Source organism: Sus scrofa, chromosome 5 (genome assembly GCF_000003025.6).
Source record: "Sus scrofa isolate TJ Tabasco breed Duroc chromosome 5, Sscrofa11.1, whole genome shotgun sequence".
In the NCBI taxonomy this organism is placed as follows: domain Eukaryota; kingdom Metazoa; phylum Chordata; class Mammalia; order Artiodactyla; family Suidae; genus Sus; species Sus scrofa.
The window spans coordinates 95,414,270-96,381,474 of record NC_010447.5 but is presented as its reverse complement, the minus strand read 5'-3'; the positions used below and the strand labels follow the sequence as shown (position 1 = coordinate 96,381,474).

The following is a 967,205-nucleotide window of genomic DNA, read 5'->3' as shown; positions in this document are numbered from 1 at the left end:
TTATTAACATTTGAGTTATTCAACCAAATCAAGCCCAAAATGGTTAGTAAAATTACCAAATAAAATATAATTGTTAATAGCTCTAGTGTGAAACATATTTGGGCCTTGTCCCTGGTTCCTGACACAGGAATCCCTGAAACCGGTGAAATTCCCTGAATATTGGGAATGTCTTTTGTTATTCTTTAGAACCCCATTTGATTACACTTGAGCTTATGCTAATGAGGTGACTTAGGGTGGGGTCAATAGAGAACACCGAGGTGAGGCTTGTCATTTGAGTAAGTAACCAGAGGGCTGGAACTTTCAATTCCCCTAACCTCCAGGAAATGAGGTGAGGGGCTGGAGATTAAGCTCTATAAAAGCTCTTAAACAACAGCATTTGATGAGCTTCCAAATTGCTGGCTCCTGGAGTTCCTGTGTGGCACCGCGGAAACAAATCCGGCTAGTAACCTTGAGGTTGCAGGTTTGACCCCTGGCCTCACTCAGTGGGTTAAGGATCCAGTGTTGTGGTGAGCTGTGGTATAGGTCACAGACGTGGCTTGGATCCTTCCTGCATTGCTGTGGTTCTGGTGTAGGCTGGCAGCTGTAGCTCCAATTCGACCCGTAGCCTGGAAACCTCCATATGTTGCAGGTGCAGCCCTAAAAAGCAAAACAAACAAATTACTGGCTCCTGTACTGGGGATCCCTCCAGACTCTGCCCTGTATACCTCTTTATCCATCTATTCATCCGTATCCTTTAAAATAAACCAGTAAGTGTAAAGTGTCTTTCTGACTTCTTTGAGCTCTTCTAGCAAATTACTGAACCTTGGAATGGAGTTGTGGTAACTCCCTATTTATCATGGACTTATAGCAGGGCCAAGACTTGTGACGGGCATCTGAAGTGGGGAACTGAACCCTTAAGCTGAGCCAGAATTGAATGGAATTGTTAAACACCCAGCTAGTACCAGGCAAATCAGAAGATTGGTTGTTGATATAGGAACAATAGCCTTAAAATTTTTAAAGAAAAAGTGACTATTAAAAGGAGAGTGGACATTTTAGATAAGATAAACATAATCAAAGCAACATATTTTATCTAATATCATACTATTAAAGTTAACATACTATTTAAAATTGTTAATACACTATTTAAAATGTATTTATCATAGAATACGGATATTAGTACATATTTAAAATGATAGGAGTTCCGGCCGTGGCGCAGTGGTTAACGAATCCGACTAGGAACCATGAGGTTGCGGGTTCGATCCCTGCCTTGCTCAGTGGGTTGAGGATCCGGCGTTGCCAGGGGCTGTGGTGTAGGTTGCAGATGCTGCTCGGATCCTGCGTTGCTGTGGCTCTGGCGTAGGCCAGTGGCTACAGCTCCGATTGGACCCCTAGCTTGGGAACCTCCATATGCCGCAGGTGCAGCCCTAGAAAAGGCCAAAAGACAAAAAAAATAAATAAATAAATAAAATGAGAAACACTGCCACAAGAAAACAAAATTTTTAAAAAATCTATAAGCTGAAGTCGTGGTGGGAAGGATAGTGAAACATCAGGTATCAAAATCTCAGCTTTCGTAGTGGGTGGTCAGTAGATATAAAAAGTTGAAATAATGGATAGAAGTATAACATTTAAAGTGGTATGGGCACCTGTCAAAATAACAACAGCAGAAACTGCCTCCTTTTTAAGAGCAATAGCCTCTACGGAGTTGTGTCATCAGAGAGATCATTTTCTTCTGCTCAACATTCTAATGTCCTTCTTTGGTCTGTATCACTTCTATAACTTAAGTGCTTAATTTGAAACATCCTATAAACTGCAAAAGACAAAAATAATAGACAATTTAGAGAACATCTGAATCTTAAGATGTTGTGATTATGCTTCATAAAATGCACATATCTGAAAATAAAAGATATAGCCTTATATTTTTTAATTCCTTTACACTATATATGCAGTAAATTTTACACCTATTACATCTTATAGAGCTCTCTGTTAACTTATTGTTAAAGTAATACCTACCTATTTCAAGTTTATAGATAGACGTTTGACCTACTTTTTCAAATATAGAAAAGGAGCAGATAACATTTATTAAAAATCCTTTCTTTTCAGTTCTGTCCTAACTCACACAAATGCTTTGCTTGGATTCTAGAATTATTCACAGAATATTATGTAGTATAATGCTATCAATTATCGAAATATTTCTCTTTTGTAATTCTGTAATTAAGGAGGTTTTTTTTAAGTTTTTTGAATTTCTTAAAATTGTAGTTTTGGGAGAGTTACCCAGTGTGTGATTAAATTAATTACAGGTCATCACTGTGCTAACAGTGAGGTACTGAATATGAGATCTTCAAAAACTACTTAGAACTTGATTAATTTTGATTTATAGTGCTTCTCGAACAGAGTAACTAAAGCAGTAACTGTCATGACTAAAATATGGAAAATTTAGGGGAATAAGGTTGCCAAGTACTTTGCAAACATGTTCCCATTCATGCTTGAACTTTTTGTGATATTTGTGCTCTGTTCATGTGGGCGCCCGCTTTCAAACTGCAGTTTCCCTTTTTGTGAGCGCTAAGAAGCAGTTAGGGGTACAAAGAAACTGCATCCAACCCAGATTTATGAGGATGGTCTCACTTGGTTTCAGAAGTTGCTCTTCTACAAAGGAATCTTTGTTTCCTAGACCAACGTGTCTGGAAAAACAGTAACTAAATGTATAAATACATTTAAATGGAACCAATCATACACATGAATGATAGCGGTACGTTTACTTAGGCTGATTGTTTATATATCATTGGCAATAGTTCATTGATCTGAGGCTAAGTATTCATACAAGATTTTTGTAATATTAGTTTTCTCAGGTAAATTGCAAAAGTCTTATAGATTGCCTTTGCAACTTATTCAGTTTCCGTTTATCTTAAAATTTGGATTTGCATCTCACCACTTCTGTCTTTCTCTTTAAATGCATTACCACAGGTCATTCTTTTCCTCTTTTGTACAATTCCAAGTTGACTGAGCCCTCCATGGTCTGTTATTACTATAGCTTTCCCACCGCACCCCCCCATCCCTGGCAAATAGCTTTCTCTTTTTCTGTTCAGTCATACTTGCGCTACTGTCATTTCCTAGGGCTAGATGACCACTTCACATCTGCTTTTGAAATTTTATTTCTGGCTCCTAAGAGTATATTCTTGGAAGGTTTTGTTTATTTCCTGTAGGAAACCCTCTATGTAAACGGCTGCCCGATCAGCCAATGGTCAAGATCCCACTGCCATCACAGAACACAACTGGCATATAAAATTCTCTCAGTGCTGCTTCCTGGCTTCCTCCCTTCAAAACATTCGCTAACAGAACTAAGAAGTAGTCAACCCTTTGACCCCCAACTAGAGTAAAACCTTTGTACTCTCTCTGTTCAGTATATATGGGCTACATCTCCATAAGCGATCTTGCTTAAAAGATAGGACGAGTTACATTTTCTCTCTTTGTACTTCAGTTTCTATATCTTCAAAAATGGTAACAATAGGGCTTACTTTTGTAGTTTATTTAAGGATTAAATAAAATAGACACAAGGTCTGATAAAGGAGGTTCCTTTAGGGATCTTGAAGACCACTGCCTAATAATTGTTTACCAAGAGCCTTTTTTTCTGTTTTAATTCTGAAAAAGGAGATTAGTGAGTTGCTAAACAATCTTTGAATGCTTTCTTAGTTTACTTTATTTGAAGCTGAAATATATGAAATGGTATATGATACTGCTATAATCACCTGCTAGAAAAAATAATCAAAAACAGTAAAGTGAAAAATGCTTCCTAGGATCTTCTCGATGATCTTGGTTGATCAAGCATGACTGAAATGATGTGATCTAAATGCAATAGCTGTTTCTATTGGGTTTGGAGGGTGGCCTACAACTGTCAATACTGGCATACATGTACACATGCCTTTTGAATTATAACTTTTACATGACTTGGTTTGAAAAGTATAGCCATAAAAAAATTCAGCAGAAATAAACTTAGCCAGAGGTCTAAGTTATACCTATGGCAAAATAAATAAAATAATTTTTTAACTCAGCTGCTTGATTTTCCAGTGTAGTGTGGGTTTTTATACCCCATGTACAGCAATAGAGAAAGACCAGAGGTGGAGAAATAGAAGTATATGCTCTGTTAAGGTTTTTATACCATACCATTAAATTTCATCGAACCTCATCTTGATGAAAACATATCTGTACAAAACTTACACATGAATGCTCATAGCATTTATCTGTAATAGTCAATAACTGAAAACCACTAAAAGTCTTTCAGCAGGTGAATCAATAAGAACATTGTGCTATATTCATACAATGAATACTACTCAGCAAAAAAGAAATTATTGATACACTAATAAATATGATTAGTTCCCAAAATATTTATGCTGATTGAAAGAAATCAGGCCCGAAAGAGAGCATATCATATAAATTCATTTTCATTTTATTTATATAAAATCCCATGTAGTGTAAATTAATCAATAGTGACGAAATAGATCATTGGTTGCTTGATGATAGGGTGGGAAGAGCATGACAAGGGGCAGAGTGGAGGAGTTATAATGGAGCATAAATTTTGCAGGAGTATGAATATGAGCCTTTTCTTGTCTGTGCTGATGATTACAGGGGTGTATACATGTGTCAAAGCTTATCAAATGTACACCTGAAATATGTGCCATTTATTACATACAAATTGTTCCTCAACTAAGATGTTAATTAAAAAATATCTTGTTATCTCCCCCAAGAGATAAAATAAATTTTAAAAAATCAGTAACTGGAAGCTCTACAACAATTCAAGTGGAAAAGGCACACTTATGCCATCTTTATAAATATATATCATATATGCATATCATATATCATATGTTTATAAATATATGATATATTCATATTACTATAGATCTCTCTGTGTATCATATATACTTATACATCTCTAAGTCTATATCTCTATATATCACATTACCTTGTGAAATTATCTAACAGTCTTAGTGCTAGGTCAGGGCTAAAATTACATATTTGAAAATCATCTTCTTAGCATACTGAAATTTGGATTCACCAAAGTTACGATTCTAAAAAGAGAAGATCTTGAGGAAAAAGAATAAAGCTGGAGGCATCACACACCCTGATTTCAAACTATATTGCAAAGCTATAGTAGTCAAACAGAGTAGTGTTGGCATACAAACAGATAGAATCGAGCCCAGAAATGAACCCACATCCTAATGGTTAATTAATCTACCACAAAAGACAGCAAGAATACAAAGTAGGGAAAGGATAGTCTTTTAAATAGTTTTGGGAAATCTGATGTTAAAAGATAATCTGAAGTAGGAGTTCCCATTGCTCAGCAGATTAAGAACCAGGCATAGTTTCTTTGAGGATGAGTGTTCAATCCCTGGCCTAGCTCAGTGAGTTAAGGATCTGGCATTGCCACAAGCTGCGGCATAGGTCGCAGATGCAGCTCCAGTACAGCATTGCTGTGGCGGTGATGTAGCCCAGCAGCTGCAGCTCCCATTCAACTCCTAGCCCGAGAACTTCCATAAGTCACTGGTGCAGCCATTAAAAAAAAAAATTATCTGAGGTATATTAAAATTTAAGGGTTGCCGAGACCAGCTCAGCAGGATGGGGCTGAAGAACAGGTGCTATGGAACTTAAGGAAAAAAAGTTAACATAAACAAGACACAGAGACATTTATCTTAAGTAAAGGCGGGAACTGGGGGACTCAAGTTCTCAGGGACCAAGAGCCCTGCCTCAAGAAACCACACTGCTTTTATTGTGCTCTTGAAGATTATGTCAAGTGAGAAGGGGTTGTAGGTGCAGGATATAGGGTCTTTTTTATTATTATTTTATAAGTTGTCTTATTATTTTAAAAGTCACTTAGCTGGTAGATGGTTAAGCTTTTACTCTAAACTTTAGGCATTTAAGAATCATTAGCATCTGAGTTAGCTATCTATGCATAGCATTTCAGAGAATCCTCACTGTGCTTCCCCAAAGGGCATGCCTGTTTGTGGCAACCCTGTGTGCCTAGGTTTGCACCTTGGTTCTCTTTGCTAATGCATATTCTGCTAACGACCCCTCATAAACCACTTGGCCATGAGGTTCCTCTTTCTCTTATTCTTTAGAGGACGTATCATGCTTGTGCAAATGGCGTTGCAATCTGCACAGGTCCAGCTGCCTAGACCGTTGTATTATGACCCCGCGAATAACCCATGCCTTTAGGTCTTTGTTCTTAAGTCATTTATCATCACCGTGACTATTTCTCAAGCAGGAAGACGGGACAAAGTAAGGAAGGACAAGATGGAGTTTTCAGCAAAGAGGCTAAGAAAATATCATAAAAACATGTCTCGCAACAGAGGGTTTTTTTGAACAAAAATCCATTGGAAATATTTACAGAAGCATTTCACAATCAGGGCTTGGAGAGAGATTTTTTTAGAAGGAAAAGACAGAAGGAAAGTAAGGAAATTACCGATTGGCTATTGCTTAAAGCCCAGTTGACTATTGGTGAGTAGTTGATCTTCGGTTTTGATTTCATAATTTTGAGGCATCTACAGGCTTATATTTTCATTTGTTGCCATGGCATTAGAACCATCTCAGTTTAATGGCCTCTTTGTTTAATTAATTTATCACTGAATGACCATGTGCAAATAAATGAAACCAGACCCCTATCTTATACCATACACAAAAATTAACTCAAAATGGACAAAAGAATTAAATGTAAGACCTGAGAGCATAAAAGAAAAGATATCCACAGGCTCGTATGCATTGCAGTATTGTTTACAATAACCAAAACATGGAAACAATCTAAATATCCAGCAGTAGATGAATAAAGAAGATGTGGTATATATGTACACAGTGGAATATTCTTCAGCCATAAAAGTAAGGAAATTCTGCCATTTGTGACAAGGATAGACCAGGAGGGCACTACGTGAAGTGAAATAAACCAAACAAATACAAATACCGTACGATCCCATTTACATGTGGAACCTTAAACAAATATATCATAGAATTAGGAAAGCAGAGAAACTGCTCTCCTACTGTGTTTACCAAGCAATCACTTAGCTGATTTCAGTCACTATAAATTAGTTTGTATTTTCTATAATTATTACATAAATGACATTCTACAAAATGTACCCTTTTTTGGCCTGGTTTATTTCATTCAGCACAATTATTGTGATACCCTTAAGTTATATATTATGCATCAATAGTTCATTCCTTTTTATTGCCGAGTACTGCTTCATTGTACGGATATACAGTGATTTACCCATTCACCTGTTAATCAGCAGTTAGATTGTTGCCCATTTCAGGGCCATTACAAGTAAAGCTGCTATGAACATTCACATATAAGTCCTTATATAGTCATATGCTTTCACCTCTTTTGGATAAATATCTAAGAGTGGAAAATCTGGATCATACGGCAGGTAAATGTTTAACTTTTTAAGAAACTGCCAAACCATTTTCCATTTTGTATTCTATCATCATTGTATGGAAGTTCCAGTTCCTTTGCATCCTTGATTTGTGTGTCTGGTTTGTGTGTGTGTGTGTGTGTGTGTGTGTGTATTTGTTTTAAGTTGAGCTCTTCTCATGAGTGTGTAATTGAATCTCACTGTGATTTTAATTTGCATTTTCCTAATGAGTAATGATGTTGACCATTTTTTTCATATAGTTCTTTAAAAAATTTGTCTTCTTTGATGCAGTGTCTGTCAATGCTTTTAGTTTGTTTCTTAGTTGGTATGTAAAATAGCAGTTTTAAAATTCCTCTCAGGTACTTGAGGAGGATTTTTTTAACTTGGCATTTTCTTAGTTTCTTAGTTGGTATGTAAAATAGCGATTTTAAAATTCCTCTCAAGTACTTGAGGAGGATTTTTTTTTAACTTGGCGTTTTCATTCCCAATAGTGACTTAAAAATTAGTGTGTTTATGTTTCATCAAGATGACAATCTATAACAAAAATCTGTCAAGCAATTTAAACGCCTACATTTCCATTGGTGCGTAAAAAGCTTATCCAGAGATATTGAGAAGCAAAGAGTTGCTTTTTTAATAATCAAATATTTGTACTGAATAATTTATAGCAAGTAATTCACATCACATTACTGCTTTTACTCTCTGGAATCTTAAGATCTTTTTAATCATTTTTTCTCTAAGCAATTCATATCTTATAAGCAAATCGATTTGGATATTCTAGATTTTTTCTAGATTCTTTCTGTTTTAACATCTTCCATTATGCTTACCTCAACAAGAACAACAAAAGACTTCAGCACTGCATTTCTTCTGCTTTATGATCAAGGAGCATGTACTATTTGCCACATTCCTCCCATTTATTTTTGTCTTTTTAATATAGAAGTACAAAATTATTAACTTGAAAAAGGACTGCTGTTTATGTACCAACCCCTTTTTTTTCTTTCTCTACGTCAGTATTGGTGCATGTCATTTAAAATTTTCAATATCACCCTTCAGCTTACAGGTGTTGAGGTAAAGGAAGGAGAGGTGAGAAAAGCATGGTAGCCAATTTCTCTCTTTACCTTATAGCAAAATGCAGACTCTCAAATAAGATGTATATCTGTGTAATAAAATTGTAAAAAGATAAAAACAAAGTATCGGCTTTTCTTTTTACTTTTAAATTTTAGATGAATCATGGTCCAATAAAAATAATCACTGTATATTTAAAAGTATGATGGAAAAATCATTTGGTTTTTCATTCAGACAATAATAAATTCCATTGGAGTAAAACAAATTACTGGTTTGTAATAGTTTACTTAGTATTTATAGAGCATTTTTAACATTCTTGGATATTAAGACAGCCATAAGGCAAAAATAGGCTCCACTTAAAATTTTCTTTGAAAATAATTTTAGAAAATGGTAGTAACACATTTATTCATTAGACATCTTTCTTAAGGCTTCACAAAATGCTAATTTGGAAAAGACAATTGTACGGTGAAATATTTCATTAGAGATTTTTTAATGTATCAAATTAGTATGGTACATTTAGTGGTGAATGAAAATTAATTTTATCCTATTTTTTATTTTCAAGAGCACTTAAAATTCTAAATTGCTACATTACGTAAATTACTTTCTTAATAAAAATGAATCACTTTCTCCTCTTACCAAGATGATAAAAGAGCTGTCGTTCGTCAGTGTTACCTGTGTTATGACAATGATGCTGCCTGAAATGCTCGACTGATTTAACGTGGTGCTTTATTCTTTGCAAAATTAAAATAAAATCCAAAAATTTTATACGCTATCTCAGAAAGTGAAGGCTTTTCATACCGCCTTTACAAAGTTAGAACACTTTTTTTGTTTGATCAGTTTATTATGTGTATCATGAGTCTTTCAACAGGTAATTATGACGAAGAACAATTTAGTAAAAGCATCTTAATTACAGATTGGAAAGTTAAATTTAAAATAATCTTTGGAAATATTTTTAAAAGGCAGTGAATCATTATTGAAACTTTTATATGTTTATTTCACTAAAACATCTATTGTACAAAAATAATCAGTAAGACTTTTTATCAGTGTTCAAAATTACCATTTATCATGGTAGCATCAACATGTCTTCTTATCAAGTAATTTTCAGCTTTTTCTTCCTTCCTCACACTGACCGAAGTCTATGATGATTATATTTCTGATTTGAGACAGGACAAAAATGCAGTTCAGAAGTGAAATTGATGGAAACATGTTAATCATAGGATGAGGGCAAACAAGAAGAGAAGGAGACTCTTAAAAATCATTTTAACTTATTCATCCATTCATTTCATTTCACAATTACGTATTTAACATTAGGTGCTGGGCTACATGGTGGCCCAAAGATGAAAGAAGATACAGGTCTTGCCTCCGCAGATCTTTTACAACATGCATGCGTATCAGATATGTGTAAAATAAGTTTTCCAGGCTACGTGCTTTTGTAGATGAACTGACTGTGACCAGATGACTCCCCTGTTTTGGCTAATCAAGGAGAGAATGGTGAAGAGTCATCTTTCCTCTGAGACGAAAGATGGAATTTTGATTACAGATTTAGAGTCCACCAAGAATTTCAACCACACTTAAAAACAATGAAGAAGTGTCAAATTAATTGATTAAGATCACGCATTTATTTTCAGTGACAGAATTTTACTCTACCTCTCATGATGCAATACTGGAATAGTTTCCTATGTCAGGGCATAAAAGAATGGACTTAGCTGGAATTACATCATCATTTATATATACATCTTTTATTTTCTTACATTTTTTTTTAAAAAGAAGGAACAAAAACGTGTTTTGTTATATTTATGCAATCAAGGGTTGCTAAATAATTATTTTTGGTATGACTTCATAAGTATTCTTCTCTCTCCTCTGCTTTCCATTTGTTTCTTTATCTTAAAAACTAAGACTATTTGATTTTCCAATAATAAAGCCCTTGGACACAATAATCTCTCTACAATTAAAAAATTTAACTAGCAATATTTAAGGTATCTTCCACATTATTTGTAACTTTTACTAAATCGTGTATATGTCATTCATAATAGAAATTTAATTTCTTTGATTTTATTACTAACAAATTGTTTACTTTTAGTTACTTTTATTTGTATTATTTTTTTAAGTTTAATTTGTTACGCTTTCCAGTTTTTTTGACTTTGTTATCTTATTTATACTTAAATTCACAAGCTACTTCAGACAAAATGAACCAACATGCCATGGCCTCTGTTTAATTTTAAAAAGTGTATCCTAATGCAACCCATATGCCTCTGACATTTGTTCAAAGAATTGAAGGATGCCTTATCCTTATGACTTCATTCTGCCCTATATTTCTGCAGTCATTACCACCCACTCCTTGATTCAACATGTTGCTTAACTTCCCCCTTTACAGCTGCCTTTATGTTCTTTGCCACATCAATTTAATTCCCAGAATACTATCCCTTTCTCATAGTAACCATTTTCTTTTTCAAATCAGATAAATTGTTATTTCTAATGATTTTTTTAATTCCATCCAAATATTGATGGAAATTGTTATGAAACCAAACATGTTTTTGGAAAGTATACTACTTTGTAAAGCTACCCTAACATATATCAGATATGCTGTGTCATAATGAAAAGTGGCTGTTTTGTAAAAAATAAATAAATATAAAAACCACATATTGCAGAAATGTATTAAATTTTTTAATTTTTTGGAAAGTTTACTAATAGAGTGTATCAAATTGATATGCAACATTTATAGAAAGGAGGTAAAACGTAAGCAGACTGTGATCATTTTATCAAAGAAAGTAAGAACTCTGTATACCAGACATCATAACACATTATAACCATTTTTAATGATAGAAAAAAATGTACTAGTTCCTTTCACGTCGCAACCTTTATCTAGAAAATTTCACTATAGGACTTCTAAATAGAGTTTTTAAACTTTATTCAGTTTCATAATATTAACTCCTTTCCAAGCTACTTTCCATTGTTGAACTATTCTGCTCTCTGGGTGCCTTTATTGTATAATGCTTAACGTTCCTTAAGTACTTTTTTATGATTTCATACATAGTTCATCAAAACTAGGTTAGGTAATTGGATGTCATTTTATTTCTTTCTCACATAAATCTAGGTCTAATTTTGCTACCAGGTTGAGATCTGCCTCAGCATTTTTCAATAACAATATAAATTATGACTAAGAGAAATGTATTTTCATATGATTTTCATACTTGATAAGATCCTGGGCCAAGAACATGGAATTAGGGATAAGAACAGAAAGAGGAGTCAAGCATGACTATGGTTTAAGCTTTGGCAATTAAGTCCCATATGTTTAGAGATTAGAGAAGGGGCAAAAGTAGGCAATGCGAGAAACACAGAAGGAATAATAGATTTATAGGTGCAGGTAAGGAGAGTAGATCTGGCTTGTTAAGCTTCAGGTGCTGGTGTTACTCTTAGGTGCTAAAGACTAATAAGTAGTAGAAAATGGAAGTAATGTAGCAACAGGCTGATGAAGTGGTTTTGGTAAAACCTAATTATTTGAAGCAAGTAGATTGGATGAAATCCCCTGGGAAACTGCTAAAAAAAAAAAAAAAACAGTAAGAAATAGGAAGGAAAGCAGGAAGGAAGAGATAGAGAGGGAGAGAGAGGGAGGAAAGAACAAAAGAAAATAGCTCCGGAATCTGACTGTAAGACTAGCAGTCAGTTATTCTAAAGCCAGATGAGTAGGTATGAGCCTTAAGGAGGTCATAAAATGACATGTCATCCATGACTAAAAGAAAAAAAGGCAGTGCATGCGTGATTTACAGTTTGTGAACGGAGCCTGAGATTCAAAATTTCTCTCTAGAAATGTAGGAGGAGCTATTCACATATGTTCTCTGCTGGAATCATCAAGCTTATCTTCAACAATTGCTGATGGCCTATATGAAAAATTTTGAATTCAGGATTCAAGAGTTCCACCTATTGAATGCAGTTGGGTAGGAGACAGAAAACTCAGTCAAGATGAGCTTAACAATAGGGGATATTAAAACAATTGCCATAAAAGTAGAGGTTCATGTACATCGATTGGTTAAGAAGAAACTCTGGTTGTAAATGTTGAGTAAAAACCCAGCAGAAGTGCCTATAAAACCACTGTATAGTCTCAATATTTTTCCTTGTGTCTGGTGTTGGGGTCTTTAAAGCACAGGAAAATATAGTTGGCTTTTCAGCTGACATCTGTAGAAGTGGGAAACTGGGTCTATTTCTTCAAACACAGACTCCCCCAAAAGGGAAAGAGCACACCAGGAAGGCAGACTTAAAGATTGGGTGTAGGATCTCAGGCTCAGTTCCTTTCTGGGTCTCCAGTCAGGTTAGTCCCTGTTCTTCCATAGGTAGGACTGAACGGCAAAGAGGAACTCCACAGGGAAATTTCTTCCACTTGGAAACATGGGAATTAAGGATAAACACATTCTCCCCTAATAGAACACTCTCTCTCCTCCCCCTCTCACGCCTTCTCTCTGTCTTTCACACACACACACTCTTTCTCTCTCTTTCCCCCTCCCGCCCTTTACTACTAATCTATGTAGTAGAACAAAGATTTCTCGCTTTTTTGGCTTTGTTCTAGAGTCAAGTGCTTGCTGTCTTCCACACTAGAGCGAAGATCAGACCGAGGCAGTTAAGATTTTGATGAGTAAAAGGCTAAATCTTGCTATCCTACCCTAGTATTTCACTAGAGTACACCCAAATTTAGCATGAGCAAGAGCATTGCTCATCCCATAGTTGGTTCATTTTGATAGTAGAACAGGATTGTTCCTTGTCTCCATCATTGCCTCTCAGTCATAAAATCTGAGAAAGACTGGTAAATTTTCCTCAACTCAGTGGAGGAGGAAGTGGGGTATATGCAGACAACCAAGGGTCTGCCTCAGAGAAGGTGTGAGCTGGGGATTTCAGACTTTCTAAACTTCTTGGAGTATAGTTAGGTTGTTTGTATCTACATCTGCAACATCTACTCTCACCATCTCCCCCCAAAGATGTTGTCCATTTCCTATCCTATAATAATGGTTTTTGATTCTAAATTTTTTATTGAGACACTACTGTAGCCTTTTGGCTGGTATAGAGCTCTTCCTACCTAGAGCTTTGGGTGGATGCATCTCACTGTGTTGGAGATATTAGGCATTTATCCTATTTTTTTTTCTCTTTTTTTTTTTTTTTTTAGTTCCTTCAGAAGTCTTCTCAGCAGCTGTGTTCACTTTATTTATTTAATTTGTCTTTTTAGGGTTGCACCCATGGAATATGGAGGTTCCCAGGCTAGGGGTCGAATTGGAGCTGTAGCCACTCAGATCCTAAGTAACGTGGGATCTGAGCCACTTCTATGCCACAGCTCACAGCAACGCCAGATCCTTAACCCACTGAGCAAGGCCAGGAATTGAACCTGCGTCCTCATGGATGCTAGTCAGGTTCGTTAACCACTGAGCCACGATGGGAACTCCTGTGTTCACTTTAAATTGTATCAGGAAAATTAAAGAGAATATATTTTAAACATATAAATCATTGTGAAGAGATTTTGAAAAATAAATTTATTGGATTTCAGCCCAATGTTCTTTAATTATTTTTTGTTTCCATGTGTAATATTTTATTCAGAAGACTGATAAACTAAATTACATAGGCTGTTAATAACTCTAGAGATTATATCAGAAGCCTGAGACATTTTCTTCTGCCACATTTTGCTATAATTGGTCCTCTATCGGCTTCATAATTTGTGATTATTATTTTTACAGAGTCTTAAATTTTTCCTTTAGAAAGTTGATTTCCTTTTTCGTAAACTTAGATTTTTCTCTTTACTTTTAAATATGTAATTTTCTTTTTGTGTTGTGGAATGACTTCATACCACCCGAGAGTATCATATTAGGCAAGAAGATAAAAATTACATTTTATTGTAAGTCAATGAAAAAGTTCATAAGCAAATGGAAATGATCAGATATTCACCATTTTTTGACTATGAAATGTAAATGCTACATTACAAAGGAGATAATGGATATAAACGGTGATTAACTTCTAAAGAATTAAATGAACCAAAAAATATGTAAAATTTTAGATTATCTTTTATTCCACTCAAATACGATGGTATTAAACATATCCGTCATTTTTCACCAAACTCCAGTGCTTTGCAATGATTGCCTTTGTTATTTTGATGTTACATTATTGCCTGTGGCATTCAGAATTTTGTTTATGTATCAGGTCTGGCCACAGTGGCGAAAACAAAAAGGAGTTATTTTTTTCAAGTAACAAGGGTCAGGAAATACAGGCAGCTGAGGTCAGTGCAGCTGCTTGTGGAAATTGTCAAAGACCAAGATTCACACTCGCTTCCTGGTCTACCATCCTTAGCATATAGTTTTTGCCACCGCTCACTTCCAGGGAATTTGATCATCTTTCAGGCAGAAAAGACGGGCAGAAAGGAAGGGCAGCTCAGACCGTCCTGCCAAAGGACTCCCGCTTATAACTTTGGCTAGAACACAGCAGCCCTTCTGCGACTGCTTTTAACTCTGTGTCTGAACCAATCAAAAGCAGGGCTCTCTTAGTAGGAAAGTAACGTATCTGCCGTTGTATTATTGCCTTTTGACAGAAAGAGGTTGCAAGACTTCATAACGATTGCAGACGATTTCAAAATGAGAATATGCTTAAGATTCATCAGGAAAGTTTACCAGAGGTAGATTTCCCGTCCTCAAAAGAAAAGATTCAGTCTGTAGGGAGGAGTCATCTCCATGAATTCGGACACAAACTGTTGACAGAACAGTTTGTGAGATGCAGGTAGATGCTCTGATGTTCATTGAAAATCCTCTCCATTACGATGAGCGGAATTGAAAGACGATTTATGTTGTAATTTATTTGAATACTTCATCTTCCTGTGATTGTATTCTATTACATCCTCCTAATATTTTCCATCTGCTTTTTCTTTCTTTCTTTGTGTATGTGAGACTATTTGACTCATTGCAAACCTTGCTGTTTCCAAAAATAATAATGATTAAGTGAACTTAATTTTTCTCTCTTCATTGATTCTTAAAACACCAATCGGTCTGGAGGCTATTACATACTTTGGGAAATAAACTCTAGCTCCATTACTTAAGGTAAATTTTTAGGAGTTCCTGCTGTGGCTCAGTGGGTAACAAACCCAGCTAGCAACCATGAGGATGCAGGTTGGATCCCTGGACTCGCTAAACGGGTTAAGGATCTGGTGTTGCGGTGAGCTGTGGTGTAGGTCGCAGGCACGGCTCAGATCCAGCGTTGCTGTGCCTGTGGTGTAGGTGGGCGGCTACAGCTCTGATTCGTCCCCTCGCTGGGAACCTCCATATGCTGCAGGTGTGGCCCTAGAAACACAAAAAAAATGAAAAAAAAATTTAGACATATTTAAAAGTGGCAACATATTGAAAAATTTTCAAGCTTGAGAGTGTACAAGCATAAAGTCCTCAGAACCGCTGGTGGACAAAACTCCTTTTCCATCTCCTCCCTTTGATTCTGGTACTGATTTTAGAAAATAGCTTTTGGCCATGCATCGAATAGAATGTTGTCTGCCCACCTTGAAGGAAGCAAAGGGCTTAGTCGTTGTAAATTACCGCGCAGTTGCACCCTCCTTGCCAATGGTGATGGTTAGAGCAGGCTAGAGTCAAGTGTAAACATCTATTCCCAACTACATGTTTAGTGACTTCAGGTTGGTGGTTTGAAATTGCCTTCATGGATATATTCTACGCCACAGAAATCAGCAAGTGCCGCAAATCAGGCTTTTTTTGTTTGGCTCTATTTTTACTAGAACATTATTGCTTGTAAATTTACACAGCTTTCCTCATCTTCAGCCCCTTAGAAATCTGAGTCTTGTTTTGACTAGCTAAGAGGTGGGGCTGAAGGGAGAAAGAAAAGAAAAAAAAAAAAAGGGATCAAAAAGGAAGGAGTGGAGTTCCTGCTGTGGCTCAGCAGAAACGAACCTGACTGGTATCCCTGAGGATGCAGGTCCGATCCCTGGTCTCCCACAGCGAGTTAAGGATCCAGCATTGCCGTGAGCTGTGGTGTAGGTCGCAGACGCAGCTGGGATCTGGCATTGCTGTGGCTGTGGTGTAGGCCAGCAGCCACAGCTCTGATTGGACCCCTAATCTGGGAATCTCCATAAGCTGCGGGTACAACCCTAAAAATACAAAAAAAAAAAAAAAAAAAAAAAAAACAGGAAAGAAAGAAAATGAAAGGAGTGAAAGTGGGCGAAAGGAAGGAAGGAGGGGAAAGAGAGAGACTTGATGAAATCAGTCAAAATCTGGACCAGCCTAGTTTTCAATTTCATTCAAAGTTTAAAAAAAAACAGGAGTTCCCTGATGGCTCAGTGGGTTAAGGACCTGGTGCTGTCACTGCTGTGGCACGGGTTCAGTCCCTGATCCAGGAATTTCTACATGCCACTGGTGAAGCCAAAAAAACCAATCTTTTTAAACAAAAACAAAACAAAACAAAACATGAATTGGGAGTCTGAGGATCTGGAGTAGAATCCTTCTTAGTAAAACAACATTTAAAACATTTTTTCAATATCAGTAACTAGTTTCTACTGGAAAATTCTTGGTTATGTTAAAGTCATTTTACTCATCCTTCTCTAGAGGAAGTGTCAAGGCATTTTTGAAGGGTAAGATGAGAAAAGTGGTTGTGGAATAGCTCTAGAACAAAGTGAGTCATATAAATGATTTGCTGTGTTCTATAGGAGACAGATCACGCGTTGCTGAGATCATCACAACAGAAAATATTGATTTGTTTATAAGAAAGTAGAAAGCCACAACTGAGTCAACTCTCACAGAACAATACAGAATGATGCCCTATAAAATTCCACAAAGACAAGCTACATTGTTAGGCAACCTCCACACAGCCTGGTTTTGCAAGGTGCCCTTAATGCAGACATAGAGTCAGCTCTCCTTAAATCAACACAGTATGTTAGTAGTGAAGAAATAATTTTGTTACTGCTTTTGTTTGTGACAGTTCTATGGAATCCTCAAGGCACATTGCATACTTTCAAATGGGATGAACTATTCAGTTAGCCCTCCAAAAACAACAGTCCCGTAGGTCATTGATAAATGACACACAATACACACACTCTCGTTAAAAGTTTGTATTTTGCAAGTCAATCTAAATAAGTATGATATGCCATGTAATAGCCTTAAAAAAAAAACAACAGTTCTCAACTAAGGATACAAATTTTGGGAAGACATATATGTCAAGACACAGAGGTTTTCACATATTGTGAAAAATGCAGTCACCATCCCTTCCAAAATAATCCCACATTCTCAATCATTGAAGGTTATTCTCCTTAGAAGGTCCACATGGGTTCGCGGCAATGTTAGTAAAAAGCTTTGGAAAGAGCTAAGACTGAAAGAGATATTTTATGAGCAGACAAGGAAGTTATATAGGCATATACTAGCTGTGTGTGTGTGTGTGTGTGTGTGTGTGTGTGTGTGTGTGTGTATAAAATGATCTTATTTTGATTCGAATTCTTGTGTAAATCTTTCTCTGTATCTCTCTGGTTCCATTCACTTTGATCTCTACCCACCTTGAAAGACACTTGTCTTACTGGTATTAGTATGATTAATATTATCAAATGTTCTTCTTAAGAATCATATAGAATCAAACTAAAAGTGGAGAATTAAGTCAATTCAGCCTCATATGCATTAAACATTCACTTGGCAGAAACTTAACTCAAGGTAGAGAAATATTTTTAAAAGGCCAGTTGGGCACTAGCTGAGAAGGGCAGGTGTGGAGGTGACAGAGGAATACGAGTGGATCCTGGGCTCACATACTGTCCTTAGAAGTCTTTCCACCCGCTCACCCAGCTTCTCTCTCTGTCTTGGCCATACGCTCCGTTAATATGGTCAGACTTCCTCCATGTGACGGGCGAAATGGGCAATGCTAGCCCACTTAGTTATACTTGCTGTACAGTGAATCCAGAAGCGAGAGAGGAACTTTTAACACTCCTAACGAAGAATGTCCCAGTCTAGTTGAAATTATGTGCTTTTCTTTGAAACCCGTCACTGTGGACAGGACAATGAGTCGGTCAGAAATCCTAGAATGAGAACCTAAATCATACACACCTTCTCCTAAATCTGGGAATAGTTGGGATTCATATGAATTCCTTCCCATTCTTTTGAGCTTCCCCACAGAAGTAAGCAGAAGTTTAAGTCTTTTTTCCAATTCATATGGGAACAGATGATAGATACACATAACAATTTTCAGCTTACAAAGCAAGCGTTTCTTCACAGATATCATGACATTTGTTTTAGGGAGTTTGAATAGGTTTTTGTCACTTGTTGCTGAGGAACCTAATTCACACGGTTTTGCAGACTTAGTTTTCTACCTTGAATTCAATGCATTACAATTATAATGATTCCAAATGAAAACACCTAGATTTAGAGATGTTTTTCAAGTACCCAAGGTGAATAAAAATTTTCAGAAATTCAGACCCAATTCGTGCTTTTTGTTTTTGTCTTAAAATTTTGAATGAAACTGAAAACAAAGCAGGTCTAGCTATTGATGCATTTTTCACCGGATTGATGAATTGATTTTAAATTTCTGTACTATCCTTAGCCTGCCTTTTGAGGGCAACCATGTCTCAAAGCAACAAGAATGGGTGCTTTCAACTCAGTGAACATTTATAAATTACTTTTTGATGAAGAAACAATGACTCCTCTTACACTACAGTAGTCCTTGTTCCTCATTAAATCCCAAATTATCAATAGAAACGGAAAGTCACCTTGGTTCTTACCACACTGTGAGGTGTACACATTGCTCAATTTTCTGTCATTTTGTGGAAGAACCACCGAGCACCACTAGCCTAATACTTTATTCAAAAATGCTGGGAACAAAACTGTTCACGATGAACATGGTCACAAAGAAACGAAGGAAGAATTTAACAGAGCTTTAGCAAGAGAGGTTATACCCAATTGAGCTAATTTTGGAAAGAGTTGTTCAAAATCAGTTGTGGGAAGAGGGAGCGATTGCTCTGCAGATAAGGAGGTATTTGATGATCCGTTTGGCTTTGTCAAGACTTAGGAGGAGGAAGAGTTAGGGATTAAGGTCCTGTGTGAGTAGGATGGGAAGAAAGAGCTGCGGAAGCCAATGGCCTTCTCGGTGGAAACCGACAGTCTCTCTAGCTCCATTGCAGTTCTGTGCTAGTTGATGGAGGACAGCCTCGTTTTTCCTCATTTATGATGAGGTAACTTTGTCTCTCTGTTCTGCCTATCATTAGAACTAGATGAATGCATCTCCTTATTTATTTGCAAGATCTAGCTTTTTGGATTCCTTTTTGAATACGTCGTTTGTGGGGGAGGTGTGAGGGACCGGGGTGAACTGGGAATTTAGGGTTAGTAGATGCAAATGATTCCATTTAGAAAGGATAAACAGCAAGATCTCTATGTAGTCTCCTGGGATAGGCCGTGAAGAAGATACTGTAAGAAAGAGAATGTGCATATATGTATAACAGAGTCACTTGGCTTTACAGCAGAAATTGGCAGAACAGTATAAACCAACTGTATTTTAACAAAAATTAATTAAGAGAGTTTTACTTAACCTAATCAAAACCCCAAACCAAACCACACCAACCCCCCCAAAACACACCTAACACTCCTTCACGCACCGCAACATTTTTTTTTAAAAATATTAACCTTATGGGAGTTCCCGTCATGGTGCAACAGAAATGAATCCATCTAGTATCCACAAGGATGTGAACTCAAACCCTGGCCTCACTCAGTGGGTTAAGGTTCTGGTGTTGCCAGGAACTGTGGGGTAGGTTGCACACTCTGCTTGGATCCCACGTTGCTGTTGGCTGTGGTGTAGGCTGGCAGCTGCAGCTCTGATTCAACCCCTAGCCTGGGAACTTCCATATGTCATGGGTGTGGCCCTAAAAAAGCACAAAATTAATTATTAATTAATTAATATTAACCCGATAGCTTTGCTCTGCATTCCAAAGTTATCTATAATTGGATGATAAGTAGGAAGGGCTTGCTTAGTCTATGAATATAATATTATAATTTAATAAAATAGTTAAAAGTACTAATGAATATGTCTTAATGTAGGCTAAATCATTTGAAATCTATGTTACCTTAAATAAATTACGTGGAAAATAGCATCAGTAATTCTATCCACTGAAAACCATGTAATAGGGGCCTGAAAAATGTATGAGAGCTGATTAACAGTCATTTTGGAGATTCATTTTCTAATAACACATCAGTGCAGCCCTGCACATCCTATTATATGCTCACCTGATTTACAGTGGACCTTCTTGTGTCATAGTTAGCATTATAAATAATTAATTCAGTATATCAGCTTCATGCAAAACAACGGATTGCTTTATTGAACAATGTAATTAAAATATGTCCAATCTGTTGGGTATTTAAATGCCTTAACATGGTGACAAAATGGGTTTAACCAACATTTAAAGGTTCCCAGCCACCCCACAAAAATAACATGGAGGGAAAAACAAAGAAACTGAGAGGTACCTGTTTATACACATGTGTTTTCATTGGACCCACTATATCTTTGGTTTTGAAGACAGAATGTTTGTATAAATAATAAACTCAGTCACCATAATAGAGAATATCTCTCATGACAATAACAAAAATATTAAAATATATCAGTTGCTTCATTTGTCCCACAACACTGCAGTAAGCTGGGAAGCACAAATGTTTCACTTTATCAATATTTCATTGTCAATACATATTTTATTTTAGTATTATTATTTTCTTTTCTTTTTTTTTTTTTTTTTTTTTTTTTTGCTTTTTAGGGCTGTACCTGAAGCATATGGAGGTTCCCAGGCTAAGGGTCTAATCAGGTTACACCTGCCGGCCTACGCCAGAGCCACAGCAATGCCAGATCTGAGCTGCGTCTGCGACCTACACCACAGCTCATGGCAACGCCGGATCCCCAATCCACTGAGGGAGGCCAGGGATCGAACCCACAACCTCAGGGTTCCTAGTCGGATTTGTTTCCGCTGTGCCACAATGGGAACTCCTGTCAATACATATTTTAAACAAATATTGATATAATACATAGTGGCATTGTACCTATAATGCATAAGAAGCCATTTCCGCAATTACAATAACTAAGATTACTGAATTCCAACTGTCTACCCTTGGATTAAACTGAAAATGTACAGCCCAAACTATCGGAAGTAGGAAGCTTGAGACCAAATAGTCCATTTCTTCTAAAAGTAAATTTAATGTCACTTCTTCCCTGGCTGAGCTCTAGAAATAAATACAACAGGTAATATTAACTGCCTCTTGCTAAAATAAAGTTTGCAGTGTTTCAAAGCTGCTGGACACCTTAGCCCACAGCCTTCCCACTCCTGTGGAAACACAGTGATATTAAAGTCTCTGGCCTGTCTGAGAGGTCGCATTCCCTAGGAATTAAACATAGTCCTTCTAGATACAGCTACTTGGGTTCATGCCTAACTCCCCCACTTATTGCCTTTAGGTCGGACACATCACTTAAAATATCTACCTTAGTGTACTTAACTTTTCAAATGAAAGAACTAAGAAATAAACACCTATTTCACAGCACTTCTGTGATTGTTACATGGTTGGTTTTACATGGTTTTCAAGTGCAAAAAACTTGAAAACAGTGCCCGGGTCTTTGTGCCACCCGTGTAAATGGGAGTTTATACTCTTGTTTACCCCACCCCTGCTGAGGTGCCAAGAGTGTCTTTCTGTGGGACAAAGCCTTTAAATACAGTTTAAGGCATAAGTCTGGGAGGGACATAGACTTTGGGTGACTAATGACTAATTTAAGGATCCTGGGGACCTGGACTCAGTAAGGCGCGGGATAACTCCCATTAAATTTCAGCCTTCAGGAGTAAGGAAGTAAGGCTCAGAATTTTATATTCTGGCCCTTTTTTTCTCTTCCCCAGTCTTTTCTTAGAGCCGAATACCAGGGGTCCACTTTCAGTGTAATTTTGTTTTCCACCTGTCTCCAAGAAATGACTAAGAAAATGTTCAAATTTCGAAGGTAATTCTAGTTATCATTTTACAGATAAAATGACTCAATTTAAAAATGATTACTTGATCTTTCTTAGGTAACACAGGTAATCATAACAGTTAATCCCATGCCGGAATCAACCAGTCAGGTATCTAGGAAAACTCAGAGACTGAAATATTTCCATTTGGAATCTCACTTACATCAAACCCATCAAGGATAAATTAAGTAAAAATAATGAAATATGGGTGAACTATAGAAAAATGACAGCTTTATTCTCTGCCTGGTCTAGTGGCTAGGATTCCTGGTTTTCATCCAGGCTGCCCAGGTTAATTTCCTGAGCAGAGAATTAAGATCTCACTTCAAGCCATCAAAGCTGCTGTCTCTTCAAAATCACATGTGCTTTGAGGCAGCCAAAAAAAAAAAAAGAAAGAAAAAAGAAAGAAAGAAAAATGAGAGCTTTTAGCATGACAACTGCCCATGCTCTCCAAGTTGAAATCAAAGGCAAGACTTGTAATCCAGATGCCTAAGAAAATTTTATATTTCGAAGTCATCAAAAAGTGTGTTTTCCTAAGTCAGTTTTGAGTGTTCCTCTGATATTCTCTCTAAGGTATTACTGGTACCATTCTGTTAATGGGAATAGCAATCTGGTGCTCCATCCTAGAATTTACCTTCTCTCTTGCCCCTATTTCTTTGCAAAATGTCCAATTATTATACCGCAATATTCCTCTTTGTCTCCTTTCTAGCTGCTCTTCTTCCACGTCTCTGCCTCACTTCAAGCTCTTCCCAGATTTGCCTGGATTGTCTCTTGGCCTCCATTCGCAATAATCTTCCAACAAAGACAGAGAATTTCAAAACCTTAGCATTAAATATAAAGGCCCTCTGTGTTGAGACCCTACCCACATTTTGAGCCCTATTTCTCACTGTCCCCTAGCAGCGCCCCCCACATCCTTCACCTGTAGCCCTGCACAACTGTTTGCTGTACTCGACGCGTGTTAATATGTGCTCATGTTTCCATGCCTTTAATGCCTTTTTCTTCCTCCTCCCCTTTCCTCCTTAAGATGAGAATCAAATAGTTCGTGCTCTGAATTTCCATATTCTGGGTTGGCCACTGGAAAACTTCAGACTCCTTGTCTTGTCTCTCACAAAAGTAGGAGGGCAGATGGCCCCAGCTTGGCTAGGCACAATATCCTCACTCCAGGGACAAGTTACTGATCTAGCATGGATTTAGCCTGTCTGATCAGAGTCTCTTTCTGAAGTTTTTCTGATGGCACTAACAAGAAAACTCTGTTCTCCCAGGCACATGGAACAGGAAACATGGGATCATTAAACATAATGAAATAATCTTAAATACAGAGGAAAGAGAGGTAGGACTAGAGAAAGGATATGTAGAAAAATAGTATTGGCAGAGCTGAATTCCTCTTCGAAACCCTGAAATTTCCAGATATGCCATGGTTGCTATAGAACCTCCTTAAATTGGGAAAGAATCTTATTATCTTTACATCATAGCTCCTTTTTTGTATCAGCAACTTTGTTGGGTTTCGGTCACTCACAACCTCAGAGTGCTAACTATAAAAATACGCAACCTGGACCACGTGCTGTCAGTGCTCTGACAGTCTCATTTTCTATTGATTTATATTTGGGTATTTTACTCCCCAAATAAGACTGAAAATTTAAGGGATGAGAGGAGAGAGTGGTGTTACATATATGACTATGCAAATACTAGCAAAATAAATAATACGTAATTGTTAAATAACGCTGTTAACAGATTACTTATTTAGCAAAGCTTTGAAAATCAAGCAAATTTAAGATCATATACAATTATGAATGTTGAAATAATTTTTATAAATCAATTTTCAACTGTTTTCATAATAAAATTATAAATTATAATATTTGACCACAGTAGTCTAGTGCCCAAAGTTATCATTTTGCTGATGAAAGATTTAGGCTCCACGCAGCAGAAATGAATTTGACTGGGAACCATGAGGTTGCAGGTTCAATCCCTGGCCTCACTCAGTGGGTTAAGGATCCTGCGTTGCCCTGAGCTGTGGTGTAGAACACAGATAAGCGGCTCAGATCCTGCATTGCTGTGGCCATGGTATAGGCTGGCAGCAGTAGCTCTGATTGGACCCCTAGCCTGGGAACTTTGATATGCTGTGGGTGCAGCCCTAAAAAGCAAAAAAAAAAAAAAAAAAAAAAAAAAGGTTTTAAAGCATTTGCTAAGAATAAATATCTAAGCAAAAGTAATACAATGAGTTAAATTAGATAACATTAGTCAACTTTATTATTGTCATTGCTTTCCAAGGAAAAATCCTCCTTTATTTAAATTTATTGTTTCTGCTTTTAACAGTGTTTCCTAGGAATTAAAATTATAGTCACTATAAAAAATAGATTTCTTTCTTTTTTATGTGTTTGTTTGTCCAGCAGAGAGTAAATCCATAGTAAAGAAGAAAGTGAGTCTGTCAATAGGACTCTCCAGGACACGTAATTGATTCTTAAGCTTTTGACATTTGCCCTAAGTATATACTGTGAGCATCATCCATTAAAACTTTTTTAAGCCTTTTTTTTTCTTTATTAGACATAAACAGTGAAAGTTGATGTGAATCTGCCTTAAAAAGTTTCTCCGAAATAGGCTTCTCATGGAGTACTTAGTGAGAAATGAAAGATTTCAGAAATCCTCATAAATATTTTAGTGTTAAAGTCATAAAGAATTCTAAATTGGATAAAGAGGGTGTGAAATTTAAAAAGACAAAATTCTATGTTTTTTCAGTAAAAAATATTACTTCCTTTAAGAAACCTATTATAAGCAGTGTATAAGAAAATTGTATCAGTAACATTAGGGATTCATTCTATCTGTTTAACTGAGTATCCACGGAAATATACAACTCCTTTGTTTTACTTACACACCACATCTAATTTTTCAGTAGAAAGCTGAAGCAACCCCACATCTGGTCACTCCTCACCACCTCCCTTGTTGTCACTTCCATTCAAGCCAATATTTCCTACCTGAATTGTTTCAGTAGATTTTTCCTGTCTTGTCTATCCCTTCTCCAGCGTTATGTTCTGCATGCAATATCCGCAGCTTTGATTTTTCCCTCCTATGTCTCTCCAGCTTCCTCCGTGAAATGGTAGCCTGTGTGATGATTTACTAGGGCCACACGATCCAGCAGTTTCCTCTCAGATCTCCCCTTATGGAATCTTCCTCATCATGCTTCCGACTCTGCTCCCTTCCTTTCTGCTCTGTGGACACATCATGCATGCACACAGTTCAGGTGATACCCTTCTCTCCTTTCGGAAGTATTCTACACCTTGTCATATATATATGCCTTGCTTATTTCCTACCTTCAAGCATCTGCAGGAGTGTCACCTGTTCAGAAAAAGCTGGACTGACCATTGTACATAAAATTAGCCATATGTTTCTGTAACATGATTTGCTTTCTCATAGTAACTATCACCAACTAATATGCTGAATTTTTATTTTCTATCTTCAGTTACAATAAAAGCTGAGTAAAGGGCAGGGACTCGTTTCATTCATGGACATATCCTCAGAAAAAAAGTGGAGGTTCAAAAATATTAACTTAATGAAAGAATAAATAAAGGAAGAATGAATTAATGGAATAGCAACATCCAAAATCTATACTGAGGCATTTAAGAATATTTTAATATTCTTTATATTATATATTAGAATATTATAATTATTCTCAAATAATTGTTTCTAAGCATCATCACTCATCATTTTCATTTCAAAGCTGTGGGTTTTACTCTAAATAATTTCAACAGATTCTATAGATGGAGTTAGATGTGTGATTTTTAAGATGAATATGACTTGCATTTTTTCCAGGTTCATGCTTGAGAGCATCTCCTTCTCAATATGAGCTTTCAGATGAGACCTACTTCATTTCAATCTTTTGTGAGCTTCTCACAGAGAGGACCTAGCTCACTGTTTCTAGGCTGCCAACCCACAGAAACTGTGAAATAATAAACTTTTTATTTTTTAGGCTGCTAAGTTTTGAGATAATTTGTTATGCAGCAAATTAGATGGCTAATCAGATTAGGTAATTTTGCATAAATTTATCTGTGCATAGAACTTTATAAATATTTTTTTCTGATATTTCCTAGAGATGTGTATTCTTCTCTTGGCGGTAGAGCAAGTTATCATTTGAAAATTATAGTTTCTTGGGAGTTCCCTTCGTGGCTCAGTGGTTAACGAATCCGAGTAGGAACCTTGAGGTTGTGGGTTCGATCCCTGGCCTTGCTCAGTGGGTTAAGGATCCGGCGTTGCTGTGAGCTGTGGTGTAGGTTGCAGACACAGCTTGGATCCCGTGTTGCTGTGGCTGTGGTGTAGGCTGGCAACAATAGCTCCAATTTGATCCCTAACCTGGGAACCTCCATATGCTGCGGGAGTGGCCCAAGAAATGGCAAAAAGACAAAAAAAAGTATAATTTCTTTATCACCCAGGCATCATCACTGAGATCTAAGAATAATCAAAACTGCTTTTTTTTTTTTTAATTTTTTTGGTTTGTTTTTTTAGGGCCACACCCACAGCACATGGAGGTTCCCAGGCTAGGGGTTGAATCACAGTTACAGCAGCTGGCTCATGCCACAGCCACAGCAATACAGGATTCAAGCCGTGTCTGTGACAGCTCATGGCAATGCCAGATCCTTAACCCTCTGAGCAAGGCCAGAGATTGAACCCGCAACCTCATGGTTCCTAGTCGATTCGTTTCCACTGCACCACTATAAGAACTTCCAGAATAATCAAAACGTCTTAAAAGCTTTTTCATTTTTTTAGTATAAAGAAGACATTAAAGAAATTATTCCATCATATAGGTAAAGGTTAAATATACTCTGAGTTACTTATTATGCTTTGAGTCCTATTGTTTCTAAGAAAAGTTACTTTCTGTGGATCTTTCCATTTCCTCTCTCTTCCAGAGACTTTTTGATTGTTCAATCTGTTTTTGTTTTTGGCGTATCTCTGAGATTATTCTTCGCCCATATAATCTCTCACCTAATTTTATGACCAATTTTTTTCTTTTTGACTCACCACTGTTTTCTTTTGATTTACTAGATTATTTTTTCCTCTCACAGTGGTATATCAATATTTCTTCCTTTACTTTATGTAATTAAGAACTTGTATGCAACCAGATAAAACAAAACAATGACTAAAGCAAACAGACACACCACAAAGACCCCCAAGGCTTTAGGCGTTATGATTCTACTTCAACAAAATCACCTGAGCACATTTGTACTATAACACATTAGTAGATCATTTGTAAAAACAAGAAACTCAAGAACAGTCTTTTTTTTTTTTTTTTTTTTAAGGGCAAATAGTTGGATGTAGCAAAGGTTCATTTAGAAGTCACAAAAGCGCATCATTCACCTAGAATTTCTGCCTTGAAACCTTCATGAAAAAAGTAGGCAGTCGGTATCTTCACTAGGAAGAGAATCATGGGATCAAATAAATATGTCCAGTTTTCAACAGATGAGGATTGAAAGCAGAGAGAATCTTAATGTTTTAAGAGAGTTTCAACCTAGAGAGAAAGCAGTTACTGCGCCCTTTTCCACTATTGGTGAGTTACATCTCCATGAATTAAATATTTACTGTTTCCTGGCCTCTACCCGTTATCTCATTAAGATTCCTGAAAGAAAACTACTGTGTCCCATCCCCACCCTCGCTCCCTTCGTAACATATATCTCCATGTAGAACTACAACCTGCAGCTTAATTATGTGTTCTAAATATAATGCCAATCAAACTAATAATTATTTGCCCTTGGAAGTCCTAACATCAGATATAAGGAAAGAAGAGAAGGAAAACAACAGAATTTTAGTCTTAAACTACAAAAAGTCCTTGCCTTCTTTTCTCAGGTTACTTTCCGCACAGCAACTAGCCCTCGATTAATTTACATTCTACTGCAAATGATTAACGTCCTGAATACGTGCATGTTCAGTGTTGGTTTGAGCCACATGAAATTGCAGATTTCTTACGTGAAAAATGGCTTCACTGCAGTAACTTTACCCTGCTCGATCTCGCAGGATACCTGAGTTCCAATTCTTCTTTTAAGAAATGTTAACCTACGTTTGGGTGATTGTTCACATGAAAAGAGTATTTGTCTCCCCCACGGTTTTTAAAATCCATTGAACAACCTTTGCCTGTGAGATGTGATCTGCTTCAGGTTCATTTATAATCATATTTTTCGGCATATGTCCAAACTTGAGACAACATAATAATATGTAACACCACCCAGATTACCTCTCGACTTAGGTGTGGACCTGAGTTGATACAGGCTTACATTTGGGTTTCGGTTGTCTGTAATTTTCTTTGAGAACATAAATCAGCCTTTTATAGCCAGCCAAAACTGAACTTCTCTTGTGAGCAGTGGAATATCTGGTCAAGCTGATATTTCTTTTTTTAATTGCAGATGTATCATACAGTCTCTGTGAAAGAAAACAAAACAAAACTTAGAATATTAAAAAAGGAATTTCTACATAGAATATCTAAGCTACAAATGAAATGGCAGATTTCTTAAGTGAAAAATGTTCTATATTCAGAAAATATCTATTCTGACAGATGTTCTAGATTCTTTTCCCTATATTACAGTTACATACATCAATATACACGTATTTGCATCATATATTTTATGTGCATGTATGTTGATGCAGTTGCTTCAAGAATGTGATATATGGCTGATGGACCCGTTTGAATTCTTGTTACTGTGGTACCTCCTGTTCCTCTGCACCTATGAACAGTTTGAAGCAAGCACCAGACTGTTAATAATCCTCTCATAGTATTTTAGAAAATGAGTATTTGCCGATTCTTTTAATTCCAGTATATAAATGTATGCTTCCATTTACATAAAATCGAACATAATAGAGAGTTCCCATAGTGGCGCAGCGGAAATGAATCCGACTAGGAACCATGAGGTAGCGGGTTTGATCCCTGGCCTCGCTCAGTGGGTTAAGGATCAGGCGTTGTCGTGAGCTGTGGTGTAGGCTGCAGACGAGGCTCGGATCTGGCGTTGCTGTGGTTCTGCAATAGGCCGGCAGCTGTAGCTCTGATTACACCCCTAGACTGGGAACCTCCATGTGCCACAGGTGCAGCCCTAAAAAGACAAAAGACAAAACAAACAAACAAACAGCTTCTTTAGTGGCTCTTTAATAAGTGTCACAGAAAAAAAAGGAGTTTGGTAACCAAGTGATTTTGGACACATTCGGTTGTCTTAAGTGAAGTAGGTTATCGGTTACTGTCATTGTTTGTTATTTTGTATCTTATTCTTAACACATTCTCATATCTTTTAATATGCTAATATACATTACAAATGTACAATAATAGAAATTCAAAATATTTCCCCATATTATAATAAAATTATAATAATAGAAAGATACAATATTTCCCAAAATTTCAGCCATGGAACTCCTCCACTCCTTTCACTTAAAGGACCCAACAAGTGTTTCAATGAACATGTCCTAACAAACATTTGTGTAAAAATATCAGAAACTATTTTCCTTGAATGTTTAGCATAGTTTCTTTTAGTAGCTTCTACTCAGTGGTCTGTGTAGACTAGACTCTAAGCCTTATGCAAATTTTCTAGCATGATAGCCCCACGTGCCTGTAAGCGCTAAATTTGGTGATCCTTACTCTTCTGACTCTTTCGTCCCCAGTGTCTTTGGACTTTAATTTCCATGGCTCAGTCTTAAACTCTGAAATGTTTCTCTTTTTATCACCTCCTCTAATCTACTGCTTTCAGGTCTTTACTTGACTGAGCAAATTCCCAATTGCTCGCCCTCACAGTCGGTATTCCAATGCACTCTTTCTTCTTTCCCTCACTTAGCTTTTATTTATTTATTTATTTTTTGTCTTTTTTGTCTTTTGTTGTTGTTGTTGTTGCTATTTCTTGGGCCGCTCCCGCGGCATATGGAGGTTCCCAGGCTAGGGGTGTAATCGGAGCTGTAGCCACCGGCCTACACCAGAGCCACAGCAATGCGGGATCCGAGCCGCGTCTGCAACCTACACCACAGCTCACGGCAACGCCGGATCGTTAACCCACTGAGCAAGGGCAGGGACCGAACCCGAAACCTCATGGTTCCTAGTCGGATTCCTTAACCACTGTGCCATGACGGGAACTCCTCACTTAGCTTTTATCAGTATAACCAGTCAAAGCTCTTCTTAAAGTCACAAGGAAGGAACACATATCTCAAGGCAACTACTCTGCGAATTTTCTCCTAGTTAAGGCAACTAATTTTTCATGTCTAGCAGTACCTCAAAATCAGCAAATCGGAATCTTTAATTTTTTTATCTATTCTTGATTCCATTACGTTCCAGTCGATTTTATATGCTTTTATCTCCTTCCTCAATCATAACCCCAAATTTCAAACACTTTTCTGTAGTTAATATTGCTAAGTATCTTCCCTGTCTTTCTCTCCATAGTCCCAATGGCAGCCACCCTTGAGAACCTCCTTCCCTCCTACCTGCACTTTTGCAATAGTGTCTATTCAGTGTCCTTCTAAAATTAGAGTGTCAAAAAAGTTCGATCACGTTATTGTCAATTTATTGACTCATTTAAATTAAATAGAAGCAAATGCAAGATTTGTTTATCACTTTTCCCAAGTCCATTTCCTTTAGCCAGACTAGACTACTCAGCTCTCTTGCTCATTCTTTAATCTTTATATTCTTTTGCTTATGCTTTTGCTGTCTACCTACAGCTTTCCAAGTCCTTTGTGGTTCGAAATAAGATCTTGGACATCATACGCTGAGTTTCAAATCTTACTTTGTTATCATGAGAAATTTCCCTATCCTCTATTCGCGTCAGTTTTGTTTTGTTTTTTTAGTCTATATGGTTGAAATGATAATATCTGTCTGTCTCAGCCTTGCGAAATTGAAATGAGATGATTGCAAAATTCTTAGCTAAATATAGATTCTCAAAAATGTTAGGCTCCTTTCCTAACTGATTTTTCCTTCAATATAGGCTTTATTTAAAATTCTGTCATGTTATTATTAGTATTATTATTATTTTATTTATTTATTCACTTTTTTTTTTTTTTGGTCTTTTTGCCATTTCTTGGGCCGCTCCTGTGGCATATGGAGGTTCCCAGGCTAGGGGTCAAATCGGAGCTGTAGCCGCTGGTCTATGCCAGAGCCACAGCATCTTGGGATCCGAGCCGAGTCTGCAACCTACACCACAGCTCACGGCAACACCAGATCCTTAACCCACTGAGCAAGGCCAGGGATCGAACCCGCAACCTCACGGTTCCTAGTCGGATTGGTTCACCACTGTGCCACGACGGGAACTCCAGTCTTGTCATTTTTCTTATGAGTATCACTCTACTCTTGTATGGCTGTATGTCTTGCTTCCTCAGTAAGCCCTTGGAGACTGCACCCATCTTAAATCGCACTTCTGTGTCTCCACTAGAGTACTTAATATGTATTAGATGCATTGTTAGGACCATTGAGTATTAATTGAATGAATTTTCCTAAATAAGCTATAAAATCTTCTATTGAAGTACAAATTAAAATCTTAAAAATTTAAATTACGAAGGACTTTGTGTTGAGCTTCTAATTGTAGATGAGACAAAAAGCCATCTACTTTTTGGTATTTTAAAAAGAAAATGCAACAGGGAGGAAGGAAGCCTGGGAGAAGGAAAGAGGGAGGAGGGCAGGGGACGGGAGATGAGAGGGGAACGAAGAGAGAAACGAACAACTAAAATCTGGTTTTTGAAAAGCAAAGTGTGTATGCAGTTCAAGTTGAGCTACTGATATGAGAGCCAGAAAGTGAGTTTTATTCTCTGCCTACAACACTAATGATAGGGTAATGCTTGGAGGCATGTACCCGGATGTCTCTTTGTTTCAGCTTCTCTAAAATAAAGATGAAGTCACATTTAACTCTCTTTCATATGAGTTATGATGGCGTGACAATGTCATATATGGAAATATTTTGAGGCGTTTGGAAAAATGCAAAGAACTGCTATATATAAAGTGAGATCATCATTGTGTGTCCTGTAAATACTGTGGTACTCCCAGATTTACAGCATTAATTAATTCTCATAATTTCTCCTTTCAGTCATGATTTCGTGTTTACATAGCATTCATTACACATGATATGATCTGCTTTTCCTCCCCTGCCTCTCTTACTGGAAATGCTGCCTGAAGTTTAGGCCTATCCAAGGTCAGCTTCTTCACCCACCCCTCAAGGTTGTATGCATTAAGGTTCACACTGAAAGACTAAAACTCAAGATGCCTCTCAGTTATCAGTGCCTCTCAGTTATCAGTGATGCTGGGTTGCCGGGAGAGCCTCTCTAAACAGGTGGGTTTGGAGATTTGTCACCATGAGGAAACGCTCTCATGCCCTGGGAGTGGCAATGCCCTGGGAGTGGCAGAGAGGGATGGGTGAGAGACATAGGCAGGATGGCTCCTCACAATGACTGACGCTTTAGAGGGTAGCTTAAGATACCTTCTGGAATGTCCCTGTGTCACTCCCAACCTCAAGGATGAAAGGACAGCCAAAACTGAGAGCCTCTAGCAACAAAGGTTTGTTGAGGAAATGAAGGAGCAAGAGGATTTACGTGGTGTGGCTCCAGCAGAGGAGAGGTCTCTTCTTTTATGGCTCCCAAGAGTTCGGAGGAAATAAATGCATTCACTGAAGAAAGGCTGTGGTGGTGCCCACTCTTGACTCAGGAAGCTAGACTTCCTTGGGAGACATTCCTGTCAGATGTTCTGTAAAATATCTTCACTGCAATAAAACAACAAACAACAATGAAATATTTTAAAAGCAATGCTAAATATGGACTAGTATGTTTTAAAAGATTGCCCAATATTTATGACCTTCAGAAACAATAATTCGTTTGCTCTTGTGGAAACTACTGCTCATTTTCCTGTGGCAGATACACAGAAAAATGTAAACTATTGAAATAGGTGAGAAGATACGTGTCTTCTGATTGTACAACCAGTTGTCAAGTGACTGAGGTAATTTGAATTCAACCAGTGTTCATGATGGACTTGGCAGTTCTAGGCATTTTCTAGTGATTAAGGATGCAAAGGTAAACAAGTTATTATGTGTGTCCATGTGTTGCTTCTGTGGACATGTGGTGTGAGTTACAGAAGGCTTTGATCCAACTCTTCCAGGGCTGTATGACTTTTTTCTCTCAGTTCTGCTATTTTCTTTTTTCCAAAGAAGTAAATGACGCTAAGGAAAATATTCTTTGAATATTAGAATTGGGATAATAGGTGTTACATAAAGACAGAAACTACAAGTCATCCACTTTCCTAGAGGCAATAGGTGGAAAGAGAGCAAAGAGAGCTCTTTCGGGAATTCAAAGGTCTGGATCTCAGCTAACTAATTCTACCATTAACTATGTTTTAGCCGTCTGAGACTCTGTAATACGAGAGATTTGGACTACATGAACTCTTAAATTTATCTAAGACCCTAACTGCAATAAGATCATAATAAAAGGAAGAAGGGATTTTTTAGAAATACATGGATGACAAAAAGCAATGAGGCATTGAATAGGAGGATTTGGTAAAGTGTAAAAAGTCTAAGGATATTCTGAGGATTCCAATGTGGATAACCTATGTCTGGGTAAAAGTTTTAGAGAGGTTAGTTAATTGTTAACTCCTTTAAAAAAAAAAAAAGGAAAAATGAGGAGAAAACAACAGTCAGGGTGATTCATATATTTGACAATTGTGTACTGATTACCTAAGAAAGCTGTAATCAATCTTTTTTTTTTTTCATCCTTTCTCTGACTTGTGTGTTCTTGTTCTACTCATCTAGAAAAAATTTACCTGGCATATGCATAAAAACTCATTACTCATTTAGCATGGAGAAAGCATACACTCTTCAAGCCTCATTTAATTTGTATCTGCAAGGAATGATGAATGCTAAGCATGGGCTCTAATTATGATTTAAGATAGTGGGGTAAAGCATAAAGTAGTGACCACCCATGATCCCAGATAATGGTGGGATTAAGTACAATAAGGTGGAGACAGAGACTTACAGAGCCAGTTTATTCGGGCTTCCATGGTGACTGAGGCCTACACAAAGTGCTTGTAAATGTCTATTTGGAATGACACGTCACTGCGTCAAGGCTTCATAGCATTTAACTCGCATCTCATCCTCCAATCCCATTATATATGGAAAGTTGCTTACTGATGTGTTTGTGTATATATGAAAAGTTGAAAGATTTTAAGTTCATAGTAATGCGGGGATTCTTTATTCTCAATCACTGTAATTGATTTAATTTTGATTATAAGAGCCATGTAGTGTTTTCCAATGGTATTTTTATCACTTGTATCCCCAAAATAATAATTGCTTATCTTTTTAAAAATTGTAACACTGAAAGAGTTCCTGCTGTGGTGCAGTGGGTTAATGATCTGACTTGTCTCTGTGGACATGCCAATTCCATCCCTGGCCTGGCTCAGTGGATTAAGGATACAGCATTGCTGCAACTGTGGCATAGTTCACAGCTTTGGTTTGGATTTGATCCCTAGTTCAGGAACTTCCATATGACATGGGGGGGGTGGGTGGCAGCCCAAAACAACAATAAAACCATAATACTTTTGGATAGCTATTATTCTTAATATAAAAGACTTCTTATTGGTCTACTTGAGGAAAAGCATATAAGATACATCAAAAAATATTTTCAGTACTTATATGGCAATAGTCGTCCCCACAATAGTCTAGTTTCTTCTATCACTTGTATCTCAGATGAAGCACTACTTAGAAATGAGACAATAAAGCTTCTATCCTTGGGTATCTTCTGTCTCTGGGGCTGCCTCTTAACAAGCTTTTGTTTCCAGATTGCCTTTGGCTTCCAACCCTAGAACCATCCATGTCTTTCCCAAGCCAATAACCTCTCTTGGTCATCTTGAAATGCTTGCTTTTCACATCCTTTCCTTTTAGCTTGGTAAAGCCTTCATTTACTCGCCAGCTCTTTTTAGAATTAATAAACCCCAACGGAATGACATTGCTTTAGAAACATTTGGGTAGCAGCTATTTACAAACGCAAAAGTTGGGGCCACAATCTAGACCTCCTCAGTCAAATTCTCCAGGGTGAGGTTCAGGAATCTCTATTTTTAACAAGCTCTCTTTGTGATTCTGTTGTGGAGACAGGTTTGGGAATTGCTACAGAAGGGCTTATGGCTCAAAATGGCCTAAAATATTCAGTGTTCAATCCTGGGTGTGTTCCTCCCCTGGCCTACTTTTGAATTAAATATCTCAGGTAGTATTACCACCCTTCCTCCTCGGGGAAATTGCTGCTCCTCTCAGTGGCTGACATTGTCATTTTATAATCCTTTGGAAGATGACCTCAGGAGGGGGTGGGAGCTAAAAAAGGGACATACAGCCTCCTTGTCGTCTTTGGGCTCTTTCTCCTTAAGGTAATTTAGCTTTTCTGTCAATACTTGAAAAACAGAAAAATTATTGACCATCCCTATGTCAAATACCTGTACTTACTAGTGGAGTGACTCATGAAACTCATGTACTTAAAATGTAATGCTAAGAAGCATTTCAAAAGCTTAGTTTCACTTCTGAAATGATATAAAACTTTCTCCACTCTCCCCTCTGAGATAGGACAAATTCTACTTGGAGTGAAAAAAAATAAACTTTAAAGAGGATTCAGAATGGGAAGACTTTATCTTGAATGTACATCTGTATAAGTGCTAGTATATTTGCACTGATGCAATCTTTCTAAGATACTTCAATTATAATAGGAAAATGAATTATTTTACAGGAAGGGACAGAGGTAGTGTTCATTTCAAATATAGGCTAGAAGCCTGTTTTGCTGAAAGATAGAAGTTTCACTTATTTTTCATTACCTACAGGAGTAATAGTTAACACTTAGAGAATAACTTATATTCCAGGAGCTCTGCTAGCTCCCCTAGTTACAAATCAGATTTTACTAAAATATTTATTAGTGAGTAGTAGGTGCTGATCTCTGAGACTAGAGCAAATATAAAAATAAATAATACAGAGCAGTTTCCTCTTCACCTTTATTTCTAGCAAAGTTTTTCTGTTTTGGAAACACAAATGATGTTCTTTTTTCCTAGCCACATATTGTTCAGTTAATGTAACCATGACTCTTTTGTCTATCAAGGCCCAAACTAACAACGCTACAGCCCTGCCCTAACTAATTTGGAAAGAAATGAGATAAGAGTGAAAATGTTGGGAGAGGAAGAATTTTGAGTTTGAACTCTCTCTTTTGTCAGTTACTGGGCTACTTTAATTTAATATTATGTGGACTTAGCCAGAGATAAAACAAAGGGAATAGAGCCAAGAGCAATAAGTATATATCTAACACTTGTTGCACATGTACCAAATGCTTTGAATGCATTACCTTATTTAACCAAGCTTAAGAGAACCTTAAGGCTCATCTAATTTGTTCTTTTAATTTTTAAAAAAATATTTTATAGGTAAAAATCTGTCATCCTGGGACTCATATGGCTTGCTTACAGTATTCAGGCTTTCTGTTTTCCGTTGGTTGTCACCAGCTCATCACTTTCTAGCTGTTTGATGGTCATGAAAGTCTTTGAAAAAAAAACCTTAGCAAAGAAGTAAGAGATTTGTGGGGTTTCCACTGTGGCTCAGTGGGTTAAGAACCTGACATAGTCACTGTGAGAATGCAGGTTCAATCTCTGGCCCAGCTCAGTGCGTTTAGGATCTGGCATTGCCACAAGGTGAGGCATAGGTCACAGATGTCTCAGATACAGTGTTGATGTGGCTATGGCGCAGGCCAGCAGCTGCAACTCTGATTCCACCCCAGCCTGGGATCTCTCATATGCCACAGAAGTGTCTCTAAAAAGGAAAATAAATGAAAGAAGTAAGAGATTCAGAGGGATATTTTAGTATATTTCAATTATAATATATATATATGTATGTATATATAAAAGAAGCATATTGCTCCCCAAATTAGTGGTTTAATACAAAAATGCTTAGCAGAAATTATCTGCCTCCATTCTCCTGTGCATTTGCTTTTTGGTATGCATGGAGTCTTTTTACAGTGTTGGTCTATATACATTTTTAAATTTCCCCCTTTTAAACTAGATTTCACTGTTGTATGGTCTTTAAAACATCAGTGTTAATATTTACAAATTTCTTAGACACATAATACCTCAGAACTTACTTAATAACTCCTCTATTGTGGGGCTTTGAATTTGCTTTTATCCATATGTATTTGGTGTTGTAGGATAACTGGTAACTACCAAAAAAAATTGTTTCCTTACCCTTTAAACTTTGTAACAAAATAAATTTCAGATAGTTCAAATGTTTAGAAGTAAAATATAAAACATACTAGAAAGAAGGCATGATAGCAGTTTATTTTCAAAATTACTTATCATGCAATGGAAAAGCCTTTACAAGCATGACCGAAAAAACCTCATGCCTTGTTAAAGAGAAAAATCCATAAATTCAATTTTTTTTAAATTTTGCATTCAAATAAGAAAGACAAATAGCAGCACTATGAGAGGGAGGAGTATATTTCCAGCTCGATTCATAAAGAGTTCATTTCTGTAAAGAATAATCAGCAATGTTTATTAAATTAAAAAAATCCATTTCTCACTCTTTGACACAGCATTTCTACATCTAGCAATCTAGCCTCACAGAAATGCCTTCATGTGATAATATTGTTTACGATACTAAATGACTGGGAAATACCTAATTGCTCATCAGCAGAGGACTGATGAACTAAAATTATGATAATTGATACAGTGGAATTCTCTGCTGCCATCCAACAGAATAAGGAACATCTATATGAATAAGATAAGTATATATGCATATGGAACTATACATCTATCTATATATATATAAACACATACACACACATATATATATATATCTGTATATGCATAGATTATCTCTAGAAAAATTCCTAAATAACAGTGGTATTTCCAAGGAGGATATTTGGGTAGTTAGGCCCTGGAGTAGAAGGGAGACTTACTTTTCATGGAGTACATTTTTTGAGTAATTTGAGCTATAGTAGTAATAATAATAATTTGAATATCATGTGTATATTTTACTTGAAAATAAACAATGGTATTACATGTACATTATACATATGTACATAAGTAGGGAGAGATTGAGTAGTCTTCTGTAAAAAGGTGTTTGATATTTCTATTTTGGAAAAACATTTAAGTTTTTTTTAATATGGACATAGTATCTATTTTTCACTTTCTGATGAAACTATTATGGAATTTACAAATTGCAACAATTCCAACAAATGTTGGAAACACAAATTAATTCTAGATTTAACAAAATGATAGGAGTTCCCCAGTGGCCTGGCTTGTTAAGGATCTGGTATTGTCATCGCTGTGGCTCTTGTCACTGCTGTGGGGTGAGTTCTATCCCTGGCCCAAGAACTTCCACATGCCTTGGGCATGGACCAAAAAAAAAAAAAAATGAAATTAAAAAAAAATAGATTAACAAAATGACTATTATGGAGTTCCCATCTTGGCTCAGCAGTTAATGAACCAGACTAGTATCTGTGAGGACACAGGTTCAATCCCTGGCCTTGCTTAGTGGGTTAAGCATCTGGCGTTGCCGTGAGCTGTGGTGTAGGTTCTGCAAAGGTTCAGAAATGAAATTATCTGTCTAGTCCTGTTTCTTATCCCCCATTGCTGTGGCTGTGGTGTAGGCTGGCAGCTGCAGCTCCGATTTGACCCCTAGCCTGCGAACCTCCATATGCCATGGGTGCAGCCCTAAAAAGACAAAAAAAAAAAAAAAAAATCATTCTTCATTTCATGCAGTCTGCTAAAATGTATGTTTATGTATAAAATGCACAAGCATCATTTACCATATATGGACATTTTTTTAAAGGTTATGATCCTCTAAAATTTAGCAATTACATTCCAAAAATGAGCAAGGGGAAAGAGGTTGATTGAAGGGAGTGAGGGTAACGTGATACAAGAGAAGGTAACGAGACAATAAAAATACTTTGGGGGAGAGAGGTTAGAGAAGTACACAAATCAATATAAGCTAAGCCAGAATACAAATGCTCCTCCATGAAAACTACATCTAAAATATGTGTGTTTCAGAGATAAGTTATTACAAGTGGTTGAATGGACAATATGTTTCATAGAGATAACCTGTTAAGAAACCTGAAATGGGGGGATTTCAGGTGGAATAATCAATAGACAGTCCATGTGGGAGGATGAACGAGGCTCAGTCTATGAAAATCAAAGTCTTTGTTACAGGAAAGAAGAACATCCAGCTGTGTTTGCTATTTCCAGCTGCATGTGGCAATTTCATGGTTAGCCTGTCAGGTTACTCAAAAATTTATAAACTTTTTATTTTAAACCTTCCATAAATAAGTAAAACATTAAGGTTTCTATCAAGATCTACATTTGTAATATAAATTCACACTTAACTTGATAAAAAACAACTCGGTACCCAGAGATGAGGCCACCGTATTTTAATATTTTTATTTGCATTCATATATTACTCTGCATTAGAGATTCACCTCTATAACTGATTTCATATTATAATGCATCAAAAGCACAAATACATTTGTATAACTAAAGAATATAAATTCTAGGAGTTCCCATTGTGGCTCAGCAGATTACAAAACCGACTAGTATCTGTGAGGAAGCAGGTTTGATCCCCGGCCTCACTCAGTGGGTTAAGGATCGAGTGTTGCCATGAGCTGTGGTACAGGTCGCAGACATGGTTGGGATCCCACGTTGCTGTGGCTGTGGTGTAGGCAGGCAGCTGCACAGAAATTCCAATGTGAATTTAAAACTCAGTGGTCTTGCTTTCTGACAAAAGTTTTTAATGTCATTTACTATAAAGATGTAGAACTGGCCGTAGAATGCATCACTGTGCTTAACTGTATAAGAGCAGACATTAATGCAAAGGTTCAGAAATGAAATTATCTGTCTAGTCCAGTTTCTTATCCGCACTTTTTGGAATTCAGATCATCACATTATATGGCAGATAACAATGTTCTTTTCATTATTGTCTTGCTAAGGAGTAATCCAAAGAGATTACTTTTCACTTTAGAAAAACCACAATACAATTGGTTTATCATTTATTATGATCTTCTGAATTTAATCCTCAGTAGTGAACAATAAATGTGTCCATAGCTTACCATAGTGCTGAATGACTTAACAGGATATTAAGCAAATAAACTTCCCTTTTTCAGAGGAGTATTCAATTCCCTTCTTACTTCTTTTTAATTAAAATCATGTTAGCATTATTATTTACTCTTCATCACTATACCTTCCCTGGAATGGAAATTCCTACTTTTTTTTTTAACATCTAACTTCAAATAAGGCCTTCAGGAGTATCTTGGTATAAAAATAGTATTTCACTTTTAAGGAACATCTAATGTTAAGAAGGTTCTAAATATCTTCCCAAAGATTGGTGAAAAGTCTAGGGGACAGAGAAATAAAAAAAAAAAAAAATAGATTAAGAAACCGAGTTAAGGAGTTCCCGGTCGTGGCTCAGTGGTTAATGAATCTGACTAGGAACCATGAGGTTGGGGGTTTGATCTCTGGCCTCCATCAGTGGGTTAAGGATCTGACCTTGCCATGGGCTGTGGTGTAGGTTGCAGATGCCTCTCTGGTCCCGAGTTGCTGTGGCTGTGGCGAAGGCTGGTGGCTGCAGCTCCAATTGGACTCCTAGCCTAGCAACCTTCATATGCCATGCATGCAGCCCTAGAAAAGAAAAAAAGACAAAAAAAAAAAAAAAAGAAACCGAGTTAAAACATACACTACAGTAAACAAAGAATAAAAGGGAAGAAATGAGAAATACTGGGTATCTTAACCAATATCCACATACTGAAACTAGGCAAAATAGTATTTCTATATACATGTGCACTGACATATAGGAACGATGTCAGCTAAAGAAAAATAAACTGTAGTTCTGTTCATTTAATGATATAATAAAACAAATCAATTGTTTTCAATATAGTTATGTCATGTGGTCAATATTGAAAAAAGAAGAAAGGGAAAGAAAAAGGGGAGAGGAGAGAGAAGAAGGAAGAAAGGGACTTCCTAACTAAAAACCAGGCAAAACAAGCCTAGTTTGGCACTAACATGATTCAGTCAAGGTAGGATCTAAATAATCTTGTTAAGTATTTATGGTCATGCTTACGAATGGGGTAGAGAGTAGAGCTAGCACTTTGTTTCTATTTAGATTAAGTACTACAAAGACCATCTGAATTATAGCAGAATAAAGAGTTTTGTCCATGAGTTCCTCTCTGTATTTTCAGAGACAAAAATGCTAATAATATTCATAGTACATAGAGCTCTATTTTAGCTCCAGGAAGAACCCCAAGTTACATCCCTTCAAATGTTGTAGCGAGGACATAATTAAACAGGACTCTGACCTGTGATTTTCTCTGTAACCCACACCACATCTCAAAGAATAAATATGCACAGACCATGGGTGTCATCCAGAGTTTTGCATGTCGGATAGAAAAAGCACATACAGAGTTCTTAATAATTTTAGGCTTCTTTGGAAAACTTGCTGTCGAACGCAAGCAGCAATGGCCCTTCCTCAGCTCTACTCTGTCTGATCCACTGCTGGTATCTGTACATGTCCCAGTTGCAACCCTTCCTGCTTCCTGTTACCTAGGCCTAAACAGGAAGAGGGTTTCAGGAAGTAACAGAAATTATATACATTCCACATATCAAGGAGAAGAGCCAAGGTCTGAGTTATTAAAGTTACAATATAGTAGCTGTCATGTACTCTACAGATTATAAAATCCCAGTGATATAGTGTTGAAAACTATATTACAGCGCATTTTAATTTTTCTTGTTCATATGTACAGTTTCAATATATTGACTACATAATATCAAGAATTAGTTTGAAGAAATCATTTCTCATAGAAGCTGTGGGAGATTATAATTCCATCAAATTATTTCTGTTATACACCTGCAAGCTATTTGTGCTGCATGCCTAACAAACAGTCCATTGTTTGAACTTAAAATAATTAGGTCAGGTTGGAAATCTTACATCAAAAACAAGGTTACAGATTTCTCTACTTTTTATTAACTCCTGAATACTTTAATGTGATTTACATTTTTCCCAGGATGTAATATTTAAAATAAGGTTTCCTATTACACAAACAACATTAAAGTAGGTCAGAAAGAAGCCTTTCAAATTATGGTGACCACAGCACTGCATCGCCTCCAGTTGCTTCTGAGTCTTGACTGTGGTTGGAGCTAATACCAGTGTCTGAGTCTGTGTCATTTGTGTGCGTGTTAAATACTTTCTGAGTAAAAGGAGGAACCTCCCCGCTGATGGTAGTGACCTCAGATTCCTTCCCTCTGTTGTCCTTTTGCTGGCATTCGTCTTTGCTGCTGATATGAAGTGAAGTGAACTCCTTGGCCAGGAGCTCATACTCTTTAGCTTTCATCTGAAGCAATGAGTCACTGTATTTAATCTCTTTCTGGATGCCACTCAAGTGAGAGTGGATTGTTAAACCAGCTTTCATGCTTTTCTCCAAATCACACTTAACACTTTCTAAATTAGAGCTTTCAAGTTCACTTGCAGCTGCCCCTTCTGCATCTTCATTTATCTCAGTGCCAACACTTCTCACCTCTTTTTCTATTTCGGCCGAGAGCTTATCAATGAGCTTTCTGTAATATGTTAGTCGTTCCTCCAGCTGTAGAATTCCATCACTTTCACTCAGGTCCTCCAGAATCTGGTTTTCATCATACTCCAAGCCTAGCTTTTGCTCAACTTCACTGAAATTGGGCATTAAGTATGCGTCCTGGACATAATTTTCTCCATCATTTTCTACCCGGTCAAGGTGGAATTTTGCTTCACACTTTTCAATTTCCAGATCCAGCTCTTTCATTCTCTTGACTTGCTGATGAATAGTATGATCCTGGGAAATAATCAGATGAACTAATGTTTCCATGCTGTCTCGATCCTGGGAAACTGAGTCCTGCTTAATTTTAGCCAGTTTCCTGAAAGTTTTTCTGACTATCCTTTTTTGTTTATCTGGTGGTAACGTCTTCATGTAATTTGCTGGGCTGAGCTCCCATAGTTTTTCTGTGTTTTGCACTAATTTGGCTTCAGCTGTCCGCCACAAAGGAACTGGAAGAAAAGCATCTGCTTTAACCAAAACAAACTGCATATTAGGCTGCTCATCTCCCCATGCTTTCCAGAGCTTCAGGATTCTAGTTAGTGGAGGAAGAACCCTTTCAGAACCTCTCCATTTCTCTATGATGCAGTAATCACTGGGCTTCCCCAAAAGAAATCGTTTCTCTCCAAATGTAGTCTCATGTTCTTCAAGCAAAGCCTGGATGACATCAGCAGAGGTGGTGCGTCTGGTTAGCCCACAGACCGTCTTCTCTTCTTGGCAAACCCAAACCACAATTTCCTTCTCTTCTGAATCCACGTCTTTAGTTGGAGATCTGAAAGAAAAACAAAGTACATTATATTTCTGTCATCACCTTTGTAAACTCAGAAAGCGGGTTTAATTTTAATACCCTTTCTAGATTTTCCTCTGAATAAGAGATGCTTTTTGAGCTTGAGACTACATAAGAATCAGATGTTTCATGGCAGAAAAATTAAAACCATGATAAATATCTTAATTTCCTTTTGAATTTCTAGTAGACTCCAGTAAGAACAAATTGTCATCCAAGACAATGGAGGCTCTTTAATTTCTCTTTAGAAGTCAGCCCCAATATAACTACAGTTAGAACCGTCAGAGTTAAAATGATAATCCAAGATAAAATAATAATCCAAGCAGAGATGAATAGGAAGAGATAAATTAAGACTATTTTTGCTGGTGCCTTAGGACTAGGGAATAACCATGGAAACTTAAGTAGGACTGGTAGGACGATAATAAACTCATGGTGCTGAAAATAGTCCACTATTGAAGTAGATCATTGTCTCATTCAACAAATGTTTATTTATGTCAACAATGTGCCAGACAATGTCTGAAGATGCTAAAAATATAGCAATAAGCAAAGGAGACCAGGACACAGACACAAATGTGTGATTAATATAATATCAGATAGTAGTAAATGCTAGGAAGAAAATTACACTGGATGAAGGGATATGGAATGACTTGGAAGCAAGGGAGGTCTGCTTTATTGAGAGACATGAGAGACTTCTCTAAGAAGGCGACACTTGAATAGGAATATAAAGTTACACAGTTGGTAGTGACATAGAGAAGATTCAACCCAAGCGAGGAAGCTGGCTCCAGAGTGTACGTTTAACCATCACATTATATATAAAAAAAAAGTTTACAAATTTGATTAGACATGTAGATTAAATTGGAAAAAAATCAGAAACTACTTTTTGCTTTTTGGCTTTTGGCTTTCTAGGGCCGCACGCACGGCACATGGAGGTTCCCAGGCTAGGGGTCTAATTGGAGCTGTTGCTGCCAACCCACGACAGAGCCAAGCCATGTCTGCGACCTACACCACAGCTCATGGCAATGCCAGATCCTTAACCCACTAAGCGAGGCCAGGGACCGAACCTGCAACCTCCTGGTTCCTAGTCGGATTTGCTTCTGCTACACCATGACAGGAACTCCCATAAACCACTTTTTAAAGAGGAACTTTATCATATAAATTAGCCTTTGGGAGCAGTGGAACCATAGTTCCCCATGAGAGCACTCAACTGGTCGTGGAAGGACTCTTCTCCACAGCTAGCCACGGAGTAAAGCATGTGCAACTCTGTTGCCTTCTTCTTGTGGAACCTGTTCCCGCGTTGATGCGGTGATGAAACGTTTCTGACTGGCCTGGATGACTCCCTTAGCTGGCAAAACGCTAATGTATAGAAAATCCCTCATTTCGGTCTATGGGAGTCGTCCCTCCTGCCTGTTCTACTTGCCGACTGGAAAACTTCGGTTCTGGGTCTGTAGCTAAGGATGACACATGACTTCGAAACTCTCCAGCCCTAACTCGCAACTGTGCAGGACTGGGCGCCAGGGACTCCTCATGCTGTTAGACTAGTGGGGAGGAGGAGGATGTGCGTGAGAATTTCCCTAACACCTCCACGATCCGGACGCCAACTGCAAGTCTCCTGTGTTGAAAGGAGTCAATTGTTCCAGGCAGTGGCTCCCACCAGAGACCTGCTCCCTGTGAGTTCCTGTGGATGATGTAACACGGATAGTCATCATGCACAATCAAGAAAGATACTGTTTCCACATTACGTAGGAGAAAATAAGTGCTTTTATGCTAGCCTCACAGTCCAACCAGTTACAGCTGCCGACGCCCTTAATAACGTCTCATTTAAACATCTTGGGTCAGTTATTTTCTACGTATTTTGAGGAATTTTTACAACATTCATTAACACCAGATATTTTTCAAAAATTATGCCACTTGACTGAGCATGTTTAAAAGTAATCACCATTCTTTATTGAATTTAGGCACTAAATCTTCTGTGTCTTGTATAAGCTTTATCATGTTTAATTCTACCTTGTAGCAGGCTTAGGGTTTTGAAAACTGTGTGGATTTTAAAATATGGTTCCAATCGAGCTTCTCTGCATTCATTCATTTGACAAATATTTGCGGAGCACTCCTTCTGTGGTTGACGCTGTCATGGAAATGTGGCTGATTAAACGACATGTGTGATTTACAAGTATCCCTGGCTTGCAGTGGGGAACAAGTACTAGGGTTGGGAAGAGAATACGTTTGCGTCAATTCTAGCGCTAAGCTTCTTATTACAGCAGCAGTTTCCAAATGGTGTTGGACTGATGAAATCTGCATCCTTTGACTACACTTGTTTTTAAATATAGAAAAGATGTGGAGTTCCCATAGTGGAAATGAATCTGACTAGCATCCATGAGGATGCAGTTTGATTCCTGGCCTCCCTCAGTGGGTTAAGGATCTGGCATTACCATGAGCTGTGGTGCAGGTCGCAGATGCAGCTCGGATCTGGTATTGCTGAGGCTGGGGTGCAGGCCAGCAGCTGCAGCTCCACTTTGACCCCTAGCCTGGGAACCTCCATATGCTGCAGGTGCAGCCCTAAAAAGACAAAAAAGAAAAGAAAATATGCTAAACTAATACCAAAATTAAACCAATTTAGGAACCTTGTAGAATCACTACTTTTTAGAAATAGTTGGTTTTCATTTGGTCACAGATCCATATAAACCTAGTTATCTGATATAAATAAATAATTTAACAGTAGGACTGGAACTAAATGTTGCTATCTAGTATAATTCACTTATAACTAGCTATAATTAATGCCATCTAGCATAACTAATTTATAACTAGTATAATTAATGCCATCTACAAATACCTATTTAACAAAGGTTGAAAATACAAACTCACACCAGATAATTTGGTTTGTTATGTGATATAATGTAACAAACTTCTTACCTAATGATTCAAATTTCGCAGTTGAGACATATACCTTCTAATTCTAATGCAAGAAAATAAAAATAAACACATTAATTGCATGACTAAGTGTTTATATTTTTCTGCTTTGCTGCTATGTATGTTTATTGGCAGGAAGGGATAAAAGTTTTTACTGGACCATAAATTTCCCAGAGAACATACTATAACTTCATAAAAGCTGAAAAACCATAAAACTTTAATTTATAAAATTGTCCTAATAATTTACTTATATTTTCTATTTTTATCACAGTTTTAGTTCCATTTATCAACAACCTCATTGTCTGATCTGATTAATGCAGCCTTTTTGCTTTTATTTAGGTATGTGGTAGATATTATGTACTAATATCATCCACATTTTACAGATAAGGTAACCGAGACAGAGAGGGTAAGTAACTTGCCTAAAGTCACAAAGCTAGAAAGCAGAAGTGGTCCTTCCAACTCTGGCTTTAGATGTTAATCCCTAAACATTACAATAGCCATTATGACTGCCCACTCACAAGTATTTCCCAATATTTGAATGGATTACATTTTCCTAATATTTGAATGGATTATATTTCTAATGTGAATTTTAAATTGCTTGCTTGAAACTGAGCACATTTTTCCCTATATGACTAATATTCCACCTCATATCATCAATCTAATTCCTGGTTTGAAGGCTTTTAGGTAAATTATAAATTTTGTTGCTTCGATTCTGTTATTCTTTATTTGAACACCCAGTGTAAAGGCAAGGATTGAGAGAGTCCCATGTATCTGATCCTATTAAAGGAGCAGAGACAAAAATACCCTCAGCAGATGTAAGTAACATACAGGAGATTATAGGGGTGGTTCTCTCTAGACACTCTTGAAGAAAGTAACAACAGGTGGACATTGAGATAGGCGGCCATATAGAAATACCATAGCTATTTGCAGTTATAGGCTATTTATAGTTCATTGGCCATAAACTGGGAAATTGTTGGATTATGGGAATCCACTTTTATAACTTCTGTGTTGCTTTATACAGTAAAAGCATTCACCTAAAAAATACTCTATTTATAAGAATAAAGTAACTACCAAAGCTACCACACTCAAATTTAATTCACACCAATTTAAATTTGGAATTTTATATTAATTTGATAAATGTCATACATACAATTAGAAAGTAGATATGAAAATGCATAAGCCAGAATTTAATCAGGTTATGGATTCATATAGCAAGGGTATTTATTTAAAGGTATCCACTTTAGGGAGGAAAAAACAATGAATAAATATTTTTCTTTTTAGGGGCACACCCATGGCATATGGAAGTTCCCAGAATAGGAGTCGAATCAGAGATGCAGCTGCTGGGCCTACGCCACAGCAATACCAGATCCAAGCCGTGTCTGTGACCTATACCACAGCTACATGGCAATGCCAGGTCCTTAACCTGCTGAGGGAGGCCAGGGATAGAACCCACATCCTCCTGGATACCAGTTGGGTTTGTAACACACTGAGCCACAACAGGAATTCCCAAATAAAATGTTTTCCAATGCCTTGCATAATGTAACATAGGGTATCTCAAATTTTGCTTACGATTAAAACAAAAAAAAATCAAGCTTAAGAAATTTTACAAGATATAATATTGAAAAATTGAATAATACTATGTTTTGACTTGATTCAAACTAGATTATTTCAAGAACGGTTCATAACAGAAAATGTTCTTGATACCTAAACCATGAATCCCACCAACACATAACTGTTTCACACAATCATCTTTAACTGTGTTTTACTCATTGGAAACTGAATTAAGAGTAACTTTGAGGAGTTCCCGTCGTGGTGCAGTGCTCAGTGAATCTGACTAGGAACCATGAGGTTGCGGGTTCGATCCCTGCCCTTGTTCAGTGGGTTGAGGATCCGGCATTGCTGTGAGCTGTGGTGTGGGTTGCAGACACAGCTTGGATCCCGTGTTGCTATGGCTCTGGTGTAGGCCGGCAGCTAGAGCTCCAATTAGACCCCTAGCCTGGGAACCTCCATATGCCACTGGTGCGGCCCTAGAAAAGGCAAAAAGACAAAAAAAAAAAAAAAAAAAAAAAAAAAGAGTAACTTGAAACAGTATTCATGAGATTTTACTACACATGCTAAATATATATTATACTACATTTATAATTACTTAGTATATATTTGATGTTTCTCGTATACATATATTTAAAAATTTTATGTAATTTAATACTTAATATTGTTTTGCTGCTTACCATGTTCTGTTTAATTTATTTATCTATTTATTTATTTATTTGGTCTTTTTGCCTTTTCTGAGGCCACTCCTGTGGCATATGGAGGTTCCCAGGCTAGGGGTCTAATTGGAGCTATAGACGCTGGCCTCCACCAGAGCCACAGCAATGCGGGATCCAAGCCGCATCTGAGACCTACACCACAGCTCACGGCAATGCCGGATCCTTAACCCACAACCTCATGGTTCCTAGTCAGATTCGTTAACCACTGAGCTACGACGGGAACTCCTGTTTAATTTATTTTTAAAATAGTTAATAACCACAAAATGTGTTTGGGGAGACAGGATTAAGATGGCAGAATAGAAGTACTGGAACTCCCTTCTCTCGTAAAAACAACAAAATTACAACTAAATGCTGAACAAACTTCAATCAAAAGGATTGCACAGTTTCAAAAAAGATAGATATACTACTCCAGAAGACAAAGAGGAGGCTATATCAAGATGGTGGGAGGGGCAATTACTCCATATAAGCAACCCCATATCCACTGGGTGGATAGCCCACAGACTGGAGAATAACTATACAATAGAGACTCACCTATAGCAGTGACAGTTCTTAGCCAGAGACTCACCTATAGCAGTGACAGTTCTTAGCCCCACATCAGGTACCCATGCCTGTGAATGTAGAATTGGGAGGAGCCCCTGGAGCATCTGGCATTGAAGGCCAGTGGGGATTGTGCACAGGCGCTCCACAGAAATGGGGGAAATGAAGACCCCATTCTTGAAAGGCACAGACAGACGTTCACGTGCACTGGGTCCCAGGGCAAAGCAGAGACTCCATAGCAATCTGGGTCACACCTCACTGCAGTTCTTGGAGGATCTCCTGAGAAAATCGGGGGTGACCGTGGCTCCTTCTGGGAGAAGGATACTGGAGGCAAAGGTCTTTGGAATATTCATCAGTGTGTGTTCCTCTCGAGATGGCCATTTTGGGAAAATCTGGCCCCACCAATCAGTGCTGATCAGCCCCATGCAAAAAAAAAATCCAGGTGGGATCACAGCCATACCCAACAGTAAACAGGTTGCCTAAAGAGCTCCCAGGTACAGAGATGCCTGTATTCCACCCAGAGCAAAGCCCCACCCACCAGATGGACAGGAATCAGCCCCACTTACCAGTCAGTGATCGGGCACCAGTCCCTGCCATTAGGAAATCTACAGCAAGCCCCCATACCAACTTTAGCCACAAAGGGGGCAGACACCAGAAGTAAGAGAGGCTACAACTCTATCCTCTGCAAAAAGGAGACCACACCATTAAAAACAATAAAGATGAAAAGGCAGAGAACTCAGATAAGGGAACAAGAAAAAAACTCAGAAAAACAGTTAGTGATCAGGAGATTCTCAGCCTCCAGGAAAAAAGACTTTAGATTGTTGATGCTGAAGATGATGCCAGACATTGAAAATAAACTGGAGGCAAAGATGGATAATTTACAGGAAACACTGAGCAAAGAAATACAAGATACAACATTTAAGCAAGAAGAGAAGCAAAATACAATAACTGAAGTAAAAAAATAATTAGAAGCAACCAACAGCAGAATACAGGAGGCAGAAGGACGAATAAGTGAGTTGGAGGACACTAGTGGAAATCACTGATGCAAAAGAGAAAAGAGAAAAAAGATTGAAAAGAAATGAAGAGAGTCTCAGAGAAACCTGGGAAAAGGTTAAACACACCGATATCTGTATTACAGGGGTGCCAGAAGGAGAAGAGAGAGAGAGGGACAGAAAAAATATTCAAAGAGATAATAGCCAAAAATTTCCCTAACATTGGAAAGGAATTACTCACTCAAATCCAGGAAGCACAAGTACCATATAAAAAAAACCCAAGGAGGAATACCCTGAAACACATATTGATCAAACTGACCAAAATTAAAGCAAAGAGAAAATATTGAAAGCAACTAGGGAAAAGAAAAAATTACAACAGAACCCTGATAAGGTTATCAGCAGATTTTTTCAGCAGAAACTCTACAGGTCAGAAGGGAGTGGCACAATATGCTTACAGTGATGAAAGGAAAACACCTCCAACCAAGATTACTTTACCCAGCAATGCTTTCATTCAGATCTGAAGGATAAATCACAAGCTTTACAGGCAAAAAAGCAAAAAGAATTCAGCCACACTAAACCAGCTTTACAACAAATAGTAAAGGAACTTCTCTAGGAAGAAAAGAAAAGGCCACAACTAGAAACAAAAATACCACAAATGACACAGAATACCAGTAAAGGCATATATACAATAAAGGTAGGAAATCATCCATGCACAAATATGCTACCAAAATCAGAAATTGTGAGAAGAGGGTACAAATGCAGGACAAAGGAGATTACCTTGAAATTAAGAGACCACCAACTTAAAACAGTCATGTATATATATATATATATGTACACTTCTATATGAAAACTTCAGGGTAACTGCAAACCAAGAATCTTCAATAGATACACAAAGAACAAAAATCAATTCAAATACAACACTGAAGATAGTCATCAAACCACAAGAGGAGAAAACAAGACAAGAAGGGAAGAAAAAATGAGCAACAAAAACAAACCCTAAGCAGTAAATAAAATGGCAACAAGAACATACACATCAATAATTACCTTAAATACAAATGGACTAAATGCCCCAACCAAAAGACATAGACTGGCTGAATGGATACAAAAGCCAGACCCATATATATGCTGTCTTCAAGAGATCCACTTCACTTCTAGGGACACATAGAAATTCAAAGTGAGAGAATGGAAGAAAATATTCCATGAAAAAGGGAATAAAAAGAAATCTGGAGTAGCAATACTCATATCAGACAAAAGAGACCTTAAAATAAAGAATATTATAAAAGACAAGGAAGGACATTATATAATGATCAAAGGATCAATCCAAGAAGACATAACAATCATAGGATCACCTCAATATATAAGGCAACTGCTAACAACCTTAAAAGGAGAAACTGACAATAACCCAATACTAGCAGGGGACTTTAACACCCCACTTACAGCAATGGACAGATCACCTACACAGAAAAGCAACAAGGAAACATAGGCCCTACATGAAATATCAGACCAGATGGACTTAATAGATATTTATAGGACATTCCATCCAAAATGGAATACACATTCTTCTCACAAATCAAGCCTCAGTAACTTTAAGAAAATTGAAATCATATCAAACATCTTTCCAGACCACAAAGCTATATGACAGGAAATCAACAACAAGAAAACAACTGCAAAAAAGAAACAAACAAACAAAAAAACACAAACACGTGGAGAATAAACAACATGCTACTCAACAACCAATGGATCACTGAAGAAATCAAAGAGGAAATTAGAAAATACCTAGAAGCAAATGACAACAAAGATACAACACTCCAAAACCTATGGGATTCAGCAAAAGCATTTTGAAGAGGGAAGCTTATAGCAATACAAGCAGACCTCAGGGAACAAGAAAAAGGTCAAATAAACAACCTAACTTTACATCTAAGGCAGCTAGGAGAGATGAACAGACAAGACCTAAAGTTAGCAGAAGGAAAGAAATCATAACAATCAGAGCAGAAATCAATGAAATAGAAATGGAGAAAACCATAGAAAAGATCAATGAAACTAAAAACTGGTGCTTTGAAAAGATAAACAAAATTGATAAACCCTTAGCCAGATTTATCAAGGACAAAAAAATGACTCAAATCAATAAAATTAGAAATGAAAAAGAAGAGACAACACACATCAAAGAAATATGAAGACTACCATGTGCAACTATATGCCAATAAAATTCAAAACCTAGAAGAAATGGACAAATTCTCAGAAAAGTACAGTCTTCCAAGTGCAAACCCCAAGATGAATAGAAAAGATGAATGGACCAATCACAAGTACTGAAATTGAAACTGTGATTAAAAAAACTTCCAACAAATAAAACTTCAGGACCTGATGGTTTCACAGGTGAATTATATCAAACATTTAGAGAAAAGCTAACACATATCCTTCTGAAACTTTTCCAAAATATTGCAGAGGAAGGAACACTCCCCAACTCATTCTGTGAGGCCATCATCACCCTGATACCAAAACCAGACAAAAATACCACAAAAACAGAAGAGAAAGCCCAGAATTAAACCCATGCACCTAGAGTCAGCTAATGTATATAACAAAGGAGGAAAGAATGTACAATGGAGAAAAGACAGCCCCTTCAATAAGTGGTGCTGGGAACACTGGACAGCCACATGTAAAACAATGAAATTAGAACACCTCCTGACACCATACACAAAAATAAACTCGAAATGGATTAAAGTTCTCCATATAAGACCAGATACCATAAAACTCTTAGAGGAAAACATAGGCCAAACACTCTCTGACATAAACCACAGCAACATCTTCTTAGATCCACCTCCTAGAGTAATGACAATAAAAACAATAATAAACAAATTAACTTAATTTAACTTAAACATTTCTTCACAGCAAAGGAAACCCTAAATAAGACAAAGAGACAGCCCACAGAATGGGACAAAATATTTGCAAATGAATTGAATGACAAGTGATTAATCTCCAAAATTTATAACTACCTCTTGCAGCTCAATACCAAAAACAAACAAACAACTCCATCAAAAAATGGGCAGGAGATCTAAACAGACAATTCTCCAAAGAAGACGTACAGATGGCCAAAAAACACATGAAAAGATGTTCAGCATCACTCATTATTAGAGAAATGCAAATCAAAACCACTATGAGGTATCACCTTAAAGCAGGCACAATGGCCATCATCAGAAAGTCTACAAACAATAAAGGCTGGAGAGGGTGTGGAGAAAAGGGAACCCTCTTACACTGTTGGTGGGATTGTAAATTGGTGCAATCACTGTGGAAAACAGTATGGAGATTCCTCAGAAAACTAAACATAGAACTACCATTTGATTCAGCAATCCCACTCTATCCAGAGAAAACCATGACTCGAAAAGACATATGTACCCCAATGTTCATTGCAGCACTATTTGCAATAGCCAAGACATGGAAACAACCTGTATGTCCATTGACAGAGTAGTGGATAAAGAAGATGGGGTATATATACACAATGGAATATTAGCCATTAAAAGGAAAGAAATTATAGCATTTTCAGTGACATGGATGGACCTAGAAATTATCATGCTAAGTGAAATCAGTCAGACATTGAAACACCAACATCACATGCTATCACTTACATTTGGAATCTAAAAAAAGGACACAATGAACTTCTTTGCAGAACAGATACTGACTCACAGACTTTGAAAAACTTATGGTTTCCAAATGAGACAGGATGGGGGGTAGGTGGAAGCACTGGGTGTTTGGGTTGTGATGATTTTTGTACAACTATAAATACAATAAAAATCATTAAGTAATTTTTAATTGGGTTGTGATGATTTTTGTACAACTATAAATACAATAAAAATCATTAATTTTTAAAAAATAATTTTTAAATAATAAAATTAAAGAACCCCCAAAACCCCTGTGTTTGAAAATTTGTATATGCACAAAGAAAATATTCACAGTGCTACAGTACCCATTTTTATCTAATGCTTTAAATTCTTTTTTCCCTCTGAGACACTGACAAGCTCTATTTGTGAGGATTCACAAAAAAACGGTACAGTGGGAACAATACTTGAAATTTTAAATTTCTGATTTCACCTTAAATATCACTCATTTCGGATCTGATAAATAATTTTTTTCCAATCCTCTGTACACTGTGCTGTTAACACTGCAAAGTATATATATCTGACTCACATTTCTCACAAGATTGCTTCAAATATCAGATAAGAGAAGTAATAAGAGTGCTTTGAAAATTTTGAAAAGCGTACTGGGTAAATATGTGCTGTTAACGCCAATAGTAAAATTACTGTTATTATTATTTAATGCAGAGAAGGGTTTAGAGTTTTTAATATTATTATTCAGTAACTATTGAACTTGTTACTGTCGTTAACAGCATTATTTAAAAATTTTTTTCCACCTGTCCTTCAATATTTTTTCACCTGTTTCAACTAATCAGTGTTTTTGCACGTACACTTTCAATAGAACACATTTGCTTAATTAATGAGATGTTTAAAATGGTCATTAATACAATATTTGGATCACGGAGGAGCCAAGGATGCTTTTAATCTTTCTCTCATTTATAACCCTCTGATTTTGATTAAGATTGTATTAATGAAATACATTAAACAAAAATACACATATTTGTGTGTATATATATATATATACATGATTGGTCTACAACTATTCCATTATTTTTCGTCTTTTTATAATATTTTCATCAGACTAAGAAAATGTATATGCTAAATGAAATTCTTCAGCAATATATGTCAGCCTCACTTATAGGTACTTTCCCACATTTACTCTGAAATAGAATGAAAATTAAGTATTGAGACTTTGTGCATTTACTCTATTATCAATCAGGAACTATGCATATTTCTCCATGGATAATTAGTTTTAATACCACAGAAACACAGAATTAAGATGAGGTGGCTTGTAATTACAAATGCAGCACTCATACAATTAAATAATTCTTCAACAAATTTCCACTGAACAACTATGGTGCATAAATCACTAGGGAATAAATCAACTATTTAAGTCTAGAAATCTTAAAACAATTGTTAAATAGGATATTGCAATGCCAAATTCAAGATTTCCACAGGATATATATTTACAGAAAAAAGAATAATTCTGAATGCAGTGAAAAACAAAGATAAATGTATAATATCTAGCTGTCTTTTTTCAGTTACCCAGAAAAAGAAAAAGGGCTTTGAAGCTGGGACCCGGGAGAATAACATAAAAAACAACATTTCTTCCTAACATACAGTAGACATTAAAGTTTAATTGATATTTTATGTATAAAACTTATCAGGATAAACATTTCATATTGGGCCCTACCTTCAAAACAATGAGTCATTAAATTATTGACTACAATAAATTTATAATATAATTAAATTATTGACTATAATACTATGTTAATATTATACATTATTAAGAATAAATGACATTATGAAATACTCTTCTAAGGCCCAGTATAAGAAAACCAGCAATCTATAGATATTTATGGAAAATATTGGGACATCCAAATGCATTTTTCCATAGAAGTTATGTTATAATTCTTTATATCTGAGGTCAACCTGGAAAGTATGATACTAGCACAGTTTAGCTGCCATATATATGAGTAATTCTAAGTGATCTCTCTTTTTGCTTGACTCTCTGCAAAATCATAGTCCAGGCGTGCAAATCAAGAATTAGAACCTTTTCAGTTCCAAGCCATTGTGTCTGAATATCGTGATGGAAGGCTCCAACAGGTTAAAGACCCGGGAAGCTTCAGGGGTATATTGCGGACGTATCTGAGATTTGGCCCACTGCCCAAAGACTACTCTTTCTTTTTTATTACCTTTACTTATTTTTTAAACTGAAGACACTTCTTCTAAACCAGTGGTTTTCTACCAAGGGTGATTTTGCACCCCCTCCCCCGTCCCCCAGGAGATATCTGGCAATGTGTGGAGACATTTCTGCTTTTCATATTAGGAACTGGGGGTGCCACTAGCATCTAGTGGATAGAGCAAAGAATGATCCAGCCCAAAATATCTGCATTGGTGCTACTGGCGAATCCTTTTCCAGATTTACAACAAAATATACTTTCATTGAAGCTCGTCTTTACACTTTTATATTTTGGGGGGACTCTAACAGTAAATATATGAAAACAAAAATAACAGAGGAGACATTTCCAATCTCAAGTAATCTAAAATAAATGATGCAAGTTGGCATTCTACTTAATGGAACTTTTCTCCTTTCACCCAATAGCCCATCTTGATGCTTATTATTGTGAATCCTGTCCAACCGACCCTCCGTTAATCCCAGAGCTGGTCCTAAGGAATACTGATACTTAAGATGCTACAGAAACACCAACATTCAAATTGGGTTAATTTTAGTTCAAGAAAAAACTTCAATTCACAGACTAGTAAATCTTCCTTCTCCATTAAGAAATAGTATTTGAAGGGAGTTTCCATTGTGGCACAGTGGAAAGGAATCCAAAGACTCCGAGGATGCGGGTTCGATCCCTGGCCTCGCTCAGTGGGTCAGGGATCTGGCATTGCCCTGAGCCACAGTGTAGGTCACAGACACAGCTCAGATCTAGCGTTGATGTGGCTATGGCATAGGCTGGCAGCTGTAGCTCTGATTTGACCCCTAGCCTGGGAACTTCCATATGCTGAGGGTGCAGCCCTAAAACACAGAAGAAAAAAAAATAGTATTTGAGGAGTTCCCATTGTGGCTCAACAGGTTAAGAACCCAATATAGCATCCATGGGGATGTGGGTTCCATTCCTGGTCTCACACAGTGGGTTAAGGATCTGGTGTTGCTGTGAGCTGTGGCATAGGCCAGCAGCTGCAGCTCCAATTCGACCCTTAGCCTGGGAACTTCCATATGCCACATGTGTGGCCATAAAAAGAAAAAAGAGAAGTCAATAGTGTTTGAGTATCTGGCCATCAATTATTGGGAATGGACAGTGGGGATGAAATGACATGATAGGAAATGTATGTGGTTGAAATGACATAACAGCAATGGTCAAAGGGACCAGTGCAGTGTCAGGGGTTAGAAGTCTGCAGAGTTTCATTGTATTTCTCCCTTACTCCTTCTTTGCAGTCTATTCTGCTCTGGACAGCGTGGAGACAAACAAAGACCAGAATTAGGAATGAAGGTTTCAAGACACCTTAAGTTTGGGGAAAGAGGTCAAGACAACTCCTGCCATCTTCACAGGACCAGAGGGAAATTCCCAGAGATATGGTGGGAAATGACGGAGAAAAATCTTGGCTATCACTTAGTTAAGGCTGGAGGCATTGCAGGATGGAAGATACCTAGATAAGACAGCCTTTAAAAATACCTTAGCAGGATATCCTGTTGTGGCGCAGCGGAAATGAATCTGACTCATGAGGATGAGGTTCGATCCCTGGCCTTGCTCTGTGGGTTAAGGATCCGGCATTGCTGTGAGCTGGTGTAGGTAGCAGATGCAGCTTGAATCTGGCGTTGCTGTGGCTGTGATGTAGGCGGGCAGCTGCAGCTCTGATTCTACCCCTAGCTTGGGAACTTCAATATGCCATGCGTGGGTGCAAATGTAAAAAGCAAAAACAAAAAAACAAAAAACATGAGCAATAAAACTATACTGACTATAACACTGCCTTGCTTTGGTTATTCAGAAGATGCTCTGAAATCTAATACTGTCTTGAAGTCACCATTGTTCAAATGAATTGGCCTGCAACACTGTATTTTTAAAAATCTAGTTATTTGTGATTTCCGATTGCTGAATGCAAAACAAGAGTTGCTATTATTCCATATCTTATCATTATTCATTATCTTAGCCTTTGGGCCTAAGATAATGTTACAGTATTTTTTTCATGCAGTTGAAATTAAATTAATGCTTTTCAGTCAAACTTCTCATTCCATAGGGAAGTGAGAATTGCCTCTTTAATATTTTGTTAACACATAATACAATTAACACCATTTTAAATTTTGATTAAACCACAAAACATATTTATACTCTTCAAAAGAGCGACTGTTTATTTTACCCTGATATCATCATGATTCAAAGCTATAGAAGGAGCACAACCAGAATTAATATAGCATATGTTTTTCATTTATGTGTCCTGTATTCTGCTAAGTGCAATACCAAATAACAATACAGAGGAAAAAATACATTCTACATACAGATTCTGATCCAACAGGAAACAGATTTTAATGCCTCATAATAGATTTTTCATGAAAAGCATAGATTCTGTGAAATTATAAAAATCCTTCCTAGTCAGTCCTTCTTCAAACTATCTTACCCAAATAAGTTAACACAGGGAATGAGATCCAGTCTCTAGCCCTTCAATGTATAACCCAGTCTATGTGGCACTCATCTTAAAAACATGTCAGTTAATTATACCTGGCGAGAGAAGAACTCAGGAATGAAAGCCTCAGAAACAATGATTGGAATAGGAGCTATAAAACAGTAAGAGGCAAAGAAATTTGATTTCAGTATATTTATCTCAGGCTTAAATCTGACAGTGCCTTGTGTAAATTCCCAATACTTTTAATAAAAGGATAGAATAAAGACAAGAAAAGTTTAATAAATCACATTCCCTATCAAAGGTTATAAACTGGTATTGGAATTTACAAACCCAGATGTATACAAATTATGAAGTTTAAAATGCTGAGGATGCCATAAATAATTAGTTTGGAGGGTGAAGGATTAAATTATGTATCATCCCTATTTTTGATATAAAGGTCAAACTTCCAAATTAAATAGCATATTTTCCTAATAATAAAAATTATAGTACTACTATAATGAATTGAGCTAATCAATTACTTAGCTTACATAATAAATTACTTTTTAAAGAAATACTATATTTTGTATACTATAATTGGGTGGTTTTGCGGTAAGAGAAATGGATTAACAAAAACAAACAGATATTTCAAAACAGAATTTGTTAACAATAAATGCTTAAATGTACTATTGGAAAAAAAAGTTTTATGTAAATCAAATGAATCATTCTAAGTTAGTTAACCCCCAAATAAATGGCCCATTTTGAATTACGGCATATGAGTTTTATAACTTGATTCAATGCTCATTTCTTAACAGAACTACAGATTTAGTAAATGAGAATAAATGCTGGGGGTAAAATGACGTAGAAGATAAGGTGATCTTTATGTTCGGGAATGTGTCAGATAGCTAGGAAGAAGCAAAGGTATGTTTAGAGAGAAAGATTTTGAAAATTCAGCACCATCTGGAGTTCCTGCCGTGGTGCAGCAGGTTAAGGATCTGGTGTTTCTCCAAGGTGTTGTGGCTTCAATCCCTGACCCAGTGCAATAGCTAAGCATCTGGTGTTATGGCAGCGGAGGCATAGGTCACAGCTGCAGCTTGGATTTGATCCCTGATCCAGAAACTTCCACATGCCACAACTGCAGCAGAGAAAAAAGAAAGAAAAAAGAAAATTCCATACCATCTTAAGCGTTACTGGAAATCAGGAGATACATTCTATATAAATATACATCAAAATTTTCAAAAGAAAAACAATAATCAAAATTAAGTAATAATTAATAATAAGACATAGGAGTTGATCACAACATCTTCAATTCATGTTCAATTCCCTAAACCCTTTGAAGAAAGCCAGATTAGGTAAAAGAGCCTTAAGAAACATCATTTGAGTTAAGATACTGATTTGGGTCTTGTCTGTAAGGAAGACTCTTTCAGAGTATTACTTAACATGATTATGTTTGGGCCTGGTCGTTGAGGAAAGGTACTTAAAAAATAGAAAGACGACTACAGAGAACAGTGGGGTATATGTAAAAGATACACTGGAAAATAATGGCTCACATTTATTGAATGGTTAATATATGCCAGGCATTGTTCTAAGTGCTTTACACATATTAACTCATAATTTTTGTCACAGCCCTATCAGGTCTGTAATCAAATCTGTTTTACAGATTAAAAAAATGAGGCACAAGATATTAAGGATTTGTTCAATACTGCCCTCAGCTAATAAGTGGGGGAATAGAAAGATCATATGGAAATCAGGAAAATAAGAATAATTTGGATAAATGAGTTAGAATTGAATCCACACTGATGAACTCCCTATTGCCTAATACAATAATCAACATATTTTATTGTTCCCTCTGAAAACAGGATACCAAATATGAGTCAGATGTACTAACCTATTGAGAAAAAGGATTTTTTGGCATTCTAAAAATATGTATTTTTTCATTATTTATTAGCTACTTCCATCCATTGTTAATACATACAGGATCATCTATCAATGAAAAATTTAATGATTGATGTTCTTGGAAATCTGGGGGGCATGTCATTACACAGACTCCTAATTCCTTTACTTGTTGAAGAAGCAAATATAAAATTACTTTGCAGTTTCTCTGGTAAACCTCTGGATACAATATTGAATTGTCCATTCAATTCAGATTTTTAAAAGTATTTTATTCATCCCATCGCCTAGAGGTAGTTACCATTTATAATTTGTCTACATATAAACTTTATTTTTAGTAAATTCTAAAGCATGGTATGGTTCCCTACTCATTTAAAAGCTACATGGACCTTTTAAACCTACACTGACCTTTTAAATCTATTTTAAGTTTGTTTTGACAATTTTCTGTACTTAAAAATAGATCAATGTCACTGTCACTTCCCAGGACCCTGTGCAGCACCTCCTGTGTGGGCTAAGTGGGACAGGGTGCTTCTAGCATGGTCTACAGGTGGCAGGGGCAAACCACCACAGTAATCACTGACTCTAGAGGTGGGCATGGCCTGCTACCAGTAGGGGTAACTGAACAGGCACAACTTATGGCCCCAATAACCTCAGAGGAGGGTACTGTGATCAAATACTACCTGTTTTGCTCTCACTCCTCTGGGAACTCACAAACCCTACTGCTGCCACTGCCAAATGCTCTGGGCACCTGGTAAATCTACATAAGGCTTATAACCACTTCCCAGGGCCCTGCAACTAGGAGTAGCCTGTGCCATCTTCCTGCAGGAAATTGCTGCTGTTAAGAGCCCAGTAAATAGGCACTGACTACTAGCCCTACCCATTGCCTCCTTCTCACTGAAAACACACTGAGCATCCTGGGGATAATAGCCTGCTCACACCAAAGAAAGAGACAGCAAACATCCAAACTCCCATGCCAAAAATAAATAGTAAACCCCCACAAAATATAAAGGGGTGCTCTTGCGTGGAAGTAGCCCTCCAAGACTACAGTTTGGCTTCCCTAAATGCACAGAAAAACATAAGCAAGATGAAGAAACTCAGGAAACATTTCCAGTTAAAACCACAAGAGAATTCACCTGAAGCAGCAAACAATGAAACATCTCTGCAGTCTGAAGATGCTGAGTTCAAAAGGGAGATAGTGAAAATACTGAAGGAATTAAGACTGAATATCAAGGAATTAAGAGCAGATATGAACAGTAATGAAGATTCCTTTAGAAAGGAACTGGAAAATATAAGGAGGAACACAAAAATTATAAAATTCATTTGCAGAGAAGCAAAGTGAGCTAAAGGCACTAAAGAGCAGAATGAATAATGCAGAGGAATGAATTAGTGACTTGGAAGATAGAATAATGGAAATCACCCAATCAGGACAGTGGACAGAAAACCAAATGAAAGAACAGGAGAGCAATATGAGATCTATAGGATAATATAAATTGGGACAATCTATGCATAATAGGAATTCCAGGAGAAGAAAAAGGGATTGAAAATATATTTGAAGAAATTACATCTGAAAACTTTCCTAATCTAAAGGAAACTGATATCAAGATACAGGAAGTACAGAGGGCCCCAATAAGTTGAACCCAAACAGGCTCACACTAAGACATGTTACAATAAAATTGGCAAAAGTTAAAGAAAGGATTCTAAAGGCAGAAAGAGAAACACAAAGCTTTAATTATAAGGGAACCTCCATAAGGCTATCAGCTGATTTCTCTACAGAAACACTACAGGCCAGAAAAGAGTGGTAAGATATATTCAAAATTATGAAAGGAAAAAATTTGCAGCCTAGAATACTTTATCCAGCAAGAATATAATTTAAAATAGAAGGGGAAATAAAGAATTTCTCCAACAAATAAAAGTTAAAAGAGTATGGCAATACTAAACGCATTCTAAAAGAAATACTGAAAGGGATTCTCTAAATAAAAAAAGAAGTAAGAAATAGGAAATCATAGAATGTGGGGAAGGAAAGTAAGAAAATCTAGACTTTTTTTTTTTTTAATAATGTCTTTCAGCCTATATGACTATCAGGCTAAAGCAAGCAGATACAGCAAGGGATTAACACACTTAAAAAACAGGGAAACTACAAATCAAAACCAAACAATACATTCACAAAAACTAAAAAAAAAAAGTACACAAGCATAAAATTAATGGAAATCATCCAGCCAAAAAAGAAAGGAAGAAAGGAGAAACATAGAATCAACTGGAAAACAAGGTTTAAAATGGCAATAAATACATATTCATCAATAATTACCTTAAATGTCAATGGACTGAATGCTCTGATCAAAAGACATAGAGTGGCAGCCTGAATAAAAAAGCAAAAACTTGTAATCTGCTATCTATAAGAAACTCACCTTAGGGCAAAGGACACATATAGATTGAAAGTGAGGGGATGGGAAAAGATATTTCATGCCAATGGACAAGACAGGAAAGCGGGAGTTGCAATACTCATATCAGACAAAATAGACTTTAAAATGAAGGCCATAAAGAAAGACAAAGAAGGACACTATTTAATGGTTAAAGGACCCATTCAAGAAGAGGCTATTACAATTGTCCATACATATGCACCTAATATAGGAGCACCCAGATGCACATAACAAATACTAACAGACATAAAAGAAGAAATTGATGGGAATACAATCATAGTAGGAGACTTTAACACCCCACTCACATTAATGGACAGAGCCTCTAGAGAGAAAATCAATAAGGCAACAGAGATCTGAAATGGCACAATAGAGAAGTTAGACTTAATCGACATTTTCAGGACATTACATCCAAAAAAATCAGAATATACATTCTTCTCAAGTGCACATGGAATATTCTCAAGGATCAAACACATACTGGGACACAAAACTAACCTCAACAAATTTCAGAGTATAGAAATTATATCAAGTATCTTCTCTGACCACAATGGCATGAAAGTAGAAGTCAACCACAGGAAAAGAAATGAGAAAAAACTAACTATATGGAGACTAAACAACATGCTACTAAAAAACCAATGGGTCAATGAGGAAATCAAGAAGAAAATTAAAAAATACCTTGAGACAAATGATAATGAAGACACAACTGTTCAAAATCTATGGGATGCCACAAAAGCAGTGCTCAGAGGGAAATTCCTAGTGATACAGGCTTTCCTCAAAAAAGAAGAAAAATCTCAAATAGATAACTTAACCCACCACCTAAATGAATTAGAAAAAGTAGAACAAACAAAACTTAGAGTTAGCAGAAGGAAGGAAATTATAAAGATCAAAGAGGAAATCAATAAAATAGAGATTCAAAAAACAATAGAAAAAAAATCAATAAAGCCAAGAGCTGGTTCTTTGATAAGATAAAGAAAACTGGCAAACCTCTGGCCAGACTCACTAAAAAGAGGAGAAAAAAACCCAAATAAACAAAGCAAGAAGTGAAAAAGGAGAAATCACAATGGATACTGCAGAAATAAAAAAAAAAAACAAAACAAACAACAACAAAAAACTATGAGAGTACTATGAACAATTTTGTTCCAACAAATTTGACAACCTAGAAGAAATAGACAACTTTCTAGAGACTTATAGCCTGCCAAAACTGAATCAAGAAGAAATAGATCAATTGAACAGACCAATCACTAGAAATTAAATTGACTATGTAATAAAAAACACTCCCTACGAATAAAGGTCCAGGACCAGATGGCTTCACAGGCAAATTCTACCACACATACAAAGAGGAATTTATACCATATTCCTTAAACTTTTCCAAAAGGTTGAAGAAGAAGGAATACTCCCAAAGACATTCTATGACGCCAACATCACCCTAATTCCAAACCAGACAAGGATACCACAAAAAGAGAAAACTATAGGCCAGTATCATTGATGAATATAGACGCATAATTTCTCAACAAAATTTTAGTCAACCGAATCCAACAACATATAAAAAAGATCATACACCAGGACCACATTTGATTCATCCCAGGTTCATAAGGATGATTCGACATATGCAAATCAATCAACATCATATATCCACATTAAGAAAAGAAAGGTCAAAAACCACAAGACCATCTCAATAGACGCAGAAAAAGCATTTGACAGAGTCCAACATCCATTCATAATAAAAACTCTTACCAAAGTGGGTATAGAGCAAACAGACCTTAACATAACAAAAGCCATTCAGCAAATATAATACTCAATAGAGAAAAGCTGAAAGCCTTCCCACTAAAATCTGGAACAAGACAAGGATGCCCACACTCACCACTTTTATTCAACATAGTGTTGGAAGTCCTAGCCACAGCAATCAGACAAACAAAAAAATAAAAGATATCCAAATTGGAAGAGAAGAGGTAAAATTGTCACTGCATGCAGATGGCATGATACTAAATGTAGAAAAACCTTAGGACTCAACCCAAAAACAATTCAAACTGATCAACGAATTCAGCAAAGTAGCAGGATACAAGATTAACATTCAGAAACTAGTCGCATTTCTGTATACTAACAATGAAACATTAGAAAAGGAATACAAAAATACAATACCTTTTATAATTGCACCCCCAAAAAATCAGATACCTGGGAATACACTTGACCAAGAAGGTGAAAGACTTATATGCTGAGAACTATAAAATATTAGTCAAGGAAATTAAAGAGCATTCACAGAAATGGAAACCTATTCCATGCTCCTGGGTTGGAAAAATTAATATTGTAAAAATGGTCATACTACCCAAAGCAATCTACAGATTCAATGCAATCCTTATCAAATTACCCATGACATTTTTCACAGAACTAGAACAAACCATCCAAAAATTTATATGGTACCACAAAATACTCAGAATTGCCAAAACAATCCTGAGGAACAAAAATCGGGCAGAAGGCATAACGCTCCCAGACTTCAGGCAATATTACAAAGCCACAGTTAAAAAGATAGTGTGGTACTGGTACCAAAACAGACATACCAATCAATGGAACAGAATAGAGAACCCAGAAATAAACCCAGACACCTACAGTCAATTAATCTTTGACAAAGGAGGCAAGAACATAAAATGGGAAAAAGACAGTCTTTTCAGCATGTGGTACTGGGAAAAGTTGACAACTGCATGTAAACCAATGTAAATGGAACACACTCTCATACCATGCACAAAAATAAACTCGAAATGGTTTGAAGACTTAAACATAAGACAAGACACCATCAAACTCCTAGAAGAGAACATAGGGAAAACATTCTCTGACATCAACCTTACAAATGTTTTCTCAGGTCTGTCTCCCAAGGCAACAGAAATAAAAGCAAAAATAAACCAATGAGACCTAATCAAATTGACAAGCTTTTTCACAGTAAAGGAAACCATTAAAAAAACCCAAACAGACAACTTATAGAATGGGAGAAAATAGTCTCAAATGATGCAACTGACAAGGGCTTAATCTCTAAAATACACAAACAACTTATAGAACTCAGTGGCAAAAAAGCCAATAATCCAATTGAAAAATGGGCAAAATACCTGAACAGACACTCCTCCAAAGAAAATATACAAATGGTCAACAAACACATGAAAAAATGCTCAACATCACTGATTATTAGAGAAATGAGAATCAAAACTACTATGAGGTAACACCTCACACCAGTCAGAATGCCCATCATTAATAAGTCCACAAATAACAAATGTTAGAGTGGGTGGAGAAAAGGGAACCCTCCCACACTGTTGGTGGGACTGTAAATTGGTACAACCACTATGGAAAACAGTATGGAGGTACCTCAGAAAACTAAATATAGAACTACCATATGACCCAGCAATCCCACTCTTGGGCATACATCCGGACAAAACTTTCCTTGAAAAAGATACATGCACCTGCATGTTCACTGCAGCTCTATTCACAATAGCCAAGACATGGAAATAACCTAAATGTCCATCAACAGATGAATGGATTAAGAAGATCTACACAATGAATACTACTCAGCCATAAAAAAAGAACACAATAATGCCATTTGCAGCAACATGGATGCACCTAGAAACTCTCATACTGAGTGAAGAAAATCAGAAAGAGAAAACAAATACCATATGATATCACATATCTGGAATCTAATATATGACACAAAGGAACCTTTCCATAGAAAAGAAAGTCAGGGACATGGAGACCAGACTTGTGGTTGCCAAGATGGCAGGGGAGGTTGTAGGATGGCCTGCGAATTTGGGTTAATAAATGCTAACTATTGCCTTTGGAATGGATAAGCAATGAGATCCTGCTGTATAGCACTGGGAACTATATGTAGTCACTTATGGAGCCTGATAATGTGAGAAAAAAGAATGTATATATTTATGTGTGACTGGGTCCCTTTGCTGTACAGTAGAAAATTGACAGAACATTGTAAACCAACTATAATGGAAAAAAAATAAAAATCATTTAAAAAAAACAAAAATAAAAATAGATCAATGGAGTTTCTACATGATTCAGCAGGTTAAGGATCCAGCATTGTCACGTCAATGCTGGATCCTTAGCTTGGGTCACTGCTGTGGCACAGGTTTGATCCCTAGCCCAGGAACTTCCACATGCAACAGGGATGGCCAAAAAAGAAAAAAAAAAAAATCAATCACCTTAGGCACCCTGAAGGTATTTGAATAAAGCAATATACTGTTGATGGGATTCAGGACCTGATAACTCCAAAAAGTGGCACCTTGGTATATTGAATACTTTCAGCTGAAGATGGTTTAGAAAATGGGATAATCAAGAAGTTCACTCGGACTTTCCACCCATGCCTCTCCCCTGAAGCAAGTCCTAACACCCTCATGTAAGAGATGCCCTTCCCATACCCAGAAGTAGAGAGCATCTTTATCTCCGAAGACAAAGAGATGGGAAGATTCCAAACATGCCCTGCTAAATTCCTCCCAGTTTACTGCACTTACACTCTATCCTTTGGCCTGTCTACAGAGCTTCTCCACGGCTGTCTTCTCTTCATGAAACCTACCATACGACTCAGATTAACCATTAAGCTTAAGAAGGCTTCTGTGTCACATAAAATTTATATTAAAAAAATTCAGTGCCTTTCTTGTGTTAATCGCTCTCAGTTTAATTTTCAGACCCAGGCAGGGACCTTATGAGGGTCGAAGAAAACGTTTTATTCCCTTATGCTATATATAAAATTCTAAAAGTATACCTTAAATGACAATTCAGATTATTTCTATCAAGTATACAGACACACACAAAATAAAATCTAAGAAAAATTAGAATTAATGAAGCAGGCAAATAGTTAGGCAACTCTCTGGCCCACAAGCTAACTCTGACTATTTTACCCAAAGTATGACAAATGCCCTCTGAAGTAACATCTTATGGACATCACTGTACTGCAGTCTCAGGAAGAGATAATCACAGGTCTATCAGCCAAAAATAATGCTAGCTTTTTCTTAGGTTGCTATGCAAATTTAGATCACTGATTTGGTAGATGAAGCATGAAAATAGTGCTATCAAATAGTTTTCACGAAACACCAACTATTAACATTTTATTTATTTATTTATTTGTCTTTTTGCCATTTCTTGGGCTGCTCCTGCAGCATATGGAGGTTCCCAGGCTAGGGGTCAAATCAAGCTGTAGCCACCAGCCTACACCAGAGTCACAGCAATGCGGGATCCAAGCCACGTCTGTGACCTACACCACAGCTCACGGCAACACAGGATCCTCAACCCACTGAACAAGGGCAGGGATCGAACCCGCAACCTCATGGTTCCTAGTCAGATTCGTTAACCACTGCGCCACGATGGGAACTCCAGCTTTTATTAAAATAGTCCTAATATTGGAGTCCTTTGGAAAATTAATTGTTCTACGAAAAATCGGGACAGTCAAAAAATAAAATTACTTGAAAACTAAAATTTTATATGTGTAAGCAAATTTTAAAAATCACTAGTTTTATGCTCTACTAATGCCAGTTTAATTTTCTGGGGAGTAATAATACAGCTGGTCATGCAGGATAAGAAAAACTCTAGGCATTCCATAACTGCAGAGTAGCTATAATAGACTACCCAATTCCCATAAACAGAGAAAAGGGAAGGGAATGTGTAAAGAATGAGTAGTGGAAACCACTGGGGGTTAAGTAAACCAAGCTCATAGTTCAGATTCCAGAAATTGATTATCCTCAAAACGTAAATATTTAACATGCGGTATTTATCAGATTAAATGCTGAGAAAATACCAAATCTCATAGGAAATTCTAGGGCTTACTTCCAAGTGTTACCTGCACCTGGCAAATACATAAAGTTTTCCTTACTGGCTTGTACTTTGCAAAGAAATATTTCACAACAACAAAGCATATTTATTAAAGGAAAGTTACCAAGCCTGAAGACTTAGGGTAATGATAGCTGTAGCTATGTCAACATTTGTTTTCCTTTTGGCAGCTAAGTCCATAATTGGTTTTGCCTTCTTGGTGGAAGTCATTTCCTAATGCTGGTGATTTTCAGCTTGTATCTGCCTGCAGCCACCCACCCTTTTCCCTTGAAATGTGTTCTGAGATATGCGGGCATATTTGAATGGCACTGGAAATAAGTAAGAATTTTTTTTTTTTTTTTTTTTTTTGTCTTTTTGCTATTTCTTGGGCCGCTCCTGCGGCATATGGAGTTCCCAGGCTAAGGGTCCAATCGGAGCTGCAGCCACCGGCCTACACCAGAGCCACATCAACGTGGGATCTGAGCCACGTCTGCGACCTACACCACAGCTCACGGCCACGCCGGATCATTAACCCACTGAGCAAGGGCAGGGACCGAACCCGCAACCTCATGGTTCCTAGTCGGATTCGTTAACCACTGCGCCACGACGGGAACTCCGGAAATAAGTAAGAATTTGAATTATCCTGCAGGATAGCTGAAAACACGAGATGAGCTCCTTTATCCCTGATTTCCATGTTCTAGGCAACATAGTGTTTATCATGCAGAAAACTGTGATTTCCGTTTGGAAGCTTCATCTACAATAGTCAGCTCTTCCCATTAGCCACAAATCAATCACCTATAAAGCAACAACAAATCAATAACTTGTAGAAACAGGAATATACCAGGGCCTGTCAGGACTTTTTGTTAAGGAAAAGGAAGATAACTGAAAACATCACTGATAAGAGAAAAACACTGGTCATCTATATCAAAAATATCTGAAGTCCATTTATCTTCCCAAGGGTTTTAACTCCAATATGCTCTGAATTTCACTACCTCCACCTCCTCTAGGATTGTGCTTCACAATTTATCCCTTTTTAAACTCTTTTGTTTTCCTTCTACCTTTACTTCTGGGCCTTCGTCCCATTAGGTCACGTTATAAAATCTTCATTTGACCACATACACACCTCAACCATCTTGCCTTCACAAACTCAAATAGTGATCCACAGTCACTTTCACTTTCTCCGTTTCATCACTTTCCAGCAACGACCGCAACCATTATGGGATTCCTATCCCTACCTACCCCCAGCACACACGTTTCTTCTTAGGCTTAGCAGAGCTCTAACCTCCAAACCCGGTAGCCGTTTTTGGAACTGATCTGATTGGACCTCTTTGGAATATTACGCACCGTGACCCTTCCCTCCCATTTTTGCAGCAATCTATTCCTTGGCTTTTTGATTTCATCCTCCATGGTTCTTCCTTTCCCTTTCTAGCTTCTTCTTAGTTCTTGCACAAGCCTTGCTTCCTCTCCATATTTAGTCAATATAGCTATCACGCAAGGGTGGCCACAAAGTTTCGGCAGCTCCTGCCCTCGAGAGATGGAGTCTCTTTCTTTTTCCTGGAATAAATCTTGGGACTAAGTAAGGTCAAAAGAATGTGGTGAAAACCATGTGTTCTAGAGTCCAAGCTTCTAGAAGTCTGGAAGCTTCTGCCTTCTTCCTCCTGGAATGCCATCCTAAGACTGCTGTTTGATGAAAAAGCCTGAGAAGAAAGATCTTATGGAGAGAGAGAGATAGACCTTGCCATGGCCAACCTATTGCCCATGAGAGAGCCAGGTAAAAGCCAAAAGAACCACCTCAGTTTGCCCAAAGAATCAGGACAAATAATAAATTGTTTTTAACTAATTTTAGGACGTTTGACCATCAGTAAGTGATAACTAAGAAAATAGGCACCCCCCCAGGTTTCTATGACTCATTTCTTATCTCACTATGTATACATCTTACCAGTGTAATACCAGGTACAACTCTATCAACTAATTGTGTGATGACAGTTCCCAAATCTACTTATGTTTCCCTCGAGCTCTAGAACATTATTCCCAATTTCCACTTTGCATGTTTACCTGATGTTTATATTACCAAAGGCACCTCAAATCTGACCCATCAAAACTAATGCACCATCCTCTCCCGGCAAATCTCAAACTCGTCTATCTCTTGATTTCCCACCTTATTGAATGTCGTCACTGTCTGCCCCCCCCTTTCTCTCAAGCTTGAAAACTGAGAATCTTCCAAGATTCTGTCTCCTCCCACTTCAACAGCCAGTCACGATGTTTTATCCTTTCCCCCAAATATGTGCCTTCATATCTATCACCACTATGACAATTCAGACAACTGTCGTTTTAACCTTTAAATGGGAGTTCCCATCATGGCTTTCTATTGTTAAGAAACCAACATAGTGTCTAAGATAGGGGTTCAATCTCTAGCTTCGTTCAGTGGGTTAAGGATCAGGCATTGCCACAAGCTGCACCGCAGGTCACCGGCGCTGCTCCAGTCTGGTACTCTCCTGGCTGTGGCATAGGCCAGCAGTGGCAGCCCCGATGCAATCCCTGGCCCAGGAACTTCCATGTGCCGCAGGTACAGCCGTAAAAAGGAGGAAAAAAAAAAAAAAAAAAAAACTTAAAATCTTTAATGGATTCCAAGCCTATTTATTTATTTATTTTATTTTATTTTTTCTTTTTTAGGGCTGCATCTGCCCTAAACCCAGCTAAGGGTTGAATCAGAGCTGCCGCTGTCAGCCTATATCATAGCCACAGCAATGCCAGATCCAAGCCTCATCTGTGAAATTCACCACAGCTCATGGCAACACTGGATTCTTAACCCACTGAGCGGGGCCAGGGATCAAACCTGCATCCTCATGGATACTACTCAGGTGTACTACCTTAGCACTGAGCCACAACGGGAACTTCACATTTTTATTTTCTTTACCTTTCTTCCTCTCCCTTCTTATACCCTCCTCTCTCTCTCTGTCTCTTTCTCACTATCTCTTCTGTTCATCATTTCTCTCCTGAGTGTGCCTAGAATTACTTACAGGATACGATTCCTCCAACTCACAGCCAAGCACTCTTCAATATACAAGGTGAGTCTGCGATTCCCAACATCTTGCTGATCTCCGACAGATCTAATATGAGGCAACTGAGTGTCACTGTCACATCTATCACCCCGTGAATTGCTAAGATTGCATGAACTGTATGTGCCATACTTTCATTTTTCACTCTGGGCTTTTCCGAAAACTGCTTTCTTGGCCTGAAACCCGTTTTCCCCCTTTCTTCATCTAACTCTTAATCTGCTTCATATGTTGCTTCCTCAATTTTCTTACTGTTTCTGAATAGCCCCACTCTCAACACCCCACATGGAAATGGGTGCCCATTCTTGATGCACCTTTAGAATTCAGTGTTCACTATGTGATAACATTTTCTGCTTTTCTTTTTAGCTGGTTTGCCAGGCAGGTCCCAGGCTGACCCTTTCATCTTTGAAGCCTAAGAGCCTAAGATACTAGAGTTAAATGTTCTTTTATTTTTTTAGAGCATGAGAGGTGGAAGGAGGTTAGAGGAGGTAAATAAAGGGAATATTTTCGTCAACTAGACTACAATGATCCCACCATTCATTTTTGTGAATATGTTTGTTGAAATACAGTCATGTCCATTTAATTACGTCTGTTTTCACACTACACTGACAGAGGTGAGTGGCTGAGATTGTGACATCAGGGCCCCCAAAACCCTAAATATTTATCATGTGGTCTTTTATACAAAAAGTCTGTCAACTCCTGACCTAGTGAGTTACCAGCCGCAAATATTTAGATTTTGTTCTAGATTCTCTAGGGGATAAAAAACATTGAAAATAATGTGTTCTTTAAACAGAAGAAATATGTAATCTCATGGAAGTGAGGGCCATGTTTGGAAAGAATCAAGGAAAGGCAGTGATTGAAGGATCATCCCAGGAGGTCTATGAAAGGCTTCAGGGAGACTGAGTGGGTTCAACGTAGGATGAGTCAGCTCAAAGGCCTTGGCTGGGAAACCAACAAGAGTCCTGCCTTTAAAGACCCATTCCAGGTGCAGTATGTTCCCTACTCATCAGTCCCGTATGGATGTCAGAGGGATGGGAGTAGGATGGATGAAAGGCTGCTTTCACGGTGCCTTGTGTCCAAACACCAGGTGTTTGGAGGTGCAGTATTTGGAAACATTCAAATGACGCCATGAATTTTTCACTCTTCACCCTGAAGTTCTTTGCTCCCCAAAATTACCCTTGCCATTTTGTCTGTTCTTTATGATGATTCAACTATATTCCCATTTACACAGACCCAAAATTGTAATGAGCACGGATTCCCTTTTTCCCAACCTAATACTTTCTCCTGCCACCATCCACTTAATTTAGAACTCTAAAAATTCTGCCTCCTTAGTGACTCTTATAAACAGTAGGTTTTTTTTTTTTTTTCTTTTCTTTTTAGGGCCACACCTGTGGCATATGGAAGTTCCCAGGCTAGGGGTCGAATCAGAACTACAGCTGCTGGCCTACACCACAACCACAGCAAGGCGGGATCCGAGCCACATCTGTGACCTACACCACAGCTCATGGCAACGCTGCATCCTCAACCCACTGATTGAGACCAGGGATCGAACCTGCATCTTCATGGATCTTAGTTGAGCTTGTTACCTCTGAGCCACAATGGGAACTTCTTAACAGTACCCTTTATCTGAAATTTCTTAATCATTTACTGTGTGTGTATTGGCTGTCTGTTCACCACTGTATTAAAAGCTCAATGAGCACAGAGACCTAGACTATCTTTCCACTGTTTTAACCTCAGCACCTAGAACACTACGTGGCACACGTTATAAAGCAAATAACTATTTTTTTGTCAAATATATAGATTTCATTATGATACTTTAAAATGTCTGCATTGTATTTTATATGTGTCTACTAATCAACAAATTCCTTAAAAATGTGATCTGATTTATCTTTTTTTTTTTTTTTTTTTTTGCTTTTTTAGGGCCACATCCATGGCATATGGAGGTTCCCAGGCTATGGGTTGAATAGGAGCTACAGCTGCCAGCCTACACCATAGCACTGCCAGATCCAAGCCCTATCTGTGACCTACACCACAGCTTAGAGCAACGCCAGATCCTTGACCCACTGAGCGAAGCCAGGGATCAAACCCACAACCTTGGGGTTCCTAGTCAGATTTGCTTCACTGTGCCGCAGAGAGAACTCCTGATCTGATTTATCTTTAATCTTTCATAATTCTCCTTAAAATGTGGGACTCATTTGATATTTCTGGATTTTTAAAAATCATCAAATAATTATCTTGAGATCCAACGAGGGAAATACATGCAGGTAGATGTCAAATATGATAGAGTGAGATAGTTTATGACTATTTTGGTTTTAGATGCTAAGGAAGAGGAGAAAGCAATACTATAATATGCTCGGACTATGTAAAAACACTATGTAGCACAAGCAGCTATTGTATCTCCTTCTCTAAACTGGGGTTACAGAAAGTCCTCCTAACTAAAAGTAGAACCACTACAAATGATCATTTAAAAAATAATGTAGTCTAAGCCTCATGCCGGTTATTAAGTCTGAGGAAAAATTATTTTGCTTTCAGTACTAGAGTAGAAGAACATTCAAGAAATTAAAGCTAATACATTATGGTCCACTTCTGTCAAGTACCTGACTTCCTGCACTGTTAAAAAAGGTGGAATCTCAAAGGTCCACTATAGCTTCATAAGAACTTTTTCTAATTGTGTACAACTCTTCTTCATATGAGATTTTAATTACTATCTATATACCCATGGAAACATCTGTGGTTTTTCAATAGCATCTCTCATAGCTTCCAGACAATGTAATTATGTACAGAGCTAAAAATAGGTATCCTTGGGTTCTACTATGGGAGACTCGTCCTCCCCCAAACTAATGCGCTGCTACTAGATCTTAAGTATCTTCAGTTAAACATAACTGCAGGGAATTCCACAAGGATTGACCAAGGTCAGCGTAAATGAGGAGCAATGGAGTAACCAAAGGGATTTGAGGTGGCCATACAATGTCTTGGTCCTTGGTTGAGAACAACAAGCATACACTGTGCAGCACATCAATAAACCTCAGACACGAAATTCCTACCAATTATACACCATGAGAAGTGAGAATGAACATTTTTTCAGATCGGACCACTATCTACATTAATGGAATTAAAATAATTCAATTTTATAAGATGATAAACTGCCAGTTTAATATGATTATTAGAACAAACATCAGTCATCTGTAGTTTTTTTTTTTTTTTTTTTTTTTTTTTAAAAGGGCCTACGCCATAGCAACATGGGATCCAAGCTGCATCTGTGACCTATACCACAGCTCACGGTGATGCGGAATCCTTAACCCACTGAGCAGGGCCAGGGGTTGAACCTGTGTCCTCATGGATATATTAGTTGGGTTCATTACCTCTGAGACACAACTGGAACTCCCAACATTTCTGTCACCATAAAGCACTATTTTCTACTAACCCAAGCAAGATTCTGGATTCTTACCAAACTGACCATATTTCTGCCTACTTCCTGAATTCTTGTCTTTTGATTATCCTGAGTCATTCTTAGCTTTGTGTGATTCAGCCCCTCCTACATATTTTTGTACATCTTCTTGTGTTCCCTTCTCTTGTCCAAGCCTGTCATCTGCTGTGGGAGTTTAATAAATGTTGTCTAATTATGATGATGCATCTTTTATTTTCATTTATCTCCATTTATTCCTCCCTTACATACTTCTACTTAGAGACAATCAAAAATATTTAGTGAGCACCTACTCTACAGAGGAAGAGGCTTCCTCAACTTCGAGAGATCATATTCTCATTTTCTCAACTGTATTGTGAAGATTATGATTTTATTTACCCTGTCAATGACAGTTTCCCATGGAAGAGTGATTTTTTTAAAAAAGTTCATGCATGAGATATTTAACCATAATGCTGTTTTCTCAATTAGGAGTTTAATCCCTTAGGAATGAGGTTGTGTCTTTGCATGTTTAGTACAATACAAAATACAGAGTTTTCTAGACCTAAAGGAATAAAATAAAAAGATAGCTACTCCTAACATTCATATGTTTGTATTACTAAACTTAAAATTGTGCCTTGCAAATAGTAAACACTCAGTAATTCTTAGATATTATAATTTATAAACTGTTCACATTTTTTTCTTTTTTAAAAACAGCTTATTGACATCTATTCCACAAAGGGTGAAATTCACCCATTTGGAGTACACAGTTCGGCCTTTTCTAGTACATTCAAAGAAATGCATCTATTTATAATTGGAAATAACACAGTTGTCTTATCATAATACTACCTCTTGTGATGATGTTTAGGTAAAATGAAATTTAAAAAAAATCCTTCTTGTAATTCTATGTCTTAAAGTTTTCTTGAAAACCTTAAAAAAAGAAGAAGCAGGACAAGAGAAGTAAATTCTGCTCTGCAGAGGGTATTTTTAAATGACAAAAGCTTAGTCAAGAAAGAGATCTTTTGTATCCAATTCAACCTCTCAATATTAAACAAACATAAAATATTTAAATAAGGTAGCTTTGTTTTTATCCAAACTTCGCAAAGACACAGGAGGAAAAATCTTGAACTATGCTATGCATTGCAAAATCATTAATAGTCTCATAATTGGGCTCAGATGAGTTGTGAGGATTAAACATAATAGCCTGTCAGAATTGAACTATTTTATCAAGATCCAAAGATAGTATTTGCACAACATTTATAGACTCATTTCTAATTATATTCAGTAATTTATGATGTACCTTTTCGTATCTAAGGAGGAAAAGAGATCCGTGGTGATACAGAAATTCCAATAAGTTTGAGGCTTCAAAGCCAAAAATATCATGTTTAGGTATTAAAAACTTAGATATGCTTGATAACATATTTAATCCAACAGGCTGGAACAAGGAGTGAATATTTATTGAACTTTTATTATGCTCTAGTGCTGTGCTAAACTTTTTTATATAATCAGATTTAATCCTTGCACTTAATGGTTTAGGATTACCTCTGTTTTAGAGGCGAGGAAAGCTAAATACCAAATAGGCCATAGAGAGCCATGGTTAAGAGCATGGATTCAAATCCTGTCTCTGCCACTGATGAATTGTTACACTGCTCTGGGTCTTGAATGGCCCATATGTGAAATAGGGAAAAGAGTGGTTCTTCACAGCATGATTTTAAGTATTAGGTAAACCACTTAGAACACTGCGTGGCACATGGTGTGAGAAGAAGTGTTGGCAGAGGTGGATTTACCCTGAAGAGAACAAACCGTAAGCATAAGGGCTGCCTCATTTGCACAGTCACATTCCAAGGCCCCAGAATGATCTTAGTAATATTATTATTCATAAATGTGTGTTCCTTTACTCAACGAGCAACCCCTCCAATTGTCAAACTTAAAATTGCCTTCACATATTGTCACTGTTGTATTAGAAAGATGAAATATTTGCATCAGGGCACACAACTAATAATGGCGTATCCAGATGACCTCAAGTCTGTGTGACTCAAGAGCTGGAGTCCTTAACCAAGATACTTTCTGCCTATTTCTCGCATTTTCCCTTTGTCTCATAAACTGTAATTACCTTACACAAAGAGATTAAATCCTCCTTTCACATGAGAAAACGAGTCTTTTCCAATCTTATTTCCCTCTATCTCAAAAGAAGGAGGAAAATGACCATTTTCAACAGTGGGGTCTATGGTAACCAAGCAACACCATCCACCAGACCTCACTCATATACATACATGGCTACATGCATGGAGTGTGAAGGAAGGGAGAGCAGTCCTAGAGCAGGATAAATTACCCTGCTCCTTGGTTCGTTTTCTACCAGAAGCCTGGCCAAGTCTCTTACAGCATCTGTTTCTCAGATACAGCCCCTAACCATGCGGAAGCAAGGAGACGTTGACCCTAGAAGCAAAGACGAGGAGAGGTCAATTTTTAATGTGTGCATGCCGTCTTTAAGTTATCCATGAATCCATTCACCACAAATGTGCTGATCCACTGCTCTGATCCAAGTACTTTATGGGACCAGCTACATTTGGAGAGTGTATAGTTTGCTTTTATTCAACCAACAAATATTTATTGGGCACTTAATCCAGTGTTTAACTAGAAAGGAACAAGAGAGGTAAGGTCCCTGATCTCACTGAGCCTATACCAATGATAATTTTTTAATAACTATCTTTTAAGACACTTTATTTATAAGAAGAGAAGACATTTTAACCTGCAGATACAAACCTTTGAGGATAACTTGCCTTGTTTTTCAGTATTCTGAAATATCTTACTTATCACAGCCAGTGCTAAATATCTCCCCCAAAGCTCTATTCAATTCATATAACTGAAATATGAATTTTAATTTTTATTCTTGAAATATCTTACTCATCACCGCCAGTGCTAAATATCTCATCAAGGCTCTATTAAATTCATATAAGTAATCACTTTGCATTGGGTGACTGTTCCCGCTAGTAAATTACAATAAAAAAATACGCAGACTTTCTCTAGTGTAGCCTTACGACAGACTCCACAATAACTGAATCTCAATCTATTTTAAAAAACAAACAAACAACTAACTGACTCTTAAGAAATCCGTGTTGCATGTATTCAGTGCATTTTGCCAAAGGGATCATTTTAAAACTCCTAAGCAAGTATACACTAAAGAGATTAGAACACAGAAATATGCGGAACTTTTTCCTTTCACATGTATACAGTGCAGATGGCACGAAGCCTTGTTTTAGAAAACCAATACGCTAGGGACAAAAAGATGGCTTGTCAAGAGCTAGTATCCACATTCACCTGGAAGAAGTAAACTCCTGCTCCTACCTCAACTTTCTTCCATTTTAAAACTAAAATCAAAGAAGAGAGTCACACTTTTGTCAATTACTTAGAGCTACTATCAGACTTCCCAATCCACATACCAAATAACATTGAAACTTTCTAAGTTATACATCCAGCCAATAAAGAGGTTACGTAAATAAAATTGTTAACCAGCTATAAACCTTTAAAAACCTAGAAAAAAATCCTTAAGATTTTCACCTTGACATGTTTCACAAGTCGATATGGTACATAATAAAACATCTCATGTAGTGGATTTGAAGTTGGCTTATAGGTTTTTGCATAACAATTCGGGACTTAACCCAGAGCTCAATTTACCTGCTGCCAGTGTTGTCAGGACATTTTTGCCAGGGACAGAGCATTCCAATCATTGCTTCTAATGGGCTGTCTGCTGCCAAGTAATAACTACTTAAGTTACCAGGTATCATCAGGGGAAATCTCTTTCAGGAACACCTGGGAACTGAAAAGATGTTCGTACTCAAATAGCTGACATTTCTCAACCCCCATTTGTGGAGGCATTTCAAGTATTTACTAGAGGTTAGACAAAATAGTACATGATAATTTCCTGTTCTGCAGAATTCAGAAGTTACCATACTTCTAACTACCAAGAGAAAACATCAGTGTTGCCAGCAACTTTTACCATAACCACAAAACTCAGTCCTTCCAACAGAGTAAGTATGTGCAGCATGAGGTGCTTAAAGGAGCAATATGAGGCACCTGCTTTTTAAAAACTTGGTTAGATTTATTCTAATTCATTCAAAAACAAATTTTAATGCAAATACTCTGTGTCCATTATGAAAGAGTAGAGCTGCATTATTTAGTTCCAACAATTTTATTACAAACCTATTTTTTGGAGACTTTCAATTTTAGGTTGGTATTAGAACAATGTTTGTTACCACCTGTGGCATATAGATGTGAGAAAAGCCAAGGCAAAGCCAAAGGCTGACTGAATAGTACTGATCAATAATTATAAAAGCCTGGGAGTTCCCGTCGTGGCGCAGTGGTTAACGAATCCGACTAGGAACCATGAGGTTGCGGGTTCGGTCCCTGCCCTCGCTCAGTGGGTTAAGGATCCGGCGTTGCCGTGAGCTGTGGTGTAGGTTGCAGACACGGCTCGGATCCCACGTTGCTGTGGCTCTGGCGTAGGCCGGTGGCTACAGCTCCGATTCAACCCCTAGCCTGGGAACCTCCATATGCCACGGGAGCGGCCCAAGAAATAGCAACAACAACAACAAAAGAAAAAAAAAAGACAAAAAAAAAAATTATACAAGCCTTATTCACTAAATTAGATCCTTTCATATTCATTGTTAATGTTCAATGAATCACATGAAAGAACTCTAATTTTATATTTCCAACAACCATGAAAATACCGCTTTACTATGATAACTTTCTGCTTCTAGCAAGGTCTGGTAAAAAGTTCAACCAATTCTGTGCCCCCAAATTCTATTAACTAAAATACCAAGGAATCATAACTCACAATCAAGTATCCCAAAAAGCTTCATAGTGACATTCCACTTTCAGAATTTTTTGAAAAAGTTGCTGTGTGCTATTAAGAAGCATTAGCTTTTAAAACAATCACTGTCTTGAAAATAGAACTTAATATAAAGATAATCACACCAATAGATAAGAACTTATGTGAATACCTGAATATGCTAATCTAAATATTAGTTAATGTCCATATGAATATCAAGTGAATTCATGCTTCATTATTTGGATCTTTGGGTTTTCTATGAGAAAGAAAAGCTGCCTACTGACTTTTAGAAAATATTTTCAGAGACTTCAATAGTTTATTGAAAATAAACTGCCTCAACTCGCCACTATTTTTATTCTTCATTTATGTAAGAAGATAATTATCAGTTTTGGGATTCAGTCACAGAACATTCTATTATTAGGGAAAAGTAAACAACCCATTTCCTGAAACCAAAAGTCCTTCTGAAAATTATACTCCTCCTACTAAATGTTATGGCAATTAGAAAACTCTTACAAATTAATTCTTAATGTAAGCATAAAGATTTTAGATCGGCTCCATTTCTTTTATTTACCCAAAAGTTAGAAATGAAAGGCACAAAATGTTTCTTTGTCCAAATAAAATCATTTTACGGCCATGTATTATCCTCAAATTTGCTTAAGACTGCTTTCAGAATTTTTGGATTGCTTCTTAAAAGTTAGAAAGTATGTTCCAGTAGTTTAGGATTAGCTTGGTGTCCAGATCCATGTAATTATTTGTCCATCCTCCTGGGTTTTGGATTATATCAGATGTCATCAACTCCTTTATAAAATATTCACTTTTATAAAATGCCAGCTGATATGGAGGAGGATTAGAGAATGAAGTTATTATGTTTTTGCTCAGACTACAGATTATAACTTTAGTTTACAAAATTATATAAACAACTGTATTATATAGGTCCATAATACGCCAAGTACTGTCTTAGCCACAGGAATACTTGGGTGACTAGACAGATATGGCCCTGCCCTCTTCAAGCTTTAGTTTGTACCTTCTAAAAGTTTTTATGCCTCATACTTTCAAGTTCCATTTGTTTTCCATCTATCTCTGAAACTCTCAATTAGCCATGCATTATAAGGCTGTTTACAGAACTACCTTACGAGGTTCAATCTTGGATGATTACATATCATTCTAAGAGTGAAAAAAATGAAAAATGACAGAAAAGGATGCAGAGAAGCTCAATAAACAAACTTTCTCAAAATGTCATGACCTCAAAATCCTAATATTTCTTCTACTAGTCCTCATTTTTTCCTTCTCACAAAGTTGCAATTATGTTCAAGTTATTCTTTCCACTCTATAAATTTTACATCACAAGATACATTTATGTATATGGTTCAAATGCTTCCTTTACATTCTACAAGGAATTTTATACTGTATATTTGAGGAATTCATTGATTGTTATCAGATAACCACTTTATCATAAGCCAAGGGATGAATCAAAGGATGACTCCATCAAAGGATGAATCACTTGTCATTTAAGGAAAGTTATTTTGTTTCTATCTTTGGAGGAGAATTATTTAAATCATTATGGACCCCATTATTTAAATAAGTAATGATTATTTAGGTCATTATTGCCCCTTTTTAAAGGTGAAAAAAACAAAACAAGAACTATCTCATTTATACCAAAACTAAACACTGAAAACAAATATACATCAATTCTATTTCAACACACCACATGGTTTATTTACTGCTTAGTTGGAAATACACATATTTTTATGTCCCTCACCACTGCTGTGGTTTCAGTGTTCCTTAAGGATGGGAAAAATACAAATCTTTAAAGGGAAGCGCTGTTATTACAGCAACTTACACATAACCTCACTGTTGCCATTTTCACCAAAACGTGTTGATAATAAAGCATCATCTTCGGGAGTAGCATTCTATTTTCTCAGAGAAACATGAAATACTATTAAACTCCCCATCTTTTATTGTTTTCTTCTACTTTTTTCCATAATTTTGTATAGAAAATGTCATATTAAAAAATGCTTGTGTATTCACCTCCTTGAATGAAAGTTACTGAGGGGAACTCACAGGGTGCATGTAGTTTGAATTAATTAAAACACACACCCACAAATACCCAACGACCCTGAACTACCAGGGTATTCAAAGATCACTATGCCAAAAACATAACTTGTTTTGTAATACCATGAACTTCCCCAAAGTAAGTTCTTATATTTTTTATAGCATTTAAACAAACACACTTCAAAAAAGATGCTACTGAATAATCTTTAAAAAGTAGTGACGGTTTTCTTTTGGCCAGAAGAGTCAGCTGGACTGTTTTAACACATCGACAACACTAAAATACAGCCCTACTTTTTTTTTTTTTTTACAACCCTCTGTGAATATCCATCACTAACTTATTTTTTAAGAACACTCAGACATATTTCTTTATTTTAACATATAGACATTTCACTCATTATCAGAAATACCATATTTGTGACACAGTACCAAATTACTAGCAAATAAAATGGGTTTAGAAAGTTTGACAGCATTGATTATTGCTGCTGTCATTTCTTTAGGTAACTGAGTCAACGCAATCATGAAGACACAGAGTAAGGTAATATCAGAATTCTTCAGGTAGGCATTCATGCACAAAATAGTCTGGAGATTTAAAGTTGTACCACTCTATATTGTCATTGCAGACACTTTAAAATAACGTTATCATTTCCTACCATGTAATTGTATGCTTTTAAATGTACAGTAAGTGAATTATGACAAGTACAAACAGGCATGATTGAGAGAAGAGTTGTGGAAAAGCCCTGATGCCAAAATAAATGTATTAAAAAAGTACAGCCCATGTCTAAAGTTATCCTCATATTATTTAGGCCTGGAAATGTAACATTCGACTTAATACAATAGGATTGAACACACATACTCAAGAAACATCTGTGTGTGTGTGTGTGTGTGTGTGTGAGAGAGAGAGAGAGAGAAACATTTATACTGCTGGCATTGCAGGCTTAAAATAGCAAATCAAACTAAAAGAGTAATAAGGATTAAGGAGGGCAGCCATTTGAAGCTCTTTTTTTTTAAGTGCCTAAAACCAGTTCAAGTTCTCAAAGATTTTCAAAAGAATGATGCGTTCACAAGAAGTTTCTGGACAAAGTGTTTTCACTTTGGGAACTTTCCAGGTTTCAGGCATGCCCTGCTCTAAGGGGAGCCAAAGCACTATCTCGGAACTGTAACAGCAGCTGTGTTTTTCATTCGAATTAGTGGCTAATAAATTCTCCTTCTGTCTTCATCCAAACTGTAACTCTTGCTAGCATACACTGAGATTCTGTCTGGAGCCGAATAAAACTCGCCCTCCCACTCCTCTCAACTAGGCAGGGCCACACAGAGAGAGATCTGGATGATTGTGGAACCAGAAGGGGCCAAAGGGAGAAAAAGGGAGTCAAAATGAGCATCCCTTATTTTCAGAGATCTTTGAACTGGCTTCTGTAACCCTTGTTACTGGAACGAGACCTCACCAGGGAGTATAAACACAAGCGCTAACCCCCTAGGGCTTTGTCCCCTAAGAGCAGTTTTCATCAGAATGTAACTGCCACCAAACACACACATTCACAGCTAAGGTCTCCAGGACACACGCGCTAGACTTTACCTGTTTTTATGTCGAGTCTTCAGCAAGTTTCTTCCAAAGGGAGCCATGGTCCGTTAGGCAAGGGAACACCAACCACTGGAACTCCAAGTTATCTGAAGGTGGGGGCTGGGAATATCTGGATTTCCAGGGTGGAGGGTGGAGAACTAGAAGCTTCCTCTTCACCTCCTTAGATGTTTCTGGCTTTCAGCTCATTAGCAGCCTGTTAAGAGAGTTGCTGGAAGTTGTGCAACTGCTGCTTAACTTTGAACTGCGGGATTGTTGTGGCTGCTGTACCTTTGGAGACCTGCCCAGCTTCAGCCTCGGAGAAGGCATTTGGAGGCACGAAAAGGAAAAAAAAAAGAGAGAGAGAGAGAGGGAGAGAGAGGAAGGGAGGGGGCCTCTATTGTGTTCTATGGTTATTTGCAGACGTGCTCAACTTTAAGCCCTGCCAACCCCACGGGCATGGTAATACCCACGGAATAGGAATTTCACTCCATTTGGAAACCCCCCTGCCCTGCTTTCCACTCCCAACCGCACAGGGTGAACTGAACACACAGAAAAGATTGAAAAGGAAATACCCCGGCCTGCCAGCCAGCTCCAGTCTGTGAAAAGTAATCTGACCGTGGCAAGCAGGAGTGAGGGCCAAGCATTCTTTGCCTACAGACTCAACACAAAAATCCCCTGCCTGAGGTGTCAGAGCTCTAAAGGACCAGGCAGGAGGTCGGATCCAGGCGCACTCAGATCACACGGGAATCGGAGCTCCCAAGTTCATGACGAGTTTCCCCCAGCTTCATCCCTCCGCTCTTCAGGGTCCCCTTCCAAAAGCTGGAGGACCTGAAGAACGAGAGGGCTCCAAGGCTGAATGATCACAGAGTTGGCAGAGGAACCAGCCAGGTTCGGGGTCCCGATCCTGGCCCATCTTTGGCAGTTACAGGACCGTCTGGACCACGGGGATCTGAAGGGAGAGCCAACTGTTCCCTCTCGCCCCTCAACTGGTAAATCGAGAAGGGACGAGCCCGGAGCACCGGAAGCAACCGAAGAGTGCAGTAAACGTCGAGGTGTGTGTGAGCATCACTGAGTCACACGTGAGCTCGAACCCACAACCTGTGCGGCTCAGGAAGAGCTGGGCGAGCGGATGCGGGTGCTGGCGGCCAGGAGCAGTAGGGTCGGAGCTTCCCTGCGCCCGCGATGCTTTGGAAAAGCGCTGCCCAGGAGCGAGGCCCTGCAGAATTTCCCAGAACGTTGTTCCTAGGATTTCGTTTCCACCCCCGCCGGGCTCCAACTCCCCTCCCCTGCAGTCCTCCCCATCCGCCCGCCCCTGGCCCCTGGCCCCTGGCCCCGCTGCCCTCTCTTTGGCTTCCGCAGCAGTGGGAGGGAGGAAAAAGAAATCAAAGGACTGTGGCTTCCCTCTGAACAGCACTTCAGGCTAGTGGAGCTCTAGCCCTTAGTAAAGAACACGAAAGGCTCACACTTTCTTCGGGAGCACTCCCCGCCCCCCCACAACAAAAGCAAACCAAAAAAGGGATCTCAGGGGCTTGTATGATTTTTATGTGCAGATTTATGCAGGACTCTATAAAAGTGAAAAAATCATTTTTCCAAAATTTACTCTCATAATGCTTCTCTAGTCCTCTGTACTGTACATAATCATAGTTACATATGTATATATGCACATATATGTATTTTGTGTAACATTATTAAGTGTTGTTTATTGTTTGTAATTGTATGAAAATATATGATATATATATATATATATATATATATATATCCCTAATTGCTATAAATTGGGAAACATTACAGTTAGCCAGTGCTTTCATTCAGTTACCTTTTTTCTATTCCTGGAAGACAGGATAATTTTAAAAAATACAGTCATCTCCTAAATGGATCTGTGGTACTGATACAAGAGAAACCATTTACAGCAGTGAAAATATTAAGTAGTAATGGTATATTTTGTTATATATACATATGTCATATAATCATGCATTTTTTTTGCGTTTTTAGGGCCACACCTTCTGCATATGGAGGTTCCCAGGCTAGGGGTCGAATTGGAGCTGTAGCTGCCATCCTACACCACAGCAACCAGGGATCTGAGCTACGTCTGTGACCTACAGCACAGGTCAAGGCAATGCTAGATCCTTAACCCACTAAGCAAGGCCAGGAATCCGACCCTAGTCCACATGGATGCTGGTTGGGTTCCTTAACCAATGAGCCACTCCAGGAACTCCCACATACACTCTTTACATGCAACATAAGCAACACAATCTTTAGTTTTCTCCATTTTCAGTTCTTGACTTATTTTACCAGCACATCACAAAAAAAAAAAAAAAAATGATTTAAACTCTCATGGAAAACTGCTATTATTCTAGGTTGTTGAAAATAGAATCCCCTAAAGCTATACTGCTTGTTTATTAATATAATGACTGCAGCCAATTGGCAAAGAATTTTACTTTTACAAATATCCCTGTGTTTCCTGTCGTTTCAGTCCTCCACCCTTCTTAACATTTGTATATGTAGTTTTCATATAAAACAAATTTTTAATAGAGGAGTTTTAATGGAACAAGAGGGAACAACTATTATTATTAGCATAGTGTTGAGTGTCAAGTTAGCACAAATGAACCTCATTTAGGATGTTATCATTCCTCACCTAAAACATTCTATTGATACTATTTAGACAAGCTCTTTTATGTCTAAGAATTAAACACAAAGGGTTAATGTCCCTCTGATAGTAAAAGCTGAAAGGAATTAAAAACATGGGCACTAATATTTAAATAGAAAAGTAAGCAAGTGTAACAATTTGAAAATAACAAACCATGCTTTAAAAAATCAACTAGTAACCAGATGGTATATACGTACATTGAAGTGAGATTTTAATATGCATCTACCAAATTGCCTAATTTTTAACGCAATGATGCTCAACTCTGTCAGTACGATGGTTAGAGCCTTCTACTGTATAGGAGTGGTACAGAATGTCAAATGCCTTATAAAAATGAATTTGGCTGTGTGCATCAATAACTTTCAAAATATGCAAAATATGCAAAATATGCATATCCATGTTCGTTCTCATAAGAATTTTTCAAAAGGAGATAATCAGAGTTTCATGAAAAGGTTTACGCTTGTTAATGATCATTTGAAATCTAAATGAAATACTGCACACCAAGTTTTAACACGTAGATTGAGACAAGGTGCTATTTAAAAAAAAAAAAAAAAAAAAAAAAAAACAGGGTAGGGAGTAGTATAAAGAGTATCTCAACTTGAAAACAAGGCAAGCTAATGACTGTATGTCCTTCCAGTGATGTAATCTAACAAAGATTATCCAGTCCCTGCCAGAATATAATGTTTTAAACTTACTATTTACTAGGCCCAGACTCTGTGAAATTATGGTTTACGTTGTAACAAAAAAAATAAATAAATAAAAAAGAAAAAAGGAAAGTTGCAACTAGAAAGGTAACTCCAAAGGTTATAATTGTATTGCCCTATAATACATGAACCAATTTGACATCTCAGTTTTATTTCAGCAGTCTTTCTTTAAGTCATTCACTATATGTAGCAGTCTTTCCTATCCTCCTTGGACCAGCTTTACAATTTGGCTGAATTCCTCATTAATAAGTCAGTCTTTGCCATTTGCCCACTATATATTTGTATGAGATTCTTACATTTCTGCTTTTTGAAAACTGCACTTTGAAAACCTCTGGGCATGCATCTGTCCTTTTCAGAACCAATAGGAAGTCTTCATAGGGGAAAGATGGTTGCTTATTTATACTATCCCTATCTTAAAAGATAAAATCTGTAAAATGTGATTTGATGGTAGAAAATACCTAAAAATATTCTTTCAATCATCGATAAGTATGAGGCTCAGCCAAAATATACAGCACAAATGAACCTTTCCACAGAAAAGAAAATCATGGACTTGGAGAACAGACTTGGGGTTGCCAAGGGGGAGGGGAAGGGAGTGGGATGGACAGGGAATCTGGGGTTAATAGATGCCAACTATTGCCTTTGAGATGGATAAGCAATGAGATCCTGCTGTGTAGCACTGGGAACTATGTCTGGTCACTTATGATGGAGCATGATAATGTGAGAAAAAAGAATGTATATATGTATGTGTAACTGGGTCACCTTGCTGTACAGTAGAAAATTGACAGAACACTGTAAACCAGCTATAATGGAAAAATATTATAAATAAAAAAGATATATTTCCTTACATATTTAAATTAACATGAAAAATCAACCTGGAAGATGATATATTACACTTGATAATAGAAGAATCAATGAATATTCCTCTCAATCAAATGAAGATTATTTAATCTGTGGTTAAGTTGATATCAGAAGCCAAACAGTATTAAAACATGTATTCTCACAGAAAACCTTGTTTTTGGAGAAGGCACAACAGGATTAATGCATCAATTTTTGGTCTAGTTCATCCCATAGACTCAGCCTCTTTTCATATTAGCAAGTCTGTTTTTAATTTATTTTTCCAGTTTTCTTGAGTTATAATTGACACTGTATGAGTTTATGATGCGCAGCATAATCACTTGACGTGCATATATTGTGAAATGACTACTGCAATAAGTTTAGCGAACATCTATCACTTGACAGAGGTACAGTAAAAAGAGGAAGCAAAAAAGTAGAAAGAAATGCTTTCCTGTGACGAGAACTCTCAGGACTTGCTCTCTTAATGTTGGTATTTATTATACATCAGTGTCAGCTATGTATAATAAATGTGGCACATTACATCCCTAGGTGCTGATTTAGCTTGGAACTGCAAGTTTGGACCACCTTCCTGCAATTCCCCCTCCCCTCATCCCTACGCCCCGGCCACATTCAAGGCCTTTTATTATATGAACTTTTCTAACTTTTTAAATTTTGTTTGCTTGTTTGTTGTCTTTTTGTCTTTTCTAGGGCCGCATCCACAGCATATGTTGGTTCCCAGGCTAGGGGTCTAATCAGAGCTGTAGCCACCAGCCTACGCCAGAGCCACAGCAATGTGGGATCCGAGCCGCATCTGCAACCTATACCACAGCTCACAGCAATGCCTGATCCTTAACCCACTGAGCAAGGCCAGGGATCAAACCCGCTACTTCATGGTTTCTAGTCAGATTCGTTAACCAGTGAGCCACGACGGGAACGCCCTTTTTAAATTTAAAATTTGGGGGGGGGGGCTGCACCCAGGGTATATGGAAGTTCCTGGGCTAGGGGTCGACTTGGAGCTGAAGCTGCCGGCCTATACCACAGCCACGGGAATGTGGAATCCGAGCCGCATCTGCAACCTACACTGCACCTCACAGCATCTCTGGATCCTTAACCCACTGGGTGGGTCCAGGGATTGAACCCGCACCCTCACGGATAACTAGTTGGGTTCATTAGCACTTAACCGCAATGGGAACTCACAAACTTTTCTAAGTTTTAGCGTTAGCACATATGACTTCACTCAAAGGAGAGAAGGTGTAAGCGTAGGGCTAAGAGCCTGAGTTTTGCAGCCACACAGAGATCCACATCATACTCAAGACCCCAGCACTTGCTAGTAAAGATCTTGGATAGATTACTTAACCTGTCTGAGCCTCAGATTTCTGATCTGCAAAATGGAAAGAAAAATACCAATGCAGTCTCATTTTCCATTAAGTAAGTTTGTAAGAGGTTTTAATCTTAAAAAAAAAAAAAACTTGTACAGCTGTGTTGTACTCTTATTACTACTAGAAATTTACTCTTCGAATTTTAATGATAAAATTAGCTTACTGGTGTAATTATCATACACATCTGGGCTGAGCCAATTTTCCCCAGGGCCTGCCGGAACAAAACATGGGAGCTGCAGTTCTAGAGCTTGGATTACACATGCATACTTCCCTTTGAGCCCATTTGCCACCACTTATGTGGTCATGTGTGAGGAAATAAAATACTATACAGTTTGTTATTAGCAATCAGTTTGTCTGATTTACTCAAAACCCCATTTTCAATTATGGGAAAAAAACGGTAAAATCGCAATCCTGTTTTGTTTGGACAACAAAGACCTCAGAAGTAATTAAAACTAGCCAGAAAAGTGGGCTCAGACTTGAGGGAGAAGGTGTGGCACAAGTGTACCTACCATGCAGAACAGAGCTATTTATAGCAAGCGGTAGAAAATCCCAAAGTTAGCAGAGAATAAATGGCTAAGCTGAGCTGCAGAGCTAAGAGTATTACTACTGTTATTATTCCAAGGAGTGTCTGCCTTCTACAGTTCTTTCCTAAGGTTGCTCATAGAAATAGCAATCGTGTCTGAACATTGGAGTGGATATGTTTTTTCTCATAGACTCTTTTACATAATAGATGTAGGTCTCATGAATTGTGAAAGAACCTCTCTAAAAGTTCTGAGCAAGGAAGAAAGAACAATCTTGAATGGTTGAGGAAAAGCCCAGAAGCAGAGATTCCATTTAAGCTCCAGGATTCTGTGCTGGCAATGTTCTTGTGAGTCTCCAAAAAAAAAAAAAGTTTAGAATGAGGATTCCTAAGCTGTTGTTAGATTTATATAGTCATATCTAATTAGTCATCCAGCTTCAACAGGTGGCTCCAAGCTTTCAAATAATTAAACAGTATTTGAATAGCTGACTGGCTGGGTGTTGGCCAGATACCTGTGTCCTAAATAAAAGGCCAAATTTCTCCACTCAGTAGCCATGGCCATTACTAACTCTTAATGAGATAAAGTGACAAATCCATATGAGGGAGGCTGCTACTGGAAATTGCTCAACTTCAAAGAAAGAGTTGGGCAACCCTGATACTTTAGTAAAATGAAATGAGTGCATATGAATATATTAACACCCTCAAATACACCTTCGCCTGCTACAGTAAATCAGAGAATCATAATATGTCTTAGTGCTTTACACAAAGCATTTTTATGTAATGCTACCTCATTTGATCCCAGTATGTTTGGCAAAAGAGAAAATATTTCAATTTCATGAATAAGGAAACCAAGATTTAGAGCCATGGGATGATTTAACTATTACTCAAGACCAAGGAAAAAACTGGAATCAAAGATGATTTTAGGGAGTTCCCGTCGTGGCGCAGTGGTTAACGAATCCGACTAGGAACCATGAGGTTGCGGGTTCGGTCCCTGCCCTTGCTCAGTGGGTTAAGGATCTGGCGTGGCCGTGAGCTGTGGTGTAGGTTGCAGACTCGGCTGGGATCCCTCGTTGCTGTGGCTCTGGCGTAGGCCGGTGGCTACAGCTCCGATTCGACCCCTAGCCTGGGAACCTTCATATGCCGCGGAAGCGGCCCAAGAAATAGCAAAAAGACAAAAAAAAAAAAAAAAAGATGATTTTAGGGCAGGTTAAAAGCATACATACCCTCTATTTCAAACTCTCATTATATAAATGAAGAAGATAGTGCTCAGTGATAAATCCACTTGCTCAAAAACATGTTAGCTTAATGTAGAACCAAGAACAGACCTTATCAACTAATTAATAACTCAGATACAGTCTTCAATTAACATCAAAGTAGAACAAAATAAAAATCCAGAGCTTAAAATTAACCTTTGAATCTATCCATGCAAGTGCTCAGTTTACTGCTAAGGATTTTGAGTGCAAAAGAAAATAAATTAACTTCCAAACTTAACACATTCATAGGCTTGAAACACAATTCTCTTAATTCATTATTTTAAAAATTATATTACTGTATGTGCTTAATCTATTTGCAAGAATTTAAATGTCTTGGATTCAAGTCTCACAGGCCTAAACAACTTTTGTTGCATAGTTTATTAAGGGAAAAAAAAATAGTTTTAATCCAGTGACAACAATTTTCATGAACTCATGAAGCACTAGCAGAGTTTTTCTTGAAAAAATAGTAAGTCACGGAGATATGTGATATGCTTATTACTAGAAATGTACTCTTTAACTTTTAATGTGTCACAGGCTGATAATTTTCATATTGAAAACTCTCCTTCAGTAAATATGAAATGGAATATATAAGAAAAGGTGATGCCGTATGTTTCCAGTGAGGATACTCGACACCACTTTAGGGAGCCCAAGCCAATGGAGGTTAAACACAGGGAACTGGTTACCAGGGTGTCGGAAAGAATGGAGAAAAAAAAGCAGAGGGCCAAAAAGCTGCTACCATGATTTTGCTGGAACTCATGAGCCAGAGACGGCTGCTCAGCTGCCGGCGAAATTTCTTTGACTCCGGTGAGAACTTTTCCTGCTGAAAACCCTGAAGTGTGCATTCCAACAGTGCTCGGTCAATATTTGCAAATCTCTTAGCTCCTCCCACTTTCCAAACTTCTGCCCTTATTTCTCAATCTTAGAACTTAAGAGAAAGTTGGCACTGAATCCACTAGTTTGGCAGAGCATCTCAAAAATACATAGTTTGCAGGCTTCTAACCCTGTCAAGACAGGGGTAAGTAGAAAATGATGTGGACTTGAGAACAAGATAGGGAGTTGCCCACAGTTTGACATTTGGTAAATAATTTTTCAATATGGAGCTACCTGGAAGATTACAGAGACAAAAGACATGCTTTCTGTGTATAAACTAAATGGGATAACAGAGAATGCAAGAACACGGTACGTATGTCTCTGGGAGAGAGGCTGAGTAAACAGTCAAGCTGGAGTTCCTGCTGTGGCTCAGCAGTAACGAACCTGACTAGTATCCGTGAGGATGCAGGTTCAATCCCTGGCCTCGTTCAGTGGGTTAAGGATCAGGCATTGGCCTGAGCTGCAGTGTAGGTTGCAGAAATATTCTGAATACATTTTAGTAAGAGAATATTGAAATAAATAATGCACTCCCATTACAGACATACCTATGATGATTAAAAGTCATAAAGGAGGTCGATATACAACTTGATGAAATATTACAAATTATTTTCCTTCAAGTTAAACAACACCTCAAGGATTGCTAATGAAAATGCCCGAAGTTGGTAGCAGGTGATGCTAATGAATACAGGGACCTGGAACCACGTGGATTGCAACGATGTGGAACATGGGTCCATTAATTAAAAATTTTCTGACGCATTTCAAGAAAATCCACAAAACTTTGATTTTTTAGATGTGATAACTTACCATATTACATATACAACAAGTTAATTTTTTTTAAATACCAAAGCCGTATATAACATTTTTGAATACAGACACCATTTACCGTGTTCCAGACTGAGATCACGTTACGGGTTAACGATCATGGATTAAGGAGATGAAACCCACCTGACACACATCACTGAAACGGGACTGAATTCATCATCGTGTGTAAAGAAATAATGTCACAGTCAAAGAGACACTAGCCAGCCACCGAAACATAGAAAAGTAGAAAGAAATGATGTATCCAAGTGATCTCAGGACAACACTGCCCATCCCCCAAATCAACATACACATCCTGATATATTGCCCAGCAGCAGAGCCACTGAGAACCTGACTCCATGTGTTTGCATCCCAGCTTTACCACTTACTAGGTACTGAAGCTCTCTGTGACACAGCATCTCTATAAAAGAAGGATTATAATTATATGCACCACCTTGAAATGCTGTGAGAAAGTAATGGCTGAATAAATATTAGCTATTATTACTGTGGAGGTGAAGCATTAGATTACCAGAGCCTGGTGCCAGAAACCATTCTTATCATGTAACAATATTTGGACGGAGTCCATTCTCACAAAACAATTCCTGATTATAACAGACTTGTGTAAAAATGAAAGAATGCCATGGGCCAAGGGTGTGAGAGCAAACACTGTGGTGGGTAGAGATCGTACTATAAATTAAGGAATTGCTATTTTGAGTAAGGTGCTTTACTCTCCAGTGAGTTCAGTCAACATGAATTAAATTGCCTAAGGTTTGGTCTCATCAAGAATCAAAGCATGAGCATTTTTCTGGATCCTGAACCATGGTGAATTCACCAAGACAGACACCAACCAGAAAGAACTCCTGGCATCTACGCAGTTGGAAGGTTCTTTTCTCCACTGTGAGACTTTTCTTTCAGACTTTCTCTCTCAAAAAATGTAATAAAAGAATTGTCTCTCTTACTCATTGTTTAATACCCAGTGTTGACCCAGTGCTTGACAAAAAGTCAGTGTTCAAGATATATAAATGGAATGAATGAATTAAAAATGAATAAACAAGGAGTTCTCTTATGGCTCAGCAGGTTAAGGATCTGGTGTTGTCACTGCAGTGGCTTGGCCACTGCTTTGGTGCCAGTTTGATCTCTGGGCAGGGAACTTCCCCATGCCATGAATATGGCCAAAAAAATAAACAAACAAATTGAAAAACAGATTTCTTAGTATCAGGTTGTCTGCTGAATCAATCAAATTGTTAAGTGGAAAATTATTTCTGGGGAGTTCCCGTCATGGCGCAGAGGAAACGAATCGATGAACCATGAGGTTGCGGGTTCGATCCCTGGTCTTGCTCAGTGGGTTGAGGATCCAGTGCTGCCGTGAGCTGTGGTATAGGTCGCAGACACAGCTGGAATTGCTGTGGCTCTGGCGTAGGCCGGCAGCAAGAGCTCCAATTTGACCCCTAGCCTGGGAACCTCCATGTGCCATGGGTGTGGCCCTAAAAAAAAAAATTATTTCTGGTTCATTGATGTCCCCTTTTAGTTGAGTTCCAAGTACTGAATATTTTGCTCTACCTTTTACAACTGGAACAGAAATTGGAAAGTGGAAAATGAGAAGTGGAGGAAAGGAAAAGTAACTAGTTATTTGAAAAAACATTTCATTCATTTGAAGGTAAGTGGTTGCAATAATGATGTATATACCCAGCCAGCTCTGGCCACAATGGAGTAATGCATATCAGGTTTATCTTCCTGCCATAAAAATAAACAAAATAGGATAAAATATATGAAACAATTCTTTACAGCCTTTGGAAAAAACACAGCATATAACTACAATTCCTGAAAGAAGGATAACACTTGAGCTGAGTCCCACATTCAACTTGGTTTTCTGCCTGGGTACTTAAACTGCTGCCTGAGGATGAACAGCCCCCAACGAAGGCAGCAAACCTACTGGGCAAAGAAAATGGCAATTCCATTTTGGAGCCATTAAGGCTGATGTATGCTACAGGGTAGCAGAGTTGAGGGAATTTCACAGAGAAGAAATCTCACAAGTCTGCATTGTGGTCCCTCCAGATAGATTACTAAATAAGCCCAAAGCAGTGCTATGCAAGGCTTGACTCTACATACCAGAAACAGAATAGTTGTTGAATGAGAGCAGAATAGAGATTCTTGAAGCAGCCAGGTGTTGGAAGAAGTTGGATTTCCATACTGCTGACGAAGAATCTTTGCCATCCCTTGTGAATCAGTAACATGCCTGAGAGAAGTGGTCCCTCCAGTCTGGTCCTCAGAACAACAGCCTTAGCGTCACATGGAAATTGTGTTTCATGTGCAAATTTTCTGACCCCCAAAGTGATCTAGGGAATCAGGTCAAGAATGGGATCCAGCACTGAACTGATATCAGTTCTAAGAGAGAAGTTTATAGAAATACAAGCCTACCTCAGGAAACAAGAAAAAGCTCAAATAAACATTCCAACATTACGCCTAAAGCAGCTAGAGAGAGAAGAACAGACAAGACCTAAAGTTAGCAGAAGGAAAGAAACCATAACAATCAGAGCAGAAATCAATGAAATAGAAATGAAGAAAACCATAGAAAAGATCAATGAAACGAAAAGCTGGTGCTTTGAAAAGATCAACAAAATTGATAAACCCTTAGCCAGACTTACCAAGAAAAAAAGAGAGAGGACTCAAATCAATAAAATTAGAAATGAAAAAGGAGAAGTTAGACTGGACATCAAAGAAATACAAAGGATATTAAGAGACTACTATGTGCAACTATCTGCCAGTAAAATGGAAAACCTAGAAGAATTGAACAAATTCTTGGGAAAGTACAATCTTCCAAGACTGAACCAAGAAGAAATAGAAAAGATGAAAGGACCAATCACAAGTACTGAAATTGAAACTGTGATTAAAAAAACCTCCAACAAACAAAAGGCCAGGACCAGATGGCTTCTATCAAACATTTAGAGAAAAGCTAACACCTATTCTTCTGAAACTATTCCAAAAAATTGCAGAGGAAGGGATACTCCCAAACTTATTTTATGAGGCCACCATCTCCCAGATACCAAAACCAGACAAAGATACCACAAAAAAAGAAAGTTACAGGCCAATTTCACTGATGAACATAGATGCACAAATCCTCAACAAAATCCTAGCAAACCGCATCCAACAATACATTAAAAGGATTGTACATCATGATTAAGTGAGATTTGTCCCAGGGAGGCAAGGGTTCTTCAATATCCGCAAATCAATCAGTGTGTACACCACGTTAACAAACTGAAGCATAAAAACCATACCACCCTCTCAATAGATGCAGAAAAAGCCTTTGACAAAATCCAACACCCATTTCTGATCAAAACCCTTCAGAAAATGGGCATAGAGGGAACCTACCTCAGCGTTATTAAAGCCACATATGACAAGCCAAGAGCTAACACAGAAAGTTTTCATTTTCTTTTCAATCATGCAAAGGTGAAAGAATTCCCACTGAGATCATGAACAAGACGAGGATGTCTGCTCTCGCCACTACGAATCAACATAGTTTTGGAAGTCCTAGCCAGAGCAATCAGAGAATTAAAGAAATAAAGGAATACAAATTGGAAAGGAAGAAGTAAAATTTTCACTTTTTACTGATGACATGATACTATACCTAGCAAATCCTTAAGACGCTACCAGAAAACTGTTAGAGCTCATCAATGAATTTGGCAAAATCACAGGATACAAAATTAATACACAGAAATCAATGGCATTTCTATATACTAACAATGAAAGATCAGAAAGAGAAATTAGGCTAACGATCCCATTTACCATTTCATCAAAAAGAATAAAACACTTAGGAAAAAACTTACCTAAAGAGTCAAAACACCTGTACTCTGAAATGTGTTAAGACACTGATGAAAGAAGTTATGATGACACAAACGGATGTAAAGACATATCATCCCAGACATGGAAACAACTTAAATGTCCATCAACAGAGGAGTGGATAAAGAAGATGGGGTATATATACACAATGGAATATTACTCAGCCATTAAAAGGAAACAAATGATGGCATTTGCAGCAACATGGATGGACCTAGAAATTATCACGCTAAGTGAAATTAGACAGTGAAACACCAACATCATATGCTATCACTTACATGTGGAATCTTAAAAAAGGACACAATGAACTTCTTTGCAGAACAGATGCTGACTCACCGACTTTGAAAAACGTATGGCTTCCAAAGGAGACAAGATGGCAGGTGGGGGCTTGGGCTAGGGGTTTGGGATGGAAATGCTATACAATTTGGTTATGATGATCGCTGTGCAACTATAAATGTAATAAAATTCAATGGATAATTAAAAAAGATTGTATTAAGGAATAGTAGACACTCACCAAAAAGTGCATAATGTTTAATTTCATTTATATAAAGATTTAAAAAAGGCAAAATTCAGTTTTTGCCTGTGATGTCAGTGAAATTCACTGGGAATGTGTACAAGAAATTTTCTGGTGTGAAGGAATGATCTTCATCTTTATTGGGTTTTGAATTAGACAAATTCAAACTTTTGCCAAAACTCATCAAACTTTTCTCTTAAGATCTATGCTTTATACCATATGTATATCATATCTTAATTGAAACAACAAAAGTTATGTATCTGACTACCTTTAAAACAAAGGAGGCAAAGAACTGGAATGATTTCTTCAAAGACTGAGCTGTGTGAATGTAAAGCAGAAAGATAGAAGACAGGGGAAATTTAAGAAGAAAAAAGAGTGTGTGTAGCTTATAATCAGATCCACAAGCTAAGATTTAATGAGTGCCTGTTATACACACATTTTGATATATGCATACTATCTTTTAGAGTAATTGCTATTTTTGAGATGATGATGGAGGCCCAGAGAATTAAAGTCTAAAGCTACAAGGTGGAAAGTTATCAGACTAGGACTTAAACCAGGGACTCATAGAATGGTGGATTTTGAGGCTGAATTCAGTGCAAAGACTTTCAATTTGTTAAAAAAAAAAAAATGAAGTAGCATTTAAAGGTTGTGATATTTCTATTTAAATCCGAATTTCTGAAAAATGCTGCAAAATTGGAAGACATCTGATTTGGGGGTCCATGTTCCCACATGGGTAAAAATCATCTGAAGCTCAGTATCAAGCAGACGACCCCCTTCCATAGGACGTGTTACCTGCCTGGTGCCTGGAGGCATCTGAGGATTGAGCCCTGACTTATGACCATGTTTATCTAATTTCAAGGCCAAAGAGGACATAGGAAAAAAGGTGATGATAATTTACCTTTGCTTTGATCTTTACAGTTTTCAACCATAGATGAAAAGTTTGAATTACTTCATTACTGACGTTTTGCTTTTGAGAGGTCTTACAATGGAACTAGGACCCACTGTTCTGAGGAAACTTGCTGTTAGATTCTATCCATTTGGTTCTTAAGGCAATCTAAATTTGGACAGATTTTTCTAGGTAGGCTCTAAGGGTCAACATGTAAACTTGTTTGGATTAAAGAATTTTTCTATCAAAAAAAGGAAAGGAGAGAAGATCATATGAGTAAAAAGTCTAGGATTTCTATGATTTAGGAGTGAAGGCATTTGTGCTTACTGAAAAAAAAAAAAATAAAGCAAAACCTGATAAGCCCAAAGTATCACGTAAGAGAAAAAGACAAAAAACAGAGACCTGTCCAAAAGGAAAGTCCATTTTATATGAGTAATACCCATTGTATGCGTTCCAGCTTGTGGTTGGGATGCTGGCCTGTAATCAACTCACAGAAGATAAGTTAATTTCTCAAAATTGCTTGCCTGATGTTAACGAGTAACCCTGCTCTGGGATAAGAAGTGAGGTGAGACTCTGGGTAGTAGTCAGTCAGGACCAATGGGGTAAAGAGTTGGAAAGTGAAGGAAATTTGTAACCTACTTACATTATCTAGATCTGTATGTCCTCATCTGTAAAACTGAAGTTTAAGACTGGTTGTTCTCACTGGTTGTCCTATAGCCTTTTTCAGTTCTGACATTCTTTGGCTTCATGAATTAGGATGACAATAAAATATGGCCCCAGAACCACAAGAGGTCTTGTCTTGTATTTCCATTGTATACAGACTAGTGCCTCCACCCAGAGAACAAAGTGGGAGGTGTTCTCCTTTGCAGATCATTCACCCCAACTCACCGAGGGCTGTGACCTCAATTAATTTCCTGATTCTTTTTTTTTTTTTTTTTTTTGTCTTTTTGCCTTTTCTTGGGCCCCTCCCGCGGCATATGGAGCTTCCCAGGCTTGGGGTCGAATCGGAGCCGTAGCTGCAGGCTCACACCAGAGCCACAGCAACATGGGATCTGAGCAGCATCTGCGAACTACACCACAGCTCATGGCAACGCCGGATCCTTAACCCACTGAGCAAGGCCAGGGATCGAACCTGCAACCTCATGGTTCCTAATCGGATGCGCCACAACGGGAACTCCAATTTCTTGGTTCTTCTTCCACACTTTCTCAATTACTCTCCCAATTAAAACAATTCAATGCATGCAAAGTCACTGAGGTGCTACACAGCCCTAACAATTAGGAGGAGGATTCTGAGATCTTTTTAAAGTTTATTTGCTTAATATGTGTAACACACCTAAACTCGGAGAGGGAGGAAAACAAGGATAAACTGATGAATTGGAATCATTGTGAAAATAGAATCCAGTCTGACTTTTTACTGTATGTGATTTTAGGTTATATGTGATTTGAAGTATTAGCCTGTCCTTATTTGGCTTGGTATTTTCTGTGGCATGTTAACACAAGATTTTCTTTGACTTGTATTTGGATCTGGTATTAATATGACAAAGATTAGCTCTTGCTTTAGAAATTAAAGCCTTGTTCAGTCCTATCCAAGCTCTATTTAATAAGTCCTCTTATCCTTATTTAAACTTTTTATGGCTCTTTTTTTGCTATTTTTTAATCTACACAATAGGAGTAATATTTTGTGAACCCTGCTTCACAGTACGCTATGTTACAGGAAATCAAATTAACTTGGCACCGTGCCTGTCACAGAGTGGGTTTCCAATAAATAAATTTCAAGTTTAATCTTTAGATTACTCTGGGGCCTGTGGTCTTGGTTACGGCAGCTGATTCTTGACTCATAATCAAAATACTACATTGTTGACTCTAGTCCTCTGCCTCTAACAACTTGTGCCTCCCCCCGCCCCGCCCGCCCCCCATTCTTTCTGTACAAACTGGCTCATCAAATGGGCAACATCAACATGTGTTCAGAACCACCAAACTCCCACTTTTCCTTAATGGTAACTTACAAAATGTCAATTCCAATTAAAAATAACACTCAAGTTTCCTTTGAAAGGATGCATTCTCTCATACCCTTTGGCTAGAAATCTCTCCAAAAGAGATCGGCTTCCTGGGTTTCCTCACTCACAAAGAATGAAAATATCTTTCTTTGTGAGAGATGAAGGAGAGGGAGATACCCTAAACCCATCGGTGAGGGTGCTTGGAATTTTATTATTTCATTATTTCATCCAGGTAATAATATTTACTGAGTATCTGCTATACAGAAGCATTATTTTGTGTTCTGAGAATACAAGAAATGAGACCAAAAAAAAAAAAAAGATTACTGCTTTTATTTATAAAACCCAAAAATAAGTAGACAGATAGACTATAGCAATTGAATGGAATAGCAGTAGGATAGGTTTTAAAACAAACAGTTGTATTGGTCAGGCATTGCCACAAAAATGCCACATAAAAAACCACCCTCACACTCCGTTACTTAAAACCAATAATTGAATTCTCTTCAAATAACTGCGTGTTAGCCAGCATGACATTGCCTTAAGCTCAGGGAGCTATGCTTCACACTGCAGGTTTGCAAGTCAGCTAGCTTGACGTTGCTTCATGCTTCTTCTCATTTGGGGACCACCCAGAAGAGGTTCTTGGAGCAGTGGTGGAAGAGCAAGAGGGCAAACCCCAAGCCGCAAACGCATGTCAAGTCTTTGTTTTCCTTATGTCTACCAACATCTCATTGGCTAAAGCAAGCCTCCTGGCCAAATTCATGGTCAAAGAGCGGGGAAGTAAGTTCTACCCACTCTGGGAGGAGGCAGGGAACGAGTATTTGCTGAACAATTAATTACAGCATTCATTGCACATCTCGGAGGGAAAAGGTTGGCATGTTTAAGGAAAGGCCAGAGTGCTTGAAATACATACAGACACACAGGGAAAATGTACAGAGAGGGAGGCAGAGGCTCACTTTGGCGAGCACAGGCCACAGCCAGGAATTTTTTCTAAGCACAATAGGAAATATTTAGAGGGTTTTAAACACCAAGTAACAAGAATCAATTTAAAGCAACCAACAAAACAAAACAAAACAACCCTTCTCTGCGTGGTGCCTACCTCAAAATGGATCAAGACAGCTGGTAGGGCTATTATTCAAGTGACTCTTGCTACCGCTCAGGGGAGAGAGGAGAGCTTGGACCTGGATGGTGATAACAGAGTAAGGAAAAGGGCTTGGACTTGAAATATGTTTGGGAGGTAGACTTGCATCCTAGGGAGTTTTGGTAGCTTGAAAGTGGTAGGGAGAGAAAAAGAAAACGTCAATGGCTTGTAACTGTGGTGCACCTCAGCGAAGGATGGTTCTGGTGACGGAAACGGAGAACACTAGGGAAGGCTGATACCTTTAGAAAGGTGTTCAAAGGGATCAAAAGTTTGATTTGGGGCACTTGAGGGCTGTGCTATGGCCACCAGAGCAGGCCCATCTGAAGGCCCTTGTGGCCCATAACATGGACTCATGGCAGCAGGACCTCCCAGGCCAGCGGAGGGTTGGGAGCATGGATGCGTCCTCTGTGAAGCAGGACATGACAGCACCTGCTCCTTCCTGGTGATGCTCAGCCACCCTGGGCTCCGGGTCCTCTACTAAGCACCCCCTCATCCTGCAAGACCAGGAGTTGCTCCCAGCACCCTCTCCGTTCTCTTTATCACTCTGGGATGGAACTGGCTCATCCATTTCTAATACCGGACTATAAATTCCACAGTGGACGATAGGAACCGTGCTGTCTTGCCCACAGTTGTAGCCGGGACTCCCAGCACCATGCCTGGCACTTAGAAGACTGAATAGATCCATGAATGAAGGAACAGGGTACCCACCATTCCTTTGGAGTCAACAGGTCTTTGGAAGCCTTGACCAAAGAAGAGCCAGACAAGGAAACCTCGGCAGCTTCAGCATTTCCTTGTCCCCACTTCTCTGCCTGTTCCCGAATCTGCCATCTTCCTGCCTCAGTGTCTTCTCACTTTTTCAGTCACTGGGAAAACCCTTTAGTCGAAGTTCAGCAGGAATGTATTCATAAGCAACTCACAGTTTGGGGAGGAATAAAGGAGCTCATGCGGAAAGCAATTTAGCATGATGGTCCTGTGGTCAGCCCTCAATAAGCGAATGTTAGCCGCTGTTAATTCTGAGGATGACATCTTGCTTTTCCAGACAAAGTTCACTTGTTCTTATTGCCTGAGCTACAGAATGAGCCACCCCAGCATCTTTGTCCTAGGCCTCTTCTTGTGCGTGTGCTGTTACAGAACCTCTCGCACTGTATTAACGTTAGTGGTTTAGGAGAGGCTTGCAGATCTATGACCAGGGCACTCTTTCTATTGCAACAGTCCTCCTCCCCTCTCTGCAGTAATTATTTTGAAGAAAGTCTCTCCTTATTTGCAACCCCCCAAAGTTTTATTTTGAACAGTAAGTTTACCCAATGATCCTCCAAGTGCAGCTGCTAGGGATCTGATTGGGGGCAAACTCTGGGGCTCTTAGGGGGCAGGGAGGCCTCAGGGCCGTGAGACTTTACAAGAGCCTCAGGGCAAGAATCTCAATCAAAACAAGTATTATGGCCAAAAAGTATTAATAATATAAACCATTCTGTTTCAAATTCTGCATATAATACCTTCTTATAGTAAAAAGTGTTTCACCAAATCTGCTTCTGGTAAATGGCAGCTCAAGTACACTTGTTCTGTTTTGCAGAGTATAGGTGATACAGACACTTTCTTGGATTTTGTAACATAGACAAATAGAGGGGAGACTTTTCTTTCAATGAGAGCTCATCTCATTTTTCACTCCATAATCACACACTAATTTGTAAAGCTAAGGGAAATAAAAGAAGAAAAATGTTGGGAGCTTTTTTTTCCCTGTAATCCTTTCATTTTGGTCTTATTCTAAAAGGAGAACAATGAGATCCTGCTGTGTAGCACTGGGAACTATATCTAGTCACTTATGATGATGGACCATGATAATGTGAGAAAAAGAATGTACATATGTATGTGTGACTGGGTCACCTTGCTGTACAGCAGAAAATTGACAGAACACTGTATACCAGCTATAATGGAAAAAATAAAAAGCCTTGCAAAAAGGAGGCTTATAAGGATAATTCTTGAGCATTACACACAGTGAGTAGTGTCATTCTATGGACATATCAATATTTTATTTGATATGAAAAACAAGTAAAAGTGAGATCAGCATTAACTACAACATGGAACATCCTTTGTTAAATAGGGCAACTCATTAACATGAAAATTCCAGGCAAAGCTTGTGTTATAACTGGCATTTAAGTTACCAAATATACTTTGACTGCAGAAATCCACCGTCAATTTTTCCAAGTTAATTACCTTGGAAGATGCAAGAGCAGAGACAGGAAGAGCCAAAGGGAAATGAGCTGGGAATTTATAGAGATTATGGGCAAAGCATGATCACACATAGATTGGAAAATTGGACATTTGGTTTACATTTAGCTAAGTCTCCAAGGACTGGATTATATGCATTTCATGTATAAGATAACATACGTGGGCGTGGGTCTGTGCATGCATTCAAACGTCTGTATGTCTAGAAAATGGGCCTTAATTGAACAGAAAAAATCAATTGAATTTACCAAGAGATTGACATCATTATTTGTTCAGATGAATCACAGTTACAGTTCCCAAACCACAGACTCATTTAGAGGAATGGAGTAAAGCCGCAATTTATCCTAAGCACTCAACTGATGAACGCACATGGTCCCAGGGTGCTCTTCTTAGATAAATTTTTAAAGCTGCCCTTTCTAGGCAGGGAGGAAAAGAAATGACTAGAACGGGGTCTGAGAAAATGTAAAGACATATCAAATATGACGATTAGTGTTAACAAAGGCATTTTCAATCACTGAGATTAGAGATGTGGCTGAAAGGAATGTTACAAAGGAAAACATGGAAAAGCGTGTTAGAAATTTAAAATCACCGGCATTTCAATTCAATTGAGCTAATATGTAGTGAGCACTTACAGATTGTCAGCCCTAGAAGAGGGTGAACAATGTGTGAGCAGCTGAAACCGACAGCAGCAACGGCCTGAACTCAGCCAAGACCCAGACTGGGACTGGAACCCACGAGCCGGGACGTGACCCCAGCCGAAACCCAGACTGAGACTTGAACCCACAGGCCAGGACCTGACCCCAGCCGAAAGCCAGACTGAGACTTAAACCCACTTAAACCAGTTTTAAATTAGAATTACTCACCCCATGTCTGGATTCACTGAGACTCAGCTTCTTTATGCCTCCAGGCAGGAAATCAGGGAGAGAAAACGTAATAGGCAAGAAACAGATTAATTAAGATAGGATACTTGTGAGAAAGACAAGCGGGCAGGCAACGAAGCTCTGCCCAAGGAGCCGGTGGGCCACAGAAACCCAAGGGGCGTGGGGGTTAGAAAGGCCCACCTCTTCCTTTCCGGAAGTAGCAGCTCCTCCTTAGTATCTGGAAGGAGTATGTTCAAGTCAAAACAGCTGAAGGCCGGTCTTCAAACGCCTGCCCTTGGTCTAAATCTGACCACAGACCTCATTCCATCGCCCACCCAATGAGCTGAGGCAATTCTCACATCTCCACTAGTTAAGCAAACCGGCCTCAATCCGCCGCCTTTCGTGAAGTCCAGTGGTCTCCCAACAAACCCCAGGTTTCCCTCTTTATCCATCATCCCTACTGGGGCTTCTACAACCACCTGTGCCTCCTCTGGCCCTATCACATCCTTTCCTTCTAGAAGTTTACAGCTGTAGGGAAGGAAAAATAACTTCCCTTCGACCTTTCCAGGTTCTTGGTTGAGACCCTCCCCTGCCCACTATAGTAACCCATGGACAAACCGAAGTTTGACATCATGTGTACCCCTATATTCATGACAGACACTCAGGACGACAGAGTAGCTCCCCTAAAACGGTCCAAGCCACCGCTTTAAAAACCATGCTCGGCTAAAGACAAAAGAAAGATGTTGGGAAGGGGGCTGGGGAGGCACGTTAATGGGAGATTGTGAGGCAAAGCACAGTAAATGAGGGCTTGTTATCTTATGCAGTCCAAGGCGTCTCCTTTGAGGGACGGCCCAGAGATTTAGTCATCCTTTTCTTCCAGGTTCACCGGAGAGGAAGACACGCTTCGAATGGAGGTTTCCCTTATTCATGTAAAGTTCGCTTACAAAAGGGTAATGTCTCAGTTTTCAGGATTTCATTTGCCTTCACCGTGTTTTAAAAAATAACCAGCGCAAGACAATGAATGGGCCAAAGAGGCACGTTTGGGGCGGCAAATTCTGCCCCCTTCACAGTTTTCCACAAATGGCTGGGAGAACCTGGGGAGAGTGGAAAGAGGAAAGACTTTGAGGATTCCACCTTGAAATGGTTGACCTTGATTAGACCATAAATAAGGTAGTTTTCTAAAAATGAAGGGTAAGTTCAGAGAGGAAGAGGTGCTCGGGTAGGAAAGGAGGGCAGGTTCCAGATAGTGGACATACCACAGGGGTAGGTTTAGGTGTTACCCTAAGAAAAGGCTGGAGAGCCCACGAAGCTGTAGGTGAAAGGGATGGGGAAGCCCCCAAAAGTCCAGGAAGAAGTCACCTGACACTGAAGAGACACTGTCAAATAGTCCCTGAGCTTTCTCCTCTCCAAATTAACTGTTTACAAAGCACTCTTTCCAACTGCCAATCCTTCAGGCATCTCTTGTTAATTGTTTTTTTCTTTTTAGGGCCACACCCACAGCATATGGAGGTTCTCAGGCGAGGGGTCAAGTCAGAGCTACAGCTGCCGGCCTACACCACAGCCACAGCAACTCGGGATCTGAGCTGCGTCTGTGACCTACACCACAGCTCACGGCAACACCGGATGCTTAACCCACTGAGCAAGGCCAGGGATCAAACCCACAACCTCACCGTTCCTAGTCAAATTTGTTTCTGCTGCTCCATGACGGGAGTTAATTTCTCAGTTAATTTTTTTTTTTTTAATAATTAGCTAAGAAAGGTCTGAATTAAGTCACAGTAGAAGCTCAAAAATCTGTCTACAGTAGAAATGTAATCTACAGTCCCCAGATAAATCTATTTTAACTGTATAAAACCTATTCAGAATTAGTCGGTCACTCCATTGGGGACCTCAAACAGTAAAAGCCAACTCAATGAAGATCATCCAAGGGTCATGTTCAAACTCTTCATTAGTATTTTAAGAGCTAAATAAAAATTAGAAGGATTTTAGGCATAAACCCTTTAGAATAAAGATATTTCACCCATCTCCACAGAAAAGTGTCTGAAATCCTATTGAAAAGGCATCACTGGAGTTCTTCCTAAAATATTTCTTAAAGGCAAATATCCACACATAACTTACCCTCTTAAAATAAACTGTTTAATTGGATTTTCCATACTTGAAGGCATTGGGGCTAAAAAGGCAACAGATTGTTTAAAAATACCAATTAGAGGAGTTCTTGTGTGGCTCAGTGGTTAACGAACCTGAATAGTATCCACGAGGATGCTGGTTCCATCCCTGGCATCACTCAGTGGGTTAAGGATCTGGCGTTACAGTGAACTGTGCTGTAGGTTGTAGACATGGCTCGGATCCTGCATTGCTGTGGCTGTAGAGTAGGTTGGCAGCTGCAGCTCAGATTCAACCCCTAGTCTGGGAGCTTCCATGTGTCGCAAGTGGGGCCCTAAGAGGACAAAAACAAAAAAAACAAAAACAAAAACAAAACAGAGTTCAGATAAAGTTTATCGCTATCATAATTTTACCACAAAAGTCACACATCTCCTTTTTCCTCAAAAAGAGTATAACATCTATCTGATTTTGAATCATTTGACATTTAACACATTTCCCCAATTCTTTCAGATTTGTCATATGATTTATCATATCATTCCTTCATTTACAGCTAATATTAAAGTGATATATTTAAAACAAAATGAATTCCCGCTATTCATTCTCCCCCTTTTTTCCTAATTAATTAAGAATACATCCTGTCAACATTTCCATGAGCTTCACGTATTAAAGAAATTAATTGAGAAAAATAAGAATCATACTTCCTTTTTGCTATCAGGCTCTTATCACACATTTAAAAAATTATTCTTTGCACGTCAAAATCTCATAAAACAATTTAAATATCATGCAAAGAATATATAATTTCTTGATTCCTTCATTAAAGTGGCTTTAAAGGGATTCTATCACAAAAAAATGTCCTGATAGTAAGAAGAAAATATAATGCTTAGAATTTTAATGTGATATTAAGTGAAAATCCAGTCTTTTAAACTTCTATTGTGCCCCCTAGTGTCGGAAAGGGAAAATTTCCTGTACATAGTTTGTCAATTCAGATTTATATACAGAAAATTTCCTTGAGTGAGTCGTTTTCAATATTGTGTTGTATGTAAGTCTGTAAAACAAACTAAAAATAGTAAAAAAAATCCATTGTTAAATTCCTAAACATTAAATTACAGGAATGACTCCTTACTATTTAAAATTATTATTCATCTTCTTTGGTATAGGGTAAAATGGAGAAATCAATTCCATAGACATATACAATATAATTTAAATCAACTCTCTGTAGAAGTCGATCCAGACTTCTTTTCTTGATTGTTACTGTATGATTGATGTGCTTAAGAAGTGAGAAAGTCTCAGACACCATTTACCTTCAAATATTCACATTTCTAACAGCACCACCTTTTAAGATCACACCATGTATCCTGAAATACTTAAAGCAAGAAGAAAACTTCACTCCAAAAGACAATCTGAGAAATTTTCTTCCTATAACCAGGAGAGGGAATGGGTGTCATTGTAACCGGCAAAATGTGTGAAGATGCTCTTAGAAACGTGCCTGGTGGAGAGCGGTTATCTAGGACTATTTCCTTTCCAGAGTATGGTCTCATTTTTTATGACTCTCGCAGAGGAAGAGATCTGATGCAATGGTGAAAACCAGTGAGAGAGGGATTACAGACTGAATAAGGCATGGCGTCAAGACTGAATCCAAAAGGAGCAGGTCAACGCCGACAGAAAAAGAGGAAAGTATCAGAAAATAGCAATCGGTGATGCAGTGCTGCATATTTCCACCTGCTAACACATAAATAGTTTAGAGCTGGGTTTTGTAAACATCAAATTACTTTTCTAAGACATTCAACCATAAGTCAGCATATACACTTCCGTCATCCTTCCAGTTACTTAAAGACTTTTTGATTTTTAGGAAAAAATACCCTATTCCTTAGAGCTACTACTCTCTTTTCTTAAAACTGATTTTCTCTTTTCTCTAAAGTATTTTGCTTAACTCAGTATTATAACTGGTTCTCTTCTAGCATGTACTAAGACTTGTATTAGTCCCCAAACCACAAACCCCTTGTTCAAAAGTGCGAATTACCAGAAAAGAATTCTCTGTAAGAACTTCTAAACATAAAGGATTACTGATTTCAGGCATTCATCCTGGAGGTTTTGCTTATATTAGAAATAACAGGTCTCATGCTTCACAAAATCAAAATGACAATTTAGAGTCAGGGAATGAGAGGAAATGGGGAAAGCAGGGTGCTGGAAGTTCTTTTCCCGTAGGCTCTATATAGAATTGCTTTTGAATGACTCCTTCTGTGTGTCAGAAATCCGGAGCAGCAGTAGCAATTAGGGACGATGTTACTTTCACTGGAGGTTCAGGAGTGGGAGAGAGGGGCGGGGGGACAAAGGAAAGGGGAGGAGGAAGTGGGGAGCAGAGGGAGGATGAAGATGAAGGGCACATCCTGAAGAGATGCTCGTGACATCATCCCCGGCATATATATATAGGGAAGGGTCAAAGCATCTCTCATAGTTCAGTCACTTCCAAAGTCAGCTGGAGGCTGGAGGAAGCGCGAGAGAGTCCCTTCAGCTTGTCTCTGACGTTTATGGACTTGGCTTGCTAGAAGGCTCAAGATGATGATGGCAGGAATGAAAATCCAGCTGGTGTGTGTGATACTGCTGGCTTTCAGCTCCTGGACTCTGTGCTCAGGTAAGCTCCTTCTGCATTTCACAACTCCCTGAAGGGATTTCTTTTAATGGTTATTGTTGTTGTTGTTGTTTTGCAGTGTGTTGCTACTTACATTAATGCATTCAGGGAGAAGAGTCTCTCCCTTATTCTGGATTGGCTTTTGAGTGGCAGAAACTAGGTATTTTCTTGCTTTGTCCTTATGATCGCAAGAACTGAAAGATCTCTTTTTCATTTTTAAATCTGAGAGATAATAAAAGGGATTTTGGTGAAACACGTCATGGCCCCCTTTGCAGTGTAACCACTAGAGAAAACCAAAATATGTAAAACTTGAGTCAGGCTGGCCACTACCCAAAGAAGGAAATGTGAGAAAGTGAAAACCTGTAATTAAAACTGATTCCATTTGGGATGTTTGATCTTGTCCTCATTCATTCTCTTAGGATGAAGTGGCTTCTCTCTCCCACAAATTATTGTCTTAGTTGTATGTGTATTAAGATACAGTAAAAATTGATGTTTGATGAACAAATGAATAAAGCATTATTTGTGGAAATTTATTTCTAGAAAAATATTAAAAAAAACCAAGCTCTTTTACAAATACATTTAATGTCACTTTTCTATGTGACAGATAGGCATACTATTAACTGTTTTTTTGCATGTTATTTAAGTTGATTCAGGATGTAACTGGAAAATTGTCATTCTTATATTAAGAAAAATTATTTCCCTGCAGAGTATTTTGCCTGTGATAATTAAGAAGAAACCATACATTGCTAAATATTTATCAATAGCTGACTTTGAAAATAAGATTTAAATTTAAAAGAGTAACATGAAATATTTTAATGATTGCAATGTGCTCCAATTAATGTTTGAAAAATAACTGAATGATCACATCAAAATGAAAAAAAAAAAACAGAAGGGCAGCAAAAATCACTTAACCTGCTTTATATTGTTGTATCTTATAAATGTGACACTGAAATATTTCATTCAAATTCCTGATTTTATTTAAATTAATATAAATGTTACTTAACATTTTAAGTTTCTTTTTATCATTAGAAAAAGATCTTGAACTTCTAACTTGCAAATGTTTTTATGAGAAAAATATCAACTTTCCCACAATGATTTTACCTAATAGTTACATGAGTTTAAAGGTATACTTAGAGTATGTGAGAAAAATGTAATTGATTAAGTACAGTGTTTATTAACTCTGGAAATTTCTTGGTGTGATAAGCTAAAATGTGTGAAGATTTTGGGCATACATTTTTGACAAATGGCTAAAGGAATTAATCTTTCTTCTTGAAAAACAGATTGGACCTCTACAAAATAGGAGAAAAAGATCTCTGGTATAATTTAGTTCCTGGTACAATTTAACAAATGTGCCACTTCTCTTTTGCAAGAAATACAGAATCATTTTAATTTCTGCTTTGTTTTATGATATATATATAGCTCAATGAGTATGAGCTAGTTCATCTTGTCAGGTTCTAGAACTTTATTTCTATTACCTTATGGTATTTTCTAAAATTTTCTCCCCTGTAAAATATCCATTAGAGGAGACTGGGAAGGTTATTTTAAAAAAATCAGAAATCCATTTTCAACATTATTGCACATGTATTGATGGACAGCTCCACTTGTGCTTGAGCAATTTCCTTGATAGCCTGTGATAAAATTGCTAAGAGCACATAATTCTAAATTCTTGTTTAGTGTATAAAAACAAATCTTTCTAAGTGTGTTTGTAAAACAGCATCTGAAATTAAATATATTGCAGAGTCTTTCCTATTCTAAAATTATCAACATGCTATTCCCTTTGGTCTCGTCTTGAAAAGTGTCTTGTACATACCTTTTCTTTATGTTGTTTTAAAAAATCAATATGCATATATTCTATATATGTAAACTATTGCTAGTAAAACTTAACCAGCATATTGATGAAATCTCTATTATATAATATAATCAATTTTTTTTACACTGACATTTAGAGATTAAACAATTCCAAATCATCAGTAGCTCTCTTGGCATAAAATCACGTGCTTGTTTTCTTAAAAGTGTTTTTATTATCCTAATAGCCTAAAATAAAACTGTAATTGTTGTTCTGTGAATACTGTTTTAGGGAGAATAAATACAGAGGAGAGACAATAAATTTCTAAAACAAAATTTTTGAGATTCATCTTAAATCTCTGCTACAATTATATGATGTATGATTATATAGTAACATGTGGTTTTGATTTTACTCAGATTCAGAAGAGGAAATGAAAGCGTTAGAAGCAGATTTATTGACCAATATGCATACATCAAAGGTAACTTTTTCTTTTTTTTAAACCAAGGACTGGAAAACATATTCACTCTCCTTATAAACACAGTGTCCTTTTCCTATAGCAATAATTTCCCAGTGAGACTGAAGAGTTTATTGGGAGGCGGTCCCTTTTTGGGAAACTTTTCCTTAAATTTAAAGGATTAAGGGTGTTGATGTGACAGAGAAAGAAATTATAGGGATTGCAAATCATTATAATGAAATTTTAATTAGGTCATCATATATTATTTACATGGGCCTGCAAATTTGTTTCTAAAAACCCGCTTTCCATTCCAATCACATTGTGTATGATGATGTCCATTGGCCTCACGTTAATATGTAAACAGAAACTAAGTACCATTTTTGCCTTTTTTGTAATATTGGGAAAAGTGAAACGGAGTTTCTAAATTAAAGACAAAAGGTTGATGAAACCCATGAAAGAAAAGTGGTAGCGAGTGAGGAGCAATCGACTGGCCAACAGTAGCCTTGAGATCTAACTCTGCAGCTGTGACTTAGGAACTAATGGATATTAAGCAAGGGGGTTAGTTACCATTATTTGCCTTTGTTTCCTCATTTTTAAATGTTGGAATTGGAGTTTATGATCTCTTAGACATTTACATTTCATCTACTCCTAGATTTAAAATTTTCTCATAACACAAATGTTATCTGTACCTGCTCATTGTTTTCACTGAATAAAATAAAACTTGGTACCGTACTCTGTTATTCCTCTCTTGGGGTCCTGCAAGCAAGTTCCTTAAGTTCCAGCCCGTACCCAGGAATAAAAGTCAATTAGAATATACCCGATTATCACGCTACCACACTACCCTGATTTACCCTGAGTGCGTTAATCAGTGTGTACCTACATGTAGAGTTAGAGAACAGAGGTGACAACAAAAAGATGTTTCTCAAAGAAAAACACATTTTGAGGTGAGGCAGTTACCCATGCAGTCACTGTTATAACACTGGCATCAAGGCTGAGGACTCAACAGATGAGAGGAAAATAAATACTCAAAACTCCTGTCTAATTTTGGAAACAATACTTCAACTCAGGTCCTGCCACTTCAGGTTTCTCTTCCCTAATTGTATGAGCATGTTCCAGGTGCAACAACTCCTAGAATACAAGGAGATTCAAATTATACGTCTGATAATGCGTGTGAAGGGGAAATACCCATTTTGTGTATGTCTGAATGTGTAGGACATTATTTGAAAGCTAAGGAGGATTTTTTTCTACTATGGCCCATGAAAGACATTTGGTGACTTTTAAGCACATATATATTTCCGTGATTGCCCAGATCTGCAAAAAGGTGAACACCCTGAAATCTCTTCTACCATAATTTGGCAGGTCTTCTATGAAGGATGAACACATTTCCTTTAGCCATTAAAACTCAGTGACCAAATATGTTTAACCCTGAGATAACAGTTACCTTGTTGAAGTCACAATCAGAATAGCAATAACTACCATGACTTCAACTCAAAAACAGGCAGACAGATGAAGTCGATAGTCTGCTTTGGAAAATGGGACAGACCAGAATGCCTTAGTGTCTTGGCAGGGATTTTACCTCTATGATTTAAAGTTCACAGTGACACGTAAAGAATCTCCAAAATATGGTATGGTTTGGGGAGTGCTAGTTTGTAAAAATGTAGGTGTAGAGGTTATGATTCCTTTTCAGGCCAAGACACTGCGAAGGAAAAACAATTCCAGTATGCGAGTGGTTTAGTTTCTTAAGAGAAATACACAGCAAAGGACAGACATGATGAAATGATTCTCTTTCATCCAGTCATAGGTTGTATCTCTAAAACAGGTCATGGAAGACAAACTGAATCATCTTGCCCCCCTTTTTACTTGAAATAAGTAAAATACAGACTATGATGAGGAAGCACCCAAAAGCATAATTACCCCAATTTTGCAGCTAGATGGGAACAAAAAGCTCATTTCTTGTTCTTTACAAAACTACTATCACTTATTTCTATGTCATTTAATTGGTTTTGGGGGTTTGTACTGTTCTAGACAAAAAACAAAAAACAAAAAACAAAAAACAAAACCTCTAAACTTTTGGCTATTTTAACCAAATGACTATATTTAAAAATTTAAGAGAGCAGTATTTGATGTTAGTCTAATGCTACTCTTAAAAGCTTCAGCTTTCTTCTTTCCACTCTAAAGGTAATATGTGTGAGCAATTTCAAAGTAAAACTGTTGAGACACTGAAATACTCATGTGGACATACACTTAGGCAACAGAAGACTAAGATTCCAAAGCTGGAAGAGAAGTGGAAGATAAGTTTTTTCTCACAATACAATTCTCTTTATTACCAATGCTAGTTCTGTGGTATCATTTTATTAAGAAAGAGAACTTTGTACAGTATGTTTTCTTCAGGCTTTGAAAAAGCTGTTGGAATGACAATTTTCTACGGTCAAATTCAATACCTTATATATAGGAAGAGCTTGATAAATATTTATGAACTAACAGTGGAAATCTAGGATTTGTTACTAGCCCTCACCTTTTGTATTTGATATAAAAACCACAGACAACTTTAATTATTTTTACTTAGGTGAAATGCTTGAATTTTCCATGAATTTACCAGTTCACCCATTCAAATGCTTCTAATACACTCAAGTTCAGCATATTATAGATATAGATTCGGTCCCATTTAATTCAGGCAATTGAAATTTGACCAGTATCGTGTTCAGTAGTAGACAGTTAAATCAAATGATGGTAAATAAGAACTACAAATATTCTTGTTTGCCTCATTTTGAAAGCAAAAGATGGTAATATTCTAAATTTCTTATCTATAGGCTTAGGTCTAATATAAACATTTGCATAAAATAATTCAATAAATAAGAATGTTTTATTGTTAAAGAAAAACTATTCATGACACTTGCTAAAGATAGCAAGTTTATTATTATATTATTATGTAGTATTATTATTACTATAAGTTTATTATTATTAGAGAGGAGCTACTGTAACAGGGGCTTTGCAAAGATCAAGCTCAACTCCAAATGCAACAAGGGCAGATGTGGATTTACAGACAAGGAGCAGGGCGGAGGTCAGCATAAGGAAAATCACTAAGAGGAAATATTAAGTCTAGGAGGATTCTTCTTTTCTTTTTTTTTTAGAATTCCTTATTTTTTTATTGTTATTTCCCCAATACAGTTTTTTTTTCTACTGTACAGCATGGTGACCCAGTTACACATACATGTGTACATTCTTTTTTCTCCCATCATCATGCTCCATCATAAGTGACCAGACATAGTCTAGGAGGATTCTTGCTAGACTACATAACAGAATTCTCCTATCGAGGATGGAAAGCTGATAAAATATCTGATATTTGGTCAGCCATCTAGGGTGATCAGATACTAAGGATGAGGCATTTTTGCTGATTCAACTCAGAATTGTTCCTGCTAAAGCTGGACTAAGTGGACCAAGGACGGGCCCAAGGTCAGAACCTAGACCAGAAGAGGGCTCAGAAGAGTTTGCCTCAGATGGCATCAATGACAGAGTCTCTGTCATTTCCTTAAATGGAATAGTTCAAACCTTATACAAAATGTCCTCAAATACATGTGTATTTAGACACCCTATGGTCCAGAATGCTCTTTCTGCTGTGCTGTATGACACGGGCTAATATGGCATTAGAGGGTAGTACTGACGGATTTAGTGATTATTTTAACTGGCAGAAGGGAATAAAATGATTTACTATTTCCTCACCCAAAAAACAATCAGACAACACAAGTCCTGAGAGAGACTTTATGAATAAAGCATACGGTGGTCAAGTAGTTTGGGGAAGATTTGCTATGATGTTGGCACCACTGAAAAGTTACAATGAGTATTTGCAGGTAAAAAGCTATGGGGATTCCTAAATTTGAGAAGCCTATAAATTTAAACTCAAGGTTTCCAATTTACTTGACAGTCCGTCTTTGTTAAAAACAGTGGGTGCAAAATTAGTGTTCTAAGGACAACACTTTAGAAAAAAACACTCAGATGATCTCTAACAAGCTTCCCAAATGGAAAACTGTAGTATCCCATTAACTGGCAAGACATGAGGTGGGGCTGCCACACAATGGAGCATGTTGCCTCTGAGTTTCCCACAGCAGAAAAATTCACCCAGTGGCTGATAACCCTATTATCATAGGGGCATAGTTGAAAGGATTTCCAAACCGACTGAAACCACCATAGTGGAGATCTGTGTACTCACAGATTACATGTCCTTGGGATAATATTTTAACCAAAGGGTATGCATCCTTACCATTTTAATACATACTGCCAAAACACCATCCAAGAAGGTATACTGATGTGTACTCAGACCAAATATTTAGAAGAAAAAGTATCTGTTTCTCCATATCCCCGTAAGTACACTGAGTGTACTTCCACTTTTTAGCGTCTTCTGATTGGATCGTAGCCGAGTTGTACATCATTCCACATATCTGTTGCTGTACATATACCTTCTTTGATGAGTGATGCTGTGACTTGTCTGCTCATATAGCTTACCTGATGTTTATTTATTTTTTTTTTAACTGAGGCATTCGCCAGTTTCTTTTTGAAGGTCTCCACCTGTGTTAAGTACACTAACATTTTGTGGCAGCTTTTGCAACACATCTTGCTTTTGTTTTTAGCGCAGGCTGTTAATTTTCCAAAGATAACTTACACACTTATGTATTTAAAGTTATCTATGAATTCTGAATTGGATATTTGCTTAATGATGTTTTTCAAATTTACATTATTTCAGTATGTTTACATACCTTTCTTTTTACTCATATTTAACCCATCTGGATATTGTTAGATCATACTATGTCAGTGAAAGTTCTAACTAGATCTAAATCAAGATTTCTTCATAGCCAACTGTCCCAAGGACTTCAGATGCAAACTCTGCTATGTGTTCTACCCTCATATGTATTTGGATCAATTTTTGGACATTTTATTCTCTTTTGTTGTTTTATATTTATTCTTGCTCTATTAAATCACTCTTTGATTATGGAAACTTTAAAACACATTTTAATATCTTGTAGACTAAGTCCGTCTGTACCACCTTTTTATTTTTCTGAATCTTCTTAGTTCTCACACATTCATAATTCCAAAGTAACTTATAATTATTTTGCTGCATCCCCTCCTCTAACTTCCAGTGTCCCCACATTTCCCAAATTGGGACTTTGGTTTGCAATTGCATCACATTTTTGGAGAATAATTTAGAGAGATTTGACACCAATAGCAGTGATACTGTTATCATTGAGTCTTCTCTTCATAACTTTATGGTCATTCAAAAAAATGTTTCGTATGTCCTTTAGGAGTAATTTATATATATTTTACATCTGTGCCCTTTGAGATGTTTGCTAATGGTTATCATTATTAACAAATATATCATATATCATTATTCATATATTCATATTCATATATCATTATTCATATATCATTATTTCACATTTAGGTTCTCCAAAAATTGACAGATGGAAAGTTATCCATTACGGTAATAAAGATTTCAGACAAGATCTTAATAGAAAAGGCTGTTTATTTGAGAAAATATTATCATTTTCAAATAAATAAACTGGTCACTTGTGATGCTGCCTTTGACAACTATTAGTATGTGAAGTAGATTAATGGTCCCAACTATTGTAACTGTCCAAACCTATTAATATCATTTTAGTCACTGCTCTATTAGACAATAAAGTGTAATAAAGAGTGATATTTTTAATATTTCACCTATGACGTACACATACATACTTATGTATTTCTGCTTACTATAATTTCTCTTTTCTTTCTGGCTTTGCTTATGTGTATGTGCTTAAATGCATGTAACTTTATTGCATTTTAAAAATAGAGGATATGAAGTATTGGCACTACTCAGCTCTGCGATATGAAGTTACTAAACTAATAACAGTGTTTTTATTAGAGTAACAGATTCTACAAGATAATGGCTTAGCACAATAGAAATTTATTTCTTACTCTTCTAGCACAAGTTTTAATTGCACTATCTGTTTCTACATTTCAGATAAGCAAAGCAAGTGTTCCCTCCTGGAAAATGAGCCTGCTGAATGTGTGCAGTCTTATAAATAACCTGAACAGCCAAGCCGAGGAAACGGGAGAATTTCATGAGGAGGAGCTTATGACAAGAAGGAAATTTCCCACTGCCCTGGATGGCTTTAGCTTGGAGGCAATGCTGACAATATACCAGCTCCGAAAAATCTGTCACAGCAGGGCCTTTCAACATTGGGAGGTAAAACAAAAACAAAATAGGAATACGATTATGCTTATGCCAGTTAGGTCTCATTTGTACTGATTTTTAAAATCCTGATCATTATCATAACAGGAAGACATAAATATTAAAGAAGAATAAACCATGTGTTGAGGTTAACATTCCTTCAGATCTTCAAAGTCTCCTTCAGATATTTGGAGTTTAGCAGAGGATCTTTGCCTCAGTTTAAAAGGGGAATCTATCTTAAAGCAGATTTGATCCACTTGCTTTTATTGTGCTTAACCGTATGGCATGCTTAGACAATTTTTGGTGGTGGTGGTGGTGGTGGCAGCATGCCTGAGAAATTTAGGAAACTCAAAATATTTTCCTAGAAACACTAAGTCATGTGTGTTTGTTTGTAAACAAACACAGAACACGAAAGGTTCAATTTTTACTTGAATATATTATGCAAATCTAAATGATAGGGATATGTATATAAGTGTATTTTTAATTGAATGTGTGGATTGTGTATTTAAATCCTTCTTAGAAACTAAACGAGGTCCACTATGGCTAATACAGGTAAATCTCATCGTCTGGAACTACAGCGAAGGACTGGATGAATCAGCTGTATTAAATATTGCACGAGTGAATCAGCTGTATTAAATTCTACACCTCTGGTTTGGAATTGTTTGGAGGAGAATGGAGAAATGAAAATGCTTTAAGAAAAAAAAAAGATGAAAATTTAAAAATTTTCCCACCAAGGGGAACATTTCTTGCAGATTAACCCTTAAGTCTGTGGTCATACCACCCTGAATGCACCTAGTCTCGTCAGACTAACCCCTACGAGAAATTTGCTTCATGTTTCATATTCTGGGCTTACACCAACTTTGGGGGTCTGAAGGGCGAGGGTGTCTTTCATGCTAATATAGCAATTTCTAGAAGTTCCTGTCACAAAGATGCCCTGTGGAAAAGTGGAAAGGCAATGCAGAACTTCTAGTGTTTATTCTTGTAAACAAAATATTTTCTGATTTAACAAAAATTGCAAAAAAGATAGTTTTAATTTTTCTTGCTGAATTGTTTATCCCTTAATGACAATTCCGGCTAAATGGTTTTCTCTTCCAAATACTACATCACTAAAACTTGGAAAGTACAGACTGTCACATCAGGAAATGCCAACTATGTGCTGTTTATCCGGGAACAAACCCTCAAACCTTCAATAAACTATTGTACTGACAAATCAGGTGCACATAAGATGAAAAATTTAGCTATTTTAAATGTTCTTGAGTGACTTAAAATAAAATGATAATATTATTCAGAGCATAGTAGAACTAATTACAGACTTTATGCACAGAGAACTAGATTACCTGTCAGTGGCTGTTTTTCCTTCTCTGAAATTGAATAGCTGTGGGTTGAAATAAAGTCCTTGAAATGCGATTCAATGCAACAGATTATGTTTAAAATCTTAGTCTCCTGTCAGTCTTAGTTATAGCCACCACAGAGTTTAGAAGATTATCAAAAATATGAACACAGTTCTTATCTTGAGCATTGATTTTTTTTTCTTTTTTTTTTTTTTTTTTCCTTTTCTAGGGCGGCTCCCGCGGCATATGGAGGTTCCCAGGTTAGGGGTCTATTCGGAGCTGTAGCCACCAGCCTACGCCAGAGCCACAGCAACAAGGGATCCGAGCCACGTCTGCAACCTACACCACAGCTCACGGCAACGCCGGATCGTTAACCCATTAAGCAAGGCCAGGGATCGAACCGGCAACCTCATGGTTCCTAGTCAGATTCGTTAACCACGGTGCCACGATGGGAATTCCTGACTTTTTTTTTAATTTCATGTAAATCATGTGCAAAACTCTGGAAAGGGTTCTTAAATATTTTTATGCTACTTGAACATTTTGAGTCAGAACAGTACGATCAGAAGAAGTGAACAGGGCATAATCAATGACATATTAGAGAAGATTCTACATGGAGATTAACCCCTTAAGTTTTTTTGCATGTGAACTTGCTTTTAATAATTAATTATTAAGCACCACAATCTAAAGATCTTTACCATTTAAACAGGGCTTTTACATATGTTTATTTCTATTATAACTGAGCAAGTGGGTAGAACAGCCATACCGCTCTCTGTGACAGAGAAATGAATCTTTAGAATGGCTTTCAAGTCAAATCAGTAATTAACTTAATTGAATATAAAATCCTATTGACCTTTGACACCAAACTTGGTTTGCTAGATTCAAAAACTCTGTATTGGTTGTGATTCATGATATATTTCCATATTTTGATCTGTCATAAATTGAATCCTAAAAAATACTCAAAGTTACATTGTGCGTTCCATCAATCAGAGGTATTAACAGACGGTCTTGATAAATTAAAAAATAATCTTTAAAGGCTAGCCTGATGAACGAGACAGAACACTGAACAAAGAATCAGAAAAATTATGTTCTTATCTTATCTCAGCCGCTTGATAGCTACCTGTCCTTGGGCAAATCACTCAATTGCTTTGAACCTCATTTATTTCATCCACATACTGTCAAGATGAGATAAAATGTAGAAAAATACTCTGAAATGGAGGACTTTATACGTGTAAGTTTTATTCATATTCTGTCTATCTTGCAGTTGATTCAAGAAGATGTTCTTGATGCTGGAAATGACAAAAATGAAAAGGAGGAAGTTATAAAGAGAAAAATTCCTTACATCCTGAAACGGCAGTTGTATGAGAATAAACCCAGAAGACCCTACATTCTCAAGAGAGGTTCTTACTACTACTGAGAGGATATTTTATTTACATGTGATTGTGATTTATCACCCTTTAATTAAATATAAAAATATATTTGTGTGGAAATATGACAGAACGCAATTGTCTCTTCTATAATTGTGGTTTATTAGATGTGATTTTTCTGCATTAATATAAACTGGACTAAATGTTTTCAAATAAATCCAGATCTTGAGCATGATGTGTTGTGTATAATTGGAGTAGATATTAATTAAGTCACATATAGAATGTTTGTAATTTTGCAAAGCACTCAATGGATTGTTAAAACAGTCAAAATATTTGACATTCCAAACCAACTTATAAAAGATTAGAAAAGAGTCTTACGGCAAAGTCTAGCCTACATGTCATTAACCCAAAACAAAGTGATAGCACCTGTTTTAGCATTTGACTGAATGTTTTATTGAATGGAAAGAAATACATGTTCTTTTCCAAGACTCCCTCATAAGTCTCTCAGATATGCAGAAGGTAGCAGTAGTAAAATAGGACCCTCTTCAAAGACTGATTAATGAATTATTGTTAATTATGCTTATCTGACTGGATGATCAACTGAATTTGCTTTTCTGTTAAATAAACTTCATAGCTAATAAAAAACTAGCCATCAGAACCATGTTTCTTTGCAGATTTACTTTCATTAGAAGAGGTGCCCTTTGTAGGAATTTCCCCCCTCATATCTAGTAAATGATAGCTTTATTTTTAACTTCATTGAAGAATTTGTGTGACTAATATTTTTTCCACTTAGGAGAACATTTTTGATGCAAAAGAAACCCTGGAAATAATTCCCCTTAAATTTCTGGAGTTCCCATCGTGGCGCAGTGGTTAACGAATCTGACTAGGAACCATGAGGTTGCGGGTTCGGTCCCTGCCCTTGCTCAGTGGGTTAACGATCCGGCGTTGCCGTGCGCTGTGGTGTAGGTTGCAGACGCGGCTGGGATCCCGCGTTGCTGTGGCTCTGGCGTAGGCCGGTGGCTACAGCTCCGATTCAACCCCTAGCCTGGGAACCTCCATATGCCGCGGGAGCGGCCCAAGGAATAGCAACAACAACAACAACAAAAAAAGACAAAAAGACAAAAAAAAAAAAAAAAAAAAGAAAAAAGAAAAAAAATTTCTTTTAAGACTGTGCTACGGTGTCATAAGCCCGCCCAGCCTTTATATCCCACCATCAACAGGGACCTCCAGGACTGTCGCTCTGACTGGGGCCCTAGGAGGGCTTCTCTTTGCAGCACTGCAGCCTAGTCCCACGGTCATCCATGAAGGAAGATATCAGACGTGGGTTATTCTGGAATTACGGAGTTTTGAGAATGCTTTCTTCTTCTGATAAATTGCCCCCCGCCCCCCTCCCAGGCTTAACCTCACTCAGGAGGATTTAACCCGATCTCCGAATTTCTCTGGTAAAATCAGAACTACTCACAAGCCCATCCCCACCAACTCTTACAATCTCATCTGCTTCAACATTAAAAAGTTCCCAACGCACTGATCCTAAGAAGGTAACTATTCCATAGTGGTTAAGAGTGTCTACTCTGGACTCAGATTCAACTCCACTACTCATCAGCAACCTTGGACAACTTATTCAACCTGTTCCCTCAACTACAGAATGTGGGGTCTGGGGGAAGATAAAAATGGCTTGACATTGTCTAAAATGCTTAGAACTGTGCCTGAAATATATTACTAGCATATTAAACTTAACAGTTATTCTGACTACTTTCACACCACTTTTCTCCTTCAAAAACTATGGAGCATAACACAATTTCATATATTAACTTTCCTGAATTTGGAACAACTACTGGTCCCCTGATTACCGCTTCATTCATTATTCTTGAGGACGTCCACATACATGTGCAAGAACCATCCAGTATTGTCCTTTCTCATTCCCTGGCATCTTCACTTCCAATAATAAACATGGGATCACTTCATCCCATCCCATCGCTTCCATGGTCAGAGCAGAGAACTTCGCACTACCAATGAATTCCACCTCTCAAAAATCTCAACTTCAATCGCTTTATTCTCTCCATGTCACCTTCTCCTTCCAGTTCACACAAACTATCGCTCACACGCTAACATGTATGGTCTCTTCTAATCCACTGTTCTCGTCGCTTTCCACTCTTCACCTGGTAATCATGCTCTCACTTTGCACTTTGCTTGGCTTCGATGTTTTTTCAAACAAAATTAAATTACCTTCCTGTCCTTCTCCTTTATATGAGCCTGTGGAGCATCGTTAAGAGGAAATCTCCCCTGATTCTGAACGCATCTGAGGAGTGAACCCAACCTTGCTAAAAAGTCGTGCTTACAATTTGGGATCACACTTCTCAGGTGGCTCCTTAGTACTGCCCAATACTCATACTCCATTTGCCCGATAAATTTTGCCTCTAATTCTTACTAAGGATTGTTTTGTTTCTTCTTGAATTTCAACACTCTTCATTCTCCTCACTTTTATCAGATGACTTTTTACTTATTTCTCCAAAAATATAAAACAACAAGAAGAAGATTGTCGAATGTAACAATCCCCGTGCGTTACCCCTCAGTCCCTTCCATTTCAATGAAGGGATCGTCTCTTCTCTTCCGAGTTTCACTCCGTCATTTCCCTATGTTATCGCCAGCTCAGGTCAAAAATCTAGTAGTAATTCTTAACTCCTCTCTTTAAAACAAACCTGCCATTTCAGCTATGAAAAACTTTTGCTGGCTCTGCATTCAAAAACACATCTCAGGTGTTCCCGTCGTGGCGCAGTGGTTAACGAATCCGACTAGGAACCATGAGGTTGCGGGTTCGGTCCCTGCCCTTGCTCAGTGGGTTAAGGATCTGGCGTGGCCGTGAGCTGTGGTGTAGGTTGCAGACTCGGCTGGGATCCCTCGTTGCTGTGGCTCTGGCGTAGGCCAGTGGCTACAGCTCCGATTCGACCCCTAGCCTGGGAACCTCCATATGCCACGGAAGCGGCCCAAGAAATGGCAAAAAGACAAAAAACAAACGAACAAAAAAACACATCTCAAATCTGTCTACTTCTTACCACATCCACCAATACTGTCCTAATCCACAAGTTCCCCCCACCTCCCGCCCCAGGACTGTGATAATTTCGTCCCAGCTGCTTTCCTGTTATCATTTTATTCATCTTCATCCGCACAACAGTTTTTAAAATATATTAAGTAGATTATGCCATGCATCTTTTCTCAAAACCCCACAGTGTCTTTCCATTGCGCTTTAAATAAAACCCAAATTCCGTCTTAGAAGGCCTGAAACACACTGGTATTTGTTTATTTCTCTAAATTCACTCATTTTCCTCCGGCCACCCTGGCCTTTTTGTTATTTCTTTAACATAGAGTTGCTGAAACCTCTTTTCTAGAAAGTTCTTCTGGTAGAAAATCCTTTTCCCGGGGTACACAGAATATCCACTTAAAGACAGTAGTTTCAGTCTCCCTCATCACTAGGAATGGCTAAGTTGCAGCCAATGGAATAGTAGGTGGAAAAAAATGTGTAGAACTTCTGGGTATTTCATAACATAAACTTCACTCCCGGAACTTTGACTTTTTCCCCATTTTTTGGTCTTAAATGTGAATTTATTTGAACCACACAAACGGATACCATTCTCCTGAGGATGACATTGATTGACAGAGCTTGAGTCTTTTAACTATGTTGTGCAGCAAAGCTGCTGCACCATCTTGGGTCAAACAGACTGTTACTTAAAAGAGACATGCATTTCTAACTCACTGAAGGCACTGTGCTTTTCAGCTTTACTCCTACAATGTCCTATTACTTTGTTACAGTCTTCTGTAGACCTTCTCTTGATTCATTTTTCATGTCATTTAAATCTCTGCACGTATGGTACAGGTATGATGAGGATTTTTCTTAATGTCCCTTGATCCCTGAGTCGGGATCTCCATCTTACTGGCTTTATTTGTCTGCATCTTTATCACAATGAATGCACCCAATCACATCTCATCGAACTAGGTGGGAGCTGGCTTGGCACCAACAGCTATGGCGTCTGCCTGGTAAACACAATCTCATACCATAAAATTTCAGACAGGAACACTCTAACCATGATGGGAAGAGACAATAAACAAGACCACTCTGTAATCATGTCTGCGCGAAAACAAAAGCAAGAACATGGCAAACCACAGAAATGATCAAACACCCTCCCTCCCCATATAATTTGAGTGACTGCTGCTTCTTTACCAACTACTGCTTTAACTATGCTCCATCTTTCCACCTCAAGCATAAAAACTACTGTAACGCCAGATCAAAGAATTACCCTCACTTTCTGAAAACACCCAAAACAGAGCAAAACCACACTTTCAGAACAGCTGGCAAAGCACAAGACCAAATTCTGTATAAAGCCCCTACTTACTCCCTCTCACTGGGAGGTCCCATGATTTTCCACTGAATAAGATCTCCAGTACCAGCAAACCCAACTTCGTAGCAGACAGAGTCCTCCATGTGGACATCAGCATCAGCACATAGCGTAACTTGAAATTATACAGTCATTTATTAGTTTACTTGTTTATAATCTCTAACCCCTACTGGAATGTGTAAATTTTGTGAGGACAGCGATTGTGTCTTCCTTACTCATAGTCGTATTCCTAAGGTTGAGCACAAGACTTGACAAGTGTTTAAGAATGAATAAATTAACAACAAAAGGGCTCTTTCTCTTTAATTAAAGGTTTTAGACATATATCCCACAGATTTTTAAGCCCCAACTCAGAGATTTCATCTCTAAAGGAATGGTTATGAGCTCAGGTATCCATAAGAGGTCGCTCGTCTTTTGTGACGCACCACACAGTCTGTGAAACTAAAGTTCTCCTTTGCTAACAGTGGCAGCCTGGAGAGATTACCCCTCATTGTCTCCTAGGTTCCCTTCTGAGATGAAAACTAGCAAGAATAAGGAAGTGAAATTGGTAACACAGTTGACCCTTGGGCAACATGGTGTTAGGAGCACTGACTCCCTGTGCAGGTGGAAATTCAGACATCGCTTTACTGTCAGCCTCCCTTATCTGTGGTTTATCATCTGCAAATTCAACCAACAGGGATTGTGTGGTAGTATTTATCGGGAAAAAAAGAAATCAGTATGTGAATGGACCCCTTGCAATTCAACTCCATGCTGTTCAGGGTCAACTGTAGTTAAAACGGGAAGAAATGGATTTGTGAAGCACAGAGAAAGAACTAATGTAAACTGGCACTTGAACGCAGGAAGAAGAAACAAAGAAAGAGTTAAGTTACTTTGAGATTTTTGTGTCAGAAACCTTGCTCTATATTTGCACTTTTTGAGATTCCCCAGTCACTTCTGGGTTAATTTGAGATTTGGGGACTTAAATTTACATCCAGTCCTTGCCCAGAAGTCTACCAAGGTGACACCATCAAAGGCTCCTGAACACATCCTCCCATAGGCATGCCAAATGTACAAATATCCATGGAGCAATTTCCTCTGAAAGAAATCCAGAAAGTAGCTGAGCTACTCCTACATATTCAACAAATGAGAAAATACCCACATTGAAACAGGTAGTAAAGGACGAGACATGCCCTTGCATACAACCCAGCATGGCACCATGCCACGCAATTGGGCATGCCTACCTCCCAGTTTGAGGAGCGAAGGATTTAGACTTCACATCTTATGCCTCTGCTTTTAAGACTCCCATTTGAGGGAAAGGCCCTCCCAAAACCCAGTGCTGATAGCCAATGTGGCTTGTGTCCAGGAGACCCAAAACGCTACGGTAAACAACAGAGCAGTTCTAACAGGCATGCTCACACCTGCCTGCTGTTGTGTGCTGGTTTGAATGTTAAAATCCACTTGCTTTTTGTTCTAAGGACGGATTGAGAAGGCTGTGTCAGGATATCATCATTAGCATGAACACCCAGTAACTCAGCTGTTGACAGGCACAGCTCAGGGCTCATTGATAAGAACTTCTGTGAATGAGCGACTATGGCTAGGGAATTTTAAGCTTTAAATATGAAGAGGTTTGACCAGAACCTTGAGAGTGTTCAGTGTTGGCATGGCTACTCTTTGCTAATGCAAATTGCTTTCCAAAGACCTTGGGACATTAGCTCCTGGCTGGGTGAGGACACTGGCAGGCAGGGGTAAAAACCACGCATAAACCTGGAGAAGGTCATCTTTGCCATCAGCACTGGCATCTTTGTTCCCTGGCAATGTGCTCTGGCAACAAGGGACTTTTGCTTTTGCATCAGCAGTTGGACATTAGCTCATGGTTTGCTAAGCCAGCTCTCCCAAGAATAACTTGTAGAAAGGTACAACGCAACTAAATTTGGGCTTTATTCCTTTTATCTCCCCCCTTTTTTTTTTAACCTGAAAAAAGATTACTATTAATCCATTGTTGACTTGGAGTAGGTTACTTCTTTATTGGCTTATGAGAAGAGATTATCCTGTATACTATTGGCTTGTGAAAATATTATAATTCCCACAGTGAACCTGTGCTAGATATAAATTACTGGCAAAGCAATCTCAGTGTCTGAACATAATTTTCCATCAGACAAAGCATGGTATTATCCCCACCCCACCCACACCCCCAGCCCCAGTGTAGAGAGTTGAGGCAAAGCTACCCATCCCTCAGCCTTTCCCCTTAAATGGTCTATCTGCGCATGCTACAAGCTGCTGCCTGAGGATCTGACTTCTACTTTAACACACATCTAGGGGCTGCCTACGATCCTCCCCAGGGAACAGGAAAACCTGGGGACATTTTCCCCACCTTCTCCTTCTGGCTCACTACAGTGAAACAATGGTGCCAGTATCTCGCTGGAAGGAGCTTGCATACATATGTGGTGCCCAGCCTCTGTAGCTGCTGCCTGAGGGATGGATTCCCCAAGCCACTTCCAACTTATTTCCATTTATTTTTGGAAGTCAGTATTAATCTGGGACAAAAGTACTGATAAGCACTCTTGCCCTATTCACCTCCAGCCCTCCATCTATCTTTTATCATTTTTTCCTCCTCTAAGTGACAACTTTGTAGTGTGGCTCTCAGAGCTTTTCATTCCCCCTTTGTAAATTTATCAACATGATTTTAATTCTTTTTCTTGGGATCAAACCATCACCTACAGGGAAGACTCTCCTATTTGGAAATCATTCACAGCAGCTACTCAAACATTAAAACAAATTATACTCATGTATTCATTTACTCAACAAATATTTCCCTAGTTTTTGCCAAGTATTGAGCTTGGTGCTGTGGGTAAAGCTGTGAACCAGACAGACTAGATTCTCTTCATTATGAGCTTCAAGCCCTTCTGCAAAGTCCCTCTCCCTCTGCCTTTCAGGTTCTGCTTTCTCCGCCCTTTTGCTCACCTTGCATCTTAAAACTGCGGATAACCATTTCCCTCTGGAACAGCTTCTCCTGCTAACGAGAGGATGTGTACACTGAGAATTACTGTGGTTGTCTGGAGAAGAAGGAGGTCTGTGACCATTGCTGTACAACATGTTTAACTGCTTCTCAGACATCTTCAGATAAAGAACACTGACGTGACATGAAGGGCCACAGAGACGATTCACTGCGGAACTGGAATAGAAACAATGTGTATTTGTTCCTTATGCAGGCTCTTCATTGAGAAAGTCATCCTGGGGCAAACAAAACTACCCCACTACACACTGTCAAACTAATCTTCAAGGTTGAGCTGACTTAGAAATGGGGAGTGGCCATTGCTACGGTGGCTTAGTGGGTTAAGGCCCTGACATAGTGTCCATGAGGCTGTGGGTTCAATCCCTGGATTCGCTCAGAGAATTAAGGATCCAGCATTGCTGCAGGCTGCATTGCAGGTTGAGGAGGGGCTCAAATCCGTGTGGCTGTGGCTGTGGCTGTGGCATGGGCCAGCAGCTGCAGCTCTGATTCAATCTCTAGCTTGGGGACTTCTTTTTTTTTTTTTTTTGCCTTTTCCGGTGTTGCTTCCTGCGGCATGTGGAGGTTCCCAAGCTAGGGGTCCAATCGGAGCTGAAGCCACCGGCTTACGCCACAACCACAGCAATGCAGGATCCCCAACCCACTGAGCAAGGCCAGGGATCAAACCCACAACCTCATGGTTCCTAGTCTGATTCATTAACCACTGCGCCATGAGCCTGGGAATTTCTATGTGCCACAGGTGTGGCCCTTAAAAAAAGAAAGAAAAGAAAAGAAAGAGAAAGAAAGAGAGATAGAGAGAGAAAGAAAGGAAAGAAGCAAGGAAGAAAAGAAAAGAGAAAAAAAGACAAGAAAAGAGAAGAAAAGAAAAGAGGAGCAGAAGTCCCAGGCTGGGGTCAGGGACCTTGTGTGGAACTTACTGCTATCGTGGATCACAAATTCTAAACCAATCTTTCTCAAATGAGGCTTGGTTTCTATATTGGAGCTAAAAATACAGATTCTATGACTCTACTGCAGATTCAGCAAAGCAGAATCTCCGAGGGGGAAGCTTGATATTTGTAATTTAATGAACTACCTAGGTGATTTGGGTACAAAGTCAAATTTGGGGAACACTTTGCTATTAGTCATGTTAGAGACTTACTCTCCCCCTGATCATCTGTTTGATTTTACAAGATTTTCTCTTCTGTATCAAGCTCCAGTTTAAGTAAAAAGCTTAGTATTAACTCAGACAAGGAAACAGATGAAAAGAACTAAACTTGTACTGACATCTCCTATTCTTCCTTATAGAATTATAGAGACACATGTGAAAGTACCAGAAACTAATCTAGAAATTTCCAGCACCTAAAATCACTAAAGTTTTGTTATTTTACCCTCCATTACCACTCACAAATGTAAATAAACTGAGGAGGGAATGGGGGACCCTGTTTTATTTTAACTCATCTGCCCTGATTCCTCACTTCACAAACCCTCCCCTCACACTAAGATGGGAAATCTGATGTGATGCCACATCTGGAGCAAAATTTCATTCGGGTAACTGATTTTTTAAATTTTCATCTGAATGACTGTTTATAGGATAGAAGCAATCTTCAAGTCAAAGGAACACGCTAAAACGAATCAGCCATTTCGCTGGAGCAGAATAGTGCAAGACTTTAGAGTTGTGTTTAAAACTATAATGAACACGAGCCTGAACTTGCCTTCTGCTCTGAATTCTTTTAAGTGTGAAAATTCATCTCAAATACATCTCAGTAAACCACAGAGTGTCCAGCCTGGCACTCACGAAAGCTGTCTCCCTGGCTTCATCTTCCCTCAGGCTCAGACTCTGTGTGTTTACACCAAATCGCTCTGATTTTTCTCTTGTCTTTTTTTGCTTCGCACCTTTTCTCTTGCCACTTCTTCTACATAGGCTTCACTTCCACCCTTGCCCAAGTGATCACATTCCATTCTTTTTGAGACTGGCATGAAATCCCATTTCCTGGAAACACTTTCCAACCTACCAACACACAAAGCTCAGTTAGCTCTCTTCTGTACTCGTCCTCTGCGTCGCTATCACCCCTTGTGTATGTCCCTGACGGCCCATTCCCTTCACGGTATAAGAATGGATTGCATGCTTCTCTGAAGCATCAGAGGCCAAACTTCTTTAAGTTAGATGTTATGCCTGGTTCATCTCCATATCCCTTCGCAGATCCTGGCACACCCCAGAAGAGGGCTGTCAAATGAACAAACCACTGCTTAGCTGAGATAGGCAGTGATGGCCACCTCTTATTCTCAACTCACTCTTGAGGATAACCCTCTAGAGAAATGCCTTCTTTATAGAACAATTCTATCCCTTTGTAGATGCAACTAGAAGATTCTCTGAGATACAGGATTCTACTGACAACAGTTATCAAGCTATGCCACAAGGACCATGGAGTGCCATCAGCATATTAAGGAGTTAGTGGCTTCAGGGATTGGCTTAGCCAGCTCAGTGAGTGACGAGTACCAATCCAGGTCAAGTCCTTGAGAGAGACAGTCCTACCTGTCTGATACTCAGCCAGGAAGCTTCGGAAGCTTGCTGTCTTCTTACAGAAGAGGTGCTGCTCTTGGAGCACGAATTGGTTCCTTCCGGCAGGCACTGCTACCCTGACCAGGACCAAGTTTCGTTTTCTCTCTCATGAAGAACCACAGCCTAAATACAGTTAGGCTTTCCGCGACAGAAAATCTTTCAATGCGTTGAGAATCTTTGGAAAGCTTCATTAGATTGCATCTGATTGTACCTTGTTCCAATTTAAATTACTGTAGCCTTTTATGGGGCATTCAATATATGGACTTTCATGTTAGAAGAGTCTAGAAGAATCACTGAAACACGAGCAGCTGGAAATGTGCGCACATGCATCTAAATAACAGTTTTTGAGTGTTCTCAGCAGGGTCCTGGGGAAAATTAAGTGAGGGAATTTAAGCCATTTCTTTTGCTCGTGATTTCACAGGTAAATTTTAAAACAAGGTGTGAAGCAACCCACCAGCACAGCCTCATGAAAGACGAGGCATCTGGCGTTTGCAAGGGAAGGCTTCATGTTTCTGCGTTTAAATTCAGTGAATGTTAAAATACCCTCCCTGCCAGGCCTGTAAAGCTTAATTTTTGTTCACTTAAGAATTTCCCACTTCTTCAGTAGACAGAAGCCTGGTATTTAATTGTCTTGAAGGGAGCCATCTGACTCACTTGCTGTTGCTAACCGATTTTTAATCAAGAGAAAGCTGCCTCCAGACAGCACAGTTTAGAGATGTTCCATTTATTTCTTCCCGAAATGTCTTCCTGGTGTCTAAGATGTGCCAAAATGAAACCGACAAAGGGCTGCCAAAATATTTTCATGCAATCTCTGGGAAACAGTGACGACGAAACTGGAGTGAACGCCAAGTCCATAGGAGCTTTCTGAGAACATCATTCTTTCAGACTTAAAGTCTTGGGATTTCATTTTGTGTTCAGAATTTTTCTCAAGAATTCTGATTCTTACTTAATTCAGAGAGAAGTCAGAAGGTAGTTATTAAATTCATTTGTTTACTCTCTTGTTAACAAATATTTCCTCAGTTCCTTCTCTCCGAGGCACTGTACAAAGCATTAACACCAAGTTAAAGCCTTACTTCCTACTGTGTACAAATAGGAGTTTTCCAAATCACACGCGTATCCATGTGACTGAACTGGCTCTTGGGACACCAGAGGACATGCTAACACGACATCGTCCTAGAATCTCCTTGATCAGACAGCTGACACAAAACCTTTATCCTTTGCATCTGTTCTTTCCTCCATCCTGTCGCCTGGGATACCAATACCACCTTGGACGTTAATGTCCAGAGAAACACACCAAGTGTGGTTTTAAGTCCCTGAGAAGCTTAGACGATTTTCCGGCATTTGATCACATACTTCCCAAGTATCACATGGGAAACACACACGCTCTCACGCACACACCACTATTTATACTTCGTTAAGCTACTGGCAATTGTAAGGGTTTTGTTCCTGTAGCTAAAACCAATCATTTTCAAATCCACTTCCAATCCCCTTTTACTTTAGAAATCCTTCAGGTCATAGACCAGAAATAATTTCTCCAGAAAGCATTCCCTGATCAGGACCAACCAATCAACTCAAAAGTAAAGTAAAATAAAGGACCAACCATGCAGCATAAATAGAGAGAAATGTCACAGAGAAGGTAAGAAACACTGAGGACTGAATAAATGCGAAGCACAGAACAATTTGGAAAGATTTCCAAAAACTTACAGAGACTTTCATAATTTTCATGCCAAGCAAATAAAAGAGTTTTTTTTTTTTTTTTTTTTGCTTTTTTAGGGCTGCACCCATGGCATATGGAGGTTCCCAGGCTAGGGGTCTAATCAGAGCTACAGCTGCCGGCCTACACCACAGCCACAGCAATGCCAGATCCAAGCCATATCTGTAACCTAAACCACAGGTTACAGCAACGCCAGATCCTTAACCCACTGAGCGAGGCCAGGGATCGAACCCACAACCTCATGGTTCCAAATCGGATTTGTTTCCATTGTGCCACAACAGGAACTCCTAAAGAGATATTCATACCTAGACAATTATTAGTGAGATTTCAGAGCACAATGAGATCTTAGAAGTAGCAAAAATTCCCACAACACCGAATCACCTACAGAACAGTGAGCTAACAGACTGAGCTCAGTTCTCAACAGCAACAAGAGAAGTTAGAGGATCTTGACTGCTGTCTCAATGTGTGAAGAGGAAATAACCTCCACTTAGATGTCTGTACCCACTACCAGAACCTTCCAAGGGAGGCTGTGAAATAAAGACAACTTATCTAGAGACTGACACCTTGGAAAATGATTTCAGAAAGACAAGAACCCCATAACAATATTTGAGATGCAATATTAGCAGGTAGAAAGACTGCTAAACATGGAGGTATATCAAAACACTAAGAGATTATTTTAATGAGATTAATAATAAGTACTACAAAGATTTTTTTTTTTTAATGGCCACACCTGCATCATATGGAAGTTCCCGGGCCAGGGTAGACTCAGAGCGGCAGTGGCCAGCCTACACCTCAGCCACAGCAATACCGATCTGAGCTGCATCTATGACCTACGCCACAGCTTGCGGCAACACAGGATCCTTAACCCACTGAGCGAGGCCAGGGATTGAACTGGCATCCTCACTGATACTATGTTGGGTCCTTAACCCACCAACCCATAACAAGACCTCCAATAATTAAAAAAAAAAAAAAACCTAAATAGAATGAAAATATTGGTCAGCATTACCATACTAGGAAAAGGGGGGCTTGGAGTTAAAACATTTAAAGTTCTTGAACTATTTGAGAAAATAAATCAGTGGTCAGAGGTGGGCCCTTCTAGAATGGGTGGTGTGTGATGCCCTGTGAAACGTCTCTCCCAGCGACACATCTCATAAAACTGGTCAAAAATATCAAAGACAATCACTCAAAATCTGGGCAAAATGGAACAAAGGGATTCTGACAAATTGAGATGCGTTTATTCAACAAAGGCTACACAACTTGGGAAGAACAGGGGGCTGCCATGACATTCAAACTAAGGGCTGCGCCTTCTCTCCACAGCTCTGTATTGTGGAAAAGCTGTTTTGCTGGGCAGGACTGCAGAGGGGCAGTTCCCACTTTATCCAGCTTCCCAGCATGGAGTTCTTTTCTGGGTGGGCTCAGCAGCAAGGAAACAAGGCAGATCCCAAGGGACACATCTCCATCAATGGATGACTAGATAAATATAATGCAGTACCTCTCAAAAATACTACGCTGTAAAAAGAAGCATCCAATGAAGGACTTATAATGCATTTCATGGGATTGGAAAAGCATAAAGAATATGGTCCATTCATAGACCAGCATCAGGTAATAAAAACAACACTAGGCTCTGTTTTGTAATATAAAAGGGCTAAGCTGCCAAGTGCTAAGAATTTGTGTGTGTGTGTGTTTTTTTCCCTTCAAAGTAATTACGCAATAGTCAAGAATTTTGAGCATGGAGGTAACATGACCTGACTTTTAGGAAAGTCTCATTTTAAAAATACAAAGAATGACTGGCATGGACGCATGACTGGAAGCAAGTAAAACAAAAGTTACTTAGCAGCGACAAATGAAGAGGGAGTGACCCAGTCCGAATGTGGTGATGCTAAGTGGAGAAGAGAGGAAAAGCCCAAGAAAGTTACAAGAGAAGATACAGGATGGGCTACCAGCAAAATTGGAGGAAAGATGACGGAGTGCCAAAAGAAGAATCTAAAATGATGCTCAGGTTTCTACCCTGTCTAGCTGGGACTAAAATCATGCCACTTCATTAGAAATAGATAAATAAAATAACAGGGTTTTCAGGAAAAGATGATGTGGTCTGTTTGGGGAAACTGTGTTGCCGACACCTGTGTGACATTTAGGATGGAAAGGCCCGGTGAACAGTTAAAAGTATGGGTCTGTAGCCCGCTCTATAAACGGGCCAGAGATTGTCCTTGTGTGCTGGTCCCCAAACCACCACTACTACCCTTCATCGTTCTCTGACTCAGAGACCAGAGTGCTCTCCGATTCTCCTCTTTCCTAGAGGTGCCCGTGCCCTATTCCCCGTTGAGGTGGTGGCTCAAAGGCCTCTTTCTGGCAGGTGCCTGAGCTCTAGAGCAGCCTTGCCCAAACGCAGCCCAATAAACTTCTGTGCCTCTGCCATCCTGTGGTTCTACCTTTCCCTCGATCAGCCCCCCAATCCTCAAATACCTCAAAGCCCTGGAGATAGTCAAACCTAGATGTAGGACTGGTGCATGAATATAAATGGTCCTGGGGAGAATCCTAGCGGAAGAGAGCGCCCACGGCGACAGAAGAGAAGGAAAGGGAGAGGACGGAGGGTGGTAACACGAGAGCAGCCATGTTTAATGGCACATAGAGAAGGAGGAGAGAGTGAAGAAAATCAAGGAGGAAGAAGAGAATCACCACAGAGTGTTCCTGTGTAAGAAAAGAGAAGAGAACAATCAAAAAAACCGATTAACAGGAGCTCCTGCTGTGGCACAGGGAGTTAAGGACCCAGCTTGTCACCTGTTTGATCCCGGCCTGGCACAACAGGTGAAGGTTCTGGAGCTGCTGCAGCTGTGATGTAGGTCAGAGCTCTGGCTGGGATTCTGCCCCTGGCCCCAGCACTTCCATATGCCATAGAGGTGGCCAAAAAAAAAAAAAAAAAGTTGAAGCAACATAAAGATTGAACAAAGTAAGTGTCCCGTTTTATTTTGCACGTAGGCTATCAGCAGTTTTAGTGGAGACTTCTCTCACTAATACAGCGGTATGGGTGAATGACGAAATAGAGGAGAGACATGTGGGAAAGTGATACTGTTACAGCCAAGAATTGTAGCTGACTTTCACTGAGTACCTCCCGTGTTTCAGTCAAATAGTGCACTACGTGCTCACACTGGTCGGCACTTAACATCCCAGAGGAGCTGGGAGCTGGGTAACAGTATCGCTCTTAGGTTGTACATAAGATTGAGAAAGAGACTGGGCAACTTTCCCAAGGTCACATAAATCATCAGTGGTAGAACTTAGATTCAAACACAGGCTGAATGGTTCCCGGATCTGTTTTCTTCACTATGCGCTATGCCCGTCACCTTCACGGCTGTTTTCCGTCTGCGATTTCCCTCCCCAGTTTCCCCTTTTTATAAGGACACCAGAACACTGGATGAGGGACCATCCTGCTTCATCATGATCTCATCGCAATTCACTGTAATCACGTCTAATGGTAACTGCTCTCAAATAAGTTCACATGAGAGGTACCGGAGTTAGGACTTGCGCCTGTGGATTTTGTCATTCAACCTGTAACAGGAGGGAGGTCACTGATTGGGAGTTGACCTTGGTTCACACCGGGTTCCATATATGTTTGAGTTATCCTTTGATGGTCTTAAGTACAAATTATCTGGTAAGTGGGTGAATATAGGAGACAACATTTAAAGGCGAGAGCAACCTGGAGGTATGAGTTACAAAATTAAAAATCATTATAATATAGTTAGTAGCTGACGGCACATGCATGGCTATTGTTTCATCAGGGAACAGTAATAAAGAAACAGAATCTTGGGACTGTGCTTGAGCTTCGTCGAAGAAAAATGACAAGAATCATATTCATTCCTTCATCATATCACTATTCAACTCTCTGCAAAGGTATAAGGAAATTGCTGTATGAAAGACACAGACATGAAACCCATTCATTAAAGGAAACACTGAAACGTCTTTACCTTTCAAAACAAAACATGAAGATAATATAGGTTCACATTATCTATTTCACTATACTATTATCTATTATCCTCTCTCATTCCAATAACGATCAATTTAAAAATCCATTTCCTGTGTAACACTGAGTACATACATCTGTGTTGCATTTTCTAGAGTTACAGAGGGGAAGATTTGGAATGAGGGTCTTTTGAATGGAAGTTTAAAAAAAAAAAAAAGAACTTTAGATTGGAGAACTGCTCGAGTTATTCTGAACTAATTTTGTTTTCCACTAGCTCCTGATGACCTTTTCATTTTTAGTTTTTACCCTCGTTTGGGAAATAATGTAATAAGTAAACATGCTGAGACCAGAGTCAGAATTCCTATGTATTCATGGACAAAGAAACCACATGTATTTTGGACATTTATATAAACTACAAAGGAGCATGAGGTCTTCAAAGAAAAAAATCTCTGCCGTGATGCAAAGAGACTGTTGTGAATCGTATTTTGCCCTCTTTTCAGGAACCCAGAGAGTCTCTGAAATAAGTACACAGTTCTATTTGGACCCTTCAGCAAGATGCGAAGATGAAAAGTACCCAGCACAGCCCTGCCTCGCTCTTTGAAAGGCATCTCTCATCTCTTTGAGGTGGGCTCTACCTTGACTTGGGTCCCCTATGCTTTTGGCGATGGGCAATATCTGAGACACATTCTCACTGCAGCTCTTGTGAAGCAATGAGCGTGCGGCATCCATCGGAGGAGTTGTCGGGAATGAGCAAACCCTCCTGTGCCTCCGTTGCTTGTGACTCCAAGCTGGGAAAGAGAGCACTCTGCCTCTGCTACCAGGTCACGTTCACCGACAGGGAGAGGGGCAGAATGACACCTTCAGCCAAAGGCTCTGGCCTGTGGGTCTGGAAAGTTGCCCTAAATGGGTAAAGGAAAACAGGCTCTCTAATTTTATAAGGGAGTACAGAAATTTAGGCCGGTTTGGGAGTGAAGAAGGAAAGCTTTTCTCTTTTCTATAACCCAATAACAGGCAGTGAGGAACGGACTCAGTCTTACACTGTCACAAGGAAAAGTGAATGAAACACAAAATTTAGTATATTTTGAACGTTTCTTTCTCTCAGATTATAAAGAGTGATCCAACTTTTACTTCTAGGTCAGGATGGCCTAAAAAATGTCAAGTTAACTGGCATGATATATTTATACGATAGAAAAATATATGTGAAAAAAGAGATAGTGTCGATGTATTTTCACCCAAGGTTTAACAGAATACATTTCCAGTAAAAAATATTCCGTTAATGGGTATAAGTTCACTGCACTGCCTAGCCAACTGTTTCCAAAGTATTGACAGGTAACACTAGTTCCCTGAGATATTAGCGTTTATCTGAAACAAACAAGTAAAAGGTTCGCTTGATGGAGGGCCCCCCATGCCTCCTGCAGTCATGTCCTTGAAGACAACGCACGAAAACTGGTCACGTCCTACACCTGCTCCTTCCAGTGCAGCTCCGATGGCACGCCACGATTCTGACGGCTGCTCACACTCCTGCGTAGCTTCCTGAGGTCGGCACAGGAAGCAATTCAACCCAGACCCAGGTGTGAAATCCAGGAACAGAGCTTGCAAAAGGTAGTTTTGCACCAGCACAAGGGAGTTATGCTGAGGTTTCATGGTGACATGCTTAGGATAAAAGAGATTTGAAAACACCTACTTGGAGTTTCCAGTGACCTGAAGGACCTCTTCCAGAGCAGGCAGAACAGCACCTGCAGCTGTGCCATCGTGTCTTCTGTGGGGAACTGGGAACATGGGGAGACACTTTCGCCAAACGTTTCCACAGTCTGCTGACTCCTATATGGTTTTCTGACTCCAACGTTACCTTCTTCAGGATTTATTTGTCAAGCTGCTCATTTTTGCCAGGCCTCAAACCCACTCTGCTAAGCAGTTACATTCATTTTATTTTAGGACTCTGTACAGCCCTTACTATGCTAATAAACATTGAATGTTGCCACGAGGAGAACATCACAAGAGGATTTCTGAAAGGTGGTGAACCAGAGAACCCCTTTCAAAACATTTCTTGACAATATCCACGCACACATTTAGAAAAATATCCCCTGCATCAACACTCATTTATTTCCTACCCTTCCGGTACACACCAGACCAGGTGGTAGGTACGAGGAATCCCAGAGAACAGCTCTCTAAGGCCACTGCTCTGTGGAGCTTCTTTTCTAGACCTGGGGACAAAGGCAATAGTTAATAAGGAAATAAATGGCTACCAATAGAATTTGATTTAGTAAGTTTATAGAAAAAAATACATGGAAAATTATGTCATCAAATTTAGGATGGGTCTTTAGATTCACAGAAAGATATGAAATGGCTACTTCCTGGGTTAAAATATTAACTTTAGTTCCCCCCCTATATCTGAGTTAATTATAGAAATCTTTATAAATTTTTGGTTGAGGAGTTCCCATCGTGCCTCAGCAGAAACAAATCTGACTAGCATCCATGAGGACGCAGGTTCGATTCCCTGGCCTCAGTCAGTGGGTTGAAGATCCGGTGTTGCCATGAGCTATGGTGTAGTCGCAGACATGGCTTGGATCTGGGTGTTGCTATGGCTGTGGTATAGGCCAGCTGCTACCACCCCAATTTGACCCCTGCCTGGGAACCTCCACATGTCACGGGTGCAGCTCTAAAAAGAAAAAAAATTTTTTGTGATAGAGATTTTGAGAAATTTCTAGGGTCCTTGGTAAATGCAACACAAGAAGAAAATGAATCTTTTGGTATTCAGGGTTCTTTGAAATTCTATATGAATTTTATGATGGTTTTTTTTTTAAGTTCTGCAAAAATTCTTTTGAGATTTGAGTAGGGATTGGATTGATTATATAGACTGTTTTAGGTAGTATTGATATCTTAATAATAGTAAGTCTTCCAGCCTATAAACATAGATAACTTTCCATTTATTTATGTCTTAATTTCTTTCTGTAATGTTTTACAGTTTTCATTGTACAAGCTATTCATCTCAAGTTAATTCCTAAGTGTTTTATTTCTTTTGATGCTATCTATCATAAATGAAACTGTTTTCTTTTTTTTTTTTTGCTTTTTTGGATTCGTACCTGCAGCATATGGAAGTTTCCAGGCTAGGGGTCAAATCAGAGCTTAGCTGTAGCTGCTGGCCTACACCACAGCCACCACAATGCCAGATCCAAGCTGTGTCTGCAAGCTACACCACAGCTCACAGCAACACAGGATCCCTAACCCACTGAGCAAGGCCAGGGATTGAATTTGCATCCTCATGGATCCTAGTCCATTGCATTAACCACTGAGCCACGAAGGGAACTCCTGAGACTGTTTTCTTAATTTCCTCTTGGGATCGTTCATTATTAGTTTATAGAGGTGCAATTGATTTTTGTATGTTGATTTTGTACTCTACCTCTTTGCTAATTTTGTTTATTAGTCCTGACTATTTTCTGCTGTAGAATCTTTAGGGTGTTAAGATCATGTCACCTGCAATAGGGCTGTGGAGCCACAATTTACCCTAAATGTGTTTCCATTTTCTCCAATATCTTCCTAGTAATGAAACTGGGCTAGAACGAATATTCGCGGACAATTTTAAAGGGTTAATAAATAATTAAAAGAAATTTAAAGAATATTGATAGATGTATGACAAGTTTTCTAAACACTTCTGCCTGTAGGTTAAGAGGTTTAATGTGTTTAAAGGCTTTGAGGAGTTCCCGTCGTGGCTCAGTGGTTAATGAATCCAACTAGGAACCATGAGATTGAGGGTTCGCTCCCTGGCCTTGCTCAGTGGGTTAAGGATCCGGCGTTGCCGTGAGCTGTGGTGTAGGTCGCAGACACCGCTCGGATCCCACGTTGCTGTGGCTCTGGTGTGGGCTGGTGGCTGTAGCTCTGAATCAACCCCTGGCCTGGGAATCTCCATGTGCCGTGGGAGCGGCCTAAGAAATGGCAAAAAGACAAAAATAAAATAAAATAAAATAAAAGGCTTTGAGATCCCTGACTATAGAATTTATCTGTGCTCCTCAGTGCATTGCTTCTTTGACTCACTGTGAATCCTGAGACCTAATTCGCATGTATCCTGGAGGGTCTCCAAGATCCTCTTTCAGAAGATGAGTTAAAGGACAGAATGTCCTCATAGCTTTTTAATTGTCTTGGAAATTAGTCTTAAGTGATTACTTTCTCAAAAGCGCAAAACACAAACTCCATTTCTCGATCTTACCAGATAAAACGGACCTGTAACTTATTTATTTTATTTATTTTTTTTGTCTTTTGTTGTTGTTGTTGCTATCTCTTGGGCCGCTCCCCGGCATATGGAGGTTCCCAGGCTAGGGGTCCAATCGGAGCTGTAGCCACCGGCCTACGCCAGAGCCACAGCAACACGGGATCCGAGCCACGTCTGCAACCTACACCACAGCTCATGGCAACGCCGGATCATTAACCCACTGAGCAAGGGCAGGGACCGAACCCGCAACCTCATGGTTCCTAGTCGGATTCGTTAACCACTGCGCCACGACGGGAACTCCCGGACCTGTAACTTATATTTACACATTCTAATATTCTGTCTTACATCATCATATGTTTCATTTTAAAAGCATCATAAGTACAACTTTCTGCTATGATTGTGTATCTAGAAATAACTTCATCTTTGAGTGTATAAGGCCAATGGTTTTTCTTGCACATTTCATCCTTTTAAGAATATGATAGGAGAAAAAAGATACGAAGATGGGTACAAAGATTATGGCACCTTATTCTTGAATTAAAAATAAATTTCAGAAAAGTATAGAACATACTCTTAAGACTGAAGAAAAACCAATCCAGAAATTCCTTTTTAAACTATTTAAAAATTTTTTGTCCTACATTGCCCCCTGATGGTGATAAGTGGTAATGAAAAAGCAAAGCATTTCTAACACATCAGTGTCAGAAGCTTTGTCATAGTCGATAAACATTGAAAGTTGACAAGAGGTTAAATATAATATCTCTATCCTTTTGAAGATTATTCTTAAATTAGTCAAGGAGTGGATATATATTTTCCTATTTGTTGGAGGATTATTCAATTTTAGGCCACACACGTATTTATAAGTATGTTATTGTGTATCTTAACTCTTCATCGAATTCTTAACTCTATCATAAAAGTAGATCCTTAGAATTCTGGCCAGATTCAGGAAAGGAATAAAGAAATAAAGTAGATGAGCTGAAAACATGGTGATGCCACATTTGAGCTTTAAGGCTTTCTTTCTTTCTTTTCTTGGTTTTTTTTTTTTTTTTTTTTTTGCTTTTTAGGGCCACACCTGCCACATGTGGAAGTTCCCAGGCTAGGGATCGAATCAGAGCTACAGCCAACAACGGCAATGTGGGATCCAAGCCTGGTCCACAACGTGCACCAAAGTTCCTGGCAACGGCACATCCCCAACCCACTGAGCAAGGCCAGGGATCAGACCGGCATCCACATGGGTAATAGTCAGATTTGTTGCCACTGCTCCAGAACAGGAACTCCCTTTTTCTTTCTTTCTTTTTTAAAAGTCTTTCTTAATCCTTTTGAAAATAAATCACTTTATTGAAATATCAGTGAATTGCTGCAAACTCTGACAATATTTTGGTGGAGAATAAAATGCATTTTCAGATAAAGTCAAGCATTATGACTGAAGAGCTTATTATTAGAATTAAAGCTTGACTAGTCTGTATTTTGTTAACAATTAATAATATTAATTGTATTATTTTCCTTACTTTTAACCTCCTTTGGTCCCAGCAATTAGAAAAAAAAAATCTTCTCACTTACGTAGATTTAATTTTGGTATTTTTAACTCAAATTGACTTAATCCAAAGTTTTAAGACACAACATTTTTGCGCCTCTCAGAGGTTTTCCTAATTACCCACAAGAGGAGACAAAAGGGGACAATGGCAGCTCTGATTTGATCCCTAGCCTGGGAACCTCCATATGCCATGGATAAGGCCCTAAAAAGACCAAAAAAAAAAAAAAATTCTCATAATTTGCTCATGGCTGAAACAGTTTTTTTTTTTTTTTAATATACACATGCTTCCTCTATGAAGCCCTATGGTGCCACTCCTAGAAATTCTGTGAGCACGGTTTCCAGTTAAAGTGGCAGTTGTCCCTAAAAGTATACCCTGATAATTCTCTTCACATAGAGAAGCACCTATACTGCAGGTTTTGTTCCAGACCACTGCAATAAAGTGCATATTTTAATACAACAAATCACACGAGGTTTTCGGTTTCTCCATGTATATGAAAGTTATGTTTACACTATACTGTAGTCTATTTCAACAATAGCTTTATGTCCAAAAAAACGATACACATACGTCAACTTCAAAATACTCTACTGCTAAAAAATGCTAGGCACCATCGAGGCTTCAGTGAATCACAGTAGATCACTGACCACAGGTCACCGAAGCAAATTTAATAATAATGGAAAGATTTGAAATATTGTGAGAATGACCAGCATGTGCCCCAGAGACACCAAGTGAGCAAATGCTGTTTGAACAGTGGTGTCCATGACGGCGGACACGGGGTTGTCACGAACGTCCAGTTTACAAAAACGCATTGAGCAGTAAAGCAAAGTGCAATAAAAACAGGTATGCCTGCACTAACCTGCTATCAAAACTGGCAATACATATTTTACATAAGTAGGTATTTATAATTATAGACGTCATCCAGCTCTATATCTGTATCCACAGAGAACCCCAACACAGCGCAACCCTCCCGCATCTGACTGAGCTGGGGTGCGGCAGCAGCACCCCATCTGTCTGCAGCCCTGAAGCAGAGACCCTAGGGTTGACCTTCAGCTGCAGCCGGGGACTGCTGTTCACTGCCTGCTATCATGACTTAAAAATAGAAGAAGCCCACCGATAAACAGCCTTAAAAAAGCAAAGTGAGAATGTACTGATAAACATCTAAATCTTTGTAAGAAAATTTTTAAAAAGTAACAAAAGAAAAAAAAGAAAGAAAGAAAAAAGTGCCCATGGATGGTTGATTTTAGTAAATGTTTCGTCTCAGGAGGTCATTACCTGTGCTCCCAAAATAACAACGTCTATGGCTGCCTATCTCTGTCGTAAGTTCCACTTACCATATGACACTAATAATGCTATGAGAGAATATGTTTGGACGTATCGGAGAGCTATTGTTTAGCCCATCACAGTCCCCACGTAACGAAAGCAGATAGCTATGAATATTTATTTTGAGGACAATGATGTGGGAATTGGCAACTTCATTACCATAGAAATGTTTATGAACATTGATAGTTATCAATATTAATCTGCTATCCAAAAGTTTAAATTAGTGAACAATAAATCAGGAGTACTTATATTTTTAGCACATGTCTAATTCTTACTTTCTTTTCTATTTCATTTATTTTATTTCATTTTTATTTTTTTTTTCCACTGTACAGCATGGGGACCAAGTTACACATACATGTATACATCATTTTTCCTCCCATTGTCATGTTGCAATGCAAGTATCTAGACAGAGTTTCCAGTGCTACACAGCAGGATCTCATTGTTAATCCATTCCAAAAGCAATAGTTTGCATCCATTAACCCCAAGCTCCCAATCCCTCCCACTCCCTCCCTCTCCCCCCAGGCAGCCACAAATCTATTCTCCAAGTCCATGATTTTCTTTGCTGTGGAAAGGTTCATTTGTGCTGTATATTAGCTTCCAGTTATGTGATATCATATGGTATCTGTCTTTCTCTTTCTGACTTATTTCACTCGGTATGAGAGTCTCTAGTTCCACCCATGTTGCTGCAAATGGCATGATGTCATCCTTTTTTATGGCTGAGTAGTATTCCATTGTGTATATACACCAGATCTTCTTAATCCATTCATCTATTGATGGACATTTAGGGTGTTTCCATGTCTTGGCTATTGCGAATAGTGCTGCAATGAACATGTGGGTGCATGTGTCTTTTTTAAGGAAAGTTTTGTCCGATATATGCCCAAGAGTGGAACTCCTGGGTCATGTGGTAGTTCTATGTATAGATTTCTGAGGTACCTCCATTCGGTTCTCCATAGTGGCTGTACCAGCTTACTTTCCCACCAACAGTGCAGGAGGTTCCCTTTTCTCCACACCCCCTCCAGCACTTGCTATTTGTGGACTTATTAATGATGGCAATTCTGACTGATGTGAGGTGGTATCTCATGGTAGGTTTGATTTGCATTTCTCTTATAATCAGCGATGTTGAGCATTTTTTCATCTGCTTGTTGACCATCTGTACGTCTTCCTTGGAGAAACGTCTATTCAGGTCTTGTGCCCATTTTTCCATTGGGTGGTTGGCTTTTTTGCTGTTGCATTGTGTAAGTTGCTTGTATATTTTAGAGATTAAGCCCTTGTCCGTTGCATCATTTGAAACTATTTTCTCCCATTCTGTAAGTTGTCCTTTTGTTTTCTTTTTGGTTTCCTTTGCTGTACAAAAGCTTGTCAGTTTGATTAGAGCCCATTGGTTTATTTTTGCTCTTATTGCTGTTGCTTTGGAAGACTGACCTGAGAAAACATTCATGAGGTTGATGTCAGAGAGTGTTTTGCCCATGTTCTTTTCCAGGAGTTTGATGGTGTCTTGTCTTTATATTTAAGTCTTTAAGCCATTTTGAGTTTATTTTTGTGCATGGTGTGAGGGTGTGTTCTAGTTTCATTGATTTGCACGCAGCTGTCCGGGTTTCCCAGAAATGCTTGCTGAATAACATTTCATTTTTTATTCTATCAAAATTAAGTTATCTAAACCAGACTACAAGTTAAAACTTATGCAGTCAACAACATGGGTTTGAACTATGTGGATCCACTTATAGGCAGATTTTTTAAAATAATAAATACTACAGTACTACATGATCTGCAGTTAGTTGAATCCACAGATGCAGAAGTCTAGATACAGAGAAACTGAGCATATGGAGGAACATCCAAAAATTATCCTTGGATTTACTGATTTAAAAAATTAAATTATAGTTGATTTACAATATTGTGCCAATTTCTTCTGTACAGCAAGGTGACCCAACCATATGTATATGGATATATATTATATATATGTATATTCCCTTTTTTTTTTTTTTTTTTGGTCTTTTTGCTATTTCTTTGGGCCGCTCCCTCGGCATATGGAGGTTCCCAGGCCAGGGGTTGAATCGGAGCTGTAGCCACCGGCCTACGCCAGAGCCACAGCAACGCGGGATCCGAGCCGCGTCTGCAACCTACACCACAGCTCACGGCAACGCCGGATTGTTAACCCACTGAGCAAGGGCAGGGACCGAACCCGCGACCTCATGGTTCCTAGTCGGATTCGTTAACCACTGTGCCACAACGGGAATTCCTGTATATTCCCTTTTTTATATTATCTTCCACCATGATCTAACCCAAAAGACTGGATGTAGCTCCCTGTGCTAAGCAGTAGGACCTCATTGCTTATCCATTCTAAATGTAATAGTTTGCGTCTACTAACCCTAAACTCCCCATACTTGATTTTTTCGACTGTGCAGAGTGTCCTTGCGCCTAAGCCCTCCTGTTGTTAGACATCAACTGTGAAGTATTTTCTTATTTTCTTACACATTTCTGCCATTTTCTTCTTAAGTAAATAAACTCATGGGGCTTAGAATACTTTCCCTTTACTTTTATTGAAAATTCAAAAATTTAAATTATAAAGAAAGAATATGCTCAAGGAAAAAAAACGAGCAAAAATGGGCAGACATACGACATTGACATTCAACAATTAGGGAAGCATAAATATTTTGGACCACTAGGTGGTGCTCCTAATCCACAGAACTATAAGAAAACATCTCTCTAAAAGACGTCATTTCTTTAGAATTAAGTAATTTTATTAGTTTTGATTTAATTTTTAATACAACATTTAGCAGTGGATTCTCACATAAATACCTTGTGAATTTCAATATCACATGCCCCTACTTACTTTTTATAATCACGTCTGTAAACTGCAGGATAGAACAATTTATAGGTGATAGTTCTCTGTTTTTAAAATTATTTTAAGTTTCTGTTTTGAAGTATCATAAAGTTAGTACAAATCAAAAGATAGTTATGCAGACTCTTTGGAAGGTATAAATAAACATCAATACTGAAAAATTAACATTTTTAAAAGAATATTTATATACTCATATTTCAATATGAAAAGCCGTTGAAAACCATTGAAAAACCACCTACATTGGTGTTCCAAATAAATAATATTTTAAATCAGTTAATAAAATATATAGCATGTTTCTCCAATATTTTCAGAGCTCTAATGTAATATAGGACCATTGTTTACCATAGGTCTTTGTGTTACTGTGCGAACACTGAATATCACATATTTATATACATAAATCTCAAAAATATAAAGTTTTATAGGAATGTCAGCAGTTTGCATTCTTTAGACCATAGTGAGTATTTTTATCTTTGCCCAAAGTAAATAATTGTGCAAATAGAATTATAGATACTGTTTTTCTACTTTTAAATAAAATCTGTTTCTTAAAACTCTTATTCACAAAAATGCAATCAGATGGAACATCATTAATGAAAGTAAGATGAATTCAATTGGTTTCTAGTTCTGAAGGACTGTATTTTTTTTTTTCCCACTTTGGCCAAAGCATTTAAATTTGTGAGAAGATTATCAATAGAAATTTTAGTGGTATTCCAAGTTCCTGTCCTGGCTCAGGGGAAACGAATCTGCCTAGTATCCATGAGGATGCAGGTTCTATCTCTGGCCTCTCTCAGTGGGTTAAGAATCTGGCCATTGCTGTGAGCTGTGCTGTAGGTCACAGACACAGCTCAGATCTGTGTTGCTGTGGCTGTGGAGCAGCCCAGCGGCTAAAGCTCTGATTTGACCCTTAGCCTGGGAACTTCCATATACCATGGGGACAGCCCTAAAAAGGCAAAAGAAAGAGAGAAAGAAAGGAAGGAAGGAAGGAGGAAGGGAAGGAAGGAAGGAAGGAAAGAAAGAAAGGAAAGGAAGGAAGGAAGGAGGGAAGGAGGGAAAGAAAGAAAGGGAAGGAAGGAAGAAAGAAAGGAAGGAAGGAGGGAAAGAAAGAAAGGAAGGAAGGAAGAAAGAAAGAAACAAAGAAAGAAAGAAAGAAAAGAAAGAAAGGAAAGGAAGGAAGGAAGAAAGAAAGAAAGAAGGAAAGAAAGAAAGGAAGGAAGGAAGGAAAGAAGAAAGAAAGAAAGAGAAAGAAAGAAAAAGAAAGAAAGGAAGAAAAAGAAAGGAAGAAAAAGAAAGAAAGAAAGAAAAAGAAAGAAAGAAAGAAAGGAAGAAAGAAAGAAAGAAAAAGAAAGAAAGAAAGGAAGAAAAAGAAAGAAAGAAAGGAAGAAAAGGAAAGAAAAAGAAAGGAAGAAAAAGAAAGAAAGAAAGAAAGGAAGAAAGGAAGGAAGAAAAAGAAAGAAAGAAAGAAAGGAAGAAAAAGAAAGGAAGGAAGGAAGAAAGAAGGAAAGAAAGAAAGAAAGAAAGAAAAAGAAAGGAAGGAAGGAGGGAAAGAAAGGAAGGAAGGAAGGAAGGACAGACAGAAATTGTAGCGGTATTCTACTGAAACTTTATTTCTGCTTATGGCTTTATGAGAGAATAAAATTTTCAGTCAGACTAGTGAACCACAATCTGGGACACTGAAAGAGAACAAAAAAAAAAAAAAAGAGAGAGAGAGAGAGAGATTTCCCCACTATATCTTTGGAAGAATTGCAGATGAACTGCTCAAACCCATGCTGGAACCAACCTCACTGTGATGCTGCATGTGAAGGAAAAAAAAAAAAAAAAAAAAAACAAGATTTACAGCATGTTTCTATTGCAGAATAAGTTTAAAGGAAGAGTTTTGAAGATTATTGAGGTAAGTGTATAAACTGAATTTTGATGATGTAGGGCAAACAATTCAAAGATATTCTAAAATGTACGTGCGTGCTATGTTTTCGGATTCACTTTTGTCTTTTATTTACTTATTTCTTCTTTGTCAGCCTCACCCTCAGCATGTGGAAGTTCTGGGGCCAGGAATGCAGCAGAGACGACATGAGATACTTTCCCCTGTGCCATGGTGGGAACTCCCAATTTTGCCTTTTAAATTGCTGAGATTTTTCTAACGCAAATGGGAGATAAACTAGGCAACTGTGATTGTTGTCTATGTTCAAAAAACAGGTGAGATAAAGAAATTCAGTAGATGCCTGTAAACAAACAAAAATAGAACTCAAAGTCTCATAGGTGAACTAAAAACACAATAGATAGTTTACAAAGTAGATTAGAAAAAGCTTTAGAGGGTAATAATAAAATTAAAGATAAGTCAGGAAAAATATCCAAACTGAAGTACCAGAGAAAGAAGATCTTGAAAATTATAGGACCTCCTGTTGCGGCTCAGTGGGTTAAGAACCCAGCATAGTTCTGTGAGGATGAGGGTTTGCTCTCCGGACTCCATCAGTGGGTTAAGATCCGGTGTTGCCACAGATGCAGCTTGGATCTGGTGTTGCTGTGGCTATGGTGTAGGCCTGCAGCTCTGATTTGACCCCTAGCCCAAGAATTTCCATATGCCATAGGTGCAAGTAAAAAAAAAAAAAAATGTATTTTTAGAAAAGAGCAAAAGAGATAGAATACAGTAGATATGTCTATATACTAGGAATCATAAGAAGAGATTAGAAGGAAGGGGAAAAAATCAAAGTGCAATACAAACGGTAATGTTCCTTATTATTTCAGGAAATCTCTGTTTCTGCTGCATGGGTCTGCTAGCTATTCACTGAGTTGAGGCACTGTAGTGTATTCTGGATCTTATTTAAAGACGAAACAAAACAAAATGGAAAACTGCTCTGTTAGATTATGTCATTCCTAATAGCAGAGCCTAGATATTTTCCAAAGATATTAAGTTTTCATTCCTCTTGGCAGCAATCATGCAGGAAGTATTTCTCAGTGGACTTAAAATTCCTTGAACATAAGGAACTGGGTTATAGTATCAAGAAACCCACTTAAATATCCTGTATATTTGAAATAGAACAAAATTGAAATGGTTCCCTGATAAATAACTGCACATGTACCAACTTCACCCTAATTATAATAACTTGTAAAACATCCTAAAGAGATATTTCAACTGTTATTTGCAGCAGAGCTGGCGGCACATTCAGACACTTTTATTTTTTTCTTTTTATAGCCACACCTGCAGCATTTGGAAGTCCCCGGACTAGGGGTCAAACCAGAGCTGCTGCTGCCAGCCTACACCACAGTCACAGCAAGGCCAGAACTGAGCCACTTCTGTGCCCTAAGCCGCAGCTTTCGGCAACGCCAGATCCTTAACCCACTGAGCAAGGCCAAAGGTTGAACCTCATCCTCATGGACACTATGTTGGTTCTTAACCCAGTGAACCACAGTGGGAACTCTCATACACGGGTTTGTCATTTGCTTTGGGTGGGAGGCTTGGTGAGTAACACAATCATTCTTCAGTGGTATCTCCTACTGAACTCCAAGGCCATCACTCACTCTATTGAATAAATCATAAAATTCTAAATGCTGGTTTTGCCCTGCAATATGAGTTTCAGAGTTATGGGCATCAAAGATTTTCAAAAAGATACAAGTGGCCAAAATTGAACCACCCTTCATCCAGAACTCTTTGACTTTGGTTAACCAGCATCTCTTGCCAGGGGACCTACTTTAGAAGTCACTTCTTGATATGCTCACACTATTTAGCTTCTAGCTCCACCACAGTCACTCACAACTGGAAACTTTATCTGAGCAAAGTCTCCAATCTTCTACTGGAAATATACTGCTACTCCTTGCTTTTAGTTCCTGCAAGGCCTCACAAATGACGTGTCTTAGAAGTCATTGCCTGCCCTCAGGATCTGTCCTGACCTCTATTCTGACTACGAGATCAATAACTAAACTGACAGTTCAGCAAGGGCTAACTGGGGAAATGCCAAAGGAGGACTGGGGCTTTATGCCAAAAGGGGCTGCCCAATCCGGCTCCCAGTATACAGGCAGGAACTGGAGGATATGCCAAGAGGTGGACTCTGGGGTACAGCATCAAGGGGGGGCATAACATAAAGCTAGATGAGAGGGCTTAATTAGGGAAGACTCTACCATGACATAATTAACATCCTGGCAAAGGCCCCAGGAGTTGCTTCTAATTTGCTGTGGGGATGGTTCTTACAAGCATGGAAAAAGTGATGGCTCACACAAATGAAGTACAGATGCCAGAACTGCCGTGACAGATTAGGGAGTAAGGGATGAAAAGGCTCAGAGAAGGGAACATCCGGGAATGGCTCTATTCTAGAAGACTAGGAAACCCACCAGATGCCATGTCCTTTGCGATGGTGCAGAGGAGACATACATGTGTCAAGGAGGTAAGGAATATGACGATGATGGTGGCAGGACATCCTGGCAGAATCACGGAGAAGCTCGGGATTGGTTGTCCTTTATAATCCGGGGCCAAGGTGCCAGTCTGGCACAAGGTGCCATTATCATATCTAGGCTCATGCACAGCAATGGGAATGAGAGGAGTCAAGATGGCACCACTTAAATACCATCCAAAAAACTGAGTAAAATCCTCATTATAATCAACAGGTTTGGCGCGAGGTCAGAGGCACACACATGGTGTTCATGTATGGAATACATATAGAATATATACTTTGTTCCTAGGGACAAGATAAACGAGCAGACCAAAGGAGTTACTTAAAACATACAATCAAGAGAGATTCGAGAATGGATGAGCAGAAGCCTGAGGAAGGGTTTCACAATTAAAAAAAAAAATCGTGTTCCCGTGGCTAGGTTCCAGACCTGAGTCAGTTATCAGACCCCGTTATCAAACTCTGTCAACGAAACAACACCCTGCAGCAAATGGAAAACGGATACAGTTCTTACTCTCTCCCCAAGACTCCCAGCCATTGGCTCAGACAACCATATACTGGGGAAAGAGGAGACCTACCTTCTGAGGAAGATCTGGCCTCATTTCTGAAACGACTATGTCCTGAGAGTACAAGGAACTACTGCAGAGTCTCCCTTGTTAGAAAAGGGACGTGAAGAGGTCAGGTGTAATCGGAGTCCTGGCCCAATACCCTGTCACAACGGCTCCAACAGTTCCACAAAGCCCCCCAGGGGTCATTTCTCCAAGTGCTAACTAATTTTAGCGGGCACGCGTTACAGCTGGTCTAATTCTCACATTGGTTTCTCTCTACAGAGTAAGAGCTATGACAGCAGTAAAGGCCAAGTGCAAACCCCTGGATCTGCCACCCCAAGCCAAGCTGGCAAAGCAAAACCAATACTCATCCCAGAGGGAATGACACAGATTACAGAGTCACCCTCGAAATCGTAAAGGATGCAAGGGCGGTGGTTCTCACTGTAACTTTCATTTAATTCCCCAGTTAGGTCCATGTGAAAACTGTATGATGCATGGTTCACAACAGTGAATAATCACAAACTCAACAAAGGAGTAGCCTCAGCCGCAACTGCAGGGCTGGATGTGACATAGGCATGTGAAAAGAAGGTTCTCCATTTGTTAGGGGGCAGTTTTATAATCAGGGATCAAAAGAAATAAAATGGAATTTTCTACTCATTGATGGAAAGTGCTATAATCCTATAAAATTATATCAGGAGCAATATTTTGAGTCCTTGTCTGTATTTCAAGGGCGGTCTTAGAAAAGACAGGGAAGAGAATGGTATGTGAGGCTCTACAAATCGTGCACTTTCTCTTCTACACGCGTGTCATTTAATGTCTGTTTCACTTATGTGGTGCCTTTATTGTCCTTTACATTTGTGAATGATGTATAGATCTTTGAGGATTTCACAAACGCCACTGGCTTTTGTGATGCCATGTAGATACTTTTTACCTTCTAACAAACACATACGTCAGAAACTACAGATTATATATTCCAAAATATTTAGTTCATTTTTCAAATTATTATCTACCCAGTCATTATGACTAAAAATGCATACACTACTATATTTTAAATTTTTCTTAAGATGTTTACATGTTTGTTGAAGACATTTTTTAAAAGAGTATTTTTATTTATATATTTATTTTTTGCTTTTTAGGGCCACACCCACCGTACATGGAGGTTCCCAGACTAGGGGTAGAATCAGAGCTGTAGCTGCCAGCCTACACCACAGCCACAGCAACGCAGGATCCCAGCTGCGTCTGCAACCTACACCACAGCTCATGGCAATGCCAGATCTTTAACCCACTGAGCAAAGCCAGGGATCGAACCCCCAACCTCATGGTGCCTAGTTGGATTTGTTTCCGCTGTGCCACGACAGGAACTCCATAAAGGAATAAATTTAAATGTGAGTTTTGTAAGTTTCAAATTATAAAAAGCTGAGACTGTTTACAATTAAAGTCTCTATTATATAATTCTATTAAAACTGATGACGGTCCTTCATGTACACAGTGTCATTGTAAAGCCTCTTCTTTCTCTTTCTTTTTTTTTTTTTTTTTTTTTTTTAATGGCTACACCTGCAGCACATGGATGTTTTCAGGCCAGGGGCTGAAACAAAGCTGCAGCTGTGACCTATGCCATAGCTACTGCAATGCCAAATCCTGAACCCACTGCTCCTGGCCAGGGACCAAACCTGTGCCTCTGCAGTGACCCAAACTGCTGCAGTCGGATTCTTAACCCACTGTGCCACAGTGGGAACTCCTGCAAAACCTTTTAAAATTAGTATAAAACTTAAAATATTATGCAAGAAAATTAGAAAACAACAGGGATTGCAGTTTTCTTTATTAACATGGTGAAGATCCCTAAGCCAAATACATTTCTTTTGTTTCACAGGTTGGAAGTCAGATACCTGGATTTGAAATTCAGGCATCTCAGAGATAATAAAAGCTTATGTCAAATTCACAATGTTGAATTTGATCTTGCTTGTCTCATAACGAAAAAGCCTCAGTCATCAGGGATTTCCGTTTTTTTTGAGCTGAGAAAAATACACATAGAAACACCCACAGGTATGTTTATTTTTAATTCAATTGTCAAAAATATATTTCCTTGTAATGAAGGAATCAAATTTATGAAGAAGCATATTTGATATGGAAACTAAGAGTGTTGTATTGCAAATATTCAGCTTTCTGTTGATGCATTCAGAATACAAATTTTCTAGTGGCAGTCATTTTGAGGCTATTATCTAGGATTCACTAGATGCAATAGCAGGTATCTTAAAGTTTACACAAGAACAACCATAACGTCAATGGGTCATATCGCAAAGTCTGCATCATGCCAAGACTTGATGTTTTTAGATGGTCGGTTGTATGTGAAAATTTATTGATAGCACACTAAAACTGCCATGTACAATTTCTGCAACATATACAAACAAAAAATAACTAAGAAGCAGGAAATTAAACAAAAGACAGTTTGCTTGCCTGCTTTCTTTCCTTTTTTGGCTGCCCCGTGGCATATGGAGTTCCCGGGCCAGGGATCAGATGTGAGCCACAGTTGTGACCTGTGCCATAGCTGTGGCAGGGCTGGATCCCTAACCCACTGTGCTGGGCCAGGGATGGACATTGTGTCCCAGCACTGCAGAGATGCCACTGATCCCACTGTACCACAGGGAGAACTCCAGATGAGGTTTTTAGAAGTGGAAAGATCCGAAAGTTCAGGTCTAAAGGGAAGAATTCCCAAATAAAAATGAAAGTTGCCAGTCAATTGTGACTTTGGTAGCAACATATGCAAAATATTTAGTCTCTCAAAACAATCCCCCACTGTGACTCCGTAGCAACAAAGCAGCTGGTTCCAAGGTGGTATTCATATATTTGCTATGAAAATAAAACACCCAGACATTTGAATGCTTTCTCATTAGAAATGCCCAATAAACATTTCACTGGCTTGCTTTGTGGTATTTTGAGTGTCACTATTTAAAAATCTGTTTTGGATTGTGGAAAACCGGTGGATATAAGAAATTACTGAGAGTATGAAAGAGAAACAGATTTAGAACTCTGTAACATTATAGGTCTAGTCGCTGTCAACAATTATTGCATGCACATTTATTCATGCACAAAAGCATTTGTTAAGTTTGTTAGAGGAGTTTTTATCCATCACACTCACCTTCAAGTTTGCCTTCTTGATCAACAATTGAGAGAGATGTGATATGATTAGGACAACATGAAACCACAGTCTTGGTGATATACTATGTTTCCTAAAATATACTCTATGGCATAATATGGCTGATCCAACTTTAGACCCACAACATCAATTTCATAGGCTTGCTTCTCATCTGACTCACTGACTTACTAGACAGATTTACTAGATGCAATAGCCACAGTGCCTCATTTAGAATATTTTAGGATTCATACAATCTCAATACCATGATTTATGGAAAATGTGTACTCCTGCCTCCTGAAGCTCTAACTTATTGCCCAAGATGAATGCAGTGAACAAAGAAGAGAAGTCATTCATGTCTATGGGGAGCCATCGAAATAGAAAGAAAAGCCTGGGAATCAGAAATACCCCCCAGGTTCTGCCCCAGATCTCTCTGAGTGGACACACAAGCAAACTTCCTGTCCTCGTCCCAACCCCCCAAGGCGGGCGAAAGGCAGAGGCACTGAATTAATGCCCGTTTTACCTGAAACAAAGCACAAATTATTTCAGGATAATTTCAGCTTTATCATCATATGAATGTGAACACAAAACTTTTAAAATCAGTTCCAAAAACTGATGATGGTCATAATGAAAACTGTAGAACTTTTGCGTAAGAATTAGGTAGGAATCATCTTTTGAAACTTTATCTAAGGCAGGTAGCTGATTTAACTTATTTACATTTTAAACAAAAGCTAAACTGGTAAAGTGGGGATCATTTAAATGCTTTTAAAACTACATACGAGGAGTTCCCGTCGTGGCGCAGAGGTTAACGAATCCGACTAGGAACCATGAGGTTGCGGGTTCGGTCCCTGCCCTTGCTCAGTGGGTTAAAGATCTGGCGTTGCTGTGAGCTGTGGTGTAGGTTGCAGACACGGCTCGGATCCCGCGTTGCTGTGGCTCTGGCGTAGGCCGGTGGCTACAGCTCCGATTCAACCCCTAGCTTGGGAACCTCCATATGCCAGGAGCGGCCCAAGAAACAGCAACAACAACAAGACAAAAGACAAAAAAAAAACTACACACGATATTCATTTTTATAAGGCATAACTCATTTTACCATGCTTTGCTTTATTGTGCTTTGCGGACAGTGGATTTTATTTTATTTTTTTACAAATTAAAAGGTTGTGGCAGTCCTGCAGTCAGACGATGGTTAGCATTTTTAGCAATAAGTCTTTTTGAAGGTATGTACATTATCTGTTTAATCATGAGGCTGTTGCACATTTAATAGAATGTAGTGTAAGCATAACTCTTCTATGCACTGGGAAATCAAAAAAACCATGTGAATCATTTTCCTGCAATATTTGCTTTGCTGTATTGGTCTGGAACTGAACCCACAATACCTCTGAGGTACTCATGTATACATAATGAGGAGTCTGGGGGCCAGAGAAACCGATGCTCGCACGCTGCTGTTCATGCTATGTTCTAAGACCCTTTATCTCTGAACCACGGATCTCGATCTTGGATTTTGACGGCATCCACGGAACAGGAGTTTGCTAAAATTGGCTAACTTATTTGGCATATAAAAATGCTAAAATCAAATCTCAGCAGTGGACCACTTGAAACCATTTTATAAAAGCCCAAAACCTACACTTCATAGTTTTCAGAATGTATAAATAGTTACTACCTTTTAAAAGAGTCTTACCTGAACAATCAGAATCTCTCTTGATACTTTCCTTCTACAGCTACTATTTGTTGTATTCGTCTCTGCAATATTGCAAAACCTTATGACCACCGTTTTATGAATGGGAAACCAATTTCAAAGTAGCCTTGGAGGGTACTTTGAAATTGAAGCTAAGTTGATAAGGTGTTCAGTATCTGTACTACTTACTCTATCATGAAATGTTACTTATCTCTTTTAGTGGCTTTAGTTTCTTTTCCCAAAAGAGGCTCATGTGTGACTAATATATAAGAAAATAGACTGAATTTATTAGAATGCCCATAATTGCAGTCTCATGTAGATTTTATACCTGCTTAGTAACTCCAAGTTATTTTGTGATAGTAGGGTTAGCTAATCATAATCCTGGAATATGGAATAAAATAGCAGATGGAAGTCTCAAGTAATGTTTCAATGATTTCTATGAATATCGAGTGTAATTTGGCAAGAAAATAAAACGACAGAAAAGGCGGTTACTTCCTTTAGAGCTTAAAATATGGCACAGTGAGTAGCACTCTGAATGCAGGCAGGATTTAGTTAAAAATACAAAACAAATGATTATAGCAAAGAGAATTGAGGGAGAGGAGTTTATAAAGAAATTGCATTAGATTACATAAGGCAGCCATTTTTAGTCTGAAAATTAAATATTTAAAATACATTGTTACTTCATATAACTATAAAATATATTAAAATAGTTAAGAAATATCAATTATTACTGAGATGAGAATTTAATTTCAAATAAAATATTGTTATTTTGAATACAGACTAAAATAAACAATAACTTCAGGGAGCTCCCGTTGTGGCACATGGAAATGAATCCGACTAGAATCCATAAGGTTGTGGGTTCGAACCCTGGCCTCACTCACTGTGTTGGGGATCCTGCATTGCTGTGGCTGTGGCATAGGCCAGCAGTTATATCTCCAACTCCTAGCCTGGAAACTTCATATACCACAGGTATGGCCTTGTAAAACGAACATAAAAACCCCCAAACAGAACAAAATTCAATTAATTCAGAAAAAAAAGTTGACCCCCTTTTCAAACTTTAATTCTTTTCTTTTTCAACTTAGTAGAATTATACAAAATTGAAATTCAATTGTTAAAGAACAGAAGTAAACTTTTCTCTGTGTTTGAGTAGGTTACTTTATCTGCTAACTTAGGGATGTGTGCTCACTAGAGTCAGGGATTTAATGTTCAGAAAAACAGCTGCATCATTAAATGTTATATTAAGATACAGGCTGATGCTCATTTGTGATTGTATAAAACTTCAAAATAAAGGATAATACTATTTACTTTTCTCATGGATGGTTTCTCTACTATTTTTATGTAATTCATAGTGGCTTTGAAGTCATAAATATTCCAGAAAGAAATCAATGTAGAGATTTTCCTGTAAATAAAGGTTCTTTGTGACTTGAAAGTGTCCCATAAAACAGTGTTGGTAAGGCTCCCACCTATCTTGTGAGCTTTTGTTCGATTTACATACCAGATGTGAATGTCATTTTTAACCTCTACACAGAGCTTGCAATAACTTTTTAAGTAAATTAAAAAAAATAAAACTTGCCTCTAGGTCACGGACGATGCATGATTCATGAAAAATCTATGAGGCAAAGAGAGAAGCACATTGATTGACCACATTCATCTTGCTTATTTACCTAGTGCGCTTTTCATAGTGCTTACTTGGATTGGGAAAAATAAAACTAAAAACCATCTTTGATCAGCTGCGCTAATATGGTTATCGGCATCCTTAAATCATGGCTAGAAAAATTCCTTCAGCGTGTGTTCATTTCAGCGGCCATGAATTGACTGACTTTTGGTCATAACATGTTGGAGTCCTAAGATCAGTACCAACACCTGAGGATGAGAGCAACCATGTAAGGATTCCTCAATAGAAAGATCTAGCTTTCAAGATTTAGGAATCTTAGAACCTACACTAACAAAGTGCAGAGCTTCAGGCCACCTTTCTGCCAGCAACTGGACCAGCAGAAGTTCTACAGCAGACAGAAAAAAGGGACCAGTTCCAATTTATATAGTTGATCCATAGATAAACTTGGTCGTTTTGAAGAAATGCAAAATTGTGACTGGCACATAATAGATGATTAATAAATATGCCCATCAATAACTGGGACATTACATTAGGAAAAATCACAATATAAGCTACTTACTATTGCTACCACCACCACCTCCTACATCTACTGCTTGGGAACAAACTGACTTCTCCAATATCTCTGGTGAATCAGGGTTATAGAGAAGTCCTGCTCTTATAGGAGGTCAAGGAACTTGTGCTATGGTGGTTGTTGAGGGGGAGGGGGGAGGAAGTGGAATGGAGTGGGATGGACAGGGAGTCTGGGGTTGGCAGATCCAAACTATTACATTTAGAGCGGCTAAGCAATGGGGTCTTACTTAGCGTCTATCACAGGGAACTACATCCAGTCTCCTGCAGTAGAACATGATGGAAGACAGCATGAGAAAAACAACGCATCTATGTGCACGACTGGGTCACCACGCTGTAAACTAGAATTGACGCAACACTGTAAATCAACTATACACCACTAAAAATGAAATAAAATTTGAAGAAAGAACTAGGACAAAAGAGGAGTCGAGGGAAATGGGGAGGCATGATTCTCCTCCATTGGCTTTCCTGCTCCCTAAAGCCAGGACTGGTCCTTGTAATCTAAAGACAGTCTCCTCTAAAGCTGCATTGTCGGAGTTCCGTCGTGGCGCAGTGGTTAACGAATCCGACTAGGAACCATGAGGTCGCGGGTTCGGTCCCTGCCCTTGCTCAGTGGTTAATGATCCGGGTTGCCTGAGCTGTGGTAGGTTGCAGATGTGGCTCGGATCCGCGTTGCTGTGGTCTGGGTAGGCGGTGCTACAGCTCCGATTCAACCCCTACCCTGGAACCTCATATGCCGGGAGCGGCCCAGGAATGCAACAAAAGACAAAAATAAATAAATAAATAAATAAAGCTGCATTGTCTTCAAAACCACGAGTGAAACGCTTACCTGAGGAATTATTTGGTAAAGGAGAAGACGTAATCGTGGGGTTTTATTTTTTTTAACTTTATAGTTATTATTCAACCCTCATGAACTCAATAATAAGAGAATCAAAAAGCAAACTCAGAGAAGGTGAATAAATATTTATAAAATGAAAGAGGCAAACTGCTGATAAGCAGAAAATATATTAAACACTTTATAAGAAAAACAGGCAACGCTATATAAAAAGGGGCTGAAGACTTGTACAGCCACATCTGAAAAGAAGATACATGTTGAGGGGCTGAGATGCCAAAGTAGGAAGACCCTGAACTCACCTCCTTTCACGGGCACACCAAAATTTCAACTGCTCACAGAGCAACTATCCATGAGAGCAATGAGAAGACTAGCAGCAAAAATATTCCACAACTAAAAACATAAAGAAGGAACCACTGGAAGATGGGTAGGAGGGGCAGAGACTTGATACCCATACCCCTAGACGGGTGACCCAGGTCTAGGAAGGCTATCACAACTGCAGGGGTCCTCCCCGAGGAGCAAGGAGTCCAAGCCCTATATTGGGCTCCTCAGCCCAGATGTCCTGCACCAAGAAGACAAGCCCCCGGAATGGCTGGAGTTGAAAACCAGGGGGACTTACATTCAGGAAAACCAGAGGGCTCGCAACCCAAATGTCAATCAAGAGTAGAATGGATAGGAGTTCCCGTCTTGGCGCAGTGGTTAACGAATCCGACTGGGAACCATGAGGTTGCGGGTTTGATCCCTGCCCTTGCTCAGTGGGTTAAAGATCCGGAGTTGCCACAAGCTGTGGTGTAGGTTGCAGACGTGGCTCAGATCCCGTGTTGTTGTGGCTGTGGTGTAGGCCGGTGGCTACAGCTCCGATTAAACCCCTAGCCTGGGAACCTCCATATGCTGTGGGAGCAGTCCTAGAAAAGGCAAAAAGACAAAAAAAAAAAAAAAAAGAGTAGAATGGATAGACGGGTTTTGGTACATTTCTGCAGTGGAATACCACATGGCAATGAAAATAATACGCCAGAGCTGCACACATCAACATGATAGACTCTCAAAATAACCTTGAGTGAAAGAAACTATACATGTAAGATTATGAATGGAATTATTCCATTTTATAAAGTTTAAAACCTGGCAAAATTAATCTATTGGGTGTTAAGCATTAGGGCTGCAATGACCTTTGGAAAAGAGGGAGAGGGTGCGATTGGAAGGTGCTATGAATGTGTCAACGTAACACTTGGTAAGTACATGCTAACACGTGTGAAGAACACCCACCGCAAGGTGCCGGGTGGTAAGCCGTGGTTTAACAACTCGTCACTAAAGCAGCTGAAATAGGTTAATTTTTCACAGATCCTGGAGGAAGCATCTGGCACCCCCTAGGGCCCCATGGGGAGGTTACGGCAGAGTGTAGGCAGAGAGTGTCAGGACTCGGGTGCATGTCTTCACTAGAGTCCACGTTTGGAGCTCCCTGGCTAAGGCGGGGTCGGTCAATTCAAACCGAAAAGATTTCAGTAAGCCCCCAGGGGTCTAATCCAGATGGCACAGAGGGGAAAGGCACTGGCATAGGAGGAGACGCTTGGTCCCAGGGCATATCAGGAACTTACGACTGTCTGTGACTCTGTGGGCTGCTACGTAGCGCATTTGCTTGCAGGCTGGGCTACTGGAAGTCTGAGGTCACTGCAGGCTGCTTGGCCAATAAAATGGGTGCTGAGGCAGCAAGTTCATGAAGTAGTTTAGTTGCATACACGCTCTCGATGGAGGAGTCATCGGAATGGCTTTGGTGGTGCTGGTGGAGTTACACGTGACTGGGGAGAGCTGTACTGCCAAGACACTGTTCATATTAGGTGCATTCGTATAACTGTATGCTTATGATTTATGTACTTTTTATTCCATAATTTATACTCTGATTTTTTTAAAAAAAATCATGTGAATTTGTGAAAAGATCATTATTCAATGTATAAGCCTATAAGTTTTTCACTGTATAAAACACAAAATGCATTTTAAGGGGTGATTAGGATGGGACAAACTGGATATTTTTACTTCTGTTTTTATTTTCATTAGGGATGGTTTTTAACTGTCTCCTCAGCCTTAGTTGACTCAACCATTTAATGAGTAAACATGCTGAGATTAGACGCAGAATCTTTTTTTCTGTAGACAAAGAATTGACAAATTTTCTGGATATTTCTAATGATTTACAAAGAAGCACAATTTCAAAAAAAAACTATGAGATTTTGATGCAAATAAGGATGTAATGTCTTTTTTTTGCCTCTTCAAAGTGATCTCAATCTTTGAAATAGGTGTGCAGCTTTGTGTGGGTCTGTCAGCAAGACACAAAGATGAACTATGCCTGGAAGACCACTTTCTGGTTGATTTGAAACAATATCTTCATGTTTTCTTGGTGGACTGGCAGTGAGCCGGGTCATCTGAACACGTTTAAAGCAGGCTAATTGTAAGAGCTGTATGAATAGTTCCTAGAATCATTTTAGTTCTGCATCTATCTTAGACTAACCAGACTGATCCGCTCAGTTGGATACTGTTTATGTCCTTAAGATCAGAAAGGACGTTAATCCTATGCTCGAGAGTAATGGGCTTCTTTCTGGTTTTACGAGCGAGAGGAAGGAATTTGTGCCAATTCAGGAATGGTAAAGAATGGCTGCCCTCTCCCACTTCTAGGTTTCAGCAAGAGAAACTTAATGAAGGTGTCAACTTTGCATCATCAAAAGGAGAACTGAATGAAATACAGTTGGTAATATTCAAATACTTTGTAAAATAAAAATAGTAACTCAAATTTTACCTCGAGATTGGTGCGACCTGATATAATTTGCTGACAGTGACTATGCTTGCAGGATGGCAAAATAATTATGGGATGACTAAAGCATTTTATCAAATATAATTTTATGTTTTTTCTGCTTTTGTTTTCATTTTTTGTTTTTTAGCCATGCCCACAACATGCAGAAGTTCCTGGGCCAGGGATCAAACCTGCACTACAGCAGCAACCCTAGCCACTGTAGTAATAACACTGGATCCTTAACCACTGAGCATCATGGGAACTCCTTATTTTCCTTTTGAATTTTGACAACTTTATTAAATTGTTTAAATTCCAACAAAAACAGAGGGACCCTCCCCCCCCAACACACACACATTGATTATACACTCTACTTGAGAATTCCCAGGGTATTTTTTCATGAAATTCTAATTCTTTGAAATATTACTGGGATCTCTCTCCATTTCCTTCTTTCTTTTATTATACTGTTTTACAGATATTCTCTCTCTCAGAGAGACCACACACACTGTCACACACATGTGTTTTTTTACAGACACATGCTCACTTTGGCATGTATGCTCATGCATGCACCCAATTTCCCTAATGAAGGGGGCCCAGGGCAGGCCTGCTGTCATCTCTCCTTTATATTTTTTTTTTTTTTTTTTTTTTTTTTTGCCATTTCTAGGGCCACTCCTGAGGCATATGGAGGTTCCCAGGCTAGAGGTCCAATCGGAGCTGTTGCTGCCGGCCTACTTCAGGGCCACAGCAACGCGGGATCCAAGCTGGGTATGCAACCTATACCACAGCTCACAGCAACACCGGATCCTTAACCCAATGAGCAAGGCAGGGATCGAACCCGCAACCTCATGGTTCCTAGTCGGATTCGTTAACCACTGCGCCACGAGGGAACTCCGACCTCTCCTTTTAAAACAGTGTACATACCGACTGTATACATGGCCTTAGGCTGTGGCAGCTCCATCCAGCCTGTGCAGCTATAACGGGATGAAACGGGTGTGTGATGTTCACCAATCAGTACACATCGTGGGTAATGCAGTTGGTGCCCCTGAAGAAGTGACTCATCACTTGACTCTTCCTTCATACCCAAGTAAAGCCACGTGCTACAAGCAGCTTCAGAAACCATGGAAAGACTGGACTTCGGGGTGATCTGGAGGGGGTCTCAGGACCCACTGACTGGGTCCACATTACCCACAATGGGAATATAAGGAGAGACCCAGTTGCAGCCAGCGCCAGTCCCTACCCAGGATGGCCCGCTCTCTCTGAGGGCATAAACAAAACGTGCTGTACACTGGTACCTGTGACTTCAGAAGCAACTGGCAAGAGCGTTTTTTCACTCAGGGCGAAGGGCTTGGGGCAATGGACCAGAACAGCTCATCAAAAGAGCCCAGGTCAGGAGTTCCCGTCGTGGCGCAGTGGTTAAGGAATCCGACTAGGAACCATGAGATTGCGGTTCGGTCCCTGCCCTTGCTCAGTGGGTTAACGATCCGGCGTTGCCGTGAGCTGTGGTGTAGGTTGCAGACGCGGCTCGGATCCCGCGTTGCTGTGGCCTGGGTAGGCCAGCGGCTACAGCTCCATTCACCCCTAGCCTGGGAAACTCCATATGCCGCCGGAGAGGCCCAAGAAATAGCAAAAAGACAAAAAAAAAAAAAAAAAAAAGCCCAGGTCAGAACTGTTACAGTAGGTGTTAGTTTGAGCAGAAATTCGCTTTGCCCCAAACCATCCCATCCTGAGTTGCCTGTTCCTGCCTGGAGAGACCACCTGCCTCCAGCCTTGCGCGATGAAGCTTCTGGCTCTACCCCTGTGCCACTCCTGCGTTTCTGGGCCTGCACCTCCAAAGCCTCGTTGTGGGTAGGCAAGGACCGAGGGAGACAGCTCAGACTGGATGCACCTGACACAAGTACTTGAGAGTTCCAAAACTGGATGAAAGAATGTATCACCACCCCGCTGTTCCTTGAGTCAATACAACGCTGAACGATAGGTAGGTGCGACACTGTTTTGCAGCCTTCTCGGCTGAGTGGAGACAGTTTAAAATACTTATAAAATAGGTACCTGCATAGAAAGCAGCTGGACGGAGGAGGGCAAAGTAGAGTGAGAGCAGCACAGATCATCTGCACCACCGCCCCGATGCCACAGCCTGAGATGCTCCAGGGGGCGCTGGGCGCTGAGACGCAGGCTCCGGAGGTCAGCTCCAGGGAGAGGACTAGGGTTGGCTGTGTGGGGACAGCCTGAGAGGCTAAGGAGCACTGTGCCACCCGCGGGGGAGCGGGGTGTGCTACGGGTTGGGGGGTGGGCCGCGCCCGCAGAGGGAAGCAGGGAGAAGGTCTGGCCCTGCAGGGGAAGCAAGGCGCCATTGCTGGGGAGGGGCGAGGAGGAGGGGCAGGCGCCGCAGGAAGCGCTCTGCGCAGGCGCACAGGCTCTCAGAGGGCGGGGCACCTGTGGGCCAGGCTACAGGTGGCGAGAAGCCGCTTGGCCAGGCGGCAGAATCTGGGCTTCTTGTGCAGGCCAGGGGTGGCCAGGCCCCTCTAGTGTGGCTCCCGGTAGCGGGGCGGAGGGGGGGCCAACTGTGATGTGGTGCCTCTTGTGTGATCTACAGGTGGCAGGGACAGACTGCAGCAGGCATCTCAGAGGCCAGAGGGAGGCATGGCCTGCCATCACGGGGTACGGGGGCGGGCTGTGAGTGGGCTCCACCTGCTGCCCCAATCACCTCAGGGTCGGCAAAAACAAAAAAAAAAGGGGGGGCACTGCAACCCAACACCACACACTGTTTCTCTCACCCCGCCTGGGAACACACCCACCCTGCAGCTGCCACTACCAAAGTCTCTGGGCACCGCCCAGATGTTTGATCACTGTTCTTTCCCAAGCCGGTACAACTAGGGTCAGCTGGTGCAGCATATCCTGTGTGGGCTAAGTGGGACCAGGTGCTTCTTGCATGGTCTACAGGTGGCAGGGGCAAACCACCAGTTATTACTGACTCCAGAGGTGGGCATGGCCCGCTACCACTAGGGGTCCCTGAACAGGCACCACTTGCAGCCCCAATCACCTCAGAGGAGGGCATTGCAATTGAACGATGTTGGAGGCTTGCCAGATATGCACATACACCGGCCATAGTGAATCCAAGAAACTAGATGGCGCTTGAAGAATGACGTTAATCCAGGCTTGCATAATATATGACTTTCCTAGACCCCTGGGGGAAAGGGAGTGAGATGGGAAATGCGCAACATAGGAGTGGCTGCTTGAAAGCAAGTGGCCAAATACTCCAGATGTCGCGGATGGAAAGCCATTGACATTCTTGTTCTCATGACCAGAACGCTAAGGGAGTTGGAGGATAGGGCGTAATAGCCTTAAAATAAACAACATAATCTTTCTCTGGAGGGTTAATCTTGTATAGCATCTATGAATACAAAGGGTCTGTGCCTTGCATATGTGTAGCCTTGATCAGTAACATTGTAAATGACACATGTGATTCTGTACCTACAAGGAAGTAGAAAATAGCACATAAAAATCATGTCGTGGCTCAGAGGGTTGCTATTGCCTCTCAAAGGTGGTAGCCCCCTGATCCCCACTCTATTTCTTTGTCTCTTCTTTCTTAAATCTGCAGCACCGCTGACTTTGGGACCTGAGTTGATGGGCAGGTCTCGTCAACTCACTACTTTTTGTTGCTCTCATCCCCTGGGAACTCACACACCCTGCTGCTGCCACTCCCAAGTGCTCTGGGCACCTTGTAAATATGCCCAGGCTCATTACCACTTCCCTGCAACTACGAGTAGCCTGTGCCATCTTCCTGCAAGTCCTTGCTGCTGTGAAGAGCCCAGCAACCAGGCACTGACTACCAGCCCTACCCATTGCCTCCTTCTCTGTGGAAATACACTCAGCACCCTGGGGATAACAGCCTGCTCACACCAAAGAAAGACACAGCAACTATTCAAACTCCCATGCCAAAAATTAATAATAACCCCCCACAAAATACAAAGGGGTGCTCTTGTGTGGAAGTAGCCCTCCAAGACTACAGTTTGGCTTCCCTAAACTCACAGAAAATGCAAAACATAAGCAAGGTGAAGAAGCTCAGAAACCATTCCTAGTTAAAGGAACAGAGAAGTCACCTGAAGCAGCAAACAATGAAATAGACCTCTGTGGTCTGACGGACAGTGAGTTCAAAAGAGAGATTGTGAAAATACTGAAGGAATTAAGGCTGAATATCAAGGAATTAAGAGCAGATATGAACAGTAATGAAGATTCCTTTAGAAAGGAACTGGAAAATATAAGGAGGAACATAGAAAAATTATAAAATTCATTTGCAGAGAAGCAAACGGAGCTAAAGGCACTAAAGAGCAGAATGAATAATGCGGAGGAATGAATTAGTGACTGGAAGATAGAATAATGGAAATCACCCAATCAGGACAGTGACAGAAAACCAAATGCAAAACAGGAGAGCAATATAAGATTCTATGGGATAATATAAAGCAGGCCAATCTACGCATAATAGGAATTTCAGAAGGAGAAGAAAAAGAAAAGGGGATTGAAAATATATTTGAAGAAATTACATCTGAAAACTTCCAAATCTACAGGAAACTGATGTCAAGATACAGGAAGCACAGAGGACCCCAAGGAATATTTTGAAGACAAAAGTAAATAGCACAGTCTTAATATGCTTTTAAGACTGTGTGGGAAAACCAGGAAGTTTGTCCAAACCTCGTTGAATTGGTGAGATGGCGGCAGGGTTTACGGGCTGAGGAGCTCACTCTGATGACCTTCTCAGTTGGCTACAGCCTGGCCACTGTCCAGCCTGAGAGCATCCAGAGCAGTTCTCAGAGCATTTATGTCATCAAAGGGCCTTCCGGGTTAGCAAAGATGAGATCATATTTAGTAGGTTTTAAGGAAAGAAATTGCATTTTAATTATTCTGAAAAATTGACTATATGGTTGCTCAAATGAATGTGTTTTCTTATTCTAGAAAAGAGAAATATATAACGTTTCCTATAATTCTGTCACACACATTCCTGCTATTGTTTGGCTTACAACTTTTGACATTGGAATTTAAAATTACAAATGATAGATATCTGTTGTGATCAAGGAATTAATTGCTTTTATGGATACAAGAATTTTTTTTTCCCTAAAACCTAACATGATAATTTAAAAGACTTGATGGAGGATAATTAATATGAATTACAGGGTCATATTTACCAGTCGAATACTAGATTTTTAAAAAAAGTATTTGTGAGGAAACGAAAGCTAGAGAAAAAAATTCACCCAATATAAATTGTCCCTTCATTTCTGCCCAGATTATAATTTGCAGTACATTGCCATCTAGTGGTTAATATGAGTATTAAGCATAAAGACTGGTATCAGAGGGGGCCTGTGGATAATGACACATAGATTTACCGCAAGAGATGGGAATGTAATCTATGGTGTTAGTTTAAGCCCAGGATCCTAAAATTATATTTTAAGATTCGAAAGAGGAAGATACTCAGGCACACGCACAGTGGAGCTGCAAGCGAGGGCCGTGATCCGTCTATCAAAATATCTCCCTGCTTCCTGATGCTCTGCTGGGCTCAATGCTTAGTGTTTATTCGCACGCAGCCTCCCTTGCTTGGAATGTGGCCAGACCCAGGCTGAGCCTGCTTAGATTGAATGGAGAACTTTTTAGCAGGCGATTCCATTTTAGGGCTTCAAAGTTTCTATTAACTCCATGAAAGGCTCACTTCTGGCCAAACAAAATGTATACGTGTATGTGTGACTGGGTCCCCTTGCTGTACAGTAGAAAATTGACAGAACACTGTCAACCAGCTATCATGGAAGAAATAAAAATCATTACAAAATTTAAAAAAAAAGGTTTTTAATTGGACTTTTCCAAGTTATTGGGCAGTGTGTAATAACAAAAACCTTACTGGATAAGTTAATGAGAGATATTCTTTTTAGAGTTAAACTTTGAAAAATCTCTTTTCTGGGGTACATTTTGATAAAATAAGGCATTCTAGTTGTCAAATTTAAGGATCCTGTGTTGCCGTGAGCTGTGGTGTAGGTCACAGACGTGGCTCGGATCCTGTGTTGCTGTGGCTGTGGCATAGGCTGGCACTTGCAGCTCCACCTTGACCCGTAGCCTGGGAATCTCCATATGCTGTGGGTGCAGCCTTAAAAAGCAAATAAATAAATAAATTACCAAAAAAAAAAGAGACATTAAGGTGATTATTCTCTTATTATTTCATATTTGAATAAATAAGTGGAATGTCTTCATGTAAATTTCTTAGTTAAAATCCATATGGATATTTACTTTTTCTTCTGGAATATCAGCGATTCAATTTATCCTCTAATTTAAAATTTAAAATGTTGCTTAAAATTCAGAGTCAATCCTGTCTGCCCCTGTATCTAACAGTGTTATTCCAATTCCAGTGAAAACATCCACAGCTTTACAAATGTCCATTCATGACTCACCAAAAAAAGCCACTTTGTCTTTAATAGAATTATCTAACATTAGTATCTAGAGAAAAATGCTTTTTGAGTCAGCTTATCTTTTTTTTTTTTTTTTTTTTTTTACATCCACGACTATGGCATATGGAATTTCCTAGACTAGGAGTCAAGTCGGAACTGCAGCTGCATGCCTGCATCACAGCCACAGCAACACTGGATCCAAGCCACATCAGCAACCTATGCCACATCTTAAGCAAGGCCAGGGAGCAGGCTCTCATCCTCTTGGAAACTATGTTGGGTTCTTAACCCACTGATATGCAATGGGAACTCCTCAGTTTACTATTTATTAAGCACAGCTACCTTTATGAGGTTGGGTAAATAGTATTATTGATATCAAAATCCATTAGTGTTTTCATTTATGGGTTTTGAATGACATTGACTAAAGTGTATGCTTTTAGGGAGTTCCCATTGTGGTACAGACGAATTGATCTGACTAGTATCCATGAGGATGCAGGTTCCATCCCTGGCCTCATTCAGTGGGTCGGGAATCCAGTGTTGCCGTGAGCTGTGGTGTAGGTGGCAGATGCAGCTTGGATCCCAAGTTGCTGTGGCTGTGGTGTAGGCTGGCAGCTACACCTCCGATTCTACCCCTAGCCTGGGAACTTCCATATATTGCAAGTATGGTAGCAAAAAATAAACACCCCAAAACAAACAAAAAACCAAAAATTGTCAAACTGGAAATGAAAAAAACAAAACACTTACTTTTGTTGATGCAATTGTTTTGTTTTGTTTTTTGTCTTGCCTGTGTTGTGTGGAAGTTACCAGGCCAGGGATCGAACCCATACCACAGCAACTGCCTGAGCTGCTGCAGTGACAACTCTAGATCCTTAACCCACTGAGCCTCAAGAAAACACACATGATGCAATTATTGACTATATATTTATGCTTTTCCTTTTTGAATTAAATATGTGGTTACAGGATTTGAATATTTTCCAGATACTTTCATTAAAAAATCAGACCTTCTGAACCGACAAACAAAACATATATTCAACATAAAACACCAGGAAGAGGGATCTTTGGGCATTCATCCTGGGATTGTGAAATTTGACCACTAGATGGTGGACCTGATCAAAGAGTCGAATTGTACTCACACGATCGCTCCGTGTCTTAGAAATTGAGTCATTTTTTAATTTGGGATCGATTTTTCCTTTTAATTGCATAAAACATTTAATTGCATAAAACGTACTAGCCATTTCCGGTTATATGACCCATCAATTTTACTTTCAGATAGGAATGTTTTGACTTATATGCCCACACGATTTAAAGCGAAAGAATAGAAATAACAGAATGGATATCGTCTTCCCATTTCAGTTCATAAAGTTCTCTCACGGATCACCTCTCCAGTTAGGCTTAAGACAAATGACAGCTTTTTTTTTTTTCCCTTTGGGGAAGAAGTACAAGATTCAGCCGATGAAAACAAGTATTTATAGAAAGTATACACAACGTTTTGAGGCCGTTTAGTCTTCACAATTTTCAACAAGTCTCAAATTGCTGCTTCAGATGAGTAACAAGTCCCAAGCACAGGTACAAAACAGCAAGTTACAGACTTTGAAAAATACATGACACAGAGTTACAATAACTATTTGTGCTACCCAGTGAAGAAAATAACTAAATCATTAGTTCTACACATTTGCTACTTGTATACATTTCAATTAGTGTTGACCGTGAGATCAGTATAACACTCTTCGGGGCACAATGAACAGCACTACTTTTGATGAAATGAAGTCCATGAACACCCATGGTAAAAAGCAGAGTTTTTTTCCACTAGTTTAACAGAAGTGCGATTTTTACAAAACCAGACTGATGAGAAAAACACAACTAAACTCTCTCTTCCAAATGACCAAGGCTAGATCTAAGTGGTAGGTAGTTCTGATGACGTTTAAAGAAATGAAGCAACAACAACAAGGACAAAAACCCAACTCTGGACATAATCTTCCATTTTGTGTGGAGAACAGTGGGAATTACAATTCATTTTTTGAAGACCCTCTTTGGCTGTGCAAACGTAGAAGCATCAGATTTTCAATCGAACCACTTGGCTGCCATCTGTGACACTGGCAGAGAAAGGAAACTGGATTGCTCTATCGCTCAGTTCTGTAGGAGAAACTTGATGAGCTGTTTACACCAAGATAAAAATCCCTTCTCAATAGCTTGGTATTTTGTGCAGAGATAACAGAAATAATATATATACCATGCTTGCATTTCAGGTACGTCAAAAAGTTAAGGTTTTAAAATTGTTGAACAAGCACTGCGTTGTGGCACAGCGTAAATGAATCCAGCTAGTCACCATGACATTGCAGGTTCGATCCCTGGCCTCGCTCAGTGGGTTAAGAATCTGCTCATTTAAATACCTGTTGGCATGATTCAAGAATGGACCCAATAAATAAATAAATAAATAAATAAATAAATAAATAAATAAATAAATAAGGGAGTTCCCGTCGTGGCGCAGTGGAAACAAATCCAGCTAGGAACCATGAGGTTGAGGGTTCGATCCCTGGCCTCGCTCAGTGGGTTAAGGATCCGGCCTTGCCGTGAGCTGTGGTGTAGTTTGAAGACATGGCTCAGATCTGGCATTGCTGTGGCTGTGGTGTAGGCAGGCAGCTGTAGCTCCGATTGGACCCCTCACCTGGGAACCTCCATACGCTGCAGGAGCAGCCCTAAAAAGAAAAAAGAAAATAAATAAATAAATAAATAAAATGGTGGAAGCAATTTGATAAACTTTCTAAAATATGATTTCGAGACTTGAGAAGGTTCATAGACTTAAGAGAGTTACACTGAGTCTTTAGAAGACATTTAATTCAATTAAACAGCAATCCTTTGTTTAAAGGAAACAAAGGCATCATTAAAATTTTTAGTTTTCAGTTTGTTGTGTAAGATTTAAACCCAAATCCTAGGGGGCAAACCACATAATTAGACAATGAATCCTGAGGTCCAGTTTTATCCGTGGCCAGTGTTAATCATGCAAATATGAAGCAGAGTCAAAGACTAGGGAAACACATCATTTAGGACAGAAAAGGGAAACAGAACCTAAATCCACAGAAGTTTATTTTACTTTTCCCATTGCCCAAATTATTTTTGGAATAACCTTGCTTAGGAAGCTTTGTTGACAAAAAAAAGCACAGAACTATATCCTTACGCAAGCACCAAAGTCAATTTGGAAATGAGTTACAAACTGCTCAGTGGAGTCTTCCTATTGCGAAAGCTGATTGCATGGTGACCATCTTTAAAGCGGGTGTGGAATCATTGGCTGGTCAGACAAAACGATGACAGAATGTAGGCGAAGGCAGTTTGTCAGTGTCAAAGCTTAAAAACTATATGCTGTTATTTTGTTGTCAACTCCATTTCCTCGGAGCAGGCTGCTTAAATACTGTTATTCAGAATTCAGTTATTTATCAAAGAAATAGTGATAACGTCCTACCTGGCTCAAGGCAAGGAGAGGAGCTATGTTTATGCTTACTTTTTATTTGCTTTTGTTTTTTGCTCTATGTTTATGATTAATCTGTATTTTCATTTTTAGCTTTCTTCTGTACATGAAGGCATATTATTGGTGAAGGACTCAGGTCAAGGTTCCTTCAGGTGTTTCTGTAATGGGGCCATGTCACTTTATTCATTATAAGAGTTTCAAAAATTAGTCATTTTTAGGTCTTTTTGCAGGGCATGCGCCAATGTATATGCACAGAAATTGTCCTTTCAGACTTGCTATCACCAAACACATACATTTCAGTAGCAGCTGGAAGGGAATTAACAGCTTTGGAGGTTGAGCAACAGCCCTGAAAAGATACTTTAAATACTCCACAAATATCAGTGAGCTCTGAAGGAAGAAGAAAGTGGATTTTTATCCTAGTCTCCTTTGTCTACATATAGCTGAAAAGAGTTCTGCTGTGTCTAAGAAAACCATAAACTTTCCTTTTATTGCCAAGTTAAATAAGAAAGCAAAAATAAATAAATAAACCGTCTAAGTCATGAAAAGAGTGAGCCCAGGCAGTTCACATGGCAAAAATACAAACTGAACTCCTTCAGCTAAAGCATCATCCGTTCAGGGTTGAGCAGATGGCAGAAGAACTTTCAAGATGTTTAAGCTGTTAAAGTAGGCCCTGGGCAATGATGGGCCACTGTTGTTTATTGGCTTCTGTTGCCTTTTTTTTCCCCATGTAATTTGGAACTTATTTACTTGGCCCAAGTTATTGCACTTGAATTATATGAGATACTTGTCATTCGTGTACAGGAGAATCCACAACTCAACAGGCTTCCAAATATGTAACTGAATGAAGTGTTCAAAGCATTGCAATGTTTCGTATCATATAAGTTTAGGGAGTCAAATATACTCACGTCTCAAATTTAAATTCTCTATGAATCAATCTTATTTACTCAGAGAGAAATGATCATTATACTTCGCATTGAGGGTCTACAACTGACTGTACACTGTGAAGCACAGAATATATATTTGAGGAACAGTTGATGATTCTTAAAAACTAACTGGGAAATACCAAGTTACTTGACTGTTAAATAAGCCAGGATAATTTGACTTACTTTTCCAGTAAGTGTGGGTAGGTAATAATTCCTCTTTTAAAATTTATTTAGGGGTTCCCATCATGCGTGGCTCAGCAGAAAACCAATCTGACTAGGAACCTCGAGGTTGCGGGTTCGATCCCTGTCCTCGCTCCATGGGTTAAGGATCTGGTGTTGCCGTGAACTGTGGTGTAGGTTGCAGATGTGGCTGGGATCTTTACTGTGGCTTTGATGTAGCTGGTGGCTACAGCTCTGATTGAACCTCTAGCCTGGGAACCTCCATATGCCGCAGGTGTGGCCCTAAAAGGAAAAAAAAAATTATTTAGAACTCTCAGTTATAGAGATACTTATTACTAAATTGAACCTCCTGCAAAAACTGCTGAAGATATTCTTAGGAGCAAAAACCTAAGCCTAGCCGTGGCATGACTATTCAGTTTAGACAAGCTTAAATAGCTAATATCCAAAGTAATTGTCAGATTGCTACATTATGCATAATCTTACAGAATCTATGCTTTTGTATACACGTATCCTTTTCACATTTTGAAATAAGAAAAATATAAATGAATGGGGCAGAAGAGTAGGTTCAATTACTTTGGTTCTGTCATTAAATCTCTACTAACCATTTAATACAATGTATGTAGACTCCGTTTCCAAACTTTATTCTTCAAGTTTTACCTCATCATATGGTAGAATAAAGAGGAGCTTCTTCACAATTTTGTTTAATTATAATGTTATGATTCATATCCACGCAATGAGAAGTCTTAACTTGAACTATAAGAACAAAAGTAAAAAAGCTGGAGAATCTCATGAGCACTGTAAGATTTATCTTCAAAGACATTCTTTCATTTTTTGAGATATGCTAATAAAAGAAGAGGTGTGGAATCTAAGTTTGGCAAGTGCATGTATGAAATCTGCTTTTCAGGCTTCACGTTAATAGATTTTTCTTCCTGTTGACTCCCTTCCTTCCTTTCTTCCCTCTGTCTTTTTTCTTTTCTCTTCTTTTCTTTCTCACATCTTCCTTCCTTCCTATTAATTTCTGCAATTTCTTCCCAGAAGCTCCTGTAATTTTAAACCTTGAATACTTGATTGGATTTAAGGAGGAAAACCATATCCAGGTTTATTCTAAAGGTATCTTACTACTTTAGACAAAGGGAGGAAATTTTATTCAAAAATATAGTTGGAACTCTGCTTCTAAACTGACACCAACATATGAACAAGTCCTTTAAGTCGTGCTGTAGGCAACCTCTGCCTGTCCCTCACTCAACCATTTCTCAAGGTTTCTGCATTTCTCTCTCTTTTTTTTTGCTTTATTTATTTATTTGTAAAATTTTATTTCATTCATTTTAATACTCCTTAAAGTTAGCTGAAACAGTTTTGGCTTTATTATTTGATGACATTAATTTTAAGTAAAGTATTAATGTGGATTTATTAAATGTATTATGCCTTATGCTTCTTAAAGTATTAAAATTCATCTCCAAATCAAATATACTTCAATTACAGAAAAAAAAAAAAAAGAGAACATCTAGTCATCTTATCAAAGGAAAAAAAATTCACTTCGAGATCCTTTTAGATCAGGGCCGATATTTCACTCCTATGTAAAACTGTAAAAATAATATCATGCTTGAGCTCTCTCTCTCTCTTTTTTTTCCCCCTCGGTCTTTTTAGGGCTGCACCCATGGAGGTTCCCAGGCTAGGGGTGCAATCGGAGCTGCCAGCCTACATCATAGCAACACTGGATTCGAGCTGCGCCTGGACCTACACAACGGCTCACAGCAACTCCAGATCTTAACACCCTGAGTGAAGCCAGGGATGGAACCTGCGACCTCATGGATACGAGCCAGGTTTGTTAACCCCTGAGCCATGACAGGAACTCCCTGTTATGCTCTCTTTATCATGCTACTGCAGTTACATTGTAATGATTAGTGCAAAATTGCTTTAAAAACTGCCATACAATTTCGAAGGAAATTGTTGCGTTGGCTGCATTGACTGGATCTGAGGCTAGTGAGACATAGCTTGTTGCTGCAGTTATTTTATGTTGCTGCCTCTGGTGGCCACAGTATTGCTAACTAGGCCCAGGCCGACTAACAAAGGACTACCCATTCACAGCAAAACCATAATACAATGGAAGGTATTTTCATCAAACATCTTTGTTCTGTCCTCTTATTACACAGGCAAACATAGAACCAAAAAAAAGAAGAGTCTTTCTCATTGGTTAACAAAATTCGAACCAGCACCTGGACATTTCAGTTTCGGGGGCTGACAGAGAGAGGATGCAGACTCTTAAGCCTGAATCCCAGTCTTACTAAGTGCTATGTCCTCATTGGTTAGAATAAATGTAACTAACTTACCACGCAGATTTGTGGTTTGAACAAGGTGAGAGATGGATGAAAAATCTACAACAGGGATAAGCAGAAGGCAAGCTCTCAGCAACTCAATCTTTCAATCCCTTCCTCTCTCCCTGCCTCTTTAACCTTCCAACTGACTGTTGTTTTTCTGTAGGCAGCCCATGGTCACTAGGTAGAATGAGCTGTATTTTTTAATATTTGGAAATACTTTGTGAAGTGAATTAAGGAAACTGTTCTGAAGCCTGTCTTAAATGAAATGAATGGCTGACACTTTTGCTAGTTGGTGTTTCTTTGCATATGACTCAAATGGGTCCATACCCTATACTCTTATTAAACTAAATTTCCAAAAAACAATAATTTGATGTGAAATTATAAGCTGAATTTCCTAACACTAGTTTGATTTTTACTGAACCTGTATTTGTTTATAAAAGATACACTTTATTTTATAAAAATACACTAAAAAGAAATAATTCTATTCATACATTATTCATTTTCAGTGCTTTATGCATTTTAAATAAGACAATGAGCTTAATACCTGTTTAAAGAACAGAGTCTTAGTCCCTCCAATGACTTTCTGACTATAAATTAGAAAACAATATTCTTTCTGTAATAGGTAGCCACCCGGGCAAGAATTACAAATTGGGAGCAGGAAAGGAAATGGTTGTTGGCTTTCATTAGTATTCTGGTCCTGCTACACTTAAATTTATAAAGTGTGACCCATAGCATCTAACTCCATCATTTTATACTAATTCTTGAGACTGTCAACTCTATGGGGCTTAGTGCCTCAAAACACTGAGATTTTTTTTTACTGTCTTATAGAGAAAAACCAATTACATGATAAAAATAAACTTTTATGAGCTCAGGAAAAAAAATGCCTTATATAAACATTTGGACATCTCCTTTTTTTGTTATTTCCATTTCAGAGAGTGAGAAAAGTTAAGAAACAAAAGGGGGCATGTCTGAGGACGGTCCTAGTGAATGATGACGTTTTATGATTTATTTGATAATAAGACTTATATATATGGTATACATAACATACATAGTTTTAGTTTAATTTTTAACTTACTGTCATCCTCCACAAAATAATTCCTCCCCTAATCTCTCTGCTATGTCTTAGTACCTCAGGAGTATTTCATATGTTTCACCCTAAGGAAATTCCATGCCAAATACAATATGAGCAAATGACAAACATAGCAAAACACAGTCTCCTATTTTCTTGAATTTCCTTTTTCAGCCTGACCTTGCTCATTTGAAAGTTCATATTCACATCACACTATATAGAGACAAATTGGCATACACTGTTCATTGACCCTAAAAGAACGGTTGAACAGTATCAGGAGGCTTGGACTTGGCTGCATCAAACACAGTTTGAGCTCCAGGAATTCATTCGGCTTTTAAGGTTATTCTGTGATGACGGAGCTCAAGGCTTAAGAGTTGATTACCCATTGCCTAATATCACTCCCCATTATCAAAACGGAATGGTAAGAGAGTGAGCTGTGCCCAGTTTTTCTCACTCTTGTTGTATACCTCAAGGAGATGTATGAAAAACACAACCGTAGAAGGTAACTTCCCCTTAGAAACGTTTAAAACTGTAAGAATGGCAGTCATCCAGAGACTTTAAAAGCGTTGTTTGGAAAGAATAATTTTCAGTGTCAATGGGTTTTATATGCTGTGTGGTTACAAAAGGATTTAGTGATCACATGGCCATAGAATCATGGAATGCTAGTTATGACGGGGATTTGGAGATTTTTTATATGTGGATGAATGAATAGTATCTTTCCATTTTAGGACCCTAAGCAACATCCATAAGGTGAGAGAATTATCTTGAATAATCTATGCTTTTCACCATAAGGGGGAATCCAGGTGAAGGAAATTGACTATATTAGGGAAAATATATTCATTGATAAAGAGAACATTAACTCCTTAGGGTAGGCAACATACACTTATCTGATATATAGGCCAGAAAAACTGCAGTTCCTCTGAAAACTACGGTTATTTTTTTCCCAATATTGCAGCTTGACTATAGCTTTCACCTACTGTTTCTTCTGACACTTCAGTGGTAAAGGAGGAACTATTAGCAGCAGTATATTTTTTTCCCTACAGAGACAGTCATATGGAGAGTAGAATTAGTTGCCACCTAGATAATGTGATCCTTAAAAGTCCTCTGTCCTGAAATAGCCATCCCATCTGTGGTTTGATGCCTGAAATTCCTACTATTACCCTCATTTTTCAGGTAAGATAGTGAGGCTCCAGAAAGCCCTTGAGAAATGCAAATAAGCCATCACTGATCTTCCTTGGATTATGATGTAGCACTTTGGAGCCTTGTATTTCTGTCAAATGCAGAGGTCATGAATCTTTCCTGGTACCTTGGCTGAAAGCTCAGGAAATTTGCATTAACCTCCGTAGACATATTTTCTTCCAATTAAAGAGAGTTGTTGAATATTGAAAGAAGATTCTTCATAAAGTCTATTGCTTTTAGCATTTCTTGTTCCTTACCGTTATGAAAATCATGAACTTGGGAAAAAGGACCTTTCAACAGGTGGTCAAGAACCATACTAAGAGCCGGAAAAGGAGTAATCATAAGCAAATGGACTTTCACAAAGTGAAAACTTGAATTTGAAGCAAAACTTGTCCTATATTCTGAATGTTTAGAACTTTCAGCTATGTATTAACTTGCTTTTACTTAAAATTGACATATTTTGTCTAAGTGTGTGCCATGGTTCATGGCAAATCTACAGATCTAAGATTATCAAGTCAATCATCTTTTCAATTATCTGAATTGTTTTGGCATTTAAAAATAGATTTTCATAGCATATATCTATTTAATAAAGGTGTACAAAACTGACTTCTAAGGCTATGTTAAGAAAGGGACATACCTGGAATGCAGAGAACACTCACTAAATAACTGATAAATGACATTTTAGCCGCACTTGTTTATAAGTGCTTATTTTTTTCTGTTATCCGAAATTTTGTAATGGTTATATTTTCTGTGATTGAATCAAAAATAATGTATAAAACTTTCATTTTTATATTATCAAACATCTAAACGACGACAATACCAAGATGGAAAAAATGATATCCTATCATTTATTATTTTGAAGGCCTTTCCTTAACTTTCACTTACATATCCCCTATCTGATTTGGCCACCTTCTCTCCTTTTCTTTTATTTTTGTAAGCTTATGGATGGAGCTACAAGTTCCTTTTTCTAAAACTGACATTACTCTTCCTATTTATGTGCCTAATCCATTACCATCATCTTCTTAGTTTGAAAGTTCTAGGGTTGCATAAGAATATAAAGGGACTTAGTCAAAGTGGTCATTTTATTATTTGTTAGTGAAATTATTAAATCAAATGTTTCATTCTGTTAGGTACCCTAAGTACACTAAGTAACCTCTTTAATCTTAGTTCTTTGAATTATATATTCAAACATATATGTAGAATTATATATACATATTGAATATTGAATTATGTATTATATATAGAGAGAATTTTCAAGCAAGATGAAATGCAGACAGAGCATTAGACCCTAAAGAAACAACATTGAATTCTGTTTTTGACTTTAGTATTAACTAGCAATAAAATTTTGAACAAATATATTAAACTTTCTGGCATTTCAGATTCGTCGTCAATCAAGGGTATTCAACTATAAATCCTTTGATTTAAATGGTGTTTGATGGAGTTCCCGTCATGGCACAGCAGAAGTGAATCCAACCAGGAACCATAAGGTAGCGGGTTTGATCCCTGGCCTCGCTCAGTGGGTTAAGAATCCAGCGTTGCCGTGAGCTGTGGTGTAGGTCGCAGATGTGCTCGGATCTGGCATTGCTGTGGCTGTGGTGTAGGCTGGCAGCTGTAGCTCCGATTGGACCCCTAGCCTGGGAACCTCCATATGCCGCAGGTGTGGCCCTAAAAACAAAAACAAAAACAAAATAAATAGTGTTTGACAAAGAACAAGTTTCATTTCATCTTAGAGGAAAATGTTATTTCTATTATACCAATCAATGGAAAGCTGAAAGATAGAATTGGTTACCTTGAGACCATCAAATAACGGTAAGAAATCTCTATACATTATATTTTAGTATATAAAGCTCCTAAATTCAAGCTTAATATCTGACATTTCCAGTAATGTTTGTAAAGAGCAAATAAGTAATACAAATTAGAGTTCCTGAAATTCTAATTTTAGGTAGATTAAATATGAAAAATCTGTGAGTCCAGCATAAAAACTGACCTCAGATTATTATTGATGAGATCTCTTCATTCATAAAAAATACTTCATTTTAGCTAGAGATCCTGTGGAGAAAACAATTACATTTTGTAATAAGACAAAACACCAACATAGGAATGCATTGATTGGTCTCAAAAAACACTAAGTAACTAGATTTTTTTTCCAGGAACTTAGTTGGACACATTCTCTTCAGCCAGATAATACTGAGAATTTGTGACTTGGAATCAATATATGGACTCCTTGCAACTATGTGTGATTGCGTGTGTAAATGTATGTGTGTGTGTGCACATGATTTATTGTATTTATTGCCTTTGCTTTTTTTTAGCTCTGTCAGCCATCACCAAGGTATTATAAGTATTTGAGTAAACACTAATTTCTCTGAATACGTGTCAAGGCTTATCTCAATAACCTCAAACTCTAAACACTCAGAGAAAGCCAGTGTGTTCTCTCTGTTACATGAAATTTGAAAACCTAACAAATACATTTTTAAAGTACGTTCCTGGAAAAAAAAATTAGAGAGTTGGATAATATGGGCTATGACTGCATGAGGAAAGACATATATGTTAACAGTTGGAAGATCTGTGGGGTCGGGGGGTGGGAGGGAGGAAAGAAGCCCAGTATGGAAAAGATAAACAGAAGCTTAACTGGTAGTTTCTCTCCCTTTCATGAATAAGTTAACTTTTTAGACAGAGGAAGGGAATTCAGCTCACATTTTTCAAAAGTACATTTTTGTATTTTAACAAACTAAAAAAAAAGGCACAATTATATTTATGTGTTAAAATGAAGACTCCTAGTTTTAATTAGTAAGATGTATGTCAAATCTTAGGTTTTAAAAATTAGGTTTTAAAAAATTATGATACCAGATGTAATAGAAGGAAACATATGGTGACCTCTATGGATCCAATAAGGCAGTAGAAAGTTGTTTTTTATTTTTCAACCCAGCTATAATAACACCAAAATAACCTACAACTGTAGGAAAAAACAAAGGAATAGCTATACCTTCTATTTCATTTCCTCAAATAAGGCCTTTCCCACTTGGATAAATGAGAAACTTTGGAATTTTGCTAAGATACAGTGATTTTCATTTGTTCCCCATTCTGTCTGCACATCAAAATAGCTTAGGAATATTTTTAACACTAATTCCTGGAAACCACAGAACACTTATGATTCTGAGACTCTCTGAGAATGGAGTTTAGGAATGAACAAAACACTTCCCTCATGATGTTAACAAGTAGCCCAGACTTAAAAGCTCTGAATGTAGACAAATATAAAAGACAAATAGAAGCAAAGAATAATAGTGTTCAGAAAAATTGGGCTTAGGATTTTACTATCAAGATCAGAGTTTTGATCCATTTCAATTGTACATCCTTGAGCAAACTGCATAATTCTAACCTGAGATACCCCATCTGTGAAGTAGGAATAATGGTCATTCCTATGTGATGGAGGTGCTAGGATTTAATGCAGTATTTCTAAAAGGAGTTAAGGCACCACCTGCATCAGTGTTAACTGGAATACAATAAAAATACCAATTTCTAGACCCATACCATGTCTACGGTAAGAATCCAGCAGTAAGGTATATGCATTTCAATGAACTATCCAGGTGATTCTTTTGCATAATGACTTGTAATAACCGTTATTTTAACGAGTCACAGAAGTACCTGTTAGGAAAATATCCCATACATACTAAGCACCCAGTGCATGTAAGCCCTAGGCTAATAAATGCAACTTTAAAGTTTTTTGATGTTTTCCAAACTTTCCAAAATACTTGATGAAAATTAAAAAATTCTGGAGTTCCCATAGTGGCTCAACAGTTAATGAACCCGACTAGTATCCATGAGGACGTGAGTTCGATCCCTGGCCTTGCTCAGTGGGTTAAGGATCCGGTGTGGCCTTGAGCTGTGGTATAGGTCCCAGAGTGGCTCGGATCTGTGCCTGTGGCGTAGGCCAGCAGCTACAGCTCCAGTTGGACCCCTCCCCTGGAAACCTCCATGTGGTGCTGGCGTGGCCCTAGAAAGACATAAAGTAAAATAAAATTCAGTTAATCAACCAAAAATATTCCACACACATTGGCAAACTATCAGTTAGGTAGAATTGAGGTTGGAGTTATGAAAGACTATCATATAGTGCAGTAATTCAAATTTGCAACTTTGGGAGTCCTTTAAGGTACGCAGAGTCTCTTAGTTTTGTTTCTTTGTCAAATAACTGAAATTAGAAAAACAAACAAACAAACAAACAAAAAACCTTGGATTGCCAGGCTTGATTGAAAGCTGTAAAATAAAATTGTAGAAGCTTCTTAGATGTTAAACTTTTTAAAAAATGAAAAAAACTTCATAAGAAAGAACATCTAATTATCTAAATTCATTTTTAAGCTTTTCTATTATTTATAATACAGTAATATCTTCTAGATAATCACTTTATAGTCATATGCATTGTCAATGAACATATCATAATTAGGAGGTAACAATAGTGGTTAAAAGTATGAAATTTTGAGTTACTTGGGTGTGAGACACATACATTAGTTATATGACCTTGGATAAATTACTAAACCCTGATTTGCTGCCCTTTTTTTTTTTTTCTTTCTTTTTTGGCTGCCCTGTGACATAGAAGTTCCTGGGCCAAGGATCAGATCAAACCACAGTTGCCACCCACACCACAGGTGTAGCAACATCAGATCATTTAACCCACTGTGCTGGGCTGGGGGCTGAACCTGTACTCTGGAGCTGCAGAGACTCAGCTGATCCCATTGTGCCACAGAGAGAACTCCCCTCATATGCTTTTATGTTTAATAATTGTTCTTCTATGGTTATTTCACTTATTAAGTAAGATACCTTGCATGAAATCATTACACCATTTTCAGAATTGCTCAGAACATGTTATTTATGTGTAACCATTGTTTTAGATGCTGAGACTACATAAATCATCTATAAGTCAGAGGAGATTTGTTAGTTTTGTTTTCTTAGCAGCTCTTTTTTTTTTGGAACCCAGATAACTTAGTCTCAGTCTCTGGCATCTTTTACCCTCCATTAAATAGAATTATTAACATCATGAATTAATTTCTCAGTTTGTAAGGAAATATTACTAATTCATTAAAATTGTGTCAATAGATAAAACTGAATGCCTTTCCTATGTCACTCAAGCTGATTAATTGGGATAAAATTCAATAATTCCTCTGTGGTTTGACTTTCATAATAACCAACATGATTTTTTATATTTCTATAAAAAGTAGAAAATAGAAATAGGTATTTCATTAGGGGATGAATCAACTGGTAAATTTGAGTTATACGATAGATTCATACATTATCAATTCTAGCAAAAAAAAAAATTTTCATGAAATCAAAAAAATTAGGTTTTTTACTTGTATTTCGTGGAAATGTAACTAAATTGTTGGATCAAGTCAATGAAAGCTGTTAAAGTGATGTGAATGCAGACACATCACTCAGAAATCCTCCCAGGCTACTTTAAAACCTGTGAATGCTTCGCCAGTATAATCCAGTTCTAACACTATCATGTACTTCTTGTTTTTAAGTCTATGTGATTATAACTCACTTCCTTGTGCACGCTCACTTAAATAGTTTGTCTTGAAAAATTATGAAGGAAATTATTGATTTAACAAATGGAATTTACTATTCTAGGCTATTCCAAATTCCTAGTGCTTTTACAATCCAGATACTGTTTTACCTTTACAAATGCAGAAATTGTAAGCAAACTAAATAAAAATGAGTAACATTTTACATTATATTTTATATAGTAAGACCAATACATTGACCAATACATTGATGAAGAATGCTGATAGTGTCCTAACTTAGCAAAACCATATTTTTGTACCTAGGCAATCTCTATCTCCATGGCTTCTAAAACATGAGTGGCTATAAAAAGCAAAACTAAAACATATTTTTTTCACATAAATTATGAAATTAAAATAAAATGAAGCAGTGGCATGGATTGCTTTTTGCATTAAGTAAAACTGTGCATTGTAAAATCTTTTATGCATTTTGAGAGTGATGGGTAAATTTCATTGCAGCAACCATTAAATTTACTGATGGAAACCAGAAATGGTTAAAAAGTAATGTACTTATATAATACACTTAATGGTTTACAGCAATACAATTACATTAATAGTAATATATAGACACTTAAAGAATAAAATAGGCATTATCAAAATAATTTAAGAAATGTGACTTTCTTTTTACACAACAAAATACTAGATGTTAAGGTATAAATGATATCTACAATCGTGATCTTCAGTAGAGCTTGAGACCACTTCTTAGTAAGTACCTGCTTATTTGGTAGCATGTTGGTCAATAATGTGTAGCTTTATCTACATTAAATCGATTTGTTCAGTTGAAAGATTTATCAGAAAATTACAAAATATCTTTACTTTTCAACCTAAAAATGATCAGTTTAGGTTGCTTTAACTAGAAGGGCACTTATATTTTTTATGGACTAAATAAGCAACACAAGACTCAGATTCATTATTGCCCAAATTCATTCAGATATCCTGTTGTAGAGCTCCATGGAGGAAAGCATTTATACATTCTATAAAATGGCAACAAAATGCAGTTTGGGGCTAATCTGGAATTCTGATTTCATTAAGAATAAGCTTTATGTATTGGGTCACTAGATTTGCACTTAAATTGTCTTTTGACATTCTCAGGAATCAAATATTGATTTGCCTGAGTAAAATTTTAAGGAGTATTGTAGACTAAAAAGTTAAGTTGTGACAATTTATAATGCTGAAAGATAAAAACATGCTTTAGGCAAAATCATGAAGCAAATTTTTTCAGTCTGAATCCTTCCAACCCTTGTGTACAGTCTTTCCTGTTGTGATTTTTACATTCTTGGGTGCCCAGCAAACTCACCTACCACAATATTTGAAAGGATTATCAAGTGAGGGAAGGGGTAGAAGAGAAAATTCTCTATGTCCCTTCCAGATCTTTGAGTGTATCATAAGTTAAATATTTTAAATAGTTTTGTTATAATTAGCTTTCAATTATGAGTGCTAACAGCCTCCCTTGCTTTATTCATGCATTGATTTTTCATGATTTTTATACATTAAAATTACTTTTATCCACAGTTAAGCAAAATGATGGTAAGTTAAGTTGGCTACTGTGTATTAACAAATGCCTAGTATTTTGAAAGCATAGACTCAGTTTCTAAATATTGTTTATTCATTGTCATTGCTCACCCTTAAACAACAATTAAAATGATAATGTCTATATATGAAATTTAATGAGCATATGCCTCATGAAAATTTTCATTTAATAGAAAGAATATTGAGAATCCAATCACCATATCTTTGATTCAGCCATTCTAAAGAGCTGGCTATTTAGGGTATTGCTTTTCCTTTTATAAGATCTGAACTTTGAATATGCTATATTCTTAATATAATTGCATTTTTCTATGACCATATACAATTTATATATTTTGTCACATAGTGAATTTAACTTTTGGATGATTCTTCAAAGAGATTATCTAGACAGAGTAAGAAGCTGAAGCAACTGTTCAAATAAAAAACTACTTTGATCTCAAATATGTATGTTTTTCAGAATAGATGTTCGTATCCAATTATCCACAAAATGGTCCCAAATCCTCATTGCAATCTCAATGTTCAAAATAGACCAGTAAAGCATCTCCAAATATTTGAGGATTAATGAAGTGATTTCTACTCTGGGCTTAAATTGGAATAACCATGATGAACAGATTAATGAGGTGGAAGTGACTAAAATTCTGGGAATGCAGGACCTTATACTCATAGTATCTTTGTAGTTTGGAAAGAAAACAACATGAAACTCATATTCTAACCTTTGAATGTTAAGGAATTTAAATAAAAGAAATATAAACCTAAAATTCTAAAAGGCAGGTCTTCTTTGGAGATGGAATTCTCTAATAAACAAATAAGCTTTTAAGATTTGAAGAATCTAAAGAGTTGGACAACATTGCTAATGAGCTATAATTTTCAGAACATGTTATATATAAAATTTGTGGTGAGGACATGCCACCAACAGCCAGTCAGGAAGGGGCACGCAGCCAGGAAGACAATGTGTCAGAAAAGCTAAAGCCAAAATAGGAGGAGGTGTGGAAGTTCAAAATAATGCTAAGGATACCACCTCTTTTTCTCTCAGCTTAATAAACACACATGTAGGAATATATATACAGATGCATAGAGATACATACATATGTAGACACATAGATATATACATATATACACACGGGCACACATATATGTGTGTATGCACATACACACAGATGTAGGTACGCACATATGCAATAATGCGGTGATTCTTGAGCATATAAAAAAGATATTTTCTCTGGCATAGATAAAAAAAATAATGTTAAAAGCAAATGCAAAACAAAGAGCAAGAACTAATCAAACTACATTTTGTTACAGCCCTTTTCGTCCTAACAGTAATCCTGAAATGAACAGAGACAAAATTCAAAGCAGCAGAAACATAAACATTGAAACTCAGGGTAGACAAGCAGATAAGCAGCCTGTTTCCAAGCGTGAACATCGTAGCCTGGGTAATTTATGTCTGTGCACTGATAACTCTCGCCAGTAATGGAAAAGATATCAGAGAACAGGAGGTTAACATTTAAAAAAAAAGCTGAAAACTTCACCTCTATGAGCTTAATGAAGATTCTGGGCAAAATTTAGAAATTACAAAAAGCCTTTCTTTTTCTTTATTTTTCAAAGTGCATGGATTTAGAAAAGAAGTGGTCATTAATATTTACAATGGGATCATGAGGAACAAACATCACAAATCTTGGATAAGGTTTCTAGAGTAACAGAATAGAAGGACAGAAATATATCTTCATTTTAGGAAGGTGTTTACATAATTCTGCATGACATTCTTTTGAACAAAATATGAAAAGGTGGGTGGATAACATTTCTAATGTGTACTGAAGTTTTTAAGTCTTATTCATCAGAATGAAGGCCTCTGGTTGTGTTTTATAGGGCCATATCTGTTCACATATACAGAACATGACTAAAAATAAAGGAAACAAGATTCTTGGTGAGTTTATGGTATCTGATTTCCCACTCTAACATTATCTACAAGGTAAAATTACTCCAATTTCACAGATGAGGGAACTGAGTTTCAAAGAGATTAAATAACTTTTCTCACATCTGGAGACTAGTAATCGCAGAACTGGGTTTCAAACTCAGGTCAGGTAACCCTTCCAGTGCATCTCCTATGAGGACAAAAGACATACACATTAAATTTGTGGTAACATAAATCTGAGAAACTATGTTCAAACACTGGCATTACAGAATCAAAGAGCTGGAAAATGTGGGATCATGGGTCAGAAGACACAAAACGAAACTCTTCTGAAATGTATATTAAATCTTAAAAGAAACCTTCAAAGATCAATGAAACGTACAAAATGGCAAATCACATTTATCAGTATGTCATGTAAAAATGTAAAGTTTGAGGGTGGGCTCTATTAGTATGGTGACAAAAAATACATATAATCTTAGATTGTATTCGTGGCTGTATTGGTGAGGCAAAAGAAGAGAATTATAGTTTTCTTCAATTCTTAAAGGACATTGGGAGTAGGGTTTTCAGTGTTGATGCTGGGTGCCATGTTCTAAAGGACATGCTGGAAACTGGCAAATATTGAGTTAAATGTGCCATTTGGACACCTAGAAGAGCAAGGGTTTTCTCTACCACATCTTATAAGTCATAATTGTTTGTTTAATTTATATACAATTATTATACAGCTAGTTTTTCCATGTTAGCTTTATAAAAATTCCCCAAGAATACTGGCTCAAGATGGAATATTCCAGTCAAAGTGTGGCTGTATGAGAGAAATAGTTCTAAATGACACATTGGTTTCCAAATTATATATATATATATATATATATATATATATATATATATATACACACACACACACATATGTATTTTTATTCAGTTTCAATATCCAGTTTATTATAGTATATACTGGATCATTAGGGGATTCTGGAGCTTTCTGCCTTCATACTACATAGCACAAAGAGAGGTATTCAGTCTCATCTTTGAAGCTCTCCCTTCCCATAGGGTCTCTACCACACCACTTCGCCTTCCACACGTGAGAGCTAACTGGAGCTGGCAGTTGGAGTAACCACATTTTTATAGGCTGTTCTAGAAGCCTCAAAGCCTAGAAAACCCAAAGGAATTGGTTAGTGAGATCATGCAATCACTCTGCAATCACTCCATAGCTCACTGTGCTTTTTAAAAGAGCTAGACTTGTTCCTAGCCCTAATCCTTGGCTACCTCATGAATGTAGAACATATTGAGTAAAATCTCTGGGTAAATACGGAGACCTGAGTCAATGTGAAATTATGACCAACGCAGAGAAAAGGTCACTTGTCACCTCACCACTGGCAGAGCCAGACTGAGGACACTAGACCACAAACTAGGAGCCATGGCAAGTTGACCACAAGAGGAAGGAACAGTCTAGATCCAGGGCTAAGGAGCAGTCACAACTAGGCAAATTATATTTTTTTAACTGGAAAAATATCTACTTTATAAATTGCGCAATGTAATAGTTTTTCAATGAGAATGCAAAACTGCTTGCATTGACAAGTTTGATAAGTTTTATGTATTTTTTATATCCACACTTGTTATTGCCACTAAATGTGCGTTTCTCAAAAATGTTTACATTAAAATTTTTATTGTGCTTTTCCAAGATGCTTTTCTTTGATGTCCATAAATGCTGAAAGGGCTCCCTTAAGAAAAATTTTAAGTATAAGTGATTTTTTCAGTCAGTTTAAAGTATGCAAATCAAGACATTATTTATGGCCATACCACATTTTGTGCTTGAAACTTGTCAGCATCTTATTTTTAGAGTAGTTAAATAAATCAACTATCCATGTCACATTCTAGTCTTTTTTCCAATGAGTATTTGTTACAAATAATTTAATGTATACATTTTTTAAATTATGGCAAATAGAGATATCACATAATGCTTAATAACAGATTGGATATGATTAAACCTATTAACCACTTTTTTTTTTTTTGTCATTTTTTGCTGCCCCACAGCATATGGAGTTCCCAGGCCAGGGATCAGAGCCACAGTCACAACCTAAGCTGCAGCTGCTTCAGTGCAGGATCCATAACCCACTGGCCAGGCTGGGCATCAAACCAGCATCCCAATGGCTCCGAAGATGACCACCGATCCTGTTGCACCACAACAGGAGCTCCCTAACTGTCATTTTTTTGCTTTGTGCTTCTGAGACAAGATTCCTGGAGTCTTGTTCAGAATTTTTAAATATAGGAAATGCAATTGAACCATGTAAAAAATGTATGGTCAGATTTTCTTTTTAAAAGAGAAAGGTTATTTATCCTTCCAATCCATAGCAGAGAAGCTTTCTTTGTCAAAGCCTTTTCCTTAGAAAGTTGACTCACAGTCAACCCACAAAAAAAAGAAACAAAAATATAAAGATATTCTTAGGTGATTGACCAGCTTATCCAAACCCAGTTTTAATAACGAAAGGATCAAATTTAAGATGAAATGTGACCTATTTGGTTTACTTGCATTTATAATTCTCTAGCAAACATCAAATTTCACTGTTACCCTCAGTAATCTTTCTTGAAGTGTTTTCCAGAAGTTGATGTCAATAGTTGGTCTTTGGAAAGACTCCCAGAAGAACATGTAAAATTTACAGCTCACTTCATAGAGTCTACCTAGGTCTTGGCATTGTATGTCTTTGTCATGTACCTTTTATCATTGAAAGTGCAAAAAAATTTCTGAGGTATGTGTAGAATACTATATGATTAGCTTGTTAATAAAAGAGGGTGAGGAAAGTCAAGAAAACAGAACACCTTTAAGCAGCTGGCAAGCATCCTTCAAATCAAAGTAAAAATAATAGTTTGGAGGCAGTATTCATCTTTTTTTATGACTTTAAGACTTAGATCTGCCACAACACATTGATATTTATAGGTTCATTGTTACCTCTAATGTAGCATCTGGGTGCAAAGAAAATACATACTAGCCATTGTATTAATAAAAAAATTCCCAATTTTTAAATCTGAGTTTAATTGATTTGGACAGAATTGATAAAATACTTTTGGACTGTGTTACAGTAGGGAGTGCTAAGGATTTTGTTTCAGGATGGAAGCTAGAACAAGAGGAATTCCTTATTCCTTCTCACTATCAAAGTCTTGTATCTCTCTCTCTTCATACATACATGTGTGTATTCATCCATGAAAATGTAGTATATATGTCTCTCCATAAACATCCATGAAGTTTTCTTTATTTCTCTTCATAAAAAAATTCTTTATCTTTTCTGTTTGTCAAAAAAAAACAAAAGGATGAGACGAATGTATGTTATTCTGACAAAACAATGATTTGAGGATACACTAAAGTGCCCTGGATTGCTTTCATTAGATCCATGGTGTAGACACTATGGTCAAGTCTCTCATAGTAAAATTTAGACAAATTTGCTTACTATTTGGGTGCATATACCACAACAGCATCATTTAGCACATTTTAGGATTATTTTACAGAATGATAACATGACTTACAGAAGAATTATACCAGCTATTTCCAGATAGAATAACTTATTATCTGAGCCTCAGGTACCAGAGAACAGAAAGCATAAATTATGTGAAGAGCAATCTCTACATAAGGAAAGAATATTGTCTGGATATTAGAACATCTGATCTCTCATTCTAGCTTTGCTATTAACTAGCTTGGATATGGAAAAATCAAATGATTTTTGTTTCTTACTTTTCTCCTTCATAAGATGTCCATTTAAACTCCAAAAAAATATATGATAAATCACAATGATTTCAGTCATTTGAATTTTAATACAAAACATATAAAATCAATTCCAAAAATTTATGCATATACTAAAAAATGTTTGTAAGAATGAACTAACTATAGGCCTTCTCTATTTTCTTCTATTAAATGCAGGTACCCAATGTAACCTGAAAATATAGAGCATAACTATTCATTTTGCAAAAGGGAAACTAGAAAAAGACAGCTTCCCACAGAAAATTTATTGACAATAGATGTTCAAAGTTTTTATACATTGAACAAGGTCCCCTTTGTATAAGTAATCAGGGGAGAAATATTTTTAAGTCTTTTTTTTTTCTTTCCATTGCCACCTACACAAAATTCCTGTTAAAGACAGTACTTCTATGAGGAGGTATTCATTGCAGATGTATAGAAGTGTATGGAAACCTAAGTTTACAAGGAAAAAACTCATAGATTATTATTGTACCCAACTGCATAGCCACAGAGATGCTTAATAAAACTGTCTGATGATATAATAAATTCTTGACTAAGTGCCTACAGTTGGCAAATATTTTTCAAGATTCACTGTCCAACAAACTACATTTCCTCATTTTAAATCCTTCATGTCACCTTTTTCACATTCAGTTGAAATTCTGCAAGTAACATAACAGTGAAATGTAAATAAAAGTATCATTAACTACGGACGGATATTCAACTTCAGAAGTTAAAATAAATTTAAGTTTGTATTAGAGTAAAATTATGCTGACAAGGTGTAAATCAAAACTTCCAAAGTGACGGAACTTTTAAATATCCCATCCATTGCTTTCCCTCCAAAGGACAAAGGTAGCAAAAGAGGAAGGTAGCAAAAAAAGGAAACAGGAAGTCCTGTTTCATGGACATATTGACTTAATCGGCTAAGAAGTCCAAATGCTAATACTCCTAATAATCAGCCATTCCTTTTGTGTTTTGGTAACGTGTATCCTCATACAGTGTACATCAAATGGAATTTTTTGATTTACATCAGATACTTCAAAATTTCCATTTTTGAATTCCCCTAGTCTTATGTAAGTAATACACTGTCTGTTTTGCTTGAAATATCTAATATATCCCCCAACATCTAGGGCTCCATGGTGCAAAATGTCATTTTGTCGATCTTCTGTTCCAGTACTCACTTTAATTTTTTTAATAATAACTGGATTTTCAAAAACAACCACAAAGACATCTCCTGTTGAAGGTGGTTTCCCCCAAAAGTATCCATCCACACTACTGTAAGCCTTGCTTGCATCATAATTTTCAAAAACACTCATGTTGGTATACAGACTTGCAGGGGGGTTATCAGGGAGGTCAATTAACTCCTCTTCAAAATCATCATCCTTCAGCTTATTCTCTGTTCCTTTATATGATGAATAATAACCCATGTGCTGAAAGAGAGATGGTTTAAAACGAATCACATTTTTCTGAGCCAACAGGCCCCGGAAATGAGTCAATAGCCAATCACAAGGCATTTCTTGATAAAACATTAATAAAAAATGTGCCAAACGTGGGAGATCATGAGAGTGATAAAGTTTTCCAATATAGCCAAGCTTAGAGAACTCGAGTGTCACCCAGTAAGTTCCTTGTAGGGATGTAATGACTTTCTTGATGGCAGTTAGGAAATTCTTTGAACAGCGAACATCATCTTCAAGCATTACATAATAGTCTGAAATATTGGCACAGAAATTAAGCAAAAAAGCATAATCTACATTTTGCTTGGAACGAAATCTGACTCTATCTTCTGGATCATTATAATTTCTTTTAAGGCCATTCAGGATGGGTAATATTCCTCTGGAGCATGTATGACCATTAATCTTCCTGCAATAATATGGTGGGCAAATTTCTGTGTAATATCTTGAACCATGACCTCACGCCAGGAGGAATTAAAGTCAGCTAGATGAACCACCACTGAAATTTCCTTCAGCTCTTCATAGCTCGACTGCTCAAAAATGGACTTGATTGTCTCAAGTAAATAGTTTCCTTTTTTCCGTCTCACTGATGAAAGTCCAATTGTAAGAAACCCTGAACAAAAGAATGTAGAAGGAAGATCAATTAAATGTGAAATTGGGTTTTGAATAACATAGAAAAGAAAGAAAAAAATGTTCTTTTCCCCTTAGGTCCACTACTCTGTTAAGTAAATCTATATGAATAATTACATACAGAACACTTTGTGATTAAGGTAATACGCTAAATATATAAAACCTATAGTATTTCATACATAATTGATATTTTTCCTATGGAAAAACTGCATCTTAAGCTCAATGACGCATGATCCCTTTCCTGAAATATTTGTTTACGAAATAAGAAATACCGTCTAAAGTGTTCTGCAGCTTAATTTTCTCATATATGCACATATCTAGAGAAGATAGATAGATATTTAAATAACATCCATGCTGGTTTAAAAAACAAAACCCCTGCAGAAGTGTAATGGAATTCATCTAGCTATGGATGACAAACTAGTCTCAAATGAAAAAATTAAGGTAACGCATTTTTTAAATAATCCTTCACTTTTTCATAGAAAACATGCCATATGTTTTCCTTTTCTTTGATCACTGTCATTATCTTGCACCAGAAGAATTCATGACTGGACTTTATACTGTTATTTTGAAATTTATCTAGTTTGTTAATTAGAAGGCAAACAAGATTATAAGCTATATTTGAAAAACTACATTATTGCTCAAAAGTATGATGACTTGTTCCAAGACATGAATCTTACTGTTTTCTTAATTGTGAAACACATTTTGTAATACTTTTGTCTGGTGAAATTTTCATTCGGATACATAAACCTAAACTTAGAAATTTGATATTTTTAGGGAATAAGATAAAATCTTGTGAAATGGCAGTTCACCTCTGAGAAGTGTTCAATGTCTCCTAATTAATGTATTTCACTTTTTAAAGCTCTCATTCTCACCATGACTCAGCACTGAATAAAATTTCAGAACCACCATTTGGGAAATAGGAAAATGTTTATGTTAACCAAAATCACTATTTTAATACAGACGCCTACATAATTTGATTAGCATGACACTGAAAAACCCCCGTCTAAGAAAAATCTGTTTACGAGACTATCAGAGAGGTAGAGATTTACTTGTTTTGTTGAAACACCTGGGCTTGCAATAGTTACGTCTATGGAAAAACTAATGTTATCTGTTACCATTAAACTCTAGACACTGACTCACTAATGCTCAATTAACGGCCAATACTTATAGAACACTTTCTACATAAAAGGGAGGAGTCTGTGTATTTTATCTGTAATATGCATCTTGAATATTAAAAACAGTCTTTTGAGACCCTTTGCACGTATCAACATACCTACTTTATAGATGAGGAAAGTCAGAGAGAGATGAGGTAGTCATGCAAAGTGTGATACCTAGTAAGGAGTGCGGTGCCAAGATTTGAACCACATTGCTCTTACTCTGTTTTATATTGCCTCCTGAGTGTTAAGCAGTTGGTATATGTGCCAATACACATTTGCAAACTGAGCATGGAAGGGAATTAGTGATGTTTGAACAAAGGTGGTGTGACAGATGGAGATAAAAAAAAGAGTGGCAGTCTTTGCAATTAGAAGGAGGTTTAAGAGCAGCAGACATTTGAAATGGAAGAAAGAAAGATCTAAAGAAGGTGGAACTGTTACAATATCCTCAACCTGGTGATAATAAAGGCACTTGCATAAACACTTCTTAACAGAGTACTCAAGTTCTGTGGTCTCCACACAATCTAGTAATACATGGTGTCACTGTATATTGTTGATTCGAAAATTCATACTTTTACACAGATTTTAAAATCAGGTTGTATAATACAGTTGATGGAAGCTTACAATTAAAACCAATAATGCTTCTTCTTGCTTAGTGGTACTGAATTAGATCATGATACTGTCTCTAATCTATAATGTCTTGAAATCCATGAAAAACAGTATGTTACTTCATTGATCCAAAGGGCCTATAGTAAATTGAAGAGTTTCCTCCAAAATTTCACATCTACCTGGAATTTCAGACTGTGACCTTATTTGGAACTAGTCTTTGAAGATATAATTAGTTAAGGATCTTGAGATGAAATCATACGATATTTTGATTGGGCCCTAAGTTAAATGACTAATGGCCTTATAAGAACAGGAGAGAACACAGAGACACAGGGAAGGAGGCCACATGAAGACAGACAGTGGCAGTGACTGCAGTTTTGCTGTCACAAATCAAGCAACACCAAGAATGACCAGAAACGGGAAGGCAAAGAAGGATCCTTCCCTGGATGGAGCGTCTTTCTGCCAAGCTCTTGATTTCAGATTTCTGGCCTCCAGAAACATAAGAGAATCAACTTCTATTCTTTTAAGCCACTTAGTTTGGGATCATTTGTTATAGCATCTTAGGAAACAAAAACAATGACTACTTTCGCTCCTTCAACCTGGTGGCAAGTCAAAGAAACCAAACCAATGTTTGGCAATGTATCACTATGAGAATAGTTATTTTAAAAGCCAACCTATACAATTTCAAGTTAATTGCTTTTTTTCTTAGTCATTCTAAATGGTTCTATAGCAGACTGTTAAAAATTAGGCATTAATTTTTTGTTACTAATAGAATTGGATTGGTGAGTAATTGCAATTTGTGAAGACACACTGAAATATTTGCCAAAGAATATAGTAGCAAAGCAAGTTATTATTTTAAAGCAAGTTATTATTTTAAAGCAAGTTATTATTTTAAAGCAAGTTATTATTTTAAAGCAAAATATTTCATTGTTCTTGATTTTAAAAGTATAAAAGTATACTTACTCTTTCTTTGAAAAGGCATGACAGCTAAGTAGCGATAGGTGACATTGATGGTTCCTGAGAAATTAGATAAATATTTGAAAGTATGCACATAGCGTTCTGGGTTCAGCTGATGGATGGATGTTTCCCTTACAAGCTGTTTGTCTCCTTCCTGGATGCCAAGAAGGAGGCAGAGAAAAACAAACAAATAATAGATGGTCATGGATTAAATAAACTTTCTCCTACACAATCAAAATGGGTTTGAAATATAATATGAGCATTATATAAATCTCAATTACTGGCACTCAAGCTGTAGGTCATTCTTTTTCACCCAAATTCCTACCTAGAGTCTCTGCTCCAGTTTTTGCTCACTAATATTCCACTGTCTATAGTATATTTATAATTGCTTTTCTATAGCATACATTACTAATGGTATTCTCTTTATTTTCTTTAAAAAAAAAACCTCTATATGAAAACTCCCACTGCCCTCATGTTCAATTTCAAATTCTTTAAAATAATTCAAGGATCTTAATATTTGATGCTAGGTAATCTCTTATACAGTTTCATGTAAAGCTAATTCTCATAGATTCCCCAGATTTAAGATTTACTCTTCAAGACCTGTCAAATAAAAGACCACATATTATTTCTAAGATTTTGAAATTTTAGGAATCACTAGGAGGATGCAGCAGTGAACATAATAATTGGATTTTGGATAATTTATTAATCAGAAGTTTTAGTCAGTCACTTATCTAGCCACGGTAATTGAAGGCTGTTGAGAATGGACAGCCACAGTCCTTGCGACATGGCAGGCAGTTTTTTTTTTTTTCCAAATTTTTATTTTTATTTTTGTCTTTTTGCCATTTCTTGGGCCACTCCCGTGGCATATGGAGGTTCCCAGGCTAGGGGTCGAATCAGAGCTGTAGATGCCAGCCTAATCCAGAGCCACAGCAACGCAGGATCCGAGCCGCGTCTGCAACCTACACTACAGCTCACGGCAACGCCGGATCGTTAACCCACCGAGCAAGGGCAGGGATAGAACCTACAACCTCATGGTTCCTCGTCGGATTCGTTAACCACTGCGCCACGACGGGAACTCCCACGTATTTTTAAGATACCTCAATTAGTATGCATTTGTACCAAGTCTTCAAGGAAATGTCTTCAGATCTTGTGCTAGTCTTTTCCATGATGTTTGCTTGTGGCTTGTGGGTGCGGAGGGGCAGGAGGGGCTGTTCTGCTGGAGGGGACGTTTGGTCCTTTTATGTTGAAGACCCTGATTTTCAATTTGATGATGTAATTACATCACTCGATCTTGAGGATGGTTTATATCCAAGAAAATTTGTACACATTCAGCTTAAAATATATCCTATGAACCATGAATTCCCTTTTATCTCCCTTCTTTGAAATAAGATCAGCTGCAGATTTTGATTATCTAATTATCATTTGATCGAGCATCTGTGGGTTATATTTTACTAGCAAAATGATGACTTTTGTATATGGTTTGCCACTCAGTAAAATGTGTTTGAGGGCAAAATCTAATTAGAAAGAAATGTTCCTGTTTTTGGCAAAGTCTCTATTGTGCTGTGTGGGTTATGTGGGTATTTCTACTGTTCGGTACAGGAATGGCAGGTCAGGCATGGGCAAGGCATTACAGAGAAAGTAAAGGCATTGAATAAATTTAGACCTCATATTATTTAGCTGGGGTCAATAAAACTTTAATTAAACTTTGTGGTAAAATATTAGAAAGGATTCAAATACAAATTTTATCTCAATTGCAACTTTTACTAGTTTGTGTCAAATTTAAATGTCAGTGGAAAAGGTGACTAACTCAGACTTTTAAAATTTATGGCCAGGCTGAGATGGGTTTAGGATAAAAACTAAGAATAGTGAAGCCTGATTGGGTTTAATCTGGTCCTTGATAAGATGCATACTGAATATCTTTAATGTATATTCAATTATGTTTATGAACCTATATTTTGTTTTTAATACTATAATTCTAATTTTATATTATCTTGATAATTTCACAAAGAAAAATACTTTAGTCTGAGTTATAATGCATTTGTCATCTGTAAGTTATAGTTTTAAAATACGTGAAATTAAACATTGGAGGCTGGTTTTCATGTGTACTAACTGAATATCCATTGAATTCTAAGTATTTTAAATTCATCATACATAAATCTTTTCATCTTTGCATTTCTGAAAACCTACCAACATCATGAAATTTCAAAATAAACAAATTGAGGATTTCCAAAAGGTAACCAAAGGCTGAGTTTTGCTTCAGCTACTTTAGTAGCAATGTAATATATCCACAATCAATATGGATTAGAAGAAAGATCTACGAAAATCACAGTCATCACAATACTGAATTCATTGTACCATTCTGCTCTTATGCGATATCACATTCTAAAGGAAGTACGGGGTATTGAGTATCTCTTTAAGAATTCTATCCTGAACATGTAAAAATGCAGACCTTTTCTGTGATAAGATAGAGTACATTCATCCTGATTGAAAGATGTTAACAGAATATAAAATGAAATGAAACTTATATGAAAGCACTTTATTAAATTCTCAAGAACAAGCTTCTTTACACTTTTCAGCATAAATAAATAATGCAACTTTCAACTGAATCAGTCTTGTTGGCTGCTTTCCAAAAGCGTCTACCTGAAAGCCAGGCTCTCCCTGGATACCTTTCTTCTGTAGCTACTATGCTGTAGTGTATTTCTCAGTAATAAGACAAAGCTTTATGACAATCATTTTCTAGATGGGAATGCAATTCAGTGGACTAGCTACAGACTAAATGTATACCCTAGTGGGTACTTCGAAGATACTCACGGCAGAGAGGCTAAATTGATTGGGCATTCCGTGTCTCTTCTACTTTGTTTGCCTTGTTATACTATTTATCTCTTACACTAAACTTAGCTTTCTTTCCCACTGAAAGGCACATATGCCCCTAATATGTAAGGAATACACCAAATTGTTATATGCTACGATTTGGGGCTACCGATGGGTTTTCTAGAAAAAAAAAAATAGAGGTTCTAAATAACTCGAGACCTTACTACTATAATTGTTTATCTGATTTCTCTGAACTATAACTATTGTTTCCCCTGAAATAACAAAGACTGAAAAAGAAAAACCTGCTAATGTCTCTGTTCAGAAAATTGCATGCATTACGATATCTTAGAGTTAATAAATGAAATCAAGCCAGATAATTTTAAGAAAAATGAAATAACAGAGCTAAGAGGGTAAAAAAGTGAGAAGTATTAAAAAAGAAACTGCATTATATCCTAGAAGGAGGCTAGTTATTTTCATTGATATTAAATAGTTTTAGAATAAATTTTAATGTAATTTTACATGAATGAATGAAAGAATATTCCAAGTGTTTATACATATTAAGCCTTGGGATAAAATTTAGCTCAAAACACAATTTAGGCAGAAAACATCATCTAGTAAATAGTGAAAAGTTCAATAAATAATTTGCAATATGGGTGGATGCTTGTATTTAACAACCATTTTAACTCACTATTTCTAAGTTAAGTGTTTAAAAATAATATCAACTTTTAAAGCTAAGAAGCAGTCTCTTCTCTGCATCTGGGCTGATTTGCAAATCTGACTAGAAATATGGCTAATATGTCAGGAAAAATCACTGAGAAAGTTATCTTTAGTAAGAGCTAGTTCATTACACTTTTTAATTTGATGGCTAGGATGATGCCTAGATAGGAATGTGTAAACAGAAATAGTATTTGATCTTCCTATGGATATACACTCTATTACTTCTTACATATTTTACAGTTAGCTTGAAGAGCAACACATGATGTTTATTGCATACAATGGTTGCATACAATTGTGAACTGAACACGATATTGAAATTACACTTGGAAGTATCTTATAAATGCATCATCACTGAACACAAGAAGCATCCTGCCAATACCATGTTTTCGGCTCATAAGATGTGATTTACTTCTACCAGTATGCACAGATGCAAGAAATATATTTTTATTACATAAAATTAAATCATTAATCAGAGCTCCTCTAGTTAATTAATGATCTTTATTTCTATCAAGAAAAAAAAATACCTGGATCACATGTGCTTGCCTTATTGTCCTTAAAATTCATAAACCTAGTAATCAGACTAAAAAATCCCAAATGCATATCATTAGTAAGTTTCTCCAGTTTGCTATGTTTACCTAATGATTTGTGGACTGCAAAAAGGCAAAATTCATGCCTAGTCAAAGTCTAAATGGTGGTGACTTCAGCCATTGTGAATTACCTACGAATGGCAGAATGAAGGGTCCACAAGGTTAAGACCTATACCTGAAGGTAAGAGGCCGAGGCAGAGTCGAATCTAGGAATCTGATGGAATTTGACTACCAAACAACAATGGTACAGGAAGCAAAAAACTGTACCAAGAAAGATCATGTGGTTGGCTCATAAGCTATAGAATAGTATCTGGCAAATAGTAGATAGTTGAATTAATAAAATAAAATAAAATATGTTATTAGGAAATGCTCTTTGTAGGTATTGCCAGATTCTCTACAGCTGAGATATTAATTGAAACTTTCATCATGCTTGTATGATAGAAACTACTTTCCAGACCTCTATATATTCAAAAGCTGTGATTTTCTGAAATATGCGAACAGGAATAATTGCATAAAGGTCAGAACTTTCTGAGGTATATTAAGCTCAATTCAGATAGAAAAAGCAAATAAGCAATAATATCTATATTATTCTCATCAGGCAAAATTATTTGATAATTATAACAATAATAATTAATATAAACAAATTGAATTATAACATTCAGTCCGATATTGTCCTTTTGTACACTTTCATCATTCACTTAAAATTCATTCAGGTTGGGGTTGGCAGATGTAAGCTATTATATGTAGAATAGATAAGCAACAAGTTCCCACCATATAGCACAGAAAACTATATTCAATATCCTGTGATAAACCATCACGGGAAATAATATTGAAAAAAGAATGTATACATATGTGTAACTGAATCACTTTGCTGTGCAGCATAAATTAACACAATATTGTAAATCAACTATACCTCAATAAAAATTTTTTAGAAATTAAAAAATAAAAATTCATTCATAAATTATCTGATAATTTTACCTGTTACAACTATTGAAGAGTTTGCACATTAATAACTTAGTTCTTGAGGTTCTATATTACTTTTCAGTGAGTGTAAATATATAACATAGTGATAACTTAGGGCTGTTCGAAATCCAGATGAGATGTCACATATTGTGATAAGTTAGTATTTCTTAAAACAGCACAATTAGTATCATTAATTAGACAATGGGATTTGTAAAATGTTGATAATATAGAAAAGTATAGAAATTAAAGAGTAACACTTTTAAGCAAATTTTATTCTACATACAGTTGACTCTTGAACAACATAGGTGTCAACTGCAGTTACACTGATGAGTGGATTTTTTTCCATTGAGTACATAGTACAGTGCTGCATGACCTGAGGTTGGCCGAATTTGCTCATGCAGAAGCGTGGATATGGAGAGTCAACACTATAGTTACATCCAGTGTTATTTTTTAATTAAAATATAGTTGATTTACAATGTTGTGCCAATTTCTGCTGCATAGCAAAAAAGTGAACAAGCAGTAATGTCTATATTATTCTCAACAGATTATATGACTCAGTCATACATATATATATATACACATACACATTCTTTTTCTCATATTATCTTCCATCATGGTCTATTCCAAGAGACTGGATGTAGTTCTCTGTGCTATACAGTAGGACCTCATTGCTTAGCCATTGTAATGTAACACTTTGCATCTACTAACCCCCAAATCCCAGTCCATCCCTCTCCCTTCTCCCTCCCCCTTGGCAACCTCAAGTCTGCTCTCGAGGTCTGTGAGTCAGTTTCTGTTCTGTAGATGATAGGACAAACGAACCTATCTATATCCAGGCTTTTGACAGCTTGGAGGGTGAGCACCGTTAACTCCCACATTATTCAAGGGCCAACAGTATTTCAAATTAAGTCTCAAATCATGCCAAGATTGTACACAATTTTAATTCAGATAGGGATGATAGCTAACTTATTTGTAATTAGATGTATATATTTGAATCTTAATATATCTACCTACAGCATTAAAGAAAACAATGCAACATAGACCAAAATGAGTTCTCTGTGCTATACAGTAGATAATATAGAAATATATAATATATATTATATATATTACCAATTTAATATATTACCAATTTACAAATTGGTAATATATTATTAGTACAAAAGTAGCTACGTATAAAATGTATGTGCTATAATTTTGCTCAAACTAAAGCTATTTCAATAGCCTAGGGTAAAAGTTAGGTTGTAAGCAACCTGCCTGGTTTGACTAGGGTCTTATTTCGAACGAAAAATAAGAAACTTTCAAGACTTACCAGAACATAGCTGTCTTCAATGTACAAGTTCATAAACAGTAGGAAAATGACAAGAACTCCCAAGAATGAGACCGTAAAACGTTTTCGCAGGCATCGCATTTTATCTAGTATTTCAAAAATATGTTTCACTTGGTGAAATTTAAACATTCTTTCCTGTGGAAAAGAGGCACCGAATTACTAACAATGTATTTTGTAGGCAAACACTTCTTTCTCATATATAAATTGAAATTCATCAAGACCCAGGCCTTTACAAAATCTCACCCTTCACATGTTTGAACCAAAGTTGTTTCCAGTTTTACAAGACAGTTGGCATTAACCTAAGGAAAATGCAGTGATTTATGTGTATGTAAAGTAAATAAAAATGAAAAGCACAGGTATTTGTAAACAAACAAACATTGGTAATAGCAGTAAAAACATACCAGTCCTTTTATGTGGAAGAATAAAAATAAAAGAGAACAGCACACTTTAAGATTCCATCTACCTCACCACGTAATAACGCAGTGAAATGGAAATAACTGCAAGCATGGGCCTAGAATTGATCTGAGCAGGTGCACTGAAAAGAGTGATGGGGAAGAAATACAGGTGAAAGAAAAAGAAGTCACAAAGGAAGTCAAAGTTTTGAGGGTGAGTTCACACACATATCTGAGTTATAATTGCTTTTTTATTTTTCCATAATTCTTGCTAACTCAGAGTAAATCCTGGAATGGCATATTGACATTACCTTGCTTGATCTACTGCCTAGAAGCCTGGCTGTTGATAATGATTTATGGACTGCAAAAAGGCAAAATTCAAGTCAGCAAGATTAGTGGAGGCCTAATAATTTTCCATTTCACTCTTCTACATTTTGCAATATGCTCCATTTATAAAGTCATCCAGATCACTGATCATCTTTTAAAAATATATAAACATACCTTCAAGATAAAAGACTAGTTGATGCACATGTTGTCTAAAATCAACTATAATCTGGAAATTGTGCCACTTAGAGTTATATACTGAGTCCCCTTGGATTCAGCTTCAGGATGAAGTATTTATGGGCATAAAAAACTTCAGGAATTGCAAAAGGGTTGCCTCCCCAACCCTTACAAGCATAGCTGGCTCACAATGTCTCTCTTCAAGAAAAAGATGCAAGACAGCCTTTTTGAATCTTTGTAAATTATAGAAAGAATTAGGAGAATCAGGAGAATTAGGAATTAGGAGAAAGAAATGTTACAGGAATTAATGCTTGTGCCTTTGGCCATGTTTTTTTCTAAGGTTATTTCTTCTCGTTGATTTGTAATAGTTTTAAATAGCTGCACACATAGATCCTAATCTTTGTTTATGTTGAAATTATCTAAATACCTTCCCCAAGTTCTTCTATGTTTTCTTCTTTTCAGTATGGAGTTTGCAGTACAGTAGTTTTTATGTCAATTATTTTACGGATGTGGACTCCTTTTGTGTGTAAGTTTTACTTTTTATTTTTTAATTTTTAATTTTTTTTGGTTTTTAGAGCCACATCTGCGGCACACGGAGGTTCCCAGGCTCGGGATCTAATTGGAGCTACAGCTACCGGCCTAGGTCACAGCCACAGCAACGACAGATCCGAGCCGGGTCTGCAGCCTATGCTACAGCTCACAGCAATGCCAGATCCCCGACCCACTGAGCGAGGCCAGGGATCGAATCCACAATCTCATGGTTACTAGTGGGATTCGTTTCCACTGTGCCACAAAGGGGAACTCTCAGTGTGTGATATTTTAAAAAAAAATCCTTACTTTGATGTCACATGGGCACTCTCCTTTATTTTCTTCTGGGATTTATTGTTTGTCCTTCATAAATAGATTTTTAAAACACATCTGGAATTTATCTTTATGTCTTACATAATGCAGTGGAATGACTTTATTTTTTCTATATGGAAAGCTGATGATCTCTGCTCACAGTGCATTGGTATAACTACTAGTCACATTACCACCACTAGTTCCAAGAGCCTGGGGAAGTATAACCTCCTATATGCCCAGAAATAAAGAAGAACAGGATAATGGTACCATATATTGAATCACTGCCTCTTTTTCTTTTGATTTGTGAAGCCAAATTAGGATCACTTTCTAATTTGCATTTATGGGTCAAAAATGTACTAGCAGACCCATCATTTAGAACCTTTTTTTCAATATGAAAATACACATATGGCACTTTTGAACTAAAACATCATAAATTGAAATTCTGTCGTCTGGTCCTGTCCTGTACTGTAATTTGGTTCTGATTCTGTAGATAAAGCAACAGTCTGTTTGTAAAAGATTTTCATTTGGATTTGAGTCAAGGATAAGGTGCCCTTTAAAAGTCACTGCAGCAGTAACCAGTTTAAGGATACCCAGTAGGGATAAGAAACAGGATTGGAGAGATGGACTTTCCATGTGGGTGCTAATTTCAAGAGAACGATGCTCTCTTAGTGTCTCTGGAACCCTAGGAGCTGGAGGGGCCACCTACTGGGTGCAATTCTGGGTGAAGCTGAGAGCTGTTAGCTCAAATGCTGTGAACTTGGATGTATGAGGCAGAACCTTTCAGGGTCATCTGAGAGGGTCCAATTTGGAGCAGGGTCTGGATAGGGGCTCATCTGTTTATATTCAGAGGCCTGCTCCTGGACCCTGGTGCTGCCCTCAAGGACATCTGTATTTTAGGAGGTGTTGGATTCAGGTCCAGGAGAGGATGTCCTGGGTGCTTGCCCAAGGGTTTGGTTGGAAGGAAGAGGTGGAATTGAGGACCTATCCTGGGGGGACCGTTGATTAGTAGAAAGTTTACATTACACATTTTGGTTCCAGGAAGGGATAAAATAGGGACTCAGGTCTGTGAGTATGAATTTAAAAGCACTGTGGATGGATGTTCCAAGGCCCCAGGCTAGTTGAAAGATTGGGTGAATAGTGCATATTTTGAGCCTGAGGATGGCTTGATGAATTTGAGAGGAGGTACCTCTAGGACAACAGGTGCTTTGGGGAGAGATTCTTAGCTGCTGAGTCTAGTTCTGTGAAGGACAGAGCCACACTGGTACCTGGGCACAAGCTTGAGTATTGGCCGTGAACAAAGCTTTCAGAACCCATCAAATATGTAGTAAGCCTGAATCTTCAAGTCAAACCACTAATGGAGGAAACTTGGTCAGGTAGCCTGGGCACAAATGTCTGAACTTCCTACTTCCTGTGCTGACACATGGCCACCCATCCCTCCACCTCAGTTTCAGAGCTCTTAGAAAACTCCACATTGCCCATGGGTTTTTCTCACAGTTTGTCCTCAGTAGTTATTTCAACATAACTGTGAGGGTGTTTACATCACAAATTTGTTGAAGACGAACAAGTGAAAATATTTTAAATGGGCAAGAATAGATGTTTGAATAAATGTAGCGTTAACAGAGTGACACCAAGCCATTGACAATGTTGCCCTAAATGCATATTTGGTAACAAACAAAGGAGTTTATTGTCCAGGTTATGCAATAAAATGGGGCATAATAATAATAACAAAAAGATTTTCCCTACCTAAATTTTGAAAAGGTGAAGAAGTTAAAATCTAATCATACACAAGTGACACGATATTTCTATAATTTGGGAAGACATGGCAATAGCATGTAATACATGTATTCCTTTTGATTCAACAATTACACTTCTGAAAATTTGTTCAAGCACCAAAAAATGTTTTTGCAAGCAAATGTTTGGCTATGGTATTGAAAGGCAGTGATGTTTGTAAAATAAATTGCAAATAATCTATGTAAGTTGTTAACAGTTATTATCTCAGTGTAGCAGATTGATCAGAAAATTTCAATTTTGTTTTTACTTCTTTAAACTTTCTATATATTTATTTTTTTCTTTTTATGGCTGCAGCTTCAGCATATGGCAGGTCCCAGGCCAGGGTTCCAATCAGAGCTTCTGTTGCGGCCTACAGCACAGCCACAGCAACACCGGATCTGAGCTACATCTGCAACTTACGCTGCACGTTACGGCAATGCTGGATCTTTAACCCACTAAGAGAGGCCAGGGATTGAAACTGCCTCCTAATAGAGACAATGCTGGGTTCCTAACTAGCTGAGCCACAATAGCAACTCCCTAAACTTTCTGTATTTTTAAAAGATCATGTATTTTATAACATTTTAAATTTACTTCTATTTCTCAAAATTCTTATCTGTTGGAAAATACAATTACAATTTATTTTCTGGATAAAAAAGCATAAACACAGCATTTTTTTAAGAAAATAGGATTTAAAATATGTAATACTTTATTGTTATGTCTAAGTTCAATATAAAAGATGAATCAAGAAGTCCATTCTAATTCTATTCCTTGAGACAAAGAGTAAATAAATAAATGTAAATGATGTGATGCAAACTGCATATGCAAAGTTCAAATGTAGGTAATTATATATAAAGATAATGTAGATAATAAGAACATCTAATAAGTATTTCTTAAGCACTTCTAAGTGCTGGGAAATACACTTCTCATGGATAATTCATTGAATCTTCAATATTAATGTTCAAACTTCAATACTACTATTAGATAAATTTTACAAATAAAGGTAAATAAGGCTTTCCCTGGTGTCTTCATAAGGAATGATTGCAGTTTTTAAATCTAAGAATTACTACAGAGTCTGGCCTGCTAACCATTATTGGAATACAGTTTATCAATTAGGTTTCCTATATTATTTTAAATATACTGTTGTCAACAGACTATCAATATATATGTAATGATAATAATTTGTGAAATTGAGCTATTGAATAAAATATAAATAACATAACAATATAATAAATATAAATTTAACTTTCTTGGCAGAAAGCAAAATGTTGATTAAATCTACTTTACCTAAAACACAGTAAAAATATAATATGAGGAGGGCAATGATATACTTAAAATAGTATAAGAAAAGGTAAAAATAATGTTTTGAAGATAACACTGTTGTGCATTCTGCATTAACACAAAATAGGACAAAACAACAACAAGACCCTGGAATATAATTTCAAAGATTTAACATAAATAAAGAAATGAAGGAGTTCCCTGGTGGTGCAGTGGATTAAGGATCCAGCATTGTCAATGCTGTGGCTCAGGTTGCTGCATGGCACTGATTCAATCCCTGAATCCCTGGTCTGGGAAGTTCTGCATGCTGTGGGTGCAGCCAAAAAAAAAAAAAAAAAAGGTGGAGAAATCCATAGAGAATAATGGTGGCCCCCCTGGTTCTAATATCCAATCCTCCAAAATTCATTCAAAACAATCAGAACACAAATAAACCTTCTACAGTTTATATATATGCAGCATAACCAGAAAAAATATAGTAGCACAAGGTCAATCTACATATGAGTGAAAACAGAAACACCTAGGACAAGCAGAATTGTCTGAGGAGTCCAAATCAGAGCAAACAAAAGAGATCCAAAGACAGATCAAACTACCGGTGTAGTTTATTAAGCAAACTACACCAGACTACACCACAGTAAAAGAAAAATTAAGGAAATTAATAATACTTTTAAACTCATATGTGATAAAAAAAAAGTACAAGGAACAAAACCGAAAATAAACATGTGGACTATATCCAACTGAAAAACATTTTCACAAAAAGAAACAATCAACAAAATTAAAAAGGAACCTACGGAATAGGTGGAAATATTTGCGAACCATGCATGTCTTGAAGTCAATATCCAAAATACGTATGGACTCAATAGCAAAAAACACAAAAAATCCAATTTAAAAAAATGAGCAGAGGATCTAACTAGACATTTTTGGAAAGAAGGCATAAAATAGCCAAACGTACATGAAAAGATGCTTAACATCACTAATCATCATGGAAATGCAAATCAAAATCATAGTGAGCTGTATCATATATGTTAGAATGGCTATTATCAAAAAAGTAGAGGAGTTCCCACTGTGATGCAGCAGAAACACATCTAACTAAACAGAGGAAAAGAATATGACCAAGAAATCATGTATTGATGGTATATGTTCTGACACGCAAAAATTAATTGAAATTACGGAAAGAGAGAGAAGAGGAAGTCAGTAAAATAAACTCACCTCTATCTACACTGTACAGATAATAGGTGTGAGTCAAAGATTATGATTTAAAGCAAACAAAACAAATATCAGAGGCAAAATTAAGGAAATGGGACTTGTGAGATAATTAAAGGTATTAGTAAAAGGTAACTACTCAAAAGAAAAATGCAAAAATTCCTAAAAACTCCAAAAGAAATTACAGAAAAAAATTTGTAAAAATCTACCACATGGAGAAATTAAGTATATCTTCAGACAATAGAGTTGAGATCAACCACATTAGTAACATCAGAAATGCTTCTTTCTTAAATGAAAAAGATCTTCGAATTAGTATTTGTGTGCACATGCACACATACAAACCCAAACTCTAAACTGTATAAAAGAAACATCTATAAAAAAGTAATCATAAAGGCTGATGGTAAAGGGATGAGCTAAATTTTTTAAGTACAATGAGACATTACAGTTTCCTCCTGATATAAAACATAAGTGAATATAGGCCACAAAAGCATAAAACTACATAATGAGGGCCCCATTACAAGGCTAAATGCCACAATTCTCAACAAAATGTTACCGAATAGCACAATGAGCAACTTCCCAATTCTGAAACAACAGAAAATTCAAGTCAAAATCCTCATTTAAGAATCTTAACACTCACAGTCCAAAGGCCAAAAGTTGTCAAATATCACAGCAGAAAAATGCATAAATCAAGAACTCTCAGAAACATAAGCACACATTTATGGATCTGCAAACACAGTGTGGAATATTAATATTCTCTGAGTATTTGACAATTTAAATAGTCAAAATATTAGCAAGGAAAGAGAATCTGCATAAACCAAAGTTATCTCTTATATTCAAAAAAAGTTGGTGTGTTTTGGTCAACAAAGTATATATGATAAGTAAAATTTTAAAGAATATTTCTTGCCTGACCCTAAACCAATACAACTCAAAATAATCCAACAGTGGAGGATAAAGTCATATTCCTTGAAAGAGATACATGGCCTAGAATATAAGGTGGAAATAGAATGGTGAGAAGCAAGAGAGAATTAAAAGCAAGGTATACAGATGGCCAACAAACACATGAAAAAATGCTCAACATCGCTGATTATAAGAGAAATGCAAATCAAAACTACCATGAGATACCACCTCACACCAGTCAGAATGACCATCATTAATAAATCCACAAATAACAAGTGCTGGAGGGGCTGTGGAGAAAAGGGAACCCTCCTGCACTGTTGGTGGGATTGTAAACTGGTACAGCCACTATGGAGAACAGTTTGGAGATACCTTAGAAATCTATACATAGAACTTCCATATGACCCCGCAATCCCACTCTTGGGCATCTATCCGGACAAAACTCTACTTAAAAGAGACACATGCACCCGCATGTTCATTGCAGCACTATTCACAATAGCCAGGACATGGAAACAACCCAAATGTCCATCGACGGATGATTGGATTCGGAAGAGGTGGTATGTATACACAACGGAATACTACTCAGCCATAAAAAAGAATGACATAATGCCATTTGCAGCAACATGGATGGAACTAGAGAATCTCATCCTGAGTGAAATGAGCCAGAAAGACAAAGACAAATACCATATGATATCACTTATAACTGGAATCTAACATCCAGCACAAATGAACATCTCCTCAGAAAAGAAAATCATGGACTTGGAGAAGAGACTTGTGGCTGCCTGATGGGAGGGGGAGGAAGTGGGAGGGATCGGGAGCTTGGGCTTATCAGACACAACTTAGAATAGATTTACAAGGAGATCCTGCTGAATAGCATTGAGAACTATGTCTAGATACTCATGTTGCAACAGAAGAAAGGGTGGGGGAAAAACTGTAATTGCAATGTATACATGTAAGGATAACCTGACCCCCTTGCTGTACAGTGGGAAAATAAAAAAAATTATATATAAAAAAATATTTACATAAAAACGTGTGCACAAATGTTCACTGCAGTATTTTCACCGTAGCCAAAAATGTCCTTGAAGTAATAAATGGATAAACGAAAAAATAAAATAAAAAAAATAAAAATAAAAGCAAGGTAACTCCTAGATAGCAAGACAGAGATAGACTTTATTGGAAAAACATTAGTCACTTACCAACTCAGTGTAAAAAGAGAACATGTTGATAAAAGTTACTAACAATACTGATTATCTGTTGAAAACCACTAAATCAATCAGGGAAGACATAAGTTCATACTTTGAATTGCAATTATTTGAGTAAAAATTCAACTTCAACTTTTTAAACAGGTGAGGATATCCTGATAATATAAACTTCATGTAACATGTTCCTGCTTGAAAATATTAGTCCCTCAAATGAGGACAAGTTACTTGAACAGTATTTGGTTCCATGTTCAAAAAATGTCTTATTTGTTAGAAATTTTCTACGTGGTCATTAATAATTTCAGAAAAAGCTGAAAATGTTACTCAAATTTAATGGGTTGATTATTGCGGATTAGTCTTTTTTGGAAAAATGATGAAGTATATTTTCATGGCTGGAGTGAATTATTTTCTCAAATTGATGTGTCATTTCTGTATATGTCACAAGTGATTCATCTGTTAACAATATTTATTATGATACATTTTATCTCTTGCATGTAAGAGAGGAAGTTCTGAATGGGTTTGGTTTAGCAGTTTACTGCAAGTGTTTTCAAAAACAGTTCCTTTGTCACAAGTTTATAATACAACACTTGATTTTGAACACTGTTATAGAAATAAGAATATATAATAACTCCCCCCCAAAATGTATGCAAAGTTGACACATCTGGTTCAATAAGACTTCATCAGTTTTTTTTTTTTTTTTTTTTTTTTTTTTTTTTTTTGTCTTTTTGCTATTTCTTGGGCCGCTCCCGCGGCATATGGAGGTTCTCAGGCTAGGGGTTGAATCGAAGCTGTAGCCACCGGCCTACACCAGAGCCACAGCAACGCAGGATCCGAGCCGCGTCTGCAACCTACACCACAGCTCACGGCAACGCCGGATCGTTAACCCACTGAGCAAGGGCAGGGACCGAACCCGCAACCTCATGGTTCCTAGTCGGATTCGTTAACCACTGCGCCACGATGGGAACTCCATCAGTTTTTGTTTATGGAAGAGTCACATTCTCTTAGGAAGATCCAGATACTAAATATTCATATATATGAAATTACTATAACAAACTTCAAACACACAACTATAAAAAATTATTTTGATGTGTCACCACACCAAATAATTCATTTTTTTAAATAAAAAGCAACTATTTTCACCTATAATTTCTATCATCAAATAATTCATTTTTTTAAATAAGAAGCAACTGTTTTCACCTATAATTTCTATCATAAAGGTTATTACATGTGAATATATGGATAAATATACTCACATATAAAATGCATATTATATATTCCTATATTTCACACAGAATTTTGAAATTATAAATAGTGGAGAATATATTCCTGTACATTTATACACAAATAATTACACACATATAAATAGAGCTATGTTCACTGACAATGAGGCAGGTAAATCAGTGAGAAGATACTATTCTTTCTCCTTATTTAATACTGACGCTTCCTGAATTTTGTCTTCTCAATTTAAACCATCACCAAAGAGGCTATAAGACCCTCTTAAGATATAAGACCCTCTTCTTTTCCTTCTGTAATATTTGCTCTTTCCCACTGTTCTATGCAAGCTTCTTTTCTCTCTTTGCAACATTTTGGCATGACCTCTCCTATAAATACTTTTGCAGCAAAATTCAAAATTTAGATTTTCAGCTAGGACTTCCTCTCTGAGCCTAATTCCAATTTTTGAATAATGACTATTTTTTCTCTCTTCCTTTCTTTCTCTTTCTTTCTTCCTTTCTTTTTTTTTTTTTTTTTTTTTTTTTTTGCTTTTTAGGGCCACACCCATGCCATATGGATGTTCCCAGGCTAGGATCCAATAGGAGTTACAGCTGCCAGCCACAGCCACAGCAATGACAGATCCAAGCCACATCTGCGACCTACACCACAGGTCACAGCAACGCCGGATCCCTAACCCACTGAGTAGGCCAGGGATCAAACCTACAACCTCATGATTCCTAGTCAGATTCATTTCTGCTGCGACACAATGGGAACTCTGACTAGGATTTCTACCTAGAATTCCCTCTGACTACTCAAACACAAGGAATCTAAACCTATAGGATTATTTTCCCTTCCGGTCTGCTCCTGAAATTTAGGGATCAAGCTATTGAGAAGTACATAAGGCCAAGAAGGGATGTTGTTTGATGTAACACAGTTTATTTTATTTCTCGAAGACATAACTATAAATTGTTATGTATGTGGATAAACTTTTGTACGCAATCCCTCTTTCTCCCTTAAGCTCGGTATATTTTAGGCATCAACTCAGGAAAAGTACTGTTTTCCACACTGCCTCACGTGTTAATCTTTACGGATTTCCTCTCTCCTCCTACCAATGCCCACGTTTTGGAATTTAATTTTTTAGGTCACCAAAACGTTACTTTCTTGATGAAGAGTTCCGAACTTTATTTTTAGTCAAAAATTGTTTTTTGCTTGTTTAAACTTTTACCATTTTAGCTATACTTCTCTTAATCTATTTAGTAATTTCTGATTCTTGATATTATATGTTATGCCTTATTTCCCTTTGGATTCTGAGCTTCTTATCTGTAAAACAGTTTTTTTAAACTTATCATTTTACTTGAAACATAGAGAAGTGTTTTTTTTTAAAAGATAGCAAACAACTAACACCTTTTTTTTGGGGGGGGTGGGTGTACGCATTCTTGCATTGCAGAGATCTTGGACTTGAAGCGATGGGAAGAACTACCAACCTGTGAATATTTGTGTTTCTTTCCCACAGGGCAGCCCTTGTAAGAGCCTGCCTGAGAGCCTCCCTGCCATGACCCAGACACAGTGTGATCTCTGGGCTCCATGGTGGCAAAAAATGCAAATGAGCATATCAAAATTAATTGTGTCCATTATCGAAGCACTATAGAATTGTCTATATTTATTTTATAATTTATTTAAGTGAAAAGTGAAGATAATGCCACTTGTCAGTTTTGTTATTTAATGGATTGAAATATTTTATACCTGAGATAAATCAAAGTCTTTGGGGAGATGTAAGAAATGTAGCAGAAAAAATTAATGTTGATATTGTGCACACTTAAAAGACTGGTAGGAAAATAACTGGTTTGTGCCAGGGAGCCTCCAACAGATATAGTCTGATCTTTTTATTTCCGAAATCACATATGGTTGCAAAGATTTAGAAGCCATGCAATTTGGGAACAGATATTCTCTGCACCTATTAAACTACTTATCTTTACTACCTCACATATATACATACATATTTTAGGAAAAAGATCCTATCATTGTAACACTATAAATATCTATTATTCACCTCAAATCATTGCTCATGGAGGCAGATAAAGTGTTGGTTGTACGAATTCTTCATTGCCTTTCTTCTTGGGAAGACACTGGGGAAGGGGGGAAAATCTGTGTGCTAGTTTTCATCAACTCAAGAAAAATGCTCATTTATTAAAGAATTGATGCTGATATAAAGTGACAAGTGAATTACACAGGAGAGCTGTTTGCTTAGAGTGCATATGCTTGTGCATGTTATCATGTTTCTGGAATGTTATATGGATTATATGTGACAAACTACCGAATGTTAATGGCCTCAGTTCTCTCCCTCCAGCTCTTTAGGGTAAAATCACACTTCCCAAGGCAAACCATTCTACGGCTCGTATAAAAGGATGAAAAAAGGAAAACCATATTCCTACCCATCTGAATAAATGTGGCTGCATTCATCTCCCCCAAGGCCCTAAGCTATAATTTATAACATATTTAATAGTCTACTGTAAAATCAACAGTCAGACTGCAAAAGAAAATTACATTCTCACACGGGCTTGTATCCAATACTTAACCTCACATCAGGGAAAACATGAAAGAAGTCTTTCAGTTAACCGTTCATCAGTCTGACATGTGCCACTATTTCCTCTACTTGCTTGGCTTGCCTTTTTTAAGGCTTGCCCAATTTGTTTTTCTACATGGCTTTGTGGAAGGCTGCGCATGCCCCCGGGGCAGTGTTCAATACTTTCCAATGAACAGAAAGAATGTTGCTGACATAGCAAACGCTTCCAGAAGCCAGGAAAATGAAAAGGGTCTTGCAAAACATGATTACCATTATATTTTGTATAGAAGGCCCAGATATTCAGATACTGATAGGAAAAAAATGGCATTGTTTCTTCCATGTAAGATTTTTTTTTAATCAGTCTCAAGTTGCACTGTCCATTGGTAGCTATAGGTGGTAGCAAAGTGGAAAATTATAGAGGCTAGACTATTCCATAGGGTTCACAATGATGACCATAGGGGATTTATTTTCTGGTTCCTTTAAGCTTCAATGCAGATAGAAAATGTGTAGCAATTGACAGTTTGAAAGTTTTCTGCCACTGACTATAAAAATAGTAAAGCCTGAGATGAGGATTGGAAAGAAAGCATAGTCTTTTTCAACACTGAAGCTACGACAAGACTTGTACTTTATTTACCAACTTCTCTTTTAGACTATAATTCTCTTATCGATTTCTAATTTCTTTCCAGTGAGCTGAAAAAGGTCTGGCAAGAGTGGAACCAGTAAAAGCAAACACTGAACTAACTACTTTAGAGAGAATTCATGAGATGGTGCTGAGGAGAGTTATAGGCATGAAAACTGTTTTAAGTTGAGGCGGGAAAGAAAGGAATAAGGATAATCATAGTGAGAACAAATTCAGAGTGCTCTGAAAAGCATTTTACTTGATCTTTCACAAAATTCATGAAGTAGAGAAGAGTATATTTATGATGATTCTCACATTACAAATAAGGAAACTGAAGATTAAAGTGATGTGCCCAGGGACAATACTGTGCAATTATGCTGTACAGATATCATAAAGGACAGTTAGGTCTTCTTTCTAAATCTTTGTATGAATTCCACTCTCCCCAAAGAGTTTATCTGAGAGATATAAAAATTAGGTGTTTCCAAATCAAGTTTGGAGTGTTAATGCAATCATAATGAAAAACATTAATGATCATATTATTATTATTCTTTCACTAATAGGAAGAGATAACATAGATTATTTTTCTCCAGATAAAAAGATGGTAATATGTTGTCTCAATAAAATTACCATACATTTTTGTATAGCAGTGGATCAGGTAAATTTCAGCTTGAATTCATTAATACCAAATACCAATTTGAGTGGGTGTATATATATATATTCTTACACATTTTATTTAAATAATGTGCTTTATTAGAATACTAAGAGCTTTTCTCTTTAAGTAAGAATTGTTTTTACTAAGCTTGTTTTTAATTTCTAAAATGAGAATAAGTCTATTATATATAATTCAACACCGATATATTTATCTTCTCTTTAAAACAAAAAGTTCAGACTAAGTATCAGGTATTTGTGCTAGCCACAATGACTGCAGTTTCATATCCAGATTAACTAAAACAGAAAAAAAAACCAGAATGAAACAAAATAAAATAAAATCTTAGAGAGGGAAGTACAATGAAAACATATGCTATTGTTAGAAATATTTTCCTGGTAGCTGTTATCAAGAATTTTTAGAAACATCAAGTGATTGTTTAGCCTGTGTTGCCCTAGATGTTAAATATTGCTTTTGTTCTTTCAGCATTTATTGAAGCTTCACTATGTACATGAAATTGTGTAGAAAGAAAAGATTAATATGCTCATATTTTTCCACTGCTGTTTAGTTCAAGGTAAATGGATGGTAGATGTGCCAAAATTAGATCCATAAAATGTTACAGGTATGGCTTTAAAAATGTGCACAGGTTATGGCAGAAACACAAAACCGAGAAGAAGGGTGTTGTCCTGTTTATTTGGAAATGGATGTCTTCAGGAAATATCCCGTAGAGGAAGTAACAGAGACAGGGAGCAGGATAAGGGTGGGGAAGCTGCCAGAAAAAGGGCTTAGCAGAAAGCACCTTGTAGAGTGTACCATTTTCTTAAAATCTTACTACCATCTAAGCAGAAATAGTACAAATTAATGCACTACAAAACCTTGACAAATAGAATGAGCAGACTGATTTCAGACTTTTATTCCATAAATCATTTTATTAAAAAGGAAGATAATGAGAAAATATTTTGGGACTTTTGAAGGAAAATGCTATTGTCCTATAACTGGATTTCGCAAGAGTTACCTTTATTTTCCAGGGACAAATATAATATTTTATTCCACGGTAAGATCTTGTAAAATAAACCACTTAAGTATCTTTTGTTTTAAAGAATACTTATGGATTCCTGTTGTTGCTCAGTGGGTACCGAATACAACTAGGAACCATGAGGTTGCAGGTTTGATCCCTGGCCTTGCTCAGTGGGTTAAGGATCTGGCGTTGCCATGAGCTGTAGTGTAGGTCGCAGATGCGGCTTGGATCCCACGTTGCTGTGGCTGTGCTGTAGGCCGGTGGCTACATCTTTGATTACCATTAGACCCCTAGCCTGGGAACCGCCATATGTCAAAAAAAAAAAAAAAAAAAAGAAAAAGAAAAAGAAAAAAAAAGAATACTCAAAGATATCCTCAAAATCATTTTAAAGATGAATTAAGAACCAAGAATGGAGAGACATGGTCAAAAAACACTGCAATTCTCTTATTGTGATTCCAAATTTTAGAAGCCAATAAATGTAGTTATGCTCATGTTGATTTTGAATCTAAGCAGTCAGGTTGGACTTATATGAAGTAAAACAAAGCTCACTTCCTCTCGCTTGTACTTTTGAATTTTCTAGAATCAAGAAATATGTTAATGAAACTGTACTCAATATTCAGGTAGATTATATTAGCCATTGTTTATAGCCTCTTGAAGCAGGAACTGGATTTCTTCCATTCACAAACTTGCTTACAGTGGCGATAGCATTTTCATAGTTTGGAGTTTACAAGGGTAATTGCCAACAAAAGTATGGAATTGAGTCACTTAAAAGCCACTTCCACATCAAGAACGTGAGGAATGAATTTTTTTCTGTAACTTTAAACTCTTCCTGTGTTTATTGACACATGAATATATTCTATTGTAATGTGTCAATAAATCATCTATTATCTTATATATCACCTTGTATCTAAGATTTGTAAATATTTTAAATATTTACTATTCTTAAATACACACACAAAATTTTTACTATGTAAAAGGCATAGAGAAAAAGATTAAAGTACTACAATGAAATATTAATGTTGGTTATATGTACCTCCTACAAGAATGGATGGTTATTTCTTTACAGTCCTCTGTATTTCCCAGATTAAAAAAAAATATTTAAAACAATACATTTGTAATAATAAAGCACCTAAAATTCAACACTTTTTTAAATTACACAAAATTGTGAATTAAAAATACTAGAAGGGATTAGTTCTAAAGGTAAAGACTCTGTGTGTCTGAGACAAGCAATGTTTCAATTTTTTTTTCTCTCTCACTCTCTCTTTTTTTAATGACGTTACCTATGGCACATGGAAGTTCCGCAGGTCAGGGATTGAGTCTGAGCCACAGCTGCGACCTATGCTGCAGTCGCAGCAATGCCAGATCCTTGAACCCGACTGCGCTGGGCTGGGGATTGAACTCGCCCTTCAGCAGCAGCCTGGCCACTGCAGTCAGACTCTTAACCCACTGTGCCACAGTGGGAACTGCAACTCTTTCTCTTTTCGTGTTCTGTAATATCACTGCTTAGATATGATTTTTTTGGATGATGTAATTTTCACTTCAAAGAAGATTCCTAATTGCAGTCCAATACCTAAATGGACAACTTAGGCCATATATTTTTATATCATAGAGCTTGATCGATAAATAATTTCAGGTTGAGTAGAGGTGCTAATTTAAATATAAGATGACAAAGAGCATTAACTATTCTCCAACCTGCTCTTGGTGAAACTGAAAGTCATTTCCATAGTTAAAAGCTCAAATGGGAAGTCTATTAGTATGTCACTTAGGAATATTTATAGCCATAGAATAACTGTCACTTTAAAATGTATTTTAAAGTCTCAATTCCGTTTACTCACTTTGTCATCAGAAGTCTTAAGAGTTTCTAATATATCAGTTTAATTTTTTTCAATTCCCAGACTCTTAAGGTTGGGATTAAGCCTAATAATATTAACTGTTGTATGACAATCTTGGCTTATTTTGTTTACCCTTAGGTAGAAATAGAATTAAGACTGTCTTTTCCTGTTGGTTACTGATTTCTTAAACACATCGTCAAGTGATTTTTTTTAAAAAGTAAATGAATTTGAAAATAGACATATTAACCTAGATTTATTACCAGTTCCTTAAACATAATTTTTATATCAACCTTTCAGTCTCTCCTCTTTTTCATTCTCTCATGCTATGAATTACTTTATTGATCAGAAAGCTATGGCCTGAGTGCATAATGAAAACCATAATGAAAAACTCATTTTAAAAAAAATTAATAATTTCAACATTGAAAAACCAATTTTCCTATGCTCAATCTTGTCATCTAGTTTGCATTATTGCCCAAATGTACCCTAAAGATCGTTTGATTCATGGCACCGTGCAGATAATCAAATAAAATGAAAGAATTACATAAACTATGTTTCCCTAAGGCTAACCTCTAGCTCTCTCGCACTAAAGTAGTTAAATTTCTATATTCAATAGCTAACAATATTATTAAAGAATTAAAATTTTGCAAATGTATTCATTATTATTTTCATGTATTATTCATGTATTATTATGTATGAATGTATCAAAATTCATACAATAATATTTCCATCAGCTGCTTCAGGAATTATATAATGTGTTTAGGAAAACAGTTTATTAATATAAACTATAAAAAAGTACTAAAACGATTCCGAATTTAGGAAAGCATTATGATAGGCGCTGTACTACAGGACTTTCAACATGCGTTATCGATTTTAATCCTCCTAAGACTTCGGTAAGTGGACACCATGATATTCATTTTTTTAATCAGGAAGAAAATGAGGCTTTAAGGAATGTTTAATAAACTTGTCCAGGGTCACATGATTATTGATATTCAACCCAAAGGTCTATGTAACGTTATGTACTATGCTCTTAAACATTGTACCATCTTGTCTATATTCACACAGTGGAAGTAATTCATTATCAGTTCAATTCAATTCTGCTTCAGTTCTTTGTACAAAAATGCATATGTTTGTATGAAAAAAATGCATCCAAATATAAATTTCACCTGCCAAACTGGTCCATAGTTGTGAACGACAAATTAATTAGGAAGAATAATGCTTATAAACTTTATTGGTAATTTATTTATTTATATTTATTTATAATGCTTATTTCTATAGATAATATCCTACAGTTGTGATGGCATGTTTATGACACCAGTCTGGAAATGTCATGTTTTTGCTAATATGAAAAATTTTTAAATGCTATAATATTTGTGCTGGATATTAGATTCCAGTTATAAGTGATATCATATGGTATTTGTCTTTGTCTTTCTGGCTCATTTCACTCAGTATGAGATTCTCTAGTTCCATCCATGTTGCTGCAAATGGCATTATGTCATTCTTTTTTATGGCTGAGTAGTATTCCATTGTGTATATATACCACCTCTTCCGAATCCAATCATCTGTCGATGGACATTTGGATTGTTTCCATGTCCTGGCTATTGTGAGGGGGAGGGAGTGGGAGGGATCGGGAGCTTGGGCTTATCAGACACAACTTAGAATAGATTTACAAGGAGATCCTGCTGAATAGCATTGAGAACTATGTCTAGATACTCATGTTGCAACAGAAGAAAGGGTGGGGGAAAAACTGTAATTGTAATGTATACATGTAAGGATAACCTGACCCCCTTGCTGTACAGTGGGAAAAAAAAATGCTGTAATAAACAAAAAATGTGCCCAAGTCTCACTCATAAGGAGTGGGAATAGAAAGAAGACCTATAGTACTTTCATTAAAAGAAATTACTTATAGTGGATTTACATTGCTCTGTTAATTTCTGTAGTACAGCAAAGCGACCCAGTCAGATATCTATACACATTCTCTTTCTCATATTATCTTTCATCATGTTCCATCATAAGTGATTGGACATAGTTCCCATTGTGGTGCAGCGGAAACAAATCTGACTAGTATCCATGAGGATGTGAGTTCCATCCCTGGCCTTGCTTAGTGGGTTGGGGATCCAGCTCACAGACATGGCACGGATCTTCCCACGTTGCTGTGGTTGTGGCATAGGCTGGCAGCTGAAGCTCTAATTTGACAGCTAGCCTGGGAGCTTGTGTATGCCGCAGGTGCAGCCCTTAAAAGCAAAAGTAAATAAATGATAATAATAATGAAGTGATTGGACATAGTTCCCTGTGCTATACAGTATATTTTAATTACGTGAGTAATGCAAGAATACATACAAAGAGAAGCAGTGAATATGCCCTTCACAACATTCGTAAAGTCCTACTAGAGATAACCAGTTCCCGTTACAATTTCCAGGGTCTTTTCTACCCATGCACACTCACACACACACACTTTTTTTGTAAATAATACATATACATTGAATCACATTATGTATACTGATTTATGTCTTCTTGTCTCTTAATATATGTTGGAAATGTTTCCATGTCAGTACAAATAGGGTACTTTATTCTTTTAAATAGCTGAATAGTCCAGTTTGAATAATTATTTGACCCTTATTATAGGTATATATTCTAGTTGTTTCTGAATATTCTCTATTACAAAGAAATGCTATAGTAAAAATTCTCATAATATACCTTTGTGCATAATTTTTGGATATAATCTTAGAAGTGAAATTGCTGGGTCAAAGGACAGGTAAGTTTATAATAGATACTGCCAACTCCTCTTAACCTTGTAATATATTCTTGTGTATTAAATGTAACACATTTAAAACTGGTCCTGTGTTTGTTGTCAGCATTTCAAATGGATTTCCCCGCCTCCCAATACGTTTAAGCAGATCTGAGAGATTGCTGTTGACAGCTTCGTTAAATAAGCTTTCTTAGCTCTTCCAATCTGCGTGATTATAATTCCTCCAGAGCCAGAGACATTACTGAAAGGGATCCTTTTTAATTACGGTAGCAACAACAATGCATTTGTGTATGGAACCGTTTGCTAAGAGACAGTGATCTCCGCAGAAAATGTGCATGCTTCAATCTGCCCAGGATTTGGTTTCTAAAATTATTATTGACTAGCTCTCATTATATTATGAAAAAATATGTCTACATTCTTAAAAGAAAAAGAGCAACAAAATAAAAGACATGATGAAATATTGTTAGGAAACCTCCAGGAAATAGAGGATTTTTGACTTTGACACTATACCTCACAAGCAAACTCTCCATAAAGCATCACAGCAGAAGGTGAAAGAGACTGCATAGAGACCTCTCAGAAGCATATTCACGGCTATTTTTCTGACTATTGGTCCTTCTGATGATTAAGCACTAAAAGAAGACTTTTCTGTCTTCCTTGTATCCTCAAAAACAATGGCCAGAGACTAGGTTTAAATACCCTGACAAGAAGCATTGAAGATAATTAGAAATGTTTATATTTTTCAAAAATTTTCCTTTTATTACACTTTTACTTTGACAATCACCTGTTTTTCATTTGAGCTTCCATGGCTACTCTAATATTTAACATTGAATTAATTACTTAATCAAAACTTATAGTGCAATATACAATATTTCTTATCCAGAATTTAAAATGTAAATGGTTTTCCATGAAATCCATATGATGAAAAACATTAACTGAGAATACAGGTAGTTACAAACTACACATTTTAACTGTTTTCTATCTGGTTAAGATTCTAGTCCAATAGAAGAATCTTAGTGTCCATTGATTGATGAATGGATAAAGAAGTTATGGAATATATATACAAAGAAATATTACTCAGCAATAAAACATGAGGAACTCCTACCATTTGTGACAACATGGATTGGTATTGGGGGCATAAGTAAATAAATGGGGGCTAAATAAAATAAATTAGATAGAGAAAGATAAATTCTGTATCCATACAAACAAAAAACAAAACAAGACCAAAAGCACGAACTCATAGAAAAGGGATCAGATGTTTGGTTACCAGAGGCAAGGAGTGGGGAGAGGGAGAATAGGAAAAAGGCAGTTCTAAGTTACAAACGTCCACCTAAAAGCTACGTACTAGGGGTATAATTTACAATGATGACCATAGTTAACACAGCTGTACGATATATAGGAAAGCTGTTAAGATTAAATCCTAAAAGTTCTCATCACAAGGAAAAAACTATCTTATTTTCCTTTCTCTTTTTGCTGTATCTGTATAAGAGAATGGATGCTAACTAAACTTATAGCTATCATAATTTCATGGTATACATAAGACAAATAACTATACCATACACCTTAAACTTATATAGTGATGCATATCAATTATAGCTAAATAGAACTGGAAAAATTAAAATTAAAAAATAATTCTGGTACCATATTAAAATATTCTAGTTAATGGAAAATCATCCATTTCAAATATTCATCCAAAATTTGGAATTTAAGTAAAAGCATGTAACTATGAGACTATGTTAAACATAACTTAATATTTCATAATTTATAAAACAGTTCAGAATCTTTCCATGTTCCATGATTATAGCTTTTACTATAATTTCTCCAAGGTTTGACTAACTTTAAAATTCACATCATTTTGCTAAGCTTATCTTTGAGACAATGGTTTAGCCTTTAATGTGCTTATAGTTTTTCTACTACAAAAGATTGTATATGTGTAGTAATAACATCCATATAGAACAATATAGGTAGTCAGTAATGGTTTATAATCAACATATTTGATTTTATAAATTCTCCATTGACCTAAGATATTTTAATTTACCACCCTTTGAGAACAAGAGTATCTAGTCCAGAAAGTATCAAAAATATTTCATTAACTGCTGCCTCTAAAGAATGTCTTGCATCTTTCAGCTCCCTCTGCCACACTTATTTTAATTGTAACTCTTAAAACAAATTTGACCATATCACTCTGAAGCATGAGACATTATATAATTCCATTTGCTGAAGGCACATAGTTCAAATTCTTCTGCATGTCATTAAAAGCTCGGGTCACCCTCCTGGCAGTTGACAACATTTCACTCTGTCATCATGTTCTCTGTCTCCTTACATATACCTCACCTCAGCAGCTCAAGTGATGCTTCACCTCTAAAATATTACCTGATTTTTCCCTCCTTTAGATGTAAGTAGTCAGCTCTATCTTTGGTCCCCTGTTCACCAGATCAAACTTATCCTTCGTTATCCACTCAATATCACTTATCCAACCTTTAACACTTTGCTGCAAGTATTTTTTTACACAGTATTTTTTTCTAATCAACTATGAATTCTTTAAAAGCAAGGAAATGTCTTTATATTTACTTTATTTAGGAAAATGTGTACCTCAGAAAGGTTCCCTAACATTTTTGATGGATTATTAATTGATAAATTTACCATTTGAGAACACAGACAAAAACATCTCTGGTTAAAATTTGAGAAACCCTTAGTGAAAGTTCAAGGAATATAGTTCTAACTATAAGACAGTATTTTACTATTCTGTTTGCTATGTTTCATGCAAAAGTGTGGGTGGGAGTTTGATTCTGCTGGGAGATTGTGGAGTTGAGAGTTAAGATCACTGCATTAAAATAAAAGCTGTGCTGAAGAAAATAAGGGAAAATCCATATTATAGCTTCAAAAAAGACAAAAGATCTCTCATTGCACACTCTCATTTATCTGTATTTTCACTCTACACGTAATTATTGTGAGCTTGTATTATTATTATTCTTTGATCATTAACACTGGTATACCAAACCTTCCTTCCTTCCTTTCTCTTTTTTCAGCATATGAAAGTTCCTGGTGAGGGATCCAGGGACTGAATCCAAGCCGCAGCTATGAACTATACCACAGCTGTGGGGACACTGGACCCTTAACACACTGTACCAGGCTGGGCATCAAATTGCGCCTCAGTAGTGGCCTGGGCTGCTGCAAAAACAACACTGGATCCTTAACCTGCTGCACCAAAGAGGAAATTCTGCCAAACACTCTATTTTTAATTTTCTAATTACTGTGTGCAACATTTAACATAGTAATAGTCCTATGATTAGCACTTACAAAAGAACTTTAAAAGATTAAACTAACTAAAGAAGTATTAAAATGCCTGATGCTTTTTAATGGACAGTGGTATAAACACCAGAGGTAGATAAGATCCAAATTTATGTATTAATCAGCACAAATGCTGGGCTCTGTGTTAAGAATTTTATGTGCTAAACTTGATCTAATCTTCACAGCAAACTTGTGAGATAGGCACCATTATTATCTTTGTCCCTTTACACATGTGGAAACAAATTTATTGAGATTAAATGATTTTCTTAAAGATGTATAACCTGAAAGTGATAGAAGTAGGGCTTGAACTCAGAAGTTAATTTCAGATCCCATAATTTTTTTTCTTTTTTTTGTCTTTTCTAGGGCTGCATCCGCAGCATATGGAGGTTCCCAGCCTAGGGGTCCAATCGGAGCTGTAGCCACCAGCCTACACCACAGCCACAGCCACACCAGATCCGAGCCACATCTGCGACCTACACTACAGCTCATGGCAATGCCGGATCCTTAACCCACTGAGCAAGGTCAGGGATCGAACCCACAACCTCATGGTTCCTACTTGGATTCATTAACCACTGAGCCACGATGGGAACCCCCAGAGCCCACAATTTTAAGCACATGCATTCTTTCTACTTTGAATGTGAGATGAAAGGAATTTTCTGGTTATTTCTGCATAGAATGTCATATCATAAAACAGATTTACTTTGTACATTTTTGAGACTAGAGATTAATTTAGGGAAGGACACATGAGTTAAAATGAGAAAACAGCTTTAATAAATTTGTCCCTAAATGCAGAGACCTGGGGAGATCACATTAAGTGGAATCTTGACATGAGTTAGTAATGGAGCAACCATTTTACATAAGGATATGCTTTTTGAAATCAAATTATGTGAATGGGAAAATAAGGTTTATTAGTTCTTGAAAATTATCTCTATTTTTATTGGAATAACTAGATGTCTCTACAGTAAGTCTGTAAATACACAGAGAACTATATCAATTAGATTTAAAAAATCAAAGTTCCAGTACAAATTGAATTTTTTTTTCATTTTCAGGGAATTTAAAAACCTTATAAAACCAGCTTGAACAGTCCAAAGCGTCAGTATATTATTTTGTTCTACATCAATAATTTTTTTATGAGTTACTCTGTTGTATGGTATTTCTTTAAAACCATTGTTTTTTTGTAATTTAATTTGAAAATGTTCATTGTTATATACATAAAAGTTGCCCAAATGTAAGATGATTTTACCTGATATATATTCACTTATTTTCAATACCATCAAATTTTAATATCAGAATTATAGTTCTAGCACTTATCTTAGAAATCATATACTTGAGTATTTTTAGTCATATAAGATTATTATTATTATAGGTGAATAATTACAATGTTGTCTTTTTGTACCCATTTCCTTGTGGGTTACATCATATTCTTTTTTTAATTTTTCATTTATTGATTTATTTGTCATGTTTTTATTCTTATTATGTACCTAAATAAACCATGAGGATGCAAATATGTGTGTGATGTTTCCCCTCAAAAAGCCTAGACAAGAAAGAAAACTATCAGCCAATATCTTTGATGAATATAGATGCAAAAATTCTCAACGAAATTCTAGCCAACCAAATCCAACACCATATAAAAACCAGATCATACACCAGACCAGGTGGGATTCATCCCAGGTGCACAGGATGGCTCAACATATGCAAATCAATCAGCGTCATACACCACATTAACAAAGGAAAAGTCAAAACCATATGGTCATCTCAATAGACGCAGAAAAAGCATTTGACAAAGTCCAACATCCATTCGTGATCAAGACCCTCGGCAAAGTGGGTATAGAGGGAACATTCCTGAACATAATCAAAGCCATTTATGACAGAACCACAGCAAATATAATACTCAATGGAGAGAAGCTGAATGCCTTCTCACTCAAATCTGGAACAAGATAGGGATGCCCACTCTCACCATTGCTATTCAACATAGTTTTGAAATTCCTAGCCACAGCAATTAGACAAACAAAAGAAATAAAAGGCATGCAAATAGGAGAAGAGATAAAACTGTCACTGTACGCAGATGACATGATACTATACATAGAAAACCCAAAGGACTCAACCCCAAAACTCCTTGAACTGATCAACAAATTCAGTAAAGTAGCAGGATATAAGATTAACATTCAGAAATCAGTCACATTTCTGTATACTAACAATGAAATATTAGAAAAGGAATACAAAAATAACAATACCTTTTAAAATTGTACCACAAAATATCAAATACCTGGGAATACACCTAAACAAGGAGGTAAAGGACTTAGATGCTGAGGACTATAAAACATTAATGAAGGAAATTAAAGAAGACATAAAGAAATGGAAAGATATTCCATGATCCTGGATTGGAAAAATAAATATTGTAAAAATGGCTATACTACCCAAAGCAATCTATAGATTCAATGCAATCCCTGTCAAATTACCCATGACATTTTTCACAGAACTAGAACAAACAATCCAAAGATTTATATAGAACCACAAAAGACCCAGACTTGACAAACCAATCCTGAGAAACAAAAACCAAGCAGGGAGCATAACTCTTCCAGACTTTAAGCAATATTACAAAGCCACAGCCATCAAAACAGTGTGGTACTGGTACCAAAACAGACATACAGAGCAATGGAACAGAATAATGAACCCAGAAATAAACCCTGACACCTATGGTCAGTTAATCTTTGACAAAGGAGGCAAGAGCATAAAATGGGAAAAAGAATTGCTGGGAAAACAGGACAGCTGCATGCAAATCAATGAAACTAGAACACACCCTCACACCATGCACAAAAATAAACTCAAAATGGCTTAAAGACTTAAATACAAGACAAGATACCCTCAAACTTCTGGAAGAGAACATAGGCAAAACATTCTCTGACATCAACCTCATGAATATTTTCTCAAGTCATTCTCAACAGAAATAAGAGCAAAAATAAACCAATGGGACCTCATCGAACTGACAAGCTTTTGTACAGCAAAGGAAACCAAAAAGAAAATAAAAAGACAACTTACAGAATGGGAGAAAATAGTTTCAAATGATGAAACTGACAAGGGTTTAAACTCTAGAATATACAAGCAACTTACACAATGCAACAGAATAAAAGCCAACCACCCAATGGAAAAACGGGCAAAAGACCTAAATAGACATTTCTTCAGAGACGATGTACAGATGGCCAACAAGCAGATGAAAAAATGCTCAACATCTCTGATTATTAGAGAAATGCAAATCAAAACTACCATGAGGTACCACCTCACACCAGTCAGAATGGCCCTCATTAATAAGTCCACAAATAACAAGTTCTGGAGGGGTTGTGGAGAAAAGGGAACCCTCCTGCACTGTTGGTGGGAATGTAAGCTGGTACAGCCACTATGGAGAAGAGTATGGAGGTACCTCAGAAATCTATGCATAGAACTACCATATGACCCCGCAATCCCACTCTTAGGCATATATCCGGACAAAACTCCCCTTAAAAAAGACACATGCAGGGAGTTCCCATCATGGCACAGTGGTTAACGAATCCGACTAGAAACCATGAGGTTGTGGGTTCGATCCCTGGCCTTGCTCAGTGGGTTAGGGATCCAGTGTTGCTGTGAGCTGTGTTGTAGGTCGCAGATGTGTCTCGGATCTGGTGTTGCTGTGGCTGTGGCGTAGGCTGGTGGCTATAGCTCCAACTGGACCCCTAGCCTGGGAACCTCCATATGCCATGGGAAGTGGCCCTAGAAAATGTAAAAAGATTAAAAATAATAATAATAATAAAGATGCCTGCACCTGCATGTTCATTGCAGCACTATTCACAATAGCCAAGACATGGAAACAACCCCATACCTTGCTCCACGTATCTCTGTGGCTGTTCCTGAGTCTTATACCTTTTTAATAAATGAGTGATCTAGTAAATAAAATGCTTTTCTGAGTACTGTGAGTGGCTTTAGCAAATTAATCAATCCCAGGGACATGTCTTGGGAACCTTTGATTTATAGCCAGTTGGTTAGAAGCACAGATAACAACCTGGGCTTGCGACTGGCATCCGAAGTGGTGGTGGTAGCGTGTCTGTGGGGCGGGGGTTGGGGTGGGCAGCCTTATGGGACTGAGCCCTTAACCTGCGGAAGCTAGAGAGTATCAAAATTGAATTGAATTCTTGGACACTCTGCTGGTATCTGAAAATTTGACGTTGTGTGGGAATTACCCTCCCTACTCCCCACCTTCCACACAGAAACTTTGGAATTGGGTCCAGGCATCTAAAAGAGGTATCAAAAGATTCAAGTTCTTCCACCATATTGTTACTAGCATTATCTCAGTAAAGATTTATTACAGGGAGTTCCCATCATGGCTCAGCAGTTAACAAATCTAGGACTAGGAACCATGAGGTTGTGGGTTCAATCCCTGGCCTCACTCAGTGGGTTAGGGATCCAGTGTGGCCTGAGCTGTGGTGTAGGCCGGCGGCTACAGCTCCATTTAGACCCCTAGCGTGGGAATCTCCATATGCCGTGAGTGTGGCCCTAGAAAAGACAATTATCATTATAATTCTATGTACTTATTAAAACCTTTCAATGTCTCCTTGTCATTCCATGTTAGGTGTATGAAACTTGGCTTCAACCTACATTTCTAGTCTATTTTTTTCAGGGATCCCTTTCTAGCAATGCTATAGCTACGAGGACCCACTGCTTCCTAAATTAGGCCATTTACCTTATTGTGTGTATTCGCTTCTGTTGTTTTCTGTGCCTCAAATCACTTTCTCCTTCTCTGCTTAAGTACCTCCCATTCATTCTTAAAACTCAACTCCAAATCTCATCCTGCATTCCCTTCAAAGGGAGAGTGTGGAAGCTAGATACATCTGAATTTTTGCATCCTGGATTTTCTACTTACTGGATGTGTGATTTTAGGCAAGGTCTTGATCCGCAGGTTCTTCATTTTAAAATTGGCATATAAACACCTGACTTCAAGGGCTGTTCTTCTTGATGGCAAGAGTTAACAAAGCAACGAGAACATGGTATACGCTCAAAGTCTATCAGTTCAATTTTGTATCCTGATATCAACGGTTGAATAAATTGCTCACATTTAGCTCACAATTCTATTTCAAAACTTGCATAAATCATATGTTTACATTTCCAAATATAACCATTTGCCAGTGACCAAGTAGATTATAAATAAATAATGTTGAATTTACTGATGACTGAGATATAATCATATGTAATCAAAGTATACTATACTTTCTTAAGCCGAATGTAATCTGTGTGGGTCGCTTTTTATCATTCCTAACCGCTAGTAATAGTTAACTGATTCCGTGCTCACAGAGCTTTCTATAATTTTTACATCACTACTCCTCCACAGTTTTATTTATTCAGCCGTAAAGTCAAACAATTAGTTAAATAGAAGGACTCAGATTAGAAAAGGTCTCCAGCCCTATCAGGTGTCATAGGTGAAGGCAAATGTAACTCTCAATGTCGGGTCAGAGAAAATAGAGTTGAAAAGTAGGGTGAGTCATGGAAGCGAAAGGCAGCTCAGCCAGTTGGAGTGGGTACTGGACTATCATACGTGAGAAAAGTTATGGAAACACTGCTGATTCAGTGCTGATTCGGGTAGGCTCTGTGAATAGTTATTTAAATACATACAAACTGCTTGGGCAGAGATCTGGCCTGGTAAAAACTGATAGTCTTCTACCAGTGTGATAACACAAAATATCCCTTCTGCTTCTTGTGGCAGGCATTGTTTCCTGCTTTGCCAAGTGTCAGGAGGCTGGGTCCCCAAAGAAAAGGAGAGGAGAGAATTGCTGAAATACTTATTGGAGATGAGAAATTAATTTATTGTTTTCTTTGGATTCATTTTCTTCAGAGAGGAGAGAACCACTTAACTAATTTAAGAACTATTGCCCATGATATTAGTGATGACACTTTATTTATACCTAACAAGGAACTTTACAAGATAGCTATATTACAATTAGATTCTGACTCAGAAATTTCCTTTGATTCATTGATGAATGTGTGCCCACTAAAAAGAACTGTGAAAGTGTAATGGTTACAGAATAGAATGTGTCAAGGGGTTAATTTTAATTGCATATAACTGTATTTGGGTGGACAGCTTAGAAACAACCGTTTAATGATAATAACCAAATTTCTTAATTACAAGTAGCAATTGACCTGGACAAATATTTGTTGTGCCTATAACCTTATTAAAAAGAGCGCTTTGGAAATCCAAGTTTATTTTTTCCTGCATTAGAAATATTACGTTTCATGATGACTTGCAAAGGAAGGTAGGGAAGAGCTGGTCAGAGATGTAAGCCATGCACTGTTTAAAGAAAAGGCCAAGGAGGCTCAGAGAGGAAATAATTTACCTGCATTCACACAACTAATGAATTATAGAATAATAATTCATATTTAGTTTTGCACATTATGAAATCTCATGTTAACTGGTGAAAATCAAAATTTTTACAAATACTTTGTATGAAACTTATGAGCATACGTAGTCTGATGTTTGTGTCCCTACCCAGATTCATATGCTGTCAAACCTAGTGCCCAAGGTGACAGCAGCAGGTGGGGCCTACGGGGACCGTGGGAGGTGATCAGTTGGTAAGAGTGGAACCCTCCTGAATGGGGTGAGAGCCCTTATAAATGAAGCCCCGGGGAGCTGGCCTTCCCTTCTGCTGCATGAGGATAAGACCAGACCAGAAGCTTGCAGCTCTAAAAAGGACCCTCGCCCACTCATGCTGACACTGTGATCTTGGACTTCTGGTTCTAGAACTGTGAGAAATAAATAAAAAGTCTATTTTTAATAGGCTACCAGGCTGTGGTATTTTTGTTATAGCAGCCTAAACAGGCTAAGACATTGTTTCTGTAGACTGATGCCAAAGTTGAAATCAGTATGGCTGTGAAATAAAAAAGATGACAGTCCATGCTAGAGAGCCTCACTCCACCATGCATGTATGAAATGAGGCTCGTAATGCACCTTAACGTTAGTGACTCTGACTACCTGCACATGTCCTACATACGAAAAGCACATTAAATGGAAAAGTTTCACTGGTATCAATAACTAACAAATACTTGCTGAGAAGTCTACTATTCACAAATCACTGAGAATTTTTTTAAGAAAACCAAAGAGGCAGGGCTAAAAATTGATTAGCTGCAATACATATTTATGCATTACTTTCTCATAGAATATTAGTTATATCTTAATCTGGAGAAAAATGTTTATCATTTAGTCAATGGTTCAAGCCATACTTTATTCTATACTAAATTATTTTAAGAATTATCTAAAAGTCAAACTGATAATCATAGAAGTCAAGCTACCAAAAAAAAAATGTGAAGATCATTAGTCCAACCACAAAGTTATGCAAAAGAAAAAAAAAATCAGTACTAGTTAGTTCAAGTGACAGATTGAACATATTGACAGGACAAAGGCTAGGCTGAGATTTCCTGACTCTCAATGTAACACATTTGAAAGATTCAAAATTGCCTTTAGAGTCTAAAATCATAGAGTTTTATGTAGCCATTAAACTCAAAGTCACCAACTAAAGCATAAAACATGTATAATTAAATATGGGAGAAACAGAAATTTCATGCCACATTTAAGATTGATAGTCTGGATTCACCATAGTCAGCAGTTCTTTCCACATTACAAACGATTGTGCTTTTCCATTGAGAATCAAATATAATCTATCAGGGTTTAGGCATCACATATATAATGCATGCATCTCAAGCACTAGAATCAAATCCCATTGGGTAATGAAGACGTTCACACAGGGGACCAATAATAACTGTGGGGATAACAGATTTATGTCTCCCATTTCATTCTCAGGTTCACAGTGGGGCATGCCATGTGAGCAAAACTGCCTAATGCAAATTTGTATAAATTCTTATTTCTGTTCCTCTTTCATTCTGTCAGGTTTTTGCTGACCCTTTAGAGTTTTATTTATTTGAGTTAAATTTGTTTAGGATGTTCCTTCATGTTAATGCATGAGAGCAAAAGATGCCATAAATTTTTAAAGAGAGCAAGAGAGGATTATGAATATGTATGACATCAATATTCATACATCAATACCAATATGAATGAGCATCAATAACAAAGGAATATTTCAATTGCAACAAGACCTAAAAAATGGGAACTTCACGACAACATCTGCATTGTTCAAATGATGTAGGTTTCACCAAAATAGCCAATTGAGGGAGATTCTAGGTTCTAACAGAATTGGCTTGGTCCATGCAATGTATGAAAAATGAGGAATTTCAGATTAATATCTAGATTACTTTCAAAATTAAAATGTATAGTAGTAATGGGCTTTCATTCCCACTTTGCAGCAATTGGCTGGACCTAAGTATTAGGCAATCCCCTTTAGATGGGGAAGGCTTTCTCCAGTTTCATACAATCTCCTCACCCCAATTTCTTAATATTTTACAACTGAATTACATTATTCACTTATATCACATACATGATTCTAGACAGTTGAGTATGCAACATCTTAGCCAGAGGAAAGAGACCCCAAGCTGTAAAAGGTTTTGATATTTTTGTTCCTGATGGTATGGTTCTCCTTTAAGTGGAGAGAGATGCAATACAGATGCTTTAAGAATTTTCCATCTGGTTAGAAAAGGAAAAAACGCAAAACAAAATTCTCGTCATTAGATCATTAGATGTAATTCTCTTAGCTTGATTTCACTAGATCCTTAGTCCTCTGACCTCATATTTTATATTTTGATAATAAGAGGAAAACATTGATTTTTTCCGTTTTTCTTTCTTTCTTTTTTTTTAGGGCTACACCTGCGGCATGTGGAAGTTCCCAGGCTAGAGGTCGACTCAGAGCTACAGCTGCTCATCTATACCACAGCCACAGCAACACCAGATTGGAGCTGCATCTGCTAACTACACCACAGTTCATGGCAACGCTGGGTACTTAACCCACAGAGCAAGGCCAGGGATCGAACTTGCATCCTCATGGATACTAGTCAGGTTCATTTCCACTGAATCATGAAGGGATCTCCTTCATTTGTCTTATAAGAAGGAAATGTGTTCAAATTTTATATATGTTACATATATATATATATATATATATATATATATATATATATATAATTACTGGTGTCTGTGAAGTGAATTTTGATGATATAGCCATAACATTATATAGTATTATTTGACTATAATAAGAGATTTTGCTGATTTTACCCATACATTCCAACTAAAAAGATATTTATATCTCATTGTAAATTTTAAAAATTAGCCATTTCAATGTCTTAATTTAATTAAATTTATTTATTTTTTTAAACTAAACGTTAATTTTATTTAGTGTGAGCTCATCTGTCAGGACGTGGTTATAGCTGAAGCCCTGGTTACAAGTGAGAATTTACAGTATCATTTAAGATAGCGCTATTACATCTAAATACATCCATACAGATTCCTACAGTACATATAACAAGGTCAAATCCATTGAAAATGATACAAAGAATTACTTTTACCTTTTTTTGTGGGGGGAGGGATATCTAAGATGCTATGGTTAATGGACAGAATGCCCCAATTTCTTCATTGTATGTACCCCTTTTTCATTATGAGTATAACTTCTCTCATCAAGAGGTGGAACCTGTTTTCCACATAGGAATTAAGTCGAATTTTTAGAAGATTTCGGCCAAAAGAATGCTATAAAATTGATACTTTAAAATTAGCCTTTCTAAGGCACTCAAGAGGCCTTTCATGCTTCAGCTCTCTCTCTCCTGGAACACTCACCACCATAGGAATGCCCAGGCTAGCTTGCTAGAGGTACAAAGTCCCTCACCTCAGCCAAGGCCATCCTAGAGCAGCCACCTTCCAGATGACCCAGTAGCCACCTGCTAACACTTAAGTAAGCCAAGGGAGCTCAGGCAAACCCAGACCAGATTGGCAGAGTTATCCAGGTAACCTCTAGACTAAGAGGGAAATACATTTCCGTTTGAAGCCAACAAGTCAGCAGTTTTCAAAGTATCATCTAGGGTTACCTGGGATCTCAACCATTTTTTTTCTGGGAAACTGCAAGGTCAAAACTACTTTGACAATTATCTGAAGACTTTATTTGTCTTTTAATCCACATTCTGTCAAGAGTATACAGCAGAGTTTTCCAAAATCTTCATAATGTTTGCTATCAAAACAGAGCAAACACAGAAGCAGAAATGAGAATTCAACAGTCTACACACTAAGGAAATTAGCAAAAATGAAAAACAATACTACTCTTTTTACTAAATTTTTCTTTGCATAGAAAATGCAATTATTATCAATAACATGTTACTTATAAATACCAGGTTATTTTTTTTAATTGCTTAACAAATTTTATTACATTTATAGATGTACAACAATCGTCAAAACCAAATTTTACAGCATTTCATTCCAAACGCTCAGTGCATCCCCCCACCTCCCAACCTGTCTCATTTGGAAACCATAAGTTTTCTAAAGTCTGTGAGTCAATATCTGTTCTTCAAATTAATTATGTCCTTTTTTTAGATTCCACATGTAAGTGAAAGGATTTGATGTTGGTGTCTCATTGTCTGATTGACTTCACTTAGCATGCTAATTTCTAGGTCCATCCATGTTGCTGCAAATGCCTTTATTCCTTTCCTTTTAATGGCTGAGTGATATTCCATTGTGTATTTGTGCTCCATCTTCTTTATCTGCTCCTCTGTCGATGGACATTTAGGTTGTTTCCATGTCTTGGCTGTTGTATATAGGGCTGCAATGAACATTGGAGTACAGGTGTCTTTTCAAGCCATGATTTTCTATGGATAGATGCACAGGAGTGGGATTGCTGGATCAAATGGAAGTTCTATGTTTAGTTTTTTGAGGAATCTCCATACTGTTTTCCACAGTGGTTGCACCAATTTACAATCCAGCCAATAGTTGTAATAGGGTTCCTTTTTCACCACACCCTCTCTAGCACTTATTGTTTGTAGGCTTTTTGATGATGGCCATTCTGGCTGGTGTAAGGTGGTACCTCAGAGTGGTTTTGCTTTGCATTTCTGTAATAATGAGTGATGTTGAACATCTTTTCATGTGTTTTTTGTCCATATGTATGTCTTCTTTGGAGAATTCTCTGTCTAGATACTCTGCCCATTTTTTGATGGGGTTGTTTTTTTTTTTAGTATTGAGCTGTGGGAGGTATTTATAAATTTTGGAGATTAAACCCTTCTCAGTAAGTTCATTTGCAAATATTTCCTCCCATTCTGTGGGTTGTCTTTTTGTTTTATTTAGGGTTTCCTTTGCTATGAAGAAACTTTTAAGTTTAATTAGGTCTCATTTTATTTTTGTTTTTATTGTCATTACTCTAAGAGGTGGATCTGAGAAGATGTTGCTATGGTTTATGTCAGAGAGAGTTTGGCCATTGTGTTCCTCTAAGAGTTTTATAGTATCTGGTCTTATATTTAGGTCTTTAATCCATTTTGAGCTTATTTTTGTGTATGGTGTTAGGGAGTGTTCTAATTTCATACTTTTACATGTGGCTGTCCAGTTTTCCCAGCACCACTTATTGAAGGGGCTGTCTTTTCTCCATTGTATATTCTTGCCTCCATTGTCATAGATTAGTTGGCTGTAGGTGTGTGAGTTTAATTCTGGACTTTCTATCCTGTTCCACTGATCTATGTTTCTGTCTTTATGTTAGTACCATATGGTTTTGATGAGTATTGCTTTGTAGTATAATCTGAGGTCAGGGAGCCTGATTCCTCTAGCTCCATTTTTCTTTTTCAGGATGTCTTTGGCTATTCTTGGTATTCCAAACTAACTTCAAAATATTTTGTTCAGATTCTGTGAAAAATGTCCTTGGTAATTTGATAGGGATTACATTGAATCTGTAGAATGCCTTGGGTAGTATAGTCACTTTGATAGTATTTACTCTTCCAGTCCAAGAGCATGGTATCTCTTTCCATCTGTTTGTGTGATCTTTAATTTCTTTCATCAGTGTCTTATAGTTTTCAGAGTACAGGTCTCTTGTCTCTTTAGGTAGGTTTATTCCTAAGTATTTCATTCTTTTGGATGCAATGGTAAACAGGATTGCTTCCCTAGTGTCTCTTTATGATCTTTCATTGTTAGTATGCAGAAATACAGTTGATTTCTATGTATTAATTTTGTATCCTGTGACTTTGCCAAATTCGTGGATGAGTTCTAACAGTTTTCTGGTAGAGTCTTTAGGATTCTCTAGGTATAGTATCATGTCATCTGCAAATAGTGAGAGTTTTACTTCTTCCTTTCCAATTTGAATTCCTTTTGTCTCTTTTTCTTCTCTGATTGCTGTGGCTGGGGGCTGCCAAAACCATGTTGACTAGTAGTGGCAAGAGCAGACTTCCTTGTCTCGTTCCTGATCTCAGCAGGGATTCTTTCAGCTTTTCACCATTGAGAATGATGTTAGCTGTGGGTTTGTCATATATGGCCTTTATTATGTTGAGGTAGGTTCCCTCTATGCCCACTTTCTGAAAGGTTTTTATCAGAAATGGGTGTTGGATTTTGTCAAGGGCTTTTTCTGTGTCTATTGAAAGGATCACATGGTTTTTATTCTTCAATTTGTTAATGTGATGTATCACACTTAATGATTTTCAGATGTTGAAACATCCTTGCATTCCTGGGACAAATCCCACTTGATCATGATGTACAATCCTTTTAACGTATTGTTTGATTCAGTTTGCTAGTATTTTGTTGAGGATTTTTGCATCTATGTTCATCAGAGATACTGGCCTGTGGTTTTCTTTTTTTGTGGAATCTTTGTCTGGTTTTGGTATCAGGGTGATGGTGGGCTCATAGAAAGAGTTTGGGAGTATCCCTTCCTCTGCAATTTTTTGAAATAGTTTCAGAAGGATAGGTGTTAGCTCGTCTCTAAATGTTTAATAGAATTTGCCTGTGAAGCCATCTGGTCCTGGAATTTGGTTTGTTGGAAGTTTTTTAATCACAGTTTCAATTTCAGTTCTTGTGATGGGTCCATTCATCTTTTCTATTTCATCTTGGTTTAGTCTTGGAAGATTGTACTTTTCTAAGAATTTGTCTATTTCTTCTAGGTTTTCCATTTTGTTGGCGTATAGTTGCATATAGTATTCTCTTATGATCTTTGTATTTCTGTGATGTCCGTTGCTACTTCTTTTTCATTTCTAATTTTATTGATTTGAGTCCTCTCTATTTTTTTCTTGATAAATCTGGCTAAGGGTTGATCAATTGTGTTTATCTTTTCAAAGCACCAGCTTTTAGTTTCATTGATCTTTTCTATGGTTTTCTTTGTTTCTATTTCATTGATTTCTGCTCTGCTCTTTATGATTTCTTTCATTCTGCTAACTTTAGGTCTTGTCTGTTCTCTCTCTAGCTGCTTTAGATGTAAAGTTAGGTTGTTTATTTGAGCTTTTTCTTGTTTCCTGAGATAGGCTTGTATTGCTATAAACTTTCCTCTTAGAACTGTTTTTGCTGCATCCCATAGCTTTTGGAGTGTGGTATCTTTGTTGTCATTTACTCCTAGGTATTTTTTAATTTCTTCTTTGATTTCTTCAGTGATCTATTGGCTTTGTAGTAGCATGTTGTTTAGTGTCCAGGTGTTTGTGTTTTTTTGCAGTTCTTTTCTTGTTGATTTCCAGTCATATAGCATTGTGGTTGGAAAAGATGCTTGTTACGATTTCAATTTTCTTTAAGTTACCAAGGCTTGATTTGCAGCCCAGGATGTGATCAATTTTACAGAATGTTCTGTGTAAGTTGGGTGTTAAAGTCCCCCATTATTATTGTGTTATTATTGATTTGTCCTTTTAAGTTTGTTAGCAGTTGCTGTATATATTGTGGTGAAACTATGTTGGGTGCATAGATATTTAAATTTGTTAAATCTTCTTCTTGGATTGATCCGTTGATCACCATGTAGTGTGCTTCCTTGTCTCTTAAGATATTTTTAATTTTAAGGTCTCTTTTGTCTGATATGAGTATTGCTACTCCAGCTTTCTTTTGATTCCCATTTGCATGGAATATTTTCTTCCATCCTCTCACTTTCACTTTGTATGTGTCCCTAGAAGTGAAGTGGGTCTCTTGAAGACAGCATATATGTGGGTCTTCTTTTTCTACCCTTTCAGCCAGTCTATGTCTTTTGGTTGGGCATTTAGTCTGTTAACATTGAAGGTAATTCTTGATATGGATGTTCTTATAGCCATTTTATAATTGCTTTGAGTTTGTTTTTGTTGCTCTTTTTTCTTCCCTTCTCCTCTTGTTCTCTCCTCTTGCGGTTTGATGACTATCTTTAGTGTTTTATTTGAGTTGATTTTTCTTATTTGTTTGTGTATCAGTTGTAGATTTTTGGTTTGCAGTTGCCCTGAAGTTTTGATATAGGAGTCTATAATATATACACGAGATTGTTTTAAGTTGTTGATCTCTTAATTGCAACTGCATTTCCAGTGTCCTGTATTTGTACTCTCTTCTCATGATTTCTTTTTTTTTTTTTTTTTTTTTTTTTTTTTTTGCTATTTCTTGGGCCGCTCCTGCGGCATATGGAGGTTCCCAGGCTAGGGGCCGAACACAGCCACAGCAACGCGGGATCGGAGCTGTGTCTGCAACCTACACCACAGCTCACGGCAATGCCGGATCCTTAACCCACTGAGCAAGGGCAGGGACTGCACCCGCAACCTCATGGTTCCTAGTCGGATTCGTTAACCACTGCGCCACGACAGGAACTCCTCTTCTCATGATTTCTGATTTTGGTAGCATAATTGTGCATGGACGATTTCGTATCTTTACTGTAAATATGCCTTGACTGGTGATCCTTGTCATTTGTGTATTTTTTGCTCCTCGTTGTGGCCTTTTCTTTTCTGCCTAGAGAAGTTCCTTTAGTATTTATTGTAAAAGCTGGTTTGGTGTTGCTAAATTTTCTTAGCTTTTGCTTATCTGTGAAGCTTTCGATTTGTCCTTCAAATCTGAATGAGAGCCTTGCTGGATAAAGTAATCTTGGTTGGAGGTTTTTTCCTTTCATAACATTAAGTATATTGTGCCACTCCCTTCTGGCCTGCAGCGTTTCTGCTGAAAAATCTGCTGATAAACTTATCAGGGTTCCCATGATATTATTTGTTTCTTTTCCCTAGCTGCTTTCAATATTTTCTCTTTGTCTTTAATTTTGGTCAGTTTGACTAATATGTGTCTCAAGCTGTTCCTCCTTGGGTTTATTTTATATGGTATTTGTTCCACTTCTTGGATTTGCATGAGCGGTTCCTTTCCCATGTTAGGAAAGTTTTCAGCTATTATCTTTTCAAATATTTTTTCTCTCCCTTTCTCTCTCTCTTCTCCTTCTGGCACCCCTAAAATATGGATGTTGGTGGGTTTAACATTGTCCCAGAGTTCTCTGAGACTTGCTTCATTTCTTTTCAATCTTTTGTCTCTTTTCACTTCTGCATCAAGGATTTTCATTAATCTGTGTCCACTTCACTTATTTGTTCTTCTGCATCCTGTAGTCTGCTGTTGGCTGCTTCTAAAGAATTTTTTATTACAGTTATTGTATTTTGCATCTCTTCTGGCTTAAGTTTTATATCTTGTATTTCTTTCCTTAGTGTTTCCTGTAAATTATCCGTATTTGCCTCCAGTTTATTTCCAATGTCTGGCATCATCTTCAGCATCAACAGTCTAAAGTCTTTTTCCTGAAGGCTGAGAATCTCCTGATCACTTGGTTGTTTTTCTGGGGTTTTTGCTTTTTCCCTTATCTGAGTTATAGTTCTCTGTCTTTTCATTTTTATAGGTTTTTGGTGTGGTGACCTTTTTGCAGACAAAAGAGTCGTAGCCTCTCTTACTTCTGGTGTCTGCCTGCCTTGTGGCTGAAGTTGGTATGGGGGGCTTGCTGTAGGCTTCCTGATGGGAGGGACGGGGTGCCTATCCACTGGTAGGTGGGGCTGATTCCTATCCCTCTGGTGAGTGGGGCTTTGTCTCTGGGTGAGATTAGAGGTGGCTGTGTGCCTGAGGGGGGGTGTTTAGGCAGCCTGTTTACTGGTGGGTGGGGCTGTGATCCCACCTGGATTGTTGTTTGGCCTGGGGCTTCTCAGCAGTGATGGGTGGGGCCAGATTTTCCAAAAATGGCCACCTCCAGAGAAATGCACACTGGTGAATATTCCCAAGAGCTTTTCCTCCAATCCCCTTCCCCACAACAAGTTACATTCACCCTCTGTTTTCCCAGGAGATTCTCTAAGAACTGAAGTCAGGTGTGACCCAGATTCCTATGGAGCTTTTGCTTTGCCCTGGGACCCAGTGCGTGTGAACATCTGTGTGTGCCTTTCAAAAATGGGGGTCGCTGTTTCCCCCAGTCCCATGGAGCTCCTGTGCACCAGCCCCACTGGCCTTCAATGCCAGATGCTCTGGGGGCTCATTCACCCAGTGCCAGATCCCCAGGCATGGTGATTTGATGTGGGGCTCAGAATTCTCACTCTTATAAGTGAGTCTCTGTGATACAGTTACTTTACAGTCTGTGGGGCTTCCCATATAGGAGGTATGGGGTTGCTTATATCATGTAATCGCCCCTCCTACCTCTTGAAGTGGTCTCCTCTTTGTCTTCTGGAGTAGGATATCTTTTGAAAGTTTCCAGTCCGTTTGGTTTATGGTTGCTAAGCATTTGGTTGTAATTTTGTTGTTTTTATGAGAGCAGTTGAGCTCCAGTCCTTCTATTCCACCATCTTAATCCTGTCCTCCCTAGCTTTATTGTTAATGTTAGATATCTTAAAATTTATATTTTAGTTTCTAATACAGTAAATTCCAATGTAAAACTCACATAAACAAACCTCTGTGGAGTCATCAATAATTTTTAGGAAAGGATCCTAAGAGCAAAAATCTGAGAACTGCTAGACTTTTCTTATTTCTTCAGCATTTCCATATTATAAGAATATCAGTCTGTTCCTCAAGTAAAATTCACTGTGCTTCATCCCTCAGGACATAATTCCCTAAGCACACTATGCAATTCTAAAGCCTTATGATCCACAGACTGTGGATATATGCACTTTCATTCCTTGAGTAATACTGAATCACTTCCAGCCTTATTTTTATATTTGAAAAATGGGCCTTATTCCCTTTCTAAAACACATGCAGATTAATATTTACTTATATAATATGCAAGCGAATATTTCCTGGCCGATTTTACACAAAGACTGCAATTTCCATGGGACATAGAAATATAGAAGCTGAGAATTTTAACTAAGAGAGCATCCACTCAAGGTTTTGCCAAATTTAGCCTGAGGTTGACAGATGAAGAATCCCACCGGAGTTGTGATAATGATACACTTGGGGAGGTTAAGTTGCTCTTAAATTTTATTTAACAAAGATCAAAACTAGGAATTTTGAACTGGAGGTACTTCACTACTCTGTTATGTTAAGAAATTCAACGTAAAGAGAGAGTGACTACTTAATTCCTAAGAAGACCATATTTATCAAAAATGACAGACAGATAATATGATATATACCTACTATGAGGAAAAGATTATAAAGAGTTAAATTTTCTGTGGGCTAATTCTGCATTCTATGTATAATAGCTCAATAAAATATCCTATATGAAGCTAGATAATTCAACTGCATTTGAAATAAAATAGCTTATTTTACTTACTATCTTGTTACTAACTCTTTGATTTAGCAATAAGTACTTTGAGTAGTGGAAATAAAGGAAGTAGAAAATGTAATTAAACCCCCTACCTCTCAGTGCAATTAAAGGAAAAATGACCCACATACATACACATATTTGGAAAGACACAAATCCCTGTGAATTTTTAATGATACTAACACTAAAATATAAAATAACTAAAATATAAAAATTGAAAAGTAAAACAACTATGCAAGTGAACTCAGTGCCAATGGATTGAAATTTCTGTTTGAAAATCTCCCCCTTTCCTCAAAAAACAACTTGTTATGAGTTGAATGTTTTTGTAATGGTGTTTTCTCATTGTCTTAAAAAAATGAAAAATAGCATGTGTTGTATTTTAAACTAAAAAAATAATATGTATTTTATATTAAAAAACATAGCACATGGACATTATACTATTATTTTCTACAAATAAATCTGGCTGATTTAAACCACTGTGAAAATGCCAGCCTCCTGAGGGAGTAAACAGAAATTTTTGAAATGTTCATGCTAGAAAACGCCAACCACAGCTGTTTTACTACTCATCTTTCACACAAGTAAAGAGAAGAAAACACTTGTGTACGTGTCCTGTCCAATTTTAGCATCATTTTCCTACTGCCATATGGATAATTTCATTACAGAGCCTGCATGAGCATTTTATGAATTGGCCGCTTAGTTAAATAGCAAGCATTAATGGTAATTACAAGAATCCCAAAGGCTATAAAATTAATATTGTGTGTTTGGGAAATCTAAAAGATTAGAAGTGGAATGCAATTTCTGTGTTTTTTGTTTTCTTCAAAAGCAGAATTAAACAAAGACCATACTCATTTTCACTGTTGACAGAGCTTAATAGTTTGCTAAGATGAATGTGATAAAATCCTTGCTTCAGGGAAGAGAAAGAAGTAACAGAAATGCTTCCATCAGAATTATGGAAGGAAAAGGTTGGAGACCTGTAGAGGTAGAAAATTAATTTGAATTAAAGTTTTAGCAGAGGTCAGCTATTTAAGTCTAGTCAAAAGAGAAAAAAAAAATCACTGTTTACACCATCTGCAAAATATAAAGAATCAAGTAGCATCTTTAACAGACCCTAAACACTTAATTTTCTGCTTCAAGCCAGTATACTGGATCTAAATAGCCAGAGTAAATTCTTGACTTAAAGGTGAAAACAAATAAAATTATGCAAACAAATATGCATATGTTCTTTTAAGAATTTTGGATCTGACATGAAAGAAATCTGCAAAGACCAAGATAAAGTAAAGCGGGAATCCTAACAGGTATCACCTTTAACTTGAGAACTTCTTCAGATCCTTGGAAAACTTGAGCTTCCCTTCATAGGAATAGAGTAAAAAGTAGCATAGAAGACTTTTTTACAAAATGAGAAAGAAAACTCATGGGGGAAAAGGGTCTGAAAGGCGATTTATAGTCTCATTCTTAGTGCTGGCTGGAGAAAAAAAAAAAAGAATTCATATTGACAAGTTGGTCCTCATCACAGACCTGAAATCTACAATCATGCTATTTGAAAGCATTTTGTTTACAACCAAAGCATTTAGTTGAAAAATGCTCTTGTGTTAATAGTGCCTCTGGGTGACTGGGAGGAGCAAATACTTTAAGAATGGAACATCAAGTCTGGCCTTAAAGAATTTCCACAAATAACATTTCATATTAGTGAGAATATAGTCTAAACCAGAACACCCAGGGGAAATGAGATTTTACAAGTGAGAACAAGAAGGAAGTGGGAGTGCAATGAAAAGCACAAAATTAAAATAGAGTCTCACTTGAAAATAATAAAAAGAGACTATTACACTTGTAAAACATTAGGTAGAATTTTGTATCAAAATTATAAAAATAAAAGAATAACCAGAGACTAAAGTAAATCACAAATACAGATCAAATCGGTGAACAGGATATGGATTCAAAGAATACGGTAGTAAGAAAATATGAAATGATTTGAAAAAGTAAGAGAATAAAAATAGAGAAAAACAGAAGTCAGGCTAAAGCAGATAAGACTGAGGAGTTCTGGAACTGCCTCTCTTCAGATTCAGGAAGACCAACAAATGTGAAGTGGGAAATGTTAAAACTATACACATCAAATCAGCTTCAGAACACCAAAGATAATGAGAAGATTTTAAAAGCAGCCAAGGAGAAACAGCAAATTACCTTTGCAGGTATAACAAATAGACAGACAATTGACCTCCCATTAGTAAATGGAATCCAGAAAACAATAGAAAAAAATCAATGGTGTCAGAAAAAATATCACTGACAATTTAGACTCACAGTCCAGAGAAATTATTTGCTAAGAACAAGAGCAAAATACAAATACTCAGTAAAAAACTGAGAAATCATCACTAAAGGAAAATCTAAAGAATATACTGCAAGCAAATAGATAATGTGGAAGTTCTAATAGGAAGGTATAGTGAAAAATATAAATACGTGAGTAAATCTAATACAATATGAATTTAAAATACAATAGAAACAACATCTAACTCTTTGAATAATAGAGCAAAAATACTCACAGCATTAACACAAAAATCTGTATGGCTCATGATAATTAAAATAGTCTATCACAGGAGTTCCCGCTGTGGCGCAGCAAAAACAAATCCGACTAGGAACATGAGGTTGCAGGTTCAATTCCTGGCCTCGCTCAGTGGGTTAAAGATCCAGCATTGCTGTGAGCTGTGGTGTACGTCGCAGACGTGGCTCGGATCTGGTGTTGCCGTGGCTGTGGCACAGATCGGCAGCTGTAGCTCCGATTAGACCCCTAACCTGGGAACTTCCATATGCCGCAGGTGTGGCCCTTGAAAAAAAAAATGCCTAGAATAGTTTATTACACTCATTTTTATGTAATTTATTTAACAAAGGTATTAACATGCCTTTGTATGTGTGTGTATGAGTTTCCGTGTGTTTGTATTCATTTTCTCTGGGAGCTACCATAATTGTATTGTAATAGTATATTTTATTTTTATTCTATGACTTTCTTTTAGCATCAATAAGTTTTCCAAGTATTAATAAAACATCAAGTTACATGTTTTGATAAACTCTGAAAGTTCCAATAAACATCGTCTAGAATTTACAGTGAGCGTAGCACTGCTGAACAACTAGAACTTATGTATACAAAACTAACAGGCAAATGCCTTGCACTGAGGCATGCATAACTACCCTAAGACAATACGACTTATGGAATAGCTTTGATAATATGTGAAAAAATTTATAATCTCTCAAAATTCCACTGTGAATGCCACGCAATCTCACCTTAAGAAAGAAGTTGCCACTATCTGACCTGTGCACAAAATGTTAATATCCTGGAAAAAAGAAAGCCCAGTATCACTAACACTATCTTCTTGTTAATTGTTTATGAAAGTAAAATCAAAATTATTCTAGATAATTTCGTATTCCCATGCAATCATTATACTCACATTACTAGTTTTATAAATTGACAGAAAATATAGAATAGTTAACATAATACCTTATTTAATATATATAGCTCACAGAACATTATTAAGTGAAATTATTCATTAAAAGTAGTCAAATCAGATGTTTGAGATATATATGTGATACATATATATATGTGATATATACATGATGATATATGTATGTGATATATACATATATATATATATGTATCCTGACATTTTTCACTGATTTTATTTGCTGGTAAATAAATTACGTATGTTTTATATTTCACATAAGCACAGGATTATTTGCCCTTAGAAAGTAACTCTAGTCCATATTATCTAGGTTTACTTCACCTAAAAATTGCATAGACTAGTTCATTGCATGTTTATCCATGTTACTGATTTTTCCATCATATATAAAAATGCTTACGGGAGTTCCCGTCATGGCGCAGTGGTTAACGAATCTGACTGGGAACCATGAGGTGGCGGGTTCAATCCCTGGCCTCACTCAATGTGTTTAGGATTTGGTGTTGCCTTGAGCTGTGGTGTGGGTCGCAGATGAGGTTCGGATATGGCGTGGCTGTGGCTGTGGTGTAGGCCGGCAGCTATAGCTCCGATTCGACCCCTAGCCTGGGAACCTCCATATGCCACGGGTGTGGCCTTAGAAAAGACAAAAAAAAAAAAAAGGCTTACATTCAAAAGATTGTTCCTGCTACAACATTATAAATTCATTGCTTGGAACCCAGTTTGCTATTTAATGTCTGCCCATGTTAAGGAGGCTGACAAGGGTATTCAGAAGAAAACTGTGCCTCTACAACGCAATGAATACATGAAGAACAGTATCTAATAATATATTTAAAATCAGGAGCATATTCTTTAAGCGAAGGTAACTTGAGGACTAAACATATTGTTATTTTGCATTATTTTTCTCTACTGGGCTTTAAAGTACTATTTATATTTTTAAATGTTCTGTGCTTTTTTGGGCTATTTAGAGTATACCTCGGAGGAACCAGTAGTATTATTTTCTGAAGTTTGATGTTATATAAACCTTTCTTCTTTTAGACAATGTTTAACTGTGAAAATTCATAAGCTCTTGAAGAAGAGATTTCTCTGGCTCTCCTGACATCTCTATCAGCTTGTGTGTGTGTGTGTGTGTGTGTGTGTGGGTGGGTGGGTGGGTGGGTGTGGGTGTGTGTACGTGTGTGTGGGTGTCTTTTTTAAGGTCACACCCGTGGCATATGGAGGTTTCCAGGCTAAGGGTCGAATCAGAACTGCAGCTGATGGCCTATGCCACAGCCACCGCAGTGTGGGATGGAGTCACATCTGCGACCTACACCACAGCTCATAGCAACGCCAGATCCTTAACCCACGGAGCAAGGCAAGGGATTGAACCTGCAACCTCTTGGGTACTAGTCAGATTAATTTCCACTGAGCCACGACGGGAATTCCTCAATCAGCTTTTTTCATCTCTACTTAGAAGCACTGTGGCCAGCTTTTATGGTCAATCAAGATCTTTACTTGAATTTTTGTATTTTTCTTCTATTTTTTTCTTTTGTAGCTTCCACATAGAGCAAGAAGACTTGCAATGGAAGATTGAGGTTTTTAAAACAGTAGTAGTCATTTTAGAGTTTTCATTTCTCAGTTTGGAGCTTTTATTATTATAACTAATTGGCTATATTTCCACATGGAGAGGGCAGCAACTACATTTATTAGAGTTGGGCAGAAAGGAGGCCTAGCTGTGGATTCCAAGATGTTTAGAATGTAGAAGGTTGTAGTAACAATAAGTTGAATTCTACACAAGATTTGGTATTTGGCTACAGGAGAGTATTTGGGCTGTGGAGTTTCTGTTTTCAAACTTATGAATGGAATGTACTGATAAAGGAACTCCAAACACTAAATGTGATACAACGAAAAAACTACTGTTTTTGAGAATAACATCCTTTGAGATCAGGTGTCTTGTAATGACCCCTTCTGAGTCTTCTGAGTCCTTTTACTTAACTAGTGACATGACCTTAGACATAATTCTAGATACGTTTTAACAAAAGATCTGATTTTTTACAGTGTGTTGATGACTTTCATAAAAGGGTGATTAACAAGATGAAATCTGCTGATTTGTCCTTGTACACATATCACCAACTGAAGACTTAAACGCACACTGTAAGCAAAGGATCTTAAACCCATTAGTGGTTTAGAAGGATTGTATTTGAATTTAATGTGCATATATACTGAAGAAAACTAGGAGAGGGGTGTGCCTCGCCTAAGAAGAGATGCATGATTAATTACTTAAGGGTAATTAAATGAAAATAAATTTATCTGATTATGGTATTATATACTTTCTTTTAATAAATATTATTTTGATATTAAAATAAAACTATTATTGTAAGAATTTATCTTATTTAGGTAGAGAAATAGAGTATGAATGACAAAGGTGTTTTATTTTTCTAATTATTATTCAGCATGTTAAATAGCATTTCTGATATGTCAAATTCTAATACATATGATTTCGTTGTCTTTCCTTTTCGGGTGATTATCATCCTTTTGAGGTATTAGTGTGAAGAATGGTTAGTTTTATATATTCCTGTTCTTTGCATGATTAAAAACATTTTGAATCACGCTACAAATAATTATATTAGCATAAAAATTTAAAGAATTTTTTAAATGATTGGTTAATAAAATTGTTTTTTATTTTCAAATTTCCAATATTTCAACTTCAAATGTTCAAATATTTAATATTCTATGTACTTAAATGTATAATAATTCATATATATTTATAAATATATATATATACCTACTCCAGTTGCTATAAGAGAATGATAAATTTCTATGGTCTTTCAATTTTATACATTTAAATTTTGTTTCTGTGTAAAATGATGACATATTAAAAAAAATCTCAGAGTAATGGTAATTGACCAAGCATTCTACAAAGATGTAGAAAACAAGCATTATACATTTTAATGGTTATGGAAGGGTTTTCAAGACAACAAAATCTCAGCTAGTGAAAAACACCTATGACACTTTCTGAAGAATTCAGAGCCCTTCTTTAATGATCTACATTTGAATACGCGTTCAATAGATCCCTACGTTTTGGATAAATGAATTGCTTCAACCACATAAATATCAGCTATGATTATATTGTATGTTAAGTTAAATAATGAGAAAGGTATACTTCCTGTATTATTCTCAAGCAGGGTCCTTCCTGAACACATGAGCAGCTTCAAGAATCAAATCAACCACATTCCATCACCCAGTGAAATTTACAGCAGATAAGGAACACAAAACATGAGAGAAGATGAAAGACAGAAGAATTACCTTTCTCAAAAAATCTATGCTCATCTAAATCTTAAATCATGTATTCTTTTCCCTTCATATCATTCTTGATGAGAATCTTACAGAAAAAAAAATGGGTGATGCTGACTGTGCTTCACTGTAAAGAGAAACCTGTGGTCAGGGATATGTCTAATTCCTGTAGACTTCATCATCATTAATATTATATGAGTCTCACTGATCTGTCCCAGCTAGAAGAAAAATTTATCTTTCATTTGTGCAAGCACTACCTGCTGAGTAATAGCTCTCATCTCTGGAAACTGAGTGGTGAAATGCAAACTGCAGCAAAGGGAAAGAGGCAAATTGTTCTTTTACTGGAGTCTGGCTGCACTTTACTGGAGTTGCAGAGTCAGCCAGGCACAGTAAAAGATCCTTGGGGAGTGACAGTTCCTTACTTTGGCCTACACATGTTCATGCCTACGTGTTTAAGCTGACTTCTAAACGAGATCATTTTTAACTTAAATATTCACAGGGAAGCTTGGTGCCTACAAGGTTGGAAAATCATTAGCTCAACCTTGAAAATTTCCTTCATTATAAATGAGATGACTAAAAGGCAGATTAATGATTTTTGAACACCTCAAACTGAGAAGGTAGGATATTTTGCTTCTTGCTTGAGAATGACTCACCTGAGCTGGACTAAGGATGCCATCTAAGTGTGCTAAGATGCAAACTAATTAAGCTCATCTATGATGCTGGAGTCGAGTGTTCTCTGGGAAGTGTTCCTCCACCAAAATGTGAAATAGAGGAAGAGGGTCCAGCACCCCCTTTGACAGAAACACATTGGGTGTCCATTGGTAGGTCCACCTAGACCACAAGTGCATCAAGATTCACAGGAAGTAGAGTGTGATTCCTTCATGTGAAAAGATAACTTCTGGAGAAATTTATTTAGTGTAAAATCAGAAAAAAATAAAAATCCTGGTTTCAAATGAGTGTTTTTATTTGCTAGAGAACATAAAACTCAAAACTATATGAAAAAATAGTTTCTTTTCTTCAGAGTTATCTCAATTTTTAATTACACATTAACTAGTTTGATTATTTAATCTCTTTCTAAATGTTTAGAACATAAATCAGACTATTTTGGTGAAAAACTGTACTCTCAGAATCTTGTACATTATTGCCAAGCAGTAGGTGTTCAACCAGTATTTGGCTAAAAAAAAAAAAAAAAAGAAAAAAAGTACATAGTGTAAGATTTTCATCAGTGTCTACTATGTGTTCTATATAATAATAACATGTGTGTAAGAGTGATGATTTATTTACACTCAGCTGCTGATCATAAATTTACATAAAGCTCTGTGTTAGAAATGAGGTGAAACTAGACTAAGATTAAATTCTAGGCCTCAAAAAATTGACTGTCTAGTTGAGGGAATAAGCATATGTGCAGAAATTATATAAAATATGAAATATTAAGTGACAAGAGAACATACTAGTCATAATTGTACGTAGATATTAGACAAATAGAAATAAATGCACATCTTGATAGAGAACTACATGAGTAAATACATTGGAATCAAAGGAATATAAACCACAAATCATAAATTATGTTGCTAAGAATGACACAGCTTAGAATGACTTTCAAGAGGACATTACCCCTGCCTACAAGAACCATCTAAACCCAGTTCTCTCATTGGTTTATCTATTTAATTTTTACAGTAGAAACACAGGATTCCCAGGAACTGAAAGGATCCACTTTCCACACTCATGCTAATATAATATTAGAATTATTTGAAAATGTTTCTTTCCTCACACTCTAGCTGGCAGCTGAGTGCTTTCAAACTTTTATAATCTTGCCAACCTAAAACGAGTGGAAGCAGAGGGTTCATAGTCTCTTCTTTCCATTTGATCTTTACCTGTGATTTAAGTATCTTTTCATATGTTTATTCTCTTCTCTAAACTTCAGTCCTTTTCTCACTCCTCTTTCTCCAATCTGAATTCCTGACTGGACACCCTCAGCCAGGCTAGACGGGAGCAGAGTAAATAGTCATTTTTAGAGAAGAGTAGCCGTGGGTGGGTATCTGCTAGCTAAGCTAAACGGTTGCTAAGTGCTGCCCATCAATGGGTTTGCTATACTAGTCATTAGTTTCAACAAATACTTTTTATCTTTAAAATTATCTTGGGACTACTTCTGGATAATTTTAGTTAATCCAGTACTCATTTAAGCCTTTGTTTTGTCAGTAACTCTGTTATTCTACATCTATTCTTCAATTTGATGTCAATTTGTGAAAACTATATATATATATATCTTTTTTTTTTTTTTTTTTGCCTTTTCTAGGGCTGTACCTGCAGCATATGGAGGTTCCCAGGCCTGGGGTCTAATCGGAGTTGTAGCCACCGCCCTACACCACAGCCACAGCAATGCAGGATCTGAGCTGTGTCTGCAACCTACACCAGCTCATGGTAACACCAGATCCTTAACTGAGCAAGGCCAGGGATCAAACCTGCAACCTCATGGTTCCTAGTCAGATTCGTTAACCACTGAGTCACAACAGGAACTCCATGTGAAAACTATTAATTTAACCAAAAAAAAGGATGATTAATCTATGTAAAACAATAATATAAAGGTTAAACATTAAATAAGAAAATACAGCATGTTAAGATTAGGAAAATTTTCCAGGTTTTCTTGATTATAAAATCAAAGAAGTTTTCTTTAAAGCTAACATCAAACTAATTAAATTTATATCACTTTATTTAAAAAGAATGTCTTAATATTCTGTAAACTTTGAAATTTCTGAAACTATGTAAATTCACTAATTTTTTTTGCTCATATCCTTGAATAGTATTGGATGGCCTTTGTATATACATAACCCACTGTTAATTCCTACATTCTGCTCTTCTTTTATTCAAAACATCAATTATCTGGATTTAGTTTTTAAATCTTTTCACCTTTTTTTCTTTATCACCTCTATCAGCTTCACCTACACTAATGGATGACTTTAAGGCATAACAGAATTTTTTGTTTGTTTGCTTACTGATTCCTTTTACTTGTTTTTTAAACACTTCACAATAATTAGATCTTATTCAAAGACTAGTTGAACATTTTTAAAAGTTAAATTGAAGTTTAAAACCAGGGGTTTGGCTTGGTATATTCCCCTAGTGTTTCCTTTTTGTGTATCAGCCTAAAAGCCTTTAAAATATGTAAAAAAAAAATTACTCCATGATGTGGACTTTCAGTTTTTTACTACTGAAAAACTAGGACTGGGGAGAGAAAGGCAAGATGGTGGAAGAGTAGGGGTACACGCTCTCCCTCTCCCACAAACACAACAAAAAAAACACATCTACAGGTTAAACAACTTTCACAGAACAGAAATTAATCGCTGGCAGAAGAACCTAAACTCCAATAATGGCAGGAATCTCATGACATAACTGGGTAAAACAAGAGAAAAGTGGAGAGTGAGAAGGGGAATCAGGGCTGGACGGGTGTTCCCGAAAGGGAACTGTGGAGGAGAAAGGGATCCCACACCCTGGAAAGTCACCTACTCGATGGAAAGATCAACTGAATCAGAGGGATCTCCAGATGCAGAGAAGAGCGCAGCAGTAAGTCTGAGTTCCGAAGAACAAAGTGAGAAACGAACAGATCATCTGAACTACTGGCACAGTCACCAAAAACCAAGACACTTGGGTGGGGGCTGGGCACTGAGACCTCGGCTCCAGAGGTTAGTCCCCAGAAATGGGCTGGGGTAGGCGGTGCAGAGACTGCTTGTGGGACTAAGAACCAGTCTGTCCAGGTGTTGGGGCAGAGACTGCCTGGGAGACTAGGAAGCTGAGCGTTGCCCCACCCACCCCCAAGAAAAGCCACACTGCCTCAAAGAAGACTAACCAACAACGCCAGCCCTCAGGAAACATTCCACAGCAGTGCCAAGGCAAACACTGCCCAGCCATGGGACGTACACCTCCACCAAGAAAAAGAAAACAACAAGCAAGATGAAGAAGCTGAGAAACCACCCCCAGTTAAACCAACAGGAGAGCTCACCTAAAGCAGTCAACAATGAAACAGACCTCTGAAGTCTGACAGACTTGGAGTTCAAAAGGAAAATAGTGAAAATACTGAAGGAATTAAGAGAGGATATGAACAGTAATGCAGATGCCCTTAGAAAGGACCTAGAAAATATAAGGAGGAGCCAAGAAAAACTAGAAAATTCATTTGCAGAGATACAAACTGAGCCAAGGGCAATAAAAACCAGAATGAATAATGCAGAAGAACAAATTAGTGTTGTGGAAGATAGAATAATGGAAATCACCCAAACAGGACGGCAGACAGAAAACCAAATGAAAAACCATGAAAGCAATGTAAGAGACCTATGGGATAATATAAAGCGGGCCAATCTACACATAATAGGAATTCCAGAAAGAGCAGAAAAAGATAAGGGGATGGAAAATATATTTGAAGAAATTATCACTGGAAACTTCTCAAACCTAAAAGATACTGAGTTCAAGATACAGGAAGCACAGAGGGCCCCAAACAAGTTGAACCCTAATAGACCCACACCAAGACACAGTATAATAAAAATGGCAAAAGTTAATGATAAAGAGAGGATCCTAAAGGCAGCAAGAGAAAAGCAAAATGTTACCTATAAGGGAACCCCCATAAGGTTATCAGCTGATTTCTCTACAGAAACTCTACAGGCCAGGAGGGAATGGCAAGAGATATTTAAAGTGCTAAAAGGAAAAAATATGCAACCTAGAATACTCTATCCAGCAAGAATACCATTTAAAATAGAAGGGGAAATAAAATTTTTTCCAACAAAACAAAGCTAAAAGAATACAGCAATACAAAACCCAGGCTAAAAGAAATATTGAAAGGGTTTCTCTAAACCAAAAACAAAGGATTGAGGAAGCCACAATCAGGGAGCAGTCACCCAAATAAGCCAGCATACAGATTTAATCATGAACATGTTTAAAACAAAATAAAATTAAAAAGAAAAAAAGATTCATCAAAATCACAAAATGTGGACAAGGGATGTGAGGAAATAAATACTTTAAAATTTTTTTCTTTTTTTCTTTTTGTCTGTTTCTCTTAATTTTAGTATAGTAATGAAGTGTTTGAACCTACAGAACCATCAGGCTAAAACGCATAATTATAGGAAGGGGTTAGCATACTTTAAAAACAGGGAAACCACAAATCAAGACCAAACATTACATTCACAAAAAATTAAAAGAAAAACACTCAAGCAGAAAATAACTGGAGACCATCCAACCAAAAAAAGAAAGGAAGAATGGAGAATCATAGAATCAACTGGAACACAAGTTTTAAAATAGCAATAAATAATCATCTATCAATTATCACCTTAAATGTCAATGGACTGAATGCTCCAATCAAAAGACACAGAGTGGCTGAGTGGATAAAAAGGCAAAAACCTTCAATATGCTGCCTACAAGAAACCCACCTTAGGACAAAGGACACATATAGATTGAAAGTGAAGGGGGGGAATATTTCATGCCAATAGACATGACAGGAAAGCAGGAGTTGCAATACTCATATCATACAAAATTTACTTTAAAACAAAATACATAGAGAAAGACAAAGAAGGACACTATTTAATGATTAAGGGATCCATCCAAGAAGAGGATATTACTCTTGTCAACATATATGCCCCAAATAGAGGAGCACCCAGATACATAAAACAAATATTAACAGACATAAAGGGAGAAATTGATGGGAATACAATCATAGCAGGAGACTTTAATACCCCGCTCACATCAATGGACAGATCCTTAGACAGAAAACCAATAAAGCAACAGAGATCCTAAAGGAAATAATAGAAAAGTTAGACTTAATTGACATCTTCAGGACACTACATCCAAAAAATCAAAATACACATTCTTCTCAAGTGCACATGGAACATTCTCAAGAATTGACCACATATTGGACACAAAGCTAACCTTAACAAACATAGAAGCATAGAAATTATTTCAAGTATCTTCTCTGACCACAATGGCATGAGACTAGAAATCAACCACAGGAAAAGAAATAAGAAAAAAACCTAATATGTGGAGACTAAGCAACATCCTACTAAAAAACCAATGGGTCAATGAGGAAATCAAGAAGGAAATAAAAAAATACCTGGAGACAAATGATAATGAAGACACAACCTCTCAAAATCTATGGGATGCTGCAAACGCAGTGCTCAGAGGGAAATTCACAGTGATGCAGGCCTCTCTCAAAAAAGAAGAAAGAACTCAAATTGACAACTTAACCCTCCACCTAAACAAATTAGAAAAAGAAGAACAAAAAAGACCTAAAGTCAGCAGAAGGAAGGAAATTATAAAGATCAAAGAGGAAATCAATAAAATAGAGATTCAAAAAGCAATAGAGAAAATTAATAAAACCAAGAGCTGATTCTTTGAAAAGGTAAACAAAATTGACAAACCCCTGGCTAGACTCACTAAGAAGAGGATAGAAAGAACCCAAATAAACAAAATTAGAAATGAAAAAGGAGAAATCACAACAGATACTTCAGAAATACAAAATACTGTAAAAGAATACTATGAACAACTACATGCCAACAAATCTGACAATCTGGAATAAATGGACAATTTTCTAGAATCTTACAGCCTGCCAAAACTGAATCAAGAAGAAACAGACCAACTGAATAGACCAATCACTAGAAATGAAATTGAAGAAGTCATAAAAACACTCCCTGCAAATAAAAGGCCAGGACCAGATGGCTTCACAGGTGAATTCTACCAAACATATAAAGAGGAATTGGTGCCCATCCTCCTTAAACTCTTTCAAAAGGTTGAAGAAGAAGGAACACTCCCAAAGACATTCTATGAGGCCACCATCACCCTCATTCCAAAACCAGACAAAGATACCACCAAAAAAGAAAACTATAAGCCAATATCTTTGATGAATATAGATGCAAAAATTCTCAACAAAATCTTAGACAACCAAATCCAGCAACATATCAAAAAGATCATACACCGTGACCAGGTAGGGTTAATCCCAGATTCACAAGGATGGTTCAACATAGGCAAATCAATCAATGTCATACACCACATTAACAAAAGAAAACTCAAAAACCATATGATCATCTCAATAGATGCAGAAAAAGCATTTGACAAAGTCCAACATCCATTCATGATCAAGACTCTCACCAAAGTGGGTATAGAGGGGACATTCCTGAACATAATCAAAGCCATTTATGACAGACCCACAGCAAATATAATACTTAATGGAAAGAAGCTGAATGCCTTCTCACTCAAATCTGGAACAAGACAGGGATGCCCACTCTCACCACTGCTATTCAACATAGTTTTGAAAGTCCTAGCCACAGCAATTAGACAAACAAAAGAAATAAAAGGCATGCAAATAGGAGGAGAAGAGATAAAACTGTCACTGTATGCAGATGACATGATACTATATCTAGAAAACCCTAAGGACACCACTCCAAAACTACTTGAATTGATTTGTAAATTCAGCAAAGTAGCAGGATATAATATTAACATTCAGAAATCGGTTGCATTTATATATACCAACAATGAAATATTAGAAATGGAATACAAAAATATAATACCTTTTAAAATTGCACCCCCAAAAATCAAATACCTCAGAATACACTTGACCAAGGAGGTAAAGAACTTATATGTTGAGAACTATAAAACTTTAATCAAAGTAATTAAAGAAGATGTAAAGAAATGGAAAGATATTCCATGTTCCTGGATTGGAAAAATAAATATTGTAAAAATGGCCATACTACCCAAAGCAGTCTACAGATTCAATGCAATCCCTATCTAATTACCCATGACATTTTTCACAGAAGTAGAACAAACCATCCAAAAACTTATTTGGAACCACAAAACACCCAGAATTGCCAAAGCAACCCCAAGGAACAAAAACCAAGCAGGAGGCATAACTCTTCCAGACTTTAAGCAATATTACAAAGCCACAGTCATCAAAACAGTGTGGTACTGGTATCAAAGCAGACAGACCAATGGAACAGAATAGAGAACCCACAAATAAACAGAATAGAGAACCCAGAAATAAACCAATTAATCTTTGACAAGGGAGGCAAGAACATAAAATGGGAAAAAGAAAATCTATTCAGCAAGCATTGCTGGGAAACCTGGACAGCTGCATGCAAAGCAATGAAATTAGAACACACCCTCACACCATGCACAAAAATAAACTCAAAATGGCTGAAAGACAAATATAAGACAAGACACCATCAAACTCCTAGAAGAGAACACAGGCAAAACACTCTCTGACATCAACCTCATGAATATTTTCTCAGGTCGTTCTTCCAAAGCAACAGCAATAAGAGCAAAAATAAACCAATGGGACCTCATAAAAACTGACAAGCCTTTGTACAGCGAAGGAAACCAAAAAGAAAACAAAAGGACAACTTACAGAATGGGAGAAATAGTTTCAAACAATGCAACGGCTTAATCTCTAGGATATACAAGAACTTATACAACTCAACAGCAAAAAAGCCAATCACCCAATGGAAAAACAGGCAAAAGACCTGTATAGACTGTTCTCCAAGGAAGATATACAGATGGCCAACAAGGACATGAAAAAATGCTCAACATCTCTGATTATAAGAGAAATGCAAAAATTAAAACTACCATGAGATACCACCTCACACCAGTCAGAATGGCCCTCATTAATAAATCCACAAATAACAAGTGCTGGAGGGGGTGTGGAGGAAAGGGAACCCTCTTGCACTGCTTGTGCGAATGTAAACTGGTACAGCCACTATGGAGAACAGTTTGGAGATACCTTAGAAATCTATACATAGAACTTCCATATGACCCCACAATCCCACTCTTGGGCACATATCCGGACAAGAGTTTCCACAAAAAAGACACATGCATCTGCATGTTCATTGCAGCACTATTCACAATAGCCAAGACATGGAAACAACCCAAATATCCATCGACAGATGATTGGATTCGGAAGAAGTGGTATATATACACAACGGAATACTACTCAGCCATAAAAAAGAATGACATAATACCATTTATAGAAACATGGATGGAACTAGAGACTCTCATACTGAGTGAAATAAGTCAGAAATAGAAAGAAAAATACCATATGATATCACTTATAACTGGAATCAAATATACAGCACAAATGAACATTTCCACAGAAAAGAAAATCATGGAGAATAGACTTGTGGCTGCCTAGGGGGAGAGGGAGGGAGTGGGAGGGATCGGGAGCTTGGGTTTATCAGATACAAAGCTAGAGTAAGTAAAACAATGTGCTATCATCCCACAAATACACCATTAAACAGCACAGAGAATACAAAAACCACATATATATGCAGATATCAAGGAGGCATAAACCCATCATTTAAGTAAAAAGAGCAAACTGTCTGACACATCATATTGGGAAAATATCACATAAACAAAAACTAAGTTACAAGTGTACCACTATCAGACACAAAAATTCCAGGTAGTTAATAAGGATAGCTGTAAAAATATAAAACCAGAAAAAAAAAGAATCTCATGTATATCTACAAAGCCTGGAAGAGAAAGAAAAGCACACAGACGTGCCAACAATGTTGTTAAACTGTCCATATTTTATAAAAGAAGCGAAAGACATGCCGTAAATTTACAATGAGATCCTGCTGAGTAGCATGAGAACTATGTCTAGATACTTATATTGTAACAGAACAAAGGGTGGAAAAAATGTATATATGTAAGGGTATCTTGGCCCCCATGCTGTACAGTGGAAAAATAAATAAATTAATTAAAAGAAAAAGCTAGGACCATTAAGTTCACAAATTCTCCAATGTTTAGAAGAAGCGCAAGGAGTTCCTGGTGAATCTGGGTTTAAGGAAGGCAGAATAACATGTGTCACTATTCTATTGTGACACGATGGCACATGACAATGACATTGGGGAAAGGTTATGATTAAGGAAGACACTTTCCCCCTGAAATTTTGGAAGCTCTCTTTTCCAAAGCATTCCAGCACCAAGTAATGTTCCTGTTCTCACAGCAGGTACCCTTCTGGTGTTTCAGTCTATCTGTAACGAAAAGATGTCTGTTGTCTCTTCCAGCCAATTAGATAAGTGAATCAGATGAACTCTGCTGCCAAACAATGTCCTAAAATGCAAGTCTGATCAGATCACTCTTGACTCCGATCCCTTTATTGGTTTCTCATTGTTGGGTTAGATAATTTCTTAGCCATATATTTTGCTCCTACCAAACACACAGAACTACCTGTCATTTTTCAAACACATTTCATGTGAGTGTTCAAGCTTCAGTGCTTTTGAACATATATTCCATTTTCCTAGACAAAACCCTGATCAAATGTCACTTCTGTTAGAAGGTCTGTAATCCCTTCAGCAACGTTGGCCATCGTCTTCTTGGGACTGCAATTAGAGGATGAACTACATCTTACTGCAATCTTTCTGTGAGTGTCTGGGTCTTCCCAATGCTGTAATCCCAAGGACAGAAACCATATTATGTCACCTTTGTGTCTGGAATATAACAGGTTTTCAACGGTGGCTAAATGACTACTAAATGAATTTGTATGACATTTTCCCACTTACTGGTGCTTTTCAGGGAAAATAACACAAAGATTTCTCTAGGAGACAGAAGTCTGAATTCTCTGCACTGCTATTTGAGGAACTATTTTTCATTTGGCAATTCTTTCTGGGCCTAATAAATAATAATTACCATAGATTTGCCTAAATTTAAGGGTTTTTAAAATCTAATTTTAACCTACATTGCCTCACTTCTTTCTTTAGTCATTAACCAAATGATAGATGTTTCCAAAAGAGAAAAAAGGCTATAAATGAAAATTCACAATTAAAATGGGCATTTTTATATCTATACATTTTAGTTATTAATATGATGTTGGTGCCTAAGTTATATAGAAAAATTATAGCATTTCTTCATAATAACTGATGTGTATCAATGCTATAATAAATCTGCTAGAAAGAAAGTGCAAAATAAAAAGGCTCATCAGAAAGATGATAGCTCTCTTACTGATTGTTCCTGAGTAGTTTATGTAAATAAGTATAAATTTCCCCAAAATCTATAAAAATACTTTGTATCATGCCAAAATGTTCTAACTCTTCAAATAACCTCTTTTAGCAAGAAAAATAAACTTAATAGTCTACTAATAGGGAGAAATATTTTCCCTAGCAGTTTATTCAATAAGGCTTACAATTAAATTATACTTTAAAATTTATGGTGCTTTAAATCTGAAAATGCTTTAAATATATTACTATCATGGATTCCTAAAAACAGTCTTATAAAGCATGCTCAACAACTTTTGATATTCTCTCTTTCTTTTCTATTAGAAAAATTACCATGAGAGATTTGGTAACTAAGTCAACATATTCAACGTCTTCCAGGTTTGAATTAAAATCAATGTATTATGTATTATTTGAAAAAAAGGTCTCTCTGACATTTTTATGTGGCCTTTCAATGATTTTTATAAAAAGGTAAGAGTTCATTCAACTTTAATAAACATTTCAAAATGTCTAATTTAATATTTTATTAATCTTTCATTTGAAAAAAACAGTTAATTTTCAAATTTCTCCCTCAAATTCTTTCCAATTCCAATTTCGTTAGTGGACAGTCCTAAGTTTATACAAGGCATTTAAAAAACACATTGATTATCATTGGATTTAAATATAAACATTTTATAGAAACATTGCATTCACTTCACATGCCACTGCCTTCCATTTTCCTGGGAAATCAAACATCTCTCCTTAACTTTCACACTGGCTCTTCCTTCGGATTCTCTTCATCACTTTGTTCACATTTGTTCATCCTCTGCTGATTTCTTCCTTCAGAAGGAACCACAATTCTACTGGTGAGCTGGGCTACAACTAGCACTTCTAGTTTCCATTCTGTTGCCTGGAAACACCTGTCTTCTCTGTTCGCTTCCGGGATGCAGAAAGTTCTGCCCACCCTGTCTGGCATTTTGGGGAATACATCTATGCTGGCAGGGCAGACATAGGATAATTCAAGCCTCCATCTGATGTAGTCTGTATAGTTGATAAAGGCTATTTTACCTAGACTGTGGTAGCCAGAAATGTTTACTTTTTGGACACAAAACCACAGTGTGAAACTTCAGTTTGAACTGATTACAATGAACTAAAACAACAAGGATTCTGTCCTTTTCATTTTTGCTCCCCTCCCTTGACCAGCTATCTCTGTGAAGAGCACCAGAGCAGCAACCCCTGAGCAGGACTCTGACATTTGGGGAATAAGCCATTACCCCCGCACTGTCAACCTTATGGTGCATGTAAGCATACTGAAACTGACCAGGGAAATGGGAGACAGCAGTCTTATTCAGAATGCAAACAGAAATAAGGCAGGAAGCAAGAGAATGGACACAAAGCATTTTTTTTTTTGCAATTATAATCTTATTTTATTTTTTTTTAAAAAAACAGTGAATCCTATTATACTCAATGGTTGTACACCAATCATCACAACCCAATTTTACAACATTTCCCAAACCCCTTGCCCATCCCAACCTCCCCAACCTGTCTCCTTTGGTGACCATAAGTTTTTCAAAGCCTGTGAGTCAGTTTCTATTCTGCAAAAAAATTCACTGTATCCTTTTCTTTTAGATTCCACATATAAGTGATAGCATATGACATTTGTGTCTCACTGTTTGGCTAACTTCACCTAGCTTGATAATTTCTAGGTCCCTCTATGTTGCTGCAAATGCCATTATTTTATTCCTTTTTATAGCTGAGTAATACGAAAGCATTGTCTTTGCAAACATCTTTATTCTGTTTCCTAGAGGTAGAGAAGGAAGCATGCAAATATGACTATCAGTTAAAACAAAAGCCCTACAGACTTTAGGTTTTCCAAAGTACAGATTTCTGGAAATGACAGACGTATTTGTGGCTCAAGGCCTCTAATCTCCCCCTTGTTTTCTGGCTGTGCCTTCAGCATGTGGAAATTTCTCTGGTCAGGAATCGAACCTGTACCACAACAGTGACCTGAGCTGCTGTAGGGACAACGATGGATCCTTGACCAGCTGTGCCACAAGAGAATCCTCTAGTTCCCTCTTTAGAAGGCCTCTAGACAGATATCCTAAGCATCGTGTCACTCAAATTATAAAGAATTGTTTTTATTGTATTTTCCCGAAGGCTCCACATCTTCTTGTTCTGTTTGTTTGTTGGTTGGTTGGTTGTTGTTTTGTTTGTTTTTTAGTGAATAAAATTATTTAGGTAAAGTTCAGGAAATTTTCACAATTGTCTTATAAATGTTTAGAAAATAAATATGTCTTATTAAAGTTTCAAGTCTATCTAGTTGTTTAACTCATGTAAAATACCTATTATAGCTTTTGTTATAATTGGCTATTTAATCACATCAGAATACAACAATTACCAATCTAGGGAGTACAATAAATTGGAATAATTCATTCAAATCATTTTAATTAAGAAACAACTTTTAACTGTGAAATTCTATCCTAAGAATTATAACTTTCTCAAGCCTCAAATCAAGCAAATGTCTAAAAACATTGAATTCATAGTCATTAAAATCAAAAGAAAGAAAATGTGAAACAATAGAAACTTTTCTTCCTCGCATTCTGGAACTTCAGAAGATTCAGGCCCATGGGGTACTCCTTTCAGGAAATAACTGTAGGGTGTGACATCCTGGATTCGAACAAGACTGACAAGGGAATATCTTAGGGGAGACAATGATGACTGCTAATGGGGGGTGGGGTTGGCCAGTCAGATCCCCTGTACAAAGCAATGGCAGCTGGAGGGCAGTCTTTAAATGCTTCAGAGGACCTCCTGTCATCAATTTTCCCCATTGTTCCATTCTCAGTTGGGCCTCCAATTTTGTAGAAGAAGGAAGCTTGGGCCAGGTGCTTCACTTTCAAGTATAGAGACCTCACTGAAAGTGAGAATTGCCAAAATTATCTCTAGTATCTATTCCACTGGACTCCATTTTCAAGGACACTGGCTCATTTGTCCCATGGGCAGAAGGACTCATGATTACGAGTCCTGCTGGTCCAGGTTAATGATCAGAGACAAAGCAGGAATGAACTTTCTTGCCATGCAGAGTAAGAGCAGGAGTAGAAGTGGAAGTGCTAGTTGGTCAACTTAGGACATAGATCCTGGATCCACAAGTCCTTTCAGCTGGACATGTCCCCTTATTAGTAAGTCAGAGGATTCCCTAGTCCCTTTGGGTCTCTGCCAAATACCGCAATTGGATTACCTCTCTAAAATTTCAAATTCAACATCCACTTCAGTTAATTTTGGTCTACTTTCTGTGTCCTTTTAAGTCTTTGGTGTTTCTCAGGCCAGCCTGTGTTACTGACCACATATTGCATATGTTCTTATTGAGGGTAACAATGCAGATTTTTTAATTCTTTAATTGTGTTTTTTTTTTTGAAGCATAATTATTTTCAATATTATATTCGTGTCAGGTGTACAATATAATGATTCCGTACAGATTATACTCCACTTAAAGTTATTATGAAATATTGGTTCTACTCTCTGTAAAATATATCCTATGGCTTATATATCTTTTGTTTCTCTTAATCCCTTACTCCTATTTTGCCCCTTCCCCTTTCCATTCTCCCCAGTACCAATCACTAGTTTGTTCTCTGTATCTATGAATCTCTGGGTTTTTTTTTTTAATTCATTGTTTATTTTTTCATTACATTGAAGATTTTTAAGAAACAAATTATTCTTTAGGTTTCAGTTTGATTTCTTGGTGGGTAGTTTGCTATTCTTTCCCACTACAGTTAGTTTACTGGGGAAGGAGGTTTTCTCACTGTGTTGTTAGTTAATTAGTTTGTTCGTTTCCTTGATTGATGTAGTCCATTCATTAACGTAGGTTTCTGATGAAGTTTTGAACCTCACTTTCAATCTCTGGATTTTCTAAGAATTCATTCTTGTTTTTTAAAGTTTTGACATAAACTGTAATTATTTCTTTTATCTTTCCCAGTCACACACACACACACACACGCACACACACACACACGCACACGCACACACACACACACATGCTTAGGAAAGACCAGCTCCTTCTCTGTATGGCTGTGTGAAGGACTGAGCCTGAGCCAATCGGATTTGTAGTTGAACTGTGTGTCTGGTATTTGAGCATTATTGAAACATTCTTTTTCCTATCCCAGATTTCTATGCCTTTGGAGATCTCTCTCCATTCTTCTGCCCTGCCCTAGCCAGCTCTAGCCGTGGAAGAGGTGAAAGGCTTTGAAGCCTCTGGGTGGGCTTTCTTAGCGCTTCTCCGTTGCCCCAATCATTGTCAAGCCTTGGCCTTGCACTAGGTGAGGCTCCTCTGTGGTCAATGACTGTCACTGACCAGTGTTAACATTCCCCATATAATATGGCATTGAGAAGAAAGTGAACAGTAGAAGCTATGGGAGGTTGAGGAAACAAATGAATTTATACAATATTCTCATTCTCAATTGATGTATTTTCTATTTTTCCCCTCCTTTGGGCCACTTAGAGTCACCTCTATCTTACAATTCACATCCAATTTGTTGGGAAATCTTACTGGCTTCATCTTTATGTCCTTCCATAGTATAACCACGGCTCACTAACCCTACAGCTATCACCTTGGCTCAAGTGACTGTAATTTCTAACCTGGATTTTACTAATACAGCTTTCGGTTAAAAATTATTTTACTCTTGCAATTTTGCTTCCTTGCCTCCCCCCTGATCTATTTTAAATAGAGTATCTAGAGGGCCCTTTTTAAAATGAAAATCAGATCATCTCATTCTTCTCCACAAACCTTATACTATCTCATTTGTTTAAATGAATAGCAATTACAATGGTCTACAAAGGTCCTCTGTGGTCTCCTATTCGTGTCCTCTTGTCTCATCTTAGTCATACTGTCTTCCTTGTTCTTGGCACATCCTGTGAGTTCCTGATGTTGGAACTTGGCACTTCAAGCCACTGTTCAGATATAACCTTTTCCATGAGGTCTATCCTAACTATTAAAGTCCAAATTCCTCCCTCCTCATAGGCATTCTAAAGCCCCTCATCTTGTCCTATATATCTCTTTAATTTCCTAAACCTTCTATAACCTTATAATTTACTTATTATTATTTATCATGTCTTAGCCTAGATAACAAACTTTATAAGAAAAGAATTTTTTATCTGATAAATAAAGATGTAATAAATATTTGTTGAAAGGATGAATCAACACAAGGGAAAAAGCCAGTCAACCAAGTCTACTTCTTTTGCATAGATTTAATCAAAATATTTACCAACAGATATTTTTCCCCAAATCTCAACTCTAAGTTGACAATTTTGTAGTTAATATTCCCCTAATAATCATTTTTTTGGATAGATAGGGTTATAGCGCTCTCTCTATATCTTTTTTGATAATCTGGGATTTCTAAGCTATATCAACCCCTGAAGATATTTTTAGAAAAGTAATAAAATATTACAATAATGTACAGAGGTATATTTGTCAGAATACACCTAGTTACCACCTATCAGGTCCATAAACAGCCAGATTTGGAATCATATTTTTGTACTGAGTTCTAATAATGCAGTTAATAACCAATTTTTTAAAAAATTGACTAACCAAGAAGCAAACTTATTTTGCCAAAATCCATGTGAAAACATATACCCAGTTTGCTTATTCAAGAGTATGCCAATGTTTCTATTCAAAGATGAAATCTAGATTATCATGAGGATTATATCCATTTACTCTAAATTGTAAATAAAAATGTTCAAAGCTCATGAAATAATACAGGTAGTCAAAGTAAAACCCTAAAGTAATATTGCTTTTAAATGCAGAGATGAGTTATGGAGAATATGATATGGTAAAGCACAAAGAGAAGAGGAAGTTGCACACAGTCATATCAAATGCATTTTGAAAATACTAAAGCAAGGAGTTATTTGATTTTGGGGGGTTAGGCAAGTACAAAGGCATCATGGGAATATGCGGACATGGGGAAAATATAGATCCAAAAGAAAGTCAAAACTCAAAAAGGCAATCTCCTTTAGACAAAAAAAATCAAATTATGACACAAACCTCAGGATCCAACTAGGCAGAAAAAATTTTACATAGATAGCCCCACCTGTTTTTTGAACATGCTTTGAAGCTGGCTTATAACAGTATCATTTAGGCTATAGGATATTTATTAATCTTACTTTTGGATATCAACAGTAGCAAAAATAGTTAACATTTATATAACTTTCATGAGGGCTACTGTGTTGTGCAACTGCAGGGAGCACATTCTATTCACATATGGAACCATGTGAGTGATTTTCCTCAGCATCAGGTGATGGGTTAGCAATGGTACTATATGCCATGTCATGGTTTTACATGTGTTAATTCATTTAATCTTCTCAATAGTTGTATAAATTGGAGATGTTTAAATTCAACCTTGTATTAGCTTCTTTCTAGAGAAACAAAACCAACCAAAGATCTCTCTCTCTCTCTCTCCATTTATATATCTGCATGGTTCATCAGATTATGGGATTTGAGAATTCCAGTGACCTGCCATCTGCAAGCGAGAAGAATAAGAAAGCCAGTGGTATAGATTCACTCTTCATGCAAAGGCCCAAGAGCAGGAGCTTCAACGGTGTCAAGTCCCTGTCTGAGTGCAGGCGAAGACTGATGTTTTGGCTCAACAGTCAGAACAAATTCTCCCTTCTCTGCCTTTTTGTTTTATTCAGGCCCTCAATGGATTGGATGAGGTCCATTTATTCGAGGACGTCAATCTGCTTTACTCAACGCTACCAATTCTAATACTAATCTCATCTTGAAATACCCCTACAGATACATCTGGAAATAAGGTTTAGCCAAACATCTGGTCACCCTGAAATTGTGTCAGACTGACACATAAAATTAACTATCCCATCCCCATTTTACAGTATTGAGAACTAAAGATCAGAATTAAGATAACTTGCACAAGTAAAGTAGCTAATATTGGAGTCTGGATTTTAATGCAGGGAGTCTGTTTTCATGATCTCTGTTTTTAAGTAGGAAGGACACTGTACTGCCTCTTCAAAATGAGGCATTGTATACTTTTAATTCTTAGTTCTAGGGAATAGCAATAAACATAAAAGCAAATCTCTTGCTCTCGTGGGCTTTTATTTCTATAAGGGTATTCAGACAACAAGCAACAGCTATAATATAAGGTGTTTATTGTCTGCCAACTACTGTTCAAAGGGCTTTATAAATATGAACACATTCAAACTTCAAAACTGCCTTATGAAATAATTACCATTATTATCCTTCTTTACAGACGACAGAACTGATAACAAAAGGATTAAGTGACTTGCCCAAGGTTATTGATCTAGTAAATGGCATTTCTCCTGCTCTTAAATACCTTCCTACACTCTTAGATTGGTTGCAACAATCTAAGCACACTCATGTCGCTAAACTAATGAATCAGAAAAAACTTTCTGAAGCAAAGAAACAGAACTTTCTTGAAATTCCCAAATTTCTCTTATCTATTTGTTCCTTTTCCTTAATAATTTAAAAATCCCAGGGCAGACCAATGCTTTTGTTGTTGTTCTTGTCCGCATGAAAAAAGAGGAGAAAATGATATAGTTATAAATAAGAAATAAAATTCGAAGTAAAATATTTGTGTGTACAAAATGTATCTACACATGTATTTGTATCTGTGAGTCTCATACTAGATGAAATAAATAGGTAGATACACACAGCCAGGCATGTTTATATACATGCATTCTTTCCTCCTTCTCTTCTATTTTGAGCAAAAATGGGTGGACAAAAGGACATCTGGATAGATGGATAGACAGATGGATTAACTAGATAGGTCAATAGGTAGGTTGGTGATAAGTAGATAGAAAAAGCAAGAGAGAATTATTTATACCAACGAGTTGAATCAGTATGAAACTGAAGAGAAGAAAAATATCTAAGACATTAAGCTTTACCTAAAGTCTCATATTGTTAATAATATTACGGTATTGTAATATCTGAGAGAATTAGGAGTTATTTGCATTCTTGTATGCAAAGCATACTTCAAGGCAAGTCAATATGAAAAAAAAATTTAAAATAGTCAATAATTCAGTTTTTGCATATTCTGAAGAATATTGAGACCCACACAGAGTACCCATATACTCAAACTGCAATGCTGACTTTTTCTATAATAATACGAATTATTCCACACAGTGTGGACTATAAGTGTTTATTGATTATGATATACTATTCAGTAATGAAGATTTAAAAAACATTATTTTCAATAGGTACTTTTGCAAATGAATTCTTTTTTTTTTTTTTTCCCACTTTTTTGGCCATATCTGTACCATATGGAAATTCCAGGGCCAGGGACTGAATCCAAGACACAGCTGTGACCTGCTGTATAACTGTGGCAATGCCGGATCCTTAACCCATTGCATCACAGTGGGCACGCCACAAATGAAGTTCTTGAGATTTATAGGAGTGTTTCTATCTCATTAGAAAATATTTTTCAGAAATTTTTTTAGTGCATTGAGAAGTATGCATTCTGGCATCATCATAAAACACTTGCTCAAATGAAAAATTACCAGCTATTTCGGAACTCTTTATGTTACCATTTCCATCTAAAATCATCAAGGGAAGAGTTACTTTGGATATTGCGGTTTCTGAAAATGAGATTGTATATTTCTATTCAGTTCAAATTCCAACTCATATTCCATAGAGGAGGTCACTGGAGATCTATATTTTTTTGTGGAAATGGCCATATAATTCAATAGAAGACAAAAGGCAAATTTCTCGGAAATGGAGCCAGTTTTTTCGATTTTAATATATAATTCAGTGTTTTTTTTTAAAGTTTTTCTTACCTAGTAACTTAATTACTAAGCACTTAAATTAGCTATCAGTGCTTTTTTTTTTTTTTTTTTTTTCTTTTTCTGCAGACTGAAGAACCACCACAGGAAACTGCATAGGGTATTATCAGTTCACCAGATCTTAACCTGATGGCCTTATTGCTCTTACATCTTCACCCAGATTCTACCAACCTTGCTTATGCTCAAACAGTAAGGTATGTTTCTAACAGTTCTCTGAAAGGCTGTTTTCCTGAAAATTATTTCTCAATAATTAACACGAAAACTTCCATTGAACACAGGAGACTAATTCTCAATCTTCCCCCCTCCAACATTTATGAAAAACGGTTCGTAATTCAGTGACAGAGGCAAAATAAGAATTTCCTAAAGCATAACACCGGAGGGTGAGGTTTGTAAAACCCCAAGGAAAATCTGACGTGCATATATTATCCTTAGTTTATTACCACTTTAAAGTATAGACGTTGTTTTTGAAATTCAAATGAGCACTTTAACCAATTAATATTTTAAATAAATTATTCATTTTAAAAATTAGTCCTACAGGAAACCAGGGCTCAGAAAGAAGGCCTCACAAGATAGAAGAGCTTTAATAAGAAGAAGAGTAGGGAAGACTGTTCTTTTTGTGCGGAGGCTCATGTCACTCCAGTGATGTGAACGGGTGTAAACCCCTGACTGCCAAGGATAACATTTGTATATTGACATCTGGTCAAATCCTGGCATGGAGATGGTACTTGATAAATATTTTTCAAATAGAATAGGATTAGGAGGGATTCGCTAAGGGAATAAAAAAGTGCAGAAAACGGGCTTTCCTGTCATGGCTCAGCAGTAATGAACCTGACTAAGGAAATAAGTCCATGAGGACGTGGGTTCAATCCCTGGCCTCGCTCAGTGGGTAAGGGTCTGGCATTGTCATGAGCTGTGGTATAGGTTGCAGACACAGTGCGAATTCTGCGTGGCTGTGGCGTAGGCCAGCAGCTGCAGCTCTTATTCAGCCCCTGGCCTGGGAACTTCCGTATGCTGAAGGTGCGGCCCTAAAAAAACAAAATAAAGTGCAGAAAACAACCTTGGTAACTATTACAATTGAAAAGAACCCAAGAGACTCTATCTCCTATTATTCCATTTAAGAATTTTCCCTATGTATAAATGTATAACCAACAAGGCAAAGGTGAGAGAATCACTGCTAACTTGCTGAGAGGTCGGGTAGGAGTTTCAAATGCCAAATTATAAAAGCAAAAAAAAAAAAGTCAAACTGCCTAAAGAGTGTACATTCCACGATCTCCTCTTTAAAGTGTCTGAGGACATCAAATGATCCTCATTAAAGATCACTATATACCACAGTCACATCTGATGGGAGGACGGGGATTAAAATGTGGTTTAGGATATAAAGGCAGAAAGAAAAATTCCCTGGAAAATTACCCTGCAAAACTCCTCTTTACTCAAAAGTTACTGTATGTAACATATACATAACTTTAAACAATAACATGCACGGGAATAGGGACACAGTATATATGTGAAACACGTAAAGATATGTATATAAAATAGGTGCTATAATTACAATCACACTTCTGTGTCTTTAAGCATGAGAAATGTTGAAACATTGAGAATAAAGTGAAATGAAGACTACTGAGGGCAGGGTTTTCCTCTGGGACTGTGCGCATTGAATGAAATAGTTCTCTCTCCTCTCTTCTCCTATCTTTTTTTCCATTTCCCTTTTGAAATTTCTGCTTGACCTATGCCATTCCCATCCAGATAGTCTTCCTTCTGGGCTGTCAGTTCTGTTACACTGGGCAGCCATAGCTAAGGGTCTCCATGCCTTGAGCTTCAGATAAGGCTTCTCTAACCTTCCAGATGCTCCTCTACCAGGAATGACTCATAGCACCAGTGCCATGCCTCTGTTTGAGCCCTGTTTTAGGAGATGCTGTTGACAAGGCATCTCTTCCTTTTTTCTTTTCTTTTTTCTTTCTTTTTTTTTTTTTTTGTCTTTTTGCCATTTCTTGGGCCGCACCCCCGGCATATGGAGGTTCCCAGGCTAGGGGTCCAATCGGAGCTGTAGCCGCTGGCCTACACCAGAGCCACAGCAACTCGGGATCTGAGCTGCATCTGCAACCTACACCACAGCTCATGGCAACACCAGATCTTAACCCACTGAGCAAGGCTGGGGATCGAACCCGCAACCTCATGGTTCCTAGTCAGATTCGCCACGACAGGAAGTCCAAGGCATCTCTTCCTTATCAGAGTCGGCTCTCTCCATTCTCTAATTTTTCTATCCTGATTTTATTTATCCTTTTGAAACCTGCTACATTTAAGTATTCTGGTTTTAACTAAAGTGACTGCTTTGACTTGCCCAATCCAATTCCTTTCCTTTGGCAAGAAAAGTAGTTTTACTCATTCTTACGGGTAATTCATTTGGGTCAATGTATCCCCTAGTGACTGACTCAGGCTTTTATCACACATTCATGTTTTTGTTTGTTTGTTTGTATTTTAAAGCTTCCTTTATATTTTTTGCTTACCTGGGAAAATAGGCAACATTTATTTGCCTGATCAAGTAGATCAAATAGAACATTTAAAAATATTTGGAAATCTGTGAAGTACTATTAAAGCAGCAGCAGAAGAGTTTAAAGGATTATCCCATCTGACTAATGCCTTAATCTGGTTATAGAAACTAGTCAGTGATCATACACACAGACACTTCAAAATGTACCATGAATTGACCAAGAATCAAGCCATTGCCACCAGTTTCGTGTCACTACTGTAATAATGGAAGATGGTTGGAGTTGTGTAGTCTATTAAACATTGTAGGTATGGATAAAAAGAGAGGTTTATTAACTAGAAGGAGACCATTGTCCTACAAAATTAGTTTCCCAGTGTGAGTATGATTAAAAACACTCTTATGGTTTTCCATTACTGTAAAAATTTGGGGGTTAACAAAATTAAAGTGTTTAGTTTTTAAAATAGGCTTATGCTCTCAGCATGGAAAATCTGTGTATTTTTAAATAAAGGATATGAAATCAAGGTTGTAAATTGTGTACATATATTCTAGGCATTCAACTTAAAGAAAAAAATTAAAAATCAATGACATTTGATGTGAATAAAAACCACTCTTGTTTCTCTGTTACACAAGGGAGTATAAAAAGGGGGAATGTGCTTTGTAATAGTTTTAGGACTCAGCATTGGAGAAAATATATGTAGTTACTAAGAAAGCAATAATAGTGAAACATGAATAAAAAACATTAGAAAATTTCCTAGATAATGAATTATGTTCCCCAAACACACCTTAGTAAGCTATAGATGTTAAAAAAGAATATGTAATGAAATGATTTTCATTGCCATTGATTTGTTGCCATGGTGACTTTTCAGGATGATGGGACTTTTCAGACAAAGCGATTTAAATATAAGAGTCTGTGATCCAATCCAGAGATGAGTGGTCATTGGACAGAAGTCAAGAGACCTCATTTTAATCTCCTAAACATGCTTTTTTTTTATGGCATTACATTTCTTTTGATAGCTGTTTTTTTTTTTTTTTCCCCCTTGAATTTACAAATTCGCCAGGAATCCATTTTCTGTAACATTCAATAGATAGTGTTCATCTAGCAAAACTGATAACATGAGGAAACAACGCCTATTGCAGCTGCTGGAGCACAGGACGGGGAATATCTGTTTCAGAAATTGAATGACGTCTGGGGGTGGCATCTCAGTGACATTTTGCACTATTTCTATGGATGTAGCTTTTACATTGAGGCCTTGCTCAATTGCTCAGACACAGAAAGGGCCAGAGAGATCATGCCGATTTCTAAAAGGAAAAAGATAAAAATAATGTCTACACAGATGAGGCCAACTCTCTTGAAAGCCTCCCAACCCCCGCTCTGTTGCCCTAAAACATAGCATCATAAGAGGCAATATTCTCTGTCTCATGGGACATGGTACAGAAGGTTTGACAACTGAGATGCTTGCTTAAACCTTCATTAGAAAAGAAATGAAAAGTCTACATTGTGAAGCCTCCATATCTCCAGAGAATGGAGACATCGTAGAGCTCATTACAGTTTGCACGATGTGCTTGCTAGGGACCCTTTGCCCAGCGGGAGCTCTTAGTAGCAGAATCCTCGGCAGGCATTTTTCTGCAGGGAAAGTATTTCTGTTAAAGATGCTGTGGAGTCATGCGTAGATGCTTTATGAAAACCCTCTTTCAAAGGTGTCACGAAGTGGGCCACCACACAGTGTAATAAAGAGAGCACTGGACTGAGAACCAGAAGATGGTATTTCTAATTCTGGCAATACCATTAAACCAGCCATGCAACTTTAAGTTGGCCTCAATTTCCTCATCTGCAAAATGAGGACTTGGGACTAAACCATTTCTTTTAGAGGTCTTTTCACCTCTAAAATCCTCTGATTCTTTCCAGCATTATTGTGTGTCTTTATTTTCCCAGAGGGATGATTCCTTTGACTACCTGGAAATAAAGGCTTATACTGAAAAAAAGGAATTGGTAGGCCAAAACTCATTCGTCTTACTATATTTCTCCAGAGACATTCTGGGGCATATCATTATGTCAAATATGTTTTCTTGAGAGAGACTTAGTACTAACATATATCAACCACAGTTTAGGCATCTTCTGATAAAAGAGAAAAAACCCAGCACATTTGTAAATAGTAAATGGGAAATTGTAAATTTCATTACAAAATTATCAAAAGGAAAGTTTAATATAGGTATCAAACTATTACAAATGGTATGAAATACATTTGGAACTCTTCTCCCTCCATAAAATATCTCTTTGGGAGCTTAGTTCATTAAGAAAAATTAATGGTGTAGTAAAAAATGGGAGGGTGTTTACAAACCCAGAGTTAATTTGAATCTTTCAGTAGCAAAATAATTCTAACATGCTTTATTGACTTTACTCTCTGGCTTTTTGCACTCTAATCTGCCACAGATTGAATGTTTGTGTCCTCTCAACTTTCATATGTTGAAACCTAACTCCCAGTGTGATAGTTAGAGGTTGGGCCTTTGGGGCAGGTTTGGGTACCAAGGATGGAGCTTCTGGATGGGACTAGTGCCCTGAAAAAAGATACCCCCAGGGAGCTCCTTGGCCCCATCTGCCACATGAGAACAATGAGAAGACGGACTTCTGTGATTAAGGGGCAAGCTTTAACGGGCTCCAAATCTGCTGTTACCTTGCTCGTGAATTCTCAGTCTCTAGAACTGTGTAAAATAAGTATTTGTTGCCTAAGCCACTCAGTCTATGGTGTTTTGTTATAGCAGTCTAAATGGACTGAGACAGAAATTGGTAGCCAGAACTAGGGATGCTGCTGTAACAAATACCTAAAAACATGGAAGTGACTTTGGAATTGTGTAGCATCTGGAAGAGTATAAGTAGGTAGAGGTAGAGCCTGGAAGAGTTTTGAAGTGCGTGTTAGAAAAAAACCCCTATATTTCTGTGAATAGATCTTTAAAGGTAATTCTGGTGAGACCTCAGAAAGAAGAGCAGGGGAGCTGAAGAGAAAGCCTGTCTTCTTAGAGACTTGCAAAGTACTTGTGAGCAGAATGTGGATGGAAATACAGACGGAAAAGGCCATTCTGATGAGGTCTCAGGTGGAAATGACAAACATATCATTCATTGGACACAGGAGGGAAGGCAATCCTAAGGATAAAATGGCAAAGAACTTGGCTGAATTGTGTTTGTTCTCTCATGTTTTGTGGAAGGTAGAGCTAATGAGAAACAAAATTGGCTATTTAGTTGAGGAAACTTCTAAGCAAAGTGTTGAAAGAATGGTCTTATTTGTCCTGACTGCTTGTAGTAAATTATGAGGGAAAAGAAATGACTTAAAGAACAAATTGTTGCTCAAAAAGCAGAAGAATGCAAAGATTTGGAAAATTCCTAGAACTGTATTTCTTGGGCTTCAGTTATTGGACATCTATTGTGTCCCTTGACGGTGTCGTGTTTCCCTGATTTTGTGATTCCTGCAGCCTTGTGTAAATGTCTGTGCATTTGAAGAAGCAAACAGTTTTCCCAGACTTTCTAGACTAACTTTGGTAAGAAAAGACTTCATTTATGGATAGGGGCACATGGGAGTGTGCTGCCAACCCAGGTCTAGTGGCATGGGGTGCAAAGTGCAGGTATGTGTGGCAGCTCTCTGACTGGGGAGGCATGGTGTCTTCTTGGCTCAGGTAGTTGGGTCCATGACGTCACAACTGCATGATCCATGGTGGTGACATCTGTGGAGAGGGTCTTCAGGAGTTGAGTACATGTCTACTATCAGCCCTAACTCCTGTCACTAGCCCACACTACTGTACTTAACCCTGCAGGTAGCCCCTGCAGCCACACGAGTACTTGCTTAGTAGACAGTCCAGGCACGTGTAACTATTCATGTAGACACATTTGACCCCAGTCAGTGCCACCATGTATGGACCTGCAACAAACCCCTGCCACCATGCAGGCACCTGCAGCCAAGCACATACACATCATTGGCTTCAGCTCCAATGCTACCTGCCCTGGGTTCTTGGCCCTGAACCTGAAAGGGCCACTGAGGACACCACAACCTTTGCAATAACTTATTCCAGATTTTATGGATCCCTGCATATTGCTTCTAACTAATAAGTATTTAGTCTCTTCTTCATCTGAATTTATATCATTTATTTTTTTGTATTCTCTGGTTTAAAGGCTTCAAATTAATACAAAATATTGTGGGTATCTTTGTCTTAATTGTATTGAGGGACATTTTACACATTAACCATTTAATGCAGTGTTTGATGATAATTTCTAATGAATAATCTTGATCACATTAAAAGAAATCTAGCCTTAACAATATAAACCAAAGTTTAGGCATCTTTAGGGGAAAAAAAATGGTTGTAAGTGGTAAATTGTAAGATTTAGTACACAATTCCTAAACAGAGAGCCTAACACAAGCATCAAATTATTTAAAATGATGTGAAATATAAAGACTCTTCCTTTTTTAATTTATATAGGCTGATGAATTGTAGAAAAACTTCCTGAAATATTTTTTGTTGTTTTATTGCATTTTCATCCAAAGTATTCTCTAGCATATCTATATTTTTAATGCATGAAGTTTTATTTGCAGTCACCTTCTTGTGTATGTTCCATAGGCATAATACAATAACATATACACACAGTTGTGAGTTTAAACTATGTGTGGAATCAATCAAACATGGCATGTGCAGATGTCTGTATTAGATTAAATTTTTTTAGATTAAACTCTTTCAAAAAATAAAAACCTTTGAGGTAACACCTCACACCATTTAGAATGGCCATTATTAATAAGTCCACAAATAACAAATGCTGGAGAGGGTATGGAGAAAAGGGAACCCTTCTGCACTGTTGGTGGGAATGTAAACTGGAATGTAAATTTCCACACTATGGAAAATAGTATGGAGGTACCTTAGAAAACTATGCATAGAACTACCACATGACCCAGCAGTCCCACTCTTGGGCATATATCCTGACAAACTTTCCTTGAAAAAGACACATGCACTCACGTGTTCACTGCAGCACTATTCACAATTGCCAAGACATGGACACAACCTAAATGTCCATTGACAGATGATTGGATTAAGAAGATGTGGTATATAAACACAATGAAATACTACTCAGCCATAAAAAAGAGCAGATAGGAGTTCCCGTCATGGCAGAGTGGTTAACGAATCAAACTAGGAACCATGAGGTTGCGGGTTTGATCCCTGCCCTTGCTCTGGCGTAGGCTGGCGGCTACAGCTCCGATTCGACCCCTAGCCTGGGAACCTCCATATGCCGTGGGAGCGGCCCTAGAAAAGGCAAAAGACAAAAAATAAAAAATAAAAATAAAAAAGAGCAGATAATGCCATTCACAGCAACATGGATGGAACTAGAGGTCCTCATATTAAGTCAAGTAAGTCAGAAAGAGAAAGACAAATACCATATGATTATCACTTATATCTAGAATCTCATATATGGCACAAATGAACCTTTCCACAGACAAGAAACTCATGGACACGGAGAACAGACTTGTGGTTGCCAAGCGGGAGGAGGAGGGGTGGGGTGGATTAGGAATTTGGAGTTAGTAGATGCAAACTATTGCCTTTGGAATAGATAAGCAATGAGATCCTGCTGTGTAGCACTGGGACTATGTCTGGTCACTTATGACGAAGCATGATAATGTGAGAAAAAAGAATGTACACATGTATGTGTACCTGGGTCACCCTGCTATACAGTAGAAAATTGATAGAACACTGTAAACAAGCTATAATAGAAAAAATAAAAATCATTATATTAAAAAAAAACTTTGAGACCTTCCTCTCCCCACCACCTAGTCATTATTTGTCAAATCTCAGAAAAATATTTTTAAAATTCAATTTCTAAGGAAGATGTTGATTTAATAATTTTTCCGTGTATTTCTAAAATACGTTGTTTTATGGATTTCTTGTCCTACTGATCATCCTGGTAGGTAGTACCATTTATCATTAAAGTTATTCATCTTTTTACCATTTGTGTTCCTTACTTTGATTTTTTTGATTTTTAGGTCTGCACCTGCAGCATATGGAAGTTCCCACCAGGCTAGGAGTCGAATTGGAACTGCAGCCTACATCATAGCCACAACAGCATGGGAGCCTAGGCTGCATCTATGACCTAGACCACAGCTCACGGCAACACCAGATCCTTAACCCACTGAGCGAGGCCAGGGATTGAACCTGCATCCTCATGGATACTAGTCCGGTTCATTACCACTGAGCCACAATGGGAACTCCTAAGCTGTGTTCTTTAAATGCCACCATATCTAATTAAAGTTGGTTACCATTTACTTGCTTAACACTTAATTTTAAGTCACTTTTTGCCATTTCACTTTAGATGTGGTTCTCCTTAGCAAATTTTACTGTTTTTTTTTTAATTTATTCAAAGTTGAGAGACTTTAATCATTCAATACCATATTATTCAACTCATTCTTTTTCATAAATTATATATTTGATCTCATGCATTTGATAACATGCTATGAACTTACTTTTTTCCTTAGGAAAATACTGTATGATTGATCAAGTTTTATAAAGTTTTATTTATCTTTACAAATATTACAAATATGCTCACAACCATAATATCATCATCTATTTGGGATTAACCACAATTTGGAATATAGTCACTGATCATCAATATTTCTCATACACATTATCTTCCACTTTGAAATATTTTCTCTTATTTGATTTTCATGTGAGTGGAATAGATATTCAAGTAATTATTACACAGAAGACTCAAGACTTTGAATTCTTGAATGTCATATTATGCTCACTTGTAGCTCACAAATATAAATGATATATTGGTTGAGTGTAGGTTCTAGTTTTGGAGTATTTTTTTCTCAAATGTCTGAAGTATTCTTCACTTTTTTTAGATTCTAATACTGTGATGAGAATTCTAATACTAGCCTTTTTTATTCTCCTCCGGGGGAAAAGTTCATTTCAGGGTTAATACGTCCTTGGTAATCTTCTAGACCTTTAGATAGTGACAAGTTATTTAATTTATTTAAATAATGACAAGTCTCTTAAAACCCAAAGCCACCAAAGTGTTTGGTCTCTTCTTCCAGATCCATTAGTTAGATCACACTTAGCCTTACTTTTTGAGAAACATGAGAAGGAGAAAAAATCAGCATATGTTTGGGCTGCCTTCCTAGAGTCTTTCTAAACTATATTTTCCTTATCTTTATAGCCACAAATGATTGTCTACGTCACCATTTGAGAACAACAATCCAAAGGAAAATATAATTTATTTTGTTTATTTACTGCAATGATTTATCTAAAAAGTTAAACATGTATCCCTCACTTTCCCCTTTCCTATAAAATTTCATATAAAGTACCAAACCAAACAAGTAGACAATAAAAAAAAAAAAAAAACAAGAACCTAAAGGAAAGGATTTAAAATAAATTGACATGCCTGGATTAGGGGCTATTCTAATTCATGGTGCTTGAGTAGGAATATTTTATAAGAAAGAAAAAAAAAAAAGGTTGCCTTAGATGCTTTTTAAAAAAGAGAGAAGAAAGAACAAAAGCAGTAACCTTGAATAACAGCTATTTCCTAAGAATTAAGTAAATGAGGCAGAAACAGAAAACCTTGATGTGTAATTGTCAAAATTTCCTAACATGAATGTGGTGATGGGTTGTTAACTATTTTCCCCCCAATGGCTCTGAATATTAACATTTCCACAAGAATCCTCAGGATACTTTGTTGTATATGAAGCATTGATGCATTTCCATATTACTAGCAAATGCAAAAGAAAGCAGAGCATGAAATGGCTAATCAGGCAGGAGGAATTTAAGTATGAGTGACAGTATCTAGAGACTAGTAGCCCTTGTCCTGCAATGGCTGAAAGTCTTAGGCAAAGAATAAACAGAAACCCAAGAAACAATGGGAGCTTGAAACTCATCATAGCTTTACAATTCCTGCCTAATATTTTATGTGATTCCACTGGAATGTGACAAATACAAAATTTCAGAAAAAAATAAAGAAATGTATCTTGGCACAAGGTACGTTTCTGTGCATCTGGTAACTTGATGAGGAGCCCTTGAGATGTGTCGTATCTCTGCTACCACAGAGGTTTCACAGAACCCACAGGGGCCTGCCTCTGGCGTTCACCAGACACACATAGACATTACGAGAAGGAAGCTAGCCTTTCCTTTACCTAATAACAGCTCCCCAGAGAGGATCCCAAAGGCACAAAGACATGCTCTCGAGTTTCACAGAAGAACTAGAAATTGTTTTTCCTTTTCTTTTTTTAACTCCATCTTTGGTAGCAAGAAGTCAGTATGGTTTTTTTTCTTGTCACCCTACAAGAATGCTTAGCTCTCTGGTCTTCTCTGATATATGACAGGAGGAAAACGCTTACCAAAATGAAAAGGGGCTTCTTTTTTTTTTTTTTTTTTCATTACTGATCCTAATTGTGTCAAATAAGGACATCACCTCATTTCACACACAAAAAATCAATAATCATAGGCTGTGAAAAAGAATTTTAAAATTGCCTTTTAGTGGGCAAAAGCCAGTATCATCTTATCACACATTTCCCTATCAACATGTTTGGTTAAGTACAAATGCTCATACGGCTTGGAAGTAAGATGGAGATGAGCTATCATACACTGCTCTTTTATTTATATTAAAACCAAGGCCCCGAGAGTTTATGCAATTTAATTTCCAAGATCATTGTTATAATTAGTGATAAAAAACACCAAAAAGTGATGTGAAAATAATATGCTATTAACGTTGGGGATTTGTATATGTAGACAATGTGTGCCCTGGGAAAATTTTAGCACAAATTCATATAGATGCATTTTAACTAAGTTCTCAGTTCATTTTGATTTTTGAGTTTCAAGTGGACTCCCCATCTTAACTTTTACGTTAACCATTCTTCTCGAGATTAGATCCATCTTCTCTTTATCTTTATATTTAGTGTAACTGAATCTTTAGTGTCCGCAGTAGGCAGACATCCACCCAACTACAACAGGAACACATCATTCTAAGAGGCATGAAAACTGCACCTTTAACTCGACGTGTAAAGCTATCCCTCCCGTGCCCTCTCCCCCTCATCCAACCTTTGTCTCTTTCCAGGTAATGTCAGAGGAAAATCTAGATGGTCTCCTTTCAAAGCTAACCCTGAATTCTTTTGTACTCCTTCATAACCTCACTTTTTCTATTATTAAATTTCTTATTTTCAACTTATTAGTATATCCCTTTCTACTGACTCTTTACACTCAGTAATAGCAAAACTAAAGTTCTCACATTTGGGGGGAGCTACCTGGTGCCCTAGTGGTTAAGGATCTGGCATTGTCACTGTGGTGGCTTGGGTTTAGGCCCTGGCCTGGGAACTTATGCATGCCACGGATGTGGCCAAAAAAAAAAGTCCTCATGTTTTTCAAACCTTCTTTTGGCTTTCTCAATTCTCCATAAGCAACGCTTTCTCTCTTTACCCAGAATTCTATTATATCATTTGATACTATGTTTCAACAATCCCTTTTCCTTTGCAACTGGCTCTTAAAATTTCTAATAAATACCCATTCTTCTGTGTCTCTCTAATGTATTTGGTAGAACTGACCACATAAAAAACACACACAAAAATGTATTTAGAATCTTTTCTTTCTTTTCTTTTTTTTTTTTTTTTTTTTTTTTTTGCTTTTTAGGGCCGTAACCACAGCATATGGAAGTTCCCAGGCTAGGGGTTGAATTGAAGCTACAGCTGCCAGCCAGCACCACAGCCACAGCAATGTAGTATCCGAGCTGCATCTGCGACCTGCATCACAGCTCAAAGCAATGTCAGATCCCCAACCCAGGGAGCAAGGCCAGGGAGCAAACCCCCATTTCCATGCATCCCAGTTGGGTTCGTTACCACTGAGCCACGACAGAAATGCCCCTCACTGGTTATTTCTTTGGAGTTTACTATGAGAAATAACTTTGCTATGAGCCATAAACTATACACAGACCTTAATGACAAGGAAATTCTGGTGTGCAGTTAATACCTAATAAAGGGCATTGCTCATATTTTAGTGCAAATAACTCTTGGTTTAAGGGAACGTATTGAGCACAATCCCCAGTAGCACTGGATGCGCTTGAATACCATCTATCTCCTGTACTGACCCCCCCCCCAATTTTCAGAGCACTGCTCTCATACTGATACTCCTGTTATTTTATTACCTCTTTCTTTACTTTAGCAACTCCTCTCTATCCTCTGCCCCTTCATTTTTGTTGGTAAATAATTCTAGATCTTTTCCTTTTCTCTACTCTACTTATGCTGTGTCACTATATGTTGTATCATCTAGCATCCACATATAGACAATTTCTGTATCTCTGTCATCTAGGTATATCTCTATCATCTTTTCACACAGGATATATTTTTAATTCCATTAAGGCATCCTAAAGTATATCCCAACTGGATACTCCCTTTTTGTGTATACATCTAGGGATACTTAAAATCACTTGAAATAATTTCCTCTGGTATGGTTCTAAATATCTATTTATGTTAATTTTTCTCATCTTACTTTTGATTTTGAAAGATGTTTTAAAAGTATTTTTGTAATAATGTACAATATTTACCTGGTTTAAAAGTCTTAGCTGCCAGTTCTATCCTTTAAACCTACTTCCTCTTATTGGCAATTATTTTTAGCATTTTGTAAATGAGCAGATATATTGTTTATGAAGGTTTTATTTTGCTCTAGATGTTACCTATACACTAATGTTTTATGAAAATTCTATGTTATTTTTGAGGAAAAAGGGAGAGAAGACTGTTTCCTATTTTTTCCTGCCTTTGAGCAATGTTGAAATTAGCTAGTAATCTCTTGTCTCCCTTCTCTCCATCTCTATACTATTTAAAATAATGTTTGACTTCTAGTTAATCCCTGTAAGTCAAGCATTAAGCTTATTCTACTTTTCTTATAAGACACACACTTGCGCGCGCACACACACACACACACACACACACACACACACACAATGTTGCAATTTTTATGTGGATATTTAATTTAAAGGTTGTATTTAAAACGTCATAGGTAGGAGGAAAGTGGTGAGGAGAAGTAGAACATATGTGAACATATGTGAATTTTATAGAAAATAATTTGGCTTGAACTGGTCATTTCTTTGCCAGAAAATTTTCACAAAGACTTTACAATAAGAATGCAGTTGACATCATGCTGTGATATTGAATATTAATATATATGCGAATGATTTACTGTTTCCCATATCCCTTCAAGATCTTACTCTTTCAATAACATAATGCACAGAATTTTATATTTTTTAGTTGTTTAATGGAAGCAGCTGTGACAGAGATATTGCATTTGCAAATTTGAGGGAAGATATTTACAGAAATGCATCCTGAATGTTACAATAGGAATAAAGAGTGTATGTCTTTGACATTTTACTTGCTGTGGATCCATAAATTTCATTATACTTCTGTACTTATCAGAGATAATACTTAATAAGGAAAGAAACTAGGTAGGTGTGTTTAAGGACCTTTAATTCACTTTAAATTAGCCTATTATTTTCATTATTAGGAGTAATTTCATGAGAAATTTTATTCAGACTGGTTTCTACAACAATGGAAAACCCCAGGTACCTATTAAATAAAAAATACTATCTACCTTGAACTGCTTGTATTATATGCCATTACCGCATCTTCCCCCGAAAAGACTTTTTGCTTTTCAACTATCGAATGTTTCATTTCCAAGCTAATTCTAATTAGAATCTTAGTAATGTAGAGAGCAGCAATCTGTCATTTGACACTTATAGTAATGGAAAATAACACCTGCCTGAATTACATTTAGTATCAGTTAATAGACTCTTTTTTCTATACGTTTCAAATGGCTCTGTGTTTAGAAAACCATTTCCTAGGAGAGGCATTTTCAGTTCTTAAATCATATTGTATGTCATATATAACAAAATTTATGGTGTCTGCTAAGAGATGAAAATATTCTTCTAAAAGAGTTAAAGTGATTTCACTTTATCCGTCTCCATCCCCCTTTTACATGCCCCTTCATCATTTTTTTTTTCCTTTTCTAAATTTCAGTACTGAGGCATGAATATCATGGTGGTGTATTTTCAAGGTCTTTGTTATTTTGTTCCCTCTTTGCTATCACTTCTGAAACTGCCCAAAATGATCTGACCCCATGCTATGAGAAAAGTTTAGATGCAACTGCCCTAAAGTTTCAGTTGAAACCATGGAGGCATGCCTGATTGAGTGCCAGTGGGACTGGCATATACCATCTTCAATTCATGCATTGCCTTCAATTCAGGCATTGTTCTATTTCGGCTTGCCTGCCCCCACAGTGTGTGAATGGCCAGAAGGCAGAGACTATTTATTAAAGGTTTTATGTAATCCCACTGTTTCCACCATAGTTTTAGGTGACATACAAAGCACTCACCTCTCCTTCCTTTCCTCTCTTGGTCACTAACCTCTCCACAGTTAGTCCTTCTAAGTCTTTTCCTCATACATTTCCAATATATGCAAACATAGATCTTATAAAATAAAAATGATATATATATATCTACATACATATTTATATGTGCATAAATATATTTCTATCACTTGCTTTGCTGTATCTAACCTTATATAGTTCACATATTCTGAAATGGCTGCAAATTATTTCACATCATGTTTGTCTGAACAAGGGGGCTGATTTTATTTTTTCCAAGTAAACAACAATTTTCCATAAATACTTATTTTACAGCAAAAAATCATACATGCCTATGATGCAAAAACCCAAATGTCAGCATATTGTTTAAGGATAGAAAACTTTTCTTCTCAAAACCATGCATAGAAGAGCCCAGGATTTATTGAAATTCTAGCCCTTTAAAATGAATTATATTATATTTGGGGTTCCCATTGTGGCGCACCAGAAAACGAATCCGACTAGGAACCATTAGGTTGCAGATTCGATCCCTGGCCTCGCTCAGTGGGTTAAGGATCTGACATTGCCGTGAGTTGTGGGGTAGGTCGCAGACGCGGGTCGGATCTGGCATTGCTGTGGCTGTGGTGTAGGCCGGCAGCTACAGCTCTGATTAGACCCCTAGCCTGGGAACCTCCACATGCCGTGGGTGCAGCCCTCAAAATACAAAAAGACAATTAATTAATTAATTAATTAAATTATACTGTATTTCCTACGAGGTTTATATCTGAATTCTCTATTTAAATTTTTTATACACTTGCGCCAATAACATACTTGTTCATTTCACAGTATAAACATATTTATAGTCTATACTTAGAGAAAATTTATACAATTTGTCATATTTTGCAAGAATGATGCTTTACCATTTTAAAATCATTTCATGTCTGTCAATAAAGATCAACATTTGAAGTTTATTTTTTTCATATAGGACTTGAATATTTCTCTTGACGCTCATTCTTAAGTATTTCATGGTTTGGAGGAATCCCATAAGACTTTTTTTTTTTTCTTTTTTGGCTGCACCTGCAGCATACATAAGTTTCGAGGCCAGAGAAAGAACCGACACCACAGTAGCAACCTGAGTCGCAGAAATGACGGTACTTAACCCCTTGAGCCACCAACGAACTCTTAAGTTTTAAAATATAATGCCATAACCATTACTTAAAAAAAAAAACCCAATAAATTGCTACTTACATTGCTCCCCACCATTCATTGTGTGGAGTATGTATTACTTATATTGATAAACTCAAATTCCTTAAAGTTTTCTTATAACTAGATTTATTTTTATTTTTAAGCCACCCTTTCTAAGAAGGTAAGAAATAATCTAGTCACTTCCAGGCAAACCTGGTCAAATAAAATTTTGAAATTATTTCCACTTCTTTTCTGACTTAAGTATTACTAACTAGGTTAGCAGAATAGCTGACTGTTAGTGCCAAAGAGGTGGGAAGTAGTCTGTATTCTTTTAAATGTTTTTGGCATACGGACTTATAAGACAGTCCCCAAGATTTCTACATCAAACTATAAACCAATAATAAAAATTAAGGAGTTCCCATCATGGCACAGCAGAAATGAATCCAACTAGGAACCATGAGGTTGTGGGTTCGATCCCTGGCCTCACTCAGTGGCTTAAGGATCTGGTGTTGCCGTGAGCTGTGGTGTAGGTCACAGACGTGGCTCAGATCTGATGTTGCTGTGGCTGTGGTGCAGGCCAGCAGCTGTAGGTCCGATTGGACCCCTGGCCTGGGAACCTCCATATGCCGTGGGTACAGCCCTAAACAACAACAACAACAAATTAAGTTATTGTTGCTAAAATAATAACTTCTAAAGTAATGACATGGAGGTATAGTAGTACTACTATTTTTTTCCATTCATTGTCAACTGCAAAGTAGAAAGTTATGTTGTATTGATTTTTATTTTTTACTAAGACACCTATTTTTTCCCTCAGCAAGCCATTAAAAATGTTTAATGAGTATCTGAAACATTCACTATTACCTTGTAAGACACGATTGTTGCCTTCAAAATGCTTAAAATAAGACTGCAAAGTTAATAAACAGGGGCTTAAGCAACAGTTTAGAACATCGATGAAAAAAATCTATGTGAACACAGACACCTTACTGTCACTCAGTTAATTACACAGATGGTGACTGTGCTGGTCAAAAGAGGGAAAGACCTTTTTGTCCCAGAGAGAATGAGAGTATTGGAAGCAAAATCTAAACTGTCAATTGAAAAATACAAAAAGTAGAGGACAGAAGGTCTTTCTAGGTGGATGAATGGACACAGCAAAAGTAAAGAGAAAATAGTTCAGAATCAGTACACCTCCAAAATCGCCAGTGTAAAATCATCTTTGAAAGTGATACTTTTCTAAATTTAGAGATAGCTAATTATGCATAGCTCCCCTTTGAGACACATAGTATCAACCTGACTGCTCCAGTCAGGCTAAATCACAGTGGGTATTTCAAAACCATCTATTAAGGTAGCCAAAATTGCAGTACAGTAAAAGCTGCCTTTAGTTTAGGGTGATGCTGAAGTGAGAAAGGTGTAACAAGAGTCCTACTTTAGACTGAGTCTTAGGAAAATAAATGGACCCCTGCTATTCTACCAGCTGACTACGAATTTCAAAGCCGCGTGAATATTAAGAACTGTAGAATTTTGCACTAAAGTTAATGGACTCAATATCTTAAATCCCCAGGTTGAAAACCGCCTACTGAATTTTTATCTATCAAACATTTAAAAGATGTAACCATCATATTTCACTGGATTAAAAATAATTTGTGCGAGAGGAGACAAATACGGATGTAAGCTGGAATACTAAACAGAGGAAATAAAGGACCAGGCTTATTGATATAGAAATAGAATGGAGTGTATGCTTTTGTTGTAACAAGAAATTAAAACTTCTAACATTTTGGGGGAAGAAGAGGCCAACATTCGGCAGCAGAGGTGGCTTTATCTACTTCTCAGTTGTTTAAAGCACTTCTATTTGCCTAACAAACATTATGTTAGGCTGCTGTAGTAGATGTTACGTGAAGCCAAATTATTCATCTGACTACAAATATAAAATGACAGAAAAATCAATTATCTTTTATGAGTAATTTTAAAAGCAATTTAAAAGTAACACCTATTGAAATTAAAAATTAATATATGAAACATTGCAAAAGGCTGATGAGTTCATATTAGGTCATAGAAGTGGTTTAGAAATAAAAGATTTTCAGCTCTCTGAATTCATTTATTTCACAAATATCCGAATAGCTGAAGAGAGGAATCTTTTTTTTTTTTCTTTTTAGGGCTGCACCCACAGCATATGGAGGTTCCCAGGCTAGGGGTCAAATGGGAGCCATAGCTGCTCGCCTACACCACAGCCACAGCAATGTGGGATCCGAGCCATGTCTGCAACCTACACCACAGCTCACAGCAAAGCCAGCTCCTTAACCCACTGAGCAAGGCCAGGGATTGAACCTGCATCATGGATATTCGTCAGATTCATTTCCTCTGAGCCATGACGGGAATTCCATGAAGAGAGGAATCTTTAAGACAATATTATCTAATCTAAAAAAACAAGTGGTTTTCGTAATGGTGAAGGAAGTGACAGATATAATATAATACAGATGGTTGTGACAGTCTTACTCAACATCAACCTACTTTCAAGCAAAATGGTTATTTTTTTCACTCTGAGGATTCTCTTACAATGCTCATAGGTGTATTGTTTACCATTTTTTTTCTTTAGATTAACCCTTTAAATTTAATAATATATTTTTTTCCACAACATGCAATGGACAAACAGGAAAGTTCGTGCAAAATTGTGAGATTTTTGCATTTTCTTATCCTGGTTAAGAAAGATGAATCCGGAGTTCCCGTCGTGGCGCAGTGGTTAACGAATCCGACTAGGAACCATGAGGTGGCGGGTTCGGTCCCTGCCCTTGCTCAGTGGGTTAACGATCCGGCGTTGCTGTGAGCTGTGGTGTAGGTTGCAGACACGGCTCGAATCCCGCGTTGCTGTGGCTCTGGCGTAGGCCGGTGGCTACAGCTCCGATTCAACCCCTAGCCTGGGAATCTCCATATGCCGCGGAAGCGGCCCAAAAAATAGCAACAACAACAAAACACAAAAGACAAAAAAAAAAAAAAATAAAAAAAAAGAAAGATGAATCTCTATACTGAAGCCATATGTTGGAAACGAAATAAATAACAATTTTTAAGTTCATGATACAACCTATTGTTATTTTCAGAGGAAGAGCTGCATTTCAAGACACTTAGCACTTTGAAGCACTTGCTGTCTATCGTGTGAGTGTACAGATTACAGCTGGTATCTCGACTAGCCTGGATTAAAATATGTTGGCGAAGAGGATGGATCCTGTAGTGGGCTGAATAGTGGTCACAGAGTGATGTCCACATTCTAATCTCTGGAACCTAGGAATATTACTTTACACGGTAAAAAACTGATTAAGAATTTTGGAAAGGGGGATTTATCATGGATTATCAGGTGGGACCTAATGCAATCACATGTATCCTTTTAAGAGAGAGGTTGAGTGAGTTTTAGCACAAACACAAAACAGAGAACACAGCACACACAGAAGAGGAAAAAGCACTGTGACCACAAAAGGCAGAGACTGGATGGAGTAATACAGCCACAGCCAGGAATGCCAACCGCTACCCAAAGCAAGAAGAGCGAACAACAGATTCTCTCCTAAACCTTCAGTAGCAAATGTGACCTTGCTGGTGCCTTGATTTTGGACTTTTAGCCTCCAGAACTGTGAGTGAATAAATTTCTATTGTTTTAAGGCTTCAAATTTGTAGTAATGTGTTACAGAAGCCACTGAAATTAATCTAGGTGCTTTTTTTTTTGTTTATCTAAATTAACATCCTTTTGTGCCTCTGTTTTGAATGTGAGCTGCCACCTTCTTATAGACCAAAGACAGAGCAAGAAGCAGACACTTGACCCAAACTATGCCATTAATACCCGTTCTCCCTCACCCACGTAGCTTTAGTTGATTAGTTAGGCTGAAAACCTGTCAAAAGCTGAGACAAGTAGAGTATTTCTCCAAGTGGTTTCTTTTTCTCTCCTTAATTTAGAGCCTTTGGGTGTCACTCTCTCCTAGCAGCAAGTGTAGTAAATGGGAGTCTGGGAGCTCCTGGCGACCACATTTTTAGATATAATTTGTGGATGAGGCCGGGGGATAGAGTACAAGAGTGGATAGGATCAGAGATCCTGCAGCATAAGAATCTTACATTTTTCATTTTTGATTCACCTTTGCATTTCCAGAGCTTAGTTCTATCATATGGTAGATATTTAATAAATATTTGATGAGCAAATTATTTGTTTATATAAATTTTTCTTCAGTGTAAATGCTGTATTTGCCTAATTATTGGAAAACCTTAAAAAGACTCGGGAATTCTAACAACACAGAGATATTTAAGGTAATTGCAAGTGGAAAGACTTTTTCCTAGTAATTAATTTTTTTATCTTTTTTTGGGGGGGGACAAAGCAGGAGCTAAATTTGGAAGTTGGGAAATGACACACTTCGAAAACCTTTTTCTCTTATAATTTAAAATATTATTTTCCTAAAAGTATCAAGTAAGTTGGTTTATGAGGAGCTAGAGATGGATTAAAAGAAGTAACATATGGCAAGCTAGAAGATAAAGGTAATTTTTGTTTTCAGTCTTAGAACCTACAGTATTTAGTTCTCAAACACCTTCAAACTTCAATATTCATGTTTACTATTTTGCAATATTAAATTGTAATTTTTGGAGAAATGGAAATGAATGTGTTTGTGAATGAAGTTCATAGGATAAGGAAGTATGTTATCTGAACTGAAAATGATCTTGCCATTAAAGCAGATTTCTTGTTTTATAAATATGGACATTGGTTACAAAAATTCAAAATTACCTGGAAAACATGATATTTCTTACAGATCTTAAGTGTTCCTGGCTTGATCCTGACTTAATACACATTATTCTAATCAGATGCAGAGTTAGACAATGATATATCCCTTCATCTCATCCATCATTGCTACTCGTATATCATTGACAGAAACAGAACAATAGAGATCGACCTGGCTATCCAGGTCTTGACATGTTATTTTAATTTGCATTTCCTTCTCATGAAAAATTTCTGTGTAAATGCAGATAAAATGTGCTATACTGAAAAAATCACATTAAGGCAGATGGTGAAGAAACATCAGTTTGAAGGATGGTGGTTTATACTGACTGGTAATTTTAGATTCCTAAGATTTGTGTTTTTCCCAAGAATTCCATGCTTGATCTCAAGTAGATTGTTTTATTGATGAATAATATTTTGTTTTAGGGGAAATTTTTTCTTCCTCCAATAAGATTTAACTTTATAAACTCTGGCAGTCTTACTTAATGGCAGAAAATGTCTTAAAGCAATTCCAACAACTAAGCCAAAAACAACAAAGAGCTTACAAAATCATATTTAGTATATGCTCTTATAGGAAAAGCATTATATGCATAATTTTTCAGCTTTGCACATAGATCTCATTAGCAAACACAATTATTGGAAACAATAAATCAATGAGTAACTTTTTCTACTCTCAAAACCTATATTGAGGGACTTCCCGTCACGGAGCAGTAGAAACGAATCCGACTAGGAACATGAGGTTGCTGGTTTGATCCCTGCCTTGCTCAGTGGGTTAACGATCCGCGTTGCCATGAGCTGTGGTGTAGGTTGCAGACGTGGCTCGGATCCTGCGTTGCTGTGGCTCTGGCGTAGGCCGGCAGCAGTAGCTCCACTGGACCCCTAGACTGGGAACCTCCATGTGCTGCGTGTGCGGGCCCTAAAAAGATAAAAGACAAAAAAAACCCAAAAAACCCTATATTCATTGAGTCACGGGTATTATGAAGCATCTATCTAGCATTTGCTAGAAAGGACGGGGAAGAGGAAAAGAATCAAGATAAACACCAGCTAGAAAAGTATTAGAAAACAAACACAGTCTTAACTTTATTTCTTATTAATATAAATAAAAAGAGAGGAAAAACTCTTAGTCACATATGGTTCATGTTTTTGTCCTCCATATTAGCAATTATTGATTATTTAATTCAATAAGAAAACTTTATTTTATATTTACTATATGTAGTAATTCTGTATTACCAACTACTATGCCAGAATAATGGTCAGCAGATAAAGTAAAATAACTAGAATATTCTTAAACATAAGAATCCTGCCCAAACAGTTCATCAAAATAATTGTGCCCTTAGTTTGGAAATATATTTTGTCATTAATTTTACAAGTGTTTACTGAGTGCCTATATTGCAGTGGATTTGGGAAATGACAGACAAAAAAACAGTATTGAACCTAAATGGAAAATGATACCTGTAGTAACATCATTTTCAGAAATTTTTTTAGTATTACATTTTTCTGGTTTTAATCCAAACTTCACAAGTTCCTCGATACATCATGAACTTATGCGCATGCTGCCTTTTCAAGTATTTCATACATTCCAAATTGTTTTGAATTTCATGGATGATATTTATTTTTCTTGGATTTATAAAACTCTGGATGATACTAGTTATAGGTTTAGTTTTCAACTTTTTGACTGATACATGGTTGTTTAATCTGAAGCATAAGGTTTTTGCTTTGGAAAATTAAAAAAATATGCTTTATACTTAAAGATTTTTATCTTAGTCCATAACTGTAGCTTGGAATTGATAATTTTATAGGACTTGATAATCTAACTCATATATTCACTTTTTTTTTTTTTTTTTTTTTTTGGCTGTCCCAATAGCACATGGAAGTTCCTAGGTCAGGTATCCAGCCCATGCAAGAGCAGTGACCCAGGCCGCTACAGTGACTAGGCCAGGTCTTTCGCCTTCTGTGCCACAGGGGACTCTGAGCTCAAATATTCACATTAAATGCAAATTAAAGTTCTAATCATATTTTAAAAATTCCAGTTTCAAGCATATTTAAAAATTACATGCATTGATGATTGAGGAAAAGGTTGAATAACAGAAGTTTAAGAATTCATTCCAGAATTATTTTCTGAAGTAGAGTCCCTGGACATTGTTCTGTGAATTTTTTTTTCAAGGAATTCTTTTTCAAGGTGATAATCCAAATGTAATGCTGGCATGAATTAATACGAGAGGATAAGTATGAGTCAGCTGTGTTATTGTGAGTAGACTAAATAGGACACAACAAAACATAAAATTTATACTTTTAGTTTCTTAGTATTTATATATTTGGTACAGATATTTAGTCTAAAAGATGTCAATATAATTTTTTTTCTTTCTTAGGCTTTGTAACTGTCCCTCCTCTACTTAGAGAACCAAGTATTGAATGACACCTCAATTATTTTGGGTTTTGTAGTTATAATTATTACTGATATCACTAAATTATCTGAATTTTATCTAAAATTGTTCTTAGTGAATGGATCATCATTTTTGGTTCTTGGCAAAACCAACGGAAAATGATGACACAATTTCTTATGAAATCACTAAGGTAAATTGCATTCTAGGGGATTTCCAATAAATCTATTAATAGAGAAACTACTTATTTTAAATGACTAAAGTGTATGCATCATTAAATTTGCCTTATGTACTTTTGGATTTTGGAATTCTCTCTGATGTAATTGAGGAAATGCTGTTGTAACTGGATTCTATCCAATAAATTTCTTCTAGATCAAGCCCAACACAAAGATGGGTAAAAGTAAAATTGCTGATAGGTTTTCTCTTTGCAAAATTTAAAAAACTTAACTCTCTGTAGTTTCTTACACTTCTCAGTGGAGGGTCTGGAACCAAGCAGATGACCGGACAGGGTTGCCTAACCTCTAAAGAGGAACAGAGAGCCTGTAGGGTCTGCAAATCCATTTTATGCAACTCAGAGCACAACTGTTAATCAACTGTAGATTGTCCACAGCCTTAAACTAGTCAAATATTCTTCCTATCAAATGTCCTTAAAAAAAAAAAAAAAAAAAAACCTAGTCATCGGACCCTAATATCAACATTTTCTTATTTGTGTCTTCTGTCTTTTCTTCCAAGACAATTTTTTAACAGCCAAAACTTAACTTATTTGTGGTGTTTAAAGAAGCACTGGTGGATGGTATCGTAAATTAGTGCAGTTTTTTTTTCACAAAACTAATTTTCGGCAATATAAAGAGTTCATACGTTTATACTAATGATTCTTTCAGGAATGTTTTCTTAAAAAAATCAAACAGAACAAAACAGCAACATAAATGAAGATATTCATATTAATGTCATCTGTAAGTTGCAAATATTTAATTGACCTAAATTATCTATTGTATAGGAGACTGGCTTTGTAAAAAATGATATATTAGGAGTTCCCTTTGTGTCTCAGTGGTTAATGAACATGACTAGGAGCCATGAGGCTGCGGGTTTGATCCCTGGCCTTGCTCAGTGGGTTAAGGATCCAGCATTGCCCTGTGCTGTGGTGTAGGTGGCAGATGCGGCTCAGATCTGGCATTGCTGTGACCGTGGTATAATCCAGCAGCTGCAGCTCTGATTAGACCCCTAGCCTGGGAAGCTGCATATGCTGTGGATGTGGCCTTAAAATGAAAAAAAAAAAAAAAAGATATATCATCATCATCACTGTTATTCATCAATTTTAAAATAATAATGAGGAGTTCCTGCTGGGGCTCAGTGGGTTAAGAATCTGACATGTGAGGTCAGGGGCTTCAATCCCTGGCCTTGCTTAGTGGGTTAAGGATCCAGCATTGCTGGGGCTATAGCAGAGGCTGGCAGCTACATCTCTGATTCGACCAATAGCCCAGAAACTTCCATGTGCTGTGGATGCAGCCATAAAAAGAAAATAAATAAATAAACTGTAAACTGATGATGAAAATTGTTTAGAAATATGGAAAAGTGTGTATGATATAACTAGAATAAAGCAGAATGAAAATTTTATTTATTTATCTTTTATTTTCACAGGTATTTATTGTCTCATGTGTGGTCACTGAGAAAAAGGAAAAAAAAAAATCAGTGGGACAAATGATAAATCCTTGACTGTATGGAGCTTTTAGGCTGGTGGAGGATGCATGTGAAGAATAAGCAATCACAGTAAAATTCATTAACACAACGGGGCTGAGCCATCCTGGGAAAAGCGACAGGGTGCTCTGAGTAGCCTAATAGGAAGCCCTAACTGAGGGTAGGAATCGGGCAGGGCTTTTGTAGGCGTGTTAAACTGGAGAATAAATACAACCTAGCTGGATAAAGACCCATGGAAGGAGGTTGCTGACAGAAAAAAAACGCTTGGGCCAAATACAGTCACAGTGATAACGTCAGGAATTTTGAGGGCAGGAAAAAGGTCAGAGTGACTGAATGACAGTGAGCAAGACAGGAGTGCTGCTACCTGAAGCTGGAGTTAAATCACATTAGATCTTCCAGACAAAATGTGAGGATTTTGATACCTAAAGTATCTTAAGTATATGCATTACGGTTACACCTGTATAAAAAGTAAGTGCAAAATATATCTAGTCAAGAAGTTGAACATGAATTAGCAATGACTCTTAAAATGGAATTTGGGGTAATCTCTCTCTTTGTCTTTTTAAGGCCGCACCTGCTGCATGTGGAAGTTCCCAGGCTAGGGGCTGAATCAGAGCTGCAGCTGCTGGCCATGCCATAGCCACAGCAACCCAGGTCTGAACTGCATCTGCGACCTATACCTCAGCTTTTAGCAATACCAGATCTTAACCCACTGAATGAGGCCAGGGATCGAACCTGCATCCTCATGGACACTAGTTGGGCTCTTAACCCACAGAGCCACAACAGGAACTTTTTTAAAAGATGAAACTACAGAGAAAAGACAGGTGGTTGCCAGAGGGGAGAGAGTGAGAGGAGGGACAAAAATGGGTGACAGGGATTATGAGGTGCAAACTACACAGTAGAATAGAGCTAAGTTACAAGGATTTACTATACAGCACAGAGAATATAATCAATACTTTATTATAACTTTATATGGCATATGATCTTAAAAATATTGAATTGCTGTGTTGGATATCTGAAATTACTATCAAGTCAACCACATTTCAATTAAAAAATAAATAAAAATAAGAGAAAGCTAAAGTATACTACATCATGCCACTACAACTTTTCAACTATATTTACATTTGATTGAGAAAGTCCAGTCTTCTGAACATGAGTAGTTTTTAAAATTTGCTAACTCTATTTTTTAGGACATTAAGTATGAAAAAAAATTCCAACAAATAACACTTTCTACAACATAATCCTTAAAGCTTATAGTTTATTTACTCCGCTTTAATAAAATTTTATCTAGGAGTTCCCATTGTGGCACAGTGGAAACGAACCAGACAAGTATCCATAAGAATGCGGATTCAAGCCCTGCTTCACTCAGTGGGACAAGGATCCCACGTTGCCATGAGCTCTGGTGTAGGTCACAGACGCACCTTGGATCCTCCATTGCTCTGGTGGTGTGTAGGCCAGCAGCTGCAGCTCCGATTCGACCCCTAGCCTGGGAACTTCCATATGCTGTGGGTGTGGCCCTAAAAGGCCAAAAAAATTTTTTTTAATCTAAAAAATGTGTGTTATAACTATATAACAAAAAGGATGCTAATGAAAGATTTTAAAGGTTCAAAGAAACCTCAAAATCAAACCTTTATTTATGGGAGTTACAGAACTCAGTTTAGGGTAACAGCCATGGTAGCACTGGTCCACTATCTAGTTGAGTTATGCAGCCTTCCTGCAATGAAACTACCACTCTTCTTCTTAGTCCACATCTTCTTTGAAGTTAAAGATACAAAAGAGAGTTACTTTCCTGTGTTTGACATGCAATACTTTTATTTCATTTAAAAATATAAGCAGCATAAAACTTTGCTTTAAAACATAAATGTATCCAGTAATTTGATAAAATATCAAAGTAACTTAAAATTTGTCAACTATAGAAAGTTTTTGGTATTTCAGAGACCCTAATTTTCTCTTAGGTGTGGAAAGAAGTTATAGCACAGGAAACCGTATTACGCAGGTATAAAAAGATAAAGGTATCAGTATACTAACCTAGAAGTTAATAGCAATAGGATTGAAGACAATGAGGACAGATTTTTAGACCCTCTAGCAAACATTTGTCAGGATTCTGTCATCATATAAGAAAGGTTGCTATTTCTGGCTCTGTGATTGCCATCAAATCTTCCTCTCCCTGTGTATCTGCAGAAAGTATCCGTGTTAATCTGTATACGTAGCAGAAGAACAGGAATTGGGCCCTTCACATTGGAAGTTATATACAGTCAGATTTAATTTCAAGATTTTCCATAGACAAAGAGACTTTTAACAGTCTTCTATTTAATTATTTTAAAGAGATTTTAGAAAATCTTTGAACCAAAAGGATTAAAGATTACTCTTCCTTGTATGTATGTGTCTAATTCCCTTGAAGCTTAGTGGGAGTTACGTGTGCACATTAAGAAAAGACTATAACCTAAGCCTCAATTTCATTTTCTGAAAACACTTTTTTGAAAGCTTATCTAGAGTGGCTACATGTTTTTCACCCACGCTTATGCTCAAACACTTCCAAGGGGACTGCACTTACTTTAAAAACCTAAAATCACAGAAGCATGTTACATTAACCAAGTTCCTTAAAAGACAACCACAAATGGAATCCAAAATATCTTTTCAATCTTTCTATAATCACTTCTAAATGGGAAACAGAGCCACCTGGGGCTGAGTGTATTACCAGTCATTTTAGTAATGCGATTATTTAAAAAATATAACTTCTGGAAAATGCTGTAGTCACAAAGTACCAAATATATATACATGTGCATAGACTGGACCAGTATACATATGCATATAAGTAAAATCCACACTTTCAAGCATGTTGTCTAAATACAACAGAACAAGATGAAGACTGCAGTGCATAGCATCTATATGTTTTTCATGCATGGCACATCTTATAATTAGGGCTAAAAGTGTAGTAAGCTTCAGTTTTATAGCAACATTTAATTATCTAACTAAAATCCCTACCACCTCGGTGGTATTTCAATATTCTCCAAGTGGTGCTATGCAATCTTTCCTCTTTCTTCTTCCTAACTGCCAGCATTTTATTGTTCCTGTTACATTGAATGCTGTGGGTGTACTTAATGTATTTGCAGAGACCATTTTTCTGTACAGAAATAGTTTTAAAATACCACGACTGTCTTGAGAAAGACCAGTAATGACAGTGTTACCCCCATTCTTGCTCACAGTAGCAGGGAAGAAGGAAATTGATTAGTTAGCTAAAAATTACCTACTGAACATCTATTAGAGTTCCATCTATTAGAATTATCTACTAAACATCTATTAGAGTTGTGGCTCAGTGGAAATGAATCTGATCAGCATCTATAAGGATGCAGGTTCGACCCCTGGCCTCGCTCAGTGGGTTAAGGATCTGGTGTTACCATGATCTCTGGTGTAGGTCGCAGATGCGGCTCAGATTTGTCATTTCTGTGGCTCTGGTGCAGGCCAGTGGCTACAACTCTGATGGAACCCTTAGCCTGGGAACCTCCACATGTCGCTAAAGGCATCTACACCAATCTACACCAAAAAAAAAAAAAATAGCTTTTGTTTTATGGTTTCTGTTATATATTATTTATTTGCAGCAAATGAACATATATTAAATAGTTAAAGACCAATTAAGGATTAAGCTGGGTCAGAGAGATGATAAAAGCAGCAAAAATCGAACAATTAGGGAGATGGCTGTGGGCTCCAGTAGCCATGAAATAATTCATAAACTAGGTGGGTCTCCCTTAATAGCAGGAAACAGATTAATGGTGTGAGAAAGGAATGAACATGACATATATGAGTGACAACAGAGAGATGAATCTTTTTGAAACAAGGCATATATTGTGGAAAATCACATGGTGAGATATACAGAGAAAGGGGAAGATAGAAATGATTTTGAAAGGGCTTGAAATGCAGAGACATTGGAGAGGAAATAAGGAGCCAGTGGAAACTCATTATATTTTGTTTTATAATCATTCATCCAGAAGTATAAGGCCAAGAATTGAATAGGGTAAGGTTGAAAACAAGAAAATCAAGACCAACTGTAATGATCTAGACACGACAGAGTGAGAGTCGGTCCTTGAGTGGAATTAATGGTCATTGCCAAAGTATGGGAAATATATACCCTACATTAGCTGTTAGTCAAATTTTTTACCTCCTTAGGCATTACTCAGTAAAATAAACTAATTTAACTTTTTTTTTTACTTTAAACTCAGGAACACAATAAAATACATTTCGAAGAGTTTTCAGAATTTTGAAGAAAGAACTCTTAAGGAGATTATCATTATTCTAGACTGACTTAATATGGATACAGAGGTAATACTGTCACAAAATCTGCATTTTGCAATATTTGCTTTCCTGTCTGAATTGATTATTAGTCATAAGTACTCAATAGAAAGTTATTGTTTTGGCTAGAGAAGATTTATAAGGTTTTTTTTTTTCACACTTAAACTGACATTTGAAGATGGGAACTCTTTAGATAAGTTGGAAGGAATATTATGGAAAAAATATGAAGTGAAAAAGGGAACCCAAAGCTAAAAAAAGAAGTAGAGCATGAAAGCCAAGAGAACAATGCAGTTTTCACTTAAGTCCAGAGACTTTGGGCATTGTGAAAAGATAAAGGAGGTAAGAAGATGGAGCAGAAAGAACACTGAACTAAAATAGACGCGTCCAGGGGTAAAAGCAACTGCTCACCAGTAACCTAAGAAATCTAGACTAGTTAATTTCTAATCCTCCTGTTTTTTATTAAGATCAAAGTATCACACTTTGAGAGACAGAAATGCATCCATGTTAGGTTACATAATAAATCTTAAAAATGCCCAGGGAAGCAAGAGATGCATGAACAACCTCAGCAAACTCATAGCTGAATTTTATGAGAAAGTGAAATAACATTCTTTACCATTCAAAAGACAGCAGGAAATTGAAGCCTAAAGCATGCTCTTGATCTCAAACATGCAGGGGCTGCTAAGCTCATAAGTTAGAGTTCTCTATGTGCTCTGTGTTTACCTGTTTTTCTCCAAGTCTTTTTTCTAGCTGAGGAGCTCTGCCTAATTTTGTCTTCTATTCTCTTTATGGGTTCAGTTTCCTTGTGATTTATTTTTTATTTTATTTTTATTTTTTACTAATACTTCTTGCAGTCTCTCCCTCTTTCCTGGATTTATAATTTTTAGACATTATTTTGTATATATATAATTTTTATAGTAATTCCTCTGCCAGTTTGTTTTATTTTTGCCATATTAGAAATATTGAAATAACTCTCTTAAGTGCCCAAGGCAAAAGAGCCATGACTAGTTGGAGCTACTATTTGAACCACTATCTCTCTGACCATAAAGGCCTACTTTTCAATTTCTCTCTTCTTCCCACCTCACCGCCTTCTTCCCCTTTCTTTATCATGGTTGTAAAGACAGTAGGAGAAGTTATGAAGTCTACTATCTGCCCCAAGGAAATATTGTGATGTTTGGTGACACAAAAGCTACTGAGATTTATAAGGGTATTTGGGAATAACCAGACATTATAAATCTCTTTGAGCCTGCTCCAGGAGATAGGAGATAACCTCTCAGAATTCATCCATTTTACTGTTTGAAAACACTTCTGCTTTATTAGAAAATGATACAACCAGCAGAAAATCAGGAATGTTCATGGTGAGAATCTTAAATATTTGACGAATCGGTGACATTTCAGTAAAATCTGAGTACCAGTGTTCAATGGAAGGGTGAGATAGATAGCATGTGTCTGCCAAATTTTTAATTAATTTACAGACACAAGGAATTAATAACTTTACCCCCAAATATAATGTAAATAAAAGAGAGAAGGCTGGGAATGGCAATTTGGATATCTGCATTTAATGGATAAGGAAGAAGGGCCATAAAATGAGATTAAGAATAATATGATTCAGGAATGGGAAAAGTGGGAGTAGCAAATTTCAAGAATTGTTAGTCAGACCAAGCTCTTCAGATTTGGGATAAAATTAAGTTTAGCTTAATGACACAAATATGTCTTGCCTTCAGATATTTCCAAAATAGTAAAATAAGCTAGAATAAAATGCTAGAGTTTCAATTGATTATAAAGAGCATTGACAGTGTGTTTAAAAAGATAAACAAACTCTGAGTAATAATAATTAATCTAGGTCACTAATTAAAATAACCCTAATATTCTCAGTGATTGGTCAAGATCAAGTTAGAATAATAAGGCTAAATTATTATAAAAATTTTAAGGCTATTATTTCAAAAGGGAATGTCACCAAGATGCCAAGACTTCTGATAGAAGTCACATTAGATAGAATAATATTAGAATGAAGATTTAATGAAGATTTTTGATGTGGGGAAGAAGAGACGCTAAATGATACAGTAGAAGGACAGAGCAATGGTTTTCTAACACAGCATTTATTCAACAATTATTTACTGAGCAACTACCATGTAATAGGACTTAGTAAACAAGACGGCCAAAGTCTGACCCTTGAGGGTCTTGGGGTGATTCATAAACCCATTAATAGCAAAACATTTTTTGAGAAATGAGTGACCAGAATATATGGCTATGTTAGCTATTGTACTTAAAGAAAGCCTTTCTGAGGAGGTGACATGGGATGACACTAAACTAAGGAGAAGGCAACTAGTAGTTTTTGAGGGCTGCCATAACACAGTATGAAAGACTGAGTGACTTAAATGACAAAATCCTCTTTCCTCACAGTCTTGGAGGCTAGAAGTTCCAGAGCAAGGTGTCAGCAGGTTGGCTTCTTCTGAGGTCTCTCTCCTTGGCTTGTAGATGGCTATCTCCTCCTGGTGTCCTCACATGGTCTTCCCTCTGTATCTGTGTCCAAATTTCTTCTTTTTATAAGGATACCAGTTTTATTGGATAAGACCTACCCCAACGACCCTATTTAACCTTAATTACCTCTTTAAAGGCCCTAATACAAATCTAGTCAGATTCTATGTAACCAGGGGGCAGAGGGTAGGACTTCAACATAGGAATTCTGGGGGACACATTTCAATCTATAACAGTAAAAATTTGGCAACAATATTCCAAGCAGTAAAAACATCTCTGAGAAAGGAACACACTTAATATGTCAAAGGAGTAGTAAGAAGACTGCTGTGACCAGAGCAGAGCAGGAAGAAGGCAGATGATGGGATTGAATTGGCTGCCAGAGGCCCAATCACATGGGACATTAGCGGCCATGATACAGTGATTGCATTTTTATTTTACAGTGTGAAGACAGTGTAGAGGTGGAAGCAGGGCATAATTGGAACTATGTGTGAATGTTCCCTTCTGTGGACAGAGGAGTATAGGGCAGCAAAATGAAGGAGATCATTTAGGAGCTGCTATAGCAAGTTGTCCAGGTAGAAGGATATGGTGTCTTGGACTAGGCAGCTATACACTTTGTTAGAAGTCATCAGAGTGTGAATTTTCATTTTTAGGAGGAGGTATAGCCAATGGAACATTCAATAGGTTAGATTTTGGACTGGAAAGAAAATGGAAAAATTAAAGGTAGTCATTCAGTTTTGTCTCAGCTTTTAAACTGAAGACAGAAGTTAACATTCTGAATTACCGTAGAAAACTTAATAGGGACAAGTGTGTAAACTGTACAGAAGATGATATGATAAGAGCTTAGGAAAATTTTTTCCAACATGAATTGTCCTTCGTCACAATGGACTGCCACATAGGAAAGTAAGTATCTGTCATTTGAAATGAGCAACTTTGAGCAAGGTGGGATATTAGAGGAAATCTAATCCTTCCCAATTTTAAGACTGTATGATTGAAACTTTTCTAGACGTGATGCTAGAAATGGCTTGTAAGCCTATGGGTATAAACACCTGTGACTTAACTATGGGAAACTACTGCTATGAGTACTTGGAGGAACAAATTACAATGGATGGATTTCACCAGTGCCATTACATTGCAGAAGAGCAGCTTTTTAATTTCTAAAATATACCATGGAAAGCATAAGTTTTTCAAAGTCTGTGAGTCTGTTTCTGTTCTGTAAATAAGTTAATTTGTATCTTTTTTTTTTTTTAGATTCCATATAGAGGTGATATCATACGATGTTTGTCTTTCACTAACTTCACTCTTCACTTAGTATGATAGTTTCTAGGTCCATCTATGTTGGTGCACATGGCATTACTTCATTCTTTTTATGGTTGAGTAATATTCCATTGTATGTATTTACCACATCTTCTTTATCCAGTCTTCTGTCAATGGACCTTTAGGTTGCTTCCATGTGTTGGCTATTGTAAATACTGTTGCAATGAACGTTGTGGTGCATATATCTTTTTAAATTATGGTTTTCTCTGGATAGATGGCCAGGAGTGGGACTGCTGGATTATATGGTAGTTCTATTTTGAAAAACTTAGAGGGGACAGGTGAGGATGGGGTGGGAGGGATGGACTGGGGATTTGGGATTGGCACATGCACACTGAGGTATCCAGGGAACTGCTGTATAGCACAGAGAACTCTACCGAGAATTCTGTGATAATCTGTGAGGGAATAGAATCTGAGAGGAACTGATGTGTGTATTTACGACTGGGTCACTTCGTTGTACAGCAGAAATTATCACAGCCTTGTAAATTAACTATATGTCAATAACACTTAAAAAAAGGTTATTAGGACTTTTTTGTGCAGGATCTATAACAGAAAAAAATCTGTAAAAAAAGTGTGTGTGTGTATAAGTGAATCACTTTGCTGTACATTTGAAATTAACACAACATTGTAAATTAACCATAACACTTAAAAAAGGGCTTAAGAAAAAAATGGCTGTATAGTATAATGTGATAATGTATATGGGAAAAGAATCTGAAAAAAAATGTATAGCTGCTTTACTCTGTTGTACAGCAGAAATTATCACAACATTGTAAATCAACTGTATTTCAATAAAAGTTTAAAAATTAAAAAATATAAAATATATCATGGAAAATTTCAATTAAGCCATTACTGAGTAAATGAATTTGTATTTTCTTTCTGAGTAAGGAAAATAAATTTTATCAAAGTAATATTAATAGTAAACTATTTATGGAGAACTCTGAGGCTCAATTACTGTCTCAATTTATTCACTCCTAAAAACTTGTACTATGCCATGTATCTGATGGCGTTAATTAACGAAGGACTGAAAGAGTAATGCTTCCTTGTGGCCCCAGAGTGGAATATTAGTTTCATTAATACTTAAAATGCAAGACTAGATGGTGCTACTTGGGACAACCGTCTTCAAACTGCTTCCTATGGTGGAGTCTCTTTATCAAGCATAACAGAAACACAGGATACCTTACAGAGAACATCAGGAAGTATTTGAACAGTTCATTTCTCTCTGGAGCATAAAAATCCAAACCAAAAATGCAATTTTTTACTATCTTTTGCGATTTCATTAAATTGGCTCCTCAGAAGGTGTCTGTGGAACTTATCCCAGTTACCTAGTGTGGCGGCCAACATAATAAATTTACCTTGGCACTGGCTTTCCTTCTTCTGTTTTGGTCTCTATAGTAATTATGTGGTGCTACTTATCTATCAGAGATAAGGTGGACTTAATTATCCCCATGGACATCACGGGCAGAACGGCAAGCAAAGTGCCTCAAACCATAGGAATCTTTGGTGATGGTTAATCGGTCATGATATTCCTATGGTGAGAGAGATGAACAGCTGTCTAGAGCGAATTTGATTTACATCACTAAAAATTACAAACTGGCAAGCAGAAGGCAAACTTTAGCCACCAAAATACAAAGTTAAAATCCTTCACCAGGGTAAAATTACCAGGTATACAACAAAGATGCTACTGTGTGGAAGGAGAATGTTTTTTTTTCCTATGAAGTAGAATTATTGCAGGGAACAGGAGAGCATTTTATAAAAACATACAATTGTTTTCTTCACAGAAAAAAAAAAATAGACTACGTATTTGTAACAAGAAAAAGTGATTGCATAAAAGTAGGTCACATTTTAACCTTCTATGTATCTATAAACAGTTGATTCCACTTAATTAATGAAGCCATCTATATCTCTGGAACAGAATTTTCCCTCAAGGGTTATGCAAGTTATTAATTTTAACAAAATTTTACCATTGTGATTATAAACTTCATGTTCAAAGATGGATCATGCATTGAGGCATGCAGACACTAAAACAAATATATTATTTTTTAATTCTTTGTTGGCAAATTTTATTGAAATTGCTCAGAAATAATTAAAAATCTGGCAAAAAGCTACAATCTTCAAACTGCAGTTGCTATTATAATTATAAAATGTTAAGGTACCATGTCATAGCTATTAGAAAATCAATGCCGTGTTTCCCAAAAGGCAATATAATTGTTGTAATAATTTGGAAACTCAATTTTATAAGGTATGAATCATGAAGACTTAAATTCATTTGCTTTTTAAAGTGAATTCTTTTTTTATTAGTAAAAATATACTTCTTACTGTCTCTTCATGTAAAAATAAGGAAAAATTTAGGATTTTAATCAGGCACTGTAGAAACATGATCACTTTCTTCCTGCCATTCTTCTTCCAATTTCTAAGATGTAAAATTTAATATACTTTTGTTATTGTTACTGTGGTCCTCTATTTTCTATATTTTTTATGTGACAACTTCATCTTTTCTTGTACCTTTATTGTAATTACGGCTATGCAGAAGTTGTTATAATTGAAGTGTTTAAAATTTTTATGGCACTTTTCATCTTATCTGAGCTATAACTAATTAAATAATTAATTAATCCATAACATCTCTAAAGTAGGATACAAGCCATTTCATCGAAGTTAATTACATAAATTAAGAAAGTAAACATTACAGTACAGAAATATAAACATTGCAAGATGATCTAGTCAGATGGAAGTGATTCCATTAAGCTTCTAATTAATCTACCAGGAGATGCTATAAAGTATGTAAAAGAGGAATAAACAAAACAATAAACAGGAATAAACAGAAGTGGTTGAAACTTCTTTTAATGTGCATGTGTGTGAATGTGTGCATGTTTATGTGCAAATTTGCACAAATGATAGTACTCTTGTTTTGAAATAATTTTCTTCATCATAATTGTAGCAGTAAAACAGTTATATGTGTTCAATTACATATATTGAAAAAGTAAGTCACCCAATATGTTAATTCTGAGTGTGACATAGGTTAATATTGAAAATAAAGTCAATCTTCAACTTCTTTCTCTCACACAACAATATATACCCAAAAGCACATATTGTCCTTAGCATGCTGTAAATGGTATTCTGTTTGAATGAATTTTGATAATATTTAATAATGAGAAAACCCTGATTTTTCAGCACTAATATCTTAAAGTACCCAAAATGACAGGAAAACACCCTGGCATGATCATGAAATGTGCAGAGACACGAGACAATGATTTTGACGATACTATATTTTCTGTTCTTACTTTGTCAGAAGGAAAACATAGTGACTATTTGTGAAACTTTCAGATAACAATCAGCCCAAGGTAAAGTATTCAGACACAATACAGTATCGAAAGTTGTATAATTTGTGTCAACACAAATACATTTTTGTTTGTACATATTTCAAGCTAATTGCAAAAAGAAAATGAGGTTCGTAATGACTTGATAGCTGCATTAAATTGTATTTCTGGGACAGGTGCCCAGTAAGATCTCACTGCTATTAGCTATAGTTAGGTAAGTCGGTATTCTGGCGCGATTAGGCCATTCATGCTACAAGTATTTATTGGCAACAGTTACTCTACCCTAGACTCAGGTATATGTGCTGAATAAAGGCAAAACATGGGCCCTCACAGTAATTCTTTGTTAAATTATCATGTTATCTTTGTCATCTTGTTAGATTACCTTGCTAAATCTTTGAGTCACTTAAAACTTTGAGGCATTTTGAAATACTTCAATTTGTTTTTTAAAAGGCAGAGAAAGGATAATTGTACTACTTACTACAAAATTATTAGATAGTCCCTTCATAGGCAAATGTTATTCATTTAATCTAATGATAACTGAGATAAAGTAAAATAAGTCCATTATTACCCTCAAATTCTACTTTCAGTCACTACCCAAATTAGAACATAGAAAAGCCATTAAAAGACGTAAATTAATGAAAAGTATATTTAACATTCTAGAAAATTAGAGAAACTTTCAATAGCAATAAAAATGACGAGACAAGTGTGGAATATAAAGGATTTTTAAAAATAATTTTCCATCTCAAAAAGCAACAGCATAGCTAAGAAACAACTCCTATTCCGGCAAAAACTCACAAAACAATTCCTAATTTGTAGGGGAAGTGCTAATGGCCAAAGAAGCAGCTGTGGCTCATAAAATTTGGGCTACATGTCACTTTGTTTGTTGCTTTTTAAGAATAGCAGCCTCTGTAGTCTTATAGCAGATACACTATTCAGAATGCTGAAGAAGTTGCTGGGCACTAGGATGACATTTTGGAAAACTTATAGTTCCTAACTGGATAGAGACAGGGTCATACAGTAAATCTAATATATTCCCCCTAGTGCAATATCTTTACCAGACACGGAGAAGACATACTGCTGAAACAAATTTCCCTTTGGGAGTGAGGGACCATTTTTATGGTCCATCTTTGGGAGGGGCCATGTTTGGGACCATTTTTAATTCTCTTTTAGTTCTCGTCAAAAATTGCATTATCTCTAAGAACCAGGAAAAGATGAAATCCATATCCTATATACTTGAAGGAGTTTCTAAGGAAGAGAATATAGCTGTGACCAGATGAGAAATAGATTTATACAATCCTCTTCTCTGTATTTGTATGGCATATATTCTTACTGGGAATGGGGGCTGGATTCTAATCAAAACTTATTAACTACCTTACTTGGAAAGATGAAGGTTTGGGTATGACAGTGTTCTTGGTGTATGTAAGAGATGGTTGAAGGGCAAATCTGCATGTCACTGGTACCTCTGGAACACACATCGGATACTGGAGATCATACCAAGCAGGATTAGCCCTATGCATATTGGACATAGACGACTGCGCCTATCAAAAAATAAACTGCATTTTGCATATGGTAGGTCTATGCACACCATACCCAGGGAAGTATTATACAGCAAAAGTAAGAGCTTCCTGTCCATGAAGACTTCAAGGTTCATTCACTCTCATGTTGCTGCATCCCTGAATAGATGAGGCTTCACCAGTAAAGTAACTGCTACTACTTTTCCTTTCCTGACCTACATAATGTGCTATAGAACCACTCAATACGTTATATACTTAATAAAAAGGAGTAAGGATAGCAACAGAGAAAGATAAGCAAACAGGGTAAAATTACCAGGTGTACAAGAAAAGACTTGGGCTGTGGAAGGAAAATCAATTTCTTTCCTATGAAATTGAATTACAGAAGAACACAAGAGGACAATTTAGGAAAACACCCTACTATTTTTGAAAACATGGTTGGAAAGAATACCATACCAAGAAACTTAGAGCAAGATGTAAGTGATGAACGATAATCTTCATAGAGACAGGAAAAGGAATGCTAAATTAAAATAATAATAATCCTAAATAGAAGCAACGAATGATGGTGGTATAGCTTAAAAAAAAATGTTGACCATGAGCCTGAAAATTTCTATTGGAAATCAGAAAGAACATTTAATCACTCATCCAAAGAGAATATATTTTATACAATAAGATGCAAACGAAAAAGAAAGCAAGGCTAAAAATTAGAAAGTATTGAATAAGAAGACTGAATCTATTGTTATGACATCCGGGATACAAACTTACAGTTGAAAAGAGAGATTTCTAGATTGGATCACAAAGCAAAATTTGACTATATGTTATTTACTAGGGACAAAGGTGAATAATATGTTTAAAAACTAACTTTAGGAATTCCCATCATGGCTCAGTGGTTAATGAATCCGGCTAGGAACCATGAGGTGGTGGGTTCAATCCCTGGCCTCTCTCAGTGGGTTAAGGATCCGGCCATGAGCTGTGGTGTAGGTGGCAGATGTGGCTCCGATCTGGTGTGGCTGTGGCTGTGGTGTAGGCTGGCAGCTATAGCTCTGATTTGACCCCTAGCCTGGGAACCTCCATATGCCGCGGGTGCGTCCCTAGAAAAGACAAAAAAAAAAAAAAAAAAGAAAGAAAACTCAACTCAATAAGGCAAAGAAGATCAAACCAACACAATGTTTTATTTAAAATATGAATCAGAGCTTACTGCCTGTGCTGCATTTTGTAAAGACCTAAAACAGGAAAGCAAAGAACTTTGAATGTGGTCCATTACATATTACACTCATCAAGAGCAGGTGAATCAAAAGTCTATAATTTGTAATCTTTTTATTGATAAGGAAACCAGGAGAATGACCTAAAATTTATTTCACTCTGAACATTAAAGGGATAAACTATTTTTTTCTCGTACTGTCTTGACATTAGGTGGCCATGTAATGAGTTGTCTGTAACTTCTATATAACTTCTGAGAGCAGAAGTTATATGAACTATTTCTAGGCCTGATGATAATATCTATGTGCCTCCTCACTCTGCTCTTCATCTGGATGTGAAGTTTGATAAGGACCAATATAATGACTCATGCATGTATAAGACAGATGGAGATTAGTCCCCTAAATAAAGCTCATTGGACAGTCACTCTGCTGATTTTCACACCTAGTTAAACTCCAAAAACCTTTTGTAATGTTGGGCTAGTATATATTTGGATCTATATTTGTTATGGGTCCCTGGTATACCCTAAATAATGAACTATGTAAAAAGAAACAAAATAATATATGGACAATAAAGTATAGATAAAATAACACCTGTATTTAGGTATACAGAATTTGAAATTCTAAATTAAATATGACTACATTAAATAAGGAACTAAGTAAAAGAATTATGTGCATTGAGCAAGTGGGTTTTTATTCTTGTGTTATTTTTGTATCATATGTGTAAATTTTGACATATCTCTCACATTTCTATGCATCATCTTAGAGTAATAATATCCATAAGAAACTCTTGTTTTTCTCTAAATATCATCCAAGTTTCCCCCTCTTTGTTGGTTAATTTCCAGCCATCAATTGCTCAAGCAAAAATCTTGATGTCATCTTTGACTCTTCTAGGTCTCTCACATTTAATTTTTATCAAAAAGTCATGTCTGATATACTTGCAAAATACATCTGGATTCTTACCATTTCTCACAATGCTCAGTCACCACTCTGCTCCAAGATACTGCCATATCTCACCTGTATTATCTTTTATTAACTGGACCTCATGCTTCCTCTCTTGCCTCTAGAGCTTATACAGTAGGCAGAATAATCTAAATATAAGTTAGATTGTCACTCACTAGTTCAGTGATTCCTATTCTCATTCAGAATAAAAGTAAAAATTCTGCAATAGCCCACAAGGACCTGTGTGACATGGACTACTCCATCCATCTCCCCGACCTCTTCTCCTGCCCCTCTCCCTTGCTAAGCAGGCTGCGGTAACGCTGCTGTCATCGCTGTTGCTTGAAGAAGCCACGCAAGCTCCTTCGTTAGAACATTTGAATTCACCTCACTCTCTGTCTTAAGCCTTCTTGCGCTATGTATCCACATTTCTTACTCCTTCTCTCTATTCATAACTCTAGTCACTCTGCATAAAATAGTATTTTCTTTATATTTATTTTATTATGCCTTATTTTTCTCCATAGCAATTATTAACTGTTATATTTATTACTTACATGGCTTCTTTGCCACTATGTTGTAAGCTCCATGTTTACTTGAATAAATGAGTAAAAAGATAGTTTAATATGAGGAATCTATGACCATAATATCACAAAAAAGCAGGGACTGGTCAAAGAACAAAAGACTATGGAAAGTTTAAAAACTGAACAGACATTAGGTAGATTTAAATTCTATATTACGAATAAAAACTCAATAAACTAGAACATCAGAATTCTTCCTTAATATGATAAAGGACATTAATTTTAACAGCTAATGTATCAAAGAATACCGATACAGAAGACACATCCACTTTAATTTCAGAAACTAGCTAAATATGTTCCATTTAATGCTAAATTTAACATTTGTCTGAAAGTTATAACCAATGCAGTATGGATCAAAAAACATAAAGAAGAGAAGGTATAGCCCATTATTTTTATGTGATTTGTTAAACTGGGAGAATCCAAGAGAACTAACTGAAAATATATTGGAAATTTAATAAGGTGGTTGGAAATATCTCTATGTTCTTATTTTCTGCTGATCAAGATTTGTCACCATAATTATTTAAGTTACTCTTCAAGGTCACCAATGACATCCGCAATTCCAGTTAAATGGCTGTAAGCAATTTCAGACTTACAACTACATTTCTTCCATCTAGAGAAAGAAAGTGTCTTCCAGAAGGATTGCAGAAGTTTCCCACAAATATTGCGTCATCAGTATGCAGTGGGTCATGAGAGGGTTACTGCACAGACCCTTGTGCCAGATTGCATGGGATGTGCTGAGTGGGTTAAGCCAGGTGGAGTGCACTGGAGAACTGAAAGCACATGAACTATGTTGAAAAAAGGTGGAGTGCTCTGGAATTAGAGCACTTTTTGTTTTAATAAGAAAAGGAAGTTAAACTGAGGAGTTATGAAAATCAGTGACATATGGTATATTTGAGTGCTTAAAGCCACTAGGTGACTCTAATCAATTACCTATAATGACAAAATTATAGTTCTCCAAATCAGAGAGATCACTGAATTTTATTCCTACAGCCCAGGGGTAGCTGATCTCCTAGCCTGTATGTTCCCTTAATGAAGAGTTTTCATCAAATATGTCAAACCCTTAATATTAGTCTTCAACAAGATTGATTTCCTTGACTTAGTTCTGGTAAATAAATACGAGAGATTATTATAACAAAAATAAAGAAAAGAAACCGACATAAATTTATATTGAATACAAAGTATAAATGTGATCACTGTAATTTCTAGGCCAAATATACTAAAATGGCTTACGATGTAATTTTACAAGGACAAAACTATTTTACATTCAAAGTTTAATTTTGGAACTCTGTTTCTTAGGGTAACTATATCAAAAATATTTCTATATTATGAAAATGAGAAATACAAGGCAATGCATTCCTCATCAATACAAATTGCTTACTTGAACATGTTATCCTGAGATAAGGAAATTCTCCAGGGTTGTCTTTTTCTTTATTAAGATGGCTGATAGAAATTCGTACATTAAAAAGGTAGCTACAAAACTATCAAATTAATTTAGACTAAAACAGAAGTAATTTTTTCATTAGTTTTTCTTTGAAATAGATATTTATCATTATCTAATACTAAATCATTATCGTGCATTATCTAATACTAAAATTTATATTTATCATGCATTATATACTAAAATTTATATTAATATCTGTATGTAATGTTCATTTTAAACTTATAAAACTCTAGTACAACTAGTCAAAATATTCTTTACCTGAATTAAACTTACTACCAAACTAAAACTACATTGTATTTATTTATTTGTCTTTTTAGGGCCTCACCTGCAGCATATAGAGGTTCCTAGGCTAGGGGTCCAATCGGAGCTATAGTCGCCAGCCTACGCCAGAGCCACAGCAACGAGGGATCCAAGCCGCATCTGTGACCTACACCACAGCTCATGGCAACACCAGATCCTTAACTCACTGAGCGAGGCCAGGGATTGAACCCACATCCTTATGGATGCTAGTCAGGTTCATTAACCGCTGAGCCACGACAGGAACTCCAAATCATTTTATTTAATTTGAATACATGTTGATGCAATGGGTACCACCTGTTATGATTATTTTTACTACCACCACAACCATCACATCGTTACTATTCTTAGCATTACTTGTGCTACTACTATAACATTTATTGCTTTTGCCACAACTATTAAAACAGTGTTATTCACTAAATAATTATACTTTTCTTTAGTATTTAGTGATTTTCTCAAGCTTTACAGATTTTACTATTCATTTTTTTTTTATGCGAAATAGGAGTGTAGAGGAAAAATCCGTGTTAGAAACACAGATTTTGGCCACTACTGTATGTTTAATTTTGTTTTAGTAATAAATTTTCTCTGAGCCTCCGTTTCTTCCTACATATGTCAAATATAATAATAATATTTATCTTTTGGTTTGTTGAAAAATAGTAGATAATGTATGCGGAATACCTAGATCTAGGAGTTGATAAAGTATATATTATGCTTGAAAATCAATAAATTTGAAAATCAATAAATCCAGGCAGTTGATTCTTATCTTCTGTCCCTATTTCAAGGTATTTTTGATATGGTGAGTTTTCCATTTCTTTCATTATTGTGTATACCCACATTTGGGTGTTCTCTGATCCATTATATTTTTTTGAAGCAAAGAATCTGAAAATAATTGATATGGTATATATTCATTAATGGTAGGACATTTTGCAACAATTCAACTTTATAATGGATTTAGCATTTTTTTGGTTATACATAAATTCTTTCTTTCAATAGGAAAAAACTTTGAATATTCTCCAGAAAAATGTGCCGAAGTATACTAGTGAAATGATATGGGCTCATGCCACTGGTCGAATTTTAAGGATTATTTTCCTAGACTTCTAATTCTTTAATGATAACTTACTGATAAGCAAGACAGTAGTATTAAAGAAAAGAATATATATATATGTATATATATATATGTATATACATACCCAGTTTTTGTCAGCCTTCACAACAAAATTATTAAGAAAACATGCAATTGAATTAGAAGAAATAAGCAATATGGGTTTAATATTATTTAGATAAAATTTTGGATACATTAATATAGTAGCTATAATTAATATTATTATTCAAACATCAACTACTATGTAGCCTTTTTAATTCACTTATAAGAATCAAACCATCTAGTTTAATTTCAAATCTAGATAACACTAAAGGCAGTAAAATTATTTGTGGCACAAAAGATTTAAAGGAATAATTCCATAATTTCTTTTAGTATAGTAAGTTGATCTCTCTCTGGATAGCTTTCAACACCAAATATTTCAGGGATTGCCAGTCTGTGTAGGTTCATGAATTTTTATTGAAATGCTGAAGTTTAAAAAAAATATTTTTATCCTGAAACCAACATCTATGCATTTAATGAATACTTAATAAATACTTTCTGATTGACTGGCAGTGGCATCTTAAATAGCTGGATTATTTGGAAGCAAATATAATAGGCACTTTTTAGTGGGATGGAATGAACAGTTTCATGCTAAATAGAATATAAACTTTCCTTTTGTCAAAGTAAATTGCTTCTCAAGTTCAATAATGTTCAGACTTTTTTTCTGTGAAGTTTTCTATTGAACTTTTTCCTAGAATCACTCTTCCAGTCAGTTCTTCCACAATCCAAAGAAATACATAAAACAATTATGCTATTTGCAGAAATTGTCTTATAACTAAAACACTTATGAAAAAGAGAGAGTGTTAATTGCTATGATTTCCACTTTTAAAGAATTACAAATGGATTTGTCAAATTATGCATTTATCTCTACATATAACATTGTTTACTTTTTTATTATCTTGCTAGATTCAGTTTCTTTACTGAGTCTTAGGTATTTTCTTAGTTCTGGAACAAAGTGACTTGTTTTCTACAATTCTCTCCTTGGTAGAATTATCTGTTGATTATTTGAGATTTAAGTACTTGCCTGTGTGTGAAAGAAGTGTCTTTGTTAATGGCTCTATAGCTGTGTTTGTACAATTTTGTGTAAAAAAAGGTATAGAAACATAAATACCAATTGATTTTTGTGCAGTTATAGTTGTGGTAGACAATACTAATAGTGATAATTCGGGATAAACTATTTGACAAAACATGAATTGCTACTAGGATATACAAGGTAATTTTGCAAGGTAACAAACGTAATAGCATTGAGGAATAGAAAATGCAATAACAAAATGCATTTGTGAAGAGTATTTTGAAATTCATTGAAGGGGAAACCTGAATGACTAATAAATGCACAAAGAAATATTCGGTTCACTAGCAATGAAACAATTGAAAGTATTATACTCATCGAACCGCCAATGATTTTTAAAAAAATCCAATACTACCAAATTTTGGTAATGTTTAGGACCAGTTAGCTTCATAAATTGCTGACAGGTATGCATATTGATGTAGCCTTTTTTTTTAGGAAATTTGCTGATCTTTAGGGAAATTATGTATACCTCATAACCAAGAGATCTTCTGTGTGTTCTTCAGAAATGCTTGAGCTTAGGTTCTTGAAGAAGTGTTTATGTAGCACTGTTTTGGATGGAAGGCACTGGATTAGAGGTAGCCTGGGTATCCATACATAAGAGAACTGATAAATGTTATAAATGCATGTGTTCTATGTAGCAAATTGTTCCTTAAAAATCGCATCACGGAATGTATTTCTCTAAGAATTCCCAACATGCAAACACATAGGGTCAGAAATTAAATCAGTGGTTGTTGAAGGGTGGGGTGCTCACAGTTCCTTTGAGGCTTAATGGAAATGTTTTAAAATTAAATGTGGTAATGGATGCCCAACTCTGTCAGTACAGTAAAATTCATTGAATGGCAGGATGAAAATAGGTGAATGTTATAATAAGGCTGGAATTTCAAAGAGAAAAATTATAGCAATGCCATTTAACTTTGCAAATACATATACAAAGGCAAATATATAGATATAAACAAGATTCTGACAAATCTAACATCTATTGCAACTACTTTAACTGAATCCAGACAGAGAAGGAAAATGGAGAGTTAGGGTAAGTCCAGTAGGACAGCTGCAGCTGGGATTCAGTCCCTGGCCTTGGAGCTTCCATATGCATCTGGCGTAGCCATACAAAAGAAAAAAAAAAGGATATATATATTTTTTTTGGGCTGTGCCTGTGGCACACAGAAATTTGAGGGCTCAGGGGTGGAACTCATGCCATAGCCATGACCTGAGCCACAGAAGTGACAATGCAGGATCCTTAACTGCTAGGCCACCAGGGAACTCCAGGAAGCTTTGCATGCACAAATGATGAAGTGCCTTAAACTGACAAAGATGAACCCAACTCTTGTCCCCAGGAAAAAATTAGTATTAAGCAGCTACCAAATACGGTATTTGATGAAAACCCATGAGAGGACAAGATTTTATATGTTAAGATTTTAACAGAAGGCTTTGGGAAATCAGCATGATGTGCTGATTATTGCAACTCCCAGAAGGGTTTAGAGGAGAAGGTAACACTTGCACATGCACAGGCTATCAGGACAACACAGTGATCAAGGATACTAAGCAGGCGGGGCAGACAAGTCTTTTATGTGAAACCTACACATTCTTCACTGTTATCAACATAATTGTGGGCTTTTTCATAGGTATCAAAAAGCCAGGAGGATTCTGCTTAAAACTATTTAAATGACACACCTTAATATCTCAGAAAAGAGCTTTAACCATGAACTTCATAATGAGCACTTTTGTAAAAATTGTTATGCTGGGAAATTTATTTTAAACCTTAGACTATTGTACAGATACATTTGGCATAAAAGTATTTGCTTACATAATCTGTAAATAAATCCATGGATGTTAATGGTAGTTATTCTACATCCTGTAAAGGAAATCCATACATTTCACTTATGCATATAATTCATGATTCATATCATTTCAATTATTAACTTTATTCATATATTTCAATTATTAGCCTTCAATTAATTGAAGTTCAATAACTTCAATTATTAACCTTCCAATCATTCAAGATTCATATTAGTTCATAGGCAGAGGACTGCTATATTCTCTTCCTAGTTATTTTTTTCCTACAGAAAGCACCTGAATTTTTGGCTTAGGTAGCATTCTGTGTAATTCTTTAGTAATAAAATACATCTCCATTAGATATTGATACAACACAATGCAAAATTTCTTCTACAGTGATCATCTATTGGAAAAAAATAAGCAGATAAAATAATTTAGAAAGTACAGATTGATTGATTGGTTCATTTTTATTTGATGAGATTGCTGTTTAATTTTATCCAAGAGGATTTAGAGCAGAGAGATTGGGGATACATATTTAGTATTACGGTAATCTGTCACCCATCAAAATCAAGTCCCTTTTTAAACTTTTGGACTTTTCATTCATTTTTATTACGTATATTTTTTTATGGCCAAATCCATGACATATGGCAGTTTCTGGGCCAGGGGTAGAATCTGAACCTCAGCTGTGCCAACGCCAAATCCTTTAACCCTCTGTGCAGCCCAGGGATGGAACCTGCACCTCTGCAGAGAATCAGGCTACCGTAGTCAGATTCTTAACCCACTGTGCCACGGCGGGAACCCCTGGACGTCTCATTTATAAATGAGAACATTCCTACATGTCCTGCCTTCTAAATATTGGAGGCATTTGGAAATAAATGGGTATATGCAGATCTTTTTCTAAATGTAAAAGTCTAGGTGGGCAAATCCTTTTCCTCATACGCTTTTGCATTCTCTAAGCATACTCAGGGCTACTCTAAGAAAGTCATAAAGAGAATTCAATCAGTGCTTATTACACTGACATACTGTACTTATAATGCAGGTCACTCTGTAACTACCTATGTCTCCATTTCCTCTTGTAAATGGATTAAAAATTCTTCTATGTAAAGATCCAAAAAGTAGCTGGAATTCACAATGAAAACCAAAGTTTGGGATTTACCTAGCAAGCACTAATGTAACTAAAGGAGATATAAGAGATACTTGAATGGAAAAGTCTGAAAGAAGTTTATTAATGGTATTGCCCTGGCTCTTTTGGAAGATATATATTCAATTAGGAAAAAAACAAAAACAAAGTAAAATATCTTATACTGTGGTGAACTTATGCTATGCAAATTAGCTTTTAAATCTAGATTTTATTCCAGTCTAAAAAGATTTTATCCCAATGTAACTTTACTAAAAAATATCTAAGAGAAACATGAAAAAGTTTGTGTTGTATTTGAATTTTCTATTTTTCCAAAATTTAAGAAAAACAGCAACATATAGATAAAATAATCCTAATTATGCTACATATCACTCTATATATAACACCTCAATTCTGATCACTTTTTTAATTGTGATAGACTCTCATTTAGATTTAAATAATATTATGTTTCTTAATAGTCTTGCTGAAATTATTCACAAATATAAATACGAAAATATTTTTTAATTAACCAGTAATTTTTTTCTCGGTCTTTTAGGGCTGCACCCATGGCCTATGGAAGTTCCCAGGCTGGGGGCGAGCCTATGCGACAGCCACGGCAATGCCAGATCTGAGACCTTTCTGTGACCTACACCACCGCTCACAGCAATGCTGATCCTTAACCCAGTGGATCAACCTACCGTCCTCATGGTTACTAGTTGGGTTCATTATCACTGAGATAGGACAGGAACTCCTTAACCAGTAATTTTTATTTCATATTTTTTCTTGGACAATACTTTGTTGAGAATATTTTGAAAATGCATAACTTTGTTAATACACTAACTTCAAAATTTTAGCTAAGATAAATTTAAAGTTTTTAATTTCTTAAAGAATCCCCAAAAGGTTTAGATAGAAAAATAAATCCTTTTTTTATGGTATGTTTTTCTGTTATGATTAATGTTTATACATTCAGTAATCCCCTTCACCTCCAAAACGCTGTTTTATAGTTTTCTTAATCAAAGGTTTCTCATGTCTGATAATAGTATAGCACATTTTTCTATTTTTTCCTCTCTTAGCCTCACTAATGAAGCTGGTAATAATTTTGGACCCCATGTCATTTTGTGATGTAGTTACAGCTCATCCTTTTATAAAAGAAAATTAGAAAACCGCTGAGTGTTATAGATATGAATGGTCGTTAGAAAAGTATAATAAAAGACGCTCTTTCCAGAGCAGAGCTCAGCTTTTATGTCATTATTCATGAATGACTAATGCATTCAAAGGAGAAGAGCCTGGTCTCCAAGGCAAGGATGATGGACAGTGGAGAGGAAAAGAGAGGCTAAGAGAAAGCCGTTTGTCACATGTGAAGATCTAATAACAGGCTTGCGTACAATGAAGGACTTCGGCTGAACTTAGAAAAAGAAACTCTTACTACATGTGAAGTTATCATTCATGGCGCCTCAAATCACCAAGGGCAAGTCTGCTGGCTACCTCTGGATAACTGAATATTTGTAAAGCCCATTAACAGTTCAAATTCCAGAAAGTCATACATAGATTTTAGGGAATGCCATGACACTACACTTTTTATTATTTCCTTTCTCCTACCAGATCATATACACATGATTCAAGTTGTAGGCACTAAAAGAATCATATATAGGGCCTTTGCCTTTCTTGTTGTTCTCTGACTGTATAAGCAGAGGAAACAAGCTCTGGGTTAATTAAACATAACATGAGTTTATTATAAAGAGATGCAGTAGCTTCCAGACTCCCAGGGAGGGCTAAAGACCGAGAAGGACAAGATCCAAAAAAGCGTCTAGTGTCATGTGAGGAGAAAATAATGGCAGTCTCATCAGGATAACCCGAATTGCATCAGTTTCCGATACTTTAGTTCAAATATTTTTCCGTTCAACATTCAAGTTCTGGGACGAGACAGCTATATGATTATCAAAGGCAAGTGCGCGCATGACCTTATTTGTGAGGGCGCATGCAAAGGCTGACAGGTGTAACAACCCAAGGAGGAATATGGAGATAGCATTATGTTTTAAAAAGGAAATGAATGCTGGGAAGATAAAAAGAAAATTATGAACTATACCAAGAGTCTAAACATGCTTCAGATCTATTTGAGTGTGTGTGTGCATAATAATTACAAAATAATTTACACATAGTCCCTAAGGTATGTGCCATAATTTACACATCGTCCCTAAGGTATGTGCCTCAAGGTGAGACTGATAAGGATCCAACCCTTTGAGAATGTCTGTACTTTCTTTGATCTAGCAGCACCTTAACACTATGTAGAAATATATTAATTTACCATGATAGAGTGAATGCTTTTCAGGTTGAGGTGATCTATCAATACTTTAATCCCAAGCACATCATTGCTAAACTAAAATGAGTGTGGAATCTGGACACAAATTAATTACCAAATAAATGCTTGAGGAATCTTTGCTATGACTAGCTTGGCTTAGGAATACAGTCTAATTATACAAAGGTTAGAGAAGACAGCATTTTATTCACTGGGACTAAAACTGTAGTTCTGGCTTCTTGAGAATAATTCAAGAATTTGTATTACGACTTCAAAAATCAATCTTAGCTTATTTTTTTAAATAGATTTGTATTATACAAGGGGAACTAAATGGGGACTAAATTCAACAAATATTGTTGTTTACCATGGAAACAGAGTCAATAAAATAACCTCCCCTTAAGGTTATGACTGTATGTATCATCATTCGTTTATGCATTTAAAATGAATGAGTCTTCTTTACGTTTCAGGTAGTGTCCTAAAAACGATGTATTTTGGTGTGTGTTGGGGGACTTGGTCTTCACAGGACTATAATTCTCCTGAATAAAATACAAAATAAATATACCCATGAACATGTAATACAATGCCAGCTAGTTGTGTGTACTATGAAATAAAAGAAGGTAAGCAGATAGGAAAAAAAAAAAATAGAGTTGGAGGTGGTAAAGTAGAGGACAGATATTTTAGATGAAGTGGTTAAGAAAGGCATCTCTAATTGTCATTTGAATAGAGATTACAATAAAGGGACCAGGCAGTTAAACCACAGATCAGTTAAATTATACTATCTAGCCTGAAAGAGGTGGTCAATTAACATCTGATATAGCTTCGTTATTCTCTAAGTATTCTATTATTCAGGTTCAATGGCTTACTTCTTTTCTGACTCTACAAACTTTTCCTGAAACTTCTTATACTATGGTAAACATGATAAAATAATGAGTACACATTCTTATCTGGTATCCCGATCTTCCTTTGAAACTTCAGACTTATATTCAACTGCCTAATAGATAGCTCAATAGGAATGTTCCAGAAACACTTGTTATACATCCTGTTAATTCTGAAAGAGACTATTTTCTGCATGGTCATATTCCTCTGTTAACTCAGTAACCAAATACAGAAACCTGTAGCCATCCGTGACTATTTTTCTTCATGGAACTGTTAAGTCTCTATTTATTTGCTCTTAAGTATTTCTTAAATAAAAAAGGCAACTTCTGTCCATTCCTACTTACCTTAAACCACTGTTATCTCCTACTTGAACTTTTGCATCAACTTCCAAAATGGTAAACTAGGCTTCATTTGAACATCCTCTAGCCTGTTCCTACATTGCCCTCACTGAAATAATTATCTGTATGACTTTGTTCCACTCCTTCTTAAAACCATTCAAGGCTTCTTACTGCCTAAAATATAAAGTCCAAGATCCTTATATGATATTGTCATATAATCAAGCCTAACTTTAAGCATGCTCTTGTGATTAAAACTAATAAATAATCAGTTTTTCACAGTTCACCTTAAACTCTCAAGAGCTTTTAGAAAAATCTACCATGTCTTGAAACTCTCTTTTTGGATTCTAGTTCAAGTTTAGCAGACAAATGTCAAGTGCTATACCCACATTCCTTCCGATGGCTTTTACTATTTCTGATACCATCCCTCCCCGCCTATTATCCTTGCTTCTAACTTCCGTCACATGCAATTATATTTTGAGGTCTGCTTGCAGGTAATTGCAGCTCTTTTGCAGAGAACAGGATGTACCTGGGAGTCAATAACCTTAGGGAGCAGAGTTTGACAAATGCCTTGTAGAAGTATAAAGTCCAACTGATAGAGTTGGAGTTTTAAAAGTCCCAATAAAGGACCACAGATAATGAGGGAAACTTAGGGGACATTGGGAGCTCACCATAAGTTAATAAATTGCTCAAAAAAGCCATCAGCACAAGGCAGCCTTGCTTGACTAGAGGAGGCATGAGAATTGCCTCAGATTATTGGGTGGGGGATGAGCGGAGGGCTGCATTCATACTCAGACCAAGGGCAAGAGTTTGAGGACCACCCTTCTGCGGATTTGAGAACAGATCTTTGTGGATACCGAGGAGGAGCTAGTACTCCCAGAAAGGAGGAGGCGGTCTTTTCCAGCCCCCACTCCCCTTGGAGGATAAAAACTGGAGCCCACTGGATCCTTGGGGCCGAGCTTCCTTGCCTGCCTGCTTGCATCTCTCACAAGCGTCCTGTCCTAGTAACTCTATTTCTTGCCTATCACTTTGCCTCTCGCTGAATTCCTTCTGCGCAGAGATGGGAAGTCCCTGAACCTCAGTGAGTCCAGACACAGGGCGAGAGATTCTAATCGAAAACCGTGAGTTCAAGTCCCCATCTGGGTTTAGGCCGGGTTCGAGTCCCGGGACGTGGGTTCAAGTCCCAGTCTGTGTTCTGGCTAGGTTCAGGCCATTGGTGCTGTCAGTTTCACAACTTATTTGCACTAGTAGTGAAAAATTCTGAGGAGCAATTCATCTTCAGATCTCTCCCAAGGAATTAGGCTTTAGTGAGTGAGACTGCCTGAATTTGCACTCTCGCTTGGTCTCTTCCCTACTTCCTCATCAGCTGCTTCAGCAGCACTTTTCTGACAAATCACTAGGACATGAATTATCTCAAGTTTGGCTTCTTGGCTTCTTCATACGTTCCCAGGCTAGAGACTGAATCGGAGCTGCAGCTGCTAGTGACCTACACCACAGCTCACGGCAATGCAGGATCTGTAACCCACTGAGTGAAGCCAGGGATCCAACCTGAATCCTCCTGGATCCTGCTTGGGTTCATTCCCACTGAGCCAGGACAGGAACTCCTCAAGGTCAGCTTCTGAAGGCCTAACCTAAGACAGCATCCTCTCCTGTTCGTCCTCATACCTCTTGGCTCCTCTTCACTCCTCACTCCTGCCAGCTTTTCCTTCCCTCTCCAATGTATAAATGATGAAGTCATCAGAGGATTTTCTCACTACACTATATGTCCTCTCTTTAGGCAATTTCATCTATCCCTGTGGCTAATGCTATAATAATTCTTCCCCTTTCAACTCAGACTTTCCTCTGAGCTTCAGACAATATATCTAATATGCTCCTCAATATTCTCACTTGAATGTCTCACAGGCAACTGGAACTCAATATATCTCAGAATGAAAAAAATATCTATCTCCACTCCCATTCCACAAATCCGGTGATGGCATTATAAAAGAAAATCAACCAGAGAACTGTTAGTATAAGAATCTATTGACAAAAATGATAGGTATGAGAAGGCTCCCAAGGAGCATTCAAACTTAGGCGAGCAGTGTGGAAAGTTTTATTGGGCTAGTTAGAGGAATAAACTTTTCATATGGATCAGCAGGCTTTGAAAATCTGGTTAGTATCAAGAGCAGTGAAGAGGAGCAGACAAGATAATTTATGTGCAAGAGGATATGGGAAGACGAGCTGAAAGATCAAGTATATGCAAAGGACACAATCGAAAATTCTCACTTTTTCAGTCTCTCATAGCACCTTCCTAGATCTTCATAGACCTTCCTCCATCTCCTTTGCTCTAGGAATTCCCTGTATTTCTCCTGAATTATTCTTTTAACCTTCAAAATCATGTCTATGTACTCTGAACCTTCTATGATCTATTTTTATAATATTTTATTATTAAATATTTAGTAATATATTATAACAGGCTATAAAATATATAAAGTTAAAATATTAAATTACTTATTTCTCCATAAGCAAGTTTAAGAAAACCTCTATGTGCTTCTCCCTGACCATATTCAATTTTGTCTTTTCTCAGCTATGATGACCATTATTCTTTAGTTTTGACGTTTATTACCACGCTGTCCTTAACACATCATCATTTCTGTCTGTATCTCTAAAATACATTGTTTATTTTTCCTATGCTGCACTATAAAATAATATAGTATTATTCTATGACTTGTATTTTTCAATCAAAATTATATTCCTGATATGCATATAGGTTATGTAAAATTGTTGTGTAATATTCCATTATATATAAATATAACACAACTTATTTATTCATTTTATTTATCCAATTTATTCATCCAATTTAATTCAGGGGGTTTCCTTTTAAGAGTTAACTAATAAATTAATGACTTAATATTTATATATGCCATTTCAAGGAACATTTCTATATGTGTCTTTTGATGTACACACACAAGGGTTTCTTCCAACTCTTAAGAATAGAATCCCTAGGTCTTTGGAGACCTAAGTCTTTAGCTTTACTAGAGAATATCAAATAACCTTCCAAAGCATTTGCACCAACTTCACATTTATAATCCTACCAGTAGTGTATGAGAAATTCAGCTGCTCTCATTTTCTTGAAGACTTGATAGTGTGATCTAATCCATTCCTCAGCCAGCAGCTGCTGTGACCTTTTACAAATGCAAATCTGATTAAGTCACCCAAACCCTGCCTAAAATCCTTTAATGGTTTCTCATTGATCCTAGAAAAAATTCTAAAGTTTAACATTGTCAAAGGATTCTTTTTGCTCTGACCTCTCCATCACTTAATATTTTATAACACTCTTCATGCCTTCTATCTCCACACTGACCTTAAGCTTCTTTTTTTCTGCCCTAAGAACTTCATACATGATACCTTTTCCTGGAATGCTTTTCCTGATTAACTTTGCTCCTTTAGTTTCAAGTTAAATGTCACTACCTCAAGGTAGCTTTTTTTTTAACCTCTTAGAATTTATTAGCCCCTCATTAACTGTCATTATTATTCACTATGCTTTCTAAATACAGCATTTATCACAAAATAATTAAGAAATATCATGTGTGTTTTTAATGTGCTTGCTAATAATCTTGTAGTCTCAGTGAGGTCAGCAGCAGTCTCTGGTTCTGCGATGTTCACAAAACTATCTGGGGCTACTAGCAAATACTCTCAAGAGTCAATGCTCATTATAGATGTTGAAGGGGAATGACAGATTCTATGTACACACATACATGTACATATTATACTTTAATTTTCATTCCAGATGTAGTAGGTTATTATTCAGCAAACATTCATGTCCTCCCTACACCCACAATTCCCCTAGTGTCTAAATGAGAAGGACATTCTCTGTGCCATTGATACTGATTGCAGTCATGACCTACTTTGACCAATGGAATGTGGAAAGTATGATGAAAACTGAAACATGAAATGTGCTTGCCCTTTTAAGCATGCTGTCTTGCCTTCTTCCATCACCATGAGAAGGACATGCTCTAGCCAGCTTGCTCGTCCCTTAAGAGTATGGGAGTCACATGAAGAAGAACTGAGGCAGGTGTAGACGAGGGAAATATCATCTGATCCACAGACTGGGATATAAGTGGGTTTTTTGGTAAGTTTTTTGATATTTGGCATATAATTGTAGGCAGCAAAAGTTAATGGATATTTAAAATTCTTAAAATGGATGTAACTCTTGAAAAGACACCATATGGTCAGGCCCATCCAAAATGGCTGTTCTCTTGCTCTCTCTACCTCCCAATTGAGCAAGGCCTGCTTCACCTACACCCTACTGACCTGACTGACCTCCCTACTTGCCCCAGGGCCCAGATAATGATTGGTCTAACTTCAGCCACCAAGATAAAGGGGCAGTGAGGGACATCCCCCCTCCTCTGGTTTCCCTGGTGACCAATGAGTCAGCCTTACATCAATTCCCCCTATAACTGGTAACCTCTCCTCCCCAAGCGAAGGCTGCCACCATGTGGTGTCCAGAGTCTATTGCACAAGGTGGGGTGTCGCTCCAGGACTTTGCTTAGGACAAATAAGCTCCTCCCATCCATTCAACCATTGATGTGTCTGTTGCTGACTCCAGGCTCCTTCTTTGGTCTTGAAGTTGGGCAAGGATAGGGCTTGTAAGTCTGTGGGGTATCTATAACCCAACAGACACAAAATTAACAGATTTAAGTTTTTTCAAGTAGTTATCAATAACATAAAATGAATCTAATTTAATTTCAGGTAGAAATAGCTGCTCAGGTCCTTTTTTTTTTTCAAAATAACTGAGATGAGAATAAAATGTAAGTTTAAACATTGGAAAATTTAAGTGGCTGACTTCTTTATTTTTAGACTCTGACTATAAATCTCTTGTCTCATAAATCCTTTCATGTATCTAAGCATAAAACAATAAGGATCACGGCCATTATGAACTATAACTGACAATTTCTCTTAACATTTTAAGGGCCATTTTAACCAGAACATTTTCCATTAGATGTACAGAAAAGGTTTTATAATGTTTTTTTTGTGATGACCCTTAATTTTCAAAGCTGAAATATAAAATACTTTTAACCAATTACCAGCTATTCCTAATGTACAAGTTTAGCTTTTCAGTCATAAAGAAAAAGCCATTTAAGTTTCAGAGGTTGTGAGTATATCACAACTAAAAGTATATCATTTATGTCATGCAGATAACACAGTTCAAATGCAAGTTATACCGGCTAAGACTATTCCTGGTTAAAGTAGTTTCTGAATCTGGAAGTTATCTCCAAACTCCTGGGCCAAGGAGAGTGAGACTAGAAAAAGGAAAAGTCTTTCTACTTCACTACAAACAAGTTTACACCAGAACTTGCCTACTTTATTAGGAGAGTCAGCATCCCCTTTTCACAGGGTGGTAGTTTTATGCTAGGACCCAAACAAAACACACACATAAGCAGGAGTTCTAAGGAAACCTCAGAAATGTTATGACATGCCACCCTGCCTGTAGTCAATTCCGCTAGGGACAAACTTCTAACTCATGCCATGCTGATTCTCTCTCTGAAAAATATGGGCTGGAACCCAGGGTTAGATAATCGGATCTACTGTCTATACCTAGAAGTCAAGTGATATGAACAGGAGCACTTTAATGTGCCCATGTGGATGCTGAAGACAGGAAACAAGGCCATGCGCATAGAAGAAAATCAAGCCGATGTGGTAGACATGCAAAGATTGCAGGTGGAGCTTCCTATCTGGCTTCCAAAGAGTATTTCAGTTTCTTCCACCCTTTTACCAAGAGGTCTAGGTACACAGATTTCTTTTCGAGTAACTGTAAGGAGGAAAGACTCTCATACTAGATTGTTGATTTGCCTGTCAAACTTACTTGTGATCAAATGAGATATTTGTATCAAAACCTAGCTTCTGTTAATCTCAACAACTATCTGCAAGAAATTCCTCTACATATTCCAGTTTTGCTTTCTCTTTGCTCCTAGCTGAAGTTCCCATGCATTATAGCACATTTATTTGTGTGTGTATAGGGGAAGTGGAGATTATTAAAACTTAAGTTGTTTTTTCTTTTTTATATAACCAAAGGATACTGCTATGGACTGAATTGTGTCCTCGTTCTACCCACTCAATTTATGTACTGAAACTATAACCCCCAATGAGACTGTATTTGGAGATAGGGCCTATCCAGTGGCAATTAAGGAGATATAGGGCCTACAGAAGAATATATGGGCAGGGTGTTGATGCATAGGATCAGTGTCCTTATAACAACAGGCACTAGGGTGCTTTTGCCCTCTCCACACAGCCACAGAGAAAAGGCCATGTGAAGATAAGCAAGAAGATGACTGTATAAAAGCCAGAAGGACACCTCTCTCAGAAAACCAAATTTGCAGTTTCCTTGATTATGGATGGACATTCCAACCTCCAGAATTGTGACAAAATAAATTTCTGTTGTTTAAGCCACTTACTCCATGGTATTTTAATGCTGCAGCCTAAGCTGACTGGTATAGATATTTAACAAATTCCATGTGCAAAGACTGCCTATTTCTATCTTCATATCCCAAAATTTATAGTGAAGCTGGATAACAGAGCAACTTGTAAGTGTCTATGGCTTATGGCACATCTCCGTGGGGATATATATCTCCCATAAAAACCACACTGCTTCCATGGCATGCTTAGAGATGACCGTTTACTTGGACAAAGTCGATTTACATTTAATGAATTGTACCCAGAATTATGTCTGCCTTTTTACCTGGAAGGTATTGACATGAAGAAAGAGAGAGAATAACTTATAAACAAATTATAACAACGTAACACATGTTCTAATAGAGGTATGGTTAACTTGCTGTGGGCGGACAGAAGAGTAATTGATTAGAAATAAACAGAGGAGTTCCCGTCGTGGCGCAGTGGTTAACGAATCCGATTAGGAACCATGAGGTTGTGGGTTCGGTCCCTGCCCTTGCTCAGTGGGTTAACGATCCGGTGTTGCCGTGAGCTGTGGTGTAGGTTGCAGACGCGGCTCGGATCCCGCGTTGCTGTGGCCCTGGTGTAGGCCAGTGGCTACAGCTCCGATTTGACCCCTAGCCTGGGAACCTCCATATGCCACGGGAGCGGCCCAAGAAATAACTAAAAAGACCAAAAAAAAAAAAAAAAAAAATCATTTAACCCCTCTCACCTGAAAAATAGGACTTGATGGCACCTTAAGCCCTTTGTACTCTGAGATTTGTATTTTATTATCTTGCAGCAGCATTAATTTGCTAGAAAGAAGAACCAAAAAACAAGTCAAGATAATCCAACAAAAAACACATCTAAAAATCTGGGTAGTAGAAAATAGAGATAGGAAGGAAAAGAAGCGCAGCAAGTATCTTTAACAGAAATTTTAATTACTAGACGTCCTGTTACATCCTATTATAGGTATTGCTGACCTCAGCACATGAAGATGGTAGGAACCAGTGGGAGGAGGGAGGAGAAATTAAAAAAACAAAATCATAGTCCAAGAATCTCTTGTGATAGTAAGTGATTTATGTGGCTTGATCTCATAGTGGCCTTTTTCAGGGTAGAAATGTTGACTTCAGCCCCGAGGATAGTGCCTGGCACATAATATGTTTTCAATAAATTCCAGTGATAAGAATAACGAGTATAATAAAGTCCAACTATAGGGTTAGTTAAAGGGGGGGGGTCATTAAGGTGCACTGGATACCCAGGTAAGACCACTAGGGCAATAGAAATGGAAAGATGGTGCATGCACTTCAGACTGTCTACCTCCTACTGGTGGCCTGGTCTAGTTTATGATTAGAATTCATACCTTTCATTCCAGCTTGAATACACAGTCATTTTGGTCATGCTAATGAATGTTTCTATTTTAGCAAGCAAAATATTCTTTTCACCAGGAAAGCTATATGCAGTGAAAATGCTGATAGCTTCCTCTCATTGAAACTACACTGCTGGTTATATACCTTCAAGTACAGGTCTTATACCTCCTTTTTCTATGATGCTAAGAATCATGACACTATTATTAAAATAGAGACAAAATATTCTTCAGGTCAGAAAAAAAAATTGGTGTATGTGACCAAGGAGATTATGTATTGCATTTCATCACAGATTTGTCACTCTTGTAATATACTGTAAAGCACTAAAAGCTATTGTTCCCATGAATTATAACCCCAAATACCTTCACTCTGAAGATTCATTTTATCAGGAATCTCAGTATTATACATCACCACTATAATGTATAACATATTTTCAGTGACATATCGTTATGGGATGCTATAGGCTAAGGTAGAGTAATTGCCATTATAGGAAGGTTTTACAAGAGATTTTATGTTTTAATTCCTATGTTCAAAGTTATCTAAGTTGTCTCTATAACAAGAATGCTAAAAATGCTCAGAGGTTATATTGTAAAATCATTCTTTAGGGATTTTAAATTATTTTTTATTTTTTCAGAGGTCTTTTACAGGAAAAATTCACCAATAAAACAGTAAAAACTTTCAATGCATTCTCTTCATTTTACATTGCTTCAGCTGGTAACAAGTGACTCTTTAACAGGAAAACAAAATAAAGGAAAGAAAAATCTTGAAGATTCCATTTTGCTACACTAAAGTAAATCACAAGCAACTGCAGAAACAGGAAATTGTTGAAATGCAAAAATCTTGCTAAATTCTCTGTCAGGCCATACAGCATTTAAATGGTATCTAAGTATGTTACACATAATAAGAAATAGCTATCTATAACTTACGTGCACATGCATCTCTAGCTTCTGAGTTAACTTCTGGCCTGGCCAGCCATTAGTGGTTAATTAGAAGTGACATGAGAGATCCAACCTTCAACACAGACTTGATTTTTCTGGTTTAAGAGCCTCGTTGCTTTATGCAAATTGGTACCAGACTATTATCATGCAGCCCTAGCTATCAGTGTTTAATATGTTGACAGCCTTGACAGTCGTGGCCAAAGTATAATTGGCCTGGGCCCTGCCGCAAAAAAAATAATAATAAATTGGGCTGTGCACAAACCTAAACAACATAATTACCAACAATTAGATGTTAATTATAAGGTAGCAGATTCCCAAACCCTCCTGAATTTGGCCAAAGCGAGACCTAATTATATTTTAATGTTGTGAAAACATCTATGTTCCTGAGATAATCAGGTGTTCTGAAGGTGCATCTTGTAGATTTTGTGTTTCATAAAGGATTATCATGTCAGGAAATTAAATAGGTTTATATTTGGCAGTGATCTAATAATTATAGAAAAATTAGTGAAGTGGGATTCATGTTTATTTGGTAGTAATTTATCTATATTGCCTATTTTTATTTGATCAGTTGGTAAAACACTGCTACACAAAACAATGAAAATGATTTCAGGAGTATTTAAAACAAGTAAAATCTCATTGATGATTTTATTAAAGAGAGAGAAATAGCAAGAGATAAGACAAAAGCAAAGTTCATTAAGTACTTTCAGCCAAACAAAGAAACCCCATTCAATATTAGACACCAAGGGAGAACCCTCACAGCACTGCCAGCCACAGCCTTGATAATAAGTTAACACTATCGGATGGACATGAAAAAGGTATCAAATGAAAAATATTTTGGAGTTACACTTGTGGCACAGTGAGTTAAGATTCTGACTGCAGCAGCTTTGGTTTCTGTGGAAGCATGGGTTTGATCCCCGGCCTGGCACAGTGGGTAAAAGGATCCAGCATTGCTGCAGCTACAGCAATTCAGTCCCTGGCCCAGGAACTTCCATATGCCCTGGGTGCGGCTACAAAAAAAGAAAGAAAGAAAGGGAGAAGGGAAAGAAAGAGAGGAAGAAATAAAGAAGTTTTTAGTACATGAAATATTTCTTATAATTACCAGCAAAAAAAAAAAAAAAAAAAAAAAAAAAAAAAAAGCCCACAGCATCCCTTTGAGAAGTACGTTACGGACCTTCCTTCCAATCAGAAACATAGCTAAAGCATATATCCAAATTTCAACAGCTTAGCAATATTCCAATAAACATTACCTTATTCTGTTTCCTATGATCTGAAGACCTGAGACTGTGATCTGTGAGTTCACCTACTGATGGGACAGAGTAAAGGGCCGAAGCAGGTGATGAAATAGCTAATCCCACTAAGGGATTGTAAGTAAAGACAAAAGTGTGGGAGACCCCTGAAAGTTAATGATCATTCAAGAAAACAGGCTTGCTTAGCAACAAAACCGAGCAGGTTTGCCTAGCAACAAAACCAAGCAACAGAGCATGAGACACACCCCCAAACAATAAAACAAAAGTGGAATGTGACCTACATCCTGCCCAGTGAGGTAAGATAATGATTCCTAGGACATGCTTCTCTGCACACACTAAAAAAAAAAAAAAAACTTAGGGAAAGGTGACATTATATTCAAACCTGAAATGATTTACCATATTTAATATATGTTACCACCGTTTTGTTCATTTCCATTGTGCCATGACAGTCCCAGTTTGACCATGTAGGTAGGGACAAGAAAACTCCCCCGCCCAACATGTAGGAGTTGCTGATGATGGAAGCTTGACATCTACTCAGTGGTGAGGAAGAAAGTGGTTTTATACCCCTCCCCACTTTTCCTTTGATTATAAAACTAGCCCACTAACTTTTCGGGGCATGACCCTCATTCACCTGCCCACTTGTATTTCTCACGAGTGTCCTATACCAATAATGTCTTTCCTTACCTGTCAATTTGCCTCTCGCTGAATTCTTTCTTCCCCACGATGGAAGAATCTATGCTTTCCTAAGTCCCAAGACCCATTCTGCTGGTTTCACTACCAGCCAATCATGGCACAATCCACCTGTTCTATTGGTGTGTGTTCTAACTAGTTGAGACTACAAGTCATTCTGTGCAGAAGACCGTAGGTAAAATGAATAACCACACTTGCCTGAAGGAACCTACCTGTTCTATTTTATTTTTCACTTCGATTCATATTAATTTGTTCATTTACCTAGGGAGTTTGCGATCTGTTCATTGCGGGGAAATAAGATTCAACTAAAAAAAAATTTTACATTCGTCTTCCTGATTTCTATACCCCACATTTACTCTTCTGGATTGATAATTAGAAGCTACCTCTGTCTAGCTAATTATCTATCTATCTATCTATCTATCTATCTATCTATCTATCTAACTCTTGAAGCTATTTTTAAAGCATTTTAAGTAGAGTGTTTTATTTTCTGACTTCTGCTGCTTCATGTTCTTTCACTATTCCTAAATCCTTCATAGAACTTGCAAGTTATGCAACCCAGTGTCCCCTTTTGGGTTCTCATTTTAGACAGTCGGTGTTGGATATTTGTGAGCGTTTCCTATCCTTGAAAGCTTCTCTCCCCATTAATTTCATACTATTTTATTAATTGGGTAAAAATTGGGTGTCTTATCAATAGTTATCAACATAACTTAAAAGTCACTATTATGGAGATTCAGAGCTTTTGAATTTGACGACAATCTACCTTACTTGATATTTTCTTTGTACATTCTAATCTTACTTTTTCCAGACTGTAGAATGCACTTTTAGATCTATCTGCATTTCCTTGGCAATAAGATCTCTGGCAATGTCTTTATTATCTTAAACTTTACCCTGTAAAATTTGCTACACACCTACTACACAGCACTCAGAAGACAGACGGGGCCACTGGCCCATCCGACAATAGGGGACGGATTCCTTGTCATTATAGGGCCTAGCAAAAAAAAAGGTTTGGCATATTGGAAACTAGGAAATGTGTGTATGAGTTTGTATATTTTTATTTATTTTGAACTTGGATCCTGAGAAAGGTGGGTCTAAATATTGAGGTGGCTAGGTGAGGAGGAGGTAAAAACGAAGCAGGATAGCAAAACATACACTAAAAAAATTTAAATACTAACACGTTCCCTATAATTTAGGACAGGGCTTTCCTCCTAAATGGCACCTACTTGGATTAAGTATAAGTCTCTTTTGAGAGAGGCATCAAAGATGTTTATAGAAGGAATCTTGCCTCTTCTCCAAAGTTAGAGAAATTGCTAAAGCTCAGTGAGTCACCAGAGAAGGGAGAAAGATGCAGATCATATTGAGTGAAATTACTCATATTTGAGGGCTTCAACCTCTGTACAACTCCATATGACTACACTGAAAGTAATGATTTAGGGAGAAAGCGGTGTGGATAGTAACTACATACAGGAAGTGTACCCATTATCTGAACAATGCAGCAGCACATACAGAAAAATAAAGTGGTCTCTGTAAGACAATACTTGAGAGACAAATTTAAGGCTAAGAACTTTATTTCCAAACAGAATAGTTACAGGTTACCAGTGAGAGCAAAACAAAGGAAAGAGAAATATCTGCAAAACCAAACTAAAAACAATACAGTAAACAATGACAACAAAATCCATTTTGAAGCATTTCATAGGAAACGACCAATTTTGACAAAAATAGTAAAGTGAATGATTAATTTAACAGTAAGTTTTTTAAAGCCTAAATGTAAACAGTCCTTTTTTGGCACTAAAAAAAAAAAAATTACCTTCATCAAAATTTCTTGAAACTGTGTATGCAAATCGGTGCCTCAGTAACTGGTTAAAAACAGCCGGACTGACCACTTTCCTCTCCAGAAAGAAGGGAATGGGACTAATTGATTCTGCCAGAGACTAAGTATACCTACCATGTTTCAATTTGGGAGGCAATTATATGTCTGTGCAAGTTTTCACACGACAATTATTGTACCTCGAAAATCTGCATATCACTAATATCTCTGCAACTGAAGAAGAAAAGGATGCTATTCTCTAAACAATGCAATTAGAGCAGTATAGGCAATTAACTTCGCTATTTAGTATAAAGTTGAAAGCACTAAAGACTGAAGTAATAAATATTCAGAAACACTTCATCATTATACAGAATCAGAGAACAGCCACACATTTTTAATACACAATACAGGCAGTCATATTATTAAACTTAATGGCATCTGAGAAATGATGAAACGCTCATAGCCTTGAGCTTGTAATGAGATAAGCTTGTAGCCTGATCAGTTTGCATACAAATCATCTCATCTGAATAAAATTAATGTTTGGTTTTTATATCTCTTCTCAAGCATTGCTGAGCCCCCCTTTTTATTTTATGAACAATTATAGAAAGGAAAAATAAAAGTTTAGCCGTGATATGATTTATCAGTGGGAGGGTCTATAGGACATGACATTTCAAGTTATTTCTGTTGCTCAGTGTAAGATTTCTTATACATTAAGAAAATAAAGAATGAATTCATGCTGCTAAATATAATGAGAGAGCCTTTAAAGCTTTAGCACTATATAAAAATGCTTATACTTTAAAGTATGTTTTCACATTCCAAAAATAATTATAGCATGCTAATATTTAATGTTAAATCGTTGACATTCATAGATTCAATTGGATTTTTTCTGAAAATTTGGTATTCCTTTAAATCCTAATTTTAAAATTATAATATAGGAGACAAATGTATCATAGATACATCCTTTCGAGATTAGTCAAAATAGAAATTCTTGATTTTTATTTATGTGACTAAACTATACATTCAATATTTTAAATTCCAAAGTGAATCATTTCCTTATATGCTTTTTGCTATAGGTTTTACTTAAAACAGACTGCAAGCATCTCAAGGTAAGACATTGCCCTCTTCCCTGCCCATTTAGTATTCTAAATGTCTAGTAACATTTAGCATTCTATAGCTTTGAGAGAGTAAAAATAACCAAAATTTCAATTCCCATTTCAAATTTGTGCTGGGAAAGAAAACTACAAAGAAACTAAACGTAGAAGCTCCTTGTGGGATTATAGCTTAAACCATAATTCTTAAACAGAGGCCTCAAATTATATTACATTCCCTCTATATATGACTTGTAGTTATTCATTAAATTGGTATCAAATTTTATCTCCAAAGTAAAGTTGTAAAGAACTACCATAGGTCTCAATAGAATGGAGATTTAAGTCATCTATAAATTAAGAGAGTATTTAAGGAAAAATACTTAATAAGCTAAGAAAAAACTCAAACTTCCTTTCTTGAATCACCCTACTTACTAACAGATATTCATTTCACTGGATTCATGTAGACACTTCCTAAATGACAAAATTGGGATTAAACAAGTTAAAACATAAACTGAATACAATAAATATTTGGCAGATAATAAATGTTCAATATGCCTGGTTGTTATTCACGAAATATCCTTGCACTTCAACCCTGTCTTATCCACCAAGAGTCAATGTGTTACTTCTCAAACACATTTTTGCAAGCAGGATTTTTCCTTTAATTTGAACATCATACATTTGGAAAGAATCTGCACGCAGATTTCAAGTGCAGTTCAGTTCCTTTTCTTATTCATAGAAATACACCCTGGAAATCATAGATAATGCTTATGAGTATGGCCTATATACATTGTGTCAGAGAGTCTCAAGGCAACCCAAAGGCTCAATAATTCTCTAGGACTCACAGGACTGTTAAGAGCTGTTATCATCATGGTGATGGTTGATTACATAGAAAGGATATAGTTTAAAATCAACAAAAGGAAAAGGTACATGGGGCAAAGGCTAGGAGAAACCAGATGGTACGTGCAGGTGTCCCCTCCCCTTGCAATCACATACGGATCCACTGAATTCTCCCATCAATGAGGTACAACAACATGTACAAAATGCTACCCATCTGGGAAGCTCACTCTGGTGTTGGTATCAGAGTTTTTACTGGGGGTCAGTAACACAGGCACATAGTAGGGCATACAGGACTAGCGCAGGTGGTCCAAAGTGTTGGGAATATAAAAATTCTCAAGTAGAATATTCCAATACCTCTTTAAGAGCCAGCAAATGGCCAATACTGAAAGCAGAACGTCCTTTGGAATGTACAGGTTTGGTGCAGTCCAGGCCTGCTGAGTAAACCCTTTTCTACCATGAAATGTAAAATGGAATTCAAATCAGTGGAAAAGTACACAAAAGGAAAAAAATATATTGGCACCATGTGAAAAGATTGATGAATGAATACACCTAAATTTTTTTTTTTTTAATGGCTGTACCCAAGACATATGAAAGTTCCCAGACTAGGGGTTGAACTGGAGCTGCAGCTGCCTACCTACACCACAGCGACAGCAACACCAGATCTGAGCCGTGCCTGTGACCTACACCACAGCTCATAGCAACACCAGATCCTTAACTCACTGAGGGAGGCCAGGGATAGAACCCATATCTTCATGGAATCTAGTCAAGTTTGTTACCACTGAGCCACAATGTATTTTATTAAAATGTATTTTCTTATTAATGTATGTATTTTACTAAAATAAAATCATGTTCCCTAATTATAACTTTTAAAATAATATCCTGTTTCAAACTACCTTCTGATTAATTGACCAGTTTCCATAATTCAGGCACCTCATTCAATATTAGGCATAACTGATAGTTACAGCTTATGCCCTGGCTCATGCTTCATTCTCTGGTTTCTTAAATGAAACCTCACCTTGTTCCTACCTCTAAGACTTCTCTGATCTTGTTTTTGCAAGTTTCTTCATGAGAATTTTAGGCCAGATCTCCCAGCTCTGTGTCCTAACATGATCCATCCTGCTTTCCTAGGCTCATACCCACCACCAAGTTCACACCTATCAGGTTCAACAATCCTGCTAACATCTACCTCCTGCCTGACCTCTCTGAGAGTCTGTATGAACTGCCTCTCTACCTTCAGCATCTCCATGTTCTGCCTTGTCAGATGGGGCTATTTTCAGCCTCCTGTGTCTTTCCCTGAAGAATTTTCTGTAAAATAATAAGTAAGCTTAGTTTGTTTCTTGGTCTTTACATGGCATCCTCTTCTGTCATGGTAGATCCCATGGGGCCACTCTGTTCAGAAAGAAATTTCCTTCTTATTCACATGACATGCATTCAACAAGTATTTACGGATTTAGTGAGTGACTGTGAAATACCAGTTACTCTTCTAGAGCCAGCAAAAATGTGAATATGTAGTTCCAGCAACTGAAAATGTCTATGTTGACATGTGCATTTTCATGAACACATAAAAATTTCCAGCCTTTCTTTTTTTAATAAGCAAAAAAAGAGCAGTATGTAGAACTGACTTTCCAACTAGTCCTTTGTTTTTATTCTTTCTTTTCATAACCTCCCATGGGTCTTTTAGAGCTTTGCTAATGTGTCCAATTCAGCTCTAAAAATACCATATCCTGATTCTGACAGTACAAACTATTATACTTTCCTCTCCACAAATTCTAATCTTCATCTCTTGTTGGAGAGTTAATACTCTTTGCCCCTGAATGCCCCTAAATGTGGTGAAGAATGCCATAGGGTCACAGCCTCTGATATTATAGGGAAAAAAAAAAAAGAATTGCCCTCTCTAAATACAAATAGCTGTAAATCCAGCAAGTACATGACCTCTTGTTCTCCTATCCTGGAGGGAATATCTTTAATTCACTGATATTCGAACCACTAGAGAAAAAAATCTACCTATATTCAAATTAATATATTAGCACACACAAGAAAAATATAACAAAAGAAGCATTTAGTAAATTGTCCATGAAGTAAATCATGGAAGTATAACCCTAAAAACCACAAAACAGACACAGTATTGAATCTTCTGAAGATTCAGTTTACGTTATATCCCACATGTTCAGTTAAAAGTCACAAAGGATGCCTGGAAGCAGCCTCAGTGTTCACTGACAGATGAATGGATAAAGACACACACACACACACACACACACACACACACACACACACACACACACACACACAATAGAATACTACTCAGCCATAAAAAAGAATGAAATAATGCCATGTGCAACAATATGGATGGACCTAGAGATTATCATACTAAGTGAAGTCAAGTCAAAGATAAATATCATACGATATTACTTATATGTTAAATCTTAAAAAAAAAGATACAAATGAACTTATTTAGAAATCCGAAACACACTCAACGGACATAGAAAACAGACTTAGAGTTACCAAAAGGGAAAGGGGGAGGTATAAATTAGGAGTTTGGGATTAATACAGACACACTACTATATATAAAATAAATGACAAGCTCCTCCTGCAGAGCCGAAGAAACTATAAGCAATATCATGTAATAATCAACAACAGGAAAGAAAAAGTGTGTGTATATAAAACCCTGAATCACGTTGCCATACAACCGACACCAACAATACAGTGTAAATCAACTATACTTCAAAATATGTATATAAAAGAGAGTACAGCCAGGACTTGTGCTTAGGCTTTTCACTTTAGTGCCACAGACTTCACTCTAAGGACACCCTTTTTAGTGAAGGCCCAACGAATGAATGTGGATTGGGCATGCGGCTTTGCAGGATTACCTCTGCCCTGAAAAGGAGGGGTCCTGCTAAGGAGAAGCAGTCGCAGTGCCATCCACCTCTGAGAACCAGAGAGCATCTCTTCTCCAAAGCGGGCACACAGAGCCTTCCTCCCTCTCTGGGAGCTGCAAAGTCACCTAGCAGGCATCCATCTCTTAGCATGAACTCCTCCAGAATCTGATTCTGAACCAGGTGAGAAATGGACTCCAGAGGCAGCTGGGAATTAAAATATCAGTGTGACTAATCCAGCTGTGTTGTTGCAGACGACAAGGTTTGGAGGGAAGAAATGGTGCTTTAAAAAAAGCAGTTAAAGAGAATACTGGCTAAGATGGCAGCGTAGCAGGACGTAGGGCTCGTTTATGCCACAAACACATTGAAAATACAGTTATATGTGAAACTATTCACACAGAAAATCTGTGAAAAACTGACAAAAGACCTCAAGATTAGGCTAGAAAAAGAAAGGCATTATAAAACCAGATAGGACATAAGAAAGAAGAACAACAAGGGGAAAAGAAGAGACAGGAAATGAGATGGGACCTTGTCTCCCAGGAGGGAGCTGGAAAGCACAGCTCCTGCACCCTGGACATCCCCCACCAGCGAGGAGATCAGCCCCAAACGGAGAGGAACTCTAGACAAATGGTCTGAAGCAGGTAAGAAGGAGACAGTCCTCCGAAGGGGTCAGAGTTTACCGGCAATGGACAACCCTAGGCCGGTGCCCGGCAAGTGTTGGGAACTAAAAACTTTGACCTTAGAGATCAGACTCAAAGAGGGAGCTGGGGCTGGCTACACGGGGAAGAAACTGGGGTTGGCCTGGAGGGACTGGAGTATAGGGTGACCGCAATGGAGAGCATCTAAGTGGAGGCTTAGAGACCAGACACTATTGTTTGGGGGTGCTGGAAGGAAGGGGAGGGAACCACCACTACAGCCTTGTTCCCTACTCCTGCTTTCTCAAGCTGCAGGACGCTGCTGCCTCAGCTTGGGAACAGCTGGGCCTATGGCTGCCTAGCAACAGCTGGGAAGCAGCCCCGCCTTAGGGCTACAGACTTCTTGGAATAGGTGGACTAACTGCCTGGGGGAATTACACACGTTCCACCATCCTGCTGGCTGGGACCTCATGCTAGTTGAGCCTGACCTATGCCAGAAGAGCTGAAGGCAGTGGAGGCACTCGTTCCCTAAGAGATCAGAGAAAACACAGGTGCTTTGGCTCCACCCAGAGAATCTGCAGAGGCTCTGACCAGTGTTACAGCAACAGAAAAGCTGTTGGCAGCAGTGCCCACTTCCTGCAAAAGCAATGACGTGCTTGAGCAGGGAAAACTCAGGCATCTCAGCTCTGCCCAGAGAGTCAGCACCTATTCCCTCTAGAGGGCTGCCAGTGCCCGCTCCTCTGATCAGGCAAAACACAGGTGCTTTGGCTCCACCCAGAGAATCTACAGAGGCTTGGCCAGGCAAAGCAGCACCAGAAAAACTGCTGGTGGCAGCACCCACTTCCTCCAAAAGCAGTGACCTGTTTGAGCAGGGAAAACATAGGCAAACACAGGCATCTCAGCTCTGCCCAGAGAATTTGCAGAAGCTCATGCCAGCACAGCAGCACCTATTCCCATGAGAGGGCTGCCAGTGCCTGCTCCTTGTCTATAAGGGAAAACACGGGCACCTTGGCTCCACCTAGAGAATCTGCAGAAGCTCGCACCAGCAAAGAAGCACCAGAAAAGTTGCTGATGGCAGCACATATTCCCATGGGAGGGCTGCAGGTGTCCGCTCTCTGAGGGGGCTGTGGGCTGCCCACCTCGTGAAAAGCACAAGATACAAGACTCCTGCTAGTGGCCCTGTGAAGTCTCACATAAGTGGTACTCTTTCCACACCAAGGGAGCCAGGGGAGGCCCATTAACCCACATTCCAATCTACAAGAGTGCTCCTACCAGCAGCAATGCAGGGGGAGGTATGGCCAGAAACACACATCTTGCAGCAACAGAGAAAGCCTGTGAGCTACAGTTAAGGAGAAGCCCCCGACCCCCTTTAGAGAGAGATCCCTAGAGTGGCCAGGCAAGGAGAGTACCAGCAGAACAGCAGCATCTGCTCCTAAATCTACAGAAAGCAGTCCCTCGAGCCTACCAAGCAAAGAGGTACATGGGAACCACTACCATCCCTGAGAACACTAGGACTGGGCACCTGCTTCGATACCTACATATCAACTGTCAAGGGGACAATAAACAGAAAGGTGGACACTATGAGACAAAAAAAGAAACAGCTTTCGAAGGAACAGGACAAAAACCACCACATGATGAGGAGATGGGCAATTTACCTGAAAATGAATTCAGAATGATTCAAATCTTGGAAAAAGAATGAGACACAGATTTATAACTTAAAAGAGATGTTTAATGAAGAGCTTGAGGATGTGAAAAGCAAGACGAACAGTGCAATAGCTGAGGTGAAAAATAATGTAGAGGAAACCAACAGCAGGTTAACAGAGGCAGAAGAACAAATAAGTGCGGTGGAAGACACAGTGGTAGAAATCACTGCTACAGAATAAAGAAAAAAGAATGAAAAAAAAACTGAGGAGAGTCTAAGAAACATCTGGGACAACACTAAACATACCAACAGTCGCATCATAGGGGTTCGGGAAAGAGGAGAGAGACAGAAAGGGCCAGAGAAAATATTTGAAGAGATTATAAATGAAAATTTCCCACTGCTACAGCTCTGATTAGACCCCTACTCTGGGAACCTCCATATGCCACGGGAGCGGCCCTAGAAAAGGCAAAAAAAAAAAAAAAAGACAAAAAAAAAAATTCCCAAATATGGGAAACACTCACTCAAACAGAAGAAGCACAGAGCATTCCATACAAAATAGACCCCAGAAGAAGGACAGCAAGACACAGACTAATCAAACTGACAAAAATTAAGTTCAAAGAAAAAACATTAAGAGCCACAAGGGAGGGGCAACAAATTATGTGTAAGGGAATTCCCATAAGGATAAGAGCTGATCTCTCAGCAGAAACTCTACAGTCCAGAAGGGAGTGGCAAAATATATTTGAGGTGATGAAGAGGAGGAACCTAGAACCAAGAATACTCTACCCAGCAAAGCTCTCATTCAGATTTGATGGAGAGATCAAAAGCTCGACACAAGCAAAACCTAAGAGAATTCAGGACCTCCAGACCAGCTTATATCAAATACTAAAGGAAATTCTCTAAGCAGAAAAGGAAAAGCCACAATTACAAACAAGAATATTAAAAATGAAGATACTCACTGGTAAAGGCAAAGATAATTTAAAAGTAGGAAATCACCCATTGACAAATACGATATCTAAAGTAGCAAGTATGAGAAAAAGAGAGGACAGGTACAGAACACTGGAAAGGCATTTGAAATTAAGGAAACCAGCAAGATGAAACAATTCTGCATGCATATAGATGGATACATCAAAATATAAGGGGAACCACTAGTCAAAAAACTATAATGGTCACACACATAAAAAGGAAAACCAAGCCAAACATAACACTAAAAATGATAAGCTAGTCACAAGAAAAGACAAGAAAAAGACCCAAAATAGCAATTCCCCAAAAAATTTTAAGTAAATGACAATAAACACATACTTATCCATAATTAGATTGAATGTAGTGGATTAAACGCTCCCATTAAAAGAAAAAGACTAGATGAATGGATTCAAAAACAAGATCCACTGCTCTTGCTGTCTGCAAGAGACCCACTTCATATCTAAGGACACATACAGACTTAAAGTGAGGGGATGGAATAAAATATTACATGTAAGTGGAAATTATAGAAAAGCAGGAGCAGCAATACTCATATCAGACAAAACAGACTTTAAAATAAAAAAGGTCACAAGAAACAAAAAGGACATTACATAACGATCAAAGGATCAATATGAGAAGAAATAACAATTTTAAATATATATGTACCAAACATAGGAGCAGCACAACATATAAGGCAACTATTAACAGCCATAAAAAGGGAAATTGACAGGAACACAATAATAGTGGGACCTTAACATACCACTCACAGCAATGGACAGGTCTTCCAGACAGAAAATCAGCCTTAAATGATACACTAGACCAATTAGACTTAACTGATATCTATAGAACTTTTCACCCCAAAGCAGCAGAATATACTTTCTTTTCAAGTGCACTTGGAATATTCTCCAGGATAGAATGCATCTTGGGCCACAGATCAAGCCTTGATAAAGGTTAAAAAAATGAAATTATTTCAAGCATTCTTCTCTGATTACAATGCTCTGAGACTAGAAATAAACTACAAGAAAAAAAAGCAAAAAAAAAAAAAAAAAAAAAACCTCTTGGAAGCTAAACAATATGCTACTAAACAACAAATGGATCACCAAAGAAATCAAAGACAAAATTAAAAGATACAGACAAATGACAATGAAGATACCACAATCTAAAACCTATGGGACACAGCAATAGCAGTTCTGAGAGGGAATTTTATAGCAATATTAACCTTACCTCAGGAAAGAAGACCAAACACAAATAAAAAACCTAACTTTATATCTTAAACATCTAGAGAAAGAAGAACAAAGCTCAAAATTAGTAAAAGGAAAGAAATCATAAAGATTAGAGCAGAAATTAATAACATAGAGACAAAAAAATTGAGATCGATGAAATCAAAAGCTGGTTCTTTGAAAAGATCAGCAAAATTGATAAACCGTTGGCCAGATTCACCGGAAAATAAAGGAGAGGGTTTAAATCAATAAAATTAGCAATGAAAAAGGAGAAGTTACAACTGACACTGCAGAAATATAAAGGATCATGAGACACTACTACGAGCAACTGCATGCCAATAAAATGGACAACCTAGAAGAAATGGACAGATTCTTACAAAGGTACAACCTACCAAGACTGAACCAGGAAGAAATAGAAATATGAATAGACAAATCACAAGTGCTGAAACAGAAAATATGATTAACAAACTTCCAAAAAACCAAAGTCCAGGAACCGATGGCTCCATAGCTGAGTTCTACCAAACATTCAAAGAAGAGTTAACCCCTCTTCTTCTGAAACTTTTCCAGAAAATTGAAGAGGAAGGAACACTCCAAAGCTCATTCTTTGAAGCCACCATTACTCTGATACCAAAACCAGACAAAGATACCACAAAAAAGAAAATTACAGGCCAATATCACTGATGAACATAGATGCATAATCCTCCACAAAATATTAGCAAACAGCATACAAATATACATTAAAAAGTTAATACACCATGATCAAGTAGGATTTATCCCAGGGATGCAAGGATTCTTCAATATCCACAAATCTATCAACATGATACACCACATTGACAAACTGAACATTAAAAACCAAATCATCATCTCCAATAGATGCATAAAAAGCTTTTGACAAAATTCAACACGCGTTCTGATAAAAAGTCTCCAGAGAGTGGGCATAGAGGGGGACTACCTCAATATAATAAAAGCCGTTTATGACAAACCCACAGCTAACATCATTCTCAATGGTGGAAAAGTAAAAGCATTTCTGCTAAGATCAGAAACAAGAGAATGATGTCCGCTTTCACCAATGTTATTCAACATAATCTTGGAAGTCCTAGTCATGGCAATCAGAGAAGAAAAAGAATCCAAATTGGAAAAGTAGTAAAACTATCACTGTTTGCAGATGACATAATTTTATACCTAGAAAATCCTAAGGACACAACCAGAAAACTATGAGAGCTCATCAATTAATTTGGTAAAGTCACAGGATAAAAAATTAATACACAGAAGTCTATTTCATTTCTATATACTATCAATGAAAGAGCAGAAAGAGAAATTCAGAAAGCAATTCCATTTACTATTTCATCAAAAAGAATAAAATGCCTAGGAATAAACCTACCTACAGAGACAAAAGACCTATACTCTGAAAACTATAAGACACTGATGAAAGAAATCAAAGAAGACACAAATAGGTGGAAAAATACCACGCTCTTGAGTTGGAAGACTCAATATAGTCAAAAAGACAATCCTACCTAAAGCAATCTACAGATTCAATACAATCCCTATCAAATTACCAATGATATTCTTTACAGAACTAGAACAAAATATTTTAAAATTTGTATGGAAACACAAAAGACCTCGAATAGCCAAAGCCATATTGAAAAGAAAAAATGAAACTAGAGGGATCAGGCTCCATGACTTCACACTCTACTATAAAAGCCAAAGCCATCAGAACAGTACGGTGCTGGCACAAAACCAGACATATAGACCAATGGAACAGGATAGAAAGCCCAGAAATAAACCCAAACATCTATGGCCAATCAATCTATGTCAAAGAAGGCAAGAACATACAGTGGAAGGAAATAGTCTCTTCAGTAAATGTTGCTGGGAAAACTGGACAACTACACGCATAGGAATGAACTTAGAACTTGTCTAACACCATACACAAAAATAAACTCAAAATGGATGAAAGACCTAAATGTAAGACCAGACACCATAAAACTTCTAGAGGAAAACAGGCAGAACGCTCTTTGACATAATCACAACAACTTCTTGTTCGATCCACCTCCTAGAATAAAGACAATAAAGACACAAATAAACCGATGGGACCTAATTAAACTCAAAAGCTTTTGCACAACAAAGGAAACCATTACAAAAAGAAAAAAGAAAAGAAAAGACAACCCACAGAAAGGGAGAAAATTCTTGCAAATGATTCAACTGACAAAGGTTTAACCTCCAAAACATACAAACGACTCATACAACTCAACAACAACAAAAAACAACCAATCCAGTTGAAAAATGGGCAGAAGACCTAAATAGACCTTTTGCCAAAGAAGATATACAGATGGCCAACAGGCACATGAAAAAATGCTCAACATCACTAATTATTAGAGAAATGCAAATCAAAACTACAGCGAGGTACCACTTCACACCAGTTAGAGTGGCTATCATTAACAAGTCAATAAATAATAAACACTGGACAGGATGTGGAGAAAAGGAAACCCTACTACACTGTTGGTGGGAACGTAAACTGGTACAGCAACTATGGAAAACAGTGTGGACGTACCTCAGAAAACTAAATATGACCCAGCAATCCCACTCCTGGGCATATATCCAGACAAAACTTTCATTGAAAAAGATACATGCACCTGTATGTTCATCGCAGCATATTCACAATAGCCAAGACATGGAAACAACCTAAAGGCCCATCGACAGATGAATGGATCAGAAAGATGTGGTACATACATACAATGGAATACTACTCAGCCATTAAAAGGACGAAATAATGCCACTTGCAGCAACATGGATGGAACTAGAGACTCTCATACTGAGTGAAGTAAGTCAGAAAGAGAAAGACAGCATACGATAACACATGTATGTGGAGTCTAAAATATGGTACAAATGATCTATCTACAAGTCTGATGTAGGTCAGACTTGTGTTTGCCAGGGGGGCAGGTGGAGGGAGTGAGATGGGTTGGGAGTCTGGGGTTAGGAGTGACGGGCAATTCCTGCACAGGGAATATACATGTATCACTTGTGATGGAACATGATGAAGGAAAAGAATGCATATATATGCATGACTGGGTCACTTTGCTGTACAACAGAAATTGACAGAACATAAATCAATCATAATAAAAAATCTTTTAAATAATTAAATGTATATATATTAAAAATCACAAAGACACTTTTTCTCTAAAACTGTTGCCAAAGAGTCAAAACACTCAATACGCTCTGTTCTCACTGGGAGCATTCTCCCCTTCTCTGAGCATAAACATTACAGTAAAGAATAGATTCTGAAGCTGTAGACAAAAACATTTTAGTGATGAGAGTAACATCAACCAAAGCATGCTGAAAAGAAAAAGGCGAGTAATAGGGATTCATATATGTACAAAATTCTGTATGTTTACAACCATGAAGCAGTGTGTATTTCGTGTTGAATTCTCCTGAATAATTCCAAACGCCATTATTACAAATGGCAGTGGAGGGAGTGACCTGTTCGTTTTAACAGTACATTTAAAACTAAGGACAATCTTAACTGTAGCCAGACAACTAGATAAAACAAATAAGTGCACTCAGTGTTTAGCGGACCCAACCATTTCCTGCAAGAAACTCCCTTTTATTGACAGCTTATCTTATCTAGCACTTCATCTATGTTACTTATTCAGTCTTTCTGTAAATATGCATCAAGTCTTCACCACATGCCTGGTCCTTTTCTGGACACCAGGGACAATGTACTGAGCCAGACAGATAAAACAACTGTTCTCGTGGAGCTTGTATTCCAGTAGAGGCAGAGCCAACAAGTAAAAAAGCTGTATTGTGTTTGTGTTCTGAAAAAAATAAAGTGGGATGGCATGATGGAGAGTAAAGGGAGAGTGCTAATTTCACCTGATTGATCAGGGAAGCCCTCTAATATGAGGTAGTAGTTAAGCGAAGATCCAAATAAACTATGACCCTGCAATGAACATGGGAAGGGGAATAAACTAGTCTTGAGGTGGGAAGATCTTAGAGAATTCAGTGAGGGTGTAGCCGAGAATATTATGAGGTGAGCATGGGAAATTAGTCCAGAGCCAGATCACAGAACCTTGTAAACAGGAGTAAGGATTTTGTATCTAAGTGTATGGGTAGCGACTGCATAGCTTAGTCGCATGTGTTTGGAAAATGGATGGTAAAGCGCTAACGTTGAAATTAGGCAGCCACAGCCGTCATACAAGGGAAAGACAATGGTTATCATCAAACAGAGAAGGTAGGGATGGAAACGGTACGAAATGGAGTCGTCTAAAGACTGTAAACAGCATGGAGGGGGAATATGTGTATAAAGGAAAAGGAATCATCAAAGGATCAACAACGCCCAGTTTTGGGGCTTGAATATATGAAGACGGTAACATTATTTACTCATCTAGAAAGCCGGGAAGCAACAAGCAGAGTGCATGTGTGCGTTTCAGACAGGTTAACTCTGATGATACCACTAGATAGCCGACTGAAAAAGCCAACTAGATAAAAAATAAATATATGCTATTGTGTTATGTAATAGAAAATTATAAATAGAATATATGTTTGTGTATGTGAATGTGTATGTGTGTGTGTGTGTGTGTGTGTGTGTGTGTGTGTGTATGTGGTGTGTGCACAAAATTTGATGACCAAAGGTGCCAGGAAAATTATCCCAAGCTTAGAAAAAGGCAAAAAAAATTACTTTGTTTTCAGTCAGTGTGGCTCTTGCCTAGACTTCCTATTAATTAGAGCCAGATCACAGAACCTTGTAAACAGGAGTAAGGATTTTGTATCTAAGTGTATGGATGGCAACTGCATAGCTTAGTCGCATGTATATATGTAACCTCTGCCCAGCTCTGTAAGGGCAGAGGTTAACTTGTAGGGGCAGAGGTTAACTTTGTTTTTGTTGTTGTTGAGTATATATGAATGTAATTTGTCTAGTAAGATAGGAAAAAATAGTTTTTTGCCTTATAAAACATTTACCAGTTTTGACTCAAAAATATTTTTCAAGAAGCATTAAATTGTGTATTATGTATACATTTGCGCACACAATTAAACAATGCGTTTAGCTATTTTTGTATATGCTCTTCGGACTAATTTTACCATCCCGTCATTAATTAATAAGTTAAACAGAATCTGTGGTATTTGTTTAGTTTATATATGTATGATATTACTGAATTTATCTTTTTGAAAATTATAATGTAATAGATGTAATCGTTAAAGTTATATATTGGGGAGACATTGGCATGTCTAGGATAGCTATGAAATGGGAGCGATTATATAAAAAGAGAATACAGAAAAATACATGAGAATGGTTCTTATTCCAGAGTACAGATGTGTGTACAGAAATGGGAGGGATTATATAAAAAGAGGATACAGAGGAGTTCCCGTCGTGGCTCAGGGGTTAACAAATCCGACTAGGAACCATGAGGTTGCGGGTTCAATCCCTGGCCTTGCTCAGTGGCTTAAGGATCCAGTGTTGCCATCAGCTGTGGTGTAGGTTGCAGATGTGGCTCGGATCCTGTGTTGCTGTGGCTCTGGTGTAGGCCAATGGCTACAGCTCTGCTTGGACTCCTAGCCCGGGAACCTCCAAATGCCATGGGAGTGGCCCAAGAGAAAGGCAAAAAAAAAAAAAAAAAAAAAAAAAAAAAAAAAAAAAAAGAAAGAGGATACAGAAAAACACATGCAAATGGTTCTAATTCCAGAGCACAAATGTGTGTGATGTGTGTGTGTGTGTGTGTGTGTGTGTGTGTCTGTGTGTGTGAATTATATGCCCAGAACATTCTGACAGGGCTTAGTGGTTAACGAATCCAACTAGGAACCATGAGGTTGCAGGTTCAATCCCTCGCCTTGCTCAGTGGCTTAAGGATCCAGTGTTGCCATGAGCTGTGGTGTAGGTTGCAGATGCGGCTCTGATGCTGTGTTGCTGTGGCTGTGGTGTAGGCCGGCGGCTACAGCTCCGATTCGACCCCTAGCCTGGGAACCTCCACATGCCGCGGGTGCGGCCCTAGAAAATGCAAAGAGACAAAAATAAAAATAAAAACATATGCTCAGAACAACTCTATGAGGTTTTGTTATCTTCATTTTTCTATTATGTAAATCATGGATCACTAAGTTTGAGTAACTCTCCCAGAATCTCACAACTAAAAAATGTTAGAAACCAAAGGTAGCCCTGGTCAACCTGACACAAAATTTCATGGGTTTTTTTTTCAAAAAAGCAAGATAATCTACCAGATGAAAATAGTTTAATTTGTTATAGAATTAACGAGCAATTTAGTCAATCTCCTTTCTTTTTGAGTCCCACCCCCCTCCTGGTGTGTCTGCTTGTTGCAATTTAGGCTCTGCATACTGAAAACTACCTCTTAACCTATATTATCTCACCCAAAAGAGTTACTTCAAAACTGGTTTAAGTATAGATCAACTATGAAATGCAAATACTATCATGGCACGAGGCATTTTAGTATAGGAAAAATACGGAAAACAAGCTTACATATACTGCAAGATTTTAACATGTATAATTGTAAATTTTTTAACTGAAATTATATTCATGACCTAAGTAGATGATTGCATTTCCCTCTTTAATTTATGACTTTTCATTATATAATTATAAGAATAATGCATAATAATCATTGGTTAATCCTGAATCTAAAATTATAATTATATCCACACAGAATTTAAAATATGATAATTTTAAAGCATTACTTCTTCAAATGAAAAAATCAATTCACAATGAGATTAAAGGCAATGCATAAAGAATATGTTATGTAATACAAATTAAATAAATGTCATTATTGCCTTCTCATTCACCGCATTCTTCAATATGCATGTTCTTGTTATGCGATTTGACAAAAAGAGATTTAAGGAGCTTAGGAAAATGACAAATTCACGTACATGACTTTAATAATTCAGTGATAAAGAATATTAAATGACTAAAAATATGGATTTTTTTCTTAAAGGGTCAGGAGTAAAAGTGATTGAAAATGATAGTGAACTCACCCTATGGCCTAAATGAAACTTTAAAATATAACACAAATTTTATTGACAATGGTACATTTATGGTAGACAGTGGATCATTGACTTTACATAAATATCTCCTTCTGGTAAACTACAAATGCCTGAGGGCAGAAATCATATTATTATTCAACTGTGCATTTCCAGAAGACATGGTGAGCCGCTCATGTACGGTAATGTGTTAATTATATAGTGCCCATGTCTTGTCCATATGATGGCTGTCTTCTAAAACTTATTAGTCTAAAGATACAAAATTTATAATAGAATAAAATTAGAATTTTGACCATTTTTGCCTGCTATAAATGTCTACTAATTGATATTTGAAACAATTCTTTAATAGGAAAATAAAGCAAATTAATGTTGGAATTTGGCTCATCTAAACGAGCAATCAAATAGTAAAATATGATCAATAAAAGTATTGAAAAAGTAAATGCTTAAGACAGTAAATAAAATAGAAAAATATATATCTCTTTGTACACAATATTATTTTAAAAGAATCAACAACATAGATCCAGAGCTGAGGGTATGTAATACCTTATGCCCATTTAAGAGAATTGTAAACAATTTCACAAAATAGAAAAAATGAAAATTAGAAAATTTTATGAAAACAATGACTGCAACATGTAAACTGTCATTAAAGAATATTAAATATTTAAAAGTTATTATAATCATTCATAAAAATTATAATTAAAGATAAGACCTTTAATGTAAAATGGTACATTGATTAATGTTTTGGGCAGCCAAATGAGTGTTACATTGTTATGAACTAGGAAAGTAATTATTTGTAAAAAATAAATTTAAATTGCATAAAGGTTAAAGGAATTATTTGTCTAAATGGTTTTTTCACACTAAAAATAACTGTCTGTCCCACATCTTCTTACATCTAATTTATGGGCTCGTCTGCTCAAATTTCCCACAAATGTAGAAATCCAGCTCTGTATCCTAACCTTAAATATCATTTTCTTAATTCTCATTTTAAATGTGTTATAACTATGTACAATGGTGTCCTGTCTGCCATTCACTCTGAGATGAGGGTTCAGTCCTACTTGAGATGTGCCCTGGTAATCTGCATTTTAATAAGCATCTCAGTCAAACTGGCTTCAGAATCGTGTGGAGCCCTGAGTAAATCTCTACAATTAGTACATAAGTTCTGCCAACCTTCCTCTGCAATATGTTTTTTCTCCCTTGCACAGTCATTATCCTCACAGTATAACTCCTTTCAATGTGATAATTACCAACTCTTAACAGAATTTCTGCAGCTTTCCCCCACGATATTTTAAACTGAAAATGAATATTATTGACCTTTACAACTGAAAAATTATTTTTTTTTTTGGCCGCACCTGTGACACGTGGAAGGTCCCAGGCCAGGGATCAAACCTGTGCCATAGCTGTGACCTGTGCCACACCTCTGGCAATGCTGGATCCTTAACCTGCTCCATCAAGGGGAACTTCCAAGACTGAAAATTCTTGGAGATTCAGACGCTCCATTTTATAAACTTTTACATCCTCAGTTTTGATTCTCTGCCTGGAACATAACAGATTTATTTATCAAATTATTAAATAAATCTATGTTATCACTACAGCAGCTCTGGAAAAATCACTATTTAATCATCCTCTGCTTAAGAATGCTTCATGACTTCCAGTGAGAAAAATTATGATTTCCTGAAATCTTAACATGAAAATATGAAATGTTTTTTAATTAGATACGAGTAGGATATCATATGAAATGCACTGAGCTTGCATTTCTACCAAAATATATTTCATAATTCCTTAATTTCAATCCATCAATTAATTAATACATTTTTTGCAAATCCTTATTAGAAATACGATTTTATATAAAACATGACTCTAGGAGTGCCTGTCGTGGCTCAGAGGAAATGGACCTAACTAACATCCATGAGGATGCAGGTTCAATCCCTGGCCTTGCACAGTGGGTTAAGGATCTGGCATTGTGGTGAGCTGTGGTGGTTCAGATCTGGTGTTGCTGTGGCTGTGGTGTAGGCCAGAGGCTGCAGCTGCAGTTCAACCCCTAGCCTGGGAACCTCCATATGCCTTGGGTGTGGCCCTAAAAAAATAAAATAAAATAAAATAAAAAATATGACACTAGCTTAATGGTACTTTATTTCTTTTAATTTAATTTTTTTTTCTTTTTACAGATGCTCCAGGGGTTGAATCAGAGCTGCAGCTTCTGGCCTACAAAATAGCCACGGCGACACCGGGTCTAAGCCACATCTGTGACCTACACCACAGCTTGTGGCAACACCAGATCCTTAACCCACTGAGTAAGGCCAGGGATAGAACCCACATCTTTACAGAGATACATTCAGGTCCTTAATCCACTGAGCCACAATGGGAACTCCACTCAGATCGTATTTTAAAAAGTAATAGTAAAAGATATATACACACTTAAAAATATGAAAGTATACAGTAAATAATATATATATATGTCTACACACACACGCGCGTGCGTGCGTGCGCACACACACATACACACACACACACACACACACTATAGAAGACAATTAGCATTCTGCTTAGGCGAGGCTTAGTAGAATTGAATTGCCGTGCCTAGGTTTTAATGGAGAGTTAGGAATTAGATGAGCAAAGAGGTAAGAGTTTTACAGACATGATTAATAAAAGAATGTGGGATTCCTTTAAGAGATAAAGAGTAAATCAATTTGGCAAAAGCAGAGGGAGGGTTTAGAGGGTTAAAGTATGAAATAAGTTTTAAAGGGTAGCTGTTAAAGGGTAGCTGAGTTTTAAGAGACTTCTATCTGCCTGGACAAAGGCTTTGTAGTTTATCCTGTAGGCTCTGAGAACTTAACAATGCTGGTGAGGGTAAGTGACCAGCAGAGTGATATGAATTAGAGGACATCCAATATTTGAAAATCAAAAAGAAAATACTTTGGAAAACTGAGATGTATGTATCTTTCAGTTAGCCATATATTCAATCAATGAATACTTCCTCTATGCCAGGCACTCTGCTAGGTAATGAAAATACAACGAAGAGCAGAAACACAATATATAAAGCAGTTTAAATTCAAATGAGGAAACATCACTAATCAAATAGTCACACAACCATATTTATAACTTAAAAGTGTGACAACTTCTGTGGAAAAGGGCATGGTGTTTCATGAGCATGATTTGGATTACAGAGATGCTCTGGCTGAATAAGTAGGAATGTGGGATTTGAGAGAGCTTTGTGAACAAGAGAAGGAACATGTGCAGTTGTCCTTATGTGCTAGGGCGCAGAGTACATTTGGGAATTTGAAAGAATGCTATTAGAGCAGAGAAGTGGGGAAGAAAAGCCATAACTAGAGAGGGAGGCAGGATCTGGATTAAGCAGCGCTGTTTAGGACATTTTAATGGCCTTATATTAAAAGCAATGGTAATGAGTCATTGAAGGATGTCAATAGAAGCTAGACATGGACCAATTCAATTAGGCTGGTATAAGGAAGGGCATCTTGGATGTCTGAGGCCGGTGGAGGCTAAAATAAGTAATCCATCCTGGCAAAAATATTGAATTTGGGGTTATGATAACTTGGTAGATAGGAGAAACGGTGCAGATGTAAGGGATATTTTAGAATACAATTTAGCCATACTGGCTATTAGAAGTGAGAGAAAAAAAAGATTCCAACTATGACAACTAGATTTTAGACAGACTAATTAGATGAATGATAGGATCATTCCTTATAACATACAATATATACTCACTTTAATAAGTATATATCTCAATGATATATAATCCTTTATATCTTCATGTCTATATACAGTAATATATATTAAAGATTTAAATATAAATAATATATTTATTGACAATGACACAAATATAAATAGAGTTAATATACTTTCAAAAATTAAAAGTGCCAATAGAGTCAAAGATTATGGGTTCTGGGTTTTGTAGTACATATAATATAAGCATAATTTTAGTACAGTCCTTTTTTTCACATATTTTTTGTTGACCTATTATCCTACAGTAAATGAATATTAAAAGGTCTAAAAACCAAAGGCTATCTATAACAAAAGGCCAAAGATTTTGCTCCTTTAAAAATATTTCTATTCGTGCATTATTTCACAAAGTGAACTGTTTAATTGAAGCTTCACAATGTTTTTATGTATATGATAGGGCAATTCTTTTTTGATTAGCCATCCATCTCAGTACTTTGTTATCTTAAGCTGGTTCATTATTTGATTCACTTTTAACATTTTAGAATCATATTGTTAAGTGCTATAAAATTCCCTATTGGATTTTGATTCAAATCAAATTAAAACTGTGATACAAATCCACTATATTTACACTTCAATATTCCAGTTTATAAGCTCCCTTTGATACTCCAAATACTAAAATTACAAAATGCAATATTAAGTCATATCTAGTATTTAACTAATATAGTAGGTAGCTGCTTCGTTTATTTGTCTAAGTATCTGATGTTGGTCATAGCAAAACTGATTCTACTCTCACCAATACCAAGGTTCGAAACAACAAAGCTAAGTGCTTACAGAATATTGCTTATGTAAAAATTATTAATTTTAAAAGTTCAGTGGGTTAAGGATCTAGTGCTGCTGCAAGCTGCTGTGCAAGTCTCAGAGGTGGCTCATATCCTGCATTGCTGTGGCTGTGGTGTAGGCCGGGGGCTGCAGCTCAGATTTGACCCCTAGCCTGGGAACTTCCAAATGCCACAGGTGCAGCCATAAAAAGAAAAAGTTAAGCAATATCTAAGTTACATACTTAAATTTGAAGGTGCACTATGCATGCAAGGAAAAATACTGTGCTTAAAGAACCTCTGTTCTGCTTTGCTGTCTGCAACTTCCTTATTTTTATTACCTTTGTACCACAGCCAAAATTATCTAAATGTAGTGGAGGTTGAGAAGCAAGGGCACATAGACATAGAATTACAGTCAACGATAATGGATTAGTACTCAGCTGAGGCTAAGTATATCTTTTGACAGGCTGCAAACCATTTACAAAATTATTAAAGTAATAAAATGCAACTTAAGTCCAAACATGATATAGCATTTTCAAGGATGAATTTTATTTTTGCAAGGAAAAAACCCCAACTCTCCACTTAGAATAACATTTGACTATTAAGTAGCCTTAAACTACTGTTACGTCCTTAATGAACACGGTGCAATAGCATTTGGAAATCTAAGTAACCCTTACTTTTCCATCTTTCATAGTGTAGCAGCAGTGTATTACATAATATACAAGAAAAACTACTCCAAATAATAAATTAATCAATATAACTCAAACATTTAAAAGAATAAAATCCTTATATCAATTAAGAGTGTAAAATAAAAGTCAGGTAATTTGAAATATCACATTCGTCTTTGGAAAACATACAATTATTGAATAATTGATTTATCATCATTCGCCCCTTTAGAATTAAAATTATATTTATCAGGGAGTTCCCACTGTGGCGCAGCAGAAACAGATCTAACCAATATCCATGAGGATGTGGGTTCAGATCCTGCATTGCTGCAGCTGTGCTGTAGGCTGGTAGCTATAGCTCTGATTCAACCCCTAGCCTGGGAACTTCCATATGCTGCAGGTGCAGCCCTAAAAAATGAAAAAACAAAACAAAACGAAAAGCAAAAAAAAAAATATGTTTATCATATATTTTGGTACATTACCTCATTTGCTTTAGTCCTCACAATCCTGATTATGAAAAAATAAAGGCTTCTGGAGCTTATGTGAAGTGCTTGAAATGACATTTCTAGAAAGACATAAATCTACAAACTGAAACCAGACATTTCTTTCTAACACTTCCATACTCTTAATACTCTATTGCAGTTTTGGTGTTGAAAAATAAGTTTCCACTAAGTAATATAAAAATTGGAATTAAAGATTATGACAACCAGTGTAATGATACAATAACCATGAAGACGGTAATATCCATATAAAACTGTACATTTTTTTTCAAGTCAGGGATCATATCTTATTTTTTCAATCGACATTGTTTGTCACAGGTATTTTGAGAAGTACTGATGCGGACGGTGGTTAACAATTACAGAATTAATCAATGCAATAAAACCTCATTAGTTCAAACTAACTGGAGAAAGCTTAATATTAGCAAACATTCTGAAGTCAAGCATATATTTTAAAAATAAAATTAAATTCTACTAAATCATTCATTTAGAAACATTTATGAACTAGGCTTTGATAAAACAGTAAATAAGATATATTTTCTACTCTCAATAAGTTGACAATCTTTTCCAAATATGTTTAGTGTTTCGATAAGAAATTGCACAACAACCTGTCAGAACTAGGATGGCTGCTGATAAAATTGTAAATCAATTTAAATAGTCAAAGCTTAGTGGTCATTTTATCAAATATCATTTGTGGTCTTGAATTTGGAAGTTATTTAAGAAATATTCAGCATTTTTCTAGTGTTGCTTAATGGCTGTAAATGCATTTTGTTTACAAATTTCCTATTAGATTTCTTTTCAATGCGTGTATGCAGCACAGCACGAATTAATCCAAATTTAGTCTTATTAATTGAAAACTTATGTACCAGCCATAGTTTTATCCTGTTAAATTATTTTGCAGATTTATTAAATTCCTTTTTGAGCAATTATCATTGGTTATGAAATAAACTGAGAGTATTGCCACCCTATGTAATGCACAACATCCTTATGAAAGATTTCTGTCAAAAGAACATAAACTGAAACTTTTTGTGAAGTTACATCATACAAACCCAAATTGGGGGGTGGTTTACAAAATAACTGAACTCTGAACTCTTCAAAAATATCAATGTAATAAATAACCAAAAAAAAAAAAAAAGAGAGAGAGAAAGAAAAAAGTCAGGAAGCATGCCAGATTGAAGGGAATTAAAATGACCATTGAATGCCATGCATAAATCCATATTTTCTTTTGTAATAAAGGACATTATGGAGTCATTTGAAGACATGAATAAAAGCTATAGATTAGAATCATTCTTCATTGAGTACAATCTTGTAGAATATAAGCAGCATCTAGAACATCTCAACTCGGGATCTTTGGGAGCATTTTTTTTTTTCTATTTTGCTTTATTTTGTTTTTAAACTAGTTTTACGATGTAGGTGAAATTGTAAAAAAATGTGCAAACATTAAGAAATACTTTAGTCAAAGGATAAGTACAGCTGCCAGCAGTTTTTACTATTTTTTTTACTATATGAATGTCACACTTATTTTTAGTGGTAATAGAAAAAACAAAATGTATTGCTTTCTTCAAAATTTCTGGAGTTCCTGTCATGGCTCAGCAGTTAACAATTCTGACTAGCATCCATGAGGACACAGGTTCAATCCCTGGCCTTGCTCAGTGGGTTAAGGATCCAGTGTTGCCAGGAATTGTGGTGTAAATTGCAGATGTGGCTCAGATCCTGTGTTGGGGTGGTTGTGGCGTAGACCAGCAGCTACAGCTTCAATTCGACCCCTACCCCGGGAACCTCCATATGCCATGAGTGTGGCCCTTAAAAAAAAGGAAAAAGAAAAAAATTTGAATTTCTTCAAAATTCTGTCAAATTTTAGACGTGAAGACCACAGATGAACAGATCAACACAGTAAAGATGAAGACAGGGGAGGGAGTAATGTCCCATGTCCCGAGTCTTCATGTCTTCATAGTCATGCCCTTGCTTAATTTCCAACTTAATTTTTGGTTGAGTTTTACCTTTCTCTATCTGTTGGGAACCACTTGCTCTGAATACACCAAAAGGTTTTATAACCTCCCCTAGGGATGGTTATTTCTACTCCCTAGAACTCTTCCAACTGAGGAACAGTTCATCATCTTCCAAAGCAAGCTCAAGCTCCACCTCCAGGTAAAGCCTTTCTTACTCTTTTCCTGCACAGGTAGAGTCAACCATGAGGATTGATTCTACTTTTGTTGTTTACAAAGTTACATTAAATATTCATATCTTTACCCCTACACATAACAAAGAGCCAAGTACATAGCCAATGTTCCATGAATAGCTAAATAAATGAAGTAGAGATAAAACACACAAGTTTTGGGTCAACTCAGCTTTCATGAGACAAATTCCAGATTCTTATTCAAAACACACCAAAGCAAGGAAAGAAAAAGGATATGGAGAAAGCAAAATGAAGAAGAAATTAACAGAATGAAAATGTATCCAAAAGAGAAACTAAAGGAACTGTATACCCACTGATCTCCCCATTATGTAGCATTTCCTCACATCAGAACCTAGCAAAGATATGTAGACAGCAAAACCCTGTGCAATTGTTTACCAGGCCAGGAGTGTTTCACGCACATTTAATTCTTCCAACACCAATACATGGTTTAGAAGCGAAGAAAAGATGGATTTTTTACTATCTGATGAGTTACAGAAAGTAGAAGAGCGTACCATCAGTTGCTGGGCTAGTGGATTCCTGTGAGACTAGATTTCTTTGAACATTGGTGACCAACTGTAAATTAATAATTAAAATGTTACTGAAAATTTGCATAGCGTTATGTTGTACAGAGCCTTTTCCACAAACACTGCATCAATCAACCATTCTAATAGCTCATTAAGCAAACAAATCAGCAGTTTATAATCTCTATTTAACACATAAAGAGTCTGAGGTTCAGATTAACTAAATGACTATTCAATGGCTATTGATACTGCACATAGGGATTAGAAACTAAGACAGTTTTTCTTACAGCTTGGTCTTCATTTCACTCTACTCTGCTACTTTAGAAACATTACCTAACATTAAATACATAACAAAAATTTCCTGTGGGACCCTGAATTTCGGTAAAATTTGTGGTCTGCATATCCCAATCTCATCATGTGGTTTAAACTTCACAAATGTTTGCTGGATAAATGGATCTGCAATTCTAGAGTATTTTATTTACTCCACGACCAGTAATTCTTTAGAGTAGATTCACACAGGGACCAGGCTGTTTCATAAACCAAAATGGTCCACCCTGAAAAACTGTGAAGTTTAATGTCTAAAAGAAAGACACTCAAGGCAGACTGGCTTTACAGTCCTAGCTCTTCAACTCCCTACCTGAGTGACTACGTGGAGGTTACTTACCATAACTGCTCCCTATGCCTCATTTTCTCTTCTGGTAAAATAAGTGTTATAGGACATCTATCTCAGAGGGTTATAACACCCTCTGAGATAGATTAAAAGCATTGATATGGGTAAGGGCTTAGAAAAGGTCTGGCACTTAGTAAGCACTATGTTTTAGCTACTATTATTATCACGGTATAAATTATTACTATTATTTTACTCAAAATTTTTATTGAATGCAGGCTCAGCCACTTGTTTGATCTTGGAAATACGGCTTTACATCACTAAGCTCAATTTTTTCATCTGTAATATTGGATCAGAATTTCAAATTAAGATACTGAAAACACTTGTATTTAATACAATATAATGGCCCAGTAAAATTTATATATATTTTCATATCATTTTACTTAATAAATATTGAGTAAGTACAGTGTATCAGGCCCTTTGTTAGTCTCTGAGGATAGAATAGTTTTTAAAACAGGTAAAATTATTGTTTTCTGATATTTTAATTGGGGATTGAGTCCTAATAAACTATTTTCACAAATATGTAATTACATATAGTAAATCCATATTTAGCCAGAACACTCAGAGCTAATATTTACAACAATTTACCATTAACTAAAGTTTTGATTTATGTTTTTTATCAGTTATCTGTACATCCTTTAAGTTTGCTAAGAGCATGCCTTTGATTTTTAGCTCCAGGCAAAAACACCACCCCCATATATACTATATTTCATAATTTTTTAATGAGATTAGGATTTATTTTTTTTCTTAGATTAGTGGTGATAAAGCAAATGAAAAGGAGATCATCTCTAATGAAGCTGACAGAATTCTAAACCCAGGTGTTCTGAATCAATGTATTCTGTATGCCTTTGAATAATTAATATTAATGATTTAATTTATTAAAGTTATTAGCATCACTGATGACTTTTCCAGGTATAAAATTACAATCATTACACTTTATAACATAATCATAAAATTATATGCATAGAGGGCCATGCATATACAATTTTGAATATGAAACTGTCACAGAGAAAAATGTTAGCAAGCAAAATTTACATTAATACAAGCATTAATGTTCTCTGGAAGACTTCCAGTTTAGGCTGGAATAAACTGTGACCGTGGTGGTTGCTTAGCATAAGAGAGAGAATACCTAAACAGTATTTCACATATTACATAGAAGAGTTTCCTGCTACTCCTCACCTAATAGTGATTTTTATTACTACAAACACTTAGTTAACTCTCTATCAGCAACTTTCACATTAGGCAACTAAATTTATTATATATGAACACATATATTCTGCAGACCACTAAAGCAGTATGACTTTCTCATCAATTTACTACACTAGGAGAATATATTTTTAGAAATGCTGATCTGAGTTTTGTAATTACTATCATACCTCAAGCAGCAATGCTCACAATATAAAATTTATTTAAGGATATTTTAATTAGCTACCTTATTTGTTGTTCAAAATGTTGTTTCTTGTTATTTTCTTTTTTAGGTTTTTATTTTTTTATTATAGTTGCTTTCGATGTACATTGTTCTGTCAATTTTTGCTATACAGCAAAGTGACCCAGTCATACATACATACATATATATATATTTTTTTTCACATTATCCTCCATCATGTTCCATGACAAGTGACTAGATATATATAGTTCCCTGTGCTATACAGCAGGATTTCATTGCTTATCCACTCCAGATGCAGTAGTGTGCAGCTACTAACCCCAAACTCCCAATCCATCAAACTCCCTCCCTCCCTCTCCACCTTGGTAACCACGAGTCTTTTCTCCAAGTCTATGTGTTTGTTTCTTTTCTATAGAAAAATTCATTTGTTCTGTATATTACATTCCAGATATGTGATATCATATGGTATTTGTCTTTCTCTTTCTGATTTACTTCACTTAGTGTGGGAATCTCTAGTTCCATCCATGTTGCTGCAAAGACATTACTTTGTTCTTTTTTATGGCTGAGTAGTATTCTGTTGTGTATATATACAACATCTTCTTAATCCATTCATCCATTCAGTGGACATTTAGGTTGTTTCCATGTCTTGCCTATTGTGAATAGTGCTGTAATGAACATAGGGATGCATGTATCTTTTTCAAGGAAAGTTTTGTCTGGATATATGCCGAGGAGTAGGATTGCTAGGCCATATAGTAGTTCTATTAGTTTTCTGAGGTAACTCCATACTGTTTTTCATAGTGGTTATACCAGTTTACATTCCCACTAACAGAGTAGAAGGGTTCCCTTCTCTCTATATCCTCTTCAGCATTTGTTATTTGCTGACTTGTTAGTGATGGCCATTCTGACTTGTATGAGATGGTACCTCATTGTAGTTTTGATTTGCATTTCTCTAATGATTAATGATGTTGAGCATTTTTTCATGTGCCTGTTGGCCATCTGTATATCTTCTTAGGAGAAATGTCTATTCAGACCTTCTGCCCATTTTTCAGTTGGCTTGTTTGTTTTTTTGTTCTTGAGTTGTATAAGTTGTACAATATTTTAGAGATTAAGCCCTTGTCAGTTGCATCATTTGAAACTAATTTCATTCTGGAGGTTGTCTTTTTTTTTTATGGTTTCCTTTGCTGTGCAAAAGCTTGTCAGTTTGATTAGGTCGGGAAAAATAGCCAGTAGTATAGTATTTAATAGATATTTCAATGCTACAATCTATGTTTTTTATAATGCAACTACAGCTTGGTTATTTTCACCAAGTAAAACACACACATATCTGAATAAGTTTATCTTCATTTCAGTTATTTATATTTATTTGTTTTCATTATTATACAGAATTTACCTTGATCTTTATGTACATTCTAGTCACTTCTTTTCCATATGCTTTTTTACATGGTGGCAAAAAGCATAGTTGTTAAGGACCCAGAAAAAGACCACCTGGATATGAATTCTGTCATTTTGACTTTACCAGTTCTATGAATCAAGTAAGTAACTTAAATCTTAATTTTTGTTCTGCAAAATTTAGATAATATTGTCTCCTAATTGGTATTTTACTGGAAGGTTAAATGAGATAATGCATATGACATTTTTATAGTACTTGGCAAGAAGATGTCACTAGATACACATATTGTTGTTGACTTGTGATCCTCTTTTCACTATGAAAACCAAACTTTCCTTCAGATTCTGCCCTTCATTACTCTCTTCCACTTCCATGGCTCAAGTACATGGCACCATTTATTGTGAAAGTGTTAGCAATTCCTGTAACCTAAACATTCCTGAGGAAGTGATATAAAAATAAGGTTTAGACAGCCCCACCTTGGGATAAAAATGATATTATTGATTTTAAAAAATCGAGAAGCAATAATGAGTTTGTTATTTTAGAGACAAAAAATGAAGGAAAAGAAAGTGCATTTCCTGGTCCTAACCCTTACTTGTATTTTCTATGAAAAGCTTAGATTTCATATTAGTACAGTTACTTTAAAAGCATATTAATAATAGGCTACTTGGTATTTGGAATTAGTAGCATATTAATAATGACTTTCATATTTCTACAAAATGATTCCAATGTAATAAGCTAAGTACAATTTACTATATATACCATAAGTTACTATAAGTAGAAAACTCATTTGTCACTTAAACTTTGATACATTGGTTTAAACCAAACAAGGAATGTACAAAAACTTAGAGAATAATCAAGCTTTTAAAGAAAGGTCTTATAAACTGCTAATGTATACAAACAATACTTGTCAATACATGAAATACCTGGATATATAAGATGATTGGTCTTCTCAGTTCACAAAGCTAGAAAATGAGAAATCAATCAAAACCTATCTTTTACCTTAGGTTTCTAAATGCTCTTGTTCATCCAGTCTTGGTTTTCCACCTCAAATTTCCCTTAAATTTGCTTCATCTTCTGTATCACCATATTTAACACTTATTTTGTCATCTGTTGTGCCAAAAAGTTACTGAATTCATTTTCTTGCTTTCATTCATGTCTCCTTCCAAGGAATTTCCCAATGGTTTATTCTAAAGTACTTATCCAGGCTTCGCCATCACTTTTATAAATGCATGGATTTATAGGGCCAAATAGTTAGCAAACATTTTAGTGCAGAGGCTCTCAAACTTTAAAGTGCATCAGAATTATCTGAAAGGCCTGTTAAAAATGTTTCCCAGACCCTCCTACACTGTTGGTGGGAATGTAAACTGGTACAACTGTTATGGAAAACAGTATGGAATTATCTCAAAAAACTATAAATAGAACTATCATATGATCCAGCAATCCAACTTCTGGCCATATATCTGGAGAAAACCATAATTCAAAAAGGAACATTCACCCCAATGATCATTGCAACACTGTAATAGCCAAGATATGGAAGCAACCTAAATATTATCAACAGATAAATGTATAAGGAATATATGGTACATATACACAATTGAATATTATTCAGCCATAATAAAGAATGAAATAGTGCCATTTGCAGCAACATGCATGGACCTAGGTAGGGATTATCATACTAAGCGAAGTAAATCAGACAGAGAAAGAAAAACATCATATGACATACTTATACACGGAATCTAAAAACAAATTATACAAATGAATTTATTTACAAAACAGAAATAGGGAGTTCCCATCACGGTGCAGTGGAAACGAATCCAACTAGGAACCATGAGGTTGCGGGTTCGATCCCTGGCCTTGCTCATTGGGTTGGGGATCTGGCATTGCCATGACCTGTGGTGTGGGTCGCAGACACGGCTCGGATCTGGTGTTGCTGTGGCTCTGGCGTAGGGCGGCAGCTAGAGCTCTGATTCAACCCCTAGCCTGGGAACTTCCACATGCCCCGGGTGTGGCCCTAAAAATAGACTCACAAACATCAAAAACAAAGGTATGGTTGCCAAAGGGAAAAAGTGGGGAGAGGGATGGACTGGGGGTTTGGGATTTGCATATGCACACTATTGTATATGGAATGGGTGATCAATGGGGACCTGCTGTATAACACAGGGATCTCTGTATTACAGAGAAAATATGTGCTAATTACATGTTGGTGAGTATAATGGAAAGAGAAAACAATTGCTAATTACAATATTCAGTAATATCGTAATAACCCAATATTCTGTAATAACCTATATGGGAAAAGCATTTAGAAAAATGGAAATGTGTATATGCATAACTGAATCACTTTTTTGTACAGCAGAATTTATCACAACATTGTATATCTGCTCTAATTCAATAAAACTTAAAAAAAAAAATGTGTCCCCGGACCCCGGAGTTTCTGAGTCAGTCGTTTTGAGTGGGCCGTGACAGTTCGCATCTCTAACAAGTTTTTAGATGATGTTAATATAGCTGGTCTTGGGAACGTATTTTGAGAATTGTGGCCTAAAATGTTCTACATAATGGACTTCATTCTCAAACCCGATCTCTTATATTCTCAAACATTTATATTCCACATGGGCTTAGATACTGTGGGCTCTTGTGCATTTCCGTACAGGAGCATATGCCCATTTTTTTTCTGGAACATTCTTTATTGTACTAATTCTCTTCTCTGAGATCTTGTTTACTGGGCTTGCTGATGATCACATTCAAGATTCAGCTCAAACAGTTTTCTCTGGGAAGCGTTCCCAAGCTCTTTCCTAGCATAGGTCAGATAGTACTCATAAGGCAGATGTGACATTTGCATTCCTTTCCATCATACTCACCCACATGTAATTAGCAATTGTTTTCTCTTTTGCACACTATTTTTGTGAGCTCCTCACCTTATTTCTCTATATATTCAGAAATGTGTCTGGCATTTTAGCTCCGTAAATGTTTTCCATAAAGTGAAAAATGCACATGCCAATCTTTGGACAAGAAAATAAAAAACAGCAAATAAAAGTATATCTATTAGGTTAATAGTATTCTTGGGTATTTTCGCTTTTAAAACTCCTTTAAGGTTATTATTTTTATAAATAAGAATATTGTGTGCTGTGAATTTTAACAGTTACGTAAAATATTGGTAACATTATATATGATATTCTAAAAAAATCTTTTTAAAGGATGAATCACAATCCATTTTTGCAATTTTTATTTTATCTAGAATGTAATCAAGTGGCAGGGAGAGATAACGTTTGTAATATACCTGATTGTTCATTATTTCATTAAATTAAAAAATATGTATTGAGAGCTTACTATATAGCAAGCACTGTTCTAATTTATGTAATTTCCCCAAGAGAGGAGAAACCTGAAGTAGGAGAAAACAGCAAATCAGCAAAGCAGGATGTCTAACATTTGAAAATGTAGAAAGAGGAACCAATTTAAAACAGAAAAATTCTTTCAAGTACACCTGCAAACTATAACCAAATTATCCTAATTATTGTTAGATTTTCCCAAATATCTAATAAATTGAATGGGGCATGAACTATACTCAAAATTCATAAAAATAAAGAATTTCTTAATTATGTCACCAACTCCCTAATATTTAACAAACATATTTTCAAAAAGGAGTTATTTGAGAAAAAGAACTCGTTATAAAATAATGAATATATTGCAAAAGGATTTATAAAAAGAATACCCTGTGATTACACTGCCTAATACAATATATTGTGGGTTATGTTCATTCTACAAATCATCTAAATGTGACCTTTAGCCTTCCATTTTTAGGCTTATAAGAATAGATTCTTATTGCATTGTGGTGAATCCACTAGAGTGAGATTTATGATTTTTATAAAATCGAGTAGGAATCTTTGCCTATTAGGAGAAGTCATATTTAAAATACATTCAGTTGTCACTAATAAAGTAGAAGGCAGTTTGCTCGTACTCATCATTGACTAATTTAAGATTATTCGATAATATGAAAATAAAATGTAAGTATAATAAATATGTCGATGCAAAGAACATTAACTTGATTTGCACAGAGCATGTTGGCTGGATAGAGCATTTTTTCAATTTCGGCTCTTCTTTGAGGAGTTGGATGACATGTCGAGGGCATGGATGTTCATAGTTATGCTGAGAATTTAATTAAAAGCAGAATGTCAACTTTTTTCTCCTTACTTTTACTATTTTCAGAAGATGAAAATGACATCTCTTGCCCTACCACATCTTGTTTATTCATCACATTTTACTGTCACTGGTTATGTTTATAGTTAAACAATTTTGGCAGAAATTTCCCTCCCAGACCTCTCTTCCTTATTCAGAAATAAGGAAGAGAGGTTCATTTTCTTCATGGTGATTAGTTGAGGCTGCCTTTCACTAGATCTGGACTCAGAGACAAACACATGTAAAACTCTTATTCGAGTTCATTAGATTAATATTAAGACGCTTACATTAATATTGGGATTAGCATATCGCTTCATTGCTGGTCATGTTCTAAGCCATTTTTGTAAAGTCAGAATGTCTCCAGAATGCCTAGGTTACCTGACTCAGACATCCCTATTTACTCCTGAGCAGCACCACTGATTTCTGCTCTGGCCTTTGTGATTCCACCTACGCTCCTGCTTTCTCTGATTTTCTCCTCAACTCTTAGATATGACCTGCTTCCTTGTTACTTGCTTTTTCCCATCCAGTACTGCTCACATCCTAGGATTATATTTGTCTCTAAACTGAAGGCTGTATTGAGAGTTACTTAAAGCTCACCCTGATTCTGGCATTGATATTGATATCAATGTAAGGATTGATAAGGTGCGAAGGAGACATAGTTATGTTAATACTTTGAGATAAGGAATGACAAGGCTTGGACAAAATTCAACAGAGAAGCAGTCAATTAGCACATTAAACTACAGTAGTCCCCCTTCATCCATGGTTTCCATTTTCTCAGTTTCAGTTATCCAGTCAACCATGGTCCAAAAATCATAAATGGAAAATTCCAGAAATAAAAAGTCATAATTTTAAATTGTGGGCCATCTGAGTAGCAGGATGAAGTTAGCACCATTCCTTTCCATCCCACCCGAGACATGGTCATCCTTTTGTCTACTCTATATGTGCTGCTTCCCTGTGAGGCAGTTAGCAGCTGTTTTATTACCAGATTTTTGGGTCACCAGTGCTTGTATTCAAGTAGCCCTTCTTCACTTAGTAACAGCCCCAAAGTTCAAGAGTAGTTAAAAAAAAAAAAAAAAAAAAAAAAAAAGGAGTTCCCCTCATAACCCAGCAGTTATCAAACTTGACTAGCATCCATGAGGACGCAGGTTTGATCCCTGGCCTTGCTCAGAGGGTTAAGGATCTGGCGTTGCTGTGAGCTGTGGTGTAAATCACATATCTGGCTCAGATCTGGTGTTGCTGTGGCTCTGGTGTAAGCCAGTGGCTACAGCTCCGATTGAACCCCTAACCTAGGAACCTCCATATGCTATGGGTGCAGCCCTAAAAAGACAAAAAGACCAAAAAAAAAAAAAAAAAAAAAAGTAGTGATGCTGGAAATTGGAGTATTTTCTTAATGTGTCTAATTAATAAATTAAATTTTATCATAGGTGTGTATGTATAGGAAAAAACAAAGTATACACATGGTTTGGTGCTATCTGACATTTCCGGCATCTACTGGGGGTCTTGAAAAATATCCCCTACAGATAAGAGAGAACTACTGGATATCATAGATATGATTTTTAGTTATATTAATTAATATCGAGCGATTTTCCTACGAAATCTTTCAGATGATGAATGCTTCATGAATGTTAAATTATTAACCTATGTAATGCAAAGTTTAACAATTGATTCGGACAATTCTAATCATCAAGAATTTCTTTCATGGCCAATATCACTTCTATGAAGAACACTAGAGTTAGCTTAACTGACTAACTGACAGATTGTGGAAGAAATCTTCATAACAAAAGCAAAGTTTGGGAATTTTTGCTCTTAACGTGTTTCTTTGTAGCAAGTAAGAGCAACACGTCTTCTTTTTTCTTTTCAGGGCTCAGTATTCTTAATTGACTTTGAAGTGGTGAATTATTTTTCTAATAATAGAGACATTTATTAAACAACTGTTAACATTCTAATTACACTTTTTATGCTTCTATATCAGTGATACTCATCATTATTTTAGATCATCCAGTTCTACAATTTAACCAACTATTTGAACATCTTTAAAAATGGGAATAACACTCTTCCTACTGCATTGTACTGCAACGAATTTCACACTGAAAAATTTTACTCCACATGTTCCGCTTAATCCATACAGTTGAATTCTTCTAAAAATTCAAGATTCACCTGATGTTGCTCTAATTTAATTCCATACAGCTAGAGCCCTCCATTAGCATGAATTTAATGTTTCGTAAATGTTTTGCTTATTGAAATAATTATTTCTATAAAGTGAAATTCATCCTCTGTTGGGTGTACAATTCAGTGAATTTTGACAAACTTATACAGTGGCGCAACCTCTACCACAATCAATATGAAGAGTATTTCCACTGTCCAAAAGAGGCTTTCATTACTTTTTATAGTCTTCTTTTCCCCACCCCCAGACCCTGGCAACCACTAATATGGTGACCACTCCTATGGATCTGCCTTTCTAGAAAGTCATATGATAAAGCTTTCCTTTTACACAGGAACTGCTTCACTGTTATTTAAGAAGAAACGATAATTGGTCACATAACACAGAAATTATTGTAATAAGACGGAGTATTACTATTCTGACCCTAGATATTGTGTATTTCTGCCTTTCAACTGCAAAGAGGTAATTTTTCAGGGTTTCAGGCTTGATGATATTAAAAGAGGGTTATTTATCTAGGTTGCACCTCTTTGAGAATATTTTACACAACTTGAGATTGGGGTATCTCCAGAAATCCAAGATATTCTTGAATTAGGAGAAAATTACCTTGACAAATCAAATGGCACTTTGATGGTTCCTAAATGAGGTAACCAAGTGCATTTATATCTAAAATGTACTGCGATGGAAGGTGAGGCATATGCCCTGATGATAAGGACCTGTTGAGCCTTTGTGTGTCTTAAAGCACATTGCTTCCAATAAGCAGAGAATGGATTTCTTGTTTCTGCTGCAACTTTTCTGCTCAAATTATGCTGGAGAAGAATTTTTCAGAGAGGCGTATGAAACAACTAAACAGAATGAGGATGACAAATGATTGAAAATTCCAGTGATTTTAGGGGACTAGAGTTTATGCCACCCACTCAAGCATCCTGAGGATTTTCTAGTGGGAAAAATAGGCCTGGAAATTGTATACATTGTTATAGTTTACTGGCAGAATACAAAAGAAAGCCTTTGAAACAACATTTACAATTCCTTCAGGAGTATAAACAGTATATCTTCCTTGACTATAAGCAGCAGGGTGCAGCATATGGAACATACATACAATATGAGGGAGAACTACCAACCAGGAGACACATTCTCATTCCCTCTCTGTGATCCCAATTCAGTCTATAGATTCTCAGGCACTGTTCCTACTCTAGACAAGCTGGAGATAAACCTAGAATGCACAAGCATGTGTGTTAGAAGAATACCCCCAGACACTGAAAGTTCAAAAGAAATAAGAAACTACGTCAACTCTAATTCTATAGAGAAGGAAAAATAATTCTGTCCACAATCTGCTTTAGGTATGACATTTGGGAAGTTTGAAATAATTGGTTTGTGCATTGTACTCTATAGTTATGTCCTCTGGGGAATTAATTAACTAATATAATTTTAAAATCCCACTGCCCGTGTAAAAGAGCAAGGACACTAAAGACTTTACATTCACTTGAATTTACGGAAGGAAAAACATCACAAAAACTTCACTATAATGAAATTATTTAATGACTATTGAACCTCATAATAATTATTACATTGTAAATTTTATAAATTCTACATTTTAAATGAAGAAGTATATTTATAAATAAACAGTAATTTTTAAAATAAATTTAAAGGAAAATGATTTAAAAAAGAAGTCACTGGGCTGGATTTGATAGGTTTAATGTAGAGATAGAGGAACTTTTTTTTTACTTTTTAGGGCTGCACCTGCAGCATATGGAAGTTCCCAGCCTAGGAACTACAACTGCCGATTTACACCATGGCCACAGCAACGCAGGATCCAAGCCGCATCTGTGACCTACACCACAGTTCATGGCAATGCCAGATCCCCAACCCACTAAGCGAGCCAGTGATTGAACCCTCATCCTCATGGATACTAGTTGGATTCATTTCCACTGCACCACGATGGGAACTCTCAAGGAACATATTTTAGAAAACAATCAGTGATTATCTTTAAACCTGAGTTCAGTAGTGATTTTAATTTTTTTCCTTTTTGGTTAAGAATCATATCCTTCTATTTCTAGAATTAGGAATGATTTTAGCTGTATTTTCTATTCAAAAAATAACACTCCAAAGAGAACTTCCAACTTTTCAACCCATTTTAGAAAGGAGAATTGGTATGACAAACTTGTTTGATTTCTCATAAAATTATTTTTTATATTTTCTTACTGTTGGAATCTCATCAAACATATTTTATATATAAATAATTTATTAAGGTAACTGTAATTTCCAAGAGTGTAATATATTCATTTCCAACCTGCAGCTTTTTGTATACAGTAATAACATTTTTTTTTTTTTTTTGTCTTTTTGCCATTTCTTGGGCCGCTCGGTTCCCAGACTAGGGGTCTAATCGGAGCTGTAGCCGCCGGCCTACGCCAGAGCCACAGCAATGCAGGATCCGAGCTGTGTCTGCAACCTACACCACAGCTCATGGCAACGCCAGATCCTTAACCCACTGAGTAAGGCCAGGGATCAAACCCACAACCTCATGGTTCCTAGTCGGATTCGTTAACCGCTGAGCCACAATGGGAACTCCTGCATGTAGTAATAACATATTATAGTAGCTGTCCACCTGAAAAAAAAAATAAGCTGCACAAAAAGGACTAAGAGAAGTTTGTATTGTGACAATGAGAAAAAGGAATATTAGGAAAAATCAGAAATCAAAAGATGTTCAAAGGTACTACAGTGTATTTTTTAATTTAAAAATTTTCTTCTTTTAGCCCTTCTTAGCACAAGTAGAAATTAAAATCACTGATATCTTATTTAAAAGTAAGGAGATAGTCTTTTCTAAGAGCTCCTGCTAAATGAATTTTTTTTAATTTTTTAAAACTCATCACCCTTCGAAACAGTTCATATGCAAACATGTAAATCCCACATTTCAATCATAAATCTAATTCTTTTCTTTGAAAGCAAAAAAACAAAAACAAAAACACAAGAGTAGTCAAGATACAGAAAACACTTGTAGTTAACTTTCTAAATCCCTTTGGGATTCATGGAAAGACAGTACATTCAGGCAGCCAGTAAAACACTCCTTTTGAAGGTGCCAAGTAGTGATCCTCAAAAGAATTTCAGCAACCCTGTCTCCATATTTGCATTTATGCTATTCCCTGGCCCTTTAAATGCTTAACACGTTTCAAAGAAAAGACTCAATATTTAATTTTCATAGGGTTTCATTTTGTTGTAATTCTGATTCTGAAGGGCATTTTCTTTTCATGTCCTAATTGCAGCTTAGGTGGTAAATTCTATTTAGCTTTCACTGTATTTAGGGAAAAATGCAGACATGGGGACAAAATTGAAGAATAAAAAAGTCCTTAAAGTCTTATGGGGGGGGGACCGGAGGAGGAAAGAGCTGAAGGTGATTAAGAGCATAAACTTTCAGTTATGAAATAAATGAGTCACATTATGAAATGTACAGTGTGAGGAATATAGTCAATTACCATGTAATATCATTTTTGGTGACAGATGACAATTAGATTTATCATAGGGATCATTTTGAAATTATAGAAATATGAATCACTATGTTGTGTACCAGGAACTAACATACTGCTGTAGGTCAACATATTTCAAAAAACAAATAAATACATAGAAAAAGAGATCAGATTTGTAGCTACCAGAGGTAGAGGGGTTGGGGGATTAGAAATTGGATGAAGATAGTCAAAAGGTACAAACTTCCAGTTATAAGGTAAGTAAGTACTAGGGATGTATGTATAACAGGATAAAGATAATTAACATTGTTCTACATTATATACGATGCTTAAGAGAGTAAATTCTCCTAATGGTTCTCACCACAAGGAAAACAAATTTTTGTTTGTCCATGTTTTTAACTCAGTGAATTTTATTACATTTATAGTTGTACAATGATCATCACAACCTAATATTACAGCATTTCCATCCCAAACCCCCAGCCCATCATCCCACCCACAACCAGTCTCCTTTGGAAATCATAAGTTTTTCAAAGTCTGTGAGCCAGTATCTGTTCTGCAAAGAAATTCATTGTATCCATATTTTAGATTCCACAAATAAGTGGTAGGATATGACCTTGGTGTCTCACTGTCTAATTTCACTTAGCATGATAATTTCTAGGCCCATTCATGTTGCTGCAAATGCCATTATTTCTTTCCTTTTTATGGCTAAGTAATACTCCATTGTGTATATGTACCACATGTTCTTTATCCACTCTTCTGTTGATGGACATTTAGGTCACTTCCATATCTTGACTATTTACAATAGCCAAGACATGGCAGCGAACTAAATGATACATTACAGTATATGTATGATTTCAAGGTATGGTTTTCTCTGGAGAGTTGCCCAGAAGTGAGATTGCTGAATCAAATGATAATTCTATTTTTAGTTTTTTGAGGAATCCCCATACTGTTTTCCATAGTGGTTGCACAAATTTACATTCCCACCAACAGTGTAATAGGGTTCCCTTTTCTCCACACCCTGTCCAGCATTTATTGTCTGTAGAATTTTATTTTTGTCTTTTTAGGGCCCCACATGTGGCATATGGGGGTTCCCGGGGTTCAGCCAGAGCTGTATCCACCAGCCTACGCAAGAGCCACAGCAATTCAGGATCCAAGTCACACCTGCAACCTACACCACAGCTCATGGCAATGCCAGATCCTTAACCCACTGAGCAAGGCCAGGGATTGAACCTGTGTCCTCATAGATGCTAGTCAGGTTCATTAACTGCTGAACCACAATGGGAGCTCCTGCAGACTTTTTGATAATGGCCATTCTGGCTGGTGTAAGGTGTACCTCATAGTAGTTTTGATTTGCATTTCTCTAATAATCAGTGATACTGAACATCTTTTCATGTGCTTTTTGGCCATCTGTATGTCTTTGGAGAATTGTCTGTTGAAAATCTTCTGCCCATTTTTTGATGGGGTTGTTTGCTGTTTTGGTGTTGAGCTGCAGGAACTGTTTATAAATTTTGGAGATTAATCCCTTGTCAGTCAATTCATTGGGAAATATTTTCTCCCATTCTGTGGGTTGTCTTTTCATTTTGTTTAGGGTTTCCTTTGCTGTGCAGAAACTTGTAAGTTTAAGTAGGTACCATTTATTTATTTTTGTTTTTATTGTCATTACTCTAAGAGATGGATCTAAGAAGATGTTGCTGTGGTTTAGGTCAGAGAGTGTTTGGCCTATGTTTTCCTCTAAGAGTTTTATAATATCTTGTCTTATATTTAGGTCTTTAATCCATTTTGAGTTTATTTTTGTGTATGGTGTTAGGAAGTGTTCTAAAATCATTGTTTTACATGTGGCTGTCCAGTCTTCCCAGAACCACTTATTGAATAGGCTGTCTTTTCTCCATTGTGTATTCTTTCTTCCTTTGTCATAGATTAGTTGACATACATGGGTTGTCCATTTCTTTAATGTTGTATCCATATGAGATGATGGTTGTTAATGAAACCTATTGTGGTAATCATTTCACGATGTATATAAGTCAAATAGTTAAGTTGTACCTTAAATTAATATAGTATTGCATGTTAATTATATCTCAATAAAACCGAAAAAGAGATGAATATTCACTAGTTTGGTATACCAGGGATTACTGGAAGGCTAAGGCATTTCTTTTCTCCATTTTCTTTGTCTTTATTTGCTGCTGTAGTTTAAAGACATTTAGTCTTAGCCTAGGAAATACAATATACTTTCTTGACTTAATATATTTAATATAGTCAAGCAGTATTTTTACTGTTTTAAACATCATAAGAGTCTTAGAATCACCATCTCCAGTTACCCCTACTAATTACCTTTTCTATTTCCACCTTCCTAACTTCAGTGATGGATTGTCACACATTTTAATTCTCCATGTAGTTACCCTTCTCATTGAAATCTATTCCTCCCTATATTTCTGTATTTCCATGCAAATATTTCCTTTTGCATGAACATCTCACTTTGGTTGGAATAGTTGGCAATAAATTGTTTTTGCCTTTAAAATTTTTTAATTATATTTTCATTTTTGAAGGATATTTTCACTGGATATAAAATTTGAGGTTGGCAGTAATCTTTTGTAGCTTTTAAATAATATACTGCTATCTTCTCATTTCCATTATTCGTTATAAAGTCTACTCTAAGTGATATAGTTGGTCCTTTGAAGAAGAGTGTCTTTAAAATTGAGACATTCTTTCTGTCTTTGGCTTTTATCAATTAGAGATTTTATTTGTATGTATTCTACTTGAGGTACATGACTTTTCTTAACTCTAGGGTTTCCTGTCTTTCATTCCTTTGGGGAAATTCTCAGCCACTGCTGCTTTTGTTTTAATTCTTGTCTCTTCCATCATATTTCCTCATCTCGCTTTACCTTACTTCACTGTTTCTTAGTTTCTTACTTCCTTTCTCTCCTTCTCCTTTTTTTCTGATAATCTAGCAGATATGCTAGAACTTTTCATCATATATGCATCTTATACACTCTTTACTATATTTTCAATATATCTTCCTCTCCGTGGTTCAGTCTATTTCCTAATGATTTGTCTTCCAATTAAGTTATCTCTACTCAGGCTATACCTTTAACTGTGTTCTTAATGTTAATTTTAGAATAACTACATGATCCATTTTATAAATTCTAATTTTCAGTTGACATTATCTATCTTAAAACATCTTATGGAGTTCCCGTCATGGCGCAGTGGTTAACGAATCCGACTAGGAACCATGAGGTTGCGGGTTCGGTCCCTGCCCTTGCTCAGTGGGTTAACGATCCGGCGTTGCCGTGAGCTGCGGCGTAGGTTGCAGACTCGGCTCGGATCCAGCATTGCTGTGGCTCTGGCATAGGCCGGTGGCTACAGCTCCGATTCAACCCCTAGCCTGGGAATCTCCATATGCTGCGGGAGTGGCCCAAGAAATAGCAAAAAAGACAAAAAAAAATAATAATAATAAATAAATAAAACATCTTATATATACTGATTGTCATTTATTTATTTAATCCTTTTTTGGGTTGCACATATGGCATATGGAGGTTCCTAGGCTAAGGGTCGAATCAGAGCTGTAGATGCCAGCCTACACTATAGCCACAGCAGTGCTGGATCAAAGCTGCATCTGTGACCTGCACCAGAGCTCATGGCAATACTGTATCCTCAACCCACTGAATGAGGCCAGGGATTGAACCTACATCCTCATGGATACCAGTCAGGTTCATTAACCACTAAGCCATGATGCGAACTCCTGATAATTGTTTTTTAATCTCTTGGTTTTCAATTATTTAATTCTGCTTCCTATAAATCTGCTCATTTTTGATAGAATGTTGAATACTGCGTATGCAAAATTATAAAGAAAATTTGACGTTTGCATGTGGTTATTTTCAGTCAGAGAAATATATTTTTTTAAATTTCTGGCAGGCAGTAGAGTAAGGACAGATCAATTTAATTATCCTGGAATAGAAGTGACTCAAAGCTGGTTTTCTGCCTTTAGGAGAGGATTTGTTTGGGTTTGCCATTAGCCCACTTGAAGCTGAAGTATTTACCAGAGCCCATCTTCTTTGGCAGGTCCTGAACTAAATGCTTCTCTCCTCTGTCCACTCAATTGGCAAAAGCTCTCTTCAGCTTCCTAGAATTTTGGCTAAAGTGTAAAAATCAGCCTATGCTTAGGAATGTGCCAAGTATTAGGCTCCCCTCTCTGTTTTCCTTTTTCTTTCTGTGACTTTGATGCCTCAAGTTCTGGCTGCTCTGGGAGACATCAATCCTCATTTTTACTTTTCTAGTCCCAAGAGACTGCCCAAAGCTCTGATCAGTTTCTCAGCACTTTGATCTTCTGCACAAATCAGTAAGGAAAACATGGCACAGGAATTTGGTCTCTGCCCAGTATAGTCCCCTTCTCTGAAGGATCTTGATTCAAATGCTGGCTACTAACATAGTTCTGTAATATTTTAAAGTGGATTTAAGCATTTTTTAAAAATTAGCTTTCACAGTTGCTCTTCGTGTTTGTTCTCCTATAAGATAGTTTTCCCTTATTATAATTATTATATTAGGATATTAATCAAATCTTTTATAAAGGGAATATTGAACAGTATAAATTATTAATTTTGTGTGTGTGTGTGTGGTTGCACCCACAGCATATGGAAGTTCCCAGGCCAGGCACTGAATCAGCCACAGCTGTGGCAACACTGGATCCTTTAATCCACTGTGCTGGGCTAGGGATGGAATCTATGCCTCCAGAGCAACCTGAGCTGCTGCAGTCAGGTTGTTAACCTACTGCACCATAGAAGAAACTCCTATAAAAATTTTTAAATTAATTGTGAGTTAATACATTTCAGTTCTTAGCACAACAGCAATTTAGAATATGATAACGAGTATTTAAAATGAAAATACTAAAATTAAGATATTTTGGTTCTATCTTCTGAAAGAAGATCATCTGTCCCACCATGCAGAGATATAGATATCTATCTTCTTTGATAAATGATGAAGTTCACAATAATAGCAGAAAACAAATATCTGAAACTGCTCTGATTTTTGCCTAATGCTTACAGGAATCAGAAAGTTACTTTATCAGCCCTTTCACCTGTCTCCTCTCTCTCACTCATCTCTCCCTGCCTGTCTCTCTGTATATACACATACACACACGTACAAACACCCATATACAACAGTAGCATATTTGTGTATATACCAACCACACACACACACATATACATGCATATATACAAACAAGAAGCACAGAAAGGATAACAAAGCAGTTGCTTGCAAGAAGCTTTTTTTTCATCTGACTAAATAAAGAACATTTTTGTAATGACTCCTTAAACCAATATTGCCCGTTCTTTTTCTGCTTAATTTGAGGAATTTTCTTTGAGTTCCCAGTGCAGGTTTTATACTTTGCGTTTTGATATTGTATATTGCTTTTACTTGTATCATCAAGTAAATACACTAATTTCATATTATTTAATTGGTTTCATTGTTAACTCTATTACTATGACCCAAAACATTCTATAAGCTTAAGGAAGCCAAAAAATAAAAATGAAATTCTGAGTATATATTTGGAAATATATAAATTTTCAAATATTTGAGCTTTAGGAAACAAAGATACCAAAATAGTTTTAGGTGTTTAAATAGTTTCACCTGCAAATCTGATTGGTAGGGATGGAGTAGACACAGGTATTTTTAGAAGTCCCAATAAAGGGACACAGATAACAAGGGAAACGTAGGGGACTTTGAGAGACGGCTGTAAGTAAATAAATTGCTCAAAAAAGCCATCAGCACAAGGCAGGTTTGCATCAATAGTGGGGCCTTGAGAATCGCCTCAGATCGTTGGGTAGGGATGAGATGAGGGCTGCATTCATATTCAGACCAAGGGCAAGAGTTTGAGGACCACCCTTCTGCGGAGTTGAATACACACCTCACAGGATACTAAGGAGAAGCTACTACTCCCAGAAAGGAAGAAGAGGGCCTTTCCAGCCCCCACTCTCCTTGGAGGATAACACTGGAGCCCACTGGATCCTCGGGGCAGAGCTTCTGTGCCTGCAGGCTTGCATCTCTCACAAGCGTCCTATCTCAATAAATCTATTTCTTGCCTATCACTTTGCCTCTCGCTGAATTCCTTCTGTGTGGAGACATGAAGAACCTGAACCTCAGTGAGTCCAGACACAGGGTGAGTGATTCTAATTTAGAACCATGGGTTTAAGTCCCAATCTGGGTTTACGCCGGGTTCAAGTCCCGGCATGTGGATTCAAGTCCCAATCTGTGTCCTGACTAGGTTCAGGCCATCAGTACTGTCAGTTTCAAGATCATGTGTCTTTATTGAAGACTACCAATTCTCTTATTAGGCAAGTGATCTAACAGTTTCTGAAAAACTAACTGGGTTCTGTCCATCTAGTTGTTTCTAATGATTTCAATCCATGAATATTGGTTGCTTTTTAACATGATGACTCAAGGTGCCCAGACTTTAGACTCTGTACATATTTATGTTTAGTAAAAAGCAAAATAATAAAATGATGATTTGAATAAACTGTCCAATCAAAACAATAAAGTAGTTTCAATGGCTTTTGTTAATACAAACTGCTGTTTAAAATAAGGAAGTTGTGGGGTTCCCGTTGTGGCTCAGTGGAAACAAATCAAACTAGGAACCACTGCAGGTTCGAGCCCTGGTCTTGCTCAGCGGGTTAAGGATCTGGTGTTGCCATGAGCTGTGGTGTAGGTTGCAGATGTGGCTCAAATCCTGCATGGCTGTGTCTGTGGTATAGACTGGCTGCTGCAGCTCCGATTTGATTCCTAGCATGGGAACCTCTATATGCTGAGAGTGCTGCCCTAAAAAGCAAAAATAAAATAAAATAAGGAAGTTGCTGGGGGTTCCCATTGTGGCTCAGCAGGTTATAAACCCGACTAAGATCCATGAGGATGCAGGTTCGATCCCTGGCCTCATTCAGTGGGGTAAAGATCCAGTGTTGCCCTGAGCTGTGGCGTAGGTTGCAGACGCATCTTGGATCCTGCATTGCTGTGTCTGTGGCACAGGTTGGCAGCTGCAGTTCTACATTCGACCCCTAGCCTAGGAACCTCCATATACCACAGGAGTGGCCCTGAAAAGAAAAAAGAAAAAAAAAAAAAACAGGAAAAGGAAATTGTCAATCATGAATGGTGTCATCAGAATGCTAGCATCATTCAAACATTTGGAAACTGATATAACTTGAAATACATCTATTACATTGACAAATGTGTTTAATTCAGTTAACATGTTTTGGAACCTAAAAAGTGAGACCATGTTTTGTGGGTTATTTCCTAAATTTTAAAGTTGTGAGTTTTACCTTTCACCAGTTATAATAATAATCTTTTTTTTTTTGGTAATTTAAAGTTGTATATGACATGAGACAAATTATTCTAAAATGCAACATTCTATGTATCACATGTAAAAGTACAAACACACACACTCATAAATAGCAAGCCATTTTTTTTTTTTTTTTTGGCTTTTTAAGGCCACACCTCCAGGATATGGTTGTTCTCAGGCTACAGGTCATAGAGCTGCAGCTACTGACCTACGCCAGAGCCACAGCAACACGGCATCCAAGCTTCGTCTTCAGCCTACACCACAGTTCACAGCAATGCCGGATCCTTAACCCACTGAGCAAGGCCAGGGATGGAACCTGCATCCTCATGGTTCCTAGTCAGGTTCATTTCTGCTGAGCCACAACAGGAACTCTGAGCAAACCATATTTTTAATTGATTGAATAAATATGTGCATGCAACGTAGGGATAATTACACTATATGTGTTATTTACAACTATTCACTTTGCAAAGGGCAAAAGTCATTTTCTTTGCCAAGAATATGTATGTGCATATATTTACAATACTTATGTAAATATAAAATATATTTTGGATGGGATTTTTTTTGGTTTTACTCTTTTGTAAAAGCGGAGATGACAGATAGATAAATAGATGATACTAAATTTTTAAGTGGTAATATTATAATCTATTTTTACTGACAAAAGATGATGGAGTCTTTGAATTACTGTTAAGCATAGGCAGGACACCTTGCTATATCAATTAAAATGTGTAAAGAGTGAAATCTAGTAAACATTTAATATAATTTATTGTCTGAGAAATACTTTTTTATTACTTGACATTTGACCAGAAATGAAGGTCACAAAGAGGTCAATTTAATTACTGCTAGAATAAGCAGCTCAGTAAATGATATTGCAAAGTTCAGAGACTCCCTCCATATTTCATTTAAACAGGAGTGGAATTTTATGGGAATCTTTGTTTCAAATGATACATATTCAAAACATGGCTAATGCAATTAGGTTTAATAAAATATTTTAAAATATGAAGTTCCCAACATGCTGTCACTGTGATATATTCAAACCAACCAACAAGCATTTAATTGGATTATACAGTCTAAGTGGACACTATAAATAGATAACCAATCACATAATTCTGCAACCAAAATGATTTCCTGTTGTCAGCAGGGTCTAAGGCCATTGGGATTTTTTTTTTTTTTTGCCATATCCACTTTATTATAAAATCCCAAATGAATATTTTCCATGATCTACTTTTCTGTTTACAATGATTACGGTGCTAGACTTTCTGATGATTTCTTTTTTAACCTTCTCTACTGTTATAAAGCATTATGTCTTTTTAGATGAGTTTATGATGAAAATTAGTTTGATGAATTCATGTGATGTACCTTTCTCACATTTTCATTGTTTATGTACACAGAAGTTTCTTCCCATTCCATCAATTCTTCTCATTTTATTCTTATATTTTAGCCAGTTTGAGTAGTGTTTATAAACTTTTCTTTTTATCAGTTGTGACACTCTTGTGAGTAGAATTTATTCTTTATGACTAGTGGTCCACAATGGACTGATACTTTTTTGGTTATGACTTGGGAGCATTTCTTTGAGTATTATTTTAACTCTACCCACTTGTCCCTCTGTGATGCTCAAGCACCGGGACAGCTCCATTCTAAGGTTGAAATTTCCTATTTTCAAAGCCTCAAGGGTATACCACAGAGTATGCCACAAAGAATATTGGAATGTGTACGCTTGGGCTATCATAAATGTGTAGCAAATTCTCAACTGCTTGCCCGAATCTGCTCATTTCACTTTACTGGGACTTTCAAAGAACAAATGTCATCTGTGGGAAATAAAGCGCCATTGAAGGATTTAATACTGTAAATTGTAATGGTTATATCTTACTGATCATTCCAAATTGATCTGTTCCAAAATTTATTCAGGATGAAAACATCCTGATAGACTCTTTCTATTGCTGCATTTCCAGCTTTTTCTTCATGTGGCTATTACTTTAGATACGGCAATAGAAACTGTATCATTAACAGAAGGATGAGAATGCTTGTGAGAACCTCAGGGATAATGGAGCACTGAGCAGCAGCTGGAGCATCAAGGCTTATGACAGAGGCAGCGGGAAGTAGAAGCAGAAGGAAAAAGGAAGGAGCCGGAGAGTGAAGGACAAGTGGTAGGGATAATAGCATTAACGGACAGGTCAGGAGAGGAGGCGAACTTTCACTCTGAATAAACTGCATAGTCTGAATTCAGTGCCGAGGCCACTATGCTTTTGTGAAACAATTTTTTCTTTTAAAAGTTCCAAGTCATATTTCATTTCATCATTTATTCTGTCATTCATTTAGTATAGAATTAATGTGTATTTATTATCTCACCTGGGTGGGTTGGTTTTAGATATGAGAGATCCATCAGTAAAAACAACAAAATGTATTTTTAAAAAATATCTTCCATTATGGAATTTGCATTCTGATCTGTAAAATTGGTACATGACAGAACAGGTATCAGATTTATCATAATTACTAACATCATGCATGCAAAATATTTAGTCAAGTTCAAAACATAAATGTTAATTTCTAAATAATGGTTAACATTGTTGTTCTCAGAGAATGAGTACTATTAGTATTATATCAGAAAGCCACAAACTGGAAAAAAAAAAAAAAAAAAAGAACCGATAAAACTTTCCACTTAATATTTTAAAAAATATTTTAAAATTGAATTTAAAGTTTGCATGCAATAGAGGATATGGACAAAAGGGAAGCATTGTATGTGTTGGTGGGAATGTAAATTGGTGCAGCAAATATGAAGTATGAAGTTTTCTCAAAAAATTTAAAATAGAATTACCATAGGACCTAGAAATTCCGCTCCTGGACATATATCTAAAAACAACAAGCAAAAAAACCTCAAAACACTGAATTTGAAAAGGCACATATTTCCCAATGTTCATAGAAACACTTTACAGTTGCCAAGATATGCAAAAAACCCAAGTATCCATAGACAAACGAATAGATAAAGATGATGTGGCATATAATACATATATATATATAATATATATATATATATACACATACACGTAGTATATATAATATAGTGGACTACTACACAGCCATAAAGAGTGGAATTTTGCCATTGCAGCAACATGAATGGACTTGGAGAGCATTATGCTAAGTGAAATAAGTCAGAGAGAGTCAAACACTGTATGGTAGCACTTATATAAGGAAAATAAGAAATACAATACACTAGTAAGTAAAAAAAAAAAGAAGAAGAAGAAGGGGACTCATAGATAAAGAGAACAAACAAGCAGTTACCAGTGGGGAGAGGCAAGAGGGAGGGGCAATATAGGGTAGGTGTAAAAAGGTTTATTACAGGATTATATGAAATCGCTTTTGTGAAACTTTTTAAAATTGTAAAGCACATAAAAATTTAAAGAATCTTTCATTCAATAAAAGTCTACATACAATAAAATATATAGCTCTTAAGTGTTTATTAAGATGAGTTTGGGCACATGTAACTAGTCATGTAACATACCATGTAACTACCATGTAACTAGTAACTAGTAAATGTAACTAGTAACATACCATGTAACTAGTCATGAAATAAAAGTATGACAAATTTCCTTTTCCAGAGTCTTCTTACAATGATTTCCTATCAAACTCTTCTCTGCATAAGCAAATCTGTATTTTTATTTTGGTATCATAAATTAATCTGGCCTGTTTCTTAACTTCATAAAAATGTTGTTATTCATATATATTCTTTTGTGTCTGGCTTCCTATGCTCTCTATACTATTACTGAGATCCACCCATACTGTCAATGTGTCCATAGTTCATTGCTCTGTGTACTACAGTGTCATGAATATATTATGTATCCATTATCCTGTTAAGGGACATTTAATAGTTTCCAGTCTTTGGTTATGGATTATTAAGCTCTCTAAAAATCATTGCACAAGTAATTTTATCGGCCTTCTTTTGTCATTTCGCTTCAGTAAATCTAGGTACATCGTGGTTTAGGTGTGTAGTTTACTTTATAAGAAACTACTAAATACTTTTCAAAGTGGTTGAAAATTTTATATGCCACTAGAAAATCATGAGTTTCTATCTACGATTTTGCCTGTTTTCAGTCATTTTATATTTAGGCATTCTGGCAAACATAAAGTCATATCTCATCGCAATTTCAATTTGTATTTCCTGGTGACTGATAAAGTTGAGAAACTTTATATGTTCTTATTTAATATTTGTGTAGATTTTGCCCCCTTTCATCACATTTAATATTTCTTTTTGCATTTTAGATACAATCTTCTCTGTCAGAGAGATGCATAGCAAATATTTTATCCTAGGTTGTGGCTTGAATTTCAGGGAGTAAAGTTTTTTTTTTTTTTCATAGAAAATTTGTCATTTTTAAAGAATTACAATTACATATAATTCACCACAAAATATTTTTGTATGTGAGGTGAGAATTAATGTGTCCCATTGAATTGTCTTGACACCTTCCTTGAAAATCAATTGGCCTTATATGTATGTTTCAACTACAATCTACTATGTATAGATCACTCCGTTCCCCTGTTTCATTTGTCAAACCTTATGTCAGTAACACTCTGTCTTGATTAATGAAGGCAAATAAAATGTCTTGATATCAGGGAGTGTATGTCACCCAAACTTATGCCTGCTTTTCGTATTGTTCTGACTATTCTAGGCCCTTTTCCAATTCTGGAGTAATTTGAGGATCAGACAGTCAATTTGTAAAAAAGTGGCTGTTGGGATTTTTATAGGGGTTGCTTTGAATCTGTAGAATAACTTCAGAAGAACATTTTAACAATATTGACTCTTGCAAACAACAAACAAACTTTATCTTGCCATAAATTTTCCGAAATTTCTCTCGGAAATGTTTTAGTTTTCAGTTTGAAGATACTGCATATTTCTACTAAATTTATCCAAAAGCTTTTATGATTTTAATGCATTGAAGATGGTATATTGTCTTAATTTAATATTCTAATTTCTTGTTATTATACACATTGCTTTTTATATATTGGCTGTGTATCCTATGGATTTTAAATATTTAATATTTATCATATTTTTATAGATTTTTCAGGATTTTTCACACATCTCATATCCTATGTAAATAATATTTTTCTCTTTTTCCAGTCATAGTATTGAGCTTTCTCTTTATTTTCTTGCCTGATTGCAAGAATTCTAGTACAATATTAAATAAAGTAATGAGAACCCACATATTTGACATTTCAAATCTGAGAAAAAAGTATCAATATTTTTTCATTAAATATGATGTTAGCTATGATTTTTTAGACATACCCTTCATTACATTGGGGGATTTTTTTTTTTTTTTTTGGTCTTTTTTTGTCTTTTTAAGGCCACACTCACGGCATACGGAGTTGCCCAGGCTAGGGATCTAATCGGAACTGTTGCTGCTAGCTTATGCCAAAGCCACAGCAACACCAGATCTGAGCCACGTCTTCAACTCACACCACAGCTCACAGCAACGCCGGATCCATAACCTACTGAGCAAGGCCAGGGATTGAACCCACAACCTCATGTTTCCTAGTTGGATTTGTTTCTGCTGCACCATGACAGGAACTCCACATTGAGGGATTTTTTAAATCGATTCTCTTTTTACTGTGAGTTATAAACACTTATTACATAGGCATTAACGATTTTTGAGTGTGCATTCATAAAGGTTGTATACACATATTTCTCCTTACTAATACTGCAACTTAGATTAATTGCTCTTTAAATGTTAAACCAACCCTGCATTCCATGGATAGGATCCAATTAGTCATGATGAGTTATGCTTTTCAGCTACATTCAATTCAGTAACATTTGCTTAAAGTTTCTGTTTTTTAAATCTTTGCTTGTGTAACACTGAATTTCTAGAGATGGAAGACATTATATTTCATGAAAGTTAGTACATTTTGAGCCATTATTTCTTTGAATTTTTTGCTCTATTTATTCTCTTCACAATTACTCAGTTATCTTACTGGATATTTTCCCATATATTATCAAATTTCTATTTAACTTTCAAGTTTTTGAAATTTTAATTTAGATGATATCAATTGATCTTTCATTAATTTTACTGATTGTTTCTCCTGCGCCTAAAATGCCATTTTGTGCATCTAAAGAATTTTATTCACGGATTGCACTTTTTTGCTTTAGTATTTCCATTTGCTTTTTAGTATCTTTTCTTTGAAGTTTCACCAACTGTTCCATAATATGTCCATGTTTTAACTCTTTAAATGTATTGAATAGCTGTATTAAATCACTTTTGCAAATTCAAAATCTATCCAGGAGATGGGATTAAGATGGTGAAATAGAAGGAATAGAGCTCAACTTCTCTCCTAAAAACAACAAAATTTACAATCAAATGCTGAGCAATCTTCAACCAAATGGATCGGAAACCTTCAAAAAGATATCCTACTCCAGAAGACAAAGAGGAGGCCACATCAAGAGGTAGGAGGGGCGATTATGCAATATAAGCAACCCCATACCTCCCCCCCACAGACTGGAAACTAACTCCTTCACAGAGACTCACCTACAGGAGTGAGAGTTCTGAGCCCCATGTCAAATCCTGATGCCTGAGGATCTGGCACTGGGAGAAAGAGCCCCCAGAGCATCTGGCATTGAAGGCCAGGGGGGCTTGTGCACAGGAGCTCCACAGGACTCGGGGAAATGGAGACCTGATTCTTAAAAGGTGCACACAGATTTTCACATGCACTGGGTCCTAAGGCAAAGCAAAGTCTACATAGGAATCTGGGTCAAACCCAACTGCAGTTCTCGGAGGACTTCCTGGGAAAACAGAGGTGACTGTGGCTTGTTGTGGGGGAAGGACATTGGAAGCAAAGCCCTCGGGAATATTCAGCAGCCGTGCCTTTCTCTGGAGGTGGCCATCATGGGAAAATCTGGCCCCACTCATCAGCAATGAGAAGCCCCAAGCCAAACAAAAATCCAGGTGGGATCACAGCCTAAACACCCCTCCCCAGGCACAAACAGCCGCCTCTAATCTCACCCAGAGACAAAGCCCCACCCACCAGAGGGATAGGAATCAGCTCCACCTACCAGTGGGCAGGCATCAGTCCCTCCCATCTGGAAGCATTCAGCAAGCCCCCTGTACAACTTCAGCCACAAGGGGGGCAGACACCAGAAATAAGAGAGGCTACCACTCTATTATCTGTAAAAAGGTCACCACACCAAAAATCTATAAAAATGAAAAGACAGAGAACTATAACTCAGATGAGGGACAAAGAAAAAAACCCCAGAAAATCAGCTAAGTGATCAGGAGATTCTCACCCTCCAGGAAAGGGACTTTACACTATTTAGATGCTAAAGATGATACAAGGCATTGGAAATAAACTGTAGGCAAAGATGGATAACTTATAGGAAACACTCAAACAAGAAGAGATGCAAATACAATAACTGAAATAAAAAATTCACTAGAAGCAGCTAACACCAGAATACAGGAGGTAGAAGAATGACTAAGTGAGGTGGAGGGCAGATTAGTGGAAATCACAGATGTGGAAAAGAAAAGAGAAAAAAGATTGAAAACAAATGAAGAGAGTCTCAGAGAACTCTGGGACAATGTTAAGCAGCACCAACATCTGTATTATAGTGTGCCAGAAGGAGAAGAGAGAGAGAGAGGCACAGAAAAAACACTCGAAGAGATAATAGACATGTGGTTCCTAACATGGGAAAGGAACCACTCACTCAAATCCAGGAGTACCATATAAAATAAACCCAAGGAGGAACACCCTGAGACACATATTAATCAAACTGACCAAAATTAAAGACAAAGAGAAAATATTGAAAGCAGCTAGGGAAAAGAAATCACATACAAGGGAACCCCAATAAGGTTATTGGCGATGTTTCAGCAGAAACTCTGCAGGCCAGAAGGGAGTGGCATGGTATACTTAACAAGATGAAAGAAAAAAACCTCCAAACAAGATTAGTTTACCCAGCAAGGATCTCATTCAGATTTGAAAGAGAAATCAAAAGCTTCACAGATAAGCAAAAGCTAAGACAATTCAACAACACTAAACCAGCTTTAGGACAAATACTAAAGGAACTTCTCCAGACAGAAAAGGCCGCAACCAAAAACAAAAATACCACAAATGACAAGGCACACCAGTAAAGTTATACATACAGTAAAGATACGAAATCATCCACACACAATTATGCCACCAAAATCTGAAATCATGAGAAGAGGTGGGTACAAATACAGGACATTGGAGATGCACTTGCAATTAAGAGACCAACAACTTAAAACAATCTCATATATATATAGAGAGAGAGAGAGACTCATATCAAAACTTCAGAATAACTGCAAAGCAAAAATATACAATTGATACACAAACAAATAAGAAAAATCAACTCAAATACAACACTAAAGATAGTCATCAAACCACAAGAGGAGAGAACAAGAGAAGGGAAGAAAAAAGAGCAACAAAAACAAATCCAAAGCAATTAATAAAATGGCAGGGAGAACATACATATCAATAATTACCTTAAATGTGAATGGACTAAACGCCCCAACCAAAAGACATACACTGGCTGAATGGATACAAAAACAAGACCCATATATATGCTGTCTTCAAGAGACCCACTTCACTTCTAGGGACACATACAAAGTGAAAGTGAGAGGATGGAAGAAAATATTCCATGCAAACGGGAATCAAAAGAAAGCTGGAGTAGCAATACTCATAACAGACAAAACAGACTTCGAAATGAGAACATTTTAAGGAACAAGGAAGGTCACTACATGATTATCAAAGGATCAAGCCAAGAAGAAGATATAACAATTTTAAATATCTACACACCCAATATAGGTTTACCACAATATATAAGGCAACTACTAGCAACCTTAAAAGGACAAATTGACAATAACACAATAATGGTGGGGGATTTTAACATCCCACTTATAGGAATGGACAGATCATTCCATTCCAGGTGAATGAAGCATTACACCAGATGGACTTAATTGATATTTATAGGACATTCCATCCAAAAGCAACAGATGTGTGATACAGTGTGATAAACCACATTAACAAACTGAAGAATAAAAACCATATGATCCTCTCAATAGATGCAAAAAAAGCCTCTGACAAAATCTAACACCCATTTCTGATAAAACCCCTTCAGAAAGTGGGCATAGAGGGAACTTACCTCAACATAATAAAGGCCATACATCATTCTCAATGGTGAAAAGCTGAAAGAATCCCTGCTGAGATCAGGAACAGGGCAAGGACATCCACTCTCACCACTACTAGTCAACATAGTTTTGGAAGTCCTAGCCACAGCAATCAGAGAAGTAAAAGAAATAAAAGGAATCCAAATTGGAAAGGAAGAAGTAAAACTATCATGATTTGCAGATGATATGATACTATACCTAGAGAATCCTAAAGACGCTACCAGAAAAATGTTAGAACTCATCCATGAATTTGGCAAAGTCGAAGGATACAAAATTAATACACAGAAATCGACAGCATTTCCAGATACTTACAATGAAAGAGCAGAAAGAGACATTAGGGAAGCAATCCCATTTACCATTGTCTCCAAAAGAATAAAATACCTAGGAGTAAACCTACCTAAAGAGACAAAAGACCTATACTCTGAAAACTATAAGACACTGATGAAAGCAATCAAAGATTACACAAAGAGATGGAAAGACATACCATGCTCTTGGATTGGAAGAGTCAATATGATCAAAGTCACCATACTACCCAAGGCAATCTACAAATTCAATGCAATCCCTATCAAATTACCAAGGACATTTTTCACAGAACCTGAACAAAATATTTTAAAGTTTGTTTGGAACCACAAAAGACCCAGAATAGCCAAAGATATCCTGAAAAAGAAAAATGGAGCTGGTAGAATCAGGCTCCCTGACTTTAGACTATACTACGAAGCAATAGTCATCAAAACCATATGATACTGGCACAAAGACAGATATATAGATCAGTGAATAGTAGAGAAAGCCCAGAATTAAACTCACACACCTACAGCCAACTAATCTATGACAAAGGAGGCAAGAATATACAATGGAGAAAAGACAGCCTATTCAATAAGTGGTGCTGGGAAAACTGGACAGCCACAAGGAAAAGAATGAAATTAGAACACTGCCTAACACGAGGCACAAAAAGAAACTCAAAATACATTAAAGACCTAGATATAAGACCTGACACTATAAAACTCTTAGAGGAAAACACAGGCCAATCACTCTCTGTCATAAACCACAGCAAACATCTTCTCAGATCCATCTCTTAGAGTAATGACAGTAAAAACAAAAATAAACAAATGGGACCTAATCAAACTTAAAAATTTCTTCACAACAAAGGAAACCCTAAACAAAATGAAAAGACAACCCAAAGAATGGCAGAAAATATTTCCACATGAAGTGACTGATAAGGGATTAATCTCCAAAATTTATAAATACGTCCTACTGCTCAATACCAAGAAGACAAACAACCCCATCAAAAAATGGGCAGAAGATCTAAACAGATAATTCTCCAAAGAAGACATACAGATGGCCAAGAAACACATGAAAAGATGTTAAACATCACTTATTATTACAGAAATGCAAATCAAAACCACTATGAGGTACCACCTTACACCAGCCAGAATGGCCATATCAAAATGTCTATAAACAATAAGTGCTGGAGAGGGTGTGGAGAAAAAGGAACCCTGTTACACTGTTGGTGGGATTGTAAATTGTTGCAACCACTGTGGAAAGCAGAATGTAGATTCCTCAGAAATCTAAACATAGAACTACCATTTGATCCAGTAATCCCACTCCTGGGCATCTATCCAGAGAAAACCATGACTTGAAAAGATACATGTACTCCAATGTTCATTGCAGCCCTATATACAATAGCCAAGACATGGAAACAACCTAAATGTCCACTGACATAGGAGTGCATCAAGAAGATGTGGTATATAGACACAATGGAATATTACTCAGCCATCAAAAGGAACGACATACTGGCATTTTCAGCAACATGGATGGACCTAGAAATTATCATGCTAAGTAAAGTCAATCATACAATGAGACACCAACATCAAATGCTTTCACTGACAAGTGGAATCTGTAAAAAAAGACAGAATAAACTTCTTTGCAGAACAGATATTGACTTACAGACCTTGAAAAACTTATGGTTTCCAAAGGAGACAATTTGGGGGGTGGGGGGATGCGCTGGGATTGTGGGATGGAAATCCTATAAAACTGGATTGTGATGATCATTGTACAACCATAAATTAATTCATTGAGTAATAAAAAAATCTATATCATCTAGCAATCTGTTTTTATTTACTGCTTTTGATCCTAATTATGTAACAATTTTCTTACCTATCTCAGACTTTGTTTTGAATGCTATATACTGTGAATGTAACTTTGAATGGAGAGATCATATTTTTTTCTTTCAATGGCACTGACTTTTTTCTTTGACAGCCAGTAAGATCTTCCTGACACTGATAGGCTTTTTTTTTTTTTTAAACTACTTTATTGAGGTGTGATTGACACACAAAAATCTATACATATTTAACATATATACCTTGATAGGTTTGCAGAGAAATATATGGCTATGAAACCAGAACCACAATCTATGCCATAAATCTATCCATCATGTTAGCTTTATTTTATGCTTAGTTAGGATGGGTCTATTTCTGTTTTCTCCTTAATTCAAGTGTTATGTTCTGATGAAAAGTGATATTCTTGGAGTTTCCATCATGGCAAAGCAGAAAGGAATCTGACTAGGAATCTTGAGGTTGTGGGTTTGATCTCTGGCCTTGCTCATTGAGTTAAGGATCTGGCATTGCCATGAACTGTGGTGTAGGTCACAGACGTGGCTGGAATCTGATGCTGCTGTGCCTGTGACATAGGCCAGCAGCTGTGGTTCTGATTGAACCCCTACCCTGGGAAGCTCCATGTGCTGCGGGTGCGGCCCTAAAAAGGAAAAAAAAAAAAAAAAAAAAAAAAGGATGTTCTTATTCCAACAGAACATTCTGGTTTTTTGTTTTTGTTTTTTTGTCTTTTGTTTTTTGTCATTTTAGTTGCTACACCTGCGGCACATGGAGGTTCCCAGGCTAGAGGTCTAATCGGAGCTGTAGCTGCTGGCCTACACCACAGCCACAGCAATGCAGGATCCGAGCCATGTCTGCAAACTACACCACAGCTCCCGGCAATGCCGGATCGTTAACCCTCTGAGCAAGGCCTGGGATCAAACCCACAACCTCATGGTTCCTAGTCGCATTCGTTTCCGCTGCACCATTCCGGGTTCTTAAGCGACTTCCCGAGGCTAAGCTAGCAGTGACACCTGTGCTGTATGAGCTTTGGTCATTTCTTTCAGATTTGAACTGACCAGCAACTACCCTCTTCTCCATCTAGTCAAGAATCACCATGAACATGTGATAACTAGTTCTCAGACTGTTGAAAACATTTGTACAGAATTTAGGAGTCCTTTCTTTGTAGAAAGGACTGTATCACCTTCATTACCCTGAACATATTCTAGCCGCTTCAGCAGTTCCAAACTCTGATTTCTGCCTCAGTATCTCTACAAACCAGTTGTCAGATCCAATGCTGGTTTGAATGAGGAACTGCCTCTAATTTTTTTCTTTCAGAATATTGGTCAAAATAGGAATGCATATAAACAATTTCCTTAATGCATTATAACTAACCTCTATACTAACAAAGTTTATCTTTAGAATTAGAAAAAAATCAAACAACCAAAACATGGTAGCATACTTTTGAACAAAAATATATTTCTAGAAATAGATTCAAATTTTAAAAATGTTCAAACAAACAAATATTGAGAGTTCCCTATGTGGCTCAGCTGTTAATGAAACCAACTAGGATCCATGAGGATGCAGGTTCAATCCCTGGCCTTACATAGTGGGTTAAAGATCTGGCATTGCTGTGAACTATGGTGTAGGTCACAGAGGTGGCTTGGATCCTGCGTTGCTGTGGCTGTGGTGTAGGCCAGCAGCTGTAGTTTCAATTCCACCCCTAGCCTGGAACCTCTATATGCCATAAGTGCAGCCCTAAAAAGCAAAAAGCAAAAAAAAACCCAAAAACCAAAAAACACACAAAAACCCCAAAATCCAAAAAACAAACAAAAACCATATTTTAAGAGATTTTTCCATCAGCAGACCCTCTCTATAGGAAATTTTGAGGACAATGGGATATTTAGTCAGAAGGACAATTTTGCTAGAATGACAGAGAAAGGACAAAATGAAAAAAAAGAAAAGGGAATGATATGTGAATAAATTTAAATAAATGTTGATGATATAAAACAATACTCAATGTATCTTTTGGGATTTAAGAAAAAATAAAACTGAATTAAGATGAAAAATAATCATTGCAAATAAGTTGTGGAAGTGAATGATGTTAAAATATTCTAAGATCCTAAATTATGCAGGAGAAGGAAAATGATATTAGACTTTGAAATTAAGCATGTATATTTAAATTTTTACAGTAATAACTAAACTATTTGAAATAGAGCATATTCCTTTCCTGATTGAGGAGGATTCCTAGTGAATCTATTTCAGTGGGCTATAGTTTCTGCTGCTTCCTGGTTAAGATATTTTTTCTGTGTGCTGAGTTACTTTAACTTTGAAATGATCATTTTCCTCATGATTCTACTTGTACAAACAGTTAGGGTTTAGGGTGACGGTGGGTCTCTTCAGGGAGAATGTGTAAATTCTTCTGCTATTTGCCATTGGAATTACAGGATATATGGACTTATGTAAAATGCCAAGAAAATAAATATATGCCGTATGTGAAAACTTTAAAAAATTACTGAGAGCTAGAAAACACTTGGAAACACATGTTATTCAAGGAATTCAAAACACAGCATTTTAGTAGGTGTTACTGTATTTGTAAAGTTATTTATGTGTCATTTGGATTTTCATCTGAATGAGGATATTACTTATTTCCACGCTAAAATTAGTTTGAAATTTCCTAAAGCGAAGCCTTGAAACTTTGTTTTGTATCATCTTAGCTTTTACATTTGTGTAACAGTATTTTTTTTATGCTGAGACAAATAGGAAATTTATTCTATACTTTATCCCATTTGTATGGCGTGTAACAGTATTTTAAAGGTACATTATTTTCTCACATGTGTATTGTTTAGTTAAAGACACGTCTACAAAAACATTTAGACAATTATGCTTTCTTCCTCTTAGAAAATGTGGCCAGATCTGTGAGGTAGTACAAGGTAAACTTTTACGGTCCATTCTCTTAAACATAAAAATGTCAGTTCTAGAAAACTCTGGGGAGGATTCATTAAATACCGTAAATTCCTTGACTCATGCAGTGTCTACAAAAGGGCCTAACATATGGAAAGTGCTCAAGAAACATTTGTGGAAATATGAAAAGAAGAAAGGGTCAGAGTAAGTTATGAAATGAGATAAAATAAATTGTTTAATCAATTATAGGATATTTAAATTGAATTATACTAACCACTCATTGTAAACTATAAGGACAGAAATTTAGCATTCGATATACTCATTGAAATATCTATAATCTCCTTGTCTTATTCAGTTTTGGCTGTATTACAAAACAGCATATACAGTCTGAGTGGCTTAAACAATGGACATTTCTCTCTCACAGTTCTGGGAGCTGGGAGGTCCAAGATCAAAGCACCACCCAGATTTTGTTCCCGGTGGGAACCCCCTTCCTGGCTTATGGACGGCCACCCTTTCGTTTTGTCCTCAGGTGGCAGGGAGCACTTTGGTCTCTTTCCTCCTATTATATGGTCACTGATCCCTTTATGAGGAAGGTCCCACCCTCATGGCCTCATCCAAAAGGAACTACTTCCCAAAGGTTCCATCTCCAAATAAATCACACTGGGGGCGGGGTAGGGCTTCGGCATCTAAATTTTGGGGGGCAGATACATTCAGTCCATAATACTCCTAATGTTTTAACTGAGTACAAAATAATCATTCTGCTTGGATAATGCAGAAATATAGATTATACAGAAATAATCAAACAGATTTGATTTCTCTCAATCTGAAAGAGATCATTACTGTATGATTCTTCTTACAATGGTCATTGTTTTCCAGTGTTTAACTCAAGCCATATTGGGGACAATCTTGAAACAAAGGTTTAGTAGATTTGGAAATACATTTTAGAATAATTTTAATATTGGAAGCAGAATTTAACAATAAGAAGTTCTTTAGTTTAAATGCACCTGTATCTTTCTTATATATAAAATACTCATTTCATATAAAAATATGCATACCAAATCACAACTATTTGCACTGATACTATATATATAAATTAACCAATTAATGAAAATTCTAGGGGAGTGAATATACTTACTGGTACTGAGACAAAATATTAACTCAGGTAGTCAGTGTAGGAACATGGGCTCTGATACATTCTTTGGATATGGATATTGATTAACCTTTGTGGCTTAAGGGCTCCAGGGAGTAACACCTCCACAGGCCTCCTTTATTATAGGAAATTTGCACTCCCCACAGACTGTTTACTGTGGGAAATGCGAATCTCTAGCCCACTCCTCAACTGATAAAAAAGGAATGAGAGGAATGGTGACTTAATCTAAGGAGAAAAGGACACGGAAACCATTGGTACCCTCGTACATACTCTGTTTCTGCATTTCTATCCAGCAATGGCCAACAGAGGGCGAGTTTTGGCAACAGTTTGTGTTCAGAAGATTCATTACAAATTTGTAGAAGACAATGACATTGATAATACCTAGCAACCATCATAACAATAATATTAATAAGGAATATGCAGGAGGAGGAGAACTAGAACAAGAAGAATAAAAATAAGATTTGCTAACACAGAATACACACCAAATGCCAGTTCTATCTACTACAAACAGAGTAAATCTTTTCTCTCTCACAATTCTACGATGATAATATATTGTAGCAAATAGAACGAAAGGTGATAAAATTAAGATAGGTCCAGTTTTGGAAGCAAAGTAATCATAAGAACTTCAATCTTTGTCCTCTTGGACATGAAGAATTAATGAACACTTACAGCTCATCCAACTCACTAGTAAATACTTAAAATAACATTTATATGGAATTACAAGAAAATCCATGCATGGTTAAGAATCATATTATCAAGTTAATAAAGTATATTCTCAATTGATACTTAAAAAAAAATTGAACTACCTAAAATTAAATCAATTAGGCAGTTCATTCTAGGCTGTTCCTACCAATCTTACAACTGCCCAAGATGACCATAAGGTTTCCCTCAGTTTAATGAAACTTCTAGAAAGGCATCTTTCAGCCTCTAGGCCCCAGACCCCCTTTCTCTCTCTCCCCCAACCTAACAGAATCCAGGTGGACGAACTACAGAGATATTTTCTTAGGGAATTTTCTTTAGAACAATTATAACGTCCTTCTCTGCCCCTTTGAGATGTAAATCTGTTTTAAAAGCCTCTGGTCAAGTTTACCTCCTAGGATTTTCCCAAGGACCTGGGAGGCACGCCTTTGAAATGAAATTAACAAGGAAATGGGCTCCTATGGGAAAGCAGGAGCCTAGTGGACTTCAGGGGGCCAGAGCCTTCCCCCAAAATGCAAAACTACCTCCTGTCATGAAGACAGGAAAAAGTTTACTTTTCACTTGGGAGGGGCCAGTTAGCACACACAGTTGGCCTTTATCCCCTGCACCACAGCTCTTAAAATTCTCTAGCTTTCTTTTTCTTTGTTTTTAACGGCTGCTGCTGCGGCATACGTAAGTTCCCAGGTTCAGAGATTGAATCCCAGCTGCCACTGTAACCTATGCATCACTGCCCCAAGGCAGGATCCTTTAACCCACTGCCTTGGTCAGGGATTGAACTCTTGCCTCCACAGGGCCTGAGCTACTGCAGTCTGATTCTTAACCCACTGCACCTCAGCTAGAATTCCTTTCTAGCCTTTCGCTTCGGCAGAATTGAATTCAGACTGCATTCTGACCTCTATACTGCATTGTAATAGCCTAGAATAAACTGTACTTACCAAAACCCAGTACAATTTTTGCTTTGGTATAATTATCATCTCAAACTCTGAAGATAGTAACATTTTGGGGAATAAACCTCTAGATTTAATTTAATCCAAAAAATCTAAATTTCAACTATGTAGTCAATGCCCTTAAGTAGTAGATTGGTTATCACCAAACTAGGTCTATTCAAGTTGGCTAATAAGGGGTTATGCAAATAGAAAATAAACAATTCAATATTTGCTTCTTTAACAACTTGATGTATTAATCTCAAAAATTACTTTCCATTTTTAATTTGTATGGAACTTTATAATCTAAATCTTGCATTAAAATGATATTATATTATTCCAACAAGAGTATTACTATCAGTATGCATGAAAACTTTGCATTAATGTTTTTTAAAAATATATATATTAAAGAAGATATAGCTTAACAAAGCTGATGACATTCTATGCATATAATTCTTAGATAAGTTCATATTTCAATATAATATTAACAGCCTATAATTTTTTCTCTGAATATAGATGACATTTAATGGAAGTTGCAAGAATTATATAGTTAAAAATTACATTGTATTAATATAGGCATCCTTCAGAAAAAAAAAAAATCTGTAAAACTTAATGAAGATAAATCTACACTGTGATTTATCTTTAGTAATACTATCAAAGCCCAAATCTCACAGTATTTCTTAGCCTTTGGAATTATTTTCTTCTAGGGAAAATATTAATAAAAGAATATTATAACCTGAGATGGTTACTTTCTCATATGACTGTTAACATTTAGATCTAAATTGCAATTATTTTAGCAACTTTTGACATTCTTAACATGCTCAGGATCAGCATGAGGTTTTAGCACACATGGAATTCTTCACAACCTCATTTTAATTTAATCAATCTTAAGCAAATCAATCTTTATTTCTCAACTTGATTGTAATAAAAACGGTCTATAGTTTCCATCTTCTTATGGACAGAAGATTCAAAAGCAAGACATTAGACATTAGAAAGGAGAGAAGCATGAGATTAAGGAATCTACCTTGACACAAATGAGAAGATGAATTTTCTTTTTCACTGTTCCAAAACTCCCACTAGTCCTCAGTCCTCTGTTTCACAGTTAACAAAGATGAAGGTGAGAAAGAGCTTTATTACTCTATAAACAACCAAAAAATCCTCTTGAGTAAAAGTTTTGGAATATCATTTCTGTGCTAAGATAGAAATTCTAGTATTTTCACTCATCTGCTTTCTATCTTGACTTTTAATAGGAATACAGATCACAATCATTATTCTCTCAAAGATAAAGCCTGAAAACTTAGGCTCAACTTTTCACTTTCTCTTTTCTTGACATTCTTTTTGTTCCTCAGTTAATCTACCTAGCCCATTCATGACCATGACCTATAGATTTCAGAATATTCCATCTCAGCCAAGGATTTTATACACAGATAAACACATTCAAGATAAGTATAGCAATTGGTTTAACTTAAGTTTCTCTACTTTTCTTTATTGGACATTCCTCACCAAGCTGTAATGTGAATCTTTACTTTCCATATAAGTTTCTTCTAAATGTCTGGATTCACCTTGGGGCAAACACTGATTTGCAGGTACCGTGTTTAGCAACTCTCCTTAGTGCTTTCCCTGGCAGTGATGTTCAGAAGTGCAGTAAACAAAATGGTCAGTAAGAAATCAGTTAACTCTAAAGAAGTGTGATGTGAGATGCCAGTCTCTGTCCTGTTTCCCAAAGTTGGCAGCTTTCCTTTCCTGAGAGTGGCATCATCTAACACCCATAAACTCAGCTTTAGTCTAGGTCTAGGAATACTCCAGACCTTGGTTCTCATAGATTTCTTGAGTTCTAGCTCACTAGTGCCCAACTTGGAATCAATAAAGTTACCTGGAAGCATTAATGAACTATTTTCAAAATTTCAAAATACCTAATTAAAATGTTCATTTATCTACAAAGCATCATTCACTTATAAGCAAAATAGTGTCCAATGTCTTCTAATTGGAATTATATCAATTGTGTGTACTTCCACATTATCTCAAGATTTCACTCTAGAGTAATACTTATTTTGCTCTTGAATGTTTACCTGATTAGTGTGTCTCTCTCGAGATCATAGAGTTACGGCTGGTTCACTCATTTGACAGACAGGTGATAAACAGTATATTTCAGATATTGTCCTGGCACTAAGGATAAAGGAATGAAAGACGGCACGTTGCTTTCCCAGTGTGATTGGAGAAGGAAGTAGGCCAATAATATGATATAAAATGATAACTATATCGACATTGCTTTATTAGAACACAGCGAACAAATGCCTAACTCAGAATGAGCAGAGAGACTGGAATTAGCATGGGGCGATAGTCTCTTTGCTTCCACTGTCTTTGTCAGAAAAAGTTTTGTAGTTATTTCTATTCAAAACTTGATCTTTAACCTCTTGTCCCAATGCCTTGCCCACTCCTTCTGCTAGTTTCTTTTGCTATGCATTTCCTCAGTCCAGAAGAGCTGACCGAGAGAGGAGTTTCTCTTCTCCTTACATGACTTTGTTTTTGCACCTGTTGAAGTGAGTCCTGTTGATGTGATCTCAGCTGTTTTCTTTGTCTAAGAAGTCTTTCAGAGATGATTCCCAGATCCATATTTAGTCCTTGAACTTTCACACTGCTGTGTGGCTTAGAAATTAATAGTTCAGGTAGTTTTTCAGAGTTTGGTCTTCCTAAAAGAGGAAACAATCTTATGCTACTCCTAATATTTCCATCAAAGAAAGATGCTGTCTTTATAAGTTTGACGATTGTTGCCCTAGAATTATCATTCATTTATGGCTAGTATTGAGGTAAGAAAAATAAAATGAAGAATAGCCATTTCATTTGCATATCCACTAAGTCATTCTTTTCTAGTAAGTGTAGTCTTTCCTCTAATGAGATAGTTTCACCAAACTACCTATGATGTAATTCTACAAACATTCTAATTTACTCTATCCAAAGGTAGAGGCTATTATATTAAATTTCATATAAGGAGTTCCTGTTGCGGCTCAGCAGTAATGAACCTGACTAGTGTCCATGAGGACGCAGGTTCGATCCCTGGTCCCACTCATTTAGTTAAGGATCTGGCATTGCCATGAGCTGTGGTATATGTCGCAGATGCGGCTCAGATCCCATGTTGCTGTGGCCATTACTATAGCCAGCTGCTGTAGTTCTGATTTGACCCCTAGCCTCGGAACTTCTGCAGGTGTGGCCCTAAAAAGCAAAAAAAAAAAAAAAAAAAAAAAAAAAAAAAGAAAATTGTTTGTTGGCACAGTTTTTGAATACATAGGATATATACCTTTGAACAAAACAGCATCATTGAAGAGTAACTATAACTGCTCTGTGACTGGAAAAAAAAAAAAAAAAAAAAAAAACCACTATGACATTATCATACCAGAACCAAAGATTTAAAGAAATGGGAACAGGAGAAATTTTAATGATTACATTTGTCTACCAGATTTTACCTTCATCATGTAATTGATGTTTGGTATTTTAGTATCAACTTATACTGTAAATACTTATATGAAAGCTTGAAATAGCTACCAAAAAAGAAAGGTAAAGGAAGGCACTTATTGCTTGTTAGTGAAATTACAATTTTTATAAATTACAGCAAGTTCCTTTCACAGACCCTGTCTTTAAAGGTAAGCATCAACTAATGTGCCAGGGCTCCCCATGGACTTCAGGATATGGCATCTCCTTTAGCAGCTCAATAGCCAGGCGCCTGGAACATTAACTTTGTGTGCTGAAGGCTGAGAGAATCTGTTGCTGGAGAATATCTTTCTAACCTATTCAAGATTTTCTGATAAATTTTCCTTTCTGATTTTTGGCTCAGTGATCTAAATTGACAGATCAACTGGGAGCAGAAACCTGTACTTGTCAGATTCTTTCCAAAAGTGAGTCTGAGACCTATGGCTGCTTCCTAAGAATTGCTGCTGCTCTTTTTAGTCAAGGCCACTTCTAGTGGAAACCCCTGCAAGAGACTGACGGGCCAACAGATATGGGGCAAAATGACTGCCTGTGGTAAAGCCATGGCAAGTACCATATGGTAAGTCAAAGAAATAAATGCCTCTTTTGCCACTGAATATAACAGTTTTAAATCTCACAGGGAATTTAAATAGTGGATAAGAGTTCCCATTGTGGCCCAGTGGGTTAGGAACCCAGCTAGTGTCCATAAGGATGGGTTAAGGATCCAGTGTTGCCATGAGCTGTGGCATAGGTTGCAGACAGGGCTCAGATCCTGTGTTACCAAGGCTGTGGTGTACGTAGGCTGTCAGCTGCAGTTCCAATTCAACCCCTAGAGTGGAAACTTCCATGTGCCACATTTGCAGCCAAGAAAGAAAGAAAGAAAAAGAAAGAAAGAAAAAGAAGGAAATAGTGGCTAATCCCACACTCTTGTTTAACTGTTATATGCAATAGTTAGGTCATTCTCCAAACTAAAAAGAACAACCATCATAAGAGTTTATGTTTAATGGTCCTCTAGCATAAAGGAACTAAAAGATACTAGCATATCAATCTGAAAACGCACCGAGACACTAACCATTTCTTATTCAAAAATTTTATGTACCAATAGTCATATATTCCATATATACGTTGGATTGCATAGTGTGTGCTTCACAAGGGCTGTTGCCCATCCAAACCAAAGTTAAAAGTGAAGGACACAGACCCATAGAAACTGTTTGAAAATGAGAGAAATGAGATTGCGTGGCAATAAAGAACATCTTTAGAGAAAGTCTCTAGTTTCTTCACCTCTCTGTTGACTGTCTGAAAGCAAATCCCCATCACCCTAGATATTGGAATAAATTTTCCTGCTTTCATTATGTGCCCATGTAATCCATTCCCCTCTGGGGGTTGGAGTGATCTTTGCAAAAATTATTCTGGTTATGTCGCATCCCTTCTTAAGTTCCCACTGCAGTCCACAGAGTATCCCACTCTTCCATAGCCCCCCCCCCCCAGGCACTACACCATCTTCTCTTGGCCCCACTTCTGTGATCTCATTTCTTCCTGCTCTTCCAATTACTTCCTATACAATCTGGATATACTGAATTTTTCTATGTTTTTATAACTCTCCAATCTCTCTCATTTCTATGTCTTTGCATTTCCTGTATTGTTTGCCATAGACCTTTCTTCCTTTTGGATTACATTTGTTATTTTCTGTCAAGATCAAATCACCAGAGAAGCCTTCCCCCAACAACCCCCATTTAGGTCCCTTAGGCTAATCAGTTCATATCATATGATTCTGCTTTATTTTCTTCAAAATATTTGTCACTATACGATTTTTATTTAGTCTACCTCCACCCACCTTTTGAATGTTTTATGGGAGTAGGAACCTTGTTTGTCTTATTCATTGCTTGATTCCCAGTGTCAAGAGCAATATTTGAAACAGAGTATGTGCACAATGAATATTTGATAAGTACAAGTTTCTTTCATTTGGATCCAATAGTCTGATTCTAACATCAGGTCAAATTGCATCATATCAGTTTCTTGTGCATTCTATTCTCAGATTCTGTGACCTCAAAGGATCCTTATAATTTGCCTTTATTTCCTAAGCCTGGAAGAAGACCACACTAGACTTTATTATAAGGTAGGGATTGTTTTCTATGAGAATGCTTTGATTTATAAGATCCCTCCTACAACGCATTCTGGAGCAAATTCGGGTATAAATATATTTCAAATTAAAAGTAACCCGTAGATAAATGGATGACATCCCTGGCATCGTTTTTCCCATAAGCTCTGCATTTGCCTATGTAAGTTGGTGTGGCTTGATTTCTAGGGTTCTTAAAAATCAATTTCTGGCACTTTCTATGATTGTATCATAATGAAAAAAAGCAAGATCTTCCAAAAACAAGTGGGGAGTCTTTGCATCCTCCAGGTTGTTCAACAGTATACACATACACACACGTACACACAAACACACACACCTGCAAAACAATTTGAGATAAACTCAGTTCTTCAGAGATTGTTGTTGGATACAAATTTATGATAAAGAATGTATAAGTTAACATAGAATTCTCAAAGAATCTCTGCTCTAGTACACATCACACAGGCATAATCCATGAATAAAAACTAAAAATATAAGCTGGCTAAGAAAGGAAAATAAAAGATCCAAACCACATACCTCCTTTACAAAAGAGAATCAGCTTAAGGAAAACTGCAATGCAGATCATAGAGAACTGAAAATATATTTAAAAATCAGGTGTGGTACTTCAAATGTAGCTCTTTGTGGAGATAAGACAATCAAATTTACAAGTTTTAAACTAAACAATGAGCTTTGGTTAACTGCAAATCAAGTTGAAACAAAGTTCTCAAGTAAGACTAAATTTAATTATACTCTGTTCTCCATCAAAAGTGACAGATTTTTCTATTTTCCTGACATTGAATGAAATAAGAAAAAAAGGCTCTCATTGTCATATTGTTTTATTGCAAAGCCTGTTTTTATCCATCTAAATTATACCTTTATATTTGTACGGAAGTCAAAGTTTGAATAACATGTTTGAGTTAATTATGGCACAGTATAAAAAAAAAATCTCAGCTAGCTAGAAGAGGAATTGTACTTAATTTTATTCTCTTCAGAAATAATTAAACCTAAAATGAACTTTTAAGATTTTTGCCAGTCTATTATCACTATTATTCCCTTCTTACCCCCTAGTTTTTGTTATTATTATTGTTATTGTTTGCTAAAATCTATACATACCACAGCAGAGATTTGCATTTTTGAACTGGCTATTTCAACTTTGTGCTCTCCTTTGTGTAGAGAGTAACAAGAAGCTGGAAAAAAAAAGGTGCTTCTAATAGTTTCCAATTCTAAACACAAAATATAATTCTAAATACAAAGTTACCATGCAAGATACCCACTGAATTAAGTTTTGGTGGGAGGCAGAAAACAAAACACAATCACCTGCATGTAATAACAAATCTATGTAATTTTATAATGTACAGTATTTCCCCCATAACTACTGGAGATGTAATACCATCATATGGGGAACAAACAGTCTGTTCGGCAGAAAGGAAAGAAGTGTGTACAATATGATGTGATATATATCAACATGATATAATAAGTGTTATGGTAAGAGCAAATTTGGAGTTTGTACATGGAAGACCTCCTGGAATTTAAATTTAGGTCTAAAGAACTCCCTCCAAATAAGTTGTTTCCCTCACTCACTCCACGAAAATTCTTTTGTCAAAGCTGTTAATGGACTCAATATTGTCAAATTCAATGTTCTTTTTCCAGTCCTCAGTAAACTCTTCAGCTTTTGATACACTTGATCACTACTTTATTTTCTTTACTCAGCATCAAAGATATCATTTTCTTCTTTTTTTTCCTTTCTCAATGAATACTACTGTGTAGCCTCCTTTTCTGGTTTTCCTCATCTTTCCAACCTCCAAATAATGGAGTGGACCAGAACTGAGTCTTTAGGGAGAATCTGTACTGACATACTATATCTAGAATTCAAGTTCCTCATATCGCTTCTATTTCTACAATCTTGGTTCAAGCCACCACCACCTCTCACCTGATCTACCACTTTTGTCTTTTGCTCTTTTTACTACATCTCAAATGACTTTCTCCTACTTTGGCATATGTCTACTTCCAGGCATTAGCTCTCCATGTTGAAAATATTCTTGCTTTGCTGTTTGGATATTACTTCTTTCACCTCTCTGATCCAAAGTCACCATGTTAGAAAAGTCATGATCTGACATACTACTTAGAATCACCAGTTTCTCCCCTTATCCTGCTTTAGTTTCTTCCTAGCACTTGTCATGACTTAATATAATTATTTGGTTTTTAGTTTCCACCTATATTCATTTGGTTGCAAAGCCCCAAAAGAGCAGCCTTGGTTTTGTTTTCTGCTACATCCCTGGAGTTTAGAGTTATGTCTAGAATAGAGTTGCCAATGAAAATTTCTTATCAAATTGTCATGTTACTCTCACAAAAATGGGACCTAGGGTAGAAGAAGATGATTTGATACTCCAAAAGAGGTGGGGAAAAACAGAAAAGAAATTGAAAATTATGCAGGCTTTTGCATGTAGTTGAGTTTAGTGTCTTGGGAGTCTAAAAAAGTATTCAAAAATTCATACTTCTTAGAAGTTTGTTGGATTTACCTATTCTTCTTTTGCCAAGCCGAGTTTTTCTTCAACTGAAGCAGAGATTCATTGAGACCTTTCTATTTTTGAAAGGCAGATTGAGACCTTTCTATTTTTGAAATACATTCCTGATGGTGAAGTGTTTCAGGCAGAAAAGGTAACCTATTCAATACCCATTTCCCTAAATCCACATCCTTCCCCTCAACGCACACACACCAAACACATATAATCTCACCCTTCTAACATATACACACGTAGTTGTTTGAAAATGTTCTGAATCACCTGATGATAAGATTTAGGCACTCATATTAACTCTGAATCTTTACCTACATCAGACAGACATTGCTTCCTTGTATTACAAGAAAGGGTCAATTGCATAACTTTATGTGTTTTAAAACAAGTCAGGAGTTCCCGTCGTGGTGCAGTGGTTAACGAATCTGACTAGGAACCATGAGGTTGTGGGTTCGGTCCCTGCCCTTGCTCAGTGGGTTAACGATCCGGCGTTGCCGTGAGCTGTGGTGTAGGTTGCAGATGCGGCTCGGATCCCGCGTTGCTGTGGCTCTGGCGTAGGCTGGTGGCTACGGCTCCAATTGGACCCCTAGCCTGGGAACCTCCATATGCCGTGGGAGCGGCCCAAGAAATAGCAAAAAGGCAAAATAATAATAATAATAATAATAAAATAAAACAAGTCAAATTACTTCAGACTATGCATTTAAAAATTAAAATTGGAGTGAGCAATTCAGTATAAGACTTATTCAGTATAAGTCTTAAAAACTAAACCCTCTTTTTAAGATCCAAACAGGGTTGCCACTAACAAGAAAAGGGGCAAGAGGGAGTTCAAAGAAGGGATCTAAGAGAGATTCTGACTGGATTCCACCACATATTTAGTTTAGGGAAAGAAGCTTGACTGCCTGAGATTGATCATTTCCCTACCATCAGTCAAAAGAGTGAGTATATACTTTGTATCTTGACTCTGTTTCAAAGTTTGAATTTAGAATTTCAAAGCCATCATGTGCTCAAGAAACATTCTTCAAGACTGGGAATAATGAGACAAAAAAATAGAAATGAGATGTTGAAGTGGTCAAAGCACAGATTATTTGGATCAGGGTAGTTTTGACTACTTTCACTGGTTTCTTTAAAAACTTCAATACAAGCAGGTACATGCATTTTTTAAAAGACAAAACTGCTATAAAGAAAATTTGCAAAATAGGAAAAAAAAGCATTTTAAAGTAAATTCAGCACCATAACATAAATATTATTATCGTTTTAGGGTATTCTAAATTTTCCTTATATCTGTGTACTTTAAAAACATGTATTACTTATGCTTCTTATCATGCTAATGTCAGAATAATACATTAAAATTCCTTTCTATGGATCACCTTTTTTGCCTCCTCATTTAGGACCTGCAGTCAATCCCTTCCCATCTTGTTTTGTTTTGTTTCTCCCAGGAAGTGTCTCAAGTGTATAAATGAAATAGCCTTCTTGTTTCCATTTGGCTTCTATCATTTTCTTTCTTACCAGTGTTGGCTCAAAATTTTGACACATTCTGAGTCTTCTTACATCATTCTTTTCATTCCCACTGCTCCTAAAGCCTGCTTTAGGCACTGAGAAAGCACAGATGCTGCTGTGATGTCCTCCAAATACACATCTCACAGGAGCAATTCCCTTTCCCAGCTCAGCGCGTCTATTTCACATTCCAATGAGCACCAATAGTAACTCTATGTAGAGACGGAATTCCTAATCAGCACCACTGCTGCCACACTCTTCAGATGCTAACCTGTCCTGTGCCCCCAATGCCTCATTAGAAGATTTCATAAATATTCCTACTTTATAACAGCACTTTTCCATTTGGACTGGGGCTCAAGTTTCTTCAGAATACAACAGTTGATATTTCAAGTGACTTAGCCCCTCATGTAAATGAATACTCGATAGGTCCAATATGACAGTTATCATGCCTCAAATGTCAGTAGTTTAATATGTATAGCAATTGGATTTTCAAATGTAGGTCCTTGCTAAATATAGTTATGATCATAGTTTATTACCCTTATTGCTTTTACTTAGCAATACATAATTAGCATCTTTTACTAGTTCATAATTTTTCTAGTTTATGTATTTGAGAGATTTCAATGCAAATATAGGGGTATCTGATTCAAAGAATCCTTCCTCTCTCCTCATGTGGAAAAATTATTTTATGTATATGGAGGGGAAAATAATTAAAATTAAAAATGTTTTGGCATTACTACTCCATAACAGAGTTAAATGATGTGGTAGTACAGCTAGAAACATGAGCCAGAATTTTTCCTCATTTTCTTTTTCTTTTTTTTAATGGCTGCCCTCATGGCATATGGAAGTTTCTAGGCCAGGGACTGAATCTAAGCCTCAGCTGTGACCTATACTGTGGCTGCAGCAATACTGGATCCTTTAACCCACTGCACCTGATAGGCGATCTAAAGCCCACCTCCACAGCGACACGAGATGCTGCATTTGGATCCTCAACCCACTGAGCCATTGCAAGAACTCCTCCTCATCTTAATATTAGACCAGAACTTCCGTGTTCTAAGTTTCCGACTCATCACTCTAATGCTCTCCATGTACCTCTCTCTTCAAGTAGAGTAATGAGTTGTTTCAATAGATCTTGTGCATGACCTCCTTGTACAGTTTGTTCACTTCAGCAAATACTTATTGAACCACATCATGTGTAGAGCACTGTGTTAGATGCTGGTGGCACAAAGGATGACTAAGACAGAGTCTCTGCTCTGAGCAACATGGGCTCGTGCTCCATGGAAACTGTATCCCCACACTCATCACTTCTATCTGCTAACTTTTTGCAGACAAGGAAAAAAATAGAAAAAGAGAATAAAACCAAAAGGAATAGACTAAATATTCCTCAGGGAAATGCATGTGAATAGACAAAACAGGAAGATCAAAAGAGATCAGTAGCCTAAACTTTTACCTGAGTGCACCACTATTTATCAATAGAAGATTCTCATTTAAGATGCCTTTTTACATTTATTTTATGTCAAATCTAAAATGTATGCAATAAATGCTTTTTGAAAAGATATTTATTTAAAGCAATGGAATAATTATCTTTGGCTCTGAGTAAGAAGAGCCTTTTGAACCTCCAAAGACAGTTTCTAGAGCTTTCTATTAATCAGGGAGAGTATTTAAAGTCAACCTTGGTGGAGGCAGGGTTGGGAGGGAGACAAGAGTAATGTCACATTCACAGGGTTTGTCTCCACTCTAAAAGAGGGAATACTAATATTCCTCAAATTTTCCCTCTGAAATAGAGGGAGTAAAGATGTGTATTTTTAAAACCGATTCCTCATGCCAATGAATCCTAATGTTTTCCATTTATGTAACTAAAACTCCCAGTTAAAACAACAAAAAGCATTTAGTCAGCAAGGGAACAGTTATATACATGTTATTACAATACTTAGATACTCACCACAGCTAGGAGAATTAATTCTTGTTAAGATCAGCAAAGTCAAACTAAACAAAGAGAGCCTGTCAACTGACTAACTCCCCAGGGAACCAATCTCCAGGAGCTAGTGAATATTATCAGAGATTAACAAAACCATTGTTGAGAAAAGTGAACTTGTGGTTTCTTTTGTCTAGAGGGATCATGAAAAGAAAAAAATAATTAGTTGATACTCTCCTTAATTTTGTTTCATATACTATAACTAGTATTATGTATAAATCAATAAGCAACCTGAATATTAATGACCTTAGATGTTCAAATATATTAGAAAGTAAATGAAAAATAGTTATATTGAATATTATATTACAGCTCTACCCTCTCACACAATGATATAGATACATATGTTCACAAAATACAATAGATGACTTTAGAAATGTATATTCCTTAAAATACATATTGCAAGAATAATGTGTATATTAATATAACAATAGTGTATTTTAATCAATACTTTTTTTCTTTTTGAGGAAAATAGCTGTTTTAGAAATCAGAAATTAGAGTTTGTATCTAACACATTGGGAGAATATGGGCCATATTAAGAAATTTAGGTGGATGCAGGCATGTGTAACTCGAAAATTATGTCAAAATTCAAACTGGGAATTAGAGACAAAGCATGGAGAATACCGTGTGTTCTTTGCTCTAATTCTTAATTTAGGTTGGTTATATTTCAAATTAACATAGCAAATATCAACTCAATAGGAACCATGGCCTGGATTAGGTTTCTGAGGTAATGGAATGATGACTACCACACTGGTGCGCCTAGAAGTAGCTGGCGGTCTAGTAATGGTATAAGTGTAACCAGTCACAGGCATCTCTTGGCATCCAGTATCTGAGAGTGATTAGTTCCAGGTATCCCCCACCCCACAAATAACAAAATCTGTGGCTGTGCAAATCCCTTAAGTGAAATGGTTTAGTATTTGTAAATGAGTTATGCACATCCTCCTGTATATTTTAAGTCATCTCTAGATTACTTATGATACCCAATACAATGTAAATGCCATGGAAATATTTGCTGGTGAATGGCAGTGCTGTTTGGAATTTTTCCATAATATTTTTTCCTTTTTTTTTTTTTTTTTTGGCTTTGGCTGCAGCATAAAGAAGTTCCCAGGCCAGGGATCGAACCTGCACCATAGCAGTGACAATGCCAAATCCTTAGCCACTAGGCCACCAGGGAGCTCCTTTTACAAATTTTTTTTTTTATTGCAGTTGGTTGAATCCACAGAAAATATTGAAACTGGGGATGGAAAGGTCTACTGCACAAGTAAAAATAAAATAAGCATCATAAAAGAAATTTTCAAAAAGAGTTAACATTTTTCCAAGGTAGAGTGGAGTAGATTTCTATCAGGAACATTCAGGAAACGCTTCATGGTGAAAGTGGGGAAGGGCCATTTAGTTTACACAGTAGGAAATAGTATTAGACTTTACTTCTATAAGCCAACTATCAGCTTATATACAATTTGCAAGAAAGCACAGTTTAAAATAAAGCATAAAATGACTGTGTAGAAATGTTTTCAAGATGAGCAATACAAAATCTTTTCCTTATTAAAGAGAGAAAAGAATATTTCTTGACTTCCATCTGTCCATCCATGCCCTGGAAAGTTCCCATGGGAAGAGAAGATGTTAATTTAACTAATGGGAATGCAAAGTATTTAAATTGTTACTCATTAGATTAAAAGTTCCTCATGAGGAATTTTTTGCAGGTCGTATTTATTGATATGAGTCTAAACCCTAGAACAATGCTTAGCATATAATAGGTGTTTATAAATATGTATTGAATGAATGAAAAGACACTAAAAATGGTGTCTATGACATGTTTTAAGTAGTTGTTTACATGTATCAGACTGTGTGCCCTTTGAAGGTAGGAACTGCTTCTTAATTGACTTTTATAAACATATAGATGTACCAGGAAATGTTTAACGTTTTGAAATGATTGGATGTCAGAAAAAAATAATGAAGAGCCCCACAAACTACACGAAAAGGGCAGATGTCTTGGCATTTTGAATAGAATGAATTTAAGTAAACAAGCTATCAAACATTTAAAGGAAGTCAAATAGGTTTTGACCTTTTCAATTTCTTCCATCCTCTAACACAAAGGCATTGCTGTACTTAAATTACAAAGCTGGTGTAAGTGAATTTCAGATGAACTAGTTATCTTTGGGAGAAAATAAACTATATCCAACGTCAGTTGATTTAATTATGTAATAGAAAGTCAGAATTTGTCACAAAGGAGAAGCCAGCGATGCCAATATATTGCTATTTTGGTCAGGAAAAGATTTGACAACACAATACATTGCACTTTCATGTGTTTGTTAGGGAACACTCCAAAAGAAAAAACATTCTGAGCAACACAAAAGGAATTTCACCTTTGCTATCCACAGGATCATTCAAAGGATTTTGAAGGATTTCTTTTCCCAATTTGCAGCAAAGACGGCTCTGGGAAATTTGACCTTTAACAGACGACTATCTACTTCAAAGGGTTTCTTTTTCTTACTGTCTTCCTAATTTATGTACCAAACAGGAAAAGTAATTTCCATTACATTATGAACAGGTCATCCCTCCCTCACTGCATTTTCTCAGGGTCAACACAATCATTAGCAATAATGGGTCTCTACCACAGTTGAGGTGGTAGAAGAGCCCGTTCAAATCAAAATAAAACACTATTGAAAATTTATGCCTCAAGTTTTCCCATCCTTGATGTTTCTGGTAATAAGATATAAGGTGCTAGAAATCTATGATGATTATAAATCAGATTTTCCCCAATAACAGAAACTTTCTAAAACAACCATTTTCAGAAAATTGCTTGCTTAATAAGTAACAAAGATGATATTTTTCCACATAATTGAAAAGAGAATGTTTCTGGCTCCAAACACTTTTTAGGCTAAAAGAGATAACTTTTTGATAGGCAAGACCCATTAAACATATTTTGATTTTTTTTTTTGTATGTGAATTCTTACATATTCGGAGTGTATGTGAAACTCCTGCTTTGTTATTATAAATGTGTACCTAACTGATGAGTTACATTTGTCTTTCTAGACATCTTATCTAATTACATATGTAACATTTAGAAGGTAACTGGGTTGTTGTGAAGCTGCATTTTAATTAGTCAAAGAAGAATCTAGTTCTGGAAATCACGTGTCCTAGAATGACCATAATCTAAATGCTAGTAAATAATGCTTTATGTAACTTAGATCCTAACTGGAAAACCTCAGAATCTATATATTTGACTTCTGAAATTGTGATATATGATTAAAAGGCCATTTATATATTTCTTATTTGAAATATTAGATTCTCCCAATTCATATAAACTGTAGAATTTCTCCTTTTCATTTTAGTAGCATTATATTTATACTCTTTTGCATTTATGTGGGAAATTTTAGTTTTTCCACTAAAACAGTGAATATGCACATCAGTTACATTATTGAATCCCAAATAAGACCTTCTAACAAATATTAATGTTTTAAGAGGTTAGGAAATTAAAGCTTAAAGAGGGTACATGACTTGCTACATTTTGCCAGTTTCAACTAGGTCATCCCACTTCTCTGAATATTTGTCTTTGTGGAAAAAGGTAAAGTTAAGAATTCTACATGTTCACTTAACAAAACAATAGTTCAACATCCATTCTTTTTTTAGTGCTTGTCTAAGACAAAACTCACAAATGGGCTCAAGAACTTTCTTCTCAAATAAATTAACAGAAGCAACATAAACTGTATCACCACCTGCTTTGACTGTGGTCAGATTTGGAAAGAAAGGCAATAAGACAGAATAAGAAAAATTACACCTACTTCAGGGGGCTGTGGTATGAACAAATGAAGAAAAACATGTACGAAATTTAGAAGAGCGCCCGCCTATTGGCTACGCTAATCTAATGAAAAGAAGCGTTCAAGAGCAGTCCCCTGCTCATGGTATTCAGTCAGTGACCATGTGAGCGTCAAGGAGGAAAACGAAATAAATAATTGGCAGCTGGATAAGAGGAGACAATGGGTTTCAAGGTAAGATGGGGAGAACTGTTTTTGGAATGCTGTCATTCCCCAATACAGAAGACCTATGATCAACCCTTACGGGGTGTTCTTTAATGTTATGCAGAAAAACACTCCCTGATGCCACTCAGCAATCAATATGTGGCATTATCTATAATGGCTAATGATGGATAAGGATCTAATGAACTCTAGAAATAAACAGCTGCTATCTGTAATAGCAGAGGGTCTTAGATACAATTGAGGAATCTAGGTTATTCTGTTTTGGATTTTTAGATTTACATTTACTCTGTTGAATCATATGTACTCCTAGGAATTTTGCAAAACAAACAAATGCCTTTGATGCTCAATGTGAATTAAACATGTTTTAGAAAAGAAAGCGTTATGTTGCAGGAAACAGTTTTCTCCATAAGCTGCTTATATGCAAGCCTATTTTCAAAGAGCTAAGTTTCTATGATAAAGTTTCATTGCTTACCCCAGAAACAACTAGAAATCTGGAAGCAAGCCCGATGGTTAGTACTCAACGTGTTTAAAGCAAAACCAATATTGCAGGCTGGCAGGTACTTTGATGTTAATGGCACATTAGATTACTCCTCAGACTTTTATTACAAGGACTCCAAAGGTGCAGCCTTTGATAGGTGACAGTCTTGCTGTGTTTTAAGGAGTGGAACCTTTAATCTCCCTCTGAGTTGTTAGGTTTCACAGTTGTATCACCACAGCCTTGAAGGTTTGCTGGTGAATTCCAGGACAATTTTCTTTCTGCTAGGATTTGAACGAAGTGTGAATTAAGCATCCTTGATAATGGCAAAGCAGATGAAATACAATTTCATGTATTTTATAGTTTGTTATTTTTATTATGATTAGGAATTCCCTTTCTAAGCATGTATGGTATGAGCATTTGACAAAACCCATAAATTTTGTTTAAACAACTCAACAAAGAACTGACTTTTTCCTTCGGAACTGTATACAGTCTTTCATAACAAGTTTTCTCTGTGAAATGAAATCCTAGTAAGTATATGCATAAATTATACTTCTAGCATTTTTTATTATCAAAATCAGTTAAAGACTACTCATTTGTATTCTTTTTACTCCATTATGGCTCTAACAGTTTGTAATTCTTATTCTAATCTATCTGTCTGTCTGTCTATCTATCTATCTATCTATCTATCTATCTATCTATCTATCCATATTGGTTTATCAGAAATATTTTGTGGAGTTCCCACCATGGAGCAGCGGAAATGAATCTGACTAGGAGCCATGAGGTTGCGGGTTCGATCCCTGGCCTCGCTCAGTGGGTTAAGGATCTGGCGTTGCCGGGAGCTGTGGTGTAGGTCACAGATGTGGCTCAGATCTGGCGTTGCTATGGCTCTGGTGAAGGCCAGCAGCAACAGCTCTGTTTAGACCCCTAGCCTGGGAACATCCATATGCCACGGGTACGGCCCTGAAAGGACAAAAAGACAAAAAAAAAAAAAAAAAGAAAAAGAAAAAGAAAGAAATATTTTGTAATAGATTAACTGCTCTAATCTGAAACAGGACATGCTATTTTCACTTCATACTTAATAATCATTTATTTGATTATTAAAAATAATGTATATCATCATGGTAGGAATAGTAAAAATAATAAAATGCCATGAAAGGTGACAAAGATGAAAATTTCTTATTTCGTACATCAAATCACTTTTGAAAAACGATCACTTTTCATAAAAAAAGTACATTTATGAATTATGTTATGTACATGTATGAATTATAAAGAACATCTGAAAACAATATATTTAAATAGAAAGTGATATACCCCCATCCTCCTGTCAGGGAGGTAACCAATAGGACAAGACTGCCAGCTGACCCACGCATTGGACTCAGAAAATCAGTCTCTTCATCCCCTCTCCTGCCCTTGGCATGTGTGCTCTTGCACTCCCTGCACTAGCAGCTGCCCAAGGACATGGCCTTGAGAGAGTAATGTGTTTTGAGGCCATCTGGATGGCCTACGTGACTGAACACAGTTGAGGTCTCTAGATGAACTTTTAACACTCTGGTGGGTGGATACAGAGATCTATTCATCTTGTGCCCCCAAGCCAAGCCTTCCAAGTAAAGTCCCTTGTTTATTAAACCATCTACCAACCTACAGTTATTTGCTTCCTTCTTTGGTCTCTTCCTGCCCTCTGTGTACGGGGCCAATTTGCAAGCCAAAAATTGGCGAGCCATCCAGCAGCCACTATGCCATGCAGAGAGGGAGTGGGGGAAATTCTGGCTGATGCCTGGTAGACAGGTGTCTGGGAAGACAAGGAACCACAACAGCAAATGGGCTGAACTCGGAGCAGTTCAGCTAGTGATCATTCACGAGCCCTGCCTGTTTAACCATTTGTATTAACAGTTGAGCTATTCTAAAAGGGTTAGCCCTGCGGCTTAGACAATGGAAAGCCCCTGAGTGGAAGATCCTGAATAAGCCCTGTGGGGTCAGGATATGTGGAAAGACATTTGGGTTCACCTGCAAGAGCCTGAAGCAGTCCTCACTGTCTCCCAGATCCTGGCTTATAAAGCACTGACGCGCTCTGGCATCAGGAAGCTGATGTCCCAGCCTGGGCATGAACATTAGCAACCATGAGTCAGCAGATACAGCAGTTTGAGAGCATAGGAGGGGCAACCACTGTACTGCCTGAGTAGGATGGTATATTGGCAAGGATGCCAGGTCATCCTTAAAAAACATTATCTTGGTTAATATTGTAACAGAATGTACCGAGGGTTCAAAAACACCACCCACGATAACTACCAAAGGAGTCTGAGGCCAGAGTTCCCACCTGGGGAGGGACTGGCAAATTGAATATATTGGTCTCTTTCCTCTGAGCGAGAGTTCTCTAAATATGCCCTAGTTTGCATGGACCCTGTGTCTAGCCTAATCCAAACTTGCCTCTGTTGCCACACAAACCAGGCTACCACCATTAGGACACTAGGAAGGCTGAGTATCATGTACAGAAATGCTCATCAAATAGACAGTTACCTGGGGTCACATTCCCAAGGTCATAATATGCAAGACTGGGTAGAAGGACATGACATGGAGGTGCCATCTCCCCTATAATTTGCAAGCAGCAGGGTTAATAGAAAGAGAAATGGAATATTAAAGCAGCAGATTAAATTACCAACAGGTAAAACCAAGTGGGCCTGGTGGATTAAAGTACTGCCCCAGGCTTTAATACATTTGGTTGATTAACCAGTGGGACCTGTCACACCATTTGCCAGGCTAGGGACTCCGCTGATGAATACAACGCCATAAAGATATAGAAACCACACACACACACACACACACACACACACACACACACACACACACAGAGCCATTGCCCTGATTCTTACCGTGGATCGATGTGCTATACTGCTGAGAACACCAAGCTCCATCATGCCCGAGACAGAGACATTATCCACTGGTATTTACAGTGAGATGTACCCCCAGGATGGGTGAGTTATTTTGCACCGCTAGGGTGACAGGAAACTAATCAATACCCACTGCTGCAAGCCAGACCTGTTAAAAGCATTATACTTGAAATGGAACATGTGCAGTTCCTGTCATGGGGCAAAGGAAATGAACCCGACTAGGAACTGTGAGGTTTTGGGTTTGATCCCTGGCATCGCTCAGTGGGTTAAGGATCCAGTGTTGCCATGAACTGTGGTATAGGTTGCAGACACGGCTCGGATCTGGCACTGCTGTGGCTGTGGTGTAGGCTGGCAGCTGTAGCTCTGTAGCTCTGATTACCCCCTAGCTTGGGAACCTCCATGTGCTGCGGGTGTGGCCCCATAAAAAAGTAAAAAAATAAAAAAAAAAATAAATGGAACACGCACAACCAAAGCAGGGGAGAAAATAAGTGTCCTGATCGGGCATATTCTACCTCCAGTCCATCTTCTCAAAATCACAGTACTGCCTCTACTGGCCAGCATGTGTAACACGCACAAGCAGGTCAGGTTTCTAAAGCTGCCAACCTCCTTCTTCGCAAGGCCGGGGGGACCTGGTCTGCTTTCCACCAGTACAATCATTTGGCCACTGCATTGTCCCCTGCATCAGCCTGGAGGACACTGCAGCACACATGGATGCCTTTATTAAATTCCCTCAGTAAGCCTCAAGCAACCGCTAACAAAGCCGGTCCATACTGAACACTGAAATACCTTTAATAAAAAAAGCTTTCCTCCCAAATAAAGTGGCCTTGGACATTATTACTGTCTTGCAAGGAAGCACCTGTGTCATTATCCAAAGAGAATATGTGTTCATATCGAATAAGTCTGCAAATGTATCATCTTTATTAAATCATGTAAAAATACAAGTAACTGCTCTGGACGATCTGACCCCCAGCCCAAGGGACTTAATAAATGAGTGATTTGGGTCATGGGCCTCCTGGTTAAAAAAAAAAAAAAAAAGTTACTTATTCTGAAAACCATTTTAACGCACTTTCTCTTACATGTGTCTATGCTATTGCTGTGGCATCTGCCTCCAGCACAGCCGGAGAGCTGCCCAAGCCAAGCCACCTCCATGCTGGTAAAACCCCTGGCTGACAGCTCAGGGCACTCTGCAGCAGAGGGGGCCGTACAAACATTGCAAAAGCCAGTCAAGAGGAGCAAAGTTTTGGAGGAGGTGATCCAAAGGACATGACTGCCAGCTGACCTCAAGCTGGACCCAGTGGACCTAGACGATCAGAGGCTCCTCATCTCCTCCCCTGTCCTTGGAGGATGCCTTCACTTTTCTTCCCCACGCTAGACGCTGCCCAAGATGCAGCCGTGAGAGGACTGGGCTGCCGAGACCGTGTGGGTGATAGACGTGACTGAACCTAGTTAAAGCTTTTATACACACTCTTGAGGTGTTGGCAGTTAGCCGTGGAGATCTATCTGTCTTATGCCTGCCCCCAAACGGCCCTTCTAAGTAAATGCTCTGTTTATTAAAACTGCCACCTACCAATCTGGAATTGTCTACCTCTTTCATCAGTATCTCCCAGCCCTCTGTGGATGGGGCTAATTTACGCACCATCACGTACACGGAACATTATTTTAGGAAAAAAATTATAAGTAAAGAAAACTAAGGATGTGAATTGATTTTCACCAAGTGGTAGGCAACCCAAGATGAATAGACCCAGTCCTCTCACTGCGTCATGTGGATGTTTATTGGAGAATGACCGTATGCCTAACATTGCATTTTGCAGGCACACTTGAGGGACGCTCTCCATCAAGAATGAATCACTGCTGAGTCAGCATACTGCTGTGGTTTAAGTATCATTCTAAATGCAAAGTAGGCACCAATCTGTGCCTGGTAAACAGGATGTGTAAGCATAAGTCCCCGTTTGCACTGACAGTTCATGGGTCCATAAGTCAGAATTCCTGACAACACATACCTCAGCCCCGAGCTCCCGGCAGACACCAGTTGTCCCCTCTGCTTGACGCCCTCTCTTCTCCCTTCACATTAGTTGCTTGAGTTTTGTGTCCCCTAATTTACTTCTAATTCATTCCTAAGCCCAGGCTAATGTGTATTCTCCCCATACCATGCCACTGAAACTGCTATTCCCAAGGTCACCCCGACCTCCTTTTTGCTAAAGCCAGTGGACACCTCCAAGTTTGTTATTTTTCCCTCACGTGACCAGGCACTACAATGACTATTGCCTTTTCCCACCTTCATGAAACAGTCCTCTCTCTTGACTTCCATTATATCACTTTTCTCTTAGCCTTTTGTCTTCTTATTTGGGCTATTTATTTCCTTCTGCCTTTTCCAAGTATTGATCTTTTTCAAAGATAGTCCTTTTCTGCTTTAAAAAAAGGTCTCTTCTCACATTGCTCACATTGCGTGATATTTCATCCATTTCCATAGGTTTATTTATGTCCTTATGATTCCCAGGACAGCTTGAATAATGCATATTCCTCGGACCCTTCGTACTCAAATTCATCTACCTCTCCTCTTCCTCATGCCACACGCCACAGAGAGTCAGGCCATTTCATCCGTTTCCTCCATAACCCTTAGCATACACTTGACTGGCATCTCTGCTCTGAAGTGATCTAGTTCACTTCATCAACAGAGAATCAAACAGGATTTTCCCCCCTGAAATATAAACATATGCGTGTCACTCCTTTAATAAAACCGAAGTTCTCCATTGACTTCCTCCTTCGTACGGGTAACAACACAAAGTTCATACAAGGTATTACAAGATTCAGTTTGTAATATTTCCTCTCTTCCTTGCCAACATCTCCAGTCTCATCTTTCCCCTGCCTCCTTGCTCTCAGCCACTGAACTGTAACATGTACTGGCAGAAGACGAGCAGACTCCTTAAATGGGAAACCATCTCTAGCAATTATTTATCAGTATAACCACAGCTTAGACTCACGGCTACAGAACAGATTTGCTGATATTAAAGGGTCCGCTTTTGTTACCTCTAGCAACCAACGTTCATGTTGTTTCGAGCCGAATTTGAGGTGGTCTTCGCCAAAATGTTGCATAGTTATGTAATTCTGAACATATAGATGCTTTGAGCTATCTGAAAAGAATAATTCATGACTGAAAGAATTTTAGTTGTCTTGAGTGTTACCTTGCTCTATTTTGCACATTTTCATAATTTCCTTGTTTGCTTTGCTACACTACTTGACGTGTTCTTGTTTATAATCTTCACATTTGCCAAAACAAAAGGGCATTGTCACGCAAATGTGGGCATTCTGCACTGTCATAGAGCTTATTTGAATTCAGCTGTCATAGTTTTAGGGTCAGCAGTTATAAAGCTGTTGCTCAGGGGACAGTTCCAATTGTGCCAGAAAACCTGGAGAGCATAGGTGTAGCCCTGTCGCACATCTAAATTTGTATCGTACGCCATCCTCAAATTGTTAAGCTTTTATACTCAATAATCAATAGCCCATCTGGCACAATAATAAATTGTAGCATTATTTATGGTTACAATGAAGGTGTACTTCTCAGTCCCAAGAGGAATGAAAAAGCTATTGGAGAGGTGATGTGATTTAATGAAAAGGCCACTGAAGAAGCAGCAAAGGCTCTCAAGTAAGATAATAAATGTGAAAGCCTTTGAGAAACGATAAAGTATTATGCAAACATAGTATTAATATTAAAATCTGAATGGTTCATTTCTAGCAGACCTCATGCACTCTGGGGCTATCAGACTAACATACAAAAATCATCCAACACCGTCAGTAATAGACGGTACTGTGGGAAACTCTGAGTCCCAGATTCCAACTTCAAACTTGGAATTTATTGCTTTTGTGATCTTAAAAGTTGACCCCTTGACATCCTTTCCGCAAACAATCTTTTAACTCTGTTTTTATATCGTGGTGTTCTGCTGATGCGCCTGTCTTTTTCCTCTAAGAAATGTTCCACAGTAACTGCGTTATTAAAACAGGACGTGTTCCGGAAGAACTGTCAGAGACCGTGGCAAACTGTGACTCTGTCTCCGTGGAATAACCACAGGTAATGGTCCCAACGTCATCACTTTTTGGATGTCTCAATAAATCTGGCCTTGATTACATGAAAATTTGCCTTTTTGGAAGACTGTGGAGGAAAGAAATGACTACACGTGCTGTAAAATGCCAAATGACACCGAAATTTTAGACAGCAGTTGAAAGTTAATATAAGAAGGCTTATGTCTCCTTTCTTTTGTCTCTTATTTTTCTCCCTTAAATGCTTGCTTTCTTTCTTTTTTCTTGGAACTTCCATATGCTGTGGGTGCGGCCCTAAAAAGAAAAAAAAGTAGCAAGAATAAAAATAGGATAGAGAGCATCTATACACTCTTAACCTAAATTCAAATATTACTAACATTTTACCCTAATGGTCATTTGTTTAATTTCTCTCCCTTCCCCTCCCCTTCTCTCATCATTTGAAGGAAGTTCTATGTATCAGGGCCTTTACTCCTAAATATGTTGATTTTTAATTCCCAATAATGATAATCTCTTCACATAACCAAAATAAAATTCTCAAATTCAGTAAATTTAATATTGATATAATACTTTAAAATAATATGTGTCCACATTCCAACTTTGTTGACCAAAAAAGTATTCTTTAGAGTATTTTTACCTCTCTAATATAGCACCAAGTCTAGGATGAGGTATTCATTTAGTTATTACATCTATTTAGCCTCCTGTAGCCAGAATCAGATCAAATCATTTCTTTGACTTTCATTACATTAATAATTTTGAGGAATAAAAATCTCCTTGCCCCCCCTTTTGTTTTTTGGGCCACATTTGTGGCATATGGAGGTTCTGAGGCTGGGGGTCAAATTGGAGCTACAGCTGCTGGCCTCTGCCACAGTCACAGCAACATCAGATCCAGCTCACGGCAACGCCAGATCCTTAACACACGGAGTGAGGCCAGGGATTGAACGCACAACCTCATGGTTCCTAGTCGGACTCATATCCGCTGTGCCACAGCAGGAACTCCTCCTCCTTGCCCTTTTTTAAATTGAATGTTCCTCATTTTGGATTTGTTTCATGTTTCCTAATTACTTTTAGATTAATGATCCCAGGCAAAAAAAAATACACAGGTAAATTTGTTCGTTTCTGGAAATCAAATTTGATGACACCTAACAGCCATCTGTCCTTCAGTGGTGATGTTAATTTGGAAAATAAAAAGAAAGTCAAAATGTTGCCTAATTTTCCACTATAGTGATTCTTTTTGTTCTCCTTTGTACTAATAAGCAAAGAAGAACATTTTACAACTATAAAGATATTCTGCTCCACATCAAAAATTCCCTGTCATGGCTCAGTGGTTAACAAATCCGACTAGGAACCATGAGGTTGTGGGTTCGATCCCTGGCCTCGCTCAGTGGGTTAAGGATCTGGCATTGCCGTGAGCTGTGGTATAGGTTGCAGACACAGCTCAGACCCCGTGTTGCTGTGGCTGTGGTGTAGGCCGGTGGCTACAGCTCCGATTAGATCCCGTAGCCTGGGAACCTCCATATGCGGCGGGGGTGGCCCAAGAAATGGCAAAAAGACAAAAAAAAAAAAATTCCCACTTAGATTTAGAATCTATTTGTGATTTACTTGATCACAGTCTTCATTATTTGGGAAGCAAAATGACAATTTTCCAACTCTTATTCTCTCTCTACATTTATTAGTTGGTCCTATGCATTCCAATGTAAATAAGGACTATACTTTCTCCCTCTTTTATTTATTCATTATCCATTTATTATTGATATGGACTCATGAATTCTTTACTTTGTTCGATTGCTTATAACTCATTCCTGTGCTTAGTTATTTTGCTCCTCGCAGTTTTCCGAGATTGAGGCAAGAGTTCATTCTTAAAAGTCTAGGAAGAGCCCTCCTTCAAGGACAAAGCTGTTCTTCCCAAGAGGAAAGGGCAGCCAAAATCAGCCATGAATGTTTCAGGGCTGCCCTCAGATCCTAGAGCTACTTGACTTCATCTGTGAGAAAGCACTGTATACGGTGCCACCCAAACGCCAAGTGAACCTCCCCCAGTCTTGACAGCAGGTGACTCACCGCAAGTCCAAGCAGGTCCAGCCTGTTTTGACAGTGCTGACAAGCCTTTTGCTTCGGTCTGACCAATTATTTGGTCTGGTCCCACCTGAGCCACACTTGAACCTGCTTGGCCAAGCCAGCCCTCGTATGGTCTGAGATTGAGAGACGAGAGGAAGTGGAGAAGAAATCCTTCACGTTGGTGGCCTCCCGGTGTGTCTGAAGTTACCCCTACTCCACTGCTCATCCCCCCCTTTTTTTCTAGCCCATCAAATCACCCAGATATCTCCCTGTTGCGGGGCCTTTTACACAGTTTCCTAAGACCACACAGAGAACATTAAAGGGTCACTGAGTGAAATTTGAGTTTTCTCCAGGGTTTCAGCCTCAAGTAGGCCAATTCCTCTTTAAGCTGTAATAAATGAGCCCGAGTGATCCTAGCGATGCCCCAGTCAGTTTTAGTCCAGAGAACAGGTGGCGAACCCCCTTCAGGCGCAAAAGCCTGTAAAACAAAAGCAAAGACACCAGCACCCTCTTTCAGCTCACTGTCCCAAAAGCAGCCAACCACTGATGCTGCTTCAGGCTCAATCTGCCTTTCACCTGAAATGGCATCATTCCTCTCATTTAAACGATTGAGTAAAACCCTGTGGTCCTCTCAGCTTCCCAAACGTCATTGCCTCAGCCCATGTAAGTGGGCACAGGACCTTATACAAGCCTCTTTATCAGTTTCTCCTCCTGCGTGTTCCTCATGTACCGACTTCCATTTCAAGCTTGTATTTTCTGTATAGCAGGACATTTGCCTTGGGACTAGGAGCTTCAAGAGCCTTTACTGATTTGGTTTGATTTTCAGCAAAAGTAATTCTAGAACAAATATGAGAGTATTTCAAGGCATTATAAAAAAGATAAAAGAGTGGGAAAGTGGGGAGGGGAGCTGCTAAAAGGTTAGTTGTGTCAACAAACCCCCATAACACAGAGTACAACCCCTCAGTAATGGCTTGTAAAAGGCAGTAACCCCCACTCACCACCTACACACACACACACACACACACACACACACACACACACGCCCTCCTAGCTCCCTGGAGGTTGGCTGGCTCCTTAGAACTTTCAGCAGTGCCAGGGAAGGGAACCGACTCTAACTGCTGAAGGAGCCCAGGAGCAGGAAGCCTCGCATGTATTTTGTCTCATTAAACAGATCAACAACAATGGTGCCTCCAAGCGATGATATTATCAATATGACTCTCAATTCCCCTCCTCCTGATAATGGGTTGAAAACAGAGGTCCCTAATCCAAAATGTCTAATGACAGTCAAACACCTCGGCCCTTGCCCTCGCTCTCCAGACCTACAGTAAGCACATGCAGCTGCAGATCTTCCTGAATGAGGGGTTCGGAGAAGGCAACTGGCCGTATTTGTGGCCCCGATGATTGCTTTCCCTTGGTTTCAGATCCATTTTCCTCACTCAAAATTAGCTCTTCCCTCTGAGCTCTGTGTCTCACAAGTTCCGGGCGTTTTGTAGCAAGTCTGTACCAAGGGTTAGGCATGGTAGCTGATGGTCACGTGGACGTCTCAGACCGTGCTGTGATCTCTCTCTGTAGCAGACACATCATGAGGGGCCCTCAATGAGTGACACCCGTGTGTAATTCCCAGCCGAGGATGGGCATCACCGGGGCCTGACTTAGAGCCGACAGAAAATGGCAGCTGTGATGAGATTCCACTCCCACGATTCTGTTGCTGTGTAAGATTCCATCTTTTCTGGTCTTTCTTTTTTTTTTTTTTTCATCTTTTAAAGTTTTATTGAAGTATAATGTGATCATTTCTGCTGTACAGCCAAGTGATTCAGTTATACATCGACACATATCCATTCTTTTTCAGCTTTTGTTCTTCTACAGATTTCCCCAGAATATTGAGTAGAGTTCCCTATGATATACAGCAGGTCCCTGTAGACCACTTATTTCATTGACAGGAGTGTGCCTATGCCAATCTCAAAGCCCAAATCCACCCTCCACTCCCCACCTTTCCCCTTTGATAACCGTCCATTTGTTTCTGAAGTCTGTGAGTTCGAAGATTCCATCTTAACAGACTTGCGCCAAGACTCCCCTGCCCGCTTTGGAAAGGTCAAGCGGCTGTGTTGAGATCTCCTGGAGAGGAACTGAGGCAGCCTGCATGAGCTGAGAGCAGCCACAGCTAAGAGCCAGCAAGAAAATAGAGACCTCGATTCTACAGTCACAAGGAAGAGAATTCTGCCAACAATCTCCCGGCCTGAAACAGAACCCAAACGGCAGAAAGGCACCTGGCTACAATTATTGCGGCCTGTTGAGTGAGACTCTGAGCAAAAGACCTGCCTAAGCAGTGCCCGTATCACTGACGCATTGAAACTGTGAGCTAATGTCTTAGACATCTAAGTTTGTGGTAATTTGTCACACAGAAACAGAAAACTAACACAGGCGATCCCGTCGTGGCTCAGTGGTTAACGAATCCGACCAGGTTGCGGGTTCGATCCCTGGCCTTGCTCAGTGGGTTGAGGATCCGGTGTTGCCCTGAGCTGTTGTGTAGGTCGCAGACGTGGCTTGGATCCCGATGTTGCTGTGGCTCTGGCGAAGGCCGGCGGCTACAGCTCTGATTAGACCCCTGGCCTGGGAACCTCCACATGCTGCAGATGCGGCCCTAGAAAAGACAAAAAGACAAAAAGATGAAAAAAAAAAAAAAAAGAAAAGAAAAGAAAAAAGAAAACTAATACATTTGCCAGGCAGTGAGAACATCTCCTAAAAGGAGAAAAGAGGGGCCATCGTCCAGCTTTCCCCCTGTGACTTCTATGTGCAGCTCCTCAGGCCCCTGCATTCATCAAACTCCCAACCTGGTTCCAGCAGATAGCATTGACGATGCAGTTTATTTATCGTTTTTCTCAGAAAGACAAATAAGTCAATTAAAATAAAAGAAATGTGAGAGAAGAGCTTTTGAATGTTCAGAAGAGCAGTAGCTTGCATAAGGTATGCCCACAGGCCCACAAGCCGAGTACCCATGTGGTATTTCCCGGAAAGCTGTGCCCTGCTTGATGCTGGGCTATCCTTCACTGACCAGTCTTCAGGCATGTTTAGACCAGCCAGAACCAGGAAGATGGTAACTGGCACAGCAGCTTGTGGGCTGTGCACAATACCTCAAGATAAAAGCCGTTCCTACCACTGCCATTGTGACAGAAGCAGGACAGGGACTCAGAGGAGTAAGTTCCACTGCCACCTTCTGAAAGGGACCTCAGATCTTTACTTCTGCTCTCCAATTACCAGCCCCCAAATTAGGTTGTAACAAAAAAATCCCTTCAGATTATGGTTCTCAAAAGGGATCTAAGTCTGGGGGTCTCTCATCATCTATTCATTTAATCACCCTTTAATGATCTCCTCTGTGCTAGCACTGCTGATACAGCAGTGGATAAAACATATGAAATCCCAACACATATGGAGCATCAAGTCTAATGGGAGAGACAAAGAAGGAAATGGCAATTAAAATATATGAGAGGGAAAGAGCAGGTGCTGTCTGAGCACAAAAGAGGGATGTTTCCTTCTTGCAGAAGGGTCTGGGAAGGAATCCCCACACTCCTTGAGTAATGACACCTGAACTGAGACATAAAGGCTGAGGAGCAACTGACAACAGAGTGTTCCAAGCAGAGGGCATGTGCGATGAACACCCAGAGGTGAAATTACACCCCAAATTCTTTTTGGGTGCAGTGTGAGGAGTGGCGCAACTGCAGCAGGTTAGTCATAATAAGGGATGGCAGTTATTCAGCATGTACTCGACACCATTGTTGTGCTAAATGAATGGTATATATGATCTCATTTGATCCTCATAACAGCCCTTAGATGAGGCAACTGAGATGAAGAGAGGCTAAGTGCTTTACCCATGAAAATATCACTAGTAAATGGGGAAGCCAGGAATTAATGGGCAGTTGGCTAGCTTCACAGTCTTAACCCCCCAACTCGCATGCCCTTGGCATAACTGAGTATGAGTCAGCCTCCTCCCAGTTACCAGATCCCTTATTAGCAAGCCAGGTTCCCACGTTGAGGCTCTGCCTCCCTAGACATTTCAAAAAGTAGAAATTCTTGTCTTTGAATTCAGTCCCCTTGCCTAGATCCCACTTCTCAGAATCCTGACAGCAAGCTTTGCCTCTTTTGGGGAACTTCTTCCTATTTTTGATTTCATGAGTATTCCCAGATTGCTTTTGGGTTCTCTGGAATCTAGTCTTCCTTAGTATCGTTTGACTACAAAACTGCTTAAAGAACATGCAGGTGGCCATGGATTTCTCTAGGCATAGGCATAGCCCTATGGACAATATTCTAGTTTCAGTAGCCCCCTTTGACCTCACCGTTCTCTTGAGTTCTTAGAGCATCACACTCCTCCTTGTCTATAGGCTGCTCAAGTTAGCAGTCAAATGTTGCTACTCTGCTTTTCAGGGAATTTTGGAAAGAGGAAAAGATATCGTTTCTCTCTCAATTAAAATATTTAAAGATACCACACCCTCCCCCAAATCACAAGAACAAGTAAATTAATCAGCGGTTTTTTTTTTCTAAAGCAAATTAGAAATCTCTTAAGGAGAATTCTGTAATCATTGAAGAGTTACTGCAATAAATAACTGTATGTGTAGCCAACTTTGAAAAAAATAATTTCTAATACCAAGTGTATATCTTTGCATATGTAAAGATACCTAACTTTATATGCATATGTTTATTTTACATTCATACTTGTATATTACAGTTTAATAGTCTCTCAAATCATACAGATTTTTAATAACCCATATCCACTGCATGTCTTTTTCTCTCTTGATTTCAGTTAATTTCTCCATCCTCTTAATGTTCTATTTAGCAGGTTGTGGAATTTCCCAGTACAACATTGCTTATTTTTGACTATTTTGTGGCCTTCTGGAAGGCCCAGATCTTAATGTCAGGAGGTTTATTTGTTTATTTGCTTACAAAGCAAGAGCTGCTGATTGTCTATAAAGATGCTTATAAATAGCTTCAATTAAAACAATCATTTTTATGAGAATAAATTAACTGCTGAATACATAATCCCCACGGTTTTCTAAATTTTTTGATATATTATTGTTCTTTTTTAAAACATGATGATGTTTAAACATAATAACTAGATATAAAATATCCATTTATTTATTATGAATATATTTGGTACCAGTTGTGAAGATCAATTTTCAAGAGTAAATTTTATTTACTATATCACACATCCATCCATTGAATAAAGTTTTTCCATTTATGAAGGAGTCATTATTTAACAGTTCTGTCCCGCAGGTCTTTATTCCATTTCTGCTCTAAATTGCTGGAACATGACTTCGATTCCTAACGATCAATTTCTTGCTGGATTCTTTGCTGTCCAGCATCTCAAACTACTTTCTTTAAGGCCACCAGTGACCTTCCCTTCAAATTACGGTGGAGTTTTCTTTGTTCCTATCGTTTGAGCCTTTCTACTGCCTTTCGAGTGGTTGACCACCACATTCTCAATTACACTTTTGTCTAGTTTCAGGAACACTGGTAATACCTGGTAGAAGTTAAACATTTGGTCGCTCAGTTTCTATAACCGTTGCCAAGTGTACACCTCTTCGTATCCTTCAAATATCTGTGAGTTCCAAAGGATTCAAAATTTATAAGGAGATGTTGATAGTATTTTGACGTTGTTTGGCATGTAACTCAGTGCATAGCCTAGGAGTCATCCACCTTCTAGTGACAAGGATGCTGCAGAGATAGGCAGGTAGTTTAATACTTTAGGGAAGTCCATTCAATTTTCCTTTCTACCATTAAGATTCACTGGCACCTCAGTGCCTTTGTTTTTCCTTGGGGTCCTAAGTGCCATTTATTTAACTGCTATCCTTACCCTAGAATTATGCTAGGTGCTGGAGACTCAGTGATGACTCACAGCAGAATGACCATTATTTTCATGATGATTCAAGTGGTGACAATTGGAATTACAAACTTTATTAATTAAGAAATCCTCCAACTGTAACTCTTGTAGGTGTTAAATATGGTTTTAAGGGCCTGTGATAGCAAGATGTGCCCTGTTAAGGAACTCGAGGGGTCCTACGCTAAGGATGCACTTCTTTAACTGAGATTCGAAGGATGAGTAGGAGTTCAGTTTGTGAGCAAAGATGAGAGGACAGGCATGAGCTAAGTATCAGTGGTGGGGCAGAGGAGAGACTGTACGAGGAATGAAAGAAGGCAAGTGTGGCTGAAATGCGCAGCGTAACCAACCATGCTGGGCCACGCACACCATGTTAGTTTTGCGATTATCCTGCAAGTAACGGAAAGGAGTCAGGGAATTTTAGGTGACAAGGGGATGAAGAGAGGCGATGGGAAGGAGGAAAAAAGGAATGCCATACTCAGATTTATTTTTCCTGTGTAAAGGTTTATGTGGCTTTCTTACCCTCAGTACCATCTTTCTCTTCCTGATCTAAAGGTAGGAGGCTGTTCTAGTAGTTTAGATTTACTTATTTGTCTGAATCAAAGCCCTCTCATTTTGAGTCTCCTTAGTTGCTTGCTTCCTCTTCACAACCCCTAAATAGTGGATTTCCCTAAAGCTTTCTCTCTAATTGATGTCCTTTAGGCACACTGGTTTTTTATGTCAACAACCTGAAGATGGTTATTACGTATCAACTCCAATATTATAGATCAAATAGCTACAAAGGTATGCATTGCGTATTTTTAATGGCATCTCAAACACAGAAAATCCAAATCATTTAAAGAGAAAGTAAATCAGTTGCTATCCCCTCCTCAGGCAGCTGGGTACTCAGGCATTCATTTAACAAACATCTGCTGTACCCTTTTGCAGGTCATGGGTATTCAAAGAAGAATGAGGTAGAACCCTTGACTTTTTTTATGTTTTATTGAAGTATAGTTGATTTAGAATGTTGTGATAGTTTCTGCTGGACAACAAAGTGATTTGGTTATACACATACGCACATTCATTCTTTTTCAGATTCTTTCCCACATAAATTAACACAAAATATTGTGTAGAGTTCCCTCTGCTACACAGCAGTTACGCATCACAGCATCCTTGACTTGAAGGGAACAAAATATTCTCTGCGATTAGTTACCATATATTCCCTGTGATTATCATAATCCTGTATGCTGCTGAATTCTTTTTTATACTTTTTTTTTTCACTTTCCCTTAAATATTTTCTTTTCTGGATCTACACCTCCTTAATGCTTCAGAGTTCCTGCTTATTTCCTTCCCCTAAGACTACTTCTCTTTCCTGGTCTAAAGTTATCACTTTCACCCATTATGTGATACTACGCTGAAAATTAACACTAAAGATCTAGGCAAGCAGGAAGGAGTTCTGCAGAAGCAGTCAGGCAATGCATTGCTTTTCCTGAAGTGACCTGCCTACTTGTCCCTTGTGCCCCATCATGACATCCGAAGTCTTGATGCAACATCAACACCACCCGTATCTCTGTATCTCCACCACCTCCCAGAGTGTCTGTACCTGTAGGTGTGGGAGGCTGCAGGCAAAGCCTCAATGATTATGCCTCCACTGGATGCCGTCTCTTTCTCCATATTAGAGACTTGCTATTATTGTGTAAGTGAGTAAGCTTAGAACGACAGTTTGGGGGACAATCTTATGACGCAAAAGCATCAAACTAGTGAATCATCTTCTCTAACGGTCGGTACCTCTCTCTCGCTCCCTCCTCCCCCACTACTAATTTTTTTTTTACCATAAATTACATGTCACCTAAATCACAGAAAGAAAGGAATGAGATAATGATTCATTTTTTCTATTAGAATAATTTTAAATACATAGCTTTTCTATAATGTTATTTTAGTGATTTAAAAATATCTGCAGTGAGTTGAGTCATCTGATAAGAGGAGAGTCCATTTCCCTGGATCTTTGAACCACCCTGGCCGATTATCGAAACACTGGGTTGTTCAGGATCAGACAGCTCCGATGGCTAGGTGACGTCTGGTCAAGATCTTCAAGAGCGCCTCAGGGATTCTTTCCCAAACTCTGATACCCTCCTCGATGTTATTCTGTGTGTCCCTCCTTTGTATTCCTGAGTAATTAGTCACCCCACGGGATATCATCCATAATTTAAAATAAATTAATAGAACAGGGGATTTAATTATACTGTTTGAAATTTCATGAAGTAGCTTCTCTGGGCCCTTTTTCTCCTTTGATGGGTCAGACGGCTTTAAATAGTCCCAAAGTAATTTTACTTCCAGTCTGTTTTAGGAAGCATCCCACATTTACTCAAAATTACAGCACTCGATCTCTTCACAGACTTCCCATAATGTTTCAATTGAGAAAAACTCAAATTAGGCTTCCGGCCAAGGCTTTCCCTTAGGAGGTTAGGATCACCTTGTCCCGACTGGTTCTGCTGTTGGTTCCCTTCCTCCTCGCCTCCGGTCACTCCACACTCTGGCTGAACACACTGTGCCTTCTTCTCCCATTGTAAGAGTGTACTTACCGGAGACCCCTCTGTCTGAAATTTCTTTGCTGATCTCGACCCGGCAAATTCTCTACTCATTTTTGAAAACTGATAGCTTATTTGGAAAACTTTTCTGATATTCACAGGCAGAATAAGTCACGTCTTGTCTCTGATCCCTTAGCACTCTCTGCATACTTCTAATATGAAACCTATCCAAGTGTGTCATAATTATTCATATTCAAATTTACATTGACCTCTAGACCATGAGCCTTTCAGAACAGGGGTAGTGGTTTGTCGACTGTTAGCATATCATAAGGGGTCAATACTTACGTGCTTATGCTTTAAAGAAGTTGTGGAGGAGTTCCCGTCGTGGCTCAGTGGTTAATGATTCTGACAGGAACCATGAGGTTGCGGGTTCGGTCCCTGGCCTTGCTCAGTAGGTTAAGGATCCAGCGTTGCCGTCAGCTGTGGTGTAGGTCGCAGACACAGCTCAGATGCCACGTTGCTGTGGCTCTGGCCTAAGCCGGCGGCTTCAGCTTGGATTAGATCCCTAGCCTGGGAACCTCCATATGCTGCAGGAGCGCCCAAGAAATGGCAAAAAGGCAGAAAAAAAAAAAAAAAAAAAAGAAGTTGTGGAATAAGAGTATTTGGAAGTAAAGAAAAAAATACCTTCGTAAAATGATTGGATTTTAAAAATGTTTTACACCATATTAACACTTCGATTCTACAAGATTATAAACTGTGGGGAACTTTATGCTTCTCTCCTTCCCCATCTACATGCCTATTGTTTCGAGGTTGGGTACATGGCACATACACTATTAAAACAAAACAAAATACACACACGACACATACACAGATTTTAAAAATCAAATCATACATATCTTGCCTTTCAGTGCATGTTACGGATAAAGAACAGCCAAGAGTGAGAAAATGGCTGTAACCTATTTCTATCAGCACTTTACCACCCATGTGAGACAATGAGCTGTTGGAAAGTAAGAGTGTTGACCTCTCTCTTTGTCAGATAAATAAAACCTTTTATAACTACAAGTTTCAAGCTCTCATCATCTCACAAAGAACAATGAAATAAAAAGGTAAAGGCAAATAAAGTAAAAAAGAGTAAAATGTAAAAGGCAAAGCTATAGGATTTTCCATTTGTGTAGCACACATATAGGTGTGTGTGTGTGTATGTGTATATTTACAACCTACATGCATATGTGTGTGTCTGTACATATGTACATGACACCCCATATCTTGTAATTTTAAAGTTGGAAAAAGCTCCTAAAAGTTATTTGATTTTAATTTCACTTGTTTTTATAAAAAATGTAAAATCTAAGACATCAGAAATTTTACATGCAGTAGGTGATAAGGCTACATTTAGTATCAAAATCTGTTGAAATCAATATCCAATTTTAAAGAGCAATCTATCTCATCACAGTTCCCAAAGTTTTGTGTTTATGGTACATCAGAGTTTTCTTTTTATAAAAAATGGTTTTAATGAAACTCCTGGACTAATCAACACACACACACATAATACTAAGCAAGTTAGTAACAATAAAAATCCCAAAAAGAGGTAAAATTATTGAGCATATACTATAGGCCAAGCACTTTTCCTAGTGCTCAGAAGGTTTGCTCACAATATTTTCTCAACAACTCTATGCGGTATTTCCCCCATTTTATACATATGAAGAAATTAAGGCCTTGAAAGGGATAAAACAAGAAATTGTACTCAGGTAGTCTGGTCCCAGAAACCGTATTCTCACCACAGGGCATGCAAAATCAACCAAGGGGAAAACCAAAGTTGTCTTTGAAAGCATCTGCTATTTGTTGCTCTTCTGAACAGAACTGTTTATCCAATCATAGCCTCCCACTTAAAATTGAGAACAATCCCTGGAACTTATCCTTCCATCATACCGCTTGATCAATCACAGCAGATTTTATCATATTCTACTCCATATTATAAATTTCACCCTGTTCTGACTTGGCAATACAAATACGTATATCTGTTTTAGCAAAAACACATTTTTTCATACTGATTCAGATGCTACCGTACATCTCTGAAAGTTACAGTGCATAAGCGTCACTTCCAAACAAAGACCATGACCAAGACTGTCCTTACACTACACCCAACTCTTTGCCACCACAATCAGTATTACAAATCAATCAATCCTCTGCTTTTAGGAGAACTCTACATTTAGAATGCCCACTTTGATGTCAGTTCATATTTTACTTTTTACAAATATTGAAAACGTTAATTCGGGTATGTTACTAGGTAAAATTAGCAATATTCAAGGTCTAGTGTCCTGAAAAAACTTTTTGGAAAATACGGCTTAATTATCACTTGAATTTAGCTAATTCATACTCTTAATTATTGAATTCTATTTTTACTCTGACATTCTGCACATTTCAAATGCACATGAGCAAAAGGACTAAGTTTCAGGATATAATTTTATTATTATGCAATATTAACAAGAGTAAAATATTTTGTGCTAAGTCAAGCTTGTGCAGGCAACTTCGAGTTTTACAATTTATGTGTATGTCACTGTATAGACTCTTTGGTGGCTAATTAAATGATACCATCTAAAAATGGTTTATCTTCAACTGATAGGTTCTGTGTACAGATTGATTTTCTCTGAGGAGGAGGTTAGATTTCAGGCTTTTTTTTTTTTTTTTTTTTTTTCCCTTTAAATCACTGGCCAGCTGTAAATAAATTTAATGGGTAGTAAATCTCACTTTTAGTTCAAGTGTCCTAGGAACTAGCATTAATATATGACACAACCACTGAAAAAAAATGGGTGTTAAACTTCAGATGATCTCTACTTTGCCTTATTCAAACACAAACTGTTATCACTAACTTTTTTTAATTAAAAGAAAGACAGAAGTCATCCATTTCTTACTCTCCTATTTATACTATCTAAACTCTATCAAAAGCCAAGCAACTATACAATCAATGTATTATGGCCTCCAAGAACTTCATTATAGAGGATAAATATAAAGTTGGATTGCTTGAATATACTCTATAATACAAGATAACTTTATTCGATAATGCTTTTTTGGGAATTCATGGTAATTTAATCATTTTTGGAAAAGCTGCAGGATCAAATTCTAAATAAAATATAAGTTATTAAGTAAATGACAGATATTCTCATGACATCCAAATGTAACGTTTGGACGAATCTGAGAACTTAAAGATACATTGAACACAAGAAAGGCAGATAACTCGTGTTTCCCGTTTCTAGCAAGTTCTGTTTTATTCAGCCACGCTTTGATATACATTCTATATTTTTAGTAATTTCAAAAAAGAGAGCTTGCCAGATGGAAAAACATATAATATGCACAAGAGCAAGGATCTTTCATATCATTCAGTTATAAATCCTAAGCACCTAGAAGAGTACATGACACAGAATAAACAATAAACACAAAACAACAACAACAAAAAACTAGTCAGATGGCCAGAAATATGAAGGGAGGGAGGGAAGGAAGGAAGGAAAAAAGGGAAGGAGAGAGGAAGAGAAGAGATTGATTGGGAGCATAAAATTTGAAAACCTATTGTATGTTTGAGTGTTTTTCATTTACTGATTTACTGACTAGGTGATCTCTGGCAAAGGTTAAAAACTATTAATCTCTGTTTCCTTAGCAGCATGATATCAATTACCTTATCACAGATAGATTGTTAAAATACAACATTGCAAATCAATTTTACCCAATAAAATTTTTAAAAAGAATGGGTGATATTATGTCCATGAAAACAACTATTAAAATTATAAAGCACTTATAAACATTATTTTATGTACATAAAATACACACCTAAATATCCATGCAGTCACATACTAATATAAACCTAAGCTAAGACGACCTTGTGGCTACTATATTCTGGGTTTAACTAAAAAGTTGGCCATGGAAATCCAGAATTTCACACTGTTAAGATAAGCATAGAATTCATGACATATCCAAGTACTTCACCTGAGCAAGTAGAAAACTAAATGATATATGCATTCAATAGTTAAAAGATGCTAATGAAAGTCCTTATATAAACCAAGTTATAGGACAAATTAAGGCACACAAGAGGGGAAAAAAAAAGGGTATTATTTTGGAATAAGTAATAATATAACATGAGGAACAATTTTCAAAAGAAACAATGTATCACCCTCAGCCTCTGGAAAATGCAAAACTTCAGAAGGATAAAGGAATCTGGTTATTATTGCGCACTTTTTCCATCTCTTCTTAAGACCTGTTAAATCTGTCATTTAATAACATTAACTTGGTATACCAGGTACAAATAATTGGATGAGATAATAGAGAGAAGAAAAATGCAAGAATAAAAAGATGATGATGACTTTCAGACAAAGCACATATGCATAAGGAAGGAGCCAAGCAACATAGAAATACATGCAGAATCACGCATCTTTCATCTATAGTCCCCTGCACTGAAAGTTCTTCCTGGGGAGTTTGTTGCATGGAATATTGCCATGAACTTATTGATATCCTTGCTTTAAAAATAAAATGAGAAGCAAAAACTTTCTGTCAATGAACTCTACCATCCAGACAAATTCATGGATATTCATGGCGTACAAAGTTGTTCAAAGGAAAACAGGGAGATAAATGATTTTAACATTGTAATCACTAACAAAGCAGTGCATTCATGAGAGAAATCACAAGTATCTGTAACAGCGAGAAAAGCATTTATATACAGAAAAAAATACAATTGTAAATGTCCAGACTGTTAATTGGCCGAGGAAGATTTTCTTCATTGTTAATAGAATTTTAGAGATTTAAAGGAGTTTTTTTAGAGAATTAATTGTTAGGAAACAAATGCTTTCCCTTGGTCAAGATGATCACCTGTGAAAATGACAGAGTCAATACCTTTGGGTAATGCAACTTCACTTTAAAGTACTTAATGGAAAAAAAAATCGTTTCAAGCAGTGGATCATTATGTGTTCAAGTTCATCTTATCCAAACTTTTGGATTTCCACATTTAGATTCTGAAATTCACAGAATATGCTCACTTAAATCTCTCCATAAAAATTAATCCCCGATGCCTGTTTGTAAGCTTTTGAAGTTTGGTTGATTATGTTATCATTTTTGCTGAGACAATAAGCTCAGTTCTTTAGATTCCATTCATACACATCTGACACTTTCTCTGAACTCAGTTCTGTTCAGACCTGAATTGACTGAAGGAGACAAATCGAACAACAAACACTAATGCCAAACAGGACTGGGCTGGTAGAAGACGGAGAAGTGTGACCTCGCTGAGAAGCCCCTGCGGTCTCGGAGCACAACTGGAGCACCGACAAAACCTGATTTCTAATTACCCAAATTACTGCTTTGCACAGGTAGAAAGAGTCTTTGGTAAAGCAGAGTAAAAATACAGCTGAAAAGCATGAGCATATCACGCCTGATGGACAGCTCATTACTCAAAAGTTTTATTACCCTAGAAGAGAAGGAAGTGCTGCTGTTCAATAAGAAAACATGTTATATTAATTAACAGCTATTTACACTTTTCTCTGTCTTCATTTCACAAAGAACTGCATTCGACTTTGAGATGACCATAGTCTGCTGCTTTATCTTGTGATAATAAAAAATACTTGAGGAGTTAAAAGTGTTCTTGAATTCGTCATTGGTAGTATGTGGACATTCTCAGTCAATTAAATGCTTTTACTGTATCTGATTTTTCAGGATGGCACTCATATTTAATTATCTATGTCAAGTAATTCAACTGCTGTAAATGTATGTTTTGCTACAATACTGTTCAGGATCCTCAGGTGTAAATATCACTACCAATAAATGATTAAAGAACTGAAGGCTTTAATTTCAGGGCTTAGATAATCTGCAGATGTTAAAACAAAATTTTGTTATATATTCAAAAGCACTTAAGGTAATAAACGCCTTTAACATCTCGCAGTTCCAGAAAAACAAAAAACAAAAAACAACCCTCACACTCTTCCTTAAAACTACTTGTTATCATCCTTTCCTTAGGCTAAAAATAATAAACATGGATACAAAGTACTATAACTTCATTTCAGAAGCTGAAGCCTTTGCTTGGCAAATTCTGTTTTATTATATAGACACAAGTTTGGAAAACTGTCCCAAAGAACTACCATTTAACAATTAAAAACTCTGATTCATTTTAAATTTATACCCACACCCCCTGGTTGGCATTTCTACTTCTACTCTTTGCTACTAAGAAATAGCACATTACAAAGAAATGGAGCAGAGTGTATACATATCCATGCATATTTTTAAAAACACATTCAAAATAATGATCTCACAATAGAAGTTACTTTACTTTTTCTAGAGAAAAGCTGAATTTACCTGCCATTCATTTCCTACTGCAAATTAGTTTGCCAGGTTCACGTGAGCACGCTCTTCTAAAATTCATTTTGCTAAATCCACACTTCCTTGTAACACTGGTAAACGTTTCTCTGATGAAAAGCCCACCCAATAGGAAGCCTGTTCAACCCTGACACCAGTTTCTGAGACTGCTTCCCCTGTTAGACACATCTACCTTTATTTTGAAAGAGAAGGTAAAACAGAAGAGGCTCTTACCAGAGACAGGGAAAACAATTCGTTCTGCTACATCCAACGGTGCTCAGTGCAGCCTGGCGGCATGAGTGATCCTTGGGCCTCACACAAAAGCGAGATAATTGGCTCTCAAAGAAGAGACGTAAACATCCATCATAAGGGCACTGGGGCTGAAACTGAACGCTACCTCTGCTCTTCTATGTACTCCGACTGGAAGATGATGTCACAAGCATGAACTGAGTGTACTCTCATTGGCTTCTGTTACCTGGAATCATATCTTAACCCTAAACTGTCAGCTGCAAATTGAAATGCTCATCTCGGACTATGATTTTGGCTGAGAAGGGGACTGAAAGTGAGGTGGAGCTGCTAGAGGACAGCAAACGGAAAACACTCTCCCCCAAATATGCTAGGATTGATTTATACAGTTAATGAGTTAGGATCCAGGAGAATTTTGTTTTCCAGACAGGTTTATTAAATAACATTATTTATAAAGCTATGCCACAGAATGGCTTTGAAAGGAAAAAATTCATATAATCATGACATCTGGAATTCAAGATTTTCTAATTGCTTTGCATTGATTTTACAGAACTACCCCATGAGATGAAGAAAACTGAGTTGAGAAAAATTACCATGTAGACAATTTTATAGAGGAATTTTCAATCGGTTTGGCCAGAACAGCCAGGTATATTGCTAAATCTCCAATAAAAATTTAAAAATGAAAATGCATTTTACTCTCTGAATCTTAAACAGTATCTCAAAGTTTTGTGTAATAAAGCGTAAAGTATGAGCTATTAAAAGAATAATATCACGAAAGCAACAATGTTACATTTTGATTTTTACAAAGAATAATTTATGTCAGTGGAACTGTAAACAAGCCCATCAGTAATTGAAGCCTACTTTATAATAGAGTGCTCTTCTCTTTGAGCACAAATGGGGAATAATTATCTATCCCTTACCCTCTAGTCTGACAAAAGCCCCAGACTTCTCCCCAGGCTTAAATCCAGTGAGAGAGGAGGATAATGGGCTAAGCTGGTTACAGCAGCCTCCTGCCAGAGGGACAAAACTACAATCACCTTGAAATATATCCAAGCTCTTCCCCACCAAAAGGAGCTGTCAGCCGTGTAACTGTGAGATGCAAGAATTACCAGAGCTATTCAATGGCCAGCTCCTTTTAAATCTAGCCCCGCCATATCCCAGGGCAAGCCCTTTGAAACCTGTGCAGCTCAGCATGCAAACAGTCCACGCACCTGGAGAGAGAGTAAGAGAAATTCTCTCCCTCCAATCCCACCTCTGGGAAAAGAAGGTCATCAGCTAGTGCCCTTGTGTCCATTATGTTGATTCATGTTCTTCTGAATAATGAGCTCAGGGCTCATAGTTGTTATAATCCCTCCACATTTCCAATGACAGAAAGTTATTGTTATTGCATGGCACAATGAGAGTTCTACAGGTTGAAAATTCATGAAAGACATTTTCATAGAACCACACCTTCAAAATTTCCTTCCAAGTTTTGACTTTCATGACCACGGGTTTGATTATTTAATGACTCTGAGAAGTCAGTTAGTGTGTGAGCTAGGGGTAAGAGTTTTAGATTTGGGTGCAAAAGCCCCAGACTCCAATCCTTGCTCTATTACCTACTATCTACGACAACTTTGGAAAATTAATAACTTTCATGTATAGTATGAGAATGACAGTGCCACTTAATACCAAAAAAAAAGTGATATAGGGATTAAATGAGGCAATGTATGGAACATATTGTATAAAATAGAAAGTACTACATGAATATAAAATGCAACCAATATGGTTGTTATGCAAAAGGTCAAATGTGTTTATTTTAAAGGCATTTAGATAATTTAAAATGAAGAGTTAAGTCAGTGTCTTCAAAGTAATTAAGAAATATGATTATCCTAAACTCTTAAAATTTCAACTAGAAAATAATGTTGTAAATTAACTTGATTTATAACATTGATTCACTCAGTGGTGTCTCTTCTAAGTTGTTGCCTTTCCTGGTATTACTTGGAATTTAATCATGTTAGTCAAGTGCAAGAATCTAGATTCAAGAAGGCTATTTGTCAAAATGCACTTTGGGCCAACATGAAAGACATTGTTCATTTATTTCTGCCTAAAAACATGGGAGTTTAGATAGAAATGTGTGTAAAAAAAAAAGATCCATTGCCATGCAAAGTGACATAAAATTGAATTACAGATCAGAAAGATGAATTTGGACAATGGGAATGTCAACCATATTTCTGGTAGACAAATGATAATACCAAGACACTGTAACTGCTAAGAAGATATGACATGGAGAAAATAATTGTTTATGAAATAAATGCTTCTCTATTTTACACAACATATAAAATTTTAATGGTATAAATATTTAATGGCAGAGATATAGATTATATCTTGCATTTGGAAAGCATGCTGATATATACACCACCACTTAATTTTTAAGATAAATGTATATTCTGATGATTTGAATAAAATCAGAATATAATGTTTTGTTTTGTTTTTCTTTATTATGGCCTCACCTGCTGCATAGGGAAGTTCCCAGGCTAGGGGTTGAATAAGAGCTGCAGCTGCTGGCTTATGCTACTGCCACAGCAACGCAATATCCGAGCCACGTCTGTGATTTACGCTATAGCTTGTAGCAACTCAGGATCCTTAACCCACTGAGTGAGGCCAAGGATCTAACCTGCATCCTCAGAGACTATGCCAAGTTCTTAACCTGCTGAGCCACAATGGGAAGTCCTGTTATAGCGTTTTCTACTTCGTTTTGCATTTGTTTGGGGGCTGTGATGCACGTAGACATGGGATACTATGAAGAATGAGAAACAGAAATACTCCTAGTGCTCCAAAAACACTTGGTATCAAATACCCACATCCTTCACATGAGTCATTAATAAGTGAATACCTTGGCAAAGGGCCCTCGTTTCGTGCTATTAAAGTATGTAAATAAGATTTTTTAAGAATACAGATTTCTTGCTTACATATTGCTTACACAAAATTGTAAGCAAAATTCTTTGCTTAACAAAATCAAGGCTAAAAATCATCAGTAAAATGTTAAGGATTTCGATCATTAAACATGAAAGAATATATGCTTGAATTGTGCACAAAATAGAAAAATGAATGGGAAATAATTTAATCTCTAGGAGAATGAAAAAGATAGAGGGAAAATGTAGTAGAAATATTTTATTTTTGTCTTTATCTGTTTAGGCTGCATGTGCGGCGTATGGAGGTTCCCAGGCCAGGGGTCAAATTGGAGCTGTAGCTGCCGGCCTACGCTACAGCCATGGCAATGTGGGATCCAAGGCATGTCTGCAACCCACACCACAGCTCACGGCAATGCCGGACCCCAACCCACTGAGCAAGGCCAGGGATCGAACCTGCGTACTCATGGATACTAGTCATGATGGGAACTCCTAGTAGAAATATTTTTAAGTAATGCTGGCTTACTATAAAGAATGAATCTCTACCTCAAACATTAAGTAAGTTTCACATTTTACTACAATTCATTAGAACAGAATTCATATTTTAGTTTAAAATAATTATATCTATACACTCAATGGAGTTTCAGATAAATATAGCTATGATATAGCATATATGGAAATCAGTGAGTTTAGTGCAGTTTCTCACACTTAAGAACAAAAAAATCTATTTCCTTATGGTGGGCAGTAATCATCTGAAATTAATGATGAGTGGAAGTTATGAAGTTTTTAGTAATTCCCTGACAGTGTTTCTTTAGGAAGAGCAGAGATATTAAAGGTCAGAGCCTTTCAGTGATTTATTTGCAGTATGTCATTTTGAAAAGTCTAATGATACTTGAATATCAGTCTCCGCATACATCTGGGTCAAAGCCAAAAATGAGATAGTGAATATGTAATGTGAATATTGATGATAAGACATAAAAATTCTTACCACTATCATAAAACAATATTACTAAAAAATATAATTACATAAATTAAAAAATTCCTAAACATAAACATGTTAAAACATTAAGGTACTCAAAAAAAGGCATCATTTTTAATATACTATATATTATATACATGAAGAAAAGTAAAATACATTTTTCCCAGAATTTAAAAAAATCTCCAATTTCTGAAAAAGGGAAAATAACAAGGACCACATTTTATACTGAATTTAACAATATTGTTTCATTATTTACCACATTCCTCCCACTAAAATGGCCTGCTAATACTTGTGAGTTCAAGAGAATAGACAAATATTTTAACAACCGTGTAAAGCCTTGATATGAAATGGAAAAAAAAACCCACAGAAACTAATCTCGGTTTTATCTGAGTAAATTCATATTAGTGAATGTTGTCTGATGTGAAGAACATGGACTCTACATAAGCATTTTTGACAAATCAAGTAAAAGATGTTTTGAACTTCAAGCCAAGTATATCAACTTTATTGCCATACTTACATACTATATACTTCCCAGGAGTTGAAACCATTGCAGTATTTAATTGCCTGACAATTATTTCTGTTACATCAGTTTTGTGGTTAAATTAATTATTTATATCATCAAAACAAATGAGGACCAGAGGCTAATTAAACTGGAGCAACCATCCTCCAGTGTTTCCCAAACTACATATTAATACGGTTTAGGTTAACGGGAACTTTACAAGAAATGAACATGGCCTTCAGGTGACAATTTTATAGGCAGCACTTGGAAATGTAAACAGTTTTACACTATTGTTTAACATTATTACTTGCTCTGAGAAATGAGGAATATTAGAATATAGCATTTTACTGTGTTTTACAGCATCAATAAATGGCCCACTGCCGAGCGATCCACAAGACGGCAGCTCTGCTTTTGTGGCCACTAACACTCTTAGTTAGTACACTAGTTCATCTTGTTATTAGTATCATTTAAAGAAATAAAATACGTACAGTACATTTTTAAAAGAACCTGTGTGAATGCTATATTAGGTAACCTTTTCGTTTAAGAAGAGTAGGTGGTGAAGGATATTTATTAAAACCTATTGAAAGGCAGAATTATTTAAATCATCTTAGAATATATTACTTCAAAACATACCTGCGTTTTGAATGTGTTACTTTTTGCTAACATAATGCCCAGATACTTCATTCCTAAACTTATTTCAGAGGTTAATCTATTTATAATAAATGGTTTGATTTTGTTCCATAAAGACTTCCAGATTGCTTTAAAAAATGCAAGCAATGTTCAAAATCACTGAATCAATGACAGCTCAGTGGAACAGTACGAGATATCTGAGAACTATATTTTCCATCTACTGAATTCTAGGCGTAGCCAAATCTGATAAGAATATCTATTTATTGACCTTGCTTGTATTCCCTTTTTATACTTAGTCATCTTCCCTGTCGTTTTTTCTTTATGTCTACCTTCAATCTGTTGCATGGCAGCTTTAGTACATTATCTTTATTTCTGTTTCCTGTAAAGATAAAATTTTGAAAATACTTCGAATTATTAGGCCATTTCACCTTCCGTTCTGGGAATAAATATTCCCAAGATGTTTAACTATGTTTATGTGTCAGTAGATTTTACTCTAGAGAAGAAGAAGATGACTAAATAAGGGTAAGTAGAGGTCTCCTGTCCTGTGTGTTAAGAAACAGTAATTCTCAGACATGAAAATAAGAAGCTGATGCTGTTTTAGTGATTCAGAGCAGTTTTGAAATGCAAACTGAAAACATTAGCTTATTTTGTTCAATATCTCGACTGAATATATACTCTGATTTTTTTTCTAGAGTTAGTTTGAACATCATGATTAATCTCTGTAAAACACCTAAAAACGGGGGGCAAAAGGATTTATTTCTCACTATGTTTTCTGAAACTGTCTTTTGCGTGTTTTCTTACTACTCCTTAGTTAAGGATACTTCACTCGCTTCTTTATACATAGACTTTGCTTTGTTTCTGATACAGAATTTTACAACCTCGCTTGTAATGTTTTCCCTTTTACTTGCCTTTCGTCTCATATTACCCAAATTATATCAAATCAAGGCCTACTATCTTGACAAATATGGAACAACATTAATATCGAAGAAACTTAGAAATGAATTTATTTCTTGATGAGGAAAATTTGAATACAACCACCTTATATATGATAAAAGAAAGGGATTATTCATGTAAAACTCATTGTGCTCAAAAAATTGGATATTTACATCGGAAAGATAATCAGAAAGAGATTACTATTCATTGTACAATATCTTACTATGCCATAAATGTCTTTTTTTTTCCTTTTTGCTTTTTTAGGGCCATAGGTATGGTGTATGGTAGTTCCCAGACTAGGGGTCCCATCTGAGCTACAGCTGCTGGCCTATGCCACAGCCACAGCAACATGGGATCTGAGCCACATCTGTGACCTACACCACAGCTCACAGCAATGCCAGATCCTTAACCCACTGATGGAGGCTAGGGATCGAACCCGCATCCTCATGGATACTAGGTGGGTTCGTTTCTGCTGAGCCTCAGCAGGAACTCCTGTTACTAAGACATAACTTTGCAGTGGAAGATTTTCCAAATCTTTCAGAGGAATCCACGTTACTACAAGAGGATCAGGATTATTATAGTAGCAAAAGAAAGAAAAATATCATCATTGTCATCATCACTGGTTTGAGCGTTTGGTTTGTGCCAGGCACTCTATTAAACTCTTTACATCAATTATCTAATTTGTTCTTTTCACTTTGTTCTTTGCAACAGGTCCTCAAGAGAGGTTAATTTAAAGAATTTCAAAAGGGGCTCTTAATTTACACTCTAAGCAAGTACTTTTCAATCAAAACTGCTTATTGGAATCTCAACTGGGAAATGCAAAAATAGAAAACCTGCTTTAGACGGAATATTTGTGCCCCCCCCCCACTATGATATGTTGAAAACTAGTGCCCAGTGTGACCGTATTAGGAGGTGGGGCCTTTGGGGTGGTTAGGTTATGAGGGTAAAGTCTTACGGTTGGGATTATAAGTGCCCTTGTAGTAAGAGAAACTCCATAGAGTTACGCAGTCCTTTCTGCCACGTGAGGTCATCTGTGAACCAGGACGCTTGCTCTCACAAGACACTGAATCAACTGGTGTTTTGGTCTTGGTCTCCCTCGCCTCCGGAACTGTGAAACATAAATTTCTGTGGTTGATAAGATGCCTAGTTTATGCTATATCGTTACAGCAGCCCAAACAGACTAAGACAGGCCCCAATCAAACTACCTGCATGAGAATCTCTGGTGAAGGCTGATGGGAGCCACTGGTGTATGTTCCTTCCTAAATGACTGTCTCTGTAACCAGGCTTAAAGATCATTGCCAAAACCTTTGGATTGTGAGCCAAAAGTTTTACTGTGCAATATCAGACTTTATTGAAAAAAGTAAAAGTGTTTTAAAGATTTTAAATGAAGTCGATGAAGGAAGACGGGATATGTCAAAAAATACTTTGGAGAAGGAATTTGAAAAAAATCCAGATTATTTTGCATCCTCAAGGTAAAGAGATGAACATCTCCTGTCTGGCAAGTCCAAGGAATGAAGTGTAATGGAGCATGATCAGTGCTGGCTGAGGAAGACTAAAGGATAAGAGGAAGAGGAGGGATGGGAAGAGGAGCTGATCCGACATCCAGAGACTGCCTTGCGACATTGGACGTTCGTCCTAAAGTGCCCTGGCCTGAGAGGACAGCACCTACAGACCATCGCAGCGGTGAGACAAGTTTTCCTCTCCATGTAATCCGGCACAAGCTGTGCTTTCTCTTGCCACAAGTGAATACTGGACTTCGCCCTACATGCCCTATATTGAGACTCTCTTCTTCAAAGACCCAGGATGCGGACAAGCCCACTGACTCAGAGGATAGTATTTAAACGGATATTGGTTGTGTGGAATGGAAAAATCCCAGTATCTGTATTTGATGGGAATAGATTCTTAGAAAACCAACTCTATGACAGGAAAAAATAGACTAATTTTTCTATAGACCTCTATGATTACATTGAATTATTTTTGAAAATGATACTTTGTATGTGAGATATGCATTATTTTAATTATACACAGTCAAATGTATAGCAAAACTTCTCTAGAATTAATCAGTAAACATCGTCTGTAATAAAGCTGGATTATAATACATTTCTAAAGATACAAGTGAGAATACTATCCTTTGTTATAATTTCTATAATAAAGTACACATATTTATCTCTCTGTGTATCTAAGTAAATACAATAAAAAGTTTTAGATAATTATTTGACTGTTAGTAGAAAGCTACTTATAGACCTTCTAAAAAATTCTAAGAATTATTTTGTGTCTAATTTAGTACTATGTATTCCGGTAATGTATATAATCAGTTTCTCCTGACATTTAAAGTTATTACAATATCTATACTTTAAAGTCAATTCTTTTATCTTTGTTTCACAATGATCTGTAAGCAGCAGTTGTTTTTCAATTATTCATGTAAATCGGACACTATTTCAGAGTTTTCTCAGGGCTTTCTTATCTTCTGCAGTGTTGAACTAAAATAACTTTTAAATTTGTTATTTTTTCAAGATGTGTTAAATCACTTCCTTTGTATTCATGATGCACATTTTTTTCACTGTTTTTGTTATTAGCTACCATTAGGAAATGTATACTTGCACTATACTTTACCTGAAGTGATGCAATAACAGTTACTCATACAACCAGGGACACCACAGTAGGAAATGCTGGGATATTCTTTCTAGCTTTTTTTTTTTTAAGTAGTTAAATTATAGCTATTGTTTCAGGATATTGCATAGAGGCAAGGAGAATCAATGACCTTCAATCAAATCTTGGTTAATCATTGTCCAGGAGCTCATTATTCAACTTAATCCATGAACTCACCAAGGGTAAATGAATGCTATAACGCCTAGAGGAACCGTCATTTTGTCAAGATAAATGACCTGTAGGTGTGGCTTAAGCTTCTTTGCTATAACTGGCATATGTGTCTTTCATCTCTATCGGTCTATCTTTGAAATGGTAGAGCTGGAGAACATATCAACTTTTTTCACATTAAATCAGAAAAAAAAGTCACTAAGTGGACCATGTGAAAATACAGTAGATAACAAGAAATTGTCTTTTTCTGCCAGAGGCTACCTGATTCTGGCATATTTGTGGTTTTTTTTTTTGGCTGTGAGTAATAGAAGATCAAAACCACCCATTTTGGGAACTATGGGCCCCTACAAAATGAATGAGCAAGAGTCACATCAAAACTCACCGCCATGAAATTTAAAATCACTGGAGATAAAGAAAGGTCATCCAAATATGAAATAAGAAACAAATATAGTAAAACCAAAAAATTCAGGAACTGCTAAAAAAATAAAATAAAATCAGGAATCAGATCCGCATCAGACTTCTCAACAGCTCAACTGAGAAACAATGGAACAGCAGACACTTGGCTAAGTGATTTTCAACATCGAAACTGACACTCAACACTACCAGTTATGTCTGAAGTGCTATCAGGACATCTTCAGACATGTAAATTTATAAAAACGTCACCTTCCACACCCTTTCTCAGGAAGCTGCTGTGGGATCTGCTCCTTCAGAGCAATAGGTAAAGCAAGAAAGAAAAATGTGAAGTCACGAAACAGGTGATCTAGCACTTGAGAGAGGTTGTGAGAATTTTCCAGTTGAAGTCAACAGGCAGCATTAGGATAACATGTAGCTGGCCCTGACAGTCACTGTGCACTGTGTACAAATTAGAAAAGGAAGACAGCATTCTCCAGGAAGAATATTTTCAGAAAAAATAATGACTAAGATATAAAACTGAAAGAGTATTTGATTTGTTTTAATACACTGAAAAGGGGTGCGTTTACGTCCAAATTAGAGAAGGGTAGTGGGAAACTAAAGACGTCAATGAAAACTGAGGCACTTGAAAGGCAAGGAAAACCAAGTCATTTCAGGGAAGGGAACTTACCCTTCCTCCTCCTCCTCCTATACTAAATAATGCAAATCCAAAGTTCTAAATGTGATGCAACGACACTGGAATGGTAGGAAACACCAAACACAAAAATACCACATTCATGTTTCTAAAATAACTGAGAGGACTTCTGGTCTTTCAGTCAAGTCTAGTAAGAATCCTGGACGCAGCCACTCCAGCCTAATAAGTGAAAAATCAACAGCTCTTCTTAGACCCAGTGGAGAAATGAGGTCTCACAGCAAACTGCTGCCTCCCAATCTGGAGAGAATGATAGGCAGATACAGAGATGCACGACTTACCAAAGCAGAAACCCACAGACTGACATGTCCACAGGAACCAGGGTCGAGTTAGGAAAACCTGAGCTGTAACTGAGGAATTGCCAAAGCAAAGGTTCAGCCTGGACAGGTCTGAGAGACAAAAACTACAGCAGGGCTCAGTCACTGAAGGTGGGGGGGATGACACACTTTTGTGAGTTTTACCTCCTAGAGTTCCAGTGTATAAATGTAGCACATCTGCTTTAGACAAGGACATTTACAATAGCCAAGACAGGGAAACAACCTAAATATCCCCTCAAATTCTTACAGGATTTTTTCTTTTCTTTATTTGTGATTTTCTGTAGTTTGAAAAAGACGCCCATGTGGTGGGTTTTTTTGTTTTGGTTTTTTTTTTTTTTTTTTGGTGTTCTCTGAGCTTCCTGGACCTCTGAGTTGGTAGATGACATTAATTTGGGAAATTTTTCAGTTATTCTTGCTTCAAATATTTCTTCTGCTTCTTCCTCTCTTCTTCTGGCATTCCTATTATTCATATGTTACATTAATGCATATGCTTATATAGTTGTCCCACAGTTATTAGATATTCTACTGCTTTTTTTTAATTCTTTTTTTTTTTTTCTGTTTGCTTTTCCCTTGTGGAAATTTCTGTTGAAATGACCTTAAATTCAGAGATTCTTTCCTCCACTTCATCCAGTTTACCAATAAGCCATCAAAGACATTCTTTATTTCTGTTACAGTGTTTCTTTTGGTTCTTTCTTAGAATTATCAACTCTTTTCTAATATTGCCACCATTCTTGCATGCTGTCTATCTATCCATCTGAGCACTTAGTGTATGAATCATAGTTGTTTTAAATTCCTGGTCTGATAAGTCTGACATCCCAACTATATCTGAGTCGGGGTTTGATGCTTGCTCTGCCTTTCAAATGATGTCTTTTACCTTTCAGTGTCCCTTGTAATTTTTCTTGAAAGCCAGACATAATGTACTGGGTAAAAAGAACATCTGTAAATAAACCTTTAGTAATGTGGCTGTATAGCATGGAGACAAGGGGAACATTCTATAACTTTATGATTAAATTTCAGTCTTTTCGTCAGTCTGTGCCTCTTGACTGTGACCTTTACCTGTGTTTCTCAGTCCTTCCCCCGCCCCCATAAGTGGGATGGCATGGCTAGATCAGGCTGGAGCTGGGTATTTCCCTTCCGCTAGACCAGTTAGCTTCTGATAAAACCACTGCAGGCTAGGCTCTGGTTTATTTTCTCCAGAGGGCTGACCTTGTTAAGAAGAAAAGAATGGGTTCTTTCCCTTCCCCCTGCCAGAAATATTTATGGCTGAATCATTCTGTTGGATAGCAGAAATTAACACAGCATTGTAAATCAACTATACTTCAATAAAATTAATTTAAAAAAGAATTTGGAGGGGAACACTGTAAAGGAACAAAGATAAGAGTTACACCTGACTTCTTTTCAGAAACCAGGCAAGCAACAACAGAGTATAGTGAGGTATTTAAAATGCTGAGAGGAAAAAAACAACAAACACCCAAACTACAATGCCCTGTGCAATTCTATGCCATATGCAATTATCCTTCAAAAGTGAAGGAGAAATAAAACAAAACAAAAACAAATAAAAGAAACTAGAAGGAATTTGTTGCCAGTAGATCTTCCTTGTGAGAAATGTTAAAGGGAATTCTTTGGAGAAAAGAAAAATCATATAGGTAAGAAATTCATATCTACATAAAGAAAGGAAAGCACAGGATAAGAAATAAGTGAAGGCAAAATAAAAACTTTCACTTGTCTTATTCTTAATTGTTTTAACAGATAACAGTTTATTCAAAATAATAATATATATGACTATGTATGTTCCTGTGTATATGATAGATGTACATATAGAATGCATATGCTTATGTACAAGTAAAATGAATGACAGCACCGATGCAAAAGATGGGAGGTAGGTTTTAGGGTTATTTTGCTATTGTAAAGCATCATATGACCCAGCAATTCCACTCTTGGGCATCTATCCAGAGAAAACCACAATTGAAAAAGATAGATGCACCCCGATGTTCATTGCAGCACTATTTACAATAGTCAAGACATGGAAACAACCTAAGTATCCACCAACAGAGGAATGGATAAAGAAGAAGTGGTACATATATGCAATGGAATATTACACAACCATAAAAAGAATGAAATAATGCCATTTGCAGCAACATGGGTGGACCTAGAGATTGTTATACTAAATGAAGTTAGACAGTGATAGACAAACATCATATGATATCACTTTTATATGGAAGCTAAAAAAACGATAGAAATGAACTTATTTGCAGAACAGAAATAGACTCATGGACTTTGAAGACAAACTTATGGTTACTAAAGGGGACAAGTGGATGGGGAGGGATGGACTGGGGGTTTGGGACTGGCATGTGCACACTGTGGTATATGGAATGGCTGGCCAACAAGAACCAACTGTATAGCACTGGGAACTATATCCAATGTTCTGTGATAATCTATATGGGAAAAGAATACGAAAAAGAATGAGTATGTGTATTATAAAACTGAATCACTTTGTTGGACAGCAGGTATTATCACAACATTGTAAATCACCTACAATAAAACTTTAAAAAATGAAAAATAAATAAAGCACATTACCAATGAAGGGGTATAATGTTATCTGAAAGTAGACTTAGGTCAATTGTAAATGTGTATTGTACACTCAAGGGCAATGACTAAAAAAAAAAAAAGGTACTACTATGCTAAGAAAGAAGAGAAAGTTGAACTAGAAAATGCTCAATTAACTTCAAAAGACAGAAAAATAGTATAAAAGAAAAAAAAATGCCAATACATGCAAAATAACAACAAATATGGCAGATCAATCCAATTGCATCAATCATCACTTTGAATGTTAATGGTCTAAATGTACTAATTAAAGGATAGAACTTGTCAAAGTAGATTAAAAAACAGACCTAACTATGTGTTGTTTACAGGAAATGTACTTTAAAAATAAAGACACATATACATCTAAAGTAAATAGAGAAAGATGTACCATACTAATATGAATCAAAAGAAAGTGAGACTAGCTATATTATTTATAATAGAGCAGACTTTATGATTTTTTTCTTTTGTCTTTTTAGGGCCATACCCATGGCATACGGAGGTTCCCAGGCTAGGAGGGGTAGAATTGGAGCTACAGCCACAGCAACGCCAGATCCAAGCCATGTCCGCGACATACACCACAGCTCACAGCCAACACTGGATCCTTAACCCACTGAGCAAGGCCAGGGATCAAACTTGCATCCTCATGGATACTAATCAGATTCATTTCCATGATAGGAACACCATAATAGAGCAGACTTTAGAGCAAGAAAAGTTATCATGGTTAAACAAGGCTCTTGTATAATAATAAAGGGGAGAATTCTCCAAGAAAATATAATGGTATTTGCCTAACATCAGAGCATCCAAGTACATGAGTCAAAAACTAAAAGATCTTGGAGTTCCCATCATGGCTTAGCAGTTAACAAAGCTGACTAGTATCCATGAGGACACGGGTTCAATCCCTGGCCTCGCTCAGTGGATTAAGGATGCAGCGTGTCCGTGAGCTGTGGTGTAGGTCACATAGGCAGCTCAGATCCAGCGTTTCTGTGTCTGTGGTGTAGGCTGGCAGCTACAGCTCCACATGCTATGGCTGCAGCCCTAGAACAACAACAACAACAACCCCCCCAAAACCTAAAAGATCTTTATGGACAGATAGATGAATCCACTATCATAGTGGGAGACATCAGGATCCCTCTCTCAGAAATGAGTCCAACATGCAGAATACCATCCATCAATGGATACCCTTGGCACCCAAAGGCCATTTTACCCACAGTGACAGAACACATATTCTTCTCAAGCTCACATGGAACATTCACCAAGATAGAGCACATTCTTCGGCATAAAACACACCTTACAAATTCAAAATAACTGAAATTATACAATATTTCTTTCAGAACACAGTAAAATTAAGCTGGAAATCAATAGCTGAAATATGGCTAAAAAAATCCCCTAACACATTGCTTAGAAACACATGGGTTAAATAAAAAAGTCTCAGGAAAAATAAAATAATATTTTGAACCAAATAAAAATGAAAACAGTGTATCGAAATCTGTGGGATTCGGTGAAAGTGGTGCTTAGAGAGAAATGTGTAGTCTTTTCCTGATTTTGATATTTGGTACTGAGTGCAGGGAGGGACGGATGAATAGAGCAGAGGATTTTTAAGGCAGTGAACATTCTCAGTATGATACAATAATGGTGGATGGACTTCAGTACACATTTGATGTGCCTCGAACCCATAAAATGTGTAACGCCAAGGAGGAACCATAAGGTAAACTACAAACTTTGGATGATTACCATGTGTCCATGTAGGTGCACCCTCGGCAAAAAAAAAAAAAAAAAAAAAAAAAGTATGTACATACTTTTGGTGAGAGATATTGATAATGAGGGAGACTCTGTGTGAGGGCAGGACATTTATGGGAAGTCTGTATCTCTTAGTTTTGTTGTACACCTAAAATTGCTCTAAAAAGTCACTATTAAAATAATGGAAGGATGAGTTGACTATTAAATTTAAATTTATGTGTAGAGAAGAAAGTGGTAAGATAATTAAGAAGACAGAGAGGACGAGAAACAATATGCTTGTGAGTAGAGGCCCCCTCTTGACAGCTGGCTCCCATTTCCTCTTTTTTTGGTTCACTCTTTTGTCATTGCCCCAGGTCTTGAGGCTGCCACTGAAACTAAGAATGTACCTGCCTCTTAAAACCCTGCCTTAATTCTAGCTCAACTTAATCCTCTCCACTTGCTGTGTGGCTAATTAAGGCCTCCTTTACTTGGAATTCCTAAAACAGGAATCACATCCTAGGAGCATTATGACTACTACTTAAACAAATAAACAAAAAATTCTAAAAATTAGCATTCAATAATCCACAAAGTGTCCATTTATGATGGAAATATTTGAATCATAAATGATTTTTATAGCAGGAAGTATTTCTATAGGAAATTATAAGGTAGACTTAGCATATTATCTACTTACTTTCCCTGATTCTCATCCAATAGAATTGAATTAGATCATAGAGTGTAAATCAGAGAGTTTTGGGTTCAACTACTGGTTTTATATTTAATAATTATATCATCTTGGGAAGCAGCAAGTTAAAAAACAAAAAAACTTGCCGAACACTTTCTTGTACAGAGTACACACTCATTAAATATTTATCCAATTTATTTGGCATTTTAAGAATTAGTGAAATATTGTAGGAGTGTATATATAAAATAAATTGTATCAATTTCCTTTCCATTCATTTAATCAACAATGATGGTTTGACCTTGTGTTCATTGCTATGGTACAAATATGAGTATGACTCATAGTTTGGTCTCAAGGAACTCTCAGTCAATTGAGAGTTTGAAACATTAAATAAAATGTAACAAACCAATGTTCTTTATTGGTCAGTTAGAATAAGCATAAGTTTACCTAGAAGGCTGAAATGTCAAATGTTTTGTACTTGTATTAATAGGAAAAAGAAAGCCAGCAAAGAAAAAACAGAAACAAATCAGCAAGCTATTAGAAGCATTTTCCTGAGAAAAGCAACTTTTAAGACATATAATAATGTTGTGACTCATTCAAAGCAATATTTTGCAACCTGTATCTATAGTGCTGTATTGATTTTCAATACACACAACCAAGACCAAGAAGCATATCAAGACACTCAAGCACCTTCTGAATCATTTGGGATTGATTAGATGTAATAGAGTTCATGATTAATTGAGAGGCACACCAAAAGTGTGTTGTACTTTAGTGCTGGATCTGCTTTGGAGGGAAGAATTACAGGGAATGGGACCTGTAATGTCAGTGTATCAAACCCTTAACTTCCCACTCCTACTGCCTCCATTCCTTTTTTAAAATCCTGCCAAGACTCTTGCTATTCTTAACACAAAAGTAGGGGGACCTTCCTTAGGATGATCTACTATGTCCCATGGGATCTGGCTTTAATCTTTCTAGCCTCACCTCCTACCAGCCTCTTTGACCTCACTCTTGTTTTCTTTCTCCTCTATCTCAGATGATAGATTTTAATCCCATTTCTGCCATACTACCTTTTGCTACAAGGCCTGCTTGTAAACTCAGTTTCTTCTGATTGAAATGCCCTTCATCCGTTCTCCTTTCCATACTACCTTGTTATCACAGTAAAAGTCATTTGAACCTTCTATTATCTGCTCCTAGTCACGTTACACCCTTCGGTGTTGGGCCTTTGCACATCCTTTGTATTCTGTCTAAAGACTCTTCTCCACGACCCATCTCCCTTTTTGTCTAGATGTCTCTACTCTCCACTCATCCCAATCAGCCATCCCTTGTTCAAAGAAGTCTTCTCTAACCTCCTTAATGAAGTCATCAAATCTCTGTTATGTGCTCTGAGAGCCCAGGTACCTTTCTTTTGTTGCACTTATCAGTGCAATAAATAGATTTATTTCTGTGACTTTTTCTTCTTTTTTTCTGCCTTTTGGGGCCACACCCACAGCATATGGAGGTTCCCAGGCTAGGGGTGTAATCTGAGCCACAGCTGCCAGCTTGAGCCACAGCCACAGCAACACAGGATCCGAGCTGTGTCTGTGACCTACACCAGAGCTCACGGCAATGCCAGGTCCTTAACCCACTGAGTGAGGCCAGGGTTGAACCCGCAACCTCATGGTCACTAGTCAGATTCATTTCTGCTGCGCCACAACCACAACTCCTCTATGACTTTAAATGTTTGTGGCTTCCACTAGAATAGGCCATCTGTCTGCTTTTCCTAGGTCAGATATTCAATATGATTTTGTAGCATAAACAAATGTCTAGCCATTTCAGTATGCATGTAAGGTTAAAGGCTTTGGCTCAATGTAGCTATTTATATTTCAGTTTCTAATTTTCTATATAATTCCCACGCAAAGCTTTGGGAAGTAATTTCCACCTGATGTCAGAATTAGAGGGAAGATAAGTGTTTTTAATATATTTATAACACTTGTTAAAACATTTAACATTATTATATTTCAAAATTATGACCCATTTATTATCATATAGTCCTTAACTTTATTCCCAAATGGTTATGTTGCTTATAAAAACTTTGTTATTGGGTTAAAAGATTTTATTTTTATTTATATGACATTTAATTTCTTTTCTTTTTTGGGGGGGGGTGTCACGCCCATGGCATGCAAAAGTTCCCAGGCCAGGGATAGAAGCCAAGCCATGGCAGTGACAATGACAAATATTTAAACACTAGGTCATCAGGGAACTCCTTATGTAACTTTTTCTATTAAAATATTGGATTTACTTTCGTTCACATAGGTAAACCATTTTTTTTGCCACACTTGTGGCATATGGAAGTTTCCAGGCCAGGGACTGAATCAGTCACATTTGTGACCTATCCCACAGCTGCAGCAATGCTAGATCCTTTAACCCCCTGTCTGGAGATAGAACCCACACCTCTGCAGGGACCTGTGCCAGTGAAGTCAGATTCTCAACCCACTATGCCATAGCAGGAACTCTACTAACTTTTTATTTTTAGGGCCACACCTGCGGCAAATGGAAGTTCCCAGACTAGGGGTCGAATTGGAGTTGCAGCTGCTATCTTACACCACAGCCACAACAATGCCAGAACCAAGCTGCTTCTGTGACCTACACTACAGCTCACGGCAATGCTGGATCCTTAACCCACTGAGCAAGGCTAGGGATCAAACCCTCATCCTCATGGGTACTAGTCGGGTTTGTTACCACTGAGCCACAATGAAACTCCCTAATTTTTTATTTTTGAGCTATCTTCTCAAACATTTTGTATACGTATCAGAATGTAATAATTCAATGATGGGGAAGTAAATTATAAAATTAAATTAAAAGATATGAAAACATCCAGGAGTTCCCTCTGTGACACAATGAGTTAAGAATCAGACTGCAGTGGCCTGGGTTGCTGTGGAAGTAGAGGTTTGCCTGGTGCAGTGAGTTTAAGGATCCAGCATTGCCACAGCTGTGGCATAGATCTCGGCTAAGGACAGGATTCAATCCCTGGCCTGGGAACTTCCATATGCTGAGGGTTTGGCCATAAAACAAAAACAAACAAAACACAATAAAATTTTAAAAATCCAAAGCTTTTTCAAGTCAACATAAGGCCTTGACTGGAAAACTGATTGCAAGCAGGGCAGAGGTGGGCATATTTGCAAAGGAGAAAATTTGGACTTTTCTTTGTCTTAGAAGAGAGATGGTTCAGGTCTTAGATCTGGGTGGTTATTTGTGGAATTCATAGAACGACACAAATTTTTTTTTTTTAAAACAGGTGGTAAAATTCGTGACGATCTCTGGAGTAATTTTTCTTACTAAAATATGAATAACATAGTCACAGTTGAACACATGCAATTTTGATGGGATTAGAATATACTGATACCCATAGTGGCATTCCAAGATAATTCTGGTGAGGTTGGCTCTGAAGCATCAAGGGAAATCTTTAGAGAAGATGCTTAGAAAGATGGCTACAAATGTTAGCCTTGAATAATAAGAACTTTATGTTCTAAATGTACATATATGTACACATTATATATACACACGTGTATTTTTATATATCCACACATATATAAATATATATATATATATATATGCTTTCTCTCTATAATATACATATGCATACATACACACACACACACGGAAAATAAAAAGAAGTTTTGTGTGTGTTTATGCTTTGTTTGTTTTGCCTACATAGCAAGTGGAGAAAACCTTATAGTCCCTACTCAACTCCAACTCCCTGCACACACATACAACTCTGGCCTTTTGTATATATTCTCTCATATGTATGTACACGTTTTTTTCATTCTCGCACCATGCTAGTTTAGTATTTACTCCATGCCATTAGATTTAATTGCTGTGAGGCTTAAGCAGATGATAATGAGTTCTTAAAAAAATAATTTAAAAAATTGTGAAGAAGGTCACCAAGTTCTTAGACGGTACCTCTTTGGAAATAACACACAAACATTTTTATATAATTTTAAGTGATTTAAAATATCTTCGACTAGGTCTTGTCTGATCTGTACATTTGTCTTTATTTTAATATTGAGATATACAATTTATTTCTAAAAATATTTAAATAGGATTTATTTGATTTTTTTTTTTCTGCTGGTCACTTAAGTTTAGCTCTGTTCCCTCAGGTCTATTGACTCTTGACTACTATTGCTAGTAGTCAAAAAAAAAAAATCCCAGTTAACTATGATCACAAAATGTAACTGCTTTTTAATCAGTGCTACTTAGGACAAAGGCATTAACGCAATTATAAACTCTCCAATTCATGTTTTTTTTTTATTGTTTGTTTGTTTTTGCCTGGTTGCCAGTTGTATTAGAGATCTCCATTAATTTTTGCTTACTTCCTTCATTTCTCAGAGGAACTGTTTTGCAAAGGGCTCTACCTCGCTCATGCTAAAGGATCTCACCTTCTCAAAGACTCCTTGTCTCCAGGTGAATATCACTATTTGAAGTAAGAGATAATAGGATCTAGATTATATTGATGGGGAAAGGACTGCACTGAAAGTCATTGAGTTTCTGCTTTTCATGTCTTTGAACCTACCTTGTTTTTCATCTTTCTTAAAAAGTGTTATTAAATCGTTCTTGCATTTCCATAAGAATTGTATTTTTTGTGGTAAATATACATAAATTCACTATTTTAACTATATTTAGTTCAGACACATTAAGTACATTCCCATTGTTGTAAAACCTTCACCATTATCCTTCTCCAGAATTTGTTCATCTTCCCAAACTGATGATCCGTACCCATTAAGTAATAATTCTCTATATCCTTCTCTCCACAGCCCAATCAAGACTTGAACGTTTTTTGGCTACCGAATTTTTGTACCAAATAATGATGTAAAAAGTCTAGCCAATCACAAGCAAGAATTTCAAGGCAAATTTTCAGATGGAATATTCCAAAATGAAGTTTTCAGGGACTGAATGAACAGCAAAACCTGCATTTGCATAAGAATGCTTAATCATCCTTTTCCATATTATACACCCAGACTTGCTGAGTCATCCTATTTCATTTAGGTGAAAAATAACATTGGGGTCAGTGCTTTGCCTCCAAACATGCCAGGGCAGAATATATAAGTGGGCCTAAAACCAATCTCTGCCTACGAGATAACACCATTCTCTGAAAAGAAAAATGTGAGAAAAGTGAACAGTTACAGAATTACAAAATTTCTCTTAACAGAAAGTCTTGGGTCATCAGATAGAAAGACTGGCTGAAGTCTTTCTCAACATAGTAAGGGGCTCAGTGACATCTTGATAAGGCCACATGGATCTTCAGGAACTCGAGTTGTTTCAAGGAGTTGATAAGATTGTTCACAGAAAAAGGTAACTTGTAGTTAACAGTTCATCCATCTTGGCTTAACATAATACCACATGTACCGTTCAGAAAAAGTAATGTGTCACTTGAATATTAATGACAGTCAATAGCTAATATCACACATTATATATGCCTAAAAGAATATGATAATATTAATAAAAGTATATAGCATAATGATTAAGAGTCAAGGTTCTAGAGCCATTCAAATTAAGTTTCCATTTTCAAGGTTTCTCAATTAAGTTTCTGTGAAACCCCATGAGACCTGCTTCATCGCTCTAATATTGATTCCTCTACTGAATAAAGCCTAGTTCATAAAGATTGTATAAGGATTAAATGAAATAAAGAATGAAAAGCAATTAGCACGATGTTTAGCTACAGTAGTCAGATAATGGCCCCCAAAGGGGGGGTGCTATTTGCTGGAACCCCTGAAGGTTCCCTTACTTGGCAAAAGGAACTCTGCAAATGTGATTGCATTACAGTTCTTAACATGGAGAGATTGTTCTGGATTATTTTGGTCAGCGCGATGTAATGACAAAGGTGCTGAGAAGAGGAATGTACAAGGTCATGGTCAGGGAAGGAAGGGTCAGGATGGAAGAAGAGGTTGAAATAACACAGAGCTACTAGGCACACAGTGAGGCAGTTTCTGCAAGTAGGAAAAGCAGGTGTTTTCCAATAGAAACTACAGGAGAAAACCGCTACACTGACCCATTTTAAACTTTTGAACATCCGGAACTATAAAATAATACATTTGTGTTGTTTTAAGCCACTAAATTTGTGGTGATTTGAGGAAACTTTTCAACTCAAGATGGCAACAGGAAATGAATACACCAGGACTTAATTATTAGATAATAAAAATAAGCTGATACTACTATTGAAAAATGAAAGTAATGGAAAAAAGTGATGTATAAGATAAGGGATCTATTTTTTATGGGAAGGAATTATTTTTATTTTAACTTTATTATGTTTATATAATATTATGTTTATATTGTAAGACAATATATTTATGTTATATGTGTTATATATTATATAATGTTATATTATATATTAAAACCCTGTATACTATAAAATATTTGAAAAATATAAAACTATGTATAATGAAAATTAATACTAGACTTTCTATTCAAGACCCATGACCTCCATTCTAGAGATAAAGCTTTATTATCAGACTCCTGCATATTCTTTTAAAAATGTTCTTATATAAAAATATTTAGAGCCATTTTTCCAATTTATGGCTTTTAGATTTTGTTGCATAAATTTGTCTCTTTCTCTCCTGCTGTTTTATCTATTACTGCTACTTGCATGTGAACTTCTGCTACTATTTACACATTTTTTATTTCTAAATCTTTCTGATTAATGCTTTATCGTTGTGAAATAAATTTTAACAAATTTTTGTTAATATTGTTTATTGTAGTTACAATAAAGTAACTGTGGTATTAACCTTGTCTGAGATTATTAAAATGAGTCAAGCTTTGTTATGGCTTGTTTTTATAAAATATATCTTTTTCCATATTATTACCTTTAATTTTTCTGTGCCTTTATGTTTAATGTGTGTTTCTTTCTTTTTTGTGGGGGGGGGTGTCTTTTTTTAAGGCCCCACCCCCGGCATATGTAGGCTCCCAGGCTAGGGGTCAAATCCAAGCTGTAGCCACAGGCCTACACCACAGCCACAGCAATGTGGGATCTGACCCGCGTCTGCGACCTACACCACAACTCACAGCAATGCCAGATACTTAATCCACTGAGTGAGGCCAGGGATCGAACTCACATCGTTGGGTTTGTTACCACTGACCCATGATGGAAACTCCCCAGTGGTTTTTATTTTCCTATCTTGCAGAAGACTGATAATATATTTTACAATATCCTGTTTTCCATTCAGTTCATCCAGCACTCGCTTTTATTTATTTTTGGGGGGTATAGTAGAGTTTTTAGTTTTGGAAGTCTTATTTAGCTTTTTTTTTTTTTTTTTTTTTTTAACGTAGTTACCATGTCTCTCCTGAGATTTCCTTCTATTCAGTTATAATATTTAGAGCTTACTCTACATCCTAATGTATAACAGCAATCTAAGATACTGAAGCAGATAATTCTGTCATCTATGTTTGTTTTCTAGTGATTTTTTTCCTCATTTAGTTTTGAAACACATTTTTCTGTTTCTTCAGATATCTAGTATCTATTGTATGCTGTACACTGTGACTCTAGTGCTGTTGAAAATCTGTTTTTTGGGTCCCTTTAATACATTGAGTGCTGTTTGGGCAAAGCTGTTAATCTACTGATACAGTACCACGATTATCTCCGGTTTGTTTCTCAGCTTTTTAAAATGTGGTTCTAGGAGTGCTCATTGTGGCACAGTAGAAACGAATTTGACCAGGAACCATGAGGTTGCGGTTTGATCCCTGGCCTCACTCAGTCGTTAAGGATCCTGCGTTGCCATGAGCTGTGGTGTAGGTCACAGATGCGGCTCGGATCTGACGTTGCTGTGGCTGTGGTGTGGGCTGGCAGCTTGATTCGACCCCTAGCCTGGGAACCTCCATATGCCGCAGGTGCGGACCTACAAAAGCAAAAAAAAAAAAAAGTGGTTCTAGAATAAGTAATCTTTATTCTAAGTTAATAGGAATGCTTCTACAAAAGCTTTTCTGGATTGTGTGTCATTTCTGAATTCTCAAAGAAATGACTGAAGCATTCAGATGAAATCAGTTTGTTATAACTTATGTGTTCTCCAGATGCTTTTTTTTTTTTTTTCCTGGGCAAAATTTTGCAGAATATTATCCAGGGCAAGTGCAGAACAGCTCAGTCTTTGGCAAAAGACGTAAGAGAACCCCTAGGCAGAGTCCTTGTCTGTGTTTCTGTAGCCTTCATGACAAATCCCAACCACCTCATCATTGTCAAACTCTTCTCCTAGCCTCATCGACAAGGTGAGGTCACCACACTTTAATGGGACTCCAGCTCTTTATCCTGTCCCACAATCAGAAAAGCTACTCCAAGCAGAAAAATGACACTATTGCAAGGTTCATCTCAGTTTCTCACATTTCTCACATATTTTTATGTAAATATACGTGTTATACCGATGTTATATATACAAATGTAAATACACATATAGAGTCAACTTCCATTATCTTCTTTGGAAATTATTATTTTTCCTTCTCTGAGATATACTGTGCAAATTTGGCAGTTAAAAAAAAAAAAGACATTGCATTTCCCACAAGAATAAGTCAGAAAATGAGAAAATGAAAAAAACAGAGTTAAAAAAATCTTCACAATGAAACAAGCCTAGTTTCTTCTTAGCTGCTCTAGCTTTTATGAATAAGATTAAAATGAAATAAAAAATAATGAGAACTATTATTATTGCACATGTTTACTCCTGAGACACTGACCATTGGCAACATACTGTTGGTTGTTTTTATATTTTTGAAGCTCCATGCTACAAACGCATCCTATTTTCAACTATCTGCCAAAAGCATAAATAGTTGAACTTTAAAATGACACCTAGCTACATCTCTATTTGTCTGAATAAATGTCTGTATGTGATATGTTTATAACAGTTGCAATACTCCTTTTCTTCACCCTGACAGTTCGGTAGAGATACAGTATATCACCGTATAGAATTCAAAGCATGTTCCACACTTTGTGCTAAGCCATTGCTGCTTCAAAACGTTTACAATCTGATCCTTTCTGCACCCACAGAATCTACTATAACAAACATTATGTGCTGCACCGAACTACATGGCTGAAGTAAAGGTAAAAGCGAAGTTTCCTTAAATGGGATCAAACTTAAATATATTTCTATCATCTAAGCAAAACCCAGCAACTAAAGGGGCAAAAAAAAGTTTATGTGAATAAGTAAAATACAACAAAGATATATATAAATACATTATCTAGGTTTGGGAAACAAACCAATAATTCAATAATTATACAATTGATTGTTCTTTATAAAAATGCTATTTATTTATTTATAGGGCCTCAGGTTGCATACGGAAGTTTTCAGGTTAGGGGTTGAATTAGAGCTCCAGCTGCAGACTTACACTGTAGCCACAGCAACGCCAGACCTGAGCCACATCTGTGGCCTACAACCATAGCTCCCAGCAACTCCAGAACCTTAACCCACTGAGTGAGGCCAGGTATGGAACCCATATCTTCATGGATACTAGTGGGTTTGTTTCCACTGAACTGCAACAGGAACTCCATCCTCCTTCTACATTTTTTTGGTTGTTGTTATTTCCCAATACAATTTTTTTTTTCTACTGTACTGCACTGTTGGTGGGAATGTAAGCTGGTACAACCACTATGAAGAACAGTATGGAGGTACCTTAGAAAAATATAAATAGAACTACCATAGGACCAGCAATCCCACTCTTGGGCATATATCCGGACAAAACCTTCTTGAAAAAGACACATGCACCTGCATGTTCATTGCAGCACTATTCACAATAGCCAAGACATAGAAACAACCCAAATGTCTATGGACAGATGACTGGATTAGGAAGACGTGGTATAGATACACAATAGAATAATACTCAGCCATTAAAAAAGAATGAAATAATGCCATTTGCAGCAACATGGATGGAACTAGAGACTCTCATACTGAGTGAAATAAGTCAGAAAGAGAAAGACAAATACCATGTGATATCACATCTAATCTAATATATGGCACAAATGAACCTTTCCACAGAAAATAAACTCATGGACTCCTTTAAACTCCTTCTAAAAAGAGTTTTTAGGAGTTTCTGTTGTGGCTCAGTGGAAGCAAACTCACTAGTATCCAAGAGAATGTGGGTTTGATTCCAGGCCTCTCTCAGTGGTTTAAAGATCTGGCTTTGTCACAAGCTGTAGTGTAGATCATAAACATAGCTCAAATCTGGCATTTTTGTGTCTATGGCGTAGACTGGCAGCTGCAGCTCCTATTTGAACCCTAGTCTGGGAACTTCCATAGCCCTGGAGTGGCCCTAAAATAAAAAAAAGTAAATGTAGGAGGGGGAGAAAGAGAGCGATGCTTTAAATAATAATATTTAAAAATGAAAATATCTACTAGTTTCCTGATGTGGAGATGTGTGTGTGTGTTTACTTGGAGAAGACAAAAAATAATTAATGTGGTCCTGGCAAATCTTCTCTAGAGGCGTTTAAGTAGTGGAGATTTCACCTTTGTAAAATGCAGCCTTGGGTTCCCATTATGGCTCAGTGGTTAACAAACCCGACCAGGATCCAAGATGATGCAGGTTCAATCCCTGGCTTCGCCCAGTGTGTTAAGGATCTGTCATTGCGGTGAGCTATGGCGTAGGTTGCAGATGCGGCTCGGATCCCGAGTTGCTGTAACTGTGGTGTAGGCCAGCCACTACAGCTTCAATTCGACCCCTAGCCTGGGAACCTCCATATGCCATGGGTGCAGGACTAAAAAAAAAAAAAAAAAAAGACAAAATAATAATTAAAAAAAAGAAAGAAAAAATAAAAATAAAAAATAAAATGCAGCCTAGGATATTCCTATTTATCAGAGGTGGAAATTTAAACTAGTCTGAGGAAACCTGCCAAAAATTACACCAGAAAGCAAATCATATTTCCTGGGGGAAAATATTTCATAATTCTGTCTTATCCTCATGCTTATAATCATTTAATTACAATAATAATCTTACTATCAAACACTTTGGTTAGTTAAAAATAAACTGTAAAATAAGGCAGAAAACCACAAACAATTATGTTTGCACATATTAGGCAATTGCATTGACATAAATCATATAAATGTATATTATAGTTTTTTTTCTTCAGTTTATAGCTAAAGTTTTCTTTTGTCCAGAGTCTGCTGATTATAGAGTTCCATGCAGTCTTTACCAACTAAACACATACATTATGAATATACTATAACTTCCAGTTTCTTTTAATTGTAATTAGGAGGAAAATTTAATCAAAAATCCTAAGTGCATATGTTTTCTAAACATCACTAGTATTAAATCATTTTCACATAATGTGATGGTAATCATTTGAATAATCAACTTTTGGAGATTCCCTTGTGGCTCAGCAGTTTACGACCCCGACTCGGATCCATGACGTTGCAGGTTCAATCCCTGGCCTCGCTCGGTGCGTTAAGGATCCTGCATTGCTGTGGCTGTGGCATAGGCTGGCAGCTGTATCTTCAATTGGACCCCTAGCCTGGGAATCTCCATATACTGCTGGTGTGGCTCTAAAAAGCAAAAAAAAAATTGACAAAATGTAGAAAATGGTCATAATAATTATTGAAACCAGAATGATGGAATAAAACACATTGTTGGAAGAAATGTAGATTGATATATTTATTCAGAGGATATGATTTTATAGTTTGTACTTAAAAGTTTGTGCTCATGCATATACATAAAAATCTATGTATCTAGATATTTTTTGCAGATATAGTCATCCATAAAAAATTACAAAGTACCTAAATATCTAACAGAAAATTAAGTAAATAATGTGACATATATCTGATGAAATATTATGCAAGTATTTAAATCATGTATTTATAATTATTTATTGTAGTGAAAATTACTGAATGGAAACTGAAAACTGTATATTTAGAAAATCATGATTATGATAAAACACACAGGGAAGAAATAAAATAGAAAGAACTTATCTGTTTGGGGGAGTGATAAAGTCTTCAGAAATTTTTGTTTTCTTTTTCATTTTTTATTTATTTTTATTTTTTTTATTTTTTTCGCCATTTCTTGGGCCGCTCCTGCGGCATATGGAGGTTCCCAAGCTAGGGGTCGAATCAGAGCTATAGCCGCCAGCCCACACCAGAGCCACAGCAACGTGGGATCCGCGCCGCATCTGCCACCCACACCACAGCTCACGGCAATGCCGGATCCTTAACCCACTGAGCAAGGCCAGTGATCGAACCCGCAACCTCATGATTCCTAGTCAGATTCGTTAACCACTGTGCCACGACGAGAACTCCTATTTCTCATTTTTTCTATCATGAGTATACTGCATACAAATCAAGACAAAAGTACTTTACAAGGTTTTTCATTTTATTTATTTGTTTATTTATTTTTAGGCCCCCCGTAGCATCTGGAGGTTCCCATGCCAGGGGTCATATCTGAGCGGCAGCGGCCGGCCTACAGCACAGTCATGAACAGGGAGCTGCTGCACAGCTCACAGCAACGCCGGAGCCTTAACCCCTGAGACAGCCCAGGGATCAAACCTGTGTCCTCATGGATACGCGTCACATTTGTTTCTGCAGAGCACAACAGGAACTCCGAAAGCCTTTTCATTTTAACTCCGGTATCAATTTGTTGTTCTTTGAAAATATCATCAGAAAATGAATTAATTTTTACATTTAGCGAGTTGGAGCGAGGGTGTGGAGTTTTGTACACATTGAAATGCTAGCCTTGGAGTTCCCATCGTGGCTTGGTGGTTAATGAATCCGACTAGGAACCATGAGGTTGCAGGTCTGATCCCTGGCTCAGTGGGTTAAGGGTCCGAGGTTGCCCTGAGCTGTGGTGTGGGTGGCAGAGGAGGCTCAGATCCTGCGTGGCTGTGGCTCTGGTCCCTCGCCTGGGAACCTCCATATGCCAAGGGTGCGGCCCTAGAAAATAGAAGACCAAAAAAAAAAAGCTAAAAAAGCTAGCCTAGCATGACTAGGCTAAATTCAAGGGTGTTATATTTGATACAATGTTAGCAATAGAAAAGAACACTTAGAGGTGCCCTAATTAGACCTGCATCTTTAGCCGTAAGTGGCCATGCACGCTTTCCAAGAAAATGTGTTTCAAAATTGGCACATCCTTGTACTTGTTTGGGAAGCAAGAACTGGAATATAGAAAATAATACTGCTAATGGGCCAAAATTCTTTTCCCTAACAAGCATTTACATTTTAAAATGTGTCAGTAAACTGAATATTTATTAGGCACGGACACTTTACAAATGGACCATTCATAACAGTTTGACAATAGTTTCCACGTGGAAAGTGAATTTTTCCAAAGGAAGTAAAATTATAGAAAAACAAAATGTATAAGGACATTTTCCACTGTATTATTAAAGTTTTATTTTGCTGTACTATGCTTTTTACTTGAAGTATTTATTCTTAAGGCATTTGTTTTCCTGAGTTCGGAGTTAACATATATTTCATTGCCTTCTCTGCATTTACATTGAGAACATGTGACTGGAAAATGATGTGTGAGTTTCCTGGCCCACTTATAAACACTCAGTAGCATTTCTCCATTTTTTTTTTTTCTTCCTTAAAAAGAGTCATTGTAGGTCATGTTTAAAGATAATGGGGTTACTAGATACAAGGATGCTGAACCTCTAAATCAGTTTTTGTGTAAGAACTTCTCAGGAACATTCACACTGGACTTTGCATGAGTGAAAGTAACACAAAGAGTTTGCTATTACAATTACACCCCCTAATAGAGAAACCAGTATCTTGAAGTGAGATGCAGATACAACAAAAATTAGAATATGTGACATTAGCTTAGGAGTGGGCAGCTCTATTGAGTAGCAGAATAAAGCATGTTGATTAATTGGTGATTACAATGAAAAGGCATCTAAAAACTCTCCACCTCTGGTAGCTTGGAAGGCAGAGATTGTAGTTCTAGAGATGTTTGGAAAGTAGATATGAGTAGCATATGTTATTATTACTGATGGTTTCAGCAAAGTATTACAAGCAAGACATAAGCTAAGGAACTAACTGGCAGGTTTAAAGTAGAATTGAAAGGGAATAGAAAAGGTTAGAAAAATAAGTAAGACATGGTATTTGAAAGACTTTGAAGAACCAAGACCCAGTGAGATTTCTGAGCTGCACGGTGACTCAGAATTGTGCCAAAGATCAAATGAAGGACATGCTCTGTCAGCTCAGGCTTGACAGGCTCAAGATGATCCGACTTTTGGTTGAGACAGAGAGAGGAATGATAGCAAAGTAGAAAAGAAATGGAGCATGTTTGAGAACAAAGTCTGGCAGTTTGGGCTCCTTGTGAGCCATGATTCTGACTGGAAGCTTCTTGTACTTGAAATAGTTTGCCAAGTTTTTAAAATAATTATGCTGCCAAATAGCCACAAATCCATGTTAAAAAGTCTTTGACTCTGCAATTCATGGAACAACCTTTAGACACCTGTATTTCCATGAGTATGAGGTGGGTGCTGTAAGTTGAGCAGCAAAGAAAGACGTATTCTCCAGTACACATTTTAGACAAGGCCACAAAGGACAAGCAGAAACAACTTTCGTTAAATTTGGTTTTCTAAACACAAGAGTTCTCCTTAAGGAAGATAACTGAGTGTAACTGAGGACCCGTTTGTTTGTTTGTTTGTTTGTTTGTTTGTTTTCCTGCAGGAAGTGGGACTTTACAATATCTGTCTAGTTGTATTCCATAAATGCCACAGATCAATGACTTCTGTGTACATACTGTTCTCCCATTTTCCAATTAAGAGTTGTTGAGATGATTTTGTCTATGTCTGTTAGTAGGTGTATATGCAGGATCGGGGGGAGAAAGCATGATTTTTTACTTTTCAGATTTCAGAGCTATGATACAGTTCTATATATGGGCCTGAGAAGACAATTGTCATTATTCAAATATCCCACAACATAAACCAGATGCTGTGACTGGATGGGATTTGGGGTATTCAATTGGGGAAGGTGAGCATATGGAGATAGTATGAAAGGACTATTTGGTGATCAGAAAGTAGATTATTTAAAAAAATACACCTATATGCTAATCAAACTGTTTCCATTTTCCCCTGGATGCATAGCTAAAGCTACATTGTTCGGTCACCATTTAAGATAGTTTGGGATCATATGATTAATTTTGGTCCATAAAATCTCCTGCCTGACCCTCTACACTTACTCACTTATTGAAGAGGGAGATGGAGGCGTTAGTGGATGATAGGCACAGTTTATAGGCAAACCACTCAGGAAGGGATGAGCAACAGATACATTTTAATTACATTGAACCACTGAGACCTCTGGATTTTTTTGATTGTTTTGTTATTGTTATTGCATAAGTTAGCATTAATAACCTTGACTATAGAGATAATTTTTAGCAAAAATAATTCCATTTTATACCAAAATTAAAATATTGTTTTAAAGAAAAATATATAGTATATTTTAGATACACAAATACATATTTTATTTATTTAATTTTAATTTTATTTTATTTTATTTTTTGCTTTTTTAGGGCCACACCCACAGCATATGGAAGTTCCCAGGCTAGGGCTCAGATCAGAGCTATAGCTGCCAGCCTACACCACAGCCACAGCAAAGCAAGATCTGAGCCACATCTGCAACCTACACCACGGCTCATGGCAATGCTGGATCCTTAACCCATTGAGCAAGGCTAGGGATTGAACCAGCATCCTTATGGATAACTGATTGGGTTCATTACTGCTGAACCACAACGGGAACTCCATAGAAACATATGTTTTAGATATATGAATGTATAACAATTATTTTAACTTACTATGAAGAGGATGAACCTTGGTAATATTTTTTGAAAGACATCAACATTCATAATTTTTAGGTGGCTACTATTTAAAACAAACAAACAAACAAACAAACTCCTATTACTCTTGTTTCAGCAAGACATCAGAAGATCTAGTCTATTTGGCAAACACTGATTGTTACTGGGGCCTAATCTTCCCCACAATTCAAGGAACACAAAATAACATGTGGATTTTGGACATGTGATTTTAGGTAACTGTCAAGAAGTAATTAATGACGACTTCAGAAGAAGCTGTCATGGGGTATCTATGATGTCTTTAAATGAATAACAGTTTATCCTGCTCATATTGTTTTCCACAAAGACTGCTGTTCCATTCTATTTGAACTTAATTGGTATAATTGATAACAGTTAGAGCTTGGAGTGCCATTTTAATCATGTAGGTACAGCTTTCCTGTCAGAAAAAATAAAATAGCTGCTGTGAGTTATCTGTTATTACTGGAGAGACGGAAAGGTAAAATAAATGACTTTTTTATTTTAGGCTGAGACTCTGGGACTTCTGGATCACAACTGGAAATTTATTAATGATATTAAAAAGTTTGGGCTCATCTCCAAGCAATTAATAAAAACTAGTTGGTATATAATTTAGCATAAAGAAAAAGGTGAGAAAATGAGTTAGATACAGGTTAGTGATACACACAAATGATCCAAGAAGAACGTATTTGAAAATGTTCCAACCATTAGGGTAACCCCTAGTAAATTAGATTTTGATGACAAACTTGTGCTCTCACTACCTGAATATTTAATTTTTAGTTTGAGGTGAAGACGGAAAATGGTCTTAAGTATAAATATGATTACTCCCATTCTCAGTAATTTGAGTGGTTTGTGCAAAAGCGCATGTGAGGGGGAGGGAGGGGGCTGCACACTGAAAATAGATACTGCAACGTTACCACTGAATATTTAATTATTGAGCGATAATAAGCTGGTTCTTCTAAAAGAGCACTGTGCCTTTCACTTTTATCAGCATTCTTCGGCATGTTCTCTTCAACTCTACAAACTCTAGATCTCAGGGTTTTCCTCAGGGGATTGAGGATGTTTTACTTTCTCTTCGCACTGTGGAATTTTGAATTCTAGCTTCTGTGGCATTTCCTATTCCTTGTTTCATTGGTTTTTGTTACTGTTCTTTCTTTTTTTTTTTTTAATTCGGGAAACAGTCTTACTCCATCAACCAGATTTTTAACAGTTGGATCACTTTCCATTATTAGTTCAGCACATAAAAGGCTAAGCAATCCACAGCCCGGGTACTGTCTCACTTTTCTTCGTTCACGCTGCTCTAACTCCTGGTAAGAGCATCTCCCACCACGCCGGGTTAACTCTACCCAGGTAGAAAGAGACCAAAAACACTCCAGGACCTAGGATTTTGCCTGGCATGGGGTACTTCAGACACAAAAATAAATAAATAAAAATAAATAAACTGTAACTATTACACAACCCAAATGTAGCTAAGATTTCTCTGGAAGTTCTTTTACTTAGCTTAATCAATAGCTAGGCAAATCCCTACTCTACGCGATATTTTCCTGGGGCTTCCTGTCCCACCCCTCCCCTGGCTCATCTCTGATTCAGATCCCCTGAAGTTTATCTGTACTCTGCTATCCTCTTTCCTTTCGCACAGAGGGGAAAAAAGGAAGTGTTCACACTCACGAAGGCTGCTTTTTTCTCACTAACTCCTTGTTTTTACCATTTCCCATCCCGGAATTTTGCTTCCAAATTTATTCTCTTCCTGTCTAGCACAATCTGCCTCTTCAACTACACTCATGATGCTCTGCCTGCAAAGACTCACAGAGCTTGACGACTCTGAAAAACAAAACCAGAGGAGCAAGAGGTATTTAATTTTGTTCTACTGCACTTCCTGCCAGTCTTTCTCCTTTGTGCAATGGTACAACACCTTTACACAGAATGATTGCAACCATTCACCGTGTTATTTCTGTCCCTTCCTTGCTCAATTCTATGTACTGACTTCTAAACCCATCACTCTCATGAAATCACCCTCTCCAAATTTCTAGTGATTTCCTAATTATAAAATCCCATGATCATTTCTGTATTCTTCTTTTTAAGGCATACTCCTGGATTTGATGGTTTTTAAATTTTTTTTTAATTTAATTTAATCTTATTTTATGACTACACTCACAGCTTATGTAAGTTCCCAGGCCACAGGTTGAAACCCAGCTGCAACGGCAACTTGAGCTGCAGCTGTGTCAATGCTGAATCCTTTAACCCACTGAGCTGGGCCAGGGATCGAACCCGTAGCTTTGCAGCGATCCGAGCCATTGCCATCGGATTCTTAATCCACAGTGCCACAGCAAGAGCTCCTGAAATTTTTTTTTTTTTTAATCTTCACCTACTTATCCAAACCTACTCTCATTCTATAGGAGGCATGACCTGTCTTGATTCATTACCTTTGCCTTAACTTTTTTTTTTCCCCCTGTGTCCTCCTTGGCTGGCTCCTCTTTCCTCCATATCACTTTGATTTCAGAAAACACTGTTTTGGTCTTTTGCTATTACACTCCTCATTTTGTATTCTTGTTCCCAGGAGTTCATGGATTATTTTCATTTCAAGTAAGTACACTTCAAAACAAGCATCATTATTTCTGTTCTCACATCAGGACACTGGAGACATGTTACCAATTTCTAATTCAATTGTCCTTTATGAAGATGGCACATTTACAAAATACAGATACAACTTTCCCCTCAACCTCACACCAGCTTACACCACCATGCTAATCATTTCCCAGGCTCAAGAGTGTTTTTTGTTTTTGTTTTTCCTTTCTTTAGGCTGAACCTGAGAAATATGTAAGTCCCCAGGCTAGGGGACGAATAGGAGCTGCAGCTGCTGGCCTACACCAAAGCCACAACAACTCCATATCTGAGCCACATCTGTGACCAACACCACAACTCATACCACAGCCTACAGAAATGCCCGATCCTTAACCCACTGAGCAGGGCCAAGGATCGAACCTGCCTCCTCAGGGATATTAGTTGGGTTTGTTACTGCTAAGCCAAAGTGGAAACTCTCAAAAGTGTTTTTAACTCATTCCTTTATTTACCCTATTGGGTGAGATGACAAATTCTCAAATTTCTACTTCAAAAATTTGTTTGCTTAGGGTAGTTGAGGAATAGGTCCAGAATGGGATGGAAAGTTGAACCTGAAGAGCCTCCTACCCCCCAAAAGATAGACATAATATTCTTGAATGCAAAAGTGGCTTCGGGGGGACACTGTGATGATCTGAATGCAATCTTTGCAAGACAATGGGAAATATTTTAGAACTGATTTCTTACCTCTGGTTTATAGTTAGTCACATGTTGGGAAGAAATGTTAATATGCTCTATTCTCCACTTTTCTAAAGGCTATGACTCTTTCACCTTTAGTATCAATCAGAGTAGATCCTTTGACTTCTGTTTTACAAATCAACAGTTTTTATTTATAAGAACTCCTTTAATTTATTGCCTCCAAGACTGCAAACTTGGCTGCATATGCCCCATTCTTTTCCTTTCCTTTTCTGTTTTTCTTCACCACTAAGGCAAACTTTTACCTGCCTTTTAAAGATTCAGAGTCTCTACCTTGCCATACTTTACCAATTCATCCTGGGCAGGATTTTAATAAACTCTAGCTTGTACAAATAAAAACAAATAAACAAACCAAAAGAAATCTCTCCCCAGATACCACACTTTTCTCTCTATTTCCTTTCTTTCTTTCTTTTTTTTTTTTTTTTTTTTGGTTTTTAGGGTTGCACCCATGGCACTGGAGGTTCCCAGGCTAGGGATCAAATCAGAGCTACAGCTGCCGGTCTACACCAGAGTTCATGGCAACGCCAGATCCTTAACCCACTGAGCGAGGCCAGGAATCAAACACTCAAACTCATGTTTCCTAGTCAGATTTGTTTCTGCTGTGCCATGACGGGAACTCCTCTATTTCCTTTCATTTGATAAATTTTGATAAGATTAATACATATTCACATTTCAACTTAGACGTTTTTTTCCTATTTATGTTTTCTCCTCCGTTTAGGGCTCTTCTTTTCAATCTTCCAGAGGTTTTTCTTCTGCCTGTCTACTCATAGACAGTGTTATCATTGGTTCTACCGGGAGCCCATTTCTTTCCTCTGTCACCACCCCCTGGCTAATCTTGTCCATTCCTACATTCAGATGTAGACTATTTCTTTCAATAAATGTGTATTGAGGGAGTTCCTGTTGTGGTTCAGTGGTAAGGAATCCAACTAGTATCCATGAGGATGTGAGTTGGATTCCTGGCCTCGATCGGTGGGTTAAGTATCCGACCTTGATCTGAACTGTGGTACAGGTTGCAGCCCATGTTGCTGTGGCTGGGGGGTAGTCTGGCAGCTGTAGCTCCAACTCGACCTCTGGCCTGGGAACTTCCATATGCCATGGGTGTGCCCCTCGCAAAAAAAAAAAAAAAGCAAGAAATGCAAAACAACAGCAACAAAAATGTGTACTGAGTCCAGGTACTTCTCTGATTACTAGTGACACAATATGAAGTAAAAGAACTATACTAAATATAGGTGGTGAAATGCATAGGAAGAGAGGCATAAACTGTCTTCTCTAAGGAAGATCTACACTGAAGGAGCGTGTAGGGCAAAAACCCTGAGACATAAAAGTTTGGTATATTCTTAGGCTAAAACAAGCCTGGACTAGTTTGACCCTAGCCACAGAAAGAAACCTGTGGTACTTTGCATGACATGACATAAGAGATCTAGACAGATATTAGATTATGGAGAAGGCTTAATTGCTGAAGGCTTTTGCTGAGCTCTAGGTTAAGAGCGATGGTGATTTTACTTCCTAAATATTTCTAGCTTTATGCCAGACTTACCTTCTGGTTCATATTTCCAAGTACTTAGGGACTAACTCATTTGAGTAGTATTCAGATGAAGTCAGAGCGCTGACAACTGAACTCATCATCTTAACCCCTAAACATGCTGCTTTCCATCTTTCCTATCTTAGAATATGGAACCCCAAAGCACTTTTCTGCTTAAGACACAAACTTATGTCTTCCATCACAGATTTATTCCCACTTCTCACCCATCCCTTCCAACACCTAATCAACCATAAATACTATCAATGATGCTTCCTGGATATCTTGGTCACCTTATCAACCTCATTCCCACTACAACAACACTTGTCACAAAATCTCTTCCTTTAATCATTTCAGAATTGCTCCGTTGGCCTTGCTCACTTCAACCAACTCACCATGTTGCTAGATTGATCCTTTTAAAACATAGTATGATTCTATAACAACAATTTTGTGCAAAATTTCTTAAATACTTGCTATCCTTGTTTTCATCCTGCTCATCTCTCTATCTTTTAATTTCAAAGATCTAGCCATCCTCAAGGTACCACAGTTCCCTGAAAAATAATTATAAATAACTTATTAAAGTAATATATATATAAATTTCACTATGATATAGGGATCTTTTTTTCTAATCTGAATATTCTTTTAAAACTCAGTTTCTAGAATTATAAAGATGTTTCTCATAACTTTTATTTTGCACCATTTTATGAAACTGTAACAGCCAAGGTTTAAAATATTTTCTTGTTAAGAAGTAAGAGGAAGACAAATAGAAATTGTAGATGTCCTTTTTTTTCCAGAAAAGAAAATATTTCCCAAGTGAAAAAAAAAAAGAAAAAAAAAAGTTAAAGCTATAGTGAAAAACTTGACAGAAGATATAACCCCAATGAAATAAAAAAGATATCCACAGGGAGGCAAAGTAATACTCTATTTTCACCACTGACAAGGTGACCTGGGCTTTAGAATACGTCACAAAAGCTGAGTTATCAATATGTAAGGATGATGACATTAGCTTGTGAGTATTTAACAACTGTGATGATGTGTCCTGGAGTTTATTCTTATTAAAAAAAAAAAAAAAGTTGAGTGGTGCTGTATATAGCTCAGTCTCTGAAGTACAGTAAAACTGTAACTTGTCAGTTGATAAAAAATATATGTATACATACATATATACATATATTTACAAACCATTATCAAAAGAATTTTATTTAGAATTTTATCCCATTGACCTGCTGATGTTTTATTTAAACTACATCTGAATCTATGAATACTACTTAAGGGCAAAACTGTGGAATCGAGTTAGTCTCAGGAAAGCTGACAACCAAAGTCTGAGTATAAACTCTTTTCAAATCCCTGGCTGATGATGTTAACTATGTGTGGGAGACTGATAAGATTCCTATAGAAAACCACTCAGAAATCAGAAGAAAAGTTTAAGTTTTATAAGACAGAGTTGATCCTGATAAAATTTGCAAGGGCTTCTTCCTTTGATTATGTTCTCCAACTTAGGAATTTCAGGAAAATCTAATCTACCTTTGAGAAAAGAAGAGTAAAGAGTTGGGACTGCTCATACCATCCACTTAGACATACTATAAAGCCATATTAATACAAACTTTATGTTACCATTGCAGATAAATGAAACAGAGGGGGAGGTCATGTAAATATAAGCACTTAATACATAATAAAGGTAGCAACAAAATTCAGTAGAAAATAATGAATTTTAAAGTAAATGATGTTAGAAAACAATAGTTTACTAGGTGGAGAAAAATATAAAGGTAAAGATAGATGAAATATGTAAGTAAGAGACACATACATGCATAAATAACACGCATAAAACTAACAGAAGAGCATGCAGGGCAGCATATTTATGCTCATGGTTTGGAGAAAAGCTTATATAGTATGAACTCAAAAGAGTAAAAAATATTAAAGGCAAAAATAGGCATAACTATATCAAAATGATGATTTTTATTTACTGAGAGACAAAATTATGTAAAGACATATTTGCATCACAAAACCTGGCAAGAGAGTAATATTTAGAACATTAGATTATCTTTAGTAAATGAAGCAGGAAAAGAGAAAGAACCTACTAAAAATGGATGAAAGCTATAAAAAAGACATTCAAAGAAGTTAGAAGATAAACTCATTTGTGAATAGAAACATTAAAAAGTTCAATAAATCAGACATTGTGAGGATGGCAAGAGAAATGGGAATTTTCATACATTGCTACTCAGTATGTAGGCTGGTGAGATTTGGTTTCAAAGTGCAAAGTCTAAAATCACTATGTTACAGCTGACTGTCAGTGCAACAAGACGTTAAAAACTACATGGTTACTAATCATAAAATATTCCACTTAATTAGTCCTACAAAACCAAAATATAATAGTAATATAAAAAGGTATGTCCACACAGAGAGTTTTGCCAGTCAAGTTCTACTTGAAAAAGTATTCCTCAGTGTTGGGAAATGATGATGTCAATCAAAAGTTAGAAAAAGAGCTATCTTTATGCCTCATGTTGGTCCACAAGAGACAAATAATTTTTAATGTATTATTAACTCTACTTTTCCTTTTGATAAAATTTAATCTTTCCTCCTATAGCAAATTTAACTTTCAGATTACAAAATACTTTCACATGCATGGGCTTGATACTCATAGCTCAAATGATAAAATCACATAATATTTAATGGTAAGGTTTTCCAAATTACACCTAAATTGTTTTTCATTAAACATATTATGCAATAATATAACAGGTTTTTGCTTTGGGACAATCATACCAAATGATACTTTCCATAGTGAGCTGTAATTACACAGAAGAGTATATTTTACTTCTTCTGTGTGCAAACTCGGATGAAACTGTTCAAATATTTAGCATTATGTTTTTATTCCCATTTACCCAAGTGATAATTACTATATCAGAAGATTAAATGGAAGGAGAGACTGAAAATATGCAAAGAATCTAACAAAAAATCAATATTTAATAAACTTTGCATTTTAGGGGAAAAAAATGAGGGAAGGATGAAATGTGCCCTTTGTAGTAGGTTTAACACAAACTTTTCAATTTCAGGCTTGAATTTCAATTTGCTGAGCAAACTTTCTCTGTTTGGACATGTTTTCGTCTCTTCTGGCTCAGCTCCATTTCTATTGATGCCTAAAGGATTTGTGTGAGTTGGCTCACATTTACAAAGCACCCAGTGTGAAATGGTATTTTACTCCCTGTGCATTCATTTTTTTTTCCTCTATTTTTTCTTTTGTTGTTAGTTAGGAATTGACAGGAGCTTCACACTGAGATGAAAGTCATCAAGAATACCTATCATGGAAGAAAAACATCCTTGATTCCACTAGAAAGTAAGGAACAGCAGAAACTGGCTGTCTGCTCCTGACCATCCAAACATGGTCCTGAGGTTTTAATAATACACTTGGTTCAGAAATCCCACCTTCTTTGAATTAAAGTAATAACATTGAACATGGGTATTTAAACCAGTTGACCAGAAATTGACCAAAACTTGCTTACATATATAGAAGGAGAATTTAGAAATGAAGTGGGAGAGACAAGAGTTGTTCTTTCATAATGAGAACAGATTTGAAGTGATTGTTTTATCCAAGAAGTAACAGCACTACTTAGCAACCTCAAATTCCATATACAGTCAACTTGTCAACATCCTATCTTTGAAAAATATTAGCTTGGCATTTTACCGTTGTATTTAGTATAAATGGCCAAGCAGCAATAGCCCTTTCTCTCCCTGTCTCTGTCTTTCTCTCCCTCTCTGGTGAAAACTCAGTTGTCCTTGCATTTCGGGGACTGAATATAAAATAAGTTGCTCGGCATAACACTTTCAAATCAAGTGGCCAGAACACTGCCATCTCGGGAGAACCCTGAACCAAATGATATTTGAGGTCCCTCTAGGCAAAGTTGGAAGCTTTAGCCAGAGGACTATATATGCAGGCTGCACTGCCCTTCTATGTTCAAGACTGAACAGAGCTATTATCTGTTTCTATATGAGAAAGACACAAGTTGATAAAAATTTGGCGTTCTTTTAAAACATATTATTTTAGTAATATCAAATGGAGTATATTCTTTTCCAGTCAAGGAAGGAAACCTGACCTTTAAAAATCTTACTATTCTCTGTTAATTTATTTCATAACTTCAGTTTAATTTGATGCCAGTAATAACTGGCATGAACCACAAATGAAAGCCTCCTCTTTTTTTTCCTTCTACCAAAATCTACTCTAAACTCCTACATGAAGCATACGTTCATAAATAATCCAAAATAACATTTAAGTCATTTCAATTCTTTAAGCACCCACAATATTCCAGGCAGTCACTAGCCACTGATATATAAAAGCTATGTTAAATATGATCCTAAAGGAGTTCCCACCGTGGCTCAGTGGTTAACCAATCTGACTAGAAACCATGAGGTTGCGGGTTCGATCCCTGGCCTTGCTCAGTGGGTTAACGATCCAGCGTTTCCATGAGCTGTGTTGTAGGTCACAGACATGGCTCGGATGCCGTGTTGCTGTGGCTCTGGCGTAGGCCGGCCGGCGGCTACAGCTCCAATTAGACCCCTAGTCTAGGAACATCCATATGCCGAGGGAGCGGCCCTAGAAAAGGCAAAAAGACAAAAAATAATAATAATATATATATGATCCTAAAATAGAGATGTTTATTGTCTAAGAAGGGAGATCTAAGCACAACTAAATCAATTCAAAACAGTGGGCCAATTGCTCTAATTGAAATATTTGCTATGTGACAGTGGAGCTCAGAAGAGAGGCACCAAATCTATTTTGGTGAGGGCAAGGGGGAAAACTGAGAGCCATTAACTCTTTTTAACTCTCCTCCTCAGCCCTTTACATTTTATCAAGTCCTTTACCCTGTTAGGGCCTCATTAACTCATCCACACTCAGGACCTCACTAACAGTGAGAAGTCTGACCATCTCAAAGCATTAACGAAGAAAACAAATCATGTTAAGCTGGCCTTAATATCTCAGGGAGTCTTGTCAGTACTTTTAAAGATAAGAACCATTTATCATGAGCTCATTTATTTTTTAGCAGTACTGTTGCCAAGCCTTGAAAAGTTTGCTGACCTTCACCCTTAAGCAGGATTAATGATTTCCTTGTTCACGTTATCAGCTTGCTTGGAAAACCTTTATTATTTATTTTTTAAGTGTAGAAAATAAATTCTAGTCAGTATACTGTGATTATTATGAATTAATACCACTTTAGAATCCATCGTACTTAGGGAGTGATATTGCAAATGGCAGAATATGTCTCAGGCAGGACTTAGTAAAGTGTTGGTTCTTCTGTCTGCTTGCAGGAAGAATTCAGCGAGAAGGAGAGTGACAGGTCAGAAAAGAATTTATTGATATAGGTCACTTGTGGAAAATACAAGTAGGCAGGCAAGGGAGGGCCAGGCCCCGAAAACGTACTGGGCTAGTTTTATCATCAAAGGAAAAGTGGGGAGGGGGTAAGACCACCTTCTGCCTCGTTCTTGACTGGATGTCAGCTCTCCATCATCAGCTCCTCCCATGCTGGGCAGGGGAGTTTTCTCGTCCCTACAGGGTCAAACTGGGACTATCACGGCACAGTGGAAATAACAAAAAGGCGGTGACATGTACTACATGTGGTAAATACCTCACCTGTCCCTATATTTTTGTTTTTAGTGTGTGCAGAGAAGTTTGTCCTAGGAATCATTTACGTTAACCTCACTGGGCAGGACGTAGGTCTCATTCCACTACTGTTTTACTGTTTGAGGGCATGTCTCATGCTCTGTTGCTTGGTTTTGTTGCTAAGCAAGCTTGCTTTCTTGAGGGATCATTAACTTACAGGTGTCTCCCAATGTTTTTTCTTTACTTACAATCCCCGGGTGGGATTAACTATTTAATCACCTACTTTGTCCTTTTACTCTGTCCCTGTCAATATGGCTCTTGGTGCAGAAGTTCTATTTATTTATTTTTTTGTTTTGTTTTGCTTTGTCTTTAGCATATATGTACATTCTCAGTAATACATGGCGTAGTATTTGCATGGATTTTTTTGAACGACACAATCTTTAATTACAACTGCTCTTTCTATATTGATGTATGGAATGCTATAAGACAGGATGACTGTACCGTCCTGTTGCAGTGTTTCCACTTTAATAAATAAAAGTAGGAGTTCCCGTCATGGCGCAGTGGTTAACGAATCCGACTAGGAACCATGAGGTTGCGGGTTCTGTCCCTGCCCTTGCTCAAGTGGGTTAATAACAATCCGGCGTTGCCGTGAGCTGTGGTGTAGGTTGCAGACGTGGCTGGGATCCAGCGTTGCTGTGGCTCTGGCGTAGGCCGGTGGCTACAGCTCCGATTCAACCCCTAGCCTGGGAATCTCCATATGCCGCGGGAGCGGCCCAAGAAATAGCAAAAAAAAAAAAAAAAGACAAAAAATAAATAAATAAAAGTAAAAAAATGTATTCTAAAATACCATATCATACTTCTTTTCTTCTCAAAATAATTTTTTCTCATTTTAATATTTCTCCAGTGAAGATTCATTCTAAATTGCTGTGTGCATTGGTGCAGCTTTCCACACAAAAGGTATTATCAAGGTTTATAGTATACCTTATGATTGATGGACCCTTAGAATTTATTAAAGATACAGTATTTGTAAGAATATTTATATATTTACCAGTAGGTGAATAGCCAACATTAATTCCTGTCATCTTCTAAAGTGAACATGATTTATGCTCTGTATTACTGTAATATCTCATTAATCTACTTCATTCATTTATTTAACCCGTATCTAAATAAAAACTGTTTCTTGTCTCAATCCCGATGTGCCATTACTAGTCATTGTAATTACTCTTTCCTGAATCAATGTTTTGTTCCAATGCGTAAACACACATGGATTTTGACTTTCTGGTAATAGAAATAAATTTATAAATGCAGGTTTTTAAAAATGCTTCAAATAAATCTTGATACATCTGATTAACTAGATGAAAAGCATTGTCAAGTTGTAAATAAACCTTGGAAGAATCTGATTGCCTCTGCTGTACAAGGATCTACATTTTGTAAGAAATTGCTAAGAGGTGGAGGCAACAGCTGAAAGCTTTGTTTATTTTTCTATTTGTTTAGCTATTTGTTTATTTTTCTAAAGTGGTCTATCCTCTGCCTTAAAAAGATTAGGAAATCTGAGACTCCGAGCTAAGCAATGATTTCAAAGTAGGCACAGTTTTGCTGCTTCTGTTTGGACTGAAGGGTGGTGATGTGGGGAATGAAAGCCAAGAGATCAAACGTCTAAGAAGTAATGATAAGTTTCACCCTGAGGAAGGAAGTTGAGGGCTTTATGCCTCTCACACGTTGTGAAGGTACAAGCTTTTGCCACCAGCTCACAGAGCAGAGCTGCAAACTTTTTTTCCTTAGTTTTCTGATAATAATGTGAACTTTCATTTTTTTTGCTGACATCTTTTTCCAGTACTCTCATTGTAATTCCTAACATTTTAATTCTCTTGTTTCGTGGAACGAATTTCAGTTATTATTGCTCTAAAACAGAAGAACACAGAAGAATTTATTATTCAATTTAGACCTACATACCTATTCTTTCAAGGTAAATGTTCTAAGTTGTTATTATTGTTTATTGACTATGTCTGTATTCTGCCCTTTCAGCCTCCAAACCACACTGGCTTCTCTGACTTTCCTAATTGAAACACGAGATTTAGAATCAAATGGAATCACTTATACACACTTATAAACCTTTAACTCTTTAAAGGAGACTGACCGTTAGCTGCATTGTGCCTATAGGAGTGGATGAAATCAGCACCTTATGACAGAATAGCATTTGAAGATGTTATCAATATTTCTTTTTACCTTGGCTCAGTTTTTTATATAGCTGAGATTTAAAGCCAACCCTTATAGATAAACCCTGGAGAATGGTTAAAGTAAGATTATTTTTAAAGTAAAATTATTAACTCTCAGAGTCTTAAAAGAAATCCATCAAATTCAAGTCACTGACCTCATCTAGCTGTATCACCTTAAATAACTCTGACCCTCAGTTTCTGCATATTGTAATGCAGGCTATTACATTTTTACATTCTGTATACAAAACGTAAAAATTATATTCTTTCTTGAGCTTATAATATCGCTCCAAATTCATAGCTAATTAGCACTTTTTATTTTTGCTAGACGACATTTATTTTCAAAGGATTAGTTACTCAAGAATTTTATAGTTTATACTTTGTTACATTGCTTAAAATCTTTCTCTCTTGATCTCTCTGTCATTTTTTTTTTATCTACTAGAATAGATGGTGAGCATTGCAAATAAAATGAGCTGATAATAGGTTAATGTCTCAAAATGACACAAGGTGAGGAAATTCTATTTCTTCATGAAATTTAAGTACTTTTAGGAGCTTTCATATCTTCTGGATGTGAAACTTCCATTAGTATGAAGTGAGAGAGAAAAATGGAATGGCTTTGCTAGAACAATAACTAATAAGTACAGTCTTTGAGTGTATTATATTTTAAAAATTGCAGTTGTTTTTTTAGCTATACCAAATGTTTTTGGTGGGAGAGAGGCTTTCTTGATGTAAAGTTCTACAAGTTCACTTTTCAAGTTGTTTTTTTTAGTCAATAATGTTTTGCTGATTTTGTCAAATGAGTTGTTATTGGTTTTAGTGTTTTTTATGTAAGAGCTTGAAGGAAACAGTCATTTATATAATTTACTTCCTATATGGTCATTTCTAAAACAGACTAAGAAGTTAAAAAAAAAAAAAGCAACTTCTAGCAAAATCCAAAATATGTACTTATTTCAACAGTCATTTCTGCATCATCAAACATCCTGATATATTTAATAAGGAAATGACTAAAATTTAAATGTTGTCACCATATCACACCTATTCATGAGAGAAAATAAATCAAATATTATGTGGTCTATATTATGAGTTGAATTGTGACTTCTAAGCAGGTTTGTTGAAGTCTTAACCACTAGTACCCACGAAAATGACCTTATTTTGAAGTAAGGTTTTTGAGATGCAATCAAATTAACATGAGCTCATTAGGGTGAGACAAAACACAATCGGACGGGTGCTCTTAGAAGAAGAGAAGAGACAGACGTGTGCAGAGAGAATGCCGAGTGGAGTAGAACGGGGGCAGAGCCTAACATGCTAAAGCTGACAATCCTTGCAAAAGCCAAGGGAGGCCGAGGAATGTCAGCAAACCACAGAAAGGAGGAGAGAGGCTGGGAAGAATTTCGCCCCACAGGCTCCAGAAACGGCAGAGTCCTGCCATCACCTCGATTTAAGATTTTGAGGCCATCAGAACTGTGGAACAGTATATTTCTCTTGTTTTCAGTTACAGACTTTTTACTAGTTTGGTAGGGCAACCCTAGGAAATTGATATATGACATTGGGTCTATATTAAAAATAAATGTTAATTATGTTTTACATTAGGTTTGGTTTAAAATAGTACATAATGATGTCCAGCTTGTACATGAATGTATCCAAAGAAGGGCTGTGATGCTTTGTTTTGGTTTGGTTTGGCTTGTTTTGGTTTTTAGGGCCACACTCACCCTAGAAAGGAGGTTCCTAGGTTCCCAGGCTAAGGATCTAATCGGAGCTACAGCTGCCGGCCTACACCACAGCTGCAGCAATGCCAGATCCAAGCCACATCTGCGACCTACACCACAGCTCATGGCAACGCAGGATCCTTAACCACTGAGCGAGGCCAGGGATCAAACCTGCAACCTCATAGTTCCTAGTCGGATTCGATTCCACTGCGCCATGATGGGAACTCCTGCTTTATTTGTTTTTATAGGAATAAAAACTACCTATATTATTTTTAATAAAATTCTTGAATACTCTACATATGATTTGAAATTAAATATCTTTTAAAAATAGCATGTATTCTCTTTTGTATAAAGTTGTTCACAATTAGTCTTTTTGTATATTTAAAAGGACTGGCTTTACTGCCAGAGTCTTCCTGCTGTGAAGTACCTTATACTTTTAATGTGGACCTCTTCCATTATCAGGGAATGAGTAGCAAAATCTGATTTCTAAATGAGAACTTAACAGGAAAACAAAAGAAGTTGTAGCCATTTTGAGAAAAAGTTCTGGCAGTGTCTCATAAACTTAAAGATACCTCTGTCATATGACCCCACAAACGCACTCCTATGTATTTGCCCAAGAGCAATAAAAATATATGCCTGCAACAACTTGTCAAGAAAGCTCATAGTAGATTTAAGCAAAATTGGTGAAAACTGAAAACATCCCTAGTTGCCATCAATAGAATAGATTTTTAAAATGATGCATTTTAAAATGATGCATTTTTAAAATGATGCATATATACATATATGATGGAAAACTGTTTAGCAATAAAAATAAATAAAAATAAAGATATTACAAATAAACACAATGGTATGTATAAATCTTGAGAAACCATGCTAAATGAAGGAAGGTTACAAAAAAGGGTACAGGTTGTATAATTTCACTTGTATGGAGTTCTAAAACAAATGAAATTAATCAGAATTGTGGTTGCAATAATTTTACGTAAAATAAAGGGAGCACACAGTTTTGCCTTTTGTTTTTTCCCTATAGGAAAATTTTCCCACACTTATTTTGAGACATTTTAAAGGCAATATTTTCAGCTACTTATTTGGATACTACCTTTCTTTTTAAATGAGTGATATGTAAAAAGGCATTTGAAAAATAAATTGTATATGCACACACATACATGAATAACGCATATACAAGAATTTTGAACATGTTTTCTACTGGGATGGCTTACTTTTATAAAGTGTGAGACCTTTTAATTATTGATTTTATTTATTCAAAAAATTTTCCAGGGCCTATTTTAGAAAAAAAAAAATTCTAGAGACAAAGTAATAAATAAAACAGCAAAGTTACCCTTAGTATATTTTGTATTTTCATATTTAATTTTTCTCTAAACATAATTATTGAAAACTTTGACTCTATATACGTTTCTAGAATCTTATGAGACTAACAGAAACTTCCCTTTCACGTAGAGATCTGGGGAAGAGGAATTAAAAAGGAATTTTTATTTTTCCTGGCAAAAAGAAAAATCACATAAGGACTTGGGCAAATATTTGCTTGTTGTTTAATGAAACGCTTGATTGCTTGCTTGGTCATGTAACAGCCTAACGATGATGGCAGTGATAAACCCTATTAAAAAGAAGGATAGCAAAATACAATCTGAGAAGTAAACACAGAGGCATTTTTTTTCCTGCCTCAAATACAGACATCGTGAATGGTTAATGACACTTCCTTGTCTTTTGTACTAATGTTTAGTATGAACCTATTACTCTTGGTACACTGTGCTAAGTATTTTCATAGTCATTATCTTGACGGTTATAATAACTTCGTGATATTGGATTGTTAAGTCTTTTTTTTTAAAAGGAAGCTTTCAAGGGGAAAGGACTTACCTAAAGCCACAGTGGAATTTTAACCTGATTATCTCTAACTAAAATGCTATATTCTTTTGAAGAGACTGTTTAGTGTTAGTATTTGATTTAATGATACAAGAGTGAAATCTATTATTTATTAATACATATTGTACTTGCATAATACTATTAGATCCAGTTCTGTCAAAAAGTTCCCACTTAGTCAGCTGCTCGTATAGTATTCAGACAACTACCATATTATCACAATCCTCTAATCTTTAAATTGCCTGCTAATCCGAAATAGAATCGGATACGTGTTTTGACCTTTATTTATGGTGTGGATCTGAAACCCCAGAGCAGCTCACCACTGGGACTTGGTAAGCATAAGTTCTGTCTCTGCACAGAAGGAATTCAGCGAGAGGCAGAGTGACAGGTAAGGAAAGAGTTTATTAGCACAGGAGGTTGTGAGAAACAAGCAGGCTGGCAAGGGAGTGCCACACCTGAGAACTCAGTGGCCTGGTTTTAACATCAAAGGAAAAATGGGGAGGCGGGAGAAGACCACTTTGCTTATTCTTGAGTAGATGCCAAGCTTCCATCATCAGCTACTCCCGTGTGCCGGGCAGGGAAGCATCCTTGTTCCTACCTACACAGTCAAACTTGACAAAAACATGACTGGGACTGTGATGGCACAATGGAACAGAAAGGTGGCAACATATATTAAATACGGTAAATCATCTCAGGTTTCAGTATAATGCCAGCTTGCCTTATATTTCTTTCTTTTCAATGTGTGCAGAGAAACATGTCCTAGTTATCGTTAATTTACTAACCCCGCTGGGCAGGATGTGGGTCTCATTCCACTATCATTTTATTGTTTGGGGGTGTGTCTCACACTCTGTTGCTTGGTTTTGTTGCTAAGAAAGCCTTCTTTCTTGAGGATCATTAATTTACAGTGGTCAGCGCAACTTTTCTCTTTACTTAACAATAACCAAGTGCAATTAACTACTTAAGCACCTGCGTTGGCCCTTTTATTCTACCATCAGTAGGAGAACTCATAGATCACAGTCCAGGTCTTCAGATCACGGGGCATCTGAAACATGAACAACTCATTCAAAAAGTGTTAAACCTTTGGGAACCCTCATCACCTCTCAGGGACTCCACCTCTACAGGCTGGGAGGTTTGGCCCAGGAGTATCCAAGTGCATGCTTACTAGTAAAATGATAGGGGCAAGGAAGGATTTACTTCAGCTGTTTTAAAGTCCAATAGACCCTCCTGTTCACTCCTCTCTTCTCTAGATTGTTGTCCTACTTGTGAGATGAATGTCGTTATTAATATAATGTCTATACGTACATGTATGTATATAGATAGATAGTGTCCTAATATAACGTTAGGACATTAATTAGTGTCCCAATATTTTTTAGGCAAAGTTTATGAGCGGTAGCCCTGTGGTATCACCCATTTTCTACTTTCATTAATTGTTTAAACCCCTAAAAGAGGTTTAAAGCCTTTTGCTTTGGTCTAAATTCATTTTTTCAACAGGAGCTTCCCAGTGTCCAATTCTGGCTTATTTGTTGTCATCTATTATCTAAGATCAAGCCTGTCAACTGAAAGACCCAGGGCAGCTATAGTTTAGTTCAAGGAATATGTCCCAGCTATGCCACAGCCACAGCAACATGGGACCAGAGCCACATCTGTGACGTACACCATAGCTCATAGCAACACTGGATGCTTAACCCACTGAGCAAGGCCAGGGATCAAACCTGTATCCTCATGAATACTAGTCAGATTGGTAAACTGAGTCACAATGAGAACTCCTGGATATATGCTTTGAAGTTTAATGGCACAATGGATCATAACTCAGGGGTTTTGAACCTCTGCTCTCATGCCATCCTGTCTTTTTCTATCTCCTCCCTTCATCTCCCTACCTCTCAGACTGAGTTCTTGGGTGGCAGCTCCCCTGCTTCTGTCCAGTTACCACTGCTGGCCTCCAATCCAGCTGGGGCCTGGACACAAGTGTGGTGAGAGTTAGGGTTAGTCACCTGAGTCCCAGGATTGCATCAAAGGGCTGATCCCGAGCAACCTACGGGCACTATGCTCACCCTGAAAATACTCCCACGCTTAAGGGACATGGCATTAAGTTGAAAGTAAAAAGCTCTATGACAATTCAGGAGAATCCAGAGGAAAAAAGACTTTTTTCTGCCTTTTGAATGAGTCCCACATTTTCATTTTATACTAGGCCCTGAAAATTATGTATCCAATTCTGCTCATCAGGGTATTTTATTGTTGCTTGCCTTCTCTTTCCTTTGCACCTTACAAACCTCTCCTCCTCTTCTGAAAACATGCCATATCCAAGAAAAAGTTCAACAAAAATTGAGCATTAAGAGAAATGGGAGGCAATTCCTTTTAGAAGCAGGCATGATCTGAACTCCAAATCTGGAGAGTCTGAAAAGCAAGTGCCTGAGTAATGTTATCACTTTTTCTTTCTTTCTTTTTTTTTTTTTTAACACACTCACTTATTCACTTTAGTTTTCTCATGCATCTCAGCAGGCAGAGCTGTGATGTGCTCAGACAAATCTCATTCAAATTCCAACTCTGCCACCTGGTTTAGAAAGTTACTAAACTTTCTTATTCCTTTTCTTCAATAAAATGATTATAATAATGGCCTTGCAGTGTTGTTCTAGCTGAATGGTGTAACATGAGACAAATACAATGTATAATGCCTAGAATATGGTACAGGCTCATGCTCCTGAAAAATATACATATACAATTTAAATAAATCTTATATTTTAATATTCCAGTGCATACATAGTAAACTCATTTTGTGTGAAACACAAAGAATCTGTAATATTACTTGAAATGACCACGAGTCACTCTGTGGCATTTCTAAGGCCGTGCCCACCGAACTGGGTTAAGCCCACCAACTGCCACTACGTTAGAGCTGAGGCATCAAAGTGTCCTTCAGCGGCAAGCCTTAAGTTAATTCAAGGGCTTTGGAACCCTCAAGCCAAATGTCTTTCACATTCCAAAATATTTTTTTCTTAGATGCTAATAATTTCCTTAATTGTTTTGAGTGCAGTTCTTTATTAACCCAAGCTGCATGCTTTAATAGATCAGAGTAGTGGCCAATGTCTATGGTAATTGACAAGTAGCAAAAACATAAAGCTGAATATCTCCTTCACTTTTATACTAAAAGACATGTAAATCAATTGATAATACGTGCAGGATATACCTGCTAAAGTATAGACAAGTAACAACTAACTGAAGGTAGTGAAAAACCCCTAAGGCAGTTAACTCAAAGCAGAACAAATCAAATCACATTTTTACAAATGAGAAAATCCAGGAGAAAAAAAAATTATTTTATTCTTTCATGAACTTATTAAAAAAAAAAACAACTATGCAGTCAATAAAGAACAGAGCTTATTTGGAAAGATGGGCAAATTGTTTTGTTAATATAATTTACTCAATTTTTGCATATGACTAGGTTAACTAAATTACATCTTAGTAAGGAAACTAATATGATTAAGACAGTTAGGTTCTAATTACCAAGAAGACTAGACATAATGATTTAGTTGGTGATAAATACAAGAAACAAATGGTGAAAGCTTCTGTATTCTAAAAACATTTTCCAAATGACCTACAATATCTCTGGAAGAAGGGCTGCCACCGTGAAATGGGAGTCACAAATGTGAAACAAGTTTAAATTGTTGTTGAAATTGTAGGGACCAAAGTAGTAGTTGGAATTAATTTCAGTTGAAGGAACTAAATAAATCACTTCTGCTTCAATGAATTAAACCAAACCACATTTGTTCTAATTTAGGCCCATGTTCTCTTACTCTGTATTCAATGGAAATTAACAAATACTTTCTATGTTTACTATTTCAGGAGGCAATAAATTGTCCCCCCTCATATTTCTCACACATCTTCTTCTTTTGACCCTATTCACTCTCCATTTTCTTGTAGATATAATTAAAAACTTAGCACAATAGAATGAAGGTTATAGAGTTTTTTTGTTTGTTTGTTTTGTTTGTTTGTTTTTTGGTCTTTTTAGGACTGCACCTGCAACAAATGGAAGTTCCTAGGCTAGGGGCCAAATGGCCTACACCACAGCCACAGCATTTCGGGATCTGAGCTGAGTCTGCGACCCACACCACAGCTCATGTCAACGCCACAGCTCACGGCAACACCGGATCCTTAACCCACTGAGGAGGCCAGAAATCGAACCCATGTCCTCATGGATCCTAGTCAGGTTCATTACCATTGAGCCACAGTGGGAACTCCTGTAGGATGTTTTGACAGTATAGAGCTGATATAAAATGAAGACAGAGAAAAGAGAGAGATAAGGTAGAGAGTAAATAATACTTACTGAAAACTACAAGTAAAATCAGAGAAAAATATTGAATATGAAGCCATTTGATCTCTATTATGTGAAAACCATTGGGTTTGAATTGACAAAATCTTCTAAAATCTGCTTGATTCAAAAAATAAGGAAAAGTATAGTTATTTGACTTTGTTTTCAGGGATTTAGTTTATAAAAAATATTAATAAACACCTTAAAATTTTTTCTCTCTTTATTTTCTCTTCTCCTGCCACTAACATTTGCTATCCAGTACTGATGGGATGTCTTTGGGAATTGTAAAGTAAATATTCAAAAGAGATATAGTGAGATTTAAAACTCTGAAATAGTTTGGGAAGATAAAGTTTGTCTTCTAGTATCCATGATAGTCAAGAAGGCAACTTAAATATCATCAGACTATGAGAATTAAAAAGGCAGATTTTAAACATTCTGATACAAAAGTATCAGAAGTGCGTTAACATCGCGGAATAGCACTTTAAAAGCAATGATATGTAAAGCCTGGGAAACTCAAGAAAAAATAAATCAAAAATATCATGTGCATAAACAACTGTATAAGGTCCTACCATAAATGGAGTTCCTGTCGTGGCGCAGTGGTTAACGATTCCGACGAGGAACCATGAGGTTGTGGGTTCGATCCCTGGCCTTGCTCAGTGGGTTGGGGATCCGGCGTTGCTGTGAGCTGTGGTGTAGGTTGCAGATGCGGCTTGGATCCCATGTTGCTGTGGCCCTGGTGTAGGCTGGCAGCTACAGTTCCGATTGGACCCCTGGAATGGGAACCTCCATATGCCGCAGGAGTGTCCCAAGAAATGGCAAAAAGACAAAAAAAAAAAAAAAGTCCTACCATATAGCACAGGGAACTATATTTAATATCCTGTGTTAAACCATCATATAAAAGAATATGAAAAAGAACACATATAGGTATAACCGAGTCACTTTACTGCATAGCAGAAATTAACATAACACTGTAAATCAACTATACTTAAGTAAAATTTTAAAAATTATGGTGATTCATAATAGCCAAGAACTAGAAAGTATCCATAATTAATTAACATAAGAGGTATAAGGATTGTGTGATGATAAATATATTACTGAAACAGATTATAGATCTAAATAAAAATTTTAAAAATCCAATTTTCATGGGATTCAGAAGGCATAGTTAAATGTTCTAGTGGAAAAGATAACAATGCGAATAAATAGATGAAGAAACCCTCCAGAGAGTTGAAAACAATAGGAAAGAACCATGAAGAAGTAGGGTTTAGAGGCACAAATTCCTAAAGGGTTGCCTTAGCTAAAGCCTTCAGTAAGACTCTATCTCCACTCAGCTTCTCCCTCCTGTTTCCTTCTATTTCATAGACTTTGAGCATACTCTAAACCCCTCCTACATTGTAATCTATATCTCAGAGTTTGCCTTCCAGGGGGGCCAGCCTGGGTAAATGGTATATCAAAAAAAAAGGAGAATTAGTAACCTGGGGGAGAGTAGCTTCAAAAACAGATGATAAAGAAGGGGAATTTATACATTATCACTTGCGCATCAAGTGTGGAAATTATCTATTCTGGATTAGAACGGGACGATGAAGGGCCATACAGGAAAAACAGATGGAATTAAAAAAAAAAAATGTTAAAAATCCTATTCTGGGGAATAGGATTGAGAGTGAGAAGGAAGTATGCCTAGGGCCTAAGACGGCAGTTTTGATGTTGGGTATGTAGTACATTGTTAACAATATAAGCTTTTTTTTTCCTGAGGAATTAAGATATGAGAAGTTGGAGTGTAGGATATGAGTCAAATTTGGCTGAATATATGGAAGTCTTTTCTAATGAATAATATTGCAATAAACCACTTTGTAAAGGAGTGAATTTTCAGAGTTCTCATCATGGCTCAGTGGTTAGCGAATCCAGTTAGCATCCATGAGGATGTGAGCTTGATCCCTGGCCTTGCTCAGTGGGTTAAGGATCCGGTGTTGCCGTGAGCTGTAGTATAGGTTGCAGACTCGGCTTGGATGCTGTGTTGTTGTGGCTCTAGTATAGGCCAGCGGCTATAGCTCTTACTGGAACCCTAGCCTGGGAACCTCCATATGCCACAGGTGTGGCCCTAAATAGACAAAAAAGACCAAAAAGACCAAAAAAAAGGGAGTGAATTTTCAATAAGACAATTGAAGAGTGTTTCAAACTTGTAAGAGACATTCCAATTTGACATTCTATAGTTTAATGTGCCTTTTAACAGAAATATTTTCAAATATCTGCTACTAGATGACAAACCCACATTATTTTTTAAAAATATAATAAACTGCATTTTTACGATAAGAAATCTCACAATTCTCTTTTATTTTTCCATGTACATCTTATGTTCAACTTTTAGAAATAAAACAACAAATTTAACTTAACTCAAGGCAAAATAAAGCCTTATATTAAATTTCCGTTGAAGATACTTCTGCTGAAAACCTCTTGGAGAAATCAAAGGAAAAAGAAGCTAGAAGTACATAAGCAAGTAATGAAGGAGAAATTGGTTTTGTGAGGATAGATTTATTTGGTTTAGCTTTCCCTGGGTAATATAAACTATATAATATATTTTATGAGAATTTTCTTCTTGTCCCTACTCAGTTCAAATTCACCCCTCAGAGAAAAAGATAATGTTGATTCTTCCTGGTTAGCCTGAACTTTCTTTTCCAATACTTTTCACAAAATGGAATATTAGTACTAAGCAGCACTGCCTGTGCTTGAGGGAACAGCCAAAACCCAGCTGGATAGACCCATCATTGCTTCTGCTATCTCCTAACATCTAGTATGCAAGCTGGCGCTCTGGGATAGATTGTGCTGGCATCAGCCAGTCCGCTTCACGCTTGGACCACTAAAATTGTTGAAACATACTTCCTCCTATTGAGCCCCGGTTCTAAACTGTATACATTAAGTATATGGCTTTTCTTCCTAATGTTACAGTATTCTTTAGTGCCAGGAGTTTACTATGTAATTGGATTAACCGAAAGCTTCCAGATGGAAGAAGCCAACAACAACAAAAATTATACTGCAGTATAGTACAATAAATTATATTATATTATACATAAAATGCTGTACATTTCCTCTCACATCCATCCAAAACATCATTGTGGCACATTTTCCTTATAAATAGTGCAAAATTCCACTGTTACATTCACTGTTCAGAATCACTCCAGGTTCCTGTTATTAAGAGCTTTGAGGCTGCTGTTGCTTAGTACACACAAGAGATGAGACTTTGAGTTGGCTGACCTTTGCCTTGAAGGACTTGAGGCTTTAGTCATAAAGCCGTAGTTAGTGATCACGGTTATTTTCAATGTGCTTTTTCCTACTTTTCCCATTTTGCCAGGGATTTCAGCTTTTATCACTCACCTCCTATTTTTTTTCAGGAGGCAACACCTACTCTTCTTAAAAAACTCAAGCTGAATGTTTCCTGCAAGAAAGTACTTTCTGACCCACCACCGATATAATTTACACCTTTGTACTCCCACTGAAGCTTAGACAAACATCTGTCAAGGAAGAGCTTACTACCATAGACCCCGTTTGTGCGTTTCCTATCTTTCACGTAACTACTCATTCTCCATGATGTTGGGCTTATCTTACCACAATGCAATTCTGATCACATAATTTCCCTTTATAATTCCTTCCCACTTCTTTTACATTAAGATTAAAAGGATTTATCACATCTAGCATGGAATGTAGGCTCTTTATGATTTTGATCCCAGACTATTTCTTTAGCTTTTTTTCTGCAGTCACTTCCCCTAGCTCAGGATTTGTAATTGATAGTAAATTTCTTGATAGCACACATAGATTCTATATAGCCTCTAGTATTGCCCCAACAACCCACCAAAATTTTTCACTTACTCTCTTAAAGTGGTAATAGATGATTCTTTCATATCATTCAGATCTAAGCTTAAGTTCTTCAGAGTCATTTATTAACTCCCATATAAAATAGCTTTCCCCATCGCTCTTTTTTTCCCTGTTTTATATTCATTTCACATTTATTACAATCAAAAATAGTAATACCTTTTTTTTCCTGGCTTCTTCCATTATAGTAATTTATATTCTAATACAATAATTTAACTTCCATTAAATTTTAATGATCGTGGGGATTCTTCTAGGTTCCTGCTCTGTTCTTAACACCAAAAAACCGTGCATATCTTTAAAATGAGTGAATGACTGGATGCTTATTTAGTGAATGAAGGATTTTTTTTTTTAAGTACCTGGGAAAGAGCAGCGAGTCAGCATCTTGTACTTTCCCTCTTTACATCAAGTATCTGAAAAATGGAAGAGACTCAACGGTCTTCTCTCCAAAAGTGCCCAATATTTTAGGATTCAATGAGCAATAAATTTTAAAACAAAGTCATCCACCATATTTTTAAAAAAGAAATGAAATTTCAATTCCCATAAAGTAGTAAGGGCATAACTTTACAATATATTACATGAATGGAGGTTTGTGGAAAGCCTGCTGCATGGTCCTCTTTCGGCTGTGGAATACTATAAACCTCAAGAAGCACAGACCCAAATCTGCAGCTGGACTCTGCAAATCTCTGATCCGGCTCTCATTTCTGCCACCATGAAAGGTCCTTCACCGTGTCTTCTTCTAAATCCACTTTAGTCTTGTGTCTCCTTCCCTCATTCGCAGGTTGGTGAGGAAACCAATTTGATAATCCTATTGGAGCAAAAATGTTGAGGTCTCATAATGGCTTAGCTCATCTTTTTCAGAGGCTTGAATTTGTTTTTAAACAACAATCATTGACACAAAGAAATGAATAAATAACTCAAGATTTTGGTTGGAGTTCTAGGGAGGAGAGATGTTATCTTTCTTTCCACAAATTATACCACATAAAAAGATTCTTTGCATAAAGATGATATAAATTAATCAGTCTAAGAAAAAAGTATTTACTACATTTCCTTTGAATACTATTAATTATTAATAATTGATGTTTTCAGTGTAACAAAAATAAGTATGACAACTGAAATGTTCTGAGAATTTAGCCTGTACCAAACACTATGCTTTTCAAACATTATCTCTCTTCGTCTTCACAGTAGTAAAATAGAAAATCATTTTTATCCAAAATTTACAGATAGAGAGTAGGCTTAGAGAACATGCTCTGAGTAGCATACTTAATGTCTCACTGTTTGTTGTTGATGGGGCTAAAACTCATATTTTGATCAATATGATTTCAAAAATCTTAATGTTCTATGGCCTCTCACAAAAAAGCGTTAGAATTGGGTTATATCTTAACTTCCACTAAAACTTATTCATAAATTGCCCGCTAACATCCCTGAAAGGTGATTAAGCCCTTTCTTTGTGAATGAGGGGAAATTCATGACATCATAAAGTGCAATTTATATTTTTACTTAACTCTAATTGTTGCCATATAATTTTCCTTACTGGATCAAAGTCTGCATCATTTATCCTGTTTTTGTTTCTCAATGTATAAAATATATTTTAAAAAAGTAGAAGACTTCAAAAGACTGTAAAAAAAAAAAAAAAAAAAAAAAAAAAACCACACAACTCCTAACTTGACATTCTAAACAACTGGGTAAATATTTTGTTAAAAAACTAATAAACAGAAACCTCAATTAAACAGAAATGGGAGACCAGCAGGGGGAGTTCCCATGCCCTGTGATGAGGGCTGACTCCAATGGGAAGAACAAAGATTCCACTTCTTTCTTGGCAGGGACTCAGCTAAGGAAAAGCCATGGACTCTTCATTTACCACAGCCCTCTCATGTTCGTTTTTCCCCTCTATAAAAGTGTTCTTCTTCCCTTGCAATGGGGGGATATGCATGTGGTTTACTATGTTTGCAGACCCAAAGTGCAGTTCTTTGCTGATCCTGAGTAAACCTATCTTCTCTGGAGAAATAACTGGAAGTCTGCTTGTTTCTGGTCAGCATTTTGGTGGCCTATATGAAGATGAGGTAGGCCCCCAAAGTTTCTGGGGGTAGTCAGCAAACAGGTGTAGTACCATCACTGAACCCATTGTTGGGCACTGATTTTCTTGCTGATCCTGCATTTGAAAGCAAATCTTTCTCCTGAATTTGAGTTCACATCCTCTTTACATGTGAATATCTCCAGGCTTTATTCAGGATCTATTTCAAGATTGTTCTTTCTAGTTAAGCCCTTATTTTTTTTTAATTACTCAATGAATTTATTACATTTATAGTTGTACAATGATCATCACAACCCAATTTTATATGATTTCTCTCCTACAACCCTAGCGCGTTCCCATACTCCCCAATCTGTCTCCACTGGAAACCGTAAGTTTTTCAAGGTCTGTGAGTCAGTATCTATTCTGCAAAGAAGTTCATTCCATCCTTTTTTTCAGATTCCAATGTCAGTGAAAGCATTTGATGTTGGTGTCTCATTGTATGACTTACTTCACTTAGTATGATAATTTCTAGGTCCATCCACGTTGCTGAAAATGCCAGTGTTTCATTCTTTTTAATGGCTGAGTAATAGTCCATTGTGTATATGTACCACATCTTCTTCATCCACTCCTCTGTCGATGGACATTTAGGTTGTTTCCATGTCTTGGCTATTGAAAATAGTGCCACAGTGAAAATTGGAGTACTTGTGTCTTTTCAAGCCATGATTTTCTCTGGATGGATGCCCAGGAGTGGGATTGCTAGATCAAATGGTAGTTCTATTTTTAGTTTTCTGAGGAATCTCCATACTGTTTTCCACAGTGGTTGCACCAATTTACAATCCAGCCAATAGTTGTAATAGGGTTCCTTTTTCTCCATACCCTGTCTAGCACTTATTGTTTGTAGACATTTTGATGATGGCCATTCTGGCTGGTATAAGATGGTACCTCATTGTGGTTTTGATTTGCATTTCTCTAACAGTGAGTGATGTTGAACATCTATTCATGTGTTCTTTGGCCATTCATATGTCTTCTTTGGAGAATTGTCTGTTTTGATCTTCTGCCCAATTTTTGATGGGGTTGTTCGTTGTTTTGGTATTGAGCTGTGGGAGGTATGTATAAATTTTGGAGATTAATCCCTTCTCAGTCAATTCATTTGGAAATATTTTCTCCCATTATGTGAGTTGTCTTTTCGTTTTGTTTAGGGTTTCCTTTGCTGTGAAGAAACTTTTAAGTTTGATTAGGTCCCATCTGTTTATTTATTTATTTATTTTTTTAACTGTCATTACTATAAGAGGTGGATTTGAAAAGATTTTGCTGTCATTTATGGCAGAAAGTGGATAGCCTATGTTTTCTTCTAAGAATTTTATACTATCTGGTCTTATATCTAGGTCTTTAATCCATTTTGAGCTTATTTTTGTGTATGGTGTTAGGGAGTGTTCTAATTTCATTCTTTTCCATGTGGCTGTCCAGTTTTCCCAGCACCACTTATTGAACAGGCTGTCTTTTCTCCATTGTATATTCTTGCCTCCTTTGTCATAGATTAGTTGGCTATAGGTGTGTGAGTTTAATTCTGGGCTTTCTACCCTGTTCCACTAATCTCTATTTCTGTCTTTATGTCAGTACCATACAGTTTTGATGACTGTTGCTTTGTAGTATAGTCTGAAGTCTGGGAGCCTGATTCCACCAGCTCCATTTTTCCTTTTCAGGATGTCTTTGGCTATTCTGGGTCTTTTGTGCTTCCAAACTAACTTCAAAATATTTTGTTCAGGTTCTGTGAAAAATGTCCTTGGTAATTTGATAGGGATTGCATTGAATCTGTAGATTGCCTTGGGTAGTATGTTGACTTTGATAATATTAACTCTTCCAATCTAAGAGCATGGTATCCTTTCCATCTATTTGTGTCATCTTGGATTTCTTTCATCAGTGTCTTATAGTTTTCAGAGTACAGGTCTCTTGTCTCTTTAGGTAGGTTTACTCCTAGGCATTTTATTCGTTTGGAGACAATGGTAAAGGGATTGCTTCCCTAATTTCTCTTTCTGATCTTTCTTTATTAGTGTATAGAAATGCCGTCAATTTTTGTGTATTAATTTTGTATCCTGCAACTTTGCCAAATTCATGGATGAGCTCTAACAGTTTTCTGGTAGAGTCTTTAGGATTCTCTAGGTATAGTATCATGTCATCTGCAAATCATGATAGTTTTACTTCTTCCTTTCCAATTTGGATTCCTTTTCTTTATTTTACTTCTCTGCTTGCTACGGCTAGGACTTTCAAAACTATGTTGACTAGTATGGTGAGAGTGGACGTCCTTGTCTTGTTCCTGATCTCAGCAGGAATTCTTTCAGCTTTTCACCATTGAGAATATGTTAGCTGTGGGTTTGTCATATATGGCCTTTATTATGTTGAGGTAAGTTCCCTCTATGCCCACTTTCTGAAGGGGTTTTTTCAGAAATGGGTATTGGATTTTGTCAAAGGCTTTTTGTGCATCTATTGAAAGGATAATATGGTTTTTATTCTTCAGTTTGTTAATGTGGTGTATCACACTGATTGATTTGTGGATACTGAAGAACACTTGCATCCCTGGGATAACTCCCACTTGATCATGATGTACAATCCTTTAATGTATTGTTGGATTTTGTTTGCTAGTATTTTATTGAGGATTTTTGCATTGATGTTCATCAGTGAAATTGGCCTGTAGTTTTCTTTTTTTGTGGTATCTTTGTCTGATTTTGTTATTGGGGAGATGGTGGCCTCATAGAATGAGTTTGGGAGTATCCCCTCCTCTGCAATTTTTTAAAATAATTTCAGAGGGATAGGTATTAGCTCTTCTCTAAAAGTTTGATAGAATTTGACTGTGAAGCCATCTGGCCCCAGACTTTTGTTTGTTGGAAATTTTTTAATCACAGTTGCAATTTCAGTTCTTGTGATTGGTCCATTCATCTTTTCTATTTTATCTTGGTTTAGTCTTGGAAGATTGTACCTTTCTAAGAATTTGTCCATTTCTTCTAGGTTTTCAATTTTATTGGTGTATAGTTGCATATAGCAGTCTATTATGATCCTTTGTATTTCTTTGATGTCCGTTGTTACTTCTCCTTTTTCATTTCCAATTTTATTGATTTGAGTCCTCTCTTTTTTTCTTGATAAGTCTGGCTAAGGGTTTATCAATTTTATTGATCTTTTCAAAGAACCAGCTTTTAGTTTCAGTGATCTTTTCTATGGTTTTCTTTGTTTGTATGTCATTGATTTCTGCTGTGATCTTTATGATTTCTTTCTTTCTGCTGACTTTAGGTCTTGTCTGTTCTCTCTCTAGCTGCTTTAGATGTAAAGTTAGCTTGTTTGAGCTTTTTCTTGTTTACAGATGTGGGCTTATATCCCTATCAACTTTCCTCTTAGAACAGCTTTTGCTGCATTCCATAGGTTTTGGAGTGTTGTATTTTTGTTGTCATTTGCTTCTAGGTGTTTTTTAATTTCCTCTTTGATTTCTTCAGTGATCCATTGGTTGTTTAGTAGCATGTTGTTGAGTCTCCACGTGTTTGTGGTTTTTGCAGTTTTTTTTCTTGTTGCTGATGTCCAGTTGTACAGCATTGTGGTCGGAAAATATACTTGATATGATTTCAGTTTTCTTAAAGATACTGAGATTTGCTTCGTAGCCCAGGATGTGACCAATCTTAGAGAATCTTCCATGTGCACTTGAGAAGAATGTGTACTCTGTTGCTTTTGGATGGAATGTCCTATAAATATCTCAAGTCTAACTGGTTTAATGCTTCATTAAAGGCTTGTGTTTCCTTACTGCTTCTCTGTCTGTATGATCTGTCCATTCCTATAAGTGGGATGTTAAAATCCCCCACCATTATTGTGTTATTGTCAATTTGTCCTTTTACAGTTGTTAGCAGTTGCCTTATATATTGTGGTGAACCTGTGTTGGGTGTGTAGATATTTAAAATTGTTATATCTTCTTCCTGAATTGAATCTTTGATCATTAAGTAGTGACCTTCCTTGTCCATTAAAATATTCTTCATTTTAAAGTCTATTTCGTCTGTTATGAGTATTGCTACTCCAGCTTTCGATTCCCATTTGCTTGGAATATTTTCATCCATCCTCTCACTTTCAATTTGTATGTGTACCTAGGAGTGAAGTGGGTCTCTTCTCGATACCATAGGTATGGGTCTTGTTTTTGTATCCATTCAGCCAGTCTGTGTCTTTTGGTTGGAGCATTTAGTCCATTAACACTGAAAGTAATTATTGATATGTATTTTCTTATTGCCATTTTATTAATTGCTTTGGATTTGTTTTTGTTGCTCTTTTTTCTTCCCTTCTCCTCTTGTTCTCTCCTCTTGTGGTTTGATGACTATCTTTAGTGTTGTATTTGAGTTGATTTTTCTTATTTGTTTGTGTATCAATCGTATATTTTTGGTTTGCAGTTATTCTGAAGTTTTGATATGAGTCTATATATATATGAGATTGTTTTAAGTTGTTGGGCTCTTAATTGCAAGTTCATCTCCAGTGTCCTGCATTCATACCCACCTCTTCTCATGATTTCTGATTTCAGTGGCATAATTATGTGCAGATGATTTCATATCTTTACTGCATATATACCTTTGCTGGTGAGCCTTGTCATTTGTGGTATTGTTTCTGGTTGTGGCCTTTTCTCTTCTGCCTAGAGAAGTTCCCTTAGTAGTTGTCATAAAGCTGGTTTAGTGTTGTTGAACTGTCTTAGCTTTTGCTTATCTGTGAAGCTTTTGATTTCTCCTTCAAATCTGAATGAGATCCTTGCTGGCTAAGATAATCTTGGTTGGAGGTTTTTTTTCTCTCATCATGTTAAGTATATCATACCACTGCCTTCTGGCGTTCAGAGTTTCTGCTGAAATATCTGCCAATAACCTTATTGGGGTTCCCTTGTATGTGATTTCTTTTCCCTAGCTGCTTTCAATATTTTCTCTTTGTCTTTAATTTTGGTCAATTTGATTAATATGTGTCTCAGGGTGTTCCTCCTTGGGTTTATTTTATATGGTACTCATTGCACTTCCTGGATTTGAGTGAGTGGTTCCTTTCCCATGTTAGGAAGTTTTTTGGCTATCATCTGTTTGAGTATTTTTTCTGTCCCCTTCTCTCTCTCTTCTCCTCTGGCACCGTATAATACAGATGTTCATGCATTTAATGTTGTCCCAGAGTTCTTTGAGACTCTCTTCATTTGATTTCCATCTTTTTTCTCTTTTCTCTTACGCATGCGTAATTTCCACTCATCTGTCCTTCACCTCACTTATTTGTTCTTCCGTATCCTGTATTCTGGTGTTAGCTGCTTCTAGTGATTTTTTTTATTTCAGGTATTGTATTTTGCATCTCTTCTTGCTTAAGTTTTATATCTTTATATCTTTTCTCAGTGTTTCCTGTAAGTTATCATCTTTGCCTCCAGTTTATTTCCAATGCCTTGCATCATCTTCAGCATCAACAGTCTAATGTCTTTTTCCTGGAGGCTGAGAATCTCTTGATCACCTAGCTGATTTTCTGGGGTTTTTTCTTTCTCCCTTATCTGAATTATAGTTCTCTGTCTTTTCATTTTTATAGGTTTTTGGTGTGGTGATCTTTTTACAGATAATAGAGTGATAGCCTCTCTTACTTCTGGTGTCTGCCCCCTTGTGGCTGAAGTTGGTACAGGGGGCTTGCTGTAGGCTTCCTGATGAGAGGGACAGTTGCCTGCCCACTGGTAGGTGGAGCTGATTCCTATCCCTCTGGTGGGTGGGGCTTTGTCTCTGGATGGGATTAGAGGCAGCTGTGTGCCTGAGGTGGGGGGGGCAGTGATCCTACTTGGATTGTTGTTTGGCTTGGGGCTTCTCATTGCTGATGGGTGGGGCCAGATTTTCCCATAATGGCCACCTCCAGAGAAAGGCACGGCTGCTGAATATTCTGAGGGTTTGCTTCCAATGTCCTTCCCCGACAATAAGCCACATTCATCCTTGTTTTCCCTGGAGGTTCTCCAAGAACTATAGTCAGGTTTGCCCCAGATTCCTATGGAGACTTTGCTTTGCCCTGGGGCCCAGTGCATATGAAAGCCTGTGTGTGCCTTTTAAGAATGGGGTCTCTGTTTCCCCCAGTCCTGTCGAGCTCCTGCACACCACCCCACTGGCCTTCAATGCCAGATCCTCTGGGGGCTCTTTCTCCCAGTGCCAGATCTCCAGGAGTCAGGATTTGACATGGGGCTCAGAACTCTCACTCCTGTAGGTGAGTCTCTGTGAAGGAGTTAGTTTCCAGTCTGTGGGGGGGAGGTATGGGGTTGCTTATATTGCATAATCACCCCTCCTACCTCTTGATGTGGCCTCCTCTTTGTCTTCTGGAGTAGGATATCTTTTTGAAGGTTTCCAGTCCATTTGGTTGAAGATTGCTCAGCATTTGGTTGTAAATTTTGTTGTTTTTAGGAGAGAAGTTGAGCTCCAGTCCTTCTATTTGGCCATCTTAATCCCATCTCCTGTTAAGGCCTTATTTTGTAGGTAAGTATTTGTTTGGTATTTTGATCTAATTTTGAGATAGACTGTTTCAATAGAAGCTTGCTAGTCTTTAGCCCCTTTTTAGAGGAGGAGGGGTTGTTCCTTTTGAAAAGTAGCGAAACATTCTCCCATTTCTTCAAAAGCAAGGGTTGCTTTACAGAAACTGCTCCAGTTCAGCCTCTGGAATACTCTGGGAACTGGCTGAAAAAGTCTGTGGCCTTGCTCCTATTGAATCAGCAACTACCTTCTTTATGGGCAAAAAAATCTCCAACTGATATTGGCAAAATTTAAAGCATATTTCTCACTGATTCAAATAGACCCTTCAAAAACTCTTCCCAGAATGAATCAATTTTATGTAAGTAAAGAAGACTTTCAAGGCATAAAGCCCATAATAGAAGATTACAAGTGTCAAGACCTCATGATTCCTTATACTGTAATCTTATTTGACCAATGAGAAAACCTAAGGGCCAAGGGTGGGGGTTTGCCCAGGATCTTCCATCAATAAACAACATCGCTATCCTTTGACACCCTATTGTTCCTAATTCTCATATATTACTAATATCCCCACAGGAAACAGATTTTTTACTGTAGTTGATTTATGCAGTGCATTCTTTAGTATTCCACTTGATGAAGCTGGCCAATAAATACCTTTTTTCCTTCACACAGGAGGAAACAATTTACCCAGATAGTAATGCTTCAGGGTTTTCCTGAGAGTCTGTCCTTCTTAAGTCCCACAATTCTGGAAGGCTGACCTGGATGATATAAAAGTTCCCTAGAGGTTCTACTTTGTTGCAATATGTGGATGATTTGCCAGCATCTACTTGCTAAGGCTTTTAGCCTTAAAGGGACATCAGATTACCAAAGAAAAATTACAGTGAACCCAAATCTAAGTTTGGTATTTATAAGAACTGATATTAAAACAAAGGCTACACCTAGATCCAAAGAGACTTCATGATGCCGTAAGTTTCCCAAAGCCAAAACTAAGTACTAATAATTAGATCTTCTTAGCCTAGTTGATAACTGCTGAAATTCGATTCCAAACTTTTTCATGTGGCCAAACCTCTGTGTGTTTTATGAAACAATAACAACTTCAACCCAATTTTATGAGAAGAACCAGACAACACAGTTTTCAAGGCTTAAGGAAAGTTTGATGTACCCACCTGCCCTTGGGCATCCCAATTATTAGATTCCCCTTTTCCTTTTTATATATAAAAAGGAAGGGAATTAACTTGGGGTACTCACCTAAAAACACAGGGACAACTATTGACCCAGACCATACTATAGCCAGCAACTGGATGGACCCTGTGGTATGGGTTCATCTTTTGCCTTAGAGCCATTACAGTCACTGCCCTTTTGGTTAAAACAACCAAAGAAAAAAAATTATAGTGGGATCTCATTTAACTCTTTTTGTACCGCATACAGTAGAAGCTATTCCAAATTTTCATCACACTCAACACTTTTCAGCCAGACAACTCACCTCCTATGAGGTCCTTTTCTTAGCTGCCCCTCAGTGACTCTTTTACAGTGTAATAACCTTAACCTTGCTATTCTTCTCCCCTCTGTCACCAACAAGATCTCTCATGACTGCTGAATGCTGACTCACCGTCATGGTGATCTGCAGGAAATTCCTTTGGGTAGTGCTGACTTCTGCAGTTCGCTGATAGTTCCTATTTAAAAGGTGACAGGGTCAAATACAGTGCTACCACAATTCCTTTTGATGTTGTTGAGGTAGCATATTTACCTATGGCGACTTCAGTCTAACAGATTCAATGATAGGCTCTTACATGGGCTTGTACATGAGCCAAGGACAAAACACCAGTATTTACACTGATAGTAGACATGCTTTTAGAGTGGCTCATGATTTTGCAGTACGTAGAAGAAACAGGACTTGCTTAATATCAGCAGAAATGAAATCAAACATGGCCTGTATATTTAGGAATTATTGTATACAATACTTTTACCTTCTCTTTTAGCTATTTTTAAAATTATGGAGCATTCTGAAGTTGACTCCTGAAAGCTAATGGAAATCACCTTGCTGATATTTCTGCAAGAAATTCTGCCCTTAAAGAAGCCAACAGCAGTCAATCTCTCATGATCCAAAAGAATATTTCCCCAAATGATAACCAAAAACTGGATAAAGAAACCCAGCAATTCATCTCAGAAAAGGGAAAAAAAAAAGATTAAAAATTCAACAGTTGTTGGATTGATAACAAGAGAAAGCTATGGTTTGTGCCAAATAATAACTCTGTCCTAATGGAGATTCTAAAATTCCCACTCCTAGCTATTGTATGTGCATTAAATCATTGGTGTATTATCAAAATGATAGCATTGATGAATCAACATTGGTGGTGGGCAAATATTAACAAGGCTGCAAAAAGCACTTACTGCACTTGTCCGACTTGTTGGAAGTACAACACGGGAAGCCTGTTTGCACTGTTCCTGGACATTTTAAACTACTTTAATAGACCATTGGAGGTCTGGCAGATGGATTTCATACAAATTACTCCATCTCATAAATAAAGTATGTGTTAGTCATGGTCTGTATGTTTTTGCACTAGACAGATGCCTTCTATTGCAGACAGGCTATTCTCTCTTCTGTGGCTGAATTCCTTTTGGAAAATCTTACCCCTATCTGGGGAACTCCTCTAGAACTTCACAGTGACCAAAGAACCTCTTTTACTGGTCCAGATTAGGCCTAATTGCTTGTATTAAAAATAAACACCTTTTGGGAATTCCTGTTGGGCTGCAGAGGAAATGAATCTGACTATTATCCATCAGGATTTGGGTTCGATCCCTGGCTTTGTTCAGTGGGTCAGGGATCTGGCATTGCCATGAACTGTGGTGTAGGTCGCAGACTCAGCTTGGATTTGGCATTGCTGTGGCTGGGGCTGGGGCCAGCAGCTGTAGCTCTGATTCAACCCCTAGCCTGGGAATTTCCATATGCTATGGGTGTGGCCCTTGTTAGAGCAAAAAAAATAAAGAAAGAAAGAAAAGAAGAAAACTTATTTTTGTAGAGCAATCTTTTAACAGTGTGCCTTCAACAGATGAAGACCTTAGGTACCACAACTTGCAACCTGGAGATTTTTGTCTATTGGAAGAGACAAGTGCAGAAGCTCTCTCTTCAATATCACTGGAAAGGCACCTATCAAGTATTGATAACCAACCCTTATGCTATCAAATACCAAGAAACAGACTCTTGCATTAATGTGACACACAAAAAAGTGCTGAGCACTGAGTAGACCCACATATCATCTGGTGACCTGAAAGTAAAGATTCCCCAGAAGTGGAGCAGATGACATCTGATGAGATAGCATTCCTGAGTTAGCCACACCGGCCCTGTTGGAAGTTTGCCTCCAAGCCTTTGATGATGACGTTATGCTTCTGATGATCTCTAAGATCTACAATCTTGATAACATATGGACTTTGGATAAAATGTGCCTGGGATTTCTCTCTTCTACCCCTCCTGGTTACTCACATATTACCTAATACGTCTCCAATCTGTGTTCATTTTTCCTTTAACATAAAACAGTATACCCCTGAAAGGTCCCTCCTGGCATTGAGGAAGAAAAAGCCACTGAAACTAAAAATCACAAGTCCCTGTGGGATTGCAGTGGGCAGCCTCTGTGGCTTCTCAGAAATAGACCCATATACATAGAAAACAAACTTATGATTACCAAAAGGGAAAGAGAAGTTGAGGGATGTAAGGAGTTTGGGATTAACATATATACACTACTATATATAAAAGAGACAACCCACAAGGACCTACTACATAACATAGGAAACTCTACTTAATATTTGGTAATAATCTACAAGGGAAAGAATCTAAACCAGAAAATATACATATGTGTGTGTGTGTGTGTGTGTGTGTGTGTGTGTGTACGCATACGCATATATCTGAAGCACTGTAATATAAACCTGAAACTAACACAATATTGTAAATCAAATACATTTCAATGAAAAAATGTTTAACAATATGCTTTCTTTGAGATGGAGCTCAGCCATACAACATTCTGCAATTAAATAACTAACATCAAATAAATTAAATGATTTGCCTACCTAGTTTTCCAAAGTTTTCTAAAGACTTAAAATATCTTGTATCTAAAATACATTGTCCAGTTCCTCATTTTTATTTAATTTGAGATATGCTATGACATAAAATAGGTAATTTATCCTTGGATGCAAGAATTTTTTTTCCAGCCTAAATGACGCTTTTTATTTTATAAAGTTGTAGGAAGTTATCATGACAGTTTAAAAATTTTTTTAACTATGAAAGTTAATGAAAAAATTGGGATATCCTTAGAACAATACTAGATGAATTTGTAACGAAATGCTGGAAATGGCTTTTCTATATTATTTATTCAAGTACCACTATGTTCCTTCGAAAAACATTATTAATGTATATTTTTGAGATCAGACAGCTATTTGTTTCTCTATTCTAAACCTCTGCTTTAAACACTGAACTAACGTGGTTACCCTTCCTTTTTTAGAGCCATAATCTTCACAGCTTTTATCTGCTTTTGTTTTTTTAAGACATGGAAGCATAATTTGTATGATATTGAATTTGTTTGGACAAAAGGAATTTAAAGGTTCTTTTCAATTTATTTTTATTAAATCTCCTGCTGTTACAGCTCTCAGTGTTGCTTTGTTGAAATTCTGTGGAAGTGATCATCAAGGAGGCCAGTTCAGCTGCTTTGACTTGAAATCACAAAGCGTATTTCCAAGATGCTACCACTCCTCATTTTGGTAGCTCAGGAATGTGGTCATATTCTTATTTAAGATTGTAAAATTGTAGCAGTATGAGATAAGGTAATTGAGACTCAGATTGTGAGTGTATCAGTTTCAAATTTATAATAATGCCTGCTTCAGTTTCTGTGTACATAGTCAAGTTTATTGCTAGAAAAAGGGGAGGGGAGTTAATTCTAGATTTTATTCATTATTCAAGTAATTATGAAAAGATTATAAGCTCTTCACAAACATTGCTCATGTTTATTAGCTTTGCCTCAGAGCTTAAAATGCTATTGTAAAATTCAACAACACATGAGGTGCCATGGGTAGGATAATTTTAGAGGGATTTGAAAGACTTAATAAAGCCCATTGAAATATTCTCATGAAAGTTTTCTGTGTATTAACTATCTATGTAATACCGTTAGGTCATAGGTGCATCCACTGACAGGAAACAAAAACAAAAGAAAATAATTTGTGAAATTTTAAAATATTTCAATGAAACCCTAAATAAAATGGATATAATAGTAAAATTGCATATAAGATATCAAGGTAAATGTTTAGAAAAATAATTAAACTGATGGGAACTTAGCCCTCCCCATTTCATTACCTATCAAGTCTTCAAAATTTTTAAGTTTTTTCAGAAAATTCAATTATAGATAGGTAAGCAGGTAGTGATAGCCAGCAAGGATAAATGGTAGTGTACAGAACAGTCTCATTAAGCAAAATTTAAGAAAAAACACCTGACAAATGTTCAAGACATAACCCTCTTCCTCAAATCCATTTCCTTTGTTCCTCCTATTCTCAGTCTCTCCTGTTCCTTTTTCCACAGGAGCAGAGCACAAAGACTTTGAAAAAATATGTAGTATTCAGTCCTGTCCTTACCTAGAGTAATCATTTATTTAAATCCCTAGTACATTCATTTTAATCCCTAGTACATGCATTCATATCCCTAGCAATCTGTTTTAATGTCAGATTATTAATTTATCAGCAAATATTTATTTTTTTCAGATACATCTCCAAGTATTTATAATATGTGTAAAAAGTCAAATCAAATAAAAATTCTTATTTTCAGTGGATTCATGTTCTAATGGAGGAAACAAATTAAAAGCAAGTATTAGTAAATACATTATATAATATAGTAATAGAGAATGTTTAATAGTATGGAAAAGCAAAACAAGCTAAGGGGATCAAAAGTGAAATGATCTGAAATTTTTATTTCCATAGGTGGTCTGGGTGGTATTCACAATCATTTAAGCAAAATCTTTGATGGTGTAATGAATCTAGCAATGCGGACAGCTAGGTAAACTGCATTTGGACAGAGGGAACAGTCTGCAACAGATGGAAACTTGCATAGGACAGAAGTACTAGTTGCCTATTGCTGATGTAACAAATTACCATAAATTTGGTCTATCACAACACAGGTTTTTAATCTTACAATTGTGGAGACCAGAAGTTTAAGATAAGTTGCACTGGTTGAAATCAGTGGGTCAGAAGAGACACATTCCCTCTGATAGCTCCAGGGAAGAATCTGTTTCCTCACTCGGTTCATCTCCTAGAGATGCATTCTTTGTATTCATTGCCTTCTCACCCCTCCCCGGTCAACATCTTGCTCACTCTTTGCATCATCTTCCTCCTATAAAAGCTACCTTTTTAAGGACACATGATTACATTTCGGGCCCACTCAAATAATCCCAGGATAACCGTTCAAGATGCTTAATTTAATTTCATCTGCACAGTCCATTTTTGTCATATAAAGTAATTAAGTTCCAAGGATATGACCTGGATACCTTTGAGGGCCATTATTCAACCTGTGTCAGCAGTCAGATCTATTTCTGAAAGATTCTGTATCAGACATATGTGTGTATATGTATGTATATGTATATATATATATACACACGCACACATATATATATATATATATATATAAACAGTGTAAGTTCAAAGTCTATTCATACATTAGAAAATAATGAAGCTACCATGACATGGTAAAAATCCGTAATTATGTCTATGTGTATATATATACTTCTAACCCAAATACCAAGTGTTTTCCATGAACATGTCCTCAAAGGAGAAAAAAGGAGAAGTAGAGAAATAATAAGGCTTATTCACAAAGGCTTATTTGGTTACTTCTTTCACATTATCTAGCTTTGCTTTTTCAACATTAGATATAGGTACTGATAAAATTTTCTAATTGTGTCAAGAATTGTTAGAAGCTAAAGGTATAGCATTTCAATGGGCACCTACTCTGTTTTACCTATATATATATATCTATTTCCATACCTATTCAATGTGCTAACATTCAACAACAGGTTTAGGTAGAATTGCATTTTAACAATTCATGTTCTGAAGCACAGGTATGGTAGATATCCTTGCCTGTATACTCTGAGATGACATACACACAGTCAGATTCTCCTAGTACCATCAGGGAGCAAGTTCTTTAAACTAAAGTGGTCAAGGAGTTCCTGTCGTGGCTCAGTGGTCAACAACCCGAGTAGTATCCATGAGGAGATGGGTTCAATCCCTGGCCCTGCTCAGTGGGTTAAGGATCCGGTGTTGCCATGAGCTGTGGTGTAGGTCACAGACATGGCTCGGATCTGGCGTTGCTGTGACTCTGGCGCAGGCGGGCAAAAACAGCTCCACTTGGACCCCTAGCCTGGGAAGTTCCATGTGCCATGGGTGTGGCCCTAAATAGACAAAATACAAAAGAAAGAAAGAAAGAAAACTTAAAGTGGTCAAATTGAGTTAGTTCCTGAGAAGTCCTTTGAGCAATCCTCAAATATGATGATTGTCTCTCGCCATTTTTGAATTGTCATCGCCCAGGACTTTTTATACAGAGAAAAGTCCTTAAAACATTGCCATGTCTCTTCCGATTTGATACTTCTTCTAGACTGAAAGGAATCTTTCTCTAGCCATGGTATCTGATTGTTTCTGATTATAAATAATCCTGAGGTCGGAAGGCTTTATCGCCTTTCACAGTCTCATTATTTACATCTCTTAGAAAGCTATACCCGACATCTGAAAATGAAATAGACAGGTGAACAGACAATCTTATGTAAGAGATAATTCCAAATATTTACTTTTCTGATGGTATTTATTGAGGAAATACTAAAAGAGAAGAAAAATCAAGGCAAAAGAGAAAGTATAGAAGTCAAGCAATGGAACAAAATATTAGTATCACTACCAACTTTTATATAATACATGAAAAAGAGTATGCTGGTTCATGAAAAGTAAAAGATTAATAGCAAGAAGTAGCATGGTCCACTATCAATATTGAGGAGTTAAATTATTAAATTAACAGAAGTGAAATTTATTAATCTTCATGTTCCTTCATTTTCATGTCTCTGTGGGGTTTTCGGCTACAAAAGCTTACATGTGGAGAGAAAAATGTTATTAGATCACAGTTTCAGTTTGCTTCAATAATGTGATGAAGCTTTCATATTGATTCAAGTCCAATTTCATGTGCGCCTATTTTTTTTTTTTTCTCTTTTTGTCTTTTTAGGGCCACAGCCGTGGCATATGGTGGTTGCCAGGCTAGGGGTGGAATCGGAGCTGTAGCAGCTGACCTATGCCACAGCCACAGCAACGCTGGATCCGAGCCATGTCTGCAACCTACACCACAGCTCACGGCAACGCCAGATCCTTAACCCACTGAGCAAGGCCAGGGATCAGACCTGTGCCCCCATGGATACAAGTCAGATTCGTTTCCACTGAGCCACGACGGGAACTCCTGATGTAAGGCCTTTTCTCCATAAATCCTTCCGTTGGTTCTTCCTTCACAGGTTGGCTTCATCTTTATGCTGGCCTTTTTCAGAGCAGCAAAACTGCTGCGGGGCTTTACATATTCTGCTATATCCTTATCAAGTGAGGGCAAGACGGTGTCTCTTCCTCTCATCATAGAATTACGGCCAGGTGTTTATCCTGATGAGATGATCCTTGAACAAATCACAAATTTCTTTAAACTGCTGGTTTTAAAATTTTAGTCAAAATCTGCTTACCAATTTAGATGGTAAATATGCATGAACTGTCAGTAGAGAGGAATAAGAATTTAGATTGTAGAGTCAAATTGTCTCAGAACAAACTCTGACTCTGCCACTTAGTAGCTCTGTGATCTTGGACGAGTTACTTTGCCTGTATCTCAATGTCCCTGTTAGTAAGATGGGAATAATAATTTAAGTAGCTATATGAAAAAATATTATGTAATATTTATGTCACTGAGATAAAATATATTATTATGATTATGATTATTATTATTTTGCCTTTTTAGGACAGCACCTGCAGCATATGGAGATTCGCAGGCTAGGGGTTGAATCAGAGCTGTAGCTGCTGGCCTATACTACAGCCACAGCAATGCCAGATCTGAGCCGCATCTGTGAGCTACACCACAGGTCACAGCAATGCTGGATCCTTAACCTGCTGAGCAAGGCCACGGATCGAACCTGCATTCGATCCTTTCCGCTGAGCCATGATGGGAACTCTGAGATAAAATATATCATATAAAAATTGCTTAGTAGAGTATCTTGCCATCGGAAGATTCCTTTCCGCTGAGCCATGATGGGAACTCTGAGATAAAATATATTATATAAAAATTGCTTAGTAGAGTATCTTGTCATTGAAACCTAATTAATTATGCATGGTAATATGTTTATACATAAGAGCAGATAAATACTAAATATGCCTATTATATATATATATATAAATCCTAAAATCATAATTTTCTAGACTACTGATGATTTAACCTGTTATTGGTTAAAGAAATACTGTTTCTTATAGTACATATTTTATTTATTTTAAATAAGAAAGAAATCAATCCTAAGGCAATCATAATTTAAGAGTATGAAATATTTGAGGAGTTCCCATTGTGTGTGGCTCAGTAGTAATGAACCTGACTAGTATTCATGAGGATGTGGGTTCAATCCCTGGTCTCACTCAGTGGGTTAAAGGATCTGGCATTACCATGAACTGTGGTGAAGGCTGCAGATGCAGCTCAGATTCTGCATTGCTATGGTTGTGGCATAGGCCAGCAGCTGTAGCTCCGATTCAACCCCTAGCCTGGGAACTTCCATATGCTGAGAGCATGGCCTTAAAAAGAAAAAAAGAAAAAAGGAAAAAAAATGACTACAAAATATTTGAAAAAGTTAACTAATTATAGATGCTATTTGTAAAAATCATCATTGTGAATACATTTGAAAGACTACACTTTTTAAGTCTTCCGAAATATATTTTAAAATACCAAGTGTTTCTTTAATTCTAAAACATTTGTTCCTAGGTAGGGTGGCTAAAGAATTGTATTAAAGTAAGGAATTATATCTTATTTTATATTGCTTTTTCCTTTTATATCAGAGAATGAGAAAGCATAAGAATAAAATGTACATAGCTCGGAGTTTCCGTCATGGCGCAGTGGTTAATGAATCCGACTAAGAACCATGAGGTTGCGGGTTTGATCCCTGGCCTTGCTCAGTGGGTTAACGATTGGGTATTGCCGTGGTGTAGGTTGCAGAGACGGCTCGGATCCTGAGTTACTGTGGCTGTGGCATAGGCTGGTGGCTACAGCTCCAATTCGACCCCTAGCCTGGGAACCTCCATATGCTGCGGGAGCAGCCCGAGAAATGGCAAAAAGACCCCCCCCCCCAAATGTACATAGCTCATAAGATAACTGGCCTCTCTAAAGGTGCATGAATTTAAAAGATCATAAGGTATATTTTAACATTCTACATGATTTTTGTTAATGTATTTAGTGCTTAATAGTGTACAGTTTTAATATATTTAATCTTTATTTTCTAAAATAAGATTAAAGGAGTGGCAAATGAAAAGAACTGATAGTTTTTTAGGATCATGAAATTATTAAGGCAGTTTTCAGTATACAGTAGGTGAAGAAAAAATTAAATCTGTAAAACAATGATCATACAGTTAGTATGCTTAAAGAAAAGCATAATATTGTTCTATAGGCATTGTCAAGTCATTACTCAAAGGAATTTTATAGCATTTAAAAACACATAATTATAATAGTTAAAAAAACCCCTAAATTCACAATATATTTTTTATGTATGATTCATTAAAATTATTTAAAATCAATTCATGCTCTTTGCTTTCTGACTGAAAAAATATTCCTATAAACTTGTTGATGCTTTCCATAATCCCTTTCATACAAATAGGATAGTTAAAATCAATGACTACAAAAAACTACTAAATCTTACCCATTATTCTAAATGAATCAATGTAGTTTCATTCACAGGATTCAAGGTTATAAAATGTAGAAATCAATAGAAGACAAAATATTGTATTTGAATGGAAGGTTAAAATTTGTATATAAGCCTTTACTAATCAAAAGAAAGCTAGGAATAAAAATTAGACCTAAATTAGTTTTATTCTTCAGTTGATTTATCATAGAAGCAGAATTTTTTCCCTTTCAATTGAATACAGTAGTGCAAATTAAGCATATTGTCACAAACTCATTGATCTCCTCAACTTGCGAGTTAAATCTCTACTGTCCAAACAAAATAAAAATTTCTCTTCTAAAGTTAGTTAAAATCTTATGGCTACTTTATTTTAACTCTCTCTCTCTCTTATATTTCTGCAGATTTTCATGGATGGCAAAACATTGGTTGATGCTTCTATGTGATTCATATGCATATAAGAAAACTTATTACATTGCAATAGGAAACTTTAGTGTGCCTGTCATTGTGAAATGGTTTCTGATGCATATTTCTTTCTATATTGTTACATCTCTTTATCATCTTTTTTGTGCATTTTAGTTATTTATTGACTAAAATTTATTTTACATTTATTTTATTTTTTGTTAGATTTTTATATGCTTTATTGTTTCCTTTTTTCTTTTAGTCGCTTAGCTGTAGATTTTATTGCTAACCATGTGATTTAAACCTCGGAGTAATTAGAGCATGTTTTAAATGTGCCACTTTATTAAGTGTGAATTCTCAAGGGAAAATTATAAGAACAACATAGTAATTGTACTGTTTAGAAATTCAAATGTTGTATTAGGAGATAAAATGGTAAGAATATAAACACTTTGTTAACAAATCCATAAAGAAATGAATTTTTTTCTGCCTGTGCCAAACAAGTTGGGAATACAGTCACTATTGCTTTTCCAGTAATTTTTGCTCTCTGCCCCAGATTTATGTCTACATGTTTATTTGGTTTGTATCATTCTCAAGAGACGTGGCTTATTAGAGCCACTTGGATGGAAGTCTTAAGAAATCTAATGACAATTGTTTGTTTTTCCCAAAGAACCACTTCCTAATGATTTTTATTCAGCCCTGTAGTATTAAAATGACATGTTCAGTTCCAGATGCGAGTTTTTAAATTATTTCAGCTATTCTAATATATGTTGGAGGACAAATGTCACTTTTTCTGACCTATAGTAGCTATTTAGAAGCAGATCAATTGTTTTAACGTAAATGTTGCCTGCTTCAGTGATGCCTCACACAAGTATGAATAATGCTTTGAAGCTACCAGATCAATACAATGCATGTTTATTTGCAGTAGGTAGATACACAAATACAGACATTTATTTTTCATACTTTAGATTCAATTATCTTTAATGTAATTTAATTCACAGTAACTGCTTATACTGAAAATTATAAAACGTTATTTTCCCTTCATGTAGTAATATATTGACTCTTTTCCCTATGTTTCCATATGAAGGGCTCATTAATCTTTATATACTTAGGTATATGTAAAACAAATTTGTATTTATTGGGAAATTACTGTAGCTTTGTGATATAGGCTGTACAAAAAATCCTTAGCCAAATTAACAGATAAATGTACCATGGAACAGTGGCAAAGTTCTAGCTGTGCAATTAAAAGGACTGCGGTTTAATACTGGCTTTACTACTTTGTCTCTGGACATGAGCAAATCCAAACCTCTCTATAGCTCAGTTTATTTATCTGTAAAGTGGGTAAAATAAAGGAACCATAAGCAACGGCTGTATCAAAAGCAATATAATTCATGCCTGACACCGGGATCTCCATTTGGTTGTTTTTATTCTGTTACCATCATGTGACTTGCATTCTCAGTGTCAGATGGTGTCGTGAGCATTGCATGAGCTTAGAAGGCAGGAAGACCAGCTTGATTCTGCTGATTGGCTGCGACCTTGAGTAAGCTATATGACCAATATAAATCTGCCTATTATTCATAAACATGAGGATGCTATTTTCCTGTACATAATATTGCTGGAGGACTAAATGAGATACCCATATCTTTTTCATAGTAAGTAGCCAATAAATATTATTTTTATTCTCTATCCAGCCACTCAGCTGAAGAAAAGAATCATAAAGCCTTAAATCCATTAGACTTTGGAATAGTAAAATTTGCATTACAAAAAAGTAGATGATATTACAAAAGAGTAAGTAAATTTGACATTTGTAGGTACATTTAGGTCATGTTTATGTCACAGATGGAAACTGTTATATCTGTAGAACCGACATATTTAATCATTTTTAAAAATGAAGAAAACCACATGAACTTTCACATCTCTGCAAGTGTGCAGATCTTTTACCAGTTTTCCTTCTCCAAACAAAATCATATTCAACAGAATATGTACAATGAGAATGAAAACAGTTAAAAATTAAAGTCAAAACATTTTAGCTAATAAAAATCACTCCAAAAGGGACTTATCTACGCCCCCTTAAATAATAACCACAAAAATAAGGTGGTAAGGTAGTTAAGGGGAATGATTTAGACAAGCTGTATTTTGATGCCAGAAAGGTTTTTATATGATTGCCTCGAATGTCATCATGCTGTTTGGAAGTGTCAGATTCCTTTTCTTAAAATTTTCCCTAAAATAAATTGGACTGGAGTTCCCGTCGTGGCTCAGTGTTTAACAAATCTGACTAGGAACCATGAGGTTGCGGGTTCGATCCCTGCCTTGCTCAGTGGGTTAAGGGTCTGGCGTTGCCGTGAGCTGTGGTGTAGGTTGCAGATGCGGCTCGGATCTCGCGTTGCTGTGGCTCTGGCGTAGGCCGGCGGCTACAGCTCCAATTCGACCTCTCGCCTGGGAACCTCCATATGCCGTGGGAGCGGCCCAAGAAATGGCAAAAAGACAAAAAAAAAATAAATAAATAAATAAATAAATAAATAGGACTCTATCATATAAATGATTATAATCAGTTATGTAAATGCACTAGGATCCATGCAGAATATTTGGTCCTGTCTAAAACATCCATAAGACATTTGGTCCACATCAAAAGGTCCTTGTTTCTTAGTCCTTTCCAAAACCACTTGGCATAGACCAAATACGATCCTAGATGTTTTGGATAGAACTAAATTGCCAGGACCTTTTGGCATGGATGTCTTATGGACCAAAGAGCTCCCAGACCTTTTAGATAGGACCAAATATCTTTGAATACTTTACTATCCTTTTACAATAAAACCTACTGTCATTTCACCATCACCTTAAGTTCCTGAGATGCCATGCATTGTAAAACGTCAACTAAATGTTTTCACCATGGAAAGGTAAGGATTACATCAAGTGAAGGGCAAAGTTCATTTTGCACAAGTTCTCCATTTGTTACCTGATTCAACTAGCTTGTTGAAATTAAATATGGATTTAGTGCTGTACCTGTGGCATATGGAGGTTCCCAGGCTGGGGGTCAAATCAGAGCTATGGCTGCTGGCCTACACCACAGCTCACGGCAACACGACATCCTTAACCCACTGAACAAAGCCAGGGATCAAACCTGCGTCCTCATGGATGCTAATCAGACTTGTTTCCACTAAGCCATGATGGAAACTCTGAAATGAAAGCTATTTTTGTTCTTGGTTATCTGTTAATTAGGGCGCAGTGCTATGGCACAGAGAGATGGGAAGGACTAAGAAGCAGAATATCCCCGAGATGCTAAGGTCTTTGGGGAAGCCCTGCAGGTGGGAGCTGTGAACAATGTTTGTAAGTATTTTTTTGTTTATTTGTATTATTTCCTACATCACCATTCATTTAATGAGAGCTACCTGTAAAAAGAAGATCTTTCTTAAAACCTGGTTATATTTGTCCTGAGGCTGTTCTAGTAGGTGCCTCAGCTTCTTTTAAATTCTTGATCTCCGTCTCAGCAACTCACGCAGCTCCTTTGAAACCTAAAGATAATCTACTAAAATCCCATAAGACAGTCATGTTCACCGCTTCAAAGAATGCATTTGTAATGAGCTGTAAATGCCAGGATTCAGAAAAAAGAGATTGAATTTGGAGCCTCATCAACAGAGAAGTTCTAAAACATCTTGGCTTTATCTGGAGGTATTTCTGGAGATTTTTTTTACTGAGAAAATTCCAGGTGCAATCTTATGTCACAACAGTGTTCCTGACATGTCTCTGGAACTCAGGAGAAAAGTGTGTCTATGTAACCTGTGTGTGAACATCTATATTTATTTTAAATGAGCAGTAATACCTGCATATTCTAATACTCTAAAAAATGCACTTTCAAAGATATTCTCAGGTATAAAGGTCATGACGCTATAAGAGGACTTCGAAAGACAGTCTACATTGTAACATACAATATATTGCATATGTATGACTGGGTCCCTTTGCTATACAGCAGAAATGGGCATCACATTGTAAATCAACTACATCTTAACAACAAAAGGGAAAAAATAACATATTGCATACAGTGAATTATACATTTGAAAATATCTATTTATTTGAAAGCCTTTTTCATGGCAGTTTCTATTTAACCACCCTGAAATATTGCCATGCGGGCCACTTGCACAGCTATTGTATTTTTCCTGAGATAGATTCCACATTGTTCATACGGTCCTTAGAGACTGTGTAAGATGAGATATGGACTAAGCAGATGATTATCAAAAACGCTTACATCAGTGCAGACAGATTACCAAGGATGAAAGTACTTATGTTGAATTATCCTCAATATAAGGAAGAAAAAAAGGTGATGACTCAAAAATTACTCTGAGGATTAAATCAGATAATCTACATAAAAGACCTGGAAGAGTGACGGACATATAGAAAAGCTCAGTGAAAACTAGCTTTACTATTCCTTTATTATATTATTGTTATTATAATCTAATAATGCTTAAACATATTGATGCTTGATAAAATATTTTAGTGTTGCCTTTAATACTAGTGTATCCCTCTACTTCTCTGTATGTCATTCGCTATGTTTATCACTAACTCTCTCTATTTATCTACCTATCTAGCTACACAAGTATATCAAAATCAGATAAAGAATGAATATTATTGGTTAAAGAAGAATATTTAGAAAAAACATTTTTTTCTTTTGTTCTTTTTTTAGGGCCGCACCCATGGCATACAGAAGTTTAGGGGTCATATTGAAGCTACAGCTGCCAGTCTACGCCATAGCCACAGCAATGCCAGATCCTCAACGCACTGAGCGAGGTCAGGGATCGAACCTGCAACCTCACAGCTTCCAGCTGGACTCGTTTCTGCTGCACCATAATAGGAATGCCAGAAAACATTTTAATTAGGCTCAATTGTATGTCTAAGTGTTTATGCATTTAGGTATGTACTTGTGTTTTTTACATGAATTTCTAAGGCATACTTAAATAATGTATTAATAATTAGTCCAACAAGTGGATGTTTTCATCCACTGAATTGAGTACTTAGTGGAAACTTGCAGTGTGGGGAATTATGTTTTTCAGTTTTTAAAAACTACTGAATTGTTTTGATTCTTTTCCTGATCCATTTTTTATATTACTCAATGAATTTATTACATTTATAGTTGTACAATGATCATCACAACCAAATTTTATAACATTTCCATCCCAAACCCCCAGGATATCCCCCTCCCCCAACCTCTCTCCTTTGGAAACCATTAGTTTTTCAGTCTGCGAGTCAGTGTCTGTTCTGCAAAGAAGTTCATCGTGTCCTTTTTTCAGATTCCACATGTCAGTGAGAGCATCTGATGTTGGTGTCTCATTGTCTGACTTACTTCACATAGCATGATAATTTCTAGGTCCATCCGTGTTGCTAAAAATGCCATTATTTCATTCCTTTTAATGGTTAAGTAATATTTCATCATGTATATGTAACACCTCTTCTTTATCCACTCTTCTGTCAATGGACATTTACATTGTTTCTATATCTTAGCTGTTGCAAATAGTGCTGCAGTGAACACTGGCGTACATGTGTCTTATTGAGTCATGGTTTTCTCTGGATAGATGCCAAGGAGTGGGATTTTTGGATCAAATGGTAGTTCTATTTTTAGTTTTAGTTCCTCAGGGACTCTCCATACTGTTTTCCACAGTGGTTGCACCAATTTACATTCCCACCAACAGAGTAATAGGGTTCAATTTTCTCCACAACCTCTCTAGCACTTATTGTTTGTAGACTTTTTGATGATGGACATTCTGACTAGTGTAAGGTGGTATGCATAAAAAGACTTTAATAAAAATCCAACACCCATTTATGATAAAAACCCTTCAGAAAGTGGGCATAGAGGGAACTTACCTCAACATAATAAAGGCCATATATGACGAACCCACAGCTAACATCATTCTCAATGGTGGAAAGCTGAAAGAATTTCCGCTGAGATCAGGAACAAGACAAGGATGTCCACTCTCACCATACTAGTCAACATGGTTTTGGAAGTTCTAGCCACAGCAATCAGAGAAGTAAAAGAAATAAAAGGAATCCATATTGGAAAGGAAGAAGTAAAACTATCATGATTTGCAGATGACATGATACTATACCTAGAGAATCCTAAAGACTCTACCAGAAAACTGTTAGAGCTCATCCATGAATTTGGCAAAGTCGCAGGATACAAAATTAATACACAGAAATCGATGGCATTTCTATACACTAACAATGAAAGATCAGAAAGAGAAATTAGGGAAGGAATCCCATTTACCATCACATCCAAGAGAATAAAATACCTAGGAGTAAACCTACCTAAAGAGACAAGAGACCTGACTCTGAAAACTATAAGACACTGATGAAAGAAATCCAAGATGACACAAATAGATGGAAAGACATTCCATGCTCTTGGAATGGAAGAGTTAATATTATCAAAGTCAACATACTACCCAAGGCAATCTACAGATTCAATGCAATCCCTATCAAATTACCAAGGACATTTTTCACAGAACCTGAACAAAATATTTTGAAGTTTGTTTGGAAGCACAAAAGACCCAGATTAGCCAAAGATATCCTGAAAAGAAAAATGGAGCTGGAGGAATCAGGCTCCCAGACTTCAGACTATACTACAAAGTAACAATCATCAAAACCATGTGGTACTGGCACAAAGACAGAAATAGAGATCAGTTGATCAGGATAGAAAGCCCAGAATTAAACCCACACACCTACAGCCAACTAATCTATGACAAAGGAGGCAAGAATATACAATGGAGAAAAGACAGCCTGTTCAATAAGTGGTGTTGGGAAAACTGGACAGCCACATGGAAAAGAATGAAATTAGAACACTCCCTAACACCATACACAAAAATAAACTCAAAATAGATTAAAAACCTAGAAATAAGACCAGATACTATAAACATCTTAGAGGAAAACAGAGGCCAAACACTCTCTGACATAAACGACAGCAACATCTTTTCTGACATCCACCTCTTAGAGTAATGGCAGTAAAAACAAAAATAAACAAATGGAACCTAATCAAAATTAAAAGTTTATTCACAGCAAAAGAAACCCTAAACAAAATGAAAAGACAACTCACATAATGGGAGAAAATATTTCCAAATGAATTGACTGATAAGGGATTAATCTCCAAAATTTATAAACACCTCCTACTGCTCAGTACCATGAAAATAAACAACCCTATCAAAAAATGGGCAGAAGATCCAAATAGACAATTCTCAAAAGAAGACATATGGATGGCCAAAAAACACATGAAAAGATGTTCAACATCACTCATTATTAGAGAAAAGCAAATCAAAATCACTATGAGGTACCACATACACCAATCCATTTTTTCTGAAAGTCTATAATTCAGATATTGGGACACCTAGATGTATACACTAAGCTGCTAATTTCTCTCGCTCTCCTTTCTTTGGTCTCTCTGCTTTGCTTCCTAGGAATTGTTTTCATTTACCTTCCAATAGTATCTTGCAATCTTATGCTGTGACACACCAGAGCTGATGCAAAAGGAAAAATCAGCAATACTGATACTGCCTTCATTTAAAAATTATTTTGTTCATTTTAAATTTATGCATTAATTTAAAAAATATTTTATTAAAATATTACTTATTTAGATTGCTGAGATGATTGTTGCTCCCTTACATTTTATACTGAAAGTGAGTGCCCCATTTAACTCATCCTTGTCTCAGTCCTGCTGAATGTTAACGGATGTGCATTCTTTATTACAGCTAAGGAAGCCTGGTGCTGGTTGAAACCTTTTATGCTTCATGAGTTTAGGCGTTAATCAAAACTAAGAATACTATGGCTAATGTAGTAGAATTGGAATTTAAAAAATCAAGCTTTAAAAATATGAAAACAAATTGGAGGAAGTTAAGATAATTAAGAGTATAGGATTTCAAAATAAAACTCTTGATTTAATTAGAAAAATATGAAAATATTGCCACCAAGAACTGGGTACTACTCTCAATATACAAAATATCCACAGAACTAATGGTTTTTCATTTTTAATCATTTTCTATTTTTTGTTTCTACCCTACCCTATCATTTATACCTAGAACCAGAGGTAGCTTGTGCTGCAAATTACTAAGACTTTAGGAAATTCTGCAGTGTGAAGTCAATTGTATTATTTCTTGTCTTTCCCCACTGATAGCTTAGAGTTTATTTTTCTCGTGTTGTTATTTACCTCTAACCCAGAGACTTCCCAGCTTGCAAAATATTGCTGCATTGTTCTCAACTCCCAATCTCCCCAACTTGAGAGTTTATATCTTGAAATGAAAATAAAACACCCTTTAGAGTCATTTCATTGGAGTTTGAGGATGGAGAGGAAGCAGAGATAAGTGTGGTCTTTGATCTTTATCTGAAATTTGGCTTTTAAAGCATATATTCAATTTATAACATTACTATAATCATTATCAGCACAGAAACAGAATGAAATGAGCCAAAACGTCTACAATGAGACTTAGGATGTACAAAACATATTCATTGTTTTAGCAGAGGTTGTCAGCATCTTCTTTGTACCAGGAGCTATCACTTTTATTAAGTATAGTCTTTTAGGGACTATAGACATATCAACATTGTTTATAGTCTAAAATATTGTATATTGGAGAAAATCTCAAGGTACTGTGGATGCAACCATAGGAAGTTTGACCATTGCTTCGTAGTTCAGGGGAAGTCCAGAGAAGACAGCTTCTAAGCTGAGTCATTAAAAAAATAAGAACTAAGTAATGAAAGATGATAAGAAATGGAGAGGGATAGCTTCAGCTAAATATAATAGTAATGCATGTGGCCCTGTAGAAAGATAATGTGGTGATGGGAGAAGCCTCAAATAGTTCATTTAGCATATTTAGAACATGATATGAAAGGCAAGAAGGTCTGAGAATCGTCAGGATAACTGCCACCAAATGATGTCACTTATTCTTAACCTTACTAACATCGTCTTTATTGAATTAGAATTCTATATTGACAACAGCAATGTAAATAAGATTTTTTTTTTTGTCTTTTTTGCCATTTCTTTGGGCCGCTCCCGAGGCATATGGAGGTTCCCAGGCTAGGGGTCTAATTGGAGCTGTAGCCACCAGCCTACGTCAGAGCCACAGCAACGCGGGATCCAAGCCGTGTCTGCAACCTACACCACAGCTCACGGCAACGCCAGATCCTTAACCCACTGAGCAAGGGCAGGGACCGAACCCGCAACCTCATGGTTCCTAGTCGGATTCGTTAACCACTGCGCCACGATGGGAACTCCGTAAATAAGATTTAAGTGGATAAGTTCACTACTTGACCTGCCAAGCTGTATGTTTGGTTTTTAGGTTTATTTAGGAAGAGAATATTTATAACATATGCATTCTAGGTGCAAGAAACTTACAATTATGTAACTCAGAAAGGAAACATGACAAACAAACAAATGGCAAAGGAAACTCTGTTTTACCTTTTTGTGGAACTGATCATAACATCATAATTGTACTAGAAAAAAATACTGGGAGCATGAGTTGATTATGGACATTCCATTAAGATGCTAAGGATAGAATCTTGACAAGCTTTTTGACAAACAAATGTTACCAGTGAGCACCTCTTACTTAGCACTTTAAATGTATCATCATGGGAAATACAGTCAACAAAAGGAATTAGTAACCAATTTTTTTAGAAGTCACGGTTTTTAGAAAGTTTTTCTTTTTAAAAGGATATTTGTACTCAGGTACTAATGCCTTGTCTCTGATACTTATTGCTAGAAAACCAAATGACTAAAAGCACACGTTTCTAAAGAGCTTAAACTGGACCCTGATTGCCACAAACCTAATGCACTGGTAAAAACGGCAGTTCAACCTAATTGTCTTCTGCCAAGAAACTGTCCCTGGCATTTCTTTATGTACTCACGATTAGGTACCCCTTACCTGTTCAATTAAAACAACTAAGATAATGAAGATTTGTCATGTGCTTTCTAATTAAAGGGCATAGGAGTTAGGACTTAGGTACTCGAGATAAGTATAATCATACTGGGGGGTACTCATGCAAGAACAAGGATGTGTTATTCTTCCTTTTTATCTGACCATAGAAGTTAAGTCTCTTTTCCCAAAAGAATATCTTGGTGTTTATTTTAACACGAATGGTATTTATTCAGACTATTCACTTCTCACTTTTCCATTATATAAGTAAACACTCACTCATTTACCCTTGAAAATATTTTATTCATGGGGCAGTGACACCTAAATTGCAACCAGTCTTTTCCTTCCTTCCTTCCTTCCTTCCTTCCTTCCTTCTTTCCTTCCTTCCTTCCTTTCTTTTTCTTTCTTTCTTTCTTTCTTTCTTTCTTTCTTTCTTTCTTTCTTTCTTTCTTTCTTTCCTTCCTTCCTTCCTTCCTTCCTTCCTTCCTTCCTTTCTTTCTTTTTTGCAAGCTAGAGGGAAACAAAAAGGACACGTATTTTCCATTGTGAATTGTAATCATTTTTGTAGCTGAAAAGATGGTGGATTTGAAGGTGGAGGACCTTGGTTAAGGATGCTACGACATGGATATTTTCCACTTCCCTATTATCAGGAAATGTTTGAAACCTTTTGTCTTTTTCTTTCAGTTTTGGATATCTTCACAAAGGCCCTATTCAGTGAGTATCAGTAGTTTGTAGAACAAAACAACATTGATACCCTAGACCTTAACAATATTTGTGTTTGGGGACTAGTTTTTAGCTTCTCACAGGATTAATTTTTCAATGTATAAAATGGAACATCTACCATTAATGTCCCTATTAGCTGCAAATGTCTACATATGGGTTTGAATTATTTACTTAGGTCTTTATGTCCATCATTTAAATATTATATGCATACCATGATTTTTGTCTTTTAAGCTTTCAAATGACTCTCTACATAAATACACGTATGAGCAGTATTTTGTATTCAGATATGGTGGATGACTATTAAAAATTACTGAATGACAAACTGGGAAACATTTTAATAAACATATTAATTAATTAATTTTGGGGGGGTCTTTTTTTTCCTTTTTCTAGGGCCGCACCCACGGCACATGGAGGTTCTCAGGCCGGGGGTCCAGTTGGAGCTGTAGCTGCCAAGCCTATGCCAGAGCCACAGCAAAGTAGGATCCAAGCCACGTCTACGACCTACACTACAGCTCACGGCAATACCACATCCTCAACCCACTGAGGGATTGAACACGCAACCTCGTGGTTCTTAGTCGGATTCGTTAACCACTGAGCCACAACGGGAACTCCTAAACATATTAATTTATATTTAATATTTATTGTAATACTAATTCAGTTTCAGTTAATTCCATGATTATTTAGTATTCACTTAATAAGATAAAAAATTATAGACAAAGTAGTTATCAAGGCAGAATATTACCAGACATCAAGAGCAATATACTCCAGTGATAAAGAGGGTCAATTCATTGAGGACATAATAACCTAATTATATATAGATTTTTGAACTACATGAGATGAAAATTGACAGAATTGAAGAAAGAATCTACACTTTTGCATGGTGATTTTAATACTGCTTTGGTAATTGAAAACAAAAATACAAAAAAAAAATGAACACAATTATCAACTTATTTAACTAATTGACATTTATAGAACACTATTTTCCAAACTGTGGGATGCATATTCTTTTCAGTACATAGTGCATTCAACATATAGTAGGCTTTAAAATAACTCTTTAAAATTTTCCAATAATTAAATGCACAGTTTACTATTTTACCACAAAGCTATCAATTATGAATAAGTGAAAAAGGTAGAAAATCTCCAATAATTAGAAATTAAACATTAAACTTGTAAATAATCCATAGGCTAAAGAGGAAATCACCAAGTAATTTGGATGTCATTTCAAACTATACAGTAATTAAAGTAGACCATGGCAAAAATTGTGTAAAATTTTAAGCACTGCCTGGGAAAAATTTCATAATTACAAATTGTTTCATTGGTGAAGAAGTGAAGTACAAAATTAATAATCTAATCTTCTAACTTTAGAAGGTAGAAAGCAAAAAATCATTTTAAAATCCAAAAGGATTAGAAGAACAGAAAATTAATGAATTTGATACAATGAATTTGTAGTGAAAAATATTTAAAAATCAACAAATTAAAGGAATTTTGAAATATTTAAAAATCAAAAAATCAAAGAATTTGAAAACGAAAAAATATTTAAAAATCAACAAAATTAAAGAATTTTGAAAAGATTAATAAAATTGTTATACTCTTATCCCTATTTAGGGAAAACAAAGAGGATGAATTTAAAATGCCAATATCAAGAATGAAGTGAACAGTACTACCGGTCTAGTCAGCAATACAATTTCATAATATTTCATAATACTATTTTATCAATAGTTTCATCTAAGTAGATGCAATAGACACATTTTCTGAAAGACATAAACTGCTGTAAACTGACATAGGGTAATAAAGAAAAACCTGAATATCCTTTTATCTATTAAACAGGAAATTATACAAATAAAATTCCAGGCTATTTAAAGAACTATTAAAATAGCTTTTTAGGAGTTCTCACTGTGGTGCAGCAGGTTAAGGATCCAGTATTGTCTCTACCATGGTTCAAGCTGCTGCTGAGGCACAGGCTCGATCTTTGGCCCGCCACAGTGGGTTAAGGATTCAGCATTGCCACAGCTGTGGCTTAGGTTGCAGCTGTGGTGTGGATTCGATTCCTAGCCCAGGAAATTCCATATGCCACAGGTGTGGCCTAAAAAAATAGGTAAATAAATAAATATAATAGCTTTTAAAGTAGCTATTCTAGTGAATCTTATCAATTACTTGATCAATAAATCAGACACAAACTTCGAAAATAGAGGGAAGAAAGCTTTTGAAACTTATTTTATGCCTTGACACCAAATGAGATAAAGACCAGAAAGGAAAGAAAATTACAGTCCAATATTTCTCATAAACCTAAACACAAAAATTTCAAGACAGTAATAGCAAACTAAGTCACTCATATATATGAAGGATGCTACATGATCATCAATTGGAATACATTCCAGGAATGCAAGGTTAGTTTAGCATTCAGAAAGTAATCAATGCAATTTGACACACACACATGTGTGTATATATATGTACATATAGTGTAGAGAAGACAAATGATATCATCACAAAAGATGCAGAAAGAATATTTGAAATCCAGCACTCATTTGTGACAAAACTCTAAAAAAAAAAAACAAAAAAAAAAACTTAGGAATAGAGTAGAACTTTTTCAATCCCATTAAGAACATATGTGAAAACTAAAATCATACTTGGGATAAACACTGAATGTTTATTTCCTAACACTGAGACTATGATAAGAGAATAAGTTTTCACTATTTCTCTTCAACATTATAGTGGGAATCCTGACTAGTGAAATAAGATCAAGAGCAATGAAAATATAAATGTTGGCATGAAGACCTTAATGTTATATAATAGGCCTGTGCATATACAAAAGCCTGTGAAAACTATAAAAAAATACATAGAGTAATAAATAAATTTATCAATCTCAGAGGCTAAAAAGTCAGTATAAAATTGATTGTATTTCCATACACTAAAAACAAAAAATAAATATTTTAAATATTACCATCAATGAAAGCATCAATAAACATTAAATGGGAATAAATCTAACAATACATGTATGGGAACTCTATTATGGAAACACAAATTGCTTAAGAGAGGAATAACACCTAAATGAAAGGAGAGCTACGTCATCATTATAAATGAGAAGGCAATATTTTAACTAATTAATTTATTTTTGTCTTTTTTAGGGCCACACCCACAGCATCTGGAGTTTCCCAGGCTAGGGGTCAATTCCGGGCTGTAGCTGCTGGCCTACACCACAGCCACAGGCATGCGGGATCTGAGCTATGTCTGCAACCTACACCATAGCTCATGGCAATGCCAGATCCTTAACTCACTGAGCAAGGCCAGGGATGGAACCTGCGTCCTCATGGATACTAGTCAGATTCGTTTCCATTGAGCCATGATGGGAACTATGAGAAGACAATATTTTTAAATACTAATTTTCTTATTTATTAGCTTTAATATAATTTCAATCAAAATATCATAAGAATATCAACTAATTCTAAAGAAAAATGGAAAAGGATCTGGAATAGTCAAGATAATCTTGAAAATGAACACATCTCAGAGAGTTACACTATTTTATTTTAAACTTGCTCTTAATCTGCAGTAATAATAGACAAATATCTCAAAAGCACACCTCAAGAATTTAATAATGCACAAAAAGATCAAGAGAATAATAAAAATCTTACACAAATATTTTCAGTTAGTTTTGGAACAAAGCCTGAGTCAGTTCAATGGAGAAGGAAAGTATATATGAAATGATGCCATAACTGACTGGGTATTTGTATTTAAAAGTTCTTGACCCCTACTTTTTCAGTATACAAAAATTACTTTAGCTGGTTCATAGAACTAAATGTAAAGCTAGAGGTGAAACTATTCTAGAAGGAAATACAGAAGAATGACTTTGCAATCTTGAACAATACCAAGATTCTTAAATAGTATATAAAATACCAAACAGTGAAAGTCTGCTTTTATTTTTCCTACTGTAAATGCTTTCAGAAAATGATACTGTAAATCTAAACCTAGGCAACCTAGAATCAGGGAAAGATCACCGCCTTGAAATAAGCATTACCTAGTTAAATGAGCTTGGTAAATAATGGATTAATCACGCACAGTTTTATTAGTGTAAGACTCTTCATAGTTTTAATAGGCTATTGTGTTTTTTCTTTTTCTAAAACAGATATTGCATATTTTTCTCAAATTTCTTTTAAATTATCAATTACAAAAAAAATTATCACAAAATTCCTGTACATAGTGCATTGGGTGTGCTGTAAAGAATATGTTTAGGGAAGTAACAGATTGCATACATCTTGATTTTTTGGTCATCGGGCTCTAATTAAACATTGGATTTCTCCATTTTTCTTATTTTACAAGTCACCATCCTTATGAGTTTTTCCTCAGGTCGGTCTCTGAAAGATACACCCTTCAGTGATGACGTTTTATGTCATGCTTCTTTGCTTTACCAGTTTATTGAATATCTGTCAAAGTCATTAGCAGTTTCTATACATATTGACACCGACTCCTCCTCTAAACTATTTTGTAAAATAAAGCCAGATTAAGTGACACACTTATCTATGCACGCACACAGACGCGCACACATGTATGTGTAGAGGGTCTGTGTGCATGTCTAGGTATTCACGTATTGATGTATATTACACATACAAAAGGGAACTCAAGTATCTAACATCAGATTTTTCTGAGTGAACTACCATTCAAAATAACCACATTCTTATTTTTTATTCTTCTAAAATAAGAGATTGGACATATTCTAGGGATATAGGTACATACCAACAAAATCCTAAAATCTTAAACTAGTGTTAAATTTTATACAATCTTGTCCTAATCTACTTTCCAATATAATGCATAGCAGCTGTCAAGCATAATACAATATCCTTATGCATTTACCTAATATACCTGTTGAATGAAATGAGCAACTAATTATTACTAAATACCTTCTTTATGGCTTTTCTTATGCCATTTCCTGTGCCAAGAATTCCTCCACTTTCTTCAAAGGGAAGTGTCAAATTAACCTCAGCAATATGCTGCTGCTCAGCATATTGAAAATAACCTCAGCTGAAAATGAATTCTAGTTCTGCTAACTGCTATTAATATTTTCAACTTCTGCTCTATAGTTAAAGCTCTACTGAGTATTTGAAAGTATATATTGAATTTTCTTACTGTATACTGATTTCATGAAGTGAGAGTTAACCATTTACAGTAGTAAATCACCTGTAGACTTTTGTACAGTTTTTATTCATAGACAGCACTTAATAAATACTTTTGAAATAAATGTACATTTTTTAATAATTATAGATATTTTTGTTTTTCTTTAAACTATTTCAAAAGATATCCACAGAAAATTTCATACTTACTCTAAGACGATACTAATTCTGGATTCTATGGCACTAAATATTTAGTAAGTTTTGGTAGGCTTCAATCGTGTTGTGGAGAAGCTACTGTGTGGAGTTTGCTGATTTCTCTGTTCATATATGATAGGCATTTATAATTATTTTGTTAAATAAACCAGTAATTATATAATTTTGATACTATATATTTAATATGAACATCACATTTCCTATTTTTTTATTTATGCAATTATTTAGTTTTCATTATCTGTTTTCATGCACTTGACAAATTTTATTGACTATTTATTACATTCTAGGCACTATGCTGGTGAGATTGTGCTTGTTTTATAGAAGAGACAAAAATAAACTGGTAAATAATGTTTTCTCTCTATATATCTGTGCATATATAATTTATATTTATAAAATACAGGTGGAATACTTAAATATTATAGCAAATGCTATAAGGTCAAAGAAGGTCCATAAGCAACCAAAACTAGATTGAATAATGATGAAATACTTTTTTGAAGACGTGATAATAATTTCTTTAAGTAGAGTTTGAAACATGAGGAGTTACTCATGTAGAGAATAGAGGCAAAAATGGCTTTGACTGAAAAGACAAGAAATAGCAAATGTTGGAGAGGATGTAGAGAAAAGGGATCCCTCATACACTGTTGATGTGACTGGAAATTGCTGCAACCACCATGGAAGATAGTTATGGAGAGTCTGCCAAAAATTAAGACTAGAACTACCATGTGATCCAGCTATTCCACTTCTGGGTATTGATCTGAAGAGCATGCAAATACTAATTTAAAAAAAATATATATATACACTACTATTTTCATTGCAGCATCATTTATAATACCGAAAATATTAAAATAATCTAACTATGCATCAGTAAAAGAATGGATAAAGAAGATGTACAATATATATACATATATATGCAATGGAATACTACTCAGACATAAAAAGAATGAAATACTGTCATTTGTGACAACATAAATGGACCCTGAAGGAATAATGCTAAGTGAAATAAGTCAGACAGAAAAATAAAATACCTTAAAATTTTCACTTATATGTGAAATCTAAAAAAAACAACATAAAAACAAAAATAAACTTATAGATACAGAGATAAGATTAATGATTACCAAAGAGGAAGGGGTTTGGGAGTGGGCAAAATAAGTAAAGAGGGTCAATTTTATGGAGATGGATAGTAACTAGTCTGTGGTGATGATCTCTTTGTAGAGTGTATAGCGGTTAAATTATAATGCTGCATACCTGAAATGTATATAATTAAAAAAGATTAACTAGAAAACAAAGAACAGAAGAAAAACTCATGATGGATATAATAAACTATTTAAAAGTACCACTATAATCTCAGCAACAAAGTAGTTGTTAAATCCTTTAAATGCCTCTAACGAAATGGTTCATTTTAATTACTCTGAAAATAATATGGAGTTAGTTTATATTTGTAAAATATTTTTCTAAAAAAATTAAGAAAATATGTAATAGTGTGGTAAATAATAGATTTTAATAAAAATACGGAAAATTCAAATTTTATACATTTTTATTCTCTGTAGAAAAAACTGAAAATGGAGAGAAGAGGATAAAAATATGCCTTGTTTTGGGTACTTTGCATATAGTATAACAATATTTTTCCCCTAGCTTTATGAACTGCCTTTCTTTTTTTTTTTCCCAAAAAAGTGCTTCCTACGATATTTTGAAACCTGAAAATAACATTATTAAATGTATTTATTTCACATTCCTGCTTATTAGGAGGATTTACAAGATCACAGTTTAAGGAGTGTGAAATGTGAAGAATATCTTATTTAAATATTATGAATTGGGCATAAATTATCTAGCAGTTTTTTATAGTATTTCTCTAATTATGCTTTAATTCATTAATAGGAAAATTCCAGTGTATGTTAAATGTTCCACATTTTCATAATTAGGACAAGAATCTAAAGAGACTTACACCATATAAATACAGCATATAGTTACCATCCTCCTCCATTTGGAAGAGTTTTCCTTTTGCTACTTCATGAAATGCAATACAGAATATAAGAAACAATTTTAAGTTTAAAAAAATAGGGAAAATGTATCAGTTTATATTGCTAATTTACCCACACTTAAGACTGCTATCATGCATGCTGAAAACACTTTAGAAAGATTTTACTGATTGCTTTCATTTAACTACCTCTGCCATTTACTGGCTTAATTTTACACAAAATGTAGCAAAGTTAAAACTGAAGGGAAGATATTAGGTTTTAGTTTTATGTATCCCATCACAGAAATAAAATAGAGTCGGTTTGTTTGTTTTGCTTTTTTTTTTTTTTTTTTTTTTGCATTTGCTAAAATATCTCACATCCAAAAAAAAAAGAGGTCAGTGTAAAAACCTCTCAGCACAATGTTAACAATAAATAAGCATCTCTTCCTTTTATATTCCTTTCAAATTTGAACCAGTATCTATTTCATTTTCTAAGGTATGACATTTTTTTCAAAATATATTGAGTAATGAAGCAGAATTGCCACAGTAGAAAACTATAATGTAAATGGGAAAACTCTATGTTTTCTGAAATTTTTCCTTTCGTGAAACCTGTTTCAAATCAGCTCTGCATTTTTTTTTCCAGGATAAAATAATGCACTTAAGTACATATCCCTTTGTTCCAATAAATAAAAGAGCTATGGAAATGCATTCATAAAGAGCTAGGCCATTATTGGGAAACATATGTATAACTACTTAATTATCATAATAAATGTACTAACATCAGAAAGTTTGATTAATTTTTGTTAGAAACATGTGCATATTAATAGATAGTTAAGTTTCTGTCAATCTCCCTTTGCTGTTGAAATGTTCCAAGAGATCATCTAACATATGTTCAACTTACCAGCCCTCTAATAGATAAAAATTGAGTAGCAATAGGCTATATGAATCAGGCATGCACCATACCACAAGCGTAGGTCTGAGGACCCCTGAATGTGACCTGCTCCCAGAGGAAACCAATTTAATGCCTCATCGCACATAGAGCAGTATGTATGAATCACAAAACCTCCAGATAAATTAGTGACAGGTACATCTGAATAGAATTCCTTCTAAGTCCCTTATCTGCAGCTCAGCAAGCTTGTTTTACCCTCACTTTCAAAGATAAAGCCACATGGCATGCTGCCTTGGCAGATTCTCACAAAGCAAACAGCCCCTATCGTCCATTATTCGGGAAAAAAAAAATCCCCTTATTATTTCAGGTACTGTGTACTGTGACAGCAAATGGGATAAAGTGAAAACTACCTGCCAGTGGAAAATTCATCTGTCGATACCAGGCCTTATGTCTTCTCTAACTTTCATAAGCTCCACGATTCTTGCTCTTTTACTTTTATTTTTGACAGTTCTGATACCCCAGAGTTGTAGCCATGGCAAAGCTCAAGAACAAAACAGCAGGTTATCAAAGACAACTTATCAGAGGCCAGAGAGAAGAGATACCAAAAATTATTAAGTACTAAAAGTCAGATCTGTGATAGAACTGAGAAGAAAAGTGCACCAAGCCTTTTGTCTTTGACCCAGCACTTATTCCATTTGTAAAATCTCCGAGAAAAACTGAGATGCTAAATACATGCTCTAAATACTTAGGGATATTGATCATAGAAAAGTAAATCATGTACAAAATAGCATGGAAATGCTTAGTTGTAAGGAATATTATATTTATATATTTTTATCAACCATAAAGAAATTGGAACATCAAAACTCTGTAAAGCTATCTGCTTTAAAACAACTATCAATGAACAGCACAATATCTGCTTCAGAGTTAAGTAGCTACTAACTACTAGAATCTTTTAAACTAAAGAATGCAACAAACATATCAATTCTTCCTTTCTGCACTTCTTATAGTCTACATTTATACTTGGTCAAGATTTTAATTATGAAATAAAAGCCATATCTTATCACAAGATCATTTATATAGCAACGTAGAATTCAATAGCACAAACCAATAGGACTCACGTTTTAGGGTCTGTTGATAGCTGTTCTTATGCAAAATCAGGGTTGTGCTTTCTGGGTGAGTCTGTCAAACCAAAATGACAAAAATCTTAGTTTCCAATGACACTGCCACTTAGAATGCATGCAAATAAACTCCCAGTTAGTCAAAGAGAAAAAATATTGCATTAAAGCATACTGATTTATAAATTGGTCCTTTAAAATGTCGATAACTTCTACACCTCCTCTTCCCCCCAAAATCTTGCAAAATTGCCACCCAATGAACTCATTACTGTAGAAATTCAACTATGGCCATTGTCAGTTAATGAAATGGAGGTCTGAGATTAATCTCCATAAACATGCACAATGGTTAGGCATCTGGAATTGAGAGAGACAAGGATGATGCTGAAAAGGAAAAAATGATAAATCATATAATTTAAGGATGTAGGGGGAAAGGATCAAGACAGCAGAGGAGTAAGATGTTGTGCTCACTTTCTCCTACAAACACATCAAAAAAACACATCTACACGTAAAACAATTCACACAGAACATCTACTGAATGCTGGCAGAAAGGTCAAGTGTTTCTTGACCTTCCAAAAAGGTCAAGAAACACTTGACATAACTGGGTAGAACAAAAGACAAAAAGAGAGAAAGAGGAAAAAAGAATCAGGATGGGACTAGCATTCCTGAGAAGGAGCTGTGAAAGAGAAAAGGAACCCACATCCTGGGAAGCCACCTAACCAATGGGGAGATCAGCTGAGATGGAGGGACCTCAAAGCCACTGAAAAAAGTGCAGCAGCTGGACTGAGGAGGGCAAAATAGTGAGAGCCACACAGACCATCTGCACCACCTCCCTGACACCACCACCTGAGACACTTGGGTGGGGGCTGGGCAATGAGATTCAGGCTCCAGAGGTCAGTTTCAGGGAGAGGACTAGAGTTGCCTGTGTGTAGACAGACTGAGGGGCTAAGGAGTGGTGTGCCACAGGCAGGGTAGTGGTGTGCTACAGGCTGGGGAGTGGAACACCACAGCAGAGGGAACCCAGGAGGAGGTCTGGGCACACAGAAAAAGCAAGGCACCATTGATGGGGAGGATGAAAAGAGGAGGGGTGGACCTCCATAAGAGGGCCCTGAATATTTGTGAGCTCTCAGAGACTCAGGTGCAGGCAACAGGTGGAGAAAAGCCACTAGCTTGGATTACGGGAGACTGGGAGCTTCTTGTGCTGGCTACAGTGGCCAGGCACAACTTGTGTGGGCTAAGGGCAGTGGGGGGGCTAAGTGTGATGAGGTGCCTTTTGCATGATCTACAGGCAGCAGGGACTGATCACAGCAGTTGTCTTGGAGGCCACGAGGAGGCAATGCCTGCCACCACTGGGGCCCTGTGAGTGGGTTCCACCTGTGAGCCCAGTCACTTCAGGGGTAGGCAAATAAAAGAGGGCACTGCAACTGAGTGCCATCCATTGTCACTCTCACTACCCTGGGAACACACCCGCCCTGCTGCTGCCACTGTCAAATGCAGATGCTTGATCACTGTCCCTTCCCAAGGCCCTACAACTAGGAGCACTGGGTGCACCACCGCTTATGTGGGCTAAGCAGGACAGGAGACTAAACAACATGCTACTAAAAAGCCAATGGGTCGGTGAGGAAATCAAGAAGTAAATTAAAAAATACCTTGAGACAAATGATAATGAAGACACAACCACTCAAAATCTATAAGATGCTACAAAAGCAGTGCTCAGAGGGAAATTCATAGCAATACAGGCCTTCCTCAAAAAAAGAAGAAAAATCTCAAATTGACAACTTAACTCACCACCTAAATGAATTAGGAAAGGAAGAACAAACAAAACCTAAAGTCAGCATAAGGAAGGAGATCATAGAGATCAGAGAGGATATCAAAAAATAGAGATTTGAAAAACAATAAAAACATCAATGAAACCAAGAGCTGGTTCTTTGAAAAGGTAAAAAAAAAAAAAAAAAAAAATTGACAAACCTCTGGACAGACTCACCATGAAGAGGAGAGAAAAAACCCAAATAAACAAAAAAAGAAATGAAAAAGGAGCAGTCACAATGGATACTACAGAAAAAAAAAATGAGAAAGTACTATGAACAATTTTATGCCAACAAATTTGACAACCCAGAAGAAAGGAACAACTTTCTAGAGACTTACAGCCTGCTGAAACTCAATCAAGAAGAAATAGATCAATTGAACAGACCAATCATTAGAAATGAAATTGAACATACAATAAAAACACCCCCTACAAATAAAACTCCAGGGCCAGATGGCTTCACAGGTGAATTTCACCACATATACAAAGAGGAAATTATATCCATCCTCCTTAAACTTTCACAAAAGTTTGAAGAAGAAGGAACACTCCCAAAGACAATCTATGATGCCAACATCACCCTAATTCCAAAACCAAACAAAAACACCACCAAAAAAGAAAACTATAGGCTGATATCGTTGATGAATATAGATGCAACCAAATCCAACAACATATAAAAAAGATCATACACCACGGCCAAGTGGAATTCATCCCAGTTTCACAATGATGGTTCAACATATGCAAATCAATCAATGTCATACACCACATTAACAAAAGAAAAGTCAAAAACCACATGATCATCTCAATTAATGCAAAAAAAGCATTTGACAAAGTCCAACATCCATTCATGACCAAAACTCACCAAAGTGGGTATAGAGCAAGAATACCTTAACATAATAAAAGCCATTTATGACAAACCCACAGCAAATGCAATACTCAATGGAGAAAAGCTGAAAGCCTTCCCACTAAATTTGGAATGAGACAAGGATGCCCACTCTCATCACTTTTATTCAACATAGTATTGCAAGTCCTAGCCACAGCAATCAGACAAACAAAAGAAATAAAAGATATCCAAAAAGGAAGAGAAGAGGTAAAGTTGTCACTATATGCAGATGGCATGATACTATATATTGAAAACCCTAAGAACTCAACCCAAAACTACTCAAACTGATCAACAAACTCAGCAAAGTAGCAGGATATAAGATTAATATTCAGAAATCAGTCACATTTCTGTATACTAACAATGAAATATTAGAAAACAAATACAAAAATTCAATACCTTTCAAAATTGCTCTCCCAAAAATCAAATACCTGAGAATAAACCTGACCAAGGAGGTGAAAGATTTATACACTGAGAGCTCTAAAACTTTAATCAAGGAAATTAAAAAGGGTTCAAATAGAAACATATTCCATGCTCCTGGGTTGGAGAAATTAATATTGTAAAAATGGCCATACTACCCAAAGGAATCTACAGATTCAATACAGTCCCTTTTAAATTATGCATGACATTTTTCACAGAACTAGAGTAAACAATCCAAAAATTTATATGGTACTACAAAAGACCCAGAATATCCGAAGCAATTATGAGGAACAAAAACCAAGCAGGAGGCATAACTCTCAGGCAACATTATAAAGCCACAGTAATCAAGACTGTGTTGTACTGGTACCAAAACAGACATACAGACCAAAGGAACAGAATAGAGAAACAGAAATAAACCCAGACACCTATGGTCAATTAATCTTTGACCAAGGAGGCAGGAATATAAAATGAGAAAAAGACAGTCTTTTCAGCAAATGGTACTGGGAATATTAGACAGTCGCATGTAAATCAATGAAACTGGAACACACCCTCACACCATGCACAAAAATAAACTCAAAATGGTTTAAGGACTTAAATATAAGACAAGACACCATCAAACTCCTGGAAGGGAACATAGGCAAAATATTCTCTGAAATCAACCTTACAAATGTTTTCTTAGGTCAGTCTCCCAAGGCACAGAAATAAAAGCAAAAATATACCAATGGGACCTAATCAAACTGACAAGCTTTTGAACAGCAAACTATTAAAAAAAAAAAAAAAAAGACAACCTATAGAATGGGAGAAATAGTTTCAAATGATGCAACTGACAGGGGCTTAATCTCTAAAATATACATACAACTTATACAATTTCACAGCAAAAAAGCCAACAACCCGATGGAAAAATGGGCAAAAGACCTGACTAGATATTTTTCCAAAGAAAATATATAGATGGCCAAGCACATGAAAAAATGCTCAACATCACTGATCATTAGAGAAGTGCAAATCAAAACTACTATGACCTTACACCCGTCAGAATGGCCATCATTAATAAGTCCACAAATAAATGCTGGAGAGGGTGTGGAGAAAAGGGAACCCTCCTGCACTGTCGGTGGGAATGTAAATTGGTGCAACCATTACGGAAAAGAATGTGGAGGGACCTCAGAAAATTATACATAGAACCAGCAATTCCACTCTTGGGTATTTATCCAGACAAAACTTTCCTTGAAAAAGACACACGCACCCACATGTTCATCGCAGCACTATTCACAATGGGCAAGACATGGAAACAACCCAAATGTCTATGGACACATGATTGGATTAGGAAGATGTGGTATATATACACAATGGAATACTACTCAGCCATAACAAAGAACAAAATAGTACTATTTGCAGCAACATGGATGGAACTAGAGACTCTCATACTGAGTGAAGTAAGTCAGAAAGAGAAAGACAAATACCATATGATATTATTTATAACTGGAATCTAATATATGGCACAAATAAACCCTTCAGCAGAAAAGAAACTCATGCACTCAGAGAACAGAGCTGTGGTTGCCGAGGGGGAGGGAGTGTGATGACTGAGAATCTGGGACTGAGAATAGATGCAAACTATTGCCTTTGGAATGGATAAGCAATGAGATCCTGCTGTATAGCACTGGGAACTATGTCTAGTCACTTATGATGGAGGCTGATAATGTGAGAAAAAGGTATGTATACATGTATGTGTGACTAGGTCACCTTGCTGTATAGTAGAAAATTGACAGAACACTGCAAACCAGCTATAATGGAAAAAAATAAAAATCATTAAATAAAAAAAGAATGTAAAATACGATAGATTTAGCTAAAGTAATTGCTGTCCTATATATGAGGTATTCATACGACTCTAAATGTATTAAAATTGGAAGCAAATAATACTTTAAAAACATCAATACCATATTCAATGACAAGCAAAAGTACTTTGAAAACATTATCAATACTCTATTTAATGTAGCCACTAAATTTACCTTTTTTGACATTATAAGTTTAATTATTGAGATTGGATATGTGTCCTTTACAGCCACAATAATTTAAGCAACATTAAATGCCATTTAAAACATGCAAGAACTTCAGTTAGCAGGCAATAAAATTATGTTCACACTATCCAGTGACAACGTCTATATTGAGTTATTTATTTGCAATATACTTTAATGTCATCAGTAGTTTCCTAGAAGCTTCAGTACTGGAGAACTAAAATGTTCAACTAAAACATGAATCTACACATGAAGCACCATATTATAATAATGTTATTTTATTTTTATAAACTAGAAAATTATGAAAACATAATCAGAACAATTACTTTAAATATTTAAAAAGCCAAATCCCATGTGTTTTTTGTTCAACACTTTTATTTAAATTATACAAATACAAACTGACATAATAATCCTTAATCACTACATGTAAATTTTTTTTTTTTTTTTTTTTTTTTACTGTTTAATGGAGAGCCCCAATTTTCTGGTTAATTTTCCATTTATTTACGAAATAGAGCTTGCCTAAGATGACCTTACAATTCCCCTAGGCTTGACTAAACCTTACATAGGTTTCTTCTAATTTTATTTCCCAAACCTCCCTTTTCTCAGGGCATTTAATTTAAACTAGCAATTGTGAATGTATTTTATGGCCCTTACATTTGAGTTGAATTTTTGCTGTTTTGGCTCTTCTCTTTTTCACACATAATGAATACATACAGTGGTGACCTAAACTGGGAGAAGTTTGGCAGCTCTACCATTTCTTTATTCTGCTTCTTTGCTAAATTTTCCTGTTACTTGCTCTGAGTTGAAAACAGATTTATCTGCCAGAATAAAATGAGGATTTTAGATTCTCTAATTTATCCCCTATCCCCTCTTTTCTCCACAGATAGTCTGATATTTGAAGATCAAAGGCAATCTCTTCATGAAAATCAAATAGAGTATAAAAGCCAAGGAAAAAATCATTTAAGAAGGATATAAGTTCTTTCCCTAAATTTAAGAAGATGTTCTGTCTGAAGAATAGAAATGAATAAAATTTGATATGAAAATATATTTACACTTGTACTTTTAAACTTATTTTACAGCTTTATTTAAACTTTAGGTTTATTTTTATTCTCAAAGAGAATTTGTTTCTAATTGATTAGGTAAAGCCCTGAAGAACTAAATAGACTACTTCTTTTTTAAAAAGTCCTTGATAGATGTGCTATTCCAAAGAAGAAAAAAAATGTACCTGTGCCCCCCCCAACCCAAATGAAATGACTTCTGAAAAACAGAATTTGAAGTTTTTGCCAAGGATTGTTAAGATATAGAGTTAGATAAAGTTAAATTCTTTTTCGCTACTATTTCTTTCTAGTGCTTTAGAAGTATCAAACAGGCTCCCAATTGATTGTACCCTATACACTTTGAATAGAGGCTACACAGACCCGTTTAAAAATCCCTAAAATACAAAAGACTTAACTTGAGAAATATGAGACTCCTTTGAAGTGTTAAACAGCCAGCAATACAGTAATAGAGCTGGGCTTTTCCTCAGAGTGTGTGTCTGTGTAAGCGTGATGGTGGGACGACAGCTAAAGGACCAAATATAAGATTACCCAAGAGAAGGCTTCTGTCCATTGGATTAATTATGTGACATCTTTGGCTATCAAATAACAGCTTGCTTCTATTTAGTTTGTGGTTCTGGGGACAACTATTTAGAGGTGCACACATCTCTTTTAGCTTGTATATGTCCTATACAAATTCTTAAGGAGATGAAGTCATTGAAGAAATATTCCCCATTACTCTATGCATCATAATCTCATGTGTCCATTTTTTCTTTTAGAAAATTTTAACAAAATACTTCAGACACACGAAGATAATTCCCGCATAATATATTCAAGATAATGTAATGCACTCATTTTTTTTAAATGTAAGAAATTTATTCATAAAATTGTCACCAACCTTAAATTTCTTTTGTTTTTCTGACAGCTTAGTTGAGGTATAATTAATAAATAAAAATAGCCTATTTTTTGCTTGTATTTTTCAGAGGCAAAGACTTTTATTACTTACAGCAAAGTAAGCAGAATGAACTTTATCTTAACACTGATTCTCATCGAACCAAGTCGATGGTGTACATAAAAGAGTCTGCATCACAGTTTAGAAACCTTGACCTAAAGGACCTCAAATCTTTTGTAAGGAAGCAAACTTGCCTGATCTTTCCCCATTATTGATCAATTAATAAGCTTCATTTTTTAAGAGCAGTTTTAGGTCCACAGTGAAAATGAACAGAAAGTACAGAGAGTTTCCATATATTTTTTTTCTTTTTGTACCCACACATGAATGCTCCACCATCAATATCCCAAACTGGAATGGTACACTTGAAATAAAAACGAAAAAAAATGAGCTTGCACTGACATATCCTTATCACCCAAAGTCTACACTCTGCATTAGGGTTCACTCTTAGTGTTGTACATGTTACAGACTTAGGCAAAGGTATTATTTCTTCTAGTACTTCATGAAATAGAAGTTATGAGAGTGGGCATCCTTGTCTTGTTCCTGATCCTAGGGCGAAAGCTTTTAGTTTTTCACCACTGAATGTAACATCAGGTGTGAGTTTCTCATATTCGTGCTATATTATGTCAGGGTACATTCCGCCTATACCTAATACTATGAATGTACGCTGTATTTTGCCAAATGCTTTTTCTTTATCTACTGAGGTAACTATGATTTTTATACCTCGTCTTGTAAATGTAGTGTATTGAACTTATTGATTAGAATATGCTGAATCATCCCTGCATCACAGACATAAATCCCATTTAATCATCATGTGTAATCCTTTTAATGTGCTATTGAATTTGGTTTACCAGTATTTTGTTGGGAATTTCTTGAATCTATGTTCATGAGGGATATTGACCTATAACTTTCTTTTCTGGTAGGGCCTTTTCTCACATTGGTATAAGGGTAATGCTGGTTTTATAGGCTGAGCTTACAAGCGTTTCCTCCTCCTCAAGTTTTGGGAAGTTTGAGAAGAATTGGCATTACTTCTTCTTTAAGTGTTGGGGAGAATGTACTCAAGAAGCCTCCTGACCCTGGGCTTTTCTGTGTTGCAGGTTTTTGATTATTGATTAAATCTCCATACTTGTTATTGGTCTGGTCAGACTTTTATTTCTTCCTAGTCATCTCATTAGTTAACGTGTTTCTAAGAACGCATTCATTTATTCTAGGTTACCAATTTTTTGGTATATACTTGTTCATGGCAGTCTCGCACAGCACTTTGTATTTCTGTGGTATTAATTGAAATGCCTACGCTTTCTCTCTCTCTCTCACACACACACACACACACACACACACACGGAAGTTCCTGGGCCAGAGATCAAACCATGCCACAGCAGTGACTGAGCCACAGCAGTAACATCACAGAATCCCTAACCTGCTGAACCAGATGGGAACTCTTGACTCAATTATTTTTGTTTTCTGGTCAGGATAATATTTGATGCTTCGACTTGAGAATGTATAACTTTTATCTATTCTGAGAAATTCTCTGCAATTATAGCTTTAAATATTGTTTCTTATACATTATCTCTTTCTGGAAACTCCTTTACTCATGTATTGGCACTACTAATTCTATTTTCTACATTTCTTAGCTTTTTTCCCATGTTGTTTGTGCTTCAGTTCTTTATGCTGAATCTTTTAAATTTTCTAAAGTCATAATTGCATTTAAATAATCTTTAGATATGTCTAATCTGCTTACTCTACCAATTAAAGTTTTATTTTCTTGATGATGTATGTGACTGCTAAACGTTCTATCTGACTGTTTTTCAAATGTGTTCCTTTCTCTCCAAACCAAATTGTTCTGTCATTATATGTAGGTTTCAGTTTTTCTTTTATTCCTTTAACCATTTCATGTGTCTTGATTTTAGAGTCTCTTTCAAACTGGTCTGATTTTAGAGGATGTAGTCCCTCCTCATTTATGTTTTAATTTCATTCTCTCTTTTGATATAGACATTTTTGTTGTGAATCTTTCATTGTGTCGTCTAATTGCATAAATCTGGGGGATACAGGAGTGGCTCCCTTCAGATTCTTTTTGCATTTGTTTATCTCTTGAATTTCAGGGGTTTCACTAAATGAGGACCAGTCTGTCATTGTTGTTATTCACTCTGTTGTTGTTATTTTTCATGTTGATCCCTTGGCTTCAAGTTGTGTTCCTAGGCTTTCACAGCAGATTTATTTTTCCTAGAAAGATTCCTGAGAAGAGTTAAACTTTCTTCCTTCTTTCCTGCAGTGCACTTGCAAGGTCCTCTCCAGCACAAACCCATTTCTCTATTCTATTCTGGATGTTAAAAGCCCAGTTATTCAGGAATTACCTCTGACTATGGTATCATATCTGGCTACCAGCTACAGCTGTATCAGTTCAAAATGTTACTGCTCTAGCCACTAGTTCCTTCTTTGTTTGTGGCACCAGGGATTTCCCTTTAATTTCTTCTTTTGCAATCAACTCTGCATTTCCAATTTGCTTATGATAGTTTGTCCAATATTTTCAAGTGTTCATGGCAATAGAAGGAGGTACATATTGAATCAGAGTATCACGTTAACAGGACAAGAATTATATATGGGTCTAAGATAAAACTATTCCTTTCTCCTCTCTCTGTTATAAGTTGATGATTTCCATGTTCCTTTGGAAATCACCTTACGTAAAATAAAATTAAATGTTAACCTTTTTACACAATGACAAAATATGAAATGGAATATTTTATGCATTTCTGTAGTTTCATCTCATATAATGCATTTTTTCTTGCTGATTTGAGAAAATAAATACAAAATATCTGCTGTTGAATTTAAAGAGCTCTCTCTTTTTTTTTTTTTTTTTGGTCTTTTTTTTTGTTGTTGTTGTTGTCTTTTTCAGGGCCGTACTTGCAGCATATGGATATTCACAGGCTAGGGGTCTAATCGGAGCTGTAGCTGCCTGCCACAGCCACAGCCACAGCCACGCTGGATCTGAGCCATGTCTGCGACCTACAGTACAGCTCACGGCAATGCTGGATCCTCAACCCACTGAGCAAGGCCAGGGATCAAACCCGCAACCTCATGGTTCCTAGTTGGATTCGTTAACAACCGAGCCATGATGGGAACTCCCTAAAGAGATATCTCTTTTTAAACTTCCATAGACTCTTCATCTTTTATTATTTTATGGTGTTTAATTCTCTGGTGTTAGATGGACTAGATTGCTAATTAGTCTTCTAGATCCTTAATAGCTTCTTCTTTCCTAATTTTTGTTTTCTAACTCAAAATTTTTTTTTCTTTTGTCTTTATTACTATTTCCCTTTTAGAAAACAGGAGAGGCATACATGATACATAAATTATTTCTTTATTAGAAAGCAGCTGAATCAGGGCATCAGTAAGAAATTTACTTTCCTGTTAATCAAAAGTGATTATTGAGTGTCAACTTTGTAACACTCACTGAGCTAAAAGTGAGGTACACTTTACAGTCAAAAGTGAGGGGGTCATGATATAGCATATGAGATGTTAGAATAATGACAAGTCATGAGACAAAAAGCAGGAGATCTCTTTCAGACAGGGAATGACAGAAATATTTTCCACCAGAGGGTGATACTTGCACCGAAACTTGAAAGATAAATAGAAATTTTCAGCTTGATAAAGCAACATGTGCAAAATATCCAGGAGTGAGTAAACATGATGTGTAAGGAAATGCCAGCATTCAGTATAATTGAACCATATGTTATTTGTGAAAACTTGCCTGGTAATGAACTTCAATAAGCTTCCAGATGTAAGCAGTTAGCAGATCTTGAGTGACTTTGTTTCTACTACGTGAATTGAATCTCCTTTAGAAAGTATTGGAAAAGAATAAATGGGTGCTAACAAAGGAAGTAAACTGACAAGATTAACAGGGTTAAATGATCATTGCGAGGGCAAGGCAGAGTACTGAGGGCAAAATGTCTATGAATGATGCTCATCATTCAGTAAAGAATCTCTACTGCCTTTTCAATATTTGTTTTGCTGATTTTTTTTCTACTTAATCTTCAAAAGGTCTGAGTCAAGATGCATTCATAGTTCCCTAGGTACACTTATTTCAGTAGTATTGATTGACTCTGTCCTATAACACTCATTGTGCTAAGTCCTAGAAACACCAAGATAACACACATTTCTTGTTTTCTCAAAGTTTCCTACCTTACAGGGGAAGGGCAGTCCCTTTGAATAGCATGTCAAAATGACTTCTCAAAATTATGCAAGGTTTAGAGAGAGAGAGCCTGGGATCTTAGAGCTGCTGACTTAGGAAAGACTCCTGTGGGAAATAAAATTTATGACGAGACCTGCAAGATTAATAAAAGTGCAAAAAGTGCTTGCTTCCCCCGGGCGAGTGTTAGTTACTGCTGCAGTTAAAGAGGTCTAAATACTCCAAAGGTTTCCTCCCTTCCTTCCTGCCCTTTACCGCCACATCATAGTCCCTACGAGGTGCTGTCCACTCATGTCATTATGAAGGGGGAAAGCTTTAACTTTTACTTTTCTCTCAAATTCTGCTCTTCATTTCCTTCCCACTCTGGTCCCTCAACATCTCTCACTTAAGCTCTGGTAATTACCTCACTCTGGGACAATCAATCTTCCATACTGCTGCTAGAGGGAGCTTTCTGAAAGATAAATTCGCTCTTATGATTCCCTTGGTTAAAAAAATAAATAAGAAAAGAAAAGAAAAGACAAGACAAGACAAGACAAGACAAGAAAAGAAAAGAAAAGAAAAGAAAAGAAAAGAAAAGAAAAGAAAAGAAAAGAAAAAAAAGAAAACAACGACAGAAGCATTTGGTAGTGTCCTGCTGCCTTTAGGGAGAAGTCCAAAGCTCTGAGCAGATCACAGAACATTTCGGACTTGGCGATGATGACTCACCTTGTGGGCACTCCCATCACCTTTTCCCTTACTTTTAAATGCTTGCAATTTGTCTTTAGGATGCGTCATTCATAAAGCCTCCCTCTCCATCCTGAAGGCAGAATGAAACAGGACTCTGAATTACAGCGCTTTTCTCTCTGTATGAAATTGCTTACATGTTGTTTTTCTCTACTTAACTGTGAATAATTCAAGGTGGGGAAAGTATTTTATTCATCTTTGAATCCTCAGTACTTGGCACAGTCCCTGGCCCAGTTTTTGTCATGTTGAAAGTATGCAATACACTTTAAAGTGAATGAAATAAAAATAAATTAACTCGGAGTTCATGAATAATACAGTAAACCATGAAAGGAACATTCTTTTGAAGAACAGAGACATTAAAAATGTTCCTGTAGAATACCTCTACACTTAAGTAATCAACATTTGCCTTTGAGCTTTTCAAAGTTAAACAAAATTTTTTTTCCAAGTCCATTAAATGATTTTTAGAAAACAAATTTAACAAAATATACTGGGTAGAATAAAATTTTATGTATGGCAACCATATTATTAGGCTTTTACAAAGTGTCAATTTAATTCAGTTCAGAGTACTGCATGTTTGCATAGCTAACCTTTTCTTCATTTGAATTCAGAATATATCAGTTCATGTGTTTTATTATTTTTAATATGACATCAAGACACTCCAGGGTACATTTTCTTATCCCATTTATTCATGCCTAGGTTACATTATGAGCTACAAACCTAAAGGCTAAGTGCTTTAACCACCCAAATCCTGTATTAGTGGGTCAATAAAACAGACCCTGGAGGATCTTAATCCTATAATGTGTCTCCTACTTCTTAATAAAGGGAAGAAAGCAATTAATCTGTAACAGAACTAACATTTTAAAATCACATATTATACTTTTACATAGTATATACAGGGATAAGTGAAAAAGAATGGCAGTTTCTTATTAGGACATTATTAGAGAAATAGTGAATTTTGCAGCCCAACTACTGAAAGAATAAGACACAATTCTGCTCTAAAAGTTTCTATGGGTAGACAGCTCAAGTCTACATGAAGGATTTTATATTTATATGTGGTAATTCCTTACACTAATGGCAATCCAAAACAAAGGACTTAGACAATGGAGTGTTGCATTTAATCATATTTATCTGATAAAATGTGATTTGCCATGTATTTCAGACAATTTTACATTCAATTACAATAGCTTACATCAACTATGATTTCTTATTATAGCTTTTCCTCTGCGCTGTGTTTAGTTCCAGATTCTTCTCCTGTTACTGGATTTATCACACTTAACACATCAATATGCATATTGTAGATGGTCAACAAATACGCTGTTTAAATGATGGAATGGAAGAGCTATATTACTAAACGACCTCATGTCATTTTGGAATTATTGAATTAGAAATGAAATTAAATACACACACACATACACATAATATTAATACAAACAGCCAATTATAATAAAATTACCATAAAAGGCAAGAGAAAGCAATGATTATTTATATAACTTCTAGTGTTAACAGTATTTTCATGTTAGGTCATTTAACTTTCACAGTAAAACTAAACACTAAGACTTATTATATCTTTATAAATGACAAGGACTCTGAGGCCAAGAGATATTAAGAACATTGTTCACGTAAATAACTAATAGGACTAAGGTGGAAGAAGAAGCAGATCTGCCGTGTGATTATAAACCTATTTGTATTTTCACTGTAACATTTCTAAACTAAATGAGTTCAACACTTTAAATTTTATTTAACAAAACTGACTCAGCTTTAAGGACTCAAACACCAGTCCGGGACTGACCCTATTGTGAGCATTTATCATGATTACATGGTGCTGTAAACCATGAAAGTGTAACAGACCAGACTAAATTTATACCATTCTTATTATATATAGTCCATATTGAATTTTCGTTTTGTTTATTTCTTCTCCATATATGTACATAAAAATCAATTGTTTAAACTTTGGAAAAGTGGATAAAAGTATCTCAGAGTAGACCAGATAAGAAAGGTATAATATTTCTGATTATTTTCAGAGTAGCTATTGTTTATAGGGGGAAATGTCATCACAAAAGAAAACAGTATTTTTGGAAGTGATAGGGTTCTCTATTGTGGGTGGAGTTAATGAACGATAATAGAGCAGATTTGAATAGCTGAGAAAAATCAGAGTGAGGGAGTGAATAAAGAAGACATGAACTAAGCTTCTTTTATAGATAACTATCCAACAACATCAGGGCTATTCAAGCTACTTATTCTGCTTCCCTTCTGCCCACTTCCACTGACCTTCTTTTTAACATCTTGTTACTGATTTACTCAGCGAAGTCGTCACGGTGACAACCTCTGGTGTATGTGGCTGTAACTTTATTCATAGTTTCGACAAACATAGTTTGAGTGTTTAGTAGGTTTCAAACATTGTGTTAGTGATGACATAAAAATACCAATTTCATCACCCTAACATTGAGGAATTATGTCAAGATTATTCTGCTTTTCGTAGAAAAGATAAGGTAAGGAATATATAAATATGACCTACATTTGGATCTCGTGCCGGTTTCAGGGGTGCAGAGTAAGAATAAATAATTTATTGAAGCCAGATTACAGAGTGTTTAAATTTCATGCAAAAGATGTGAATTTAACTCAAGGATGATATTGAAACATTGAAGGAATGTGATTTCTGGAAGAGTATGCTGAGAGCAATGATGTGGTAAGGAGAGCTGTGTAATCACACGAGATATAAAATATCCAGCATTCAGATGACCCTATTGTATTTTTTAAATTTTTAAAAATTGTTTCCCCAGTACAATTTTTTTTCTACTGTACAACATAGTGACCCAGTTACACATACATGCACACATTCTATTTTCTACATTATCATGCCCCATCATAAGTGGCTCAATAGGTGCCAGAGATAGAGAACAGAGACTCCGCAATCACTTAAAGGGGATTATATTTTTGATGAGTTTAAATAATAACTGCAACATTAGCAGTTGCTATTTATTAAATTCTTACTATTGGCAGGCAGGTGTTAGGTAGCTTTATATGTATTTTTACAGATATCTTACTATTTATCCCATTTTATAAATGTGGAAATTAACCCCATTTAAGCAGGTTGCCAAGAAGAGATTAGAAACGAGGCATTTTTGGCCCTTTGGCTAATTTTTCACCCTGCACATGCCCTTCAAGAAGAAAATGGAACACACTTTCGGACTTCGTGTTTCATGGTGCCCTAGTGAAGGCTTAATATTCATAATAGAAGAAACTATAATTATTAAGGACATTAAAAACCAAACTAATTTAGTATTACATGCATTAATTAATAAAGCTGGCACCGCAGATGTGGTAACATTTTTAAAGTTAAAACTTTATTGTTTTAAGGCACTTTCAGGTTTGCAGCAAAGCCGAGGGGAAGGTACAGAGATTTCCCGTTTTCCTCCTCCACACATTTATAGTCTCCCCATTATCAACATCCCCCACCAGACGGTACATTTGCTATAACTGATGGACTTACACTGACACGTTTCATCACTCAAATCCAGAGTTTATTAGGGTTCCCTCCTGTTGCACATTCTATGGATTTGGACAACTGTAAAAGCATATTCATCATTATGGTATCAACCAGAGTATCCCCAAAGTCCTCTGTACTCTACCTATTCATCCCTCACTGCTTCAATTCCTGACAACCTCTAATCTTACTGTCTCCAGATTTTTTCCTTTTCCAGAATATCATGCAGTTGTAATTATACAGTATTAGTCTTTTCAGATTACCTTCTTTCACTTAGTAATATGCATTTATAATTCCTCTGTGTCTTTTTATAGCTTGATGGCTCATTTATTTTTACTGCTGAACAACATTCTATAATCTGCTTATTTACCACTCATCAGTTGAAGGAAACCTTGCCTGCTTCCAAGTCTCTGGCAATAGTACATAAAACGGCTGTAAATATCCATGTGCATGCTTTTGTGTGAACACAAAGTTTCAACTTATTTGAGTGAATATAAAGGAGTGAGTGAAATAGGTGGATTGCGTGGAAAGAGCATATTTAGTTTTGTAAGATGCTGCCGGACTGGTCTTTCAAAGTGGCTGTACCATTTTTCATTCCCAACAGCAATGAATGAGAGGTCCTATTGCTCCACATCCTTGTTGGCATTTGGAGTTGTCTTTGTTCTGGATTTTGGCCATTCTAATAATTGGGTACAAGTATACCTCAGAGATACCACCGTAATAAGGTAAATATTACAGTAAAGTGAATCACATGAATTTTTTCATTTCTAAGTGCATAAACATGTTATATTTATACGGTAATGTAGCCTATTAAGTGTTCAATAGCATTTGGTATAAAAACACATATTTTAATTAAAAATACTTTATTGCTAAAATATGCTATAACAAGTATAACTGTAATAGTAAAGATCACTGGTCATAGATCACTGTAACAAATACAATAATAACGAAAAAGTTTGAAATGTGAAAACTACCAAAATGTGACAGAGAGACACAAAATGAGCAAATTGGAAAAACTGTATTTATAGACTTGCTCAACACAGTTGCCACAAACTGTCAATTTGTATAAACACACAATATGTGTAAAGTTCAAAAAAAAGTGTGCCTGTATATTAATACGCTCATTTTTTTTTCTCTCTTTTTTTTTTCCTGTCTTTTTGCCATTTCTTGGGCTGCTCCCGTGGCATATAGAAGCTTATCAATTTTTTTTAACTTTTTATAAGAGAGTGTATTCATTTAGAGATAAAATGCAAATACTGAATTCACTGGAAATTTATCAATGTCATTTTTTTTGAAAGATTAGCTTTCTGTTTCATTGATATTTCTCTATTGATTTTCTGTTTTCAATTTCATTGCTTCTGCTTCCTTTTAATTGTATTTGTTCTTCTTTTTCTAGTTTTCTGAAGTATGGACTTGGATTATTGATTTTAGATGTTTTTCTTTTCTAATACATTCATCCAATACTATAAATCATTTTCTGAGCACTGCTTTTGCTGCATCACACAAATTTGATGTTGTGCTTTCATTTTCAGCGAGTTAAAAATATTTTAAAATTTATCTTAAGATTTCTCCATTGACCCATATGTTAGAATGGTGGTGTTTAATCTCTAGGTATTTGGGGGTTTTCCAGTTCTCTTTCTGATACCAATATTTAGTTTAATTCCACTGTGGCTGGGGAGCAGACATCATATTACTTCCATTCTTTTTAATGTGTTAAGGTGGGTATTATAGCCCAGAATGTGGTTATCTTAGTGAATGTTCCGCATGAGCTTGAGAAGAGTAAGTATCCTTCTTTATTGGGTGAAGTTGTCTACAGATGGCTATTATACCCAGTTTATTGATGGTGCTTGGGGTTAAATTACGTCCTTACTGATTTTCTGACAGCTGAGCATGTCTATGACACAGGATGTTGAATCTTCAACTTTGAAAGCTAAGTCATCTATTTCTCTTTACAATTCTAATAGTGTTTCTCCTACATAGTTTGATGACTGGCTGTTAAGACCACATACATTATGGATTGGCAGGCCTTCTTGAAGAACTGAACACTTTATCCATTAAATGTTTTGTTTTGTTTTTAATCCCTGATAACTGCATTTTCGCTGAAGTATGTTATGCCTGAAACTAATATAACTACTTCTGTTTTCCTTTGATTAATGTAGGAGTAGTTACATTTTAACTATTTATTTTTAATCTGTATGTGTCTTTATATTTAAAGTGGAGTTGTTCTTGACAACGTACAGTTGAGTCTTATTTTTTTATACATTCTGTCAAACTCAATTTATGCATTCAGACCACTGGCTAAACTGATTATTGATATAGTTAGATTAATGTCTACCATATTCATTATCCTTTTCTATTTTTGCCTTTTGTCTTTGTTCCCATTTTTATCTTTCACTCTTTTTCTGCCATTTGTGATTTTACTTGAGCATTTTATGTGCTTTCATCTTCTCCTTTATTAGAATATAGACTATATATCTCATTTTTTAGTAGTTACCTAGCATTGGCAATATATATTTATAGATAATACAAGTATACTTTCAAATAAACATTTCTAAACTTTACCATTCATGAGTAGTGTATCTTATAATAACAAAATAATCCTAATTTCTCCAACTCACCCTTTGCATCATTGCTGTTTTACTTGTCACTTTATATATGCACGCATGCACACATAAACAAATAACCACATACTCAAGATATATACACATGTTGTCTACATAAGCATATGTGATCAAAGAAATTTCTGGTGTTATATGTAGCAACATTTTGAACATGGACTTTTACTTTTTGTCTTTTGTTCTAGGGCTGTACCCATGGCATATGGAGGTTCCCAGGCTGGGGTCAAATTGGAACTGCAGCTGCTGGCCTATGCCAGAGCCAGCAACACCAGATGCAAGCCACATCTGTGATCTACACCACAGCTCACAGCAATGCCAGATCCTTAACCCACTGAGTGAGGCCAGGGATCGAACCCACAATCTTATGGTTCCTAACTGGATTCGTTTCTGCTGAGGCACAACAGGAACTCCTGAACATAGATTTTTAGAAGAATGTATTGGACCTTGTAAGCAAATATCACTAGGATAATATAACCAAGGGGAAAACAACTGTATTTTTCAATGCTATTAATTATAATCAACTAATCTTGGCAAGACTTTCCTATGTTTAGAACAACTCTGATGCCAGAATCTCTCCCTTATAGCTAAAATATATATTTTAAGTTTTGTTTTGTCATTCAATTATGATTAATCATGAATAGTATAAGGAAGAGAGTGAGGACTGGCTTATTTCAGTAAATAAATCAATATTTTTAAACCCTCTTTTCAAGTGCTTTGCATACAGAGACCCAGAAGTAGCAAATACAGAAGACCAGTGCACTCTATGTGTTGTACTTATTACCAGAGTTATTAGGAGAGAGAATGGGAGATTGACATTCCGTGAGAGTGTCATGGAGATTCTATTGCTAAAATTGCTGTTTTATCATTACTAAGCTGCAGGGAAACCCCGTTAGATCACTTTAAATATATAAGACACGAAAAGAAAAATAAGGTACGTGTGATGCCTACTTATATTAGATTGACCAAAATTGGTCTCAATAGTTCAAGGTTTTCTGGGTTTTTTTTCATAGTTAAACCTGTAAATCTGTTTCCTAAAGTTTTATAATTTTCAAAGAAGGAAGTGAAATTTTCACAAGCATAAGTTAATATTTGACATATTTTTGCCAAACTATCACTTTGGTACTCAACAGAACCAGAACATTTGTATAACTGTATATGGTTATTTATATTTTCAAATTTTACTTTTAAAATTTTATCTAAATAATACAACTGGAAATTAACAATAATAATCTCACATAAACTTTGAAGCAAAAAGACGACCATGATTGCCATCAACAACAATGAGAACTTTGTATGTTTAAATTTCTGGAATGGTAGAACAGTAAATATATTTCTAGTAATGTTACTTTAAAAATACAAACTATATGATGCTTTGAAGTGAAAGATGTAAATGAAGACCAATGGAGAATATGAAAAATGAATAAGTACCCTTAGTTATTATAAAGTTTTTATTAAATTACTGCAAATAGGTTTAAAAAAGTTAAAGCAAATTATTCTCAGATGATTATATAGTTATTTTGAAAAGTAAAATTATATCTCTATACTATACTATTCCCACTCCTAAATTTGTAAATGATACTTTAAAAATAAATCAAAACCGTAAGGAATATTAATGTAATTTTTGAGTCAGAAAAAAAGACATTTTGGTACTTTGCTAGGCATTTCCTGTACCTAGAAAAATCTGTAAAGTATAACAGAATCTAAATAAATATTTGTAGAATGACTAAATGGAAGAGGCCATATTATGTTTAGCAAATAGAAAAAAAACATTGGTCATAAGAAAGCTGAAAAAAATAGAGGAAATCACCACAAATTTAGAACTATAAGATAGCTTATGAGTCTTTAAGAAACTAATTACTAACCCAATAGGAAAAGGATAAATAGGGCATGTATAGGTAATGTGATTAATCTGCGGCTGCCCACACACACGCATACTTTAGAGAGGTGAATCCAATCAAATATCAAAGGATGTTCTGTATTGAAAGTGATTGAAAATTTTCAAATGAGCACATATGTCCAAGATTATTTCTGCTTCTCAGACTGACAGTGGTATTTTACAATGTTGACACAATTTTGGGAAATCGATATTTTATATTACTTACATGTTATCTTCTGGAGATAAATTAAAAATATCCATTAAATTTGTATATCCCATTTGACTTTTTAAGTTTTTACTTCTAAGTGATCATCTTGTGAGGCTACTTAAGAATTTGAGCAAAGATTTGTCTACAAGAATTCATTGCTGCACTGTTAAAATTACAGAAAACCTGGAAAAATTTATGACCCTACAATGCAGAGATTGTTAAATTAGAAAAGTAACAAATACTTTACATATTTGCACAAATAGATTTGTTTCTATTTACCATGGATTTGATATAGCATCTATCTTTAAGTAAAAAACGCAAATTACATACACCTTCCACATGATCTCATTGCACCTCTACATAAGTGGTGTATGTGTGCGTATATATATCATTATGTATGTATATGGATAGATAATTGTGTGTATCTAACATCTACCCTTCTATCTAGAGAGAAATTCGAGAGAAGGATATAACCTTCACATACTTATACTGCTAGAATTTACTTATCTTATCCTGCTCTTTAACCTTTATTTTCAGATTATTCTACAATCAATATGTAACCTATTTTGTTAAAAGAAACAGTAATAGTCTGTTTTTCACATCTGTATTCTTACTAGGTTTATCTCCCCATCATTTTAAGATAATATCAAATAATATCAGCCGGTATCTTGTGACTCAAAAGCAAGATTGCTTAGAATGGTACATGGCACCTAATTAGCATAAAAGAAATATTCAGTGAATGAAGGAATGAAGATACTGCTTGCTCTAAACATTCTAGGGGTAACCTATATAACATAGGAAATAATGGGCTTCTTTTAGTTTAAAATAGGTAAAATTAATTAAAATTATACTTTCAATCATTATGATTTAAAGCCTGTTCATTCCTACTAGAGTTTTCAATGATCTTGTCTTTGTCAGTGTATCTTTCCCATTCTACCATTCTCCAATCCAGCAGCATGTGGAAGTTCCCAGGCTAGGGGCTGAATCGGAGCTACAGCTGCAGGCCTACACCACAGACACAGCAATGTGGGATCTGAGCAGTATCTACGACCTACACCACAACACACAGCAATGCCATATCCTTAACCCACTGAGAGAGTGGGTTCGAACTTGCGTCTTCATGGATGCTAGTTGGGTTTGTTACCACTGAGCCATGATAGGTACTCTAGCATAAGAGGTTTTTTATTACATGCACTGCTTTAACATCCCAAGGCAAATTCATGAACAAGTTATTGATTCATTTTGTGGAAAAAAATGTGTAAGGATTCATTGTGGGCTTTGTGTAGGAGGCAAGTATTATACCAGCCAAGTATTATACTAACCTTTTACTCAATGACTTTTAAATGTGCTGGTTTCCTAGGCATTGTTGAATGGGCCAAAGACTAGAAATGCATAGGCCTAGTACAATTATTTCCTACATGATTCCTTTCCCTTCCTTTTTTGTGACAACCCTGACTAATGCACTCTAACACTAGAATATATTTAAGTCTATTCTGCTTAATAATTCTTGATCTACATCACAATTCACATTCTTCATGAAAAGTAGAAAATGCTAAGAAATTTAGCGACTACAGAGGGTTTCACTGATACTGGATACATTGAAAAGAATTGAAGAAATTCATCAATTTTCTGAAATGCTGTTATATCTAGCTTCCCTTTCTCTTGCTTAGAAACATTACTCTCCTAACAGTTTTTAACACAAAGAACAGAACTGTGCTACTTTGTGCTGTTATCACTTAAGCAATGATTCTATATACTTTAGAATACCATATATGGTGTTTATATTATATATGTATAGATATACTGCGTTTAGAAATTCAGAGATTCAAAAACATTATGAATGTTAAAATAAGGTAATAATTATGATGATTTTTTTCACCAAAGGTTAGGTTCCATGAGGGCACGGATTTTTGTTTTCATCAAGGCTGTATCTTCAGCACGAAACGCAGTAAATGAATACAAAATCACAAGGAGACTAAACCTGAACAATACATCAAATACTGTGCTAAGCTACTTACATGTATTATTTTATTTTATCCCCATGAAAACAAAAAAATCCTATCATTATTATTTTATGATGAAGCTTAAAAGAGCTCAAACATCTTTCCCAAATTTATAAACTAGTAAGCGACAGAACAAGAAATCAAATGTAAATTGTGAAAATATTCTGCCTTTAAGAGAATAAGATTTAGTTAATCGTTCTTTATCTGATTTGTATTTAATTGTAACAAAATATTTGTATATTCTTATTTCTCTTCTATATCAGCATAATCAAGGCGTCAGCAACATTAATTGGATTGTTACAGAATTAGCTTCCAGTTTAATGACCAGAACTCTGGATAAGACAGAATCTATCTGTATATAAATTTACAGCTTCTACATCCTTTTAACACGGCCTCTTCCTTGATGACTCTCACAACCTGCTGCCTGCTCCCTTCCTGCCCTGACAGTATGAATACAATGGATCTACTCAGTAATCTGTTCTCCTTTATTTATTTAATTTTTGCTTTTTTTTCCATTTTTTAAAATTTTATTGAAGTATAGTTGTTTTAAAATATTGTATTAATTTCTGCTATGCAACTGAGTGATTCCTATATGTATATACTTAACCATTCTTTTTCAGATTCTTTTCCCATATAGATTATCACAGAATATTGAGTAGTTTCCAGGACTATAATGCTATACAGAGGGTTTCCATTGACCAACGATTCCATATACAATAGTGTGCGTATGCCAATCCCAAACTCCCAATCCATCCCTACCCTCTACCTTTCCCCTTTCATAACCATAAGTTTGTTTTCTAAATCTGCGAGTCTGTTTTATTTTGTAATAAGATCATTTGTATCATTTTTTTAGAATCTACATATAAGTGCTATTATATAATATTTGTCTTTGTCTTACTTAATATGATAATTTCTAAGTCCTCCCATGGTGCTGCAAATGACATTCTTTCATTTTTTATGGCTGAAAAATGCTCTATTTTATATACATACATACATACATATATGTATATACGAACATGTGGTATATACACCACATCTTCTTTTCCATTCATCTGTGCATGGACACTTAGCTTGCTTTCATGTCTTAGCTATTGTAAATGGTTCTGAATTCCAGCTGTGGATAATGGTGTGAATACTGGGTTATAGTTTTCTACAGATATAGGCCCAGAAGTGGGATTGCTGGTCTCATGGTAGGTCTATTTTTAGTTGTTTAAATTAACCTCCATAGTGTTTTCCATGGTGGCTGTACCAATTTACATTTCATCCAACAGTGTAGGAGGATTCTCTTTTCTCTACACCCTCTTCCCCATTTATTGTTTGTAGATGTTTTGATGATGGCCATTCTGACCTGTGTGGGGTTGTACCTAATCATAGTCTAATAATTAGCAAGGTCAAGCATATTTTCATGTGCTTTTTAGCCATCTGTGTGCTTTCTCTGGATAAAGGTCTATATAGATTTTCTGTTCAATTTTTTTTATGGCCACACCCATGATATATGGAAGTTCCTGGGCCAGGGACTGAACCCACCCCTCTGCAGGAACCTGAGCCGCTGCAGTCAGATTCTTAACACTGTGTCACAGCGGGAACTCTTTTTACTCATTTTTTGATTGGGTTTTTTGTTTTTTTTAATATTAGGCTGCATATGCTGTTTGCATATTTTGAAGATTAACCCCTTATCAGTTGCTTCATTCACAAAGATTTTCTCCCATTTTGTGCGCCGTATTTTTTTAAATGGTTACTTTTGCTATGCAAAAGCTTTTAAGTGTAATTGGGTGCCATTTGTTTGGGTTTTTTTTTGTTGTTGTTATTTTCATTACTTTAGGAGGTGGCTCCAAGGGGATACTGTTGTGATTTACGTCAGACTGTGTTGCTTATGTTTTCCTCTAAGAGTTTTATAGTATCTGGTGTTACATTTAGGTCATATTGGTTTTTTGTTTTGTTTTGTTTTGCTATTTGCCTTTTTCAGGGCCACGCCCATGGCATATGGAAGTTCCTAGGGTAGAGGTGGAATTAGAGCTGCAGCTGCCATCCTATACCACAGCCATGGCAATATGGAATCCGAGCCACATCTTGCAAACTACACTGCAGCTCACGGCAACACTGGATCCTTAATCCACTGAGTGAGACCAGGGATCAAACCTGTATCCTCATGGATAATAGTTGAGATTGTAAACTTCCGAGCCACAAGAGGAACTCCCACATTTAGGTATTCAATCCATTTGAGTTTATTTTTGTATACACTGTTGGGCAATGTTCTAATTTCATTCTTTTACATGTAGCTGTCCAGTCTTCCCAACATCACTTATTGAAGAGGCTGCCTTCCCTCCAACGTATATTCTTGCCTCCTTTGTTATAGATTAATTTAACGTAGTTGCATGGGTTTATTACTCGGCTTTCTATCCTGTTCCATTCTTCTATATTTCCATTTTTATACAAGTACCATACTGTTTGATGACTGTAGCTTTGTAGTATAGTCTGAAGTCAGGGAGTGGGATTCCTACAGCTCCATTTTTCTTTCTCAGGATTTCAACAGCTATTCAGGGTCTTTTGTGTTTCCATACAAATTTTAACATATTTTGTTTTAGTTCTGTGAAAAATACAGTTGGTATTTTGATAGGAATTTCATTGAATTTGTAGACTGCATTTGTTAGTATAGTCATTTTGACAATATTGATTCTCCCAATTCTAGCATATGGTATTTCTTTCCATCTGTTTGTGTCATCTTTGATTTCTTTCCTCAGCATCTTTTAGTTCTCAGTGTATAACTCTTTTGCCTCCTTAGTTACCTTTATTCTTAGGTATTTTATTCTTTTTGATATGAAAGCAAACAGGACTGTTTTCTTAATTTCTCTTTCTGATATTTCATTGTTCATGTATAGAAATACAAGAGATTTATGTGCATTAATTTTCTATCCTGAAATTTTACTGGATTCATTGAAGAGTTCTGATAGTTTTCTTATCGCATCTTTAGAATTTTCCAGGTATAGTATCATGCCATCTGCAAACACTGAGTTTCAATTCATCCTTTGCAATTTGGATTTCTTTTATTCATTTTTATTCTCTGATTACCATGGCTAGGACTTCCAAAATTATGTTGACTAAAAGTGTTAAGGGTGCACTGAGAACTATTTCTAGTCACTTAGGATGGAGTATGATAGAGGATAATATGAGAAAAAGAATGTATATATGTGTATGTGATGGGTCACCTTTCTATACAGTAGAAAATTGACAGAACATTGTAAACCAGCTATAATGGAAAAAATAAAAATCATGTAAAATTTTAAAAAGTGGTAAAAGTGGACATTCTTGTCTTGTTCCTGGTCTTTGTTCCAGGAATTTTTTCAGGTTTTCACCATTGAGAATGATGTTAGCTGTGTGTTGGTTATATATGGCCTTTATTATATTATGGTAAGTCCTCTCTATGTCCACTTTCTGGAGGATTTTTATCAGAAATGGGTGTTGGATTTTGTCAGAAGCTTTTTCTGCATCTATTGAAATGATCATATGGTTTTTATTATTTAATTTGTTGATTAGTTGTATCATACTGATTTGGGATATTGAAAAATCACACTTGATCAAGGTATATGATCCTTTTAATGTGTTGTCAGATTTGTTCTGCAAGTATTTTGTTGAGGATTTTTGTATCTATATTCATTAGTGATACTGACCTGTAATTTTCTTTTTTTTTTTTTTTTGGTCTTTTTGTCTTTATGCCACACCTGTGGCATAGGGAAGTTTCCAGGCTAGGGGTCTAATCTGAGCTGCTGCTGCCAGCCTACATCACAGCTGCAGCAATGCCAGATCCAAGCCGTGTTTGTGACCTACACCACAGCTCATGGCAATGCCAGATCCTTAACCCACTGAATGCGGCCAGGGATCAAACCCACAACCTCATGGTTCCTAGTCAGATTAGATTCTGCTATGCCACAACAGCAACTCCAAGGCCTGTAATTTTCTGATATCTTTGTGATTTTGTGATATCTTTGTGATTTTGCGATATCTTTGTCTGGTTTTGGTAACATGTCTTCATAGAATGACCTTGGGAGTGTTCTTTACTTTCAAAGTTTTTACACAAGATAGATGTTAATTCTTTTCTAAATGTTCAATAGAATTTGCCTGTGAAGACATCTGGTCCTGGACGTTTGTTGGGACTTTCTAAATCATAGTTTCAATTTCAGTACTTGTGATTGGTCTGCTCATATTTTTTATTTCTCCCACTTCAGTATTTGAAGGTTGTAACTTTGTAAGAATCTGTCCATTTCTTCTAGGCTGTCGATTTTATTGGAATACAGTTTCTTGTAGTAGTTTCTTGTGATCCTTCATATTTCTGTGGTGTCTGATGTGACTTCTTCCTTTTCATTTCTAATTCTATTGATTTGAGGCCTTCTATCTTTTTTATTGATAAGTCCGATTAAATGTTTATCAAGTTTGTTTATCTTTTCAAAGAACCATCTTTTAGTTTCATTGATATTTTCTATTGTTTTCTTATTATCTATTTCATTTACCTCTGCTCTGATCTTTATGATTTCTTTCCTTCCAATAAATATAGATTTTGCTTATTTTTCTTTCTCTATTTGCTTTAGGTATAAAGTTAGGTTGTTTATTTGAGATTTTTCTTGTTTCCTGAAATAAGATTATATTGCTACAAACTTCCCTCTTAGAACTACTTTTGCTGCATCCCATAGCTTTTGAACCTTTTTTAAAATTTTCATTTCTCTCTAGGTATTTTTGACTTCCTCTTTATGTAGAGGCATATTGTTTAGCCTTCAGGTTTGTGCTTTTTGCAGTGTTTTGCTTGTATTTGATTTCTAGTCTTATAGCATTTTGGTCAGAAAAGATGGTTGATATGATTTCAGGTTTCTTAAATTTACTGAGGCTTGATTTTTGACCCAGCATGTGATCTATCCTGGAGAATGTTCCATCTGCACTTGAGAAGAATGTATATTCTGCTGCTTTTGGATGAAATATTCTATAAATCTCTATTAAGTCCATCTGTTCTAACATGCTATTAAGGTCTGTATTTCCTTATTGATTTTCTGTCTGGATGATCTGTCTATTGTTAAAATGTGCCACTATTATTATGTTTCTATCAGTTTCTCCTTTTATGGCTGTTAGCATTTGCCTTATGTATCCAGGTGCTCCTCTATTGGGTGCATATATATTTACAATTGTTATATATTCTTCTTGGATTGATCCATTGATAATTAGATAGTGTACTTCTTTGCCTCTTGTAACTATCTTTATTTCTGTCTGAAAGGAGTTTTGCTATTCCAGCTTTCTTTTCATTTCCATTTACACGGAATAACTTTTTCCATCCGCTCACTTTCAGTCTGCCCGTGTCCCTAGATCTGAAGTGAGTCTCTTTTAGATAGCATTTATATGGGTCTCATTTTTGGAACCATTCAACTAATCTACTTTTGGGTGCGGGTTGGAACACTGAATCTTTTTTCTGTTAAAGTAATTATATATATATATATATATTATATATATATACCCTTATTGCCATTTTGTTAATTATTTTGGATTTGTTTTTATAGGTCTTTTTTTCTCCCCTTCCCCTTTTGTTCTATTCTCTTGTATTTTAATGGCTATCTGTAGTGTGTGTGGATTCACTTTTTCTTTTTTGTGTGTGTATCTATTTTAGAGTTTCAATTTGCAGTCAGTATGAGGTTTTGATATAGCAGTCTATATTTATACAGGATTGTTTTAAGTCGTTGGTCTCTTAATTTCATATGACTTCCCAACATTCTCTATTTGTATTTTCCTCTTCTCACAATTGCTGGTTTTGATACCATATTTGTGTGTGGATGATTTCCTACCATTACTATGTGTTTGCCATTACCAGTGAGTTTTCTCATTTGTAATTTTCTTGTAGACTTTTCTTTCTGCCTAGAAAATTTCCTTTAGCATTTGTTGTAAAGTTTGTTTGGTCATGCTGAATTCTCTTAGTTTCTCTTTGTAAAGCTTTTGATTTCTCCAAGAATCAGAATGAGAGCCTTCCTGGGTGGAGTACTATGGGTTGTAGATTTTTCATTTCATCACTTTAAATATATTGTGCCACTTCATTCTATCCTGCAGAGTATCTGCTGAAAAATTAGCTGATAACCTAATGGGTATTTCCTTGTATATATTTGTTGCTTTACCCTTTTGATCTTTATATATTTTTTGTCTTTAATTTTGGTCAGTTTGATTAATATTTGTCTCAGATTGTTTCTCCTTGGGTTTATCCTATATAGGACCCTCTGTACTTCCTGGACTTGATTGTGTCCTTTCCCATGTTAGGGAAGTTTTCTGATATTATCTCTTAAATGTTTTCTCTGGCCCTTTATCCTCTTCCTCTCCTTCTGGGACCCTTGTAATGCAAATGTTGGTGCATTTAATGTTGTCCCAGAGGTCTTGGACAGTTCCCATTTCCTTTCATTATTTTTATTATGTTCTACAGCTGAAGTTTTCCCCCAATCTTTCTTCCAGGTCACTTATTTGTTTTTCTGCCTAATGTATTGTGCTATTGAATGTTTTGTATGTATTTTATATTTCAGTTATTGTCTTGTTCATCTCTGCTTGTTCTTTAAATCTCCTATCTCGTTGTTAAATATTTCTTATAATTTCTTGGTCTCTGACTCTGCTTTTTTCCCCCAAGATTTTAGATCATCTTTACTATCATTACTCCAAATTCTTATTCAGGCAGATTATCTATTTCTATTTCATTTATTGTCCTTCTGGGGTTTTTGTCTTGTTACTTTTTTTAAAAAAATATTTCTCTGTCATTTCACTTTTTTTAACTTTCTGTGTTTTTTGCTCTCCTTTCTGCAGGCTGCAGGGCTGTAGCCCCTCTTGCTTCTAGTACCTTCCCCTGGTGGGTGAAACTGATTTAGGAGCTTGTGAAGGCTTCCTGGTGTGAAGGGCTAATGCCTGCACAATGGTGGGTGGAGTAATGTCTTGTCCTTCTGGTGGGCAAGGCTGTGTCAAAGAGGGTATTTAGAGGCAGCTGTGTGCCCAGGATGACTTTAGGCAGCCTGTCTGCTGATGTGTTGAGCTGTGCTCCTACACAGTTGGTTGTTTTGCCTATGGGGCCCCAGCAATGGAGACTTCAGGCTATTGGGTGTGGCCAGGTCTCAAGTTTCAAAAATGACAACCACCAGGGGAGCTTATCCTGATGATTATTTCTTGGGGTCTCCACTTCCATTATCCTTCCCCCACATTGAGCCTCTGCTGACTTCAGCATCCCCAGGATACACTGTAAGACTGCAGGCAGTTCTGGTCCAGACTGCTATGGAGTCACTGCTTGCCATGGGACCCAGTGCATGCGAAATCTTGTGTGGACCCTCCATGAGTGGTGTCTCTGCTTCACCCTGTCCTGTAGAGCTCCTCCACACAAGCCCCACTGGCCTCCTAAGTCAAATGCTCTGGAGGCTCCTCCTCCCAATGCCATACCCCGCCCCCACCAGGCTGGGGAACCTGGTGTGATGTTCATAACTCTCCTGTGAGAGAACCTCTGCAATATGGTTATTTTCTAGTTTGTGGATCACCTACAGTTGTGTATGGGATTTTATTATGTTGCAAACATGCCCCTCCTGCCACCTTGTTGTGGCTTCTTCATTGTCCTTTATGTGTAGAATATCTTTTTTGGTGGTTTCAAATCTTTTTTGTTGATAGGAGTTTTCAGTTAGTTGTGATTTTGTTTTTGTGAGAAGAGGGGAGCTCAAATTCTTCTATTCCACCATCTTATTTACTTCCTTTTGTTTGCTTTCTTTGCTAATTTTCTATCTGCTCTCTTTTAGATAGTTGATTTTCAGTATCAATTTTTACAAAATTTTGATTCACTTAATTTCTCCTAACCCTCTCTTCTTTGTTTTGGTACTTTCACACTTATCTTTCTCCATGTCTAGTAAGAAAAATATTTTGATAATCATACATTATAATTTAAAATACAACCTAGAGAAAATGTTTTAACTCTTTCTGCATAGATTTTCTACAGTATTTCACAGTATGGCATAGCATTTCTTACATAGTAGGTGCTGAAGTAATGCAGCTGGCCAAGATTTACATAATTTTTAACTGGTGACTGACATAATGATCTAAAACAATTAAAACAAGGGATCAATAATTAATAATAAACAAAGTAATATATGCATTTTAGTTCATTTGAGACTTTTAAATACTAAAATGCTTTTCTTCACAGTAAACTTTATTCCTTCCATCTCTAAAATTATAATTTTCAGATTTGTGCATATACCCTTCTCTTATTATCTGTCCTTTATTCCATGCTCTGTTCATGTCATGTCATGTTTATGTCACAATTAATTCAATAGAATCTCAAGTAGTTGCTTGTCTCAACATTTCTCCTTCCAATTGGATACCAAAGTGATTTTATAAAAAATAATATTAGCCCAAAGCTCTCTTTAAAGTCTTTCATTGGCTCCTTATCATAAGTAAGATAAAATCAAATGCATGGTATATATGATCTTTCCTGATCAGAGTTCTCACATATTGCCAGTCTTACAACTTGTTATTCAACACTAGGCACAGTCCCCTCCAGCCACAGGACGTTACTTAAAATGCACTTTGAACTTGGGGGGGTTGGGCCTGTTCATCTTATGCTCTTCCTGTCTGTATGCCATGTCCTCTCTACTCACACTTGTCTTGCTCAGGTCCTTTCATTCACTTGACTAATGCCTCCACATGGCTGAAAATCAAATCCAGATGGCATATCCTCACAGTATCTTTTTCTATCTTCCGTTATGGCCTAGATGTACATCCTATGTATTTCTCTTAATCTTGTATGAAAACCACCACCATCACTCCTATCCATCAGTATTTATTTTCAAGAGTCAGCTATGTGCAAGGTACTGTGCTAGTTCCAGGGAATGCTAGAGTTACAATGGCAAACAAAACAGATGGCTGTATGGCCTGTCCTCACAGAATAAAGTCTAGCTGGGAAGAGTATTGAGTCTGCCTATTTCTTTCCACTATGCAATGAACTCCTGAGGAAGTAGGAAGGACCTGCCTTTGTTCCCTATGTTCCTAATAACTGGGGCATATAGGGTTCTCACTGATGAATAAGCCTGGTTTTGTTTGGAGAAGTCTCTGTCTGTTTATTCTCATCATTTCAGCATCCCAGTGGAATGTGAAAGAATACCTCAGGAGCACATTGTGAAACTAAAGCATATATATAGCTTATTTGCCTCCTTTGCACTTACATTGCTTCTGCTTATTTCAAAGCTTTGTTCCACGTGGTTACTAAAGGAATGAAATAATAAGAAATCGCTTAAACTCAAACAACTTAATATTTTGGACTACTGTTCTAAATGGAAAAACAATCACTATGGGATAAAGCTGATAATGATTAAAAGATCTCATTGGACATTGGCAAAATATTACCAAAAGTTGGATTATGTCCTTGTATATGCAAAGTGTTGATAGGAATTGTTTTTTTTCTATTTGAATTTTTAAATGTATAGCGCAAATATATATACTCAATTTATATCATACAATACTCAATTTATATCATACAATACTCAATTTAGCTATTATGTTTATATAGTTGACTCATTAAACGTATCACTTTAATGTTCCTCTAAGAAGCCTATACTACCAAATGAATAAAATTTTAAGCAAGTTCATGGCTATAACATGTTATATTTGTTCCTCATTTTATATAATTTGTCTTAAATGTTGGTACAATTTTATGAATATTACATATCTAATATCAACATTTTAGGCACTATAATGAGTATCTCTCCCTTCTAACAAACTCTTTCCAAAACCAAAATATAAATAGTTGTCTAAATTAACTTCCATGTTTTGATAATTTCCAAATAATTTCACAATGAAAATAGCAATAAAAATTTTACTGCCCACATACATGCTAGTCCTAATCTCCCTAGAGATAATGACTTGCATCTTTTAAATTCAAGATTCACATAAATTAATATTCAGGGTAATCTCTTTTTTCTTAAAATTATTGCAATCCATGTGTGACTGGCTCCATATATATATAGTGCTATGTGTATATATATATGTGTGTGTGTATTGTCGTATGTGGATTGCAGTAATAGTAAGAAATATATATATTTCATACATGTGTAATAGTTATACTATTATTATCAATTTTGAATGAAATATACAATATTTATAAACACATATTGACTTTTTTAGTTCAAGAATTTTAGAATATTTAGATTTATTTAAATATTGATATTGCACATTTGTAATTATTTGTATTTATAAATATACCCACTGGGAGAGGAAGCATAGCAAAATCTATTTAACGAATGCTCAGTGATATTATTTATAGATGTTGTCATTGGTTATTTTATCTAGAAAGTGCAATAAATGGGAAAATATTAAGTTAATGTATTCAACAACAAGCCCATTATTACTAGAGCTATCGTGTGACTTCTGCAGTCCTAAAGATTATAGCTGAGCAACAGAAGAGGAAAGAAATAGATCATCCATTACATTGAGCAGTTAATGATATTTTATTGCATTATTTATCAAATACTGTGGATGTTATTTGTAGCTGCAAGCTTGACCTTAGCTAATCATAATTTGATGAATGTGTATATTGTAAAGGCACTATGACAAAGATGCCCTATTGTTTTATGAAGCAGGAACATGAAATAGTATTACAAAATTCAGTAAGAGTGTAGTTTCAAGATATTAATGCTAAGGCACTTATGTTCAAGACAGAATAGATGGTTATAATTCATACTTGGCTGCTGAGATTTCTTTCTCCTTCAGTAATACAAATATTCAAGTCATTTATCTGAAATGATTTCTGCAAAGCATTTTTATAAATGCAGCAGGAAGACTGCAATAATAACACATTATTGAAATATTAGCATTCACATTTTATAAGAAAAATTGAAAAAATCAGAAGCTTTCACACAGACAATGTTATTTATGAGTTTGTATTTAATTAGATTTGAATATATACTTTGAAGAGAAAATACAAATGTGATAAAGAAATCAATACCTACTGCATAATTTTTAATTTTATCATATTTTTAGTAAAGGAAATGTACTGTCCTTTCTAACATGAGAACACTTACTCATTTTGTATATATTTTTAAAAGATTTGGAATGAGAAATTAGCTCATTAGGATTCTTTCTTTTCATATGAAAAGCAATATTGGTAGCAATGAAGTAATATTTTAAGCAAGAATATAATTTTTAAAGCAGTTCCTAGACATCAAATCAGAAACTTACTTTACACATGGGTCTCCTATATTTATCAGAGAAGGAGGTAATATAAATTAAATAAGAAGTGCCTCCCAATTAAGAGATCTTTCCATTGAAACACACTATCATTGAAACTTGGTGATTAACAAAGTCCTTGGCTTCATTTCTAAACATAAGTCCTTAGCTTCATTTCTAAACTTAAGTCCCCACTAGCATATGGAAAGAACTTAAAAGTTTATTTGTGAAATTATTATGTTTCACAACTTGTAATGTCTAATACTAAGAGATTTTTGTTTGTTTGTTTGTTTTGTCTTTTTAGGGCGACAATCATGGCATATAGAGGTTCCCAGGCTAGAGGTCGAAGTGGAGCTGTAGCTGCCAGCCTATGTCACAGCCACAGCAACGTGAGAATGGAGCCATGTTTGCGACCTACACCACAGCTCACAGCAATGCCGGACCCTTAACCCACTGAACAAGGCCAGGGATTGAACCCACATCCTCATGGATGCTAGTCGGGTTCATTAACCCCTGAGCAATGACAGGAACTCCACTAAGGGTTTTTTTCCTCCCAAAATATGGCTGTCAAAATTCTGTATTATTTCCAAATGAATGTTGTATGTGATTAATTGAATTATGATTTAGTAAATGTTCACTTTTTACCTTTCCTCTTTTAAGGTACAGTATACTTTCCCATAACGATGACTTCGGCGGTGGGTAGGTGACTTGCTTTGGCCACATGAAAGACATGAGAATACAGAATTCTTCAATGTGCCTTGCAGTTTGACTTGGCTTTTGTCTTCCTGGAATCCTCTGTGAGAGAACATTTACTCCAGTAACAGTTTTACATTCAGCCTGGCTCCTGACTCACCGTATAGACTCAAGGAAACAGACTTGCTCACAGTTGAGATCCCAGAACCATGCTCAGCTGAATCACAGAATGATCATTGGACTGATTCCAGCAGAATCCAGCAGAGCCACATTTGACTCATAGATTTGTGGGTTTTGTTGTAAGCCAGAATCTGACGTGGGTTTTTTTTTTGGTTGTTGTTGTTCTGTTTTGTTTTTTGTTTTTTTAATATAGCATTATTGTTGTTTAGTTCAGAAATATACATATGACGTTCTGAAGTATTATTGTTAAGAAATTATTACATTTTCTTAAAAAAAAGCAAAGCAGGAGGCATAACCCTTCCATACTTCAGACAATACTAAAAAGCTACAGTAATCAAAGAGTAATCAAAAACAGACATATGTATCAGTGGAACAGAATAGAGATCCCAGAAATAAACTCAGACACCTATGGTCATTTAATCTTTGACAAAGGAGGTAAGAATATAAAATGGGGAAAAGACAATCTCTTCAGCAAGTGGTGCTGGGAAGATTGTACAGCTGCATGTAAATCAGTCAAATTAGAATACACCTTCACACCACGCACAAAAATAAATTCAAAATGGCTTAAAGACTTAAACAAAAGACACGATACCATAAAACTCCTAGAACAGAACATAGACATAAACTGTACAAGTGTTTTCTTAGGTCAGTCTGCCAAGGCAATAGAAATAAAAACAAAAATAAACAAACAGGATGCTCAGCATTGCTAATTATTAGATAAATGTAAGCAAAACTACAATGAAGTACTTCTGCACACTGGTCAGAATGGCCGTCATTATTAAATATACAAGTAACAAATGTTGGAAGAGGGAGTAGAGAAAAGGGAACCATCCTGCACTGTTGGTGGGAATGTAAATTGGTAAAACCACTATGAAAAACAGTATGGAAATTATTCAGAAAACTGAATATAGAACTGCCAAACAATCCAGCAATTCTACTCCTGGACAAAACTAATAATTCAAAAAGATACATGCACCTGCATATTCATTGCAGCAGTATTCACAATAGCCAAGACACAGAAACAACCTAAATGTCCACCAACAGAGAAATGGATTAAGATGTGGTATATGTGTGCAATGGAATATTACTCAGCCATAAAAAGAACAAAATAATGCCACTTGCAGCAGCATGGATGTGACTAGAGATTCTCATACTAAGTCAAGTAAGTCAGAAAGAAAAAGAAAAATACCATATCGTATTACTTATATGTGGAATCTAAACTATGGCACAAATGAACCTATCTACAAAACAGAAACAGACTCACAGACATCCAGACCAGACTTGTGGTTGCCAAGGTGGGGGGGGGAGGGGTTAGGAGGAGCTAGGAATTTGGGGTTAGTAGATGCAAAGTATTACATTTAGAATGGATAAACAAGGTTCTGCTGCGTGGCACAGGGAGCTATAACAAATCCCCTGTGACAGGCTATGATGGAAAAGGATATTAAAAAAATATATATATGTATATATATACACACACATACACATAACTGACTCACTTTGCTGTATAGCAGATATTGGCACAACATTGTAAATTAACTTTAATAAAAAGAAAAAAATGAAAAAATAAATGATTACATTTTCTTAAGCACTATAGTTAAGAAATAGACTCATTTTAAGTTAATTAATTTTCTGTGTTTAATGTCTACTATTTTAGTTATTTTTTCATTTCAAAAATTTTTTTTAATCCATACAGTGGAATATTATCCAGCCATCAAAAGGAATGCAATTTTGATACATACTATAACATGGATAAACTTTGAAAACATTTTGCCAGATAAAAGACGCCAGACACAAAAGGACACTTATGGTATGATAACCTATATACAAAATGCTCAAGATAGGCAAGTCCATAGAAACAGAAAGATTAGAAGTTGCACCAAGAGGAGCATGGGGAGTAACTGCTAATGGGTCTGGGCTTTCTTCTTCGAATTACGAAAATATTCTGGAATTAGATGGCAGTGATGTTTGTGTAACTTTGTGAATATACTAAAAAATCACCGAATTATATACTTTAAAAGTGACAATCACAGCTTGTGAATTACATCTCTTTTTTTTTTTTTTTTTTGGTCTTTTTGGGGCTGCACCCATGGCGTATGGAAGTTCCAAGGCTAGGGGTCAAAATGGAGCTGTAGAAGCTGGCCATAGCCATAGCCACAGCCACAGCAACGCCAGATTTGAGTTGTGTCTGAGACCTACACCACAGCTCATGACAATGCCAGATCCTTAACCCACTGAGCAAGGCCAGGAATGGAACCCACATCCTCATGGATACTAGTCAAATTGTTAAAACACTGAGCCACAACAGGAACTCCCTACATCTCAATTTAAGAAAAGGTAAAACTACTCAAAATTACATAATAAATGTGAAATTAATTCAAAGCACTCTATCAACAGTTCTCAAACTTTTAGTCTCAGCATTCTTCTACAGTTCTACCACAAAATTGTTTTATTATACCATTAGGAGATAAAGCAATATTAGGTTGTTTATCAGTTTGTTTAAAACTAAAAATAATGATCCCATTACATTCTAACAAAAATATTTTAAGAAACAAATTTACTCTCTAAAAATTTTGTGAGAATACTGGCATTGTTTTGCATTTTCCTTCTTTGAGTAGGAAGTAAGAAATCTTCCTACTGAAAGAAGACTACTATCGAATATGAAAAGTGTAATTGCTAAACTCTAGAATATGGACCCCTCTGTATTATGATAACTGCAAACACAGACAGCATTATGGACTGAGGAAGGGCTCAGGGGTAGGTCTCGAACCTGGACCAGAATAAAAGGAATGCTGTTCATACTCTGGGACTGTCCCAGAAAATGCGCATCACGTGGGCCCCTTAGGGCGGAAACTGAGAATTCAGTTGAGTCTAAAAATAAAGATTTTGAATATTTAGAGCGCCTGCAGGCAGCGTCCTGCTTGGAGGGACATGGCAAGAGGAGTGGAGGCTGACATGGGTGGATTCGTTCATGGCAAGGAGGGCTTTTAGAAATCCTGAGAGCTCTAGAATCTTAAGATTAATCTTTTTTTGTTGTTGTTAATGATTACATTTTCTTAAGCACTATAGTTAAGACATAGATTCATTTTAAGTTAATTAAATTTCTATGTTTAATGTCTATTATTTTATATTTTATTGTTGGGTAGTGAGTTAGTAATTACAGTAAATTTAGGCAAGTTTTTATGGGAAGTAAATAACAACAGCATTAATGCTTTATACTATAGTGTATAAAATTCATTTAGCACTTCTAAATAATATATAATTTATATTTATTTTGTAAATTCAGTCCGCAAAGAATAATTCATTTGAGGATACACTTATGATCACATCAAAAATAGCAAACATATTGGAATGTCAGTTTCTAACCCAGACATTGAATTACTGCTCAGTAAATATATTCAAAACAAATTTAGGACCAATAAGCACAGTCTTTTCTTTATATGTATTTCTTAATTGATAAACAGGTAATTTAAGCCATTTCTGCACTTATAAGTAACAAAAATTAGTTATATAAAAAGGGATTAGAGGAGTTCGTGGCGCAGTGGTTAACGAATCCGGCCAGGAACCACGAGGTTGCAGGTTCAGTCCCTGGCCTTGCTTAGTGGCTTGGGGAGTGAACTGTGGTGTAGGTTGCAGATGTGCCTCGGATCCCGCGTTGCTGTGGCTCTGGCGTAGGCAGGTGGCTATGGCTCGGTTTAGACCCCTAGCCTGGGAACCTCCATGTGCCTCAGGAGCGGCCCAAGAAATGGCAAAAAGACAAAAAAAAAAAAAAAAAAAAAAAAAAAAAAAGGGATTAGAATTTCATATAAGAAAATGAGACTCAAGGAGATTGAAATTAGACCAAAGACAGAACTTTGATATGATAGATCAAAGTGGTGATCCCAGTTCTTCGGATTCCATGACCCTATACTATCTATGCACTAATCACATGGAAATTTTTTCTTAATATATAAATAAAGACATTTATTTTCCAGAAGTAATTTAGAAGTTATAAAATGTGGGATTGCTAAATCACTTAACTTTTTTTCTTTCTTATTTTATGGGACAAGATATTCGTTTTCTCTGTAAAAGCTTTTACAACTGGACAACTGTCAGCCTTCTGAATGACATGAAAGATAGTTGAAGAGGGTGAAATAACTACAGTCTGAAATATATTTTGATCCAATGAAAGAAATATATGAGAAACATCTAATGAATTTTCACTTGCGGAGTAAAAATTTGCTCCTTACCTTATTGGTACTGAGCATGGAACTCAGGATCATAATTGTGCCAAGATTTTCTTGCTGCTTTAACAGTAAGTGTCTAATCAGAATGTGAAAAGTAGTGAATACACACAGTAATAATGGGTACATGCATATATAAATACGCTAATCTCTTTAGGGAGAAGCAACATCTATGATTATTGGATGAAAGAAAGCCTGTGAGTGGCTGATAAGGTCTAGCAGTAATATTCACTGAGCAAGTTGCTAGCTTAATTTATTCAATCAAAAAGTTGGCATGATAAAGTAGTTCTGGAGCAAAGCTGATTTGGGTTCTAATCTAAGCTCTACAGTATATTGCAGTGCACAATGAGTAAGTTATCTATGCTCTTTATATGCTGGTTTTCTTATCAAGAAAATGAGGATAATAGTACTCTCTTACAGGATTGTGGTGAATATTAAATAATATGTATCTAAATGATAAACACAGAGTTTGGTACTGGAGATCCTGGTCTTACAGAGGAACAAGTAACTAGGTAATTTCAGTAAGTGGTAAATGCCCTAACAGCCTAAGAAGCACGGAGTGCAATGAAAACCACAAAGGAAACCATTTATTCAAGGCCAGGTGTTGAGGGAAGGCTTTTAGAGCTAATGATACTTTACCTGAGTTATACAGAATGTATAGGCGATAGACATGCCAAAACAGTTAATGCTGGGAAGTCAAATTATTCAGTCTGTGGCACATGTGTTAAATATTCAATAAATGTTTGATCAAAAAATATGTAAGTAAATGATTGAATGGATATTTTACCTGGTGAGAAAATTTCTTTTTCCTAGGATAATTTTTGGAAGAAAATTATCATTGTTGGGAAAACAACCTGTATAGTATATCAAACAATAAAAATCTAAGTAATATGATAATATCTCATTTACATTTTTAAAGATTCACTGCTATTGTAAAGTATTTCAATCTGCAATTAGTGGAGAAAAATATTTGCATATTTAAAGTAGTCACATATACACATGAATGGGTGAATTTAACAAAAACTTAGAAGGTCAATTTCCAAGACACAGCATTATTATCTTTCCAGATTTGGGGAAAATTAAACAAAAGCATTTACTTAACCTTGTTTTTCTACATAATTACAATTACATTCTAAATTTTCTTGGTACAAGTGGATGCCAAGTGTCCTTTTGTGAAAAAGATAAGAAATACAGAATCTCATAGAAAAACTCTATTATATGTGTCACCTGTCAATTCCAATATATCTAACACCCGAGGTTCTTTAGGATTGGAAGCAACGTAAGAGATCATGACATCTAAAATCGCTTCTGAACTATCACTTCAGAGAAGAGAAAATTAAAATCTGGAGAGATGAAACAATAAAGCACAATTAGCAAACACAAGTTTGAATTAATGTATTTTCTTCTATATTATCTGTTAAAGGGGTTGTATACAAGTGAATATGATGTAATCAAATCATTAACTTATTTCCTTCCAGAGATATGACAGACACTGTTGGTCACCTACCCAAGACCAATGCACACTTTCCCATGATAAACAGTAAATGAGTTTATGCTCTTGGCAACCTATCCAGCCTGAGAGAATGAATCATGGACCTTCTAATTACTGGTGCTCAACAGATGGCAGTACTGTTCTTCCAGGAAGTCGAAGAGTGATATTGGCGGTCATGATGAGTAGCTACAAGCATTTAGTGCTTAGGGATCCCAGGACAGTCTTATGCTACAAAGAACTGCCTCATCCAAAATGCCAGTGTTGCCAGTTGGAAGCAATGACTAAACTAATCATGGTGATCTTGTCCCACTGTGCCAGGAAGGATACAGGGGCAGCATGTTGCTCAGGTTAGGCCAAGGGAAACAAAATGAAGTCTGTGGTGGACTTCAGTGAGCTTCCCCCTGGAATAAAAAAAGTGGTAGTCCTGTGGAGAGAGCTCATCTTTGCTCCTGGACTCTTCCTCGCTGCTGCGTGCACTCTCCTCAGAGGATGTGGTAGTGGGAGCTGAGCAGCCCCATGTGATGGTGAGGTCACTAACATGATAAAGTAACTGTACGGAAAAGAACTGACTCAATGTAGGGAAGGCATACCTCCATTCTTTGGATCTGAAAAAAATGGATGAATTTCAGACTCATTTGGGATGTATTTTAAAATACTGATGTCTAGGTCCCATTCCAAAATTCTGATTTATTGTTCTAGAATGAAGCATGGCTGTCATTACTTTTTAAAAACATTCCAGGTGATTCTTATGTTTTGCCAATTTGAGAACATTTAACCAAACACCTATTCATTTATAATCATCTATTCATAGAAATAAATGCTTAGAATCAAAGAATTTGTAGAAGAGAATTACATAGAAGTAAAGTATGCTGCATGATACTGTAGCTTCTTTTCAGTCTGCCCCATCTGCCACCTCCTGCTTTCCTGTCTGCTATCTACTCCGCCAATGAAACAAACAACCATGCTTCTATTTTTTGAGGAAAAGATACTTGAAATATGGATAACATGCTGCCAATATGTAAGCTAAATAATGGGTGGACATTTAGATAATTGCCAATAGACTTAATTTCTTCCTGGTGCTCAAATGCAACATTGTCCTTTATGGGAAATTTATCTTTTAAGATGTGTGAAACTTGATTTTCTTTTATGTTACAAATTCTTTTCCATTAACAAATAAAGTATAGCCATGTGGTATACTATCAGTCATGGCACCTGTTATTTGCTCTTCAAGACAGGCTAACATACAATAAAAATATATAATAAATATCTTGGATAAATAGTGTTTGGAAAAGAGATGTGTTAACATTGTTTAGCTATTATTAAGCCATTCTGATGTTATTGGTTGTTTTAAATAGGGACATTAAATAATTTAGAAAAGTAATGTAAGATTAGAAAAAAAAAGGGGGGGAGGACATAATACATGGCTTCCAAAAAAGAGAATCCAACTAATTTAGATAATAAAGATTTGTAATTTGAGTTCTAATCAGTTTCTTTCCCATATTTCTAAATCTTGCTAGAGCTGAAAAAATAGATCATTATGACTTATTTGTTAACAATACTTTTATTGTTATATATTTCATGACTTAGTTATCTTTCCAATCAATTTAACTACTCATAAGAAAAAATGTTTTAATAGTTAAACCAATGAACATTCAGCACATTTTAAAATCATGCTTTAATGGAAGTACAGAAAAGTGGAAACTACTCCATGCATCTAAGAGCTGTATACTGCCCAAGTAAGTGAGCCTTGAGCTGAATTAAGCTTAGGTTACATATTCCAAAACTATATTCAAGGGAAATTCCTCCAGTAAAATTTTTGCTTTGTTATGCTTAGTCAACCAAAATAGCACTGAGCTTTTATTTTAAAAGTGCAGTGGCTTTTTGAATTTACAATTCAATGCACAGTAACTATAACACCATAATAAGTCTTTAATTTTCTTTCCCTTGAAATGTACTACATGGTTTTAAAGTAAGTGCCTTCAAACGCAGATCCATCTGTTTTTCTGTGTGTGCTTGTTGGTAGTGATATATTATATGCTTGTGGAGTACGTTAACAATATGTCTCAAAGTTTCACAAAAAAGTAGAATTTCCTCTTTACTAATTGTCTTAGCTCGCATTTAAATGTAAATATTACTATATTGTGTTAATTTGTTTCTTTTGCTATATTTTTCTATAGAATAATTTCTGCAGATAATAGCTGGTATTAAACAACAATGATTTCAATCCCATGAAGACTTGAAAATGAGTAAAAGAACAAAAGAGTAAAAAAATGTAAATCTTTATTTTCAACTCTTAGATTTAAAAAAAAAATGCATGCACTTTAGATTCATTTGGGACATATTTTAAAATATTGATGCCTAGGTTCCATTCCAAGAAATGACACAAATTCACAATTATAATTAAATTGGTATCATGAGTGGATAGTTACCAAAAATGCTAAAAAAACATTATGTAGAAATACAATCTAATTATAACTTACATACTCTAAGCTGGAAATTTTAGTTAATATAATTATATAATTAACTATCCCTTTAGAGTAAATGAAACTGGAATTAGTTGGCTTTATTCATGAAAAATTAAAGTACATCTGTAGCAATTTATACCAGCCTTAGCTATTATAATAAAATAGGTCTGTGGCATTATATTCCATGGTTTTCCAGTAATATCTTCACCTACTTATTTTTTTCCTCTCTCTCTCTTTTTTTTTTAATGCATATATTCCTTGGCATGTAATCATCAATCTGCTCAATAGAAGCATTTTTCAAAATGTGCAGTTTGAAGACAACTTGTGCCCAAACTGAAAAAACTTACATACTTCAAAGCCTCGTTCAGACATAATGAATAATTTATTTTTTTGAATAAAAATCCCCAAGGATTGATGGCTGTTTAAATATTATTATTATATTGATTATAATACTTGTTAAGCTGTTAAGGTATTATTTGCCTTAGCTGTATCAAATTGCCCACTATCACTTCTGCTTTACTCATTACTGCACTTTCCATCTTCTATTGAAATTATTCAAAATACAGAGGAATTTCATGCAGAGCAGGAAATTGATTGTTCCTTCTATGCCCCCAGAATGAGCATAGTACTTTGTAGATATTAATATACATGTGCAGAATAAAGGAGTGTCTCAATAAAAAAAAACCACTTTCATGCTCATTTAAGTTTGAAAGATTAACTCAAAAGGTTTGCTTCCAAAATGCTGTTTTAAACCATCTTTATATGCACTTTTTTCCCCAGTTTATATGTTTTTGCCTCATACCTACTTCTCTCTTGGGCTTTCTCCCTGGATAATACAGAAGCCCATGGACCAAGTCAAACTAATCCCTATATCTGGTGTCTATTTTATATCTACTAGGAAGCAAACAAAGGATGAAATAAAATTGTCCCTACTTGTAGAGGGTATGATTACTTATGTAGAAAATACTGAGAAATCTCAATATGTTCCCAGAACTAAAAAGTGCATTCAGATGATGTGAGATAAGCATATAGAAATAAATTTTATTTCTATATATTAGCAATGAACAAATGGACACAAAAATTAAAAATTCAATACCACTGGTAATAGAGAGGGTTATTCATGTGTGGCAGTAAAAAATACACGGGAAATTTTTGTACCTTACATTCAATTTTGTTGAGAAAATTAAACTTTTCTAAAAAATAAAATCTTTAATAACAAAAAATACCACTCATAATTACCCAAAAAATATTTACGGATAAGTGTAACAAGACATGCATGAAAGTATCTGATAAAAATTATGCAAGACTATTGAAATTTTAGAAAGATGTAAAAAATGGAGAGAACAATTATAATACTATTCTAAAATTGATAAGGAAAGGCAAAAGAGCCAGAATGTCAAAAACAATTTTGAAAAATAATAATTAGATGGGAAGAATCAGTCTACCGATTTCAAGATTTAATATATAGGTTCAGGAATTAAAGCTGTGGAACTGGCAGAGTGATAGACATATGGATAGGTGGAACAGTATAGAGAGCCCAGAAATAATCCACATATAAAATATCCAACCAATTTTTTACAAAGTTGCAAAAGCAACTGAATGGAGGAAAGATTGCTTTTAAATATATGGTGCTGGATAAATTTAATATACATAGAACAAAGAAAAAATCTGAATAAAGTCTTCCACCTTAAAAACTAGCTCTAGATGGATCATAGACAAATGTAAAATGTCAAACTATAAAACATTTAGAAAAAATATATAGGTGAAAATATTTGGAACCTGGGACTAGTCAGAAAGTTCTTAGATTTGACATTTAAAGGATGACTGCTGTGCTGCGACTTCCAAAATATGTTGAATAAAAGTGGCGAGAGGGGGCATCCTTGTCTTGTTCCTGATTATAGAGGAAAAGCTTTTCGGTTTCAGTTTTTCACCATTGGGTATGATGTAAGCTGTGAGTTTGTGATATATGGCCTTTATCATGTTAAGGTATGTTTCCTCTATGCTCACTTTCTGAAAAGTTTTTTTTTTTTTATCATAAATGGTTTTGGATTTTGTCTGATTTTTTCCTGCATGTTGAGATGATCACAAAGGTTTTTTTAAAGATCAACAAATTTTATTATATCTGTAGCTGTACAACCATCATCACATCACAACCCAATTCTACAGCATTTCCATCCCAAACCTCCAGCCCATCTTCCCTCATAACCTGTCTCTTTTGGTAACCATAAGTTTTGCAAAGTCTGTGGGTCATCTTCTATTCTACAAGAAGTTCATTGTATATATTTTTTTAAGATACCACATATAGTGATAGCATATGATGTTTAGGTCTCATCATCTGATTAACTTCAGACAATAATTTCTAAGTCCATCCATGCTGATGCAAATATCATTATTTCATTCCTTTTTGTGGCTGAATAATATTCCATTGTGTATCCATTCCCCATCTTCTTTATCCACTCCTCTGTCGATGGACATTTAGGTTGCTTCCATGTCTTGACTTTTGTACATAGTGCTGCAATGAACACTGGGGTACACAGACGTTTTCAAGTCATGGTTTTCTCTGGATAGATGCCCAGGAGTGGGATTGCTCAGTCAAACTGCAATTCCATTTCCAGTTTTTTGAGGAATCACCATACTGTTTTCCATAGTAGTTGTGCTAGTTTACATTCCCATCAACAGTGCAAGAGGGTTCTCTTTTCTCCACACCCTCTCTAGCAAGTATTGTTTGTAAACTTTTTAATGATGGCCATTCTGGCTGGTGTAAGGTGGTACCTCATAGTAGTTTTGATTTGCATTTGTAGAGTAATTAGTAATGTTGAACATCTTTTCATGTATTTTTTAGCCATCTGTAAGTCTTTGGAGAATTGTCTGCTTAGATGTTCTGCCCATTTTTTGATGGGGTTATTTGGGGTTTTTTTGTTTGCTTTGAGCTGAAGAAGGTGTTTATAAATCACCTTGGAGATTAATCCCTTGTCAGTCAGTTTATTTGGAATTATTTTCTCCCATTCTGTGGGTTGTCTTTTTGTTTTTGTTTAGGGTTTCCTTTGCTGTGCAGAAACTTGTAAGTTTAAAATAGGTCCCATTTGTTTATTTTTATTTTTACTGTCATTCTCTAAGAGGTGGATCTGAGAAGATGTTGCTGTGGTTTATGTCAGAGAGTGATTGGCCTATATTTTCCTCTAAGAGTTTTATAGTGTGTGGTCTTATATCTAGGTCTTTAATACATTTTGAATTTATTTTTGTGTATTGTGTTAGGAAGTGTTCTAATTTCATTCTTTCACATGTAGCTGTCCAGTTTTCTAGCACCACTTACTGAACAGGCTGTCTTTTCTCCATTGTATATACTTGCTTCCTTTGTTATAGATTAGTTACCAATAGATGTGTGGGTTAATTCTGGGCTTTCTACCCTGTTCCAGTGATCTATATTTCTGTTTTTGATCATATTGTGTTTTTATTCTTCATTTTGTTGATTTATTTGTGGATATTGAAAAAAAAATCCTTAGATCTCTGGGAATAATCCCATTTGATCATGGTGTATGATCTTTTTAATGCACTGTTGGATTCAGTTTGGTAATAATTTGCTGAAGATTTTTGCATCTATGTCCATTAGTGATATTGACCTGTGATTTTCCTTTTTTGCTATATTTTTATTTGGTTTCAGTATCAGAATGATGCTGGCATCAAAGAATAATATCTTTAATTAGAAAAAATTATCTGCAATAAATTATGTTGAAATACTTTTGTAAAAGTTAATGGGTTTATTTCAAAGCAAACTAAAGATGTCTAAACTATCATCGTTATTTTTTCAAAGTCATTTGTCATAACTTACTTTTAGCAATTTATAGTTTAATTACGGCCAAAGAGGAATTCACATTGTGGTGCAGAGGAAATGAATCCAACTAGTAACCATGAGGTTGAGGATTTGATCCCTGTCCTCACTCAGTGGGTTAGGGACCTGGCACTGCCGTGAGCTGTGATGTAGGCTGCAGACATGGCTCAGATCTGGTGTTTCTGTGGCTGGGGTGTAGGCTGGCAACTGCAGCTCTGATTCAACCCCTAGCCTGGGAAACTCCATATGCCATGGGTGCATCCCTAAAAAGCAAAAAAAAAAAAAAAAAAAAAAAAAAAATTATGACCGACCTAAGATACTAGTGTTTAAAATTGTAAATAAATGGGACATTTTTTTCTTTGATGTAAAAACCAAGGTCATTTACATTATTACACAAAATTTTTTAAATTCTTTAATGTATTTAAAGAAATTATCTTTGTGTTTATACCTTATTCAACATGCATTGTTAAAAAAAAAAGGGTTTTCATTTTATTCACTATTTTATTCATATATTTCTATCAATTTCACTATCTGTAAGAAAATGTTACAAATAACAAATAATGAACAAATATTAAATAAACTAGAATTGATTCAATATTGTGCTTTAAAATGTGTGGTAGAATATCTTTACTAAAATATTTTATAGGTTATATAACAAAGCATCTTTTCTTGGTATTAAGATTTTGGGTGTTATTTATCAAATTATTATTGAAGATGATATTCAAGATCATACATGCCATAAGGATATAATTAAATTTTTTAATGAGGAAATAATTACATTACATTTGACTATTCCTATTTAGTCTAAAAGTTATGATAGTATTGAGTATGCAAAGTTCAGTATTTATGAGGATGAAAAGAAAGTTTGGGAAAAGTTTTTATTTGCTTAAAAATTCACACTCTATTGTGGTTGAGTAGGATTAATGTCATTTTAAAGTGGAGGTTACTAGACTTGGATATTGCTTTTTTTTTTAAGTTTAATCATTTTGCTGTTTGGTTTAACAATCCCCTCAGGTGCAATTGGATTCAGTGTCATAAAAGTGTTTATGCTGTATGAATTTGTGGATAAATCATACCCCTCACTACTCTGTAAGGTCCATTTAGTACACATTTGGTAGAAAGACAATATTTTTCCAAGAAGATGAAGACATATTGTAGCCTTATGTCTGCCATAAGGTTTAAACCCAACACAGAAATTTATAGCTGCTTTTTTTCTTTTTGAAAGCACAGTGTAGTCAAGCATTAAATGTATAGCTAACAGATACCCAATAGTCACAACAGACTTGACAACTTAAATTACTTAGTTATAATGAAGATAAATAGCAAATCTAAACATGGGCATATATTGCACTCTGCAATGCAACTGACTCTAATGTCGTTGCCAGGCAACTCTCTGGGACAGATTAAAAATACTTCCTGTAATTTGATGGCACACACACACATGCAGAAATGACCAAAGCTCTTGTGTTTTAAAAAATAGTATGACCATAAATCGCATTTTTTTTTTTGTCTTTTCGGGGCTGCACCCATGGCATATGGAGGTTCCCAGGCTAAGGGTTGAATCGGAGCTGCAGCTGTGTGCTTATGCCACAGCCATAACAATGCAGGATCTGAGCAGGGTCGGCAAACTACACCACAGCTCATTGCAACGCTGGGTCCTTAACCCCCTGAGCAAACCCAGGGATTAAATCTGTGTCCTCATGGATTCTAGTCAGATTCGTTTCTGCTGCACTATGATGGGTATTCCCATAAAATGTATTTGAATGCATACATAAGTGACATCAAAATTAAACTGTTTTTTAAAATGTATGCTTTATAATGTGAGCCTTTAATAGAAATATGACCTATCATAGACTTTCAATCATGCACAATATATTTAAGGTGTGAAGTCATTTATTTTCTGGGATGAAGTGAGTGTTCTTAGAGGATTTATATCACTGTTTGAGGAGATTTGATAAGGCAAATATTAACTGGAACAAAATTAGTTAACTTATTTTCTAATAATATAACTGGAATAAACAAAATGGTATTACACAATACACATATTTTCTTGTATATCTGAGGTTTTTAATTTTTTATTCATTTTAAAAAATCTTAAATAAGTGAGAGCATCAAAAAAGTACTTGAAATAAGAATAAAGGGATTGTGGATCAACTGTCGTAATTTCATAGATAAAAGTAATTAATGTGGGAGGTGTAATTAATGAGGAAGAGAAAGCAGTGAAGTTTCACTTGACTTTTCTAGGTTTTGGCCAAAACACTAAGTGAAAAGGTAATAATGAGAGTCAAAAAAGATTGTTCAGAGGGAAATGAATGAACTGAACTGTGGGATGTGAAGACAGAGTACCTAATAAGCTGAACACAAGCCTTTGGAACTCAGGAAAGCACACGCAGCCAGAAATGCCAGTTTGCAAATGACAAATTGCCAGAATTACATTCTAAATTAGGTGAGGAGGGTGAGATGTATTGCCAGAGAGGTACGGACGGTAGATTGACATGATGTGAAGAGCTTTTGCCAGTGGAACGGAAAAAAGAGAAGGGAACTAAAAGCTGAAAGGTCGGAGACAGAGGAGGTTGGGATATTTGAGCAGAACAGAGATGTTATAAAGTAAGTTTTATGAGAGCAATTTTTCATGGAAAATGCACCAAGACCATGATGTCATACCAAGGAGCTCACCTAAATAAATGCTCATGAATTGACCATAAAACCAGTCAGCAAGGGGGTGTGATTTTTTTCTTTAGACGTGAGGTTTGGATTTAACCTGGCCACAACTTGGCTAAGTTATTATAATGAGAGGTGTGAGGAGAAGGGGGGAGGAAGGGGGGAGAGAAGGTAAGATAGAGAGACAGAGAGAGACGAAGAGAGAAGTGGTTTTGTTCCGTAACTCTCATTATTAACCAGAAGCGCACATAATATACAGGTAATAGCATGTTGTACATGTCTAGAACAAGAGAGCATTTCAAGGAGGAAATGTTTGAGGAAAATGCTCAAGTACAAGTAAACTCAATTTTTTTCTTAAAAATTATTTTATAAGCATATAAAGAAAAATTTGAATAATGTACTGAGATAAAAAAGGTAAATGAATAGTCTGTTGAAGAGTTTCTATGCATCTAAATTAATTTTAAGAATCAAGTCCTTGAACTAAATTGACTACTGTGAGAAATAAACATGGAGATTCTAAGAATGGATTTTAATTAGCATTAAACAAATTCTTAGACCAGGAAATAATATGCATCAATCGATACACTGTATGGAAAAATAGATTCTTACTTTTTCATTATTCCCCTATGAATAGTGTTGACAATATTAGACTTATTCAGCAAAATGTAGTAAGTTAATCCTATCCTCATAAGAATAACTGCAAACCCAAGAGCCTCTTTTATAAAATGCTAGGCACATATTAGCCACTTTTTATTGATTTAGACAATACATAAGTTGTCATAAAAACCCCATTGTTAGAGCTGTAACAAGATTTCCTTAACTGTGGATGTTTTAAACCAATCATTAGTCACTTTTTGAGCCAAAATAAATTTAGTTCATGCTGATGATCTATAACCCTAATCATGGAGTCTTTTCTGGTTTTTCTAACTATGTACCTTAATGGCTGACTGCTCAATAGGAGATTACATGTCCTGCCACAAGTATACTTGTTATAGGGTTGTTTCACTTTGAACCAGATGGGGGAGAACTACTTATTAATTCAAGCCACTTTTCCCAAACTGACATTTCCCTAATTTAATCAGTAGAAGTAGTAGCTATTTGAAGCTGAATTCCGTGTAATAAATGATTATTCATTTTATAGGTCAAATGCCCCTTTTCCCTGCAATGCAAATTTAACCCATAATGTGACTGAGTCCTATTTATCCTGTATTACATAAAAATTGATAACAACAATCTATAGGAAGAAGAATCTTGAGGGTTTTTTTTTTCCTATGAAGGGATTCTAATTTTATTTATTTTTAATAGCGATTTGTATTTTTCTATTAGAGTTGGTTTACAGTGTTCTGTCAATTTTCCACTGTACAGCAAAGTGACCCAGTCACACACACACATATAAATGTATATATATATTTTCTCACATTATCCTCCAACACACATCACAAATAACCTGATATAGTTCCCTGTGCTATACAGCAGGATCTCACTGATTAGCCACTTCCAATGCAATAGTTTGCATCCCTTGTTCCAATGGTGATGCTGGACAAGGCTCCCCTTTCTTTACTTTCCACCCCCACCCCAGCATCAGCAATGAACAAGTGATCCATGAGAAAATCATGGGGAATAAAAGAAACAGTTGAGAGGCAAGATGATACTGGGACCCCAAACAAGTGCTTATTCTTCAAATCTATCAAAAAAGAATTACATGACTACATCGGCAAGTCTGAATTGTAGAAGAGAACTCAATCATTTTTAGGTGCTCTAATTGGGACAACTGTGAAATAGTTCTTTGAGTGACGTGAGGTATCAGACTCCTTTTCCTCAATTATCACTCATTCTACATTTACTAATATCCATGGTATACTAGATTTTATGCTAATAACTACACACACAAAAATTAAGTTCATTATGCCTGTGAGGGGAGGTAAGAAGGGAGAGAGTTGATAATCAGGTAGAGGGTGTATAAACACATGCATATAGCATATTTCTGAGAGAGGTGATGTGATATGAGTTTGGAGTGGTAGACAAGCTTCATATATTTAGGACCTAAGTTTGGGTTTTGTTCCCAATAGGTAGTGGAGGGATCATGAATAATGGAAGATTTTTATAGCCAAGGAATGATATCTTAATATTTGAGTTTGAGAATAGCAATCCTGGCAAGACTGTGAGAGGACTGATAAAGCTACGAAACTTTTGGGACAAGGAACTCATTACAGCAGGTAATAAAGAGTAAAAGGAAGGGAAAAAGGGAGAGAAGGAGGGGGGTAGTCTGAATTAATTTGTAATGACAGAGAAGAGGGGATATATTTGAAATGTAGTTATCAGTATAAATAACATGCTATAGGAATTAATACAAACAATCTGGGGTTGAGAGGATAGTTTGGGGCAGAAGAAAACTATGAATGTGAATATGACTTTGTAAGCAAAACTAAAATGATGGAAAAGAAGACTAAGTATATAACTCTAATGTATCCTAACATTTGAAAGAAATTCATAAGAAACTTCATAGGATTCTTGGAAAGAATATCCAGAAAGGCAAAAGGGAAACTGAAAAAAAAATAAATAAAAGGAAGGTGTCAGTATGACAAGTATTTACAATTCTACTCAAATGTGTACTGAAATGTAGGGATGTCAATCATTAGCAATCTTTTGTCGTAGCAGCTTCAGTGGAGTACTAGACGTAAAACTCCAGGGGTATGAATGAGATTTGAGAAAATATAATCAGGTAATGACAACTCTTTAAAAAAATAATAGATTTAGGAAAGAGAACGAAACAGAAAGCTATTCAGAGTGGAAAATAGGCTCATAGGAAAGGCATATTTACTTTATACTCTTTGGCCTTGAGGGATATGTGTACAAATAGGTATATGCTTAGAGCAAAAAAATACAGCATAGAAAGAGATTGCTAATGGACTAAGAGGGAAATTGTTAATTAAATCAAGATTGCTAATTAAAGGTAGACAGACGCAAAACCAGTTGGAAGTATATCTTATTAAGGAGAAAAAAAACAGCTCTTCTGCTGAGGTGGGAAGAAATGTGTTACAACCGTTCAGGATAAATTACCTGTGGGGTAGACGAATTTACCTCCAGGAGTCAAATTTTTCTTTAGGGATCAATAATTGATTTAAATATGAATTAAGTTTATCTTGAAATGGTAAAGGGTTTAGAGAGAATGCTGAAGGCTTTAAATGACTGTCATAGAGACAGAAGACAGTCCAGCTATGACATTCAGAATAACTGACAAATGGCACTGATTATCCAGTTGAGGACTGACACTGTATGTGGGTAGTGGCAGCAGTCTTAACAGTTTCAAAATTGCTTGTAAAACTATACAATCACTTATGTGCAGAAGAAAAGAAAGCATTTTGCCAGGCTTGGGGCAGGGAGGTTACCAGATCAGACCTTTTAGAATAATAAAAACAACCAGTGTGGGCATTGTGGACACAGTGCTTGATGAAATAGACAAGAAAGGACAGCCAGGAAAAGGCTGTGAAAGACTGGGAAAAGGAAGGACCAAGAAACAACATGCTCAGTGTTACAGGTTGAATTGTGTCTCCCGAAATATACGTTAAAATCCCAACCACTGGTACCTGTGAATGTGACCTACTTTGGAAGCAGTTTTTGCAGATGTAAGCAAGGTAAGATGAAGTTATCAGAGTGGACCCTCTTCCACCATCACTGGTGTCATTACAACAAAGGGAAATTCCGACACACACAACCACACTGTGAAGGCTATGTGAAGACAAAGACACACAGGGAGAAGCTGGCCTTATGACAATGGGAGGCATCGACTGAAGCAATGTGTCTAAAAGCCAGGAGTACCAGGAATTTTGCAAGCAAACCCCAGAAAGCCAGAAGGACCAAGGAAGGATTCTCCCCTACAGGTTTCAGAGAAAGCATGGGTTTTTAGCCCCCTAAACTGTGAGACAATAAATTTCTGATTTTTTAGACTAGAGAATTTGTGGCATTGTTACAGCAGCATTAGAAGACTAATGCACTTTAGTTATTTTGTTTCATACTTATAAATCAGGGTGGACTAGTTAGTTTTAGAATGTGGAGAATATGAGTCAGTTACATATCCATAAAATGCGTTTCATTTTATGTTTCTCATAATTGATTGGTTTATGATATTGATAATAAGAATATGAATAATATGAATGGGTGTATGATATATGTGACAAGAATATGAATAATATGAATTAGAAAACTCTTTACACAGCTCAGACGTAAAAAATACTTTAATGTTTTCCATTAAACTATCCAATGACCTCAGTGTTCTCAAATGTTGACAGAGCCTGAGTTTTCAGTGCTCTTTCAGGCTAAAGCATGCTTTGTAAAAATAAAGTAAAACACAAATGTAAGCATATTACATATTTGTGTCACAAAGCCTATTGGTTGGAATGATTTATCTGTACTTTTATCACATAATAAAGCACATAAAACTAATGAGTTTATTTACCTTCTTTTACATAAATTTATTTAAGTAAATAATAATTTATATACTTCGAATAAAACAAAATATTTTGCGATGAAACATATATCCTGACTTTGTGGGTACTCATACATATTTTTTTGAGCAGTAATTGCTTGAATCTAAAAAAATTCAATTATTTATATATTTATATAATTTGAATGGGACATATTTGTAGACAGTATTTGCAATTGAGAATTTATCACTACCTTAGAGTATGTATAGTGCAGGGAGGAAGAGAGATGCGTTTTCCAGTAACACTAATAATGGTGATTGTGATGGTAAAAATAAGACCTGGCTTCATTATATCATGGAATTCACAGGGCCTATCACATTTATTTCTTAAAAACAAAACAAACAAAACTATGAAGTAGCTGCAATTATTATGCAGCTCAGTCATATCCCAGAACTTTTACTGTTAATCACAACACTGTTTGAGGAAATTACATAATTATGTATTCAAAGAGTATATATTCATTGCACTATTTCTCTTACCTTATTTTTTAAATATCAGAAGCCATTTCAAAGGACAGTTGATAAAATACTCTATGATCATAATTTTCTCATTTAAAAACTACTTATAACTAATTGGAGAAAGAGTGGATGGTCAGAATCTATCATGTGCGAGTCATAATGTAAGTCTGGGTTATGGCAGAGTAGTTGATGGATTGTCTAAGTATCTAACCCAAAACAGGCAATGAATAATTATTCATTTTGTATAAAAAAAGAATGAGTAAATGTGTGAATGGACGTTTAGTGAATACTGCAAAGAACTGAGTTCATCAGCAAATGATTATAAAAAGAAGAGCTAGAAAAGAGAAACAAAATTTTAAAAACCAGAAAAACTTCAGGTAAGATAAAGAAGAAAAGGGTATTAAAAATACTACAAATAGAACTGGGAAAAGGAACAAAATTGACGAAAGTTGATTAGATTTTGCTAAGAAGACTTTTATGATTCTGTAAATTAATTCTGGTAGAAGATGGAGGTCAAATACTCTGGTGAAATGACTTCTTAGAAAAATCCCATTGTTTTTTTACCACCCAGAATAATTTTCAAACCTCTCTCTAGTTTTTGGAGTTATTATGGTTATTGAAAAAAGTTAATATTAGAGAACAGTAAAACATTTTCAAAATAATTCACCTAGTAGACAGTGTATTTCAAGCATATGTATTCATAGAAACCATGAGGCAAACAATAAAACTATTTCTCTCTTCCTTCCTCAAAACCTCATGATACGTTATATAATTGTCTAAATATAGGGAATTAGTGTAGAATTGAACTCAGAATTAGGTTAAAGCTCTGAATACCCCTTCAAACTGGTAAACATTTCAATATTTTTTCATAGCGAGTGAACCAAACAAAATGTAATTTGTGTCAGAATCTGAAGAGCTCCTCTGGATAAAACATATTTTAAACTTGGGTCTTCTTTGCCCTTCTTATAAGTGTCTCTACAGGGCAGAAATAAAAGAAAGCATTTTTACATAGGAAGAGTAATGATGAGATGCTTGATTATTAGTATAAACCCTTTTTAGTAAAAAATGTTTACGACATACTCAGTGTTTAGATTACTGCTCTAACCCTCACTGATACAGTGACTATGGCATTTAGATTTATAGAAATTGCGCCCTTAATACTTTTATCAAATCCGTCTTCAGTTTAAATGCTGAATTAACCGAGGCACATTACTTTGGGTCTTCAATTCAATCTGCTACATGTAGTAACTTTATTCTAAATTTCCTTTTAGAACGATGTCATTCCAAAAACTATATTTCACAATTTGTCATGAAGCTTTATACCTTTAAAAAGAATTTGGGTTCAAATCCAAAATGAAAGAGAAAAATATAAATCCCATAAAACATATCCCATATAATGTGCCATTATATGAAATGCATCTGGCATAGGTTTAAGGAAATACGAAATATATGAATATGAAGCATACGCTGAAATCACTAGTCTTAATCTGTAAATCACTCACAAGATAATTTAGTGTATGGACAAGATTGGTGCAGGGAAATAAACTAAGGTTACTAACGGTTTGGTACAAACATGATTTTTCTTGAACGAAGGTTTAGGATTGAGATTTCTTTCCGAGATAGAATGATAGAAAATGACGGAATGATGGCAATTTAAGGCCCTCAGTGCTACGATAAATGGAGAGAGAATTTATAATAAATATTCTACCTCTTAAACGCTCTTCTCAAATCTGCGTTTCTACCATGCCTGCCCCTCTTTTCTTTCCCCCACTTCATGCTGGCTTAAACACAGTTAACTGAAGTACAAAATTCCATCAGCAGGTATATAGCTAATGCTCAAAACCTTGGAGCTGTGAGAAGCCCTGGGTAGCTGCCTTAACCATTAAAACTGGAATTCAAGAGAAACCAATTTCTTTTCAAAACTTACTCACAGATCAGTTAAAAGAACATCAATATCTCTGAAAGAGTCATGCATTTGGAAAAATATCATTTTTCAACTCTTGACGATCCTAAAAATTGCTGTAGCATATAAAAACACAAACATACCAACAGCTCTGGTTGTAAGGGTGCAATGAAGCCTAAATCTTCTGCACAACAAGCAACTTCTGGGTCCAAGAAGTAGTATTTTAAAATCAATTTTTATGCCTATGATAACTCCCATTTTGAAGTGGAACATAAAATTTGTATTTTCTCTTTATCAAATGATGTGGGTCAATATTTGGCTAATATTATAAAACCCAACAAGGATATTGCAAAATAATTTAAAAACTTGATGTACAGGCAATTAGGCTCAATTTCAATGCCCTATTCTGAAAAATGTTGCTTTTTTTTGGGGGGGAAGCAAAAAAAAAACATCCTGGTTACAGTGATAAACCAGCCCTTCTGCAGTGGATCCCTGCAGCAAGGGCCTTAGAAATGTGATTTGTCAAAGTCACCACTTCTGCTAATCTTTCCCACCAGTGTCAAATGTTGAGAGCTACCTCCTACACATTTTGTTGTGGAGTGTAGAGAGAAAGATAGAAAATGGGTAGAAAGTAATCTGCACAAACATGAGAATAAATGGTCTTTTTGAACACAGCTACAAGAAAGATGCAAGAAAAATTATAACATCACCTGTAGTTTATGAGATTTTTTGGCAAATTCCTCTTTGCCTGTCCTTGAATATAAATGATTCCTAACTTTACTATTATAGTCAGCTAATGAATATTTTAAGATTACACAAATATTTTCTATTTGTATCAAAATGTTTATGTTTTCACTACAATATGTATTCAGGGTGGAGTAAATAAAATAGTATGAAATGTGAAACACTTTTAAGGCTTTAACACAATATTATTGTCATTTATCCTGAAATAAAAGTATTTAAGGTAGAGTTTTAATATTATGTCAATATATACTTTTTTTTTTTTTTTTTTTTTTTTTGGCTTTTCTAGGACCACACCTGCGGCACATGGAAGTTCCCAGGCTAGGGGTCTAATCACAGCCACAGCAACGCCAGATCCGAGCCATGTCTGCGACCTACACCACAGCTCATGGCAACACCAGATCCTTAGCCCACTGAGCGAGGCCAGGGATCAAACCTGTACCCTCATGGTTCCTCGTCGGATTCGTTAACCAGTGAGCCACGGTGGGAACTCCAATATATACATATTCTATTTAAATAAAAAAATTATCTTTGAGGAGTTTCAGAAAATATATGGCAACCATACTTATTTTGAATTCTACCAATATGAATGGAATTTTTTATAATGGAAAAACTAAGTTTGACTATCAACTATATGATATCTTCTACTAAACACATGTGTGAACATATATACATACATTCATGCATAAGAGTGTGTGTGTGTGTGTGTGTGTGTGTGTGTGTGTAGGGGATAAGCATAATTGAATTACATTGTCATGTAAATATAAGATCAAAGATTCTGGAAATCCTCATAGTAGAAAAGGTTAAAAGTAAAAACCTGGAAAAAATAAATATTGATGTTAAAATACATATCCCTAAATACACTGAAAGTTATTAGCAGGATTCTTCACGTTGTCAGCAAGGAGAAAGTCAAAGACGTGAGGACCTTTGTGGTAACTATGTGTCCATTTAGGCCCCTGAAACATACAAGCTAAATATTTAGAAAAGGGTCAAAGACATAGAGCAAAGGGAAATTAAGGGGGCCCATAATTTCTTGATACACAATCTTTCATTTTCACTATAATTACATGGAAATCAAAATTATTAGTATAGATTAGCAAATCACAAAAAATTGACCTGAATATCTGTGTTAGCATGGAAGAAATAAAAATTAGAATGAGATTTCTCCTTATAGTTTAGACTTGGTTAACTGGCACATACAATAAAACATAGAAGGAAATACGTTGAAGGAACACTGGGTTTAGGTCAGAAATACCTAGGTTCCAGAACCATTGTGTCCACATGTTAGCAACCTCAATCCTTTATTTCTTTATCTGTAAAAGGGAAATAATAATAGTGCTTCCTATGGTTAATCAGAAGTTTAATTCTTCTTTTTAGATTCTGCCCACTTATTTTTCTAGCAATCACTGGAATATACTGTGCTTTCTCCAGATGGTTAGAACTTCTCTTATGTGGTATACAGTGTTCTGTCTTTAGTTTGGAGTAAAATTTAGTCCCTTTGGATATACAAAGAGAGTTTGGAGCTATAATGTTTTGTTGTTATTGTTGTTGTTATACTTAACAATTAGCTTTCAAGCTTACTTTTACTCTGATTGGCTTATCAAACTAATTTGACAGCCCTAACTAAGAAGAAGGTGAGAGTTGTACATGACAGCTGTTTAGTTCCTCAAAAATTGAAATCCTCTGAATCATGAGTGAGGTTCATCATCATCATTACAAAAACACTTGTACAGTGTACAAGCTCTTATGCCAGGAACTACACCAAAGGCCATATTTATTAAACCTTTGAATTCTCATAACGCTATTGAGCACATACTGTTATTACATCCATTTCACAGATGGTAAGTCTAAGGCACACAACAACAAAGTAACTTATTCAAAGCCACCGAACCATTAAGTGATAGAGCCTGAATTCAAACTCAGGTACCAAAGCAGTGGCTTCAGACTCTTGGTCTGAACATTATACCATGCAGACTTCCATCATAATTTTAAAAGAAGGAGAAGTGTACCGCTTGGTATCTTTAAAACTGTTATACATATTAAAGCTGTATTGGGTGATTTGGATCCTGGAAGTGGCGAGCTTTAGGTAGCAGTGCGTGCCTTTTTTTACACTTCTGCTCCAAGATCTTGAGTGTCTTAGACCAACCACTAAAGAAAATTACATGATGATCTTTTTCCAATGAGAACCTTAAAGTATTGCATGCACATAACTTCCCCAATGTGCAGGGTTGTGCAAGGTATTAAAAGTGCATTTGCTTAATAAATTTTCCTTCTGATTATAGAGGAAACTTACAAATGACTTTCTATCTCTGCATAATGTAAACAGAATGTTAATAAAATCAATAGTAATAATAATAATCGACACCTATATCAATAACTATATACTCTATTTCATGGCATACTCAAATATTGTATCTCGATCAAAAAATATGAATACTCTTCCTCTTTCCATAATAGAAGCAAGTTCTGTAAATGCAATACACGTTTAAAATCTAAGGAGAACCTTTCCCTTTGAAACTATATTCTCAATATTAGAAGGATACCACTTATTTAATGCTCATCTATTAGGCAATATATTACGGCATTTGCCTCTTGTCAGCTCTGGAAGTGTGGTCTATCTCCACCCAAAATTTTCTGAGTATATTCTGTTTCGGCAATGTTCTTAGCGTATTAGTGTATGTTTTCATCCCAAGAAAATGGAGAATCTTATGTGGCTGTTCTTTCACCCTTTGGTTCAAAAGCCTGCCGCCTTATTACTAGGTATTGAGAATAATATAAGAGGAAGCATATTCTTATAATAAAGTTCTAATAATTCTAATAGTAATTATTATGTAGTCATTAGACAAAATGCTAAATATACATATCATCTCAGTTCCTGTTCACATTTAAAGTACAAGCATATATAATAATTAACAAGAACTAATTATTATTGATAAGGAAACAAAGGCTTAGGAATGGTAAGCAACTTGCCCAAGGTTGTAGAGCTAACCTATGGCAGGAATGGTTCTGGGAATGAGTACCTCCTTCACTGCTATGCAGAAACACACCTACAGCTCTAAGATAAAAAGAAAAGTCACAAGTAGGTTTCTCTGACCTTCTTCTAGAGTTGTCTTATCCAGGTGTCTATGCCTTATTTTTTGGAGCAACTTTGTTAAGATAAAACTGATATTCACAGTCCTGCACATATTTAATGGGTCCATCCCTTGTGAATATCAGTCAAGAGGGCAGGGGATATCAGGAAAAAAAGGTAATAACAGGTTTGGAATACTACTCCTATAGCTTTGTTCTACATGCTTTCAGAAAATAAGAGGGCTGTGTTTCCTAGGGAGGGGCCGGATGTTCCTTTTCATGTGCAGGTTTGATGCTCTTTTTCCACATTTTTAATGGAATGATATGTAGCATAAATTGACATGTACTTCGTACTTACACCCCTGAAGGAGCCACTTACTGGAGGTAGCAAGTACTATAAACAGTATCATTACAATGCAGTTACATTACAATGCAGTTACAATGTTTTAACATATTAATTTAATTTTCTGCTTTTCACTTTCCATCCTTTCAAAATGAAAATTTCTAACATCATAGAGCTGGTACTTGGCCAACTGAGGTATTCTTTGATTACATTACATAAATACTTGGCTCTCTCAGCTCCCTTACACACACACACAGACACACACACAAACATGCACATACATTTGCACATGTGCAGACACTCCCACACACTCAGGAAGGAAAGCTTTCACATCCTTAGTAGTCATATTTTTAGTTGTCCAATAATAGAAAATTCTGTTTTGTTTATATTGATGGAAGTGAAATACATGATCCCCATATGTTTTCTAAAATGTCACAAAAGGTGAAACTTTCCACTCACATAGAATATTTAAATCCAATATAGTATAAAATCACTGTTTCAAATCACTTTATGTTAGGTTATAGGAGTAGAAAACGTATGTGTTACATATAACTCATGACTGAATTACTTACTTGGGTTATCTCCTTTAATTCTATAAAATAAATGCTATTATCTCTATGATAGTGTTGAGGAAACACGGTTGTAAAGAGTTTAGGCTAATTGCTCGGGTTCTTCCAAACGGTGGGTGATGAAGCCAGGATTTAAACGAAGGCTATCAGATCCTCATGTACAAGAGTTTATCCCCGCATCTACAGAAAGCAAGTCCAGGGAGTGTAACAGAAAAGAATATCTGAAGGGAGGGCTCACTTTCATCATTGCTCGTTCACAAAATTGTGCTGGAAAGTCTTGTTTCTGCGAGCTTAGTAAAGAACTAGGCATCAAGATCCTGATACTAAAACCTTCCGATTTTTAAAATTTAGTGGTAAATATAATCTGAGAAGTGGAGGAAGTCATATTACTCATACTGTCATTCAATTTTTACATCATAAAATCAGTAACATTTATCAGAAGTATATCTAATATGAAACTTTATCCATCTATTTGTCTTCCATCTATCTGTTTATTATATATTTGTATAACTAAATTCTTGGTACATTTTATTCAAATCTTGAAAACTAATTGGCAATAATAAACTAAAGTTTAAATATAATGTTAAATTCCATATTTGGTACATGCTTTCTCTACTCCAAACAATGAATTACATAATTTAAGTCATGAACAGGTTAAATTTAGGATTTTTTAAGTGTATTTTTGAAAGATAAATAGCACAAGAGGTTTTAAAACCTACATGCAATTATCTATCTATATCTTTTTTAGATATAATTCAATTTGGGCCAATTTTTGTTGGTTGCCTCAAGCCCTCATCCACACATTTATATGCTTTTTCAAATTATGCCAGGTTGAAAAAGAAATGATCTGATATACTTAGCATTTAACAGAATTTAAAGTTTAAGTATCATCTTAAAAGAAACGTCATGATTCCCTTGCTATTAAATTCCAAATATCTGCAAATGTAATTTCTCTTGGCTTTCTATATAGTCCATTCAAGATCCTATTAACATTTTTTTTTTTTTTTTTTTTTTTTTTTGTCTTTTTGCTATTTCTTTGGGCCGCTTCCGCGGCATGTGGAGGTTCCCAGGCTAGGGGTCGAATCAGAGCTGTAGCCACCGGCCTACGCCAGAGCCACAGCCACGCGGGATCCGAGCTGCGTCTGCAACCTACACCACAGCTCACAGCAACGCCGGATCGTTAACCCGCTGAGCAAGGGCAGGGACCGAACCCGCAACCTCATGGTTCCTAGTCGGATTCGTTAACCACTGCGCCACAACGGGAACTCCCCTATTAACACATTTGAACAGCTATCAAAAATCTTTGTGCACGCTCAGGACGTGGCACACCATCACTGCTGTAACCTATGAAAGAATAATTACTCTTTGTAGTTGTCTATTGAATAAACTGAAGTTCCGTGGTTTTAAGTAACTTTACGAAGTTTACAAAATCAGTAAGAGTGAAAGATAGAGTCTAATATAAAAATTGTCTTCCCATCTCTACTTTGAAGAATTGATAACTAAGGCATGGAACCCCTTTCAGTCTTTGCTTCAGTGTCTAAAGTGAGTAGGAGCAGGATCACCACTTTCAGCTCTCACTTGATGCTACCTGCAGTCTGACCTCTAGTTGCTGTTTTAGATGCTTCTTTTCTTTACCAAAATTTACCTTCTTTCCTTTACCTCCCTACATCATCTGTCACGCATATCTATGCTGTAGGGATTTTTCAGTATTCCATGGAGCTCTGGGGTTAAATTTGGATTGTACTATAGCTAAATTTGAAAATAAAAGTTGTGTTTTTAAAACTTGGATATCACCCTAAATATCTATGAGTACAAAATTCATCCTAATAAATTAAATATTTCTAAGTTTTTCTCATTCCCAAATAACAAACTAATGAATCCAATATTATCTTATGGTAGTACTGTTTAGGTATTTTTCAGGAGAAAATATATTTTAAAAAATAGACATAGGGAGATCCCGCTGTGGTGCAATTGCCAAGAATCCTAAGGCAGTGGCTCAGATTGCTGTGGAGGCACGGGTTCAATCATCGGCCCAGCACAGTGGGTTAAAGGATTTGGTGTCGCAGCAGATGAAGCTCAGATTTAATCTTTGGCCTGGGAACTTCCTTGTGCCATGGGTGCAGGCATAAACAAAACAAAACAAAACAGATGTAATTCTTTCCTAATGTTACATTTACCGTGGGTAACTTCAAAAATTGTATATTGTGAAAATGTTGGCCTATACACACGAATGATGCCATTTCATGGCACTTCTAGATTTCAAAGTGTCACTGTCCAATTTCTGATGAAGAATCTGACAACAGTGATTTTTGTTCAATTTCAAGTTATCCTTAGCTTGTAGTTGCCTTTTCTATTCTCTGACACAAAACTCCCTCAAGGCAAACAATCTTTTATAAGTATGAAAGTCTCTCTGTTTCTCTTCAAAAACTTCTTGAAAATATTTCCCAAATTTATTTCTTTCAATTGTTACATTCTAAATGTAACAGCATTGATGTAAATATATAGTATAGTCTTCCTTTAAGTATTATATATGTAGATGATAATTCTGGAGTTTAGGTAGCTAAAAAGCAAATTCTGAGTAATCTGCATTTTATATATTCTCCAATGGAATGTTTGTGTTTGTGTGTTTATTTTGTAGTCAAGGAATTGATGAAACAGAGATAAAAGTTAATATTTAAAAGTGATTTTTTTCTTCCACCCATTAGAATTTATAATAAAATAAACTAAATGAACTAATAAACTTAATATACTAGAGTAAGCCTAATTTGTAGGAAATGCATAATTAATCAAAATAACTGAAAGAGGCGGCAAAGGAGAAAAAAATACTGTAAAACGTATATGCTTAGAAAAACATAAATGAATTAATTACAAATCAGAATAAATATTACTTTGTAGGAAAAAGTCCTAGGTTAATGCTATAATAAAATTAAAATTATACATACACAGTATGTAACTTCTTACACACATGGAGCTATCTTACAAATTATACTGTCTTTTAATAATATTCTATCCTTTCTAAAGGGTAGTTTCTCAATTAATTATATTCTGCTTAACAAAAAGTAAAATATATTCCATAGAAGAAGATATGTGTTTAAAATATGAAGAAACTTTAAATCTTTGAAAAGTGGATTAGTCATCACTTCAAAAGTTCAGCAAAATAAATTCAAGATAAAGTGTCATAGGAAAAGTATGAAATAATATAATCATCTGAAGGAACTGACTAGAGTTAGAAGAATCTTTTCAAACCAGGTATAACTGCTCCACCCCCCAAAAATTCAGGATTTTTTTCTCATCATACCACATATTAAAATACTTATTATAATGTTTTATTATGCATTGAAAAAAATGACATAAGATATCACTATGACTGAAGAAAAGTTTTAGTTTTCTCTACTTCAAAGCACATTTTTTATAAATTAAAAGTAACGGAAACTTTGGAAAAATACCTGCAACATATGTGGACAAAACCATTTTTTTCATTGCATATGTAATTATTATCATTGCATAAAAATAAAGAATTTCATTCTACCCTCCAATTAATACTGGTTCTTTCAATTCTTTATTTCACATGAAGTTTTTAGATTGTTATATTCTTGATGTTATTGATATGCAGTTTCTTTTATAATAATAGAATAGAATTTTTGCACATTTCTTTAGACTGTAGGGGTAAAATTAGACTATTGTCTGAAAATATGTATCTTCTTTCTTTCCCATGTCCATGGGCAGAAAAACACTTATTTGCCATTTGGCTTGGTCATGTGACTTGTTTTGAACAATACAATGTTAGTGACCATGACAGCAGTTTGAGAAGGCTAGACAAGTTCCCAAGCTTGTTCTTCTGACATCACCATGAGAAATAAAGGGTATATTCTGCAGCTTGCTAGTCCTAGGAGGAGGATAAGAGGACAAATTCCAACACGACTCTGGCTGCAGAATGGAAACCACAGATCTTAAAACTAGGAGTTTTATGGACCTGCATTATTTATGTATGTATGTATGAATGTCTTTTTAGGGCCACACCTATAGCATATGGAAGTTCTCAGGCTAGGGATCGAATTGGAGCTGCAGCTGCCTGCCTATGCCACAGCCACAGCAATGCGGCACCTGATCTGCATCTGTGACTTACATCACCTACATCGGCTCATGGCAATGCCGGATCCTTAACCCACTGAGTGAGGCCAAGGGCACAACTTGTGTCCTCATGGATACCCGTCGGGTTTGTTACTACTAAGCCATGCATGGAACTTTTAGACCTGCTATTTTTAATTCACAGCAAAATAGAAAGCCAGTGACATTATTTTGAAAGGGTTCACATGATTAGTGCTTAAATTTGACAACGTGATAGAAGCAAACAGATTAGTGAGTTTTCAACAATATAAATGAGAAATTAAAAAGTACTAATAAAGGGTATGTTAATAGAGAAGGAAGAGATGAGTTAGATATGAAAAACGTAGATAGCAAGCAGTTCTAGGACTTAACATTTGATCATAGGGCATGATTTTCAGCCACGTGGTAGAGGAAAGGAATATATCAATATTTAGGGATGGACTGACAGTGAGAATGGTGCTTATTAAAACTGGGGTGTCCAAATGGTTAGTGCAATGCCAACCTAATAAAAATATCATACATGGAAGAAAATGTGGTTGTCTTTTGAGCATTATCATGTAAAGACAATTCAGTGGGTATCTGAGGTATCGAAATATCTCAAAATAGTAATGGCTAACCTGTCCATAGCAATGTGTGCCAGGCATTCTTACAAGTATATCTTTCCTTATTTAATCTTAACCATTTGACAGAAGTGTTGCTATGCTCATTTTATTGATGAGGGGTTTTATATCCCTTGCCTAAATTCACAGGCAGTAAAGTGTTATAGAAGAATTAAACAAAGATTGTCAGACACAGGACCACACAGCTATGGTAATCAATATAGAGTATTCACAATATTTTGGTTAAAGATACAACACACTTCCCACACAGTGTCAAACTGAGTCTCTCTTAGTCTAAGAGAAACAAATAAAGCATACAAATATGTAAGAAAATATCAAGTAGCTGTAGATTGTAGAAAGAAAAAATAGGATAAGAGTATAAGAGTGACCAGAGGAGGGGGGAACCACACCAGTCTTTCTGAGGATTTGATATTGAAATGAATAAAGAAAGTGGAGGAGGGATCCATGAGGATACCTAGGAAAATGATGTTCTTGCCAGAGGCAACAGCAAGTACGAACACCCTGCACTAGGCTCACCCTTGGTATGCTCTAGGCATGGCACAAACACCCGTGTGGCTGGAGCACACTGAGCCTGGAGAAGTGTAGGTGCGATAGAGAGAGACGGTCACAGCAAGGTCCAGTAGGAAACGGACTCTATGTTAAGGAATTCTTATTTCATTTTAAGGATGATGAGAAATGATTTATAGAATTACTTACAAGACAGTTACATGAGAAGACATATTAGTTAAATGTACTCTTACTACCTTTTCGACTAGGTTAAATATTCACATATGTACAATTTTACACATAGGTAAAGTTAATATCACTTAGCATGTATTTTGGCTCTTTTTCCAAAGTCTAAATAATAAGTCCTAGATGATTTTCCCCAGTGTGCAGGTAACCTAGAGCAGTACGACGAACTCTTATCTCTCTCCCCAGACAAGGTTCTTTGTGATGCCTAAGTTTGGAAAGAGCTACTTACATATTTTGAAATGCCCCTTCTTGAGAATTAACACCACATACTGGAATTCCAAATATTATCAAAAATCCTAAAGTAAAGAAACATGTTTAACCCCATATTTTACAAGTCCATAATACATATTGCCATTATGTAGAACTAAAGATTTTTCACATATTTCAGGACACAATCCTATGTTATTATTTTTTAAACTGTGTTCCAAGAAGACCTTGGTGTTTTCTGGAGCCTCTTTGGCTTTGGAAGGGAGAGTGGTGCAGGTACTGGGCTTGGAAAGCTTGCCTCCCATTCAAACATTTAAGATTTCATTTGAACAAAGAGCCATCGTATTTTAAAAATTAAATTCAAAGATACAGGAAAGGAGGCTACTATGTTCTTTTAGCAAGCTGTTTTTCTTCACTTTTAGGGCATTTACTAAGTTTATAGCTAATTATTTAGCTAATTTACAGATCCAGTAAGACTGAATGCTTTCTCAGAATTGGCTCAATGACTGTACTAGAAAAATGCAGGGCACAACCCAAATCTTAACTAAACGTTTTTCATCTCTGTACTGCTGATTATTACAATCAGATTAAATAACAAAGTGTAGGAGCCAAATTATATGCTTTGTAATAGCCTATCAATTATGCACTCGAGGGATATCATTCATATCTATTAAAATATGAACTTTACAAGAAAATAAGATAAAATACAAATAATTTAACATGTATATATGCATAAGAGCACAATGATTTATTGAAGTTTTTAATGCTGACAGGGATCATCTGGAGAGAAGCAGCACACTGGTAAGAGGTCTACATTTGCAAAGTTTTCTACGTTTTCTCTTTTCTCCATTTTTTTTCCTATTAAGCAGATGTTGTTTTAGAGCAATTTTGGGTTCAGAGCAAAACTGAGCAGGAATTGTGAGTAGTTCTTACACATCCCCTGTCCTTGCACATGCACAATCTCCCCGATGTTAACATCCTGCACCAGAGTCGCGCACTTGCTACAGTCGATAAACATGCACTGACATCGTTATCACTCCAAGTCCACAGCTGGCATTAGGGTTTACTGTTGGGGTTGTACATTTATGGGTTTCAACAAATGCATAATGACATGTATCTACCATTACAGTATCATACAAAATAGTTTCATCTCTCTAAAAAATCCTGTGTTTTGCCTATTTATTCCTCTCTTTTCCAACCTCAAGTAAGCACTGATCTTTTATCTGTCCTCATAGTTTTGCCTTTTCCAGAATATCATATATTTGGAATTATAGGGTATGTATCCTTTTCAGATTGGCTTCTTTCACTCAGTAGCACGTGTATAATTTTCCTCCATGTCTTTGCATGGCTTGATGAGTCATTCCTTTTTAGTGCTGAACAATATTCTATAGTCCAGATGTGGTACAGTTCACTTACCATTCATCTGCTGAAGGACATAGTGGTTGCCTCCAAGTTTTGGAAATTATAAATAAAGCTGCTATAAATACTGGTGCCCTAATTTTGGGTAGACATAAGTTTTCAACTCCTCTGAGTAAATACCAAGAAGTGCAATTGCTAAATCATATAGTAAGATTATGTTCAGTTTTTTAAGAAATTGTCAAACTATTTTCCAAAGTTACTGTGCCATTTTTTATTTCCATTTGCAATGCATGAGATTTTCCATTGTTCCACATCCTCAACAGCATCTGGTGTTGCCAGTGTTCTAGATTTTGTACATTCAGTCAGTTGTGTATTCGTATCTTGTTTCAATTTGTAATTCCCTAATGATATATGATGTCAAGTATGTTTCATATTTATTTGCCATGCTTTTTGACCTTCCTTGCCAGCATCTTCTCTAATGAGGTGTTGGTTTAGTTCTTTTGTCTATTTTATGAGCTGTTAACATTTCTCATCATTGAATTTTAAGAATTATTTTTATATTTGTGGATAATACTCTTAGTATATTCAGGTTGCTACAAAAGATACCATAGCCTGGGTGCCTTATATTCAATAGAAATATATTTCTCAGAGATTTAGAGGGTGCAAGTCTAAGATCAAGTTTCAGGTAGATTAATTTTAAATTTTAATTTCAAATTCCATATGTTCATCACATAGGAAACTGACTGGTTTTCTTATATTAACCTTGTATCCTTCAGCCTTGCTACAAATACTTATAGTTTCAGGTGTTTCATTGTCAATTATTTTGGAATTTCTACAAAGATAATCATGCCATTTGCAAATAAAAGCAGATCTGTTTCTTACTTCCCCAGTGGTATATCTTTTATTTCCTTTTCTCTTTTTATTGTATTATCCAGAATTTCCAATAAGATCTTAAAAAAGAAGTTGTGAGAGGGGACAGCTGTATCTTTTTCTTGATTTTATCATGAAAGCTTCTAGTTTCTCACCATTGAAAAGGATGCTAGGTGTAGGGTTTTTTGGTTTTTTTTTTTAATAAATGCTATTTATCCACTTGAGGAAATTCCATTCTATTCCTCATCTGCTGAGATTTTATATTATCCCTATGTCTTTAGATAAATAAGGCATATATATCTATTGCTTTAAAAAAATAAAACAGCCTTGGGTTTTTGAAAGTTTATTTATATGTAAAACGCTAAAATATAAACAAAGCACAGGGAAACTAGAAAAAAAAAGTGAATTTGAATTTTTTATAGATTAGTAAATCTTAATGTATTTAAATAATATGATGATAGTTTGCAATAAGATCTGGCTATGGGAGAGCTTCTTGCACTGTTTTTTGTTTTTAGGTCTGTTGTTATTTTCTATATGATTGATGTAAAGCCCCTCCTCCATCAAATACATAATATATAATATATACTATTGTATACTATATATTAAAATAGTTAATATAAACTATTATATGATATCTATGTAGTGTTATATATATGTGTGTGTGTGTGTAATATTACTCCTATAAAAAAATTAAGCCAATTATCTGGAGAACATTTGTTGGTTTATAAGTGTTCTAGAGAAAGCATCCCATGTTCCCTGGTATCAGAAATATTTCTAAAGATATCCGGAATATCTCGGTCAGTCTCCATGATCCAGTTTAGCTCATTGGAACAGATATCAGTTATGCTATATCTTCTTGAGTAGTGCTCATCTGAATCTATAAACAGGTGATATCAAACTTTTAAATTTATCTAATAGGGGATCGCACATGATAATAAATTTATCTAAGAATCTGCTACATAGGTTTAACCAATTTTGAAATAAATATAGAGAAAAAAACCGTTTCATAATTTCCAGAATGTAATCTGGATTTTAAAGAGATAAGGCAAGTAATTCTGGTGGAATTACTGTATTTGAATTAACACCAGAAACAGTACGCATAGAAAAATCATGTCAAAAGCAAAATGAAGCATGTCTATGATGGATATCAATTTATACACATAATATATGTTATAAACATACATACACATCAGGCACACCAAAGCTTTATTCACTAATACATTGTATAATCCTTTTATTTTCTTCTTTTTTAAAAATTTACTTTTTCCATTATAGTTGGTTTACAGTTTTGTCAATTTCTACTGTACAGCAAGTGACCCAGTCATACATATGTATACATTCTTTTTCTCACATTATCCTCCATCATGTTCCAACACAAATGACTAGATATAGTTCCCTCTGTTATACAGCAGGATCTCATTGCTTATGCATTCCAAATGCAATAGTTTGCATCTATTAACCCCCGACTCCAACTCCATTCCATTCCCTCCTGCTTGGCAACCACAAGTCTGTTCTCTAAGTCCATGAGTTTCTTTTCTGTGGAAAGGTTCATTTGTGCCATATATTAGACTCCAGACATAAATGGTATCCTATGGTATTTGTCTTTCTCTTTCTGACTGACTTCACTTAGTATGAGAGTCTCTAGTTCCATCATGTTGCTGCAAATGGCATTATTTTCTTCTGTTTTATGGCTGAGTAGTATTCAATTATGTATATATATCACATCTTCTTAATCCATTCATCTGTCGATAGATATTTAGATTGCTTCCATGTCTTGGCTATTGCGAGTAGTGCTGCAATGAACATGCAGGTGCATGTGTCTTTTTCAAGGAAAGTTTTGTCTGGATATATGCCCAAGAGGGGGATTGCTGGGCCATAGGGTAGTTTTACATTTAGTTTTCTAAGGTACCTCCACACTGTTTTCCATAGTGGTTGTACCAATTTACATTCCCGCTAACAGTGTAGGAGGGTTCCCTTTTCTTCACACCCTCTTCAGCATTTGTTATTTATTGACTTGTTAATGATGGCCATTCTAACAGGTGGGAGGTGGTACCTCATAGTAGTTTTGATTTGCATTTCTGTAATAATTAGGGATGTTGAGCATTTTTTCATGTGCCTGCTGGCCATCTGTATGTCTTCTTTGGAGAAATGTCTATTCAGGTTTTTTATCCGTTTTTCAAATTGGGTTGTTGGTTTTTCTTGCTACTGAGTTGTATATTTTCTCTCTCTTTTTTTTTCTTTTTTTTTGTCTTTTGTCCTTTTAGGGCTGAACCCGTGGCATGTGGATATTCCCAGGCTAATCGGAGCTGTTGCTGCCAGCCTACACCAGAAGCACAGCAACACCAGATCTGAGCCTTGTCTGAGACCTACACCTCAGCTCACGGCAATGACAGATCCTTAACCCACTGAGCGAGGCCAGGTATGAAACCCACAACATCATGGTTCCTAGTCGGATTTCGTTTCCACTGCGCCACACAGGAACTCCTATATTTTCTTCTAAAGACAGATTTAGCTCTATGCTCAGTATACATCTCTTCTTCTCTTCTAACTTGCAACTGACTAAAATTTCCTTGACATCTTACTTCCCGTGGTGAAATTCTCACTGTTTCACAATAGGTTGTTTTCACTCATTAGTTACTAGTCATTTTCCTCCTCTCTGATAATTTCTCATCATTTCTACATTATCTCTAATCTTATTTCTCTGTAATTTTTTTGTCCTGGATAAATGTTCAAATACTATCTGAAAGGGTCCACTATATAGTTAGTAATGTTTTCAATAAAAGTGATTTTTTTTTTTTTGTCTTTTTGCCATTTCTTGAGCCACTCCTGAAGCATATGGAGGTTCCCAGGCTAGGGGTCTAATCAGAGCTGTAGCCACCGGCCTATGCCAGAGCCACAGCAAAGCAGGATGCAAGCCATGTCTGCAACCTACACCACAGCTCACGGCAACGCTGGATCCTTAACCCACTGAGCAAGGCCAGGGATTGAACCCGCACCCTCGTGGTTCCTAGTCGGATTCGTTAACCACTAAGCCAAGATGGGAACTCTGAAAGTGATTATTTTTTTTTAAGTGAACTCTTTTTGAAATACATTCTCCAGAATAATGACTGAGGCACTTAATTCTTCTCCCTATTTGTTGAAACTAAAATGCTTAACTGGTATAACTTCCAAACCTGTACCTTTTTCTCAGATAGTTCTTCTCAATTTCATTACAAACTCTCTGCTATGAATCTTTGTTTGAATCTCATAGACCTCAAAATAAAAATAACTACATGAGAATTTGCACCATTTCTCATATGTTGACTCTTATTGTTTATTGTTTATTTTATCACAAGGTAAGAATATCTCAGTATAACAAAACCTTTTATCCCACTCCCTTCATATCCTCTCCCCTTTCTCATTTCTACTAATTTGTATATATAAAGAAATAGTAAATGTATGAAACAACAGTGGCATTCAGTAGTAAAATAGAAACATGGTAGAATCTAATCAAATATTATTTAAGGTAGAGCACGTATTTTATTAGGTGATCCAAAATTTAATATGACTGCCAGGTATATCTCTCTTTTATAAAAGTTCACACCTATATATCGGTACAGTTTGCTGTAAGAATGTTTATATTTAAAAACGTTTTTAAATTTTAGTAATGAAGATCATGGAAAAAGGGAGGGAGGGAGAAAGAGAAAATAGGGAGAGGAGAATTGGGTCCATGACTGTGTTTTGTAAAACTAAGAAACATGTGGTCCAGTAAAAGAAAAAGAGAAGGAAAATAAACTACCCAAAAGTAGGAAAATCAAACAAACCCTCCAAACTCATGAGAATGGAGTATCAAGGAAGTAAAGGTTAAGATGTTTCAAAAAGTATTGGACAGTGAACTTTTAAGTACTGATGGGAAAGCAAGATGAGAACAGAAGTGTGTATGGATTTATCAACAATAAAGTCAAGTGGCTACCTGAGAATGTTTGGAAGAGTCATGAAAGTAGAGGAAGATTGGAGAGAAGTGGAGGCAAGGTCATGAAAACAGTGTTTGGGAAAACAAACAAACAACAAAACAGACAAAGCCCTCCTTGAAAAGGTTGTGGAGAGGAGCAGAAATATGCATGGCATCTACAGGGGAATCTACCACCCCAGCCTGCCACTTATAGGTATGGACAGTTAAAACAGAGTTCCAGTGGGAAGGATTTTATGGAGAAAATAAAACTGATGATTAGGAATACAGATTTGACAGTCAGAGGTGAACACTTGAGCAGTCAAGGAGAGGAGAGGTTGAACACTGATAGAAGTTTGGGTGTTTCCTCTCACTATAAAAGGTGGAAAGAAGAGAGAGGGATGGATGCAGATTGAGGTCAGCTTTTTAGATTTGGAGGCAAAGGCAAATGGAACCCACAAGATACTTGTACTTTCTTAATGAAATGCAAAGTGTGATCATCAGCTGTAAGAAAAGCAGGTGGGTAGAGAAGGCGAAGGACATTTGAAAAATAATTTAAAAAAAATAAAATTTTAACATGTACTTTTTTTTTGCCTTTTAGGACCACTCTCATGGCGTACGGAGGTTCCCAGGCTAGGGGTCAAATTGGAGCTACAGCTGCCGGCCTATGCCATGGCCACAGCAATGCAGGATCTGAGCCTCGACTGCAACCTACACCACAGCTCATGGCAACACCGGATCCCTAACCCACTGATCGAAGCCACGGAACCTGCCACCTCATGGTTCCTAGTTGGATTCATTTCTGCTGCGCCACAACAGGAACTCCTAACATATAACTTTTTAAAATGCAGACTTCGAAAACAATGGAAGGAGGGAATTGTGACAGAGGTGTCTCACTGTCTTTGTGATTATGAAGTAGGACATTTGCATGCTGTTCAGAAACTTCAGTCCCCTGAGACAACAGGAAAATGATATTGTTGGCATAAATAGCAAAAGTAAAAGCTTGCGGGGAAAAAAATTCTGGGAAATCCTGCTGTGCCATACTCATTGGGGGCACATGTGGACACGTCTTTTTCTTGTCTTGGGAAATAGTGTGTTGTGTGTGTGTGTGTGTGTGTGTGTGTGCGTGTGTGTGTGTGATAAGTGTAGTTTCTAAAGGCAAAGGTAATAATGAGAAGAAAAAATATATATATATATGTCATTAAACAGGGTTATTTCACTAGAAGGAAACTTTTGTCTACTTGAAATTTATTTCAAAATCGGGAAAGGCAGACACTAAGGGAATGGGGACTTCTGCTGTTGTTCCCGCTGCAAGTGCCTAAGAGCAGCACACACTCTTTAAGAGGGCAGAAGCCACAGATGGTTAACTGAATTACTGCTTATTATTATCTTTTTCTTTTTTTCGGTTTATTAGAGGATATTGAATATAGTTCCCTGGGCTATACAGCAGGACCTTGTTATTTATCCATTCTATATAGAGTAGTTTGCATCTGCTGATCACAAACTTCCAATCCATCCCTCCCAACTCCCTTAGCAACCACAAGTCTGTCCTCTATGTTAGTCTGTTTCCATTTTGTAAATAAGTTCATGTGCCATATTTTAGATTCCACATGTAAGTGATATCACATTGTATTTGCCTTTCTTCTTCTGAATTCACTAAGTATAATAATGTCTAGGTCCATTTCTGTTGCTGCAAATGGCATTATTTCATTTCTTTTTTATGGCTGAATGGTATTCCATTATATATATGGAATATCCTGGCTACTGTAAATAGTGCTGCTGTGGACATTGGGGTGTACCAATCTTTTCGAATTAAGAGTTTTCTCCAGATATATGCCCGGGAGCGGGATTTCTAGATCGTACCTCAGCTCTACCTTTGGTGTTTTGAGAAACCTCCATTCTGTTCTTATAGTGGCTGTATCAGTTTACACTCCCACTAGCACTGTGGGAGAGTTCCCTTTTCTTTCTTTCTTTTTTTTTTTTTCTTTGTCTTTTTGTCTTTTTGTCTTTTTAGGCCCGCACCAGAAGCATATGGAGGTTTCCAGGCTAGGGGTCAAATTGGAGCTGTATGCCACAGCCACAGCAACGCAAGATCCAAGCCGCATCTGCAACCTACATCACAGCTCACAGCAATGCTGGATCCTTAACCCACTGAGCAAAGCCAGAGATCGAACCTGCAACCTCATGGTTCCTAGTCGGATTTGTTTCTGCTGCGCCACGATGGGAATTTCAGCTCCCTTTTCTCTATACCTTTTCCACTGTTTATTATTCATAACTTTTTTAATAATGGCCATATGGATCAGGAATCTGTTTTTCTGGCTGCATCCATCAGGTGAAAGTTCCCAGGCCAGGGATCAAACCGTAGCACAGCAGTGACAATACCATATCTTTACCTGCTAGGCCACCAGGGAACTCCTGTTTCTATTACTTTCTAAAAAGATACCTGTGTCCCAGCTAAGCATTATTTAGTAGTTCCTAGAGCATTATAACAACCTACCATAAATTTGGTGACTTTTAAAGCAACAGAAAATTTTTGTCGGTTTTGGAGGCCAAAAGCCCAAAATCAAAGTGCTGGCAAGGCCTTGCTTCCTCTAGCAGCTCTAGCAGTTCCAAATGAACTATTATTATTTTTAATAATATTATTAACTTTGGATTCGTGGTGATATAATTCTTTATTTTGCCTCAGCTCCCCTTTAGACCAGACTCTCTTTTAAGGCCAGGGCTGTCTATATTTCTCTCAGTACAAAATATACAGCTCGAGTACTTTAAAATGAGTTGTATTAAATGCATGGATAATTTAAAAAAGAGTAAAAGGGAAAAATGATATCACTAAAGCTTTTCAAGTATTAAAGAGTAGAATTATTTTTTAATCTGAAAAATTAATTTGTGTTGCATTTATTTGTCCCTGACTGTTCCTCACTCTGCATGTGATATAATCTTACCTGTCTTTAGCTAAAACCTCAATACAAATTATTTCCAAGTACATTTGTTGAAGCATCCTTAAATCTGTACAGGTATCATACATTTCTTTTATAAGCTACATATTTCTTGTCCTTGAACTATTTAGCAAAGTAGATAGTCAATAAATGCTTATTAATATGATCAAATAGACATGAATATTTATTAGTGACTTAGAGTGACTTTGCCAGCTGCTTATACTTTGAAGCTGGGAATAGTACTCTGGGATAAATTCTTTAAAAGATTTATATTCAAATCATATATATATATATATGTAATCATACATGTAATTGAGCTGCTAGAAACTCTAGACAAGTTCACCTTAAAATATGGATTTAGCATTCAATGAAGCTGATTGGTTGTTAACTCTTTTTGATATTTACACTGTCAATTTCTGAACACATGCTTACCAAGAAAATGAAAAGTTATATAAATGCATACTTAAAATGATAAGCTTCTGTAGGGATTATATTACTATAATGTATAAATCTGCCATTATTTTAAATTAATTGTGCACATGTCAAATATTTGTAAATATGTATACGTATATGCATGTATTTATATTCTTAACTATTTCCTATCATTTTAGACAGATATGAAATCAGATAGAGTTTATAATAGGTAGAGATTTTTGTGTAAATATTGAAGCACATTACAGTTCAAAGAAATTTCTGCGAAAAACAAAATACTCTATTTTGTATATATGTGTACAGCTATATTATTTAGAGCTCAAATGACAAAAGCCACGTGCAGACAAACTCATCCAGAATTATCACACCCAGATTTTCCAGTTTTTAAAATGAAAGAAAGTTAGAGTGGTCAGAAATGCCTGCGAGTAAACCCAAAGGCCAAATTTGGTTGGGTTCTTGAAGTTTATGGTGGTGAGAGGCTGGGAATTAATAACATCGCTGGTCAGGGGAAAATTTAAACACATGGATTTACTCTCAGCCACAATGTCAGAATACTGACTTTTCCTTTTGTCCTACCAGGAGACCTAAAGTATAAAACATAAAATTACACCACATTTCATTCAGCCGAAGAGTACTTTAAGACTCCCCTATCTCCAGTACAAATTTAACATGTGCAGTATGACTTAGTGTTCCAGTTTTATTTCACTATAACACACAGGCAAAAAGCATCATGAAAAAACAGTTCCAAAGAAAAGAAAACATTTTATGACTTATAACATAGAACAGCTTCTCTGCTCCCTGACTGCATTATGGTTTAAAAGGATTTATCAAACTCTCCATAGCAAAGAAAAAGAAAGGTTCTCTTACCAGAGTGGAATAAAGCTTCGACCTTGCTATAACGTTTTCTGCAGCTCTTGTTTGAAAAGACAGACCCAAAGTGGCTTTGTGCATACGACTGATCTGGCTGATCTCCAGTCCCTGCACAAAAAAACCCAGTATAATTGGCTCTCAAAAAAGTGTTGTAAACATTCGTCATGATGGCACTTGCATGTTCAGCCTACTCCCTGTTACCCTAGTAGACTTTTCCAAACAGGCCAATTATGTTTCTACTTTCAAGGCTTGCTGTTTGGTTTTCCCCCTTCATTGCGGAGAATAATAACTTTAAAAAACCATGAACGTGTGAGTGTCATTTCTACTATTATTGCAATACTTTTGTTTCGGAGAATGTGTGCAGGACTTTAAAAAAAAAAGCATTTTAAATCAAAATGACATTGATAAATAAATTTACTTAGTATCTGTACGTCTTTATTTTTAAATTTGACAATATTCAGTCCCTTATTTACAAAGAGACATGTATTATTAGGTCTCATTCATTCTCTCTTCGATACAAGTCAGGTGACTATTCCACATCTCTACTTTGCACAGAAGCTACATCAGTAATGTCTACAATATACGCTAGAGTCTGAGACCAACTGTGCTAAATCTCTCAGTCTTGTTAAATATTACACTGTTCCTTTGCCCAAACCTTCAAAGGGGTCTAAATACAATCATATCCTTTACTTTTTATGGAGGCAGTGAAAAGGTTACACAGCCTGGACTTTTATTTTTAAACGTCTAATATTTATGGGAATATTAACTGATTATAACTGTGAATGGCAGATTCTCATTACTAAGAAAAAAATAAGCCTTAGTGAAAAACACAGCCTCGAATTGTATCATTTCTTAAAACAACCCAAGCAATACATTGATCTCACAACTACATAAGTACATTATCTTTCCCTTGCTTTCAATGTGTCTGGCTAACAGTTATCAGCAGTGCCATCATTTGAAAAATGTGAATTAATGGCATAGAAAGTTGCAGGAGATTTTTGCACTTTTATATCTGATACTTTATTTTTCATTATACAAATTAAACAAGTAGATCAAAATAATTTATGAATACACAAATTATAATTGTACAACTCTAAAAATTACAAATTATAACAACTTAAAAGACGTCTCCTAGAAGTAAGCAAAAATGTAGATATTCTACAAGTGTAAAATTCTAAGTATTACTAAGTCTCTAAAAGTAACTTCTTCAACTAAAGTTAAAGAACCTAAAGACTTGAAAGCAGAACTTTCCCTATTCATATCTGCAGATATTAGTGCCTTTAAAAATTCTGATTATAATTCAGAGTACTACAGATGGATATATGTATACTACTCCTCTAAGAACACAGATGGCTCATCTTTTCATTATGTTACTTACAGAGGAGGAGCGTGGAGGAAGACACCCTTCATGCTGTTTTTTTGTTTTTTGTTTTTCCCTGCACCAGCAGCATGAGGAGGTTCCTGAACCAGGGCTTGAACCCATACCACAGCAGTGAACCAAGCCACTGCAGTGACAGTACCAGATCTTTAACCTGCTGAGCCACACAGGAGACCCATGTTGTTGCTTTTTTGTTTTGTTTCATTTTGTTATTTTAAGCTTGGTATCAGTGAACTATTATCATGCTTATTACTTAATATTTGCCTTTAAAAATTTTCTGCTCACATATCCTTACTTAATATGTTCATCAGAACAGGGAAGAGGGCATTAAAGATAGCCATTTTACACTTGAGAAAACTAAGGTTCACAATAGAGAAGTGATTTGACAAATCATTGTAGCAAATTCTTAATGGCAGATCTCCTGATGTTGTTCAACTAGATCTTAAACCACATTCTCTAAAACAAGATTTTAAAAAAAAGTTTGTGTTTTCAATTTCTTTGGAATAGACTTGCTGGATTATAGAGTAGTTCTACGTTTAAATTTTTGAGGAACATCCATACCATTTTCCATAGTGACCATCCCAATTTACAATTTCTGCCTAGGGTTTCCTTTTCTCCACATACTTTCCCCACTTGCTATTTCTTGTCTTTTTGACCATAGTCAATCTTCCAGGTGTGACGTGGCACTATTCAAAAAGATGTATGGACCCTGATGTTCACAGTAGCATTATTTTCAATAGCCAAAATATGGAAGCAATCTAAGAATCAGATGAATGGATAAAGAAGATGTGGTGGATATACAGAATAGAATATTACTAAGTCATAAAAAAGGAAATGATATGGCAACACAAAGAAACTGGATAGCCAAAACCACCTTGACAAAGACTAATAGAACTAAAGAAATCATAATCTCTGGTTTCAGAACACACCACAAAGCTATGGTAATTAAAACAGTATGGTACTGGCACAAAAAAAAAAACAGGCATATAGATCAATGGCATTGAATAGAGAGCCCAGAAAAAAACCCACATTCTATGGTCAATTACTCCATGACAAAGGCGGCAAGAATATACAATGGAAAAGACAATCTCTGAAAGTGGTGCTGGGAAAACTGGACAGCTACATGTAAAAGAACGAAATTAGAATATTCGCTAACACCATATAAAAATAAAGTCAAAATGTATTAAATACATAAATAAAAGACTAGGTACTATAAAATTCCTAGAGGAAAACAAGGCAGAACATGCTAATATAAATTGCAGCAAAATTTTTTGGATCCATCTCCTAGAGTAATAGAAACAATAGAAAAAAAATAAACAAATGGAACTTAATTAAACTTAAAAACTTTTGAACAACAAAGAAAACCAAAAACCAAATGTAAAGACAACATATGAAATGGGAGAAAATATTTGCAAGTGATGTGACCAACACAGGTTCAACTTCCAAAATAGGCAAGCAGCTCATATAGCTCAACATTAAAAAGCAAATAAAAAACCCATCAAAAAATGGGTACAAGACCTAAGTAGACATTTCTCCAAAGGAGACATGCAGATAGCCAACAGGCACAGGAAAAGATGCTTGTTGTCGCTAATTATTAGAGAAATGCAAATCAAAACTATGAGGCATTACTCACACTGGTCAGAATGTTCCTCATCAAAAAGTATACAAATGCTGGAGAGTGTGCAGTTAAAAAGTGAACCCTTTGACACTGTTGGTGGGTAAGTTGGTGCAGCCACTATGGAGAGTGGTTTAAAGTACAGTTCCTTAAAAAGCTAAAAATAGATTTATATGATCCAGCAACCCCACTCCTGGGCATGTATGTGGAAACGACACAAACTCTAACTGGAAAAAATACACGCACCCCAATGTTCATGGATGTACTATTTTGTAGTCAAGTCATGGAAGCAATCATTTGACCATCAACAGATAAATTAAAAAAGAAGATATGGTATATGTATACAGTGGAATACTACTCAGCCATAAAAAGAGAGAAATAATGCCATTTGCAGAAACATGGATGGACCTAGGATGATCATACTAAGTCAGTCAAAGAATAACATGATGTATATGGTATAATTTATATATGGAATCTAAAAAATTGATACAAGTGAACTTACAAAACAGAAATAGATTCACAGACATAGAAAATAAATTTATGTTTACCAAAAGGGGAAAGGTGGTGTGATAAATTAGAGATTTGGGGTTAAGAGATAAGGATACACATTACTATATTTAAAATAGATAGACAATACGGACCTATTGTATAGCATAGGGAACTATACATATATCTGTGTATGTGGGTATATGTGTACATAGTTCCCTGTGCTCTCCATACTTGTATATGTATGCGTGTATATATACATGTATATGTGTGTATATATAAAACTGAATCACTTTTCTCTTTACCTGAAACATCAGCTATAGTTGATTTTTTTAAAAGAATGACATTTTTTTAAAAGAATGAAATTTTGTCATTTGCAACAAAATGGATCAATCCGGAGGGTATTATGCTTAGTAAAACTAGTCAGAGATAAACAAATACTATATGTTTTCACTTACATGTAGAAATTCAATTCTTGGCCTTCTAATAAACAGTTTTTAATTCAAACCTGCGCAAACAGAATGACTGATTCTACTATGTCTTTGCAAATCTTGCCTTTTTCCAGTTATTTTTCTAGAAAATTCACCAATGGTTTAAGCTAAAAACAAGTTTTTAAAATCATATTCTACTGTGTTAAAAATGCATAACATAAAATTTAACATCTTAACCATTTCCAAGTATACAGTTCTATAGTGTTAAATATAGTTACAATATTGCACGAGCATCTCCAGATATTTTTCATCTTGCAAAATCAAAACTTGGTCTTCAGTAAACAGTCACTCCCCAATAGCAGTGACCTTTGATATATACAAGGAAATATATGCAATGTCTAAGTAATTATGCCAAGTGAAAGAAGCAAAACAATGAGTTCATACTGTATGATTTAATTCATATAAAATTCCTAAAACACGAACTGATTTATAGTGACAGAAAGCAGATCAGGTATTGCCTGGAGACTAGAAAAGAGAGGTGGTAGAGCTTATATGAGGAATAGCCAAAGGTCATAAGGAACCTTTTTTAGGTAACAGATGAGTTCATTATCCTGATTGTCTAATGGTTTCTTGAGTATATACATATGTCAACACTAATCAAATTGCATATTTTAATATGCATAGTTCAATTTAGGTCAATTATGCTGTAATAACATTTACAGTAAATTAATGCATAAAACTTCTGAAATTAATAAGAAAATGATATTCAGTCTAATGTTTACAGGCACTCTACACAAAAGGATGTCCAAATGGCCAATACCATATGAAAGAGTGATAAGAGGTATTTCTCATCTGGGAAATGCATGATCACCATATTGATTAGAATGCCTAAAATCTTATTTCAAGATTTTGGGACAAATAGACCTCTTAATGCTTAACATTTAGCAAGTTGGTGCAAGCGCCTGAAAAACTGATCGTATGCATTGAAGCTAAAAATATACTTAACTCTATGACACAACAACCACAATTCTAATTTCATACTGAAAAAATATATGAATATGGCATCAAAAGGTATACATTACATTGTTTGCAGGAGTTCTCAGATCCAAAATGAAAACTATACAAATATTCATCAGCAGTAAAACAGAAAACATTTTAGAATATTCATGTAATATAATAAAATATATCAATGATAATTAACTACTGCTGTACACAATACTTGTAAGTCTCGAGCATAATGTTCAGAAAAGATGGCACAAATGTATGTCTTGTATAATTACATATACATATTATACATACGTATACATATGTATATACATATACATATGTATATACATACTATACATATATATATAGGCTTCAGAAATGGCAGAAATTAATTTATAGTAATAGATATCCACGTCCTTGTTATTTTTAGGGTAGACTGAGGATAATAACTCACAGGTATTAAATAGTTTCGTGAGATACTTTTAGTATTTTCTTTCCTATTAGGGTTATACTGACTTAGATATATCCACTATGAAAATTCACTGAGTTATTCTCGTACGAGTTTGCAGTTTTATGGGAGTTCCCCTATGGCTCAGCAGTACTGAACCCAACTAGTATCCATGAGGACATGGGTTCAACTTCTGGCCCTACTCAGTGGGTTAAGAATCCAGCATTGCTGTGAGCTGCAGTGTAGGCTGCAGAAGCAGCTTGGATCTGGTGTTGCTGTGGCTGTGGTGCAGACCAGCAGCTGTAGCTCTGATTCAACCCCCAGACTGGGAACCTCCATATGCCAGTTTGTATGGCCCTAAAAAAAAAAAAAAAAAGACCAAAAAAAAGAAGAGTTAGCAGTTTTCTGGATAGATATGTTTCAAAGGAACTTTTTCAATATGTGTGTGTGTGTAAATGTGTGTATGCATTTTTTTATTTTTTTATTTTTAAATTTAAAAAAATTTAAAAATTTATTGGAGTATAGCTGATCCATAGTGCTGCATCAGCCTCAGGTGCACAGAATATATATATATATATGTATAATATATATATCTCCATCCTTTTTCTGATTCTTTTCTCATGTAGGCCATTATAGTACAGCAAGCAGTCTCTGTGCTACACAGCAGGTCGCTGTTAGTCACATATATCTGCAATATATATAATAATAAAATCATTATGATAATACATTCTTTGGAAAAGAATTTGAAGTGTTTGTGAAAACACATTGCTAAGGCAATAGTCCATTTCGTCCTGATAATGAAAAAAAAAAAATCACACAGATTGGGTAAAATGTTTCAGTAGGAAAATAGCCATTTGAATAATTATTTATTCCTGGAAGACTGCCCCAGATGACATTATCACAGTAAATAATGCACTTGTTTTCTCAAAATAATATACCATTATATCACAGATATTACTCTGTATTCATTTTACATTATCTTTTTATGAAACTTCTGGAGGGTCTGAGAGAGAATAAAAACTTGGTTTTTTTTTTGGTATAGATTTATAAGATCAATGTCTTAGAAAAAAAGGAGAAACATAAAATAATACCTTATCAATAGTACCTTATCTAATTACTTTTTTCCTGCACATTACTAATTTGGATTTTATGTATTGTTTTCTACATTATCTACTGTTCACATAATGAGATGAAAACTGCTATCGTGGCTGAAAGTTAATCATATAACTCTTCTGATATATATGACTGTGATTAGTCATGGTGGAAAAAGTGTTTATCACAATGATACAAAAACAGGCTTGAACATACATGTAACCTTTTGTAAGTTGCATATGATTGCTACGCCTCACTTTCCTCATTTGTGAAAGAGAGGTGGTAACGCTCTTCTTCCTGACTGATTGTGAGGAGACAATAGGATAAAAAAGGTGAGGTGCCAAGAGTAGACCTTTACATTTTGTAAATGAAAGCATTAAATGCAAACCTACAAAATATGTTCCAACCTAAACATCCTCATGCACCTGGAACAAGATGGCTTGTTTGGCCATGCATCACTAGTGTTGTGTATAATAGATAAGCTTGAAATATTATGATACAAAATGAATAAAAAAGATTAATAATACCACGGAAAAAGATATTGTAGAATGGTGGCCCTAAAGCAGAAACAGTATTCCAAAAACATGCCCTTTCTTTGAATGAGCAGAATTCTGTGTACACAACAGTTACTGAATGAAAAAAGAATGACCGGAAACACTTAACCATAACTTAAAGTAACAAGAATGGTATCAATAGGCTTAAAAAATTTAGAGATTACTATCTATTACTAAATACAATCATAAAATCATTGCACTGCACATGCATCAGTTATAGTTGAAAAAGTAACAAGTTTAATGGAATTGCCTTCAACAATGAGCCCATGGATTGACCAAAATCTGATCTCATTGTAACTCTTAAGCTTCAAGTGGACTTGGTTTCTATTTTTCCTAATTTTTTCTTTGGAAAAACTGGGATCTCCTTAAATAATAAAGAGATGAAGTATATACAAAAGAGAAAAAGGGGGAAAGACCTAAAAAGAATAAAAGCAGCGAAGAGTAATAAAATACAAAAAAATACAAATAAAATGCCACTGAAAGTCATGTCTTTACTCATTATTTTTGCCATGACATACATATGTCATGATATTTTATTATGTCAACTAACCTAGTATTTCAAAATAGTGGTTTTTTTAGATAATCTCAAATTTGAATCATTTAATATCATTTCACCTCTTCCTAAGAGCAAAATGATCTGTGATTTTAATATAAATTAAAAATTATATACCTGGATTCTGTCAGAAAGGAGATCAATGATTTGCTGGAGATGGGAATGGAAGGAGATATGTTGGCTGAAAGAGGCACCATTTAAAATGAGGAAACTTTCATTTCATGATGTGGTGGTAGTGACTCTATACATTCATCAAAACTCATCAAAATGTGTACTTGTAAAGGATCTGTTTTACTCTCTGTAAACCATATCTCAATAAACTGTTAATGCCAAGAAACATTACAAGGGCTAGGCCAAAAAAAGTAAGAGAAGTTGAATTTCAGATAGATCACAGCAGCGCATAGCTCCAAAAACTACCATTTATAAACGTAAATGGTGCTCTTGAAGTTATACAAAGCCATGGTCAATCATGCCACTTGATGATATGAAATGAGTTTTTCATATCATTTAGAAATTCATCTTCTCTGGAAAGTGTCCGTCAAATGCACACTCTCTTCCCTTTATCTCATCTGCACAGATTTCAAAACTTAATTAAGTAGGCACAAAATTGGAGTTATATAAAAGCTTATGATAATGGTCTTTTAATGGAATATAATAAACTCCTTCAGAATGAATACACTTGTCTTCATATTCGTTTTTAAAGATTTTAGGCAGACACAATAAAAATAATATATAATGACACTGAATATCACAGTAAAATAAAACGTTAAGTGGCAAGCAAAAAATGAATTATAGTTGAATAAAAAGTGAAATAGCAATAGTCAGTTAATACTACTTTTTTCCTTTTTTTCTGACTTTTGTCCTCTCTCAATCTTGCATTCTTTCTTGCCCCATTTTCTTCTTTCTTCTGTCTACATTTTCTCATTATTGTACCAACTAATATTGAATACTTTCTATGTGCTAGGTGCTGATTTAAACATTCTACATATTACATAAGTTATTTTCTTTCTTGTATCTGCATATCTCCTTTTTTTTTTTTTTTTTTTTTGCTTTTTGGGCCCCCACTTGTGACACATGGAGGTTCCCAGGTTAGGGGTCCAATCGGAACTAAAACCGCAGGCCTATGCCACAGCCACAGCAACATCGGATCTGAGCCATGTCTGTGACCTACACCACAGCTCACGGCAACGCCAGATCCTTAACCCACTGAGCAAGGCCAGGGATCGAACCTGCATCCTCATGGTTCCTAGTTGGATTCGTTTCCACTGCGCCATGACGGGAACTCCTGCATATCTCCTCCATTAGGTTCTTCACCTTTCACTTTTAAAGTGATTTGTCTCCCTTAGTTTCAGTTCCATCTTTGGGTACCAACAAACATTCACATGTAATATCTAACAAATAAACACTTTAGAAGACAATGTTAGTACAACAAGAAGAGCCATATACAGGGAGAAAATATTTGTAAATACACATGTGATAAAGGACAATTATCCAAAATATAAAGAACTCTTAAAATTCAATAAGAAAGCATGAAGTGGATTAAAAAGTAGTCCAAAAACTTTAACAGACACTTCAATGGAGAAGATAGACAGATGGCAAATAGGCACAGGAAAAGTGGAGTGTCATCAGGGAAATGCAAATTAAAATAGCCGTAAGATACCACTATACATGTTTTAGAATGGCCAAAGTCCAGAACGCTGACAAAATCAAATGCTGGTTTGAATGATCTGAAGCAAGAGCATTCTCATACTCTGCCCATAGGAAAGCAAATAGTACAGCAACTTTGGAAGACAGTTCGATGGTGCCTTAAACAACTAAACACACTCTTGTCATACAGTCCAGCAATGTTCCTTGGTACTTATTTAAAGTATTCAAAAACTTATGCCCATACCAAAATCTGCACATGATATTTGTAGCAATTTTAATTAAAATTGCTAAACCTAGGAAACGTCCAAAATGTCTTTCAGAAGGTGAATAGATAAAGAAATGGTGGTCCATCCAGACAACAGAATATTATTTAGTGCTACAATAAATGAAATATTAAGCCATGAAAAGGCATAACTTTTAATGCATATTATAAGTGAAGGAAGTCAATATGAAAAGACTATATACTATACAATTCCATATATGACATTCTGGAAAATTAATGGAGATGGTAAAACTACAGAGACATCCAAGAAATAGCAACAACAACAACAAAAAAAAAAGACAAAAGACAAAAAATAAATAAATAAATAAATAAATAAATAAGGAGTTCCCGTCGTGGCGCAGTGGTTAACGAATCCGACTAGGAACCATGAGGTTGCGGGTTCGGTCCCTGCCCTTGCTCAGTGGGTTAACGATCCGGCGTTGCCATGAGCTGTGGTGTAGGTTGCAGACGCGGCTCGGATCCGGCGTTGCTGTGGCTCTGGCGTAGGCTGGTGGCTACAGCTCTGATTCAACCCCTAGCCTGGGAACCTACATATGCCGCGGGAGCGGCCCAAGAAATAGCAACAACAACAACAAAAAAAGACAAAAGACAAAAGACCAAAATAAATAAATAAGTAAATAAATAAATAAACTACAGAGACAGGAGAAAGATCAGTGATAAGAAGAGACAAAGGGTGAACAAGGGGAGCATGAAGGATTCTGAGGGCAGTGAAATGTTTTGTATGATACCATGATGATATCCATCACTGTGCCAATAATACTGTGAATCTCACAAAAGATACAATACCAGAGATTGAAGAAACTGTAAGAATCTCCAATGAAAAGAAACTCTGGCCACTTCATTAAAAAATTTTTTTAAAAACCCCAAAAATAAACAAACAAAAATGCTGAAAACCAAGCATAAAAGAAAATCTTTATAAGAAGGCCAAAGGAAAGGAGTATTACTTTTAAAGGAACTAGGTAAGACTGACAGCTGATCCATCTTCCTTTTTTTTTTTTTTTTTTTTGCTTTTTAGGGCCACATCTGTGGCACACAGCAGGTGGAGGTTCTCAGGCTAGGGGTCTAAGAAGAGCTACGGCTGCCGGCCTACACCACAGCCACAGCAATGCCAAATCTGAGCCACATCTGTGACCTACACCACAGCTCACAGCAACGCCAGCGGCCTTAACCCACTGAGCGAGGCCAGGGATCGAACCCGCAACCTCATGGTTCCTAGTCGGAGTTGTTTCTGCTGTTTCATGATGGGCATTCCAGATCCACATTCTTTATATAAGCATCAGGGATAGTAAATACAATGCTCAATGTAGTAAAAAAAACAAAAAAACAAAAAAAAAACAAAAAAACAAAAAACAAACAAACAAAAAAAACCAAGGATGTTCAATAACTGCCACATTATATGTATATACATATATTTACATATAATACATACGTCGTTATTCCAACATGAAAAGCAGACAAAGTTAGTCTATGGTAACAAAAGTGAGACAAGAGGTTACTACAGGGTGGTGGTGAAGAGTGACGTCTGGAAGGGACCAGAGGCAAGATCTCATACACCTGGAAATATTCTATAATTCAATTTGTTTAAAAACAAAAAACTGGATCAGTAAATATGTTAACTTCGTAAAAATTCATCGTGCTATACAGTTAAGAACTGCGCACATTATGTGGGGATTTTTGTTTTGTTTTCGAATTTCCTTTTTCACGTTAAGATTTTATTTTTATAGCATTAATAGGTTCACAGCAAAAGTGAGGGGATGGTACAGAGATTTCCTATATATGCCCCAACTATTCAGCACAATTCCCAATCTTTCGAAAAGCCCAGGGGTATATATACTAATACGATAATTGAATCACTCTTGGTAGAAGAAAGATCTAAGAAAAGTTTTTGCTCCTCAGGATAAGGTTGACCCTGGTTCAGTTTCTATTATCAAATACATCTCTTTGTCAAATAACCAAGAGTTTTATATCTTTCCTATTATTTCACTGGGAAAATGGCTATTTCTGAACAATTTTAAAAAGGAGAAATAATACAAAAAGAATGCTTTTCCTGCATAGGAAAAATAAAGTCTTTCTAAACAGAATTCTCTGAAAATTAGATTTTAGGAAAAGAACTTGATGAAGACCATCGCATGGTATTTCCCACCCTCAAAACTCACCTTTGAAAGGACTCTGAATATGGATCCACACAACATCACAAAACATCATAGTTTTAAAACTGCTAAACTGCAAGTCAGGTCACATATCCATGCTTGCAGGCAGAAACGGAGGACAACGTTACAAATTCAAATTACATTATAAGTGGTGTTTAAATTCCTAAAATTAATAACATGTAGATTCCAAATACTCAGGCATGTTTCTATGCTTACTGGCAAGGTTTGGCATTATTCTTTTACTCATCACCTTGCCAGATAGGAAATTTTTCAAACATGACTGGGATTTATAATATTTTAAATTCTACATTTTAAGAGGGCTTTGATTATGCAATAAAATCCTGATACATTAAGAGATTCACAAAACAGAGGAAGAGTTTAGTCTGTTTTTAAATTTTAATCACAAATAAGTTACTTTACCCAACTTATCTTTAATCTTTTCACTAATGAAAACCTGAGGAGAAGGTGAATTTATCTGCACAGGCAGAGGATTCTGATATACCACTTGAGGAAAGTGAAGTAAACCAAGCTAAAATTCACATTTAAAGCACCACCTAAATGTAAAATCTTATAGGAATCCTGTATTACCTTAACTCTTCATCTCACGTCCTATCAGGAGAGTCTGTTAGGAATTCACCACCATCTGGTAGAACAGTGGTTCCATTACTTATCTACTGATTGGACCTCGACTACCTTCGCAAGAAACACCTGGGGAGCATTTTCAAAACCTAGATTCCTGGATTCTATTGAAGAATAATTGCATCGGATTTCAGGTAGGTAAAATAGCTCAAAAAAATCTCTATTTCGATCAACATAAGTGATTATGACAGTTAGTTTTGGAATTCACTGCTCTAGATAGATAGATCGAGCGATCAAGCTATGACAAGATTGTAATATAAAAAATGTTTCCTTTGAATTATTGCATTTAATAGATCATCATTTCAATTAAATAGAATTAAACAGTTTCATCACTGGCATACTACTTATCATACTGTATAACATTCTTGTCCAATTTAAGCATATCAGTTTTCATTATTTAACTTTCATTACCTACTTTTTCAAAGGACAGAATTAATGGAAGGCAACATGCAAATTAATACTCAATCCTATTGACCTGTTTGAAAATTGCATAAAAGCTAGGGTTAAAATTATCATTTAAAAATAATGGATTTTTCTGTCTCAATGAAGTGCTTGATTTTACTTTTGAATAATTTATTTCAGCTAAGCCATGACATAATCTCATAGAAAGATAATGTTATTTCTGGTTTACTGATGTCCATCTGCTTTTAGGTCACAATAAAAAGAGTGTGTGTGTGTGTGTGTGTGTGTGGTGTGTGTGTGTGTGTGTGTGTGTATGAGAGAGAGAGAGAGAGAGAGAGAGAGAGGGAGATTTTTTATTTGGAAAGTTATTTTCCATATAATTTAGTTGAAATGTCATCTTGGTTTTAAAGGAAAAGAAAATGACATGTTAATTTATTCAGCCAGAGAGAATTCTGGTCACAGATTTTAGACTGCAGGGGCTATGGCAGACAATGAGTCTGTCAGCAATTGCTCTGATTCCCATCTGTTAAAGGAATGATGGTATCTTTAGGAAAATCAAAACATACTGCTTTAGCAGAACCTTATTAAAAACCACAAAGACAGTAATAATAAAGAAAATCACAGGCTTGTCTTTCTCCCCTCTCACTTTACCTACATCTGTGTGCAATAAACTATGTGAATATTTATTGCCACAAAATACTTTAAAAACATTTTTAAATTAGAAATTTTAGATAGCTAAAAGTTTAAAGTTAGAAAATCATAGACTAGATTTTTTATTGTCAATATAAAACAAAGTAAAACTAAAGAAAAAACATTACTAACAAAAAACAGAAAGTAACTCAAAAGCTCTGAATTGAATATTGCCTTTAAAGATGCTCATCTGTTATTACTTAAAGTATTTTAGCAACCACTTTGATTCATTTTAGAAGAGCAGATATGAATACCTTTAAATATTTAAAATCATTAGAGATTATGGTACTAAAACATGCCTAATTTTTAAGCTTTTTTTTTTTTTTTTTTTTTTTTTGTCTTTTTAGGGCTGTACCCGAGGCATATGCAGGTTCCTAGGGGATGGGTCTAATCGGAGCTGCAGCTGCCAGCCTCTGCCACAGCCACAGCAACAGCAGATCCAAGCCACGTCTCCGACCTACCCCACAGCTCACGGCAACACCAGATCCTTAACCCTCACGGTTCCTAGCAGAGTGTTTCCACGGAGCCACTCTGGGAACGCCTGAGCGTTTATCTCATTCCACATCTTCAACCATATTTTTCGTCTTCAGAGCCTCGATGGCCTTAGTAGTCCCCATAAACCTTGCCATTTCTTTCCTGAAAGCTCTCAAAAGTGCAGCCAGCCCTTTTCTTCGTAACATCAGATTCCCACAGTTGCCCACTTCTCATGCTGAATCTAAACCTTGCTGTTAGACTTTAATTGCATTTAATATCCGTATACATGAGGACGGGCATAAATGCCATTTGGAGGCATGGAACAGGTAGGAAGAAAACAATCACCCACAGACTACACGATGCCTGCCCATCATTTTACAAGGTGACACCCCACACAGTCAATTACTCTTCAAAACTGAGGAAGGTCATCCTTAAGACTGTGGAAAAGCCACAAACAGTTATGAACTCCACATGCGGGATAAATATCACACAGCTCTTTCAGACTGACAAAAAACATAAAAAGTGGAAAAATTGCAACCATCTCACAATATTAATACCAGCAGGCAATTTTTTCTTCTGTCTTCATGGAAACTATGTACAAAAACATTTTTTTAATATTGTACAGAACACTTTTGGAATATGTGAACAACAAAGCCAGGCAATTTAACTTCAGCTCCAGTTTTAGAGATAGTCATGCAAGGAATGAGGTAAGTTTTCAGATGCCTTTTCCAACGACTTTTCAGTTTTCAAAAAATAATATTTTTACACATCACAACAGCCTCATCACTACACTCAGTTTTCAGAGAAGTAGTCAAACAGTGAAACATCCTGAGAATTTATTCCAGTATATACATATATTTATGAATCATAAAGTATTATTATACCTATAGAATATGTCCATTCTAATAATACACAAAATAGAATGTTTGAATGAATGAAATGAAGTTTAAAGGCAAAATACTAATAAAGATAGCTTCGTGCTATCATTAATACGGTAAGCAGATTTATTTTCTTTTTATTTGTTCAAGGCTGCACCTGTGGCATATGGAGGTTCCCAGGCTAGGGGTCATATCAGAGCTATAGCTGCCAGCCTACACCACAGCCACAGCAACGCCAGTTCGGAGTCACATCTGCAACCTACACCACACCTCATGGCCACACCGGATCCTTAATGCACTGAGCAAGGCCAGGGATCCAACCTGAGTCCTCATGGATACTAGTCAGATTCATTTTCACTGAGCCACAATGGGAACTCCAGCAGGTTTCTAAAGTGACCCCCGTGACTCCTGTGCCTCAAGTGACACTATAATCCCCTCCCTTGAGTGTAGGCAAAACCTGAGACTATGACCAGAACGTAGTTCCAGTGATCAGGTTACAAATTCGTTCACTTTAAATTAACCAAAAGGGAGATTATCCTGGGTGGGCTTGGCTTAATCAGATGTTACTGTAAGAGAAAGTAAAGAGACAGAGAGAGACTCTCCTGGTTGTTTGGAGAAAGTAAACTCCCATGTTTCAACTGCCTGTGGGCTGCATGGAAGGAACCTGCAGGTGCTTTCTAGGAGCTAAAAACACTCTCTGGTCAATAGCTAGAACGAAAATGAGGACTTCCTCTATGCAGTCACTAGGAAATGGGATCTGCCAACGACCACTTATGCTTGAAGAAGATCCCAAGCCTCCAGATGAGAACTGCACCTTTATACCTTCATGAAAGGTAGGAAACAGCAGAGCAGAGGAGACTATATATACATAGACTACATGTTTCCTTGAGTAAGGAAAAGTATCTACAACCTTACCCACAGAAATAAACCTTTCTCCTTGTTCTCTCTCTCCTCTCAACCCAGAACAGGAAGGAAACTGAGGCTTAGAAGAGAGATTAATAATTCATCTCAATAAAGAATATCTATAGAGTTCCCGTCGTGGCACAGTGGTTAACGAATCCAACTAGGAACCATGAGGTTGCGGGTTCGATCCCTGGCCTTGCTCAGTGGGTTATGGATGTGGAGTTGCCATGAGCTGTGGTGTAGGTCGCAGACATGGACTGGATCCCGCGTTGCTGTGGCTGTGGCGTAGGCCGGCATAAAGAAACTACTTTTTAGTAGCTTCCTATTTTAAAATATTTATTCCTAATATTTTATGGTTTTCAGACACCTTTAGTTAGATAATAACACTGTGCTTTGAAGACATACAATTCAAATACTTTAACGCTAGAAACATGGTAAAGCAGCTGAGTTTGTGTGAAATATACCCGGGCAGGAGTTAGAACAAGAGAAATAAGCAGACTCTGTCCTATTTGGAATCCATGCTGCTTAATTCAATAGATCAGCATTTTTAGGGTTATGATTATGGAATCTGGAAAAAGCAGTAACACATCAACATTGTACAGGTAGTTAAACTGTCACATTTAAAACTAAAATAGGGAGTTCCGGTCGTGGCACAGTGGAAATGAATCCGACTAGGAACCATGAGGTTGCTGGTTCAATCCCTCCTCTTGCTCAGGGGGTTAAGGATCCAGCACTTCCGTGAGCTGTAGTATAAATCGCAGACGCAGCTCGGATCCCGCGTTGCTGTGGCTGTGGTGTAGGCCAGAGGCTACAGCTCCGATTGGACCCCTAACCTAGGAACCTCCAAATGCAGATGCAGCCCTGAAAAGACAAAAAAAGCCAAAAAAAAAAAAAGAAGATAATACCTTGCAAATACAGCATTGAAACTTAATATTTAGCTGTTTTTCTGTTAGAATTTCTATGGTCTTTTCCTGAACTACTTCCTATGGTCTTACACTGGTTCTGCCACATTACAGGATAGTGTGTATGTGTGTGTGTATGTGTGTGTCACTGTCTCTACGTGTTTGTATGTACAGGGTTTACTTCTAATAATAGAAGATAGCACATTAAAAACAGTTTATAAATCTGAAGCTAACTCAAATGTAAGCAAAATATAGTCTGTTGGGTTTTCTTCTCGGAGAAACATTTTGTAAACAAAGAGCTTGAGAGCCCCTAGTCTAATTCACAGAAATTAAACTGTTAAAGTCTTTTTGTCCTTGCTGTCTTTTTAAAATATTGTCACTAAAGGTCAACAGAAAACTCGACCAGGGCAGAGATAGCATACCTTATCAATTACGCTCTTTTGAGAATTATGTCCCATTCTATTCAAGGGGTGAGAGAAAACATGTTATCTCAAACATGTTATCATAACACAATGCAATACAGTTTGGCACATTTTTTTCTGTCAATTCTCGTTTCCTATATGCCTTACAATAAACTATAGAAATTTCCTATGCTTCAAGTTCTTTCTGTGAATATAGCTCTTAGGAAAATTGTAGGTGCCAAAACCACTCACATGTTTATCATGGCGAATGGATATGGAAATGACAACTAGCACTAAAACGTACATTTTATTTTTCTTTTTGACTATTTTTGCAGTAACTTCCCAATGTAGGTGGGTCAAATAAGCATGTTAGTTAAATTTTAAAATGTTTTCTTGCCAAGGATTATATGGATGACCATACTTTAATTGGTCTCAGTAAACAATTCTTTTGCTGGGACTTTATACATCAAGGCAAAGAACCCACAGTAAAACCAACAAAGGGCTCACAAAGTGCACTCAGAATTTCAGTAGGGATACAAATGTTCATTATTTGAGGACTTCATAGAATTTTGTGAATTTCTTAGAAAAATTAAAATGCATTCAAAAACAGACAGTTTAACAAAATGGAGGTGGGAGAAATTATAGTTTATAAATGAAATTCATTACTGAGAAAAGCCAATTTTGTGCCATAACAAAGACTCGTCCTTCCAGTGCCATTACAAAAAGTCCTACAGCGTGAAACTCTCTACGTCAAGGATAAGCAGGCTTTGCTCTTTATTATTTCTTTTTGTGACATAAGGGAGTCCCATACCAGCTGCATGCAGCACTACTTCATGAGCGTATAACTGTATTCAAATAATTTATATATTACATTTTACAAATGTAATAGGGAAATGTGCTCTTTTGCATCCACAGTTTAAGATTTGGAACAGATGGTGAAAGGCTCAGTTTAAACCAATATGGGCATTAAAAATAACAGATATTGCATGCATTCCTTGATATAACAGAAGTTTAGTTCACTATAAAATGGGCTTGTGACTTTCTGGAATATATTAAACATAATGTGTCTTTAGCAATAGTTGTTCTACATGAGAAAATACGCTGATAGAATTTACTCATAAGAATTTTTCAAACTTAAAAAAAAAATGTAGCCATTCATTCAATAAATATTTACTGAGCACCTGCTGTTTTCAGGCACTGTGCCTAGTATGGAATTGCTTATAAAGAGGAATAAGACATGGTCTGTGCCCTCAAGATAAGAACATGATCCAATGAAAAATACAGAGATGGATGATAGAAAATACTGACAACAAATGGAGCATTTATAGCACCTCTATTTGCAGCGACTGGGTCTGTGGCATTTTCATACCCTACAGAATCTAGGCTTATAATTTTGATAGATGCACCAAATTGGGCAGAGAGCCAGCTCTGGAGGTCTGGAGCCCAGCTGAGAAACTTTGCCCTTATTCTGTAGTCAGGGGCAACTGAGAAGAAATTAACTTAATCATCATGCATTTACTGTGAACTTTTCAGCTCACTATGAACTTTTCAACACTGAGCTTTCTTTGGAAAAAAATAAGAAAACCTGTTCACATAATAGAAATCTATATTAGTCCATAGTTTGCTTAGGCTCTTATCTTGCATGTTATCTTGCCCAGAGTAGATGATTTCTGCCACATCTTTCAACAATTTTGCCCTAGGTCCAAGTTCTATTCGGTTTTCTATAGTTCCTGGCATGTATCTGGAAGTAGCTTTGCCTCTGTGCTTTTCTCTATGCTATTGCCCTTACCAGGGACACCCCATCTCTAACATCGTTTTCAGAATGTCTTTGCTGGCTCCTATCTATCCATCAGTACTTGACTTAAAGATCAATTTTCAGGCATATCTTTCTTCACCCATGAATTAGGTTAGATTTAACTGTAACATTTTCATTTTGAACTTATAATTGTTTTTTAAGAATGCTCATCTTACTTTGTTTTAATCCCTTGCTTAATATCCACCATATGTGGCAAGAATATAAGCATAATAATTATGTACTTAGTGAATATAGCAAAAAAAGAAACTGTCATATACTCTCCATCCTATAATTAGTAAAATACTACCTCATTTGGCTAATTTTCCTCGTATCTGTTCCTACTGGGACTATGGTCTACACATATTTATAGGTAGAAATGAATGCAAAACATCAGATTTTAAATGTGTATAATAACATACTTTATTTAAATCAATATATTATAATCTTCCTTATAATTCACTAGTTATATCCAGTTCTTTATGCTATTTCAGAAATGTTATTACTTAAGAAATCAGTACCACAGAGTTAATGAGTTTTTAATTTAGTCAGCCTTCTCTCTGGGCACTTTTTAAGTTTGGTTCATCATTTGGTTTCTTCATAGGTATTGCCATACTGTAAGATGGAATGATTAGAAGGCAGCTTTACAGTATTTTTTCTTTGGTACCTCAATGATGATTTTTGAGCAAAGTTTATTAGGTGATTTGGAGAATATGGGGCAGTTTAACCACATAGAATATTATACAGGGCTGCTGCTCAGTCTTCTGCTAATCTAATGAAACACTCTAAAGTTAGAGGCAAATTGTTTACTTAAACATTAAAGAATCGTTTGCAATATTTAAGTGAGATCAAATAAGCAGTGGGAATAGAGGAAACTGGATCTGTACTCCTTAAAATGATTTTATATTGAAATCACTGAATATGGAAGTCATGATCATTCAAATATGTGCACCTGCTTATATTTGAGTGTAACATCAGCCTTTCAAATAACCATCTATACTCTGAATATGCACCTAATCCATTTGCACTAAAATGTTACTTCGATGATTGTACATTCAAATTTCTGCAGATGTTTCTGCATAAAAAAATGTTATGAAAATAAGCTCCTCAAGATCTTATCCTTCAAAATTTATAAAAGCAAAATAAGCCTATCTGTATAAATATATTCATCTTTTCCCAAGTATTTATTATTTGATTACGTAATCCACCTCTCTACAAAGAAAATGTATTCTATGAAGTTATTAATACTGAATTAACATTCACAGAAAGCGTATCACGGCACCGTTTCCCTAACTTTTGGCAAACAAATTTATGACCTTGACATAAGTCAATTTACTATTTACATATGAATCATTCACTTTATTTACAATACATTGTACTATGTAAAATGCTTTCATATTCAAAGTACTTTGTTCATCTAGCAACTCTTTGAGATAGGCAGCAGAATTACTGTTCAGCCCTTATTGCACATGAGCAAAGTGAGGCTCATGAAAGTAAGCTAACTTACTCTAAGTAACTACTGAACGATGGAGTCAAGCATCAGCTCTGGGTTTCCTGTATCAACAGCGTGGGCTCTTTCTAGTGAAAACATACTTTCATTTTCCGTGATGCTAATAATTTGGAAACTCATAATTTCTATTTATTCCTATAAAATTCCAAGCTGTGACATTTTCACCAATCTTCAGATATCAATCTGAATTTGCTAAATTGAATACAAAGTATCAATAATTTTATGTATTTCATTCACACATAACGAAAACAAGACTTTGCTGTGGCTGGCGTTTTTCAAGCTGACTTAGATATCTGGTAATTCCCCCTAAATTCATTCATGCGGCGACAGATGGTATTTTCCATCACTCCGTGAAGCCCCACATGACCAAAGACTAGTGCAGGGCCAGTGAAAGTAAATGAGAGCCTCTGTTCCACTCTCCACCTATGTCCTTAAAGGAAAAGAATCTGGTTCATTTCTTCTCCCCAAGGATTTAGTGTGCACATGTTGTGAGAGTCAGAGTCATTGTCTTAGACCCAGAGAAGGAAGCTCCATGTTGAGAACGGCAACACAGCAGGACACGACGAAGTGTATCCCATTAGCCGTTGGGAAGAATTTTGTACTATATGCTTTTGCACGGCAAAATAATTTCTGTATTTTATAATCAACAGCATATTTGGGCTTTCATAATAACATTCCCAGTCTGTATTTTAAATTATACATAAACATACACACCTACATGTAATACTTCAAAGATAAAATTAATTCAGAGTTCTGTTTTTATATGTTGTAAATTTTTGTGGTATAATTTATATGCATATAAGTTAAATATATAAATATATATAATTTATATATTAAATGTATAAAAATACATATTTTCAGATAGATAACTGAATGAGTAAATAAGAACTGAAAATCTCTCTCTATTCAATAAAGAAATGCTTACCATTTCTACTATCAGCTTAAATAATGTTTCAAGGCTTCTTTGTAGCAACTGAACAAAAGGGAAATAGACTGTCCTAATTCAGAGAAATCTAAATGTAGCATTGCTCTTGAGCAGAAACCAGTTACATGGCGGATGGCAAAGCTCAAATTACTGTAAGCTAAAGAAAACATAACTTTGTTATTTAATCTGAATTAGCTATTGTCTTTCTTCACATTACTGAATGCTGGGAGAGCCAGCTGTTCTATACTTGGAGCTCTTCTGCCTTCTAGCTCTCCTCATTTTGATTTTCTAGCTATTCAGTGGTATGTCTCAAATGTATATGCACAGTCAAAAATTATTTCCTCAAAATTCCTACACCTCTTGTCAACTTGGCCTTCCACTAAATATATTCAAAACTAAAATACAGAATTCCTCCCCCCAAAATAAAAGTTACTATAAATACAACCTTCCCCATGGCAGCTTAGAGTTTTACTGTTCAAGAAATTTGTGGGCCTGAACCTTTGGAATTATCTTTGGTCTTGTCCTTCCTTCATATTGAATATTTAACCTATCATAAAATCCTTATAAGTACTTTTTAAATTGAAGGATAGTTGATTTACAATATTATATTAGTTTCAGGTATACAAATAGTGACTGAATATTTTATAGATTATATTGAATTTAAAGTTCTTGCAAAATAATCATCAATTTCCCTGAGTTGTACAATATATCCTTTGGCTTGCCTATTTTACACAAAGTATTTTGTATCTCTTAATCCCATACCCCTATCTTAACTCCATTTAATCAATTAATTATGGCCATACCTGCAGCATATGGAAGTTACCAGGCTAGGATTAAATCGGAGCTGCCAGCCTATGCTACAGTCACAGCAATGTCAGATCCTAGCTGCATCTGCGACCTACATCGCAGGTTGCAGTAACACCGGATCCTTTAACCCACTGAGTGAGGCCAGGGATTGAACCCGCATCCTCATGGATACTGGTCAGGTTCTTAACCCGCTGAGCCACAGTGGGAACTCCTTAACTCCATATTGAATGCTTTTCCAGAATATAATCATTCAATTTTTAATTTCTAACACTGTATTCAATAAGTCATCACATCTTTCTAAATTTCTTCTATAGTCTCATATCTTATCTCACTGTTTCAACTGTCCCCACCCCTAGTTTATGCAAATACATGTAAAAAATAAATTTTATCAGAATATAGTTGTCTTAGAAAGCTGTGTCAGTTTCAGGCATCTTGCAAAATAAATCAGTCATACATATACTTATATCCATTTATTTCATATTCTTTTCCCATATAGGTAAAATTTTATGTATATAAAATATCAGGGACCTGCAATGTCTTTCAAAAATATAAGTTGCATTATGTCAATCTCCTCTGTTCAAAATCCTATGATTGCTTCTTCCTTCTCATAAAATAAAAGTCCAAGTCCGTTAAATACCTTGTCTGCAATGCCATAAATGAACATAATCCCTGTTATTTCTCCAATATCCTTTGCTACAAGTTTTCCCTGCCCTCAGTTTGAGCTACACTGGCTTCCTTGCTTTTTCACAGACGCACCAGGCACATTCCCATCTTAGGGCCTTTCCCTTGGCCTTTTCTGTCTGATGTGCTTTTCCCTCAAATAGTCCATTTCATCACCTGCTTCGCCTGCTCAAGCAACAGTCTTAGTATCACAATCCATCCCTGACTTCCCAGCTACTCTCCAGATCCTCTCCACCGTCCTTAGTTTCTTCTGCCTACGGTTATTTCTGTAACAAATGCCCACTTCTTGCATGTTCACTGATTTAATTACTAGTCTTATTATTCATTGTTTCTCTCCTTTGTGCTCAGGGTATTTGTCCAGTTCGTTGTCTGGCAGATCCTATGTGCCTAATATACATAGGATCTGCCAAAAATGTATTCATTTAAATACTAAATACCTAATGTATGTGAGCATAGCACTCCACTTTTTAAATATACAATATCAGTCAATCCTGTGGGAAGCAGCTTCTGAGATTGTGTCCAGTGATACCTGCTTCCCGATATTTACATCTTTAGGCAACTTCTCTCCTTAAGTGTAGGCTGTACCTAAAGATTTCTTTCTAATGACAGAAAAAAGGTCACAGCGACGGGCTGTCACTTCTGTTATTATGTTACGAAGTGTATGTTTCCCTTTTGCTAGCATCCCCTATCTTGTTGGCCTTCTCTCTTGTTTTCTCCCCTACTTTTCCTGATGAGTTAAGCTTCCATGTTATGTGATGCTCGGTGGAGAGGTACACATGGCAAAAAACAGAAGGAGTCCTCTAGCCAAAAATCAGCATCTAAAGCCTCAAACAGTCAGCAAAGAACTGAATCCTGCCAACAGCCATGTGAGTGAGGGAAGTATTGTTTCCCGTTAAGCCTTGAGATGACTGCAGCCTCATGAGAACCCAGTAACCCACGTGAGCAATGCCTGGATCCCTGACCCATAGAAACTGTGACATAACAAATGATGTTTTTGTAAACTATTAATCTTTGAGGGTTTTGTCACACAGGCGTAGGGTACCAAAATAATTCTCAACCTGAAACTGTGTGTTAGCATGAGGAACAAATCCTCCTACAGAAACTGTGGAAACAGAGAGGGTTTAGTTTTTTTTACTCTAATGTAAAGTTTACATCTACTGAAGGCAGACCTGGGCTTTAAACCCATACACATCAGTATAATGCCAATTCATATTCCCCATCTTGTCTTGTATTTTGCAGCTCATCAGCAATATAAATCTTTTTAGTTAAATATATGATTTAAGTTTTTAGTGTTCTATTAATTTTCTTATACCATAAGAACCGTGGACCATATAGATGAATTACGTAAAACTTTAAATACTACTTAAAACTTAAATTAAATTGTATTACTTCTTTCTTTTCACAGTCCTTTAAAAGTTCGAAGGATGCCTTTCATTAGGGATGAAACACTTACGATATGTAACCTTACACAAGCATGCCCCACTACACTTTACTTTAATATTAAATTCTGTTTATGTCTGCCATTCAGATCAATTAATTGATTTTCAATGTCTCTTTATCACATTACAATATTTTACAAATAAAAATACTTCAGAAAAAACTTCCAAAAAATACTTTAATAAGAAAAACACTATTTAAATTTTCAGCGACCTCAGAAAGCACGTTTGTATTTTTAGAAAATGCAGTGACTTTTCAATTAAGTACGGTGTTCCGGATATAAACTAAACATGAATAACAAGATGGAATTCTGGTTCCAGCTCTGATACTGAGAGATTATCCAGCACTTTGTCTTTATGGACCTCTATTCGCTCATCTAATCAAGGAGCATCTGGGTTCCATATTCTTTGGAGTCCTAATACTAGTCCTATGTCTTTATAAAACCATTCAACTATGTTTACGACTAACATTTCTATAGGTTGTGAAATTTAGAGTACACAGATAATTTCACAATGCTTTTTCTAACGCTTCACATATCTAAATTATCTAAATTAAAGCAAATTATGGGAGTTCCCTTGTGGTGCAGTGGGTTAAGGCTCTCTTGTTGTCACTGTAGCGAATTGGGTTGCTGCTATGGTGTAGATTTGATCCTCCGCCTGGGAACTTCCACATGCTGCAGGCACAGCCAAAAATAAACAGAGCGATTTAAAAATAACTGCTAGTTACTTGCCCTATCTCATTCTGATCTGCTTTCTTACTAATTAAACTCCAACTCAATACCTCCAAAAAGTTGCATGCCTACCTAAAGTGCTATAATTTCCAGTCTTCCTTATATCTGGAGGTGGCCAATACACAGCTCCCAGGAAAGGTACTTAAATGTAACTGACACATGGGAATTGTACTTGTTGGGGGTTTTCTTTCTTTATACTTCTTTGAAATTCAGATATGACAACAGGACTTTATCTTGGGTGACAACTGAACTTGAGGAGTAAGGAATTTCATGCTAACGATGGTAGAGGAGTAAGATAACCTACCCTTCACCCCTACTAAAAATGTGGACCAATCAGCCAGGGTTAAGGTTTTCTAAATGAAAAAGAAATGAATCTCTAAGTTGTTCATGCCACCTACTTGCTTTATCATGTTATGAACTGAACCTTAATCTAAATTGATACAATCAGACACAATTTAGAATAGATTTACAAGGAGATCCTGCTGAATAGCATTGAGAACTATGTCTAGATACTCATGTTGCAACAGAAGAAAGGGTGGGGGAAAAAATGTAATTGTAATGTATACATGTAAGGATAACCTGACCCCCTTGCTGTACAGTGGGAAAAAATAAATAAATAAATAAATAAATTGATACAGTATCTCTATTGACTTTAAAAATACTTTGGCAACCAATATAGAAAATATACAGATTATTTAGATTCAATTCAACAGACAAAGATCATAATTTATATTGTTATATTTTCAATTTTATAGCTTTTGCTTTGATGATACATGTATTATCATAATTATTATTTTAGTATTAAAAACAACTTTATTTCATTTCCATCCATATATTCATACCAAAATAAGAACATAAATTTATTCACTTTTCTTTCCTTGCTTCTCTCCTTGCATGTGTATGTATGTGTGTATATATATATACACATGTACATATAAATATTTCATTTGTATTCTTAAATTCATGGGAGGGGGAAAATTATTAAAATGACATGGATTTCTGACCTAAAAAGACACGGAGGATAGCAAGAAAACAATGGAACAGCATCTTTTTTTTTTTTTTGTCTTTTTAGGGCCACACCCACAGCATATGGAAGTTCCGAGGCTAGGGGTCAAATAGGAGCTGTAGCAGCTGGCCTACGCCACAGCCAGAGCAATGCCAGATACAGGCCACATCTGCGACCTATACCACAGATCAGGGCAATGCCGGATCCTTTAACCCACTGAGCGAGGCCAGGGATTGAACCCTGGAACAGTATCTTTAAAGTACTGAAAGAAAAGAACCATTTGTGTTCTACATCCAACAAAAAATATCCTTTAGAAATAAAGGAAAAAGTAAGGAAAATATTAGATGAAGGAAAACCAGGAATACTTGTTTCCAGCAAACCTAATCTAAAAGAGATGCTAAAGGAAATTTCTCAAGCTAAAAGGAAGTAATGCTAGAAGGAAATCTGAGACTTCAGCAATGAAGGAAGAGGAATAGAAACGGTAAACATCCGGGTAAACACAAAAAAACGATTTTTCACTGTTAGAGTCTTTAAAATATATGTAACAGGTGAACGGAAAAATCTTGTGGAATTTTCAATATATGTATGTGTCATCCGATGACCACTAAAACATAGAAGTCAGTAGGGGAGGACAATGCGACCTCCTGCATTTTATGTGTAGAACGTTATCGACTCTAGATAAACTGTGCTAATCTAGGTACACATATTGTAATTCTTAGAGGAAACCCTGGAAAAAATAGGAAGTTTCGCAGCGGAAAGGCCAGTAAATTAGTCAAAATAATATATTAAATGTATTTAAACAAGAAAAGAAATGCAAACAGGGGAATAAAATTAGAATATACACTATATGAAATACATTGTTCGAAATGATGGGCCATAAACACTAGGCCCTTCCGATAAATGAGTGCTGTGAGAAATTTTTGAAGGAAATGAAGAGAGCCACCCAAGGAAGCTTCAGTGCAGACGAGTGAACCCTTGCTGTGATGCAGAAGATAAAGGCTGAGTCTGGTAGATGGTAACTTATGGTGAGCAAACAGGATACCACCTTTTCTTTACTATTATAATACATACTGTCATTTATCTGCTGTATCTGAAAATGTTAGGAATCCCACTGGATACTATACTGCCTAACTGAACATAATTATGATACCTATAATAACTATAATATTAGACAACTTTTTAAATATAGCATTTAACAATGTAAGCATTTGGTACATATATATGATCTCTTCTAAGTGACAAGAAATTTTTTGTATTTTAACTTCATGGAGCAGAAGTAGTTTTAAAACTTAATACTCTATGTCTTGGTAAAGTTACTTCAAGTTCTGCTTTTTAAATAAATATTTCTATTATGGCAACTAATTATAAGACTGAGTTGGAATAAAGTGACACCTTCAGGAGCTTTTGTTTCTATACTTTCTCTTCCTTCTGTGTGTCCCCTTTGCCAGTTTATGCCTCTTGAAATCATGGCTGGTATTCTAGCTTCCCTAAAAACTGGATCATCAGGCCTATGAAGACTTTGCATAGAATTTTCAGTAAACTGGCTGAAGGCAAGTGCCTAAGGAGGTTGAGGGTCTTGAGCAACTATGTTCACAGGTGGTTAGAGGGCCTTTTTGCCCTGCTTCTGGGTTCACCGTCCTCAGACACCAAAGGTTGTAGAAGTCTCTTCTTCAGCTAAGTATGGTACTAAACTCAATTAAAATTCTGTATTCATTAATCAAAGTTTGCATAAGGAAAATGAAGCTGTAACTTCTTTTATTCATCAATATGCAAATTATTTTCATGTTTTATTATATAGCTAAAATCATTGTAATAAAAATATTTTTCCTAATTTCTATTATAGTAATTTTAATATGATCTAATTGGGAGGACATGGACCTTTTAACAAATAATTTTAGTACAGATTATATTTTTACAATTGCAAGTTCTACCTTAGAAGTAATTTTGAGTATAGTCTTGTAAAATAACCATTCCCTAAGGGATCCATAAATGTAAACTTTCAGTCATAAAAATATTCAATTAAAGTCCTAATTAAAAACAGAGAGGAAAAAGGAACAACTGGAGGAGGACCTTTCAAATGAAACAAATCTTACTATTGGATGAGCAGCTCTAACAGGGAGAAACAAAGGGAGAGAGAAGGAAGCTAGATGTTCATAAATTTTTCATTTAAGTAGGAATGAAAGACAGTCCCAAAGAAATCTGCAATGACACCTACGTAAGAGGCAATAACAAACTCTGAGTAAATCAGTTTGAATATTGAATGTGCCTCAGTTTAGCATCGGGAAAGAGGCAAAGGGTCAGGACTTAAAAGAGAAGTGGACACTTAATTCAGTGCTGATGTCCTAGACAATATTTATTTTCCAAATAAAGCTAAAGGCTGCAGCTGTGATGATCTTGGGTTAGAAAATCAACCTTCCTAAGACTTGAAACTGTATCGGCAGACAAACTTCCCTCAGTAGGAGACTAGATACAATGTGGGATATTCATAAAATAAAATGCTATGCATTTCTTATAAAAGAAGTATTGCTTCTACTGTGTTTTACAGAAAGATATCCAGTAGTATAAAATGATAGATGTACATTCTTGAGGAGTGCTATATTTTATACCCATTTTTTTTTAATGGGGAAGAAAATCTATTAACATATAAAAGAATCTGGAAAAAGAATGAGAAAAAAAATTCTTAAGATTTCCGATGCTCATGCATTTCTCACTTTCCTAATTACTAAAATGGCACTTTTAGAGAGGGATGGAGGAAACAATGGAACAACTAAGAAAAGATCTTGAACCTGTCATAAGAACGGGCACAATTTAGAATAAGAAGCTCAAAAAAATCTTCTATCAATCTGGCTTCAGGAGCACAGAAAAATTGTGTAAAGCAGTGTTAAGGGGATTAATTAAAATAACAGACTAGTGCTTAATAATATTATTTTAAAAGATTAGAAATTCTGCCCATCATTTATTATTGAACTTTATATTAAGACCTTCCAAATTTGTTTTTCAAAGCTAGAGCCACACTCAATCCTTTCTGGTTTAATGAATAAAGTCTACCTTAAACAAGTAATTATAAGTGGGAGGAAATATTACACATTTCAGATGTGACAATAGGTCTTTTCATACCAAATGTACTTGAAGCGTGATAGTTCACTAAACCTGTTTCAGACTATGGAGAATTCATATAATAGCATATACTGTTCAAGAGAAACTGGACATTTATATCAATGGATAAACTGAAAAACAAAATCGTGCTATAGTTTTTGTTTGTTTTTTGTTTTTTTGTTTTTTGTTTTTTTTCCCTTTGCTGCTATACAATTCCATACTTCCTTCTGATCTTGTCCCAAAGTCTCCCCAGGATAGCTTATAATAATGAGATCTCTTTCTTTTGCAAACAGTAAGTCAGGGGTACAAATGTTTAAGTCTCCCTCTTGATTAGAAGTAATTAACTATCTAAATTATAAATACACATTCATGTCTGGGGAGGTTAAACTGCTTTTATGAGCTGCACAAATAACAAAAGCTTTTCATTTTTTCTCAAGAAGATTCACACTCTGGTTATTCAGACATTTTATTTCTTCACATGAAGACCCACTGTTTAATAGTAAACAGAGGTTTCACACTGAGGCACATGGGGATGTGGTCAAATTAATGTTTAATTCAAAATTATGTACACTTTGTACCTTATCTTTGCACTTTTCCAAGATGTGGGCTACTTTACTAATGTGTTTTTTTTTTTTCCTGTATGTAGATAGTAAATAAAAAGTGGGTTCTTTAATTTCTAATTAGTCAATAATTAAAATACAGCATGAAAATATGTGCTCAAACACACATGTTATGTGATCAAACATCCTAAAAGAATATTAAAAATAAAATTAAAAGTTAGAAATTCAGCTTTTAGTTGCATATGGTACTATGCATTTTGAAAATAAATGACATAACAGGGATAGAATAATTTGGAAATTAAAACTAAACTCAAAATCAGAATGCTTATTTTCAAATCCTAGTAATCCTACCTTACATGCTATGTAACCACTGATAAACGTCTAATACTATGCACTCTATAAATCATTAGTTTGATTTGGATACAAAATAATCACTTAAAAATAACTGTGTGGAGTATTGGAAACATACTTTCCTTGATTTCCATACATTCCTTGATTGACAAGGAATTTATATATTCCTTCAAAGTGTTTTCAAGTTTAAGATGCACACAGTTTAATTTTGCATTATAACACTGAAATCTTGAAATCTTGCCCTTTGCAACATGGCTGGTCTCTGAGTGTATTAGTCTATTTATTCTAATAAAATGACTCAGATGGAGAAAGACGAATATATGATTTCACTCATATGTAGAACATAAAACAACTAATAAACAAACACAAGCAAAATAAATGAATAAACCAAGACAAACAGCAGATATAGAGAACGGAGTAGTAGTTCCCAGAGAGGTACGGGGTGAGGGTGGAGCTGGGCGAGTGGGGTGGAGAGGGCAAAATTGGAAAAGAGAATCAAATGCATGGTGACCACTGGAAAATAAAGTTTTGTTGATGAGAAGGTTATAGGGTATTCAAAAGTAGAAATGTAATGTTGTGTACACGAAACTTACAATGCCATAAATCAATTCCACCTCAATTTTAAAAATCTAAATAATAAGTGAATAAAGTTGATGTCTATTATCACTAGACTCTTTTGACTCTTTCATTTCAAATATAAACTTTAAACATATTTTATCTATTGATGCATTTAATATATAGTATATTCATGTAATAGACATCATAATAATATATATAATTATTATTTATTAATTTGAAAAGGTTTTATGTAAAGAAGGAAAATTGTGTAAGATATAAAAAAGTACACAGTTGTTTTCTGTTTGTTTTTTTTTTAATTGTCTCTGGTCATATATTGCTTTAAATTTTAAATTATAAATAAAATAAGTTTTCTATAATATATTACTCAATGTCACTACGAATACATTATTTCAACAGAAAAAAGAGCATATAGGAAAAGGGAGATGAGATTTTGGGGACAACTTTTACGGAACTCTCTCCTGAATAAGCATGCTATAAACACAAATCGACACAAATCACTATGGTAAAGGGACTGTCATCTTTTTCACACTATTGAACCACCATCACCATCAGGAATTTTTGGATAGTAGCTGTATATCAGGCATTTAAAATTCTTTTCAATTCACCAGCTAATTCAATTCTCACAAAATATTATGACTCTCATTTTGAAGAAACTGAGGAAAATGGATTAGTTTCCCAAAGTTATCCTAAGTAATAGGAAAAAGAATTAAACCCGTGGTGTCTGATTTAACTAATTTTTTTTTTTTTTTGTCTTTTTGTCCTTTTTAGGGCCGCACTCATGGCATATGGAGGCTCCCAGGCTAGGGGTCGAATCAGAGCTGTAGCCACCGGCCTACACCACAGCCACAGCAATGCAGGATCTGAGCTGCGTCTGAGACCTACACCACAGCTCATGGCAACGCCGGATCCTTAACCCACTGAGCGAGGCCAGTGATCGAACCCGCAACCTCATGGTTCCTAGTCAGATTCGTTAACCGCTGAGCCATGATGGGAACTCCTGACTTAATTGACTTTAATTTTAAAATAAAATGCTGAATTATTCCATAGGAAATTATTTTTAATATTACCCTAAAACAAAAATTCTAAAGTTTTGAAATCTCATATATTTGAAGGGCACAATATCTCCAGAGACTCCTAGTTTAAAAAGTATAGTTCTGTCTGAATAAATGAGCAAAAATGTTTTAAACAAATCTATGGTAAAATCAAATAGCCAACACTATTTTGTCTCAAAAAATCTAATTCTGCAAAACCTACAAATTCATGAAAAATTTAACATTCATCATTCAACAAGCCTACTCTGTGTCCATATCTATTTCACACACTTAGATACATCAGTACATGAAAACAGAAATCCTTATCCTAAGAGCTTATGCAGAGAAAGAGAGCTAGCCAATAAAAAATAAACATAAATACGTTAATTTTGAGGTGTATGAGAAATTAATAAATGCCATAAAGAAAGAGAAGAGCAAGGCAAGTATTTTTCTTTCTTTCTTTTAAATTTATTTTTGGCCACATTCATGGCATATGGAAGTTCCCGGGCCAGGGTCAAGCCACAAGTGGGACCCCTTTGCAATTCAACACTGAATCCTTTCCTCACTGCACTGGGCCAGGGATTGAACCTGTACCACCTCAGAAACAACACTGACTCCTTAAACCACTATGGCAGGAACTCCAAATCGATTTTTAACACCACCTAACATGGTTAAGTCTTTGAAAATACATTCATGACACTCTACTGGGGGAAAAGAGTAAGGTGGTGTGCAGGGGCACGTGGAAGGTGTTGAGTCTGTGAGTGCATAATTACGCTTTACTTTGTAGAAGAAGCCTTACGGCAGCCAAATTCTCATGAAGTCCGCATTGACTTGGTTATCTTCTAAAAGGTTACGTACCTAACCTTAGTTTTTTCTATACTTTAAAATCTTGGGCTGATCCCAAACTCCCAGTCTGCAACAAGGTCCAACTGTACAGCAAGGAAAACCACAGTCAATATCTTGTGATAAGCGATAATGGAAAAGCATATGAAAAAGAATATATGTATAACCGAGTCATTTTACTGTACAGTGGAAATTAACACAACATTTTTAATCACCTATACCCTATTAAAATTTTTTTTAATGATAAAAAATGAACAAACAAACCTTGGGCAATAATAACTATGTCAAAATCAGATTTAGATGATAAAAGGAAAGATTAGTGAATGACTACAATGATACAGAATATGTATAGCCTGTCATGAGTAATCTCAAGGGCAAGCAGTTAAGGGCACACTTAGTAGGTGAACTGATTTTTATTATTTGCATTTTTTAAGTTTCTTACTACACACACACACACACACACACACACACACACACACACATATATACACACACCTCTTCAGGAAACAAAATAAATCAATGTAAAGTTGTATTTTCACTCCAAAAGTATTGCTAGGGCACTACCAGATTTGATAAGGATATTTCTACTCCTACTTACAGGCATTAGAGCAAAACTACTCTGATTTTATATAAAATTTTAATCAGCTTCATGAAAATAGCAGTATGCAAATATGCTTGCATGATAAAATTTATAGGTATTATCACATTCCAGTAAAAACCCTTCAAAAAGATAAGCCAAATGCTTCTATCAATTCAGTATTTAATTCTCAGCAGATAGAATTATAACATTTCCTACAATAATCAACTTGACAAAGTGGTTGAATCTTTTTTTTTAATTACAAATAAACTCTTGGGATAAGCATATTCTCATGTAAATGATGAAATAGTCAAAGGATTGATGTTTACGTAAGTATGGGAATAATAATTTTCATTTTCCACCTTCTTGATTTATATCTGTATTCAAAAAAATTCCCAACATTTATTCTTAAGAAAGCAGTGAGGAAGAAATGCATTGTTTGCAAATAAAGGATTTTCAGAGTGTTTTCTTATTTAAAAGAGATCAGATTTTCAAAATTCATCTTTTCAGATTCTTAGTGTCTATAGGTCTTTAGTGATTTAGTTGCAAAGGTTTACAGAGTTAAATGAAGAGTTCCAGGAAAATCGTAGTCACTTGTGAAACCCATATTTTGTTTATCCCACAGAATTTGTAATTTTAGGTTATATTTATTTACCAGAGCATACACATCTGTGATGCTTATTTGATTTTCCTAATTATACTTGTTTAGGAATTTCAAAGGAGAAAAAACTCAGCCAAGTGCTAATATTTCATTCATGTATTCATTCACTCATATATTGATACATAAAAGTTTAAGGCATTCTGTTCACTTTCAGTGAGGTGGAACAAAAATTAGAATATGATTCTTCCTTATTTTAATAAAGATTTAATGCTAAAAATACTGTTAAAATTGTCATTCAATCACTGTATAATGGCCATATTCTAAATTTAAAAATTAAGATTCTTCAGGGAAAAATCAATTAAGGTGTTTACAAACTCAAGTGTCGTTAGAGGTAGAGTTTAGCTGGAATGATATGTTAAGAGAAGATAACGAAGTGTTTTCAGTGTAAAAATAAGGACAATATATTATGCATTAGACAACGGGGACTCATTTGCAGTTTGGAGATTCTATCTACCATTTTCTGAATCAATCCACTCCTCCAATCTCACAGGGAGCTTTTATCTTAGGGACTTCAGTCATTAGCAGAGACTGTAAGTCCCCTACGTGGTTTCATTTTTGTCTCGCTCATCTTTGCCTTTTTGGCCATTCTCCATGGTACTACGGTATCATGACTGACTTCTATGAAATGTAAATCTAATCAATTCATTTCTGTGTTTGAAATTCTGAATAGCCTTTCCCTGCACACAGAATAAAATCTACTATATCTGTGTGACCCTTCCTGTCCTTCCCAGCTCACCTCTCACTGCCATGCACTCTATGCTTATAACGATACCACAGTGTTTTTAACTCCCCGTATCTTTATTTGCTGTTTGCAATGCTTAAAAAGCCTTTCCACGGTACCTTCTTCTTTGCCTATTACTCCGATTCTTCTTTCAAGATCTGGCGAAAACTCTTTATCCTGAAAAAACTTTCCCAAACTTTCTCCTCATTCAACAACAATTAGCATCATTTACATATATTACCACAGCACTTTCTTTACACTTTTGTAAGCTTTGTCATTTTAATTGGTCATTTACTTGTCTACTTTCCAGACCAGACTGCAGACTTCTGCTTTGACTGTCACAGTACTCCTCAGTAATTCCTAGTCTCTACATAGTAAATGCTCAATAAATGTCAAATGAATGACTAAAAAGAGATGGGATAAAATATAATTATTAGAAGCTTTTTGTGATAGAACTAAATATGAAATTGATGAGACAGAGGGATTACTTACAAAATGGTATAGTTACACTGACTTATCTTACATTTTCCAACCCTAATTCTCTTTCAAGGGATTTTTTCTCATCCTGTTCTTTGGCCTAGAATATGGACCTCATTCTTATTTTGAATTAACTTCAGATATTATGTCATGACAGCATCCCATCTAATCCTATCCATCCAACATTACACTAACTGGTTTAAATGACACAGCAGTTACCCCATGTTACCCCAACACAAAACCCTGCGTTCTTGAGAATCTCATTCTTTCCCAAAGGCCTCCTCCTCCTACTCATTGTACCTGAGTGAATTTCTCCTTGTCTTTTTCCCAAGAAAAGCAAAGATACGAACAAGATTGACTAAAATAAAGATCAAATGACCCAATTTAAATCTGTATCATGTCATTTTGAAATCTATGCACAGTCTATAAATTCTTCATTCATTCATTCAGAAAATGCTTAGCGTAAGAACATGGATATGGCAGCCACTGTGCTGTGCTATCCACTGGAAATTTAATATTCAATAAGATGTTTGTAAGTGTCAAACAGTTTGCTGTATAATATTTGAAGCCAAAGAGTAAATCATTAACATAATCATTGAAGATCCATTGCTTGGAATTTTCTTAAAACATTATTTCTTCAAACATTAAATACCAAATTAATTATTTAAAGCTTCTAGAACAGTGCCTGGAACTGAGAATATTGCTTCCTAGTCTCCCTTGGTAAATAAAATTCCTTGAAATAGATCTGCGTGTTAACAATGAGAGCTCTGGTACCCACAATCATTCCAAAATTTTGATAAGTTTTTAATAGATGAAAAGTACTTCAATATTTGTAATAGAAAAAAATGCATAGTAAATTATTCCTTTTTATTTTAAATGAAAAATACAGTATAAATTTAAAATACTGGAGTTCCCGTCGTGGCGCAGTGGTTAATGAATCCAACTAGGAACCATGAGGTTGCAGGTTTGATCCCTGCCCTTGCTCAGTGGGTTAACAATCTGGCACTGCTGTGAGCTGTGGTGTAGGTTGCAGACACGGCTCAGATCTTGCGTTGCTGTGGCTCTGGTGTAGGCCGGTGGCTACAGCTCCGATTTGACCCCTAGCCTGGGAACCTCCATATGCCGCGGGAGTGGCCCAAGGAATGGCAAAAAGACAAATAAAATAAAATAAAATAAAATACTGCATTTATCTGCTAATGCAGATCATAAGTTCTTACAGTCATCGTATTATGTGACCTAGTATTTAGTTGACCTTTTAAGAGATCAAAATGAAAAGAATATAGGTCTAAACTACTACTATATGCAAGGCAGTATAAGTCTGTGGGCTCCAAGATAAAAATTCGCAATAACAAGAAACTTTGGTAAGAGAATAATAATGTACTTTGGAGTCAGAGGACCTGCCCCTGATCTGACTAAGAATGAGAGTCAGAGAATAAGCAAATATTTCAATTTCCTACTTTATACTGGGAGTAATAAAAACTCACAGACATAGTGCCAATAACTAAATGTTAAAATGCCTAGCTTTGAAAAAAATAAATACTACTTAAAGCAAACCCCCCATTTTTCATCTTATAACACTGTTTAATTTAGGAAATCTGACAAAGTATCCCCAAACCACGACCACTAATATTTATTTTATAAATTTAAATAACGTCCATTAAAGCTAGTATGTTGTTCATTGACCCCGGTGAGTCAACACTAGGAGTTTCTGCCAAGAGACCTAGATGTGGTGAATTAATCAGACTTAAATGTGTGGCCTCAGCAAAACAGTTTTGTCTTTATGTTTAAAATCGGTACCTCTCTCAGAGGGAGGACTCGTATCAATCAAATGCTCACAAGGGTCTTGTGTATAAAGTGAAGTTCCAAATCATGTTTTAATTTATAGCAAGAAGCACGACAGAAGGCTGGGAATACTTAGGTCTCACAGCCAGGCATTTTTCTCCCTGTAGGTTGACAGGATGATGATTTCTTAAAAGGTAATTGGTGTCAGCCAGTTGGTTCCCGTGTTTAAGGGATCATTCTTCCCTTGAAAGGGAGCTGCTATGAGAGGCACCAGAGCATTCTTGTTCCTAAGTGCGATATTCTTAGCTACTGACACATAATTCTTCCATTTTTCCCCAACTTTCCATACTTATGCCTATATTCTTCCCTTCAATAGATCCAGTTAGGTCTCACTAAGGCTTGGAAATTATTCTTCCCCTAAGGGTGACTTTGCATATCAGATTTAATCCTCTGCATTGATTAAACTCTCAAGAGGTGGTCTTTATTTCTTAGTCTTAAGTTTTGGAGGGGCTATTCATTTTTGCTTTCAGGAACCTATCAAATTTACAAAATGACGATTTCTGAATTCTGACGCTCATCATTTTATTCTTCTAGAGGCTCTGTATTTTTCCAGAGCTGATTATGTTACTATGTGGCTGAGAAATAGCTGAAGATTTTCTAGCTTCAAACTACCAAAGGATAAATTCAATAAATTAATGCTTTGTCATTTTAAGATAATTTTGGTTTTATGGCAGTTGAATTACCAATGCAATTACAAACAAAACAACAAAGGAAATCAACTGTCCTGTTTTATTTTAAATATTATCCTATCCTTTTCTCTACGAGATTTACTTTAGCTAAGCCAAACTTCTCTAATTTTACTAGATAGGTGAAGAGATCTGTGGATACAAATCAGTTTGTTTACATAAGAATTAAGACTGAATTTTACTTATTTAAATCATTGGCATTATTTACAGAAAAATAAAAACAAACATTTGGAATATTTAAATTATTTGTAAACTAGAAAATACATTAAGAATAAACTCAGATTTAAAATATTTATAGAGTTCCCATTGTGGCACAGTGGTTAACAAATCCGACTAGGAACCATGAGGTTGCGGGTTCAGTCCCTGCCCTTGCTCAGTGGGTTAATGACCCGGCATTGCCGTGAGCTGTGGTGTAGGTTGCAGACGCGGCTCGGATCCCGCGTTGCTGTGGCTCTGGCGTAGGCCGGTGGCTACAGCTCCGATTCGACCCCTAGCCTGGGAACCTCCATATGCCGCGGGAGCGGCCCAAAGGAATAGCAAAAAGACAAAATAAATAAATAAATAAAATAAAATATTTATAATGCCTGCTTTCATTCATAATTTATAGGCTACAGATTTAAAAAATAGATATGAAATTAGTATTAACATTAGAATAATAGAAATGCAATAATCTTACAAACTCTTAATTTTTAATTTTTTTTTCAAAATATCCAATAGGTAAGCAAATTTTATTCTGACTTTTTCAACATTTCATTTCCAGTAACATGGCTTCGAGAGTTTCAACAGGTCTCAGTCTTGTTTTTTCTCCTAATCAGAATCATCATTCTAAATCCATGTGCAGCCAGGTACCTCTCAGTGGAATATTATCTTCAACAACAACATTGCTGCCACACTCTTGGCACATGTGGGAGACATTTTTAACATTAAGAAAAATCAAGATACACCACAACACACTAATACATATATATACTAGCGCTGTAAGTAGTAGAATGAAATTAATAATACTTTAAAAAGGATATTTTCTAAAATAATTTAAATTAATAATACCCTAAAATACCTTCATGGTACTTTTTCTTTCTTTGCTTTTCAGAGCCACACCCCTGGCATATGGAATTTCCCAGGATAGGAGTTGGATGGGGCTACAGCTGCCTCCTTCTGCCGCGGCCAAGGCAACGTGGGATCTGAGGCTCCTCTGAGACCTACACACCTCAGGGCAATGCTGAACTCCCAACCCACTGAGCAAGGCCAGGGATTGAATCCACATATTCACGGATACTAGTAGGATTCATTGCCGCTGCACCACAAAGAGAGCTTCCTTTCACGGTATTAAAATTATAAAAGTTTTTAGTATTTTAAAATTAATAATATTCTAAGATATATTTATTGTATCTTAGCAACAAAAATATGAATACACATTTGAACATTAGCAGCATCTGTATTTATGTAACAAAATTTGTTTAGGCGACAGATAACTGTTTTAATACTGCTTTTTAAAATTATGTGTTGGAGTTCCCGTCGTGGCGCAGTGGTTAACGAATCCGACTAGGAACCATGAGGTTGCGGGTTCGGTCCCTGCCCTTGCTCACTGGGTTAACGATCCGGTGTTGCCGTGAGCTGTGGTGTAGGTTGCAGACGCGGCTCGGATCCCGCGTTGCTGTGGCTCTGGCGTAGGCCGGTGGCTACAGCTCTGATTCGACCCCTAGCCTGGGAACCTCCATGTGCTGCCGGAGCGGCCCAAAGAAATAGCAAAAAGAGAAAAAATAAATAAAGTAAAATTATGTGACATACAATAAAATTTACTCGTTATAAGTGTAAAATTGGGACATTTTCATAATTTTATATAGCCATGGTAACCACCACTACAATCAATTCATCTAGAAAAAGTTCCTATGTGCTTTTTTGCAATCATTGATATGCCATAATCCTCTAATCTTTTACCAGATATGTTTAACAAATATTTTGTTTCAAAAGGCTCACTTTTTTTGTGGTTGTCATTGTTAACTCTCTTGCAAGACAAAAAGATGTAATTTTAATGAAGTGTTGTTATCCATTTTTTCTTTAGTAATTTGTGCTATTTTTGTCATGTTATTGAAACAAAAAATAAACAAAAACTCTGACCAACCTAATACCTCTCTCTCGAGATTTTCACCAACACGTTCTGAAGCAATGATCTACAAAAGAACATCATAATACTCAGTATAGAAAAAAAGACCCTTTTAGGTTTTGCTTCATTTCTGTCTTTTCAGTCCTATCTCTTCCTCTCTCTAAGCTACAGACAAATTTTAGTTTTATTGAACTAAATTCGTCACACATACATTGTCAAATCATTTCAAAAGACTGATAATTTAAAAAATTAGGATATTAGAGAAAAATATTTTAGAAAACTTCTGTCATCAGAGGATAAAAAACAGCTTATAAAGAACCCACAAACAGCAAAAATTAGAAAAGACAACAGTGAAAACAAATGAGTACTTTAAAATTCTCTATAGGAAGAAAAATGTAGAAAATTAAAATCGTAGTAAAGATAAAAAGAAAATATTTTAACATAACTTTTTCCACTATTTTTTTATTTTTTTCAACTTTATATAATGATTTTTTTTCCATTATAGCTGGTTTACAGTGTCCTGTCAGTTTTCTACTGTACAGCAAGGTGATCCAGTTACACATACATGTATACATTCTTTTTTCTCACATTATCATGCTCCATTATAAGTGACCAGACATAGTTCCCAATGATACACAGCAGGATCTCATTGCTTATCCATTCCAAAGGCAATAGTCTGCATCTATTAACCCCAAGTTCCCAATCCACCCGGCTCCCTCCCCCTCCCGCTTGGCAATCACAAGTCTATTCTCTAAGTCTATGATTGTCTTTTCTGTGGAAATGTTCATTTGTGCCTTATATTATATTCCAGATATAAGTGCTATCATATGGTATTTGTCTTTCTCTTTCTTACTTATTTCACTCAGTATGAGAGTCTCTAGTTCCACCCATGTTGCTGCAAATGGCATTATTTCATTCGTTTTTATGGCTGAGTAGTATTCCATTGTGTATATATACCACATCTTCCTAATCCAATCGTCTGTCAGTGGACATTTGGGTTGATTCCATATTTTGGCTATTGTGAATAGTGCTGCAATGAACATGCAGGTGCATGTGTCCTTTTCAAGGAAAGTTTTGTCTGGATAGATGCCCAAGAATGGGATTGCTGAGTCATATGGTAGTTCTATATTTAGTTTTCTAAGGTACATCCATGTTGTTCTCCATAGTGGTTGTACCAGCTTTCAATCCCACCATCAGTGCAGGAGGGTTCCCTTTTCTTCACACCAGCTCCAGCATTTGTTATTTGTGGACTTATTAATGTTGGCCATTCTGACTGTTGTGAGATGGTACCTCATAGCTGTTTTGATTTGCATTTCCCTAATAATCAGGGATGTTGAGCATTTTTTTCATGTGCTTGTTGGCCATCTGTATATCTTCCTTGGAGAACCGTCTATTCAGTTCTTTTGCCCATTTTTCCATTGGGTGGTTGGCTTTTTTGCTATTGTGTTGTATAAATTGTTTGTATATTTTAGAGATTAAGCCCCTGTCATTTGCATCATTTGAAACTATTTTCTCCCATTCTGAAAGTTGTCTTTTTGTTTTCTTTTTGGTTTCCTTTGCTGTACAAAATCTTTTCAGTTTGATGAGGTCCCATTGGTTTATTTTTGCTTTTGTTTCTGTTGCTTTAGGAGACTGACCTGAGAAAACATTTGTAAGGTTGATGTCAGAAGATGCTTTGCCTGTGTTCTCTTCCAGGAGTTTGAGGATGTCTTGTCTCTTATTTAAGTCTTTCAGCCATTTTGCATTTATTTTTGTCCATGGTGTGAGTGTATGTTCTAGTTTCATTGGTTTGCATGCAGCTGTCCAGGTTTCCCAGCAATACATGCTGAAAAGACTGTCTTTTTCCCATTTTCTGTTCTTGCCTCCGTTGTCAAAGATTAATTGACCATAAGTGTCTGGGTTTATTTCTGGGTTCTCTGTTATGTTCCATTGGTCTGTCTGCTCCTTTGATACCAGTACCACACTGTTTTGATGACTGTGGCTTTGTAGTATTTCTTGAAGTCTGGGAGAGTTATTCCTCCTGCTTGGTTTTTGTTTCTCAGGATTGCTTTGGCAATTCTGGGTCTTCTGTGGTTCCATATAAATTTTTGGATTGTCTGTTCTGGTTTTGTGGAAAATGTCATGGGTATTTTGATGGGGATTGCTTTGGATCTGCAGATTTCTTTGGGTAGTATGGCCATTTTTATATTATTTTTCCAACCCAGGAGCATGGATTATCTTTCCCTTTCTTCACATCTTTTTTAATTTCCTTGATTAATGCTTTATAGTTCTCAGCATATAAGTCCTTTATCTACTTGGTCAAGTGTATTTCGAGGTATTTGATTTTGGGGGGTGCAATTTTAAAAGGTATTGTATTTTTGTATTCCTTTTCTAATATTTCATTGTTAGTATACAGAAATGACACTGATTTCTGAATGTTAATCTCATATCCTGCTACTTGCTGAATTTCTTGATCAGTTCAAGTAGTTTTTGGGTGGAGTCCTTAGGGTTTTCTATATATAGTATCATGTCATCTGCATACAGTGACAGTTTTACCCCTTCTCTTCCTGTTTGGATGCCTTTTATTTCTTTTGTTTGTCTGATTGCTGTTGCTAGGACTTCCAGTACTATGTTGAGTAACAGTAGTGAGAGTGGGCATCCTTGTTTTGTTCTAGATTTTAGTTGGAAGGTTTTCAGCTTTTCTCCATTAAGTATTATATTGGCTGTGGGTTTGTCATAAATGGCTTTTATTATGTTCAGGAATGTTCCCTCTATACCCACTTTGGTAAGTGTTTTTATCATGAATGGACATTGGATTTTTTCTGCACTATTGAGATGATCATGTGGTTTTTGACTCTTCTTTTGTTAATGTTGTATATGATGTTGATTTATTTGCATATGTTGAACCATCCTTGTGAACCTGGGATGAATCCCACCTGGTCATGGTGTATGATCCTTTTTATATGTTGCTGAATTTGGTTGGCTAAAATTTTGTTGAGAATTTTTGTGTCTACATTCATCAAAGATATTGGCCTATAGTTTTCTTTTTTGGTGGTATCTTTGTCTGGTTTTGGAATTACGGTGATGGTGGTGTCATAGAATGTCTTTGGGAGTGTTCCTTCTTCTTCAGCCTTTTGGAAAAGTTTAAGGAAGATGGGTATAAGTTCCTCTTTGTATGTTTGGTAGAATTCACCTGTGAAGCCATCTGGTCCTAGACTTCTATTTGTAGGGAGTGTTTTTATGACATATTCAATTTCATTTCTAGGGATCAGTCTCTCCAATTGATCTATTTCTTCTTGATTCATTTTGGCAGGCTGTAAGTCTCTAGAAAGTTGTCCATTTCTTCTAGGTTGTCAAATTTGTCAAATTCTTGCTGCAAGTGATTTTTGTTCAGGTATCCCCAGTGGCAGTGGGCTACGCACACCTCTGGAGTCAGAGATAGCTGTGGTGGTTTGCCCTTGCCACCTACAGACACACAAGAAGCACCCTGTCCCACTTAGCCCATGCAGGAGGTGCTGCACCAGCTGCTTCTAGTTGTAGTTTTAGTTCAGAAAATACTAAGTATTTTGACATAGGACTAACAAAGTTAGAATTAAAAAATTTTTTAATGGTTAGCAATAAAAATAGGCAGTTCATAAAATGAAAATGTTGAATTCTATAAAGGATAAACTATACTCAACTTTAAAAGTATAATTTATACTCAACTTTATGATAATCGGGAGAAATTTAACTGGAAACAATAATGAAATAGTGATTGCAGAACTATCTGATGACAAAAGTTGAAATGCCTAATATTACCAAGAGTTGGAATGAAGTTGGAAATACAAGCTATTTATAACAAATTTGAATATGTGCTCTAGTGATTCTAAGAATATGCACTAGTATTATTCTTGAAAAATTCTCTAAACATTAGGATTTATTTAAAAACTGTATATTGACATATTAGTATGTATAGACCACAGAGATATTCTCTTAAGAGGCAAAATTGGAAGTATGCCACATGCTTAAAGTGAACTTAATGAAAATGTTAGAAGATATAAGTTAAGGCCCCATTATCTGCATACCATTTTTTTTTCCTGAGGAAAGAAAAACAGAAATGGGACCCAAAGAAGTTAGTGAGAGGAAACTCTTGTGGGAATGACAGAGGCACAAAGGGACAAGTCCAACCACATGAATACATTTTAAGTCCCCTGCTAACATCATTCTAAACATATCATTATTTTATTTTTTAAGTATAGTTGATATATAATGTTGTGCCAGTTTCTGTTGTACAGAAAAGTGACCCAGTCATACATATAGATATATTTTTTTCTCATATTACCTTTGACCATGTTCTATCCCAAGAGACTGAATATTATACCCTGTGTTATACAGTCGGATTTCAGTGCTTATCCATTCCAAATATAACAGTTTGCATCTGCTAACTCCAAACTCCCCACCCCTTGGCAACCACAAGTCTGTTCTCTATGTCTGTGAGTTTGTTTCTGTTTTGTGGATAGGTTCATTTGTGCCATATTTTAGCTTTCACATATAAATGATATCATATGGTATTTGTCTTTGTCTTTCTGACTTACTTCACTTATGAGAATCTCGAGTTACATCCACATTGCTATAAATGGAATTATAATCTTTTTTATGGCTGAGTAGTATTCCATTGTATATATGCACCACTTCTTAATCCATTCATCTGTTGATGAACATTTAGGTTGTTTCCATGCCTTGGCTATTGTCAATAGTGCTGCAATGAAGATAGGGGTTCATGGATCTTTCTGAAAGAAAGTTTTGTCTGGATATATGCCCAAGAGTAGGATTGCTGGATCATAAGGTAGTTCTACATTTAGTCTTCTGAGGAACTTCCATACTGTTTTCCATAGTGATTGTACCAATTTACATTCCCACCAACAGTATAGGAGAGTTTCCTTTCCTCTACACCTTCTCCAGCATTTGTTATTGTAGACTTATTAATGATGGTTGTTCTGACAGGTGTGAGGTGGTACCTCATTGTAGTTTTGATTTGCATTTCTCTAATAATTAGTGATGTTAAGCATCTTTTCATGTGCTACTGGCCACCTGTATGATAACATTCCTTTTGTCAAAGCAATTAACTTGGCCCTGTCTAAAGTCAAGAGGTATGTGGCGATAGAACTATAATGGAACAAGGTAAAGTCAGAAGAAGAAGTGAAGAATAGAAATCAATAATTCAATCTACCTCACCTGAAGCAAATGGTAGAAATATTAATATTTGTTGATTCTGGTTTGTAGCTGTATGGGTAATGTATTATTTTTTCTTTGCTTTTTCTGTATTTTAGAACTATTTACAAATTTTAAAATCAGCTGAAGTATAGTTAACTAGTTAGTATTAAACTGTCATATCTTTCACAATTTTATACTTTTTTTTTTTCACTGATTCTCTGCCCAACTGTCTACCTGGTGAATTTGTATTAATCCTTTAAAACAAAACTGGATTGTCACCTTCTCTGTGAAACTGCACCCATCCTTACCATTGTGGTCAGTTAGCCATTCCCTTGTTATTATTTTTTTTTTTTAACCTTTCTTTTTTTAGGGCCACACTTTTAACATATGGAAGTTCCCAGGCTAGGGGTTGAACTGGAGCAGCAGCTGCCAGCCTATGCCACAGCCACAGCAATGCCAGATCCAAGCTACATCTGTGACCTACACTGCAGCTTGTGGCATGCTAGATCCATTAATCCACTGAGTGAGGCCAGGGATCAAACCTACATCCTCATGGACCCTATTTTGGGTTCTTAACCCAGTGAGCCACAAAGGAACTCCCATTCCCTTGTTTTTTTTATTTTTTTTAATTTTAATTTTATTTTATTATTATTATTATTTTTTTTTTTTTTTGCTTTTTTAGGGCCTCAACTGCAGCACATGGAAGTTCCTAGGCTAGGGGTTGAATTGGAGCTACAGCTGCTGGCCTACACCACCGCAACAGCAACGTGGGATCCAAGCCGTGTCTGTGACCTACACCACAGCTCACAGCAATGCCAGATCCTTAACACACCAAGCGAGACCAGGGATCGAACCTGCATCTCATGGATCCTAGCTGGATTTGTTAAACACTGAGCCACAAGCAAACTCCTCCTTGTTATTTTAAAATAACTTCACATATACCTTATTTGTATCTTAGCATTTACTTCTCTTTGTTCTAGGAATTTAATAATTCAAATGTCTCTTACCACTAAATCAAGTTACTTGAGAGCAGCAAGAGTTCCTATATATAAATATATAGTTGAATGTATTACCTAGGATGATAAAGATTGCTAATTCTTGGCAAATAGATCCCTTCTTTATCTTGGGCACACAAATAAATAGGCTGTTTCCCAACCATGCTTTCATGTACGTGTGGCTATAAAACTGAGTTTTAGAAAGTGAGTAAAAATAGTGTGAGTCACTTCCAAACTGGGTTCTTAAAAACTTCCTAATTGTCCTCTCCTTTGGCTGGATGAATCTGATGATGAGCCCTATTAAGTGGTGAAGGCAAGAGTGGGAAGAAGGCTGAATGGCTCTTCTGATAAGTACCATGGGAATAAGAAAACACAGTCTGATTGGCTTGATCTCTAAGATATTCAAGCCCATTTCCTCTGTTACTTATCCTACCTGCCTAATTAATTATCTTGTAGAAGCCATTCAATAAATGAATGCATATAATAAAAAATAACTAGATTGACTACTGGCATTATAACTGAAAGGAAAAAAAATGAGCTCTCTAGAGAAAATGTTGAAAATTCACTTTCTCACTGTTTTTAGAACAAGGTAGTACATACACCATACCTAAAATCATGTGGTAATAAATGTAATACTATTTTTTCAGGATGTAAAAAAATGCCTATTAAAATGAGATTTTTTTTTGTTGTATACTCATTAAAAATGTGTTTTTAAGTAATGGAAGCTATAGATTTGAAGAAGTGTTAACAAACCTGATTGCACAGAAAAGCAAGCAATAAGTATTTGTATATACATGAAGTTCTATGTAAAGGTAAACACTGATTATGGAAAAAAAACTTCTTTAGCTAATTTGCTCAGTGTAATTGAGGTCACCATCTAGTAATTTAAAAACTCTCATTACTAAGTGCTTTTAAATATTTTATGAATCATGTAATTGTCCTGAGTGTTTTTGTAAGCACGATAGTTCATGCTAGAAAATGTACTTACTATGGTATGCATTTCTGAAGATCATATTTATGAATCTTTTAAATTAATCTTAGCAGACAGATCTAATTGAGTAGATATCAGTAGGTTTATTCTCAAAATGAAAAAAATTATCAAACTTTATTTCCTCCATCTATAGTCTCAAATTAAAGACATTAAAAATTTAAACACATATTGCAGAGATTTTAAGTATCATATATTACCAAAATTTAAATATTTCTGATAAAATCCAGATGGCTCTAATTGCTAAGGATTTAGTTAATTGCAATTATTTTGAATTCAAAATGTGTACTTCCTTATAACTGATTTTAAATTACTTGATTCCTTCCTGCATTATTTATGTCATTAACAAAACCAACTTGCCACTAAGAAAATAATCTGAAGAATTAAGCATTGCTAAATTTCTCTTAGGAATTTATATCTATGAACCATGACATTTCAAAATTAAAGCAGCAGTTTTGTTGCTTTGACCAGGAGAGAAGAAATTAAATGTAAAAGTTGCCTTTATCAATGTTTTATATCATAGCAATTGTACAATATTTAAAAGAACGAAATGATTATTATTAAATTGCAATATTTAGTGCTAGTGCACAGAGACCTTCTGGAATCCCTCTTTTCAAGGAACGGATTCTGATGACCTGTTCTCAATCATCCTGAGCAGCTTTATTTCTAGGTAGTAACACCAGAAGCTGTAAGACATATCAATGAGTCCCAGGACACTCTCGGAATATGTTGGACCATTCTCATGATAACAGACAAGTTCATAGGGCTTCCAGGATGCAAGTGACTCAAGTTACTATATTTCTTCTGTAAAGTGCATGTTCTTTCCTCAAAATACCTTTTCATGAAGTTTAACATGATAGAGGCCTACTATTTCTTTTTGTTTTGTTTCATCTTGTTTCTTTTTTGGCTGCCCTATGGTATATGGAATTCCTGGGCCAAGGATCAGATCTGAGCCAAAGTTGTGACCCACGCCTCAGTTGCATCAATGCCAGATCCTTGAACCCACTGTGCTGGGCTGGGGATGGAACCTGGTCCTGGCTCTGCAGAGACTCTGCTAATTCTGCTGCACCACACTGGGAGCTCAGTGACCCACTATTTTTAATCAGCATGGTGGTGTTAATTTTTCAACTTCAAATCCTGAAGTTCTCCTCTATAAATTCTCTATCTCAAACAACTACCCCTCTGATTACGACCACGATTTTTTCGTATGAAATCTTCATCATATAAATATCAAATCATTTTCTGTTTTTGAGCAATCTATTCCTATCATTGTGGTGTATTTTTGTTTGTTTTGTTTTGTTTTTTGTATGGAAGTTCCCAGGCGAGGGGTTGAATTGGAGCTGTAGCCACTGGTCTATGCCACAGCCACAGCAATGCCAGATCCAAGCCATGTCTGAGACCTACACCAGCAATGCCAGATCCTTAACCCACTGAGCAAGGCCAGGAATCTAACCTGCATCCTCATGGATGCTAGTCAGATTCGTTTCCACTGGGCCACGATGAGAACTCCTATTCCTATCATTATTTTGAACATCTTATTCATCATTACACTAGCAGGAGTTTGTTTTTTGTTTTTTTTTTTCTTTATGCATTTTAGTTGCAAGCCTCTATTCCTTTTTCTTAGTATGAGACCACCATACTTTCTCTGGGGCGTGTCTTTTCTCTTTTTCCTATTGTGAATATATCATAGAGGACAGGTGTGGAGGAGGGATAGACTGGGGGGTTGGGATGGCATATGCACACTGAGCTAAGTATAAAATGATTGTCCAACTGGGACCTACTGCATAGCACAGAGAATTCTACTCAGTAATCTGCGGTAATCTATGTGGGAAAAGAATCTAAAAGAGAATGGATATGTGTATATGTATGATTGAATCACTTTGTTGTACAGCAGAAATTATCACAACCTTGTAAATCAACTACGCTTTAATAAAACGTAAAAAAAAAAAGAAATTTAAAAAAATCCCTGATCATCATGATTGGCTCAGAATAGACAGTCAGTCTAGTCAGATTGTGCATTTAAATAAGTGTGTGTGTGTGTTTTCAACACAGGAAACATAGAAAGTCAAACTCCTACAGCAATACTGTCTCTATGATAGGAGAATCTGTCTCAGATTGAGCCAAAGTGAAAAAAAAAAATTCCCCTGTTCTTAAGGCAAAAATATTTGAAGCCACTCTCAATCTTATCTATTTTTTTTAAGACCTGGGAAATATGGCCTGAGTTATCTTAAAATATGTGCCAAAAATAACCATTTGTCACAATTCTACCCAAATAGTCACCCAATGCTACCTGTATATATATTTGTCTTGACTAGACTAGTATAATAGATCCCTAATAATTCTCATTTTTCTATTCTTAGAATAACCTATTTTCATACAGTAACCACAAACCAAAATTTCTACTTTTGACTATGATGCAGTAGCTTAGATTAAAACAGCTTTCTATGAGCAACTAGAGAAGATAATAAATAGACTTTTAAAAATTGTTTCATGCACCAGAGAACATTTTCTGCCAAAAATAAAGACCCTAGGATCATGTGAAGAAGATAAATACCTAGAAGTAAGTGGGGTATTTTCTTTTTCTTTTTACCATCAGAGCTTTCCAATTTGTAAGGGGGTGTGCCCAGAGATCAAATAAAAAACATTCTGCTTTTTATCAATATAATCAGAACTTGTGGAGTGCATCTAAAGCTTAGAAGCAATTTTACAGTCTTAAGAGTGTGTGTGTGTGTGTGTGTGTGTATGTGTGTGCATGTTCCCAGAAATTGGAGTGAGCACAGCAGACTAAATAAAAAAATGTAGAAGGGAAGAAATAAAGAAGGTAAGGTTTATTTATGTAATTAATAAACTCCTAGCAAGAGGACCAAAGAGGGAGAGAGGAGATTATAAAAATTAAGGATAAAGAGAACATATAAATAATTGTCATATAGCCTAAATAGATAAACGATTATAAAAATTATTCCAATAATTTAAATTTTATGTGGAATGGAAAAATTCCTTTAAAAAATAAAACAGTAAAACTGACCCAAGAAAATAAAGAGGTATGAGTGAATCTTTAAAGAAATTCATCCATACATAAAAATAATAAATGCCAGGCCCAGATTGCTTTGTAGTTAATCTTTCCAAACATTTGAGGAAGAAATAATCCATAAATAGCGTATAAATTCCTCAATATATGAGGAAAATAGAACACATTGTTTATTTCATTCAATGGTGCCATTATAATATATTTATCAAAACTGAATGCGGTCATTACAAGAAATGAAAATTATAAGCCAGTATCTTGGATGAATATAAACACAAATATTTCAAATAAATATTAGTAAACTGAATTAAGAAAAATGTAAAAATAATAATGTCATAATCAAATTGGATTTATTACTAGAATGCAAATATAGTTTATCATTTGAAAAATCAGCCAAAGCAAGTCATAATTGAAAGAATAAAAAAAACAATATAATGATAATAGATTAGGTAAAGTCTTTTGATAAAATTTAAATCCTTAACATAAAAATAATTTAAAAATTTTAGTACATTAAAAATAGAAGACACTTTCTTAACCTAAGTCTACTTAGGAAAAGATGCTTTTAGCAGACATCATACGTAATAGTAAACTACTGAATACTTTTTCTATTACATCAGGAATGAGACAGTGTTGTCTATGTTAAGAGACAATTCTCATAGGGCTTTTCAGGACCAGTTTTTGATGGTTGTTTGAATTATACTCTGCCTTGATGAGAGTTTAGAAACTGGTTTATACATTCACCAGACTTGCAAAAAACTTTCCATATGGTGCAAAGGAGGGTATTAGTAAAATATCAGTTCAATTAAGTAGTTATTTAATTGTATATTCACATGGAAAACAATAAATCTTGAGCTCTACACTATCACATAACTGAAAATAAATTCTAGTTATATGGTACTTGAAAGATTTTTTTTTAAAGAGGGGAAAAACATTCTCTAACATAGGAAAAATATCTTCAGTACATTAGTACAGAGGAAAAATATCCCAAAAATAAAAAATCAGGGAATAAAATAGTAAGTGTAAGTTTATAGGGAAAGACTGACAAATTGGAGTACATTAAAATTAAGATTGATTAAAAATATCACTAAAAGAATGAAAAACAATCCACATAAAATTTCCTTCAATAGGTAAATGGATAAGCAAACTCTTTATCACTTGATGGATACGTAGTATTATTGAGATGGGATATTATTCAGCAGTGAAAGTAAATGAACTACTAAACCACAAAAAGGCTAGGCACAAACTTAAGTCACTATTGTTAGGTGAAAGAAGCTAGTAGGAAAAGGTTACATACTGTGTGATGCCAAGTATATGACATCTGGATTTTCAAGGCAAAACTAGAGAGAAAGTAGAAGTATCAATAGCTGCCAGGAGCTTGGGATGGAAAGAAAAGTTTTACAGGTGGAACACAGGGAATTTTTAGGTCACTGACTTTATTCTATTTGACATTGTAATACATGATATTTTACATTTGACAAAATCCATAAAACTATACATCACAAAGAGTAAATTTTCATGTAAACTAGTAACTTCAGTTAACAATAGTGAGTAAATACCGGTTCATTAATTATAACTAGTGTATCACAGTAATGCAAGAAAGGAAAACTGTGTGTTTAGTGCAAGAAATGGTGTAATGGGAACTCTTAAGGTGGTTCTGCTCAGTTTTCCTGCAAACCGAAAACTGCTGCAAAAATTAAGTCTATTATTTTCAAAAGTCCATAGAGTAGAAAAAGATATTTGCAATTGTATGCCAACAAACTGGAAAACCTAGAAGAAATGGGCAAGTTTCTAGAAACATACAGCCCGCAAAAACTGAATTGAGAAAAAAAAATAGATACTTTGAACAGACCAGTCAATAGAAGTGAAATAGAATTTGTAAACAAAACAAAACAACACTCCCTGCAAACAAAAGTCCAGGACCAGATAGATGGCTCCCTGGGGAATTCTACCAAACATTCAAAGAAGAAGTTATATCTATCCTTCTCAAACTCTGCCAAAAAACTGAAGAGGAGGGAACACTGCCAAGCTCACTGTATGTAGCCATCATCACTCTGATGCTAAAGCCAGAGAAAGACAAAAAAAAAAAAAAAAAGAAAGAAAAAATTACAGGTCAATATCTTTGATGAATATAGATGCAAAAATTCTCAATACAATATTAGCAAACTGAATCCAACAACACATAAAAAAGATCATACACCATGATCATGCTGGATTCATACCAGGATCACAAGGATGGTTTGGTATATACAAATCAATCAATGTGATACACTACATAATCAACCACAACAAAAAGACAAAAAAACCACATGATCATCTGAACAAATGCAAAAGAAGGATTTGACAGATTTCAACATTTGTCATAATAAAAACTCTTACCAAAGTGGGTATAGAGAGAATATATCTCAAGATGATGAATGTTCTTTACAACAAACACACAGCAAACATAATATTCATGGTGAAAATCTTCCTGCTAAAATCTGGAACAAAACAAGAATGTTCACTCCCACTACTCTAATTCAAGATAGTATTAGAAGTCCTAGCCACAACAATCAGACAAAAAAAGAAATAAAAAATATCCACATTGGAAGAGAAGAGGTAAAACTGTCATTATATGCAGACGGCATGATACTATATATATATTAGAAAAAATCCTAAAGACCCCACACAAAACTACTAGAACCAATAAATGAATTCAGCAAAGTAGCAAGATACAAGATTAACACACATAAATATGCTGCATTTCTTTACACTAACAATGAAATATCAGAAAGGGAAAGTAAAAAAAAAAAGTCCCTTTTAAGATTGTATCAAAAATAAAATAAAAATAAATAAATAAAAATAAAATACTTAGGAGAAAAACATGACCAAGGAGATGAAAAGCTTAAATGCTGAGAACAATAAAATACTGATAAATGAAACTGAAGATGATTCAAAGAAATAAAAACATAGCCCATGCTCTTGGATTGAAATAATTAATATTATTAAAATGGCCATACTACCTAAAGCACTCTACATATTCAAAGCAATTTCTATCAAATTATCCATGACATTTTTCACTGAACTAGAACAAATAATCCTAAAATTTATATGAAACCATCAAAGACCCAGAATTGACAAAGCAATTTTAAGGAAAAATAAAAAGGTAGTAGGCATAACTCTCCCATACTTCAGACTATACTACAAAGCTACAGTATTCAAAACATTATAGAATTGGCATAAAAATAGGCACAGGGATCAGTTGAAGAGGATAGAGATACCAGAAATAAACACACAAATCTATGGCTGATTAATCTTTGACAAAGGAGGTAAGAATATACATGAAGAAAAGACAGTCTCTCCAGCAAGTCCTAATGGGAAGCTGCACAGTCACATATAAATCAATAAAGTTAGAAGACACCTTCACACCACACACGAAGGTAAACTCAAAATGGCTTAAAGTCTTAAACATAAAACAAGACACCATAAAACTTCTAGAAGAGAACATAGGCAAAATATACTCTGATGTAAACACTGCAAATGTTTTATTAGGTCAATCCCCCAAGGCACTAGAAATAAAAAACCAAAAATAAACAAATGGGACCTAAACAAACTTACAAGCTTTTGCACAGCAAAGGAAACCATAAAAAAACATGAGAAGACAATGTATAGAATGGGAAAAAACAGTTGCCAACAATACAACCAACAAGGACTTCATCTACAAAATATACAAGCAACTCATACAACTCAACAACAACCATAAAAAACAAACAATTGAAAAATGGGCAGAAGAGCTAAATAGACATGTCTCCAAAGAAGACATCCAGATGGCCAAGAGGCACATGAATAGTGCTTTACGTCACTTATAAGAGAAATCCAAATCAAAACCACAGTGAGGTATCATCTCACACCAATCAAAATGGCCATCATTAAAATGTCTACAAATGGGAATTCCCGTCGTGGCGCAGTGGTTAACGAATCTGACTAGGAACCATGAGGTTGCGGGTTCAATCCCTGGCCTTGCTCAGTGGGTTAATGATCCAGCATTGCCATGAGCTGTGGTGTAGGTCGCAGATGCAGTTTGGACCCCTAGTTGCTGTGGCTCTGGCGTAGGCTGGCAGCTGCAGCTCCAATTCGACCCCTAGCCTGGGAACCTCCATATGCTGCGACAGAGGCCCAAGAAAAATGGCAAAAAGAAAAAAAAAAAGTATACAAATGACAAATGCTGGAGACGGTGTGAAGAAAAGGAAAGCCTCCTACACTACTGATGGGAAAGTAAATTGGTGCATCCACTATGGAAAACAGGATGGAGATTCCTCAAAAAACTAAAAATAGCAATCTCACTCCTGAGCACATATTCAGACAAAACTATATTTTGAAAAGATATATGCACCCTAATGTCCACAGCAGTGTTATTTACAATGGCCAAGACACAGAAGCAACCTAAATGTCCATCAACAGATGAATGGACAAAGAAATGGTATGGGGAGTTCCCGTCATGGCACAGTGATTAAAGAATCTGACTAGAAACCATGAGATTGCGGGTTCTATCCCTGGCCTTGCTCAGTGGATTATGGATCCAGCGTTGCCGTGAGCTGTGGTGTGGGTTGCAGACATGGCTCGGATCCCGCGTTGCTGTGGCTCTGGCGTAGGCCGGTGGCTACAGCTCCGATTGGACCCCTAGCCTGGGAATCTCCATATGCCACAGGACTGGCCCTAGAAAAGGCAAAAAGACCAAGAAAAAAAAAAAAAGAAGAAGCAGTGTGGGTTTATCCATGCAACAGAATATTACTCGGCCATAAAAAGAATGAAATAATCACAAATAATTATGAAATAATAATGAATGGATAATAATAAATTCAATAATAAATGAAATAATGCAGCAACATGGATGGACCTAAGAGATTATCATACTAAGTAAAGGAAGTGAGAAAGAGAAAGGTAAATGCCACTCATGTGTGGAATCTAAAATATGACACAAATGAACTTACTGATGAAACAGAAGCAGAGTTAAAGATATAGAAAACAGACTTGTGATTGCCAAGGGATTATGTTTCATATAATTTTGTTCACTGTTTGACCCTCATCTTTCTGAAAGGTGAAGAGTACATATTTGGTCTTCAGTAAATATAAGCTATTGGAAGGAATGAATCAACGCATCAATGAGGGCACCTTAAATCAGTTTTTCTGTCACTTTCAACTTGTGTTGGTAAAAACTGATAAAATAACAATGAAATTAAAATATTGGTGATAAAATAATCATAATGGCTGATAATGTGGTGCTTACTGTAACAAATATTTTACACATATGAACTAATTTAATCTTCACAATGATCCTAAGAGAGGTGCAAATGTTCTCTTGTTTTATCACTAAGAAAACTGAGGCACTGGGATGGTGAAAGCCCTTCATAAGGCTAGTAAGTGGACAAGCCAGGATAAAAATCCAATGTATTGATCATTAGAATACATTTCCTTCCCCCATACCAAGCAGTGTTAATTATAAAAGGACAATGCATAGATAGGGGAATAATTTGATTTTTGTTAGTTAAAAGACAAAACATCTCATATACAGTTACACAGAAGAGTAGAAAAGTGGCATAGTCCCAATTTGTTTTTGTTTTGTTTGTTTGTTTTTTTGCCTCTTCTAGGGTCATACCCACGGCCTATGGAGGTCCCAGGCTAGGGGTCTAATTGGAGCTGTAGCCGCTGGCCTAGGCCAGAGCCACAGCAATGCCAGATCCAAGCCACGTCTACAACCTGCACCACAGCTCACAGCAACGCCAGATCCTTAACCCACTGAGCAAGGCCAGGGATTGAACCCGCAACCTCGTGGTTCTTGGTCAGATTTGTTAACCACTGAGCATGACAGGAACTCCAGTATAGTCCCAATTTAAAGTGTTTGCCCCCCTAGCCTCAAAGTTGATGGGTTCAAGCATCTGACACAGGTAATGCCTGACTGGGAAAGAGAATTATGAGAAATCCTTAGAGAAACTAATTCTGCATCTTTCTCATAGAATTTTAATAATTCCATAGCTACTCTCAATTTTGTTTAGAGAAACAAAATTCTGGCTCCATGCAAACAGACCACAGCATAATAAATTCTGCAAAACAGTTTGCTGATACTAGAACCCTTCACACCCATTACCTTCGTCAACACAGGAGACTTTAAATAATGCTCCAAAACACTACCAAGAAAACTCCAGAGACCAGGCTGAACTTTAACATCCAATTTCTAAATGCGGTTAGAATAAGACCATGTCCCAGGCCTATCTGAAATTCTACTCTTATGTAAACCAGAGGCGGCACTGAGGCCCCTTTTCCAGGATCACCGTCCCCTCTCCCTGAAAACTTTCTCTTTCAATTTATTTTTCTCCACAGAATATTTATAACACCAATCATAAGGCAGAGAACAAGGGGTGTTAAATGATTAAACATCCCTCATAAGTTTTGTAGCTAAGGAAGTTATTCAATATATTTAATAATGTTAAGGAAGATCAGTAAAGGGCTTTGTCTTAATTACAACAGGTTCATTTGAATGTATGAGAGATAACGCTGGATCAGGCGAAAAAAATAAAATTATTTCTCCATCATGTTAAATTTCACATATAAGTGATTTAGGCCTAGTAAGGCAGCCTGATATCTTTTCAGATTCAGAGCCCTTTTACTTTCTCTTTCATTACTTTCAGGGAGAAATAATTGCACAAAGTATCCAAGATGGGGCTCTGGGCATAAATCTAGACTTTGAGAAAAAGTCAGAAGCAAGAAAATTAAAATGTCAAGTCTGTTCCTATCAATGACATATCCGGGATGTTGGACACATCACTTCCCCCTGGAAATTGATCAGAAATTAGTGACATCTAACTTCAAGGAAGTTTAGTAAATGTTCTCTTCATTCTGGATGACCATGTACTTAGTAAAAAAAAAAAAAAAATCTAGCTATCTGTTAGGTTTAAAAAAAGGGATAAACAGACAATATGGGATAACACGCAGCCTCTGTTATGTCAAGATGTGATTCAATGAAAATCCATTTTTAAGTTACACTTCAGATGGAGTTACTCTTCCTATCAAGATAAATGTGCTACCATGTGCTAGCTGTAAACAGATGATCATCACAGGAAAATAGGTAAGCTGCAGCTTTGCTATTTTTGTTTTTGAATGTGTGTACAAATAAAAGACTTGGGGATTAAAGAAAACAAGGAGCTATCGGCAGAGACTGAGAATTTCTAGATCTGATTGAAGTAAAGAATGTATTGTGAATAGTGCTGCAATGAACATGCAGGTGCATGTGTCTCTTTTAAGTAGAGCTTTGTCCGGATAGATGCCCAAGAGTGGGATTGCGGGGTCATATGGAAGTTCTATGTATAGATTTCTAAGGTATCTCCAAACTGTTCTCCATAGTGGCTGTACCAGTTTACATAAAAAAGGATGACATAATGCCATTTGCAGCAACATGGATGGAACTAGAGAATCTCATACTGAGTGAAATGAGTCAGAAAGACAAAGACAAATACCATATGATATCACTTATAACTGGAATCTAATATCCAGCACAAATGAACATCTCCTCAGAAAAGAAAATCATGGACTTGGAGAAGAGACTTGTGGCTGCCTGATGGGAGGGGGAGGGAGTGGGAGGGATCGGGAGCTTGGGCTTATCAGACACAACCTAGAATAGATTTACAAGGAGATCCTGCTGAGTAGCATTGAGAACTATGTCTAGATACTCATGTTGCAACAGAAGAAAGGGTGGGGGAAAAACTGTAATTGCAATGTATACATGTAAGGATAACCTGACCCCCTTGCTGTACAGTGGGAAAAAAAAAAAAAAAAAAAAAAGGATGTATTGTGACTCCCAGAAGGATCAGTAGAAAATGAATTCAAAAATTAGAGCATTTCGAAAAAATTAACCTAAGATAGAAAAGTAGATGACACAACTTCACAGCTATCATTTCTTCGTAATTACACATTTATAATGGAAACTTCCATTTTTCATTTGTAGTTTATTACATACAACTATTTTAAGCTGTAAGTAATAGAAAGCCCAATTTCCAATGGCTTACCCACATAGATGTTTCTTGCATATCAAGAAGTACAGCATTAGGTAGTCTGATAAACTCCAAGATGTCATTAATATTCAGAATCCTTTTATTTTAGCTCGATCATCTATGGCATGCAGCCTTCAACTTCCTGGTTGAAAGATGGTTCTTGATTTCTCAAGCATGACATTTGAGTTAGGTGAAGGCAGAAAGAAGTGGTATTCCTAAAGAAAAACCTTCCTTGTTAGCTTTTTTAAAAAAGTTGTCATTCCAAAATAGGTCCGTTAAAATTTTACCAACCAGAAATGTATCACATGGACATTCTAGCAAAAACGATGTTTGAAAGACTGAGAGTTAGAGGAAGACAAAAGAAAATGAGGTTGTTCTGGATGCTGAGTATCTGATGTATAATGTCTGTCACATTATAAAGTACAGGTTTCCTTTGTATCCAAAAGCAGCTGTTCCTATGAAAGCTTTCCTAAACCAAAGCTTAAAATGAAGAATCAATTACATTGACACGTCTTGCTAACAAGTACACAAGATAAACCAGGATAAGCACAGATGCTCAAAGACACAGTTCAAAGCTGTGGAAGCTTGATGTTGAGATGCTGAGTGTGGTTCTGAGGGAACGCTTGGTGGTACCACAGTTAGGTTACCTGATGCCTCTATAACTAATCACTGCAAAAGAAATGCTCTCTGCTATTTTCACTTTTCACCTTTTTTCTAAAAATTGAACACCCTCTTCAGATTTCTTGTAGTCAACAAAAACAGGTACTAACGTAGGACTTTCATAAAATTTAAGTGGTGTAAAGTGAATTTTCAAAAAGTGAGTGATATCTGTAAGCAAACTACGTATTTACATTTATCTTCAACAAAATCTTCATTTTTTATAAAATACTGACATTAAAGAATTTCTAAGTTTTGACAGGAAAGCTATGTGATTCAGTAAAACTTCTCTGACAAATACAGTAAAGATTCAGCTACTGAGATGAGGTATGGACTATTATTTTCAGTTAATATCCCTTTCCTAGCTTCATGTCACACACACACACACACTCCCATTCTCCATGGGATAACAATATTTCCCAGACAATAAACATTGAGTTTTGGCATGTGACCTCTCTGACTTCTTGCTAGATAAAGTGTAATTCCCTATGACTTTTTAAATCTTTTTAAAAATCTTTTATTGGAGTTCCCGTCGAGGCGCAGTGGTTAACGAATCCGACTAGGAACCATGAGGTTGCGGGTTCGGTCCCTGCCCTTGCTCAGTGGGTTAACGATCCGGCGTTGCCGTGAGCTGTGGTGTAGGTTGCAGACGCGGCTCGGATCCCGCGTTGCTGTGGCTCTGGCGTGGGCTGGTGGCTACAGCTCCGATTCAACCCCTAACCTGGGAACCTCCACATGCCGCGGGAGCGGCCCAAGAAATAGCAACAACAACAACAACAAAAAGACAAAAAGACAAAAAAAAAAAAAAAAAAAAAAAATCTTTTATTTATGTATATATTTTTCTCTACTGTACAGCATGGTGACCCAGTTACACTTATATGTATACATTCCTTTTTGTGACATTACATGTCCCATCATAAGTGACTAGACAGAGTTCCCAGTGCTACACAGCAGGATTCCATTTCCATTCCATCCCAAAGGCAACATTCTGCATCTATTTACCCCAAGCTTCCAGTCCCTCCCACTCCCCCATCTCCCCCCTGGAAACCAGAATTCTATTCTGCAAGTCCATGATTTTCTTTTCTGTGGAAAAATTCCTTTGTGCCATGTATTATATTCCAGATATAAGTGACACCATATGGTATTTACCTTTTTCTTCCTGACTTAACTTCACTCAGGATGAGAGTCTCTAGTTTCATGTTGCTGCACATTGCATTATTTTGTTCTTTTTTATGGCTGAGTAGTATTCCATTGTGTGTAAATACCACATCTTCTTAATCCAATCATCTGTCAGTGGACATATGGGTTGATTCCATGTCTTTTTTCTTGTGGTGGTTATTTGCTACCTTTGCTTTTATTATAATTTAATTATAATTTGATGTACTTTAATTTTTTATTATTCAATGAATTTATTACATTTATAGTTGTACAATGATCATCACAATCCAATTTTATAAGATTTCCATCCCACAACCCCAGCATATCCCCCCATCCCCCGAACTGTCTCCTTTGTAAACCATAAGTTTTTCAAGGTCTGTGAGTCAGCATCTGTTCTGCAAAGAAGTTCCGTCTGTCCTTTTTTCAGATTCCACATATCAGTGCAAGCATTTCATGTTGGGATCTCATTGTATGACTGACTTCACATAGCGTAATTTCTAGGACCATCCATGTTGCTAAGAATGCTGGTATTTTGTTCCGTTTAATGGCTGAGTGATATTCTACTGTGTATATGCACCATATCTTCTTGATTCACTCCTCTGTCGATAGACATTTAGGTTGTTTCCATGTCTTGGCTATTGCAAATAGTGCTGCAATGAACATCGGAGTACATGTGTCTTTGTGAGTCATGGTTTTCTCTGGATAGATGCCCAGGAGTGGGATTGCTAGATTAAGTGGTAGTTCTATTTTTAGTTTTCTGAGGAATTTCCATACTGTTTTCCACAGTGGTTGCACCAATTTACAATCCCACCAACAGCGTATGAGGGTTCCTTTTCCTCCACACCCTGTCTAGCACTTATTGTTTGTAGACTTTTTGATGATGGCCATTCTGGCTGGTGCAAGATGGTACCTCATCGTGGTTTTGATTTGCATTTCTCTAATAATGAGTGATGCTGAACATCTTTTCATGTGTTTTTTGGCCATCCATATGTCTTCTTTGGAGAATTGTCTGTTTAGATCTTCTGCCCAATTTTTGATGGGGTTGTTTGTTGTTTTGGTATTGAGCTGCAGAAGGAGTTTATAAATTTTGGAGATCAATCCCATGTCCATTGATTCATTTGCAAAGATTTTCTCCCATTCTGTGGGTTGTCTTTTCATTTTTTTAGGGTTTCCTTTGCTATGAAGAAAGTTCTAAGTTTAATTAGGTCTCATTTGTTTGTTTTTGTTTTTAGTGTCATTACTCAAAGAGGTGGATCTGAGAAGATGTTGCTGTCGTTTATGGCAGAGAGTATTTAGCCTATGTTTTCCTCTAAGAGTTTTATAGTGTCTGGTTTTATTTCTATGTCTTCCATCCATCTTGAGTTTTTGTGTGTGTGGTGTTAGGGAGTGTTCTAATTTCATTCTTTTGCATGTGGCTGTCCAGTTTTCCTAGCACCACTTATTGAATAGCCTGTCTTTTCTCCATTGTATATTCTTGCCTCCATTGTCATAGATTAGTTGGCTGTAGGTGTGTGGGTTTAATTCTGGGCGTTCTATCCTGTTGCACTGATCTCTATTTCTGTCTTTGTGCCAGTACCATACAGTTTTGATGATTGTTTCTTTGTAATATAATCTGAAGTCAGGGAGCCTGATTCCTCCAGCTCCATTTTTCTTTTTCAGGATGTCTTTGGCTATTCTGGGTCTTTTGTGCTTCCAAACAAACTTCAAAATAGTTTGTTCAGGTTCTGTGAAAAATGTCCTTGGTAATTTGATAGGGATTGCATTGAATGTGTAGATTGCCTTGGGTAGGATGGTCATTTTGATAAAATTGACTCTTCCATTCCAAGAGCATGGTATCCTTTCCATCTATTTGTGGCATCTTGGATTTCTTTCATCAGTGTCTTATAGTTTTCAGAGTACAGGTCTTTTGTCTCTTTAGGTAGGTTTACTCCTAGGCATTTTATTCTTTTGCATGTAATAGAAAATGGGATTGCTCCCCTAATGTCTCTTTCTGCTCTTTAATTGTTAGTATAAAGAAATGCTGTCAATTTCTGTGTATTAAGTTTGTATCCTGCAACTTTGCCAAATTCATGGATGAGCTCTAACAGTTTTCTGGTAGAGGCTTTAGGATTCTCTAGGTATAGTATCATGTCATCTGCAAATTGTGATAGTTTTACTTCTGCCTTTCCAATTTGGATTCCTTTTATTTCTTTTACTTCTCTGATTGCTGTGGCTAGGACTTCCAAAACTATGTTGACTAGTAGTGGTGAGAGTGGACGTCCTTGTCTTGTTCCTGATCTCAGCAGGAATTCGTTCAGCTTTTCACCATTGAGAATGATGTTCACAGTGGGTTTGTCATACATGGCCTTTATTATGTGAGGTAGCTTCCCACTATGCCCACTTTCTGAAGGGTTTTTATCAGAAATGGGTATTGGATTTTGTCAAAGGCTTTTTTTTTTTTTGCATCTCTTGAGAGCATCATATGGTTTTTATTCTTCAGTTTCTTAATGTGTTGTATCACACTGATGGATTTGCTGATACTGAAGAATTCTTGCATCCCTGGGATAAATTCCACTTGGTCATGATGTACAATCATTTTAATGTATTGTTGGATACAGTCTGCTAGTATTTTGTTAAGGAGTTTGTGTGTCTATACCACATCTTCCTAATTCAATCATCTGTCAGTGGACATTGGGGTTGATTCCATGTCTTGGCTATTGTGTAATTCCATGTGATTTGACCTGAGGTATAGATATTTGACTTACTTTGCCCAATGGGATTTCAGTGGATGAGAAATAACCGAAAGCTTAAAATGAGAAGAATAGTTGGGCTCATTCTATAGTGTCTTGCCATTTACCATTAGAAGAATATTCTTTGGCTTATCACTTGTTCAAAAAAAAAAATGAGATACATAGGAAAGCACACCTGTATCCACTGTTTGATGCCAAATCAATCCTAGGTTTTACGTTATGCAGCATTATCATGGCAATGAATAACTAATCTTTGGGCAAAACATCTAAAATAATCTCCTAGGCATTAAAAAATGGGTTAGCTGACTGGGAATGCTAAACCTTGTGACATTTGTATGTTAGTAATTCTTATTTATTCTTGTTTCTCTTAATAGTACCTTAACTTGCTAGGGCCAATTAATGTGACAGTATGCTTATCTGTATTCCCGTGCAATCCTTGATAATTCTTTAAAATTATTTTTGTGTATTTATATAATAAATGAATATAATAAAATAAACTACAAAATCAAGAAATAAAATAGTGATTATAATTTTTAAGAATCATGAGATAGCCATTTGAAAGTATTTGGATTTCCTACATGGCAAGCAGCAATACATAGTCACCACTGATTCATACAATATGATTCAAACTCACATTAAATATAAGGTAAACATAGGACATATCCAAGGGATACAACCAGGTGATGTACCCAGAATGTCTTGTTCATGACAAGAACTGTACATGGTCTCACATTTTTCTCTACTTGCAAGTTAACAAGTTTGTCATAGTTCCATGAATGTCTGGAGAAAACATGAGATTTCTGGAGTATGGTATTGGCATTGGGGTATAGGTTTATGGAACAGAATAGAGTGTCTACACATAAAGTCACACATAAAGATCAACTGATTTTCAACAAAAGTGCTGAGTGATGGAGAAAAAAAAATGGACATCTGAAGAAATTTTTCCAAAAGAACTGAATATATTCATGGAGAAAAACACAAATAAACCTCGATTGGTATCTGTAGGAAGGTAGAGTTAGGACATTTAAATATCTGCCCTTCATAACAATAATGAAAACACTAGGGAAAAAAATGGTCCAAATCAACCTTTTCAGAATTCTGGAAATGAACAAAACCCTTGGAGGGTTTACTATGAAAATTAGCAGAATATTGGTAAGAAAGGTGAACTCTAAAACGTTTTAATTTGTCCTGTTTCCACCTCTCTCTCTCCAGGTTCACAGTAGCTTTGGAAACCAATGGTTTCATAATCATTGTAACTGTGAAAACCAGCAGCCTAACAAACTCTGCAGGGGGAACATAAATGGTCTGAAGTCTCCAAAAAGAAAATCCCTAGAAAACTGTCATCATTTGACAAATAGGAAGTTCAGAGAGGAATACAGATTAAGGCAGACTTGTCAACTGCCTGAGCACTGAAGGTAGGTATTAAGCCATACACACAGAGCACTGTAGTAATGGTTAGGGGAATTACAGGTTGAAGGCATTTAAGGAAACCTCTACTTATCAGCTGACTACTAAGCCAACTGAGAAGAGGCGTCTGTGGGCCCACAGAATAAAGAAATATAGACAAGAGAATTAGTTCAGTAAAGTCATTAAGTAAATAAAGAACAGCAACAAAATAACTTGTGGAGGAGAAATTTAATTTCCAGAGTTGCTACATCGTCATACTACTAAAGGCCAGTTTTCAATTAAGAGGTTTTGAGACATACAAAGAAGCAGGTAAGTGCAATGCATACACATGAAAAAAGCAATCAATGAAACTATCCCTAAGAAAACCAGACTTCAGACTTTCTAGAAAAGATTTTATATAAGCTATTTTAAGTATGTTCAAATAATGAAAGGAAATTATACTTAAGGTACTAAAGGAAAGTATGCAATAATTCTATCAAATTAAAGATTATCGATACAATTATTAAAAATAGAAAACAAGAGTTTAAAAGTACAAAAACAGAAATGAAAAATTCACTAGAGAGGTAGCTGACTTGAAGTAGCAGAAAAAAAAATCTATGGCCTTGAAAGAAAATTAGTTGAGATTATCTAGCTGAGAAACAGAAAGACCAAAAAAAAAAAAAAAAAAATATATATATATATATATATATATATATATATATATATATAAACAGAGCCTTACGAACCTGTAGGAGACTATCAAATGTACTAATAAATGCATAGTGGGAGTCCCAGAAGGAGAGGAAGAGAGAAAGAGGCAGAGTGGAGTTCATTGTTGGCTCACTGGGTAAGGTCTCTACCTTTCAAAGAGTCAGAGAGAGTACTTGACAATGCAGTGTCTGAAATCTTCCCAAATTTCAGAAATCAGAAATTGATCTCACTTACAAAAATTAGTGTCAACAGGTCCCAATACCTTCCAGAGACTCTAGGGAAAAATCTATGTCCCTGTCTTTTCCAGTTTTTAGAGGCCACCTGCACTTTTTTGGTTCATAGTAGCATTAAATTATGCCACAGATCTGAGAATAGTAATTAAAATTTATTTTAATTACATGAAAGTGAATAAATCTTTACTTTGGATTAGATACTGTTTTTTATTGTTGTTGGTTTCAGTATGACATCAAAAGCACAATCAATTAGACATTTTTGAAAAACTGGACTTTATCGAAACTACAAACTGTTGTGCTTCAAAGGACAGTGTTTTGAAAATGAGTGAGAAGCCACAAAATGAAGGAAAATATTACCAAATCATATATCTGATAAAATACATCAATATATGTAAATAACTGTTTCAACTAATCAAAAAGAGACAAACCCCCAAATGGGAAAATTTTTAAATAGACATTTTTTCAAAGATCATATGCAAATGCTCAATATGCACATGAAAATATCCTCAGCATTACTGGCCATTAGGAAATACAAATCAAACCACAATAAGATACTACTTCTCATCTAGTGGGATAGCTATAATCAAAACATGGATAGAAACAAAGAGTTGGCAAGAATGTGGGAAATTGGAACCTTTATATCCTGCTAAAAGGAATCTAAAATGGTATGGGAATTTTGGAAAATAATTTAGCAGATTCTCAAAAATGACATATAGAATTACCATACTTTTTTTTTCCTTTTTTTTTCTGATAGTGATGAAAATGTTCTGGAATTAGAGAGTGGGGAATAGCTACATAATATTGTGTGAATATGCTAAAGACCATCAAATTGCATGTTTTAAAAAATGAATTTTATCATATGTGAACTATATCTTAATAAAAATGGATCTATACCTTAATCCATTACATATGTATATCTAATTCAAAATGGACAAGAAATTGAAACCTAAAGTTAAAACTACTCAAATTTTGAGATGGAAATACAGAAAGAAATGTTACCAGACTTGGGGTTATAAGCCACTCCAATCAGAATGGACCCTGCTACAAATATGATTCAAAGGTCAAGGCTAATAACACCACATAAACACATTTAAAGTGTACATACAGCTTATGAGTCATATGACGAGATTTTTGGAGAGAACAGGATAGGTTTACTAATCCAGTCCCAAAATAGCTTGAGAAAGCCAGGAAAGGAGATTGTCTTGGTGTTTTTATGATAGATAGAGTTGGGCCAGGGTTAGGGTTCACTTACGGTGTTTGAACTTCTTAGGGATGCTAAAGGAGAATGCATCCGGGCTTCTTATCATCTAGCTCAGATATGAAGCACAATGGGAGGACAGAGAAGTAAGACTTAAAAATTGTCAGTACACATAGAATAATGAGTCAGACTCTTTTTTTACCCTTGGAATAATTAAAGACTTCTTAGATCACAAACTACATGTTCAATAAAAGAGCAAAAATTGACAGAGTAGACTTCAAGCTCTATCAAAATAAATTTGTGCTCTTCAAAAAAACTTCTAAGCAAATGAATAGTCAAGTCACAGAATAAAAGTCCTGTATATTTACCAGCCTTGAATCCAAAATAAATTGCTTTCATAAATCAATAACAAGACAAAAAAGGTAAAAAATATGTTCAAAGATTTAAATGGTCACCTCACAAAGGAAGCTATATATATGATCAGTAACCACATGAACATACTCCAACCGCACTACCCATAAGTGAAATGAAAATTAACACAAAAGTGAGATACTTCTATCTACCCTTTATAATAACTAAAATGAGAAAACTCCAGAGTAAGTATTGAAGGGGGGAGGTGTGAGTAGTCTCAAACATTCCTAGAAGGAATGTGAAATACACAGTCAATTTGGCCAACTGCTTGGGACTTCCTAAAAACACGTACTTCCACTATGGCCCATCTTAGAATTTTACTGCAGTGAAATTGTCATATTTGCTCACAGTCTTGCATAGCGATATTTATATCAAGTGTATTCAGTATAATCTCACTTCACACTTCCATGAAGAGGTAGATTTGCAATTCATTGCAGTTTATCCATTCAATGGGATCTTTAGCACTTAAATTATTGATACATACAACAAAAAAAATTAAGAAAATATGCTGCTCACAATAAGATATAAAAGAATACAAACTAAATGATTCCAGTGTATATGACATTTTAGCGAAGACAAGTCTAACACAAAATAAGAGTGAATAGATGGCTGCCTGGTCCTAGGATTGGAGAGAAGGTAGGTGTTGTCTGTGAGATGATGCCAAAAAATTTTTCAATGAAAGTTTTGTAAATAGAATGTAATGGTTACTCAAGTGTATGAATTTGTTCAACTTCATCAAAATGTTTACCTAAACTGTATTTTACCACATATAAAGTATACCTCATTAAATTTATTAAAGATTGGAGTTCCCGTCGTGGCTCAGTGGTCAGTGCATCCGACTAGGAACCATGAGGTTGCAGGTTCGATCCCTGGCCTCACTCAGTGGGTCTGCGACCTGAGCTGTGAGCTGTGGTGTAGGTCAATGCTATGGTGAAGGTCAGTGCCATGGTGAAGGTCAGTGCCATGGTGTGGTGCCGTGAGCTGTGGAGTAGGTAGCAGATGCGGCTCAGATCCTACATTGCTGTGGCTCTGGCGTAGGCGGCGGCTTCAGCTCCGATTAGACCCCTTGCCTGGGAACCTCCATATGCCACGGGTGCAGCCCTGGAAAAGCCAAAAAAAAAAAAAAAAAAAAAATTATTAAAGATAACATGACTCCACATAATACAATTTTCTTTTATTGTCCATGAAATATTACCTTTATTTCTAAGAGAATAATACTAAAGACATGCACTTTAAAACATCATATAATAGAATAATCAATGTATTATCTTTTTATGAGATCAAAAGTAAAGCAAGATTTATACTGTTAATGAGGTAATTATAGTGTCAGCCTGAGGAATGCATGGCCAATAAAACAATCATTAATTTAAACCAGAGGTGGCTTCACTATGCTGACAATTTCACACTGTTTCTCAGAAAAAGGAAATTCTATATCTTTAAGTATTTCATAATCCTATTATATGTAATATTTACCTTTCTAGGAAATGAAAATGCTTAATAGATAGATTTAACCATTATTTTCTGTTTCTTTACAGGTATTTAAACCAAATAAGAGTAGACAGTATTAAAACGTAATTTCTCTTTAGCTTAGAAAGTTCATTGAGACGCAATTATTTTATTGTGCATGCTGTTGGTACTAAATTATTTTTCATTTTCCTGATAACTAGTAGGAAATTAATTTCATCAGTAATTTAAACTTGTTCAAAAATTAAACAAAACATAAATATTACTGTGGGAAGTATAGTTTATCATTTTTAAGGACTAATTTTTTTCTAAAATTTATTTCTTGGAACATCACTCATAGGATTCACATAAAGTATCCATGCATATAAATAAGTTTATCATTCTTAGAGAAATATAATCATAAGCCATCCACCCATGGTCTCTAAGATGCTCTCAAAGTTTTAAGATGTTGGTGCATCCTTCAGTCTTTGTATTTATATATTTTATTTTCTTTTTTGTATCCGTTGACTCTTCATTGACTTGTGAATCTGCTTTTGACCCTGGATAGTGGATGCAATTATATCAAAGCAATGTGAGCAACATTAATTAATGTGAAAAGCAAATTAATGTGAAGTAAAAGACATAAAACTCTCTTCCAGTTTGATAGAGACAAATGGACTGATTTGTCTGATTCCCATCTTTTGTTGTCCGTTATCATTCTACCCCCTTGCCTCTTACGTTCCGTAACTTGATGGTTTTTCTAAGCTTTTATGGCAGACCCTTCTAAATCAAAGGTCATACATATTTATTTTTCTTTGCACACAATATCTAGCACTGTTTTTGGAACACATATTGAACTATGCTGGAATACAGCCATTGTTTAAATCTGGTCAGTGCTGTACTCTCTCCATTAGTCTAGAGACCTGTTCTGAAACCTAAGCACCACCCTGCTTTTTAACGGCCTCACCCACAGCCTATGGAAGTTCCCCGGCCAGGGATTGGATCCAAGCCACACCTGAGACCTACGCCTCAGCTGTGGCAAACCTTGATCCTTTAACCCACTGCACCAGGCTGGGGGTGGATCCTGTGCCTCTGTAGCAACCCGAGCTGCTGCAGTTGGATTCTTAACCCACTGTGCCACAGTGGGAACTCTGAAATCTAAACTCTTTTAATACTTGGTATTAGCAGCCAACTCTCATTTTTTCCTAATAACCTGGATTTTTCTATAGTGTCCTATTTTTGATAGCTCTCACACATCTCAAGACCTGCATAGTCCCTTGTTTCTGTCTCAGCTCTACCCCCGTCCAAGTTCATATATCATTCATGATAAATCAAAGATATACTATATGATTTTTAGGAATAAATAAATATATTGCCTAGGAATAATGGCATACTTTTAGAACGAACACTTGATTCTTTCAGGAAGCTCAGTGAACTAAAAAAATATCTTATTTGTAATGCTCTTTAATTTCCTAAATTCTACTTCTCTTGAAGCTTGCGTATTTATTTATTTATGTGAAATAACTTCAAATAGTTCAAATAACTCTTTCTCCACTGAATGGGCAACACTTGCAGCTAGTGTGGCATTCATTTGAGTATATCACAAAAGCACTCGTCTTTGAATAGGCAACTTAATAGCCTGAACAGGTTTCATAGCATGGACATTTTGCTTACTTCTCCCCTTTGGAAGATGAGTCCTCTGAAAGAAGAAACACTGCTCTGTTAAAGGTCTCAACATGACTTGCCTTTAACTCCTCTTGAAGAAAATAATATGCACTCTGTGAAGGCTAAGACCATGCTTATTAGGCACAATATGTTTCATATATATTTTATAAATGTTTCATAAATATTCCTTATACAAATAGAAACAGCCAACTCCTAACACAATGAACACATGAGAGTTTGTAAATTTTTAGTTCTTTAATTTCTGAAATCTCTTTAATGCTACTAAGGATAATGATAGCCATCCGCTTCATTATTTCCAAAAACAAAGGGTGGCCTTTCAAGTACTCAGGGAAGAGGTAGACTCATCTTTAGAGAAGAGAAAAGAGCAGTGGAAATGAATTTTGTATTTGTACAATATCAAACAGTTTATGCAACACTGGTTTTGTTTAAAACATGCCTCATAAACTATTTCAGATGTGAGAGCCCTTCTATTGCAGTTTAAGGAGTGGTGCCAGTTAGCATGTGATTCTCCCACCATTCCCCCCACTTTTAAAATTCCAAATTAGATTATTCAAATGTGCTCTCAAAGAGGTTACCCCTGGAAACCACTCTTAGGCTTCGTGGGGTATAGAATAGCCTGACTGCTGATTGGTTTTAGCCTCAGGGAATATCTCACCAAGACACAGCAGTCTCCAATGACTACCAATTTGCTTCCCAGTGTGATGCTAGGTATTGCCTGTGGTCATTAATGCCATATTTGGTACAGGGCTTCATTGTTTACTGATTGTCCTTTCCTTCATTCACAGTTGAGATGAGGAAGACAACCAATTGCTTGTTTAATTTTTAACTCTCAGACTTCTCAAGTTTAAGATTTTTACATTCAAGATACTTTTTTTCAGAATACTACTCTCACTTATAGAACTGCTGGACTCAGAACAGAAGCTTGTGACTTATCTTTTTCACAGATTTCTCCCTCAGTTACTAGTAGGGAAAATACTCTCTATTTTACTCATACCACTTAATTTTTCATTTTTATTACTTCTGAAATTAAATGTTTAAGTTAACATGTATTAAGAGTTTTGCTGTAAAGCTTTTGGTAATTGCTCAAATTTTAAAATTAAGAGGAATAATATATTCTCTGATGAATGTGAAATTCACAGTGCACTGGCACCAAGTTCCAAGTTAGTGGAACTTGGACAGCTGGCTTTATAAATTGGCTAACGGATTATTCAACCCTATGGCATTATCTAATTGGTGAATGGCAAATTCAATCTAATTTTAATACTTGAATTTCTATTTTAAAACAACAGTTGTCAGTCAATATACTATAGTTATTTTTATGGGTTCCTTAACTTAGACTAGGATAAATTTTAAGCCATTAGAATAAGTGGCTCAAGTTTCTATACTTTAGATGAGGTTAAGGAAGAAAAGAAGCTACAAACTATATTTAGCAGAACAGAACTGCAATAACCAGCAGTAATGATTACGCATTCATGAGACAATCTGTAGATTCAGTCATACACCAGAATGCTAGTAATTTTAAGAGATCAGCAATGTAAATATTTGTAAATTTAGGCAAAGTATGGATTTGGTACACACTGGGTATGCTTCTACTAAAGCTGCATCATAAAGGCTGGCTGTCTCTGGATAACTATATTTTGTTTAATATGAATGACATTTTATGCATTTATTTTTATAAACTGCTTACTTCCTTACCCCGCCTCATTTTTCAGTCATTATATTTCTACACTTAGCCTTTGCAAATTTCCTTACATAGTGATTTATATAGAGTTAGCCTTGGTCTATCAGTGCCACCAAGTTGATAGATTAAAAATGATAAAACAGTGGTAATTACGGAGATCTGCTACTATGCGATAGCCACTCTGCTAAGGCCATAACATGTACTATTTCATTTCATCTTCACTCCAATAGACATTCTTAGTACCATGTATCAGATAAGAAAGCTGAACTTCAGAGAGGTCATATAATTATCCCAAATTCATATAATCATGAAGAGACTGTGTCAGTATGTGAGTGCAGCCAGTCTCAATTCTAGAGTCCCAACGTTTAAACATTCTGGTCTAGGGCTTTTCTGGTAGAATAAATGTTTATCTGCCAAGTGGTCAGACTAACATTTGCACAGACCACTGACTCTTGGGATTGGAGATGTCTTTGATGATTCTCCAGTCTAATGCAATCTCAACAAGGTTGTCATGCGACTCTCAAACATCTTTCCACTGAAGGCCTCACGAGCTCCAAGTGCAGCCCATTCGGTGACGGAGTTAGTTGTACTGTGGAAGTTATTTCTCCTAACATTTTTCTGGCTTATTCCTACTTCTCTTCAAAGACTTCTAGTTTGCCTTTTTAACTCTGAAGCTGCACTTTCATCTCAGATTCTCCTAGCTTTCAGTGAGTATCTGCAAGGCACAAGATAAGTGTTTTATTAAATATATATGACTCATTTATTCCTCACTATAATTGTATGAAGTAAATTTCATTATCTTCTTGAAAAGGGCTAATAAAAGTTGAAAAATTGGCCAATGATTATGGAACAAATAGATAGTAGAACTCAGAGAGTACTTATGTTTTCTGACTCCAAATCCATTTTATGCTAGAGAATCATTCTTACAAATTTATAACTTAAGGGATTTTGATTCACAGTAGATGCAATTATAACTCCCATTCAGTTCTCATTTCTGTTTATTTTGCCTCTGTTTTAGTATTAATTTTAGGAACTAAAATATTTTCCTTGCTCTAGCAACTTGGCTTTCCATTCTGCTTTACAGTTGCCAATAACTTAAGCTAGCCCTGATTCCTAGACTGAAATTTAACTATCCAAATAAATTTTCCAGTTCAGTTGATTTCTCTCTTCAAAAGTAAAACCCACATTAAGTGAATAACTAGGAAAAGACAAGTAGAATAAGCTCTAAATATGATTTATTTACCCTCAACTAGAAGGACACTGTGCAGCCAAAGCAAATATCAAGTGAGGAAATATTTTGAATATGTAATTTCGAGTGGAAATACAATTATTTATATTATAGTAATTATGTTGCCTTGGAAACATCTTTAATATGTTTATTTAAACTGATGTTATTTGCCAATTGCCCATGTATTTTATGCATAGAATGGATGACCAACATTAACTCAATAAAAGAAACATGTACATTTATGGAAGTTTAACCAATATTAATTTTCATGAATTCTAATTACTGTTTATAATTCTTTATCATGAGTTAACTTAGATAAATGGATTGTGTTATTTCATAATTTCCTTTATCAAAATCTTGTTTCAGAAAGGGTAATGCAACCTCATGTCTGATTTTCAGCACCAGCTTCAACACATTACATGTTAAACTTTTAAAAATCTTTTGTTCGCAATAGATAGGTATAGCTCTCATGCAAGGAGAGTAACATCTGATGCACTCAGCTTCTGCATCCTCATATCTTAAGGCCAACGAATTAGAAATAATTGTTAGATTCAAGCCATGTAATTAGACAGCATAACATCTAAGATAATTTTTTGTCAGTGTGCCAAAAAAGGATTTCAGTAAGTGATACATTGCACCATAAAAATCCTCTTTCAACAGGCCTTTTAATGATGATAAATAAAGAACTTGTGCAAATCCAAGCAATTAATCCTTTTGAAGCATTCCACTGAAATCACTAATAGGGCACCCAGAAAGGCAAATACACACATAAATTATTCCTTTGTGAATTTGGGCTGGGGATTACTATTTTTCTCTATTCTTAAGAACATTTCATTTGATTAGTAATTGCATTCCTTTAAGTCTTTATCAAACTGAAGGTCTGAATTCAAAAGAAACGTGTTAAGTAAAATTATATTGCATCTTTTAACAAAATAAAAAGTTATTTTATATATTTTCATGAGGGTTTTCTTAATCTTGGAATTTTTCTTTGATTAAATGCCTACGAAGTCATAATCTTAATAAAAATGGAATTTGTTTATATGCAACTGCAAGTAAATATTTGAAACCTAAAAAATAATGAAGATAATGTACATAAAAAGCAAAAGTTCTATGACTACATTAAAAAGGACAATCTGTATTAAGTATAAACAATCTAAAGAAAATGGAAGTGTATACTCCCAATTGACTTCAATTTAATCACTATGTTAAGACTGTACGCTCTACTACACTCGGTGCTGACTTCCAGTGAGGAGACTGCCAGGCAAATTAAAAGGTACACACAACACTGGATTACTGTATCAGATGTCAAGATTACAACATTCATTATACACCTAATATACTTTCCCAAGTTTGTAAAGGACACAGATACTGGGTCTAACATTTGGAAGTACAAGTGTCCTGTATTCTTGTTAAAATCTGGATCCTTAGTGGGAGCATAGTAATATGACCGTAGACATGTTCTCAATATCTATTTTGAAAGAAATAAAATGATATTTTATAGTGTTATGATAATATAAAAATTATTCAACTGGAAGTGAGTCCTTATTAAGGGGATTTACTATATATTAAACAAAAATAAGAATAATTAACCAGGTATATTGAAGATTATAAATAAAATAAGAAAATTCCTTTAAGTACGCAGGCAGTGAAAAATAGGTTACTATTAGAGAAACAGAAGTCTAGCTGAGGACAATAGGGCAATCCCTGGAGTTTCAAGCAGAAAAGACTGTGATTCAGTAATTTTCTATCCAACAGAGCTGCTGTTCATAGACAAATTTATAAAAAATATAACACCCATATGACCTTCTTGAGAGTAAAATCCAATTGAAAGACAAATATAAAAATACAAGATAAAAGAATCAATAGTGAAGGCTTTTTTAATGTTCTCATGGTTATGAAAATAAACGTTTCTTTGATACTAAATGATATATAACATATCAATAACACTTGTCGAGAGATTAACAACCATAGCTTTTATCAATCAAAAAACAGAAAATGGAGTTCCCGTCGTGGTTCAGCAGAAATGAATCCAACTAGGAACCAAGAGGTTGTGGGTTCAATCCCAGGCCTTGCTCAGTGGGTTAAGAATCCAGCGTTGCCGTGAGCTGTGGTGTAGGTTGCAGAGGTGGCTCGGATGATCTCCGATTAGACCCCTAGCCTGGGAACCTCCATATGCCACGGGTGCGCCCCATCCCCCCCCCAAAAAAAAACCAAAATGGAGTGAAAAAAGTAAATAGTAATAATGGTGCTTAATTTCTTTTTTAATGCTCAATGAAGGTCTGCGTCTTTTCTGACTGGACAGCCCTTGCATTTCCACTATCCGGTATAATTTCTGGCATATGGTAGACTCTTAATCTATATCTGCTGAGTAAATGACCCTGATGTGAGATAAGGAGTTGATACTGTGCTTTCTTGACACTGATGATTTTGGAAACCTGTGCATGAATATACATAATACTTAAATATAGCAATGGATCAGAATAACCCTTTGTTTCACAAGCCTCATTTTAAGACAGTCTTCGTTTCAATCTGAAATGAGGCAGGGCTTGAGGTGGGATGATTAGGACCCTGACAAAAGTACTATTTAGATCTTGTTGTTTTTCCAGAGTTAAGGAAAAAAAGAGCGGATGAAGATTCCATAGGGGAAGCCTGAACCTCCTGAAAGACACTGTGCTTGAGAAGGCAGAGGTCTAGGAGAAGAATGACTGCATGAGCGGCTGGGAGAACTGTGAGGGCTGGACATCAAGCACCATAGTCCAGAGGATCTATCTCATGACGGAATTGTCGCAGAAGGACTGGAACTCCACTAGCGCCTAGTGACCTTAAATAGATCTGTTTTGAACAGGGTAAGGATAATTGCATTGGCAATCACCAGGAGCTATAACCTAGGGCTTTACGCATTTTTTTCTGGTCTTTTTAGGGCCACACCAATAGCATACGGAGGTTCCCAGACTAGGGCTCTAATTGGAACTGTAGACACGGGTCTACACCACAGCCACAGCAATGCCAGATCTCAGCAGCTTCTGTGACTTACATCACAGCTCATGGAAACACTGGATCCTAAACCACTGAATGATGCCGGGGAGCAAACCTGCATTCTCATGGGTGCTAGTCCGATTTGTTTCTGCTGAGCCACTATGGGAACTCTGGGCTTCACACATTTTTTTTTTAATTGGTAAAATATTTCATACCAATCTTAGGTAGTAGGCACTGAAAGTAGAATAGATTTATGTAAAGAAATAAATGCTTCAGTGATTATAACCATTGTGCATACATAATATGATAGATCATTACATTTTTATTTATATTTTATACATTCCAAAAGCATAATATTAAAATCTATGCAATAAATATTTTTATTTCCTTGTTTAATTTCCATCATATCTAAAAATTACAAAAATATGGAAATATATACATCTGGGGTATAATGCACTTGAAAGAAAAGATTTATTTGTTGAAATCCTGCATGTTTTGAATAGAGAATATTTACTTGCTAAAGTTTTCTCTGCCTCTCTACTGTTGTGTCTCTCTCTCCCCCTCCCCCTCCTCTCCCCCTCTTTCTCTCCTTTCCTCCTATTTTCTAATTAACATGAGACAACTATCTCCAAGGCCCTATATCCATTTTCTTGTAAATTGAAGTAAAAATATCTCTAATATGGCCTAAAGCACATCACTATCACCACATGGACACTTAGTTTTGGTATAAATCTAAAAGACCTGCAATTAAAATAATAAAACCACAAAAATTGCATATTGAGAGCTAAAATTTTAGAAAACACAACCTAATTTTGATTAGAAGTACTAATATAATATTCTTGGTAACACCTATAAAAATATGCCATCTCCAAGAGCATAGCAATACTCATTATCTAAATATCCAACCTAAATTTGGAATTTGGAATTTTGTTCTACATTCAATTGGAAATATTGCATCATCAAGTTCAAAGGTAGCAAAAACAGCTGAGAAAGCAGATGTAAAGTAATCCTTTTCTCTTATCAAACACATATAAATAATAATATTAACAAACAGCAAATTAATCAACCAACTAAATAACAAAAACACTAGAAGATCACAACAGTGAAGATTAGGCTACCAAAACATCAGAAAAACAAAATTTCGTAACCAATATATTTACAAAAATCTATATAATATTTGAGGGCAACTATACATTATGATAAATGTTTTCTGGTGGACTTATCGATTTCACCTTAAGCATAGGCATTGTGTTGAAACCTAGATTTGTATTGAATAATACTGTTTTTAATTAAGCTGTTGACTTGATTTTCCAGCCCAAAGGACCATGGATACTTTCATTCATTGAGCATTTATTTTTAATTTTTTTAAATTATGGATGTTTAGGGCCAGATAACTTTTTTCTTTGCTCTCCTTTTAAAATGATTTTTAGGGCTGCACCTGTGGCATCTGGAAGTTCCCCGGCTGGGGTTTAATCAGAGCTGCAGTTGCCAGCCTACACCACAGTCACTGCTATGTGGGAACCGAGCTCCATCTGCAACCTACCATAGCTCATGGCAATGCAGGATCTTTAACCCACTGGCCAAGGCCAGGGATGGAACCCACATCCTCATGGATACTAGTCAGGCTTGTTACTGCTGAGCCACAAGGGGAACTTTCAGATAACTCTGTGTTTTGTGTATTCTCTAGAAACCAAAGGATGGATGGGTGTGGGGGGTGTGGGTGTGGGTGTGTGGGTGTGGGTGTGGGTGTGAAATCTGCAGGGTGAGTCAGTAAGCTGAAGATCCAGAAGAGATGAGTGTGTGTATGTTTAGTCTAAAATCTGACAAGAAGAATGAACATTTTAGTGCAAGTCCAAAGGCAGGAAAAGCTGGTGTCTCAGTTTGAGGGCAGACAGGAATTCTCTCTTACTGGAGGAAGGTGAAGATTCTAACTGATTGGATTAAGGGAGGTCAATCACATACTTTAGGGAGGTCAATGACCTTTACTCACCAATTTAAGTATTAATCTTATCCCAAAACCTGCACAGATTAATGTTTGACCAAATATCTGGGCATTCTGTGGCACAGTCCAGCTGGCACATGATATTAACCATCACTCTGTGGAAAGCTGTGCATTAGAGGATATTTAGCAGCACCTCTAGCCTCTAAACACTAGATGCTAATAGCGTCCCTCTTACTTGTGACAGCAAAACAATAACGACAACAACAAAAGTTTCTAAGAGGATATTGAAAACATCCTCTAGGTGAAAAAAGCTCTGATAACTACCTTCATATATTATCTTTAATCCTCACAATAGATTTGCTAGGAAGATAATATTATCATTATGCAAATGCGAAAAGTGAGGCTCAGAATAATTAGGCAATGTGGCTAATGCCACAAAGCTAATACAATTATAAAACCAGTATTTAAATCCAGGTTTGTCTGACTCCAAACTGTATTTTATTTTCATTACTTTCTGCTATCCAGTTGGCATTTTAAAGCTGAGTTGGGAGCTCAAGATACAGATCTGGCCAAGAAATATAGACTATGTGTCAATATAACACACAGAAGATAGTTGGACCCATAGTTGTAGAAAATAAATTTCATTCACTTAGTAGAAGCAATATATTATTAGCCTCAAGAGAAAGTGTAACAGTTTCCAAGGGAAAATATGGAATCTTAGATTTCCCCATGGATTGGTGGCCCATATAAGATGATGCAGTTAAGCTGAATCAAAACATCATTGTGGTGATATTTATGGGTCATTGAATCTATGCTAATCTCCAATGTCTTCTTTTCTTTCTTTCATAAATATGAAATATTCACTATAAAAATCTTCTCCAGAAGACTTTTGTGTGTGTTTTAAAATGTTCTGATACATGACCAAAAATTAATATATTGGCCTAATAAAAAAACACAGATTTGAGTAGGAGTTCCCATTGTAGCGCAGTGGAAAGGAATCCAACTAGTGTCCATGAGGATGCAGGTTCGATCCCTGGCCTCGCTCAGTGGATTAAGATCTGGCATTGTTGTGAGCTGCGGTGTAGGTCACAGAGGCGGCTTGGATCCTATGTTGCTGTGGCTGTGGTATAGGCCAGCAGCTACACCTCCAATTTGACCCCTAGCCTGGGAGCTTCCATATGCTGTGGATGTGACCCTAAAAAAAAAAAAAAAAGGAAAAAAAAAGAGATGAAAATAGTATGAAATATGTAAATTTTAGATATGTGTAATAAACATAGAATGAGTTGTTCTGGGAAGAGAAAAAGGTAAGCATTAAAAAAAAAAAGCTATCTTCGTTCTAAAGAAAAGTAAGTAAAATGAATAATACATCATGAATTTGTAATATCCCAGCCTTTATTTACAAAATTAGGATAAATAAACAAAGTGTCCAGGGTTTTGCTTGAATATATGGTAACTACCCTCCAAGGTGGGCTCCAGTTATTTTTGCCTTCTGGTACCCACTTCCTTATATAGTTCTCTCCCACACTGAATAGAACTGACTTCTGGAAAAAATAGGATATTCCAGTAATAAAAGAGCATGGCTTCTGAATCTAGGTCTTTAAGGTGAAATGGATTGCTTCCTCCATAACTTCTGCTGAATTACTCCCTCTGAAGAAAACCAGCTACCCCAAGGAAAGGTCAACATAATGAGGAACTAAGGCCCTGCCAACAATTAGCACTGACTTGCTGATCAAGTAAGTAAGCCCTACTGGAAGCAGATGCATGAGCCCAAGTTAAGGCTTCATGTAACTGCGTAGTCATGGCCAACATCTTCACTGATCCTTCATGAGAAACTTTAGAACTACTTAGCTAAACTATTCTTGAATTTATGACACTGAGAAACTGTGAAATGATAAAACTTTGTTGTTCCTTTAAACCACTAATTTTGAGGTAATTTGTTAGGCAGCAATAGATAAACAAAATACCCAATTAGAAGAAGGCTAGAGCAGGGAGATACATCAAAAATATTTAACTAGTCACATTTTTACTTGGTCTATCTTATGTAAATACCCAAACTGAAATTTCAAGATTGAAACACAAAGGCTACCATGGAGTTGATTTCCAAGGATTTTTCATTGACTTTACCTATGATTCCACTAACGCTAGAAGTTAAAGGAGCAAAAATACAGGAAAAGATTGACATAAGATATTTGAAAATAAGTTAAATATACTAAACCTTCCAAATCCTTCATTCTGTTCTCCATAGGGAGACAAATCATTACAATATTGGCAAAAATGCTTTCAAAAAATTCTCCAACTGGAAAATTCTAAAATGCATTTTATGCTTTTATTTTTGTGGATGATTCCAGATGTTGGGATTGTATTTATTAGAGTTCATTTACAATGTTCTGTCAAATTCTGCTATACAGAAAAGTGGCCCAGTTATTTATAAATATATATGAAATATATACACATTCTTTTTCTCACATTATTCTCCATCATGTTCCGTCATAAGAGACTGGATACAGTACCCTGTGCTATACAGCAGGACATCATTGCTTATCTAACCAAAAGCTATAGTTTGCATCTGCTAACCCTAAACTCCCAGTTGCTCCCACTCCCTCCCTTCTCCATTGGCAACCACAAGTATATTCTCCATGTCCATGAGTTTGTTTCTTTTCTGTAGATAGGTTCATTTGTGCCTCATTTTAGATTCCAGATGTAAGTGAAATCATATGATGTTTGTCTTTCTCTTTCTGACTTATTTCACTTAGTATGAGAATCTCCAGTTCCATCCATGTTGCTGCAAATGGCATTATTTTTCTTTTTTATAGCTGTGTAGTATTCCGTTGTGTATATGTACCAAATTTTCTTAATCTATTCACTTGTTGATGGGCATTTAGGTTGTTTCTAAGTCTTGGTTATTGTGAATAGTGCTGCAATGAACATATGGCTGCATGTATATTTTTCAATGAAAGTTTGGTCTGGATATATGCCCAGGAGTGGGATTGCTGAGTCATATGGTAGTTCAATTTTCTGAGGTATTTACATACTGTTTTCCACAGTGGTTGTACCAATTTACATTCCCACCAACAGAGCAGGAGGGTTCCCTTTTCTCCATACCCCCTGCAACATTTATTATAGGTTTATTAATGATGGCCATTCTGACTGTGTGATGTGGTACCTCATTGTAGTTTTGACTTTCATTTCTCTAATAATTAGTGATGTTGAGTACTTTTTCATGTGCCTGAAGGCTATCCATATGTCTTCTTTTGAGAAATGTTTATTTAGGTCTTCTGCCCATTTTTCAACTTGATAGGTTTTTTTGGGTTTTTTTATTTTCACTGTTGTGGTGAGTTGTCTGAGTTTGTATGTTTTGGAGATTAAGCCCATGTCATTTGCATCTTTTGCAGCTATTTTCCCCCATTCCATAGGTTTCCTTTCTTTCTTTCTCTTTTTTTTAATTGTTTCTTTTTCTAAGCAAAAGCTTTAATTTGATTAGGTCTTATTTTGTTTTTATTTCTATTGCTCTGGGAGACTGACCTAATAAAACATTTGTATGGTTGATGTCAGAGAATGTTTTGCCTGTGTTCTCTTCCAGGAGCTTTATGGTACTGTCTTATGTTTAAGTCTTTAAGCCATTTTTTTTTTTTTTTCTTAAGGCTGAACCTAGAGATTCCCAGGCTAGGGGTCTAGCTGGAGCTTTACCTGCTGGCCTATGCCACCACAGCAATGCAGGATCTGAGCTGCATCTGTGACCTACACCACAGCTCACAGCAAAGCTGGATCCTTAACCCACTGAGCTAGGTCAGGGATGGAACCTGCATCCTCATGGATGCTAGTCAGTTTCATTACCTGCTTAGCCATGACAGGAACTCCCTTTAAGCCACTTTGATTTTATTTTTGTGCATGTTGTGAGGGTGTGTTCTTGTTTCTTTGATTTACACGCAGCTGTCCAGTTTTCCCAGCACCATTTGCTGAAGACGCTGTCTTTTTTCCCATTTTACATTTTGGCTTTTTCATTGAAGATTAGTTGACCATAGATATCTGGGTTTATTTCTGCATTCTCTATTCTGTTCCATTAGTCTGCATGTCTGTTTTGGTACCAGTACCACACTCTCCTGATTATTGCAGCTTTCTAATATTGTACGAATCTGGGAGAATGATGCCTCCTGCTTGTTGGTTTTGTGTTTTTTAGTTTGTTTGTTTTTTTGTTTTTCCCTCAGGATTGCTTTCGCAATTCTGGGTCTTTTATGGTTCCATATAAATTTTTGGATTGTTTGTTCTAGTTCAGTGAACTGAATCCAACAACACATAAAAAAGATCACACACCATGACCAAGTGGGATTCATCCCAAGTTCACAAGGATGGTTCAACATGTGCAAATTAATCAACATCATACACATTATAAAAGAAAAGTCAGAAACCACATAAGCATCTCAATAGATGCATAAAAAACATTTGATAAAATCCAACATCATCAACTCATGAAAAAAACACTTACCAAAATGGGTATAGAGGGAACATATCTCACCATAATAAAAGCCATTTATGACAAACCCACTGCCAATATAATACTCAATGGAGAAAAGCTGAAAGCCTTCCCACTAAAATCTAGAACAAAACAAGTTTATCCACTCTCACCACTTACATTCATTCAGTATAGTATTGGAAATCCCAGCCATGGCATTCAGACAAAAAAAAAAAAAAAAAAAAAAAAAAAAGGAAAAAAAAGAAATAAAAAGTATCCAATTTGGAAGAGAAGGGGTAAAACTGTCACTCCATGCAAATGACATTATACTCTTTATAGAAAATTCTAAGTACTCCGCACAAAAACTACTTGAACTGATCAATGAATTCAGCAAAGTAGCAGGATACAAGATTAGTAACATTCAGAAATTGGTTGCATTTCTGTATACTAACAATGAAATATTAGAAAAGGAATATAAAACTATCTTTTAAAATAGAACCCTAAAAAATTAAGTACCTGGGAATAAATCTGACCAAGGAGGTGAAAGATTTATATGCTAAGAAGTATAAAGCATTAATCAAGGACATTAAAGAGGATTCAAAGTAGCAGATATTCCATGCTCCTGGATTGGAACAATTAATATCATTTAAATAGCCATATTACATAAAATTCATTTTAGCTAGTTTAAATATGCTTGAACATTAAAGTGAGTTCAAACAAAACTAGACAAAGTCTATAAAGGTCAAGCAGAATTCAGAACATCATGTACTTTGTGTACTATAATCAATTGAACCTATTGATGACTAGTAAACACTAGATGGTGGATTATGCAAGAGTTCAAATACTGATTAAAAAGTTCAAAATGATTTCCCAAAGAAAAGCATTGACTTTACTGCTACTGACTTAACTTGAAGCAGTCCATATATAAGCACAACTACGGGTATTAGTTAAGTCTACTTGGTCTAGTGTATAATTTAAGGCCTGCTTTTCCTTGTGGAATTTCTGGATGATCTCTGGATGATCTCTCAATTGCTCTAAGTGGGGTGCTAAAGTCTCTCACAATTATTGGGTTACTGTCAATTTCCCCTTTTATGGCTGTGAGTAGTTGCCTTATATGTTGTGCTGCCCCTATGTTGGGTGCATATATATTTACAATTTTTATTTCTTCTTCATGTATTGATCTTTTAACCATTATGTAATATCCTACTTTGTCTCTTGTGACCTTCTTTATTTTAAAATCTATTTTGTCTGAGATAAGTATTGCTACTCCTGTTTGTCTATAATTTCTATTTGGATGTAATATTTTCTTCCATCCCCTCACTTTAAGTCTGTATGTGTCCTGAGATCTGTAATGGGTCTCCTGTAGAGAAGTCCCTTAGCTTTTGCTTACCTGTAAAGCTTTTTATTTTTCAGTCAAATATGAATGAGAGCCGTGCTGGGTAAATTAATCTTGGCTGGAGGTTTTTTCCTTTCATCACGTTAAGTATATCATGCCACTCTCTTCTGGTCTGCAGAGCTTCTGCTGAAAAATCTGCTGATAACCTTATCAGGGTTCCCTTGTATGTTATTTGCTTCTTTCCCCTGGCTGCTTTCAACTTTGTCTTTGTCTTTAACTTTGGTCAGTTTGATTAATACGTGTCTCAGGGTGTTCCTCCTTGAGTTTATTTTATATGGTACTTGCTGCACTTCCTGGATTTGAGTGAGTGGTTCCTTTCCCCTGTTAGGGAAGTTTTTGGCTATTATCTCTTTTTTTTTTTTTTTTTTTTTCTGTTCCTTTCTCTTTCTCTTCTCCTTCTGGCACCCCTATAATATGGATGTTGTTGTGTTTTATGTTGCTCCAGAGTTCTCTGAGACTCTCTTCATTTGTTTTCAATCTTTTTTCTGTTTTCTGGTCCACATCTGTAATTTCTACTAATCTGTCCTACACCTCGCTTATTTGTTCTTCTGCCTCCTGTATTCTGCTGTTGGCTGCTTCTAATGAATTTTTTATTCTAGTTATTGTATTTTTCACCTCTTCTTGCTTAAGTTTTATATCTTGTATCTCTTTGCTCAGTGTTTCCTGTAAATTATCCATCTTTGCCTCCAGTTTGTTTCCAATGTCTGGCATCATCTTCAGCATCAAGAGTCTAAAGACTTTTTCTTGGAGGCTGAGAATCTCCTGATCACTTAGCTGTTTTTCTGGGTTCTTTTCTCTCCCCCTCATCTGAGTTACAGTTCTCTGTCTTTTCATTTTTATAGGTTTTTGGTGTGGTGACCTTTTTAAAGATAACAGCGTTGTAGCCTCTCTTACTTCTGGCATCTGGCCCCCTTGTGGCTGAAGTTGGTACAGGGGCTTGCTGTAGGCTTCCTGATGGGAGGGACTGATGCTTGCTCACTGGTAGGTGGAGCCGATTCTAATCCCTCTGGTGGGTGGTGCTTTGTCTCTGGGTGAGATTAGAGGCAGACTGTGTGCCTGTGGGTCTTTAGGCAGCCTATTTACTGATGGGCGGGGCTGTGATCCCATCTGGATTGTTGTTTCGCCTGTGGCTTCTCAGTGCTGATGGGTGCAGCCAGATTTTTCCCAAAATGGCCACCTCCAGAGAAATGCATGCTGATGAAGATTCCCAAGAGCTTTGCTTCCAATGTCCTTCCACCCAAACAAGCCGCATTCACCCGTTTCCAGGAGGTCCTCCAAAAATCGCAGCCAGGCCTGACCCAGATTACCACAGAGACCCTTCTTTTTCCCTGGGACCCAGTGCATATGAAAGCCTGTGTGTGCCTTTTAAGAATGGGGTCTCCACTTTGCCCAGTCACGTGGAGCTCTTGTGCACCAGCCCCACTGGCCTTCAATGCCAGATGTTCCGGGGGCTCTTTCTCCCAGTGCCAGATCTCCAGGCATCAGGATTTGACATGGGGCTCAGAACTCTCACTCCTGTAGGTGAGTCTCTGTGAACCAGTCTGCGGGGCTTGCCACCCATTCTGTGGCGCTTGCCACCCAGGAGGTATGGGGTTGCTTATATTGCGTAATCGCCCCTCCTACCTCTTGATGTGGCCTCCTCTTTGTCTTCTGGAGTAGGATATCTTTTTAAAGGTTTCCGTTCCATTTGGTTGAAGATTGCTCAGCATTTGGTTGTAAATTTTGTTGTTTTTAGGAGAGAAGTTGAGCTCCAGGCCTTCTATTCAGCTATCTTACTTCCATCCTCGAAGGACTCTTCTTAGACCAATTCTCACCAAAGGATGAGTTACAGGTATTTTGAAATTTCCTGCTCCTGAGCCCTTCTGCCAAAGATGTTCTCAGAGGATAGGTTCTTATCACCTCAGAATTCAGAAGAAACGGGAGGTCAAGAAACAAAAGTGAGGATTTATTTAAGTGGTAGTACTCTCTCAAGAAAAGAGTGGGCCATCCCCAGTGAGCCCGGCCTCTTTTTAAGTTCTTGATCTGTGTCTCATTCTTGTTCCAAGATCTTGGACCATCTTTACTATCATCAGTCTGAATTCTTTTTCAGGTAAATTGCCTATCTCCTCATCACTTAGTGGTTTTTGTGTGTTTTTGTCTTGTTCCTTTGTCTGAAAGCTGCTGCTCTGTCCTCTCATGGTGTCTACCTTTCTGTTTATCATCCCCATGATAGTTGATGTGTAGCTGTAGAAGCAGGTGCCCAGTCCTGAAGTTCTCATGGTGGTAACAATTCACATGTACCCAGAGCATGTGCTGGGAGCAGTGGTATCACATTACCTCTATCCTGGAGCTGGGTGGCTGCTAGGGATAAGGTCTGGGAGGCAGTTGGCAGTGATCCACCCTTCATAGGACTGATTTGGTAGCTCACGGGGGTAGCACGGTCTCTTGCAGCGCCCCCCCGCTTGCAGGTAGCTTTCAGGGCTATTTTCTGTCTAAAAGGCTCGCTATAGCTGCAGAATGTGTGTTTCTGGCCATCCCTCCCCCACCTTGCTGCTAGCAGGAGTGCTCTCTGTAGCTACTGTAGATTGGAATTTGGGTTCATGCGCCTCCCCCGGCTCGCTTGGTCTAGAATGATTACCACTGATGTGGGCCTTCACAGGGCCATTGGAGGAGGCCCTGTGTCTTGTGCTTTTTTCCAGTTTGGAAGCCCACAGCTCTGGCAGGGACACTGGTGGCCCTCTCCCGGGAATGAGCACAGCTGCTGGCAGCTTTTTTGGAGCTGACTGGGTGCTGGTAGAGCAAGACCTCTGCAGTTGCTGGGCAGAACCAAGATACCTGTGTTCCCCCTGGTCAGGCAGATAACTGCTCTTGCAGGGAATAGGTGCTGCCACTGGCAGTTCTCTGCCACAGTCTGGGCTCCACTAGCTTGGGGCCACTGACAGGAACTGGGAACTTCTTTTATTCCCCAGGTGGTTACCCCACCTGCTCCAAGAAGTCTGTGGCCCTAAGGGCAGGGCTGCTTCCCAGACATTGCTAGGTAGCTGCTACCGCCAAGTGGCTCCCTGAGCTGAAGCAGGCAGTATCCCACAGCTTGAGAAAGCACACAGGGAACAAGGCTGTAGTGGTGGATCCTGCCCTTTTCTTCCAGCACCCCCAAACAGTGGCCTCTAGTCTCTAAGCCCAACTGGGTTGCCTCCTCTTAGATGCTCTCCATTGCGGTTCCACCTATTCTCCAGTCCCTCCAGGCTGTTTCCACACAGCCAACCCTGGTTTTTTCCCATGAAGCCAGCCCCAGATCACTCTTTGGGTCTCTAAGGCCAGAGTTTTAGTTTCCAACACCTGCAGGCGCTTTTAGAGGATTTTCTCCTTTTTTACTGCTTCACAGCATTTGCCTAGAGTTCCTCCTCCATTTTTGGTTTTTGGCTGATCTTCTTGCTGGTGGGGGGACTTCTCAGGGTGCAGGAGCTAATCCTCTTTCCAGCTTGAGAGTAGGTCCTGTCTCACTTTCTTTTGCTTTTTTTTTTTTTTTTCTCTTGTTCTTCTTCCTTTTGTCCTATCTGGTTTTGTAAAGTTTTTCCTGCTGACTTCTTTTGTCAGTTTTTTGCAAATTTTCTATGCTCCACATGTAGTTGTATTTTCAATGTCTTTGTGGGAGCGGGAGTAGGTGAGCCTCAAGTCCTGCTACTCTACCATCTTAGCTAGTCTCCTCTCTCATTATTTTCAATACCCCTGAATATCTTCAATGGTCCTGCTATGTGATCCCATAAAGGGGTCCTTCCCTTACCACATTTTGTTCCTGGCCACTTAATGATCTCTATTCTCTTTCATAACACTTAAAAGAGTATGGCATTCATTTCTCTGTGTTTTATTACTTAATATGTATATTTTCCTTTCATAGTTTCTTCAGAGCAGTGACCTTGTCCTTTTTCTCTACCGTCAAATGTCTGGAAACCAGATTAGTGTCCAACATATTGTAGATCCAATAAATATGTGTGGAATGAAGAAATAAAAAAAATGAATGAGTGCTTGGCTATCTATTTCGCTTTCCACTGGATTCTTCTGAACTATTATTATCTTAGACACATGGTGGGCATGTAACAAACATATGGTTGATTTAAATATTTGCTAATTTATTGAAACTATTTCCCACAGTTAGATCTTTTCCTCTACATTAAAAAAAAAACATATAGATATTTTTATATACATAGTTTTGCTGCCCCTTTTTGTGATTTATTGCCCTAATTCCGGCCTTGAAATAATTCATATCACGTTTTTTCCAAGTCTAATTAGAAAATAAGGTTTATGTTTTCAGTTGTAAGTTTCTACTGGTTGAAAAAAAATTTTTTTTTGTCTTTTCTAGGGCTGCTCCCATGGCATATGGAGGTTCCCAGGCTAGAGGTCTAATCAGAGCTGTAGGCACTGGCCTACACCACAGCCACAGCAATTCTGGATCTGAGCCGTGCCTGTGACCTACACCACAGTTCACGGCAACGCCAGATCCTTAACCCACTGAGCAAGGCCAGGAATCGAACCCACAACCTCATGGTTCCTAGTTGGATTCGTTAAGCACTGCGCCACGATGGGAACCCCTGAAAAAATTTTTTTATTCACTTGGCAGTAGTCAGTGAGATAACTGAACTTAGTGGACTCTCTTTAAATAATTAATGGAGATCATCAGATTTTCCATAATGTACATCCAGAAAAGTTAAAAAAATGATAAAGAATAATGACATGACATTAGTTTTATATACCTGCTATATTGATCCTATAGCAATTCTAAAATATTTATATTAACAGTACCATACATGTATAGTTTTGCTTTTGTGTGTTGGGGGGGTGGATACACTGATAGGTTTTGCATTTGTTCTCTTTAGTAAGCCTTTACACCCCTCTTCTTACCTCATAGAGCAGACATCTCTGGTAGCAAACATAGATAAAAGATAAATTTTCATAAAATTTAATTTTTTTCTTATTTTGTTCTTCTCTTGTATTTTAAAAGACATGCCATCCAACTTATAGGATTTTAAAAATAAAGTAATAGAATTAGGAAATGCTATAAAATTGGGTTGTGATGATCATTATACAACTATAAATGTAATAAAATTTATTGAGTAATTAAAAAATAAAATGCATATATTACTTGATAGTACTTTACATTATTACATCAATTTATATACAAAACTTCTAAAACAAATTTTGGGCCTCTTTGTTGTACAGAATAGGAAACTAAGCGTAAGAAAATACCAGTAATTTGTCTAAGGTCTAATTGCCAGTATAATAAAAATTATATTTATACCTATTTTATTCATATAATACATGAGTTTTCCTTTGTTGTGTAACAACCCCAAATCGAGTGGCTTAAAGCAACTGATCTTTGTTACCCTCTAAATTCTGTGTTGCTGAGGGTTTTTTCAGTCGAGGCTGGATCAGCTGATCTTTGTTGTCAGCTGGTGGTTTGACTGGGTCTACAGAGCACAGGACGGCCTCAGCCACAGACCTGACCTAGAAGTTGGCCATCAACGCCAGTGCCTCAGTTCTTTACATGGACTTTCCATCGGGCAGGCTCAGGAGGTTTATACATCTGAATTCCAAATTCAGCCTCTCCTTACACCGTGTTTGCTAATGTCTCACTGACATAGAGTGGGCGCTGAACTCAGAATAATTGTAAAAAAAGTCATGTAGCCAAGCCTAGATTCAAAGAAAGAAAAAACTTTCCATAATACAGTGTTTAGGACAAGGTCTGAATTGTGTTTTTATCCACATAATTTCAATTGCACATATTAAAGATACAGTCTTATTTCTGGATGTATAACTGAGAAGATATCTAATATTCTCATGGCAGGAGATCAAATTTTGATAATTACTTGTTTGGATACATATATAATTACTCAGAAATATATTTAATCTATCCATTTATATTTTAATAAAAACTTACAAAAGGTATGTTGATATTTTTTCTTGGTGGAATGATTTAGACCCTTTATTTTCTAAAACATCGTACAGTTTATTTCCATAAGAATTGTCTTCTGTTTCTGAAAGTTTATGAAAGATAGTGATTGAGAAGTAAAAAACATACTGTAGTCAAAAGAGTTGATGATTAAAGTGCATCCCCTATACAAACATTTTTGTTAGTAGTCAATCAGTATGCTTGAACTCATGGTATAACTGGAAACTCTTCAATGTACTTCAAATAAGTACAGTATAAATGGAATTGGAACACTTAAATAGAACTTCACTCAGCTAGTGAAATCAATTTTTTGAAGTAGGATACAGTTTTCTATGAATGAGAAACAAAAATTTTAGCATAGCATTAAGGAAAAGCAAAAACAAATGCTTATTTCCTGAAACTCAGAAATATATTGTCTTATTAGTGAATAGCAGCATGTGGCCAGGAAACTGTTATATTCACACAGCTACATTATCTGTTTTCTACTTTTATATTCACCATGCAACTCTTTAATTTAATAGCAATTGCTTTATAATCACTGTTAACTTGTTTCATTTCAATTTCAGTTTTCATTCTTTCTTGGGAGCCTCCAAAAATTCTTAATTTAGAATGTGCTTTGAACTTAGAAAAATTAACAAACATTTTTCTATCTGGATCTAAAGGGATACATTAAGTAACAATCATTTAATTTACATATCAATTTGTCACAGTATCCCTTTCAGTAGCCACCCTTTGGCATATTAAAATATGAATTGATTTATAAATGATCATTTATACACTTGCTTGGAGAGTAATACACTTATTGACATGAAGACTGAATTATAAAACTCATTAAATATGAAGCAATTTTTTTCTAAAATAGATGCAGTGGAAATTGGATAATACATTACAATGTTTTTTTCTAAAATGGTTTATACAAAACAGTAACTTTTATAATGTCAAGCAGATGCTATGTCACAAAATGTTTATTTCAACTATGATAAGTCTATAGTTCAATGTAGGTTGAATAATTTTACATAACAACAGACTGTGTCCCTTCTAAATAAAACACATATTGATGAGATTAGATGACAAGTGATATTCAAATCACAAAATCCTCGTGTATAAACAGGTTGTAACCATAGTGCCAGATTATGACTTTTCAATTACCATATGTTTCTAAATGTTTATTTAGGATTTTAAAAACAGTGTGGCATTTTCCTGCAAGCAATCAAATAAAATAAACCTTTACTTCGATAATATTTGAAAGCCTAAGTGCTAGAAAGTAGACGAAAAATGATTTTTGAATCTCAGCTTGATAGAGAAGAATTATAGTATTTTGACCTAGAAAAAACTGAAATTTACTTGAAAAACCACTCAGGCACCCAATTAGCACCAAAATATAAAGGTAGCAAGAACACTGTCACAGAAGCATATTTCTGTTTCTTTTATGAAAGTGTCAGTGAACAGCAACAATACTGGAAGCTTTAAACTGCTTCCATTAAAAAAGTAGTTTTCAGAGGGCTCTCTTTTTTCTCAAAGCATAATATAAAATTGTCAGAACTACCTTCTTTAGGTGCCATATTTTCTACAATGAAAGTAATTAAAGGAATAAATATCAATGCTCATGACGCTGACCTCCTTGAATCAAGGCTATATTCCTATTTTGATCATGTCTGAAATACATAATTCTGGAATAGTATAAATCTGTATAACTAAATTTCAGCTTGAAGCTTGTTTATGTCCTTCCTTTTTGCATATTGTTGTATCTAATACTCAGCACTTTCCATCATCGTTCTTTAAAAAGAACTCCTTACATTTTTTCTTTTCTAAGGTTGTAAAATAATTTTATGACCATTTATCACTGTACTTTAAAGTGGAAAGAACAAATGATTAAATAGTCACATATTATTTCATATATCTAATAGCCATAGATTTGTGCTTTAGAGGGGAAAAAAAACTTAGTTTTTCTATTGCATCGCTGCATGAGCACTTCTGAAACTTAATAGGACTTTTTTTTATGGCCACACCCATGGTATATGGAAGTTCCTGAAGCACAGACTGAATCCAAGTGGCAGCTGTGACCTACAACCTATGCCAGATCCTTAACCCACTGTGACAGACCAGGACTGAACCAGTACCTCCATAGTGACCTGAGACACTGGAGTTGTATTCTTAACCCACCGAACCACAGTTGGAACTCCAGGAGAAGAGCTTTTTACTGGTTGCCAAAGAACAAAATGGAACCACATGTTCCCAAACATTTTTTTCAATTTAAGAAGTTTTCCTTTATAGTCTTCAAGTTACGCTAGCTTTTGATTTAAAGGTCTAAAGATTAAGCAGGGGCAAATTTTTAAATAAATATGTAAAAAAAAAACCAATTTATATGATAACAGACTATCTTCTGTGAAAGCAGATTTACTAGAAATCTTTTTTTTTTTCTGCATTGTAAGTACATGGACCCACGTACCTTTATCCGAACAAAACATAGTGGATTTGAAATTTCATGGAAGCCTTGCAAAATAATGTGTGCAGAGTCATAGCTAAGAAGGCCTCCTCGAAAAGCAAGATGTCTAGATACTCTATCAAAGTGATATGCTAAGAACAGAAATGCTGGAGAAAATCATGAGGAAAATAGGGCAGACTGAGCCCACAGCATTATTTCTGATATTCTACAATCAAGGACAATATGAACACATTTCATTAAATAAAAAGCATTTAGTCATCACTGATTTATTTTGTCAAGAATTAATTTTACCAGAGGATATCAAATAAGAGAATACAATTTTTTTATTGGTTTTCCACAAATCACAATTTTATATTTGTCCTCATTTTTAGTTTTCTATAATTATTTTCATCAAGGTTGATTTTTCCTTTGTCAAATTTAGAATAAAATTTAATGTATCAGCTTTTTTGCATATGTCAAATTAATATTTTAATAACTTGCCAAAGTGAAGTTGCTTTTTTCCTACTTCCTCATTCTCTCCTTATTTCTCCCCCCTTCTTTTATTCTTATCTAGTCCAATATTTCTGAGTCACTTCCAAAAAATATAAATGTTATAAGATTATAATCTACACAAGGGGAAGGATTTCTTACCATTTTGCTTATTGATATATTTCCTGTACTTCTAAATATGTCTGAATCATAGAAATTACTCAAAAAATATCCAAACAAATTTCACTTAACTATCACTTATGACAATGTACAATTTAGACTTGTGTCAGTTTTATGCTATTTCCTCATAAATTAATATTTGATTATGTTTATTTCTGTTTTAGAGTAGAGAAAGGGATCTCAATAAAAGATACAGTCAAAATACCATAATCAAAGTGTGGATTCAAAATCATTGGAGTTGAAACATTCTGAGTTTTGCCAAGTCTTGTCTGAATAGGCCAATCCAACCACAAGAAGAGATTCCTGAATGATGATGTTACTTGTTTGCTGGGAGAAAAACATACTTCTCACATTTTTCAGGATATATTAATGTATTTCACAGTACATGCCAGTTTCTCCACTGGAGATGCTCCCTATCTAATACTTTGGTTGGCTTTGTCTTGATTTCAGATCTCAGTTCAAATGTCAATTTTAAGAGGAATCTATTTCCATTATTCCATGTAAAGAAGTTTCCCCACCTGCTATTCTTCATCACTTAGAATCTTCAACTATTATATATGCATGTGCACATACTCATACATACATGCATGTTTATGTTTAGCTTCTAGTGATATATCTTCCACATTAGAAGCTAAATTCATGAATTCTGCCTATTCCAGCTGTATCCTCACGATCTATACAATGGGCAGTAAAAGGAAATTATGACAAGAAAGTGGAGATGATACCTCCCTCTGTTCAAATTTAAGTTCTGGCAAGGTCATCTTTTTATGAGCTTTTCTTTTCTTTCTTTCTTTTTTTTTTTTTTTTTTTTTTTTTTTTTTGCTTTTTGCTTTTTAGCGCTGCACCTGCGGCATATGGAACCTCCCAGGCTAGGGGTCGAATTGGAGCTGCAGCTGCCAGAGCATGCCACAGCCACAGCAATGCAATCTAAACCACATCTGTGAGCTACAATACTGCTGACGGCAACGTTGGATCTTTAAGCCACTGAGAGAAGTCAGGGATCGAACCCACATCCTCATGGATACTAGTCAGGTTCGTAAACCACTGAGCCACAGCGGGAACTCCCAGAGTTTTTTGTTTTTGTTTTTTTCTTTTCCTGATGTCAGGGATGTAGAAGATACCCAGCTGATATTTATAGACTTACATCAAGATGTCCACAATAGGATCGTTTCTTAAAGTTCCATTTCTTTGCTATCTTTCCCTTGGATGAAACTGCTAAAAAGTTAAAAACTTACTGCTAAAAAGCTATTCTCCTTTCTTCTCATAATTTCCTTCAATTTACCTACAGTTCTTTAATGCAAACTCCCAAATAATTATGCAGGTTGGATTCATGGAGTAATTGTGGCCTATCTTAATGGTCCAATGTGGAGCATATGAAACAAAGGGCATTAGCCATTTGAATATCAGCTGAGGTCTAAGGTATAGTATAGATTTCTGGTTAAGAGCACAGATTTTGAAGCCACATTTAATTCCATCTTCTCCTATCATTGATGCCCACTGCATCCTTTTGCACAACTTAACTTGGTCACTAGCTGTACCACAGTCTCCTTATCTGTAAATACTACAGAAGCTACTGTATGTATTTTGTGAAGATTAAACAGGTCAACACATGGAAAGAACTTAGAACTTTGTGTCACATGTTATAAACAATATGCATATTATCTATTATTTTAAAATATATACTCCAAGAAGAAAACATCTAGAAAAAGATAGGAGAGGCTATCCTATAGCCTGGCTCTATCTTTCTTTCTCTCTTTCTCTCTTTCTTTCTTTTTGTCTTTTTGCCATTTCTTGAGCCGCTCCCGTGACATATGGAGATTCCCAGGCTAGGGGTCTAATCGGAGCTGTAGCCACCGGCCTACACCAGAGCCACAGCAACGCGGGATCCGAGCCGCATCTGTGACCTACACCACAGCTCACGGCAATGCCGGGTCCTTAACCCACTGAGCAAGGCCAGGGATCGAACCCACAATCTCATGGTTCCTAGTCGGATTCGTTTCCACTGCACCACGACGGGTACTCCTATCACATTATTTATGTTAATAATATTTTCAAAGTATTTAACTTCTCTTTATCTTAATTAGCTCATCTATGATACTGCCTACCTTATAGGGATTTCACAAATTACAAATATGACATATGCTTAAAATGGGACCAGATACACAGTAACACTCTAAAAAAGGTGAGCTATTTGATAAAGACGCTGCTGCTGATGGTGACGACCCTATAAAGATAACCACAACATATGCAAAATTTTAAGAGAAATTTGGTGGGATTACTGGTGACTTTTCTATTTTATGTGTACTTGATATGTACTGTTTATAAAACTTTTTTCTAGATAAAAAGGCAATATTAGTGTTTTTTGAATATGGATTTTATCTGGCTGCCAATGTTTCATGAGAAAGGATTTTACAAAGTTATTCCTCAAAGCATCTTACAAGATTCCTGTCAAGTGCATTTAATTATTAAGTTCAGTTACCATTTACACCTGTTACCTTTTGGTTAGAAGTATAATGTGACTTTCCTGTTAATCTGAAGATGTTAAAGTAGATTTATTACAGTTTTAAATTTGATGATGCTTTATTTCTTGTTGGAAAAAGTGGACTTTTTTCTTATCACTAGAAGTTTCAGTATTACTTCTAGTTAGAGCTTTAAAAGATGAATGGCAACTTAAAGCTAAAATAGGGTAGGGACAAAAAATTAAAAAAATATTAAAGGAGATATAAATTGAAGTGTTTGTAAAATAAGTTATTGATTGCCTGAAGGTTGTTGGCAACTATTGTGGAGTAAATTGCACAAAAACTTTTCTTGATTTTAATGAGTTACTTCAAAAATATGCACAAGTAAAATGCATACTCTCTTTTGATATTAGCCATAGTCTTTTTTCTCAGTGATAAAGAATACTAACAATAAACATTTGCTTTTTTAAAGATATCTTCATATTATCTAGGTAAGTCCTTCTGTAAAGTAATTTGAAAGCTTGTGTACCAGCACATAATTATCAGGAAAATTACTTAAGGTCATTTTTATAACTAATCCCTGGCAATAAAGTTGCAGCCCAGTCAGCAAAACCTTGGCATAACCTTTATTCCATTCAGGAAATTCCATTAATTCTAATTGTTGTGGGCTTAATGAAACTGTGATTCAATATTCTCTAACTGACCTTGGGCCATTTCCTTTAAGGGGTGGCCATGTGACCAGTAAAGGTACATGAGTCATTTTGATATTAAATATTTAAACTCACATATACCCTGAATTCTAAGCAAAATAAAAATAAAATTAAATTATCATATACGAATAAAATTTTATAAGAACTATAGCATAAACTTCTAAAGTATATAACTAAATAAATCTAATTTTGTACTAGCTTGTCTGTGTCCATCCTTCTACTTTGTAATTATTCCCACTGAATTAGCTTCAGACTTCCCTAAAACTTTGCTCTATTTTTCTCTGTATCTTTAAAATTTTTTTTTAAATATTACAATTAAAAATGTACTCACTTTACCTGAAAACTTAGTTCTTCCTGACAATGCCAGTTGGCCTGTAGCTCATTCAAACAGATGATTACATATTTTCACCAAAATGATTTTGATAATGGAGTTGCACGAAGATAGCTCTCTAAACTCTAAAGCATTACTGCTTAACAAGCTCATTTTCAGAAATGTTAATTTGAAACTTGTCTTCCAGTTGTATTACCCTTTACAATTTCACTCATCCAAACAAATTTATCTAAGAACATCAGTCACCAAGTTAACAAAAAAAAAGAAAACAAACAGAAATTTCCAGAACTTCTAGGTCCCCTACCCATTCATAAAACACTTTGAATTCTTACTCAAGCTTCCATCCTTCCTTTCCATCTCAGCATAGAAATACCCCCTCCATTTAATGTGACTCACACCTCAAGGACCTTCTATTTGCTTCACCCCTTTTTTTAAAAAAATATTTTTCAACCTCTTTCCCTCCACCTTGGGGTTGTTCTGTGTGTCACAGTATGTTTTACAACACTTCTGATTCCTACTTAAAATATCAGTAGCACTCTTCCCTAGCTATGGTAACCCAGTATGCTTCCAAAATCGTCCCCAGCTGAAAATCACTACCCAAATCTTTTTGTTTCCGTCGCTTCCGTAAGTCAGTGATGAACAAGTATCCACTCCGTTCTAAATTAGGAATCTAGCAGTTAATCTTAATTTTTTCCTGCTCCCTTCTACACTCAGTGGGCACCAGGTCCTGTCATTTCTACCTCTTTACTCCCTACCACTGATCTTTCTTTTCCCCTCACCTGGATTATTGATTGCAACAGTCTGATAACATTGTTGCTGACTTCACCACAGCCTGCTTTATCCCTATTTCTGAATTGTCCTCAAGTTCTCAATCAGATGTTGCTTTTTCTAGGCTTTCCTTGGCCCCAGTGTTCAGTCTATCAACTCCCTGGAACTTAACTTCAGTCATTGCTTTATAGTCCATGCTATGATAAGCTATCAAACATACATTTGTTGTGCTATACCTGAACTATATAAGTAACTATGGTATTTAAAAAGTGCCATCTCCATTAGGTTTAATGTATTTTAGGGGTTGAGCCATGTGTATTTCTCTCTGTATTTAAAAAAAGTAGAGATTTTGAAACAAAAGGAAAGATTTTAAATCCATTCACACTCTCAATTAATTGTTGTAGTATCTCTACTCATTCCTACCATCTGAGGGACTGAAATGGATGCCGACCTCTTTATTATAAGTTACTGTCAAGTGGACAGGGTCGACAAAAATGATATTAAATTTTCAAAATAATAAAATAGCTATAATAGACACATTAGTCATGCCTAACATTTTTTTCTGTAACACCATTTAAGTATCTTCAGTTTATCATGATGTTAGAATTTTAATAAATACATCGTGTTTATTTTAAACAGACTAAGCGCAAGGCTTATAGCCTTAATTAACGTGGTATTTCCTGATGTACCTGCTGTTTCCCAGTGAATGAATAAACAAATGAGTGCAGGGAAATAATAAACAAATAAAGCTCAACTATCCAAGGATAAATATTTCAATTTGTGCTAGTAAGATTTTCATATCTCCCATTTTTCAATTAGTGTTATTATAGTAAGAATTCTCCTAAAAGGAAAATCACTTCAGAGATAAAGGGAAAACAAGAGGAAGACCAACAGAAATAAAGACGAGCAAAAGAAAGAGGAAAAAAGGGAGAGACAGCAGTTTAAGAGATTACTTACAGATAATATACATTATCCTTATGAAAAGATAATTTCTATTAATTTTTCAAGCAATTTTCTTCACGTTATAATTTTCCTTAAAAACTTCCTAACAATACAAGTCTACTCTGCTTCCTCAATATTTCTCAGAAAATTATTTTAAGTTAAAAATTTGGGGTAACTTGTCATAAACATTGTTTTCGTAAAAGCAGACAAGTTTCCCAGTGGGAAACGTAATAATAATAATAGTTTTGAATACTGAATTCTTATTAACTAACATAATAAAATAGTTTTTTAAGTGAACTTTTATAGAATAAAAATTTCTATACATTATAGGCATGTTTTAGCAGGAAAATGTACACAGCTTCAAATTTCTATCTCAAAACATATTTTTCCATATAATAGGACTTGTTTAAATATAATATACACTTTAGTTCACATTGCAGCTTCAATTTTATCCATATCCATATATTATTTCAATGTTATTTCCTTAATGTTTTCCTTTAATTTGAATCACTCTTTTCTAGCTTCATTTAATAATCATCATTGATTATCAATTTGATATGCTTATTTTATTTTTCAATATATTTTAAAATAAAAATATTTTTTATTTAAAATACATTTTATACTTATGACACACAGTCCCTTTGCTGACAGTGTACTATGTACAAGAAAGGCATATGTACTAAAACATGCATAAAAGAAAAACTTGAATCCATGCCGAAAACTGGAATTCAAAGTAATGGAACTGGTGATATAGTGTTGCTTATTACTCTCTGAAGAAATCCTTGAATAGATTAGGAGTACAAGGTAAATTCCTCCTGAATAAAGTGCGTGTGTGTGTTTGTGCATAAAAATGTATGTGTACATATGTGTATCACTTGTTTTCAGCTTTAAAATCCTACATCAGAATGCAAATGGAGAGTTAACTACGAAAAACTTTAATCTTATCTGAATAAGAAACTCAAAGATTATTTCCACATTGCTGCTAGAATGTTAAATGTTCTTCTGTAAGTTTAAGGTCAAAGAGATAAAATATAGATTAGGCACTTATATTTCTACCTAGATTTTCAGAAGCCCTTTTAAGAAGACAGTTCCCATTAAATGCATGGTTATAAATCCTATTTAAAATAACTTACAGTTTTATTTTATCTGTAGATTTTTTTTTAACTTTTATAAGTAAAATCATGTCCCTTTCAAAAGGATAGTGCTAACTTGTGGTATTTTATGATGCCATTTCAATCATAATTTACCTTTTCTTGTTTGAACTGAGATAGGGCAAGAATGGACACCTTTTCTATATTTCTCATATCAAACTAGATAGACTTTCTGAACTTGAAAAATATTTTTACTTTAAAGATAAGCTTCCCTCACTTGAACACTATGTGAAATTAAAGCCGGGGGTGGGGGGGACTTACTTTAAAACATGTATTATTATTTCAAAATAAAATATATAAATAAACTTAATCAGTCAATTTGTATCTAGAAAATACTTTCATAAATTCTGGGAATAGTCTTTGTCTCCTTCTTCTCCCACACATCCTATCCCTTTAGTATTGCATAGGTCATGCAATCCTTTTTTTTCTATAAGCAATATATTCGCCAAAGTCTGTTTTAAACTTTTACAGTTTTTCTTATAAATGTACAATACATACTATATCACTCCATTGTTCAAAATCTTTTAAGTATGCCCTTGAGAGACAAACTTAATTTTTTTTTGTTTTTTTTGTTTGTTTGTTTGTTTTTTTAAGGCCGCATCTGCGGCATATGGAGGTTCCCAGGCTAGGGGTCTGATCAGAGCTGTAGCCACCAGCCTACCCCACAGCCACAGCAACACCAGATCCGACCCGCATCTGCGACCTACACCACAGCTCATGGCACTGCCGGCTCCTTAACCCACTGAGCAAGACCAGGGATTGAACCTGCAACCTCATGATTCCTAGTCGGATTCCTTCCGCTGCGCCACAATGGGAACTCCAAGACAAACTTTTTACTGTTCTATCTGCCCACCTTCAAATCTGCATCTCCCACAACTTGCCCGTATGTATCTTATGCAGACACCCTGAATCATTTTCTCTTCTCCAAAGTGCCCTGCTCACTCATGTGGTCTTTGTCTTTTTATAGGCTGTCTTTCTGATTTATAATGTCTTTTCCCCGTCTTGTTTTGTCTGCTTAAATAAACTTCTAATTATCGTACAAAACAGCTCAACATCAGCTCCTCTCTTAAGCTGACACTGTCTCTCCCACACATGGTCAGGCAGTGTTCTGTGCTCTTCCTCATGGTGCCTCAATGAAGATGTATGCTAACAAGTCAGGTTTCAATTTCTCTCTCTCTGCCCCCCCCCTCCCGACTTCCTCGTCCCTCCTAATAGTGGACACCTTAAGGACAAGTATCTTATGTATTTCCTAACATGACCATCAAAAGCCTGAAAAATATAGATATATTGATACTTGTTCAAACCCAAATAAGAATATTAGTTTTTGATTGAACATATTTGTTTATCCATAAATCTACTCTCCAACCTTATAAAAGCTGAGGCATTTATTTATTATTTAACTTACATACATCTGTTTATTAGCACCTAGTAGAACCCAACTTATCAGACCTCTAAATAAATAAAACATCACAGAATCTGGTACATGGTAAGCAAAAAAAAGTTCCATTTTCTTATTTTCTAATAATTATTAAAATTATTATGTGTAATCATAATACCATGTGTATTTTTATACCAAAAATACAATTAGAGTATATGAAAGAAAAAAATGCACTAAAACTGTTACTGAAAGTTGTGCATTTCTTTCATTTTATCTATAAGAAAACTGAGGCACAGTGGAGTTGAATAAATTACTCTGATCCTGAAGTTCAAGTTATGAACAAGTGAGAACTGGAGTCCATGTTATTTAATAATCCTTGTATTTTATGCATTTCCACACATTCAAAATGCAATTACTGATATAATTTTGAGACTTTTTGTATATTTTCACCATTAATACGTGCTTATATACTATCTTATTTTCACTATCACCACCACCTCCATCACCAGCCTAGATAGAATCTGAGCTTTCTATGGACATGAATGAAGTGTGCTTTTCTTGACTACTCTCTAAAGAGTGCCTTGGCAATTGGTATGTGTTCACTTAAAATAGCAGAAGCAATATCTATTTTCATTTCAGTGTTTAAAACACTGTGTAGTGTTCCGCACATACACATCTAAATTGGCTTCTTGAGATTTATTATTTACTTATATAATAGTTTGCCTTTAACATAACCCGTCTCTCAGAATGTTGGCTATCATGTTCAATATCCAGAGGTCACTGAGCACAAAGATTCTGAAAAATTGCTCTTCATGTAATATATTTTCCCCACACCTTTCTTTGTAAGTTTCTCCCCCAGATGCCTTAAATTGCGGTAAAACATCCCTATAACATGACATCCCTCTCGCATAACAGTCTTGAGAAACCACACGGAAACTAGACCCTTCACAGGTCCTCATAGGGAGCCTTGAATGATTTTTCCTAGAAACTCTCTTCAGAGGTACTTCTCTTTTTTTCTCTGAAAAGTAAATTGCATGTTTGTTAGCATGTGTCCTTTTCCATCACCTCTATTTTCTCCTTTCTCCCACCTCCCAGCCATAATGAGATGTAGATGTCCATGTATAAGGATGTCTATATCTAGGCAGACAGAGCTGGGATCCACCTTGTCAGAAAATCTCTATGACCTCAGAGAACTCCAGTTTTATCACTTACCATATTAACAGATGATCCTTACTGATTAATCATACTTACTGACATATATTTATTGATTTCTGCAATGTCAGCACCCAGCACAGAGCCTCAGACAGTACAAATACTGAGTAGCTGTAATTGGATCTAAACTCCAGAATACATTCTTGAACTCCAACAATTCCCTAATTTATTTTGCAATTAAATTATCCTCTTAATCTTATAATATCTTCAGCCACTTTATTTGAAACCAGCTGGATTCCTCTGTTGTGCCTGTGAAAATGTTTAAGACTAGTGATATGCATGTATGGATGCATGATTAAATCTTGCAAAAGATTTAACAATTCTGTTATTTGGTTCATAAACAGCAAAACAAATGCAATTAGCAATCTATGCTGCTTATTTGATTAAAAATTGTTCTTCACTTAAGCTAATAATAATTGCCTTCATTGAGCATTAGTGTGTACTGCACAAGTGTATTTATAATTGAATTTTCAATGTGGCATTGAATTTTTGGCACATTTCTACTATTATTCTGTTTTTATTGGTGAGGGATATGAATACTAAATAAGTTAGATAAAATGTACAATACTATCCATTTTTTCCTTAAGCTTATCTTTGAATAATACTCTTAACCAAGGTGATAATGTGACTATATCTCTAGGGATTTGAAACATTCCAGTGTGCTAAATCTGTAAACTGGCTTTCTAGCTAAATTCAAAGCCAAAACCTTAGGTTACCCAGGGCTCTTACCTTCCCCTCTGCAACATGTGCGCCTGCGCGCGCGCACACACACACACACACACACACACACACACACACACACACACACACGATGTCTAACTTTATCTCTGCCTGCTCACACCCTGTTTATCCACGGTACTTTATTCATCCATGGCATCCTTGTCCTTTGTGAACTCTCCAAATTCACTCTTGCCACGTGCTTTACATACTTTTCAGCCTTAACTGATCTTACACACATACCTTCATGATAACTGAATTATTTTATTACAATGAAACCTTACCAGTAACTATCGCCATTTAAATAGCAACCCTACTTCATATTTCCCTATCATGTTTATCTTCTGTATTTTCCTCTATAGCATTTTTTATCACTTGACATATTTAGTCTTTTTTAAAAAATATATATGTCCTCTATATAGATCGTAGACTTAATATGGATAAGAATTTGTCTGTTTGCTTACCATTATATACCTAGGGCAAGATCAATGTTTGGTTCAGAGGAGGTGCTCAAATAATACTTGTGGAATGAATAAATGAATAATGAATACAAATAAAATGTTTAAAGTGCATAATAAATTTGACAGAAACAACAGTTATTTGCACAAAACTGATTATGACTAACATTTACACAATTAACTAATAATCTGGTTAACAACCTTGGAACTACCTTCCAACAACCATGGAAGTTAGACAGGCTTAAATTTAAAATTACTCCCACTCTAATTTTTATTCTTTGTCACTATGGTGGGCTAGTTAGTACCATCTTCAAGACTTATATTTGCTAAGCGAAAATGCTAATATTTCTTTCACAGCTCTATTATAGGTGTGGAAGAAGAAGATGTGGACTAGTTAGTGGCATTTTCTTGTTTCTTTCCTATATCCTTTAGGGTAAGATACACATATGTAATGGTAGAGTGAATATGGAATTAATATTCCAAGCCAGAACTCAATAAGAGTAATAGAGGACACTATTTATAATTATAGTAGGATTATTATACTCAGTACTGCTCCAAGCAAACCAGAACATATCATTAGCCTACCTAATAAGTGACATATATTCAAATATCACAACGAATTAAAAGCACATCAAGTGTGCCAGGCATAGTGGCTTAGCACTTAGCATTGACTGCACTGTTTCCAGATGCTAGAAAATTAGCAACAACAACAAAAAAACATTTCCCAAGACTTTCTTTCACTCAGGTTTCTGGGAATATATTAGGTTTTGCAGGTTAAATGCATCATGTGAGATCTAGAAGGTGGAAGTACAGGAGAAACTGTCTTGCCTTTGCTTTAGCTGTTGCTGCAAATAAGTACAGAATTGTTGAGATTTCCTACAAAAGAATCCTGTGTCTATTAACTGAGAGGAAGGCTCTGTACTACTGGCTTCCAGGTCCCTGGATCCCAGCCATGGTGGTATTTTCTTAAAGTCAGACAGATATAACAGCTCCCTGGCAAGCCAGTTCTATATGGAGTGGTTCTGAGTGTTAGGCCTAGAGGCTCTTGAAGTGATGGGTAAGCATCTAGGTTCTCACATTTAATCTCTTTCTGCCAGTAATTGCTTAGGCAGCTATTTCCTGCAACTACAGCTATTCCCTGTAGTTAACTAACAAACAAAGATGTACCTCAGAGCCTCCTGATTCACAACGATGCTCTTCTGCTTAATGATAACATAATATTTTCATGAGTGGTCTTGGATGATCTGGTTAAATAACATACTACTGAATGTTGAAATATATTTTCACTTCAATCATAAACCTAGAAGAATTATCTGTCATGATCAAATTGGTTGTCCCTCAGGAGCTTTTACTTCAAATATGCCTGTTATGAATAAATACTCCTGAAGAAATGTATTACTTGTCAAATTACATGCACATTCTTACCTAATCTTAAACAGTTTTTTCTGATGTTCAAAATACATAGCTATAAATTAAGCCAAGTTGTTAACAATTAATGTGCATGTTCTGTGTTGCCTAGATAAAATTATGCTCACCTTCTAGAAAGTCAGGATAATGTATCTATAGGAACAATCTCTGATTGGTACTTAATGGAGGTCTCCCTTTTATTAATAGGAAAAGATATGAACAGCGCCTTAACAGATTTTCTAGGATGAGTATCTATGATAAATAGGAGTTTTTGCTTATATCTTCAAGTTCTTAGGTCATTGTAATGCACATTAAGGTCTTTCCATAGGTCAGTATATAAATGTATTTGGTTTTGTTTATCTGAGAGGTGCTCAGAGAGCCTTATTGTTAATTATAAGATTAAATATATATACAAAGATTACATAATATTTTCAGATTTTCATGGATTGAGGCAAATGTCGCATCTGTGGGTAGAAATAAGAGTCTTCATGAAATGGCTTATATTTTTGTGAATCTTATAACTCTGTGAAATGATGAGCAGAACGTTTTAACAATTCAACATTTCAGTAAATTATTTTAGCCTTAGGTGCAGCTGAGTCAATGAAAATTTATTACAGTTTATGTTAAGACTCCAGAGTCAGAAGAACAAAGCTGTTTTGGGCCAATTTGGCTTCAAGATTGAATGAAACCCAGTTGTGCCTATACTCTGATTACAAATATGTAAAATTCATGAATTCAAATAGACAACAGTTGGAAGGGAAAAGAAACGTCACTGCACTTGATTTGATAGAATGATAGGATTTGGAATATTTCAGTTTTGTTTTCAGGTTAGTTATTGGTACAACACATACCAATAAAAAAACACAGTGAATTAAACGTCTCTTTACTCTTTCGTCCCAGAAGGTAACTATGCTGATATCTGAATGTTTACTATATACTAACCAACCGTCTGAGATAGAAAGTCTCTTCTCCATCCTTTTGCTATATAAAGGGCTGATTCAATTGTGCTTAACTTATGAAAGGAGAAATGATGTCCCAAGGACACTGGGGCTTATACAGACCAAATGCTTCCCTGACTATACCTGGTGATGGCAGCATTAACCCCAACAGTGGCCCAATTCTTTGAGGTTAACCAAGCAAATCAATTAAAATGAAGTATTTCAAGCTTAGAACTTTTTTTCTAGAGTTAAAAGCTACATAAATAATAACATACTATTTCTCTTGGCATATAAACACAAAATAAGAGAATGGCATAAACTGGGCAAGAATATAAAAGGGAAAATAAGGACATCAAAATTGCATTAAATTGCCCCTGGCTTACACAAACTATTTCAAAGATACAATGACCTTTTTCTTATAAAATTTTAGAAAATCAAAATCAGAATATTTCCTCTCTAAGAAGTTTGCAGAAAGTTTGTGTTTTAAATAGCATTATGCCTTTAGGACTACATATTTCATATGAAATAGTAAGAAACTAGAGAACAAAGTAAAAGACCCCTGGGGACTTCAGATCTCTGAGATTTACTTTAAAATGTATTTTGAGGAAATGAGTTTCCCATAAAGGGACACTCGGGCTATCAAAATATCTACTGAAAAGAAAGCAAATGAAACATTCAATGACTTTTCTTTCAGTAACAGAAGTAATAAAGAACACCACTGGCAGCATTTTAACGGCAAAACTCTTTTCAGGCTGAGCTCTTTATTTTTCCTCTCTCTTCATTTCAGTGATGATATCTGCCATTGAATAACGAAACGCTATTTATCAAGGTCCACACATCTTCTCATAAATACTATAATCATAAATACCACCATCAGATTTCAAGCTTTGCATTTTAAAGTTTAATACTATACTTAAACAGTACTAAAAAAGTTTAACTACCCCTTTATTTCATTTTGTAAGCAGTTTTTAGCTTATTTAGGCAGTCTTTCTGTGAAAATATATTCTACACATGAGTTCAATTATCCTGCATGAATAGCTCAAAATATTAAAATTTAAAATTAACATAAAAGTTTTGCCTAAAACTGTTTACTGTTCTCCAATGTAGAAACATATCTTTTAAAATACATTTATTATATTCCTAGAAAAAGTCTCAAACTTTCTTAATGCTACCCAATATTCAATATCAGAAATCACTTAAATTATCTAGCAGCTAGATTTCAGATAAGCTTTCTCCTTCCTTTATACTACCAATGAAGGAGCACTACAGGCTTAATGTGTATTATTTTGAGATATTTTAAAAATACAAATCAAACATTCTCAGTAGATAAGCTTTGTTTATGTCATAGATGGTCAAAAGGAATAAACTACAACTCAGATATTTTAAGAAATAATTTAAAATTCACCAATAATCACATAGATATCCATTCATGAATTGGGCGCTATTGTATTTGCCAAGTACATGAAGAACAAACAAGACACAGAAGGATAAAGTGTTGCTTATTAAGTTAGAAAAAACATTTTAAAACATCACTCCAATGGGGAATTTGGAAATCTCAGTGGGAATTACATTCATTATAAAGTGGTACAATATTTTGAATGGAACATGGCCCTAGGATTAAACATTTTAACTGTGTCTTCTTTGACTCAGCAGTCACAGTTTTAGAAATTTTTCAATGAAGACAAATTACACAATTTTGTTAAGACAGGTAAAACTAGGGAGTTATTTCCAATTTTTCTTTCATATTCTTAAGTTGATTTATGTATACATTTTCAATAATACTTGCACACTGCCCAATGTCAACTATACAAAAGTATGAGGTACATTAAAATTCTCATATGCTACCGAAATCCCACTTCTTACTAAAAGCAGAGTAATAATTTGAAGAACAAGTTTTTCAAGGTTTTTATAGAAGCATAGCAATTTTTAAAGAAAATACTATTATAGAAAAATATTATTCTATATTTGCTTTTCTCACTTGGCAGTACATTTTCCTCAAAATAAATACATAAAAATTGACTTAGATTGATTCATCATAATTTATTCAATATTCCCTACTGATGGCTACTGAGATTGTATTTGCTTTTATTTCAAATAAAGTAGAATAAAAATCCCTATAGTACATTATTTCTATGGGATGATAATTCCAGTTCTACCAGATAAGGCCCAGACGAGACACTTACTCAATGAGAATGTGCATTTTAATATTTAAAAACGCTGCTAGGCAAATTCTACAAAGTTTGGAGTGATATCCAATTCCACTGGATGGAGATTATAGTTGTGTTACAATCTTGGCTGAACTGAAGACGATAATTCTTTCAGATTTCTGTCAATCCAATTTTTGTTTTTTAAGATCTCCGTGTTTCAATCATCTCGTTCTCGATGACTAGTGAAGTGGAACCTATTTTCATTAGAAGACCATTTGCATTTTCTCTTCTGTGAATTTTCTGACTATATTCCTTGCTGGTTTTTCTTGTGGCCATTTCATTCATTAGCATGTATAATTTTTGGTGTTAAGTAGAAATACTAAATTCTTACATATCAAACAAAGATCACAAATACTGTCAAACCACATGCATTTGCCAATCTGTGATAATTTTTGATCTACCAAATGGCAATTAAGGATAGTTTACTTCAGCATTTTATTCTAGCCTATCATTTGTCATTTTTATGTGCTTATAGTTCCTTTACCAAAGAAAATCAAATATTATATATACATATTATCTTTATTTTAATATTAGTTTTTATCTTCATATATAGTGCAAAATGAGACTCTACTCCTTCTTTCAAAGAGACAGATGTTCTCAGTTCTTCAAAGTTATTAATAAATTTCAATTTATCTGCAAAACTGGAAAAATTATTCTAATCTACAATACTTTCATGCTTCCAGAATTAATTTAACAGTTAAAAAATATTTAAATATGTACAATAAATTGTTTCTTACTTTTCATATTATAATTTCTATGTAATGTGAAATGCACAATGATTGCTGATTAAATTTAAATTTTATAAAACCATAATATTAGCAGAAATTATATTAAATATTCTAAATGATTATTTGCCCTAAAGTTAAAATACCATTTGAAGTGGGAAAACGGTACCAACGACTATGCCCCCTTTTCTTATGGAACTGCCTCTTTATATTTCAGTGGATCAGGTGATGGCCCTACCCTCTGCCTCTTTGACTTATGAAGCCTTTACTCAGCATAGAGTATACTGTGCCATCACTGTCACTTGTCTGTAAGGCATCATGAAGACCATCTCTGTCATTTTTTCAAACAGCCTTCGAGTTTTAAAATAACACCACTTGGAAGTAACCTATTTCCAAGCACAAACCAAAGTTCAGGCTCTTAAATTAGATGGTTATTCGGTGATTCAGACTACGTTGCTGAATTTTATAATTCAAATTAAAACAAAAAATACAATGGAAACTTAATATAGAGAACTTCTGTAAGCATGGGAATAAGCTCAGAGGACACTGTAGAACACTGATATATGTATGGGCCTCTTTCTCATTACCTTTCACAAAGGTACAATTGTGTAGCTACAAACCAGAGTGAAAAGAGGACCCCATGCATTTTACCCTACTAACAATGCAGACACACCACTAGATGATCTCTAACCATGATCCTCTCAGAAACCCTACAGATTCAAATTAGTTATGACCATTTAACAGAGATCAAACTGAAGCTCAGAGAAATATTAATAATTCCCATAAATTGCACAATTATTATGCAGGAGACTAAGGTTTCACATCTAAGTGCATGTTTCCAAAGCCCCTACTCCTACCCCTGCAGCAATGACTTTCAGGTGAGTGTGCTACTTTCCTGGTTTCAGCTCACTGCATATGGCTTCAATTCACTGTTCTCATTTTGCTGAAAAATGTTAGAGGCAAACACTTTACTGAAAGAAATATTCCTATGACAGTCAATTAAAATTCCAAAGATCTTTAAAGATCCTGCCAATATTTTTTTTCCCATACATGGTTGTGAAAAAATTAAAACATTCTTTGTCATAATTAATAGCAATATGATTACACAGATGGACTAAACATACAGAGGCACAAAGCAAAATGACATAAATGTAGAAACAAAAAAATTGGGGGGGATCAGACTGGCATGTTTAATTCCTTGAATTTTAACTAAATTGGATTCAGTGATACTTTCAGCAAAACTCCCTCCTGCTTTACACCAGAAAGCAGATGGAGGCAGATTGCATCATGAGTTCAGTCCTTTCAAATTACAATAGTTTATGATGCTCATCTGCATTTTAATCAGATACAAAGGATTTATTCCTGAAATGCATGAAGGGAGCCTATTTTCAGCACCTGGAAATGCATCAGAGGTTTTATAGCCAATAGAGTAAAATATGTTGTACATTTTTACTTTGTATCTATTTCTCTTGTATATGTTACATAGATAGAGGTGTCAGCAGTTTTATTAAAAGCTGTGCATAATCTATTCAAGATATCCTTTAAAGATAAGGATGGAGAGGTAATTTTATACTCAAAAATCATTTTTATTAGGACTTAGCTCGTGTTTTAAAATGAGTTAAATTTGTCATTTTATTTAATAAAATGAAGTATGTTTACTCTAATAACAAAGAGCACATTCAGCAAGTTGGAGTTTACTGCAATCTTCTTTAGATCACATACAAACTGGTCAGCAAGCACCAAGACCTTGGAAATTAAAATTATACACAAGAACAGTATTTTGTGGCCAAGTTGTATTCTGTGGTCATATTTTTGTGGCATGGTATTTTCTGTCACATCTATGATAAAAGTTTTTTATTTCACTTTTCAGAGGAAACACAGATATTTCAATGTTTACGCTTTTTGTTAACTTATGTGAGTCATGGGACATCTTCACAAGAAACACTTTTCTTATTGTGGAATCCAAAAAGGAGGAAACAGAGAAAATGGCAGAAAATTTATTTAAAGAAACCAAGCCAAATACTTCCAAAAGCTGAAAAGAGATAAGACATTCAGGCACATGAGACATACTACCCCATACAGATTTGACCGAAAGAAGACTTCTCTGACACACATGGATTCATGATAATAAAACTCTTCAAAGACAAGGAGAGAATTTTGAATTAAGCAACAGGCAAAAACAAAACAAAACAAAACAAAAAACAAAAATCTTATTCACACAATGAAATCCCTGTATAGCTGTCAGTAGACTTAGGTAAAACCTTGCAGGCCAGGAAAGTGTGATAATAAATTCAAAGTGCTAAGTGAAAAACAAAAACAAAAAACAGGAGTTCCCATTGTGCCACAGCAGTTAATGAATCTGACTAGGAACCATGAGGTTGAGGGTTCGGTCCCTGCCCTTGCTCAGTGGGTGAAGGATCTGGCGTTGCTGTGAGCTGTGGTGTAGGTTGCAGATGTGGCTCAGATCCCGAGTTGCTGTGGCTGTGGTGTAGGCCAGCAGCTACAGCTCCCATTAGACCCCTAGCCTGGGAACCTCCATATGCTGTGGGTACAGCCCTAGAAAAGAGAAAAAAAAAAAAAAAAGGTACAGAAGTTCCCCTTGTGGCAGAGCGGAAATGAATCCAACTAGGAACAATGAGGTTGCGGGTTTGATCCTTGGCCTTGCTCAGTGGATTGAGGATCTGGCATTGCTGTGGGCTCTGGTGTAGGTTGCAGACGTGGCTTGGATCCCATGTGGCTGAGGCTCTGGAGTAGTCTGGGGGCTACAGCTCTGATTGGACCCCTATCCTGGGAACTTCCATATGCCATGAGAGGAGCCCTAGAAAAGGCAAAAAGACAAAAAATGAATAAATAAATAAATTTGCCAACCAAGAATACCTTACCTGGCAAAAGCGTCCTACAAAGATAAAGGAGAGAAATATTTTTACAGACAAACAAAGCAGAAAGAGATTATTACCACTAAACCTGTCCTATAAGAAATACTAAAGGGAGTTCCTCAAGCTGAAATGAAATGATGCTAATCATGAAAACACGCTAAAATGAAAACAAATTAAGGTATAAATTACACTAGCAGAAGGTATACATATGGTCAAATTCAGAGTATTTTAATACTATAACATTATGGTAGAATGGAAGTCACTTTACTTCAAATATTAAAAGATAAAAGTATTACAACTAACTATGGCTGCAATAATTTAGCTGATACACAGTCTAAAAATATGTACATTTTTTAGATGTACATATCTAAAAATATGTACATCAAAAACAGAAAAAGAGGGAGAGTAATGGGGTATACTTTTTGAAGGTGTAAAACCTTGTTATCAGCTCAAAATAGACTGTTATGACAGTAAAATATTTTGCATAAACATCATGGTAACCACAAAACAAAAACCTACAGTAGACACTTTAAAGATAAAGAGAAAGGAATCAATGTATGCAACTACAGGAAAATCATCAAATCACACAGGAAGACAACAGAGGAAGAAAAAAAATAGTAAAAAACAACAAAAATAATTAATAAAATGAAATAAGTTCTTATTTATCAATCACTGAATGTAAATGAATCAATAACTAAATGTATAAGATTTAAGTTTTTCAATCAAAATACAGTGACTGAAGGAATATATAAAAATAGTGACTAAATGAATGTAAAAATATATACTGCCAATAAATGACTAATTTAGCTTTAAGGATACACATAGGATAAAAGTGATGGGATGAGAAAAAACATTCCATGCAAATGGAAACCAAAAATAACAGAAATAGCTATACTTACAGCAGACAAAACAGACTTTAAGTAAACTTTTAAAAAGCCATTATAGAAATGTGGGGTAAAAGATGGTGTAATAGAAGGACTGGAGCTCAATTTCTCTCCTAAAAACAACAAAATCCACAATTAAAGACTAAGCACTCTTAACCCAAATGGACTGGAAACCTCAAAAAAGATATCCTACTCCAGAAGAAAAAGAGGAGGACACAAAAAGAGGTAGGAGGGGTGATTCCACAATATAAACAACCCCATACCTCCTGGGTGGGAAGCTCCACAGACTGAAAACTAATTGGTTCACAGAGACTCACCTACAGGAGTGAGAGTTCTGAGCCTCACATCAAATTCTCATGTGTGGGGATCTGGCACTGGGAGAAAGAGCCCCTGGAGCATCTGGCATTGAAGTCCAGTGGGGCTTGTGTGCAGGAACTCCACAGGACTGGGGGAAACAGAGACCACATTCTTAAAAGGTGCACACAGACTTTCACATGCATTGGGTCCTGGGGCAAAGCAAAGTCTCCATGGGAATCTGGGTCAAACCTGACTACAGTTTTTGGAGGACATCCTGGGAAAACAGGGGTAAAGGTAGGTGGCTTGTTGTGAGGGAAGGACATTGAAAGCAAAACTCTCGGGAATATTTACCAGCCATGCCTCTCTCTGGAGGGGGCCATTTTGGAAAAATCAGGCCCCACCCATCAGTCAGCTGCTGATAAGCCCCAGGGCAAACAAAAACCCAGGTGGGATCACAGCCCTCCCCAACACACACACTGAACAGGCTACCTAAAGATCCTTCAGGCACACAGCTGACTCTAATGCCATCCAGAGACTAAGCCCCACCCACCAGAGGGATTAGAATCGGCTCCACCTACCAGTGGGCAGGCATCAGCCCTTCCCATCAGGAAGCCTACAGCAAGACCCCCATACTGATTTCAGCCACAGGGGGGCAGACATCAGAAGTAAGAGAGGCTACAACTCTATTAACTGTAAAAAGGTCACCACACCAAAAACCTATAAAAATGAAAAGACAGAGAACTGTAACACAGATGAGAAAGAAAGGAAAACCCCCAGAAAATCAGCTAAGCAATGAGGAGATTCTCAGCCTCCAGGAAAAAGACTTTGGAATGTTGATGCTAAAGATGATGCAAGACATTGTAAATAAACTGGAGGCAAAGATGGATAACTTACAGGAAACACTGACCAAAGAGATACAAGATATAAAACTTAAATAAGAAGAGATGCAAAATACAATAACTGAAGTAAAAAATTCGATAGAAGCAGCCAACAGCAGAATACAGGAGGCAGAAAAACAAATAAACGAGGTGGAAGACAGATTAGGGGAAATTATGGATGCGGAACAGAAAAGAGAAAAAACATTGAAAACAAGTAAAGAGAGTCTCAGAGATCTCTGGGACAACGTGAAACGCACCAACATCCGTATTATATGGGTGCCAGAAGGAGAAGAGCGAGAGAAGGAGACAGAAAAAATATTCCAAAAGATAATAGCCAAAAACTTCCCTAACATGGGGAAGGAATCACTCCCTCAAATCCAGGAAGCACAACGAGTACCATAGAAAATAAACCCAAGGAGGAACACCCTGAGACACATATTCATCAAACTGACCAAAATTAAAGATAAAGAGAAAATCTTGAAAGCAGCTAGGGAAAAGAAACAAATAACACACAAGGGAACCCCAATAAGGTTATCGGCAGATGTTTCAGCAGAAACTCTGCCGGCCAGAAGGGAGTGGCATGATATACTCAAAGTGATGAAAGGAAAACCCTCCAACCAAGATGACTTTACCCAGCAAGGCTCTCATTCAGATTGGAAGGAGAAATCAAAACCTTCACAGATAAGCAAAAGCTGAGAGAATTCAGCAACACTAAACCAGCCTTACAACAAATACTAAAGGAACGTCTATAGGCAGAAAAGAACAACAGAAGAAGGAAAGGAAAAAGAGCAGCAAAAACAAATCCAAAGTAATTAATAAAATGGCAATAAGAACATACATATCAATAATTACCTTCAATGTGAATGGACTAAACGCCCCAACCAAAAGACATAGACTGGCTGAATAGATACGAAAACAAGACCCATATATATGCTGTCTTCAAGAGACCCACTTCACTTCTAAAGACACATACAAAGTGAAAGTGAGAGGATGGAAGAAAATATTTCATGCAAACAGGGATCAAAAGAAAGCTGGAGTAGCAATACTCATATCAGACAAAGTAGACTTTAAAATGAAAAATATTTTAAGGGACAAAGGAGGACATTACATAATGATCAAAGGAGCAATCCAAGAAGAAGACATAACAATTTTAAATATCTATGCACCCAACAGAGTTTCACCACAATATATAAGGTAACCGCTAACAACCTTAAAAGGACAAATCGACAATAACACAGTCATAGTGGGGGACTTTAACACCCCACTTACAGCAATGGACACATCATCCAGACAGAAAATCAATAAGGAAACACAGGCCCTGAATGATGCATTAAACCAGATGGACTTCATAGATATTCATAGGACATTTCATCCAAAAGCAACAGAATACACATTCTTCTCAAGTGCACATGGAACATTCTCTAAGACTGGTCATATCCTGGGCTACAAATCCAACCTCAGTAACATTAAGAAAACTGAAATCATACCAAGCATCTTTTCCGACCACAACGCTATACGACTGGAAATCAACAAGAAAAAAACTGCAAAAAGCACAAACACGTGGAAACTCAACAACATGCTACTCAACAACCAATGGATCACTGAAGAAATCAAAGAGGAAATTAAAAAACACCTAGAAGCAAATGACAACAAAGATACCACACTCCAAAACCTATGGGATGCAGCAAAAGCCATTCTAAGAGGAAAGTTTATAGCAATACAAGCCCACCTCAGGAAACAAGAAAAAGCTCAAATAAACAACCTAACTTTACATCTAAAGCAGCTCAAGAGAGAAGAACAGACAAGACCTAAAGTTAGTAGAAGGAAAGAAATCATAAAGACCAGAGCAGAAATCAATGAAATAGAATTGAAGAAAACCATAGAAAAGATCAATGAAACGAAAAGCTGGTTCTTTGAAAAGATCAACAAAATTGATAAACCTCTAGCCAGACTTATCAAGCAAAAAAGAGAGAGGACTCAAATCAATAAAATTAGAAATGAAAAAGGAGAAGTAACAACAGACATCACAGAAATAGAAAGGATCATAAGAGACTACTATATGCAACCATACACCAACAAAACGGAACAACTAGAAGAAATGGACAAATTCTTAGAAAAGTACAATCTCCCAAGACTAAACCAAGATGAAATAGAAAAGATGAATGGACCCATCACAAGAACTGAAATTGAAACTGTTTTTAAAAAACTTCCAACAATCAAAAGTCCAGGACCAGATGGCTTCACAGGCAAATTCAATCAAACATTTAGAGAAAAGCTAACACCTCTCCTTCTGAAACTATTTCAAAAATTGCAGAGGGATACTCCCAAACTCATTCTATGAGGCCACCATCACCCTGATACCAAAACCAGACAAAGAGTCCACAAAAAAAGAAAACTACAGGCCAATATCACTGATGAACATCGATGCAAAAATCCTCAACAAAATACTAGCAGACTGCATCCAACAATACATTAAAAGGATTGTATATCATGACCAAGTGGGATTTACCCCAGGGTTGTGGGATATCTTCAATATCTGCAAACCCATCATTGTGATACACCACATTAAAAAACTGAAGAATAAAAACCACATGATCCTCTCAGTAGACGCAGAAAAAGCCTTTGACAAAATCCAACACCCATTTCTGAAAAAAACCCTTCAGAAAGTGGGCATAATGGGAACCAACCTCACATAATAAAGGCCATATACGACAAACCCACTGCAAACATCATTCTCAATGGTGAAAAGCTGAACGAATTCCTGCTGAGATCAGGAACAAGACAAGGATGTCTGCTCTCACCACTACTCTTCAACAGAGTTCTAGAAGTCCTAGCCACAGCAATCAGAGAAGTAAAAGAAATAAAAGGAATCCAAAGTGGAAAGGAAGAAGTAAAACTATCGCTATTTGTAAATGACATGATACTATACCTAAATATCCTAAAGACTCTACCAGAAAACTGTTAGAGTATATCCATGAATTTGGCAAAATCACAGGATACAAAATTAATACACAGAAATTGACAACATTTCTATACACTAACAGTGAAAGAGCAGAAAGAGACATTAGGGGAGCAATCCCATTTTCCATTACATGCAAAAGAATAAAATGCCTAGGAGTAAACCTACCTAAAGAGACAAAAGACCTGTACTCTGAAAACTATAAGACACTGATGAAAGAAATCAAAGATGACACAAATAGCTGGAAAGAGATACCATGCTCTTGGACTAGAAGAGTCAATATTATCAAAATGATTATACTACCTAAGGCAATCTACACATTCAATGCAATCCCTATCAAATTACCAAGGACATTTTTCACAGAACCTGAACAAACTATTTTGAAGTTTGTTTGGAAGCACAAAAGACCCAGAATAGCCAAAGACATCCTGAAAAAGAAAAACAGAGCTGGAGGAATCAGGTTCCCTGACTTAAGACTATCCTACAAAGCAACAATCATCAAAACTGTGTGGTACTGGCACAAAGACAGAAATAGAGATCAGTGCAACAGGATAGAACGCCCAGAATTAAACCCACACACCTACAGCCAACTAATCTATGACAATGGAGGCAAGGATATACAATGGAGAAAAGACAGCCTATTCAATAAGTGGTGCTGGGAAAACTGGACAGCCACATGGAAAAGAATGAAATTAGAACATTCCCTAACACCATCCACAAAAATAAAGTCCAAATGGATCAAAGACCTAGAAATAAAACCAGACACTATAAAACTCCTAGAGGAAAACATAGGCCAAACACTCTCTGACATAACGGTCAGCAACATCTTCTCAGATCCTCCTCTTAAGAGTATTGACAATAAAAACAAAAATAAACAAATGGGACCTAATCAAAATTAAAAGTTTCTGCACAGCAAAGGAAACCCTAAACAAAATGAAAAGGCAGCCCACAGAATGGGTGAAAATCTTTGCAAGTGTATCAACGGACAAGGGATTGATCTCTAAAATTTATAAACACCTTCTGCAAATCCATACCAAAAAAACAAACGACCCCATCAAAAAATGGGCAGAAGATCTAAACAGATAGTTCTTCAGTGAAGACATACAGATGGCCAAGAACCACATGAAAAGATGTTCAACATCACTCATGATTAGAGAAATACAAATCAAAACCACTCTGAGGTACCATCCTACACCAGCCAGAATGGCCATCATCAAAAAGTCTACAAACAAGAAGTGCTAGACAGGGTGTGGAGAAAAAGGAACCCTCGTACACTGTTGGTGGGATTGTAAATTGGTGCAACCACTGTGGAAAGCAGAACGGAGATGCCTCAGAAAACTAAAAATAGAACTACCATTTGATCCATCTATCCCACTTCTTGGCACCTATCCAGAGGAAACCATGACTCACAAAGACACATGTACTCCAATGTTCATTGCAGCACTATTTTCAATAGCCAAGACATGGAAACAACCTAAATGTCCATCCACAGAGGAGTGGATCAAAAAGATGTGGAACATATACACAATGGAATATTACTCAGCCATTAAAATAACGAAATTCCGGCATTTTTAGCAACACGGAAGGACCTAGAAACTATCATGCTAAGTGAAGTCAGTCATACAATGAGACAGCAACATCAAATGCTTTCACTGACATGTGGAATCTGAAAAAGGACAGACTGAACTTCTTTGCAGAACAGATGCTGACTCACAGACACTGAAAAACTTATGGTCTCTGGAGGAGACAGTTTGGGGGGTTGGGGGGATGTGCTTGGGCTATGGGATGGAAATCCTGTGAAATCAGATTGTTATGATCATTATACAACTATAGATGTGATAAATTAATTTGAGTAATAAAAAAAAAAATCACAACAAAAACCAGAGACTGGAATGGAATAAAATTCCATTGGTTGTATAAGCAATGGTTTCAATTTCCTTATTTTAAAGTAGTATACACATATTAGATTTTTCTTTTCAAAATATTTTTATTAGTTTTTAAATTTTGTTTTTCTTTGACCTGATATTTATTTAGGAGAACTTTAAAATTTTTAAATTGTGAAGAATATTTGCCTCCAATTCTGTTAAACACTTTTGTATTATTACACTGTGTTTAAAGCATGCAACTTGCACAATTACTGCTTTGGTGAAATGCATTTTTTGGACCTATTATTTGGAATATTTTTATATATATTACATTACAATGTCGCATACTTGTTAATCTGTCTAAAGATAAATCAGAATCTAGTATTTCCATCTAATTGCATTATTTAATATTCTATAGTCTCACTTTTATCTTGTTTAATTTATGCAAAGGTAAAAGAATATATTACCATTGCACTTTAGGCAAATTCTTGAATTCTAATAGTCTTTTGCTTTGTATTTTGATGCTTTGTTTCTTGGAACATAACGGCACTTTTAGTCAAAATAAAATTTAATATTTTTACCACCAAAAAAAGCCATTATATAATGATGAAAATATTAAGAGGAAGTAACAATTGTAAATGTATACATACTCAAAATGTATATGAGTAAATAAATATATTAAACAATATATTAACAGATCTGAGGGCAGAAATAGACAACATTGCAATAACAGAACTGAACTTCCGGATACCCCACTTTCAAGAAATGGATAAATCATCCAAAAAATCCGTAAGGAAATAATGGATTTGAACTCCAATTTAGACATAGAGAATATTCTATTCCACAGCAGCAGAATATACATTCTTCTCAAGCATGTATAGAACATTCTCCAAGATAGAACATATGTTAGATCACAAAACAAGTCTAATATATTTAAAAAGATTGAAATATTATCAAATGTATATTCTGACCATAATGGTATTAAGCTAGAAATCAATAAAAAGAGGAAAGCTGGAAAATTCACAAATATATAGATATTAAACAACACCCTCAGAACAACCAATGGATCAAAGAAGAAATCAAAAGAGAACAAGAAAAGTACATTGACTTGTGGTTGCCTGATGGGAGGGGAAGGGAGTGGGAGGGATCGGGAACTTGGGCTTATCAGAACAACCTAGAATAGATTTACAAGGAGATCCTGCTGAATAGCATTGAGAACTATGTCTAGATACTCATGTTGCAACAGAAGAAAGGGTGGGGGAAAAACTGTAATTGCAATGTATACACGTAAGGATAACCTGACCCCCTTGCTGTACAGTGGGAAAATAAAAAAAAAAAAAAAGTACATTGACACAAATAAAAATGTAACACAACATACCAAAACTTATAGCATGTAGAAAAAATAGTTCTAAGAGGGAAATTTATAGTTACAAATAACACCTATGTTACTAAAACAAATAAAGTAGGGTAATTTTATACCTAAGGAACTAAAAGAAAACAAACTAAGCCCAAATTTAGCAGAAAGAAGGAAATAAAAGTCAGAGAATAAATAAATAAAACAAAGAATAGAAAAAAATATAAAATAACAACAAAAATAAGGTTTTTGGAAAAGATAAATCGACAAACCATCATCCTGACTAATTAAGAAAAAAAAAAAGGATTTAAATAAATAAAATCAGAAATAAAGGAGACACTACAATTGACACCACAGACGTAACAGATTTTTAAAAGACTATTATGAACACTTATACATCAAGAAACTGGACAACGTACAAGTGGGTAAAGTCCTAATAACATGCAACCCACAAAGACTAAATCAAATAGAAAATCTAAATAGACCTATAAATGGCAAGAGAACTGAATCATTAATGAAAAAAAAAATCTCCCAACAAAGAAAAGCAAAGGACCAGATGGCTGCACTGGTGAATTCTACCAAACATTTAAAGAAGAATTAGTGTCAGTCCCTCCTAAAGTCTCACAAAATAATGAAAAGGAAAAAAATATTTCCAACCTCACTTTCAGAGATTAGATTTATCTAATAACAAAACCAGAGAAGAATCTACAAGAAAAATCTTGGAAAAGAAAATCACAGGGCAATGTCCCTGATGAAATCGATGCAAAAATCCTCAACAGAGTAACTAGCAAAGCAAATTCAACAGAACATTAAAAAAATCATACATAATCACCAAATGAGATTTATGTGTGTGATACAAAGATGCTTCAACATATCCAAATCAATTGATGTGGATGGACCATATTATCAGAAGAAAGGATAAAATTCTTACGGTTATTTCAATAGATAATAAAAATATTTTTAAAATTCAGCATCCTTTCACGACAAAAACAACAAATTAGGTGCAGATAAAATATATTTCAATGTACTAAGTGTTTATGGCAAGTTCATAGTTAACATTATACTCAATGGTGAAATGCTAAGAGCTTTTCCTTTAAAATCAGGAAGAAGACGAGTATACACACTGCAGCCACTCCTTTTCAACACAGACCTAGAAGTCCTTATCTTGTGGAGGCCTTGTTTGATTCAGTGTCTCCATGTTGTATGTTAGATAAAGCTTCAATTCCCTGTGGGGAAAGGCCTATTGATTATCTCTCTTACTTTTTTTAGTAATGTTTAAACATATTCACACAATACAATAAATGTTATACATTTCGTATACAGCATTTTTACTTAGCCAAGGAATACTAGACACACCGAAGTAAGAAAATAAATTCTTGCTGACAGATGAAAGAATCTATGGATGGAGAAGAAAGCAGATATGTTTCCTTTGAGGACTGTATAACATAAAATAGTATAAATACACTTTTCCTTCTTCACTACATATAAACTGCTAAAAGTATAAAGGGGGGAGTATCCTTCTATTTTTGTTAAGATATCTAGTTATGAATTCAAATTCTCACACGTACTAGCTTTGGAAACTTGGGCAAAACCCACAGATCCTGTCAGCCCTTTTTCTCACTTGCAAGCTATGAATAATAGAAGTATGTATTTCCCAGGCAATTGATTACATTAAAGGAGATAAGATATGTAAATTTATTCACATAATACCTGGCACATAACATGCATTCAAAAATGCCAACTATTGTTATGATTTTCATTTTGCCATTAAGTGAACATTATAATTTCAGTTCTAGGTCTTCAATGGAAAAATAATTCATTTGCAGAAATAAATACCTTTCTACAAATGTACGATAACCCAACCCAAATGAGATAATATTTTTCAAATATTATAAACCATTATGAATATTGTACTTGATCGAGTTTGAAAAAATTAATGATGATAAGTGAGAAATAAGTGTGTTTTATAATTGTTGCTATTTGCCAAATAGTGAGGACTCACATTGTTATAATGCTTTAGAGTTTAATCTTAGTGTCATGCTGAGCTCAAGGCAGGTGGATGGCAGTATTTTCTCATTTTAAAACTGATGCAATTGGGGCAAAAAGAAGTTAAATTATGTTCTACGTTCAGAGAGATGGAAAGTGGTTCTTTCCATTACAGGACATAGTTAAATAATCTTAGAAAACAATTAAAATATTAGAAAGCAACTCTGAAGAGAAGTAAAGAAAAATATACAGTGCTAAATATATTTATTCAAAAATATTTATCCAAGAATGGACACTCTTCTATGGACTAAGCTCCCTCCATGAACAAGAAAAGGAAAGACTGGTGTTTTTTGTTTTTCGTTTTTTTTTTTTCTTTCTGAGCATACAGACAGCAGTGCAGGAGATTAAAATTAAATTTAAAAAAATTTATTTTGAGTGTGATAAGTTTAAATAAGTCAGCAAACAGGTTGCCAAGAGAAAAGAAGCAGTTGGGATGAGTGGAACTTAGTCTAAAAAGGACAGTCAGGGAGTTCCCTTGTGGTACAGTGGGGTAAGGATTCAGTGCTGTCATTGTAGTGGATCGGGTTGCTGTTACTGTACGGGTTTAGTCCTTGCTGGGAAACTTCCACATTGTGCAGGCATAGGCAGAAAAGAAAAAGAAAAAAAGAAAAAACAAAAAAAAAAAAAGGCTAAGAAATGAAGGATGAGATGGAGCCAAGGAAGAACAAGCAAGGAGAACATTTCAGACAAAGAGAGGCGGGATGTATCTTGGCTACTTTTGAACAAGTGAAAGGCTATTGTGTGACTCCAACATAATGAGACAGGAGATGGGAGATCCAGATTGAACCTTATGGAAGGGTAGCAGATCAATTACAGTGAGAAATTTAGATTTTGTATTCAATTTGATAGAGGCAAGTTAATGGTTTTAAACAGGGCAATGCCATGAAGGCATTTATGTTAAGAAAGGTCATTTTTTGAAGAGAACCTACTTGAGCTATAAAAGAATGTTGGCAGAGAAATCAATTTAGGAGACTTTTGCAGTTATTTGAGTGTTATATTCTTATCTGGCCTGGACTAGGAATGGATGTGAGGTAAGAGTCAATGTAGGGAAACAGATAAAAGGATATATTTAGGAGGGAAAATTGAGAGGCTATCTTGATGGAGTGGAGTTATGGAATGAGGAAAGGGGAAGAATGAATGATGATTACCGTCTTTTAAATTGGAGAAGAGTGTCATTTATTGATTGGGGCAGAGGTAAAAAACAGATTTGTGGCATGAAGAGAACTTAAATTGAGATGGCAAAGGCAATATATAATTTATCATCTAAGTAGGCATACTTTTGAGAGTGATAGAAGGAATTTCAATAATTATTTCAGGACAACTGGCACAAACTAGGATTGTCATCCTAGAGATAAGTAATATAAATAGGTTCAAAGAAAGAATGATAGCTAATGATGATGAATCACTTCATGCTGAAACCATGATATGCCCTGATCAATGATATTTATTTAAATATTCATTAATATACTACTCCCAAAACCTCTCTATTACTGTAGGTATTTTGCAGATGAGAATACTGGGGGAGAGAAATAAAATGACTTGTACAGGTCACAAAGCTTGTGAAGCCATGGCACTGGGCTTCTATCTCTGGCCCCTGTACTCTTAACTAGTAACTATTACGGCCCCTCACAGGAATTATATTATCACAAGGTGATGCCTCTTGTTTAAGAATTGTCTTCTTAAAGTTATAGAGAAAAAAGACTACGGCCTGCACATTCTGAAGTGTTCTTCTATGCATTGGATATTATACCAAAGAACACAGTGTCATCTTTACAAAATAATCTTGTTTTAGTTTTAGACAGAGACACCTGGTTTGAAGAAGTAATAAATCTGACATAAGAAAATCATTAATATGTCAGCGAATATTCTGTTTTAAAAAATCTCCAGGGAACTTTCTGGCCCCCCACATAATTCAAATTTTATTGGAAATATTTTTTCCTATCTCTAATCTCAGGTCTCTCTAGCAATCTTCCTATTCACTTTTGTGGGCATCCAATGAGGTTTTCAGTACCGCAAAAACCTCGTCAAGTTCTAAATGAAGAGAAATGGTTCTTTGGTATTGTTTTACTACTTGTAATGAGTTGATTTAATTAAGATTACAGTAGTGGTAAATACAGAAACTGACACTGGCTGATTTAATGAAAAAGGGACTTTTTTGGAAAAATAGCCTGGCTATTTATAGAATCCCAGGAACAGCTAAGAAAATACACTTCAGCAGTGTAAGACATGAGGACAATTGAATGAACCACCGGAGCTGGAGATGAGCTCCCTTCAGTGCTACCTTTATGAAAACCCATTTCTAATTTTCCCAGTTGCCAGGTCTCTCCATTCAAGGTTTAAAATTCTCAGGAGAGATAATCTGATGGCCTTGCTTGTGTCTACCCCTAGATCATGAAGCTAGGGATAGAAACAGAAGACTCCAAAAGCAGACTAAGTCTTTGAATGGGGGTCCTTTCCAGGGAATGGGGGAATTTCTATAGGCCAGAAATTCAACAGAATTGGTATCTTCTACAGTTTACCATAAAGATTGTCACACGTGCACACACACACACATACATACCACATTATTCTCCTCTATCCAAAATATACCCGCCAAACACATTCCAACCATTCCACAAGGAACCCTTCTACCTCAAAGGAGGTAACGGGGAGCCAACATCCAGCTACACTAGTGAGAGGTGATTTAATGGATCTTTAAGTATCCAGTACAGTTGTCCTCAAATTCTATCTCAGTATTCAAAAACTTTAGAAACAAATGAACATTTAACACCTTCTCTATATCATATAACAAAAAAGAATAAACACATAAAAATATTTGAATTGTTTTAGTCAAAGTAGAAAAAAATTGGAAAAGTGTTCTAATGAGTAAACAAGAAACACTTTGGTCCTAATATTTGGAAGCGACACAAGACCGTAAGAGCATATATCTCTTCTCAATTTCTTTGCCTTCAGCTCTTATTCTATCTGACTGAGGTATGAGTATTTTTTTTTTTTTTTGGCAGGGGGCGGGGGGGGATTCCTTTGCAAGACCACTAGATAAGTGTGTAGTAAAAGTACAAGAAGCAAAAGTTTGTGCACCAGTAAGAGCAATGCTAAGAAATGTCACTACGTGGATTCTGGTCCATTTATTTTGATTAAGGGACATTATTCTGAATCCTCAAAAATACCTCCCAATACTTACAAGGTATGGTTTACTTTTCACTGACCATTTACCTGAATTTTCAATATGGCATTCTGTTGTTATATAAGGTTAGATACTTCTGGATTAAATGTGATTGGTAAGACAGTTTGATACTTATGTAGCTAGTTCTGTTTTTAAGAAATACTTCTTGGTCAGTTTTAGAGACAGGAGTTCTGTGCTATTAAAAACCATAATTTTCCTTCATCTCTAAAATTATTATTCATATTTTCTACTCATTTAGTAAGTACTTAATTTTTTGATAAGTATACATGATCATTGGTATTTACTAAATAGATTAACCCATCCATAATACTGTCGACGTTAATGATAAGCTTCAAAAAATTCTGAATCAACTAAAATATTTCTAGTCTCTGGGTTTTTCTGAGAAGTCCATTTCCAGATCTGACTTTTAGTTTTTAATTTGAACTATCTCACCAAGTCATCATATTTAACAATTATTTTCCAAATGTAATATATTTCTTACATTAGGGTATGCATCCAGGAAAACTGGAAAGTGATAAGTACTTCTGGAAGTTCTGACCACTTGAAGGAAGTGCTTTTTGAGTGAAACTCAGAAACATTCCAATCCCCCCAAATGCTGGCATAACATGGAGAATCTTTGACAATCTCAATCAAAGAGATTTTTTCACTTTGGTTGGATAGATTGAATCCCCCGAGATTATAGGTGAGGACTAAGAGAAGGTGCATTTATGGCAAGCACAGGCAACTATATACCACACTAATGACATATGAACCCTGAATATTACTATGGAGCTAATTTCACTGCTGGAATTAATACAATGTGGGCATAGAGAAAACACTTCCATTTTTTAAATTTTAAGTCATTATTTTGCTTTCATATCATCTCAAATGTCATATGGTATGCAAATCTGTGAAATGACAAGAATATAGATTCCCATATTCTTCTGTTACTCCTTTGTAATTAGCGATGAACTACGTAGAGCCCCAGACATTTGGGACCTCATTGGGCTTGTGTGGCTCCCTTGATGAGCGAGAGCAGAACACATAGAGCTTGCCCTGCAGACTGAGAATATCAAAGCTCAACCCTGTTAACTCAGTCAGAAAACAGCTGTGCAAGTTACCTCTGAATGCCCACCTCAAAAAAAGATGCACTTTCATCAGTCACTGTCCTCAACAGAATTCAGGGTTATAAAAGCAAACAACTACCAGGATTGCAGAAAGAAAATATATCACTTTACTTCAGATAAAGCAAATCTTTTGGCATCAAATCTCTACCCGCTTGGAGATCACTCTGACACACGGTACAGAGTTCCTCTACATAAAATGGCAGGGTGTCCACATATTCGATTTTGGATATTCCTTAATTTGAAAATCTTCCTCTTAGCATTTCGATACTTAAATGATTCATAACACGTGCCCATAGCAAACACACTGAATGATTTTAACACCTTTCCTGAATAATGAGAACTGTCATCTATATTTTAGAAAGCTTTTGATGCATTAAAACTAAAAAGATGAGAATTCCCATTGTGGCGCAGTGGAAATGAATCCGACTAGAACCATGAGGTTGCAGGTTCAATCCCTGACCTCGCTCAGTGAGCTAAGAATATGGTGTTGCTGTAAGCTGTGGTGTAAGTTCCAGATGTAGCTCAGATCTCGTGTGGCTGTGGCTGTGGTGCAGGCCTGCAGCTATAGTTCCGATTAGAACCCCTAGACTGGGAACCTCCACATGCTGCAGGTAAGGCCCTAAAAAGCAAAAAAAAAAAAAAAACAAAAAAAAAAACAAAAAAAACCCAAAAAAAAACCTAAAAAGAATCTTTTTAGATGGCTAATTTATAAAGAGTAAGTCAAAATTGAGGGAAAGGGAAATTCTCATGCATTTTGTTCATTTTCATTAGAAACATACCATTTAGAACTTTTAAAAGCTATTAAGCATTTAAACAAAAATTTGTTGTTATTCTTTTTTTAATAGTTATTTCCTCAATACAATTTTTTTTCTACTGTACAACATGGTGACTCAGTTACACATACATGTACACATTCTATTTTTACACATTATCATGCTCTATCATAAGTGACCAGACATAGTTCCCAGTGCTACACAGCAGGATCTCATTGCTAATCCATTCCAAAGGCAATAATTGGCATCTATTAAGCCCAAACTCCCCAACCATCCTGCTCCCTCCCCTCCCCCTTGGCAACCACGAGTTTATCCTCCAAGTCCATGATTTTATTTTCTGTGGAAAGGTTCATTTGTGCCTTATATTAGATTCCAGATATAAGTGCTATCATATGGTATTTGTCTTTCTCTTTCTGACTTATTTCACTCAGTATGAGAGTCTCTAGTTCCACCCATGTTGCTGCAAATGGCATTATTTCATTCATTTTTATGGCTGAGTAGTATTCCATTGTGTATATATACCACATCTTCCTAATACAATCATCTGTCAGTGGACATTTGGGTTGTTTCCATGTCTTGGCTATTGTGAATAGGGCTGCAATGAACATGTGGGTGCATGTGTCTTTTTCAAGGAACATTTTGTTCGGATATGTGCCCAAGAGTGGGACTGCTGGGACATATGGTAGTTCTATGTATAGATTTCTAAGGTATCTCCAAACTGTTCTCCATAGTGGTTGTACCAGCTTTCATTCCCACCAACAGTGCAGGAGGGTTCCCTTTTCTCCATGAACCCTCCAGCATTTGCTATTTGTGGACATATTAAAGATGGCCATTCTGACTGGTGTGAGGTGGTATCTCGTGGTAGTTTTGTTTTGCATTTCTCTAATAATCAGTCATGTTGGGCATTTTTTCATGTGCTTGTTGGCTGAAACTAAAATTTGTATCACTTATGATATATACATATATAATTTTATAAAAAAATGACAGTATTTTTTACATAGAAGTATTTTATTTATTTAACAGTTTTAAATAATGAGTTAACATATTTATAGGGAAATTTCATTTTGGTAACACTATAACAAAAAGAAAGAAATTCTGGATAATGGTTATCTCTGCTCGGGAGAAAACTAGTTAAGACTGGGATGGAATATACAGGAACTTTAAAGTCTTAGGATCTCTGGAGTTCCTGGTGGCCTAGCAGGTTAAGGTCACTGCTGTGATTCAGGTCACTGCTATGGCATGGGTTCAAATCTCTGACCCAAGAATTTTTGTTTGTCATGGGTTGTAGCCAAAAAAGTCTTAGGATTCCTATTCCGTAAATTGAATTATGAATACACAGGTGTATATTTCATTATTAATATTTAAATTATTTTATTTTTTAGAATGTTCTTTAAATTATGTAGACATTTTGTACATTTTGCACGGGCAATAATGTTTAACAATTTTTTTCTTTTCAATTTTGTTTATCTTGCCAGTACGGATTTTGGACATTACACAGGTTTGTAATTTTTACACAGTCAACTCTGTGAGTCTTTTTTATTCAGAGCTTCTGACCTACTTTAAGAAGACCTTCAGTACCAGAAGACTATAAATGTTCTCTTATATTCTCCTCTACTTGTTATACCATGTTTTATTGTTTTAAAGACATGCTTTCTTTTTAGAGCAGACAAAGAAGTTCACAGCAAAACTGAAAGATGCAGTGAGTTTTCACATACCTCCTGCCCCCACACATGCACAGCCTCCCTCATTGGCAACATCCCACCTCTGAGAAGTACATTTTTTTAAATCAAGGATGAACCTACATGGACATCCAAAGTCCATAGATTACATTCGGGTTCACTTTTGCTGTTGTATATTTTGAGTTTGGACAAATGTGTAATGACGTGTTTGTTGTTATAATAACAGACATATATATTCACTGCTTCATGCTCTGTCTAGTCAAGCTTCTTCCCATGCCTCAGCAGCTAGTATTTTTTTAACCACTTTCATCACTACTTTTTTGAACTAACATTTGACCCAAGAGATATCAGACAATGATTATAAAAATAAATATTAGAATACTGTTAAATGTTTGAAGTTGAATTATCTCTTATAGTAACAATTTCTCTTAAAGTGTTTGACATACTGAATTCAATCTGACCTTGTTTTAAAAAATATGGTGAATATCTCTTGCCTCTCTTTAGTGTTTGTGCCTCCCTTCGTCATATCAGTAACAAAATTTAAAATTAGTGAGAGACATTATTCTTAATCACACAGGGCTTCTATTCTGCACAACTTTACTTCACGTTCACAGAAACCACAATGAATAGTGGTGCCTGGAGTTAGACTAAATGGGGATTACTGACATCTGCACCCTCTATTATGAAAATGAAACATTTAAGGAAAAAAATATAAGGCTGAAACTAGAGATAGGGCTGACCTTTGAATAACTATCTCAGTTATAGGGGTTATTTTTATCTGACATGACCCATAATTCTAACTTCTCCTTGAATACTCCTCAATCTTTGAATTCCACCTGATGTCAAAGCTTACTAAAATAGATTAAGAGCTGGGGCAGTTGTGCTACATCAATAAGTCATCAATACTTCACTACGCATTCTATATTCAGTTCAAGAGACATTGAGATTAATACATTGTCTGTAATTTGCTATCATGAAAACTCAGAATACAAAGAAAAATAACCTAGTCCTCGCATTCAATTTGTTTGTGATTAGTAAGACAAATATAGGAACCTAATTATCATGTCATATGAGAAGTCAATAATGGAAAGAGACCCAAAAGAGATCTATCAGGAGAGGGAATTCTTAACAAAGATCTAACAGCATAGGAAAATTAAAAGAATAAGTAGGATTTAACCTTTTAATCTATCAAAACATGCTTGAATTTTTATAAAACATACATTTCTCTCAAAACTCTTAATTAAACTTTATGTAGGAAAAAAAAGTATTTCCTCTAAATTCAATGCAACACTTTAGATGAAACAATCTGTGCAAAAGGAAAAACAACTTGAGTTATATTCCCAATACAACTTAAAGAATTTCAGAATTATGCAGAGACCTTTAAAATGTACTTTAATTGTTCTGATGTTGATGGAAATAAAAGCACCATGATGTTGGCCTTAGTAGGAGATTTTCCTCACCTTTCTGCACTTGTCTCCAGCATTTTCCCACAGTGTCTTTTATTTTTAGCTTTTGTTTTTGTCTACTGTTATACAATGAACATAAAAGAATTGAAAAGGTTATGAAGGAAAACACGGAAATGAAAGCAAAGCAAATGAGAAAGCTTTATTTCTGTGAAGTAAAGCTAAGATACTTTGACAAAAAAGAGCACACTAAAGAAACTGCATGCATGCTGAAGAACACATTATCAGAGCGTACACTGTACAGATAATAAAATAATAAGATTTATGAATTACCCTTCATGTGTAGGAAGAAACAATAATATAACATATTTTTTTTGGAAAAGCATGCAAAATAATTGATAAAGTGATAGTGATACAGGTAAATAAAGGGCTCGGATTCATCTCCATCGCTGACTGAAATGACAACGACAATGTCGGAGAAGTTCGAGAGGAAGGAGACGGCAGAGGAAAATGAACGGGCAAAAAGTCGGTCTTTCAAAGCAAGCCTGACAAGTTCAGCAGATTCAAGCTATGCTCATGTTATGGGTGGACGATTTCTATCTTCTCAAATTTCATACATTGAAGCCTTAAGCCTCAACATGGTAGTTTTTGAAAGGGGAGCCTTTGGGAGGTATTTAGATTAGATGAGGACATGAAAGTGGTGCCTTCCTGATAAGATTGGTGCCGTTATGAGAAGAGGATGAGAGATCAGAGCTCCCTCTCCCTATCCTTGTGCACAAAGAGGAAGTCCTGTGAATACATAGCACGATGCAGACCATCTGTAAACCAGGAAGAGGGCCATAACCCCACACCAAAACTGTTGGCATCTTGATCTTGGACTTGGACTTTCAGCCTCCAGAATTGTGAGAAATGAATGTCTGTTGTTTAAACCTGACAGTATTGTGTTAAAGCAGCCTGAGCAGACTAAGACAACTTATATCATCAAAAACTACATAAACTCTCTTTGAAGACACTGCTATTTTCCTGTCCCAATTGTTAAAAAAAAAAAAAAAAATCAGGAGTTCCCATCGTGGCTCAGTGGTTTATGAACCCAACTAGGAACCATGAGGTTGCAGGTTCGATCCCTGGCCTTGCTCATTGGGTGAAGGATCCGGCGTTGCCATGAGCTGTGGTGTAGGTTGCAGATGCAGCTCAGATCCCAAGCTGCTGTGGCTCTGGTCTAGGCTGGTGGCTATAGCTCTGATTAGACCCCTAGCCTGGGAACCTCTATATGCCATGGGAGCGGCCCTAGAAAAGGCAAAAAGACCCCCCCCACACAAAAAAAAATCAGAGGTGGCTATACCAATAAACAAAATTTTGCTATAGATGAGACAGGATTGTTTTGGAAGCAGTATTCTTTGGTAGGTTTCTCTTTCAGGAAAAGATAAGCATCTTCACATGGTCATTAAATCTTCTATCGAGCTGAATCTACTTATCCGGGTACTTGTGTTAATAATATTATGTTTAACCCGAATTAATCTATCGTATATTCCAAAGAATATATTTTCTCAAAGCAATGAGCAAAGGAAAACTGAAAGTTACTTGGAAATTCTCAAAGCTTACTTGACAAAGTAGAATTCTTGAGAATTACGTAAAATCTTATTTCTGACCCTTGCAAACTAGGCTCTAAACATTTTTGACCTCTGAACATTCATGCAGGAATGTGGAATGCAGCCCTACCATCCATGTGATTTTCTTCCTTCCAAATGTGACACTGCTTTGTAAACCAAGGACCATATGTTTATTACCCAATGAGGTTATCACATTTCTCAAAATATACTATCTCAATTATTTATGCAAAACATGATCTAGGCTGCAGATGTCTAAAAGAAGCTTCCCTAAGAATCTTTTGGAACATTTACACACAAAAAAAGGCTTTAGAATTTACCAACCAAGTATGGCAATTTTTTTTTTTTTTTAAGGGCCACTCCTGTGGCATATGAAGGTTTTCCGGCTAGGGGTCTAATCAGAGCTACAGCTGCTAGCCTATGCCACGGCCACAGACAGCAACACAGTATCCGAGCTGCATCTGCAACCTACATCACAACTCACGGCAATGCCAGATCCTTAATTCACTGAGCAAGACCAGGGATCAAACCCACAACCTCATGGTTCTAATCAGATTCATTTCTGCTATGCCATGATGGGAACTCCTAATTTTTTTTTTTTTTTTTTTTTTTTTTTTTTGGTTCATGAACACCAAGAGACATAAGAAACTAACTTCACAATTTGTGGTTGATTTAAAAAGTTTTGTTAAGGTGGTTGAGGATAGAGTGAAAATTATTATTCCTGAACAGGTATATCAACTTTGAATAAGTTGATGGAAAATACGCCAGACAGCTCTTTGAAACCGCATGCAGGGAAATTACTAACTACACTTGCTCAAGAGGCTAATCCTCATCTGAAGAAGAGAGAGACGATGGTAACTTGGAAGCACACAGTCAAACCACAGGTGTCACATAGGTACTACTAAGGAATAGGTGGGTTATCAAACACAATGCTAAACAACGCCTCCAGTGCCTCAGCTATATGATGAAAGTTCTCTTTTAAACATCGTATGATGTCTCTTACCATGATGCTTCAGATTCTCCAGGAAGCAGACAACCAGGGAATAACCGAAACATCTATAAAGTAAAGGGACCATCACAACACAATGCAGGTCTGATAGGTGTGATTGGGAGGAGGAAGGAAAATGGTGTAGGAAGAGACTCGGACTCGGAGAAGGCCTTGCACAACCGATGTGGAGAGGAGACAGAGCAGAGACTTTTTCCACTGGAGCCATGATACATGGGTCAGAAATGGCTGACTTGGGTAAGGACCCTTGCTTGAGAAGCAGCATGGGGAGCTTGCTGTTCTGGTGTCTCCATAGCAGTAAACCTATAGAGGACGACTATAGGGAAAGAAACTATGTCAGTTCTTTTGGGTCTGATATTTGCCTGAAATTTCTCCTTCATCACCGCCTCCTCCGGATGTCACCTTCAGCAACCCACCCACCAACTGCTTCAACAGTCCTCGTTCTCCTCTATCGCAAGTTTCTTCACTATTTCTCAACTGATAATGGCTCCATATAGGAAAATGCTTTTTACTTCCCGAGTCCTCTCAACAAATTCATTTATTGTTACAATTTATTTATAGTATTTACTTTAAATGTAGATTTTCTATTATAGCAGCAATGTGTAAACTATACCATTTTAAATGCAATTTTCAATGGCTATATTAATTCCTCAGTGGTCAGGAAATAGTATTTTAAATTCTTAGGTTTTATTAGGACAATTTGATGCATATAGATTTTTAAATTTTAAAATACATTTTAAGAAATTAATTTAGCATTTTTGATTTATGTGGGAAATTGCCATGTAAAAATGTCATTTGTTTAAAGGCCTTTGGTAACTTGGACAATCTCTAAGTTTTTTTCTGTTTTTGCTTTTTTTTAGGGCCACATCCATTGTAGCATATGGAGGTTCCAAGGCTAGGGGTCTAATCAGAGCAACAGCTGCCATCCTAAGCCAGAGCCATGGTAATGCCAGATCCGAGCTGCGTCTGTGACCTACACCACAGCTCATGGCAATGCCGGATCCTTAACCCACTGAGTGAGACCGGGGATCGAACCCACAACCTCATGGTTCCTAGTCAGATTCATTTCTACTGTGCCATGAAGGGAACTCCAGATCTCTAAGTTTTAAGAACTTATGGCCTCAGGATATATTTCAAACTCCTGGACATCTCATCTTAAAGCCTCTCTTCATTTCTCCAATTAACCTCATCTTCTACTATCTCACATCCCACATTTTATCCTGTATTTATACTGAAGATCTTGCAGTTACCTGAATGCCTTATAATACTTAGGATTTGCATTTCTTTAGTTATGCTAGTGTCCATGACTAGAATGCTTCCATTAGCCTCCATCTTCCTCAGCCAAGATGAATCACACACATATTCAAACCCTTGGCTTAACTATCCTTCCTTGTAGTGGGCTGCACATTTTCTCCTGTTTTTCATGCTCCTTAGATGCCTTATATATATTTATCTTTTTCTTTAGTTTTTGAGGCCAAGAAAAAAGATTCACTCTTAGGTTCTAAAGAAGACAAAGACTGAATCAAAAGGTAGATATACTATATTAAAAAAAATTAAACTTTTTTGAGAAGAAAACCTTGACTATAACATAAAGTCTGCTCACAAAAGTTACTGTCTTTTATTATGTTATAATCCCAAAAAGATCTTACGTAACTACAAAACCTGCTGTAACTAATGTCCTCTGCTTCAATTTAAAGCGCTTATCAAATGAATTAGATTTTATGAATCAATGCATTTATATTTCTTTCATGATAACATGACCAAACTTACTAATGCACAATTTGTAACTAAAGCTGGTTTTTTTTTCCTAAAAGGATTAATTACATACTCTCCCCCTGCATTGATATTTAAAAATTTGAACTTCCACAGTAATATTTCTAAATTAAAAGAGTCATTTGGGGATAACTGGATGCTTTTAAACTAGTATTTGAGGAGAATTCTACCAATTCATATGAAACCTCTCCTGTCTATTACAGCTGTTGATGAGAAAAGAAAAATTAATCATCAAAATGGTTATTATAAAATTACTTAACGTACATTTTTCTATATATGCTGCCTCTAAATGTATAATCACAAAAGAAAGTATACTTGTATTTTTCAAACTACCTACTTTTGTTTTATGTATTTAATCTACTTAACTTTTGGATAAGGTGGTGATGAATCTGACAAGGAAGATAGTGGAATTTAATTAATCAGGAAATATGATATGCCCTGAAGCTGTTGTACACATGTCAGAATTGGCAAAATATCCACTTTCTACAAGAAAGAAAAAGTTGTATTTCACAGTTATGAAGCAATTACATTGTTATTTCACAGCTGTCAGAAAACATAGTCTTGAAATATGACTTTTTAAAGTATGTACTTAAAAAACCTTCTCAACATTTTAACAAAGCATATTTCAGAGGTCCTACAAATATTGTAACTAGAAGCACCTTAAAGAGGCGCTAAATAAAATCTTTTATATGATTTTCGATAGAATGAAAAAATTCTGTATTCTAGATTCAGTATTACACAGCCTTACACACAAACACACACACACACACACGTGTGTGTGTGTGTGTATATATATATATATATATATATATATATATATATATATATGTATGTATGCACGAAGTATATAAAGCAACTTACCAAATTATAGATAAACAGTCTAACAAAGACAAACTAAGGATCAATCAAAATAAAGAAATAAATTTAAAATATAGTAAGGAGTTTTTTTTAACTTTCTTTTATAATTATTAACCTTGGTTTAGGCATGAAATGAAAGACATATAGAAATACAAGGTAAAAAGACACATGAAGAGATTAGTGCAAAGGGATAAACAAATACAACAATCAGTAAAAATTAAGATGATTTTAGTACACAAAACGTAGGCCCTAATATCCTCTACCATTACTAAAAAGCAACCACAGATTAAGCTTTGAATTTCCTTAATAGACAACAGAGAAGGAGCATAATTAGATCAAAGATTTGTATTGACCATGATGTAAAATCTAGATCAGATTGTTAGAAACCAGGGAATATTTCCTGGTTGTAAATTCTGACACAAATAATTGCCATGGGTTATTATAATTGGCTATTCTGTAGTGAATGGGTCATGTCTTCTACAGCATGCCTAAACTAATGCTGCTGTGGGAATTCCTGCTGTGGTGCAGGAGGTTAGGGATCGGGTGTTGCTGTAGCTGTGACATAAGTCACAACTGTGCTTTGGAAATGATCCCTGGGCTGGGCACTTCCACATGCCGTGGGTGGAGCCAAAAAAAATAATGCTGTTGTGGGAAGCAGCCTCTAAGATGGAATCGCAGAAAAAAGGGAGTAATAAAAAAAAGGTAAAAGAAGGGAGTCTAAAATAATTCCTGTTTTTCCACCTTAAAAAGTATCAAATTTGTGAAATAATTATTTGCATATAATAATAATAGTAAGTTATTAATGTGTAATATTTATAAAGTAGCAACAGATAAGGTGTTTAAACAGACTAACGCAGTTTGGCCCCACAACCAATTCCTTTTCCTAAGTCTAATTCTGAACAGATACCACTGAAAACTCTATGCCGTCCTCCACATTTCCTCAAGGCAATAAAGAGAACTAACAGTACTCAAGTTCAACTCCTCATCTTCTATCATGCTTCCTGAGAGGCCAAGCTATGCATTTATGTTTTGTAATTTATGGCTGCTCCTGCGGCATATGGAAGTTTCTGGGCCAGGTAAAATGAATCCCATTCACAGCTACAACCAATGCAGCAGCTATGCCAAGGCTGGATACTTTAACCTACTGCACAGGTCTGAGAATTGAATTCGCACATTCACAGTGACCCAAGGCTCTACAACTGAATACATAATCCACTGTGCCACAATGGAACCTCCCCAAGCTGTACAATTTTAAGAGAAAATTAGCTTGGTATGTTTTTAATATTGGAGGAATGTTCAATAAATTAACATTATGGATTTGAAAGAAAAACATCGACTCTATTTTAAACAGAGATGGCGTATCAATGACCAAACCATTTTAATATATTTATTTATTTATTTTTAGGGCTACACCAGTGGCATGTGGAAGTTCCTGGGCCTAGTGGTTGAGTCAGAGCTGCAGCTGCCAGCCTACACCACAGCCACAGCAATGACAGATTTAAGCCACACCTGCAGCCTATATCTAAAATTAAAAGCAGCATAAATATAATTAAATATCTGTAAACATAAATAACTATTGAATTATCATTGTTGTATCCATGTGAGCAAGGAAAATGAGAAAGAACGAATTTTGATATTTATGTATCTATTTCACAAGCTCAGTTCATACAAGAGTTACTGCATGATGATCTCAAAAAGTATTATTTCAGTTTTGATCTTGTTTGAATACTAAAAACAGTAATAATCTTGTTAAAAATGAAATTTTACACTGAACAGAAACTCATTTATTGCTGTACATTTTTTGTGTGAACTGGCTTTCTAAGTTGACAGGAAATTTTTTTCTTTTTCTTCAAGTTCAATGAAAACAGTTCTCTCTCAAAATATCTGTCACGACCTTTGGACATACAAAAGCCCAGGGAGAGAAAAGTAAACATAGGTATATACACATCTATCAATTTTTGATATTACAAACCATTCAGGCAGGGGAATAGATGTTTAAAAGACAAGCAGGAGAACACTAGTCTTTCAATTCTAGGTCACCTACAAAAAGCTTTCTTCTCAAAAACAGAGCTGCAGCTGCCAGCCTACACCACAGCCACAGCAATGACAGATTTAAGTCACACCTGCAGCCTATATCTAAAATTAAAAGCAGCATAAATATAATTAAATATCTGTAAACATAAATAACTATTGAATTATCATTGTGCTCAACTATTGGCAACATACCACTGGAGAAGATAGATATTAATTTTAACAAATAATAAAACAAAATTAACTGATTAAATAAGTATATTTCAAAATAGTCATAGTCATGTTATTTAAAGTACCTGCTTCTCCTTATGGTCTGAAATGCGTTAGCTTGTTGGTTAAAACTTGGTAATAAATGAAGGCCAAGCAAACTCTGAAAGAAAGTTGGTATTTATCATTTTACCCCCACAATCCGTCTCAGTCTTAGCCAGTTGTTAAATAGCTTTGCATCATAGTTTAGGTAGAACTAGTACCTACACAATTATTTTAAGAATCTAATATAGTCTTCTTAGCAGCTACACATTATTTCCATATCCGTCTTTCATTTTCATGTAGCTAAACTCTTGATTGGTCCTTTTTAGACTTTCTTCATCTCCTGACTGCTCTAGCCTATTAATAATAACATTGCTGGAGTTCCTGTCATGGTCCAGTGGTAAATGAGCTCTACTAGTGTCCATAAGGATGCAGGTTTGATTACTGGCCTTGCTCAGTGGGTAAAGGATCTGGTGTTGCTACGAGCTGTGGTGTAGGTTGCATACATGTCTTGGATCCTACTTTGATGTGGCTATGGAATAGGCCAGCAGCTGCAGCTCCAATTCGACCCCGAAAAGACACCAGAAGCAAGAGAGGCTATGACCCTATTGCCTGGAAAAAGGGAGACCACACAAAAAACTATCCAAAATGAAAAGGCACAGAGTTATGACTCAGATAAAAGAATAAGAAGAAAAAAAAACATCAAAAGAAATAAGTGATCTGGAGATTACCAACCTCCATGTAAAAGATTTTAGATTAATGATAGTAAAGAGGATTCAAGATCTTGGAAATATACTGGAGACAAATATTGATAAATTACAAGAAACACTGAGCAAAGAAATAGAAGATTTAAAGATTAAGCAAGCAGAGATGAAAATTACAATAAGTGAAATAAATTCACTAGAAGGAATCAACAGCAGAATACAGGAGGCAGAGAACAAATAAGTGAGGTGGAAGACAGACTGATGGAAATCACTGATGCAGAACAGAAAAGAGAAAAATGATTGAAAAGAAATGAAAACAGTCTAAAAGAACTCTCGGACAAAATTAACCACACTAACATGCATATAATAGAGATGCCAGAGGAGAAGAGAGAGAGAAAGAGCCAGAGAAAACTGAGAACTTCCATAACATAGAAGAGGAATAACTCATTCAAATCCAGGAAGCACAGTAAACACCATATGAAATAAACCCAAGGAGGAACACCCTAAGATACATATTAATCAACTGCCCAAAATTAAAAACAGAAATAAAATATTGAAAGTAGATAGGGAAAAGAAACAAATAACATACAAGGGATCCCTGATAAGGTTATCAGCAGATTTTTCAGCAGAAATGCTGAAGGCCAGAAGGGAGTGGCATGATACACTTAAAGTGATGAAAGGTGAAAACCTCCAATCAAGATTACTTTGCCCAGCAAGCCTCTCATTCGAACTTGAAGGAGAAATGAAAAGCTTTACAGATAAGCAAAAGCTAAGAGAATTCAGCACTATTAAACCAGCTTTACAACAAATACTAAAGGAACTTCTCTAGGTGGAAACGAAAAGTCCACAACTAGAAACAAAAAAAAAATATTATAAATGACAAGACTGACCAGTAAAGGCATACATACAGTAAAGGTAGGAAAAAAATGCATACACAAATATGCTACAAAAACCAGAAACTGTGAGAAGAGGGAGGTACAAAAGCAGGATGTTGGAGATGCATTTAAAATTAAGAAACTAGCAACTTAAAACAATCTTGAATATATATATAGTCTCCCATATCTAAACTTCATGGTGACTGCAAAGCAAAAATCTACAACAGATACACACATAAAAAAGAAAAAGCTATCCAAACACAACATTAAAGGTAGTCATCAAACCACAAGAGAATAAAGGAAGAAAAAGACCAACAAAAACAAAGCCACAACAATTAACAAAATGGCAATAAGAACATAAATGTCAATAATTACCTTAAATGTAAATGGACTAAATGCCCCAACCAAAAGACAAAGACGACCGAATGGATACAAAACAAGATATATATATATATATATATGCTGTCTTCAAGAGACCCACTTCAGTTCTAGGGACACATACAAACTGAAAGTGAGAAGATGGAAGAAAATATTCCATATGAAAGGAAATCAAAAGAAAACTGGAATATCATATTAGACAAAGTATACCTTAAAATAAAGAAAGTTCTAAAGACCAAGAAGGGTATTACATAATGATCAAAGGATCAATCCAAGAAGATATAACAATTGTAAATATATATGGACCCAACATAGGATCACGTCAATATATAAGGCGACTGCTTAGAGCAGTAAAAGGAGAAATTGACAATAACACAATAATAGGAGGGGACTTTAACACCCTACTCACAGCAATGGACAAATCATCCAGACAGAAAATCAACAAGGAAACATGGGCCTTAAATGATGACCATATGAACTTAATAGATATTTATAGAATATTCCATCCAAAAGCAGCAGAATAATTTCTTCTCAAATAAGGACTGTTCTCTAGGATAGATCACATTCTGGGCCACAAATCAAGCCTCAGTAAATTTAATAAAATTGAAATCATATCAAGAATCTTTTCTGTCCACAACACTGTAAGACTAGAAATCAACAAGAAAAAAACTGCAAAAAAACACAAACACTTGGAGACACAACAACATACTACTAACCAAGGTATCACTGAAGAAATCAAAGAGGAAATTAAAAGATACCTAGAAGTAAGTGACAACAAAGACACAACAATCCAAAATCTATGGGATGCACAAAGGCAGTTCTAAGAGGGAAATTTATAACAATACAAGCCTACTTGAGGAAACAAGAAAAATCTCAAATAAATAACCTAACTTTACACCTAAAGCAACTAGAGAAAGAAGAACAGACAAAAGCCAAATTCAGCAGAAGGAAAGAAATCATAAACATCAGAGCAGAAATAAATAAAATAGGAATGAAGAAAACCATAGAAAAGGTCAATGAAACTAAAATATGGTTCTTTGAAAGATTGACAAAATTGATATACCCTTAGCCAGACTCATCAAGAGAAAAAGAGAGAGGATTCAAATCAATGAAATTAGAAATGAAAAAGGAGAAGTTAAAATGGACTTCACAGGAATACAAAGTATTATAAGATACTACTACAAGAAATTATATGCCAATGAAATGGACAACCTCGAAGAAACAGACAAATTCTCAGAAAGGTGTAGTCTTCCAAGACTACACCAAGAAGAAATAGAAAAGATGAATGGACCAATCACAAGAATTGAAATTGAAACTGTTGGAGTTCCCGTCGTGGCGCAGTGGTTAACGAATCCGACTAGGAACCATGAGGTCGCGGGTTCAGTCCCTGCCCTTGCTCAGTGGGTTAACGATCAGGCGTTGCCGTGAGCTGTGGTGTAGGTTGCAGACGCGGCTCGGATCCCGCGTTGCTGTGGCTCTGGCGTAGGCCGGTGGCTACAGCTCCGATTCGACCCCTAGCCTGGGAACCTCCATATGCCGCGGGAGCGGCCCAAGAAATAGCAACAACAACAACAAAAGACAAAAAATAAATAAATTAAAAAAAAATTGAAACTGTGATTAAATGCTTCCAGACAAAGTCCAGAACCAGTTGGCTTCACAGGCAAATTCTATCAAAAATTTAGGGAAGAGTTAACACCTATCCTTCTGAAACTATTCAAAAAAATTGCAGATGAAGGAACACTCTCAAACTCATTCTATGAGGCCACCATCACTCTGATACCAAAACCAGACAAAGATACCACAAAAAAAAAAAGAAAATTATACGCCAATATCACTGATGAACATAGATGCAAAAATCCTCAACAAAATACTAGCAAACCAAATCCAACAATACATTAAAAGGATTGTACATCATGATCAAGCAGGATTTATCCCAGGGATGCAAGCATTTTTCAATATCCACAAATCCATCAGTGTGAGACACCACATTAACAAACTGAAGAATAAAAAAAGAAAATATGATCCTCTCAATAAATGCAGAAAAATTTTGACAAAATCCAACACCCATTTATGACAAAAACCCTTCAGAAAGTGGGCAGAGAGGGAATCTACCCCAACATAATAAAGCCCATGTATGAGAAACCCATAGCTAACATCATTCTCAACGGTGAAAAGCTGAAAGAATTCCTAAGACCAGGAAAAAGACAAGGACGTTCACTCTTGTCATTACTATTCAACATAGTTTTGGAAGTCCCAGCCATGGCAATCAGAAAAGGAAAAAAAAATAAATAAGAGTGATCCAAATTGGAAAGGAAGAAGTAAAACTATCACTGTTTGCAAATAACATGATATTATATCTAGAAAATCCCATACGCACTGTTAGAAAACTGTTAGAGCTCATCAATGAATTTGGTAAAGTTGCAAGGATACAAAATTAATATACAGAAATCAACTGCATTTCTTTTTTTTTTTTTTTTTTTTTTTTTGGTCTTTCTGTCTTTTTAGGGCCGCACCTGCAGCACATGGAGGTTCCTAGGCTAGGGGTCCAATCGGAGCTGTAGCCGCCAGCCTACACCAGGGCCACAGCAACGCAGGATCCAAGACGCATCTGCAACCTACACAACAGCTCATGGCAATGCCAGATCCTTAATCCATTGAGCAAGGCCAGGGATCAAACCTGCATCCTCATGGATGCCAGTCAGGTTCGTTAACTGCTAAACCATGACAGGAACTCCTCAACTGCATTTCTAAATACTAGCAATGAAAAATCAAAAAGAGAAATTAGGGAAACAAATCCATTTACCATCACCGCACACACAAACACACACACACACACACACACACACACACAAATTCCTAGGAATATTCCCTAAATAGACAAAAAAGCTATACTCTGAAAACTTTAAGATGTTGATGAAAGAAATCAAATATGACACAAACAGATGGAAAGACAAACCATGCTCTTGGATTGGAAGGAACAATATTATCAAAATGACTACACTACCCAAAGCAATCTACAGAGTCAATGCAATCCCTATCAAATTACAAAAGGCATTTTCACAGAACTAAAACTAAATATTTTAAAGTTTGTTTGGAAGCGCAAAAGACCCAGAACAGCCAAAACTATCCTGAAAGAGAAAAATGGAGCTGGAGGAATCAGCTCCCTGACTTCAGACTAGACTAGACTAGACTAGATTAGACTAGGCTAGGCTAGACTAGACTAGCTAGACTAAACTAGGCTAGACTATACTCTCAGCATTTTCTAAGTCTCACAGTTGGTCACACATTTTTAAGTGAAGAGCAACATACTTTGACAACAATCCTCTCAAATACTCATTATTAAAAAAATAATAAAATTCACTCTGAATTTTCCCCTTTAGGATGCAGTGAAACTGCCAATAGTCTCAAGTATAATTAGTTATAGTAACTTAATGCAAAATCCCTGTCAAGATTTTAGCTTTGTGCTATAGAATATTGTGACAGTTTAGTTGCATTTGAAAAATGCTAAGTGGGTATTAAAATTTGAAGTAATTTAGTTTTACTCTTACTGTGCTTGTCTCAAAATGTTATCCTTACCTAAAGTCCATAGGGTAAACTAGGTTTTAAAATTAAATCACATTGTGTTATCTAGCCATAATGCTAGGAGTGTATCTTAGAAGCTTAGGGATGAACTGAAATTTCTAGATCATTAAGATGCCCTGTAATTCCTATATCATGTGTGAGTTCCTTCACTTTATCCAAGGTGTTTTCTCCTGTTATAATGGGCAGTAGTCAAATGTACCTTCCCATAGATATCGCTAAGTCACTGAGGTGCAAAAAGGATAGAAGAAATATTTTCTGGTTAACCTTTATTAAAAGGAGCTTATTGTACACATATATGGGGATATAAAAAATAAGGATGTATTCTCAACAGCCATATTGAGAATTAGCAAACTCTGAACAGTCATTCATAGGACAGAATAGATTTATGGCCTAACAGCAGTTCTGACTATTTAATGGTGAATTTCCTAGTTTTCCATATGTTAAGTCAGGATTATAGACACCCATGCTCATCTTCTTTGTATTAGGTGTTACCTGCATACAGATCCTAGTTCCAAAACTTACTGGCTATGTGAAATTATTTAATCAAATATACTTCAGTAATATCTGGAATAGTAAGAATAATACTGAGTTCATGGGATTCTTTTAAAATGCATTAATTATCTATTGTTTTGTAACACAGTATTTCAAATTTATCAGATTAAAACAACATGTATTTATTATCCAATAGCTTCTGTAAGTCAGGAGTCCGGACATAGGTCTTATGTTCAGGGTCACCTAAGCTGCAATCAAGATTGTGGCCAAGCTGCATCCCTCTCTGGAGTTTGATGTCTTCTTCAAAGCCCATGTGAGGGTTAGGTGAAGTCCCTGCCTTGTGTTGTGAGACTGACGTCCTTGTTCTCCTGCTGACTCTCACCCTGGGACCGCTCTCAGTTATTTATGGGAAGTGCTTTCTTGGGCCCTCTGATGATATAACTTACGTCTTCGAGACCATCTAGAGGATCTCTTATTCCTGTCTGCTAAGATGGAATCTTTTCTGAGTTAAATAATCACGGGAGTAATATCCCATACTTTTGCTATACCTATTGGCTAGTGGTGAGTCACAGGTTCTGCCTGCCCACCGTAAAGGGAAGGAGATTATGTAAACATGTGACTCACTCAGGGTTCACCTTAGACTGTGTCTAGTACATAAGGATTAAATTAATTAATACCGGTAAAAGTTTATAATCCTGTTTGGAAAAACCACACTCTTAATATTTCTACCTCTTAGCTGCTAGTGCTGTTGTTACCTAGAAAAAATGTCTACTCTCTACATTTACCTCTGATTACTTTATGAATTAGTTGTTTGAACCGTTAGCCTGTCTTAAAAATTTTCCTTATGGTCTCTCTAAGAGTTTTACTTTTTTGGGCCAGCGGGCACTGGCTCTCTCCTTAAGCATTTAAATTATTATCACACGGATGATGATGACTAATGAAAAAACACCAATTGAGAGATAAATTAAACAAATGTCTTTTATATGAGTAAAAGGTACAATAATTTATCTTACGAACAGGGAGACGGTACAGCACAGCAGACACCACAGCACACTCCCAGCTTATGATACCATTCTCTATTTTTTTATATCCCTCATAAATGAAATGTCAATTTTCCAAGTTCATAACAGTCAAGACCTAGTCCATCTTTTGACTGGTCAAGTAGAAAGAGAGGGGTAAATCTCTGTGGCCACTCCCAGGCAATGAGGGCATAGAGAAATTCCACCCCTGTCTGCCTGCAACCATACATCAATTATAATAATATAATGCGAATGTACTCTTCTCCAGGAATATTCACATCCATCACTCTTATCAGCATGGTAATATGTCTGTGCACGTATCAGTACCATTCTAAGCAAGTACGGTAGCCTAGATTCAATTGTAGGTGACTAGCTCAGAGGTTTTCTCTAGGATTCCTTCATAATTCGTAGTAAGTCTCTGTTCCGCTGAAATCCAACACTTACATACATCTCTTGGCTTGCAATTTCCCATAGATATCATATTAATTCATCAGATGCTTTTCTTTATCAGCCTTCTACAATAAAGACAATATCCCCAATAACATCCCAAATATTTTTTATTACTATGTCAATACCCACATGAAACACTCAGTGGGGTAATTAGATTAGGGAAAACATTCATAGGTAAATACACTGCAGTTTTCCATTCTCTTTTAGGGTTTCATATTGTTTAATCAACTGAAAAATGTGTTCTCCTTTTTTGTAAGAACATGTATTATTTTCAGCAAGTAGACTGACGTTAATTTGTGACTTTATCTTCAATCACGTGTAACTCGGACAATTGTTTCCTATATTTTAGAAAGCTGGGGTTTACCATTTCAAGTTATCAATGTAAATCAGTTACACAGTCAATATTATAAAATACTTATTTCAATGGACTCATTATTTCTATAATATATCCATAACTACACCACTATCAGTGTAATTCAACATACAAGTAATTTGCCCACAACAAGGATCGGTCATTATCAAAGATATTTCCTTTCCAGAAATATCCCCTTTTTTGACCCCTGTACCAGACTGAAAGAGGATTATACACAATAGGTCAAGTTTAAGTGATTATATTCCAAAATACTTCTGGGGTCGTAACCCCTGATGATAAAAGGATGGTCCCGTAAAGAAATGAGATGCAAAGTAGCGTGCATGAATTACAGATCACTAATTGCTTCAGGCGTTAGACTCTGATCTTCTACAATCTGGGTTATTCCTACTAATTGAATGTTGAACATAAATATTTATCCGGGCTACTGAAACTGCTAGGAAGATATACTATAAACTATACTTTCTTTTTAAAGTACTCTATAAACTCTATACCTTTTTCATAACATTTTTTTTAGCTTGGTAATCTAGGATTTCGTAGTATACAATTCTGATTCCGTTTCTGTTAACATAATGAAAATCCTCCCTGGGTGGATAACCAGGATTATTTTAATGTTTGCATTCCAGACAAGTAGCAGCAAATTTTGAGATTATAATTAGACAAGATTTTTAAAGCTTCCTGCTCCCACCATGGAACTCCATTTCTAAAACAGAAATCTTCTCAGGCCTCTCTCTGCCTTATGACACTTCTCTCCTTCTCACTACTTAATTTTCAGATATATTAGATAGAACTCGTTGAGATTCCTCAGGCCAGCTACAATGAATGGCACCTACATTTTATTTATGATCATGTGATCAATGATTTTTAAATCTTAGTAAATGTTTTCCCCACAAATCCTATTAACTCATGATCTACCAAAACTATTTCAGTCACTAGCACTTCTTCCCATAGGAGTAGACAGATCTTATCCACATAGTCTAAATAAACCTTGGTCAGATCGGACTACAAAAATTTCACAATTTTGACTCTATGTCATAGGACTTTGGATAATCCCTTCTTTCCATGTTCAATTTTTTTTTTTTTTCCTGACCAACTAAGAAGTTGTACCATTTGTGGATGATTAACTTCAGCGTACATAGCAAACACAGACAGACAGTATTGAGTTTGACCTTTTAAGCAGATTTACATTTTATTCAACTTTTTTCTGTGCCTTCTTAATTAATCATCTTATTACTCCCATCTATAAATCACCTACATTTTGCTTTGACTCTGAAAAAGAATCAAACGAAGGGGATGACTGCATATACTTTGGCAGGAATTAAATATCAGGAGGAAATGGAAGTGGGCTTGAGCGATGCAGTAGACTCTTGTTTCATGACACCAGTAGCTTCCTGAAAATGCCAGTTCAGTTTAGAGAGCTCTGTTAATCAGCAGTTTCCTTATGAGAAGGCCTTTCTGATATCATCCAGGATATTTGTTCATATCCCTCCAAGTGACGTTAGCATACACAGAGTCCCTGACTGCTGTTTTCCTTCAAAATTCAAATGTTAAAGTACTAATTCCCATTGGGATGGCATTTAGAGATAGGGACTTAACTAGAGTTAGTTGAGGTCATGAACTCGGCTCCTCATGATGGTATTAGTGCCTTTAAAATAAGAGAACCAGATAGCTTCCTTTTTTAAAATTTGTTTTTTATTTTTATTTTTTTACTTATTTTTTTGCAATGAGGAAAGGCCATGTGAGCACACAGAGAGAAAGAAGTCACCTGGCAATCCAGAAGAAACCAAATTGACCAACACCTTGATATTGGGCTTCCCAGCCTCCAAAACTATAATAATTACTTTCTATTATTTAAGTTACCATGCCTACGGCATAGGAGTTTCCCAAAATAGTCATACATTTCAGGATTTTCCAAAATCCAAATAGACCCAGTAAGCACTGAAGTAGTCCAAAAAGTAAAAAATAAATTACTAGAGCCAATTATATCTCAAAAAACTGGAAAAACTAACACAAAAATAACTACAAAATAAATTTTTTAAAATGAATAAACTGAATAAATGAATTTTTATTTATTTTTGTCTTTTTAGGAATTGAATCAGAGCTGTAGCTACTGGCCAATACCACAGCCACAGCAATAACGGATCCTTAACCCACTGAGCAAGGCCAGGGATCTAACCTGCATCCTCATGGATGCTAGTCAGATTCGTTTCCGCTGAGCCAGAACAGGAACTCCTAAATGAATTTTTAAAAATGACTACATGTTTCTAGCAATTACAACTTAAATAATCTTTTTTCTTTTGTTATTTAAGCTGTTGAATCTTTATATAGTTATAAGCCAATTCTACTGTCTTTTGAGCTTCCATCAATTTTAAACTATTTTATTCATGAATTTAAAAATTTTTATATTGCCAGTGTAGTTGACTATATTTCATAATGCTATCACTAAAACCAAGCCATCAGGCACCAGTTGAATACAGTAGGTATCCTTGAAGCAACATCATGAAAAATAATTCCATGCATAATCATGTAAAGGCAAAATGGGATTTGAATTTCCTAGCAATAGAATTGAAAAAGAAAAGACAATTTCTGTGTTTCAATTTTCTATGTGCCTTTGTTCAGGATTTACTTATATTTGTTTGCCAGTTCCTAGAACATTAATTGTCTAAGGCAACATTTAGAAAATACAAATGAAATCTTAAATGAATCTATTGAAATTTCACATCTTTTATAAATGAATTACAGTTAGTAGACATATATTTTAAAATTTTGTGTGTATAGAAACCACGCTTCCTTCCAAACTTTTAAGATTAATTTCACTCCCTTGCTATCAGAAAACAATTTGTCTGTATACGACAATAATAAGTAGAATAGATGATCCCCAATTATAGTATCTCATTACCCTCCTCACAGTTGATTCTTCAAGGGTTTAACAACTGTGTAAAATACTTTTGATTAACTTACCCAACTATTTCAACTTTTTTTCTATATCACCAGCCTTCATTTTAGGGGTGGAAAAAGTTATATAACTTTTTTTTTAATTGAAAAATCCTATGAAGGTCAAAATTTATAGATGTTTTGCTTGACAGGTAAAATTTCGATAGATTATTATACTAGAGCAGGTTAAGATGCATATAGGCCTTAGGTGAAGTGTTTGATTTAGGTGGTTTGATTTTGGTTCCTGAGTAGATAAGGCAAGTGGCTGAGCAGGGCTAGTACCTTTAAAATGGTACCGAAATGGATGATTTGGTTTAATTAGACCAAACAAGGAAGCAGGATCTTACCAGACGCTACATCTGCTAGCACTTTGATTTGGACTTCCCAATCTCCAGAACTGTTGTTGTATCAGATTAAACTAATATAAACAGAATAATTTTATTATCATTTGATGTAACAGTGCTCATGATGGAGGTCTGTATATTATATGCTCATTTAAAAGTTTTCAACACATCTGGGGAAAATCAAATAAATAATATTGCATAATAGGGATCCAATAGCTATTAATATTTTCTAATTGTTTAACTTTAGTTTTGACTGGTTTGGGTAACTAAAATTTTCCAACACTAAAATAGAAAATTTAGCAACACCAATAATATAAAAATAATTTGCTCATAGATCAACTGGTGAGGGAATTTGCCAGATATATTACATATTTTGACATTCTACTCAATAAAATACTAGCTATACACAATTACAATTATTTTTTCAAATAAATGTCATTTATGGTTAACCCATTTTTGTTTAGCTCTGCTCCATTCTCTCCCATTTTTAATTATTCAAAAAAGACAGCTTTATTCACTTTATTTTTAAAATTTTTTAAATTTTATTTTGTTTTTATGGTAGATAGAAGTTCCCAAGCTAGGCTAGAGGCTGAATCAGGCCTGCAGCTGAGGCCTCTTCCAGAACCACAACAACACCAGATCTGAGCTGCATCTGGGGCCTACGCTGCTCCTTTCATCAATGTCAGATCCTTGACACACCGAGCAAGAACAGGGATCAAAACCCACATCCTCACAGAGACAACGTGGGCTTCTTACCTGCTGAGTCTCAATGGAGCTCTGCTTTACTCACTTTATGTAAAGTATTTTATATTCTACTCGGACTGCTTTGAACAACCACACATCACCATTTATTCTCAAGTTAAACCCACTAACAGTATAACTAGCTATAGAAATAAACACTGGACTTATTTTGATTAAATAAAGCTTATATAGAAACATGTCAAACATTAGAACTCTTAAAATAGTGATTTCAAACTGCTTAAAACACTACGTTTCAAGAAATCTAAGGTGAAGCATTGATCTATGAGGAGAGATAATGACAGCATTGATTTTGTTTGGGTTTTTTTGAGCTTTTATTTAAAAAAATTTTTCTTGTGATTGTTGTTTCCATTTTTACAATTTTACACTGGTGTTCATGACAACACTGATTTTAACTGCTTTCCTGAAACAGAATGAAGAAGTATTACAAAACTCTATATGCAACCATGCTTAGCTGGGAATAAGACTGCTATGATAAAGACAGAAAGACAAGTAGGTAATCAGCAAATCAGCAGAAAATATCTGGTGAGAGCAAAGAGAAACATGTAACCCTCACAAAAAGAATAATTTGTAAATCACAGATATACCTGGTTGCTGAGGGAGGTTAATATATAAATAAAGATAAATTATTTGTTTAAATGATATATAGTAAAGAAAACTGTCAGTTATTCTATACACGGTCGTATTTCTTTGGAAATATTTTGCATGTTTTAAATTAAAGACAATTTTGATAAAATAACAGGTATTCAGCCAATAAAAGATTCTATCCACAAGGACTTGTTTGGATCCAGAAGAACACATCTTGTTTTACAAGCTACTTAAAAATAGAATAACATGTGAATGATAAAGAAAGTGTATAGTCCTGTCATTATTTTCACTACAAAAAAGAGAAAGAATTGATATGGAGATGACAAATAAGTGCTGTGGAAAAAAGTGATCTGAGATTATATAGACAAGAATTTGAGATATGGATGAAAAGAAATTTGTTCACAGTGTAAGTTAAAGAACGTCTTGGGTACTCGTTTTTCATGCCTTTTGCTGATATCCTCATGACCAAATGTACATGAATATACTTTGCTTCATCAGCCTTGCCCACTGACAACACTCCATAGAAAGAAACTCAAAAGGTAGAGTTAGAGAGCTATGAAAAAATTAGGAGAAGAGCTAATTCAGTAATAATGAAATGGTTTTGGTTAGAATATAACATGATAAAATAATATTCTGAATGTTGGTTGAATTAAACATGGAAACCTGTAGTATCTGGCCGCCCAAAACCGGATAGGATTTTACAAATTAAGTTGAAATTAAAAGCACTGCTGTAGGACATTTATAAAGGTGTCAAAAGACCTGGTTATGTAGTTATTGCAAATTTGACATTACAGACATTATTTAAACTCTTGATATTCAACCTCATGTGTTTTTCTTTATTCCTCTCCCTTTTCATCTTTCATGACATTGCTCATCATATCATTGTTGGTTTGGCAACACTAAACATTTTTTAAAGTTTTAAAATGTATGTGTATCATATGTATCTCTATATCACTATATCTATGTGTATATCTATGGGATACCGCACACTCACTAGAATGGCTGTAATCAAAAATACAGAAAATTGGAGTTCCCATCATGGCACAGCAGAAATGAATGCGACTAGGAACCATACGGTTGCGGGTTCAATCCCTGGCCTCGCTCAGTGGGTCGAGGATCCCGTGCTGCCATGAGCCATGGTGTAGGTCGCAGACACGGCTCTGATTTGGCGTTGCTGTGGCTCTGGCATAGGCTGGTGGCTAAGCTCCAATTAGACCCCTAGCCTGGGAACCTCCATATGCCGCAAGTGCGGCCCTAAAAAAGGACAGAAAAGACAAAAAAAAAAAAAAAAATACAGAAAATAACATGATGAGGATGTGGAGAAACTGGAAACTTCATCATTACTGCTAGGAATATAAAACAGTGCAGGAACTTTGAAAAATGCATTTGTAGTTGTCAAAAGGTTCAATGCAACATTACCATATGACCCAACACTGGACTTTTAAGTAGTCACCCAAGAGAACTGAAAACATATAAGCAAAAAACTTGCACAGGAATATTTATAACTGAGTTCTTCATAGCCTAAAGTAGAGAGAACACTGTCTCTTAATTGAATGGATAAACAAAATGTAGTATGTCCACACGATGGAGAAATATTAAAATAAAAACAGAATGAAATATTGAGATATACTACAACATGGACAAAATTTGGAATCATTATACTAAATGAAAGAAGCCAGATAAAAAAGTTAATTATTGTATGATTGTATTTGTATGAAATGCTTAGAATAGGTAAATCCACAGGTACAGAAAGTAATTTAGTGATTCAATAGGCTTAGTAGAAGGAGGAAATTAGGGGTACTGGGTCTCTTTTTGAGCTGATGAAATATTCCGGAATTAGTATGATGGTTGTACAGATTTGTGAATATACCAACAGTCACTGAATTGTATACTTTCAAAGGTAAATTTTTTGGTTATATAAATTTTATCTCAAAAATAGTAACATTAAGTAAATTTCATGTGAATTTTAAAATTAAATGTAAATGATAAATATTTACATTGTGGATGATTTTAAAAAGTCATGCTATGAGCTTGGGTTAAAGAAAAATAAAACAAAGAACAATCAGGTTGACATTAGAGTTAAGACGTCTGTTAATCAAAAGAAACCTTGTATGAATGGAAAATACTCCCCCAAGTAGAAGAAGACACAGCTGATGATGGGTTCATATTCATAATATAATAACATTCCTACAAATTAATAATAATAAACAAGGAACCTTATTACAGTTTGTAAACTGAACAGGAATTCTCAAAAAAAAAACCATTTACTAATGGCTAATAAGTGTATTTTAAAATGCTTAATCTCAGAAAATTAAAATGAAAACTAAAATTATGTGTTATTGCATACAGATCAAAAGGAACAGGGTTAAAGGGAATGGTTGTGTCAAATCTTGGTAACACTGTAGCCCATTAGCACATCTGTATTAGTAGTGGAAATTCAAATTGTTATTACAGTCTTGGAAAACTCTTAGTCACTAAGGGTGGGCATATGTACACACTGCAACTCAGCAACTCTTCTCCAATCAATGACTTCTCTTCTTTCAATCAATGACTTTCAAGCCTGTGTGTACTAAAAAAATACACAAGAATATTCATAGTATTGTTCTTCTCACTCAAAGTTCATCAATTGTAGAATGAATAGATTTTGCTACACTTTATTATCAATGAAAATGAATGAATGGCATACAAAAATAAGAATTAATCTCACACATATAATGTCTATGAATGTAAGCAGACACAAATCTAACTCCTGGTATTAGAAGTCTTAATCTGTAAATAAGTTTACAAAGAAGGGAGTACAGACAGGAAATTCTCATGTGCTAATTATGTGCTCTATCTTGAGTTGGGTGGTGCTTACACAGTCACTGAGGTAACCAGCAGTGATTTCTGCATTCTCTTTTTGTTGTACTTGAGTATAAGTATTTTTTTAAAATGCAAGTCACCAAATAATATACATACATGATCCTATATATGCAAATAATTATCAAGAAATCATATACAAAATTATTTACATACTACATGCTATTAACACATTATATTTCATAACGTATGGATGCATCCCATACATATGACAGCAAATACAGATATTTATTATTTAAAAATACAAAGAAAAATCTAATTGGATCCAACACAATCTTTAAAAGTGTTTACTTCTATTTATTGGCCTGGAATGGGGGCTACAAATAGAGATTTACTATTTAGTCCCAAACATTATATTTTTATTTTACTGAGCTCACTCATTATATTTTTATTTTACTGAGCTCACTCATTATATTTTTATTTTACTGAGCTCACAGATGAACCATCCAGAGAGCCAAAGAATCAAGAAGAACAAAAAATTATTCTCATTTTAAATCACTAATTTTTGAGATGGTTTTTGTGCAGCAAAAGCTGACACAACTACTTTATGTATTGCATGTACTATCAATTAGGATTTTCTTTAAAATTGAAACCAAGTCAAAACCAAATCATTCTCTCTCAAGGAGCCAGAGAATTTTTGCTTCAGAAAAATCATAAATCCAAAAACAACTAGAATTTCATGTAAATTAATCAAAGCTTCAAATGAAACCCATCAATGGGACCTGATTTTTTCCTTTTCTCATTTTTGTGCCTTGTCATATATTAAATTTTAAATTAAGGCCATGCCTACCTTTAAGAGAGTATAATTTCTAGGATTCTCATAAAATTTTACTAGGGTTTAATTAACTCTGGGATGCATTTATTATCTTCAGTCTAGATCACTGTGTGTTGTACCTGAGTATAAGTATTTTTTATTTTACAATCGAGAGCTGAGTTACCGTCCCTACTTAATACATACAGTATCCAGAACAATAAAAGCTATTTTACTGAATAAAGGGTAAATAAATACTACATTTTAAGGACATCAGATATTTGCTAAATGAAAAACTGAGGTAAATCTCTAATAAATTTTATTAGCAAAATCTATTTTGTCTGATATTAATAGTTGTTTAATCTGAACGGATTTGAGAACATAGTGTAGTTTCCAACTGTTTTCTGTAGTGCTTGTATATATTATTCTTTAGTTGTGCTGTGTGACTAGTCTATATCCTTATTAATGATCTTACTTCCTTTAGCTCCCTATTATCAGGATAAATTTAACTTTTTTATGATGAGGATAGATTTTTCAGTTTCTCCTTTATTCCATCACTTTTTACTTCTTTAAAATTATGTTTTTATGCATTATAGTTTATCATTTCCACATCTGTTTATCTACATATTATGCATTATTTTTTTGCTAAAATTTATTTTGTTAAATTAGTCTTTTACTACAAAAAAAAAGAGGAATATATAATTTTCAATAAGAGAATGTATGGGTAGCAAGAAGGAGAGGAGACTGATTTGCAACACTAGGATCTGTGAGAGCATAGCCTTGTGAAAGATACTGTTCACTTGAGACGTACTGAGAACTCACTGTTCAGCACTGTTGTATGAAGTAGGGATGCTGAACCAAAGATCCATATACTTGTGGTCGTTGGCATTTTAACTCAATCATGAGTCCTACTGTAGGTTTGAGGTAAAAAATTTACATAATCTTTTTTTACATTAGTTTTGCTTGTGATTAATATCACTCAAAATTTATATGTAATTGTAAATACTACCAACTAATTGTGTTTTAAAATTGTTCTCGGAGTTCCCGTCGTGGCGCAGTGGTTAACGAATCCGACTAGGAACCATGAGGTTGCGATTCGGTCCCTGCCCTTGCTCAGTGGGTTGAGGATCCGGCATTGCCGTGAGCTGTGGTATAGGTTGCAGACGCGGCTCGGATCCCGCGTTGCTGTGGCTCTGGTGTAGGCTGGTGGCTAGCTATGGCTCCGATTGGACCCCTAGCCTGGGAACCTCCATATGCCGCGGGAGCGGCCCAAGAAATAGCAAAAAGACCAAAAAAAAAAAAAAAAAAAAATTGTTCTCTACAGTTTTTTTTCCTATCCACATTCTGAAATGTATAATTTTTTATTTCGCTGTATTTTTTTTTTAAAATCATTACAGTAATTTTATTTAGGGCCTTCCTATGGTAAGTCCTGCTATATTTACACAGGAAATTAATATGTAATTTAAAAAATTTTTTAGTTGTATAACAAAAATAATATGTATTAGGCAGTCTTAGAATAACTGCTTGCTTCTCACATACCTAATATTTACATTTAAGCATCTTTTTCTTTTATTTATATATTTATTTTGACTGCACTCACAGCAGGTGGAAGTTCCTGGGCCAGGGACTGAACCCACACTGAAATTGCAGCCTGTATGGCAGCTGCAGCAGTGCCAGATCCTTAACCTGCTGAGCTATAAGGGAACTTCCACATTTTAGCATCTTTTGAGAGTCAACAAGTGTTATATCCTCCAGAAACCCTCTGTACTTCAGACTGATTTGAGTGTCCTTTTAAATCTTGAGGGATTACCTTATTTTATAATAGTTTTATACTCTCTTGAAATGACCTATTTACAGATTCTGTTTACTCCATACATTCTAAGTTCCTTGAATGGTTGGGTAAAATATCATTGAGCACCTCATTTCTAGTTATTAACAGAAAATCTTTTATGTGTCAGGTGTTTATAAGACATATGTTGAACTCAACCAGTTTATTTAGGTATTAGGAAATGATTTCTGATTCATGCAAATAGGAGAGAATTAAAAATCTCAAGAGAATATGTGTGGGTGTGTAGATACAGACATAAAACATATGCTACACATCACTTTTTCTTAAGAAGAGAAGAAAGCACATAGACGTTGTAAGCCCAACTAACGACATGTTCTTTGTACATAAATTGGATATCTTTAAGCTCATCTTAACCAAGAATCAGGTTGAAAGAAATAGTAATATTTAACTGAAAGCCTTATCTCATGTAAACCTAAGGGCCATTATTTCATAGATTCTTTTAAATCATTGAGCAAAGGTCCTAAAATATAGCAAAATATTCATAATATATCTATAGGATGTTGATAATTATACACGTCAAAATTTCTGCCCAGTGTATTTTGGATCATGTATTTTAAAGCATTACATTATTTTTTAAACTGGGATCTTTAAAATATTTTAAAATATTAATAATGCTATAAGAATTTCAAAGCCAGTAGGACAACCCTTGCCAGACTTTCCACCCTGCAATGCACCATCAGTCTGGAAAATTGAAAAAAGTCAAGGTTTGCTAAATAACTACAGCAGACTACAGTTCTTAATTAAGTCATGCTTTTGGAGTTTTAAACTTTAATATACTTTTTTCATGGCATTCTATATTTTACAATAGCTGCTCCCTCAGAATATATTTCTCTGAAAACGCTGGGTATATTTGTCACTAATAAATGGCTGGCTTCATGTTTAGAAAAAGAAAAAAAAATCCTAAGTAAATTCTTCACTTAATATGCAACAAAGAAATACATCAGAAAGTAGGTTCATACTAAACTAAGCTTATAGTTCTACCAAGTTTATCTTTTTGGGGGTGTCCAAATGTAATTTACTTCTGCTTCAGCAGAATTCTGTGCTACAGACTCAGCTATGAACTTAAAAATCAACCTTTTTATTACAAAAGGAGCTTCATTGGTAAAGCAAAAATATTTCAAAGTACCCCTTTCCATAATGCCATAACAAATGTGCCTTGAATGCTCTATTAAGTGTGCAGAAATGCAGAAGTGACACATTTAAGTACAAAATGCTTCAGAAAAAGTACTGCTAGCATATCTAAGGGTCTAAAATTGGGTGGCTCTGATTTAAACCGTTGTTTCACTGTGAATTATGATCCTCTTGCCCTCTAGTGGCTCCAGACCTTGAAAGTGGATATCTGTATTATTATACATTATCCAAGATTCTTCTGAAGAGTGAACTGGAGAAGAAAAATCCCAGTCTTCAGTTCCAGCCAAGCCCTCACTGACTTAAGAGGAATTTATCAATGTAAAAGGATTGGTTTATTACTGCTTTAAACCCCTCATGCTTCACAAAAGGATTTGCTAAATACTTTCATAGGGACCGCCTGTTATGCTGCCAAGGGGCTTCTGAAAAGCACTGAACCTTTTGGTGATGGAAATGTACAGTCCCACTGCAATGAATTAACATAATTGGAATCCGGACAACATGTTTTTATAGGAGTTGATTATGTGCAGTTTCAATAGTATCATTACTTTAGCCTGTCTTATCCTTGAGGGCATAAGAAGACTTGGAAATGGGCTTTAAATATGATGGCTTCTCTGCAGGTGAGCAACTCTTTGGCGAGAGGTACATTAGGTGTAATTTATAAAGTGTAGTTGGTGGCATTTAACATTCTAATTATATGCAATATTAAGATGTGTTAAAATGTAATATATTTTGTGTGCTATCTACCTTAGAAAAAAGTTCCAACCCCTGTATATTACAATGACCTGTTGGAGAAGTGCAAGATTCTTCTTCATGGTATATTAACCAAATGGAATGTTAGGGTAATTGAGGCCAGAATCCATATAACTCTAGATATATTTATCTAAAAAATAAATCTTAGTTCTGCTATCAACAAAGAACTGAAATCACATGTAGCCACACATTGAGTAAATCAGATAAAAAAAAAATCCCATCATTTATGTTTCATATATAGTAGTTTAGTCATTAATGTCCTCATGGAATTGTTCAGTTTGAAGATCCGTATTATATCTAACTCCATTATAATATGGAACATTATTTTTAAGTGACAATTTACAACCCATTTGTAATATGGGTTTGCTTATTACTTATAAGTAGATACAGTAACTATGCAAAAAACTGATATTACTATATTACTTGATTTATTTCCTTCCCAACTAGATGCATAATTAATTATAAAAAAAAATGCATCTTTCTAGCCAAGCAACTAAAAACTGTATTTAATGATCCCACTTTCTCTCAGGCAGTAAATAAAATTGCTGGATTTCATTTAGATTGACACTGCAATCAATGAGTAAATGAATGTTTAATTTTGGAACAACATATTATAAGAGCTGAGTAATTTAGATTCATAGAAGAATGATATTAATTACAGAAAATATGGTAAGACTATTTTTTTGGAAAAAAAAGTAAATCAAATAAAATTCTACGAAAATATTATCTATTTAAGACTGTGACAATGAGTGAGTGCAAATGGGTGAGGAGGAGTTTATCAGAGAGGTCAAACCGGGCCAGTTGTTTTAAGACACACACAATTGCTCTTGAAATGTTTTCAAATAGTTGGAACACCTCAGTAAATACTTATCTCGCGAATGTTTTATAGTGTTCACCCTTATGCTAATCATTACCTCTTCCTCCAGGCATTCTTTTTTGAACTTCAGTTCAGCACAATTAGTACAGTAACAATGAACACAGGAGAAAAACAAACATAATTCTTTCTTTAAATAATGCTCATGTCTAGAAGTAATTAAACTCATGTATGTAATCCTTGGCCCCACAGATATATTTTTTTACGTTGGGAACACCTAAAAGTTAACTAAAACATAACTGCCTGGATCCTATAAGTTTTTCTTTTAAGTTTCCTGCTAGGGACCCTTCTTGTTCTCTCCCCAGATAACATACCCACACTTAAGCTCCAATATAGCTTTAGTCAGGAGAAAGGATTTGGCAGTCTTGGAATGAACACCTGATCCAGTCTGGGTAAATCACTTTGTATTTCTTCTTGGAGTTTGGAATGTTGATAGAGAATAAAGTAGTTAAATGTGAAGATCCCATATTATTGGCACTGTGGTTGGTACTGATGATAGCTAAAGCCATGAATGGTTAAGAAAAAATTATGGAAAATGAAATGAAATTCCCTAATAAGCCAGTTTTCAGAGGGAAAAACTGAACAAAACTGAATAAAAGATGTATAGAGAGATGAGAGGAAAAGACGTGCAGCCCCACAAAAAGATAGAGCGACTTCAAACATACACTTATATTGTCGCAACACTGTATTTCTTACAATTAATGCCTTTATATTTTCCATATTATAATACACTCCTAATTTTTTTTTTTTGTCTTTTTGCCATTTCTTGGGCCACTCCCATGGCATATGGAGGTTCCCAGGCCACGGGTCTAATCAGAGTTGTAGCCACCTGCCTACCCCACAGCCACAGCAATGAGGGATCTGAGCCACGTCTGCAACCTATACCATAGCTCACGGCAACACCGGATCCTTAACCCACCGAGCAAGGCCGGGGATTGAACCCACAACCTCATGGTTCCTAGTTGGATTCGTTAACCACTGAGCCACAACAGGAACTCCATACACTCCTAATCTTACTTCAACTCATTTGAATAGGTGTCTATTACTTTATAATAAAATATCCATGATTATAATTATAATTCTGCATTAACAAAGATAACCAATACCTATTTTGTGTAATTTTTGAGTACTCACAACTAATTACTCTTTTCTAGAGAGATAAAAGTTAAATGACCTTCTACTTTTGACGACTGACATTTTAAAGTTCATTGATATTTTGTTTGTGAAATTTATAGTTGAATTATTTTAGAGACAAAAGAATACTAAAATGCCTAACTCTGCTCTTTGCAATATGACCATTTTCATTTGCAGTACTGAGTTTTTAGTGTACTCAGCTTAAGTGATATAGAAGTTACTATAGTCTATATTATTAATATACACTATATTAATATAGTAATATAGAAGTTTATTTCTCTTTCACACAATTTTCCAGGTAGGTAAGTCATCAAGAGCAGTTCCACTTCATGTGTTCATTTAGGGATTCAAGTTAGCAGTAATTTCTCTCCTCAAAAAGTCTCTACTTCACAGGAAGCAGAAAGGAATGAAGGGTAAAATGAACGACAAGCAGTTTCATTTTATGGAAACAGCATGAAAGCTGCACACATCACATGTGCTCACATTCTGGTAGCAGGCGTTTCATCACGCGGCCATACCTAGCTATATGGGAGATTTTTTAGCTTTAGCCAGAGGATCTGCTGAAACTTGGGGGTGGAGAATTCTATGACTTCAAAGAAGATGAGATAACAATTTGTAAGAAAGTGGAATCTCTGCCAGGGAATAATCTTTTGCTGTAATCTTTTTTACATAACATTTATTTATTTTAAAAATAGTTCGAAACCATAGGTTGACAGGAACAATCATATCAGAAATTTTACCAATTTTCAATTGAATATTTTTCACTCATTTAAACAGCCTTTTCAGGATATATGTATTAGCAAGCATAAAATTTATTGAAAAATATATTTTAATATAGTAAGATATGAAATGAAATGTTTCATTAATTTGAAAGGCCCATCCTTCTCATTACAGAGGGTTTTTTGGAATTATAACACTATCGTAATTTTCTACTTGAACAAGAAATGGGTTTTTAAATGAAAAATAAAACCAAAATAATATCAAGCAAATTAGAGTGAGTTGTCATTTTTGCCATAATGCTCTAAGAAAAATTTTGATCGTTAGAGAACTTTAATGAAGAAAATGTCTATACTTTTAAAATCACTACAGTTCCAAATTTTTAATCACTGACAAACAAAGACTTAGGGCTTCAGAGAACCAGGAGAAAGTAAAAATAAGATTGTGTTTCCTGGATTAGAAAGGTATTGACCTTTCGACTCTCCATTTCATTTACACTGATTGCATCAGACAAGGAGCGTGAAGTCTACAAATTGTGGCTGATGTGAGAAATATAGAAAAAAAAACTAATGTAGAAGTTAGAACCTAATTGAAAGTAAGTTTGAGGGTTTTTTTTTTTTTTTTTTTTTAAGCAGTGGAAATCCGTTCTCTCTTTTTCAAAGTGGTAGAAACGCAGAATGATATAAAAATCGTTAAAATAGGCAATTACGTTTGATCTATCTATCAGCAACCATATGTCTCATTTCAGTTCAAGAGAAGGTTTCAGTTTTGAACTTCAGACATTTAAAAAGAAAACCAAATTCTCCATTTAAATCTGGGGTCAGTATCAAGCAGGTTAGCTTTTGAAATTAGTGTACTTACCTAGCCTTCTACATAGCCTCTTTGTGGAAGCTTTCTTTCTTTTAGCTATAAGAACACGTGCTTAAAATACTTGATTCTCATCAAGAAAAGTCATTATAGCTACATATTTGGGGGTAAGACCTTATCTCTCTATATCTACATTTTAGTCTTAAAATGATATATTGATATATTTTCTGGTTTTCTCTCTAGTGTACTTACTAAAAGTGCTACATCATATCGCAGATGAGTTTTGCAGTTTGCAGTGGATATAGGAAAATCCTCAGAGAGGACATATATAGAGTTCCCATCATGGTGCAGCAGAAAGGAATCTGACTAGGAACCACGAGGTTGCAGGTTCGATCCCTGGCCTTGCTCAGCAGGCTAAGGATCCGGGTAAGAATCCGGTTAAGGATCTGGCATTTCTGTGAGCGGCTCGGATCTGGTGTAGGGCCAGTGGCCATAGCTCTGATTAGACCCCTAGCCTGGGAACCTCCACATGCCACGGGTGTGGCCCTAAAAATACAGGAAGGCAAAAAAAAAAAAAAAAAAAGTGGAAAATATCTCTTAAACTCATTAATTTCTCAAAGTTTTTGATGGAGGCAGGATGAATTATGAAAAATAAGTAAACTTGTGTATTAAATATAAGAAAAGGCAGTAAGTCTGTGCATGTCCCCACCTGGGCAGCCTTTGCTGCTGACCTGTGCACACACAGTGGTACCACTCACGTCTTAATTGCTTTTCCTCCTCTTCTCCCTCCAGCCCTGCTCGACTTCAAAAGCTCTGATGAGTAAGACAGCTTTTACTGCACGTTTCATAGAGAGACAAAAGACTGCACACCGAAAATTCTTCGACATCTTTCTGCCTCCTAAATACTTCCCTCTTCAACATCTCTCCCCAGAACTCAGAACGGAGTCTTTGGCCTCATTCTCCCCTTCAGAAGCCGTTATGCACCGCAACATAACCTCATTCCCGCAACGAGAATGCTACATTCTACGACGCAAGACTTTGCTCGGCCAAACTTATTTTGCCTAATTTTCTTCAAGCCTGATCCTGTGGTAGAAGGGGAAGAATGTGTGACGTGGTTCATTATACACACAGGGAGAATATTAAACAACCTATTTTCATTGGACTACGCATGCTCATGTTTACCGTCTGAGTTTAAGGAGAAATGGTTAAGAGAAAAAATTCTAGAGCCATATTGCATCACCTAAAATCCTATTTTTTTCATTTATTATTACATAGTGAAGTAACATAAGTGTCCTGTGTTTGATGTGAGGAGTTTGAAGCAGAGGACAGTGGAAAAACTCAGTCGAGTAGAGCTGAATTTTAATTCTGGCTGTGATTCTCATTAGTTGTGTGACTTGGAAAAAACCACGTGCCATCACAGAAGCCGTAACAGAATGTGTGGGAATATAAACTGTCTTCCGTATGAACTGAGGATGAAAAATAAGTGAAGAAGGAGATGTACAAAAACCTTGTACATTTAGTACCAAAAAATGAATGGAAGTAGAGGGTCGACATTTATTTAACAAGTATTTTCTCTTCCCCTATCATGGTCCAGGCACAAAGCTCAGTATTAGCCCGTGAGCAATACCAGACATTGCCCTTTCCTCTTACTTAGCTATTCTCTATGTTCTCTGGGAGTTGTCTAAAACATGTAGACTAAAAGCAGCGGGCTTGGAGTTCCCGTGGTGGTACAGTGGTTAACAAATCCGACTAGGAACCATGAGGTTGCGGGTTCGATCCCTAGCCTTGGTCAGTGGGTTAAGGATCCGGCGTTGCCATGAGCTGTGGTGTAGGTTGCAGATGTGGCTCGGATCCTGCATTGCTGTGGCCCCTGGTGTAGGCCAGTGGCTACAGCTCCAAATAGACCCCTAGCCTGAGAACCTCCATATGCCACAGGTGTGGCCCTAGAAAAGGCAAAAAGACAAAAAAAAAAAAAAAAAAAGAGCCGGCTTTCGTTGTTTACAGAAGCAGTCTGGAAGAGAAATAAGGGAGGAGAGTGTAGTCCCATTAACACGGGTTCTAGAAAATCTTATCAGGCAAATCATTAGAATGACTTAGAGGCTTAATAAAAATAAACAAATAAAAATGTGTGGTCAATCATATTACTGATAAGTTTACTGTCATACATTTTTGAAAATAAGTCGGAGGATTATTTCAACAAAAGTACATTTAACTATAAAAGCATTTTAACACAAGTAATGCCTTATGCCTAACTTGGACACTTGGAAGGTTAAGATCTGTGCTGACAAAAGGAAAATACGGTATTCAGCAGAGGAGAAAGACTAAAGACCCGAGATGCTAACAAATCCGTGACTGTGCATCTGCCTAAACCCTTATGCTTTATTTCTGAATTGACATTCTTGGCTGATGCACAAAAAAAGTATTAAAACAAGCCAATGAAGATTACGTTCCTAAACTGGAGAATTTCAGAAATGTGTACTGAAACTTTTCACAACATTTTACCGTTTCCTTCATTTAATATTCAAAACTGATCTAACAATTTTGGAAAATATTCCAGTAATATACTTGAGTGTGAAAAACGCTTTGGAAGTTGAGAAGAGCACAAAACTTGTGTATTTTGGTGGAGTAATGGAGCAAGTACCTCTTTTGATACTCAAATAAGTATTCTATTAGCCAAAGAAGCTTTTGCCTTTCAAATTCAATACCTGAGAGTTTAACTTACAGCTTCCTAATTGATTTTCACACAATCAGAGCTTTATTACAGATTTAGGATTACATTTAAAACTGTTTTTCTTTTTAATTTCAGTATCTGAAAATATTTTTAAGCATTTCTCTCTTAACCAATTTGGAACTACCAAACAACATATATGCCTATTGATTTCAGCATTTTGAAAATGTATGTATATATGCATGTGTGTGTGTGGGTGTGGATATGTTTGTGGGTGTGTAGGTGGAGAGAGAGAGACGGGGAGAGGAGGAGAGGGAAGGAGAGACGGGGAGGGAGGGAGGGAGAGAGAGAAAGAGAGACTTCAAAGAAAAATCCCATAATCTCAGCTACCAACTTTTTACGGAAATCGAGGTGCTGAGAACTAGAACCCTTCTTTTACCTTCTGCTATATTTTCATTGTGAGAATTCATGAACAAAAGGGGGGCAAAAATTAAGTAAAGAGAGAATCTGGGCCTATAAGTCAATATTTTGAAAAGGACTAGAAGGAATCTGTACAAAACAAAAAGATGAAATTTGGGGTGAAAAAAACTACATCAAATGGAGAAAAAATTAATTGCCTCTTCCTTATTCCACTCTTGTATTACCCTCTTATGCCGAAATCATTGATAATAAAAAGGAATGGCAGAAAATGCGACCAGCTCAATACAATGTATAGAAAAGGATAAAATAGAGAAAGGAAGGGAGGGTGATGAAAAGTCCTTGGGAGCCTCAGGTAGCACTTCCAAGCATCTAACTTGAGAATACAGAAAATAAATAACTGGGAACAAACCAGAAATTTAGGAGAAAGTTAAAGCAGCATTAAGTGCTGAAAAAGCTGGGTAGCTATGAAATTGACAAATAAAACCAAGGTTTTGGTCTTTAAAACCTATTAAAAATTGGTAAGCTCTGACAACTCTAATCAAGAGAGAAAACAAATTTATGAAGTTTGGAATGACAGCAATTATAACCAGAATGGGAACAATAAAAAGTAAAAGGATGTTATGAACAATGCTACACTAGTAAAGTTACTGGATGACTCTGTGGAAAAAAATAGTTGAAAAGCAGACTCTTTGAAGAATTCTGATACAACAAAGAAGATTAAAGTATAGTGAAACATTATCACTAAAAGAGCACCATGCTTAAGATTTTCATAAAAATAACAGTATATAAAAACCTGTCGGAGTTCCCGTCGTGGCGCAGTGGTTAACGAATCCGACTAGGAACCATGAGGTTGTGGGTTCGGTCCCTGCCCTTGCTCAGTGAGTTAACGATCCGGCGTTGCCGTGAGCTGTGGTGTAGGTTGCAGACGTGGCTTGGATCCCGCGTTGCTGTGGCTCTGGCGTAGGCCGGTGGCTACAGCTCCGATTGGACCCCTAGCCTGGGAACCTCCATATGCTGCGGGAGCAGCCCAAGAAATAGCAAAAAGACCAAAAAAACAAAAAACAAAAAACAAAAAAAAAAACAAAACCAAAAAAACCTGTCAACAGTGGTTCCCTAGATTTGCAGATTGCTGCAGTTGCAGGTAATCATGTGTAAACTATTCATTACTTTTGAAATATTCTATAAAACATATAGCCTACTATTAAAAACATTAAAAATATTTTCTGCCATGGAAAACGTTGGAAGGTAGAATATTTAGACTAATGAAAGATCACATTTACTCACATAACACAAAGTATTTATGCAAAATTTAATGTTTGTATAATATCAAATTCAATTTATATTGACTCATAAATTCTGTCTGTACATAATCAAAAGAAATAATTTTACAAAGGGATCAATTAAATAGCAAGGGTATGAATAAGACTTTCTTCACGGCAAAATCAGATGTGGAAAATCTGGTTTTTACCCAAAAACCTACTTTGAGGATACTTTGTTTAAAACACAAAACTTTCATTAAGCGTCAGGAGAGAGAAGCACTTACGGAAGCTCCTGTCCTCTTGTCTATTTGAATCATCATTCATTAGAATATTAGTAGGAAATGTGCCTGATTTTCTTCACATGCTACATGGCATGACATATCACAGCAATTACTGTCAAGAGAATTACTATTAAAAGAATCATTTTCCCTGTACTTAGTGTTTCAGTTAAAACAGGGAAAAAAATGTAGTCACTATGTGCCTGTTGTGGAGAGATCCGCCCCTAGGTAGTCTCATAGCTCCTCCTTTTACTTCTTCCACGTCTTGCTGATCACATATCACTTTCCTATAAAAGTTTCTCCTATCATCTGTGTTAGACTGTATATTTGTTTAAAATTATCCACTCTTCCATGAGGATTATATATCCTTGCCCAGCTGGCTTTAGGTTTGGTCATGTGACTTGCTTTATCCAACAACATGCGAAGATAAATAACATACATTCTTCCAGACAGACAGAAGCTTTAAGCATCTTCACATTGTTGCTCCTGTTTTATTTGCCTCTACCTGGATGCCTGCAGTAATCTTCATAGAAGCTGCTCTATCAGTCTGGGCCCCAGATGGAAGACAACATGGAAAAAGCCATGACTGACCAGTTATGCAGCAGCTTAATATAACATACAAAAGTATTAATTGTAATACAGGAGTGGAGGGATGGGAAATAAGCTAGTAAAAATTAAGGACAACAGTAAAGAATATAAAAAGAGCAGATGTAAGGAGCAGCTACAAATACAAAAAAATAATACTAATACTAACATAATAGTCCCAAGGAGGAGACCCAGCTCCTTCCCCCCCACTCCCCCACCCACATTCTCCCACCTTCCATCCTGGGCTGAGACATAGATTTCACTGGAGGGCAGGTTCTGACTCATGGCATGGCAGAGATGTTACTATGGTACTGCATCTGTGGAACTTGCTGGAAATGTGTTCTCTAAGATACTGAGAAACCTGTTGACTTGGCAGTGTCTTACTGAGGCATTCTGCTACAAAATACCCAAGGAAATGTGCCAAGAAAAATTCTAGTTTCTATGAACTGCAAGATTGAGTGATGAAGAAGCCACGCATGCTAGCGCATCAGAACAGGAAGCGAAACTTTTACTCTTGCATTGTCTCCACCATCCTCTATGGGTTAAGCTTAAAATCATCCCAAATTGAAAAAAACAATTAAAGGTCCTTGATAAGTTTCGCGGATCAGGCAATGCAGGATGAATTGAGAAGCAATAAACTGATAACTGACATGCTAGGTAAGTCACTTTGGTGATCAGTCCAGGAGAATGGAAAAGGAGTTGTAATATCATTGACAGACATAGAGCCATTAACAAAGTAGATTTAATAGTATTTTATAGGAGTTGGATGTGGAACTGAAAAAGGAGGAGGAATAAAGAATCCATCAGTTCCACCATGGATGATTGATTCCCTGAGATGCAAAATTTAGGAATAAATGATCCATGGAAACTCACCAAGAAGACTGGTGGGAAAGGAAGTTAAGCAAGCAAAGTTGTAGACAAATTGTATTAAAGATACGTATCAAATATCTAGGTGGAAATGTCCCATGGGTAATTGTAGATAAAGATCTGGGGCTCAGGATAGAGATACAAACTTATATAAATTTTACACTTCCTATGTAAAATAATCACGAAATACTTGATGTAGACAGCAGCAGAGAGTTGCCAGTTAATACAGTAGAAATTGGATTATAATGACCAAGAGCAAAAGGGTGAAAAGACATGTACCCTATAGAATAATAATATTTAATGGCTTTTGTTCTCTTGACTTCTGCCAGTTAGGGTGTTTAATGCTAAGTACACTCTTTACAAGGTCAGGCCTTACATGACACAGGGAGAGTTTATCCCAATTATGACATTTCACATATTTTAATATCTTCATTTTGTGAATTATGTCCAACTATAACATATGTGCTCCAGCTCCTAAATCCAGTTGTTATCCGCATTGTAGACAACGGACTTTTACAACAATTTCTCACACAGTGACAAAGTGATGTCGACTATTTATCGGGAACAACAGCATCCTAAGAAATCAAGAGTGACATGTGCACGGGGACCTATAGCCCTGGGTGGAATTAACTAGTTCTCGCACGGAGAGGTTCTTGGAGAATCATTCTTACATGAGCTATAAAGTCCCCTGAGGAAGTCATTGGTGGTGTTGGAAGGACTATGGGCAAGAAGGTCCGCAGCCTTCCTTGGATGGCTTGGGCTCTTTCTTACCATTACTGCAGTCACAGTCCTGTCAGGAATGATAAAAGCAACAGTTGCACAGTAAAGAAAAACAAGAAGAAAGGAAAAGGAGAAATGCCAAATATGAATTAATAAAAAAAATTAGATAAAAGTAAAACTGATTCCTCAGAGTCAAATAAAAATATTAAGAACTAATGCTATTCATTTTATTTTTTTGTCTTTTTTTTTTTTTTTAGGGCTGCACCATGGCATATGGAGGTTCCTGGGCTAGGGGTCAAATCCGAGTCACAGCAATGTGGGCTCCAGGTCATGTCTGTGACCTACACCACAGTTCACAACAATACTGGATCCTTAACCCACTGAGCGAGGCCAGGGATCAAACCCATTTCCTCGTGGATACTAGTCAGATTCATTAACCACTGAACCATGATGGGAATGCCAAATATTAATTTTAAAGAAGTATTCACAAAGAGAGAATAAAATATATAATCAAAGTTAACAATTAAAGCAATGAGATTTAAAATAAGGATTATAACAAAAACAATTCATATTTTACAGTGTAAAAAAATTAAAAATCTAAAAAGCATTACATAAAATATTAATATGAATGTACGAAATTAATAACCAAAATACTATAAAGTATAAAATTATAGGTCTTCAAAGTTAACAAAATACAAAAGTTATTTTTAAAAGAGGGAAGAAATGAGAAAATAATACCAACAATACAGAGGGAGGTGCGAGGTGAGTTAATTAAGTATATTTAAATGGGAGGTTGACAGAGTAAAAATGATGAAATCAAACATACTTAAGGCAGGGATACACACTCTTACTAATGTCTTCTGATTTTCTGGTGTATGGTCACTACGTTGGACTGATCTGGCCTCATCACTCTGAAAAATGGCCTGCAGCTATATGGTCTCACTTTCACTCCAGCCTTCAGTTCAAATCAGAGACATGAGAACCCTCCCCTGACCTACTAAGACCCAGAATGGGTGAATTCAGGGCTCTGAAACCGCCCCCCCCCAGTCTCAGAAAACTGGAGAAATAAGAGATTACTCATACATGCCATAAACCATGAGTGAATATTAAGCATAAGCACAGAATTATATACATGGAAAAGAAAAATTAAAACATAAAGAATGAAAAAAAATGAAAATGCAGCAAAATAGTCCTGACATAACCTACGTGTGTATTACATACTTAACTCTGAATGAATTAAAGAGTAATTCCCTTATGAATATTAAGAGCAGCACAGTTTAGGCAATAAGCTATGTGCCATTTCAATACTTGGCTCATGCTTCTGCCAATAAATCAGAGGAGTATTTGTAATACAGAGTGAGACAAATGTTTTGACATTATAAAGTTGTGGGTTTGAATCTTAATTCTGCTCTAAGCTCTTTATGTGTTTTACCTCTAATGTTATCAGATTCCATAGGATTCAATGTAGAGAGGATGTGGACTGTATCTTGCAGGGCTATTTTGAAAAGTAAAAATAATGCATACAAAAGAGCTAGCATTATGTATGGCAGGGAGTAAACAGTACTTCTCATTTTATTGTTATACTCACAGCTACTGAGTAAGCAATGTCTGAACCAGCATTAATCTTCAATCATTAACTAACTTGATCACTAACAAGGTTTTGAAAGGCCGTAAGCAAGCCAATTAACTTCATTAATTGGTATCATAGACGAACACTGCTACTATTCTTAGAAATTTCAGGGACTTTCAGATTATGTTGTCCTCATTGTATAATGGAATACATATCTAATCATTGCAATCAGAATAGTTTCTGAGCTAAGCCATTTATCCAAATCTTTCACATTATCACATTTTTAGCAGCTAGTGTTGTCAGAATTAATTAGCCTGATGACCATTCATAAAAACATAAAGGGACATGGTAAGTCAGACAGAACATGGTCACAGGAACATGAAACTTAGTTATTTAGCACAAAAGGATTTGCCTGTAAGGTAAGAAAAGTTGTTTTAAGTATTATTGATTTTTGCTTGGAAAATGTGTCTTATTGATTTTTCCATCTAGACTCTTAACTATAGCTTTTAATACACCATTCTTGCTTATAATGATGACCAACTGAAAATCAAGAATAAAAATGGGATGATTCAGGTAGGGAAAGGCTAAAGTGGGACTTTAAGAAATACTACCTAAAAAAGCACCCCTCCTCCCCCAGGTGACTGTATTTCAAAGCACTACTTACGACTGAAGTAGAAAACAAGGTTCTTAGCTTTTGGAAACCATGTGGCAAGTTTAAAAGGCAAGCAACTGAATTTGCTGTTTCAAAGCATCTATGCTTTTGGTCAAAGAATTCCTGGGTTTCTGCCAAAAACAAAGTTCAAGTTATTTGGAGCAGTTGGTTGCTTGCATTTCTCTGTTTCTTTTAGTCAGGCTTTGTTTCTCCTAGCTGTCATTAGTCAGCTCTATTTTACTACCTTTTGAGACTTGGCACTAAAGCATTTGGAAATGTATTTATTAGGTCAGTATAAGAAAGAAACAGCAACAACAACAAAACTGCTGGAATTCTGAAGAACTATGATTGTCATCAGGTACTGCACAGTCAATATTTTTTGTGCTTCAAAGAACCTATTTCTACACAGCTACCCAGGAGTATCCTCTGCAAACAACATCTTATTTGACTTTTTATGTCCTGCCTCCATGCATCTTTCCGACTTTTCTCTTATCCCTCTCTGTCTCTCCTCTTTTCTTTTCTTCCTTCTCCCTTGCTCTTTCTTTCTTTTCTGACTTCCTTCCTCTTTTGTGAGTTTCTTCTGCCTTTTTTTTTTTTCATTCAAATCTGAAAGCCCAAAGAAATACTTTAAAGTCCAACATTTGTGAAAAAGGGTTTTTTTTTTTCAGGAAACAAAGTTTATTATTTTATTTGTACCAGATTTTGAGTAGAATGGAAAGAAACTGCTAAGAAGACAATTCTGTTAAACAAAGATGGATACTACCTTTATCTCAACAGTTTATGATTTTAGTTTATGTGCCATGAAACAATCACTTCTTAAACAAATCCACTTGAGTGCTCCGGGAAATTTCAGATTCATTTAGAATCTTTTAATTAAGAGTGCTACATTGGTGGTTTTTTTTTTTCCCCAGACATTAATTACTGCCTAAAAGAGGAAAAGGTTAAAAAAACAAAAAAGTACCTAATAATTGGACAAGTTATTAACCTATAGAACATCAAATGTATTATCACTCACAATACCAAAAATCTTTAACTATAAGGTTTAAGGAATCCCATAAAATGTATTCCTATAGAAAAAAATCCCAAGTGTCTGCATTAACATTTTAGTTAAAAATGGTACTGTTTATACAAACTGACGTTTTGGATAAAATCAGACCCCTATTATTTAAGCAGTGCTGGTCGTTGAGGTAGTTGTGTATTCTCCCTCACTTTACATTTGATGATCACCGAGGCAATGCCAACTGCCTGTGGCCAAAAAGAGGCATAATCGAGCCCTGTTCTACTATCAGTTTGTGGTATCCTTAATTTTTTTTAATTAGACATACTATCTTCAAGAAGACGGCATGCAGAATCGGTTTCTTTTAATTAAGAGTCAAATAGCAAAGTCATGGATGCAGTGGTCAGTAGGAGGCCAGCCTCAGACGAAATGACAAAATTTTAATGGATTTGAGAAGCAGTTCTCTACTCCCCTATAATTTCCTTCCTCTTAACTCTGGCAAAAAGGCAAGAAAACTTGAAACCTATTATAGAGAAGTGATTATAAATTTTATACATGCTTGTTTTTTTGTTTGGAATCACAGTGGGGGGGGGAGTAGGAGAGAGTGTCAAAAAGACTGATGTTCAAGGAAATGTTTTTTCTGCCGGCAAAACTGAAGATTATTAATTACATTGCCTGAGGTTGAATTCACTTGCGTTTGCATCTTTATTCAAAAACAATTAGAGTAGTTCCAGAAGGATGTCGTTCAAAAAGAATTATACTTCTTTATGTCTCTGGTTATTTTCTTGAGTCTTCTGCAAGTCTTCTCGTTCAAAGAAACAAATGTATTTATAAAGGCTTACTATGCAAAGTTCCCCCTTTTATTTTTTTTTTCACGTGACCAATGCAACTGGAAAATTGACAACCAAAACGGTGGCTCTTCAGACAAGCTTGAGGCAATCGTGGATTCAAGCATTGGGAAAAAAAATCAGACTTTCTTCCTCACATTGTGCTTCTGTTTTTGCTGACAATGTCACAGCGGCACTGCACATCAAAGAAGGCCTCTAAGGCAGACCACTCGATCACAGCCAGTTACAAACCTCCAATTTTTAGCTATTCTCCTGAAGACCTGCATTCTGTCACCATCAGTCTAATTTCCTTTTACAGCTCTAAGATTAGCAGTGTCATTTAAACTAAAATAACACACTTAAATATGACATAATAGTATTTGTCTTCAAAAAGCTTCATAACTAAGAATGGACCTTTGCTAAATCCTCAGATCATCAACCACATAAATCCTCTTCTAAAGCAAGCCACAGGCCACTCAGCCTTAAACCATTACTGATGAGTCATGCCACATTTATAAAGCCTTCGATTTTTCCACAACACTTTTTCCTTAGTTCTTCGGCATTTCCCTCCTTGCACGTTTTCAAAAGAAAGACTAAAGAAAAGACACATATAAGTTTACTGAGAATTATTACTTTATTAATCTTCATTTTCCACAGAGGCTCTCACTTCTTCTGACATGATTCTCCAACAAAACTGTTATTTTATGAAAAGCAACAAGAATCATAACAAGGAACACCTTTGTTTCTCCACAAGTGTCTTGGTAATTAGAAACATGAAGACAGATTTGTTCTCTGAGAATACCTCTGAGGAAAAGGTTTCAAGTATTTTCTCGGCGCTGTCATAACTTGAGCACACAGACCCATCTTCCCGACACACTTTGATATCCCTAAGCAGCGGAATGGCAGTCTCCCCCCACCCGGTGTCCCCCACCCGGCCAAATGACACTTGGTAGACATTTATCAATCTAATAAACATGAACCCGATTGGTAGACATTTATCAATCTAATAAACATGAACCAGATCACATGAGTTAATAAGAAATCCCAGATCTTAAAAATACATCATCACCCTTCAAATTCACTTTTTCAGAGCTGAAGTCCAACATTTCTCCTCCCAGACGCAGCTGTCAACAGAATCAACGGTAGCTTTTACAGAATGATGGGTTACCAAGTGGTAAAGGGATATGCACTATATGCACTTGGGAAACATTTTAATCATGAAACGTGTGGAAACTGATGTACACCACTGCTTGATGTCCGCTTCTTTTATTAAACATCCTTAACACAAAAGAGATCGAGCCATTTAACTATGGTTTATAAAATGCATACAGTGGAGAGAATTATTTTTTGTAAAATATAAAGTGAAATCGTAAGAGGGGAAGGAGTATATGACGCAAAAGCAAATTAGGCTTAAGAGCGAAGAGCACGATGAGGTCACAGGAAGGGCTTGTGACGGCAGAAGGGGAAATGGAGCCCTTCTGCCCCGCGGAAGAGCCGCTCGAGGCGCAGAATCAACCCAGCAGCGAGGGGGAAACCCAGGCCACTACGCAAACCTCAGGGCTTCGATTTTGGACCCGTAAGACAAATGGTCAGAATACAAAGACCTGCCTTGAAAAACCCTACAGATAACTTCAATTCATACTTTCCATTTCTCTGAATAATCAAGCAAACCAGGTAACAGATTCTAAGCTACGGAAAAAATTTCAGTATCTAAAGCAGGGGTCAGTAGATGTTTTCTATAGTTTCAGATAATAAATATTTCAGGCTTTGCAGTCCATTCAGTTTCTGTTACAACTATCAAATTTGTAGTGGGAATGCAACCATAAACAATACATAAACAAATGAACATGGCTGCATTCCAGTCAACCTTTGCCTATAGACAGTAAAATTGGAATATTCATATGATAAAATATATTATTTTTTTTCAATCATTTAAAACCATGTAAAAACTTGTCTTAGTTATCAGAATGCCAAAAACAGACAATGGCCAGTTTTGAACTGCGGTCTCTAATTTGCTGGCTCATAATCTAGAGAAATAAAACCTATGAATATGTGAGTATATTGGATGCTGGGAGTATGCAAAATCTGAGTTGTTTTTGTAAGAATATACTACTCCGAAATTTATTTCCAAGAACCAATAGCATCACCAACTTGAAGTATTCTAATTCACTTTTTCTGACTCAAGAGCCTATTGCTTAATTTAGTGATAAAAAAGGAATTTAAATAGATTTGGCAGATTGTGCCTAGGACTATTTCCATTTCTTTGTACTTTGCTCCAACAACTATTATAAAACTATCCTAGAGACTTCATGGATTTTTTTTAAAATAATTAGCTTTTTTTTTTTCCCTATGAAATTCATGTAGATCTAACATATGTTTAAATATATGGAAAAATATGTACCTTATCATATGGTTGCTACTTGAATTTCAGGCTTTGGTGCCAAGATGAAAGTAGCACGTCTAATTTTAAGGAGGACATTTACATTTTTAAGGTATTATGTGCAGTAGTTAAGGGAATGTTTTATGGAAACATTGCCTGGACATAAATCATGTCATTTATTGAATGACTTTGAACAGGTTACTTTCATAAACTTTGTGCCTCGGTTTATTCATCTACCAAATGAGACAGTCCATAGGGTTGTTTTGAGTCAACCTATGTAAAATACTTAGAAAAAGTACTGACACAAAATAAGTCTTACAAAGTTGTTTGGTTCATTATCATCATCAGAAGCACCCTCTCATTTGACCCCTAGCCTGGGAACTTCCACATGGTGCAGGTGCAGCCCTAAAATGATAAAAGAAAAAAAAAAAGAAAATGAATTTGACATCATACAAAAACAATCTGAGGTCAAAAATCCAGATAATCTATAAAATGAAAATATATACATATATACATATTATATACATGTATATAATGCACATTCTTTTGTCCAGATTCCTTATATACTTTTTAGGACAGAAACAGATATAAATATTTACACAAAACGCACCTCAACTAATTTTATATTTCCTATAATCTTTTAGGTATCTGTCACTTTTCCTATGCTTAAGTGACAAATTTAAAAGAACTTAAAGCTTATGCTGTTTCTTTAAGATGGTGCTTCAGCTACAAATCTTAGTTGGAATTTGAATGCAAAAACTGCTAGTCCAGGTCTCTTCCTACTACACAAGAGATGACCTATTAAATCACACGATGGCATAATCTGATGATGCCGTTTTTGTCTGACACGATTGGGGAATACACATACTGCGTTGTTCAAAAGTAGAAATTGACTTTTGGGTCCCAGAGAAACATTTATTTTAATCGTTTTTTTGACAGAAATCTTCTGGAAGACTATTAACATTTCCCTGTATTTTTAAAATGGGGCCACTTAAGGGAATTTGCTCTTATCTTGATCATTCACAGCCTCCATCTTGAATATCCATTATCATACCCCGTGGAAATGCCTCGCCTGTCAAGCTGTCAGCTGTCACAGTCGGCCGTCATTCGGCTTGCCTCTAACAGCCTTCTGCTCCAATTGCTTTCAACGACTCTGGGTCAGGGAACAAGATGACCAAGGCTTTTAAAGATTATATGTAACCATCCTCAGCTTGCTTAACTGTAAAATGAGGTTGCTGTACCAGACCCATGGTTCTCAATTCTGGCTGCATAGCTCCGTATTTGAATTTCTGGGGAAACATTTTTTTTTTCCTTAAAAAAAAAATATTGCTCAGGGTCTACTGCAGGAATTCTGGTTTAATTGGTCTGAAATGGAGCTTCTCCAGTGGCATGTTCAAAAGGCTCCTCAAGTGTTGTGTTTGGTTTTGTTTTTCAGCCATATTTGTGATAATATTGGATGATGTATAAAATATCCTCAAATATGAAATATATATATTTTCACAATTAAAAGAATCAGTAAATCTCTAAATGAAGTTCTACAACCTATATTCAGTTTCCAACTTTGTAGAATATATATCTATATATACACACATACATGCATATATACATATGTATATATATAGATAGATATACAGTTCTGCTTAGTCTATTAAAGGCTTCCTATTTTCATCCAAACTAGTCAGTATTTCCTTTCTAATTTTTCTTAATCCCCCCTCTACATTTTTCCAGCTAAATTCTTAGATTAGATTGTGGAAAACCTAAATAACGAATGTAGCAATCTTGTGTGTGTGTGTGTGTGTGTGTGTGTGTGTGTATAATATATACATATACATAATTTTATGTCTTTAATATTGCAACAGATTATTGAGACAATTATCTTTGCTTCCTTCCATAACTTTTTATTTCTACTGCTATATGTTTGCTTTTCATAGAGACAGGAAATAAAGCAAAACAAAAAAACCCCTCTGTTTCAATCAATGGAGTTTTAGGTGAATGTGGAGAAACTAACAGGTGAACAGCAGTTGTAATTTATGTGCCAGAGATACTGGAGGTTCCTGTAGTTGCAGATTGGATGCAACTAAACCAACATGGGGGGGAATTTGGATGCGGATTCCTAGAGAAAGTTAAGGTTGGGTTTAACCTTGAAAAACACATATAGGTAAAGAAGGAAAAAGTCAGAGGAAAGACATTCTGTATTAGGAGAAAAATATGTGCCATTTTAAAAAGATGTGGTAGGGTAGAATATTCTGGGGGATTTCAAGTATGACTTCAATATAAGTACTGGGTAGAAAAAATAGAAGAAAGCACAGAAACCTGAATCTTAAATAATCACCTTGGAGCTAGTTTACAGAGGAACTTAAATGTCCTACCAAAAAGATTACATTTTTACTATAATTACAATAGGAAGGCATTGAAAAATCTTAATGTGCAAGCCAAACAGATAAGTGTCCCACATTTCACATTCACGACCAAAACATTAGAATGTGATTATCATTTTAGCAATATTGCCATTTCTGAATTTTAAGGAAATAATGATAAATCCTGGTTGGAGATTGAAAGTTTAGAAGTTGCTGTAATAACCATGAATAATAAATAATCACTTATCTTTTTGGAGGATCTAGGTAGATGGGTTTGCATTTATAATTACTGAGGCATAGAGTGGAGGAATAAAAGTGAGGAGGAGAAAAAGGTAACTTCCATTAAACCTGTCAATGGTGACCACGAGACAGTCAACAAAGCACATCCCATATGTGTATTATAAATGACCTGAACCCAGAAGGAAGAGACAGAGGGTAGAAACACGGAGAAACGGGTTGACGCGATCTCTGATTACTATGCCTTTATAAAGTGAACACTGAGATGGAGATTAAAGAATAGAACCCTCAGAGCATAAATATTTAATAAGCAGGTGAAGGAATAGGGCTCTCCAAGGAGAAGAAATAACTACAAACGTAAGAGAAAAATCAAGGGAGACTGACATTAGGTAATCTCCAATGGGATAATGTCAAATTGTGTGCAGTTAGGAATGTCAAATGCTGCAGAACAGTGAAGGGATTGTTTATAAGCTTAGCAGCCAGAATACAGAGTTGAGTAATAAACAGCAGGCAAGGAAATTTTTTTTTCCTTAAAAATTTTTTCTTCATGCACTTTTTTTTTTAAATTTTAATTAATTTTTTTTTGGGGGGTTTAGGGTGCACGCACATGGCACACAGAAGTTCCCATGCTAGGAGTCGAATTGGAGCTACAGCTACTGGCCTACATCACAGCCACAGCAACACAGATCCTAGCTGTGTCTGCAAAATACACCACAGCTCATGGCAAAGCCAGATCCCTGACCCACTGAGTGAGGCTAGGGATTGAACCCGCAACCTCATGGATACTAGCTGGATTCATTTCCCCTCTGCCACAACGGGAACTCCATTCAAGTACTTTCTACATGTACTAAATTACAGGTTTTTCAGCCTTACTGTTATGAACATTTAATTACATTATTTTTGGTTGTTGATTTACAGTGTTTCAGGTATGAAGCGAATTGATTCAGATATATATTCTTTTTCAGGTTCTTTTCCATTATAGTTTATCAGAAGAAATTGAATATAGTCCCACATGCTATACAGTAGGTCCCTGCTGTTTACCTGTTTCATATACAATGGTGTGTATCTGTTCATCTCAATTTCCTCATTCATTCCTCACCAAAGGAGAGGTGAGGAAAGATAACCCTTTCTCCTTTGGTGACCATAAATACGTTCTCGAGTCCTGTGAGTCTAACTTAAGAAAAAGCTAATTACATAATTCCTTATTTGAGAAATAAATGGTCATTCTTAACGGCCTTCTTGAATTAAATAAAAATGGTTACTTCTGTTTACATCAATCTTTCATGTTCATTAACCCCACCTACCTCCAGGAGCAGAAATTCAGTCATACCTCCTGTTCTGTAACCAATCTCCTGCTGGTTATTGGATTGCAAATTCCCACTTTAGGAGTTAGTACTGAATCTTTCATTTTCTTTTTAAAATTCCAATCAATAGCTATAAGCTTTGTATACAATGGCTACTCAAAAATACACTTGTTAAATTTAATCTTCTGATTAAAGAATCAGGAAAAAAGTCAGATTCTCCTAATTCCATACCATTCAGAATAACAGCTTTTGAAGTAATTGATAACATAAGCCTTTGGAAATATTGTGCAACTTCCTAAATATACAAATATATCTTTTTATAGATAATTTACTAAGAAATATTGAAAATTTTGGAGTTCCCGTTGTAGTGCAGTAGAAACGAATCCGACAAGGAACCATGAGGTTGTGGTTTGCTCCCTGGCCTTGCTCCGTGGGTTAAGGATCCAGAGTTGCCAAGAGTTGTGGTGCAGGTCACAGAGGCGGCTCAGATCTGGCATTGCTGTGGCTGTGGCATAGACTGGCAGCTGTAGCTCCAATTCGACCCCTAGCCTGGGAACATCTTTATGCCATGGGTGTGGCCTGAAAAAAATAAAAGAAAGAAAAAACAGAAAAGAAAATTTTTCTATTCAAAAGATAAAAGAATAATAGCTCCTGAAATATTCCTTTTTATTTTAATGGCTGCGCCTGTGGCATATGGAAGTTCCAGCCCAGTTCTGCAACCTATGCTGCAGCCTGACACAATGCTGGATCCTTAACCCACTGAGCAAAGCCAGGGATCTAACCCTCATCCTCATAGAGACTATGTTGGGTTCTTAGCCCGTTCTGCCACAAGTGGAATTCTTGAAATATTCTTAATCTGCTATAAATATGCCATGGTACAATGAGTTAAAGGGTTTCACAAAAAGTTAAGTTTCTTGTGATTAAATAATCCATGTGCATACTGATTTGATTGAAAGAAGAAATACCATACAGGATAGGTGCAATACTAATGCAGTTATTAAATTATCTGTGCTAACTTTTTTTTTTTTCCTTTTTAGGGCCACACCCATGGCATACGGAGGTTCCCAGGCTACGGGTCGAATCTGAGCTGTGGCTGCTGGCCTACACCACAACCATGGCAGAGCAGGATCTGAGCTGTGTCTGTGATTTACACCACAGCTCCCAGCAACGCTGTATCCTTAACCCACTGAGAGAGGCCAGAGATCGAACCTGCAACCTCATAGTTACGAATCGGATTCATTTCCGCTGAGCCACAAGGGGAAGGTGCCATGTTAACTTTCAATAAACCCCTCTTCATGCTTTAGAAGGTAAGTGATTAGAACTGTTAAAGATTATTGGTCCTCTTCTTCATAATTTCTAGATAGCAAGTTCCTGTGTTCAGCTCTTGAACCTCTTCTGTCTTTGCACAGAAATAGCATCCTGTCCTTTGGCTTTGAATATTAACTGGATGCTGACTCTCAAATTTATACCGCCAGTTCTCAATTCAGATTTGCTTATTCTGTAAGTTACAGATCTGAGTACCAGATTTGCTTATACTATAGCCACCCTTATTTTTCGGTTTAGATATCTAATGAGAATTTCAAATATTTAAAGTAGAACCCTTGATTTTCATGTCACATGAAAGAACGAACAAAGCAAAAGGCAACACCCATTCCTCCCTTTAGTTTATTCATTTCAGCAAATGGCACCACCACCTTCACAAACGGTCAAAAGCATCAGACTCCTGCTTTATTCCTCAGCTTACCCTACACCCACATGCCATGGCCCAGTGAAACTAACAGCTCACCACTTCTGTCACCATAACCTGGTTCTGGTGGCATCATTCATCATCTACCTAATTGAGAAGCCTCCAAGCCACCCTGCTTCCTCTTTTGCTTCCACTAAGCCTTTTTTAGGTAGCCAGCATGATCATTTCGAACACAAAATATACCATCTTTTTCAAAATTCTCCCATTGCTTTGAAAGTACTCACATAAAATCTAAACACTCAACGTTGACCTAGAATGTCCTACACTATGGCCTTTTCATGGTCCTTGAAATATGACAAGATTATTTCTTCCTTGGGCCTTTGAAATGATGCTCCTTTTGTGTAGAATATCCTCACTTCATTCAGGACTTTGATGAAATGTCAAAGATTCAGATAGTTCTTCCCCTTCTTGCTAATTCATGCTCTTTCTTGCTATATACTGATTCTGAAATTATGTATTTCTTTCTTATATTTGACCATTTCCCCTCCTAAACATAGGCTTCACAAAGGCAGAGAATTTGACCAAATACTAGTATGTTGACAATTGCTTGACACCTGTAGGGGATTTTTAAATATTGTTGGAAGACTGAATTTGTGTAGGCACACTGCATTTGAGGATTGCTAAATCACTTTTCATAGTAACTAGATAGTTGGATTATAGCTTTTATAATTACAATGGGAGATTGTATAATGTGTTGCATTTTAGATAGTATTTTCACGGGTTATCTCATATGATCATAGTTTAAATAAATAATATTCTCACTTTACCAAGTATTAAATTTTCAATACTTCATAGTAAAGTATAGTAAAGTTACTTTCCCCAGGACTCACATGTAGACAATTGTTGAGACCAGGGAGGAATCCCAGATCCTATGGACTTCTGGATGTTATAGTACCTCCTATCTGGCTCAGCTTCAAGACTAATGTTTGACTGTTTTGTGTTCATTGCAACATAAAAGATAGAGTGTAATCCTTAGGCTTATGGTTACATAGCTTTCCAGACGAAACTGCTTTTTAAAAGCAGATTCTTCAAATAACTTATCTTCTAAATAAACAGTGACTTAGAAACAAAAATAGCAATTAGCTTACCCAATTTTCCTGGTGTAGAAGAAAAGTTATGTTCATTGCTAGGGTGTGCTGAAGGTAAATTAATAACCATGAATTTCAGCTAGAATGAGATTGATATTACTGAGTATGGTAGGAAAACTATTATGTATAATTTATGAATTTTATGAATCTACCATATTTCTTTTGATTTCTTCTTTCTGTGTCTGTGAATTTAGAGCTGTCTGAATCTAATACTTAAGGAAGAATAGGAAAAGAAAGCAATCTTATTTGTTTTACACCTGCAAGCACTGTTTTTCTGGTTATGTGATACATCATACTCATGGGAGTATTTGTGCATTCTCTTTCCAAGGTGTTGGTAATTTATTTCAGAAGTTTCTTAGCTTATTTATCTAAATAAAAATTATGAGAAAGGTCCTATTTCTTATCAAAAAGAAAACACATGCTAGTTAGAAAGTTCTGTGATATATTTGGTTCTACATACAGATACTGTTATTTTTTTATCCATGTGATATTCTAGCATCTTATCTTTTCAAATTTGGATGTCATTGTGAATTTATAGTTATAGCCTCTAACTCGATTGTCATTGATGTTATTTAAAAATAAACCCTACATATTAGAAAAGCTGTAAATTACAGAGTTTGATGTAAAGAAGGCAGGTCTCTCATGACAATGACTTTACAGCCTATGACATTTTCAGTCATGGAATATGAGATTTTTCCTTTCCACACAGTAATATTTACATTGAAAGTACACATATATTGTGCCCTGGGAAGTTAGATTTCTTTTAATTATAAGTTATGTTTGAAGATAACACTATCTAAACTCTTTTATCCACTCATTCATCAATGCTTGCATGTTTTCTGAGTACTACGCTAGTTGCTAAGAATAAAAAGATAAATAGTAAATGAACAATCCTGTAATGAAAATTATAGCCTAGTAGGACAAGCAAAGAAATCAACAGCTTTCATGTGGTTTTCCATACACCCAATGACTACAGAGATCACAGGTATATTCTGGTCCATTTGATCATAAATTAATAATTAGAACACTGATCTATAACATTTTTAAGAAGTTAACATGAACTCAAACATGAAAGACTGATTCCCTCTTAGTGTGAAGTAAAAAAAAAATCAAATTTCTGACCTTTCACAGCTGAGTTCTGGAACCTGAAAAGTGGAAATCTACTGAACAAGGTGACTTAAAACCCATGCCGTTGTCCCTGCTAATGCTGTTTACTGCCCCACCTTGTCTGGTGCACACTCAACATGTACGTATGACATGGTGCAAAGGGGAGGAGTGCACAAATAGCAGAGTGCCTGCAATAATTCTCATTAGATTGTAAACACAGATTTCAGATTTTTAAATTTAAGTATGAATGTAAATATGTATGTATGTAAGGCGGACTGAGAAACATTAGTTGTTGGAAATGTGGTTCTAATGATTAAATTTTATTAGGGGTAAAATCTGGCAATAGATGGGAATTAGCATTTATTAAATAGCATAAAATATGACTTTTATTTTAAATGCACTATTTTATTTAATCATAAAAATTACCATTGAGGCTTAAAGAGGAAATTTGTTTGAGGAAAAAAACCTAAGCTATTTACCTCTTTTTTATGATATAAAAATAAATCAACTATAATAAAAAATTAAAAAATAAATTTAAAAAATCAATGAGAACTATGTCTAGATACTCATGTTGCAACAGAAGAAAGGGTGGGGGGAAAAATGTAATTGTAATGTATACATGTAAGGATAACCTGACCCCCTTGCTGTACAGTGGGAAAATAAAAAATAAAAATAAAAATAAAAAATCAATGAGAAAAAAACTTGATTCTTACTTTTATTTCCATGCCTCGTAGACCAACTTATACATAAATATTTGAATGATAAATTTCTGACATTACAGAGATAATTAACTTACAACAATAATGTCTATCTAATGTCAAAGTTCTTAAATAATATTCATCAATTTCATGGAGAAGCAAGAAGTAGCAGCCTTAATACACACTTAAGAAAATCATCAAAACAGGACAAAAAAATTTTCACAATAATTTATGACTCAAGAATTTCATTTTAGGGAGATTCTGGAATGTTTTCAGGGCAGTTCAAGAAAGGGCATTTGTTTTAATTATAATATAAACCTCAGATAATTAATGGGTATCTTAGTCAGCTTGGGCTTCCACAACAAATTACCATGGACTGGGTGGTTTATAAACAATGTAAATGTGAAATACAGTTCTAGGGTGTGAGAAACCCAAGATCAAGATTCTGGCAGATTTGGTGGCTGGTGAAAACCTACTTTCTAGTTCGTAGTCGAGCATCATCTCTCTGCGTCCTCACATGGCAGAAGGGGCAAGAGAGCTCCTGGGGTCTCTTTTATAAGGTCCCCAACCTCACTCATGAGGATTCCGTCCTCATGATCTAATCATCAAGCCAAATGTTCCACTGCTTAATACTATCAGATTAGGTACACTAAGAGATTAGTATTTCAAAATGTGGATTTTGCATAGACACAAACTTTCAATCTATAACAATGAGTAAGCTATAAAACTTTTTTTTCTTTTCTGAGCTATTAAATAAGATCTATATTTAAAAGTGATCTTGGACCTTTTCAAGTCCAGATAAGTGGTATACTTGGCTCTAGCTATGTTTTTCATAATTGAACATTGGTAATTCAAGCTCTCTTTATCAGCTACTATAATGACAACTAGATAGAAGAAGCCAAACTAAAAAAAAAAAGTTTCTGTTCATATTACAGTGTAGAATGTTATACTTCCATTCCAAGAAATGCAAAATCTCTGAGCTCAATATGAAACAAATGCATTTAAAATGCATTTACACACAACATAGAATGAGTCCATGGGTATTGGCCAGCAAAGAGAAAGATTATGAACATATTTTACAAGAGAGTAATTTCAAGTTTGAAAAGCTGGACTTGCACCAAATTTTCTGTCTAGTTACAATTTTAGGAGATATCAGGAAGAATGAGCTTATCTGAACTCCACTATTAGCACCTCCCACATCTAAAACCCTGCTGTCTAACCAATACGCCTTACTTTGTAGGTCTAGCAACTTAAGAGAGACTATTCCAATGTTCCCCATTTTGCTGGGTGGTAAGAATAGTATGAATTTTAAGAAAATAGGTTCTGGGATCATGACAGGCTGGTGTTAAGACTTGACTCTGGAACTGCTGGCTGTGCAAGCTAAATTGGATAATATCTTTTTGTCTCAGTTTATCTATGAAATGGAAATAAAAATACTTATAGAGTGGTACAGATTAAGTAAATTAAAAATACAACACCAAAAAAAAAAAAAAAAAAAAAAACACACTTAGAGCTCTTTTGCTAGTAGAGAGGAAAGAACCAATAAAAAAAATACTTGTTTCTTTGTTCTTCTCTTTGTGAATTTATCTTTATGTTTTCCAAATCGTAAAGCAAGTCTCAGGAGAGCTGCCAGAAATCCTCTACTTTACGTAGTCAATCAGCATCCTCACATCTTCATCAATCTACTACCGTTTAAATTATCTATCCTTTAAAATACTTCTTCCCACCTATACTAACTACACCTGTTGCACCTATTCTCCCACACAAACTCAACACTTGTTAAATCCAAACCAAATTATGTGCCTCTGTGAAGATAAACAGGGCTGGAGAAGTATTTACCACTAGGCTGTCAAATGCCAAGCCTGCGATCACAGAGGTGGAGTGAGCCTGCAGCCCTGCTGTAGTTTTCCATTACATTTTCCTAGTTACGTTTTGCTCTTGTTCACTTGAATACTTTTTCACATATTCTCTTTTCTTCAAACTTGTAATCTTCCCTTTTCCTCATGCTCTGATAACCTTGCTTCTTTGGTGATTAGGGGAAAAATAAAAAGTAACAAACTTTTGTGTCCTTACAACCTCACAACACCACAGTGCTAATAACGCCTGCATCTGCCCCTGTTTGCTCCCTTCTTATTGAAGCTTGTGGTCTATCTTATCTAATGCCAACCTCCACTTGTGTCCTGCATTCCATATTCTATTTTTAGTCTTGGAATAGCCTTCTGTAAACTTTCCCTTTCTTTCTGACATTATCAGATTTTACTTCTTTCTTGAAAATTTTTATTCATGATTTACTTCCCATCCCTTGTCTGAAACTACTTTTCCAATATCTTTTATGGTTAACACATCACCAAATCCAACAGACGTGTCTCAGTCTATATACTTTACAATTTAAAACAGATGGTTACTTAATATTTTTATTTTATTACTGGCATTCTGAATGGCTTCTGAGACACCCAACACTTTTACTCATCCACTTACATCTCTGGAAATGGCCTTTCTTTCTCTTTTCTTATAATTTTGATGCCAATCTCTAAATACTGGCATTCCCAGACTTCGATCTTGTAATCGCATCATCTCTTTTCTACTTGTAACAGTCTCTGGTCTCACCTAGTTTAGTGGCTTTTTGTTATTATTTATACTAATAATTCTGAAATGTATATATTTCAACTCATAATTCTCAAAAATTCTACACTTCTATATTCAAATAACCACAGTGTATTTAAAATGTATTATATTTTAATACACAATTTTAGATTTTGGCTTATTTCAACTATAACATACTTTTATTCCTGTCTCATCCAGGAGTCTTGTTTCTGACACGAAGTCTTGCAAAGCTCCATTCATACTGTTCTGAAAACCCTTCAGTTAGTTTCTCCCTTTTGCTAACAAATGCTAATATCTGAGAGCCTTAGCCAGTAATGGCATCTATTATTTTCAGCCTCTTTTCTGAGACTCAGAATATTTTTTGGAAAATGCTTCTTTCTTTTCTGTGCCCTGTTTGTAAGATGGAGAAGAATACTTTTAACATGTAGCTTCTAGATTCTTCTGCCACATTAAGTGTTTCTGAATTTTAAAATAAATTGACTGAAGATCTGTTGTTCTACCTTTCCACCTCCTTCTTAGTGAATGTTCAATCAGATAATTCAATTTCCTTTTCCTTGGCCTTAGGTACCATCTCTACCGGAATCATTTTTTGCAAGCTAATCATTTTCTTTGTTTTCATCATACTTTTTATAAATGGCTTTTCTTATATATTTAATATAGATTTTGAACACTAAAAAACATAAAGGGGGAGTTCCCATTGTGACTCAGTGGTTAACGAATGCTACTAGGAACCATGAGGTTGTGGGTTCGATCCCTGGCCTCACTCAGTGGATTAAGGATCCAGCCTTGCAGTGAGCTGTGGTGTAGGTCACAGATGCCGCTCAGATCTGGCGTTGCTGTGGCTGTGGTACAGGCCAGTGACTACAGCTCCGATTAGACCCTTAGCCTGGGAACCTCCATATGCTGAGGGTGCGGCCCTAGAAACAGACAAAAAAAAAAAAATATATATATATATATATATATATATATATATATATAGAAAACCATAGATGGGTATCATTAAAACTCTAGATTCTTCGATGTAACCTTCCTTTAGAATTTTCAAATGAGTATGCTTGTCTCAACATGAATTAATCAGAGATGCAAAAAATACTTAGAATGAGTTCTAAGAAAATGGGAACCACATTTCACTTTTATAATGCCTGCAAAGATAGTACCTTACCAGCATTTGAATGGCTTGATGATTTTTCTGTAGATTGATAAATTAAATGAGATACCACTTTTACTATTTAGTTTTAATATCATTGCATAAGCAATCAAAACATCCAAAGTCAGGGTCACTTTCAGAAGAGATTTCAGCATTCCTACTTCAGTAGGATTTGAATTCTTAAAAGTATTTACATATCAAAAAGAAGTTGCTAATAAAAATATGAGATCTGGTTGACCAAAATTCTATAGGACTTGGAATGATTAAGTAAAATTCAAAATGACCTTCTAAAGCAAAGGCCTTTGAGAAACATGGTTCTGGTAGCAAGTTCATGCTTTTCTGTAGCTTTTGATACAAAAGATTCAGTGAAAGCACTTTGCTAATTCCAGTGCATTTGTACAACCATTCCATCTGTAAGAAAGGAATGTAACAGAGTACTTTGGTCAATGCATTAAACCTAAATTCACTTCCTATATTCCAAAGCTACAGTCTCCATACAACTTTCTGATTTCTATTTAGCTGCTTCTGTGTGTCTGCTGAGATCAAAATAGCATTGGTCATGTGATGTTCTGATTAAATAGCATCATTCACATGAGGTTGATTTACGTGGGTGCACTCTACAGAGACAACTCTTTTTCACTGTGCAGAACAAGTCAGAGTTTGAGACTAAGGAAGAAGACTAAATTCTGAACTATGACACATTCACCAAATGTTAGGAGCCAGCTTATAACGAACATTTCTCTCTCCTTCTTGGCTGACTCATTCTGTCATTTCCTCAGATTGTACAGAAGGTAGTTAAAAAACTCTTATTATACTAAATTAAAATAGGACAGGGATTAATGTAGTAATTGCTATACACAAGAGTGAATATCTTTTTGCTGGTCATTCAGCCAGTCCTGTGGGAAGTTCCATGCCCTCTACGTAAGTGACTGGTAACATAAAGATCACGACCTGCTGTGTAATGTGGGTGAGAATTCCCCACGTGTATTCAACGGAGACGACCAGCAACTTTCCACCCTATCTGTAGTCTCCTGAACTCTCTACCTTTGTGATCTTGGCATTTTACCATTCACATATGCTGAGTGTTTCTATTATCTTGACTACATGATCATATTAAAATGGAACAGCCAGGAGATCATAGATAGTTGGAGAAAAATGGTAATCTAAAGTTTACTAAGTCCAAACTTGTCCTTTTATAGCTGCAATATGATTGGGACCACTGGGAACGGAAGTCATATTTTCTGATTCCCATGGCATGAGACAAAGTCACACCTAGGAAAATCAGAATGTGAACATAACCTCCAAGGAACTACACAAATTAGATGCTATCATCCAAAAACGTCCCCACGCCTCCTTACCTTTCAATACTTATTGCTACACGGTATTTTTCTCTCCAAAACAAAAACAAAAAACCCACATGCCTACCCCCCTAAGAAAACCTAGAAAATTTACATGATAAATTTCATTTAAATGTAAATTTGTTCCTATAAGTTAAACAAGAATGATTCTGTACCTGAATGATTCTGATGACAATGACAACTACAATTATGATGGTGATGATAAAATAATGCAAAATTCATGAAAACAAATTAATCCTAAAGGTTATATATGATATACAACACTCAGCTCTGTCCCTAAATTCTATTTGTCAATGAAAATCAGTTTTCAGTATTGCCTTTTTCCCATGGTATATGTTGGATATCACAAATAGGTCTGTTTTGCTCTTTTATTCTATTGAAGGGATGTATCACAATTTACACAAACTGGTCCTTTATTAACCACTTTATGTGAATTTCAGCCTTCATTCTTTAACAATAACGCAACCATAAACATAGCCTTATAAATCCTCCCCAAATGTTTACCAAATAAATTCCTATGAGTGATATGTCTGTGTAGTAGCTAAACCTGGTGGAAAAAAATCTGCAACACATGTGGCAAATGACTCAATTCTTTAAATGAAGATGGGTTTTTACAAAGAAAAACGGAAAAGAATCCACTTGAAAAATGTAAAACTGGCATGAATAGCTTCATAAAAACTCATAAATAAATGCCTAATAAAACTGTGAAATTATTGACCCTCATATGTAAAGTAAGTAAAAATTTTCAAAAAGTGTTTTTGTGGGTTTTCTGTTTTGCTTTTTCAACCTAACAGACAGATGACGACAAAAACATCTGCTACCACTGAGCACTGGTGAAGCTGTGTGGTCAGAGTGGCTCTCTCACACTGTTGGAGGGCACATGACGCAGTAGAGCTTCTTTGCAGAATGAAATGGCAGTATCTACACATAATTACAATTATTACATTTATAGTGAACTTTTTACCCATGCCTTAAAACATGTTCTTTGGAAGATTAAAGAAAAACTTTAAGAAGTTGCTGGAACATGAAACATACACCACACGAATGTACAGGTGGGTTGCGTGCAGGGGTTGCCTGTTGATTTATGCATGAGTGCCACCTAAGTTCATTTCAATCACGGTTAGTTTATTCACTTGGTTTCATTCTGAAGGAATGAATTCATTCTGATCATTTTGTCTGTGGTGGAGAAAATTGAACTCTAACAGATTGCAGTCCCAGAAGAAATTGCCTAGTGTTAGAGCTGCAAGTAATTGCTAAACTCCCATGTGCCTCGGGGGAGAAAGTATGTCCTTGATTAGAAAAACATGCGAGGAAAAAGAGGCAGTAAGCTTGCAGTTAATGGGCAAGACAGTATTCTCTGTTAAGTGCTTTAGAGCAACAAGGCACATTCGTTTACGTTCTTACTAACTAGAGGATTAATTTATATTCTAAAAGAAATGTTAAAATTCTAATCATTCTTCATCATTAAGTAGGGATTCTATGTCATCTCATTACCATACAAAGTCCAATTTAATTCCAATAAGGTAGATAAATAAATAAATCCAAGGGACTTATTTAAATTCATTTAATATATAATTCTAAAATATATACTTCTGACAATACTGTCACAAATTAAATAGGGTAGTTTACTGTTCAATTATGATGGCTCCTACCGTCAGAAAATCAATATGCTGCAGCAATATAAGCACTTAGATTATTTCTTGTCTAATACCAGACAGTATTATTTCCATGTCTCTCAAGAAGTAAAAGAAAATGTATTTTTACATCTATTCCCTCTGATTAGATTTTCACCATAAATTGGTATATACTTTATATATCAACATGGATCATCAGAGTGTACATGTACATACACACACACACACAAACACATGCACACATACACACATATAAATATATGGTGTGAAGTCACTTAAGATGTTAAATTTACCAATGCAGAGTACATTTTATATTTCTTCTAATATATACTTTCCATATGTATGTTTTATTCCTTTATTTATTAATGATCAAAAACAGTTTTTCTCTAATGTCTACTAATAGTACAAAGAAACACGGAAAACAAAAAACAGATAATAAAAACAAAATTCAAAGTCAGTCTGCATAAATGTGACCTCATTGGATCCAGATGAGTAGTACCTGACAGGTATATAGTTAAAGTCAATTTAATATTTAGAAAGCTGTGCATCATATAAATATTTATATACATATCTAGTACAGGTATATCAAGTGTTAGAGCACATCAAAAAATTCTCTCAAGGAAATAGCAAATCATTCTAAAAAGAATCAAAATTTTCTGATACACAGCAAAACTACTATTATAATTAATTCTCCCAAATTACAAAAAAAGAACAATCAAAGCAACAATTGCCAAAGCAACAACCGAGAGACCTAAAGATATAGAAATTAAATTATTATTATTATTATTATTATTATTTTGTCTTTTTGCCTTTTCTAGGGCCGCTCCTGCAGCACATGGAGGTTCCCAGGCTAGGGGTCGAATCTACGCCAAAGCCACAGCAACTCCAGATCGGAGCCGAGTCTGCGACCTACACCACAGCTCATGGCAACGCTGGATCCTTAACCCACTGAGCAAAGCCAGGGATTGAATCTGCAACCTCATGGTCCTAGTCAGATTCATTAACTACTGCGCCATGACGGGAACTCCTTTTTTTTTTTTTTTTTTGACATAGGGAACTCCAGAAATTAAATTATTGGCAACCATTCTTTTCCCACTGGGCCACTGAAACGTAAGCGTAAATATATATGTACAGACTTCAAGTAAAGAAAAAGAAAGCTTTTCAGAGCACACCCTTGTTCCTTACCCTCATACCTCTCAAAGAAAATAATGGACATTATTTAAATGAGATGGCATTCTAATACTGTTTCTAGGTAAGATTAAAAAAAAAAAAGCAACAACAACACTGACAGAAGCACAACAACAAGTTAATGTAACAGAGCAAGACCTTCTGGCACCTTACCAGGACTGATCCCTCCCCATGTCCTCCGCCTGCTGTTAGGAGAAGAGCTATAGCCCCCAGGCCTCTTCTGAATCACAAAAGCCTGCATCAAGAATTAATGATTGAAACATATGATATCACTTATATATAGAATCTAAAATATGGCACAAATGAACCTATCTACAAAACAGAAACAGACTCACAGATATGGAAAACAGATCTGTGGTTGCCCAAGGGGAAGGGGAAGGGAGTGGGATGGACTGGGTGTTTGGGGTTAGTAGATACAAACTGTTCATTTAGAATGAGTAAGAAATGAGGTCCTACTGTATAGCACAGGGAACTATACCCACTCTCCTGGGATAGACCATAATGGAAAATAACATTTTTTTAAAAAAGAATATAAAATTTTAAAAATGAGAGAGAAGGTGGTGCAAAAACACAGGGAGATGACCGGGGGGTTGGAGGGGAGATCAATGATTGAAAGGAAATAAACATGTGACAAAAACAGCAGTTGGGGCCAGAGGCCTATAAGAATTTCAGCAATAAATCAGCCATATGCAGTCATAGAATCTTTAGCCTCTCTGTCAAGTACCTAGATAACAGTACATGATGTGTATGTCCTGAGTTGTCTTACAGATGCTAAAACCTCCACCAAAAGGAAGTTAACTACGTGATGACCATAAGCACACAGATGCTCCGAGACCTACTGAACCTACTGAAGCCGGAGGACTGATAAAGTCAATGCTGCAACACCACCGTGTTACCTCACCACCAGCCTATCAGAGAACCGGGCAGGAGCTGATACCGACCCCTGGGACTCCTCTCCCTCACTTTGCTTTGCACGTTTCAAAATGCCTCCCTGAAACCCATCAGGAAGTGTGAGCTTTTGGAGCGTTAGTTTCCCTGGCCTGCTTGTTTCATGCTTTACAATAAAGCCTGTACTTTCCTTGCTACGAGTGTCAGTAAATTGGCTCCACTGAATGTGGGTTAGTAGACCCACGTTTGAATTAGTATCACTAATATGGAGAGAATTACATCTATAGCCACAGAGATAGACGTGAAAGGGATGTTTTTATTAAACTAGAAACTATGACTACAACTTTAGTTTAGCCTGATTCAATAAATAAAAAAATAAGACTGTCCTTATTATTGTAAATATTGTTCCCTCAACGTATTTTGGTTAAAAAAAAAAACCTCCTAATATTATTTAGTGCATTGTATATATTATCTAATGTAATACTTGCTAAAAAAACTTATAAAAAATAGTATTATTTTCCTTCTTGATGAGTGAGAAAATCAAGCTTTATTGATATTAGGAAATTTCATAAAAATGTACAACCAGAAAACAGAACTAAATTTATTAAAATACAACAAAAGTCAAGGAATTTAATGAAATTTAAATAAAGTAAGACACTGTCAATATGATACATGAACATTATATTGATTAAGGATTATAAATAGAGGCCAGGCTTTTCTACCGTATTCTCTGGGGTCTTCTACGCATTTTGGTCATGGATAGATGAACTCTTTTAAAAGACAAAATCCAAACAATTCAACTGGTAAATTAAGAAACGCAGGCTCTTCATTACTAAAATTTCAAAAGCAATTTTTTTGGTATATTTATCAGTTATAGTTCTTGGTTTGTAAGCAACAGACTCTAACTTAAGACAAAGGATTTAAGTATTGCAAGGATATCAAGAGTTCTCAAAATTGGAGTTCCCATTGTGGCGCAGCAGAAATGAATCCGACCAGCATCCATGAGGATGCAGGTTCGATCCCTGGCCTCGTTCAGTGGGTTAAGGATCCAGTGTTGCCATGAGTTGTGGTGTAGGGTGCAGACACAGCTCGGATCCTGTGTTGCTGTGGCTGTGGCGCAGGCCAGCAGCTACAGCTCTGATTCGACCCCTAGCCTGGGAATCTCCATATGCTGAGGGTGTGGCACTAAAAAGCAAAAAAACAAACAAAAAAACCCACAAAAACCACACACACTTAGAGAAAACAAGTAGCAAGGAAGCTCCAGAAGCAAACGTTTGAGACAAATGGTTTGGTCAAACCGCCCCAAGGTCCATACAACTCCTACAGCAAATATGGCCTTCCATAACACTAACAGAGCAACAACAATGATAAAAGTTTTACTGATTTCCAGTTGTATCCAAGGTTCTAAGCACTCTGGCCAAATTATTTCATTTCACTTTAAAGGAAACTATTAAAAACTATTATTGTTATTCTCCCACTGAACAACTTCTCCGTGTTCTTAGACAACAAGTGTCACCTCCTGGGAGAAAATGTTTTCCTGACTTAAGTTACGGGTCAGTCCTCTGGCTCTGCTGGGCTAAAAAGGTAGAAATGACCCCTCTGGTTTCTATGATGTGAGACAGTCCCTACTTTCCACCACAGCATAAAATCATTAGAAATGAGGTTTTGTCATGTGGTAGTTAGCTATCACAACTAACTTTTAAATTGTTCTATAATTTTTACTAATAAGCCTTTATAGCAGAAAATAAAACACTTCAATAAATTTCATGTGCTCATTATTTTATTAATAAATGTTTATAGAATAACATATAAGAAAGAAAGACAAGAAATAAGAGTTAGAAAGTACTGAGTATTTGTATTGGGCACTTAAGCTATTTCCTTCAGTTCTAACAATCATCCTACTAGACAAATTTTATTATTCAACCTGATGAGTTAACTTGATTGGTGATAGTGAAATCAATTTTCTTTCCTTCAAAGTCACACTAATGGCACGTGATTAATACTTCTAAGACTTCAGTGCTTTTAGAAAAAACAAAATAAACATGAGTGCTCTCACAACCATATCAGGGGTGTGAAAATCTTTCACATTTTGTGTTCCCTCATTCATCCTGAGCATCCTCTTGTTCTATGTAACTTTCTATGTTATTATCCCACTTTCTCAAACTGTAAGTAGAATTAGAATTAAAAACCTTTCTTGTAGAAAGGTGCAGGCATGTCCTTCAGACCAATCTAATCAGATTTAAACAGAGAACTTTAATTTGGCTCTGGGATTTGCTGGGGGATCAGGAAGGAAATTGTTGCCGTTTCCAGAAATGTATGTTTTTGAAGCATTCTTGCTCCAGCATAAACCTCAAACACTGAGGCTTCAGTCTTCTAAAATTCTATAAACTTTCTCTCTGTCTCTCTCTCTATATATATATATATATATTTTTTGCTTAAATGTATGTATATATATTATTATTATTATTTTTTTTTTTGCTTAAACTAGCTAGAGTGGGTTGCTTTATTTGCCACTAGTAAGCTGGATTAGTCAAGTGATGGTACATAATCAAATGCTAAATTTAATGATACACACTATTAAAATTATAATACCTCAAAGGGCAGTGAGAAGTAAGCGGTTTTCATAGGAGAGTTAGAAATCTATTGGGATTCTGAAAAATGGATAGGGTCCTAGACCGGTTTTAGGAGGCAGAAGGAATTTCAGCTAAGGGAAATTATATGGAAGAGAAAAATGTAGGATTTTTTTCATAGGAGGTCTTTGAACTAAGGGGCTTAAGAACATCTACCATTACGTTACACAATCAAGAGAATTCTTTTTCAATATACGATGCTGTAATTAGAGTTCTATTAAAGGGATATTAGTATAGCAGGATAAATGTAAATTCAGAGAGGCAAGAAATTACTGAATCCATCTCTGTGTTTTTGTAATGATCCAAGCATCCAATTAACATTTAGACAAGAAAAGGTGCAGAGGAATTAGAAAGGGTGTAAGATAAGGGAAAGCTCAGATTTTGTGTGTTACTGCATATTGGGGTAAACAGAGAAGTGGGATTTTATTGAAAGAAAGGGAATTTGAAAGAAGAGAACCAATCTGTGTGAAACCAGGAAGTTTTAACACAGGAATACTGAATTGGGTTCTGGAGAGTTTCCTATGTGGAAATGTCCAGCACAAAAGAAAATACATGCACTATTTTACAATATTTCTAATAAAATACATATTTTCCATTTATAAAATGTCCTACAGCAGCTAGGGAAATAAGGAAAAGAACCTCAATATGTCTCCTGTTTCAGGGACTGGCATATTTATTTCCCAAAACATACTGGAATCTCCAAATGACGAGAGGAAAGAATGAAAACACCAGACCATATTGTTCCTCTGAAGTCTCTATTTGACAGAAATATTCTTTGGTCATTATATTATATATTTCCAGTATATGCATACATTGATAATAATGAGAACTAGGTCAACTTCATATCTGTAAGCAGAATGGCTAAAAAAAAATAAAAACTTATAAACTTATATTTATAACCCTAAGAGATGTTCATTTTATTAAAGCGGCAATAGAAGATTTATGATTCAATCTTCTATTTAAAAAAAGGAGATTAAATCTTCTATTTAAGAATCTTCTAAATTTACATTCTGAACATTTTAAAGCAGTACTTGTAATGATAAGTCATGAATCTTTAAAGAGATTTTTAAACATTTCAGAGATCTACTTAAAATAACTATTAGGAGTTCCTGTCATGGCTCAGTGGTTAACAAATCCGACTAGGAACCATGAGGTTGGGGGTTTGATCCCTTGCCTTGCTCAGTGGGTTGAGGATCCAGTGTTGCCATGAGCTGCGGTGTAGGTGGCAGACACAGCTCGGATCTGGTGCTGCTGTGGCTCTGGCCTAGGCCGGCAGCTACAGCTCCCATTAGACCCCTAGCCTGGGAACCTCCATATGCTGTGGGATCGTCCCTAAAAAGACAAAAAATAAATAAATAATAAATGAAAATCACTTTCAGACAGATGTGTGTATCAGCAGAAAAGGAAATTTTAGAATCTTGTTTTACGTACATCTCATTTGGTGTAAAGTTCTTTTTACACATGCACACAAAAGTCCTAGTCCTGCAAGTTGAGTGCAATTATTTTTTTCTGCTCTTAGGGACAACTGAGAATTATTAATCACTGACCTTGGTAAAACTTGCCAAATACATTGCTGTGGCTCTGGCGCAGGCCATCGGCTACAGCTCTGATTCGACCCCTAGCCTGGGAACCTCTATATGCCACGGGAGCAGCCCAAGAAATGGCATTTTTAAAAAAACAAAAACAAACAAAAAAAAAAAACTTGCCAAATAAAGGTGGTTATGACACCATAGCTTTTTATAGAATAAACAATACTAATTCCAACTTACATCATAGAAAAAGCAAAAAAAGACATGAGAACATATATTAAGCCAAAATGTATATTAAAAACCTTTCAACCTTACTAATTGTTGATAAAGCAAATTAAAAATGGATAGTTTGATATTTTCCATAATTTTATTACTCTGTGTCAGGGCCCAGTGAATCATCTGAATGGCTCAGTGCAAAAGGAAAGCGTGGGATGTCTTGTTAAAGACTATTAAGAATTTTAAGAGAGCAACAGCGGAGCCATAAACAACGAATGGGGTTCTTCTAAGTGCGGGGCCCAGTTTGACTTTATAGTTACATGTCCTTGAAGCCTGCTCAGACCTGGGAATAGATACTGCAGTTTTAAATGGAGACGTATTCTAATTTGATATATTGTATAAGCCAGAAATAGTTTCTCATACTGTATGAATACCTATTATAAAGTTCTTTATATATGGATATATATATATCCATATATATGCAAATTTGTGGCAGTTTCCTATTTTATCCATTTATAAATTTTTAAAAAATCAGATTTAAGACTTTATAGAAAAAACATTTTGAGAATCAAAAGACAGCTCAAAATGCATTATATATTGAAAAGATAGCCAACATTTTTAAAGTTTAAATATTTTTGAAGTGTATAAACAAAATTAATTTTATTCACCTTGTATCAATAAAATATCCCAATTAAATGAAAATAAAATAATGGCATAGGGAAAACAAAACAATGTTTTTCAAAATTAAGATGTTTACCAGTTCTTGATCCATGAAAAATGAAAGCAATATTTGACTACAAAAAAAAAATCTTCAGTCTATACATCAAAAGCAAAAACTCATTAATCTGAGTGAATTCAATAATTTTAGGCTGTATATTTTCAGCAGAAAATAAATGAGTCATTTGGAAGACGCAACTGTGTCCAACACAGCATGAGTTAAGTGTCCACTTGATAAAGCTTTTTGTGTCATCTGATGTCAATGTGACTCAGGACAAAATTGTTTGATAACTGGATTTTTCTTTGAGTATTAAAAATGGGCAGAGAATATCGTGTTTTTGATAGTTTCACCTTTTTGCCACAACATAAATTTACTTTTGAAAGAAATGAGAATGGAGTATACAGTTTCTCTCCAGGTATTAAGAAGGAAAAGCTCCCTTGAGTTGACACATAAAAGTTAGCTGCTAGTTACAGACAATATTTTCCTACTTTGATTCCCTTTCCTAACAGAGTCTGTATCTTTCCACAACCCAATACATATTGATCTACAGCCATTAAATCAGAAAATTAAAAGGCACCCTCCCACGATGAGAGTAATAATGAGCATTGATAAAATTGTTTCATGGAAAGAGATTTTGTTAAAAGGTTAGCACTGCAACAGTTTAGTCCATATGTAATTGCCAACTGTTTATTCTGAAAATCTCTGTAGAACAAGTTTTCATTTGATATAATTACTGCGAAATGTTCCACTCAAATACATAAGGCTACAAAACAAACACACACACACACACACACACACACACATACCGGCATGCCTAGTATTACATTCAGCAATTTTGCTTCTGGTAAAGAGTGTTGCCATTAACTAGTGTCTTCTTTTGTACAACAGATGGTTTAAATGGTATTTTTTTCTTTAATGCTAGATTTACCATCAAGGTAGCTCTGACACTCTATAACTCCCTCTGTGAATATTGTTGATTTTGATGAATTGGTTCTTTTTTCCCCTTGCAAATGACAATATGTTCGAACAGCTGTCAAACATTTTCACCAACAAGTGTTAGGTTGACCGTACCCTCTGAGGATATAACACCTTATTCTGGAAATTTCAATTCATCTTTTTGGGTTTATCACACAATAAAAAATGCATTTGTTATAGCCAAAGGCTTATAAGGGGTAACATCTATTATATTTATTAATATTTATGGGGTTTTAGGATCATATACTTCCACTATAAAAGGGTGTGTGTATATAAAAACAAACACACAAGCTTTTGCAGCTACACATATAGAAAGAGAAAAATAGATTTTTATATCTATATTATATGTGTGCATATAAATATATATAAAATTGGGGGAGACTAGGTTTCAGGAGATGATAGTTTTATGAAAATATTAATGAAGGTATGCCATGGATAATTCTGAAAAGCAACAGCTAATATGCAAAAATATATTATAGTATTCTTTAACTTTCTTTGTTTTTGTAACATATCATGGACATTTTTCATAGAATCTAATTCATAAAAAAGTATTAAACATAGCTGTATAACACAAATATACATAGGTAAAAGAAATATATATATATACATACACACTCCAAATTTGATAATATAAACTGTATATTTTTCTAGCATTTGAGTTTATAAATAGGAAATAGTTCCAAACAAATGGATCATTTTTAATGATGACTTCATTATTCAATGTAACTGAATTAGTATTCCAGTCTCTTATTCAAGCACATTTAGATTTCTCTCTTATTTTACGTTACAAAATTTACCTGATGGTCATCCACAAAGAAATGTGTTTGTCAAATTATGCCACAATTTTGTATTGATCATTGCTATTAAAATGAACACACCCTCACACCATGCACAAAAATAAACTCAAAATAGCTTAATGACTTAAATATAATACAAGACACCATCAAAATCCTGGAAGAGAACATAGGCAAAACACTCTCTGATATTAACCTTACAAATGTTTTCTCAGGTCAGTTTTCCAAAGCAACAGAAATAAAACCAAAAATAAACCAATGGGACATAATCAAACTGAAAAGCTTTTCCATAGCAAAGGAAACCAAAAAGAAAACAAAAAGACAAGTTACAGAATGGGAGAAAATAGTTTCAAACGATGCAAATGACAAGGGCTTAGTCTCTAAAGTATACAAACAATTTATACAACTCAACAGCAAAAAAGCCAATAACCCAATGGAAAAATGGGCAAAAGACCTGAATAGACATTTCTCCAAAGAAGATACACAGATGGCCAACAAACACATGAAAAAATGCTCAACATCTCTGATTATTAGAGAAATGCAAATCAAAACTACCATGAGGTACCACCTCACACCAGTCAGAACGGCCATCATTAATAAGTCCACAAATAACAAATGCTGGAGCTGGTGTGAAGAAAAGGGAACCCTCCTGCACTGTTGGTGGGAATGTAAGGTGGTATGACCACTATGGAGAAGAGTAAGGAGGTACCTTAGAAAAGTATACATAGAACTACCACAAGACCCAGCAATCCCACTCTTGAGCATCTATCCGGACAAAACTTTCCTTGAAAAATACACATGCACCTGCATGTTCATTGAAGCACTATTCACAATAGCTAAGACATGGAAACAACCCAAATGTCCATCGACAGACGATTGGATTAGGAAGACGTGGTATATATATGCAACGGAATACTACTTGGCCATAAAAAAGAACAAAATGCCATTTGCAGCAACATGGATGGAACTAGAGACTCTCATACCAAGTGAAGTTAAGTCAGAAAGAGAAAGACAAATACCATATGATATCACTTATATCTGGAATCTAATATATGGCACAAATGAACCTTTTCACAGAAAAGAAAGTCATGGACTTGGAGAACAAACTTGTGGTTGCCAAGGGGGAGGGAAAGGGAGTGGGATGGATTGGGAGCTTGGGATTAAGAGATGCAAACTATTTCCTTAGGAATGGGTTAGAAATGAGATCCTGCTGTGTGTAGCACTGGGAACTATGTCTAGTCACTTATGATGGAGCGTGATAATGTTAGAAAAAAGAATATATACATGTATGTGTAACTGGGTCACCCTGCTGTACAGTAGAAAATTGATGGAACACTGTAAACCAGCTATGATGGAAAAAGATAAAAATCATTACATAAAAAAACTCAAATTATGCCATGATTTTTTTCAGGGTGAAAACTGCTATTATTTTTGTTCAAGTTCTCATTTCTGTGGTAATTCTTCTAGTGTTTCAGCATTATGTACAACATTGGTTTTGACACATTCTTCTTAGAAGTTTAAGAAAATATATTCCTACTAATTTACTAAAATGTTTTCATTTGAAAATGTGTATTGAATTTAACAAATATCTTGTGGCATTTAAAGAAGATTATATTGTTCTTATTCTTAATCTGTCAATATACTGAAATAAATGAATACCTTTTTTTAATACTGAAGCATCCCTAAATTCTTGATGCAAATCTTACTCGAAGATTATATATTAGTTTTATAATTTCTCTACCTGATAATAATTTGAGAGGACATAGAAACGATACAAGGAAACATTGTCATAAGGTAGCTCGAAAAGGATTTAATAGAAAAAATGTTTAACATAAACAACAATTTATTAGAATGTTTATATCAACTGAATTGATCAAAGGAGGATGAAATAGCAGAAAACTGAAGCCTGGAATATATACATAGATAAAGGAAGAAGAGAAAATATATTCTAGCCAGACAGAACCCTAAGAAAATATGTGCCAGGTGGCTCTCATTCAGTCAGCCGTTCAGTTTACCAATCATCTGTTTGCTCATTCATTTCAATGTGTGACTGATCTAATAAGGTACTGAGACCTACTTTGTCAAAGTACTATGATCTATTGTGACCCATGACAGGAAGTGAGAATCAAATATAAGCCAAACAGAAATAAATAAAAATAATTTTTATACAAAATAACTTTAGACAACTATGGTAGAGCTGACTATGGAATTACACAGAGTGAATACACATAGTGAACACACAGAGTGTGTACTGTATTTGTGAGTCATCATAAGCATTACAGAAATTTCACATTTGGGGCAACAGAACTAAATTTCTGTTAGAAAAACAAACCTGATAGACAATACAAGGAATGGAACAACTATCTGTCTGTCTGTCTGTCTGTCTGTCTATCTATACTAGGAATGGACAAGTTGGGGGGTGAGGTAAACATATAAAGAAAACAAATAATCAATGTCTTGCTCCTTTGTGATATTTTCTAGCAATAGCAAAGATAAATATTTAATTATTCTTTTTTTGTCATGACTTTTCTGCTTCTATTAGAGGGTTGTATCTTGGGAATAAGGGCTCTAACATTCTCACTGTCATGTCTACAGTGTCTCTCTGTGCATCTGACACATATTAAATCCTCAGTAAATATACAGAAAAGAGGATAAAAGGGAGGGAGGGAGAAAGAAAAGAAAGAAGAATGGAAAGAGGAAGAGAAGAAAAGGTAGGAAAAAGAGAAAGCCGCCACTTGAGACTATTTAAATAGTACAGATATGAGTGAGAATAAGAGAGCTGCAAGCAAAAATGAACAAAAAACTATCTGCACTAAGATTGTTTCCTATCATATACCATATTTGAGAAATAACTATGAAGTTGTAAGAATTCTACCATAAGTCACATGAAAATTTATCTCACGAGTCAGAGTCAGAACTCACATATAATAATATCTAGATTTCTCCTTTATTTGAAAAATTATAATAATATTAATAACAGTAACATGTAAGTTGACTTAGAGGTGTTCATCCACACACAAAAGCTTTTATTTATTTATTTATTTATTTATTTATTTATTTGTTGGCCACGCCTGCAGCATGCAGAAGTTCCCAGGCCAGGGACTGAACCTGAGCCACAGCAATAACCCAAGCCACAGCCATGATAATGCCAAGTACTAAACTGCTAGGACACCAGGGAAATCCACAGAACTCTTTAAAGTGTCGACCGTACTCCTTTTGGGGGAATATGTGAGCATGAAAGCTTTGGAGAAGTAAATGAATAGCACAGAACCATAAAACTGCAGATCCAGATGTCACTCAAATTCGCCAGATTCCAAAATGCAGTCTCTGAGGTATTACCCCCCTCTTTATTTATTGCGAATAAGTGATAAGAAACCATTTTGATCAGCAGCATGTCATCTAATTTTGCTTTTAAGTAGTAACTTAATGCCTTTGCTTCCTAAGTTCATCCTACCTAATATTATCTTTTGGATTCCTCTTTTTGATGTACATTAATCTTTGAAAGCAAATGTGACAAAATGTAAATGACCTCATCTCATTTAGCACCATGCCCTTGCAAAAAAAGAGAGTAGCATTAAAATGAAAGTTATAGAAGGGCTAATGTACTGGCATGCTGAATATAGCCAGCTTTACCATTCCTTACTTCCTGAAAAATGAAAGAAATACACCCATCTAGAAGTTATGAATAGTTTACAAATCAATTTATATGTCATTGTACTATGTAAAGTTTGTAAAAAGGAGAAAATTGATTTCATCTATTTGAATGCTCTGTGCAATGAATGTCCTATTCCTCTGCTAAGAAGTACCTATCAGCTGATGACAGATATATGCTTTGAAATAGTGATATGCCAATTACCAAGAAAAAGATAATGCCTTGTATATTTGAAAGTGAAGTCCAGAATATGATGAGGCACTAGCTTACCTAGATTTCCATTAGAAATGACACAATGTTGGATGGGGAACACAGGGGAAGCCCTTGCCCGTTAAACATATAGTTAGTGCATCTCACCTTCTAGCAGTATTTACGACACTCTGAACTGCTTTCATCGTTATGGTGATAGATTTTCACTGTCTGATTATGAAGATGAATTTTTGCTAATTTTCTCGTGGCTTCTCAGCGCTTGTGACAACTAGCATTCGAAACAAAATTGTTAGGAAAGGATGGCACCATCATTAGCCCCAGGACGGACACAGAATCAACTCATTCATTCTCTTCTTGGCCAACCAACCTCCTCTGGACTATTAAACAATTAGAAAAAAACAAAACTGGTAATTATAATTATCATAATAATCCTAATTCAGAAAGAAAAGTTTGAAACAAATCTAACAAATTGTATCAAACCACAAAGAGCCTGTTCTTAAATGGCCTCTGTAACAATATGCACCTATAAAAGTGAAAAATCAGAAATATAATGTCAATAGTTTAAAATATTCATACTATAGGAGAAAACAAGGATTCCTTCAAAATCTAACGACCCCTTACTTCAAACCCTAACCCTTTTGTTTCATTGTCACGACTAAAAATTCTGAGAGTGTTTTTTTCTGAGTTGTAAACTGTCATGCCACCAAAATTTGAAGAGGTAGATTGTACTGTCAGAAATGCACAGCATAGCTCATCAGTCTCAATTAGCAATTGTTTCTTGATAAGTATTTTTAAGGCTCAAAATGCTAAATTATGAGGTTATCTGAGGGACAAAACTCATCTCTTGGAAAGCCATTAGTTTCCAAAACGTATTTTTATTGAAACAATAGAAAATATAATGAATAATGAGCTGAAGCATGAAATAAGAGATACAAAAATGGCAGAAACAAAACAATTACTCAAGGTGAACCTCAATAAGCTCATAAAATAATGGAACTCTAATTCTATGTATTTATAAAAGTTGGATAGGTAGCATGGACATTTTGTTGATCTTGCAAACAGAACATCTAATTCCAGAATATGCTTGTTTCAACAGTGTCTCTACTTCATGGATTATAAAGTGTCATACTCTTTCATTTCCCAGGATTTATTTTTATCCTCTAATTCTTTTCTTCAATTTATCTAAACCAGTGATTCTCAACCAGGAATGATTTTGTCTCCTGAGGACATGTGGAAATGTCTGGAGACATTTTAATAGTCACAACTAGGCAGATTACATGCCATTGCAGCTAGTGTGAACGAGGGCAGGAACGTTGCTAAACATTCAATGATATACAGAGAAACTCTCACCAACAAAAAATATTTGGTCCCAAATGTCGATAGTGCTGCTATCAAGAATTCTGATCTAAATTATAATGGTCAGGAGTTATGGCTCAGCAGTAACAAACCTGACTGGCATCACGAGATACTAGTATCTCATTGCGGCTCAGCAGTAACAAACCCAACTAGTAACCATGAGAATGTAGATTCGATCCCTGGCCTTGCTCAGTCGGTTAAGGCTCCGGCATTGTCGTGAGCTGTGGTGCAGATTATAGATGCCGCTCAGATCTGGTATTGCTGTGGCTGTGGTGTAGGCTGGCAGCTGCAGCTCTGATTTGACCCTTAGCCTGGGAACTTCCATATGCCACAGGTGCAGTCCTAAAAAAAAAGTAAAACTACAATGGTAAGATTAAACTCTGTAACTGGTTCATTTTTCATCTATTTTCTAAAGAAAAAAAAAAAAAGCTCTCAATATTTTCTAGTTCTTCTTCTGATTATCTGTTGCTGTGTAATAGCCCAAAACAGTGGCCTAAAACAACAGCATCATTTATTTTTATTCATGATTCCAGCACTTGAGTGGGCTTATCTCACCTGACTTGGGTCTCTCATGCCATAAGTGGTTGCAAAGCATCTGGCATCAGGGTTGGGGTTATCTTGAAGACTTTGTCACTTGTGTCACTGGTACCTGAGCTGGAAAGACTCAAATAGTGAGTGCCAGAAGAGCTGGGTCTGCTGTTTGGGCATCTCCTCATCTATATATGGTTTCTCCAACTGGTAACTCCATGTGGTGGCCTCCAGAGCCAAAGTCCCAAGAAAGACTGGCAGAAGCTGCATGGATTTTTATCCAGAGTCACAGAGCATTCCTTCTGTTGCATTGTATTTGACAAGGCAGTCACAACATCCTGTCCAGGTTCAAGGAGAACTGGTCCCCACCTCTTGAAGCGATGAGTATCAAAGAACCTGCCAGCACAGTCTATCTTCTTTCCACAAAGTATTCACAGGTTTTCCATGTAAAACACACCCACGCACGCCCAAGACCCCCAAATACCTCATATATTATAGCATCAGACTCAGGTCCAAGTTGCAGGATCTTGTCTAAATCAAGTTCACATACAAATGATGCTCTGTGGGTGTATTCTTCCACTTCTGCTCCTTCAGTACTGTTTCTCTCGGTCTGAGGACCTGTGAACTGAAGGGACACGTTATCTCCCCACCCTACAGCCAACACGTAATGGTGGCGCACGTATAGGATGTCTACTCCATATACTCCCGTTCCAAATAAATCAGATGGGAGCCAGAGTCACGGATTCATAGCATTGCTGAAATCCAGCTGAGTACATAGTGCCTGTTTCTTGACAATGACTTAGTCTTATCACCTGGGGATGCTTTACCACAATTCTTGGCTCTGCCTTCTGGGTCCTGATTTTGGTTCATTTATCCTTCCTTTTTTAAAAGAAATCATTGCTATTTGCATCTGAGTATTTTCTCAGCCTGATTCCTGCCCATAAGAATTCTGGACTCTAAATCTTCTTTTAATGTTATACTGTCTCTGTCCTTTCAGTTTAATCTGATAAAATTTCTTTAGAACTATGTGGGTTTTTTTTTTAAAATGATTTATAATTCTTCCTATTAGAGAAAATACGCTATCACAGATATCCCTTGGGCATATCTTTTTCGGATGTTATTTTCTATCTTGGGTTTGTTTGTTTGTTTGTTTTGTTGTTTGTTTGTTTTTTGGCTGCTGTGGGGAAAATACTTAAAATTCTTTGATGTCCTATTGTTTACAGACAGTATCAGTGAGGTACAGTCTTAGCATACTTAGAAGGTTTTTTATCTCCTTAAGAAAGCCTATAAAACATGACCATATATCTTTCTTGATTCTTTTTTTTTTTTTTCTTTTTTCCTTTTTAGGGCCACACCCATGGTGTATGGAAGTTCCCAGGCTAGGGGTCTAATCGGAGCTACAGCTGCTGGCTGCACCACAGCCACGGCAATGTGGGATCCAAACCAAGTCTGCAACCAACACCACAGCTCACAGCAATGCCAGATCCCTGATCCACTGAGCAAGGCCAGAGATCAAACCCACATCCTCATGGATCCCAGGCAGATTCATTTCTGCTGTGCCATAACAGGTACTCCTCTTTCTTGATTCTTAACAAAGGCCCATCTTGAATCTGATCTTTGACTGGAATCTATATCTTAATTAGAAAATATTTTGCAGTGTAGAGAGTATGAGAATGAGCTACTTTTATTTTTGTTTGGTGAATGAAGAAAATCCCAACTGCTTCATATTTCCTCTAAATTTGCCTTAAAAATGAACTATTTCTCTTCCAACTGTTTTGCTTGGCCTCTTTACATGGTGTCCTCAGGATTGCTAGATTTCTTGGTTACTAATGTCTCTCGAAGCAAGTGTCCCAAGAGACCTACAAAAGCTAAATGACCTTTTAAAATCAATCCTCAAAGCAAGGCAATGTCACTTCTGTAGTCTATTCATTGAGTCAGTCACAAAGGCCACCTCCAGGTTCAAGCGGAGTGGACAGAGACATGACCTGATGGGAGGGGCGTCAAAAAACTTGTGTGATATGTTTTAAGATACAAAAGTATTTTATACATTGTATTTCCTTTGAAGAACTACTCCAATTAGGCCCTATTAAGATCAACATTTACTTTTATCTATGATTTAGTTTTTACCCATTCACCTCCTACGTTCTTTTGCCTCCTTTTCAAGTCGGACTCAATTACCCATCCAAAAAGAACTAAGGATGATTTATCTGTCTCAGGAGCAAAAAGAAAAACAAAAGGAATAAAAGTCATGGTTCATGACCTCAGGATACTTATTAGTTGAAAGAAATTCTAAAATATGAAACAAAATTCTAAAATATAAATTAATATGGAAGCATGTTAAAAATAAAAAAAAAATTGCCTAGTCACCAATATAAAATAGATGGATCATTTATAGACATTCAGGTTGATATTTAACATGAATCCCCTCAGTTATATCAAGGGCACAGATGGTTGAGAGCTGGAAACTTTATTTAAAGAAGATTTCTTTGGAGAAACCAGAACAGTAAGTTGTTCATTCTGTCCTCTCCTGCAGTCTGCCAACACACTTCACAGGTGGTGGAGGGTAAAATGAATCCCAAGTTGGTGAGAGAAACTGCAACACACCAATCAGGGAGTCTTATATGGTCACTGGTTACTGAAGGGGGTGTGACACTGCAGCATGGTGAATGGTGATTTTTTTTTTTAATTTTTATTTATTTATTTATTTATTTATTTTTTTTTTTTTTGAATAGTGACTGCATCTGGGTATAGAATTACAGATGATTTTTTTTTTATTATTATTTTCCCACTGTACAGCAAGGGGGTCAGGTCATCCTTAGATGTATACATTGCAGTTACAGTTTTTTCCCCCACCCTTTCTTCTGTTGCGACATGAGTATCTAGACATAGTTCTCAATGCTATTCAGCAGGATCTACTTATAAATCTATTCTAGGTTGTGTCTGATAAGCCCAAGCTCCTGATCCCTCCCACTCCCTCCCCCTCCCATCAGGCAACCACAAGTCTCTTCTCCAAGTCCATGATTTTCTTTTCTGAGGAGATGTTCATTTGTGCTATATATTAGATTCCAGTTATAAGTGATATCATATGGTATTTGTCTTTGTCTTTCTGGCTCATTTCACTCAGTATGAGATTCTCTAGTTCCATCCATGTTGCTGCAAATGGCATTATGTCATCCTTTTTTATGGCTGAGTAGTATTCCATCGTGTATATATACCACATCTTCCGAATCCAATCCTCTGTCGATGGACATTTGGATTGTTTCCATGTCCTGGCTATTGTGAATAGGGCTGCAATGAACATGCGGGTGCATGTGTCTCTTTTAAGTAGAGCTTTGTCCGGATAGATGCCCAAGAGTGGGATTGCAGGGTCATATGGAAGTTCTATGTATAGATTTCTAAGGTATCTCCAAACTGTTCTCCATAGTGGCTGTACCAGTTTACATTCCCACCAGCAGTGCAGGAGGGTTCCCTTTTCTCCACAGCCCCTCCAGCACTTGTTATTTGTGGATTTATTAATGATGGCCATTCTGACTGGTGTGAGGTGGTATCTCATGGTAGTTTTGATTTGCATTTCTTGTTTGTTGGCCATCTGTATATCTTCCTTGGAGAAATGTCTATTCAGGTCTTTTGCCCATTTTTCCATTGATTGATTGGTTTTTTTGCTGTTAAGTTGTATAAGTTGCTTGTATATTCTAGAGATTAAGCCCTTGTCAGTTGCATCATTTGAAACTATTTTCTCCCATTCTGTAAGTTGTCTTTTTGTTTTCTTTTGGGTTTCCTTTGCTGTGCAAAAGCTTTTCAGTTTGATGAGGTCCCATGGGTTTATTTTTGCTCTAATTTCTATTGCTTTGGGAGACTGACCTGAGAAAATATTCATGATGTTGATGTCAGAGAGTGTTTTGCCTATGTTTTCTTCTAGGAGTTTGATGGTGTCCTGTCGTATATTTAAGTCTTTCAGCCATTTTGAGTTTATTTTTGTGCATGGTGTGAGGGTGTGTTCTAGTTTCATTGCTTTGCATACAGCTGTCCAGGTTTCCCAGCAATGCTTGCTGAATAGACTTTCCTTTTCCCATTTGATGTTCCTGCCTCCCTTGTCAAAGATTAATTGACCATAGGTGTCAGGGTTTATTTCCGGATTCTCTATTCTGTTCCATTGGTCTGTCTGTCTGTTTTGATACCAGTACCACACTGTTTTGATGACTGTGGCTTTGTAGTATTTCTTGAAGTCTGGGAGAGTTATGCCTCCTGCTTGGTTTTTGTTTCTCAGGATTGCTTTGGCGATTCTGGGTCTTTTGTGGTTCCATATAAATGTTTGGATTGTTTGTTCTAGTTCTGTGAACAATGTCATGGGTAATTTGATAGGGATTGCATTGAATCTGTAGATTGCTTTGGGTAGGATGGCCATTTTCACAATATTGATTTTTCCAATCCAGGAACATGGAATATCTTTCCATTTCTTTACATCTTCTTTGATTTCTTTGATTAAAGTTTTATAGTTCTCGGCATAGAGGTCCTTTACCTCTTTGGTCAGGTGTATTCCGAGGTATTTGATTTTGTGAGGTACAATTTTAAAAGGTATCGTATTTTTGTATTCCTTTTCTAATGTTTCATTGCTGGTATACAGAAATGCAACTGACTTCTGAATGTTAATCTTATATCCTGCCACTTTGCTGAATTTATTAATCAGTTCAAGGAGTTTTGGGGTTGAGTCCTTAGGGTTTTCTAGGTATAGTATCATATCATCTGCATACAGTGACAGTTTGATCTCTTCTCTTCCTATATGGATGCCTTTGATTTCTTTTGTTTGTCTAATTGCTGTGGCTAAGACTTCCAAAACTATGTTGAAGAGCAGTGGTGAGAGTGGGCATCCCTGTCTTGTTCCAGATTTGAGTGAGAAGGCTTTCAGTTTTTCCCCATTGAGGATTATATTTGCTGTGGGTTTCTCATAAATGGCTTTGATTATATTCAGGAATGTTCCCTCTATACCCACTTTGGCGAGGGTCTTGATCATGAATGGATGTTGAACTTTGTCAAATGCTTTTTCTGCGTCTATTGAGATGTATTTATTTATTTTTTAATGGCTGTACCTGCAGAATAGGGAAGTACCTGGGCTAGGGGTCAAATAGGAGATGCAGCTGCCGGCCTACACCAAGGCACAGCAACACTGGATACAACCTGCATCTGCAGCCTATGCTGCAGTTTACACTGTGCTGGATCCTAAACCCACTGAACAAGGCCAGAGGATCAAACCCACATCGTCACAGACACTACGCCAGGTCCTTAACCCTCTGAGCCACAACCCCCTGCAGAATGGTTCTTGACCCACACTTGAGAAAGCTAAACGGGAAATAGCAGGTCACAGGTGCTGCACCACAGCAACAGCAACATGGGATCCAAGCCACCTCTGTGACACACTACAGCTCGCAGCTACCCCAGATCCCCAACCCACCTAGCAGGGCCAGGGATCAATCTCGCGTCCTCATGAATATCAGTCGGGTTTGTTACCGCTGAGCCACAATGGGAACTCCCTGCGTTTTTGTCTTAAAGTGACCACAGACATTTTATAACACAAAACTGATTTTTTTTTTGGTCTTTTTGTCTTTTTAGGGCCACGCCCGTGACATATGGAGGCTTCCAGGCTAGGGGTCTAATCGGAGCTGTAGCCACCATCCTACTCTACAGCCACAGCAACGCCAGATCCAAGCCACGTCTGCAACCTACACCACAACCACAGTTCATGGCAATGCCAGATCCTTGACCTGCTAAGCAAGGCTAGGGATCGAACCAACAACCTCATGGTTCCTAGTTGGATTTGTTTCCACTGTACCACGACAGGAACTCCACAAAATTGATTTTTTTAAAAAGCACAGAGGTCCAAACCATCCTCAGAGGGTTCAAACTATATCTTCAATTGTGCAGGTCCATCCCACTGGTAACACTTCAGTGGCAGGTTCTACTGTATAATTTAAAAGAGTAGATTGAAATGCGTTATAGTATTTAATGTGGAAACATCAGCCAAGATACTCTTAATCTCACGTAATTCAATGGAAGAAGGAATTGTGGATACTACTTATTTCCATGGTCTTACTAAATCACCCAATATGTGAAGAGGGTACATCCTAGATTAAGTAAACACAACATCAGTCGCAAGGAAAATAAAGAGAAGATTCCTACGGATGGATGAGCACTAGAGCCCTTTGTAGATGCCCTTCGGTAATGGTTTTCTTTCCCATCAGTGATCTCAAGACCAAGAGAAATGAAGAGGACATCAGGAGGGAGCGCCCACTTAGCTACAGGTACCAGGAAAGGAGCAGGGTACAGCGTGAAGGAGAGAGCAAACTAGCACTGCTGCAAGTCATGTGACTATGAATATAACCTTTCAAAAGATCCTAAAAGATACTGAAAAACAGATCCAGAGTCCTTAGACTAGTTAAACATCTGAAACTGAGGTCTATTCTCCAGATGCCAACAAAAGATTGAAAGCATAATTCTGCTACAGAGGCTTTTCTTTTCTTTTGCTTTTTAGGGCCACACTCGCGGCATATGGAGATTCCCCGGCTAGACGTCATATCCGAGCTACAGCCACAGCAACGCAGGATCCAAGTCGCGTCTGCGACCTACACCACAGCTCACGGCAACGTCAGATCCTTAACCCACTGAGCAAGTCCAGGGATCTAAACTGCAACCTCACGGTTCCCAGTCGGATTCTTTTCCACTGCGCCCCAATGGGCTCTCCTTTAGGGTCTTTTCTTCATCATCATCTTACCTCCTTAAGCATTAAATACACACGCACACAAACACACACACACACTCACATTGTAGAAATTAGGTATCTAAATACTTTATTTTCCCCCAATTTAGCAAATTTTATGGAAAGTCTAGATCTTGGTCACAGAAGAACTTTTGGATTCAGCCAACATACTAGTACCAAGGTCACCTCAGAGAATGACCTGTTAAGTTCCAAAACACTGTATCCCACCAAGTCAACATTTTTAAGTCAGTTTATCAAGAATCAAGTGCAAAATTAATAATGCATTTTTAATACCTTGGTGGATCTTACTAGAAAGGTTTTAGGTCACAAACACTGACTTAAGAACTCTGTTTCTATTCATGTCTTAGCTTTGCTTTACTCTGTTCTCTCAGAGCAGCAAATGAGGACAAAAGCAGTGACCTAACTGGATTATTCATATAGCCTAAGCCAATCTCTCTGACCAAAAGTGTAGTGACATTTTTATATATGAGACCTGAATCATATGCATCTCATTCTAGTACTGGGGGTTATAAAGAGATGGCAGTTATCATCAATTAATATACATGGAATGAACTGTGTTATTTTAGTGGGAGAGCTATGGCATTCATATGAAAAACATATGTCCACCATATTTCTACAGAAGCTAATAATAAGCAGGTTATCCCTGAAAAAAATATGGAGACATATGGACTGCACTGCAGTTGAATTCATATTTCAAGTCTATACAACAATTTTCTACACTGATGTTCACATCACACAATATTTATGCAGTAATTTTTATAACAGCTGGCTAAGATAGTTGGCTCTTACTATTCTTTGAATTCTCAAAATATCAGAAAACTAATGTCGATCACTCCTGCTTAAAAATTCATAATAAAATCATTTAAAAATACTACTATAATCTTTTAAAATTCTCTAGAGATTAAAAAAATACAGTAACAGCAATAAAGTTCCCTGTTAACTATGCAAAAAGTATGTAATTCAATTTCTTATCTCTAAAAATATTTCTGAAATTGCATGTCTGCAAACTGTATATGTGTATGTCTTTAACAATTTAGGTAAAAATTAAAAGAGCAAAGCAAAAGAGAGTCAAAGTGCTTTGAGGCCTTAGGGAAGTGAGACCTCTGTGTAAATATACGTAAGTTTTTCTTTTATCTGAGCATGTCATTTTTCTCCTCAATATCTATGAATTGTAAGTTTGACTTTTATAAGATGCTTAAAAAAGTCAAATCTCAATATTTTTTCATATATTTCACCATGTGTATGATTTTTAAAATATGAAATGTTTCCATAATGATTTAAAATACACATGTCATTAATTACAGTATAAAATGGTTAATGGAAATTAGCACCAAACAAGCATTTTCTTCAAACTATGAATTCATGTGTGAAGTGAGGTGCGACCTTAAACATGCTGACCTTCCTTAAATTGCGAAGCTTTATGTATCTGAATTTTTACAGAACTATGGACCTTCTAATAGTATTCTGAAATTAATCTTTATTTATTAGTAAGTTTCAAAACCAAGGAATCCAATACTTTAAAATTGTTGCTATCACCTCCAGTGCTATCTTTTGATACCTCTACTTTGTCTGGTCTAACACCTTAGGAGGAGTATTAAACAGTAATTTTATACATAAATTTTATACATAGATTTATGTATGTCTATAAAATTATTAATCAGTAATAGTCCAAACTTTTGTACCATGCATGCAATAACAACAGTCACAAAACAGTTAATTATTTATGTGACTTCAGAAAGAAAATATGAGGATGTGCTAATTTGGGGAAATAGAGTTCTCTTGGTGAAATGTCACTTCAACAACATTATTTATTTATTGAAAATTTTAAAATAAACATTGATGTTAAAAAGATCTCTGTTACTTTATATAATTAGTCATAACTACATAAGAGTCAACATTTTTTAATCTTGTGACATTACCTAGAATTTTATATTACTACATACTGTGAAAACAGATTGACACTGGTGAATCTACTTAAAATTCTAGGGCATACAATATTTTTTCTTTTTTCTCCAATTTTAAATGAACAGTAAACTATGAGGAAAACAATCATTACTTAATTAGTTCTTCATTAGTTACCCACCGGTCCTCTGAATCTATGGGAACTTTTACAATTTTGGCATAAATAGCAATGATTTTGAATTAAATTAGATCAGAAAAAGACCTCAAGAAATTCGACAGACACAGAGACTAAAATCACCAACACTTCCTTCTTATCCTGTGTACCCCCATACAACTGCCAAACTTGTATTTGAAATAGATTAGATAACTATGACTTTCTAAAAAGATGAAGAATTCTGACCATCTCAGACGAGCTCCTTTCCAAGGTTAAAAGAGATTCTGAATTGCATCAAATGTACATAATACATAAAATGTTTGCATTTTTCTGCATATGTAGGAATTAACCCTTTTTTATGTCTATGAAGAAGTATGAGAAAATATCTGAATAGTTGAGGAAACATATAACACACTGCAAAACGTGCACTGAAGAATGTCAGTCTCTAAAGATTATGGATCCCTCTCTAATCAACACAAAATAATATACTGATTTAGTTGTTCATCTCAAAATTTCAAATAATCACAATAGAGACATCATTTATCACTTGACAATAGAGAGTTTTTTGAGTGAGATCATTTCATGATATAACTATACCTTCCTTTTAAAATTTTAAACCAAGTGTATCAAATTAGATCATGAAGAAGTAATGCATAAACATATTATCTTTTTTTTCTACAGCAAAACTTCCATTAACTTAAGACAAAACTAAAATAGGATGTCAAATTTCAAGCAGAAGACTTGACAAAAATCCAAAAACATAAATTACCCATCTGAATAACATTTCTGCGTAAATTTATGGTTGACAACATGAGTCTAACGAATACACTGTATATGCCTGAATTACTTCTGGATATCTGGCATGAAGAAATGTGTCTGTCTACATTAAACAAAATATTGATTTCTTTTACTAGACAAAGGGAACTATAGAATTTAAAACTTTCCTCTCTTTTTTTGCTATAGATTCTAGCAACACAACCTTGTTTAGAGCTTAGCTGTAATAAACCATTAATCTGGGTATTTGCACATATAAATATACGTATATATATAAGAAGAAAATTGAGAATGCCTATAATTCTATCTCCCAGAGTTAGTCACTGTTAGTATGTGGATCTCCACACTCGTGAGCACGTGCACACATACACACACTTCAGATAGTTTTGTTGTTTTTACAGTTTGTGCTTGAGATGTATAGGATATGTTATCACATATTAATCTATAAATGAAATAAAATGTAATAGATACATAAAAGGGAGACAAATATCACCTTGAATTGGTGGTTTTAGCTTAATTAGTGATGATTTGAAATTCATTTGAAAATGTAAAAGTAGAGTTAAAAAGTGTAAATTTCAAAATGTTATAGCAAAAATACTCCTGAGTCAAACCATTTGAATAATCATGAGAGACTACAGCTGTCTTAAAAGTACATTTTCCATTAGGCCTGCCTCTAAAACTGTAACGTGAGTTACAAGTTAACCCACTCTGAGTTAAAATTATTAAAAATGCTCCATTGCAAAACATCTCCAAATTCACCATTTTCATTTCACTTTTTCTTGAATAACTGAGTCCCATTTTTTATCTTCCATAGGATTAAATCCAAGTTGTTACACGTTAGTAGACTAAGTGCCTAAAATAAATAAAATCTCAACATGTAAAACTTAACTCACAGTTTCAGAATGGTATATATAGCATTTATAGTACTTACCCATCCAAGAAAGATGTAACAACAGCTGAGAAACTGTCAAAGAGAAAAATTTCAGAAGGATTAATAAATCATATTGCTGTAACATGATGATGAAAATTGTAAACAGTTATGTAAGAATTAGGTTGCTCGCACTCAGATGGCTTGGATTCTTTTACCCTTGGTAGCAGAGTTGTGTACATTTGCCTTCTGCTATGCACTGGTAAGCAGCTGGCAAGCTTGGTATATATAAACATTACTTAAAGATACTATGATTGGCTTGGATCCAGAAAATGTCTTCTGATATTACCATTAGCTATCAGAGATCATAAACACTGCTGGAAATGGTTGAAGAGGCAAAGGAAAGCAGAAGTCAAAAAAGAGACAATGATAGTAAGAAAAATTGAGAGGACAATTAGAAGTGGCCTGTGTATACTTAATGACATTAAAAGTTTTACGATAAATAAATGAAACCCAAATGTGCATGTAGATTCTAAGAGCGATTTAGTACATTGCAATGTAAGGGAAAGAAAGAGCTAAAACACGAGCTTACTGACTATGATTTTTTAGTGTTCTGTTGTTTTAATGTTTCTTATAAATACAAACTCATCTTCCTAATGTATTTTCCCTGTTATATAAGAAAGGAGGTATATTGGTATCCTACTGTCATTACCTGTGACCCTATATAAAAAATGATGTAAACAACAGGAAAAAAAAGTAAAGAAAATAAAGAACCAAAATATAATTGAAAAAAATCTTACTCAACTGCCAATCCCAGGCAGTCAACCAGAGAAGATTTTGAGAACGGCAAGCAGTAACTTCGCTGAGGTGCTACATTTGATTTGGTGATTTAAAAATGCTTGCATATTTAAGGCAGTTTATTAATGAATAAATTTCATCAAAATAAAATTAACCATATTTGCAATCATATTTTCAAAGAGAAAGTATATAAAGAATGAGACACTCTTATCAGTACCATCAAATGAGGGAGTTTTTTAAGTCCACTAATATGATCCTATCTGGCACTGTCTAAACTGATAATTCTTACTCATTAACACATACTGCAAATATAGTTAAGAAGAAAATTAAGACTGCCTATAATTCTATTCCCTGGAGATTGTCACTATTAATATTTGGATTTACATGCTTCTGATCTTTTCCCCATGTTTTATTATAAGAAAATAAAACAAAACCTCATTTGCCAAAAAAAAACACAGATATAAGAAATTAATGTTCACTGTGGTCCCAATCAAGAAATAAATATTAGAAATTTTTCTGCATTTTCTGTCAAATCTTTTTCCAGGAACATACAAACATATTTTAACATTATCATCTCATGTTCAAATATTTATACATATGGATATAAGTATAAAAACACACTATTTTCTAACTCACTTTTTGTCTTAATATTGTATCTTAGATATCTTTCAACATCAATTAAAATATCCAATTATTCAAAGATTATATATTATTAATAAGAGTAACAAATCATATAGATTTTTTTAATAGAATAATTCTGCGCTTAACAAGAATTGTTGAATATTAAGTTAGTTTTTATAGTTAAGACAAGACTAAATTGATTTTGCAGGAAAACAAGGGAAAAGACTTTATGAAGAATCTGTCAGGTGTAATTTGCAATCATAGATACTATCATTAAGAAAATAAAATTGTGTAAGTAAGGAAGCAAAGGACTTACTCAGCAGAAGGCAGGTCTAACAGGTTTGATTCTGAATAGAATACAGCTGAAAAGTGAATATTAGGAGGTTAATTCTAAAGTAGATTTTCCTAAATTGAAGCTGAAAACTGCAAGAAATCATTTGCCAAAGTTGAGAGTCAGAACATTTGAAACACAGGAGTCATTCCAACATTGCTGAATTTTCATTTCAACTATTTTTGCCATTTTTGAGACAATCAAAATCTGCATTAAAAGTGTCCTGTGTTAGCAGAGCTCAAAAGGAGGACATGCGTTCGAAAAGGAAGAGCTTAATCCCATAATAAAAGCCCTGAAAGGAGGCTGTATATCACTTCCATCTATTTAACATACATGAAATCATCATCCAAAATATCAGATTATCTGTGTCATTTTTTCCTCAGGTTTTGCCTTTTTCTTTAGAATTTAAAATATTCACTCTATACACCCTTCAATAGCCGTTGTGCTACTGTTCTTTCTTTTTTTTTTTTCTCACATTATCTTCCATCATGTTCAATCACAAGTTACTAGACATAGTTCCCTGTGCTATGCAGCAGTACCTCATTGCTTATCCACTCCAAATGCAATAGTTTGCAGCTATTAATAGCTGTGCTACTGTTCGTAATAGCACCTTTAGAAATGACAAGCGTTTGCTCTTCAACCAAAATTTGTAAAAATAAATGACCTCTCCTTTTTTTTTAAGATTAATCATGGTATGGTTTCTTCGTAAAATCTTAGGTGAATGAAAAATAAATCAATGTGCTTCAAATATCCTTTTAACCAAGCATTGCAAATTGATGTTACAGTTTGGATTTTTCATCTTGACAGCTTATTGTAGGAGCCGAGGTGCCCCAGATTTTCTTTCTTTGAAAAAGAACAGGTTAAGTTTGGTCAAACACTGAGAATGAAACAAAGGACTTGTTTACTGCTGTAAAAGAATCAGCTTGTGGATCAGATCCCGTACGAGGTTTACTCCAACAGCAACCGGATAGGCTGAGAATTTCAACCACAAAAATAAGTGCTAATTGTGTTCTTTTCAAAGGGCCAGGATAAAGGGAATTTATTCAAAGAAATAATTGCACCTTGGCTTGTTCTCAGTGCAGAACACAAACACCCAAGAAGAAATTCATATGTAGTCTTTTCAGGGCACAGATAAAAAACATATTTTTCAATGTTATTTGACTAACAATGAGTGCTTCTGCCAATAAAGATCTCAATACTATAATCTATACTTGTTTTGTAAATATAGTAGTGAAGGAATCAATCTAAGCATAGCCTGAAACAGTCTAAGGAACAGTATCGCCATGCAAATATGTGACATGCTGTCATAACAAAGGTGGGATGGGCATTCATATTCTCCTATAAATGTCTATGAAGAATCAGAGAAAAGGCTAGGACCTCTTGCTGTTGCAGAACACACACATTCCAGTAAAGGCAAACTTAGGTAAAGCATTGAATTAGTTCTGCATGTGCCATGGTCAGAAAACATCTTAGGGGCAGGGTTGCGGTAAAATATCAAAGTAAACACAGGGAGTGCCCTTTGTGGCTCAGTGGAAACAAATCTGACTAGGAACCATGAGGTTGCAGATTCTATCCCTGGCCTTGCTCAGCGGGTTAAGGATCTGGCGTTGCCGTGAGCTGTGGTGTAGGTCTCACATGTGGCTTGGATCTGGTGTTGCTGCGGCTGTGGTGTAGGCCAGCAGCTACAGCTCCAACTTGATCCCTAGCCTGGGAACTTCCATGTGCCGCGGGTACAGCCCTAAAAAGACACACACACACACACACACAAGTAATACAGGAAAAGTGACACAGATGATAAGTTAGGGATTATGATTATGATCTTTTTTTAATACCTTTGTTATATCAGATAATACTTACTAAATAATTGTTAAATAACAGATGCTATTATTATAGAACTTCTCTTCCAGGTCAGTTTACCTCATTTGGTCCTTCATGGCAATCCTACAAAGTAATTTTTATTCTTTTTACTTTAGATATGAGAAAACTGAGGCATAAAGAGACAGTAATTTGCTTTTGGTCTACTAGCTAGTGAGTGTCAGAGTGAGAGAAAATTGAAATTATCTGACTCCAGCGGCTGTGCTTTTGATTCCTGGTTAGATGGTCATGAAAACCCATTTGCATAGAACTTCTGGAGTTCTTAAAGAATTTTCTTGCCCATGGAATCATTTTCCCCTTGTAACCATTATATTCAATCTTGGGATGGTCTCTCTTCTATATAACAGACAGAAACACCAAAAACATGTCTGTTTTTAAGCAGTCATTTGAGGAGTGATTAGGTTCTGAATTTACAAGACCAGTTAAGGTTGCTGTTGCAGCTACATCGGTCAGTCAGGCTTCTGCGTACTTCCCTACAGGTGCCAGCCCACCTTCAAGAACACACCCAGGTAGACTTCCTATATGCAAATATGCATCAAGAGTCTGTTTCCAGAAACTCTGACCTAAACTAATAGTTTCAACATCAAACCATTCTCTTGAGTACTTTGTTAGGTCTTCTTGGTCTTTTTAATACTTTTCTTGATTTCTTTTTCTCAGTACTCTCTTTATGCAACCATAAGTGTATTTATTTTAAGAAGTTCCCATTGCGGCTCAGCTGGTAGCTGGTAATGAACCTGACTAGTATCCACGAGGGTACAGGTTTGATGCATGATCTTACTCAGTGGGTTAAGGATCTGGCATTGCCATGAGCTGTGGTGTAGGTCGCAAAAGTATATTTATTTTAGATACTCAGTTTTAATATTCTGTCTCAAATTCTGGAGACTCTAGCTTGTGGTGCCTTGTCTCGTAGGGTATTTTGTGAGTTTTTTATTACAATCTTGTATTTCTTAAAGTTTTATTTGTGGCAATTATCCTTGGCTTACATAGGTTCTTCTAAAGAAAACTGCACAACTGTTTCTACCAGGTAACTAGGGGGTTATACCAATCTAGGACTATGTTAAACTGTAGTAATGCACCACAGTTTTTCATGTCACATTAGCAGGGTTAATTCAGGCTATGATCTAACATTAGGGTTGTTTTACTTAGAAAGATTATTTTTCCCAGTCACTGAGCACTAAAATTTAAGATAGAAATAACTTCTTGTACTACTTTCTGGAAATGTACATTTATATCTATTTTACACTTACATAGAGGGATTTGCCAATTTGGTGGACCCCGCTTTATGATGGGCTAATATTCTTTTAGCCTACCTAATTTAAGCAACTACAGGATTTTTCTCTCTGGTCTCTATGTTCTGTAAATGTGAAAACTCAAAGTCAAGTTAACTCAAAATAGAAATTACTCTCAAAGTGGAAGCTAGCATTCTACTTACCACTTTTTATCTTTTCATTTAGTTTTGCTTAGAGTATTCCCTTACTTTCTACTCAGCTCATCGATTCATTTAAATATGTTAATCTATTCAGCATTTATAATATTTTCCCCAAGCCAAAAAGACACATTACCCATTGTACCATATTACAGCAATGTAAGTCTCTCCCTCTAATCTTCATCAAGTATCTTGACCTTTTTTTTTCCCAGCCCAGCCAGCTGGGATGAAGTAAAAATAGAGAACGAAAGCAGAGATGTTAGATCCTTGGGTTTTATTTTAATGAAAGCTAACTTACAGATATAATAGTCAAAGAGTTGGGAGAACAGAAACATTAAATCACACTTCCACCTTATTAGAATAAAAGGAATAATTGCTCCCTTTGGAGCAGAGAAAGATTGAACAATGTGTTGGAGATAAGCAGTTAGACCCTGGTTTGGGCCTTAGGGGAAGTTTTATGACAAGCTTTTCTGCTCTTAAATCAGTAAAAAGTAAAAGGGATATTTATAGAAAGGACTGGACAGTTTGAAGGTCCAAGAATAAAGGAAACGTTTACTCTTAATCCTTTCTGGAATGATGCGAAAACAAACAAACAAACAAAAACTCTTTTAGGATTTCCTAGTAGCCCGGTGAAAAGAGGAGTAAGAAAGAGGAGGTATCTCGTTGCTGCTAGAGATGCAGGGGAGACGAGGCACCCATCGCAGCCCCTGTGGTCCCCGGGCAGCGAGAGAAAACAGGATCTCCTTTGCCTCTGACATAAAGACACTTGGCTGAGAGAGAGAAAACAGGCAGATGTTGAAGGGATCTGTGGTCATGATGAGAGTAAATTATAACAAAGAGCAGTGTAAGATGTATGTCAAGAAACCAAGTGGGGATACAGAAACCTCAACAGATGCCAGTGTGGTGGGAATAGGGGACGTGATTGTACATTGCAACAGATGTCAGTCTAGGACAAAGGGAGGCTGAGCTCCAGATGTCTCACCATCTGATATTGTTCTACTCGAACTTTTCAGAAATTAAACCAATTCAGGAAGAAAGGAAGGAGAGGGTAGGGCAATTCTGATTTGACTGAATTAAAACTTGGCCCTGAGAATGCTTTGAAACAATTAAATTTACTTAGAATTGATTCAGTTAACTTTGCTTCCAAGTAGAATGGAAACTCAGAAGCTAACTTTGGTTATCATAAAAATAAAATTAAAATTAAAACAATTACATACTGTGGTCCCTTGAACTTTGGAGCCTGCGAATATGTATCCACAACACATCCTCTTGCTCTCCACAAAGAGCTCAGGAAGAAAGTAGTGGTCAACAGTGTAAAATACTGCTAAATTAGGAGGAAAACCTGTCAAATTCTGCAATAAGCTTCAATTGCTAATTGGTGACCCTGCAAGCAGAACCCTAGAATGACAGGGGTGAAAAATTAGCTGGAAGGTGAAAAACTGGAAATGGTATGTGTGAAACACACACCCCCCCCAAACACTCTTGAAAAGCTGGCCGTGAAGGTCAATAGGAAACAAATGAACAACAACAACAAAACAGGTAAAAGTAATATCTAAAGGGGTATGTGAGCTAAAAGCAAAGCCTGCTTTGCTTTATTTACGACTACAGGTATTAGATCACGTTGGATCAGATGAATCGGTGGTAGAAATCAAGTTGTTAAGGATGCAGGAGACAGCTCAAAGTGCCGTGGGAAGGGACCGGGGTTAAACTGGAACAGTGATTTCTTCATTGTAATGGAATGGGAGGCAGCAGAGCAGTTTTTCAATATGGTAGCCAAAGTATAAATACTTGCTGTACTGATGTGTTCTCTCTGATAAGAAGTGAAGACACACTATGATTAGAGGGGAAAAAAAAGAAGCAGTTAAAGGATCTTAAATAGTGTGGAGGGATGTGACTTCATTATGGAAATGTGCAGAGTAAACTTTCTAGATGTACACTGTTTTTGAATGCATTGTGGGGAGTCTACTTGAGTTTGGTGAACATGAAACTACTGTGCCTCCAATATACTGTTTGATGGTTAGCTGAAAGGGATTTGTCCACAGCTTCAGTCGTGACAGGTGTATATGAAATTACAGCAAGGGAGTAACAGTAAAGAGGATAAAGCCTATTTTAAAAAGAGTAAGAGTAAATAGGATAAAGCCCCCAGAAGACGTCTTATGCGGAGGAAGGCTGTGAAAGTCGAAAGCAACCGGTCAGTTTTGAGACAACTGCAGATCAATGAATTGGACGCCTCCTCATTAAAATTGCTTTGAATTGTGGTAGCTGTGAGGGCGGTCAGCTAATGAAGTTATCTGTGATTTGAAAGAAGCAACTATGAGGTCTGCCAATGTCCAGCCTCAGAAAGGGAAGGGGAAAAGAGCAGGCAAACTGGACAGTTCAAATCTAATGATCGAAAGAGGGAGCAGAGGAACGCCCTGGTGACTCAGCAGGTTAAGGATCCAGAGTTGCCCCTGCAGTGGCTTGGGTCACTGCTGTGGTGTGAGTTCGATCCCTGGCCCAGGAACTTCCACATGCCAGGGGTGAGGCCAAAAAAAGAGGGAGCAGAGATAATAGTCTGGAAGCAGCAAAAGGAAGCAAAGGAGAATCCTAATTACAAGAAACCTGCGCTATATAAATTTTACTTAATTTTCAGGCAAAAGGAAGTACCTTTGAACATTAAAAAATATTTCATTTTTGGAATGGGCTCCCTGGGAGACGCCAGTCACAGAAAATATTCAAATAGAGAATGGATGTATATTAGTTATATCCTGAAGAGGCTTCAACATAAAATTAGTTAATATCATTTTTGAATCTCTTGCTACTCCAAGATCTCTTCTGAATCTGAACGTTTATACATCGACCATTCATATTTTCTTTCTCTCTCAAGTTCATTCATTAGCAAAATTGCCTATATCCTCTATCTCTTCCTAGAATATTTCTGCCTAAAATGTTAAAGTTCTGACTTAGTCCCAGTTCTTTTCCAGCTGCTGTTGCTGCTTCTATACACTTGATAAGTCTGGGCCTTAAAGTAGGGTTTGTGTCCTTTTTCACTCATCACGCTACTTCAGACAATACCTCCTTCCTCCACAAAACACCCCCCTATGCTTCTATTATCTAAGATCTCCTGTGTCACCTGCATTTATTCTTTCCTGAAGTTAGCTCCTGGCTCACTTCAGTTTATCTCCAACACTAATTCTATGGCAGTGAATTCAGACCCCAAGACCTAGCTTCTCCACTCTTTTCAGTCATCGTGGTTCCCACCCTAATTTTTAAAACTCATTTCTGCAATCTCACCTATGACTTCATTGTACTAATTGCTATCATGCTCCCCAAACCTCAATTTTAAACACGTCCCACTACAATTTTCTATCTTTCCAGCATAGTCCCTCCAAGAGTAAAACTCTAACAATAGTTTGAAAGCAATGCAACCTTATCATTTTCCCTTATCTCTCACCCCTCAACCAACACCTGTACTTCTTATCAAGATGAAATTTTATTGCTTATCATTATAAAATTACTCAAATGCAGCATAAACTCCTTCTTTCCTGTCATATTTGTTTATTCTCCAGGCTAAACCACAAACATGGCTAAATTCAAATCTCCATCTGCTACATATCAGCACTTGCCCCACTGTACCAACCTGGAGGAAACCCCAAACCATCTAGATGGGCATCAATTTAAACTCGTGAGCACTAACTCATACTGTTTCTCCCTACTCCATTCATTTTTTTCTGTGCTAGAGGACTATTTTATGCCACATCCTTTTGCCTCAAACTTCTCCTCTTCTCCTAGTCTTAGCTTGTCATCATTTCTTTCTGTGTCGCTAAAGAAAATACAACAGTAAAAGGAGAAATTCCACTCAACACCTGCCCCTTCACATCCGTTTTCCTACATTTGTGCCTGAATTTTCCAACTTCTTTTCTGTTATGAGGATGGACTATACTCTAAGCAAATATGGTTTTCCACTGTGTACTCAATCCTACCCCCTTTGGCTTTGCCAAGGAAATTGCTCTAGCAATTTTCCATTTCTCATTATCAGATATTCCCCATCAACTGGATCATACCCATCAACATCCAAATAGCGTGTGCTTTTGTTGTTCATCTTATGAAATATCTTGACCCTGCTTCCCCTTCAAGCTATTATTCTAACTATAAAGTTAAAAAAATGAAGTATCTTTCTATATGAAATCTTTGAATATATTTCTTCCCACTTTTTCTCAAGCACACCATTGTTAAATTTTTATCACCACAACTCCTCCAAAACTGCTTATTTTTGTTATCACTATTGCTCTCCATGTTACTAAGTCCAAAGGTAAATTCTCTGTCCTCACCTTTCTTCCCCTCTTTTTAGGACCACACCCATGGCATATGTAAGTTCTCAGGCTAGGGATCAGATTGGAGCTGCACGTGCCTGCCTACGCCACAGCAACAGCAACACCAGCTCCAGATTTGAGCTGCGTCTGTGACCTGTACCACAGCTTACCACAACACTGGATCCTTAACCCACTGAGCAAGGCCAGGGATCGAACCCATATCCTTATGGATACTAGGTGGTTTTGTTACTGCTGAGCCACTATGGGAACTCCTGTCCTCACCTTTTTTTTGACCTATTAGAAGCATTGACAATATTGATCACTCTCCAACTTAAAATACTTTCTTCACTTGGTCTCTTTCTTAATTACAGACAAGCCTGATTTTCCTTCTATTTTGCTGGCTATTTTTCCTCAATCTAATTTTTTTTTGAAGTTATCTATTGACCACCTAAATAGTAAGTTACTCTACGATTCAGTTTTTGAATAGTAGCTCTGTATTAATTCTCCTAAATGACTCATTTGGTTTCAAAGACTTAAATCCCATGTCAATTTTGATGTCTTCCAAAATTATATCTCCAGCTCGTAATCCTTCCTAAACTTCATATGTATTTATTGAACTGCATAATCTGTACATATCAAACTTAACATATCAAAAACTGAGAATCTTACACCCTCCTCTAAATCTGCTCCTCCTGTGTCTTTACCCAAAACTCAATGACTTCTAGTTGCCTACTTAAAAAACACCGGGAGCCCCCATTTAGTCTTTTTTATTTTTCTCTGACAATACCTGTCATTAGCAAATCCTATCTGCTCTTATTTCAAAATATATCTTGGCTGTCCCTCCTAGTAAAAGACACCATCATCTCTTGCCCATATTTTGGAAAAATGTTATTTCCCTGTGTCTTTCTTTCTCCTTTCCCCATCTTGCAGTCTATTTGAAGTGGGAAGCCAGAGCGATCCCAGAAAAATTTAGGTTAGATCCACACACCGCTTAATGAAAAATCTTTGATGTCTTTTGTCCCTCTCAAGGAGAATGCTAAAATTTTCAGTTTGACCTATAAAACCATTTATGACCTAATTCCTGATTCACTCACAGACCTCATCTTCCACAACGCTTCTCTCTGGTCATCCCTTGTCCTCCTCCATAGTTTTCCAACCTGCCAAACTGCATGCCTACCCTCAGGCCACTGCCCTTACCGCCCCCTTTGCCTGGGATGTTCTTCCCCCACACATCCCCATTTCTTTCAGATCTTTAGTCTTAAAAATCCCCTTTTCAGTGAGACATGCCACCCGACCAAACTAGAAATTTAATTCCATCTCCTACACTTAATATTCTTCCCTACTCTGCCCACCCTCCTTTTTAAGCACATATCACTTTTTAATATAAGGCAGAGTTTACACTGGTTCTTGCTAATTTCTATGCCCCATAATAAATATCTTCATCAAGGTAGAGATTTTGTCTGTCTTTTTCACTAACGGATTACAGAGCCTTTACATATAGCAGATGCTCAATATATACGTGTGTGTGTATCTGTTGAATGAAAAAATGAATGAATAATGCCACTTGTTCCATTTTAAAATCTGTTTCAAATATGAAATATATTTTACATTTACAGATTACATTAATCACACTCCGACAAAAGATGTATTGTGTATTTTTGAAATTGTTACTGCTTTTAGAATTACCAAAGTGTTGAGCTTTGATTACTAACAGAACTAGCGTGAAGAATATGATACCTGCTTTTATATACCTCTATTGTAAAACAAATTAATAATACAAGGCTGAACTTATTAATTAGGACTTTGGAGTGGAATTTCCAGCCCATCACAAAATTAGCTTACCCTTAGCGTTCTCTCCTCTAAAAGTCAAAAGGTTAACCTAAAGAATTGTGGAAGCTCTTTCATCACAAAGTTCTAGGCACATCTCAAGTGTAGGGGAGAAGAGAAAATTAAGAAATTGTGCTCAATTTTGTATTAAATAAAGGTTTTTTAATCTATAAAGTACTGGGGATATGCTTTATACCTAGTAAACACAATATTTGTCAGTTATTGTCATCAGGATAGCCACTTTCATTGATTGTTATCTGTTCTCTAAGTCTCCTACAATGGCTAAAAATAATTTTTAATTCAATAATACTCTCTGTGTAAAAAATAAATAAATTTTATGTTATTATCAAGACAAAAATCTTTTGGAAAACAAACAAACCTATAAATGATAGAAACCTAAGTACAAAGCAAACATTTGCAAATTGTCATACTCTTTCAGAATATGATGGTATTCTACAGTTTATACATTTTATCCATGTTTGAAGAGTAAACCCTAAATTTAAGTAAATATTTTGTACCCAATTTTAAATTAAAAATCATATTTTCAGATTTAAACTTTCAAAACAATTATTCTTTCAATAACATTCAAATTATATATCATAGTATATATACACACATACACATTTATACACACATATATATTCTCCTAAATTGAAAGTCTATTTATAATATAATATTTCTTATACACTATTCATAGCTAAAAGACATTAGGAAATACCAATTTTTACTCCAAACCAAACATGCTACTGACTCCAAAAAATCATTTTTGAACTTGAAAAAATATTTATAAAAAATGTTCATTTTCATTTTAGTAAGCACCCTTCATTATGTCAATCCCTTTTCAAATTTTTTTCAGATATTGTTGAAAACTATGTTCTCTATAAAAGAAAACAGTTAATTTTACTTCAGGTTATTATAAGAACATGCGGATTTTTTAAAATGTTATCTTTTCCCCTTTGAAAAAAGAAATACTACTTTTGTGGTATTTCAAAAGCTGTAACATCATCTTCATCCATGATAATAGGGTTCAAACACCTTGCGTGTCCGTGGATGAATGAATAAAGACCATGTGGTATGTGTATAAAACAGGATATTATTCATCCTTTAAAAAGAAGAAAGTCCTGCCATTTCTGACAATATAGACGAACCTGGTGGACATTATGCTAAGTGAAATAAACCAGAGAAAGAAAAATACTACACGGCATCAGTTATATGTGGAATCTTAAAAAACAAAATAGAGCTCATAGAAACAAAGAGTAGAGTGCTGGCTGCCTGGTTGCTGGGGACTAAGAGTGAGGAGAGGAGGAGAGATTGATAAACTAATTTAAACTTCCAGGATAAAAATTTAAAGCCAAATTTAAGAAAGAGATTCTGAAAAAAAAAAAATGACTTTATAATCTTGAAAAAAAAATGAAAGAAAACATAGAAACTTGTATTATCCAGGAAGAAAACAGATAATGTACTTATTAGAATCATATTACATCAAAACATAGTTTTCAAAAACCCTGTATTTTAGGTTTGTAATACTTTTTGCCTAATTTTTGTTTGTGTACATAAGCGTATCTGCATAGTGTTTCTCCTAGAGTATTTTGTCTGTACAATAAAATACCAATGGGTGTTTTAACTAATATTTATACATCAGGCTTCTTAGGTTTTAGAAGGTTTTGGAAAAATCTCAGTGTCTTGATGGTCTTCCACAAAGCAGTTTTCCTTGGAAAATAAATACGGTTTGATTCTATTCTTCATTACATTAAGTCAGACAAGTGCTTTGACACATATGCTTGGAATCTGTCACTTGGATTCACACAGTTTCTTGGCCAAGATTACTGCTTTCCAAAACCATCTGATATAAATGATTTTTAAAATGGCTTCATATTTTAGCATTTGATTTTATTTTAGGTTGTTTTATATTATCATAGAAGAAATTTTTATAAAAATGTATGATCTTCTTTTGTCTTTTAAAGTTATGAAACATTCCTTTGATTAAATATACACTGCACGCAATAATTTGCTTCCTATTTGCACAACCGTCACTAAAGAAAATAAACATTGAATAGATTTTTTAAAAAATGAGTCTCCTAAGGATTAAATGTCAAGTTTACCTTCTTCTTCTAGTGTGATGTCTTAGAAATATCAAGTGAAAACTGGTAAACCAGTGTGCTTTATTTGGTGCCATTTAAAATTCCTAAAGGGTAAACAATGTTTGAACATTGTGTTATATAATTGGCAAGAGGTAAAATCAAACTTACTTTTAACTCAGAATACAAAATGACCACCCAGGAATAGTCCCTGAATCCAGGCAGAAAATATCTCTGAAGATTTCAGAAGCTTAACTCTCAGAGAACGACTTTGCTTATACACAGTGATTCATCTTGCTTTTGTTGTGCACAACTGCCCGAGGTTCTCACGTCAAATACGGGCTCTTCCAATCCTAAGATTCTACTTTCCAAAAAAATCAGACTACTAAATAGAGAGCCAATCATGAACAACAGGATTGATTTATCCTTTCATAGTTATTCAACTGTATGTTTAAAGGTAAACCAGTATGATAGCTTCCAAAAATGTTTCCTGTAGTCAATTTTAATGAAATGTTCACATCTTTGAATATTTATCTTTTCTATGGTTTACCATTTATTTATGTTAATTAATCAGTACAGTTAATCCATTCCTCTCTTTATTCATTCCATGTACTTATCCTGAATTTACTCTTATCTCTGTGTGTCCTTGGGTATCCTTCGAGGCTTAAGATTATTAAGAATTCACATATTATTTACCTCAAAATTGTATATTCCCTTGTATAAATTTTCAGAAGTCTAGAAAAGCATATTAAATGCTGATTAGCTAAGACTGAGAACACATACCTTTTTGCAAACCTTATTGGCAGATTGTATTATTTGTCCATAAATTCTTCCTTTCCCCAACTGACTGCCAAGGTTTAGCATTTACAGTGTACTTTATAAAGACAAATAAATAAATAAAAATAAATAAATTATAACAGAAACCTTAAAGTCAGGAGACCAAGAAGGGGGCGTGCTCACACCCTACAACAACAGCAGGGCCCTGCAGGAAGACTCTTTTTGTGGCAAGGACTGAGTCCATGAAAAGCCATGGACTCTGCCTTAATCCTCCCAACTTCCTTTTCCCCTTTCTAAATGAGTTCTCCTTCCCTTACCATGTACAGGACTGGCATGTGGCTTTTCATGGTTGCAGACCCTGAATTGCAATTCTCTGCAAATACCACATAAACCCATTTGCTGGAGAAATTTGAAAATCTATTTGTTTCACGTTAACAACTTCCATAAATAATTCATGTTAGGCACAGCCATGTGACATGATTTAACCAATAGAAAAGTGACAAACTGTCATTATGGACACCTTAACAAAGCAGCATTATGCATTTATGCTTCCATCTTGTTCCTTGAAAATATCATGCCATAATTATCCTCTGTTGCTTCAGCCAGAATACCAGAATGAAAACACGTGGACCAGAAGCCTGTGCTCCAGTTTAGCACAGTATATCCCACGTGAGATTAGCTGACCTGCAGTCCACTGAGGTCTAAATAATCACTGCCTTGGGGAGTTGTTTGTTATAAAACATTATTCCAGCAGAAAAATGATTAATACTCCCTAGCATGGAAAATGAACACTTATTCAGAGCCTCCTATGCCACTGTAAAAATAAGACAGAAAAATAGTAACCACTTTAGGACATTATTAATAAAAATAGCATATCTTAAATCTTCCATCTTTACTAAATAATGTGCATAGATGATGAGTTATTCTCAAAATCAAAGCTATAAATATTTGAAGATATTTTAAGAATATCTCAAGGATTGAAGGGTATACCATTTCACCATTTTACCTACAGATAATCACCTAAGGAAAAACTCAATGATACCAAATACATACATATACAAACATACATACATGTGTGTTTCATTTAGATGTCATTTTCAGCTCACTCTCTGGTTTGCATTTAGATATCATGACTACTAAAGAGTTAATACAAGTATACCTTCACTAATAAATAGAGAAATCACCATTTTTAAAGTTTTTAAATGTTTAATACTAGAAACGTGTTATATACAATGAAAATGTATTATTCTGCCTGCATTATATACTGCCTAAAATGTAACACAGTTTTCAGTGATTTAATAAGTTATGGTGTGTATGTGTTCTATATTTGAAGAGTTAATATGTCTTAGGGGAAGATAAGCTTTCCCTTGAAGAGACTTTTACACATTTGATGTAAATGGTAGTTTTTGCACAAAATAAGATATTCTAGCTTTTACCTCAGTTTTTTGGCTTTGATGGATTTATGGGTCTTTTAAGTTCCTACTTTTATAATTAGCTTTACAGAATTTTCAAAAAGGGTCACAAGCATAGAAGCACAAAGAAAATAAATAATACATTTCCTTAATTTTATGGATTGTTCAATGGCTCAGATTCTTCCAGGCTCATGAGTTCATTAGCTCTCCGAATCAAAAATCCATCTCAAGGATTTCCCACTTCCATCTCTATAGAAATACTTATCAGACACATAAAATTTGGCAGGTCTAAAAGGAACCCACCTCTGCTGTCTCCAGCTAAGAGTGGTCCTCTTTTATTTTTCTACTCTATCAAGTAGCTTAAGCAGGATCCTAACAGGAAACAATGGCACAGCCAAACGTGGTAGTCTCGGTGACTTTAATGTGGATACTTTTAAACATGAGGGCAGGTTCAAGGAAGGTCAACAAGGCGTCTTGGAGCACCCTGAGTTGAGCAAATACAGGGAGTCGTCAACATCCCTTGAAAGAGACAGGGGGATGGAGAACTTAGGAAACGGAGAGGACTGAGGTGGATCCTCTCTGTACATGAAAGTCTTGCTCAGTAGGAACTGTGGCCTTCTGTACAGGAACTCAGCAAAGGCTGACCAATGACTAGGCAGGGAGACCAGCACAACTAAGTACCTCTGCTTCACCTTCCCCCTGACATACCTTTCCCATGATAGCTTCCACTACCAGACTCCATAGGAAACCAGAAGACAAGAAAAGGCTATTAATGAAGTTATTAAAGGTTGGTCTTCTGGTGCTAGAGTTGGGTGGTGAGGGTGAAAGCTAGACCTGGAGACACTGAGGCTCCCTAACACATCCATCCAACGTTTCAAGACAGAAACAAGAGAATCTTTCTAAGTCTCACCCTCTCCTTCATCCTATCCAGATTCCAAAGACATTTGGATGTATTTAAAGCCCAAAAGTAATTCTGTCTCTCACAGCAATGGACTGAAGTAACCAATGCTGGTGAACTACCCACCACCTGTTACAGCATCTTAAAATGAGATGGAAATCAGAAATGATTTAGACATCTCATCATATATTTTTGACTATTTTGAGGTAGCTTTATTATGAAATCTAGGACTTTGTGAGCATGACAAAGCCAGTTATTATTCTGTAAGTATGGATGATAATGTATCTTGGTAGATTCTAAGTGTAAAAACTCTGTTCTGCATGTATCTTTAAGAACAAAGTAGCTAAGTCAGGCCACCACATTTAAGGTCCCCTTCACCAGAATATGTATAATTTTACAACAGTAACATGAATCCTTCAATTAAAAAAAAAAAAAGATGAAACAATCAGCCTTAACTGTATATAAGGTTTGGAGAAGGGGCTGAAGGAACTCATAGGAGAACAGTGATGCAAGCACATTCTTAGGCACTTCCTTTAGGAACTCCTGGGCAGTGAAGAGAATGTGCCTGCAGGTAATTACTGAGCTGAAGAAACAGTAAGGCTGTTCACCCAACCTTCTCTTCCCTAGAGGGTAGTTAGAGCTACACCCTATGGGGCAGAGAGGAAAGGGCGTACCACCTGTGTTACACCTGTATAAAAATAAAAATGTGTTTTAACAGGCTCTTCACCACCTACTGAAGACATTCCATCTTTTAAAATGGCATGGAAGATCCAGAATAACTACATTGTACAACGAAAGGCATATATAACATATTCATATTCAAATGGTCACATAAATGAAGCAGTTTATATCTGGAGAACGAAGAAATTTCCTTTTTCTATGGAACCAAAGTATTTTGATGAATTAAAGAGATTTTCGGTATACATGAAGTACCACCTTCAGAAGATAGTCACATTTTTCTCTGAATGTAATTGATGTTTTGCATTTCTACTTCTGATTTTGGAGTCCAAACTTCACTATATAGTAGGCGTAGGCATGGGTATTTACAGTGTGGATACGTTTCAAAGGACGTATGAAAAACAAATTTATACAGTTATCTTTGGAAATATGGAGAAACATTCCTGAGATATCTGCCTATAAGACCAAAGTTTGGATAGCATTTGTTTCTCTCCAGTACCTAACCAATGCCTGAAACAAGTATTTTTGGAATGATGGTGAATGGATGGATGGATGGAAGGATGGATGCCTGCACAAACAGGTACATTAATTAATAAATTTGGCTCCATAAAAGCATCTTTTTTTCATAAAAATACAAAAATATATTCCTTTTCTAATATTTCATTTTTAGTATACAGAAATGCAACTGATTTCTGACTGTTAACCTTATATCCTGCTACTTTGCCGAATTTGTTGATCAGTTCAAGTAGTTTTTGGGTGGGGTTCTTAAGAGTTTTCTATATATATAGTATCATGTCATCTGAACATAGTGACAGTTTTACCTCTTCTCTTCCTGTTTGGATGCCTTCTATTTCCTTTGTTTGTCTGATTGCTGTGGCTGGGACTTCCAGTACTATGATGAGTAACAGTGCTGAGAGTGGACATCCCTGTCTCGTTCCAGATTTTAGTGGGAAGGCTTTCAGCTTTTCTCCATTGAGCATTTTATTTGCTGTGGGTTTGTCATAAATGGCAGTGATTAAGTTAAGGTATGTTCCCTCTCTACCCACTTTGGTAAGAGTTTTGATCATGAATGGATGTTGGACTTTGTCAAATGCTTTCTCTGCATCTATTGAGATGATCATGTGGTTTTTGAGTTTTCTTTTGTTAATGTGGTGTATGATGTTGATTGATTTGCATATGTTGAACCTCCCTTGCGAACCTTGGATGAATCCTGCCCGGTCATTGGTGTATGATCCTTTTTATATGTTGTTGGATTCGGTTGGTTTAAATTTTGTTGAGAATTTTTGCATATGGAGAGCCATTGTCTCTAATAATGTTTCAGAATCAAGAAATGCCACGATTAACTGTCCACTGTGTGAATCAGTGGGGACTTCCTTCAGCTACAGAAACAGAAATCCAACTTTAGGAAGCTAAAGTTAACAAAGATTGAGATACCTTTTATTTGTTCATGTATTTTAAGAATGAGGTGGAACTGCAGAATTGTCTATTCCTGGGGAAGAAAGTGCCACTGTTCTGTGAATGGACTTTTCCTCTAGCCTTCTGTAGGGACGACTACTGGGGTTACTTGTAGTCCACTTCCTTCCTTCTCATTCACTTAAGGGAAGCTGACATTTACATTTGTCAGTGGGAAGAGTCAAGGCAGTAAAATCCTCTCAGTGCCGGCCAGATTTTTCTTGCTCTCCGGCTTGCCTAGTCCCAGGTAAAGCAAGCACTTAAGGTGTTAGCGTCTACCTGTGTATCTTATCACTCACTTTCCACAAGAGAACCAGAGGGACCTTCTTGAGAAAGAAATCTTAACCATGTTCACCCTTTGCTTAAAATCTTTTAATGGGCCAGAACAGTGCCTCAGAAGAGAGCCCACACCCCTCAGCATATCATAGAGGGCATTGATGATCTCTCTTCGGTGTTTCTCAGGAGACCACACTCATGACGTTAAGGTGAGGAAGGTGCCTACTGTACTGACTGCTCTGTAATGAAACTTGGCTCCACACCCATCAGCTCTCGGAACTGCTACTCCTCAGTCATTCTGACTGACAGAAATATTTCCAGAGGTTTCCAAATGTCCATGAGAAGGCTGGGAGACCTCTTCAGTTTAGACTACTTCTCATAGAAGTACTAAACTTCTGTCTACAGTGACTCATTCACAGTTCACTTGGTAAACAACAATTTCTCTTACCTCAGGTACGTTTACATGCTCCTTACTCTTCTGGAACTGTCTAATATCGCCATCGGTCCAGTTACGGGGGGGCCAACAAATATCACTTTAGATATCTCCTTCTCCGTGACTCCTATAAAATACAGATGACATATCCTTTCTAGGTTCGATCAAAACACCTTATACTTAGGAGTTCCTGTTGTGGTGAAGCAGGTTAAGGATACGGCATTGTCCCTGTGTCTGTGTGGGTTCAGTCCCCAGCCAAGGCAGTGGGTTAAAGATCCAGCATTGCTGCAACTGTGGCGTAACTCACAGCTCTGCTCAGATTCCATCCCTGGCCTGAGGAACTTCCATATGCTGTGGATGCAGCTGGAAACAAAACAAAAAAATCTTATACTTACCCTGGATATAATACTTTAAAGATATCACATGACCTAATTACTTGTCTCACCTTCTACATTCAAAGCTACTTGAAAACAAAAACAAACAACAAAAAATTGACCTATTCAGAACTGTGCCTTCTATTTCCAACCTATGATGTACTTACCAAGTACTGGCACATACAGGGTGCTTAAACATAACTGAAGAAGGTAACACTAAACTTTGAACTAGATGACCCGTTCTGAATCTCTACTCCAATGCCACTTGTGTGATCACGGACAAGCTGCTCCAATTCCACATCCTCCTCTGATGTTCCCTACCCTGCAGGATTTCAGTGAGGATTAAATGAGGTAACGTATGTAAAATCTCTTTAAATACTGATTTACGGCTATGATTATATTAAAATCAAACTATAATTTCTACATGTTAGTAGAAACACTGTTGAGCCATAAGGTTCATTTTCCCTAATGGCTTAAGAACTTTCTGAACTATGGAGCTTGTTAGGGAATTTAAATGACTGTCCAACTAGGCATATATTTAAAAACAATTAGTCAATTCAACTATTTAATCAGCCTGTACTTGTGTGGAGGTTGTTTTCATTCACTTCAAAGTAGCTACTCATAATGTTCACAGGTACCAATTTCAAAATTATTTCTCCTCAAGACTACATTTTTTCCAAGTCTTCTAACATTTTCCTTTAAAATTGAACAAAACATGACTATACTATAAGAAACACAATACCTTGTGAATAGCTGTGTGTTAGAAAGATTTTAAGGCAATACTATTTTTTTCCTCAGAGCAAATTTTGCTACAATTTTCTCTTAATTAATATAATTGACAACAGTTATACAGATAGCTGGCATTTTAATCGTGTAGATATGCCTTTTGATGTCTAAAGTGAAATTAAAAGCTACCAGCAGTCTTCTATTTTCTGAGGCAGCTGGAAAGGAAATTATAATAGAGCTGGTAATGAATGGCTGATATGTTCAATTTGAAAGATCATAGACCTGGGTCACTTACATAGGGAAGTTATGGCACAAAACATTGTGACAAATCCAGAAGAAAAACTCCCATCCACACAAGGAATTGGGAATTCTGAAATCTTTAATAATAAACTTCATAACACATAAATTTCCCATTGTATTTAAGGTCAAGGTTTTTAATTTGATTAGCATCAATGCTTGTGTAGATTTAACAACAAACAGGACCCACACCCTTTATTACTCACTGCTATTTCATTTACCAATTTAACACTGGATTTTGGTTAAGGGGATATAAATATATACAAAATTCCTTTACTCATGCATTCTGTAGGCTATAAGGGAATGATGAACTTTTATTAATATGCTAAATAGTAATACTAAATGGATGACTACGAGGCACACTCATCTAGACACTGCCCTCGGCTCCCTTTCAGATAATACAGGCAGTTCGAAATGCTATAAACACTTCTAGTTGTAGAATTGCCTTAAATGGGGGCTTTGGCCTCCGGGGATAATATCAAAAATTTATCGCTGTGGAAATCAGAAGAATGACAAAGAGCCAAGAATTTAACATTCTATTTTCAGGTCTATATTCTTCAGTGAGAGCTGAATTACTGGGGACTCTGGTTCATGTTCCTAATGTACCAACCTCCTCAAGGGTAATTGACTTTAACATTGGGGAATCATATATATGAGTGAAGATACTAGATAAGGCTATGACTGAATGAGGGTACTGAGGAGTAGAAAGAAGAGATGGAAAGAAAAAGAAAGACAACATAGGAGTTCTGAGAACAGAATGGAAGTCAAAATGGGAAAGGAATCAACAGGGTCAGAAAAACATTTGCATTACCTCATGTAAACCAAAGAATATCAAAAGGAAGAGCAATAATCCACTGAATAGCTACAGAGACTTAAAGGGGTGCGAGATGTGAATTTCAATATGTTGCTAGGCTTAGAATACTTACTTTTAACATTTGCAAACCCATATTTTACAAAATGATCAAGAAAGAGAGGAAATTAAAAATTTTAAAGCTATCAATTAGAAAATTCAGCCAAATCAAGCTATTAGTTGTCCATATTAGTTTATTAATAATTTAAAGTTTTGAAGTGTTTTATTATAAATTTTAAGTTGAAGGAATATGTATTTCCTTCAATCCTTTTTTGCTTTTTAGGGCCACACTTCTGCATATGGAAGTTCCCAAGCTAGGGGTCAAATCCGAGCTGCGGCTGCTGGCCTGTGCTACAACCATAGTAACACCAGATCTGAGCCATGTCTGCGACCTACACGGCAGCTCACGGTAATGCGAGATCCTTAACCCACTAAGTGAGGCCAGGAATCGACCCCGCATCTCACGGATACGAGTCAGGGTCATAACCCACTGAGCCACAACGGGAACTCCCTCCTTCAATCTTCTTCGATTACACCAAATTTTCTTGAAAAAGTAACTGGCACTTTTTGTTTCCTTTTCCTTCTACTCACTCATTGTAGAACTTATTCTATCTGGTTTACACATAGTAAACCTGCCTCAAATCTCTTCCCTCAATTTAGATAAGCAAGTCATCAAAAGTAGCTACAAACAAACATGTTTATTTTATTATTATTGTCTTTTTAGGGCCACAATGCGGCATATGGAAGTTCCCAGGCTAGGGGTCTAATCAGAGCTGTAGCCACCGACCTACACCACAGCTGCAGCAACGCCAGATCCAAGCCGCATCTGCAACCTACAATGCAGCTCACAGCCACGCCAGATCCTTAACCCACTGAGCAAGGCCAGGGATCGAACCTACAACCTCATGGTTCCTAGTCGGATTTGTTTCCGCTGCATCATGACAGGAACTCCAACAAACATGTTTAGAGTAATACTAAAAACAATCAGATACTTTCTTTTTTGGCCACACCCACATCATGTGGAATTTCCCTGGCCAGGGACTGAATGCATGACGCAGCTGCTGCTAGCACCAGCACCACAGCTGCCCAATGCTGTGCCTGCTGCGCCTCAAGGGAACTTCCAAGCAATGAGATATGTTTGTGTGTGGGTTTTTTGTTTTTTGTTTGGTTTTTTTCTGAGTCTACTTAACTTACACTGTTGTATTAATTTTAGATTCTTTTGAATGGAAGTTTTTCTCAATATTTAGATATTTCTCTCTTTATTTTCCATTTTTCTAAATAATAGGCTTTCCCATTTTATATTTTATTCAGTTTTTAATATTACATAGAAGTAACCTAAGATAACATACAAACTCCTAAGTACCTTAACTATCAGTCTTGTGTCCTGTTAATTTTATTTTTTATTATATTAGTGTGTATAACATATGTACTTACTTTCACTTTGGTAAAATTTCTAATGAGAAAACTCTATGTTCATTCAATCCTTTTAATAAAGAAATGTAGCTCTCATTGAATGCAAAGTACTAACTTTCCTCTGATGTTATTTTTCTTTTTTCTTCTTTTTTTTTTTTTTCTTTTTTTGTCTGCCTCACAGCTTATGGAGTTCCTGAGTCAGGGATCAGATTCCAGCAGTGGCAGCTGCAACCTATGCCACAGCTGCAGCAACATTAGATCCTTAACACACTGTGCTGGGCCAGGGATCAAGCGTCCATCCCACTGTTCCAGAGATGCTGCTGATCCCATTGTGCCACAAAGGGAACTCCAGTTTTACTTTTTAAAATGCAAACCATTATCCTCCAAGTTCCTGAAATTGATGACGAAAAGAATGAATGGATAAATAATCCAAGTATCAGATTTCAAAAGTATTTCCTGATTTTAAAAAAGTGATATTCTAAAATCTTTTTAGGTCAACTAAATAATGCAAAACACACATGGCTTCTCTATCAAACTTCTTGGTTAAGTAGGCTAGGGAAACTGTTGCATGGCAAAAAATGTCATGTCACTTTCAGAAGTTACAGTGTGAAACTCAAAGCTCATAACTCTCAGAACACAAAACCTAAAGACATCTATCAGTTTGAGGAAAGATTTTCCTACAGTAATGAGAGTCCCATTAGCTGGAGCAGAGACTCAAAATGAAGTCAGTACCTCTGTATCATATGTATGTTAAGAGACACTGATGATATAAATTTATCTAGGTTTAATATCGATTAGCAAGGCTTATTCAATTCAATTATAAGAAAAATTTTGGTCATCTTGAACCCCACAGAATACCTAGCTTACAGTCTGAGTGTAGTAGGAATCAACAAATTTGTTGGATTGTTGACTTTATCACCTTGGTTTCCATGTGAATAAAGTGACATGAAGCATATATTGTAAAAACGTGATAAATGGGAAGGAGCCTCTTTGAGAAGGGTCTATTGAGAGACAGGAATAATAATTTGGTTTAAGTAGGGTTCTAGTAACTCTATACAAACGTATTCAATTATATGTGTAAACCATGTATTCAATTATATGTGCTAAGATTTTCAGGCTAAGTATAATTTGTATTTTCACATAACTTACGGCAGTCAATCCTTGTATAAGAGCTAAAGTAGAGCCTCATATTTCCAAAGAAAGTAACACCTCAGTTGAAAAAAGGTATAAATACTAATTACCTGTACCAATACAAGGAGGCTGATTCAGCCCAAAGACATATTTGTGTTTCTATTGTGCAGTTCTTCAAAGCAAATTTGAATGTCACAAGACAAGAGCTCAGTTCTCTGTACACTGCTGCCAACTGTGTTAAACTAAATTTAATTTACCTTTTACATTTTTTGGCTGCTCCCTAAAGCATTTGGGTGTGAGATAGTTGAGAAGTAGAGGATCACTGTGCCCGTTTGGTTATCTTATTAATCCCCAGACCCATATAACCTATAAGCCACATGGTTATAGCAATTTCTTTGGAATTCACTCTTTGTAAAATCTGTTGCGGCTATCAACTGGTTAGGACATTTCCATACTTAAAAAAAATATATTAACCAGTCAAATGTGCAGAGGTTACTTTGAGAGAATTTAATATAATAAGGAGGTATAAAACTAGAACAAAAATCAAAGCATTCTAAGAATAGCTGGAAGTCAGCTTTTCCAGTCCACTTCCAAAATCCCACCCCCACCCTCAGCTGCAGACGTTTTGAGCATCTCAAGGCAGATAGTTCTGAATTCCAAAATGCTTTATTTTTATTTTCTGAGGTTTTATTTCTATTAACCCAGTTAATAGCCTTAAGATAAACACTGTTTTCCATGAACTTCCTTATAGGAATCTGGACTGTAGAATTTGATGTCTCGGGAAAATCCAGACACATTGCTTAATTTATTAATAATGTGAGGTAAATCATGTCATGTCAATGGGCAAATTCAAGTCCAAAGAAAGAAAAAAAAAAAAACCCCACATATCTATCAGTTCTTATGATGTGGGTTGCCAAAAGGTGGATAGTGTAATTAAAAAGAGGAAGCAGATGATTATAGTGCAAAATGAGGCTTCAAAAATCTCAAAATTTCCTTAGGATCCATTTTTGCTCCAGAAATTAAATTATGGAAACCATGTATTCAATTATATGTGTTAAGATTTTCAGGCTAAGTATAATTTGTATTTTCACATAACTTATGGCACAGACAGAGGGAAAGATCTTTATAAAAGTATAATAAATATAATAATGAAAAATTATAAAATTAAATGAGGTTATTAAGTTAGAAGGATCACTGAATAAAAGTGTGCGTATATTTGCTATGGGAAGGCTCTATAAAGAGGTACTATCTGGAAAGCCCTGTTGGCCATGTAACTTGTCTGGGCAAGATGAGATTTATGCTGAATTTAAAAAATGTTGAGTCTAGTTCTTATTCTTAAAATCAGATAATTCTTTTTTTTTTTTTTTTTTTTTTTTGTTAAGGGCCGCATGCTAGGGATAGAATTGGAGCTACAGCTGCTGGCCTATGCCACAGCCACAGAACATAGGATCCAAGTCGAATCTGTGACCTAAATCACAGCTTGAGGCAACGCTCGATCCCCAACCCACTGAGCAAGGCCAGGGATGGAAACTGCATCCTCATGGAAACTAGACAGATTCGTTTCTACTGTGCCACAACAGGAACTCCTGAAATCAGATAATTCCTGTTCTCATTTTTTTTTTTTCATTTGAAAAATTTGCTTTGGTTATTTAAGTCTTTGGAATTTTCATATTGGGTCTAGAATTGGCATGTCCAGTTATACAAATACCCTTGCTAGAGTTTTGGTTGGGACTTCATGGACTGGTAGAATGATTTCATGGGAATTGACATTTTAACAATATTGACTCTTCAAACACTATTAACATAGTATACCTCTATATCTATTTAAACTTTTTCTTTTTTCAGCAGTCAAGACCAGTTAGGATAGACCAATAGAACAAGAGAAAGAGTAAAGTCTAGAAACTGACACACACCTATTTAGACAAGTGATTTTTCATTAGAAAAGTATAACCTTTTCAATGAATTTTGCTGGAACGGTTGCCTACCCATATGAAAAAATAAAATTCATTTCATAATTCTCATTATACACAAAAATTGACTCAAAATGTATCACAGACCTAAATGTAAAAACTAAAGCAACAAAATTTCTAGCAGAAAATATGGGAGAAAATAAGTAGAACATGAGGTTAGGCAAATATTTATTAGATGCAAAATAAAAGCACAAGTCATACAGAACAAATTGATAAACTATATTTCATCAACATTAAAGTTTATATCTTACCTTACAAAAGACATTGTTAAGAGAATGAAAGTAAAAAAATGAGAGACAGGATTTGCAAAGCATATGTCTGATGAAGTGCTTGTATAGAGATTATATAAACAATTCACAAAATTCACTGACTAGGAAACAACCAAATTAAAAGGCAGATAACATGTTTGAATCGATACCTTACCAAAAAGATATACGGATAATAAATAAGCCCATGAGAAGTTGCTTGATATTATTAGTCTAGGGAAATACAAGTTAAAAGACAGTGAGACAGCAGCATACAGCAATTAGAGTGTCCAGGATTTATAAAGATTGGCCATACCAAGGTGCTATAGAATGTTTTTGTCCCCCCTCCCTGCAGCACATATGTTAAAATCCTACCTTCCAGTGTGATGGTATTAGGAAGCGGATCCTTTGAGAGTTGATTAGGTTATAGGAACAGAGGCCCCTGAATTGGTTTAGACCTTGTGACCTCGGAGAACTCTCTTGCCATTTATGCCATGTAACCCGTCTATGACCCAGAAAGGGGACCCTCACCAGACACGGAATCTGACGATATTTTCATTTTGTACTTCCCAGCCTCCAGAACTGTGAGAAATAAATTTGGCTTGTTTACAAGCCACCCATTCTATAATATTCAGTCATAGGAGCCTCAACAAGTTAAGATACAAATATTGATAAGAATGCATAACAACTGGATCTCTCATATACTGCTGGTAGACACATAAAACGGCACAACCTGGGAACAAAATCTGACATTTCTTTAAAAAGTTAAATCTACACCTATTATATGACTCAGCTATTCTATTCCTCTACATTTACTCAAGTGACCTAGAAGCATATTTGTATACAAAGACTTGTATACTAATGTTCATAACAGCTCTATTTACAATAGCCCCAAACAGAAAAAGACCAAGATGACTCAATAAGCAAACAGATAAAGAAATCATAGTATTTCTTTACAGTGGAATATGACTCAGAAATGAAAGGAAAGGGATTCTTATCACATGCTATAACATGGATCAATCACAAATTAATTGTGGTGAGGAAAAGAAGACAGACTAAAATAGCACATACTGTATAATATGATTTATACAGAACTCCAGAAGAGGCAAATTTATCTTTAGAGAGACAGCAAACATTGGTTGCCAGGAGAGAGGAGAGATAGGAGGAAAAGATTAGAAGGGAGATGAGGAAACTTTTGGGGGTGAGACACATATTCACTATCTTGATTGTGATGTTCCTTTCATGAGTGTATACATACGGTGACACTTGTCAAGCTGTAGACTCTGAATATGTATAGTTTATTTTATGTCAATTACACTTCAATAAAACTGTTTAAAATATATTCATGGTAAGAATGGTGATTTTTTAAAGGCCTGTGAAAAATAAATCTTTCGTTTGGATTGTAGCCGAAGAAACAAATATTTTCTCCCTATAAGCAATCTACTTAGAAAGCAAAATTACCATATGATTCATAAGTAAGCACTTAGAACGAGAGACAGGTAAATTATGTCATATTTAATGGAATTAGACTATGTTAGCCTAATGTATCCATTTCTATTTTAGGGTAGACTTTCATAAAAATGATTTTAAAATTAGTGGTCTTTTTCATCAATTTTCTCTTCCATGACTCACCTTCTTTGCTTCCATGTCAGTCTGACAGCAATGGCAAGTTTTTTCCTTAGCTATGTTAATGTATCCATTCAGACTTCAGCACAATCCTTCCCTCATGGTGTGTCTCTCTTTGTGTACACTACTTGTGAAGGTTCCTTACATAACTCAATTTGATTAGACTACAGCCCTGAGTTATCTAATTAAATACTAATCTACATGTTGTTGTGAAGGTATTTTGTAAATGTGTTTAACACTTACAATCAGTTGACTTTAAGTTGGTTTAATTAAAGATTATCCTTGAAATGCGAATGGGCCCTATCCATCCAGTTGAAGACTTAAAAGTGAAAACTGGGGCTTCCCAAAGTAGTTTTCCCTCAAGGCTGCAACATCACCTACCGCCTGAGCTTCCTGTAAGCTGGCCTGCCCTACTTATTCAGTGTTGCAAGTCCCTACAACTACTTGAGCCAATTCTTTAAAATAAATCCCTACCTATCTATCTATCATAGTGGTTTTGGTTCTCTGGAGAACATTGACCAATATAATTACTAATATAAAATAGTCTTACCGAAATGAGAAATACCATTTCTTTTTTTTAATAATGATTTTTATTTTTTCCAGTATAGCTGGTTTACAGTGTTGTCAATTTTCTACTGTACGGCAAGGAGACCCAGTCACACATACATGTATACATTCTTTTTCTCACATTATCATGCTCCATCATAAGTGACTAGATATAGTTCCCAGTGCTACACAGCAGGATGCCATTGCTTATCCATTCCAAAGGCAATAGTCTGCAGCTATTTTCCCAGTGCATACCAATCCCTCCCACTCTCTCATTTCTGATTTCAAGGATTTGTGGAACTTTTTTTTTTTCACCCCAAAACTTATATATTTACTCTTCACGAACTACTTTTGAGATAAATTGTTAAATCATAATGATTACAAATATTTAAAGACTGATGTATTATTTAAAGTGTTTTTTAAGTCTATTTTTAATCTAATCTTAATGGTATAACAAAGTACCAGAGACTGGGCATTTTATTATTAAAATTATTTCTTCCTTTTTAAATTGGTTTATAGCATTATATAAGTATCATACGTACAGCATTATAATTTGACTTCTGAATACACTATCTCATGCTGATCACCAAAGTCTAGGTAATAAAAATTAATCTTTATTAAAATTGTTTCTCATAGTTCTGGAAACTAGGAAGTCCAAGATCATATTAGGTTCCTGGAGAGAGCCTTCTTCCTGCCTTGCAGAAGGCTGCCTTCGTGCCATGGTGCAAATGACCTTTCCTTGGCATGTGCAGTCAGAGAGAGAACAGCAAGCTCTCTGGTCTCATCTTAGAAATTCTGGCACGAGCACTAATCCTACAATGAGGGCCCACCTCAGGACCACATCTAAACCTAATTATCTCCCAAATGTTCCATGTCCAAACACTACCACACAGAGTTTCAGCACAAGAATTTGGGAGAGGATGCAATTCATCTCATAGCAATAAATAAACCCCTTGCTCGAAACCATACTAATTACCCCCTTTGGTTGGAATTCTATACCCCTTTAAATACCATCATGTATTTTGTTTCATTTGATTGTAACAGCCACTATATCTCATATATAGACTAAGTATCATATCACTGTTTTTCATAGAAAGAATTTTTTTTAAAAAAACTAAAACTAAAAAAGCTAAATGCTTCACATCAAACACTAGAAGCAAAAACAAAAACTGCTTCCTATAATTCATTGCATTATTATTATTTGGCTATACCCCATTGTTACAACATATCTTCAAATCCAGCTACAATAAAAACTCTTTACTTCTGGCATTTCTATTGACTTACCATCAAAGCACTGAAAGATAATTGTTCTAAAAACTAAGCAGTAATTAGATTTCCAGTGAACCAGGGTGTTAGCTTCACTTCAATGGTGTAATAAAGTAATGCCAATAAGTCTTTGCCAAGCTGAATTAAATTACATTAAAATTGATGTTGGTTGATTTGTCTAAAAGTTATGATCAGAATAGTTCTCAAAAGATCTGTATGAAATGTGTGCAAAAATACTCTAAAATGTGTTTTTACATCATACCAATACATATTTTCCTCAGGTGAGGGGGAAATGCTGTAATGCTGAGAAGAGGAAACTTAAAGATGAAATTTATTTTTCAGAGAAATAATTGCAATGAAATCCAGGGGGCTAAATCTATTGTACAGGTGCCTCTAACTTCAACGGTATGCATGTATATAAGTGCAGGGATCTGAATCTGCAGTGACTCCATCTACTTCTGCTCAAGGTCTGTCGCTGGAATTCCCTGTTCCTTCAAGCTGTTAGAATGATTTGAAAATGCTGCCTACAGATTTGATACCTGCATATAGTTTAATGTTTTTAATATCAGGATAATTTTTCTTCTGAGAGTACACATTTTGCTTTAAAATGTAAAGGATAAGTCACAAATGGAACTGTATACCTGCTACAAAAGAGTCAGCTCCCTACCATTAAACATAACCCCGACTCCTGCCTTCCCAATGACTTTACCCCCAAAGCACTAAAAATAACTGTTCTGTCTAACGGCAAGTAGTAATTCAGTTTCCAATTCAGCTAAAACCATAGCCTCACCTCAATTTTAACAGCTGAAATTCTTATGTCCTCTATGGGTCGTGTCTGGTACTTTTAAAAACCTCCTAAATTCAGTTACTATGAAACTAAAGGATATCACATATAGTATCCCCAGGAGAACTGAAAAGTGAGAAAATACCTTCCTGTAAAGACTACTTTTCAAAATTTCCCAGAGAACATTTTATAGTGACACACTTTATGGGATACCATATATTTTTCTTATGATAGGCGACAGAGCTGTTGATTGAGATCTTACATCATGAGTTTCTACTGAAATTCAACAAACCGCATTTCAACTCCCCAAGTTTCCCTTGGTTCTTACACTGGTGTCACAAAAACAGATTACTATACAACTTTGCAATCATATACTACTGAAGGTTTTGGTAGACCAGGTTGATAGGTTATTACAGACACACATTTGGATAAAGATGAATCAAGGAATTTGACATGTCACAAACTCTTAGAAAACAAAGATAGTATACTTCTTTCATTTTCATTTCTAAGTTTTTTTTTTTAAACTTTTATTTAGCACAATGCTTAGGTACAATTGTTCTTACTTTACCTTTTTCTTAACTCATCAAATCCTTGCAACACTTTTTGAGCCAGGTTCATTTATTAATCATCTCTCCCCTTTACAGATAAGGAAACTGAGGCACAGATAGACTTAGCAATATGTAAATATGTTTACATGCAGAAATATCCAGAACTAGAGTCCTCTGTTTTGAATTTTTGTCACTTACCATCCAAATGAATTTAAGAAATTTACGATCACTTTCGAATTCAAAAAATGTAATGGGTCAAGGACAAAGAAGTTGAATCATACAAGATAGATATTTTATTAGACAAAATTGTTAACTCTAAGGGTTACATCATAAACCTCCACAAGAGCTCACTTTCCCTGCACTGCCTTTTTGTTTCTGATACCATGGTCTGAGTTTTCCTGCACAGAAATCTGAGCAGAACCCTGTACTGGTGACAGATTTAGAATAAAGCATAAGAACTTATTTATATTTCTTAGCTTGTGGATGGAAGGGTAAGCATCTTTTCAAAATAGCAAATGGCAAACATAAAATGAGTGATTAGGGTCATAAATTCTGTGAGAATTCAGATCTATCTGGGGCTTCCATTTCCATCCAGTATGGAGTAATAAGGATTTTCTTGCCTGAAACAACCAAGAAAAAAATAATCCTCCACAAAATATAGGACACATAGTTTTCATGACATCAGGCAAGGAAGGAGCGTGATCCCTGAGAAATGAGAAACCAGATGGTGAGTCCTACACTGTCCCAGCTTACTGAGAGTATCCCTAGGCCATAACAAAGGAAACGAGATCCAGGCGAGCCCCCCAAATTCCTGGAATTGGGGTTTATTGAAAGTACTTAGTTTAGGGGAAAGAACTGCAATAGAAAAACACAGATAGTTTGGAAATAACTACATGGAGTGAAGAGAGACAGACAAAAGAGTATAGTATATAATTTCACTTATATAAAATTCTGGAACATGCAAATTTATCTTGACAATAGATCAGTGACTACCTGGGGAAGGTCAATGCAAAGAGGATTTGCATAGAAGGATTACACAAGGGTATGAGGCAACTTTTGGGGGTGATAGATATATTCAATATCTCAATTTTAGTGATGTTTTCACAAACATAAATATGTGACACCCTATCAAAACTGTACACTTGATATACATGTAATTTATTGTATTCAATAAATAAAGGCTGTTAAAATGTTCTGTTGTAGGCATAATGTTCTAGGAAAGTTGGATTTTAGAATTGGTCCTTGTTAAAGGACATGTTTGTGTCCCCTAGAAATTCATATGTTGAACCTTAACTGGGAAGTAATTAGGTTATGAGGATGAAGCTCCATGATGAGGCCCATGCCCTTACAAGAAAAAAACACTCTGGCTCTCTCTTTTTTCTCCATGTGGGGCTATAGCCAGAGGACAGCCCCCTATCAACCAGGAAGAGACCCTTCGCCAGAAGCCAACCACACTGGCATGCTGATCCTGAACCTCCAGCCTCCAGAACACTGAGAAATAAACATTCACTGTTTAATTGACCCAGTCTATGGTAATTTGTTATAGCAGTCTAAACCAATTAAAACAGTCTTCAATGAATGACAGCATTTAATAAAGAAAATAAAAGGATAGGCTACGCTCTGCTTGGTGAACGGTGCAAGCCGAGCAGTAATACATTGTTTTTAGAGGTCTGATGCTTGATTATTTTGGCTTGACTATTAGTTAGCTTGGATCATATGAGAGGGAATAGAAAGAGTATGAGACAAAATGTAGTTTTGGGATAACTGCAATTATCTAGAGACATTGTGTTTTCTACTGCTACATACAATTATCATGAATCTAACATTTAAATTTAAAACAATCCAAGTTTATTATTTCACAGTTTCCACGGGTAAAGAATCAGCATGAGTGGATTAGTTTCCTATGACTGCTACAATAAATTAACACAAATTTAGTTGCTTAAAACAATGCACATTCATATTTACTATGTTTCTGGAGACGGGAAATCTGAAATCAATTTCACTGCACTAAAGCTGATGCGTCAGGTGTCAGCACGGCTGTTTCCTTTTGGAGGCTCCCAGGAGAGACTCCATGCATTACCTTGCCTTTTTCAGCTTCTCCTGGCCTCCTGTATTCCTTGGTTTGTGGCCTCTTCCCCCATTTTCAAAGCACAGCACTTCGGTCTCTGCCTCCACTTTCACACTCTTCTTACCTCTTGATTTTCTCTCCTCTCTCTCCTAAGAACCTTGGCATTTAGTGCGCCCTGGGATAATTCAGGCTAATCTTCCCTCTTAAGAGCCCTAACTGAATCACTCATGCAAAGCCTCTTTGCATTTAAGGCCATAGCATACATAGGTTCCAGGGGTTAACGTGTGGCTGTCTCTGGAGAGCTGTCATTCAGCCCAGCACAATGGACTCGCTACGCCCCATAATCAGGTCTCATCAGACTGAAATCACAGTGATGGCTAGGGCTTCACTCTCCTGTGAGGCGAGAGACCTTGTTATCTCATTCAGGTTTGGACAAAATTAAGACTGGAATTTCTAACTGGCTTTTAGTTGAAGAAGTCACCATCAGCAGCTAGAAGCCATCTTCACAACCTGGTAGCATGATTCACATCATGAAGCTCACTTTTGAAACCAACAAGAGAAAATTTCTTCCTTGCTATGACAGTTGGTGACCTTGTTCCATGGAACTCAGCATTTCCTCCCAGTTAAGTAAGTTAAGAAAAACCCTTTGCATATTTTCATTACATATTTTAGGCAAAAGCAGAGAACTTTAATAAGGTACTTTTGACATTTAAATATATTTTAGCATGTTTAAAGTCTCCATCTAACACACACTAACAAATAAACAATGAAAATATTTCCAAAGTAGAAAAACACGTAATCATGAAGCAGTAGCAAGCTCAAAGCAGATGAGTAAGAGTCGCATTGATGATGCTCAGTTCTCTTTTCTCTCATTTCCAAATGAAAAGCAAACAGAAAAAACTCTAGTGTGCAGGTGTTCAATATGAATCAGATACTGAGTTAGGACATGTGTTTCTGCTCTCTAGAGAATTTGTGCTTCTTCAGGATATTTTGTTACAAAATGCACCTGATTCAATTTTATAATACTTTGACTAGAATGGGACAAAATATACCAAAATAAGCATATCTTCAGTCTTTGTCACTGGTTTAAAAAGAGCATAATGAAGTACATCCTCATGCTCATGTTTGATTTTGGTGAAACGACAAAAGAGAAATTATCAAGAGGAAAACAGTAAATGTGATACAAGACATAAATTTGTATATAAATGACAAGGGAGAAAAAAAACAAAAGTGAGATCCATCTCTCTGGCTACTAAACAAAATTATGAACCTATTCTATTATTTTAATTAACTTTTGCCTTTACCAAGGTTTATGGGAAGCTAAGTAGAATAATAACACTGCAGTAGACTCATTTCAGAGTTGCATTCATACATAGCACACTTATTTTTTTCCTTTCTTTTTTTTTTAATTGTCTTTTTACAGCCCTATCTCTGGCATATGGAAGTTCCCAGGCTAGGGGTCGAATTGGAGCTGGAGCTGCTAGCCTACACAACGACCACAGCAACACTGGAACCTACACTGGAGCTTGTGGCAATGCCTGGATCCTTAACCCACTGAGCAGGGCCAGGGATCAAATCTGCATGCTCACAGAGACAACATCAGGTTCTTAACATGCTGAGCCACAACAAGAACTCCTAGTGTGTTATTTTTTTTTAATTTAATCACAACCATATCTAAATCTATACTGATTGAATGCAGTGCTTATTTGATGTTAATATGCTCTACTGGATTTTAATTAATATGTTGCTTATATATATAATACATGTCAAAGTAAATTGTGAATTAAAGAACAGAAATTGTTTTCTCACTAGTATCCATTTACATGCTTTCAATATTACCAAAATAATGAATAATAGTGGAGGAGGGAGGGAGTGGGATGGACTGGGAATCTGGGGTTAATAGAGGCAAACTATTGCATTTGGAACGGATAAGCAAAGACATTCTGCTGTATAGCACTGGAAACCATATCTAACCACTTGTGATGGAGCATGATGGAGGATAATGTGAGAAAAAGAATGTGTATATATATATATATATAGATGTGTGTGTGTGTGTGGCTGGTTCACTTTGCTGTACAGTAGAAAATTGACAGAACACTGTAAACCAACTGTAATGGAAAAATAAACATCATTAATAAAAAAACATTATCTGATTCTATAGATAATTTCAATAAATTTCACACAATTTTAAGTATTCTGCAATCTAAGCATACACTTGTATTGACAGATAGACATACCAACTTGCATTCAATAATACACACCAAGTTAAAATATCTATCTTATGCCTATTTAATCACCGTATTTTTTTTTTTTTTTTTGGAAGAGTCTTTTTAAGGATACACCAATGGCATATGGAAGTTCCTGGGCTAAAGGTTGAATCGGACCTATAGCTGCCAGCCTACACAACAGCCACAGCCATAGCAACATGGGATCCAAGCCATATCTGCAACCTACACCACAGCTCACGGCAACACTGAGCGGGGTCAGGGATTGAACCCAAGCCCTTACCACTGAGCCAGAACAGAAATTCTCACCATTGTATATTGACAACAAAGACCTTATCTGGTTTCACAATATCACAACTTAAGATGAATTTTCTTTCAGGATGAATCATACCTCAAGTCTCACCTATAGATGAGTGGATTTAGAGACTTTGGACTCAGATTTGCAGTAGAATAAGTTAAGACTTGGGAGTGTGTTGGGTTAGAGTGAATGTGTTTTGCACATGAGAAAGACATGACATTTGGGGGGAGAGTTCTGTGGGCTTAATTTTGTCCATCCAAAAGTCGTATGCTGACGTTCTAACACCTAATGTCTCAGAACGTGACCATATTTGGGGATTACAGAGATAGTTAAGCTAAAATGAAGTCATGGGAGGGGGGCTCATGCAGTATGACTGGAATCCTTACAGGAAGAGGAAATTTGAACACAGGCATGTACAGAGGAAAGATGATGTGGACACACAGGGACAAGACAGCCTCTACAAGGCAAAGAGGAAGAAGTGGAACGTAAGCCTTCCCTTACGCCCCCCTCAGAAAGAGCCAACACAGCTCACACTTTGATTCTGGGCTTAGAACATCTGGTACAATGATAAAATCAATTTCTGTTGTCTAATCCACTCAGTCTTTTACACTTCGTTATGGCAGCACCAGCAAAGTGACAGAGAGGACAACCGACTAAACCACTTCTTAAAAGTTTCACAATTACTGAGTAGGGGAAAAAATAGACAATTTGGTCATTTACAGGCACTGTGAGCCTTGCAATTCTATTGTGTCATAAATATACTACTTTTTATTCATATCTTTTAATTAATTGTAAAAGAAATGGCATATATGTATGTGTGTGTGTACACACACACACACACACACACACACACACACACATATATCCTTACAATTTGATTTTGAAATCCTTTAGGGAAAGGATTTTTAATCTCTTATTTGTATATATATATAACGTAGCATATTATAATAACACTCATCCAGAGTTCTTCATGTTTGAATAAAATTAACTACACATTATTTAATTTACAATACATGGTTCACTCCATTCGGCCAAAACATTGCACTTTAACATGTCCAACTTAAGTAAAAGTAACATCTAAAGTGCTTTTTTTCAAAAACTCTTATACATGCAACTAAGCATATGTTATGGGAAACAATAAAATACACAGGTGTTTGATTTATTTCCTTAAAAAGTTATTTGCCTCACAGCTGTGCTTTGCTATATTGTCAAAAGATTATAATTATGCTATTCTCATATTTTTCTCCTTTTGAAAAGAAATCATGTTCATATCAATTCAGTTTGTATATAAAATAATTCAATAAATTTATCAATTTAATTCCAATTAGCTTTAGGTTAGCTTTCCTTAACCTAAAATATCATTCTTTATTACCACAAAAGATTTGCAGTTTTTGTTCTAAAGGTTTTAAATATTTCAAGAAGCAATTTAACTAAGGCAACGACTCAAGCAGTTTCATACTTTATCTTAATAAGAACACTAATTTAATGATTGAAAACAGAGTTGGGTATATAATGAGGTCTCATGAGCACATTATTATGTAATAAAGTAACACTCCAAAGACAACCAATTCTGTGAAATAAGAGAAAACTATTGAGGAGAAAAGAATCAATATATATATATATAATGGGTTATCTATTATATCAAGTAAATTTAAACAGAAATAATTATTTGGTGGCTAATTTTTATCAACAAACTTTAACATAAAAATCCATACATTTTATTATGAAAGGCAACAGGACTGTAGTATAAACAGATGTTTCTATTTAGTGGAAAGAGTTGCAAAGGAGTCTCTAAAATGGTTAGTGAAAATACTCCTCCTGTGGATTACAAAACTAGTCAGTCACCTCTCTCTTTCCTTACCTGGGAAATTTTAGAACGAACTTAATGATCATAATGGACACAGCAAAACCTCTGTAATTTAACTCAAAGCCATGGGGATTAAGTACATTCATTCATTTTTTTCATTCATATATATGTACTTTATAAGTAGTGCATATATATTTTATGTGTTATTTGAGGAATACATATATGATATTTAGCAAAATATAAAATAAATATAATATATATTTTAAATATATATTTATTTAATAATTTAACAAAAAATATTTTTGTTGAGTATCTATTACAAACATGAGAATGCAAGACAGATTTGGGAAATATTAATAGGATATAATTTGCAGAACCTAATGACTGATTAGATACAGCAATTGAACAAAATGAGTACTATAGTATGGTGAAAGGGTTTTTTTAGCACAGGGACCAAGCAGCTAATGGAAAAAATTAGCAATGCAGGAAGTTTGGGCAGTCTATTTCAGAGGACATAGAGAATATTTTAATAATATTTTTAATATGCACTTTTGGATTTATTGCACTTAAGTGGCTATTTATAAAATATTACATTAACTTAATGTTACTAAAAGTTATGGATGTGAAAGAATACTTACCACATTTACTTTTGTTTTTAACCTATATTCAGATAACTACTTCCAGGTATGAGGTGACAAGTACGTTCATTTCAGATATCATCTTAAATTTAAGATATCATGTTAAGTATATAGCTTAACAGGGGGAAGTAAAACTTTTTCAAAAGTATGTTTTATAAACACTCATTTAAATTAGTATCTTTAGTAGGGCGTCATATATGAGCTGGTAGAGAACTCAAACTACCTAACAGAATAGTATCATTTGCTAATTTGTGACCTTATACTTTTATAAACCTCAGTTTTACCTTTTACAAATTATGAATAATGATTATTTCCCAGAGTTGTTTTAAGAACTAAATAGCTAAAATATATGAGACCTCCTAGTCCAGTATTTTACACATTAGATTACTTCATTCTTTTGTATCTAAATCAAGCAAGACCCATAGATATTTTTAAAAGATGATTAAGGACACATCCAAGAATATGAATCATGAAAAGATTCAGTTTCTTTCTGAGCATTATCCACATAACACAAAATTATATTTTAAAAGTTGTCTACACTTGACTACAAAATATATCCACCTAAAATTGTACCTAGAAGCTATCTGGGTCTTCACATAAATTTTAGAGGACCAACTTAACTAGTTCAGTAAGACTACTGTACGAAATTCAGTGGGAAATTGCCAAATCATAACACTGCTTTCTGTTTAGGGATGTGACCTAGTTATTCTTATTAAATCTGAACATAAGCTTAATATAATGCTGAAAAAATGGTTTAGTACATTTACCATGGTTACAAAAATGTTCTTTCTGATGCATTCCAATGATGACACAGTCTGTGAATTCTGTCATCTCTGCTTGGTTTGTGTTGACACTTGCTAGAAAAATATCTAATTTGCTCACAGATAATTTATCAGAATTGGACTGGTTTACCTCTTTCACAGGTTGCTTTGGCAGAATAGAAAAAGTCCTCGCCTGGTCCGTGTTTGGCTTGAGTCACTGATGGATATGCAAGAGGTAATGAATTAAAAGCAGCCAGAGCCTGTGAATCTTGTGGTTGGAAAAGTTCCGAGCAGTCTTTGGCACAGATTTCCCCTTAATCAAGGGTGTTAGTTTTGGAAAGCTAGGGAGCTGGGCCTGGAGACGGTGGGAGGAGAAATATGTAGTGAAGGAAACTTGTGTCTTTTAGTTTAAGAGGAAACAAGAATCCGAGCTGACTCCTTACTACTGGTTCCCTCTACACGTTCTCTGAAGTACACTTTTAAACACTTTCTGTGTATTTGGAATGGGAAAACTAACTGAAGTCATAAAAGAAACACTGATAAAATTAGGACAAAAAGAGCTATATTGGGATGTTAGTCTCCTATATATTTTAAAATGAATCCTCTATTTAGAACTTAAAATTTTGAATTTTTAATAATACTTATCAATTATCCTATAGAGCAAAACTTTCTTTCAAAATGGTCTCACTCCATTTTTTCTTATTTCCTTCCCTCTAAAGAGAGGGAGATGGGTACGGCCTGTGGAGCCAGATGAACTAAGATTCAAATCCCAGCTTCATAACTTATTCATCTAGATGCCTGTGTCAAACCACTTTCTCTCTCAAGACATCTTTTTATTATATTAAAATGAGGATAATATCCTCCTCACAGAGAGTTGACAGATAAAGAAAACGTCTGCATATCATGAAGCGCAATCTCAAAGGTCCTACCGGTGAAAAGGATTTGCAATTTTCTGTCCTCACTCAAGTGTGAGATAGTGTGTGTGTGTGTGTGTGTGTGTGTGCGCGCGCGTGTGTGTGTGTGCATGCGTGTGTGTGAGAGAGAATGAGACAGATACTGCAAAAGAATAGTCTGTGTAAAGACAAAGAAGGAGCACATTTTAGAAAACCTATTTACACGTATTTTACAAGGATGCCAAAGAACACAAATATATTCTTATTTGATAAACGTCTTTTTTCTAAAATTTAATTGAAGAATAAAAGCAAATGGAAGAAAGACTTGAACAAACTGAAGAAACAATAAATCTGTTCTATTTTAGGACTAAATGTGTTGTTATCCAAATAAAGCCCAACATGTACACGTCGATGGTTTAACAATGTGCCTGACAACCTAAAATGTAGGCCCAGGGTTAATTTGACAAGTACGTAAGAAAAGAGGTCCCTACTATATTCAAAATGAGCAAAGATGACCCATTTTATTACATTTGTCACTAACATGCTCACTGCTGCCAAGCTCTCAGTGACAGCTAACAAGGGGAAGGTCACAGCCGTATGTGATTTGAATCAGTCCTGTTCTGAATGTAACACAGGATCACTGCTGACTACAGGATCTGTGGCAGTTGGACTTCCTACTAAAAATAAAACTTTTGCTTTTGTATTTTCAAAATGTTCAAAGTTCTCCTACATAGCCTGCAACTGATTATATTAGGGACATGTATATTGATACTTCTATATTTCAAATCAAGAAAATTTAAATTGATCTGAATAAAATACAAAGAGAAATACTAAAATGTTTAAATAACTAGCTCAATATAAAACAAACCCTTTCTACTGCAAAACAAAAACAAAATGGATCAAACAAAACCTCTGCTAAAAAAATAGAATAGGAACCATTTTTATTTTGCCTGATTAAATACATAATATTTCCTAGAGGGGAAAACAAAGGATATATAATTTTCCAGAGAACACACAGCTAGGAAGCAGTTTAGCTCTCAAGCATCACAATGCAGTTATGCTTAACTCTAAAATCCAAGCTCTTTCCTGCATTCTAATTAACTAATATAGAAGACAAACTATAAAATGATAAAAGGCAAAGTAAAAAATTGCAATTGAATTGTTCCTCAATCCCTTGGGAATTTTGTGAAACTAATAATGCTTACCATTTTTCAATACAGATCATCAAAATAAGAAATGATAGTTTTGGTGATAAAGAGTAATGTTTACTTTTGATTTTGTGCCTAAATTAATGCAATATAGTTTTCATACAAAACATATAAACAGCACAAAGGACAATTCTCCATTTATTTTATTTTATTTTGTTTTATTTGCTTTTTAGGGCTGCACCTGCGGCATATGGAGGTTCCCAGGCTAGGGCTCGAATCGGAGCTATAGCTGCTGGCCTATGCCACAGCCACAGCCACGCCAGATCCGAGCCACATCTGCGACCTTCACCACAGCTCACAGCAATGCTGGATCATGGACCCACTGAGCAAGGCCAGGGATTGAACTCACAACCTCATGGTTCCTAGTCGGATTCATTTCCACTCTGCCACAATGGGAACTCTCTCTCCATTTATTTTTTGATTGCCTGGCTATACATGGCCTCTAAACTTTTAAATGAGTGTTTATAAAACCATAATTTATTCAGTTTTGTTGTCTAAGACTTCAATGTCAACCTTAAAGTTGAAGTTCGTATATAATAACTAAACACAAGTCTCTAAGAAGTCATGGATTTTTTTTTTTTTCTTTTTTCTTTTATGGCTGTACGCACTGCGTATGGAAATTCCTGGGCCAGGGATTGAATCTGAGCAGCGGCTGCAACCTGAATCATAGGTGCTTCAATGCCTGACCCTTAACCCACACTGCTCGGGGCAAAGGATCAAACCCGCATCTCAGCAGCCACCTGAACTGCTGTAGAGAAAACGCTGGATCCTCAACCTGCTGTGCCACAAAGGGAACTCCAAGAAGTCGTGTATATTGAATCTTAGGTCAACATCAGAAATTTTTAAAAAGTGGATAGAGTATTAAGATGATAACAGCACTGTTAACATAGAACAACAACAAAAATCTCCATGGTAGTATTAAAGTGTCTGCCCCATAAACTACGTAAGTTTTCAAAATCATACTTTTTTTAAACTATCTCATGATATTACGTTGGGGATTCATGTAACGTATAAAATGCTTGTAGGAAATTAAGTTAGTTTGGCTAAATGATGTTCTATGTATTCATTTGACAAACATTTTTAGAGCTTTTATTTTGAGCAAAGCATGGTTTCAGGCTCTGAGGATACGGAGAAAAAAAAAAAAGAAAACTACACACACAAAAAAGGATGACAACCCTGTCCTCATGGAAACCACATTCTCATGATATAATTTCAGACAGTAATCTTCTAGTTCAATATATTTATTCCAGATTTGTGTTGGATGCAAAATAATTTTAAACTTATTTTTTAAAGTTTAATAATTTCATCATTTAGCCACACATATATGTGGATGCTTTCATACGAAATTATTTATTTTATATAGAATCATTTTGATTGTTATTTCAGCACTCAGCAAAAATTTTAGGTGAAAATTAAAATGGATATTTTCCATTTATGTTACTTAAAATTAATTTTTATTAGATCCAATGATAGATTATGATTTTGAAATTAGAATTTTAAATGGGATTCATTAAAATGCCATGTCAAATGTCATTATTGTATAAATGTGCTTTATTTCTCAAAATAATGCAAGATTTGGGTTATGAATGGAATTGCATCCCCCCAATAAATCAGATCTTTACGCCCTACACCCTGATATGACTGCATTTGGAAGTAGGGCCTTTAAAAAGGTTATTAAGGTTAAATGAAATCATAAGGTTGGGAATCTGATGTGATAAGACTGGTACTCGTATTAGAAGACCAGGAGACACCAGAGGTCTCCCTCTCACTCTGTGCACGTTGGAAAGCGGTGACTTTGACTATCGCCTGTCTTCCGCCATTAGACTGTGAGATAGAGATTTAGTTTCTCGTTTCTCTTTCATTATATCAAATTGTTTTAACTTCTTTAAATTTTAAATTAAATGCAAAGTATTATACACATTTAACTTCTCTTTAACCCTTGGTCCTTCAAAACTTTTGCATTATGGAGAATGAATTGAGAAGCTTCATTCATTTCTTTTCTTTCTTTCTTTTTGCTATTTCTTTGGGCCGCTCCCGCGGCATATGGTGGTTCCCAGGCTAGGGGTCGAATCGGAGCTGTAGCCACCGGCCTACGCCAGAGCCACAGCAACACGGGATCCGAGCCGCATCTGCAACCTACACCACAGCTCACGGCAACGCCGGATCGTTAACCCACTGAGCAAGGGCAGGGACCGAACCTGCAACCTCATGTTTCCTAGTCGGATTCGTTAACCACTGTGCCACAACGGGAACTCCTCATTTCTTTTTTAATGAAAGTAGCATCAAATTGTATTCACCTTAATCATCTTGTGAACAAAAACTGATATACTTATGAAACTGAAATACCATGTTATGTAAAGACCATCCGTTTAGTCTTCAAATTGGCTAGGAATAAAAACGGGTAGCACTGAGTGTCAAATACTTTTTGATATCAAGTTCTTCTGGATATTCTAAGGCTTTATCAGATTTTCTTCTAATGCAGGACAGGAGATTACAGTGCTATGAACCATTCCTTGAGGTGAGTCTGTATCATATCCAATTTGAGGACAACTTGTTGACAGGGTAACAAACAAACATAATGAAGGTCTTGATCTTTGTCCTTCTACCTCTTTTCCTCTATTTACCGTAAGATCCTTGACAATGCCGAACCACCTAACCAGGATATTCATCACAATTACATGATGCTTTAGTCCACCTAGTAGGATATTAGGAAGGGACTTATGCTGCAGAAATTCTTTCTACTTGCAAAAAACCACAAGACTTGTCCGTAGAGAAGTTTGGATAGGAGGTGACAAGAGAGAATTTCTGTGACTAGATTAGACAACATCCTCTCATGACCAATATGCAGAACACATGGAACCCACAGTATTTATTCATTAATTCACTATCTTGAAAACATATTTTTAAGGGTTGTCTGCATACTGACAATTGGGCTTAGCACAGAGAATTCAAAGTGGGTAAACCAAAGAGATACCATGCCCAATTTCATAAAATTCACAGTCTAATAACCAGGAGGGAAAACAAATGATCACATACTTCTAAATGTAAGTGAAATTGAAACCATGACAACATTTATGATGACAGAGGCAACAGAATGGGTAAAAATGTTCAATAAACGAGTGAAGGAATGAATGAATGAATGGATGCTACGGTGGGTAAAAGGGACTCGAAGGAGACTAGTCCTGCTGGAGGAGAGTGGCCCTGCAGGAGGCTACAAGAAGCAGAGCCTGAGTCTATCACATAGGTCCTTGCTAATTTAACCTCAGGAAAAAGAAAAGACATTAGAGGTCCGTGTGTCTATCTGTCCACATACTTAAAGTGTAAACTGAGAGGAAGGCAAATATAACATTTGTGTTTTGAAAAGATAATTCATGCAGCACTGTAGAGGAAAGAAAATGAGTATAGGGAGACTTGAGTTATTAAGCTCTTAGAATTACTCAGATTTGGACTTTCTACTTAATGCATGATACAGATTTTGAATAATAATTGTTTGTTAGATGCTAAGATAATTCTTTATATCCTTCTTCTTTATATGTAAGGCAGTTTTAGGTTCCTGGAATAACTTTATAAATACAGTGCCTAAATTATACATCTATTTCATGCACTATTTATCACTTAAATATGAGAAAACTAAGCTATCATAAATGCCTGTCTCTATTTGCTGGAAAAATGAATGCAGTATATTGATTCCAAGATAATGAACAGCAATATTCCTGTGCTCTAACTGAAATAGCTTTATTTTTGTGCATTTTATCTATTACTAAATAACCACTAAACTGAATGAGAAACATAGTTTTTCAAAAAGTAAAATTGATAGAAAATATTAATACAATTGCTATGAACTGAATATATGTGTCCCCCTAAAACTCGTATGTTGAGACCCTAATGCTCAATGTGGGCATTATGTGGGGATAGGGCTTACGGGAAGTAATTAGATCATAAATTTAGGGACCTCAGGACGGGATTAGTGTCCCTGGAAGAAGAGAGAGAAAAGAGCTCATTTCCTCTCTCTCCCTCAGCCAGGTGAGGATACAATGAGAAGATGCTCTTTTGCAAACCAGGGAGAAGGCCCTCACTAGGCACTGGATTTGCTAATGCCTGGATCTTGGCCTCCCCAGACTCTAGAACTATGAGAAAAAAATGTTTGCTGATTAAGCCACCCAGTCTATGCTATATTTGTCATAACAGCACAAGTTGCTTAAGATAACTCTTAAAGTATACACAATACATGTTCAGTAAGTTCATATATGAAAATTAGAAGAATACTTTTACGAATTAATTTCTAATCTTGAAGAAAAATCAAATTCCATGCATATATGTATGGATGTTATGAAAATTATACATAGGCTAGATAAGTCATACAAACACAGTTTTCTGGAAAATGAAGTATCAAATGTAAAATCCATCAAGATAATGCATTGTTATGTTTTTAGTGAAAATATGATATTTAATAAAAAGTGACAGATGATATAAGATAAAACCAAATTTTATTATCACAATATTAACTAAAGATATTATTTCAATATTTTGATACTAAAGTTTTCTACCGATGCAAGAAAATTATGATCTAATTTTATATTAGCATAATATAGCATTGAAAAAAGCTTGCAATATCTGAAGTACTCCAAATTTCCCTCCATTTCTCTGGTGATTGAAAGTACATTGCAAAATGACCAAGGAGCTTAAGACCAATGACCAATGACACTTAAGAACCAGTATGCAATTGAAATTCTTATTTTTTACAGCCTTTTCAGATCATTTAGCCAAAGACCTCCAACATTTAGCACAACCTGGCTTCTCTGCGTGCTCTGTTTGTAACACTATAATTCCCCCTTACAGCCCTTTAAGATTTATAATCACTCAACATTCACACCTGCGAATCCAGTCAAATGTTACATGCTATGGGGAACAAAGGTGAATAGCACATTATCCTTGCATTCCAAAAACTCAGAAAAGCAGCAGGTGAAGGCTGGCAGGCAAAGAGCTGACTAAATTCAATGTAGTAATACTATAAAAAGTAATGTATGAAGTGCCATAAAAACACAGAGAAGGAAGTGATTGATTTTGCAGTGAATGCACTGTATGGTCAAGAATGGATTCCAACAAAAGAGGTACTTCAGAATCAAGCTTTGATATTAATTTTGCTTGTTTGTCTCAGGAAAAAAGAACAAGGCAAAGACGTCATGGAACTAAATATGTTGCTGTGATTGGAACAATCAGTCCAATTGGCCAAGAGCTTCTTTTTTCACAGAATATATTAGATTTTCTTTTACCTCCAATCCTAGTACAAAAATTTTTTAATGAAATATTACTTATTATCCTAAAAAATAATTTCTCAAATCTAAACCAAAATGGCTAGAAACCTGTGTTGACCTGGTGCCCTTCTGAAGACATCTCTTCTGGTTTGAGTTCAGGTGCCCTGTCCATCTCGGAGCTTCTAAGCAGCAGTCCTCTGGGCTGTTCACATACTCCTGAGCTTGTCCTCTGTCATATCTCCCTAATTAGTCAGTAAACACACTATGATTTTTTAAATTACCATCTAAAATGCTATGCAGAGAAGCTCTAAAAAGTACTTTTTGCATTAACTTAATTCATTGTCCTTTTTTTGTAAGCAGTAAATTCACCTTGGAATTTTACCTCTCAGCTCTAAACTTCAGACCTACTAAATGATATGCTTGTGAAAAGGTGTCTATCTGTCTGTGTCTCTCTCCCAACCTCCCACATCTTGGCACTATTTCTCTCCTAGCCTCCAAAACCCTTAACTCGAATAGTCTGAAGTATTCCTAGGAATTTATCAAAAATTAATATAGACATTATTTCTTGCTGTAAAGCTCCTTATCCTCTAACATCCATCAGATACCACTGCAATATCTGCATATAAATGCATTAATAACACACCTCTATCAGGGCACTTAAGATTCCATATTGTAAATCTCTCCTTACTTTCTTGCCTCTCTGAATACAGTGAAAGAGACTTGAGGTGTTTAATTTTTGTATCCCTACATATTAGTTTGTAGTGATGCTTAAACTTTGACTTTAAAACAAACAGATATATTACACTTTCAAGAAAGGCCCTGAAATACATACGGCATAATTTGAACACGCTGATTCAAAAATTATTCCAGACACAGGAAACAACAAAATATAGTTGAAAATGTATCTTATAATAGAGAAGAGAAAGGAGATCTGCTATGCTGGAATGTAGACTTAATAAAGGAGACAAGAAATGAGTGAAAGAATTTATAAATGAATACTTTCTTGAATTAGTTAGGGGGTAATTAGGGCCAAAATTCGGGCGGTTGTTAGACCAGAGGGTTCTAGAAATTTATGTGATTAAAATCAATTTCTCAATCAACAAGCAAGAAAAAGATAAAATTATGAGTGGGGTATCAAGGTGTTTAATAAAGACTGGAATGGGAAGTGTTTAAGTGTATGGAGCCTAACAGGAGAAATAATAAGAGAATGTGAACAGACAAGGTAAGACTGGGGAATCAGGGAAGACAGATATAGGAGGACTGGCAAAGGAGGAATTGCCAGATTTTTGGCAACTATTATTTCAACCACTGATACCCTATTTATTCAATACTACATTTTTTTTTTCTAGGCACAACACGACTTGCTAGGAAAAATTTTAAATACAGATCCTGCTCTCAAGAAGTTTAAGCAGGAATGGGAAAGAACTGTGAAGAAGGAATTAGAGCTAGAATTTCATTTCATATAAGTCATTCATGGGAGAGAAAAATCCTATAAAAGCTTCCAAAGTTAGGAAGGTAGGATTGTGTTTAAAATGAAGAAAGCTCTGCAGTTTGGCCTGAGAACGTGTGATGGACAGACAAACAAAATGACATGAGGCTTAAAAGAAAGATTAGCTTATGAATGAGGGAGATGTGTATAGCCAGTTGAAGAATTTAGGTCATGTATTAGAGTAGGTATCTCTTGTTTGGGGATATCTTGCTTGCTTTTATTTTATTCTAGTTTTTTGTTGTTGTTTGTTTGTTTGTTTGTTTGTTTTGAGTAAAATCTTGCTGAATTATCTTTTGAAAATACCTCTTTTTACCAAGGACCACTGTGGCCCTCTATACCCAAAATTTTAATGTTAATCAATGACACATGAAGAATAAATGGTAGGAGCTGAAGCACGTCAACTGCAATGCCATGGACAGCTTTTCCTCTAATTCCTACAAACCTCCCGGGTCCTTCCTGTGCAAGAGCTGGTGGTTGTGCTTTTCCTTTTGGTCTATGAATTATCATGACACTTTTCAATAAGTTCTTCTGTTTCTCTCAAGCAGACTAGAGTTCATTTCTGTTACTTAAAAGCAAAAGCACCTTTATTCAGAAACAAATAGAACTGCATTATATGGTATTTTCACATAAATCATAAGTATCTGAATAAAACAATATTTTGCTCTGCATATGTAGTTTTCAATTAAAGAATGAAAACTCAAAAGATCTGTCCAGTGAAAGAGTTACTATAGTATTGTTATTCCAAGATATCACTATGTAGAAAACTATGATACCTTTTGAAGAAAATCACAAATTCACATACGATATAACCATCTCTTAGAAAGGGTTCTTGAAAAGAATAAGCTTCTCATCCCTTTGTAGCCAGTTCATGAAATAAATGATTTATGTTAAGAAAACCAGGGCTAGATTATTCTTGGACAGCTTGTTTTCAATTACTTGAAAGTGTAGTGGGCAAAAATGTGTTCCTGGTCAAGTAATTTTATGTAAAGGAGTAAAAAGTAAACTAAATGCAAGACGGATTTAAGATAAATGCAATACAAAGCAAGAAATTCACTGTCATATATTAAAATTCTATCTAATCTGTATGTCAGGTATCCATCAATACTCTTGCTAAGATTAAACTACAGTAACTTTTGCTACTAGTAATAGTTGAAAATTATTTAGAACTATGTGCAGAGTCTATGCTTCACTATATGGACTATACCATTTAAGTTTCAGAAGACTGCTGTAGGACAGACTGTAATTCTTAGGACTCTGATCACACAGGTGCAGGAAACGTGACCCACATTTGTTTAAGCAAATAGGATATTTATTGGCTCATGTAAATAAAATTTTCTGGAAGAGGTGTGTCTTAAAGGCAGAATGATGGGCTTAAAAGCTAAAACAAAATTTATAGTCCCAGCTCCTAACTTTGTATGTCCTTCCTTTTATAAATTTTCACTAACAAATCATGAGCAGAGGATGGCTATGCAAGTTTAGCTGGACACTCGACCAACTCAAAGTCTGAAGGAAAGAAAAATTTTTGTGTTGAGCATCCTTTAACGTGTTATTATCTTGGCTCAATTCTCATTGTCTAAATAGAATGGTACTCATCCTTGACACAATCAGGATGACATGTGTTGACTGGTACACTAATTGTAATAAAAATGTATATATAATAATGATAAAGATCATAATTACAATAATAGCAGTGAACACTTTCAGAATTCTAAGAATTTGGAATAGATCATAGATTTTCACAATAATCATAATGCATAAATCACTTCTACTATTCCACATTATAATGAAGAGAAACCGAGGCAAGAAGAGGTTCATTTACTTAATATTCAGATCAATGTCAGGGTTTGATCAGAAGTTGTAAGGCTCAATCATGTGGTGGCTTTACTTTTATTTCTTTAAGGAACCTCCATGCTGTTTTCCATAGTGGTTGTACCAATTTACAGTCCCACTAACAGTGTAGGAGGATTTCTTTTCCCCATACCCTCTCCAGCATTAATAATTGGTAGACTTTTTGATGAAGGTATACCTCACTGTGGTTGTCATTCATGCTTCTCTAATAATTAGCAATGCTGAAGATCTTTTCATCAGCCTCTTGGCTACCATACATCTTCTTTGGAGAAACATCTGTTTAAGTCTTCTGCTTGGTTTGGGTTTGGGTTTTTGTTTTGTTTTGGTTTTCATACTGGATTGTCTGAGACGTTTGTATATTTTGGAAATTAAGACCTTGTGATCTCATCATTTTAAAATATTTTCATTTTGTTCATGGTTTCTTTTGCTGTGCAAAAGCTTTTAAGTTAGATTAGGTCCCCCTTTGAATTTTTTTAAATTTTATTTCTATTGCTCTTGGAGACTGAGCTAAGAAAATATTGTTATAATTTATGTCAGAAAATGTTTGCCTGGGTTCTTTGCTAGGAGTTTTATGGAGTCATGTCTTATATCTAGGACGTTAAACCATTTTGGTCTATATAAACCATTTAGAACCACCATATGATCCAGCAATCCCACTCCTAGGCATATACTCAGAAAAAAATGAAAACTCTAGTTAGAAAAGACAGATGCATTCCAATGTTCATAGCAGCATTATTTACAATAGCCAAGACATGGAAGCAGCATAAGTGTCCATCAAAAGATGAACAGAGAAGATGCGGTGTTTATATACAATGGAATATTACTTAGCCATTAAAAGAATGAAATAATGCCATGTGCAGCAACCTGGATAGACATAGAAATTATCATACTAAGTAAAATAAGTCAGACAACAAAAGACAAATATTATATTACTTATATGTGGAATCTAAAGAAATACAAAAGAACTTAATTATAAAACAGAAACAAACTCAGATTTTGAAATCAAACTCATGGAAAGGGAGGTAAGGAATGGATAAACGAAGAGTAGGGGATTAACAGACATTCACTACCATACATAAAATAGAGAAGCAAAAAGGATTTACTGTAAAACATAGGGAACAATATTTAATCTCTAATAATAATCTATAATGGAAAATATTCTAATAGGTATATATGTAACTGAATCACTATGCTGCACAACTAAAATGACCTCAATATTTTAAATCAACTATACATCAATAATAAAAGAAGTTTTCAGGCTCTAAAGCCCACAAAACAGCCATTATACAGTTGACCTCTGAACAATGAGGGGCTAAAGGTGATGACCCTCCACATAGCTGAAAATCCACATATGTTTTTCCAAATACATTGTTTCTCCCTATCTTTGGTTCCTCATCAATGGATTCAATCAATCTGAATCATGTAGCACTGGAGTATTTACTTTCGAAAAAAAATCTGCTTACAAGTGTTCCTGTGCAGTTCAAACCTGTGATGCTCAAGGGTCAACTGAGCAGAGAATAATAATGACATTCCCTTGATAACTACATGTGATAAAAATAGTCAAAACATAAAACATGGGTTACCATTTCCCAGAAGATAAGAAAACTGAGACACAAAAAAACTAAGTAGCTACTCTGAAATAATTAATCAGTGAATGGCTGAGCCAAAATTCAAACTATATCTATCTGATGGCAGAGTTGCAAGTCCTAATTACTGGAAAGTGTGAAGGCATGTTATGACTATTATTGAATATATTTGCATATAGCTAAGGTAACCAGAAATTTAGAGTACATTACCTTACTGAATTTTCATTTCTCCCATTAATCATGTTCCCTGATAGTCTGTGACCTATCATAAGTCTCTCAACTCAGGGGTAAGAAGGAGGGCTATTGCTGCTTGGAGCAAAGCAGCCATTGGCTAGATTTAAGTTCCAATGGGTAGTTTTATTTTGGTTTGCTTATTTTTAGATGCATATTAAGCAATAATCTTGAAATATGGACCTTGCTAAAAAAGTTATGGAATTTTATGTTCCATTAGTTTCCACTCACATATCAAGAACCAATCCTTGTAGAATAAATCATCAATTTTTGTCCCATGATCTTGAAGGGACATTGCAAATACTGACAATAATTCCCAGCACCATTAATACTGGCTCAGAAGAAGCTGCATACAATATAGAGAAACACATGCCACAGGAAAAGAGGTAATGGCAAATCCAAGACTTTGTCAGCACAAAGACCTACTATAGACTAATTAGATTCAGTCTCTAGTAATGAGTCCTAGGCATCCATATTTTTAAAATAGTTACTAAGTGTTTTGTTTTTTTACATATATAATGATTTTTATTTTATTTTTTCCATTATAGTTGGTTTACAGTGTTCTGCCAATTTTCTACTGTACAGAATGGTGACCCAGTTATATATACATGTATACATTCTTTTTTTTCACAATATCATGCTCCATCATAAGTGACTAGACATAGTTTCCAATGATACACAGAAGATCTCATTGCTAATACACTACAAAGGCAATAGTTTATTAACCCCAAGCTTCCAATCCATCGAACTCCCTCCCCCCCCCTTGGCAACCATAAGTCCATCCTCCAAGTCCATGAGTTTCTTTTCTGTGGAAAGGTTCATTTGTGCCACATATTAGATTCCAGATATAAGTGATATCATATGGTATTTGTCTTTTTCTTTCTGACTTATTTCGCTCAGTATGAGAGTCTCTAGTTCCATCCATGTTGCTGCAAATGACATTATTTTGTTCTTTTTTATGACTGAGTAGTATTCCATGTGTATACATACCACATCTTCCTAATCCAATCATCTGTCACACATGAAAAAACGCTCAACATCACTGATTATTAGAGAAATGCAAATCAAAACAACCATGAGATACAACCTCACACCAGTCAGAATGGCCATCATTAATAAGTCCACAAATAACAAATGCTGGAGCTGGTGTGAAGAAAAGGGAACCCTCCTGCACTGTTGGTGGGAATGTAAGCTGGTACAACTACTGTGGAGAACGGTATGGAGATACCTTAGAAAACTATACATAGAACTACCATATGACCCAGCAATCCCACTCTTGAGCATATATCCAGACAAAACTTTCCTTAAAAAATACACATGCACCCACATGTTCATTGCAGCACTGTTCACAATAGCCAAGACATGGAAACAACCCAAATATCCATCGACAGATGATTGTTTTGTTTTTTAATTTCAGTCAGTGTTGAGAAACACTGCTCTAGAACAACAACAACAAAAATATACTTCAAAACAAATTACCATAGCATGTAGGCAATAACACTACTGGGCTATTGGGAAGTTGCCACTGAGATGAACCTGAGGAAAATCTTCTAACTCCCTAGCCTAAACCCAGTCTATAAAGGACCCAGAAGTCTCCATGTGCTCTAGTTAGATGCAGGGAAGGCTAAAGAACAAGCAAGAGTTGGGGTTATAACCAAAAGACCCCTGAATTTGGAGGTTTTATAAAAAAGAAAAATGACCATGACCACAGACACCAGCAAGAGATGTGGAAAAATCACTCTGAAAAGCCAGAGAGGACAAATTATCTTCCAAGGTCACTAGTCCAGGCCAGAGCAGAGAAGGCAGTCCACAACAAAAATCCAGAATCTCTGTATCTTGAGATCCACTCCCATCTTTAAAGGAAGAGAGGATCATGAAAGTTGAGCATGTGAACATTTATAAAGTGAATTTTTTTTTTAATCTTAAATAATGGTTCTTTAACTTGATGGGTTTTTTTCTCTCTTACATAACAGACTAGCATGAGGATTGAAGGCTGGGTACAAGACTTGACATATCAATTTCTTCTGATAATAAAACACTTTATTTCCTGTGCACATTTAAATGGTAGTTTTAGAGATTTTTTTTTTTTAATTCTCCCTGGATTTGTCAATTTTTCTTCTTCATTCAAGCATTTACCTATATCTATGCTTCTTTGACTATGGATAGATTTGCAACTGGAAAGAAATCAAAGTTGCAGATAAAATATCCTTTACTCAGCTCTTATTTCCATAAGTCTAAACCCAGTGAGGGGATTTTACAAAATGCCTCTGAGGAAACTATAAAGAGAAGGAAACACCTTTGAAAGACACATCAAGAAGGAGAGAATGTACCTAATAGATGGAAAGGAGCTCAATCTCCAGGCTGGGAAAAGAGCAGGCATGGAATATGAGCACAGAAGGAAGGGAGAGATGGGTTTTGGAGGTGCTTAGCCTCACAGTGAAGAGGAGCTAAAACACCCAAATGGAATCAGTGCATGCTGCTTCCAAAGAAACTGAGCCATGTTCATGTGTGCTTAAAGCTCCTATGTCCACAGTTGACAGGGCAAGAGTATAAGGTTTCCAGGCCTAGTGAAGGTCCGCTAAGCAACCAAGACAGGATTTCTTTCCAGTTTGGTGGGATCAAGAGCTCAGATGAAATGAGGTCAATCTAAGAAAAATAAAATCCTGTCTATTGTATACCTAAGTACTATTCATATCTACTACATAAAGCATAACTTTAAATTGATAGACTAAGTAAAAAACATTCACTGAGATCTTCAATAACCATTAATTGTTCAAAACATTAATTACATAATAAAATGTTTTTTTTTTTTTTTTTAATTTTTTGCTGTCCTGTGGCATATGGACTTCCCTGGCCAAGGATCAAATCTGAGCAATAGTTGCAACCTATGCAGCAGCTATGGTAACTGGATCCTTAACTCACTGTACCGAGCTGGGGATTTAACCTCGTCCCAGTGCTCCAGAGATGCCAGAGATCCCGTTGCTCCACAGCTGAAACTCTCAAAATGTATTCTTGAGCAAAATTTTGAGAGATGAATGAGATAATTGCACAGGAAAATGAGACAACACACATTAGAATTTACTAGGTAATGAGCTGCAATCAAGAATTTCTTCAGAAAATAGTAAACATACACTACTGGTGTAGTCAGATAAATACGTATTACCCCTAATATATCCCCACCTAGAATAAAATCATTAACAGAATACTAACCCCATTTTTTTAAAATGAGCAAATATACAGACTCATACAAAGTACTACAAGATTGTGCATTTAGAAAAATGGTTGAAATGCTTTTTCTCTCTAAAAATTAATTGCCTGGGAAATCCAATTAGTAATGACATTCTAAGGACTTTCCATTTCTCCGACTTGAAAGTTACTTCAGGTTTTACAACACGCCCTATCATTTATCTGATGGAAAATAATAATATTTCCTATCTGTCTTCAAAAAACTTCGAAATCTGACATATTTAATTGCCTAGTCAATTTTGGATTTGATTAACACTTGTTTTAAAGATAATTATTCAGAAGTCCCTTTTTTAGTTTAATCTTGCTCAGTGCTATCTAAAGATGCTACTGCTGTTCAAAGAAGGGTATCATTACTCAGAAAGGAAGTGATTTATTAGGTAATTAAGGCAAACTAAATCAATAGCAACTCAGTGCAAATTATAAGTGAATACTAACTTGGTCTGAGCTCTGCAATCTTTTTCAAATATAAAAGACTATTTTGTTATTATTAGTATTTCTAATACTGTTGGGTTTTAGTAAATATTTTCTTTAGTTTTAATTTTATGTTTGTTTTCTAAGAAAAAGTAAAAGACACTAAAAATCAGTGTGGGTATTTTTAGTGAAATTAGGCATAGTGCCAGAAGAAAGCTTGGATAATTTTAAAAATCATGAATAAAGTAATGACTTAAAACTATACATATTCATTTACTTTTAGTTAATAAACATTTCTTAGTACACATTTATGTGCCTGTCAATGTTTTCTATAAATGTGTAATAGTAAACATGTTTTGATAGAACACATAAAAGTTGTCATAATTTTATTAATTGCATCTACCTACTTATTAAATTTTTAACAATATAAATAATTGAATCCTCTTCCGCCTGCCATAATTTTTGGCTTAGTAGTATAAATTATTTTTTTATATATTAAGTTGAATTGAAACTAAAACATGAAAATTGGCAAATGTGAAGAGTTGGAAAACTTCCACATTTCAGTAAAAATAAAAAAATGTGAAAAAAATTAAATGAGTAGGCAACCAAGATATGAATGTTTGGGTTTAAATTTCCATATAAACACAACACCCCAATTTCAAACATACATTAAAGAATATGATATACATTTATACAGATAAATAACTATAGAAATTATGCCATTACATTGGAATAATAAAAATGATAAAGTGAAAAGTTTGCAGCAGTACTAAATTCTGTTTATTTGGATTATTATTATTGTTATTTTCTAATAGATATTCTACATTGATTATTTTCTAATTATTATTTGTTTAATCTTGTTCTCACTTAATGATAAGAACAACAATGAATTTGTCCTGTGCTATAACTAAGAAATGATGGAGAAGAAATAAACTGTGTGCCACTGAACAGTTAAACTTCTACGAGGCTTAAATTTGTGAAATTCTGACACAGTACCTCTCCAGCCTGAGTTATATCCACAACATCAGGTATATTATAACAAAACTTCTTTCATCTAATCTTTAGCATTGTTCTGGCCCCTAAAATTGACATCGGATTTTTTCAATTCAACTTAATTTTTTTTAAAAAATTTGTGGATCCAAGCTTAAATACGTTCATGAGTCAATGGATGTACGAATTTAGAATATGAGCTAGAGAGATAGGGATGGAGGGAGTTAGAGAGGAGGGAGACTGAATATAGCTTAATAATCCTTGATTATTTTAAGTTACTGCTTGTTATAAACCAGCTTTCATCCTTCCACTGCCCAACAAACTTTTTTCAGGAATTCCTTGCTTGAAAACTTGACGTCTGCTTGTTCTAAATATATTGGCAATGTAGGATGGCACAGATGTTCCTGGTTTAGATTTAAACCCCAATCTGTTGGAGATCTTTACATGAAGCCTCCAAAATTCCTCAAAATCAGGTTTGAAAGCAGAATCAAATACTACCTTATGGGAAATTACCAAAAAAGAAAAAATCATGCTAGACCTTGTTGTGATTTTCAAGAACATCGAACAACAGATTTTTTTGTGAAACTTAAAAATTTGCATACTCGCTCAAATAATGTTTGCTGACCCTAAGCCCAGGGAGGTACGGTGGGTGAAGAAGGTAAAAATTAAGTTTGCATGGTGAATTATTGGGTCATGAGTCCAATAATTTTTATATAGGAAAAAGTGACAGGTACCTAACCTGACCTTTAATATCGTCTGTAATTTGCCTTTTTTTTTTTTCCATCTCTGTAGTTTCATACTTGGTATGCTGTCAGTCACACTGAAGTGCAGCTGTTCATGCTGGGAACTCTGTCACCCTGTGCTTTTTTATTTTCTCTCCTCCTTTCCTTTCCCTTTCTTCATTAATACTTACTGAGCACCTATTCAGTGTACCCACTAAACAGCTACTACTTGTATTTGTGGTAGAGTGGGAAATAGATAGCGATGATGTCCTCAGAAGCAGTTTGTTGCAGAAACAGGATTCATGACCTAATCATGAAGAATGCAGGAAGGAAATGAAGACGAATTCTACTTCTGGGCAGCAAAACAAGACTTTTCTTTTTGACTAATAAAGTGAGCAAAGACTGCAATCCTGAATCAGTATCATTATCTGATTTACCTCTTCTTGTACAAGAGGAATAAAGTACAACTTGAAAAAAAAAATCATAGCTATTGAAACTGCTGTTTCCCTTTCTCTATCATTCATCTCATCTCTGCTTTATCTTTATCTCCTCTCCTATACATTTTGTCCCTTCTTATCTATTGGCTTCTCCCCACAGGCCTTGAGCATTTTCAAGTGTCTCCATAGTGAAAAAAATAAATAAAATAAAAATACAAAGCTGTACTATAATTCTACAGCTACAACTATTCTATAATCTCTCCTTTATATTTTTCTCACTATATTTCCTACTGTTTCCATTTTCTTAAAACCCATTCAATTCTCTTTTCACTTCCTCTGACTTCTATATCCATCTTATAATTATACCTACACATATGAAATTCAACGAATGCCATATGCAATATATACTTTTTTCAGTTGAGGTTATTAATAACCCAGAATCATTTGCTGGGGTTTTTTTTAATGTATTTTTCATACATCCATTGCAGCAGTGGAGATTGCAGGCTCGTATCACTTCCTAGTCTATCTTCCTCTCTTTGAATATTTCTTATCTTTAATTACACAGCATGTAAATATGTCCTACAACCCTCTTTTAATTCTTTGGAAAATTTAAACTGTTATCTTGATTTTGATTAATGAAAACATATCTATAACATCGCCAAATGACATAAATCACTTTATTGACAAAATGGTCAAGGCTGAAGTCCTTGTTTCTTGTATAAACCCTCCTCCTCTGATATTCTTTATTACAGCTACTGTTACTAAGTCATTCAAGCTAGCATCTTGGGGAATCAAGATGTTTCAATCTGTTGAACTCTTTCTTCAATTTCACAGCCTGCTGATTGCTAAATTCACATATTATCTCTTACATAGTCTTGACCAGATTTCTTCATCATTGTTACCATGTCATTTACTTATATTCTTTTTATCACCTAAATGTATACATTTATTTAAATATGTTACCCATACCTATAGCTATCTCTCCAATTGCTACCTAGGGGTAAATCACATTGTTATCAGTCTTAATGTGTTTGAGCTGCTATTTAAAAAAAAAAAAAAAATCAGGGACTAGGTGACTTACAGATAACAGAAATGTATTTTCAAAGTTCTTAAGACTGGAAGTCCAAGATCAAGGTTCCAGCAAGGTGAGGTGAGAACCCTCTTTGGAATCTCAGACCTTTATATCTTCACATGACGGAAGGGGGGAGGGATATTCGTGGGGTCTCTTTTTTATAAGAACATTAATTCTGTTCATGAGGGTTCCACTCTTATGACCTAAGCACCTCCCAAATGCCCCACCTCTTAATGCCAACACATTAGGTATTAGAATTTCAACAGATGAAGCTTGAGGGGATATAAACATTCAGACCATAAGAATATTCTTTCTCTATATAATAACAACTTGCTGGCTTCCTCTGTCAAAATAACTTGACCAGATCCTTTCCATGATACTCAAAACCATCACAGATTATGTGCCCTTGAAGCCAGCCAGCCCTGGCTAGCTTTATGTTATGAAGAAACATAAAATTCCTTTTATTAACTGTAATTCACACACTATTCAATCTTCTAAATTTTTATTCACAATTCTGATTGTATTCCATCATTTCCTTAGTTTTTGCTATTTTCTCTGCCAGAAATGTTTTTCCCACCTTCCCTGATGAGCACACTTCCTGCTTTTAGATTGAAATCCGGTTAGGTGTCATTGCCTGAGAAACCATTCCATGCTCCCACCCTCCTCCACACAGGGAGACTAAATACACCTAGATATTCCCCAGGATTAATTAAGAACATTTATTTTTTTCATTCACTTCTAAGTTTGATAATTTCGTAGAAAAGTATCTTTTAGTATACTCTGAACTCCTTTGGGTACAGTGATTTAATATTATTTTTGTCTTTTTTTTCTGACATAGCAGATGTTCAATAAAAATAGAGCTCCCAAATCAAGCAATGTGTGTCGAAAAGCAGGCAAACTTGTTTTTTGTTTTTCTTAAAAAAAAAAGTGAAAAAAGGAATGAAGAACATCATTGTAATAAAGCCTGAGTAATGAGAGCTTAAAATACAGGCTGTTCATTGGCATTTTTTAAATGTATGCCTTGTTTCTGCATAAATTAGTCATCATGTTATCAGTTGGTTATGTATGCAAAGTCTTGAAGAATTAAATAGAATATTTTGTAAAATTCAAGTTATGGAAGTAACTTAAATATAGCAATGTTTTATTTTTTAATGTGTATGAATCAAATAATTTTAAGTGTTGCTACAGCTTGAAAAACACGTTTCATCCAGGAGTAGCATAAGCTATTAAACCTGAGTCATCTTATGGGAGGAACCTCTTCTTAAATGATTCGATTTGCCTAGCAGGATATTCCCACCAATTAAAAGAATGAGTTACTAATTAATTAACAAAGGTTGAAGGATATTAAGGGGAAGTTTAGAATATGAAAATCAATAGGGATGAAAGAATTTGATTTAGTCTCCATAAATGTAGCCTAGATATCTGGGATACTTATCTATTTATCACCCCAACACCTCCTTATCTTCTTTCGTCCTCATCATGAATTGCTCTTTTACATGTTTTTCTACTTTCTGTTGTCATAATCGGGATATAATCATGGAACCATGTAACTTCTCTGAATTTGAATCCGAGTATAACATTAGCAAAATTGGGGAAAATGCTGTCACATTGTTTGATATAAACTTTTAAAAATGGAATTATAGTAGATTTATAATTTTGTGTTAATTTCAGGGGTAGAGCAAAGTGATTCAGTTATTCATATATATATATATTCTTTTTAATATTCATTATGGTTTATTATAGGATCTTGACTATACTGCCCTGTTCTATACAATAAGACCTTGTTTTATCTATTTTATATATAGTAGTTTGTATCTGTTAATCCCAAACTCCTAATTTATCCCTTCCCCACACCCATTCCACTTTGGTAACCATAAGTTTGTTTTCTATGTCTGTGAGTCTATCTCTATGTCATAAATAAACTCATTTGCCTCATATTTTAGATTCTGCATATAAGTGATATCATATGGTGTTTTACTTTCTGACTTACTCCACTAATGTATGATAACCTCTATGTCCATCCATGTTGCTGCAAATGGCATTATTTAATCATTTTTTATAGCTGAGTGTATGTATCACACACATATATATCCCTTCATCTGTCAATGGACATTTAAGTCTTTAAGCCATTTTGAATTTATTTTTGTGTATGATAAGGTATGTCCTGACTTCACTGATTTAGATGTGGCTCTCTGGCCTTCCCAATATCAGTTGCTAAGGAGACTGTCTCTTCTCCATTGCATATTCTCACCTACTTTGCTGAAGATTAATTAACCATAGGTGTGTGGTTTATCTCTGGGCTTTCCATTCTGTTCATTTGATCCATACATCTGTTTTTGTGCCAGTACCATGCTCTTTTGATTACTGGAGCTTTGTAGTATTATCTGTAGTCTGGGAGGGTTATGATTCCTGCTTTGTTCTTTTTCCTCAGGATTGCCTTGGCAATTACCAATCTTTTATTCATCCATATAAATTTTAGGATGATTTATCCTTGTTATGTAAAAAAATGTTGTGGTTAATTTGATAGGAATCAAATTAAATACGTAGATTGCTTTCAGTAGTATGGCCATTTTAACAATATAACTTGTTCCAGTTCAAGAGCATGGGATATCTTTCCACTTCTCTGAATTATCTTAAATTTCCTTTATTAATGTTTTACATTTCTCAGCATATAAGTCTTATGCCTCCTTGGTCAGGTTTATTCTTAAGGGTTTGTTTTGTTTTGTTTTTTCTTTTTTTAATGTAACTTTAAAAAGGAGTTTTTTTTTCTTTTTACTTTCCCTTTTTTGATATTTCATTGTTAGTCTAAAGAAATGAAGCAGATTTGTGTATGCTAATATCATATTGTGCTTCACTGCTGAATTCTTTTATCAGTTCTAGTAGTTTTCGTGTGGAGTCTTTAGGGTTTCTGTATATGGTATAATGTTACCTGCATATAATGACAATTTTAACTCTTCTCTAATTTTAATAACCTTAATTTTTTTTGTCTGATTGCTGTGACTAGAACTTCCAATACTATCTTGAATAGAAGTGTTGAGAGTGGGCATCTTTGTCTAATTTCAGATTTTAGTGGAAAGGCTTTCAGCTCTTCACAGCTGAGTATTATGTTGGCTATGTTTTTTGTCACAAAGTGTTTATTATGTTGAGATATGCTCCCTATATACTCACTTTGGTAAGAGTTTTTATCATGAATGCATGCTGAATATCATTAAATGCTTTTTCTGCATCTATTGAGATGATCACATAGTTTTGCTTTTGTTTGGATCACATTGATTTGTACAATACTGACAAATTCTTGTAACCCTAGGATAAAAATAACCAGTGGTTTTTGTGTGTGTGTGTGTGTGTGTTGTTAGATTCAGTTTGCTAATATGTTGCTGATAATTTTTACATCTATATTTATCAAAGTTATTGGCCAGTAATTTTCCTTCTTGGTATTGTCTGATATAAACTGTTAAAAAGATCTTTTTGTTGAGGTCTCACAATATGAGACCATCTAAAACAAGAGATCATGCTGGTAATTTAATTTACATATATGCAGTAATTTTTATAACATCCTTAACACCATATATCCACATTATGGACAAAACAAAAAGCCAGAGGAATGACCAAATACGATACATGCTTCATTCTTAAAGTAGCTTCTAGTATTGTTCTCTTATTTGAGATACTCTTCTTGAAAATGTAAAAGCTATATTTGTATCATAAATAATGGTATAAAAGAAAATAGAGAGAATGGTAGTTTAAAGAATACCTGTGAGGTTGCAATAATATTTAACTAAATCCTCTGCAATGTTCATATAGAAAATGCATTTTAAAGAATATTATTCCCACAGAAAAGAAAATCATGGACTTGCAGAATAGACTTGCCAAGGCAGAGGTAGAGGTAGTGGGATGGTTGGGGAGCTTGGGGTTAATGGATACAAACTATTGCCTTTGGAATGGATTAGCAATGAGATGCTGCTGTGTGGCACTGGGAACTACGTCTAGTCACTTATGATGGAGCATGATAATGTGCGAAAATAGAATGTTTACATGTATGTGTAACTGGGTCTCCATACTGTACAGTAGAAAAAAACTGTATTGGGGAAATAACTATTTTTAAAAAAAGAATATTCTTTCGAGGACTAAGGTTTTAAAGCCTATTTAAATCTGAAGAATTTCGTCATTATTGAAAAGCAGTTTTCAATATGACAACCTGGAGAAATTAAAGTGTCCCCATCTCCATATTTACATACTTACTGAATTTTATTATGCTTCATTTTTATTTGTGCATGCCCTAATATTATATTGAAAGTAAATATGTCTCATGAGGGTTCAGTTTCACAAAGTTTCTTTTTTCCTTAGGTTACTGTATTTAAATTATTAGTATGATCTCTTTTGCTTTGTTATTTCATGTTGTATACAGTCAACAAAGCAATCTTTTTAAAAGATCCTATCAAACATACCAGACATTTCACAAATTATTGATTATGTTATAGTCAAAATTTAATTCAGATAACTTAAACACTCTGCAAGTATATGCAGATAATTATTATTCTTTCTATGTCATACACAAAGGCAAAATTCAGATAGTACCTATGAGAAGCAAGGATAGAAATGGAAAGTGAATCATTTACTTACTCAGTGAATATTTACTCAACAACTCGTATTGGGTACTTCCTGAGACCAGTAGCAAAACAAAGAAGGAAGGAGAACAAAAACAAAAATCCCAAAAAAACTAAAAGTTAAGCTCCATGGTAGAGGGAGTAAAGGATATAGAGATGATTTAAAAAATTAACAGATAAAATAGATAAAATGTTAGAAGTTATAAACACTGTAGAAAAAAATAAAGCAATGATGGGGGTATAAATTATGGGGTTGAGGTGATTACTATTTTAACTAGATGGTCTGTAAGGCATCCTGAGGAGCTACAGTAAGATTAGAAAAGTCAAGAATGTGAGCTAGTAAGTCATGTAGCTATTGAGAGTGTTAAAGAAAACAGTTTACAGAGACTGAGATAAGATCATATTGGTATACTGGAGGAACATAAAAGAGATCTTTATAGCTAGAGGTAAGTGAAGCACAAGAAAGGGGAAGAGAGGGAGGTAAGGGAACTGTTCTATATTTTAAAGGCAGCTCTTGGCTTGCTGCTGACTATAGCTGAGACCAAACACCTAATCATGCCACAGTGGCTATAAAATATGAGAAGCTTATCATGCACCAGGTATAGTATAATCTTCCATTCCATGAGGTTAGGCAGAAGCATCAGCAATCTGCATCAAAAGGAAATGATATATGTCTGGAAAATGATACTCACTGCTTATCACTGAGAGGAGAAGTCTGGACACTTCTCTATTCACTGCATCTTGCTATCTGAGTAGACAAGGAAAGCACAGCAGAATCAAGCACTGGGAGGAACACCACACTACTCACACAGAAAAGAAACAGAATAAAATCTACTTCAGTAGTGGGTGTAGGGCTCCCATAGCCAGTGGCTCTTTTCTGGCAGCTAACACAGGGCAGTTGACCTGCACATACTCATTTTGGGCTGCAGTATGAAGGATCTCATCCTCTTCCCACACAGCACAGAGTAGTAGGGTCAGCCAGGTGCCCTGTGATAAACGCTTAAATAGAACAAAGGGGTACATGAGTCTGAAACGGGGAAAGATTTCCCGCATGAGGTGATACGTCTCCAAGAAGTGACTGCTGCTATTTTACATCCTAAGTGGGTGTCTTTCAAGGAACAAGTCCTTTAAGGTTAACTATTAGAATTTTTAAAAGTCATGTTAATATCAAACTGGTCCCTTGTTTTCAACCATTCACTAACTTTTTTTTTTTTTTCCCTGATCTCTTTTCACTGTTAGGTATTGCCCGCTGAACATGGGACTTGTCATCTTGGAATCCATGTGGCATCAGGTCAATAAGCCTTTCTCTATGACACTGTGATAGACAATCATGACCCATGCCTATGTAAATCTATAAATAGTCTCATTCTTTTAAGGTGACTCCCATAAATTTAGAATTGCTGAAAGATTAGTGTAGGGGTAGGTACTGCATAAACTTTATATTTGCCACCCTTTGTCAGCACCTGAATAAGCAAGGTATCGGTAGATTTACTTCTCTAGTATGAATGTGTTTGATCCATTTTATTCCATCTGTGATTACTGAATGCATATTGTGTTAGATATTTTGGATACAAAGATAAAGTATTAAAAACTATAAATATTATTTTTAATTAAAAAATAAAAGTAATTAAAATACAAAGATGAATTAAATATTTTCTTGCCCATGAGACATTTTAATAATAGCCTTTAAAACTTTAAAAATTCTATCCATATTATTAGGCCCACAAAGTTCTCATCTGAAGAAAATCATTCACTAATTAATTCACTAATTCTTTGAGGTACCCTATGACCTTAGTGATGTGGCAGAACACAGAAATACACCAAGAATGAGAATATATTATTCCAGCTCTTAAATACCTATTTTTCAATTTATACTTTTTCCCTGCCTCATCTTATTCTTTTCAGGTAGTTCCCATTACATGGTGCTAGCACTGTAATTGAAGTGGAATGTAACATGAATGACAAACAAAATATAGTACCTCATATCCATGAACTCTTAGGTTATTGATATAATACTTCAAAGCATAAGTGAGTGTTTTTATTGAATGGACAATGTTGATTTCAACTACATATATTTACAGTGGCTGGTCTGGGTCAACGAGTAAACAAATTGCAGGTTTCTAAATCACACAAGTCATCAAAGAAATCTGTACATTCCCCAAGTTTTGATTGTTTCACATATATCAAAATGCATATAACTCACTGCACATTTTTAAAAATTTCGTGAACACATTTACTATTTTAACTTGTTTTAGAAAAATCCATGCTTGCAAATATAAAAGCTGGGTTCCTAGGTATTTGGGGTATGACAAAAATTTTGGTCAAATTAGTAGGATGGAATCAAATTTATTTTTGGAGAAGTAGGATTATCACATCTATGGTATACACATTTCAGCACTCATAGGAGTTGCCAAATTTCTCTGCAAAATGTTGTGTCATAACCAGAAATATATTTTTTCCTTTTTGGGTATCTATACTAATACTCTTACTGAATATTAGCTTTTTCCAATTGTGGGATATAGACTTATGTCATGTTGTTTTAATTTTCATTTTCTTGATTACTACTGAGGTTGGACAAGTCCTAGGTTTATTAAGAATCCTGATTTTTTTTCCTATTGAATTGTCTTTAAAAATATTGTAAAATATTTCCCCTTGGATTTTCTTTCCTGTTAGTATTTTTTTTCTTCTTCCTTTTCATTATCAATTTATAGGAGTTTGTATATTCTTTCCTCTAATTCCTTGTCTGGCATACGGACTACAAATGTCTTTCATGGGTTGCAAATGTCTTTTCCTAGATCGTGGATTGCCTTTTTTCTTAATATATTCTGTATTTCAGTGGAATATTTACTTTGATAATTGCAGCCTTACATGTAGTTTTAAGAGATACCTAGAAGTCATGTGCACAAGTCACCAGTTTGTATCAATGCTAAAATTTTGTAGAACTGTAGCCAGTATAAGATCACAACCAAATAGTGATGCTGGTACAATTCACAACTCTTACTCAATATCCTCCTTGTTTTACCTGCTTATACACCTGAGTGTGTTTATTCAGTTTTACACAATTTTGCCACATGTGCAGGTTCTTGTCTCCGCCCCCACGGTCAAAACACTGAACAATGCCATCTCCGTAACAACCCTTCCTGTTGCCTGTGTAACTACCCATCTTCTGCCTGCCATTCTCTCTCCACCTCACCACCTCCACTCCACTTCAGACCTTAACGCTTGGCAAGCACTGATCTCTGTTTCTAAAATCCTGTCATTTCCAAATGTTTAAATGTAATCCTATAGAGAGTTGGTCAACTTTTGCACGTGGCTTTGTCATATAGCATAATTTCTTGAAGATTCATCCAAATTGTTTCATGTATAGACAGCTTGATCCCTTTTATTCTATTATTCCATGATATGTATGTATTGCAGTTTGTTTAACCATTCATCTATTGGAGGCTTTGAAGGCATATTTCCAGACCTGAGATTGAATTTTGCTCAGGAAAAAAAGTGTACCACCTGAGATGCCTACTTTATCTAAAATTGCACAAAATAAGAATAAAATTTCATCCATGAATTACCTTCAAAACCACGAAGAATATAATTGTAATTCCCAAGACTGATAACAGAACCATAATCAAGACCACAGAAAATAGTTGCAAAATAAACAAAGTTGTAAAATAATAAATCAAAGACAGTAAGTTTTTAAGTATTTTAAGGACATAAAAAGGCATATTCAAAAATAATGTACAGGTAAAGCTACAGCTTAGCAGAACTTGAAAAGATAGTAAGCTAAGTATCAAAAAGCACAGAGGGATTAAAAATGAAAAATGAACGGAGTGGTTAAAATGCATGGAAACTAGAATGAGAAGGCCTGATAAAACAGGAGTAAGAAAAAATGGGGCAAGGTAATTTTAATATAGGTAATGATTGTGGATATGCCGGAATAGATGAAATTGTTGCCTATTCAAGTTAAGAAACACAATAGCTCCTGAGTAGCCTAAATCTACCGCTAGGAAAATGATAGGAAAAAGCAAAGTTCAAATAAATAAAATCTTAAAGCTTCTAAAACAAAAAACAAAATGGTATATCCAAAATAGCAGCGGCAATTGGACTTTGAGATATCACAGTAAAAGCTAGAAAAATTCAAAATAGATGAAATAATTCTCTTAAGTAGTTAAATTCAGTTAAGATCCATTCTAGAATATAAAGCTTAAGCTATCATTGAAGAAAGTAAGCAAAAACAGTTGAGAAAAAATATTAGCTAAACACACATCTGATAAAGGACTTGAATCCAGAATATATGACAAACTCTTACAAAACAATAATGATAACATCAATCCAAGTAACACTTAAAAATGAACAAAATATTTGATCAGACACAACACCAAAATAATTATTTGAATGGCAGATAAGCATACAAATAAATGTTCACTGAGGAGATGCAAATTAACACCATGATTGGATCCAACTACACTCCTACTAGAACGGCTGAAACGAAAACATCTAAAAATAGTTTTGGCAAAAATGTTTGGGATCTGGAAATCACACTGCAGGCATGAATGCAAAATGATACAACCACTTGGGAAAACAGCAAACTACAATTTACACAGTTATTTTCTTTTTCTAAATAGCTGAGGAAATGCTTATTTTGTATTTCAGACTTATCACAAGTCTTTGAGTTAGAAGAGTTATACAAATACCTCAATAATTTATCAACTCAATGTACTATGTATTATTACCACCAGCAACTCTCATTTAAAAGGGGAAATTAAAAAAAGAAAAACTACAGGTAAAATAATTTGCAAGCCCTCAAAGCGAGGTAAGTGGTGCAAACAAATAAGAACTTTTCTTTTTTTTAACTTTGACATAATATACAGTTCCATAGTTATTCAAATCCTCCAGAGCTGCAGAAATTTCTCAGCTTTCAAAGTACCCAAATATATAAATCCCACTACACTACAAATTATAATTTATTCTTTCTCTATAAATTTATAATACTAAATTTTCCCAAATTGTCCAATGCAAAATCCTGGTTTCTTAGGCTATCAATAGGTAGGGTGGGATAAAAGGATACTGTCATCAAATATATCTGAGAAAAGCCAAGGCAAACATCATAAAAGATATTTCTTCATTACAGTAACTCCAAAATTGTTCTTGTGCCAATTAATCACACTACAAAAACAACATATAGTAAGCAGTAATCCTATTCATATATTACTACAGAGAATACATTTTTTTTCCTGTGAACTTTACAAGGAATAAATTAGAGCTAATTTAGAATATTGTAATATTTTGTTGTAAAATATAATTACATTGAAAATCAATTAAATTTGCACTGTGAAAATTTATAATTTAAAGAATTATTTAATAAATAACACAAATGGATCTAATTCTCTATTATGGAAAATAATGTTTAATAATAGTGATTGTTTAGCATTTGTAGCAATTAAGTAAAACTCTTTACAAAGTTTTTCCTTAAAAGCACATACAAAAACCCCCAAAAGCACTGCTTAAGCATCATCTTTACTGCAAAGATTACACTATACCGACATATGCTATAGATCCACCAGAGAGAAGATTTTTTTTTTATTTGTTCTTTTTCATTTTTTGTTTACAATTTAGGAAAATGATTATTAGGAAAATGAGAACATGAACCAGAGCTTCATCTAGTAATATTCTAAGAGTAAATCTAAACTGTAAGAAAGAAAATTTAAACTTATTTATGACGTCTCTAATTCAACATAACAATGATGGTTTCTTCTCCCTACTTCATTATCATGGCCAAGGTTACAGTTCCATGACGAATGCAAATTCTGGTTTAACATTTTAAAGCTTATTTCCTGCTCATGCTGCAGCCACTGGAAGTTGGCCAGGTGGGCCGCATTTATACTGCACTTTCAATGGATTCTCAATGTCAAAAGAATTATCTTTACACATTCACGAATTCTGCAGCAGGAAAACAAAGGTTGGAATCTAACACCATCAATCAATCCCTTCTACCTTCAATGGACATAGGAGACTTTATGTCTGATTTCATTGACTAAAGTAAATCCAGTGGCCATGACTATCTTTAAATGGTAGAAAATTGCAATCTAATTACTTGAGTGAAAAATGAACCATAATATATGTGAATAGTCTTAACGGCCATGACCAACAGCTCTTTAAAACTATGCAAGAATTTCAAAGTTATTGAAAAATATAACTAAGTTTAATTTTTCAGATTTTAATAATAAACTAATCTAGTCATTTTCCAAAAGTCCACCTCATACCATGTTTATGGTGTGACACAAAAGGGATATACTATCTTAAATTTAGTAAGGTTAGTTTCTGGTTTCAAAGGGGGGGATGCATCTAAGAAAATAGATACAGTGTTGAAACTTTAATATTAGGTCACTGTGGAATTATTTTGGTGGCCACTTTTAAGTAGTTATAAATGATTCACTACTTTCTATGCCTTGAACATCAAAGAGAGCTCCATCATATTTGGTTCAATGAATAAAAATATGAAAAATATCCAACAGTGGATTATCTTCAATTACATTAGAGGTTTACAGGAGATAAGAAACATGAAGTAGTTAGTAGGCAATTTTCAGTCCGTGTGGGAAATCTTTCTAGAAGCCATGCATTCCTTTTGGCCAATTTTAAATGAAGTTAAATATGAACAAATGACATTTAAGAAAGATACATTATTTAACTTGGTCATTTAAAATGAGTAAATATGCAATTCATGGAAAGAAATGTTAAATCGTAGGGAGAATTCCAACAGAACATCAGTCACAGGGGGTCTGGAATTTGTTCGACAGTGATGTAGCTCCAGCGAGTATAAAAGTGCCTGCCCAGGCATTTTTTATATGTACATAATGCATTTATCAATGAATAAGGAATGGATGAGTCACTGAGAACAAAATAAAATAACACTTTTAAATGCAGTGGGGAAGATTTTACTACATGTTCAGGCTATCTTCCTGTTCACAGCAGTTGTAGAAAACTGGGGTTATGAGCTAGGGTTTAGAGGCATTGGGCACTTAATCTCATGGCGCCTAATAAATATTTAAGGAGACTTAAAAAGAATTACTGAAAAAAGTTTTAAATTGCTGGCTTTGATTTTAAAATATAATGAATAATACTGATACACTCTTGCAATTATACTATCTACTCATTTCTCACTCATTTCAGTTGTCATGCATAAACATAAAGAGAAAAATGGTATACATTATATATACATAGATAAGAGAATTAAATGCTCTAGAATTAAATGCTAGAGAGAAAATCCTCATTATTTTTGATAGTGCATGTGGAGAAAAACAATCAGGAAAATGAAAATGGCTTTTAAATTTACAAATCTGATTGAATTATGTATGTATTCTTTTTCACCATGGGCCCCTGACACAGTCAATGCTATTTTTAAGGCTTAGCATATTTTCGTGGTGATGCTTAAGGCCCTAAGAAGATAAGACATTTGTGGTAGAATCAATTAAGCTGCAAAGAGAGGGCAAGGTGTAAGCCTGGATATGTGGTGCTACTAGATGAGACAGACCTCTGGTGAGGCATCTATATAGTGCTGCTAAAAGAATTAGCTCTAAGATAAAGTACTCTCCAGATGATCAGATTCTGTTCTCTTCTGTTCTCAGACATTGTCTGTTCCCTCCTACTCACACTGTCTGAAGCTCTTCCTATAGTACACATAAAAAGATATGAGCTCAATAAACATTTATTAAAATAATGTGTGGAGTAGTGTGTCTATAAACTCACATTTGCCATACAGGTAGAGCTCATACCTCCTAGAATTTCCCATACATACTCCTTTGAGTATGATGCTGAACACTGGAGGGTTTTCTTCTCTATATAGACTTCCTCATATGGTCTTATTTAACGTTTCTTAAATTAAAGAGCACTACAATTTGATATAAGCCACTTTATACGAAAAAGAAAGTTTTAACCATAGTTTATGAATTATTTTAGGAGAAAAGAAAAGGTTTTGAAAAACAGCTGAATAGATCAGCATTGAACAAGAATATAAACTGATACAACTTTGGAGGAAACAGTGATTTGAAAAAGTATATTCCCTATGTTCATAATTATAATTCCAAGTATCATTTTCAAAAAAAATATTTCTGGAAACAAAGACATGTCAAAATGTTAAAAGTAAGTTTCTTAAAATGGTTATTATAACAGTGAAAAACAGGACATGCCCTAAATGTGCATAAACAGAGCAGGGGTGATAAATTACGGAACATCTGTTGATTAAAACACTCTACAGAAATTAGAGAAAATAAATCTATGTGTAATAATTTAGAATAATCTCTAGGAAAATACTACATAGGAAAAATAAATATAATAGATTTCATGTCTCAATATTATTTCAGTAAAGCAAAAAAATGTAAAACACAGAGTGATATTAAACAAAATCTACTGTCACTCCTGTTGGAATATGAATATTTAAAAATGGACTAGAAGTCTACATATCGAATCTATAAAAGTCACTGTATCTGGAAAGTGGGAGAGAATCTGCTTAAGTACACGGGCTATTTCAGCTTAATATTGTACATTTTAAAGAGAACTACATTCATATTCTACTAGTGTGATAGAAATGCAAACACAGGAAAAGACAGGAAATAAATATATCAAAATATTTACTATAGATAATTCTGGGAAGTTGGAATATAAGTACTTGTTTTTATTTTTACTTTTTGTGGTTTTCAAAATCCCCAAAAGTAAAATTAAAAAGAGAAAAAAAGAGATAGTTACTAATTACTTGATAAACCTCCATCATCTACCATCCAAGGTTTTAATGAAGATTTAACTTACGAAAGATTGACTTGCATCTTAAGTTAAATTAAGAGGATTTCAAAAAAGAAGAATGGTAAATGAAAGAAAAGTAAAATGCAGCAGAAAGAGAAGCACATGCCCTTGGAATCTTTAAGATTGGGCAATGCTTTTGAGTAAAAAATGAAGATTCTCTTGATAATATCACAAGAGTATTATGAACACTCTTCTTGGTACTGCAGATGCCCAGTCAGAAGGTGTAGAAAATAAGTCAAGAAATAACATGAAAAATCAAGAAAGATTACTGTAATAGAAATGGGGGCCCATGATGTTTGCTGTACAAGGAGGAATTCCCTAACTAGGTCTGATACATGGAGCGAGGCAGGAATATCATTAAACGCTTTAAACAAAAGGTGGTGTGTGAGCTGAGACTAGAGGAGCAAATGAGAAACCAGCCAGGTCCTCCTGGAGTGCAGCAAGGTACCAAGGGACCTGAGAAGAAAAGACCATTTTCAGACTGAGTTTCCTGAGAAGAGGAAACGAGTCCTGTTGATTTCTCATGCCACAGTCCCAAACCTAGCAGAATAGGGGAAAACATATTACGGATGAATCAAAGAACTAAAAAGCCATCTTTCATATACTGTTTCCTATTTACAAAATGAGGACAGTACAATTTGTGTGAACTAAATAAAATGTGTTTAAGAATCACAAATCTAGGTATTTCTTAGTGTAAAAGGAACACCCTATTTCAAACGTAAGGTACTGTATATAAAGGTTTTTTTGTTTGTTTTTTGTGTTTTTTTATCTTTTCTAGGGCCACACCTGCGACATATGGAGGTTCCTAGGCTAGGAGTCGAATCAGATCTCCACCTGCCGGCCTATGCCACAGACACAGCAATGCAGGATCTGAGCCATGTCTGCGACTTACACCACAGCTCATGGCAACACCAGATCCTTGACCCACTGAGCAAGGACAGGGATCGAACCTGCAACCTCATGGTTCCTAGTCGGATTGGTTAACCACTGAGCCGCAACGGGAACTCCTGTATATAAAGTTTTAACTATGCATCTTAACTCACAGAAGTGTCAATTCTTTGAACATAGCTACATTTTAAATTTATATTTGCCTTAAATATTCTTGGTTAAAAATATCAATTCAAGTTGCTTTGTAACATTTACCACAAAGTGGATTTAAAGGCATTTTAATATTAGTTATTTCAACACTAATAAAATAACTTCTAAAATACTAGGAAATTACAATAATATAAGTTTAGCTATTAACCTATTAATGATATTTGCATGAATTTTCACAACTGTAGAATTACAAAATAGATATATTATTTATAAATAGATAAAAATAAAAATACTTATAAAAGCATTAGAATTTGACATTTTAATTTGTCTTTTTTTTTTTTTTTTTTTAGGGCCGCACCCACAGCATATGGAAGTTCCTAGGCTAGGGGTCCAATTGGAGCCACAGGGGCTGGCCTAGGCCACAGCCACAGAAACTTCGGATCGGAGCAGTGTCTGTGACCTACACCACAGCTCACAGCAACGCCAGATGCTTAACCCACTGAGCGAGGCAAGGGATCGAGCCTGTAACCACATGGTTCCTAGTTGGATTCATTTCCGCTGCACCATGATAAGAACGCCTTCATTTTTTAAAAAATATTGAGTGCTGTAGATCATTTTGGCAAGATTAATTCTTATTTAAGTAATGTTGGCAATAAAATTCCATTTTTACATTTTTTTTTAATTTTTTGCTTTTTAGGGCCACACCCGTGGCATTTGGAAGTTCCTAGGCTAGGGCTTGAATCACAGGTGCAGCTGCTGGCCTATACCACAGCCACAGCAATGCAGGATCTAACCTGTGTCTGTGACCTACACCACAGCTCATGGCAACGCCTGATGCTTAAACCACTGAGTGAGGTCAGGGATCCAACCCCCATCCTCCTGGATACTAGTCGGGTTAATTACCGCTGAGCCACAAGGGGAACTCCAAGATCTATTATTTTTACATCTTTTTTTTTCCCTTTTTTGCCCGGGTCCGTGGCATATGGAGGTTTGCAGGCCAGGGATCAAACCCGTACCACAGCAGCAACCCAAGTTGCTGCTATGACAATTAAATCCTTAAACCTACTGTGATGTGAATTTTTAAATAGGTTTAGCTTCACAAATTTAATAAAACCTGAACAATGCAAGTATAATTTTTTTAAAAATCAGAAACTATACCACACAGTAGGGCTATATTTTATTATTATTTCATTTTACATAAAAGGGATTTTATCATTTTTTTTCTAACTATATACTGAAAAATTTTACCTTTCAATTAATATACCTTATAGTATTACACTTAATGACTGATTGCTATTTGAGATAAGTACATAATTTACTTAACTTCTGTTATGCTAATGAACATACAAGTTGATGCCAAAGTTTTTCTTATAGCAATGAAGCAGTCTGGACATAAATCTTTCCATACTTGTGTGATATCTCCTTAGGATAAAATCTTAGAAGTAGGGTTGCTATTTCAAAGGAAGCTGGCCTAGGCTCAACCATCGTTCACATAAGGAAGCTTCCCCTAATTCACTTTCTCATAGGCTGAGTTACTTGTCCCTACTGTGTGCTCCTAGTATGCCTATGCTAAGCCATATTTCTGTACTACTATCCACTATATTATTTCTCACTCCTTATTGACTTCTAGAGGGGAGAGACTATAATTTTGTATTCTTAATACTTAGTCTTTAAGAAGTATTTGTTAATTTGCACGACTGTTGCTAATAGAGTATAAACACATAACATAGATCCCTAAGAATCAGAATCATTAAAAATACCCTTGGGTTATAGAATAGTGATGGGATATTGCAAGGATCTAAAGATTCTCCAGGGTATACCTGCTATGATGCTACCACACACTGGGAAGTTTCTTAACTGATTTATTCAGTAGAAATGATAGGAGTGTCCATTGTGGTTCAGTGGTTAATGAACCTGACTAGTATACATGAGAACATGGATTTGATCCCTGGCCTTGCTCAGTGGGTTAATAAGGTTCCAGCAGTGCCATGGGCTATGGTGTTAGGTCGCAGATGCAGCTCAGATCCCGCATTATCATGGTTGTGGTGTAGACTGGCAGCTATAGTTCTGAATCGACCCCTAGCCTGAGAACCTCCATATGCCATGGGTGCAGCACTAAAAAGACAAAATAAATAAATAAATCATATAAGTAAAAAGTAGTATGAACAATATAAATGTTCATGGATCACTATATTCAGAATCTCTCTCTATAATTTCTATTGTGGAATTCTACCTCATTTATAGAAACATAGATACAAACCAAATCTCTTGTAATATCTACTCATAAAAACTTTTTGATATTTTGATTGTTTTCTTAAAATGTTTTATCTGGGTGGGCCAAAGCTAGGTGCTGTGTACTGAACTATGTCTTGGCAAAATTCATATACTGAAGCTCTAACCACTCCCTTTCCTGTGTGATGGCATTTGAAGGCAGACATTGGGAGGCAATTAGGTTTAGGTGAGGCTGTAGGGGTAGGACCCTCCACATGGGATTAATTCCTTTATAAGAAGAGACAACAGAGATGACCCCCCCCCACCACCACCACCACCACCTTGCCTTTGCATTCTTTCTCTCTCTCTGCCATATGAGGACGCAGTGAAAAGGCAGCCATCTGCAAGCCAGGAAGAAACCTCTCACCAGAACCCAACCATGCTGGCATCCTGAATGTGGAATTGCAGGCTTCAGAACTGAGAAACATTTTTCTGTGGTTGAAGCCATCAGGTTATTGTACTTTGTTATGGAAACCTAAGCTAACTAAGACACTAAGGGTAACAGATTATTGAGATAAACTTTTTCACTGATTCTGGTCCTTAGGCAGATATAACATATTGATCTGGATATCTATTTTAAATAAGAGTTCACTGGTTCTTTTTCTCTACATCTTTGCCAAGAGTTTTATCTCTTGTCATTTTAATGATAGACATTTCTAACAGGTGTGAGGATATATCTTCTTGTGATTTTGATTTGCATTTCCCTGACAAGTATTTATATTGAACATCCTTTTAAAGTGCCTCTTGGCAATTTGTACATCTTCTTTGGAAAAAAATGTCTATTTGGTTCCTCTGTCCAGTTTTTTGGTAATTGGGAAGTTTATTTTTGGCAAGGATGTGGAGGAAAGGTAATCCTAGTTCACTGTTTCCAGGAATATAAATCAGTTCAGTTGCTATGAGGAACAGTATGGATTTCCCTTAAAAAAAAAAAATGACCTACTATATAATCTAGCAATCTCATTTCCTGGTATATTTCCACAGGAAATAAAAATAGGATGTCAAAAAGATACAGGCACGCCCATGTTTACTGCAGCTTTATTCACAATAGTCAAGATATGAAGCTAGCCTAACCACCTAAGCACTGGTCAGTAGTTGAATAGAGAAAATAGATGTCATATATATATCCTAAGTAACCAAAATTCTACTACTTTTATGAACTCAATGTCTTAAGAATATACACATAAGTGATATCATGCAGTGTTTGTCTTTCCTGCCTTACCTTACTTAGCATAAGGTCTTAAAGGTCAAATATCAGTATTTTCTTCTTTCTCGTGGCTGAATAATCTTCATATATACATTCTCTTCAATCAATGGTTTTAGTCAAACTGGACAGCAAGTTTGACTAATCTAACCCACTTTCTTTTTTTTATATTTAATGATTTTTATTTTTTTCCATTATAGCTGGTTTATAGTGTTCTGTCACTTTCTTATACTATATACAAAAACAACCTCAAAATGGATTAAAGACTGAAATGTAAGACCTAAAACATTAACACCACTAGAAGATAACATAGGCAGTAGACTCTTAGACATTGGTCTCAGCAATATCTTTTAGATCTATTTCCTCTGGTGAGGGCAAAAAATAAAAATAAACAAATAGGACTATATCAAGCTAAAAAGCTTTTTCATAGCAAAGGAAACCATTAGGAAAAAGATAGCTTACTGAATGGGAGAGAATATTTGCAAGTGAAATTTCTGATAAATGATTAATATGCAAAATAACTCATACAACTCAATAGTCAGCAAACAACTGATTAAAAAATGGACCAAAGATCTGAATAGATGTTTTTCCAAAGCAGACATACAAATGGCCAAGAGACACATGAAAAGATGCTCAAAGTCACCAATCACCAGAGAAATGCAAATCAAAACCAAAGTGAGATATCATCATGCATCTGTCAGAATGGCTATTATCAAAAAGACAAATAAAAGGTGTTGGCAAGAATAGGGTAAAAAGGAAACCTTTGTGCACTGTTGGTAGGAATGTAAACTGGTAGTCACCATGAAAAACACGGATGTCCCTTAAAAAATTAAAACTAGAACTACCATATAATCTAATAATTCTATTTCTGAGTAATTATCTACAGAAAACAAAACCACTAATTTGATATATGTATCCCAGTGTTCAGTGCAGCATTATTTACAGTAGCCAAGATATGTAAGCAACTTAAGTGTCCTTTGATGAATGGACAGAGAAGATATATAGACACAATGGAATATTATTCAATCATAAAAAATAATGTTGTTGCCATTTGGGACAACAAGGATAGACTTAGGAGGATATGCTCAGTGAAATAAATCAGAGAAAGACAAATACTGTAGAATATCATACAGAATCTAAAAAATAAAACAAGCAAATATAACAAGATAGAAAAAGATTCAGAGTCTATTTCTTCACCAAAGGATAAACTAGCAGTTACCAGGGTAGAGAAGGGTGGGTATACAGATGCACAAAAATATATAATGGGGATTAAGAGGTAGAAATTCTAGTTATAAAATAAATGTCATGGTGGTGTAATGTACACCATAGAGAATATAATCTATAATATTATAACAACTTTGTATACTGACAGACGGTAACTAGACTTATTGCGGTGGTGATCATTTTCTAATGTATAAAAACATCAAATCAGGAGTTCCTATTGTAGCTCCAACATAGTGTCTGTGAGGATCTGGGTTCAATCCCCGCCCTTGCTCAGTGAGTTAAGGATCCAGTATTCCTGCAAGCTGTGGCATAGGTGGCAGTGCAGTTCAGATCCAACATTGCTATGGTTGTGGCACAGGCCTGCCTTTACAGTTCCAATTCAAGCCCTAGCCCAGGAACTTCCATATGCCACAGTGTGTACATCAAAAAAATTAATTAATTAAAAATATATATATATTGATCATTATGTGGTACCTTGAAACTAATAATACATCAATAAAAAGTCAAGCATTTTAATAGCAGTTGCAAATAATATAAAGAATGCCATAGACTACTGAAGTGACATTAATAATTTTAAAAGTTCTCTGTGAATAATTCTCTGAGGAAGAAACTTTTAAGCAAGGAACCTAAATGAAATGAGAGCTGTTTCCAAGCAAATATGCTGATATGCAATTATTTAGAACAAGCAATAGAAAGGGAAAATGTCTGGAGTGGAAAAAAAAGCAGAAAAAAATAAGACTGGTATATTAAATAAACACAAGTAACTGTACATTTGGAAGTGTATGCTGGCAAGGAAGAGAGACATCAGGTGAGACTGGATATCGAGCCTGGATCAGATTTTTATATGAAGGTGTGGATCATTTTAAGGACTTTATATTTTTGATAAGTTATGGGAAATCATTAGAAAATTTTAAGAAATAGTGGCTCCTGATCACTTTTGTAATTCCAAAAATATTTAAGAAAATATAAGTTAGAATATGGAATAGATTTTTTTTTATAGAAATTGTACAAAAGCAACAAGGGAGACAAGAAATCAAAAAAAAAAAAATAGTGAAAACTACAAAAATAGTAGAAAGGCTTCCAAAACAGAGTGATTATAAAAAAGCAGTTTATGAAGCAGAGAGCAAAAATAAAAGTACAAGGCAACAAAGAAGAAGACACAAACAGATGGAAAGATATATGATATTCTTGGATTGGAAGAATCAATATTGCCAAAATGACTATACTACCCAAGGCAATCTATAGACTCAACACACTTCCTATCAAATTACCAATGGCATTCTTTACAGAACCAGAACAAAAAAAAATCAAAATTTGTACAGAAACACAAAAGGCCCTGTATGGTCAAAGCAATCCTGAGAAAGAAAAAGAGAGCCGGAGGTCTCAAGCTTCCTGACTTCAGGCTCTACTACAGAGCTCCTGTTATCAAAATAGCATAGTACTGGCAATAAAAAACCAGAAATATAGATCAATGGAACAGGATAGAAAACCCAGAAATAAACCCATGTACCTACGGTCAATTAATCTATGCGAAAGGAGGCAAGAGTAGACAATGGAGAAATAACAGTCTTTTTAATCAGTGGTGCTAGGAAAACTGAACAGCTACATATGAAAGAATGAAATTAGACTATTCTCTAACACCATACACAAAAAATAAATTTGAAATGGATTAAAGGCCTGAATGTAAGTCTGGACACTGTAAAACTTAGAAGAATATATAGGTAGAACACTCTTTGACATAAATTTCTGCAGTATCTTTACAGATTCACCTCCTAGAGTAATGAAAATAAAAGAAAAATAAACAAATGAGACCTCATTAAACTTAAAAGCTTTGGCACAGCAAAGGGAACCATAAACAAAATGGAAAAACAACCCATAGAATGGGAAGAAACCCTCGCAAATGAAGCAGCCAACTAGGGATTAACACTGAAATATACAAACAGCTCATGCAGCTCCCTCTGTACACACATTTAAAAAAACAATCAAGTACTGGGAACTATGTCTAGTCACTTATGATGGAGCATGATAATGTGAGGAAAAAAAAGGAATGTATACATGTAGGTGTAGCTGGGTCACCACACTGTAGAGTAGAGAAAAAAAATGTATTGGGGAAAAAACAATAAAAAAAAAATTAGAAGACCTAAATAGGTATTTCTTCAAAGAAGACATATAGATTGCCAAAAAGCACATGAAAATATGCTCAATACAACTAATTATTAGAGAAATGAAAATCACAACTGCAATAAGGCACCACCTCACACCAGGCAGCATGGTCATCGTCAAAAAGTCTACAAACAATAAATGCTGGAGAGGGAATAGATAAAAGGAAACCCTCCTCACTACTGATGGGAATGAAAATTAATACAACCACTATGGAGAAAGGATGGAATTTCCTCAAAACACTAAAAATAGAACACCATACAATTCAGCAGTCCCAATCCTGGATGTAGATTGAGAGAAAAAGAACATCTGAAAGAATACATGCAACTTCAATGTTCATTGCAGCACTATTTACAATAGCCAAGACAGGGAAGCAACTTAAATGTCCATCAACAGAGGAATGGATAAAGATGTTGTACATATATACAATGGAGTATTACTCAAGCAAAAAAAAAAAAAATGAATGAAATAATACCATTTGTAGCAACATAGACAGACCTAGAGATTATCACACGAGTGAAGTAAGTCACAGAAAGATAAATATAATATGACATCAATTTTATGCAGAATCTTAAAAAATGATAAATGAACTTGTTAACAGATCAGAAATAGACTCACAGAGTTCAGAAGCAAACTTAGGGTTACCAAGGGGGAAAGGTGGCAGGGAGGATAAATTAGGAGTTTGTGATTAACATATACACACTGCTATACATAAAATAGTCAACAAGGACCTACCTCATAGCACAGGGTACTATACTCAATATTCTATAATAACCTACTTGGGAAAAGACTCCAAAAAAGAATGGACATATGTATATGTATAAATGAGTCACCTTGCTGTTCACCTGAAATTAATACAACATTGCAAATCAATTATACTCCAATGTAAAATAAAAATTATATTAAATTTTTTAAAAAGAATCTCAGGAAAAAAAAATGAAAAGAAATTTATGGTCAGTAAAGTAACTTCTCAAGCATGAGTGCAAACATATAGGTGTTAAAACCTATTTCATATTTGCAAAATCAGGAGTAGGAGCATGTGACAGAGATAGGAGATACTCTGGAGCCAGCTTAATTCTGTGAAGCAAAAACAATACTTCTAGATAAAAAATCACAGAGAAAAGTCATATTTGCAAAGTGCAATCTTTATGGCTATGTGAAAAGGAAAAACTGCTTTATAAGAGATCTTACAGCTGCCTATCCCTATTGCCTAAGGAGAGGTAAAGAAATCAAACTCAAAATCTTGTGTCATAAGTAAATTTCCATCTCACTTGGGACATATCCCTGGCTAGTCACCTACATAACTTTCTTGAAAATTAATGTTTCAAAGTAATAAATTCCATAAAAATAAGTAAAATAGTCAACCAACACATAACCTATAAGAATGAGTTTCAATGCTGTATGGTAGAAAAAAATTTGTACTGGGGAAAAAACAATTAAAAAATTTAAAAAAAAGAATGCATTTCAAAAAAGTAAAAAAATAAAGGTAGGGCAAAATAAAATAATTACAAGTAAAATGCCCTATGAAATTACTGAATTAGATAATAAAATATTTTTCATAAAATGTAAAAATTAAAGATGAATTATCTCAGTTGGCATTAGTAACATTAGAATTCTATAATCTCAAGTAAGAAATGGTACAATAATGGAAAGAGGTGCAATTTTGTTTCGGAAAGCTTAGATAAAGAGTAGAAATGATATATCTGTCAAAAGGTATACGCAGGTTAGAAAGTGAACAAAAATAAATAAAAATGTTTAAAAGGGAATTACAAAGGATTACAGAAAAAAATGATAGACAAAAGATAAAGAGAAAAGCAAAAGGAATATAGAGAATAGAAAATAGGAAAAATAAATGTAAATTTTTGAAGACTTAACAAGGATTATGGGAAAAACAGTAGATTTGAAAGACATAAAGAGAACCAATATTTATATAAGTGGAGAGGCAATATTTGTATAATATTTGTATAAGTTGGAAAAATAGAAATAATGGAACAAAGTTAACATATAATACAAAAGAGGCTTGAATTTGCATATTGAAAAAAAGGTATTATATCCCACAGAATAAAAATCACTCCATATTGTCAACACTGAACTCTACTTCAGTCCAATTACTTGATATCAAACACAAAAATCACATATATAAGGGTGCTATAAGTAGTGAGGCTATAATTAAACTAATGTTAACAGAAAAAAATGGCTAATCTCGGAATTCTTTTGAAGAGTCTTCCTGGTAAGAAAAAAATATAAAAATACTCAAGAGAAAGGAACTATGAAACAGGGGTCAAATTATCTTTCAAGAAGAAAAGCGATAAAATATTTTGAATATACAAGAAATATTTCTATGATCTATCTGATATATGTACTAATCAGTCAACAACAACAACAAAAATCGATTAGAAGAATCTCTAGGGAATTACAACTGTAGATGTATTTTACACATTTATCTACAGATATAAGAATAAAACAAATGTGGGGTTTTGGATGAAGAACAGAGGTATGTTCGATGCAGAAATGATGTAAACACCAAAGTTGTAGGAAAGAATGTAAAGAAAGCAGGAGATATGCATATTCCTCACCTTTTTTTGATAATAGCTTACATCAAAACATGAAACTTAGAAATATTTTTTAAATTATTATATTTAAATTGGCTAAATTCATTTTATTATTATTATTATGATTTTTGTTTTTAGGGCCACACATGTGGCATATGGAAGTTCCAAGGATAGGGGTCAAGTTCAAGCTGCAGCTGCCAGCCTGCCTAAGCCACAGCCACAGCAGCACAGGCTCCTAGCCATGTCTGTGGCTACACCACAGCTCACAGCAATGCTGCCATACCTTAACCCACTAAGCGAGGCCAGGGATTGAACCCACATGCTGTCGGTTACTAGTTGGATTCATTACCACTGAGGCACAACTGGAACTCCTAGACTAGATTTTTTAAAGAGAAAGATTTTCACACTGGATTTCAAAGTATCCTAATTCTCTGCTGTATATAAGAGATAAACCTGAAACAAAATGATTCACAAAGATGTTTTAATATGTACAGAGACATAGGCAACTCATACATAAAAAAGCAAAGTCCACTATATTAATAATAAACAAGGGTGAATTCAGGCCAAAAAGTATTAACAGCGACAAATCAGGGCTCTTTGTAACATTAAAGGGTACAAGTAACACTGTAGATAAAATAGTTATGAGCATCTACATATCAAATAAGCACTTGAAAATGAATAAACAAATCCATAGGGATAAAAGGAGAAAAAGAAACACATTAGTAGAAAATAATTAATTTCGCTTCTCTGGACCCGTAACATATCAAAGGGATACAGAATACTAAAAGATATAAATTATATATAGTTTTAATAAACTATAGAGCTGAGTCACAAATGCATCATCTCTGGCTCCAGAGATTAAGCTCTTTACCAGCGGTCTATATTGTGATACTAGAGTGCCTCTCGAAGAGGAGATGAAAAACCTCTTTTCTGATTACAATAAGAAACAAGAAAATAATGGTTGCTGGAGGTTTAAGAAAAAAAACAAACAAACTCTTGAAATAATTTTCTGGGAGAAGAGCAGACTATATTAATGAGGAGGTTAGTGTGATGGGCATTAATGCTAAGAGCCTTCTCCAGGTCAACTGGAATGATACAGGGGTACATCCAAGTGCAGAAAGAGAGTCAGCCAGGACCTAGAAGATCTATTCAGATCATCAGTCTTTCTCCTCGCTCTGTGACTCCGGGTGCTTCATCCTACCATACTGCTCTCTGCGAAGTGCCTTGTTCTGTCCCATTTGCACACAGCCAACTAATGGCTGCCAGATTCCTGCTATAATTGACTTCCCAGTTTAGACACCAAATTAAGATTGGTTAGGGTTTCTATAACCCTACTCAGGATTCCTTGGAAAGAGAATCTAACTGGTATAGTTTAAGTCATGAGGTTATAGTTATCCCATCGCAATAGGGAAGAATGAATCTGACTCCGTGTTATATCTGTTCTTTTTCCTTCACTTTTACTTTAGCCTTTGTCCTCTGTCACTTGTGCACAGTCATCCTGGATCCCTTTTGCAAAAGGATGTTGTGTATAACCTGAAATATGTAAGGTGTTTTCTCTTAAGGTTATGACCTTTAAGAGTATTACATTTTAGATAAAAAGCAAAACAGAGAATAATATTTGTTTGGTTAGATATCCATAGGAACATCATGACCTGACTTACATGGACAGTTACAAAAACAAAGGATTTCCAAACTAAGAAGACTGTAACAACTAAATACACCCCTACTACCTATCCCTTTTCTTGTATAAAAGCAGCCTGAATTCTGACTGAGGAGAGATGGTTCTTTGAGACACTAGTCTGACGGCTTCTTGGTCTGCTGGCTTTCCGATTAGAAGTCAATATTCCTTTGCCCTACCAGTTCCTCTCTTGATTTATTGGCCTGTCCTGTGAAGAGCCTAATGAGCTTGGACTCAGTAGCTTCATGCTAATCTGGTGGGATATGTAGGGCAGGACCAGCTGAAAAATAAATGCCTGCAATTGAGAGAGTCCAAAATTCTATTGGAAGGATCAGTCCCATTTTGCACACATGGTAATTAAAGTTATTTACCCCAATTCAATTTAAAAATTATACCCAAAGTTTTCTTGATATATCCATGCCTTCAGTAATGTCATAACAATTATTTTTGTTTAAATGGTGCCTACAAAATGAAAGCAAAGAGAAAATGTCCTTTTACCCATAGCAGCTCACTGCATTTTTCATCCATGGAATGTAAGGACCATAATGAAAAGAATCCCATAGAGAAGGGATGGGGGATATTCTTTCAAATCTCAACTAAATGTTAACTTTGTAGTTTTATAATTTTAGCCAATATTTATTTTTTTCTAAACTATAAAGCACAAGCAAATTACTATTTCAGTTTAGAAAGCAAAATTCCAAAGCTAAGCAAGGAACTCTTTAGTTATCTTTGTTATTAATCCTCTATATTTCTATGGTAACTGAGAGAATATGGTACTTAATGTTTTAGAAAATCAGTTCAAATTTTTAACAGATGGCAAAATTGAATATTATATTTTATAGAATTAAAAAGTCATGGTAATACATTAAAAGATACAAGACATTTATTTTTATTTATTGGAGAACTGCTTTAGTATGAGACCACTTCCCAAAATAGTTTCACTTGACTCAAAAAAATATTGGGCCATTTTACTAGCAGAAAGATATGAGGTTGCTTTTACAGCATCCATGAGAATAATGATGGAAAACAAATATTTAATGGATCCAAAATCTGTGTTACTGGTGCAATCATAGACATGTTCCAAAAGTTTCAAAATGGGAAAAAATTTGCATTCTTTTAAATAACACAGGCACTATTTTTTCTTTACATTTTCTTGTATAAATATTCTACAGTGTTACATGTAAAAAGAAGTTTCTATCGGATATTGAACATTAAACTACCACATTAGAATCAAAGGAAAGAAATCATGACTAGAAATCCAGCAGATTTAGACAGAGTTGAAGTTGTAGCAATGAATGGAACCTCCCAGTCTGAGCAAATACAGAACAAAAACAGAAAGGAAGACAAACAATAAAAGTTAGAGGAATGCATACTTAGAAGATGAACAAAAAGAAAAGTAGCCCAGAAAAAAGCACATTTCTCAAGCTTAAACCAATAGAAAGTGTGGCAGTAAACCATATGTTTGCTTTTCTGACTCACTGTGTGTAGCAGAAATAAAATTCATTTAAAAGTCAAATAAATTGTGCTTCATATCCAAGCCACCTATTTCAAAATAAAAAATATGAATTAAGAGAGTGTTCCATGGAGTTCCTGTCGTGGTTCAGTAGAAAAGAATCCGATTAGGAACCACGAGGTTGCAGGTTTGATCCCTGCCCTCGCTCAGTGGGTTAAGAATCCGGCGTTGCCGTGAGCTACAATGTAGGTCGCACAAGTGGCTTGGATCTGGCATTGCTGTGGATGTGGTGTAGGTCATCAGCTGTAGCTTCAAGTAGACCGCTAGCCTGGGAACCTCCATATGCCAAAGGTGTAGCCCTAAAAATAAAAAAATAATAATAAATAAATAAATAACCCACAAAAAACAAAAACCCAAAAACCAAAAAACAAAAAAAGAGAGCGTTCCATGTCAATTAATCACAAATAAATGAAATAGAAATATCATCTTGAAGTATAAGCCTTCTAGAAAGACTTGCAAGCCTCCGAGACATTGGAAAATTTTGAGGATGACAGGAACCACAGAGATAATCAGACTAACCCATAGTCATCCGACGTGATTTGGAAATTGATACCTAAAACAACTGATACCTAAACTGTTTTCATTAATTCAGCAAACTCTGAATATCAAAACTTAAACACCTCTCATGAAGTAATTCCTGGTAGAAGATAAGATGAAGCATAAAACATTATAGAAATAGAGAAAAATGCATTTAAGTGGAAAATCTGTTATAAACAAAAAGGTTTAATAAAGCTAATTATCTACAGATCTTTTATTTCTATAATAGTTTATTCCATGAGAAAATATTAAAACTTTTACTTTTTTCTATCTTAAACAGAAATCTTATAAGAAAGATCATAAAAAATGAGTCCGCATATTTGTCATTTATATTGCTATTTTGAGATACATTTAATATGTAAAGCAAGTAAATAAGATTGTTTATATTTAAAACATATACTCTATGCTTTCAGGCTAGAATATATCATTATGCATTACCTTAATATACTTCTATATACACATTTTTTAGATTACTTAGTTTTGGTTCATTCACAGTTTTTAAAAAAGGAATCCTGAAAATTTCAACATATGGTAAATTGCTTTGAACATTAATTAGTTTCCAAATTCACATTCATACTATGAGTAGAGATCTTAGAAAAATAAACACAGTCTTTACTTTTTGGGAAAAAACAACACTAAAAAGTAAACCTGGAAACAATCTATATGTACACTATTTGGTTACGGTAAATAAAATTTGGTATATCCAAGAGTGAGATACTAGTTGGCAATGAAAGGGAGCTGCAAAAATAGATGAACCTCAAAAACAGTGTCCTAAGTGAAAAAAGCCAGACATAGAAGAGTACATATTGCCTGATTCTATTTCTATGAAATGTCCAGAAAAACAAAATATAAAGAGACAGAAAACAGAGGTTGCCTTGACTTGGGGTAAGAAACGAGAGTGCCTCTAAAGAGACACAAGATGTCTCTTTATGGTGATGGTAATGTTCTAAAAAAATGGACCACACCAACAGTAAAGGTGCTGAAAGCAACTGAGCCAGGCACTTAAAACTGATGAATTTTATGGTATATACATTACATATCAATAAAGCTGTTTCCCAAAAAATGGTTATAACCACATTTGCTTTTAATGTATTAAAATAAAAAGGAAAATATCTTCCCCTCCAAAAAAGTATACTCATAGGAAAGCACGAATCTCAATTTTGCTTGTATGAATTTGTAGAAGTATCAGATGTGATGCATGATGGTAGTTTTTAAATAATATGTGAGACTGTTTAAAGTCTCCATCTGTCTGATTAGCCCAACTACCACCTGAAATAAAGGATGGTTACAAGTACCAGCAATATATGACCTGCAAAATACTTCCTCAATGATAATATTCCAACAAATACCTTATGACCTATATATCCTGCCGAACCTCTAAAAGCAACTCCCAAATAACTACTAGATCTTGCCATTTTTAAACATTCCTACAATTTTAAAATATTTTGAAGAATTGAGTAACTATTCCAAATAAATCCAGTTAAATACAAAACAACAAACTTTCCATAAGACTTTGAAAGTTTGATATGTGTCCACTCAAGCATTGATAACAATTCCATTCAATCATAGAAACATTATATTTTATCCTTGCTGTTCTTAGTATATTGCAGAAAAAATTATCAAGTACATTTATAACTTAGAAGTAATTTCAGTGACCCTCAGATAAGAATGAGGCTGCAATAATTGTTCTGACATTAATTATGTTTTTGATGCACAAATGTTTTGTTCTTTTGTTTGCTTTGTAATTGTTGTTGCTTTCCTGGAAAAAGAAAATTGATCATTTTCTTGTCTGAATGCTGACTTATCTGTTTTATTACAGAGCTTGAAAGAAGCTTAAGGTAACACTTCAACAGCAATCTCACAATACCTTCACTATTTTTATTTGTTTCTCTTACCCAAAGACAGAAACACTAGATAAAGGGAATGACAAAGCATGTTTACATATGTATCTATGGTTCTTTATCTGTCTAATGAGAAAATGCATAGAGAAATATACTTCAGAAATGATCCTTTAATAAGCAATGAAATGGCTTATAGCTGAATTTTGCCTCATGAATGTATAAAGAAATAACATTCTAGTGTATAGTATATGTTACACATACTTCTATGTTTATATCTATGCCTTTCAGTGGCCAGAACCCCCTGACCCTGTTAGGCATGGGCCTGAGCCTCAGTCTCTCCTTGTCTATTCCATATCTCTGTGTCTGTATCAGACTGTCTGTGCTTATCTGCCTGTCTATTCCTCCATATCTCTCTGTGGTATGCTTCTTGCTGCCTGTCAGTTTGCCTGTCCCTATGTTTTGGTCTGACCATCCCTGTCCCACTGCCATTTTGTATCTGTCAGTCTGTCTCTACACTTCTTTATCTGTCAGCCTGTACTTGCTTGCTTATCTGTTGGGTTGTATGTATTTCTTTGTAGGTATGTCTGTCTATCCATGATTCTATATGTCTGTATGTACACATGGGCAAATTAAGATTTTTTTTTTTTTGTCTTTTTGCCATTTCTTGGGCTGCTTCCGTGGCATATGGAGGTTCCCAAGGCTAGGGGTCTAATCAGAGCTGTAGCTGCCAGCCTACACCAGAGCCACAGCAACGCAGGATCCGAGCCGCATCTGCAACCTACACCACAGCTCACAGCAACACCAGATTGTTAACCTGATGAGCAAGGGCAGGGATCGAACCCATAACCTCATGGTTCCAAGTCGGATTTGGTAACCACTGCGCCACAACGGGAACTCCTAAGATGTTTCTTTCAGTGTAGATTTAGTCTATAAATCTAGACCCTTTCAGTCTATGTGGGTATTTAGCAAAGGTTAAACAGATAGTTATAAGGGGCCACAAAATGAAAACAGGATTGCAGATAATGATCAATAAAACTGTTCTCAATGTCAGTGGAGAATACATAATAATGTAAACACTTCAGAGAATTACCTTTATGGTATAGCCCAGTTCCCAGCATTATTCTTAATACCTAGCCCACCACCATCCTCATTGACAACACAGAAACAATTATCTTCTTTTCAATGATAATCTTCATTCCCTCATGTAAATTCCACCAATTCTCCTAAAGATTTTCCTTTTCCTAGAATATCCTCAATTTTGACCTCACAAGGATAATCCAAAAGAGAAAAATATCCCTGGTAGATCTTTTTTTAAAAAAAAAAAATCACTTGAATTATTTTGTGAGAAATAACACCAAGTAACACCAAGTAAAAGGAGTGTGGGAGAAATTCGTAAGATAACACAGGGTGGGATTTAATGCTCTAACTCCTAATATTTCAGGGTCTATTTACTAATGAGAAGATGCTTCTCAATATTATGCCTGTGAACAAAAGATCTGATTTTCCAGTCATTTGTGGGTAATTCTTGGGGGAAAAAACACAAACACACATGACACCTGCAGACATGCACACAAATACATTCGCACCCACATACACATTCCTACACCATATTCGTCTTAAAGATAAGTAAACACCTTTTTCAGGGACTAAATATAAATTTATAAAAAGAAAAATAACTCTAAAATATCAGAATGCCTGTACTTATCCAGCAGTCCTAAGGATAATATGCAAAAAAATTTACTTTAGTTTTTCTCTACAATAACCAAGAACCCACCAGAGCCTAAGATAACAGGGTCCATTACAATGATTTCCTAAACTAAAATAGTGTTTAAGGTTCTTCACATATAAAAGCATATATTTTAATTACTAGAAACTATAATTAAAAAACTGAAACTAAGACTGGTTATTTAAATTGATTGACAACCTTCCATTTTATGATGATTATATTTCTTTATTAGAAATAAAAACATTTGGATTAAGATGGCAGAAAGAAGGACTGGAGCTCAACTTCTCTCCTAAAAACAACAAAATCCACAACTAAAGACTGAGCACTCTTCATCCAAATGGACTGGAAACCTTAGTAAAGATATCCTACTCCAGAAGAAAAAGAGGAGGACACAAAAAGAGGTAGGAGGGGCAATTTCACAATATAAACAACCCCATACCTCCTGGGTGGGAAGCCCCACAGACTGGAAACTAACTGGTTCAGAGAGACTCACCTACAGGAGTGAGAGTTCTGAGCCCCACATCAAAATCTCATGTGTGGGGATGTGGCACAGGGAGAAAGAGCCCCTGGAGCATCTGTCAGTGAAGTCCAGTGGGGCTTGTGCGCAGGAACTCCACAGGACTGGGGGAAACAGAGACCCCATTCTTAAAAGGTACACACAGACTTTCACGTGCACTGGGTCCCAGGGCAAAGCAAAGTCTCTTTGGGAATCTGGGTGAAACCTGACTGCAGCTTTTGGAGGACATCCTGGGAAAAGAGGGGTGAACGTGGCTTGTTCTGAAGGAAGGACATTGAAAGCAAAGCTCTCAGGAATATTCAGCAGCCTTGACTTTCTCTGGAGGTGGCCATTTTGGGAAAATATGGCCCCACCCATCAGTCAGCTGCTGAGAAGCCCCAGGGCAAACAAAAACCCAGGTGGGATCACAGGTCACCCCCCACCCAGTAAACAGGCTACCTAAAGACCCTTCAGGCACACAGCTGACTCTAATCCCATCCAGAGAATAAGCTCCACCCACAAGAGGGATTAGAATCCGCTCCACCTCCCATCAGGAAGCCTACAGCAAGCCCCCCATAGCGACTTCAGCCACAAGGGGGCAGACATCAGAAGTAAGAGAGGCTACAACTCTATTACCTATAAAAAGGTCACCACACCAAAAACCTATAAAAATGAAAAGACAGAGAACTATAACTCAGATGAGAAAGAAAGGAAAACCCCCAGAAAATCAGCTAAGCAATGAGGAGATTCTCAGCCTCCAGGAAAAAGACTTTGGAATGTTGATGCTGAAGATGATGCAAGACATTGGAAATAAACTGGAGGCAAAGATGGATAACTTACAGGAAACACTGACCAAAGAGGTACAAGATATAAAACGTAAATAAGAAGAGATGCAAAATACAATAACTGAAAATAAAAAATTAACTAGAAGCAGCTAACAGCAGAACACAGGAGGCAGAAGAATGAATAAGCGAGGTAGGGACAGATAAGGGGAAATTATGGATGCGGAACACAAAAGAGAAAAAAGATTGAAAACAAATGAAGAGAGTCTCAGAGATCTCTGGGACAACGTTAAATGCACCAACATCCGTATTATAGGAGTGCCAGAAGGAGAAGAGAGAGAGAGAAGGAGACAGAAAAAATATTCCAAGAGATAATAGCCAAAAACTTCCCCCACATGGGAAAGGAATCACTCCCTCAAATCCAGGAAGCACAACGAGTACCTTAGAAAATAAACCCAAGGAGGAACACCCTGAAACACATATTAATCAAACTGACCAAAATTAAAGACAAAGAGAAAATCTTGAAAGCAGCTAGGGAAAAGAGACAAATAACACACAAGGGAACCCCAAAAATGCTATCGGCAGATTTTTCAGCTGAAACTCTACAGGCCAGAAGGGAGTGGCATGATATACTTAATGTAATGAAAGGAAATAACCTCCAACCAAGATTACTCTACCCAACAAGGCTCTTATTTAGATTTGAAGGACAAATCAAAACCTTCACAGATAAGCAAAAGCTGAGAGAATTCAGCAACACTAAACCTGGTCTCTCTTTAGTATTTAAAACATATACTAAAGGAACGTCTATAGGCAGAAAAGAACAAGAGAAGGAAAGAAAAAAGAGCAGCAACAGCAAATCCAAGGCAATTAATAAAATGGCAATAAAACATACATATCAATAATTACCTTCAATGTGAATGGACTAAACATCCCAACCAAAAGACATAGACTTGTTGAATGGATACAAAAACAAGACCCATATATATGCTGTCTTCAAGAGACCCACTTCACTTCTAAAGACACATACAAAGTGAAAGTGAGAGGATGGAAGAAAATATTTCATGCAAATGGAGATCAAAAGAAAGCTGGAGTAGCAATACTCATATCAGACAAACTAGACTTTAAAATGAAGAATATTTTAAGGGACAAAGGAGGACATTACATAATGATCAAAGGATCAATCCAAGAAGAAGATATAACAATTTTAAATATCTATGCACCCAACACAGTTTCACCACAATATGTAAGGCAACCGCTAACAACCTTAAAAGGACAAATCGACAATAACACAGTCATAGTGGGGGACTTTAACACCCCACTTACACCAATGGACAGATCATCCAGACAGAAAAATCAATAAGGAAACACAGGCCCTGAATGAAGCATTAAACCAGATGGATTCATAGATATTCATAGGACATTCCAACCAGAAGTAACAGAATACACATTCTTCTCAAGTGCACATGGAACATTCTCTAAGACTGCTCATATCCTGGGCTACAAATCCAATCTCAGTAACATTAAGAAAACTGAAATCCTATAAAGCATCTTTTCTGACCACAACACTATACGACTGGAAATCAACAATAAGAAAAAAACTGCAAAAAGCACAAACACATGGAGACTCAACAACATGCTACTCAACAACCCATGGATCACTAAAGAAATCAAAGAGGAAGTTAAAAAATACCTAGCAGCAAATGACAACGAAGATACCACACTCCAAAACCTATGGGATGCAGCAAAAGCCATTCTAACAGGAAAGTTTATAGCAATACAAGCCCACCTCAGGAAACAAGAAAAAGCTCAACTAAACAACCTAACTTTACATCTAAAGCAGCTTGAGAGAGAAGAACAGACAAGACCTAAAGTTAGTAGAAGGAAAGAAATCATAAAGATCAGAGCAGAAATCAAAATGAAATAGAATTGAAGAAAACCATAGAAAAGATCAATGAAACGAAAAGCTGGTTCTTTGAAAAGATCAACAAAATTGATAAACCCCTAGCCAGACTTATCAAGCAAAAAAGAGAGAGGACTCAATTCAATAAAATTAGAAATGAAAAAGGAGAAGTAACAATGGACATCACAGAAATACAAAGGATCATAAGAGACTACTATATGCAACTATATGCCAATAAAATGGAAAAGCTAGAAGAAATGGACAAATTCTTAGAAAAGTACCAGATGGCTTCACAGGAGAATTCTATCAAACATTTAGAGAAAAGCTAACACCTCTCCTTCTGAAACTATGTCAAAAAATTGCAGAGGAAGGGACATTCTCAAACATATTGTACCAGGCCATCATCACCCTGATACCAAAACCAGACTAAGATACCACAAAAAAAAAACTACAGGCCAATTTCACTGACGAACACTGATGCAAAAATCCTCAACAAAATACTAGCAGACTGCATCCAACAATACATTAAAAGGATTGTACATCATGATCAAGTGGGATTTATCCCAAGGATGCAAGGCTTCTTCAATATCCGCAAAGCCATCAGTGTGATACACCACATTAACAAACTGAAGAATAAAAACCATATGATCCTCTCAATAGACGCACAAAAATCCTTTGACAAAATCCAACACCCATTTCTGATAAAAACCCTTAAGAAAGTGGGGATAACAGGAACCTACCTCACATAATAAAGGCCATTTATGACAAACCCACTGCGAACATCATTCTCAATGGTGAAAAGCTGAACGAATTCCTGCTGAGATGAGGAACAAGACAAGGATGTCTGCTCTCACCACTACTCTTCAACAGAGTTCTAGAAGTCCTAGCCACAGCAATCAGAGAAGTAAAAGAAATAAAAGGAATCCAAAGTGGAAAGGAAGAAGTAAAACTATCATGATTTGCAGATAACATGATACTATACCTAGAGAATCCTAAAGACTCTACCAGAAAACTGTTAGAACTCATCCACAAATTTGGAAAAGTCACAGGATACAAAATCAATACACAGAAATCAGAGGCATTTCTATACACCAACAATGAAAGAGCAGAAAGAGACATTAGGGAAGCAATCCCGTTTACCACTGCATCCAAAAGAATAAAATACCTAGGACTAAACCTACCTAAAGAGACAAAAGACCTGTACTCTGAAAATTATAAGACACTGATGAAAGAAATCAAAGATGACACAAATAGATGGAAAGACATTCCATGCTCTTGGAATGGAAGAGTTAATATTATCAAAGTCACCATCCTACCCAAGGCAATCTACAGATTCAATGCAATCCCTATCAAATTACCAAGGACATTTTTCACACAACCTGAACAAAATATTTTAAAGTTTGTTTGGAAGTACAACAGACCCAAAATAGCCAAAGACATCCTGAAAAGGAAAAATGGAGCTGGAGGAATCAGACTCCTGGACTTCAGACTATACTACAAAGCAACAATCATCAAAACTGCATGGTACTGGCACAAAGACAGAAATATAGATCAGTTGATCAGGATAGAATGCCCAGAATTAAACCCACACACCTACAGCCAACTAATCTATGACAATGGAGGCAAGAATATACAATGGAGAAAGGACAGCTTGTTCAATAAGTGGTGCTGGGAAAACTGGACAGCCACATGCAAAAAAAATGAAATTAGAACACTCCCTAACACCATACACAAAAAATAAACTCCAAATGGATTAAAGACCTAGATATAAGACCAGACATTATAAAACTCCTAGAGGAAAACATAGGCCAAACACACTCACATAAACCACAGCAACATCTTCTCAAATCCACCTCTTAAGAGTATTGACAATAAAAACAAAAATAAACAAATGGGACTAATCAAACTTAAAAGTTTCTGCACAGCAAAGGAAACCCTAAACAAAATGAAAAGACAACCCACAGAATGGGAGAAAATCTTTGCAAATGAATCAACTGACAAGGGATTGATCTCTAAAATTTATAAACACCTTCTGCAAATCCATACCAAAAAAAAACAAACAACCCCATAAAAAAATGGGCAGAAGATCTAAATAGATAGTTTTCCAAAGAAGATATATAGATGGCCGAGAAACACATGAAAAGATGTTCAACATCACTCATGATTAGAGAAATGCAAATCAAAACCACGATGAGGTACCATCTTACTCCAGCCAGAATGGCCATCATCAAAAAGTCTACAAACAAGAAGTGCTAGACAGGGAGTGGAGAAAAAGGAACCCTATGACACTGTTGGTGGGATTGTAAATTGGTGCAACCACTGTGGAAAGCAGAACGGAGATGCCTCAGAAAACTAAAAATAGAACTACCATTTGATCCAGCAATCCCACTTCTTGGCACCTATCCAGAGGAAACCATGACTCACAAAGACACATGTACTCCGATGTTCACTGCAGCACTATTTACAATAGCCAAGACATGGAAACAACCTAAATGTCCATCGACAGAGGAGTGGATCAAAAAGATGTGGAACATATACACAATGGAATATTACTCAGCCATTAAAAAGAACAAAATACTGGCATTCTTAGCAACATGGATGGACCTAGAAATTATCATGCTAAGTGAGGTCAGCCATACAATGAGACAGCAACATCAAATGCTTTCACTGACATGTGGAATCTGATAAAAGGACAGATGGAACTTCTTTGCAGAACAGATGCTGACTCACAGACACTGAAAAACTTACGGTCTCCGGAGGAGACAGTTTGGGGGTGGGGGGATGTGCTTGGGCTGTGGGATGGAAATCCTGTGAAATCAGATTGTTATGATCATTATACAACTATAGATGTGATAAATTCATTTGAGCAATAAAAAAATAAAGTTTTTAAAAAAGAAAGAAAGAAAAACATCTGACAATATCACAGGGATTCAGTTGTGCAAATGAAGGGACAAAAGAAAAATTTATTTATGAAGTAGGTCAACTGTACTTACATCACATGGGAGTGCTGGCCTATTTTTCTTTTCAAAGATGTTCTACCAATTCAAATTTGGCTAGAAAAAAATGATTCAGTTCTACATAAATACTGAAGGCATATCAGATGTATTGATGAAATTAAAAAGGACAACCTAGATATTCACACAGTACACAACATATGCTTCTTAGAATTAAAGCAGAATTGCCACCTGGCAAAGTTTTCACTCAAACAGGGCCTTGTACAAACATTCAAATCTAACTACCTGTTGATACTGTTAAAAATGACTGGAAATAATGGAGTATTTATATCCAGTTGTCAGTTTGTTTTTTCATGGATTTCCCCACACAACATGAATTATTAAATTAAGCATAACACATTTTACATGTGAAATTAAATGTGAAATCCCTGTGAGTTTCAAAATTACACCATTTGGTCTTTTTGTTTGGAATATCTTTAGCCCACAGAATGTACTCCACAAGTATAAACTGCTATTGTTATTCTATATATTTCCAAATGCCATTCTAACATTAGACTTTAAAGGGCCCTTCAAGAGTGAAGGTAAAATACACTGAATCAAAATACTCTACACTACATTTTGATACTGGGAAGAATTTTAGCAGAAGAAACAGGCCAATTTATATTCTCAGGCTAAAAATCATTTGTAAAGTAGACCATCTCATGCAACAACATGGAAGTTGAGGACTATACTTTGACCAAACTTTGCATGGTTTTAAAAGATCTTTCATGTTCTAGAATAGGGGTTGGCAAACTCATGCTTATGGTCAAATATGGCCCCTGGAATATTTGTTTTATTGTTTTTTTGTTGTTTTGTTTTGTTCTACATTTTTTAAAGGTGAATAAGGAGAAGGAGAGAAGGAGGAAGAATATGTGATGGAAATATCATGAGGTCCAAAAAAAATCTAAAATGTTTATTGTACTAATTTTCAAGGGCTGCCATTAAAAAGTAACACTGACTGGGTGGCTTAAGCAATAGAATTCACAGAATTTCTTTCCTCTCACAATTTTGGAAGTTAGAAGTTGACATCAAGCATGAGGAGGGTTAGTTTCTTCTGGGGCTTCTCTTCTTGGCTGTTAGATGAATGTCCTTTCCTGGTGTCTTTACATGGTTTTCCTTCTTTGTGTAAGGACACCAGTCATAGTGAATGAGGACTCATTTTAATAATCTCATTTTAACGTAATTATCTCTCTAAAAATCCTATTTCCAAATACAGTCACATTCTAAGGTACTAAGCGTTAGGACTTCCGCATGTGAATTTTAGGGAGAGACAATTCAGTCCATAACTTTTATTGGTAGGCCTTTCATAGAAGAAAACCTCTACTTTAGTAAGCTGAGGAGGGTGTATCTGCCACAGTGAACCAGTATTTTCCTTTTTTTTTTATCATTTGTTTGTCAATACGCAACAAACACAAGGAGAAAAGCACCAAGCTTAAAGGTATCTACTTTCCCATTGAATTTGCTTAGGGAAAAAAGCCTCAAGGGATTATGGCTAAATTGTTTGAGGTTATGTCAAAGGAGCAGGGCTTAGTAAATAAGAATATTTACCTGGAGGTAGAAGAAGAACACAGGTAAGCACAAATATGGGACCCCCCCACCCCACCTCAAAGGTAGTCTGATAATTAAACTGGATACAGTATCCATAGTGGGCCTGGAGACAGTGATGTCTTAAGAAGAAGAGTAATACTTATTATCATTTCTGAGTATAGTTGACCCTTGAACAACTTCAGAGCCGGGGTAATCAAACGACCCTCTAAGCAATTGAAAAATCTGCATATAACGTACAGTCAAGCCTTCTTTATACATTACTCCATATCCTCAGTTCCACATCCTTGGATTCAATACACCTTGGATTACGTGGTACTGTACTATTTACTATTTTTAAAAAAAATCTGTATATAAGTGGGCCTGTGTTGTTCAAGGATCAACTGTGCTTATATGAACAAGCCCCTATGATACTATTTTATAACATCTTGCCACTTATTATTACCCCTCCACACACACTTGTACAAATTACAAAACTAGTTGGAATGAGAATATAGATTCTAATCTCCTCAATTCCAAAATTGGGACTCAAACAACAACAGAACAAGAACTTCAAAGCTCTTTTGGAAAACAAAGTTAGATGCCTAAGCTGAGTCTCCTTATTAGTGAGTGGGTAAATGAATAGATTTGAAATAGGACTGGCACTGACAACAGACAATGACAAAAAAAAGAAGAAGAAGAAGAAAAAAGAATGGCTTTTCAGTAGATAATTGCTTTTGTGTCCACATTTTGATTTAGTTAGAATCTGCTAGATGCTATCCTATAATGCACTTTGAAAATAATTATTTGGTGGTTCCCTTTTATAAAAATTTTTGTATATCTGTTTATTTTTATTTTATTCGAGTATAGTTGACTTACAATGTTGTGCACATCTATTTTCAAATTCCACTACCAAGATACTGAGTTATGCGTAATTTCCCTCCCCATATAACTCAGAATATTAAAGTAGGTTTTCTGTAAATGCTTAACTCAATATAAAATGTATCTGAGAAATTCAGACTCGGTATTTTTCAGCAGGCCTGTCACCTAAAGAAAGTAATGTCTGTCTTGGATTTGCATACTATTTTTGTAAAGATTCAAACTCACACTTAAGGTCAACATCTGGCTGGATTTAACATTTGCATTTGACAGTTTCACTCTCATTAAAAAATGTTTAGCATTTTTTCAAAGCCAAAGCTGTCTTATTTTAATACACGTTTTCCTATATTTGCTTTGTTCCTTGAGGGGTGGATGTATATGCTTGAACTACCCTGTGCAGTTGGAATTTGAGGCCTTCTCACTGGACCAGTCACTAGCAAAATAAAACACAAATGAAAGGGGCAAAGGGCACATTATAATGAGCAAGAGGTTTTACTGTTTTTTCTTCTATTTCCGTATCCTTTGGGAGAAGGGAAAAGTGAGAAAATAAGATATACCTCTATCTGCTTTCCCTGGTAGTTATAGTCTTTAATTTAGCTATTTGAAAGCCGTGGAGAATATGCCAACTAATTTCTCAAGCTAACATTTAAATTCCAGTTTTATCTATGCATGGATAATACTTTGCTAATTCTATGTATTACTTTAGTGCCAAGTAATAACTACATACTAAACATATTATTTTTATTACTAAAACTGTAAACAAATGTATCTATGATATTACATGTTTATACATTCACACACATGCATCGCTGAAGAAAGAGTCGGGGTGATTTCAAATGGAATACTGTATAGGAAAGTATGATAAAATATGTTCAAAACCAGGTACTGTTTATTGAGCATATATTATGCACAAACGATGCGTTTGTCACTTCATGTGCATGATCTTTACCACCCATGAGACTCTAAAAAGCAGATGCCGCTATCACCATTAAACTGCTGGTGGGATAGAGGTATGGAGGAGATAATTAAGCTTCACAAAGTTGCTTAACAGATTTAAACCTAGTTTGTCTTGCTCCCAATGCAAAGTTCTGTCTGCAATGACAGACATATAAAACTAAGTTAAGGGAGAATTTGGTAACAATCAGATGATTAGTCTGGGGTCCTCAGTAAGTTGAATGCACATTATTGGCTGAATATAGGACCTTTCATGCCTTACATGCACATAAGTAGATACTAAAGAGGCAGGCTTAATTGCCTTCCTCTGTGGGCACCAATTAGAAATCTTGAAATATTAATAAACTGGCTGATTTGGGAGAAATATCATTATGTGTTTTCTGCCTACATGTTGCTTTTAAGCATTAAACATATCATGGGCAGTCAATAAATATTAAAAATTTAACAGCAACTAATGAAATGAAATTATGGTAATATATTTCACAATGAACTCACCATAAGATGAAGTAAAACAAGCTTTAGCACTAGACCTGGAAGCTGAGCAGTTTTAGTTAGTGGGATAAGTGAATGAACCCTCTAGTGAGGCAAGACACTGTCATGGGATCGTGGTAGGAAAAGCTGATAGAAGGTTAGAGCAATAAAAAAATTTTTGCAACCTGAAAACTGATAATATCCTTCCTGATTTTCATATGTGTTCTATTTATCTAACGTCGAAAATGTAAATTAAAGGAAATATTACTAAGCTGCTATCATTTCCTTCCCATGTCCAGACATGAAGTGAATACATCCAATTATCTATTGGTATTATCTTACTATAAAAGAACATAAAATATGCTCCCTGAAGTTATTCCTTTTTTTCCCCTAATGTGCCCTCTTTTGCCCAGTCTGAGATTTTTAGAAGAGCCAGTTGTGATAATAATAAAAAAGGATGTTAAATCGCTTTATCCTTTGGCATTCATAACTCATTGAATTGTAAAACTTGAGGCTCTCAGGAGTATATGCAGTTTCAGAAAGCACACTACTGTAGATTTAAATTAAAGCTACAAGTTACTGGGGAGAAACCAGGCTGGAAGCAAGCTCACTTTTTTCCTTAAGTGAGTGGAGGGAAAATGTTCCATAAAGGAGAGAAAAAGCTTGTGAAATGGAGGAATCCATAGGGAAACCTTAATTTAAGCCCCTGTTCCTTAATTCTTGCAAAATTTATGAAAAAAGAAGCACTTAAAAGTACTCTTGAAGGACTCTATTCTCCTTCCTCTTTTCCATTTTTTGCTTTTTACAGTCCCTCTGAGGATAAGAGAGAATGCACTTAAAGTTCCTATTTGGGTGACTCAGTCCTTCTTCTCCATCTCCTTCATTCTTCTAATAGTCTCTCGGATGCTCTGAAGAAATTAGAACACATTTCACAAGTGCTCTTGTGAACCTCAGCCACCATTTCCTCTCCCGACTCTGTGATTAACCATTGACGGGTCCACAGATTCTGTCTTCCAGTCCCAGTCCGGCAGCACAGACACCATGCTCCCGGTCACACGTACTGATTATTCTCCCTATCCTAACAGTCATTTCTGACATACAAGAACAGGTAGGTTCCACTGAGTCTACTCACTCACACAACAGTAAAATCCTTGGAGGCATCAAAAGTCCTATATCATATTTTAAATTATTGCTTCAGTTTTCACAAACCGTGACTGCACATGCTTTGCTTTCTGTCCCACAGGACTTCTCACTCTGACACAGAACAACCCCCTACGAAGAATCTTCAACTTTCAGGAAACATGCACAGAAGCCACCCCTCCTGTTCTAATACATCAGAGACATCATAAGCTAAATTCCAGCTTAGGATAAGGTTTTCTTTATTTTTATTGGTCCTATGAATGTTCAGAAGTTTGTCAACTTTTAACATTTTACTTTGCTAAATAGTTATGTCTTCTACAGATGTGTTCAGGTTTTTGCGTCACAGAATAAAGTTGAACGGCATGTCTTTACAGTATGTACATTTAACTAATAAAACTGTGGCAATTTATTTAAGTGAGATTCTTTGGAACTCAAAAATAAAGAGCTGCAAAGCCAACAAAGTACACTGATACAATATTCTGTCAAAGACTCCTACTGGAGTTTCTTTAAATATATTTGTCATTCAGGTATCATAAACATCAATGACACCAATATTAACAGCAGCATTTGAGACAAAGTTTTGTATTTGAGAAGACAGGGAGAAAATATCATGGTTATATAAAAATATTAAAACACATATAAGATGAAGTGAGTTTCCAAAGTCTGTATTTGCCTTCATTATACATTGCAGCTACCAAAAAAATCCTTAAGAGAATTAATATGAACATATGATAATGCAGCTTGCAGCACGGTTTTGTTTTGGTTTCCTTTTTTGCTGATAATGCAAGTCAAACTATATCCTACTAACCTTCAGTAAAGGAATCAGATTATTCACCTACAAACATGCAGCAATAAGGTGCCATTCTTTAATCAATACCAACCACTTAACATCTTTCTCTGTTTTACAGGTTTGGATCCCCAGCTCATTAGATCATTACCTGAAAAATAACGGAGAGGGTAATGAATTGAGAAAATAACTACGTACCTTCAGAGAAAACCTGCCCGATAACAATAATCCATTAGAAAACTGGCAATATCCTCTGATCTATTGCCCGCAAAGCTATGACTTGATGGAGAGTTTCATTCCCTGGGCTCAGTTCTCCAGAAGAAAATCAGCACAATTTAAATATTTCTTGGAATGTGACAGCTCTCTAGATCCCCGGTTGCATTCTGTTCCCCAGGGATGGCAATCTGGTGTTCCTGTGTGCATAGAGCAGTAAAGATGAATTGAATATGCTTGAGATAAATTAGGAATGGCTAAGTTAAAATTGTCTCTGCTCCAGACTCTCTCATCTGCAGTCTGTAAGCCTGTTTTTCTGTGAAAAAGCTAGATGGCAGACTGCCTCAGTAAGTTCTTCTTAAGCGACACAGAGCATTTTCAATGAAGAAAAATTCTCCCATTATCTAAGCTAATGTGACTGCTGCTAAATCTAGTTTTTAAAGTGTCTACTGGCATGAAATTCATTTTCACTATTGCTTTCTTTCAAACTGCAGTCTAGAATCCATACTATCATGCTATATACATTTCTATCTGAGAAACATTTAAAGTTTTCAGCTAACATATTAAATCATATCCCTTTTTGCAGTTTTAACATCATTTATGTATAGGAAATTTCCTCTTTACATCTTCAAGCGGTTTTATTGCATCTTATAATATATAGAGCATTTTGTTTTAAATTGCAGTACCTCAATACAAATAATTGTATTCCTACTAATAATTACTTATTATAATGCAGTACTATACGAAGTGTATCAATTTAAACTATAGTTTAAAATGAGGAGTTATATAAAAGTAAACAAGGAGAATCTAGATTCCTAATATGTGGCCGCAGACATAAATACTGACTCTGAATATCCTTCTGGTTTCATAAATTATTCCCTTCTAAATAAAAACAAGTCATTTTAAAATTCTATTTCAGGGAATAATATGTAGCGATACAACACTCTTCCCCTAAACTAGAAAATTATTTGAGATATTTAATAGTATTCTGGATTTGAAACTTAGAACACTATTTAGAATATTGGAAACACATAGAACAGGAAGAAGTGTTATCAAAGTTTTCAGTTCCATTTCTTTATTTGGATTATCTATAGGAAACAGTGTTTATATCTTCAGGAAGAGTATTTTAAAAAGCATTGGGGAAATAACTATTAAAAAAATTAAATAAATAAATAAATATAAAAAAATAAAAAATAAAAAGCATCATAATCCATGCGTATATCTACATCTTAAAAAATGCTGGCTAAAATACCCGATTTTACCTTTCTATACCTTTCCACATGGCATGCTATAATGTTCCATGTCTAATTATTTGATGGATAATCACCACAAGATTCCACAACAAGAAGGGATATATACATTGTGAGGGAGGCAATGACAATAAAATCACCTGGCAGGCAACAGAAAAAGCAAATGAAAATTTTTATTTTTCCTCCATCCACCCTGTAGCTATAGCTGATCACTTTACTCAGGAAGGTGGGGAGAAAAAAAAAAAAAGGAGAAGCAGAACAAAACACCACATAGCAAATGCCTCCAGCCCTTCTCCTCTTCACAAGTCTCAACTGTTGCTGGGGGAAAACAGAGAGAAATTCGAAAGAAGTAGCTTGAGCAAACCAGTAGGGGACTATAGTTATCCAGCAGATGTTCAAAGACCATGAGAGAAAAGCAGGAGAGAAGGAGGAGAGGAAAGGGAGGAGGAAAGAAAGGAAGAGTGCTGTTTATCCCTCCCAATTGCCATTTAAAAAAACACCAAGGCGTTTAGCGTTGGATATACATAAAGCAAATGAAAAAAAAAGATTTAAGTTAATATATCTAAGAAGTAATAAGAGTCGATGGAAAATCCTACTACATTGCATAAATGTACACTGAGCATCCCAGCTTATGTAACAGATAATTACTATAGGCACACACTTTAAGAATTTAAGATATCTATCTTTTACTAATACTGCATTGCAGTGATAAATTCAGAACTATGCAATTTACACATGAGTGATACCTAAACTATTCTTGAAGTATTAGTAAGTGTCTCTTGTAGGAAGTAACATTTAGAAAAGGCCAAGTAAGCCTTGGTTAATAGGATAAGGAACTCTCCAGGCAATGAGAACAAAGCCCCAAGGGAAATATGCATACCGCATTTGGACAAGTGAAGTAGTTCGGTAGGGCTCGACATAGAGTGAGGTGTGAAGGGCATGCAGAAAAATGTGTCTGAAGAGATAACGAGAGTTTATGGTATATAAAGGAGCGTAGACTTTATCTCTGAGGGATCCTAATTGGGAAAGATTTATGGAAGGATCACTCTTTTTCTTTTTTTTTTTTTTTTTTTTTTTTTTGTCTTTTTAGGGCCATACCCACAGCATACGAGTTTCCCAGGCTACAGGTCGAATCAGAGCTGCAGGGCCCAGCCCACGCCACAGCCACATCAAAGCCAAAACCGAGCCACGTCTATGGCCTACACCACAGCTCATGGCAACGCCGGATCCTTAACCCACTGAGCGAGGCCAGGGATCAAACCTGCATCCTCATTCTGACTAGAATACTAGCCAGATTCTTTTTTGCTGAGCCATGACAGAACCCTAAAAGATAACTCTTCACGTCATGCTAGTCAGATGAAAAGTATGACCATCACCTAGTTAGCCAAGCTAGATACAGAGAAATCATAATCTTAACCCCTTATTCCTTATACCTCTAATATCTAGTTTGTTATCCATTAGTTCTACCCTCTTTAAATATCTTTTGCTATTTATAACTTTTATGTTATTATCTCTAGGTTTCATCAACTCTTACCAAAATAAGGGCAAGAATCCTTTTATGTGATTTTCCTGTTTCAAGTAACTTTGTCCATCAATACCTCTTACATAGCTGCCAGTTCACTTCCTAAAGTAAGCATATACATCACTCTCCTGCTTACAATAACTTATTTACTCAACATCACCTGAAGAATAATGCCCCAAATCCTTAAAATGATCTGGAAGTGTTGGCTCAAAAACTCAGGAGCTTCCCAGGTGGAATCTGAAAGTGACTCCCTATACACAGAGGGCAAAGAGAGATGGGAGAAAGAGGCAGACTGCCACAGATCGCTAGGGGGCAGGTTTAACAAGCAAGAGACCTTACAAGTGAGACTTGTCTTGGCAGCTGCAAGACAGTAGATCTCTGCAACATGAAGCTTTCAAGTGTACAGAAGCCCTAACCATGTTCAGTCAGAGGTACTGTCCAGATGATTCTACAACCCATTGCTCTCTCCAAGCTGTGTCCTTGAAAGTAGGTCCCACTGTGGGAACAGTGGGCAGAACGTAAATTTCAAAGACAGGGATGGGTGAGGAGCCACTAATTGCTGGGGTCCAGCTCATAGGTCAACTGAGTGGTACATCCTCGAAGTGACCTTTTCCAATAGCAAGATCTGACACATAGCTTTCTCAAGAGACTCTCAGCCTGATCGACAGCAACCTAAAGAAAACAAGACTCATATACCACATTATTGGATTTGACCTAGAAATCTTCTATGCATGCTTCCTCTTTTACCTAAATTTTTCACTGTGTGAACTATGTGGCTAGAAAACTCCTTTATATCATGGAATGTTATTGTTAGATATTATTTTCTCTTTCAAAGCATCCTGATTTCCCTTAGTCAATCAATTGTGTCCTCAGAGCTAATGCTTATCTCTGATGTGATGGTTTGGTCACCACCTCAGTGAAGGCAGATCCCTTTTGGAATACTTTCTTCCTTCCCTCCCCTTCTCCTATCTTCTCTCTCCCTTCCTCAATGATGTACTCCTGTTTGTCATTCTCCATAGGCCTGTCTATGTCTTTAGAGTTGGATATGGATATTTTATTCTCAGTTCTTCTGCCATCTGCTTTTTTCCTGATATTTTCATTTATATCCTTCTACTTATTTTCACTGTTTCTCTATTTTTCCTTCCCCTTCCCATTTATTCTTAAATACCTATTTCTTTTTCTACTTCCATTCTCTTGACTCTTCTGAAGTATTTCTCCATTTCTCCCCTATCCTCCTTCTTTCTAATCCTCTGCTATTTTAAAAAATATCTTGAAACTAGAAATATTCTAAATTTTTCTCCAACCGATAGACTCTCATTTTCATATTCTCTTCAATTAACATGATGCAAAACTAAGCCGTGGAACAAAATTCAATTTGATTTGCATTGCATAGCTGTGATGTAGGTCTACATATAAATTGACTTTTTAACTTTTTTTCTAGTTGAATACATGGTTCTCTGCAAACTCTACTGTAAAATACTTTTATCCCCAAGTTACAATTTCAATTAAAATATTAAAAAGCCTAAATTTACAGCAAAATTAATTTTACAATTTATAGATTTACTCCTCTTGCTACTCTATAGGATTTTTTTTTTAAATGATTCATTATTTTTAGTGTGATTTTATAACATCTGTAGCAGTCTAAACTGTGGCTTATGTTACAAGAAAATCAGCTCCACATTTATAAATGTTTAAATTTAATAACTTATTTATCCTTAAAAAAATTACTAGGATGGCTGACCTTACAACATGGGGAATGTTGCAACAGGATAAAATTAAGAAATAATAAACACAGACATAGTATCTTATTTATTAATAAAACAAGCAAGTCTAGCAGATATTATCTACTAGAAAGATTTTGGATCTCTTTTTAACTGACAGTATTATATGGAGGGAAACAGATTTACATTATAACATATAATAAATATTTAACTTAGGAATAAATTTAACCAATAAGGAAAAAGACATGCACACTAAAAGCTATAAGAAGAAGCACATCAATGGAAAGACATCTTGTGTACATGGATTGGTATACTTAATTTTGTGAATATGGCAATACTACCAAAAGCAATCTATAGATTCTATGTAATCCCTGTCAAAATTTCATTGGCATTTCCATTAGCAAATAGAAAAATCTACCCTGAAATTCATATAAAAATTCAAGGGACCTTGAATAGCCAAAACAGTCTTGAAAATAAAAATCAAAATTGGAGATCTCATGTATTCTAATTTCAAAGCCTACTACATGGAGCTCCTATTGTGGTGCAACAGAAACAAATCCGACTAGGAACCATGAGGTTGCAGGTTCGATCCCTGGCCTCACTCAGTGGGTTAAGTATCCAGCATTGCCATGAGATGTGGCTTAGGTTGCAGATGCAGCTTGGATCCTGCATTGCTGTGGCTGTGGTGTAGGCCGGCGCTACAGCTCCGATTCAGTCCCTAGCCTGGGAACCTCCACATGCCATGAATGTGGCCCTAAAAAAACGAACAAATGAAAAAACTTCCTATAAAGCCGGTCATCAGAATAGCACAGTACTGGTATAAAGTCAGACATTAGAACAGTAGAATAGCATATACAGCACAGAAATATACTCTCACGTATATGATCAAAAGAGGAGTATCATTATTATCATTATCATTACTGGGTTTTTTTTGTTTTTTTTTTTTGGCTTTTTATGGCCACACAATAGCATATGCAAGTTGCCAGGCTAGGGGTCAAATCAGAGATACAGCTGCTGGCCTACACCACAGCAACATGGGATCCAAGCCACATCTGCAATCTACGCCACAGCTCACAGGAATGCCAGTTCCTTAACCGAGTTAGGCTAGATCAAACCGGAATCCTCATGGATAGTAGTTGGTTTTGTTTCTGCTGTGCCACAGTGGGAACTCCTGATGAAAAGATTTTTGACAAGTGTACCTAGATCATTCCACAAAGAAAAGAAATTCTTTATGGAAGGAAAGTTGCCATCTTTTTTAACAGATGGTGTTGGGAAAACTAGATGTCCACATGCAAAAGAATGAAGAGGAGCAAATATCGTATACCATTTACAAAAATTAACTCAAAATGGGTCAAATGCATAAATGTAAAAACCATGGCTATAAACCTCTCAGAAAAAAAACTTAGGGGGGAGCTTCATGATATTGGATTAGTCAGTGATTTCTCAGATATGATTCTGAAAGCATCCGAAGGAAAGTTGAAAAAACAGATAAATTGGACTCACCAAAATTTAAAATTCTGTGCATCAAATCACACAATCGGATTTCTCATCATGGCACAGTGGAAACGAATCCGACTAGGAACCATGAGGTTGTGGGTTTGATCTCTAGCCTCACTCAGTGGGTTAAGGATCTGGCATTGCCATGAGGTGTGGTGTAGGTTGCAGATGCGGCTTGGATCTGGCGTTGCTGTGGCTCTGGCGTTGGCTGGCGGCTACAGCTCAGATTCGCCAGTTTAGCCTGGGAACCTCCATGTGCCATGGGTGTGGCCCTCAAAAGACAAAAGAAAAAAAAAATCATACAATCAACAGGAAATAAAAACAACTCATGTAATGGTAGAAAATATTTGTAAATCATTTATCTGGTAAGAGGTTAATATACAGAATACAGAAAACAAACTTCTACTTCTCAAAAAAAGTATACAACAGAACTAAAAAATTAGGGAAAGACCTTGAATAGACATTTCTCTAAAAAAGATATGCAGTCAATAAGCACATGAAAAGATGTTTAACATCATTAATCATTAAGGAAATGTAAATCAAAGCCACAATGAGATAGTGCCTTACACGCTTTGAGGTGGCTACCATCAGAAAAACAGAAATAACAAGTGTCAGGAAGAATATAGAGAAATTAAAATCCTTGTGCACTGCTAATATGGATGTAAAATGATGCAACAGCTATGAAAACAGTATGGCAGATCTTTAAAAAATTAAAAATAGAATTACCATATCATCTATCATTTTATTTCTGGATATATACCCAAAAGAACTTAAAGGGACGCAAACAGCTATGTGTGCACTCATATTCATAGGAGCATTACTCAAAATAGCCCAGAGATTGAAGCAATCCAAGTACCCATCAAAAGATGGATAAACAAAATGTTCACACACACACACACACACACAGTGGGATATTAATCAGACATAAAGGGGAGGACATCCTAACACATGCTTTAACATGGATGAACTCTGAAGACATTATACTAAGTGAAATGAGGCAGGCACAAAAGAAAACATTCTGTATGATTCTACTTATGTGGGATTCTAAATTAGTCAAATTCATTGAGATAGAAAGTAGAATGATGGTGTTTGACACTGAGGGAATTAGGAGTCATAATTTAACAGGTATGGAGTTTCAGTGTGGGAAAAGAAAAATTCTGGAGATGAACAGTGGTGACGATTGTATAATGTGATTATACTAATACCACTGAAGTGCACACTTAAAATAGTTCAAGTGTATGCTCTGTATATTTTACTACAATCAAAAAGTCCCAAAACAAACACTGGATGTCATTGATCACTGATGGGAAAAAAGAAAGAAAAGAAAAGAACAAACCAGAGGTGAAACATTCTAAACATTTTCCTAAGTGTAGGCCAACTTATTGCTAGAATCAAAGCATTGAACATACGTGCTGTATTGTGTGTGACAAAGTAAATAATATGAAGAAACATGTCATGTTTCTGAGTTTTGAGATACCTGCTGTTATTATTTATTACCATTTCATCTTAAAATAACAGAATTTAAAAGCATTAAGTTTCCTGGGTCAATAATGTAGCTGTCTAAACATAAGTTGTTTTGCTTCTTTTAACATGAAAGAGTTATGCATTCACTGTAGAAGCATCTGAATATAAAGAACAAAATGCATAAATTCCACCATTGTTAACACTTTAAGCATGTATCTCTCCATCTCTCCCTTCAAACTCTATGAGAAATATATATGTATATATGAAATATGTGTATATGTAAAAATTATATATGTATATGTAGAGAGAGAAAAAAGATAGATATAGATAAAGAGAATATTTACACATACAAACAGAATTTTAGTTTTGCAAGATGAAATGTGTTCTAGAGACTGGCTGCATAACAATCTAAACGTACTTAACATGACTGAACTGCGTATTAAAAATGATTAAGAAGGTAATTTTATGTTATGGGTATTTTATCATAACTTAAAATTTAAAAATCATAATAAATACATCTTGAAAGATGTTTTCAGTGGAAAATGAGTTTGAAAAATCACTATAGATGAAATTCCGATGTGGTACAGTGGATTAAGGATCCTGTGTTGCTACAGCTCTGGTACAGGTCACAAGTGTGGTGTGGGTTAGCTCCCTGGCCCAGGAACTTCCACATGCCATGGGCACAGCAAAAAAATAATAATAATAAGTATATAAATATGTGAGAATATATTCAAAAAGGAAGCATCAATGATAGGCCTTGGAATTCATATTAATATCATAAATTAAAATCTTATGAAAGAAATTTCATTCAGTTATTTCCTAAAAGAAAACCATTTTTGCTTATTTGTAATTTCGAAGAGGTTTTACCAAATAAAAATTAGTTACCTTTTTTACTTGTTTTATTCAAGGTAAAATATTCTTGATAGGTTTATTAAAACTGATAGTACTTCATATTATACATCATTACCTGGACAGAAGAGCATAAATACAAGTACCTGCAGAATTTAAGAAATTGGAAATATTAGTACTTCAAAGACTCCATCAATAGATTCAATGATTGAAACCTCATAGGCAGCTTAAGGCAAAAGAATGTAAGAAATCGTAGGTTTCTTTAAAATGTGAACCCGGACTTTGAAAAAGAATTCAATAGGATTAACAAACTATATTTTGTTCTTAAATAAATGAGTTTCTCGTTTATTCTAACACTAAAGATAAGAGCTTCAGCCCAGTTATCTATTCACGATTACTGATTTCCATGAAAATAGGTACTTATAAATGATTTGAGAAAAATGTAATCCTATTAGAACTGACAACTCTGATTCAAGAGAGTTTGATTTCATTATAAACAACAAACTGTTTTGTCAGAAAAATGTTACTTAAAAAATTGTTAAACTACTTAAAAGCATTTTTAAATTAGTATTAAGTCATTTAAGAGGTAGGTAAACACAATCTTAAGAGATCACTTAAACTTCATTATTGGAATAATACTCCTTTTGCAGGTACACAAGCTTTATGAAAGCACCACATAAAAAATAAACATCATAATTCCTCAATTAAAATAAATACATATAGAAAATTGTGGCAAGACGCTTCCAATCCAAATGATGTCTCTGGTTTTCAAAACTGCTGTCTGCTATATATGTCATAAAGAAACAGCTTGATATATTTCTGGATAAAAATAAAGTAGTTTAAATAGTTTATATATCAATAAGGCTTGTGTTAGATGTAGCTTTTAAATCAGTTATGAAAGATATTAAATAATATTTTAACTCTAAAGTGACAATAATAACATATGTCATCAAGTTTGTTGTCAAAACACTAAACACTCCAATGTAAATCTTAAAATTTAACATTTTCAAGAAGATGTTCTTTCACGGTTCAAAAAATGTTTGAGCCAATTTTCAAAGTTAAAAAATATAAATGTATATGAGAAAACGATGAATTTCATATAGACATAATAACACACTTTCAAAGGGAAGGATGCCAAGTCCACGCTCAAGGCCAAAAGACACATTTGGAATGATTTCTTGTTATTATAGGGCAGAAATTTGGGTGAATATGAAGAGGTTTATTTTACTATGGAGAGTGGAAAAAAATGTTAAAATTATATACCAATAGCCAACTTTATTGGATCTTCTCCCAGATTGGTGAGAAAGCTGACTGTGATAATCATGAAAACAGTATTTCCTTCACTATTGCCAACTAACTGAATGGAGAGCTTCTAGAAAATTATTTCACAGGGTTTTTTAAAATGTTGGTCTGTTGTGAAGGCACCAATGAAATCTGGGATGTGTGATATAAACTTAATCTGTGAAAGAGCTTTAGAGACCAAGCACTTTAACCCTTCTTTACTTCCTACTTTGTTGTCTTCCTCAGCCAGTGATAGAAAATCTAGAACAAACATTTCTAGTTTAGTACTCTTTCCATCAAGGCATACTATACCTTCATCTATGGAAAAACCTGGAAATATCAATATATTTATATGGTGTTTTTCAGCCAGACAAAAATTCTAATAATTATATTGAATCACTGTGTTAGGCACTCTGTGACAAAGTAAAATAAATAAATAAATATATATATATATATATATATATATATATATATATGAACTATTCCGCTAAGATTTTGGAAACAATTCAGTAAGAAAGCTTAAAATCAAACAAATGAGAAAAAATTGTACAGAAGGCAAAGCCTGATATGATATAAGAGAGTTAAAAACAACAAACAATTAGGAATTCAGAGCAGGGATTTTATTTTCACTAAACACACTGTGAAGCAGCAAATTTGATAAGAAAATAAAATTATTCTTAATGATAGCTGGCAGAGTTCCCGTCGTGGCACAGTGGTTAACGAATCCGACTAGGAACCATGAGGTTGCAGGTTCGATCCCTGCCCTTGCTCAGTGGGTTAACGATCCGGCATTGCCGTGAGCTGTGGTGTAGGTTGCAGACGCGGCTTGGATCCCGCGTTGCTGTGGCTCTGGTGTAGGCCGGTGGCTACAGCTCCGATTAGACCCCTAGCCTGGGAACCTCCATGTGCCTCAGGAGTGGCCCAAGAAATGGCAAAAAGACAAAAAAAATAAAATAATAAAATAAAATACTGTTTAAGATCCACCACAATACTTTATGGATATGGCATTCTATCTCTGCTTTAATAAATATATATTAAAAAAAAAAAAGAATGATAGCTGGCTATATACTCTGCTTAAAAGAGCAAGGTCAAACCACTCTTTAGCACCAGTGGAGTGAAGAAGCATTGTTTATTAGGGAAGCTCTCATTCATTCTCTTGAAATTGGTATGCAAAACACACAAGGGACATAAAACTATTAAAAATGCTTCTAGTTCTCTAGCCTAGTTTCAAAATTCAACAGGCTATGAGTAATACAAAAAGGCCCTTAGAAAGGCGCCGAAGTTCTCCAGCGGGGAGCTACCTCTACAGGTGGATATGCCAGTGAGCCCAGGTAACGTTAACAACATGATCAACTTCACAGTTTTCAAAACAGTATCAACGCCGAATCACGTAGTTGGTTTGATGAAATATGCCACATGTGGAATCATCATGTCAATGTCAAAACGTATGAAATAAAAAAGAGTGATTATTAAACAAGGAGCTGATGCTCTCCAGGTAGGCTCTGAGAACCACCAAGCCTTCATTTTAACTATGACTACACTACCAAGGTATCATTCTCAATGTTTTAATATGCTTCTAAGAAGTTTTTACTATCCCAATAATTTCAAATTCAATTTTACTGGCAAAATACACTAAAGCTACCATTAGTTGAAATTTTCCAGAACATCCTAATTAACAGTATGCTATCAAAGAAATACTTGATATTTTTTAAAAAGTAAATAAATACTGATGTTGCCATAATAAGAAAATTGGGAAAGTACCCATATTCAAAAGTCAACTTACAGAAATCTAGAAGTCATGTACGTTGCTTAATTTGTCACTAATGTATGCAAAACATTCAAAATATTAAAATTACAAAACTATTTCCTAATTTTATTAAAAAGATAGGGAATTCTATATAAATAAATTTATATTTTAGAAAATTTTAAATTTACAGAATAATTGTAGATATTTTACAGAGTAGCCACTCAACTAATTTCTCCATTATTAAAATATTAATATGACATACTCATCACAATTAAGGAACCAGTATTGATACATTAACTGAATTATATAATTTATTCAGATTTCTTTAGTTTTTACCTAATTTTCTTTGCCTGTTTTAGGATCTCATCGAAGACACCATATTTCACATGTTTTTCATGTCTCTTTAAGTTCCTCATGTAACAGCTTTTTAGATTTTCTTGATTTTGATGGCCTTGACAGCTTTGAGGTGTACTGGTCAGGTATTTTGTAAAATGTTCCTTAATTGGAATTTCTCCATTTTTTTTTTTTTTCATGATTAGCCTTGGTTTATGGGTTTCTCATCAAAGACCATAGGCGTGAAGGGCCAGCCATGACTTATCACTTTCAATGTTAACCTGCATCAAGCGGCAGAAGTAGTGTTAGTTACGTCTCTTCACTACAAAGTTACTGCATTTAATAAAGTTTCTTATCATATTGTACTCTTGAGAATGAAATTACCATGCACAGCTCACACATGGGATGGGAGTTATTCTTTGCTACCTTGAGGGTGGAGTATCTGCATAAATTAACTGGAAATTTTCTGCAGAGATTTGTCTCTTCTCTATTAACCAATTATTTATAGCAGTATGGATTCATAAATATTTACTTTAAACTTTAGGTTATAATCAGTACCACTTCATGTTGTTGTTCAAATTGTCCAACTTTGGACACTGGGAACATTTTAGTACAGTCCTATGTCCTTCTGTCATACTCCCGTCATTGTGGAATTTTTTTTTTGAGAACCTATTTTCTGAAATTATGAAATGCTCTAGACTAATATATATATTTCCCACCCCATTCTACAATCATCCATTTTCCAAAGACTTCTCATTTGTTTTACTGGAGAGTGGTATTAAGAAACCATTATCTGGGGAGTTCCCATTGTGGCTCAGCGGTAACGAACATGCATAGGACCCATGAGAATGTAGGTTTGATCCCTGGCCTCACGCAGTGGGTTAAGGATCCAGCTTTGCCCTGAGCTATGTATGGTGTAGGTCACAGACACAGCTCAGATCCCTTGCTGCTGTAGCTCAGATTCAACCCCCAGTCTGGGAACTTTCATATGCCACAAGTGTGGCCCTAAAAAGACCAAAAAAAAAAAAAAAAAAGAAGAAAAGAAAAGAAAAAGAAAAAAAGGAAAGGAACCAATATCTGGATATTAAGGGCGCTCATTGTTATTGAGGTGTTCTTGTTTCTTAGCTATCTAAGCTGGCAAGGCAAGGAATATACATGTATTTACTGACTCATGTATATACACATATTGATAAATATTTCTATGTATGGAACAATTTGTATCTGCATTAGCTGCAGATGATTTTATACTGATTCCTTCTTCTCTATCACCTTACTCTGTCTCTCTCCCATCTGTTCCAAGTAAGCAGATCTGTTTCTCTGTCAACTCCAATTCCAATCATGATAATCTTGACACCTACCACAAGCCACCCATTAACTTAAATTTTAAATCCACTGTACATATGCAGCAGTATCAGAATTGTTAACATGTACTACCAACAAAGACAAATTTATCATTTAAAGTACAGTGCTTATATACAGGCTCTAATCATCTCAAAGTTAATTAGCTCAGCTTTTTTTCCTTCACCCCTCCTTCTGTGAGATTGCTACCCGCATTTGTAATGAGTTAAGAGAGTTTGTCACTTTTTCATTTCATCCTGGGATGCCTGACCTACCCCATGAATTTCATGTCTGCATATATAGGGTTCGTTCTGAGCAGTAAATTTCTATGTGTTTCGGCAAATATATAGTCACATGTATTCACCATTAAGTAATTATATAAAAAAAAAAAGTTTGACTGTCCTAAAAATAATCCTGTAGTTCAATTGTTCAACTTTCTCCTTCCTGCTGAAACCCAAGAAACTAGCGATGTTTCCACAGACTATAATTATGGATTTTCCAGAATGTCATATAATTAGAATCATACAGCATGTATCCTTTTATTACTAGCATCTCTTATATAGCAATATGCCTTTAAAATTCATCCCTATTTTTTCATGGTTTAACAGCTCATTCCATTCTATCAAAGAAAAACATTCCATTATATTGAGACACCCATATCTGTTTAACCATTCAACACCTATTAGAGGACATACTGGTTGCTTCCAGTTTGTGTGTTGATTATGGATAAAACTTCCATAAAGATTCACATAAAAGTTTTCTTGGGAAGTAATTTTTCCAATCAGTTGGGTAAATATTAACCTGAAATGTCAGTTCAGATATTTTGCCCATTTTTAAACTTTTTTTATCTTTTTCATGGGTTTTTAAGAATTCTTTACATATTTTGGCTACAAATTATCAGTATGTGTTTTGAAAATATCTTCTCCCAGTTTGCCTTGTGGTGGTGTTATTTCAACAGTGTCTTTCTCAAAGCACATACTTATTTACTATCAATAAGAACAACTTCTCAATGTTTTCTTCCACAGATGACTTTTTGATGTTAGAAGCTAAAATCTCATTAATGAATCAAAGTTGATGTAGCTTTTCTCCTGTATATCTTTTATCTCTTTAGACTATGATTTTTCTTGCCTTTTAGCATGCATTGCAGTATTCTGGTAAAATACAGCTATGATATATGGGTAACAGGAACTAAGGCAATAAGGTCTTTAACATGAAGTTTTATATTTCTCTCCATCTACGAAACCACAAGAGGATTTCTACTGGCTCTTCACCTTGAGAACCTGGTGGGATTTCTGGAGGTAAAATCCATAAATGTCACCTCCCAAAACTGTGGTCCCCAGGGGTTTCTCATTCTCAACCTTGTTTGTGCTCTGCCTCCAACAGCTCATCAAAATTGTCATTCACAAGTTGCTACCACTTATATTTCCAAAGGGCTTCTCATCCAGAGATACAGATCTTGGCTGTGATTCTCAGTATTTACTCTCTCTTCAGATTTCAGGGTGGTGGTTTGTCCTGAAACTTCGTCTATCTGATGGTTCAAGAAAGTTCTTCATTTTAATACATTTCGTTTTGTTATTGCTGTTGTAAGAACAGGAGTGATAACTTTTAAGCTCTTTGCATGTTGGACCTGAAACCAGAAGTCCTTTACCTTTTTTTAAAATTATGTCATTTGATACATGTTTTAGATTTCAGATTTTAGAATAGTTGCTAGAATACAGTATCAGAATAAAATCTCTCTTACTGAGGTTTTTAAAATGTATCACAGAATATAAAACAAACGTGTCATGGGATAAAATAATAACAAAAGGGACAGTAATGAATTCTATTTTTATTTTTTTATTTTTTTTTTCTTTTTGCTATTTCTTTGGGCCGCTCCTGCGGCATATAGAGGTTCACAGGCAAGGGGTCTAATCAGAGCTGCAGCCACCGTCCTACGCCAGAGCCACAGCAATGCGGGATCCGAGCCGCGTCTGCAACCTACACCACAGCTCATGGCAACGCCGGATCGTTACCCCAATGAGCAGGGGCAGGGACTGAACCCACAACCGCATGGTTCCTAGTCGAGTTCGTTAACCACTGTGCCATGACGGGAACTCCAGTAATGAATTCTAATAGTGTGATTTGAATTTACAATAAACTTATATTTGATGCCAATTTTCTACCCATTTTAACTTATACTATTTTAATTGTTAATAATTATTTTCATTTTATTTTTTCATATTAACATAAATAATAGCCTGTAGAGTTATATAGACATCAGTCTGTTAAGGACAGTAGTTTCAAAAATGTTTAGTCGGTTTTTATTTCGGCCTGTATAAAAAACTGGATTAAGAAGTTCCTGCTGTGGTATAGCAGGTTAAAGGATCTGGTGGTGCCATGGCATAGGTTGCAGCTGTCTCTTGGATTCAGTCCCTGGCTTGGAACTTCCCTATATCATAGGTATGGCCATAAAATAAAAAGAAAAAAAAAACCTGAATTAACATGTAATTCTACATATATACTATAGATATTTGCTAAATCCATTAAATGAGACGCAAAAAGCATGGTCAAATTAAAGGAAGTACATGGAATCATCACATCTGCGCTTTTTACACACTTCAAGTCATAGTCTATATACGGGTAGAGTCATCAGTCTTCGATCAACTGAAGGCAATAACACAGCTTACTGTCCATGGGTGGTGATAATATTTGTTAAAATATTCTGCTGTTATTTGCTACCATCAGCAGTAACAATGAGAATGTTATGCTAAAAACAGTCTCAAGTAATTAGATATTGGAGCTCCCAATATTTTGGCTCTGCAGGTTAAGAACCCAACTAGTATCCATGAGGATGAGGGTTTGATCCCTCCAAGGTCACAGATGCTGGCTCAGATTGTTTGTTGCTGTGGCTGTGGTGCAGGCCAGCAGCTGCACCTGTGATCTGTTCCCTAGCCCGGGAATTTCCATATGCTGCAGGTGCAACCCTAAAAAGAAAAAAAAAAAAAAAAAAGAGAGAGAGAGAGAAATAAGCTATTGTCACTAAAATAACATTCCTAATATCATCACTTATTATTTAGATGATAAATATGTACTGAATGACAACTGTAACCCATGTAACAGGTTATGCACAAAGCTGACCACATTAAAGAAGACAGACATAACCCTTGCTCATGCAGAACTTACATTCCAGAGTACACAAATTCTTTTCTCATCTAATACAACCTTCTTCAAACAGCTGAAGTTATTTGCAGCTAATTTCTGGCATCCAGGAATCCTCAGGAAGAAGTGGGGGGGGGATGTCAACCTTGTCTCCAATCTGCCTTTCCGTAAATGTGCGTAATAAAGGTTTTGGAGCAAAGGTGTTCAAGTACTGAGTGGCTGAGGCATACTGTGACCACTATTTTTATGGTTGCAAATAGAAAAGTAATTTTGCTGTGTGTTTAAAATGATACTATTTTCATTAATAGGGCTCACCAGATGCGAAATAAAAAGAATGTTCACTAAAGTTAGTAAAGCGACAGGGGAGACACGATGACAGTCAAATGACATCTCATGCCTTTGTGTCTGCACTCTCTGTATGCATAGTTTTGTGCTGTGGGTTTGTGGTGACCTTCTGGGATGTGAGGCCTCATGTCTTATAATAACCATGTTTTGGAGTTTGAATCTGAGGAGTAACTGCCAACCACACATTTAGTGAAAAAACAGCCTTATACTAAAGGAAACAAATTCAAATGAACCAAACAGGAAGGCTGGATTAAGATGAAAAGAGAAGTTTCCATGTAGAGGGAAGACAGGTCAGGCTTTAGTATTTTTGTCTTCCTCTCCTGCTTGCCACCTCCAGCTTGAATGTACGTAAGTTTTAAAGGAGTTAAAAAGGAGTAAATAGTAACTAATCCTCACTCATTTTCCACACTCATTCTGAAGCAGCTGCATAATAATCTTTAAATCCTTGACATTACTTGATTATGCAATTTAATGAGCACAGCATTCACTGCTGAATACTAGAGGTTTTTCATCCCATATCACTTTTCAAATCACATCTCTGAATGCCCTAATTTTGTATAACAATCCATTAAAGCATAATGTTAGTTATTTAAAAAAATCACTGTTTACATTTAAAAGTATATTACTTTTCAGCTTCCTCAGAATCCTCATTCAAAATTTGCTGCTCAAAAATAGGTTTGTTATTTTAAAAAGATCAATATATTGCCTGTGATTTTTTTGATAAATTATATGTGAATCCATCTAGGTTGCTTTACATGATTATAATTTTAAATACATAAAAGAATTTTCACAGGTCACAAGACTATGAAACTTCTTAAAACATTTAAGATCCCATACTAGAAATATTGTATTTCTAGTAAATACTAGGTTTTACTTAGAAAGAACTTGTATTATATAGAAGTATATATTACCTGTATGAGAGTAACTATCAACATCATATGTGTACATGTGGGGGTGCATTTATATATGCTTATACACACACACACATGCCTAAACTGGCCTATGGCTTCAGTATCCCACTCTAGTTGATTAAAAAAAGGAATACATGTATTTTACTTACATGGGTAAAAAACATCTCATTTTATATCATGTTAATACCACAAATTATTTTTATCACCTATATTCCAAGTTATTTTTTAAAAGAACTTTCCATAAGATATAATGCTACATTTTTGTGGTAAGTTTAACATATTTTAAATCATTACTCTTTTTTCAAACAAATATTACTATCGCATGTATATTTGCTATTGTGCGTTTTGCTAAGTGTACCTCTACTGCTAAAAAGTAAATATTGTTTCCTTTACAACCTGGTTCATTAATTTTTAGTGATATGTTAAGATTTACCAAATAGTTACATCCCATATTGCATACTTTATAAACTCTAAAGCTTTCTCCCTTAGAACTAAAAGCATTTAAAAAGAATGTGTTGGTGGGGAGAATGCTAATAAAAACTATTTTTGCGCTTGATTCTGCCCTTTGGAGAGATTTTTTTTTCTACTTTTTACTTATGAGAGAAGACTGTATAACCCTTTCGCAACCAGCTCTGCACAGAGTGTAATTAGTTGCTTTTGCCAGCAGGGCTTCTAACTCAAGAGGACAAGGTGGGAAGCGCAATGTTACAAGATGAGGTTCAGAGAGTAATGGAGATATGCTGTGTGCAAAAGCTTCTCTACACAAGTTGCACCCATGAAAACACTCCCTTATTAAACACAATTTACAGCAATTTCAGTTTTCACCACAGGAAAAAAGTATTGGCAATAATACCAAAATGCAAAATTCAATCACCCGAATCCTATAACTATACTAGGCATGCTTGTGGTAAACACAATCCTGCTACTACGCTAGGGAAGAGCTGCACAGATGGGAGCCGAATAAAGTGAGAGCCCTATTTTTCCCACTAGTGAAATGGCATGTAGGTTTACCTTTTGCAAGTATTCTCGTTTGGCACTGCAGACACATAGCATATATATTTTCTAACAACTGTTGTCCACGTGTCAATCTAAGGAAATAAAACTGAAGGACTGGGTGGGTATGTGTGTGCATTCCTGCGCATACCCAAAAATTTTTTATAGTCAAATCACAACACCATATCCAGAAGGATTCTTTAGCACTTGTGGAACAATTTTATTGGTGGAAAATTGTTTCCTCTATCCACCCCCACACTGTCACCCACAAAGCCCAGATAATGTCTTTCATGAAAGTCAGTACAACATATTTTTTGTGGGAGTTCACATAGCAGTTTCCTAATGTGTTAGTCTATGTGATTTATCCTGCTTCGATTTCTAGCAATGTCTTTAAAGCCTATGTCAGATTTTTGAGCCCCAAATTTATTTATTTTTATAGAGCAATTTTAGCTAAACCTTTATCTTTTAGACTATTTCATTAAAGGAAAAATATGAATATGTTAGACGATTTTATGCTAGATAGCTTACATGAATAATAATAATCACACATTTCCAAGCTATGAGGAATACAGGTATATATAATTAAAACTCAAATATTTCTTAAATTGAAATGACATCTGTCCATGTCTCAAGGAAAATAATGGACATACACTTCTCTTTATTAATATGATTACATGATATCTAACATTAAAAGTGTTTTCCTCAAATGCTCTTGTAGATTAAATATACCTAATTATTTTAATATTTAAATCTTGAGGCAAGTATTTTTGGGTTTCCAACTTTTTGCCCTAAACTATATATGCCTATTTACCAATATATACTAATAGCTTTGGCACACACTCAATAGCTATAAATTAACTGTGAGAGAATTTCATATAGCTTCTAATATTTATATTTTTTCTTTGACATGTATTTTATATTTAAGTACCATTTAATACTAAGTATATGTGTTTATATTAAACTATATACGTGGAATCCTGGTGGTGGCTCAGCGGGTTAAGGACCTGATGTTGTCTCTGTGACAATGTGAGTTTGATCCCTGGCCTTGCTTAGTGGGTCAAGAATCTGAAGTGCCTCAAGATGTGGTGTAGGCCTCAGCTGTAGCTCCGATTCAACCCTCAGCCTGGGAACTTCCTAATGCTGCAAGAGTCATTGAAAAAAAAAAATTACATTCTTGAAATTGTATAAAAACATTGATATGTGAATTCACTGTTAAAATATTAGGAGGTAAATGCAAATAAGTATAATTTATGAAATTTATACACATATTTTTATACAATACTATATGAGCAATATATATTATTGCATGAAATTATTACCAAACATAATTAAATTTTAAAAATATGTAGTATACATACATAGACTCTATTAAAATGTTCATGTACACTGTAAAATTGGTAAAATAAAGCCTTATGAAAGTAATATTATGGTGGCATCCAGGCCAAGAAACAGATTACTACACTGCAGCAAACACTGTTGTCCTTCCTGAATCTCATCCCGCTCCCTATCCAGCAGAAGTAAAGATGTCCATAAATGTTTTACAAATAATACTTTACCTTTTTTAAAGTAAGCACCATTAAATAAAAGGCACCATTTGTTTTGCATATTTTTGTCTTACATAAATAGAATCTGCATGCACGTTTCCATAATTTATCTCTTTAACTCAAATGTATGTAGTTGTAATTTATTTTTATTCTTAAAAAGTAGTCCATTATTATTTTGTTTCCTTTTCAGGACTGCACCTGCGGCATATGGAAGTTCCGAGGCTAGGGGTTGAATTGGAGCTGCAGCTGTAAGCCTATGCCACAGCCACAGCAACACCAGATCCAAGCCACACCCACAACCTACACCACAGCTTACAGCAACACCAGATCCTAAACCCACTGAGAAGGCCAGGGATTGAACCTGCATCCTCATGGATACTAGTCAGGTTTTAACCCACTGAGCCACAACAGGAACTACCCATTGTTTTAAATAATGTCAGATTATTCATTTTACTATTAATGGATATTTAAGTAGTTTCAAGTTTACAGCTGTAACAAAGGCGTAAGGCTTTTCTGGGTCAAATATCTAGAAGGAGAATCCCTAGGTTTTAGGATGAGTGTGTTCCGATTTCCAAAGAAGTACCAACTAACAATCTACCTGCAGTGACTAAGAGTGCTTGCTACTCCACATGTGCTGTTACTAATGTCTGTTTTCTAAAAGATGCTCATTTGGTGAGTAGAAATAACACCTTCTACTAACATAGGTTTTACTCTGCATTACCCTGATCACCCTACATTACCTATGATTACACAGATACATCAATAGGTAGGTAGATATGGATATAGATACAGACATATGTGTGTGTTCATGTACACATGTTTCTCTCAAAATGTATAAGTAGTATGCACTTCCTTTACTTTGGAATTCTTATCACTATTTTTCCAGTATTTGTTCTCTTTTTCTTATTGATTCATAAATGTTCTGTTTATATTCTGTAAAGTAACAAATCCTTCAACAGTTAAATATGTTCCAGAAGAGCTTGTGGCATTTCTTTTCATTTCCCCTAAAGAATTTTTTATAAACAGTAGTCTGTAAATCAATGTTAGATGATTTATGAATATTTTTTACTCTTGGTTTATTTTTAACTATACAAAGAAGGCCTTGTAAACATTATAAACATGGTTTCCTATATTTCATTTTGAGCATTTATTTCACTTATACATGTATATATATTTTCCTTAAATTTTAAAATATATTTTGTGTGAAGTCAGAATCCAATTTCATTTTCCCCTATGCATTCACCTGACAACAGTAACAGCAACAATAAAAAATAAATGGTCATTTTTTTCCTCTGCTCAATTCCATCTTTGTTTTATCAAGCAACTATAATGACATATTCAGTATCACCTATTTTTGAACATTTGCACTGAAATTTTACAAATGCCATGTCAAACATTACAAAATACATTTGTGATTTTAATTCAACTGCACTGAATCTATAGATCAATTTGGGGAGAATTATAATCTGCTATACATTAAGTTTTTCAAATTTTACTGAATGGTATCTCTATACTCAAGAATACCCTCTTTCATATCATTTATAAAATCTTAAAATTTTATCCATAAATGCTTTTTACCTTTTTGCTTATTTATTCCTAATTACTATATGTTATTATTAATATATTAATACTGTATCACATGAGGTAAATATAATTTATGCCTAAAAAGGGCATGCTGCTGCTTCTTTTTGGACATTCTTACAGGTGTTAAGGCAATAGCTGAGCTGGATGTGGGATTTTGCAGTTGATATAGGGAACCTCAGGCTTCAAATTCCTCCAGCAGCTGGCTGATGGTATTTGGCGTTTTACTTTGAGAGTTGGTTACTCTAAGGTTTTTCTCAGTGTTTCTGCTCTATTTTCATCAGTCCCTGTATGGAAGGGATGTCTCTTCATGCTCTTGCCCCTTTCCTAGGACAGGACTGCTGTTGACGACAAATAGTGATTCTCAATTCTCCTATTTTAACTTCAATCTTAGGCAGGCCCTGTATACCTGAACCTTGATGGCTAATATAGGTGTAATGCTATCCAGCTCATTCTCTTAATCTTTATCTAGTAGGCTGTTTATAGTAAAAGCACTAATTTTTCACTAACAAATATGAAACTATTAATACCCGTTTTTATAAAGTTGTAAATATTTCCAGGAGAAAAGTCTTTTTGAAATAATTATCACTGAAACAAATCATTATCTTTCTCAAAAGAAATCTCAAAATTTATTAAAGAATACAAACTTGAACTTATATATTAACTATTTTCCATGCCTTTTTTTCTAATATCATCTTTTCTAGAATAGGAAATAGAGGGATGGAACCTTTCACAAAGAAGAAAATGACATCCACAGCACATTTCTTTGGATACAAAGTTATGTATTTTCATTTCAAAAAAGTAATCTCAAACACAGTAAATATCAACAGAGAAAGACAACATTTAGATGAAAAGAAATGCCATGTCTAATTTATTTATAAATGTCTATTCTACAGATAATAAAATTTGATTTGAATACTTAGAATCAACTATTCATATTCTGTATTCATATACGCTTTGAAAGGGTAATTGTCTGCACTATTGTCTAATTAGAAATTTAAAGATACTCTACTTCATAATACAGTTGAATGTAGTACAGCCAAATGAGCCCTGATTAAATCCAAGAACTATCAAAGTATTTTAAGTTCTGGACATAGTTAAGTGAATACTGAATTAATTATTCCTTCAAATAAAATCCCAAAGGATCTATAAAACACTCTAAATATCTTCTCTTTCTCCATTATCCACTTGAAATTTGGAAAATGTTTCACATACAGTCATATAGTAGCAAGTAATAAGCTACTCTTTAGACTTCAATGAAATAGTGGTTGGAACTTGAAAAGCTTTAGTTAATTTTAATACGATTTATTAATTGATAAGCTGTAGAACTAAGATATATGACTTTCTGAAGTTCCAAAGAAGGTCATTTTCAAGTATTCATTTTTTTTTTGTCCTTTAAAAACTTTAATAATAACACCACTAACAAAGCCAACGCTAATTGTTATAAGATTTATTGACTCTTCTATGACAGACACAGTTCAACTTTAAAACATATCACATGTTATCAAGCATACCACATCCTGCTTTTACTGATTATGATCTGAGATATGCAGTAATTTTGCACAAATTACAAAGTTTATTAGTGAAAAGGAGCATTCAAACTTTAGCAACCTGATTCTGGAGTCTTAGACATTAATCACTATATTCTATGTGATCTGAACCACAGTTCAGCTTTTGAAAGAGCAACTCATTCATGATATATCTTCAATGTTCAACAGTAATTTTTTTTTTTTTGGTCTTTTTGCAATTTCTTGATTAGATACCAAGGCTAGGTGTCTAATCGGAGCTGTAGATGCCGGCCTACGCCAGAGCCACAGCAACGTGGGATCCGAGCCACATCTGCAACCTACACCATAGCTCACGGCAAAGCCGGATTCTTAACCCACTGAGCAAGGCCAGGGATGGAACCCACAACCTCATGGTTCCTAGTCGGATTCATTAACCACTGCGCCATGACGGGAACTCCAACAATAAATATTTTTCATCTCATGCATCTTTATATCAAAAAAAGCCAACACAATCAAAAAATTCCGAAGATCTCAACAGACATTCCTCCAAAAAAGCAGACAGATGACCAATAAGGAGATGAAAAGATGCTCAACATTTCTAATTATAAGAGAAATGCAAATCAAACCTACAATAAGTTTCACCTCACCCAGGTCAGAATGGCCATCATCAAGTCTACAAATAATAAATCTGGGGGAGTTCCCGTCGTGGCGCAGTGGTTAACAAATCCGACTAGGAACCATGAGGTTGCGGGTTCGGTCCCTGCCCTTGCTCAGTGGGTTCACGATCCGGCGTTGCCGTGAGCTGTGGTGTAGGTTGCAGACGCGGCTCGGATCCCGCGTTGCTGTGGCTCTGGCGTAGGCCGGTGGCTACAGCTCCGATTCAACCCCTAGCCTGGGAATCTCCATATGCCGCAGGAGCGGCCCAAGAAATAGCAAACAACAACAACAAAAAGACAAAAATAAATAAATAAATAAATCTGGGGAGGGTGTGGAGGAAAAGAAACCCTCCTACACCGTTGGCGGAATGTAAATTGGCACAACCACTATGGAAAACAGTATGAAGTTTCCTTCAAAAACTCAATATAGAACTACCATACGATCCAGCAAGCCAACTCCTGGTCATATATCCAGAGAAAACAGTAATTTGAAAAGATACATGCACTTCAGTGTTCAATGCAGCACTACTTACAATAGCCAAGGCTTGGAAGCAACCTAAATGTCTAACAGAGGAATAGATACATAAGACATTGTACATATATATACAATGGAATATTACTCAGCCATAAGAAAGAATGAAATAATGCCATTTGTAGCAACCTAGATGGACCTAGAGATTATTATACTAAGTGAAATAAGTCAAAGACAGATACTATATGTAGAACCTAAAAAATAATACAGAAGAACTTATTTATAAAACAGAACCAAACTCACAGATTTTGAAGTCAAACTTATGGTTACCAAAAACCAAACTGTGGGTGTGGGGGATAAACTAGGGGGATGGGATTAACCTATATATACAACTATATATAAAATAGATAATTAAAAATTACAGGGAAATCTACTCAATATTCTGTATTAAACTATACGGGATATATATATATATATATATATATACACACACACACACACATAAAGTAAAAGAAATAAACCATAAACCAATTAAAATTATGACCTGAGATGTAAAAATTCAAATAAAAAAGAAAAATACAATTACTGTATAATAAATAATGCAATTCTACCCCTAGATATATATCCACAAAACATATAAACACCAATTGGAAAAGAAATATGCATCCTAATGTTCATAGCAGAGGTATGTCCATCAACAGACTAATAGATAATGAAGATATATATTCACACACACATATACACACAATGGAATATTACCCAGCCATAAAAAAAGAATGAAATTCTGCCATTTGCAGCAACATGGATGGACCTAGGGAATATTATGCTTATTGAAATAAGTCACACAGAGAAATATGAATACTGTATGATACCATGTGTACATGAAATCTAAAAAATAGTAAATACAAATGTATTTAGTAAAACAGAACAGACTGATATATATATAACATACACATATAAATACACGCACACACACATATAATTGAGTCACCTTGCTGTATACCTGAAACTAACGCAATATTGTAAGTAAACTACGATGTTTGGACAACTTTTAATTAATGAGGCCGTCACTATGGTAATATAACCATCCACGACATGCCTGTTCCCAGATAAGAGAATGCATTCTGAGGAACTTTGTTATGAGTATTTAGTACAAAATCACTCATTTGTTTTTCAATCCAAAGGTATGTTTATACGGGCATTCCTTTCTATCAAATGTTTATAAAAAATTCCTATACAATGCAGAGTTAAGTACAGCTTTTTCCAATCAGGAAATGGCAGGTAAAGAAACATTTTCCATTTTTTTTCTGTTCTACTTAACTTTATAACTTTGATGTGTCTACATAATTAACAATAGCTATAGATTTGTTCTCACTTTTCACTTTGCTAATTTCAATTCTATTTCCCTTTTATATCCTTTATGGGAGAGTTCTTACGAAAATTTTCAACTGCCACATGTAATTATTTATTTGATTCATTTCCTCATCTAGAAAAAAGCAAAGTAGTTCTCAATTATATTTCAATATGCCTAACATAGAATAGATATTCATAAACATATTTTAAAGAAATTAATAAAATCAGTGTAATATTTCCATTCACCTTTAAAGATTATGTAGAAGAGTGATAAAGTGTTTTGGATGATCAGGTCTTGATAGAAACTCATGGTGCTTCAGAAAAATATGGGTGTCAAGAAGAAAACGAACAACTGTCAGAACCCTCACATTGCCTTCATCATAGACAGAATACTATGGAGAGCAGAGCATTTTCTCCACACTAATTTAGGTACCCCTTTCTTCCTGTGTTAATGGGGATGTGGTTAAGATACACAGGACACATATTATTTTATCAAACAAAAAGTCTGAGTCCCCTGGGGTTCTAGCAAGAAGGAATTTGGGCCTTAGAAACAAACTCAATTCATGCTGTTTGTTTTAATGGTTAAATTTTAGAAACAGATGACTGACTGACTATTGGGAATGTTAACTTTTAACAAATTATTTTAATATAGGTAATTTGCTTTCACTATTAAAATCAAGATTTTATTACTAAAGTTTCTTCTTTAAAGAACTGATTGAATGATATAATAAAAATCTAATCATTAAAATTTAAATAAAATATTATAGTGACATGGAAAATATATAATGTTTAATTAGAATTAATCAATTTTGTGGTTGTTACCATCCTGAGTTCATCTATTCTTTCAAACTAGGGTAAAATTGGGTATATGAGTATTGAAGAACAAATATTTTCCTACAAATGCTGTGGAAATAAGGTCACTGCCTTTTGTTAAAATAATTGCAGAAAAAAGCTTGAGATGAACCTAATATTGGATCCTTTGTATGTAACACCTGTTTACTGCCAGATACTCTTAACAGTTTTCTGTGTTTTTTAAATAAGAGGAAAAAAGGAAATTTGATTAGATATTAATGCTACCTTCTTTAATTTTATCTATATAAAGCAAGTCTATAATAATTAAATGAACGTAACTTAGGAATATAATGAAATGACTTGTAAGAAAATATAAGTAGTGTGAAAAAGTACTAATTGGGATTTGTTTTTTTGATATTCTAATCGTATAAAATAACATGTACCACCTACAGAATAAATTCCAAGTAGAGGATAACGAGGAAAAATTTATCTGATCTTCTCTTAGTTTTTTATCAGAAATAAATATCTTTGTTAAGTAGCTTTTAAAAAGAGTATTTATGAAACTCTTTTACTACTTCCTTTGCAAGGAGGAACTCAGGAGAGGACAAATAAGAAACATCCTTTCTGACCTCTTTCTCCTGATCTATGCTATTTTTTATTTCCCCTTTATGAGAGAAGTTGGAAATTTAAAGGAAGCACTTATTAGCTAGCGTAAGTGTGACACAAAGGTGAGGTAAGAGAAGGTGCTTTTCTTTCTTTTTTTGTGTGCAGGGATGACACATTATTCCTCTGCTTCTCACACCCATCATTGTCCCCTCTACCACAACAATGAGCTATTCTATTTTTGTTCACACATTTTCTGGAGGCATAATCAGAAAGTGAGATCAAATTGGGTCTTTAAAATCTAGGTACTTTTCTACTAGGCAGGCCATCTCACATTGCTATTTTTCTATTTTAATACCTCATAAAGGAATCCCTTTATAGTTTGCTCATCAACTTTTCATTAAAGTCCAAGATCACTTGCAAAATTCATTAAGGCTTAATTAATTTAAAAGAAAAAAATAAAAACACTTCGGCCACAGCACATAAATACCAATATTGATTTATTTATAGCACTATATATATCTCCTCAGCAATAAAAGTCCAGCTGCTGTGATTCATTATTCATTGATAGTAGAATTCTTGCTCTTTAGACACGTAAATTAGAACAAATGAGTTACAGTTCTAGAAAAAGGTTTATGCACCTGAATTACTAAAAATCAGTAAAAATGAACATAGATATTAACCCAAGGTTGACAATAAAGAAATGATTTATTAAACAATTCATTCTTTTTGTTCTCAGTTTATCATAATTAGAGGATAATGATTAATTAAGGCAGTGTATGGTGGGAGAATTAGAGTTAGACTAAAATTTGAGGAAACTTGTTTTCTTCTTTTTTTTTTTTTGTCTTTTTAGGACCACACCCACTGCATATCGAGTTTCCCAGGCTAGGGGTCAAACTGCTAGCCTACACCGCAGCCATAGCCACGTGGGATCCGAGCCATGTCTGCAACCTACACCACAGCTCACAGCAACGCCAGATCCTAAACCCGCTGAGCAAAGCCAGGGATTGAACTTGTGTCCTCATGGATGCTAGTCAGATTTATTTCTGCTGAGCCATGACAGGAACTCCAAGTTTTCTTATGACGGCTTATTCTTAGCTAGTACTAATTGGGTGAACATTATTTTCTTCTATAAACTGCCTAGACCCCAGGATGTTGCCCTTGTCATCACATTCAACATGTTCTCTCCTTGTTATTCATTCATTTAAACACCTGTTCAACAAATATTGATACATTATTATCAGATGCTGTTCTTGGCAGTAGGGAAAAATGGAGGGGTAAGAAGACAAAACTGGAGACCTAATGACACAAGTTACAGAAATGACATGGGGAGCTTTTAAGACATTTGAATAAATAGAGAAAAATGCAGGGTAAAACAGAAGCACAAAATAGGGAGAAATTATAATTTAAGATCTCTGGAAGTATTTCAAAGGGAATATTTCGAATAAACTTGAAATTTAAGAGTGGGGAAGAAGAATCTAAAGAACTATGCAGACCACAAATGCTAAGGTCTACAAGTGAAAAAGTACATGATCCATGCATAGAACTATAATAAAGTTATAAAATCTACAGTGTAGAAAACCTCAACTTCGAGCTTATCTAAAAATTTAAAATTTCCCTGTTATAATCAGGCTATCAGAGACACTAAAATAGTCTTCTGAGCACATATAATACAGAAGCATGCTGTCTAATACAGCCATGGAAGAAGTTTATCATGAACAATTTAACATGTTCTCATTTTCTTAAGATTCAGAAGTGGAGTTCCCGTCGTGGCGCAGTGGTTAACGAATCCGACTAGGAACCATGAGGTTGCAGGTTCGGTCCCTGCCCTTGCTCAGCGGGTTAACGATCCGGCGTTGCCGTGAGCTGTGGTATAGGTTGCAGACGAGGCTCGGATCCCGCGTTGCTGTGGCTCTGAGGTAGGCCAGCGGCTACAGCTCCGATTGGACCCCTAGCCTGGGAACCTCCATATGCCGCAGAAGCGGCCAAAAGAAATAGCAAAAAAAAAAAAAAAGATTCAGAAGTAAATCCTAAAAAGAATGGAAGAGTAAAGAGTAATCCAAACCCAGTAAATGAAGGAATTCCTTGTCTTATTAACACCATATTATTGCTAATAATTTTATGATAATAGGCATTCATTTATCCTTTGAATTTTTTCTTAATATTATCTATTCAAAAGCTACAATCTTACAACAGGTTATTAAAATATACCGTTTGCGCAGCATTTCTTCTCAGCAAAGACTTTTTGAAGTCTTTTTCTTTTTCATAAGGGTGGCAAACTCCAAACTTTGAAGCATAACTTTCATTTTCTATGTCAGTGATACATAGATTGTACTTTGAAGCAGTACAACAGTTAAGAACATAATCAACAATTTAAAAAAAAAAAAGGAACCGAATTTCAAAGAGAGCTACTTAAACTCAATTAAAAGAGTCAGAAAGGTGCCAGCTCTACTTAGGCATATGTTAAGCACAGATCTCACTACATTTCAGTGAAGACTGGGCATCTAGAAAGGGGGAAAAAGAAGTAGACATGATCATACATGTGTGTTTTTTCAATTCAACACACTTGAAAATGAGAAACAGCTAAAATAATAAGCTGCTGGTATACATGTATTATGATCTACGTGACTCTGGAGCTTAAGCCGACTAGGTCATCAGAATGTCTTGATATACTACACAATCCGTTGAAAGTTAATAATTGTGGAACTGGAATTCCTGTGTGGCTCAGTGGGTTAAGGATCCAGTATTGTCACTGCAGTGGCCCAGGTCACTGCTATGGCCTACGTTCGATCTTGGAAACTTCTGCATGCCGCATGCTCCTGCCCAAAAAACAATAGCGGGACTAATGGCTGCCGTTCCAGAACACTTGACAGGCGCCTGGCATTCTACGTGGTAATTGTCACTCGAAGCACTTCTGTTACAAAAGAAAAAACAAAATTGCCTACTCAAATCTTAGGCAAAACAGGGAACTTGCTCTTACCATGGAATTGCAGAGGTCTAAGAAGCCAGCTTTCTGCTTCGTGTTTCCTGTAAGCAGTGCATGTAAGGAACATCTCTGACATGTCTTTTCACAGAGTTTGAAATTTCTACGGATAGAACAGCATGTGTTTGTTTTATATAATTTTACTGTAATCAAGGAACATCCCCCAAGTTTTTATTTCTGTCTTTGCCTCTTCCTCATCCTATGAGAAAAGATTAGTTGATTTCATGACCTTAAATATGCTTCTTAGGAGTTCCCATCATGGTGCAGCAGAAACGAATCTGACTAGGAACCATGAGGTTTCGGGTTCGATCCCTGGCCTCACTCAGTGGGTTAAAAATCTGGTGTTGCCACGAGCTGTGGTATAGGTCACAGATGCGGCTCGGATCTGACCTTGCTGTGGCTCTGGCGCAGGCCAGCAGCAACAGCTCCAATTAGACCCCTAGCCTGGGAACTTCCATATGCCAAGGGTGCGGCCCTAAAAAGACAAAAAGAAAAAAAAATTATGCTTCTTAAACTAGTCTACTTAAATTCCTCCTTAAAGTGGTAATGTTAGCTGGATCTGAATACTCTCTCCCCTCTCTCATTCCCATTATTTTCTGACCCAGATATTTATCTTTTTCTAACTTTCTCTAAATTCAGTTTAAAAGGGTTCCTAGGAGTTCCCGTCGTGGCGCAGTGGTTAACGAATCCGACTAGGAACCATGAGGTTGCCCTTGCTCAGTGGGTTAACGATCCGGTGTTGCTGTGAGCTGTGGTGTAGGTTGCAGACGCGGCTCGGATCCCGTGTTGCTGTGGCTCTGGCATAGGCTGGCAGCTACAGCTCCAACTGGACCCCTAGCCTGGGAATCTCCATATGCCACGGGAGTGGCCCAAAGAAACAGCAAAAAGACAAAAAACAAAACAAAACAAAAAAGAACATTAAACATTAAAAAATTTTAAAAAAGCGTTCCTACAGTGAAAAATATCAAGTCAGTCAGTAATAGGTTTGCCAAAGCATTGATTATTAAAGAAAATCCTACTCCATGTTAAGTTTCATTTTATCACATGATAGTGCATACCTAGCATTCTGCTGCTGAGCAGGCAGTAAGGGGGTGCATGATAGCTCATAATTTACAGAAATAACTTAACAAACTAAAATTAAAGTTTTATATTTTTATTATCACTATGACCCAACAATTGAAACAATATCAGTAATAAAATACTTTTCCCTGTAAAAATAATTAGTTTAAATTTAAAAAATTATTATTGCTGTTCCCATCATGGCTCAGTGGTTAATGAATCCAATTAGGAACCATGAGATGTGGGTTCTATCCATGGCCTTGCTCAGTGGGTTAAGGATCCCTCCCATGTTGCTGTGAGCTGTGGTATAGGTTGCAGACACAGCTCAGATCCCAAGTTGCTGTGGCTCTGGTGTAGGCCAGAGGCTACAGCTCCGATTAGACCCCTAGCCTGGGAACTTCCACATGCCGCTGGAGCAGCCCTAGAAAAGGCAAAAAGACAAAAAAAAGAAAGAAAGAAAAAAGAAAAAATTAGTATGGTCAATTTAAAAATGTAAATGTGTGCTTCCAATTTATTTATTTTATTATTTGCCCCTAATGTATACTACATGAAGTTAATTCAGAGAAATTCCAGTTATACAATATACTCAAATATAGTCATTCACTAAAGTAAGTTTTAAAGTTTTGTAATCATTTAAATTCACTTGGTTATATATAGTGTATAGTAATACTACATATTACTATTTTTCAAAGATCGATTCAAAATAAAAAGTGATAGTACATTAATTCCACTGATGAAGAAACAAAACCTAAATTGTTTTCATTCTGTCATTACATATAATTATTGGAAGTTTTGGTTTTTATCTTAAAATATAAGAGAGCAAAATAATCCACAAACTCTAAAGTGTACAATTTTTGTTCAAGTGCAAATTAGTTTGCATATGTAATATTTTATTGATTTTAATAATATGTTTAAAATTGAAAGGTATTTTTCTATTTTGTTACAATTTTGTTTTAAAACAGAAAACAAGGAGTTCCCGTCATGCACAGAGGAAACTAATCCAACTAGGAACCATGAGGTTTCAGGTTCAATCCCTGGGCTTGCTTAGTGGGTTAAGGATCTGGCATTGCCTTGAGCTGTGGTGTAGGCTGCAGATGCAGCTCAGATCCAGGGTTGCTGTGACTGTGGTACAGGCCAGCAGCTATAGCTCCGGTTAGACCCCTAACCTGGGAACCGCCATATGCCACGAGTGCAGCCCTAAAAAACAAAAAGGCAAAAAAAATCTCAAAAAAACAACAAAATAAGTCATGAAAATAAAATGTCACATCAGTGGAGCAATTCAATAGTTACCCAAATAAAACATTTTATGTTTTGGCTGTGATAAAATATGTTGATTAACTTGTGAAAAACAACTTAAGTGATCTTTATATTAGGTATAACCAAAGGGTCAATGTTACGATGCTTACTTAATACAAAACTACTGACTATGTAGTTTTACTCTTTTTTTTTTGTCTTTTGCTTTTTGAGGGCCGCACCCATGGCATATGGAGGTTCCCAGGCTAGGGGTCTAATCGGAGCTGCAGCTGCCAGCCTAAGCCAGAGCCACGCTAATGCCAGATCGGAGTTGGGTCTGCGACCTACACCACAGCTCATGGCAACGTTGGATCCTTAACCCAATGAGTGAGGCCAGGGATTGAACCTACAACTTCATGGTTACTAGTTGGGTTCATTAATCACTGAGTCACAATGGGAACTCCCTAGTTTTACTTTTTTATCTTTTCCTGAAGGAATTTGGAGATGTATATATGTATGTGTGAGTGGGTCGCTTTGCTGTACGGTAGAACATTGACAGAACACCATAAACCAACTATAATTGAAAAAATAAAAATCATTAAAAATTAAAAAAAGAAAAAAGTATCAAGAATCAACACTAATAGTGATAATAATCAATAATACAAATAAAGATGCTTGCAAAGATTGAGAGTAAGGCTTAGATGAAGATCTATAAAGAAATTTTTAATGTACTATGATATAAATAATTAAGTATGGTTTGTTGTGACTGAGAGTTAACCTCGTTAAAAGAAGTGAACTCTCCTCCACATTCCCTAGTAACCCGTACGGGAAAAGAAGCTGAAAAAGAATGGATATATGTATATGTATAACTGAATCACTTTACTGTATCCTGAAATGAACACAACATTGTAAAGCAATTACTATCCAATATAAAAATTAAATTAAATTGAAAAGTTGAGAAACTGAAAAAAAAGAGAAGGGAATCAGCTGAGTGAGCATGAAACGAATACAAAGAAAGATACCAACTCTTGTCAACTCCACGGTTTTTATACTGTTTACACACTTCCTATATGGTGGGAAAATGTTAACAGTTGTATGAATTGCTTGAAACTAAGGAATTGTTTCTTCTATCCGTTTGCACGTAATGAGACAAAAATTGGAATGCCTAGCTTAAAAAAAATCACTCTAAGAATTCCCATCATGGTTCAGCAGAAACGATCTGACCAATATCCATGAGGATGCAGGATCCCTGGCCTTGCTCAGTGGGTTGAGGATCTGGCGTTGCCGTGAGCTGTGGTGTGGGTCACAGATGAGGCTCCTATCTTGCATTGCTGTGTCTGTGGTGTAGGCCACCAGCAGCAGCTCTGATTAGACCCCTAGCCTGGGACCTTACATTTGCTTTGAGTGCAGCCCTAAAAAGCAATAATAATAATAATAATCACTTTAAAACTTGATGAGGAGTTTCCTATGTGGCTCAATGGTAAGGAACCTGACTGGTGCCCATGAGGAGGAGAGTTTGATCCCTGCCTTGCCTAGTGGGTTAAGGATCTGGCATTGCCATGAGCTTTGGTGTAGGTTGCAGATGCAGCTTGTATCCCACATTGCTGTGGCTGTGGTGTAGGTGAGCAGCTGCAGCTCCAATTTGCCCCCTAGCCTGGGAATTTCCATATGCTGCAGAGTGGCCCTAAAAAGCAGAAGCAAACAAAACAAAACAAAACAAAAAAACTGATGAAAAGCATATCCTAGGATCCATGATCTTGAGATATCTGACTATCTATCTTCTTACAAAATAGAAGATTTTGCAAAAGAACTGAAAACTATATATAAGTGGATAAAGAGTATGATATATCATGTATCACATTTAGACTTAATTATGCTTTCAGCCAAACAAAATTTTTCTTTTCCTAATTGCAAAAAATATATATATCATCAGCAAATAAAGGACACTGTGTTGATACTGAAGAAATTAGTCTTAAATTATGACCCAAAGTTGAAAGAACATTTTCTAAGAATTAATATGCTATTTTTTTCCGAAGAGAAATTGATCCAAATAATTACATTCATTTTCTGGGAAATTACCTCAAAGAACAGATAGCTACAGATATTAAAAATGCAAAGTAGCTTGAAATTCTTAACAGCATTCCCAAGGCCTTCCACTTTGATCATTTATACAAGTTGATCAGGCACATCAATCTTGAAGATGGCCAAGATGAAATAAAGGGATTAATTTTGAGCTTTTACTCTACTTCCCAGAAAAGTGCCTGAAACAAGTACACGGTCATCAAAAATATGACAAGGCAATAATCGTGGCCAATATGCATGATGGTATTGAGACACAGTGTCACAAAATTAATTCTAAAAAATCATTTCTTCCTTAAACATATTATTCTCTAAAGATGAACAGAATTCATTGTTTAGAGGGATTTCCTCAGGTGATGTATTTTGAAAATATGAAAAATAAATCCATTCTTTCTAGTCTCATCTCACCAATAGAAAATGCTACAGAGTATAGATATAATCACGAAAGACTTCCTTAAAAGGTGGAGTGTTCATTACGGAGATGTATGTACAGGCAAGATAAATTCTGAAAGTTAATTCAACTTAGGAAGTACTTAGTGATCCAGAGAATGTGAGTACAGATCAGGTGTTGCTTTCTTCTGTGTGTTTTTTCTCAGTTGTCTTTCAATTGAAGATGAAATTTGAGATGCAAATATTAAAAATACATATGTATAGAAAATGAGCAGAAGAAGACTTGAATTGCTCATAGTGAAACACCAAGCCTTGACATTAACCCTTGAAGATTGGTTCATAGGAAAAAATAGAGAAGGCTGTTAACTTTGCAACAAGAAAATGTAAGGAAGTTAATACTTTTGTGGGAAGAAAAACAATAAAATTTAGAATATACCAAAAGAAACAATAAAGGATAGTAGTTTTATGCCATCAGAAAAATCAAATAGACGGTGTTCAAATACCTCAATCATTTTTTACTAACAACTGGACGAATGCTTCAAATTAGTGGATCGAATGAAGCTAAGGAACACTAATATTTATTTTTCTAAATTTATTTTTTATGAATTTCTACCAAACCAATTATTACATGCAAGAAAATTTTGGATAATTGTAAGTTAAGTGAAACAAACTTATTGAAATTAAAAATTTATAAAAATATTTTTCTCAATCATGAATTAAAATTCATCTGGCTATGCTATTTACTAAACATTGCTATGTAAAACATATAGATTTTAACAAAGTAATGGACAAGTCTGCAGAACTTCAGACTCAAAACAAAAATGTAGTATTATCATTCATTACGGTGATAGACTGGTATGTAGATGGAAAACTGTGAGGGTTTTTTTTTATCTTTTACAAGAACAAATTCTTAAAGTCTCATCACCTTTTGTTTCCCTTTTGTCAACTGGAAAAACAATGCACAACACGAGAGTTGTGAATTAAATTATATTTGGAACAAAATGAGGACTATAGCCCAAGAGGAAGCATTTCAGATAGCTCAGAGAAACAGCTCTGAAGAGGTGGAGGTGGAGGTGGAAGGGCCGTATATATACGTGATTTGGGTTAAGGGGAGGTATATGCAATCGAGCACACATTTTTTTCAGAAGGTTACTGCTAGTCACGAGGAGCAGACATCACCATGAATGATGTTAGTGCTTTTTTAGATATGAGGTGATGCAAGAATTGGGCTCATAAAATTTTCTCCCAAAAATAGCTAACTATCTGAAAGCATGTTCTGCCAATTTTTCCCAGAGCACAGAGTGCCTCACGCCTGAACTCCACTCTGAACTGCTTTCAGGGTGTGTTGAAGGTTAGCAGTCGCAGGTTGTGAGTCAATCCCTGAAGATCCAGAGAACAAGTGCTAATTTTTAGTTCTCACGTTTTTGTATTGTGATATTAATTTTACATTATTAATATTTGTATTATTTTACTTTATCATAATTATAAAATTCAATAAAGGAAAAAAATCACTGTGTGCTTTTTTTTGACCATTATTACTTACTTAATTTCATGACTATTCTGGAAAATAATTTCATCACAAGCAACAAGAGTATTAAAAAGAAATTGGTTCTGGAAACCAAATACAATAGCAGGCCACTGTCTTTTGAATCATTAAAATCATTAAATCTCCTCTCAAATTGTTTTTCCTTAGATAACACCTAACCCCAGTCTAGACTCAATATAGTATTTTTCTTCTAATTGTCTACTCTTTGTGTTGGACACAACTTGTACACACTTTTAAAATCCTCCGGTTGCAATCATCAGATCCATGCAAGCCTTGAGCAGCTTTTGCAAGTGCAGTTCAGAGTCTTGCCCTGAGCTGAGAATCCTGCAGTGTGAGTCCCGCCCTTGAGCTTCTCGGAGATCCATGTGTGGATTCTCACCTAGTAAGACTGCCCTGGTAGTCTAGAAGTATAAGGAATCAAAGCTAATAGGGCCACCCTAGATCAAAGGGGACAAAGACTTTTAGATGAACATTTCTGTGTTTTGCCTTTGGGTGGACAAGTCAGTGGTCCATTTCATGCAGGTTCACCAAAAGGTCCCAGGAGAAATGGGTTAACAGCGGCCGGAGAGCATCCAAGGTGATAACACATCCTCGACTGGCTTTTCCTCCTTCCTTGTTTCACTTCCCCTGCTCTATACTCCCTACCTGGGATCATACTCTGAAATCAACTAGCCTCACACAAGCTTTGACTCAGGTTCAATTTTCAGGGTGGATCTTGGGCTAAAGAACATTTAATGGGTCATCCTGGCTGCATATTCCTTAGAGGGTAAGCTGCATTCATCTATCAGACATATTTTTTTAATTTTATTTATTTATTTATTTCCACTGTACAGCACGGGGACCAAATTACACATATATATACATAATTTTTCCTCCCATTGTTGTGTTGTAAAGTAAGTATCTAGTAAGTTCTCAGTGCTACACAGCAGGATCTCATTGTAAATCCATTCCAAGAGCAATAGTTTGCATCTGTTAACGAAGTTCCTGATCCCTCCCACTCCCTCCCTCTCCCCCCCGGGGCAGCCACAAGTCTATTCTCCAAGTCCATAATTTTCTTTTCTGTGGAAAGTTTCATTTGTGCTTATCAGACATATTTAATGAGGAGATGTAACTGAGTAGAACAGTATGAGGACTTCTCAGGACCGACCCTCCCCCATATCCTCTGCTGTAGCTCTTCTCTGAAGTATTCAGATAATAGCATCTCGCACTTATTTCCTGAGTTATTCAGATGCTAAAAAACCACACCGAATGGAAGAAATTAACTACCTGATGATCATAAGCACTAGCCCACGGGCCACTGGTTCCCAAGGATTAAAAAGGTTAACTGCTCTGTTACCACAACATCAACCAATCAGAGAATTGTGCTCGTTTTGAGCTGATCACATACTCTGGGATGCCTATCCCTCACCTTGCCATAACAAAGCTTTGCTGAGGTCCTTCGGGGAGTTTGGTGTTTTGTGCACAAGTCACCTTTCCTCCTTGCTCGGCTCTGCAATAAACCTTACTCTGCTCCAGATTCTGACATTCTGGTTTGTTTGACTTCACTGTACATTGTGCACACAAACTAGTGTTCTTAACAGAAACAGTAAGTACCCCTGTTTCTACCTACAATAAATGTCCCCCTGGAAGCTCATACTATACTTCCCAAAATTTTTACATTGATATACTTAGTCATCCATCCTAAAGTCTGCCCAGAGTTTCTGTGACAATGCAACATAGCTGTTAAATATTTCAATGGTTGCCCCTCACCTGCTATTGTTACTGGCTCTCATTCTGCTACATTAAGACATTACTCCTCAATTTTCCACTGGATCTCATCTCCCTCTGAGGGAGTCCTTTCAGTTTTGCTCTTTCACTTCTTGTGTCCTTCTTTGTTAGAGCTGTTGCATTTCCTACCAAGTCCAAATTAAGAAACACATTTGATAGCCAAGAGAGTAGAATGACGGAAACGAAATACCTTTGTTACGGATAATGGTGACTTTGATGGATGCTGCTTTGGCATGTTTTAATAGCAGGTTTCCTAGGTATGTACCGTGGCAAATTTTCAATAGAGAAACTGAGACATAAACCAGAATGTAAGGAGAAGCAGCACTCCAAACTGTACAAACAGATGCATATTTTCTCTTTGCAAAAAAGTAAATGTTTTAAATTTACACCTAATTTTGCTGCCTTCTTTTCTCATATTTTAACAATTATCTGTGGAAAATGGAAGCCTACTGGTAATAAAGCTATAATCTTGTCATATGCAACAAGAAGTATTTTTCAAATCTGAAGGTTTCTTTTTAAGAAAAGGTTTTATTTTCTAGACAGCCTGCTTTGAAAATGGGAGGCTTGGGGAATTCTCATTGGAACATAAAATGACTTTTGTTTTCTCCAGTGGTTTCTTTCTTATTGCTTCTCTTGAACTCCATCCTAATCTCCATGACCCCCTTTGCTTATAAATCACCCTTTGCCTACAGAGACTTATGCAACTTTTGACTTTGGAAAAATCAGATCTACACTAAAAGGAAAAATTGAAAAAAAAAGTAAGAATACCTTGAGAGACATGAGTTAACTCTCATCTGGCTAAAATTTTGAATCAATGTAATTGCCTTCTCAAAAATATTACTCAATCGGATATTTTATATAAGATAAAATATGTATATATACTTAGAAGAGCAGGTATTATAATTGGAATTGATTTTTTCCATTGTCATGAATAGAAGAAAGATTGTTTTTTATGTTAAGGTGACTCCATCCTTATTAAAGCAGATTCCAGTGTTCCGCTAACACTTCTTACTACTCCTCCCTATTTATTTTTCTCTGCCTTTATTTATCTTAAATCAATTATTTCTTGACACTACGGTCAATTTCTTCCCTACATGGTATACTCTGTGTTTTACCATTTTTCCCATCATTGTCTTCAAGATGTTAAAGCTAATCCAGTAAAAATGAATAGACTTCTGCCACCAGTCCAATTTTATATACAAGGAACGTTGGGCTTTGGATGAAGGTCATTTGGCTTTGGAGAAACAAAATCATCTATATCCACAGAGCTTAATCTCCATATCATCATGAATTCACTTTTTTTTTTTTTTTTTTTTTTTTGCTTTTTAGGGCCACACCTGCTGCATATGGACGTTCCCAGGCAAGGGGTTGAATCAGAGCTGCAGCTGCTGACCTACATACACCACAGCTCATGGCAATGCCAGATCCTTAACCCACTGAGTGAGGCCAGGGATTGAACTCACATCCTCATGGATCATAGTCGGGTTCTTTAACTGCTGAGCCACGAAGGGAACTCCAACTTCTCTAATCTTACACTTACTTTTGCATTCCAGAAAATTCTTGCCCAGAAAGGTAAAAGATGCAAATAAAATTACCATTATTTTCAGAAGCTACTGAAAAAGTCATTAAGTAAACATCAGACAGCTAACTTTTAATAAATATACTCATTTTGAAACCTTTTTCTCAAAACCTTAGATTTGCCCTATCCACCAATCCTTAACTATATTATGATGAGCTAACTTTTCTTTTCTTTTCTTTGGCCATGCCCATGGCATGTGTAAGTTCCCAGGGCATGGATTGAACCTGTGCCACAGTAATAACCAGAGCCACATCAGTGACAATACCAGATCCTTAACCCACTGAGCCATAGGAAACTCCTAAGGAGCTAACCTTAATCAAGCCCTCACACTGAAATACATGAACTGTATTCACGTATTTGAACTGCATCCTCCAAACCTCATAAATATCCTAATTTTTTTTCTCCTCTGAAACACTATTATGACCTTTACAGGTAATTGATCTCTTTTACCATGCCTTTTAAAACATTGTTTTGGTAGAATGTAGCATTTTGAATACTTTAAAACAACTAAGTATTAGAAATGTGTTTTTGAACTGTTCTTCCTGATTTTTATTTTAGAAGGGCAAAGTCTCCAATATTCTGCTGTAGAGAGACAGACCTCTATAAATTAAATGCCTCCGTCTCTCTTCTGAGCAGAGGCATTGACAGTTTTAGTTTTGTATTATCTTTCAAGATTTTTCATAAAGCAAATAGCCTTGGAAGTTAGAAAGAATCTTCCAGAACAGAGGGCATAGTGGATGCTGTTCACATTAATAATGTAAATGTCTCTTTCCAGGGCAAAGTTCAGGTAGGTTTGCTAGAATCCTCCTTATAAAAGACTGATGTTTCCTAAACTCGGTTTTTTCTTCTAACAACCCATTGTCTATACAGGCATCACCTGGACTTTGTTTGCCACGTTACCTAGTGGGAATCTGGTCTTGAGGAACTAGCAGTAAATGATATAATGCTGACTGCTGCTGTTGCTTTGAGTCATGAACTGCTCTTTATCTAAGCAGAAGTCTTGCATCTCTGCATAAATTTTTGGCAGGGTAACTTATCAGCTCATACACAGGATAAAATCTCAGATGCTTCACAGGTCTTGACATCTGTTTGAAAGATAGCAGATTTAAAAGTAAATTCTTTCTGGGAGTTCCCATCATGCCTCAGTGGTAAAGAACCTGACTAGCATCTATGAGGATGCAGATTCAAATCCAGGTCTCACTCAGTAGGTTAAGGATCCAGCATTGCCATGAGCTGTGATGTATATCACAGATGCAGCTTGGATCTGGCATTGCTTTGGCTGTGGCCTAGGCACAGCAGCTGCAGCTCCAATTCGACCCCTAGCCTGGGAATTTCTATATACCATGGATGCGGCCCTAAAAAGATTTAAAAAAAGGTTAAATCTTTGTTCTAATCAGCTTAATATTAAAATCTGTTTTAGAAGCTACATTGATATAAGTAATGAACTACTACACCCTAGCATGTAGAGATTATTTTGATAGATTAACTAACTATAATTCAAATGCAATCTAATAATCATTATCTATGGTCAAGCACTTTAAAATGCACTTAACAGATTAAGATGACTTTATTTTCACAACAGATTGGTATGGTACATTTAGTTACCTCAGATATAAAGATATGGAAACATAACAAAATTAAGTAACATGTTCAAAGTCATAACAGGTGGTGATTGAGAGAGTCATTTTAGCACTAAAGATCTAACACTAAAACCCAAGTTCTTTCCAGAACCAAGTAGAACCCTGCAGACCCCACTCTCATCCTCAGGACAAAACCGAGCAGTTCTAAGACAGTAATGGCTCTGGGAAATTAGAGTCACAGATTCAGTGTCTGATGCATATCCCTGAGTTTTTTTGCAGATACTGTAACTTCCAAAAAGGAAAAATAGCTAATTATGTGATGACCAGACTGCAGCCATTTTATAAATGTGTCCATCTTGAGTAGTACTGATCTATGGCTAGCACACTTCTAAGAACTGGCTTCAAAAGAAGGGGATTAACATTGTTGCTCATACTAATCTATAACTTTTAGGGCCACAAAATAAGTGTAGCTTGCTCTGCCTGTATATGTAATCAGGAAAATAAAACTGTCAGCAAAGAGATGCGACAGACCTGTGTTGATATCTTCCACTCAGAATACGGTGCCCTGTATCAGCAAGAAGTTACAGAAGATAGACCTTCACCCCTAATCCCATGGAAATGGAATGATGTTTGACAGAAAGGAGTTGAAAGCAGCTCTTTTGCCCTTATCCTGTTTGCCTATTTCTGGTCCCCTAAACCTTAGAAGAAACTAGTTACAGGAATGAGATCATTAAGCAACTGCAACTAATGCCTGAGTTAATGCTCTCCTGAAATAATAACATGCCTTGTCTAATCTGTTGATTCTTTTCCTAGATAAAATGAAGAATTAAGCAGTTAAAAAGTGACTAGCTCTCTACCCCGAACATCCCTCCCCCAAGCAACTCCCCCCTAAGATCATGCATGCAAGATAACATCTGAGGAAGGAGTCAGCCAGTCTGCACTCAATGGAGAATACAGAACCCAAACCTCCTGCTTTAATGATTAAGATTCTTCACCCGCCACCCCCACCCTTTTTCACTTTTCACAAACTGCCATGACTGATCTAAGTCTTGGGTCTCTGGACACGAGTTTACCCAGATTTCTGGTTAAAACAACTTTCTTTTCTACTGGCATTTGCCTCTTGAACTATGAGGTTTATGAGTGGTGAGCAGCCAAACCTGGGCTTAGTAATATTTTCACTAGTCTATATTGTAACTTTAGAATCTCAGTTGAAATTGAACACCAACATTGCCAAAGTGTCAAACACTAGCTCACATTTACCCTTTCGTACATAAGTAACAAGTTGACCCTGCTATTATTCAATAAAGAGAGGAGCTGAAAACCAACCCAACACAATGGACTGGAAAGAAAAAGTCTCTATTAGAGGGTGGAAGAAACAAACATCATCTTCTGTTGGCTACTCATAATTTTCCCTCCTTTTTGTTTCTCAAATGTCATTAGCCTGACGTCAGAATTATAGCTACAGAAAGACAAGGGTATGTGAAAAATTTTGAAATGCAATAAATGACTGTATAACATACTTAGAATTGGGGCAGTGCTAAAGAATGTCTTTAGAACTGTAGTCAGATAAGACCATAGGAAGAAAGCTGAATTTGATTAGCAGCAACTAGAAGTGGCAAATTCTATCTACCAAATCAGGAAGCTTTAAAAATGGTCCTGCCTGGAGTTCCCGTCGTGGCGCAGTGGTTAACGAATCCGACTAGGAACCATGAGGTTGCGGGTTCGGTCCCTGCCCTTGCTCAGTGGGTTAACGATCCGGCGTTGCCGTGAGCTGTGGTGTAGGTTGCAGACGTGGCTCGGATCCAGCGTTGCTGTGGCTCTGGCGTAGGCTGGTGGCTACAGCTCTGATTGGACCCCTAGCCTGGGAACCTCCATATGCCGCGGGAGCGGCCCAAGAAATAGCAACAACAACAACAACAAAGACAAAAAGACAAAAAAAAAAAAAAAAAAAAAAAAAAATGGTCCTGCCTGTCTAGTCAGTGCCCTGAAAGGAACCAAGGCATATAACCAGTTCTTATAAAATGATTTCAAATTTAGGAATGATAAGCAAATGTATCAATAATTACAGCAAACCTAGTATAGCAAACAGTACAAAGGGTTTTAACTTTCCACCAAGTAACCTGAGCATGCCCATTAGCAAGTTAAGAGATAATTAAGACAATGAAAGGAGACAAGTCTAAATCACTAATACTTCATTATTATTTAGAATAATCAATGTAGTATATATTTGATACTTTATTTTTAGCTAAAATATCTAAAATAATTTAGACTTCTGTTAGCAGTACTAGAGTGTTAGGGGAAATTAATTTACTGATTTATAAAAATTCTTTAACAGTTTTTGGGAGAAAATTTCCTGTTAAGTTGTAAGTTTTCTCTGTCATACATATGAGATACCTAAAAAGAAAACTAAACATATCTAATTTAGAAATTCAGATGAAATAGTTAAAAGAAACTTTGTTACTTAATATCATAAGGAGAATTTCTGGGAGTATTTTATCCTGTTCAATTAGAATTAATTTATATTATTCAAAGGCAGTGCTGGAAGTATTTGTTACTTGCTACATATAAAAACTAAAATTTTCTAAGTTGAACTGAAAGATTCTTTAAGTTAGTTTTACACTCTATTTTTAAGTTAATAACCTGAAAGTAAATTTAAAATACATCTTTCTGTAATTCTGATGTACACTTGGAAACCTCTGTTCTAGTCTCCCTCTTTGGTATCCTGGGCTACACTTGCATTAAACTAAATGCATTAAGTTCTGTAACTCTGTATCAGTGTTTCATTTTTCACTTCACAGGCAAACATCTGCTGGGATATAAACTTGTTTTAATGTTTCTCAATGTTTCATGGCTTTCTGTTTAGATGTCTTGCCCACAATGCGAGAGAAATATATTCCAAAGGAATTAACAGGGTTGGTGTTTTTCTAAATAGTAGCGTTAAAATTTAATTTGTTTGTTAATGGCTTATAGAAAAACAATTGATTTTTATATTTGGCCTTATATCCTGTGACCATTAATTTTCTTATTATTCATCTAAATACTGAATCTCATTGCTTATGAGTCTTGTACTGTTTATAAGACTAATCAAGTGGCCTTCTAACAAGGACAGTCTTCTGTTTCAATCATTATTCTTTTTCTTTTCTTGCCTTTTCTATTGACTTGGGATTTCAATACAATTTTTAACGGAAAGAGTTTTAGCTAGCACACCCATACTTCTCAATCTCAGCAGCAATGGTTTCAGTACTTTACCATTAACCATGTATTGCTGTTTAATATCAGACCTGGAGGTATTTTCCAGCATTTTACTTCCTTTGAAAATTCTGAACTCATTTTATTGTTTTTCAGCTGCATGAAACTGCTGGGGGAAAAGGAAAAAAAAAAAAAAAAAAAAAGCCTCTGCTTTAAGGTCTCTGTGCTTTTGGAGCTATTGTCCTGGTCGACTTAATCAGCATGTCTTAATGAGTATGTATTTACCGAGGGTCATGATCATTCCTCTGAGCTGCTTCTTCCTTAATACTGAGCTCTCAAGTTCTACTTCCTTTGAGTATCAGAATTCTAAATTCTGTATCCTAAGATCTGTAAAATTTACATTATATACACAGGTTCTTCTGCAACTAAATGGATACTTTTTCCATAAGCCCGGAGGTAGCCTCTCCAACCCAGAAAGGAAGAGTCTGACCTCAGCAAGTCCCCCTTTCTGCAGGTTTTGGCCCTTCGATCCTGATCACCATAGCAGCTCTCCACTGTCTTTAAAAACATTGTTTTAGATTTGTTTTTTTAATCTAGATAATCTCATTAGGAACAATAGTCTCCTACAAACAAATTATCATAAAACACTGCATAACTAAATGGAAAATGTTTACTTTTCTATTATTTTTACTTATAACAATGTTATTATCACCCAATTTTTAATGATTATGTTACAGTTTATATTTGGTAATTTTATCATTTGAAATACATGATGGTCAAATAATCATTTCTATACTTCCCCTGCTATATCTCCTTAATGGTTGATCTTCAATCATGTGGTTTTCAATACTGGATTATGAACATAACCCTATTGATATTGCAATTATGTTTAATCTCTGGATATGTTGTGCAACCTTGGATGAGGGTTCAAATGTCCAACTAGGTCTTGATTTTTCCTCTGTTGGGCACTCAGTAGATCACAGGCCAGGGAATACTCATATTAATATTCGAGCTCACATTTTCAAACAATATGTTATGTAATTCAAATATTTAAACCCACTTGACAGTGGATCATTGTTATGAGGGGACCTTTTTTTTTAGTCTAAGGCCAGGACAACTTACAGAAATTTTCTGACATCCACTTGCTTTGGTGATTGAATTTTATATCTAATCCACCCTTTCTTTGGGGTCATAGCCTTTAGAAGAACCTGGCTATGTGGAGGATTCCTTTTCTAATTCTCTTGTAATATGTAGGTCTTTGTCAAGGTCTAAATTTTCTCTCTACGTATGGTCAATAAAACACAAATCTTACTTTCATCAGTCCCTTAAAAAAGCACATTCCTAGTATTTCTGGAACTTCTGCAGAATCGTTTCCTTTGAGTCCTAGTATTTCTGGAACTTCTGCAGAATCGTTTCCTTTGATTATGTTCTTAATGTTTTTTAAAATGTAATTCTTCTCAATAATTTATTTTTGCGATTTGTGTTTTTGATACTTGAAAATTTTAATGTTCATCTTACTTCAGAATACTTTAAAAAAAAAATTCTATACCTCATTTCTAGGTATTTGAAGCAGGACAGTGCCTACAGAATACCAGGATTGTATGTTCCAAGACAGTACCTATACACACATTAAATAAATGGTTTACAGTTATGCCCCCAATGCATTCTTTCCCCATGCTTAAAGGATTTGCAGTGGTGTAGCACTATGCCATCAAATAAGCTGAAACGATCACTGTAGATCTTGTAGAATTTGAAATGAATAGGCCAACATATCACAAATCAGATTACTCCACAGTAGCGTGGAAACTCTATAAATCCCCACATTTGAGTGACATGGGTTAAATCAAGCATATAAATTGTGCTTTATCCCTCATATAATTCACTCTCAGTGGAAAAAAAATGTTCTTGCTGTTCAATTTAGACTTAAATTTCTAGTTCATATTAAACAGGTAAAATTATTTAAAATACTAAAGAAAGAACAATTAGCATTGCAAGCCAGTGTCAGAAGAAAGTCCAACATCAGAAGAAAGTTTTCAAATTGAACACTGTAGCAAGAGAGTTCTTTCTGCAGCAGAGTAGAGTCAGCGAGAGTGCCCATAACTGTACTTTATCACAAAACACAGACTTGCATGGCTGAAAAAGATAGTGCTTCAATGCCAGATAGAAACTGCATGGTGAGCTTGGCAGCACAGGCAAGCACTTTCAGGAAGAAAGCAGACAAGAAGTGTGGCAGCCCATTCACTTCCACAGGGAGTGGATAAATTGCTAGGTGACTAAAAATAGACAATGCCACATTTTCTATTAATTGAAAATAAAATAATGCTTCTCTTCCCATTTCCTTTTGATGAATATTAATCACTTCATGCTATTTTAAAACTGGGAGCTGCACTAAAATATCTATGGTACATTGGAAAGTTATAATTTTCTACATTTGCATTATTTCAACACAAGTTGCAAAACATTTTCATATATTTATACAGTGTGTCACCCTAAATCAATTTGTCTAAGCACATACATACAAATGTATCTGTGAATAAATATTTTGTATCTAATTTAATTAGATACAATAATTTTATTAGGGTAATTATTCAGACACATAAGCCACATAAGAAAATTCTAAATCATAACGTAATGTCCTTTCCAAAGGAAAAATTAATTTTGAAGAAACTCTACTTCAAATACTGTTATTTGCTTTTCATTGTTAATTTATTCACATCTTCTAATGAAATAGCAAAGGAAAACATACAATTACTATTAGTAACAATATTATATAACTTATTTCAGTGTTATATTACTTATATGAGGATATATATATATTTTAAGAACTTTAAAATGCTCTAACAAAAGCAGTTTTAAAAAGAATATTAGTATCTTTAACACGTAATTATTTCAATAATATTTTTATATCTATAAGGCTTAGAGTGAATGAGTAGTGTCTAAAAAAATTAGAATACATCACATAGTGTTAAAAATTTTAATTACGTCATTAAAAGATGATATGAACTGAAATGATTATCTTTTTACAGTGCAAATCTTGCAATTGTATTTCTAAAACACTAATTTATAAGGACTGTAAAACAAAATCTCAAGACAAGCAATATGAGACTTTGTCATATCATTATTGAAAAATGTACTATAACATTTAGACAGCTGTCTATTTGTCAGTAATATGTTTCCTATTCAAGGACATATGAGTACAGACTAAAAAAATGAAAAATGAAATTGTATTACTATATGTAATGGACTGTTTCTGCAAAAAAAGATAAAAATCTAGAATCTGATTCAAATTAAAAATAAACAAAAGACTGATCATAATTAAGGAATACATTTTCTATTCCCAAAGTTATTAGCTATTTCACTGAACCACATTTCTTGAAAACATTCAGTCTCTGGCCAGAGACAGCTCATATTACAATGGTTTGCCCAATCTCTCTCCAAATAAAATCACTTGGAACAACAACAACAACAACAACAACAAAAAGACAAAAAAAAAAAGACAAAAAAAAAAATCACTTGGTTTTGTTGTGGCTTTGCTGAAGAAAAGCAATGCTTCAATATTCAGTAGTCTCAGTACTAAATCTACTTGATTTTCATTCCTATTCCGAACTTGCATAACTGTAACTGTAACTGGCCATTTTTGTGAGCTAGAGCTGCAGGAATAAAATGGCCATGACTTAAGAGACAAGACACAGAGAAAGCCAAAAAAAAAAAGCTAATACATTTTTGTAAACCAGTAATTATCAGTAATTATCTAACTTGACTTTCAAGCCAAAGAGATAATTTCTCCCCCTCTGCTAAACACATTCATTTAAAGTGGATTTTGAAGGAGTCTCTGTTGTGGCAACCCAACTAGTATCCATGGGATGAGGGTTTGATCTGGACTTATTCAGTGGGCTAAGAATCCTGTGTTGTTGGTAACAGATGCAACTGGCGTCTTGTGTGTGTGGCTGTGGTGTAGGCCAGCAGCTTCAGCTGATTTGACCTCCAACCTGGGAACTTCCATGTGCTGTAGATGTGCCCCCCCCCCCAAAAAGGACATTCTGAAGTCACATCATTATTGTAGTTTTCAGTTATGGTCCTGTTTCCGCATATAGAACTGACAGCTTGACAATGATTTTTGTGAATCAATGATTGACAATGCATACAGAATTGGCTGAGAAGCTAAGTGTAGATAACTAAAGCCAGTTATATAAATATTGAAGCATTAGCAAGTTGCATAATCTCACTGAGTCTTTAAATATTATTATTATTATTCTCATTTTACGTTAGAAGGAAGTGAGGATTAGAGCTGATAAGTACATTGCCCAATGTCAGACAGCTGGTAAATGGTAGAATTATAAATCGACCTTGGACATCCTGAACTACTCTGCAATTTCCACTTTTATGCTCTATTAGCAGTTGAATGGATAGCTATTTATTCAAGTTTTGGGAAAATAGGTGATTTAATAAGGGGTACGTTATGCTGCTCAGAAGTAAAGTAGTGGAGCTGATAATTTGTGAAGAATAAGGGTTCCCACCAGAGAAGCCACAGTATCATAAAGGTGTTAAGACAGGAGCCACTGAGCTTGATGGAGTTTTACGGATTTTGTTGGAAATCTCAGAAAGTGAGGTAAAGAGTTATAAAACAAATCAGTGAATTGGAAATCTTACTAGGATTAAATAAAAACAGAAACAAGTGAAATGTTATCACAAGGTAAGTGATATTAATACAACATCCCCCAAAGAAGGCTTCTTGAACATAGAAGACTGCCTCCTGGACATGAAGAAGAATTATCCCTCTGAATAAAAGGAAACATCAACATAATATCATATGTTTAAAATAAACTTTAGTATTTATAGTCTTTTAAGTTATTCATGCTCTTTAGTTATGTTCAATGCACAATATTAAATAATCCATAAATTTAGAGTGAAAATATTATCTATCTGTATTAGCATGAAAAATAGTAGATGGAGAAATAATTTTACTATCCTATAAACTCTTCAATTAAACTTTAAATTGTAGTGTTTTTTAAAAATAAGGTAAATAAGCAAAAATTGCCAGTAGTTCAATTTAATTAACCCTAGTTAAATCGCATCATGTCAGTAAATGTAATTACAATGAATTTTTCATGGGGTTACATTTCATAACGCATTAAATATTATTATCAGTTGTGGACATTTTATCCTCAGTAAGCTGATACTTATTTATGGGTTTTTATGAGTTAAATTAAAAAACTACTAAATCTTTTCTAACATAATTTATTTGGATGGGTTTGAAAAAGAATTTTTATAGTGATATAATATCTCCAATGGCAGAAACATCATATAAAGAAATCTCTAAGTTATTAGGTAAAATCAAGTTTGTTTCTGGAATAACAGCATCATCTAAACTCTGGAGAATTCTGTAGCTTTCCCCAGTCTAATTTAACC

The 967,205-nt window shown here is 36.0% G+C and overlaps 3 protein-coding genes across 5 annotated transcripts; 1 reads left to right on the top strand and 2 right to left on the bottom strand.

The window, feature by feature from the left end:
• Positions 39,724 to 84,895, bottom strand: RASSF9 (Ras association domain family member 9). Of its 3 annotated transcripts, none has more exons than XM_021092782.1 (3): positions 83,637 to 84,608; positions 78,859 to 79,000; positions 39,724 to 43,693 (listed from the first exon to the last, which is right to left on the bottom strand). In XM_021092782.1, the coding sequence occupies exons 2-3, from the start codon at positions 78,966 to 78,968 to the stop codon at positions 42,433 to 42,435; spliced, it is 1,371 nt and encodes a 456-aa protein (XP_020948441.1). In that variant the 5' UTR covers positions 78,969 to 79,000; positions 83,637 to 84,608; the 3' UTR covers positions 39,724 to 42,432. The 3 variants fall into 3 exon arrangements, with proteins under 3 accessions (XP_020948441.1, XP_020948442.1, XP_020948443.1); XM_021092783.1 differs by lacking the exon at positions 83,637 to 84,608 and adding an exon at positions 79,813 to 83,608 and having other exon boundaries at positions 78,859 to 79,517; XM_021092784.1 differs by lacking the exon at positions 78,859 to 79,000 and having other exon boundaries at positions 83,637 to 84,895.
• On the top strand, positions 108,528 to 120,176 carry NTS (neurotensin). The gene is made up of 4 exons (XM_003481758.4): positions 108,528 to 108,804; positions 111,004 to 111,065; positions 117,037 to 117,261; positions 119,839 to 120,176. The coding sequence occupies exons 1-4, from the start codon at positions 108,729 to 108,731 to the stop codon at positions 119,989 to 119,991; spliced, it is 516 nt and encodes a 171-aa protein (XP_003481806.1). The 5' UTR covers positions 108,528 to 108,728; the 3' UTR covers positions 119,992 to 120,176.
• Positions 187,452 to 917,696, bottom strand: MGAT4C (MGAT4 family member C). Its single transcript, NM_001001859.1, is given in 7 exon segments — positions 187,452 to 190,995; positions 190,998 to 191,240; positions 193,981 to 194,128; positions 200,359 to 200,511; positions 526,445 to 526,505; positions 602,988 to 603,098; positions 917,479 to 917,696. Coding segments are annotated over 4 exon segments (1,434 nt in total). The 5' UTR covers positions 200,506 to 200,511; positions 526,445 to 526,505; positions 602,988 to 603,098; positions 917,479 to 917,696; the 3' UTR covers positions 187,452 to 190,099.

Bases quoted from the DNA above. Each gene is read 5' to 3' on its own strand.
- RASSF9 (XM_021092782.1), bottom strand. From the start codon at position 78,968: ATGATACCTGGTAACTTAAGTAGTTATTACTTGGCAGCAGACAGCCCA. The intron at 43,694-78,858 runs GTAAATTGAGCT...TTTTTCTTTCAG, and splicing joins CCTGACAACACTGGCAGCAG to ATCTCCAACTAAAGACGTGG.
- NTS (XM_003481758.4), top strand. From the start codon at position 108,729: ATGATGATGGCAGGAATGAAAATCCAGCTGGTGTGTGTGATACTGCTG. The intron at 111,066-117,036 runs GTAACTTTTTCT...TCTACATTTCAG, and splicing joins CCAATATGCATACATCAAAG to ATAAGCAAAGCAAGTGTTCC. The intron at 117,262-119,838 runs GTAAAACAAAAA...TCTATCTTGCAG, and splicing joins GGGCCTTTCAACATTGGGAG to TTGATTCAAGAAGATGTTCT.